Source organism: Cervus elaphus, chromosome 21 (assembly GCF_910594005.1).
Source record: "Cervus elaphus chromosome 21, mCerEla1.1, whole genome shotgun sequence".
NCBI classification, from domain to species: Eukaryota; Metazoa; Chordata; class Mammalia; order Artiodactyla; family Cervidae; genus Cervus; species Cervus elaphus.
The window spans coordinates 33855723-34882567 of NC_057835.1; the positions used below are offsets into that span (position 1 = coordinate 33855723).

General features: G+C 39.8%; 18 protein-coding genes, 1 long non-coding RNA gene, 7 other non-coding genes and 1 pseudogene across 51 annotated transcripts; 14 read left to right on the forward strand and 13 right to left on the reverse strand.

The window, feature by feature from the left end:
* Nucleotides 1-5617: 5617 nt before the first annotated feature.
* On the forward strand, nucleotides 5618-64804 carry TRIM55 (tripartite motif containing 55). Of its 6 annotated transcripts, XM_043880125.1 has the most exons (12): nucleotides 5618-5803; nucleotides 16607-16839; nucleotides 17362-17534; nucleotides 26166-26331; nucleotides 28551-28646; nucleotides 41858-42091; nucleotides 42436-42458; nucleotides 42562-42686; nucleotides 44215-44447; nucleotides 45783-46070; nucleotides 47413-47500; nucleotides 49488-51885. In XM_043880125.1, the coding sequence occupies exons 2-12, from the start codon at nucleotides 16672-16674 to the stop codon at nucleotides 49628-49630; spliced, it is 1737 nt and encodes a 578-aa protein (XP_043736060.1). In that variant the 5' UTR covers nucleotides 5618-5803; nucleotides 16607-16671; the 3' UTR covers nucleotides 49631-51885. The 6 variants fall into 6 exon arrangements, with proteins under 6 accessions (XP_043736060.1, XP_043736059.1, XP_043736062.1 ...); XM_043880124.1 differs by lacking the exon at nucleotides 5618-5803 and having other exon boundaries at nucleotides 16446-16839; XM_043880127.1 differs by lacking the exons at nucleotides 5618-5803; nucleotides 49488-51885 and adding an exon at nucleotides 63762-64804 and having other exon boundaries at nucleotides 16519-16839.
* Nucleotides 5620-5714, forward strand: TRNAY-GUA. Its single transcript has 2 exons — nucleotides 5620-5657; nucleotides 5679-5714. It is a non-coding gene; the product is annotated as a tRNA-Tyr (tRNA).
* Nucleotides 6205-6293, forward strand: TRNAY-GUA. Its single transcript is given in 2 exon segments — nucleotides 6205-6241; nucleotides 6258-6293. It is a non-coding gene; the product is annotated as a tRNA-Tyr (tRNA).
* Nucleotides 6427-6499, forward strand: TRNAA-AGC. The gene has a single exon. It is a non-coding gene; the product is annotated as a tRNA-Ala (tRNA).
* A 1567-nt stretch (nucleotides 64805-66371) lies between the features above and the next one.
* On the reverse strand, nucleotides 66372-144100 carry CRH (corticotropin releasing hormone). 3 transcript variants are annotated; one of them, XM_043879967.1, is made up of 4 exons: nucleotides 144011-144082; nucleotides 143140-143245; nucleotides 67830-68008; nucleotides 66372-67048 (listed from the first exon to the last, which is right to left on the reverse strand). In XM_043879967.1, the coding sequence occupies exon 4, from the start codon at nucleotides 67035-67037 to the stop codon at nucleotides 66465-66467; it is 573 nt and encodes a 190-aa protein (XP_043735902.1). In that variant the 5' UTR covers nucleotides 67038-67048; nucleotides 67830-68008; nucleotides 143140-143245; nucleotides 144011-144082; the 3' UTR covers nucleotides 66372-66464. The 3 variants fall into 3 exon arrangements, with proteins under 3 accessions (XP_043735902.1, XP_043735904.1, XP_043735903.1); XM_043879969.1 differs by lacking the exon at nucleotides 143140-143245 and having other exon boundaries at nucleotides 144011-144100; XM_043879968.1 differs by lacking the exons at nucleotides 143140-143245; nucleotides 144011-144082 and having other exon boundaries at nucleotides 67830-68508.
* Nucleotides 144101-219037: 74937 nt separating this feature from the next.
* On the forward strand, nucleotides 219038-219144 carry LOC122679751. Its single transcript, XR_006336536.1, has one exon. It is a non-coding gene; the product is annotated as a U6 spliceosomal RNA (small nuclear RNA).
* Nucleotides 219145-228565: 9421 nt separating this feature from the next.
* RRS1 (ribosome biogenesis regulator 1 homolog) lies at nucleotides 228566-230275 on the forward strand. Its single transcript, XM_043880328.1, has one exon. The coding sequence runs from the start codon at nucleotides 228668-228670 to the stop codon at nucleotides 229763-229765; it is 1098 nt and encodes a 365-aa protein (XP_043736263.1). The 5' UTR covers nucleotides 228566-228667; the 3' UTR covers nucleotides 229766-230275.
* Nucleotides 230276-231848: 1573 nt separating this feature from the next.
* ADHFE1 (alcohol dehydrogenase iron containing 1) lies at nucleotides 231849-264343 on the forward strand. Its single transcript, XM_043880289.1, has 14 exons — nucleotides 231849-231949; nucleotides 234751-234788; nucleotides 236758-236804; nucleotides 238556-238609; nucleotides 238862-239016; nucleotides 239329-239525; nucleotides 241576-241653; nucleotides 242921-243026; nucleotides 246890-247042; nucleotides 249182-249280; nucleotides 252282-252360; nucleotides 252533-252629; nucleotides 255059-255216; nucleotides 263810-264343. Exons 1-14 carry the CDS (start codon nucleotides 231894-231896, stop codon nucleotides 263891-263893), a joined length of 1401 nt encoding a protein of 466 aa, XP_043736224.1. The 5' UTR covers nucleotides 231849-231893; the 3' UTR covers nucleotides 263894-264343.
* On the reverse strand, nucleotides 261716-271139 carry LOC122679516. Its single transcript, XR_006336424.1, has 3 exons — nucleotides 270968-271139; nucleotides 269177-269181; nucleotides 261716-261726 (listed from the first exon to the last, which is right to left on the reverse strand). It is a non-coding gene; the product is annotated as an uncharacterized LOC122679516 (long non-coding RNA).
* Nucleotides 271140-285804: 14665 nt separating this feature from the next.
* Nucleotides 285805-311831, forward strand: VXN (vexin). The gene is made up of 6 exons (XM_043880347.1): nucleotides 285805-286273; nucleotides 291054-291109; nucleotides 299793-299943; nucleotides 304063-304124; nucleotides 306996-307087; nucleotides 309383-311831. The coding sequence occupies exons 1-6, from the start codon at nucleotides 286207-286209 to the stop codon at nucleotides 309564-309566; spliced, it is 612 nt and encodes a 203-aa protein (XP_043736282.1). The 5' UTR covers nucleotides 285805-286206; the 3' UTR covers nucleotides 309567-311831.
* A 26064-nt stretch (nucleotides 311832-337895) lies between these two features.
* On the forward strand, nucleotides 337896-340475 carry LOC122679549. Of its 2 annotated transcripts, XM_043880346.1 has the most exons (3): nucleotides 337896-338627; nucleotides 338925-339218; nucleotides 339797-340475. In XM_043880346.1, exons 2-3 carry the CDS (start codon nucleotides 339065-339067, stop codon nucleotides 340264-340266), a joined length of 624 nt encoding a protein of 207 aa, XP_043736281.1. In that variant the 5' UTR covers nucleotides 337896-338627; nucleotides 338925-339064; the 3' UTR covers nucleotides 340267-340475. The 2 variants fall into 2 exon arrangements, with proteins under 2 accessions (XP_043736281.1, XP_043736280.1); XM_043880345.1 differs by having other exon boundaries at nucleotides 337896-339218.
* Nucleotides 340476-351984: 11509 nt separating this feature from the next.
* MYBL1 (MYB proto-oncogene like 1) lies at nucleotides 351985-388625 on the reverse strand. Of its 5 annotated transcripts, none has more exons than XM_043880268.1 (17): nucleotides 388033-388625; nucleotides 378865-378970; nucleotides 378467-378538; nucleotides 376918-377010; nucleotides 373715-373935; nucleotides 371599-371773; nucleotides 370419-370469; nucleotides 369215-369289; nucleotides 368506-368610; nucleotides 365039-365272; nucleotides 363442-363810; nucleotides 360912-361054; nucleotides 360386-360500; nucleotides 356717-356833; nucleotides 356523-356627; nucleotides 355899-356078; nucleotides 351985-354623 (listed from the first exon to the last, which is right to left on the reverse strand). In XM_043880268.1, the coding sequence occupies exons 1-17, from the start codon at nucleotides 388050-388052 to the stop codon at nucleotides 354495-354497; spliced, it is 2310 nt and encodes a 769-aa protein (XP_043736203.1). In that variant the 5' UTR covers nucleotides 388053-388625; the 3' UTR covers nucleotides 351985-354494. The 5 variants fall into 5 exon arrangements, 4 of the variants coding, with proteins under 4 accessions (XP_043736203.1, XP_043736205.1, XP_043736204.1 ...); XR_006336421.1 differs by having other exon boundaries at nucleotides 354496-354623; nucleotides 355899-356016; nucleotides 388033-388624; XM_043880270.1 differs by lacking the exon at nucleotides 355899-356078 and having other exon boundaries at nucleotides 388033-388624.
* TRNAC-GCA lies at nucleotides 366228-366299 on the forward strand. The gene has a single exon. It is a non-coding gene; the product is annotated as a tRNA-Cys (tRNA).
* A 7901-nt stretch (nucleotides 388626-396526) lies between the features above and the next one.
* VCPIP1 (valosin containing protein interacting protein 1) lies at nucleotides 396527-423921 on the reverse strand. The gene is made up of 3 exons (XM_043879824.1): nucleotides 420930-423921; nucleotides 411447-411533; nucleotides 396527-401738 (listed from the first exon to the last, which is right to left on the reverse strand). Exons 1-3 carry the CDS (start codon nucleotides 423640-423642, stop codon nucleotides 400867-400869), a joined length of 3672 nt encoding a protein of 1223 aa, XP_043735759.1. The 5' UTR covers nucleotides 423643-423921; the 3' UTR covers nucleotides 396527-400866.
* On the reverse strand, nucleotides 406181-406287 carry LOC122679727. Its single transcript, XR_006336513.1, has one exon. It is a non-coding gene; the product is annotated as a U6 spliceosomal RNA (small nuclear RNA).
* A 42465-nt stretch (nucleotides 423922-466386) lies between the features above and the next one.
* LOC122679150 (serine/threonine-protein kinase Sgk3) lies at nucleotides 466387-577610 on the forward strand. Of its 3 annotated transcripts, none has more exons than XM_043879419.1 (17): nucleotides 466387-466518; nucleotides 532448-532664; nucleotides 538652-538735; nucleotides 540819-540891; nucleotides 547459-547534; nucleotides 551959-552046; nucleotides 555350-555399; nucleotides 557887-557944; nucleotides 563294-563377; nucleotides 563493-563624; nucleotides 565604-565716; nucleotides 565811-565847; nucleotides 566702-566788; nucleotides 568529-568624; nucleotides 570765-570920; nucleotides 572914-573003; nucleotides 575789-577610. In XM_043879419.1, exons 2-17 carry the CDS (start codon nucleotides 532587-532589, stop codon nucleotides 575957-575959), a joined length of 1473 nt encoding a protein of 490 aa, XP_043735354.1. In that variant the 5' UTR covers nucleotides 466387-466518; nucleotides 532448-532586; the 3' UTR covers nucleotides 575960-577610. The 3 variants fall into 3 exon arrangements, with proteins under 3 accessions (XP_043735354.1, XP_043735355.1, XP_043735353.1); XM_043879418.1 differs by lacking the exon at nucleotides 466387-466518 and adding an exon at nucleotides 515777-515884; XM_043879420.1 differs by lacking the exon at nucleotides 532448-532664 and having other exon boundaries at nucleotides 466469-466518.
* Nucleotides 482012-482364, reverse strand: LOC122679151 (annotated as a pseudogene).
* Nucleotides 577611-579771: 2161 nt separating the features above from the next.
* Nucleotides 579772-629206, forward strand: MCMDC2 (minichromosome maintenance domain containing 2). Its single transcript, XM_043880013.1, has 17 exons — nucleotides 579772-579939; nucleotides 583818-583971; nucleotides 586683-586875; nucleotides 586968-587098; nucleotides 587177-587236; nucleotides 589302-589497; nucleotides 590527-590649; nucleotides 590768-590872; nucleotides 593223-593348; nucleotides 595889-596126; nucleotides 604971-605176; nucleotides 607980-608146; nucleotides 608657-608836; nucleotides 614042-614184; nucleotides 621329-621438; nucleotides 627175-627674; nucleotides 629089-629206. Exons 3-16 carry the CDS (start codon nucleotides 586782-586784, stop codon nucleotides 627339-627341), a joined length of 2046 nt encoding a protein of 681 aa, XP_043735948.1. The 5' UTR covers nucleotides 579772-579939; nucleotides 583818-583971; nucleotides 586683-586781; the 3' UTR covers nucleotides 627342-627674; nucleotides 629089-629206.
* On the reverse strand, nucleotides 618289-621287 carry LOC122679373 (nuclear autoantigenic sperm protein-like). The gene is made up of 2 exons (XM_043880012.1): nucleotides 618935-621287; nucleotides 618289-618474 (listed from the first exon to the last, which is right to left on the reverse strand). Exons 1-2 carry the CDS (start codon nucleotides 621179-621181, stop codon nucleotides 618394-618396), a joined length of 2328 nt encoding a protein of 775 aa, XP_043735947.1. The 5' UTR covers nucleotides 621182-621287; the 3' UTR covers nucleotides 618289-618393.
* Nucleotides 629207-629599: 393 nt separating the features above from the next.
* Nucleotides 629600-633137, reverse strand: LOC122679091. The gene is made up of 5 exons (XM_043879344.1): nucleotides 633074-633137; nucleotides 632596-633025; nucleotides 630271-630384; nucleotides 629958-630023; nucleotides 629600-629779 (listed from the first exon to the last, which is right to left on the reverse strand). Exons 1-4 carry the CDS (start codon nucleotides 633135-633137, stop codon nucleotides 630020-630022), a joined length of 612 nt encoding a protein of 203 aa, XP_043735279.1. The 3' UTR covers nucleotides 629600-629779; nucleotides 629958-630019.
* On the reverse strand, nucleotides 630097-630184 carry LOC122679710. Its single transcript, XR_006336500.1, has one exon. It is a non-coding gene; the product is annotated as a small nucleolar RNA SNORD87 (small nucleolar RNA).
* Nucleotides 633138-645450: 12313 nt separating the features above from the next.
* Nucleotides 645451-657051, reverse strand: TCF24 (transcription factor 24). The gene is made up of 3 exons (XM_043880085.1): nucleotides 656810-657051; nucleotides 655611-656010; nucleotides 645451-647834 (listed from the first exon to the last, which is right to left on the reverse strand). Exons 2-3 carry the CDS (start codon nucleotides 655998-656000, stop codon nucleotides 647721-647723), a joined length of 504 nt encoding a protein of 167 aa, XP_043736020.1. The 5' UTR covers nucleotides 656001-656010; nucleotides 656810-657051; the 3' UTR covers nucleotides 645451-647720.
* A 1373-nt stretch (nucleotides 657052-658424) lies between these two features.
* On the reverse strand, nucleotides 658425-699261 carry PPP1R42 (protein phosphatase 1 regulatory subunit 42). 2 transcript variants are annotated; one of them, XM_043879882.1, is made up of 9 exons: nucleotides 699133-699261; nucleotides 687969-688189; nucleotides 686682-686848; nucleotides 685279-685417; nucleotides 683656-683772; nucleotides 675243-675360; nucleotides 672754-672885; nucleotides 665594-665753; nucleotides 658425-658781 (listed from the first exon to the last, which is right to left on the reverse strand). In XM_043879882.1, exons 2-9 carry the CDS (start codon nucleotides 688095-688097, stop codon nucleotides 658670-658672), a joined length of 1074 nt encoding a protein of 357 aa, XP_043735817.1. In that variant the 5' UTR covers nucleotides 688098-688189; nucleotides 699133-699261; the 3' UTR covers nucleotides 658425-658669. The 2 variants fall into 2 exon arrangements, with proteins under 2 accessions (XP_043735817.1, XP_043735818.1); XM_043879883.1 differs by lacking the exon at nucleotides 665594-665753.
* Nucleotides 699262-711462: 12201 nt separating this feature from the next.
* Nucleotides 711463-726413, reverse strand: COPS5 (COP9 signalosome subunit 5). 3 transcript variants are annotated; one of them, XM_043879455.1, is made up of 8 exons: nucleotides 726287-726413; nucleotides 723366-723600; nucleotides 722416-722544; nucleotides 721686-721751; nucleotides 721090-721175; nucleotides 716664-716775; nucleotides 713346-713494; nucleotides 711463-711704 (listed from the first exon to the last, which is right to left on the reverse strand). In XM_043879455.1, the coding sequence occupies exons 1-8, from the start codon at nucleotides 726391-726393 to the stop codon at nucleotides 711620-711622; spliced, it is 969 nt and encodes a 322-aa protein (XP_043735390.1). In that variant the 5' UTR covers nucleotides 726394-726413; the 3' UTR covers nucleotides 711463-711619. The 3 variants fall into 3 exon arrangements, with proteins under 3 accessions (XP_043735390.1, XP_043735389.1, XP_043735391.1); XM_043879454.1 differs by having other exon boundaries at nucleotides 725827-726304; XM_043879456.1 differs by lacking the exon at nucleotides 726287-726413 and adding an exon at nucleotides 725819-725956.
* A 1605-nt stretch (nucleotides 726414-728018) lies between these two features.
* On the forward strand, nucleotides 728019-836844 carry CSPP1 (centrosome and spindle pole associated protein 1). Of its 9 annotated transcripts, XM_043879464.1 has the most exons (32): nucleotides 728019-728163; nucleotides 741347-741455; nucleotides 743388-743487; nucleotides 752409-752512; nucleotides 753227-753250; nucleotides 756436-756516; nucleotides 757740-757838; nucleotides 758555-758997; nucleotides 759541-759597; nucleotides 767294-767392; nucleotides 768526-768596; nucleotides 773912-774005; nucleotides 775042-775099; nucleotides 776996-777204; nucleotides 779559-779680; nucleotides 780038-780149; nucleotides 792886-793015; nucleotides 794831-794978; nucleotides 798729-798881; nucleotides 802173-802285; nucleotides 809321-809470; nucleotides 810059-810205; nucleotides 813536-813640; nucleotides 815319-815385; nucleotides 815961-816078; nucleotides 820077-820213; nucleotides 824240-824380; nucleotides 826215-826261; nucleotides 828885-828948; nucleotides 831014-831123; nucleotides 832546-832684; nucleotides 835984-836844. In XM_043879464.1, exons 2-32 carry the CDS (start codon nucleotides 741357-741359, stop codon nucleotides 836193-836195), a joined length of 3753 nt encoding a protein of 1250 aa, XP_043735399.1. In that variant the 5' UTR covers nucleotides 728019-728163; nucleotides 741347-741356; the 3' UTR covers nucleotides 836196-836844. The 9 variants fall into 9 exon arrangements, with proteins under 9 accessions (XP_043735399.1, XP_043735402.1, XP_043735394.1 ...); XM_043879459.1 differs by lacking the exon at nucleotides 759541-759597 and having other exon boundaries at nucleotides 728031-728163; XM_043879460.1 differs by lacking the exon at nucleotides 759541-759597 and having other exon boundaries at nucleotides 728031-728163; nucleotides 824240-824371.
* Nucleotides 836845-837871: 1027 nt separating this feature from the next.
* Nucleotides 837872-965688, reverse strand: ARFGEF1 (ADP ribosylation factor guanine nucleotide exchange factor 1). The gene is made up of 39 exons (XM_043879457.1): nucleotides 965058-965688; nucleotides 918589-918619; nucleotides 917926-918082; nucleotides 916621-916767; nucleotides 915013-915192; nucleotides 912057-912333; nucleotides 908864-908974; nucleotides 896683-896858; nucleotides 895648-895781; nucleotides 892225-892459; nucleotides 884303-884402; nucleotides 884058-884197; nucleotides 883840-883948; nucleotides 882974-883175; nucleotides 880422-880533; nucleotides 879875-880080; nucleotides 879523-879607; nucleotides 875662-875833; nucleotides 873529-873680; nucleotides 870079-870207; nucleotides 869008-869166; nucleotides 868612-868762; nucleotides 863040-863130; nucleotides 858046-858086; nucleotides 857784-857953; nucleotides 857280-857431; nucleotides 856967-857139; nucleotides 855813-855973; nucleotides 854876-855006; nucleotides 851966-852095; nucleotides 849547-849682; nucleotides 849329-849467; nucleotides 848692-848764; nucleotides 846726-846858; nucleotides 843435-843574; nucleotides 842543-842711; nucleotides 841503-841641; nucleotides 840583-840700; nucleotides 837872-839340 (listed from the first exon to the last, which is right to left on the reverse strand). The coding sequence occupies exons 1-39, from the start codon at nucleotides 965179-965181 to the stop codon at nucleotides 839176-839178; spliced, it is 5550 nt and encodes a 1849-aa protein (XP_043735392.1). The 5' UTR covers nucleotides 965182-965688; the 3' UTR covers nucleotides 837872-839175.
* LOC122679172 (GTP-binding nuclear protein Ran-like) lies at nucleotides 889150-890134 on the forward strand. Its single transcript, XM_043879468.1, has one exon. The coding sequence runs from the start codon at nucleotides 889213-889215 to the stop codon at nucleotides 889861-889863; it is 651 nt and encodes a 216-aa protein (XP_043735403.1). The 5' UTR covers nucleotides 889150-889212; the 3' UTR covers nucleotides 889864-890134.
* Nucleotides 965689-1026845: the final 61157 nt, after the last annotated feature.

Below are 1026845 nucleotides of genomic sequence, written 5' to 3' on the forward strand. Positions count from 1 at the left end.
ATAATAACCAGCAGTCATGGTGCTCCTTGGTGGCTCAGTGGTAAAGAACCTCCCTGCTGATGCAGGAGACGTGGCTTCAATCCCTGGGTCGGGAAGATCCTGTAGAGAAGAAAACGGCAACTCACTTCAGTGTTCTTACCTGGGAAATCCCATGGGCAGAGGAAGCTCAGGGGCTACAGTTCATGGAGTCTCAAGAGGCAGACACGACTCAGCAACTGAGCCTCAACAACAACATTGTGCTCAGTACCTGACACTGGCCTATGTTAGCTTTATATATTTTATATTTATATAGTAGCTTAATGCTCTCAACAACCTATGGGACAAGTACTATCAGCATTATTAGTCCCCATTTTTCAGACTAAGAAACTAAAACAGGTTAAGTAACTTGGCCAAGATCACCCAGTTAGTGAGGGGTAGAGCAGGCTGGTCGTGGAGTCCATGATCTTAATGCCACACTATATATTATTTACAACTACATTTGTCCTTCAAAACAAACCCTCTATACCTCCCTATCTACCTCCTTCCCAGAGTCCTTTTATTCAAAAGAAAACTCATTCCTGTCACTTTTTTCATCATCTACCTTTCTCTTCAACTGCCCTTTGTTGTTCAAGAAGATTCCTCTAGAACAGGGGTCCCCAACCTCTGGGATCTAATGCCTGATGATCTGAGGTAAAGCTGATGCAACAATAATAGAAATAATGTACACAATAAATGAAATGCACTTGAATCATCCTGAAATACCCACCTCCCGCCCCAGACCATAGAAAAATCCTCTTCCATGAAACCAATCCCTGGTGCTAAAAAGGGTGGGGATCACTGGACTACTGAATAGCCCTTACTGAAATTCCAGTGACTTCCTCAAGTAAATCCTCAAGGACTCAAAATCCTCAAATTCCTAAGAATTAGCAATCCTTTATTATTTCTTCATAGTACAAAGGAAATACAACTTAGCAAAATAACTTTTTCTAAGGGAGCTTTATCTGCAACCATTTAAAATTAATATGTGTGTCTCTTGTGTGACTATGTATATATTCTGTAATAATTTGTTTTACTTTTTGCCCTATGTCAATTTTCCATTTTATGCTCCACACACTGGATCAACCTTTTTTCCCTCTGGTACTCACAACTGCTGAACCTACTTTACATGTTATTTATAATCAATATACTGTCTGTCTGCCCTTCAGAACGTGCGCTCCATCAGAGCAGGGATTTGTGCCTGTTTTGTTTACTGCTGCATTTCCAGCACTAGAGCAATACAATACCTAACACATAGCAGAGACTAAATAAATGTTTGTTAAAGGAATATAAATCTCTGAATGAAGTCTCCCTGCAACACCCTCCCAGACTCCCACTGTTCAAATCATGCCTTTGGGAAAGACACTGTGTGAACAAGATGAGAGCCCTCCTCTCCCTGAGCGCGAAGGACTAAACGAGTTTGCAGAGGCTTGTGGAGCCCCGGGATGTGGCTGGTTGGTCTTGCCATCTCCCTGTAGTACAAGTGGCTCCTGTTAACCTCCTCAATGGAGGTGGGGAGCTGGGGGCTAGTCTCATTAAGATCTTCAGATGTAGTGATTTGGCATATAATTCGGGGTTTAGTGTGGCTTAATAATACAGTCAATTCTCATTATCACAGATTCCAGGTTTGCGAATTGGCCTACTTGTTATTATTCAGTTCAGTTGCTCAGTCATGTCCGACTCTTTGCAACCGCATGGACTGCAGCACACCAAGCCTCCCTGTCCATCTCCAACTCCTGGGGTTTACTCAAATTCATGTCCATTGAGTTGATGATGCCATCCAACCATCTCATCCTCTGTTGTCCCCTTCTCCTCCTGCCTTCAATGTTTCCCAGCATCAGGGTCTTTTCAAATGAGTCAGTTCTTTGCATCAGGTGGCCAAAGTATTGGAGTTTTAGCTTCAGCATCAGTCCTTCCAATGAATATTCAGGACTGATTTCCTTTAGGATGGACTGGTTGGATCTCCATGCAGTCCAAGGGACTCTCAAGAGTCTTCTCCAACACAACAGTTCAAAAGCATCAATTCTTTGGCACTCAGCTTTCTTTATAGTCCAACTCTCATATCCATACATGACTACTGGAAAAACCATAGCTTTGACTAGATGGACCTTTGTTGGCAAAGTAATGTCTCTGCTTTTTAATATGCTGTCTAGGTTGGTCATAGATTTTCTTCCAGGGAGCAAGTGTCTTTTAATTTCATGGCTGCAGTCACCATCTGCAGTGATTTTGGAGCCCAAGAAAATAAAGTCTCTCATTGTTTCCACTGTTTTCCTCCTCTATTTGCCATGAAGTGATGGGATGATCTTAGTTTTCTGAATCTTGAGTTTTAAGCCAACTTTTTCACTCTGCTCTTTCACTTTCATCAAGAGGCTCTTTAGTAGTTCTTCGCTTTCTGCCATGAGGGTGGTGTCATCTGCATATCTGAGGTTATTGATATTTCTCCCCGCAATCTTGATTCCAGCTTGTGCTTCATCCAGCCCAGTGTTTTTCATGGTGTACTCTGCATATAAGTTAAATAGGCAGGGTGACAATATACAGCCTTGATGTACTCCTTTCCCTATTATTCATTTATAACCCCAAAATCGGTACTCACAGTGCTTTTGTTGTCACTTGCAGAGACACACAGAACAGCAAAAAATCCCAGCTGCCCAGGGTACACGTTCCCAGCAGAGAATGACAAGATAACATTCTTATTGTTTCAGCCCTCTTACTGTAAACAAGTATCACTGTTTTTGGTGTGTGCTTTCTGTTTGTAATCTCATTGTTTAAAATTCTTAAAAGCACAGAGCTGTCTACTGTTTCTAAGTGCCAGAGGTTATAGTGTGCCTTATAGGGAAAATATGTGTGTTAGATAAGCTTCTTCCAGGTATGAGTAATAGTGCTATTGGGCATGAGTTCAACGTTACTGCATCAAAAATATGCAGGTGTCTTAACAGAAGCATAAATAAAACAAGGTTGTGTATTGATCACTTAATGATGAAAATGTTGTGAGCAGAGGCTCACAGGAACTTAGCCCTGTATTTCCCCAGGAGCAATGGTTCAGTATTCACTAAATCAGTGTTTGTGGTGACTTCACAGACCCTAACTACCATGTATAACAAGAATCAACTGTAGCTCCCCTGCAGTTATCCAGAACAGTTCCCTTTCTGACCTTGGAAATAGCACCTCTGTGGTTTCACACAAACAACCTTCTTGGAGACAGTAAATATTTACAGGAAGCCATGGATGAGGACTCAGTAAACCCGAATTCAACTCCACTCCCCCAGTCTGGAGGGTCATCCTGAGGAAATTATTTAACCTTTCTTTGTAGGGTCTTGTGATCTGTAGAACGGTCTCCTTAATTAAGAAAGGAAGAATGTGAAAGTACTTTCAAGCGGACACGTGTAAGGTATTTTTCCAATCTGAACAAGAGCTTTTCAGATCTCAGGATATCTTGGCATGATTTTCATGGAGCACCACTGTTAACAAATTTTAGAAACTTGATCATTGTGATTGAGAGATAAGAAGAGAGTTCCTTTTAATAAATGGAACACTTTGTTACTCCCAGAACATCCCGGTTATCATTTGTTCTCGCCTGAGGTCAGAAACTGCCTTTCAACCTCTTTCCTCCCAGGAGCAATCCAGCATCCAGTCACTCTAACTCAAGTGTCCAACTGGTAACAAGTAGTGCCAAGGAAGGAGTCCTGGATGGTGACTCAGGAAAGCTGAGATCTCATCTGCCATTGTTCAACTTTGTTACTGAAGGTAAGTTATTTCACAGCTTTGGGCACCAGTTCCTTCATTTAAAAGCAACTTTCATTAAATGCTGTCCTAGATGACCACTATGGGAAGGGGCTGATAGAAGATGAGATGGTTGAATGGCATCACCGACTCAATGCACATGAGTTTGAGCAAACTCTGAGAGATGGTGAAGGACAGGGAAGCCTGGGGTGCTGCAGTCCCTGGGGAACACAGAGTTAGACATGACTTAGCCACTGAACTGAGCTCATGGGACTGGCTGCCATACACGTATTTGGATGTGATCAAACAAAACAATACCAAATGGTATAGGAAAGAAAGCATGTTTCTCTTTTCTCACTATATCTCTATTGGTTTGCTGGGGCTACCAAAACAAAATATCACAGGCTGGCTGGCTTAAACAACAGTTTATTTTCTCAGAGTTGCAGCGGCTAGAAGATCAAGATCAAGAAGTCAGCAGGTTTGATTTCTTCAGAGGCCTCTCTCCTGGGCTTGCAGATGCATGCTTTTGTCATGTGTTCACATGGTTGACTGTGTGTCTGGTGTTTCTCTCTCTTCCTAAATCCTTATCTTATAAGGATATTAGTCATATTTGATGAGGGCCCACCCTAACACCACCATTTTAATTCTCTCTTTAAAGGCCCTATCTTCAAATAAAGCCACATTCTGAAAGCCAGAGGTTCAATATGAAAAGGGGAGACACAAGTTAGCCCACAATACAGGTCATCCGTTTCTCAAAATCATGCCAGATTTCAGTTTCCCTTATATTTAGACCGGGAGTTCTTTATAAAGCTCTATGTACTTGCTTTGTTTTTTAGAAATTCCTAATTAGTTTTGGTTTGCTTTTTGAGAAAAGTGACATGGCTTTATCTTATCTCCAAGTTCTTACTGTGAAATAATCCATTTCTTTCATCAAAGATCATCTTCCTAGAATCCCCTGACCTCTTTTGTTTTTCCTAATTTGCCTGATTGCTTTATTGACTTGCTGCATCACCGTCAACCTGGGATGTGTGGGCCTCTGATCTTTGAGCAGCTGCCTCTGTGCCTGAAACCTCTTGGGGAGACCTGTGGGGAGAATGGTTCTGTCTCTGCAACCTTCTAGATTGTGTATATTCTGAGCTGTGATTTTTCTCCATCTTGGGACGTGCATCCATTCAGACTCATTTGCTTTCCACAATCCCAGAAATTATTGAAAACCTGAGGTTTGCTCAAAACCTGCTTTGTTTTCCATGTGTGACTTTTTCTTCTTGCATATCTTTATTATCTTTTACTGGGACCCTACGAAGGAGGGACGTAATCATATGTATCCAACCTTTCTCATTGTATCCTCACACGACTGGAAGAGAGGTATGTCTCTGCGGCCTCTTTTATAAGGACACTGATTCCATTCATAAGGGCTCAGTCCTCACGACTTAATCACCTCCCATAGGCTCCATCTCCTAATACCATCAACTGGGCATTAATTAGGTTTTCAACACAGGAATCTGGGGCCACCCTGCACCACTGCCCCTCACACGGGTAGGGGCTCTGGGGACATGAACGTTACATGATAGTAAAGCCACACCCGACAGTAACTCCCTAAGAAAAGGGAGTAAAGAAAAAGGGCAGGGGTGAAGAGGAAGGGGGGGGGGGGGGGCTCAGTTTTAACACATGAGTTGGGAGTTTTTCCCCAAGTTGGGAGTCAGACGGCGTCCAGCGAGCCATAGCCGGGCGGTCTTTGTGCGCACGCGTAAAACAAAGCGCCGCCAACGACAGCCTTCACGTCCCGCTCCCTCCATTGCGCATGCTCACTGTGATCTCTTAGTCTAACGCGCCCTGTTTCTTCTGTATTGAGTCTCAGCGGGCGGGGCCCACAGCTCGGCTGTCCCTTCGGATAGCTCAGTTGGTAGAGCGGAGGACTGTAGTTGACACTCTAACTGAGAGGTATCCTTAGGTCGCTGGTTCGACTCCGGCTCGAAGGAGACATATGCACTTTTGTCGAGCCTCCTATGATTTATCATCCTTTCCATGCAAGGATTTCTCTGATAATCCATTACGTTCCAGAAAACAGGTGAGAGCTCTTTCGCGGCAGCTTTGGTCTATGGCAGCTTCCTGGGTGTGGAATCTTTTGCGAATCCCGGAATCGGGAACATGAAGTCCAAGTTCCGAGAGGGGCAGAGTCAACTCTTCGCGGGGCGGCTGCCGGGTCAAGGCTTTCTGCTCGTTTCTAAAGCGTCTGTGGCGTTTCCGAACCCCTGAGTCACAAAACAGCCACGCCGCGTCCCCGGGGCCAGGCCCCCAACCTTGTCTTCAGAGCACAGGCGAGGTCGGCGAGGCGAGGGCTCGTGGCGGCCGCCGTGAGGATGTGGGGGGTCCGCAAGGGGGATCCTGTACCCCCGAAACGAAAGCACACGAAGCCTGGAAACCCGAGTCAAAGTTACCAGGATAAGTTGAGAGCGCGTTCTTCCGCTCCCTTCGATAGCTCAGCTGGTAGAGCGGAGGACTGTAGACGAATGTCCGCGGCCATCCTTAGGTCGCTGGTTCGATTCCGGCTCGAAGGAGAGGGTCTTAATTTTGTTACTTTGGCCTTAAACTATGAAGTAAGGTCAAGAATGTGGTCAAGAATATTTATCTTCTCTTGTAAAAGCTCTGATCTCTCTCTAGAGGAAGAGATAACCAGCCGTGGCCAGCGGTGGGGGATTAGCTCAAATGGTAGAGCGCTCGCTTAGCATGCGAGAGGTAGCGGGATCGATGCCCGCATCCTCCAGTTTTGCTCTTGGTCTCCGGGTGGTAGTTTTTCTTTCGATTCTCTTTCGAGTCTAAATAGCTGAAAGTTAGCCGTAGGGCAAGTGAGAAGTTAGGCGAGCTTTTGAAGTTACCGCTACTAAAACTTCCCAGACAAGGGCTAACGGGTGCTTGCAGGGGTAAATTTAAAATTAAAAAACAATTTTAGACCCATTTACTTTGCGTAGTTCACGAAATTGTTTCTTTTTCTTTCCAAAAATGGCGACAGATTGCAGTCACGTTTGCCAGCACTCAGAGTCTTTTGTGATTGATGGCTGCACTTAAAGGGACCCATATGAGCCTAAACTGCCCATCGTTAGAAGGAACCGACAGAGAAACAAACAAACAAATAAAAAACCCCAGAACTTGGAAAAGGACGCTCGCTGGCTACTTTAAACTTATGTTGAGCCCGGGAGGCGAGGACTGTTCTTGTTCATCTCAACTGCTAATGGTGGGATGCCTGGCTCTTGGCATATCCAAGACGGATACGATAAAGCAAGGGGTACCTGAGGACAGATAAGGAAGTGGGAAAGCCCCTGGACCCAGATGCTTCTTGTTTGAGGATTCTAACGTCATTTCCCACCTGGGAAGTAACTTTGGAGAATTAACTAGAGACCACCACCAGGCAGGACTCAATTGGGCTGCCCTAGGGTGTAGCCTGTTTGGTTAAACAAAGATGTGACAAAAACAAACACAGATACACACAGTCACTGAAAGATTCAGAAATTTAGCAGAACACACACAAAGCCTTTCCTGGTAATAAAGTCATTTCATCCTAATTTCCTATACGATAGCCATGAAAAAGCTGCGCAAACCATACTGCCAGTTCTCAACACAAAATATAAACCTTCTAGACAAAGGCAGAAATAATACCTTTTGTGAGGATTAACAATTAAATGAAAATACTTTTGTTTATGTCCATTTTAGGATTCTAGACAACCTGTATATTTTTGTTACCAGTGGGTACAACCTGCTATTTTTTATTGGCATATCTTTCATTTTCTAGGGCAGCTTCCATTTTTAATTGTTTTCAGTGAAGTCTCTTAGTTGGATGTATAATGATTTACTTAAACTCTATCATTATTTTTGTGGAAACAAATTTACAAAATAGGAAAAAGAATCCTTTTATCAGATGATATGTCCCAATTTCTGGTTGGGATGATAGGGGTTCTAGCTGGCTGGCTAGAGGAGCTGGAAGTGAAACTATTAATAACTATAAGAGCAAGAAATGGGTAATAAGTAAAGGAATAGGAAGGAATGCACCCCAAAGCCAAGTGGAGAACACACATTTGGGGCAAGTGAGCTGGGTGAGAACTCAAAGTCTTAGGATCAGCAAATCAGGTGTAGGATGGAATTCATATAAAAAGTCTGAAAGTATAAGCTCAGAGGAGGCACTACTGCTGAGTGGTTAATCACATGGGCTGTGAAACCTGACAGACTTTCTTGTCTTTGTCAATCCCTAGCTGGGTGACCTTGGGCAAGTTGCTTGACATCCTGGTGCTTTAGTTTCCTCATTGCTAAAACAGGGATAATAATGGAATCTACTCTTAATTAAGATATAACATATAAAGCCCTTACTGCAGTGCCTGGCACATAGTAATCACACAATGAACATGAACTGTTATCAGTGTATGTTATCTGCACACCATAGAGGGAAGGACTGGAGGGGATATTCTGAAGGTTTCTATGTGTGTTTATATAAATATATATGGAAGTGAAGGAAAGAAATGCTTGGATCTCTGGTGCAGGAAAAGTAAAACAATTCTAAAACTATAAAATTATGGTTAAATAAGTTATGATATGACCATGTAATAGTGTAGCCTTTGAAATTATATTTATTAAGAACGTCTGTTGACTTTCAGTTCAGTTGCTCAGTCATGTCCTACTCTTTGCAACCCCATGGACTGCAGCACGCCAGGTTTCCCTGTCCATCACCAACTCCCGGAGCTTACTCAAACTCATGTCCATTGAGTCGGCGATGCCATCCAACCATCTCATCCTTTGTCGTCCCCTTCTCCTCCTGCCTTCGATCTTTCCTAGCATCAGGATCTTTTCCAGTGAGTCAGTTCTTCACATCAGGTGGCCAAAGTATTGGAGCTTCAGCTCCAGCAGAATATTCAGGACTGATTTCCCTTAGGACCAATGGCTTGATCTCCTTATAGTCCAAGGGACTCTCAAGAGTCTTCTCCAACACCACAGTTCAAAAACATCAATTCTTTGGCACTCAGCTTTCTTTATGGTCCAACTCTCACATCCATACATGACTACTGGAAAAACCATAGCTTTGACTAGACGGACCTTTGTTGGCAAAGTAATGTCTCTGCTTTTTAATATGCTGTCTAGGTTTGTCATAGCTTTTCTTCCAAGGAGTAAGCGTTTTTTAATTTTATGGCTTAGGAATTGACTTAGGAAATGTTAGTAATTGAATGTTAAGTGAATAAAGTATGTACAGAGCAATATAAACAAGCATAAATTATCTGCAGGAAGCAATGAAGAATGCACTAAAATGTTAATACTAGTGATCTTTGAGTAGTAGGATTACTATTACTTTTTCTTCCTTAAAATTTAAAAATATTTTCTAAGTTCTATACTAAACATTATTTTAATTCAAAGTATGATGAATTAAAAAAAATAACAGCTAGCATTTATTGAACACCTCCTACAAGCCAAGCACAGTTCTAATTACTTCACATGTGTTAACTCATTTACTTCTCTCATAAAGAAAACACCAGGCCCAGATGCCTTCGGCAGTGATTCTACCAAACATTTAAGGAAGAAATACTAATTATACACAGACATCCAGAAAACTGAAGAGCGAGTGTTTGTCTAACTTATTCCATGAAGCCAGCATTATCTATCCCAAAACCAGGCAAAAATGTTACAAGAAAACCACAGACCAATATCCTACATGAATACAGATGCAAAATTTTTCAACATTTTAGCCAATTAAATCCAACAATATATAAAAGGGAAAATACATCATAACCAAGTGGGTTTTTTCCAAGAATACAAGACTAGTTCAACATTCAAAATTAAATGTAATTCATCATAATACTAAAGAAGAAAAACTACACGGTCATTTCAGTAGATGTAGAAAAAGCATTTGACAAAATTCAACATCCAGTCCTGATTTTTCAAACTGTCAGCAAACTTGGAAGGGAGGGAGAAGGGAACTTCTCCAACCTGGTAAAGGGCATCAGTGAAAAACACATTTAAAATAACACAGTAATATGAATGCTTTCCTCTTAAGATCAGGAAAAAAGCAAGGAAGTCTATTCTGAGGTCTCTAGCCAGTGCAATATAGCAAGAAAAATGAAATAAAAACCTCCAGATTGGAAGGGAAGAAGTAAAACTATCTCTATTCACAGATAATTAATTATTTAAAATACTGATTATAAGTAGAAATGATAATAGTTTATATGGTTTGGGGTTAAATAAAATATATTAATAAAATTAATTTCATTGGTTTGTGTTTTTTAATGTGGCTACTAAAATTTTAAATCATACAATTGGTTCATATTTATCACTCAAATCTTTCTTTTTTTCTTTTTTGGCCACACGACATGTGGGGTCTTAGTTTCCCAATCAGGGATTGAACCTACACCCACTGTGAAAGTCTTGGAGTCTTAACCACTGGACCATCAATGAAGTCCCACTTAAATCTTATTTCTACTGGACAGTTAGGTCAGAGATGTAGGTAGGAGCCAAATCATACCAGGCCTTAGTGATCACAGTGAGGATTAATGTCTTTATCCTAGAGGTAATATGACCATTAATGGGATTTAAATAGAGAGTGACACATGAGAAACAAACTGCAGAAGGCAAGAGTGAGTTCAGAGAAATCAACTGGCAATCTAGGGTACGGGGAGGTGAGACTAGACTGTGTACACTGGGAGTGGCGCCAACTGTCCTTGGTCTTGGGGCCAAGGTAAGGTTTTCAGACATGGCCACTGGGAAGGCCTTAGGCTAAAGTATTTGTTACTTGTTGGGACTGTCACTGTTTATTTCTGGGAGGTGAAGTATGCCAAGAAATGTTCAGAGGAGAGTACAATATGTTAGTTTTCTAACATCTCCTCAGAGATATTTATGATGAAGTAAAATTCATAAACAACAGATTTGGAAAAGGAGTAATTATCAAGAAGGAAAAAAAGCTTTCAGCCAAAAGTTTGCAAACTGTCAGTGAAAGAAATGCCATAGTGTTAACTTCTGTTAAGTACTTTTCAAGTGAGTTAATCTTTTTTAATTTTAGATTGTATACAATATTTCTTTTCATTAAAAAATTTAAAATGACATATCCAAGCTGCCTATTACCAGAAGAACAACTGAATTGAAAAGGTTGATGATATAGACAGAAGAAAAATGTTAAGTATTTTTTAGATGTCATGAGTTGAGTCCTTGGTGTAAGAAGAGAGAGGGAGGGAGGGATGGATGGATAGATAGATGGATGAATGGATAGATCAATACTGCAGGGAAGAATTAACAATCTTAGTTTTTTTGTTTGCAAAATATTAAGCATTGGGCTTTGTCCTGGCATGGGATTAAAGTGATTTTCAGGAGACTTAACTGGTGCTGTACTTGGACCTGAAAGTCTCAGTCCGCTCATGACCTAGTGTTCCAATCTAATGAAACTTTTCTTCAGCAATCCCCTACTCTATGCCTCCATATCTAACCTGTCTGGTGTTTCTCTCCCCATTTTAATGATTTAGTCAGCCACCAACTTTCTCATTTCCAGTGGGTAAAAAAAGGAAAAATTCTTCTTCCTTTATCTTAGAGGAGGAGCTGGAAGCAAGATCAGCCTTCTAGTTGCTCTTGTTTTCTTTTCCACCAGGGCTGCACCCCACCTCACTGCTTTGCTTCAAACTGCATCTGTTTTTACTTCCCTGTAGCTCCACCTTCCGTCTGTTTTGTTTGATGAATGACTAGTTCCTTGAGCTAAGCCTAGGTCATTTTCAAGTACCTGAACTTGCAATCATCTATGTTAAAGAGACAGAAAGAACACATGAAATGAACTGAATTCATTTCATGAATGAATGAAATGAAAGAACAAATGAAAGGGTAAATAAAATGCTGAAGGCGTTCTGGAATCCTCGGGAAGGATAGCATTCCTGATATGAATCTCTGGTAAGTAATACCTCCTATTCCCAGAGTGCTCTGTCTTATTTTGCAAGTTGGAATCAAGAGTTGATGTTACAAAGAACAGTGGGGTACCTGTGTCTTTTTGCACTATGATTTCCTCAGGGTATATGCCCAGTAGTGGGATTGCTGGGTCATATAGTAGTTCCATTTTTAGTTTTTTAAGGAACCTCCATACTGCTTTTCATAGAGGCTGTATCAACTAACATTCCCACCAAGGACATGTGGACACTGATGCAGAAGGGGAGGGTGGGACAAATTGGGAGATTAAGATTGACATATATACACTACCATGTGTAAAACAGCTAGCTAGAGAGAACCTGTTATATAGCACAGGGAGCTTAGCTCAGTGCTCTGTGATGACCTACAGAGGTAGACAGTGGGAAGGAGTCCCAAGAGGGAGAGGATATATGTATACACAGAGCTGACTCACTTCGTTGTATAGCAGAAACTAATACAACATTGTAAAGCTATTATATCCCAATTAAAAATGCAAAAACAAAAGGGTGATGTTGTTTTTCTAACTATTCTTGAGTTAGAGGAATTTCATATCACCCTAACCAGAAAGTAACAAAATCCACCAAAAAAGGGAGACTCAGTTCCTGCCAAAGGAGTCTTCATATATGTTTCAATTTTCCCCAGAGATTTAAGTATTGCATGTTCTAGGGCTGGTGTCCAATATGACAACCTCCAGCCCCATATGGTTATTTGAACATAAGTTTAAACTAAATAAGATTCAGGATGGTGGCCCAGTGGTCAAGAACCTGCCTTACAATGCAGGGGACATGGGTTTGATCCCTGGGTTGGGAACTAAGATCCCACATGCCCTGGAGCCACTAAGCCCATGAGCCACAACTACTGAAAGCCATGCCTTAGAGCCCATGCTCTTCAACAAGAGAAGCCCATGCACTACAACTAGAGAGTAGCCTCTGCAACTAGAGAAAGCCCACATGCAGCAATGAAGAGCCTGTGTGCCACAAAGACCCACTGCAGTCAAAAATACATAAATTAAAAAAAAAAGATTAAAAATTCTCTGCGACCCCACGGACTGCGGCATGCCAGGCTTCCCTGTCCTTCACCATCTCCCAGAGTTTGCTTAAACTCATGTCCATTGAGTCAGTGATGCCATCCAACCATCTCATCCTCTGTCATCCCCTTTTCCTCCTGCCCTCAGTCTTTCCCAGCATCGGAGTCTTTTCCAATGAGTCAGCTCTTTGCATCAGGTGACCAAAGTTTGGGAGCAATTGGTATCCTGCAAATACTTTATTTGTTGGGGTGGTGTAGCACTAAGAGATTTTCGAACCTTATTTTCTCCCTAAGATGAACACACTGAGATCTGCATTTGATGGATTCTGAAGTCTGAGCTCATCTGGCCTGGTAGCTACCAGTCAAGAGTCTTCCCTTTCAGTCATCACCCCTCAGTGCCAAGTCCACTGCTGGGTGTACACTCAGGTTTTTAGGGACTCATCTTGCTTCCTCTGAATTTGGGGGATTTGGGAAACTTCTGGAGGAGCTGAGAGCCCACGGTGGTTCTGCTTCAGCTTCTCAATGTTTCTAACCCTTGCCGCAGTGTGGCAGGACTCAAGAATTGGGGGACACTGGTGCTTCAAACTATGGCAACTTCCTGTGTCATTACCCCTGACTGGTTTGAACCCCCTATGCTAGGGTGTGTGTGTTGGGGGGGTGGAATGGGGTAGGGGTAGGAGAGGGGAGGAAGCCATGCACCACCTCTCTACAGCCAAGGATACCATCAGGAGACTAAGTTGGTTCTTACCTCTCTGTGGAGGCCCAGGCCCACCCTAAATCCCAGAGTCCTGAAGCTGACTTCAATTCTGATTCAGTCCCAGAATTTTACCCCATCTCTCAGACTCTGAATGATATGGGAGGACACTGAAACCTTCTGGTTCCTCCCTGGAGCAGAGTGTCCCACTCGCTCCTTACATTCCCACAGCATGCATGGCTGGTCTCTGAGTGGGGAGGAGCCAGGCATGGAGAAAAGACGATGAGGAGGGGAAGGCAGTTCTTATCCATCAACTTAGCTCTTCTTCCTGCAGGCCTCTTGCTAGCTTTCCTCTGTAGCTTCCAGGGGCCATTCTAAGACGAAAGGCAGAGAGCAAGAAGGTGGAGAGTGAAAGCAGAGAGTGGAGCTCAACTCTCCATCAGAGAATGCAACTGGGGATTCTCAAAGGCCGTGCAGTTTCAGAGTGTTTTTTCCTACACACGGTGCTAAGTTAAAGTTAGGTTATGAAAAAGATTTAGAGAACTGAAATCCAGCCAGAGTGAGATCACTTTCCCAGGATCACCAGGCCAGGTGGACGTGGGCGCTGGCCCTCCTGACTCACTGTGCAGCCTCTTTCCAAATCCTCAGGGTGGCTCTGGCTCTGGCATCTGAGTCACCCCCGTGGATTCTACTCTTGCAGCCACCAGAGTCCATTTCCTCTTCCTTCCCCACTGCAGTCCATCGCCCGGTGCTGGTGTCGTGACCTCTCACCTGGGCTACTGGCAACAATGTTCTGTCTGGTCTTTAGCAGGGTCACCTTCATGCTGACCCGGCTGCGTGAGATACCCCAGCTGCTGCTATGAGATGAACCTAACCGAGGCATAGCTCTCTTGGGGAACCGTCCCTGTGAGACACTCTCAACGACTTCCTGGGGTCTAATTTATTACGTGTTAAAAACTGCAGCTCAGTATTCACGGGCTGCCAGTGTGCCGGCAGCATGTGTGTGCTCCAGCCCAAAGCATCACAGGCTCTGAACAGTCCTGGCTCCCCTGGCCGTGCCTTTGCTTGGAAATCCCACCTATGCCCTATAGAGTGACACTCCCACTGGTGTCCAGGTGCCTCAGTGGACCCACTCCACCCATGAAACCCTCCTGATTCCCCTGAAATTCTGTACTGCGGTTCTGTGTATATTCATCTTATCTCTACTAATTGTTAAACTGAGCACCTTGAAGACAATGACTGGTATCTTGTTTGTCTTTCAAGACACATGATAAACACTCAACGAATATTTTTCGAAAGAATGAATTCCTCTTAAAGGGACAGGCTTGCCTAGAGTGTATATTGTTAAAGTGCTTTTCCTAGAGTTGTAAGGACTTTTACAGTATAAACTTCATCTTTCTTAGAAAACAGTTCTTATATTATGCTCAGACCACTACAGCCCATGTAATAATAAACACAGTTAACTGCCTAGCCTAGGTGAACTGAATTAGCTCAGTAAAAAAACATCACCAACTTCCTTCTTCACTACAGTTGCTAAATAGATATTGAAAGGAGTAACAAAATTCTTCAAAGATCCCTGAAGCGTTTATGAATCCATATAACTTATTACTAGCTAACAGAGCTTATTAGATTCTCAATAAGCTTTTGGTGCACACAGCACTAAATGCACACATAACCAGTCACAAGAACCTGCTCCTTACTGGTAGTTAAGTGCACACTGGGGCTGTGTTAACAAATGTATTCATTGTATGTGATTTTTAAAATCAAGGAAAAATAAAGCAGCAAATTCATTACATAAAAAAAATAGACATGTATTTCTTATTTCATTTTTGATCTGATTTTAAATGTTTGAATAAAACATAAAGGAGAAACTGTTGTTTAACAAAATCCTGGCAAATATCAGAACTGATACTGATGAGTTAAGAGCAAACCAAAAATGATCAGAAATGACCAGGCAAACTATCATTTTAAAAAATCAACTTGGTAAATAAGACCAGGTATTTCTGGTCTGGTGTATTTCAGACCAGACAAAACCCAGGTATGGAAGCAGGACTCTATCTTCACTTCCATTGAAAATGGTGCTGGTATCTGTCCCCCATTATATGGAAAATAAAATAATGGGTCTGCTACCTCATGTGCCACTTACTACCTCGTTACTGATTCTGGGAGCAAATTAAATTTACATTTTTAAAGATTGTCAAAGTTTCTTTGTGTTTTGGGGCATGTGTATGGGTGATGAGGTATGGGATTAAAGAAGAATAGGAAAAGGGGAGAGAAAGGGGCATACTAGATGTTTTTGTTTTTTGGGTTTCTCTAAAGATTTTTTTGGGGGGGGGGATAGGGACCATTTTTAAAGTCTTTATTGAATTTTTTACTATACTGCTTCTGTTTTATGGTTTGGTTTGCTGGCTGTGAGGCATGTAGGATCTTAGCTCCCTGACTAGGGATTGAACCCATACTCCCTGCAATGGAAGTTGAAGTCTTAACCACTAGCTGCCAGGGAAATCCCTAGAGTGTTATTATACAACTTAAAAAAAAAAATTGAATCATCAACTGGTGTTTTTAGATCTTTTAGGATTTTGTGAATAGTTATATGGTGAAAAGATTTGAAATCAGTTTTTAAGTTGGAACTTTTCCCATTTCACAACCCTCCCAAAAATGAAATATTTACCACCAAGCAAGTCTTTTTTAGTTGCTTACCCTTGTGAAGCCAGGATAATGATATTCAAGACCTGTTCTGTTTGTTTTCACCAAAGACAGTGTGATCATGCCACTTTTGGTGACCTGCTTCCTAAATTCTCAAGGCAGACATGGCACTGGTTTCACAGTGAGACTCCTGAAGAGCATTCTCCCGGTCCTGGAAGCCATCACCAAGTCCTTACTGAGCGCTCGCAGAGGGCACAGCTCGGCGACTCGGCACCAACATTTGCATTTGTTGTTGACAACTGTCGGCTTCACCTCTTCTCCTTATAACCCCGTCTAAATGGGGTTTGTAATCCTCCCTCCCACCCACTCCCTTCACTCCCTGGGGAGGGAATGCTGGCCCCTGTTCTCTGTCACCTGTCAGAATCCATCCTCCTGTCACTGGCTTATATGGACAAGTCAGTCTGATACCACGTGACCCTCAGCTGCTAAAAACAGCTCGAGCGCCACTGTGAACCTGGGTCTGAAACAATGTCCTCCGCCGAAAGAAACGTAAAGGACACTTGATCACCCAATCCTTGGAATTATTTCCAGGTATCACTTGCAGAAGCTGTTCGGAGCAGCCTTTCCCTGGCAGAGCACACAGGGACGGCCAGGAGATGAGCGCATCTTTGAATTACAAGTCTTTTTCCAAAGAGCAGCAGACCATGGATAACTTGGAGAAGCAGCTCATTTGTCCCATTTGCTTAGAGATGTTCACCAAGCCTGTGGTCATCCTCCCCTGCCAGCACAACCTGTGTAGGAAATGTGCCAGTGACATTTTCCAGGTAGGTTTGTTGGGAATGCAGAGGGTGGAAAAGGTTTCCCTCGTCTCCAAACCCAGTGCTTCACTTTGAGGTGAATTTCTTTAGAAAGCTTTAGAAGGTTGCATTTGTTAAAAAAAGAAAAAGAAAAAGTTTTTTTAAAGTGATTTGCTTTGTGCTTTGCTGTCAGCCTTCTGCTCTCAAATCTAATTTTATTTCAATACTAAGAATCATATTTGTTTAAAAAAATGGAATCTGTTTCAAAATCTTGGGCAGTAAATGAATTACTGCCCAAGACATTAATGCTGGAGTTTCTAGCTGGAACTTCTGGTTATGAAAAAGCAGCTTGTGCTGAAAACAGCCCATCGCACTGGACCGTGTTGGCCCACGTTTTCAGACCACTTGCTCATAAGGCCCTGCGGGGTGATCTGGGGCAAGCTGAAGACAGGAGTTGATATTGTTTGTAGTGACAGAGGGGGAGAGAAAACCTGAGGAGAGCTACCAATGGCGCTACTCAATCCCTCTTTTCTTGCTTGGCAAGAACAGGCCTCTAACCCGTACCTGCCCACAAGAGGAGGCACCACCGTGGCCTCCGGGGGCCGGTTCCGCTGCCCATCCTGTAGACACGAAGTGGTTTTGGACAGACACGGGATCTATGGGCTTCAGAGGAACCTGCTGGTGGAAAACATCATTGACATCTACAAGCAGGAGTCCACCAGGTATGGTTCGTCTGTGTATCAGACATGCTCGACGCTTGTTTTTATTGTTTGTTTTAGTGGGTCACTCTACTGAATGCTTATTCGCCAATCATGAGCTAATTGTTTTATGGGGAAATGTTTTTCCGAGTCAGTCTTTCCCAGTGGGAGTGAGAGTTCCTCTTGGGAGGAGAGGAGGAAACTGATGCCGGTGCCTTTGTATCGATATAAGAATGAAATAACTCATTAACACTAATCTAGTTCAGATGGTGTTATTGAAAGAGGCAGAATACTGCCCCCACCCCCAGCCTTGTGCTGTGTGTCAGTCACTCAGTTGTGTCTGAGTCTTTGTGACGGCATGGACTGGGGCCCACCAGGCTCCTCTGTCCATGGCATTCTCCAGGCAAGAATACTGGAGTGGGTTGCCATTCCCTTCTCCAGGGGATCTTCCTGACCCAGGGATCGAACCCAGGTCTCCTGCATTTGTAGGTAGATTCTTCACCATCTGAACCACCAGGGAAGCACACCTTGTACCACCATCCCTTGTAGATGTTTCTGCATGTCACAGGTCCTTCACAGCTCCGGAGTCTACACAGCCAAAAAACTAGAGCACAGAACTCTACAGAAAATGAAACAGAAGTGGCATCTTCCAAGATCAGCCCATTTATTAGTTCAGACAGTCTCACTTTAAAATTACCTAGAGGATAATAATAAAAACAAAACCCTCTAACAGAGTTAGTCATGGTATTGACTCTGGAAAGTAGCAAAGCAAGGCAGACTTCCGGGCTTTAGCAACTTAAGAGTTTGGAGACATGGGAGGAAAAAAAATATGGAGCTCAGGTTATGTTTCCCTATTCTCTAGGTTGTTCTTACTGTATACTCTTGGCATATACCTGCTTATTGACACGCAGCATCTACATCAGTCATTTTTTATTTTTTTGAAAAGGGCATTTTTATTCACCGAATCACACTAGCTATAGAATTCCTTTCCTAGAGACAGCACTGCAGGAGTCCATTCCTAGAAGGCCTGGTGTGAAGGGCCCTTTTTCAACTGTACACAAGTTAGTCTGGTCCACAACGCTTGATAGTGATACTGGGACCATCTAGAAATGACCTCACTGTGCTTCCTCGTAGGAGACACAGATTCATGGAACATCTGCCAGGCTCGAAGAGCCTGGGGCTCTTAGAAGGAAAGCTGTTCCATAAATAGAACATATAATTATTATAATCGCTATGGCTATTCATTTCTGCTTAAGATTCAAAACTAAATTAGATAGTGCCACAATATAGATGGCACTGGAAGAATTGCTGATGATAGACTGAGTCAGCAATTTCCCTGGCTTCCAAAATCTCTTGAGACGGAAAGCACCACTGTTATAATTAAGATCTGATCTCCTTTTATTTCATTACTTTAAGATACATACATCTATCTACTTTAAGATAGGTACACTGTCTCTTAAAAAGTTAGTCGACCAATTAATAACCCACTGATTCTTATGGCTGTTTATATAACATCTGATTCAGTGTCTGAGACAGTGCCTTACACAGAATAGTTGCTCCCTAAGTGCCTGCCAGATGAGCAAGCGACACCATAAATTTTCCTACACATTCTACTTACTGCAATAGTTTTCTGTTTTGCTCTCTGCCACAGTGAGAGTTTGAATGATGTGAAATAATAACTGTAACTGTTACGTAATCCAGAGAAGAGGAGATGTTAGCATTTGTAGCATGAGTAAAGCAAGACACAGGCTGGTTTTAATTTTAAAGTCAGTGAAGCACATCTGCCAAAAAATGATGTGCAGGTGGGCAAATTGTATAAAAACAATGAACCAAATTTCCAATATCGAAACTCAGAGCTGAGTAGACTATTGGTGCTTTTGTGATTCTCAGATTCTTCTTATGCTACTGCTTCTTACCTCAGACTTGCTTTGGGGGCATTTTTAATTGGTAGCAGAACCACCAATTGTGCACAGGGCTTGGGCACATGTTTGGACATAAACACAGTTCCTGAGGGCTGGCAGCTTTACCAGCCCAGAATCCTAAGCCTCAGGGTACAAGAGGAGACTCTGAAATCACTTGGATATACAGAGTGAGATAAACCCTGGCCCACATTGGAATGGAGGCAGAAAGGGCAGGTGCTGGTCAACTCTGGCCTCCCACAGAATGGCTAGAAATTGTAGATCTCGACAAAGCCTGGCCTTCTTTTTTGGGGATGGGAGGCCCTCCATGAAATGCAGCATGTGGGATCTTAGTTCCCTGACCAGGGATCGAACTAATGCCCCCTGCAGTGAAGCATGGAGTCTTCCATGCTGGACCATCAGGGAATGCCCAACCTGGCTTTCTTATCGAGCCTTCTACAGGGTGCTGAACTAGCCGCAGTTTGGGGGTAGAGGTGGGGTGATGAGAGAAGGAACTAATTTCACCAATATTAATAATGAACATGATGAAAGTGAAAGTGTTAGTCGCTCAGTCCTGTCTGGATTTTTGTGACCCCATGGACTGTAGCCTGCCAGGCTCCTTTGTCCATGGGATTTCCCAGGCAAGAATACTAGAGTGGGTTGCCATTCCCTTTTCTGGGGAATCTTCCCAACCCAGGGATCAAACCAGGTCTCCTGCATTGGAGGCAGATTCTTTATCATCTGAGCCACCAAGGAAGCCAATGAACATGATAATTAACTTTAAAATACAGTAAGCCAAACTAATTATGTGTTGAGTATGTATCAGCCACTGTTCAGGGTGCTATACATATGAATCATGTATAATTCTTTAATTTTTACAGTCTTATGAGATTGTGATTATTATTGTTGTTGTTCAGTGGCTCAGTCCTGTCCAACTCTTTGTGACCCCATGGACTGCTGCACACCAGGCTTCCCTGTCCTTCACCATTTCCCAGAGCTTGCTCAAACTCATGTCCAATAAGTCAGTGATGCCATCCAACTATCTCATTCTCTGTTGTCCTCTTCTCCTCCTGCTTTCCATCTTTCCCAGCATCAGGGTTCTTTTCTAATGAGTTGGCTCTTCGCATCAGGTGGCCAAAATATTGGAGCTTCAGCGGTAGCATCAGTCCTTCCCATGAATATTCAGGACTGATTTCCTTTAGGATTGACTGGTTGGATCTCCTTGCTATCCGAGAGACTCTCAAGAGTCTTCTCCAACACCACAGTTCAAAAGGATCCTTTCTTCAGCACTCAGCATTCTTTATGGTCCAACTCTCATATCCATACATGACTACTGCAAAAATCATAGCTTTGACTATATGGACCTTTGTTGGCAAAGTAATCTCTCTGCTTTTTAATATGCTGTCTAGGCTGATCATAGATTTTCTTCCAAGGAGCAAGCGTCTTTTAATTTCATGGCTGCAGTCACCATTTGCAGTGATTTTGGAGCCCAAGAAAATAAAGTCTCTCACTGTTTCCACTGTTTCCCCATCATTTGCCATGAAGTGATGGGACCAGATGCCATGATCTTAGTTTTCTGAATGTTGAGCTTTAAGCCAACTTTTCCACTCTGCTCTCTCACTTTCATCAAGAGGCTCTTTAGTTCCTCTTCACTTTCTGCCATAAGGGTGGTGTCCTCTACATATCTGAGGTTATTGTTATTTCTCCCAGCAATCTTAATTCCAGCTTGTGCTTCTTCCAGACCAGCATTTCTCATGATGTACTCTGAATATAAGTTAAATAACCAGGGTGACAATATATAGCCTTGACGTACTCCTGTCTCAATTTTGAACCAGTCCATTGTTCCATGTCTGGTTCTAATTGTTGCTTCTTGACCTGCATACAGGTTTCACAGGAGGCAGGTCAGGTGGTCTGGTATTTTCATCTCTTGAAGAATTTTCCACAGTTTGTTGTGATCCACATAGTCAAAGGCTTTAGCGCAGTCAATAAAGCAGAAGTAGATGTTTTTCTGGAATTCTCTTGCTTTTTTGATGATCCAACAGATGTTGGCAATTTGATCTATTGTTCCTGCCTTTTCTAAATCCAGCTTGAACATCTGAGAGTTCACGGTTCCTGTACTGTTGAAGCCTAGCTTGGAGAATTTTGAGCATTACTTTGCTAGTATGTGAAATGAGTGCAATTGTAGTAGTTTGAACATTTTTTGACATTGGGATGAAATTTTTTGGCACTGCCTTTCTTTAGGATTGGAATGAGAAGTGACCTTTTCCAGTCCTGAGGCCACTGCTGAGTTTTCTAAATTTGCTGGCACATTGAGTGTGGCACTTTAACAGCATCGTCTTTTAGGATGTGAAATAGCTCAGCTGGAATTCTATCATCTCCTGTAGCTTTGTTTGTAGTGATGCTTCCTAAGGTTGTAGTGATTATTATTATCACCTTATTAAAATTTTTAAATATTTCATCCTGGTGGCTGAGTGGTAAAGAATCTGCCTGCAATGCTAGAGATGCCTCCTGCACAGGAGACATAGGTTTGATCCCTGGGTCGGGAAGATCCCCTGGAGAAGGAAATGACAACCCACTCCAGTATTCTTGCCTGGAGAATCTAGTGGACAGAGAAGCCTGGCAGGCTACAGTCCATGAGATTACCAAAGAGTTGGACACGACTTAGCGACTAGACAACAGCAATGACAACTCAAAGCAATTTCTGTGCATATACATAATTTTAAGCATTCCAGTAGCACTGCAAGGCCTCTAAAGAGAGCAACATTCCTGGCCCTACCATCTCTCAGCCACTAAGCCTCACCTCCCAGAGTCAGCCATGTTTGTTTCTTTCCGTTTTTCTTCTGCCGTTTATCACCTAGAGCCCTGTGTCCACTACTAGTAGCTCCTCTCCCTGGATTTTTCAGTTTTAGACATTACTCACTGACTTCACTGAAGGCAATGAGGGCTAAACCCTTTCATGGTTAGGCTTCACTTTCTATGATACATTTACTTTCCCCTGGGATGAATCCCTTGTTTCCTAGATCCTTTGTCATCTCCTTTATTGGTTTACTCTATTGTTTTTGTGGAGCACATCCTTAAGTAATCCTCTAAAGTGTACAAAAAGTCCCCCTTTCAGCCCTCCCCACACTCTCACCTTCCAGGTGCCAGGGCTCTGCAATCCCAGGGCCTTTACAGGGAAACTTGTAAAACTGAGGCAGTTTGCTTCCTGCTTGCTTCTCTCAAGAAGGCTATCAGCAGAACCAAGATGCTGTTCAAACAGGTGACTTCTCTTCGTCAGATGTTCACAATTTCCAGCATTTGCCTGCCATCTCTTCTTTGCTGTCACCTTGCTCATTTTTTTGTCCTTACTGATTTCTACCTTTTTATTCCCTTACTCTCATTTTAGTGGGATTTCAGCAGGAAATGTAAATAAGCAAATGCCTATGTTATCCTGGCATATTTAATTAGAAGACCCCTAGTCCAATTTTCAGATATGAGGAAAGGCTGAGCCCGAAAGAGTTGAAGGAACTTGCCTAAGGCCCCGATGCCCACCACATGGTGAAACTGAACTGGGATTAATTAAGCTTTGAGATCAGTTTGACTCTAAAGGTGATGCCTGAAATGTCAGCACCAGATGCCCATCCTTCAGGAAACTCCAGGATGGTCCCAGAAGCCCCAGAGAGCAGAGGGAGCAGACTACAGACTCCCAGAGACCAGTCTGCATGGGACAGTAGGGAGGACACAGCTTACATTTGACTCTGAGTCCTAAACCATAGCTAAGAGCTCAGCCACACTCACCTCATGAAACTGCCTTTATATCTTTATTCTAGGCACCATGTCTGTCCCAAGTCTGTTACGTGTTGTGAGGTGTCTGAATGTTTTCCTTCCACACCCAGGTGTAAGTGTAGGATGCCCCTCAGGCTGTGCAGCCACACTGAACAAGAAAAGCCTAATAAGGAATATTTCAGGCAGTCCTTGGTCTATATTGCCAAAAGTCATCACAATCAACAACTACATGAAGAGCCTGTGGCTGTTTCCACATTTTCAGTATTGCACACACTGCAAATGTCTGAGCTCTACAACACTGTCTCTGGTCAGAGCTGCTGACTTCAGAACAGCACATGGGACAAAGGCCACCTTTGGGAAATATCTCGGCGGAAGGGCATCAGCAGTACCATCTCCCAGGAAATGTGCTCCAGACTCTCACTGACATTTATTCCAAGGTGGAGAGACACAGGAGGGAAGGTTTTAGAGGTGGTGAGGCCTTTGATGATGCAAAGACCAAATCACCACTCCTAGTCTCTAGCTAACCCCTGGAGGCCTTTGTCATCTATTCTTAAGATATTTATTTATTTGGCTGCACCAAGTGTGAGTTGTGGCACTCAGGATCTTTAGTTGCAGCATGAGGCTCTTAGTTGAGACATGTGGGATCTAGTTTCCTGACCAGGGATTGAACATGGGCTCCTTACATTGGGAGCACAGAGTCTTAGCCACTGAACCACCAGGGAAGTCCCACCTTTGTCATTTAGAAATGTAGTCTTCAAGATGTTGTCTGGTCTCTTCCTTGGTCACTAAGGGGAGTCAAGTGACCAAGCTCTCCCCATTGTTCACATGCCTTCTCTAGAGGAGCCGTGTTACTTTAGAGCATGGGGAATACTGGCAAATTCCCTTCCACCTCTCACTTAGACATCCAGCAAATATTTACTGAGTGCCCACTCTATGCAAGGCACTGTTTTTGGCACTGGGAACCCAGCAAAAGAAGACAACCCATGACCTCTGCCCTCTTGGAGCTCACGTCCCATTGGAGGAAACAGACAGACAATAATATATATAATGGGATAGCGCATATGTGCTCAGTCGCTTAAGTCATGTCTGACTCTTTTGTGACCCCATGGACTATAGCCTGCCAGACTCCTCTGTCCATGGGATTTCCCAGACAAGAATATTGGAATGGGTTGTCATTCCCTTCTCCAGGGGATCTTCCCAACCGAGGGATTAACCCACGTCTCCTGCATTGCAGGCAAACTCTTTACCACTGAGCCACCTGAGAAGCCCCATAATGGGACAGTACTCAGTCATTAAAAAGAATGAAACATTGCCATCTGCAGCAACATGGATGGACATAGAAAAATACTATACTTAGTGAAGTAAGTCAGATAGAGCAAGACATTTTATGTTATCACATATGTGGTATCAAAAAAAATAATATAAATGAATCTACATACAAACTATACCTTTACAAACCGGAAGGAGACTCACATCAGACATAGAAAACAAACTAATGGTAACCAGAGGGGAAAGGAAAGGGGGAAGACTAAATTAGGAGTATGAGATTAACAGATACAAACTGCTATACAAAAAATAGATAAGCAACAAGCATTTACTGAAAACCACAGGGAATATATTCAGTATCTTGTAATAACATTATCATGGAAAATAATCTGGAAAAAATACATATAAAACTGAATCACTCTGCTGTACATACCTGAAACTAACACAATACTGTAAATCAAGTATACTTCAATAAGATAAAAATTCAGTCCCAAATCTGAGATGCTTCTAAATAATGTGTTAGGGAAAATGAGGAAAACTTTTGAACTTGTATTTAAATTTTTCAAACACTTGTGAAATCTATTAACAGCCTCAGGCTTTGGATAGGTCATATCCAAATTCCAGATTTCGTATAAGTAGGCTCTACTTCCAGTAGGCTGGACCCCCCACCATGGTCTCCAGAGGGAGCCTAAAACACTAAAGATGACGCAATTTTGATCTTGATGTAACACCTAAGCCTCCCTGATGGTCAGGAGAGCATACGGCTGTGTGAACTGGGCTCCTCCAGGTGATTCTGCAGCCAACAGTTTATCCTTAAGTACCAATGACTTGTCACTGCCCTTCTCTGCCTCTTCATAGCTTGGTCATCGTCTCACTAGCACATACAAACCCAATGCCCATTATTACCTTGGCAGCTCTGAAAAGTTTTGGTTGGTGCTGACCTATTGGGAAAACTGAAACTTGGGAATTATCTGTGAAATTTGCACTTCCGGTTTACCACCACATCCCAGAACAGCATTTTGCATTTTCCTTTTTGCCTCAAGTATTCAGTATAATTGTTCACATCCACTGAGCACAGACTACCTACTCTTAACCACTGCTGAGTCCTCAGGAAGTTTAATTTTCTGGGCTACTGGTAGGAGGGGACCCAAACAAATTAACAGAGCACTCGCTGACCTTTCTTCTCTTACATACAACTACTTCCAACCAGCACAGAGGAGATGATCAGACATCTAGGCGTCCCCAGCCCAGACCTCTCATTCCTCCTGCGGGGGCCAGAGGCCACAAGGGTGGGGAGACGGGCCTCAGAGCTAGTGCACACTTAAGATTTCGTTTTCAGCTGCCTCCTCTTCTTTACCTGGATTTGTAAAATGTCTTTTGAGAGACTCGTGAATTTGGTGCTGAAGCGGCGCCTAAGAATCCAGTGTTCAACTTGCAGGAGTTGCATTAGCTGGTTTTTAAATCTTGAAATCAGCCATGGAGAAGCCCTCACACCACAGAAACTGGCAAAAACTACAAGTCAGAGTTTCTTAAGTTGGTTCATTTGTCAGGAACGCTGCTGCTAAACCTGTAGGGAATTTGGAGGGCTCTGAGCACGTGAAAGGGGCCCTGGTAGTCGCTGGTGCAGGGTTGCTGGGGGTACGTTGGGGGTGGGGAGGAAGGTTCAGCCAACCACGCTCAGCTATGCTGCAACCTGAGCTGATTCATCCACCTTACCTCCTCCCAGACCAGAAAAGAAGTCCGACCAGCCCATGTGTGAGGAGCATGAAGACGAGCGCATCAACATCTACTGTCTCAACTGCGAAGTGCCCACCTGCTCTCTGTGCAAGGTCTTCGGGGCGCACAAAGACTGCCAGGTGGCTCCCCTCACTCACGTGTTCCAGAGGCAGAAGGTAACACGCCCTCCTGCCCCTCCTCCAAAGCCCCTTCCAAGTGTGATTGAAGGAGAGAGGCCCACAGGCCGGACCAGAGGGCCCAGAGGCTGCGGGGGAGGGGAGAGCACTGGCAGAGCCGAAGGGACTACTGCATGCCCGGGAGGGCGGGGGGCAAGGTGGGGTGCAGAGGGTCATGAGGGGGTGTGGAGGGGAAAGGTCGCTATTTTTCCACCATTAGAGGTTGCTGAAGATGCATACTATTCTGGGGTCCAGTCCCAGCTCAAGCTGCTCAAACACTGAGGTTCAGCCCATAGGAAATAAAAGGATAACTTCTTACTCCAGTCTCAGAATATTTTTCTTTGTTCCTCAACCAAAGATTCCTTTGGCCCTCCTCAAGGCCTCTTCTCCCCCACTCCTATCTGGTGTAGTTACAATGACTGGCATTTTGTTAAATGTTTCCTTAGGCTAGTCCTCATGCCTGGGTTAAATTGACCCCCTAGGTCAGCCTGGAAGGCCCCCTTTGGGTCTGACACATGCCACCCTTGCACCCCCCACTCCAGGGCCTCAGCATCACCCCCTCATTAAGAGCAATTTTGGGGTGTCTCAGCTTATCGCTAACCTGCCAGCCTACGGCCCACAGGCAGGTAGGAACTTACCCATTTGATGCAAATGAACGAGGGGTTGTGGGCTCAGAGAGCTGTGACCGAGTCTTAGCATCTAGGATTTGAGCAGCTCCACATCTCGGCTTCTTCCTCTAAGAATCACAGATTCCACAGTAGTGTTTTACTGAGCAAATATAGAACTGGAATCAAATTTGGAAGTCAAACCTTTGGGCAACACCAGTTACAACCAGTGAGTACTAAACTGCTAAAGAAGCAGGATTGAGTAAAATAGCTGTACAGTTATTTATTGTCCCATCCACTTATGACTTACCCGCCTTTTCCTTTTACCTGCCCCTCCCCAAAGTCACAGCCTATTAGAACTGAATGGTACCTGGGTCACACCATTCCCCTCAGAGCCCTGAGACCATGAGGGATGGACAGAGGTAGGCTGACAGGACTTCTGTTCTGCTCCTGTTTGGCCAGAGCAGCATTATTTGATCCATTGGGATTATATATTAGCTCCCATGTGGAAAAAGGGTTCTGCAGCTTTAAAATGTTTTACAACCACTGTTCTGGTCCAGTCTTCTAACTTTATGTGTGAGACAAGTAGGGTCCAAACTGATTACATGGTTTGCCCAACACCATAGAGAAGCTAAAGGCCGAATTGGACCAAGCATGTAGGTTTCCTGAGTCCCATTCATTCCCTAAGTATGAACAGTGAAATCGTTTCAGGTCAAAAGAGTCTGAGGGGAATTTTAAGCTGAAAAAAATGTTTTCCCCTAGAAACAGTGGAATGTTAGTTTCAAATCTGTAATGACTGAGTCTAATATATGAGTATTTGTTTGCATCTAGCACAGAGAAGGGTGTATCACAGGTATTTGGTGAATAAATGAAATATTTCCCTAGTAAAACTAATCCTGAAGGCTTCCTGGTGGTCCAGTGGTTAAGAATCCACCTGCTTGTGCAGGGTACATGGGTTCAATTCCTGGTTGGGGAAGATCCCACATGCCGTGGAGCTACTAAGCCCATGTGCCACAACTACTTCTCACGCTCTGCAACAAGAGAAGCCACTGCAATGAGAAGCCTGTGCACCACAACAAAGAGTAGCCTGCACTCGTGGCAACTAGAGGAGGCCTGCATGGAGCAACAAAGACCCAGCATAGCCAAAAATAAATATGTAAATCTTAAAAAAAAACCAAAAAACTGATCCTGAGCTGCGCTATAATTCAAATAATTAAAGGTTCAAATAATTCATGTTGGACCCCTGATGTCACATACTGGTCTCCATTCAATTTATAAACAGTTCTTAGAATTATTTAGCTTGAATGTGCTATTCGCTGTCTATGGCCTATAATTCAGTGTTCTTAATGTTTTTGGCAGGGTCACAGTCTTCATTAAGAATTTGATGAAAACTGTGAAGCTTCTTCCCAGACAAATGCATTTATACACCCATCCTTCCAGGATTTTATTTATAAGATTAGGAGGTTCTCAGATCTCCCAGCATCACTGTTCCTCACTAGGGGGTTCCATGGACCCTATATTGAGAACTCATGAAAACAGTACTAAGATGAACCCATAATCAGTGGGGGACTAGAAAGCCCCTAAAATCTTGAATCCCTCTTTTCTCTCCATTAGTCCGAGCTCAGTGATGGCATTGCTGTCCTCGTGGGAAGCAACGATCGGGTCCAGGGGGTGATCAGCCAGCTGGAGAGCACCTGTAAGACGATTGAGGTGAGTCAAGTAGCTTCAAGGGAGGGTAAGCCACGCCTAAGCTCCTGGGGTTCTGTGGTTCCCTCGACACAACCGTAGAAATCCCTGCTCCAACATTTCAGTCTTTCCTTATGCAATGACCTCCCTTCTGCATGCGTGTGTGCTAAGTTGCTTCAGTCATGTTCAACTCTTTGCAACCCTATGACCATAGCCCACCAGGCTCCTTTGTCCATGGGATTCTCTAGGCAGTGGCTGCCTTGCTCTCTTCCATGGGATCTTCCTGATCCATGGATCGAACCCACGTCTCTTATGTCTCCTGTGTTGGCAGGTGGGTTCTTAACCACTAGCTCCACCTGGGCAGCCCCAACCTCCTTTCTGATGTGTCTCTAAAAAAAAGATTCACCTCCTGGCACAGGAAGAGAAAATACCCCGTCAGGCAACAAGGCAGATTTTACCACATTGATCAAGGTGGTGGTTACATGTGGTGCTGTTTCTTGGACAACCTCATTTTAAAGGGTTAGCTATAGGAAATAGCAATTTTGGGACTTCCCTGGTAGTTCCAGTGGTTAAGACTCTGAACTTCCAGTGTAGGGGCTTTGAGTTCAATCCCTGGTCCAAGAACTAAGATCTCACATGCCACATGGCATGGCCAAATTTAAAATAAAAAATCAATTTCCAAGTAATGACAATGAGTGTTGTTAGAGCAAAAGTTTTTTATGGGAATCCAAATGGTCTTAAGAAATGCTGTTTGGTACTTTAGAAAAGTCATGTGCAGATCTGAGCTGCATGGTGACGTTGTTTAGTCTCTAAGTCGTATCTGATGTTTGCAACCCCACTGACTGTGTAGCCTGCCGGGCTTCTCTGTCCATGGGATTTCCCAGGCAAGAATGCTGGAGTGGGTTACCGTTTCCTTCTCCAGGGAATCCTCCTGACCCAGGTACTGAACCTGCGTCTCCTGCATTGGCAGACAGATTCTTTACTGCTGAGCCAGCAGTGAAGCCCAGTGTTCCATTTACCTGTATTCTTACAAAATGTGTATTGCTATATGCATGTCTTTTAATTTTATAAATGGTATGGTGTCATACTTCTCATTCTGCTTAATATTTTTTTAATTAAGCATTATGCTTTAAGATCTATTCACATTTACATTCATTCCTTCAGTTTTCTCCTGGGAAAATAGAGCAAAGTATCCATTTTATAGAGTTTAACCATGAGCAGTCAAATAAGCATAAGCATAATGCTTAGCACAGTGCCTGGCATATGGAGAGTGCCTGATAAATACCCTAATCTGACCATTTTATTGCTTGAAAGGTGAATTCTATCAAAAGGTAAAGGCCTGTTCCTAGGTGACTTCAGGACATCATCTCATTTTAGATTTACATATCATTGAAGTCAGTATCCTCTCTTCTCCATATTCATATTCCTGAAAAGACTCATGATGGATTTGGAACTGGTTTTTAGAAGGAAAGTTTCCTCTTGGTGAAGAGCTCAAAGAGATTTTGAAATGGACAAACTTTTTTTTTTTTTTTCCTTTTCCCTTATTCACAGACAAGGCCAAATAAAATTTTGTCATTAGGCCATGAATCAGCACTTGGTGTGGTACCACCCTGAGTCTTGAGTGTATAAATAGGAGTGTGTTGCTTGTGGGCAGTGAGTTCATCTCTATACAGAGAGTTCATCTCTATATAGAGAAGGTCTCTACTCAGACCTTCATCAGAGACCTCCATCAGGGGAATGGGCTCTCTGTCTGGATGTTGAGGCTGGAAAACAAAAACAAGAAAAGCCCTGGGTGTCGCACTGCCGTTGAGAAAGTGCAAAGGTCTTAGCACCATTTAGACAGCATCAGAGGACACTGAGGACGAGAAGAGATGTGACAGCAGGTTTTCTTCCTGGAGGCTGGTTAGTGGCACAGAAGGAAGCAGCTGGTTTTTCTTTCATTGCGAACAAGATGAGAAGGAACAGGTTTGGAGCTCTGCCCACAGGAAGGAGTTAGTGTCAATATCAGGATGAACTTTCTGGCAGTGAAGGTCAGCATTATCACCCCTCTTATTCCTAACAAAAATATTGGGTGAATAGACACCCTTTTACAAGTATTTTCACAGTTCCCTGGAGGAACGTGTGTCATCGTCCCCCTCCAGGCTTCAAAATGAGTCTGCAAATTGGTATGTGTGTGTGTTAAGTCACTCAGTCATGTCCGACTCTTTGCACCCCCGTGGACTGTAGCCCGCCAGGCTCCTCTGTCCATGGAGTTCTCCAGGCAAGGGTACTGGAGGGGGTTGCTATTCCCTTCTCCAGGCGATCTCCCCAACCCAGGGATCGAACCCAGGTCTCCTGCATTGCAGGTGGATTCTGTACCTTCTGAACCACCAGGGAATTGGAGGTTTAAAAGTGTCCATCCCTTTTATTTGTTCAATTCACTTCTGGAATTTTAACTTAAGATGAAAAAGTGGTATATAAACAGGGCAGAATGTCTGTATTCATAAATAACTCCAGATACAATCAGAGGGGGGAAAATGCCAGAAACCTGAAGTCTAAGAGTAGTAAACAGTGGGACTACAAGTGATTTTCAAGTCCTCCCTTACATATTCCTGTACTTCTCATGTTTCTAAAATGAGCCTGAGATTTTTAAAATAACCAGTAGAGTAAGGGGAAAAAGAATACATGAATGAATATGGCTCAGATAAGCACACTTCTTTCAGATCAGTTTAAGTGGCTCACTTGGAAATGTAGGGGTTGGCTCAGAGCCCCAGGAGATCTTGGACTTTATGATTCCTACCTGGGCTCCAAAATCACTGCAGATGGTGTCTGCAGCCATGAAATTAAAAGACACTTGCTCCTTGGAAGAAAAGCTATGACCAACCTAGACAGCATATTAAAAAGCAGAGACATTACTTTGCCGACAAAGGTCCATCTAGTCAAAGCTATGGTTTTTCCAGTAGTCATGTATGGATGTGAGAGTTGGACCATAAAGAAAACTGAGTGCCAAAGAATTGATGTTTTTGAGCTGTGGTGTTAGAGAAGACTCTTGAGAGTCCCTTGGACAGCAAGGAGATCCAAGCAGTCCATTCTAAAGGAAATCAGTCCTGAATATGCATTGGAAGTACTGATGCTGAAGCACCAGTACTTTGGCCACCTGATGTGAAGAACTGACTCACTGGGAAAGATTCTGATGCTGGGAAAGATTGTAGGCAGGAGGAGAAGGGGACGACAGAGGATGAGATGGTTGGATGGCATCACTGACTTGATGGACATGAGTTTGAGTAAGGTCTGGGAGTTGGTGATGGATGGGGAAGCCTGGCATGCTGCAGTCCATGGGGTCACAAAGAGTTAGACATGACTGAACTGACTGAACTGATGCAAATATCCTGCATATGAAGAGGCCTTGAGTGCTGAGACAGTTACAGACGGCCCTACCATGTACCTGGAATCACTAAGGTGACAGTCTGCAGAGCCAGGACCACCTCCCAGGCCCACCAGCAGGGCAGCACATAGTGAAGCACATGAGGGTCTCCCCTGTCAAGCAGGTAAATTCTGTACCAGGGCCGGGGTCCCAGAGTGTCTCTTTCTCCTGTCCTTCCTGGTTTAGTTGTTTCTCTTTCTGGTTCCGTTCACCACCTGCCTGGAAACATCTTCTGAGAAGCCGTGCGTGGCTCCCAGCCAAAGGGTGAGGTGCTGTTGTTGAAGCATTCTCTTTTCTGATTGATGAAGAGCACACAGGGACGGAACTAGAGCAGCCCTAGGGGTGGGCACCATCCTTCCCTAATTACACACCCTCTCCCTGTGGGGCCCTGACACCTGCCCTTTGAGTGTAGCCCGTTCCTTGTGATGTCTAATTTATATGATTGTCCCTAATCATATAATGTCTTGCAGGGTTAGGCTGGGCAAGCACCCAGCCTAGGACCAGCCCCTGAGATGCTGAGCTTAGAGTCAGACCCACTCGGGATTCTTGTTAGGCTTTACAAATCATATGTGCCACTGATGTGAGCTTGAGTGGCGACGGGAGTGGCTTTGAGATGGACTGCGGTCGTGAAGGGCAGTCTGAACTGCGTCGTGGGGAGTGGCACTCCCTTTTTGCTGTGGGCTAAAGGTAGATGAAGGAACCGTGGTCTTCTTAGTCCTCCTGACTCTGAGACATTCTCAGAGCTTGCGATGGCAGGTTGTTGGAGGGCCTTCTGGGCTGTTCTAGATGAGCCCAGCATGATCTAAAGCTGCATTTACCTCTCTAGACCTGGAGCTCTTCTGGGACGGACTGGGACAGGGAGGGGGCTGCTGGTGGGGGTCAAGAATTGCACTGCCTCAGGAGCTCTCTGCTTCTAGAAACATGTGCTTGACTTTCATTCCTCATTCCTGGAAAATGTTCCTTCCCTCTTGTCTTTACAAAAGGCAACCCTCCTGTTGTTCTTTGGTGCTCAGTTTTGTCCCACTCTTTTTGACCCCATGGACTGCAACACACCAGGCTTCCTGTCCTTCACCATATCCCGGAGTTTGCTGAAACTCATGTCCACTGATTTGATGATGCCATCCAACCATCTTGTCCTCTGTTGTGCCTTTCTCCTCTTACCCTCAATCTTTCCCAGCATCAGGGTCTTTTTTAATAAGTCAGCTCTTCGCATCAGGTGGCCATAGTATTGGAGCTTCAGCAGCAGCATCAGTCCTTCCAATGGATATTCAGGGTTGATTTCATTTAGGATTGACTGGTTTGATCTCCTTGCTGTCCAAGGGACTCTCAACAGTCTTCTCCAGCACCACAATTTGAAAGCATCAATTCTTTGGCGCTTGGCCTTCTTTATGGTCCAACTGTCACATCCATACATGACTACTGAAAGGTCACCGGGAAACCAAGAGAGCAGGCTATTTGCACTAGCCTTCCCCAGGCAGCCAGGCTAGAAATAATCTTGTTCCGTGTGAATGCCCATCTAGGGGAAACAGCTAAAAATATTTGATCTTGAGCTTTTCCAGTATCTGAAAACCACCACCTTTAATAAAATCCCCCAATGATTTTGCAATGACAAGAAATCCGTTATATTTCCAAAACAGTGATTTTTTTTTCTCCTTTTTTTGGCCATAGCACACAAGCATGTAGGATCTTAGTTTCCTGACCAGGGACTGAACCCATGTCCACTTCATTGGCAGTACAGAGTCTTATCCACTGGACTGCCAGAGAAGTCCCTCCAAAACAGTAGTTTTACCTGAACAGCTTTGAGACATTGTCCATGCAGCTACAAATATGAAGTAATAAATATAATAACAATCATTTTAATAAGCAGGCCAGAATTTTTAAAGCAGCCTAACAGATGCTTAAAGAACATATTTCAGAGGTGTGAATTTTAGCTGTGCCACTTAATGATATAACCTTGGGCAAGTTACTTCTGCTTCCTGTCCCTCACCTGCTTCAGTGGTACAGGAGGGTCAATAAACTCCTTATAGTGTTGCTGTGATCACTAAGTGGGGTAAGAGGCACATGCTGGGGGCTCCCAAAGTGTTACCTTGTATTGTTCTCACACCCTGCATGGAAAGAGCACACTTCACCTAATGATGCTAATAATCATGTGAGCTACTGGAGCATCTTTTAAGTGGTGTTAGAGTAAGGCTTCAAGATCTTGACCAATTATGATGGCAGGGTGAAGCAACTCCCTGCAGTGGGAAAAACTGAAAATGAATGGAAGTAGGTATTAACTCTACACTTTGGGGCTTTCTGATAACTTGAAATACTGGTGACAGAGGGAGGCTGGGCCCCTTCCAGGAAAGGTGCCAACTCTTCACAGCAGACTGGAGTGAGTGAAACAGCTGCTTGGCTGGCCTTGAGCCGGTCTTGTGGTTTCAGTGACTCGAGGGGCTCAAGTCAGGGCTGGTACACCTGACCCTCAGCCACTGGAGGGTTTCTCAACGATCTTATAAATGATCTGGACTAGCCCAGAAAACCTCTAATGCCAGGAACCCCTTAAGTTATAGCATAATTATTCTTCCAACATGAAGTGGGTGGCAACATCATGTGGTGGGAAAGAGTCTATGTTTGGGAGTCCTGAGACCCCTGGCTATTGAACAGAGTTCTTTTGCTAATGCTGCACAGAGGTGCTGAGCTGGTGGGGGAGAGGCTAAACACCAGCCTATGTCCCTTGGGAGGTGGTGGTTTTCTAATTTGTCTGCCCCTTTTCTAGGGAAGCCTGTCAGAGACCAGGGTTATCATCCTATAGTTTGAATTCATGGGGCTTCTCTCATGTGTTCATGACTAGAATTGGGTTTTACCAATGAGGGGTTGGCCTTGAATTCTTCAGGAGAATCATCCTACTTTACTATAGTTTTTTTCTTGAGCATGATTAACCTACTGTCTGATTTGGGGCAGGTGTCGAGGGGAGAAAGAATGAAACCCTGTTTGGCTTAATGAAGGTAATTTGGAGGTACTGTATGTCAAATGAGGCTAGGTGGACCCCTCCAGACCCAGAGCCGCTGTTTTGAGCAAAGGTGTCTGGAAAGTTGAGGAATGTGGTGGAGATATGAATGGGCTGGGTCGAGTCACAGTTGCTCAGCGACAAGTGGTGGGCTCAGAGCTTATCTTCAGCTCTATTTTGGTCACAGAGTCATGCGCCTTACACGGCAAGAGCAGTAGACACAATTGTCTTAGGCTTTCCTGTCATGGCCATGGCACAGTCCCAAGCTGGGACTGACATCACTGGGCTAGAATGTATAATTCACATTTCAGTGCTGTTGATGATCATTCTGAAACGTGCCCCACGTAGAAAAAAGTGTTTTATGTATAAAGAGGCACTTCACAGTCTGAAGACTCCAAAGATCTCCACATTTACCTAAAGTTGTAGAGCCTTTGGAACTGCAGAGTCAGAAGGGACCTTAGCAATCATCTAAGCCTGTCTCTTACTGTACAGATAAAAAAAAAAAAAAAAAAAACCTGTCGTGAGTTAAATGTTGTCCCCGAAATTGCCTAGCTATTTTTTTTCCTAGCTATTTTTTGCTGTTTTCTTTTGAGTGTTGAATGAAGAAGAGGTTTTGAGCATCCACTTAAATACATGCCTTTGGAAGAGAACACAGTATTGATAGAAACTTGTGAGTGAGGGCTGAGGATTCCTAAATACAAGTCATATTTCATTCATCTAGTTGTTCAGACTGTGTTCCTCACATGTACATTATATACCATATTCTGACACATAATGCTTTGAAATAGTGATGAGATAAACAGAAAAAAATGTTCCTGCTCTCAAGAAGAGTTTATTCCAGAGGAGGAGTTTAGACAGTAAGACAAATAAGATTGTTTTCAGAGAGGAATAAGTGCCAGGGGAAAGGGTGAGCCAATGAAAAGTTTTTAAGGCCCCCTCAGACAACCATTTTGCCTTTTTGCATTTCCTGTTCTTGGGGATGGTCTTGATCCCTATCTCCTGTACAGTGTCACAAACTCCATCCATAGTTCTTTAGGCACTCTGTCTATCAGATCTAATCCCTTGACTCTATTTCTCACTTCCACTGTATAATTGCAAGGGATTTGATTTAGGTCATACTTGAATGGTCTAGTGGCTTTCCCTACTTTCTTCAATTTCAGTCTGAATTTGGCAATAAGGAGTTCATGATCTCAGCCACAATCAGCTCCTGGTCTTGTTTTTGCTGACTGTATAGAGCTTCTCCATCTTTGGCTACAAAGACTGATTTTGGTATTGACCATCTGGTGATGTCCATGTGTAGAGTCTTCTCTTGTTGTTGTTGGAAGAGGGTGTCTGCTATGACCAGTGCATTCTCATGGCAAAACTCTATTAGCCTTTGCCCTGCTTCATTCTGTACTCCAAGAGCAAATTTGCCTCTTACTCCAGGTATTTCTGACTTCCTACTTTTGCACTCCAGTCCCCTATGATGAAAAGGACATCTTTTTTGGGTGTTAGTTCTAGAAGGTATTGTAGGTCTTCATAGAACTGTTCAACTTCAGCTTCTTCAGTATTACTGGTTGGGGCATAGACTTGGATTACTGTGATATTGAATGGTTTGCCTTGGAAACAAACAGAGATCATTCTGTCATTTTTGAGTGCATCAGGTACTGCATTTCGGACTCTCTTGTTGACTATGATGGCTACTCCAATTCTTCTAAGGGATTCTTGCCCACAGCAGTAGATATAATGGTCATCTGGGTTAAATTCACCCATTCCAGTCCATTTTAGTTCTCTGAGTCCCAAAATGTCAGTGTTCACTCTTGCCATCTCCTGTTTGACCACTTCCAATTTGCCTTGATTCATGGACCTAACATTCCAGGTTCCTATGCAACATTGCTCTTTACAGCATCAGAGTTTACTTCCATCACCAGTCATATCCACAACTGGGTGTTGTTTTTGCCTTGGCTCCGTCTCTTCATTCTTTCTGGAGTTATTTCTCCACTGATCTCCGGTAGCATCTTGGGCACCTACCAGCCTGGGGTCATCTTTCAGTGTCCTAACTTTTTGCCTTTTCATACTTTTCACGGGACTCTCAAGGTAAGAATAATGAAGTTGTTTGCCATTCCCTTCTCCAGTGGACCACGTTTTGTCAGAACTCTCCACCATGACCCGTTTGTCTTGGATGGCCCTACACGGCATGGCTCATAGTTTCATTGAGTTAGATAAGGCTGTGGTCCATGTGATCAGATTGGTTAGTTTTCTGTGATTGTGGTTTTCAGTCTGTCTGCCCTCTGATGAATAAGGATAAGAGACTATGGAAGCTTCCTGATGGGGAGAGACTGAATAAGGGGAAACTGGGTCTTGTTCTGATGGGCAGGGCTGGGCTCAGTAAATCTTCAGTAAATTTTCCAGTAGTCATGTATGGATGTGAAAGTTGGACTATAAAGAAAGCTGAATGCTGAAGAATTGATGCTTTTGAACTGTAGTGTTGTAGAAGACTCTTGAGAGTCCCTTGGACTGCAAGTCCATCCTAAAGGTAATCAGTCCTAAATATTCATTGGAAGGACTGATGCTAAAGCTGAAACTCCAATACTTTGGCCAGCTGATGCAAAGAACTGATTCACTGGAAAAGACCCTGATGCTGGGAAAGATTGAAGATGGGAGGAGAAGGGGACGACAGAGGATGAGACGGTTAGATGGCATCACTGACTCAATGGACATCAGTTTGAGTAAACTCCGGGAGTTGGTGATGGACAGGGAGGCCTGGCATGCTGCAGTCCATGAGGTCGCAAAGAATCAGATACAACTGAGCAGCTGAACTGAACTGACTGAGTGAATGAAAAGTTAATGATAAAACCTAATAGTGCTGCTTTGATTGGCAGGCTATCTACCTACTCTTTAGTATATGATCATCTATTGTTGATTTTTTTCCCATGAAAAAGCACCCCTTTGCAGTCACACATCTTATTTTTTCTTATTTCCACTAAAATATAAGAATGGCTAAAAATTAGAGCCTGTCAATTTTAACATTTCTATAAAGGCAACATCTAAACAATGTTTTTAAGATAAATATTGTAGGTTACCTACTCGCTTCTAAAGAAGCAACCAAATGACTACTTAATTTTTTTTTCTTTTCATCTAGATGTTATGGCATTGGTTAGAAACAGTCTACCTATCATTTTACCATTTCCATGTGAGCAAAACAGTCTTCCCTTTATATCCTCACCCCTTTTTGGTATATTTTACCCATACTGACTTCTCTCTAGAGACGGGATGGATTTTTGTGTGTGTGTGTGGCTGCCCCACGTTGCATGTGAGATCTTAGTTCCCAGACCAGGGATCAAACCTGTGCCCAAAGCAGTGGAAGCACAGAGTCTTAACCACTGGACCACCAAGGAAGTCCTGGGATGAATTTTTACTTTCATTAAGGTATTACAGACATCTTTAATTTGTTCTTCTATATAAAGAAATATAAATGTTACTGTCTCTGGCAGAGCCAAGAGGAAGGTCAAGTTGCAGTCAGAGGCTTTGCATCAGAATATGCTTGGAGGCCAACACCTAGTGTATTTATAATGGAAGTTACTTCAATTGTTAAACAGACTCATGCAGAAACACGTGTGTGGGCGTACATGCGCACACACACACACACACACACACCATACCACACTACACTATACTCATAAGAACCACAGCCATCATATTCGAAAAAGTGAAAGTGTTAGTTGCCCAGTTGTGTCAGACTTTATGTGACCCCATGGACTCCTCCACCAGGCTCCTCTGTCCATAGAATTCTTCAGGCAAGAATATTGGAGTGTGTAGCCATCCCTTTCTCCAGGGCATCTTCCTGACCCAGGGATCGAACCTGGGTCTCTCACATTGCAGGCAGATTCTTTACCATCTGAGCCACCAGGAAAGTCCAGAATATTTGAAAAAGTAAACGTGAAAGTTCAGAAAGTATATGTCTTGATTCAGTTAGTGCACAGAAAAGTAGGGGAGGTACCCAGCCTGGAACTGGGCTTAAAGATACATGTCTTTTTCCTCAAATAAACAAAAAGCTATGACAAAAACAAGGAGAAATGTTTGAGATGGGGACTTTTTTTGTGTGTGTGAAGGAGAGATAAACATGGTTGCTATCAAGCTTTTGCAGGTAACAGCTGTCCTTTAAAGTGTACTGTCTGCCAACATTTTGATAATGCAGAGGTTCACATGTTTTCCATTCCATTTTTAGGTTGCTAGAAAGACTCTGTTGAAAGCATTCCAGGTCCACTTTTACAAAGGCACAGTGGATATGACATCAGAGTAATGACTATCAGTAGCAAGGTGGCCTCTGAGAGTGGTTTTTTGTTGTTGTTGTTTCCATAGCATATATACCTGTTCCCTAATTGCCTCAGGGGGCAAGTTGATAAACTGAAGTGTTTGGTGTTCACTGACTTTCACAGCACTTTGAAAGTCTCATAGCCCAGAAAGATGGAGGGTTGACCATGCTAATATCTCATGTGTTGCTTCTACCTCAGAATATATGTAAAAAATAGAATTTCAACTTCATAGAGTATTTCTATTTCTCATTTGAATATGACATTAGGTTAACCTGAACATCTTAAGTGGATTTCTAAAATTTTGTAAGTATCAATTTCATAATTCCAAAAAATAAGCATGTGTTTTTCCCATTTCAGAAACAAAGTTGTCTAACTCTTACATATTTTACATAGAACTATATAAAGGCACATTCATCAAGAGGAAAAGAAAAAAAAAAACAGAAGTGAGGTTTCCCTCTTAGAAAGTAGAAAATACAATAATTTTCCTCCCACCCACCTGAACACTGGGAAAGTATGACAAGTTTTTTGATCTTACAATGCCTGATACCTAGTAAGCACTTAGGGAATCTTGTTAAAAGAATTATAATGAATATGCTTCTGAAACAATTTGAGTTTTTTGCCTGTAAAAGCCTACTTTCAGCTTTCAGCGTGGTAGCTTTGTGAAGAGGCATATATTTAGTTCATAAGTGGTTCACATACATTTTTTTCAAATTAAAGCAAATCACAGCTATTTGGTTGGGGTAGCAAGGACCCAAGAGTTCAGAAACCTTGGCTACATGTGAGGCACCAATGCTAAATGGCAAATGACTTGAGAAAGTGACTCAACTCTGCTAGGTCTCAGTTTCCCCATGAGTGAAATGATTGGTTTGGAGCAGGTTACTTCTGAGAGTCTGGGCTTCCCAGGGGGTGCTAGTGGGAAAGAACCCACCTGCCAATGCAGGTAGACATGAGGTGTGGGTTTGATCCCTGGGTCAGGAAGATTCCCCTGGAGGAGGGCATGGTGACTCACTCCAGTATCCTTGCCTGGAGAACCCCATGGACAGAGGAGCCTGGCAGCCTGCAGGCCATAGGGTTACACAGAGTTGGATACAACTGAAGCGACTTAGCACACATGTACTCACTTCTGATAGTCCACATAGCTTCAAAATTCTACAACTGAACGACTCAAATTAAGGAAAATGGAATCTAAATTTCACAAACACTGACATCATGCCTACTGTATGCTAGGCAATATTATGAGTGTTTTACACCATATATGGTCATATAATAATAATAAAGTATACACTGTGCATGGGGTAGCATTTTGGATACTGTAAAGTATAAGCAAATGATAGTTGCTGTTAAAATGACAGTAATTTTATTAAAGGTCAATATACCACAAATCATTTTTAAAAAGCAGACTAAAGGGCTTCCCCAGTGTCTCAGTGGTAAAGAATCCACTTGTCAATGCAGGAGACACGGGTCTATCCCTGGTCCAGGAAGATTCCACATGCTGTGGAGCGACTAAGTCCATGAGCCACAGCTACTGAGCCCGTGCACCTAGAGCCCGGGAGCCAGGACTAGAGAACCCACCATGATGAGAAACCCATGCACCGCAACTAGAGTGGCCCCTGCCTGCCACAGAAAACTACAGAAAAGGCTGCACAGCAACAAAGACCCAGCACAGACAAAAATAAATAAATAAAATTATTTAAATTTTTTATAATAGCAGGATATTAACAGAAATAATATAATATAGAAATAAAGTAGTTGTTCCATTTAAACCACTCAATGTTAGATGGCAGACATAAGCTATCTAATTTTTATCTGACTAAGAGAATACTTAGTCAGTTATTTGACTAAGAGAATCCCACCTGACTGGGATTCTCAGGTGGCTTAGTGGTAAAGAATCTGCCTATAATACAGGAGACACGGGTTTGATCTCTGGGTCGGGAAGATCCCCTAGAGAAGAGCATGGCCACCCACTCCAATATTCTTACCTGGAGAATCCAGGAGCCTGGTGGACTACAGTCCATGGGGTCACAAAGAGTTGGACACAACTGAGCAACCAAACCACCACCACTACCATACTTAAACTCATTCCAAAGCAAGATACAAAGCTATTATATAAACCACTACCACTACAACACTTAAACTCAGTCCTGTCCACATTTAAAACCATGTCTATGAAATTCTCCACTTATAAAACACAGGATTGAAAAACAATCCAGGGGATTTCCTGGCAGTCTAGTGGTTAGGATTCAGCATTTTCACTGCCCTGCCCTGGGTTCAGTCCCTAGTCATGCAAGCTGCATGACTCATCAAAAAGGAAACAAAATCATCCATCCACTTAGCCAGTTTGATTGATTTGGGATAGTCTTAAGCAGCAAGTATGATAAAAATGGGATTTTCAACACATGAACACAGTAGATATGTATACTGAAAGGATAGCCTAAGGGGAAAGAAAAAAAAATTATCCTACATAAGTAAAGTTTCTTTTCTCCTGAAATGTCCACGTAATTTCTCCACTCTTTGAACACTTCCTAACATTAGCTAACCCAACTAACAGGAATGCTGCAGAAAACAGAAACAGGAACTCTGTGAGAAGTTTGATTACCTGTATGGCATCTTGGAGGAGAGGAAGAATGAAATGACCCAAGTCATCACCCGAACCCAAGAGGAGAAGCTGGAACACGTCCGTGCTCTCATCAAAAAGTATTCTGACCATTTGGAGAACGTGTCAAAGTTGGTTGAATCAGGGATACAGTTCATGGATGAGCCTGAAATGGCAGTGTTTTTGCAGGTAAGTATCCCTCTAGCCCCAGAGGAAACAAACCAAGATGGTGGGTGCTAAAGAAGGACTGTCATTGAATTTTCAATATTTTCTGTACATCTTAGATTTATCTTCTCAACTAAAATATATGTGCTTATATCTCCATCTGTTTAAACTATTTCACAAGCATATATTTAAGGGACCATGGCATTGCTTAAATATAAGAGGGATCTGGTAGAGAAAACAGTAGTTATTTACAGCATTTAAAAACTAAGCTATGAGATGTTCAAGAGCCAGCAAAGGAGAGAATTCAATCTCAACATGTCTTTGATGAAAACAATTTAAGTAGACTTGTCTTTTGTTTGCTTCCACAGAATGCCAAAACCCTGCTACAAAAGTAAGTAATTTTCATTTTGTGAAAAAAAGTGTATTTTTTCATTTTTACCCAAGGCTGTCAAACTTTACACAGTGACAGAAAGTGGGAACTTGTCTTTTCGCAGAATTTCTGAAGCATCGAAGGCATTTCAGATGGAGAAAATAGAACACGATTATGAGAACATGAACCACTTCACAGTCAACCTCAATAGAGAAGAAAAAATAATACGTGAAATTGATTTTTACAGAGGTTTGTTATTCTTGTGACCATTTGCCCAAAACTGCAGGTGTGTGAAAGTGGCAGAAGGTTTTGGTGGGAGGAAAGGGGGATTCAGGATCATCTCCAGAATGGATGTCGACAACTTCACAAGGATCATAATCCAACATGAAGCTCTATTTCTTGACAGAATCAAACAGTTTGGATGGTGTTTATTTAGCTTTGCCTATCACAGTGCTTGTTATCATTCTGTTATAGGGCATTAACTCTGGGTCATCAAATATTTAATAATCGGTGGTGATGACAATATCTCAACTTCAACCGTACACAACATGTTAGCCATTATGATAATGATGTAAAGTGTCATCAGCTGTAAGGTTAAGGATGAGATAAAAATAAAACATGGAAGACACTTGGATTTAGATACTGGACCATTAGCACTTTCACTTAAATACTAGAGGACGAGAAAAGTGAGTGAGTCATAGAGTAAGTCACACCTGGAAATAAAACTGAGTCTATGTGATCAGATGTACTCAATGAGTTATAAACACATCCCTCTCATCTGGCCCAGAAATCCCACTCTTGGAATTTGATCCTGATGAGATCATTGAAAAGAGAAGCTCAGTTAGATGATAAGGCTCCTTGGCTAGACCACTGTAAAGACATGGATTTATATCAGTGTCCACAGATATAGCTTTAGAAGTAAATCTTCAGGATGGATCTTCTTTAAAAATTACTTAATATTGTCTATCATTAATATTGCCTGAGGAAATATTAAAATCAGTGGGTTAGAGTGGGATGAATTGGGAGAATTCGGGTTGATATACATACTCTACTGATACTATGTATAAGACAGGTTAGCTGAGAACCTACGGTATAGCAGGGAACTCAACTCAGCACTCTGTGGTGACCTAAATGGGAAGGAAATCCAAACAAGCGGGGACAGACATATACTTATGGCTGATTCACTTTGCGGTACAGCAGAAACTAATACAACATTATAAAGCAGCTATACTCCAAAAAAATTCATTTTAAAATAAACTGCATTGAAGACAGGCAAAAAAAAAAAAAAAACCAGTGGGTTACAAAGAGTCACAGTGTTATCTGTGGCAAAAATCATCCTTCACTGAACAAAGGAGGTGAGAAATTAAATAGGACCAGGGTTTTGTGTGTCTTCTGACATAAGGTAGAGATGTGCTTTTCCATTTAATTTGACAGAAAAAAGTAAGTGACAGTCCCAGCCCTCCAGGAACTGGCAGATGTGACAAAGCATGAGAGATATGGGAACAGGCTCTGGGGGTCAGGCGGATAGTGCACGGTGGTCGCGAGGACCACACTTTGAACTGGGGAGGGGAGCAGGCAGGATGGCGATGACTGAGACCACTTGCACAGCATCATGTCCACATTTAAGTGCAAGTGCAAGCGCCCTGCTGCTGTCGAGTGTCTGATGGAGAGGATTTCCATAGCCCTGACCTTAATCTGAGCTACAAATATTGGCCAGTCATGTTTCTCATGGCCGCAGTGGTAATTATAACAGTATGAAACCGCATTACCTTATCAGAGGATGAAGACGAAGAAGAAGAGGGAGAAGGAGAAGGTGAAGAAGAGGGAGTAGATGTGGAAGAGGTGGAAGACCTCCGGACTGAGTCGTCAGGGGGAGATGAGAGTCCAGAGAAAGGCATGGAGCCCTCTCCACCGACCTCGGAGCTCCAGGCTGCCCCTGAGGCACCCCCAGTTTCCTCTCCGGACCCCCCTCCAGCGCTGCTACCTGCTGTGGAAGCCCCGGTGACACAGGTAACTCAGTTCTGAGTTCCCTCTTGCAGGACATGCAGGTGTGCCTCCTTGCTGAGCAGCTCAAACAATTTATTCTACCTCAAGGAAAGGAAACACTATGCCAGGCGTTTGTGTATGGAGGACACAAGATTTTAGGGCCGTCACAGTGTCAGGGAGAAAGTCTTCTAGGGCATTCAGCAGGGTCATTGTGGTTATAACCAGTTGACAAGACTCAGTTTCACATAATTTTCCCACCCTCAAGTCTGAGGCAATCTATGGCAATTGTGTATGTGTGTCTTAACATGTGAATTCAGAGAGATGAGAGCATGGCATTGACTCTTAGTATAGATACAGGGTATAGGTTGAGTGATTAAAATGGTTCTATTTTCAGAACTTTGAATTTTCTGTAGGTAGTAAAGAAACTAAATAGAGAAACCATGCTAGTTTCTGTCCCTGTTGCTTACCCTGAAACAGAACTATAGCTTTTGGTCAATGGGCAAATAAAGGAAGCTGAGGTTTCCTATTTCTCTGGCATTTGATGAAATGATGTGTTGACAGAATTGTTTTTAAAAATTTCTTAGGAAATTAGCTCATCCCAGACACTGTCTGTGGCTGTCCTGTGACTGACTTTATGTTTTCTAAGATGTCACTATTTGGTTCTCAAGCCTCTGTACTGACTTCACAACACCTTTGACAGGTCCCAAACTGTTGAGTTTGTGGGCAATGAAGACTTATATATATATATAAAAAAAAAAGTCTGGGTTTCAAAGTGGATTGGAATTATCTATAGAAACAAAACTGCAAAGAGGGAACTCAGAGACGGAATTATATCTTATGCTCTGTCTCCATAGGAAACTAAGCTAAAAGACTATTTATAATTCCCAGAATCTTGAAATTCTGGGTGTACCAATTGCACTGAAATCGAACGGGATATGATAATTAAATGACAGCTGGGTTTGATCAACTAGATTTCAATTTGGGGTTTGAGAAAAGAGGTTTTGGGGGACCCATGTATAATACAAAAAATTAATTCTGGTCAATAGTTTGCCATTCTGGTCAATAGTTCTTCCATTATCTGCTATTTTATAAGCAAACTTTGTTCTAGGCCTCTGCTCTCTACCTGACCAAGGCCACAGTCTAGTGAGACAAGCCCAGGAAAGAAGAGCGGGCACAAATAGATGCCGAGACAAGAATGCTGGCTGCATTCCTTGCCCTGAGCCCTTGGAGGGTGGGCTGAGCTGAAACACGCAAAAGTTCGGGCCCACACACAGAGAGCTATCCCTTTGCAAGCCTGAAGGGAACTAAAATCCACTGCTTTTCTCTTTTTTTGCTTTTGAATTTACCCATCCTGTGAAGGGGGAGGTGGTGCCCACTGGCTCCCAGCAGACCAGAGAGTCTGAAACTCCAGTCCCAGCAGCAACGGACACTGCGGATCCCTTGCTTTACCCTAGTTGGTATAAAGGCCAGACCCGGAAATCCACCGCCAACCCACCTTCCGCCCCAGGGAGCGGAAGTCTCGGGCGCGTAGGGCCTTCAGCTTCCGAGGATGCGCGTGCGCGGAAGGCTGAAGGGGCGGAAGCCGCAGCCAGGGAGAGGGCAGCAGTGAGTGGTAAGGATGCTAGCTCACCTGCAGCTACTTCTCAGGTTAGTGTCAATGAATGCTCTGGGGTCTGAATGCTCCCTGCGCCGCCTGGTCCCGCTGGGATGACAGCGAAGAGGAAGGGCTTCTGAAGGGGCGGACAGAACCTGGGGCCTGGGGGATAAGGGGAACAACTCATCTACCCCAAGTTGGCTTGTTTTTCTAAGCCTGACATGAAGTGAAAGAGACACCAATTTGACTTCATTTTGCCCGTGCGTGGCGACTCCACACCTGGTTGCCCAGGGGCGGGAGTGCAAGCGGGCCTGGCCCCTTGGCATGCAGGTGAAAGCTGCTTGTCTGCAGTGACTGGCTGGCGTCCCTGGTCCTCCTCTGCACTGGCCACTGGCCCTTGTTGGGCCTTTTATGCGTCCTCTTTTAGCTTCCAAAGACTAATCACTTGCTTCTGTGTCGTTCCCAACACCCAGCAGGCACGTTTGAGTCAAGTTCTGTGTCGGCTCTGGAAAATAACCTCTGATTCTTGGGTTTTGGTTTTGGGAGTGTGCTGGTGAAGGCTGGACAAAGATAGTTTTGGCTTAATTAAACTGGTGCTTCCTACGCATGTGCTGCTGGAAGCAGAAAAGCACATCGACTTCCCTCCTTTGGAATTTTTTAAGGGCCATTTAATGCCTCTTTTTTTTTTTTTCTTATCAAAATGCAAGTTTGAAGTTCTTTTTTCTAACATTGGGATAGATGTTTGCATGGCTCAAAGATTCCACAGAAGAAATCTTCTACAATTTCTTCACAAGGAAGAATGTTCATGGTTACTCCATACCCATGAGTATTCTTTTTTTTTTTTTTTTTTACCCATGAGTATTCTTAAATGACGTGTGGGTGTTGCCCAGACAGGGGCTAACGGAAAAAATATGCTCGAGTTCCGTGCTCCTGGGTCATCAGGTGATTTCAACAACAAATAGCATTTTTTCAAAAATCATAAAATTCTTACTATCTTAACTATCTGCTCAAGTGAACCTCGATTTCCATGAGGTAATAAATGGAAATGATTTTTGGAAAATTCAAAGATGGACATGCTTTCGTGCCATGTATTTATTTTCACGAATGAAAAATGACAAAAAAGATATGTTTGGTGTGAGGAAACCTTTGAAGGTTGTTTTAGGTTGTAAAAAAAGTGGAGTAGAAAGTTTTCTAAAAGATGGATGGGAAGTTTATTTCTGGAAAGTTTATGGGATTCCTTACATACTTAGTGGACATTGAGTCAAGCAGAAAAACAGTAATACAGTAACCCAAGATAGGAGCACAATTGAAATGAAAATGAAAAATCCATCTGAATGAGGATGAAAATATTATTTGTGATAATATCAGTGAAGCTTTCTTCTTGTTTTCTCACAGGAGTTAGGAATCTGCCTAGCACTTGTGGCTTTTCTTATACTTCACTACATCTGGCGTCAGATTCAATGCTTGATTTTTACTTTAATGGGTAGGAATCTTTTCTTTTCCCTTGACTAACATCTCATGTAGCTCTTCCATAATGTTTCTCTTCTGTAGGCCCAGAGATGACTTTCTCCCCCAATTCTGAGGCTCTGCCAATCTAAAAAGAACCAAGTTCCCAAGCACTACTCGTGGCCTCACGGCCCCTTCCTGAAGAGAATCACTCCGTCATCTAATCCTACGTGGAAGGGGATCCTGACTCAGAACAAGACTCATTGGGCAATTATTCAGTAATCCAGTGGGAGTGGACCCTCCATAATAGCCATAGAAAGTGTTAGTCACTCAGTCCTGTCCGACTCTTTGCGACCCCATGGACTGTAGCCCACCAGGCTCCTCTGTCCATGGGATTCTCCAGGCAGAACAGCCATTAGAGGAGGCCATTTTTCAAAGGTGTCCAGAATGCTGTGAGTAGTCTGTGCTCTTAGATGGATGACCAGCAAAGGCCTCATACAGGACTATGCAGGTTTCCATCAGTTCAGTAGCAGCATGTTATCTGCCTCACCAGAGAGGTACCCAGGTGGGCAGGTAACTGCTTTGGTGGGCAGGTGGACCAGGGGACTTCTGGTTCTCTCTGCACCCTCAGAGTCCACAGTGTCTCTCCTGAGAGAGGGGAGCCTGGGTGCAGTCACATAGGGGGCATTTCAGCCAAGTGAGATCTGAACGAATAAGGAGCCAGAGGGCCAATGTTCATTTACTGGCTGTAACAAATTAGAACCAAAGAGAAGTCATAAAGCCAACAGAGAGTATACTATTTTTGGTATGTTGTCTCATAGTCAAGCCTTTTCTTGATGACTGTTAGGAGGTTTAGGGACTAACCATCTTACTCCTTTCGTAACCTTTTGAATGTTATCAGCTTCATGAATCATATTTAAAGATTTAAACCCCACGTACTTTTGAGTAAATGACCCTGCTGGACCTGAGACCCAGTTCCCTGTGCCCGTAGCTCAGAAGTGATCCAGGGTGACTGGAGCTGAAAGGGCTCAGCTATTTCTGGCTCGCTGACTTTTCCCGGGTTGACACTGACTCTTCTGGAAGCTCCCCTCATAGCTCCTTTCTGCCTCATTAGCTGTCTACTCAGCGATGGCAGTAGGCTCCCCATAGGTCCCTGTCATGCCTATAACTGTGTGTGAATGGCACCTACCCCAGTGTCTAATAGCCATAACCTGTGTATTATAGAATGTTCTGAGTGTCTTTGTCAGCTCAAGGGCATAACTCCTCCTCCTGTCATTTGTGATGAACAGCAGTGGGAGGAAGTTATTGGCCATGGGCTCAGTGGGGCAAATGGGGAGGGAGAGAAAAGTCCGTGCATAACTGGAATATCCTGAATAACTGTGGATCTGAATAATTGTCTGAAGAGTTCAGTTTATATTCTGAGAGTTCAGGTTTGGGACTTTGTTGCCATATGTCCTTGTAATGCTTCTCTGAGGCTGCGGGGGGAAAGTCATGCTTCTTGTCTGCTGTCCATTGGAGCCCATGTCATGGATGCTGTCATTCACATGCCTGTTGTGAGGGTGAGGCAGGGGGGTGGGGTTATAGGTAGAGGGTATGATGAATTGACTTTCACTACTGCCAAGAACCTTGGGTAGTATTTGGTGTTTGAGAAAGAGCCTTTCACCCAGAGAAGGGCACCTGTTTATGATGGAGGACCACTCTTTGATCCCTGCCTGAAAGGGGGTATGGACAGATTAATAGAGACCTCAACACAGCATCCGATTCCCCATCCCTGTGAAGGTTTTGCAGGCCTGATTCACCTTCAGTGCCTCAGAACTCAACTCACTAGATGTTTGTCCAATGCAAGGTCTTATGAAAACTAAAGTTAAAGATATAGAAGTTGGCGGAATTTAGATAAAGGTATATAAATTGGTATATTTAAATGGGCTCTATATAAGGTGGTTACAGCTCTTATTTAATTATATTGTGGGATAAACAAGGCTTCCTTGGTGGCTCAGAGGGTAAAGAATCTGCTTGCAATGCAGGCGACCCAGGTTCAATCCCTGGATCGGAAAGTTCCCGTGGAGTAGGAAATGGCGACGTGCTCCAGTATTCTTGCCTGGAAAATTGCTTGGACAGAGGAGCCTGGCTGGCTACAGTCCATGGGGTCACAAAGAGTCAGATATGACTGAGCGACCAGGCATGCAATGCAAGGTTAGCTTGTTACAATTTCACACTTTGTTAGTCTTTCCGTGAACATCTCCTTGATTCACTGGTGGTCTTATCTCTCTTAACCCATCCTGGGAAATAAGGTGGCCTTAGAATGATAGAAGCATCTCAGGCTCACTTGCTAATCTGTAAACTCACTTGAGCCCCATCAGAAGAACCACAATCCATTTAAGAAGGAAGATGTTTCCTGGTGCTTGCCTCAGGGACATTCACACAGTGAAAACTACCCTGTTCTTGCTGTCTGTGATTTCTGATGCCATAGCATGTACATTCTCTCTTCACCAAAGACATAGTCAGATTATGTGTTAGAAACTGGTGATGGCAAAAACCGGACGCCAGCTCTCTGCATGGGTGGTGACCCGGGATTCTGCTCTTTGTTAGATCAGAGGCACACTGTTGCCTTCCCCACCTTGGTTCTCCAAGAAAACTAACTGCTCAGCAAGGTTTGAATTCAGGCCTGTGTCACACTGTGCAAAGGTCCTATACATTAGCTGATCTTTAGCTGCAAAATCACCCTCAAAGTTCGCACCCTTCTAGACCCTGCCTGTTGTACACTCAGACAACACAAAGAGTTTGGTGGCAATTATATCTGATCTACTTCCTGTGTTAATTTTTAAATATTTTTTTAAGAAACTGCACCATGCCCCAGTCAACCTCAGAAGACAGAGCAATGATAAGTGGGGAGGGCACTGTGATCAGGTTGGCTGCGCTTGAAAAGCAGCCTCTATGAGCCTCATCTACACTGCTTACATGCTAATTACACCTGAGTGTTAGCACAGGTTCCACCCCCATGCCCACCAGGACAACTGGAATTTTTATTGGGAATATGTGTGGCAATTAGATTTTCCCAGAAGCAGGAGCAGCAACAATGAAAGCCCCTCCACATTCCCCTTCGCCCTTCCCAGTGAGGTTTAGTGACTGTGGTTGGAGAAATTTGTCCAAACCACTTGATGGGAACAGGGATATCCAGAGAAATGTCTCCCTGCTTGGTAGATTAACTTGGCAGCTGCTCTGGCTGACACTCGAGCTGGACCCTGGCAGCTGCCTCAGGGTCAGAGGACCCCAGCCCCACACACATAGACACACACACGCACACAGAGAGCCATTTGCTGTGAAGATGGGGTTTTTGACATTAAAAATCTCTGCCATTTCTGCCTCGTAAAGAACCACAGCTCACATATTTCACCAGAGCACGAAGCTGTAGTTGTCAGGGACCCTGAAAGCTTTTACCATATCATAGCTATTCGTAGTTGCAAGATTAGAATATCCACTTTCCACCGCACATTCCTCAAGCCTGAAAATAGACGAGCAAGTTGGTTAGAAATTGTGCTAAGGCCTGGGGCTCAGGAAAGATCTATGAAATCAAAAGGAAGCACTTCAGTTCAGTCCCAACTCTGGGCACTTAATTTCTTTGAGCCTCAGTTTTCTCATGAAGAAAATGAAACAACTGCTTGATGAAAGGATTCATCTATTTGCACAACATCAGAGAGTGAAAAATCTGGTACTAAAAATCTTATAAATTGTTTCAGGATGTTTTCATTGGGAGGGTTATGAACTTAGACCTGACAGATCATTCTGGCAAATGTAATAATAATAGATTTAGATAGCCTACTACATTTCCCCAAATGTATTTCTTGCCTTGAAGCTATTACACAAATCCCTAATTCCCAGACTATCTCCACATCTCCTGGACACCAATTTAGCTGAATGTTTACACAGCTGTGATTACCCTTTCAGATTCCATAAACCCCATAAAATCCAGGTCTGAAGTCTACCTACTGGTGCTTAGACCTCATGGCCCAGTAGAACAAAGGACTTAGAATGTACACAGTAAATGTAGTCACAGAAGATTAGATGAATGAAGGGATGAAAAATAGTGTGATTTTTAAAAATTTACCTTTTTTAATTGTAAGGTGCAGTAGGTTTTGACAGGTATGTAGCATTGTGTGGCTACAGGCCACAGTAAAGCTATAAAGTATTTCTATCCTCATGTGCCATTGCAGGTAATCTCCTTCTGGCATCCCAGCTGCTATTTTGCTGGTCATTATAGTTTCACCAGTTCTAGAAGATCATATAGGTGAAAACATCCAATATACAGGCTGTTGTGACTGGTTTTTTCACTTGGCATATCATTCTTTTTTTTTTTAATTTATTTTTTTATTAGTTGGAGGCTAATTACTTCACAACATTTCAGTGGGTTTTGTCATACATTGATATGAATCAGCCATAGATTTACACGTATTCCCCATCCCGATCCCCCCTCCCACCTCCCTCTCCACCCGATTCCTCTGGGTCTTCCCAGTGCACCAGGCCCGAGCACTTGTCTCATGCATCCCACCTGGGCTGGTGATCTGTTTCACCATAGATAGTATACATGCTGTTCTTTTGAAATATCCCACCCTCACATTCTCCCACAGAGTTCAAAAGTCTGTTCTGTATTTCTGTGTCTCTTTTTCTGTTTTGCATATAGGGTTATCGTTACCATCTTTCTAAATTCCATATATATGTGTTAGTATGCTGTAATGTTCTTTATCTTTCTGGCTTACTTCACTCTGTATAAGGGGCTCCAGTTTCATCCATCTCATTAGGACTGGTTCAAATGAATTCTTTTTAACAGCTGAGTAATATTCCATGGTGTATATGTACCACGGCATATCATTCTTGAGTCATCCATTTGGTTGCATGTATCAGTAGCTCATTTCTTTATATTCCTGATTAGTATTCCATTGTATGGAGGTTTTCCAGATTTCTTTTTTAATTGGAGGATAATTGCTTTACAATGTTGCCTTGGTTTCTGCCATAAGACATGAATCAGCCATAATTACGATTTTCCAGATTTCTTTCTGTTTGATTTTTGGTTTGATTTCATTGTGGAGAGAGAATATTGTCTATATGGTTCCAGTTTTTTTAAAATGTACTAAGCTAACTTGGTGAATGTTCCATGTGCTGTTGAAAACCTTGTATTTTCTGTTGTTGCTGGGTGGAATGTTCTATGAATGTCCATCAGGTCAGTGAGTGTTGTTCAGGTTCATTATATCCTCACTGATTTCCTATGTACTTGTTTTATCAATTACTAAGAGAGGAATTTTGAGATCTCTGACTGTAATTGTGGATTTGTCTATTTATCCTTGCAGTTCTATCAGTTTTGTCTTATGTGTTTTGAAACTCTGTTTAGGTACCTATATTAGCATTGTTATATTTTCTCAAAGAGTTTATCCCTAGGAAAGTGTTAAAAAAAATAATAACTGTTTGTGTCTGCCTGCTTGAATGGGTTCACATACACTATTCTTTAAGGTACGGTAGAAAAGTTAGAGGACAGATGGGGGTCGCCTGTAGGAGGAAGGTACTGACAAAGCTTAACCTGTTCTAAACAGCTGGCCACAAGAAGACTCACAGCCTAAATCCAGCACGCCTGTCTCCCCTTCCTCCCACAGCCAGCAACAAGGCCTAGCAGAGCAAGGTCTTGACAGCCGAGGTGCCTGATGCTTTTAAGTGACTGGGCTCAACTTTACAATCTGATGATTAAGGTCTTTGGGGCCCTATTTTTAGTGCAGATGTAAATTGCTTTATGAGCTAAGATGTCTGTACATTTTAATGACATGCTTCTGTCCCAGTTCACTCCTTGTGCTGTCTACACCAGTTTCCACAGGACTGCAGAGCCCCCCCACTCCCCCCACAGCATGGGCCAGGGCCTTCCAACCCTGGGCTTGTCCTCTTGGCTGACAAGTTTCCCCACCCAAGGATTGACAAGAAGGTGCAGGTGGTCCTTCCTCCTGTCCTGAGGTTTGCCAGATGCTTCCTTTAGCATATATCATGATTTCAGAGACAGAGCATCGGGGACAATGTGGGTGACCCACACCTTTGGATTCTCTACCCTAAAACAACAAAAGCAGTGTGTGGAGGGCAAGTCCAGAGCAGGAAGTGTCTCCAAGGAAAACCAGCCCGTGGCCATCTTAGTTCCCAGCCCCCGTTCCATAAATGTTGTCCTTTGAGGTTATAAAGGTGCTCCTTCAGGGAAAAATAAAAAAACATTTCTTGAAGAGGGAAGAAAAGAAGAAAGAAAGAAAGGAAGAGGGAAAGAAAGAAACATGGTACTAGCCAAGATTCTCTTCTCTTCTTGAAGCCCAGGGTTTATTTCCTAGACTCTCAGAAACCAATACATGTGTCCCCAGACCTGAGATCTTATCAAATTTCCCTACCTAAGATTTAGTCTCCTTGAAAATATCCATATTTTCTTAAACTGGGATGAACAGTAGCCAGTGTTCCAAGGAAAAGCAGGTATGTGGAGCTGTGGGTCCCCACAAGATATCACATGCAAAAAGATAAAGTAATTTTCATGCAAATAACCTTTGAGACCAAATCATTCAGTCCGATTTGGGTAAATATCAAGTCCACCTGCCACTAGGGACTCAGTGGTGAGCGATGCCTGAGGCAAAAGCTTCTTTCCTGCATGAGATTAATTTCACAAGGTACCAGAGAATGTTTTAAAATATCAGTAGACCAAGAATATGATTTCCCATGAGTGTGACTACAGGTCCTATGTTCTTTGAAATGATCTATTTAATTTTCCAAAACAAACTGAAATGAATGAAAATTTAACTATGTTCTCTAAATTTAATTGAGGGATTCAGGGTGTCAAATTATTTTCAAACAGAAATCTCTACTGAGAGCAACTGCTTGTGTTATACAAATTAGGAGATTCAAGCTTATGAATCAAATCACTGATAAGCCAGGCACCCTGACTATGCTGGAATTTCACTTGGTAAAAACAGAGAAAAAATGATCAGCACTCAGGCCTACATTTACTGCATAATATTATCCAGGACTTGATATTCCTGGAAGTTATAAGAAGTTCTGATAATGAAATGCAAGCATTTTTACATAGAAAAAATTTTGGAGAGAGGAAGGATTTTATTTAAAGAAGTAAGTTTTAATGAGACTATTACATTAATATTATTATTGCTTTTTCATTTGTATCCTGCAACTGCACTTTTCTCTTTTTTTTCCCCCTACTGGGAAAGTGATATCCTAGCAAGTGTCAATTTGGGGGCTTTTCTAGAAGGGACTTCCCTGGTGACTCAGACAGTAAAGAATCTGCCTACAATGTGGGAGATCTGGGATCAGTCCCTGGGTTGGGAAGATCTCCTGGAGAAGGGAATGGCTCCCGACTCCAGTATTCTTGCTTGGAGGATCTCATGCACACAGTAGTCTGGTGGGCTACAGCCCATGGGGTCACAAAGAGTCAGACATGACTGAGCCACTAACACTAGAAGAGAAAAAACAAAATCTGTACTAAAACTGTACGCTATATTTCTCAAGATCAAATAGCTTCCTTAGTAATAGTCACTTGAATAGGAAGCTGAAATGGATGTATCTGTTTTAAAGAGGGAAATGTAATGTAAATTACATGTGAGCAGTGTAATGAATAGAGAAGGCAATGGCACCCCTCTCCAGTACCCTTGCCTGGAAAATCCCATGGACGGAGAAGCCTGGTAGGCTGCAGTCCATGGGGTCGCTAAGGTTCAGACACGACTAAGCGACTTCACTTTCACTTTTCACTTTCATGCATTGGAGAAGGAAATGGCAACCCACTCCAGTGTTCTTGCCTGGAGAATCCCAGGGATGGGGGAGCCTGGTGGGCTGCTGTCTATGGGGTCGCATAGAGTCGGACACGACTGAAGCGACTTAGCAACAGCAGCCGTGTAATGAATTCATTTCCCCTGGCAACATGTGCCTGCAGTCCCACAATTCCATGAAAACAGTAACATAGGCACCTGGGAGAGCTTTCTGGGGGAGTTGTCATGACAAAGCTACTTGAGTTTTACTTCTGTAGTTTTTTTAGTATTTGTTATTCTGATTTAACCTAAGGCCCTTATTAGTGCTGTGCACCCTGTGGATTTTTCTCCCTTTATTTATGTATCTCAGTGATTTCCATGAAATGCCTTTTCCCCACTAGAACCCACAGGGAAAGAACAAATCCACCACTGTTCAAAGCATCTGAAAAACCAGTGCCGTGTGGCAAAGGCTATAACTAACGTGCACATTGCTTTATCCTGTGCAAGGTCTTTCACAGAGATTCTCTCATTTAAACTTCACAACAACCCTGCACAGTAGGAATTTTTTAACTTCCTCACTTTTAAAATTTGACATTGTTACTGTTATTTTTTCATAAAATTAGTTTTGTTGAAGTATAATTGATTTACAGTGGTGTTAACGTCTGCAGTACAGCAAAGTGATTCAGTTATTATAAAACTTCCTCATTTCTAAGTAGAGGATCACAGAGGGTGAGTGACTTGCTCCAAATTATGGAGCAGCTGGGAGCCTGGTGCTCAGTGACCCCTTGTCCACCACCACGGAGTACGTGCCTGCAGTAGAATGGAGGTCACACCCACATCTAGGGCAAGTGGGTGAATCCCCACTTTATCAGGGTTGATGTGATTGAAGCAAAAACAGTGTGACCAAGGGTTCTCTGCATTGACTCACCCCTCGCAACACGCTGGCACAGACAGGTCAGTTCTAGGCTCCCACCCCCTGCACCCGTCCTTCAGTTGCTGAGCCCCCTCCGCCCCATCTCTGACTTGTGGGGGTGCAGTCAGCCTATCTCTCATGCTCAGCAGCTCTGGCTGCCTCTTTTCCCTTTGGGGTTCTGATCTCAGCACTTTATCTTTAGAGTTACTCTGAGCCAGTTCCTCAACCATCCTGTGTTTTCTCGTCCATGAACTGGGCATAACAATACCATTGACCTCCCATGGCTCTTGAGGAAAACCTATTGTTTCCTTCACACAAGGCAAAGAAGTCCTATCTGTGAGGAGTTGATAATCTAATTAGCATCCTTTGTAATAAAGTTCTCCTTTCAGAAAGGCTGAGCACACACACTCTGCTGGACACATAATGGCGGGTCCATACCTGAGAAGAAGGCTGACTGTAAATGTCTGCAAAACTGTGACATTGACATTTTCACTTCTCCTTCCTGCCCCCCACCCCAACTCCCTCTATTCCTAGAGGCCGTGTTTGAAACAGCCCAAAGTCAAAGTCCACCAGTCAAAGTACACCAGACATCTTCCTCCAGGTTAAGAAAAAGGAGTGAATTTAATTTCTTCTTGTTTCATAGGCCTGGTTTCTGATCTTCCCTAACTGAGCAAGACAGAGGCAGCTAAAGGCAGTGAAGCCCCCAGATCCGCTCCATCCATCCCTTCCATCCCTCAGTGCTCACAGCTGTGAATTACTCCTAAGGGGAAAAATGCCCTTTAGTGAATGTTTTCCTCCCAGGGCTCCTGGTGTTGGGGGAGGGGAGGGTGTGTCTTCTTTATCCTTTCCTCCAGCATCCATGGAGAGGGTGCTGTATATTCACAGCTCTGTGCTGCGGTCCTGACATACCTCAGTGCTCTGCCACTGAGCTGTAAAGACTGTATCCCTGTGACAGAAATGCCCAGGATAGACCTGCCCAACCGAGTTTCCGGGGCTCAGGCTCTTGGCTGTGAGTCACAGACCAGGCCCCAGGCACTTCCCAGCCCTTGATGACTGGCCCAGGCTCTTGGCTGTCCTCTCTTTTCCAGCCTGGAATCCATGATGCTTAAGCTATCCAAGGCCCGAGGTTCAGGAATGCTGAGTAGGGAGCAGCCAGTGCTTGGGTTTAGTCCCTCTGAATAAATACTCTAACCCTGCCCTCAGCATTCCCCCTAACACCTGTTTGCAGCATCTGGCTCTGACTCTCTGACTCAGCCCAGCAGGTGCAGGACAGACCCTGGTGGTCACCCACCCAGCGGCCTCCAGTCTAGCCTTACCCTTCCCACTGTCATTCTTTTAAGGCAGATGGCTTTCATTGTAGAAGGCCAGAGCTTCCTCTGGATTGGCCCAGAAAGACTGGCTTTTAACATGCAGTGGTAACCAGATCCTTCCGTCAGGTAGAATTTGTGATTGCCATTCGAAGCGGCAGAGTGGAGGGGGCCATCCAAGGGTGGGGTCTGGACACAGTGTCCTCGATGCCCGCCCCCCTCCTCTTCCCGGCCGGGCATGTGACTGACATACAGCAGCCAGCCCGCAGGGTCAGGCAGGACAATTTCTAGGTAAAGTGGTATCTGGCAGGAGTGGACCTGAAGCTGTCAGCATCCATCAGTCTCTTGGTTGCAATTCAATGTATCTGATCAGTTAGTATCGCTTGGATACGCCTGAGGGAATGGAACATGGGACAGGTACAAAGTAACGGATCAGAATCGTGGGTGCTACAGGAGATGGTCATTTGGAGAAGGGCTGAGGCTGGCACCTACGGAGGCCCTGGGAAGCTGAGAGGCAGCCTGAGGGCACTGGTCACTCATTACAACGACCTGGTGCAGCTCACTCTTTTACTTTAGGCCAGCAAAAAGTAATTTCTCTTATAAACATGGCTACCCTGACTTATGCCTGCATAAACATTAGGAAAGCATCTGTTTCGTTTTGTTCAATCAAGTGGACCAAGGCCTGTAGGTAAAGGCACTCATGCTCAGTCACTAAGCCATGTCTGTCTCTGCTGTGACCCCATGGACTGCAGCCCACCAGGCTCCTCTGTCCATGGGATTTCTCAGGCAAGGATACTGGCGTGGATTGCCATTGCCTTCTCCAGGGGATCTTCCTAACCCAGGCATCAAATCTGCATCTCCTGCATTGGCAGACAGATTCTTTACCACTCAACCACCTGGGAAGCCCAGTATCACTAAGTAAATTTCCACTATTATGCAACCAATCTCCGGAACTTTTTCATTTGCAAAACTGAAACTCTACACTCATTAAACAACATCTTTCCATTGTCTCCTTCCCCAGCCATTGGCAAGCAGCATTCTACTTTCTGTTTGGATGAATTTGACAACTCTAGATAGTGGGGTGGTACTGTAGCTTTTAGTGACTTGCTTATTTCACTCAGCATAACATCCTCAAGGTTCGCCCATGCTGCAGCAGGTGTCAGAATTTCCTTTCTGTTTAAGATTGAGTGGTGCTGGAGAAGACTCCTGAGAGTCCTTTGGACAGCAAGGAGATCAAAACAGTCAACCCTAAAGGAAGTCAGCCCTGAATATTCATTGGAAGGCCTGATGCTGAAGCGCCAATACTTTGGTCACCTGATGCAAAAAACCAACTCATTGGAAAAGACCCTGATGCTGGGGAAGACTGAGGGCAGGAGGAGAAGGAGGCGACAGAGGATGAGATGGTTGGACGGCGTCACCGACTCCTTGGACATGAGTTTAAGCAAGCTCTGGAAGATGATGAAGGACAGGGAAGCCTGGCATAGTGCAGTCCGTGGGGTTGCAAAGAGTCAGACATGACTGAACAACAACACTATCCCATTGTATGTATATGCCACATTTTGTTTATTTACCCATTGATGGACACTCAAGTTGCTTCCTCTTAGCTGTTGTGATAGTGCCACTGTAAGCATGAGGGTACAAATATGTGTGAGTTCCTGCCTTCAGATCTTTGGGGTATATACCAAAACATGGAATTGCTGGATTGTATGGTAATCCCATGTTTAAATTTTGAGGAACTGCGATGCTCTGTTACACCATTTTACATTCCCACCAAGTGACAAGAGTTTCTTTTTCTCCATGTTCTTGCACCTGATTCTTGATGTCTGCAACTAATTAAAGTCTTTTTCAAAGTACCATGCAGAGTTCAGGCCAAGCCAACACTGGCCATAGCCTGAAACTGTCCTGTACTCAGGGACAGATTGCCCACAAGCCTCTGGCAGAATGCATGCTCCTCAATCTCCATCAGCAAGAAATGGCGCTAGATGATAACATGAGAAGGATGCTGCCCACACATCACTCAGCCCTGAGTAAAAGCGCCTCTCATGACCCTCCCCTTCTATGCAGGGAAAAGATACTCTAGTACCATAATCTGACACTGCATTAATTCCCTTTCAAAGGACATTTGATAGCAGCATCAAATAAATCAAAGGAAAATAAAAGGTTTTATGTTTCTGACTGAGTCTGGTTCATGAATACCCAGAATTTCTGGTTAAGTTCATCTGAGAAAAATAGTCTTTCCTTTGAGCAAAGGTGTATCACCCCCTTCTGCTGGTCTTCTGTGGATCTTGACTGAACTGGGTCTCACAGTTGAGATGGAAAACTCTGCCTCCCTATTCTATCTCCTGGTTTTATTTTATTACTAAAACTCATACTTCTTATCTGAAGCCCTGTGCTGACAGAGCAGTGTTAAATGATGGTTGTAGGTTTGTTCATTTGTTACCTGAGGAAAATGTGTGAAATTTAGAAATAATATGGGACTAACAATCCTTTCTTCCCTTTGTCATGCACCTTGGACCAAACTCCAACTCAGGACAAACTCAAAAGCAGGTAGAGAAGATCAGTGCTTATCATTTTCTGTCCTTTGTTCAGATTCATGGGACATCAGTATTCCTAAGAAACAGCACTTCCTGTGATGAAGGATAGCCAGCATTTGGAAAACTATTTAAAGGAATGCATATATAAAATTCTCTTGAGGAAGGCTGTAGGGAAAATGTCTGCTTATGATTGAAAGCGTGCATGCATGCTCAGTCATGTCCAACTCTCTGTGACTCCATGGACTGTAGCCTGCCAGGCCCTCTGTCCACGGGATTTTTCCAGGCAAGAATATTGGAGTGGGTTGCGATGCCCTCCTCCAGGAGATCTTCCTAACACAGGCATCGAACCTGTGTCTCTTCCATCTCCTGCATTGGCAGACAGGTTCTTTTACCACTGGCGTCACCCGGGAAGAACCTATGATTGAATAGACTGTGCGTATAGAAAGATTTCTAAAATTTTAACTCATTCTTCCTTTATGAGAGAGCCATATATAAAGTCAGGCCACATGGAGATACACTGGACTGGGTGATGGATAGTCATGATTACAACATGCCAAAAGAACTGAAACATACATGATGTCCAGTTCTGAAAAGATGAACATCCCCAATACAACTGTCTTTCTTTACTGAGGGTCCTGGCTGTTGTGTATCATTCCTCACAAATAGTCCCCAGGTGATTCTGCCTGGAAGAGGAGCCTCTTCGCTAATATGAGAAAGAAGAAAGGAAGGAAGGAAATGACATTTATGAAGCATTTAATATAAGTAAGTCACGTGCAAAGTGCTTTAGGTACATTATTTATTCAGTCCTTACGACAGCCTTGTGGGATAGGGTACATGCGTGCTAAGTCACTTCAGTTGTGTCCGACTCTTTGTGATGTATGGACAGTGGCCTGCCAGGCTCCTCTGTCCATGGGGATTCTCCAGGCAAGAATCCTGGAGTGGGTTGCCATGCCCTCCTCTAGGGGATTTCCTGACCCAGGGATTGAACCCATGTCTCTTATGTCCCCTGCATTTGCAGGCAGGTTATAGGGTGTCATCTCTGTTTTACAGAAGAGAAAACAAAAGGCTCAGAGAGGTTAAGTGTCTTGCCCGAGTCATATTGCTAATGAATTGTTATTCTGGGATTCGAAACCAGGCTCAGCCTCTTTGCATAAAACTTCCTTGCTGAGATGGTTGGGGACCCTCAAGTTCACATAAACAAGACCAAGGAGACAGTGTGATCACCTACAGATACTCAGAATAATCTCTGCTCTTGGCCCCCACTCTGGCACCAGCCTTTCTTCCCTGAAAGATAGCATTTGTCCATATTGTTAGAAGGAAAAATCTAATAACTGACTGAAATGTGAGGGTGTTAAAACAGCGAACCCAAACTATTTGATACCAAGTTTTGAAGGTTGTAGGGTATTAACTGCTAAAACATTTTAAATGGAAGATAGATTTTCCATTGGTCTTCCCGGGTAGCACCAATGGTAAAGAATCTGCCTGCAATGTAGGAGACCTGGGTTCAGATCAGGTGTGAACCTGCCTGGTTCAATCCATGGGTCAGGAAGATCCCCTGGAGAAGGACATGGCAACCCACTCCAGTATCCTTGCCTGGGAAATTCCATGGACAGAGGAGCCTGGTGGACTAAAATCCATGGGATCGCAGAGTTGGACACGACTAACACACAGATTCTAATCTTGAATATAAAAAAGCACAGAAATACAAATTCCAAAAGCCATCTCAAATAGCTTGCACACCCCCAGCAGTGTCACAAAGATTCTGTCCCACACAGACTATACCTTACACAGCTAGTTTCACCCTTTAGATATTTCAGGACAACTGTCACAGAAGTTTCCTCTAGATTAGAAGTTGCCTTCAAGAAAAAGAGGCTACACAGTGAAGCCTGATGGTCCGTTCATCTATGCAAAATTCACTGTTCGTTCATACAGAATGGCTAGAAAAAAAGTGCTTTACATATCAATGATGTGCCCAGATCACTTGGGTTTTTTGTTAGGATTCATGAGAGTAAGGGTGACTCATGGGGACGAGAAGAGTTTGGTATGCATAAACAGGTTCTGTCAGTTCAGTTGCTGAGCTGTGTCCAACTGTTTGCAACCCCATGGACTGCAGCACACCAGACCTCCCTGTCCATCACCAACTCCTGGAGTTTACTCAAGCTCATGTCCATCGCGTCAGTGATGCCATCCAACCATCTCATCCTCTGTCGTCCCCTCCTCCTCCTGCCCTCGATCTTTCCCAGCATCTGGGTCTTTTCCAATGAGTCGGTTCTTTGCATCAGGTGGCCAAAGTATTGGAGTTTCAGCTTCAGTATCAGTCCTTCCAATGAATATTCAGGACTGATTTCCTTTAGGATTGACTGGTTGGATCTCCTTGCAGTCCACAGTTCAAAAGCAGCAATTCTTCGGTGCTCAGCGTTCTTTATAGTCCAACTCTCACATCCATATATGACTACTGGAAAAACCATAGCTTTGACTAGATGGACCTCTGTCAAGATGATGTTTATTCCACCTTAACTTCAAGGACATCCAGGTAGCTAACCCGTTACCAACAGAATCTAATAACAGCCTTTTTAAAAAAGAAGCCAAATCACACTTGATGTCTCAGCTATTCCTTTATAGAAAACTACCTGCTTCAGTTTTATTCTAATAAAAATAATATGATTCCATGGCTAATATGATTTTATGGCCCCCCTTAACTTTTTATCAGGGAGCAACATCACAGGGGGAAGGGTAATCCTAAAGCCTTAAGGACTTGGGATAATTTTACTGAACTTGAAAGATTACCCCCCAATATATCTTTAGGGCAAAATCAGGTAAAGTGTAGGACAAGCGCTCATTTTTCACTTGAAACTGTTTTGAGTGGCAACAAAACAACACACTCACTGAAGTCGTGCTTTGCCTGTGCCGGATGTTGTCCAATCATATAGCAGCTTCAAAAAATCACCCTGGGTGTCTGGGTTGAATGCATGTGCCCACCTCATTGCTTTGGTATCAGCAGCATTCTAATCTCACAGGGTAACTTTACCAGTGAAGTCATCAGAATATGTTAGTCTATGTTAGACGTTTCTCCTAGGAAGAACTGTGTTTGTCATACTTTCCACGTAAGGAGTTTGTGTTTTTACAACACATTGCATTTCAGCAAGACTTCTTTATGAGTATCCCTGATTCTACTAAACTGTTATTTTTTAAACTCAAAGCATACATTTCACTTTCGAGATTAGATTCAAAATCATAACTTATGATTTGTCTGGTATCTATAAAAGATACCTCATTAGAAATGTTTATGTTAGTAGATTTTATTGCCTAGAGAAAGGAGTCCTTTCTCAAAACCTGCAGTTTTGCAAAATTTACTTATATATTTTTCACATGTTTTTAGAAATTCTTAATTTAGCAGTGGAGAGATTTATGTCATGTGATGTAGCAAAGTCATTTAATTTAGGATTTTATCTTAGCCTTTTCTAAATCCAAACTCCTGTTAGTTTTAATATGATTTTCATCTCAGTAAATCCTATACAGGTCGATTTAAAAAAGAGTAGAATAGCCTATACTCTTTCCCTAGAACTTTCCTCCACTGCATGCATTACTGTTACCCCTGCGTGTGAAATCCTTTCATGGCTCTTGGCCACAGCCAAGATAACCTGAGCTTGCTCTCCATTCCTAATAATAATTATGTCCTATATAATTATTATTATCCTTTCTCCTCGGTAGAAGAGTGACTGGACCAGCTTGCAAAGGACTGGCCTCTTTTCCCTCTGATGCAGGTTTTCTTCTGTTGCAGACTGGATTTGAGAACTCTCCCCTCCAGAGACAGGCTGCCACTTCAGGGAGCGGGAACGGAGCTGATTCTGAGCCAGCTCGCCACGTCTTCTCCTTTTCCTGGTTGAACTCCCTCAATGAATGATATTCATTCCAACTGCTGCACCTCTGTCTGCCTGGCTGAGATGCTCAAAGGCAGCAGGGACCCAGATGAAACTAGGATCATGTAGATGATGAAAGGGACCTCTGAATGGCATTTCTACCAAAAATACCCTTTAATTCCAGATGACTTAGCTAACACATTGAGGGAGAACAATGCTCTGAGAAGAAAGTTGCAGAAAAGCATTGGGGAAAAAAGGAACTTGATCTTATGCAAATTTTTTATTGTGTGGGAAACGTTATGAAGGGTATGTAGGTGTGGTATGTGTGTGTGTGCATCAGTAACAAGTGGCAAGCGTTGAAAGAAGTGGGCACTACACTCGTCTCTAATAGGTACTGGCTTTTGTTCTGATATCATAGTAGCTGTTATTCTCTTTCCTCTTTAACAGTGCAGGTGGTCAGTGAAATTCAGTGTTAATTCAGAAGTGACCGATTTATCAATATATGGACAAAAGGTAAATCATTGACCAAAGATATGAGATGCTTCACAAAGCTTTTCTCTTTTCCACAACAGATGTCGCTGGATGGACATCCAGAAATGTTCTTTGTCTCTGGTGACACTTTCCTAGTCCAGAAGGCAAAGGCCAATGACATTTCTTGTGACATTTTTCTAATCTTAGTTTCAAATATGCAGATATCACGTACTTTACCTGAAAAAGACTTTTCAACAGGAACCGTCTACTGTCTCATGTATCCACTGAGGCACCAATCTGAACTATAGAGCAACTGCATGTATTTAAATATATATATACACACACACACGCAATACATATTATACATGTACATATATATGTATTTAAATCATGTGTTGTCCCCCCATAACACCTCATTCAAAACATAAGTTTTGTAAAGTTAAGTTTTAACTTCACTCTGTATGAACTCTTAAATAAATGCTGTTTTTAACAACTTAGTCTTACAGTGATTTATTGTGTTCATATCATTGTATTAATACATTAGTCAAGTGAATTTAAAGGGTCTCAAGGGAATAGGCATCTTCGTACATCCAAATTGATTTTGAAATATTAAACACTCGATTGAATTTTTAAAGTTATAACTAAACTACCAAAGGCAAGTGCATTGTAAACTGTATTAGGGGTACTGTTTGATTTTAGAAGTGCATAGAGATAGTTTATATTCCTAAGAATTAAAGAGATTAGTGTTGGCATAGGCATAAATGAGGTGTTTGTAAAGTTATTAAAGTCGAACTGTGCTTTATAAGAAAAATGTTCCCGAGGGGCACTTTATAGCAACTACATTTAGTTGTTCTAAGTGGAAAGGTTATTGTTTCTCCTATTAGAAGACAGCAATGGAAAATAGCTTAGAAAAAAAAAATACTTAATGGTACCAAAGTAATAGTTCGGTAAAGTGAACCTTTCTCATAGAAAAAAAACAACGCAGCATTTTGGCCCTCTAACTGGAGGGAAGCCTTGCCACAGCCATTAACCTCTTTTTCCTTTCTTCCTTTCCTGTCCTCCCCAATTATGTCACATCTTCTGACAAATCAGGGGGTTTCCCTGGTGGCTCAGGTGGTAAAGAATCTGCCTGCAATGCAGGAGACCCGAGTTTGATCCCTGGGTTGGGAAGAACCGCTGGAGAAGGGACTGGCAACCCACTCCAGTATTCTTGCCTGGAGAAGTCCGTGGACAGAAGAGCCTAGCAGGCTACCATCCATAGGATTGCAAAGAGTCAGACACAACTGAACGACTAAGACTTTCATGAGTGACTAATACTTTCTATAGTTAATCAGGGTTGAATGTTATTTCTGTTATGAATCAATATTTCATTTATAGAATTACCAAGCCTCAGAACTGCAACAACTTTCTAAATTATTGAACTCAACCTCAGAGGGGTAATCTGAGGTGCAGAGATGAGTCCAAGGTAGTTGCAGGATTTGTGTGAGCCACTGACATATGTTTATGGTTTTAACAGAAAATAAAAATGCCAGGAGTTTTGTTTATTCTTGTGTTGATGTCAATTTGGAGGAAGTAAGGAGCTCAGTTTTCCCCTGTGAGCATTGGAGAGGAAAAATAAAGTCATGATTACCTTTGCAGCTTTTATTAGAAATATAAATATTCAGCATTCTCTTACAGAGCCAAATTGATCAAGGATTGGAAAGATGTTTTATTACTGAAACGTTTACAAGGAAAAGTTGGTTCAAAGAGCTTACGTATTTTTGTCTCACCCACCCTAGAGAATGATATTCTTTTTGGCTCAAAACACAATAAAATCAGTATGGTGACTTAGGTCTACTTCTTCAAAACATTTTCCCCTGGGTCTATACTCTCTATAAAACACTATTAAAGACACCTGGAAGTAGAAACTAGAAGTACAGGACACAAATTACATATTGTCGTTGTTACTGCATATGAATACACTGTGTGCATGCTAATTAAGGAGTCTGGGCGCTCTTGCTGTACATCCTCTACATCTCAATCTATATAAAAATAAACAGATGGTATCAGAGCAATGCTATGGTATAGAATACTGTATTTTTATTTTTTAATTTTTAGATTTTTAAATTCACTTTTGTGCTAAATACAGAATCTTTTTAGCCAAACGCACCGTTTCATTTCCCAGCAATGTCCAACAGTTTCCTGTTGCTATGAGCTTGCTGCGCTAACTGATCAGCCTTGGTCATTTCCAAGACTTCTCGGAGGAGGTGGAAGGTGAGATCCAGGGAGATGGGAGGTTCCTGGGATCGCCTCTTCCTGGCAGCCGGCGCCTCCTGGCGGCTGCCGAGGGCGTTCTCCGTGCCGCGTTCGGCGGGACCCGCCGGGCTGTCGAGCGGGCGCCGGGGCTGCAGCAGCGCTCTGAAAAAGTTGGCGGCCACCTTGTCCGGAGAAAGGCGACTGTTGCTTCTGCTGGCGAGAGGAGAGGCGGCAGGAGAGAGCGGAGCAGCCCGGGTCTCATCGAGGTTACCCAGGCGGAGGAAGTATTCCTCCCCAACGCGCAGTAGGGTGGGCAGAGCCTGGGGTTCCTGGGGCTGCGGCGGCGGCTGGAAGAAACTCAGGGGCTGGGGGTGCTGCGATGCCTGCCGGGCACCCGGGATGGGCCCCCGGCTGAGGAGGGCCCTGCATGGCGGGGAGGGCAGCAGAGCCACCAGCAGGACACCCACGGACACGAGCAGCGGCAGTCGCATGTTAGGGGGCGCTAATTGCGGTACAGAGGTGGGCAGAGGGCGGAATGAGAGAGAAAAAAAGAGAGAGTTGATCAGAGTTGAGCTCCACTGGGAGTCTTCCCGCAGGACGACACCCACAGACTCAGCTCCGGGCGCGGCTGGGGCGCTGTCCGTGGTGCTGAAGCACCCGAATTAGGACTTCCAGAGCTAGAGTGAGACCGAGAAGGGGAGCAGCTTGGAAGGGCAGGGTGCGGCACCAAGGCTCAGTCCCGCGCCAGGCTGTAGCGACTCTCCTTACGAGACTCACTTAGGGAGGGTCCCCGAGTCTCCTGTCTAACGATTCCCCCAGACCAATTTCCCGGGATCTAAAGAAGACCTGCAAATTCGTGGTCTCAAGGACTCTAAACATTCTCTCCTCCCCGCGACCCCACCACCACCCTTTCCGGATGTTTCAGCATTTTTCTCCAAACTGAGAACTGCCGCCTTTCCCTCTCTTCCCATCCCTGCCTTCGGTCTCTCGGTGGTCGGGATGGATGGGGGCTCGTTTACACAGACGGCGAGGAATAACTGCCAGTTCAGGTAACGCTGAGCAGCCGTCTAAGTTTGCTTTTAGCAGCATCTCAGCTACTACCTATGGGAAACTTGTGGCACGGGCGCGCAAAAAGGCACACACACACACACGCAAAAAGGCAGGCACACACACACACACACACACACACACACACGCCTTGGAACCGCCGGCAGCGAGGCGCACAACCTGGCAGCTCAGGCAGTGCAAAGTTAGAGGCGCAGTTCCGTCTAGGCGCTCCCTACCTTCCGAGGTGCTTCTGCAGGTGAGCGGGGTGCAGCGCTTCTTTGCAGAGAAAGTCTCTGGGGCTTTTTTTCAGGGGTTCTCTTCCCTTCTCCTTTCTCTTCCCACTCTGTTCTTTTCCTCTTCTCTTTCTCTTCTGTCTCTCCACAGACGTGGGCTCTGAGTTTCTCCACACCAGAGCCTGGAAGGGGATTTTATAGTGTCGACCCTCTTCAGAAACCACGCAGCATTTGCCTAATAAGCTGACGCTCTCTTGACAGCTGGATTGCGCGCTGCCTCTGCTCCTGCATAAATCATAGGGCCCTGCCCGGGAAATAGGGGCAGAATTTTTGCTATCTCAACACTGAATCTCACATCCAATTATATCAACAGATATTTATCGCCTCCTTGATGACGTCAACGAGCCCTAAAATGGAAGGGCTTCTTATGACTTGTCCATTGACAAAAATTCTTGAATGAGATTTCCCAAGTGTGAAAACATACTGGCCTCTTCTTACTAGGAAAGGCCAAATGGAAGGTCAGAAAAGAGAGTGAATGGGAGGGGAGAGGAGGGGAAGAGAAGTCTATCAACACACAGTCCTGTGATAGGGGGTAACTCTGGACATTCCCCTCCTTTCTCCCACCTAACTCCTCTGACCTGCTGTGTCAGGCAATACCTCAGCATCTGAAAATATCCCTCTGCTAGAGACAAAATGTCCCATTACTTTTCTGCCTGAAAAAAATGAAGAACAAGGAGATGGGATTGCAGGGCCATCCAGCTTTTAAAGCTCTAGATGCTTTATCCTCCCAAGAACAGATAAAGAAATTATGAGTCTGCAGAGGTAAGACCAAGAAATCTCTTGAAACACTGCTCAAGTTTTTTAAATGATGCAAGAGCTACTCCCACGATGAAGAGGCACAAAGCAGAATCAGCGAGGAGTGCAGCAAAGATTTTAAGGTTTCCCAGAATCTCACTGTTCCTCCTTGGTTTCTTCTCTCAGAATCTGAAATTAACTGTGGACTTTTCTGTCCCTAAATTAGAGAAAGGGCCAGTAAGAGGTAACTGAGTTAAACAATATTTATCTAGTCTCCTTAATGCAAGACCAATGACAGAAGCATCCATTCTAACTTGCCATTTATATTGGGAAAGACTTAAACTGCTTGATTATAGGGCTGAATTGATCAGTTACATGTTTTCACTGATGAATGCTGAGACTGTAAAAATGATAACCTCATTCATTTTACTTCCAAATACTGTTAACATCCATGACAGTGCTCATACTGTACCCAGGTTGTTGTTGTTTTAATTCTTTTCTTTTTCTAAATTCAAATGTGCTGCATGGGAACTTGATAAATACATAAATGTTCTCTGGCACTACCACAGAATTGAATGCCTATAAAACCACACTAATATTTCAAAATAAACTGATATCATATAGGTGGGAGGTCGTTAACCTCTAATTCTGCAATTTTTTGTTTGTTGTTTAGTTGCTAAGTTGTGTCCGACTCTTTGGTAACCTTGTAGACTGTAGCCTGCCAGGCTCCTCTGTCCATGTGATTTTCCAGGTAAGAATACTGGAGGGGGTTGCCATTTCCTTCTCCAGGCGATCGTCCCAACCCAGGGATTGAACCTGCATCCCTTATGTCTCTTGCATTGGCAGGCAGGTTCTTTACCACTGAACCACCTGGGAAGCCCAATATATTCTGCAATTCAAAATGCAATTCCAAACTCTAGTGTCTATGATTCAGTTCAGCTTCTAGATAACCATCAAAGTTGCTTATCAGAAATTTCCTGTTCCTCATTTCTGGTTCCCTCTGCTTATTCCTTTGTAGCTAACCTGACAAATGATACAATGCATATTTCAACTCCCATTTTTGAGTCTATACTAATTCACAATTGCTCCAAGAAACAAAAGGAAGGTAAAAGGACAAATTCTGGCTGTTTCCAGAGAAGTCAGTGCATAGTTGGATCACTGCACTATGCAATGCACTTTTGACATAAGAGAACAGAGAAAGAAATATGTCTTCTGGGGAAGATGTGAGTTGTTACAAAAGATCATAATTATAAAAACTAGTTGAGCTCTTAGAAGAAACCTGTGTTTTACGTTGGTAAGAAAATAATCTTTCTCTGTCCCCACTGACATATATCAGCTTGGGTATCAATCTGGAGGTGAAAATATGTTTGGAAGGGGAAGTTGAGGTAAACGAATACAGAAGTAGAACTAGGAAAGGGAAAGGCCACAGGTTTAGTTGGGAAGACCTGGGAGGTTCCTCCAGAGAGAGTGAAAGTGTTGGCTGCTCAGTCATGTTTGATTCTTTGTGGCTCCATGGACTGAAGCCCGCCAGGGGATTTCCCAGGTAAGAATACTGGAGTAGATTACTATTTCCTTCTCCAGGGGATCTTTCCATGCCATTTCCTTCTCCAGGGGATCTTCCCAACCCAGGGATTGAACCCATGTCTCCTGCATTGCAGATGGATTCTTACCATCGGAGGCACCAGGGAAGCCCCATAGAAGACTCAGCTTATTCCAGGCTTTGACTGGCACCAAACATTTTGAGATCTCTCTCCTCTTTGGCCATATGGAGGATGCTGTTTTAGTATAGCTCCCTCAAAACTGTTGAATCCTTGCTGTGAGATTTTCCCTGAGCAGATAGTTGGTTGGGAACAGTGGCTTTCACTAGGGGTGAGGAATAAAAGGCCTAGATCTCAGTGCAGGAGTTGTGCAGAGTAATCCCTACTCACCACAATTTAACCAAAAGTTAGATCTCACCAAATCACTGAGCATTCACATCAGAAATGACTGGAAGAAAGCATTTGGTTTTAATGAGAGCCAGAAAGGTTAAGTGACTTATGTGAAGTCACTCAGCTTGTGATAAAAGTCAGAATTAGAACCCCGTTCCCTTGACTCCCTGCCTGTATTATCTCCATAATATCACAATACATTTTGAACTTCCTTTTCCAGTAGAGACACAAGAATAAATTAAGAAGAGAAGATGAATCTAAGTGAAGCAACTTGTTCACACACTAATCCTGAGTTACCTTTTCTCAGACTTTCCATATATTAATAAATCACCTAAGGCAAGAGAGCACAAAGATGCCCTGAGCGTGTTGAGGCCCAGGCCCCAACCTCTGTGCACGCACTGCAGTGTACCGTTCAGCTGAATCTCATCACTGTAACATGAGGTCTTCAAATGCACTGCCAACTTAAGATGCATTAATTTGATTTTTCCACCTTAGTTTACCTTGGGAAAAAGAGGTCTTTTGATAAAGTATAGAGCTTACGTGGTTCTCAAAATAATGACACAAATGTGTGGTTGCAGAAATAACATACTGCAAGAGGCCTTACATATACAGAAAACTAAATAGCCAAGTCTGTAAAAATTACCACTGACAGATTCAATGTTACATGTAGGAATAAATTCTTCAAAGGAGTCACTGGAGAACCAATTTAAATGCTTTCAGAGCCTAAAAACAAGCCAAGAAACATGGGCACAAAATAGGGATTACTTCATGCTTCCAACCATATTTTTCAATAAGAACATATTATATAGGGTATAGTTAAATTTTAAAAGGCATGGCACACAGTTCAATGCGTAATGAAATATTAGGAATAATGGATACCTGCTGAGCATACTTCTGCCATCTGCATCTCCCTGACATTGAGGAGATCCCAACACATGCTTCTGTTAGCAAAGTTCATAGCAAATGAAGACAATCTCCAGATTTGTTAACTGAAACATTTGCTGGAATGAATCTACCATCTCCAATGACAGCCTTTAAAAATGCCAAGGGTGGATACGTAGTTTGGTAAATTGTAACTTCCATAGGTAGCACTAGGGAAAGGACCTCAAACAGCACAAGTATCTAAATGCTTCACCAGTAACTGTAACTTTTATTAATCTCTTCTGATTATCAAAGCCATTCATCCTCCTTACAGAAGACTTAGAAAAATTGGAAAAGTATAACGTAGAATACAAATCCCTCACATTCCAGAATATATAGTCTCCATTTACATTTTGTTGTTTCCTTTGAGACTTTTCTCTGAGCGCATACATTTTATGTAATTGGGTTAAAACTGTGTTCCTAATTGTAAATTTCTGCCTAACAACAACAACAATTCCTCCTCCTCCTCTTAGAAACTTAAAAGTTAACTGGCCAGTTTCCTCAGTAACCACTCCCTGTCCTCGGCTCCCCTTCCTCAGCCCACCTTTTGCAAACCCTTTACAGCCACTTCCTCTCCCATGCTTCTTCAGACACCACTTCATCTTTCCTGCTCTCCTCATTTCAGAGGATTATTAATCCCTCCCACCTGCTTACGGTCTTTACCCTGTTCTCTTCATTTGGGGTTTATGCTACCATCTAAATGAAGTCTCAGGGTGGTGTCTGGGGGTGTGTGTTGGTAAATATGAATGCATTTGGGAAGACCTCTCGAAATGCAGTGTGGAGAGTATATTGGAGGGGCAAGGAAGTGGGCAAATGAGTTGTGGTCTTTGGGTCATTACTGCTGGGCCCCTACAGAATGAGCATCACACGCCAGTGTGGCGGGAGCTGTACGAGACACTGGCAGGGCCTCCTATGGGTCCTTCCAGGAGCCCAGGGCACTAACTGTGGGCAACCACGCTCCTGTCCCAAGGCTGGTGAAGCTAAGGCTGCCTTTCATTTCCCCAGCAGTCAACAGATCTCTAAGCAGCCAGAAACCGTCACTGGGTGCCTTACCTCCTTCCCTCAGAAAATGGAATGTTACCATTCCCAATGTTTGTTACCTGACCCTTTATTTTTCCAGAAGTTGGGTAGATGACTCAGAGCACTGGAAAGGGGACAGGTTTCTGCTTCTCTAACAAGCCCTTGTCTTGATAGACATGACTGACCTTTCTATTTACATCGTAATACATCAGATTCTCTGTTTTAGGCTCCAGATAATGGATGGAGGGCAGTGAGAGGATGTGTGTGAACTTTCTGTCATGAAGGGCAATTTGCAGGAACTAATCATCTTACAATAGTTGGTCATAAGAAAGAAATCCATCAACTCAGCATCCTAATTAGGTATTTATATTCATGAACATTTCTTGACTCTAAGGAAATTTTTGCCAAAGATCCCTCCTAGGAATGTTAACAGTGTTACAATGGGAGAAAAATGAGGGGATGTTTAAAGTTTTGTTTGTTTGTTTTTTAACAGTTGTTTTCATTTATTTGGCTGTGCCCAGTCTTAGTTGTTTGACCTGGGATTTTTAGCTGTGGCATGTGAAATCTTAGTTCTGTCATGTGGGAACTGACCAGGGATGGAGCCCGGGCCCCCTGCATTGGGAGCTTGGAGTCTTTAGCCATTGGACCACCAGGAAGTCCCGATTTACAGGCAAGTTAAACACATTTTTTACTGCAAAATTTTCTACTGTTTAAAAAATTTTATTCTGAAGTGTAAATCCCCAAGTCTTCAGCCTCTGCCAGGTGTATTTGACCACAGAGCATGTTCATTCATTGTGAGACAAGTTGGGAGATGCAATAAATGAAGACATTTTATGAGTTCAGCTACACTTTCTTTCTTTACCATCCATATTTAAGTCCATGATTAAAGCTGCTAATATTGTACTTCTAGGGGAATAATTTCAAATGACACATTTCACCCTTGAAGAGAGCATTTCAGGGTATGGACACAAGTCTATTTCCAGTATTTCTAAGGATCACCTGCCAGAGGAGGGGTCACTTTACAGAAAGGAGTTGCTGAGCCCTCCCTTGCTACTCATGCAACAAACTGTTGCACACTTGCTGGTCAGGGGAAGGAGTTGGTCTCTGCAGTAATTTATCCCAGGGAAATCTGTGAGCCCACCTTGCAAAGGAGGACCTTTTTCGGGTGTGAAAAGACAGAAGTTTCCTAGACAAATTGCAGTTGGTGATTTCAAGTTTTTTCCAAAAGGAAATCTGATTACTCAAGAGGCAGTAGGCAACAAGAGCTGCAGGGGTAGACAGAGACAGGCAGCTAGTATTCAGGAGCTGTGGATATCAAAGATGTTACTGGCTCTGGTTTCAGACCTTTTGTGAACCTTGCTACAGGCTCTATTCATCTCCCAAGGCTTCTGTCAACCATCTGTGGAAAACGTGATGTTAGCTTCCAATATGAAATCTACAGTTAATTTTTCATGTGTGTGCTTGTTAATCTGTCTTGCAGTTTGTTGTGAGCTCACTTTCCACTTCTTTGTAACTTCTAGTACACTGCTTACACAGGGTGTGTGTTGGTTCTCAGAGACTGACTATGTATATCCCACCTAAGAGAAAGGCTGAGACTTTCCTGGTGGTCCAGTGGCTAAGACTCCACGATCCCAATGCAGGGGGCCTGGGTTCAAACCCTGATCAGGGAACTAGATCCCAAACACTGCAACTTAAGACCCCAAATGCTGCAATGAAAATCCCACGTGCTACAACTGAGACCCATCACAGACCTGTCACAATGTTTAAAATAAACATTTTAAAAAAGAGAGAAAGGCTACCTCAGTTCAAGGTGGTCTCATAACTCTAAGTCAACAAGCCCTTGAAAGGAGGGTTGTATGAAACCTATGTGTGGGAAAGAAAGGATCTGTCTGATTTGCTATGCTCACTGTTCTCTTTTGCATAAAATGTGGAAATGATCTGAACAACAGCATTCTCAGGATAATGGAAAAGAGTTAACAGCCTCAAGCTGCAGTGAAGTTTAATGTTCCTATTCATATAAAGTTAAATATAGATACATATTTGAGCTCCATTTCATTTTCCAACTTGTTTTCTTTGTACTTTAATTCTTAATAGCTGTGAAGTTCTGCCTTGTGCTAATGTACTTTTATCTTCCCTGCAACAACAATAATTGCAACGAAGGAATTTTTTTTTTTTAATTTTCAAAGAGAAGTAAAATTATATAATCTGATAGATTTCTTTTATAAAAAGAGTTATGCAGACTTTTGAGGCATAATACCATATCTGATTCCTTTTTATAAAGTTATTCATTTAAGTATCTTTATATGAAGATTTCACTAAGAAATAAGCCTTGCAAAAAGAATAAAGCATTTACCTGACTCTCCCTTCCTAAGGAAATACACTAGATTTCTGAGCATGGTAGCTGTCACATTACCTCAATACAGTTTTTACTCTATTACTTCTAAGCTGGGTGATCTTGGACCTTTATTTAAAACTTCCAAACTTATTTGTCAAATCATTCTAAAATGCCAGTTTCTCTATTTTCTCCTTTTAGGGTTGTGGAGTGAACTGAGACAGAATATAAGAAGCATTCAATGAACACTGCGCGTTTGTTGCTAGCCTAATGACCTGGCTGCTATTTCAGTTGAAGACAGTGTTTCCATCCAGTCTCAGCTCCTCAGAGCCTAGAACTATGTCCAATATTTATTAGGTTTGATACAGGTCTATTAACAAAATAAGTATAATCACTAATTTCTTCTTCTAATACTGGAGATTTTTTGATATCCAGGTGATCTAAAAAAATTTTTTTTAATTAATAGACAATACTGGAGGATTTTTGCTATTCAGCTGATATAAAAAATTTTTTTTTAATTAATAGACTTCATCTCCTAAGAGCAGTTTCAGGTTTATAGAAAAAATTGAGCAGAACATACAAGGAATTCCCATACACTCCCCTCAACCCTCCTCCTGTTCAGTTCAGTTGCTCAGTCATGTACAACTCTTTGTGACCCCATGGACTGCAGCACACCAGGCCTCCCTGTCCATCACCAACTCCTGGAGTTTACCCAAACACATGTCTATTGAGTCAGTGATGCCATCCAACCATTTCATCCCCTGTCGTCCCCTTCTCCTCCTGCCTTCAATCTTTCCCAGCATCAGGGTCTTTTCAAATGAGTCAGTTCTTTGCATCAGGTGGCCAGAGGGGTGGCTGGCCTGAAGCTGAAGCTTCAGCATCAGTTCTTCCAATGAACACTCAGGATTGATCTCCTTTAGGATGGACTGGTTGGATCTCCTTGCAGTCTGAGGGACTCTCAAGAGTCTTCTCCAACACCACAGTTCAAAAGCATCAACTCTTCAGTGCTCAGCTTTCTTCATAGTCCAACTCTCACATCCATACACGACTACTGGAAAAACCATAGCTTTGACTAGACGGACCTTTGTTGGCAAAGTAATGTCTCTGCTTTTTAATATGCTGTCTGGATTGGTCATAACTTTTCTTCCAAGGAGTAAGCATCTTTTAATTTCATGGCTGCAATCACCATCTGCAGTGATTTTGGAGCCCAAAAAAATAAAGTCTGACACTGTTTCCACTATTCCCCCATCTATTTGCCATGAAGTGATGGGACCAGATGCCATGATCTTAGTTTTATGAATGTTGAGTTTTAACCCAAGTTTTTCACTCTCCTCTTTCACTTTCATCAAGAGGCTCTTTAGTTCTTCTTCGCTTTCTGCCGTAAGGGTGGTGTCATCTGCATATCTGAGGTTATTAATATTTCTCCTGGCAATCTTGATTCCAGCTTGTGCTTCATCCAGCCCAGTGTTTCTCATGATGTACTCTGCACATAAGTTAAGTAAGCAGAGTGACAACATAGAGCCTTGACGTACTCCTTTCCCTATGTGGAAACAGTCTGTTGTTTCATGTCCAGTTCTAACTATTGCTTCCTGACCTGCATACAGATTTCTCAAGAGGCAGGTCAGGTGGTCTGGTATTCCCATCTCTTTCAGAATTTTCCACAGTTTATTCTGGAAAATTAATCTCCTCCTGTTAGATTCTATTATTTAATATATATTTTTATTTTTAATTGTAGTTTAATTGCTTTACAATGTTTTGTTAGTTTCTGCTGTACAACAACATGACTCAGCTCTAAGTATACATATATTCCCTCCCTCTTGAGTCTCCACTCACCCATCCCACCCCTCTAGGTCATCCAGAGCACTGAGTTGAGCCCCCTATGCTATGCAGGGGTTCCCCACCAGCTATTTTACATGCAGTAGTCTATACATGTCAATGCTACTTTCTCAATTCTCCCACCCTCTCCTCCTCCTCTGTGTCCACAAGTCCTATTATTAACATCTTGTACTGATGTGGAACATTTGTTACAACTGATGAACCAATACTGATACACTATTTTTAACTGAAGTCTACAGTCTAATTTGGGTTCACTTTGTATTGTACATTCTGTGAGTTTTGACCAATGCACAATGGCACATATCCATGGTGACTACATCACACAGAATCATTTCACTGTCCTAAAAATTCCCTGTGCCTATAGTTTTGCCTATTCCAGAATGACATAAGGCTGGAATCATACAACATGTACCCTTTTCAAACTGGCTTCTTTCACTTTGCAATATGCATTTCAGGTTCCTCTCAGACTTTCAAACAAAGGTACATTTTTTATTTAGGAATAGCAATATTCCTTGGCTGAGGACTCTCTACTTAATAAATAAATGTCTGCTGGCTTAAGGATTATTTCCGTGTTGAAACTACTATTCTTAACCTAATCATTTACTGATTTAACTGAAAGTAGGTGCACTCACAGGGGGACTCTGCATCTTAAAGAGGGGTTAAAAACAACCATTAACATTGATAATTAATATAAAAATACAAGGGTATATACTTCTCTTTTCCATTCCAAGATCAGTAAGTCCCTCTCTTCCTGGTGGGAGTCTCCATTAGCCCCACAAGTGGCTATGGACCTGTCAGGATCTCCAGATGAGACCTGGATAACAAGGCAAAATGATGGAGGATTCATTTTTTTTTCTCTTTACACCCTAATTGCTTCTGGGGAACCTTACTATCATTTCATTTGTAGTCTCTGCTCTAAGATCAGGCAATAGCAAATAATCACTCATAATACATTTAAAAATCTCTTTTATTCATCTTACCTCCCTCCCTGATCAAGCCCTGGAGGATTCCCCCTTTTCCCAGACGGGAGAGAGGGTGGGTGGGGGTAGCACCAGCACAGGCATGGCCAGCTTCAGACCAGCCTGTTCCACCAGATACTCGAGAAGCCTTTCAATTTCCTTTTACCTTTTCTTAATGTTTACACCTTTCAAGCACAAACAGTATGTCTCTCCACTGGTCTAAATTTAGAAAATGCACAAATCTATTTGGATCTTTCAGTGCTTTCTTAAAAGCCATCTCCCTGGGCACTTGAACTTCTCATAGGGCTTTTTCTGCGGAGACAAGGAATGAGGAGGCTCTTCAGCAAACCCCTGAAGCTGGGTCGTCTGGGTTTCTCTCTAGGGTTGCTGTTTCCCTTCTGTCCCACTTCCCTGTCTAATCCCAGGGGGTGACTCCTGACCAGACAGCACAGTGCCACAGGGACCTCCATCTCTAATCATGGTTTCTCTTGTTTACACTTCTAGAAGCATTGCCCTCTTCATCTCTAATCCTCACTGGAACCCTACAGGGAAGCAGATGTTATTACCACATTCCATAGATGCAGAAGTGGAAGCTCAGAACGGGCAGGTAACTTGGCTGATGTCCTCCAGCTGGTACGTGGAGGGATCCTGGGATCCCCAAGAGCTCCTCCTCTCTACCCCATTCCTCTTGCTCAGGACACCCAGGAGCTCTGGGAAGGGGTGGGGTGTCGACACATGCTTCTGAAGGTACCAGCACCACATTTATGCCCTGTTCCTTAGCTGTCTCCTTCCTCCGCACTAGGTGCCAGGTGTGACTGAGGAATATCACACTGTTAAGGCACACATCACACAAACAAGAACACGACCCAAAATGCCTAAGCTCAGCGCGAACAGTCTTAGAAACTTACCCAGGCATTACACACAGGCATTCTGCTGTTTGCTTTTGGTTTTTCCTCCTTAATTTTAATCCTCACACCTCTTCTTTATAAACTATGCCAAATATTCCATTCTGTCCATCCTTTGCTGTCATCCCCAGAGCAATTCAGACAATCTACTACTAAATGGCAACCCACTCCGGTATTCTCGCCTGGGAAATACCAGGGATACAGAAGCCTGGAAGGCTACAGTCCATGGGGTTAAAAAGAGTCGGATATGACTGAGCACCCATGCACACACTAAAAAATGTGCTTACCCGGGTCCTCAAGATAGGTCCCAACCTCTCCATATCTCTGGGCCTTGAAAACGTTTGTGTAGTTTCTCATTCTATAGTGGAAGTTAGAGGTTGATGTTTATGCTTCACATCAATTTCTAAATTAATATTTGCTATATCATCCTGCTAATTGATATGTACCTTTACTGAAATTTCAAATCAGTGTTTTGAAGTGGGAGGAAGGCAGAAAGCAACTTGCAAATTCTGTGCATAATGAAGTAAGGAACAAGCTCCCATAATGAAGACAAACAATTATACAACATTTGCATGATTCTTTTTTCTCACAACATGAGACAAGACACGGTAGCTGATTAGCACGCTGCCTTTGCTGCAAGTCTTGCTTCTTCTTTCCCCACCATTTGGTAGGATTCTCAGAGCCAAGAGCAGGTCACACTGCTTGGTCAGAGTTTTCTGATATTATCCTGGGGCCTGCTGGGCAGTCAAGACCACCCTGCCAACTTCAGCCTAACGCAGACTTCTTACTCTGTGACTACCCTGGGTTGTGTCCTGCAGCTGATACACATGTGCTCCAAGTGAGGCCCCCATTCAGGTTTCTAACCACTGAACTCAACTGGCCAGAGAGGACTGAGAACAGTTCTCACTAGTCCTGAGAGTATCTCCTGAGCATCTACTATGTCCCACCCCTGCGGTTGGTGCCAGAGATAAAAATGAACAACGAAAACCCCTGCTGCCCTTGACATATTCACTGCCCACCAAGGAAGACATGTTAGCAACAATGACATGAACGGTGAGTGCAGAGAGGAAAGAGTCCCAAGGCACCGTGAGAGAGGTCAGTCGATAAGGGTGAGCTCCAAAAGACTCTGAACCGGACATGTGATCCTGGGCTAATGGAGAGTCAGTGAGACTTTAACAGGCAGATGACAAGGAAAGATGTGTACTTCAGAGAATATACTCAGGCTACCTGGACCTGATGGATATCATGTAAAATGATTATGATAGTGAATGCTTAGGGTGCCTGCTGTGTGCTGGGCCCAGCACTGGAGAAGACACCAGTGAGAAACCCTACCATCAATGCAGGCAAGCTTGGATCTGTCCACAGTGCCTCAGAAGCTGTCAGACAGCCTGTCAGAGAGTCTTCTCCAATGCAAATCCCAGCCCTATAACTTCCTAGTTGTGTCACTGGGTAGGTCATGTAACCTTTCATGCCTCAGTTTCTTCATCTGTGAAATGGGGCTACTAGTAGAACTCACCTCACAGAGTTATACTGTGAGGATTATTTGAGTTGTATGCAAAGTCCTCAGCATGGCTCTGAAACAGGAAGTGCATAGGATTTGTTCTCACTGTCTCAACTACGACCGGGGCTCGAGGTGGAAGCCATGGCCTGGAGAGACATTAAATGTGAGAAAAGGCGGGGTGTGGGACAGAGGGGGAAGTCCAAATGAATCTCATCATTTTGTCCTGGGCGATGAGGCAGATGGTAAACACAGCAGGATAGTCTGGGATGAGAGGATGGCAAGATTAACTTGGGAAATATTGATACTGAAGAGCCAGGGGATGTTCAGGTAGGAATATGCACGTGGGATATGAGCCTGCAGGGGAGAATGGGCAAGGCTGGAGAGCTGGAATCCTCAGTAAGATGTAGAAACTGTGGCTTGGAATGGCCCAGGGGGAGTAGGACGAGACAAGGAACCCGAGAAGACCAGGATAAGGGGCAGCTGGAGATCATGGGGGAGACTGACAAGGGCTAGTTCAAGAGCAAGAAGGAGCATCCAGCAAAAAATGGTACCGTGAGGCCAGGCAAGGGGTGGAACTGAACTCTTGAACAGAGGAAGCTAGAAAAGCAAAATGCTGCACAGAAGTGCCACAATGTAAGGACTGAGAGAAATCCAATCAGTTTGACAGCCTTTTGGTGGCTGTATCAGTCAGGGTTTAGTTAGCAGAAGAGAAACCACACTAGTTATTTCAACAGAGAAAATTTAATATAATGAATTGGGTTAACAGGAGTTAGAGAGAGCTAAAAAGGCGAAAGGGAACATGGAGAAAACACAGAGACTTTTAACTACAGAAGCAATGACCTCCCTGAGCACTAGGGAACCAAGGGCAGAGATGGGAGTCACTGGGATCCAGAGCCTTGGAGAAGAGGCCCCTCCAGAGCTGGGTGCTGCCCCCTCTGCAGCTCAGAGGGATCTCAGGGAGCTGGACTCAGGGAAGGGTCCCACTTGGCTGATGCCTTAGAACCTGGAGGGTGGACCCAGAAGGGCAGGAGCTGGGACCTCTGAGGACGAAGTCAAGACGGGGCTCTGGGGTGCTGGTAGAAGCAGGACCCTGGACCCCACTGCCGCATCTGGCATGTAGGGCTGCTGCTGTGGAGGTGCTAACCCAAACAGCAAGCAAACAGGAAAGAGCACACCCTTCCTGTGACCCTATCTGCTGGTCTCCCTCTAGTACTCCCCCTCACCAGGACCCAGAATACAGAGAAGAAAGAATTGGCCGACTCCTGGCCCCAGGTTCCCAAAGCAGCATCTACAAAGGTGGTTTGAGGCAAAGCAACCAGAGTTATTATTTGCACAGAAATCCTCCCAAGGGTAAGCTAGTGTTTACAGGAAAGCCATCTAGCAATGAGTTGAGAAGCAGAAATCAAGACAGTAAATCAGGACCATTTTTCCAAAACATTTTGCGGTAAAAGGGAAAAGAGAATAAAGTGGTAGGGAGAAGTAGATGCAATGTTCAGGATGGCTGTTTAACTATTTGTTAAGAAGGACTTGAACCCTAGAGCAGGCTTGCAGAAAGGTGAGAGCCCATGCTGGTGACTCAAAGCATCTGAGGAGACAAGAGGTGGATCTCGGCATAGAACTGGAGTGGGATGGAAAGGGGGAGTGAGGGGACTGGCCGAGAGAGAAGCCAAAGAACATGAACTTCTCTGAGAGGTGAAGAAAGATACTGTGCCAAAACCAGACAAACCAAAACACCCCCTTTGTAAGTGATGTGCTGGGTCTACTACTAAGTGATCCCAACAGAAGGTGCCCTCATCTCCTGGTGCACAGAATCTTTCTGGTCTCTGCATGGATCCTCACGCAGGCCTTCTCTAACCACCCTATCTGTCTAAACTCTTCACCTGCTCTCCTCACACACTTGAAATCCCCTTTCTGCCTGTCCTCCTGAGCACTCATATTCCATCTACCTTAATTATTGGGTTTATTGTTGTCTCTTCACAAGAGACACTGTGGCAAACACAGTTTTGTTCACTGTCATAATAACCTAAAGCGAAAACAACGCTTGACACAAAATAGCCACTTGATAAATATGTGTTGAATACATGAATGGATGAAATCCCCATGCAAGCACTACTGAAACAAAATAGATTGCTCCAATCAATCAACCAGGGTTCAGCCACTATCTGTTGGGCCCTAGTGGGGATACTGAGAAAGGATATGGAGGAGTCCCTTCTATCACAGAAGTTATAATGTTTGAAAAAATGAAGCAACTTAGCCCACATGGTGACAGAAGAATGACTGAACTCTGGCCGCCATCCTCCCAGGCTGCACTCTCCCCTGCAGGCTAGTCTCCAGTCATCTGTCTCTTTCTTGGACCCCTGGAGACTCACAGTCCTCAGCAGTCTTTCTGCTCCGCAGTCCAGGGTTCACTGCCTTTAGCTGATCAAGGTCATGGTTCCACAGGGCTGAGTTCTCAGCCCCTCCTGGGAGCAGGATTAGAGGGTCTGGGCCCAGCCATGCAGCTCTCACACACCTGATGCCCGTGCGTGTTTTGAAAGCCTCATCAGAGCTGACTTTGATGGGCAGCAGAAGCCCTGCAGGCAGCAGGCTGCCAGGACTGTCAGCCCCACTGGGGTGATGGGGGACGGGGGTCAAATCACCACCTGTCAAGGTGTTAGAAGAGACCTCAGACAGTTTTATGGATGCAGGGGATGAAAACCCACATCACTGAATGAGCGTGTGCTCTCCCTAGACTAGTCCCATACAATTCTGCTGCTTCCTTTATGAACAAACCCAAATTTAGTGTGCCCAATGCAAATACATACATACATGCACCACACAGAAATGCATAGACATCACACACCCTCACAACCCACAGACACAAGCAAGGCACTTGAATCACACACACACAATTGCAAGGCTTATTCTCAGCCAGAGAGTTTTGGGAAATAATTAACAGGATGAATGAATGAATGAATGACACTAATGTTTTATCTGTAATCATTTAACAGGATGGAGCACAGTAGCCACCTACTATCAACCCTTCCAGTTTTAAACACTTATTTACTGATACTGGAGTTTAATTTCTTTTAAGAGAAATTCAAAAGTCTGGAGAGTAAAGGGTTCCTCCCAAACACTTTTGCTGTTACTACCATTTATTATTTCTTTTAAAAATCCAACAATTTGTTGAGGACTTACTAGAGCTCTCTGAGAAGAATGGTAGTGTGTTTACTAATAAAGTATGCTGAAACAACAGAGTTGAGTTAATGGAAATTACACTGGACTGGGAGTGAACAGGATTCCAATCCTGTCTTTTTACTATTATTAGATGCAGCTGTCGGCAAACTACCTCTTCCCTCAGAGTCTTGATTTTCTCATTTATAATCCGGGAGGTGTGGTGGAGTCTTTACTTAAATATAATACACTGACCCTCCATGTACATCTACATTCTGTCCTAACACTTCCTAAAATATTAAAGAAGGAAAAAGGCTAGACACTTTAAGCATAAAAACCCATTGTGGAGACAGGACATCAACAAACTTCCAGGAGACGGAGAAAAGAGGTTGGAGTGGTGACTAATCAAACAAGTAGAGGAAGCCACAGACAAGAGCAAAGAAAGAAAAGCATACAGTCATCTGTCTGTTAAACCTGGGATTCTGGAACATCAGTTGTTAATAAAGGGTTGGAGAAATCCACAGACTGATTCTCAGCTATGGGGGGACTCTTGCTTTACACTCAGGGGACATTTGTCAATGTTAAAGACATTTTTGATTGTCATGACTGGCATCTAGTGGGTAGATGATGATGAACACCCTTTGATGTCCAGTACAGGTATCACACAAAAAATGGTGAAGCCCCAGTGTCAAAACTGCCAAAGTTAAGAGACTCCACTCTAGACTCAAGAGTTAACGTCACACTTCCAAATGCCCTCCTTACTGGCAGACTGCACTGTGTCCTCCGGAAGTTCATGTGCTGAAGTCCTAATCCCCAGTACCTTAGCATGTGACTGTATTTGGAGATAGGACCCTAAAAGAGGCAATTAACTTAAGGTGAGACTATTAGGGTGGGCCCTAATCCAATAGGACTGTTGCCCTTTTAAGAAGAACAAGGAACACCAGGGATACACACGCATAGAGGAAAAACCATGAGAGGATACTGGGAGAAGATGGTCATGTGCTAGCCAAGGAGAGAGAACTGGGAGAAACCAAACCTGCCCACACTTTGATCTGGGATTTCCAGCCTCCTAAACTGTAAGAAAATAGATTTCTGTTGTTTAAACCTCACGGTTTGTGGTATTTTGTTATGGCAGCCCTAATAAACTAATATACCCAATATACAATAATGAGAAGATTCTTTTCCAAAGAAATGGAATGCCCATAGGGAACAGACCTTCACTCTGCCAACTCTGGGTCCCTAGGATTACTGCCTACTTCCTCAGATGACATGAAAAGGAACTGCCAGCCTGCAAGCACTGCCTCCTTCCCGTTCACCTGCTCCTCCCTGCCCCATACACAGCTCAGGATCAGCTTATCGATGGTTCTTATACATGACAGAGCCGCCAAAGAGCGCTGAGCTTTTGAGGAAACTCTACAACATGAGAGAGAGACCAAGATAAACAAGCAGAACACATAACTCTGAAAGGAACAGGGTTTGGAAACACAATTTAACTTCTAAAAATTCTCTTAATTAATATTACTAGAAAGAGTAAAAATGTCATTGTGTCAACAAAATACAAATAGCTATCAAAGATGAACTATTATAAAAATAAAAATATGACTCTGAAATTCAAATAGATTATGAAGTCTAATAAATGGCCAGATAGCAGAACAAAGAGATGTAAAAAAAAAAAAAAATGAGAAAAGGAAAGATATATAGAGGATGAATCCAAGAGGCCTCACATCTAATCTATAGACTGACACAAAGAGAAAATCAAGAGGAAGAAATAAAAGAAATATCAAACAGGATTTTCCAAGAGTCAAAGGACATCAGTATACAAATTAAGATGCCAATCAAGAACCCGAGGCAAGGAGGTACCTAAGTCATGTACATGCACACACATATGCCTCTAGACTCAGTGTTACAAAAGCCTGGGACATCAGTAATAAAGAGAAGATAATAATATGATTCAGAAGGAAAGAGAAATTTTAAAGAAATTTTAAGAGAAATTTTAAAGGTACCTCTAAAAGACAAGAGGTCTGACCAGCAGGAGACCTCTCATTGTTGGCTACAATGGATCTTAAGACAGTAGAGCAAAGGCCTTCAGATTTCTGTGTGGAAATGGATGTCAACCTTGAATGTCATAGTCAATCCAACAAATAAGGATGAGGGAGCAAAAAGCCATTTCTAGAAATGCATACACTGAAAACACTACATTTCACAGCTGTAAGCAGTACTGCCTGGAGAGCCCTGGTCCTTCAGAGTGCCCTCTGTGAAGCTCTAAGTCCCCTCCAGGGTCTGGGATGTAACAGTGCTGGACAGGACAAACCAAGTTCAGACCTGGTTCTGCATGGGTTCTGGCCTCCAGGGTATCTTCTCTGAAATTTCCTATGGCCTCCTCTAGAGCCTGGGGTCACCAAGAGCCAGCAGAACCCCTTGCTGGGGCATCCTAGCTTAGACCAGGGTCCACGTGGGCCCCAGTTCCTTTTGATCCCCATCCTCTGTGCTCTCCGACCATCTACCCTGCACATAAGTTCACCAGGATGCCCTTACGACTCATGCCGTGGGGTTTCTTGAGGCTCTGGGCGGACCTTGGTTCCAGGCGGGCATCCTGGCAAGTGGATTGAGCCTGCTACCCAATGTTCTGTTTCTTTCACAGAACCATATGAGATTGGGCCATGTGGCAATGGCACTGACGATGGTTTTAAGTGACTCTCCAACATAAAACACGGGACAAGCTAGAGGGTCAGTACCAAGGACCTTCGGCCTGAGCTGCATGGGGGTCCCATGTCTCCATGCTTGCCTGGCTTTGTTTTGTGGTTCTGCCTCTGAATTTAGCACCCAAAGGCAACCAAGGGTGACAACAGGCATTCTTTATTCTGTGTGACCCCAATGATGTTCTCTCCTGCCTCTACTGATGTGAGGACGTCATGTTTTTCCAGTCAGCTGAAGCCTTCCTGATGAGGGACAAACATTCCTGCACCCAGTGAGGCCACTCTTCTCATTTCTCCTACAGTCCTGTCCTTTGATGGCAGAGAATAGAAGGCAGGGTGCAGTTAACATTAAAATAATCACTTTCTAGGAATGCAGTGATTATTGCAGAAGGAATTCAAGAGAAGAGTTGGAAGACATATTATTCTATATTTATGTTATAAAATTCCAAGTGGTAAATTCAGCATAACCAGGAAACAAATTATTATTCACATTTTCCTGCATACTCTGGATAAGACTTGAAACTTGTGGTCATCAATAAAATACAGCAATATTCATGAGTGGCATGATGGATGCCACTCACAAGTAATGATTACAGCATTATAAGTAATGATATAACCAGCATTCAACAAATGGTGTTACATTAATGCACAAATACAGATCTATATTGTTTCAATGCAAACAGGTTCTCAAGAGCTTGGCACTGTGAATAAAAAGTCTTGCTAGTTTTTTCTTAAAGTGGAAGATAGCTAGGAATAGTGCATTTGGCAATAAAGAATACAGAGACAAAGAAGAACCTTAGCATACACTGACTGAACATTAAATATGTAAATATCTCACCTCTATCTAACATTCTAAATTACATCCAACAAAACACTGTACTCCACATGGTCTTTGTAATGCTTTAAAAATCTGATTATTTATGTAGAAAGAGGTCCCACCAAAATGATTTGTCTGAGACCTCCCATATCTAGGAGCAGTTTTGAGGAAATTATTTGAGGGTTGATTTTAGCCTATTAAGTAAATTAAAACAAACAAAAACAGAAGTCCTGGGATCCAGGAAACAGGAGATTTAATCCAGAAAAGCAAACACAAGTCTCAGAATAACAAACGTGAGCACAAATCTAGAAATCAACCAGTGTAGCTCAGGAGAGAATAGAGGGTTCCTGGGGAAAAGGGAGAAACTCCTGGAAAAACAAAATGCCATATAAGAGAGGTGACATGATCACAGTTTTCCTCCTGGCTCTATAGTCAATCACTGTTACTTAACCACACTTACGTGAAGGGTTGATTGATTTTAAGCTTTTATAAACAACCTATAAGTAAGGCATGAGACAATTATGATCATAAAACAGAATGGAAATGTCATCGACTTTAGTAACACAAACATAAAAATTCAAATGATAGAAACTGGGAAGCTCAAAGCAGTGAAGGGGGAGGGGCGGGTGCCAGTGGCCTCATCTTTCCAAGTGTGACGTCAAGGATTATGGCCTTATGGTAAATTTGGAAATAAAGGAGTATATTTTTGAAGCTACAAAGTTATCTCATGAAGAAACTAAAACAAAGAAGTAATAAGACTATACTGGGAGGATGGAGAAGGACAAGGTAGGTGTAATGAACTAAATACTCATGTATCAGAGCAGCGGATGCAAGATAATGTCTAGAATTGAATTCATCAAGATAATACTTTTTAGAGAATGGATCAGAGGTGCTGTAGGAATAGGAAATTTGTTTTTCATTATAAATATTTTATTTTAAAACTACAGGCAGGCATTTCATTGATAAAAAGTAAATTTTAAATGTTTTGATGACTGAACAAGATGATTTCTAACGTTCTTTTCATATCTAAAATTCAAGGGAACAAGCTCTCAAATCTTAGTCCACTCAGGAAGAACCCTGGGATTTTTCCCTTCAGAAAGGCTGACTATCTGATCAGGAGCCAGTCCACGCCACTGGGAATCTCATAAATGCTGTTTTGATAAAGGTCAAATTTTCTACTCCTGACTTTATCTTCTCAACAGCTCTAGAAAGCAATTATTAAAACCATCTGCATTTTAGAAATGAGATGCAATGAGACAAAATTAATTGTCCTGAATGACATGAGCTTTAAATTGGTAGACTGCTACTGAATGCATGGCCTCGTTACTCCAAATTCTTGTCTTTCCCACTGTATTAAACTTCTTGTGCAGAAAGAGAAGACTAAGAAAAATTCTCTGTCCAAGAGTCAATCCCCCAGTGAGATGTTTATATAAATGCACTGCCCTGTGAATATAGGTTATGTCCTTCGGGAATCTGATGGAGGAAGCTCCTTCTCTATTTGGGCTCATGAACATAGGAGATCCATGAGCACACTTCACTAAGGTTTCAAGGGCTCATTAAAGGACCTGGAAACATCCATCCTAAGTGACTGGCTCAGAGAGTAAAGAATCTTACCGCAATGCAGGAGACGTGGGTTCAATCCCTGGGTCGAGAACATCCCCTGGAGAAGGGAATGGCAATCCACACCAGTATTCTTGCCTGGAGAATTCCCCAGACAGAGGAGCCTAAAGGCCTACAGTCTATGGGGTCACAAACAGTTGGACAACTGAGCGACTAACACTTTCTTGAGTGACTGGCACCAACATAGTGTACTGCATTCACAGGGCACAGGCTATGATCCTTTGGACCCCCAACTGCAGCATTTTCCCTGCTCTTTGGACCAAGCTCTTTCCTGACATCTTTTGCAAGTCCCAGTCATGGTGAGGTACTCCTGCACTTCCTTCTGATGTTGCAGTGAGGAGACTACTTCCAGGACAAGTGGCTGTCGGGAGGGGAGGACTCCAGGAAGATGCTGCCTGGGATGCTTCTCATGCTTGCCAGAGAGAACTTCCCAGTAGCTGTCTTCCCAGGGAGTGCTGGGCCACTCACGTTACCTGCCTCTGACTCCTGCTCAGTGCCACAAGGCGGCTGAACTTCTAAAGAGGGTACATTTCATGTTAATATAGCGACAGAGTCCTTGACCTACAGAAACACCACGGGAAACTGGAGAGAGCTGGTGTAAATTTCCACTGAGAATTTGACAATCTAAGTGGCTCTGCCAAATTGAAAACTGCAACCTCACAGCAACTTTGTAAACTCATTATGATCCCTCTGACCCCTCCTCTTCCCTTTGCTCCTTTCTCCTCTCCCAATCCTGGCTTCCCAGAGATGGGCTTCACAGGGTCCACCCCTTGGGCCAAAACACGTTGCCCCTTCCCTTCCCCTTTGTCTCTGAGCTTCACTTAGGAGATGGGCCAGTGACCTATATAATACCAGATGCTATGTATTCCTGTACTTTGCCTCCCAATAGCATGTCTGCATTCTCCAGGAGGCCATCAGTGCCTGTCTAAGTGCTTGACAGATGGAGAACATGTGGGCTCCATGGCAGGTATACTGATGTCACTTTGAAGCAAGTAACTCAGAACTCCTCAAATCCCCCCAAAGCAGCAACACCTGATGGCTGTCCTCGCACGGTGCCAGAGCTGTCCTGGGGCTCACTAGGAAAGACATCAGCCCCTTAAAAGTCCAACTGTCAACTGTGCTTACTGCAGTAATATTAGAGTATTTTTCTTTTGGCCTCTACATATTTCTTAATACTGTATTTTAATATTATTTCAGTTTTGTACTCAGGTTTTCTTGGGCCATAGTGAGACCTGATTTACCAAAAATTTACCAAAATTACATTATTTAGCAAAACAAACTTAGTGTTGATAGTGATCACCTCTTCAGTCCAAAGAAACAAGTGTACAAAGTTACTTTGACATGTGGACTTACATTTTTAATTTTTAGAAACATTTAAAAAATTCATAAAGGGAATACATTCAAAGGCTCAAATTAAAGATTTAAAACAAGAAACAAGGAGGCAGGGAGATAAGTTTGAGGAAAAGAACCACTTACATTATAAGTCTTAAAGAATGGTCACATTAGACTCATATACTCCAAATGATAACAACACGTTTTAAATAAACACATAGGCTCTGTCTTTCAGTGGCTGGGATATGTAAACTTAGCCTAAATTTCTTGAATGGATATGCAATAAATCTATTTATAACATTTTCTCTGTCCTACTTAAGTTATGACTAATCCTAAATAATTAGAGAGTCAGATGGCAGAGTATTTAAAGCAGCAAACATTCCAAACAAACAAAGGGTCATTTCTACTGAAAGCTGGAGACCTGAGCCCCTGTAGGTATATGGATATGGGACAACTCAGGAAGAGCTGCAAATGGAAACTGCAAAAGGAATCTCCAGAATGCTGCAGTCTCAATGTAAGGGGAAAAGGAGGTGCCTTAAAATGTGGGTTGTATGGTCATCTTGGGGCAGGGGCCAGGAGGACTCTCCACTTAATAACTTCAAAAGCAACTTTCACAGTTTTATGTGTATCTCATGAAATTCTACCATGTGAACCTTTCTCTTTAAAATTTTGAAAATAAAAACCTTTATCCAATTGTCTTTTTAATTATGCCAACATCACATCATTAAAATCTCTCAACCTCCCCCTCCAAGATAAATCTTTTATAAAGAACCCTAAGACTATCATTTCACTAACATTTGAAAATATTTTCTCAGCATTGTCCAACAGTGTTCAAAAACCAGCCTGATATATATAGAGCCTCCTTTGTGGAATAACAAGATTATTTTTACCATTTTCTGAATCTCACAAATCTGACCTGTCACCAGAGAACTTCTAAAAATATCAGGATGATAATGATATCCTTCGTCAGTTCCATCCTAGCTTGTGCCTTCATTACTAGCATTGGGTTTTTATGTATTTTCTGAGAGCCCTCTCTGATCACAGCACTCGTCATTTCACTGCTTCAAGATGTGGGACAGAATAGCTATCTTGGGAAGGTGGCTGATTTCCGCCCCCTGCCCCCCACCATTAAAGACAAGGTGTTTCTGCAAAACAGTCAGTTCAGTTTGCTTTCTGCCTATCTCTTAAATCACGTGTTTGAGTTGGAAGTGTATTGCAAAGGATCCTGGAAAACAAATGCTGACTGAGGAGGAAGGAACTTGTTTTTTCACTGCAGCCAATTCAATTCAGCAGCAGCATTTATCAAGCGCCTACTATGCACCAGGAATGTAAAGATGAATAAAATACTCTTTGCCCTCAAGTAGCTCACAGCTTACCAGGATAGACAATCCCAGTAACAAGTAACAACAAGCTGTGACAGGGCAATAAATCACACTGCTGTCTGTATGAACATATGAGAACACCTGTAAGGGAGCAGCAAATAGTACTGAGGGAAATCAGAAAGGAAATGTAATGCAAAACCAAAGGATATTTCACAGAGAGATCCCAGCAGTCTCTTGGTGCTTGGAAATGTGTCTCAATCTTGATATATCTGGAGCTGGAAAAACATCGTCTCTTAAGAGTTATTAGCCCCACCTGCTTTTGGGGTAGAATTTAGAATATATTCTTGGAGGTAGATCCTCTTCCATTTGTTCTTGGTTCATTTTTGGTGAGTCTTTAGTCATGCTTAGAGAGAAGCATCTACTCATTGGTCTTGCAGAAGCCCTGAACAGCAGGAGCATTTCAATAGCAGATACTTCATGTGGAGGATGTTTATTATTCTAAAAATGACAAAAGCTATCTTCAGATTAGGCAGGGATGTATCAATGATGTTGTTGACTATGACAGCATCTATTCCGTTGTCAACAGGTCTTCCCTTACTTTGACTACAGGAAGACAAGATATAAAGGAGATCCAAGCATGGGGAAGAACAGGTCTTGTCCCATTGGCAGGAGGCTAGGGCCAGAGGAGCTGGAGAAACAGCAGGGACTGTCTTCCGTGTTCACAGGGACATGACAATGGAATCTAGTAAGACTGATACTATCTTGTTTTAGATTTTTCTTTCTCTGTAGGAACATTTGTTGAACACCATTACCTCGTTTTGTGTTAATAAGCACTGGAGAATGAAGAGAAGGTTCTATATCCATTCTCTGGGGTAAAGTGAACTTAAGGCTGTAGCAAGATCAAAAAAATTTTTAGCAGATGGCCAGATGTGATCATGGAGAAGCTGGGAGAGAGGTGGAACTCTGGCAGCTGCCTGGTCAAGTGGCAAGGGGGAGACCTGAGGTCCCAGTTTTCCTTTTGAAAAATCTCAAGCAAGCCTGCTGCTTTCAGCCCTGTTCAATGTCCCTGCTTTCAGTGGTTCCAGGAGTTTCCTGTTCTAAGCCTTCCCAAAGTTCCATTTCAGAATTGGCTTCTTTTTCTCTTCCTTCTTGTTGGCTTCTCCCCTCCGTAGACATGAGGTTTTCAACTGTCCCTAATCCACTAAGCATGTTACTGCCCTTCTATTTGCTTTTTAATTGCCTTTTTTTCTCCCTCTTTCATCACCTTTCCCTTTCTCTTGTTCTTATATATAGGTTCACGCATTTTAAAGGCTTTGCTATGAGGATTTGCACAGGAGCGAAGATGAGTGCAAGTGTTCAACCTATGGGTTTCTTTCTCGGTTATACTTTATTTATCTATTCATTAATATTCCACCTAATTGAAAATAATATGATCTTGCATCTTGCTTAGAATTAGTACTCCACTCAACTCCCCAAAAAGGACTTATAAAATCGAGACCCTCAGGCATGGAATGAACTATTATAAAGGTCAACCTATCTAAGCTCTTGTCAGATATTTAATCCACGGAAGTCCTTCACTGCCCGATAAAAGTTTAATTTACTGAGTGAAACAGCATAAAGCTAAGTTATTTGCTTATCATCATGCATCATATTTAGTAACAATAGCTGGCACTCACGGTACACTTTCCACATGCCCCACTTTGTGCATTTATGCCTCCCAATGATCCTATGAGGGAGGTATTACACTCCACTGTATCCCCCCACCACCACACACACACCACTTTTCAGAGAAGGAAACTGAGATGTAGCTCAGGTTCCACTCATTTTCCAAGAGCTTGTAGCTTGCACATGACAGGCAGAGCCTAGTTTTGAAGCAGCTTTCTCAGATTCCAAAGCTTACCCTCTCAGCTGTGACGGTTCCCAGACTTAGGACTGTATAACCCTTAAGGAACTTAACTGTTTCTGCAGGGTGACTGGTGTGTGCTTTCTACCTTTTTCCACTGGCAGTTTCTGTCACTGATGTCATTGTCCTTGCTTACTGTTGCCTGCATTTGGGTCCTTAGGGTTATGGGTCCTTAACCATAGGTTATGACCTTCACTGGTCCCAGGCTGACTCTGATCTATATAGATGACTTCCTTTAAATTGAAATGAGCCCAGGAAACAAAAAGATAATTTCAAAGTCAATTTGGACCAAACAATGAACGTAAATCTGTTATTAAAAAGAAGTGTGATAGATACACTTCTAGGTAAACTATCCATGGCACTAATCACCCATTATATCAAGTCACTATCATTTATATGCTCAGTACGGTTAAATTAGAATACTGACTGAACCAAAGATTTTGACTTGGATGAGTTCTTTTGGGGGAAATAACCACACATTTTTCCTGTCAATAATTTCAGTGGCTGAGGGCACATTACTGAAATGGGTAGATATAGTAGAAACTACCCAGAACCCAAATCAGAAGCAAACCCAAATCAGAAGCCCAAGAGCTGAAATGCAGCTCTGTGTCTATTATTATTAACTATATTAAGCACTTTATATAAATACCAATTTTGTTTTTGTAGAAAGCTTTAGATGAGTCTTATAATTACCACTATTCTGATGAGAAAAGTGAAGCCCTGGAATGTTAATAATCTTGGTGAATCAGGCAGGTATTGAACAGGAGAGTTAGGAATTGAGCTCTATCATTCCAACTCCAGAGTATGTATCTCTATTTCACCTAAGTTCTCTGGACTACAATTTCAGGATCTATAAGAGAACCTAACACAAAACAGTATTTTGAGTGCAGCTGAGACTATACGCACAAGTGCTTGACACAGAGGCGGGGTTTCAGTTCAGTTCAGTTGCTCAGTCATGTCTGACTCTTTACGATCCCATGGACTACAGCAAGCCAGGTTTCCCTGTCCATCACCAACTCTCGGAACTCATTCAAACTCATGTACATTGAGTTGGTGATGCCATCCAACCATCTCATCCTTTGTCATCCCCTTTTCCTCCTGCCTTCAATCCTTCCCAGCATCCGGGTCTTTTCCAAGGAGTCAGTTCTTCGCGTCAGGTGGCCACAAGTACTGGAGCTTCAGCTTCAGCATCAGTCCTTCCAAAGAATATTCAGCACTGATTTCCTTTAGGATGGACCGGCTGAATCTTCTTGCAGTCCAACGGACTCTCAAGAGTTTTCTACAGCACCACAGTTTAAATGCATCAATTCTTCGGCACTCAGCTTTCTTTATGGTCCAACTCTCACATCCATACATGAATACTGGAAAAACCATAGCTTTGACTGGACGGACCTTTGTTGGCAAAGTAATGTCTCTGCTTTTAATATGCTGTCTAGGTTGGTCATAACTTTTCTTCCAAGGAGCAAGTGTCTTTTAATTTCATGGCTGCAATCACCATCTGCAGTGATTTTTGGAGCCCAAGAAAATAAAGTCTCTCACTGTTTCTATTTTAATAAACGCTTACTCATCAGACTGTTTGAAGAGTTTCCAACAAGTCTGTAAGAAATACTTGTTGAATATCAACAGGAGGCAGACAATGGGAATATGTCTAAGCGAAGGGAAGAGCCCAATGTCTGAAAACTCACATCTTTCTAAAGCATCTCTAGGATGCCTGGGGATGGCCCCACTAGTTCTGACAGTTGCACTAGTCAAGGAGACAGGCTCAGAAACTCGGAACTGTCAGTTCATTTAATTGTGCTGTGATCTGCAATGTTGAGTGTGGCACAGTGTTGCCCGTGACTTCCTTCATCTCCACCACTATTGCTGCAAACCTTGCCTGACAAGAATATAAGATAGCAGAATTTTCTCTGGGACTTACTATGAATGTGTTCTGAGAATAAATCCTGCCATGGGGAAGGCAATGTATCTACGTGAACACTACAGTCTCCTGACACCCAAAGTGTGCTAGACATTTAAACCCTAGGAGAAAGCCTCGGGAAGCTCTGCCCCTATACAAGGTCTTCCAACATCAGAAGGACTTAAGGGAGACATTTTTACTTGTCTGGGTATTTGGGAACCATGATCCAGATTTGGGATGGCATTGGGAGTCCCACAAGAAACTGAATGCCTGGGTTCAAATCACAACAGCTCCCACTAATACCCCACTGAAGTGAAGTCGCTCAGTCGCGACCCCATGGACTGTAACCTACCAGGCTCCTCAGTCCATGGGATTTTCCAGGCAAAGATACTGTAGTGGGTTGCCATTTCCTTCTCCAGGGGATCTTCCTGACCCAGGGATCGAACCCAGGTCTCCTGCATTGTAGGCAGATGCTTTACCGTCTGAGCTACCAGGGAAGCCCTAATACTAGGGGCCCTTAAACCAGGAAAGGCTCAGCGCACCACACGAGTCTCAGAGACTGGAGCAGACTCCTTAGAGGTCCTTGGTATTTGATCTCAGTCCCACAGTGGAGGCTGAAAATAACTTCACAGTCACACGTTTGTGAAGAAAGGAAGGCCTGGGGCAAAAGGGATTTGATTCATTGCTTTCCTGATTGTTTCCCAGATGGAGCTTATCCTAGAGATACCTCTCTGGCAAGAAGCCATTCAGACTTTGAAAGGTTTCTATAGCAAGTGGGGCTGCAGAATGGTTCAGTGAACAGGGTCCTTGTAAGCTGAGGGCTGAAGGACTGAACTGCAGTCTCAGCTCTGTCACTGATGGAATGCTTCAGACAAGCTGCTTAATTTCTTTGGGCCTATGTTGGCTTGTTTTTAATTAAAAATTTTTTGTTTTAATTTTTTTTTTAAATGAGAACATAGGCCTGGGTTTTCTCTCTGGATCCTTCTAATTCTAAATGTATCTGATATTATCTATTATCCTGACAGGAATAAGCTGAGCTAACAGAATCATATGACTTGTAGGGAACAGTCCATGCTAATATTACAGTCAAATACTTCTTGTTTCTCTGCTGAGTGTTTGATGGAACTATGAGTTATAGGCTGGGGTTTCTGAATTCTATCTCGGCTTCCCATGAAAAAAAAGAATGATGAGAGCTGTGGCCTTTAAGCTGTTGAAAAGACCTATTTCTCATCCTCTAAGTAACTCTGACACTATGTACCGCAGCCTGACAATTAAATTTCTCTCTTTCTCTTTAAATTTCAACCAATGGATATGCTACACTGAGAGTTAAACTGTTGTGATGTGAAGACATCTCTTTTCTCTCATCAGAGACTAAAAAGCTGTCAGTGCCAGTTTCCTTATTAGTAACCACTATGTCTGCTCAGACCGTGCCTCACAGTTTATACCAAGTGAAAACGCTCTCTCTGAGAGCAGAGGAGCAAACACAGCTGAGGAATGGAGTAGAGCAGAGGCCCCAGCAGCTGAGATCAAAAGTGCTGCTCACCTCACCAAGACAGGGGAAGAGGAAGCTTTCCTGACTGGTGATGTACACACGGTGCCTTTGGGGGACATTTTCTAAGGCTGCGTCTTGGAACTGCCCAGCTCAAACCTTGGTCCATAACTGTTTTCCCCCTTCGTTAGGCAACTCTGTTTTTGAATCAGTGCAAGTGACAGAATCTTCTCTAAGGGCGCTGCCTCTAGTTTCACAACATAACCAAAGAACCCTGTTCTTCCCTGCCACTACATGGGAAACACACCAGGTACCAAGAGCATTCCAGTGTATCAATACGACTGGTGTGTTGCAGAGCAAGAGAGTCTGGTCTGCATCCCCCAAAGACTCAGAAGCCTGTAAGTAAACAGGCCTCAGAGAAACCTGCTGAGGGTCATTTGTCATGAGAAGACCAAGAACCCTGGACAGGTGGCCGTCAGTCCTGTAGAGGATGAAAAGTAAGAAGGACACCCAAAAGAGAGTCGTCACAGAATTCCATGTGAACGTCCTGGAGACACAGGACGTGGTAACGGAAGTGAAGTAAAGAAGGGGGAATGAAACCTGGGATCATGGTCAGAGAGCGCCTGGATCTGAAGGGCAGGGAAGGGATGGGGCCTCCAGCAAAGCCTGTATTTCATCTGGGCGTTTTTGTCATCCCCCTTAACTCCCTCTCCTCCCCAGCAATGGGCCCCTTGTTCTGCAGGCTTGGGTCTCTTCAAAGGGCCAAGTAAGTGATTTTCTGCCTCCAAAGGACCCTATATTCCTTGACTGTCCCTTTACATGAGAACCATAGTCAAACAACATTTTTGGATATTTAAGTGACAATACCTGTTTTACTGTTAATAAAAATATACTGATGAGTTAAAATATGTCACCAGACTTATGTACCCCAATATTCACTGCAGTGCTATTTACAATAGCCAGGACACAGAAGCAACCTAGATGTCCATCAACAAACAAATGGATAAGGAAGTTGTGGTACATATATACAATGAAATACTAGTCAGCCATAAAAAGGAATGCATTTGAGTCAGTTGAACTGAGGTAGATGAACCTAGAGCCTGTTTTACAGACTGAAGTAAGTCAGAAAGAGCAAAACAAGTGTCATATATTATCGCATATATATGGAATCTAGAAAAATGAACCTATTTGCAGGGCAGGAATAGAGGCACAGACGTATGGACAGCAGGAGAAGACAGAGGGTAGAAAAAGGAAACCATATCAAAAATGAAAAGGCAACCTATGGAATGGGAGAAAATGTCTGAAAATGATGCAACTAATGAGGGCTTAATATCTAAAATACTTAAACAGCTCATACAATTCAAAATCAAAAAAACAATCTTATCAAAAAATGGGCAGAAGACCTGAACAGACATTTTCTCAAAGAAGACATATATACAGCTAACTGGCACATGAAAAGATGCTCAACATCACTAATTATTAGAAAAATGTAAAACAAAACAGTGAGGTATTACCTTACACCTGTCAGAAGAGCCATCATCAAAAAAAAAATCTACAAATAACAAATATTCATGGGGATGTGGAGAAAAGGGAATACTTGTACACTATTGATGGGAATGTAAATTGGTGCTCCCACTACGGAAAACAGTAGGAGAGGAGCCTTAAAAAACTAGTACTATTACTACCATATGATCTAGCAATTCCCCTCCTCGGTATATACCCAGAAAAAACAAAAAGACTAATTTTAAAAGATACATCCAATCCCAATGCTCATAGCAGCAGTATTTACCATAGCCAAGGTATGGAAGCAATCCAAGTGTCCATCAACAGACAAATAGATAAAGAAGATGTGGTATATATACAAATACACACACACAAATGGAATATTACTCAGCCATAAAAAGAATAAAATATTGCCATTTGCAGCAATGTGGGTGGGCCTACAAAACACTATGCTGAGTGAAGTCAGTCAGACACAGAAAGACAAACACTATATGACATCACTTACATGCAGATCTAAAAAACAAAACAAATGAATGCATATAGCAAAAAAAGAGAAACAGACTGATGGATACAGAAAACAAACTAGTGGTTACCAGTGGGGAGGCACAAGACAGAGCTATGGGACTGGGAGATACAAACTACTATGCATAAAATAGATAAGTAGTAAGATATATTATACAGCACAGGGAAATACAGCCATTATCTTGTAATAACTTTTAATGGAATATAATCTGAAAAATTATATTGCTGAATTACATTCAGTAAAAATACTGAACCACACGATGTACTCCTGAAACTAAAATACTGTAATCAACTATACCTCAATGAAAAATACTGTATTGTATACTTAAAATTTTATCAAGGGTAGATCTTATATGTCTTCTCACAATAAAATATAAATTTTAAATTAAAAAAATAATATTCTTCTGTCATAGCCTGGTAATTATTTGTGTTAAGTACTTCATTTTTTTTTTACTTCAGGAAAAAATACATCCAGAAAAGTGCACATAAGAGAAGCACAGAACCTCATAACTGAACCACCATGCAACCAGCCCCCAGATCAAGAAATAAAAATCATCACCAGAAGCTCTCCCCCTCATCCTTCCTTTAAATTCCTGGCATAGGTTAGTTTTGCTGGGTGTGTACTTTATACAACTGAAATCACACCGTATGTTCTTTTTTTATATCTGTGTCAGTTCCCTCACCTCTGTTTGGGAGCTGCATCTACACTGCTGGGCCGAGCAGCAGCTATTCTCATCACTGTACCATAGAGCACCCACTGTGAAAATACCACCCTGGATCCATTCTGCTGCTGCTGGGCGTTTTGGTGGTTTTCAGTTGGAGGAGAAGGGGGTGACAGAGGAAATGATGTTTGGATAGCATCACTGACTCAATGCACATGAGTTTGAACCAACTCCGGAAGATGGTGAAGGACAGGAAAGGTTAGTATGTTGCAGTCCATGGGGTCCCAAAGAGTTGGACATGACTGAGTAACTCAACAGTGAACAACAAGTTGGAGGCTATTTCAAATAGTACTTCTCTAAACATCTTGTTCCTTTTTTATGATACATAGCAAGTCATATTTTTTAGTAATGCCTGGCAGCACAGTAGGTGGTCATGTATTTATACATTTTTCCAGGTTCCATTCTAGAAATCTCAGTAAGAAAGTATTTGCTGTGTGTATTTAGGAATCCATTAGGGGAAAAAATAGGATGGTTTGACATTCACATCATCTCTCCATAATATTTTGGCAGTTTGTTCTCAAAAATCAAGCAGCAACAACTCAACTTACGCCACGGTCTTGCTTTCTGTGGGATCCTGGCATTCTCCCCTGACAGCCTCTTCCTCCTCCTGACAACAGCTTGTAATCACCTCAGTCATGTCATCTATTTTCAGCTCATATAAAAAAATTTCTTTCAAAGATCCTTTTTCCCAGTCTGGTTTTTTTCTTCTTTAAAATTCTTCGGTGATTTTTAAATTAATACATATATAGATCCACTAGTTCAGCCTAAGGGCCAATCTTCAAAACAACAGTGACAATGTTTTATGCGGATGTACGGGAGAATAGTGTTTCTTTCTCCTCAAAGGAGACCCTGCGCTCTGTATTTTAAAATGGAAATCAAAATAAGCAAATTCAGAAAAACTACTCCCAGGCTACGTGAGTGGTGGAGGGGGTGGGGCAAAACACCCCCCCCACCCCCCGCCCCCAAATTCTTTGGAGAAGGAAATGGCAACCCACTCCAGTATCCTTGCCTCGAAAATCTCATGGACACAGGAGCTTAGTGAGCTGCAGTTCATGGGGTCACAAAGAGTCAGGCACGACTGAGCGACTAACACTTAACATCAAGAGGTAGAATTTGGGTGGATTGTGACTGGTTTGACAATTGAGCACAACAGAAGTGATGCTATGTGACCTCAGGGCTGGGTCATAAGTGGCCATGTGGTCCCCACCTGGTTCTCTTGGAATGTCCACTTTCAGAATCCAGCCACCATGCCATGAGATGCCTGAGCCAAGTGGAGAGGCCACGTAGTAGGTGCTTTAGTCAACAATGCCAGTGAGCCCAGGCTTTGAGTCATCCCAGTTGCTCTGGGGTTCAATTACATCTCCCCAAAAGATATGTTGAAATCTAACCTCAAATACACCTCAGAATGTGACCTTATTTAGAAAAAAAAAAAAAAAAGTCATTGCAGATGTAATGAGTTAGGATGAGGTCATATTAGAGTGGTTCAGACAGTAAAGAATCTGCCTGTGATGCAGGAGACCCAGGTTTAATCCCTGGGTCAGGAAGATCCCCTGGAGAAGAGAATGGCAACCCACTGCAGTATTCTTGCCTGAGAAATCCCATGGACAGAGGAGCCTGGTGGGCTACAGGGGTTGCAAAGAGTTGGACATGACTGAGTGACTCACTTTCGTATCAGAGTAGGAGAGCCCTTAGCATGTCCTCATCAGAGATGAGAACACCACAGAGATGAGAACACCATGCGAAGACAAACACACAAGGAAGATGGTCATATGAGGACAGAGGCTGAGACTGATATTATGCTGCCACAGGCCAGCGAACGCCTAGCAGCTTCCGGAGGCTGGAAAACACAAAGAAGGCTCCACCCCTGGAGGCTTTGGAGGGAACATGGCCCTGTCAACACCTTGACTTCAGATTTCTAGACTCCAGAGCTGCGAGAGATTACATTTCTGTTGTTTTGAGCCATCCCATTTGTAGTACCTTGTTATAGCAGCCCTCAGAAACAAACACACACAGCTTGGGTACCAAACATGTGAGTGACAAAGCCTTTGGTGATGCCGTCCACCAGCCGATCAAGTCTTCGGCTGGGGCCCCAGGCTTGTAGAACAGACAAGCCATCCCACTGCGCTCTGAATTCCTACCCCATAGAAAATGCAGCCATAATTAAGTGGTTGTTATTTTATGCTTTGAAGTTTGGAGTATTTTGTCACATGCTAATAGTCAGTGGAGCAGGGGCCATTAGGGTTTCAGAGATGGCAGCCCAAGGCCTCAGCATACTCTGCACAAAGGACAGACCAATCATTTCTGCTCTGCAAGTGTGCTGAGCATCAGAGTGCCCGTCCCTTTCTTCCCCTGTCAGAAACAACAGGTACTGTGAGCTGGGCAATGCTGTAAAATTCCACAGATTATCTCATTTAATCCTCCAACAGTCCAGCGAAGTAGTCCTGTCATTAGAGCCATTTTAACAACTGAGGGCACCGGCAACCTGCCCTAAGTCCATACTGTAGATAGTATGGACACTTAGGGAGATAGCACCTAGAATCCAGGTTACTACAGTCATTGGAGAAATGGGCGTGACCTAGCTGGCTTCCAGGGCACAGTGACATCAATGTTTATTTGCTTACTTAATGGATATTTCTTGGGTTCTGCAATGTGTCGCTATGTTAGTTAGGGAAAGCTCAGTCTAATGGAAGATACAGACATGCAAATAGATTTTTTTTTTTTTTTAGATCAGCCCAAAGTTGAATTACTTCAAAAGAAATTGTTGTAATTAGGAAAATAAGAGAAAAGAAAGCAAATAAGAAAAGGGAAACTGGATTTTCCTGGCTGATAGAAAGAACCCTGAGGTCAAAGGAAGTTAAAGTTCTTCACTAGAAGACAGAAGTCTGGGGGAGAGCAAGCTTGGGAATGTGAGATTCAGCTGTGACCTGGTTCTACAGATCTGAGCTGTGCATCATATACTCTCAGTGGCCCAGGGCATGTGATTAGATCAGACCCAGTGCAGCTGGAACAGAAACGCTTGCAAGCCCATCCAAATGAGTCTCCTTTGGGACTGCATTCCCTCCTAACTCCCACAAACAAATGAGCCCTTTGAGGTTCCAGAGGAAAGGGGAAAGGAGGGATAGACAGAAATAATACATTCAGAGGGGAATGTACTCTCCCAATGCTCAGGGCAGTCTGGCCCCCACACTCCCTCACAGTGGTCACCTGGGTAGATGGGCAGATAGACAATGTCCAGACCCAGGAGGATGCCTGTCATGGGTGGTCCTGACTGTCATCCAGCCACTCGAAGAGTGAGGATGCTGCCCTGGTTCAGGAACCTGGCAGAAATAAGTACAACGAAGCCCCTGGAACCTGAGCTCAATTCACTGGATTTTGTCCCCTCAGTCCAGTCACGACTGTTTTAATCTTTCCGTCGAGTGGAATGTTCCTTCAGCAACTTAAAATAGTTTTAAAAAATGTTTCACAGAGGAAAGAAAAGGCCAAGGTTACACAGTGTTGGCTCAACCATTTTGTGAACTAAGATGAGAACTTTGATTTTTATTTCTGATATATTTTATTACTGTTTTAAAGGGACAGAGTGAAAGGCATTTGGGGACATTTGGTCAGGGGAGAAGGGGCCTGGCACCAGTCCAGGATTTCCACAGACCCTCCATCACATCCTCCCACTAGCTATCTGTGAGGAATGGGGAGACTGGAGCCCCTAAAAGTCAAAGCATTCTTTGCTTCTGCTCACGAGATGCAGTTCAACTCATTCCCTACAGGCTGCAGAGTGATGGAGTCATATTTCTGGAAGAACACTTAGTGTCTGCTTTTGAGGACCTTTTATTACCTCAATTACTTTTATTGTGACCAACCAACATAAATCCAGTACCACAACTGGATCACACTTGGAAATGGCTTTAGAATTTTCCCAGTTCCCACTAGATGTTCTCTAAAGTGCTTACTGATTTTTGCCTTTTCTGTGTATGAGTTAATTGAACGAAATGGAGAAGGACAGTCAATAGAAGTCCACTAGGAGGAAGACCTGAGTCTCCTATCACAGACAACAGCAAGCAAGAATATGACAGATGAGGGATATGGTGTCAGAGGTAGGGTGGTCAGTGACTTCAGAGTCAGACCTTGTGGGTTTGAATCTGCGATCCAGGCAATTTAGAACAATTACTCAATCTCCCTGGACGCATTTTCCTCATTTGTAAAATGGAGATAATAATAGCATCTTCCTCCTAGGGGAGTTGTTACCAAAAAATGGGTTAATACAGGAAAGGCCCTTTAATAACGAAGCCATAATGGGTTTGCTATTATTGTGTTCCTGCAGAAAAGGAAACAGAAGAGCAGGATAATGTAAAACCACTGAAACCCTGAACGACAGAAAGCCAGAGCCAGCTCCTGGGTCCTCCTCCAGAAATCACCTTGGCCATCAGCACCTGGGGTGGTTCTCTCCAGGTGGAAGCACACTCAGCAACAAGGAAGTGCTCTTAATACTTGTTCTCAAGTCACCATAAACCATGGGAAGCCATAGAAAACCAAGGGGAGAACTGCTTTCATTCCTGCATAGGTATTGTATATTGTGTTGGCAAGACTCTCTATGAGGTATACTTTGTAGGGCCAATTAATCAAGGATTATTTCAAAACCACTTGGGAATAAAAAAAAAGTCAAGGGACTGGCTAAGATTGAATGGATTTGCCCCCCTGTCAAACTGCTTGATGTAGAAAAGTAGGGTGAGTGTAAAATGAGTAAGAAGAGGTGAACCATAAGGGTTGTGGCTCTCTAATCCTGTAGCAGATGGGTCCTTAATCAACAGTAAGTGTTCTTCCATGGTGATGTCTTAGACCTCTGCCTTTAGGATTATGCATCCCTTAAAATCTATAACCCTCCTCCTAGCACAATGCCTGACACACAGCACTTTTTTTTTTCCTTAGAAAAGAATGACTGGATGGATACATGCATGATATACTAGATAGACAGAAGGATGTCAAATTTCTTCAGATACCTAATCCATTTGAAAAATAACTATTTAGTTTTTCTCAAGTCCCCAAGATCTTAATTATGGAAACTTCTAGATTTCACCCAAATCACTTTTCTCTACAGACATAGACTTCTTGTGCATATCATTATACCACAAATTGTCTTTTCAATTTCCACTAAAATTTTATCTCTCACTTGATGAGCAATTTTTGTACTAGCTGAGACACCAGCTGAAACTGTTTCACAAAGTACTTTTTTCTTCTTTTTGTGGAAAATATATGGTGAATTGCTTATATTCATAGAACCGGGTCACTGCTGAATTTCACATTTCACTGCTTGATTTACCCCAAACTTCTGTTTTCTAGTTAAGAACTAGAACTGTCTTCAACCTCAACTTTCTCTTTCCTTCTATCAGCAACACTAGGTTACTCTTATTTTAAAATCTTTAAAAAAAAAAACACACACAGAAAAATCTAATTATTTTATATCATGAACACACCATGATATATGGCAGCCTGGGTAGGTGGTTAGGTGATCTCAGCACCTGAGGGTCTTAACCACACATACCACTCTGGAAATGTGACACATCATAGAACTTGCTCCCAACTTCAGGCTCCATGATGTAATAGCTCAACTTGCAGACCACCTCCACTCACACTTCTGTGATTTTTCTCACCATAAACAAGACACCACATTAATAACAAATCTCACACGTTCAAGCATCTGAAGAGTGCGACATCAATATCATCAATATTTCAAAGCACTTCCTATAAAGTAAGACAGTAAGCAGTTCAGGGGTTTTTGTACTCCAACATTTATTCAGTGGTTGTGAGAGACCCTATGTTTCTTCAGGTAGTATAATATAATATCGATTGGAGACAATATCACTTACTTTAAGACTGTGAAATGAAGGCAGATTTTTGGTAAAGAGTGATGTCAAATAGTGTCTGCTATGACGTAGTGTGTGCAGCTCACACATGTACATCCCTGTTCTGTGGGCTTATCTTTCAGCTCCTATTCCAAGAAGGTTCAAAAACCAATCTCTTGGATTTCTGGACTTGATTTTGAGATGTGAGCAGATAGAGCACTACTTACTTTTCTGGACTTCCTTTGCTTGGGTTACACCCTGGGAAATATTCTAGGTGTTACCATCAAGTAGTTTTGAATCTATCCAAATACCGTTTACAATAGCTAGAACATGGAAGCAACCTAGATGTCTATCGGCAGAAGAATGGATAAGAAAGCTGTGGTACATATACACAACGGAGTATTATTCAGCTATTAAAAAGAATGCATTTGAATCAGTTCTAATGGGGTGGATGAAACTGGAGCCTGTTATACAGAGTGAAGTCAGAAAGAAAAACACCGATACAGTATATTAACGCATATATATGGAATTTAGAAACATGGTAATGATGACCCTATATGCGAGACAGCAAAAGAGACACAGATGTAAAGAAGAGACTTCTGGACTCTGTGGGAGAAGGTGGGGGGGGATGATTTGGGAGAATAGCATTGAAACATGTATATTACCACATGTGAAATAGATCATCAGTCCAGGTTCGATCCATGAGACTAGGTGCTCAGGGCCAGTGCACTTGGATGACCCTGAGGTGGGAGGGGGGTTCAGGATGGGGAGCACATGTACACCCATGGCTGATTCATGTCAATGTGTGGCCAAAACCACTACAATATTGTAAAGTAATTAGCCTTCAATTAAAATAAATAAATTAATTTTTTAAAAAAGATATAGTGATTATCTCTAAAGATACTTCTTTGCTGCCTGGAAATAGATTGAGTTTAAATTTCAAGTGTGCTATTAAAACTACAAATCCTCCCATTAGGAAATCTCCTTCAAGACTCTCCTTCCACAATGAAGGAATGTTCTTTTCTCTTCCCCGTTGGCCTTTGCTCTATTTTCATCTGTCTCAGCCCAGTCCATGCCTCATTAAAACCATTTCATTGTGGACTGATGAATGAAACAAATGACATGTGAAAGAACCTCTTTTCTGACAATTTCAGCTTCATAAAAGGCAAAACTCTCTTTATTGATAACAATGCCTGAGTTGGAGCAGGGCTCTAGCTTTTCGAAGCCCTAGGTTTCACGGGCATTCTCTCAGTGGAGCTCTCGGGTTCGCAATTATCACCATGAAGTGCTTATAATTATCTGCTCAGGCCCCAGGACTTCTGAGACAATCCTGAGTCTCTCTTCAGGGCATTGGAAGTAACGAGGCTTCTAATTACCACATTATGCATCTTTGAAATGAACTGAAATCTTGGATTTCATTCAATTAAGAAAATATGTCTGGAGCCCACTTGGAAACCAAGCACCCACTCACGCAGCTAATGGCTCTGACCCAATGGTAGCTAAATGGCAGTGTTACTTCTCCACATATACCCGTTAATGCTGGTACTTGGCCCAAATCAGTTGAGCAGCAATATGAATCAATTATTAAGAGGAGAGTGTAATAAGTCCTTTCTTTTTATGAAACAGATACCCTGACATAATAGTTGAGGGTTTAAGCATCCTCTGAGATTACAGCAATTTTCCCAAGTGGTGTGAATATCAGTATGCCCTGAGGACATGTTAAAATTTGCTCTTTAGATCCATCAAATCAGATTTTCCAAGGGATGCGCATACCCAGGAAAGTACAAGAAGCACCAGTTTCACCACAGTCTTTATCCTAAAAGATGATCACAAAAACATAGTTCAATTTTATGTCAAATATTTATGAAGAAAATATTGTGTCCTTCCTGCTAGATTCTCTGACAGACACAAAGAGAAAAAAAGATAATACATGACAAAATATTTTTTCCTATGTATCAGGTGCTTTTCATATTCACCTCTAAATATTCATAATATATGAGGTAAACTGTAGATTTCCATTTTACAGATAAGGGAAACAGGGCTTAGAATAACGAAGTCATTTGCTCACATAGCTAGTGAATAATGGACCCCAGTCATCCTGGTCCATCTCATGCTCTATCCACCACCTCCGCTGCCTCACATTTCTCATCGTGAGGTAAGTTATGCGCCCAGAGCAGAACACAAGGCAAAATGTCAGAGCCCAGGGAGAGTAGACATGCAAGTTCTAACGGCATTGAAGCAAAAGACCATGTTAGTGTGACCCGGACCAAGTCAGGAAGACTTCAAGCAAGAAGCGAGGTGGGGAGAAGAAGACAGCACGTTACACCTGGCAGCAACTGGGGGTTAGAGGGACAGCTTCTGTTTTTTGTAGAAATGAGACCCACGGCATCTCCCATCACTGGGCAAGTGCTGGCTTGTACTAGGGAGACTTGGTGGATTCAGGGAACTCTTCAGAGACAGCCACCCAGACATCTTCCTGCCATGTTTCTGGGTCCAGGTTTTCTCAACCACGGCCCTGACCTTGGTCTAACAGACCTGGCTCAGCAGAGCATTCGAAATCTCTGAACTCTGCAATTCTCTCTAAAGATGCTGCTCAGCCAGGTCTCTTTGTAAGCTTTCAAAGACAGCCTCTGGCTCTCAGGTTAGCCTTTAACTGCTTGTCAAAGGCCCTGGTTTCTCACAGAAGGATTCCCACTGCCTTCTCAGCAGGGCACTGGAACAACTAAATAGTAGCCAGTTGACTCCACTGCCTCTACAGACAACTCCATTTCATCCCCTAATTTTCAAATGCTGAATAATTGCTCCCACAAGGGGGTCTCCCTCACTGGGGGTTTTCCCAAGTCACCTAAACTGCTGAAGGCTAGCACTTGGGGCCCACCCTGTGCCAAGGATCACCCATGCCCTAAACATCACTCAGAATGTTTGTGAGTTTCAGGATGTTTCTCAGACCTCTGACTTCCAGGCTGTGAATAAGCCTATTTCACAACCGCATCTGACACCCCATTTTCTCAGACTGCTCTGGTTTATCACCTGCGCTAGTTTGGGTCCTCTAAGGATGGATATGCAGGAGATCTGTAGAGGGAAAGGCCTGTGAAGGTAAAGGGGAGAAGCAGAAGGCAGGAAGGGCCTTAGACCACAGAGCAGGTCTGTACTTGAGAACGAGAGGGGAAGGGACGGGACTGGGCAGGTAAAACCTGGGACTGGGTACGGTCAGCTGGGCTGACTGGGGACTCCTGGTTGGAGAGGACCTGCCATCTCTCAACGACAGACCTGCATCACTACCCTCACTGTTTTCGGCCAGCGGCTGGGAGTGGCCCACGCTTCTTGGCCTGGTGCGAACATGGTGGGGGTTCGAGCGAGCAAGCAGCTTGGGCTGCCAGGCGACACGGCTCCCTCCAGCTCGACTGAACAGAGCACTTTCACACGTGCACTGTAACACACTACGGAACAAACTGTGTCTGACCAAGGTGTTAATGACTGATAATGGCTTAAGGCATCAGTCACCCTTAAATAACATTCACCTTTTGATAGCCCTGCACAAAGGAATGACAATAACAGAGTAATTTTAAGATACTCAGCAGGACCAACATGGGCTTCCCTGGTGGCTCAGTGGTAAAGAATCCACTTGCAATGCAGGATTGATCCCTCAGTGGGGAAGATTCCCTGGAGAAGGAAATGGCAACCCATTCCAGTATTCTTGCCTGGGAAATCCCTTGGACAGAGGATACTGCTGGGCTATAGTCTATGGGGCTGCAGAGAGTCAGACACAACTTAGCTACTATATACAACACACAGCATAATAGCAGGACCAATGGAAAAATAATTTGATGTAATTGAATCTCCTTTTGCTCTCCTCAAATCATACTACATAGGAAGCTCTTCTGTATGGTATGTATGCCCTTGATAGCCTCATAAAATGAAATATACCATTTTAGAACTCAAAAGAAAATGATTCAGTTTGGGAGTAGGAAATGAAATGCTCAAAATAAAGTCCATTTCTGCCTCCCTATCTTGGGATGAGAGGTGAATAGTATTTAATATCAATATTACAACTGAATAAAGCAATTTTTCCACCTGCATTTTTAATAACCAGGAAAAGAGTAGTGATGCCAACCTGCATGGACTTTTAAAATTGGAAGGGTCCTATAAATCATGTTCATTGTACATCAGTCTCCTGTCTGCAGCAAACCTCTGTGCAATGTTCTCATCCCAAATTCCCAAGAGGCTCATTGCCCTTGGTTTGCATACCTCCAGCAACAGAGAACTCACTACTTCCTGAGGTAGTTCATTTTTAAAAAGTGACTGAGTCAGCACTTTTTGCCATACGTGGCCATGGTTTTTCACATATTATCTCATTATGTCATTATCTTACAATGAGTCATTATCACTGATTGATTGTGATCAGGGAGGAAGTTTTTGTTTCCATATTTCTAGGGAGCCTGAGACAGAGTGGTAAGTGATTTACTTGGAATTCAACTTCAAGCCAGATTCCCTTACTCAGCCACAGGTGCCTTAGAATATGAAGACTCTGTCTCTAGTTTCAACTTTTACTGATTGTGGTTCACACAGAACAAGCCAGATATTATCACACACATGATGCCCACTGAAATATTACTTGAGTCAGGCCTTACATTATTTTAATATCCAGGTTACAAACCCTGATTCTTCAATTATTCCTCAACTGCATCGTCCACAGATGCTTCACCAGACATGCTCACTCAGATGCACTCAGGATTCTCATACCCCTCTCGATGTGATGTCCACTAAACTGAGCAATCCTCTAGACATGTTACCATGTGTGCAATGTGGCAGGAACCATCACCTCCCTTTCTCAACAGACTATACTTCTGTTTATGGAAGCACATACCACATTATTGAGTCAACAGACTTATAAGCAACTAAAGCCTCTAGGTTTTTTCCACACAGGCAGCTATTAAATTGTATCTCTCCCATCCTGTATTGGCATGTGTTTTTTGGATTGTATTTATTCTCCTTAACTTTAAGCATATTAAGAACTAGTCCACTGTTCTAGCCTGTTAAAATTCTTAACCCCTATGGTACCATGTGAAATCATGTCGTCTACAAAGCAGTGGCTGTGAAAGAGCATCTGAGTAATAATGAACTCTGTAGAGACCAGCCTGTCTCACCACCATCTATTTATGGGACCTGGTAAGACCCTGTTCCCTCCTTCCACTTCTCCTCTTTGTCATAATGCTTCCCTCTCCTTTCTGACTCATGGCACAGTCCCTGGATCAGAAGCATCAGATCCATCCCAGTCTAACAGAATCAGAACCTACACTTTAACAAGATTCCAAGTGATTTTGCGTGCACGTCAAATTGTAGCTGCTCACTTGCACCCTGAGCAAGTGACTTCACTCAGCTTCCTCATCTATCAAAAGAGGGAGAAGGGTAAGAAGTGAAGCACCCCAATAGCACCTAAGTCCTGTAATCCTCTGCTTCCTCTTACTTCCTAAGGTGCCATGAATTTGTTCCCAGAATCATCCTGACGTTGCACCATTAAGACAAGGGAAAATTGATGACTGATATAAAGATATGTCTCATCCCTTTCAATATTAATAGCTGTAAATGAGAATCTTTAGCTCTAGAGAAGCAAGGGGCTGGTTCCGCTGCCTTGAGTCATTTGATCTCTGTCCTAATTGAATACCAGACTTAACTAAGTTCCAGAAATATGGCAGTAGCACAGAGACCTATGCCACAAAAGGGCTCTGAGGGTGTCTTATCTGTCTGGGGATAAGGAATGCTCTCATCTTTCCATGGAGTAAAAAGGCTCCTTCTGAATCAGTTGATGAGAGTTCAAGTTCTAGCCAGGGTACTCATCTGTAAATTAGGGGTAGTTTTTTCTTGCTGTGAGGTGTACATGAGATTATTTCTGTGACATGCTTAGCCCAGAAGAACTTGATAAACACTCACTATTAACTGTTATTCTTTTATCTCTAAGACAGGGATGCTTTTAATTATTCCATGGGGTTGGTGTATGTACTAAATGATGTGTACAAACATACACTGTAAATGGTTATAAATTACCCAACACTTGTTATTTGCTGACTTTTTTGATCATCTATAACATAGATGAACAATTACTGAGAACAATTACTGAGCAAAGCTGTATAGGTATCTATCACCTGAAAATCAAAAGGAAGCTAAAAGGAGAAGAGAAATAAGTCAGAGAGAGGCAGGGCTCCAAGTGAACTTGTCACCCATAACGTTACTACACATCAAATCAATATTTCATCTGAGCAGATTAGTTAGGATTCTAGAGACAAACAGAACCAATAAAAGATAAAGAGAGACAGACCAGGGGTAGGGGTGGAGACAATAAATGAAAAAGAATGAGAGAAATAAAGATTTATTTTAAGGAATTGCTTAATGCAATTTTGGAAGCCAGTTAAGTCCCAAATCTACAGTGGAGGTTGGTGGACTGTAGACCCAGGGAAGAGCTGACATTGCAGCTTGATCCAGTCTCACTCTGAACACAGAATTTCTGTATCCTCTGGGGACCTCAGTCCTTTTCTCTGAAGGCTTTCAACTGAGTTGATGAGGCTCACCCACATTATAGGGTAATCTGCTTTACTCAAAGTCTACCAATCCAAATGAAAGTCAGTCAGTTCAGCTGCTCAGTTGTGTCTGACTCTTTGAGACCCCATGGTCTGCAGCATGCCTGGTTTCCCTGTCCATCAGCAACTCAGGTAACTTGCTCAAACTCATGTCCATCGAGTCGGTGATGCCATCCAACCATCTCATCCTCTGCCGTCCCCTTCTCCTCCTGCCCTCAATCTTTCCCAGCATCAGGGTCTTTTCCAATGAGTCAGTTCTTCTCATCAAGTACTAGACACAAGTACAGGAGCTTCAGCGTCAGTCCTTCCAATGAACACCCAGGACTGATCTCCTTTAGGATGGACTGGTTGGGTCTCCTTGCAGTCCAAGGGACTCTCAAGAGTCTTCTCCAATACCACAGTTCAAAAGCATCAATTCTTCAGCACTCACCTTTGTTTATAGTCCAACTCTCAAATCATACATGACCACTGGAAAAACCATAGCCTTGACTCGATGTTACCTTTGTTGGCAAAGTAATGTCTCTGATTTTTAATATGCTGTCTAGGTAGGTCATAGATTTTCTCCAAGGAGCAGGCGTCTTTTAATTTCATGGCTGCAGTCACCATCTGCAGTGATTTTGGAGCCCAAAAAAATAAAGTCTCTCATTGTTTCCATTGTTTCCCCATCTATTTGCCATGAAGTGGTAGGACCAGATGCCATGATCTGAGTTTTCTGAATGTTGAGTTTTAAGTCAACTTTTTCACTCTCCTCTTTCACTTTCATCAGGAGGCTCTATAGTTCTTTGCTTTCTGCCATAAGGGTGGTATCATCTGCATATCTGAGGTTATTGATATTATTCCTGGCAATCTTGATTCCAGCTTGTGTTCATCTAGCCTGGCATTTCACATGATGTACTCTGCATATAAGTAAATAAGCAGGGTGACAATATACAGCCTTGACATACTCCTTTCCTGATTTGGAACCAGTCTGTTGTTTCATTTACAGTTCTAACTGTTGCTTCTATACCTGCATACAAGTTTTGTTTTTTTTTTTTTTTTATTTTTTTATTAGTTGGAGGCTAATTACTTCACAACATTTCAGTGGGTTTTGTCATACATTGATATGAATCAGCCATAGATTTACACTTATTCCCCATCCCGATCCCCCCTCCCACCTCCCTCTTCACCCGACTCCTCTGGGTCTTCCCAGTGCACCAGGCCGGAGCACTTGTCTCATGCATCCCACCTGGGCTGGTGATCTGTTTCACCATAGATAGTATACATGCTGTTCTTTTGAAACATCCCACCCTCACATTCTCCCACAGAGTTCAAAAGTCTGTTCTGTATTTCTGTGTCTCTTTTTCTGTTTTGCATATAGGGTTATCATTACCATCTTTCTAAATTCCATATATATGTGTTAGTATGCTGTAATGTTCTTTATCTTTCTGGCTTACTTCACTCTGTATAATGGGCTCCAGTTTCATCCATCTCATTAGGACTGATTAAAATGAATTCTTTGAGGCAGATCAGGTGGTCGGTATTCCCATCTCCTTGAAGACTTTTCCACAGTTTGTTGTGATCCATATAGTCAAAGGTTTTGGCATAGTCAAAAAAACAGAAGTAGATGTTTTTCTGGAACTCTCTTGCTTTTTCGGATCCAACAGATGTTGGCAATTTGATCTCTGGTTCCTCTGCCTTTTCTAAAATCAGCTTGAACATATGAAGTTCACGGTTCATGTACTGTTGAAGCCTGACTTGGAGAATTTTGAGCATTACTTTGCTAGTGTGTGAGATGAGTGCAATTGTATGGTAGTTTGAGCATTCTTTGGCATTGTCTTTCTTTGGGATTGGAATGAAAACTGACCTTTTCCAGTCCTGTGGCCACTGTTGAGTTTTCCAAATTTGCTGGCATATTGAGTGCCCCACTTTAACAGCATCATCTTTTAGGATTTGAAATAGCTCAACTGGAATTCCATCACCTCCACTAGCTTTGTTCGTAGTGATGCTTTCTAAGGCCCACTTGACTTCACATTCCAGGATGTCTGGCTCTAGGTGAGTGATCACATCATCATGATTATCTGGGTCATGATGACCTTTTTTGTATAGTCCTTCTGTGTATTCTTGCCACCTCTTCTTAATATCTTCTGCTTCTGTTAGGTCTATACCATTTCTGTCCTTTATTGTGCCTATCTTTGCATGAAATGTTCCCTTGGTAACTCTAATTTTCTTGAAGAGATCTCTAGTCTTTCCCATCCTATTGTTTTCCTCTATTTCTTTGCATTGATCACTGAGGAAGGCTTTCTATCTCTTCTAGCTATTCTTTGGAACTCTGCATTCAAATAAGTAGATCTTTCCTTTCCTCCTTTGCCATTTGCTTCTCCTCTTTTCTTAGGTATTTGTAAGGCCTCCTCAGACAACCATTTTGCCTTTTCGCATTTTTTTTTCTTGGGGATGGTCTTGATTACTGCCTCCTGTACAATGTCACAAACCTCTGTCCATAGTTCTTCAGGCACTCTATCAGATCTAATCCCTTGAATCTATTTGTCACTCCTACTCTATAATCGCAAGGGATTTGACTTAGGTCATACCTGAATGATCTAGTGGTTCTCCCTACTTTCTTCAATTTAAGTCTGAATTTGGCAATAAGAGTTCATGATCTGAGCCACAGTCAGCTCCCAGTCTTGTTTTTGCTGTTGTATAGAGCTTCTCCATCTTTGGCTACAAAGAATGTAATTAATCTGATTTTGGTATTGACCATCTGGTTATGTCCATGTGTAGAGTCTTCTCTTATGTTGCTGAAAGAGGGTATTTGCTATGACCAGAGTGTTCTCTTGACAAAGCTCTGTCAGCCTTTGCCCTGCTTCATTCCGTGCTCCAAGGCCAGATTTGCCTGTTACTCGTTATCTCTTGACTTCCTACTTTTGCACTCCAGTCCCCTATGATGAGAAGGGCATCTTTTCTGGGTGTTAGTTCTAGAAGGTCTTGTAGGTCTTCATAGAACCATTCAACTTTAGCTTCTTCAGCATTACTGGTCGGGGCATAGACTTGGATTACTGTGATATTGAATGGTTTGCCTTGGAAATGAACAGAGATCATCCTGTGGTTTTTGAGACTGCATCCAAGTACGGAATCTTGGACTGTTTTGCTGACTATGAGGGCTACTTCATTTCTTCTAAGTGATTCTTGCCCATAGTACTGGATATAATGGTCATCTGAGTTAAATTCACCCATTCCAGTCCATTTTAGTTCATTGATTCCTAAAACATCAATGTTCAATCTTGCCATCTCCTATTTGACCACTTTCAATTTGCCTTGATTCTTGGACCTAACATTCCAGGTCTATGCAACATTGTTCTTTGCAGCATCGGAATTTACTTCAATCACCAATCACATCCACAACTGGGTGTTGTTTTTGCTTTGGTTCTATCTCTTCATTCTTTCTGGAGTTATTTCGCCACTGTTCTCCAGTAGCATATTGGACACCTACCGACCTGGGGAGTTCTTTCAGTGTCCTATCTTTTTGCCTTTTTTACACTGTTCATGGGATTCTCAAGGCAAGAATATGGAAGTGGTTTGCCATTCTCTTCTCCAGTGTACCACATTTTGTCAGAACTCTCCACCATGACCCGTCCATCCTGAGTGGCCCTACATGGCGTGGCTCATAGTTTCATTGAGTTAGACAAGGATGTGGTCCATGTGATCTGAATGAAAAGCTCATCTAAAACAAATACTGTCAAAGCAACAGCCTGACTGGTATTTGACAAAGTATCCAGGTACTGTGGTCTAGCCAAGTTGATACATGAAATTAACCATCACACTATGTTTTAGGCAAACACCTGCTCAACACAGCTTTTATTATATCCTTGCCTTCTTGCTCAATAGACCTCTTATTTTATCAGAAAAAGCAACAGATTGCTTTATTCTGCCTGTCAACTGAAACTACATCGAGGCACTGATAGGTTCTTTTTATTTATTTTCTACAAGAAAGAAGACTTCCAACTTTATGTGAATTACAACAGCAAATTCTGTCACATGAATGTGATGTACCAGGCAATTTGCACACATTCTCCACAATAACAACCCACAATTCTGAACATTTGCAACTATTGGCTACTTCACTGATGAGACACAAAGGTTTCTAACAGCTGTAATACTTCACCCAATATCATAAGTGAGCTGCAATCAGGTCAGTTCAGTTGCTCAGTCGTGTCCAACTCTTTGTGACCCCACGGACGCACGCCATGCTTCCCTGTCCATCACCAACTCCCAGAACTTGCTCAAACTCATGTCCATTGAGTCAGTGATGTCATCCAGCCATCTCATCCTCTGTCATTCCCTTCTGCTCCTGCCTTCAATCTTTCCCAGCATCTGGGTTTTTTCCAGTGAGTCAGTTCTTCACATCAGGTGGCCACAACTATTGGGGCTTCAGCGTCAGTCCTTCCAATGAATATTCAGGACTGATTTCCTTTAGGATGGACTGGCTGAATCTCCCTGCAGTCCAAGGGACTCTCAAGAGTCTTCTCCAACACCACAGTTCAAAAGCATCAATTCTTTGGTGCTCAGCTTTCTTTATGGTCCAACTCTCACATCCATACATGACTACTGGAAAAACCATAGCTATGACTAGACAAACCTTTGTCAGCAAAGTAATGTCTCTGCTTTTTAATCTGTCTAGGTTGGTCATAGCTTTTCTTCCAAGGAACAAGGATCTTTTAATTTCATGGCTTCAGTCACCATCTGCAGTGATTTTGGAGCCCAAGAAAATAAAATCTGTCACTCCTGCATTGTTGCAATGACTGCACTGAGTTGCAATGGTGAGCTGCAATAAGTGAGCATCTGAATCAAGTTCTGTGTTAATCCAAAGCCTTTGCTCATTCCAATATGTTGTATTGCTGATGGCAAAGATATCTTAATACAGTGATTTTTTTTATGACTTTTTTTTAAGCTGGAACAAATAGTTCTGCTAACTTTTCTTCACTTTCACTGTTTATTACATCAGCATTTAACATCAGTTTAGGTAACAGAACAGACATTTGCCATTCTCTATATGTGATGATTCACTCTAATAATCTAGTTCCCTCTTTTTGAACTGATTTGCCTTCACCAACTAGTTATGATAGATCTATCAAGAGAAAGTTATAGATGATCGAATTTACGATCAGTTGCAAAGGTACCTTCTTATCCTTAGAGGTCACTTACTGGAACCAGCCTTCAAGAGGTCAACATAGCCCCTCAGTGCCATGCTGTGTCCAAAGACAGTCTTTCTAGGAAAACTGGGGTTAATTGTCCTGCGATGACTTTAGTAAATATTTTAAAGTCCTGATAGAGAAATGAATCACCAAGAAAACTCGCTCAACTCATAAAGAGAATTTGACCCAAATATAACGGACTGATAAAAAGAAAAGGGATTTTAAGGTAATTATATAATGATTTTCACCAGCCCAGGTGGGATGCATGAGACAAGTGCTCGGGCCTGGTGCACTGGGAAGACCCAGAGGAATCGGGTGGAGAGGGAGGTGGGAGGGGGGATCAGGATGGGGAATACGTGTAACTCTATGGCTGATTCATATCAATGTATGACAAAACCCACTGCAATGTTGTGAAGTAATTAGCCTGCAACTAATAAAAAAAAGAAAAAAAATTTAAAAAAAAAGATAATTATATAATGATCTTATAACTATTGCTACTGCCCCCTAGTAATGTAAAAAAGCTGTCTGCACAGATGTGGAGCCCATAACAGTCGTGTTCTGTCACTTTAGGTAAGATCCTCATATCCCTTTAAATCTCAAAATGCCCATCCCACAAAATTAAGAGAACTAAATGAGATAACACAAGTGGAAAGGGGCTTGAAACTCTAAATAAAGCTAGTCTAAGATTAAATTTTTATTTAAAATTTTAAAACCTGACTTGGGAGCACTTGAGTAACCTGAACAGTTTAATGACCAAAAGTTGAGAATACCCAGTAAATGGTAGTGCTATATTCACAATCATCAATACCACGTCCATGGTCTAAATAGTTCCCCTATCTCACTCATGTCCAGCTTCCTTAAAACAGGATGTGAAACCCCTACATTTATGGTGCAGAGCAGAAAGATGTACTACAAAGAGCAAGCACATCTGACAGCTCACAGAAAGAAAATTGATAAAGGCTCCCCATGTTTGTCAACAGTTCTTAAAATCTACATGATATGACACTCAACTGTGAAGCTTAAAAAACTTTTCTAAATTATCAGTAATAATGACATGTTATAACCAACCACTATAAAGAGAAGAGTTAATTGTCTTTCAATTCTCCCTATAGAAGATACTGCAAAACTGTAATCATAGAAGAGATGGTGAAGAATTTACAGCCAAGAATGAAGGGGGAAATTTCTATATCAATGTGTCAGGCACTTGATTTTGTGGTATTTGTTCTCAACAGCTCTTATAAAATCTGTACTTTGCTGTGATCTCTTGGTATAACTAATTCTGTACCTAATTTTGTGTTTTTTAATTTTGTATTCTTTTCCTTAATGAGAAATATCAAAATTATGTAACTTTACACCCTTCAAAACTGAGTTTTACCCTGACTGTAAATTCTCAAGTCAGAAAGAATGTGATGAAAGTAGTGATTTATGAGGGCAAACAAGGAATTAATGTTTAAATCCTATCCAAGTTTTGATTTCACAGTAATTACTTTTATATTAATTACCTTAATTTGAGACATACAAAGTAATCTTTATACAAGAACTGTCTTAAAAGGGTATTTGTGTCACACAATATGGAGGTTCATAACATTGTATGGAGGCAGTGACCAAAACCATACACTGGAGGCAATAACCAAAAAAAAGAAATGCAAGAAGGCAAAAGGTTTGTCTGAGGAGGCTTTACAAATAGCTGAGAAAAAGAGAGAAGTGAAAGGCAAGGGAGAAAGGAAAAGATATTCCCAACTGAATTCAGAGTTCCAGAGACTAGCAAGGAGAGATAAGAAGGCCTTCTTAAGACATACAGATGGCTAACAAACACATGAAAAGATGCTCAACATCACTCATTATTAGAGAAATGCAAATCAAAACCACAATGAGGTACCATTACACGCCAGTCAGGATGGCTGCTATCCAAAAGTCTACAAGCAATAAATGCTGGAGAGGGTGTGGAGAAAAGGGAACCCTCTTACACTGTTGGTGGGAATGCAAACTAGTACAGCCGCTATGGAAAACAGTGTGGAGATTTCTTAAAAAACTGGAAATAGAACTGCCATATGACCCAGCAATCCCACTTCTTGGCATACACACTGAGGAAACCAGATCTGAAAGAGACACGTGCACCCCAATGTTCATAGCAGCACTGTTTATAATAGCCAGGACATGGAAGCAACCTAGATGCCCATCAGCAGACGAATGGATAAGGAAGCTGTGGTACATATACACCATGGAATATTACTCAGCCATTAAAAAGAATCCATTTGAATCAGTTCTAATGAGATGGATGAAACTGGAGCCCATTATACAGAGTGAAGTAAGCCAGAAAGATAAAGATCATTACAGCATACTAACACATATATATGGAATATAGAAAGATGGTAACGATAACCCTATAGGCAAGACAGAAAAAGAGACACAGATGTACAGAACAGACTTTTGGACTCTGTGGGAGAAGGTGAGGGTGGGATGTTTCAAAAGAACAGCATGTATATTATCTATAGTGAAACAGATCACCAGCCCAGGTGGGATGCATGAGACAAGTGCTCGGGCCTGGTGCACTGGGAAGTCCCAGAGGAATCGGGTGGAGAGGGAGGTGGGAGGGGGAATCGGGATGGGGAATACATGTAACTCCATGGCTGATTCATGTCAATGTATGACAAAACCCACTGCAATGTTGTGAAGTAATTAGCCTCCAACTAATAAAAATAAATGAAAAAAAAAAAGAAGGCCTTCTTAAATGAACAATGCAAAGAAACAGAGGAGAACAATAGAATTAGACCAGACATCCCTTCAAGAAAAGTGGAGATATCAAGGTAATATTTTATGCAAGGATGGGAACAATAAAGGACAGAAACAGTAAGGACCTAATAGAAGTGAAGAGATTAAGAAGAGGTGGCAAGAATACACAGTAGAACTATACAAGAAAGGTCTTAATGACCCAGATAACCACGATGGTGTGGTCACCCATCTAGAGCCAGACATCCTTGAGTGTGAAGTCAGGTGGGCCTTAGGAATCCGCATCACTACAAACAAAACTAGTGGAGGTGATGGAATTCCAGTTGAGCTATTTCAAACCCTAAAAGATGATGCTGTGAAAGTGCTGCACTCAATATGCCAGCAAATTGGAAAACTCAGCAGTGGCCACAGGACTGGAAAAGGTCAGTTTTCATTTCAATCCCAAAGAAGGGCAATACCAAAGAATGTTCAAACTACCACACGACTGCACTCATTTCACATGCTAGGAAGGTAATGCTCAAAATCCTTCAAGATAAGCTTCAACGGTACATGAACTGAGAACTTCCAGATGTTCTAGCTAGACTTAGAAGAGGCAGAGGAAACAGAGATCAAACTGCCGACATTCGCTGGATCATAGAAAAAACAAGGGAACTCCAGAAAAATATCTACTTCTGCTTCATTGACTATGCTAAAGCCTTTGACTGCGAGGATTACAACAAACTGTGCAGAATTCTTAAAAAGATGGGAATACCAGACCACCTTACCTATCTCCTAAGAAACCTGTATGCAGGGCAGGAAGCAAGAGTTAGAACCAGACATGGAACAACAACTGGTTCCAAATTGGGAAAGGAGTATGTAAAGGCTGTATACTGTCATCCTACTTATTTAACTTATATGCAGAGTATATCACGTGAAATGCCAGGCTGGATGAATCTCAAGCTGGAATTAAAATTGCTGGGAGAAATATCAACAACCTCAGAAATGCAGATGATACCACTCTAATGGCAGAAAGTGAAGAGGAACTAGAGTCTCTTGATGAAGGTGAAAGAAGAGGAGAGTGAAAAAGTTGGCTTGAAATTCAACATTCGAAAACTAAGATCATGGCATCTGGTCCCATCACTTCAAGGCAAATAGAAGAGGAAAAAGAAGCAGTGACAGATTTTAGTTTCGTTAGGTCCAAAATCACTATAGACAGTGACTGCAGTCATGGAATTAAAAGATGCTTGCTCCTTGGAAGGAGAGCTATGACAAATCTATACGGCATATTAAAAAGCAGGGATATCACTTTGCCAACAAACGTCCGTGTAATCAAAGCTATTGTTTTTCCAGTAGCCGTGTACAGATGTTAAAGTTGGACTATAAAGAAGCCTGAGTGCTGAAGAACTGATGCTTTCGAATTGTGGTGCTGGAGAAGACTCTCAAGGGTCCTGTGGACTGCAAGGAGATCAACCCTAAAGGAAATCAACCCTGAATATTCATTGGCAGGACTGCTGCTGAAGCCACCTGGCCACCTGATATGAAGAGCCAACTCACTGGAAAAGACCCTGATGCTGAGAAAAATTAAAAGCAAGAGGAGAAAGGGGCTGCAGAGGATGAGATGGTTAGATAGCATCACTGACTCAATAGATATAAATTTGAACAAACTCCGGGAGATAGCAGAGGACAGAGGAGCCTGTTGTGCTACGCTCCATGGGGCTTCAGAGTTGGACATGACAGTCACTGAACAACAAGTTCAATAAAAGTCACTAAATATTAATTGGAGAAAAGCTTATAGTAAAAAAAAAAAAAGCAACCCCTGGTGGTTCAGATGGTAAAGAATCTGTCTGCAATGCAGGAGACCCAGGTTTGATCCCCGAGTCACGAAGATTCCCTGGAGAAGGAAACTGCAACCCACTCCAGTATTCTTGCCTGGACAATGCCATGGACAGGGGAGCCTGTTGGGCTACAGTTCAAGGGGTCGCATAAAATCTGACACCACTGAGCAACAAACACTTTCACTTTATAATAAATGCTATGCCACATTCTAGCTTCTCATTTTTAATAAATAATAAAGAACATATATTTATTTGAGCTAATATGATTGCATTATGAATTAAGAGAAAGACAAAATACAAAAATTAGCAAAATGAAAACTACCTAAGGAGACAAAAGACCTGTATACAGAAAACTATAAGACACTGATGAAAGAAAACAAAGATGAGATAAACAGATGGTTCTTGGGTTGGAAATACTATGTTCTTGGATTGGAAGAATCAATATTATGAAAATGACTATACTATCCAAAGCAATATTCAATGCAATCACTATTAAGTTACCAATGACATTTTTCACAGAACTAGAAAAAAAATTTCATAATTTGTATGGAAACACACAAAAACCCAAATAGCAAAAGCAATCTTGAGGAAGAAAAATGGACCTGGAGGAATCAACCTTCCTGACTTCAGACACCAAGGCTGTATGTTACAAAGACAGAAATATAGACCAGTGGCACAAGACAGAAGGACCAGAGATAAATTCACACAACTATGGACTCCTTATCTTTGACAAAGGAGGCAAGAATATACAATGGAGAAAAGAGAGTCTCTTCAATAAGTGGTACTGGGAAAACTAGACAGCTACATGTAAAAGAATGAAATTAGAACACTTCCTAACACCATACATGAAAATAAACTCAAAATGAGTCAAAGACCTAAATGTAAGACCAGAAACTATAAAACTCTTAGAGGAAAACATGGGCAGAACACTTTGACATACATCACAGCAAGATCCCCTATGACCTGCCTCCTAGAGTGATGGATAAAAACAAAAGTAAACAAATGGAACCTAGTTAAACTTATAAGGTTTTGCAGAGCAAAAGAAACCATAAACAAGATGAAAAGACAATCCTCAGAATGGGAGAAGATATTTGCAAATGAAGCAATTGACTAAGGATTAATCTCCAAGTATACAAGCAGATCATGCAGCTCAATGTAAGAAAAACAACTCAATTAAAAAAATGGGCAAAAGACCTAAACAGACATTTCTCCAAAGACGACATACAGATGGCTAATAAACACATGAAAAAATGCTCAACATCACTTATTATTAGAGATATGCAAATCAAACCTACAATGAGGTGTCACATCACACTGGTCAGAATGGTCATCATCAATAAATACACAAATAATAAATGCTGGAGAGGATGTGGAGAAAGGGAACCATGTTGCACTGTTGGTGGGAATGCAGATTGACACAGCCACTGCAGAGAACAGTATGGAGATTTCTTTAAAGAGGAAAAAAAAAGATAAAACTACCATATGACCCAGCAATCTTACTACTGGGCATACACCCTGAGAAAACCACAATTCTAAAAGACACAGGTACCCCAATGTTCATTGCAGCACTATTTACAACAGCTAGGACATGGAAGCAACCTAGATATCCATCAACAGATGAACAGATAAAGAAGTTATGGTACATATGTACAATGAAATATCACTCAACCATCAAAAGGAATAAACCTGAGTCAATTCTAGTGAGGTGGATGAACCTAGAGCCTGTTATACACAGTGAAGTCAAAAATAAAAAAATATCATCTATTAATGCATTTATAGAAACTAGAAAAATAGTACTAATGATCCTACTTGCAGGGCAGCAATAGAGACGCAGACACAGAGAAAAGACTTGCGGACACAACAGGGGAAGGATAGGGTGGCATGAGTGGAGAGAACAGCGTTGAAACACATACATTACCACATGGAAAGTAAACAGCCAGTGGGAATTTTCTGTATGACACAGGGAGCTCAACCTGGTACTCTGTCACAATCTACAAGGGTGGGATGGTATAGGGGATGGGAGGGAGGTTCAAGAGAGGGGACATACGTATACCTATGGCTGATTCATGTTGAGGTATGGCAGAAATCAAGATAACACTGTAAAGCAATTATCCTCCAATTAGAAAAGTAAGTTGCTCTCTCAAAGAATATGCCATCTAGGTAGAGGTGAAAAGACAAAAATCACAAATTATAATGAGAAGGTGGAATGGCAAGATACAGGGTTATTAAACAATATGACACTATTGTGATCTATTTATATCTGTTTTATTTTTGTGTTTTATTTTTAATGTGCATTTAACAATCTTACAGGCATGCTACCAATGTAATAAATAATTACAGTTTGCATAAGTAACTAAATCTGTCTGCCATGAGTGTGGTTACTTCCTTTGATATTTCAAATAATGTAGAGTTTAGTTCTTTATCTTACCAGTACTGCTACATAGTCAATGAATGCTATAAGGAAACACAGGATGCAAATTACACAATTGTTCTAGCTGGGAAAAAATATGGCTAATTTGACTTTCCTAAGCTCTTTCTCTCATCTGTTCTTTAAATCTGCAAAAAGAAACGACTTAATATAAAATTTCCATAAGGAAAGACCAAGCTCTCCTTCAGAGGAAGTAGAGAGAGTTTAAGCTAGAAATCAAAGTCTTTGCATCTGAAATCTTTAAGAAAATAACATTCTCAATTCTTCAAGGTATAGAGATGAAAGTAAAAAGGCACCATTTGAGCAGGAAAAGTATTCTCATGTGAAACTGCCTGAATAATTCACCCAGCACCTTCCTCAGATCATTACTATCTTGGAGGTGAACACAAGTAAAAAAGAAGACATAGGTTCATCAGGGAAGAGAGTTCTACCTTTATAAGCTATGTGGTCACTTGGACTCCAAATGCAATGTGTGTCCTAACTCTAGAGGATATTCTTCAGTGCAGTTCATTTTAAAGTAAACATAAATATCACATGACACTCCATAACAATGAAAAAAGAAGCAAACTAAATTTTGAATAAATATCTCTTCTTCTATTTCAGTGAGATAGCAAATTTGGGCCTATTTCCTTGTCCCCAGTCTTTTCTACAGAGATCCCTTTCTTCCAAGAAATTCAGGAAATAACTCCAAGGGTAGAGGTGGGCATGCACACACTCACACAGGAATCATCAGAAAGCGAAGGAACATACTTAACAACACAAATGGAAAGGTGGAAATATTTTTGCCTGTTAAACTTTGACTTTCATTTCTTCATATATTCATCAAAGGGCATATGGGGATACTAAGTACAGTTCTGGGAATGCAAAAATGAGGAAGGCACAGTCCCTCAAGAACGCAGGCTAATGAGAGAGACAGATAAATAATTACAAGGCAACACAATTACTGGTGTATATCAGGGATATGTGAAGAACTATGAGGGGACTTAGAGAAAGGGAGACTCTACGTGCATGTGTTATGTTGCGTGCATGTGTGTGTGTGTGTTTATGTGTGACTCTTTGCAAACCCATGGATTGTAGACCACCAGGCTCCTCTGTCCATGGGATTCTCCAGGCAAGCATACTGGAGTGGTTAGCCTCTCCCTTCTCCAGAGGATCTTCCTGACCTAGGGATTGAACCCAGGTCTCTTGCATTGCAGGCAGATTCTTTACCATCTTAGCCACCAGGGAAGCCCAGGGAAATCATGGAGGGCAACATAAACATGTGAGTTCAGTTTTATAGTGTTAGTAGAAATTCTAAAATTATGAAGTAGAATTCCTATTGTAGGAATGCTAGTCCAGTCTCCATAAAGACACCCAAACTTTAGTTGGAAAGAATGGAATCAACACTAAATCACTCCATGGATGCCTAAACAGTTAGATATAAATGCCCAATACAAAAGAAGGCACAAGTATTAGACACCACGTCCTCCTCTCAGAGAGACACAACTAAAAGTCCCAATAGTCATGCAGTGTTCATAGAGACAGGAAGCAAGGAAGAAGAAATTCAGCTACCATATACTAGTTCATCCCTGCTATTAAAAAAACCATTGAGTCTGTGCTGTGCTGAGCTACTCAGTCATGTCCAACTCTTTGTGACTCCATGGACTATAGCCTGCCAGGCTCCTCTGTCCATGGAATTCTCCAGGCAAGAATACTGGAGTGGGTAGCCTGTCCCTTCTCCAGGGGATCTTTCTGACCCAGGAATAGTACCAGGGTCTCCTGCATTGCAGGCAGATTCTTTACCAGCTGAGCGACCAGGGAAGTCCATCACCGAGTCTAGTTTTAGCCAAATCCCTGTCTCGCTGGCCTGGTCTATCATGTGGACTCAGTATCAAGCCACTGATTGAGGTTAATGATTCCGTATGAAATAGGAATTCATCTATTTCAGTGCAGTTCACATCCAGTTGTATTGCTTTAAGGAAACATCTGGTATTGACTTAACATGATGCCTGTTAAATCAAAATCGATATAAATTAATTAACTTGAGAGTGTTGTCTAATTTCCTCATTGGTATTAATGCTGGTTTTCCAGTAGCAAATGCTTTGGAGTGAAAAACACTCATCTATGCATTTTCCTAAGTTTCCCCCACTGTATTCAGTTTTAATTTGTGTGACGAGTTTCACCTCACAAAGTGCTTCCCTCCTATTTGCTTCTTTCCAAACGCACATTGAGGTCTGTTTATATATTAATTTCTACTAGAATCACAGACGTCTCCTCCATCAACTCTTCTCCCCAAAGGACTAAAACGGCCTCTTGAGTGGCTATAAATGTCTCATTAAAAACACTTCATTAAAAACTGTGTCTCAGTTAGAGTCAATCTGGTCGGCACTCTTCATGCCAAAAAGCCAAGTCTTTCAAGCTGTGCATTTTTACTCTTAACCTTCCAGGGTAGCTTTAGAATCTCAATCAATTCTTTAAAAAATGCAAATGTCCTTTTCCCTTTGGCTTAGCAGTAGCCATTGGGAAATACGCATGTATAATTCCTTCCTGGCTACACATGAACTGTCACAATTATCGAAGAAGATACTCCAGGGCACATCAGCTTCCTCCAACCTGCCATTGCTGGCCCTTGAGCTTTCAGCCTCCCCTTGGCCCAGTCAGGTGGATAGTGACAGTGCCTCTGAGGTACGCCTGTTCACAGGATTCACCTTAATCTGTTCTCCTGACTCTAATTCCACTTCTGCTGCTGGGCTCCCTGTCCACAGTACCCCTGCCTCCCACCTACTCTCCACTGTCTCATTAGGTGCTCCGGGGCCCTTCCTAGCCTGCCCTAGACAGCCTTCCAGGTTCATCATCTGCATTCCCCTTAACATCCCACCCCGGTACCCAGTCTATGCTCCAATCATGGCATCACCAACAATCCCAAACACACCACGGGGCTGTGTGCCCCCTATGCCAGTGAACACATTCCCTCTGCCTGCAGTATCCCTGGAGCTCTGGGGATTGCCCTCCCAGCCTTCCAAACTCTGTTGAGAAGCTATCTCCCCTGTGAAGCCACCTCTTACTGGGCTGGGCTGAGACTTCCCTCCCTTACTCCTAAAAGCATCGCGGGTCCTTCTTTATCCTAGTATTTATCCACAGTATTTAATTATGAGCTTCATAACTATCTCCCCAGTAGGCTATGAGCTCCTTAAGAGTGAAGATTTTTTTTCATCCTTATATTCCCAGCTGCTAGAACCTGACATCTGGCAAGTAATGAAAAAGTCTTCATGGGATGAACAGAAGGTGATACACACAAATGTGAGAAGTGTGGACTTTCCAGCTCTCCCAGCCCCCTGGAAGCCCGTGAATCCCACACTGCAGAAATGGATGACCACTGCTCAGAGGGGGCCTAAATCCCCAGCCAAGAAAAGAAACCTAGAAATGACACCGTTGTTCGCAGCTGCCCTCTCCTCAGTCATCTCTACGCCTAACAGCACATAAGCATGAAGCATGGGGGCAAACAGTCCACAAAAGGGCCCAGAACAGGCCACTGTGGCGTAAAAATCACTTTTATCTGAAGGCACTTGAATTCCTGAACCCCTTTAATCTGCCTAAAAGCAGAGCTTCCTGAAAGAACGCAAAAGAATGTATAAATACTCTCTCCAGAGGTAACCAAGGAAGACTGACTCTTACCACCACAACCAAATACATTCATCATCAAAAACAGAACATGAATGAAAATGAAAACACAACAACCCAAAACCTATGGGACACTGTAAAAGCAGTGCTAAGGGGAAGGTTCATAGCATTACAGGCTTACATCAAGAAACAAGAAAAAAACCAAATAAATAACCTAACTCTACACCTAAAGCAATTAGAGAAGGAAGAAATGAAGAACCCCAGAGTTAGCAGAAGGAAAGAAATCTTAAAAATCAGGGCAGAAATAAATGCAAAAGAAACTAAAGAGACCATAGCAAAAATCAACAAAGCTAAAAGCTGGTTTTTTGAAAAAATAAACAAAATTGACAAACCATTAGCAAGACTCATTAAGAAACAAAGAGAGAAAAACCAAATTAACAAAATTAGAAATGAAAATGGAGAGATCACAACAGACAACACTGAAATACAAAGGATCATAAGAGACTACTACCAGCAGCTCTATGCCAATAAAATGGACAACTTGGATGAAATGGACAAATTCTTAGAAAAGTATAACTTTCCAAAACTGAACCAGGAAGAAATAGAAGATCTTAACAGACCCATCACAAGCAAGGAAATCGAAACTGTCATCAAAAATCTTCCAGCAAACAAAAGCCCAGGATCAGATGGCTTCACAGCTGAATTCTACCAAAAATTTAGAGAGGAGCTAACACCTATCTTACTCAAACTCTTCCAGAAAATTGCAGATGAAGGTAAGCTTCCAAACTCATTCTATGAGGCCACCATCACCCTAATTCCAAAACCAGACAAAGATGCCACAAAAAAAGAAAACTACAGGCCAATATCACTGATGAACATAGATGCAAAAATCCTTAACAAAATTCTAGCAAACAGAATCCAACAACATATTAAAAAAATCATACACCATGACCAAGTGGGCTTTATCCCAGGAATGCAAGGATTCTTTAATATCCGCAAATCAATGTAATACACCACATTAACAAATTGAAAGATAAAAACCATATGATTATCTCAATAGATGCAGAGAAAGCCTTTGACAAAATTCAACACTCATTTATGATTAAAACTCTCCAAAAAGCAGGAATAGAAGGAACATACCTCAACATAATAAAAGCTATATATGACAAACCCACAGCAAGCATCACCCTCAATGGTGAAAAATTGAAGGCATTTCCCCTGAAATCAGGAACAAGACAAGGGTGCCCACTCTCACCACTACTATTCAACATAGTGTTGGAAGTTCTGGCCACAGCAATCAGAGCAGAAAAAGAAGTAAAAGGAATCCAGATAGGAAAAGAAGAAGTAAAACTCTCACTGTTTGCAGATGACATGATCCTCTATATAGAAAACCCTAAAGACTCTACCAGAAAATTACTAGAACTAATCAATGAATATAGTAAAGTTGCAGGATATAAAATTAACACACAGAAATCCCTTGCATTCCTATATACTAACAATGAAAAAACAGAAAGAGAAATTAAGGAAACAATACCATTCACCACTGCAACAAAAAGAATAAAATACTTAGGAGTATATCTACCTAAAGAAACAAAGGACCTATACATAGAAAACTATAAAACACTGATGAAAGAAATCAAAGAGGACACAAACAGATGGAGAAACATACCGTGTTCATGGATTGGAAGAATCAATATTGTCAAAATGGCTATTCTACCCAAAGCAGTCTATAGATTCAATGCAATCCCTATCAAGCTACCAACGGTATTTTTCACAGAACTAGACCAAAGAATTTCACAATTTGTATGGAAATACAAAAAACCTCAAATAGCCAAAATAATCTTGAGAAAGAAGAATGGAACTGGAGGAATCAACCTGCCTGACTTCAGACTCTACTACAAAGCCACAGTCATCAAGACAGTATGGTACTGGCACAAAGACAGAAATATAGATCAATGGAACAGAATAGAAAGCCCAGAGATAAATCCACGAACCTATGGACACCTTATCTTTGACAAAGGAGGCAAGGATATACAATGGAAAAAAGACAACCTCTTTAACAAGTGGTGCTGGGAAAACTGGTCAACCACTTGTAAAAGAATGAAACTAGAACACTTTCTAATGCCATACACAAAAATAAACTCAAAATGGATTAAAGATCTAAATGTAAGACCAGAAACTATAAAACTCCTAGAGGAGAACATAGGCAAAACACTCTCCGACATAAATCATAGCAAGATCCTCTATGACCCACCTCCCAGAATATTGGAAATAAAAGCAAAAATAAACAAATGGGACCTAATGAAACTTAAAAGCTTTTGCACTACAAAGGAAACTATAAGCAAGGTGAAAAGACAGCCCTCAGATTGGGAGAAAATAATAGCAAATGAAGAAACGGACGAAGGATTAATCTCAAAAATATACAAGCAACTCCTGCAGCTCAATTCCAGAAAAATAAATGACCCAATCAAAAAATGGGCCAAAGAACTAAACAGACATTTCTCCAAAGAAGACATACAGATGGCTAACAAACACATGAAAAGATGCTCAACATCACTCATTATTAGAGAAATGCAAATCAAAACCACAATGAGGTACCATTACACGCCAGTCAGGATGGCTGCTATCCAAAAGTCTACAAGCAATAAATGCTGGAGAGGGTGTGGAGAAAAGGGAACCCTCTTACACTGTTGGTGGGAATGCAAACTAGTACAGCCGCTATGGAAAACAGTGTGGAGATTTCTTAAAAAACTGGAAATAGAACTGCCATATGACCCAGCAATCCCACTTCTGGGCATACACACTGAGGAAACCAGATCTGAAAGAGACACGTGCACCCCAATGTTCATAGCAGCACTGTTTATAATAGCCAGGACATGGAAGCAACCTAGATGCCCATCAGCAGACGAATGGATAAGGAAGCTGTGGTACATATACACCATGGAATATTACTCAGCCATTAAAAAGAATTCATTTGAACCAGTCCTAATGAGATGGATGAAGCTGGAGCCCATTATACAGAGTGAAGTAAGCCAGAAAGATAAAGAACATTACAGCATACTAACACATATATATGGAATTTAGAAAGGTGATAATGATAACCCTATATGCAAAACAGAAAAAGAGACACAGAAATACAGAACAGACTTTTGAACTTTGTGGGAGAATGTGAGGGTGGGATATTTCAAAAGAACAGCATGTATACTATCTATGGTGAAACAGATCACCAGCCCAGGTGGGATGCATGAGACAAGTGCTCGGGCCTGGTGCACTGGGAAGACCCAGAGGAATCGGGTGGAGAGGGAGGTGGGAGGGGGGATCAGGATTGGGAATACATGTAAATCCATGGCTGATTCATATCAATGTATGACAAAACCCACTGGAAAAAAAAAAATTTTTAAAAATAAAAAAAATAAAAAACCAGAACAACCCTCTCATATCTCCTATCCTCCTAAGGGTCCATTTATCTTTCCTAAAACATTTTTTTTTAAATGCCCTCTGCTCCCTGCCCTTCCCTATTAAGAAGTCATTTATGTTTCTGTAAGTGCCCTTCTCCCTCTTACCTTACTTAATTAAGATGATAAATAAAGCCCCAAATTCTAACTAGCCCCTTGAGTCAAAATTTTCTGTGTACTCCTACCTATATACTCACATGAATAAAAAGCTGTCTTTTCTCTTGCTAATTCATCTTTTGTCAGTTTAATTCACAGGCCTCCAAACACTGAACCTAAGAGCATAGAGGGAAAAGTATTTTATCTCCTATGCATGCACATACACAGGCCTGTATTTGTGTGTATCTATACTTATGTGCCTATATACACATAACCACATGGACAACTGCTCATGTCTACAGAGCAAGGGAAAGAATAGATTCTTTCTCCCACGACCTTTGTGATTTTCAGGTGGCGGCACCTCAGGGTGTTGTTGTTTAGTCACTAAGTCGTGTCCGACTCTTTGCGACTCAGTGGGCTACAGCTTGCCAGCTCCTGTGTCCAAGGGATTTCCCAGGCAAGAATATTGGAGTGGGCTGCCATTTCCTTCTCCAGGGGATCTTCTCGACCCAGGGATCAAACCCACATCTCCTGCATTGGCAGGTGGATTCTTCACTGCTGAGCCACCTGGGAAGCCCCACATCTTAGGGTGAGGGGATTTTAAACTAAAAACACAGGGAAAAACAAAACAACAACAGCAAATGACTGAATGGGGAAAAAATGCCCTCAACTCTGCAACAGTCCCAGGTTCTCTGTGGTCAATGCATTGGTAGAGTTCAGATAAACCCAGTCAGTGGAAAATCCCTATGTCTTATTCCTATTTCCAGCCTCCTCCCAAATAAGCCCTTTTTTCAGCTGTTAACTAACAACATTGACCTTCCCTGTCAACCTTCATGTAAAGATGCTAGTAAGCAATAATTGTAACGTATAGTTCGGCCGAGGCAGAAAAGGAGAGACGACCTCAAGGGAAGTAGGTTACCTTTATTCAGGCAAGGAGGGGCAACAGTCGACCTAACAACCAGGCTGAGAGGGATCAGGGAGGCTCCATATTTATAGGGAGGTTTGTGGAAGCGATAAGAGAAACATTAATCAGGCGGGATGTTTTGGGAATTCTCTGGTTGTGACGGCATTTGTAGTTGGGCAGGGGGTGATAAGTCTTCTGGGCAGCCGGTGGTTAAGTCCCAGATAGTTACAACTGGCCTGGAGCATCAGGGCGGGACCTAAAGTTCTGTTCTGTTTTCTCCGAAGTTAGGTGATTCAGCAAGGGCCTTTGAGACTGTTGTTTTCTTTTTCTAGGCCCAAAGACTCCCTCATTAATAATGTAAAAGATGGTGAAACCCAGGGGAGAGAGAGAATCAATCAAAAGAACAAAATTTTCCCCAAATTGAATCACTTCCTTGAATGAAAATGCCTGAATGCCTGTTCTCCACTCCTAAGCCTCAGGTATGACCTTCAGTAGCACCTTCAAAGCAGGCTCCCCTCAGTCTGGACAGGTGCCCCCCAGCAGCATCAGAGATGAGAGGGAATACCCACCCCCCACCTTCAACCAGAAAGTGCCAGCTTTGCTCTGTTTCAAAGTTGGGCTCCTACGGAAGATTCTGTTTCAAGACAGAGTTCTGTAGCTAAAACAAAAATAAACAACTCCAGTCCAGAAAACGAGGCCATTGCTCTGATGAAGTTCCATCTGGCTTTTACAAAAATAAGAACGGCCTAAGACTGGCCTAGCAGGATGGGAGGTAACCTGTAGCTCCCCCTCAGTCTCATGTAGGAGAAAGAATCCAAGTTAGAGACAAGAAACCAAGATCCAAGTCGTGTCCTGCCATGTGTGACTGCCTCTCCTGCAAGATTCCTGGGCTCAGGAGGGCAGCGACCCTGTCTGTACATCATGGAATTCTCGGGGCCTCACACGGCGCTAGGAGATGGCAGCCATTCGATGCCCACTTGTACATCAAACAACTGAACAGTTTCCTGTCCTTGTCTGGGGAATTCTGGATTCTCACCTTGCTAAAGGAACTCTCTAAGCTTTAGCATTCTCACTGACAGAATAAACATAATTAGAATACCTCTCCTGTTGACTGTTTTAAAGAATGTCAGATCATTCACATAAAATGCTCAGTCATGTCCAGCTCTTTGCAACTCCATGGACTGCAGCCCACTAGGCTCATCTGTCTATGGAATTTTCCAGGCAGGAATACTAGATTGGGCCAATGCATAACACAAAAAGCTGTCCAGTACACGGTATCTATTACTTTTACAATTACTATTACTATACTATTACTATTATTCTCCTTAAAACACTTTAAAAATAAATAAATAAATAACTCTTAAAGGCAACTAGATGGGGGCTGGGTATCCTAGGCAAATTCCTTAAATTCTCTAAGTCTATAGTTCCTTACCTTAAAACAAGAGTAATAATGCTTTCCTTCCAGGGCTGTGGTAGGGATAAGTAAGGCAGCATAGATATTCACATAGGGTACTTTCCGTAAACATTTGCCTACTGTCAATCAACATGTTCAACTTGGCAGTGGTAATGTTAACAGCTTTACTCATGGAGTATATTCTATGAGTTTCCATAGATCGTTCAGTCCTCATAAGGAAAGTATTATTAGCCCCATTTTATGATGCAGAAACTGAGGATCAGAAAGGAGGCTCAGAAAGGTGAAGAGACTTCCTTGACATCACACAGCATTAGCCAGCAGAACAGTGGGACTGAAACTGAGATACATCTTGGTCAGGGCGGTCCTGCCCCCACAGCCCCACCCTGCCTGTTCTTGTGCGCCTCCTACTGTAGCAACAAACATCGCCCCATGTCCCTACCTCCTCTCCTGGGCTGGGGGCTCCCTTCCCTTCTTCTCCGCCTGTATAACCCCTCAGTCCTTGTATTAGTTTCCTAGTTCCTGCCCCAACAACATGCTACAAGCTGATTGGCTGAGAATGGGAATTTACTGTCTCACATCGTGGAGGCTGGAAGTCTGAAGTAAGGGGTCTGCAGGGCCATGTCCCCTCTGGAGGTGAGACAGGAAGACCCCTTCCAGGACTCTTTCCAGGTTTATGTAGCTCATGGCAGTGCAATTCCAGTCTTCTCATGGTGTTATCCTTGTATGGGTGTGTGCCTTTGTGTCTAAATCTTCCCCTTTTAATAAGGACACATATTGGGTTAGGGCCCACCTCACCCTAATGACCTCATTTTAACCTGATTATCTCCTTAAAGACTCTAGTCCAAATAAGACCACATTCTGAGGTTAGGACTCCAGTGTATCCTTTGGGTCAAATTTATTGCCACCTCCTGGTTCAGCTGGGCTGGGTGCCCTTTCCTCTCTGTTTCTCTGGTGTACTGTCGAGTCCTCGTCACACTGTATCATCAAGTCCACTTGTCCATGTGGATCAGGGAATCAGTACTTTCATCTCCAGAGCTCCAGATCCTACTCAGCCCAGTGCTGGGCACATCGTAGGCATCAGACGTTTGTTGATGAATGAAGGCAGATGGTGATGGATTCTGCCAGCTGTGCCGCTGGCCCCATTGCCTGCCTTCGCCACAGGATTACAAGGGAACACACGGTCAGCAGGCTTGAGTGACCTCTGTCCAGACTCTAGCCTCAAGGACAACTAAGTGAGCTGGCAGACTTAGTCCATTTGTCTCTCGTACCAGCCTGATCCCGACAGCTGGAAACTTCAGCAAAGACAGAGACCCACAGGGTGAAACTTCAGGGCTCCAAACCTTTGCTAAGTGCACGAACTTAGTTGCCAAAATGAAGGAAGATTTTTTTCTGGTTGTTTTCCTCACTGACCTTCCTCTGAGCCCTGTAAACCTCTTCTTGTAGACAAAGATCCCTGAGGTGGAGAGCAGCCTCACTTCTCCAGTCGCAAGGGAAGTCGCAAGGCTGTCGCTGTCACTGCTTCTCCACGTCCACACTTCCTGCATGTCAAAGGCCACTTGGAGCTGCCACCCAACGCTCCTGTCATGGCTGGAGCAGTCAGGAGCATTGCTTGGTGGCAGGCCCTTTGCTTCTGTCTGTAGCAACTAGCCTTCTCAAAGCAAGTTTTAAAAGAAGACCACTAACTAATCTGCCTGCAATGCAGGAGACCGGGGGTTGATCTCTGGGTCAGGAAGATCCCCTGGAGAAGGGAACGGTAACCCATTCTAGTATTCTTGCCTGAAGAATTCCATGGATAGAGGAACCTGGTGGGCTTCAGAGTTGCAAAGAGTCGGACATGACTGAGTGACTCACAGTTCACTTCAACCTTCCACCTGAGCTATGATAATAATGCTGTAGGTTCCATTGGAAGTAAGCCGCAACCGTCCTTCAGTAGCTGGCACTCCTGTATTGACCTTTTATCCCCAACTGAAAGAACTGTGAAACAGGACTGTCGTCTCCATGGGGCTGCTCACCCAAGGGAGCCCAGTCAGTGAATGCTGTGGTGGATTCACTCTTTTGTTCCTGAAGTGCTCTGGTGGGCTCGGGCAGCATTATGCCAATTTGTTTCATACACTTCCTTCTGATGTGCTCAGATCCTTCATGGTGAAAGCAAAGTGCACAGTCAGGTTGAGAGGAACAATGCAGCACAGGTGAAAAGGTGCCCATTGAGGAAGAATCTCCCCTTCTCCCATTCTGCAGAGATTCTTTAATGTTCATGAGGGCATAACTTCTCCATCCTTATGGACTTTGCTTTCTTCCACTGGTCATTTTGGTAATAAAGGCCAGCTTTTCATTATGTATCATTTTATTAATAATAATTGTGGTCATTTATTGAGCACCTGCTAAGTACCATGAAGCCTTCAGAGTAGTCTTAGCTGGAGCACTTAGGCAAGAAAAAGAAAAGGCATGCACATGGGAAAAGAACTAAAATTATCTCTTCAGATGACATAATTGTATATATAGAAAACCCAAAGACTCTACAAAAAAACTGTTAAAACTAATAAACAAATTCAGTAACACTCCAGGATACAAAATTAACACATGAAAATTAGTTGCATTTCTATATATTAACACTAAATACCTGAATAAGAAACAAACAATTCCATTTACAATAGCATCAAAAACAATAAAATGCTTGGGAATAAATGTAACCTGGAAAATTAAATATGTATGCACTGAAGACTATGAGATTGATGAAAGAAACTGAAGACACAACAAACAGAAAAATATCCCATGTTGGTGGATTGCAAGAATACTGTTAAAATGTCCATACTACCCGAAGTCATCTAGAGATACAATGCAATCCCTATGAAAATTCCAATGGCATTATTTACAGGAATAGAAAAAATAACCCTAAAATTCATATGGAAACACAAAACACCCAGAATAGCCAAAGCAATCTTGAGAAAGACTAACAAAGCTGAGGCATTTCACTTCCTGATTTCAAACTATATTACAAAGCTACGATATCAAAATAGCATATTACTGTCATAAAAGCAGATATATAGACCAATGGAACAGAATTAAGAGCCCAGAAATAAGCCCACACATATACTATCAACTAATGTTTGACAAGGGAACCAACAACACTCAATAGGGAAAGGACAGTCTTTTCAATAAATGGTGTTGTGAAAATTGTACAGTCACATGTAAAAGAATGAAACTAGACCCCTATTTTACACCACTCTCAAAAATTCACTTGAAATGAATTAAAGACTTAAATGTCTGAAATTATAAAACTCCTAGAAGAAAATATATGGGAAAAGTTCCTTGACATCTGTTGTGGCCAACAATTTTGTGGATGTGATACCAAAAACATAAGCAACAAACACAAAAATAAACAAATGAGACTAGATAAAACTAAAATGCTTCTGCACAGTAAAAGAAATAATTGACAGAATGAAGACACAACATACAAAATGGGAGAAAATCATATATCACATAGGAGTCAATATTCAAAATATATAAGGAACTAATACAACCCAATAGCAAAAAAAAAAAAAAAATTAAGAAACAACCAATGGACTTGAATAGCCATTTTTCCAAAAGATGACATACAAATGGCTAACAAGTACATGAAAAGATGTTTAACATCATGAATCATCAGGGAAATACAAGTCAAAATCACAGTGAGATACCAACTCACATGTATTAAAATGGCTATTATCAAAATGACAAGAGATAACAAGTGTGAAAAGGATATGGAAGAAAGGAAACCCTTGTGCACTGTCAGTGGGAACATAAATTGGTGCAGCCGCTTTGGAAAGCAGTATGGAGTTTCCTCAAAAAATTAAAAATAGACCTATCATGTTATCTAGCAATCCTATTTCTGGGTGTAGACCATAAGGAAATAAAATCACAAACTTGAAGGGATATTTGCTCCCTCACCATATTCATTGCAGCATTATTCAAAATGGTAAGATACGGAAATAACCTAGGTGTCCATCAACAGATGAATGGATAAAGATACACCCACACATACACACATCTCTGCACACACACAAGTATACAATGGAATATTACTCAGCCATAAAAAGAAGGAAATCCTGCCATTTGTAACAACATGAATGGACTTTGAGGGCATTATGTTAAGTGAAATGAGTCAAACAGAGAAAGATAAATACCAAACAGTATCACTAATATGTGGGATCTTTTTTAAAAAGAAAAGCCAAACTCACAGAAACAGAGATTAGAATGGTCATTGCCAGGTGCTGGTGGTTGGGGGAATTGAGGATATGGTAGTCCAAGGATATAAACTTCCTGTTATAAGATGAATAAGCTCTATGGTGACTATAGTTAATAATACTGTATTATCTACTTGAAAGCTGCTAAGAGAAAATCTTAAGTGTTCTCACCTCACACAAATATACTGTAACTATGTGAGGTGATGGATATGTTAATCAGTCTCATTGTGGTAATCATTTTACAGTATATAACTGTATAAATCATCACATTGTACATCTTAAACTTACACAGTGTGATATGTCAATTACACCTCAATAAAGCTGGAAAAGCAAAGCTTTCACAGCAATCTTCTGAATAGGCACCTTGTTCACATTATTGGAGAAGAAACTGAGGCTTTATCTGCCAAATGCTCGAATGATGGCAGATCCAGCATTCCAGCCCAGGTTGGCTCATCTCACTTCCGGCATCCATATTCTTGACTCAATCACCTTCAATATCCTCCAGTCTTCAGATAATCAAAGTTAGAAATAAAACTTTGAACTGAACGAACCTTAACTTTGTACTCTTTCACTTCTAGCATACAGCACATACACTTATCTTCCTGACATAACTGGAATCTTCCTCAATCATTCCCCCCACCCCCTGCTGCCTCCCTGCTGATGCAAACAGTGGGATGAGGCAAGGAGGCCACCTGACTGGAAGCACAGAATGAAGCACCTCCAGAGAGATGAAAATAACCTCTCTGTACCCCAGTAAACCTCCAGCAGATTGGGCCCCGTGGGGCTCTGCGTACAGCCTCACCGTGACAGATGTGCCTTGGGTTCCCGTCCCCACACTTTCTACAGACTGTGCAGGAATGACACAGGTTCCTGCATGCCTCCCAGGCAAGGAACCCAGCTTCCACCAGCTGAGCAGAGACTTCTTTCGGAAGTCATTCCCTGTGCCAAGGCCAGAGGCCCTGCTAGACTGGAGTCCAGGGCTTGAGTCCCAGGGGTTGGCAGGAACTGAGTAAATAAAGAGAGGAAGCTAAGAAAGAACCTTGGCTGTGCCTGGAGACAAGACCAAACACGTGTATTTTCTTCATTTTAATTCACTTCTAAATCCTTCACATGGATAAAATGAGACTGTTCTGGGAACATTTACAAAGGTGGACTTGTGCTATTTTTTTTTTTTTTTGACTTGTGCTATTTAATGTTGACCCTGCAGGAGGAACTGGAAGTACTCAGTGGGGAGGAGAAGAGCCTTCAGCCCTCTCCACTGTTTAGAGTGTTCCCTCGGCTCCCATTCCCCTTGGGAGGAAGTCTGGGCATCGTGCTTGGTACAGCATGGATCCTGTTCCAGTCCCAGGCCACCCTCACTCCTGTGCTTCCAGCGAGCCTCTCAGACACCTTGCTCTCCTGTCTCCTGATCATCTTTGCATTTCTGCTTACTCACCACCCCTTCCGGGAGATATCTCATCTCCTCAGAGGTGCAAGTCAGTACATTTGCTAAGTTCTTTCTTAATGCCTCTACTCCCCACTGAAGCACTCGTGCCAATGAAAATGGCTCACTAGTAGATGGAAAGCTCCCTGAGGGTGGGGTTCGATGGATGACTACTTTGCATTAAGTCGATGGTATCATGTTGAAAACCTGAACTTACAAATGAATGGAGTAAATGACTACAAGGTATTAAGCTTGATTTATTTCCTCTTCCATCTTCTCTAAAAATAGATTCCTCTTCTCTTGTTGACAAGGTCTGTCCAAGCAGGATGTGTCAAGCCAAGGACCCAAGGGTTCTTTGAGTTTTGACTGTACCCCATTAACAATATAATCCATAAACCTGGGCCCAAGCTCCATTCATCAGACATCAAAGGCCACAGCTGCCATCATCAGTAACAGGGCTGGTCTTGCTGTCAACACCAGGGAATGAGGAGAGTGATGCAGGCCTAGCAATACAGGGGCACCAGCAGCTGCACCAGCTCTGACGGATTGCCTCTGGAGGACCAAAGAGCATGTCTAAAAACAAAGGGGACTCCTATGTTGCAAGAAGAGAACTCTGCAGCTATAAGGCTTAGCTGCTGTGGGGGGCGGTGAAGGGGGGAGATCAGATCAGTAGTGTTACTTTATCATTTCAGATATAAATTTGTCATCTGGATCAAAGATGTACTCCATATTCTTAATGCATAAAAACATGTTGCCAATTAATGCTGAGCTGCTCAGGGAAGTAAAATCAACAGACTCCTTTCAGTACTAGAGCAGGGGTGTAAACCTGTCTCTTTACTGTTAAGGTTAATCTGATCAGGCTGAGGATATTTTGGCGCTTTTCTGCCTCTAGAGTCACCTGAAGGAGGCTTCAGGCAGTAGCAGTGATGTGCCAGGGAGCCTAACGGCAGCTTTTGCTCCCACACAAACACCAGACAGGAAGACTCACACCCAACATCCTCCCCAACCCTTAGGCCCCTGGGAAGTGGCCTGGGGAAGACATCTGGCAGGCTGTTTACCTAATTCTCAGCAGGTCCCCTTGCCAGACTAGGCATACCAGGCATACTTGTAATCTGTGGCCCATCCTCCTGTCTATGGTGGCCTAGTCTGGGCCAGAGCTGGAAATTTGGAGTCAGGGCTAAGTGTGTCCAGTTTCAGTCTGGGCTGTCCCCTGGAACAGAGGAGATACAAAGACCCAAGGGCTGTGAATACAGTCATTTTCCGCTAAATGGCCTGAGAAGTACAGAAAGCCAGTGCAGAGAAAGGGAGCAGGAAGTGTCTGTAGACAAGAGAAAATAGAGACAAGAGAGGGGCTTCCTGGGTCCCCTCACCTGACCCTCTCTGCTCCCTCTCTCCAATGCTCTCCCCTCCGGCCCTGGACCCCTGTCCACTGGAAATGGATGACTGGACACTCTCAGACCGCACGGAGCTCTCCTCCACCTGACCGGCCCTCCTGGACTTGGCTGAATGCTGGCTGGGACGGCGCTGATCTCAGCGGCGCTGATCTCAGCACAGCTTCACTCTTCTCGCCCTTGGTCATGAGGCACGTTCTACCTTGTGTTCCCAGCAACTAGACATAAGCAACACATATGCACTGAGTGAACAGATGTCACCTTCTCTGAAGGCATCTCAGGGAGACTGTTCATTCACTGGCTTCCCACACACCATGGGCATTCTTCATGAGTATTCCCTACTGCTGCTTCTTGGACACCACTCCTCCTCCCTTGTAAACCCAAAAAGCACAAACAAAAAACCAACAACTCCTCTTTGACATCACAGTCATCCACCCATCTCAATCTCTTTCTTCAAATCAATTTTTCCCCCTCCTAACATGGGCCCTCTTCAGCCCATGGTCTGATTCCATCCAGCAATAATTTCAGGGTTTCATGGAAGCATTTCAGGGTAAATTCAGGCATGGCCTGGTGAAAACTAAACTGTCAAGTTGAGGGTAACTGTATGATTGAGACTAGACGTGCTAAACAAAGAGGGGACTTGAGTCAACCCTGCTGAGTTTGACTCATGTAAGCAGCTAAAATAGAAGAGTCAGCTTTGAGAGGAGGAGTGCCTCAGTTCCCCACTAAAATTGAATTGAGTGGACATTATAGCTTTTGGTACCTAAACAAGAACTTACTTTGCACTGTGAATAACACCCCGAGTACTTTCTATTCGATCAGCGGTAAGACAGAACAAGATCATCCATCTATCCCATGCTACAGAGCCAGGATAAGAAGATGCCTCAGGAATGATGACAGGGGTGCTGGTGGGAGTGATCTAGTCTCCTCCTGTAAGGCTCTCATGACCTCTGTGTAGTTTAAACAAGTAAACCCTTCTGGGGAGATGTACTGCAAAGAAAGTTGCAATTATACACACATGTAGCTGCCTGCACCTCTCTTCAAAGCCCTTTTATTTCTTGATCCCTATGTAACATGACAGTTGTGCATGCGGAAAATGATTTGGAAAGGAAGAGCTTCTTCCTCCAGAACCAGAAAGCAGGTCAGCAGGGAATGGATCCCCTGCCTACAGCAGAGGTTCAGGCAGGGGTGGAGGGAGGGAGGTTGGGGCGGGGAGTCAGCGGAGGTGGGCGGGGCACCCACCCATCTTAGCAGGCAGGGTGTAATTGCACGTGCTTTCCCAGGGCCTTAGCACCATTCCTGAAAAAGTGGTGTGTTGGAATGGGTTGGCATTTGAGAATCAGCCACTCTGGTCCCCAGTTGCTGCCCACTGCTTCTTGGGTGAGAGGAATCACGCAGGTGGTTCAGAGAAGACATTTCTCCCAGGTGGCCCTGACTGATAATATTACAGTTTACACAGGGCCAAGCAATATGCCCTCACCCTTGACCAAATTCGGGTACCTCCAGGGCAGCTCCAGTGACAGGTGAACACAGGTCTGCAGAGTCACACCCACATACACACACGCACACACTGTTCTTGCCCCGCCCTCCCCACCTGGAGCAGCTCCAGCCTGTGGTACAAAGAAGCCTTGGATGCTCACAGGAGGATGGAATGGCAGTGATGTTTCCTCTTGCTCATTGGTCTTGGTAGTTGCTAAACTCTCCAGCTCAAAACTTACATATCAAAATCAAATGGCAAAATTCTCTAAATCGTGTACATCTTACTTTCCATGTCATTATATCATATGAATTATGTGCCGCTGTATAGCTCAAAAGCAGGTAACTGACCCATAAAATCATTTATGTTCCAGCTGTCCATCTTAGGAAATACCAACCAAAGTAGAAACAATACTCTGCATGAACTTCCCTTTTCAATTTGCATCCTCACCCAGACATCTGACCAAGCACATGAGTGTGTCTAAACCTATGCTGGTGGCCACATTGCAAGCTGACTTCAGATGAGCCATTACTAGGCCTGCCCTCACTGATCTTCTCCCAGACTCTGTGCCCTCACTTCCAAGCCACATCTCTTGGAAATTCCACGCCCACTCTCCCACTCCACTCCTCAACATGTCTGCTAAGGAGAGGGCCTGGTCCCTTTTCCCGAAAAACATACAAACTTGTCAGCAAATATAACATGTCTGACTCCAACCAAATGACATCTTTCTGGCCTAAACTGTTTCTAGAAAGCTCGAGGCAGATTTATCAGACGGTTGCCAAAGTCTGTGCTTTGCTCAGAAGCAGCAACACGTGGCCTGACTGAACCATTTCCAGCAAGACGCTCTAGTTATTCATAAACCTGACAGATGAGGGGCCATTCAGGCGAGGCTGGATAGGGAAAATGCCACTGTTGATGGGAGAAAGGGGAAACCAACAGGAGCAGCAAGACTCCCCTCCTCAAACAGGAGAGGGGGGGGACTAGACAGGGCCTCACAGTGGGTGCTTGGAAAGCTCGGTTTTATGTCCTATTCAAGAGATTTTGACGAGTTAATTTTGATTTAAACTAATATCCTCCCAGTTTTAGATTAAAATAATCTACATAGTAATATTCATTTTATTAGTAGCATTGTTTATAAACATGAAAAGCTAGAAGTCTATGCAGGAGACAACATAGCAAATAAAACAACTCCACTCAATGGACTATTAGGACATAATTAAACAAGGATTCTGAAGGAATCCTTGAAGGAATGTTATATTAAGGAAAATGCTTAGAATACAATGCTAAATCAAAAGGCAAAGGGAATAAAGGTGTGCATAATATATGTCATGATTTCACATTTTAAAATAACTCTTAATGCAAAGAAAAATAGAGGCTGGGAGATCATCAAAATGTAAACGGTGGATACATTTAGGTGATCGGATTACAGTTTCTTTTTCTTTCTACATACCTCTGTTTTCCAAATTTAATGAACATTACAACTTTTAATGACCTTATTTTGTTATAAATATGTATTTGAAGATATAAGTAAACCATCTCAAACGCCACACTATAAAGATCCCAGGGAATCAAAAGACGCATTTAAGAGAATTACTATATGAAACCAACCTGTGCATCTAAGGGACGGTGAGGGAAGGCTGAAGTGAGTTGGAAGCTGTTCATCTGATGGAAGATGAAGAAAACCTGCAGTGACTTATACGTTCCTGGAAGCCCTCTGGGGGAAAAAAAAAACAAAAAACACCACCATGGGAATTAGGCTGCCTTTCTCCTTTCTCCCTTCTGCTTTACCACAGGGAAACAAAGGGTCAAATAGCACTTGTCTACTGAGAACTAGAAGCTGTACACTGAAAGGCTGCCTTCGCTCGGTGCATTTTTTACTTTGATATTTCCAGATTTGAAACTCTCAGGAACTTAAGAGTCAGACCTTGGGAACCTTTAATATCCTAAAAGAACTACAATTCCAGGAGAGGTGTTTAATCCATTAGAAGACTGCATTCCTGCACACTACCACCTCTGTGGCAAGGAAGCAACTTAATTTTATTTATTATTGCAAATTCAATGCCTAGCACAGGACTTCCTACCAAAGGGTAGGAAACATATTTGTTCAAAGAATGCTTTTAAAATACTATCTTTTCTTAGAAACGGGGTTAGCCTAGGCAGAAATTGAAGTCAGTTCAAGGTTACCAAAAATTAATTATATTGTGGTATTTGGTTTTTAACTTTCTATGACTATAAGTTATTTAGACAAAACAATTCACTATTTGAATTATTTAAGAATTGGTCAAATTAACGTGTTCTGTCATCTTTAACACAATGGTTTGCACACAAAAGAGAATGAAGCTGACACCACCATCCAACTAGGGCAACTTCCGTGGACGACAGACAGACTGCAAAGGAAGCAACAACCTGTGGAACACCACCCCTGTAAACCCAAAATGGAATGATGACAACAGACCCTAACCACTCCCAAGAAGCCTACCTGTGGGCCAGACATCTGGTTCCGGGACTGGAAGGAAAACAGCGGCAGCCGCTTTGCAACCTCCCAGCCGACAGCGAGACCATCATGGCGCCCAGTCTCCCATGATGCCTTGCTCTTAGGCCCTTCTAACAGGTGCCACCTGGAAGCCCAATTCAAAGTTGGTTTACAACATCATTGGTTTCTAGCAATAGTTTGCGGGCTACACAGCTCAAAGATTTAAGTGACCGTTTTCTATGCTGTCAGCTCTTCAGCTTTCTGCCATCTCCTCAAAGAAGGGCTCTGTTGATTCTGCAGAATGAATATGAAATAAAGATACTACAAATGCTTTAAATAGGTGAAGTTCTGGCAGGTTTCGCATGCTCTCTCATTTAGTATCAGACCCTCTAACTGTCAGAGAATCAGAATTGGGGGGTGGGGGTGGGGGAGACAGAAAAAAACCTTTACGGAAATAGGATTCTTGAGTTTAGCCATACAGTAGGGTAGCTTCTCCTCTTTCTTTCTTTCTTTCTTTTTCTTTCTCCTCTTTCTTTCTTTCTCTTTTTAAGATGCTTTAAAACAATTCAACCTGAATGCAGAAGACAGAGTGGATAGTCTTTTAAGCATTCTCCATCTTCAAGAGGTTGGCCACTCATGAAACTCATGAGTTTCAGGAGGAAATTGTACCTTATCATTTGATGGCCAATTCAATTCTAACAAACATTTCTAAAACATCAGACACATATTTTCATACAGATGATGACCTGATAGCTTTCTCATCCATGTAAACATACTGGTTGATTTTTATCTTCTAGTTATTAAGTACCTTCCACCCTTCCTCCAACTGTTTTGTTTCCTTGAATCCTTTCATTCAATCCAAGTCCCTGTGAACGCACACTGTGTCTTCTGCAATGAAGAGGGTTCTCTTCCCCTTAGATCATATAGTCCTTTAAAAAAGGAGGATTATTAACCACTATATCTTGGTCAAATTCAACATGAGGACTTCCTTGGTGGTCCACTGCTTAAGAATTCTGCCAATGCAGGGGACACAGGTTTGATCCCTGGTCAGGGAAGATCCCACATGCTACAGGGTAACTAAGCCCATGCACCACAACTACTGAGCCGGTGCTTCTAGAGCCAGTGCTCTACAACAAGGGACGCCACCACAATGAGAAGCCTGCATGCTGCAACAAAGAATAGCCCCTGCTTGTACAACTAGAGAAAGCCTTTGAGCAGCAACGAAGACCCAGTGCAGCCAAAAATAAATAAAAAATTTTTAAATTCCAATGTGGGAAATTACATTTTCCCTCTCCCCAATTTTCCCTGTCATTTTAATTAGAAGCACTATGTAATATCCCAATCAAAATAAAACGTGTTATAGAGAGGGCTGCCTCTAAGGGGCCTGCCTTTTCTAGTACAGAGGAGACGATGTTTCAGAGACGTGTGACTAATACTCCAGGGGCAGGAGCTGAGAACATTGGGATCCTTTGGGAGTAGAGGTAGCTCCAAAGGATCAAATTGATTTTTATTTTATGCCTGCGGTAGACAATAAGACAGATTTTTCCCTCCAGCGTTTTGCAGCATCTTCTGAAATTCAGAATCAAGGCAAGAGCTTCCTGGTGATACTGTGTGGATGACGCATTCCATGGAGCTGACTCTATGACACCATGTCATCCTGTTCTCAGTTAGAGCAGGCTGATGTGCCTGCCCCGCACACCCCAGCTCTGTGAGTCACTGTGTGATAGATGGTCCAGGAAATGCAAAACGATGCTCTTCTGAAAACTTACGATTGAAAAATTGAGGCTTCCGGCCAGGGAATGTAGAGAGAAAAAAGTAAATTCTCAGGAGGGGCAGGTTCTCATTTCTGTTTTTCTTTTCACTGTTGTTTAAGTATGAAATCCTACAAGGGACTGTAGTTTATAAATAATTGTTGCTAGTGGTTTTTCTCATTGATGTTTTATTGCCTCAAAAATGAAGTTTAATTTTCCACTAACTAGAACTTTTTGTTCTGAACAGCTATGCCACCCCATATCCTAAGGAGTTTAATCATCAAAAATGACAGACTATCTATGTGTACATTGTGAACACTGAATACAATTGGCTGTATAAGCTCCACTTGTGCCTGAAGAATCCTGTAATACAAAACAATCTGATACATACAAACTTACAGTGGATTTGAATAATGATAAAACAAAATATCAAGGATCATCTACAAATAAAAAGTTAAAATTTAGTCTTATCCAAATAGTTCCAACCCAAGGAGGGGGGAAATCATGTGATGGACCTCAAAACAGTGGGAATTCAAAGTTTAAAATCTTTTCCTCTTTTGTCTCTACCTCCCAAATGCCAGTAAATAAAAGAATTACTAAACCAAAGACCCAGTGAACAAAAACTGCAGAAAAAAAAAAGAAACAGCAGAGATTAATGAAACCAAGATGTTAACAAGGATAGAATCTCTTTCTGGCAAGGCTGACCTTTCCAGCCCAGCACATAGTACTTCTTACTCCTGTAGCTTAAGATGCGAGGACATTCAGACAAATTAGCAAGAGCCCAAACCCCCAGGGTTGGAAAGCAATCACGTGGAAAGCACACACTAAATACTTTCCCTTGCCTCAAAGTCACTACCCTACTCCTGCTAGAAATGTACCGTTAGTGGGCAGGACAGTGTCATGTCGAACTTTGGATGCTATGGGCTTGGTTTGGACCAACATCTGGTTAAATCCCAAGGACATTTGCCCCATGAAGGTGACACTGTGGGTTCCATGAAGGAGAAATCACTCCGTAGTCACTACAATAGACAAAGAAAGCCCTGGAATCACTGTTGGATTTGAAGGTCAGGCAACCAGGCAGAACCTAACAGACCTTCTGGTCCCAAACTCTCTAACACACCCCAAAGGAACAGTAGTTCTCTTTGGACCACACTCCACTTGTCTAAATCACATGGAGCAATGAGGTTCACTCCAGTTCTCTTCACTGGATCTGGGGCTGAGAACTCAATGGAGTTTCCAGAAATACTTCACATTACAGGTGCTTTCGTGTTCGACAGTTCACTCCCTTTGGTTTCGTAGCCAGAGCACAGGATGCCCAGATGGGAAAGTAAGAATCAACTTTGCCTTTTTCCCACATTACTCAGGGAAAGCCATGGGAAACTTCAGTAGGGGTCCCAAATGGGTTCAGAATCAATGTCCTGGAAAAAAAAAATAGTAACAATTGATGCTAGGAAAGATTGAAGGCAGGAGAAGGGGATGACAGAGGATGAGATGGTTGGATGGCATCATCAACTCAATGGACATGCGCTTGAGCAAGCTCCAGGAGTTGGTGATGGACAGGGAAGCCTGGTGTGCTCCAGTCCGTGGGGTTGCAAAAAGTCGGACACAACTGAGCGACTGAACTGAACAGCAATTTTTTAAATTGTCAAAATTTCAAAATTATAATGATGTTCATCTTGCTTTTCCTTACAAATTTTAGGGTAATCTTTGTTATCCATAAAATTTTTGCTAGTATTTTAATAAGAATGGCATTAAACATTTCATTCAGAGAGAACTGACATCTTCACTATGCTCAGTCTTCCAAACCATGAACATGATTTTTGTTGTTGTTGTTTAGTCACTAATCATGTCGACTCTTTGCAACCCCATGGACTGTAGTCTGCCAGGTTCCTCTGTCCATGGGATTTCCCAGGCAAGAATACAGGAGTGGGTTGCCATTTCCTTCTCCAAGGGATCTTACTGACCTAGGAATTGAACCCATCTCTCCTTCATTGACAGACAGATTCTTTACCACTGAGAACGTCAAATTCTATTTGCCAATATTTTGCAAAAACTTTTGTGTCTCTATTTTTGTGGATATTGGTCTACAACTTTCTTTTTCTTTTTTGTACTGTCTTTATCTGGTTTTTAGAATTGAGATAATATTGGCTTCATAAAATGGACTGGAAATGCTTCCTTTTTTCTGTTTTGAAGAGATTGTATAGGATTGGTGTTAGTTCTTCTTTAAACATTTTTTAGTATTCTCCAGTGAAAACTTCTGGGCTTGGAGATTAATTTTGGGAGGGTTTGAATTACGAATTTAAATTCCTTAATAGTTATAAGAACATTCAAGTTGTCTATTTCATATTGGGCAAGTTGTGGTAGCTTGTGTTTTTCAAGGAATTGGTCCATTTCATTTAAATTGTCATATCTATGTCATGATGTTCCCTTATTGATAGCCACAAGGTGCTTAGTGATATTCCCCGTTTCATTCCTGCTATTTTGCATCTTCTCTGTTTCTTTTTTTTCTTGTTTATCTTGCTGGATATTTGTCAATTTTATTGGTCTTTTGAAAGAACTGATATTCTGTAATAACCTAAACGGGAATATTTAGGTTGTGGGAATTTGAAAAAGAATAGATACTTGTATATGTGTAACTGAATCACTCTGCTATAACCTGAAACTAACAGAATATTATTAATCAATGATAATCCAATATAAAATAAATTATTTTTAATTTAAAAAAAGAACCAATTTTTGTTCCACTGATTTTCTCTACTTTTTTTTTAATTTCATTGATATCTGGTCTTTATTTCCTCCCTTATGCTTGTTTCCCACTTATTTTGTTCTTTTTCTAGGTTCTTAAAGTAAGAACTTAGATTATTGATTTGAGACTTTTCCTCTTTTCTAATGAAAGCATTTTAATGCTATAAATTTTTTCAGTAGTGCTTTAGCTGAGTCCCACAAATTTTGATATAGTGAACATTCATTTTCATTCAGTTCAGTTTCTTTTTACTTCCATACAATCAATACCCATGGATTACCTAGAAATGTATTGTCTAGTTTCCAGGTACATGGAGATTTTGCTGTGATCCTCTGTTAGTGATTTCTAGATTAATTCCACTGTGTCCAGAAAGTACATACTATATGACATCTATTCTCTTAAAGTTTTATGGCCTAAGATGTGTTTTATTTTGGTATAGGTTCCATGAACACTTGAAAAGACTATATACACTGATGTGGTTGGGTGAAGCTTTCTATAAATGTCAATTAAATTTTGTTGGCTGATAGTGTTGTTGAGTTCTTCCATATCCTTGTTAATTTTCTGTTTAGTTGTTCTATCAGTGTTAATAGAGGAATATTGAAGCTTTCCAACCATCATGGTGGACTTGTCCATTTCTCCTTTTAGTTCTATCAGTTTTTGCTTCATATATTTTGCAGCTCTATCGTTTGATGCATGCATCTTTAGGATTACTATCTCTTCTTGGTGTACTGACCTCTCATCATTATATAATATCCTTTTATGACATTTTATTTGCTCTAAAGCCTACTTTATATGATATTAATATAGCCACTCCTAACTTATTTTGAGTAATGTTTACATAATATATCTTTTTACTTTCAACCTTTCTGTAGTGTTATATTTGAAGTGAGTTTCTTATAGATAGCATATGGTTGAGTCATGTTTTTTCTAAATGAACTCTGCCAATGTCAATCTGATAACTGATATTTTTAAACCCTTTACATTTAATATAATTATTAATGTTATGACTTAAGCCTGCCATTTTATATTTTGTTTTCTGATTGTTCTCTCAGTTTTTCATTTCTGTTTTCTTTTCCCTATCTTCCTATGGGTTATAATAAATCTATGTTATTTTTGAATGTAGCTCTATGTACAGCTTTTTTGGTGACGTCTCTGGGTATCGTATTATATATAGAAAACCTGTATTTCTACTGACACTATGGAGGGGCAGGGAGGTGGTCTCATAACCACTGGGCAGTGACTGAAGTCCTAACTCTCCACTCTGTTGCCTCCGACCCACTCCGGTCAAGGGACTTCCTTGTTGTAGTGAGGAGCGGGTAGGAATTTTTTCTAGGGTAGGTGAAGGTGACTCGTGGGTTTTCTGCAGTGTTTAGCTGGGGTGAAGCGGTTATTGTCTACATGTTTTCTGTCTTCCTAAATTTCTCCTTTCCTGATCATTTGGCTAGAGAGAGCAGACTTATCCTGTGGCTTTTTTTTTGTCTGAACTTGGTGGTGGTTCTGGGTTACCAGTTCATTAAGCTCCAAGTCTGGGATTTATGAGACAAAAAGAAAACCCAGAAAATGGACCATTATGTTGCTCACTGGGCTCTGAGGTTCCTAGCTGGTCTGCCTTCTTTTTTTCATCTTTCAAAACCTTGTGTTTGCTTTATATATGTTGTCCAGGATGTGGGATTGTACTAAGCAGATGAAATGGGGAAAGTATGTTTACTCTTTCTTCTCAGAAGTGAAAGTGTTTTTTCCTTAGCTATTTAGTGAAGAATTTAAAATAATAGGAGAACTATCAGCACAAGCATTTTGAGAAGACAAAGCATCAGCTAGCCATTATATTCTCAGATGAATATATTTATTATCAGATAAATATATAATCAGTCATTTCAGTTCAGTTGCTCAGTTGTGTCCGACTCTTTGTGACCCCATGGACCCCATGGACCCCATGACCCTAGGCTTCTTTGTCCATACCAACTCCCGGAGCTTGCTCAAACTCATATCCATTGAGTCAGTGATGCTATCCAACCATCTCATCCTCTGTCGTTCCCTTCTCCTTCTGCCTTCAATCTTTCCCAGCATCAGGGTCTGTTCTAATGAGTCAGTTCTTCACATCAGGTAGCCAAAGTATTGGAGTTTCAGCTTCACCATCGGTCCTTCCAATGAATATTCAGGACTGACTTCCTTTAGGATGGACTGGTTGGCTCTCCTTGCAGTCCAAACAACTCTCAAGAGTCTTCTCCAACACCACAGTTCACAAGCATCAATTCTTTGGTGCTCAGCTGTCCTTATGGTCCAACTCTCACATCCATACATGACTACTAGAAAAACCAGAGCTTTGACTAGATTGACCTTTGTTGGCAAAGTAATGTCTCTGCTTTTCAATATGCTGTACAGGTTGGTCATAGCTTTTCTTCCAAGGAACAAATATCTTTTAATTTCATGTCTGCAGTCACCATCTGCAGTGATTTTGGAGCCCAAGAAAATAAAATCTGTCACTGTTTCCATTGGTTCCCCATCTATTTGCCGTGAAATGAAGGGACCAGATGCCATGATCTTAGCTTTTTGAATGTTGAGTTTTAAGCCAGCTTCTTCACTCTCCTCTTTCACTTTCATCAAGAGGCTTTTTAGTTCCTCTTCACTTTCTGCCATAAGGGTGGTGTCATCTGCATATCTGAGGTTATTGATATTTCTCCCTGCAATCTTAATTTCAGCTTGTGCTTCATCCAGCCCAGCATTTCACATGATGTACTCTGCATACAAGTTAATAAGCAGGGTGACAGTACTCCTTTCCCAATTTAGATCTACTCCGTTGTTCCATATCCGGTTCTAACTGTTGCTTCTTGACCTGCATACAGATTTTTCAGGAGGCAGGTAAGGTGGTCTGGTATTCCCATCACTTGAAGAATTTTCCAGTTTGTTTTGATCCACACAGTCAAAGGCTTTAGCATAGTCAATGAAGCAGAAGTAGACATCTTTTTGGAATTCTCTTAATATATAATAGCTATCATAAAATTTAAGTTGAACATGTATTTATTCTAAGTCCTCTCATCAGAAAATTGAGCTTCAATTTAAGGCAAAGAAAAAAAATTTTTTGTAATGTGAAATGGTTCTTTTAACAATTCAAAAGATTTTCCATTGCAATCTTGATATTATAAGTGTTATGTGAAAGTATATTTGTATCAGATTAGTAATAAATTTCTATTTCTGCTTTATTGACTATGCCAAAGCCTTCAACTGTGTGGATCACAATAAACTGTGGAAAATTCTGAAAGAGATGGGAATACCAGACCACCTGACCTGCCTCTTGAGAAACCTATATGCAGGTCACGAAGCAACAGTTAGAACTGGGCATGGAACAACAGACTGGTTCCAAATAGGAAAAGGAGTACGTCAAGGCTGTATATTGTCACCCTGCTTGTTTAACTTACATGCAGAGTATATCATGAGAAACACTGGGCTGGATGAAGCACAAGCTGGAATCAAGATTGCTGGGAGAAATATCAATAACCTCAGATATGCAGATGACACCACCCTTATGGCAGAGAGTGAAGAGGAACTAAAAAGCCTCTTGATGAAAGTGAAAGAGGAGAGTGGAAAAGTTGGCTTAAAGCTCAACATTCAGAAAACTAAGATCATGGCATCTGGTCCCATCACTTCATGGCAAATAGATGGGGAGACAGTGGAAACAGTGTCAGACTTTATTTCTGGGGGCTCCAAAATCACTGCAGATGGTGATTGCAGCCATGAAATTAGAAGACGCTTACTCCCTGGAAGGAAAGTTATGACCAACCTAGATAGCATATTAAAAAGTAGAGACATTACTTTGCCAACAAAGGTCCGTCTAGTCAAGGCTATGGTTTTTCCAGTGGTCACGTATGGATGTGAGAGTTGGACTGTGAGGAAAGCTGAGGACCGATAAATTGATGCTTTTGAACTATGGTGTTGGAGAAGACTCTTGAGAGTCACTTGGATTGCAAGGAGATCCAACCAGTTCATCCTAAAGGAGATCAGTCCCGGGTCTGGGTGTTCATTGGAAGGACTGATGCTGAAGCTGAAACTCCAATACTTTTGCCACCTCATGCGAAGAGTTGACTCATTGGAAAAGATCTGATGCTGGGAGGGATTGGGGGCAGGAGGAGAAGGGGACGACAGAGGATGAGATGGCTGGATGTCATCACCGACTCAATGGGCATAAGTTTGAGTAAACTCCAGGAGTTGGTGATAGACAGGGAGGCCTGGCGTGCTGTGATTCATGGGGTCACAAAGAGTCGGACACGACTGAGCTACGGAACTGAACTGAACTGAGTAATAAATGCTTGAATTTTGTGTCAGCTTATAGATAAAGCAGTTCCCAGATTGAATTTTACAAGTAATACAGGCATTTATTGGCAGTTGGCACAAAAGCAATCTGTTGTCTTAGCTAGATGAAGTCCAGACTCTGTCTTAAATGCTCTGACCACACCTTGCATTAAAAAAAATTTCAAAAAAAACATAAATCTGTCTGCAGTGGGGGAGACCCAGGTTTGATCCCTGTGTTGGGAAGATACCCTGGAGAAGGCAATGGCAACCCAGTCTGGTATTATTGCCTAGAGAATTCCATTGGCAGAGGAGCCTGGTCAGCTACAGTCCCTGGGGTCGCAAAGGTTTAGACATGACTGAGCAACTAACACTAAACCAAACCAAAAAAAAAAAAAACTAGAGGCAAAATTCAGTTAACCTCTCTCATTCAACCTCAAATGACCAGAATTTTCTAAACTGTGGGAACACAAGAACATATTGTATTCAAGTCTCAGGCACCAACTCCACATGTGAGGAAGGTAGGCTTTCTAGTTTCTTGTACCCTTTCATGCAGAATTGGAGAGTTTCTCTAAAATATTTTGATCAATCCATGTATCTTAAAGACCAGAAATTTTTGCAAAAAAATTCTAAAACCATTGTACAAAATAGCAAACTGTTAATTTCACCAAGGAGAACTCATTTGTAACATTAACAAAATGTCTAGTCCCATTTTGATCCAAGACGGCTGGAAGGGTTGAGGGGCTGTTTGTAAAATGTGTTGTTTCATTAAATATCAACAAACCATTCTAGAAACAAGCATGCAGCCTAGGTTAACTGCCCAAATTGGAATGAATTCCAAACAACTCATACACATACACTTATATGTCTAGACTGAATTATCTGAAACATAAAAACATAATGCACACATTGTTTTAAATAACTTACCCTCCTCATTCCTAACAACCCACTTAGAAGGAATAGCATATTTATATGTCAGTGTAGGATGATCTCTCCACACCAAAAATTGTGAAGCACATTACTATTTTTATGCTCTTGTAAAAACTAAGTAAGTATTTATGCCCCCTTTCTCATTTTTCATGAAAACATCCACTGGCATCACCCAGCCCATCATAAGAGAATGCTGATTCAATTGCTGAAACATTGCAGACAAAGTAAGGACAGAAGGAAGGGAGAAATAGTGGACAATACATCTCACAGTTTTTCCAGAAGTGAAGCAGCTGTTAACTACCCGGGTGTTACACAGTCACCTCTTGTAAGCTTCTGAAAGTCATTGCTTTTCTGGAGCTTATATTAGCATGGAATAAGCACAGCATTTTTTTTGAAAAGCTGTTTTCAGACTCTTGTTGTTTTAACTTCTATTCTAGTAGAATAGAGGGAAGAGTTGATAAATCTCCCCAGCCCACTCCCAGGAGGGTGGTTCTCCAGTTGTGGACCCCATCCCAGACTTGCTGAGTCAGAATCTCCAGAATTAAGGCCCATAACCAGCATTTGTAACAACCTCCCAGGTAACTTGGGAGATATCTGCTTTTGTGCCTTGTGGAAAATCACTTTAACAATTAGTTTAGTAGCAACATAACACAGAGAGGAAATTAGAGCTCTCTGGGGAATATTGAGTATAAACAGAATGATCAAAAAAGCTCCAGTCATGGTGAACAATTAAAGGGCAGCCACCACAGGCAGTCCTAGAGTTCAGACCAGGTGTATCACTGCCCACCCAACACCAAACTCAGGCCAACTTCTGGTCACGTTTGCTTTGTTGAGCCATAAGGCGAATGGCCATATAGGAAAAAACTTGGGGCTTTTTCCTTTCAAATTCCTTTCTTTTTGAAATAAACTTTTTTTTTTTCAATTGTAACTTACCGAAACACTTTAGGTCTTAATGAAATGTCTTAACATGGAAACATGACATTTAAAGAAAAATCTATTAGTCAAAGAATGTCATTAATAAAAGGCGTTCTTTCTGAAGTTGACACTAGTTATTTAATTGATCAGCACCAAAAGCTAACATCAATCATCAAAGGGACATGGGTAGCACTGCAATCAGGGACAGAAAGGAGCAGTTTGGAAGAAACGTGTGGTATAAAGCCAAATATATGCAGAATAAACAAATACCTGTGCTCTCAAGAAACAAAAAAAAAAAAAAAAATGAGCCTTCATAAGCAAATGATTGCAAGCAGGCAATGGTAATGTTAACACTGTTTTTATAAGAACTGTTTATATTCTCAATGTTTTCCAACTTCTTGCACTGCTTTTCCTATATGTAGAAATTTCACAATTTTGCAGGTAAAAACAAAGCAATATTTGACTATATAGTTTTAATATCCTAAAAAACCCCAGAATGTCCAAGAAAGGACATAGATTTTAAAATATATATTTCCAGAGAATATATCGCAGCACTGGGGAAAGTTCTTCATTAATATACTTTTTTTTAAAGAAAAGCAGAGATATGGAACTATATTTCAGTATGATGAACTTGATCCTAATTGTATAAGCATATGAACCCCTGTGTTTATTTGAGAGGTATTAAAAAGACTAAAATGAAATATATCTAAAATTTTAACAGTTAACTCTGGGTATTAAAAAATGAGCCTTCATAAGCAAAATGATTGCAAGCTGCCATTATCCATTCACATTCTGTTGTACTAAGTTTAGGCTTTATAGAGGATATTTCAAATACTAACAACTGAGACTTCACCTGTTGGAGAGGCATAGCTTGCAGATACAAATCATGCATATATCCTGTTCCTAATTAAGAAGGAAGACTGTCATGTGTCATTGGAGACAACATAACAGACAACTGCTTCTGCCATGTCAGCTCTTGCATCCATCAAAATGTTACTGAGAAATACTCATGAGGATAGGACAAGGTTATATATACTCATGAGGCTAAGGATGATTGCCAAACACACACACAGAGGACATTGTTTGCTACATAAAATCTTTACTTTCAAGTTATTCCAGTGATATATATATATAGCAAAGAGAGGGTTTGGGATTCAGGAGGGAAAATGCAAAAGGTATTCGAGCTCCAGAGTTGCTATATAGGAGAGCCTTGGGGATAGGAATCTGATTGATACAGAAGAAAGGTACTTGGTCTTGAGGCTGCAAACAGTCTCAGGTTCAAGTGCCAGTTTTCCCAGTTATTACCTTCGTGACCACTGATGAATCACTCAATTTATTTAATTCATCTGTGAAAGGAGAATTCAGATATCAAATGGATAGGATGAGAATTACATGAAGAAATGCATGCAAGTTATTTATGTCATAAGTCTCTGGATTCCCCAGTAAATGCCAGTTCATTTCTGGTCCATCTGTGAGGAGGAAATTAAAGCATTCAGTTGTTGTCAGGAAATGGGTTTCATCGGCTCAGGTAGGGCAGGTTTGCTCCCAAGGTGGCACAAGGCCCTGACAGCAAAAGAACAAAACTCTAGCCTGAATCCTTCAAGACTGCTTTTTCCTACTATGGGTCAAGGACCCATTAACGGGATATACAACAGTTTACTGTGTTGTGATTAACATATTTTAAGTGGAATGGAATGGACCACACTAGAGCTCATCAAATGTGGTAAGGGTAAATTTCATGGAAACCTATCTCAGTTCCATATATGTGTGCATATTAACACATATATACTGCATTTTAATGTGAAATGTATTTCTTACTGTGGATCAAGGCCAAATTTTTTTGAAAACTACTTCTTTAAAGAAAACGAGATTTCAAAGTCCCCACCCAAAGGCTCATGTCACAGTGATTCTGAGTTTGAAAGAAGCAAGACAGGGACTGATTAGGAACAGTACCCTGTTCCCCACAGGACAGTGGTAAACATAGGCTGTTGAGACCTCAGCCAGATCCCTGACAGTGGTACATGAGATCCTCGTGGGCAGATGCAAGCTGGGAGGAACCGTGGATACCAGGGAGACTTGGCTCCTGGGATGCTGGGGGTTATTAGCAGCTCCCTTCACATTCCCCAGGGAAACCAGTGGCCCACTCTGGGACATCTGGGTTTTGTTCACCTCCTGCTCTGTGGTACTCATCACCCAGGACCAGTTTTCTCACCTCCCTCCTGGCACACACAACTCCTGTGGCTGCGCTCTAGTTCTCATTCTTCCCCACCCTGCCTCACAGAGTTCTGCAGAGAGAGGACAAAGCAATACACGATAGATCAGAAAGATGCCGTCTCCTTACATGCCCAGAAAGTGAACAGTCTTGCAATGATGAACCCAAACCAGGTGGAATGTGTCAGATTATCTAAAGAAAGACTGTGTCACAAAAAAAAAACACTTGTGGAAAAAGAACTCAGTGACTCGTTGGTGGATCTAAGAACCATTCTCACTCCTACTCCCTTTTCACTTCCCAGTACACAGGATGGAAAAGCCAGAAGCTGCTTTGCAGCTGGAGGGGTGGGTGGCAGGCCCGTACAGGGGCCGTGCAGTGGATCATGAAACACAGTTCTGGCCGGTGAGAGACAAGCAGAAGTCTGCTGGGGGTGACAGAGTAGGTTTTGCTTTCATCATAAAAGAGATAGGTAAGGATGATGCCACCCCTGCCTTCACCTCCTCCAGCCTTGAATGAGAGAGATAATGGTTGTAAGGACATGACATTTAGATTCAGACAGATCTGCATTCAAGTCTGTCTCCCCACTTACTGGAGGTGTGGTATGGGTAACGGCCTTAACATGACTCATCTGTAAAATGGGTTTAATAATTCCTGTAGATGTTCCAGTGAGAAGAGACAGATGTACCACGGTGGTCGGATGTTCAGTCTTCAGCTGGTACATTGTCCTCAAGTGGCAGCTCTGTGCGATTGCCAATTTTCATCAGAAGGCACTCTCCACAGTTGCTGTTCTCTGGTGCTTCATCCTTCCCTGATTTCCTTGGGCCTGTGCATGTCTCTGGAAAAAATCCGCTCATTAAACTCTCTCCAACTGACCATTTCACCTATTTCCTACTACAATCCCAACTGATGCAATCACTGATCAAGTATGCTTGTCTTGGGTGGGACTTCACTCCAGCAAAGAGTAACCAGCTCAACCAGGCCCCAGAGGCCCTCTTGATCTAAAGGCCCCCCGAGCCAAGCCTTCTGTCCCTTCATGTCAATTACCCAGAAAGGACGCTGACCTTCCTAGTGGAACATCATTCACCTGCCTCAGGGACACACACACACATCCCATCCCAACCAAAGGAAAGGAAATGGCATCCAGGCAGGGTCACTTTTGTTGTTCAGTCTCTCAGTCATGAACAACTCTCTGCAACACCATGCACTGCAGCATGCCAGGCTTCCCTATCCTTTGCTATCTCCCAGAGTTTGCTCAAACTAGGCAGGATCACTAGCTAGATTAAATTTTCAGAGGAATAAAGAAAAAGCAGGAAGGACTAAAGGTTAGGATTTAAAGTTTAAAATACTTTAAACTCCATCTAGTTTCATGTCATGTCCCTAAAGCCTCCTACAACGCATTTGGTGAGCTCCAGAAATGAATGTGCCTCTCTCCCCATCCCCACCCCAGCCCTGGAGGAGAAGGGAAAGTGAGTGACCAGGAAAAGCCCCCTCATAACTGTGCTGGAGAGAGGGGAGAGGGCCATCAGTGATTAGACCATCTCAATAGTCTGGACTACCTTTCTGTTCCATGTCATGGGCACACTCTCCATTAATCTTGATTATGTTATCAAAATCTTAAATTTCCATGTTTCCTTTTGGCATTACTTCTCTTATTTTATCCTGGACTCCTTTGAGAATCCTGACATGCTGAGGTATTGAGAAGCAAGTTTCCTCAAGCTTAGTGACCAACTTCCACTCATCATTTAATGTAAAATTTAACACAGCAGAGTTCCAATTCCTGCTGGAATCATGCCCCCTGTTCCCACATTTTTGTGGCCTTGGGCTCCCAAAGAGCTTTTCCCTCTGGCTCCCCTTTGCTCAGTGGATTGTTGGGCTGCCTGGGCGTCCTGGGCTCCTGGGTGCAGGCACCCCAGCGCCGCCTACACCATTCTATCCCCACACCAGCTATCTTGGGATAGGCCTTGGCTGCTGCCAGGACAGTCATTTGCTATTGCCAGCAGTTTCCCAGCAATCAGCAGCAATTAGCAACAGCCTGCGTTCACACACATTAGAAACCACTCAGCAAACTCAGAAAGAAAAACTTCTGAGAATTTCAAAGAATGGCTGACCTCTTTCCATCCTCCAGCTGCAGCGAGAAGCCTCACACCCATCTCCCCAGAACTCTAAAGAGGCTGCCAGTGTACACTAGACCTTGTAAACCCGGGAGAAGCTATGCTTTCCACGGGATCTGCAACGTATCTTTCTGGAGCGCCCTCCTTGAAACACGGTTTGGCCAGATGCTAAGTGACTAAGCTCCATACTGTCCTGTGATGAAGGCTCAGAAGTCATTCGCCTTGAGCTCCTTCCATCAGCAAAGTGGCACCAAGGGATGAATCTTAACACCCTCATCATTCCACCCAAGCCACCAATTGGCTACCCCCACCAGCCAATGCCCAGAAGTCAAAGTCTTCAAAGACAAGGCGTGGACATAAGTGTGGAACTGTTGTTATTTTAGAGAAAGCCCATCAGCAATCTATCGATACATATTATTAAACAAACAGTTACTGAGCCTCTCCTACATTTCCAGACACAGTGCAGGTACTGGTATTGAGAGCTGAGGAGTTCACAGTGTATAAAGAGAGAGAAATCTAAGTAGACCGTTTCCATACAGTGTTGTGATAAGCACTGTGACAGCAAGAGGCACTGGGTGCTGGGGAAGCCTAGAAGAGGACATCAGGAAAGCCTTCCTGGGGCTTCCCGGGGGCTCAGGGGTAAAGAATCCACCTGCCAGTGCAGGAGACAAGGGTTTGGTCCCACATGGCACAGAGCAACTAAGCCTGTGTACCACAACTACTGAGCTCAGGCTCCAGAAGTCAGGAACCACAACTACTGAGTCCTTGCACCACAACTACTGAAGCCAGCTTGCCCTAGAGCGCTCAGCAACAGAAGAGGCCACCTCAAAGAGAAGCCTGGCACCACAAGTAGAAAGCAGGCCCCACTCACCACAACTGGAGAAAAGCCCACACAGCAATAAATGACCAGTACAGCCAATAAACAAATAAATAAAATTATTGGGGAAAAAAAAAGAAGAAGAAAGTCTTCCTGAGAAGGTAATGCTCAAACAGAGCCTTAAAGAAGTAGGATCTAACAGCGCAAGGATAGCCAAGGGCATATCGCACAGATGCTCTGAGAGGTGGGATGCTGGGCACTTGGGGAGCTGCACTGGGAGGTCAGGGAATGGGATGGGCACAAGGTGGTGAGAGATGAGGCTGAAGGAGGAGTCAGTGGAGGCAAAACTTAAGAGGTTCTTGATGAATTGCAAGGTACTTTCAACCTCTATCTCTCCCTGGGTTGGGACAATCCCCTGGAGGAGGGAATGGCTACCCATTCCAGTATTCTTGCCTGGAGAATGCCATGGACAGAGGAATCTGATGGGCTACAGTCCATGGGGTCGCAGAGTCAGACCCGACTGAGTGATTAGCACAGCACAGAGCCATGAGGAATGAAATTTTAGAAACAGAAGAGAACCTGGACATCAACTAATGCCACTGATTAAGCTAAGGCCTAGGGAGGTCAAGTTAAGATTAGAGACAGCATGTGGAGGTGATAGGGAGCCAGTAGTTCACATAAGACTTGACAGTCCACCAAGCTCTTTGTCATCACATCTCCATAACAGAGGAAAATGAGAACAAGTCAAAAGACCTAATCCATAAGCATTAACCACGGCCTGGCCAAGGGATCTTCAGTAAGTCCTTTTATGGCTCTGATCTCACTTTCACATCTACAAGAGGAAGAGACTGGATCACTGGTGCTCTTTCCAGTTCTGACACCACGTTTCTAGAATCCGTTACCACAAAGCCTGTACTGACAAGCTGAAAAAAGCTAACTTCGCCTACGAAGATGGAGAGTCACAATTTTCTGAAGGTCTTCAGTCAGTTCAGTTCAGTTCAGTTCGCTCAGTCATATCCGACTCTTTGAGACCCCATTGACTGCAGCACACCAGGCTTCCCTGTCCATCACCAACTCCCAGAGTTTACTCAAACTCATGTCCATTGAGTCGGTGATGCCATCCAACCATCTCATCCTCTGTCATCTCCTTTTCCTCCTTCTTTCAATCTTTTCCAGCATCAGGGTCTGTTCTAATGAGTCAGTTCTTCACACCAGGTGGCCAAAGTATTGGAGTTTCAGCTTCAGCATCAGCCCTTCCAATGAATATTCAGGACTGATTTCCTTTAGGATGGACTGGTTGGATCGCCTTGCAGTCCAAGGGACTCTCAAGAGTCTTCTCCAACACCACAGTTCAAAAGCATCAATTCTTCCAGTGCTCAGCTTTCTTTATAGTCCAACTCTCCATCCATACATGACTACTGGAAAAACCATAGCTTTGACTAGTCAGACCTTTGTTGGCAAAGTAATGCCTCTGCTTTTTAATATGCTGTCTAGGTTGGTTATAACTTTTCTTCGAAGGAGCAAGCGTCTTTTAATTTCATGGCTGCAATCACCATCTGCAGTGATTTTGGAGCCCAAAAAGATAAAGTCTGTCACTGTTTCCACTGTTTCCCCATCTATTTGCCATGAAGTGATGGTACCAGATGCCATGATCTTAGTTTTCTGAATGTTGAGTTTTAAGCCAAAGGTCTTCAGGGGGGTTATAACTCATATTTCTCATCATAATCCATTCCCATTTAAATCAACTGTTCATGAATAATCTAACATCACCCTTATTGAAAGTCTGCAATTAAACCCCCAAATGAGGTGCCTCCATAATCTCTAGAAAAACTTCTGACCCCCAAAAGTCATTTTCTCCCTCCAAGTGGAAACTGTTTCATGATATGCAACCAGAGGCCCCAAAGCTTAACTTGCTTTCTTTTTCACTTTAAATGTGGGCACTGAAAATTTACAGGGAAATTTCATAATAAAGAAATGAATATGTCACACCCTCTGCCTTCTTTGTCATGTATTATTAAAGACATCTGTGGGACAGCAGGCTCACATTACTTCGGATCCATCCAGGCCTGCTGGGAATCCTCATTATGAGCTAAGGAGCCCAACCAGAGAGGCCCTTCATTTATCGCGAGCCGGACAACGTGGCTGTTACCGCAAGGATGGAAGGCGCACGCGGGACGACTCAGCAGGAGCGAAAGTATTCTTCAGGAGTGGTGACCATGTATCATGCAAACAACCTAAGAAACAAGAGAAAAAGAAAAAAACAGAAAATGTAAACTTGCTAAGTTTTTCAACAATGGAGATTTTGGGTTTTTGTTTTTTAAATCAGGTTTCTGTGCTTTAAGGCACTGGGCTCTAGTATAGGATCCAAACATGTAAAAAAAAAAAACAAAAAAACAAAAAAAAAACTCAGCACTGCCCTCAAGGAGCTTACAGTCAAAGAGGGGAGATGGGAAATGAAAACAAGAAGCACAAGAAATAGATGCCATGAAATCAGAAGTCAAGTTCAGAGAGAGGAGGGAAATCCCAGTGCCCTGGGTGAGCAGTGACATCTGCGACAGACAGGGTGGGGATGGGACTTGGACAGGAAGTGAGTGAGCAGCATCCACCTTCCAGGTCGTCATGGCCACCTCTTTGTCACCCCACACTATCCTTCTCTTCATGATTTCCCTCACAGCACTCATGCCTCCCAGATTCCTTTCCTTCCTTCCTCCCTCCCTTCCTTCCTCCCTCCCTTCCTCTCCTCCTTCCTCCCTCCCTTCCTTCCTCCCTCCCTTCCTTCCTCCCTCCCTTCCTTCCTCCCTCCCTTCCTTCCTTCCTCCCTCCCTTCCTCCCTCCCTTCCTTCCTCCCTCCCTCCCTTTCTTCCTCCCTTCCTTCCTCCCTCCCTTCCTTCCTCTCCTCCTCCCTCCCTCCCTTCCTTCCTTCATTCTCTTGTTGATTGTATGTCTCCCCCACTAGAAGGCAGGTACCATGAGAGCAGGACTGTGTCTTGTTCTCTTCAGTGCCTGGAGCAGTGCCTGGCATGCAACTGGTGTTCAATAAATGTGTGAAGGCAAGAGGGCAAGGCAGGCACTCGGGGGAACCAAGAAAGCAGGGAGGCAGAGAGGGAGGCAGGAGGCAAGATACCATCCACAGAAACAGATTCATGCCCCTACTCATCTTTGCCTTCTATCCTATTACTTCTGAGCGATTTGTCCTATTTTATCCTATTACTTCTCTCAGATTACTTCTGAGAGATTTACCCTGATGCCTCAGCTCACCCAGTTCTTAACCTGGCCTTAAATTACTTTACAGTCTGCCCACTCCCTACCACATACCCCACCCAACTGCATGATCACTTGCACATGCTGTATCTTTGTTCCCGCTGCTCCCTGTGCCGGGAATATCACCCCTTTGTTACACCTTTATATGCCAGATAAACTCCTGCTCACTCATCAAAACTAAAGGTGGCAATTTAGCTATATCTAACAAAATGCTAAATATGCACTCCTTTTGACGCATCAACCCGCTTTTGCAAGTGCACTCTTGGGAATTCTCACACAGGGTGAATGTCACCTCTTCTGGGAAGATCCCTCTGACTCCAGTAACACAGAGAACATCCCTTTTATAAATCATGCATCCCATAATTTGTAACTATCATTTACAAGCTTTTCTCCTGATATTGAACCTGAGCTCCTCATGAAACTTACATGAGAGTAGACAGACAAAAATGTAAGTAAGAGAACAAATAAATATATAAACACATACTTTCAGATAAGAGCTGAAAATAAAATGGCTAATGCAATCTCCAAAGAAAGAGTGAGAGACTCCCTTTTCTAGTGTATTGTGCTCTTAGTGGGAATGTATTGAGATTGTCATGCTTTAAAATGCAAATTCTCCCCTAAGGGTCTGTAATACATATGCACTGTGATACTCCATGGAATGTTATGGGCATCTGGGTTCTGTCTGCCCAAGTATGCTGTAGGATTATAACAGCAGAAACCATATCCTGTACATCCTTTTCCTGCCCCATGTCACCTGGCATAGCAGAATTTCATTACTCCCTGGTTAATTAGTTATAAAAACAACTTAAAGCACAAGTGTCACTAATGAGTCCAAAGCATCATCTCTTTATAAAATGTTCAAACACATGGAGAGAGATGAACCTCAAAATGGAAGATGCTCATTAGCAACTTAACAGAGATCTGTGACTGGCTCCTAGCCAGTTCAGATTTAAAACAAAACAAAGCAAAAAACTTCTAAGACCATAGATCAGCATAATTCTAACAGCTAATCTGAACTACTATCTTTATTTTTATTTTCGAACTTACTATCTTTAAAATGAACTTGTGACTTATAAGCATCTTTATTTTGAAGTATAGAAACCTATGGAAAGTGATTCATGCATAGCCTCTAACTGTTATACCCTCCATATTCTGTTTTACAGCAGCCCCATAAGAGAAGACATTTGTTTATGAAAGAGAATAATGTTTATTTTAAAATTCCTTCAGAATGTCAGGGAATATTACAGGAAATTGATATTACTAAATGAGTAAGACAAATCTAAAATACCTATATATGAGAAAAATTACTTTCTCAATCTTAACCCATAATATTCATACTAAAACATGCAGTAATTGTTCTTTTAATTATTTTCCTGTTTGTCTTTTCTCTTTTGTTTTTCTGATTGGGTAAACAATGTACTCAGTGAAGAAAAAGGAAGTTCTTTTCTGAACAAATAGGAGGGTAAAGAGAGGCTCTATATTGTTTGGACATTTACCATGGGAACATTTCCTACCTGAGGAAGAGAATAGATGTGAGTTAGTTTTCAGTGGAAAAACATCACGGTGACTGAAATGTTTATTTTTTATTGTTGTCACTCACACCAAACTCCACAGGGTTCTTTTGTTGTTTAAAAATGAGGTATCAAAATTGTTAAGATGACAATTTTCTCCAAATTGAACTATAGATTCAACACAATGGCAATTATGATTCCATAAGAATTTTTAGTGGAAATTGACAAATGTGTTCTAAAACATATATGAAAACGCAAAGGATGTAGGAGAACCAAGACCTTCTTGAAAAAGAAGAAGGAGGGGGAGGGGAGGAGGAGAAAGAAAACCACATGCGTAGGTGATAAAAATGAACAGGTATTGGGAATTGAGGATTAATGTATCCACTACTGCATAGCACAGGAAACTATATTCAATATTTTGTAATAGCTTATGAGGGAAAAGAATCCAAAAAAGAATATATATATATATATATAAAACTGAATAAAACTAAGTAAAATTGAGTCATTTTGCCATACACCTAAAACTAACACAATATTGTATATCAACTATACTTTAATTTTTTTTTTAAATGAAGAGGCAAATCATGGACTGGAAAATATTATCACCAAATATATATTACTACACACGACCAGATGGGCAAAATTTTTTCATCTGTTTAAAAAATATTTAAAATTTAATAAATATTTTCAAGAATGTGGCTCATTGGAAACTCTTACACATTGCTGGTAGAAATATACATTTCCAACTACAGTTGACTCTCATTTATTGCAGTAGTTATATTCTATACACTTGCCACAAACATTGAGTTAGCAAATATTGAACCATTGTTCCTAGAGGACATAACTGTTCCCTGCTAGTCTCTAGTCACAGCGTTTTTGTCAATCAGTCAGTGCATAACCTCATTTTATGTGTATTTCTGTTCAAAGACACCTTATTTAATATAGACTTTGACTCATTGATATTGAACTCATAGCCAACAGTACTATAACTCAAGCCTAAAGGACACATCCAACATAAATCTCTGTAAGGCACACCCTGAAGACAGTTCCCATATGTAACTCTGCCCTTTTGGTCATAGCTGATTGGGTCATTGATGGACACCTGACCCAAACTGGGCTAATCAGAATCTATCCCTCAAGAATTTAAACTGAGACCCATACTGCAGAAGCATTAGCAGCTGTAATATTAATAGCCAGTTCTCAAGTGAAGGATGAGCTGACCCCAGAACTGCCCTGGATAGCCCCTTCCTGAACACTAGTTATTCAGGGTTTCCTACAATTTCCGTGAGGTTTCTTCTCACGAATCTACATTCATTCCACAAGTTGTAACTAAGACACAGTCATGTGTTCATTCAACAAACTTTTCAAGCATCTACTACCTGCCAGGCACATGGTTGGAAACTTAGAGAGTGGATTCAAATGTCAAAACAACTAACTATTGCAGGCAGATTCTTTATTGTCTGAGCTGCCACAGAACCCCAACTATATAGTTACTGGCTGTGAAAAGTGCCACAGCAGAAAAGCATGGGTGCTCTTCGGGAATTACTTTTGTCACAAATGAGATAACATATGTAAAGCACTTAGCACAAGGCTTGGCTCCTAAAAGGCTCTCGGTGTACTATATTCTTTGGCCAAATTCTCTCTAAATAATAGTTCTGGCACAATGTCTTCCTGGGTGTGGCCCATATCCTGCCAAACTGTTCTAATTGGCAACTAATTTACTCCTTGCCTTTACTTTCTGCTGCCAAATTATTAGTCCCAAAATATCACTCTGATTATACTGCCTAGATGTATCCCATGCCAAAGAGTTTGGACTCTTTCCTGTAAGCCAGCTGTGAGGTTTCAGATGGGAGAGGTGTAGATAAGCAGGTTCTTGTTGCCGGTACCCCTTACTCCAAAGGAAATAAAGATGCTGCTACTACAGAAGAGAGAAGGGAAAGGCTGGGTGTCAGGAAGGCCACCGCAGCGCTCATTATTTCTACCATGTGCTTAGTTGCTCAGTTGTGTCCAACTCTTTGCAACCCCATGGACAGTAGCCTGCCAGGCTTCTCTGTCCTTGGGGATAGCCATGCCCTCCTCCAGGGGATTTTCCCAACCCAGGGATCGAACCCAGGTCTCCCGCATTATAGGCAGATTCTTTACCATCTGAACCATCAGGGAAGCATTATTTCTAGTGAGTTAATTAAGTTGTCCAGTTATCCAAATAAATTACAACTGATGAGGGAGGTGGGTGGGGGACAAAAGAGTTGCTCTGAGGTAGGCCCTTCATCCTTCAGTGCTGAGAAGAAGGATTTGATCACTCAGAGCAAACTGCTATAGGGATGAATAATCCAATAAAACATTTGGCTAGCAGTTCTGTCTGCCTCCCCAGAGCCCTAGTGGATATCTGGGTGCTGGAGACATTCTCTTTGGAAAACCCCAACAGGCGCTACCCTGCCATCTCTGCTCTCCTTCTCCTTCTTTTCTTTATTCTCCCATTCTAAAGCATTCTGTGGCACGTAATGTGGCTACACAAGATCACAACCAATTGTAGGAGGACCAGCTTGTTTCTGGTAGGACTCATAGTTGCAGGAAATAGGGTTTATTCCTGGAAAGAATTAAGGCATAAGCACTTTATTTTATGAATCATACCATCCTGTGTGGAAGCAAAGTGCACCTTATGAAAAAATCATTACTGTTCACAAAACCAAACCCAGGTATGGCCCTAAAGGAGGCGTGAGCCTGATGGAATGCTTCCTGTCTCTGGGGAGTCACTGTAAGACCCATTAAATAGCAACTCTGAAGTGACCTAAGACTCAGGGAAACTGCTTATAAACTAGCACTTAAATGTAAACTTACTTGACTGTCAGCTCTTTTTCTCCCTTCAATTTTTAAATATAAGATAAAAGAGATCCTGAGAGAAAGTTCAGCAGATAGGTCAGAAGTAAAGCAGCAGTTTCTATCTGCATGGGAGTCTGTCAACCCAATCAATTCAAATGAGAGTTGGGCTCCTCTCACCTGAGGTCTGGGAGTTTCTACTTTCCTTCTTGTTACCCATCTGCATTCTGGCAGGGATAGAGGGCACCCATCCATTGGGGCTGGTGGGTTTGGATCCCAGCCACATGGCTTGTCTCCCTCCCTCATTGACCCTTACATTCCAGCATCCCTTTCTCAGGAGGCCAAATGGAAAGCAGCTAATTCAGAGATTCTCAAAGATATTTTCTGGAGGATGATAGCTTGGAAAGCCACTGTGCAAAAGCTTGGGGGGGGAGGGGCTGAGAAAATAAAGTAAAGGCACTTTAGAAAGGCCGAATGCAATAGTAGATGTACACCCTTCAGTGTAATAAATGTTCTCTGATTGTTTCCCCTCCCCCCCAAAAAGGAAAGGACAAATGCATTCAGAACAGACTTTAGAATAAGTCCATATCTGTAAAACTGAGGAACCATTCTCTTAAACACTGAGACAGGAATTTAACTTGGAGCTAAGTATTAAAAGATTAATATCAGGTAGTATTTGCTCTTAAGGAACTCAGGTATAATAGAAAGACAGCCACTTTAAACGCTTTCAGGAACAATAACATTTGTACGATACTGACAAGAATATTTGCTGTTTTGAAGCTCAGTGTCCCGTCCCCCTCCGATATCAGCACCCAATTTCTCCTCCCTCATCGGATTCAGTCTGGGTGGAATAGCTCAGTCTTGGTATTCTTCCCAAGACCCAAACTAAGTCAGCTGGACACTAATTACTGAGAATTATAAAAGGTGCTATGGAAATACAGGGAAGGATTCACAATTCTGCCAGGAAAGAACACGGAAAACTTCTTGAAGAAAATGATGGTAGCTTTGAGTCATGATAGCCGATTAAAAGTTAGAGAAACAGGGTAAAAAATAAAGATGCTCTCAGAGCATTAATTTGCAAAAAAAAAAAAGACATAGCAAATAAACAAAAACACAACAACAGAAAAATGACAGGAACCAAATATGACCAAAATAGAGGTTGAACATGCAGGTAAATGTTAATTCCAGTAAAAAGTTTGAAAACAATATTGGTGTTCAGCCCTCTTCCCACCCATACAGAATCAGAATATTTGGGACTGAGACCAGGCATTGGCCTTATATAAAAGTTGCCCCAGGTGATTTTAATTGTAACTAGAAAATCAGCACTCTATGTCATAGCAGGCAAACACCTTGCCTACACAGCAGACCCAACATAGGATTACTTTCCCCCAGGCTGGACATCTGAAAAAGTGTCATTCTTTATCTATTTTATATCTATTTTCATATCTCCTTCCACACTATACTCTGAGCAAGGACCTTGTCTTGTCTTATTTTTCATATCTCAGCCTAGGACACATGATTGCTGCTGCTGCTGCTAAGTCACTTCAGTCGTGTCTGACTCTGTGCGACCCCATAGACGGCAGCCCACCAGGCTCCCCCATCCCTGAGATTCTCCAGGCAAGAACACTGGAGTGGGTTGCCATTTCGTTCTCCAATACATAAAAGTGAAAAGTGAAAGTGAAGTTGCTCAGTCGTGTCCGACTCTTCATGATCCCATGGACTGCAGCCTACCAGGCTCCTCCGTCCATGGGATTTTCCAGGCAAGAGTACTGGAGTGGGGTGCCATTGCCTTCTCCACATGATTGCTACTCAAAAGTATCTGTGAAAATACCACAGGGAGGAAGAAATTTACCCACCTTCTTCTGATGAACACTGGATGTACTGGTCATCATTTCTTTCACTCAAGAGCCTTAAGGTCTTTAGAACCCCTTTTCAGAGTAGTCATATAAGAGGAATCCTTGTTTAAATTTGGAAAGAACTAGAAACTCCTATTTGATAACCCAACACCTTATTTCCTTCATAGCACTTGTTGTCTGGAATTATATTTACTTATCGTGCTCTTTCATTACCTCTCACACTAGAATATAACTGTGAAGGCAGAGAATGTTGGGGGCTTTGTTTACATTTTAAAATTTACTACTGTATTTACTATGGGACATAGGCAAAGTAGGTTCTTAATAAATATTTGTTGAAGGAAAGAAGAAATCCCAAGGGATAGAAAAGATGGGGACAGCTACCAGGAAGAGATGAAAGCAGACTGAATTCTTAAAATATATTGTCTATTTAGGCAGTAGGGCTAAGATTTATTTAACTATTTTATTTCCTATGTCTTTATTGCATCTCCTGAGCCAGACACTCTTATGGTCTGTGAATTCGAAGTGAGTAAAATACAGCTTTTGTCCCTGAGGGGTGTGGTCTAGTTGAGGAGACAGAACTGTCGATTTGTGTGCATGTGTGTGTGCTAAGTTGCTTCAGTCATGTCTGACTCTTTGCGACCCTATTGACTGTAGCCCTCCAGGCTCCTCTGTCCATGGGATTCTCCAGGTAAGAACACTGGAGTGGGTAGCCATACTCTCCTCCAGGGCATCTTCCTGACCAGGGATGGAACCTTCATCTCTTGCACTGTCTCCTGCATGGCAGGCAAATTCTTTACTGCTGAGCCACCAGGGAAGCCCGTCAATCTGTGTATCCTTGTATATTATCCAACACTGGCAAAGGCCAAAGGGTTGCTATACGAGACACTGAAAAGATTACCTGACCCAGGGCAGTCTGTTCCATTTCCTCAGATTTGGATTCATCTAAATAGATCAATATGAAATAAGAGTTTCTGGTTGTTCAGTTGCTAAGTCATGTCTGAATCTTTTGTGACCCCATGAACTGTAGCCCCCCAGATCCCTTGTCCATGGGATTTTCTAGGCAAGAATACCAGAGTGGGTTGCCATTTCCTTCTGCAAGGGATCTTCCCGACCCAGAGGTTGAACCTGCATCTCCTGCATTGGCAGATGGATTCTTTACCGCTAAGCCAACACGTAAGCCTTATTAGTTTCCTAGGGCAGTCATAATAAAGTACCACAAACCAAGTAACTGGCACAACAGAAATGCATTGTCTAAGTTCTGGAAGCTAAAGGTTCAAAATCAAGGCTTTGGCAGGCTTGGTTCCTTTTGAGGACTCTGAGGAAGGAACTGTTCCAGGCCTTTCTACCTGACTTATATATGGTATCCTTGCACGGTATTCCCTCTATGTATGTCTATTTCTGTGCCCTTTTTTAAAGGACCAAGTCATATTGAATAATAGCCCACACTAATAACCTCAATGTAATTTGATTACCTCTATAAAGATCCTATTTCCACATAGGATCACATTCTGAAGTGCTGAGGGTTAGGACTCCAAAATGTCTTTTGGAGTCCAATAGCACAAGGCTAGTCCAATCCCTTTGTTCAGGCCAATGGTTGTAGTTCTCTGGCCTACAAACCTTTCTCCAGGGCTATTAGTGAGTAGTAAGATGGAAATAGGGTTGCACAGAGTTGGATACAACTGAAACAATTTAGCATACACACCCACACACACAAGATGGATATAGTTCACACTTTATACAGGAACTACTTGATACAGAAGCTGTCAAAAGTCACAGCAGGAAGGAGGACAGAAGAGAAGCCACATGTTGAGTAATTAGAGCTAATTATGGACATTTGTGTTTTCCAAGGTAAATGAACTGAGCTATCACAAATGTGTCACCATTTGCTTTCAGACTTAGCATGACATGAGTTTAGGCAAAGGGCAGTTTTTCCTCTCACTGTCAGAAGCAATCCCAAAGTCTGTCAGACACAAAGCTCGCATCTGCAGAGGGCCGCCCCATGGCAGCCCCTTCAAACCTATCCTGTTCTCTGCATCTGCTGCCACCTATTCACGTCAAATGGCATTGCAAATCGCAGCAATGCAGCTTTTTGGACCCTGAGTCATCAGTGCTCATGCACCTCTTCCCAGACATCGTCCTCCCTTAGAACACAAGCTGCTTTCCACTAGGAAGTCTGGGTCCCTTGGAAACTAGGCAGTGGCTAGTGCGGATTGCCAATCAGTGAATGAACTGCTGGAGTTGGTTTGCTTTGGAGTATGATTGCAAGTCATAATTGGGGGAGATGTCATTCCATATCAACTGTCACTGATGATCACATGGCTTTGGATGTCTTCATGCTTTCACTCCTCTCCATATTTTTTATTTTATTTGAAAATATTTATAATGTCTTTACTCCTTTAGGGGTTACTATAGGATTCAGGTGGGAAAACTGCATATGACTCCATACTATATTAAGAGGTATCAACTACAAATTGGCACTCGTCATGGGCACTTGCCATCTATCTCTAAGAGGATCAGAGTGTGCGCTGCTGTAGCTGCTGACTTTCAACAACCTCTGAAGGGAGTTCAAGGTGGGGAGCAGAAAACAGGCACTCTGTGCTCAGGGAAAAACTGGCAGGACAAGTCTTCAGATAGTTAGATACTTTCGGGAGCCAATTTTATGAGCCCAACTCCTTTATCTCCTCAAATCTAGAGAAGCATTAAAATCCTTCATGGTGACAACTGTTTTTTGTGACCAGCAGAAAGCTTCAAGAGACCAGCAGAAACCTTCTGAAAAAATATATGCTTGATTACATGTACTCTCTCCTCACCAAAATCACATATATAATGTCCTTCTCCCCTACCTCTTTGGAGCAGTTCCTCAGAGCTTTCTGAGGTGCTGTCTCCTGGGCTGTAGTCCTCATTTTGACCCAAATAAAACTTAACTGGAAACTCTCACATTATGCATTTTTTTTAAGCAGACAGAGGGAAGTAGGAAAGACATGTCCACTCCCAAATCAGACACACCTTTCCTACTTCCCTCTTCTTTAGAGCCCCATGGGCATGAGATAAACCATCCAGAAACACTGTAATGTAAGGAAAAAACCTACTGAATTTAGAATCAGAAAACCTGGTCTAGATTACCAGTCTTGTCAGAACTGTGTGATATTTGGCAAGCAACTTTTTTCATTCATCTTTGCTGAGCCTCAGAATTCCTAAAAAGCACACAGATTAAATTTAAATAAATGTAGGTTAAAACTTTTTAAATGTAGTATAGAGTCATATGCGAACTTCCTTGGTGGCTCAGATGGTAAAGAACCTGCTTGCAGTGTAGGAGACCCAGGTTTGATCCCTGGGTCGGGAAGATTCCCTGGAGAAGGAAATCGAAACCCAGTCCTGTATTCTTGCCTGGAGAATCCCATGGACAGAGGAGCTGGGCAGGCTACAGTCCATGGGGTCACAAAGAGTAGGACACAACTGAGTGACTAAGCGTGACAGAGTCATATGCAGTTTTCAAAACTGTATCTTACAGAAATCTCAAAACCATAGCTTGGCTTGCATAGAGTGAGATTTCTTTGGTATGTGGTAAAAAATGAACCGTTTCATGTAAGTTTCTGTGAGAATGCTCTCTCTGAAACTCTGTAACAAAGTACCTCATTTCTGGGCAGGCTGAGCTCTGGGATGTTTAAGTCAAAGAGGTGTGATGAGCCTCAAAGGAGGAATTTCCTGTTACTTCCTGTTTTAGCATTTCTGTATAGACAGGGAGAGCAAACACCTAGCATTTTTATGGTGCTTTACCATTTCTAAACCATTTTTGCATACATGATTTGAAATTACCCCAGGGCAGCCATTCCAAAGTGTGATATTACAACAGATTGAAGGCAGAAGCAGATATGAAAAATTCAGCTGTCTTCTATTAAGCCAAACATAAAAGCAATCAGCAAAAGTGTAAAACAAGACAACCTTCTCACAAATAATTTTTGACTTGTAAACTATAGTTGATTTGTAAACTATAGTCATTAAAAAATTGCTAATTATATTAAAATGTAACAGTTTTTTTTTTCAATGAATTAATGTATAATTGAGAGTCCCTTGGACTGCAAGGAGATCAAACTAGTCAATCCTAAAGGAAATCAACTTTGAATATTCACTGGCAGGACTGATGCTGAAGCTGATGCTCCAGTATTTTGGCAACCTGACGCAAAGAGCAGACTCACTGGAAAAGTCCCTGATGCTAGGAGACAGTGAAGGCAAAAGGAGAAGTAGACGGCAGAGGATGAGATGGTTAGATAGTATCACTGACTCAAAGGACACGAATTTGAATTTGGGCAAACTCTGGGAGATTGCGGAGGACAGAGGAGCCTGGCATGCTGCAGTCTATGGGGTCGCAAAGAGTCAGACGAAACTTAGTGACTGAACAACACAACAGTGTATAATTATTTTAACTTCTAATATGGAAAATAGATACAACCCATGTCAACCAAGCTGGGAGACAACAATTTTTAATAATCCAAGTTCAGCCAAATTCAAGTTGGATCATGTCTGTTCCCAAGAGCAGTAAAATTATTCTAAACAACTCAAGTAATAGTATTTAACCCTTACTAGGGACTAGCCATGTGCTGGGTACTGTCGTAATCCCCACCTAATCTTTGTTTGATCTCTTGTACCACAGTACTATAACTACCTCCATCTTACAGATGAGTAAAGCAAGGAACAGAGAGGTTAACTAATTTTCCCAGGATCACACAGCTGGGAAATAGTGGAGCCAGAATTTACATCCAGTCTTCTCTGAGGTCCATGCTCTTCATCACTAAAACATACTGTCTTTAAATTAAGCCACTATATGAAACAGAAGCCATAATAAATCCCACATGTTAAGTACTGGTTTCCTTGCCAAAAAAAAAGGCAAGTATTGACTGGCTGTTAATGATTTAAAGGAGCCAATCTTCTTAAAGGGTCAAAGGTTTCTTGGTAAATTTTTCATAGCACAATATGGAACAGGCTTAACTGATCTTACTTAAACACTTCAGTTGGGTGTTGTGAGGTGTTTTTGAAATTTTTCAAAACACCTTTTTGGAAACTGGTTGGATGACATGAGTTTAAGTAGGCTCTGGGAGTTGGTGATAGACAGGGAAGCCTGGTGTGCTGCAGTCCACAGGGTCGCAAAGAGTCGGACACGACTTGAGCGACTGAACTAAACTGAATATAGCTTTTAATACTATTTTAGGAGGAACATGAGAAGTACTTTTCAGAATAGTTATTCTGCCTGGCCCTATACAATCAGGGCATTGTGCGAAGAAGGAAGTAGTCTGGTACACCATGAAAAGATGTTAATCCAGGCATAGACCTAAGACTGATAACATCCATATATCCTTCTGCCCCTCAAGTTTTCTCTAGCACTTCTCCTTGCTGGGTTATTCTTCTTTTCAATGGCTGCCCAGTGACCCCAGTTAAGTTGCTGACTGACCTCACCTCTGAGGGGCTGCGCAGGTGGTGCAGTGGTAAAGAATTCACCTGCAGTGCAGGAGACTTGCAGGAGATATGGGTTCGATTCCTGGGTCAGGAAGATCCCCTAGAGGAGTGCGTGGCAACCCACTCCAGTATTCTTGCCTGGAGAATCCCATGGACGGAGGAGCCTGGAGGACTACAGTCCATGCAGTCCCAAAGAGTCAGATGAGCACACACACACTCACCTCTGAACCGTTACATTCTACTTGTGCACTTTCACTAGGTACCTCTCAGGAGGCTATTTAAACACTAATTTCTTCTCCTCTGAAGAAGGCCCCCTCTGAGACCAGAGAAGAGTCATTTTGGGTATAAATGAAAGAAATTATCAAGGGAATGTGGAAACCTGAGCCTTCTCTTCCCTGCCTGAAGCTGTCCTTGCTGCTCCAGTGAATGTTTTGTTTGGTCCTGCTTAGGTTTCCCTTCTTGTCCTGGTATTTCCTCCTGCTCATCTGCTTTTAGGGTGTTTAGGTTGAGGCTATAAAATTAAGTTCTTCATGCCAAGTTGTCTCCCTTCTTCTCCACTCCCCATTCCACCATCCCAGCCAAAGCAATTCCCCTACACAAACTAAAAAGACCTTAATTTAAAATGTCACATGGCGAAACTTGCTGCTAAAGCTTCTACCCAGATGAGGAAGACTATGGGTCCCTTTGGAAAGTTACTGAATTATCTCAAATGATATACAAATCAGTTTGTAAATCAGAGTCACACCCACCACCTATTATCACCTCTCCCTCCTGGGACTTCCTCATTTGATTAGATTCATCACGGGATGAGTCAGGACACCATCGTTACCATCTAGCTCCCATTGAACACTTGCCAATGATTCACTGCTCAAGAAAAGCCATGGTTCTCTGTGATTTAAAGGAGGCATTTTGAGTCCCTGAGCTTTTGCATCAACTAATTAGCAGCAAAGAATATGAGGAAGGAAACCCTGTTCCTTGGCTCATTAATTTGATACCCTAGACCCTTGTGGGGTCCCAAAGAGTCAGACACAACTGAGCAACTGAGCACACCCACAGACCCATGTGGTGGAGTGAGACCAAAGCCTGGAGCCCTAGGAAGCTTCCCTGTCCTTCTTGAGCTAGAACAGCAATCACAGAGTTACCGGAAATGGCTCAGTGCGCCTGGGCATAGTCGCTGTCCTTAACAAGGTGGAGGCTCCCAGACCTCCCAGGGTGCAGGAAGGAAGCATAGCCCCAAAATATTATATCCCCCGCTTCCTTTCTGTTCTTAAACTGGGTTCACCGTTTCTTTGTGATATCCATCACTTCTCCTACCAGCTGTGAGGTCAGGAGGAAAAGCAATTAAGGGTATTATTAATCACCAAGTTCCCACTGAGAAGGGTCAAATTGCAGCAGGGCTTGACAAAAGCAGCAACAATTTTATAACCAGTGGAGTTATAAAAGCAGAAAGCTCAACATCTTAGAGCTATATTTGGGCTGCTTCTTTCTTAGCCTTGAAAATCTTTATTGAAGGTGAACATCCCAGAGGTGATTAAAAACTTGCCTTTCTTTGAATTTTGGAATTGTCTGAGCTCTAACAATATTTGAGTTTGGCAAGCCTGGAGTCTCTTTCAGAAAGCTGCAGCAAAAATGAATTGGAAAATGTATCTGCACTTCTAATGAAGAAGAAGAGAAAAGATCTAATCACCTTTTGTTAAAACATCTATACTAGAACTTCTTTACTGAAATCCATAGAAAATCAGGAATATGTTTTACAGAATTAGTTTTGTACATGCATTAAAATATCTATTGAAATTCTAAGCATTCCATGGGATTCGTTCTATTCAAAAGTTCTGAAATGGGCAGGGTTTGTTTCAGCATCTACAACCCTTTACCCCCACCAGCACTCATGTAGGGGACTGCTGGTTATTGTCCCTGAATGATTTGACTGCTCTTCTAGCTGCTCTTTTCTCTGTGTGATTCCTACATATTCATTTACTCACTCAATCAGTCAAAAAATATTTACTGAGCATCTATTATGGGTCAGGGATACAGTAGAAAATAAAACAGACATTCTCCTCCTTTGTGAAGCTTATAATCTAGCAGGGATGACAATTACTAATTAACCAGAATTATTAAACATAAATTATAGGTATCACTATTGGAGAAGGAAATGGTAACCCATTTCAGTATTCTTGCCTGAAAAATCCCATGGACATAGGAGTTTGCATACTACAGTCCACTGGGTCTCAGGAGTCGGACATGACTTAGCAACTAAACCACCGTAAATATCATACTGAATTTCCAAACTAAAATGAAGTCACTTATGCCAGGAGCAAAATGGAGATGATCAATGCAGAAAACTTAATCTTACAGGAACTTACAACTCTTTTCAGAAAACTTACAGGAATTTACATCTCTTCTCAGAAAACAGCAGAGAACGTCAGCCAGTCCCCAAATGCCAATTCTGTTCATGCTGTCTCTGGACTTCCTTGTCCCCTGACTCACCTACCCTGAGCAAATCAGAAAAAAAAGACCACTAGGCAACCAATCAGTGGAAAGGGTCCACCAACTTTCATATTTATTCACACAAAAACCCCTCAGCCTATGAGCAGCCAAGACCTCATTGCTCTCACAGCCTTTAGTTGCCTGGCTTTCAGGTCAAAAATCTTGCAATAAACTCATCCTTCTGTTTATTTCATTCCGTGTACAGAGTTTCATTTTACACAAGATCATCTTACCAGTAAAGCTATGCATGCATAAAGTTAAGCAACTAAAGTTGCTTAGTCATGTCCAACTCTTTGTAATGCCATGGTCTGTAGCCCGCCAGGCTCCTCTGTCCATGGGATTCTCCAGGCAAGAATACTTGAGTAGGTTGCCATGCCCTCCTCCAGGGGATCTTCCTGACCCAGGGATTGAACTGGAGTCTCTTTTTTTTTTTTTTTTTTAATTTATTTATTTTTTCAGTGGGTTTTGTCATACATTGATATGAATCAGCCATAGATTTACACGTATTCCCCATCCCGATCCCCCCTCGCACCTCCCTCTCCACCCGATTCCTCTGGGTCTTCCCAGTGCACCAGGCTCGAGCACTTGTCTCATGCATCCCACCTGGGCTGGTGACCTGTTTCACCATAGATAATATACATGCTGTTCTTTCACAACATCCCACCCTCACCTTCTCCCACAGAGTCCAAAAGTCTGTTCTGTACTTCTGTGTCTCTTTTTCTGTTTTGCATATAGGGTTGTCGTTACCATCTTTCTAAGTTCCATATATATGTGTTAGTATGCTGTAATGTTCTTTATCTTTCTGGCTTACTTCACTCTGTATAATGGGCTCCAGTTTCATCCATCTCATTAGAACTGGTTCAAATGAATTCTTTTTAACGGCTGAGTAATATTCCATGGTGTATATGTACCACAGCTTCCTTATCCATTCATCTGCTGATGGGCATCTAGGTTGCTTCTATGTCCTGGCTATTATAAACAGTGCTGCGATGAACATTGGGGTGCACGTGTCTCTTTCAGATCTGGTTTCCTCAGTGTGTATGCCCAGAAGTGGGATTGCTGGGTCATATGGCAGTTCTATTTTGAACTGGAGTCTCTTATGTCTCCTGCATTGGCAGGCAGGTTCTTTACCACTAGTGCCACCTGCTGCTGCTGCTGCTGCTAAGTCGCTTCAGTCGTGTCTGACTCTGTGCGACCCCACAGACGTCAGCCCACCAGGCTCCCCCGTCCCTGGGATTCTCCAGGCAAGAACACTGGAGTGGGTTGCCATTTCCCTCTCCAGTGCATGAAAGTGAAAAGTGAAAGTGAAGTTGCTCAGTCGTGTCCGACTCTTCACGACCTCATGGACTGCAGCCTACCAGGCTCCTCTGTCCATGGGATTTTCCAAGCAAGAGTACTGGAGTGGGGTGCCATTGCCCTCTCCTAGGAAGCCCCAAATCCATGGGTATCTACCTCTAAAAGATAATTTCACATTTTCTTACTCTGTGCTAATTATATTAAAGGAGTAATTTTTCTCAAGCCCTCAGGATCTCCATTGCCTTTAGTTCAAAATAATCCATATGCCAAAGTGACACATCTTTGGGAGGCCAGTTCTGTTGGGAGGGTCAAAATTTTACATTATGTGTATTTTATCACAATTTTTTTAAAAGCTAAGATGAAAAAGTTTATCACTTTTGATTATTTTAAATTCTTAGTAACACTAAGAAATCAAATAGAGTTTTCTTAACTTGGTAGAGGTTATACCAAAACTCTAGGGCAAGTATATACTTAATGAGACAAAAGTACGCATATTCCTCTTTAGGTAAGGAATAAAAGCAGAGTTCCAATATGGTTTAGCATAGTTTTAGAGGTTATAGTTAACTCTAAAACTAAAGAAAAAGAAATAGCAGGTGTAAGGATAGGCTGAGAAGAAATAAAAGTATTATTTACAGATGATATGATCATCAAACTAGAAAATACAAGTATTTTAAAAACAGAGAGTGGGTATTTGAGAACTGGAGAATAGAGCAAAGTTAACAAATACAAACTTATCAATAAAAATTAGCAGTATTTCTCACACCAGCAATTGTTAAGTAGAAAATGTAATTAAAAAAATAAGCAGAGCAACAAAATTATAAAATATCTGGCATTTCATTTAATAGGGATATTAAAAAACACTGTGGAGAATACCTTAAAACTCCAATAAAGAAAATAGAAGATTCACCACATAAATGGAAAGTCACTTCACTACACTTGAAAATGACAACTTAATATTATAAAGATATCATTAATAGCAAAGTGAATATACAAACAGGACTGATACTGATGCTGAAGCTCCAATACTTTGGCCACCTGATGTGAAGAGCCAACTCATTGGAAAAGACCCTAATGCTAGGAAAGACTGAAGGCAGGAGGAGAAGGGGGCAACAGAGGACGAGATGGCTGGATGGCATCACTGACTCAATGGATTTGAGTCTGAGCAATCTCTGAGAGATAGTGTAGGACAAGGAAGCCTGGTGTGCTGTAGTCCATGGGGTCGCAGAGAGCTGGACGTGACTTAGTGACTGAGCAGCAGCAGCAACAATGAAATCTCAATGGAAATTCCAGTTGGAATTTTTTTTAAGAACTTAAACTTATTCCAAGTTTATATGTATATTCAAAAGTCCAAAATTGCTAAGTCAGCCTAAAATCAGAGGGATACATAGGGGAGGTTACCAAACAGAAAGACATACTACGAAGCGACAGTAATGAATATGTGCTAGTTCTGGTACAAGAAAAACATATAAAATCAATGGAATGGAATAGGAAACTCAGAGTCAGGAATCTGACATACAATAAAAATAGTATCACAAATCATTGAGAAAGGACATATTACTTAGTTCCTCATTTAAGAAAATAGCTGATTATGTGGAGAAATTAGGAGATTTTCTACCTAGTGCCCTAATTCAAAGATAGACTCCAGATGGATTACAGACCTAAATATGAAGGATAAAATATAAAGTTAATAGAAGAAAATATCTTTCTGATCTAGCAAAATAAATGATATATTTTATTACCTCAAAATTAATTATTATTTTTCAACAGAGGACAACATGGATAAAGTTGATAAATTAAAAATAAGACATTTTCAGTTTCTTAAGCTGACAAGGGTTTAATATTCAGAATATATAATAACTCCTGCAAATCAATAAGATAAAGGAAATCAGCTCAATAGGCCAAATGGCCAGAAATATGAAAAAGCAGTTTATAAAAGAAAAAAACTGAAAAGGCTAACATGCATGGAAGAGATTTCCAATTCACTGAAAATAAGAGAAATGAACAATACAACAATGGATTCTTACCCTTGTAGATTAACAAGGGTAACAAGTCGAAAACTGAATAATGCAAATTGTTTGTAGGAATACGCACTTCTAATAGGAGTGCAGACTATTGCTATTCTAGAGAGCAATCTGGAATCACTTAGCCAAATAAAATAAACACATACCTAGAATCCAGAAATTCTCAGAGAATAATAAAAATACTGGGAGAAATAGTTAACTATATATATAAAATATAGGGCTTCCCTGGTGACTCAGTGGTAAAGAATCCACCTGCCATGCAGGAGACGCGGATTCAATCCCTGGATCAGGACTATCCCATGGAGAAGGAAATGGCAACCCACTCCAGTATTCTTGCCTGGGAAATGCCATGGACAGAGGAGTCTGGTGGCTTACAGTCCATGGGGTCGCCAAAGAGTCAGACATGACTAAGCAACTCGCTCAGTCATGTCCGACTCTTTGGCGACCCCATGGACTGCAGCACACCAGGCTTCCCCGTCCTTCACTGTCTCCTGGAGTTTGTGCAAACTCATGTCCGTTGAATCGGTGATGTCATCCAACCACCTCATCCTCTGCTGTCCCCTTCTCCTCATACAAAATACATAAACATATTTACATTAATAAATATTAATATCAATATTGATTAATATTAGTATTATATAAATATATTTATCCAACAAAGAACTAATATATAAATATATTAAAAATCTTTTAATGGCAAAACAGTTACAAAAAAGAAAGGACTTAAATGAACATTTCACAAAGAAATATATACAAATGGCCAATAAGCAATGAAAATATTCTCAACCTCTTTAGTTATTAGGGAAATACAAATTAAAACAAAATAGGTTACCATTTCATATCCACTAGAATGGCTAAAATTTCAATGACAATGGAAAATATTAACAAGAACGTGAACATTGGAAAAGCATATATTTCTTGTACAATTGTAAAATGATACAAACATTTTAGAAAATTGTCAGCTTCTTATAGAGTTAAACATACACCTGTTGTAAACTTAGTAATTTCACTCCTAGGTATTCATGCAAAAAATCTACAAAAAAGACTAGTACAAGAATGTTTACAGCAATGTTATTCATAACAGGTAATACACTGAAAACAATACAAATGCCCATCAACAGAAAAGTAGACACTTGTGCCTCCTCTATTTCCCTAAGGATTGAGAAGTATCAGAGAAAAGAGGGGATTGAAACTAAGGGACACTGTAGGGACCTCCTGGGTACAAAAGCCCCTCTGTGTCCCCTGTTTCTTGTTTGTAGAAAAAGGCTTTGGTCTCCCAGGCCTTCCCTGAGTTCCAAAGAACAGACTCAAGCAGTTACTAATTAGGGAAGTGAGGAAGTGCAGAAGCAAAGGAAAACCAGTCAAGAAACAATAGTTCAGCCGTAAGAGAGAATCCTAGTTCCTCCTTAAGGAATATACATGACATTCTGATGCACATTTTTGAGTCTTATGCAGAAACTAAGACCCCTGCCCAGGTAGAGGATGGTGATCACATGCTGACCACAAGCACACAGACCCCAGACTGGCTGGAACCAGAAGGTTGACGATTAAGATTCCCAAACATCACCCTGTTACCTCTCCACCAACCAATCAGAAGAAAATCATACCTCTTGCAGCCCTCCCCCTTAAATGTTGCCTTTAAAACCCCTTCCCTGAAAGCCATCACTGCAACCTGGTGTCAGCAGATTGGCTTTGCTGCAAGGCGGGGAACAGACTCTAGTTTAGTTGCATAACACAACTGATACACACAGCAACTGAATGAGTCCCAAAAACATGTTGAACAAAAGAAGCCGGATACAGTGAACTAAGTACTGCATGATTCCATGTGTATGATGTTCAAACACAGGCAAAGCAATCAATGGTGATGGAAAACACAACACTGTACATGTAAAACTGTACCCTGTACTGTACAAGGTCCATAAGGTAGAAAGAAAAGGGTACACCAAGAATACCAGGCCTGTTTTGCAGAACACCAGGGAAACCCACAGCTGTAGAAGCAACTTGCTAACAGCACCCTGACTAAGCATAACACAAATGAGACTAGGATGTCTGCTAGTGAACTTGAGACTTCATAAACTGAAAACCCACCATGTGTTACAGAAGGAATCCCTTCCCCCAACCCCAAATTTGCACATGTGACCTATGAAGAGGCATGAAGAGCAGTCATGTCTGCCTATGCAGAGCACTTTTCAAACTTACATGGAAATTCACGCTTACTTTCCACCAATCGTTCTCAAATCCCCCTCCCCACCTTGCTCCCTCTTCCAAGATTAATACCCTGCTTGGTAGCCAATCAATGAGGGAGACAGATCTGAGCATTGCCTCCTGTCTCTTTGCTTGGCCACCCAGAAATAAAGTCTTTTCTTCCTGCAGAAGGCTATTGCCTCAGTATTTGATCTTTCCACTGTGAGGGAAGCAACCAGACCCCTTAGTTGGTTGAGAGCTGATGTGCTGGGAGCATGAAGGAACTTTCTGGGGTGACAGAAATATTTTTTATTCTGATTGAGATGACAATTATACAGTATAAGTATTTGTCAAAACAATGAATTATGTACTTAAGATCTGTACATTTCACTTTCTGTAAAAAAAAAAAAAAACAGAAATCATCTCCATAAAAAACATTGGAATGATATTACCAAGAGAAGGAAGAAGAGACATGAACAAGTAAAAGGTGTAAACATTCACCTTGCGGGGGGGGGGGTGGGCTGCAGGGGGAGGGGGGTGCCGGGAGTGCAATGATGAGAAGAATCAAAGTAGACACAAAAAAATCACAGATCTCACTGATGAGAGCAATGTTCCTTAGGAGATTAATAGAAATTAAACTCTCCTATTTCATTTGGCTTCATAAAACATTTTCTGAAGCCTATAAGATGAATCTTGACCACAATTAACTTTTTTTGGAAACAAACAAGTCTTCAGTGATTTTTCTCTTTTGTGCATGTAACTCAAATTTTTCTTAAATATCCAGAACCAGAAATGAAACCTGAAAATTGCTTTATGTTATTCTGGTTGTTGTTTATGAAGAATTAACATAATACTTTAAAATAAATTTTGAATTAAAATTCATCAGGCAGCCTTGTTAAAACCTCCTACAAGTATCCTGATATAACTGCAACATTGCCTTGAGAAAGCTACAATGCCCTCTATGTTTTATCTTAAGATCATCCTTTATTCAGGTAATTGCAAGAAAAATTCAGCAAGCATTAGGCAAAGTACTATAGTAAGGCTTTGAATTCCACAGTTCCTTTTAAATTGGCCTGTTTTGTAATTATTTTTGCATTCTGATATTTTGTCTTTTTCTATTCCCTCTTTATTAAATCCTGCATTCACCTTTCAAGAACTCATCTCACATATGTTACATTCAGATTTGCCAATGCACTAAGACAAACAATATAAGGCTTTTCATCAAAATCTCTCCCAATCCTGTGTTCAGTCACTGGTAAATCTAACAAATATTTTAGCTGAAATGATTCATGTTTAGTCTTGGACAAAGGAGTAAAACATTATTTTCCAGCATGCAAAAAACTCCTATCCCATATCTCCTTTTAAAAAATGGTCTTCTTTTACTTACTAGTATTAAAAAATGAGTAACATAAGGCTTCCTGGTGACTCAGCGGTAAAGAATCCACCTGCCAATGCAGGAGACACAGGTTCGATCCCTGATCCAGGAAGATCCCACATGTTGCAGAGCTACTAAACCTGTGCGCCACAACTGCTGAGCATGTGCTCTAGAGCCAGGAGCTGCAGCTACTGAGCCCGCAAGCCACAAGAGAAGCCGCCACAAGAAGCTCCTGCGCCGTAACCAGGGAGCAGCCCCTCCTCTCCGCGACTAGAGAAAAGCCTGCACAGCAAGGCAGACCCAGCACAGCCAAAACTAATTTTAAAAAATGAATAACATACATTTCCCACATTTCATAAAACTAGTGGCAAGTTTTTAACAGAAAAAGTTTGCATAAAGAATATGACTTATTAAAAATTCTCAAAGTTAAAGATTCTCTGAATATAACAAAACAGAAAAAAAACAGATATAAAAAACAAACTATCGGTTACTGGTCGGGGGAGGGACAAAATTGGGCTGGGGATTAAGAAATACAAACTATTGTGTATAAAATAAATGAGCTACAAGGATATATTGTACAGCACAGGGAATATAGCCAATATTTTATAACAACTTTAAACGGAGTATAATCTATAAAAATCTTGAATCACTATGTTGGACACTTCAAACTAATATAATATTGTAAATCAACTATACTTCAAAAAAAACTCTTTCTAAAAGTTGGAGATTTTCTGCAAATCTCTATTTTGCTGGAGAGGAAATTTAAAAAAACAAAACAAAAAACATTGCTTTCCAGTTTGGGTCAAAGGCATATGAACTGTAGGAGGACAGGGCAGTATCTTTTCAGTTCAGCATTGGTACTCCTGTTTGGCATCATGCCTAGCACATAGTAGGTGCCTATTAATATATGTGTTGAATGAATGAAAGGAACAGCTGCTCTTAACCAAATGAAGTATCATGAAATGTTGGGGCGCCATCATTTATTACAAGATATGTCCAAAGCAATTAGTCCTGATAATAAAGAAATCTTTCTTCTGATAGCAGCTTCCCTGATAGCTCAGCTGGTAAAGAATCCACCTGCAATGCAGGAGACCCCGGTTTGATTCCTGGGTTGGGAAGATCTGCTGGAAAAGGGATAGGCTACCCACTCCAGTATTCTTGGACTTCCCTTGTGGCTTAGCTGGTAAAGAATCTGCCTGCAATGCAGGAGACCTAGCTTTGATCCTTGGGTTAGGAAGATCCCCTGGAGAAGGGAAAGACTACCCACTCCAGTATTCTGGCCCGGAGACTGTATTAGTCCATGGGATCTCAGAGAGTCAGACACGACTGAGTGACTCACTTCTTCTAAAAACCAAATTGTTTTAATACTTTTTATCTTGACATACTTTTAGATTTATAGAAAAGTTACAAAGATAGTACATAGAGTTCCTGCATACCCTCACTCACTCAGTTTCCCCTAATATTAATATCCTGCATAATCAAGTTATATTTACAAAATGAAGAAATTAACATTGGTACGATTCTATTAACTAAACTATAGACTGTATTTGGTTTCATGGATTTTTCCACTAATGTTCTCTGTTTTTTTTCCTCCAAGATCCAGTCCAAGATTCCATCTTGCCTAAGCCTGACTATTTGGGAAAGGTAGTATATGTCAGGTTTCTTCACTGTAACATCACTGCTTTTCCTTTCTATACCCTGTTTCTTAAAAGCAAGGTGCTAAATCAAACTCACAATCAGAAGGAGAAGAATTAAGCTCCACCTCCTGGCAGAATTTGTGAATATATGTCAAAAACATTAATGCAATTAATACATGCAATTAAATATCTTTGGGAAAATACTTGCAAGCTATGCAAATACCCTGTTTTTCCTTAAAGTTTCACCCACTAATTTCAGCATTCATCAGTGGATCTTGCCTGTAACAACTACTATTGTGGTGCAAAGAACACTTTTCTCAAGTGTTTATATAAATGTTATAGCAAAAAAAAAAAAAAGTTATAGCTAATTGAAAATTACTCCTATAATGTCACTTTTACTCTAATAGACATTGTTGGTTGCCTGTCCCTTCCTGCCTGCTAACAGGACTCTAGCTTCAGAGCCTCTCTGTCATTTCCCTTGCAACAAACATTTTGTTTAGAAATTGACCCATGACAGAATTTAGGACAAGGAGACATAAGAATAAGTCTTGTCAGGAAGTTTCCAGCAGATTCTCCTTCACTCTCAAAAAGAGACACAAGAAAGGGATGCCCTGTCTTTTCTTATGCTGTAGGCATAGCTATGTGGAAATATAGAGCTTGGAGCTGCTACAGTCATCTTGTGGCCATGAGGAGATAAACCTGAAAATGAAAGTAAACACACTGAAGATGGTGAAGTGGAAAGATGGGAAGCCTGGTCTTGATGTTTTTGACTTGTTGAACTAATCAATTCTGGATCCACTCTAACTCTGGATTTAGTTTTGTGAAAGAATAAATCCCCCTATTATGCAAGCAATGTTGAGTGTTACTTGCAGCTGAAAGCACCCTGATGCACTTCTTTTCAAGAGGCCTTTTGAGAAGTGGAGAAAGAGTTACAACTCTAGATTTATAGCTCCCAGCTAGAAATTGTACATAACCTTGGACAACATGCACATGGGTGTGTGCCCTGCATGTAAACCTCATTGGGGCATGTGTCACAACAGGGGGGAAAAAGGGATTGAGAAAAGTAGCTGTGTGAAAACATACCTGGTCACAGTGATAACTTCTAAGAATCAGCCTCAACCCTAAAGATAAGTTCAAAATCATTCTAGGAAATTTGGCCAAGTAGAAACTTTTATTACCCTCTGTTTCTCATTCTTTTGGCTCTCAGTATTTTTTCTTTCAAACTATTCAAAATTTAAAAAACTAGTTCAGTTCAGTCACTCAGTCGTGTCCGACTCTTTGTGACCCCATGAATCACAGCACGCCAGGCCTCCCTGTCCATCACCAACTCCCGGAGTTTACTCAAACTCATGTCCATTGAGTTGGTGATGCCATCCAACCATCTCATCCTCTGTCGTCCCCTTCTCCTCCTGCCCCCAATCCCTCCCAGCATCAGGGTCTTTTCCAATGAGTCAACTCTTCGCATGAGGTGGCCGAAGTATTGGAGTTTCAGCTTCAGCATCAGTCCTTCCAATGAACACCCAGGACTGATCTCCCCTAGGATGGACTGGTTGGAGCTCCTCGCAGTCTAGTACAAAAAGTTAAAATAGAACTAGGATTATTTTAACAGGAAGTCAGTAATTGAAACAACAAGATGCAATATGTGACCATCCTTTTCTTACTTATCCATGTATTTAACAACTGCTATGAATCTGTTATCATACAGGTACACTGAGTCCCTCAGGCTGTCTTAATTCACTAAGTGATTGATCTTATCTATGCCTTGATTAAATAGTTATAAGCACTACCTAATTCCCTTCTGAAAGTCAAATTACAATTACTACTTTCATTTCACTTCAAAAGGACTATTTTTTAAAGCCTTAGTAGGTTATTTAAATACATTAAATGCTCACCACTAGTCAATACATATCATGGCTTTCCTGTTCCTAATTCTTTATAACTGTGATGTTTCATTCAGTTGTCCATATTTCATCATCAAATTTTTTTTTCCAAGAAGAGCTCATTAATACCCTGAGACTGTGCATAATGGAAAAATCTTTCTGTTATTCTTATTTGGGAAAATAATTTGGCTGGGTATAAAATTCTTAACTTGGAACTCTTTGTAGAAACCTCTGTACTTTTCCTCTGGCATTTAATATTGCTGTGAACAAGTCTGAGGTCAGTCTGATATTTTCTCCCTGTAGATGTTTTTCTTTGCTTGGTTCGCAAACCAAAACAGTGTCAAAGCACTTTCATCTGAATTTCCTGATTTCTACTTTTTGCTTTCATTGAAAGAAGGAAACTAGCCAGCTCTTCAGGAAATTATTAGTTGTTTAGGAAACTGTCAGTGAAAGAGAATGCCAGAATAAGTATTGCTCAACATACATATGGATTCTTTAAAGCATGGTCACCACAATTCTCATCCTTTAAACTAGTTGAATAGTCTTTTATTCCTCTTTGAGGCAGTCAAGGAAGAGATTAAGGTGGAGTTGCTTTCCTGGTCTCCTCCCTCTGAGAGAGTAATTAGTACCTCTTTGGCACAGGGATGATTTCATCCAGGGATATGACAACAGTTCCACTTGCTTCCTCATCCTAATCTCCAGTTCTTGCTTACAGCTATGCCAAACTTTTTCAATGTAGTTTTTGAGAAGTGAGTCATGGAGCCACTGAATTAACTGGTGTTGTTCCAAGCCCACTGTGAAGTCTAGCAGTGGACAGAATCATATGACTCCAAAATAGATAATTCAGACATTAGGCCATTGTGGTGTCTGTCCAAAGTGAAAATGTCTAAGAAAGTCCACAATCTCAGTTTATTCTTGGTCTTTCTTGAACTCCCTGTAACACACTTGACAATATATTCTTGTTCTCTTTGTGCCAAATAACATAAATACATAGAGTACTAATTACTTCCATTCACATGAGCTAAGCAATTGGAAGTTTTTTCCTAAGAACTTCAGACAATCATACAGATTGCATTTCAGTTCTAAGCCTATCCATTCACTACTTCTACATCTTCCTATCATTTATCTGCAAAAAGTAAAGCAAACTTTGTCTTCTTTTTTTGTATCTGGTTATCCCCCTCCACAACACTCAGGTGCCTTCAGTCCTGCCCTGAATTGAAGAAGCAAGGGGGTTATCTAACTGGTAGGGATCAGGGGACCTGAAGACTCACTAAATCACTCACTCACTCATGAAGTATATATTTATTAAATGCCTACAAAGCATTGTGCTAAGTATTGTAAGAAAATAAAAATGGTTCAGATCCAGGGCTTATCCTGAAGGAGTTTACTGTCTACCAGTAGAGATAAAACATTCACGTAAATAAATATTATAATGCCAGGAGACAGTATGATGCAATCCTCAGAGAAAGAGAGCCATCATAAGAAAGGTAAAGGAAAAGCTATTGAATACTAACTGTGAGGATCTGAGAAAGTTTCATAAAGAAGGTAGCATGTGAAAATAAGTAGGGTTTAAACCTTGGAAAGAGAAGGAAGGGCATTTAAGCTCAGCTGCAAGCCTGAGCAAAGGCATAGTGGTAGGACAGAGCATCAGAGCATACAGCATCTCCGGACAGTTCAGTACAGTGCAAAGACTCCTAGACAAAACCATGGGGAATGCCCCAGTTTTTCTAGCTTTTAGTTCTGTTACTTACATCATTTAACTTTTCTGAGTTTTTTTTTTCCCTTCTCTAAAGTGGGAAAGACAACTATCATTCAAACTTGCATGATATTGTGCAAAATAAAGAGGATAATGAAGAAATGAAAGTTCAGGATTTCAGATAAACTCATGTCCCCTCTTCTCAAGACTCTTCTCCCCATTTGCCCTGAATTTCTACCTCATGAGTTCTCTTCACATTTTTCCTCACCTTGCCTTCATAACCCCATCCTCTCCCATCAGAAAAAATAATACAAGTCTGATAAAATAGTCATCCCTGCTTCTTCCAGGCCTAAGTGTAGGTGGAATTGTTTCCCTTCTGAAGATGGCTCCAGACTGAAACCCTTATTAAGACTCTCCACAGAATTTACACCCTTTGATGAGTCCCACTGAGAAATAGAAGCCTTCCAAATTCCAGGACATTGGAGTTGGTATTTTTGGCTCCTCTTTCAGTGCCATTTCACTGCATTAGATATGTAGATGAAATGAGCTAATCAAGGGTGAAAGTCAAACATACATACAGATCCTCAAATTGTTTCTTCTGATAATCACGGCAGATTTCCTTGAACCTTGGGTTATAAATTATAAGCAGTTATGTTTGTGTAATGAAACTCCTTCTAATACAAGCCTATAATCATAGCAGAGCTAAAAATATATAAACATTCATGCACATTATAACAGTTACATTGTTGATCCTGATCATTTAAAATTATGCATCAAGAGAGGAATGTCTTCCTATTGTTACTGGGTCCAAAATCTGGGTACAGCTAAAGGACCCTCACAGGAACGGGGCTTATACTTTTCATCTTTGTATTCCCAGTGACTGATGCAGCACCCAGCACATACTAGATGCTCAATAAATATTCCTGGGGCAAATTAATGAATGAATGAAAACTACATCTCAAATCCTGACTCCAGGCCCAAATTCCAACACAAAGCATATTAGATTGGTACCTTAAACTCAACAGTTTACAAACCAAATTCATCATCTTCTTCCTCAAAAAACATCTCCTTTTCATGATTTTCTATTTCTATTAATGGTACCACCATTCTCTGAGTCATATAAGCTCAAATCTGCATTGTTTCCTCTTATACTCAGCTCCTTCCTGACAGTTAGCAATTCCTATTGATGAGTTTTTTAGGATAGTTCTGACATCTATTTCTACTTTAAAAAGAAAAGTCTTTATTGATTTTGTTATTGCTTCTGTTTTATGTTTTGGTCCTTTGGCCACAAGCCATGTGGCATCCTAGCTCCCCAACCAGAAATTGAACCTGCACCCTCTGTATTGGAAGGAAAAGTCTTAACCACTGGACTGCCAGGGAAGTCTCTGTTCTTTCTTTTTTCGTTTATCTCCCTGTGGACCACCTAAGACCATGGAACAGTTTATCTTCCTGTGGCTAGGATCATTTTGCTCCCTAGAGGGTAAGAGGACATTTTCTTAGTCAGATGAACTCTCTAAACACTTTAACCTGGCACTATGGATCCCCCATGATCACAACCAGAATTACCTTTCCAGCCCTACCTTGTACAAGTCCATTACATACACCTTATGTCCCGATTCAACAGGGTTACTACTTCTCAACTTCTTCAGACCCTACACCTTTTCCCTATCCCAAAGAGTCTATGTATCCTTGATGTCCAGCTCAAATATTTCTTCATCCATAAGTCCTCATTTGCCTCCATCAGAATAAGTAACCCCTGTACAACCTTCCAGACCACTTAATTCAAGTCTCTTTTATGAAACCTTTACCACATTTGACTTTACCTTTTTAGAAGTTGCTGCTCTTGCTTTCATCATCCTCACTAGTTTGTAAATTCATCTACTTGTTCAAAAATACGTATGGAGTTCCTGCTGTGCTCATGGGGGTGGAATGGACACTTAGGAGTTAATATAACGAAGATAGTCATAGTCGCTGCCCTGGTGAAGCTTCCTTTGCAGCAAAAGAAATACAAGTGTTCAGGGAGCAGGAAAGAGCCAGAGTGGCTAACGAGGGAACATAGATGGGGCAAGGTCAGGGATGTGGACAGGGTTAGCCTATAAGAGGTCTTTTGGGTCACGATAAGGAATGGAGTAATCTAAACGTGAAGAAGACACTGGGCTTTATGCAAAGGAAAGAGATGCTGGATTTGGATTTGGCAGAGGTCTCACTGCCTGCTGTGTGGAGAATAGATTGTAGGAAGACCAATTTCAGAAGCTATTCCCATACCTAGGGCAAATAATGATAGTGTTTTGTTACGAGGGCTAAGTTTTGGAGATAAAGTCCATGGGACTTGTTGCTGTATTGAATGTAGAAGGAGACAGAAAGAGGAAGTAAGAGTGACTTCTAGCTCTCTGACATGAGCAACTACATTTCCATTTAGTTGGAAGTGAAAAATGTTGGGACAGCAGGTTTAGAAGGGTGATGAGTAGATAAGAGAGGCTTGAACATGTTTGAATGCTGATGGAAATAATCCAGTGGAGAGAAAATGATTGAAGATACAGGACAAAGAAGAAATCAATCTGAATGGGCCTCAGGATCACAAAGTCTGGTGACAATATAGGTGTTGGGGGTGGGGGGTGGGGCTCAATGGCCCTAAGTAAATAAGACCTCCAACAATGGACCCCAACTAGTTAGGATGGAGGAACACTAGATTACACCTGCGTGAATGAATGGATGAACAAATGAATGAATGAGTCTGTTCAATGACCACAATTCTTTACCCTAATCTTCATATCTTTCAGCAGCAACATTAAAAAAAAAAAAAAATAGAACATTTTTCTAACTTGATTACAAATACTTTTTTCATTTCTGCATTTTATAAATTTTTTACAGTGAACTTATGCTATCTTTGTATTTAAAAAGAAAATGAATAAATGAATAAACTTTTTAGATAAATATCTTGGGCTCACAAACATATCCAAGTTCTGGGCAATTTTTCAGGGGGAAGGAGGAGACTAGCACAGTCAACATCATAGTGTTACTCAAGGCATTTGCTCCGTCTATTCACCTGGTCTCATGTCCTTGTCTACTCAGAGCATATACATCCCCCCAAGTCAGCTGCTCAGGTCCCAGCCACCATCTCCCACCTGCAGAAGCCACCATTCCTCTGAGAAAGCTCCTCTACACACACTGAGAGTCTAGTCAAAGCGCCCACCACCATTTCTCAAGTCACTATACATAGTTTTTAAATTTTTATTGTGTGTGTGTGTGTGTGTGTGTATGTCCTGTCATTCAATCATGTCCAACTCTCTGTGACCCCGTGGACTGTAGCCCACCAGGCTCCTCTATCCATGGGATTTCCCAGGCAAGAATATTAGAGTGGGTTGCCATTTCCTTCTCCAGGGGATCTTCCTGACCCAGGGATTGAACCCGTGTCTCCTGTGTCTCCTGCATTGGCAGGCGGATTCTTTACCATTGAACCACTATTATTGTTTAAAATAGGTATTATATTAATACATTTTAAAATTCAAAAGTCCAGACAGTATATAGTGAAAGCTTATACCCCTGTTCCCCAGATACCCAGCTCCCCTCCCTAGAGGAAACAAATGTTAGCCATTTCTTATCTAGCCTCCTAGAGATAAATTATGAAACAATACTTTTTTACAAAGTGATAAACTCAGAGTTGGAGTGAACATAACTATTATAAGTGCTCTTTTCACAAAATACTTTCGCTACAATGACTGACAGTCACTCATGCATAATCCAGTCATCATTTATCGAGGGCCTACCGTGTCCTATGCCAGGCACACCCTTCACATGGTCTTTTATCCTATTGTATGAGGTAGATGTTTTATTTTCCTCAATTCACAGGGAGTAGCTAATAATTTGTCAGTGCCTCATGCTTATGGGGCACTTTCTATATTGTGGGCACTGTTCTACGCATTCCATTTTCACTCACTCAACAAAATACATACTTCACATCTGCTATGTGCTAAGCAACAGAGCAGCGACAAAACAGACAAAATCTCTGGCTTTCTGGAGCTTAGACTGGAGAAGGCGAACACTTGAGAACACTTATGACCAAACAAGGAAGCTAAAGTCAGTGAGATTGTGAAAGATACCTAAATGGAAAAATGGTGATATGAAGTTCTCAATCATCCTTGCAGCAAATATATGCAGGAGAGGCTGTTATTACCTTCTATTTACAAGTAAAATAATTTGAGAGAGAGGTTAAGTATCTTGCCCAAGTTTTACGGAGCTTAAGTAGATGAACAATGGATGCACCAAGGCAGGCTGCGAAGAGGATAGAGAACCCACCCATTTAATCTCTATCAGCACCCCACCCCCAGCTTTGGAATGAGTAACTTATATTTTCTCTGTCTCCTGTATACAGCCCTGGAAAGCAGCCTCAGAGCCCCAGCTCCTACCAAGTCTATACAACACAGCCATATGATCACCCCAGTCACTGCTCTGTGAAATTCCACAGCCACCGCAGTAGAGGAAGGACAGAGTTGCTGAGTGATTGGCCAATGACAAACAGAGAGAACTATCACTTATCCTGAAGACAGTCCTGGGAAACAGGCATTATTATCCCAGCAGGGACACCGAAGCTTTACAGATGAGCAACATCATACAGGTAACAAAAGCTGAGGCGGGATTCCAACCCACATCACCCCAGTTCCTAAAGCTAAGGGAGATGATGACCCCAATGTGGACCATGGCTCCAGACTTCAAGATGCCTTTTCAGAGTCACATCTTCTGAGGGCAGGCATATCAGATGGCCCAGGGTCCAGGTGCCTGACCAGCAAGGTCTTGGAGAGAAAGCAATAGGTGTGTGTTGAAAAAAAGTACTTATGAAATCACTTCTGAAGAAAGAAACAAAAAGACTCTTCATAAGAAACCAGCCTCAAAAGAAGCAGTGTGAAGAGGTTGTCTGAAAGGAGAGATGGACTTGAGTCTTAAGTATTTTTCCACTCCCTGAACAATTTATTGGGCTCCCCTCCCCACCCCACCCTCCCCTTATGATTAATAGAACTTCAAGAGCTGTTCAGTCTCTAGGCCATTTTGCTTTAGGAAGCTTTGATTTGAAAAATGAGACAAGTACTTTCAGAGCTGTCATCAATAGGAAATTAGGAGATAAAAAGAAATCTATTGAAATGGCTTTTAAATATGTACAAGGAGAGCCACAGGGTCTCAGCCACGTTTCTCTCCTCTGTCCCTCTTGCCCAGACCTGTCACATCAGAATAATGAGCCCAAACTGTGCCACCATCAGCAGATGCAGAAGACAACTGCTGAAGGCACTGTGGCCAATGTAGTCTGAGCAGCTGCCTCTCAAGAGCTTAGGTTTTTAGGGATGTGCTTCCATAAAGTGGTTTTGGCATGGTTCCTCTGAGGCAGGATGTGAGACAAGATGACTGGAGAGCTACAGGCACAGGGAGATGGCAGTCTGACTCAACAGCAGCCTTTAAGTGTAGTTCTATGTGGCTATTTCTCTTGCTTTCAAGCATCCAAGTTCAGAACCAAATCTGAGGATCAAGCACAACACTCAAGGCCCCTGCAGTCCACAACTGTGTGGTCTTTTGTGGACAGAACTTAAGGGTATGAGTTCCAATATCAAACTGGTTTCAAATACTGGCTCTATAGCTTACTACCTATGTGACTTTGAGTATTGTATTTAATCTCTCTGAGTCTCAGTTCCCTATCCCTCAAAATGAAGATCAGAATAGCACCTGCCTTGAAGGACTTTTTTAAAGATTAAAGTAAATAATGTACACAAATTTCTTTGCACACAGGAAGAACTCTATAAGACAGCTGTAGTTATTGGGGGGAAAGTCTTTAAGGGAGTATGAATTGGTACAGCCTCTTTGGATACAATTTGTCAAATGTTTAAAAATTTCAAATGCAGGCTCCCTGTGACCTAGTGATTCCAATTCTAGGACACTTATTAGAACAAGTGTATAAATATAGGAGGTGCTCCTCAGGTGGCACTAGTGGTGAAGAATCTGCCTGCCGGTGCAGAAGACACAAGAGACGCGGGCTCAATCACTAGGTCAGGAAGATGCCCTGAAGGAGGGCATGGCAACCCACTCAAGTATTCTTGCCTGGAGAATCCCATGGACAAAGGAGCCTGGCAGGCTACAGTCCATAGCGTCTCAAAGAGTTGGACATGACTGAAGTGACTTAGCACTCATGCACACATAGATATACTGAAGGATATTTGCAGGCAAACTTAGTAATTTGAACAATGTTCCGTAAGTGTGCATCCATAGAGGAATGGTTAAGTGAATTATAATTCACCTATGCAAAGGTATGTATCATTCAGTGAGTAACAAGGATAAAGTGTTTCAACAAAGTTAAAGGTCCACAGAATATTATTCTCTGCACAGAAGTAGGATGCAAGGCAGTATATTTGATATGAATTCATTTATATGAAATATGCAGATACATATTTATATTTGCATTTAAAAGATCGGAACAATCTACGTTAAACACTAGCTGTCATCTGCTCTAGGAAATTGGACAGGCTGGGGCTTGGTGGGAGCAGTCATTCACTCTTTACTGTATGTGCTTCTCTATTAGTTGACTGTTGACAAGCAAGAGATATTTTATCATTTTTAAAAGAGCTCATACTTTTGAGCTTAGACACTCATAGAGAGAAATTAAGCAAATCAGTTACAGACGCACTGGCAACTGAAACTTCAAGCATGTAATTATGTGGCTGACTTTAGCCATCCCAACTGAACAAAATTCAAAGTAAAAAATGATACAGTTATGAAAATTTTACTTGGGGATACACAGTGCACATTTGATCTCAAACTGTTTGAATGAATATACACTTTGTTTTTGTCTTTACCAATGCAACCACATAGCCCTATTTTCTTTTCTAACTGATGAATTCCCTTACAAGCCTGCATAACGGCCTGAGAGGTGCTTCCACATGGGTGTTTCAGTGTACTTAAAACAAACATCTGAAAATAAATGTATCATCTTCCCCAAAATATCTTATTTTTCGTAAGGAGAGTCCCATTCTCCCCCACTGCCCAGGCTTGAAACCCTAACTTTAGTTGGTGTGCCCTCTGTCTTACTCCCTCAGCAGGCTGATGGGCAAGTACTTCATGGTTCTTCATCTGTGGTCTCTCTGACATTGCCTCCTTCTTTTCCATTCCCAAGGCCAGTCCCTAAATGCAGGCTCCACCTCAGTGTCACCTTGTATCTTCAGGACAGCAGCTATAATGTTGTGTATATTGCCCCAACACACTCCCCACTGCAAACACAACCCCTGATAGTCCATAAACTCCTCAAAAGAAGGATTCATGTTTTATTCATCCTAGTATGGAGTGTCCTGCCTAGGGACCAGTGGGTGCTACATTAATATTTTTTCAGTGAACAAATAGATGGAAAGAAGTAACTGATTTAGTAAGTAATTTCTAGCAGAGTCTCCTTTCCCCAGCTCCTCATCCCCCAGCCATTTTCTTCAATAGTTCTCCTTAGCTGATGATTCAATAACATCATCATCATTGGTAATTTGCCTCTTCTCAGATGAGAGCACAACCCTTTCAAATCCAGTCATGAATGTGATTTAAAGGGCTTTATTTGATATATTCAATGGTTTTCAAAGAAAACTTTAAAAATTCAAAGCTATAGAAACCGAAAAACTCCAACTGGGCTTAAACTTCCATTGAAACTCTTACAAAACAGTAGAGATGAGCATTTATGAATCATTAGAGGGTTAAAGACCTAGTTCCTTAATTATCGATCCTTAAAATATTATTTTATGATGGGAATGCACACGCATTAAGAACAGACTGTAACTTATAAATCACTTCTAAATAGCTCTATGCCTATGATGTTCAGCTTATTAGGAGTTGTTAATATTCCATTACTCAGAGATCATTAGCACACTCTGCTAGCAGTATAGATCACATAGTAGCAAGTGACAAGGGGAGAACACGAAGTACCCTAATTATGATTTCCTTTAAAAAAAGGGGGGGGGTCTGTCATGACCTCCCCAGAGTGTGAACTCTACCTGGCAAAGTCTGAGAATGCTAAACTTTCCTCCATGAAGTGGGCTACTATGGGGGGAGGGGAAGATAGATTACCTAAAGAGAAAACTAGTTGACATTTCTTACTGCTTTCTACATGCCAGGCACAGTTGTAAATCTCACATACACACACACACATACACACACACAAAAAAAACGTTATGAGGTAGGTACTGTTATCCCTGTTTACGAATAAGGGGGGCTTCCTCAGCGGCTCAGTGGTAAAGAATCCTCCTGCCACTGCAGGAGACACAGGAGTTGTGGGTTCAATCCCTGGGTCGGGAAGATTCCCTGGAGGAGGGAATGGCAAAGCAGTCTAGTTTTCTTGCCTGGAGAATCCCATGGACAGAGAAGCCTGGTAGGCTAGAGTACTTGGGGTCCCAAAGAGTTGGACACGACTGGAGCAGCTGAGCATGCATGCACAATGTACCAATAAGGACACCGAGTCCCCACTTGAGGCTAAGTAACATGTCCAAGGGTGTGCCTGAGTGTGTGTGCCAAGTTGCTTCAGTCATGTCCAATTCTTTGCAACCCTATGGACTGTAACACGCCAGGCTCCTCTGTCCATGGGATTTTCCAGGCGAGAATACTGGAGTGGGTTGCCATTTCTTCCTCCGGGGATCTTTCGGACCCAGGGATCTAATCAGCATCTCCTGTGTCTCCTTCATTGGCAGGTGGATTCTTTCACCACTAGCGCCACCTGGGAAGCCCATCCAAGGTTACAGAGCTTCTCAAGGGGAGCCCGGTGGGGTAGACAGAGCTGCGCCACCCGGGTCCACCTTCAAGGAAGGACTTGTCTCACCTTGTGGGAGCGCTGTCCAGCCTCCAGCCTGTGACAGCCTCCAGCTGTTAGCTCCTTCAGAGACCCCTCAGCTGGACAGAGGACCTTGCCAAGAGCGCACACTCCCCGGGGCAGCCCAAACCCAGTGGCTGGTCACTGCCGAGGTAGAAAGGTCTGACCTTTGGGGCTCTCTGAGGGGCAGCTGAGGCAGGTCGTATGAGTGGAGGGTAGTTGGACCCAGCTCACCCCATGGGGTGGGACAGGGCCTTGCTGGACCTGCAGTGAGTTCTCCTACTCCTTCCACCCCTGCCTTCCTCCCTCTCCTGCCCACAGGGTCCATCTCTCTAACTACCCTGGCACACCCTCCAAAGATTCTAGCTCACTTGTGCCAAATAATCTGACTCCACAGCCCTTACTCTTAACGCTTTACTGTTTTCCCAGGTAGAATGACAGAAGGAAACCTGCAAGTCATTCTGTAGCCTCATCTTAGTGGTTGCCTCTGCCCTGCTTATATCGAACATGTGTTAGAACTGCTCAGCATAAACAATACCATACCAGGTGCTGCGCTGTGCTGAGTCACTTAGTCGTGTCTGACTCTCTGCAACCCCATGGACTGTAGCCCACCAGGCTCCTCTGCCCATGAATTCTCCAGGCAAGAACACTGGAGTGGGTTGCCATGACATGCTTTGGCCCAAATTCTGGGAGGAGAAAAAACTGAGGTCGTGACTAATATCTACATCAGTATCAGGCCCTGGAATACAGTTTTTTCTACTTTGATTATATCTATGTCTTATGTTTAATTCTGCAATCAATTCACCAACCCATAGGCTTCTCTCCTTCCGTTCATCTTACACCACTCCCTGCTTAAAGTGTGAACTACATGTAGGCACACTGATCAATTTTAAGGTTTCTATCAACTCTAAGTGGTTGGTTGCACACTCAGTGTCCAGACTTTAGTAACTTTTAACTTTTCTATGGGGGAAATGCTAGCCCACAAAGGAAAGAACAGTGAATCTCTCTCTCTCTTGCTCCCTGTCTCTTCTTTCTTGCAAAATGTCAATGGGACAATTTAGAAACAAAACCTAAAAGGACAGTAGAACCAGAGGTTCCCAGAAACTTTTCCTAGTATCACAACCTCCTAGGTGGAACACCAACAAGGCCTCCCAAATGCTATAATGGAATTGTCCACTGGGCCCTGATTCATGTTTGGTTGTGTGTGTGTGTGCACGCGCGAGCACGCTGTCGCTCAGTCGTGCCCAACTCTTTGGGACCCCATGGACTGTATAGCCCGCCAGGCTCCTCTGTCCATGAGATTTCCCAGGCAAGAATACTGGAGTAGATTGTCATGTCCTCCTAAGGGGATCTTCCCAATCCAGAGATCGAACCCACGTCTCCTGTATCTCCTGCACTGCAGGCAGATTCTTCACCACTGAGCCACCAGCGAAGCCCCGAGTCATGTTTAAGGTGCAGTAAATTAATAAGAGAGTCTCAAAAACATTTCAGTTCAGTTCAGTTCAGTCGCTCAGTCGTGTCCGACTTTTTGCGACCCCATGATCTGCAGCACGCCAGGCCTCCCTGTCCATCACCAGCTCCCAGAGTCCACCCAAACCCATGTCCATTGAGCCGGTGATGCCATCCAATCATCTCATCCTCTGTAGTCCCCTTCTCCTCCTGCCCTCAATCTTTCCCAGCATCAGGGTCTTTTCAAATGAATCAGCTCTTCTCATCAGGTTGCCAAAGTATTGGAGTTTCAGCTTCAACATCAGTCCTTCCAATGAACACCCAGGACTGATCACCTTTAGAATGGACTGGTTGGATCTCCTTACAGTCCAAGGGACTCTCAAGAGCCTTTTCCAACACCACAGTTCAAAAGCATCAATTCTTCATCACTCAGCTTTCTTTAAAGTCCAACTCTCAAATCCATACATGACCACTGGAAAAACCATAGCCTTGACTAGACGGACCTTTGTTGGCAAAGTAATGTCTCTGCTTTTTAATATGCTGTCTAGGTTGGTCATAACTTTCCTTCCAAGGAGTAAGCGTCTTTTAATTTCATGGCTGCAATCACCAACTGCAGTGATTTTAGAGCCCAGAAAAATAAAGTCAGCCACTGTTTCCACATTTATCCTTTACTATTAGATTACTTTTAAAGTACCTTCAAACCAGAAGAATCTATACTTCCAAGCACTAAACAATGTGGTAATTTCAAACCCAGAAACAAGAAAGAAAAATCAACTGGATATATAAATAAATGAATCCAGGTTGAAATAATACACAACTGTACTTGCAATAAACACAACTTTAATAATAAAACAAAAACTTCCATTTCAAAAAGTTTTGTTGCTATTTTCTTCACCAGAGGTTAGTGTGTTTTAGTGATAAGTGCTTGTAGTGCATTACAAAGAAACAAGGAGTTTTCTAAGAAGACACTCATAAATGATAAAAAAAAAAACTTAGTCTATAAAACTTGAAGTGAAATCCTAGAATGGCAATTGCATAGCATCCTCTGAAAATGTGTAATAAGGCTTGACCTTGGTTCCTGCTTGTACTTCCAGATCATGGGGAAAAAAAAAATATCACTCAGGAGCGTATGAAATTCAGTGGATAGAACATAGGTGAACACAAAAATGCAGGCAGAAAAGAGGCTACCACCAGATCATCCCAAAGTCATTCCTATAGTTAAAACTCTGCCTTTCTGACTCTCCTGCAAGGAGCAATGGTGTCCCATTGTACAATTTCATCCTTTAAAAGTCATCAGGCATTTATGTGAAGACGAATGTGCAGGCTTTTGACACACTCCCTTCATATCACTAAGAGCACACACCTCCTCCTCCAAATGTTCATTCTCTTCCTTAACAAAGACCATGATCATCTCAACCCCTGGCATTTCCTCTTTAGTAAACAGAGAACTCATACATAGGCTGAAAAACGTCACTAGACACACTTCCTTTAGTCATGCAGTAATTCAGTTGCCATGGTAATCTTTGGTAAACCTGAAAAGTACTTTGGTGGGGTCATTTCTAATGCTTGTTTTTAAAATTCTAGAACTTTCAAAAGTCTTTGGGGATAAAGGGGCTGAAAATGCTTTTCTCTTCAATGCCTCGCCATGGATTCACCGAACGGAGCACAGCTATTGACACTATGACATCCATTACATCTCTGACAATGATTACTCCATCACTGCCCACCTCAAGATCATTGTTATAGACTGCCCATATCTCCCCAACTCAGTGAAAGCATTAACTCAGGTCTCTGTGGCAGTGAAGGGAATTAATCCATGAAATAAGCACTCTCCCTAATAGTCCCCAAAGCTCACAATTGAGCACTGTCACTTTGGCCTTCCATCAATAATAGGGTGACAAAGTACACTCGGAAGCAGTTTAACAAAGGAACATCAGATAACTCGGGACTTGAACATATCCAAGCTGCTACGCAAGGAAATACTGTCACACAGGAGGCTCTGATGATTCACGGCTCTCACCCACTTTGTTCATCAACCGTGTAGAGGCTCAAAAGGTTTCAGGAAACAGTATCTGAAAGATTTTTTGGCTAATAGACACATTTGACAAGTGATCTCTCATCTTTATTCCAAATTATCTTCCTATCATTAGCCAAGGATAATACACGAGCATTTTTCAAATGCAGTTTCATGGACTGAAGATATTCTAAAGACTTTTTAACCAGAGAAAAACACTATTATTGGCTTTACCAGACTCTGGATTTTTTGAAAGAACTTAATTAAGTAAAATTAATGGTTTCACTTGAGTTGAATAAGCAGTCACATACTGTTTCCTTCTCTGCTGGCCTCTCTTGGTCACATTACAATAGGATGACATTCATGAATTAAAGCAGGGCGGGCTGCATGGTGGAAGGAGCACTGACCTAGAAGACAAGAGTCTGCTTTGACCTCAAGCAAACCATTTAATATCCCTTAGTCTGTTGCGTCATCTGTATGTATGAGGATTGAACTACATAGGAGAGCATGTGGCTTCAGTCGGTGTAGCTGAAACACAGAAGGAGAAGTAACATATAAAGCAGGCTGAGGTTTGGTCAGGTAGGCAATGGCCAGGTCATGCCTTGTAGGTCTCCTCAAAGATTTTGATATTTACTTTAAGAGCAGTAGAGGATATAATTCATTAAAATATTTAAGCAAGGGGGTAATGTGATCTGACACATATTTCAGAAAGAGTGCTACGGAATTTAGGTTGGAGATAAGAGCAGAGGCATGGAAACCAGGCATTAAACAGCTCTAGTAGCCTAGGTGATAGATAAGTGTTCAGACTAGAGTGAGGTTCAGACTAGAGTGATGGCAATAAAGATGGAAGTAAGGAGGTGGATTTGAGAGCTACTCAGGAGGCAAAATTAACAGGATTTTGTGATAGAGAGTAGAGAGAAGCACTTGTAAAGAGTGATTCTTTAGAAATTGATACTGTAGAATCAACAAAATCAACATGCAGCCAACTGGTTGTGTGGTTGGTGATGCCATGGGCTGGAATAGAAAACACTGGAAGAGCCCCAGTCTAAGAGAAACTGTTCAATGTTTATGAGTTCAGTTTGGATGAATCGAATTAGAGGTGTTTTAAAATATCCAAATGGGGATGTCAAGACAGTAGCGAGGTCTGGAGGTTAGAGAAAGGATCTGAGCTGGAGATATAAATTTGAAAGTCACTGGTATATAGAAAGCAATTGAAGCCATGGTACAGAGCAAGGACAGTTAGGAAAGAAGAAGGCCTAGCCAAGATCTCAGAAAACCCAATAATTTAACCTCAGAGTGCAGAAGCAGGAGCTGTGAAAGAGACTGGAAAGGAGAAACATATTTGAGGAGAAGCCAGAGTGTAGTGATAGAGGAGCCAAGAGGGGAAGTATTTGCTTGGAGGGAGGGCTCAACATGGACCTTAGTAACTGGAGGTCACTTAGTAACTGGAGTTTCACCTTGTGAAACTGTGTAAACTCAGATCAAAGGAGATCACCTAGCATCAGTCACATTGCAGGCCCTGGACCTTCAAGCCTAGTCCACTGTGGATGGTCCCCTTCCTCAAAGACATGAAACCATCATGTCATCATATCAGGGGGTGACCCTGCCCAAAGGTCCTCCTTTGTCCTCAATAATATAACACCCTCCTCTGAAATACTCCTTTTTCCCCATAATGTTACTTTCTCCCACTGTCATCTTCAGTTTTCATCAGATTGCACCCTCTATCCTTCTCTATAATTTTCAGTTAATGTTGCTAGTCTAGTCTCTTTGAAAAGAAGTGAGGGTAGGAAGGCAAGAGAGTAGGAAGGCAAGAGGAGGCTGGGGAGTCCCGGGGAAGTTCCTGGACCATATGTGCATGAGGAGCGTGGCTGCTGCCTGAACAAACCTCATTAGTTTTCCACCTGGTTCCATGTGTGTATCTGTCTATCGACAGTGATTATGCAAATGTGGTATTTGTTTTAATGAAAATGTCACGTGTGTTTTGCTGTAACATTGTATATGAGTGACTGTGGTATTAAAGTAACAACTTGATAACAACTGCATAAGACTATGTGGAGCCCAGAAAATAGAAGTTTGACACACTTCTCTCTTCTAACAGTGGCATGATTTTTGTGGGACAGTGGGAGCCGAAATATTCTCTAGAGCAATTTCTGTGATGTGAAGGAAATTCAGATAATGAGGATCCATATCTAGTCATTATTTCTGCCCAACTTCTTTGAAGGCACAGGAGTGGCTTGGGCTCCAGCTGGCCTGTTAATTGATCCTAGAGATCTGGTCTTCAGACCACATGTGGACTTTCACAGAGCTGTCCAGGCTTGGGGAAAGGGTATACCTCATTTTGGAGATGCAGAATGCCAGAGTGGTTTTAAAGTCAGACCACACCTCAGTTTGAATTCTGGTTTCTGCCCTTTCTTGCTGCATAATCTTAGAAAAGTTACTTTCTCTGGGGGATCTCGGTTTTCTTATCTGTAAAGATAAAGGAAAATGCCTACTTCATAGGGGGTTGTATACACATCCTTTTTTTAAGATTCTTTTTCCTATGGACCATTTTTAAAGGCTTTATTGAATTTGTTACAATATTGCTTCTGTTTTATGTTTTAGTTTTTTTGGCCCTGAAGCATGTGGGATTCTCAGCTCCCTGCATGCTTGTGTGCATGTGTGTGCTCAGTCATGTCTGACTCTCTGCAACCCCACAGACTGTAACCTGCCAGGCTCCTCTGTCCATGGGATTCTCCAGGCAAGTATACTGGAGTGGGTTGCCATTACCTGCGCTGGCCAGGGATCAAACCCACACCCCCTGCATTGAAAGGTAAAGTATTAACCACTGGACTGTCAGGAAAGTCCCTCATATCCTTAACTTGGGGCCAGCAATGTAGCTTCTGTTCTCTTCAAGCTGTTCAATTCACTCTTCTTAAAATGTCAAACCCTCTATACATTTACACACACAATAGTTGGTCTTGTGGTTTAAGGCCATCTACTTACTTCCTGTGCCATCAGTGGGCCAGTGATAGTTTCAGGGTGTGATCAGCAGAAGCTGGAGGTGAATATCATCTATGCTCTCCTTGGGTTTCCAATCTATGTTCTTCTTAGGTTTTAAAATGAATTTACACATTTAAATATTAGAGACCTTTTTGAAACAGAAATATATAACATTTTTAGAATAGCTTGGCTTTAAGATCCACAAATAATCCAAAAGATTTTTAATAATTAAAGGCTTCAACCTTCCCCTTCATGAAAAATTTAGCCAGAATTCCTAATGAAAAAAGTGATTTGAAATTTAACTCATATAACATAGGATTAAATGTTTTCAAACCAGGTTGCTCAAAAAGATCCCAAAGGCCTAAATAATTCATTGGCAGCCAAGAATTGGACATCATTTCTAAACCCCAAGTGGGGTTGAGCTGAATGAGTGGAGAAATAATACAAAGTTAGACACAGCTTGGTGAGGCCTTCCCAAGCAGGCAGCCCGGTAACACCTCACCCCACACAGCAGAAACAGCAATTCATCATCTTATGGTACTATCTTTTCTATTTAAGAATAGCATTTAAGAAGCTTATTTTAGAATCTGATTCATTATCATTTTTAGGAAATTTAAAGGCCTTAAAACTTCTCCATATTGTGTGTGATTACACTTAATTAAAGTTCACATCTTTCGCAGAAAGGTGGGACATTGGTTCTAATTTTAAAAACTAGTGTGATTGAGAGCATAATGCATGAGACCCAGGTTCTATTTCTGACTTGGTCATTACTTTTCTGGCTTTTCTGAAATGTCTCTGTTTTTCCATGCCCCCTAGTTGGGCAGAGTTCATTAGAAATTGGCAGAGTTCATGACAACAAATTATGTCATCAGCATTCATGAAACTATCAAGTTCATACTGCGTACCATTTGCTAAAAATATAATAGTGAACAAGAAAGGCTTGTTCCTAATCTCACAGAGCTTACATTTGCTCCAAATATGTTTACTGTCATCCAATCACCTACAGGACACTTTCAGGAACCACTAAAGACACACAGAGTCACTAAGTCAACCAAGTCAACAAATATTTGCTGAACACTGACAACACTCAAGGCATTGTTCCAGATGCAATGAGAGAAAAAAATGTCTCTCACTAGACCTATGCTGCCAGAGGATAGAGCTCATGCCATTGTGCTCTGCGTCCTCAAAGTCTAGCAGAGTGCCCAGTACTCAGCAGATGTCCAATATGTAATTGTTGAATGACAAAGAGAGGAAGTTTGTGAGGGGAAAAAAAAAAAATCATAAGTCCATCTCTCAAGGGATTAGAATCTAATGTAGACTTTCATGCATCTTTGCATCTATGCATCAACTACAATAAATCACAGAATGTTATATGAAAAAAAAACAAACATGAAAGACACAAAAGAAGTAAGAGCATGAACTCAAACAGACAGTTGTAAACCAAGGTTCACAGCAACATCATTCACAATGGTGAAAGGCAGAAACAACCCAAATGTTCATCAACAGATGAATGGGATAAATAAAATGTGGTATATTCATACAGTGGAATATTATTCAGCCTTAATAAGGAAGTTAATTCTGATACATGATGCAGTATGGATGAACCTTGAAGACATTACAGTGAAGTTATTACAGTGAAGATACAAAAGGACATATATTGTATGATTCCACTGACATGAGGCACCTAGAATAGGCAAATTCATAGAGGCAGAAAGTAGAGTGATAGCTACCAGGGACTGGAGAGAGGAGGAATGGAGGTACAGAGTTTCTGTTGGGGATGAAGAGAAAGTTCTGGAAGTGGGCAATAGTGATGGTAATTATACAACGTGAATGTACTTAATGCCACTGAGCTATACACTTGAAACTATTTAAAATGGCAAATACTACATTTCACCACAATAAAAAAATAGTGATAGTTATAAAAAGACATAAAGGAGTTTGGAAGGCAGTGACAGCATCTGCCTGGCTTAATTAAGAAGAGGGTTCCTAGAAGGAGCATCATGTGAACTCACTCTTCCTTTTAATGCCTACAAATCAAAGTTTTCACTGATAACAGTAAGAAGCATTTGTTTTCATATGGTTCACCACTTTCCTGTGACTCCTTCTTATATAAAAAAAACTGGTGAGAGCAGCTGTTCCCGGGGAGATGAGTTGGAAGTCCAAAGGATTAGGGACCTAATGGCCTGGGGTAGGAAATGACTTACTTTTCACTACACATTTATTCCCTTTTTTATCATGTACATTTATTCCTTTTAAAAAAAATAGCTAATATCAAAACAAATTTCAGAACAAATGACTTCTGATCATCTTTACAAAGATTCCCTAAATGTGGTCTGAAAAAGACACCCATTTCTTATCCTCCTTTTATTCAAAGTAAAAGTGAAAGTTGCTCAGTCATCTCTGACTGTTTGTGACCCCAGTTCATGGAATTCTCTAGGCCAGAATACTGGAGTGGGTATCCTTTCCCTTCTCCAGGGGGTCTTCCCAACCCAGGGATCAAACCCAGTTCTTAGCATTGCGGGTGGATTCTTTACCAGCTGAGCCATAAGGGAAGCCCAAGAATTCTGGAGTAGGTGGCCTATCCCTTCTCCAGCCAATCTTCCCAATCCAGAAATCGAACTGGTGTCTCCTGCATTGCAGGCGGATTCTTTACCAACTGACTTTAAAATAGCCAATGTTCCAAGTCAAAAGCATTCAATAGCTACCAAAGCACCTTCCCAATATGAAACTCTAACTCTCTCTTATAAGAACATAATATTTCTAATATGGAACCTCCCTCCCTGCTAATCACCCTTCAACATACAAATATAAATAACTAATAACATCAAACTATGCAGATAGTATAACTTTAACTACCACTTTAACTTCCAGACACAATTAAGTCAAGGTCTTGGTCCGGCTCTTTTATGTTCTAATTTTGGATCCCTTTCTAATAAATTGTACTTTATCGATGCATTCCTATGGCATACCTGTTTGTGATGGTGATGCCCCAAGTTCAAGTATCAGTTTCTTTAGACTCCTTTATAGCCAGCTAGATATGGCCAGGTAACTAAATTCTAGCCCGTGAGAAGTACTATGTTATTCTCTAGAAGATTCCTCAGGCAGAAGACACACACTTTTGCCCTTCCCTTTGCCTCCTTCCTGGAAGTGACTTTGAGGATAGAAGGCATGTGCTGAGGATGGAGACAGGATGTGGGGTCATTGACAGGATCCTGAAGCTCCCATACAATCTGGCTCCCTCCTACTCTTTTATGTGGTGGAAGAAACCACTGTGTGGTCAGCCATGGTTATCCGGAGACTCTGTTACATGCTGTTAAAACAAGCATTTTCTGTCTATTCCTCTCCGCATCCCCTACATATTCGTTCTTCATGCTGTTTTCTGGAAGCTTTAGCTGGCCTGCACACTACACCTTTCAGATCCCTTCAGTCTGTTGCTCAGAGTCACTACTAAGTGTTCTCCTCTGCCTCTGACTGCTGTAGCTGTTTTATCAGCCCCTTCCTGCTGTCCTCCACACAAAATGTTCTGCTATCTTACAGCTGGTTTCCTCTGAGAATGTCAGCTCCAAGAGGTCAGAGCTGTCCTATCGATTCACATCTATGTTCCTAGAACTTAGAACAGTGCTTGACTTTTAGTAACTACTCCATAACTATTCCACTGAGTTCACTCAGCAAATATTGAGCACCTCGTATGTGCCAAGCACCTTTCTAAGCACCCAGGACATCTCAGTAAATAAAACGGATAAAAATCACTTCCCTGGGGGAAAAAAAAAAAAAATCACTTCCCTAGGGCATTTACATTCTAGTGTGGGAGGAAAAAAAAAGTGAACAACTAACATTAGGTCACTCAAACAGCCAACATTAAAAAAAGAAAAGAAAAGAAAATTAATCCAGTATGTTATTAGGGAAGAGGTGCTGTGGGAAACCAGAGCAAAGTAAAGGAGGTTGGGGTCCCATGGTGACAAGATTGGCTGTAGGGAAATGGGGCAAAAGTTTTATATAAAGAAAGGGTAAGAGTTGGCCCTTTGAGAAGGTACCATTTGAGCAAAGACTTAAAGGTGGTGAGGAAGAAAGCCATTCAGATATACCAGGGAAGAGCAGTTCAGGCAACTAGTACAATAAGGGAACAACTAGTGTGAAGGTCAAGTGGCTTCAAAAAACAGCATGAGTGTGGCGAATGAGCCCAGAAGAGTGTGAGCAGGTAGGAGAGGGGAGTGAGAAGAAGTCAGAGCGTTCTCGAATCCTGCAGGTCAATCTCAGTCTTCTGGCTGCTATTTTGAGTGACATGGGGCAGGACAGGAAAAGGACAAGATATGGTTTTTATTTCAGGAGAACACTCTGACTGCTGAGAACAGATTATAGGGGACCAAGAATGAAAACACGGAGACCAGAAAGGAGAACTGCGGTAATTAGGGAGAAATAGTTAAAACCATGGACCAGGATATAGTAAGGGATGGGGAAAATGACTGGATTCTATATACATTTGGTGGGGGGTAGGGGTGAGCCAATTGGATATGGGATATGGAAAACAGAAAATGACTTCTGGGATGACTCCAAGTTTTTAGTCTGGGTGGCTGGAAGAATGGTGTTGCCATTAACTGAAATATGGAAAGGGGTGTGTGGACCAGGCTGGGAAGGAAGATTTTAGGGGCTATATGAGATGAGCACTAGACATTCAAGTGGAGGTGTCCGCCAGACAGCTGTGTGTATACATCTGAAGTTTGAAAAAGTTCTGGGTTGGGAGTATAAGCTGCGGAGTCATCATGAATATACGAAAAAAGAGCTCTGGACAATGATGAAACATGTTTTTCTTTCTTTAAGGAATTCTTACATTTTGTAACTGCAGAAATGGCTTCCAAAGAGTGTGAACAAGACTACTTATCAAGAAAACAAGTCAAAACCTCTGTAATTCTTTCCATTCCTTCATTTTAAAGCATTGTATCTCAAAATGTGGTCTGCAGACAGTAAAGGACAGGGAAGCCTGGCGTGCTGCAGTTCATTGGGTCCCAAAGAGTTGGACATGACTTAGCTACTGAACAACAACAATATCCCCTGAATCAAAATAAAACTGACTTTTGTAATCAGCACACTTAATGATTCACATGCATACTCAAATCTGAAAACCACCCACTCTGTGTGTGCAACTCTGTGGCATGGAGTGTCATTTGGAAATTTCCACTTTCATAAGTGGGTTGCACATGATGGGCACAGCCTAGCGAGAGTCACTAGGAACCCCTGATATACAATGCATGGTATGATAGGCTAACACATGTTGCATGGGATTTATCAATCCTCAAACAAATAAATGTCTGGGCAATATTCTGAATCATTTTCTGCATCATCTCCATAGCAACCTTCAGCCTAGGCCTTTGTGATGGGTCTCTCTTGCTACCAGTTATAACAACTTTGGTTCCAATAAGCATGAGGCTTCATGACAGAAGCCTTCATGACAGACGCTGCTGTTTCTCAGCCATATCTGATTCTCTGGTGTCAACATTTAGAACCCTGTATTCCTATGATAGTTTTTAAGTTCTTTGTAATCTCAATTTTTTCCTTTATTATTTTTCACTTGCTGATGAAGTTTAAGAACATTACATGACTATATACTATAGTCTAATATAGACTATACAGTACAGTCTAATATAGGCTATATACTATAATCCCGAAAAGTCCTTACGAAGTAATTGGTTACTCACAGAAACAAACATAGCAGATACTTGAAAGGATTAGCCAGGTACCTTTTGAGGAAATGCAAGTTCCTGGAGATTGTGCAAACCAATTCAACAGGTTTCTTGGTTAATTGCTTTTAGGCCTGGATTAACCTGTGGTAACTAAGGAATATATCTGAAATGTCTGGACCAGGGATGCCAGAAACCCAAAGATCTCTTCAAGCAGTTTGTCACAATGTCTGGCAGCTGTGGGCTTCGCTCATGCATATTTTCTGCCTGACTGTTTTGGAGACTGAAGTTACCATTCCTACCCTAGATCAATTGTTCTCATAGGTTCAAGATCCTGGAGCTACTCTTTCAATCTCCGATGTCAAAAAGAAAAAGAAAAAAGCCGCCTGACTCATGCTATGGAGAACCTGGTATTAGAGAATCTTTAGAAAGTACTTTGTGTGTGTGTATGTGCTAAGTGACTTCAGGCGTGTCCGACCCTTTGTGACACTATGGACAGTAGTCTACCAGGCACCTCTGTCCATGAGATTTCCCAGGCAAGAATACTGGAGTGGGTTGCCATGCCCTCCTCCAGGGGATCTTCCTGACCCAGGGATCAAACCTGCATCTCTTATGTTTCCTGCGTTGGCAGGCAGGTTCTTAATCCGCTAGCGCCACCTGGGAAGCCCAGAAAGTACTTAGACCACTTTTTAAATGATAAAACCCAAATGCGTGGTGTCTGAATGGGCTTCCCTGGTGGCTCAGATGGTAAAGAATCTGCCTACAATGCAGAAGACCAGGGATCAATCCCTGGGTTGGGAGTCCCCTGGAGAAGGAAATGGCAACCCACTTCAGTATTCTTGCCTGGAGAATCCCAAGGACAGAGGAGCCTGGTGGGCTACTCCATAGGGTTGCAAAGAGCCAGATACCTCCAGTAGTATCTGGAGGGCTTAGTTTATAAAACCCTATGTATTTCTGACTTCAGTTCTATTTGACAAAATGTTTGTGTTTTAAATTATAGTTGTCACTTTCATTTGTCTTGATTCTAAACTAATATCATACTATGTTTTTATGATTTTTTTTTTACAAAACACTATTAAGTTTGATTGATAGGTACACTTAAATTCAGCACTTAAATCTAGTGTAGAGAGACTGAAAATCCAGAACTGAAATTGGAAACCATAAGGAACCACAATTATGTGCTTATGGGAGAGCCCAAGGCTAAGGTCACTGGCCTGTAACATCTCCCAAATGGGCTCAGACCAGACATTTGTCACCCAAAGAGGACAGGACCCAGGAGGTACAGAGTCAGAAAATGCCGACTCTGATGACCCACTGGCACCATCCACTGTCCTAAGTACCTAGACCCTGGTCCTGGTGGAGGAAAGCACATGGAGGCCCCAGTCAGACTTTAGTTGGAGGATGGGTTTCTTGGGGAAGTCACTCCTCTTCTCCGAATGTAAACCAGAAGGAGCCGCAGCATCAAATAAGGAAACATTCACTTTTCCTAATTAAACTCATGAGCTTACGACTCTTGACAGGCAGCAAGTTTGTAAGTTATGTCATTTTAAAAAAATTTTCCAATGCTTACTATTAAACAGGTCAACAAGGACTGCATACATATTAGGTTACCCCTTAAGCTTTTATCCTCCACTATATTTAAATGGGGGCTTCCCTGGTTGTTCAGTGGGTAAAAGAATCTGCCTGCAATGTTGGAGACTTGGGTTCGATCCCTGGGTTGGGAAGATCCCCTGGAGAAGGAAATGGCAACCCACTCCAGTGTTCTTGCCTGGAGAATCCCTTAGGCAGAGATGCCTGGTGGGCGGCAATTCATGGGGTCACACAGAGTCGGACATGACTGTCCGACTAACACTTTTTAATTTAGATGGTACTGCATTCAGATCTTATTTCCTCCTGGGAGGTGTTGGATCTTATTTCCAAAATTGTGAGGTAGAGTGTTTCCATTCTTTTTCTACACAAAATAAGAAGGAAGCACGTGGTCATGAAAAATACTGGGACCAGTATGGAGCATGTTGGGAGCAAATACATGTGCCAGGGTACATCACAGTTTCTGGGAAACCCTTTTTATACCCCTTGGCAGGGTGGCATTTTGTCTTTTCAGTTAGAGTGAAAGTTCCTATGGGGCCTTCCCAACAGCTCAGTGGTAATGAATCTGCCTGCCAATGCAGGAGACAAAGGAGATGCAGATTCAATCCCTGGATGGGGAAGATCCTCTGGAGTAGGAAATAGCAACCTGCTCCAGTATTCTTGCCTGGGAGTATCCCATGGACAGAGGAGTCTGGAGGGCTACTGTCCAAAGAGTCACAAAGAGTCAGACACAACTGAGCATGCACACAACGCCAGTGCCTACAGTCCTTACACTGCAGGCAACCTGTTGTCTTTTTGTTCTGTTGCACTAGGCAGTCACTAAGTATCTGTTGATCATAGTCGATGCAAACCAGAAAAGAAAAATAAAGCTATCCTATCATGTGTCTATTTTCAAGCCTGCAAACAGCAGGAGATGCTGTCCTGGAGGTTTGGTAGAAGAGCTGCAGTGTGTGGTTTACCTACACGGCTAACCTGGGAGCTGTAAACAGGGAGAAAAATATAATGCAACAAAATGTTCTCAACACTTATTTACTTGGAAGAAATTGCGACGTACAAGTTATCCATAGTGCCTGCTAAATTGTCTGTTATTAAATATGTTGCCAAGGAAATAAATCCTTTTGTTGCATATTCTGAGAAAACAACTTTAAACAAGATGCCAAGAGTAAGGAAAGAAAAGGGAAAGGATATCTGGCAAAACATCCTTGTTAAAATGGCAACTGCCATGTCCCCTTTACTTTAGGGCTGTTTAAAGATGATGGAGACAACAAAAACTAATAGTCCATAAATATTTCAAACTATATATTTATATATAGAATTATACAACATTGCCTTATTCAGCAATTCTCTTTACAACAGCTATATAAGGCAATTCACAGAAATGCCTCAGAGGGATTTCTAACTGCTCTAGCAAAAACTAAGAAAATAACTGACTTTCTCCATAGGAATATTTTTCATAAATCAATTATGATGAAATAGTTGACTATGAACCTGGCTAACAATATTCTCTGCTTACTGGAAATACAGATACAATGCTTCAAGTCATGGGGAGAAAAATGGGCAGTTAGACTCTCTCTCTGAGAATCCATAAGAAGCAAAAATAAAAGCTAATATGCAGCAACATCATTACCATCTTCAGGCCAGACAAGGATGGATGCAGTCAGAGGCTGGTGGCAGGCTTCCCTCTCTGGGTCTTGCCTCCTTGACCTTCTCCCTGGCCCATGCTGCCCTTCCATTACCATCTACCATCACTCTCCAAAGTCCAGGCTTGCATCATTTCTCGCCTGAACTCAGGCAGCTATTTCCTACCTGTCTGGACTCCCTGCCTCCAGTCCCCTTCCGCTTGGCTGCCATGAGACTGAACTTTCCATCTGTCTGCAGCCTTCACTCACTTCATTCCTCCATGCCTGTAGCTCCTGGAGAGCAGGGACACTGTCTTTCTCACTCTTCTGTCTCTAGGGCTGGCATAGCTCCTGGCAAACAGTATGTCTTCAGTAATAGTTGGTCAAATAGAGAACAAAGTGTGATAAGCAAACCCCTCCACAAGCTGGCCCCCCTGATCATCACAGTCTCATCTCCCACTAGCCCTGCAAACGCCTCAGCCATTCTGAACTGTTCTGTCTTCCCAAACACATCGTTATGTTCCCACATTTCACATCTTCGATGAAGCTGCTCTTTAATATTCCTCACCCATTTCTGTTCTGTCACTGCCTAACTCACCTGGTGACGTTCAGACTGATACACACTAAATGAAGGAATGAACTCACGACTCTCAGAAGCACCTGGCCTCTCCTCCTGCATCTCACTGGCAGGGCTTTTCTGTCAACACTGTTCTCCCCATCTCACTCTTTCCTGTCAAAAGTCATATCCCACCACATCCTCACATTAACTAAAACAAGCTCTGTGACCCTGAACCAGACTCAGTTTTCTTATTCATTTAAAAATGTGGTCGGGAGACAGACTCTAGAGAGATGTCAGCTTGGGTCTAATGTTTCTAATACTTTCATTCTTATTTCTCCCACTTTATGATGGAAGATCTGGAAATGAGAAAGTATATCATATGTTCAGGAAACAGAAGAATAATTCAACACTTAAGAAACATTGTGTGTATGGAGCAGCAGCAGGAAAGGCAACCATAAAAGGGACGTTTGGGCTGGATTATGAATATGTCCATTAGTCATATTTCATTCCATATCATTTAACAAGAAAAAAAAGCTAATGGGGAAAGAGGGGTGTGTGTGTGTGTGTGCACGCACACGTGCATGCGTGTGCAAAAAACAGAGACAATCTCATCTGAGACATTTAGCTTCCAAGGAAACTGAGCTGAGCAGCCAGGGGAGGGTGCATACCTCTGGAATCTTGTTTACAACTCCAGCAGGACTCAGTCACTGCAGAGAAAATGGGCTTCTTCAGGCAAGCCTGGTACAATACAGAGATTGCCTGAAGAAACAGAGCTAGAGACCTAAACCTCCCAAGAACGGAGAATCACGCTGCTCAAAGAGCCCCCAAATCCTGCTTCATCTTGGATCCAATCCCAGCAGCTGACACGAGCAAGCAAAGATCATATCTAAATAGGTGGCTCCTACTATGGCAGATTTAATAGGGGAGAAATGACAATGCTTGGGTAGATCCACTTAAAGGGAAGAGATATGCTTCAGCATCAGTTACTATTTAGTGACTATTGAAGGGAAAGAACTATGCTCCAAGAACTCTATGCCCAGCCAAAATATCACTTAATGGAAGCTGGTGAGTCCTCTCATTGGTGAGTCCCCTCCCCCAAGACTCTCCTCACTTTGCCTGCGCCTGAGTTGAGTAATAAACCTGTAAATTACCTGCTATCGTGGCTCTGGCATGAATATCTTTAAAGGAGGAAAGAGCAAGCCCAGCAGTGAGAAGTGTCAAACCACAAAGCAGGTCAAAGAAGAGCATTTCCAACCATAAAAGGATTCAGAATTTATACCACCTATACACATTTTCTGAGGAAATCGTGCTAAAGCATAAGAAACAATGGTGATCCATGAATCTAGTAAAATACACAGTTATATCAAAATAAATGGTGGTATTATGTTTACATAATAAGAGACAGCCCACTTCTCAAGAGGCAGAATGGAAACCTTTAAAAGGGTGAATAATATCTTCAAAGTCCCGAGAGAAGGTAACTACTGATTTATACCTGCATATCCAACTAAACTGTTTTTCATTAACTAAGACATTTCCAGATAAACAAAAACTGCAGGAGTTTGCCATCAGGAAAACTTAATGAAGGAATCTTATAAGAATATACTTCAGGAAGAGAGAAAATGACCCTAGAAGAATTTTAAGAGACAAGAAGGAAAAATGAGCAAAGATATTTGTAAAACCTAAACAAATTGTTAAATCTAGACATATTATCTGTAACTATAATAATATTTAATTTAAGAGTTAAAAAAAAAGATACAACTAAAATACTAACCAAGAAGAGTAAATAATTTGATGGGAGATGATCAAAGTTCACAACTTTCTATTATTCAGCACAGTGTTAAGATACTGATTAACCTTAGACTTCTTGAAGTTAAATATAAATGGGAAAAATCCAGATGCAACCTTGAAATAAAAAACATGTCTAACTTCTAAACAATTAGAAAAAAGGAATGAAAATAAAATAAAATAAAATAAAAATAATTATTCAAAATGAGAAAGAGAAAATGACAAATAAAAAGCATTAGAACAAATCCAAATATACTCTAAATTCCATTGAATGTTTTTTAATATTTATTTGACTGCTCCAAGTCTTAGTTGTGGCATGTGGGATCTTCAGATGCAGTGTGCAAACTCCTAGTTGTGGTATGTGGGATTTACTAATTCTCCTGATCAGTGATCAAACACGGGCCCCTTGCATATGGAGTGGGGATCTTAGCCACTGGATCACCAAGGAAATCTCCCACTGAACGTTAATGAATAAAGCTTCCCAGTTAAAAGAGATTGTCAGGTGGATTTTTTCCAGCCATCTACTATTCACAAGAAGCATACCTAAACAATGAAGACACAGGAAATTTAAATTTAAAAGGAAAAAATATATATTTATTTCAGGAAAATACAGAGAACTGAATGAAAATCAAGGCTCCATAAATTTTGTGAGACATGATAAAAGTATTACTTGAAGGGAAAGGTACAGCTTTAAATATTTACCTATTTAAAAAAAAATCTGAAAATTAGAAACTTAAGTTGAACTAGGGGCATCCCTTGTGGCTCAGCTGGTACAGAATCTGCCTGCAATGAGGGAAACCTGGGTTCAATCCCTGGGTTGGGAAGATCCCTTGGAGAAGGGAAAGGCTACCCACTCCAGTATTCTCTACACATGGACATCACCAGATGGTCAATACTGAAATCAGATTGATTATATTCTTTGCAGCCAAAGATGGAGAAGTTCTATACAGCCAGCAAAAACAAGACTGGGAGCTGACTGTGGCTCAGATCATGAACTCCTTGTTGCCAAATTCAGACTTAAACTGAAGAAAGTAGGGAAAACCACTAGACCCTTCAGATATGACCTAAATCAAATCCCTTACAACTATACACTGGAAGTGACAAATAGATTCAAGGGATTAGATCTGATAGACAGAGTGCCTGAAGAACTATGCATGGAGGTTCATGACATTGCACAGGAGGCAGTGATCAAGACCATCCCCAAAAAAGAGAAATGCAAAAAGGCAAAACGGTTGTCTGAGGAGGACTTAACAAACAGCTATGAAAAGAAGAGAAGCAAAAGGCAAAGGAGAAAAGGAAAGATATACCCATTTGAATGCAGAGTTCCAAAGAATAGCAAAGAAAGATAAGAAAGCTTTCCTCAGTGATCGATGCAAAGAAATAGAGGAAAACAATAGAATGGGAAAGACTAGAAAACTCTTCAAGATAATTAGAGATACCAAGGGAACATTTCATGCAAAGATGGGCATAATAAAGGACAGAAATGGTATAGACCTAATAGAAGCAGAAGATATTAAGAAGAGGTGGCAAGAATACACAGAAGAACTATACAAAAAAGATCTTCATGACCCAGATAATCATGATGGTGTGATCACTCACCTAGAGCCAGACATCCTGGAATGCAAAGTCAAGTGGGTCTTAGGAAGCATCATTACAAACAAAGCTAGTGGAGGTGATGGAATTCCAGTTGAGCTATTTCAAATCCTAAAAGATGATGCTGTTAAAGTGGGGCACTCAATATGCCAGCAAATTTGGAAAACTCAGCGGTGGCCACAGGACTGGAAAAGGTCAGTTTTCATTCCAATCCCAAAGAAAGGCAATGCCAAAGAATGCTCAAACTACCATACAATTGCACTCATCTCACACACTAGCAAAGTAATGTTCAAAATTCTCCAAGCCAGGCTTCAACAGTACATGAACTGTAAACTTCCAAATATTCAAGCTGGATTTAGAAAAGGCAGAGGAACCAGAGATCAAATTGCCAACATCCACTGGATCACTGAAACAACAAGAGAGTTCCAAAAAAAATCTACTTCTGCTTTACTGATTATGCCAAAGCTTTTGAATGTGTGGATCACAACAAACTGTGGAAAATTCTTAAAGAGAGGGGAATACCAGACCACCTGACCTGCCTCTTGAGAAATCTGTATGCAGGTCAAGAAGCAACAGTTAGAACTGGATATGGAACAACAGACTGGTTCCAAATCAGGAAAGGAGTATGTCAAGGCTGTATATTGTTGCCCTGATTATTTAACTTATGTGCAGAGCACATCATGAGAAATGCTGGGCTGGATGAAGCACAAGCTAGAATCAAGACTGCTGGGAAAAATATCAATAACCTCAGATATGCAGATGATATCACTCTTATGGCAGAAAGCAAAGAAGCCTCTTGATGAAACTGAAAGAGGAGAGAGAAAAAGTTGACTTAAAACTCAACACCCAGAAAACTAAGATCATGGCATCTGGTGCCATCACTTCACTTCATGGCAAATTGATGGGGAAACAGTGGAAAGAGTGACAGACTTTATTTTTGGGGGCTCCAAAATCACTGCAGATGGTGACTGCAGACATGAAATTAAAAGACACTTGCTCCTTGGAAGAAAAGCTATGACCAACCTAGACAGCTTATTAAAAAGCAGAGACATTACTTTGCCAACAAAGGTCCATCTAGTCAAAGCTATAGTTTTTCCAGCAGTCATACATGGATGTGAGAGTTGGACTATATAGAAAGCAGAGTGCTGAAAAATTGATGCTTTTGAACTGTGGTGTTGGAGAAGACTCTTGAGAGTCCCTTGGACAGCAAGGAGATTCAACCAGTCCATCCTAAAGGAAATCAGTCCTGAATATTCATTGGAAGGGCTGATGCTGAAGCTGAAACTCCAATACTTTGGTGATCTGATGGGAAGAACTGACTCATCAGAAAAGATCCTGATGCTGGGAAAGATTGCAGGCGGGAAAGAAGGGGATGACAGAGAATGAGATGGTTGGATAGCATCACTGACTCAGTGGACATGAGCTTGAGTAGGCTCCAGGAGTTGGTGATGGACAGGGAGGCCTGGTGTGCTACAGTCCATGGGGTCACAAAGAGTCAGACATGACTGAGCAACTGAACTGAACCGAACTGAAGTTGAACTAAAGACATTTTCTTAAAAAAAGAATAGCACTATCTAAGTTGAAGAAAGATGAATAAAAGAGCAAAAATTAATAGGATGAAAGATAAAGATACACTGGAGAGTATCAATCAAGTCAAAAACTAGATGTGTGCAAAAACTAAATAGAAAATCCTTTGGTAAGACTGATTAAGAACAAAGAGAGAGTGCTCGCTTCGGCAGCACATATACTGAGGTTGGAGCGATGCAGAGAAGATTAGCATGGCCCCTGCGCAAGGATGACACGCAGATTCGTGAAGCGTTCCATATTTTTGGAACGTGCTGGACATACATAATCGAGATGCAATAAATGCCTACAGGAAAAAAAAAAAAGAATAAAGAGATAATATGACAAAAAATATTAGGAGTGAGGCAACAGACATAACTTTAGATAAAGAGGAGAATATTTGAGAGGATCTTATGAAAATTTTATGCCAATAGATAGGAAAAACTAAAAGAAATAGACAAATTCCAGAAATATGTATCTTACCAAAAATGTTTTGAGAAGAAAAATGACTCCACTCATAGAAAAGAATCAGAACTTTAAAATCTCCTCACCGAGAAAACACCAAGCCTACATAATTTTATATGTGAATCCTACCAAGCTTTCAAGTAGGCAGATGTACCAGTCTTATACAAACTCTACTGGAGATGAGAAAAACAGCAATGCTCCCCAGTGTAGCCAATAATACCAATGAAACTAAAAATAGAAGTACCATATGACCCAGCCATTCCACTTCTGAATATCCAAAGGAAACAAAACCCTGACTTAGAAAGATTCTCTGTACCCCCATGTTCACTGCATCATTATTTACATTAAGCCATAATAAGGAAACAATCTAAGTGTCCATCAATGGATCAATGGATTTTTTAAATGTGCTATATATAGATACAATGGAATATTATTCAGCAAAAAAAAAAAAAGAATGAAATTTCACCATTTGCAACTACACAGATGGAGCTTTAAGGCATCATGCTAAGTAAAATAAGTCAGACATAGGAAGACAAATACCATATGACCCACATATTTTAAATCTAAAAAAAAATAAAATTAACAAAAAATCCAAAACTCATAGACACAGAGAACAAACTAGTAGTGAAGTGGTGAGGCAGGGGGCAGCATAAAATGAGTATACTAGTAATATCTACCTCCTAGGCCCACTGTGAAGACTTATAATCATTGCTTGAAACATTGTACTTGCTCTGTAAAATATTGGCTATGTGTCTTTACTCACATCACTACCATCTACTGGATGGTACTATCTTTCTCCTCCCATTTACTTAAGCTCTACCCTGGCTCAAAGGCCAACTCAAGTTATTCTTACATAAAAATTTTCACCAATTACTCCCTTCATTATCTCCCTCTTCTACAGTACATAGTTCTCAACCATGCAGGTGAGAGGTAGAGAGTCACAGAGGTTTTAGAGAATCTGATGGGGATAAAAAAAGTTTCTATTCATTGAGGTGCAGATACATACACACACGTGTTTGCACAAAACACCAAGGGATTCATGTCCCCCTGAAGTTCATTCAATTAAGAATCTCTGTCTTCAACTCTATGTTTCCCAGTCACCCACACTTCTCTCTTGAGGCCGTATTAACAAAAGCACAATGCTACACGAAGCTAGAATGGGCATGGAGAGAAGCTAGCGAAGCTCGAGTCATAGATAGAGAAACTGACAAAGAGAGGTGAAGTGACTTACCAAGCCACCCACAACTAAGAAGTAGGGAAATGGGGTCAGAACCTGTCTCCTGACACCTCACAAGGGTTCTTTGCAAAAGTGTGTTTGAATAACTTATCTCCCACTCACAGAACTCTAAAACCAAGAAATAATGTTAGCTCATTTTTCAGAAGGGATGATGAACCCTTGGGGAATTTGTCCCCAGGTAATCAGACCAGGAATCACCAAGACACATTCTTCGAATAATTACTAAACATACCAGAAATATTATTATATTTTATTCTACAGGGATACTTTATTTTATTGTGTTTTGCAGATAACACTGTTTGTTTGTTTTTTACCACTTGAAAGGTTTGTGGCAACGCTGAATTACCAGATGATGGTTAGCATTTTTTAGCAATAAATTATATTTAATTTAGGTATGCACATTTTTTTTTTTTTTTTTTTGGCTCAGTGGTGAAGAATCTGCCTGCCAGTGCAAGAGATGCAGGAGACATGGGTTCTATCCCAGGTTCTAGAAGATCCCCTGGAGGAGGAAATGGCAACCCACTCCAGTATCTTGCCTGGAAAATCCCACAGATAAAGGAGCCTGGCGGGCTACAGTTCATGAGGTTGCAAAGAGTTGGACAAAACTTTGAGACTGAACACACACACACACTGTTTTTTTTAAACATAATGCTACTGCACGCTTAACACTAAAGAATTATGTAAACATATTTTATATGCACTGGGAAACATAAAAAAATCAGATGATTTGCTTTATTGCAATATTCACTTTCTTTGCAGTGGGTTAGAAGGAAAACTACAGTCTCTCCGCATGGGGTATGCCTCTGCTTTCCCTTCCTTGTGTTGAAATTCTCTGACTAGCTTTCTCTGCAGCAACACAAAACACAAAACTGCCCCGACTTTATTATTTGAGGGAGTTAACTTTGAAGCTTTCTCTAAAACTTTTCTATAATTGTAATAATCAAAGAATAGCATCACTTCTAGATCTTGGGCCAGAAAAGATACAAATAAAGCCAATCTACCATAATCTTTCATTCCCAGACCTGATCTCAATATATAAATATCTTTAAAATATTTTAAAATATATCTTTTATCTTCTTCCCTATAAGACATTTTTCCAGAACAGAGAACAAATAGTAAAACAGTGTATACTCTGCTCATTCTCTACCCTGCCTTAGAGTTCTTAGAGAAGTTTAATGGTAAGCGAAAGGAAAAAAAAAAAAAGGCAAAGCATCATGAAAAACCTACAAAACACAATAACCAACCTCCACATTATTAAAAACTGATTAGCACTTGTATAGTCACAGTCTCCTTGTGCGCACAGGAAGCTATTTCACTATGTGGAGTCATACAACCAGCCTAGGAAATGAAATAAATGACTCAGGAAGAGGGGGAGGTTGGTAAACGGATATCTCTGTCAAAAAATTCAATCAATAACCAGAAGAGAAAGTGCTTTATAAGAGAGTAATACTGGAGCATCGGAAGAGTATAGCTTTTCTTTTATAGTTGTTTTTTTTTTTTTAACTTCTTCTCACTTTAATTTTTTTTAAGAATGGCTTTCTTTTGTTCTTATTATTTTTTTTTTTTTTTTTTTTGGCCTAGCTACATAGTATCTTAGTTTCCTGAGCAGGGATTGAATTCAGGCTCCTTGCATTGACAGCGTGAAGTTTTAACCCCTGGACCACCAAGGAGGTCCCCCCAAACATAGCTTTTTAACAAAAGAAAAGGCTCATAGAGATGAATCGTAAAGGCCACCTGGTCAAAACCCTTCATTTTCCAGATGAATAAACTGAAGTCTGAGACTTAAAGCCTAATCCACAGGCTTTCTAGAGAACAAAACCCAGGACCCACCATAGGAAGGCGATTCCACAGCTGAAATCCACACTGTCTTGGATAATAAGGCAGTTGAAATGCCTGGAAAATGTCAGGAACATTATCTATACATTCTCAATAATGACTCCTAATTGGGCCTTTGGAAAAGTACACACAGCATAAGCAACTGGATCTTCTGTGTCACCAGGCACCCCGGGAGCTGACTGAGACTGCCATGCACTCTTGGGATGCTGACAAGGACACAATCATACACCTATTTGCCACTAAGAGATCCTTTGCTTTGCTGTCTTCCTCTGGGAAGTAAAAACACTTAGAGAAAGAAAAGTGCGGGCTATAGAACTTACCATATGTAGGGTCATAGTTTTAGTTTTCTTTTTGTTGTTTTCATTTTTCACAGACATGTTGTACAAATAATGTTTAGAAACAGTTTTTGGCTAAGAGGGCCAAGAATTAATGTTTGTTTGGTATAGGACTAACTTTCCTGTGCATTCTTGATATTGCTCATGTGGGAAATTTAGAAGAAAATTTTGATGGGCAGATCAATATATGTTCACACATGGTCTATGACTGCAAAGACAAGTTGAAGACTGGGTGGCAATGCAGTTGCTTTTATTAGGGGGAAGGAATTCAGGACTTAGTTACCTGATGTGGAGTAAATCCACTCTCAAGTTATTTACAAAAATTATTCAGATTTCATTGAAAAAAAACAAAAAGATTTCTCACTCATTGCAATTTTACTTTTGTAAGTTAAAGTATAACAGAGAATGATAGTTTAATAAATGGATCTAAATTTTCCATTACTGAATTCTTAAAGTGCATATATCCGTAAAATTCTGGAACTTCAGTTTTCCTTTTTATCTCACTCTTTCATTCTATATTGAACTCTATATCTCAAACCAATTTTATTCCCTTGGGATTTAATGATGCAGTCGTGAATGAAAACTATCGGCCAGAGGTGCTTTCTTATCTTACAGGTCATAATAAGATTTTGGCAAATGCAGTTTTATGAAATGGAACCTTTGTGTATTTTACAGAGAACAAAACAACTTAAGTCAGTTCTAAAACACTACCATCATTTTTTACTATCCTGAAATCCACAGTTCCTTCTAGGCAATAGCGTAATGTTCAGTCTGCTTCACACTAACCACACAAAATCTTAATTATATATCTTCTTCCCTTTTAAACAAGATGATAGATTTTTTTTGTGTCAGTTTCTGATTAAACCAAACTACATGAATACACAGATTTTTATGTATGATTAAGAAAATTTCAAAATTAAATTTTCCCTTCAAGTACTTCCAAATTAAATTATAAATCCGTTAAAAAAGAAAGAAAGAAAGAAAATGAACCTTGTGGAAATAATGTAAGTGTTTCAAGAGTCTTTTCCTGCTATTGTATCTAATTACTGGAACATTGAATTTCCTTGACAAAAGTACTCAAAATAACTGTGCTCACAGCAGGACTAGAGAATGGTTGGATCATTCCCCATGATTTCTGCTACCAAAAGGGGCAACTGAGAAATGTTTAGAAAGGAAATCTGAGTTAATCAAAAGAATTAAGAAATAGCTTACAAAAATGTTTTAATGACCATCTAGTTATGTTTTGAGTGAACAAGAAAGGTACTACTTTCCCATCTTTAATCCTCCTGTCCATGGCTGGGGGGAGGGGGATCTCCCTAATAGGTTCACTTTTGTTATTGTTTCTCAACATTGCTACAAAAATAAAATCACTGTTTTTTCTGTCCTGTCCCTCATCTTTGCCTTTCTTGAGAGAAGTAAGTAAGGCTCTAAAAAATAGCTAAGATGGAAACTAGGATGGGGAAGAAGTATCTGGAAAGCAAGTAAAAGGAGCAGTATCAGGCCATGTAAGTAAAAGGAGTAGTTTGGGGTCAGATCATTGACATCCAAGACCAAGAACAAGATAGAGGAGTTTTTAAGGAGAAGAGTGATTTGGCTAAATCTGTGAAAGATAAGTCCTCCAGATGAGCTCTAAGAGAGCACAGAGGCAGGAAACTGCTAGGATGCTCCGGGATGGGTCTCTGGGTACCAGTCAAGGTCCTGGTAGGAAACAGGTAGCAGTTGGGCCAGGAAATTTCAGATTAACAAAGGGAATATTACAACAATGTGGACATGGCTTAAGGAAATTCACAAAGAATAGGACCACAATGGTAAAAGCCTTAACCACTCCTAGCCCTGCAAAGCAACTAAAGGAGCTGGGAGAGGTGGCTACATGTGGAGCGATGCCTGATTGGAGCTATGGCCTTTTAGTTAGTGATCAGCCGACCCACACCAGTCTGCAGAGGGCTAGAGACAAGCAGTGTAGCGTGGTTGACCGGCCTAAGGTACTGGGTTAAGGCTCCAGTATCTTTGGGGGCGTGGGTTCAAATCCCATTGCTGCCAGCTTGCCTGGGAAATTCCATGGACAGAGGAGCCTGGCGGGCTATATAGCCCATGGGGTCTCAAAGATTCGGACAAGACTGAACATGCAAGGGACAAACACACCTTCATCCTTCTATCTTCACTTTTGATCTGTCACTGCCTCCTGCTGGTTATGTTCGAAAGCCAGTGCAGAGAGCAAAGAGGAGAAAGTATCTGGAGAAACAGAATTCCAGTCTAGGGTAAGGTCATGGTCGTGAGGATGAGAAAGGAATAATACAGAGACAAATTTTAATAGACTGACTGGATTTATTTATTTATTTATTTTTATTTTTTGGCTGTGGTGGGTCTTCATTCCTGTGCTTGGGCTTCTCCCACTGCAGAGTGAGGGCTGCTTTTCTTTGTGGTCCTCGAGTTTCTCATTAGAGTGGTTTCTCTTGTTGCAGAGATGGAAAGGTAGGTGGATGGATGATGGAAGCAAATTTTCAGGAAGATGCTGGGTTATGTAGTCTTAGACATACTGAATTTAGAGTATGGTGGAAGAGCCCAGCCGTGATCAGAGATTAGAGTCTAGAGCTCTGAGAAGGAAAGGGGAAAAGATGTGCCTCTAAGAATCATCTGCACAGCAGTAGCGGCTGAGACAATGAGTGGATGGAATGTCATTGAGGGTGGGTATATAGAGAAAAGAAGAGGGGTCTGATGACCAAACTTGGGATCTAGCTGCATTATGGGAGAAAGGAGCAAGGACAAAGGGGAAAACCAGTAAGAGGAAAAGACAGTATGTACAACCCTTTGCCATACTATTATAGCATATTCACATATATCTGCACACCCCTGGTAGGCTCTCTCTTTCTTAACACTGCACAGTCTTGCCCAACATAAACATGATCCAAATGCAAGCTGCCTCAATAAGATTAATATTTCTTAAAGCTCCAAATCCTGGTCTTACTATTATTGCTTACCTTGACTAGAACAGCCAACATTAATCCCTTTTTAATTTAGAAATTAGGCTTATTCTTTCAAACAAGTGTGCACTGAACACCTGTTATGTATCCAGTGCTAGGCTCAGCAAAGTGAAAGTAAAAATCAGTTTCCTGTCATCAAGGAAATTAAAATTGACTTGGATTATAAAGAAACATAAAACAATTCAAGTTCAATGAAGAGTTGACCTATCTGATTCAAACCAAATAGCATTTCTCCAGTGAGAATTCATACCATTCAATGTCTACACCTGCTCTTTTTTCCCCTAACTCAGAAGACTGACAAAAGAGCTCAATTCTACATAGCTGTACTTCCTATTAAAGGCTTAATCATGCCATATTGTAAATTTCTCTTAACCTTTCTTTCTTCTCCACTGTTCCATAAGGTCTCAGTAATCTTTGCATCTAGTGTCTCAAACATGGTAGTCATTCAAATGTTTGTTAAATGAATAAATGAATCTAAGCCAAGCCCAGAATAGTTATTTCAGTGTCCTCAACACTCTCCTATGGCAAACCCCAAGAGCTTTAGGGTCCAAGGAGGTTACCTAATACGACCTATGACCTGGCCTCAGCCCCATGGGATGATTGGTATTAAGGACTTGGTGTTGAATGATAAGGCAAACACTCAGAAAATCCCCAGCAAATCCTAAAATGCTTTTAGAAAAGAGGAAGAAACAATATTAAAGGCAAATTCCTGAGGCATAAATTGCAGTCACAAAATGTTTGCTGAGTGAATGAAGAGAGCAGAGCTGAGAAAAGTCAATTAGCTCACAAAGAGCCCAAACTTAGGGAGCAAGTGTGACAGGTGTGTGTCTAAAGCCCTCTTTAGCAGACACTCGAGTCTATTTCCTAATGGCTATAATGTCCATTTCTTCAGCTAACCCCTTCTTCACTACTCTCAGTGAAGTGAAAGTCACTCAGTCCTGTCCAACTCTTTGCAACCCCATGGACTATACAGTCCATGGAATTTTTTAAGCCAGAATACTGGAGTGGGTAGCCTTTCCCTTCTCCAGGGGATCTGCCCAACCTAACCTACTCCCAACTTCCCATTAAAGGAAAACAAAGCCTGTCAACCACACAGTCAGCAGTGCCTCCCACAGCTGACTACACCTACGGCTTCCCTGGTGGCTCAGATGGTAAAGAAGGTGCCTGTAATACAGGGCACCTGGGTTCAATCCCTAGGTCGAGAAGTTCCCCTGGAGAAGGAAATGGCGACCCACTCCAGTATTCTTCCCTGGAGAATTCTATGAACAGAGAAGCCTGGCGGGCTACAGTCCATGGGGTCTCAAAGAACTGGTTTCAACTGAGTGACTAACACTTTCACTTTCATGGCTTCCTCGGAGGCTCAGATGGTAAAGAAGCTGCCTGCTGTGCGAACCCAGACCCTGGTTCGATCCCCGGGTTGGGAAGATCACCTGGAGAAGGGCATGGCAACCCACTCCAGTATTCTGGCCTGGAGAATCCCATGGACAGAGGTCCATGGAGTAGCAAAGAGGTGGAGACCACTGAGTAACTAACTCTTTTCATTTCCATTCATCACTAAGATATTTTGTTAAAATGAAGGTTCTGAGTCACAACATCTGGGCTAAAGCCAGAGATTCTGCATTTCTAACAAGCTCCCAGATGATGCTGTACTGCTGGTCAAGAGAACACACTTTTCGAGTATCAAGAGAGTCTGGAAGACATTGCAGAGAATATGTATGCAGTCTTAGAGCCAGAGTTTAGATCCCTCCTGCTCCCACACTTCCTGGCTGTATAACCTTAGACAAGTCATTTTACTTCTCTGGGCCTGCTTCGGTCATCAGTGGAATATAGTGAATAACAATAGCCAACACTTATTGAATGTTTACACTGTACCAGGAACTAATGCTTCATATTCATCAGCTTATGAACAGGACTTAAGTTAAACAACCTGACCAATGTGGGTACAAGAAACCCAGATCTTATTTTAGGTAGCTTGATTCAAGAACCTAGTGTTTAATCACTGTATAAGACTGCCTTTTCAGCAGAGTTCCCAGAGCCATGATGAGGATTAAATAATAATTGGTCTTTAGCTCACATTTATTGAGCACTCATATGCTCAAAACCCCAGTGTAAGCTCCCTTGGGAGCATATTAACTCATTTATCTTCACAGCAGACCTGGGAGGTAATATTTGCAATCCCATCTTACAGGTTTAAAAACAGGCGCAAACAAGTTACACAGCCGAAGGTCAAACACAGAGCGGTCAAGGTCGGAACCCAGGCGGTCTCACAGCAGAGCCCCGCGCTCTTCTGCCATCAGCCAGGAGAGGAGGTGGCCCCTGGCTCCGGGGACCAGACTTGAGGTCGGCGGGATGGGGGCACAGCCACGCCACCTTCAGGGCAGTCTAACCGCCAGGCCCGCTCGCTCCCAAAATAAACCCAAGTCTCCGTTTCCACTTAGCTTTCTGTACATCCCCGGGTGAAGTGCCCACACCCGGGGGCACACCATGAACAGGTGTCAGGGCTCTGGTGAGAATGACTGGCTAAACATCTTGAGAACTGACTTTCTACACGCACTAAAACTAACACCGTCGCTCCGGGGCCCCCTTAGTCCGCGGCCCCCAAACTTGCCCCACTCGAACAGGACCACTCCCTCCGGCAGCTTCATCCTAGCCAAGGTCCCAATCAGGCCTCGGAATTCGCAGACTCGGCTCCGCCTACCTCCGGCTCCACCCCAAGGGCCGCCTCTAATCTCATCTGTTCTCCAACACTGCCCTCTGCCGGCCATTCCTCGGGTAGCCCACTCCATGAGCCCCTTCCGGGTGCCCCGGAAACGGAACTTTCTCTTCCGGGTCGAGCGTCCGGGAGGCCGCACGTGTCTGTGGTGCCGCGGTTTTAACTCCTGTGGAGTAGAAGTGACTGGAACCGTCTCCCAGAGGCAGCGAGCGGATTCGGAGCCATGGAGGGCCAGAGCGTGGAGGAGCTGCTGGCAAAGGCGGAGCGGGACGAGGCAGAGAAGCTGCAGCGCATCACGGTGCACAAGGAATTGGAGCTGGAGTTCGACCTGGGTAATTTGCTGGCCTCTGACCGGAACCCCCCGACCGGGCTGCGGCACGCGGGACCCACACGGGAGGCCGAGCTGAAGGCCCTGGCGCGGGACAACACGCAGCTGCTCATCAACCAGCTGTGGCAGCTGCCTACCGAGCGCGTGGAGGAGGCGCTGGTGGCACGGCTGCCGGAACCCAGCACTCGTCTGCCGCGCGAGAAGCCGGTGCCCCGGCCGCGGCCGCTTACTCGCTGGCAGCAGTTTGCGCGCCTCAAGGGTATCCGTCCCAAGAAGAAGACCAATTTGGCGTGGGACGAGGTGAGCGGCCAGTGGCGCCGCCGCTGGGGCTACCAGCGCGCCCGCGACGACACCAAGGAGTGGCTGATCGAGGTGCCGGGCAATGCCGACCCCATGGAGGACCAGTTCGCCAAGCGGATTCAGGCTAAGAAGGAACGGGTGGCCAAGAACGAGCTGAACCGGCTGCGTAACCTGGCCCGCGCGCACAAAATGCAGCTGCCCAGCGCGGCCGGCATGCACCCTACCGGACACCAGAGTAAGGAGGAGCTGGGCCGCGCCATGCAGGTGGCCAAGGTCTCCACTGCCTCTGTGGGGCGCTTCCAGGAGCGCCTGCCCAAGGAGAAGGCGCCCAGGGGCTCCGGCAAGAAGAGGAAGTTTCAGCCTCTTTTCGGGGACTTTGCGGCCGAGAGAAAGAGCCAGTTGGAGATGCTGCGAGTGATGAACAGCAAAAAGCCTCAGTTGGACATTACGAGGGCCACCAATAAGCAGATGAGAGAGGAGGACCAGGAGGAGGCGGCTAAGCGGAGGAAAATGAGTCAGAAGGGCAAGAGAAAGGGGGGCCGACAGGGTCCTGGGGGTAAGGGGAAAGGGGGCACGCCCAGCCACGGAGGGAAGAGGAGAGGGGGTGTGGGAGGCAAGATGAATTCCGGGCCTCCCGGCCTGAGTGGCAAGAGAAAAGGGGGGCAACACCAAGGAGGAAAGAGGAGGAAGTAAATTTCATCCTTGGACCTTCTCCTAAACCAAGAACTGTACTTAATGCTAAGCTCTAGATACAGTACCCAGATGCACAAGATTTGGCCACTGCCTTCATTGAGCTTGAAGTTAAAGGGCCAGGTCTGCCCTCCTCTGAAGATGATATGTAAATGTTGGACTGGACAAATTAATGTATTTCCCACAACCAAAACTCTGGCTGGAGATTAAAGGTTGTATTTAAGGATATCTGATTTAGGGAAAGAATCTGTGAAAACTAGGAATGAGTTTTACTTTTAAACAGACTTTTTTTTTCTTTCTAAACCTTGGATGGGGTTTAAGGGAGAGACTTAATAGCTGGTTTCTGCATTATTTTGATGACAAGTTTGTGTATTTATCAAAGCAGGTGGGAACAAAAAGGTTATATTTTCAAGACTGTTGTAAAGGTTTTATATTAAAAATGTGTCTGTGTCTAATGTTGCTTCTAACTTTTTGGCTATTGGTACAAATCTTAAGTAAAGCCAATAACCTGGATACCTGGTACAGATTATTTTCATTTACTTTCTAGAAAACGTAGCAGCTAAATTATGATTTCAGCAAGGCCACTTTATTAGAAAAACTCATCCTGCTTTTGGTGTCAGATATAATACTGAAAGTATGTCTCTTTCACGAACAAAATTTGATGCTTTTCAACACTGAAAACATTAATTTGCTGTAAATGATAAATTTGGGCTTCACTAAATAATGGTAATAATCCTCAATTAATGTTTATTTATTTGGCTGTGCTGTGTCTTAGTTGCAGGATGTGGGATCTAGTTCCCAGACTAGGGATCGAACCCAGGCCCCCTGTATTGGGAGTGTGGAATCCTGATCACTGGACCACCAGGGAAGTCCTAATCCTAATTTTATACTTAAATCTTTATCAGTATTTATATCGCAGATTTTTTTTTAAAGCTTCAGGTGGGATCTGTTTGGGGAAAAGAGAAAGAAACCTACAAAATCCTTACTTGCAATATTACTACTATCTTTTGACTGATTTGTCAAATTGACCTGAGCTGATCTAATTAGGAGGTGAAACATTTACAGTTATCCTGGGTGTCCTTCCCTAACAGATTTGAGTAACTCATCTTTGTAAAACTAAATACCTCCTGAAAAGGATTTACAGTATACAGATCTAGAATGGGGGGCTTTTCTGCTATTATAGCTCTGGTGAGCCACCCTACTCTTGCTTTTTGGTCTGACACCTGATAGGATAATTGAGAGTTTGTCTCATCTTTCCATTGTTGTCCACTTTTTATAAGTTACTTCTAGAAATTGCTATGAAGACGAGATTAATTCCGATTTCATAATAGGTTACTAAAAACACAGATTTTCAACTTACTGTCTCATACCTTCTGACAAAGTTGAACTGTGCCATCATTGATCATCGTTTCCACTGGGGCCTGGAGGACTTGGTGCTTATAAGCTCTCCCTTCTCATGTAACCATGGCAAGTTTTAACCATTGATTACAAAAAGAAAACATAATGGTATCCTGAACAGCTTCTTCCAAAGCCAAACCGTTAATAGAGCATTTAACACCTTTTAAATTCTTCTCAACTGTCTGGGATTTTTTTGTTCTTTGTTTTGTTTGGGAATTTTTCTGGCTTTTGTTTTGTGACTTGATCTAGCAGTTGCACACAAAACTAGTCTTGTTCAAAAAAAAAAAAACGGATTTTTTGCAAGGTTCTTATTTACCGTTAAATTTAAATGCAGTTGTGTTAGTTTATTCTGAAAATACACTTAAGAAGGCAAAATAGCAATTTAAAGGATTTGGGGCTTGGGAGGAGGGGGGGTGGTTGTCCTTGTTTCTCCGTCCCCCATGTCCTTGCCTTGTGAAATAGAGCGTTTTATCTAGAGACAGGAGAGCAGGCCAAAACCCTCCGGAGCAGTTACCTGTATGGCAGTTTCAAAGGTGGACGATGAGACTTTGCAGCTGGAGCAACCGCCGTAGCTTCAACTAGTGGGAAAATGTTCCGCCGCCAAGCGCTGTGGCTGGGGCGGGGGACCGCGCGGAGCCGGTGAGCTGCGCGGCGGGGTGGGCGGAGGAGAAGCGGAGGCCGGGATTGGCCGGCGGCGGAGGGGGCGTCGCCGGGAGGAAGACTCGGCTCAGCCATGGCCGCCGCTCGTGCCCGGGTAGTGCACTTGCTGAGGCTTCTGCAACGCGCAGCGTGAGTGCGGGCCGGCCGGACGGGCGGGCAGGCAGGGGACCCGAGGGTGCGGCCGAGCCCACGCAGCCCCTGGGGAGCGACCCACCCGGGCCCGCGTGTTTTTCCTCCGATCACTTTCCGGGACGCGGTACCGCAGAGCACGGCGGCCTGGACTCCGCTGCCAGTGTGCTAAGTAGCCAAGCAGCCAAACGCAGCCGCTTGTACTTCGCCTGATCTACCGTTAAGGGAACTAAGGTCGAGAGAGGAGAGCTCCAGGTCGCAGTCGAGGCAGACAGCGGACAGCTTGGCACAGTGACCAAGACAAATGCCTGTATCCAATCAGCACATGTATACTGGGTGTATGGTAATGCACCAGAAACTATTCTAGATGCTGGGGATACAAGGACGAAAGGCTTTGGATCAGTTTAAAGTTAGCAGAGAATTGCATGAGGGGATAGCAGTGAAGTTAGGCGTTGGTTCAGTGGTAGCATTCTTGCCTGCCACGTGGGAGGTCTGGGTTCTGATTCCTGGCCAATGCAATGTCCTTATTTTGGGGCTTCCCAGGTGGCACAGTGGTAAAGAAACCTCTGCCAATGCTGACACAAGAGAGGCGGGTTTGATCCCTGGGTGGGGAAGATCCCCTGGAGAAGGAAATGGCAACCTGCTTCAGTGTTTTGGCTTGGAAAATCCCAGGGACCAGTCCATGGAGTCACGGTGACATGACTTAGCCACTGAGCACGTGCACAGGAGTGAAACGGGCCTGTGCAGGACGCAGAGGACAGAGGGTGCAGGAGAGAGGGAGGGATGTGAAGACCGAGGTGAACCGCAAAGGGACTCAGCCACACATATACACATTTACATTCTCCCCGAAGCTCCCCTTCCGTCCAGGTTGCCACATAGCATTGAGCAGAGTTCTGTGTACTTGCTATACATTAGGTCCTTGTTGGTTATCCTTTTTAAATACAGCAGCGTGTACATGTCAATCCCAAACTGGGTTGCGGTGGGGGGAGGGGGAGGGGTGGCTGGGGATGAGGGGGTTGATGATGCAGGAGAGCAAAGGAAGAACTGTTGGTAGGGATGTTTTGAGAAGCTGAGCAGAGCTGAGATTTAGTGTGCAGGGGAGAGGTTGGCCTTTGCTAAGATGTGGCCAGTTTATCAGTGATACCAGGAAGGAAATCAGGATAATTGTGCCAATCCCAGAAGGTGTGTAGGTGAGAGCCTGGCTGTAACTTTGCAGAGTTTAGGAGGCCAAGGAAATGGAGTCAGTAGCATGTGGGTGAGTAAGAGAGAAACCAGAGGATGAGCAAGCCAGAGGGGAGAGGAGGGTGAGAGTTTTAAGCATGAAACCCTTAACTATGATGACAAGGATCAAATAAGGGGAAGGCTGGGACATAGGGGACAGGTGGAGGTCGAAAGAAGGCAAGAGGTGGTGGGATTCAGACCACAACTGAGGAGTAGAAATGATGAACTGAGGTAGCCTGAGAGCTTGGACGCAGAGAGTCGGACACGACGGAGCGACTGAACTGACTGACTGACTTACTGAGAGCTTGGAAGTTATATAACAAAAAGAGAAGCGGAGTGTCCTCCCACAGTGTCGAGCTTTCCTTGCCTTTGAGTCCCTTTTCTTGTCCTGGAGGGGCATAAAGCAGAGAAGGACCTAGAAGGTAATGCCAAGTGAAGGACAACGCTGGGACCGTGCATTATTCGGTTTTCCCCGCGGGAGCCTGCAGATGGCTCAGGCCCTCTGGGATGCTCCAGGAGAAACCCTTACACGTGGAGCTTTCCACCGCGCCCACCAGATGGCAACCTCGACTCACGCTGGCGACTCACACCCGCCCACGCCCGAGTTCATTTAATTCAGTTTTTGAGATCTTGACCATCATTGAGTTTCACGCTTTTCCTTCCTTCCCCTTTCCCTTCTCCCCTTTCCCTTCTCCCCTCTCCCCTCTCAGGTGTTTTCAGTCCAAGTTTGCAGGCGGGGGTCGGGGGTGGGGCTGGGGGCTGGGGGGTCTGCAGCGCGCTTACCTGCGGGACCCACCAGGACAGGGTCCCCTGGGCAATAGAAACACAAACCCTTTTGCGAGGCTCAATTGGATGGCGGTCAACAGAACAGGAAGCCAGAGAAGGGACTGACCAAGGACTAGGAGGCGACCAGGACGTGGAAGCTAAGGGAGGGAAGCTCTAGAAAGAGGAGGACGTGGGATATCTGTGGAGGAGCAGAATGAGGTGAAGGATTGGGGAGAAGAAGGTGACAGGTGTGATCTCAGTTTAGGGGGACACGGAGGGCGGGGCTGGGGAGGCAACTTGAAATCCCTGAGCCAGAAGGGCTGGAGGCCCCACGTGGAGACCAGAGGGGGCCTGCAGGCCACAAAGGGCTGCCAGAGGAAGCAGCCCAGAGCCTGTTTGAAGACGAACCAAACACCCTGAAGATAATAGGAATATACAAGGAAAGTTCTGGAGGAGAGAGTTGGGGTCTGAGGTGCGAGTAGTTAACACTGGGTCAATTTGGCCAAAGCTCCTAACCTAGTAAGAGGTGAGACCTCATCTTAAACTTTATTGTAGCCCAGGAGCACTCATCTCAGTTCCCCATGGGCATTAACTGCTGCTTGAATAATTCGTGGAAGAATGATCCTACAACGCTGGAAAGACTCCAAGTTGGCTTTATATCAATGGTGATTTCTGGCTTTCTATTGTGTAGTGTTTGTCAATAGCCGCTACTTTGAGAGCATCTTAAAACTAGAATGCAATGTGTGTTACTTTAAAACTTCCTAGGTTCAGATTTTCTGGTTTCACTTTATTTTTTTCTTTTTCTGATTCCCTAGATGCCAGTGCCCAAGTCATTCTCATACTTATTCCCAAGGTAATAACACATTTTGCGTTTAGCCACAATTTCAGTTTCCACATTTGGCAATGCATTTGGACAAAGTCAAAGCGTGTGAGAGGAAGATTGATGGAGATGCTTTGCACTTGAAACTGGTAACATGTAGTTCTAATTATCTGGAGAAGGATCGGCAACCCACTCCAGTATTCTTGCCTGAAGAATCCCACAGACAGAGGAGCCTGGTGGGCAACAGTCCATGGGGTCACAAAAGAGCTGGACATGATTGAGCAACTAAACAACAACAGTTCTAACTATGTCAGCTGAATGTATGCTACTCATTATGTGTTTGGCTCAAATATACATTTAATGCTATTTATAGTGCCTTTCTTTTTGAAATAGAATTATTTGCCAAAGCTAAAAATGGTAACGCAAATAGGATTTTAGGATGGTCTGAATTCATCAAACAGAATTAATCAAGATGAAATCTTTGAAAGGTTCTCATACATTCCAAAAAAGAGTCTCAAGAACAGTATGGTTCCCAGAAGGAAAAAAGTTTGTATTGATGTTTAAAATAACACTCTATTTCTTAATAATTAAAAATGACAAAAGTTTTCTGTTCCTACAGACATCTTAATCCTTACCAAATCCGTTGTCCACAGTGAGCAGCAGGAGCTCACTGTAAGTTCAGCAGGTCCCGAGAATGTCACATCTGATCATCTAAATCATCTAAAACTGATTTCACCTCTTAGGAGAAAATATCACATCCTAACAGTGGTAAGGGATGAAAAGGAGGGGTCTGCACATACAGGAGCCTACGCAGAAACTCACCAAGAAGCTGGTTGGAAGTAGAACAGATAGAGTAACTAACCAAGGCCTATTTCTTGCCATGAGAGTGACTCATTCTTTAGGACCAGCCAAAGGACCACCCCAGTCTTTAACAGCCATCCACCACGCAGAAGCATGCCATGCCTTTTCAGTCCTCATGGACACATACAGGATTTTGTCTTCAGCTGCTTTTCTGCAATTGTTAACTTAGTTTCAACAACAAATCACTAATGTTTTCTATTTGGGGGCAATAAAATTAGTAATTTAGAGAAAGATAATCTCAGTGTTTTCTAAGATCCAATTTATGTCTTTTCCTAAATTTTAGTTACTGGAGTAATAGACAATTTCTTTAAAGCCTGTCAGTATCAAAAGAAATTTGAAATATGATTAAGGATACCCTTGCCCTCTACCAAAGGTAGATTGTTATCCAGTTGTGGTCTCTTTTCTTTGTCTTGTAAAAAAAAATGGTAGTGAAAATTGTTATGTAGACTTTTTTTCAATCTTATGACTGGTCAAGACTGATAACAACAAGTAGATGAAAACAAAGATGAAATCCACTAAGTAGAGACTTCTTGTTGTCCCAATAAGACAAAAAAAAAATTTTTTTCACCACAACTAAACCTGGCACCTTGCAAAGAAATATCCATTTATAAAAATTTTTATTAAATTTCCCAGAGAAAACTCAATAGTTCATAGGCATAAGCTTGAAAAATATCTTAGTGTGATAAGTACCCTGCATAGAGAGAAGTTTTATTTAAATAGTCGCAGTTATTAAAGAAGTGTAAGCAGGACTCTAATGAATGAATTTACTAATAGTTGTTCTCTAATAATAATCAAACTCCATTGAGTCCAGAGGATTTTTTCTAGCAGATTTTTACTCATTATGTTTTCAAAAGTATATTTTAATTTCAATGGAGAAATGATTTTAAATAACTTTATTTTCACAGTCTGCATCAAGTTAGCATTACATTCTCTTAAAATGCAGAGTTTAATTTGAATTGAATAGGCAACAATGAAACTGAGAAATGTATTTTAAGTAAGGCTTCAAAGGAAATATTTATATTCACTGCTGAAATCCCAACTTACTATCAAATAACAATAACTTACTATCCCAACTTACTATCAAATAACATCTTTGCTCTGTTTCTGAGGCCTACTCTGATGCTAACTTTTCTACTTCTAGCTCCTGGACTTTCACCTTCTGGGAAAACAACAGATTATGCCTTCGAGGTAGATTTAATTATTCATTCTTTTTTTTTAATATTTATTTCTGTATGTATAATATTTGGCTGCCAGATCTTCATTGCACGTGCAGGATCTTTATTGCAGCAAGTGGGATCTATTTTTTAGTTGTAGCATGCAAACTCTTAGTTTTGACATATGGGATCTAGTTTCCTGACCAGGGATTGAACCCCGGCCCACTGCATTGGGAGAGCAGAGTCTTAGACACTGGACCACCAGGGAAGTCCCCATTCATTCATTCTTTTATGAATGACCTGAAAATGTACAACCAGAGTATCTCCCTAATGCATTACTACCTCATTTGAAGTCTGTTATTAATTGATGTTCCCTAACCTTACTGTTTGATCAGCACCTATTTAGGAAAGTTATTTTGTCAGGATAATGGAATATAAATCTTCTGGTAACATGACTAATGTGTAGAATGCTGTCTTCCATACAGCCATTAAAACAGGACAGATTCCCAGTTCTACAAACTCCATCTTATATGTTGTATGATAAATCTTCTTTAGTTTTATAATTATAACAACCCCAAAAGAGGTTCAAGTAATCTTTGAAGCAGGAATAAAGGAACAATTAATTGTGATGAATTTTTTATCACACTGATTACATAATTATATGTTAAATCTCTGTCTCCTTCTAGTTCAGGGATCATAAATTAAAATGTGACCAGAGGCCTGACAGTTAATCATTCCAGGCACAGACTGGGAGGATGGGGCTGAGTTGGCTGAGAGCACTGGCCCGTCTAAAGGGTCCAGTCTGCCCTTAGCCCCGCTGGAATGCAGCCGGTACTGCCTGATTGAGGTCTTCCCAGGTGGTGCTAGTGGTAAAGAACCCACTTGACGGTGCAGGCGACATAAAAGACGTAGGTTTGATCCCTGAGTTGGGAAGATCCTCTGGAGGCAGGCATGTCAACCCACTCCAGTATTCTCGCCTAGAGAATCCCATGGTCAGAGGAGCCTGGTGCAGTACGGTCTATGGGGTTGCAAAGAGTCGAACATGACTGAAGCGCCTTAGCGTGCATACACGCTGCCTGATTATTCAAGAGAGATAGGAATCCAGATGGTCACATTGTTTTGTTTTGGTTTTTTCCTTTAATTGGATAATAAGAGTTACTATCCAAACCAAAAAGAAATAAAAGAAATCTAAACATAACATGGATCAAACAAAACATGACTTCACGCCAAAAGTAACCCATCCTCCATCAGTATAAAAGCTCTTCTCTCGGCTGTAAACTATGAAGCCATGTTTGTCTTCACGGTTGTACTACCAGAGCCTAGCACATGCCTGGAACATAGCAGACACTCAGCAGTGTTGGTTGGATGAAAGGATGGATGGATGGAGGGATGGATACATGCATGCAATGGGGGTTGGATAGATGAATGGTTGGATGAGTGAACGAAGGCATGAAAACTACACAAAGACAACAACATTAACACTGGAAACTAAAATACTGAAGAACTCATTTAGGTGTGGAGGCAAGAAGAGGCAGGCATGTCAAGCTGAGGAAACAAATGAGGATTATGAAGTGTTTGGGAAAATATACATAATTCTAGTGTGACTGGAAGGAATGTTTGCTTAAAGAAGTGTGATGTGTGTAAGGCCAGTTGGGGTGACTTAGAAGGCCATGCTGGGGCGTATATACTTTATTATCTAGACAATGAAGAACGGCTTCAGGGTTTTAGAAGTGAAATAACCAACTCTCCAAACACCTGTCACCTAAATCTTTTATTTTTCCTCAGATGGCTGTTTCAACTATTAGATACGGAGCAGGAGTTACAAAGGAAGTGGGCATGGCAAGTATTTAAGATTTCTACAGTCTTCTACTATAAATGTTATATATATATATATATTATAGCAAGCACATATTAACAACTGTTGATACTTTGTTTTAATCTCATCTGATCTCAGAAGCTAAGCAGGGTCAGGCCTGGTTAGTCCTTGGATGGGAGTCCTTTATTTTGGACTCAATGTTAATTTTGTCAGAAGTGTCTATTACATTTTTTGTGCAATCAAACTTAACTTATAAGTTATTTTTGTTATTGTAGGACCTACAAAACATGGGTGCTAAAAATGTTTGTTTGATGACAGACAAGAACCTCTCCCAACTCCCTCCTGTACAGACAGCGATGGATTCCCTTGTGAAGAATGGCATAAACTTTAAGGTTTATGATCATGTGAGAGTGGAACCAACTGATACAAGGTATTCTTTTATTGTTGTTAAATTTACTTTAAGCAGAAGCCAATACACATCAGTGCTGATTGAAACTTGCCCCAGACCTGACTGTATAGCCCTGCAGGCTCCTCTGTCCATGGAATTCTCCAGGCAAGAATACTGGAGTGGTTTGCTATTTCCTTCCCCAGGGGATCTTCCCGACCCAGGGATCGAATCCGTGTCTCCTGCATTGCAGGTGCATTCTCTACTGTCTGAGCCATCAGAGAAGCCCTATTTAATGGCATGGCAATTTATTTCTGGAAGTCCTGACATAATGGCATTCATTTTCCCTTCTCCAAGCTTCATGGAAGCCATTGAATTTGCCAAAAAGGGAGCTTTCGATGCCTTCCTGGCCGTGGGTGGCGGTTCCACCATAGACACCTGTAAAGCCGCTAATCTGTATTCGTCCAGCCCTGACTCTGACTTCCTAGACTACGTCAATGCCCCCATTGGGAAGGGAAAGCCTGTGACTGTGCCGCTGAAACCTCTGATCGCAGGTAAACACTGTCTGTTTTATTTTGCAATTGACAAAAGGCCTTAGGAAAGACGTTGGTCATGGTGTTTAGTTGCTAAATTGTGTCCGACTCTTTTGCGACCCCATGTACCATACTCTGCCAGACACCTCTGTCCATGGGATTCTCCCAGGCAAGAATACTGGAGTGGGTTGTCATTTCCTTCTCCAGGGGATCTTCCCAATCCAGGGATCGAACTCACGTCTCGTGCATTGGCAGGCAGATTTCTTTACCATTGAGCCACCTGGGAAGCCCTGTTAGGAAAGATACAAGTCAGTGATTTGGGGGTGTATGTTTCCAAAGTTTTCTGATTTCTTCATTTTAATACAATACCTTGTTTGGAGATCAAAATAGATTCAAAATTCATTCATGTTTAAAATTCTGGTCTTCGTTACCGCACAGACAGAGGCAGTTGGGTCAGTGGTAGGGGTCTGCAGGGCTCAGTTATGAAGTCACTATGTGGAGGAGAAGGAAGGTCAGTGTTTGTAGATGCTCAGACCCTTCTCTGGGCAGGTCTGTCTTCTGAGCCCTTCTGTTTTGTCCTGCTTTGGCAGCCACTGGGGAGTTGAAGGGGAATGTTTGCTGTCATTCTTCTGGTGTTGACTCAACCCTTTCTTCCACATGATGGCTCCTCAGCTGACCTGGGGCTTTGTTTCCGCCCCAGGACATGTGGCCAGCATAGCATTGTCATGCTGGCCGACATCTGCTCGGTGGCTACACAGGACACAGACATGCAAACCCAAATCAGGCTCGCTCGTCTGGTCCATGCAGACCTGGGTATCTTTTGGTCTTTTCTTTCCTCCATTTTATGGCTGTCGGCACATCACTGTTTAAAGCCTTACAGCTCAAATGCCCTAGCTGGAAAATATCAGCTTAATGTCTTGTCCTCTATCTTCCCCACTCCTCCCCCACCCCCACTGTGACCGAGCCTTGTGTTGGGACAGGAGTGGGTTGACGGCAGATGAACGGCTTTGACGTGAATGAGGGATCAGTGGGGCGCAGCATAATTGATGTCTGGAGATTGGAACCCTGTGGTGAAACTGTGTCAGCATCACACAGAGGGGTGATTAGTAAAGTTTAGAAACTTGACTGAACTACAAAACCACGGAGCCCACCAAAGGCAGGGTGTCACTGTGCTTGCTGCCAAGGGGGAATAAAGATGTCTTTTAGAGATGGCAAATATGAGCTTTCTTCCCAGAGATGGCAAGAGGCCTGCTTTTGAATTCCAAGCTGCAGCTGCTTAAACTCTGGCCCTGGGGGAGCCCGGGACTCCCAGAGTGCTTCCCTGTTAATACACAAACAGATATCACATAACACGTTAAACAAACATGTGCGTAATACAAATGTGGATGTGGTACATACATGCTGGGCATACATACATGTTAGCACCATACGGACATCAGACATGCATGCTGACACAGATACAAGCATCATGCATACATATCAAGTACACATGCATTAGGTTTACATGCATGTTAATGTAGGTGTGTACCTCATATATACTGAGTATTAATGCATGAGTAATTAATGCCAGCACACACACACGTTAAACACAGATGCCAGAAAGTTAATGCCAGCACAGGGATCAGACCTGTTCCTCACATGTTATTGCAGACACAGTCATACACATCAAGCATGTGTGTGCTAAGTTGCTTCAGTGGTGTCTGACTCTGTGACCCTACGGACCATAGCCCACTAGGCTCCTCTGTCCCTGGGAATCTCCAGGCAAGAATACTTGGGTTGCCATGGGTTGGGAATGGGTTGCCGTGTCTTCCTCCAGGGGATCTTCCCAACCCAGGGATCAAACCCAGGTCTCCTGCATTGGCAGGTGGATTCTTTACCACTAGCGCCACCTGGGAAGCCATCCACATTAAGCATGCATACATGTTAACACAGATACACACATCGAGCGAATAAACAAGAGCAACAAAGCTTTCCTCTCTAACTTTGCTCCTTATCTCCTGAGGCTGAGTTAAGTATCGCCACTGACCTTTATTTAGGTGCTCTATTAAAATTAACTTTTTTGTTGTTCAAGTTCCAACTACCTCAGGCACTGGGAGCGAAACTACCGGAGTTGCCATTTTTGACTACGAACACTTGAAAGTAAAAACTGGTAAGAACATCCTCTATAAATGTTTTTTAGTTCTCTTAGCTTTCAACTCCACTCCCTTTTCTTTAATCCTAATATTTAAAAGTCAAAGAGTTACAGAATTAAGGAAAGAGTACGCACATAGACACATGTTCTTTCTTTTCCCAGATACATATAAGAGTAGAAGTAGTCTAATAATCTCGTTTTTGAGAATTACCAACAAAAGCAGATTGAAATGCCATGAACCAGGGCCATTTTTCTGCCCAATTTTGTGACTGTATATCAATGACAAATGGTTATTCCCTTCCCTAGCTTTTTTACATTCTAACTCATTTTCTTTGAGATGTGATTTTTTAATAATAAAATGTATAATTTTAAGAATCTGGTTTGATGAGTTTTGACAAATATATACACATATGTACCCCCCACCCTAATAAAAATATAGATATTCCCACTGCTCCAGGAAGTTCCCTCATGCTTCTTCCCAGTTAATGTCTCCAGCCCCATTCCCAAGTACCGACTCTTCTGCCTTCTACCTTCTTTGTCATCTGTATCCTATCATCTTTTCCAACTCTCAGCTAATCTGGGAGCAATGTCCCTCTCCTTGAGATGGCTCAGCATCCTTCTTCCAGGGCTTTGTAGCAGAACACATTGGCAATGAACTGCACATTTATGGTAACTTCTCTTTTTAAATTAAATTATATTATCCTGTGACATTGTTAAAGACACTAATAATAGTAAGCAACACTTATATTCTCCCTTACATTTTTTTAAAAGACTTCCCTATTATGTTATCTAATGTGGTCCTTACGACATCTCTGGGAGGGATGGAGGCCCTGTGTCACCAGAGTCTGATCTTACAGAGAACTCAGAGAGCTCTCAGAGAGAGAACTCAGAGAGGCACAGACATGTACCAGTGTCACACAGTAAGTCACAGAGCCAGGACCCAAACCAGCAGTGTGCTGGTAAACCAGTTCTCTGGAGTTTTACGAATACATAAGCCCTGAGTTGTAGTGTTTGCATGATGTAAATACTCCACTATAGTTACAGCCTGGAACTGGGACCAGATGGGATAGTGGCTTTTGTAAACTGCAGGGAGCTTCAGCTGCCCTGAAATTCCCAGGTTTCGGACTCCAGATCTCTTTCTGCTGCTCCTTGCTGCCTCCCTAAATGAGAATGAATCTTATCTCATATTTTGATTTTTTTAGGATAATTTGTTACCCTAAAGTTATTTGATTTTTAAAAAAATTGTGTCCATACCTATGGCCTGTGTTGCAAATCCCTGTCTTAGGCATTGCTTCGCGAGCCATCAAACCCACACTGGGCCTGATTGATCCTCTGCACACCCTGCACATGCCTGGGCGGGTGGTCGCCAACAGTGGCTTCGATGTGCTCTGGTAGGTACCCAGGCCCCCTGCAGGGACTTTTGGGGACTCGGGTCAATGCACAGCACTTGACTGCTGAAAGCACTTGCTAAGCTCTCACTGATCGTGCTCCACAACCACAGCTTTGGCTGTCGTTATCCTCTTGCCTGGATGACAAAGCTGAAGCTGTAAAAAGGAGGCGAGGTCCTGGGTGAGTCACAAAGCCGCTGCACCAGCCCAGCCACAGCTGCAGCCACAGGATCAGAGAGACGGGTATGCAGCACCTCAGGCCCACAGCACTGCCTCTGCTGTACCAGCTCAGGGACCCCGGGCTGCCGCCAGAGGAAGAGAGCAGGGACAGGAGTGTCCACTTCCTGAGCTGGACAGGCTCACTGTCGGCACTTACACCTCACCACTTCCCCACAGCTCTGTGCCAGGCGGAAAAGAAAACTGGACTGGAGACGTTTAGCAACTCGCCCAGAGCCACAGCCCGTATTCTCCTGGCTTTAGCTGCCATGTGCTGGTGGCTCCCACATCCATGTTTCTGCTCAAGTTCTGGGCACTTTGTTCCAGTGGCATCACAGGCACCCATGGGCACTTCACTTTCAGCTGGCCCCAGCTGTACCATCCATTTGCGCATGTACATTTTTTCTCCATTTTAACATCTCTGAAATCAGGGCATATCTGTATATCTGTGGCATGCTGTATGGTTTTCTTCCTCAGTGGTACTTTTTTAAAATGGTGCATCTTATAATGGATGGCATCTTCGAGTTGATGAAATCTGACCATTCTCTCACCACCACCCCCTCACCCCTCACAGCTCCTCCTCCTGGGTTCCTTACCCTAGTGAGCAGCAGGACATAGTATGAGTTTATCCCTTGTCTTGTGCCTACACCTAGCCACAGAGCTCACTCTCATCTGCTTGAATCTCTCCCATCTGCTTGCTGCTCTCAAGCCTCATGGTCCCACCTCAGCTCAAGCCTGGATCGAGTGCAGCAGCCTCCTCATCAGTTTTCCTGCTCACATCCCATATTCCTTCCATCTGGCCTCAAGAAGCTTCCTGAATGCAATATGACCACTGTGCACATACACACACATGCCCCTCCACCTTATCAGTCTCATTGCATTTCCACACCTCCTGTCTAAAGGCCAAGTTTCTTTGGCCCTGGACTGTCCCAGTGCTCAGCTCTTTATCTGCTTGGGGAAGTCATCCTTCGTTTCCACTGGGGCATCCTGCCCTTGATGGAGCCTTTGCGGACTGCTCCCCGCCTCCTCAAGAATTCCGTGCTTTGCTTCTCCCCACTGGGGGGCTGTGCCTTGCTTTGGAGATGCCCTTCTCTGCATGATGTCTCTCTTACTGCACTGTGAGCTTGGCGAGGACAGGACCATCTTACGGACTTCTGCATCCCTCTCCCTTAGCAAAGGGGCTGTCACATCATAGGTACTCAGTTAATACCTGCTGAGTGAAGTTCACACGAGCAGGCAGCAGCAAAGTTAGGGTTCATGTCCAGGTCTATCCCAGTCCATGGTCTGCTTTTCTCACTGCATTACGCTGCCTGCCAAGAAACGGGAGAAAACTGTGTCCAACTTCATCCTGGTTGATGTTGTCAGTACTTTGGAGAGTTGTCCTCTAATAACTTGGAAATAAGGGAAATGAGATTACCCTCCCTAGCTGGGAACTGCATAATAAATATATTAATATAACAGACCAAAGCAGTCACATGTAAATGAATGACCCACAGACCCAAAGACTTTGCTGTCAATCAGAGGGGAGGGGAGTGAGCTCAGAACAAAAGTCAGTGATGGCAGCGGCCCTTGCAAGGACTGACCACCGGAGAGCACACGTGGTCCAAGGAGAAGTCTGCCCCCGAGGCCCAGTGGCCTGTACTGAAGATGGATACACCCATATATTCAACCTTAGGAGCAGTGACCCTGGTTAGGGCTCCATGGGCCTTGTGATCATAAATTAGCATCCACAGCTTTGACAACAGGGAGAATAGATGCCATCTAGAAGATTCAGATGTCTGCCCCCCTCAGAGGTTCTATTTTCTTTTTTTTTCTTTCAAAATACATTTTATTAGTGGCATATGGAATTTAAAGTGAAGCAATTTCTTTCCAGAGAGAAAGTAAGCCCTGACAGGTTATTAAAAACTGAGCAGATATGTCATAGCAAAAATACTGTCTCCAGTGTAAAGAGGCTAATAGGAATACTCTCCACCAAGGAAATGACTTTCTTTACCATGCTGACCACAGTGGACACCCAGTTTAGCTGGGGGAACCTAAAGGACTGGACAGTCATGGAGAGAGGTTCTATTTCTTGTTGGAAATCAGTAATCAGACTTCCAAGTTTTACACACAGTTTCCCTGGTAGCTCAGGTGGTCAAGAGTCTGCCTGCAATGTGGGAGACCTGGGTTCGATCCCTGGGTGGGGAAGATCCCCTGGAGAAGGGAGTGGCAAACCACTCTAGTATTCATGTCTGGAAAATCCCATGGACAGAGAAGCCTAGCAGGCTACAGTCCATGGGGTCACAAAGAGTTGGATACAACTGAGCGACTAACACTTCTGTGAGCTCAGTTCAGTGAATCTACCCCTGAAAGACAGATCCAGTCTTGGGCCAGAATCCAGATACTCAATTCAACTCTGCACCTTGGCAGGCTTGTTACCACCCCTCCGCCCCACATGGACACCTCCTTATTGCTTTGTCCACATTTCCTATTTAGAACCACAAACCCATAGCTTTTGTCTACCAACTAATGCTTTTTGAAGTTCTAATACTTTGTTTCAAAAGATGTTATCTGCCTCTCACATGTAGATGAGAGTAAATTCTCCAGTCTAAGACTGAGAGGTGTAACTCACACACATAGCAGTTCACGTTATACTGTGCTCCCAATGAGTTACTGATCGGCATGATTATGTTTATTCCCATCTTCTGCACCTGATTAGTTAGAATTCACAGCAGGCCAGTAGGTGAAGGAAACTCTGATACTTTGTTTTTAAAATAGCCAACCCTGAATTTAGGGCCTATAGGAAAAAGAAGTAGATGTTTTTTCAGGCCAAGCATTAATAATGGTGAATGATAAATTTTACAAAGTGCTGGTACAATATGCTAAGTAATTTTTTACCTGTGTCAATTTTCACATCAGCACCGTGAAGAAAGACATACTATGAGCTCTCCTCATCCTTAGAATCACAAGTAGGATGGTGACTCTCCCGGTCCCAGGGCCTCCCAGTTCCAGGCCCACAGTGGGAAAGCCTGGTGCCAGAATTCACACCTGGGAGCTGACCCACTGCACTGCACTCTTATAGGAGGCTAGTGTAACTATTATGACCCTCCTTGGGTGAGTAATATGGTATCTGATCAAGGCAGGGTATAAAATGGTAAATATACTTTAGAAGAAAGTCATTTTTCAGGTTAGTGCTTTTTTTAACACAACTTAAATGTTTAAAAATTCAACATTATAAAGATGTATTGGTACTAGAAAGGAACCATATGTAATCTTAACACATACTGGTCAAAAACACAGTAGTGCTGTTAATGCCAACTTCACTGCGTTGTTGTTCAGTCACTCAGTTGTGTCTGACTCTTTGTTACCCCATGGACTGCAGCATGCCAGACTTCCTGTCTTTCACCATCTCCTAGAGTTTGCTCAGACCCGTGTGCATTGAGCTGAGGATGCCATCCAACCATCTCCTCTGTCACTGTGTTAATTTCTATAATAAGTGATGACTGTCATGGACAAGAGACAGATTAGTGAGAGGCCTTGTGATTATCAGCCCTACAAAGCATGTCCACGGGGGAGTGAGAACCAAGCATTCTGAGGCAGTTTGTGATCTGAATGGAGGGAAGGAAAAAGAGGATGCTTTCAACTGGGTATTTTTGACTATTCCTTGCTAGCCACGCCCTGGAGTCCTACACTGCCCTCCCGTATCACATGCGGAGCCCCTGCCCTTCAAGCCCCATCACTCGGCCAGCCTACCAAGGCAGCAACCCCATCAGCGACATCTGGGCAGTCCACGCACTGCGGATCGTTGCCAAGTATCTGAAGAGGTACGTGGCCCAGAGGCGGCAGAAGCAGGGCAGAGAAACCAGTTTCCACCTTCATGAAATGTGGCTCACCAGATCCTGAAATGTCCTGAGCAAGCCTGTTCACCCAAAAAAGCAGTCACTGTGCATACAGAAGCACCAGAGACCAGCAACCTCTGGAGGGAGCCCCAAGGGGACAGATGACAATCAGATCCCTCGATCTAGAAAGGCAAAGCCCAGGATGGGGACAACAGGGGAGCCTGATTTATAAAGGATGCAGCTAGAAGGTTTTTTAGGAGGCTTCCCAGGTGGCGCTAGTGGTAAAGAACTTGCCTGCCAATGCAGGAGACAAGCGACACAGGTTTGATTCCTGGGTTGGGAAGGTCCCCTGGAGGAGGGCATGGCTCCCCACTCCAGTATTCTTGCCTAGAGAATCCCATGGACAGAGAAGCCTGGTGGGCTACAGTCCATGGTGTCACAGAGTTGGACACAACTAAAGGATCTTAGCACGCGCACACGCAGAAGGTTTGTTCATCAAAACCTCAAAACCAAAGCTGGGGGATGTCCTTTGAGATTTGCTCACCAAGGGCAGAAATGAGAACCATGAGATAGATGTTGGTCCTGCCCCGCCAGGCCTCGTCCAGAGGCACACAAGGTCAACCCATAAGCAAAGGCACATGAACCTCAATTTAAGAAATAAATGTCGGGACTTCCCTGGTGGTCCAGTGGTTAAAACTCTGCCCTTTCTCTGCAGGGGGTGCAGGTTTGATCCCTGGTCAGGGGACTAAGATTCCACATGTTGTGTGGCACACCAAAAAGAAATGTGTACCGTTGTCTGTCCTGGGAGACAGAAAAGTCTGCCTGAAAAGATTCCCACAAGATTTTGAAAGATTTATGCATGAAACAGGCTCATGAGAGAGCAAAGATACACTAGGAGATGAAAAGTGATCCCTAAGATATTGAGACTTATGCAAAGTCAAACTCATCTTTGTATGTATACACTATGGAGGGAAAGAATAGGGCAGGTTTGGTCTAGATGTGACTACAGGGCCTCCTCTGGCTGGAGGGGTGGGGTCTAGGACCACATTTTGCAACAGAGCTGGGGGAGGATCACGAACTATCTTGTACTCGCAGGGGCATCAGGGAGCATCTGTCTGCGTAGAAGCGGATACAGATTATGGCCGGCCAGCGTGTGTGGCAGGGACACAGGCTCGGCAGAGCAGCCGTGGGAGGTGAAGGGGCAAAATGGACAGAGGAGAGGCCACAACTCCACCATCCACTACTTCATCTTGCTATTCGGGAATAAGGAACTGACCCTGGGTTTTGGAAAGAGATAGTTGCCTGACTATTCCAGATAAAAGAAGGGAAAAGGCTGTGGCATTTTTATTTTAGAGCAGGAACCCTTATTCCAGGCAGAATCACAGAAAAGCAAGTGGGAAGTGGTTCCTTTGGCTGTCCCAGGCATTCCCTCCTGGGGCAGGGCTTCCAAGTCCTGGAGCAGGAAGGCTCAACTATATCTGAAAGCGGCCTTTGAGAATTGGCCTTTCCTGTATGGCACTGGGGAGGGATGGAGTGAGCGAAGGCTCGTCCTACAATAACATGCCACTTCCACAATAAAAAGTATAAAAATAACATGCAGTTTGCAGATACCAAAAGAGGTCTCCAGTGCGTCCAATTTGGGCGGTGCCACAGAAAGCATGATGTCTGGGCAGCTTGTCTGGCCTGTAGGTACCCCCAGGCGACAGGGACTCACTTCATCTCACCAGCCTGGACCCATGCATCCTGAGCATGTGTTTAGGTCCACTTGCAACCACAGTCAAGGTCATTGACAAGTGAAGAAGAAGAATGAGTCTCCAGGCACTTTTCTAGAGCAGCGTTTGCAGTTTAAGGGTCAGTGCTTTCTTCCCCTGGTAATTTTATCACATGAGCAGCCTGACGGCATAATATATGCCTTTGCTGCAACCACTGACAAGAAAATACATTTCCCTTCAGTTTTCATCTAGAAGACAAGGTGTCATTTGAATAACTTGCCTAATTTTTCTTCCTATTGAGTAGTGTTTCTTTTTTTTTTTCTCCTCCAGATCTTTCCCTAAGGCAGCTCTTTATTTCAATAGGAAATGCCAATGTTGATATATTATTGTTATGTGTTTATATCATCCACAGGGCTGTCAGAAATCCTGATGATCTTGAAGCAAGGTCTAATATGCACTTAGCAAGTGCTTTTGCTGGCATTGGCTTTGGAAATGCTGGTGTTCATCTATGGTGAGCAAATCTGAGATTTTATTTCTTCACCTAAGCTATTGCCCTTAAATTTTATTTTAGTGTCTATCATTTAGGATGTGTTGTAAGATTTTAAACGTGCTACAGAAAAAAGAAATTTAACTTAGGGTCCCATAATATTTTCTTAGTTCAAATGCAGTTTATTGGGTCATAGATTTTTTTTTCTTTGTGGTAACAGACTTATTGACATATTATTCATACCCTATAAAATCTGCCCATTAAAAATTTATAATTCAGCGGGTTTTAGTATATTCACAAGTTGTGCTACCATTACAATAATCAATTTAGAACATTTTATCACCTTTGAAAGAAATCCCATATATCTTAACTGTCACCCACCAATCCTCCTATACCCCCAGTCTTAAACAACTACTAATCTACTTTGTCTCTATAGATTTGCCTTTTCCAGACATTTCATAGAATGGAAACAAATGATATGTGGTCTTTTGTGTCTGGCTTCTTAAATTTAGCATCATGTTTCCATGGTTCATTCCATACACGTTATTAGTACTTCTTTCCTTTTTCTTGCCAAGTAATGTTCCATTGCATGGATATACCTAACATTTTATTTACTCATCAGATGATGGACATTTGTGTTGTTTCCACTTTTTTGGCTATTATGAATAGTGCTGTTATGAATAATCATGTATAAGTTTTCCTGTGGACCAATGTTTTCACATCTATGGAGTATATACCTAGGAGTGAAATTGCTTGGTCACATGGTAACTCTGTGTTTAAATTCTGAGGTACTGCCAGGCTGTTTTCCAAAGAGGCTGTACTTTTTGCATTCCCATCAACAGTGGATGGGGATTCTGATTTCTCCACATCCTTGGCACCTGTCATGGATTTTTCAAACACCAAACACAGGATTTTCTTCTCCTGATCTCTCTCAAAAAGGAAGGGATTAGAATATTTGTTGATAGCCCAGAATTAATCTGTTTGATCAGAAATTTATTGGTATGTTGCCTTAAAATAAAAAACCAGTGAACATGGAAAATTAAGAATTGGCCCTTGTTCTGTATGGGAGGGGAGTTTGGAAGAGAATGGATACATGTATATATATTGCTGCATCCCTTCCATGTTCACATGAAACTATCACAACATTGTTCATTGGCAATATCCCAATACAAAATAAAAAGTTTTTTTAAAAGAATTGGCCTTTGCTAGTGGAAGTGCAATGAAATGGTCACCCTCAAACTCTGCTGTGAGGAGCACAGATAGGCACCAACTTTCTAAGAAGCAAATGAATAAAATCTACTCAGAGCTTGGAAAATGCCTCTACCCTTTGCCCCATGAATTCTACTTTTAGGAATGTAGCTGAAAGAAATACTCATGATATGATCAAAGACTTTCCTTATGAGGATATTCATCTAAAAAGTTATTTTTAATTGAAAATTTTAAGAATAACCTAAATTCCCAACAGTTTGGGAATGGTTACTAAATTTAAGTATTCAAAGAATAAACCATCAAAAATAATGTTTTAAAAGAGTAAAAATTATATGGGAAAGTATTTTTCAAGAATATTAGTAACCATGTGCATGCATGCTAAGTTGCTTCAGTCATGTTCGACTCTTTGTGACCCCATGGACTGTAGCCCGCCAGGCTCCTCTGTCCATGGGGATTCTCCAGGCAAGAATACTGGAGTGGATTGCCATGCCCTCCTCCAGGGGATCTTCTCAACCCAGAGATCGAACCTGTGTCTCTTATATCTCCTACATTGGCAGGCAGGTTCTTTACCTCCAGCACCACCTGGGAAGCCCTAAGTCAACAGCAGTGTTTAAAATTGAATACACAATACAATCATAAATTAAAGATATGTGTAAGAAGACTAGAAGGGAATATTCTATAATGGTTATCTTGAAGAAATAGGATTATGGATCATTTTTATTTTTTACAACAAATATATATAATGGTTAAAAGAAATCAAATATTGGATACTGTTAGAAAGGTACTTTGAAAGCTACACGAATCCTTTCATATAGTGGAAGAACACCAAGCTATAATTTTCTGAATACTATGGAGCCTGAAAACAGTTAAGCACGTTCCTATCCAACAACTCAGAGAGCTTATACCTTCTGATCTGCTTTATGAGTGATGACAGGCATGGGGCACCTTTTTTTTTGGATAACCACACAATTCACCAAAACACTTCATCTTTCTATGAAATATAAATTTTTTACTGACTAATAACAAAGTCATCCAATAAAACCCACATTAACAGATGCTTTTACTATTGTAAAGCATTTCATTTTCAAAATATTAATTGTAAATATATTAACTTCTCACAGTGTGTATCTTCTGAGTCATCTTATAAACTATTATATTGACCTATTTGTTCACTAAGAATTTGAGAGAGTATAGAGTTTTCCCATTAAAACTAACAGAAAAAATCCCCACAAATGAAAACCATGGTACCTTTTCTTGATAGCCTTTCAGACTGAAATAATTATGTATGACTCAGTTCCCATTAGTACGTAGCTTTTAAAAGAACGTATTAATCACTGGCAAGACGGATCACTGGTGGAACAAGTTTGCACGTCTAGCACAGTACATCTTGGTTCATAAAACTCCCACCAACATCTTCAGTTTGTGAAGGAGCACGTTGCCAAGGCTGTGCCGAGCAAGATAGAAAATGCATACCCTGAAGATTGTTTAAAAAACTTCAAAGTGAATTCTTGATTTCTTCAAGATCATAAGGTTAACTAATGTGCTCGAGGAGCAACTTCTGCGTCAATACTTTTTAATGGCATGTAGTTTTATCAGCATTTGATTTTGAACATTTCAGTAGTTTTGTCAATGAATATACCAAATATCAATTGCATAATAATATATCCTCATAGGAATCAAAGTAAACAAAATGTCTAACCTTGTGGGTTAATAATACTGTCAAGAGACTGTGAGGGGCTCTCCTATAAGAGTATCTTTGTATTGTTAACTTGAATTTTTGTTAGATGTCAATATAAGGACTTTATTTTTTTTCTAGCCATGGAATGTCTTACCCAATTTCGGGCTTAGTGAAGACGTATAAAGCAAAGGATTACAATGTGGATCATCCCTTGGTGGTAAAATCATAATAAATGCCTTAATTTAATCTTAGATTCCTGTCAATTGCCATCAGTGTTTTCTGTCAATTCTTGATTGTTTGGAATACAGGATAAAGCACTTTAATATCTAGAGTATTCAGGTTGAAGACCAGCCTTGCCCCAGCAGTCACCATATCTCCTTTCTCCCCAGCCTCATGGCCTTTCTGTGGTGCTCACCTCCCCCGCAGTGTTCACGTTTACATCACAGATGTTTCCTGAGCGGCACTTGGAAGTGGCAGAGATATTGGGTATGAACCATTCGTCATAACTCTGTGACCCACATCTGTGGAGCATTTCCTAAGATTGCTTCTGAAGATAAGCCATAAAGACTAATACCAAAAATACTGCTTTGAGATAATCTAATAATACAATGTCAGTGACCTTCCCAGATTCCTGTCTAGCACTAAAATCCTGTAATTTTGTGTTTCTAAGAATCTATTAGCAATGAAATGGAACCAGGTATTGCTTAGTCTAAGTTTATAGTAATAATATTTCCCCTGTTTTCATCTCCAAGGGAAGTTAAATTCTGTATACTATTCATGTTACTAATGATTCTTGTTTTAATAGGAAATAAAGTGAGTCTAAATCAGGAAGTAACAGTAAATTCCCAATTATAGAGAACCTAAACAACTAGAAACTTTATAGAAAGTTCCCCAAAGAAGAATCTGTTTGCTGTTCTGTTGATAAATCATGTCTATGATAAGATACCCACAGTACCTTTCGAATCTTACAAGAAATATGTTTATGGTCACTTTGTGTGCTGTGCTTAGTCGCTTAGTCATGTCTGACTCTTTGTGACCCCCTGGACTGTAGCCCACCAGGTTCCTCTGTCCATGGGATTTCCCAGGTAAGAATACTGGAGTGGGTTGCCATTTCCTCCTCTGGGGGATCTTCCCGACCCAGAGATCAAACCATCTTCTCTTGTATTGGCAGGCGGATTCTTTACCCTGAGCCACCTGGGAAATTAGCCATTATATATTTTGATTCCCTGTAATCAAAATCAATAATGTATCTTAGATCATTTTAACTTTATACCCGTCTGTTCTCTCTCCTACCTTCTCTTTTTTTCTAAAACACTTCTTAGGAAAACCTGGAGGTTTGGATGATGTGTTTTATGGCAGCAATCTTGAGGACATAAAAACCTCATAAACCCCGTATCGTGTGTCACCCTCTACTTCATCCACATCTGAGCTACCGCTATGTAATACAGACTGGTCTTGTCAGGCAAGCTTTACTTTCTGTCCAGCTGCTCTCCCAACTAGCTCTGTATCTCGTTCTATTTATACCTTTTCCTGGATTTCTTAAACAGTTCTCTCTGTCAGAGAACAGAGAGGCTAAACCTAATTTAATAATATACTTCTATATGGAGGCAAACCATACATACTAGTCTCTTTTTGACCAATACAGAGAAAGTGGACTTGGACTATAGCATGGGGCATTCTGGATAATAAATAATGCTGCAATCTGTTCACAGATTGCTTCACTACCTGGCAGTGAATGTGTCTAGCTAGAATAGATGGGGGACAAGGGTGCTAAGGGTTTGGGATTGGTTCTCTTCATCTGAGAACTGTCACTGCCACCCTGCCTGAGGGCAGAACCCCCTGGCCCTTCCAGACTAAAATCTCTGTGATTTTGTGCATTAATTAGTAATCATGTCCAAATTGTTGTTCAGTCACTCAGTCGTGTCCAACTCTTTGCGACCCCATGAACTGCAGCACGCCAGGTTTTCCTGTCCTTCACCGTCTCCCAGATTTTGCTCAGACTCATGACCATTGAGTCAATGATACCATCCAACCATCTTCTGCCCTTGCAAATCTCCAACCCTTGGCAGCCTTCTTCTTTATTCAGTGATATGATCGAAGTTCACTGCTCAGTCATGCCTGACCCTTGGCGACCCCATGGACTGTTGCCCACCTGCCTCCGCTGTCCATGGGATTTCCCAGGCAAGAACACTGGAGTGGGTTGCCATTTCCTACATAATAAATACTGCTTTCTAAAAGACTCCTTGTTCTTAAATTTGCCCGAAAGGTTCTGTAAAGGATATTTAAAGGAACCTGCCCTTTGGCAACAGAGCCCCCCAAAATTCTCTAGCTATAGACAGGAGATATATTCCTTCTCTGGCCATACTGAATCCATTTGTCATCTCATTTTCCTCCTTTTTGGCAGAGTTTTCTGAACTTCTGTCTTGTCTCACAAGACCCAGGGCTTGTCTTCTTTTCTTCAACTGTGACTGTGAGAAGGGACAGTGAAAGCATGGACCTCTAGATGTCAGCAGATTCCAAGCCCTGAAAGTTACATAAACTGTTTTCTCCCACAGACAGATTTTCTCAATCCTCCTCAGCCAAACGCCAGCCTTCTTTCTTGGTCTCCTTCCTGTGCCTCTTTTCTTGGCTCTGCTCCTCTTCTTCCCACCACACGGCGGGCCAGCTGCCCGTTGGAAATGTGAGAGCCAAGTGAGCCCCCACCCCGCACCCCGGCTCCTCTCTGGAGGGGCTCCCAGGCTGGCCCACCTTTGGCGGGGCTGAGCGCTGGGCCGGCCTCCGCTGGGAGGCACAGCGCGCCCTTGTCCTGGGGTGAGGGAGCCGGCCGCAGGTCGTGTATTCAGCTAGCCTGTGCCTGACTCACACCCAGGGCCGGCTTCCGCCTCCCGCTACAGTCAGTGCTCTGTGTCTTCCAGGCGCTGACACCCGCACTGCCAGGAGGCCAGATGCTGGGCCTGTCTTGGCAGACACGCTGCGGAAATTCTTATTCGATCTGGATGTGGATGACGGCCTGGCTGCCATTGGCTACTCCAAGGCCGACATCCCCGCGCTGGTGAAAGGAACGCTGCCCCAGGTAAGAGACGCAGCCATCCTCACTCCAGTCTGAGAAGCATCAGGCTCCAGGAGAGACGGGGTCCACCTGGGGCATCTTAGAGGGGGAGATGGAAACCCAGGTCTACCCACACCAGGCAACAGCTCTCCGTTTCCCCATTGAAAGGGGTCAAAGCTCCCTCACCCTTGTCTTCTTCCATTAAACTGTGGCTTGTGTGAAGCTTTGATGATGTAACGAAGGGATCCTTTATAAAAATTTAAGACAAAAAAAACCAAGCTTATTTTGAGTATAGCAGAATTTTCCTTTTCTCCATTTCTGCTCTTTCAATAGTCCCCTATGAAACTATGTGAAGTTAAAAGGACCACTTTGCCAGTATAAAGAGTTACAAATTCTACTACCTTGTGAAGAACAGACATGGCCTTTAAATGAAGATGATTATGAAATCACTTTTTAACTTATTTTAGATCTTGTAGATGCTATACATATACATATGTATACATATCTGTGTCACTTTGGGTCTTATTTTTATGTTCCTGAAGAATTTAAACCAAGCAGCTGTCCTTTATGTGGTAGAACCATAACAGATGTAAAGTTTCCCCTCTCAAGGCTCTTATGAAGAGAGTTTATCCCCCTTTGGATGTTTCCATTTAAGATCAGATACCCAGGTGTTATAGCACCAGAACCTAATAGCCCAAGACCCTATTTGTTGTAATGCACCATAAAATGGAGAGCTCAGAGCCATGAGATGCCACCATGCTTACCAGGTCCAGAGCACTAAGTCCTCCTATCCAAGATGGGGAAGGCAAGCATCACTTAAACACTGTTAGGATACACAGAAAAGATAAAAACTCTAATTCAAAAAGATAAATGCACCCCAATGTTCATAGCAGCACTATTCACAATAGCAAGACACGGAAAAAACCCAAGTGCCCATCAACAGATGTATTGGTTTAAGAAGATGTGGTACATATATACAATGGAATATTACTCAGTTGTAAAAGAATGAAATATTGTCATTTGCAGCAACATGGATGGACCTAGAGAATATCATACTAAGTGAAGTAAGTCAGACAGAGAAAGACAAATATATGATATCATTTATATATGGAATCTAAAAAAAAAATACAAATGAATCTAAATACAAAACAGAAATAGACTCACAGACATAGAAAACAAAGTTATCGTTACCGAAGGGGAAAGGGAAAGAGAGAGGGATAAATTAGACGTATGGGGTTAACAGATACAAACTACTATATATAAAATAGATAAGCAATAAGGATTTATTGTATAGAATGGGAAATTATATTCATTATCTTATAATAATCTACAATGGAAAATTATCTGTGTGTATATATGTGCATGCGTGCTAAGTTGCTTCAGTCATGTCTGACTCTCGGTGACCCCATGGACTGTAGCCCACCAGGCTCCTCTGTCCATGGAATTCTCCAGGCAAGACTACTGGAGTGGGTTGCCATGATCTCTTCCAGCGGATCTTTCCAACCCAGGGATTAAATCCATGTCTCCTGCATTGGCAGGCAGATTCTTTACCTCTGAGCCACCTGGGAAGCCCCATATGTGTACATATATATATTCAGTTATATATATATTCAGTTATATATATATGGGTGTGTGTGCGCATACATACTTTGCTATACACCTGAGACTAACACAGTATTATAAATCAAATATACTCCTATTTAAAAAAACACTGTGAGGATAAGGCAGTTCTCCCCAAAGTCATGACATTCGTGTATCTATCCCTGACATTGTTGTTTAGTCACTAAGTCATGTCCGACTCCTGCGACCCCAGGGACTGTATAGCCTTCCAGGCTCCTCTGTCCATAGGATCTGTCCAGGCAAGAATACTGGATCGGGTTGCCGTTTCCTTCTCCGTCCCTGACATTGGAACAGAGTGGACAGCTAGACTCTCCACTCACACAGCACCCTGCTGACCGCAGTGCCGGTGCTTTTCCCTCAGCCCATTTCAGTTAAGCAAAGGCCTCAGACTGGCTTCTTCTCCACTTAGCAAGTACTGGGAATGTCGAAGACCTCCCGTAATATCATAATATCATATTTGTATGGATTGGTTTCACAGACTTACCTGTCCATAGGAGCCAGGTAAATAATAGCAATGAACAAAGTAATTTTTGCTCACTAGGGAATGGTGGGGACTGTGGTGAACTGGAAAGCACACAGTCCATCTCACTGGGTGAGCAGCTTTTCAGCTACAATTTATTACCCCCAAACATAAATGCAGGTCCCAGTGATGGTAGAAATTGCAAAGCAGTTGGGATGTTTGTGTTGAATTCCCTGATTTCCCAACATACAAACAAAACATGGCCCATGGGCACCAGTTTTCCTGATTTAGGGTCAGGCTCAGAGTAGGGTCAGTTGCATCCAAAAATGTAAATGAATGAGAAAAAGAGGAATCTCTAAGAGACCCTAGTTCTAACCCATTGTCCTAACCTCTAAGTCCAAGGAACTAAATTAAAAAAAAAAAATCACAATTATTTTGTCCAAACCTACTAAAGTTCCATGAAGTTAGGACCCTGTTTTGTTCATTCATCTTCTACAGCACCTGACATGAGCTCATAAACATCTTAAAGGGGCAGCCCTCTCCTCCTAAACCTTTTGTCCATATGAGCTTAATGACTGAATGGTGGACACTTTTTGAGCAATGTCCTTAGACTTAATAGGACTCAGCCAATGACAAAGATCCATGAAAGCCCATTCAGTGACATCAGAGATCAAGTGGTCACTATGATTTTGATGACTGGCTCTTATAGTTCTTATAGCATGGTCACAACAACAGTATCCACTCTTCAGGGGGTCCTCTGAAAAGCTGTGTTTATTTATCCCAGGAAAGTGTTCAGGAATATGTGTTGTTCATTAGCCTCCAAGAATAGTATCCGTTGTTTTCAGATGAAACTGGATGATGTGCTATGCTGTGCTTAGTCACTCAGTCATGTCCGACTCTTTAACCCCATGGACTGTATCCTGCCAGGCTCCTCTGTCCATGGGGATTCTCCAGGCAAGAATACTGAAGTGGGTAGCCCATCCCTTCTCCAGGGGATCTCCCCTACCCAGGAATAGAACCAGGATCTCCTACATTGCAGGCGGATTCTTTACCAGCTGAGCTACCAGGGAAGCCTGAAACTGGGTGATAGTCTCAGCCATTTAATTGCTAATGACAGTACATCTTCTAGCCATCAGCACACACCAGCAGGTGTGGACAGTTTTAATTCTACTCTATCCAGGCTTCTCTTTGCAAAAGCTGTTCCAAATGGCAACAGGTCCAGACTAACACTCAAGACCATCCACTAAAATAGCAAGTTAATTCGGTATCATTCTGAATGCCTCAGTGCACATGCCATACCGGGAAATGACAGATAGCAGACTAATTTCTTAGTTTCACAAAGGATGCGAGATAAATTGAATCTGTGGAATACAAGTCATGTCTGTAAAGTAGGAAGCCAGGATTTCCTTCAGCTGTGTTCATAAAGCAGCCCCCCAGCCGGATGCTGCCTTTTTTCCCTTTGATCATGTTTTCACAATTAGGAGAAACAGTTCATTTGAATTCACTGGCACTAGTTCAATTTTGAAGTCAACATGAGAGATTTATATGTGTATGTAAGGGGAAGGGGGAATAGTCATAGGACTTTAAAAGGAATCTTAGGAATAAGCTTGTCTATTTTGCAGTTGAATTACTATTGGATTTTTGTTTAGTTTTTGGATTTTGCAGGGGAGGTTTGCAGTGAACATTTTGCAGGAATGCTATGGCAGTTTCAGAATGGTACACAGGCAACAGACTCATCTTCACTTGTTAGTATTTACAGGACTTAAGGTGGTGAGAGGGATACACTGCTTGCTGCAGAGAACATCACCAGAAAGGATGTTTGTGTAGTCGACATTTGATAAAGCTTCTTTTATGTTCAGCAAAGGGGGATCGGTTTTCACTGGAAGCAACAACCAGGCCAGTCATTCCTGACCAATACCATAGCCCCTACTGGTGGCAGCACACAGGAGCCCGCAGGACAGAGGTGTCCAATCGCCATAGCCTGGCTGCTCGGGGGCAGGCAAGAATACATGAATCTTCTGGGCTGGATTTCTGAAACCTCTGGAAAGAAACATTTACATCTCAAATCAAAACATCTCATTACTGAGAAGAGCTGTGGACCAAAGTGAGCACTTCCCCTCCCTGGCAGACAGGCTCGTTGAAATGTTGCTTTATGAATGAGCTAAAAGTGGTAGTCTGAATTTATTTCAGTGTCTGCATTCCTCAGTTGTCCTTCGGTCTGGTGTGTCTATAAATAATAGCATGATGCGGAGCACATCTGATTCCTCAGATATTAGCTTTTACAGGGCACGGGTGATCTGTGCAAGGAAATATCACAGACTTTAAGGAAATATCACAGACCTTACCCCCGTGGAACCAGTTGTTTGTTGTTGTTGTTTAGCAGTGAAGTCATATCTGTTTTGTGACCCCTTGGACCATAGCCTGCCAGGCTTCTCTGTCCATGGGATTTCTCAGGTAAGAACAGTGGAGTGGGCTGCCATTTCCTTCTCCAGAGGTTCTTCCCAACCCAGGGATCGAACCTGTGTCTCTTATGTCTCCTGCATTGGCAGGCAGGCTCTTTACCACTGAGCCACCAAGGAAGCCTGGAACCAATTGTTGGGAGTCAGAAATGTGAAAAAGAAGCTGAGCTCAGCTTGGCCTGAGCCGAGAGTCCTGAACTACGTCACCCAAGATGAACAGGTTGTTTTAAGGGCCCTTGAAGCTTCCCCTGTGGCGCAGCCTGCAATGCAGGAGATTCGGGTTTGTCCCTGGGTCAAGAAGATTCCCTGGAGCAGGACATAGCAACCCACTCCAGTATTCTTGCCTGGAGAATTCCATGGATGGAGGAGCCTGGCAGGCTACAGTTCTTACGGTTGCAAAGAGTTGGACACAACTGAAGCGACTGAGCCCTCACGCACAAGGGCCCTTGAGCTCATCAGATAAGACTCTCTGCTGTTATGAACAGAATGTGGCCATCTTCAGCCACAGCAAATACCCAACTTCAGTCCCAGACCCGCCACAAACAAGCATGGACATAAGTCACTGTGAACAAGTCTCTGCCTTGCTGTGCATTTTCAAAATTCTTTAGCATCTGTACAACATGTGTTGGGATAAGAGCTTTACCTTGGCTTCACCCATGCTCTTCAGCAATGTCCCTCAGCCTTCTTCTATCTGTCCATCCATTCCTTTTTTTCAATTGTGGTAAAACATACCTGACATAAAATTTACTATTTTAATCATTTTTAAGTGTACAACTCAATGCCATTACTTAATACCACGTAAGTGGTATGCAATCATGAGCACTATCCATTTCCAGAGCTTTTATTTTATTTTTTCATTTTCAGAACATTTTTTTTGGCTGCATTGGACTGTCCTTGCTGCATGCAGGTTTTCTCTAGTTTCAGCAAGCAGGGCTTACTCTCTAACTGCAGTGCGCGGGTGTCTCATTGTAGTGGCTTCCCTTGTCGTGGGGCACCAGCTCTAGGGTGCACTGGCTTCAGCAGTTGTAGCACATGGACTCAGTCATTGCATGCTCGTGGGCATGCCCCAGGGCATGTGGGATCTTCCCAGATCAGGGATCAAATTGGTGTCTGCTGAACTGCAAGGCAGATTCTTAACCACTGGACCAACAGGGAAGCCCCCAGAATTTTTAAATCAACCCAGATAGCAGCTCTTCTCTATCGCTGAATGGTAAACAGGAACCCCCCACACTCAGAGGAAGAGTCCCAGCCTGGGGCAGCCTCTATTCTTTCTGTCACTCTGAATTTGCCTATTCTAGGTACTTCATGTAAGTGGAATCATACAATATTTGTCCTCTTGTGTCTGCATAATGTCTTCACTTAGCATAATGCCTTCAATGTGTCAGAATGCCATTCCTTCTTATGGCTGAGTAACATTTCGTCATGTGGACAGGCCACATTTTGTTTATCTGTTCTACTGCAGTTGGGCACTTGGGCTGTTTTCACTGCTTGGCTACCGTGAATAGTGCAGCTATGAACATCAGTGTACAAGTATCTGTTTCAGACCTGGCTTTCAGTTCACTGGAGTGTATATCCAAGGAATAGACTTGTTGGATCACAGGGTAAAACTGTGTTTAACTTTTTGACAAGCTGCCATAGTGGCTGCACCATTTACATTCTGCACAAGGGTTCCAGTTTCTCTGCAGCTTCACCATTATTTTCCATTTTTTGGATAGCCATCCCAATAGGTACAAATGGTAACTCACGGTTTTCACTTGTATTTTCCTAATGGCATTGAGCATCATTTCATGTGCTTGTTAGCTATATATCTTCTTTGAAGAAACATCTATTCAAGTCCTTTGTCTATTTTTGAGTTGAGTTGTTTGGAGTTTTTAGCTATTTAGTTGTAGCAATTATGTATATGTTTTGGATACTAACCCCTTACCAGATAGATACGATTTGAAAATATTTTCTCCCATTCTGTAAAGTTGTCTTTTCACTCTTGATATAGTGTCCCTTGAGGCATAAAAGTTTTAAATTTTGATGTAATCCAGTTTATCTCTTTTTTCTTTTGTTGCCTGTTTGCTGATGTCATGTCCAAGAAATCACTGCCAAACCCAAAGTCATTAACATTTTCCCATTTTCTTCGAAGAGTTTTAAGGTTTTAGCTCTTACATTTAGGTCTTTACATTTAGATGCATTTAAAGTTAATTTTTTTTTAATGAGTCCTTCCTTCTTTTCATTCTTACTTTTACCTGACAAATACTTATTGGCATCTTAATATATATCATGAATTGTATGGGATACAGCTAAGAAAATAAAGTCCCTTTCATCCCTCATAGATCTTACATTCTAGTGAGGAAGACAGACAACGGACATCTGATCAAATCTATAAATAAGATACGAATGAAATCACTTCACATAATGATAAGCGGTCAAGGAATCCTGGGTGATGAGATAATGATTTCACATGAGACAGTGTGGCGGGAACTCCAGCGGAAGTGATCAGAGAAGGCCTCTGTAGGCGGAGGCAGCCAGGTGAAGAGTTGAGAGAAGCATTTCAGGCAGAGGGGAAAGACCCTGAGATAGGGTGAAGATAGCATTTTCATGGGACTGAAAAGGGATGGTGGATCCACGTGACTTGAGTGAGTGTGAGAAGAATTAGAGCTGGGGTGAGAAGCAGGGCCAGGTCTGGCTGGGGTTAGGGGATATGGTTTTATTCTTCTAATTGCATTGGAGGGCATTAAGCAAGGAAATAGTGTGATCAAACTTGCAATGCGGGACCATCACTCTGGCTGCCATGGGGGAGAATGACCTGAAGAGGATGAAAGTGGAGCAAAAGTGGAAGCAGCTCTTAGAGGACTTTCAAGTAAGACAGGAGCATGCAGTGAGGAAGACAGGCTGTGATGGATGGAGAGGTGAGAAGTGGTCTGATTGGGGATTTATTTGGCAGGTAGATCTGACAGACATGCTGATGGACTGAACTTGCAGAGAACAGAAAGAGCAATCAAAGATGACTCCTAGGGACTTTGCTGGTGGCCCAGTGGCTAAGACTTCATGTTCCCAGTGCAGGGGATCTGGGTTTGATCCCTGGTCAGCGAACTAGATCCCACATGTTGCAACTAAATATCCTTCATGCTGGAGCAGCCAAATAATTTTTTTTTTTTAAAGGGATGACTCCTAGGTTTTTGCCTAAGGAAAAGTGGAAGGTGGAGTCAGGTCCTGTCTTGTACATGTGAACCTTGAGATGCCAGTGTCCCCTCCCACCATCTTTATTCATCCAGTAACTGTTGAGTACCTGTTTGCTGTGTGGGGTGCTGGCCGCAGCCCTGCCCCATGGACCTTCCCCCTTCTACCAGATGTGCCCCCACACCAGTGCTCATCACGGAAAACAGACCCAGAGACCCACAGAAACCCAACCAAACACTGGCATGTTTCTTAATTTCATTTAGGCCTGGAAATCTGGGGGCTAAGGAGCCACTGATGGGAGTGACCATAGCAGTAGGAGGTGCTGGTGTCTTTGCTGACTCGACTCAATGATCACTGAGGAATTAAGGGAATCATGGAATTTGTTTGGGGAGTTAGAGATAAAAATCTTAGTTAATATTTTTCTTTTTAAGTCACTTGTTGCCCACAGCCTGAAAGTTAATGTCCTGGTGAAAGTCCTTCCTAATATACCTTAAGTCCAAGTTGCAAAGTCTTTGAAGTCAAGGATGACCCTGTTCTATTTTCCTTGGCAGCACATGCAGGGCTTGGGGCCATGCCCTCCACACAGGGAGAGCCTGGCAGGGGTGCCTGATCCACATAGCTTGGTCACTGTAGGTGGTGTTTTTCCCCAAGCTGGTGAGCTTCTGTACATTTGGGTAGAAAGCCCTCAGGCAACAGTAATGACTTTTGAAAGCTTTGTGGGAAAGAGGTATCACTTGATAAATTCTGAGTTGGGAATCAGCGAGTACGAAGCCAACAAGAAATATGACTTTTAAAACTATGACTACTATCAAGTCACTGTTTCTCATGACTGAGTTAATTTACATACTGAGTAGCTTTTACAAACTGTCTTTGCAAAGCCCTGGGTAACTATTTTTGCTTACTGTTTCAGGAAAGAGTCACCAAGCTTGCACCACGCCCTCAGTCAGAAGAGGATCTATCTGCTCTGTTTGAAGCATCAATGAAACTGTATTAGTTTTCATTTTCACTGAAAGAACTACCCTTGGCCATCATAGTTCTGATAACAGAAGTTGACCTAGCAAGAATTTTGTCTTTTCACCTCCACATATAACTCCCTCGTTACCAGCTTGAATGTGATATAAATGTATCCTGTAGAAGATTCCCTGATGCTCCAAGTCCAGCTACTTCCATAGGACAGGCTGGACAAATGCCCACCATGCTGGACCCTCAGACAGACTTCAGGGATCCATGTTCCTACCACAAACCCTGCAGACTGCCCCTGCTCCATGGATCAAAAGGGCAAACACTCAGTATCTACCAGAAATGTTAATGCATGTACTCTTTGCCCAGTAATCAACCCCACATCTAGAAATTTATTCTATAAAATTCTAGCACAAGTGTGTAAAGAAATATGGCAAAAGTGCTTCTGGCAGCACATTTTCTAATAATAAAAAATTTGACAGAACTTAAGCATTCATTAATGGTATATAGATAAATAAGTCACGTGTGCTCAGTTGTTCCGTCGTGTCCAACTCTTTGCGACCCCATAGACTGTAGCCCACCCCTCTGTCCATGGGGTTTCCTGGGCAAGAATACTGGAGCTGGTTGCCATTTCCTCCTCCAGGAAGTCTTACCAACCCCAGGGACCAAAGCTGAATCTCTTTGCATCTCCTGCATTGGCAGGCAGGTTCTTTGCCACTAGCGCCACCTGGGAAGCTCTAGGTTTGAGTGTACTTGCAGATTTATCTGTATTTTAAATTGGATTAAAGTTTTAATAAAGTAAAGTACATAATTACATCTGATTTAAAAAAAAAAACAGATGAGAAGGGCATTACTGTGCCATTCAACCTGCCTGGGGCAGGTTTATCTCTTTAAACATCTTTGTTTACTTGGGATTTTAAAAATAACATTTAAATATTGTTTATTGGGCAGGCAGTCTTCTCTAATTGCACACTAAAACATGTTCAGTACCAAAACCTGGTAATACAAAGAAACACAGAAGAAAATATTTGTTCACAATGCGCCATCCAGAAGATAATCACCACTAAAAAATAACAAAATTTTAAAATATATGTTCTCCCCATAATTTTGTGCACATATATAGTTATAGATAATTATATGTATACATTTTTTTTTAACTTAGAATCACTGAGGTGTAGTTTTAGTTCCTATAGAATGAGCGTTCAAATTCTTTACGCCAAGTGCCCCAAAGGCAAGCACAAGACAGTTCCAATAGAATTTCAGCTCTACCTTGCAGACTATATCTAGCTAAAATTCCTTCCAGCCTTTTAGGGGAATCGTGGATTCTGAGAGCAGAAGTTTTGTGAATAAGGTAGAGAACAGTGAAACTCTCTGTCAATCTGAGATCTTTTGCTGCTGCTGCTGCTGCTGCTAAGTCACTTCAGTCGTGTCTGACTCTGTGCGACCCCCACCAGGCTCCCCCGTCCCTGGGATTCTCCAGGCAAGAATACTGGAGTGGGTTGCCATTTCCTTCTCCAATGCATGAAAGTGAAAGTGAAGTCGCTCAGTCTTGTCTGACTCTTCGCCACCCCATGGACTGCAACCTACCAGGCTCTTCTGTCCAAGGGATCCAGGCAAGAGTACTGGAGTGAGATCCTTTAGGAAACTTTAATAAACAAATAAATGTTTAATAAATATTTCAAAATACATTTGTCAGGGAGGAAGGTGGGAGGGTGGTTCAAAAGGGAGGGGACAAAGATGGGCTGATTCATGTTGATATTTGGCAGAAACCAACACAATTCTGTAAAGCAATTATCCTTCAATTTAAAAAATAAATTTAAAATTAAAAAAAGAAAACAAACTACATTTGGCATAGCAAAAATATATATGGCCCCCACCAAGAAAGTCCAGGTAAATTTGGTACCTCTTGTAATGTATTTTGTAAGATGATTTGGTGTCATTAGAACCCGCATAAGACCAGGACTCCGGTGCCCTGGATTCCATTTCCAGCCCCTTGCTCTGTCTGAGTCTTCAACCAAGTCCTCTGCAAGCTTGAAAATACCCTCACTGGATTTCAGGTACTACCCTGTCCTTAACGTGAGATTTTGAGTTTGGGAACTTTAAAATCATTTGAGATATGAAAATGCATTCGTTATCTCTCTGAAATGTTCCATGCCATTTCCACCAGTAAACAGATGTCTCACTGTGACTCACCAGGAGGGGTGCTTGGTATTCATGCTGAGATGACTCTTAGAGGAAGGATTTAAAGGTCAAGTATGAAGAAACAGATTTAGGAAGCCTCGTGTTTTTAATCCTAATACCCATCATTTCAGTCCTCACAATTTGAGAATACAGAAGAGATGCATTTCTTTTTTTTTTTTTTTTTAATTTAATTTAGCATTTCTTGACTTAAGAGTATGAGGCAAGAGATCATGTCAATTTCTGTAAACCAAACATTTTTGTGTATCTGAAACAATTATATAAATTTTTTCAAGTTGAATCCTACTTATCTATTGATTTCCTTAAATGATCAAACTGTTCTTGGGGGTCACGGCTCCATTTACATGGATTAATCTAGTTGTTAAGGAAAGGAAAATTAAAGGAATCGTATTCAAGAGTTTATATAATATTACTTTCATAAAATTATCACATATGGTGGCATTTTCACTTAAACTACATCATCCCTAATTTATTTCTTGATATAAAATCACCAATTTGTTTCAAGCAGTTCCTGTTTCTTTGATTTTTGCCACAAGCCACAATAAATAGCTGGTGTGTTGCATTTCTGTCCCTTTCCCATGCGCAGAGGAGAGCTGTGCTGGGATTGTCCTTGTGCGTGTGTCTGTGGACACAGCTGGGGGGTGTTTTCCAGTGGTCAATGAGGTAAGTCTGCTCTTGTAAAACAGAGACAAGTACAGTATCAAAATAGAGAGCAAAAACTGCTTTTCTGGCCTTTTAACCCTGAGAAAGATTAATGGTTGTTTAGATTAGAAACTGTACTCTGATGAGGGACTGTGGCCTCTGGGGAGTGGGTATGAGAAAGGGGGTTGTTCACCTCCAGGTCAGCATTGCACAGCCTGCAGGGTCTCTGCTGACCAGCAACCCCTCGCGGAGACAGCTGCCCAGGCTCCCCCATTGAACGCTGGGCCCTCTGGGAGTTGGTGAGGCGGCCAGGCCACAGCCTGCTCCATCACCATCACAATGGCCTACGGGAGGTGGTCTCCAGGGACAAACCACACTTTGAATGGGCAGAAATTGGTTCTTAAAGCCCTAGGTTGAATTACCGGCAGCTGGGGGTGGGAGGGTCTAGTTTCTCATGCTATTATTCTTTCCAGCCACCCCAACAACTCTCAGAATCAATGCATAGCCCCCCCCCACCACAAATTGCTCTAACTGTAATTTTGTCCCATGTGAAATCCCTCATGAAACTACGTGAGTGACAGCCAACTTTAAAGTAACTCCATCTCATTCTTTCTGGCTTTAAAATTGACTTTTTTCTTTGAGTGCTTTTAATTGGTTTACTAACTTATAAAATTGGAAACTGATTAAAATAATCATGAGAGGAAAGACAAAAAAAAAACTACCATCATATCATTACCCAAACACAGTTGTGATCATTGGCTATATTTTCTTTCCATCTTTTTAATTTGATGGTATCGTTTCTAGCTCTTTTCCCTTAAGCCATGACATTTTAAGTATTTTCTGTGTTGCCATATAATCTTCAGGATCATTATTTTAGAAGGTATGTTAACAGTTTATTGAATAGGAATTTAATCATTTATTCATATTACAGGGCACCAAAAGTGCTTCCAAATTTTTACTCTTACCACTACTATCACAACGAATAAATGAGAAGGTACATGTGGCTTGTCTTATATTCCAAACGAACTTCTTAGATTAATGAATCCTCAAGTGGAATTTTTACATTAAGTATGGCCATTTTGAACTTCCCTGGTGGCTCAGTGGTAAAGAACCTGCCTGCCAATGCAGGACATGCAGGAGATGCAGGTTCCATCCCTGGGTCAGGAAGATCCCCTGGAGGAGGAAGTGTCAACCCACTCCAGTATTCTTGCGTGGGAAACCCATGGACAGAGGAGCCTGGCAGGTTACAGTCCATGAGATAGAAAAGAGTTGGACATGACTGAGCAACTAAAGAAACTTCACTTTACAGGGTTGTTACAAACGTCTGCAGGAAGTGCCTGACCTACAGTCTATACTCAGCACTTTGTGAGTTCTCTTCCCTTCCCGAACACCCCTACATGATGTCAGCTGAGTACCAAGGGCCTCTAAGCTTCCCCCAGGACAAGAATGACCTGAGGCGCTAATTTAGAAAGATAGAGATCACCAGGCCTTTCCTCCATCCCCCAGAAATTCAGATCTTGTCAGCCTGGGTTCAAACTCAGGGATCTGTTGTTGGGTAAGTTTCGTTTAGGAAAATAAGGCTGCTCCTGGACCTGTTTGGCAGCTTCTCTGCATAGGTGGTGAGAAAAACAAAGCAGCGGTCTCAACCTTCAGCGTGCACAGAAACTTCTGGAGAGTTTGGAAAAATATGGGTTTCTGGGTCCCGGCCCCAGGGTTTCTAATTCAATAGGTGCATTTTGAACTAATTCCCAGGTGATGCTGCTAGTCTGAGACCACATGTTAAGAACCACTGAACCCATGGATTGCAATTTTCTCATATTTCAAATTCAGGAGATTCCAGCTGGAATTAGTCCTACCCAGCACAGAGCAGGACCATGAGTCCATGATGAGGGTCAGGACAGGAGCAGGACACTGACCACAGGACATCCTCTCCCACAGAGTGGGAGACCCCAGCCCCAGGCACCATCCTGCCTCTGCCCCACTGTGCCGGCCTCACCATGAAGCCCCTGCCTCCCTCGTTTCCACCTGCTTTTCAGGCTGAAGCCTTTTCAGGGTGTGGAGAGGTTCTTCCATCAAGGCCCAGACAGAAAGGAGACACTCACTAGTGACTGCAGCATTGAGGAAGACCACGGTATTGGCTACAATCAGGATGTGACTATTAAAAACTGCAGTAAGTACCAGGGCAATGAGTTTCATTTCGGTAAAATCGGTATAAAGAATAAAAGATCTCCCAGCTATGGGGTTAACAGACTACTAAGATCACTCTGTCTTACCTCTGTTTATAAAAAAGAAAAATTCTCCTCTTTACGTGTATGCTAAGTCACTTCAGTTGTGTCCGACTCTTTGCTACCTCATAGACTATAGCCCACCAGGCTCCTGTGTCCATGGGATTCTCCAGGCAAGAATACTGGAGTGGGTTGCCATGCCCTCCTCCAGGGGATCTTCCTGACCCAGGGATTGAACCTGCATCTCTTACATCTCCTCCTGTACTGGCAAGCAAGTTCTTTACCACTAGAGACACCTGGGAAGCCCTCTCCTCCTTACATTCCTGTTTAAAAAGTTACATTGGGAGAAGTTTCCATTTTAACTAGAAAGTGCATACAGAAAGAGTAAAGACATACAGAGTTGTAATTATTGGTAAAAAAATATCAATGGATAAGAATTAGATTAAAATGAACTGTGCCTCAAGGGACAAAGAGAAGGACAGTCACTCACGTCCAGTTAGAAAAAGACGCCCAGGCGTGCTGTGCTCACCCCAAGTCACCACAGACTGCTCCGCTCTGGCTCGTCCTCCTGACCTGGAGCTTGAACCACCTCACACCCAAGAGCAAGGGTTTCTGATGCTTTCCTCGGAAATGAGCAGACATTGGAAGGGCTAGTCCTCTGTCATGCTACTGAACCACCGAAGTCTACAGATTTAAGAATTTTGACTTAAAAATTAAAACCAAGTAGAAAGAAAATTATATTCCCTAAGTTTGTATGGGAGGGGGTCACAGAGGAAGCAGTCCTCAAATTTTCCCTGAATGCCCGCTAAGCGCCCCCCACCAGTCCCCACAATGTGATGAGAGCTGCTACATAAGATACCCCGCGCCCCCCCCTCAAGGGGCCAGAAAATCACCTGAGAGCAGAAACATCGTGAGTGGGTGAGCACTCTTAGCCTCTCCCCATCCTGGCCCCTGCAAGAAATGTTGGCTTTGCTGGCTTGGCCTCCAGCCTTCTTAGGGGGGAAATGGGATACCCAGTGTGATGGGCAGAACCGTGTTTCCCCAAACTCAAGCGCTGAAGCCCCACCTTCAGTACCTCACGTGTGACTGCATTTGGAGACAGGGCATGTAAAGAGGTATGAGGTTAACCAAATAGGTGGGCCCTAATCTAATCTGCCTGGTGTCCTTAGAAGAAGAGGAAATTTGGACACGAAAGAAACACCAGAGATGCACACACAGGAAGGGCCATGAAAGGATGTAATAAGGCCATGCAAGAAGGCGCCACCTGCAGGCCAAGGAGAGACATGTCAGGACAAATCAAACCTGTCAATGACTTGATCTTCGACTTCCAGCCTCCAGAGCTCTAAAAAAATAAATTCCTGTTGTTTAAGTTCCCCCCCACCCCCAGTCTGTGGTGTTTTCATTATGGTAACCAACAATAAAGGTTTGCTGGCCAACCCAAATGTCCATCGACAGAGGAATGGATAAAGAAGATGTGGTACTTACATATAATAGAATATTAGGAGTTTCCCTAGTGGTTCAGACAGTAAAGAATCTGCCAGCAATGTAGGAGACCCAAGCTCGGTCCCTGGGTCAGGAAGGTCCCCTGGAGAAGGAAATGGCAACCCACTCCAGTATTCTTACCTGGAGAATTCCATGGACAGGGGAATCTGGCAGGCTACAGTCCATGATGTCGCAAAGAGTCAGGCATGACTGATGAACACTTTCACTTTCTTTCCCTAAATGTCCATAGACAGAGGAATGGATAAAGAAGATGTGGTACATCTATACAATGGAAAATCACTCAGCCATTAAAAAGAACGAAATAATGCCATTTGCAGCAACATGGAGGGACCTAGAGATTGTCATCCTGAGTGAAATAAGTCATATAGAGAAGAAGAAATATCACATGCCATCCCTTTTATGCAGAATCCAAAAAGAAATGATACAAATGAGCTTATTTACAAAACAGAAATAGACTCACAGACTGAGAGAATAAGCTTGCAGTTGGGGAAAGACTGGGGTAAACAGATAGTTAGCGAGTTTGGGACTGACACGTACACACTGCTATATTTAAAATGGATAACCAACCAGGACCCACTGTTTAGCACACAGAACTCTGCCCAACATTATGTGGGAGCCTGGATGGGAGGGCGGGCTGGGGGAGAATGGATACATGTATATGTATGGCTGAGTCCCTTTGTTGTCCACCTGAAACTATCACAACATTGTTAGTTGGCTACACTCCGATATAAAATAAAAAATTTAAAAACAAAAAAAAAAAACGCAAAGGGTTTGCTAGCAAATGAGGGGTAGACTTGAAGGATTTACATCAGAAAGGGCTAAAAGCCACTGGTAGGGAATTGCACCATTTTACATTCCCATTAGAAATGTGTGAGTTTCTCTGCATCCTCATCAACGCTTGGTGTTACTTTTTTTTTTTTTTTAATTTTAGCCATTTTGGTAGGTTTGTAGTGAGGTCTCATTGTGATTTTAATTTGCATTTTTCTAATGGCTAATGATGTTGAACATGTTTTCATGCACTGATTTGCCATCTGTGCAAGAGGATTTGATATCCTCTTTAGTGAAATGTCTGGTCATGTCTTTTGCCTGTTTTCAAATTGGATTACTTTTTTTACTGTTGAGTTTTGAAAAAATATTCATATAGTCTAGATATAAGTCCTTTGTCCGTTATGTGGTTGGCAAATATATTTCTCCCAGTCGATTGCTTGCCTTTTCATCTTCTTACAGGGTCTTTCACAGAGCAAAAGTTTTTCATATTTTTTAAATTGAAGTATAGGTGATATACAATATTATATATGCTATAGGTATATAATATAGTGAGTCACAATTTTTAGGTTATATTCTGTAGTTTTTATAAGATATTGCAGAAGTTTTTAATTTAGTGAGATTCAATTTATCACATTTTCCTTTTATGCATCATGCTTTTTGTGTGAAGTCTAAGAACTCTGACTAGCCCGAGATCGGTAAGATTTTATCCTAAACCTAACCCTGCAAACTTGCTGAATTCACTTATTAATTCTGTAAGATTTTCTGTGGATTACTTGAGATTTTCTATGTTGACAATTATGTCATCTGCAAACAGGGACAATTTTATTTCTTCATTTCCAATATGTGTGCCTTTTATCTCCTTGCCTGATTGCATTGCTAGAACTTCCAGTGCTATGTTAAATAAGAAAAGAGAGAACAGACATCCTTGTCTTGATCCTGATCCTATGGAGAGAGCATTCACTCTTCCATATTAACTGTGATGTTAGCTGTAGAGCTTTTGTAGATGCCTTTTATCAAGTTAAAGAATCTGTCATGTTTTTTTAAAACATTATAATAACATAGTAGCTTTTCTTACCTCCTGACGTTTATGCTCAGATAATCTATTGGAGATGGGTTATTTTTGTAATCAAAGAACAAAGCAATCTTCTCCATTTCCATTATGATCCTATTAAGGTATTATAATTTTATTATAATTACCCATGCAGATATTATAATTTTCATTTATCAAATAAATGTTTATATTATTTTTTTATTTATTTGTTTATTTTTGGTTGTACTGATCTTCACGCCTGCAAGCAGTCTTTCTCTGGTTGCAGGAAGAGGGGCTGCCCTCTAGCTGAGGTGCACTTGAGGTGCCTGGGCTTTTCATTACAATGGCTTCTCTTGTTGCAGAGCCCAGGCTCTAGGTGCACAGCTTCAGTAGTTGTGGCACATGGGCTTAGTTGCCCCGAGGCATGTGGAAGCTTCCTGGACCAGGGATCGACCCCGTGTTCCCTACATTACTAGGCGAATTCCCATCCACTGCGCCACCAGGGAAGTGAAAGTGAACGTTAGTCCTCAGTTGTGTCTCAGTCCTCTTTGCAAACTATATGGACTGCAGCCCTCCAGGCTCCTCTGTCTGTGGAATTCTCCAGGCAACAATACTTGAGTGGGTTGCCATTCCCTTCTCCAGGGGATCTTCCCAACCCAGGGATCGAACCTGGGTCTCCTGCACTGCAGGCAGATTCTTTACTGCCTGAGTCACCAGGGAAGTCCCACATAAGCTTTTTAAAAACAGACACTCCAAGAGGTAAATTGACTTGCCCAATTTACATGCAAATTAGTAGGGTCTGACTAGGTCCTAATAGCATTAGCTCAATAACATTTACTGTAAACCTAATATTGATAATACAGTTGAACCTTTATATGCCAGGCACTATGAGTGCTTTACATGCATTATGCCATTTAATGCTCAAAACAACGTGACAAGGGTTATTACTATCATTCCTGTTTTACAGATGATGACACCAAGCCTTGGAGAGGTTGGATAAGTGAACGAGTTCACACCACCCGCAAGTAGCAGCAAGTGATTTGGACACAGACACAGATCTTGCTCTTGAAAACCACCCACCGCCAACTCCTGTGCCAAGTTTTGGGGATATAAAGCTGGATGAGACTGTCCCTTCCCTTAAGGTGCTCTCAGTTGAGCAGGAGAAACAGATCAGCTTTGCAACTTGGATCCTAAAGAAGCCATGGCCCCAGTTAGTGAGATATCTCACCAGTGTTAGAGGAGTTCAATAACATTTGTTGATTGAGTGGTCAGAAAGGAGGGGAGGAAGGGAAGGAAGGAAGGAAAGAAGGAAGGAAGGCATTAATCTGTTTTTGGGGGGTCGATCTAGTGTGAATCGTATTTTATGTAGAAGGTAACTTGGTGGCACAGTGATAAAGAATTTGCCTGCCAATACAGGAGACACAAGAGATGCTAGTTTGATCCCTGGGTTAGGAAGATCCCCTGGAGTAGGAAAGGGCAACCCGCTCCCATATTCTTGCCTGGGAAATCCCATGGAGACAGGAGCCTGGAGGGCTCCGTCCAAAAGAGATGGATGCGACTGAGCACAACTCTTTCTAGTAGAAAATACTTTCTACTTTTTAGAAGTAGAAGGAATTCCTTAAACCAAAAAACTATCTGCCTCTACTCATCCTGGTCAGTTTGCATAATTGTACTGGGCAACACAATTTTGAAAACTATCAAATATAAAGAAAGGGACTGAAACATCATGGAAATAACAGAACCAAAAAGTAGTAGGAGCTGGTCATCTGGAAACAAAAGCAAATCCTTCCCACCCAGCTCTATGGAATAGCCAGGCTCAGCCACAACTGCAGCCCAGGGAAGGCATTGCTTTCCAAGTAACTTTGACCTGACTGTTCCAAAACTCCCGCCATCTCACAAGACCTCCAACACCAAGCCCACCTCTCCTTGTGCGCAGAGTCTCACCTACAGGTAAGGTTTCCTGCAGGGCAGAGACTCCAAGAGACATTGTGGGGGACGCTCTCCTCTCTGTACATTATCCTCTCTCCTCTCCCATCCCCTATCTATCCCCTCTTTTACATACTCCTCTTCCTGTTTTCCCTCTGCGCTATTCTATGACCACTGGGAATCATTCATTCCCAAAGAGGAGAAACGGAAATCCAAGTTAACACTGGTTGAGCGTGGACCGGGCAACAACTTCTGTTCTAAGCGTTTTATTTTATAATGTTTACATTTCAACAACCTTATAAGTTGTTATTACATATTCCTCTTCACCCCAAACACACACACACACACACACACACACACACACACACCTTGGTTCAAGCCACCATCTTTCACCTGGTTCTCTCTAGTCACCTTCTTCAATGGTTGCCCAGGCTCCAGTTCTTAACCACTTGAAATCCATTCTTCATCCTGCCCTCAGGATGGTTTTGATAAAACACGAATTGTCTGACCATGGCTTTCCCTTAATTAAAGTCTGTCGGTGGCATTCCCTGGCCTTTAAGGGGAGGCACACACCCCATGGCAGACACTGGGACTGTCATGATCTTGCCGCTGTCTCCCGACCCATGCCCCTGTCTCCCCACGAACTCTCCCTGCAATCACACCCTCTCCCTGGGGAGTCAAAGAGCCCTCATCCGCGGTCTCTGAACTCCCTAACGTCCTCTGTGTGCCCTGGCGGTAGTGGTGGTTTAGTCGATAAGTCATGTCTGACTCTTGTGACCCCATGGACTGCGGTCCACCAGGCTCCCCTGTCCACGGGATTTCCCAGGCAAGAATACTGGAGTGGGTTGCCACTTCCTTCCCTAGGAGATCTTCCCCAACCCAGGGATCGAACCCTGGTCTCCTGCATTGCAGGCAGATTCTTTACCGACTGAGCCACTAGGGAAGCTCTGTGTGCCTCTACTGTGTTGCAGAAACATTGTATTCAGTGCTCACTTATTTCCTAGTCCATCTCCCCCTCTAATTTGGTAACAGAGGGTAAAATCACGTCTTCATCATCTCTAGATCCTTATCACCTGGCAAAATAGTGTTCCTGTGTAGCAGTATGTTTCCAGTAAGTATTTGCACAATAGAATGGAAAGAAGAGAATGAAATAGTCATTGGCCAAATTCTCTAACTTTTCAAGTGAATTCATGCAAAGCCCATGAGCCCCAGATCCTTAGCTATAATCAATGAGTGTTGGAACCAACATCTTCTGTCCAATACATCCTGATAAAAACAACCTGGCAAAAAGTGTTCTAGGACCCACTTTTCAAAGTACTGGCCTTCTGGGAATGTTGGGAGAGCAACTTGGGGGGTCCACAGAACTTAGGAGCCTCCTCTTACAGATCAAAACACAGAGAAACCCCCAGCTGAGCCGATGAGGAACAACTTCATCAAGAACAGACAAGGATTTAGCCCCACAAAAGAAAATCTTCCTACGGGTAGTAAAGCCATTAACATGTCAGCAGCTTTTCCATTATGAATCTGACATTTCTTTCTTCTTCAAAGCTCCATTTGAGTGCTTTTTTAAATGAAATAATAAAGCCATCAACACACAATAAAAGCTCTACAGTATTTATAATCAGGTGTCTCTAGAGTATCCTATATGTTGAAGAAAAGATTGAGTTACTAGGCCTTCCCTTTCAAATCCCTTAAAACCTCAGCTTTAGAATGAGTGACTCAAACTCTTCTCTAGGGTCTTAATTTTTATGTGGCTTCTTATTACTTTTTTTATCCCCTCTAAAACTCTTAAATCTCCTCAACACAGCTTTGGCTCCTTCCACGGCTGAACTGGCAGCCGGCTGATCTTTTTATTGGTGGGTAATGGATTTAGTTTGATTGCTGACACGGGAACAATGAGGGGATAAACAATTCCATTTGTGGCCATGAAACTCCCCATCTGTTGAGTGTGTTTAGGCCTGGAGAGTGGTGGGCAGAGACAGAGCCATGCCTGATGTTAATAACCTCTGTCACACAGGCCGAACATGTGGCTTCATAAATCAAGAGCTAACAGCAACTCTAGCTGCCCTTGTCATTAACTCTCTGGCCATTTAAATACCCAAGAATTTACCATCAGGTTGAGCCTAAAGACCTGATTCGCAATTCTGATCTCATCAAGAGACTGAAGGTAGCAAAGGAAGCCAGAAATCATTTTCTTAAGTTTAAAAAAAAAGTTTCAGATGCACATTCAAATATTTACTTATGAAATAGATGATACTGGAATGGGTTTCAAAATAAGATGGGTTAGGGGAGTGGGGCAAGGTATAAGTGAAAAAAGACTGGCCATGAGCTGATCATTGGTAAAGTTGAGTGATGGGAACCTGAGGGTTTGTTATACTATATTCCTCACTTTTATATTTGTTTAAGATTATTCATAATTTAAACTATTCAAAAGTTAAGGTTAGAAAAACACTTGAAGATAACAGAAATATGGAAGTTTTCATTGTTTAGCATAAGCATTTTGGCCTAATTCTATCTTTTCATAAAGAAAAAGGAAAAAAAACATGCTCACACAATGGTTTGAGCATCTAACAAGGCAAACCAGCCATGACCACCAAACAGGAAGGGAACACATCCCAGAGGGAGACACCACCTCTGGGTTGTCAGGCCACACCTACTGTGGCTTCTCAGGAAACACCACCTCCTACAGCCCAAGCACTAAGGCCTCCACTGGGGAGGACCTCCTGGCCCAAGATCGCACCCCTTCCCCAGGCAGCCTCCATCCAGTGCTAGTCGAGTAGGAGGCCTGACCGAGCACCCTGCTCCAGTCTGGATAACTCTGGAGGACCCTTCATGGGCTGGCTGAGTTCCTTGTCAGGACTACCTGGGAGATCAGCACTCCCCCTGCCCTGTCTCACCTCCTCCACTCCTGCCCAAGGGGCTGATTCTGGGAGCACCGAAGGCAACTTGTTGTTGTTTAGTCTGACTCTTTGCAATCCCATGGAATGCACCATGCCAGGCCTCCTGCATGCAAACTTCAGCTAAGCCAGCTTCCTGGAAACTTGACCTGCCACAGGGCCCCCTCTCCCTCACAAATATCTTCCTCTTTCACTCTTCCCCAGTGCCATCCTTAACTCCTCTCTTTCTCTCACACCCACAGCCTATTGGTCAGAAATCCTATTAGAAAGTGAAAGTGAAAGTCACTCAATCATGTCCGACTCTTTGAGACCCCATGGACTGTATAGCCCATGGAATTCTCCAGGCCAGAACACTGGAGTGGGTAGCCTTTCCCTTCTCCAGGGGATCTTCCCAATACAGGGATCAAACCCAGGTCTCCCACATTGCAGGTAGATTCTTTATCAGCTGAGCCACAAGAAATCCTTTGGTTTTACCTTAAATTACACCCAGAATTTGACCAGTTCTCACTGCCCCTTCTACCGCTGCCCTCATCCAAGCCCCTGTTATCTCTCACCTGTGGCCCTTCAGTGCCCTCCTGCCTCCATTCCTGCTCCTGCCCTGGCCACCCTTCAGTGCCTCTCAACAGAATGAAGCTCTCAAGTCAGGCCATGGGGCAGCTCTGCTCCAAACCCACTGGTGACTTCCCATCCCACTCAGGGTAAAAGCTAAATCCGTGCTGTGACTCAGCGTGCCTACGACAATTCTAGTTTATACCTAGTGTCCCAGCTTTTCACTTTCAAAAGTAGCCTAGTCTGGATCATCAGTTACATGGAACCCTCCATGAAGGAGCTTCCTGCTACCTCTGGGACCTTATCTCCTACTACCCACCCCTTGTTTACTCTGTTCTGGGACTCTATAATATTCTGCAAACAAGCAGACAAACTCCTACTGCAGAGTATTTCCACTTGCTGTTCCCTTGCCTGCAATTTTTTTTTTTTTTTTTACTTTATTTATTTGCCTGCACTGGGTCTTAGTTGCAGCATTTGGGATCTAGTTCCCTGAACAGGGATTGAACCCCAGGCCCACTGGATTGGGAGCATGGGTCTTGGCCATTGGACTACCAGGGAAGTCCCTGGCCACCCCATTTAAAATTTCAAATCTCTAACCCAACCCTTCCTATCATTCTTCCTTATTACATTTTTTTCTCCTTTTTAATCTTATCACTATCTAATAGGTTATGTATTTTACTTATGCTGGTATCTTAATCCATTCAGCCTGCTACATACCACACACTGGGCAGTTTGTAAACAATAGAATTTTACTTCTCTCAGTTCTGGAGATGGGAAAGGCTGAGATCAAGGCACCAGCATGGTCATGTTCTGGAGAAAGCCCCCTTCCTGCTGTGTAGCTGGGGCTTTCCTTCTGTGTCCTCCCTTGGTGGAATGGGCTAAGAGCTCTGTGGGGGTCTCTTTTACAAGGGTAGTAATTCAAATAATTTTTTAAATATTTATTTGGCTGTGCCAGGTCTCAGTCGCAGCACAAGGGATCTTTGATCTTCCCTGCAACATGTGGGATTTTTAGTCATGGCACTTGGGCTCTCGTTCCCTGACCAGGGATTGAACCCAGGCCCCTGCACTGGGAGCATGGAGTCTTAGTCACTGGATCAACAGGGAAGTTCCTCAAGTAATTTTTAATTTCAGTAAAAACAAAGAATTTTTAGTATAAGTATGCCCCATACAATATTTGGGACATACTTATGCTAGAAAAACTATTTCTTATTTCTCTTCAATTAAAACAACAAGGTAACCTGTATTTTCTCTGACTACCTACCCCCCCAAGCACGTGCCCTCTGATAAGGAGAGTTTTCATGCATGAAGGGCATCACTTTGCATACGTTAGAGATTGAAACCACCTCTGTCTCTCTGAGGAACCGAAAAGAGAATTGCTACACCTGCTAAAATTACAAATATATCCCCAATTTCACAAAACAAGCCACTGAAGATGAAACAGAGGTTTCTCAGAGGCCCCATAGCCTGGCATACCCCCCCCACACTCAAGTCTGCAAAGATTGACCTGGGCATGGTAGTGGGGAGCCCAGGTTTTGGAGTCCTGACTGACCCCCCAGTTAGAGACTCTCTTGTATAAAACAGCAAGAGGTCCACCTTGCCAGGCTGTGGGAAGACTGATGTATAAAATGCCTGCTACACAACAGGTGATCAACAGTGATGTCATTTGCATGGTGTCTGGCTCAAGCTGGGATTTGGTAAATGTGAATGAATCACCTCTGTATGGAGTGAGCCAGGAGGCCACAGGCCACCATTCATATTGAAGGGTTGCCCCTGCCCTGTTCAGCCACTAGATCTGCAAGCCACAGGTGTTCTTAAAGCCACATACTCGCGGGCAACTCTCCAGACCTTTGGAAGCAGAAAGAATGGATGTGTAGCTTGGGCATGCAGGTGTTTATCAAGCTGCTTAGGCAAGTCTGGGTTATGAACAGCCAGGATTAAAAACCATGGATCCAAGTCTCGGAGGAGTGCTCAGTCGAGAACCCTCTTGTTTTTTCCCTTCATCAGAGGTGCTCAGACTTTATCGCAACCAGAAGCCCTGGAAGAGCTTGTACAACACAGATTGCTGGGCTGCAGCCCAGAGTTTCTGACTTAGCAGGCAGGATGGACATGAGAATTTGCATGTCTAACAAGGGTGATGCCGATGCTGCAGTCTGGAGACAACTTGAGAACCACCTCGCTCCATCCAAACCCCAGCTGCATAGCATCATCAACAGAGGGGTGTTTATTGTACCTATGTCTGGGCCCTAGAGGATCGTGTTTAAACAGTCTGTGGGTTGAGGGGGGGTAGGAGGGAGAAACCTGAGCTCCTCTTATTTCTAATGCCTCCTGGTCAGAAACATCCACTCTCCTTGAGCGAACTCTCTGCTCAAATCCCAAAGTGTGTCCTAAAACCAGCGAGGAGGGCCTCTCAGGAGCATCTCAGAAAGCCTGTCACTCGGGCCCCATCCCCAATACATTGGAATCAGAATCTGCATTTTAACAAGAATCCCTGGGAAACCCATCACAGTCAAGTCTGAGAAGCAATGCTTAGGCTCCAGCCTAAATGGCACATCTCAGAGAGGGCCTCTTCTAGCACCTCTGCCAGGGCAGATCTCCAGAACCCTCATGATGGAGAGAGAAATACAGAGGTAACACCACTCAGCCCCTTCCATTAGCCAGTCAAGAGGGTAGCCAAGTAAGAAAGTCTTTCACTCACATTGACTGATTGCCAGCTGAGTCAGTGCAGAAGCAACATTTGAAAACAGGTGTGAGCATCTACGTCTGTGTGTCTATTTATGCTTTGCAAATGGGTTCATCTGTACCGTTTTTCTAGATTCTACATATATGTGTTGATACATTTGTTTTTCTCTTTCTGACTTAACTTCACTCTGTATGACAGACTCTAGGGCCATCCACATCTCAGCAAGTGGCACAATTTTATTCCTTGTTACGGCTGAGTAATAGTTCATTGTATATATGTGCCACATCTTCTTTATCCACTCCTCTGCTGACAGACATTTAGGCTGCTTCCGTGTCCTGGCTATTGTAAACAGTGCTGCTGTGAACACTGGGGTGCATGTATCTTTTGGCAGAAATAGAGGCACAGATCACAAACTTACGGATACCAAGGTGGGGAAAGGGGGTGTGGGATGAACTGGGAGATTGGGATTGAAATATATACACTATTGATATTAGGTATAAAATAGATAACTAATGAGAACCTACTATATAGCACAAGGAACTCTACTTGCTCTGTGATGACCTAATTGGGAAGGAAATCCAAAAAGGATGGGATATATATACATAGGACTGATCCACTTTGCGGTATAGCAGGAAATAATATAACACTGTAGAGCAACTATATTCCAATGAAAATTTAAAAAGAAAAAACAAAGAAGGAAGTGAGCATCCCATGCCAACAGTGTATAACTCTCCGCAGTGACTTCCCTCCACCTGGGAGAAGAGAAGCCCTAGGGCAGGACAGACTCTGCCTAACCTAGAGTTAGCATGGTCCTGGATGGGTGGCGACCAGTACTCAGAGGTGTGGGTTATACTTATTATCATGCACAGGTTACAGACTTTGTATTTCAACACGAGGACTCAGCCATCCACCCCTCCACCTAAGCTAAAAGAACTCTATTAATTACAATCAATATTCTGGACTCAGAGCACAAAAGCCAAACAGGATCATTTTGGGAAAAAAATTAATAATATCAAGTTTCGCCAAGGGTGTAGCAAATAAGCCCCTCATAGCCTATTAGTGAAAGTGTCAATGGATGCAGAATTTTTGGAAGGCAAAAATCCCTCAAAATTTTAAATATGCATATTCTATGACCTGCACTCCCCAAACTAGAATTATAGCCTGCAAAAATATTAGAAGACATACGTAAAAACACAAATATGGGGATGCCCTCTGCAGTGTTGCTTCTAATTTTAAAAAAATGGAAAGAAGCTATGGGTCTATCAAGAAAGAAGTGGATAAATTCTTACAGTGCAGTAGTCTCCTGCAAATTTAATGAAGGGGAACTATATATGTCCCCACATGAATGAGTCTGTGCACACATGCATGTGTCGTATAGTTCTATTTATAGTTTTTTAAAATTATATATATGTATATACAGACATGATAAAAATATGCAAATACACCCACCAATCTGTAAACAATGATTGCTTTCAGGAAGTGAGACTTAAATGGAGGAAGTGGATTTCACTTCTTCTGCATACCTATTTACAATTTTAAATTTGTTACAGTAAGCACGTATTATTATATAAAATACATTTCAAACAAGTAAAAATGATTTCTTAGGAACTGTTTTTTCCTGGATGTGTTTCCTAAGCTCATTTAGTTACACTGCTGCTGCTGCTGCTAAGTCGCTTCAGTCGTGTCCGACTCTGTGTGACCCCATAGACAGCAGCCCACCAGGCTCCTATGTCCCTGGGATTCTCCAGGCAAGAGTACTGGAGTGGGTTGCCATTTCCTTACACATCTCAGTCTTAGTCATTAGACACAGTACAATATACTTGAGTTAAATTTGGGCTTTCTTAGATAATAGTGAGAGCTGGACAATAAAAAAGGCTGAGCACCAAAGAATTGATGCCAAAAAAAAAAAAAGAATTGATGCCTTTGAACTGTGCTGGAGAAGACTCCTGAGAGTCCCTTGGACAGCAAGGAGATCAAACCAGTCAATCCTAAAGGAAATCAACCCAGAATATTCACTGGAAGGACTGATGATGAAGCTGAAGCTCCGATACTTTGGCCACCTGATGCAAAGAGCCGACTCACTAGAAAAGACCTAATGCTGGGAAAGATTGAAGGCAGGAGAAGGGGACAACAGAGGATGAGATGGTTGGATGGCATCACTGACTCAATGGACATGAGTTTGAGCAAACTCTGGGAGACAGTGAATGACAGGGAAGCCTGGTGTGCTGCAGTCCATGGGGTCTCAAAGAGTCAGATACGAATGAGCAACTGAACAACAACAAAGTGGAACCCCTTAAGATTAAATCCAGGTAATCTTGATTGGCTTCTTGATGTCCAGAGGGCTTTGGTTTTTTTTCAATTTAGTATCTGGTGCTTGAAACTACATTCAAAATCTTTTAGACCCCAGCCTTCAATATTACCTCTAATTAAGAATGTGTTCAAAAAAATCTAGGATATCTTTTTCATAAATTGCTGCTAAATAAGTCACCCCAATTCTGTATTTAATTTTTTTTAATGTAAAGGCAGATGTTTTCATTTAGTTTTGTTAAGTTTCACCTTGTAATTTTTATTACCTAGTAAGAGTCTGTTACATAATTTCTGTCTTCAACGTAATTTGGGATCTTGCTTTTTTTTTTTGGGGGGGGGGGATCTTGCTTTTTATTGTACTAGATACTCCTCTAAATATTATATGATCTAAAAGTTTAATCACTATGGAGGTTACAAAATTTATAGACATGTCTTTTAGAGACTACTCTTTTTAGCTGAGAATGACCAAAACCTATGTGAACTCAAGCACAAAGGAATCTATCAAACGGAGATGGAGGTGTCTTATTGACCATGAGACAGGAAGAGACACAAGGCAGAAGATGAGAAACTGTCAAGCCAAAGCAACACTCCCTCCCTCCCCTCTGTCTTTTTCAATCTCTCCACACCCTCCCCTCACTCTCCCCACACTCCCTCACCCCCTACCCTCATCCTTCCCACTGGCCCTTACTGAGTGCAAACAGAACCGGAACAGAACCACAGACCCACAGAGAGTAGGCCAGGGTGAAAGGACCTGCTACCCTCTGCCAGTTAAAGTCCTTTAAATTTTTTAAAAAATTAATTTATTTTATTTGGCTGTGCCAGGTCTTAGTTGCAGCACTCAGGATCTTCAGTCTTCACTGCAGCATGTGGAGTCTTTAATTGTGGCATGCAAACTCTTAGTTGTGGCATGTGGAATCTAGTTCCTCTACCAAAGATCAAACCCAGGTCCCCTGCATTGGGAGTGTGGCATCTTAGCCACTGGACCACCAGAGAAGTCCCTGCAACTCTTTACCTGGGCTTTGCATCCAGGCCTCAGGCCCCTTCTAGAGTAACAGTTCCATTTATGTCCTCTGGCTTCCCCTTAAGTCCACCCCCACTGACCCTGAAAGACACTGCAGATATTCAAAGTCAGCACCTTCCCTCTGGCCACAGACTAAGGCTCAACTTCTGTTTCCAGGAGGCAGCAGTTTGGGTTATAAGTTCATCCTGTTTCAATCAAAGGGAACAGATTCAGATAGAACAAACATGGCTTCCTAGAGCCATCCTCTGTGGCCAGGTGCAGTTCTCAGAGACAGAGGTGTAATGTTGACAAGCACCTGATGAGTAAGCACTCCAGCTTTGTTTAACAGAAATATCAGTGGTCACCAAATCCAAGCCTAAAAGACCATGGCTCAGGTCCCCCCAGGTTCAAAGTAGGGGCATGAATTTGAAGGTGAAGAATGGACTACAATTTTAGTGGTTTGGTACACTGGCTTTGGAATCAAGTTGTGGCTCGGATGGTAAAGAATCCGCCTACAACGCGGGAGACCTCGGTTGGGAAGATCCTCTTGAGAAAGGAAAGGCTAGCCACTCCAGTATTCTGGCCTGGAGAATTCCATGGACTATAGTCCATGGGGTCACAAAGAGTTGGACACGACTGAGTGACTTTCACTTCCACTAGGTATTAATATATATTCCGACTCTGCCATGAACTAGGTATTTTAATCTTGGGCAAACTACTCAATCTCTTTTGGCCTCAGTTTCCTCACCTACAAAATGGCAAAAATAACAGCTAGTCTCATTGACTAGTTGTAGACACTAAATGAGATTATATAGCAGTCTTCCTAGCTCTTAGCAAGCATCTAACAAATGCCAACTATCATTGTTAATATTACATCATCATCTGGCCAATGGGCACACAGGAAGATGCTCAACATCGCTAATTATTAGAGAAACACTAAGCAAAATAACAGTGAGATATCACCTCACACTGGTTATAATAGCCACCACTAAAAATTCTACAAATAACAAATGCTGGAGAGGATGTAGAGAAAAGAGAACCCTCCGACAATGCTGGTGGGAATATAAATTGGTATAGCCACTATGGAAAACAATATGGAAGTTCCTCAAAAAACTAAAATTAAAGTTGCCATATGATCCAGCAATCCCACTCCTGGGCTCATATCTGGAGAAAACTGTAATTCGGAAAGATATATGCACCCTTCTGTTCATAGCAGCACTATTCACAATAACCAAGAAGCAGAAACAACCTAAACGTCCATCAACAGATGGATGGACAAAGATGTGGTATGCACACAGAGGAACACTACTCAGCCATAGAAAAGCCTGAAATAGTGCCATTTGCAGCAACACAGGTAGACTTGGAGATAACCATGTGAAGTGAAGTAAATCAGAAAGAGAAAGACAAATACCATATGATATCAATCATATGTGTAATCTAAAATATGACACAAGTGAATTTATCTATAAAACAGACTCATAGACATGGAGAACAAACTTGCAGTTGCCAATGGAAAGGGGAGATGGGGGAGGAATGGGTTAGGAGTTTGGGATTAGCAGATGCAAACTATTCTATATAGAACAGATAAATAACAAGGTCCTACTGCATAGCACAGGGGACTATATTCAATATCCTGTGATAAGCCATAGGGAAAAGAATACGAAGCAGAATATATGTATAACTGAATCACTTTGTTGTGCAGCAGAAATCAACTATACTTCAATAAAATAAATTTTAAAAATATTACATCACCATCATTATTAGTATGAAGAAATAAATCTGTAACAGTGCAGTGAAAGCCAATGGGTTTGACATAATACACCTATTTCTGTGTGTGTGTATATATATATATATATAGGATAAAATACAAGATATGCAGGATATATAGAGAACAATAGGATATTTAGGATAATGAAAATATAACCCCCCTGTAGTCAGGTATCTCTAGTGTCAGATGCTGCTTGTTACCACATCCTTGCAAGCACTTGCAGGTTTCTACAAGGAGATGCAAAAAACACACAGCTCTCTAGAAATGTCAGCCTTGTCATGTACTGGCATGAGGCAAGAACGCTCTGGAAGAACAGTCCTTTTGTTTAAAATAGAAACTTTGAAGGAAGCCAAATTAACACATGACAAATTACTGAATAGCCAGTTCTTCTGGAGTGGGGAGGGGAAAAAAAGCCTCTTCATTTCTGAAATGAAAAGAGGAACTGCTGGTACCAAAAATCACGTTTCCTTTTCAGTATCATCCTCCAGCCACGCTTGGCGCTAACCGAGTAGGCGATTTCACTTCATCACCACTTCACAAAAGACTTCCAAATCCACTGCAGCAGGCACGGCAAAATAAAGATGTTAAATACATCCTGGCTGGGAGGGGACTGAAGCGGGCTCCATCAAAGGTTTGCAATAATAGGATTCATAAAAAAAAAAAAAAAAGACAGATGGGATTAGAAAATGTTGCAGTGAAGACTCTGGAATGAAATGAGATCACAGCACCAGCCTGTCTTTTGTGAACCGGCACAATGATTCCCCGAGCCAGATCGGATTAGGAGACCTCGCGAGTAGGGGTTCCGAGAGAGGCCTCCCATCCCCGGCACTTTTGGGGAGAGAAGGCTGAAACGATGCATCAGATTTACAGCTGCAGTGATGAAAATATAGAAGTTTTCACCACCGTGATTCCTTCCAAGGGTGAGTAAAATTGCCCTTGACTGTTTCCTTAATGTGGCAGTTTCGGTCAGAGGGTAAAAGACAGTCACGTGTTGTGTTACTACGTTTACCCTCAGGTCTCTGAGGTCGGATGGCCTCTGTTGTGATGGTGTTTGTGGTTGTTTCTGAAAAGGGGAGGGGGCACGGATGAACATCAGTCATTGAGAAACAATCCATCAAGGGGGAAAGGAGGGCAGTTAAACACTGAATTCGATACTGGCAAAACCCAATACGCTGAGTAAAACTGACAACAAGCCATTGTGTCAGGAAACAGGGATGAAAACAAAATTCCCAGGGCAGCTGGAGAGAGACTCTTCTCCAGGGAACAAGAGGGTTCCGAAACGAGAAACAGCTGGCTCTAAAGTGTGATTTCTCACTATGCCGTGAAACAGGAGGAGGGAGCCTGCTGGCAGTGGTCCGATGAAGTGGTCCAAGAATGCCCTGACCCAGGCTGGCCTCCGCACAGACCCCAGGGCCACGTTCCCAAACTTAACATGGAACTGGCACTGCCAGAGGGTGTGACTTTGTAAAAGCCCTGCTGCTCCGAGGGGAATGGTGTCCAGTCCCAGGCAGGATTCTGTGGCCCTGGATGCTTCCCTTGCCCCACCTGCAGGACTTGGCTCTCTGTCCTGACGCCCTGAGCTCTCCCTGCAGCCTCTGTCTTGCTAGGAGAACCCAGGACCCCCAGCTTAGCCCCGGTCTCGCTGTCAGACTGAATGAAAAGGGCAAAATGTCTGCTGGTGCAGTGACCCCTCTGTTTAAACAACTCCGTTTTTCTTCCCGTGTCAGCCATCAACAGGGTCATTGCTGGGGGGCAGGGAGGGACCCAGCCTGGCCACAGAGAGACAGCCATCAAAATATAAATTCAGCTTTAGACATCTATTGCCAGTTAGAGGGGGAGAAAAAAAGAACTGGGAGTCTGCCCACGTGCTGAAGTTGGGACTCTGGAGATTTTGGAAGGTACCTGAAAAGTCAAAAGCGACCCTCTGACCCAGCAGTTACAGTCCTGTAAATACATGTGGATGCTCACAGGGCAAAACTGAAAACAGCCTACATGTTCTTAAAGAGGGGAAGGGGTTAAAGGTGGTGTCACCAGACTCTGGAAGACCCCACAGCAGTCAACAGGGATGAACTGGGTCTATGTGTATGGACACAGGTCCACACTTAACCTCTCTGGGCCTGAGTTTCCAATCTCATACAAAAGGAAGAACTAGAACTCATCTTCCAAGGTTATTATGGGGGGAAATTGAGATATAGACAAAACGTATAAAGCATCTAGAACAGTACCTGGCAGGTAGGAAGCACCATTAAATACATCACTTACAGAGTGATTTCTATTTTTATTCTATATTTACAGCAATGAATAACTTGAAAGCATAACATTGAGAGGGAACAAAGCAGGCCAAAGATTGTTAAATTTGGAAATATAAAACAGTACTATATATTGTTTATAGACACATATCTAGAGAAAAGCATTTAAAAAAAAAAAAACCAGGCCAGAAAGACACCAAGTTAGTGAGATTAGTAGCTCTGGAGAGGGAGTAAAGTAGAATTAGAGGTGGGTAAGAAGGGGACCAAACCTGCCCTCTCGTTTGCTATTTCTTTTGCATGAGAAGAAAACAAATTGAAAGCAAATATGAAAATGCGAAAATGTCTATTTTCTAAAATGTTTTCCATTTAAAAAAAATTTTAAGGGAGAAAATCCTCAAAGCTGAATGGCCCTTTTAAATCAAAAACTTATACAATTCAGGAGGAAAGTCATACTTCACCTGAAGAGAATCATTCAAAACAGGGCCTTTGAATCCATTTGCTTAGCAGACTCACTAAGAGACCAGCACCACTTGTGTGCTGCGTGACCTTGGACAGGCACTCAACCTCTCTGGGCCTGAGTTTCCAATCTTATAAAAAAGGAAGAACTAGAACTTATCTCCTGAGGTTATTATGGTGGGGGGTGTGTGGGGGGAGGGCTATAGAATCGAGATATAGAAGACATGCAAAGCATCTAGAACAGTACCTGGCAGGTAGTAAGCACCATTAAATATTGGGTTGGCCAGAAAGTTCATTCAGGGTTTTCCATACGATGCTATGGAAAAACCCAAACAAACTTTTTGGCCAACCCAATGCATCACGTACAATGTAGTTTCTCTCTTTACTCCAGATTTACAGCAACGAATATGCTTAGTCAAAGATAAATACTCAACCCTGAATTTCTTTCTTGCCATTTTTATTCATGGCCACCTCCAGATATTAAACCAGTCATCAGTATTCATGGTCATGTCACTGCTCAGGAAGCTGTTCTCTGGGAAAGGGATATTTACAGTTTTATGTTAGACTGTCAGTGGAAGAAGCCTGCCTCTTCCTACACCTTGCTTTGCCTCATCTCACCTTCTCCAGAGCTTCAGGCTCTCAGTGGGAGAAGACGGTGCCTGCCAGGTCTTCCTAAGTCACTGCTTATCAGATAGATCCGTAACTCTTCATCCCATTCCCACCTTCCCTGCCTGCAGAAATACAAGTTGGTTTGATTTTCTCTAACAAGGGTTATAGTTCTTCCTGGTGTGTCCTTCCCCAAATGCTCCTGTTTACTGTATTCAATGTGCAATGAACAAAACATTTATGGAGTAAAAGTTCAGAGGCAGAGGCTGTGTTCCATCACCCCAACTGTGTAACCCTAACCCTCAGTATCTACCTATGAAATAGAGTTAATAAAGTGACCCAACCCCACAGAGTTGCTATGAGAAGTGAATAAGAGAAGAAGCCGTCCATCACCTACTAAAGGCCAATGTGAACCATTATCACACCTATGATTGTATTATATCCCTCTTTCCAACACACACACACACACACACCACACTGGGTTCAACCTAAATCTATGCATTTTTTTAGCTGAGCCGTCTTAATTTCTCACAAAAATATGGCAACAGCAAGTGTTACGGTGTTTAAGTAGTTAAAAGGCACAATACAGAGACCAAGCCTGTAACTGAGGACAAGTGTGTATTTTCACTTCCCAGAGAGAAGGGGAGCCCTTTAAGGGAAAGATTTCACAGGCACAATTCACAGTAAACACAAAAGATAAAAATCTGTGGTTTTACCAAGAAGTTATACCAGAACTTATTTCCTGAAGCTCACCAGTGGGTTTAATTCTAGGGTGAACAGCCTTTATAATAATTCTCTTGGGAATAAACAACAGGGCAGCGGGTTGGCAAGGGGGACTGGGGAACTGCAGGAGGAAATGGAGAAAACTCCAGAAAGAGAACTCCTGATGGATGCTACAGTCTCTAGACGTGATCACCTATTCCTTCCACCTGCCCTTACCTTGCAGAGAAAGAGGAGAATCTTAATAACCACCGCTAAAGCCAGGGAACTCACTTTTTGTCAGGCACCAGGCTAAGGGCTTGATAAAGTTAGTCCATTTAATCCTCACTGCAGCCCTTGGAGGCGCTTCCCAGGTGGCTTGGGGATAAGAATTCCCCTGCCAATGCAGGAGGTTCAGTCCCTGGGATGGGAAGATCCCCTGGAGGAGGAAATGGCAACCCGCTCCAGTATTCTTGCCTGGAGAATTCCATGGACAGAGGAGCCTGGAGGACTACAGTCCATGGGGTCTCAAAGAGTTAGACATGACTGAGCATGCACGCACACAGCCCTCAGAGATGGTTGCGAGTCCCATGCCCATCTTCCAGATGAGGACAGGGAGTGAGGATGAGTCACTGACCCCTGGTCACAGAACTGGCAAGTGGTCAAGTTGGGATTCACACTGAAGTGGAAAGAGTGGAGACCACTGGCTCAACCAGTGCCTTGCTCTCCTGGCTTCAGGGCTGCCCTCACTCTGCAGAAAACACCAACAGAGCTCTCACCTGAGCTCTTACCTGACCTCTGACAAGAAGTCATTTCCATTCCAGGCAGGGTAGTGACATGGCAGGATTTCACTTCTAAGTCACTCAACATCAACGTGCAAAAGAGATGCCCGGTTGTCTCCACTTTCAACCAAATACATACCTTTTCCCAATCAAGTAACTTTTTATGGCTAATTGACTCTTTGAGATTTTTCACTGTGGTAAAATGTACACAATAAAAACTTTATCATTTAACCATTTTTAAGTGTTCAGTTCTGTGGCATTAAGTCTGTTCACATTGTTGTCCAAACATCACCACTGTCTGTTTCCTGAATTTTTTTCATCTTCTCAAACTGATGCTCTGTAGTCATGAAATAATAACCCGCCATTCCTTCCTTCCTCCAGCCCAAGGTTCATCCATGTTAGAGCAAGTTTCAGAATTTCATTCTTTTTTTTTTTTAAGGCTTAATGATAGTTCATTGTATGTCTATGCCACATTGAGTTTATCCATTCATTTGTTAATGACTCACCTTTGGGTTGTCATGACTAGTACTGCTCTGAACTTTGGTGCATTTGATCAAGTAACATCTAAAATTGCAGCTGCACCCTTCTCTTCTTCCCATCCCCGCTCCCCGTGCCCTGTCCCACTGCAGGTACAAACCCTCTCCGTATTGCTACTGTAGCTGCATCAGCCTCATGAAATGAAAGTCGCTCAGCTGTGTCCGACTCTTTGCGACCCCAAGGACTATACAGTCCAGGGAATTCTCCAGGCCAGAATACTGGAATGGGTTGCCATTCCCTTCTCCCTTCCCAACCCCAGGGATCAAACCCAGGTCTCCCTCATTGCAGGTGGCTTCTTTACCAGCTGAGCCACCGAGGAAGCTCGCAGCCTCACAGGCGTTCTCTAAAACAATTCCTTTCTCTCTTTGCAGTGACAAGTCCAGCCAGAAGAAGAGTCAAAAGCTCTCAACACCTCTTAACCAAGAATGTAAGAAAACTTCCGTTTTGATCCTTTTTGTTGACTTTCATTTAAAAAGCAATGTCTAGCTTCTTCACTCCCCCACTCCATCCACACTCTTAACAACCAGAAAGGTTTTCTGTAGCCCAGGTTGCTGCTGCATTGTCCATTGTCCACTTAAGCAAAACAACTGACAAATAAATGTCAACTGGACAACAAAAAGCTCTGAGCCGGACCCACTTTTGCATCAGATAGTTTTTGTTTTATATATACATTTTCTTTTCTTAAACAGAATCCATGATTTGGGTACAGCATCCCTGATCTAGGTGTTCCCCTATTGTTGGCATTTGTAATATTCCATTTTTTCACTATTATAAATAGCAGTGCAATAAATTTATTTGTACAAAATACTATTGGGGATTAATTCTGTGGTGCATAGGCCTCAAAGTAAAATTAACAGGTAAAAAAAGAGTTTCACCCATCCATCATTGGTATTCCTACTACTGTGCTAAAGTGGACAATATAACAGTGATTTTTAAAAGATGCTTTCTGCTTACAGTTTTGTCCCATATTACCAGGAATTCTGAACAATTGCCAGGCTTCCAACAATGCTTTTCCATTTACCTCCAACCTCACCAATATTTGGCTTTCATGTTTTTATATTATTTTTTGCTACTTTAATAAGTACATGCATTACCTTAAAATTAGTTAACATGTCTTTAAAGCCTGTGAATTTCTCATTTTACTTACAGATTTCTTTACACAAAAGCTTTCAATACATCTTTGTACTTTAAAAGTTTTATTTTCAGGGCTAATTGTTCCCTCTTGGTTATACTGGAGTTTCTATTTCTATCACAATTTTTTTGTAGAACACCATTTTGATTTTCTAAGGATCTCAATTTTTAAAATCCTATTCTCCATTTAAAAAAAAACAAAAACAAAACTTTCTAAGTGTCCTGGAAATGAGATAAGGTTTCAGTCATTGTTTTATACACATTTGTTACTTTTTAAATTTCTAAAGCAGTATGTTCCCATTACAATATTTCAAACACTAAAAAGATGTAAAATATAGTATCAGAAAAATCCTGAGAAGCTGAAGAACTTAGTGGTTAGGTATGTAGACTGGAGTCAAACTACCTGGTTCTTATCCATTTCCTAGTTTTACATCTCAGTTCTATCCATTTCTAGCTTTGTGACCTTGGGCAAACAGCCCCACCATTCTGGGACTTGACTTTGTTAATGTTAAAATGGGGATAATGGGAGAATATGTCCCAAGAATCATTGGAAGGAACAAATGATTTAATACACATGAAGTCCTCAGGCTTTCCTGGTGACTCAAGACAGTAAAGAATCTGCCTGCAATACAGGAGACTGGGGTTCAATCCCTGGGTTGGGGAGATACCCTGGAGAAGAGAATGGCAACCCTCTCCAGTATTCTTGCTTGGAGAATCCCATGGACAGAGTTACAGTTCAGAGGGTCACAAAGAGTTGGACACGACTGAGTGACTAACACTTTCACTTTCTTTCTTTCAAGTTCTTAGTCCAAAGCCTGACACATACTGAGCATTCAATAAACACTAGTACTTTTAAGTGAAAATTTCTCATATAACAATACATAGTTATCATGCTTTATTGCTCAGTAATGTTGTTTTGCAATTTACTTTTTTCACTAAATAAATTTTAAAATCTTTACATGCCAATTAATACATACAGACCTTCCCCATTCTTTTTAGAGGCTGCATGACATTGTATGAATGTACTATAATTTTTCACTCAATCCAGATCTGAAGTTTTCTAGATTATTTAACCAAATCATCAATAAATGGGGTTTCCCCATTTTTCCACTAAAATAGTGCCACAAGAAATATTCTTGAATGTATTTTTATGTTCTTATGCAAATGTTTTTGAGGGTAAATTCATAGATATGAAAATGCTGGGTCATCAAACCAACACCTTATACTTAAATTTACACAATGCTGTATGTCAATTTTAAAAAAGAAAGAAAAAAGCTCAAAGGATATAAACACTGAAAAAATTTTATAGCCATTGCCAAATTCTTAGCAACTGTTCTAAAGTACCTTTACCAGAACAGTTAAACCAATACTATAAGGCATCAATGTTGTTATTGACAATCTGATAGGTGAAACTATTTTAATTTGCATTTCTTTAATTATTAATATCATTCTTCATTTTTCATACATTTTTCTATTTTTCCCTATGAGTTAAAAGACATGTCTTTTGTCACTTGTATGTCCCTTTTTCAAATGACCTTTGAGAATATTTTATATATTAAGAAAGAAAGGGCTTTTAATGGGTTTTTCGTTGTAAAGCAAGAATTCTTATTTCTCATGATCCCTAAAAACTTAAGCCTACAATCTAGAAAGGAAAGTGTTCTTTTTTTAAAAAAATTTTATTTATTTATGCATTTTTGGTTACTCTGGGTCTTCACTGCTGCACATGGGCTTTCTCTACTTGCAGCGAGCGGAGGCTACTCTCTAGTTGAGGTGCATGGGCTTATTGCAGTGGCTTCTCTTCTTGCAGAGCATGGGCTCTAGGCCCTCAGGCCTCAGTAGTTGTGGTACACAGGCTTAGTTGCCTCATGGCATGTGGAATCTTCCTGGACCAGGGATCAAACCCATGTCCCCTTCATTGGCAGGTAGATTCTTAACCCCTGGACTACCAGGGAAGTCCAGAGCTCCTGAGTTTCAAGAAGCAGCAAGTGTCCCCAAAAATGGAAAAGAGAGGGGTTGTCTGTAGGTAATTTCAACTTTGAGAACAGAATCAAGTTTGGCATTAAGGATGGTCCCCAACGTATGATGTCTTCACTTTCATGACTGTTGTCTTTGCTATGGTGCCAAAATGAAATGCATTCAGAAACCATACTTGAAATTTTGAATTTTGATTGTTTCCTAGGCTAGTGATACATGGTACAAAATACTTTCTTGTGACGCTGGGCAGTGTAGCAAGCCACAGCCTTCCACCAGCCACACAATCACAAGGATAAACAGGATATACTTACAGCCATTCTGCACCCAGACAACCATTCTGCTTCTCACTTCCAGCACAGTATTCAACCAATAACATGAGACATTCAATACTTAATTATGAAATAGACTGTGCGAGATGATTTTGTGGAAGTTAATGTAAGTATTCTGAGCACATTTAAGGCAGGCTCAGCTGTGATGTTTGGCAGATTAGTTGTATAAAATGCATTTTCAACTTAACGATATTTTGAGGGTTTTTATCAGGACGTAACTCCATTGTAAATTAAGAAATATCTGGACTCTGGATTTGAAGGACCACAAATCATTCATGACTCAAGGAAGGTCTTTTGGGAATTAGGAATGTTGGTTCTCAACCAAGTTCTTGCCTTGAATTCCTAACCGTAAACAATGTTTGTGTCTGAATCACCACTTACACCAATGTCTACTAGCTTTATAAGGACAGAACTGTGATGATAAAGTGGAAACTAAATCATACTTTCTAGGAGGTAAATAGGGTCCCAGGGAAGAAATTTCTCAAGGGATTCAGAACCTAAACAAAGGAGACAACTCTCCACGGTAGAGGTGAAGCCACACGGGCATGAGGTACAGGAAGCCCCCAAAACATGGAGCACTGCCTCCTGGAACATCCAGTTGACTTCAGCCAGGCTCTATAGACAATGGACATGAATCTGAGCAAACTCCAGGTGACCATGCAGGACAGGGGAGCCTGGTGTGCTGCAGTCCATGGGGTCACAAAGAGTTGGACACGACTGAGCGACTGAACAACAACAAAACTCTATAGAACCAAGCTCTCAGCTTTCCTGGGAATGGAGATTTCTGAGAAAGACTGCTATGTTTATAGTTTATGACTCTCCCTCTCTAAAATATTTTTACTTTGAGAAAAAAATGACTCAAGTAGATGAATACATATTAAAAATTGCTTTTGATTAAAAAAAACAAAACAAAACAGAAGTTAGGATCTTGTCTTCAAATATGCAATCTTCCTACAGGTAACACTCTCTGGCCTTTGAGCTCTCCTCTGAATTTCTGATTTCCCCTAACTGCCTGACTCATCCTCTGCTCATAAAACTCACACTCAGCCATACATTCAAATTAGAAAAGACAGGAAAGGTCTTTTGCAACTGCTCTTACATACCAGTATTTATGACTTTTCCCTGAAATTCTTATTTGCATCTAGTCTCAACCCTTGGGCTATACCATACCATGTCAGTTTTCTTCTTTTACAAATAATCTCTTTCCTCTCTGACTCATTCTTAGTGACACAGTTTCTCCCTCTATGGACCCCTCGTAATTTACTTCTTCTTCCACAGTCACACACTGTCTCTTCTCTAGACAGTTTTACTAGTTTTTCCCCGCACCCCCTCTGATTCTTAGGCAAAGTTATTGACCCTGATGCTGGGAAAGATTGACAGCAAAAGGAGAAGGGAGCAGCAGAGGATGAGATGGTTGGATAGCATCACCAACTCAATGGACATGAGTTTCAGCAAACTCTGGGAGATGATGAAGGACAGGGAAGCCTGGCGAGCTACAGTCCATGGGGTCACAAAAAGTTGGACATGACTTAGCAAATGAACAACAACGATTGACATTCTGATCATCCTGATGCTACAGACAACGTAAGAGTAGCTCAAAGGAATAGATTTACACTAAAGCATGGGTCAGTCAGACCTCTCAGTTCAAGGGGGTCACTGGCACCAAGATTCACAGCCTCCTCATAATAAGCAATGGCAACACCACAGGAAAGACGGAAGAATAAGACTGCAAATGTCACTTTCGCCCCAGATTTCAATCTTGTGAAGAAGGGCTGATCTGATTTTTCTTTCTGGTGCTCTGACTTTTTCAAAATGCACCATGCAAACAATTTGCACTTGAAAATTCTGGATTTCAGCACTCCCTTAGGACTCATGAAACCATGGTCTGGATCTTGAAGACACAGGGCTCCCCTTGGCCTCAGTCTCCCTGTGTATAAAATTAGAAAGTTGAGCTAGAACTTTGCTATGGATCCTATCAGCCCCTAATGATGATGATCCTCCATCATCTAGGTCCCACTTGTCTTTCTGACTCCCTACCTGCCCTCAAGGTCTCTGACATGAGCCCATCCAGGGAGCATCAACTTCTCAGAATATAGCTGTTTCACGAGTTCACTGTCTACTTTCAGCAGGCGATTCGCTAACCTCAGAAAGGAAAAACCCAACATTAAACACTGGTCTCCCCTTCGCCCCTTCCCCAGTCTCACCCCTGTGCTCAGGGAGCTAAAAAGCCTGCTCTCAGATCGGTTTGTTCTACAACTAGCGGCAGTAGGGAACTTAGATTGGGTCCTTTAGACCAGAGAATAAACCAGGCTGTTGGGAGCCTTCAGAACCAGCTGTCCATGTCCTGCGCTCCCCGACTGTGTCAGGAGACACAAGCACAAGGCCAGCTGAGAAGGAAATCTCCCGAGGTGAGGCCTCTCCTCTTCCCTTTGCTGCGTTGGCATACTTCAGGGCCAAGAAGATAACCTGTTGAGGGCCAGGGCCCTAGGTCATGACCTGGGAAGAACCCAGCCTCATCCCCACCCCAGGAAACTTGCATCCAGTGGGGCTCCCTCCCCAGTAGCTGAAGCCTCGGCACTCTCTCCTTTCCCCTCCCATCTCCCCTCCACCCCACTACCGTGCAGAGAAGGGACTGCAAAGGGGACCTTTCTTGTTCTTCAAAGGGAACTTTTTAAAAAATTAATTCATTTATTTTGGGCTTCCCTGGTAACTCAGCTGGTGAAAAATCCACCTACAATGCAGAAGACCCTGGTTCAATTCCTGGGTTGGGAAGATCCCCTGGAGAAGGGATAGGCTAGCCACTTCAGTACTCTTGGGCTTCCCTTGTGGCTCAGATGGTAAAGAATCCAGTTAGATCATTTTAATTGGAGGATAATTATTCTATAATATTGTGATGGTTTTTGCCATACATCAACATGAATCAGCCACGGGGATGCTTTTCTGAGGAGGAAATGCTAGGCTGCCCCTCTGGACTTCATAGGCTTTCACGTCCCTACTTCCTCCATCTACAAAATGGGTTGGAAAACATACCAGTTCTCACTCCTCATCAGAGGAATCCTGAGAGAAGGAAAATAAAATCTAAAATACCTGTGACGAGAGGCTGACAGTCAAAGGCCTTAATGCCAGTAACGGGGCTCACATCTCTCCCGTTTGACCTGGAAGTCCACATTCGGGGGGGACCCATTGCTGCTGTAGGGTCCATGAGTGCTGCCCCAGGCTTGCTGGAAATCCACCTTGTTGGAAAAGGCTTGCTAGAAAGCCAGCAGAAACACCTCCCTTCTAATCATTTAGCAGTTTATAAATATGTCAACTCAACATACTATACCCCTCAAACGTATACAATTATATGTGTCAATTATGCCTCAATAAAACCAAGGCGGAAAAGAATATTTTAAATTATTAGGGAAAAACCCCACCTCCAGCAGTGCCTAGAGAAGAAAGGGACCTGATTTTAAATGGTCCTGAATTATCATCAGCTTTCTCCAAAGGCAAAAAATAAATGAGTCTAGTTCCCAAAATGGACCTGAGAAGATTTAATTTCCTAAGTCAGATATGACTAAATTGGGGATAAATTAATTTTCTAAGCAAAGGACTATTTGTGATAAACTGAAGCAAAGAGTGATAGCTCCCCTTCCTCTGTTGGGGACATGACCACTGGTAGTAGTCACTGGTAGGGAAACGGATGACATGAGGGAAGAGCCTGCTGTGCTCCTGAAATTTCTGTGAATGACCAGCAGTGACTGTGCCCCAACCAGCAAGGATGGTCAAGAGAAGGACACCATTCCACACAGTCTCAAAGTACCAGACTCGGGGTCTGAACTCCTGTTTCTCTCCCCAAATAGAGATTCATCTTCTTCATCATTAACAATCTGATAGGAGAAAAGACAACTTTGTTTTAATTTACATTTAATTACTGTTGTCCAGAACCTCTCATATTTACTGGCCACTGGTATGTCTATTGTCAGTTGCCAGCTGGTTTCTGGCCCCATTTTCCTATTGTTTTTTTCTTCTTTATTGATTGGCAAGAGTTTTATGTACACAGGGATAATTCCCTATTATCTGTAACAAATGCTATACTGGGCCATACTCTTGTGTTAGTTTTTTGTTTTTTTAACATTCACCTTTGACCTGTCTGATGCTCATTTTGGTATGAGAAGTGTGGTCATGAATCCACTTCCCCTAGTGGCCTGATATTTATTAAAGGTTCAATTTTCCTCCACTAAGATAAAATATCACCTTATTGTAATATTTAAAATTCAGTCTTATTTGCTTCAGCTTCAACCGCAATCATTATTTGCAGACAACAGAGGGGAATTCATCAAAGCCTGGACTGTAAGGGCTGAGATAGGTCCACCTCACTCAGATACACCCAGTGCCAGGATCTAACACAAACGTGCCCTTGCAGTGTGTCTGTGCAAGGAAGGAGCAAGTGAACAACAGAATAAGTGAATCCAAACCTCAGAGAGGTTGCTGTGTAATGCTTGAGGTTCTAACCTGCTTCACAGGACTGAACACATTCAGAATGAATGACCCCACTGTCGTTTGCAGCTATGTATAAAAATAGGCAGGATAAGACCCAAAAGCTGTTGAGATTCCCTTTGTCACCTCACTCCCAAATTAAGATAAAATAAAGCACTATTTGTCTCAAAGTTTTACATTTAAATCATTTCAATAATTTAAATTTTTTAAATAATTTTAAAGGCCCATTTTGGTGGATCCTGAAAAAAGTGATATTCTTCTTAATGTACTTTCCCCCAAACAACTATTCAGCAGGTGACCATTGGTGAAAACACTTTAGCAAGTAGCACTCTATTCTAGCTTGCCAGAATTTCCACTTACCAGCCACAAGTCACGGAAATTCATGTCACAGCTCCACCTGACACAGGCATTCTGCAAAGCGGAGGAAGTGTGAGTATCCAGGAGTCACGCCTGCTCCTCTTGCCAACAGCTTCTTTCTTTTTACAACCTGAGTGTCAGGTGGGGCCCAAGTCCTCTCCCTAGGTCTCTCTGATGGAGCATCCAAAAAGCCGTGGTCTACATAAACAAGGGCTCCCACTGAGCTGCAAAGGCTGCAAGACCCCAATTTCCAGAGCCATCCCCATTTCAAATTGTTGTTGTTCAGTTGCTCAGTTGCTTTCAACTCTTTGCAACCCTGTAGACTGCAGCACCAGGCTTCCCTGTCTCCTGGAATTTGCTCAGCCTCATGTCCACTGAGTTGGTGATGCCATCCAACCATCTCATCCTCTGCCGTCCCCTTCTCGTCCTGCCCTCAATCTTTCCCACAGGGTCTTTTCCAATGAGTCAGCTCTTTCCATTAGGTGGCCAGAATATTCCTGTCCTGTTGTCAAACCATATTCGGCTCTGAGGCAGGGAGCCGGCCTCCACTGGGGGCCTGATAGCCCAGGCTGCTGGCTCTTTGAAGGGACAGCTGGTGGGGAAGCTTCAGAAACCTCATCTTCCTGCACCGTGGTACCCCTGGACTTGCTGGAGTACAATACAACGGTTCACTGTCTCGGGCCAGTCTCCCCCAGGTTTTCTCACGCTCCCCTCAACAGCGCCAGCAGTTCCATGTTGGCACAAGGTCCCCCTGCAAAGCTGCAGGGCTGGGCCTCTGCTGTGGGTTCTGAGACTCCAGGAGAGGAACAAGGTGACTCAGGTCCTTCCTCCTCCCCGCAGGTGGTGGTCGAGTCAGACCTCTACGCGCCGCGGCCCCTGGAGCTGCTGCCGCACCGCACCGACCGCCGCGACGGTGACGGCCGCAGGTCGGGCCGCTTCCAGAACCCACGGCTGCAGGGTCCCCATCCGGCCAAGACTCCCGCCAGGCCTGGTAGGTGCATCCCGGCCCTGCGGTCCCTGGGACCTCCCTGAGGGGCAGTGACCCACTTAGAGCGGCTGCCACAGTGCCTGCGTCCTGGCTTGGCTTTGCTGCCACCACGCCGCGGTCCTCCCTGGGGTCCTCCATCCGGCCAGGTGAGCGGTGCCTGTGGCTGGAGTGGGGCCGCCGCCTTCCGCAGTGCATGCTGGTCCCGCTCTGAATGCACCTGCTCTCGGCCCCACCCACCGCCGCACCACAAAACACCTTCTGCCTTAAACCACCGGCTTCGGGGTCTGCCTGATGAGCAAAGATGCCCTCATCCACCACCTAGCTCCAGAGGCAGTCCTGCGGGATTCAGGAGGAGATAAAAATCACTCTATTCTGGAGGAGAGGAAACCGGTGTAGACACGACTCATGAAGTAAAAGAAGCTTACATTAAGCTGTATGTGTGTGTGTGAAATTATACAGACTCATCAGCTGCCATCTTAAAATCCCACTATTTTAAATTTAAATGGCTTTAACTATTTCAACAATTTATAAAAAGAATTTAGAGACAAATTAGTTTTGAAAGTTGGAAACAGAGTCTTACCTTCCGCACTATTTTAAAAAAATGGCTCCCACCCCAGCAGTTAAATAGGAATCTGTGTCTAGCTTACTGAAGTCTTGATGGTGTCTTGCCTTTAATTCCTGGTTTAGTTGATTTCTGTTATGCCCACAGCCTATAGTTATTCATATTTTTAACTCCAGAAATACACAAAAAGTCTTGGGCATCCTTTTCAAAGCTTTGGAGTGTCAGCTATTTTGTATTTTACAAGAATGGAAATTAGACCCCACTGAGTATGGCTCTTCATCCAACCATCTTCCATCTTTCCTCCTTCATAGATCTTAGACTAGATTTCTAAAGTTTCTTTGGTCACAAACACACTGATCCTGTTTTTATAAGCCTAAGTATGAGAACCCATAAATCAAGCTATATTCTCTAGTTAAGTGATTACATATATATATCTTTTTTACAGAAAATGAAAGCATGAGGGAAACTACAATCTGCCTTGCAAATTAAGAGGAGATAATTTTTTTCCTCTGCCTATATATAGGTGGGTGGGTGGATGGGTGCCTGTGTGTAGAAAAGAAGGATACCTTCCCCATAAAATCATAAAATGAATTTAGAACCATGTTGTTCAAACTTTAATGTACCAGAGAATCACCTGGGAATCTTGTTTTTATGCAGAGTCTAATTCAGGACTGAGTAGGGCCCCAGATTTTGTTTCTAATAAGCTTCCAGATGATTCTGACAATGCTGATCCAAGGACAACATATTGATGACCAAGGATTTAGAGACAATCTGATGGGTGGTTCTCAAAGGGGTGTCCCAGGAAGAACAGCAGAATCACCTGGGAACCTGCTTGAAATGCAAACTTTGGGTCCCACCCAAGACATGTTTAGTCAAATTCTGGGGTAGGTTCAGCCATCTGTCTTAACATGCCTGCTCCCCAATGATTCTATTGACCCCGAAGGTGGAGGCCCACAGATTTCCTGCAAGCACCCCCTGTGGATCTACAGGAGAGATAACGGAAACCATGGAAACTAGCTGACCTACGTAGGTCACACTGCTCATTAGCAACAGAACTGAGATTAAATCTCAGGTCTCCTGGTTTCCCAGCTAGTTGCCTCTTCCCCTCCAGAAAATAATGTCTTCCAACTGTCTAGTTTCAGGCAGGCTTTTCAGGCTTTTCTCCCTAAGCAGCCTGTGGAAGCCTGGATTGGAGGAGAGAACACTCAGTTATGAAATGAGGAGACTCTGCCCGACATGTGACAGTCAGCTCATGCAGGGAATGTGCGAGTCAGGTTAAAAAAAAAGATTGAGCTGGGCATGGATTCAACTCCCTCAGCTCCCACAATCTGACAGATTCCAGGGGAGGGTGAGAGGGAGGGAGGGTGTCTGAGTCAAAGCCAGGCCCCGGTGCTCTCCCCCAGAAAGGCTGGGCACAAGCCTCGGACACAAGTCTGCCATCCTCCTGTGAGAAGGACATGTGTCTCGGGGATCTGACATCGGGAGACCAAGTTCTCTCCTGAGCTACAGGAAAAGACTCCTGGGTTTGCAGACTTCTCCTGTGGCAGAAATATGCCCTGAGGAAGCTTAGACATAGCAGGACTCTGAAGGCAGAGGCCCAGCTGAGAAACCCTCTCAGCCTACAGCCTTGAGCAGGTGAACCTTAGGTGCCCAGGAAAGAGGACACCCCATCTCCTGGGTTGGTGGAACCTCCAGATGTCTCAGAATCAACTTGTTCAAACATGATTGTCTTCCACCTTTAAACCTCTCTTCCTTTCTCAGCTGATATCGCTATCCATCTTTCCAGCAAATTGCTGGGGTATTGACCCAAACCTCCCACCATGTCCTCCCCCACCCCTACTCCACACACCAATCACTGACAACGTCAGCTCCTACATAGGTCTCGTCTCTTCTTGGTACCAACCTCAGGCTACCTGGTGAGACTTCCTTCATCCCTGGTGTGTAGCAGCCAACTTTGGTCCTCAGCTGCCAGGCCCTCTCCCTCCACAAGGCTGCTGGAGGGTCCTTCTACAGCAGAATCTGTTATCCCTCTGCATTAAACACTGTGTCCTCCCACCCCCAGTCGCCCTCCAGACCACACCCAAGGCCCTGTAGGACCCAGTCCTCTGCTCCCTCTCCAGGGCCACCTCCTGTGACACTCCTGTCCCTACCAATCCATACACAGAACAGTCCTGAGCTGTGACCACTCATTATATTCCTTTATATCCTGGACCTTCCCTGACACTATTCGCTCTGTGGGTTGCCCTCCCTGGGTCTCTCTGCCTAACAAACTCCTCCCAGAATGGGTTAGGGGTTCCCTCAGTCAAGTTTCCCTAGCCCTGCAAGACAACCAAAGAGGTCAGCTTGCCATTCCCTAAGTCATCCTCACCCAGCTTCATCATAATTGCTGTGCATCTTTAAAGACTGCATTTCCTCACCTATTATTATGTCTACCTGTAAGGACTTCCCCAACAGCTTAGAGGTAAAGAATCCACCTGCAATGCAGGAGAGGCAGGAGATGAGGGTTCGATCCCTGGATCGGGAAGATTCCCCTGGAGGAGGAATAGCAACCCACTCCAATATTCTTGCCTGGAGAATCTCATGGACAAGGGAGCCTGGCGAACTACAGTCTAACAGTCCATGGAGTCACGAAGAGTCGGACATGACTGAGCACAGCACATTGGAGGAGGAGTGAGGATTATAGTGAGGATTAAATGAGATGATGTTTATGTGTCTTACCCTCAGTACAGCACCTGAAACATACAAGCTACTGTCATCACTTATGGCAGAGCATGATACATCAATGGTCTGATCTTCATAGCCTGTGACTTCGTTTTATTGGCATTGAGATATTTTCCTTGGGGTGATGGGCGTGTTCTCTATGCTATAGTCTGATAGGATGGGGCTCTGCCAGGAACATCTGTCCCAAGAGGGACTCCATCAAAGGCCAGCTTCCCCCTGCCCATCACTAGCTACTCAGCTCAACACCTGGATTCCCAGAAGTGCGGGCTTCAGAAATAAAGGCACAGAAAGAAGGCTCTCACTTATGTCTCAGGCCAGTGTCTGAGGACACGGATAACCTCCGATCCTGCCAAGTTATGAGACAGGCTCGTTTTTGCAGAGGTGTGTCCAGGAGCTCAGGGTAAATGATTGATCCCCGCTGTAAAGACTTAACTCCTGATAATGTCATGTGATGTGACTCCTTAGGAAGGAAGGAGGAGCTAAGGGCACATCCTCTGGGCACCTACTGCAGGCAAACCCCGTACTGAACACCTTGACATATGTGATCTTATTAGACCTTAGTTCTAGCCCCCTGAAGAGTGCGAGTAAATACTTTTGAATATTTACTGTGTCAGGCGATGTGCTGAGTGTAAAACACATAAATATTGTCTCATTTAATGCAGGTGACCCACTCGACAGCCCCATTGCTGACCCTAGTTCGTGATTTTGCTGCTCGGTAAAAAGGCCCTTAGAAATTCCTGCATTTGTGATTTGATTAACTAACAAGATAATTGATGCAGAACCAGGGGAGGTAGAACACAGAGTACCACTGAGTAACGTCCCCTCCGTTCAACTTTCAGTGGGGACATCGGAACCCAAATCAGCAAATCTGTGTGGGAATCGAACATATGGCAAAGCTTTGGTAAGTAATCTAGCCTGGTTAACTGTATCTTCCAGGCTTTAAACGTCTCGCCCTATCTGTGCCATGAAGGTAGAATAAGCGTCCTTTGTCCCAGGCCTGGGGATTATTAGAAAAGCGCAGCTGAGGGTTCTTTGCTCCTAAAGCCCCTCAGCTAGCGGTACACCACTGGCTGCTGATCTCTTTCTTGCCAGATATTCAGCTCTTAGGCAAATAGAAGGTATTACCTAGCAGACATCTCACACAGGGGGAGGGAGGCAGTTTCTGTGGTACGTCCCTGCTGGGTGGAGGTGCCTGTCCAATTCCCAGAAGCAGCTATAGGGGTAAAGAGATGCAAGGGTCTCAAGCTCTGTGAAAGCACAAAACACCATCATCTCAGAGGAAACCACTGAACCGCCTCCCCCGGGAGCACTGAGGCAAGTGTCGTCCACTGGGGTTGCCCGAGATGGATCCAATTGACCAAGGTTTTATATTTTCCCCCGGCTCTGTCATGGTATGCGGGCTTCCCAGGAGGGGGTGACCTTGGGCGAGGTGGCCCTAGGCGGCCAAGGACACCTGAAGGAGCCAAAAGCCACCTGCGGCCCACCCACCCCTAGTTGGGTGGCTTGTCCTTCCCTGAAGGGGGATCACAGTGCGTGTCTGGGTCTAGCTCAGCATCACCCTGTGAAAACACATCTCCCTTGTCATCTTCCGGGCAGGAACATGGGTACTCTCTGGGTCAGCAGAGAAGGGGTTGAGTGGTGGCTGAAGGAGAGGTCAGCTTGGGCGTCCTGGACTCTGTGAGCATCAGATCTCGAGATTCATGGATCATGAAAACTAGTACAGACTGGAGAGAATGTCTGAGCCATCTGCTCATCTTTATGAAACAAACTGGGCAGAGATGTGAGTGCTTCGCTCCTGGTCTGGGCAGGAAATCTAATTCAATTATTTCATTTAGGTCATCCCTGTATTAGAAAAATTGCCCAAAGGGCAGTGATGGGACAATCAGGAGCTCCCTGCCTCAAACTGGTACCCAGGAGCAACCCAGGGTGGTTTGGCTGTTGCCACAGAGTGGAGGTTGTCAGGCTTGACAGCTTGAACCGCTGCCCTCAGCAAGCCCTGACTAAGGGGAAGAGGGCAGTCCATCACCTTGGATGAACGTGCCCTCACCCCTGGAGAGGTAGCTGCAGCCGGGAAGTCAGAGAGAGAGGGGACTGGACAGGGTGGTGATGGAGATGTAACCACAATGGAGGGGCAGCAAGAGGGCAGAGCAGCAGCCTGATTGACCCTTTCCTCTGGGCCCGAGACCATGGGGCTGGGGTCCTGCAGCTCTTTGGAGGCCCACTATCCCAGGGTGGGGAGAGCAATTCAGAGCTCACACAGTCAAATCTGACTGGACATTAATATGCGCTGGAGGAAACAGGATGGAGGACAGTGGGGGAAGAAACAATTTTCTGGCCACTGGCACGACCGGAGGGACAGCTCCCGGGAGACCACAAGGTGGCACAGTGGCTCTGCCCACAGCCCTGGGCCAGCGCGGGAGAGCAGGGGAAGGATCCCGGTGCCCTTGACCTGGAATTTTCCAGCAATTCCAGGAATGTGGTGACCTTAAGACTTCCCTGGGGCTTGGGGTGGAGGAGCAAAGGGGAGATCCACTGACTGAACAAACTCTGGACCTGGCCCTGCTCAGGCCACCAGTTCCTTCTCAACTCAGTACATGTTTCTTGAGCACTCACCACCTCCTTTAAGAGGAGAGCCAGCAAAGGGTTAAGTCCCAGACCCTGATCCAGGCCAAGCCTTTCCTGGGGAAACTGCACAAGCAGAGGAAACAGAGAGGCGTAAAGACACGGAATTGGTGGGTTGCAAAACATGACACACAGGGACTCAGTGCCGTGAGGACAAGAGACGGAGATAAATCAACGTGGGCACCAGCCTAAGGGAAGGCTTCCTGGAGGAAGTGGCCTTGAAGGGCAGGCAGAGATGTGGCTTAATCCAGAGAGTGAAGGAATGGTTGGGTGAGGATGCAGAGTTGTGGGTGAGCATCAGAAAAGGCAGGATCAGGCCCGCTGGGTCATGTGGGGGAAACAGAGGCAGATAAGGGGGAGTCCTGTTTTGAGGACCCTTAAAGAGCAGCAGGTAAAAAGTCTGCCTGCAATGCAGGGGACTTGCTCGGGTTCTATCCCTCAGTCAGGAAGATACCCTGCAGAAGGAAATGGCAACCCACTCCAGTATTTTTGCTTGAAAAATCCCATGTACAGAGGAGCCTGGCGGGTTGCCATCCAGGGGATGACAAGAGAGTCAGACATGAATGAGCTACTGAGCACACACGCACACAGCAGGGGACAGAGCTGACCTGGGTCCGTCCTCAGTGGGGTGACCCTGTGATTCTAGGAGGGGCCTGGGGTGTGGGGCAGGTCTGGTGGGAAACAAGGAGATCCTGTCCTGGGTGACTGGCCCTGAGGCTCAGTGGAGGAGAATGTCACTGCACTTGGTCACATTTCCAAGCGAGAACCTGCAGGATTTGACAACAAAGTGGACACAGATCGTGGGGGTACTAGGGGGAGAGAGGCCTCGGGCTAGAATAAGTTGCTCACTTTCAAGTTTCTCTAGGTGAGTGGTTCCCAAAGTGGGGTCTGGGAACCAGCAACAGTTGAGAACTTGTTAGAAAGGCGGCTTCTCAGGCCAACATCCGACCTACTGAGTCAGAAGTGAGGGTGGGCCCAGCGCTGCATTGACATGCCCCCCTAGGGGAGCCTAGGGCCCAAGGCGGAGTGAGGTCCATTGCCCTAGGTTGATGTCGGTTCAGCAGCTTAGCCAATGCCCTTTCCAATGGCTCCAGCCAGTGCGGGAGCTGGGGACAGGGCAACAACCTCACTCTCCCTTCTCACAACCCAGATGCCTCCGGTGGCCCGGATCTCCGTGAAAGCCCCCACGGTCCTGGAGGCGGCAGCCCCAGGCTCGGAGAATGTAGCTGTGCTGACTAGAGGGTAAGTGCTGTGCCTCCAGCCAGCTCCCAGGGGCTCCCCACCTGCTCCCATCCTCCACCTGCACAGAAGAGTAACAGGTGGCCTGGCTGAAAGATCCCGGAGAGATGCTAAAACCAAATCCCTGCCCGCCATAAACGACCTTCTAATGAGGGCTATAATCCCGGGCCTCTGTAGCACCTCGTTGACTGTTTCACTAGGATTAAGCTCAAGTGTTTTTTGATGGTTTCTACTTCATTACCGCCACTCTTTAGACCTGGAGAAGTGTCATTTGGGAGGAATTTTGGTTAATTAGATAAATTAATCACAGGGCATGGAGAAGGAACTGGCAACCTGGAGGATCCCATGGACAGAAGAGCCTGGTGGGCCACAGTCCAGGGGGTCTCCAAGAGTCCACCACAACTGAATGACTAACACACACACACACAATCACAGGCCATACGCAGAGCCTCCTGAAATGCCTCACACGTTAGGTTCAGGGCCCCTGCCCAGGTAATAAGTACATAAGATACAAAGGTTTCAAACCAAATTTATGACCTGCATGTCACTATTAAGGCTTCCCTGGTGACTGAGGGGTAAAGAATCTGCCGGCCAATGCAGGAGACAAGGGTTTGATATCTGAATTAGAAAGATCCCCTGGAGAAGGAAGTGGCAACCTACTCCAGTATTTTTGCCTGGGCAGGCCCATGGACAACGGAGCCTGGCGGGCTGTAGTCCATGGGGTCGCAAGAGTGGACAAGACTCAGTGACAAAACTACAACAACCACATTACTATCAACTCTGCTCTAGAACCAGCAGCTAGAATAGCCGGAGCAATATGCACACCCCCAAGGACCACCCCACTGACCTCAAAGGAACTCTAAGAAGATGGCCACACCCCCACCACAATCCTCCAGACTTGGAGGGAGCAGGAAAGTGGCGTCAGGGATGACGAAGAGTGTGGGCTCTTGACTCAGTTCTGCCTGTGTGGCTGGCACTGTGCCGCTGACTTGCTGTAACTTCAGAGAAGTTATTCAGACCTCTGTGTCCTCATTTCTTTAAAAACAAAACAGAAAATCGGGATGATTATAACCTCTTGAGGGGTTATTGTGAGAACTGGATGAGATAATGTGTGGAGACCTTGCACCAATGACTGCATCATGTTTCAAGAAGCTTTACAATATGTGAATGGGAAGGACACGTGCCTGGGGACATGTGCCATGCTCACAGATGAGGGACCATGGGCTATCATATCAGCCCTTAAAAGCTGAGGGAGTTAAAGGAGGACCAAACCAGTGTGAAGCTCTTTTAGGTGAAAGAATGCAGTCTAGAACAAACAATAAAAACCAAGCCATCGACATATCGGGATGTGATGAGAGATAAGTATGATTTCTTTCTCTTTTTTTGCCACACCTTGAGGCATATGGGAGTTCAGTTCCCCAACCAGATATAGAACCCACAGCCCCTGCATTGGAAGCACAGGATCTTAGCCACTGGACCACCAGAGAAGTCCCAAAAGTATCATTTCAATTGCATTAAGTTCTGGTAGCAAGTTGTTCTGAACAGGTAAGGCTGCTGCTGACAGCTGCAGTAACCAGCAGACATGAGCCCCCTCAAGAAATGAGTCGTTTGCATCTGCTGCAAAGGGTTCTTCTAAGTGGCCCCTTTGTCCCTAAGTGTAGATATTCTCATGTCATTTTTTTCCTGGACACTGGCTATAGAAAAGAAAACAAAGCCTGCTTCTTTCACTAAAGGAGAGCAAGTGAAACAAAGTGAAATAAAGGAAAACAAACCTTTATTGAGGTCAACAACGTGCCGGATGCTTTATATAGTCTTATTTCCCTCCTCACAAAACCCCCAAGAGTTAGATGAAATTATCTCCATTCTACACATGAGGAAACTGAGGCTGGCCAAGGTCGAGTCACTGAGGTCATAGAGTAAGTGGGAGCCAGATTCAGCCCCAGGGCCGATTCACTTTCAAGAGGTGACGCTTGGTGACATCTGACCTTTCCAGCAAAATCGTTCAGGTTGAGGGGCAGGGCAGGGGTGGGACAGTAGAGTTTGGAACAAGAACTGAACTTGAGATCCGTGTGCTAGTGGACTCAGGTCCACCTCCTTCCCTTCCGCATGCAAGGACCCCCCTGGGGCGGGGGGAGGGGTGTCATTCCTGCATGATGCCCAACAGTGACCCTCCACATGGTCACAGGTTATAAGGGCCCAGGGGGAGCAGGGGCTCCAGCTATACTTGTTGAGGGCAACAGTTAACAGTCAGGCTCAGCAGAGTGACCGCCCTCCCCACCCACCTCGGCTTTTCTGTAGATCCAGACACCTCAAGAAGATGACTGAAGAATTTCCAACCCTCCCTCAGGGAGCAGAAGCCTCCCTCCCGCTAACAGGAAGTGCTCCCTGCGGCATGCCAAGCATCCTCCGGAAAATGTGGACCAGGCACAAGAAGAAGTCTGAGTACGTGGGAGCTACCAACAGTGCCTTCGAGGCTGACTAAAGATGACCCCCCGGGTCGGGTGCCCTGCACCGGCCCCAGTTCACTGCACAAAGGGAGGAAACTTCTGGATCGGAACTGAGCCACATATTCACCCTTGCTAGTAGCTGGGCCATGTGTCATCACCCTCCAACACTAACTAATCACCCTGGATGAGGACATGGGACAGGAACCTCCCTCGAAGGCAAGCAAAAGGAAACTGTTCCCTTCTTCAAATCAATAAAGCTGTTGGTCTCAAAGTGACTTTGGGAGGTCATCAAGTTTACATCCCTATGTTTAAGCAAAATGGCACCAAAATCAAACCCACTTTCCCAACCCATTTTAAAGACCTCCAAGGAATCAAGCAGACAATTCCTCAGTCTTCCTTGGGAGTTGTTCTAATTCCTGGTATAAATGTAAAAGTTTGATGTTTGAGGCACTTGTGAACACACTGGTTCTCGCTGTTCCCGTTACTGTATTTATTTCATCTTGATGAGGTATGATTTTTAGTGACCAGGAGCTTTACAAATTTACTTAGTAGTTCTCATATCCACTTGAGGGTATCGTCAAGATCAGTTTTGATGATCATTTGGCATGATTGCATGAATTCTCTATTCTTTTACATGTGATTTTTTTACAGAAAAACATGACTTAAAATTTTGAATGCTAATCTCTTCTGAAGTGGCACAGTCTAGTGGAATTAATAATACCTTGCTTGGGTATGATTATTTTAGCTTTTAAAAGTGTTCTCCCATCCATCACCTCTTACATTCACAACATTCCTGTTAAAGAAAGCACAAGTATTCCCAGTCTATGATGGGAAAGCTGAGGCCTTAAGAGGTTATGGAACTAGATACCAGATACTAAATACAGGTCCTCACCCTCTGTACTGGACTGCTTGCTTTGCTTATTCTAGCAGCTGATTTAAGAATATGTCTCTGGGGGCAGTCTTTGAAGGAAGCAAGTTGACAAAGTTAGAACAAGTACATGATATAAATGAAATGCATCATTATGTGTAACACTCAACAAGAAGAAATTCTTGTTTTTGTAGGTTGAAAATAATTATCAATTTCATATGGTTCAACCTAATATATAATATTATGCTATCCTTCTTTTAATGGAAATGTCATCATCAATTCTATCATCAATGTCAATAGCCTTAAAATAATAACATGATTATGACAGCTACCATTTATTATATGCCTACTGTGTGCCAGGTGTGATTCTGAGCACTTCGCATACATTATCCCAATCTTCCTATCAACTCTGAGTAGGTGGCCTTCTCCATTTAGTAGATACAGCTTTAACGCAGTTAAATGATAGTCTGAAGGCACCCAACCCATAGCTGGCATCATGGGTTCAATGCCTATGTGGTATCTACTTCTTTCTATAGAATTTTCAGAACATAGAGAAGATCCAAGGCTAGTAAATAAACTTCATCTCAAATGCTCAATAAACATAAATGATTGGCACAGGCTGCGTGGAATGCTGTGTGGGGCTGGAATCTGAGAGAAAGGAATGCAGTGATCAATTGGTAATGTCTGCCTGTGGAGCTGATTAATGGGATGTGCCTTGGATATTTGTCATCTGTGGCCTCAAGTCTGCTTCCAGAAGGTTTGGTTTCTAATTCAGAAGCTTAAATTAACCCAACTCATTTAACAAAACCAGCGACTCCATGGTGAAATTTAGCCTGAAACCAGGTTGGAAATTGCCATTTTTTAGTACAAAGGAAACTTTTGCCAACATCACTGGTCTCAGACTCAACAGTTATTCACATGCTGCTGCTTCATGGGCACGTGTTGCTTTTTGCTCTGGGAACTACCTGCTTCCATATCTCCAGGTGAAATGTAAGACGGCATCAGGAGCCTGGGCTTTCACCTTGCTGACCTCTGCTCTTCAACTGTTGTATTAGACTGAACACCCAGTCCTGCCAACAGAACATAACTTGGAGATGTGGACATCAAGGGCCCTTTCAATAAGGGCCACAGTGGACTGTGTAATATTCTTACAGTGAACAGACGAAGGGGCCCGGAACAAAGTTAGGGAGGGAACAGGTGATTTACACTGGACCTGTCAGACTATCCTACAACTATTTATTTTAACTTATTTACTTTACAACTGATATCCTCTATTTGTATGTGGCAGCTGGAGATGTATGTAAGATGGAGCTTATTTATTTTTCATTTAAAAATTTCATGATGAAGTATTTGCCTCGTGTAGAACATTTTCATTGGCCAATTCAAATAAAGTATGCTTTGTTTGTGACATTAATAAATGCCCACAAGAGTTTGCCTGGGGCTTCTTCACTGAATGGGTGCAGGCTTTCCCAAAAGGAAAGAATTATGTATCTGGACCTCATTGCTCCTTTACCTAAATGAAAAGGATTGCAAGAAGGAACCCAGCATGCTCTTTCCATCCAGAGACAATGTCTGGTTTTGATATTACAGCCCTGCCCAGCAGCCAGCACCAGGCTCGTTTCTGCCCAGCCCTGGCCTGGCCGGACCTGGGCTCTCAGGGTTCACTCGCCCCACTGAAATTCTGGCCCCCAGCCCCCACCACAAACCCCAGGGGGGCCCAGTGGCCATCGCTCTGTGCCCACCTCCTGGGCAGCCTTCCTGGCGACCGCCCCCGTGACTCACGTCACCGCCACTTGCCGGAGAACACCCAGCCTGGCTGCAGATGGCTGTCCAGGAATGCTGGAGCCTGGAGACCTCTGGAGCCAGAGGCAACAGGGATTCCAAGACATTTAGGGTAATAAAATCGCCTGTGTTAGGACCAAGTCCAGTCACATACTTCAGTTCTTTCTTGCATGCTCTCTGTGGCAGCCCCTCCCCCACCCAGCCCCTGGAGCAGGCAGATGGGCAGTGGGTAGGAAACGCAGCCACAGCCAGAGTCTGGTTGGAAAAGGAATCATGAGACATGCTGTCTCTAAGTTGGCAGAGACCTTGGACACGCAAGGAAAAGCACAGAAGAAAAGATGACTCTCCTAGGGATTAGGATCGCATTTTAGTTTTCTCTTTAAAAACGTCAGCCTCTTAAAAGAGAGGTTTGTGGCAAAAGCATGGCCACAGTGCAGGCAGAGAGAGTTCATAGTGCAGACCAGGCCACATGCCTGGAAAAATACAGTGGAGGGGGAGGTCACTTTGGATGTGGAACAAGACTCACATCTACATGTGGAGCCCTCGGCCAAGATCACAGGTGTACAGCCTAGTACCAAGGCCACAGATGCAGGGCCCCGCACCACAGTCATCTCTAGAACTGACTAAGCCCCACAGCAACCGTTTCCATGATCCCCCCTGACCTAAACTGGCCAGCTCCCTGACCCTATATTACGTAAAAATACTCATCACCTAATGCCACCCTTCCAGCAGGAATTTTCTTTGTCTTGAGGCTATAAAAACTGGCTACTAGCCCTTGCTTCCCAGGTGGCACTAGTGGTAAAGAACCTGCCTGCCAATGCAGGAGACATAAGAGACTTGGGTTCGATCCCTAGGTTAGGAAGATCCCCTGGACGACAGCATGGCAACCCACTCCAGTATTCTTGCCTGGAGAATCCTGTGGACAGAGGAGCCTGGTGGACTACAGTCCATGGGGTCACAAAGAGTCAGACACAACTGAAGTGACTTAGCAGCAGCAGCAGCCCTTGAAATGCGTGGACTCTTCTTGAGCAGGCTCGCTGTTCTACTAGCATCTCCCCGCTCTAGCAAAACTGTTCTCCTCTCATTCTGCCCTCATGTCTGGAAATTCTTTTCCAACCCACACGACACTAGGAATGTCCTTTGTTGGGAGGGAGCATGTAGGTTGGGAGGGGCATGTGCTGCCGAGGGAGGGGAACTGACTTGAAGAAGGACTGACGTGGGACTCCATCACTCCTATGCCCACCTGGTCCAGCCCCTTGTTGGGTCTGCAGGGAGACAAGTACAGAGGCTCAGACCACCTCACCCCAGGCCCTCCCTCCATTCTCCGGGAAACCTCATAAGTCCCGAGCCCTGGGCCAGCCTCTGGAGGCAAACAGCCAGGGTTTTGTCTGCTGGCGTAAGTGGCAATCCAGCCCTCAGGAGGGAAAGCTACCTGGAATCCTGGACAAGTGCTGATCCACGTTTCAGACTCCAGCTGCATAAGAGCAGGTTGAATTTCCTACTCTCTGACCATCCGAGCCCCAGAGTTCTTGAGGGAGAGCCCCCACTCAACACCAGCTGGCTTTGGCTCACAGACACCACGGAGCTCGGGATGAATCGGCAGCCCCTGATGAACAAGACATAGCTATTTCAGAAATCAAGGGCCACAGCCAGCGCTTAAAGGGATCGCACTCTCTGGTGACCACGTTCAGATAGAGGGCAAGAGGCAAAGCAAGCGATGGGAACGGTTGGTGTGTTTCCATCAGGACTAGTTCTGGCCACAATAAAACTGTGGTGACAGAAGCTTGTTCTCGGTTCCTCAGTGTCCGCCCACCCCACCCCAGCCATCTTCCCAGCCTGCATAAATGCACACCCCCCCACTTTGTCTTTCTTTCCCCCATTTCCCTCCCCCTGCTCCTTGACCTCTAGTGAAGCCTGAGCCCTCCCAGTGTCCTCTGTCCACCCAGGGCTCCAAGCTCCTTTATCCCAGGAAAGGCCTCCCATCTCAGGTACTCCAATGCCCGGGATATCTCCAACTGCCAGAAACGCTCGCTGGCTGTGAAAGCTTGAGAAGCTGTTGAACCTCAGGGAGATTCAGTTTCCACAGGAGTTAAGGAGAAAACGTGATATCTTCCTCCAAATGTCCTGGAAAAGATGCAACGAAATGTGGGCGTGAATATGCAGCCAATATGCAGCAGTATGGCGGTACGCGTGGGAAAGCGTGGCAGTGCCCCCACACATGGTAAAGATCAAAGCCCAGAGCTCCCTGAGGCACCCACCCACCCAGACCTGGTTACTCAGCCCCTCCCTGGGCCCCCGGCAGACCACCCTCTGGACCAGCTGCTGGAGGCAACGCCCAGCAGCAGGGTGCATGGGCTCCAGGGCCAACTCAGTGCCAGGGCCGGCGTTGATTCTCTCATGGGTCCTTCGCCCAGGCAATGCCAGGTGTTAAAAATGTGTGTTTGTGTCTTCCTCCTAAAAATGATCTTTGGATGTGCCTGTCTTATAAGCTGAGGCATAGACCAGATAATCATCAGGTGGGCTAAGGTCTGGAGGAAGAACCCTTTAAACTGTATCAGCCATTTACACCTAGAGTATGTGAATGAAGAAACACAAAAGAGGGTTTCTTGGGGGTCAGGAGGTAAGGAGAAGGTGAGATACTGAGGAAAGAAGGGAAGAAAGGGGCCTAGAAAGAGGAAGCAAATTCAGGCTACTTTCTCCACTTTATCTAGAGTTCTGCTTATCACCACCAGCATTTTAAATCCCTAGGATTCAAAGTGCAATATGCCAGAAAAGCAAACGTCCTCCATGAAGAGGAAAGGAAGCAGCCACCACAGGTGGTCCCGCAGGGCCGCACGTGCCCATGTCTGGTACGCCACGGTCACCCGGGAGTGGGGATGAGTGCCAAGCTCCCGGCAGGAAGTCTGATTCTAGACCCAGCCCCGTGCTGATTTGCAGTGTCTGCGTGTGTGTGTGTGTGTTGTGTGTTGTATGTGTTACGTGTGTCCAGTTGGTCAACTACTTATGTTTCTCTGAGCCTCCATTACCCCCCGTCTGGGACACGTGGATTCAATCACCTGCCCAGTGGCCCTCACAGACCGCTGAAAGTTCAGAAGAAAGCGGGTGCATAAAAGGACTTTATGAACTGGGAACTGCTTTCCTACCATATGGTATGGTGATAATCCACTCCACTGAGAAAGCAGCAGAGCTGGGAGTGGGAAGAAGTGACTTGGGAAGCTCAGGACAGGAGGGAGGCTGAGGAGCTTGTCAGAGGCCCAGAATAGAAGCGTTTCCAGAGCCTGGAGCCAGACTTCAGGGCCAGGCCCGGCAGAAGCAGCTGGCAGGCTCCAGGCTGGCGGGGGCCCCAGGCTACCTGCTCCCTCCCCTCCACCCCGACCCCCACCCTGCCTCGGGTGGGGCGGGTGTCTACAGCCCGAGGTGGCCACTTGTCTGGCCAGGCTAGTGCCGGCCAACGGCCGTGGCTCCCAGGCAGGAAGTGGAGGCGCTGACCACTCCTTTGACTTCACTGAGAATTCAAACGTCTCTTCCCGCTCACTGCCAAATGCTGCCCTGGCCTCCTGCCAACATTCCCTACCAGCAAAATGACCCCTCAGATGGAACCTACAAAGCATATAGGCCCAGGAGCCCACAGGCCCCGAGGAAGCATGCTGACCCTTGCCCCACCTGACTCCACTGGGCTCCAGCCCTTTTGCTCCAAGGCAGAAAACAGACACAGGTCCCTAGAACTCAAGACTGAAGAGATATGAAGGATCCGGGTCCAGAGGCAAGCTGGCCTCTGGCCGGCTCGGGCGTAACTAGGCAGGGATTCGATGTTTCACAAACAAACACAGCTCCAAGGCATTCCTGCCGCTCACTCAGGCCAAGTTCAGCAAGGTAATAACTCAAGGAACAGTGACCTCATCAGACAAGCAGGCTCTCCAGCCTCTCACACAAATCCCACATCCCCAAAAGACCCAGGGACTCGACTTGTCATGAAAAAGCCCACAGAGACACTGTTGTGTAGACCGAGCAGGTGGCCAGTTTAGAAGCTGGCTGGAAAGCAGGATGGAGTTTTCCCCTGGCGTCTGGAGAACCCACCCTTCCAGGGGACGGGTCTGCTTCAGGGTCTTGCCCCCATTGTCACACATAAAGAAACCAAGACAAAGCCAAAGTTTGTGTCATCTCGGCTCCCCGGGGACCTCGGCAGCCGTTGGGAGCTGGGTGCTGCTGTGAAGGTGCTCAGCCTAGTCCTGTTTCATTTCCCCCATCTGCTGCTTTCTCCCTCCTCAGGATGTGGGGAGAGGGGGAGATGGAGGAGGAAGCAGGAGGAGAAGGGATGCCCAGCTGCTATGACTGCTTATTCCCGGTTCCTTCAGCCAGAAGAGGGGAGGGGTAGAAGGCCATGCCTGGACTTTGAAAAGGGATAAACACACCCCCAGGTGCCTAGGACTGTGTGCAAGGGGCTGCCCGAAGCCACGGGCTAAACCCACGCATCTTCCTGGGCCCTCCAGCTGGGGTGTGGTGGACTTCTTTACATTAAGATAAAAGCTGTATTAACCAGAGCAAACCTTAGACGGTGTTTGCCATGTGCCAAGTACTGTGCTAAGTGATTAAGATGCCTTGGCTCTTCCACTACTCCAAACAATGCTATGAGTAGCTCTTTCTGTTGTTGTTTTTTGATCGTTTATCCTGACTCTTTGCGATCAAATATTTCAGTTAAATCCTGAAGCTCTCCTTGGAGGTGGTGTACAAAAACAGCAATAAATTGTACAGATAGATAGATTTTAAATATATATATATGTATATATATATATAGTTGTTGTTCAGTCAGTAGGCTGTGTCTGACTCTTTGAGACCTCATAGACAGCAGCACACCAGACTTCCCTGTCCTTCACCATCTCTCGGCGTTTGCTCAGACTCACGTCCACTGAGCTGGTAATGCCATCCAACCATCTCATCCTCTGCCGTCCCCTTCTCCTCCTGCTTTCACTCTTTCCCAGCATCAGGGTCTTTTCCAATGAGTTGGCCCTTCACGTCAGGTGGCCGAAGTATTGGAGCTTCAGCTTCAGCATCAGTCCTTACAATAGAATTGAACAGTTTGCTCTCCTTGCTGCCCTAGGAGATATAGAAACATAATATATACACACACATATATTCCTTCTTTCCTTCCCTTCCTTTTCCTTCTTAACCAACTTAGTCTCAAAGTAGTCTGAGCTGGCAAAGCAACACAGGCATCCATGCGGGGTAAGAGGGCAGACACAGTGACCCAGGGGGAGGAGGGCTAGATCCCTTGAGATAAAGATACTCCTGGGAAAACTGGAGAGACTTGAGTGGAATGAACAGATAGATGGCAGTCATGTGTCCATGTTAGTTTCCTGATCAGATGATTCTGTTGAGGGGGTTATAGGGGAACTCTTTATGTGGAGGGCATCATGCCAGCAACTTACTCTTTAAATTTTTATTATTATTATTGCCTTTCCATTTACTTTGAAAATAAATCAGCAATGCATGCATTTATTCTCATGGTAAAAAGAATCAAACAATATAGAAATTGTAATAGGGAAGAACCTTCGGAGTCTATTACAAGTTAATCACTAAATGGATGTTGCCTATAAGCTTAAATTACACTTAAGTTACATAATAGCGCATCTCTGGGAACCCTGCCTCCTAGGCAAAGAATGTTAAGCTAAAATACCTTTGTTTAGCACACAGGAAACATCCTGATCAGGCCCACCTGTGAAGGACTGCAGGAAGGAAGAAATTAAAGAAATTAACACATTCTCTCTGGATTCTGACCAGAACCAGGAAATATTTGACTTTACTCCCTCCCCTTTTAGTATAAAAGAAGCCTGAATTCTGACTTAGGCAAGACGCTCTTTGGTACACAAGCTCACCTTCTTCTTGGTCTGCTGGCATTCTGTATAAACTCACTAGCTATTCCTTGCCCCAACAACTCACTTTTCAGTTTATTGACCTGTCTTGTGGTGAACCATATAAGCTCGGACTCAGTAGTAAATCTATTCCTTTAAAAATATAATTGTCCCCCCACTTCCCTTCAATCTCAGTCCCTTTTTCAGAAGTCAACACTATTATTGAGGTGGTATTTTCATAGAATAAAGTATGTAGATAACAGAACAGATCTGCAAAGCTCTCGTCACAGGAAAAAAAAATTGTAACCAGGTGAGATGATAGAGGTTAAACTTTGATCATTTCATAACGTGTTGTACAACTTAAATAATACAATGTTCTATGTCCATTATATCTCAATAAAATTGAAAAAATGAAATTAAAATTTCCAAGAAAAAATAATATAAAAAATTTCTTTCAGTACTCACCATCAAAAACAGAAATACTGTTGCTAAATGTTCATTACATTGGTTGTCAAGGTCAAAAAAGATTAGTCAGATATAGGTTACTTTGGGGAAAAAATACATAAGCAACTGACTTTTAAATAATTCAGGAGGAAAAAAAAATGTTCTTTGCACTGTGTTTTTTAAATTCTGAATTTGAGATTGCTAAAAATAAATTTTAATGAAATAGAAAACAGACACACACAAAACAGGAACCTTGACAGAACATTGGTTCTTTGGTTGGAGACTCCCATGGCACATCTTCATGGGTCTTCTGCTAATAGAGGCACTGAAGTGAAAATGTCTGGGGAGTCTGACCCCACCCAACATGAGCCTTTTAGAAATTCCATGTGCTCTGAGCACTCTGGTATTCTTGCCTGGAGAATCCCATGGACAGAGGAACCTGGTGGCCTCCAGTCCATGGGGTGGCAAAGAGTCAGATATGACTGAAGCAGCTTAGCACGTTGTGTTGGTTTCTGCCATACATCAACATGAATCAGCCCTAGGCATACACGTATTCCCTCTCTCTTGAACCTCCCTCCCAGCCCACCCCCATCCCTCTCCTCTAGGCCGTCACGGAGCACCAGGCTGAGCTCCCTGTGTTACCCGGCAACTTCCCATGAGCTACCTACACTGTGACGCATGTATTTCAAGGCTACTCTCCCAATCTCTCCTGCCCGCTCCTTCCCCTGCTATGTCCACAAATCTGCCCTCTACGTTCCTTCAGTGATCCTGACCAGCACCACGGCTGACTGGCAGAGGGAAGAAACGCTGCCTGGGGCTCCCAGAACAAGGAGGAGCAGGTCAGGCCCTCAGCCAGCCCACTGCTCAGCAGGTGAGTTGGTTGTGAAAGAAGTGGTTGTTTCCCAGTGTCCAGGGTCACGGCACAAACAGTGTGGATGCATGTGGGTCAGTGTGCCGAGCTCCCTCACATAAAACCCCTACACCATACAGAAAAAGAAAAATAAACAACCGGATTAGCTTCTTGATGTGAGAATATTTTCTCCAGCCTCAGGACATTTCTAGGCTCCTTGCATGCGAGCCTGCTCAGTCGCTTCAGTTGTGTTTCTTTGAGACCCCATGGACTGTAGCCCGCCAGGCTCCTCTATCCATGGGATTCTCCAGGCAAGAATACTGGAGTGGGTTACCATTTCCTTCCAGGGGCTCTTTCTGACCCAGGGATCGAACCTGCGTCTCTTATGTCTCCTGCATTGGTAAAGGGGTTCTTTACCACTGAGCTACCTGGGAAGCCCAAGAACAATGGGCCTAACTCCTAAGTAATTCATGCAGTGCTGGGGGAATGGAAGTGCTCCAGAATGGAAGTCCCTCCCCTCCCCATGAAACCTGGATTCGTGGCAGAGACTTCAGAAGCACACCCTCCTCTGCAAAAATGAATACTGCGTCTTGAATTATAACTCCTGCCTTCCCTGTAAAACAACAGGAAGCAAAAATTAGCCTAAGGAAACATCTAATTTAACAGTGCCAAAGTTGGGATTATGGGGCAAGCAAGAGGGAAAAAGGTCTTCCTAGGTGGCTCAGCGATGAAGAATCCACCTGCCAATTCAGGAGCCACAGGAGATAGGGGTTCAGTCCCTGGGTCAGGAAGATCCCCTGGAGAAGGAAATGGGAGCCCACTCCAGCATTTTTGCCTGGAATCCTATGGACACAGGAGCCTAGTGGGCTACAGTCCACAGGGTTGCAGAAGAGTCACACACAACTTAGTGACTAAACACCACCACCAACAGGTAGAAGAGGTTAAGAAATGCAAGCCAGCAGAGATAAGCTGAGAATTAGATGTGAGAGTTTGCAACGGGAGTCAGAAAGAAAAGGAGAAAAGAGAGGGAGCCTAAAGAAGCTTAGCATCAGAAAGTAGGATGATTTCAGACAGGATAAACGAATCATTCAGCAAACTGTGCCAGACACTGAGAATGAGTAGTATTAGCTAGTTGGAGGAAGTTAAACCCCAAGTGCAATCACGAAGCTGGAAGGTCATCAATGATTCTCAAATAAATCAACAGAGATAAAAATCCATGTGACTAAAAAAGAGGTCAACAGCAGCCAATGCCCCAGGACTTACAGAAAATTAGAAACACTGTAACCAAACTACTAACCATTTATCTCCCAAATCTACACACTTTTGAAAGTGAAAACAGACACAAAAATAAATTTAAATTATATAAACTTTCCAATATGTATTTTTAGTGGACAAATTGAATTTATTGTATTGGTAAACTTATAAAATAGTTCTATTCCAAAGATATCTTCAAAAGCAAAATTCTTTAAAAGTAGCCAGTATGCATGTATATGAAAGCAAAAGAGGGAAAAAAATGTATTCACACGGATTATCCAAAGAGTAAAAATAAAAACATTCTTGGTACATGTTTCATGTTTATGTACATTAACTTGTTACTTGTCATATTTTTCTTACTGAAATATGTTGAAGAATGTATTTTTATTATACTCTTAAAGGTTTTAATTATTTCATGAAGTTGCCTGCAATTTTCTGCAAAGTTGTATATATGATTAATAAATTTTAAATTGTTTACATCTTAAAATGATTTCTGTATAGACCACATTATTTTTAGTTGGGAAAATGCTCTTTCGACAGATGTTAAAATAGTTGGTAAACTGAGAACAAATTCTGCTAAATAGAAGGCATTCACGATTCTAATTTTTTTACTACATTGAAATGTGTCAGTAATTCAGATCAGGTATATTTATAGGTGCTATCTCTTTTCTTAGGTCAAAGTACATTTCTTTTTTTCTTTTTTTAAATTGAGATAAAACTGACATATAACATTATGTTAGTTTCAAGTGTACAACATAATGATTCAACATTTGTATATATTGTGGAAAGATCACAATAAATCTCAACAGTCATCAACACAGTTACACACTTTTTTTGTGATGATCTACGCTCAGCAACTTTTAAATATACAATTCATCATTACTAACTAAAGTCACCATGCTATATATTATATCCCCATGACTTATTTTATAATCAGAAATTTGTAACTTTTGACCCATTTTGCCCACCTCTGACCCCAAAGTACATTTCTTTAACAAATGTTGATATAAAATAAATCTGATCAAATTAAGTTGTATCTATTTATGATTCTTTTTAATATTTTGCCAAATCTAGATGCTGTGGATTGTAAGCCTTCTAGATACCATTCCACTCCACTTCAGAAGCTAAATTTATACAATTAAAAGTTGGAATTTTGTCAACAGAACCCCACAAATCAAGATTCTGCAAAGCACAAGCATGAGTATAGATTTTTTTTAAATTAAATCTTGTACAACATTGGAGCCCTTGAGTTTTAACGTTCAATTTTTCCTTTCCCTTTTTAGGGATAAATTTCTCTGTCTTCCTATTTATAATTTGGTTTTGAAGGCTATGGTTTGTTAAAAGCTTCCAACACTAAAGTTTTTGGCCCTTCCTTTATTGACTACATCAATTAAACATTTAAAATTGATTTTAATCTAAAAGCAACCAGAGGACTTATTTACGGGGAAAAAAAAAAAGTTTCTTCTGCTACCAGTGAAGCCACCACATTAGTATCAATTGCTTCTCTAGTTGTATATATACAAGAAAAGTTGGAATTGAAAATGAGTGAAATTAATCTAGAAGAAAAGGTATTTGGCCTAAACAAAAAATCACGCTTCACTGAATAATATGTAGATGTATCTTCTGCAGCTGAGTAAAACTTTTAAGTAGCTGCTGATGCATCCTCAGCAGATGTGTGTCTTCTGCTTTTTCTGTGGTCAGTGATATCACCGTAGTTCTCCCCACTGTGGACAATAAATGTTGACAAATGCTTAGCTCATGTTGTTGCTGTTCAGTTGCTAAGTCATGTCCGACTCTTTGCCAACCCAGCACGCCAGGCTTCCCTATCCTTCACTGTTTCCCAGAGTTTCCATCCAGTTGGTGATGCCATCCAACCATATCATCCTCTGTCGCCCCCTTCTCCTCCCGCCCTCAATCTTTCCCAGCATCAGGGTCATGTTACAGGTTCATTATTGACTACTACTGTGAGACACAGAAATCTGAGTATCTAATTTTTCATTAAATAAGAACTTTTCACTTTTTTAGCTGAAAAACTTTTTTTGTTTTAATTATATATTAACTTTTTTTTTAAGCTGTTGGTAGAAACAGCTTGGTAGAAAGATTTATTGCAAAATAAAAAGGAATTCTACATGGGCTAGTTTCCCATTGCTGCTATAAACAAATCACCACAAACTTGGAGACTATAAACTATATGAATGTGTTGTCTGTCTTACAGTTCTGGAGGGCTGAAGCCCAAAATCAGTCTCACCCACTTAAAGCCAAAATGTTGGTTAAGCTGGTTTCTGCCTGAGGCTCAGAGAGGAGAATCCATTTCCTTGCCTTTTTCAATTTCTTTTGTCCTCTTCTATTCTTTCGCTCATGACCCCTTCCTCATCACTCCAAATTCTTGGTTTGGTGGTAACATCTACTACTGACTCAGCCCCTGCATCCCCCATATAAGGACCCCTGAGTATATCAGGCTCATTTCAAAATCCATATTGACTCACATCTGCAAAATACCTTTTTACATTTGAGATGTGATAAATTCACAGGCTCCAGGGTTGGGTCACGAACATCTTCAAGAGGAGAGGGGCCTTATTCAGCCTACCACACTAAGCAATATATACACTAGATGAGGACTTCCTTGGTGGTCCAGTGGTTAAGAATTTGCCTGCCAATGCAGGGGACACAGGTTGGATCCCTGGTCTGGGAAGATTCCACAAGCGTGGGGCAACTAAGCCCATGTGCCACAACCATTAAGTTCAAGCTCTAGAAACCACGAGTCGCAATTATTGAAACCCATACACCTAGAGCCTGTGCTCTGCCACAAGAGAAGCCACAGCAATGCAAAGCCTGTGCACCGCAACTAGAAAATAACCCCCTCTCACCGCAACTAGAGAAGAACCTGTGCAGCAACCAAGACCCAGCACAGCCTAAAATAAAAAAATAAACAAATATATAATTTTTAAAAAAACTAGATGATATTTACACAATACAATAAATGACACAAACAACGTAGCAGCAACTTTCAGATACTCCCTATAAACCCAGGGGCATAACTGCTTAGCCTCTATATCCTGAATACATCTCAAGTATGCTTATATTGGGCTTCCCAGGTGGCTCAGTGGGTAAAGAACCCACCTGCCAATGCAGGAGACCTAAGAGATGCAGGTTCAATCCCTGGGTCAGAAAGATCCCTTGGAGAAGGGCATGGCAACCCACTCCAGTATTCTTGCCTGGGGAATCCCATGGACAGAGAAGCCTGGCAGGCTACAGTCCACGGGATCACAAAGACTGAAGAGATTTAGCTCATCCACACACATATGACTATATTAACCTGTAATCTCTCATATTTCACGTTGGCCTCATTGACTGCAGACTAACACCTTGAGGACACAGCATCACACAGACCAAAGTGTGGGTCACAGCACAACTGGCTGGTACACCAAGTCGGCAACAGCGATCAGCACCGGATCCAGCATCGTCAACCCCCAGCGCCTGGGATGAGAGGGCGTGTGTTAACCCTGGCTGTCCCTGTCCAGAGCACTTCATTTCATCCGCAAACACTCTGCATGCTGTCTTTGAAAAGGAGTGTGGCTGCATCTAGAAAGCTACAAGAAAAGAGACAGGATGCTTAGCTGTGCTTCAGACTTAACCACATGTTGAAGGGAGAACTCTGGCTGCCCTCCTGCATTTCACATACTACTTGCCAAGAAGTAAAAGCTAGCAAACCCACCACAGCTTATCTCTGTACTAGTAGAAACAATGTGCTGTGTGCTAAGTTGCTTTAGTTGTGTCTGACTCTTTGTAACACCGTGGACTGTAGCCTGCCAGGCTCCTCTGTCCGTGGGATTCTCCAGGCAAGAATACTGGAGTGGGTTGCCATTTCCTCCTCCAAGGGATCTTCCCGACCCAGGGATCGAACCCTAGTCTTTTGCATCTCCTGCACTGGCAGGTGGGTTCTTTACCACCAGCACCACCTAGGAAGTCCAGTGGAAACAATACCTCCTTTAGAAAGGAACATCTAGGACAAATGCTAAGTCAGACAGGATGCCAGAATGAGAGGCATAATCAGGAACTGTCTCAAGCAAACTTAAACCTGTGGTTTAAGTGTGATATCATTAAATTAGAAAAATTCTTTTAAATCGGGGGTGGAGGGGAGTCAAGATTTAGCTAAGGAACGATTAATCAAAATAATTGAGCTTCAAAAAAAAATAATTGAGCTTCATGTCAATGAAATTTAACCTATATTGAGTTATTCTAAATTATGTAGCACATTTTTTATAAGCATAAATTGATGATAATTTATTTTACAAAGGAGATATCTGTTTTAGAGGACGTTTCTGTTGTAGAGGAAAATGTTGAGACTGGTCTCTCAGTTAGTTTAACCAATCAAATGCCTGCCAGTGCAGGAGATGTAATCACGGGTTCAATCCCTGAGTTAGGAAGATACCCTGGAGGAGGGCATGGCAACCTACTCCAGTATCCTTCCCTGGAAAATCCCATGGACAGAGGAGCTTGGCAGGCTATGGTCCATGGGGTTGCAGAATTGGACACAACTGGAGCAATTTAACACACACACACAATCAGACCTAAGCAGGGCAGCTTGTATTGGCAACTGCGTAAACTGCATACCTACACCTGTCAACTCAGAATCTACCAAGTGATGACAAATAGTAACTCTGCTCAGGTCAAAACTAACCCTCACTCTCTGTTGAGATTCCACACTGGCTTCTGCATGGAACCCTCAGGATCACATTCCCTTTCTTCAAATTCTGCTTCCTAGGCTTCTGACCACGGAGAAGGCAATGGCACCCCACTCCAGTACTCTTGCCTGGAAAATCCCATGGATGAAAGAACCTAGTGGGCTGCAGTCCGTGGGGTCACTAAGAGTTGGACACAACTGAGCGACTTCCCTTTCACTTTTCACTTTCATGCACTGGAGAAGGAAATGGCAACCCACTCCACTGTTCTTGCCTGGAGAATCCCAGGGACGGGGGAGCCTGGTGGGCTTCCGTCTATGGGGTCGCACAGAGTCGGACACGACTGAAGTGACTTAGCAGCAGCAGCAGCAGGCTTCTTTTTTTTTTTTTTTTTTCATTTATTTTTATTAGTTGGAGGCTAATTACAATATCGTAGTGGTTTTTGCCATACATTGACATGAATCAGCCATTGATTTACATTGTGTTCCCCATCCTGATCCCCCCTCCCCATCCCATCCCTCTGGGTCTTCCCAGTGCACCAGGCCTGAGCACTTGTTTCATGCATCCAACCTGGGCTGGCGATCTGTTTCACCCTTGATAATATACATGTTTCAGAGCTATTCTCTCAGATCATCCCACCCTCATCTTCTCCCACAGAGTCCAAAAATCTGTTCTATACATCTGTGTCTCTTTCTGTCCTGCATATAGAGTTATCGTTACCATCTTTTTAAATTCCACATATATGCGTTAGTATACTGTATTGGTGTTTATCTTTCTGGCTTACTTCACTCTGTTTAATGGGCTCCAGTTTCATCCATCTCATTAGAACTGATTCAAATGTATTCTTTTTAATGGCTGAGTAATATTCCATTGTGTATATGTACCATAGCTTTCTTATCCATTTGTCTGCTGATGGACATCTAGGTTGCTTCCATGTCCTGGCTATTATAAACAGTAGCAACAGGCTTCTGACCACAGAGCACTCCAGGGTTCCCTATCTCCTTGACTTTCTCTCTCCTCACCCCTTGGCTGGTTTCTCTTCCTGCTCCCACACCGCAGCTGTAGGTGTCCCCCGTAAACTGAGGTCTCAGTCCTTTGCTCCCCCTGCTTCACAAGCATCATCTTGGAGCACTAGCTTCCAACCATCTCATGAGTAACATCTCCTTTCTTGATTCCCACCGGATGCCAGGATCAGTGCTTATGCTTAAAGTTTCAGCTGAAGTCTGTCTCACTAACTCCTATCTGTGGATAGCAAATGCTATTTTCAATACATAAGTGGATAAATCAAATATCCTTGACTTAATGGAGGTTATATTTTAGTAGAGTGAGGTAGGGAGATGGCAGGGGGTGGGGGTGGAACCAAGGAGAGACAGTAAACAATAAACTAATAAAGTAAATTGTATATAGTACATTAGTGAGTTGTAAGGACTCAACTCAAGACTTGTAGCTATCGTATTGGACAGCGTAGCGCTAATGTCTTCATTCCCTGGGTTTCATTTCATTTAATCTGGAAAAATGTCAGAAACAAATCAAGCTGCCATATTGGCATTCATTTTCTCAGATGGGAAGTAGCCCTCTGCATCTAGGTCTTCCCCACCACAATGCAGGTGGGGTCAGGTTGGGGGGAGGGACGTTGATGTGTTTGCTTTTCTGTTACACAAAAAGCAAACAAAAACACAAGCACACTGGTAAATTCAGGTGCAGAGGCAGCTCCGCTATTTGCCCCCAGGCTCACGCCCTCCAGGGCTCAGGGTCACTCAGATGATTCCCTTTCTTGATACAAAAAATGCAGCAAAACAAACTGTCCTGCAGACTCTGAAGGGCAATTACAAAGGAGAGGTTCCAAAAACATTCAGAGATGATGTCACCGGAATGAATGGACTGCTTGCCAAGGTCTTCAAGAGAACAAGCCTTATTAGATTATACAGCCTTCACATTACTGTCTAATCAGAGACAGAGCAGACTGTTTTGATACAGTTTTAGCGGGGGCAGCTATTTTGGCAGAGCTGTCCCAGGACCACCTCATCAAACATCCCCTCCACTCCGGTATCCCCAAACCCACTGTGCACCCATGACCTTGTGCCAACCCCACCACAACCATTTATGGGGTTTTTTGCCAATTCCATTGTTTTCAGTTCTGTATTAGTCTTATATTTTATTTCTTTTTAATGAAAATTATATATAATATGCAATATTTGTATTAAAAAGATGGGAGATCATAAATACATGTGCTTGTGCTTGGAAAGAATGGACTTCCCTGGTGGCTTGGACAGTAAAGAATCTGCCTGCAATGCGGGAGATCTGGGTTCAATCCCTGGGTCAAGAAGATCCCCTAGAGAAGGAAATGGCAATCCACTCCAGTATTCTTGCCTGAAGAATCCGATGGACAGAGGAGCCTGACAGGCTACAATCCACGGGGCTGAAAAGAGTCAGACATGACTAAGCGAATAACACTTGAAGAGAATATATCTGAAGGTTTTTTATTTTTATTTATTTGAAAAAATATATTTATTTATTTGGCTGTGCCGGGTTTTAGTTGTGGGATGCAGGATCTTTTGTTGTGGCATGTGCGATCCAGTTCCCTGACCAGGGATCGCATCCAAGCCTCTTGCATTGAGAGTGCAGAGTCTTAGCCACTGGACCACCCCGGAAGTCCCTGGAAGGATATTTTTTAAACTGACAAACATCACTGTCTCCAGGGTGAAGAGTAGAGGACTAGGGATCAGGAATGGGGAGAACTCCCTCCCCATAAGATACATTTTCAATGCTGTATATATATGTTTTTATCATATGCATCTTTTATTTTCTAAAACATTTTTTAAATTTAATTTTATGTACTTATTTGGCTGAGCCAGGTCTTTGCTGTAGCATGCATGACCTTTTGTTGTGACATAAAGGATATTTTTTTAATTATTAATAGTTGCAGCATATGGGATCTAGTTCTACAGTGAGTGAAAGTCGCTTAGTCACGTCCAGGTCTTTTCAACCCCATGGACTGTAGCCCACCAGGCTCCAGATCAAACCCAGGCCGCCTGTATTGGTAGCGTGGAGTCTTAGCCACTGGACCACCAGGGAAGTCCCTCTGGAACATTTTTTAAAATTTATCTTTTAACAGTTTCAGGTTTACAGAAAAAAATGGGCAGAAAGTACAGAATTCCCATAAATTCCCTCAGCTCCCACACCCCCTCACTAATGTCATGCACTTGTGTGGTGCACCCTTCTTAAAATTGATGAGCCAATATTGATACGTGGTGATGAAAGTTCACAGTTCACATTAGTGTTCACTTGATGTTGACAATTCTGTGGGTTTTGACAAGTATAATAATGTGTATTTGCCCTTATCATATCACACAGAACAATCTCACTGCCTTCCACGCCCCCTCTCCTGAGTCCTTCGATCCCTTCTTCCCTCTAGGCTGGAGCAACCACTGATCATTCTACCATTTTCATAGTTTTGCCTTTGATTTTTTTTTTTTTTTTTGGCCATGTGTATCTTTGGGGGAGGGGGGGGCGTGTGTCACACAGCGTAAGAGATCTTGGTTCCCTAGTTCAGCTCAGCCCCTCAGTCACATCTGTCTCTTTGCAACCCCATGGACTGCAGCATGCCAAACTTCCCTGTCCATCACCAACTCCCGGAGCCTACTCAAACTCATGTCCATTGAGTCAGTGATGCCATCCAACCATCTAATCCTCTGTCACCCTCTTCTTCTCCTGCCTTCAATTTTTCCCAGCATCAGAGTCTTTTCCAAAGAGTCAGTTATTTGCATCAAGTGGCCAAAGTATTAGAGTTTCAGCTTCAACATCAGTCCTTCCAATGAATATTCAGGACTGATTTCCTTTAGGATGGACTGGTTGGATCTCCTTGCAGTCCGAGGGACTCTCAAGAGTCTTCTCCAACACCACAGTTCAAAAGCATCAATTCTTCGGTGCTCAGCTTTCCTTATGGTCCAACTCTCACATCCATATGTGACTAATGGAGAAACCATAGCTTTGACTAGCTGACCTTTGTTGGTAAAGTAATGTCTTTGCTTTTTAATATGCTGTCTAGGTTGGTCATAGTTTTTCTTCCAAGGAGCAAGCATCTTTTAATTTTATGGCTGCAGTCACCATCTGCAGTGATTTTGGAGCCCAAGAAAATAAAATCTGTCACTGTTTCCATTATTTCCCCATCTATTTGCCATGGAGTGATGGGACCAGATGCCATGATCTTAGTTTTCTGAATGTTGAGTTTTAAGCCAGATTCTTCACTCTCCTCTTTCACTTCCATCAAGAGGCTCTTTATTTCTTCTTCACTTTCTGCCATAAGGGTGGGGTCATCTGAGTATCTGAGGTTATTGATATTTCTCCCAGCAATATTGATTCCAGCTTGTGCTTCATCCAGCCCAGCATTTCTCATGATGTGCTCTGCATATAAGTTAAATAAGCAGGGTGACAATATACAGCCTTGACATACTCCTTTCCTGATTTGGAACCAGTCTGTTGTTCTATGTCTGGTTCTAATTGTTGCTTCTTGACCTGCATACAGATTTCTCAGGAGGCAGGTCAGGTGGTCTGGTATTCTGGTATATCTCTTGAAGAATTTTCCACAGTTTGTTGTGATCCACACAGTCAAAGTCTGTGTTCCCTAAACAGGGATCAAACCCATGCCCCCTGCTTTAGAAGCTCACAGTCTTAACAACTCAACTACCAGGGAAGTCCCACCATGTGTATCTTTAATCATTTTTCAAAAACCACTTTTAAGACAGTAAAAATATTTTTTAAAAGTCTATTCAAACTGAGTCTCACAGGAGGGCCCCCTCCAAACTGTCATCATAAGGAAATTTAACAATATTGAACAAATCTATATAAATGTGTGTTGAGAAAGTTATTAAAAATATAAATGAACATTTTCTGGAGAGCCTGTTCCTAAGGGGAAAGGGCTATATTGTGTCCCCAAAATCTTCCTTTCCCTCCTCCACCTCTAATGTTTAAAGAATAATTAAGTTGACATAATCAAGACACTTCACAAAGCAGAGGTATTTGCCAATATATTATCAATTGAAAGTCATAAATATGGGTGTTGCACCTCAAAGAGCCAGTTAGAGGCCTGGAGACAAAGAACTCCTAGATTCTCAGAATAGAGACAACACTCTGGATGACAATACCCTTCCTGAGGGCACATAACCACTGTGTCATCACTATTGACTTTCTGTCACCTACTGCCTGCTCTGATAACCTGATACACCCGTGGTCCCCAGCTTAACCCCAACCCCTATGTCAGAGAAATTCTGAAGATTAGCATGGAGATGAGGTTCTGGGACTGAATAGACTGGCGAGGATGAAGCTCTTGGTCTTTATTTATTCCTTATTATTGTTTAAAAAATGTATTTATTTGGCTGCACTGAGTCTCACCTGTGGCACGCTGGATCTTTTGTTGCTGCATGTGGGAATCTAGTTCCCCGACTAGGAATCGAACCCAGGGTCTCCCTATTGAGAGCAAGGAAATCCACTGGACCACCAGGGAAGTCCCTCTTTCTCTTGCTTTATTTGGTAATAAAACAACTAAAAAATAAGAGATTTTTAAGGTGTTTTCTAGGCTTCATTTTAAAGCCTGTATCAAATATACTTGTATCAAAACAACAGTATCAAAATGCCATGTGCCCTTCCCTACTTAATGGGATCCCGGTACACCTGTGGCTCCAAGGGGAGGAAATGGAAGTAGACACAAGTAGGCATCAGTGCCACCTGTCTACCGCGGCTCCCACAGTGCGTGTCCTATCCTATACAAACCGATCTCCTTGGATTAAATATATTCCGCCCAAACACAGCCAATTCATTCATTTTGTATTCCCTGTAGAGACTATCAGAATATCTGGATTTTCTAAATCAATGCCAGATCGCAATATCAGAATTATCAGAATGAATCTTCTTGCTTGCTTCTAGTCATAGCCTGTGATTTAAAACTGTGGTGCTGTAATTCTACCATCTCCATTGTCTTCCTTCCAAAACACATGTCAGTTCACCACCTTCAGGCTTAAAAGGTTTGTGTGTAGGGACTTGCCTGGTGGCCCAGTGGTTAAGACTCTGGGCTTCCAATGCAGGGCGCGCGGGATCAAAGCAGGGAGACTGCTTCTCCATAGCACCTTCGTTAGTAAGTTTTCTGAATTAAGAAAAGCAGCTGAGTCACCCTGAAGTCAATGCTTGTAAGAATCACCTGATGAGTTTGTCCCTCTCAAAAGTTACATCTCCTTTCTTGATATTCACCCAAAATTTCATGCCCCTCAGCCAGAGATTATCCTAGGTTAGAAAGGGGCGTTAAAACAAAAACAAACAGGGGACTCTGATGAGAATGGTCTAAAAAGCCTCACTGAGTGAGTTTCAGTCACTTTTATTTTTACCTTTATTTCTCTGTGGTCCACATTTTTTTTTGGAGAAGAAACAGAATTCCAAAGGGCAATCTTATTTAAATATTCAGATGTATCATTGACCGCTTGTAATGTATACATAACCTGTTTCTAGAACTTCTGAAGCACTTCAGTACCTGAGCAGATTTCAATGAGAAAGAAGTGTTGGGGAAAACTAAGTGACCTGAGACCCTAGGTCCAGCAAACATTTGTGAGCGGCTACTATAGACTAAGCAACTAAACACGCCCTATAGGCTCGGGGCTTCCCAGGTAGCTCAGTGGTAAAGAGTATGCCTACCAACCCAGGAAACTCAAGTTCAAGGAGGGCATGGTAACCCACTCCAGTTTTCTTGCCTGGAGAATCCCAAAGACAGAGGAGCCTGTCCAGCTACAGCCCATGGGGTCACAAAGAGTCAGACCTGACTGAACAACAATTTTAGGCTCAGCACCTGTTTTCACAAATGCATGCTCTCAGCTATCCCCCCAGGAACCTCATTTTCTAAATGAGGAAGTGGCAGCTCAGAGAGCTTGTCCAAGGTCACATAGATATTAAGTTTGTGTTGCATCAATCCTAGATTGATCAATTACCCACAGATGCAATAGGTTTAAAGAGTGAAACAAGCAAGCATGAAATCACCTGTCTTTACATTCAATGGCAAAAAAAAGTCTCGAAAATGTTTTGAAATGGTGGCTCTGTGATCATGACCCACAATAACCTCTCCTGAGAGGGGAAATAACTTGGCTACATGTGGTTAGAAAATGCTGCCCCACCCTCAAATTCATACCTACCAAGTCAATGAGCTCCCTGCTTACCGTGCCCACCTCCTGAGTCATATTAATGTACCAGGGGCAGGAAGGAGGGGGAATTCCTTTCCACACTGAAGTCTTATTTCAGGAATGAGTGACTCAGATGCCATTGACAGACTTCCTACCCAACAAACAGCCTTATTAAGGAGCCATAGTCTTTCAGCACACACTTATGGGACTTGGGCTTCCAGAACCCTAATTTTTAGCATATGGCTAAATTCTGGGTCCCAAGTCTGCAAACAAAATCACCAGAAAGCTCTGGGGCCAGAGATTTAGCTTCCCTGATCCTAGGCATTTCTGTGAATAAAATAAGGATATTAACACCTACCATGTAGAGAAGTTGTGAAGAGGAAATCAGACAGGAGGTCATGAAGTTGACATCAGTAGTTCCAGGACTGATGGGAATTCCTGCTGGATGGCCAGGAGAAAGGAAAGGGGATTATCATGAACTGTTATTGTCTGGTCATGTTTGGCTCTTTTGCGACCCCATGGACTGTAACCTGCCAGGCTCCTCTGTCCTTGAGATTTTTCAGCAAGAACACTGGAGTGCATAGCCATTTCCTCCTACAGGGGATCTTTCTGACCCAGGGATCAAACCCGAGTCTTCTGCATTGGTAGGCAGATTCTTTACCGCTGAGCCACCTTGGAAGTACTTCATCATCAATAGCAACAGCTAAAGTGCTGTCCCGGTGACTGCATTTCTTCAAGGAGCTTGAACTCAGGACCCACAGGGGGCTGGAGATGCCAAGGAGAAGGCAGGTGGCCAGAGCAGGGCTCCAAGGACAACGCAATGGGATAAACGAAGAAACGGAGGAGCAGCAAAGAGGCTGGGCCCCCGGAAGACTGACTCGCTCTTTCCGGAGTTTGAGGAGGACCCCAGGGGAAGGTGGGATTGGGCGATTGGATAGGAACGAGGAGAGGGAGAGGTTGCCAGGTGGAAAGATGGCATTTTAGGCAAAATGAACAGCACAAGCAAACACACGGAGCCTAAGAATGTGCTTGGGGATTGGAAAAGAGTCCAACTGGAGGGAGTGGAGAGTATGGTGGGAAAGGAGCAAAGATAAAGCTGGAGAAAGGGCACAGGGTGGGCAGATAAGGGCTCAGCAGGTATCTTGATTCTGGTTGGCAGTGGGGAAGCAAGAGATGAGGAAGGTGAGGGCTCTGGAGAGATCTCTGTTACAGAACGCTCTCACTAACGGCTCTGCATATGACATGATGAATAGTGCCGAGATGTTGAAAAAGGACCGAAAAGAAACAAGGAGGGAGGACTTCCCTGGCAGCTCAGTGGTAGAGAATCTGCCTGTCAGTGCAGGAGACACAAGTTCGATCCTGGATCCAGGAAGATCCCACATGCCAAGGACCACCTAAACCCCTGTCCCATGACTACTGAAGCCCCTGCCCCAGAGCCTGTGCTCTGCAACGAGAGAAAGCCACCACAGTGAGAAGCCCATGCACCACTAGAGAAAATACCCATGCAGCAAGGAAGACCCCGCACAGCCAAAAATAAAATATATTTTTTTTAAAAAGGAGGAAAAAATAAGCAAAAAAGGCTATGAGCCTGGATACTATAATCAGCATTTGAGTAACGACACAGATTATAGTGAGAAGTTCCCAGAGGTTCTTAGTACTAAAACCCAGTGTATGGTGACTGCCATGTGCTAGATGGTGTCTCCTTCCTAGCAGCACATTCCAAAGTGTGACTGGGAGCCTATGGCATCCGAAAGTGCATCTAGTTCAGTCCGTTCACAAAGGTCCCTCTCCCTAAGCAATGCGGTCAGCTCCTGAGAGACATCAGTTTCCATAGAATACCTTGATTTCTTTTCTTGGACTCAGTTTCTCTGAAGGGCACAACTGTGGACTTACTATGTGCTGCTAGCAGTAGTGGGAGTTTAGTCGCTAAGTTGTGTCCAGCCCTTGTGCCCTCATAGACTGAAGCCTGCCAGACTCCTCTGTTCATGGGACTCACCAGGCAAGAACACTGGAGTGGGTTTCCATTTCCTTTAGGAAAGTTATAAAATATGGAGATAACAGGAAGAGATGGCTTCTACCTTCATGGCGATGGCTCCTAATGTATACATAGCTATTATAAAATGATATCTGCTAAATGGGCTTTAAGAACGGCAACAAAAAATTTACAATAGCCAATACATAGAAGCAACTTAGATGTCCATCATGAGATGAATGGATGTCCAACTTAGATGTCCATTGACAGATGAATGGATGAAGATACACACATACCTATATATATATATATATATATATTCCACTATATATTTATATAATGGAGTATTAGTTAGCCATGAAAAAGAATTAGGACTTCCCTGGTGGCCCAATGGTTAAGACTTCACACTTCCAACACACAGAGTGTGGGTTTGATCCCTGGTCGGGGAGCCAAGATCCCACATGCCACGTGGCATGGTCAAAAAATAAAAATAAATAAAATAACAATAATAAAATCATTTTTAAAAAGAAATCATTTAAAAAAGAATGAAATAATGCCATTTGCAGCAACATGGATGGACCTAGAGATTATCTTACTAAGTGAAGAAAGTCAGATACAGAAAGACAAATATATGATGTCATTTATATGTGGAATCTTTTAAAAAATGATACAAATGAACTTATTTACAAAACAGAAACAGACTCACAGGCTTCAAAAACAAATTTGTGGTTACCAAAGGGGAAATGTGGGTTCAGTTCAGTTCAGTCACTCAGTCGTGTCTGACTCTTTGCGACCCCATGAAACACAGCACGCCAGACCTCCCTGTCCATCACCAACTCCCGGAGTCTACCCAAACCCATGTCCATCGGGTCGGTAATGCCATCCAGCCATCTCATCCTCTGTCATCCCCTTCTCCTCCTGCCTACCTGAAACGTGGGTAGGGAGGGATAAATTAGGAGTTTGGGATTAACAAATATATATTCCTATATATAAAATAGATAATCAGCAAGGACCTACTATATAGCACAGGGAACTCTACTCAATATTCTGTAACAACATATCTGGGAAAAGAATCTGAAAAAGAATGGAGACATATATATATACACACACACACATAAATATATATAAATCACTTTGTTGTACACCTGAAAATAACAACTATACTGCAATACAAAATATAATTTTTTTTAAAAGAACAGCATCAAGAAGATATTATAAGGGCTCAAAGTGGAAAAGGTGATTTGAAAAACTTAGTTACTGCATATAATTTGAAAATCATGTATAAATCCTTGCTTCTCAAGGTGTAGTCCACAGAACCAGAGCACAGGCGTCACCCGGGAGCTTGTTAGAATTGTAAAGATGATAAACTCTGCCCAGACCTTCTGCAACTTTCTTTTTCGACCCTGCCACATGATTGCGGGATCTAAGTCCCTGACCGGGGTTAGAACCCATGCCCGGTGAAATGGCAGCAGGAAGCTCTAACCACTGGAGCCAGGCAATTTCAGGTTCTGCGTTTTAGTGAATCCTCTGAGGGGGTGTTTGCTCGTCTAAGTGTAGAAGGCAATGGCTTAGTGCCCACAAGGTCCTAAAGCTTGTTTTCAATATGATGGTTGTCTTTTTTTTTTTAAGCAAATGATAGCAGAAAGTCATCAAAACTAAACTCCTGGGATTGTAAGATTAACCTAACCACAACATAATCTTTCAAAATTAGTACTTCTTTTCTTTAAGCGTGTCTTTTATTTCCAATTCTTCCTTTATTCTATATGAGACGGATGCAGGTGCCTGGGACTCAAAGAAGAAAGGAAAAGGTTTGGGGGGAAGGGGCCGGAAATCAGTCCCCTCTGGAAGGCAGACAGGGCTGGCAAGCTGCCAGCAGATTCTGTTCTGGAAAATAGAGCCTGTGTGCTTTGAGGTGGTCTGAGGCCATTTGCTCTTAGATCTTTGCCTCACCTGGCCTGGCAGCTGCCCTGCTGCACTGCTACATCCACACCAATACATGGACTTTCTTTTGCCACTTTCATCTTATATGTGGTCCAAGAAACATCTTTTCAGCACCTAGTAAGGGCATAGCATGAGCTAAATAGCAAGAGCTAAGGTCTACCCCGGTGTGCTCAAAGATGTAGAAATAATTAGAAGAATAGATAGAAAACAAGTTGTACCAAAAGAGAGACACAAACTGAAGATATGTTTGTATGACTGCTCAGATAAATACGAGTGGTGGGGGGCGGGGTGGAGAATGTCTGGCTTAGGAAACCCGGGAAGGCTTCAAGAAGGAGGAAGCCAAACCAGTTGGGCCTTGAATGATGATAATTTCAAGAGGCAGATCTGGGGTTAGAGCTTTTTTTTTCTTTTTTTTTTTTTAAGATTCTGATGATTTTTTTTATGTGGACAAATTCATTTTTTAATGAATTCATTTTTAATGAATTGTTACAATATTGCTTTTACTTTTATGTTTAGAGGTGAGGCATATGGGGTCCTAGCTCCCTGACCAGGACTCTAATCTGCACCCCCTGCATTGGAAGGTGAAGGCTTCACCACTGGACCACCAGGGAAACCCCTGGGATTGGAGCTTTTGAGAAAGAGTATCTAGTCCCGAAAAAGTAAGGCAGTGGGAAGATAGAGAGTCTCTGAGGATGAGTGTCAGAGAGAACGCTGGGAAGAAGGCTTGGAGTTAGTCGTGCTGCTTGCTAAGCAGTGCTCACTGTTTTGTCCCACTCTTTGCAACCCTATAGACCGCACCCTGCCAGGCTCCACTGTCCATGGAATTTTCCAGGCAAGAATACTGGAGTGGGTTGCCATTTCCTGCTCCAGGACATCTTCTCAACCCAGGGACTGAACACATGTCTCCTATGTCTCCTGCACTGAAGGGTGGATTCTTTACCACTGAGCCACCTGGGAAGCCCCTGGAGTTAGTCATAAATAGCCCCAAATGCCCAAATGTGGGCAGTAAGGAGCCAAACAAGAATTTTTGAGAAGAGCAATGACATGACCCTAACTGTGCTTTGGATGTTTTATATACTAGGGATTCTTTTCTGGGGAGGGAGGGAGGAAGAATTTATGAGACACTCCTATTGCTTCCCAAATTCCCAGCTGAAGACAGAGTTATCATCCTCTTCTTTTCTGTCTTTCCATCTCCCCACAGCAGAACCACCCTCACCTTCCTGCCAACCACACAGTTAACAGATGCTCAGCATCTCAAAGTTACCTGGGGCTGGATGAGACTCCAGCCCCCAGGAGGCCCTATCTGTGGCTTGGAAAGTGGCACCAGCCCCAGTGCCCAGGAAGACCGGCATGGAGCATGGGTGTGCTCTGATGACAAGTGTTAAAACCACCTATTTATCAAAGTCTGAGGTTAGGATGATTATCATTGGACATGTTTACCATCAGAAAGGAGAAGCTGATCAGATAAGAAGCCCCATTTGACAGCAATCTGCTTTCACCTGTACTTGTTTCTGGGTACTTGTTGTTCTAAGAAGAAATGCTCAGGTTTTTTTTTTTCTTCTGTAAACCTGGTTCCTCTAAGCCAGCTGTTTCTTCTTTCTCCTAACAGCATCACAAAACTTGGGGACTGGATGGAACTGGAGACTCCATCTTGCCAATCCCCTTACTTAGTGGGAAGGCTGAATGACTTGTCCTACTGCTCTTGGCCAAGCCAGAGGAGAGACTTTTAAAATATATATCAAGTGTAAGAGCTAGAGCGCTTAGTCACTCAGTCGTGTCAGACTCTCTGCGACTCCACGGACTGCAGCATGCCAGGCTCCTCTGTCCATGGGATTTTCCAGGCAAGAATACGGCAGTGGGTTGTCACTTCCTACTCCAGGGATCCCTCACATCCTTGTTGGAAGCAAGGGCTTGTCTGTGAACCATGTCCACAAGGCTGTTTTGTGTGCAGGAACGGCCAGCCCCAGCCTCGTTCTGGACCACAGGAGGGGCCTCCCACGAGGCGCAGGGGTGGCGGCGCCTCTGACGGCAGAAGCAGGAGGCCCCCCCAGGGCACCCGGCTTGGACATCTCGACCCCGCAGCCGAACCCCCAGTCCAGGGAGTGTTCTGAGAGCCTGTTTTCACTCAGAAAAACAGAAATGTAATGGAATTTTTAAACTGTCTAGAAGACAATTTTAAACTAAGAAAACGGAACTGACTCTGCTTGGCCGAGGCCAAAGTACACAGAAGTTGGTGTGAAGTCACTTCCACGGTGGGAACTCAGTGAGACACGCTTGGTGGCTTCCCGGAGGAGGTGAGGAGGGATTCTCCATCATCTGCGTCCTTGTGGAGAATCACTGTATGTGGGGGCGGGGTGCAGTCCCTCGCCATGAAGTGCTCAGAGTGGATAAGGATTATTTCTGAGAAATGCAGGGTTAGGTGGGAAGGTGGGCTCGCCCTGGGCAAAGCGTGGGAAGGGGTTCTGGGAGCCCCCATGCTCCTCCTCTCTTGGCCCCCTCCTCCTGCCCCGCCGCCCCCCACCCCATCCCCTCCCCAGTAGGGACCTGTCCGGCCCGGACCTGGTCTGCCTGTCCTCTCATCCTCCCCCCAGGCCTTTCCCAGCACTTCTGGACTGCTGACACAGCTCTCTGCTTAAGTGGTAGGTGTGTGGGAGTGCTGGACACCACTGCGGGCATAACAGGGGCCTCTGCAGGGACACTTAGACCTGAAGAGGGTGAGGCCGTGGAGCAGATGTTCAGAAGACAGAGAGGGGTCTTCAGCAGCGTCCCTCCCCACTTGCCTACTGACTCAGAAGAGTGGTGTGCTAGATCTCAGTGCTCGGTTCAGACCCAAACAACGGGACCTTTGCCACTTCACCTAAGCAGTACTCAAGACTCAGGCCTGAGTAAGTCACATTTATTCTAGTTAGAAAGGGGCACCCAGGCGGTGGAGGCCCTGGGGCTGTGGCTATAGATGGAGGAAGATGGCTCCATTCCATCTCCCACCACCCGCCGGTCTCATACACACACACACCCTGCCCCATCTTCTCATGAACACTGGGCTAAGATGTAAATCGGGGGATCCGCCTTGGGGGTCCCGTGTCCCTCCCTCACCACCATCATTTTTCTCCGCCGATGCACACCCCTTGGATCCCGCACAAACTCACCCCTTGTTTGACATCCTGTGCATTGAGTCCTGCTAACAACGGCCAGCCGTGCTCACCCAAGTGCAAACATCGCTCCGCTCCCTGAAAGGCCAGATGGAAACTCCCCACCCCCCACCCCAATTTGTGGGTCCACATCTGACAGCGCACAAGGCTTTTATCTCAGAAGCAAAGAGCCGGGTTCTGAGCGGCAACCCCGCCCCCCAAGCAGACACGGAGTCAAAAAGACATTTGTCCATAGGGCTCATCACAGGGAAAACTTTTGTTCTTTTTTTTAAAAGAATTTTCTCTTCCCGCCAAAATGTCTGTCCCCGATGCAGAAGCAGCAGCGGCGGCAGCAGGTCTGTGGAAAGCCTGCCATCTGACCTGCTCGCACGTCCCTCCTCGCGTCCCATCTGGTGTCTGGTGCGCACAAAGGCCCCCGGCCGCCCCGCCCAGGCCTTTCTGCAGCCGCCACCGGCCGTCCGGTCCCCTGGGCCCGCCCCGCGCGAGGGTCTGGTCCCCGGCCCCGCGGCCCGCAGTCCAGCAGGTGATGTCAGCGGGTGTCCGAACTCTGGGACCCACCAGGCGCCGGCACTCAGGATTCGCACGTGCGCGCGCCCCTGACTCAGCAGTTTCCAGCGGCCTGGACTGCAATTCACAAGGAAGGACCCGGGCCCGGCTGCTAAGGAGCCGCAGCACCACCTTTCTGCACAACAGCAGAGAACTGAAAACTACTCCAGATTACCTCGATCATGGAAATAGCCACACTATTAAAAAAAAAAACAACACACAACTGTGTAGCTACTGAAGACAATGCTGGAGACCTGTGTCTTTTGGCATCAAAGGCTATCCACAAAAACATTCTTAAATATAAATAGCAGGTTTCCAAGTAATATATAATGTGATTCTACTTTGCTATATAAAATATTTATACATACATTTATATACATGTACATAGAAAAAGTGTGTATACCAAGATGTTAACTCATTATCTCTGGATACTGAGTTTATGGCTGATTTTATCTTCCTATTTTTTATCATATTTTCTGATTTTCACACATTTTCTATAATTGTATAGTAAAAAAAAATTTTTTAATGAATGCTGGAGACAACTTTCTCATTTACTTATAATATTATTTAAAGCCATGAACTAGATGAGGGGAAATATACAGAAGAGAAGGGGGTCCCAGGCTGAGGCCTGGGAACTCCAGTATTTAGAAATTGGACAAAGGAGGAGACAGGAAAGGAATCTGAGAAGGAGCAGCCAGTAAGAAGGGAGAAAAACCAGAAGGATCCCAGAGGCCAAGAAAAAGAACTGGTTCAGGCTCTGTCACGTGTCCCTAAGAGGTCAGGAGAGTAAGATTAGGACAGCATATGGGGCAAGGTGAAAATTTGTCAGATAAGAGGGAGAGCGAGGGATTGGAGTTCTGCAAAGAAATGGGAGATGTGGAGGGCCGTGTTTTCTCAGACATGGAAATATTTCAACATTGTTGTAGGATGATGAGAACAATCAGGTTAACAAGGGAGTCAGTGATCCAGCAGCCAGAGATGATGGGCAGAGAAGGGGGATCTGCAAGCACAGACAACTAGTGTGGCTATTCAGCTCCTAGGACAGCCCGCCCCCCACATGGAGAAAGAAAGCCAAGCTTAGGTGAGCACCAATGCAGGCAGCATGGTAGGTGTGGCAAGGGGAGATGAGTTATTTCTAGGATGTATAGCAGCTGCTTGAGGTGTGTGACATCGATGGACATTTTACAGAAGATCAGTTGTACCATTGTGTGTTTGCCTGTACGTCCCCATCTCCTTCATTTGTATGATGGCCTAGGGAAATAATTCCCTTTGCCACTCTTTCTCCATCAGCAAACCTTTATCACTACATCGTGAAGAGTTACAGCAAAAGAAACTGATTAGCAGACTCAAAACCACACAAATAAGTTCCCACGAGATCTACAGGACTCAGCCACTGCAGGAAGTATAGATGTTATCATTCATTTATGTGTGTCTCCCTGGTGACATCATTCACTTTCTCCTTTAGAAAGTGAACAGTAAACCAATATGAAAGTATAAATTACTACTTTACACGAGCTAAGTGACGTTTATCAACCACCTGCTGGCGTGTTGCCTTTCCTGGGTCCTGGGAGGGAGCTGACACCAATGTGATGTGGAGGAAGATGAGCTGTGATCCCAGAGCACAGGCTTTCCAAGCCCAAAGATGGGGGCTTGGATAAGAGCAAAAGCTTTACATTATTACAATTACAGTTCTCATGTCCAGCTTTTTTTTTTTTTTTTTAACTTGATGTTCTGTTTATACTTTTCTGTTTCTACATGCTCTGAAAATAGAACAGGCTTTGGAATCAGCAGTTCAAAACATAGTTCTACCTCTCATTGCCTATCTTCAAAGGCAGATGTAGGTCTTAGGGGGCCCAAAGCTTGGGGGCTTCTCTTAAGAACACAAAACTGAGAGCAGAATTGAATATTTCTTTAGAGTGAAGAAGGAAATCACAACACATTTCCGGAGATTTCAGTCTTGCCTTCTGAGATCTCTTTAGACAATTTAGCAGAAACATTTATGCAGAGATGCTCTCTGATTACAATGTTTCCACCCCACCCCACTGGGGTCCTGACCCCCCAACAATGTGACTACCACCCTCCCAGGGCCCTTGCAAGTGGGGGCCCTGAAGTTCAAGCTTCATTTACTTTATAGTAAGTCTGCCTCTGTCTGTGTGATCTGGGGCAGATCAGACTTCTCTGATCCTGTTTGCTCATCTGCAAAATGGAATCAGAATAGCTACCCATGAAGGTTGCTGTGAGGACCAAATGAAATAGTTCAGAAATCAGGGCTGGAACCTGTGGGGATTGCACACCCTGATTCTTATTCCTCTAATGCCAGTGATTGGGAGATGGAGGCGAGGTATGCAACACCATGCACTGTGCCGGCTCCTCAGAGAGACCAGTTTTCTTCCAGTTAGATTACTGTCATTTTTAAACAATCACTGCCTGCCTTTCTCATGCCACTTGTAATGGATTTTCAGACTAATAGATTTTGTGAGCTTTTATATAAAAACTCCTCCAGCAATTTAGAGTTAAAGGAGGAACTAGGTAAAGCCACCATTTATCTGGCTCATCCTCCTTAATTATTTCTTCTAAAATCAGTGGCCAAATAAAAAAATCTTTTTTTTTTTTTTTTGATGCATTGATGCAATTAGAAAAATGTTAAAGGACTCAAGAGATTCAACGGCTCTGGCCTGTGAGCAGACGGACCATTCATAAGTTTGTAGTTTCTAATTCAGAGCAGTCTCAGATGAATTTCCTGCCCAAGCTGGTCTGCTTAGGGAACAAAAGCCTGGAGATGTGTCTGCTTCACGCCCCATTGGCAGTGCACATTGCCAAGGCTGGCCTCTCTGGTGGCCGGTACTCATCAGAGGAACCCGCCACCCTTAGCGATTCAGCTTTTATAAATCACTTCAGGGAAATACAGTTTGGACAACACAGAAGTGCTTTCCTTCATACCACTGGGACTTCGCCACAGTCCTTTATATCTTGTAATTAAGCCACAAAGGTTTCAGTGAACTATTTCCAATTCCTGTAGCCTCATCAAGAAAAGTAACCCCTTCTGGGGCCAACTCTTGCAAGATGCTAAAGTCTGAAGGTGACCACAAAAGTAGTCCCTTAGCGACTAATTCCACACTTTACAACATAGATCCCTCCAAGGATCGGTTTCATGCGGCTGCATTTTACCTGATATCCTCTGGCTTTGATAAACGGGTTAATTAGGCATCTGTGAAATAAAGCACAACCTGGGCACCCCACCAGGCAAGAGATGCTAAGTGTCTCATTTTGAAAGACTCACCTCGGTTTTAGTTCTGCCTTTAGTGAAAGAAAAAAAAAAAAGCTTCTGCAGTTACAGCTTCTCCAGCCTGAAGAACTTCTCCAGTTACCCTGCCTTATATAACAAAGGAAGAAAGAATGGAGCCAGAGGACCACACGCTGGGCTGGAAAGATGAACAGATGATCTTAACTAGGAGGCTTAGCCCCATCTTCAAAGCAGATCAGGCTAATGGGGAGGGAGGATGGGAGAGATACCACCTCAGTGCTGGAGAGAGGAGACAAGAAACCAATTCACTGATTTTAAAGAGTGGGTGGTGAGGCATAACTATCACTTCCCAGGATTTTTCTAAGACTACAGTTTTCTCTTTCATAATGAAAAAAAAGAGTATATTTTAAAAATATTTGGAGATAATTGAATACTTATAAGCAAATGTCCTTAAATACAGAAAGAAAATGTCTGTTAACGGCGCCTTCTGTTAGAGAGAAAATTGACCTCAGATTTTAAATTAAATTTTCCAAAAGCTTCAACCCAGGTTTCTTCCCCACATCTTGAATTTTGGCTTTCATATTCTTCAAACGTTAGGCTGACCTGATTTTTCTTTCCGGTTACATCAGTGTAACTTGATGAATAGTGATTCCTAATAAGGAGAGTATGCCCAACCTTGTAAAAAAAAAAAAGTTAAGAAAAAAACTAAAATATCATAATAGAAAAAAGAGCATTTAAGATAAAGTCCAAACAAAAATTTTAAAGATAAAATTCATCTTATAAGGGACTATCTGAATAGCTTCTTTTCATTGACTATAATTCTGAGCATTGTGTGATTTATATATATTTACTCCATTATTAAAAAATTGTCCATGGCTATATATTTGCTACAAATGCAACAGTTCACACTGTTTTAGCAGCCTAATATGAGAGGCTGAATAATGACCGCCCCCCCCAATACATTGATGTGCAAATCCCCAGAACCTATAAATATGTTACCTTACATGGTGAAACAGACTTGGCAAATGTCATCAAATGAAGGGTCTTGACTTGGGGAGATCAACCTGGATTATCCAGATGGACCCAATGTAATCACAAAGGAGACAGAGGGAGATCTTGTCCAGATAGAGGAATGTCTGAGGGATGTAGCAAGAGGACGATTCTACCAATCAGTGCTGGTTTTGAAGATGGAAGAAGGGGCTGTGCAACAAGGAATGCAGGCAGCCTCTTGGAGCTAGAAAATGCAAGGGACTAGATTTCCTCCTAGAGCCTCCAGAAGCAATGTAGGCTTTCTGGCACCTTGACTTTAGCCCATTGACACTGACTTCAAATTTCTGACTTCAAGACTGTAAGATAATAAATCTGCATTGTTTTAAGTGACTAAATGTGTGGTATTTGTTACAGCAGCAATAAGAAATTAATATGCAGAGTATAGTGTATTAATTCCCATTTTACAGAGAGAGATCTAAGATCTTTCAAACTTCTATGATCCAAAATAGTTAGCACAGTGACTTGAATGAGCTGATGTTGTTACCAAAGTAGGTCCATTGGCCAATGCACAGCAAACCAAAGACTGAGATGCCAAGTTTCCCTGTCAAGAAAGAATTGATTACAAAGCAGCTAAATGAAGAGCTGGGAGAACAAGTCTCAGCCTCACCTCTCTGAAGTCAGGGAGCTGGGATATTTATGAGATAAGCAGGGAGGTCTCAGGTGTGGGGAGAAGTGATTGGAGGCAGGGAAAAGGCACAGGTATATTTGGGTTACATACTTCTTCACATCCAAAAATGAAGGCAGGATCTTAGGATGGAGTTTCCCAATGCTTTGATGTCAAAAGGCCATTCATCAGGTACCTACACAGGCCCAGTTTTAGGGTCAGTGGTCCCAACCAGCCTTAGCCAGTTGGCACTGTACAAGAGCTAACTCCATATGCCTGTAAAACAACTGGGCTGTGTGAAGCTAGGAAGGCATAAAATTAAAGAGAGGAAAAAAAGAAAGAAAACAGAACGAAAATGAGATTATGCAGGGAAGGCAGTTTACAAGCAGAGGAGTTTTAATAAGCCATTTTCCTATCTGTAGTTCTGCAGGACATAAGAAATCCTGGTAGCCACCAGCTTCCATTCACTCTCTGGGGTGTGGTTTCAATATTCCTTGAGCAGGAATGACAAGATTATGGGCAAGAGCCAGGTGGGTGATAAAAACCAACCAACCTAGAAGTTAAAATTGTCTAAAAAAAAAAAATCCATAAACATAATCCAATGAGACCCTTCACTTATTATTACATTGGGTATTTGTTGTTGTTGTTGTTAATTTTTTACATTGTTTTTAACAAAAGAATTTACCCAGTAACTTTTTTGGTCTTTCATTTGAAAAAAAAAAAAAAAAACACTATTTCAATAAACTCTAGAGTTCTATGAGACTTGATGATAATAGTAAACACAGTATGTTGACAATTAAAATAACTGATAAGGCCCTTATAGTATATGTTGGGCTTGATTTTTCTAGATTCAATATATAGTGACCAACTGTACTTGTTGGGAAGGAAAGTTCTGCCAGAAGCAGCTAGAGTTGATAACTGAGAACGAGGAAAGTCAAAGGGCTTTCCTGGGAGGTGGCATTCCTTCTTCCAACACTCCCCAACCAGCTGCCCTCCTGAAATCTTGAAAGATGCCGAGGTCAGGTTCAGGCTTGCACCCTAAACATCCTGTAGTTGTGGACTCTGATCTTAGAATGCAGTGTTTCAGTGGATGTAATAGAAGCTGCCAGAGCCTGCCTGCTGAGGGGGAGTGCAGACTGGAGGTGTGTTCAACATAGAGCCTGGATAGCAAATGCCAGCCAATAAATAATTTGAGCCTCATTCTGTTCATATTCTTATATTTTATCTCCCTATTTCTCTCAGGAGAGATTCTGCTCAAACCTCATTTCCCTGGGGAAATCTTCTCTGCCTGACCACCCATCTAGTCAGATCCCTTCATTAGAGACATTCATAAAACACTGCATTCCTTTCCCTCAGAATGTTCATCATAGTTTGTGGTCATATACTCTTTAGGTGGTTATTTGCTTAGTATGTCTCTCTCCCCACTAAACATTAAATCCCGAAAGATTGGAACCAGGTCCAACCCGTCCCTACTAGTTCATGGTTATGGTTTAGCATCTGTCGAGTGAATGAATGAATGAGGAACCTGCTGTGTGGATCCAGGCTCCCCACCTCACCCCCTAACAAACACTTGGCTAACCTATAATGAAGTCAGCATAGGTAAAGCAAAATAAAACCAGAAGACAACACTAGAGCAGGGAGTCCCCAACCTCGGGGATCCAATGCCTGATGATCAGAGGTGGAGCTGATGTAATAATAATAGAAATAAAGTGCACCAGAAATGTAATGCACTTGAATCATCCCGAAACCATCCTCCCCCTCCCCAGTCTGTGGAAAAATTGTCTTCCATGAAACCGGTCCCCAAAAGGTTGGGGACCGCTGCTCTAGAACACTTAGAAGATATTTGCTGAGGGCTGGGTGGGAGCTGGAACTCTTCAGAGAGCTGCAAATATAGGACAGGAATTAAAGCGTACATAAAAAGCTACGACAAAAAACAGAAATAATGACAACCGCCAGGGAGGGGCAGTGGGGACTCAGAAGAGGCAAAGTGACTTCCAGCGGATGTCGTCCTACCGAGTCCATGAGCCACCTTTCTTGATAGCATTCCACATTCCCTTGCCCCTCGGTCCTTCCGCCGCACCCATTTGTCAGATGGACCTGCTGTGGTCTTCCTCTGCTGCTGCACCCGCTCACCCTGCCCCCGTGCTGGGCAGGGCAGACTCACATGTCTTGGTGCAGAGCCCTGCCTGTGGCCCTGCACCCAGCCCAGGGGGTGGGCGGGGCTGGGTGAACACAAAAGATCATGACCCACCTAGCCCAAGGGCCTGAACTCACACCTGCCAACCTAAAACAAGTCCTCGAAGCTGCCCGGCAGTTCGGCTGGGTGCCCCTGATCAAATCTCTTCCCCAGTCTTCTCAAGGATCGTTTCAGAAATCCTTTATTCTCCTAAGATATCTCATGGTACCTCCCACTCCAACCATTCCTCCTTTTCTCTTTCAGCAGAAGACCTCGACTCTTGTTCTGTAAAGAAACTGAAGTCAAAGAATGTCCTCTGCTGAGGTGAATGCTGGCCCAAGGCAGGCCCCCTTCCTGGGGAGCCCATTTCTGGTGACAGGCCCGAGAAGACCTGGGTTTCTCTCCAGAGGGGCCTCAGAGGTCCCCATGGAGATGGCAAGGCCTGCATCTCCCTCTGCCCAACCCTGCCTTCTTCCCCGCCTCCTTCAGGCATTGGGGACAAGACCGCCCCTTAGTTCATGGCCTGTCTGCCAACCTCCACCATGGTCCGCTTCCCAGGGAATTCTTGTTCTCCCTGCTCTTCCCTCTTTCTCAGGAGCCTTCTCTGCACAGTCCTTTTCCTCCCCCCATCTCACCTTCAGCCCCTCTGGCCTTGGAGTCTGCATGTGGACACTAGCTCCCTTGGTGGGTCTTTAACCCGTAGGTCCTCGCTCTTCTTTACCTGCCTCATGCCTATCCATATGCCAAGCTTCCCAGGTGGCGCTAGTGGTAAAGAACCCACCTGCCAATGCAGGAGACATAAGAGACGCGGGTTCAATCCCTGGGTCCGGAAGATTCCCTGGAGGCAGGCATGGCAGCTCACTCCAGCCAAGAGTTGGACACGGCTGAAGTGACATAGCACGCACGCACACACACTTTCCATCTGTCAGGTCTCACTTCAAACATAACTTTCTCCTGAGGAAAACAGATCAGTTTCCTTTGTCACAGCCTCCCATGGAAGGTGTTTCTCTCCTTCTGAAGTTGTCCTGCTGTGGCCTAATATAGGTAGTGTTTCTTCTGAATTACAAAACATTTTTTTCTGTAAATTCCTAGTGATTGAGAACTGCACTGCTCAGTGTGGTAGCCACTGACCACATATGACTACTGAGCCCTTGAAGCGTGGCTGGGGCTTAGTTGTGTGTAAAATGCACATTGGATTTCAGAGACTTAGAATTGGAAAAAAATGCAAAATACCTCACAAATAATGTATATTAATCATGTGTTAAAGTGATAATATTTTGGACATATTGGGTTAGATAAAATATCTTCTTGAACTTTTTAACACGTAGTGGAAGCCCTCTTAGCTGACATCATTTGCACGCATTGTTAATCAAGTAAAAGTGTTAAATAACCTGGAGAAGGCCTGTGTGGGGAATTTGGAAGGAAGGATGTGGGTCAATTAGATGGGTGAATTAAGTGAATGCTTGCTTATAGAACATCAGTGCTAAATAAACAAGGTAACAACACATTCTGCTATCAAGAGATGCAATTGACAGAGTTAACTAGTGGACCACATTAGAGCTGTAATTCGGTGAATATGGAAATTTCAGTGGGGTGGGAGTAAAAGCTTGAACTTTAAGGTGGAGGCTAGGTTCAACTGTGGACTTTTATGGGGGATTATAACAAGAGTATTCATTCAGGGGAGTAGAGAAAGCTCTTACATGTAAACTTTTGGTATATTTGGTATATACAGACCAAAGAAGTAGTCCATACAGTTCACTTATTCCACGCAGAAATTTAACAAAAATTTACCAGAAGAAATGGGCCCAACATACGCTGGAGAATAACAGTGAGACACCCATAACATGACTAGCGTTGTAGATGCTTACAAGTAATCATAGGAACAGGCAAGGAGTAATTCATTACATTTGTATTTTCCTCCACTATCCAAACTAGGTTTAGGTTTTTTTTAATGTGTTATTGAAGTACAATGTATATAAACACAGAAAAGTGCACATATAATAGTAGAGCTTGAATCCATCCATCAAATCAGCACCCAGAGAATTCCCTGGCGGTCCAGTGGTTAGGACTCCACACTTTCCATGCCAAGACCTAGGTTCAATCCCTGGTTGGGGAACTAAGAGTCTACAAGCCATGAGGTGTGGTCCTTCCTCTTCCTCCCCACACCCCCAATCCCCCGCCACACACAAAAAACCCCCAGCACCCAGAGCAAGAAATGGAGCATTGCAGTACTCCAGGTGCTCCCCTCCCAGGCTCCCTTCAACAACCTCCTAATCCTACTATACACTAGTTTTGTCTAGACATAGAAATACATATATATGTATTTTGTACCCTGTGCTTAATTTTAAAGAATCAACCCAAATCTCAGATGTCTGAATGAATCTCAGCTTAGCGTTGTACTGAGTTTGGTACAAACTTAATCTTAATCCAAGCCTGCTTCCAAATTCACAGAAGTGGATGATAAAATGTTTACCTAATAGTTGTTGGTAGGATTAAATGAGGTCATGTATGTTACTGGCACATGGTTGCAACTGTTATTTGTACTCAAACTTTTAGCCTGTGAACTTCCTGAGGTGGAAGGCACCTGGGCACAATTCTCCACAGTTTAAAGGGGAAATCCACACTATCTGGGCAATGACCCACCATTCCCTTATTCTCAAACAAAACTTGGCTACTTGATTTATCTCTTTTGGCCAAAGGGAGTAGAGATGCCATTTCTGTTACATACTTACTCATCTCCCCTTCTAAAACATCAGCTTCCTCAAGGGAAGGGTCATGTCCTATTTACCATAGTTCACCTAGTGCCAGGTACTGTAAGAAAGCAGGTAAGTACTGGTTGCCAGTTGAACAAATAAGTGCTAACTGTATTGAGTCCTGGGAAATTATGTCAGAATGTTATCCAAACTTTTGAGCTATGGTTGGCAAAATTACAGTAGTAAAACCAGAGTAGTCGATCTCCCTCCTTCCTTCCCTGTGCTGGCCAGAAAAATCTACTCAAAGTTAGCACATTCTGTACTTGGAACTTGAATAACCACACCAGATCTGAGGCCTTCAAAACTAAGGACAGGAGAGTACACTGCTTTTAACATGGAGCTTGCTCAAACTCAATGTACTGATGCCAAGATATTAAAGGTTTCAAAAACACTCTCTTCCCAACATGTCAGCCATGAATAATTTTTTTTTCCTGCTATACTTTATCTTGGTTTTCTACCAATATTTTTAACATCTTCTTGACCTTGTTTAAAATAAAAAACAGCCAGGGAAGGGGAAGTAATGCTCCCCTTCCATGCTCTTATGGAACTGCACTTGGTCTGTTTTATCCTCCACTACTTAATTAAAAATAACTTTTCACTTCTCACAGAGTCACAGAGTGGGAAGTACCTCTTCAAAACCTTCCATCTGTTTCATATTACAATTATAAGTCTGATTGGCTGGCAAGCCTACTGCTCTATAACTAGATAACTCAGGCAGGAAATCACATGGAGCTCAAAAGATTTTTAAGAAAATAATAGCTGACTATAAAGCAAAACTAAGAAACCCAAGCTATTCACAACCCATTGTGTAAAACAAATGCAGTTAATATTTCCTAAGAGTCATGACTATTTTTTAACATCCTTTCAATTTAACACTTCCTGAGACTTTCTAAGCACCACACTAAATGCAGGAGTTATAAAGAGCAATTCCTACTTTTCAAAATATAAAGTCTAGTGGGAAAGTTTTATGGAGGCACCAGCATAATCAGGAAATGACACATACCTGTGCCCTGAAGGCTGCATAGGATTCTAACAGGTAGGGAGACAAAGAGAAGCAGCAATGAGGGGAGGCACGAAGGCAGAAGCATGCATTCATTGTTCCTGAAAGATCCAGGTCGCCAGGTCCAGATTAGGAAGTGAATTCTTGTTAACAGACAACTGTGGAAGGTCTGTGAACAGGAGAGGTGATCAAATCTCCGTGTGTTTTCATGTTTCTTTACCCTCACCGGAGAAGGAAATGGCAACCCACTCCAGTATTCTCGCCTAGAGAATCCCGTGGACAGAGGAGCCTGGTGGGCTGCTGTCCATAGGGTGGCACAGAGTTGGACATGACTGAAGCAACTTAGCAGTAGCAGCAGCTTTACACTCACATGTAAGCAGTTGTCTTTCCTCTTAGGACTTACATTTCACACTGTAAATTAAGTGTTCTGAGTTCATGTGACAGTCTCACTCACTTGATACATTCTAGGAGGGGTAAACTCATTTTAGTCTCTTAACCTGATGGGTTAATCCATCAGATTTCTAAGTCTAGAAGGCTAACGGTAATATCTGGATGGTGACATTGACCAAGGCGATATAATACTGCACAAACCTGTTTGGGTGACCGGTTGGCCATGCCTAGGTGACACCCTGATGTCACAGAACAATTTCTTGATACTTCTGGAGAATGGAGAGCAGAGTGATAAGTGCAATAATCTAAGTCAGAGATGAAGGAATGGAATTAGAGCTGAGCCTTTCGGTGGGCTAAGATTTTAAAACAGATTTCAACGTGGAAGGTTAGGGAGAGGCACGAGGTTTCTCAGTGAGTGATCAAAAGGAAAGTAACACCACTAAGAGAACAAAGGAGGGGCAGGTTCAAGCTGAAGAAAAAGAGAACATCCTACATTTAAGGTGTTGACAGAAGAGTCATATGGAAATCTCTAAAGGCAGTTGAAAATATGGCTCTAAATGAGGCTCAAGAAATGGAAATGTATTTTCATTTCTTGAATAAAGAGGTCAAGTTGTGTTAAAGGATGAAATCACCTGGAAGGAGAGTTCCAAAGGAGAAAAATGGTCTAGGAACTGAATACTGGGTTAAGTCCTTCAAGGGTCAGTCAACACAAAATACAAAACCTGAGTCAAACAAGCAATGCCATGTCAGCTTGTACACAGATGCTTTATTTTGGATGTTAACAGTCAACATTGTATGCAAGATTCTCTTACAGTGGAAAGTTTTTTCCCATACATCAAAAAACTCAATTTAGTCAGGGTAATGGCTGTATTAATGTGAAAATCTTACAACAAAATGCAGTATTATATGTGTAGTCAGTTTCCATGCAAGTATGGCTGCTACATGTTATGTCTGGCATTTTTAACATACTGAAAGAAATTCAAATTGAACACAACAGTATAAAAGGTGATTTAAGATGCCTGACATGTTTAAGATTAAAAAATCTTCTTGCAAAAAGCAACAAAGCAGTTAACTGGAGGATTCAACCAATACCAACTGAAATATGTACTATGTCCAAAATCCCAAGCTTATCTGCAATATATTACTTGTGGGATAATTTAATGCTGAAGAAAACTATGCTTTAAAAAAATATAGCTCTTCCAAGATATTATACTTTGGTAATTGGAGACTATGTACATCCAAACCAGCCAAGGGCTACATTAAAAAAAAGAAAAGATAAAAGGGAACCATTATGTGCTATTAGTTCAAGGTAACTGAAATTGAAATGATCCAGTATGATTTTGCTACAATCATTGGTTTTACAAAGTGAAATTTCTGTGAGAAGTTCACTAATTAGGAAGCAATCAACATACTTAACAAACATGCTAGGAAGATTCAAATTGGTTCATCTATTTGTTATCAACAAGGCATAATCTTAGTACCACACATTTCCTTCACTTCTCACTACATATAATATGCAAAAATGAGCAAGTAGAGTTAAATAGCTTAAAATCCTTTTAGGTCTACTGTTCAAAAGCTAGGCATTAAAATACTTCGTATTTCCATCAACAGAGAATCTTAAGCTGTTTTTGTTTAAAGGCAGAGCATTTTGGTATTTGCAAGAATTTGCCTGGTAATGGTTGATTCCATTAAGTTAACTTGAGAACTTGCCATCATCATACTTTTTATGTTTTCACACAGTGCAAGTGGTGGTCGCTCTTTCCTTCTCTCATAGCAGCAAGCCGATTCTGCTATTTTCTATAGCAGCATACTTCAGGAGTGGAGAGGGAGAGAGTGTGTCAATTACAAATAATTAGAACTACAGTGTACAATTCTATTTACCTGTCAGTGTTTAAGTTGACAGCATACCATTATATGTTTCAAAAAATTACATACAATCTCTACACAAAAGCAAATAAAGACATTCTTTCAAGAAGAAATAAAATAAGTGCAAACACCTAAAACAGGCAACTGAAGCAACTGTTGTAACCTGTAGAGAAACACAAAACATTTATAAAAGGACAAATATTTTTATAAATAAAAGATAATGTTCTCTACTTCTTAAACATTGAGTAAATATAATAAACTTCTAAGTGCAGACTGTTTTTAGGGACCAAAGTACCATATTATTTTTTAAAACAAAATGCAAAAATTTCAAACAAATATACAAATCACCAGATTAATTTATATGACCCCCCATATAATTTAAAAAGAAAATATTAAATTATTATTTAGTACATTTTTAGAACTACTTTATAACCAACATGATTTAAAGGACATAGTGCAATATTTAGGTAGATGTGACATACAGTATATATACTGAATTCTTTGCAGCTATAACTTACTACTGTTTCATACTTAAAAGTCAAAATTGTTCTTTACTATGTTATCTGTAATGACAGGAAACAACATTGGCTTCTAGACACCCTGTATAGGTATAAATATCTACATTTAAGCTTTAAAAATGAAAATAAATTATAAAAACAGACTTCTTTCCAATTTACAAAGTTTTCCTGCTCCTACATACTGTACAATACATTCAACAAAACTCTCAGCTCTTCTGAGATTTATGGAGAAAATACTGACTCTTTACCAATAAGGAAAAAACATTTTTGCAATGCCTTTTGTTTTGAGGACTATGCTCAAATAAATACGTTTAACACTGTAGTTAATTTTACTATTTTTTGAAAAATACCAAAAATTAGTAGTGCAACTTTCATTCTTTTAAATGCCTTCCCATTGTGTTTCTCTGTAAATGGTAGCCTAAGTAAATCAGCAGATAGGCAAAAGTACTTCATAAGGCCATGTGTGCTTTCTGTATAGAGACTAATTTCAGAAATCACACATACTCATAAGACCTATCTATAACAAAACTCCAGCATCAGGAGAGTAGCAACATATATCTTCTGAAGAAAAGATGTGAGAATTTACTTTCAGAATATCCTTGAACATTCTAATATGATTTCCCCATCTTGTTCTTTAAAAACAATTTTTAAAAATCTCATGTCTTAAAAAAATAAACTATGAAATTGCCTACCCCTTACGTAAGTGCCTAGCTTTCTGCTTGCCCAATATGAAAAAGGATGCAAACCGTTTTAGGGCTGTTTTAAAACTTTAAAAACAATCAACAAAAAAATGTATTTCATTGCAGCCTAACTTAGTATAGAATCCAGTAAGGGAGTGGGGGCATTCCATCAGTCTTAGTAACAATCACAGTATGAGAGCTCTTGAAGTGCTGCCTGTAGTCGTGTAAGTACTCAAATATCTTCTTGCTTGTTCAGTCATGATAAGTTGGTCTTCGGTCTTCCCATAAACCACTGTTTCCCATTCACAAGTTGACTAGGAAGGAAATATTAATAGTGATGTGAAAGCTTCTAAGAAAACTATCCATTCTACTTCACAAAATTAAGACTTTAAAAAAATCAATTAATTGCTTGGATATTTGATAAGTAATTACTATAAAATGTTTTTGGCAATGGCATTGTGATTCTTTTTAAATAACGATGTTTCAAAATCATATACTAAAATGTTTATGATCAATTGTTAAGTCAATGTTTTAGCCATATGTAGGCCTGTGAAGGCAGTTTAAAAGTTCTATTTCCACAACTGCCCCTCAAATCAACTCTGGTTTATTTTTAAATTAGAGTATATAGTTGCTTTACAAAATCAGTCTGAGCACAGAAATATCAGTCTTTACTGCTTCAAAGTTTTGCAAAAGATTTAAAGAGGATACAATGTCAAAAAATGAACCTAGAATGCTTTATGTATTGCAAATTAGGAAAAATAACACAAAGTCAAGTTTACATATGTTTCATTTGTTTTTCTCTATTATCAAGGTTACTACTCTATAGGTATGACCTCCTATGTAATAAATTTTCCTGAAAAGTTCTGTGTTAAACACTGGTAAATCACATTACTTTAAATGGATTCAGAGAATGTGCTATACGGCTCTGTGAAGAGCAGCAGCTCAATAAAGACAGGAGATCCCACACATCTGACTGCCACAGATGTTTTCAAGGAATGCTTGAATGTCAGGAATGCTAGTTCTGCAGTCATTGAGGCGTAAAGAAGAGAACTTTTTCCTCAGTGACCTCTCAAATTCTCTAGGTTGAATTCTTAAGATATAGTAAAAAATTTTCCAGCTTTCATTTGCAGCGACATAATGGCTGCACAGTATCTGAAAAAAACCGTTTTGTTTTACAACTATGAGCCAGAAAGTTCACTGGAAACCATTATACCAACAAAATCAAGTTGAAACTGCTTCCAACCACTTACCCTTTAAAAGCTGCAATTCAGGCTACAATTATTTATTATAGAAGAGGTGCCAGAAGTAGATTTAGGTATTTTTAGTTTAAGAATGAAATCATGCTTAAGAAATCACCAGGGGAGTCCCCAGCTATAATTCCAGGTGTTTACTTTATATGTGCCCTGATGAGTGAGTCTCTCAGAAACCCAAATCTAGTTTGAGTGACAAAACAATGGTCAATGTCTAGTTACTGTTATAGTCAATTTTGAATTTAAAAGAAAAAGTATATGATTTGTGATCAGTAGGTCCAAAGTGATAACTGAATACACAACAACAAAAGTCACTGAAAGAAATTTATAAATTCATACCTGAAGATTCTTTTCCAATGTGACAACTTTGGAAGTGTTAGGGTTTGGTTTCTTTTTATTAAGTGTATATGTTTTGTTGGTTGAATTTATATCTTGTTTTTCAGGAGTCAAGTTGCACCTATTGTCATGTATTTCCAATAATGGTATCATTAATAAAGATGTTGTAAATATATTTTCTGACTAAGAGAAAAAAGAAAGAGGAAAAGAAAATAACTAATTCAAAAATGGAGACAAACAGAAGGACTATGGAGGAAGTGGTAGTGGAAGTCCTGTGCATGTCCCTCCAAGAAAGCTTTCGCTCCGAAGAAATTTCTAGCAATGTAGCGAAATTAAATATTTAAGAGGTGAACCAAAGATAAATACTGAAATTTCAAGCTTTGAGGACTACTGCTCTTTTGACATCGTACGTAAGAGAGCTAACTTCTCTCAAAACAAAACAAATATAAAAAGCAAGGATGTGAATGAAATATTCTCTACAGTTAACTGTTTCTCTCTGAATTAGGCTGAACACCACCAATGGAAACCCTCTATGATCTCTAATGAATTAACCACACAATGAGTAAAACACAAGAACCACTAGAGCTTAAAGCAACCATCTTAATATAAAGAAAATCCTTTACAAACCTGCAAGTCTGAAAGGTCTTCATTTAACAGTTGAGTACCTGGTTCTTCTTTTTCCCAATTATCTAAGATTAGTGATTTTCTGACCTTCTTGACAGAAGCAGTATGCTAGAATGAATAATTTACAATAGGGACATTATGGCCAAGTCACTGGAACATGATAAAGACTTTTATCAACAATAATACTAAAAGATCACCTCTTGCTTGCAGCTTTTGTAAGCAGGTTCATCTTCCTCTTTGAGGAATATGTCTGTTCCAGTTTCTTCTTTTAAAACTTCCCGAATATCTTCTTCCAAGAAGGCAAGTGGCTGTGACTAAATTATTTTTAAAAGGGGTTTTAAAAAGCCTTTTATAGCACTTCCTTTTTTCTCCCCCTTATATAGAAACCCAACTTTTATGCATTTTCATTATTGGCATAATTTTCTTCCAACCCCTATAGATATATAAGTTGAATAAATTAACTAATCCATTGAATGGCAAAAATAATATTGCACTTTGCAAGCACTGAATGAAGTGTGCCACTTCCTTCATGGCAAGGCACTAAATAAGTCTTTCTTTGGGGGAACCCATTATAGCTTCTGCTTCAATCAGGAGCTTCAGAATTAAAAAGAAAAGAGATTACTTTCCTATTTTTACATAAAAATAGGAAACACATAATAAATTTGGACAACAGTAGCTCTCCTTATCCTATTTTTATTGTAGTTATTATACAGTGTATAATTACTAGTTTGCATGTTTGTCTTACCACTACATGTGTGAGCTGTTCCCTTAAGCTTAGAGCTGAGTCAGTGTTCAGGAAGCGTGTGTGTGTGCATGTGTGTCTGTGACTGTCTATACGTGTACTGGAGTGTGGGAAGGGAGAATACAAAAAAAAAAAATTGAATGTGGGCTGAATGATGAAATAATCTCAAAATATTATTCATTTATCTTTCTATCAAAAAACTACAGAAAGTCACTCAGTCGTGTCCAACTCTCTGAGACCCCATGGCCTCAGACTATACAGTCCATAGAATTCTCCAGGCAAGAATACTGGAGTGGGGAGCTGTTCCCTTCTCCAGGGGATGTTCCAAACCCAGGGATCAAACCCAGGTCTCTGGCATTGCAGGAAGATTCTTTACCATCTGAGCCACCAGGGAAGCCCTCGAATAACTAAGCACACTATATAACTCAGAAAAAAAATGTAAATTATATTAAGACCTACCATAGGTCTTAAGATCTACCATAACCAAGACCTGTTTTAAAAAAAAAAGTAATCAAAGCTCCACTAAATCAAAGAACAAACTGGCAGCATGTAATGACCAGCAGCTTATGTTCCCAGTCAACAAAGTTAGGGAGAATAGCATCCATACATAAATGAGATTTCACAGTACTTACAAAAAGTTTAAAATGGAAACAGAATGTTTAAAGTGTTCTCATCTATAGCCTGAGACATGCAGGAATTATGTGAATATTTCTGTGTGTTACTCTAAGAGCTCTTGTTTTAAGGATTATGTTTCACAAAGAACACAGGCTATGTGTTCTTAAAAAGGAATCTGGAATTTGTTCTTTCACCTATAAGAATGCAAGTGCCCTAAGATGTGGTGTGTATATATTATAATGGAATACTACTCAGCCATTAAAAAAGAAAGAAAACAACATTGTATACAGGAACACTGATGGACTTAAGAGATTACTAAGTCAAGTCAGACAGAGAAAGGAAAATACCATATGATATCACTTACATATGGAATCTAAAATATGACACAAATGAACTTATGTATGAATCAGAAACAGACTCACAGACAAAGATAAGACTTGTGGTTGCCATGGAGGAAGAGGGGTTGGAGATGGAAAGACTGGGAATCTGGGGTTAGCAGATGCAAACTATTATATATAGAAAGAATAAAAAACAAGGTATAGCATATGGAACTATAATATTATTCAATATCCTGTAATAAACCACAATGGAAAAGAATATGAAAAAGAATGTATATATATGTAACTAAATCACTTTGCTGTACATCAGAAACTAACTTGACATTGTAAATCGACTACACTTCAGTTAAAGAGAAAAAAGTATACAACTGTCCTAGAAAGCCAAAGTCTAAGAAATACATCTGATCCACAGGAAGATACATAAGAAAGCTGAGTGGGTAGCACACAGTAGTGCTCAGTAAACAACTGGAGGAATGAAAAGTCAGCTTGCTGCAAATAAGCCTGCAGATATTTTAGAAATTTTACTTACAAAATCCATACTTTCCTTTTATCTTAAATTTTTGATGAAAATGACCTATTTTGGCAATGGATAAATTCTTCCCAAACATGAACAAACTGATAAGGACTTTAGATACCTGAAACCTAATTTCTTGTGCACTATTATTAAAATAACAATTTTTATTCAAAATATATGTTGGCGAAATGACCCTGAGGAACTGTTAGAATTTTTCAAATGTTTTCAAATTATTGCTTATTTTTAGAATTCTCAATTAGGCCACACACCCTTATAAAGGCAGGAACCACACCTGACATGTTCAATGTTACATCCCCAAAAGACTAGCCCAGCACGTGGACCCATGAGGCACTCAGTATTTGTCGAATTAATCATTTTTTTAAAAAAATGAGTAACAAAATGCTGAAACAAACTAGTTAAATCAACTAGGTGAGTCCATACAATGGAACAGTACAAAAACATTAAAAGTTATGAGATAAATGCAAGGTAATTTCTTTAAATGATGCAATTTATTAAATTTAAAAAGGTTACCAGAAAGTACATAATGTGATCCCATTATTAGTATGTATATGCATAAAAACTAAGAAGTTTAAAGAACGCTAAAGTTTTTTTTTCTTATAGCAGTATGTGGAGCTAAGTGGCAAAAAGACTTGATCAATCCTACTATGTACCCTCTAAAACAGTATTCAAAATAAGGAAAAGACTAGAACATTTGAATATGATACATGCTTTTTCGTAGAAAACTGATTAGATCAAGTAAACCAGAATTTATTAACTGATTTACGTAACTAAAGTACCCTAGAAATAACCACTTTAAAAATCATATTTTATTTCTAATGTGCCTAATTTGTCAGAAATCTATATCTGCCTAGAATCAGAATGCTCATGGCTCACCTAAGATACTACAACATTGACAATACATATATATGAAAGCACAGATAACACTTCCCACCTCCATTCACGTACTACTACTGTTACCCATCATTATTAAAATAATAATAATAGCAACAACTAAGCACATACTACTTGAATCTTAGTAGCAGCCCCTTTATTTCTATTATCTACCTTCATAAATAACCTGCTGGGGTGATATTTGTAATATCTACTGAATAGAAGAGGAAACTGAGCCTTAAAGAGGTGTCGTGATCAGTTTCATAAATATTACTAGGAATGTGCTTATGTAATTTTGTTGTTGTTTACATCGTTAAGTTGTGTCTGACCCCTGGCGACCCCGTGGACTGTAGCCCACCAGGCTCCTCTGTCCATGGGATTTCCCAAGCAAGAATACTGGTGTAGGTTGCCATTTCCTTTTCCAGTGCTTATGTATATCAAAATATTAAAATTATTTTATTATACTGTAGGTAACTGCTACTGAAACTACTAAAAGGTAGGTTTTAGTATTAAGAAATGAGTTCTACTGACACTTGATTTGCTTTCTCTGGATGACATAAAGAAAGTGTGAATTCAAAACAAGCCAAGCAAGGGTTTATTTACAAGGAAAAAGATTAACACAAATTCAAATTTATAGGAGGTTAAGTCTTTTTAATCCAGTTCATTGAACATCTTTTTTAAATGTTAAAAATCAAGGATAAAAAAATCAAAATTTGTGTCTTATTAAAATTAGGAACATTTTTAAAAATAAAAGGAGTATACATACCACAATTTTAAGAGGTCCATATTTTTTCTCCTGAGCAGCAAGCGCATTCTTAAAAGGAGTAGGAGTCCTTGGTGTGGTACCCAATATAGATCTTCTAATAGTAGGTGTTCTAAACCTGTCCAATCATTCAGATATTTGTATTATAGTCAAAATTTGATTTCACGTAAGTTAAGGAAGACAAAACCATCATAAAAGCACACAGTGAATTTTTCTTGTATATATACATGCTTTAAACATTCCAAGACTTTTAAAATATGCCTGCCTATTCTTACTCCAATCATCTTAAAACAGAAAAGACATTAATGTAGAAATAAGTACTAAAAATGCTATTTGCTTAAGATCAAACTTCTATACTACCTTTAGCTGATTTCTAGTCTCCTAGGGATAAAATTCAAGGTTATGATTTTTTTTAATTCTAAATCTCATATGAACAGGATTATGATATACATATAAATGGACAAAAAGTTAATCTACTTTTGAAACTGCTTCTCATTTTCTTTAACACAATTATTTAGTATCTACTTACCCTACATTTTCCTTTTGATCTTTGGGGGTTGTTTCCTTATGAAGAGGAGTTGTAATGAGAACCTTCTGCCCACAAATAGGGGTTGATGTGAATGAAGGATTTTCTATATTAATTTGTTCATTTCCAGGACATGTGTTGAAAAACTAAAAAAGAGAGTGTAGAGATAATTTCTAAAATGTCAAAATCCTATACAAATATCAAACTGATTAAGTTTTCAAGTTATTTCTCCATTCCTTTTAGGAGAAGATACCAATAATAATACATTTACATTCCACTCTATAAAAATAAAGCTCCACGAGGGCAGGAAATTTTGTTTTGTTCATTGCTGCCTCCCCAGCTCTTAGAACAGTGCTTAACACCTAACAGGTATTCCAAAAATAGCCATTTAACAAAAATCCAAAAGTAACAAAACGCAATAAAAAATTTTCAAACAGTATATCTTATCAAATGAGAATCTATAGAAGCCAAAAATAGCTGCTTTGCTAAAGGTAAGCTTTGTACAATGGTATAACTGAAAAAAGTTTTATGATTTTATTAGTAAATGATCTTAAATGCTCCTTTCTATAAGAACACACAGAATTCAGAGTAAGTTTGTGCTGTGCTGTGCTTAGTCGCTCAGTTGTGTCCGACTCTTTGCGACGCCATGGAATGTAGCCTGCCAGGCTCCTCTGTCCATGGGGATTCTCCAGGTAAGAATACTGGGGTGGGTTGCCATGCCCTCCTCCAGGGGATCTTCCCAACTCAGGGATCAAACCCAGGTCTCCCCGGGCAGATGAGCAAGCAGATGCTTTACTGTCTGAGCCACCAGGAAAGCCCAAGAATACTGGAGTGGGTAGCTTATCCCTTCTCCAGAGGATCTTCCCGACCCAGGAATTGGACTCCTGATCTCCTGCACTGCAGGAAGACTCTTTACCAGCTGAGCTACCAGGGAAGCCCCAGAATAAGTTTAACTAATAAGAAATACAGCTGTCTGGCAAATGTGCCTATTTAGAACACAAGTTCAGAACCTTTGAGCAGCCAAAACTGGTATCGTAGAGTCCATTTTCCAAATGACACAATTTACACACTGGATTTTAACTTACATACAGTTGTGAAATACTAATTTATTTTTGTAGCCAACAGATTAGAAGCAATGATAAGAAAAGTATAAACTGCTTTAAGGCTACTTATAACTGGAATGAGTTCTATCTCTATCATTTCTGGTGCCTGCAAGTCACAGGATAAAATCCAAGCTCTTTGCTACGGAATATACGTTCTTTATGGGCTTCCCAGGTGACTCTAGTCGTAAAGAACCCGCCTGCCAATGCAGGGCATGCAGAAGATGCAGGTTCAATCCCTGAGTCAGGAAGATCCCCTGGAGGAGGAAATGGCAACCCACTCCAGTATTCTTGCCTGGAGAATCCTGTGGACAGAGGAGCCTGGCGTACTACAGTCCACGGGGCACAGAGTCAGACACAACTGAAACGACTTAGCACACCAGAGCACAGCATACGGTCTTTATAATCATGCCTGAGCTTCTCAGCCATTTTCCTTCTTAGAATTTACTCAACAAAAATTGCAGGTATGCAAAACTCCAAAAACAGAAAACTGCTAGTGTGCTCAACCCAGGGTCACTTTCCTCAGGACACTCTGTAACTCCTGAGGGTGTACTGGGTGGGGGTAGGGGGGGTGGGGGGGTAAATTTTCAGAGAAAACAGTGGCTGTGTAGTTACTGCCAGATATTCATCTTCCCAGCATCAAAATATACCTCCAATAATAATATCCCAACAGCCTCCAAGTTTACTTGGCCATTAAACTTCCTTCTTTTTCCATAAAACTTTCTCACCTCTGTCAATACACTTAAAGCAAATACCAGCTTCATCTCTTTCTTACTGATCTTGGACAAATTGCTTAACTTCTGAATTTCATTCTAACTGCCTCCAGAGGTTTTTTGCAAGAGCATTAACTAAGATACTATAAAAAAAAAAGCATTTAACACACAGCCTGGAATATGGTGTTCATTAAGATAGACAGTATCATAAAATCAAAGAAAACAGTTTGCCCCGATATAAGTATCTGCTGCCCAAAGATATAAATAACTACAGGAGAAAGCAGGTAATTCCTGACATCCCTAGATGACCTTCTGACACATAAAATTCTTGTAAGAAGCAGTTGTCTAGGAATATATACCTGGTACCTCTTGAATAGTCAGTCAGGAAACTGGCTCTCTGTCTCAGTTCTGCCATTACATAACTGTGGGCAAGACATTTTCCCTTTCTGGGCCTATTTCCTGATGAGTTCTACAAACATGTGGAACTACATATCTAAGACATCCCTTTCAGCTCTAAACACTGTAAGATAAAATGCAACTATTTCACTTCCCGGGATACTTTTCTGATTTATCCCAGCTCAGCACTCTCCTATACACATCTGACTACAGTGTACACTTTTACGTGTTACTAAAGCAATGAACTGCTAGTATGGATATCCAAGATCTAATTCAATCGAGCTAATCAACAGTTGGAAACATGAACAAAAACAACACGACTACCTGTGAAGGAGAGAATGGTAGTGTTTTCACCGGTGTGTGTTTTAGTGCTGTGTTACCACCATCGTTGAATGAGCCGTCGCCAAGCTCGCTGCCTGGGGACTGGCCCACTCGCATTCTTCTCTTCTTTCTGAGGATGGTTGGTGGAGTGCTAAACTTAGCCACACTTGGGGAGGTTAAAGGAACAGCCTCACCGTCTGCCCCGTTACAACCGTTTTTTTTCCCTTCGAGTACAAGGCTGACGTTAAACTGACATTCCATGGCTCCTTCGTTGTGCTGAATTCGCATTAGTTTAACTGGGGTGGACTTGACAGGTGAAGCAGCGGCATCAGAAAGATCGAAGCTAGTAACATCACTCCATGCTACAGGATCCTGCAACAGATTAAATTCTTAACTAAAGTTATTAATATTATAACCTGGTTACATCTAGTCTTGAACATAGGATGACGATTTCCAGAGTTAATTAACTACCCATTTTTATCCATAGAAATAGGCTTTCCTTGGTTCCTCTTTTTTTTTAAGCAAGACCATCTGAGAGGAACAGATTATGGTTTTACTACAACTCCAATTTGAAACATTTCAAAATAACACTTCATCTAATTCAGTAGCTGAAGCTTATTACCAAAGTACTTCAAATGAAAGGAACAAATCACATCATTTTCATAAAACAGTACAGTTTGTCATAAAATTTCACATTCTATTCTATCAGAAAACTTTATTCTACATCTACATAATCATTTGGTAACATGTACGGCGTCCCCAGCGGCTCAGATGGTAAAGAATTTGCCTGAAATGCAAGAGACCTGGGTTAGATCCCTGGGTCGCGAAGATATCCTGGAGAAGGAAATGGTAAGCCACTCCAGTCTTCTTGCCTGGAGAATCCCATGGACAGAGGAGCCTGGCGGGCTACAGTCCACGGGGTCGCACAGAGTCAGACACGACTGAGCAACTGACACACACACACACACACACACACACACACACACACGAAGTATCTTCAAAGTGGTCACACATTGTGATTCAAAAATTCAATTTAACCTGAGGACATAATCATGATTTTGCACAAAGCTTTACACATATTCTTTAAGTTGTAATACTGAAAAAACAATACCAGATAAATGTCCAATAATAACAGTACGTTGGGTAAATAAAATTTGCTACATTCATATGATAGAATACCATCAAACCATTTATATTCAAGTTTAAAAACAAGAAAACAGGGACATGATCATGGTATAATGTGGGGAAAAAAATTCACAAGCATTAGTGTACATTTGAGTTTAAAAATATATGCATATGTTTTATATGTATAGAACAGAGCCTGAAAGGAAATATCTCAAATTATTAACTCTAGATTTATGGAGGATTTTCATTTTCTTCTTTAATTTTCTCTACTTTCCAACTATTTCTAATATACAACTTGTATAATAAATACATATATTTTTTGCCAAAAACCACTGCAAAATATCAGAACAAAATTAACCATGATGTACAAGGTAATGTGCAACATAAAACTGGTGAGTGTCCATTAAACTGTTTCTGAATATGAAACCACATACTAAAATTGAGCTTTTTGATAATTTCACAATTTCAAACTTACAGATTCAATAAGTTCGAGAGTTTCTGCAAATTCTGGGATTGTCTGTAGAGAGGACAGCACAGCGTTTGCCTCCACGGCCAGGAACTTTGTAGGTGAGTTCTGCTGAGCAGACACAGTCTGATTTTCATCCACACTGTAAAACTCACTAGCGTGCTCCTCAAGGCTATTTAGAGTATTAGACATGCTGTCATCCATGAGGAAACTACCAGGCCAGGTAGAAAAGCTTCCAGGTTGCTAAAAGTACAGAAGAAATTTGAACATTACTTGTCATTCCCAACCTAAGCAAAAATGTGGATTTTAAGTATGAGTTTTTCTAGGACAACATACTTTGCAACATTTCAGCTAAAAATATAGTAGCAAATATACCATTTTTCCTTAAAATTGACGCAAAATTTTTTTTCATTAAACCTCATGTTGACTATATTTCTTTTGTCTAACTCACATTTTTTTTTAAACCTATAAAGTCATGGTGAGATAAAACTAGTATGTACATACTACAAAATAAGGTCCAAACTCCTAGAATCTGACTTTTCTCTACCTTTCAAACTTCATCTCCCAACACAAGCCCTCTTCCCAGGGAATACTGAATACCCAACTGTAGTACCTGCAATTCCCAGTGAGTTTTGGTCTTTTACCCTAGAAAAAGGGAGCAATCTCTTTATCTAGAAGGCTCAACCTACTGACCAGGAAAAATTCCTATTCCTCATTCAACATACAGTTCAAATATTGGGAAGTACTCCATCCTATTATACACTATTAACTGTTCTTTTTATAATAATGTCCAGGTTCATCTCTTTTGCTCATATATACTCACCACCTGTCTTTCAAGACTAAGCTCAAATAGGAATTCTTCCAGAGAACCCTTCTGACTACCAAAATCTCAATCTTCTATGAACTCCCATAAAAAACTCTGTGACATTTTATCACACTGTTTCCCCACTAGTTTTCTAGTGTCTCATAACGAAAAACAAGAAGCGAGACTTGAAGACTCATGGTTAAGAAAAATACAGCATCTGAGAACTGTTAAGAATGGCAGATTCTAAGAGCTTCCATCATTAGGAAAAAAAAGGGTTTTTTCCTTTGTCTTTTTCTTTTCTTTTGGTATCTATATTAGACAATGGATGTTCACTAAACTTAACAATATGTAAGTAAAATCATGATGCTGTATACATTAAACTTATACAGGGCTTCCCTAGTGGCTGAGATGGTAAAGCGTCTGTCTGCAATGCAGGAGACCCAGGTTCAATCCCTGGGTTGGGAAGAACCCCTGGAGGAGGAAATGGCAGCCCACTCCAGTATTCTTGCCTGGAAAATCCCATGGATCCGGAGCCTGGTAGGCTACCATCCATGGGGTCGCAAAGAGTCGGACATAACTGAATGACTTCACTTTGTACTTTGTACATACATTAATTATATCTCAAAAAAAAAAAAAAATAGGGAAAAAACAAGAAGCAACAGGGTGTAAAGTATACAGCATGGTCCAAAGAACCCTCTGAGGTGATGAAAATGTTCTGTACCAGAGGCTGCTCAACATGGGCGCCACCAGCCACAAGAGCAACAACAATGTGGCTAGTGCAACTGAGGAGCTGAATTTTTAAATTCTGAATTAAATGTGGCTGATAGCTGCCACAGTTTACACAACGTTTTGCTCAGCCCATTGGAAGCACTCAATAAACAGTACCTATTACTATTAAAATTAAAAATCACCAGAATGTAGTAGATATTTACAATAGCAAAATGCTAAGTCTCCAGTTAAGGTGAAAAAATAACTTTCCAACACTGTTTCAAAACAAGTTCCATCTATTTTAAAGATTCCTATAAATAAAAGAAATTAAAGCAATCTTACTTCACTAGCATAGACACCTTCTGAGTTTACAATCACTTTTTGGAGATAACTTTCAAACCATATTCATTTCAAGTTAGTTTTCAGGCAGGAAAAAGATTCAAAGAGGGAGCTTACTAGGCCCACTGGCAAAACCATAGATTTTTTGTAATCGCATACATCTGATTTTGAATGCCTAGCAATTAATTTGCAGAGTTAATACAAGGATTACCAGAAATACATCTAGCACATCTACAAGAGTGGAACAAAATGAATACTCGGAAAAATGGCAATCATTATTACCACATAATTGTCTAGAATAAATAACTCTATATGAGTATAGAATCTGTTATCCTGGGTGCAGCAATTTCCCTCTAAAATCGCCAATCTCCTTATTCAACCAGATCTTTATGACAGTGGATTTTAGATAGCAAGTTTGAAAAAAAATAATTAGTAACTTTCTCCCTTTTTAATGCAAAATAACAATTCTTTTAATTATATTTTCCTATTAAATTACAAAATTACACTATTATCAAAAATTTTAAATGTGCTTAAACCTAAATATATTATCTATAAATGTGAACTCTCTAATCATGGTTATTTATTTGCAGTTTTTTAATAAAACTGAAATTAACTTTAAGTATACTTCAGGTATCCCTATTTGCCCATGGTATTTGTAGTTTCGAAACAAAAATTACTTTTCCCATGGTATTTATCTCATCCACTACAATTAACAAATGTCATTTTTACTAATACTCTCTGAAATGATTTAAAGATATTACCAGTTGCCTCATAATACAATTTCAAGCCCTGAGTCTATTTAGTAATTCTGTATTAGTTCCCAGTCACTCTAAATATATTGTCCCCTGACTCAGCCCCAGATCAAGAAAAACACTTTCCTAAATGTAAAAAATCCCAGGGTATTAAACTTTCAAAATTGTCATTTAAATACAATTTTTTTTCTTCCTAGCACAGCCTGTTTAATTTAGCTAGAATCATTATCATTTATCCTGATTTAATACTCATAGTTGTTCTCACCAACCAAATCTCAGACGATACTTTTCATACCTGATAACCAAAACCCACTTCCATTGAAAGATTTCTTTAGACAGCACAAAACTTAAATGTTCCCTTTTCCTATGTTTAAAACATTATTACTTTTCCCAATTTACTGAATTTGTGTTCTAATACAGTAAACAAGAAAACATTTTCAAAGGGAGAATAAAAATAATTTTGAAGCACAGAAATCTCTCCACATATCTAATTAAATTCCTTAAGTTTTTTTTTCTATTAAGGCCATCATCACATGGAATGTCTAATAGAAAACAAAGCCTAATCTAATCCACACGTTTTCACAAATATACATATAGAAGATTAAACCTTAAGTTTGTTTGATATTATTCAAGAAGCATCTTAATACAAAACACTGTAAAGTATGTTCCAAGAGATGCATATCAAAAACAGGCAACTTCAAAGTTGCAAATTAGAAAAACTATTTTCAGTCCATATTAAAATCTGAAATCACAATGAATATGCTTTCCACTTGCTGGCATACAAAAGTCAGTGCTGATTAAAACTATAAAAGCATATAAAGCACATAAAAGACTCTAACAATAAAATCTAAACACGTTAGATTGTTTCTTACTGATGGAACTCGTTTTCTTCTAACTTCATTCTCAGCTGACATAAGAAGCAACTCAAGTTCCTTTATTTTTTTTTCCTTATCAGGATCTTCATCTACAAAGGGTTGCTAAAATAAGTTAAACAAAAGAGAAAAAACAGGTTATTTACAAAATTGCTTTTTTATTATTATTAATGTTCTAAGTTTTATTTTCTTCTATGCAACATAAAGTCTATTCTCTCTAATAAAGCTTAATACTACAAAATCCCAAATACTCAGTATCACAATTCTTCTGGGGCCTAAAGAGGTGCTGGTAAATACTTTCAATTTAACAGAAAAGACTTGGAAAATTTAAATGCATGAAAAAACTTATACTGTATCATCTAATCAATTTAAACACTTATGTGTGGAGTTTGTTTTAAATTATTGAATCTGAATACATACATTCTATCCAGTTTAGCAAAAATATGTTCATTCATAACTTGAATCTTCTAAGTTAGAAGAATGAAAGAACCACCTCACTGGTGTTGTGAACTACTTTACATTGGTACAGTTTATATTTCTCAAACACACTTACAAACTTTCTCCTTTAATGTTATAATACTCAAAATAAGTAGATCAGATAGTATTGCTTTTGCCGAAATTTTATAGATAAGCAAACAGGCACTATTAGAATTTGAAAATGTTTGAGTGTTTCCTTTGGGGTTTTGCTTTTTAATAAATAAAAAGTTACCTGAATAAAGGCAGAAGAAGCCTGAACATGTTCTACACAATTGCCTTCAGGTGATACATACTGATAGCCTGGGATCTAAAAAAGTAATTTAAAATTAATATCATTAATATCATACATATAACACTATAAATTTTTAAAAATCTGAGGCAAAGCACAAAAACTGAATAAAATATCAACATGGAAAAGTCAGTATCTGTTAACTTTGGGTATTTTACACATATAATAATTTCTTAATAGCTACATCTTATTCTTAAAATCTATTGACTATAAGGCACAACTCTTAGCAAAGACCTATTTTCCCCTAAATGAAATATGAGAATTACTTGGGCTAGATTCACCCAATCAGTCTACTTATTATCTACAATATCTACCAAGTGTTTTTTAAAATCTGCTATTAAAAGATTGCTCTATCTCCTGGAGAAGACAAACTAATTGTGTTTCTATCGTTCAAAGGAATGGACTGATTGGTCCATATGAAGCACTTACGCAGCTGGAGACTAAAGCAAGTCTTCAATATTCACATCTCCTACTCCTACCATCACCCCCCACCCCATGCCAATCTCTGTATAGACAGATATGAAAACAGAGGCTGCTTCTATTATTTGTCTCAGAAAAACAATCAGAATCATTCATGTATTTTTAATACTTTGACAATAGACAAAGAATTATTCTCTTTTCTAAAGAATCTGTAATAAAATTTTTGAAGTTGCATGCAAATTTAGCGTGCAGTGGTAGGGATAAATTTGAGAAGAACCTCATTAAGATTTTTTAAAACCTTAAAATCTAGTAAATATAAATAGGAAATTGTCTATCTTCCATAATGGCCTATGTAAATCACTAATGCAGAAGCATTATGTATAACTTCTAACATAGAACTTAATTTTTACATTTGATTAATATCAGTTATTGCTCAATTTCCAATGAATTACAAACATTTTTCTCAAACTTTTCATTTCAACCTGTGACAGTACTTCATACCAATCCATTTTTTTCTTTCAAGTCAAAATTAGAATTAGCTTTTCAAATGACTTGAACTATGAATACACAAATCTTTCAAGAATCATTAAAAGGTAAATAATTCTTAAAGTATAAGAAATACTCTCACTTTCCAACATATTCTGATTGAGAGTATTAAACACTCAATTGGCCCCAAATAATTTAAGAAATTATCCTATGAGTTAAAAGAAATAAATTTAAAGATAACCTTTAAGGCAGAAGCAGAATGTTTCAGTTTATGCTGCTGAAATCTAGGACTCTAAAGAAAAATGTAAAGAAACAGACAACAGAAATCTTAAGGTACTAAGTATCAGCAGATAACTGTACTGTCTTTGCAAGTTTTCTTATTTGTAAATTAAGATGTCACAACCTTTTTAAAGAGGTTCTTTGGAAATTATGTCTAAAAAAAATAATGTCCATTTAGTGGTATAAAATTAAATCTGAGGTATACTAAGCACAGATTGTTAATCACAAGCCAAACTTTATCTTGCAGTAGATACTTTTAAGCCCTGACTTAATCTTTACATTCTATGTGACAAAAATTAAGAACTGCTCAACATGAAAAATGGCACAACAGACAAGTTGACAGGGAAAAGGTAAAACAAAACTCATGAAAACGCCTAATTTCTTGCAGGTAGGAAAATGCTTTGAAAGGAAAACGGAGCCTGCCCTATGATGAATGTGGGTAATCTGCAATGAACCTGTCTCAACAAAGGCTGAATTCACTCACTCAGCTAAGTGATAAGGGAACAGCAAAGCTGAATGCCAAAGAACCAGTTATTTACCACACACCCCTAAATGATGGCTTGAAATATTTTTGACTGTTTTCTCCTTCAAACCATTATTTATATACACTCACTTCTTAGAGGCAAGCTATACTACAATAACGCAAAAAAAATTTTTTAAAGAAAACTATAATCGATATTAAAGCACAACTGATCATTAGCTTTGAATCATGAAGATTCAGAGAATGACAGTTAGGAAATGTACATACTAAGTTTTGTAACTGGATACTGTAAAAATAATATATAAAAGGAAATATTTTAATGAATTTGTTCCCAAAATATTTATCAATCAAAACAAGCAGAGATAAACTTCCACTAATGGAGAAGGAAATGGCAACCCACTCCAGTATTCCTGTCTGGAGAATCCCATGGACAGAGGAGTCTGGCGGGCTACAGTCCATGGGGTTTCAAAGAGTCAGACATAACAGCGACTAAACAACAACAACGGTTAGACAGCTAGTAATGGCATTTTTTTTCATTTTGGAAATTTAAATGTCTATTTCTCTTAATATATCTTGTTTTTATTCTACTAAGAAACTAAACACCTCCCCATACAGCAACTAAAGAAGATTTTTAAACAAAAAAAGAATTAAAAATATGTGCCTGAACAGGTATGTAAAACTGATTCTGGGTTTGCAAATGGTCCATAGTTGCACAAGGTTTGTGTTGAAGTTTAGATGAAGATCGTTCTGATTTTATTCCATCTTGTAAGTAGCCTTCCTGCTCCACTTTTCTTCGCATAGTAGAATTCCAATGATTTTTGATAGAATTATCAGTCCTAAGAAATTAAAGTGTATATTTAAAAAAGAAAAAGAGGACTCCATAAATTTGTAACACCATATAAAGTATACAAAGTACTTAAATTTTTACAACTGGTAAAATTAGATACTTTTTTTTAATTAAAAAAATATACTGTATGTCTGTATGTCAAATATACTTCTAAACACTGGAGATAAGGCAATAAGATAAAGTCCCAGTTCTCGTGGCGCTTACATCTTCGGAGGAAGCATGGCAGCAGGGAAGGAGGGAAGAAGAGAAAAACAAAAAAATAAATAAGAAAAACAGTGCAATGTAGATCATTTAAACTAATAAGAGAAAGTGAATAACTACAGTAATTTTGATTTTGAGCAATTTTGAGGGGACAGTGAAGCTAAAATCTGAAGGACAAGAATGAACTAGTAATACAAGAACAGAAAAAAAAAAAAAGAACATTCCAGATAAAGAGCATAACAAGGGCAAAAGCCTTGAAGCCAAAATCAAATATGGTCATAAAAAGCACAGAATCCCAGTATTCATCTTCACTTCTTATCACCAAAACACCTATGGAAGAAAAAGTTCATTGGCTCCCCTTTTACCTAAGTCCCCCTTGTAAAAATGGAAGACTTCAACCTACAGCTACTTATAGTATACATTTTTAAAAATACACATTTACTGAGAACCTACTTTATGCTAAGCACTAAGCTACATTCTATGGACAGTAAAAAGATGTATCAAAGACTGAATACATCAGAAGTTCCTAAACCAGGTTCAATAACTTGGATAAAATAACTTAACACTAAGCTTTAATTTCTCTATAAGACAAATACAGCAATGTTGCTCTGCATCATTTCACAAGTATATGAAGATTACTTAAGAATATATAGAATATAGTGCTCTATCTCCAAGTTTCATCAGGAAAAGAGCTCAACTTTAGCTGACCTGGTTCCAAGTTGTAAAACTACCTTCTAACAAAAAGATATGAGAAGTTTGTTTTTCCTTTACATAAAGTCAATAACTGACAACAGATGGGCACTCCAATTGCTAGGTAAATATAGGATGAACTACATGAAATAAAATGGTGCTGTCAAGTTTTCTGACTTAGGACTAAATATTATCTTGAGAACCTACATGTAATGGATCATATCTGCTTGGTCATGTGGGTGAAAGGTGAGATTTCTTTTTTTTTTTTTTTTTCCAGTCTCTTATCAGATTGCCTATGATGGGCATCACATTCTGAGTTAAAGTTTATTCAACAATAAAAGTGTTTTATTTCTCTAAAAAAAAAGGATGCATGTAAATGCATTTAATTAACTACTATGTACTATACAGAGACTACAACAATAAAAAAACAAGTGCACACCTTCTGAGTGAGGAATAGATTTTCCCAAATTTGCTGGTCTACTGTACTACCAATGGCTAGGAAACATCTGAACCAATGTAATGTATAGTGTATATGTAGCCCATCACTGCTCCTGATGGAAACTCCATATTTTAGCCACATGGATATATATATATACTACTCAGGATCTAAAGCATTAATTAAGAACTAAATTTTCTCTAATATACTTTCAGAGCAATTTATTTCAGCCAGTGTATTTGTTATTCTCTGGTCTTATGCAAAGAATCCAATATGAAAGAAATCTCTTCAACTTAGATTCCATTACAGCTTAGTCTGTACCAAGACTGCTTGACTGGCACTGATATGTAACCATAATTTGGGGGCGTGCATTAAATGTTTACATAATCTAAAGGTCTATCATTTTGTTGCACAAATTACCGCTATAAAATATTTTGTTTCCACAAAATGTATTACAAATATTGCAAAGGGCTGCTTGTACTCTGCAGTCTAAATTTTAATTATAAATAAAAGTCATGGGGTACCTATAAATATATTTAATAGTAACCATAATAAAGATCAAGTTTAAAGTACAGGAAAATATATATTCATTAGTATAAGTACCTTCCAGGAAGTAGTTTGGCAATTTCTGCCCAACGATTTCCCAACCGCTTATGTGCTTCATAGATAATCCTGTCCTCCTCTTCTGTCCAGGACGACTTCTTTACCTCAGGATTCAGATGATTATGCCATCTTTCTCTACACTGTTTGCCTATTCTTCCTTTTAAATGTTTTGCAATTAAAGACCATCTTTTTGGCCCATATTTCTGAACTAATTCAATAACCTAAGAAATAGAAAAATAAAGTTTAAAAAGTATGATTTTTTAAAAAATAAATAAATCATGTGGATATACTGTATAGTACAGTGTCTATAGTTAGTAATACTGTATTGCATATTTGAAAGCTGCTAAGAGAGTAGATCTGAAAAGTTCTCACCACAAGAAAAAATATGAGTAACTATGTACGGGGATAGATATTTACGAGATTTGCAGTGGTCTAGAAAACTCAGCAGTGGCCATAGGACTGGAAAAGGTCAGTTAACATTCAATCCCAAAGAAAGAAAATACCAAAGAATGTTCAATTCTACCGCACAATTGCACTCATCTCACAACGCTAACAAAGTAATGCTCAAAATTCTCCAAGCCAGGCTTCAACAGTAGGTGAACCATGAACGTCCAGATGTTCAAGCTGGATTTAGAAAAGGCAGAGGAACTAGAGATCAAACTGCCAATATTGTTGGATCATTGAAAAAGCAAGAGAGTTTCAGAAGAACATCTACTTTTGCTTTATTGACTACACCAAAGCCTTTGACTGTGTGGATCACAACAAACTGTGGGAAATTCTTAAAGAGGTGGGAATACCAGACCACCTGACCTGCCTCCTGAGAAATCTGCATGCAGGTCAAGAAGCAACAGTTAGAACTGGACATGGAACAACAGACTGGTTCCAAATGGGGAAAGGAGTATGTCAAGGCTGTATACTGTCACCCTGCTTATTTAACTTATATGCAGATTACATCATGAGAAATGCTGGGCTGGTTGAAGCACAAGATGGAATCAAGATTGCTGGGAGAAACATCAACCTCAGACAAGCAGATGACACCACCCTTATGGCAGAAAGTGAAGAGGAACTAAAGAGCCTCTTGATGAAAGTGAAAGAGGAGAGCAAAGAATCTGGCTTAAAACTCAACATTCAGAAAACTAAGATCATAGTATCTAGCCCCATCACTTTATGGCAAATAGATGGGGAAACAATGGAAGCAGTGACAGACTTTATCTTTGGGGCTCCAAAATCACTGCAGACTGTGACTGCAGCCATGAAATTAAAAGACGCTTGCTCCTTGGAAGAAAAGCTATGACCAACCTAGACAGCATATTAAAAAGCAAAGACATTACTTTACCAAAAAAGGTCTGTCTAATCAAAGCTATGGTTTTTCCAGTAGTCATGTATGGATGTGAGAGTTGGACCACAAAGCTGAGCACCAAAGAATTGATGCTTTGAACTGTGTGGTGTTGGAGAAAACTCTTGAGAGTCCCTTGGACTGTAAGGAGATCCAACCAGTCCATCCTAAAGGAGATCAACCCTGAATATTCATTAGAAGGACTGATGCTGAAGCTGAAACTCCAATACTTTGGCCACCTGTTGCAAAGAACCAACTCACTGGAAAAGACCTTGATGCTGGGAAAGACTGAAGGCGGGAAGAGAATGGAATGAAAGAGGATGAGATGGTTGGATGGCATCATCGAGGCGATGGACATGAGTTTGAGTATGCTCCGGGAGTTGGTGATGGACAGGGAAGCCTGGTGTGCTGCAGTCCATGGGGTCTCACAAAGTCGGACACAACTGAGGAACTGAACTAACTGTCATAATATATATATATTACGTTGCACATCTGAAACTAATATATAAGTGAAAGTGAAGTCACTCAGTCATGTCCCACTTTTTGCGACCCCATGGACTGTAGCCTGCCAGGCTCCTCCATCTGTGGGATTTTCCAGGCAAGAATACTGGAGTGGGTTGCCATTTCCTTCTCCAGAAACTAATACAAAATTATATCCCAATTTTTATTTATCTATTTTTTTAGGCCACCACCTATGGCATGTAGGATCTTAGCTACCCAACCAGGGATCAAACCAGTGCCCTGCACATTGGGAGTGTGGAGTCTCAACCACTGGATCACCAGGGAAGTCCCACATATCTCAATTTTTAAAAAGCACTTCCTTGATAGAATCTTAAAACATAATTCAAGAATGCTATTTTTAATGCATTAAATCCAAACCACAAGTATAATTTAAAAAAACAATTTTACTAAAAATATTCCTTCAGCATTTGCCAAGTTCAAAAATTGATCCCAAACTTATCTAAATATAAGATATCAAAGTGACCCATAAGTTAAATTGTTTCATACAAAATTAATGTGAAATAACAGTAAAATGTTGAGACTTAAAGATTTTCTACTCTTACATTTTTTTTAATGCTTTAGCTGAAAGCCAAATAAATCATTTTGGAAACAGGAAGGATTTATAGTTACTGTCTATTCATTACTTTCTTTCTCAAACTGAAAGGATACAAATCACACATTTTAAAACTTACCATTGGCCACCAAGTAAATCCTATCAGTTCTGAGCCTAGTGAATTTTTTTTTTTTTGAGTGGCAGTAAAAATGCTCTAATTTCCCAACTACATTAATAACATGATGCCATAAAGAGCACGAACTAAAGGGTAATTCTCAGAAGAGGACAGTAACTCTCCCATTCTTCTCACACTTTCATAACACAAATAATTACCTTGGTTTTGAGTCCTCCAGCTCTCTGGGAAAACTATGATAAGATATCTGTCTTACATGGGAGCCCATTTTAGGTTAAGAGGGAAAGTTAAAGAATAACTTCCTTATACCTCAAGTTTTCATATAAAATAAGAATAAAATTAAATTCTGTTTTTAAAATGCTAACCGAATTTTCAGTAAGAAACTATGCCCTAAATGTCACTAACCTAAGTTCTAAAAAGGTGACTAAGCTGACAATATTTTTTATTCTACAAACCAAACTTTCAGACAGCAAAAGCTGTATTATATTACACTTGGTTTGACTCAATTATGAAAAAACTACATCTCAAAATACTCAATTTTCAATTCTAGTGCAAGCAGTACTCAGAGAACAAATCCAGGTGATTTAAACATATATTTATGTGACAAAAAAAACAATGTATTAGTAAGAAAAAAAGCAAGTCCACCTACACAGTGAAAATAAAGAATATGAACATGTTACCCTCTGATCTTCTTCTTTAGTCCAGGGACCCTTTATCAATTCTGGATTTAAAACTTTCTGCCACCGATGCTGGCATTGAAAATCAGAACGATTCTGAAAGAATTTAGATGATTTTGTTAATGAACAATTGTCTTCCAAACTTTCACAACCTTAAGAAGAACGTTTCCAGTAATAATACATTCAATAGCATTCTCTAAAAATGCAGTATTTATTTTATATGTCTGTATCCCAATTCATTTTTAATTAAGGCTATCAGCACTGCTTAGCGTATAAATAAAAATTATATATTTGAAATTAAAATTTTTTATCTCTATACCCTGCCTGATAACACAGCAAAAAAAGCAAAACACACAGATACTAACATAAAGAAATGTACTGATGAATAAAAGGGAGTAAACAGACAATTAAACAATGCAGACGTACAAACGCAAACAGCATAGCAGCCTGGATTCATAGAGTATAGCAGTACCTAACTCTACACAATTAAAAAAAAACCCAAAAGGCATTACTAGACTACTGCATGGTATTTAAAGGATGTTTATAAATGATAACTCCAAGTTATCAAGAAAAAACTAAATATATCCAGATTGATATACATTATATATCAGTTAAATATTTAAGCAATGAAGTTCAAAAGGAAAATGAAATTTACCAGGGTAAAGCCTTATGTAGAAGCATGTCAAACTCGAAAAATGATTAATAAGTATAGACTTACTTTTAGTCAATTCATGACCTAGTAAGTCCTGTGTATTACAAGGATAATACTAACAACACAACTTTTCCTTTAGTGATTTGGTTTCTAAAGATATTAGTTCATATACAGGATTACAGATAATTTAGAAGGACACAAATACAAATACTGCATTTAACCACAGCTCTCTCCTGGTGCCTAGTAGACCTGTTTTTATTCATACTGAGCGTCTTCATGTATAGCTTCGGTACATCAATGCTGATCCACTTTAAGGTTATCATTTTCTCAAAATAATCAGGTTGTTCTTGGATGTCCTTGTAGCACTTCTCTGTTGACTACATTTGCTGTTATACCACTGAAGTTAAACTGATAAAGCTAATGTAAGCAGCTTTTCTAATTTAGATTCTATTTATTGAACATGTGCTAAATATAAGGCACTGTGCCAAACATCCTCTACGTTACTTCTAATGCTCACAGCAACATAGCTTCTTCTGGTTTTATTAGTTATCAAACTATTTCAATAGATTTAACTTCTCTCAAAATGTTTTAACATTGATTAGCAAATATTTATAAAGCCCTATCCAAACTTGGTATTGTTTTTGCTTTAGGTCAGTCATCTTTTTAGGTCTGTCCTCTCTTTACGTCAGTCATCTTTTTAGATCCCCGAATAAACTAATTACTAAAAAAAAAAACAGACTTTTTCTAAGTTTCCAACTGTAGGAAGAGCGGAACAAAACAGTTGTTTTTAGGACGGGAACCTAAATCTAAAATAACGTATACACGCTTCTGAAAAACAGCAAATGTAACCCCACGGCCTAAATCATTTGTGTTGGCAGTATAAGATAGTGTTTCACTTACTTGAAGATGACTAGCAATTAGAGTCCAATCATCAGTTCCATGTTGTTCAACCAACTTCTTTAACTTGTCATCCTATTAAAACAGGTTTATGAAAATGAAAAAGCTTTCCCTCACCCTATTCCCCTATTTCTGAATATACTGTCCAATTCTTTCATGTCATATCTGGTGGCCATTTTTAGAAGCACTGAAGCCATTATCACACATGTTCTCCCATTTACTGAACTGATTCTGTCAGTCTCAACATCAACCCTCTCTTCATGTATGGTTGAAAAAGAAAAATGTGCATGTTAGTTGAAGGATAACTTTTCTCATGTTGTGTTTTTAAGTATCTTTAATGAATATCTTATTACTCAACAAATACAAGTATGGAATTAGTACACCTTATTACACATAATCACCTCGTCTCTTGTCCATTTTACTCTGTTCCAGAGTTTCTTCAACCCTTTTTGTTGTGGTACTTCATAATCATGATCAGCATACTGAAGGTCATCATCCTCATCCTCACTGAAAACAACACAATTTGAAATCAAGAATTTTATTTAAATATGTGAATTCAATCACCCGATCTGAACACATAGTTACAACTAAATAAGTCACTCAGACTAGCAGACATATGTCCAATGAGATTATTCAAAGTATAAAAATATTAACAGCCACATAATGGACAGGAGCTATAGTGCTTACTGATACTACAGGAATGAAGCTAGATATGTCAGCAAGGGCCAAGTGATAACCTTTACGTCATGCTAAGGAGTTTGGCCTTTATTCTTAATCTGATCTTTACCCTACAGAGTTAAAGGAATTTAAGTAAAGGAGTAAAAGGCAAATATCTTGTGTTTCAGAAAAAAAACACTGGCAGGAATGTGGAGAGATGGAGGAAGATCTTTCACAAGATGGAAGTAATCTTTCACAAGAATCCAAGTAAGAAATTATTAGGACCTGGCAATGATAATGGTAAAATACAATACACAGTCAGTTAAAAGACATAATGTAAGAAATGAGCCATTTACAACACCAACAACAAAAAAGTTAAAATATGTAGAAATAATTTGAATATACAAGATCAAAATATAGTAAACTACAAAACACTATCAGGAGACACAGAAGAACAAATGAAAAAACAATCAGACCACATTCTTGGGCATGAAAACAATATTACAGATGTCCATTCTCTGTAAATTAATTCATAAATTTAAATTAAACGAATAAAAATACCAATAGATTTTCAGAGGAACTTAGACAAGCTGATTCTATAGTTCATATAGAAAAACAAATAAGCAGTAATACCCAGAAAAACTCTAAAAAGAGAGAGAGAGAGAATTAGCACTACCAAATACCAGAAAATACTGCAGAGAAACAATAATACTCAAATCAATGGAACAGAATAGAATATTCAGAAAAAAAACTCACATGGGAATTTCATCAATTATAATATCAATCAGTGTGGTAAAGATGGGACTTTTCAACAAACGGTAAGACAGTGGGTAGTTATTTTAAAAAATAAAGCTAAAGTCCTACTTTAAAATAAAAGAATTCAAAAAAAAAAGAAATAAAAAGATTCAGATGAAGCAAATATTCTACACTTTTAAAAATGAAAGCATAACAGTACCTATTACGGTGAAAGTGAAAGTGTTAACTGCTCAGTCCTGTCCAACTCTTTGCAACCCAATGGATTGTAGCCTGGCAGGCCCCTTTGTCCATGAATTCTCCAGGCAAGAATACTGGAGTGGGTTGCCATTTCCTTCCCCAGGGGATCTTTCTGATCCAGGGATCAAACCCGGGTCTCCTGCATTGCAGGCAGAATCTTTACCGTTGGAACTACCAGGGAAGCCCTATTAATATCCTTGAGTAGAAGAGATCTAAATGGACAAAAATTGAGAAACCATAAAAGAATAAATCAACTAAAGTCATGACAGTAGCAACAGAAAGACACACACAAAACTGAAAAAAAAGTAGAAACAAAAGGATTTTGTTCAACTCATGAATGAGAGACATGGAAAGAAGATTCAAGGACAACTCCAAAATTTCTGGCTTTGGAAACAGAGCTATCCGCTGAGATAAGGAATAGAAGGAGAGAAAGAACTTTGGGAATGAGGATAGTAAGTAGCCTGGACTGATTTCAAGGTACCTGAGAAATACACAGGTGGATACTAGATATAACTACAAAGCATTGTCCAGTAGAAACATAATGCAAGCCACCTAAGTAATTTATTAGCAACCACAGTTTAAAAAACAGGTGAAATTAATTTTAATAATAAATAATATTTAACCAAATCTATTTTTAAGTGATCGATTCAACATGTAATCAACATAATCACAAATGTTTTACATTCTTTTCTTCTTACTTAAGTCTTTGAAATCTGGCATGGCATCGTCCAGGAGAAAAGAGAGCCAAAGGCAAAAGAGAAAAATAACAAGAAGATGACGCTGATAGAAACAGCCCGGGAGCAACAAAGTAAATTCCTAGCTGCAGACACAGCTAACCAGAAAAATAAAAATAAAATTTTTTAGAGGTAATAAAATAAAAAGTACACAGCAATTCAGACTAGTCATACATGAAGAGCTCAACAGCCACATGTGACCAGTGGCTCTCCTATTGGGCAGAGCAGATCTTGAAGACAACTGGGCATGTGGATCTTCTGCTCATCTCTAGGTCTAGGGGAGACTTAGTTTTGGCAATCACTAGCACACAGACAAAAGTTAAAGCCACGAGAGCACAAAACCCTAGAAAAGAGAGCAGGTCTTAACGATAAACTGAATTAGAGAATTCTGAGTAGTCAGTGGACTGAATCAAGATATGAACATCTGAAAATAACGAGCTAATATTTATTTAACCTTTCTGAGTAACAGACATTGTGGAAAATGAAGGCCTAGATTTAATATATATTATTTACAGAGCCTTTGCAGGAACTTCTAATTTCCTTGATTTGTCAATTCCATCTGACCAAAAATTATTATCTGACGACACCAAAATCCCCCACCCAACTATCTATGACACCTAACTGCTTCTCTAGCTCAATGCACTTCAGTATTCCACCGCTTTCTCCCCTAAAGCCAATGTCTATTTAATCATCTGCCAGTCCTTCATTTCCAATATATGATTGTTTTGATAAACTATGCTGAAAATAAAAGCACAGGTTTAATTAAAGAAATACCTGTTATTTGCAGCCATCTTCAGCTATCAGAAATATCACCTGATTAACTATGATTAAATTGCTAAGTTGGAGACGGTTCAAGATGCAATGACATCAAAATTTCTAAGGCAGCTATTAAACCTGATAAAACGCCACACCAAAGCTTACTGTCCACTACATGCACTCATGGCATCTATGCTTCCCAACCAAACAACTCAGGAGTGCAAAGACCATGTCTAATACGTTCACCTCTCTGCACCAAGCCCAGGACTTGACCATTCAAATGTGTGTATAATTACTGAACGATCTTACTTACTCTTTCACCTCCTCCAATTATTCTGTATTCCAAAATTACCTCACTCTTTCCCAACCTAATCAAAACTTCCACCTCCCTCAATATAGATGATCTCAAATTGATATGAGAAAAAAAACAACTTTTTTGTTAAACAAATTAAAATACCTCCAAGAGGAGGTGAAAAATACTCCCATAAAAAGAACTTTCAAAATCCAAATGCACCGCCAAGTGGTAGAATTTTAAGCATAAACCTGCTGAAACAAATGTAAAGAAAATATTCAGTACAGAAGGTGTTCTTTGAGGTATCTACCAATACAGCCTAACCTTTCCTACAACTGTTCCCCGCAACATTAACACTTCCAGCCTTCTCAAACAGCCGTCAGTTATGGTTTTTACAGGTTACCTCTTTTATTCCCTTTTCTCACACCCCAACAGCTTCCCCAACAGCATATTTTAAAATTATGCTTTAAAAATTAGGTTATTTGAAAATAACTTTAAATTTGGGGACTCGTTCATATAAACTTTGATTATTCACAGAAATACCTACATTAATCTGTACAAAATTCACCATAAGTTTCTTATCAAAACATTTTAAAGATAATGTGTCCAGAAATGTTGTTTTGGTCAAAAGACTAGTTTCCAAGGAATGATCTTCCTGAAAACGTGTTCATTTTAACTTTAAAAATCTGCCTTATTTTTTAACCACATACTTGATTTGTGAGAAATTTCTATTTCTACAAGAGGTTTCATTATCTGTTTTGCAAGAGCATGGCCATCATGTTCAGGAAGCTGGGTTTTTTGAGTGGTTGAGTGTGAGGGAGGATTAAAGCAGAATTCTTAGAATCCATCTCTCTACCACTGGGACTTTCCTAGAATCTATCTACCTAACTACTTCTTGGTGCGAGCATTAAGTTATTTCTGTATTATTTATGTAATTGTTAAAAGGATGATAAAACTTTCAAGTAAGCGTGACAGAAAAGATCCTAGAAAATTATCACTAGCTACTCCTTGGAAGGAAAGTTATAGCTAACCTAGACAGCATATTAAAAAGCAGAGACATCACTGTGTCAACAAAGGTTAGTCTAGTCAAGGCTATGGTTTTTCCAGTGGTCACATATGGATGTGAGAGTTGGACTATAAAGAAAGCTGAGCGCCAAAGAATTGATGCTTTTCAACTGTGGTGCTGGAGAAGACTCTTGAGAGTCCCTAGGACTGCAAGGAGATCCAACCAGTCCATCCTAAAGGAGATCAGTCCTGGGTGTTCATTGGAAGGACTGATGTTGAAGCTGAAACTCCAATACTTTGGCCACCTAATGCAAAGAGCTGACTCATCTGAAAAGACCCTGATGCTGGGAAAGATTGAGGGCAGGAGGAGAAGGGGATGACAGAGGGTGAGATGGTTGGATGGCATCACCAACACAATGGACATGGGTTTTGGTGGACTCTGGGAGTTGGTGATGGACACGGAGGCCTGGCATGCTGCGGTTCATGGGGTCACAAAGAGCCAGCCACAACTGAGCGACTGAACTGAACTGAACAACATAAAGATGCCTAAGGATGCCTATGCTTTGCAAAGAAAAATGGGAAGGGATAAAACCAACGAATAACCTCACCAATGTTCTACTTTTACCACTTAACAGTGAAAAAGTTTCATTGCTTAATAATTGTTGAAGTGAAGTGAAGTCAAAGTCACTCAGTTGTGTCCGACTCTTTGCAACACCATGGACTATACAGTCCCTGGAATTCTCCAGGCCAGAATACTGGAGTGGGTAGCCCTTACCTTCTCCAGGGGATCTTCCCAACCCAGGTTCCTTGCTGGTGGACTCTTTACTAACTGAGCCTATCAGGGAAGCCTTAATAATGGTTAGACACCATCAAAACATTAGACACCACCAAAACAAATCATATTTCATTTGCTTTATTTGCCTTATTTTTCTGCTTTTTATTTCATTTTTTAGTATTTCTGTATTGTAGCAATCAATGCTGGCAATATCTAATAGCTAAATAAAGTCAACTTTCTACTATCTATCTATAAATAGATAAACCATTTCTAGCCTAGAGTGACTAATCTAGAAGACAGTAAAAATAGGTGAAATTATTTCTCCAGTCACAAGGCAAAAATAGAAGAGGAATTTGGTCTCTGAATCTCTCTCCAAGAATTGGTTTCCAGAATCATTCTGTCAGTTTTATTTTTTAAGTCAAAGAAAATATTTATTCTGTAACTGTCTAATATATAACCTAAGTATTATGTTCAAAAACTTTTGTAGATTATGAACAAAGCAATTAGGGTAACTAAGAAACAACAAAAGGAAGCACACGCACACACACACACACACACACACACACACACACAAATATTATGACTCAATAGACCAGGAAAATTGTTTAAAAGTAATTCTACACTGGGGTTAAGCTAATAGGATGTGATACTCAGAACTTTCCCTGTGAAATAATACAAAAACTATTCACACTTGGCAATATCAAGATAAAACATTCAAGAGAAGTTCAATTTTAAAGGACATCAATAATTCCACCTGAAAAGATTAAAATGAGGTGTGCCAAAGAATTTGAAATTGTTTAAAATTTATTTTATTTGAATAGAAACTACAGATTTGAAATTAGAGAATTATCAGTAGTTCTATAAAATTTGTTCTAGCAAAACCACTTCAACTTGACACTATTTTAAATTAAACTGCATCAAGCCTAAATATTTTTATTATAATCAAAAAATACATCTTTATTATACTGTCTTGACAGAATAACTGTGCATTTGCATTTTTTTAAGTTCAATCAAATTCAAGGCATGAAAATTTACCAGCTTGATTTAATAAAGTGAAATCAGGCCACCCAGTGGTTAACATGATGTACTGCATACATGAATATCTTACTTTCAAATCTGGACTGCAACCTCGTAAGACAAATTGGACTTCATCTGACCTGAATAGCAATAATGAAATACATACTGAAGAGAGATCTACCTAGAGATCCGTAAACAAAAACAATGTGAGAACATTTCTATTTTATTCCATTAGTATGTGTATATTTTTAAATGAGGAAAGGTGATTACAAAGAGTTCAAAATAGGAAATATATTAAAAGACTTATAGACCACAAAATCCAAACTTTTTATATTAAGAGACAAAAAACTGGGATATAGAGTTTACTTGCTTTCTCCAAATAATACTGCTAATTACAAAGTTGATTAAACATATCAGTTCTCATATTCCAGTATTCTTTCACCCACGACACCCATCTCACTAGAAGCAACACAGTAAAATTGCTTCCTATGCACACACATACTCCATGGAAAAACATATTCTAATTCAAGAGTTGGCTTTTGTCTTTCCAGTTTAATGTAGTTGCCAGTCATCTCAAGGGTAAATACCTGAATCTGTTACTACATAAATACATCTTCTAGCTTCTAAATGACATTTTTTAAAGCTAATTTTTAAGAGTGGAACTGGCTTTTAAAATCTAAAATTACTTACGTAATACATAAGTATGGTTAAATATCAAGTACACATTAATAACATATATACCAATTTTAGTACTGCCTGTAAATTATGTCATTAAAATGGGACATAAATTAGGTCCCCCAATGGGACCTAAAACTATTTAAAGTCACAACACTAAATAAACTTTTTCCTCTATGTAAATCCAGGTCAGAGATACTACAGCTATCTTAAACAATGATCAAAAGAGCTAATATCCTCAGCTGTTTCTCCCTGAGGTAACAGTTTTTTTACTTTTTTTTTTTTCAGATCATACAGGAAGGGTTATTACAGGATTTATGCCTGTAGTCTTATGCAAAACTTTTATACAGCAAAGTATAGAGTTTTCAGTCAAACAGTTCAATGGTTGTATAGTGGAGACTTCAAAGTGACTGACTCATGTCCTTTCTCATTCAACTATAAATTAGATTCATATTTATTAGTAAGATGCTTAGTTAAAGGCATGAGACTAGGCTTTGCTGAATAAAGATTATTTATCCTTCAAAACATTTCATATTCTATTATTTTCTAGGGCAAATAAGTCATATTTACATATACAAGAAATAGAATTTATAGAACAAAACACATTCAAGGATGAAGACCCTAAGAAATACACCATTCAGAGATGACAGTTTCTCACATCTACCCATATATTCACATAGGGAGTATAGTTTCACTACATTTAATTACTCCAGACTTATGACTCTTTCAATCATTCTATAATAATTTCAATTAATTTATACAGCTGACAGGAATAAAAGTCAATAGTACCATTAATATTTAGATCTCAAAGCTCACAATATTGTCAATAAAAATAACTTACATTAGCAAATTAATCATGAAATCACTTTCTTCTTAGCCTATTATTATGAAGCATACACAAATTATGGACGAAAAACTAACTGAAGAAGGCAGGTTTCTGACATTCAAGCATCCATGTCTAACCATAACTAACTGTTGATGACAGCATTAGCCAAGAAACTGTTTCAAATAAGATTAACATCAATACGGACAAGTAGATAATGCCGCACACTGAATACAAACTCCTGTTACCGAGTTGACAATATTCATCTGTCATCTTGCTTAAAGAAGGATGTTTAAAAATTCAAAAGAAAAGGCCTAAATCAATACCTCAGTAATTATAGTTACAGGAGCTTTTAATATCTATCTTTTCTGAAGACGGACAAGTCAGGTCCTTGATGTTCTAGAGCAGTAATTCTCACCTGGGTGATTTTGCCCCCCAACAGACATTTGGTGGTAATGTCTGAAGACATGTTTTTGATTGTCACACCTGGGGAAGTGAGGTGTTACTGGCATCCATGGGACAGAGGCCAGGGATGCTGCGATACATTCTACAACGCACAGGACAGCACTCCCCACTGACCCCACCACTGCCTTCCCAATACAAAGAATTAACTGATCCCAAATATTAACAGTGCCTAGGTTGAAAATCCTCTTCAAGTGTGTGTGTGTATTTGTTCCACTTCAAAAGTTTGATCTATCCTGTAGTTGGTACAAAATAATAATCTAACAGGGACTTAATTACATTCCATGCTGATTTCTGCAAAAATACCTTACATATAGCAGATGCTTAATAAATGAATAGCGCAACAAATACTATGGTGTGACTGATTGTTGACAATTTTTAACAGACATCTGCAATGAATGAAGTTACTACTAAATTTCAACTTGGGAAATACACCTCTAATTGAGACTTTGAAGTTGTGGATCCAGATAAATAAAACCATTTGGAAACTCTGTCAAACAACTTTTCATATTTATTGAATAATACTGACAACTAAAAGACACTCTAGTGTTTTTTGTCATATGAGTGATTCCTACACACTCAGTTTAGGAGTAGCTACTAGAGTGACCTTTAAATAAACCGAAATGCATAAATTCACCCTAGCAAGTTTTCCAAAAACCACCACCACCAAAGAAATGCCCTACCTCTATGCAACCCTCAGGTACAGTCAGAGTCCAACGGACACACAAAATATTAAGCGAATCAAACACATTGTTTTATTTTAAGATCAAGCTACTGGTGTTAACAGTGTGACATCTTCCCAGTAGAAGGAAACTGAGACCATGGGTATGGTAATCACAGTAAACATCAAAAAAAGTACTCTCTCCTCAGCTATTCCTCAGAGGACTTCCACATCTTTCAGGGTAGCAGAGGGGTCCCCAACCCACGTGTATCACAGAGCCCCTTGTTTGTAACTGGCTCAGGAATTCAGAGAGAGAGGTCCTAAGAACAGCATTTTCAGGCCCGGGCAGGACACCACCACCTTCCGGTGCGGAGCGTATTCCCTGAAAGCGCACCGACTTACCTGCCAACAAATCCCAAGAAGTGGCTGTGGGACAGTGGGAGGCTGGACGTGCGCTGTGGGGAGAATCGACTCCAAGGAGTCGCCAGGGCATCTGTTACTCACTTTCTGAGTCCGAAATGCCCTGGTCCCCAACTCTCCACACGTCACGGCTGCGCTCTGGCCAGTGGGCCGAGGCGGCTGTAGGGCAGCGGGAAGGAAAACTTCTGCCCCGGCCTTGGAGGGCCCGGGTAGGCGCGGGGGGAAAACTCAGCGGGAATGGAAAGGGAATCTGGGCCGAGGCTGTGCCCAAAGGCCTGGGCGAAAGGGATGTCACCCACCTGCGCGACCTCTTCGCCATCCTTCAAGTACCGCATAGGCGCGGGCTGGGCGGGGACGCGGGTCAGCCTCCTCCAGCCTCGGGCGAATGCTCCTTCTCCCCGACCCTCCCCCGCCGCTTCCCTCGCTCCCGCTCCGAGGCCGACCGAGTGCGGAACGCAGGTCCCCGGCAGGGCAGGACGGAGGGAGGCAGGGGCGGACCGCGACCCGCCCCCGGCCCGCGGCACCGCTCCTTAGCCCCGGCCCGGCCCGGTCAGGGGTGCCCCCAACATGTCAGCAGGCGCGCTCCCTCTCTCTCCTGGCCCTTCCGCCGCCTCTTAGCCTCCTCGCCTCGGTCCCTGCGCGGCTCTGCCGCGGGCGCCGACCCCCGCCCTCTCCCCGCAGCGGGCAGCTCTGCAGGGCTCGTAGCCTCCTGCAGGGTTTTGTCCGCACCGCCGAATCTCGCGCCCAGCCTCCCTCAAGAGCCGCCGTTTGAATCTGCGCACGCGGCCCCAAACCTCATTGGCTGTGGCGGCCGCACGCGGGGGTACGAGGGCGGGGTGGGGAGAGCGCGCGCGACTGAGGGCGGGGCTGGGGAGCTGGAAGCCGGGACTGGAACTCGCGGGAGTCCGGGAAGGAGCTGGGAGCCAGGGGGTGTGGCCACAGGCCCGGCTCACAGGTCTTGCTGTGACAGGACCCGGAGCGCCCCGAGCGCCACACCCGAGGGGGCGGGGCGCCAAGGGCCGCGCGGGGCCTGCTGGGAAAGTGAGTTCCAGACTCTCCGAGGGGCGTGTCCGGAAGCGGCGGCTAGAGTCCAAGCTTCTCCCGGAGCGCGGAGGGTGTCTCTGGGGGTTGAGCTGTCCCGTCCACCGCAGCCTTCTCTCGGCCACAGCGCCTCAGTTCTCGGGGGCATCCCTCCTCACTAGTTGGGAGGCTCAGTCTTTGGATTTGAGGCAAACCTAACCATAAAATTTGCGTGGCCGTTATTGTTTAAGCAAAAATGCGAGTGTTTTTTCTCTTTTTTCCAGACATCATAACTACTGATCTAGCGACGACTCTGTAGCGGGAAGGAGCAGGAGTGTGACAGATGAAAAAGTTTTTAGTTGGACACATGGAACGGGAAAGGGAAATAATCCGGGTCTACAGCTGGCCTTCAAAGTGTTTAATCTCCTATCCGACTCTTCGGGAAATAACTGCTGCGCTCGGTGAAGGAGCCCTGGTCCAGAAGGAGAATGCAGAAAGACAGGAGCGGACTGGGAATTTCGCCCAGATAAATGAGTAGTCAACGGTAGAAGGTGACCTTTTCTCGCAAGAGAGACGGGAGGAAGGGGGGAACCGCACTCCAGGACCTTCTAGCAGTTACAACTACTCTAGAGGTTTCAAGTCTAATACCTACGAAATGCTCAGTTCAAGCAGCATGAAAGTAGATTAACTACAGTAACGATTAGAAATGGTAAAGGATGCAAATTTGCAAGGTAACATGCTCTACTGCATAGAGCACGAAACCACGTTAATATTGTAACAGACTTATATTTTGCTATTTTGAAATTTTACGCATCAGTTTTTGCAAATCAGAGATGCAGGTGCAAATGTGTACTAAGAAGAGCTTGCATGCACTACTTTCAAAACTTAAAACACCTGCCTTTTTATAGTTCCTTTTTCTCAAGGTATGGATTCTGCTAAGGTTAAACAGCCTTTCTTTCAAATCATTCCTTACTATGTCGCTAGTTCACTTAAAAAAGAAAACCTAATTTAGAAAGTAATGTCTTTTGAAAACAATGTTTTCTTTACTCTTGGGCCATGCATTACTCCGCTTATTTACATCCTAACAAGAAGCAAAGTTTCTGCTATATTTTAGGCTGTAGTCGGTTTTATACAGAATACTATTTTAGAGCTTGAAGAGAGTGATTTTAGATTTTGACAGCAAAGCAAATTCTTTTCATTTTAGAGATAGAGAAAAATATAATTCCTCAGAAAGATAACATTGCAGATTCATTTAAATTACTTACAAAAAACCAAAATGTGGGCAAGTGGTTCATTGTTATTTGAGTACACATACTCAAAGATACCATAACCTGTGACTTGGTGTTTTTTTTTTTTAAATCAAAACATATCTTTAATAAATAAATTTTATTTCTCAAAACTAAATAATGAGAAAAGCAATAAAAAATGGGCAAAAGATTAGGGCAGACACTTCACCAAAAAAGATATACAAATGACAAATAAGTAGCATGTAGGTGCTCCACATCATTAATCATTAGACAAATGCAAAGTAAAAGCTCTGGAGGTACCACTGAATAGCTTTTAGAATGGGAGGGGGAATACTGTACTAGTGTTGGTGGAAATGAAGAGGCCAAGCAAATATAACTTTCATACATTGCTGATAGGCAGGCAAATGAAACAGCCACTTTGGAAAACAGATGTTTACAGTGGCTTTATTTGTAATCACCAAAAGCTGAAAACACAAGGAACATTGTCATACATGTACTCCTCAGCACCCCAGGGGTTCATTTTGAATAGTCTGTAAATGCTTCCCAAGTCTTTCCACAGAAATATAGGGGAAAATACCAAACAGGGGCAAAGGCTGGGGACGAGTGCTGGAAATTTCCTTGAAAACTGTCTTAGTTTTAAAAACTCATTTGTAACTATAAAAATGAGTTTTAATTATGTACTGATTTACTTTCTCACTCCAAATCTTTAAATAAATCACCTCATTATTACTAATAGTAAATAAATGAGCAGAAGGTACACCATGCTTATCTTTCAGATGACTGTACCAGCTTCTTATCCTAGAAAGGCCAAGTACTCCAAAGATTTGCCAGTGTTAGTGTGAAAAGCTTACGCTGGTTTAATATAGTACCTAATACACTGTAGTTTCAGTAGAGCTGTATAAACCATTTCCATGATTAGATTTTTGTCTATCTATTGTTAGATTGTCCAGCCCCTAGAATAGTGATGCACTCAGATGCACAATATAACTGCAAAATGAATGGAAAAAAAAAAGTAAGTACATAAGTAAATATGCTTAGTTCAGTTCAGTCGCTCAGTCGTGTCCGACTCTCTGCGACCCCATGAACCGCAGCATGCCAGGCCTCCCTGTCCATCACCAACTCCCAGAGTCCACCAAAACCCATATCCATCGAGTCGGTGATGTCATCCAACCATCTCATCCTCTGTTGTCCCCTTCTCCTCCTGCCCTCAATCTTTCCCAGCACCAGGGTCTTTTCATATGAGTCAGCTCTTCACATCAGGTGGCCAAAGTATTGGAGTTTCAGCTTCAACAACAGTCCTTCCAGTGAACACCCAGGACTGATCTCCTTTAGGATGGACTGGTTGGATCTGCTTACAGGGATGCAAAAAGTACAAATTAAACCAGATTTGAAATACCATTTTATGACTACTAAGGTAGCAAAATTTTTCTAAATCCTGCCAACAAAGTCTGAATAAATCTTTGATGTTAGTATTGAAACTGGTGTAATCCTTTTGGAAAGCAATACAGAGCAAAAGCCATAAAAGTGTGCACAGCCTGTGACAAAAATTTAGCTTTAGAAATACAATTCAATACAAGCAAAAAAGATGAGCTTCAATGCTAATAGTAGTATATTCCATTAGAACCCCAGTTTGGAAGCATTCACATTTTTAGACTAGTTTAAATGGTTCATCAGCAGGGAAAAAAAAAATTGTATAGCCAGTAAAAAATAGTATAATATTAAGGCAATGCCATTAAACGGCTCTTACACTACTAGGCCCTCCTTGGTGCTTCACATGCCTTAGTCTTAGGTCACATCCACAATTGCTATAATCGTAACAACCCTATGAGATAGTTACTGTTATTTTCATCCACTTTATAAATGAGGAAAATCAGGTACCAAAAGGTTAATTTGTCAGGGACATACCTTGACAGAACCAAGATTTAAATTAGAACCCAAACTCTAAATCACTCTACTACCTTAATATCTATGGGCATTCAACTATAAGTATAGAGTAGGTGTAGAGACAGTGTGATATAGTGCAAAGAAATAGCAGAACTGTATAATTTGTGTGATGTCATTTACGTAACAAAAACTCAGGGGAGTGTATATGTGAAGATGTGCTAATAGTCTAGAAGGCAATCTCTGGAGCTCTATGGAAATCACTCCAAACTGTTGAACAGTGTTTTATTTTGCAGAGAGGAATGAGGCGGGAACAGAACAGGCTTTAACTTTTTACCACATATACTCTTGTATGATTTGACTTTGCTTTTAATCATAAATTCCATGTTTCTTTTTTAATTAAAAAATTACTTTATGATAAACTCTAAAAATTGCTGAAAATCCTAGAAAGAAATAAAACATATATGGAATATAAAACTTGTTCCAGTATTGATAATGCCAAATAAGCAAGCTTTGGCAGAATAATGAAACCATATATTATGTATTCAATATGAAAACCAAATCAGGTTTAGAATTCTATTTTGAGGGACTTCCCTGGTGGTCCAGTGGCTAATACTATGTATTCCTAATGCAGGGGCCTAGGTTTGATCCCTGCTCAGGAAACTAGATCCCACATGCCACAACTAAGAATCCATTTACAGCAACTTAAGACCTGGTACAACCAAATATTTTTAAAAATAAATTTGTTTTTAATATGTAAATATATTCTGTACAATGTCTATCTCCCCACTTTACATTTACATAACAAATCTCTACTGTACATTTAGGGTGCTATTTTAAATTTAATGGAAGTTATAAATAGAAACCATCCAAACATAAGCAGCTAGAGAATTCTTAGTTTGGCTTTTAAAGGCAAAAAATAAGGGTGGTTGAACTGCAAGAAAGAAATACTATAAGAAAAAAAATATTTTAAAGTATCCCAGCTTCAACTCCATATTCATTGCTTCTATCCTTTTCTGGTAGATAGAATAATGCCCCCCCCCACCCCCCGAAGAATTGATGCTTTTGAACTGTTGTGTTGGAGAAGACTCTTGAGAGTCCCTTGAACTGCAAGGAGATCCAACCAGTCCATCCTAAAGGAGATCAGTCCTGGGTGTTCATTGGAAGGACTGATGTTGAAGCTGAAACTCCAATACTTTGGCCACCTGATGCGAAGAGCTGACTCATTTGAAAAGATCCTGATGCTGGGAAAGATTGAGGGCGGAAGGAGAAGGGGACGACAGAGGATGAGATGGTTGGAAGGCATCACCAACTCAATGGACATGGGTTTGGGTGGACTCTGGGAGTTGGTGGTGGATAGGGAGGCCTGGCATGCTGCGGTTCATGGGGTCGCAGAGAGTCGGACATGACTGAGCGACTGAACTGAACTGCACCCCCCAAATATGTCCACTTCCTAACTCCCAGAACCTGTGATCATATTACCTTAATGGCAAAAGAGACTTTGCAGATGTAATTAAAGATCTTGACAGAGTTTGGAATATCTACATGGACCCAGTGTAATCACAAATGTCCTTTAAGAGTGGAGGAGGTAAGCAGAAGAGTCTGAGAAATTGAAGATGTTATGCTGTTAGCTTTAAAAATGAAGAAAAGGGTCATGAGCCCAGGAATGCAGACAGCTTCTAGGAACTAGAAAGTCAGGGAAACAGATTCTCCTCAAATCTCCAGAAAGGAACACAGCCCGCTGACACCTTGATCTTAGTCCAGGGACATGCTGTCTGTACCTCTGATCTCCAGAACCTTAGAATAATAAATTTGTATTGTTTTAAGCCACTAAATTTGTGGTGATGTGTTACAGCAGCAGTAATACAATAAGAGAAATAGGAAACTACCTGCTCTGAAATTGTCAACATTTTTGACCCAGTATAATAAAAATAGTGCTTTCTCTTCAAAAAGTAATCTTTCACAGTGTGTAAATTTTAGCCCTTACTTACAGCAAATGAGCCTACTAGCTGAGGTTTTTAAATAAAAGTTAGGAATCCAAGATAAGGGAGCGGGTACTTCTCAAAAGGAAGTGAATTTAGAAAATTTTGGAAATTTGTGGTGATTGAAGGTCATTACTGCCATTCAGACTGCCAGGCCTAGAAACAGAAAAATGAGACAGTGCACAAGGAAAAATTATGTTGAGTTCCAGTCAAAGTTCAAACAGGCAGTTAAGTGAAAAACCTGATAATTATTTAAGCCTGGAACCAACTCCTTTTTACTTATAAACACAAGTATTCAAAGTATCAGGGGATTTTGCACTCTTTAAAAATATACCGACTATATCCAGAAGCACAACTACTATGTAAACCAGGGCAAGACTGTATTTTACTTTATTCAGACTTAAGAGTTGTTGGCCTATTTTAGAAAATCACACCAATGAAGGTATTAAGACACTCAAGATTTTAAGACACTAATACAGCCCACCGATATCTATTTGCAGCTATTGTCTACATATATATCAGTTGGGTTAGTTGTGCTTCAGAGAGATTTTATTATAAATCTCTTCTGTTTCTCATATTATAGGTAGAGCATTCAATTGGCTTTTTAAATTATCTGAATTTCAATAGGATATAAGGACTAGAATATATTATTATAAAAAGGGGGTACTGGCTCCAGGAGGGCTGAAAATATTGATCTAAATATTATCTGAAATCCATTCATATTCCTCTCTGTATCTGCAGTATTTTGTTCTTTCAGTCAAACATTTTGTGGTGGGATGGGAAGCTCATATTTCTTAAAAGGTGTTTTGACTTCACTACCCAATTAAGTCTTAAGTCTTTTCACAATCTAACCTTTACCACCATCACACCATTGAAATTGTGGCTGTAAAAGTCACCAACCCCTATTAGAACCAATGGACACTTGAAGGAAGAAATCGGTTTTGCCTGCACTTTCTATAGGATTTGACATCATTACTCCCTTTTGCTTGAAACTTTGGAAGGGATGGGCTCACACCCAAGTCATTTGTGTCATCAGCACACGCTGTCAGCGAGTGAGACGATGACCCAGTCACCAGAACAAGACAGTAACAACTGTTAACAGCTTGTAGTAGAAATGGAGGTCTTCAGAGGCTCCATGACTCGCCTTAGGTCAGAATGTGTTAGTCACAGAGCACAGACTGTCAGTTCAGATTTCCAATGTTGGTGTGGTCATAAAGCTCTTGCCTAAAAACTGGAACACACAACCATTCAGTTTTTAGCTCATTAATTATATACCACAAATAAAGGAAGGTTTAACATAATGTTATGCTCTGAAAGTGAAAGTGAATTCACTGTCTTGTCCGCCTCTTTTGTGACCCCATCGACTGTAGCCTACCAGGCTCTGCTGTCCATGGCATTTTCCAGGCAAGAGTACTGGAGTGGGTTGCTATTTCCTTCTCCAGGAGATCTTCCCAACCCAGGGATCAAACTCGGGTCTTCCGAATTGCAGGCAGACTCTTTACTATCTGAGCCACCAGGGAAGCCCTAGGTATGATTTACCCCATTTAAATGGCAACTGAGTTCTTGAGTTACATTGATGAATAAATAACAGTAATAGCAAACATTTTACAGTTTACTATATGTCTGTGAGTCACTCAGTCGTGCCCCTCTTCAACCGCATGGACTATACAGCCCTTGGAATTCTCCAGGCCAGAATACTGGAGTGGGTAGCCGTTTCCTTCTCCAGGGGATCTTCCCAACCCAGGGATCAAACCCAGGTCTCCCACATTGCAGGCAGATTCTTTACCAGCTGAGCCACCAGGGAAGCCCTTACTATAAGTCAAGCACTGTTCTAATCATCTGATATGTGTCCACCGGTTTTATCCTCACAAAAACGCCAGGAGCAGATGTTGTTATCCTCCTCCCAGAGATGAAACTGAAGCACAAGGGTCACAGAGTAGAGCTGCCAGGGCTCAAACCCATAAGGCTATTCACTGACTACTGAACAGTCTAGCAGAATGCGCGCTAAGCATACACCTTAAAATTTAAAGTATCAGCTGTGTTGGTTGGTAAGCTATACAAGTGTTATTTAATACTACTTTCCATATTTTCCTTCATTATCTCTAGCATTAAAAAACACAAAAACAAGTTCTCTCTTTATTAGAACATCTTTAACAAATGTGATTTGTTAAATCATGTGATTTATTAATCATGTAAGGAATTAATCAGTAAGCATCACATGACCCAATTATGTATATGTCTAAGGAAACTTTGCTTGCTCTTTTCTAGTTGGATCCATTTCATTTGCACTGAAATCTGCATTAAGGGGAGAAATCACTGTCCCTATATGATATTCCACTGAAAGAACTTTTAAAAAAAACAAAACTTTTTTACACTGAGAATTCCTTTATAAAACTGAACTATATTTTCATGCATTTTAATAATTAGATATGATTCCAGGAAACTAAAGAATAAAAAATTAGTTTAAAAAGTTAATATGGAGAAGTTGAGGGGGAAATCAGTATGTATTATAGTTTTATTACTGATATAAAACTTTCAAATACTGTACAGTGAGGTGTGTTGTAGAACTCTATATAGATATGATACACTATTACCAATTATTACTCAAGTGTAATATATACAGCAATCACAAAATCAGAAAATAATGGATAACAGCCAGTGCCTTAGGGATGGTAGAACATCTATACTATTTTATTCAGCAGTTAAAGCACTTGCTACTTAATTTTTTCTAAATATTTACACTATTACACTTATTTTTACATATTCTAAATAACATTTCCCTCCGAAAAGCAGATCCTCCAGCTCTTGGCACTAATTCTCAAAGTCAAATGAACCTAAAAATACTGACAACCTTTTCAGGCTTTTATTGCTCTACCACAGGCATAAAAGCTCAGGAAGGGACTTGTGCATTCTAAAGGAAAGTATGCAATACCTTAAAATTTCAAATACTAAGTAATTGATACTCACAAGCACATAACATCAACTAAAACTTTTTACTAGTTTTCCTTTTCTTTTACAAGAGAATAATCATATTAATATTATACTACAAAAGCATGTAGATTCCATAATTTAAAAAAATTAAATGTCAGATATACAAGTAATGGCATTTTCTCCAATAATTCACAATTTTTACAATTTCTGCTATTTTGGAACAAACGTTAAAATTCCCACGATTTAAGTATCATTAGATATGAATTTAAACACTTAGCATCCCAAAGAATTATTAAGAATGGCAGAACTTACAATTAACTATAAATCTTACATTGGTAATATAGCTCCCCTTTTGTTAAGTAAACATTCTACTGTGGTGTTTTCAAGTGAATACGTCTGGTTTGAAAAATTATATTGTGAAGAGCCTGAGGTTATGCAATTTTGTTAAATTACATGATAACCTTGAAATGTAGGGTGTAGCCATATCCTAGCTTACTTTAGAGTATGTATCTCACTATTACTCTTATAAAAGGTGATTTTAAAGTCATATTAAGATGAGTGGAGTTTAATTCAGTTCTGCAAAAGCTTTTATGAGAATCTTAATATGGAAACTTTGTTCTGAGAACCACGAATCTTAAAATTCTGCTGTGCGGTATTTTATGTATGGGCCAATTAAAATTCTTGTTGAAAAATAAAAACAAAATGGTACTGATATTCTGAAATAAATGTTTTATATTGTCACTGTATTGACCAAAGTTTAATTAAAGACAGAAATTACAAGTTTATTTCATACCTAAAGGTTAGTTATTAGTGAGGTCTAAATTTTTTAAAGAAATGTTCACTAGCAGCCAGTTAGTAACTACATAAAATAATACTGTTATAAATTCTGCATTTAGTAGCTAACATGTGATGTCAGTACAGTTCTCAAAAACCTGTCATTAGTAGTGAGTTGCTAGCAAGTGATCTTCCCTGAGGTAAGAGATCATATGCAAAAGTCTGCTAATTTCCAATAAAGTTAGATTCTTAAAAATAATGGCAATAAGGACCTGTGTGGCTGGGAACCATAGATGCATTTCAGACTGATATCTTAATTGCAAGCAGTAGACTCTTGATTGCAAAAAACCAAACTAAAACTCATTAGATTTAAAGCAAATTTCACAGTCAACAGCACTTGTTAAACGTCTCAGGTCTTTAGCTTAACTTTTCCAATAAAATACCTGAAATACAGTGAAAGGAGGGGAAATGGGCCTTAGACTTGCTCTTTAGTTCCTGAGTAACCCTTCCCTGGGTGTTCATCATATTCTAGCTCATAATATTTGACAGTGTCTTGTTTTCTTCAATTTCAACCAGTTTCTCACATCAGTATTCTAGAGACACATCATCTTCAACTCTACCTGGGATGTGGGTCATCAATTCAATCTTCGTATGACTAACTATAAAATGGATTACTGAAGAACAAACTTTACAGTTACACTTCAACTTTCAGTTAAACACTGCAAATATAATTTAACTATAGGACTGAATTAGAGTTATTATGTTACATGGAGAGCTAAGAAAATATTTTAACTAATTTATGATCCCCAGTTTAGACTCAAAATTGTGGCAATCACAAATGGTAGTTCTAAAAATCATTCCTGTAATTTATGTATTTGATGATGGTAACCATATGGAAGGACAAATAATGATAGTCTAGAACTTAAAGAAATTCTAAGACTTTTTTGTGAAGATGATTCCTGGCCCACTTCTCAAATCCATTAATTCCTGCAACCATATCTTGGTTGATTTAAAATAATGTCAAGAAACCTGACCATTCTCAGCATCAAGCCTTTTATTCTTTATCAAGGGAGAACCCAAACTATTATTAAAATATTCACACCTAAACCAGCTTCTAAACAGCACCGTCGTAGCAAGAGAAATTAATACTGTTGTCAGAGATTGAGCCTGCCTTCTACTGTCCACAAGTGCACTCTAACTTGACTAAAGGGAGATTTAATAGGGAGATAAAATGTGTAGCTGATGTTTTTACTTTATGCTACAAAATGTATTTGTCAGCTATCAAACATACTGAGCCACAGGTGAAGAAAATATTTGTTAAAGAAAAGGTGATTATGTCGTTTACCTGGAAGCAATGCATTGTTTGTGAAACAGTTTTCCTGTATTTAAACTAAAAAAAAATGGAGGCGGGGTGTTCAGTGGCTGAAAAAGCCAAAAATAATTATAGTGGTTAGTGATATCTGTAATTTTTAAATTTAATACAGAGAAGTCACCTGCATTAACTAAACGGGAAATACTATTTGGCAGCCACAGTTCTTTACGTAAAACTAATACACAATATAAAAGTTCTAAAAGTTCCTTCTATTTATAGACATAGAGAAAGGTATTTGAAAGTAAATTTAGAATGGAGTAAAATGTGATTTTAAACAGGTGATAATGTGATAAAACTAACCCAAATGTTTATCTTGCTCAGATTATCACCTGCAAAATGTCTACAGAGTTTCCATTCTTTCCCTATTCAAAATGGAGTAGTTCCTTTAATAAGTGGATTCAGGCAGAGATACTTTCATAGAAAGAAACCAAAACCTCCCTTATTTGGAAACACAAGTACTGTCTATACTCCTTATGAGTCAATAGGCTGAGATTTTTAAACACCCAATAATTTACTTTCTGATGTACATTTTCTTAAAATGCAAACGGTCCTGCATCTATCACACGAGCAAACAGAGACAGCCAGGCTTTGAATGCTCTAGATAAGAGATTGTATTAACATACATTTTGTCTTTCATCCATTCAAATTCAACTTAATTTCAGTGAACAGAGGAAAAAGATGGATTAACGTGTACATTTCAGAATACAGATTTGCAGAATAGGATAAAATAGTGCAATGCCAATCTCAGGATAAACATTCTTTAAGGAGTAAACATGAAAGCTGCTTCTTGAGGAAACAGGCACTAAAGGTTTGATGAATACACTATTTAAGCAAATGCCCAGTTGATCAGGGTATGATGCAGTCAAATTTGCATCCAAATCTAAGTGAAGCTAACAAATGAAGAAAATCTAATGGATTCTAAGAAAAAAAAAGGAAACATTTTTGGTTCAGAGGGGCTCAAAGACATTTAGCATATACAAGCTTAAATACCATTGATCAAAATTGTAGAACAATGTAACCCATTCATAAAGATAAATTCTTATTTATAAATTCTCTGTGAATCTGACAAACTCTGAAAATTAGAGATTAACTACTGCTACCATTATTTTTTTAATTATTTTTCTACCACACTTTGCAATCAACTTTTCTGCAAGATTAAAGAACAAAAATTTGGTGGTACTTGACCAGGCCAGGATTCAAAATAATGGTAACATATTATCAACACCAGAGCACACAATTGGCTGTGTTGGCTCAGACAGCAACATTACTGAATCACATTGACTTTATCATTCTAGAATAGATACTTTCCCCCAAGCTTGCTCAAATCAGCAAAATGTTATATATCATTACACTACATTTTCAAGATATTTTCACCAAGAATGCATATCTCTATGAATGTGTTTACGTTCACAGAAATGTCAGGATCCCAGTGTCTAACATATCCTTTATGAATTTCAAGATACAATTTAGTTCAGATAACCTTCAAATTTACATAAATCCTTTGACACACTAATAAGTATGTGGAATGGTTATCCTGATGACATCAACATTAGCAAAATCTTATTTTCCCCCAGTTCTAGCCTTTTCAGAAATCAAACAGATATAGCAAGAGAATCTTCATGTTTGCAACATTAAGACTTTCATGGAATTAAAATTACAAACAACTTCCAATGAACCACATATATGGAAGTAACTCATATAAGCAGATCTAGTAACTATTTTACAGGAATTCAGAGCCAGCCTGGGCAGCAGTATATTAAAAGCTATTGCCAATCACACACTTGCTATCATGCACTGAATAACAAGATATAATCTTTGAATTATATACGTACAAGATTTTTTAATGACTAATCAAGTTATGTGGCCCAGCCAACAAATATTACATATTCACAATAAACATTCTGCCTTTATTAGCCTCTAATTAAATCAAGAGTGATCCATTGGCTCAGTTGTGTTTGTCATCTCAGCATCTTGACTATCCATCTCTTCGGGCTCCTCCACGGAACTTCCCTTTTGTGCTTCTGACCTTGCAGCGAATGCTGCTTCCAGTGCCTCTGCCACACAGCCATCGGCTGTTTCTATATTCAAATTTTCAGTGTCACCAGTTAGAGGAAAAGATTCAGGTAAGCCAGTCTGAAGACTCCCAGACTTCACAGAAGAACTCACAGCTTCCCCTTTCCTTTGAGGAGGATCAGATGGTGACTGCTCTGTACTTTGATCCCGCAAGTGCTTGTCCATCGACGCTTGAATAGAAGACACCATTTCCTGCAATTTTTTCCGCTGGGCCTCAACCATATCAGGATCAAGCTGCCTGCTGTCTCTCATTGTAACTACTCCAGGAGCTATTCGAATAAGCTCACTGTTACTAGGAGCAGCTGTGAATACAGAAGGCTCTGTTTTAATGGAACTACTACTAAAGTCTGTCCCTGTCGTATGCTTCCTTACAACTGGAGTCTCCCTGGCTCTTGGGTCAAGGTGTAGGGTACTGGATGCAGTTCCTAGAGAATGCCCTTTCCCCTGAAAGGCCGTTACATTGTGAAGTTGCTCGGATTTCTTTTTCACTACTCCACCACTACCTAGTTTTAATAACCCATGTGAGGGGCTTGATTCCCTACTTCTTGTAGTAGCCTCTGCTCGAACCTGACTTACAGCCTCTTTAACTAAATCTTCAACATCAGGACCGATGGGAAAATGTCCTGCAGCATCCACACACAACTCCAGTCTATCTTCAGAAGCATTATAGACAAAGGTTTTGCCAGGCAGATGTGGGAAAGTACAATGCTTGCCATCAGCCATACCTTAAGAAAGGAAAAAGAATTTAACACATTAAAATCTTACTTTAAAGGTGGAGTAAAGACAATTAAAATTGAAAGAGTAAACCTCCAATAATAATTTACAGGTAACAGCTTTCAAAACAAAATTAATTAGCAAATAATTTATTATACTTATTAACAGAATTTAACACATTACAAAAAAAAAAAAAGAAATACCACCATAAACCTTAAAGTAGTTTCCCAGCGGGTTTGAAAAATATGTATCATTAACCTATTACAAAGTTAGGAAAGTTAGTCTTGAAACAAACAGCTGAGTTTAATAAAAAAAAACACTAGCAATAATGTTAGTAAGGCATTTGTTTATAGTAAAGCAATAAGAAAATGGACTTTCATTTAATAAAATTCAAATTATAAACTTTAAAAATTCCTATAAGGGCAAAGTGTTATATACACATGTTGCATAATACTGAATTAAAAATCATAGTAATTCTATTAAATTACAGAATACCAGAATAAAAAGTTTCCTCTGTGTGTATATATGTATTTTTCACAAATATAAAAAGTATGAACTTTCAAAATAAAATATTCCATTATTAAAGTAGTCGATGTGGGGGCACATTTAGGAAAGTTAACATTAAGGCTTAAGTATAATTGCAAAGACTTAAGTATAACTGCAAGAATTGACATGTGGTCACAATAAATTAATAATATCTTCTTCAACTCCTTTGAAATAGCTGTATTCCATGTTACAACTCTTATTCTTTTCTGGCAGATGAGAACCACCAAAATAAGAGTGAGTTGTTGATGCACCTCAAATGGCCCAGTGTGATATCCTTTCTCACAGTCAACTGATGCAGCAGTAGAGGGTAAGAACTTTAAAGCAGGCTTCCCTTCATTTTCCAGCTGAAGAGTTTGGTCTCACTACGTGGTATTTCAAATGTTTACACTTTATCCAGCCTGGGCATAAAAAAACTGCATGTGTGTTTTAAGCTATCCAATATCTTTTTACATGTTAAGTTTGTACACTGTAAGTATACTCCAAATATGCAAAAATCAGGGTTTTCAAATTTTATGAAACCATAGATTTTTCTATGTTTAAAAAAATGAAATAGAGAATTTATAATAATAAATGGGTATGTTTATAGCAAAATATAAAGCCAAAAGCAAACTAGTTTAAAATGAAGGAGACTGTTAGCAAGTACTATGGAAATTCAGAGAGGGGAAGGATGAGTGATATCTGGAATGCTTTGTGGGTATTAGGTGGTCTTAGAAGTATTAAGAATAGTTTCTTCCTTTCTGAAAAAAGCTACAGAATGAGAGTAAGTTCAAATAAACATTCATTTTGGCGGTAAGTTAAAGATCCAACGAGAATTTCCTCTTAGCAGAACATTTTTGGCAGAGAGAACTGACAAAAATAGATGGACAAACTTTAAAATCAGAGATGTCTAAAGCATACCTTTCATTATAAAACCCTGAAATCAGTTTTACCTTCTACCAATCCCCTACCTCAGAGATCTGTAAACCATGGCCCAGGAAACAAAGTTAGCAAAGAAGAAAGACTTTTGAATGGTAAGGCCAGGGATTCCCCAAGGCAAAGGTTTTACACAATTATTTCAACCGATAACAGCTACTGAGTCTCACTATGTGCCAGGAACTAAAGTAGACCCTGAAGATTAAAAAATAAGATAATTCTTACGAGATGGATATAAATAGATAATTATAACACAATCAGGTAAGTATAACAATGACAGTACTTAATTCACTAATTACTTGAGGATTATATAACTCATGCAAAGCACATACCACAGTGCCTAATATACATCAGGCAGTCAATAGTTTTAAGTTCTCTTAGATCAAAAGGTTTTGTAATTGCTTCCAGGTTTCTACTGTGAAGCTTTCCCTTGGCTATTCCTGGAGAGAATCATAGCCTCAACACATTTATCACAGTATTACTCAACAATGAAACAACGGAAACAATCTAAGCTTTCAACAAGAAGAGAGGGGTTAAGAGAACTGCGATCTATCTACCTAACAAAAGTAATATGCAGCTACTAATACTGATATAAATAAGTAACCTATGATGCCTCAGATGGACAGTAAAATATGCATGATGGTAAAATAGCAGGAAAGTACTGTAATTATAATCATGCCAAAAAATGTATGTATAAGAGGAATATTTAGCAATTTTAGGTCATGTTCCCCATTTCTATACTTTCTAGACCTCTTACACTGTTAAAAAACTTTAAAATACATAAAAAAATCAATGCAAATACTGTGTTGTGATTAAACATAATCATTTAAGCTTTACATAACTTACACAGTCCTCCGAATTTTAAGAATCAAGGTACATTAAAATTTCTATATCTTATATCAACAATTCCATTGGACATATATACCAACAGACATGCATAATAATATTTATAGCTACATTCTTTCTTGCATCAAAAAACTGGAGACTACCTAAAGTGAATCAGAACAATGGATGAATTATATTAAAATGATAATAGAATACTGTGCAGCAGTGAAAATGAACAAACTAGTTGAGCCCATGAATTTGAATGAATCTGAAAAAAAGAGCTGCATCAGAGAAAGTCACAGAGAATGTACACAGCATAACTCCATGTTTATAAAGTCCAAACAAAACACTAAATACTGCAAGGTTAGATATCTATAAAAGTATTAAAACTAAATTTGCCATTCATCTCTGCATTTATCTCTGTATAAACATCTGCAAGGAAACTTACTACAGTTTAAGCAAATCAATTTAAAAACACCTTTCCAAACATAAAGACTAGGACTATTAAAAGCTGATTTGTTATATTAGGCAATATGTCTGTTCAAACATAGATACAACCATCTATCTGTTAAGAGTGGATTTGAAAGTAAGAGAATTATGTTCTTTTCCAGTTTTTGGAGGGTATGGGTGTATGTTTCGGGGGTGAGGAGGGCATGTTACATTTTGAATCTTTGCTCACGGGATGAGGATAATGATCTGCCAAATGAATCTGCCCTAAAAATACAGATAACATTTTACCACAAATATCAGATGAAATTATATTTGAAAGGTAAAATAATTTTCTGATGGTGGCCCATTTCAAATGGCTACGTGATGGTCAAAAAATTTTTAAATAATTCTGCAAATTACAGCTGGGATTAGCTAAGTAATTATTAGGTACCAGGTCGTTGGCTAACTGCTTTATGTGCACAACCTCATTTCATCCTAGTAACAATCCCAAGATTATGACACCCACTGTGCAAACAAAGATACTGAGGCTTAGAAATCACACTGGACTAAGCAGTAGAGCCAAAATTTGACATTAGATGTTCTTACTCCAGAGCTCTAAACTATCTCCTAATAAAAATAAACACCACAGGTAACATTTGAAAAACATAATGACTCTACTGACATCTAACCCACACACAATTCACCCATTTTTAAGTGTACAGTTGAATGTTTTTTAGTATATTCAGAGTCGTGTAACCATCACCACAATCACTTTTAGAATATTTTCATCACCCCAGAAAGAAACCCTGAACACATTAGCAGTCCCTCCCATTTCCTTCCCCCATCCCATTCCTGGCTCCAGGCAACCACTGATATGTTGTCTAGGTGGGCCTATTCTGTCATTTATATGACTTTTTGTGTACGTGAAATAATACAGTATACGGCCTTTTGTTTCTGGCTTGTTTCATGTAGCATATTTTTAAGGTTCATCCGTGTAGACTGTACCAATACTTCATTCTTTCTATTGCCAAGTAATATTTCACTGTATGTATATGCCACATTTTACTCATCTCGTCATCAGCTGATAGACATCTGCATGCTTTCCACTTCTAACTATCGTGAATAATGCTATCACAAACATCTGTGTACCAGTTTTGTGTGGACAGTGTTCATTTCTCTTGGGTACACAGGTCAAAGTGAACTGCTGGGTTGTACAGTAACTCCATCTTAAATCTTTTGAAGAAACTGCCAGACTTTTTCCCCAAGCGACTATACCATTTTACATTTCCACCACAATCTCCTTGCCAATAGTTCTTATTATCTGTCTTTTTGACCACAGCCTTTCTAGTGAGTGTAAAGTACTAGCTCCTTGTGGCTGTGATTTGCAATTCCCTGTGGTTAATGATGTTGAGCATGAGTTCATGTGCTTATTGGCCATTTATATATTTTCTCTGAATAATGTCTATTCAGAGTCTTTGCCCATTTTTAATCAGGTTGTGTGTCTTTTTACTGCTCCGTTCTTTATATTTTGGATACAAATCTATTACCCGATAGACAATATTCAAAATCTTCTCTTACTCTGGATTATTTCACTTTCCTGTTCGTGTTCTTTGCAGCACAAAACTTTGCTTTTTATTTATGTACTTTTTTCTTTTGTTGCTTGTACTTTTGGTGTCATATCTAAGATTTTGCCTAATCCAAAAGCAAGATGTTTTTTTTTTTTTTTTTTTTTTATCTTTTTAAAAATATGGAACGCTTCACGAATTTGCGTGTCATCCTTGCGCAGGGGCCATGCTAATCTTCTCTGTATCGTTCCAATTTTAGTATATGTGCTGCCGAAGCGAGCACCAAAAGCAAGATGTTTTATGCCTCTGTCTTCTTCTAAGAGCTTTCTAGTTTTAGCACTTATACTCAAGTTTTTTATACATTTTGAGTTAATTTTGTATTTGGTGTGAGGCAGAGGTCAAACTTCATTCCTTTACATGTGGATAGTCAGCTGTCTCAGCACCATTTATTGATAAAACTATTCTTTCCCCCATTAAATTGTCTTAGCATCACAGCTAACATTTTTAAAATAATTTCAAACTGAAAACAGAAAACTATTTAGAAAACAATCAAGAGAATCATCCTCATACCACCCACCACAACCCTCCTACACACAAAAAACAACTGAGGGAAGTTATTTTCAGTTCTGTGAAAGACACTGCATACAGACACCAATTACTGGGAGCCTTATGATGAATTACAATTAAATAATAACTTTAAAAAAACATGAACTGGTATCAATATATTTCAAAAGGTAGAAAGAAGAAAAAGGTAGAAAAGAAGAAAAAAAAAGAAAAAGAAAAAAAAGGTAGAAAGGTGGTGCATATATACAGTATGGAATATTACTCAGCCATTAAAAAGAATTCATTTGAATCAGTTCTAATGAGATGGATGAAACTGGAGCCCATTATACAGAGTGAAGTAAGCCAGAAAGATAAAGACCAATACAACACATATATATGGAATTTAAAATGATGGTAACGATAACCCTATATGCAAAACAAAAAAAGAGAAACAGATGTACAGAACAGACTTTTAGACTCTGTGGGAGAAGGCGAGGGTGGGATGTTCTGAGAGAACAGCATTGAAACAAGTATACTATCAAGGGTGAAACAGATCACCAGCCCAGGTTGGATGCATGAGACAAGTACTCAGGGCTGGTGCACTGGGAAGACCCAGAGGGATGGGGTGGAGAGGGAGGAGGGAGGGGGGATCGGGATGGGGAACACATGTAAATCTATGGCTGATTCATGTCAATGTATGGCAAAAACCACTACAATATTGTAAAGTAATTAGCCTCCAACTAATAAATATAAATGGAAAAAAAAAGAGAAAGAAGTGACAGATGAAAAGTTAAAAAGAAAAGGATGCCAGAAAAAAGGGAGGAAGCAGTGGGATGCTCAGAGAGAAATCTATAGCTTTAAATACTTATAGTAGAAAAAAAAATTTATAATCAATAATCTAAGCTTCTACCTAAATAAGCTTGGAAGTACAAATTAAATCCAAAGCAAGCATAAGGAAGGAAAAGGTATATATAACAGCAGAAATCAATGAAAATGAAATCAGGAAAATACAGAGAAAACCTATGAAACCAAAGCTGTTTCTTTGAAAAGATCAATAAACTGATAAATCATTAGCTGGACTGGTCAGCAAAACAGGAAAGGCAGAAACTGCCAGTATCAGAAATGACAGAGCTATAGGCCTTACGGACATTAAAGAGACAGGGAGTATTGTAAACAACTTCATGCCAATAAGACTGCTAATTTAGATGAAATGGACAGATTTCTTAAAGGCAAAACCAACAAAGCTTACTCAAGAAAGGGACTGACCTTAAGAGCACTTTATTAAAGAAATTAAATTCACAGTTAAAAACTATCCTATAAAGAAAACTCCAAGAACAGATGGCTTCACTGGTGAATTCTACCATTTAAGAAAAAAAATAATATCAAAGCTATAACACTTTCCAACTCTATTTTCTGTAGCTAACATTACCCTGATTAAACGGTCATTACAAGAAAACAAGAAAACGAGATGGTTAGATGGCATCACTGACTCAATGGACATGAGTTTGAGCAAGCTCCAGGAGTTGGTGATGGACAGGGAAGCCTGGCGTGCTGCAGTCCATGGGGCTGCAAAGAGCTGGACAGGACTGAGCACCTGAACTGACAAGAAAACCACATACCAGTATGCCTCATGAATATGCTCACAAAAACACTCAATAAAATACCAGCAGTTGGAATCCAGAATGTGATGGTTCAACATTCAAAAATAAATCAATGTAATTCACACTATCACCAAACTAAAGAGAAAAGCCTTAAAATATTATTTCAATAGATGCAGGGAAAGAGCATCTGATAATATTCAACATCCATTCACAATACTAAGAAATCATCAATAAACTGATAAAGGGCATTTCTGAAAAACCTACAGGTTTGAATGCTTTCCCCATTAGACCAGGAACAAGGCAAGAAATATCCACTCTCAACTCAAAATACAGTAATCAAGACTGTGGTATTGGTGGAAGGAGAGACAGACAGATCAACAAAATAGAAAAGAGATCCTAGAAATGGACTCACATGAATAAGGTCAACTGATGGCTTTAAAGGTAACTTTACTGATTTTATGCTGTATATAATTCACCTTTTTCAAAAGTGTCTAATTCATGGTCAATTGATTTTTCAAGTGTCTAATTCATGGTCGATTGATTTTTGATACAAGTATCCAATAATTCAATGTATAAAGCATACCTTTTCCAACAAATGGTGCTGGAACAACTACTGGATATGTACACACACACACACAAAGTGAACCTTACCTCATACCTTACAACATATTAAAAAAATCAATTCAAAATGGATCATATACCTACATATAAAATTAAAACTATAAAACTCCTATAAGAAAATACAGAAGAAAATTTCTGTGACTTTGGGTTAGGCAAAGATTCTTGGATAGGACACAAAAAGTATGAATCACAAAAGACTGTTAAATCGGTTATCAAAGTTATAAACCTTTGATACTTAAAAGATAATGTTGAGAGAATGAAAAGACAGGTTATGAACTGGGAGAAAACAGACCCAAAATACTTATCTGATAAATGATGTGTACCCAGAATATCTAAAGAACTCTCAAAACTCAATTAAAAAAAAATTCAAACCAATTTTAAAATGGGCCAAAAAATAACAACAAGATACACATAAGCACAGGCTTCCCTGGTAGCTCAGACGGTAAAGAATCCACCTGCAATGTGGAAGACCTGGGTTCAGAAGATTCCCTGAAAGACGGCATGGCAACCTACTCCAGTATTCTTGCCTGGAGAATAATCCCCATGGGGCTGCAGAGTCGGACATGACGGAGGACTAAGCACAGCACTGTACAAGCAAGTACACAGAAAGATGCTCCGTATCATCACTTATTAGAGAAATGCGAATTAAAACCATTATGAGAGAATAATATAAATCTATTAGAACAGTTTTAAATATAAACACCAATACTACCAAGTGCTGAAGGAATACAAAATGATCCAGTCACTTTGGAAAATGATCTGGAAGTTTCTTATAAAGATGAGCATATACTTACCACATGACTCAGCAATCCCACTCCTAGGTATTCAGTATTTACCAAAGAAAACTGAAAACATCTGTTCACACAAAGACCTGTACACAAATGTTTTCAGTGGATTTCTTCCTAGAAGCCCAAAACTAAAAACAAACTAAATGTCCTTCAACTGGTCATAGGATTTTTAAAATGTGATATATATACACACAATGGAATACTACTCAGCAATAAAAAAATAAACAAAAATGAATAACCTATTAATACATGCAACCAGACAGATGTATCTCAAGCATTACATTAAAAACTAAAATTGACAAACATTTTTTGTAAAGAGGCAAGATGATAAATATTTTAGGTTTTGTAGACCATATAGTCTTTGTCATAACTATTCAACTCTGCCAATGCACTGTGAAAGCAGTCCTATGTAAGCATAAGGGTGTCTGTGTTTTGATAAAACTTTATATACAACAGGCAGTGAGCCTGAAATAGCCCACAGGCAGTAGTCTGCCAACCCCCATGTTCAATCAAAAAGCCAGACACAAAAGATTAAACTATATGACCCTATTTATATGGTGATATGAAAAAGGAAAACATACAGGGTCAGAAATCAAATTGGTGGCTGTCAGGGCCAAGGGATAGAGGTAAGGGATTAATTAGAAGGGCATAAGGCAAAAAAAAAAAAAAAGAAGGGCATACGGCAACTTTTTGGAATGGTGGAAATACTCTATATCTTGAGTGCAGTAGTGGTTACATGACTATATGTGTTTGTCAAAATTCACATGCCCGTATACCTAAAAAGGATGAATTCTATTATATGCAAATTATGTTTCAATTATCTTGTCAAAGAAAGGAAGGGAGGGAGGGAAGAAAGAAGCAAGCCAACTGGCCATTTTCTGGTCCCTAATTCAATAAATCAAAAGAAAAAACACATTTTTTTGAAATAATCAAAGATCAAGGAAACCTAAATACTGCCTGGTGATATTTTTAAAAATTATTGTTCATATCTTTTAGATGTGATAATTGTATTAGGGTTAAAAAAAACAGTTCTTACTTTTAGAAATACATACTGAAGTCTTACAGATGAAATTATGTCTGAGATTTATTCTAAAACAGTACACTTGAAAGGGGATGGATAAAAATGTACTGATAATTACTGAACCTGGGTGGTAGGTAAGTAGTGGTTCATTACATTATTCTTGCTACTTTTATTATGTGTGAACATTTCTACAACAGCCAAATTGCGTTTTGTTTAACAAGGAAAAAAAAGTACACAAGAAAGAAAAAACATAAAATAGAGATTATGCACTTGGTCTAAAGAGGTCAGGTAGGTAAAAAAGTGAGAAAGCCAGACTGATAAAAGTCAGAAGCCAAAAGCATTTACATTAAATCTTTGAAAAAACATATGGTGTCTAAACATACATACTAGCAATCTCTCTCTTAACACCTTAAAACTCTTAAGATAACAGTTACACATTTGCACATATCTTTATAAACAATACATACACAATGTGAAAAGAAGTTAAATGTAAAGTGAATTATTTCCTAGACTCCAGAAAATACTGAGTTATACAGGAATCACAGTTGAACACAACAACAATAAAACGCTGCATGATCTGATTCTGGGATGGACACTAGCACTATAAACAAACTGGCCTCTAATTCCACAATGTAAATGAGAAAATATGAAAAAGAAAGTGATAGATTTTTAGTAATATTATAGCAGAAAACATACTTGACCATATCAGGGCAATAATCCATTCTAACTAGGCAGACTGATGATGAAGAATATATACCCTAACATTGGAAATCGTTTTAGAAGAATATGATCTGAACTTTCTTAAAACCTTATAATAGCTTGAGTGGAGATATTATTATCCAAGAATAAAGTCATAAAGCAACTATACCCATGGTTTTCTTCATAATATTGTAGAATACGCCACCCTGCTGGAACATGTGAGGAAGACCTTTTGCATAAGACCATACATCTTCTCCTGTAAAATAAAAAGATACAGTTATTAGCAGAAAACCAGAGAGTTAACCCAGGCTTGCTTTAATATGGATGAACCTCAAACAGAGACTGTAAGATAGATATTCTAAATGAGCAATGCAGTCTAGTGTAATATACCATCTAGGGAGCAATGTGGAATGAGGGACTATGGCCCCTCTAAATGCAACAGCCATTGCCAAGTGCTGTCACAGAAGAATATAGGTCCAATGGTTCAAGAACAAATGGCATTTTAAGAGAAGCCAGAAATTCAAATTTGTAATGTCAATTCTCCCAGTTTTTAAACACAGGAACTAATTCAAAAATGTCTTTAAAACTGCATGAGTCAATACTGGGCATATTAAACAAAATATACATGAAGACTCAATCCAGTTCAAAGTAAACTAGTGCACAACTATGGACTAGAACAACAGAAAAGGTTATAGAAAGATATTTGTGTTTTCAAAGTAGAATATAAAAAATATATTCTATATTTATGTTAAAACTAATAAAAACAGATGGAAAGGGCTAGGGAGTAAAGTAAATAGGTAGACTAAAAATAAGTAATTAATGTATTTTGTTGTTCCAAAGTTGACTTTTTAAAATAGAAATTTGGGGGGGGGGGGAATGATGAGATTTGGAATAAATATCAGAAGCCCACAAAATAGCCACAAGCAAACCACCATTTCACAGAAACATATTCTTTAGGAACACCCTTTGAAGCACCTATTATCATAACAAATTTCAAATAAAAAGTTAAGAATGATAACCACTATCCAGGAAGTTAACAAAGAATGGAAGGAACATAAAAGTTATTTTGGTTTGTGGAATACGGGCTTTTTGTGTATGTGTGTGGTTTCATTATTTTCTAATCTGATAAAGTATATGTACTGCTTTTATACTCAAGACTTTTAAAAGTTGATTTCTACTAGAAGACGATACTATTGGTTCTGAGCTTTGAATGGAGGTTGTGATGATGTGAGTTAAGTATTATATACCTACAATTTCTCAGAGCTCTAACCCCTTCCCACATTCATAAACAGGAATATGAATCTGCATGGCAGTTGGTGAAAAGTATAAAGTGTACAACAAAGCCTAAAGTATATAAGAAGCCTCAGCACTTAGCATTTCAGTTAATTAGAACATTTACTTACACATAAACACTTCATTCACTAATGATACAGTGCAACCGGAGTATGGCAATATTTAAGGGTGAACACAGAATTTTAATTTAAAATTTTGAATATTAATAAGAACCCCTAAATATAGAACGTTAACAACTCTGGCAGAAGTTCTGACTGCTGGATTTTTCATTGAACTTTACTTGGATTATTTCTCTGGTGGTAACCTTTCATTTAGTTATTATCAATGTTATCTTAAATGTACTTAGTATACTAAGTAGGATATCAATTGTCAAATATTCTAAAATATCAAAGCATATCAAAAAACTATATGATAGCACTTAATTATTTGGTCAGAATCTAAACAGGTGCCAAAACAATAAACTGCTCAGGACTGACCACCCAAATAGTGGTAAGAAAAATGATGTTTCTTAGTACTACTTTATAAACCCGATGATTCCTTACTTAAGCAGGCAGAACTCTAAAAAGAAAGAATTCTTCTGAAGTGCTTATCAACCCTGTGTTTTCGTCATCTCCCTAAGGATTCTTTTTAGACATTATTTTCCTAATCTGCCTTCCTAATGACATTTGAATACTACAGACACACTGTTTATCTGGTTATGTATTATGTGTATATCTTACAATTGTTTCATTAAATAGAGTAAGATTTACTTTACCCTCCCCCAAGAACCAAGTTTCACCCCCTTCAGACTATATGGCCCAGTAAGTATGCATACTCTATTGCTTTAAGGAAAGGATAGATACCATCTAAATTCCTCCCAGATGGCTCAAGTGGTAAAGAATCTCCCTGAAATGCAGGAGCCTCAGGAGCTGCTGGTTCAATCCCTGCGTCAGGAAGATGCCCTGGAGGAGGAAATGGCAACCTGCTCCAGTATTCTTGCCTGGAAAATTCCACTGACAGAGAAGCCTGGTGGGCTATAGTCCATGGGGGCACAAGAGTTGGACACAACTTAGCAACTAAACAACAACAACCACTCAGCTCTGAGCAGGCACCTCACATGGCTTCGTTTTCTCCTCACAACTGAGCCCTATTTCACAGAAGAGACAAGCTCAGAGAGTGTAAATCATTCTCCCAAGATCAAATAGCCATTAAGTGGCAAAGCCTGCATTTGAATCCTGGGTACATTCTACAGCTTAAACCCCTTCCACGGTTACTAAATCTCTACTAAAGGTCAAATCATGTTAGAACAAATTTGGCATAACCATCAACACACTCTCTTCTTACAGAAACCCACGGCATCAATGACTGATTGGAACAAAAAAGAAAGGCAAATTATTTCCTTTGGTGTTTATATATACTTCCACTGAAGGCATGTTTGTTGTAAAAGAATCAAGGAAAGGGATTAGACATCAGAAAGCAGGAACTGTGACACAGCGTAAGTCTCCCATCAGTCACAGACAGTTCCCCATCCCTTCTAGAACTGCCCTTGTTTAGGCCTGTCTCCTGCCTGAAGGGCTGCCACTGCCTCATCCTTGGTTTTCACTCTAATCTTCTCCCCAAGTCCCTCCTCCACACAGCCTTCAGAGTTAAACCTTTAATGGTTCCCCCATACGATAAGGCAAAAGGTCTAGTCCCTTTTCATGGCATATAAGTCAGCCTAAGATTCCTTGTCCTCGCTCTCACCTCACATCTCTCATTAAATCTTGATTTCTACAAAGCAAACCACCAAACTGCTCCATTTCCCCAAAGGCCAATAATAGCTATGCATTCTTTAAAACTCAACTTAGGTGTCACTTCCTCTAGGATTCTTCAGAGGTGGGTAGGGAAGTTCCTTCCTTGCTGCTCCTGTGTTATGAACACCACAGCCCTGATCACAAGGCAGGTTGACTCAGTAACTTTTCTGTTTCCCTTTCTATACCAGAAGCTTTGCAGAGTCAGGAAAAGGTCAGTGGCCCATTTGACTTTCTACTTCCAGGGCCTGGCACAATGCTGCAGAGACAGGAGCACTTAGAATTCATGTAATGAATAAATAGTACAAATGAGGCTTTTTCTTTTAATAATGCCTGAGAGGAGTCCATGAAAAAACTTAGCTGAAGCACTATAATGACAACTGTTCTATAATGCTATATGGATAAAATGTTAACTAATGGTACTATCTGTATACCTCTTCATGAATTTAATAAAATCATAGCAAAAACAAAGGTAAAGACTTTTAGGTACAAACTTGGGAGTTAAAAAATAAACAAATCACAGTAATATAACGTATATCATGGTGACCATAGTTAATAATATTTGAAAACTGCTAAAAGAGTACTCTTTAAAAAAAAAAGGAGAGGGGGTAGAATTACTTTCTACCATTTCACTGGAAAGCAAATTCTTAGAGAAGAGGACTAGTCTGGTAAAGTGAAGTGAAGTCACTCAGTCGTGTCCAACTCTTTGTGACCATGGACTGTAGCCCACCAGGCTTCTCCATCCATGGAATTTTCTAGGCAAGAGTACTGGAGTGGGTTGCCATTTCCTTCTCCAGGGGATCTTCCCGACCCAGGGATCAGACCCAGGGATCAGACCCGGGTCTCCCGCATTGCGGGCATACACTTTACCTTGTGAGCCACCAGGGAATCCCTAGTCTGGTAAAGCATCTACCAGCTGTTAATTCACATTCTTCTGATAGCCCCCACTTAATTTTATTTTAATTCAACTGCTTCTTCATATTACAACAGTAAAATACTTACATTGAACTTACTGTGCACAACTGTACAAAAAAGTCTATAATACAACCATAGAAAACCTCTGTTCATACCCTGTCTTCCTCGAATCCTTCTTAATAGTCTTTAATTCTCCTACCCGACAGTAGTTATTACTATACGGCAGTGATAGTATGGATGATTTTCCCTTTTGTTCTCTAATTTTCTTCCTCTTTAAAAAGAAATGAAATTTTAAAAGTATGTTAAAATAAATTATTTTTTAAATATGATTTTTTCCTAAAATCTAGAAAAAAAATCAGTTAATCACTAATAAAATAATGAGACTAAAAGTGAGTTTAAAAGGTCATCATTCCAATTTTCTAACTTTAGATATTTATTTATTTATTTATTTTTTAACTTTAGATATTTAAAAAGGCAATCTGAAGTTTCTACTTGGCAATTTATAAAGCAAGTAAGATTTTAAAATCTAACATATATGTGAAATATAGTTATTAAAAAAAAGAAAAACAAAATTAATTTTGAAATATTATTTAGAGTTCCCCCCCCAAATATCTAAGTTAATTCTGAACTCAAGTACCTATCACCATAAAATAAACTGACCAAAATGTACATTTAAACTAGGAACATGGGGCTGTTTCTACTAGAAAAAACTCTAAAGGTGTTCATTAGCTGAAAAAATTGTTGCCATCTCTCTACCCTTCCTGCAGATTCTGCCATCTAAAATTGTATCTACCTTGAAAGAAAAGTGAAAGTGAAGTCGCTCAGTCCTGTCCGACTCTTTGCAACCCCAAGGACTATAGCCCACCAGGCTCCTCTGTCCATGGGATTGTCCAGGCAAGAATACTGGAGGGGGTTACCATTTCCTTCTCCAGGGGATATTCTCGACCCAGGGATTGAACCTGAGTCTCTCGAATTGAAAGCAGACACTTTACCACCTGAGCCACCATCCACCTTACTAACTGTCAAAACCATTTCTAAGAAAGGTATGCTTGTTACTCTCCTTGTGCTCAGTCCCTTATGCGTCTCTCAGAGTAATCATTAGCAATAAAAGATATACTTATCATACACATACATGCACACAAACCTAACTGTGTGGAAATGTGTACACAAACATACAGAGTCTGATTCTCTCTGGGGAGGACAAGTGTTTAAGAGAACTATTGTATTCTACTCCCTATATACTTGAGTTCTTTGAATTTTTAAAAGTAATATTATAATTGAAAAAATATGAAGAAAAAAAGAAATAGAATCATGCTTAACTTAATCTTCAAAGTATATTATAAAATCACCATTTATATTATACATATTTACCTTAAAATACATCTATATGCATTCCTTTTATTCAATTTTGTAACTGTTCCCCCATGAAATATGCTGTTTATAAATCAATTAGAAAAGTTATGATAGTATGTTAAGAATAATAGATGCATTAAGCACTATCTAGATTTGAAAGTCTCCTTCACCCAATATTTGAAGAAAAAAATTCAAGAAGCAATAATGATATTCTGACTCCAAGTCATCTTAAAAGTAAGTGTCTGAATACCATGTGTGATTCTGAAAATACCCAAGGCAGCTACAACATCAAAAAGTACTATGAAATTATGAAAAACTGTGTAAAAAAAAAAACCTGTGTAATTTAAACTTGTATATTAAAAACTCATGCCATTCTTTCAGGAAGATAGAAAGTAAAGTTTCTCAACTCCTGAAAGGATGCTAACCTTTGCAGTAAAGTGGAGTCAATATCACAAGTAGCTTGATTCCATCAAAGCAACTCTGATAACATATGTATAAAACTCTCATAAAACTGACCAACTGTTTTTCACAAATCTGTCTTTATCTCTTGAAAAAAGAAAATTAATGAAAGTTTCGTGGAATATAATACTAAGAAAAAAGAAATTAGCCTAGTATTTACAGTGGATGATATACTATCTATCATATCTACCACAGAAAGCTGGCCTATAAGAAAATTTAATTACATATTTTGCAAAGCCAGAGTTAGAGTCACTCACATATTGTATAAATAATGAAGAGAACAGTGTAAAAATTGTTTAATAACGTCCAAGTGGTCTGGATAAAGCAGATTAAAATCTGTGAAATATTACAGGTAAGAACACTGTTATTTCATTTTTAACTAACATCATTAGATTCAAAGTGACATGTTCCATGAACTGAGCAAAAGATTAAATGCACTCACTGTCTTGATACAAATAATAGATATAAATTCTATTTAATAAATATCCTACTTAAAAAAACAATAGAAAGAGAAACCACATGTTTCTGGCTATCAAGAAGTCAGCCTATTTAATGAGAATACACAATTATTATGCATACACGCATATATATATATATATATCTTTATAGCTTTCATCAACAGGTCTCCAGCTTCCTTTTTCTCTATACATAAAAATTATAAATAAAAGCAATAAAAGTATGGGACGTCCTCAGTTGAGACCCAGCAAGTAAATTTTTTTTGTTGTTTTTTTTTCCGGCAAGTAAATTTACGGAAGGCAAGGATCATGCGTGATTTATCTTTGTATCTACAGCACAGTCTTTAGCTCATAGCAGACGTTTTACTGAAAGAATCTGCATTCATTCATTCAACAAGCATGTACTTAACACCTAGTAAGTGCCAGGGCCAGTACTAGGTGATAGGGTAGTAAGTAAACCAACATATAAAATCAGGAAAATTTGTAACAGGTGCTATGAGGGAAATGAACAGGGTGCCATAACAGGAAACATACTTGGAGTAGTTTAGCAAAGGTCTCTGAAACCCTTACCCCTGGGTAAGGTGGTCAGGAGAAAATCTCAAGAAAGTGGTATCAAAACCTTAACCTAAATGAGAAGGAGCCAGCTATTCAAACAGCAGAAATCTTGATGAGCTATTTGCTAAACTAACACACCAGCAGCTCAGCTCACGTTTGGTAATTCAAAATTTCTGCACTTTGAAATTTACAATTTTCTTAGTAAACCCTGTCATTTCCCATTTTCCAGCCCTCTCCAATCTAAACATCAAGAGTTCCCAGTACTCATTCACATAAAGTTGTGTGTACTTACTTAGCTATCCTCATATTGAGATTTTTTACAAACATAACACTTTTAAGAAAATCTTCCCAGGAATTCTCAAGCAGTAATGTGGTTAGGACTCCGTGCTTCCACTGCCAAGGGCGTAAGTTCATTCCCTGGTTGGGGAACTAAGATTCCACAAGCCCCACAGCATGGCCCCAAAAAAGAGAGTATCTTCTACATAATTCAAATACAGTTATGAGAGAATTAGAGGTAGAAAACTAATGCTTACAAAGGGACTAATATACGGGTCAGGCACTGTCTTTGTACTTTAAAGCAGAAAGTCAAGTAACAGCACCATAAAATTAGCAAAGCACTCTGCTTAAATTCTGTGTCAGGAGTAGAAGTAGGAGATTTAAAGAAATGTGTGGGTTTTTAAGGGCAGCAACATAAATGCCAGAGGTGGAAAGAGAAGAGATCATTAACAAGAAGACATCATCTTAGTCAATTCCTTACAGTCCACAGTCCAGTACTCAGACATTAAGGTCCAGAAACCTCAATTCAAACTCAAAAAGCGACTAATGGTAAACAAGAATTATATTTTACTAATTTTCATTATGAAATAGTAATATATTATTATGCTGGCCAGAATTTTAGACTACTGATCATAATCTCACCGGTGCCACTGCATTTTTAATCTCCATGGAGAACACAACCTCCAAATGAATATAATCCTCACCTCATTGTCACCTCTACATCAATACTTACATCAGGAAGCTAAATGAGTGATTAGACTAGAAGCTTGATGACTATGGAGTCAGGAAAGGGATACAGATTTTTCAGCCAGGCCATGGTGAGGATTGATCAAATAGTCCTGCCCCTCAACAGAGATTACCTTTCAGTTACCAGAATTTTCATGAGCCCCAGTTGACACATCTTTCTCCTTTGTACAGCACTGTATAAACAGTGCCAAATTCTGCTTTTCAACTGTTTTTCAATGTTCAATGCTGACCATCCATTCCATTTCTGCTGACACAGCCTTTCTTTAGCTATGTTAATGTCATCTATTTAATTCAATCAAAAAACCTTCCAAAGTGCCTACTACCTGCCGGGCACTATACAAGGTGCTGAGCATCCAAGGCCACATCCTCTTCTATTGAGAAAGACTGCTTTTCCTGACCAATCTCTGACCTGGAGATTACCGGTTTTTAAAATGTGCCTTCAGCATACACCTAAGTTTACCCAATCTGTGCTGGTATTATTTCATTTACAGAGTTCTGGGAGTACATTACTGTTACCTAAGTATCAACTACAAGGGGTAATCCTGTGGATAGGAGGCAACTGAAGACCTGAGCAGTTAAGCAGCTTGCCTAAAACCACTGAGTTAACAAGTACTGAAGCCAGAATTCAAATTGTAGGATTTTCTGACTTCAGAAATCACAATCTTTTCCTTTACTGCACACAGTCTCCAAGAAACTAAAAACTCTTAAAAGACAGAAAAATGTAAAAGTAAGTACATTTCTTGACATATCCTCCAATAATTATGTCTGACAAAATAAAGTCAGCAATATTAAGTTGTAAATTTGCATAGATAGATCCCCTATTAATAGATCCCCTATTAAACTAGGCCCCCAAATTTAAGCCAGAAATAAATTATCTTCATTTTGGAAGGTCAAGGCCCAATTCACTGATATTTAGTACTCAGAAAACACAATAAAAACCCAGATCACTTTACTTGAAAGATCTCATCTCAGCAAAAATAAGGCCCCTCTAATATGTAATATATTTCAGTTTTACTTCTATTTTAAGCCTCAATAAAGCATACTAACAGTAATTTAAAAACAAAGATTAGCCAATAAAAATACTATAAAAAGCATACCATTGGATCATTTCCCAAATCATTTAAAGCTTTAAATCACCTATTTGGTTGACAATATATTTTCCTTTGTGTTGAATTATTAAAATGAAATGCTTCTTAAGCAATCCCATTAACATCTACCTCTGTTTATTATATTTTTCATGAGTTATAATAGTTCATTATAACTGATGGCAAAGAGTCACCAAGCAAATTACTTAAAACACAAATCCCGATTTACAAATAAGAAAAAGTTGATGAACTGGGAAAGGGAGAACAGGAAATGGTTGAGAGATTATTAGGTGGGAGTGCAGTGAGCATGTAACCCAGAAACTGCAATTCATCAAACAGGAAGTCCTGAAATCACATGACACGCAGGAAAATGAAATTTAAAAATAAATGACAAGGGACAAGGTGTGCACGCTCAGTAGAGCCAAAGGGGTAAAAAATGAAAAAGGTTGTAAATGGATCCATTACAATATGATTTTTAAAAAATGACAAGCAATACATTATACTTAAATAATCTGGTGACAGTAAGGGACTACTTTCACTTTCTTAGTTATGTTTTCCCAGTATTTACGCAATCATCACACTAACGTCTATCCACTAACTGTCAAAAAGCGAAAGAAAAGAATTTTCTTTTAAAATATATAATCAGTTTTTACATTGACCAGATTTTTTCCCACAAAGACATGAGAAAAACTCAGTATATTACACTCACAGTTATAAAACACCATCTGAGTTAAGCTGATCTTACCCATTAACGTTGCTAAAAGACACAGGGAGTACATTTCTTTGTCAGCTTGCTCCTGAAGCTCCTTAGATGACAGTCTGCCGGTGACAGCACTGTCTTCTGGTTTCACAGTGTGGGCCGAGTGGGCAGCGGCAGACTGACCCCCTTCGGCTTTACTTTTCAGAATCTCGATTGTGATTCTGTCACCATGCTGTAAAGGAACTGGCTCCTTTTCCATTCCTGCCTGGGGTGGCATTAACTCTTTAGGAGGAAAGCCGTATCGAATACACTGTAAATATGGCGGAATGTTGAATTCTCTGGCTATGCTTTCTTGAAGTTCAAAAAAGGTTGTTGAAGACTTAAGTGTAACCATGGACTGCCGTCCGTCATTAGTTGTGATTCGGATCTTTTTCTCCTTAGAAGTGGTTGGCGAATAGGGAGCCTTGGTAGGGGTGGCAGGTGCAGAGGATGGGCCTTCACGAACAGTACCAGGAGAAACAGTCCTGGGCTGCCCCTTCTGTTCTTGTTTTAACTTCTCTGTTTTCCGTTTCTGCATTACAGAAGCCTGTTCCGTAATATTCTGTTGAATAGTTCTTTCAGTTTTACTCATGTTTAACTCCTCCTTGTGCAAAGTTTTCGCTTTCTGTCCAGTAAGAATAATTTTAGTTGGGAGCGGGGACTCCGACTCTTGTCCTTGTACATCTCCAAATCTTTGGGCATGAGCACCATCTATATTTACAGGAGTATAATCATCAGGATTCTTTTTGGCAGTCTGATGTAATATAGTGTGGACAACTTTCTGAACTAAGATTTCACTCCCAAATTCACCTGGAAAGTGCTTGGTAACAAGTTTCATCGCAACATCATACACATTGCTATTCAAAGATGCATCGCTTTCATACTGGAACCAATACACTGTTTCTCTGACCACTCTTCCACCCCATTCCAAAGTAATAGGAAAAGCTTCTGGTAGATTGTCATACTCTTTCCCATCCCAAAAATGTTTGAAGCCACAACCACATTTGCCACCAGTGGACCTGGAATTAGTTCTGTCCCCATCCAAATACACAATAGAGCCATCTCCTCTGACTCTTCGCACAGATGTGCCATGGCACCAATTACAAGCTGTCAGGTTACTCAAGCCATAGTCTGGTATCAGGACATCTTTCACTGAATCATATGAGCAAACCAAATTGTTCAAGGGAAAGCTATAATTTTTGTCAGGCCTCAGCTGTCCATGAGTACTTTTTGCCAAGTTATACAGTTTCCCTCCTGGAGCCAACCACTCTGGAGGAACATGAAGTTCAGAAAGGGCACCACAGAGCAAACATTTGTGAAGGCGATTATCCATTACTGCTTTTTTAGCAGCTGCTGTGACTTCTTCAGGCTGAACTCCTATCACACCGGTCCTCCTGTAGAAATACTGATGGACATCAGCCACCAAACTAGGATGGATACCGTGCTTGTCCATAAAGACTTCTTCCATAGCAGCAACAAGCCGAAGTAAGTATTTATCCTGCAAACTTCTGTCTCCTCCAATAACACAACCACCATCCTCCTCAAGTTTGATGTACTTCTTAATGAGGTCCTGAGGCACACCCCATGCTTTAGGAAGCAAATTCATAGGCAGCTTGGGCAAGGCAGCCCCTTTTATGCCTACCAAGGGGATATAATGGTTTCTACCAGAGCTACTCCAAGCGATACAGATTGGTTTGTTCAAATGACCATCTCTGCCGGTGCACTTCTCTGCAGGGATGAGCCCTGGCAGAAAGGTGGCTGAATAATCACCAGAGCTTCTCATGCCACTGAGCGAATCTAACAAAATAATAGGGCGATGAAGCACATTGGCGAGGCCAAATATGTGGATGTTCCGCAGGCCCAAGGGAACCCCCTCAGGCGGTACAAACAGAGGGTCACACTCGTTGATAATGTCCTCCCACTCAGCGGCATCAATGAAGTCATGGAACAGCGCTTGATACCGGGCCAGGTGCTGCTGGAAGTGCTGTTTAAGATTCTCTCTCAAGGCATGCCAGAAGAGCTCCCGGCCCACTAGGGCCCGGGACACAGCATGCACCAGGCAGTGCCCGTCCCCGTCCACATGCACGGGAATGAGGCATTCCTGACTTTTATTGGCCCGCTTTATGTCCTCGAGGGTGTCATGCAAATACAGGAGGCTTCCGGAGCGGTCCTTGCCGTAGCCCACCGTGTTGACATGCTCCGGTTCGATGAGGAAGGCGCGGTCACCCAGCAAAGCGCAATCGAACAGCTCGCCCTGGTTCATGTCCCGGAGCAGCTTAGCCCGGCCAGTCTGTTTGTCCATTCCGTAGCGCGCTAATATGGGCGACAGTAGTTTGCAGTGGTAGTTTGAAAGGCCCATCACCTTTACCAGTTCCGTGTTCTTCTTGGGTGCCCCTGTCACCCCGAGCAGCGCGTTCCGCAGCAGGTTGTGAAGCACTACGTCCGGGTCGGTCACCTCCTCCACCCCCAGCAGCTGTTGCTGCTCGTGCCGCTGTCCGCACTCGGTACACTCGATGCTGACGGAACCGGAGGCCGGGAAGAACAGACGCGCCTGGCACTTCGGATCCGGGCAGCTCCCGGAGAGGATTCTCCGGTCTCTCCGCTTCGAGAGCCCCCCCGGAGTCGCCGCCGCCGCCGCCGCCAGGGACGGCGGAGTCTGCGGAGCCTCTGGGGGAGGCGGCGGCGGCGGCAGCGGAGGCGGCGGCGGCGGCTGAGACATAGCTCTCGGCTCTCGAGTCTCGCTCCGCGTCCCAAGCGACCCTCAAAGGCTCATAGCCCAGACCCCCGCCGGCCCGACTCGGTCTCGTCCAGGCCCAGGGCGAATCCCTTTCCTTTCCCTACCAGCTCCTCCTCCTCCTAAGCGAAGGCGGAAGCGCCGGACGTTGTTTCTCTTCTTACTTCTCCACTGCCGTAGCCGTTGCCCCGAACGTAACGGCCACCACCCTACCCCGCACTCACACTCACTCACTCTCGCTCTCTCTCCCTCAGACACACAGACATACACGCCCTCCCTGAGACTGCGCAGGCGCAGCTTTCGCTCTGCCCTCTGGGAATTAGAGTCTTTCAGCCTCTCTCCTCGCCATCAAATACTAGGAGCTTGGGTCTACAAAGAACTACAAGTACCGTGAGGCAAAGCGGTTCGGTGCCCTCAGAGAGGAGGAAGAGGAAAGCGATAGGCATGGGGGCAGACAGGAAGAGACTCACTCACGTTGCCTTCCGGGAGTTGTAGTTCTAGCTCAATCTCTTTTGTCGTCGTCCCCATCCTAAGGCTCAAGCAAAATGAGTATGAGAGACCACATTTCCTAGGATGCCCTGCGGTGCGACCAAGCTCACTTCCCCCTTAGGCGGAGGGAAGGATGCAGGGAAGCTTGGTTAAAAACAGAGTTAAAGGGAATGGGTGTCGGAAGCAGAGGGTCTGAAGTTCACGACTCCTAGAAGGGGAGGGGAATGAAAGGCTCTCAGTGAAGAAGGTACAGTAAATAAATGTCCAGCGACATGGCGGGCTGGGAAGTTGAGTGAAATGGTCTAAAGAAGGCTGGAGGCCATAAGAGAAAGGGGGGAGAATAGTGAATTGATTCTCGGAGTGTTAATTTTTTTTCTGTCACACTCCTTTCTTCTCATTCCCGCTTCTATTACAAGCCGCTGAGGCTCTTGAGTCCCCCTTTCTGCCTTCCCTCCCCCCCATTGGGAATCACAGGCGCCATTTGTTTCCTCGTTCCATGTACGTCTTTGCAGTTTACAGTGCAAATAAAAATACCTTTGATGTGTACAGAATTTAAGTACATATCCAAAGTCTTTTAAGTAGTTTTGTTTGCTGCTTACCCTCAGAGAGTAATAACAGCTATCATTTAACGTTCTTGGTATATGTTTGTCGTAGCATTTACATACACGATAACATTTGATTTTCATAATGTTATAATAACCTTGCTAGGAAACACTTCCGGAAGGGAAATGACTTGCTCAAGTTCAGGAGCTCTCAGACCTTGGTCTGTACCCATTTTACAGACAAGGGACATAGGCAGGAAAGGTTAGACTAGTCTTGTACAAAACAGTAACTAACTTTTAGTCACTATGGCTTTATGGTTTACATAACATGATCACACAGATCATCCCACCCACACTCCTGTAACACCTCTACCAGGTATTGTTGACTCCATTTACAGATACAGACTAGAAGGAATTAAGTTACTTGTCCAAAGTCCATTCACCAGGATCTCTTAGACCCAGAGAGTGCTTTTTATACCACTTCTTATAAGAGAAAAAAGAAAGTTTTAAGCCCAGACCTTTTGTTAGGCCTCAGGATCTCCTCTTAGTGACTCAAGGGGCTGTAAGGATGTTTACTGTGTGCTAGGAAACTGTCTCCGCATGCAAAACACTTTCATATATTAATTGAAAGCTAGTATTTTTTTGAATACTGTACAGTCAGCCCCTTTCCCTTATCATTCTGGAAACTCTTGCTTTCTGAAACCTTAGATAAGTGCACCACCTCAAAACTTCTGAAACATTTGGCACAAAATAGATACATCAGTATAGTCCATGACCCCATTGGAGTTTGCATAGCTGCCAAGGCTATTTTTACCTCATTAGGTTTTTCTGAATAAATAAAAGTTGATGCTTTGAAATGAATTGTCTATAAACTAGACATTCCTAAAAAGTATTAGTACTGACTTTCCCTAATTATTATCTACAATTTTCTTCTAAAGAAATGCGTTTTAGAAATCCTTTAAATGTTAATTATTTTCTTGCTCAATTCTACCTGGCCTGTGCAAAAATAATGGTATCTTTGTATAAGAGAGAGAGTTACTTAACTTGAAGGGAATAATCTTCAATAAAGTTTTTCTTAAAGAATTGATTCGTGCAGGAAACTGTGTTTGTTTCTATTTTAACAGTTTGGTGGTACACTACACAAAAGGTCTTGGAACTGATTTTTAGTTCTAAGTTGAGAAATTAGATATGCCTTTTAAATGGAAATTATTTTCTACCACGACAGAGAAGTTATACCTGTGGTGAAATTATATTTTTCTTATGACTAATGCTGAAGCTGCAATACTTTGGCCACCTAATGCAAAGAGCCAGCTCATTAGAAAAGACCCAGATGCCGCGAAGGATTGAGGGCAAGAGGAAAAGGGGACAACAGAGGATGAGATGGTTGGATATCATCACTGACTCAATGGACGTAAGTTTGAGCAAACTTCAGGAGATGGTGGAGGACAGGGAAGCCTGGCCTGCTGCAGTTCATGGGGTCACAAGGAGTCAGACATGGTTTAGCAACTAAAGAGCAACAACGTGATGAAGGCCTAGGTGAACAAGAAAGATAATGCCAGTGTGCAGTTCTAACATTGTCATGTACTTTCATGTTAGCATCACCAAGTCACGTTTTCCTTGTTGATGATAGATATGAACAGTGAAATGAAATTTTTAAAAATTGCATCTGAATATTTCATTCTAAATTGTACCTTCACAAAATAACTACTTCTTCCTTACTGAAGACTGTCTTGTCAATCATAATCCATTTGACTGGTCCAGTGTTTCTTTATCCATATGGAACCTAGATTAGTTAGAAACAAACTTCCAAAGCTAAATTTTATATCTAAACCCACTTGTTACCATAGTTGTCCTACTTTTAAGGGTTATAATTTTGAAAGAAAAAAATAGAAATACCCTGGATTTAAAAAAAAAAAAAAAAGAAATACCCTGGATTAAAGCATAGTTAATGGGAGGGAAAGGAGGTAAATTTTCAAGCAATTCTAAAATGAGATCTTTTAACCGATCTCTTAACCTGAAAGTCATTTATTTAATGAATCTATAGATGCAAAGTTCAGAAGGTAAGAAAACTAACATAAATAATATATTAAAATTATTATATGTTGTGTATTAAATGATATTAACCAGGCCAAATCCAATATGTGAATTCTTTACAGGCACTTAGGCATGGATACCTATAAAGTAAGAAGAAGATTTTTAGGACAAAACATAAAATCATAGGAGTGCAGAAAGCCCCTAACCTTCTTATAGGCAGGCAATACACGTGTGTCCTCCCATTTCCCCTAATGCCATGATAGTTGTGTAATAACCTGCTTTGTGGGATGCATAATAGTTCTTATTCTTGCCTCAGTATTCCAGATGGGGAAAATGAACTGGGCGCCTAATGTTAGCTGTTCTAATACCCACCTCTTCTACCAGCATCATCCCAGCATCACTTATATCTGAATTGTCAAAATTAAAACTGAAACCCTCTTCTTTTTTTCTTTTCATAATTTCTAATATGGCACTTCTAAACTTCCTTTATTACTTTCAACAAACCTGGTAAATGTAAGGAGCAAGAGGCCTCCACTTGACAACGGAACAATCATCATTGTTCTTTTTTATGTGGAAAAAAGAAGGGAAGCATAACTTTGGGGATTATTAGAAGTGGGCCTCATGTTTTTGCCTCTGAAAGGTACATCTCTACTGAAAATTGACTAAGTCACTTCAGATACCTACTCTGGACATTCACAAGCTTTCACTGAAGTTTGGGGTGGATGTGAGAGGGACTTAATTACTGAAGTAGGTATTATAGGAACTTAAAAGGAGAAGATTGCAGAAGTTAATCCCTGTCCCAAAGAAACATCCCAAAGGAACTCAAAGTCTAATAGAACGAATGTTATTGTTTAATTGCTAAGTCATGTCTAACTCTGTTACCCCATGGACTGTAGCCCACCAGGCTCCTCGGTCCATGGGACCTCCCAGGCAAGAATATTGGAGTGGGTTGCCATTTCCTTCTGCAGAGGATCTTCCAGGTGCCAGGATCAAACCATCTCCTGCACTGGCAGGTGAAATCTTTACTGCTGAGCCATGGGCTTCCCCAATAGAATGAATTGTTCAGCCACTAAATCATGTCCGACTCTTTGTGACCGCTTGAACTGTAATATGCCAGGCTTCCCTGCCCTTCACCATCTACCAGAGTTTGCTCACACTCGTCCATTGAGAATAAGCAGGCTAAACTAAGTTGTTCACAAATACAAGCAGAATAAAGAATATAATCAAAACTAATAGGATAACTGATTTACTTTGCTGTACAGCAAATTGGCACAATATTGCAAATCAATTATATTTCAAAAAATAAAAAAATCACAAGTGCAATGAAAAATTTACTGAGGACTTATTATAGGGCAGGTGTTTTAAGTATATTATCTTAATCTTTAAAACAGTCCTGTGAAGTAAGTAGGGTTGTCCTTATTATACAGATGAGAAGATTTAAAGCTGAAAAGTTACCATTATTTTCGTTATTACCACCCGGCTAGCAAGTAGCAGAGCTGGGCTTCAAATCAAGGTTTTCTTCCTTGTTCAGCACTCAGTCTTTCCACTGCATCATAGCTGCTTAGTGATTTGAGAGAGAATTCGCCAAGACGTGAGAGTGCAGATGGTGGCCAGGAGCCAAACTTGGCTTAAATGTGTTTTTGTTCGGCCAGAGGCAGTTTAACTTTGCAAAAAATGTGGACATGTTTGGGCAGTGGCCAGCAATTCACTCTTTAAGGTCATGCACCAGGCCCTCTTGAGACAAATTACCTGCCTGGCTCCAGGAAGTATTTGCATTTTCTATTACTGGGCAGTCACTGAGGATCCAGAGAAGCAGTAGCTCTCAAGAGGCTCACAAAGAAGATATGTCCAAGGGTATACATTGTACACAAGAGCTGCAGAGTATTTGAGGAAGAGTGATTGGCAGTACTTATCACTGTGTGAACATGAGAGGTCAAGTATAGGGCCACACGTTATGCCTTAGCACAGTCATTCTCAAACTTTTAGCGAGCTTCAGAATTGAATATAAAGCTAACATATGAATTGCTGGGCTCTACTCCAGAATGAATACATCTGGGCTGGAGCTTGAGAATTTACATTTCTAGCAAGTTCTCTGGTACAGCTGATGCTACTCATCCAAAGATCACACTGGGAAAATCACTGCTTACCTGACTGCAGGGCACTTTGAGGGAAGGTTTCAAAGCCAAGATTTTATGTCTTGGTTTCTATTGTTTTAAGTCCAAAAAGAATCACTTGACATATAATGTCTAGAAAAATAAGTAAAAGAAGAAAATTACAGGGAACTCTATGTAATGCACTGTGGGGGACCTGAATGGGAAGGAAGTCCAAAAGGGAGAGGATGAGTATGTATATCTGATTCATTTCGCTGTACGGTAGAAACTAACAACATTTAAAGCAATTCTACTCCAATAAAAATTAATGTTTAAAGGAGGAAAATTAAGTCTGTTATCAATTAGATTTTTCAGTTGTTAACATTTTTGATGGACTATTAAAGTCCTTTATTTCTTAAAAAAAATAGGGAGGGAGGATATCCTTTTTTAATTAATCAAAATTTATCATTCTCAGCCTTATCATAATAGCTATTAACACTGAGCATCTACTGTGCACCAGACTCTTTACATTTATTTAGTTAATCCTTACAACATCCTTATGAGCCAGGTACTATTATCTTTTTCATATTACAGATGAAGAAACTGAGGCACAGAGAAGTTAAGTAACTTGCTTAATGTCCCATTGCTAATGAGTGCCATGAAAGTGAAAGTGTTAGTCTGTCAGTCACGTCCGACTGTTTGTCACCCCGTAGACTAGCCCACCAGGCTCCTCTGTCTATGGGATTATCCAGGCAAGAATCCTGGAGTGGATAGCCATTCACTTTCAGTAGATTTTCACATTTCACATTCAGTAGATCTTCCCAAACCCGGGATCGAACCCGGGTCTCCTGCATTGGCAGGCGGATTCTTTACTGTCTGAGCCACCAGGGAAGCCCAGTAAGTGGCATAATTAAGATTAAAACCCAAGTAGTCTGGCTCCAGCGGAGAAGGCAATGGCAACCCGCTCCAGTACTCTCGCCTGGAGAATCCCATGGACGGAGAATCCCATGGACGGAGAATCCCATGGGGTCGCTGAGAGTCGGACACGACTGAGCGACTTCACTTTCACTTTTCACTTTCATGCATTGGAGAAGGAAATGGCAACCCACTCCAGTGTTCTTGCCTGGAGAATCCCAGGGACGGGGGAGCCTGGTGGGCTGCCGTCTGTGGGGTCGCACAGGGTCAGGCACGACTGAAGCGACTCAGCAGCAGCAGCAGCAGTCTAGCTCTGGAGTACACCCAGCTGTTGTGCTGTACTGACCCTTAGGCTGTTCTGACCATTGTGCTATACTACCCCTGCACACAGTTCTTAACCTGTATGCATTTATGTCATGAACAATCTAGATAACATTAAATATTCTTGTCCAACATTTAAAATGAACACCTCCTTTTAAAAAAATATTTCAAGCTTTCAAAGATGTACAGAAAAATAATATAAAAACCACTACTAGGTTTAACAAATGTTTCTATTGCAGCATATTTGCATCAGAATACTCCCTTCCAAAACACACACACATAGACTTAGTAAGACTATGATTTTGAGGTTTGATTTTACTTAAGATTGTGCCTTAGGAGTTATAAGGGAAATCATTTCCCTTAATAAAAATAGGACATCCCTTAAACTTAGTAATGGAGGAAGAATTTCTTTGTAGTGAGCAACTCCATTGTTACGGTTACCATTATCATACCACAACCATACCATTACTCTTAAACACCCTAGCCCAAGCATGGCTTTATTGACTACTTATAATAAAGGTAATAAACACAGTAACATCAGCTGAGTGATATGAAATGTACAGCTTACTCAGCTTACAGGCTGCCTGGCCTACCTCTATGTGGTGAAGGTCACATTCCACCAGGGTGACATCTCAGTATTGCCCAATGTAACTGTCTGCAGTGATGGAAAAGTCCCTACCCGTCCTGTCCAATATGGCAGCCACTAGCCACACGTGGCTATTAGGTACTTGAAACACAGCTAGTGCAACTGAGGTGCTGAATTTTTCATTTAATTCGATTTACATTAAAGTTGCCACATTCGGCTAGTGGCTACCAAACTGGGCAGCCCAGATCTAGGTCCTTAAAGCCCACACTAAAAATGAGTCCCCCAAGGCCAGTGAGTTCCTGTTTCTGGTGGGGGTCAGGGGATGAACCCTGACTGCAAAAGAGAACAAGGGAACTTTGGGGGATACTGTAAATAGTCTTCATCTTAATTATGGTAACAGTGGCATGGATATATACATTTGCCAAAACTCATCTGATTGTACTCTTAACATGGGGACATATTTTTGCATGTAAAGGAGTTCTACCTCTTGTCTATTTCAAGCATGCCTTCTGCAATCCCAGTTTTTTCCCCAACAGCCCCCAAAGTCATTACTGCGACATATTAAGACCTTGTGTGATCTGACCCCTGGCTACTTCTCTGACATTATTTCCCTGGCTTGTGCTTCAGCCACACCGGCCATTTTTGTTGTTGTTTAGTCACTAAGTTGTGTCTGACTCATTTGTGACCTCATGGACTGTAACCCGCCAGGCTCCTCTGTCCATGGGATTTCCCAGGCAAAAATACCTGAGTGGATTGCCATTTCCTTCCCCAGGGGATCTTCCCAACCCAGGAATCAAACCTGAGTCTCCTGCGTTGGCCAGCAGATTCTTTACCACTGAGCCACCCAGGAAGCCCAACTGGCCATCTTATTGGTCCTCAAACAAACACTCCAAGTGCATTCCTGTCTCAAGGCTTTTGCATTTGCTCTTCTTCTAAACCTTTCCAGACAGTATCCACTTAGGTGTCTGCTCAAATGTCAGCTCCAAAAAGATGCCGTTCGTGCCAACCTCTCTTCAACAGCACTTCTGTCCTTGTCACTGTCCATTCCATTATCCCTTGCACTTTCTTTACAGCACGAATCACTATCTGAAATTATATAATTACTTGTCTATTGTCCTCCTTCCCCATCAGACTGTAAGGCTGTTCATAAAGGCCGGCAGTTTGTTGATTGTTGGATTCCCAGTACCAGGCACACAGTAGCCTCAATAAATACTGTTGAATGAATGAATGGTTATCATCCATGGCACTTTCTCAGCCTGAGATACAAGTATATGTTCATAGAAAACCCACAAATTCTCTACAAAATTAAAAAAAAATTGTGTTATTTCGATACTAGTCTAAGTAATATTATTATGATTTTTCTAGATGAGCACCTTTGAACATGAAATTTCGAGTGCTGAGTTCACACTGAGTTAGGGTTTTGTTTGGATCTGATGAACACCAAAGGACATCCTGACAAAATGTGTGAATATAGATTTCATATAATTTTGAGAGTTGAGTCATCACTTGTCACAGAGAAACCTCAACAATGGGACCAGCACGTTAACTGCCAGTGCCACATTCCAGTTAGAAGCAGAAATTGCACAAAACACACAGACGTGCTTATATTCACAACAACTTTAGCTGTGAGTGAACTAGTTAAACACACAAAGAGAAATTGCTCTTTGATTCCCAGCAGTAATTAAATTGTGTTGTGTAGTCTCTAAATTGTGTCCAACTCTGTGTGATCCCATGGACTGTAGCCCTCCAGGCTCCTCTATCCATGGGATTTCCCAGGCAAGAATATTGGAGTGGGTTGCCATTTCCTTTTCCAGGGGCTCTTCCCAACCCAGGGATCTAACCTTTGTGGTCCTACATTGACAGACAGATTCTTTACCAACTGGGAAACTCTAATAATTCGATTAAATACCATTTAATCCAGATTACAAACACTCAAAAATACTAACCCTGTCTTGTAGTGAATAAGACTGCTTTACAGAGTTATTAAGTGATACTCGTCAAAATTGACATTTCAGGATTTTGTAGCATCAGAATTCTTATGAAAATGTGAGATCTGATTATCTTACACTAGTAGCAAAAATCTTGGAAGTTATTAATATTTTGTGCAAACAGGTATCATTTGCACTGCCATTATTAAACATGCAGAGACACATATAATGTGGATCATAAATTGAGTCTTATACTCACAAAACTAACATTTTACAATTTACATTGACATTAATTTTAAATGGATGGACCAAGTAACCATTGTCCTTGGGGCCGGAGAATGTTCATCACTGTGGTTATATTACTGTTTCCTCTTCTTTCTTTTTCTTCTCCCTCAATTTAGAACTTGAAGGGTAAAAGAAAGTTCAAGACTTTACTAAAAGAAATACTTGTATCTTCATTCCAGGAACAATTTTGAGTTTTTGTAGAATGGTCAGACCTCTCTCTGAGTCTTCTAGCTCCATGCCTTAAACACAGTCGTGCCATTCATGAACAAAAAGTTAGAGCAAGAAGTACTTGACACAGTTTTTGTATGTATAGTTTCATAAGACATATTTTAAAAGGCAAGGGAAGAGTCAAAATATAAGCCAATACACATTTTTTAGCCCTGTGAATCATGTATGTAAATTCATAATATTCCAAGATATAAATGCATCATAATGGTGATGGGCAAGAAGTTAAATCCAAGGCAGTCTGCAGGAGGGGGCTTTTATGCCAGTGAGCAGCCGTATATTGCAGAAATTATGCCCATGTCCTAAATTAAAGCATCGGCTCTAGATGTCAGCAAATCTCAACATGGAGAGCGTGATTAAGTGGATAGCATATCCTTGACAAGGACACCTCAGCCAGCATTTTCCCATTTGAATATTTATTTTCAAATAGCCTGGCATTTGCTAAGGTGTGCTCCCCAAATTCTATGGCTATTAATAGGTATTATCCAGGGAGGAGTTCTACAGTCAGATACATTGAGGAAAGGTCGAGCAAACTGTCTTCTTTTTTCTGCCGAAGAACCTCTCAGAGCCTTTCTAAGCCGATGAGAGCATTCCTCTTTCCAGAGAGCAGTGGTGACAGCTCTGAAGGTCTAGGGAGAGGAAGGACTTAGTGACCAGAGTCTGCTGGCAGCACAAGATCCTGAGTTACACTTACTTTCTTTGCACAGTTTTATTTATTTACTTTTTTTGGTTTGTTTTCTTTAGAGTGTATATTTCAAGGGTGATTTGGGGATGGTGAAAGAAGTAATGGCCTAAGCCACCCAGACCCTGTTATTGACATGGAGTGTTTCCACACTACTTTGGCTGTAAAACATTTTGAATCTGTGTCAGAAGCACACTCTTTAGGAAAAACCAACACAGACAAAGTTTGCCTCTCATTATAGTCTACCTTTATCTGGGTGCTTGAAAAAGAGTTAACTGCTTGCCCATATTTTCTTCTAGCATATGGAGGCTTTTTCCATTTAACTATACTCTAGTTAATACGTGGTTTTGTATAAGATGTGGGCAAAAGATTCACCTTATTTTACTTATCTCTTTATTTTATATTGCAGAATACCAGTTGTCCCCAAACCTTGCATTAAGTGTGTTTTTGGTTTTGTTTTCAGGTCCAGAATCCTTCAGATCAACTTACCAATAAGTTCAATATGTAAAATAGTTAAATGTGGATGAAATGAGGAAGGATGAGAGTTATTCCAACCTAGCAACACTCCCTACACCTGTTCCCACCCTCCTTATATGGGAGGCTCCAAGGAGTATTTTGAACATCATTGGAGTAATTCATCCCTTCATAAATGACTTTAAAACACCATGTCTGTAATATGCTACATTAAAATTTCTCCCCATTCCATTATTTTTCTATTTTACTGCCAATTTCATATTTTAATTAATTTAGAACCTAAGAGCTTTATAGTATAACAAAGGAAGCGATCAAAACATCTAATAGATGAGTAAAATAACAGTATGACTTGGGGAGGCTACAATATTAGCATATTTCTTTTTAAAATAATGTTTGCTATTGGCAAGAGTTGACTAGATACCTTCAACATAGAGAAAACTAACTTGGTAAAACTATATATTGATCAATAATGTGATAATGTGTGTCACAAGCTTACAGGGTTGACATTCTTTGCTTTACCACATCACTTACAGGATTTAATCCTAAAGAAATTACCATAATGTATAGGAAATTTTTGCTGTTGTTTACATTATGTATAATATTGAAAATGGTCCAAATGTTTAACAACATGGGACTGGTTGAATGAATCCTGGCACAGCCATGAGACAGGATACTCTTCAGCCATTACAGTGATGTTGTAAAAATAAAAGTATTTTATTGCTTACTGGTGATACATATGGTGCTGTATAAAGCACCTTAATCATACTGTCTCACTTAAGCCTAACAATATCCCTAGATGTTAGGTATTATCATTCCCGTTTACAGATGAGAAAACACAGAAGTTCGAACAGCTAGTAAAGTAGTCTTGCTGGAATTCAGTCCCTGTCTGCTGTTAACTCTCATTCTTAATCAGTGTCCTAATGATGGGGGAAAATACTCACTTTTTACTTATAAGTTACTGTTTCAATGCAGTATAACTGACCTTAAACAACAAACAAACAAAAAAACCACACCCTCCTATATGCAACTCCTTCTTCCTAACTTTGGAAGTTACTTATCCTTAGTATTCTCCCCCTCATCCCACCCCCATCCCCCTTCCCCTAGTGAATCTACCTTTGTAGATGCGTGCTAAGTCACTTCAGTCAGCTCCGACTCTTTGTGACCCCATGGACTGTAGCCCACCAGGTTCCTCTGTCCATGGGATTCTCCAGGCAAGAATACTGGAGTGAGTTGCCGTTTCCTCCTCCAGGGGGATCTTCCCCACCCAGGGATCTAACCCCAGCCTCCTGCCTCTCCTGCATTGCAGGCAGACTCTTTACTGCTAAGCTACCATGTGTTAGGGGGCTTCCCGGTGGCACTGGTAGTAAAGAAACCGCCTGCAAATGCAGGAGATGTAGAGACTCATGTTCCATCCCTGGGTCAGGAAGATCCCCTGGAGACGGGAATGGCAACCCACTCCAGTATTCTTGCCTGGAGAATCCCATGGAGAGAGGAGCCTGGTGGGCTACAGTCCATGGGGTCACAAAGAGTCGGACATGACTGAAGCGACTTAGCATGCATGCACACACCATGCGCTGGGCTTCAAAGGCCCACCGAGGTCCAAGAAGACAAAGAGGACAGGGAGAAAAAGCCTCTTCCCCAGAGACTCCTGGAGCATTCTCTGCTCTAACCAGGAAGGTCTGGAGCAATGCCCTTTGTCCTAGAGGACGTACTTTCACTTACTCATCTGTCCAGTATGACTCATGCCCAAGAGTGTGGAGTAAATGAAATTTTACAGTATTTATGTTTTTGTGACTTCCATAAACACGGCAGTGTGGAAAGTCAGACATGCATGGACTTTGGAGTCAGACAGACCTGAGGGGAACTCCTGGCTTTGACACTTAGTAGTTGTGCAACTTGGGGCTAGTTAATAACTCCTCTGGGCAACCTCATCTGTAAAACAGGAATAATGAAGTCTGCTTCACAGAATTGGGTATGAACATGCAATGAGCCAGCAAAAATGAAAGTGGACCCTGTAGCCCCTGGCACACATAGACACTCAGACCTTTCCTTCCGCTCTCAGATTGTGGTTTTAGGGGTGAGCATCTGCCAAGTCTTGTGTTTATTTTTACACTTTTTTACTATATAAAGTACAGTGCTTTGTTTATAGCAGCGTCCTATAAATACCAGCTGAACAATGTTGGCATACATGAGCAGAAACTAAATCATGGGTAGATAGATTTTAGGTGTGGTTTTTTTTTAAATACTTATTTATTAATATTTATTTGGCTGCATGGCAACTTAGTTGGGGCATGCAGGATCTTAGTGGTGGCCCATGGGCTTGGTGGCCCTGCAGCATGTAGGATCTTACTCCTCCAGGGATCAAACCCGCATCCCCTGCAATGGGGCTTCCCTGGTGGCTCAGATGGTAAAGAATCTGCCTGTAGTATGGGAGACCCGGGTTCAATCCCTTGGTCAGGAAGATCCCCTGGAGACGGGAATGGCAACCCACTCCAGTATTCTTGCCTGGAGAATCCCATGGATGGAGGAGTCTGGTGTGCCATGGCTTTTACAGTCCATGGGGTGGCAAAGAGTCAGACACAACTGAGTGACTGAAACTTGCACTTTCTTAACCACTGGACCACCAGAGGACTCCCCCAGGTGTGTTTAAATGTTTATTGAGTGTTTATCCTATCATAGAGAAAATCTGCCAACTGCAGATAAATGGCATGTGGAGTCAGGGCCTAAGCGCCAGCTAGATGGTTTCCTGCATGGAGCCACAAACTCCAAAGGAGAATGGGAACCAGGCTCTGGGCTCTAGACTCACAGAGCCCCCGAGAGCACCATGTTTCATTGGCTCAAAGGCAGCCTTCTGTGGGTAGATGACAGCCTGCCCTGGCCTGTCAGTGTCTCCTTTGACATGAGGGGTTCCTCTTATAAACAATTCACTATGCCCAGTTTAAATGTTTTCTTTTTATCTTTTAATTATAAACTCATGTAAGAAAGATATCATGTGAAACTCCTTTACCCATAAACTGACATTGCCATACTTGCTATAACTTTAAAAAAAATTTTAACTTAATTTCAGACTTTTAGAAAAGCCAGAAGAATATTACAAAGAATTCGAATGCACCCTTCAACAGTTTCCCAAGTGTTAATGTCTACCACATTTGCTTATCCTTGTTTTTCTGTTAGGTAGGCAGTTTTTATTTTTTTTCCTGAGCCATTTAAGATAAATTTCCCTCCCTCCCTCCTTTTCCTTCCTTGTGTGTGTGTTAGTCGCTCAGTGACATCCAACTCTTGGCAACCCCATCAACTGGGGCCCTCCAGGCTTCTCTGCCCATGGAATTCTCCAGGCAAGAATACTGGAGTGGGTTGCCATTTTCTTCTCCAGGGGATCTTCCCAATTCAAGGATTGAACTTGGGTCTCCTGCACTACAAGCAGATTCTTTAACATCCAAGCCACCACAAAAGCTCTCCTTCCTTCCTTGCTTTCTCTCAAATAAAACATTTAGGTAGAGCTGAGCTCCCCATTCCTCACCCATCCCCTTTCCTCCCTCCTTGCCTTCCCTCACCTTTGTCAGGGAACCTGCTGGCTTGCGTGTTTCTGTCCTTTTACTATGTATGATTAGAACTAGAGATGAATTTTTGTTATTTTGAGACTTGTTTTATAATCCAGAACTTGATCACTTTTATGAATGTTCTATATAACCCAAGAAAGAATGTGTATCCTCTAATTCTTCAAATGATTCAATAGCTGTAAACCCCTTACAACAGTGTCTAGCACAGCATAAGCACCATAAAGTGTTAAATTTTTAATAAGTAGCCATTTGGTTGTACAGTTATAAATAAAACCCACTAGCTCACATTTTTATTATTGAAGTATAATTGATTTATAATATTATATTAGTTTCAGGTGTATAACATAGTGATTCAATATTTGTATGGATTATACTCCATTTAAAGTTATTACAAAATATTGGCTATATTCCCTGTGGTGTACACTATTTCCTTGGAGCTGATGTATTTTATACTTAATAGCTAGTACCTCTTAATCCTACTCTTATCTTGCCCCTCTGGCTCATAGTTTTTAACTGTCTTGTTCAAATTGTATGTGTACAAGCTGTCAATTTTTAGAGAAGTGGGTTGAAATCTCCTTGTGATTTTAGAGCTGTGTATCTTTGCCTGTATTCTGCCGACTCTTGCTCCTTGGCACAGAAGTGAGAGATTCTAGTCATTGCCCGAATCCCAGCCTCTGATCCCTCCCGTTAGTGAGGGCTGTGCTTCAGTGCACAGCAGAGACCTAGGATGGAAGTTAGGACACTGGCTGAACGGCAGAGATATCCCAGGGAAATTTAAGTTCATGAAATCAAACACCCCAGGAGCCACAGTGGCATCATCTCCCCCGCGCAAGGCTTACTCTGCAACCTACTCATCACTTGCTCTACTCTGATATTTTTCCTCCCAAATCCCCCCTGCTCCCTCAACCCTAATTCCTCTGAAGCTTCAGTTAACTCTTCAGGTGATACTCACCATACTCCCTTTTTCCAAAATTCCAACTCTAAATTTCAAGTTTCATATGATACTTAGAGGACTAGAAGCTTAGTAAAAATTATTCTTAGCTAATTCAACAAAAATGGAATGTCATTGGCTATACAGTGGTAAACAAAATACACATGGAGAAGAGTAGGGTAAAGAGACATAAAACTATAAACCCTGAGCAATTGTGAAAATTAATAAAAGAGGAAAGAACTGTTTCCATAAAGGAGAAAACAATGGGTTGGGGATGTTCCAAGACAAACGACAAGCTCAGGGAAGGTCATGGGCCAGGACTGACCTTGGCCTTTGGAGGGCTGATGGAAGCCAATGGGGCGGAAATATAGTGAGTGCAGGTAAGCGGCCCAGAGGAGGCAGGAGAGACACACAGGGACTAGCTCACATGGGCTTAGTGAGCCATGAGACAGCACTTGATTTCACTCCAGGAACTGGAATCCACTGAAGGCTTTCAGCAGAGAGTGAGATGCCTTAAATATAACCAGCTAGTAGGTGGGAAGTGAGTAGAGAAAGTCAGACATGGAAGCAGGGGTATCATTCAGGGCATCTCTGACAAAGGAAAGTTCTTGTGACCTCGGATTGTTTTTCCCTCTTGTCAGAGAGTTTAAAAACCACAATGGCAAATAAAACAGACTTATAGTAACTCCGTCTATAAAGAACTGTTTATGAAGTTTGCAAATAACTATCATAGACTCTTCACAGATCTGGAAGGTCGAGATTGATAACCAAAACTCCCTTTCCCACTTTAAAGTTTAGAGGTATTTTTTAAAACATTTTATTTTGAAAAATTTAAACTTCATAAAAAGGAAGAGTATAATAAATTCCCATTACCTTGGGAATTACTCAGTGAATATTAAGTTTGCTGACATTTACTTCATCTATTACTTTTTTCATCCTTTTTTTTTCTCCTTGGTTGAAGTAATTAAAAGCAAATCCCAAATACGTAATTTTATCCCTTCACATATTTTCTCTAGGTCTAAAATATAAACATTTCCTACATACCACAAAGTATAAAATATAAACATAAAAATTTACTGCTAACATCTAGTATCAGCTCTATTAATATAACCAAATTTCTCTGATGTCTCAAAAATGTCTTTTCATAGTTGGTCCACACCGTGTATTTGGATCTCAGATCTTTTAAGTCTCTTTTAATCCAGGGCATTGCTTTTTTCCTCCCTCATTTTTTCTTTTCTCCTTTTTAAAAATTTATGTCATTGACTTGTAGAAACTGGATTAGTTGTCCTATAAAATGTCTAAATATTTCATAATAAAAACTTTAAAGTTAAAAGGAAAAATAAGAACAAACTGTGGAGTGTGAGCCTTTCAACTTCCAATAAGTTAGCCCATCTCTCTGGAACGTTCTTTGAAGTGTCTGGCATACAGTGCAGTCCAGTGAACCATAAACACTCACCACGCTTGGCAGGCATACACAGGCTGTTAAACAAGAGAGCTTGTGCTGAATGTTTTAATTTTATCATTCAGCCTTCTCAGGTTCTTGACCTGTTTACTCACTGTGATTTGTCTACTGTTACTAAATTAACAGCATCTGAAACATAGCACCATTTCTGAAGCACTTAAAAAGAAAAACAATTAAGATAACGCTTGTTTACTAACTTCAGTCTTCTCTACTTCAGACATTAGAAAATTAAAAATAGTTGAACTGAAGGTAGCATCCTGCCAGCATGCTAAATCGCTTCAGCCGTGTCCAAGTCTTTGCGGCCCCATGGACTGGAGCCCACCAGGCACCTCTGTCCATGGGATTCTTCAGGCAAGAATACTGGAGTGGAATGCCGTGCCCTCCTCCAGGGGATTTTCCCAACCCAGGGATTGAACCCTCAGCTCGTCTGTCTCCTGCAACGGCAGGTGGGTTCTTTACCACTAGCGCCACCTACGGGGGAGGTAGCCTCACTGAAAACCACATTCGGTTTAAAAGATGCACAGAAAAAGAGCGACAAAACAATGCATGTTTTCTTCACCTCAGTGTCAGCTTCACCTTTGATTTCTTTGCTATAATTAGCTTCTGTTGCCAGTGATGCCAAGAACTTACATGCAGTAACTAGAATTAGATCACTGGTTCTTTTGGCTTTGTTGTTTCAACAGGTACATGAATGTTGTAAGTTTTAAAGGGTTTTTTACAAAAATATCCATCTTATGCTAATCATTTTGAGTCACTTAGTAGTTTGAAATTCAAAGAAAAGCTACAATTCCAAACTGAGCATAAATCTTGTATTTTAGAAAACTATTTGATATCATTTCACTTCTGTAAAACAAAGGTAATCTCTTCATTGAACCTGTCTCACACATTCTGGACTTAATCCTGGCCCTACCACAGTACATGCTAGAGAAAACTTGTAACATAGTTTTCTCATATAAAAGGAACATACCCTACTTAATTTATAGGGACTTAGAGATAATAAGTGAAACAGAGTTTAAAGTGTAACTTGGGCAATTCTGGGTGTGTCTTTTAGATCTTAAAAGATTGGGCCTTAAATCAGAAGCCATTTGACAGGGGTACATATTAGTTTTTTGGAAGGGGCACTTTTTTTGCATAGGGCATGAGGATCCTAGTTCCCACACCAGGGGTTGAACCCACAACCTCCTGTGGTGGAGGTATGGAATTTTAACCCCTGGACCACCAAGAAACTCCCTATATTAGTTATTTTAACATGAAAGAGAGTTGGAAATCAGGATCGTTGAAGCCTCAACCAGACAGCTACTGTGGCTTCTGCTGCTCTCTCTTAATCCATATACGAGATACGTGTGCAGAGAACCAGGCTGGAGCCTTGACATACACTCTGGGATGAATTGGGTGGGCAGTGGATGGTCTTTCCCACAGTCCACTGATAATTAGTCCCTCTTTTCTTTGTGCTCCTATAGCTCTTTGGATTGATCATACCCTACCTTGTATTATACTTACTGTGTACAAATATATACCCTCCACCGAAATATAAGTATCTTAAAGCAGGGATCATAGCTGTCTTTCTAGTAAGACCTCAGTAAATGTTTATTTAATTGAATTGGCCTTCTAATGGTAGAAAATGTTGATGCTTCCTCATCCTGCAGTTCAACTAGTTGTAAAGTAGCAAAAGCAACTTAAACCAAACCCAGCTACACTAACAATGAGATTAACATTGACAGATAATATTCTAGGAGTTATTATAGACCAATTGTTGCACCAGTTGTTGGTTCAACATGATATTGGTTCAACATCATCCATTTATTTAGCAAATGTATATTGAGACCTTGATGTATACATCAAGTATCTGGGAATGATTTTTTATAATAATAAAAGAGCAATAGGAGTTATAAGTCACAAGAGTCCTAAAGGGAAGTAGTTTACAGTGCTACCTGTAATTACAGTAATTTATTGAATAGCAACTATATGCCAGGAGCTATAATAATTGTTTTTCTTACTGTAGATAATTGAATCTTCACAAGAGTCCACTTTACAGATGAGGAAACAAACTTGAAGACATTATGCAATTTGCCTAAAGTCATAATAGCTAAAATGTAGATTTAGAATTTAATTCTTGCCTTTGTTAATCACTACTGAATACTGGATCACCAGTGAGGCTTGCTAGCACATATGAGAAAACCAGTCTGAAAGACTGTAAGAATCACAGTGACTTCTAAGTATATAAAAGTTTTAAAATCTTTCCAATGAAGAGGGTCAGATTTCCCTACCCTAACAAGCCAGAGCGTCCACTCACTCCAGAATAACATGAGTTGACCTGTCTATGTATACAGGTTCTCAAATCATTCCATCCCATGCTGGTACTTGTCTTTATTGCCATGATCAAATGCATTATACAACTCTAATTAGGCATCTCTAACGTTTTATCCAAAGTGAGACTTATTTGAAGTGTTTTAATCCACTGCCATCCTTGTTCTTTTTAAAAAATTGTGAAAGAATCCACACAACAGAATTTATCATGTTAACCTTTTTAAAGCATCCAGTTCGTTAGTGTTAAGCATGTTCACATCGCTGTGCAACCATCAACACCATCCATCTCCAGAGTTCTTTTAATCTTGCAAAACCGAAATTCTGTACCCATTAAGCAGCAAGTCCTATTCTCCTTTTCCACCCCAGCCCTTGCCAACCACTGTTCTACTTCCTGCCTCTGTGAAAGCGACTTCTCTAGGTACCTCACATAAGTGGAATCATACAGTGTGACTGTCCCCTTGTGACCGGCCTGTTTTACTTAGCGTAGCATCCTCAAGCGTATTTCCCCAGTGGCTCGGTGGTAAAGAGTATGCCTGCAATGCTGGAGACATGGGATTGATCCCTGGGTCGGGAAGATCCTGTGGAAAAGGAAATGGCAACCCACACCGTATCTCTTGCCTGGGAAATCCCATGGACAGAGGAGCCTGGCGGGGTACAGTCCATGGGGTCACAAACAGTTGGACACAACAGAGTGACTAAACTACCACCACCAACATCCTCAAGCTTCATCCATATTGTATTCTGTCACATCCATATGTGACAGAAGGGGACATTCTTATAGTCTAATCATGAGAACACATCACACAAACCCAAATGGAAGAACATTTCACAAAATATTAATACCTGATGAGTACTCTTCAAAAGTATCAATGTTCTGAGAAACAAGGCGAGGCGGAGACTCTGGCCGTGTATTAGAAGATGCTAAGGAAACATGGCAACTCAACGTGGTGTGGTATCTGAAATTGGAGCCTAGAACAGGAAAAGGACACTTACCAGTGACATATTTTAGAATTGCTGGAGCATAAGATGAGAAGAGCCAACTCATTAGAAAAGACCCTGAAGCCGGGAAAGGTTGAAGGCAGGAGGAGAAGGGGACGACAGAGGATGAGATGATTGGATGGCATCACCGACTCAATGGACATGAGTCTGAGCAAGCTCCAGAGGGAGAAGGACAGGGAAGCCTGGCGTGCTGCAGTCCTTGGTGTCACAAAGAGTCAGACTCCCCCTGCACTGGAAGTGCAGAATCTTAGCCACCAGGCAAGTCCTTATTTTTTTTTTTAACAGTTTTATTGTTTCATTTTTTCCATTTAGATCTTTAAATCTCTGGTAAATTATGGGTAGGCAGTTATCCTTGTGCTGTTTGTATTGAATAATCCAGTTTTCCCTCATTGACTTGAAATACAGCCTTGAGCATATGTGAAACCTCTACACAGAAACCCTCATTATTTCCTGGACTCTGTTCCACTTCAATGATCTACTTATGTTTTCTTGATCAGTACTACACTATCCTATTTACCATGTTTCATAGTTCTTTTCAGTGTCTCCTGAGCCAGGTCCTGTTTTGCTACGGTTTTCAAAATTTTCTTTGCTATTTTCAAGCATTTACTCTTTTAGATAAGCTAGAGAATCAACTTTTAAATTTAAAAATTCCATTGGGAATTTGATAAAAATTGCATTTAATTTACAGATCAGCATGGGAAGAATGGGCTTTTAAAAAGTATATATTGAGGTTTCTTGTCCAGATATATCTTTAAATTCTTCTTATCTGAAAATTCTATTACCAGCATGTAGAATACTATATTAAGTTGTGGTTACGTAGAGCACATCATCTCATTAATGTAGCAATAGTAGTGCTAGTACCACCAGTAGCAGTGTTAGTGGATAATAATAGCAGCTTTTAAATACTGAGTGTTTACTAAGTGCTAAGGACAGTATATATATAATCTCATTTAATCCTCACTATCATCCAATAAGATATTATCCATGTTTTACAGATGAAGAAATAGGCTCAGATTTGTCAACTTGCCAAAGTTAACAAAAGGAAGCCTTGTCATATTTCAAAACCATGTTTTTAGTAACTACTATCTGGCCCTTCATTATATATAAAGTTGACACTCTCTTTGGGAAAAAAAAGAAAAAAGAGGAAACCAAAAGGCTCTTTATGGTATTAAAGATAAACATACCAATCTCTTTCTTTTAAAAAAAAGTTCTTTTAATTATTTAGAATGAATTTTTAATTGAGATTTAATTGACATATAGCAGTATTTTCAGATATATAAAATAATTCTATATTCATATATATTATGAAATGATCACTACAGTGTCTGGTTAACATCCATCACCACACATAATTACAAAACTCTCATGCCAATTTCCTAAAGGCTTTTAAATCAGAGGGATTTTAAATTGTATCACATATTTTCCTAGCATTTCTTGAGAACCTTGCCATCTCCCTTGCCTGTCCTAGTTTCTCTGTTGGGTTCTCTGAGCATTGCCACTCTGGCCTCCAGGGGGCGCCATTCCCCCTTTAATATTGCGGCTCAAGCATTAGACACTCAGAAATTCCCTGGCATACAGATTAAGACCAGGAAAAATATTTAAACAGAAGTTTACAAAGGGCTCTGAAAGAAAAAAAGACAAATGAGTACAGGGAGTAATAGGCAACTAGATCATTTGTTCATTGAATGAAGTGCAGGCATTTCCATATTAGACACCATGAAAGGATTCCTCCCTACCTGGCTTCCCACTACCTGCACAAAGCAGAAGCCACTTTTTTCTACCCTGTTTTATGTCCTCAAGGGCTTCCCAGGTGGCTCAGTGGTAAAGAATTCACCTGCCAATGCAGAAGATCCCCTGGAGAAGGAAATGGCAATTCATTCCAGTATTCTTTCTTGCCTGAAAAAACCCCTCAGACAGAAAAGTCTATGTGCTACATACAGTCCATGGGGTGGCAGAGTCAGACATGACTTATCAACTAACCAACAACAACAACAACAAATTATGTCCTCCAGCAAGTAAAAAATTTCAAAAACAGCTCTAAGATTAGGAAAATGAGTTTCAGCTCTGGGCTTCCTTCCAAACTCTAGTTTCCAGTTTCAATATCTGCTTCTTTGCTACATGCTGGACACTAAACTTGCCAGCCTTATTATTATTATTTGGCTGTGCTGGGTCTTAGTTGTGGCATGCAGGGTCTTCAGTTTTGGAATGTGGGATCTGTCTCCCTAACCAGGGATAGAACCCGGGCCCTTTGCATTGGGAGCACAGAGTCCCTGCCACTGCACCACCAGAGAAGTCCTGCAAGCCCTCTTCTGGGAAGATGGCATTGCTGACCCCTGAGTTGTCCATTTACCCTGTTGTTGGGAGATGGTTATCTGTGAGTCTCTCATGACCCTGTGTGTCTTGCTCAGTATGCCCAGAATGCAAGACCCTGACTGTGTTACTTATCTAGTACTACACTAGAGATTACTCTAAATCATAGAGGCTTAAAACAACAATCGCTTACTTTCTGACAATATCTGTATATTTGGAATCTGGGAACAGCTTGGGTGAGTGTCCCTGGTGCAGAGTCTCTGACAAGGCTATAGTCAGGGTGCTGGCCAAGGCTGCAGTCATGTCCTCACTTGAATGGGAGAAATTCTGCTTCCACGCTCACTTACCTGGCTGTTGGCCGAAGGCATCCTTTCCTGACCATCCAGGTCTCTCTATAAGGCAGCCCACAACATGACAGCAATCTTTCTTAGAGTGAGTAAGTAAGAAAACAAAAGATGGTGCCCAAGACTGAAGCCACAGTCCTTTTAAAACTTCCTCTCAAAGGCAACATCCTGTCACTTCCGCTATATTCAGTTAGTTAGAAGTGAGTCAGTAAGTCCAGTCCATAGTCAACTGTAGGGGGTCACACAAAAGAGTGAATACTGGGAGGCAAGAACCACTGTGGGCTGTCTGGGAGGTGCTCTGGGGTTTCCTGGAGACTCAGTGGTAAAGAACCCACCTGCCAATGCAGGAGGTGCAGGTTCAATCCCTGGGTCTGGAGGAGCCCATGGAGAAGGAAATAGCAACCCACTCCAGTATTCTTGCCTGCAAAATCCCGCAGACGAGGAGCCTAGCAGGCACAGAAGAGTCGGACAGGACTTAACAACTAAATAGCAACAAACAACAACGGAGGCATTCTGCCACTCACTCTACCCACAACATTTCCCATGATTGAGTTTGCAGTGGGCAGTCTGGAGAGATGAAGTTCTTATCTCCCCCTGGGACAAAGAACAGACTTAGCTTAGCGCTTGCTGGAAAAGCCGTGGGTTCCTCAGGCTTACTGTTCTCCAGCTGCAACACCGACCCGCTGCATGTATGGCCTCTCTCTGGGGCCCCCATGTCACCTGTGTGTAACTTGCAGAGAAGAGGAATTAATACATACATTCTGATGCTTATGCTTTTTTTGCTGTAGTTCTTTTTCTCTCACTCAGGGGTCTTGTGTCTTCTTCCAGCATCTGTGAGACATCAGTTAGCTAACTTGTTGCCTTGTAAGTAGGATAAAATCAAATCACGGACCTGACAGTCCGACGGAACAGGACAACCTCATCAGAATTGTGTACAGGCTTGTGAGACTGGCATTCACAGAAGAAATCCACGTACATACCCTTCGTTTTAATTGACAAGTACTTATGTACCAGGCAGGCATCATTCTAACAGTGTATGAACATAGACTTGTTTAAGCTACGAGGTAGCCACTATTAAAAATCCCTGCTTTACAGGTGAGGAAGAAGAGGCACAAAGATGTTAAGTAACTTGCTTCAATTCCTGTGGCCTGGAAGTGTCAGAGCCCCGTTATACAAATGAATACAAAAACAACACGGCTACAGCATCCACTGATCCGCTGTATCACGCTAGCTGTGCTTGGTGTTAAGAAGGTACAGAGCAGAGAGATGAGGGAAATGATCAAATTAAAGACTTCTTCAAAGCATTTATTGACATCATTGGTACAGAGTTCTTCATTGCTAATGTAAATGTTACAGTTTTTGTGATTTCTTTGTGTACTTGGAGGGTAATCCCTACCAGTTGTATTGGTCAATGATGTGATTTGATGTGCTGTATTTGGCTCATTAGAATTTGACTTAGAAAAGGTGCTCTATATTCTGACTATGAATGTAAAAATGCATTGTCCACACAAAAATCTGCACATGAAGTTCTTAACAGCTTTATTCACAGTCACCAAAACTTGGAAGTAACCAAGATATCCTTCAGTAACTGAATGGATAAACTTGTATATTCAGGCAATGGAAGATTATTCAGGGCTGAAAAGAAATGACTTATTAAGCCAGGGGAAGATGAGGGGTGGGTGAATGCATATTATTAAGAAACAGAAGCCAGTCTAGAAGGGTTATATACCGTATGATTCCTCCCGTGTGACCATCTGGAAAAGGCAAAACTATTGAGACAGTGAAAAGATGAGTGGTGGGGGTGGGAGGAAGGAAGAGATGAACAGGCAGCGCACAGAGGGTTTTCAGGGCAGTGAATCTATTCTCTTTGATACTATAACGTTGGACACACATCATCATGGGTTCCCCTGGTGGCTCAGACAGTAAAGAATCTACCTGCAATGCAGGAGACCTGGGTTTTATCCCCGGGTTGGGAAGATTCCCTTCAGAAGGGAATGGCAACTGCCTCCAGTACTTTTGCTTGGAGAATTCCATGGACAGAGAAGCCAGGCAGGCTACAGTCCATGGGATCACAAAGAGTCGGACACGACTGAGGGATTCACACACACACACACACACACACACACACACATACACAACACGTCATTATGCATTTGTCCAAACCCACAGAATGTACACCACCAAGAGTGAACCTTAGTGTAAACTATAGACTTTGTTTAGTAACGATGCATCAGTGTAAGTTCATTGATTTTTTTTTTAAGTTCATTGATTTTTTAATGAATGTACTGCTCTGGTGGGAGATGTCAACAGTGGGAAACGCTGTGCATACATGGGGTCAGCAGGTCTATGGGAGCTCTCTATTTCTTCCTGCTCAGGTTTGTTGGGAACCTAAAACTGTTCTGAAAAATACAGTTTATCTTTTAAAATGCTTTGAAACTTACAGGGTGCTTTTAAAATGGAAAATACTGTTAATAGTGTCAGTGTGTATAGCAATTTTTTTTTTAACCTTACTCTGTACCTGTTCAAGTTTCCCACATCCTTGGCCGCATCTTTTTGCTTGCAACCTTCTCCTTTCCTTAGCAAGTATAAAAGGCCTGACTCCCCATATGGGCTCTCTTCCTCTGCCCTGTCGACCCTCTTTTGAACCTTTCCAACCCAGGTTCAATCCAGGTGTCTACATTCTCATGGCTACATTGGAACTGTACAGCTCTGCTGGAGAAAAATCACAACAATGTTTTCTTTTTGATTTTTTTTTCCACACTGAATGGCATGTGGGATCTTAGTTCCCCAAGCAAGGATTGAACCCACACCCCCTGCATTGGAAGTTCAGAGTTTTAATCACTGGATCACCAAGGAAGTCCCCCCAGATCATAATGGTGAACATGCTGTCTGCAGTGCAACTTACAGTCTCTTCTATCAACTTATCCCTCAGTGTTTTCTGCAACTGTGTTTCTCAAATCAGAGCTTTCTAGTTCAAAAGGCATATCAAGTTTTAACTGTAGTTTTCTTTTTTGCTATTGTTCTATTTTGATTAAATATTTTCAAAGCCTTATGCCATTTATTCCTGTGCTATAGATATATGTCATCTTTTTGCACATGTATAAAATAAGTTCACCTCATTAATTAAGCCATTTTCTATTAAAATAATTGATCGAATCTGGCTACTAATTATCACATGCAGTAATAGGGCAGATAAACATATCTATTGATGAAGACTCACCCAAAAGTGCTTCTACATTAGCAAAGAGGAGAGGGGAAAATAAGAGGTAGGTTAATATGTTTAGAGTTGTTTTGATTCATGGTTAGACAGGTCTCTTTAAGAAGGTTCTGTGGAGAAGTTTAGTCATACTCCCTCATCCAATGTGCCTCAATGCCCTAGAATACACCTCCCTTGTTCTTAGATTAGGGCACCTTCCTTTCTCAAGTTACTCAGTCAAAATCTGGTTCAGTCCTTTCCACATCTCTCTTGTAACTTGATCATAGACCACTCTTGGGGGAGTACTGACCCCTAGGGTCTAGGCAGTGGTCTCAAACTGACAGTCCCTAAGGCAGATTTGCTAGATAGATATGGCTTACTGGCTTGCACAGTGTTTTAAGAAAACCTGAATTCGTTCTTCTTCTTGTTATTATTACTGGCCATGATGCCTGGCTTGTAGGACCCTAGTTCCCTGACGAGGGGTGGAACCCCTGTCCTCTGCGATAGAAGCACGGAGCCCTAACTGCAGGCCCACCAAGGGAATTTGCTTCTCCTAGCATTTTGAAGTCATGCCATTTCACATGAAAATGTATATTGCTAGTTTTTATTGACAAATGAACTGACCTGGCAACACTGGGCCTGGCAACACTGGGTTCTCTTATATAAAGCAGCTGTCAGGCGCCCCCTGAAGAGAGGGCGCCCCCATCTGCCACTCATCAAGACTGAGTGTCAGTTGCCCTTCGCATCACTTTCACCAGCTCCAGGTGCTTCAGGTGTTTGTAAACTCTCCTACACCTGGTCCTTGATGCCTTTCACCCAGCACTACTTGTTGACACTGGAGGCTCTGTGATGCTCTACAAAGATCATGGGCTTGGAATCAGATGGATTTAGCTCTGCTACTTGCCTACTGGGTGACCTCTGAGAACTTCCAGTTCTTTATCTGTCAAAGGGTGTGATTGGCATGGTTATGAGGATTAAAGGCGATATGTGGATAATGTGCTTCTGACAGAAGTAGGAAGCAGGCAGTGAGTGTGGCCTGCCTCCATTGACAACCTCTGTCCTCACCTCTCTGGAAGATGACAGGGCCACTCCTGTAGTCATCAACTTGTAACTGATTTGTACAATACTCTAGGTGTATAGTCACAAGTGAGAAAATCACAGGAAACGAGGGCGTTCTTAAGTAAAATTTATTTCCTATAATCGCCAGCTGTCATCATCAAGGACAATTACAGGAAATAAATTTTAACTAAGCACTCCCTAGTTTCTAGCTGCTGTCATCAAGAAGGGCTTCCCAGGTAGCACAGTGGGAAAGAATCCACCTGCCAATGAAGGAGACGTGGGTTCGATTCCTGGGTTGGGAAGATCCCTGGAGGAGGAAATGGCAACCCACTCCAATATCCTTGCCTGGAAAATCCCATGGACAGAGGAGCCTAGCGGGCTATGGTTCATGGGGTCACAAAGAGTCAGATGCAACTGAGCACATGTCACAAGGAGTTAAGCAGTTAGCCAACAGCACTTCCATTACTCGCAGGATAATCTTACAGTATGCTAAATCAGACTCGTGCAATTAGTTCTATAAAGAAAACAAAAATGAAAATGTTTTTGAATTAGCATGGTTTCCAAAACTGGGGAAAACAAAGATAATTCTTCATATCCCAAGCTTAGCTGCATCTTTGCAGAGCTGCTTATAAATCTAACATTCCAGTTTGTTTTCCTTCTGCTGCTGTAACAAATTACCACAAACTTAGAAACTTAAAACAATAGAAATTCATTATCTTACAGTTCCACAGGTTAGAGATCTGACATTGGTGTTACTGGGCTAAAATCAATGTGTCAGCGGACTGCATTCTTTTACGGAGGCTCTAGGAGTGGATCCATTTCCTTTGCTTTTCCAGCTTCTTCTAGAGGCCACCCACATTCTCTGACTCTTGGCTCATTTCTCCACCTTAAAAATATATATATATTCATTTGACTGTGCCAGGTCTTAGCCGTGGCATGCAAGATCTAGTTGCCTAACCAGAAATGGAACCCAGGCCCCCTGCTTTGGGAGCACAGTCTCAGCCACTAGACCCCTGGCGGAGTCACCTTCCTTTCTCCACCTTTAAAGTGAGCAGTGTTGCATGTCTCTGAACATTCTCCCAGAGTCACATCTCTTTCTCTGACTCTTTTCTGTTGCTTCCCTCTTCCACTTCTAAGGACCCTTTGATTCCATTGGACCTACCCAGAAAATCCAGGACGTTCTTCGTATCTGAACATTGTTGTTGTTCAGCTGCTTGGTTGGGTCCGACTCTTTGCAACCCCATGGACTGCACCACACCAGGCTTCTGTGTCCTTCACCATCTCCCAGAGTTTGCTCAAATTCATGTCCATTGAGTCAGTGATGCCATCCAGCCATCTCATCCTTTGTCGTCCCCTTCTCCTACCCTCAAGCTTTCTCAGCATCAGGGTCTTTACCAGTGAGTTGGCTATTCACATCAGGTGGCCAAAGTACTGGAGGTTCAGCTTCTGCATCAGTCCTTCCAGTGAATATTCAGGACTGATTTCCTTTAGGATGGACTGGTTTGATCTCCTTGCTATCCAAGGGACTCTCAAGACTGTTAAGATTAGTAATGTTAATTCCACCTGCAACCTTAATTCTTTGCCAGGTAATGTAGCATATTCACAGATTCTGGGTACTATGACATGGACATCTTTGGGGAAACCACCATCCTGCCTATCTAAACGGATATTTTATATAAGTAATATATATGTAATTTATATATATAAACAGTTTACCCTTGAACAATCCAGGTTTAAACTGTGTGTATCCACTCATATGCAGATTTTTCTCAATAAACACATACTACAGTAACACACGATCTGCGATTGGTTGAATCCATGGATGTGGAACTGTGGATATGAAGAGATGCCAAACAGTTAGTCAGATTTTCAGCTGGGGTTGGGACAGGGATCAGCACCCCTAACCCCTATGTTTTTCAAGGGTCAACTATTCATACATATATGTGCATACATGCTCAGATCTATCCGACTCTGTGATCCCCTGGACTGCGACCTGCCAGGCTCCTCTGTCCATGGGATTTCCCAGGCAAGAATACTAGAGTGGGTTGCCATTCCCCTCCAGGGAATTTTCCTGACCTAGGGATCAAACCTGCATCTCCTGCATTCGCAGGTGGATTCTTTAGCATTGTGTCACCGGGGAAGCCCCTATGTGCTGCTAACAGGTTTCTAAATGGAATTTTATATTATCACAGACTTTTGTAAGAAATTTGGCTATTCATACCAGGCCCAAAGTTTCTGAACTGTTAATAGGGCTTCCTTTTTAAAAAGACAAATGGGTACAAATTCCTCCAAAGGTTGTGAGCTTTAGGGTTTTGCTTATTTGCAGAGTTTAAAAGTAAACAAGACCTCAGGAAATCACGTAATCCAGTTTCTTGCCCTGAATACCTCAAATCACCACATTTTCTTGCTATGTAGGGCAATGGTACAAGATACCATTTTAAGTAGATAGGATCATTCTATGATCTCAGTTTCCAGAAGTATTTTCCTCTACTTGTTTTTCATGACTGTTCTCTAATGAAGATAAATAGCAATTAAAAATAATTTACCCCAATCATGGGTTAAAATTACAAGTAACAAGACGAAATTTGAAAGACGGGGTTGAAGCCAAACAATATGCCTGTAAAATTTCCAAACACATGGTACTAGGCTTGAAGAAACAACACAAGACAAAGGTGGTAAAATAATTTAAAATGCAATATACTGAGGAACATGTTCAATAGTGCAGGCAATCTACATTGCATAAGAAAAAATTAAGGTATTTTTCTCATTTTTTCTTTTGTTTTATCAAGGATATAAAATCCTCCCTGCAAGTATATCTTTGTCTTTGTACCTCAAAATTTCCCCCTATCTTAGCACAGTGCTTTGCAGAGGAAGTGTTTGTTGAATTAGTAATGTTTATATTTATATAAGATTGCATTAAAAGCACCTTGCAGATATTTAGAAGAGAAAATGAGTCATAAATGGTTTGTTTAAACCACATAAAAACTAAGTAGGTGTTCAAATGGCCAGTTTCAAATTCAAACCTCAACCCATGGGGAATTATTCCCTAGGTAAAAGGCCAGATTTGCAGATCAGGGAAGGAATTGAGAAGCAGGTGATAGTTTGGAGTTTAGTCATGGGAACAGTTCTTTTACATTTTTATATATTTCATAAAGGATTTAAACTACTGATGTGGGTGAGGATTACATTTTTAATTTCTACCTTCTGTTTCTAGCACAACACCTGGCATACACTAGGCACTCAACAAATAGTTTTGTTGTTTTTTTTTAAATATTTATTTCCTTGGCAACCCCAGGGTTATAGTTGCAGCACGAGGGATCCTCAGTCTTCTGAATCTTTAGTTGTGGCATGCAAACTCTTGGTTGTGGGATCTAGTTCCCTGACCAGGCATCAAACCTGGGCCCCTTGCATTAGGAGTGCGGAATCTTAGCCACTAGACCACCAGGGAAGTCCCAACAAATAGTTATTGAGTGAAGAAAGAAGAGAACAAAAGTCATTAAATTCTTAGATGACACCAAACCAAGGAACAGGGATGGTGAAAGGTAACTAATATCTTGCTTTTTGAATTATGCACCCATCCTTAAGAATGTTTTTGCATGCAAATGAATTATGTATTTGTGACCCATGGTAACAGATTGTACACAACATAAACCCAAAATTTAAAAATATAAAATAATCAATATATCTAAAATAATTTAACGGTATGTTATTCCTAGTATAAGAGCCTTTTGCTTTCACTTGATGCTTTGTTATCAGTACATTATTACTCTTTTAAAATCTTGACTTAATATTTTATGATATAGTGATTTACAGATGTGGTGTTAAGGTTAGATTATTCTAATACTACATTTGAATAGCCTTCCCAGCTGGAAAAGATATTTCAAGAGGGTATTTGGATTTAAATGGAAGAAACGTTTTATTGTTGCCTCTTTCTATTAAAATACTCATTTTCTTTTTTAATCTCAACAACCAGTTCTGCAAAGGTTTATGCTGAAGCTTCACAAGGAAATTTCCATCTTCCCTGCTATCAGTTAGCAATTCTGGCAAACTGCAGGCATACCTCATTTTATTATGCTTTACAGTCTCATGCTTTGAAGTTACTGCAATTTTTACAGCTTGAAGGTTTGTGGCAACCCTGTGTCAAGCAAGTCTCTGGCCACCATTTTTCCAACAGCATTTGCTCACTTCACATCTTGGCAATTCTCGAGATGTTCCAAACTTTTTCTTGTTATGGTGATTTGTGATCAGTGATCGTTGATGTTCCTATTGCAAAAAGACTGTTGAAAGTTCAGATGATGATTACCATTTTTTAGCAACAAAGTATTTTTAAGTTAAAATATGTACATTTTGGGCTTCCCTGTTAACTCAGCTGGTAAAGAATCCACCTGCAATGCAGGAGACCCCAGTTTGATTCCTGGGGGAATGATCCCCTGGAGAAGTGATAGGCTACCCACTACAGTATTCTTGGGTTTCCCTGGTGACTCAGATGGTAAAAGGAATCCGCCTGCAATGCGGGAGTCCTGGGTTCAGTCCCTGGGTTGGGTAGATCCCCTGGGAAAGTAAATGCAACCCACTCCAGTATTCTTGCCTGGAGAATCCCCATGGACAGAGGAACCTGGTGGGCTACAGTCCATGCGGTTGCAAAGAGTCAGGCATGACTGAGTGAGTAGGCATAGCATATGTATATTTTTTAAAGCTATAATGCTATTACACACTTAATATAATGACAGTAGAGTGTAAATATAACTAATATATGCACTGGGAAACCAAAAGTTTTGTGACTCAGCTGAGATACCCATTTTATTGCAGTGGTCTGGAACTGAACCTGCAGTATCCCTGAGGTCTGCCTGCAGTTTAAAAGCATTGCATTAATCCCATGGACGGAGGAGCCTGGTGGGCTACAGTCCACGGGGTCTCAAAGACTCGGATATGACTGAGCGACTTCACTTTCACTTTCACTTTCACCCCTCAGCTGAGACTTTCAGCTCTTGTGATTGCTATTGATTGTTTTCTTGAGTTCTCAAAGACCTGTGACCATATATTTTTTTAAGTTGCCTGTTTTCTAATTGCATCACTTTACACACTGTTGTCTAATAATATGTGGTATTTAGAATGCCTTCTTAATTATTTTGAGCAGCCATTGCCTGTATTTTCTTAGCACCTCCTTGGTTTTCTTACGTGAACTCATCTGACAGGGAAGTGCAGCTTTTTTGTTTGCCCTCTCTGCATCCTGGACCGTCTGAGTCAGTGTTCTAACTGATCCCCAATGGTCTCTGAGCTACTGTTCTACAGACTCAATAGTTACGTGCTTCAGGAATTTTTCGGTAGAATTGGTCCTATTAGGACACTCTTGGTGTCACCTTTGTTATCTTAAAAGCTGGTCCCTTCGCTGAGGCTCTTAATTTTTTGAAAACTTGATTCTATTTCAGCTGAAAATTGGCAAGGCTATTTAAAAAATTGAGGGAAGCCATTTAAGAAATTGAAAAGTAATCGCAAACAACTTTGGGTAGTTGTGACTTTCAGTTCTGTATCAGTTGAATCTTTGTGCTCTTTTCCCTGTGTACATGGTGGTTCTATTTTTCTCCAATAGAACTCTTTATTAAAAAAATAAATAAATAATAAAATAAAATAAAATAAAAGCATTGCATTTTATCTTTTCAAGAGATGAGTTTAAGACCCAGTGAAATCCATTATTTGGAAAATACTTAAACACATTACAAATTGTTTCCAAAAATTTTAAGTGTACATGTATTAGAGTTTTAATATAACACACATACAGGTTTTTTATTTTTTTTATTGTGGTAAAAGTCACATAATACAAAACATACTATTTTAGCTGTATTTAACAGTATATTTCAGTGTCTTTAAGTACATTCACCTTGTTGTGCGACTCTCATCATCACCCATCTCCCGAATTTATTACCTTCCTAAACTGAAACTCTGTCTACATTAAACTCAAAATCTCTATTCCTCCTCCAAACCTCCCCCCACCCATCCTCTGGCCTCTGGCATCTATGAGTGTGCTTTCTGATCCTATGAATTCAACTATTCTGGGTATCTTGTATAAGTGGAACCAAACAGTATTTGTCTGCACCTAATATATATTGGTAGAGAAGGAAACGGCAACTCACTCCAGTAATCTTGCCTGGGAAATTTCATGGACAGAGGAGCCTGGTGGGCACAAAAGAGTTGGACACGACTTAGTGACTAAATAACAACAACAACAACAATGTATACTGGAATGCATTTTAAAGGTTAACTTAATATATATCCAACAAACAGATCGTACCTTCTTTTTCTCACCTCCCATGCTATACAGTAGGTTCTCATTAGTTATTATTTTACACATAATAGTGTATATGTGTCAATCCCAGGGCTTCCCAGGTGGCACAAGTGGTAAAGAACCTACCTGCCAATGCAAGAGACTTGAGAGATGCAGGTTCAATCCCTGGGTCAGGAAGATTCCCTGGAGGAGGGCATGGCAACCCTCTCCAGTATTCTTGCCTGGAAAATCCCATGGACAGAGGAGCCTGGCGAGCTACAGTCCATAGGATCACAAAGAGTTAGACATGATTGAAGCAACTTAGCATTCAGGCACACACGCACGTCAATCCTAATCTCTTAGTTTATCCCACCCACCTCTTCCCTTTTGGTGTCCATATGTTTCTTCTCAATGATACAGTTGTGTTTTTTTTTTTGGCAATAGAATTACCTATTTCCAAACATCATTTTCAAAACCTTCTCTCTGAAGTATTTCTTTCAAAACATGTACTCTTAAAAAGGAGGGTGGAATATATATGGAATTTAGAAAGATGGTAACGATAACCCTATATGCAAAACAGAAAAAGAGACACAGAAATACAGAACAGACTTTTGAACTCTGTGGGAGAATGTGAGGGTGGGATATTTCAAAAGAACAGCATGTATACTATCTATGGTGAAACAGATCACCAGCCCAGGTGGGATGCATGAGACAAGTGCTCGGGCCTGCTGCACTGGGAAGACCCAGAGGAATCGGGTGGAGAGGGAGGTGGGAGCGGGGATCGGGATGGGGAATACGTGTAAATCCATGGCTGATTCATATCAATGTATGACAAAACCCACAAAAAAAAAAAAAAAAAGAGTATTGAAAGGCTACAGAGGAATATATCTTCTTGGTTGTGGTGTTTTGGAAGGCAATATGGGCAGAGGAAACATTCTGTGATTTTATTTGTCTATATACTGTTAGTAATAATTAGAGGCTAAGGCTTTCCAATTTTATGACATTCCAAATAAACTCTTTTAATGTCAAATAGCAAAAAAAAAAAAAAAAGAAAAACAGTATCTATTTCTCAGTTATCTAGCTTTGACTTCTTACATAGACCTTTCTCTGTATTGGCCAAGGAATAAAAAGATCAAAGTACTATCAAAAAAAAAAAAAAGGAGGGTGGATAAATTTACTTTCTCACTCATTGCTTCAACTTTACCTTGAAAAGAAAGTACTAATCCCAGAAAAGACAGGGAAATTTGGATTCCTTGTATTTTCATCAGAGGAAAATGCATCATTCATCTTGATATTTAACTACTCCATGGTGGCTCAGACGGTGCCTGCAGTGCAGGAGACCTGGGTTCTGTCACTGGGTTGGGAAGATCCCTGAGAGGAAGGAGACCATGGCAACCCACTCCAGTATTCTTGCCTGGAGAATCCCCATGGACAGAGGAGCCCCGAGGGCTACAGTCCACGGGGTCACAAAGAATTGGACACGACTGAGTGACTAAGCATAGCACAGTAAGTAATAACAACTAGAGCTTATGAAAAGCTTATTTTGGTGGCAGATTTATATATTCTCTGTTCTGTTCAGTTGCTCAGTCATGTCCAACTCTTTGTGATCCCATGGACTGCAGCATGCCTGGCATCCCTGTCCTTCACCATCTCCTGGAGTTTGCTCAAACTCATGTCCATTGAGTCGGTGATGCCATCCAACCATCTGGTCGTCTGTCATCTCCTTCTCTTCCTGCCTTCAATCTTTACCAGCATCAGGGTCTTTACTGATGAGTTGCTCTTCACATCAGGCGGCCAAAGTATTGGAGCTTCAGCTTCAGCATCAGTCCTTCCAATGAATATTGAGGGTTGATTTCCTTTAGGACTGACTGGTTTGATTCTCCCTGTAGCCCAAGGGACCCTCAAGAGTCTTCTCCAGTACCACAGTTCGAAGGCATCAATTCTTCAGTGTTCAGCCTTTTTTTATTGTCCAGCTCTCACATCTCTACATGACTACAGGAAAAACCATAGCTTTGTCTCTATGGACCTTTGTTGGCAAAGTGATGTCTCTGCTTTTTAATATGCTGTCTAGGTTTGTCATTGCTTTTCTTCCAAGGGGCAAGTGTCTTAAATTCTGCAGTGTCTTAATGGCTGCAGTCACCATTCACAGTGATTTGGAGTTCAAGAAAATAAAGTCTGTCACTGTTTCCATTTCCCCATCTATTTGCCATAAAGTGATGGGACCAGACACCAGGATCTTAGTTTTTTGAATGTTGAGTTTTAAGCCAGCTTTTTCACTCTCCTCTTTCACCTTCATCAAGAGGCTCTTAAATTCCTCTTCACTTTCTGCCATGAGGGTGGTGTCATCTGCATATCACAGGTTATTGATATTTCTCCTGGCAATCTTGATTTCAGCTTGTGCTTCACCCAGCCTGGCATTTCACATCATGTACACTGCATATAAGTTAAACAAACAGGGTGACAGTATACAGCCTTGACATACTCCTTTCCCAATTTTGAACCAGTCTGTTGCTCTGTTGAACTCCATTGGGTTCAAATTGTTTCTTCTTGACTTGCATACAGGTTTTGCATGTACATAAACTTATTCCACCCTCAGTACAACCCAGTGCAGTAGATATTATGATGATCACCATTTTACAGATGAAGAAACTGAACCCAGAGATGTGAAGTAACTTGCTCAGGGCTACGTGGCTGGTGATGGCAGAACTACAGTCGGAACTAGGCTGTGTGGATCCAGGAGCTGTTCTTTTAATCCCAAGCATCCTGAAAACGTTGATGGAAGATAAAGAGTTTTCCATGATTACTCCCCATCTCAGTACCAAGTACTGTAGAGAGTCTATTGAGAGGATCTGTTTTTACAAAATGAGTCATATCAGTGACTTCTGATAGTGCACAAAACTGCAACACACTGATGGTGGATGAATGAGAGTTTCCATTCAAGTGGAAGCCCACCTTTCTCAGGATACCCTGGAGAACAGACAAATGACTAAGGAGTGTATCAGCATACTAGTGGTAGTGTGTATGTTAAATAAATGTAAGCATATAAGTGTTAATCGCCCTGTTGTGTTCAACAGTTTGTGACCCCTGGACTGTAGCCAGGTAGGGTCCTCTCCCCAGGCAAGAATACTGAAGTGGGTGGACCTTCCCACCCAAAGGGGATCTTCCCTGGCCCGAGGATGGAAACCAGGTCTCCTGCATTGTAGGCAGATTCTTTACCATCTGAGCCACCAGGGAAGCTGGTGTGTTAAATAATAAAGCCTAATTTCTTCCTTTTTAGGTAAAACAAATATAGATGGTCCCTGACTCACAATGGTTCACCTTAAGATTTTTCAACTTTGAGATGGAGTGAAAGCAATACGAGCTCAGTAGAAACCAAACTCTGACTTGTGAATTTTCATCTTTTCCTAGGGGAGGGATATGCTGTATGATCCTCTTGGTGATGGTGTACAGCAGCAGCTAGTGACATCTCCTGAAAAGCCAATCATGCAGTCAGAAGGGTAAATAATCCATACCAATCTGGACCCAGATAAGTGTTTGCTTTTCACTTTCAGTACAGTGTTCAATGAATTACATGAGATATCCATGTGGCTTTGTGTTGGAGAATTTTACCCAACTGTAACCTAATGTAAATATTCTGAGCAGGTTTAAGTTAGTCTTGGCTATGATGTCTAATAGGTAGGGTGTACTAAATGTCTTTTCAGTTTACCAGAGGTTTACTGGGGATGTAATCCCATCATAAGTTGAGGAAGATATGTTAGACACTGGGATATTTTCTTTCTCAACTGTGGTAGGTTGTCTTGAGTACTCCTATGCTGTGTACCCTCCACTTTGGATGTCTTTGGTCTTAACGAATTTGATGAAATTAAAAAAAAAAAAAACATTGAGCCAATGACTTCCCCTGTAGTCTAGTGGTTAAGACTCTGCATGTACTTTCCCAATGTAGGGGGCCTGGTTAGATCCCTGACCAGGGAACTAGATCCCGCATGCCACAACTAAGACCCAGAGCAGCCAAATAAATAAATATTTTTAAATCATCCAGGAAAAATACAGGTCTGGTAAAACAGGTGCAGAGAAGTGCAATAGGATAATCAAAATAACCCCTTAAATATAATTTGAGAAGTATAAGTAGGCTAAACAAACATTTAGAGTTCTGATTTTAGTCTACATAGTATTAAATGTGGTGCCTCAGACGAAAAAGAATCTACCCACAATGCAGGGAGACCCAGGTTCAATCCCTGGGTCGGGAAGATCCCCTGGAGAAGGGAATGGCAACCCACTCCAGTATTCTTGCCTGGACAAGAGGAGCCTGGTGGCCACAATCCACAAGGTCACACATGTGACCACATGGACATGACTAAGTGACTAACACTTCACTTCAATTTTAAATATAAGAATAATTCCGAATTGCGTTATAGGAGTGTGAATTGAAAAGCTGAGAGAAAGCTCTCATATATTACGGGCTTGCCCAATCACTTCCAGGAAGATTCCATAACTCATAATGGCATCTCATCTAAAATAGAATGTGGAGAATTTGGAAAGAAGTTGTATGAGAGTTGTAAAACATCAGAAAGAGAATGAGTAGAAAAAGTTAAAATGCTGTTTATTCTACAAAACCTAGGGAATTTAAGGGTCTTTTGGTATCTGAAGAGTTATAGTCCCTTAAGTTTTATTAAGCCTTTGACACAGATTCCTTGGGGAACTAGGTGAGGAAATGACAGCAATGCTCCTCCTTAAGCCAAAGGCTATTAAGCCTTTGCCATCTGAAATGGGTTCAATCATTAATCGCACATAATTGACAGTAAGTAACTGAGTCACCAAATGAATGGTGTGTAAGAAAAGCTATTATTCCATACTGATAAGTAACTAAAACAATTATTATCTTCAAAGTTCACCTAGTAGGTTGGAGCTCAAAGGCCTAATACGATTCTCTGAGGAACATGGGAACTGCTGACTGACAACATAAATAAGTTATGGTCAACTATTAACAGACATGGTTTATTGTATATAACAGACTATCCAAACCAGAGACATAAAAAAACCAAGAGAAAAAACAAGAAAGAAAAAGGAAGCAATTTACATTTTGTTCTTGATACTCACAACTAGATTGGAAGGCAATGAGACTTCCTTAATAGGGGAAGATAATAGTCTTACTTCAGATAATGAATGGTCTTAGTAGGATTTAAAGCAATTTCTAGCAACTTTTTAATCAAAAAGCTGATGCTAGCAGTTTAGGGAGTTTGATCTGATACTTCCCTTTAGTTTTTCTCTTGAGTCTAATATACAAAGTAAGAAAGTTCTATGATCTAGAAGCTTTATATTTATCCCGCATATAGTCTCTTAAAATAGAGTTTTCTCTTTATTACCAATACAAAACATGCCTGAACATCAGGTATTTCAGTTTTGAGTTTGAACATGGCTAATCTGGCCCAAGAAAGACTTTGAGCTTTGAGCCACTCCCACCTGCAACATACAAAATGAGCACGCTCTGAACCATTTTCCAGATCAAAAGTGTCCAACTCTTTGCCACCCCATGGACTGAATTCTCCAGACCAGAATACTGGAGTGGATAACCTTTCCCTTCTCCAGGGGATCTTCCCAACCCAGGGATTGAACCCAGGTCTCCCACATTTACCAGCTGAGCCACAAGGTCTCAAGGAAACAGGGTAATTCTGCTTTGTGCTAAGGCAGGATAAACCAGTCAGTTTCAGTTCCAGTGAGTATGGGAGTTTTTCTAATTATGCTTGCATTGCTTTGTGTTTTATTAAATTACTTTACTCAGAAAATTCAGTAAGTTGGTCACTTTAATTTTCATATCCTTACTTATTTTTACAGCAGGCTTTTCTGAACCAATTAGTTAGTTATTTTCTGAACCAATTAGTTAGTTATTTTCTGAACCAATTCATGGCTAGGACTATGCCTTAAATTACTTTCTCAAAAAAATGGTTTTTCTCTTTACTGAAGTTGTGGGAGACTGTGATTGGCTTGGGGCTTCCCAGATGACTCTAGTGGCAAAGAACCCGCCTGCCAATATAGGAGACAAAAGAAATGCAAGTTTGATCCCTGAGTTGGGAAGATCGCCTGGAGAAGGGCATGGCAACCCACTCCAGTATTCTTGCCTGGAGAATTCTATGGACAGAGTAGCGAGCAAGCTACGGTCCATGGGGTCACACAGGGTCAAACACAACAGAAGGGACTTAGAACGCCAAGCACAGAGATGGTTGGTATATCAACGGATAAACATAGCTGGAAACTATAGCAACAACTCACAATGTCTGACCCACTTAAGTAGATGAGTATGTAGTAGAAGGAAGGAAAAAGTATAAAAAATGTATATAAAAACTATACAAATAACATGCATCTAGAACATCTTTCCTTTTCTAATCATGTAGTTGGTAGTATTATTTTTACATCTCTAGTTTTGATGAGTTTCCTGCCATAAAACAAATATTCTAATGAATACTGGCCCTCACTTCCATTTCCAGCTGACTTATGAATAGAGTCATTCAAGTCCTGTGACTGCCTATTTTATCAAATTTTTTTTTCCCTAAGGGAAGTGATAATCTTGTATTATTATGCTCCTCAACTTTTCCATGGTTACAATAAAAGAATTATAAATAACATAGGACTTTATTATGATATAAAAGGTCATGAAGGTTCCATATCAGATACCATATTAGAGAAAAGGCTTTCCATTTTGAAAAGAGGATGAAAGCCAGACACTCATCTTATCAGAATATATTATTTAAAAAGAAATACTGTATTCTCTGGTTGGGCTTCCCTGATAGCTCAGTTGGTAAAGAATCCTCCTGCAATGCAGGAGACCCCGGTTCGATTCCTGGATCAGGAAGATCCACTGGAGAAGGGATAGGCTACCTGCTCCAGTATTCTTGGGCCTTCCTTGTGGCTCAGCTGATAAAGAATCCTCCTGCAATGTGGGAGACCTGGGTTTGATGGAATAGGCTACCCACTCCAGTATTCTTGGGCCTTCCTTGTGTCTCAGCTGGTAAAGAATCCTCCTGCAATGTGGGAGACCTGGATTTGATCCCTGGGTTGGAAAGATCCCCTGGGGAAGGGAAAGGCTACCCACTCAAGTATTCTGGCCTGGAAAAGTCAAAAAGAGTCAGACACAACTGAGTGACAAAGCCTATCCTTCCTATTCCTAACCTTCCTGGTTAGGTAGGTTTTTTTTTATTTTTATTTTTTTAATGTTTGGGTCAGTAGTTTACAGTATTGCCAGTCCAATTTTCTAAAATTCTGAACATAGCTATGTCTCAATATTTTTCTTTTTCTTTAACGTGAGACCCTTAATTTATTTTTATTTATTTATTGGAGTATAATTGTTTTACAATGTTGTTAGTTTCTGCTATACAGGAAGTGAATTAGCTATATGTATACATATATCCCCTTCCTCTTGTGATTTTTTTTTTCCTGTTACTTTTCAGACTTCTACAAAAATCTCAAAGCTCTAAAAATTGACCATTCTTTATAGAGGTGGTGGTTTAGTCGCTAAGACGTGTCCAACTCTTGAAACCCCATGGACTGTAGCCTGCCAGGCTCCTCTGTCCATAGGATTCTCCAGACAAAAATACTGGAGTGGTTGCCATTTGCTTTTCCAGGTGATCTTCCTGACCCAGGAATCGAACCCAGGTCTCCTGCATTGCAGGCAGATTCTTTACCAACTGAGCTACCTGGGAAGCTCCATTCTTTATAGTAGTGCAAATGAAATATGAAAATTGGCATTTTTATATGTGTTAAAGCTATAATAATGTGAAGACAATCATCAGTCAGTTGATAATACGTTCCAGCCATTCTACTAGGTTCATTTGATCCTGATAGCAATTTCATGAGATAAGCACTATTACTATGTGTTTTGGACGTCCCAGGTGACTTAATGATAAAGAATCCGCCCACCAATGCAGGAGTCAAAGTTCTGTCCCCGGGTTGGGAGGAGCCCCTGGACAAGGAAATGGCAATCCACTGCAGCATTCTTGCCTGGAGAATCCCATGGACAGAGAAGCCTGCTAGGCTACAGTCCATGGGAGTTGCAGAGTTGGACATGATTAAGCATACACACATGTTCTATGTGTTTTACTGAGGAGAAAAAAGTACCATTATCATCGTTAAGTTTTTGATGAAACCATTGTTCAGAGAGGTGAATTTGAAGTAGAGAGTGGCAGAGCCACAGCTTAAATCTGAGTCTGATTCCAAAGCTTGTGCTCATAATTTCTACATTGTAAATATAACAGATGACAAAATATTTGCCCTATCTCATGAAATGAATCATATTAGCAAACAAAATATTGGAACCCAGAGTCTAACAAAAAAACTCTGTTTTAAAAAAGTCCTTACGTGAATGTACATGAAACCTTTTATAAAGGCATAAACATCAGCTAGATATTGCTGAAAATTCGATAGCTTTTACAGTGAAAACTTGGAAATTGGAAACCTAAAGGAAAACGGAGATATAATCTATATCTATAGGTGAATATGATTAATCAAAGCGATCAGCCTTAAAGTGTGTCCTTTTAATTAAGTGAAAAAGTCCTTTAATAGGTCTTGAATATATTTATGACCTCTAGTGTTCTGAGAAATCAAGCTATTAAATTGTAGCTCTCAGACTGTAAATGCAAAATATCCAAAGTCTTATTAGCTTATCAGTTGAACATTGCCCACCAACCTTCCTGTCTTGAAATGTTTGTGGAAGATGGGGGTGTGTGTGTGTGTGTGTGTGTGTGTGTGTGTGTGTGAGTGTTGTGTTCTTCACAGTAGGAGGACAAATTTCTCTTGAAAAGGTAATGGTTACCAGATGTTTGTTTTTCAAACAAAAGAAAAAAAAGTTGAAAAATAGTAATAGCCAGGTATTTGTCTATCATCTCACTTGGAGTTCATTGTCACAAAACTTCGTCTTGTCTGAGAAATTTTTCAGTCCAGTGAACATGGCTTTCACTAAGAGATCACACTGATCACTTGTTGATTTTGTTACCAGAGGAATTTCTTTAGCTTCTCTGAGCTTTATAGTGTGGATGGCTTTGTGTGGACCTCAGAAAAAATATACAAAGGACCACTGGCGATATGTTGATTTGTATCTATTGGATTTTCATATGTACTGTACTTTATGCCTATTTTCCCAATATATACATATATATTGAGAGAGAGGGATCCAGAAATAACTGTGGAAAGGAAATTTCTCTGTATACAGGATCTGCCACTTTGTGAAAGCGCTCTCCCATCTTACAAAGGCCAAAACTCTGCTGATGAAAAAGTAGAAAATTGTGCAAATAATGCTAAATGAAGCACAGCTGTTCCCCTAAAATTATCTGGATACTTTGCATTACACCACTACACATGCCCACCAGGCCATTCCCGGGTGGCTCTGGGGGAGCCTCCGGGGGTCGGGCGGTCCTGCCCCCCCGCGCGCACCAGGCTCAGGATCCCCGGCCGGGCCCGGGCACGATGGCCCACAGCGCTTCTGGGCCCCAGGGCAGCGGTCACTACACGCGGAGCAGCGGAAAACCCCGGGGAGTCTAGGCGGGTTACCGCGGGGTCCCCCGAACTTGGCGCCCCGGGCGAGGCTGGGGGCTCTCGCGAGGGTCCTCGGGGAAGCGGGCGGAGCGCGGGTCTCCGCGGCTGGGGCTATCGCCCAGCCCGCGGCTCCGGCCCGGGGCGGGCCGCCCCTCTGCCCGGAGCGGGCGCCTTCCCCGCGCGCTGCCGGTCGCCCGGCTTCGCCCTGCGGGAGGAGCCGGCCGCCGTGACGCGTCTGGGAGGAAACGCCAGCGCCCGGCGGCCCTGCCGGGAAGGAAGAAGCACGAGAGCGCTCGGCTTCGCGACCGCCGCGCGGGGAGGCAGCATCGCGGAGCCGGGTAGGTGCGGGGCGGCGGGGGCCCGGGGCCGCGGGGTGGGCGAGCGGCCGGGCCGCAGTCGGGCCCTCGGGCGGGTGGGACCGGGCGGGGCGAGGGGACCCGGGCCTCCTCGGCTGCCTCTTTCTGGAGCAAATGTGACTTTCCCGGGTCCCGTGGCGGCGCCCCCGTCCTTCAGCCCGGAAACCTCCGCGTTGGTCCGGTGGGAAAAGCCGTTCCCTCACCCAGCCCTCGAGTCTGAGAGTTTGTGTTCTTTGTTTCCTCGAGGTGAATTCGGTTTCTGCTTTCCGATTTCTAAACGCCCGAGGGGTGTCCCCGGGGACGGATGTTGTTAATCCGAGTGCAGCTTCGGAACCGGGAACCGGGAGGGTGGGAGACCCCCCACCTGAGGTCGAAAGTGGGTGCAGGTTACCCGTGAGGATCTGCGAGGGCATGGAAATCCTTAACCTGTTGTCAGCGAACCTGCCGTCTGAGACCTTAATGCGTGGCTCTCCTTTAAGCTCTCTGTGATTTGAACCCTTTTCTGTCCCTTTTAAGGTGCATTTGGCTCTGTTGATTCCCAGTTGAGCACTGGTATGTGCCATCTAGAAATGCTTTGGATTTTTAGATTTTGTCATTTTTGGTGGTGGTTACCGGGAATGACAGAAAAGAGAAAGAATCCATCTGTTGAAACTTAAACTCTTAGGTTATTTAATTTAGTAGTGATTTCTGAACCACGACTAGAGTTTCAGTTCTGCACAAGGCTGTACAGATACACTTGAGATGCAGAGCACGACGGTTTCTAAATCTTTATCAGGGTTAAAAAAAAAAAAAATAGTAGACCGTTGTGTATTTTGATTCTCTACTTTGTCAGTAGGTTGATCATTGACCCAGCCAATCTGGGAAGTGCTTTTTTATTTATCAAACACTTAGGTAGCTCTGTGTTACGTAGACATGTGTTTGGCTCTTTCTAAGTGTTTCTAAGTGTTTTATAAATATTAACTCAAATTATTAACTTAAAATGTTAAATTATAGCAGTTCTAGCAGTGTCCAGGCTGTGCATACTTCAGTTCCCTGAATGTCATTGCAAGAGCTTTTAGAAACAGAGGAAGTTTCAGGCATATTTTAGGACTGGGTGTGCCTTCTAGCCGGCTTGGCTTCCAGTCCAGTAAAGCAAGCCATCACCCATCTACTCCCCTGGGGGAAGGGAGTCTGGAGCGAAGGGAGTGAGAACTCTTCTTACAGATTTCTGGCCAGATCGCTAGCATCTTCCATATCATGGTCCTTCTCAACTGGACAGAGTGCCCATCCTTAACTAACTTTGAGGAGACCAGAACTTCCCCTTTCTTCAGCTGCCACTGCACTGAACTTAATTCTGTTTCCTTCCTAACATATTTGACAATTGGTAAGACTGTAGCTTGGGTTTCCCTCGTGGCTCACGTGGCAAAGAACCCACGTGCAATGCAGGAGACCCAGGTTTGATTCCTGGGTCAGGAGGATTCCCCTGGAGAAGGGAATGGAAACCCACTGCAGCATTATTGTCTGGAGGATTCCATGGACAGAGGAGCCTGGCAGGCTATAGTCCATGGAGTCACAAAGAATCAGACACGATTGAGTGACTAACATATACACACAGACGTGACTGTAGCTTAGATTTGAGGGTCAGACTGAACTTGAAATATACTATAAAATAGAACATTTTTGTTTGAACACATCCACATAACAAACAACACTTTGTAATTTTATTACCATTTGCTGTAAACTGTAAAACTCAGGTAACACTGAGTTGATGGGTCAACCTTCTAGGTAACCATTTTGTGATTTGCAGATATATTGAGAGAATATTTTCCAGAGTTAAGCACCCTCTTCAAATGGATGCCTTAGCCTGATGGCCAGATGGAGACCCAAAACAGTGACTGAAATAAGTATGGTTCTTGTCATTATGGTGATTATGAATCTAATGTCAAAATCCGCACGTCATACTAGCTTTCTCTGTTTCATATATTTAAATTTCCAGGGAGATGATGAAATGACACTCTGAGCCTTATTTAATAAGATTGTGAAGTGTCTCCTGGAAGCAAGAAGGCTCACTTTCTTCTGATTTAATTTTATGGCACATAGACATTCAGGAGTTCAGTTCAGCCAAATGACAACCAACACTTCCATGGGTTACAGAGTGCTCCTGCATATGCTTATTTGCTCTTCAGAGAGACCTCATGAGCTGGATAGCCAGTTTTCATTCCTGCTTTACAGATGAGGAAACTGAGGCATAGAAATATGAAAGTGCTTTAGCCTGGATAGCGCAGCTGGTAAGAGGCAGAGCTTGAATGGAGAGCAGGTGTGTGGACAGTGCCTGGCACGTGCCAGCCTGTAATAAACATTTGTGGAATGAATGACTCCCAATGACTTCAGACTTCTTGCTGTATTTCAAAACATTATGTGTTGAGTTGTCACACCATAGTTGAGTTGTGACTAAGGGATTGCCAGGCCTAATCTAACACCTCTCTTTTTCAAACAGTATCTGCTACAACATAATTTCTACAAAAGGGATGAGCTGGAAAGCCCTTTGAACTCATTTCTTGGAACTGATCATCTCTGATGTTTGAAAAAGCAAATAAGTTGGTTATTTTTTCCCCTTTTTTCAAGCATCCTATTTTTCCCCCCTCTGATTTGGAGTTGCCATTGGACACATGGTTCTCGTGGTTGTGTTGACAACTTTCTTGTCTCTTCCTGATCATTCGAGATCATTTTTAAGGACTGCCAATCACTGTAGGTTTTCATTGTAAATGAACTCAGTTAAGCCACCTGGGTTTATGAGCAAGTTCAAACACAGAGATCATAGGTATTATAATTTTTTTGAAGTGTTTGACATCACTGCTGTGTTTTTTGAAGTGTTACAATTACTGTAGTATTTCAAAAAACAAACAAAAATCCTCAACTTTTCTCCTTCAAGTGTAACTCTGTGTATCCTAAAGTATGTTTCCGCCACATGGATAACCTTTAATGAGAGAGGAAAATATGGCCATTACCTGGTGGGAGGAATTGGGAAGGGCTATGGAGGAAAATGAGAGATGGGGTGGGCTTTCCCATGAGGAATTTTAGGTGTTGAAACCCTTAATGAAGCCAGACTGAGTCATCTGCCTGTCAACGTTCTTTTGTATGGGGGTGGAATAAAATACTTTTGAAACCTGCCTCGTTTCAAAACCTACTTTACCTTTTCCAATCCTCAGGGATTTTTTTTTCCTTCCCTTTTTGAAAAATTCCTGTAATTACAGGCTAAAACTGCTGATTCATGAAACTCAAATTATGTAACATGTTATTCCTGACAGAAGCAGCCCCCACATTATGTTAAGGGACTCTGTTTTCCTTTACCTATTGCATTCTTTATGGTGGAGTCTTTGTTCTCATTTCACTTTTTAAAAAATTTAATGGAGGAGAAGGAAATGGCAACCCACTCCAGTATTCTTGCCTGGAAAAGTCCATGGACAGAGAAGCCTGGCGGGCTGCAGTCCATGGGGTTACATGACTGAGCATGTGTGCATGAGGATGGAGGGAGATGGGTTGGTAGCAATAAGCTGGTAGAACTTTAAAAAAAAATTAATGGAGAAAGATAGTACTGATTCCATATCTGGTAGTTCATGTCAAAGAAATTTTAACTCCATACTAACTCTGAGTTGTCATTGCTGAAGAAGACAACATGGAAATCTGATGTTGGAGGCTGTTTCAGAGCCTCAAGAAGTAAAATGTTATTGCCTGTCTGAAGCTGAGCTAGAGTTTTCAAGGAGAACTAGGAAGGGTAAAATCTTCTTGCCCTTGACCAATTTCTCAGGGCCTTTCCTGTGTCTGACAGGTCCCGAAAACCTGCTTTTGGGACATCTCCTTGTAGCCACAGTTTCTTCCATTATTCAACACTGAAATCTGTTTTCCTGCAATGAGGGTGAGTGAAAGAAGGGTGATTATGTATGGCAAATTGTGCAGGCTTCCCTGATAGCTCAGTTGGTAAAGAATCCACCTGCAATGCAGGAGACCCTGGTTGGATTCCTGGGTCCGGAACATCCACTGGAGAAGGGATAGTATTCTTGGGCTTCAAGTCCAAGCTGAAGCCCGCTCCAGTATTCTTGGGCTTCCCTTGTGGCTTAGCTGGTAAAGAATCCACCTGCAATGGGGGAGACCTGGGTTCAATCCCTGGTTGGTAAGATCCCCTGGAGAAGGGAGAGGCTACCCACTCCAGTATTCTGGCCTAGAGAATTCCATGAACTGTATAATCCATGGGGTTGCAAAGAGTCAGACAAGACTGAGTGACTTTAAAAAGCAAAAAAGAGAGGGATAATATGTAAGATGGAAAGTGGGCTTCCGTGGTGGCTCAGATAGTAAAGAATCTGCCTGCAATTCGGGAGACCTGGGTCTCATCCCTGGGTCCCATCCCTGGGTCAGGAAGATCCTCTGGAGGAAATGACAACCTACTCCAGTGTTCTTGCCTGGGAAATCCCATGGACAGAGGAGCCTGGTGGGCTACAGTCCATGGGGTTGATACAACAGAGCGACTAACACATCTAATATATTCAGATGCACAATCGAACTCACTGGCGGACTAGCCAATCTACTGGCTGCTGGATGGAAAGTCCTCAGTCCACTGGGGCTTCACTAAGGACTTGACTGACTGCTTCCTTGAGTTGAAAAATGAGAAGGAACTTTATTATTCTAGTTATTTACCTCCTTGTTTTTTAAAATAAAAATAGGTCGAAGTTAAAATAATCTGATTTCCAACTCAGCATCCACACATGCAGACAAATATGTATAAGGACGAGTATATAGGCTATATAATCTAATGCACATATATATTACACATGTGTGTGTCGCTCAGTTGTATGTGGTCAGCTAAAATGGAATATAGAAATCATCTCCTTAATTTCTTAGTTTCCCAAGAAAACACTGTATGTCATCTTTTTTCTCATTTTTATTTTAGTTTGTCTCTTATATTTTCTAAATATTCTTTTTAATTAAAAATATATGCCCTTAAATTTAAGCAATTGAGAAGTGTGTAAAGGAAAAAAAATAAGTCCTCTTCACTCTAATCTTACTGACGAAGGTAACCACTGCTGGATTTTTATTTTCTTCTAGTCTTGACCCCGTGCTTATATAAGTATGTATATCTGTAAATATACACAAAGTTTTTTAAAAATGGGACTCATCTATACAGTTTGTCCTTTTATCTCTTATTTAACACCTTATCATGAACATCTATAGGTCCGCATCATTGGTTTTGACAGCTGCATAATATTCCACTTTGTAATTAATTTATCCATTTTCTATTTCTCTTATCTATATGTTCACTATTTTGTATCTTTTAAAAAAATATTAAATCACCAAAGTAATACATTTTTAAGAATTTTTAAGAAAAATTAAAAGAAGAAAAAGAGGAAATAAGAATCATCAGTAAACCTACCACTCAATCACTGTTAGTATTTTAGAGTATATTTTGTAAGCTTTCATATGTATGTGTATATCCATATTTCCAATGCCATTAAAAATTTCCCTTATACAGGGTTGTTTTGTTGCTTAGAGAATCATGTTTGTTTAGTCAGCCAACGTCAGAGATTCCAGGCACTTTGGAGCCAGTTCTTTTACTGTATTTCCTGGCCACCTGCCATTCCCCAAACCTGAATAACACTACTGGAAATTTATACTAGTGCTCATAAAGGGGATGAGGTGAGGGTGTGGGATGGACCAAAATAACCATCCAAATCAGCATAAAGCATGTATCCTGTTGATGGAAGTGAGTCAACATTTGTGTTCTGTGCACATCTAAAATACAAGATATTTAAGAAGAGCAATGATAGAATATTCATATATCATCAATTATGGTCATAAAAGGAAAAGCAGAAATAATGGACCTGAACCAAGGGGAAAGAGTTGAATTCAGTTGAAGATTAGAACTGTTGAACTTTAGATGTTTTGAAATAGTCTCCTAATGATAAGTACATTGTGTGGAGTAATTGGCTTAACAGAGCTCCCTCCAATGGTAGGAATAGGTGACCTCGAAGTTTCTTGTAATCCTCATCTTATAAGCTGTCTCAGAGTTAGTAACAGTTGATTTAGAATAATTTCATGCATACAACTGTCTAGTTACTAACCCCACCAGCTTTTCCAGACAGTGTCTGTCTGGGCTAATCTCTCCACCCTCTTTTTCTCCTACACAAGCTGTGACCCACACTTTCCTCCTGTATCCTTCTGTGGCTTCCCCCCACTTTCTGAGAGTTTAGTCTGTCTTTTAACCTTGTTCTCTTTATTCTCTTCTTCCTGCTTTTGCTTTAAGAATATTTCTCTCTGTCCTTTCTCCATTCCACCCTCTTTATTTTGGTCTTGAGCAAAAAAGATACTAATCATGGCGATGCTGTTAAGAACAAGCCTTTAATAAGGAAAAGGAAAGCTTTTAGTTTGGGAGGAAAGGTAGACATTATAAAGAACTGGTGTTTGAGAATACCCAGTAATTCCTTCCAAAATTTCCACAGAAGTCTCCACCCACCTCTTCGTCTCTAAATAAGCTGTTTTTTTCCTTAAGCATTGGCATGTATGATAAAATTTAAAACTATTTATAATTTTTTTTATTCATGTCATGGCAGTAGCATTATTTTGTGCTTTTTTTTTTTCTCATTGAAGATGTTAACCATGTTATAGATTGAGTAGTGTTTTGGTCTTAAAAGCTCACTTCTAGATAAGATCACTGTTCCCTTTAGAAAATATTGGGTAGGCAAAAAAGTTCGTTTGTGTTAAGTTTAGACATCTGGTTTAAAAGCAACCTCTTTGTCTTTAAGTAGAAGACTAAGAAGGTTCAGTTCAGTTCAGTTCAGTCGTATCCAATTCTTTGCAACCCCATGGACTGCAGCACGCCAGGCTTCTCTGTCCATCACCAACTGTTAGACCGAAGGTTAGCAGTCTTTGAGAAGTGCTGTGTCAGAGTTCCAAACCCTCTTCTTCCAGCCTTTCATCAGCAGAGAAATGCATTGTTGAGAAGCACATGTAGATCAGCCTTCCATTCTTGGGAGTTAGAGAAGTGGTGCTGGATGCAGGAATATCCCTGGAAGCTCTCTCAAGAGATACATGTGGGTGATTGAGCCCAGGTAGCTGACTTTACAGCAGCTCCAGCTCACCTATAACAAGGCCTGAGCCAAATATTATAAGGAGCTCAGGACCAAGGCAATAGCTATTTAGGCTGCACTGAGAATTAAGGCCTGTTTTTTCATAAGCAGGAATGAAAAAGGTTTTAAAAAGATATTTTTACCCAGCTTCCAGACAGCCTGGTGGTAAAATTGATGATGGCTTAAACATGAAAGCACTGTTTTATTTGCTTATTTGAACCTGGACCACTGTTAATAAACAGTCAGAAGTTAAGACTTTACTGTAATTTAAAAAAATTGGTTCTTAGTTTTATATTTCTAAGTGTACATATTTGTTCATAGTTTACATTTTAGTCCATTTCAACATCAATACTTTTCTTTTTCTTTCTAATTCATCTGCTTTTACCCCCTACTCTCTCTTCTCATGAATTTTTGGTTTAATTTATTTTTTGTTTGTTGGGAAATTATCTTTTTTTTTTTTTTTTTTTTTCAGAACTGTAACCAACGAAACATTTTAATAATGTCCAGAGACCCAGGAGACAAGGCACTATGATTCTGTAGATATATGTACAATGAATGCTGTAGTAATAAAAAGAAGTCTGCGTATAGTACAGAGTTGTGTTTATAAGAGGAGCTTTCTCTTTTTGCTTCCCAGAGGATTCAACAGAAAATTTTATTTAAAGGACATTTCTTCATATATTCAAGCGTTTATACTATAGACACTCAATAGTGGAGTCGCTCAGTCGTGTCCGACTCTTTGTGACCCCATGGACTATAGCCTACCAGGCTCCTCTGTCCATGGGATTTTCCAGGCAATAGTACTGGAGTGGGCTGCCATTTCCTTCTCCAGGAAATTATCTTTTTAATTAATGAAAGATACGATGCTTCAGTGTTTGGCTGCAAAGGATTTTTCAGAGATTTATGAAACTATGCCTCCTTCCTTGATTTTTGTGTCTGCCATATGCTGTGCTGTGCCGTGCTTAGTCGCTCAGTTGTGTCCGACTCTTTGCAACCCCATGGACTGTAGCCCGCCAGACTCCTCCATCCATGGGAATTCTCCAAGAAAGAAAGTATTCAGTATCCAGTAGTATCCAGTAGAGTGGGTTACCATGCCTTCCTCCAGGGGATCTTCCCAACCCAGGGATTGAACCCAGGTCTCCCACACTGCAGGCAGATTCTTACCATCTGAGCCACCAGGGAACCCCCGTGTCTGACATAGATTTCCTTTATTTCTAATTCCTACTAACATTAACATCATTTATTTCTGTTCCTGCCTTTAAAAGCCCACTCAAGTGTGAACAGAAGCCCCTGTCCCATTGAATTTATTTGTTGCTTTAATCAGTGTTTAAAACAAAGAGGTAGGTGACTTAGCCAGCAAAATCAAATTCACTCAGGCATAGCAGAGGAATTATAGTTCAGGAGACCTGGGTTTGATCCCTGGGTTGGGAAGATCCCCTGGAAAAAAGAATGGCTACCTACTCCAGTGTTCTTACCTGGGAAATCTCATGGACAGAGGAGCCTGGCGGGCTACAGTCCATGGGGTCGCAAATAGTCAGACAAGACTGAACGACTAACACACTTTATAGTTTAGGACGTGCAAACTATAGTGAACTGTAGGTGAGTCCAAAGAACAAAGGAAAGGAGAGGTCTTTTCAAGAGAAAAGGAAGAGAAGTTGGGAGGGACTGTTTTTGAACAGAAGTCCTTTGGAGGAGAGAGAAATCAGGGTTATGGCAGCCCCTTATTGGCTTAGTTGTTGAACTTCTCATTGGCTGGGCTGATGCTGAGCGAGGAGAAAACTTCCTTCCTCCTGCAGGGGTGTATGAAGTAAGCATCCTGTTGAGGTCTGCAAGCAGCCACCACCAGGGTAATGTGTGAAAGCACTCCCTTCAGGGCTTTCTGACTGTAGTTTATCTTATTTTTAAATTTAATTATTTTTTAAAACAATTTTGTCCCTATTAAAAATTTTTAATTGAAATACAATTGACTTACAATTTTATATTAGGTTCAGGTATATGACCTAGTGATTCTATATTTTTATACAATATAAAATGGTCACCACGGTAAGTCTAGTTACCATCTGTCACCATACAAATTATAGTATTATTGGCTGTTTCCCCTATTCTGTACATTACATTCTCGTGACTTATTTTATAGCTGGAAGTTTGTCCCTTTTACTGTTCCTCACCTATGTCACTCATCCCCTACCCCTCCTCCCTATTGCCAACCACCAGTTTGTTCTCTGTATTTATGAGTCTGTTTTTGTTTTGTTATGTTTGTTCATTTGTTTTGTCTTTTAGATTCTACTTACAAAAGTGAAATCATATGGTATTATCTTTCTGTCTGACTTATTTCACTTAAGCCTAATACCCTCTGGGGCCATCCATGTTGTTGCAAATGGCAGTGTTTCATTTTCTGTGACTGAGTAATATTCCATTGGGGGTCTCAAAGAGTCAGACACAACTGAGTGACTGAACTGAACTGAATATTCCATTATGTATTGCCACATCTTCTTTATCCATTTATTTGTCAGTGGAGCCTTAGATTGCTTTCATATCTTGGTTATTGTAAATAATGCTGTGATGAACACGGGACTGTTTCTGTTTTCTTTAGGAAAATACACAGGAGTAGAATCGTTGGATTGTATGGTAATTTTAAATTTTTAAATTTTTGAGGAACCTCCCTACTGTTCTCCATGATGGCTATACCAATTTATATTCCTACCAACAGTGCATGAGGGTTCATTTTTCTTTACAGTCTTAACTAACATTTGTTATTTGTTGTCTTTTTGATGATAGCCATTCTAATAGGTGTGAGTGATATGTCATTGCAGTTTTGATTTGTGTTTCCCTCATGATTAGTGAAGTTGAATATCTTTCATGTGTCTATTGGCCATCTCTATATTGTCTTTAGGGAAGTGTCTGTTTAGGTCCTCTGCCTATTGTAAAATTGGGTTATATGTTTTGTTTTGCTTTTTTCTGAAGTTGAGTTGTATGAGTTCTTTGTGTATTTTGGATATTAACCCCTTATCAGAGATATCATTTGTAAATATTTCCTCCTATTCAGGAGGCAGGCTTTTCATTTTGTTGATAATTTCCTGCCTTGTGCAAAAACTCTTTAGTTTGATGTTTACTTTTGCTTCTGACCATTTTAAATGAGGTTTCCGTTTTTCATTTTCACACTCTCATTGGAACATTTTAGGAGTTAAAAATTTGCCTTTGAGATGCAGAATGATATATATAAATTGCTTTGTCTTTCTGTGTAGAAAAATAATGTATTTTTGCTTCATCTAAGCGTAAAGAATGATGCATAAGAAATTAACAGTGTTTATCTATTTTGGAGGTTGGGTGATGAGAACTAGGTGGGTAGGGAAAGGGGAGGGAAGCAAACTTTTCACTGAGTTTCTTTTATATTTTCTTGGGGTGTTTTAACCAGGTGAATATATAACCCCCTATAAAAAATAATTTAAAAAATTATGACTGTGAGTTCCCTGACTTCAAATATATATGTATATTTCTGTTGTCCCTTTTCCATATGTCTTTAGTAAAAAATTTTTAAGAATGCACATATAGATGAGTCTCAAAGGATTGGTAGTATTTTGTAGGCATCTGGCCCTGGCTTTGTTCCCTTTCAGGAGCACTCTCAAGTCCTGTGACTAAATTCATTATGAAGCCTTCCTATAGGAAATTCTAATATTGCAAATATGGCCAAACCTTGAGTTATTGTTGGCTTCTTTGAAGAACAATTTCAGTTAAATTGTCTGCAGCATCCTACAAACTGGATATTCAGTTTTTCCTAATAAAACTGTTATATAATAGCAATATAATCAGTACACAGTTAGGTGATTCCCAACCACCCCCCCACTTTGATATCTTGTATCCTATCATCATGGTTATATTTCCCCTACTTAAAATAATATTGAATTTGGTCTTTTAGAAAATAAAGATTTGTTTATTTTTAGTATTCAGATAACTCTGCTCTTTTCAGTGTATGCTAAACCCACGAGTTTCATTCATCATGATTTTTGTAGTTTTTGTCATTTGTCATATGTATTTTACCCTTTGGAGAACAAAGAGAAACTAGTATTTATTTTGTTCCTACCATGTGCTTGGTGCTTTAGAGATATTATTGCATTAAATACTCATAGTAACTGTGGGGTAGGTGGAGGTTTCATTTTACAGATGAACAAGTAGGATCTGGGCTTCCCTGGTGGCTCAGCAGTAAAGAATTTGCCTGCCAATGCAGGAGACCTGGGTTATTCCTGGGTCAGGAAGATCTGCTGGAGAAGGCAATGGCAACCCACTCCAGTATTCTGGCCTGGGAAATCCCTTGGACAGAGGAGCCTGGTGGGCTACACTCCATGGGATCACAGAGAGTCAGACACGACTACAACTTAGCAACTAAACAACAATGGCAAATTAGGGTTTAGTGAGGCCTTGAAGGTGGCCTCGTGTGGCCATCACGGGGCAGCGCTGATCTGAAGCTGGTCTGGTCTACTTAGCTTTACCAGGGGGTCCCCTCTGCCTTTGAGAAGGGGGTAAAGTCTGAATCCTTTCAAAGACCCTCATCAGAGAGAACAGGCAAAATTGATTTATAGGTAACTCTGATTACCATCTACTGATGAGGCTGTGGTTAAATGAGTTTTGAAAACTGGCCTTTCATTTTTACTGTATGGTTCTGAGATGGTATTCATTTTTCATCTAGAAACTGCTGCCAGACCTCAGGAAAGAAGCTGACTGAAAATGTTTTAAATATATTACTTCCCTAATAGAAAGGAGCTTAAAATCCTAAATTTAATTCCTGAATATGTTAAATTCTGAACCTACAGAATTTGAATGTCTTATTTGTTATCTGTAGAGCTGTCAAGTTCATACTATTAGCAGCCAATATCCAATGAACTTTACCAACTCTAACAAATGCTGTTGCCATATTCTAAAATCCTGTATTGGTGATAGCTGGCCTCATTTATATTAATCCTTGGAAAGAGAGCCATCCGCAGATATCATCTACCATTTTGCTGATTCTTGTTGGATATTAGCTAATGCAAGAATATTGTGTCTTGGCAGAAAGTATTCTCTTTTTTTTTTCTTTTTTTTTTTTTTTTTTTCCGCCCCGCTCCCCGCCTCCCCAGAAAGTATTCTTTAAAGGATGAGCTCCTGTTAAACAAGTAGGGATGAAAGAGCATTTATGATTCTGTTATCTAATAAAATATACTTATGTTTTGAACAAATGGTGAGAAAGACACTGAGGAAATTCACATGACTCGAAAAGTTTAAAATGTCACAGAGGTGAATGGAGAAGACAGAATAAATCCATAGCATATTCTCTTACATTTAATATTTTAAAGAGAAAAGCAGCTTTATTGAGACTTAATTGATATGCCATCAAATTAATCACTTTAAAGTGTACAATTCGGTGCTTTAGTCACAGAGCTGTGCAGGCACCGTCACTATCTAATTCTGGAACGTTTTCATCATCCCCGCCAAAACCCTGGACTCATTAGCAGTCTCTCACCCTCATTCCCTGCCAAAGTCCCCCCACTCCCCTCCGGCCGCCGCTGCGCCCTCCGCGCTCTGCCTCTCGCAGGGATCGATTTATTTTCCGTAGCTATGTGCTCAGTGGCTAAGTCCTGTACGTTCTGCGATCCCATGGACTGTAGGCCTCCAAGCTCCTCTGTCCCTGGGGATTCTCCAGGCAAGAATATTGGAGTGGGTTGCCTTGCCCTCCTCCAGGGGATCTTCCCGACCCAGGGATCGAACCCAGGTCTCCCTCATTGCAGGCGGATTCTTTACCGTCTGAGCCACCAGAGAAGCCCCTTCCGAAGCCCCTTCCGTAGGTGTTTGCCTATCCTGGATATTTCATAAAAAGTGAAATCTTACAGGAATTTGCTGGCGGTCCAGTGGTTAAGACTTGGTGCTTTCACTGACATGGCTACGGTTCAGTCCCTGGTGTAGGGAACTAGGAAGTGCTTGGAAAGCTGCTTGGAGTGGCCAGAAAAAAAGTGGAATCTTACAATGTGTGGTCTCTTGTGACTGGTTTGTTTTACTTAGCATAATGTTTTTGAGGTCCGTCCACATTGTAGCATATAGTACTTCATTTATTTTTATTGCTGAAAAATATTCCCGTTTTTCAGTATATCATATTTTGCTTATTCATTTATATATTAGTGGATAGTTGGATTGTTTCCACTTTTTGACGATTATTAATAAGGCCGCTGTGCATATTCATGTGCAGGCTTTTGTATGAACATGTATTTTCGTTTTTGGGTGTATACCTTGCGGCGGAATTGCTCGATCATGTGTAACTCAGTTTAACTTTTTGAGGAATTGCCAAACTGTTTTCCAGTGTCTGCACTGTTTTTCAGTCCCACCAGCAAGGTTTGAGGGTTCAAATTTCTCCACATCCTCACCAACATTAATTATCTGTCCTTTTTGGACTTTCGTCATTTTAGTGGGTTTGAAGTGGTATGTCACTGAGGTTTTGGTTTTCATTTTCTTAATGGCTAATGATATTGAGCATCATTTATGTGCTTGTTGACCATTTGTAACCTTCAGAGAAATGTCTATTCCGTTCCTTTGTCCATTTTTTAATAGGGTTATTTGTCTTTTTTGCTGAATTGTAAGAGTTCTCTATATATTTTGGATGCGCAGATTATATGATTTACAAACATTTCTCCTATTTTGTGGATTTTCTCTTTTACTTTCCTGATGGTTTTCTCTTGAAGCACTGAAGTTTTTCACTTTGATGAAGTTCAGTTAATTTTCTCTTCTGTCACTTGTGCTTTTGATGTCATGTTATTCACCTAAGAAATTATTGCCTAGCCCAAGGTCACAGAGATTTACTACTGTGTGTTCTTTTAAGAACTGTCTTAGTTCTTACTTTTAGGTTTTGGTCTGTTTCAAGTTACCTTTTGGTTATGGTGTGAGGTAGGGGTTCAGCTCTATTCATTTGCATGTGGATATTCAGTTGTCCTATGTTGGCATTCATGTTGAAAATCAAATGACCATAATTATAAAGATTTATTTCTGTACTTTCAATTTTATTCTACCTTAAGTTTTTATTTTTTGAGGTATAGTTGATTTACAATGTTATGTTAGTTTCAGGTGTACAACATAGTAATTCAATACTTTTATAGATTATACTCCATTTAAAGTTATTATAAAATATTAGTTATGTTACCTGGGCTGTACATGACATCCTGTATCTTATTTACTTTATACCTAGTAGTTTGTGCCTCTTAATTCCTTTACCCTATCTTTCCTCTTCTTCCACTCTTCTCTCACTGGTAACGGGTCATTTGTTCTCTGGGTCTATGAGACTTTCTTTTTTAATAGTACCTATTAGTTTTACTTTTTTTTTTTTTTTTTTTTTTTTAGTTTTACTTTTTATTTTATTTTTTTGAGGGAGAATACTTACAAGTATTTTATTTGAATAAAACCATTATAATGGTCATTAAAATGATGGGAAATATGGTGCTTATTCTGAAAGGAGGTTATAGCATCACTGTATTTACAGAAGAGGAGGCAGCAAAGGTGTACATCTGGAGGTGAAATAAGACTGTAAACTCAACTCACATTAAATACCATAAAAGTAAATAGAGTCAAAATACACCATTATTTACATGTGACTGAGAAGGAAGGGAACATTACCGACTTAAACTTTTGCGTAACGTGTAATGTTTATGTTAGCAAAAGCCTTCGAGTTTGTGTAAAATGTGTGCCTTAATCTCACCCACCGCTAGGTTAAGACACTGAAGCTGAGACTGATTCCTTCCTGATTTTACAGCTTTATTCTTGATATCCCTCTAAAAAGACACCAATATGATTGTGAAGATGACTCATACCTATAATTACAAAGTACCACATTCACATAACAACAAAATCCAAACGAAGTATACTACGATTGTTTTACCTCTCAATTACTACTGTGTACAGTACATCATAAGTAGGCATAGTGGTGCATTTAGGAGCTGATTGTACTCTCTGTGTAAAATTTTAGGAATGAGCACATCCAAGTGTAGGGATACTTCCTTATCTTACAAATTAAAAGCAAGCATTTTCTATGTAAAGTTTTTATTCCTGTGTAAAACAAAGACAACTCCTGAGGGTCTAACAAGGAAAAAAATATACAACATTCAAAGCACTATTAAGTCATGAAACAAAGACAAATCTGAGGTAGAAGTCAAGCAATATAACCCACAGCCTTTTTAGGGGAGTGATTATTTCCAGCAACCATCATGTCTCTCCAGTAAGATCTAATTTTTAAAAAGTCCCAAGTTCCAAAAAATTAATAATTCATTTTCTACAATCAGATGTAAAACTACGACCAACAGAAAATACAACGTAAACTTTTGTCATGTTAGCAGAGTAACTAATTTTACTAAAAGTTGCTGACACTTCTATCAGTAGTAGCCACAGGGAGGCCTTTGGTTGTAACCATAGTGTCCATATTGATGGGGGTAGTAAGGTTCTTGTCTGTGCTATGGGTAATTGTCACCCCAGGACCGTCCATGCCATTGATTGGATCAGTTGTCACTTGGCCACCCCCGTTTGCTATCCCTACCTCTAAGCTGTCTGTTATCTTACAACCGATTGCCTCTGTTTCTCAGGTTGCCACCAGCTCTGCTATTCCATTCCTCAACAATCAGAGGAGACTCAGGAGGGTGTTTCAGGTATTCTTGGTATTCTTTGTCATCTTCTGTGAATCTGCAAACATCTCTTCAAAATTTGGAACAGCTTCAGAAGTGTCAGTCATTCTGAAATTCCCAGGGACTTGAGGCAGCTGTTGTGTTTAATGTTTAGATTGTGTAGATCTCCGGTCCAGGGTGCTGGCACAGGACCTCTGTGTACACTCCCTCAGCTCTCCCAGGTAGCAGTGAGTTTTACTTTTTAGCTGCCACATATAAGTGGAAAGCTCTATCTGTCTTAATGCCAGTGCCACACTGCGTTAACTAGCCTAGTGTGGCTTTGTAGTAAGTTTTACAAACGGCAAGTATGAGTCCTCCAACTTTGTTCTTCCTTTTCAAGATCACTGTCTTATTTTGGGTCAGTTGCATTTCTATATGAATTTTAGGATCTGCTTGTCAGTTTATGAAAAAAATGGCAAGGAATTTTGATAGGGATTGGATTCACTCTGTAGATCAATTTGGAGAGTATTGCCACCTTAACAGTATTTAGTCTTCAGATCCATGAAACTGGGTTGTTTTTCCATATCTTAAAGTCTTCTGTAATTTTTTTAAAAATTTATTTTTATTTTTGGCTGCGCTGGGTCTTTGCTCGGTTTGGGCTTTCTCTAGTTGGTGAATGGGGGCTGCTCATTGTTGCGGTGTGTGGGCTTCTCATTGTGGTGGCTTCTCTTGTCGTGGAGCGCAGGCTCTAGGGCGCACGGGCTTTAGTAACGGCAGCACACGGGCTCTGTGGGTGCGGCTCGTGGGCTCCGGAGCACAGGCTCAGTAGTTGTGGCGCATTAACTTAGTTGCTCCATGGCATGTGGAATCTTCCTGGACCAGGGGTGGAACCTGTGTCCCCTGCATTGACAGTTGGACGCTTATTCACCAGGGAAGTCCTATAATTTCTTTTAACCATTTTCTGTAGTTTTCAGTGTACAAATCTTGGATTTCATTAAAATTTATTCCTAAGTATTTTATTCTTTTTGATGCTGTTGTGAATGGAATTATTTTTTTCATTCATTTAATATTTACTCATGCTACTGTACTTGATTTTTTGAGTATAATTTATATAACAATGTATTAGTACAATGATTTTTGAATCTTGAACTTGTATTCTTCATTCTTTAAAAAAAATTTTTATCTTTAAAAGCTCTTAATTGGAGGATAATTGCTTTACACTGTTGTGTTAATTTCTGCTGTAAAACAGTGTGCTTCAGCCGTATGTATACATATATCCCCTCCATCCTGAGCCTCCCTCTCACTCTTCCATCTCACCTCTCTAGGTCATCACAGAGCACTGAGCGAAGCTCCTTGTGTTATAAGCAGCTTCCCACTAGCTATCTATTTTACACATACTAGTGTATGTGTAAATAAGTTCTTGCTGAACTTATTTATTAGTTTGAATACTTTTTTTTGGAGAACTGATTAGGATTTTTTATACAGGCAGTCCTCAATATCTGGGAGTTTTGCATCCCCAGATACAGAGGGTGGACTGTATTCATGTATTGTTTTATATAAGGGCTTCTGGGTCCAGTGTGGTATCTGCAGGGCCTCCTGGAACCAATCCCCTGTGGGTACTAAGAGACAACTGTATATAAGATCTTATCATCTGCTCATGGAGATAGTTTTTCTTCTTCCTTATCAATCTTTTAATCAAAATTTTATAATTTTTTTCCTTGCTTGGTTGCCCTGGCTAGAACCTTCAGTGTTAAGGAGAAGCCTTTTCTCATTCCTAGTCTCAGGGGAAGAGCATTCAGTCTTTCACCATTACATGTAATGTTAGCTGTGGTTATTTGTAGACGCCTCTTATTAGCTTGAGGAAATTCTATTCTATTCGAAGTTTATCATGTTTTTATAATTAAAGAGTGTTAAATTTTGTAAAATGCCTTTTCTGCATCCATTGAGATGATTGGGTGGTTTTTGTCCTTTATTCTGTTAATACAGTATATTACATTGATTGGTTTTCAGATGATAAACAAACTTTGAATTCTTGGGATAAATCATATTTGGTCATGCTATATAATCCTTTTCATATGTTCCTGGATTTGGTTTGCTGGTATTTTGTTGAGGATTTTTGCCCCGTATTGATCTATAACTTTCTTTTTTTGTGTGATATCTTCATTTGGGTTTGGTATCAAGATAATACTGGCCTTGTTGATGAGTTCCCTTCTTTTCTTTTCTATGGGTGGTGGGAGATTTTGTGAAGTATTGGTATTAATTCTTCTTCAAATATTTGGTAGAAGTCACCAGTGAAGCCATCTGGACTTGGGCTTTTCTTTGTGGCACTTTTTCTTTTTTTTTTAATTACTAGTTCAGTTTCTTTTTTTGTTATGTATAATTCAGATAAGTACTACTTCTTCTTGACTTAGCTTCATAGCTTTTTTCTTCCAATGAATATGTTCATCTGATTATCTACCAGATAATTTGTTGTATATAGTTGTTAATAATATTCTTTTAAAATTCTTCTTATTTCTGTGAAATTGTTAGTGATGTTCCATATTTCATTCCTTAGTTCAGTTCAGGTGCTCAGTCATGTCCGATTCTTTGCGACCCCATGAATTGCAGCACGCCAGGCCTCGCTGTCCATCGCCAACTCCTGGAGTTTACTCAAACTCATGTCCATTGAGTCAGTGATGCCACCCAGCCATCTCATCCTCTGTCATCCCCTTCTCCTCCTGCCTTCAGTCTTTCCCAGTATCAGGGTCTTTTCAAATGAGTTAATTCTTCATATCAGGTGGCCAAAATATTGGAGTAGTCTTCTTTCTTTTATTCTTGATCAGTCTAGGTAAAGTTTTTCCAATTTTGTTAAAATTATTTTGAAGAACTAACTTTTCGTTCCATTGATTTTCTCTGTTGTTTTTCTATTCTGTGTTTCATTGATTTCTGCTTTAGTCATTATTACTTTCTTCCTTCTGGGTTGGTGGGGAACAGCAGTTCAGGAGAGAGCATAGAACAACAATTACAGAAGAATCAAAAAGAATGTGATAGTGGAAAACATATAAAAGTAGAAGAAGGAAGAGGAAGAAGTAGTACTGAGGTCTTTATCCATCCTTGGCAGAGAGGCCAGTACCCAGAAATGCACTCCTAGGCTTTCTAAATCTATATATGGCTCTGGGACGGAAATTCCTGAGAGTAAAGTGTATTGTTGGAACACAGCCTCTCCTATAGTGTAGTTATTGCAGTAATTGAATTACCTCTTTCCGTTTAGTTCCTGTAGCATGCTCTGTTTTGGCAACACTGAATGTCCAAACGAGTAGATGTGATTCTTTTATTAAAATCTTTTTAGCTGACTTAGGGAATAGATAATAGATATGAAAATGCTTGCCATAGTTAAGGGCACAAAATAGGCACTTGATAAATGTTGGCTGGTATTAACTTGTCCATAACATTCTATAGTATTTAATAGCCTACAGTAGGGAATTTGCAGTGCCTAGGTTATAGTGTTTGATCTGCCAGTAATTTATTAAATGATCCTTAGCGAATGACTTTATTTTCCTTGACTTTAAATTACTCAAAGTTCTATCTTCCTCTAAAATTTTACAGTTCTATTCATGTAGAGAAAAAGCTTGTGTAACTATAGCTTCTTCTTTTAATAGAGGTGGAAGTTGTTATTTTTGTTCTCAACTTTTACAATTTTGACTAGGGTACACTGCGTGAATGAGATTCTTTATAGCATTATCTAAAGCCAACCACTGATTTGTTTGAAAACAAAGGGTTTCTTTGCAGTGTCATTTAGCCTGGCCTTGCCATGAATCCAAGAATTATTCTACGCTAATCAGAGAACAGTAATGCAGTTGTATTTAAATTTAGAGTTCCACCGTCATTCACAGAGATGAATCGAGGTGAACAAGTACTTCTAACTTAATTTGCAAAAGTTCTAAATGTATTGGTGGAATTCTCTGCAGGAATCATAGTGAAAAGCAGGTTGGAAACTTGGCTGAGATCCTAAGAGACTGTTGGAGAAACTGTCATTGCCTTTTGTTATATTTGTTTTCTGAATCTGTGTGATTTTTAATAAAAAAAAAATTCATGGTCATGTAGATTTTAGAAGCAGTGTTACACCCCATTTTGAAATGTTGATATATGGTGTGACAGAGAATGAGACTGTGTGGTTAGTTACCTTAACTTTTAAAGGAAGACAATGCCTAACTTTCAAATGCTGTGCAAAATCAAAATCAAATCAAAACTCCCTTGTTTTCCTTTACAGTCACTGCATGTGATACTGACACCTGTGTATTCTGGTTCCCACGTGGGTGCTAGTTTTTCCCACACCAGCCAAGTCTGAGACGCGAGCTGGACGTCCTGCAGGTTAACTCAGTGTTGACACTGTCTTCGTGGCGCTCCCACAGGTGAAGGGTTTAGTTCTAGATACCTGCACTGTCACCCTTCAGCCGCCAGTTGCAAATCCAGGTTGTTACCTGGGCTTCTGACCAGAGGCTATAAATCATCTTTCCACCACTCCTTTGGATTCAATTAATTTGCTAAGTTGCTCTCAGTACACAGGAAAACAGGTTACTTACTAGATTACCTCCAGTGCACCAACTTGGAAGCTCTCCGAACCTCTCCTAGGATTTTTTTGGAGGCTTCATTGCATAGGCATGGTTGATTAAATCATTGACCATTGGTGATCAACTCAACCAACAGCCCCGAACTCAACCAACAGCCCCGTTCCCCTCCCGGGAGGTAAGGGAAACTAAAATCTCCAAGTTTCTAATTAATCAGATTGATTGTCCTGGCAACCACTTCCCAGCCTTAAATTACCTAGGGGCTTGCTAAGAGTCACTGCATTGATATAAAGTCAGGTGTGACTGAAAGAGACTTATTATGTGAATAACAAAAGATACCTATTTCACCTTTATCTCTCTTATCACTTAGGAAATTTCAAGGGTTTTAGGAGCTCTGTACCAGAAACAGATGGATCGAATGTGCGTGTGTGCGTGTGTGTGTGTGTGTGTGTGTGTGTGTATACATGAAAGTGAAAGTTAAACACTACATTTAAAATTGAAGTGACGTAAAAAAAATTGAAGTGACGTAAAAAAAAATTGAAGTGACGTGTTCATCACTCAGTCATACCCAACTCTTTGTGACCCCATGGACTGTAGCCTGTCAGGCTCCTCTGTCCATGGAATTTTCCAGGCAAGAATACTGGAGTGGGTTGCCATTTCCTTCTCCAGGGGATCTTCCCAACCCAGGATTTAATGTGGGTCTCCCTCATTACAGGCAGATTCTTTACCATCTGAGCCACCAGGGAAGCCCTGTTTATCCAGCAGTATAATTGAGTAAGAGCTGTAACCACCTTATGTGAAGCCCATTTAAATATATCAATTTTATATTTATTTACATGTATTTGCATATCTTATAAATATGTAAATGTATGTTTATATATCTTAATAGAAATCACAATCTCATAGTACTGTACCTTGCTTCAAAATTATTAAAGTTATGAGAACTAAAACAGTTTTTTTTTCTACCTCTATTAAAAAAATACACTTCAAATATCCATTTGAGCTTTCATGGGAAAACCAGGAGGCAATCATCCAAGTGTAACTGTGGGTTTTTCTTTTTTTAAATTCTTGCCATTAAAGTTCATTAACCATAATTCTGTGTAGAAAGAATTATGTTCAAACTTAAGTTCAGTTTTAAAAGGAGGGAAAAGTGGAAAACAAGTTGCGAAACAGTAACTTAGGTAATGGATGTTGGTAATGAGTCATTACGGTTTGTTGTGTAAGTATGTACAGAAATGGGAGGCTCTATCAGGCATTCGTTATGCATGCTAAGTCGCTTCAGTTGTGTCCAACTCTTTGTGATCCTGTAGACTATAGCTTGCCAGGCTTCTCTGTCATGGAATTTTCCAGGCAAGAATGCTGGAGTGGGTTGCCATGCCCTCTTCCAGGGGATCTTCCTGATGCAGGGATCGAACCCATGTCTCTTTAGTCTCCTGCATTGGCAGGCAGGTTCTTTGCTAAGAGCTCCATCTGGGAAGCCCCTATCTGGCATTCAGCTCTCCTAAAATAACAGATTCCCCAAATCCTTAATGAAAAGTACAGTGTACATGTTCCATGGAAGTCACTTCTCATGCACTTTCTAATCATTAAAACATAAAGCCTGGGTCACTTGGAAAACGTTTTGGGTGAGTGGTTGTGTTGAAAACTAGGTATTTGTAGGGCAATTCTACTCTGCTCTACTCTGGTCACCATTTGCCCTTAAAACTTTCTGGGACCCACCTGATCTAGCCCTGTCTTCGTGGGCAGGATTGACTTTCTGACTTACTTTTCTTGGTTAAAAAAAAGATGCAGGAATAATAAGCAAGGAGCACTTTCTCATTTCCTCTGAGGTAGTTAGCTACAGACTTAACATTTTCAACTTAGAAAGCAGTTTTATTTTATTGTCTGTCATTAAAGTTTACCACTCGGGTTTCAATTTTTATGTTTCTCTTATAATTAAAACAGAATGAGTCTGTGGACTGTGGTATTTAATAGAACCTTTAATTGAATCTTTAAACTTTAGTGTAATTATATGTAAAAATAGGATGTTTATTTAAAATGGGTATGTTATAAAATGGAATAAGTGTCATTGACAGGCATTGTTGTATACAGAAGTAGCAGATTGCCTCATCTATTTTCAACTCCTGTGACAGATTATATTAACAGTGGCTAAGAATGGGGGTCTGGATGACTCCAGACCATAGTTCAAATGGTGGTTCATCAGTCACTTAGTGTAGAAACTAACTGAGCCTTTGTAGTTGACTGGTCACCTCACATCTTTAAAAACAGGCTAAAAAATGGAGGAAAAAATTTGCCCTCATTCTATCCTGCATACCAGGAGAGGCTAATCTTCTCAAAGCTCTTTTTAAAAATTGCATGCTACATTTCTTAACCTACAATAGCTCTTTATGAGTTCAAGTCCAAACTCCTCACCCCGTCCTACCTATCTAGACTGATTTTGGGCAACGCTTCTACAGAATCAGTCTGTGCAGTTAGATCAGTTTACTTTGCAGAGGAGGCAGGAAATCTGGATTAGTTGTTCTCCTTTGGAGTAGATTTTGACTTTTCAAATCTAGCTTTTAGCTTCAGTGTATAGACTTTAAAGGTGTGTGTTGGTAAACTAAACAAAATCATTGTATTCACTAAATGTTTATTGAATCCTGGACTGTGAAGTCAAGTGGGCCTTAGGAAGCATTACTACAAACAAAGCTAGTAGAGGTGATGGAATTCCAGCTGAGCTATTTCAAATCCTAAAAGATGATGCTATTAAAGTGCTGCACTCAATATGCCAGCTAATTTGGAAAATTTAGAAATGGATACAGGACTGGAAAACGTCACTTTTCATTCCAATCACAAAGAAAGGCAATGCCAAAGAATGTTCAAACTACCATACAGTTGTACTCATTTCACATGCTAGTAAGGTAATGCTCAAAATTTTTCAAGCTAGGCTTCAACAGTAGTGAACCAAGAACTTCTAGATGTACAAAATGGATTTAGAAAAGGCAGAGGAACCAGGGATCAAATTGCAGACATCTGCTGGCTCATAGAAAAAGCAAGAGAAACATCTACTTCTGTTTCATTGACTATGCTAAAGCCTTTGTGGATCCCAACAAACTGTGGAAAATTCTTAGAGATGGGACTACCAGACCACCTTACCTGCCTCCTGTGGAACCTGTATGGAGGTCAAGAAGCAACAGTTAGAACCAGACATGGAACAACAGACTGGATCAAAATTGGGAAAGGAGTATGTCAAGGCTGTATATTGTCACCCTGCTTATTTAACTTATATGCAAGTACATCATGTGAAATGCTGGGCTGGATGAATCCCAAGGTGGAATCAAGATTGCAGGAAGAAATATCAGTGACCTTAGATAGGCAGATGATACCACTCTATACCCTCAAGATGGCAGAGCGGAAGGACATGTGCTCATCTTCTCCCGCAAGAACTCCGAAATCACAACTAGCTGCTGAACAATCATTGGCTGGAGATTGTTGGATCCCACCAAAAAAGATACCCCATGTCCAAGAGCAAAGGAGAAGCCCCAACAAGCTGGTTCAGTTCAGTCACTCAGTCTCATCCGACTGTTTGCTACCTCATGGACTGCAGCATGCCAGACTTCCCTGTCCATCACCAACTCCTGGAGTTTGCTCAAGCTCATGTCCATTGAGTTGGTGATGCCATCCAACCGTCTCATCCTCTGTCATCCTCTTCTCCTGCCTTCAATCTTTCCCAGCATTAGGGTCTTTTCTAATGAGTCCGTTTTTCGAATCAGGTGGCCAAAGTATTGGAGTTTCAGCTTCAGCATCAGTCCTTCCAATGAATATTCAGGACTAATTTCCTTTAGAATTGACTGGTTGGATCTCCTTGCTGTCCAAGGGACTCTCAAGAGTCTTCTCCAACACCACAATTCAAAAGCATCAATTTATGCTGTATCTTAGTTCCCTGACCAGGGATCAAGCCTTTGGCCTTTATAGTGGCAGCTTGGAGCCTCAACCATTGGACTACCAGGGAAGGTCCCTCATTATTTTCTTTAAAAAAAAAAAAATCTTATTTTTTTTCATGCATATAATATTTTCTGTCTCTGTGAAGTTTTTTTTTTTTTGTAAATAAAACCTTTGTCTATTCCTAGTATTCTATTTCCTATTTTTAATGTATTCTAGTTTTTTTTTTTTTTTTAATTTTGTTCCTTTATGTTAGAGGTTTCCTTTAAGTGTTTGATAATTATTTAAGAGTAAGACATTACTTTGTCAACAGAGGTCCGTCTAGTCAGGGCTATGGTTTTTACAGTAGTCATGTATGGATGTGAGAGTTGGACTGTAAAGAAAGCTGAGTGCCAGAGAATTGATGCTTTTGAACTGTGGTGTTGGAGAAGACTCTTGAGAGTCCCTTGGACTGCAAGGAGATCCAACCAGTCCATCCTAAAGGAGATCAGTCCTGGGTGTTCATGGGAAGGCCTGATGTTGAAGCTGAAACTCCAATACTTTGGCCACCTGTTGCAAACAGCTGATTCATTTGAAAAGAGCTGATACTGGAAAAGATTGAGGGCAGGAAGAGAAGGGGATGACACAGGATGAGATGGTTGGATGGCATCACCGACTCAATGGACATGAGCTTGAGCAAGCTCTGGGAGTTAGTGATGGACAGGGAAGTCTGGTGTGCTGCGGTTCATGGGGTCGCAAAGAGTTGGACACGACTGAGTGACTGAACTGAACCGAAGACACTAAAATAGGGGCTTCCATAGTGGCTCAGATGGTAAAGAATCTGCCTGTCCATTCAGGAGACCTGGGTTTGATCCCTGGGTCAGGAAGACATCCTGGAGAAGGAAATACCAACCCACTCCAGTATTCTTGCCTGCAGAATCCCATGGATAGAGAAGCCTGGCAGGCTACAGTTCATGGGGTCACAAAGAGTCAGACATGACTGAGCAACTAACACTTTCTAGACACTAATAGCATTTATTAAAAATGGAATAAAAGTTCTGTGATCTGGATGGAACTTGTTAAAAATGGAGACCATCACAGATTTCATCGGCAGCCTCTCTTTTCTCAGGACCATACAGTTTTCCCAGGTAAGAAGCCTCTCATCTCCTGCCTGTTGATGCCCTAAAGCCTGAGCCTCTTCTCAGGTCCTGCAGACTAGGTCCGTGGGCTCCTGCCTGGCACCCCTCTCAGGCCCTCAGGTTTTCCCTTCTGCAACTTTACCTGCTTCCTACTCCTCCACAGGCTTTCTGTCTTCAAGTAGGATGAAGTTTGTGTTGTATCTTCCCTATTTTGAAGTGATTTCTGAGAAGACAAGGTGAAACATCTTTACGCCAACATTTTAAAACCAGAAATTCCTTCTTGAACTTTTCAATTCACAAGTTTCTCCATATACATCATTTAAAAAATGGAGGGAATATGCTATTGTTTCTCCCATGGGGATGTTGAGATCTAAGCATATGCTATGTTTCTCCCAACATGGGGATGTTGAGACCTAATCAATGTTAATACTTTTATGAAGATGAAATCTTCGAGAAAGTATTAACTGGCATGCTGTTTCCAGAGAGCATAGAAGGAATGGTATATATATTTTTAGATTACCTTATGTGGTTGACTATTTAAAAAAAAAATAAGAAAATTTAAATTTTGGTAGGCCAGCCTTTGTTGGTCTCTCATGGTCAATTCAGATATCCAGTGTATGACATCAGGAGATGATTCGTAATACGAAGCATGCTGAATCTTTGTGAAAGTTGTTAGTTCTCATGATATTAAAGTGTGAAGTTTACTTTTAAAATAGACTGTTTTATTCCCTAACCTCATTTTAATGTTCTTATTCTTTTTGAGCATATGACCATGGTTTTTCCTCTCAATAAGTTCAGTAAGATTTCTTTTTTTTTTTTCAGTAAGATTTCTTACAGAGTAATGCTTACAAATAAAAGACTGTTTTTAAGTAATTTAAACAGCCATACAGTTTTTTAATTAAAGGGCACAGAATGCCTGGTTTTGAAAGTCCAGGTCTCAACTAGTAAGAGAACGGGGGTGGCGGTGGGGGAGACTGAGATCCAGTATGGTGTCATGTTATGGAATAATGGTCTTAAGTTCTTTGACATGTGTACTCTTTTAGGATAAAGCTAAAAAGCCTCTTGTCTTTCAAACTTTTAGCCACTTAGCAGTTCAGTTTTTTAAAAAGCTGTTATCGAAAATTAATGCGGTGTGTTTTACAGCGTAACATAGACAGAGGAGCCAGGTGGGCTACAGTCCATGGGGTTGCAAAAGAGTCAGACATGACTTAGCAACCAAACAACAACAAAAAATGGCAGATAGAACACAAGCATAAGTGTTGGACTTGAGCCCCAGCACTGCCAATTGCTATGTGAATCTGAACAAGTCAGTATTTCATTTCCTGGATCTGTAACATGGAGTTCATAAGATTTCCTCGTAGGGATTCCATGAGAGAATGCATGTGAAGTCCTTAGTACAATGGTAGCTCGTTCTGTTGAGGTATGTGAAGAATCTGGCAAGCACCCTTTCCTCCTACTGTCCTCCTACTTACTCAGGATGTTCTGCAGAGTCAAAACTACCAGTAGGAAGTTATATAATATAGATCCTTTCTTCTACTAATTCATAGAAGATTTAATTTGGAGATAGTTTTGGTAAATTAAAAAAACCACTGCTGCTAAAGTAATATTTATGCACAGAGCTTTCTAAAGAGTCAATCCTGTCTATGCTGAATTAGCAACCTACAAAAACAATAGTGAGTTGCTGGAGGAACTACAAATTTTTGGAATAATTTATTTCCGAGGCTACTCAGGATTTTGGGGATTACCAAGGAGAATTTATCAATGTCAAGCCTTGATAGATTCTTCCTTTTTATGTTAATGTACTGTAAGTATGCTGGGCTCATCCTGCATGTGGGGCATGCTTTGTTCAGACTGTTGTTGGTATCACCAGCCTCGCTAGTCCCCTGGGCCTGACATAATGCCTACTCACACTTGCGACCCATAGGACCAGTCCAGCCCTGCCCTGACTTGCATTTTCCTGTAACACCACTGATTTTAAGATCAATAAACTCTCTACTCTGACAAGTAAAAGGAGCACACTCATCAATTTTAATTGTGAAAACTGCCTACATACTATGGTCATTAATTTGTCTGGGTTAATTTTACAGAGATGATAGACTCATCAGTTTGAAACCTGTCATGTCAGAGTTGGCCATTAGGGATTTCTGACTTTGCTATTAATTATTTCCAGTGAAACTCTCAATAGATATCCCTGTTGTATGAATGCTTATATGAGAGAATGGTGAAGAAAATATGAAGTAAGGGATGGATCTATTTTGTATTGTTCAGAAAGTTATTCTGAATAATATACTTTCTGAAATTAGTTACCTTTGTCACCATATAACTGAATGGGCAAAATTTTATTTGTTTCATCTGATAGAAAAGTTACTATTTCGGTTGTCTCTTTTATTTGGAAGACTTATTTTAAATTTTGAAGGAAGATAATACACAACACTATAGATCCATTTCTTATTATACTATCAGTCTCCTTATATGCTTTTTTATTTAAAAAATAAAAGATTTAATATTCCAGGGATATAGTGGACTTAGATTTGAATTATTTAAAATATTTTTGTAAACTGTTCATTCCTTTAACATACTTTTAAACATATTAAGGAGCAATTTGTAGCATGTAGACATAGTATAGAGAATAACAACAAAACAAATATTCATGTATCTATCACCCAGTTCAAGAAACAGAATATTAGCAATCCATTAGTTTCCCCATTGCCCTTCCCCAATTCAATTTACCTCCCTCTGTCCCTTAAGTAACCATGACAAAACTTTGTATTTGTATTGTCCCTTGACTTTTTGTAAAACTAATTCTTGTAAAACTAATTTTGTAAAACTAATCCCTAAACAATAAATTGTTGAACTTTTTCATTTTTGAAACTTTAACAAATGGAATAATTTCTCCGGATACTTACTTTTAATATAATCAAAGTAACACTGGTGATGTTCATCCATGTTGATATATACAGATATTCATTAATTTTCAATTCCGTATAATATTGCACAATTCAGTTATCTGTTCTTCCCTTGATGGACTTTTGAGCCATGGCTAGATTTTGGCTAGTACAAACATTAACTTTTTAAAGAAATTTGTTTGATATGGATTGTTTTTTTAAAAAGACTTTATTGAATTTGTTACAATATTGCTTCTGGTTTATGTTTTGGTTTTATTTATTTTTTTGGCTGTGGGATCTTAGCTCCCCGAGCAGGGATCAAATCTGCACTCCCTGCATTGGAAGGCAAAGTCTTACTGGACCACCAGGGAAGTCCCAAACATTGACTTCTTATACGTGTCCCATGAGTCAAAGTGGAATTGCTAGGCAAATTGCTTAATCTTTGAATTTCATGAAAAATGCATTTGCTTTTCTTCGAATTTGAGGCTTTGAGATTGAGATAATTTATTTCAAGTCAAATAAATTTGTATAGTTTATTTCAAAATTATACAAATTGATAATTTTATATCAATTTTAGCAGTTTTTCTAGGAAAATTGTTTGCTTTTTAAATAAGAGATAATTGATTTATTCAAAAAGGTCAGGAAGTGAGAAATTCCTGACTATTTAGATGTGTTTATATTATAGATGTGAGGACTTCCATCCAACATGGCACTAGTGGTAAAGAACTGCCTGCCAATGCAGGAGATGTAAGAGACATGGGTTCAATCCCTGAGTTGGGAAGATCCCCTTGAAGGAGGGTATGGCAACCCACTCCAGTGTTCTGGCCTGGAGAATTCTATGAACAGAGGAGCCTGAAGCGACTTAGCACATATATAGTTGTGGAGATATAGATATATAAGTAAAACAAGATAGAATCAATTTCAGAAATCAGAATGTAATATTAATAATAATGGCTAACTTGAATATATACAAAACAGAATGACTGTCCTGGTGTGTGCCACATGAATAACTGAATATCATCCACTGCCTGGAAATAGTTTTTTGTGTGTGTGCATAAATGTCTGAGTATGAAAAGTGAAAAAATTGCCTTCAGACTTCTTGATTTGGGGATAAAAGACAAATTTTCTGTTTATTCAGCCTGTTTTGATTCCCAGTGCATCTTCTACTGTCTGGAAGTAAGATGGGCTATAAGAGGCTGAATTAATTTTTCACTGTGATGCTGAAAATGATACAAATTCAGGAAAAGATGAGTCAATAATAGCTATCATAATTGTCAACTTCACCATTAGTGTTTATCACCAGTGCTTTCCTCTGTATATATTTGAGAATGTTTTATAAGTGAAATTTTGTGCATTTCTGATATAATGCCCTCTCTTCTGAAAAGTCCTTGTTTTACAACAGTGTAAAATTCACTTTCTTTCTAGATTTCTTTCCTTCCTCCCTGCCTCCTTACTTAAGACATTATGTTTGCCCTTGCCTGGGCCAGCCACCTGTTTATGTAAGTAGCAGAGATGCAGTAAGAAACAAGATCCAATCCTAACAAGATCCAATCCTGCCGGCACAGAAGTAGGTAGAGCTCATTGGAAAAGAAGAATAGCAGGTAGTTCACAAGCATCTTTTTTTTTTTTTTTTTGATAAGAGTTGGTTCATATTTAGTCTTAAGAAGGGATGAGGAAAAAACTCCACTATTAAGATATTTTAAAAAACTTGTTCTTTAATTAAAAATAAATACTCAATAAATTTAAGTACTTGTTTACTTACTTTTTTTTTTTTAGGTCATTTTTATCCATATATTTTCAGAGCTTGAAAGAAAAAGAAAAATCATTATGAGTTTCCTAAAATACCATCCTGTATTCTTTTTTTTTTTTTTTTCCATCCTGTATTCTTGTTTGGATTGCACGGAAAAGGAGAACTGCTTTTCTTATTACTTCAATAATTCAATTTTTTTTTTTTAATTCCATGAGTCATGACTTCTGGAAACTTCTTATTTAGGAGACATTTAGTGGTCATTGATCATATTTTTATGAAATCATAAGTGTGACATGCCATGTGGAACTATGTAAAAAACACATAGGACGGTTTCTTAAATCCATGTTGTACTCAAACACTTAATAACACAAAAACGGGCTGTGGTTGGGGAGGAGAGGGCAGAACAATTCAGGCAGAGAAAGCGTGCAGCATGCAGTTTATAGAAAAACACAACTAGCTTCTTCCAGAAAGAGAAGAGGATGTCACTGGAGGGCTGGGGGAAGAAAGCCCAGGTGCTCCCACCACGGGGATGCTGAGGGAGATAAAGCCTGGTGGCCACTCTGTTTTAGGTAAGACTGGGGGCAGTGCTGAGGGAGACAGAGAAGAAAGAGGGATGAGGGGTTGAGGTGAGTGGGAATCACAGGTTTCTGAGATGGTCCAGCATGAAAAAGCTCTGAGAATTACACAGCATTAGAAGAGATAGCCGGGCTAAGACCTGGGTTGGGAAGATCCCCTGGAGAAGGGGATGGCTACTCACTCCAGTATTCTGGCCTAGAGAATTCCATGGACAGAGGATATTGGTGGGCTACAGTCCATGAGGTCGCAAAGAGTCAGACATGACTGAGCATACACACATGATCCAGTTATTCATAGTCTCTGTGGTTTTCTTGAGACTTTGGAAGCTCCTACACATCCTAGCGTGGGCACGTCGGGCCCCAAGGACAGCTGGATGTGGTGCTGATGTGGGGAGAGCTCTCGTTCCTTTTCTGTGACTTAACTTGCACAGGGATCCACGTGCCTGAAGCATGCATCTGTGCCTGAACCTTTGATTCCTTTCTTCCACGTTGCCCACTCACATTCACTTGGTTTCATTACGGGTTCCAAGTCTTAGCCCACCAGGCTCCTCTGTCCATAAGATTATCCCCTCAAGAATACTGGAATGGGTTGCCATTTCCTTCTCCAGGAATAACTTCATTAATGTATCCATACTGAACGAACATACTGACTCTGAGATTATTACTAAAAGGTCACATTGTTTACTATATTTTAGGGTAAATTTAGGCTAAATACTCAATATACGTTATCTTATTTAATTCTTACAACATTCTTATAAAGGAAACATGAAAATTGCTCAGTCATGTCTGACTCTTTGCGACCTCATGGACTGTAGCCCACCAATCTCCTCTGTCCATGGAATTCTCTAGGCCAGAATACTGCAGTGAGTAGCCATTCCCTTCTCCAGGGTGGCTCAAATGGCAAAGAATCCACCTGCAATGCGGGAGACCTGGGTTCGATCCCTGGGTTGGGAAGATCCCCTGGAGGAGGGCATAGCAACCCACTCCAGTATTCTTGCCGAGAGAATCCCCATGGAGAGAGGGAAGCCTGGCAGGCTATAGTTCATGGGATCGCAAAGAGCTGGACATGACCGAGCAACTAAGCATGCACAGAAAAGAAATAGCTAATGCTTACTCAGGGCTTCCTTTGTTTCAGGTACTAAATATCTTACAGATGTTATCACATTTATTATCAAGGCAACCACAAGAGATAGATACCATTATTTTCTCCATTTTACAGATGAGGAAACAAAGAAAATAATACTTGGAACATCCTTGCAAGTCTAATGGTTAAGACTTTGCCTTCCAGTGCTATCCCTGGTTGGGGAGCTAAGATCCTACATGCCTCGTGGCCAAAAGTCCAAAACATAAAACAGAAGCAGTATTGTAACAGATTCATTAAAGACTTTGAAAAAGGGTCCACATTAAAAAAGTTTAAAAAAAACAGAAAAAAGAAATTAATACTTACCCAAAGTTACACAGTTCCTAAGAGGCAGAAGCCAAAACCCTGTAGGTTCTATGGAACCCTTCACTCTTTACCTCTGCAATGAATACATTTCTGCCTGTGACTTCACGTGACACTCACAACCACCTCTCTGGCATTATTATCCCCAGGTGAGTCATCTGGGTGGTCAAGATACATGATTAGACAATGTGTAGGAGAGGGCAACTAAAGATTTAAAGATTATAAATGGCTGAGTCTTTTCTTTTCCCCCGCGTTACATACTTTTCTGACTTCAAAATAAAATAAAAGGAAAGGTTGTGATCCCACCCCTTCTCCATATCCCAGAAATATTCTAGCCATTCATTTGTATCTTCTTTTTTTTTTTTTTTTTTTAAATTCAAATGCACTTCCCCTAGAAGTGGGTTGCCATTTCAGAAGTCATGGATATCACTTCTTAATTCCTAACCACATTGAAAGGCAGTTATTAATAGTGGTCCTAACCCGTTGAACTCCAGTTGCCCTCGGGGCCCCTGAGGCTTTGGAAAGTGGGAGTGACTCTTTAGGGCTTTCCTGGTGGCTCAGACAGTAAAGAACCACCTGCAATACAGGAGACCCAGATTTGATCCCTGGGTCGGGAAGATTCCCTGGAGAAGAGAATGGCTACCCACTCCAGTATTCTTGCCTGGAGAATCCCATGGACAGAGAAGCCTGGTGGACTATAGTCCATGGTGTTGCAAAGAGTCAGGTACGACTAAGCAGCTAAGCACACAGTGACTCTTTAAAGCTTTGGTTAGTGTGAGAAAAAACTATGGAAGCCTGGCTCTCCCAGAGGTTTAGTAGAATTGGCTGTTAAAGGTGGCATTGACCTTCCCATCAAAAGCAGACAAGGCCCCCAGTAGCATGGGGCAGAGTTGGTTTGTATCTTTGGGACATTCAAAGATCAGGGTTTTTCCGTGTAAATTGTAACAAGTTTTGACTTTCAGATAATTTCTGCATTTACAGATGAAGAATGCGAGATTAAGCGAAAGAAGGAATATTGCCTCATTTTTATATTGCTAGTTAATGACTAGACCTGGGCTAGAGTTAAGTCTCTGCCCTCTTATCCTAGTGCTCCAGTGGGATTAAAGCCAGTGAGACTTTACTGCCTTTTTCTGGTGCATCATGAACGGCAGCCACCTCAGTACTCAGAATGCTTCCCAGGCAGCCTTGTAGACCTGCAGCCTTCATTGGTGATACTCTGTATGCTTGATGCCAACAGTGTTCCCTGACTCACTCTTTGAGGGACCCTAGGATATCAAGCATGCACAGTTCCTGCCCCGAAATGCTTAGAGTTTGGTGGGAGAGACAGTCCTAAAACAATTAATACTGTGTGTTTAATTATATTTGTGTGATAAACAACACATAGGATAAGTTGCTCAGTCGCTAAGTCATGTCCAACTCTTTGTGACCCCATGGACTGCAGCATACCAGGCTTCCTGTCCTTTACTATCTCTCGGAGTTTGCTCAAACTCATGTCCATTGAGTCGATGATGCCATCCAACCATCTCATCCCCTCTCTCCCACTTCTCCCGCCCTCAATCTCACAGCATGAGTCTTTTCCAATGAGTCAGCTGTTTTTGTCAGGCGGTCATAGTAGAGGAGCTTCGGTTTCAGCATCAGTCCTTCCAGTGAATGTTCAGGGTTGATTTCCTCTAGGATTGACTGGTCTGATACGTAGTGCATGCTGGTTAAGTCTAACAGCATCCACTTAGGTTAGGGCCCTAAGTCCTAACCTAAGTCCAGGTTCAAGGGCAGCTTCTCTAAGGAAGTCTGATTCAGATTCCTAAACGGTTAATGGGAGGAATTAGCCAAGTTTTGTGCACTGAATTGTGCCCTCCTCTTCGCAATTCGTATTCTGAAGACCTAACTCCCAGTACCTCATAATATGACTTTATTTGAAGAGAGGCTATTTAAAGACGTAATTAAGGCTACATGAGACCATTAGGGTGGGCCCTAAGCCAGTATGGCTGGTGTCTCTAAAAGAAGAAATTAGGACACAGACACACAGAAGGAGGACCACGTGGAGACACAGGGAGAAGACATCTGTCTACAAGCCAAGGAGAGTGGCCTCAGAAGCCACTAACCCTGCAGACACCTTGATCTTGCACGTTGAGCCTCCAGAATTGTGAGAAAATAAATTCCTGTTGTTTAAGCCACCCAATCTGTGGTATTTTGTTATTGCGGCCCTAGTTGACTAATAGGCAAAAAGCAGGTTTGCGAGGCTTCAGATGGAGTGGATGTAGGGCAACCTGGGGAGGACTGCGGTTGGCCATTTCAGTATTTAACAGGACTCACTCCATCTGCTTCTCTGATGGCTCAGGTAGTAAAGCATCTGCCTGCAATGTGGGAGACCCGGTTCGATCCCTGGATCAGGAAGATCCCCTGGAGAAGGCAATGGCAACCCACTCCAGTACTCTTGCCTGGAAAATCCCACAGACAGAGGAGCCTGGTAGGTTACAGTCCATGGGATCGCAAAGAGTCAGACATGACTGAGCGACTTCACATCATCATGGTCACTCCATCTGTTTGGAGCCCAAGAAACAGGAGAAGAATAGCAGGTCACCCACATTGACAAAACCAAACAGCTTTTCAAGTTACACAAAGATAAATGAAGAGTTCTGAAATCAAGTCATACATTTACTGTTTTAAAAAAATAATACGATGGGACACACTGAGAGAGTAGCACTGACATATATACACTACCATTTTTAAAGTGGACAGCTAGGAGGAAGCCTCTGCCTCTCACAGGGAGCTCAGGTCCGTGCTCTGTGATGACCTGGAGGGGTGGCGGGGAGGGAGGTCCCAGGGGGAGGGAATACATGTATACTTCCGCTTGTTCGTGTTGTTGCACAGCAGAAACCAACCCAGCATTGTAAAGCAGTTATCGTCCAGTTTAAAAAAAAGAGATAATACTAATTTTGATACGTAAAATTCCATGTTTATTGATGTCCCCCTATCCCCTAACCTTACCGTGTGTAGACCTGCTTCTTGGTATGTTACATGCTCACAGGGTTCTTTTGCCAAAAGCATCTTTCTCAGCCTTTTCCTGCCCCTGAGAATCCAATATATAGTTCAAAATAGCCAAAACCTTACATACATGATACCTCTGACTATTCAGGTCCCTAGTTTGTCCTCTTTTACTGATTATGTAAACCAATAGTGTTTCACAGGAAAGTCTTAGAAGCACTTACACTCTTAAAAATTATTGAGGATCCCAAGGAGTATTTATGTATTATGTTATATACATATATAACATATATGTATTATGTTAGTATTTATGTATGATATATATCTATTATATATATCTACTATATAAGTTAAAACTGAGGAATAAAAATACTTTAAAAAGATACTCCCATTACATATTAAATGCAACATTTTTAATGAAAAATAAATTCCGCCCCCCACCTAAAAAATTAGATTGGCATAATTTTACATATTTCAGATCTTTTTAGTGTCTGACTTGATAGGAGACAGCTGGATACTTATACCTGCTTCCTCATTCAAACCATTACAGTATGTTGTTTTGATTGAAGTATGTGTAAAAATCAGGCCTCACAAAGTTGTATAGTGAGAAAAGGCCGGGATATTTTAGCAGCCTTTTCTGAAAAATATGGAGATTCTTCTTTGATGCTATACCAAGACTTGACAAGTGGTAGTTTCTTAAAGATTAGATGTAGTGTGCGTACTGAATCCATATCAATAAACCTTTGTACTCAGTTATATTAAAGTCCAATGGTCAAAAAAAAAGGGGGGGATGGCGAGTTCCCTGTTGGTCCAGTGGTTAAGACTTCATCTTCCAGTGCAGGGGGTGCCAGTTTGATCCCTGGTTGGGGAGCTAAGATCCCACATGCCTCAGGGCCAAAAACCGAAAACACAAGACCAGAAGCAATATTGTAATGAATTCAACAAAAACTTTAAAATACTAAAACCACCTTTAAAAAGTCCAGTGGTCATTGTATTATTTTCCTACAGCTGCTATAACAAATTAATACAAACTAGGTGTCTTAAAATAACAGAAATTCACTCTCTCACAGTTTTCAGGCTAGAAGTCTGAAATCAAGGTATGAGCAGGGCTACACTCCCTCCAAGGGCTTGAGTGGTTCCTTACCTCCAGTGGCTGTCCACCTCTGTCTTCACATGGCCTTCTGCCCCATATGTCTCAGTGTCATCTCTTCCATCTCTTTAAAGGACACGTGTCCTTGGATTCAGGGCCCATGTGGATGGTCGAGATGATGTATCTCATGATCCTTTTGGGGGCCACCATTCCACCCATGGCAGTCCTCTTTCATTTTGAATAGATCCTTGATGCTTGCCTGGTTTTGTAACTTCACGCGTTAGTCATTTGGAAAAATACTGGCTCACTGATCTCTGCAGATCTTCCAAATGTTGACACATTTTGTTTTAACAACATGTTAAAAAAATCATATTTGAAAAAAAAAATCATATTTGTTAATATCACCAACCAAATGAATCAGAAAACTCTTTCAGAGGAGAAAAGCAGTCAGGCTCATGGTGGCAGAAACAAATTTTCCAAAACTCTTAAGTTTGACTTGAGGGCTTGAACTTTATCATTGCCAACAAATACATTGAGTTGTTTTCCTTGATGTGACAGGCTTACTTTGTTCATTTCCAAGAAAATGTCTGCCAAGTACCCAAGTTTGGCAAATATTGTCGTTTGTCAGTTGTCCTTTTGAGTAAATATGGTGTTTGATGTAAAAGCAGCTATTTCAGCTTTTTGAACTCTCAACAATCACTCAGGGATCGGTTTTCCCTCCAGACCATCTTTATTGTACTGCATATTGCCTTATGCATACTTCCTGTTTTGTCACAGAGAAAGGTACTCAAAAGTTGAGATTCAATAAAATTAATAATTTTTACTGCTCTTTCAGGGACATCCTTAAATAAACTTGGCTTTTTTCTGTTTTTAAACTGCAAGTGAGTGACAGTAGAGAATACAATGGACACTAGTACAGCAGTGTGACTGCCTTAATTCAGGCCAGGGCACCAACCATTCTAGCCATTATATTACTTTTACACCATCAGTGCAAATGGCAACACAATGAAAAAGCCAAATAACACCTTAGTGTTAGTATGAAAATAGTTTGAGCTCACAGACCCCCTGAAAGAGTCTTAGCACTTTCCAGGGGTCCACAGACTATACTTGGAAAACTAGTGTATACCATTCAGTTACAACTAAATCATCATGGACTGGTTAAAATTTTAATGTATGGGTATTTCTTACATCATTAATAGGACTGGTTCCTTAGAAATGAAATATATGCATGTACCTAAAAATAGAAAAAAATTGTACAAGAAGCTTATAATGAAAAGGTCTCTCACCTCAGCATTCCTCTGAAGCAAATACTGTTTTAGGGAAAACAACCTTTTTATTATTAGAAGATTTCAAACATATACAAAACTAGTCTGAGTTGTGTAGTTAGCTTCCATAAACATGTTGCCCAGTCACAACCATTGTCTACTTATGACTAAATCTTATTTTGGCTAATCACTATCCCATCCCCCCATATACGTAATTTTGAAGCAAATCTGAGACATCAGGTCATTTCACCATAAATATTTCAGTGTTATCTCTAAAATATACACTCTTTTAAAAAACATAACACAGTAACATCATCATACATAAAAGGAAAAACACAGTGAATTCTTAATCAGATGTTTGAATTTCCCCAGTTGCCTCATAATTTTTTCAGTTTGTTTAGTCCAATCCAGATAGGTATACATTAGAATAATATGCATTCATTAGAATTGGAAGTTGATGTATCTTTTTGTCTTTTAATATTTGTTTTTTGCCTTTCTTTTTTCTTTCACAAGTGGTATAATGAAGAAACAAGATCCTTTGTCCTGTAGAATTTCCCACTAAATTTTATTAATTGCATTCCTGAAATATCATTCACCTCTGATCCCTTTGTTGCCTATAAATTGGAAGTTAGAGCTAATAATTTGTGAGATTTGGGTTCAGGGTTTTTGGCAAGAACCCTTCATAAGTGCTGGTCTGTTTTTCCATCAGAAAGCTTGAAAGGTCTGGCTGGTTTTCCTTTTATGAGGTGAGTAGCTAGCTGTCAGTGCCCATTGCCTTGATGCATTAACTCGTTGCTGTGGTTGTAGCCTCCAAGTCATGTCTGACTCTTTTGAGACCTCATGGACTGTAGCCTGCCAGGTTCCTCTGTCCATGGGATTTTCTAGGCAAGAATGCTTTAGTGGGTTCCATTTCCTTCTCCAGGGAATCTTCCCCACCCAGGAATCAAACCTGCATCTTTCTTCTGCATTGGCAGGTGGATCTTTATCACTGAGCCACCTGGGAAGTCCTGCGTTAACTCATTCGGGGTTGCAAAATGGTATTTTAATTCTGTTCTTCATTCATTAGCTGGAATTCTATAAAGAGAAACATCCCCTCAGCAGCTCTTTGGTTAACTTAGGGTATAGTTTGTATTGGAAAGGCATGACAAAGGCTTGATTTTTATTTATTTATTTGCCAGTTGTTGTTTTTTAATGATTTAGTTCCTTAGCATAATTCAAAAGTAATCCTTAAGGTTTGTCTTGTATTTTTTAGAATCTTTGTAAACTCCCATACTTAACATTCAGCATGTTTCAGTTCATCATTGTCATTATTATTGCTTAGGCTCTATTTCCCATCTTTGGTTAATTCTTTCAGTGACCTCTTGGGGCTTTGATGTAACTCTAGTAATCACTGACATCATACCAGGGAATAAGGAAGACCAGGCTCGTCTGTACATAGACTATAGCCCACCAGGCTCCTCTGTCCTTGGAATTCTCACCTGTACACTTCCTGGTCAGCCAGTTCTACAACGAGCCTTAACTCATCTTATGTGTGTATGTGTTAGTTGCTCAGTAGTGTCTGACTCCTTATGATCCCATAGAATGTAGAATTCTCCAGGCAAGAATACTGGAGTGGGTAGCCATTCCCTTCTCCAGGGAATCTTCCCTACCCAGGAATTGAACCCAGGTCTCCTGAATTGCAGGTAGATTTCTTTACCATCTGAACCACCAGGGAAGCCCTAACTCATTTTAATGGTAAATATTTAGAGATCACTATCCAGATGCAGGTGGTGCTCATTTCACTGGAATGGTCATTGATTTTAAATCTTTTCTGCCAGAGCTGAGTAATACATATATACGTGTATTTTACAGATGAAATACAAAACAGACTGTTACTTCCAACTGAAATTCAGTACTTTAGATTTGTTTTTTATTTTAAATCACCTAGACCTCTTTTCTCCCACATCAAAATTCTTGATTCTTAAAGACACAAAAGTAGTTACTTATTTTATTTACCCCACCAACAATATGATTGCTTGAATTTAAGATTTTAAGGTTTTTTTTTCTTCAGTTCCTTTTGTCCTTAGGGTTTACCCTCCTAGAAATATACTTTGTTTTGAAATCACTTAAAATAATTCCTCTAATCAGCTTAACTAGGTCTCTTGAGAAGGAACCATATTTAATATTCTCTGCTTTTAGTTGCTGTTTTATTTCCCTGCATATCTATATAATGAATGTATATCTTTCTTGATTTTTGTCAACTTTGAACATACAGTTACATATGATAAATAAAACTTGAACTCCTCCCCTCATTTTAAAATATTCCATTTATCACTCTATAACTTTTTAAAAACATTTGTTTCTTTTTCTATCAACAATAGATGGTGGGATTGAAAGTTTTTGAAATTTTATATATTTAATATACTATACATAGGGCCCAGTGGAGAGCAGTGTGTGTATTAGGTAATCAATACTTACTAAATTGAGTATTTATTATACTCTTTGCCAAATAAAATGTTAGTCTTCAATTAATGCAGATATTAGCTAAATTAATAATTAGTTTTATAACTCATGATGTCAGATTAAAGAATTAGAATCAGGAATAATCATCTTTGTCTCCTTTCCTTTTTCCCTCATTCTCTGTAAATGACTTGGATGTAGCATCACTTTTTAATGTTTGTGTTATTCTGTTTTTAAAGATATGTTATTGTTATGCAAATTTGATATGACTAGAGAAAAATTACAAAGGAAGAGAACTTGAAAATGTTTTAATTAGGTAAAAGGTTAATCTACAGTAAAATCTTAGAAAGTAAATTCATATGAATGAAGTTGTTAATGTTGAACTCTGGGACCCAAACTGGAAAAAAGCAAAAAACTTTTCCTTATTTATAACATAATATATTGAATCATGAAAATAAGGTAGAAAATGATTCCCCCCCCTTAGCATACAAAAGAATGCATAAAAATGACCTTGTGATCTCTGTGTCCATTAATGGAATCTGAATTAGGCAGCATTTTAAGGGAAACATGGGTAATTAATCATGGATTAAAACTTACTGACCATATCATATAAATCATTTTAGACAAATTTAAACCCAAAGGCCTACTCCAAATTCCAGTGTCAAATAAAATTATAGAGTACATTATTAATAAGATGACTTTCTGCATGCAAGATTAATGGAAAAGACTTTTGAGAGTTGAGAAAATGATTTAATTGGATGTCGAATTGAAAGATTTCATTTCCTAAGATGAACAACCTCTAATTGTTATTTTGGTCCACTGCTATATGAGATGAATGTAATTATATCATAGGTTACTAATTCTCTTTTATAGAGTTAGATTCCTTCACTATAACATTAATGTTTATGTAAACCAACATGCATTTAAGCAAAAAGATACATAAGCACTGTTTTACACAAGAATTATATTGGAATTTGAGATACAGAAAAATCCCACTTTAAAATTATATTGTCAGAAGTCTTTATCAAATTATCAGGCTCCTTTATATTTCAGTGTCTACAGTCCTATTGTGTACTTATACTTTTATTGTGTCCCATTGTTATGTACAGTTCATCCAGTTACATCTTTAATCGTGTTATATTGTGTTCCTGCTTCAAATTTGTTTCTCAGTCAAAATGCTTTCAGTCTTCCCTGATTGCTCAGATGGTAAAGAATCCACCCACAGTGCAGGAGACCCAGGTTCGATCCCTGGGTTGGGAAGATTCCCTGGAGAACAGTATGGCTACCTGCTGCACTCCAGTACTCTTGCCTGGAGAATTCAATGGATAGAGGAGCCTGGCAGGCTACAGTCCATGGAGTCACAAAGAGTTGGACACAAATGAGCAACTAACACTTTCATTTTGAAGAGACTTTCAGTACAGTGAAATCAAGTGTAGTTCTGAAAGTTATCAACCATCTCAAAATTTCAAACACAAAGTCTGAAAAAAAAAATGAAAGTTTCATATTAACCTGCTCTGAAATATTAGGAAATGTTTTATTGGACACTCATTGACCTTTCCAAGCCATTTTATTATGCACAGTAAAACTCCTATTGTAGAGAAGTGACAGGGCATAGTAGTTAAGTGTATGGACTCTGGGGGAGTCCAGTGGTTAAGACTCCATGCTCCCAATACAAGGGACACGGGTTGGATCTGTTAGAGAACTAAGATCCCACATGCAGTGTGGTGTGATCCAATAAATAAATAAATAAATAAATAAATAAATAAAAGCATGGACTCTGGAACCAAAGTACCTGGGCTCTGGGACTTCCCTGGTGGTCCAGAGGTTAAGACTGCACTCCCAATGCAGAGGGTGTGGGTTCGATCCCTGGTCAGAAAACTAGATCCCACATGCCACATTTAAGAGATCATATGCCACAACTAAAGATCTCATGTGCTGCAAGTAAAAAAAGAAAAAAGATCCTGCATTCCACAACTAAGATCCAGTATAGTTAAATAAATAAACATTTCTAAAAAACAAAGTACCTGGGTTCTAATCCCAAGCATATAGTTGTGACATTTGGCCATGTTACTTGACTTTGTGTTTTTTCACCTGTAAAATGGGGTGATAATTTTATATAGCTGCTCAATATATATAAAGTGCTTGGAGAGTACAGCACATATATGCTATAGAACTGTTATTAATGGAAATTGTTATTATGACTTGTACTGTTAGTGTTAGAAATTATTAAGGATACAAATAATTCTAGTTATTTTACATTAGTGTTCAGAAATATTTTTATAACCATTTCATCAGGAAATTGTAATATTACCCCGTGTAATTTTCAAAGTGTTTTAGACATTCTGGAGCCAAATATATTGCCAGGAAAACACATCTCTAGTCTTGTAATGAAAGCCGAGAGGATTCATATGTAGAAATTCATTTCCTATTCATCTTTTTCCTTTAATAACTATTTAGGTGTCTTTTCTGTGTAAGAGTGTCCTAAGGATCCTGGAAATAACAGGGTGAATCACTTATGGATCTGTTGACAATTCCTGGATAACAGAGGATATATAGATATAAAGAAATACTCTGAGGTAGAAAACAAGAGGTGCAGATAAAATGCTCATAGGAGCTTACAGAAAAGAGAGCATCCCTACTAAAAGATTTTTTTTAAAAATTCTTAAAGAAGCTTGTATTTGAATAATGCCTTGAAAAATCAGTTGGACTTATATATAGAGAGAAATGAAGTCTGTGTTGCATATAAAGGAAAGGGCTTGTTTTGCTTAGAGCACGGAGTGCATGAAGGGGAAGTGAAGGTCATGTGATAGTCAAAATATAGAGGATCTAAGAGGCTAAGCTGATAAGATCTCATTCAGTAATCATTAAGGTTTTTTTTTTAATTAAAGTGAAATCCATATAACATAAAGTTAACCATTTTAAATACAATTCAGAGATATTTTAATTGTTTACAATGTTTTGCAACCACTACTTCTGTCTAGTTGCAAACATCATCATCACCCTGGAATTAAACCCCATATGCATTAATGAGTTATTGACCAGTCCCTCAGCCCCTAGCAACTACCAGCCTGCTCTCTTTTCCTTTGGACCTATCTATTCTGAATATTGTATGTAAGTGGATTCATTCAGGCTGTAAATTCTTGTGTCTAACTTCTTTCCCTTAGCATGATGTTTTTGCATTCACCCACCTTGTAGCATGCATCAGTGCTTCATTCCTTTTTATGACTAAGTATTCCATTGAGTACACGTACCACAGTTTGTCTATGTGGATGGACATTTGGTTGTTTCCATCTTTTGGTTGTTGTGAATAATGCTATTAACATACATGTATAAATATTTGGGTAACTGTTTTCAGTTCTTTGGGATATATATCTAGGTGTGAAACTGATGGGTCACATGGTAATTCTATATCTAACTTTTTGAAGAACTGCCGAATTGTTTTCCCCAGCAGCTGCACCATTTTACTTTCCTACCAACAATGTACGAGGGCTCCAGTTTATCCACATCCTCACTAACAGTTTCTACTAAGTTGATTATTGATTATTGTTTATTATTTTTACCCTAGTGCATGTGAAGTGGTATCTCTTTGTAGTTCTGATTTGCATTTTTCTAATGACTAGTGATGTTGAACATCTTATGTCCTTGTTGGTCATTTCTATATCTTCTTAGGAGAAATGTCTGTTCAGGTCCTTTGCTGACTTTTTAATTGTGTTATTTATCTTTTTGTTGAGCTGTACAACTTCTTTATCCTGGATACTAGACTCTTATCAAATATATGATTTGCAGTTAGTTGTATTTTCTCACTCTATAGATTGTCATTTTAATTTCCTGATAATCACCTTTGATTCACAAAAAGTTTTAACTCTTTTTGGCATCATATCTAAGAACTGAAGTCTATTTTACCTATTTTTTCTTTTATTGGTCATCTTTTTGGTTCCATATCTAAGAATCCATTGTCAAATCCAGTGTTGTGAAAATTCACCCCTGTGTTTCCATCTAAGAGTTTTAATAGTTTTTAGTCTTTTAAATCATTGATCCATCTTCAGTTAATTTTTGCATGTGGTGTGAGGAAGGAGTCCAGTTTGATTCTTTTACATGTGAATAGCCAGTTGGCCAAGCACCGTATGAAGAGACTATCCTTTTCCCTTTGAATCATCTTGGCACTCTTGATGAAAATTAGTGGGCCATGGATGTACAGCTTTATTTATTAACTCCATTCTATTCCAGTGGTCTATAGAGCTGTCTTTATGCTGAGACCATGCTGTTTTGATCATTATAGATTTGTGACAAAATTTGAAATCAGTAAGTGTGAGACCTTGTTCAGCATTGTTTTGGCTATATGGCCCCCCTACAATTCTACGTGAATTTGAGGATCAGTTTTTTCTTTTCTGCAAAACAACAGAATTATCAAAGACTCCGAGAACCTAAATGGGAAAGGGAGGGAAGATTTAGGGAGAAGTCCAAGAAGAATCCAAGGTTTTGAACTAGTGTGACTGGGTATGAGGAGGTACTATGAATAAAAGATGATTGAAGGGAAAACTATTAATTTATTCATTTATGAAGGGGGATATTTGGCAGGTAGTTAGAAATTTGGAACTACAGTTGAGAAAGAGATAATGATTCAGATAGACTTCCCAGGTGGCACAGTGGTAAAGAACCCACCTGCCGGAACTTCCCTGGTGGCACAGTGGATAAGAATCTGCCTGCCAGTGCAAGGGACACAGGTTTGATTCCTGGTCCGGGAAGTTTCCACATGCTGTGGATCTAAGCCTACGAGCCACAACTGCTGAGCCCATGTGTTGCAGCTACTGAAGCACACGCACCTAGAGCCTGTGCTCCACAACGAGAAGCTACCACAATGAGAAGGCCACTCCCTACAATAAAGAGTAACCCCTGATCTCCACAACTAAAAAAAAAAAAAAAAAAAGAACCCACCTGCCAATGCAAGAGATGGGGGTTCAATCCCTGGACTGGGAAGATCCCCAAGAAGAGGAAATGGCAACCCATACCACTATTCTCGCCTGGAGGATTCCATGGACAGAGGAGCCAGGCGGGCTACAATCCATGGGTCTCAAAGAGCTGGACGTGACCGAGTGGGTGCGTGTGTGCATGTGTGTGCGCGTGCACACACACACACACACAGTCACTCTCCAGTACCAAAGCAAGACCTTTCTGAATACTCTCCTGATTGAATTGAATTGGGAGGTTTTCTAGTTGGCCTAGTGTGAGCAGCCACTATTCCTGGCCCTCTGTGAGTGCTCAGTATTGTTCCTTCTGATGCTTCAGTGGCTTGTTCTTTCCTCAACCCTGAGTAGTTTCCTTCCACGCATGCACTGACCAGCTCTGCTGAATTCTCGAGGAGGATGCTTTGCAGATCTCTGGGATTCTCTGTTGTTTGTCCATCTCCCTGACTTTGTCCTGTGAATTCCAACCATCTTGTTCTCCCTGAACTCACAGCTCCATTTCCTCAGCTCAGGGAATCTGCTGAACTCACCTGTGATTCCCCTTTCCTTTCCATCGCCTGTAATTTCTCTGAAGGTTATAAACTGAGATAAACTTTTGTTCACTTCCCATCCCTGAGGGATCACTCTCCTTCACTGCCTAACATGCAATATCTTAAGAACTGCTATTTTATATATGTTGGCTGTTTCCTTGTTGTTGGTTTACATGGGAGGGCAAATATGGCCCTTGTTACTCCATCTTATTCTTCTGGATTCAGCGGTTTCCCCAAGGCTCTGCTTTTTTTCTTTTTTTTGGCTGCACGGGGTCTTTGTTGCTTTGCACAGGCTTTCTCTAGTTGCAGTTAGCGGGGGGCTACACCATTGTGTTGTGCGGGCTTCTCATTGCTGTGGCTTCCCTTGTTGTGGAGCACAGGCTCTAGATGCGCGGGCTCAGTGGTTGCAGTTCCCTGGGCTCTAGAGCACGGGCTCAGTAGTTGTGGCGCATGGGCTTTGCTGCTCCGCAGCAAGTGGGATCTTCCTGGATCAGGGATCGAACCGTGTGCCCTGCATTGGCAGGCGGGGTCACGAGGTAAGTCCCAAGGCTCTGCTCTTAATAGTCACCTCACACTCTGAGGAGAGGAAAAATTCCAAGAGTCTATAATAAATAGCCTCTGGTACAACCACTCTGTAAAATGAAGTGTGACTGTTGTTTAGTCTGCCTGTTTAATACTTCTTAAATCTCTAGAATATTAGAAAGGTTTGCTGTGACTGGTGATTTATAGATTGTTTAGCCCAGACTTCAGAGCTCTGCGGCCTCCCTTAAACATGCAGTGACATTTTCAAAACACAAGGAGCCATTGATAGATTGCAAATCAGGTTTCACTCTTTTACTTGGTAGTGGTTCTGCAAACTTGGTTCTGCTTCTGCTTGTTTCGTTTGGGTAAGGTTGCAGTGAAGGAAATTTTAATTTCTAAAGATCTTAATAGTACCTAGGGCTCCCTAACAGAGGCAGTTTAATGTGAATCTAGGGTTTATTTCTGGAATACTAAAACCTTTTCTAGTCCAACACCAAGAGGTACTGTGCGATTCTTGTTTATCTTATTCTTGAAAGTTTATTTGAAGTTAGAAAGGGAAACTCCTACAGCTTTATTTGCATGAAAAAGAAAAGGCCAGTATTTTAATTATAGCAAGGGAGAGAGAGAACTTAAGAAAAACTGAAAATAATCATAATCTGATGAATATATTTTTAAGTACTCACTATAGGAGCTTCCCTGGTAGCTCAGATGGTAAAGCGTCTGCCTACAATGCGGGAGACCTGGGTTCGATTCCTGGGTTGGGAAGATCCCCTGGAGAAGGAAATGGCAGCCCACTCCACTATTTTTGCCTGGAAAATCCCATGGACTGAGGAGCCTGGTAGGCTACAGTCCATGGGGTCACAAAGAGTCAGACACGACTGAGTGATTTCACTCACTCACTATAGATACATTGGGCTTACCAGTTGGCACTAGCAGTAAAGAATCTGCCTGCCAGTGCAGGAAACATAAAAGGCATGGGTTTGATCCCTGGGTCAGGAAGATCCCCTGTGGTGGGCATGGCAACCCACTCCAGCATTCTTGCCTGGAGAATCCCATGGACTGGCAGGAAACATAAAAGGCATGGGTTTGATCCCTGGGTCAGAAAGATCCCCTGTGGTGGGCACGGCAACCCACTCCAGGATTCTTGCCTGGAGAATCCCATGGACAGAGGAGCCTGGTGGGCTACAGTCCGTGGGGGTCATAAAGAGTCAGACACAACTGAAGTGACTTATCACACACACATAGGTACATCACTTGTTTGGCCATGGGGTGTCAAAGAATGGGTAGGCTACTTTTTATTTGTATGTAGCTCCATGAATCTCAAAGATTTGGTCTTCAAAGCAAACAAGTCTTATTTAATAATAATTTATTTTCCTGTTTTTGATCAGTCACATGTAACTGCCCATCAAAGCTTTGGTTGTTGTTTAGTTGCTAAGTTGTGTTCAGTTCTTAGACTCTGTGGACTGTAGGCCACTAGGCTCCTCTGTCCATGGGTTAATTTGAAGTAATTGTGTAACTTCAGCATTGTATAATTTCAGACAAATCAGATAATCTTTCTGTGAGAGGAAACCTGAATAGCCTAATTGTAAATGAATATATAGTTTCTTTTAGGCTTTTTGAGATAGTGAAAATAGCGTTTTCTTCCTGAATTGGCTGGAGCTTGGGGACATTCAGTGAATAGCTTATGGTTTAGTTTTGAAGATAAATATGATAAATAACAGAGAAAACAAAACAAGCAGTTGTTGCTGAGTGCCAAGTGGAGTAGTGCAGATTCTAAGCATGGCAGCCATTTTATTACATGGAGAAGTTCCTGAGCTGAGCTCTTGTGGTCCTGACAGGTAACTGGGACTGAGGAGAGGTATTCTGAGCTATAGTGGCTCTAATGTGCCATGGCAGAAGCGTTGGCTGTTTATTGTGGGTACCATACAGTGAGAAGACAGTCTGTCAGACAAATGTATACATACGGACAGCAGTTGGAGATTGTAGGTGGAAAAAGTAAGTGAGGGTCAGATACAAGATTCTGAGTTCTTTGCATTTGTACTCTGTACAGAGATGACAGTGAAAATGAGAGGGGTCATTGAAGAGACCTTGAAATGAAGAAAATCAAGGACCTAGTGACTAGTTGTGAGGATTGAGAAGGAAGAAGCATCTAAACGTTTGAGCTAGGACCAGAGTGTTATTATTATAACAAATAGAAAAGTCAGAGAGAAGCGCTTCAGTGAAATGATGCCAGAGATGTCTGAGGCTTTTTCTAAAAATTCCCAATTTCTCTGTGTGTCTCCTAACTGTACAGCACCTTTCCCATGGCCCTTCTCCCTTAATCACTGAACCTGGCAGGATAATGTGGAGTGAGGAAGGGTATTTAAGAGATCATGAGGTCTCCAGGCCTAATCACTTCACTTTACAGATAAGGAAATTGAGGACTTCAGATATTGTGACTTCCCTTCAGGCCACACAGCTAGGCTGGCCTCTTGGCACTGTTTTCAGAAAATCTTCTAGCAAAGGTTTCTGTATATCATTCCTGTTTGTGGCAAAGTGAGTTGTGTGTTTCCCCACCATAATTCAATTAGTCATTGACTTGATTCCTTAAATCGTTTTTTCACCTTCCCAAATCAATTAATAATTAAAATAATTCCTTTCCAGAGATCTGATTTTTTTTTCTCTTTATCCATACACACCATGGCAAACTTCGTAGTGGTACACAATGGGCATTAATGTCAAACTCGGGTCTGCTCTGTTTAAAAGTTGTTTGAGGGGAGCTGTTTGAAGGGAAAGGGAATGATTAACATTAATTTAAATCTGGAATGATGGTTGGATGGCATCCCCGACTCAATAGACGTGAGTTTGAGCAAACTCAGGGAGATGATGAAGGACAGGGAAGCCTGGCCTGCTGCAGTCCATTGGGTCACAAAGAGTTGGAAACGACAGAGTGACTGAACAACAAATCTGGAGTGAGGATTCTTTCTGGGAGTCCTTTCCACAATTTTTAAAACAAGGAGGCTGTGTGATGAAGACCAGTAAAGGAATTGCTTCCTTTTTTTGCCCCTCGAAACCGTTCCCTATGACTTCTCACGCTTGGAACCCAGAATTCGTGTGGCTGTCGGAAGAGAATGAAATTACCCAATGCCCTGAATAGGCGAACTCTTGTTACGTTACGTTGTCTCACCCAGTCCAACACCTTAGCTGGAACCTGGGCAGAGTGCCCTCCCTTCTCTTTCCCAAGCCTCTTTCCCCATCCTACCCCCCAAGGCTGTCTCTCTCCTTTCACCCTTTCCCTCTGCTAGCGTCCCGCCCTTCCTCCCTCGGGGTTGGACAACCCCAGGCCCTCCTGGGCTGCTACCCGCCTACAGCTCCTCTCGGAAGCTCCGCCCCCGGGCGCTGAGAGGGTGGAGCTGAATGAGCAAAAGCTCTCCCCTCCCCCCGACCCCGCGGCTTGGGCGGGGCTAGCGGCCGAGACGGCGCCGTTGATAGGTGGGGGCGTGGCTTGCCGCGAGGGGGCGGGGAACGCGGCGGGGCTGCTGGGGGCGGGAGGCGCGGCGTGGAAGCCTGTGGAGTGTGGCGCAGCTGTGGCCGCGCTTCCCGCTCGCCACGCGCTGGGCGTCTGTCCCCGAAGGTAAGCGTGGGCAGGCGGCCCGGCGCCGCGCCGACCCGGTGGAGGCACCCTAGGGGGGCGCGCCAGAAGCAGGTGTGGTTTGGCCGGACGGGTCCCGGTACCATTTCCGCGAGGAGCAGGAGCTCAGGGCGCGGGCGGGCAGCCCCGTGGCGTGAGCCCCGGGAGGGAGGAAGGGAGGGAGACAGGGTCGGGCTCTAGCTTCGGAGCGCGTGTTAATCGCACTAGCTCCCGGCCACGAAACTCTCCCCTCCACCCACCACACACAAATCTCGAGAGACCTCAGGTACTGCAGAGACTTTATACTTTGTAACGTACATGTCTAGTTCGTGGTTCAGGAACTGTAGGAGAAACTCGGCAGTGAGCTTACCGGGAGCCTTTATTTTGACTTCGTGTTACAAAGTTTGCAAGAAGAGTGTGGCTGGTAATAGGACTGTTATTTCAGCAAGGACACGGAGGTTTGCACAGGCAGTGGATTGTAGAGATTAAGCGGGCAGGCTTTGAAGCTGTTTGGAATGTTGGGGTTTGAATCTACTTATTAATTATGAAAACTCCGGCAGTTTGCTTAACTTTTCTATGACTTTGTTTTTGCATGCGTATAGTGAAAATAATAATAGATCCAGCATTATAGGATTTTTTTCCTCAGGATTAAATGAGTTACTACTTAGTAGTGTCTGGCTCATGTTAGTCGCTCAGTCGTGTCCGACTCTTTTGAGGCCCCATGGTCTGTCCATGGGATTCTCCAGGCAAGAATTCTGGAGTGGGTTGCCATTCTCCTCCAGGGGATCTTCCCGACCTAGGGATCAAACCTGGGTCTCCTGCATTGCAGGCATAGTCCATAGTAACATGGGCTGTTTTGTTTATTATGCAGTCAGATGGGCTTTCATTTTCAAAACAGTAGAAAGAAAAACCTTCCTGCAGAACCATTGCTTGGAGGTTGCTTTGGAACAGTTTTCAAAGACTGAATCCCACTGAAAAAGGTCTCATTACTATGCTGTCCTGCTAGAGATGTGATCATCTACTTTCTTCCAAATCAAAACCATTCTCAAATGATACGGAAACCTGAGCAGCTTGAGGGTTGTTCTCAAAGAGGCATGAAGAAAGGCAGCACTTTTTCAGTGAGTGTTGCCTCATTTCAAGCACTAAACTCTGGTGCTCAAAAGAAGTTCATCTCGCTTTATACAGAACTTATAAGTTGTACTCTTTTGTATGGGTACTTATTTGTAATATTATTGCAAAATGAGGTGAACCAGAGTACATTAACTAACCTTCTAAGAATCCTAACTTGCCAGCTTGAAACTCAGTATTGAAAGGAATCTGAAAAACCAGATGGGCTGCCCTTCATAGATGAGGATCAGACCCAAGATCCAAAACCAGTAAGTGACAGGGCTTAGACTATAATTCAGCTCTGCTGAGAAGCAGATTATAAAATCAAAGGATGGTATCACTTCTGGTGTTGATGATAGTACTATTTTTATTTTTGACAGTTTTATGGTGCTGTGAATGATTTTTCCCTCAGCATCATCCTGCTTCATAGCTTAATTGCATGATTCATAATCATTCTTTAGCACCTTTGATTTAAATCACAAGTCTCAGAGTTGCCACATCAATGATTGCTTTGAGAACAAGATGATTGTCTTCAGCTTTGTACAAACATGTTCTAACAGCGCTTTGGTTTTGTTATTCTATACAGCCCTTTTCTCTCATGTAAGGAATGTAAACAGCCAGTGTAAACACATTGACCTTCTAGGCAATTTATTATCGTGTTATTGATGAAGTTTCTTTGGTTGGGTAAGATAGTTACCAAATGCTAACCCAAGGAAATTAGACTTGAGTCCCAGTCATGAAACAGATAAGTTGCAATTGCCACTAACTTCAAAAACATCTTGAAGTGAAATTATTTGGAGATACTGGTCTGTTACTTGCTGATTCTTCCCTGGCTCCTTGTCGAGTCCACTCCCTCACCTGTAGGTATTTGTTCAGATGTTGCTGTATCAGTCAGACCCTCCTGTTTAAAATCCCATTCAGCCCTACTCTTCCTGTAGTATACATTTGCCTGTCTGTTTACTTGTCTCTTATCTGTTGTCTGTCAGGAGGTGGTAAGTTCCATGAGGGCAGGGGTACTTGCCAACTGTGTCCACTGATATTCCCGAAGTGCCTGGAAACAGTGCCTGGCACCAGGGAAGGTCACATGCAGACATTTCCAGCAAGGACTGGTAATTAGTTAAGCCAGTTCACCGTTCATTTTGCCATGTTCCCCTCCCCCCATTTCTAGTTATTTGTCCTGTTGTGTTAGTAGCTCAGTCGTGTCTAGCTCTTTGCGACCCCTTGGACTGTAGTCCATCAGGCTCCTCTGTCCATGGAATTCTCCAGGCAAGAATACTGGAGTGGGTTACCATTTCCTTCTTCAGGGGATCTTCCTGACCCAGGGGTCAAACCCGGGTCTCCTGCGTTGCAGGCAGATTCTGAGCTACCAGGGAAGCAAAACCTGGAGGCAGTGTTGATTCCTCCTTCTCCCTGGCACTCCATGTGCAGGTAGTAGCTACTGACTTAGTTCTCTTGTCAGTTTCTCGCAATCCTGCCTTTCCTACTGCTGCCACGTTCCAGTGTCTTCAAGCCCTCCTGCATTCCACTTCATCCTCTACACCTGCGGCTCTGCTGGCTCCCTTCTCCTTGGCCTTCGCATCCTCACCTGCAGGATGAAATCCAGAGCGAGAACGCTGGCGCTGAGTTCTCTGTGACACGATCTCAAATCCACTTTTCTAGCCTGTGTCTCCCACATAGAAGAAAGGTGATTTCCAGCCTGTACTTGTAAATGTGAAAGTAAAATAAGGTTTCGATGGTGATTCCCTGTAGAATTCCAGGGTTGCCTCACAACAGTTTCTCTTTCTTTTTTTTATTAATAAGTACGTCTTTTCCTCCAAGTGGGCAGGAATTCTGACAGATGGGAATATATGACTGTTACCTGTTTGTCCCGAGGACTTTTGCTGCTGTTTCTAAGTGCCCAGCCTTCAAAACCTCTCACATGTTAGCGCTACTGCAGATACCTGTATAAGTTTAGTTGGAAATGGTATTTCCTGCCTCTGAAGTCTAGTGACTTTTCGTGACTTTTAAAGAACTTACCACACTCTGATTGTAGTTCTCTGGACATTTGTCTTTTCTTTCTTGGTACGTACAAGCTCCTGGAGGACGGGAAGCATGCACACACGAATTCCAGTTACTTTTTTGAGGAAAACAAGCTACGCACCCACTTAGCTGTTTTTTAAATAAAATAAAGTTCACCTTAATAGGTCTTTAAATCATGAAATATTGAGCCTCAGTCATCATTTCTACAAGGTGGACACTCTAGGAAGAAGGCAAGGGAAGCTCAGTTCTAGAAAGATTCTTTTTTTTTTTTTTAGAAAGATTCTTAATGAAGTTACTGAGGTCTGGGTTTTTGGAAGAGAGAGCAATAGACCCAACACCCATGTAGGCAGCCAGGCCCAAGTTTAAAAAAAAAAAATACACAGACTCACTCAGAAAAGCATTAGAACAAGATAGATTTCGTGGAGCCATCTGGAGCTTTGGATGTTCTTGTGAGGAATTATTCCTAAGCTGTATTTTGTATTTGCATCTCTTGACATGAATAATACTTTCTTCCTTTGTTTTCTGAGCTGGAATGCTGAACATTCTCTTCTTACCTGCTGAGAGCAGTTTACCTTCTTTTCCTTCATTGTTTCATGAAATGTTTGTGCTTCTTTTGTTGCTTATTTTCTGGATATATAGAGAGGATATATGCCAGAAGCTTTTAAATTCCTCAGAGAAAGGTGATAGATATAAGGTACTTGAATTTGTCTGTTGTTGAAGCTTCTGGTTTTATTAAATCTTCTCTCAGCATTTGGTCTCATACATTTTGCTTCATTTCATTATAAACATGCCCTTGCACATATTCTAGCTGTGTGAGTGCTTTTATTTTACTTGTGATTTTTTTTTTTCCCTAATAGGTTAAAACTTGTTTACGGAACTTGTGTAGACATTTCTGCAGTTTAATTTTCTTACCTTCTCTCTTGCCTCCCAAACCTCAACTGGAGTTTTTCCATTCTAGGGTACTTATTAGCCTAATTTATTTTCTTACAAGTATCTTCTAAATTTATTTTACCATTGCTGGGATGAATCTAGTTTCTATTGACAGGAAAGAATTGGTAGGGAAAAAAATACACATATGTTAAGTCCTAATTTTTGTGGATCTTTAAAACAATTATTCTTGGAGTATAGTTGATTTGCACTGTTTTGTTAGTTTCAGGTGTGAGTCAGTTTTACATATACATATATCCACTTTTTTTAGCTTCTTTTCTCATACAGGTCCTTACAGAATGAGTTTCCTGTGTGATACAGTAGGTCATTATTAGTTATCCATTTTATATATAGTAGCGTGTATATGTCATTCCCAATCTCCCAGTTTATCCCCCTTCCCTTCCATAGGTTTGTTTTCTACAATCATAGGTTTGTAAGTTTCTTTTCTACATCTGTGACTCTTTCTGTTTTGTAAAGAAATTCATTTCTACCATTCTTATAGATTCTACATACAAGTGATATCATACAATATTTGTCTTTCTGTGTCTCTCTACTCTCAGCATGACAATCTCTAGGTCTGTCCATATTGCTGCAAATGGCATTATTTCATTCTTCCTTATGGCTGCGTAATACTCCATTGTATATTTGCACTACATCTTTATTCACTCCTTTCTTGGAATTTAGGTTTCTTTCTTGTCTTAGCTATTGTAAATAGTGTTGCAGTGAACATTGGAGTGCATTTATCTTTTTTGAATTATGGTTTTCTCCGGATATATGCCCAGGAGTGGGATTGTTGATCATATGATAGTTCTATATTTAGTTTTTTAAGAAACATCCATACTGTTCTCCATAAGGTACCAATTTACATCTCCACTAACAGTGTAGGAGGGTTCCCTTTTCTCCACACCTTCTCCAGCATTTATTTTTTGTCGATTTTTTGATGATGGCCATTCTGACCAGTGTGAGGTGATACCTAACTGTAGCTTTGATTTGCATTTCTCTAATAATTAGTGATATTGAGGATCTTTTCATGTGTTTATTAGCCATCTGTGTGTCTTCTTTGGAGAGATGTCTGTTTAGATCTTCCGCCCATTTTTTTATTAGGTTAAGACCTAATTTTTGAAATGTTAAAACTTTAAGGTAAAAATCTGCATCTTTACTAGCAACAGCTAATGTCAGATCAGGATTTAAAGCAAACATACTACAATTTAAATTGAAAGTGTACTATAATTTAAATTTGTAATTGATTGTAAATTTTGTCTTTGGGAAATTTCTTCTAATGTGCTAACCAGTGAAGTTTTACTGTCAGAAAAAGAACCTTGAAAGCAAATATTTGCTTTGGAGTAAAGTATCCTTTATCACACTGTATAATCATCTGTGTTTACCCTGAGTTTTCTTTGTTTATAAAACACCTTAGTTAAGGGTGTTATCAGATAGAATCATTCATGCAAATATTGAAAGTTGTAGCATAGACTAATTATATATCTGTGGCACTTGGTAAGCACTGTGTAACTCTCTATTAAATTAAGTAAATCTATATATTTAAGGAAAATTTTATTAAGATACTGTAGTAGATTAGTATGTATGGTAATAGAATTGATCTAGTGAAAGAGAAATGGGTGATTCTGGAGACTGATGAAGGGATAATGAGGCAGTGGCTGCTTTGAAGATCTTACTTACATTCTTTGGCAAATTGAAATTCCTAAGTGTTTCTTTCCACCCGTTTGTTGAAAGAATAAACAAGCTAATGCATATTGGGGCTTACTGAGTGTATGGTGGTAAAGAAGTCACAATTTTTGTGCTATAGTCGGGGCTTCTCAATAAACAAGTCACATGCTATCTTAGATGTAAATGCTAAAATGGAAAGCCCAGGATGATGACAGAAGATTGATTTGGGGAAGGAGCACTTTAGTTAGGGTGATCGTGAAGGCTTGTAGGAGAAAGTGACCTTTGAACAAAGGCCTCAATGTGAGGGGCTGAAGAGAAAGCCTTCCATCCAGGCAGAGGGGACCCAGGGACCAGAGACCGGGGTTAGGAACATGCTCAGTGAGTGTGACCCTGGGGAGAAGTTGTCCTGATTGGAGTCTAGTGATTGCAGGGGTAAGGGCCCTGGTGCAAGGCAGCTGGAGAGGTGGGAAGTGGTTAGGTCACATGGGTGCTTGTAGGCTGTTGACAGTAATTCAGAGTTTGGATTTTATTCTAAGGGCAGGTGGAAGCAATGGAAAGAGTTTAAGCAAAGGAGTGGAATTATCAGGTTTACAATGATTTAAAAAATTGCTCTGGCTACTGTCAGAAGAAGGGATTGAAATGAGTTTAGAAAAGAACAGATACAAAGCTGGAGGTGCTCCCAGGACACTCTGAGATGTGATGGTTACTGTTGTCTTTGTGGGGGTTTTTTTGGTTGGTTTTTGTTTTCCTGTGTGGTGGTTTTTTGTTTTTTTTTTTTTTTGTAGTTTCGGTGCTTCCTCAATCTGAATTCTCCCAACCTTCCCAGTCAGAAGCAGCTTTATCCTAGGCTTCCTAGGGCCTGCGGTGTTTTATTACCACTGCTGGTTTTGTGTCAGTTGCCCCTGCACTTTTCTCTTGCCTCATGTAGGCACCCATCTACCTATTTCCCTGCCAGTGATCACAGTCCCCCAGAGAATCATCTCTGGAAGTGTTCTGGATGGGAATGTGCTCCCTCTCCCCTCCCCCCGATAGTGGAAAAGCGTGGGAAGCTGAGAATAGGGCAGGTTCTCGTTGATGGGGACCCCAAGATAGTGGCTTGGGGAGGCTGATGAGGGTAGAGCAGAGCATTGCTGCTGCAGTTCACATCCCTGCACTGTCAGTTCTGGAACCAGTGAAGGGACATGTTAGTTGGCATGAGTTTAAGGCCTTCCTCTTTCTCCTAGCAGTTTTGATTTTAATATTGGAGAACAACGGACTGTCAGCAGTCACTTCTGCCTACTCACTCAGTCCCTTCCTTAAGTGTCTTTAATAAAATGCAGCCAGTTTCAGAAAACCAACAAATTCATGTAACTTTTGTCCAGATTCTGGAACACTCCTATCAAATTGCTGGGTGCAGACTATTCTGTATTGTGTCCCCACATTGGATACTGTGCACAAACTTTATTTCTGATTTTTGTATCACTGTTCTTTATCCAGAATCCCGGATAAAAGGTGTCTCAAATAAGAGTTGGAGTAAACCTAGGGAAAACTAGGACTGTTTTGTAATTACAGAATGAGAGTGAAATCAAAGAGGAGGGTGGGGTGGGAATTAGAGTAAAGCAGGAAAACAGGAAAAGTTGTAACTGATTCATCCTGTGTGAGGCTGGGGAGGTTACTATGTATCTTTCATTGGCAGATCCTGTTAGATTTTTCAGTTCTTCTGCAATGAACTTAATTTATAGACTTGACAAAGAGGTGCTTTGTTTCTGTTGAAACATTTCCAGTGTATTTGGAGCTGGTAGCTGTGAGGGGGAAGTAAACAGATTTAGATTATATACTGTTAGGTAAACTTTCAATGAAGTAACCACTTGGCTTGGAGTAAGAATGTCCTAGGAAGGTGCTTTTAATATAGTTTAAAAGCACATCTATCCACTTGACCTATAGCCTTCTCGGGAGTAATTCGTGCCTTCATCCCCCAATTATTTTTCTTGAATTCTCTAGGTAAATCTCCCTTCCCCAGAGCAATTTTCATACCAGTCCCCAAGCCATGCCGGGGGTCTGCATGAATTTTCTCTTTTCTCTTCCTCCACTGTCACTGTCAGTTCCCTCCTTTGGATCCTTGTTTCCAAACACACAGTGTCCAGTCGTGTCCCTGCAGATGAAGGAAACCTGTAGGTCCTCCAGGCCTGCTCCTCCTGCTTGGAACAGGATCATTATTAAGTTCGCTTTGTGCTTTGGTATGAGTCACTGACCCTTCTCTGCCGTGTTGAATTGAGTGGATGCTGATAGTTATGAAGGCACCTACCTTGTAATTTTGGGTAGCGCCCACTAGTCAGTACCAAACAGTCTCTGTGATTGTGGAAGAAATGAGTTAAGAAGGTCTCTGCTTTTATTGTAGAGGGAAAAGCGGAAGAATCTTTTGACTTTCTTATGAGCTGATTTTTTTGGTGGGTTTTTTTTTTTGTTTTTTTTTTTGCTGTCTGAAACAAAGATGGACACCATCCAGGCCAATAATTGCATACAGTGGACAAAAAGGTGAACATGGTAATGAAGGGGGAAAATAAGTCTTAATTAGTATCTGTCTATTTTAATCAATATTTATCTAACATTTTTAATATAACCTGAATTTGGAGTTTTCTATCATGAAATTTTATCTCTTTTCATATTTCTGCTTTTCATAGGCCCCAATTTTTTTTTAATTTTTATTTATTTTTCTAACACCAAAAACATTTTGTATTGGGGATTTAGCCGATTAACAATGTTGTGATAGTTGCACGTGGACAGGGAAGGGACTAAGTCATACATATACAGGTATCCATTCTCCCCCAAATCCCCCTCCCATCCAGGCTGTCACATAACATTGAGCAGAGTTCCATGTGCTATACGGTGGGTCTTTGTTGATTATGCATTTTAATTATAGCAGTGTGTATAGGACCATCCCAGACTCCCTACCTATCCCTTCCCCCTTCAACCATAAGTTCAAGTCTCACAGGGTCATTATTTTAAAAAATTGAATTTATTAATGCTCAAAAAAATCCTGTGATAAGATCTATTTTGGTATTTTCTTTATTTCACAATTTAGCCCTTGATTGTCCTAGTGATGGGACCACCCCCACTCACAACCCAGTCTGTACCAGGTTTTTGATTCGATGTTGAGGGTGATGGTCTCCGCAGCACTCCGTGTTGCCTTCTGGTGACAGAGTTGAAAGCTGCTTTTCCTGTGTGCGGCTCTCTTTCTGTAACCCCGTGGCTAATGGGCACTTGGTGCTCCATTCCTTTGGCTCCAAAGGTGATTTAGAAGGGATGTGTGCAGCAGAACTGTAGGAAATTGAGAGGCAGCGTGTGCACACTGGGCTCTTGGTCAGAGCTGTGTTCACATCACAGTGCTGCCACCCAGAGCTCTGTGAGGATGTAGACCTGGTAGCCTCAGTTTCTTCATCTGTAAAACAGGAATAATGACCCTTGACTTTTTGGGTTGCTGTGAGAAGTAAGTTATGGGTTGGATGTGAACACTTGAAATAGTGTCTGGTGTTAGCACTCAATAAACGTTATTTTCTCAACCTTAACAGTATTGACATTGTGGGCCAGGTAATTTTTTTTTCCTGGTCATGCTGCCCAGCATGTGAGATCTTAGTTCCCTGACCAGGGATCGAACCTGCATCCCCTGCTTTGGAAGTGCAGAGTCTTAACCACTGGATCGCCAGGGACATCCCCTTTATTTATTATTGTTAGTTATTTGTTAATTTTGTTGGGGAGGGGTACCAGGTAACTTTCTGTTGTAGGGGCATTGCAGGATGCATGGCATCATCCTTGGCCTGTAGCCAGTAGCAGCCCCCCAAACTATGACAACCAAACATGTCTCCATTCGTTGTCAGGTGTCCCCTGTTGAGAACCACCGTACATAGAATATTTACTAGCTGTGACATTATCTTGGCAAAGCATTCTCACTCCTAAGATCCTCTGAAAGTTTTGTTCTCATCTGACCCACTTCGTTTTGTTATGTGGAATGTGTCTGAGTTCATTCATGCTATCAGGGCTTCCCAGATGGCTCCATGGCACAAGAATCCGCCTGCCAATGCAGGAGACACAGGAGACACGCGTTTGATCCCTGGGTCAGGAAGTTCCCCTGGAGAAGGGAATGGCTACCCACTCCAGTATTCTTGCCTGGAAAATCCCATGGACAGAGGAGCCTAACAGACTGCAGTCTGTAGGATCCCAGAGTGGAAATTGACTGAGCAACTTCACACACGTATCTGAACTAAGTCTCCTTAGAACCATGTGACCTCCCTTAGGCAAGCCAGCTGCCCCTGGGAACCAGTCTGTAGGATGGTCTTGTGACTCTCCAGCAGAACGAAGGCAGACTCTTTTCCTGTTCCTCTTTGAGAGGCCCTCCATACCTCTGAACCTGCTCTAAAGTTCCAACTTTGATTCTCATGTGAACACATAGCTCTTCATTCTTTTCTTTCTTATTGTGGGATTCCTTTTTTTAATTAAACTTTTAATTTTAGAATAGTTGGTTTTTAACTTACAGAATTGTAACAAAGATAGTAGTACAGAAGTTCCCATGTACCCAACATCCAGTTTTCCCTATTAATATTATTATTACTTGGCTGCACCACGCAGCAGGATCTTAGCTCCCAGATCAGGGATCAAACCCATGCCTCTGGCAGTGGAAGCACAGAGTTTTAACCACTGGACTTCCAGGAACATGCCCAGAGTGAGATTCTTATATCAGTCCTCTTCTCACTCCGTTTTATTGAGCTGCCTGGCCATTAGATTTTTAATTGCTTCAGAATTTTAATTGCTTCAGTTTTACCGAATAAATACACCTTAAGTATACAGTCATAGCAAGATTGCTTTTTCAGAATTTTACTTCTGACCATTTAAAAACACATCCATGAACCTTCTTCACTGCTTCCCGGAGGGCTGTTTAGAGCATACATGTCTTGTCGAGGTAGTGTGATCTAAAGATTAATGGTCCTAAAGTCAGACCACAGCTGGCTGTAATCCTGACTCCACCACCTTAGGAGGTTACTTCATCTTTTTATGCTTCGGTTTCTCTGAGGTTTCCTCTCAGTGGAGCTGTTGTGAGGAGCAATCAGATTAACACATGTAAAGCACAGTCTGGGTTATAATCTTGCTTAGACACTAAATATTAAATATTGTTAGGTTTCAGGTTTGACTCAGCTTAAGGAGAGCCAGTGTGGTATAGCAAATGAATACATACAGATTTGGGGAGTCACAGATTTGAGTTGGAATCCTAGCTCTGTCACCTGTTTGCTGGATACTAGCGTGGACTTAGCAGCAGCAGCAGCAGCGTGGACAGATGATTTGATCTTTGTACGATTTCTTCACAGCAGTAATTCCATGATTCTAACTCCCTTTTCCAGAGAAAATTGAGGCATACAAGTGCAATGTCTTTCAAACATCTGTTCCCATACCTGCCTGGCTTTATAATTTGAAAAATAAATTTATTTATTTGGCTGCACAGGGATCTTTAGTTGCAGCATGGGAACTCTTGGTTGTGACACATGGGACCTGGTTCCCTTACCAGGGATCAAACCTGGGCCCCCTCCATTGGGAGCTCAGAGTCTTAGCCACTGGACCACCGGGGAAATCCCTGCCTGGCTTTATCTTTAAGAAGACTGAGGATCCATGACCATCTGCGTGCATGTCCCGTTTGTGTGTTCTCAGAGTGTACTATGCATACATCTAAAATCATACTTAACCAACTATCATAAATTCTGTGTTGCTTATCATTCTATCCCATCAGTCAAGTTCCTTGCAGGTAGAGTTTTCTCTTTGTGTTGCTTACTGCACAATGAAAGCTTAATGAGTATTTGTTGAATGAGGAAATAAAAACTCATTTGAAGCAAATTGTAATGCATTTGATCCAGTTTACCGACTGTCTGACTGAACAGTGCTAGGTTTTTGACACTCATCGCAAATCCTTAAAACAACCTTGTGAAGTAGGCATTGCTAGCTTCATCTACTAGATTAGGAAATTGGAACTCCGATCATTTAAACTTGTGTAAGGACTCAAGGTAGAAAATTGTGCATTTGATCCCCACAAGATCTGTGGTCATAGAAGAAAGGATCTCTCGACAGGAGCTTCGGCCTTAAGAGAGAGAGGAACATGGCAGCTGCCGTGCCACAGCCTGCCCAGGAGGGAGCAGGGCGAGGAGATGCGTGTCCTGATCCCCTTCTTTCCACCCCATGTCCCGCCAGTGCCTCTCTGGATTAAATCAGCCGGCAGCCAGAGGCCCGGGGAATCTGTGCGGTGCGGGCTGTGGCCATCACTGTCCTGGGTTATGGAGTGTGGTGTGATCAGGGTGGAGTCTGAAAAGAAAAACAGAGAACGTCAGTGCAGTCTTCCTCTTTCTGTCCCTTGGCATTCGCTCACACTTGCTGCATAAAGCTTCTGTTCCTAACTCAGGAAACTCAGGGTCCTGTAGTCACTTCAGCCAGTTCATTCATGCTCCCACGTGGAGTCACTGCTAGTGTTCTTCATGTAAGGTGATAGAAAAAAACGAAAATAAAATGTAGCCGCTGTAGTCTCTGCATCAGTAGCTAGTCCTCTGGCTCAAATTGCTCATCATTCCTTTTTTTCTTGTGGTACTTACTTTCTGTTCCCCTTACCCTCTGCCTGGTCAGTTGTTGTTTACTGGATGTCAAGGGTTGTGCTCGTTTTCTCCAGCAAAAATCCCATTGGTATCACCGTTTGGTTAAATTTAGAGTCAACCACAGTCATGCCCTAAGATCTTTGGTCCAGGTAAACAGACCCGTAAATGTGAATGTAGTAGGAATCAACACCCCTGTATCTCTCAGGTTTTTGACAGTGGCACTGGTTTCTGAGCTTCTCTAGGGATGTGGTGTAGTGTTCGATTTGCTTTCTTAATGGGGAGATGGGGGAGAGGTCCAAGGATTCCTTCACCTTTTTTTCCGTAATGGATTTTATGACACACAACAGGGAGCCAGTGTGGGGATCTGGCCAGTGACTAAGAGTGTCTATTTCCACTAAAATTCTAGGACTAGGAAAATAACCACAGGACAGGCCAGTGCTCCCATTGGACCCACCATGCAATAGATACCAGGGTTGACTTTATCTCTCACCTGCTTTCTGGAGTGAGATGGGTGCTGTAATTGGTGGGCCATGTTTTAGGTCTCCTGGGACTAGAGTCACTTCAGAGCTCGTGTCTGGTAACCTTTGGAAATACCTCGCTCTTCTCTTTCCCAGTGACCAGTCACCCTTGCGAATGGCTGCAGGCACTTCTTAGGTGAGGTCTGGGGAAAGTGTGACGGGTGCGCGTGTGGGTGTGTCTAGGGCCACAGTCGTCTTACGTTTAGTTACTGTGAATGTACTCCCATGTGCTCCTCAGACTCCTGGTAAAGTTGTTGAGATTCTGTACATTTTTTGGTGTAAAGTTAATCTCCTCTCAGGGTAGGCTTTGAACTTCTTTCTGGGCTCTTTTGGCATCTAATTCCCATTAGGAGGCAGTGAGGGAAGGTGGGGTAAAGAGAAATTGTGAAACAATTTGAAAGGGCTTATGGGAGGGGAGTGAGGAGGCCACGTCTCCTCAGAGGGCAAGTCGCTACTTTCAGCTGAGGTGTTTGGCTAAGTGTGGAGTTAAACACCCTTGTTGTTGTTCAGTTGCTCAGTCGTGTCTGACTCTTTGCGACCCCACGGACTGCAGCACGCCAGATTTCCCTGTCCTTTACCATCTCCCGGAGCTTGCTCAAGCTCATGTCCATCGAGTTGGTGATGCCATCCAACCGTCTTGTCCTCTGTTGCCCCCTTCACCTCCTGCCTTCAGTCTTTCCCAGCATCAGGGTCTTTTCCAATGAATCGGCTCTTTGCATCAGGTGGCCAAAGTATTGGAGTTTCAGCATCAGTCCTTCCAATGAATATTCAGGGTTGATTTCCTTTAGGATTGACTTGTTTGATCTCCTTGCTGTCCAAGGGGCTCTCAGCAGACTTCTCCAACACCACTATTCAAAAGCATCAATTCTCTGGCACTCAGCTTTCTTTATGGTCCAACTCTCACATCCATACATGACTACTGGAAAAACCGTAGCTTTGACTATACGGACCTTTGTTGGCAAAGTAATGTCTCTGCTTTTTAATATGCTGTCTAGGTTTGTCATTGCTTTTCTTCCAAGGAGCAGGCCTCATCTTTATCTGCCCAAGTGCCTGCATCTGTGATTTAGGGACATTCACCTTTCCAGCTCTTGCCCTCATGTTAGTGTAAGAGATTTTATAGCATTGAATGTTTAATTGGTTCTGCAACCCTTGTCATCAAACCATGCCTCGATTTTTAGTTGTATCAGATTAGCAGCTGTTAGGGGAAAAGGACTCATTTAAAACAGCCGTAGATTTTCCACTCATCTATTTGGGAATTCACAGCTTTCAATTGGTCATTTGTTTTGTGCATATTCTCAGGGACAGTCAGAAGCAGCTGCAATCCAGGTCACTATCTTTGAAATCAACATTTTCATCATATACTTGATGTTATGGCACCTTGCTCACCACCTGTACTTCATCCTGAGACAGGAAGTTTGAATGGTCTTGGTATCACTATGTGCCAGATTGTCAGTTTCCCCTCCCCTCCCTCCAAAGTAAGGTTATCAGGATATTGATCAAACATGCCTTTCATTTTTGAGGGTTAGTTTTCTGGGGTCATTCTTGGTGCAGTTATTGGAGTAGATGGGACTCGAACAAAGAGACTGTTGACTAAGCTGGTGGGGGCAGAGGTGAGAGAAGCAACAGGACATGGGGAAGCACCCCTTCTCACAGTGTTTGGAAGCCGTTGCTGCTCCCAGGCCTTCAGCTGTAGCTTGGGAGAGGGGTCACCTGGTGGGAGCCAGACAACCTTGTTTTAAGTCACTTACCCTCTCTGTGTCTCAGTTGCCTCATTTGTAAAATGGGAGTAAATAATTGGTAACTAGACAGGTTCCCAGTCGGAAGCAAACTTCACCAGTTCCTCTTGATGCTAGGAACTTAAAAACCACCCTTTGAAAACCCTGCAGTATGGTACTGGCACAAAGACAGAAATATAGATCAATGGAACAGAATAGAAAGCCCAGAGATAAATCCACGAACCTATGGACACCTTATCTTTGACAAAGGAGGCAAGGATATACAATGGAAAAAAGACAACCTCTTTAACAAGTGGTGCTGGGAAAACTGGTCAACCACTTGTAAAAGAATGAAACTAGAACACTTTCTAACACCATACACAAAAATAAACTCAAAATGGATTAAAGATCTAAATGTAAGACCAGAAACTATAAAACTCCTAGAGGAGAACATAGGCAAAACACTCTCCGACATAAATCACAGCAAGATCCTCTATGACCCACCTCCCAGAATATTGGAAATAAAAGCAAAACTAAACAAATGGGACCTAATGAAACTTAAAAGCTTTTGCACTACAAAGAAAACTATCAGTAAGGTGAAAAGACAGCCCTCAGATTGGGAGAAAATAATAGCAAATGAAGCAACAGACAAAGGATTAATCTCAAAAATATACAAGCAACTCCTGCAGCTCAACTCCAGAAAAATAAATGACCCAATCAAAAAATGGGCCAAAGAACTAAACAGACATTTCTCCAAAGAAGACATACAGATGGCTAACAAACACATGAAAAGATGCTCAACATCACTCATTATCAGAGAAATGCAAATCAAAACCACAATGAGGTACCATTACACGCCAGTCAGGATGGCTGCTATCCAAAAGTCTACAAGCAATAAATGCTGGAGAGGGTGTGGAGAAAAGGGAACCCTCTTACACTGTTGGCGGGAATGCAAACTAGTACAGCCACTATGGAAAACAGTGTGGAGATTTCTTAAAAAACTGGAAATAGAACTGCCATATGACCCAGCAATCCCACTTCTGGGCATACACACTGAGGAAACCAGATCTGAAAGAGACACGTGCACCCCAATGTTCATCGCAGCACTGTTTATAATAGCCAGGACATGGAAGCAACCTAGATGCCCATCAGCAGATGAATGGATAAAGAAGCTGTGGTACATATACACCATGGAATATTACTCAGCCGTTAAAAAGAATTCATTTGAATCAGTCCTAATGAGATGGATGAAACTGGAGCCCCTTATACAGAGTGAAGTAAGCCAGAAAGATAAAGAACATTACAGTATACTAACACATATATATGGAATTTAGAAAGATGGTAATGATAACCCTATATGCAAAACAGAAAAAGAGACACAGAAATACAGAACAGACTTTTGAACTCTGTGGGAGAATGTGAGGGTGGGATATTTCAAAAGAACAGCATGTATACTATCTATGGTGAAACAGATCACCAGCCCAGGTGGGATGCATGAGACAAGTGCTCCGTGGGCCTGGTGCACTGGGAAGACCCAGAGGAATCGGGTGGAGAGGGAGGTGGGAGGGGGGATCGGGATGGGGAATACGTGTAAATCTATGGCTGATTCATATCAATGTATGACAAAACCCACTGAAATGTTGTGAAGTAATTAGCCTCCAACTAATTAAAAAATAAATAAGTAAATAAAAAAGAAAACCCTGCTCTCAGTCCATCACAATAGAGTCTTTCAGATGAGAGTTTACCCTTGGTCCATAGGAAACGTGGTGTAAATGCTCCCGGAAATTCTTAGTAGAAAAGAAGGTAGACTGGACTCAAATGCTTGATTGTGATTTAGCTATTGAAAGGGACATAACAGAAACTATGTCTTTAACCTGAGCTGAGACTTAGGATCAAAAGTTAAATTCCTGCCAGAAGGATAAAATGGGTTCTGTGAACCAGGAATGACAAATCAAGGTATTTTAAAATCATTTTGCTAATCAGTTTTTTTTTTTTTTTCTGTTGGTTAAGGTTGCATGATGGAGTTTGACCATTACCTCAAGAGGTTTTATGTTTTGGATTAGCTAATTGTGTTTGTCCTCTGCTGACTGTTTCTTTGGACTCACTTCTTCGTGTCCTTCTGAGGCAATAAACTCAAAGGGATTATACCATGGACTACAAGGAGAGCTGTCCAAGTGTAAGCATCCCCAGCTCTGATGAACACAGAGAGAAAAAGAAGAGGTTTACTGTAAGTATGTAATGTGAAGTTCATGGGACAAAATTGAATGTAGAGAATATTTCCATTTTTGCTTTTCTTCCTGAACCTAGAATGGCTTCCCCTAGACTTGGCCGCTTATCTTTCCAATGATGTGTCCTCCACAGTCTTCTCTGTGTACCGTGATGGAATACAATTTCCTTTTCAGTGTAGATTTTTGTCTGTTTCCCTATCCCTTCAGAGACGCTTGTGAACGATCCCGTAGACCCTCTCAGTTGAAAATGTGTGTATGCGTGGTTCTGTGACACATAACACTTCTCAGGATCTGTGGACTCCGAAAGTCATTGATTCCATGTGAAGAACCACTGTCTTAAAATCCACATATCTTAAAAAAAAAAAAAAAAAATCCACATATCTTTCTTAAGACATTTATCATTTTAAGATTTTTTTGATGTGGATCATTTTAAAAATATTTATTGAATTTGTTACAATTTTGTTTCTATTTTATGGGGGTTTTTTTTTTGGCCCCAAGGCATGTCAGATCTTAGCTCCCTGGCCAGGAATCAAACCCGGATTTCCTGCATTAGAAGGTGAAGTCCTAATCACTGGACTGCCAGGGAGGTCCTGACATTTGTCATTTTCTACCTCCATTGAAAAAATATTTAATCTAGTATTTATCTCTTTTTTCACCATAAAGGCAAAGTCCATTTCTAATCTTACTTTTTATCATCATGGTGGTGACTCAGTGGTAAAGAATCTGCCTGCTAATGCAGGAGATGCAGGAGATGTGGGTTCAATCCCTGGGTTGGGAAGATCCCCTGGAGGAGGAAATGACAACCCACTCTAGTATTCTTGCCTGGAGAATCCCATGGACAGAGGAGTCCGGTGGGCTACAGTCCAGGGGGTCACAAAGAGTCAGAAACAACTGCGCAATGTATCACCTTCTTATCATCTACTATAGGACTTTATAAAGAGCAAGCCGTGGGTATTTGGCTGAGTCAGTGTATCAGTGACTACTGTTGGGAAACAGTCACTTTCCTATTTAGTGTAATGCCACACTATTAGTATTTAGTCTAGCAGTCTTGTTAGTATGTAGAGAGATCTGTTTTTTCCTCAAAAACTGTCATTTATCTTGTCTGTAACAGATCTGTTCTTCCTTGTAAGGCCCCACCCACTGAGCACTATGAAGAAACTTGTTTAACCCAATCCTATTTAACAGTTTGACTGAAAATGTTAAGCCGTTCTTTTAAGTAAAAATGCCTAGGCTGTCTTCTTCATTGTGGTCTCATTCTCTTACGTGAACACATGCTCCTTCTCCAGCTTGGCATCGTGGTTTGTGGCAGGAGAGGTGTCCCCTTTCACAGTGTTTGTTCAGTGGATGACCGACCTCATGGTAGCCTGGCAAAGGCCAGGCATTCTTGTCATTCTCTAGATCTTTGCCATTCCAGGTGGAGAGTGACGGGTCTGGTGAATCTCTGGCTGTGGTTGACCTGATCCAGCCCTGGGCCTCATGCCTGCATCCGCCGTTGACGGACTGATCTGTAATCTCTTCTTTATTGGCTTGGCGAGTGGGGGTGACTGACTGCTGACTCAGCTTCCCCTTGGCCCTGTGATGGCTGTGGAGCCCGCTGAGGCTCTGCCTGCCCTCCACTGCTCCTCACTCAAGTGGTCTGCCCCGGGCTCTGACCACTCGGTCACCTGGCCCCTGCCAGAGTCCACGTCACAGGAGGGGTTGAGGAGCTAAACTAAACCCTCTGGCCACTCCAGTCTGCTTTCTTAACTAGGTAGGGGCCCCCCTAATGGTGATTTTCTCCCAGAGTCTCAGACAGGGAACTGGAAACAGCCCTTCCATCGTCTGTTCTCCCTTCCTTAATGAACATACTTCCACAGCCTGCATGGAAGCCCAGAGCAGAGAGATTGCAGCATGGGTCTGGCCCTTTGCCTCGCCTCAGATGTTGTAGCATTATCGTCAGCATTTATTCCACATTCATATAAGCCAGTTCATGGGAAATAGATGGGGAGACAGTGGAAACAGTGTCAGACTTTATTTTTTTGGGCTCCAAAATCACTGCAGATGGTGACTGCAGCCATGAAATTAAAAGACGCTTACTCCTTGGAAGGAAAGTTATGACCAACCTAGATAGCATATTAAAAAGCAGAGACGTTGCTTTGCCAACAAAGGTTCGTCTGGTCAAGGCTTTGGTTTTTCCAGTGGTCACGTATGGATGTGAGAGTTGGACTGTGAAGAAAGCTGAGTGCCAAAAAATTGATGCTTTTGAACTGTGGTGTTGGAGAAGACTCTTGAGAGTCCCTTGGACTGCAGGGAGATCCAACCAGTCCATCCTAAAGGAGATCAGTCCTGGGTGATCATTGGAAGGACTGATGCTGAAGCTGAAACTCTAATACTTTGGCCACCTCATGTGAAGAGTTGACTCATTGGAAAAGACCCTGATGCTGGGAGGGATTGGGGGCAGGAGGAGAAGGGGACGACAGAGGATGAGATGGCTGGATGGCATCACTGACTGGGTGGGCATGAGTTTGAATAAACTCCGGGAGTTGGTGATGGACAGGGAGGCCTGGCGTGCTGCGATTCATGGGGTCGCAAAGAGTCGGACACGACTGAGCGACTGAACTGAACTGAGCTGAGCTGAGGACATCATACCGGATTTCTGTGGTGGTCCAGTGGGTAAGAATCCGCTTGCTCCCACTGAAAAAATAAATAAATTAATAAAAAAAAAAAAAAAAGAATCCGCTTGCTATGCAGGGGACAAGATTTTGATGCCTGGTCTGGGAAGATCCCACATGCCTCAACAACTCCGCCCTCTCTCTGGAGCCCACATGCCACAGCTACTGGAGCCCGTGTGCGCTGGAGCCTCTGCTCTGCACCAAGAGTAGGCACTGCAGCGAGAACCCCACGCACCACAGCTAGAGAGGAGCCCCCACTCGCCGTAACTGGAGAGAGCCCGCGCACAGCAGTGAAGACCCAGCATAGCCAAAACTAAATAAATATTAGAGAAAAAACGTCATATGGATGTTAAACCAGAGATCAGTATACTTTGGATAGCAGAGTGGAATGTGCAGGGTTTTCATTCCTTCCATCTCTTTATTTTTAACCTCTGGGAAGTTCTCTCCTTCAAGGACAGAACCTCCTGCCGAGTTTGATGGAAGCTCATCCATAGCAGATACCCACGGTGGGTTATCTCAAGGGTCCTGTTTTTCGTGGTAGGAGTATTTCCTTGTCTTCTGTGAAAGGGTGAGGGAGGCCTGCAGCATCACTCTTACCAGCTATTCCCAGAGCTGTCCCTGGAGTTCTCCGAGGCTCCCTCTAGATCACCTTGTTCACCTCCCTCTATCGGATGCTCAGATGGTGCCTTGTCAGAGAGGACTTGACTGACTCCCTGCTATACAACAGCACCTTCACGCCTCACCCCGCGCCTTTCACAGTCTGTCCCACTTACCCTGTTTAGCTTTTTAATAGCAATTATCACCACCTGACATACCTTTAGGTTTATTTATGTGCACTTCTCCTGAACTTGTTCTTTGAAGCAAGAACTTTCCTCACTATCATCTCACCAGTGTCTAGATCAGACGTGGACATTTAGTAAGTGCTTGTGGCATTGAAGTGGAATGAGGAGGGTTAAGTTCACGTGTTTCTTGCTGACCACTGTAGTACAGTCCTCAGTCCTCGACAAGCTTGGTTCTAATCAGCGCAGATAGACCCCACCCAACCCAGCACAGGCTCTGTCCAGCTTCAGCACATCAAAATAGGCACTGCATTAACTCTTCAGTAATATTTTTATGAATAGTTCTCATGTGCCTTTTAAATGACTTTATTCAGTTCAGCTTCTCCCAGAGAAATGCACTGCGTTCTAGAATGTCTTGACTTAAACCAAGTCTAAATTATACTTTAATTTATCCACTCAGAGAACTGTCCTTGAGCTTTTCTCTTATGCTAGCTGCTGTTCTAGGTATTGGAGATAAGTGGGTAGCAAGCATGATGGCAGTCCTTGCTTTCAAGGAACTTACATTCTGGTGCAAGACAGGCAACAAGAAAATCTTTTTTGAAAAAAAAAAACCCTTCATAAGATTTATTGCACTTGTTTTTGTTAAATTCTGTGTATTTTTGCAAATGAGAGTGTCTTTTCAAATTTGAAAAGTTTTTTTTTTTCACTTACTGGTATTTTATTAGAATGAACTTAGTAAGCTCTTGTTCGTAAATCATCCTGCTAATGAGTAACCTCACAGGGCTTTATCTCAGCTCCTATAAATAGGGTTACAGCAGAGCTGCCTCAGCCTGGAACCTAGGTTTGATTCCAGTCTTGGCTGTACTCGAGTATCCATGGGAAGCCACCTTATCCCATCAGGAAGTCAGCACAGACAGTGTTGTTTGTTCAAGAAGCTCATAATCATGTTAAGCTAAGTCTCTGATCCTTTGGTTGGAGTCCTGCTTCCAGGCCCATCTGATGCTGACTGCCGTGGGAGATAAAATCTGTAGTCTGCTTTTAGAAACATGGCTCTGTTTTGCTGGCACTCTGATTAGGTTCTTCTTCCTCTACTTCTGCACTCTCTCCAAAGGGAGCCATGTCATCTTAAAAACAATTCTGACATCTTACACCCAACAGCTTCTTGTAAGACAACTTAATGTCCTCTTGGTTAACACCAGAGGTAACACCAAAAAGCTCTCTTACCCCAGGAGCTCATGTAAGGTGCCTGGATGGTCTTGTTCCCTCTGCCTCAGTGATTCATCACTTATCCAGGTAACTAATGCAGTGGATTGTCTTCACCTTCCAGGTGAGACTTTGTCCCCTTTCTCATGGTAGGGAGGGTATGGCTTTACATTGTGGGGCCCTTCTTACTGTGGGTTTGTTAATGTGACCTTATCTTTAACAGTACTGCAGAGTTCATGTTTCATAAACACACACAGTGTCAGACCTTTGCTCACAGGATTATCTAACTATGAAGTGGTGACTGGCGCTTTCCAGTCTCTCATGGCAGAGGATCGTTTGTGTAAATGTTTGTCTGGCCATCTTCTAAAATAAATTTACTGTGTTATCTACAGACCATGGACAATTATATTATAAACATCTCTTTCCCCTAATCTTCACTGTAAAATAGTGAGGTTGATAACCCAAGACATACATCAGTGAGTTTTTCTTCATATACCTAGATACTTGTTATTTTTAGAAATGATAAAAAGATCTTTGGGGTCCAAATTGTTTTCTCTGTGTTATGTTGAATTATGTTGTGAGCCCCTCTGTGGGATGGATTATGAAAGATAATTCTGTGTTATAACTGTTGATTTGATTCTTGTTCTAATGCATAGAAGGTTAGAATATTTAGATTTTAGTCTCACAAGTCTGTGAACTTGGGCAAGTCTTTTAACTTTGTGGGGCCATCATTTCCTCCTGTCTGCAGTAGGGGTTGTAATATCTTTTCTGTTTACTTCATAGGGTTGTTGACTATGGTTATATGAAATTATGTGTGTATGAAAATATTAAACACAGGCAAGAAAGTAGTAGGAAATATGAGAATAAAGTCTTAGTTTGAAAAATACTGTGTAAAAGATGCCCTGAAAGGAGGAGAACTAATAACTGAGTATTTACTATGTGCCAGGCATCACCTTTGAAAATACTTTATCATTTCAGAGTAGTGGTTACCTTTGGGAAAGAAGAGAGCAGTATCATCCATTGAAACTGTGTTTTATTCTTGGGGCAGGAAATCTGAAACAAGAATTGCAAAATGCCAGAATTCAGAAGATCTAAATAATGAGTACAGGGGTGTTCATTATGTTACTCTCTGAAAACTACAGAAAATTTTTCCTACCATTTTAAAAATAAAACACCTTTCAACAAGATAAAAGAAGTGTTTGAGTTGGTATACTTATGTATCTTGGAAGATCATATATAAATATTAATGTCTAATTATCAATTTGATAGGTATGAAAACATTTTATTTGCATATGTAAATAGCTAATGGGGGGTTTCCCTCAAATTTTATTTTGTTATTTTTAATTTCCACAGGTTTATAAAGTTATGGTCTCAGTGGGCAGGAGTGAGTGGTTTGTCTTCAGGAGATATGCAGAGTTTGATAAACTTTACAATACTGTAAGTAACAGTCTACAAGATTTTTACTTAAAACATCTGAGAAAACTGGAAGCTGAGAGAATTATTTGATAATTAAACAATACTTATGTATATATCAGACAAGCGGAAAAGAGATTCTTCAAAATCATCCTAATTTTAGAATGCTTACTAAAAAGGGTGAGAGAGGACTTCAGATAAACTACTGAAGATATGGATGTATAGTCTAAAATACATTTCACTGTTATAGAATATTAGCAATAAGTCCTTTCTGTCTGCTTTTCTAATAATTGTTAATCATCATGCTATTTCTAGTTAAATTGCCCAACTATTAGCTTTAAGTGTTAGAGCAGGGAGATCGCAATGTGGGTCTGGCCATTTTTGCAGCAGTGTCTTCAGCATTTATTCCACATTCATATAAGCCAGTTTTAGAAACATCGTGTGTGCGTGCTAAGTTGCATCAGTCATGTCCAACTCCTTGCGACCCCATGGACTGTAGCCCACCAGTCTCCTCTGTTTATGCAATTCTCCAGGCAAGAATACTGGAGTGGGGAGCCAGTTCCTTCGCCAGGGCATCTTCCCAGCCCAGGGATTGAACCCATGTCTCCTCCACTGCAGGCAGGTTATTGTCTGATCCACCAGGAAAACCCATTTAGAAAAAAAGGGAAGAGAAAAAGTAACATTTTCAATCTGTAAACATGTGTTTTTTATGACTATAGTTTGCATTTGGAAGCTTTTTATTATAGAACTTGTTGAACACGTATGGAACTAGACTAGTGTAAATAGAGAACATCATATAATGTACCATCCATCTTCAAGAATTATTGTACACGGTCATTCTTGTTTCATCATAGTCTATCCCTAGCCAGCCCACTGTAATTATGAAGCAGATCTCAGACATCATATCTTTCTGTTTGTAAATATTTCTGTGTATATCTCGAAAAAGATAGATTCTTTAAAAATATACAATGTCATTATCACAATAGTTAAAGATAATGCTTTAATGTCAAATACTCAGTGTTCTTATGACTGGTTGATAATCCTGTGAAGTGTCTTTTTTGTTTTTTTTAACAAATCGTTATAAGTTTTATTTTTTTGTTTTAACTTTTTCAAAAATTTTTATTGAAATATAGTTGATTTTATGAGTTGTCTTTTAATCACTAAGTTTCCCCCTCCACCTCTCTTTTATGTACAGTTTTTTTGTTGGAAAAAACAGGGTTGTTTGTCTAGATTTTTTTATCTGAATTTTGCTGACAGCCTGCCCATGGTTTAGACTGATTAATTCACTCTCCTATTCTTTGTATTTCCTGTCAGTGGAGGTATATTTTTATACTCTCACACAAACACACACTATGTGTGTGCATGCGTGTGTGTGTGTGTGTATACATAGTATGTTTGGGTTTTTCTGTTTGTTTCTAAAACATTTAAAGTTACTAGAGGAATGCAAGGATTGGTAAGACTGTGTAAAGATAGTGTATGTGTGATCCTTTGATGTCAAGTGATGTCAGGCTTATAGTAAAAATAAGCATTTACCCATTTTTATGGCTTTACTGCCCTAAATTGAATTTCTTCAGGACCAAGTTGTTTTTCTCTGGGGATAGGCAAATCTGAGAGACAAATGTGTTAGAATATTAACAGGAGGAAGGATTGAGCAGAGGAAATTGAAAATTCATCAGCTTTCTCAGAAAACAGTTGCCAGTCTGTTAGAACACAAGTCATATCTCCTGAGGTCATAAACAGGGAGTGACGGTATTCAAAACCTGTACTCCCAAGTACTTAACTTAAACGATTTTAAGCCTCACAGCAAATCTATAAGTGCTAAGATTATCCCTATTTTCTGCAAGAAAACTGAAGCACAGAGTTGTTAAGTAGCTTATCCAAGATTACAAAGATACTAATTGTTTTACTGGGACAAAAGAGGATTAGCCGAATTAATGGTATTTTATTGGCATAATTTAATATTGTACTCTTAATCATGATATACTTAAAACTATGATGGATTTTTATGATGGATGTTTTTAAAATTAGATTGTATTTTATTTTGGCATGCGTATAACTAGATGACCTATGCAATAAGTTTATGTAATATTATTTTTTTCAATTCTAGTTAAGGAAACAATTTCCTGCTATGGCTCTGAAGATTCCTGCCAAGAGAATATTTGGTGATAATTTTGATCCAGGTAAGCAGTAAATTCTTAGACCAGCCACGAGTAATGTTAAAGTTTGAAGAAGCAGTTAACATATTCATTGCCCTGGATAGTAGTGTGACTCTGCAAAGCTGATGGTTCTCAGGCTGTATGCCTGAGTACCAGGCATTGTTTTAAACACTTTATATGTTTTAATTCATTCACTCCTCACAGCAGCCCTTGGAGGTTGGTATTACCATCATCGCTATTTTATAGATGAGGAAACTGAGTCACACATTAGATAATTTGCCCAGGCTCACATCCATGAGGGGCATTCCTTGTTATATCCAGAAACATTTACTAAATGTATGCTCTGTACATGGCACCTTTCAGGCCTTTGAATGGGATACCAAGTATCCTATTGTTCACCTTTGGGAAGCCTAATGTCACATAGGATCTCAGAAATCTGGAGGCTTCAAATTTATCAACTCCAAAAAAAATTTTTTTACTAGAGTCTAAGAAATCAACCTAGTACACAAATGTCTATTTATTAGACAGAAGTTGCTATCCACTAGAAATTCCATACGTAAAGTCATCTGTCTATGCCACAGGTGGATCCTGACAAGCTGTCGAGTTTCCTCCCTCCCCACCATCTTGCCTCTGAAGCTAATTTGCTTCTAACCATCAGACCTATGATTCCTGAGTGTTTGCTTTCTTGGTTGTTACTCAGGATATGAGCTCTCAAACCACTTGTCTTGCTTCCTCTCTACGCCTGACCTTACACTGTTCCTTTGTCTCCCAGACCATTTCACCATACCCAGTGCAGTTCTGCCCACGATGATCAAACTCCTTTACCCTCCATCTTTTTCATATTTCTTTCACATTCTTGCTTTAATTAAAACTGACTTCCCCCCCCCACCCCGCCCCAGGCTGCTGGAATCCCCTGTAATCCTCTCAACTGAAGATGCTTTATTCTTTTATACTTTCTGAACCTTTGGATTGGAAAGGATTCTCATTTCCCCAATTTTCTTTTTCACTTCTCCTATTTTATGTAGATTGTTTTCCTCTTGGGAGAACTTAGCACACTTTATTGTCCTACCAGTCTGTTTTATCTGGATGTAGATTTTACGAACGTGGATACTTTATCTTTATTATTTATGGTGCCTAGTAAATATTTGGTTCTCAATAAATATTACATGAATTCATTAATAGAAGATTGAGTTGGCACAACACTGTCAGATTACGCATTCCATGGTTTGACTCTGTAGACCAGTGATTTTTGAACTCTTGTTATCTTGTATTCAGCTGCGGAATAGTGAAACCTCATGCAGAAAATGTCATGTGTAGAACAAATAAAAATGGAGCTGCATTGCTGGTGCAGCAGTGAAGTATGTCTGGGGAGCATGGGTTGAAAAACATTGTGGAGGGCAGCATGGAGTCCTTAGAGTTACATGAGCAAAATGGCAATATAATGTGAAACCCCCAGTGTGTATTTAAGTATGCTCAGCAGAGGGAAGACAAGATAGAGACTGGGAGGCTGGTGAAGGGAATATTCCAGGAGTCCTCCAATTAGATAATGAGAGCTGTTAGTAGGGTAGAAATGGGGCTAAAAATTGAGTCATATATAAGAACTCTTTTAATGAAAAACCTGTAAGAAATCTTGGTGATTCCTTGGGTAAAGAAGACAGAGAGAGAGTAGAATCAGAGACACCTGAGGTGTTCCGACCTGGGGGAGTGAGAGAATTAATTAATTTGAAGTGGCAGAAAGACATTTAAGGTGACTCAAACCACATATTAGTGATTAATATGAGACCGGAAATAGGTTTATTTAGAGTTTTGTGGAGCCCTCAATTAAACCTAAAGTCAGAATCATTTTATCCAGGGAAGAAGGCAAAGGGATAAAGACTTGCAACATTGCTATTTCATTGTTAAAGGCAAAATACCAGACAAGTGCCTGAGGTATTGATGTTTTTGTGGATTAATTATTTGACACTAAAAATTGATTTTTCTTGAAGAACATTTGGAAATCAGTCATGAGCGTATTTTATATGACTTGGCAACAGTTAAATAGACTACATGCCATAGATTTTTGGAAAACGCAAGTTATACTCAACAAAGCAAAGATTTATAGAATGCTCATTTAATTAGGCTTTAAGGAAACAGATATTCTCATGTTTTGCTGGTGGGAATACAAAGTGCTACAAACCATATGAAATTTGGTAATAGTTAGCAAAACTATCATGTATTTCACTTTGACCAAGAAATCACATTTCTAGGGATCTGTTCTAAAGATAAACTGCATAAGAAATGATGTATGTGTAAGACTCTTGATAGTGGCACTGTTTTTAATAGTAAAAACTGGTAACAATTGAAATAGCCTTCTGATATTGGAATATGATGAAGCTGGGAAAAGGAACAAAAAATCTCTTTGTACATTACTGTGAAGTGATCTCCAGAATACCTGGTTAAGTGGAAAAAACAAGGTGCAGATGTGGACACTGTATGTTTTTTGTGTAGGAAAGGATGTGAATATTCAAAAGGAAATAATGGAAGAATAAATCAAGAACTGAAAACTGATGACTTCAAGGAGAGGTCAACTGAAGACAACAGAGGTGGACATTAGACACCTCTGGATTAATCTTGTTCATAGCTTTGCATATTTTAAGCAATTTAAAAGCAAAACTAAATGCAATAATATGGCAGTCTCTAACAGTTGAAAATAAACAAGGAAAACAATCTATATCCTAATTGGCGGTGAAACACATGGAGAATAATTATTTTCAATGACTTTAAAACATGGACATTAACCTGTATATTCCTCATGGGACATATGGTAAGGGCAAAGAATAGCACGCAAAGCAATTTTACTCTGCATTCAGTGATCTTATTGTTAATTTATGTAGTGTTGTTCTTTTGTGATTATGTTAGTGTTATGAGAACCAAAATTTTAAGCAGAAGATGAAAGAGAAACAAATATAAAACAGGAGATTTTTTTTTTTATGAATCTTGCATTTATTTAGACACAATATTTAAAGTGAAAAATTCAAAATACTCCTGGGAAAAAATTAAAAATCATAGTAAAATATCTAATTATGAAATAAACCTTTTTTTTTTTTCATTTATTTTTATTAGTTGGAGGCTAATTACTTTGCAATATTGTAGTGGTTTTTGCCATACATTGACATGAATCAGCCATGGATTTACATGCATTCCCCATCCTGATCCCCACTCCCACCTCCCTCTCTGCCCGATCCCTCTGGGTCTTCCCAGTGCACCAGGCCCGAGCACTTGTCTCATGCATCCAACCTGGGCTGGTGATCTGTTTCACCCTTGATAATATACATGTTTCAATGCTGTTCTCTCGAAACATCCCACCCTCGCCTTCTCCCACAGAGTCCAAAAGTCTGTTCTGTACATCTGTGTCTATTTTTCTGTTTTGCATATAGGGTTATCATTACCATCTTTCTAAATTCCATATATATGTGTTAGTATGCTGTAATGTTCTTTATCTTTCTGGCTTACTTCACTCTGTATACATTATATATATGTATATGTATATATATGTATGTGTGTATATATATATATATATACATACATACAGGCCCCAGTTTCATCCATCTCATTAGGACTGATTCAAATGAATTCTTTTTAATGGCTGAGTAATATTCCATGGTGTATATGTACCACAGCTTCCTTATCCATTCGTCTGCTGATGGGCATCTAGGTTGCTTCCATGTCCTGGCTGTTAAAAACAGTGCTGCGATGAACATTGGGGTGCACGTGTCTCTTTCAGATCTGGTTTCCTCAGTGTGTATGCCCAGAAGTGGGATTGCTGGGTCATATGGCAGATCTATTTCCAGTTTTTTAAGGAATCTCCACACTGTTCTCCATAGTGGCTGTACTAGTTTGCATTCCCACCAACAGTGTAAGAGGGTTCCCTTTTCTCCACACCCTCTCCAGCATTTATTGCTTGTAGACTTTTGGATAGCAGCCATCCTGACTGGTGTGTAATGGTACCTCATTGTGGTTTTGATTTGCATTTCTCTGATAATGAGTGATGTTGAGCATCTTTTCATGTGTTTGTTAGCCATCTGTATGTCTTCTTTGGAGAAATGTCTCTCCAACATAAATCACAGCAGGATCCTCTATGACCCACCTCCCAGAATATTGGAAGTAAAAGCAAAAATAAACAAATGGGACCTAATGAAACTTAAAACCTTTTGCACAACAAAGGAAACTATAAGCAAGGTGAAAAGACAGACTTCAGAATGGGAGAAAATAATAGCAAATGAAGAAACGGACGAAAAAAAAAAATAAAAAAAAAAAAAAGAAACGGACGAAGGATTAATCTCAAAAATATACAAGCAACTCCTGCAGCTCAATTCCAGAAAAATAAATGACCCAATCAAAAAATGGGCCAAAGAACTAAACAGACATTTCTCCAAAGAAGACATACAGATGGCTAACTGGAGATTTTAAGTTTAAAAATTCTGTGATTTTAAACTTCATTCGGGAATATAGTATGAAGTCACAATTTATTTTTTCCTTTCTAAAACAGTACATATTTCCTAGCTCTCTCCCCGGAAATGCCTGAAAGCAATAACAAATAAGGAGCAGCGAACACCCTTAGCATCCATCTAAATACCATTTTCCCCTTTAAAGGAACCAGAATTCCATGGAAAAGTGCCACTTCCAGGTGCTGGGCAGGAAATGTGCAGATGTCCTAGGACAGCTTGCCTGAAAGCAAAGAAGCTATATAAGAATACTGTCTGAGGTTTTATCAAAAGGACACAGGAGCGCAGTTGATGGGGGCTTTTACCAGCCAAAAATGGGACAATAAGAACATGAAAAAAGAAGTTGCTCTTTTAACCTTGTGTTTGACAGCTACCATGTAGAGTTTTCCCACACATCTTTCTGAATTCTTACATTGCAACTTTTAAGTCCATATGTGTCATTTCCTGTTTCTTTTCACTTTATTTTGGTGGTTACCAACCTCTGTAAGATAAGTTTTACTTATCTGAGGCAGAATTTAGGGTAGTTTCTGCCAATACTTCATGGCAAATAGTTGGGGAAACAATGGAAACAGTGAGAGACTTTAATTTTGGGGGCTCCAAAATCACTGCAGATGGTGACTGCAGCCATGAAATTAAAAGATGCTTGCTCCTTGGAAGAAAGGCTATGACCAATCTAGACAGCATATTAAAAAGCCAAGACATTACTTTGCCAACATAGTCAAAGCTATGGTTTTTCCAGTAGTTACGTGTGGATGTGAGAGTTGGACTGTAAAGAAAGCTAAGCGCCGAAGAATTGATGCTTTTGAACTGTGATGTTGGAGAAGACTCTTGAGAATACCTTGGACTGCAAGGAGATCCATCCAGTCCATCCTAAAGGAGATCAGTCCTGAGTGTTCATTGGAAGGACTGATGCTGAAGCTGAAACTCCAGTACTCTGGCCACCTGATGCAAAGAGCTGACTCATTTGAAAAGACCCTGATGCTGGGAAAGATTAAGGCAGGAGGAGAAGGGTGGCTGGCATCACTGACTCGATGGACATGAGTTTGAGCAAACTCCAGGAGTTGGTGCTGGACAGGGAAGCCTGGCGTGCTGCAGTCCATGGGGTTGCAAAGAGTCAAACATGACTGAGTGAACTGAACTGCCTATACTTTTCAGAGTTAAAATTTCACTTTGAACTTAAGGATCTTTCTGTAGAGTGTACACAGAGTTAGATATAATTTTTTATATTCCGAATAGTTTAATATCAAACCTTTTGCTGATTGGATCTTGGAGTCAATATATAAATTACTTTTGGGGGTACTTTTATAAAAAAAAGGATATCTTTACTACTGAAAAATAAAATTACAAAGGAACAAAAACAATGTAAGTTAGATAAGGATTGGCATATGAAATTTAGAGATGACAAATGCTAGAATGTGTAATCATTTGCTTGGTATTTTATTTATTCATTTGCAAACATTAGTTAAGTATGTTCCAAGACACTGTGTTAAGGGTTAAAGTTAAAAATAAATTTAAAGACATGACCCTTGTCTCCAGTGACTTACATAGAAAACACTTTTATTTCTCAAGTTTTAACCTCTGAAGTGAAATAGGTTTATATAAGATAAAAACCTATTTTTAGCAGCAGAATTTTCATAATAGTCAGTTAACCAATTAATCATCATTCCCACTTGCAAGGATTTCAGTATTTCTTGATTTCATTTGTTTTTGTTTTTTGTTTGTGTGTATTTAAGTTAGTATGACTTTTCAGTGTCATAGTGTTAATTCTTATTCATTACCTGAAAGTATACAAAGAGTTGGACAAAGCAAAGTGGTGACTCCAGGTTTTGTAGTGAGTCTGTTTAGAACCTAAAATAGGCATTTTTGTGGGGGAGAATTTTCTTCAGCGAAATATGTTACCTGCTTTATTTTAATGTTATAATCATATTTATAGATTAAAATATATTTGTTAAATATTTGTTCCTTACTTTATATCAAGAAGTATGAATTAAGAAATAACTTCTTAATCAAAATTCACTGTCCTATGTTGGTCTGTTCTTGTATAACTGTATTGATGGTAATTACAATCTGATGTAAATAATCCTAATAGTATTGTCTCTCTTAACAGATTTTATTAAACAGAGAAGAGCAGGACTGAATGAGTTCATTCAGAACTTAGTTAGGCATCCAGAGCTTTACAACCAGTAAGTAATTTTCGTTGTGTTCTGAGGACACCCTGAAACCCAGCCTCAGATCTGTGGAATGTTATTTTGTGCTGTATATTTTTGTGGAATCTTCCTCAAGCATTTTTCCCCTGGTGTTTTTAATCCTCTTAAGAATTTTCCACCTGTTCTTACTTTTCTTTTCCCTCCATCAACTCAAGGTCCTAGTTACTTTCTTTCTTCCTACTATACTTGTATTTGTTTTATAGATTTACCTTGAAAAGACTTTGCACAGTTAAAACATTTTGCTGATTATTTGATGCTATATTTATTCATGCACTGAGAAAGCATTTCCTCATGTACCTCTGTGTGGGAATAAAAGAAGAAATGGGAATAAAAGGAGAAACGAGTGTTAACCTTACCTTCCAGAGGCATCAGCTCCCATGCTTTTAACAGACTTCTCAGAGTCACAACATGGGAGGACTGTATTTTTAACTGTTATCCTCCTAACGGTGATTACTATTTTATAGTTCTTTACAGTTGATAGAGGATTTCTATCTTCTGAGCAGGTGCTCTGACCTCCTTTTTAACTTAATTTACTAAATTAGTAGAATACTGGAGCTGGACCTCCTCTGACCAAGCTCTTCAGCCCGGTGGTCTGGGTTTCCCTTCCCGTGATGCTCGCAGATGAGATGAGGGTCCGGGCAGGTCAGCCCCTGCTGTAGCTCTGGGGTTGGCCTCTGCAGGGAGGAGCAGGTGCTGGAGGGGCACACAGCTGGGTAGGACCCTTGAATTCAGGGTTCCTGTGTGTCTTGTGTGTTCCTCAGCAAAGAACCTTTTATCACTTGGCTCTTTGTATAATTATTTTTTAAACATTATGCCTTCTCCCTCAGACAAATTCTATGTTATCTTCCGCTTAGATCATTTACCCTTCTAAATAAAAACAAAATAAAAGTTAGTTTTTATTTTTTAACTTGTATTTATTTATTTATGGCTCTGCTGGGTCTTCGTTGCTGCAGGGGCTTTTCTCTAGTTGTGGAGAGTGGGCTCTAGTTGTGATGTGCAGACTCCTCGTGGCGGTGGCTTCTCTTGTTGCGGATCACCGGCTCGAGGGCACACGGGCTTCGGTAGCTAGGCTCCCGGGGTCTAGGAGCACCGGCTCAGTAGTGGGGCGAGTGGGCTCAGTTGCTCTGCATTATTGTGGGATGTTCCCGAACCCGTGTCTCCTGCATTGGCAGGCAGATTCTTCACCACTGAACCACCAGGGAAGCCCTACCTTTCTAATGTTTAATTATTATTATATGCACTTGAGATTACTTCGAATTGATGTATTTCTGACTTGTTTGAAATTCATACACTAAGAGCTCGAATTTGTCTCCTTTGACAGAACTTCACATGGAGTAAGTATAGAATAGATGGTGGTGATGTTTATTATTTCTGCTGGTATTTTGAACGCTGTTACTCAGAACTTCTGACAGTGGTTGTTAAATTTTAAGCATTCATTTTGTATCTCGAAGTGTGGTATTATAAAGATGTTACATTTGGTATTGAAATTTAACTAAAACCAATTTGCTTGTTTCACTTTAACATTATACTATAAAATATGCAATTCTTAATTATACAGCCCAATAGATTTTTACATATATATGCACCTCTTCTATTTAAAGTAGAGGACTTTTCCAGCACCCCCAGATTAAATAGCCAAGAGGTTTTTTTTTAAATTTTCAATTTAATGTTTAACTGATGTTTTCTATTTAATAAAAAGTGACATTTCACGTTTTCTGGATCTCCTCTGTTAATGGAACTTTGTTAGTTTCACGCTCTCCATTTGAACATCAAACTGTTTATAAAAATAGTACAGGTTTAAGAAAACAGAAAGAGAAGCCAATCAGCAAATGTATCTTGAACACCTACTATATGCCTATTCTTATTATGTGTGGAAAAAGCACTTCAAAAGTAGCTTTCTGTTAGTAGAGAAAAGGTTATTTTTAAGATAACATCTACTAAAATGGAATTTTAAAACTCAAATAAAATATTATTATTTCTCTGACCTGTGGATAGGAAAGGGTTTTCTGCGCATATTGGCAGTGAGTGATATGTTACAAAGTAAAACATTGATAAATCTGGTTAATAAAACCTTTTGACCTCCAAAAATTACACGTGAAATTTAAAACCAAAAATATAAAGTTTCTCATGAATAAAGGACAATAGATAAATATACTTACTGAAAGAGCTCATGCAGGTAATACACACTTAAGACCCCCCCCCCCAAATAGAGCACATTAACAGATGCAAATGACTGATTAATTACTAGAGAAACTGAATGTTTCCTTATCTGTTTAAAAAATGCAAATGAACAAAAATATTTTAGCTTTATTGCAGCATAACACAAATAGAAAAGAGCACAAGTCATGAGTGTACAGCTTAATGAATTATGAGAAAGTGAATATATCTGAGTATCACCCCCTCCAGGCCAAGGAATAGAACATTGTTAGCACCCCAATATTGAATATGATTCCTTGTACTATGCAGTAGGTTCTTGTTGTTTATCTTTTTTTATATATTGTAGTGTGTATATTGGAGAAGGAAATGGCAACACACTCCGGTGTTCTTGCCTGGAGAATCCCAGGGACGGGGGAGCCTGGTGGGCTGCCATCTATGGGGTCGCACAGAGTCAGACACGACTGAAGCGACTTAGCAGCAGCAGCAGCAGCAGTGTGTATATTAATCCCAAACAGTATGGAGGTTTCCTTAACAAACTAAAAGAAGTTACTTCACGATCTGCAGCCCCACTCCTGGGCATATATCTGGAGACTCCTCTTAATTCAAAAAGATACGTGCACCCCAGTGTTCATAGCAGCACTATATACAATAGTCAAGACATGGAAGCAACAACCTAAATGTCTGTGAACAGACAAATGGATAAAGAAGATGTGATGTGTGTGTGTGTGTGTATGTGTGTATGTGTATGTATACACGTAATAGACTATTTATCCATAAAAAATGAAATAATGCTACATGGATAGACCTAGAGATTATCATATTAAGTGAAGAAAGTCAGACAAAGAAAGACAAATACAATATGGTAGAATTTATATGTGAAATCTAAAATAATGATACAAATGAAATGATGGCAAAACAGAAACAGACAAAACAAACTGATGGTTACCAGAGAGGATAGCAACAGGGTGGGGAGTAGGGGGAAGATAAATTAGCATTTGGGGATTAATATATCTCAACTTTTTAAAAGAGAAAAAAGAACAATTTAGGAGGAGGTACCCAGATCTAGAGATTTAACCATTCCTCAGGATCGTCATTAATCTGTGCAGTCTTATTTCCTCTTTATGGGCTTCCCTGGTAGCTCAGTTGGAAAAGAATCTGCCTACAATGCAGCAGACCCCAGTTCTGTTCCTGGGTCAGGGAGATCCACTGGAGAAGGGATAGGCTACCCACTCCAGTATTCTTGGATTTCCCTGGTGGCTCAGCTGGTAAAGAATCCACCTGCAGTGTGGGAGACCTGGGTTCGATCACTGGGTTGGGAAGATCCCCTGGAGAAGGAAAAGGCTACCCACTGCAGTATTCTGGCCTGGAGAATTCCAGGGACTTTATAGTCCATGGGGTTGCAAAGAGTCGGACACAACTTGGTGACTTTAGCTTTCTTTCCTCTTTATATCCATTTGTTCATACCCACTGTTAATGCCCACTTCAGCAGGTTTGTTGTATGTCTTTGGGTATATATTGAGTGACTGTTGCTTTGTGTCTGAGTGTTTAATGTGTCCACATAATGGTGCTTTGCTGTGGTTCCTTGTTTCTGACTGCTGTCTGGCTGGTTGGTCTCCTTTGCAGCCAGTGACCGTAGCTTGCTTACTCATTTCCCTAGTGGTGGATGGCTGTTCTTCTGATTCACAGCTGTAGAGAGTATAACAATGAGTCTCCTAGTTACATGTCTTTCACTGAACTTGTACATAATTTTTTTCTGTAGTTTATTCTTAAAACTGAAATTTCTGACCCCAGGGAAAATGTATACTCAGTTTAACCAAATATTGCCAAAATGCTTTTCAGAAAAGTTGCCTCATTTTATATTCTCTTGAGCAGTACATGAAGGTGTTCCTTTCCCTTCATCCCTGCCAACTTGGGGTTTTATGTATCTTTCTAGATTTTTATGATTAGTGGACGTAAAATGACTTCTCATTGTTGTTTTGTTTTTTCCTAATAATTAGTGAAGTTAGCCATCTTCCTAAATTTCATTACCGTTTGCATTTTTCTCTTCTGTGAACCTTTGCCCATTTGTTTATTGGACTCCCTGTTTTTAAAAATTAATTTGCTTATTATAATACAATAGTGATTATTATTGGATTTTGTTTGCCTTTCTTACTATAAATGCTACAATGCTTACTTTTATTCTCATGTTAAAGAGAGAAAAGGTGTAGAAATGCAGTCATAATAAAGTTAATTTTTGTTTTTAGTCCAGATGTCAGAGCATTCCTTCAAATGGACAGTCCAAAACATCAGTCAGATCCATCTGAGGATGAGGATGAAAGAAGTACTCAGAAGGTAGTAAGAGGAATTGTATTTTTTAACAGAAAAAAAAATACCATTCCCCAAAGATGAAATTATTGGCAACTTTAGGAACCACATATACTTAAACTAATTGCTTCCATTATAGATTTTCTACTGTGTAGAAAACATAAAAACAAATGTGTATACTTCCAACTGATCACTATTTCTTTTAAAATTGATTAAATGAGTACTTTTTATAATAAAAAGCAATGTAAATTAAAGATTTGAAAATAGTAAGTCAGAAATATCCATATTATCAACAACCAGACCTATTTTTTAATATTTCAGTGATTTTCTTTCTAATATATGAAAGATTTCTTAATATATGAATTTTTTAATTACTTGATTTTAATTATACAGCATATAAAGTTTTGTGTTCTGCTCTCTTAACTTTACATCATACTTTTTGATCATGATGTATCTTCGTCAAGATCACTGTAACTTGAAATGGTGAATTTTGGCCAGCAGAAGAGGGATTTTCAACCAGAGCACTTCATACCTCTTCCTCTGCCTTGTCAGGTTTTGATATGTAGAGCAGTCAATATACATGTGCTGGTTGGCGTTGACTGAGTTTTATTGCTGTAGTTATATGCACATAATTAATATGTATTCTGAGTAAAGAATAGGTATTCTTATTTTTTTTTAATGAATTGTGATATAGTAAGTTTGTGCTTTCTTATGAAGACATTTTCCACATATACTTTAAAAGGTTATATTAGAAAGGTAGATTACCATAATTTAACTTAGGATTATTATGTAGCAGTTAAAAGTATATTATAAAACATAATTGCAAGTGTTTATAAATACCTTTATAATTCAGAATTTATTCATACAATTGGTGAATACATAAATGAAAATGAGAGATGTATAGTTTTGTCTTTATGATGTTTTAATTTTGTCATGGTGCTGTTTTTCTGATTTAAAAGGTAATGTCATTACCCACAGCTAAAATCTTCATTTGAAAAATAGACATGACTACTAGAAAGTAGTTCTTATTCTTTAAGAGGGCCCTCAGTTAAGAGAATAGGTTTAACTCTTTACATTTGTGACAGGGTTGCTACTAGGACAATGTAAAAGGATATTTTAATTTTGTATATGTGCAGTTGGTCAAAGGAGAAATAACCAGCTGGGAAAACATAGTAAATAAAGCATAAGAAGGAAAAATATCTGTGTAAAAAAAAAAAAAAAGCTCATACAAATGGATTTTCAAAAAGAATGATATTTAAGACTATAGTAGATGAAAAGAACAGGACCATGAAGAAATACTCTTGGAAATATATGGGAAAATATTCAGCCTTGATGCCAGTAGCAAATAAAAATTTTAAATGACAGGTTTTTTCCTCTACCAAATTAACAAAAATGTCAAGAAACTGAAAATACACCAGGACTAATAAGGGTAAGGTAAGTTGGGCATCCTTGGGCCTTACTGGTGTTATCATTTTATGCAGCTCTTGGAAAGCAATTTGGCAAAGTGTATCAAACATGAAAATAATTCATGTCACTTAGGAGTTGATGTAAATGAAACAACCCTTCTCACAGAAAAAAGCAAAGATGTTCACTTTAGTATGATTTATAATGAAAAGTTAGAATCAGTTTGAACATTCATCAAATAGTGATTGTCCCTATATATTGTACATTTAAAAAACATTTCTAAGGATGATATTATTTTAAGTTTTGACATACCATTAAATGAAATCAGGGTATAAAACTTTTTATGCAAATTTACACAGTGTGAGCATGGTCAGTTTTTAGAAGTTAATGCAAAGACTCTATGGAGGTGCTAGAAGTATTTGTAATCAAATTACTTCTTAGTATGGATTTTTAAAGACAGCTTACTACTATTCAAAAAATATTTTAAGGCGTGAAATGTATGTAACCATGATTTTCTTTGTTAATCATGTTGAGCGTGTGTAGGTATAGGTCATGTGAAGAATATCTTGCCCTGCTTTTTGAGGAAAGAACCAGACTAAGAGAAATTGCTGGGTTCTGGCTCCTGTTCTGTCTTTGTTGCTTTAGATCCAGATTTTGTTTCTTGTTTCATCCATAAAATCTGGAACTTGGACTAGGATCTTTTGCTGTTTTAAAATACCAATAAAAAGAACCTCTCCAAAAAAAAAATCCTTGCTTCATCTTATACTTGTAAATATTTTTTTTTAATTTTTCAATTAAAATTTATAGGAAATGTATCAGTTTGGTGCCAACATTGTTACTTTATAAAAAATGTATACTTTAGACCATTTGCCCTTAATTTAAAAAAATAACTTGTTTTCTAGAGATTGTAAGTTGCAAATGAATTTAAGTGGGAGTATATATGACATGTCTCTAATAAGAATTTGCTTAGATAAAATTGTTGATTCTGATTAAAGAGAATGTTTTTTAAAACTTATTTTTTATATATATCTTGTATGATGTATAATTGTATAGGGCTCTGGTAAATGTGCATATTTGAGACATCTCTGATTTAATTCTTTGAATGTATTAAGAATTTCATAGTGAATTTTTTGAAGCAGAATTCACTTCCATTTGGCTTTTGTGAAAAGTGCTCACTGTAAAAAGATCACTAGTTTAATCTTTTGGGATTTTGAGTAAATTTCTAGCTAATTATTAGTGAGCTAGAATTTTATTAGTGAAATTGCTTTATGGTATACTGTATTAATAGGTGAGTAAAGATTTGCTTCTAAGTTAATAGAGATTAAATGTACTGTGCTAACTGTTACAATAAGAGAAGCCTATCTAAAAATTAGATACTATCACAATTGTGGAATTAGGGAGAAAAGCACTCTTGGTTTTATGTGCTTGCTGTAGAAGTAAAATTACCTCCTCCCAAATTAAAACTTTAATCCAGCATTTGCAGTTATAATCATCATCACATGATCATTTCTTATCTTTAATAATAGCTTCTTAAAATATTTGAAAATTTAAAAACAAAAGCTATTTTAACTAATTTTTCAATGTAAAAAAAAAAATGATTCCTCTTAAATTGTTATTTCAGTGCCCACCTCTTCTAAGGAGTTTTCTGCAGTTTACTTCATTCATTTGCCATCTTTGAGCTTGATTTCTGCCTTACCTTTTTCCTTAGAACTTCTCTTGAAATTTATGATTAAAATGATTGTTTATATTGATTGTGTATCTTTCCAAGACTCTACACATTTATTGAAAATTAAAGCTTTAGGTTTAACATGGCAAATATCTGTGATACAGTTTTATGTATTTTACTTCAGAAATATCCATTGACTGATAACCTTTGAAACTCTAGTAAGAATGTTAAATTCTTTTCTTTTTTTTCCATCCCAACAGCTACTCTCTACCTCACAGAACATCAACCTGGGACCATCTGGAAATCCTCAGTAGGTTTAATTTGTTTCAACAGTCTAAATGGATTTGAGGAAGATCTTTTTTTGTAAATGTGCAGATGTACATAATTACACCAATTTAACTGGAAGCCTGTGAAATAGAACTGTGGTTACAGTGACTGCGGTACTGTCATACGCTTTTCTGACTCACTGCTGTAGCTTCTCTTCGTTATAGTAGAGCTCTGAGGGGTTTTTAATCCACAGATTGTTGGTTGGGTTCTGCTGTTCTGCCATTGTCACTTTCCTGGTGTGTGTGCGTGTGTGTGTGTGTGTGTTTGTGTTTGTAAGATGAGTAGACCATATTTCCCAGAGGAGCAGAAGTCCTGGGAGGCACTTGGGAAGTACTCTGGCAAAAACATCTGTCCAGGCCTAATTGATATTCTCCTGGTGCCCAATGTCATCGGTACAGCCCCGGTTGTTAGCTAGCTTGGTCCAGAGAAGACTTGATGGAAATCAGCATATGAAAAGCTATTAAACTTTTTTTTTTTTTTCAGTTTCTCCCATAGTCCCATATTTATTTGAACCCAGGGGAAACATTTTGCAGAACACCAGGAGTGGCAAATGGAGGCTTCACTTGAAGGTTCAACTCCAGCAGTTCATTGGGATGCAGAGGAGTCCAAGGCCACTTCCTGGCTCAGTTTGAGGAGGGCCCTGACAGATGAGTGATGACTGCTGTGGGTTAAGAGGAGTGTAGTGTGGCCATCCTCATAATTATCCTTCCAGGCTTACCAGGTTAATTCTAACAAATTCTCTCTTAGCCCAGCACACTGTGCTGCTTCTCTCACCCTTTTGGTCCACTTAGAGAATGAGTATGAAGTGAAGTGAAAGTTGCTCAGTTGTGTCCGACTCTTTGCAACCCCACGGACTGTATAGTGCATGGAATTCTTCAGGCCAAAATACTGGAGTAGCCATTCCCTTCTCCAAGGGATCTTCCCAACCCAGGGATCAACCCAGGTCTCCCGCACTGTAGGCGGATTCTTTACCAGCTGAGCTGCCACGGAAGCCCAATGGGTATAGACAGGAGAAATGATAAAAGGAGACTAAAGAAAGAAGAATCAGTAAGGTAGGAAATCAGCAATGTGGTGTCACAAAAGCAGTTGAAGACAGGGAATACATAACTGTTGACATTGCTGATAAGGTGGGTTAGATGAAGATTGAGAATGGACCGCTAAATTTAATGTCACGGGTGACTTCTATGAGCAGTTTCAGTCATATGGTGGATACAAGAGAGTTTGTCAGGCAGCACAAAATGGAAATATGCTTCCAGTTAGGGTTTATCACCAACAATTAACAGTAGGACTTTGGCTGTGGCCTCGGTGTGTTTACTGTGTTTGAAGTTTTTGCATGTTTTTTCACTATTAGATTTGTTCAAAACATTATTTCAGTATTTCAGCATATCATTAGAGAACAAAATAGTTCAAAGAGCAAGTTCTAGAAGAAGAAAAACACCTAAGCTTAGTTAAGTATTTATCTCCCTAATCCTGACCTGTTATTATTTAACCCAGACCTGGTATTACTCTCATGTTTGTATTGACTTTATTTTGGTAATTAATTGAAGGACATTTAAAATGTGAATGGAGTCATTTCACTCTCCCTAGTCCAATTTAGGAATTCATCCTCTGTTAAAAAAAACAGCTCTTCTGGCTACTTAAGTTCAACTTTGTACAGCCGTCTGTTTTTGCCTACATACAGCCAATGCTGCTTTTAACCTGAGGTTAAGATAAATAAAAAGACAATCATAGTATTCTTTCTGCCTTCTCGGCTCCTGGTTTTTCTACATTACCATCTATGAGAATCAGTACAGAGTTCTTTTATTTTTAACATGCAAGTAATGTGTATGCAGAACACTGTGGTGACTTTTTCTCTATCAGAAAATTTTCTTAGTGACTTCACCAGGTATTCCTGCTAGTAACTTTGTTTTCATAATAATTTCCAGACTACTTAGTCCTTGAAATATATCCCTAATTTATCTAGTCATTCAGTTTCCTCATTAACAATATTGTGAGGTTTATGGTTAATAAAAGTGATTTGCTACATTGAGTTCAAAATGATAGATCATAGAGAGATAGACAGACCTTGTTCTCCCAAAAAGAGTATTACTGAAGCCCTTCTTAAGCCAAACTTAACAAGGCTTAAATAAAATGAAAAAATCTCTTATCTAACCAGAAAGTAGATATTATTACTATTCATTATTACCCACTGCAGTATTCTTGCCTGGAGAATTCCATGGACAGAGGAGCCTGGAAAGCTACAGTCCATGGGGTCACAAAGAAATGGACACGACTGAGTGACTATCACTCATTCACTCATTACCTTTTTTATGCTAAAGATGAGATCCTACCACTGTAAAGGCTGGAGTTCTCACGCTGAAGTGTACCCAAGATTTGCTTATTAAGGAGTGAAGTATTAAAAACTGTTGAAAAGTTAACATCTTATCAGTTTTCTTGGAGGCTAATTCTTTTCATTTTTCATTTATTTCAGTGCTAAACCAACAGACTTTGATTTCTTAAAAGTTATTGGAAAAGGCAGCTTTGGCAAGGTAAGAGTATTTTTATTTTTTCTTCAGTAAATTAGTACTTAAAAAATGGATGCTTTTCTAAAATTAATTGTAAAGAGTCTGCCTGCCAATGCAGGAGACACAGGTTCAATCTATGGGTCAGGAAGATCCTCTGGAGTAGGAAACGACAACCCACAACCCACTCCGGTACCCTTGCCTGGAAACTTCCATGGACAGAGTAGCCTGGTGGGCTGTAGTCCATGGAATTGCAAAGAGTCAGATGTGACTAAGCACACACACACATAGCTGATTTATAATGTTGTATTAGTTTCTGCCGTACGGCAAAGTGAATCAGTCAGATAGATAGATGGAGATTCTGTGTCCATATAGGTCATTACAGAATGTGGAACAGAGTTCCCTGTGCTATACCATAGGTTCTTACTGTCTATTTTTTATATATTTTTTATATAGTAGTGTATATCGATCACAATCTCCCAATTTATCTTCCCCCACCCTTTCCCCACTGATAACCATAAATTTGTTTTCTACATCTGTGACTCTTTCTGTTTTGTAGATAGGTTCATTTGTACCAGTTTTTTAGATTCCACCTAAAAGTGATACCATACAATATTTGTTTTTCTCTGTTTGACTTCCTCCACTCAGTATAACAATCTCTAGTTCTCTCCATGTTGCTGCAAATGGGATTATTCCATTCTTTTTTATGGCTAAGTATTATTCCATTGTGTATTTGTACCACATCTTTATTCATTCCTCCATCAATGGGATGGACATTTAATTTGTTCCCGTGTCTTGGCTATTGCAAATAGGGCTGTAATGAACATTAGGTGCATTCATCCTCTTGAATTCTAGTTTTCTCTGGGATATATGCTCAGGAATGGGATTGCTGGGTTATATGGTAGCTCTATTTTTAGTTTGTAAGAAATTTCCGTACTGATTTCCATGGTGGCTGTACTGGTTTATAGGGGAATGCATGCTTTATATATGGGATACCATGGGGCATGTTGGTATGCAGGATATAGAATTAAGATGCTTTCTCTCCCTTCAAAGAACTGACTATAGAATAATTCGAGATACAAGGCATCTACTCAGATTCTAACCTAAAATTTATTTGTTCAACGAGTATTTTGTTGAGCACCTATGTGTTAAGCACTGTTCTGGTCCCTGTTAGATGGTGTTGAACAAAAATGACATGCTTTGTACCTTTGTGATGCTTACATCCTATTGAGGGAAATAGTCAATTAAAAATATGCAGTCAAGTAAATAACGTGTAGTAATGGAGCTGTGAAGGAGATGAAGACTAGAGTCAAGAGACAGGAAAGTAGGCAGTCGGGGGGAAGCCACCACTTAGGTGAGTTAGTCAAGGATAGCTTTATACATATACACACACGCACATGCATATTTTGGCTACACTGATGCATGGGGGCTTCTTTAGTTGCAGGCATGGGCTTAGTTGCTCCACGGCATGTGACATCTTAGTTCCCCAAACTGGGAATTGAACCCGCATCCTCTGTGTTGGAAGGTGGATTCTTAACCACTGGGCCACCAGGGAAGTCCCTAAGGATGACGTCTTTGAAGAGGTATTATTTAAGTTGAGGCCATAAAGACATCCATGAGCAGCTGTATAAACAGCAGTTGAGGAAGGAAAGGGAAGTTTGAGCCCCCTGTCCCTCTTGATGCAGTGAATATTGAGTGAATCACGAAACTTGACAGAGTGCCACAGCAAGCAAGAAGAATCCCTAAAGCCAGAAGCATCATAGATGGGAGTTGTCAGAATCATCAAATGTATTTAAGTTCCTTTTTTGCATTATACTTCAATCTGTAGTAAAAATAAATATGTATGTGTTTAATTATAGTGTGCTATATTCATAGCTTCAAGTATCTAGATCTGGTTTGTTTTCTGAGTTCCCTAGAGACCAGAAACTGTAGCCATAAAATTAAACCCATGTGTGTTCATTAATTCAGCAAATATATGTTTGCCACCTGCTACATTCTGGGCATTGTGCTAATATAAGCCATAGAAAAGTAGAAGTGCATCTTGCTGTCAAAATGCTCACAGTCTGTTGGAATGTTAGAGATAGTCTGTTGTTAAAGACAGAGAGCATTATCTTTTGGAAAGCTCACGTTTGGACCCAAAGTCAAATAGATCTATCTAATGTATATATTGTGAGGCTTAGGGTCACACTTCACTTTTTTCCTCATGAATGTCAACTGATCCTACACAGTTCATTGAAAAGATGTTTCTTTCCCTTCTACTCTGCAGGGTAACCTCCATCACATATCCAGTGTCCATATATGTGTTGGATCTGTTTCTGGATTTTGTTTTATACTTGTTTCTAGATTTCGTATTTTGTTTCATTAACTGATATGTCTATCCTTGCACCAGTTCCACATTGTCTTGAAAATGAAGGTTGATATTCAACAGAACATCTTCTCTCCTTGCTCCTCTTCAAGAGACTCTTCTTAGCCCTTTGTGTAGCAAGTCTTAAGTTTTAGAATTAGCATGTCAAGTTCAACAAGATTCTTTTGGATTTTGATCAATTGCTTTGAATCTGTAGATCAATGTGGAAAGAATTGTCACCTTAACCAGTATTGAGTCTTCCAATCCATGACCATGGCATATCCCTTTGTTAATTTAATTCATCTTAAGCTTTTGTTGGTAGTGTTTTGTGGCATTCTGTATTTAATTTTTCCATATCTTTAATTGAGTGTATTCCTTTGTGTTTCATCTTTTATGCGGTGAGAACTGGTATTAAACCTGGAGGCTGAATATATGCCTTACCTGTGACACATTGGTTCTCCTCCAAGCTGTGTAGCCACCAGTAATGCTTGCACATACCCACTAGGAAAGGCGTGTGCCAGAATATTCATAAGCTCCATTGTTCATCATCTAAATGTCACTGAAAGAGTGGATAAATTGTGGTATGTCTATGGAATGCAATACTCAGCACTGTCCGGGTTGGCCAAAAAGTTCATTTGGGTTTCCTATAGTATTATGTGGAAAAACCCAAACGCACTGCTTGGCCAATCTAATACATGTCACAATGTGAACATATTATATAGAGTGAAAGAAGTCAGGCAGGCACAACATTATCTGTGTGATTCCAATTATATAAAATTCATAGACAGAACTCACCTGTTTTACTGCAAGTGAAAATAGTGGTCATCTTTGAGGAAGAAAGGGGATGAATCATTTCTGGAATAGGGCAAATGGGAGACCTCAGGCTACTGACAGTGTTTGGGTTTTTTGACCTGAAAGTGATTACATAGTGTGTCCGTTTTGTAATAATTTATTGAGCTGTGATGTTTGTGAGTTTTTCTACATGTATATTATGTTTAGTAAAAGCTTTAAATCTAGTGAAATGCTTAGACACCAGCAAAGTACAATGAAACAAAAGCAGAGTACACAAAAGAAAAAAAGCAAGCAGAAATGCAGATTCACAGTGAATGTGAAAAATAGAAAAATATGTGTGACAGACTAAAATAAATAATGTGAATCTCACATTCTAAGCTTTTCTGCAAATGGTGGTCTTGGTTCCACTTTTCCTTTGCCCATCTGTTTCTTAACTGTCTGTCTGTTCTCCACATCTACTAATCGGCTGAAAAAATACCTACCATCAGGGCACTTCCTAGTTGCCACATCTTTTGAATTACTTTCTTAGAACATACTTGAAGATGAACCAATCATAGTAGAGAAGGGAAGGTCAGGTGGGTGGGAGTTGTCAAGGAAAGAAAAAAAAAATGTAAGAAAGAAGAAACATTCAATGGAGTTAAGTATTGTAGAGAACAAAAGCCTGAGAAAAGAGAGTTGCCCACAGTTGAACTGAGGAAATGTACCTGAAGGTATTTTTGACTTTGTTTTTTTTTTTTTTAATTTTTTTTTTATTTTTAATTCTTTATTGCATGCATGCATGCTCAGTTGTGTCCGATTCTTTGCAACCCCCTGGACTGTAGTCTTCCAGGGTCCTCTGTCCATGGGATTTCCCAGGCAAGAATACTGGAATGGGTTGCCATTTCCTCTTCCATTGACTTTGTTTTTATGAGTAACAAACATTTTAATCAATAGACTTTATTTTTTAGAACCATTTTAGATTTACCAAAAAAAAATAACTGAGTAGAGAGAAGATTCAGGGGGACTTCTCTGATGGTCGAGTACCTGAGACTCCAAGCTCCTAATGCACGGGGCCTGGGTTTGATCCCTGATCAGGAAACGAGATCCCACATGCCGGAACTGAAAATCCTACATGTCATAAGAAAGACCCAGCACAGTCAAATAAAATTAATATTTAAAAAAATTTTTAAAAATGAAAGTTCAGAGAATTTCCAAACCACAAGTTTGCTCTATTTAGTAACATTTTACATCAGTATGGTACATTTGTTCCAAGCAATGGGCCAATATTGATCCATAATTATGGACTTAAGCCCATCATTTATTCAGATTTCCTTAGTTTTTACCCAGTGTCCCATTTTTTTGTCCCATCCAGGACATTTAGTTGTCATGTCTCCTTAGGACTTTTCTTGTGTTTGAGGGCCTTGATGGTTTTGAGAAGCACTGGTTAGGTATATTGTAAGACGTCTGTCTGTTGTTGGAGTCTGGTGTTTTTCTCAAGACCAGACTGTGATTACAGATAGAAGCGAGGAAGACCACAGATGTACTGAAAAGTAAGGCCCAGCATTGTCACCAGTGGCAGATCATCTCAAGACGTTTTGAAATGTATCAGCTGATAGTTACACAACTTGTAGGGTGTCTTGAATCCTTTCCTTAAAATTTATTTCTAAAACTTTGGAGTATGTCTGCCTTTTTTCTGGGGCAAGATCTTCTAAGTTTCTTCACATCCATGAAGTGTCTGTGTATCGCAGCCCATTATAGAATCTCAGCTGCATACGGTGCTTGTTTCTCTGAATGCTTCTAAATTTGAAACCTATAAGAGAAACCCAAATGTTAAAATGAAAATGCATTTTGATCACTGAGAAACCATTTTCTTCTCTCTCTTGTTTTTAATGTGGCCATGAAATTTATAGCCTCAGTACTCAGGGCTAGCACGCACGCGCGCACACACACACACACACACACCTCAAGCCTTATAGATTTTAATACTAAGTAAAAACCTTAAGCATTAGCATGTTAAGTGACAAACGATGCCTGGCTCTTTAAATCATCAACATCTCTTTGGTTTTAGTAAAATAATCTAAGGAAAAATGGAGTTGTAGAAACAAATTAGGAATTTTCAACTTTCAAAATAAAAACATTACATTATCTAGGTTTGTTGTGGACTTTATTTTTATAAAAATTTAAGTATTGACTTAGTGATAAGTGAATTGTCTCTGTCAAAACATTGATATTTCTAACAGCACAATCTTTAAATATAACAGGTTCTTCTTGCAAAACGGAAACTGGATGGAAAATTTTATGCTGTCAAAGTGTTACAGAAAAAGATAGTTCTCAATAGAAAAGAGGTAAAATAAAATAGCTTTGTTTCTCCTATATCCATCTTCTCAGTTAACAGAATTGTTTTCTGGTGTATAATGCAAGTTGATTTTTTTTACCTTTTCTTCTTATTTTTTTAAACAGCAAAAACACATTATGGCTGAACGAAATGTGCTCTTGAAAAATGTGAAACATCCGTTTTTGGTTGGATTACATTATTCTTTCCAAACAACTGAAAAGCTTTATTTTGTTCTGGATTTTGTTAATGGAGGGGAGGTGAGTTTTATAATTAGTGTTTCAGTATTGATGATGTTTAGAGAAAAAAAATAGAATTGAGTTAAGAGTTTTTCTTATCAGTTTTGGAAGCAAAGCCCAGCACAGACAGCTATTTGTTGAGTAGCAATAGTATTTAAGATGCTGGCTAATCAGCACAGTGCAGGATGTGGAGAAGTGAAACATAAAGTTCTTTTCCTAAGCAGCTTATGGTGTAGGTGGAAAGCTCATAAAAGAACCTTGTTATGAAGCTACAGACTTCTCTGACAGTTTAGTCACTGAGCTATGTAGCAAGAACATATATTGAAACATTGGAATGAAACTTGATTTGTAATTTTTTGATAATTAACGTTTCAGCAGTTGCATATAAACATTAATCTGTCATTTTCCAAAATGTGCAACTATTAATCAGATGAGATGATCCTGTAATAAAGGGTTCTATGATGAAGGTAGTTTGGAAAATGTTTCATGTTATAACCCCTTGGTGGTTTACAATACATTTCAGCATATTTGAGACTTTGAGAAATTAATGCCTTAAAGACAGCCAGGATTTATTTTTTAAAAACTTTTTAAAACCACACAGTCACCTTTTGTTTGTTTGAACCAAATCTAATAAAAATATTCCCCAAAACTCTGAATCAGAGGTATATTGAAATACATTTTTGAGAAATGTTGCTGATAAGATAGTAATTCCAGTAATAGCTAACTTGTATTGAGCATTCTTATGACTCTTTATACATACTATTTTATCCTCACAACAGTTGTGTTGTTTAAGACAAAGAAACTTAGTGAGGTACGGAGAAGCTAATAATTTGATTCAGTCACATGGGTTAGTCCATGTGAAAGACATCCACACAGAGGTGGTGGTTAAAGTCATTGGATTGAGTTGGCTGGGAAGGTATCCAGAGAAAGAATAATAGTAGGGAAACCAAGGACAGACACCTTATCAATCCTTGAAGCACTGGGGCTAGTAAGGAGCAGAGGTGGAACTCTCCAAGATTGAAGAAAGCCCAGTGAGAGAGATCATTGTTTTAGAACCTAAAGATTTAGAGTAAGAACCTAGGGCAAATTTTGCCTAGGCAGGTAACCTGATGAAAAAATACATGAAGAATTAGGAAGTCTAAGAAGTGAACTGAAGGGACATCCCTGGTGATCCAGTGGTTAAGAGTCTGCCTTCCAATGCAGGGGACACGGGTTCAATCCCTGGTCAGGGAACTAAGATCCCACATGCTGTGGGGCAACTAAGCCTATGTGCCACAACAAGAGAAGCCTGTGTGTAACACAGGGAAGACCCAGCACAGATGAAAAGTAAAATTAAAATAAAAAAAAGAAAATGAACTGGAGAATCCAGCTGCCACTGAGCTTCAGCCAGTTGCTACCATGCTGAATTTAGTCTTAATGGTTCAGCGACCTGCCCCCCCCCCCCATTTCCCCTTGCCCCCTGCCTGAACTAAAACTAAGAATTTTTACCCAAAAAAAATTTCCCAGTTTTTAAATGTTACCAGTTATTTTAGATTTTTCTGAAAACAGTATTTGGTTCAAACACATTACATCTGTGGGTTCTGTTTGGTCTGCCAGCCACTAGTTACCAATTTCTGAATAGTGTTTGGTTTAATTCAAATACTGGTCCAAAAAGATCAAGTAAGATAATTAACATGGCAAAATCAAGATTATTGGTCTTCATTAATAATATTTTCTAGGGGGGTTGCCTGGTATGGTGAGGATACTGCCACACTTGAGGATTGAAGGGTAAATAGGAGATGAGTAAGTTAGCAAGAGCAGGGAGAATTATGGTCGAAGAGAGAATAATTGCGGGGCAGATGGGGACACAGGCAAGGGAGTGTCAAAATTCTGTACTTTGGTGCTTTTTTATCTCATGTTCAAAGAAACGAAAATAAATCCTGTTTTTATATTTATGGAGTATATTTGTTTCACTTATGTGTGAATGATCTTAGTATTCGTTTTCTACTTCAATTTTATAGCTGTTTTTTCACTTACAAAGAGAGCGGTCCTTTCCTGAACACAGAGCTCGGTTTTATGCTGCTGAGATTGCTAGTGCATTGGGTTACTTGCACTCCATCAAAATAGTGTACAGGTAAATTTTTAAAATTGCACTTCTGAAAATGTCTTTTTATTATTTTGTTTCAGTTCAAATTGAGTTTTGCTTTTCTTTCCTTTTAATTTGATAGAGACTTGAAACCAGAAAATATTCTCTTGGATTCAGTAGTAAGTACTGGCTTTTAAAAGTCTGCTGGTTCATGATTCTTATTGATGTTATGCTTAGTGAAAAAGAGTCAGCCTCAAAGGTTCCACACTGTGTGATTCCATATAACAGAACACATGTTCCATTCATACATGAGTGTTTTATATAACATTCTCGAGAAGTCCAAACCAGAGAGATGGAGAACAGATTAGTAGTTGTAAGGGGACCAGGGACTAAGGGATAGGAGAGTTCAAAAATAAAGTGGTAACACAAGAGAGTTCTTTTGTTCCTTTGGGTTGATGAAAGTTTTCTGATTGTAGAGGTGGTTACACAGATCTATATATCTCTATTGCATAGAGCTACACACAGGGCCTCCCTGGTGGCTCAGTGGTAAAGAATCCACCTGCAATGCAAGAGACATGAGTTCAATTATTGGGTCAGGAAGATCCCCTGGAGAAGAAAATGGCAACCCACTCCAGTATTCTTGCCTGGGAGATCCCATGGACTGAGGAGCCTGGCAGGCTATTTTCCATGGGATCACAAAAGAGTCGGACACGACTTAGCAACTAAAACAACAACACATACATACACACAAATGCATGCATGTAAAAGAGTGAAAACTGAATAAGGGTGACAGTCTAACTAACAGTATTATACCAGTATCAATTTCCTGATTCTGACACTGTACTACACTATATAGGATGTCAGCACGGGGTGGGTGGGAGGAGGGAGAAGTTGGGGGAAGGGGACATGGAGCTTTGTGTACTATTTTTTGCAGTTTCCTTTTGGTCTATGATTATTTCAAAATCAAATGGTCTTTAAAAGTGTCAATTTATATCCATGCATTATTTTATTTTACTGCCCCTGTATCTGTCAGGGACATGTCGTCTTAACAGATTTTGGGCTTTGTAAAGAAGGAATTGCTATTTCTGACACCACAACAACATTTTGTGGGACACCAGAGGTAAGAAATTTATCTCATTTGTCATTCATGGAATCATACGTGAAATGCAAAACTGAATCACAAATTGTATATATAAAATTTGAAATCAGAAAAATAGAGTAAAGAGACTTCTCTGGTGGTCCAGTGGTTAGGACTGTGTGCTTCCACTGCAGGGGTCGTGGGTTCGATCCCTGCTTGGGGAGCTAAGATCCTGCATGCCTCATGATGTGGCCACAAAAAAAAAAACAGGAAAGAAAAGTAGAATAAAATGTTTTCAGCTTCCCACCAGCTGGGAATATCTGATAATCATCTCTTCTTTTAATAAATATTTAAATAATAAATAAACATTTAAAAGATTATTGGTAGTTTTTTTTAAACTCTGATTCTGTGATACCACCAGTAACCAACAAAGATAAATTATACTTATTTGTGCTTATTTGTTTTTAATGTTAAAAGCTTATCTTTGATTTCTTCAAGCATTTGACTACATTTTAAATCCTTAAGAAAAAAATCATGAATCAGTGATGAAAATGTTCAAAAATTAATTGTGGTAATGTTGGAACAACTCTGTAAATATATTAACAGCCATTGAATTGTACTGTTTAAATGAGTGAATTGCTTGGTATTTGAATATCTTAATAAAGCTGCTTTTTTAAAGGAAATAAGCTAAAGCAAATATGGCAAAATGTTATCATTGCTTATGTTTGGATGGCAGCTCTGTTGGTTTCTGTTACATATTTATAGTTTTTATATGGTTAAAATATTTCATAACGAAGCTGTTTAATGGAAGAAAATAAAGCAATATGTTGGGGGCGAGGATTACAAATCAGAGTTTATCAACCAGAACATCCTATTCTCTAATCATGTTAACTAGCAGAAAATGTATCTTTTCATTTGAGACAGTAATAATAATCCTTAAGATATATGTTAAAGCCTTGTTATTCTAACTTCACACATACACACATTTAAAATGTCCTATTTATTGCGATCTTAAGTGCCAGGTAGTTTTTTTTGTCATCTAAATTTTAATGTGATCAGAAACTATTAAACCCTTTTTATTTATTTTCCCATTTATTTGTATCACATAAAAAAGCTGAAGAATGTATTTCCTTACATATATTTCATGTGGGAAGAGGAAATAAATACTTTGGAATCTAAAATTCAAATTCACTGTTTCATATGTGCAAAATCATTATGCTTAAATGTTTTACAAGTTGAAGTGTAAATAGCCATCTAATAACTTACACAACTTTTAAAAATAATATGTTAAAGACTTGCTGTCATAATTCTTAAATAAGAATACAGTTTATTATTTTTTCTTTCACTGAAAAGAAAAAAATGAACTATAACTGTCATATTAAGAATTCTTCTTCAGTAATGACTTGTTCTTCAAGAGAAGCAAGAATAAAGAGAAACAAGATTTAATTAATTAATCTAAAATTAATTTTGTGAAAGACAACCCCTTGCAAAATACCTGCTTTATTATGGTTTCTATATTTGTCCTTCTCTGTCTGAACTGCATCATCATTTTTGGGGAAAATACTTGAATATGTGGTTTTTGAAAATTATCCCAGCGGACTCTCAAGTACCGCTGCCCAAGAGCCACTGATCCACAGTGAGAATAAGGAACCAACTGAAAATCTAAATAACATGTTTCATTCAGTGTGAGGTGATACCTAGGATTTGTTAAATTGCTCGGTGATCGCTAGGTTTTGTCTTGATTTGTCTCTGAGCCGTTCTCATCGTTCACCTTTTCTGCAGTACCTAGCCCCTGAGGTGATCAGGAAGCAGCCCTACGACAACACTGTGGACTGGTGGTGCCTGGGCGCTGTGCTGTATGAGATGCTCTATGGACTGGTACGTGTCTGCCCTGTCGTCACGCTTCCAGCACGCGGTAGTGGGTTTGACTTTCCCTTTTGCCTTTCAGTAATCTTGTGGACGCTTGATAGCTAGATGACACTCACAGAACAGTAGGAACCTGGTTAAATGAATCCAGAACCACATTAGGAGTATGCACAAAAAAAACCTGTCATTTTGTTACTGATTTTTTAGAATTATTTCTCTGCCACCCTAATCACTACTTCAAATATTCTCATCCCACTAGCATTTCTTCGAAATAGATACCTAGTTATAACATTAAAATTACCCACTTAACATTTGGTTTACCCTGGACATTCTGCCTAATTTCAAATTTTCGTAATTTCAAAAAGATGGAAAGAAAGATTTTATTTATCAGAAGATAATACCTTTTGGGTTTTGCCTTGTATTTTGTTTTCATAGGATTTAATTAGGATACTGATTCTCTGCTTTTTTTTTTTTTTAATCACTGGGAGTCCTTTATTCCCTTTACCATAAACACCATGTCTTGGAAGATTTCATTGGGAAAAAAGTGATGTTTACTATGTAATCAGTTTCCCCAGTTTTTATTAATTAAAGACATTATCAGCCAAAGCTTCTGATTAATAAGTCAAGTTGTTTTACTACATTGAGTTAATATCATTTCAACCAGAACAAACAACTTAGGCATTTTAGTTAGTTTACATATCCTTGTAGAAATAATGTATGTTTTTCTTTAGACTTTTTAAAACAGTCAGAAGTTTTTAGTTTCTCTTTGTGGTCCTGTGAGTGGCCAGCAGCCTCATGCTGGGAACCATGCATGCGATGCTGCATGGTTGCATCATGGCCCTGGATGTGGCCCTCACGAAGCCAAGCCTACCATCACTGAGACCTGAGCTGGACGTGGTTTTTCTCTTTGCTGTGTGTGAGTGTGTGTGTCCCCCGAAAACAGGGGTGATGAAATTCAATCCCTGAGGTATGTTTTAGGGAATTTGTCTCATGTTTTTAACTTTGAATGACAGATGCCTATGACAGTCAACACTCTTTTCTTTGCCCTTGACCACAATCCGCTTGTTAAAAAGACCCAGTTTTGCTGTGTTAACACAGGGAGCTCACCTTGGTGCTCTGTGACAGCCTAGAGGGGTGGGATGGGGGGATGCTTAAGAGGAACGGGATATATGTATACTTATAGCCTATTCACATTGTTACTAATACAACATTATACAGCAATTATACTCCAGTTGAAAAAAAGAAAAAAAGACCTAGTTTTCTGATTATGCTGGTAACTTAGAAGACCTGCTAACCACGTTACATCTTACATTCTTTAAGTGTTTCTCATCCTGATATTTTCATATCCTTTTAATTTCTGTAGAAGTCTTTGAGAGTATAAAATATCATTGCATGTAAAATGCAGCTTACTCTATTGAGTAATATTTGAATATTTGAATCACATACTTCATTAGTCAGACTTATATTAATGATTCAGAAATAAAGTTAGATTTTAAAAACTGAAAAAGGAAGTTTTTCTTTCCTGTACAAAAGGGCAAAAGAATGACAAGCCTATAACTTCTTTAACTTTAAAAATTATTTTTCCTTTAAAACTTTTAACTCAGTAATGAACTGGCCTATCCTCACGTTGAGGCTGTACTCGGGTCTTCAAACTGTCATAGCAGCAGGCCACTGCCAACGCCACAAGTTCTTAGGAAGAACACTTTCTAGAAATCCAATTTAATTAGTATATTACTGTGTCTCAAGAAATCATTTAATGTTTGCCCTGTGTCAAATCTCTGTTTCCAATAATTCTATTATTATGTCTTATGGTGAAGTTGGAGGCTGTTTTCTTTAAAACAATTATTATTACAACTTTTATGCAATTCACACCTGTCTGCCCAGTGTTATTGAATAAACCGGCCCTTATTCATTCGGTGACCATGTGTTAAGCTCCACAGTGTGCTGACTTTTAAAATCTCTTCCCGTGGTGGGGCTTACTGCAAGGGTACACAGGCCCAGAGATGCCAGTGCTTTTCTGCAGCTGCTGGATGCAGACTCTCTCTTTAGGTCAGGGCCAGATCTAACAGTTTTAACCCCACTTGTGCATAGTTCAGTTAATACTAACTTTTCTTTCTCTATCTTGTTTTTTTTTATTTGTTTGTTTTTAAAGCCTCCTTTTTATTGCCGAGACGTGGCTGAAATGTATGACAATATTCTTCACAAGCCTCTAAATTTGAGGCCAGGAGTGAGCCTCACTGCCTGGTCCATTCTGGAAGAACTCCTAGAGAAAGACAGGCAAAATCGACTTGGTGCCAAAGAAGACTTTGTATGTACATCTTTCTCAGTACCCTCTTTATTTATTTATCATTTGAAGAAAAATTCTTATTTTATGTAGTATTTAATGGGATGAATACAGCTCCTAAAGAATAGTACCATGAAAAAGAAGCATGCTTGTCCCAAAAATTTTCACCAGGGTTTATATAAAACTATACAGTGTATGAAACTCCTGCACATGCATTTTTTTCATTTGACGTTCAGAATAATTTGATCCTGTCTTTTTCATCCTCCATATCCAGCTTTCATATCCTGTTATTTATTTGATTTCATTTATTAGCATTTTTTGCTCCTCCCTTCTTCCTAAAAGAATGTGTGGCTTGCATTTTTTGATTGCCTAAACTTTTAGCTCATTTTGTTTAGGAAGAATTTAAATGCCTCTTGACTGCATGAGGTAGTACCTTTTGCTTGAAAAAAGTTCAGTGACTTTTTTTCCCCCTGAGAATGTAAATGTGACACCTCCTTGAAAAAATTATGGGATCTGCAGGGGTTTTTTTCTTTTTTGTTTTTCACTTCAAATCAGGATAATTTAATTGCTAGCAAAGTTACTGGTGTTATGTTACTGAATTCATGAATTACTGAGGAACATGAATTTTAAATTCATTAAAAGTTCTCAGGAATTCTTGAGGGCTGTTTGTCAGTCTTGAACTTGAGCTGTGAATAGTGAACTCCCTGGTGGAATGCAGGACTTGGGCTCCAGAGTCCACTGTTTCAGGGAGCCTCGCTAATGCTCCCTCCCTCCTGTACCTCAGTCCTTTTGTTGAATTCACTGGCAGAAATTGGAACCTTGGATGAATCAATCCATCTGCCATCCCTTGGCTGCTGGACAGTGCTGACGGAAGTTACACAACTGAGAATATTGGAAGCACTGTGAAGTCTAGTCATTAGTCTCTTGGATACTTCTCCAGCTAATGTTCCTGCTCTCTGTAGTGACTGTTTTAGACCTTCTCTCCAAGTTTCTGGGCTTCACTGGTAGCTCAGACAGTAAAGAATCTGCTTGCAATGCAGGAGACCCAGGTTTGATCCCTTGAGCCAGGGAGATCCCCTGGAGAAGGGAATGGCTACCCACTCCAGCATTCTTACCAAGTTTTTATGTTCCTTTCCTTCTTCACTTTTGGCAGATGCTGTTGCCTTCTGTTTATAGTGAAAATAGAATCAGCAGAGATGACTCCTCACATAGACCCAGTGTTGTTCATCCCATTCACCTCTTGAGCTCCTCAGTGTGACAGTCCCCATCTTTTCCTATACTGCAGCCATACTGGGCTCTTGTTTTCTTGACAAAACTAATCTCTCTGTCACCTCAGACCCTTTGTATGCCACCTGAAATATTCTCCCCTCATTCTATTTTGTTTGGCTCCTTCTTACTGATCTTTCAGAACTCTGGTCAGATATCACTTCCCCTGAGAAGCAGGATAGGAATCCTACTTTTTATACACTTTGTGGCTTCTTGTGGGAGAAAAAGTGGAATGGGTATGAGTACTTTGTCAGCTTTCAACAGTAGTAACCTGGAGTGGAATTGTTTTTGATAGTAGAGCTTGTCACCTGAATTTTACCTCAGCCTCACCATGTAAAAGTCTCATTCGATGTCTTTATCTCCACATTCAATGGTAATAATAATTCTTTGTATCTAGGTAGTACTTTATTCCTTTCATACCACTTTTATTTCCATTTTTTCCAGTGATTCTTACAACAACTTGTGAAATATATAGGGCAGAAATGTTAACCTCACTTTACCTGTGAGGAAACAGTGACTTGAAGAGGACATAACTTAAGTTGGTCATTCTGAGTTAACTTCCTGTGCCTGCTCTGGGTGTCTGTCCACTACACTGTTTTGCCACATTGAATGACATGAACATGTGCCTAGAAAGAACTTTGGAAGGAGTGGGACCAAGTGGGAATGGTTTGGCTTCCTAAAATTCTTCAGTGAGTATTCAGTATATTTTTTAGCATTAGTAAATAATAAATCTGTTTCTTTACTATTCTAGCTTGAAATTCAGAATCATCCCTTTTTTGAGTCACTCAGCTGGACTGATCTTGTGCAGAAGAAGATTCCACCACCATTTAATCCTAACGTGGTAAGGTTACATCCAAGTCTTTCTAAATAGTGAAGTGTGGGACTAGAGCTCCTCATAATTTTAGGACTAGATCTCAAAATCTAACCTGAATAAAACTGAATCCGTGCCAAAATATTTATGAAACAGGTCAGGTACAACTGGTCACTTCAAGATGATTCATAAGATTTTAGTTACATTCAGTTCAGTTCAGTTGCTCAGTCGCGTCCAACTCTGCGACCCCATGAATCGCAGCACGCCAGGCCTCCCTGTCCATCACCAACTCCTGGAGTTGAGGAGTTGACTCAAACTCATGCCCATCGAGTCGGTGATGCCATCCAGCCATCTCATCCTCTGTCGTCCCCTTCTCCTGCCCCCAATCCCTCCCAGCATCAGGGTCTTTTCCAATGAGTCAACTCTTCGCATGAGGTGGCCAAAGTACTGGAGTTTCAGCTTCATCATCAGTCCTTCCAGTGAACACCCAGGATTGATCTCCTTTAGGACATTAGATTGATACAAATATCTTCCAGCCCAGTATCTGTGAAGTGTTTTCTTTAGAGCATTTGTGAAATAGGAATGAGCACAGTAGGTTAAAAAAATGCAAATTAAAGTGACCATGAGGTATCAAATTCATATCTATCAAAAAAAAAAAACATTTTAAGTAACACTAATGCACTTTTTCCTAGATTGATGTAAAACCAGCTACAGTCAAACATTATTAATGATAATGTAAATTGTTACATCCTATTTGGAAAACAGTAAGACAGTATTATAAAAATGCTTATGTTAGCTTGACTTGTTAAATCTACTGATGGAAACATTTTACTTAAAGGATTAACAGTGTTGAAATGTTTGGAAGTAAATATATAATGATAGGGAATTATTAATGAATCATGAGAAGGCCAATAGTGATGTTACTGATGATAGCTTCCTATGTATAGGCATATTATACTACTTATGCATTACAGCATGTAATTTATGTGTCAAATAAGCTGCCAAGTTACTGCTATTACTGTTCTTACTATACATGTTTGATAAATGAAGAAATGGAAACTCAGAGATGTCACGTAGCTGGTTAAAAGAAGTAGAGCCTAGGATTCAAAGCTGTGCCTAATTCAAGGTCTTTATTCCTTCTATTCTTTCGTACATGGACAAAAGACACAAAATAAGCAATTACAGAAAACTAAATACAGATGGTTTTTAAATGTATGAGAAGATGTTCAAACTCACTGACATTTAAGGAAAGCAAAATAAAGCCCTAACATGTTACTGTTTTTCACCTAAGAGATAAGCAAAGATTAGAAAATTAGCTCCTATACCGTCCTCAATGCTAGTGTCTTTTACTCAAGCCTGACAATAATCCTGTGAAATAGTATTGTTCTTTTCCACATAATACAGACGAAGTAACTTAGGCTCAAAAAGGTTAAATCACTTGCCGAAAGTTTAAAATTAAAATTGTAGAAGTAGAACTTGAGTTTGGTTGCTTTGAAAAGAGTCCTTTCTCACTCTTAACATGAGCCATGCAGTATTATCCCTCTCAGTAGTAGCCATGAACCATCAGGATACTCATAAAATATTTATAAAGTCAAGTGAAGGAACATTTGTCATTTATTGAGCACCTTCTATGTGTCAGATTTGGGGAATTTTACGTATTAACGCATCTAGTCCTCACAATAACCTTAACAGGTTTTTGGTAGTATTTTTATTTTATAGAGAAAGAAGAAACAAGCTCATATAGTTTATATAGTTTATATAAGGTATTATAGTTAGCAGCCTTCATAACCAGTATTCAAACCTTAGTCTTGTTCCAGGGTCTATGCTTCTAGGGTTATAAATGAGAATTTGATGGCTTTTATATACATACATGAATATAAATTTTCAGCATTCTTTCTCCTTTGTTGGAGAATCTCACATGTGGAAGGATCTAGCCTCCTGGATTTCCCTGGTCTCTGCTCTGTTTGTTTGTAGACCTGCTGCGCTACCTCTATCCTTGACTTCCACATCTGCTCTGAATTAATTTACCTTGGTTAGAGTTGGTGACTTGGACATTTTAAGGATTCCCTTCCCCTGAGTAGAACATAATCCAGTAGAAGATAACCCAGAGTTTCAGGGATGGGCTTGAAGAGTGAACCACCAGAGTTTGTATCCCAGTTTTGATCTGTAAATATGTTGGAAGGGAAGAGTCCATTAGCTTGTATCAATTTCCTGAAGGAAGGTTAACCACTGCCTTTGAGCCTAAGTAGCTATGATACTTCACTTCCCAGGTTCCAGTTTCCTTAGGTCTCCAGAGCTAAGGGTGTCACAGCCAGATGTTGAATGAATAACCTCTGTAGAATCACCTTTCACAATTTTACTTAATATTCATTTCTTCATCAAAAGGCATCAGCCTCCCCAGAATTGAGAAACTGGATAGGCAGGCATTTTATGGAAGAGCAGATGCAAAATGCTGTCTTGAAAACCTCCCTGAGCCCCTTTTCTAAACTTAAGAGGTGATGATGGGTAGAGAGTAAGCAGGTCAGTTACAGGGCCTGAGAGTCACGTTAACAGAGGCAAGGACTCTGTCATACTGGCCTTCCTCACCCTTTCTCTCTCCTCCCTTCACCCAACAAGAACCTTAACTGTGAGAAGGGCATGAATCATGAAAGTCTAAAAGGAAAAAGCAGGAAATGTTTCAAAGACGTGATGGAGTAGGAAGACATTTAAACTTTGCAGGAATAAATGAACAGATTCCAAAGGGGGCTTTAATGGGTGACTACATCAACGGAAAAAAAAGATACGGTGGATAATGGTATGTTTTTTGATGTTTTAGGTGGGACCGGATGATATCAGGAACTTTGATGCAGTGTTTACAGAAGAAACGGTTCCGTATTCTGTCTGTGTGTCGTCTGACTATTCCATAGTGAACGCCAGCGTACTGGAGGCAGATGATGCCTTTGTTGGTTTCTCTTATGCGCCTCCTTCAGAAGATTTATTTTTGTGAACAGCCTGCCCTCCAGAAACCGTTAAGCAAATATAAGCCTACAGATGAGACGGAAACTCCTGTTTGTGTGAATATATTCAAATATGTTTAACTAGTGCCTCATTTTTACATGTAATGTTTAAAACTATGAAAAATGTATTTTCTGCTGTATGCAAGAAAATAGGGCATTTCAAAGAGCTAAGTTTTGGATTAAAATTTGTATTCTTGTTTATTAAGCTTATTTTTAAACAAATTTTAAAAGCTGTTGTTCTTAGCACTAACCTATTTTTAAAAAAAAAAACCTTTTGCTAATGACTGTTTTTTTCCCCTCTAGGTTTACACTAACATCTACCCAAGATCTGCTGTTTTTCAGCAGTCTGTTTCAGTTCAGTTAATGTATATTAATGCCTTTGTAGCTCTCTACTTTGACCTTTGTTCTCTGATCACAACTATGCAATTGGTACATGGTTGTTTAAGAAAAAAACGTATCTTCCCATAATGAATCACTGTTTGACATAATCATTCCTTGGTAGGATTAAAATATAAAAGCATAGTTAATTCATTGGCTGCTAGCTGAGGCTTTGGATAACTGTTCATCCTACAGATCAAAATAAGAAGTAACAAGAGAAATTTCTATGTTTCTGAAATACCAGTTCAAATTTGTGAATTATTTTTCCTCTGGAGGAAAAGTGAAAGTTTAATAGTTAGAAAATTTAAGTATTCCCAAAGATCTGAAGGGAAATAAAGTAACTGCTGGATTTTTTTTTAGGTGGTGCCAAAAATGAATGTCTCTGTTTCATGTATTTATATTACCAATACATTCTATTTATGTTCTTTTTGGTCTTTTGAATATTTAATATATTGTTAAGTAGGTCTAAATCTTGGTATTTGCTTTTGCAAATAGTTGTTCTTCCTAATTGGTTGATAAGTAACAAGAATATTGCACTGTCTGTTTACCTAATTGGGAATCAAAAGAATAGCAAATTATGGGTCAGCATAAATCTATACAATTTTACTACAGTGTAACAAAAGTTAGAAATAATTTAGGCAGATACATAGTATCTTATTTATCTTAGAAAAATTGACCTTTAAAATCATACTTAAAACCAACTTGTGTACTTGTAAAAAAGGAGTATCTACAGAAAACTAAAAATTATGCTTACCTTGGGGTTCTGATTCTTAGTTTAGAGATTTTTCAAGTCCTGTAGGAAACTGTGAAAGAGTTCAGTGACACAGTGTTGATGCCTCAAGAACAAGCATTCTTTCATGTAATTTTCTCTGGAGAAAGAAATGATAGAATTCCCTTTAGCTTAAAATTGTTCCACAGAAGTGGGGACGGGAGAGTGTACTTTTGTTAGACTAGTAATATTTGCATCCAATACACTGAATCTTCCTTTAGAGGTAAGACTTTAATAGCAACACTGTAAATATTTGGTTTATTTGGCACTACTGTAAGTTCTGCTTTTATACAAAGCTCTTTGCTTATTGTAAAGCAAAATAAAAACTGTAGTTTCTTGTATAATTTTTTTACTCAGCCATTCCTTAAACTGCCAGAAATTAAAGTGCAATATTGTATGTTTTTAACAACAGATTTTAAATAGAATATTGATGTTTCTTGGGTCACAAGAAATTCAGATCTTATAAGTATAATAAAAACTAGCAAAAAGATTAATGATCATCTAATGCCTGCCATTATTTTAAAATTGATGATGGTTACAATAGTCATTGCAAACAGTAAATATTCATATATGTAAGGGAGAGAAGTATAACATTTTAAATATTTGGGCCTACACAGAAATTACTAGATTATCATAGGCTGACATGTTTAATATTCAGCAAAATCTCTTCCAAGTTTCAATATTACCTTTTTTCTCAAAGGATGCCAAGTCTTTTAGAAAATGTATGCCATTTGAATAGTTGAACTATTTCATGGTTATTGCCAAAATAAACTCAAAGGTTGAAATGAAGAATCCCCAACATTCTTCATGTCATACATCTCTCTTATTTTATTGCATATGGTAGAATGTAGAGTTTCTGAACCTTTTGTCATGTTACAGCACAGACTGAAAATTACAGAATTTGGCACACCCACAGGGAGGTGTTAACTGACATAGATACTGGCAACAAGTACTCTGCTCAAAAGTTTTCTATGCCAAAATAATTTTTGAACTTAGGAGCCAGCAAACACTGTCGGGATATAATTTCAGTGATGATAAACATTTGAAAAGTGATTTAAATATTTGTGATATTTATTACTATAAAATTTTATCACTATAAAAATTTACCATTACCAGTCTCTTTTAGCATATGTGTAACTTTTGTTGTGATTTACCCATAGATGTACAGACCTTTACACAGATATTTTATGACTCATTCTTTTGTATATCACATTCAGTATGAAAAGTGGGAGTAGGTATATAGGAACATTTTTGGTAGTCCCGGAATGATTTTTAATAAAGTGTGTTAAAATTAATAACTTATTTCCTCATGTATGTAGTTTGGAAGTTAGCTGTTTTTTGAAGTGGTATTTTCTGCCACTTACCTGTAATAGCAGTTTTTAACTTTTACTTAGAGAAATAAAAGTTAAGTCTTATTCTACCATCTTTAGTATTTCAGCCATTGTACCACATTACTAATAAGTGAATCAGGAATTTGGACCAAAGGGAAAGTGGAGAAGAGATAGAAACAACATCACCTAAGCAATGCAAATGCACAGGAACGTGTGGTAGTGACTTCCGTTTTCCCAGTTCCACATGTAAGGAGCTTAGAAGGTGCCTAATGAAAAGCTGAGCAGACTGAAACATCAACAGCTTTTGTTGGTTACACATGACAGTGGAGGACACAGGGCAAACTGCTGCCCCTAAGACTGGAGAGACAGATGGCCGGTTATCAAGAGCTGTGGTTTACTGGAGCAGACAACCCCTGCAGGAGGCGCTGCTCTTTGAGAGTTCAAAAGTCCAGGGGAACCTGGTCACAGGGGTCCCCACAATTTTGTGAGATTTACCTCACAGGGCTCAACCAACTTCTCACAAATACTAAGAAAAACATTTCCTTGTACTTCCAGTATGAGGAGTGAAAATGAACCATTTTCAAGTATGCCAGAGCACTGTGTTCTTAACAAAGCTTGCTCCCAGAAGAAACTAGTTAATCTGAACCTGACCCACAGCAGTTTTATCAGAGCCTAACTGACAGAAGGGAAGGGAGGTACCCAAGTCCAGTCCGTTCTAGTAATCCTGTCGCACCAAAGGGGTGAAGGTGGGAGGAGAGGAAACAGAAACACACTCAGTCTGTCGGACAACTACGAAAGATGCGACTTAACATTTAATGAGAACACCAGAAGGAGAGAAAAAGGAATAGAAGGAATATTTGAAATAATAATGACAGAATTTCTCCAAATTAATGTCAGACACCAAATCACAGATCCAGGAAGCTCAGAGAACACCAGAATAAATGCAAAAACCACAAAACAAAACTATACCTAGGGATAAATTAGGGACGAAAAATCCTAAAAGAAGCCAGGGGAAACAAAGATATGATTTACATATGACTTCTCAGGAACCATAATAGCAAGAAGAGAGTGAAGAGAAGAGAAGAAAGAAAAAGCCCATCAGCTTGGTAAAGGAGAAATACTTTCTCAGACAAACAAAAACTGAGGTAATTTGTTGCCAGTAGACTTGCCTTCCAAGAAAAGTTAAAAGAAGTTCTTTAAAGAGAAGGGCTTCCCTGGTGGCTAAGATGGTTAAATAATCTGCCTGCATTGCAGGAGACCCAGGTTTCATCCCTGGGTCAGGAAGATCCCCTGGAGAAGGAAATGGCAACCCACTCCAGTTTTCTTGCCTGGAGAATTCCAAGGTCAAAGGAGCCTGATGGATTACAGTTCATGGGGTTGCAAAGAGCTGGACACAATTGAGTGACTAACATTTTCAGAGAGAAGGAAAATTACATAATTCAGAAACTCAGATCTACGTAAAAGAAGAACATCCAAGAAGGAATAAGTGAAGGTAAAATAAAAACTTATTTTTCTTCTTAATTGATCTAAGAGATAATTGTTTGTTTGAAATAATAATGTATTTGAGTATGTATATAGTGTATACATGTGCTTACTCATACTTTTACATAAGTAAAAACAAATGACATCATCATACAAGGGATGAGAGGGAGAGAGTAAGATTAGTTTGTTATAACATATTTGCACTAAGGTACTTCAGTATACTGCAAAGTCGTTAATGTTCTTTGAAAGTGGGCTTTGATTCATCGTAGATATATATTGCAAATTCTAGGACAATCAACTTAAAAAAGGAAAAAGTATAACATGCTAGGAAAAGAGAAAGTAGAATGAGTTAAAACCATGAAAGGCAAAAAAAGAGTAGAAGACAAAAGCAGGAACTAGGAAATGGAAAACAGTGACGAATGTGATATTAATTCAACTATAGCAGTAATCACTTTGAATATAAATGGTCTTAAGTGCACCAATTAAAAGATTTTTTTCAGAGTGGATCAAAAATCAAGACCCAACTATATGTTGTTTGTAAGAAATCCACTTTAAATATAAAGACATACAGATTAAAAGTAAATGGAGACTAATACTAATGAGAGGAAAGGATGAGCAGCTATATTAATTTCAGACAGAGGAGACTTCAGAGAAAGGCAAGTTATCAGGAATAAAGAAGGACATTACATAATGAGTGATAAAGGAGTCAATTCTTCAAGACAAGGCAATCCTTAATATGTATGCACCTAACAGAGTATAAAACTACATTAGACAAAAATTGATAAAACTAAGGAGAGATAAATGAAGTCACTGTCATAGCTGGAGACTTCAACAGTCCTCTCTCAGAAATGGACAGGTCCAGCAGACAGAAGTCTGTGAGGACTTAGTTGAACTCAACACCATCCATCAACTGGATATAATTGACATCTATAGACTGCTTCATCCAAAAATAGCAGATATACTTTCTTCCTCAAGTTCACTTGGAACATTCACCAAGATAAGTCAAATCATGGACCATAAAAAACAGTTAACCAAATTGAAAATATAGAAATTATATCATGTCTGCTCTAAAACCATAACAGAACAAAGCTAGAAATCAATAACAGAAATACAACTGAGAAGTCCCAAAATACATGAAGATTAAATAACATATAAATAACACATAGATCAAAGAAGAAATATCGAGAGAAATTTTAAAATACTTTAACTAAATGAAAATGAAAACAATTATCAAAATTTGTAGATAAGAGAAAACAGTGCTTGGAGGTAATTGCTTGAATTGATATAATTCAACGTATTATTGAATGCATATATTAGGAAGAAAGATCTAAAAATAAGTTTCTACCTAAAACTTGTTAACTTTTGCTCCATCTTGCTGTGAAAAAAACTGCTCTAAAATTTTTAAATCTTAAAAAGGCATGACAAAAGGTCCTGTATAGTTAGTTGCTGAAAGAGGAGAAAATGGAAGAGGGGATGAGAATGGAAAGGACTTTGATTTGCATAAAACAGTCCTCTTTCATGCCACCACTTCTGAGTTAAAAAATTAAAACAAACTGATCACTTACAAAGTATTTATGTTTATAAATCTTCCCAACAGATGCCCTATATGAGTGTACCTAAAAATAAATGTTGCTTCTTGCAAACCATACTAGTTTTACACACTGGATATCTGCTTTAAATTTTCAAGCCTCCTATTGGGAGGCTTCTATTTTTTAACCTGCCGCTGAAATTTTGTGATATTCCGTGATCTAAAATAATAAAATGCTGTATTTACAACAATGTAGCAATCAGAAGCAATGAAATTTTGACTCTAGATAATCATTTTCATTTTCAGAGAATTTGCAACAGGCAGTAATGCACTGAATACTTAAAATTTTAAGTGCTTTTTTTTTTCTATGTCTAACATACTTTAAAGGATGTACTGGATACATAAAAAACTATTGGAAGATTTCATTGGACTTGGTTAATTTAAAAGTCCATTATTAAAAAAAATAAAATAAAAGTCCATTATTACTTTGCAGGGAAATGAATCATTACAGTTAAATGATTAACCAAAACTTTTATATATATATGTTAATAAATACCTTTCAGAAGAATCGATTCTACCTTAAAACAAGATCCATCAGCAGCCAATAGTCTAGTTCTTCTCATATAAAATAGTATTCATAACCACAGGATTTTAGTACAAGACAGTTTTAACAGAACTTTGCTGTTGCAGATTGATTTTTAGTTCACAAAACATTTTCTTCACCTCATTGCTCACATAGGTAATATTCCCCCATAGGAACAAACTCTGGTGTTTTGTCAACCCTATTAAATATTGAAAGGAGTGGCTTCTATTACTTTTCCATGGAAAATGGTCCAACTTTCCAACTCCTGGATCCCCCCAACCCAATGTAATACAGCACGATTGATGACTGTTCAAAGTAATACTAACAGGAAAGGACTCAGCACAAGCTTTGGATTTTTGGTAACAGCTTTATTGAGATTTAATTCACATACCATAGAATTCGCCCATTTAAAGTGTAAAATTCACTAGCTCTTAATTTATTCAGAGATGTGCAACTATCACCACAATCAATTTTAGAACATTTTCAACCCTATATGGGTCAGTTCAGGTCACTCAGTCATGTCCGCCTCTGCAACCCCATGGACTGCGGCACGCCAGGCTTCCCTGTCCATTGCCAACTCCTGGAGCTTGCTCAAACTCATGTCCATCGAGTTGGTGATGCCACATTCAATCATCTCATCCTCTGTCGTCCCCTTCTCCCTCTCCACCTATAGGGGTGGATAAACAAAATGTGGTATATACATACAATAGAATATTATTCAGCCTTTAAAAGGAAGTTCTGATATACTATGATGTAAATGAACCTTGAATACATTTTGTTAAGTGAAATAAGCCAGTCACAAAGGACGAACACTGTATGATTCCACTTATATGAGGTACCCAGAGTAGTCAAATTCATGGAGACAGAACCCAGCTTGCTCTCAGGGGCAGATGGCAAAGTAGAGAGCCAGGGAAATGGGGAGCTACTGTTTAAGGGGGTCAGGGTTTCAATTTGGGAAGGTGAAAAAGTTCTGGCGGTGGATGATGGTAAGGTTTCACAATGTGAATGTACTTAACACCAGTGAACTATACACTTAAAATGGTAAGTTTTATGTACATTACCACAGTTTTAAAAAATAGTTATACCCATTAGCAGTCATTCTCCATTATCCCTTAAAGCCCCAGAAAACCACTCATCTATTGACTCACTCTCAGATTTGTCATTTCTGAACATCTCACATAAATGGAATCAACAATATTTGGCCTTTCCTATGCAGCTTCTTTTGCTTTGCGTAGTGTTTCCAAGGTTTATCAGTGTTGTAGCACATTTTATTTTGTTTTCCATTTATTTTTATTAGTTGGAGGCTAATTACTTTACAATATTGTAGTGGTTTTTGCCATACATTGACACACATTTTAATACTCATTTTGTGTATTAAAAAATCAGTTCAGTTGAACTGACATTCTTTTGAATTGACAAATAACATCATGTTATATGGATACACCACATCTTATTCACCCATTTATCAGTTTCCACTTTTTGGCTATTGTAATACTACAAACATTCACATATAAGTTCTTGTGTGAACATATATTTTACATTCTTTCTCATACTATCTATATATAATATGTATAATATGTAATATGTGGCACGAAATTATTGGATCATATAGTAACTCTATGGTCCTTTATCAGGGAATGTTTTCCAAATTGTCTACACCATTTTGCATTCCCACCAGGAGATTTTTATGTAAGCTTTTTAACAAACATGAACATCCTTGGCTGGTGAAAACCAACGGTTTTTTATCTATCTTTCTCTCTGTTCTTTGCCTCATAAGGAGAGAGCAAGAGCCGTTATATTGAAGAGGATGGACTGCAGGTCAGATCAGTTGCCCTGGTGGCTGGAAGGGACAACCCCAGCAGGCTCTGCGCGACCAACGGCCCAGAGGTGCGCGCATGCGCACGAGGACATCGCTGGCTCCCGGGCTCCAGGTGGCGCGCGACAGGAGAGGTTCGGTGGGTGGAAGGGTGTCACACCCTGCTGAGCTGGGGTCCACAGGCACAGTCCACAGTGCCTCTGTGGGTGGAAGAGGTCCTGGAGCTCAGGGTGTGAGACCAGACTTGCTTCCATCCACTTTGATTGTGAGGTGTTTTGGTGCTGACTCGGTCGGCAGAGGAGACCCGACCTGCGCTTGTTTCTAGTGAACCAACACTTGGGTTCTTTAGGCTGTGGGGGGACCTGTCAAATTTTATCCCGGTTGGCTTATTTAATGCTTTCCCAAAGGGGTTCTATGTCTTTTCCTCCACTGTCCGCTTCCTTGATAATGCCAGTACTCCAGGACCTCCGCTTTACACCGGTGATACCCAGAGCGTTATCTCTGGTCTTTTTAAAATTACTGAAGGCCAAGCCCTGGTTTACGTCGCCCTAATTTTTCTGTCTGTCTGGACGTCCTCAGAACCGGTCAAAGTCAGCATATCTGAAATGAATTTCACCTTGTCATTTCCCTACCCTTCTCCCGACTTCCGTATTCTATTAGAGCAGCAGCTTCCACCCACACCGATAGACCGGCGTGATATTTTTAAAAGTCTAGAATCCATCCCCTCCATTCTCTTTCATTCCTGATGCCCTAGGTTGGGCTACATATCTCCAAAGACTAGAAACTGATCATAGATAATTCCTCTATTCCAACCCCTCTTTCCACTCTGGCAGCAGGCACTGACGTCCAAAATAAAAATCTGACCATATTACTCCCCTGTTAAAAACTTTGATGATTTCCCTTTGTCTGTATTTTCAATCCTGCTGAACCTCACCCAGACATTTCATTATTAGCAGTCTCCCATCATTCCACCTCCGAAGTATGGTCTGATGAAACACACATGGAACGTTCTGAACACGACACACGCTTTGAGATCGTTTTGTTTAGGTTAGGGGCACTGAGAAATAAACTCTGAATTTCCCCGCCTCCCTGCCGGCGCCTCCCCACCACCCCCACCGCCCCACCATGTAATAGCCAAAAGACAGTCTCACTTTGGAAAATGAGCTGAACTCCAAGTAGCAGGGGTGTGGATTCAATAGTGTAGGTGTGAAAATTGGGAGAAGGGAGATTACCTCTATCCTTGAAAAACTTTCTCTTCTCTTCAGTTCAGTTCAGTCGCTCAGTTGTGTCAGATTCTTTGTGACCCCATGAACCGCAGCAAGCCACACCTCCCTGTCCATCACCAACTCCTGGAGTCCACCCAAACCCATGTCCATTGAGTTGGTAATGCCATCCAACCAGCTCATCCTCTGTTGTCCCCTTCTCCTCCTGCCTTCAATCTTTCCCAACATCAGGGTCTTTTCAAATGAGTCAGCTCTTTGCATCAGGTAGCCAAAGTATTGGAGTTTCAGCTTCAACATCAGTCCTACCAATGAACACCCAGGACTGATCTCCTTTAGGATGGACTGGTTGGATCTCCTTGCAGTCCAAGGGACTCTCAAGAGTCTTCTCCAACACCACATCAATTCTTTGGTGCTCAGCTTTCTTTATAGCCCAACTCTCACATCCATACCTCTCCTCCAGTTACTGAAATCTCACTTAACTCTCGTTACTGAAATGTCACCTTTAAATGTCTGTGACTCAACTATATTAAATCAAAATGTCCTAAAACAATAGAAAATATTATCACCCCTACATGAGGAAGACCCCAAATTTAGTGAACTCTTTCATATACAGTTCCTTCTGTGCTCTCTAGTATGTTAATATTTCTCTTATAGCACATAAATTGTATAGAAATTTAACTTTTTTACACGTCTGCTTTCCCTCACTGTACTCTTGGAACAATAGGGAACTTATTTTACTGATCTTTGTATCCCCAGTGCCTAGGACAGGATGATATCCATTAAATAGTAAATGCCCAATAAATATTTGATAATGAGTAAATGTGATAGTCATTATTTTTTACTTCTCTAAATTGGCACCTCATTGAAAGCAGAATTCAATCTTAATCATCTTATCCCTAGCACCTAATACAATTTTTGGCATATATTGTTTCCAATTTTTGTTTGCTATCTTTAAATTAATTTTATGTATTCCACTCTCATTGCTATGGTTTAATGTTTTATGTTGGTCACTGATACAAAATGTAAAGCCAGAAGAGGCCTTATCATCTAATACAACAGGTGAAGATACTTAGCCAAGATACTTAGTAGGAAGATACACCTTCCTACAGGTGAAGATACTTAGCCAAGAGAGGTCGAGTGATTTCCCCACAGCAACTAGAAAACGCTAGATTTAGAACCAGGTTTTCAGATCCCTTAGGCTAGGATCTCATTATCTAATATTTTTTTCAACAACTGTATTTTGGTATACCTACTCTGTAAAGAGACATTTGAGGATCCTGTTCTTAAATTTGCAATCTTGTGAAGAATTTCATAACCTAGTCTTGAATAAAATATTTGGCAAAAGAAGCTGAAGTGTGGCTTCCCTTTGGGTAGGATTTTTCTGCACTGCTCGGCTTGTGGGATCTCAGTTCCCTGACCAGGGATTAAACCTGGATCAAGGCAGTGAAAGCTCAGAATCCTAACCACGAGGCTGCTAGGGAACTCCTAGGAATTTTTTTAAGTTGGAAATTTTACCTCATTTTATTTAACTCTCAGTTTTACCTTTAATAGTATAAACAGTTTTATTTTATATCCTTAAATGTAAATTTTATTTTATTTCTAGGTATTCTCATATTTTCTATGAGTATCAGTCTCTGTAGTCTTCACCAGCAATTGTGATTTAAGCAGTTAGTAAAAGAGAAGAATCATTAGCTAGAAGAAAATGTCAAATCTAAAAATGAAAGAGGCAGCCCTTATCTATCTTGACAGAAGTGGAGGCCTCCAGAAGTTCATAGATGATTGCAAATACTACAATGGTATGTTCAGCAAAGGTGACTTTATTTTAGAAACTTTAAAATAAAGTCCTACATATAACTAACTTCACTTTTAAATTTGTGTATTTTTACAGATTCAAAACAAAGTTATGCTGTCTATCGATTCAATGTTTTAATAAATCCCTCTGATATTGTTGAATTGGATGCTGAACTTGGAAATCACATTTTACACCAGCCTTTAAAAGCTGCTCAAGTTTTTCAATCAGTAAGTTAAAGAAAGAAATAATTTTATGCCACATGGAATCTTCCATAACTTCTTTGGTTTTCTTGTTTCAAATCACAGGTCTGTTATATTGCTGTTAAGACTCTCTCACTAATTGGACAGTTGCAGACTGAAACTCAAGTAAGTTTTAGTTAAATTTAACAAAGAAAACTAAGGTACAGTACTTTCAGGATAACTTGTAAATAAATTTTTTATATTAAAATATATTTTTTATTAAAACATTTTTTCAAAGTTTGGTGGACTACATACAAATCTTTACTTCCTGCATTATGACATAATATTAAACATTTTAATAATAAAACATTTCAAACATACCCTAAAATAAACAGAATAATACAATGAACCTCCATATTTCTATTGCTCAGATTGAATAGTTTGCAATATTTTGCTATACCTGCATAATCAGTCTTTTTCTGAAATATTTTAAGGCAAATCTTTAAAATACATTTGATATTTCACCCCTACATACTTCAGTATGTATCAACCTCTAAAAATCGTGGACATTTTTCTTTTATAACCACAATGACACTATTACCCCTTACAAAAAAAACAGTAATTTCTTAGTATCATCTAATATCCTGTCCAGCCCAGATTTAAATTTGCCCAACTGGGATTCTCAAGAATCTCTCACAGCTGATTTGTTCAAGTCAAGATCAAAGCAAGATGTACACATTATAACTGGTTCTTATATCTCACTATGTCTTTTTTGATCTAGAGGCATTTCCTCCCCCTCCCTTTTTATGCCACTGAATTTTTAGAGAAGCTAGTTAGTTGTCCTGTAAAATGTCTCATAATCTGGGCTTGTATGATTATGTTCATGTGGTATTTAACTTATTCCCTAGACCCCATATTTCTGAAAATAGCAGTTGCTTCTAAATATTATACTTGCTTAGATTCAAATTCAACTCATTTTGATAGGAATAAATTACAGTGTCACATGTTTCATACTGCCCTACATTAGAAGTGCCCTCTCTGTTGTCCCACTTTTAGCAATGCCACAGTTGATCGGTAGGTGCAGATGATGTCAGTCTAACCCCTCCAAATCACAGTCTACCATCAGCTTTCACCTCAGTTTTTGCAGTCATTGATAATCGTTGCCTGTATGTGTGTTAGTCACTTAGTCGTGTCTGACTCTTTGCAACCCCATGGACTGTAGCCTGTCAGGCTCCTCTGTCCATGGGATTCTCCAGGCAAGAAGACTGGAGCCAGTTGCCATTTCCTTCTCCAGGGGATCTTTCTGACCCAGGGATCGAACCCAGATCTCCTGAATCATTGCCTAGATTCTGTTATTTCATTAGGAGTTGCAAAATTGTGATTTTCCAGATTTTAGAAAACTTTCAATGTTTATTAGCTAAAATTATCCTACAAGAGAAGTTTTTCTCTCATCAACTGTTTAATTACCTTGCAATACAATTTGTACAGGAAAAGCAGAAGAAATGTTTGATTCTTTCCATTTATAAATTTTTGGAGTGATGAGTTGAAATATAGCAGCCTCCAATGATGACCAATATTTTTTGTTTGTTTTTCCATTTTTAAATTATGAGGAGCTATTAATACATGAATTTTTAAATATATCTGATATGTTTCAGTGAATCTTTGTCATTTTTTTGATGTTTATGTTCTCTAACTTTGGTCACTGGGAGCTTCTTAAAGTTTGTTCTTATTTCCTTTTGATGCATTTCATTAGTGTATTTTCTGCCCCAGACCTGAAACTAGCCATTTTTCCTAAGGAGCTCTGGTTTCTTTCAGTGAGAAATTATATTTAGAGATCTGGGCATTAGAAGTATTTATTGCTATTAGGTTGTCATTATTTTATAAATAAGTCTTTCAGGGAATGGTGAGGAAATGTGTATATATATATATATATTTTTTTTAACTTTTCCCTGGTTTTATTTTTTTAATTTTAATTGAAAGATAATTTCTTTACAGAATTTTGTTATTTTCTACAGAAATGTATATTTTTAAAGAAAGATAATAGTTCATAATACTTTTAATTAAAATATCAGATTATAAGGATTTTGCATTTTAATTTTACATTTAAATATCTTTTAATGCTCAAAAGATTGGTTCCTAATACTAACAAATCATTTATTTGACTTACTCTACAAATATATTTGCTGTATTGTAATGCAAGTCCAGTTGGATCTGCATGTTTTATTAATACTATTTTTTGTGTTCTTATCAGATTAATATAGTGCTGAAGTTAACACATTTACCTCCTCTGCCAAGTTATTGTCTTGATCTTTGTGAGTTTCCACGTGATTATACATCTCAAAGATTTTATACAATGCAAGGAATTGTGATTGCAATGACAACTGTAACCAAGTATACACAAGGTGCAAGATTTCTTTGTTCAGATGAAGCATGCCCTCTTTCAAAAGGTAAATATTAAAATGTAAAATTAAAATAATTTATTTTTTAATCTTAAATCATGTTTATAATTAGTTATGAAACATTCATAGCATAAAAAGAATGGGATAAAATTCAGTGTCTCCTAGGCTTCCGTGGTGACTCAGATGGTTAAGAGTCTGCCTGCAGTGTGGGAGACCCGGGTTCAATCCCTGGGTCGGGAAGTTCCCCTGGAGAAGGAAATGGCAACCCACTCCACTTCCAGTCCTTGCTTGGAAAATCCCATGGACGGAGGAGCTTGGCAGGCTACAGTCCATGGGGTAGCAAAGAGTCAGACAGGACTGAGCAACTTCACTTTCACTTTCAATGTTTACCAGGGCTTCCCTCATAGCTCAGCTGGTAAAGAATCTGCCCACAATGTGGGAGATCTGGGTTCGATCCCTGGGTTGGGAAGATCCCCTGGAGAAGGGAAAGGCTACCCACTCCAGTATTCGGGCCTGGAGAATTCCATGGACTATACAGTCCATGGGGTCGCAAAGAGTCAGACCCGACTGAGTGATTTTCACAAGTCTACTTTGTGTAACCTTGAAATTCATTCTTTCTTCCCTATCTCTCCCCTATAATTTAATAGGTGTACTTGTGTTGCTGAAGTACTTGTTCTCACACAATTTCATGACTGTCCATGGTGTTCCCTCTCCACATAATGTCCTCGCTCAACCCTTTGGCTTAACTCCATTCAGTCTTTCTCCAGGACAACTTTTCCATTTGTCCCCACCTCTCGTTGGGTTGATTGCCCCTCCTGTCTTCTCTCCGAACACCTTGTAGATGAATACTGCTTATTGAAATTGTCTGTTTTTGGTCACCACCTATTGAAATTGTGTGTTTAAATATCCATAAAACCAGTGCCTTAGCACAGTGCCTGGCAAAAAATAGCCATTGAACTGCTGTGAACTCACATCCAAACCCAATTTAATTATATGTTGAATTAGGTTCATTTTAAAGGATTGAAAATAGAAAGCTAAATCTGAAGGCAAATTTAGCTTAACTCTGTTTTCTTTCAGGATTTCAGTATATAAGAGTGCATGTACCTGGTGCTACAGAATCTGCAACAGTAAGAAATGACTTTTTGTGTAATCTATGTTCATCTTCACTTCAAGAAGACAGAAAATTTAGAGTACTTGGTGGTAAAATGCATTTGTGTTTTATAATTATAATTTTTAAAATAATGTCTGATGTTTTAATGTAGAAATTAAATTGAATATATATCCTAATAACTAATTCTTTTTTGCTCTTTGAGTTCAGATAAACAGATAGTTGAAATAATTACTGCAAAATCACTTCATGCTTTTCAAGGATGTTGTAACAACCAGCCATTTAGGTTTCAATCTCTTACAGTCTTCCTCAGAGGTAAGATCTGTTTGCACTAAAATGTACTTAAATTTATGCTTGATTATTATACATGGTACTTGTATAGCCTGATAATCATAGGTCTTCTCTTTCTTGAGTATTTTAAAGAGTCATATACAGCTAATGTACCAATTATTTATTCAGTCATACAACATTCACTTAAAAGGATATTAGCACATGCTATGAAGCATTATGTTAAACCTCAGGGTGACAGTTATTTACAGTAATAATCTCCCATTATTGTGTGTGTATGTCTTATGTAAGTATTGGAGTTAATGTTTTAAAATATAATGTTCATGAGGGTAGGACGTGAATTTTTACTGCACATAGTAAAAATTTAGTAAGTTCATTCACTAAATGAATGAACTCCACGGGTTAAGACCTGTGAATAGAACAGATGCTGCAATAAAGGAGGAAATCATTATCAGTATCAGCCACCCAGGGAAGAGTGAGTTTTAATTAAAAAGCCAGAATTGTGAAAATGAGGATGGATTCAGCCTCTTTTCTTGGGCTAAAATTGGAAGAATTAAACTGTTTTTAAAGAGAGATTTTTGGATGCAACCATGTGTATGAAACTTGAGTTTGGAAAGTAGAGACTCAAACAAGAATTCTTTTCACCATGGCTTGACAAGGACAAGGCAGGTGTGTAAGCCTAGATGACTATAATTTTTAATACCAAATACTGTGTGCCAGACACTTTTACATATATTAACTCATTTAATCAGAGCAACTCTCAACTCTTTCAATTGTTATTTCCATTTACAGTGTAGAAATGGATGCAGAGAGAAGTTAAATAACTTTTCCAAGGTTACACAGCTAGCATATGACATAGCCATGATTCAAACTCAGGCATTCTAGCTTCAAAGTCTATTATTTTAACTACTTAATTCTACAAAATACAAACCATACATTACAATATAGAAATATAAGTGACTATCCAACATATACTTTAGTAGAAAACCCTTTCTTCAAATAAACTTTTAATAGAACCCAAATGAATTTTTAATAATTAAATTAATAAAAGGAGGCCTTTTGGGATTATCAGAAGAGATACCCAGACTTCCCAGTCTCCTAGCCTTCCTTTTGATCCTTTCTTGACCTCAGGATACATTCACCAAACTCTTAAGAGTCCAGGGAACAGCTGAAAAATGATTTGTTTCATTTTCCCCTTGTAATTCATACTGTATCCTTCAGGGTTTGGGGGGGTGGGGGAAGAGGGAGTGTTGGTTTGTTTATTTAGTTTGGGATTTTTATTTTCTTAAGTCTTGGGCCTGATTCTTCCCATCTAGGTCTACAGGGTTTACCGATATACTCTCTGGAGCTAGAGAGAGAGAGAGAAAGAACAGAGAGGGAGAAACAGAGATCACTGTTTACTCACAGAGGGAGGTTAATCCTTGCTTCTGCTTGTAAGCCTTTCTTTCACAGCTTTACAACCATCCAAATTCTGTGTAATGGAGGATCAAGATTTTTTAGCTTTTCAGAATAAATTTTGAACTTGTGCAAAGGCTTTGCTCAATCCATAAAGGTGAGAGGAACCTAGTAGTGTCTTGTGGGTAGACTTTAGACAGGAGCAGACCCAGATGGGAACTTCAATTCAGCTACTTAACTACTTGGGCTTCCCTGGTATCTCAAACGGTAAGAATCCACTTGCAATGTGGGAGACCTGGGTTCGATCCCTGGGTTGGAAAGATCCCCTGGAGGAGGGCATGGCAACCCACTCCAGTATTCTTGCCTGGAGAATCCCCATGGACAAAGGAATCTGGCAGGCTACGGTCCATGGGGTCACAAAGAGTGAATTCACATGACTGAATGACTAAGCACCTAACTACTTTAGCCTTGTATAAATCACTTAACCTCTTGGTTTCTTCATATATAAAATGGGGATAACAATATTTGTCTTAAAGTTTATAATTACGTAGTGCGTGTAAAAGTACCTTGCCTATATTCTAGACAGGACATAATACTTTTAAAAATAATTTTCTTCCCAAATAAAGTTATTACTTATAAAGTCTTTTATTAGCATTTTGTCATTTAATGAAAACATGTTTCATTTAAACAGAGTTGTCCTGTTTTGCCTTTTGACTATATTATAGGAGACTGTTTAGTTGCTATGCCACATATTTCTTAAAGTTAATTCATCACTGGCTCAAAATGATGTATCAAAATTTATCAGCAGTAAAATTACCTCAATTTACATTATTTATGTCACTCAGTATGCACGTTATACTAAACAAAAGTAAATATTTAGCAGCTAACTAAACTATTGTTACTGGTTTTAGATCTTTGAACCATATCATCAGTAAAAGTTTCATTCAGTAAACATATTTTCTTTTGTCTTTAATAATTTTAGATGAATCAGTGAATAAAATGAATATAGGAAATGAGTATAAGGTTATTGGAATTCCAGCCTGTGTAAAAACATCACAAACTGCTATTTGTATAGAAGCAAATAGTATCACTTTTTGCATTCCAAAAGGTAAGGAAAATGTTAATATCATTTTTAACAATACTTGCAAGTTTAAATCCATTTGTTCAGGAAATAAGTATTGGCTGCCTGTGTGCTGGACACTCTTCAAAACACTAGGGATAGAGTTGTGATCAGGACAGTCAAGGTTCCTACCCTTAAATCATATGGTAGATGGTGAATAAATCTAAACTAACTAATAAGACAATTTCAGATAATAAATGCTATGAAGGAAATAAAGCAGGATAATGTAGAAACTTGCCCCTAGGAATGATTCTTTTCTTTTGGCTAAACTCTATTTAGATTTTTAAAAAAATAATTACCAATGAGAAGAACGTTTTAAGATGCCAGGAGTTAGAGATTAGTCTAAAAGTTTTTCTTACCTTTGTTTTCTAGCTAAGGCATGCTAAGTAACTTGTCATGGTCTGAGAAAAAGAGCTGGATAAAATGGCATCCTCTTCCTCATCTGAGTTTTGAGCCAATCAAGAAATAAGACTAGAGGCAAAGGCAGTTGGGGCCAAAATATCTGCTTTATTACTGATAATTTTCTTCCAACTTAATTAAGCACTAAGTAAACAGAAGTGAAGAGCAGATCTACTCTTTTAATTTGGCAAACAAATATCTGAATGTAAGACAGGCTAGTTAAATCTCGAATAATAGATTTTTTTTTTTTTTTTTGATCACTAGATAGCTTTTGGACTGTGGTATTGGAGAAGACTGTTGAGAGTCCCTTGGACTGCATGGAGATCCAACCAGTCTATACCAAAGGAAATCATTCCTGAGTATTCATTGGAAGGACTGATGGTAACTGAAACCCCAATACTTTGGCCACCTGATGTGAAGAGCTGACTCATTTGAAAAGACCCTGAAGCTGGAAAAGATTGAAGGCAGGAGCAGAAGGGGATATCAGAGGATGAGATGGCTGGATGGCATCACCAACTCAATGGACATGAGTTTGAGTAAACTCCGGGAGTTGGTGATAGACAGAGAGGCCTGGCATGCTGCAGTCCATGAGGTTGCAAAGAGTCAGACATGACTAAGTGACTGAACTAAACTGAACTGAGATAGCTATCTAGAATAACAGAAGCCCATGTTGAATGTAGGGCTTCCGTGGTGGCTTAGATAGTAAAGAATCTGCCTGCAATGCAGGAGACGTGGGTTCGATCCCTAGGTGAGGAAGATCCCCTGGAAAAGGGAATGGCTACTTACTCCAGTATCCTTGCCTGGAGAATTCCATGGACAGACGAGCCTGGTGGACTACAGTCTATGGGGTCACAAAGAGTTGCACACTACTGAGCGAGTAGCACTTTCACTTTCTTTCAAGTTGAATTTAAATACAGTGGATTCTAGACACCTCTGCTTATTTTGAAGAAAAAAACTTATTAAAAGAATAAAAATATTGAAGAAAGAAAGCATTAATGAACAATAGACATTTTAAAGATCCTTTCAGTATTTTCTGCTGTGAAATGTTTTATAATTTACTGATTTGGTAGCAGAACATGGCTTCTGTGTAGGTTAAGTGTGCTTTCTCCTGCTAAACTCTAGAATTGGGCAGATTTAACCACCTAAATGTGGCAAGACCTACTCTAGGTAGGCCTCCCTTGGTCCGTGGACATGCCTGAATAGAAGAAATCATTGCTTCATGATGACAGCCCCAGAGGAAAGAGAAAGGGAGTGAGTTATATATGCACAGTTCTTCCTCCCAAACTGACCCATTGGATTAAATTGCTCATCCCTTTCAGGAGTTGGACAGAAAAAGGGAGTGGAGAAGGTCTAGAATGTTACAGTCTGTGTTAAAGTAGGAGGGTATAAATCTTCCCATTTAACAGGAGCTTTAAAATATTCCCCATTTTGTTTTTTCAGTTCAGTTCAGTTCAGTCACTCAGTCGTGTCCGGCTCTTTGCGACCCCATGAACTGCAGCACACCAGGCTTCCCTGTCCATCACCAACTCCCAGAGCTTACTCAGACTCATGTCCATCGAGTTGGTGATGCCATCCAACCATCTCATCCTGTGTTGTCCCTTTCTTCTCCTGCCTTCAATCTTTTCTAGCATCAGGGTCTTTTCAAATAAGTCAGCTCTTCACATCAGGTGGCCAAAGTGTTGGAGTTTCAGCTTCAGCATCAGTCCTTCCAATGAATATTCAGGACTGATTTTAGCCCTCGCTAAAGAATATTCTGTTCTGCTTTTTAGCCCTCGGTAAATGTGATACTGTTTCAAACACAGAAATATAAAGGAAACACTGAAATACAGGAGCCTTATGATCTGACTTTGCTCACATAGGTCTTAAAAGGAAAAAAATGAGGAATTTACTTGCAACCCACAGGCAATCTATGTGGTACACAGGGTGTGCATCCTTTTATTATGTTTCTTGGGTAGAAATGATAGACCAGAGTGACCTCCAATCATAATTTATTATCATTGTAATAATTTGAATGTGACATCATTAAAAGAACTGCAATTTGATATTTTAGATTAATGGAATTAGATGTCTGTATACCGTTTGCTTGTTTTAAAGCCCTTTTTAATATGTGTATTAATATTTACTTTCAGTTCCTTCAGGAGTTAGTGACAATTTCAGGTGTCTCCTCTCTCTGACTTCCAGCTCATGCTGGAAGTTTACAGCAATACTTGCCAACATCTTTGCATCACAGATTGTTCCTCCTGGGACTTACAATTTGCTCAAGCTATGTTTGCTGATGAGTCTAGTACAGACAAGTGACCGTAACAAGGAACTGGAAAATTGCTTGGATATTTTAATTGTAACAAGTGATACTATACTCATAGACAGGTAAAATATATGCCATTACAAATTGATCACAGATTTGCATAAATCTTTTCCATAAAGATTATTATAAGGCAGATGTTTAGAATTTATCTGATATAAATTGCTCCCCACTAGCAAGTACTCTTTTTAAAAGGTTTACTTAAATGTTCAAAAAGTTAGGAATGAACTTCATATATTAATATAGTATGTGCAATTATAAGGCAAAAACAAATTTATATAATGAAATTTAAATTAAAAAATAAAAGTCCAATTAGCTAACTTAATTGGACAGGTGATGTTTTGCTAAAATTAAGATTAAATCATAATGTAACTATAGTGCTAACTGCCACATATTGCACCAATTTAATCTTCCACTAATAAGCATGAGAATATTTGTTTAACAGTCTCAACCAATACTGGGTATTATTAGACTTTTAAATTTGGCCCTCTGAAGGGTGAAAACTGGTATTTTATTTTAATTTTCATCTCTTTAACTAGAAGTAAGCTTTAGCATCATTTAGAATTTATTAAACACTTTTTATTATTTTTCTATGAACACTGTGACCATTTTCCATTTTTAAATTAATCTGCTTATTTCTTGTTGATTTGTAATATCTCTGTAAATTAGAGCCCTTGTCTCTCTTTATGTTTGTCATTAATCTTTTCCTATAGTATTTGGGGCTGTATGAGAGATTTGGTGTTTTGTTTTTTAGTTAAGATTTGCATAAATAAAGTGAAGCAATAAGATCTTAAGTATGCAATTTGATGAATCTTGACAGATACATGTGTTCCTATAGCCATCACCTCAGTAAGATATGAAACATTTCCATTGTCCATCACTTTGGAAAGTTCCTTTATTCTCTCAGTTAATTCCTATTTCCACAGCTGATTTCTGTCACCATAGGTTAATTTTCCTGTTCTTGAATTTTGTATAAATAGAATCACACAGTGCATCCTCTTTAGGATCTAATCTCTTTTGCTTAGCATGTTTTTGAGATTGGCCCTGTTGTGTGTGTGTCAGAAGTTCACTTGTTTTTATTGATGAGTCGTGTTCCATTATATAAATGTACCAGAATTTGTTTCTCCATTTCTCTAGTGATGGACATTTGGGTTTTGCATGTTTTGACTATATAAATAAAGCTGCAATAAACATCTCTTGTACAAGTCTTTTTGTAGACTTGTGTTTTCATTATCTTGAATAAATATATACGAGTGGAATTGCTGTGTCATAAGGTACGTGTATGTAACTTTATAAGAAACTGCCAAACAGTTTTTCAAAGTGGTTGTGCAATTTTACATTCTAGCCAACGAGGTAAGGTTCCAGATGTTTCTCTCCTCACCAAAATCCAGTTGTCAGTCTTTCTCAATTTAGCCATGCTAGTGTGTATGAAATGGTATCTCATTACATTTCTAAGTTGCATTTCCCTGATGACTACTGATTTGAACTCTTCTTCATGTGCTTACTCATCTTATTTTATGAAGTGTCAAGTTGTTTGCTCACTTTTAAATGGAGTTCTGAATGCACATCCATTGTCACATATGTATCACGAAACTTTTCTCCCAGGTACAAAAATAGTTTGTATTTTTTTCTTAAAGATATATTTGATGAGCAGACCTTTTAGTTTTGATTGTTATTTTCTTTTATGTTTAGTGTTTTCTGGTTTTTGTTTAATAAGTCTCTGCCTATCTTAAGGTCATAAAGATATTATTCTATGTCTTCTTCTAGGAGCATATAGCTTTAACTTTTAAAATAGGTCTGTTATCTATTCCAAGTCAGTTTCTGTATATACCTTGTATATATGCAAGGTAGGAGTCAAGATTAATGTTTTTCCTATGCATTTATCAAACTTTTCCATACTATTTGTTGAAAAAAATTTTCCTTTCCCCATTGAATTGCTGTGGTACCAGTACTAAAAATCTGTTAAACTGGTTATATGGTTATAAATTTAGGTATACAGTTTAACTGGGCATACATCTATTCGAACTTTCTTTTGTGCTGTTTTGACTTATTTGTCTATGATTTTGCCTCACATTCTTGATTGTTGTACCTCTATATTAAGTTTTGAATCAGGTAGTGCAACTTTATTCTTCATTTTTAATATTTGTTTTTATTATTTTAGGTGCTTTGCATTTTCTTAAAAAGTTTAGAATCCATATGTTACTACCAACCTCCATCACACCAAAAAAGCCTTTAAGGATTTTGATTGGAACTGCTTTTAACTTATAAATCAGTTTTGGGGAGAATTTACATCTTAACAATGTTCAGTCTTCCAATCCATGAATATGGTATATGTCTCCATTTATTTAAATCTTAATTTCTTTAAGCAAATTGCAAAGGTCACACACATAATTTGTTGATTCCTAAGTGGTATTTTTGATGCTGTTAAACTGGAGACCCAGTTTCCCCCTCAGTCAGTCTGTCCCATCAGAATGCTTCCATAAGTCCCTTATCCTTCTCCATCAGAGGGCAGACAGACTGAAAACCACAATCACAGAAAACTAACCAATCTAATCACATGGACCACAGCCTTGTCTCACTCAATGAAACTATGAGCCATGCCTTGTAGGGCCACCCAAGATAGACAGGTCATGGTGGAGAGTTCTGACAAAATGTGGTCCACTGGAGAAGGGAATGGCAAACCACTTCAGTATTCTTGCCTTGAGAACCCCATGAATAGTACAAAAAGGCAAAAAGATAGGAAACTGAAAGATCAACTCCCCAGGTTGGTAGGTGCCCAGTATGCCACTGGAGATCAGTGGATAAATAACTCCAAAAAGAATGAAGAGACAGAGAAAGTAAAAACAACACCCAGTGGATGTGACTGGATGGAACGTCTGTTGCTATAAAGAACAATACTGCATAGGAACCTGGAATGTTAGGTCCACGAATCATGGAAGATTGGAAGTGGTCAAAGAGGAGATGGCAAGAGTGAACATCGACATTTTAGGAATCAGCAAACTAAAATGGACTGGAATGGGTGAATTTAACTCAGATAACTATTGTGCTCAAAAATCCCTTAGAAGAAATGGAGTAGCCATCATAGTCAACAAAAAAGTCCAAAATGCAGTACTTGGATGCAATCTCAAAAATGACAGAATCATCTCTGTTCGTTTCCAAGGCAAACCATTCAATATCACAGTAATCCAAGTCTATGCCCCAACCAGTAATGCTGAAGTAGTTGAATGGTTCTATGAAGACCTACAAGACCTTTTAGAACTAACAGCCAAAAAAGATATCCTTTTCAATATAGTGGACTGGAATGCAAACGTAGAAAGTCAAGAAACACCTGGAATAACAGGCAAATTTGACCTTGGAGTACAGAACAAAGCAGGGCAAAGGCTATTAGAGTTTTGCCAAGAGAACGCACTGGTCACAGCAAACACCCTCTCCCAACAACACAAGAGAAGACTCTACACATGGACATCACCAGATGGTCAACACCGAAATCAGATTGATTATATTCTTTGCAGCCAAAGATGGAGAAGCTCTATACAGTCAGCAAAAACAAGACCGGGAGCTGACTGTGGCTCAGATCATGAACTCCTTATTGCCAAATTCAGACTTAAATTGAAGAAAGTAGGGAAAACCATTAGACCATTCAGGTATGACCTAAATCAAATCCCTTATGATTGTACAGTGGAAGTGAGAAATAGATTTAAGGGACTAGATCTAATAGAGTGCCTGATGAACTATTGACAGAGGTTCATGACATTGTACAGGAGACAGGGAGCAAGACCAACCCCAAGAAAAAGAACTGCAAAAAAGCAAAATGACTGTCTGAGGAGGCCTTAAAATAGCTGTGGAAAGAAGAGATGTGAAAAGCAAAGGAGAAAAGGAAAAATATTCATTCCCATCTGAATGCAGAGTTCCAAAGAATAGCAAGGAGAGATAAGAAAGCCTTCCTCAAATCAACCTGCCTGACTTCAGGCTCTACTACAAAGCCACAGTCATCAAGACAGTGTGGTACTGGCACAAAGACAGAAATATAGATCAATGGAACAAAATAGAAATCCCAGAGATAAATCCGTGTACCTACGGACACCTTATCTTCGACAAAGGAGGCAAGAATATACAATGGAAAAAAGACAACCTCTTTAACAAGTAGTGCTGGGAAAACTGGTCAACCACTTGTAAAAGAATGAAACTAGAACACTTTCTAACACCATACACAAAAATAAACTCAAAATGGACTAAAGATCTAAATGTAAGACCAGAAACTATAAAACTCCTAGAGGAGAACGTAGGCAAAACACTCTCTGACATAAATCACAGCAAGATCCTCTATGACCCACCTCCCAGAATATTAGAAATAAAAGCAAAAATAAACAAATGGGACCTAATGAAACTTAAAACCTTTTGCACAACAAAGGAAACTATAAGCAAGGTGAAAAGACAGACTTCAGAATGGGAGAAAATAATAGCAAATGAAGCAACAGACAAAGGATTAATCTCAAAAATATACAAGCAACTCCTGAAGCTCAATTCCAGAAAAATAAATGACCCAATCAAAAAATGGGCCAAAGAACTAAACAGACATTTCTCCAAAGAAGACATACAGATGGCTAACAAACACATGAAAAGATGCTCAACATCACTCATTATCAGAGAAATGCAAATCAAAACCACAATGAGGTACCATTACACGCCAGTCAGAATGGCTGCTATCCAAAAGTCTACAAGCAATTAATGCTGGAGAGGGTGTGGAGAAAAGGGAACCCTCTTACACTGTTGGTGGGAATGCAAACTAGTACAGCCACTATGCAGAACAGTGTGGAGATTCCTTAAAAAACTGGAAATAGAACTGCCATATGACCCAGCAATCTCAGTCCTGGGCATACACACCGAGGAAACCAGCTCTGAAAGAGACATGTGTACTCCAGTGTTCATCGCAGCACTGTTTATAATAGCCAGGACATGGAAGCAACCTAGATGCCAATCAGCAGACGAATGGATAAAGAGGCTGTGGTACATATACAATATGGAATATTACTCAGCCATTAAAAAGAATTCACTTGAATCAGTTCTAATGAGATGGATGAAACTGGAGCCCATTATACAGAGTGAAGTAAGCCAGAAAGATAACTAACACATATATATGGAATTTTAAAAGATGGTAATGATAACCCTATATGCAAGACAGAAAAAGAGACACAGATGTATAGAACAGACTTTTGGACTCTGTGGGAGAAGGTAAGGGTGGGATGTTCTGAGAGAATAGCATTGAAACAAGTATACTATCAAGGGTGAAACAGATCACCAGCCCAGGTTGGATGCATGAGACAAGTGCTCAGGGCTGGTGCACTGGGAAGACCCAGAGGGATGGGATCGAGAGGGAGGAGGGAGGGGGGATCAGGATGGGGAATACATGTGAATCCATGGCTGATTCAAGTCAATGTATGGCAAAAACCTCTACAATATTGTAAAGTAATTAGCCTCCAACTAATAAAAATAAATGGAAAAAAAAAGAAAGCCTTCCTCAGTGATCAGTGCAAAGAAATAGAGGAAAACAATAGAATGGGAAAGACTAGAGATCTCTTCAAGAAAATTAAGATACCAAGGGAATATTTCATGCAAAGATGGGCTCAATAAAGGACAGAAATGGTATGGACCAAACAGAAGCAGAAGATATTAAGAAGAGGTGGCAAGAATACACTGAAGAACTGTACAAAAAAGATCTTCACAACCCAGATAATCACAATGGTGTGATCACTCACCTAGAGCCAGACATCCTGGAATGTGAAGTCAAGTGGGCCTTAGGAAGCATCACTGTGAAAAAAGCTAGTGGAGGTGATGAATTCCAGTTAAGCTATTTCAAATCCTATAAGATGATGCAGTGAAAGTGCTGCACTCCATATACCAGCAAAATTTGGAAAACTCAGCAGTGGCCACAGGACTGAAAAAGGTCAGTTTTCATTCCAGTTCCAAAGAAAGGCAATGCCAAAGAATGCTCAAACTACCACACAATTGTACTCATCTCACATACTGGTAAAGTAATGCTCAAAATTCTCCAAGCCAGGCTTCAGCAATACGTGAACTTGAAAAACTTCCTGATGTTCTAATTAGAAAAGGTGGAGGAACCAGAGATCAAATTACCAACATCTGCTGGATCATAGAAAAAGCAAGAGAGTTCCAGAAAAACGTCTATTTCTGCTTTTTTGACTATGCTAAAGCCTTGGAGTGTGTGGATCACAATAAGCTATGGAAAATTCTGAAAGAGATAGGAGTACTAGACCATCTGACCTGTTTCTTGAGAAACCTGTATGCAGGTCAGGAAGCAACAGTTAGAACTGGACATGGAACAACAGACTGGTTCCAATTAGGAAAAGGAGTACGTCAAGGCTGTATATTGTCACCCTGCTTATTTAACTTATATGCAGAGTACATCATGAGAAATGCTGGGCTGGAAGAAGCACAAGTTGCAATCATGATTGCTAGGAGAAATATCAATAACCTCAGATATGCAGACGACACCACTCTTATGGCAGAGAGTGAAGAAGAACTAAAGAGCCTCTTGATGAAAGTGAGAGACGAGAGTGAAAAAGTTGGCTTAAAGCTCAACATGCAGAAAAATAAGATCATGGCATCCGGTACCATCACTTCATGGCAAATAGATGGGGAAACAGTGAAAACAGTGTCAGACTTTATTTTTTGGGGCTCCAAAATCACTGTAGATGGTGACGGCCGGCATGAAATTAAAAGATGCTTACTCCTTGGAAGAAAAGTTATGACCAACCTAGACAGCATATTAAAAAGCAGAGACATTACTTTGTCAACAAAGGTCCATCTTGTCAAGGCTATGGTTTTTCCAGTAGTCATGTATGGATGTGAGAGTTGGACTGTAAAGAAAGCTGAGCACCGAATTGATGCTTTTGAACTGTAGTGTTGGAGAAGACTCTTGAGAATCCCTTGGATTGCAAGGAGATCAAACCAGTCCATCCAAAAGAAAATCAGTTCTGAATATTCACTGGAGGGACTGATGTTGAAGCTGAAACTCCAATACTTTGGCCACCTGATGGGAAGAACTAACTGACTTATTGGAAAAGACCCTGATGCTGGGAAGGATTGAAGGCGGGAGGAAAAGGGGATGACAAAGGATGAGATAGTTGGATGGCATCACTGACTCAATGGGCATGGTTTTGAGTAAACTCTGGGAGTTGGTAATAGACAGGGAGGCCTGGTGTGCTGCAGTCCATGGGGTCACAAAGAGTCGGGCACGACTGAGCGACTGAACTGAACTGATGCTGTTAAAGTAGTAGTGCTTTGTTAATTTTATTTTTCAAGTATTTGCTTTGAATATGTAGAGTTAGTGTTGATTTTTGTATTCGTGTCTTATACTCTGTGACGTTATACCAGTAGTTCAAAAACTTCCTCAGTTAATTCCAATGATTAGCCAGTTTGAGGCCCATTGTTCTATATAATTAGCTTCTCAGCCTGGCTACCTATTAGAATCATCTGTGAAAATATTTTTTAAAATATTTATGCCTGTGGCTCATGCCCAAAGATTATAATTTATATTTTATGGAGGGCTTAGCATTGGAATTTTTTAAAGACCCCAAGCAATTTTTTTGTTAAAGTATCTTAGCATAATAACTTTTAGGCCCATCTGTGTTTTCACAAATGTCAAGATTTCATTGTTTTTATGGCTGAGTAATATTCCATTACATATATATATATATACATACCACATCTTCTTTATCCATTCATCTATTGATGGACACTTAGATTGTTTCTATATCTTGGCTATTATAAATAATGCTGCAGTGAACATGGAGGTGCATATATCTTTTCCAATTAATGTTTTTGTTTTCTTTGGATTAACGCCCAGAAGTGGAATTGCTGGACCATATGATAACTCTGTTGAGGAATTTCCACACTCTTCTCCATAAAAAGCTATATCAATATATATTGCTACCAACAGTGCATAAGGGGTCCCTTTATTCACATTCTTGCCAACAATTGGTTTTTGGGTTTGTGTATGCTTGATAACTGTCATTCTGATAGGTATGTTGTGATATCTCATTGTGTTTTTGATTTGCATTCCCCTGACGATTTTTGATGTTGACCATCTTTTCACATGACTGTTGGCTCCCCAGGTGATTTTAAAGTGAGCTAGGGTTGAGAACCACTGCCTTATAGACTTGCAAATTTTCCTTCTACATCTTACCCATTTTACATATCTTCAAATTAACACCCAAATTCCTTGGAATGACACATATTCTAGACATTTTATAGCATCTGCCTGCCCATTCTTAAGAGATACTGCTTCACCCTCATTTGCACTGTATGTGTGTGTCTGGTCATCATAGTAGATCGCACCAGCAAGCTATGATTTCTGCAGCAAGGATTTAAAAGCTAAGCTCAGCTAATCATATTCTTTTCTTATAATTTAAATTTGAGAAACGAAGAGGCTTGAGGCAATTGGCAAAGAGATTAGAAAACAAAAGGATGTATCACGAGTTATGTTGATACATAGGTAGCAGGGGTAGTCATGATGGACTTTTTGCAAAACCTAAATGCAGAAGTTTTGAATAAATGAAAGCAGTTCATCAAAAGAGAAAGTCTTGGTTCAAATGTCATCTCTCTATAGATTTTTCTGATTTTTTTTCCAGGAAGAAATATTTCTTTTATGGATGTCCTCACAGCATTTTTTAGTACTCATCATATCGTGTCTTAGTTTCTTGTTTTCATCTCTCTAGGGTGTGAGCTTTCCAAGTTAAGGACCAAATCTCATATGTGTTTTTATGCCTAGCACTAGTGCTCAATAAACATTAAATCAAATTAAATCTAATTGTATAGCTATTATACATTATGACTTCTGAAAATCAAATATTAAATAATAGTAATTAATGATTTATTTTTTCCCTTAGGCTTTTGAATTTTAGTATAAACCTTGTGCCCCGTGGTATACGTCATTCAGTCTCTACTGAAATTTTCCCTACTCTATCCAGGAATAAGTATGGAACTGGAGCAGTTAGCATTCAAGCTGGCAGTGCTTTGCTAGCTAAAGGTGGTATCTGCTTTATAGGAGACTTGGCTTCACACAAAAAAGATAAACTTGAACAGCTCCAGTCAGGTAAGCAATATTTTTTCAAATTAATTTTTACCTCTTTAACTTTTCCATCAGTGTCATGGAGTTGGGTGTGATAAATCACTTCAGTCATGTCTGACTCTACGCAACCCAGTGGACTGTAGCCCTCCAGGCTTCTCTGTCCACGGGATTCTCCAGGCAAGAATACTGGAGTGGATTACCATGCCCTCCTTCAGGGGATCTTCCTGACCCAGTGATCGAACCCAGGCTTCCTGCATTGCAGGCCAATTCATTACTATCTGAACCACCAGGGAAGCGTAGGACTTACCTAACAATAGGGATTATATTGTACACATTTTAGAAATAGAGAAATTATATTAAATGACATTTATCATTTTACCTTGATAAATAAAAACAGGAATTTAATGTGTAAATGCACTATTTAAGCCTTTGCTCTCAGTTGTAACACATCAATTTGTATTAGTTAGAGTTAGTCGCTCAGTCGTATCCAACTCTTTGTGACCCCATGGACTGTATGTAGCTCACCAGGCTTTGTTCATGAAATTCACCAGGCAAGAATACTGGAGTGGGTTGCCTTCCCTTCAGATTTATTTCCTCTTCTTGTCTTATTACACTAGTTAGGACATTCAAGATGATGTTGAAAAATAGTGGTGAAAAGGAACATCATGATCTTGTCTTGTTCCTGACCTTAATAGGAAAGTTTCAAGTTTCTCACCATTATGTATGATGTTAGCTCTAGGTTTTTTGATGAAGTTCTTTTTCAAGTTGAAGGAGTTCCTTTCTATTCCTAATCTAGTAAGAGTTTTTAAATAAAGGGTGTTGAATTTTACCAAATGCTTTTTCTGCATCTATTGACATGGTAATGTGATTTTTCTTCTGTAGCCTGTTGATATTATGGATTACATTAATTGACTTTCAAATGTTGAACTAGCTTTGCATACCTAACATAAATTCTACTTGGATGTGTTGTATATTTATTTTTATACATCATTGGAATTAATTTGCTAATATATTGTTGAGAATTTTTGCCTATAAGAGATATTGGTCTGTAGTTTTCTTGTTATATCTTTTGTCTGATTTTGGTATTAGGATAATGCTGCTTGAGCCAGATTTATAACTAACAAGGATATGGAGAGATAAATACTGGGCAAAGAAAAGTTAGGACCTTGCGTTCTTGGCATACCAGCAAGCATGTGCAGCAATACACAGGAGACATAGCATATTGCCTCTGCCTGCAAAAATAGACTCATTCTCATATGTTCAACTGATTTTTGATCACAACATCAAAGCAAGAAAATGGGGAAAGTTTTTTCAACAAATGATGGTGGAACATCTGGAAAAGAATTAGTATTTGCTCATACCTCACAACTATACACAATAATTAATTAAAGATGAATCATAAACCTATATATAAAAACTTAAATTATAAGGCTACTAGAAGAAAACATGAGAAATCTTTATGACTTAAGGGTGTGTTGTGTGCATGTTCAGTCATATCTGACTCTGTGACCCCATGGACTGTAGCCCGCCAAGCTCCTCTGTCCATGGGATTTTGCAGGCAAGAACACTGGCTGCTGCTACTGCTAAGTCGCTTCAGTCGTGTCCCAACTCTGTGCAACCCCACAGACGGCAGCCCACCAGGCTCCTCTACCCCTGGGATTCTCCAGGCAAAAATACTGGAGTGGGTTGCCATTTCCTTCTCCAACGCATGCATGCATGCTAAGTCGCTTCAGTCGTGTCCGACTCTGTGTGACCCCATGGACAGCAGCCCACCAGGCTCCTCTATCCACGGATTCTCTAGGCAAGAACACTGGAATGGATTGCCATTTCCTTCTCCAGAGGATCTTCCCTACCCAGGGAGTGAACCCTGATCTCCTGCATTGCAGGCAGATTCTTTACCATTTGTGCCACCAGGGTAGGCAAAGATTTTTTAGATGAAACCCAGAAAGCAATTAACAGAAAATAATTGATGAATTGGATTTCATCAAAACTAAAAAGTTATACACATCAAAAGGCCATTTAAAAAGTGAGTAGGCAAACAAAGGAAAAGAAAATAATTGCAATACACATATTTGACATAGGACATATACCTAGAGCACAGAAACAATTCCTACAAGTCAGTAATAAAACAAAATATATATGTGTTAGTCACTCAGTCATGTCCAACTCTTTGTGACCACGTGGACTATAGCCCACTAGGTTCCTCTGTCCATGGAATTCTCCAGGCAAGAATACTGGAGGGGGTTGCCATTCCCTTCTCCAGGGGACCTTAACAACCCAGGGATAGAACCTGAGTCTTCCACACTGCAGGCAGATTTTTTTACCCACTGAGCCACCAGGAACCTCCCACCCTCCACCCCCACAAAAGAAGCCCCAAAGAACCAGACGCAAAAGACCAGATTGTGTGTATTGTCTCACAATCTTTTCCTCTTTCATTCTTAACTTAGATGATCTGCTTTCTTTTTTTTTTTTTCCACACAAAAGAACATTGCTTAATTTCAGCTTCCTTTGTAACCTGCATGATACGACCAGTCTCCTTACCCCCTGCCCATTCATCCCGGTCCACAATTCCAGCTTCATGCTTTGGATTAATGGTTCTTATTGTCAGGGGATACAGAAACATTCAAATATTTTTCTTGCCTTGCTTTTTTTATGGCAAATCCTCTAATTTAGCCATATCCTGCAAAACCATCAAATTTTCCTGTATCTTTGCTATCCAAAATTTAGTTTGTAAAATTCACATTTTTTTTATTAATTTATAATTAATCTATAGCTATATTGACCAAAGTGAACTTAAGTAACAAATGGATAATGTCTCTTGACTTAGCTGTGGAAAGTAGAAGCATCACAGTCTACATCTCAGGAAAAAAGTTTGGGGATGATGTGGATCAACAAATGACTTTTCCAGTTCAGTGCAGTTTTTGGTCTTTTCTTGATATGGATTCACCTTCAAGGAGAAATATACAGAAAACCAATATGCTAATTGGTCAGATGGTAAAGTATATGTGTATTTTATTGTTAGAATGTTCTTCAAGGATTTAGTCATGGATTTTAGTCTCAATTTTTAATAACAATTTTATGTTTTATTTTTATTTCTGTGCTTACTTTCTATACTTACTCAGATCCTGGAACTAAATAATGACACAGTTGTTTGCAATTTTTTTGTTTTTTAGTCATACAAAGCAGGTATCTGCTCACTAAAAATTATTATTTGAGTAGGTAGTGGGGGAGGTTTTTATGAATAATGTGTAAGAAAATACTCAATAAAGAGTATTTTAAAAAATTGGTTACCACAAAGATCCGATGCTATTTGGGAATCACTTTAAATGAAGTATTATTTATAATTATTATTTAAATTATTAATAGAATTATATTATAGTGTTAATGACATTAAATTATGAAATTTATTATAATTGTAATAATTATTTTATTTTGTTATTATTTAAAGTGTTTGTGAAAATGCCAGTGTTTAATATTTGCCTTCTATATTTTTGTTTGAGGTAGGATTGCAGTTTAATTCCAGCTAATCTTGTAGAGGCATTTGCATTATTGATTAACTGCAATGAATCATCTCCTTGCCACCCACTTCTTCCAACTGTGCAACATACTTTAAAGAAAGCCATTGATCCTGAAGGGCTGCTTTATTTAGCTTCTAAACAGTTCACAACTGAAGATTTTGAAAAGGTAAAGGTAGAAAAAATGAGTGACATGAATACTTGTGCTAATGTTTCTCAATTTAAATAAAACTCCCTTGAACATTCAATTTTCCTTATTTAGAATTTTCTTTTATTTCAATTTGCTTTCAGCTTTTAAGCATTTTAAGAACATTGTATAGAAAATATTTTAGATTAGACTTAAATTAAAAACTATAAGGACATAGATATTAAAATGTTGAGTTTATTCTTTGAATCACTAATCAGATCACCATGGTTTATCTTTCCATTAAAACATTCAAAATAGAATATTTTTATAAAACATTATGATGAGAGGCTTTCTAGATACACAGTTGTTTACATTTTATAGACTATTCAAAGGGAATAGTTCTAACTGTAGGGAGTATCTATCATGACTCACAAACCCATTTATTTTAATGTCTTGACCTGAAAACATGTGTGGCATGTTCAGAGTTCCTGAGAGTTGGATGATGCAAATTTAGTAATGACTCTCATAGCTATTAAAGGTACTCAAGTATTTACAAGTGAAGCCCTTTTAATATTAACTGTTGAGAAATCTGTCCACAATAGAGTTAAAGTATCTGTGTAGGATAGCTAAATGGCCTGTAACATTGGGAAGGGTGAATCCACAGGTCAGTAAATATTTTGTTCATACCTGCCTTTTTTTGTAGCCCAAATTGCATGATAAAAGATTGAAAGGTGGAATTTATTCACATAGATTAAAACAGAAAAAGAACAATATTTATGATAAAATAAGGTCTTTTCGTTTGTTTTAGTGTGTATAAAAAAAGGCAATTAGTCTTTAGGAATTGGGGTACTAAATGATATAGACATGCGAATAACCTGGAAGACTTTTTGCCCAGTTTTTCCCTGAAAAACAACAAAAAAAGAGTCTATGGATTTATTAATTAGTCAGGCATTTACTGAGTACTTAATATAGATGAGCCTCTTTCAGTTCTTTTATATTCTCCTAGAAATGTACATTTTTCTTCCTTAAATAGTTTATCATTTAATTGAGATATATGAAACAAGGGACAATTTAAAGCTATGCTGGGTGGTGCTGACTATAAATATTGCTTGAATTCAGAAAGGAAGGTATCAAGTAGAAGGTAAGAGTTAGGAATAACTCAAAAGGCGGTGAGACTTTAGTTGGGCCTTAAGAAAAGGTAAGATTTAAATTATCCTCCAATTAAAACTAAATTTTACAAAAAGGAAAAAAGAAAACAAAAGGTTAGATTTAAATGACAAGAAGGATGGACATTCAAAAAAAAGCTAAAAATAAGAGCAAAGATATAAAAGTAGAAAAGAGTATACATGGAAAACTATAAGAAGACCTGTCGACTAGAGCAAAAATTATATTATGTAGTCATCAAGATTTGGAGAAGGCAATGGCAACCCACTCCAGTACTCTTGCCTGGAAAATCCCATGGACAGAGGAGCCTGGCAGGCTATAGTCCATGGGGGTGGCAAAAAGTCAGACATGACTGAAGTGACTTAGCAGCAGCAACAGTCATCAAGATCAGGCAGTTGTTGAAGAAGTTGACAGCTTTCTTGGAGGCCAGTGCTGGCTCCCAGTGCTACATTCCCAATAGCAGAGACAACAGGTCCTTTATGAAGAGGGATGTGAGTGTCTTTGCCTTGATTCATGGACCTAACACTCCAGGTTCCTTGGCTTTGGAGTACAGAATGAAGCAGGGCAAAGGCTAATAGAGTTTTGCCAAGAGAACGCACTGGTCACAGCAAACACCCTCTCCCAACAACACAAGAGAAGACTCTACACATGGACATCACCAGATGGTCAACACTGAAATCAGATTGATTATATTCTTTGCAGCCAAAGATGGAGAAGCTCTATACAGTCAGCAAAAACAAGACCGGGAGCTGACTGTGGCTCAAATCATGAACTCCTTATTGCCAAATTCAGACTTAAATTGAAGAAAGTAGGGAAAACCATTAGACCATTCAGGTATGACCTAAATCAAATCCTTTATGATTATACAGTGGAAGTGAGAAATAGATTTAAGGGACTAGATCTGATAGAGAGCCTGATGAACTATTGACAGAGGTTCGTGACATTGTACAGGAGGCAGGGATTAAGACCATCCCCATGGAAGAGAAATGCAAAAAAGCAAAATGGCTGTCTGAGGAGGCCTTAAAATAGCTGTGGAAAGAAGAGATGTGAAAAGCAAAGGAGAAAAGGAAAGATGTTCCCATCTGAATGCAGAGTTCCAAAGAACAGCAAGGAGAGATAAAAAAGCCTTCCTCAGTGGTCAATGCAAAGAAATAGAGGAAAACAACAGAATGGGAAAGACTAGAGATCTCTTCAAGAAAATTAGAGATACTAAGGGAAAGTTTCATGCAAAGGTGGGCTAGATAAAGGACAGAAATGTTATGGACCAAACAGAAGCAGAAGATATTAAGAAGAGGTGGCAAGAATACACAGAAGAACTGTACAAAAAAGATCTTCACGACCCAGATAATCACAATGGTGTGATCACTCACCTAGAGCCAGACATCCTAGAATGTGAAGTCAAGTGGGCCTTAGAAAGCATCACTATGAACAAAGCTAGTGGATGTGATGAATTCCAGTTGAGCTATTTCAAATCCTGAAAGATGATGCTGTGAAAGTGCTGCACTCCATATGCCAGCAAAATTTAGAAAACTCAGCAGTGGCCACAGGACTGGAAAAGGTCAGTTTTCATTCCAATCCCAAAGAAAGGCAATGCCAAAGAATGCCCAAAGTACTGCACAATTGCACTCATCTCACACACTAGTCAGAGAAGGTAATGGCACCCCACTCCAGTACTCTTGCCTGGAAAATCCCATGGATGGAGGAGCCTGGTAGGCTGCAGTCCATGGGGTCGCTAAGAGTTGGGCACTACTGAGCGACTTCACTTTCACTTTTCACTTTCATGCATTGGAGAAGGAAATGGCAACCCACTCCAGTATTCTTGCCTGGAAAATCCCAGGGACAGAGGAGCCTAGTGGGCTGCTGTCTATGGGGTCGCACAGAGTCGCACACGCCTGAAGCAACTTAGCAGCAGCAGCAGCAGCACACACTAGTAAAGTAATGCTCAAAATTCTCCAAGCCAGGCTTCAGCAATACGTGAACCGTGAACTTCCAGATGTTCAAGCTAGTTTTAGTAAAGGCAGAGGAACAGAGATCAAATTGCCAACATCTGCTGGATCATAGAAAAAGCCAGAGAGTGCCAGAAAAACATCTATTTCTGCTTTATTGACTATGCCAAAGCCTTGGACTGTGTGGATCACAATAAACTGTGGAAAATTCTGAAAGAGATAGGAGTACCAGACCACCTGACCTGCCTCTTGAGAAACCTGTATGCAGGTCAGGAAGCAACAGTTAGAACTGGACATGGAACAACAGACTGGTACCAAATAGGAAAAGGAGTGCATCAAGGCTGTATATTGTCACCCTGCTTATTTAACTTATATTCAGAGTACATCATGAGAAATGCTGGGATGGATAAAGCACAAGCTGAAATCAAGATTGCCGGGAGAAATATCAATAACCTCAGATATGCAGATGACACCACCCTTATGGCAGAAAGTGAAGAGGAACTAAAAAGCCTCTTGATGAAAGTGAAGGAGGAGAGTGAAAAAGTTGGCTTAAAGCTCAAGATTCAGAAAACTAAGATAGTGGCATCTGGTCCCATCACTTCATGGGAAATAGATGGGGAAACAGTGGAAAAAGTGGCTGACTTTATTTTTGGGACTCCAAAATCACTGCAGATGGTGATTGCAGCCATGAAATTAAAAGATGCTTACTCCTTGGAAGAAAAGTTATGATCAACCTAGATAGCATATTAAAAAGCAGAGACGTTACTTTGCCAACAAAGGCCCGTCTAGTCAAGGCTATGGTTTTTCCAGTAGTCATGTATGGATGTGAGAATTGGACTATAAAGAAAGCTGAGCACCGAAAAATTGATGCTTTTGAACTGTGGTGTTGGAGAAGACTCTTGAGAGTCCCTTGGACTGCAAAAAGATCCAACCAATCTATCCTAAAGGAGATCAGTCCTGGGTGTTCATTGCAAGGACTGATGTTGAAGCTGAAACTCCAATACTTTGGCCACCTCATGTGAAGTGTTGACTCATTGGAAAAGAGCCTAATACTGGGAAGGATTGGGGGCAGGAGGAGAAGGGGACGACAGAGGATGAGATGACTGGATAGCATCAGCAACTCGATGGACATGGGTTTGGGTAGACTCCGGGAGTTGTTGATGGACAGGGAGGCCTGGCATGCTGCGATTCATTGGGTCGCAAAGAGTCGAACACGACTGAGTGACTGAACTGAACTGTGGGTGTCTTATCACTGTGACCCCATAGCATAAAACCTAGAGAGAGCTATCAGTGTTATTGATGGTATTGTTATTCTGTTCTGAAGGCCTGAAGGGAATTGTGGAATGTAAGAAAAATCAAGACAGGACATATCCAACCCAGGACATATCCAGATCTTTTAAAAAAAGTTACATTTAAAATACAGATATAATAGTTAATAGCAACTTTATTATGGGTGGTTTTTCTCTTTTTGTTTCCTCCTGTTGTTTTTCTGGTTTTACAACTCACAGAAACAAAAGAGATGGTGAAAAGTCTGGAAATGGTGTCATAGAGTAACAACATAGAATAACGAGGAACTGGGAATCACTCAGGGAAAAAGCGGAAAACTCAGAGAAAGTTGAAGGCTTATTTTCTACCCAAAATCTTTCCGAATCTCCAAAGCCCATCTTCATAGTAGTTAACACAGTACTTCCCACATCACAAGTCTTTAGATGTGTTTTTTAAAAGGAAGGAAGGGAAGGAAGGAGGCCAATGAGAGTAAGTTTTCTGGAAATAAACTGTCAGAGAATTAAGACTATTCAAAGGGAAATGAGATTCTGAGGGAAGCTGTCTCCCACTAGAAGGCTCTGAGTAAGCCTTTATTCCGCTGGAAGCAAAGACTTGATAGTCATTCAAATACAGAACATTTCTGTACTAAGAGGGGAGAAGAGGTTATTCTGGGTAGACTGTAATATTCTTTGTAAGTATAATATGACTTAAAGTGCTCAATGGCTTTGGATGGCTCAGGTATTTAATCAGTTTTGATGTAAATAAAGTATGCAAACTTTAAAAAATAAAATAACCATATACTTTGGATTTTTGTAATATAGGTTCTCTTAATAAAGTTTGAATCTCTTGAATTTTCACACTTTCAATTTAGCTGCTTGCTTTTGCAAAGAATTTGAATGTGGAATTCAGCTTGGAGGCAGAAAGAATGATTCATGGATATTACCTAGCAAGTCGCAGAATCAGAACAGATTCTATATGTGGATCAAAACTGCCAGCATCTGCATTAAAATATTTGTAGGTATTCAATTTTAAAATCATTACTTTAAAAAATCTGTATTTACTTTTTTTTTTTGGCTGTGCTGGGTTGTTGTTGTGTGGGGTTTTCTCTAGTTGCAGAGAGTGGGGGCTACTCTTTAGTTGAGGTACCCAAGCTTCTTATTGCAGTGCCTTCTCTTCTTGTGGGGCATGCACTCTAGAGCTCATGGGCTTCAATAGTTGCGGCCTGAGGGCTCAGTAGTTGTGGCTCCCCGGCTCTAGAGCACAGGCTCAGTAGTTGTGATCCAGAGGCTTACTTGCTCTGCCGCACGTGGGATTGTCCCAGACCAGGGATCGAACCTTTATCTTCTGCATTGGCAGGCAGATTCTTTACCACTGAGCCACCAGGGAAGCCCCCATTATTTACTTTTAAATGATGTGTTTAATTAACTGTCTCACTTGTTTTTTGATTGCTGGGTGGTTGATTTACAATATACTTTGTTCCAAAAGAATTTAAGGTAACTTAATTATTTCTTCTGCTATAGCCTTACATCATTTGAACCTCTAACAGTTTGTTTTCACTAAATTAATTTTTATTGGATACCTGGTATCAGGTGCATCTGAAAAAAATGCACTAAATTTTTTAATACAAATGATTAGTTTTTTTTTAATGTGGTTGCTTCAGTTCAGTTCAGTCACTCAGTCGTGTCCAACTCTTTGATACCCCATGGACTGCAGTATGCCAGGCCTCCCTGGCCATCACCAACTCCCAGAGCTTACTCAAACTCATGTCCATTAAGTCAGTTGATTTTCTAGATATTTTATAGTTGAGCTTAGAAAAAAATTTATGTTATTCTTTGTACTTTTAAACACTTTAGTACACTCACGTACTATGTTCCTTGAGAAGTTTTTTAAAACTAATTTTTATTATAAAATTAAAGTATGGACATAGTGAAAGAAAAGTCTAAAACAATGAGTTAAGTCCCTTGCTAACCCTACCTGTGATTATCTCATTCCCTGGAAATGATCCCTGCTAACATGTTTTGTGTGTCTATGATACTAGCATATACAAATATATAGTTTAAATATGTGATGTATATTAAGTACATATTTTATTTGAATATGTTATATATCTTAGATTAATGTTATTAATATATTACATAAAAACATTTTTATAATATATAAATACATATGTAGCCATATTGATATTCTTTTTGCCCAAATGGAATCATGCAAAGATATCATGATATCTTACTATCAACACATAAAGAATTACCTCACTCTGTTTTAATAGCTCCCTTACAGTTTTACTGTGTTATGATGTGGCTATTCCATAATTTACACAGTCCTTTGTTGATAGACCATTACTTCATTTAATATAGATTAATATGTAATCTCAACCCAAATTATGAAGTAAGACCAGGGGTAAAAATAATCTATTAAATAAATAAATATCTTGTTATGACTGCAGTATAAAATAAGACAAGTGGAGGACTGATAGGAAGTGTCAAGTGTAGGACTAAAAGAGATATATATGTTTAGTTAACTTCTCCAAATCTATCTTCATAGAACTAAAAAATTGCGACAGAAAGGGAAGGTAGAAATTAACTGTGATGTTTTAAAATGGCAAACAATTATATAATGCTGTTTTCTGAAGTAATATTTCAAATACTCAATACTCAGAGCTTAAAAGGTTTGAAAGCCCTATTATCTCATATGCTTTTTCTCTGTCTTAAAAAGATATTTTTAATTTAAACTCACATAGCCTCAGTTTACGTTTGACTCTACTAATCAAAGAATAAGACAGAATTAAGTTTAATATGAGAACTCTACTTTTTCCTCTTGTAGAAATAAATACTAGAGATGGAACTGGGTCTTATGAAATAGTCAAGTAAATGAAGCACTTCTCAGAACAGTCATAAACCTTGACTTTTTCTCCTGCTTCTATACACAGGTGCCTATTAACACCCTCCATGCTTAATCTGCCTGCAATGCAGGAGACCCCGGTTTGATTCCTGGATCGGGAAGACCCCCTGGAGAAGGGATAGGCTACCCACTCCAGTATTCTTGGGCTTCCCTTGCGGCTCAGCTGGTAAAGAATCCACCTGCGATGCAGGAGATCCCGGTTTGAGCCCTGGGTTGGGAAGATCCCCTGGAGAAGGGAAAATCTAGTCACTCCAGTATTCTTGGGCTTCCCTTGTGGCTCAGCTGGTAAAGAATCCACCTGCGATGCAGGAGATCCCGGTTTGAACCCTGGGTTAGGAAGATCCCCTGGAGAAGGGAAAATCTAGTCACTCCAGTATTCTTGGGCTTCCCTTGTGGCTCAGCTGGTAAAAAATCCGCCTGCAATGCGGGAGACCTGGGTTTGATCCCTGGGTTGGGAAGATCCCCTGGAGAAGGGGAAAAACTACCCTCTCCATTATTCTGGCCTAGAGAATTCCATGGACTGTATAGTCCATGGGTTTGCAAAGAGTTGGACATGACTGAGCGACTTTTACTTTCATGCTTTTCTAGAGAAGGGGAGCTGAACAGGGCTCTTTGCTTTCCCTGAAAAACTGTATATATATTCTGTCCCAGTCAAAATCTTTAGAAGAAGCTTGGGTGAGGACATCAGGAACATGATAATCAAATTTGTAAATAAGCAACTCTGGAGAGATCTTCACAAACTCAAATTATTATTTTAGTCTAGCAACAAGAAAATTAATAGGGCAAATATAATGTCTTTAATTAGGTCCCAAACTCCTTGGTACATGTGTGAATGCATGGGAAAGGGGTGATCTGCCTTAATATGAAAAAGATTTGAGATTTCATATTTTTATGTTTAATATGAGTAAGTAATGTAATAGGGCTGTAAATAATACTGTGATTTGGGGTTGTCTTAACAGAACATAGTATCAAGAGTGAGAAAATGCTAATTCTGCCCCAAGTCTACTCTACTGATCAAATCATACCTTAGTACTGTACTGAAAAGGAATATTAACCAAATCTGGTCACAAGGAGAACAGCCAGGATGATAAGGGGCATGAAAATCATGTTACATGACATATTAAAAGAACTAGGAGGGACTTCCCTGGTGGTCCAGTGGTTAAAACCTTACACTTCCCAAGCAAGGGGTGCAGGTTTCTTGGTCAGGGAACTAAGATCCTGTATGCTGTGGAATGTGGCCAAAAGAAAAATAGAACTAGGAATATTTATCTTGGAGAAAATAGACTATGGAGCAACTAGAAAATTTGTCTTTGAATATCTGAAGAGCTGTCTCATTTAAGAAGTATTAGATTTGTTTTGTAATCCCAGAGGACAAAACAGGGACCAGTGGGTATAAATTGCAGTGAAACCAATTTCAGTTTACATTTATATAATCTTTGTGGGTGAGTCCCCAAATTTTCAAATGCCTTATTTGAAATCACAATTCCCTATTAATTCTTATTATCCCCATTTTATAGCAGAGCTTCAAAAAAGTCTCAGAAATTAAATGATTCATACTAACTCACACAGCTAGTAAATTTCTAGAGACATAGTTCAGATTTTCTGATTTCCACATCCAACACTCATTCAAGTGCTTTAAAGTTAGCTTAAAAATAATAAAGAAAAAAAAATAAAAAAAAAAATAAAGAAATAGATTGCTTCCCGATTCTCAGTGAATCCTAGGGTAAGTTCAAAAGAGACCAAATAATGAGTATTGTGGGATGCTGTATAGAAAATTCAGTTATCTGATGGGATGTTGAAATTTGCTCTCTAAAATCTCTTCCATCACTGAAATTTCAAGATTCTGTGAGGACTTCCAGTGGGTTAAGAACTGGAAGAAAAGACCAAGGATGTGTCTATAAGAGATATTTAGAAAAAAAAAAAAGAGATATTTAGTTAATTTTCCAGCTATGTATTTAACTGAACAGAACTTGGGGCGGGTAATGTGTAGAATAATAAAGAAAAAACAGGATAAAAGCCAATTCTTTGATAACAAATCAGGAGACTTCCTCGTTTTCAAACAGTCTATTCAACTTGGTAGGAAGAAAATGCTTTGTAAAGAAACTAAAATTGTTTTAAGAATATGCTGATCTTTAAGCTGTGGCTTATGTTCACACATATCTTGGTTTTTTCCTGCCAAAATATGTATTGTCTTTATAATATCAGCATTTTGTTTTTGCTTACAATCTTTATTGAAGTTATACAAAAAGAATCCCTGAAAAGTGAAAAAATACATTATATACAAAAACACTTTCCATTGGGAGGAAGGCTCTGCTCCCTCTCTTAACTTGCAGTGCTTTCAACTGTAGCTCCGGCCTCCACTGTCCCCTCCACTGCTGCCCGGCTTTCAGCTTTATTCTCAGCCTGGAAGATAAACAAGGAACCTGGGCATAAGTGACCCTACTTTAAGCCGTTCTTTCTTACACAACTGAGTTGGCCTCAGTCAGAGGAACAACACAGGTCCCTTAAATTCTGCTTTGCTCTCTACACTAAAAGGGATCACAAGTATACAGCCATTTCCTAACCTCTCTAATAGGGCTGATAGAGCCAGTGTTCATATATTTGAAAGAGGAGCAAGCAAAAGTGACCGAATGGTCTTGGCAATCAAGTGTCTTCTCACACATTCATGAGAGGGGGACCTGTGCTATGTATTTGACAATGAGACATCTTACATTTCATAACCAAACTGTTTCCTGTACAATCCTTGTTTTTATGAAAGTAACCAAATAATCCAAAGATCAAGTTGGGGAACATGCATTGGTTTCCCCAGGCCCTGAGAACAAGGGAAATGAGGCAAGAGTCCAAACCCTGCTTAACTGCCCACCTCCTCCTCCATGTTTTCGGAAACTTCGGTTGCACTGGAAATAGTGTCCCCACTGCCTCCATTCACCTCCGGCTCTTGTTTGGCTTTCTTTGCGTCATCTTTCCGGGGGCTCTCTTCCTCTGGCTTCCTCCTCTTTCTGACAAGGTGGGAAATATCAGTAACACAATTTGATGAGGAAGCACCATCTGTTGGCTTTCTACTGGCAATCATGGAAACCGAAGAGCTTCCTCCACTAGGGGTGAAACCTGAAGTAGAGCTCTCCACCAGAGTTGCTTTCAGAGCCAGTTCAGCTACATTCCCACTACGCTGGGACTCCTTTGCATCTTCTATCTTCTCTCTAATTTCAGGGAGCAGCTCCTTCAGCTCCTCAATTTCTTGCTCATATTCAGTAGGTGATCCTTCAGCCTCCTTCATCTGCTCATTTAGTACAGCCATTCTCTTCTCAATGACCTCAATAGATTTGCTGAACTGTGCTATTGCTTCATCATACTGAGAGTTGTACCCATAGGCCAAGCTCAGCTGGTAGTGAGTCTCTGCAAGGAGTCGATCATGGGCTTCCAGATACTGTTCCTGGAGGTTTAGGCAAGCCTGGAACTCCTCCACAGCTTGGAGGTAATTCTCAGATTCAACACTAAATTCTCCAAGTTTAAGATGTGCCTGTGCAGCATAAAGCTGAGCCTCCTTCGTGTCTTGCCTTTTAAAAATGATCTTTGCTAAATCCAGCATATCCCAGGCAAGCTCTAGGTTCCCAATCTCCTCCTCTTCATTTTCTTGAAGGGACTTGTTTTCAAGAGCTGAATCATTTAGTGTTTCTTCAGCCTTGTCATTTTCTTTATCCTCCTCTTCTGAGCCCTCGGTTTCTTCACCCTCTTTCATCTGTTCTTCTTTGTCTTGTGCTTCTTCATTAGCAGCTATCTTAACTTTGTCTTCAGGGAATTTCTCAGTAGCCCCCTGGGCCACCTCAGTCTCCACCCCATCTCCAGCTGCCTCAGACTCTTCTACAGACAGCTTAGTCTCCTGGCTAGGAACCAACTCTTCCCTGACCTTCTCTAGTCCTGAGCCATCTTTTGTTCCTATCAGTCCTTCTGCCTTAGTTTGTGGTTGAGTGGAGGCATGATCCCCTGCAGCTGACAGTCCATTGACTGCGCCATCCTGAGGGAGAACTGGGTACTGCCCTCCAGGCTTCTCAGAGACTTCTGATCCGGCTTCTGCAGCTGAAGCATCTGCAGCCTGTGTTGTCACCTCTGGTGACTCTTCGGCAGAAGGTAATTCTTGCCCTACCAACTGCTCAAGAATAGCCTTTCCTGGCTCACTTTCAGAGGTAGCTACCTGCTCCTTTGGCTCATCCCCACCCATATCCACTGGCTTGACTACTTCTATCTCCACTGGAGTGCCCTGCTTTTCTAGAGTCACAACAGGTTGTTCTTTTGAAGCTTCTTTTGGTTTCTCCTCTGTGCTCACAATTACTTCTCCCTGACCCCCTTTTTCTCTGCACTCTTCTTGGACATCAGTTCCATAAACTGATTTTCCTTCCTCAGCACCCGGTATTTCCTGATCTGGCTTCTTAGAAGTGACTTCAGCTTCACTCAGTCCTTCTGGTGCTGCTGCTCCCTTTCCCTCTTCAGTGGTTTCAGTTAACTGATCTGGAGTTGATTTAACTTTTTCCTGTAGTTCCTCTGCAGGCTCACCGATATCCATATCTTCTCTTCCACCCTTCTCCATTTCAGTTTCCTGTTCTTTATCCATTTCAGGCTTTACCAGAGACTTGTCTTCTGTTTTTTGGGCTTCTTTTTCTCCCATGGCGTCATAAACCTGTTCTCTCAACTCTTCCCTTGCTTCCTCATCTATGTTATCATTATTTTCTACCAGAGATTCTTCTTCTGTTTTTTCTCCTTCCTCCTCTTCCACATGCACACCTTCCAGGGCATTTCCCAACACACCATTCTCCATTCTTGCCAACTCCAAAAGCGATTTCCCATTAAAAAAGGCTTCTCCACATTCATTAGCTGTCTCTCCATACTTCTTACCTAAAAGACTAGCTGCTTCCTGGAAGGCATTGACAGCTGCGGGAATATCACCCATTACCAGATGTTTCTGTCCTAATCCCAATAGTTTCTTAGCTTCACTATCCACATCCAGACTCTCCACTTTATCTGCAGAAGTAGAAGGAGCAGGGGCATCTTCAATTTTGTCGGCGGAAACCAGCTCTGCGGTGATGGCAGCAGTAGCTGTGGACTCTGCGGCCATCGTTCCCCTGAGGTGGTGGGCCAACGGACGGGACACAGCCTGTGAGAAAAACAGACGGAATTCAGGACACCAGAGACTTATTCAGGGACAGAAAATGGCAGATTGCAGTATCAGCATATTTTGATGGGCCTCCATTTTCTCTTTTAGAGTTTCCCTATCTGAAGCCCATGCTCGACTGAACTTAAGGAATAAAGTGCTTAAAGAAGATGTACTAATTGCAGCCTTATTATTTGAAACATCTCTAACACTGAAATATGGTAATTTATTAAGTTATTAATGATCACTACAAATAATTATATTTAAACTTTAAGAGTCTTAATCTGTTAAGATGTTACATATATATTAAATATTATTTTAAAGAATAATACATTTCTACAAGATAAGTCCAATTTGAATTTAAACATTTAATTATTGTTTACAGGTCGTATCATTATCTGATATTAAGTTCCTAATTGTGCATGGTTATTCCTATACTTTAACCTTTGCATTGCTTAGAAAATTCTGAAAAAAAGAAAGTACTTAATATGATGCATGAAATGATTTTAAATTTATCATCCTTTTAAATTAGCATGCAACATATAATTGTCAAGCAAATCCCCCACAGTGGAATTAGACACTAAGCCAAAGAAAATATGATCAACTTGTACCACCACCTTTTCTGAATTACTAGTTATAATACTGTGACTATAGCATTTAATTATCTGAAATCAAAGGAGCTTATTATAGTTTTGCTAATAAAAACATAAAAAGAGCTGTTAAAGGTGAGAGTAAAGAGAATTATCCTTACAAAGTTCTTTTTGAATTATTCAGTTCAGTTCAGTCACTCAGTCGTGTCCGACTCTTTGCAACCCCATGAACTGAAGCACGCCAGGCTTCCCTGTCCCTCACCAATTCCCAGAGTTTACCCAAACTTATGTCCATTGAGTCAGTGATGCCATCCAACCATCTCATCCTCTGTCGTCCCCTTCTCATCCTGCCCTCAATCTTTCCCAGCATTAGGGTCTTTTCAAATGAGTCAGCTCTTCACATCAGGTGGCCAAAGTATTGGAGTTTCAGCTTCAACATCAGTCCTTCCAAGGAACACCCAGGACTAATCTCCTTTAGGATGGACTGGTAGGATCTCCTTGCAGTCCAAGGGACTCTCAAGAGTCTTCTCCAACACCACAGTTCAAAAGCATCAATTCTTCTGTGCCCAGCTTTCTTTATAGTCCCACTCTCACATCCATACATGACCACTAGAAAAACCATAGCCTTGACTAGACAGACCTTTGTTGACAAAGTAATGTCTCTGCTTTTTAATATGCTGTCTGGGTTGGGCATCACTTTCCTTCCAAGGAGTAAGCGTCTTTTAATTTCATGGCTGCAGTCACCATCTGCAATGATTTTGGAGCCCCCCAAAAAGAAGTCAGCCACTGTTTCCCCATCTATTTGCCATGAAGTGATGGGACCGGATGCCATGATCTTAGTTTTCTGAATCTTGAGCTTTAAGCCAAGTTTTTCACTCTCTCTTTCACTTTCATCAAGAGGCTCTTTAGTTCTTCTTCACTTTCTGCCATAAGGGTGGTGTCGTCTGCATATCTGTTATTGATATTTCCCCCTGCAATCTTGATTCCAGCTTGTGCTTCATCCAGCCCAGCATTTCTCATGGTGTACTCTGCATATAAATTAAATAAGCAGGGTGACAACATACAGCCTTGACGCACTCCTTTTCCTATTTGGAACCAGTCTGTTGTTCCATGTCCAGTTCTAACTGTTGCTTTCTGACCTGCATACAGGTTTCTCAAGAGCCAGGTCAGGTAGTCCAGTATTCCCATCTCTTTCAGAATTTTCCACAGTTTATTGTGATCCACACAGTCCAAGGCTTTGGCATAGTCAATATAGCAGAAATAGGTGTTTTTCTGGAATTCTCTTGCCTTTTCAATGATCCAGCGGATGTTGGCAATTTGATTTATTACGAGGCATTAATTTTGATGAGATATACCATCCTTCAAACATTGGTTCTGCTAACATAACAAAATCAGCCAGTTATTTTACCAGGAAAATGGTTTTTACTCAGGAGCAGGAAAGAACTGCAATTTAGGACATGGCAAATCTGGTAAATCACATGTAAGTCTGGTAAAGCAAAGAAAAAGAAACTCTTCTATGGAGGAGAACAGTTTGGAGGGTTTTAACAGAAAGCCCATTGGAGAAAACTGGGAGTTCCAAGTTTAGTGTCTTTTCGTTGGCTACATTGTGACAGTCTCTCTTTGGCAGAGCTGTTGCGAGGCAAGGAGAAAAATCTTTCAAATCTTCCTTCCTCCTGCTGGTGGTACTAGAGTAGTGTCGCTTCTTGGTGGAGATGCAAGATATGTTTCTTCCTGTTGGGATCCATATTGATATTGAGAGGTACCTGTATGAGAGCTCCCCCTTCTGGTCTCCCGACTCCATTTTAGTGAGATTTTTACTCTATTTTCAGTTCCAGCCCTGGGCAATAAAGTATTAATACGGACTTTTCTGTGTGTATTTACTTAGTGTTTTAACTTGCTTCAGATTCAATTTATAATATTTTTTCACAGACATCCGTTAGAACATTAGAACTTTGTTCTTATCTAAATCAAGAATTCTTAACCTAGCATCCATGGATACTGAGTCCTAGGGACTTGTGAATCCCTAAGTTACATGTGAACTTGTATATGTATTTGCTTTCTACCTTCTTGCTTAGGAAGTGGAATCATTAAGTTTTATGGAGTATGTCTTAGACTTTCATGACCCTCAGAAAATGTTAATTATCATTCTGAATTAAGAACTTCCCTTGTCAATGTATGACAAAAACCACTACAATATTGTAAAGTAATTAGCCTCCAACTAATAAAAATAAATGGAAAAAAAAAAAAAAAAAAGAACTTCCCTTGTGGCGCAGACAGTTAAGAGCCTGCCTGCAATGCAGGAGACCTGGGTTCAATTCTTGGGTCAGGAATATTCCTTGGAGAAAGAAATGGCAACCCACTCCAGTATTCTTACCTGGGAAATCCCATGGACAAAGGAGCCTGGCGGGGTACAGTCTATGAGGTTGCAAAGAGTCCGACATGATTGAGCAACTAACACATTCACTCACCAAAAAAGAAAACCACTTGTTCCCAACCAGCAATAAATAAGGATATGTATTTTTGTTTGTAATTTGCTTTATCTTTACATTCTTATTCTATATTTTAAAATATACTTGATAAAATCTAAGACATTACTTTATGTACTATGAAGAAAAAATGCTGCTAATTTTACTATGACAAACTATCACCATCAAAATTAAGACAAAACTAGATTTCAGTAAGAAGATAAAAATGTATGTTTTTGAATTTAGGAACTATGGTACTATAATGTTCAGGACTCCTGTGACTGAATATGGCTATTTTCACTTGATAACTATTTGTCAAGACTTTCTTGAAGCATTTAAGAAAGCTTTTGTTGAGGGAAATAAAGCTATGTGAAGTTTTTCCTTTAGTTACTTTTTGTTTCCATAATGAGTGTCAGTTAGGTATATTCTTTTTTAAGTCTTAAGCAAAATGATGTTAAAACTCCATAAGTGTTACTTTAAAGATAGGAAAATAATCCCTACTCAGGGATGTTTTTCTTGGAGGCAAAAACCAATACCTGTGCCTGAACTGGATTTAGGAGTTGGGGCAATGGGGAGAAGGAAGAATTAAAGAAAACTCTCAGGTTTCTGCCTTGAGCAACTGAGTGGATCATGTTGCCATTTACCAAGACTAGAAAGAAAGAGAAAAAGGGTTGGGTCCAGTTGTTGTTGTCACTGTTCCATCCCTAAATCAAGTCTGACTCTTTGCAACCCCATGGACTGTAGGATGCCAGGCTCCTCTGTCCTCCATTCTCTCTTGAAGTTTGCTCAGATTTATGTTTATTGAGTTGGTGATGCTATCTAACCATCTCATCCTCTGCTACCTCCTTCTCCTTTTGCCTTCAGTCTTTCCCAGCATCAGGGTCTTTTCCAATGAGTTGGCTCCTCATCAGGTGGCCAAAGTATTAGAGCTTCAGCAACAGTAAATAAATATTCAGGGTTGATTTCCTCTAGGACTGACTGGTTTGATTTCCTTGCAGTCCAAGGGACCCTCAAGAGTCTTCTCCAACACCACAATTTGAAAGCACCAATTCTTTGGCACTCAGTCTTCTTTATGATCCAGCTCTCACATCTGTACCTGACTATTGGAAAAACCATAGCTTCGACTACATGGACTTTTGTTGGCAAAGTAGTGTCTCTGTTTTTAATACGATGTCTAGATTTGTCATAACTCTTTTTTCCAAAGAGCAATCGTCTTTTAACTTCATGGCTGCAGTTACCATCTGCAGTGATTTTGGAACACGAGAAAATAAAATCAGTCACTGCTTCCACTTTTCCCCCTTCTATTTGTCAGGAAGTAATGGGACCGGATGCCATGTACTTAGTTTTTTGAATGTTGACTCTCAAGCCAGTTTTTTCATTCTCCTCCTCAAGAGGCTTTTTTAGTTCCTCTTTGCTTTCTGCCATTAATGGTATCATCTGCATATCTGAGGTTGTTGATATTTATCCCAGAAATTTCAATTCCAGCTTGTGAGTCTTCCAGCCCAGTATTTCGCATAATGTACTCTGCATAGAAGTTAAATAAGTAGGATGACAGTATACAGCCTTGTTGTACTCCTTTCCTAATTTTGCACCAGTCTGTTGTTCCATGTCCAGTTCTAACTGTTGCTTCTCAACCTGAATACAGGTTTCTCAGGGGGCAGGTAAAGTGGTCTGGTATTCCCATCTCTTTAAGAATTTTTCAGTTTTTGTGATCCACACAGTGAAAGGCTTTAACATAGTCAGTGAAGCAGAAATAGATGTTTTCCTGGAACTCTCTTGCTTTTTCGATGATCCAGCAGATGTTGGCAATTTGATCTCTGGTTCCTCCGCCTCTTCAAAACCCAGTTTGTTGGGTCAGGGGTGGAGAATCAAATTATAGGTATAAGTTTAAGACATCCTACAGAGCTATCAATAGACAAGATACAATAATCTGGGGTTTGAAAGAGAGTTTTAAACTAGAAATACAATTTAGGTATCATCAGTACAGAGACGGTACTCAAAGCCATGGAGTGGATGAAATCACTGAGAGACTATACAGAGAACCACAGGGACTGCCTTTGAAGAATTTCGGTATTTAGAAAGAATTGAGGGGGAGGAGCTAACTAGCTAATGAGACTGAGAAGCAGTTGTATTAGAGAAGTCAAGAAAAAAGAGTGTTTCAATAAAGGAGTGGAGTGGTCAACTATAGCATGTGTTGAGAATTTGAATAAGATCAGATTTGGCATCTAGAGGTTGTGGATGGTCATGATTCGACCTATTTCAATGGAGTTGGGATGTGGGTGGGGTAGGAAGTGAGGCTATGGAGATAGCACACACAAACTTTGAAATGTTTGACTATGAAGATGAGAGAGAATTAGCTAGAGAAGGATGTGTGGTCCAGGAAGGGATTTTTTTTTTTTTTAAGATGGAAGATAATAGTTCATATGATGTGCAGTACAAAGTAAACTAATGACACTGCAGAAAGCAGCATGAAGTCTTTAAAAAGGTGAGAGGATGGGATCTAGAGCATGTGTGAAGGGAAAGGCCTCTGATAGAAAAATTACTTCACTTTATAGGAAGGAAAACGATGGATACAAAATCAGGTAGGTTTGGTCTTTTACTCTACACAGGTCATCAGCTAAAAATAAAAGGTTTGAGGGGAACAGAATGGAACATAATAGTTATTGTGGCCGGGGTGGGGGGGGGCCAGTGGGGAGATGAAGTGTGCTAGAAGAGAAACTTAGGTTTTTTAGGCAGTGCAACTGCCCATTTGAAGCTTCTTTATTTAAAGTGAAATCAATACCAATTATTGTTTTTCTACCTAGCAACCTGAATGCAGGCATAAGCTTTTTTGTTGAAAGTTATGCCTTCACATTTAGTATTTGAAGTATTTCTCATTTTTACTTTTCCCTTCTACACTTAGGGGCCGCTGTATTTTGTGTTGCTCCAAATGCAGTGTTTCCATTTGAACAGTATGATGAAGAATATTTAGAGCAAAGGGATGTCTATCTGACTGAGTGCCAACAACAGCTCCAACAGTTTATTGCCACATATGGACCTGGGACAGCTATTTTTGCTAGTGATGAATAGGCAGTCTGAGGAAATGTTTTTCTTCATTCCTTTTTAAGCAATGGAAAAAAGTGTGAATGATTTTGAAGTAATGCTTCAGGCAATCTTGTGTGTAGGTACAATAGAATGTACCTACATTGTGTAGGATATATTAGAATGTCATCTTAAAAAATATAAAATATGATTTCTTCAAATTGTTAATGGAATAAACACTAATCCAAATCTCAAAGCCAGCAGCAGAAATTTATATTAGAATTTTATTGAAAAAAAAACAAACTTCTGGTTAACCTAGTATACCAGTGGCCCACAGATTAAAATATAAATAATGTTACAAACTAAGAAATGAAAAAAAAGGTAAGTTTTGTGCTTTTGTGTAGTTCCTTCTATTTGTCTCAAGATGGCAGTAATACTTTAAATATTTACTTACAAAGTTAAAATCATTTTTTTTTTAATTTGTGAACTTGACAAATTGATGGGTAAACAACAGCATTTATATAACCAAAAGCCTTCAATTTAAGGACTTTTCATGCTTTACTAGATATTGTCATGTCTATTACATTGTTTTAGAAACTCTAATTATAGGATAAGAAAAAGCTTTGGAAATTTTCCATTTTTAAACCAGGTTAAATGAAAAAAAAAAGTAAGTTACACTGAATTGAGGATCAGTAATTGGCTCCTTAAAGCGAGTTGCAAGATACCAAAATGCAAACAAACCAATTTTCAAATCCTGTCTTCATTTTTAGAGGGACAATATCTACTCTGAAAAGGTAGGGACACCATGAGAAAATATAAAATCCCCAAAACCTTTTCATTTTCCAAAGTTTTAGTAAAAGACTACTCACTAAAAGGAAAATGTCATCACAAAATTGCCACTTTATTAACCAAGACACTATCACACATCAATTCTGTAGAAATGGGTACTTCATGGAGTTTAACCATGAAGGTAGACAGCTTTCACACTCTCTAGAGGACTTTGACCCATCATTTATTATTTTACTTCCTAGCCGTTCATTCAACAGTATTGATTGAATATCCAGTAGTGGCAAAGACTATACAGTGTTTTCAGAAGGCAAACCTGGTCTTTTAAAAAAAATGTATATGTCACAAATTAAAGACTTCCTTTGTGGTTTATGTATTTATGTTTTTTGTTCTCTATGAGATGAAGGCAAAACACATTTCTTAATAAAACTAGGATCTATAAAATGGCCTCCTCTTTACAATTGTGAAGTGTTCAGATTCTGTTGATGAAAAGGACTAGTATCAAATACAGGTGAAAATGGTTTTCAAATGTCACCCCTGATGGGAAGGCTGTAAGATATTGCTGTACACTTTATACTGATTTACCAAACTCAAATTATAACCCTGATAAAAACAAGGATTTTATGTACTGTAGGACACAACAGGGGAAAAGCAAGATTCAGCTAAATTTAAATCATCTTGGTAGGATTTCAGTTATTTTCAAATTCGCATGCCCTGGACAGACTGGACCGTCACTACTTACTTAAATTGAGCATATTATTACGTATACTAGAATTAGGAAAAATTGTCATTTTCCCTAGATTAACTCCCAAATCCCTTTTTTATTCATAAATGTAAAAGCAAACCAAGAATAAAATTAAAATTTAAAAATCTGTAGGTCACAGGTGAAACCTTTACTTGTAAGGGGTCATTTAAGGAGTTGAGAAAATTTCAACTAATATACCCTTGAACACAGGTTTGAACTACATGAGTCCACATATAGGGTGTTTCTTCTTTTTTTTTCTTTCAGTAAATACATACTACGCTATACAATCTACAGCTTATTGAACCAGAGGATGTGGAACCTTGGATACAAAGGGTGGACTATAAAGCTATACTTGGATGTCTGATGCTGAGACGGGTTGGTGCCCCTAAACCCCTTTGTTTTTCAAGGGTCAACTGTGCTGTTTTTCAGATACACAGAGGTTCTGAAGGGGGAGGCCCTCATAGGTATCTAGTACACAGTGATTAACCTCTGCAGAAACCCCCTAAGGCAAAAAAGGGGGCTGAGAACTGGATATACTAAAAATGTCTCCCCAGCTGCCAGCCACCTGCAACTTCAGAAAGAATCACTATCCAGAGGAGCTGGTTATTGACAAGAATACACTATCCCTAAAGAAACTTTAAAAACAAGTCTGACCAGTAACTATGAAAATGAAGTTATTTAAAGACCTGATTTATTTCTGCATTAAACACGTATCACGTTGCTAAAAAAAAAAAAAAAAAGACGTGATTTATTTTATTTTAATAAAGACCTGATATATTTTAAAGAGAACAGACTTTATTGTCCAGCAATTAAAATAATTTGAAGATGTATTTTTCTCCATAATTTACTGTGAGATGAACATTAAAATACAATTTTAATTTTTATCACTTGCTTTAATGCACGTCTTCTTGAACAACTCTTCATTTTTCCTTCGAAAACGTTGTGTGCCACACCTCTGGGGAAAAATCAGAAACCAACAGTGAAAATAATTCCATACTCAAAACTTGAAAGTCATATACCTGACACACAAAGGCACCTTTAACAGGAAAGGAAATGGCCTCAGCTTTTGGAGTTTATCAGATACTTTCAAATTGTCAATAGATGTGGCTGCATGACAAATCGTAATCACTTACTTGAGGTAATGAAGAGTTTTTAAGCACCACTGCTAAGCACTTGAACATTCATCTGCACGTACTCATCTGCTGAAAAGAACAGTTCACCAATTTTAATAAAAAACTGTATTAGATTTGAGTACTTCACATAATATATGTTACTGGCATCTCAGTCTTAAAAGTCATTTCTTCAAAGATACCCTCAGCTGGGTAAACGGCAAAAAGTAATTTGTCATCACTGTGCCAGTTATTAAACATTTTGGTATTGTGCTTCAGGAACAATATCACAAACACCTAAAAAAAGCACACAACTTAACATTATAACTTCTGGTACCTTGTTACATGCACAGCGGTCCTCCTAGTGTTTTCACAGCCATCCTCTTTGACAGGTTTTTGGAAAACATTTATCACAATGATCTTCATCTTCAACTCATAGGCTCTGCTGCACCTAGAAATTAAATGTATTTCATTGTGAATTCTCATTTGCACTTGTATCTGTTTGGCATCTTATATCTAGTATGATCCAGTTGGCTCTTTTCCCCATACTCATTCAAGAACCATTTAAAAAAAAAAGAAAAACTTATAATCTTTCTGACTCCCAATCAACTTTTAAGAAAAACCATTAACAAGTGGAGTCATTTTCTGCTGTTTAACACATCTCTAAAAGAACAAAAGAATGTGCTTGCTGCTTGATTATACTTTTTTTGGTAATCAAAACTGATAAGGCTCCCAGTTTAATACCTATAATGACTTGGGTATGTCTTGATCCTTTTGATTGGTTAGGCCCTAATAATTCCATAAATGATTTTTCCAAGCTGGAAATGGATTCATTAGCATAGGTAAAAACGATGGATGCATTTACGATATTATTTTACTGTGGCAGCACAGATTTTAAGACATGATGGTCCTAATGAGTACCTAACCATTGCTTTTCTGTCTCAGAGCTTGACATGGATGAGGTGAGTCAGGTTAAAGGTTAGATATATAAAAACATGTGTGCAGACTTCTAACTAAAAACATTATCATGGCAGCTCTAATATAGTTTCAGAGCAGACATACATGATGTTGACATCATTACTGGACACAGTCCGGTAGAATTAAGTCCCAAGTTGCCTGAAAGCATATTTATGTACTGCAAAGGGCATGGTCAGGGCCACAGATCATGTCCCCTAGAACCCCAAGAGAATAAATCATTGAACCATCAGCTACTGGAAATGATTTATGAGCACATAACAAATGCTGGGCCTTGCAAAACAATTTATCACTTTCAAGTCTTGAAATACTGAGATATTTCACATAATATTAAGAATACAAACTACTGGATATGAATATTTTCAATTTGGAAAACTTTAATATATGATTCATAACACTTCTAACAACTACATGCAAGTTCTATTTAAGGCCTAAAACAACCAACAATTAGGGATATGTATGTATAAAACTGCTATCCACTCTAATCCCCTCAAAAAAACCCGAGTTTGGAAACAAAATCCCAGATGATGGGCACCTCAGGAGAGAAGCATGGGATAGAAAGAAAGGAATGGGATAGGGAAGCAAATGGATGTTATGGTATTAATAATACTCACTGGGCTTTTGTGTATTTATTATGCTTGTGTGTGTTAGTTGCTCGGTCATATTCAACTGTTTACGACCCCACGTACTGTAAGCCGCCTGGCTCCTCGGTCCATAGAATTTTCCAGGGAAGAATACTGCAGTGGGTTGCCATATTTTACTCCAGGGGATCTTCCCAACCCAGGGATTCTTTACCATTGCGCCACCTGGGAAGGCTTTATTATCCTTAAGGACTTACATAAATTGTCAAAATTTTAATCAATCGTTTATTTTGTAAAGTTTTTAAAAATTCCAACACTTAGCAATGAAAATAGGGTTCCAGTCACTATGCCTCAAAAAGAAGGGCTGAAATACCAAATATAAGCTACTTTAAGCCACTGGTGAAAGTTAACTGTTTTGATTGTTTGAGATGAAAAAACGGGTATTTCAAATCGGGGGGAGGGAAAAAAACCAAACACCTGACTATAGCAAGTCTCATGGACGAGCACTAATAACTTCGCTTTTAAACAGACAAAAGGTCTTCCAGCTCTAGACCAGTTTCTTCTGTATCAAGTTCAGAATACACATCTCTATGTAAATCCAAGTATCTAAGGCTACAGCCGGCATTTACAGCCTAAGGGTCTTCTAACCCCTAAGGATTGTTCTCCAACTTCAGTGCCAAGTCTCTAGAGCCTATTTACAAAGGAAGATCCGGGAACAAATGCCTACAGTGCGCCACTGCGCAGAGCCCAGAACTCAATGTTAGCAGGTTAACCGTGCTGCGTTAAAGTTTAAAAACCAACCAAAAAGTCCAGCCAAGTCAAGGGTGCCTTAAGATTTAACAGGTAATCCCTTCCCCCTTTACAGAACATTTCCTTAGAAAGGATAAACAATTGTACATTTAAGGGGCCCAGAAGCCGAAAGGCCACACACAAACCTTTCCTTGGGATACAAAAGGGCTCCGGTCGAGGCCTGGGCTGGGCGTGAGGCCACCCGCCTCAGAACCCAGAGAATGGCAAAAGGCCCTTCGTTAGTCTGAGCTGAGAACAGTCGAAACCGGCTTTTACTAACAAGGGTCGGCTAAAACTCACAGGTAACGGTTACTCACAAAATGCGATTGAGCAGAAGGCACGGAGGAGAGCTCGAGGCGGCGTCAACCGGGTTGGGGAGGGGAAGGTGGCCTCCTGGGATGACTCGGAGGCCGCGGCCGCGCCGACCGCTGGACTGTGCCCGGCAAGGGACCGAAGCCACCGGGATGGGGATCCCGGGGGCGGGACGCACAAGCCGGAGGGGCCTGAGGCCGACCTGTAGACCCGGGCACGGAGTCGGGTTCCTGGGAGAAATAAGAAAATGACCTAACTCCGCGGGGCCTTCTCCCCTCGAAGAGCTGGGCGACGTGCCCGCGGGCGTTGCCGCCACGCCCGTACGGCCAACAGACCCTGAAAGCTCTTCCTCCGCCCGCGGCCAAGCGGAAAAGAAGGCGCTACTGCCCGGGTTGGCGCTCCGACACTCCAGGCCTGGCCCCGCCCCTTCCGGCCCTGGCCCCGCCCCTCAGCCGGCGCGTGTTTGCGGTGCGGCGGGTTTACTCTGACAGCTGAGGGGTGCTTTTGGAATTTCCGCATTGGCCTTTGGGGCAGCTGAGGACCTCATTGTGAACTAGTCTGTAGACCATGTAACTGATTAGTCTACCAGTTTGTAATGGATCCAAGCAACCAGAAAATGCTGGAAAAAAGAAAGTTCCTCCCATTCCTGGTTTCATTTGCTTGGTCTTTTACTTCCTCAGGTAGTTCAGTACTTTAAAAAGTGGTATTGGAAACCCCGATATAGAGTAAGAGTACCCAGAATCGACCCGTTAAAACTCACAGAAGGACTAGTTACCAGAAAAAAAAGAAGCTGTATAGTCCTTTATATTATGACAATAGTTATTGTTGCTAATTTTGTTGATAATAGTAGAGGGTGAAGAAAAAGCATTCATAAAGCACTTGCCTTGTTTATAAACTTACCATTCGTTAGTTTTCGTGCTTTGCGTTTTATTACGCTTGTTTTTCTCAGCCTATTATATCTTGAATCTTGACTGCATAGCACTAGGCTTAGTGGTAGAGACAGGCTGATGATCTTGTCAGAAAGAATACACATGAAAGCATATCATTAAACAATAATCTGTAAAAGACACATCGTCTCTCCTTTAAAAACTGGAAGTTGATGACATATTTACATCGTTTAAGAAATCAAGATGGACTAACTATGGTGTCAGGCATTCAGAATTGAGCCGGGTGGACATAGTTGGGTGTGGTTTCAGACATGTTTCTGCATCAGAGAGAACCTGAATTTTCTGAACTGTGTCAAACTCAGGACACCACCAGCCGGTTTCAAAACAATAATGTATTAGCAGCTGCTAGCTACAACTTTGGAGAAGGCAATGGCAACCCACTCCGGTACTCTAGCCTGGAAAATCCAATGGACAGAGGAGCCTGTTGGGCTGCAGTCCATGATGTCCCTAAGAGTCTGACACGACTGAGCGACTTCACTTTCACTTTTCACTTTCATGCATTGGAGAAGGAAATGGCAACCCATTCCAGTGTTTTTGCCTGGAGAATCCCAGGGACTGGGGAGCCTGGTGGGCTGCCATCTGTGGGGTCGCACAGAGTCAGACACGACTGAAGTGACTTAACAGCAGCAGTTACAACTTTGTAGTTTCAAAGGTTACCCCCTATCTTTCTCAGCTATGTATCATTTCAGTCCCAAAGCAATCCTTGTTTATCAAGCACCCTTACTTCTTGCCAACTCCAATCCTAATTATTGACAAACAATGTATGTAATCTTGTGGTTTTCTGCCTTTATGAGCTTCCCCCACGTTGTAGTGTGGCGGAACATAATTCAAGTGCTTCCTGGAGTTCTATCTCCTGGGCTGCAGTCCCAACACACCCCAAATGAACACCTCTTTATTGCTGCCAGGTCTCTGTTATTGGAATTCTTGGGTAACAAATCCTAAGAAATTGATACAAAATCCAGGGCAGGATATGTTTGCCTCAAAAAAACACAGTGTGAAAATCTAAACCTAGCAAAACAAATTGTGATTGTGTGAAATCGCTTCAGTCATGTCCAACTCTTTGCGACCCTATGTACAGTAGCCCGTCAGACTCCTCTGTTCATGGGATTCTCGAGGCAAGAATACTGGGGTGGGTTGCCATGCCCTCTTCCAGGGGATCTTCCTCTCCCAGGGATCAAACCCATGTCTCCTAAGTCTCCAGCATTGGCAGGCAGTTTCTTTAGTGCTACTTGGGAAGCCCTGTGAATATTCTTAGTCTCATTGAATTATACACTTAAAAATTGTTAAAATGGTAAGCTTATGTATATTTTATAACAATACAAGTAAAATTTAAAAAATATTTTAGAGGAAAAAATATCTGCACTTTCACACGACTTACCTCACCTTTTGTTTCCCCTCTCTTGCTGCACACCAGTCACCCTGCCCGACTCTTTAGTTTTTAGAACATGGCAAACAATTTTCACATCTCAAGGCGTTTGCTCTTGCCTGGATTCTCCTATCCCAGTTTTTTGAGTGACTAACTACTTTCTTTCATCTTAGCTTCTAGGTCGATTTTTCAGTGAGGCCATACTTGCCCTTCCTATCTAAAGTGTGGTGGTGGTGGTTTAGTCACTAAGTTGTGTCTAACTCTGGCAACCCCATGGACTGCAGCCTGCCATGCTATGCCCATGGGATTTCCCAGGCAAGAATACTGGAGTGAGTTGCCATTTCCTTCTTCAGGGATCTTCCCAACCCAGGGATTGAACCCAGGTCTCCTGCAGTGCTGGTAGAGAATCCACATGCAATGCAGAAGACCCCGTTTTGACTCCTCGGTTGGGAAGATGCACTGGAGAAGGGATAGACTACCCACTCCAGTATTCTTGGGCTTCCCTGGTGGCTCAGCTGGTAAAGAATCCACCTGCAATGCGAGAGACCTGGGTTCAATCCCCGGGTTGGGAAGATCCCCTGCCCTGGAGAAGGGAATGGCTATCCACTCCAGTATTCTGGCCTGGAGAATTTCATGGACTATACAGTCCATGGGGTCGAAAAGAGTCAGAGGCACCTGAGTTGCTTTCACTCACTCACTCCTACAGTGCAAGAGATGTCCTTCACTGCAAGTGGATTCTTTACTGACTGAGCCATTTATTTAAAGTGGGTCCACTGTAAAACATCCCTTTTTGTTTCCTTCATAATCTGTAGTTATATTAAAAAAAAAAAAAAGAAATCTATACTTTTGCTGCCCTCACTGGAATATACATTCTGTGAGAGGAAACATCTAGTCTGTTTTGCTGACCATTTTATTCCTAGTACCTAATATAGTCTCTAGCATGTAATAAATAGCTATTGATTGAATAAATAAATGGATCTATATTTGCTGATTTGGAAATTATTTCAAGATATGTTAAATTTTAAAAGCTAGATGCAGAAGCTGTTTAGTAAAATCCTATTTTTTTCCTAAATAAAAAGAACATGGATTTATTCAGCTATATATATTTTTTGAGAGGTTCAGAAGGAATGTTGGCAATGTATATCTCTAGTTGGTTTTGGAGGGAAAGTGATATTTTAATTTTTTTTTGTATACCGTTCACTACTGTTTGGATATTTATTGTGTGTATGCAATTTTATAATTAAAGTAAGTTGAAAAATTATTAAAATAGTACATTTTCTCTCCTGACTGCAAAAATATACCATTTCTATTTGCCCCCTTTCTGTTTGAAGATTTGCCCCCTTCAGCCATCATCCCTTATTAACATCATGATAAGTGTTCAGTGTTCTCCAGCAAGGAGCACCATCTTAGGGGTTGCCAGTCTCTAGGTTACTGAAGTTAGTTAATGCTGCCAGTTGCAAATACAACTAAAACCACTTCAAAGGGAAAGTTTCATGGTTTAAATGATATGTGTGTGCGTGTGTGTTCAGTTGTGTCCGAATCTTTGCAAACCCATGGACTGTAGCCCTCCAAACTCCTCTGTCCATGGAATTTTCCAGGCAAGAATACTGGAGTGAGTTGCCATTTCCTCCTCCAGGGGATCTTCCCGATCTAGGAATTGAATCCTTATCTCTTGCATCTCCTTCATTGGCAGGTGGATTCTTTACCACTGTGCCACCTGGGAAGCCCTAAATATAATGGTTTATCCAAATGTAACTTTAAAAAAATAGCTATTTTTTGACAATATAACTTGGATTATCTTATAAAGTTTACATTCGATAGACATATATGTGGATTCAGGGCATACAGGGTATTATTTCCTTAGAAGCTGTCAGAATCTATCATCTGCACTTCCACATGTAAATCTCATTAGTAAATTAATACATTTGGCCTTCAGTCCTTTTTCATATTAGTGAATGACTCGGAGAACCTGGTTCCCCTCGATGTTTGCAGCAGAAAATGAGGTTGGAACTGGAAGGAAGTGGCTATAATAACCATATGCTTGTGCTTTCCCTGGCATGTCAAAATAGAGTTAAGCAAGAGAAATGTAAATGACCCTAGTCATAACTGCATGACTTTCATATATATGATCCTTTTACCTCCGGCAAGATTATTTTTAAACATAATATTGACATTAAGATAATCATAGCATTTATACCTCTCGTCAAGGTTAAAGTTCTAAATCTGTGAAAAATACATTAAATTGTCAGAAAATAGGGCACTGATCTGAATGAAAGTTGATTCTTAAACACTTGAAGTACATGAACTTTACTGAGATAATTTCAGTGAAAATTACCTAAATTACTTACGATTTTTGCCCGGATCTAAAATAATGAGTGGCTTTAATTGTCAGTGTGAGACTCTAGGGTTTTCCTTTTCTGTTTAAAAATTTAACTTTTATGCGAAGAGTAAGGCTTGCAAACAACTACTTCAATCCTATGACAAATTCTGAATGTAGTGGAATTAAAATTTAAATTATTCAAGCTGACCAATGGGACCTGAGGGGAAGTCTGCTAGGGGAATTCAGGGAAAGTTTTGTTCTTTGATGAAAAGGCACATGTGGGAAGAAGCAGCTTTTCATCCCCTACATATGATCACCATCGATCGTCAGTGAAAGAATTCCTGGCATCGTCGCAGCCCTCTTGTTAAATGAGGGGAGCTTCCGTTGATGGCAAAATGGGAAGGGAAAGAACCAAGCAACTTAAAAATAGTCAGCAAGTTAAGCAGCCAGGGAGCCTCTCCAGCTTCTTCTTATGTTAAATAATATACTTTCCTTACTGTTTAAAAAAAATTGTTTAAGAATGACTACATAGAGAGTAGAGAATGTGGAAGTAATTGAAAAATTCAAGCTAAGGTTAAAGTATGATGTTATTGTACCTCTGTGATGATCTAATACAAATTATGTCCTGAAATTAACACCCCATTAAATGTAAATACAGTGGAGATTCTGAATGTTTTTTCCTATGATGTCTCTTTGTACTTAGGCATGAGTTTCTCTATGTCTGCTGGTGTTTTGGTAAATAAGAGCTCAAACAACAACAACATCAACAAAAGAGCAAAACCCACTTCCCCCCAAAAAACCCCTTATTTGTAGCATTTGCAGATATCCATGCTGTTAATTGGGCCTCCCTGGTGCCTCAGCAGTAAAGAATCCACCTGTAACGCAGAAGACATGAGATCGATCCCTGGGTGGGAAAGATTCCCTGGAGAAGGAAGTGACAACCCACTCCAATATTCTTGCCTGAAAAATCCCATGGACAGAGGAGCCTGGCGGGCTATAGTCCATGGGGTCACGAAGGAGTCAGACACGACTTAGCAACTAAACGACGAAAACAACAACACTGTTAATGTATCATGGTGATTTCAAGCTACTAACAACTGGCTCTCAAGATACCTGAATGCTTGAATAATTAACAATTAGCTTTCCTAACACACCATTGTCCCTAGAGGCTGAACTGCTGGGTTTAAGGATCCAAGGATAAATTCATCTTCATACTTAAAAGTCAGTTGCTTTCCTAATAGTTGCTCTATACCCTTATGAAAACTTGCTCTTTTCAGAATTTAAACAATTTTGTCAATGTGATAAATATGAAATGGTGTTAACTGTTATTTTAATTTGCACTTGCTATGAGGTTGAAAAGATAATTTTATAAATGTTTTGCTTTTCCCTTAATTTTTTTTCACATTTTTAATCATTTGGGTTTTCTCTTCTGTAACATAGCCTTCAGAGCTTTGCCCAGTTTTTTATTGAAATATCTGTAATTTAAAAAATTTGATTTATGGGATTTATTTCTATATACTGGATACTAATCTTTTGTCAGTTAATAGTCACATGCATTGCCAATAACTTTTCTCAGTCTGTTTTATTTTTTAGTTATGGTTATGGGGTTTTATGTTGTTTGGAAATCTGTACTTTTCTCTCTGCTTATGAGTAGCTCCTTGATACCCAATACCTCTGCATTTCTATGCAAGATTTCTGGTTACCCTTAAATCCAAATCCTTTAATGTACATTTCAGTCTCCCTTCATTTGAAAATTGGGAATAATATAACTTATTCCTAAGATTTTTGTGAGGACTAAATGTGATAATATATGTGAAATACCCATCCTTCTTCCCCAGGCACTTTCTTTCAAAGCTGCACATTCTTCTCACTTGGTTTTTCCTATAACTAGAATGTTCTTCTTGTCCCTCTTTGCCTTCTCAGGAAGGCTTCCTTGATTTCTTAAGACTGGGTCAGGTTCTTTGTTACCATCCTGTATCCATCCCCAGCTTTCTTCCCTGATAATGAAACTCTGATTTTGTTTGTGTTATGTGCCTAGTCCTAGGGCTAAGCCTCCTGTTTCAATCTGTTTGCCTGCTTCCCCAGCCTCCTTTTATCTGTTTCTATACGTCAGAGGATGAAAAGCTAAGTATTACACAGCATTCCAAAACTCTTTAGCAGCTTAGATTCTGGATGTGAATTAGATCCTGCCAATGAAACACATTTGTGTAAAACCCAGATTCTAAATTGAGCTACAAGAGGAGAAAAGCAAGCTGCGAGGCATCCATTGTGCCTGCCTTTACACAGCAAAGGCTGCATGCTTCTAGTCAGTCAGCTTCCACTGGGCAGGCAGAGTCCAGGTCATGGCAGAAGGTTCAGCTGCTTTGGCAGCCCAGTTCCATGGAATGACTTAGGAAATTGTTCCTAGAAATCCAGCTCAAGTTGGTTTCATCCCAGTGATGAAAGTCACTAATTACTTGTAAGAAGCCTGACTGTTTTTAACTGAGCAAGAGCAGATACTATCCCAAACCCAGACTGATAGATACACCTTCCTTACACATACAGGCGACCCTGTAACCCACTTCTGGCAAAGGAGAGATATGTAGAAGCTTTGGCCTTTGATAAATTTACAAAGCCATCTTACCATCCCTGGACCTCCTACTTGTAGATTTCTTTTACAGGAGAGAATAAAGCCCTAATTTATTTAAGCCAGTATGGTTCAGACTTTCTAATTAGCAGCTGAATGCAATTCCTAACTGATATGACAAGCAGTGAACAATGCATGCCATAGTATTAAGAAAATATTTGTGGACCAACTGATGATTGATGAACAAAAGCACTGAAGCATGAAACAGCTGTGTGTGTGTGTGTATGTGTGTGTGTGTTTACTATAACCTGAAGTATAAAATGGGTGGGCTTCCCAGCTGGCACAGTGGTAAAGGACCCTCCTGCCAATGCAGGAGATACAGAGATGACGATTGATCCTTGAGTCGGGAAGATCACCTGGAGTAGGAAATGGCAACTCACTCCAATATTCTTGCCTGGAGAATCTTGCCTGGACAGAGGGGAGCCTAGCAGGCTACAGTCCATGGGGTCACAAAGAGTTGGACATGACTGAGCACACAGTCATACACACACCCACAAAGTGTAAAATAGGCAGTGGTAGAGGACTGTGGGCAGTGATACAGACAGAGGTTTCATAAGCCAGGTTAAGGGGTTAGACCTGCTCTTACACAATGAGGAACCATTGAATGGATTTGATCAAGTACATTACATCCTCAGGTTTGCACTTTTGGTAGGTTACTTGGGGGCAGCCAGTACAGAAGGCAGGGGAAAGTTTTAAGTATACAAATGATGAGACAAAAGATGATGAATACCTGCAATAATTATTGTTATATATTTTTGTGACTGTGTATCATTAGGCAAATTCTTTAATGTAGAATTGCTAAGTCAGGGTGTATACACTTACCATATTGAGAGAGATGGTGAAAGTGTATTTTAAAAGCTTGTATACTCCAACAGTGCTACAACCATCATTTCCCCACCCTCACTAAAAATGGGTATTTTATATTTGTGTCATTCTTTTTTGGTCACATTCTTCCATTTAACCTGGGAGAGAAAAAGCAGGAGGATAAAAATGACAAATATTAATTTTCATCAAAAACATAAATACTCAAGCATTATGGTTAAAACAAGTTAACTCTAGTATACCAGAAAAATTAGTCATCATCACTTACACATTCTCCCTCCCAGTTTTATTGAGATATAATTGACATATAACACTGTATAAGTTTAAGAGGTATTACATAATGATATATATCAAGATGATTCCCTCAAGTTTAGTTAACATCTATCACCTCACATAATTATAATTTTTTTTCTCGTGTTAAGAATTTTTAAGATCTACTCTCTTAGCAACTTTCAAATATACAATACAGATATTACTATATTTACCATACTGTATATTACATCCCCAGGACTTATTTATATTGTAACTGGATAGTTTATAGCATTCAGATAGGTGAAATATTTTATTTCATTGCTTTTTAAATTTACATTTCTTATCTTAGGTGAATTTGTGTGTCTTTTCATAAAGATACTGAGTGTTTGGTTTCTTTTTATGAACTTCTTACTCGTGTCATTTGTGGCATTTTTCTGAGTAGCTGGTCTTTTTAAATTCTGAGAGCTGCAGTATATAAAGGAAATTACCACCGTGGCTATCATCTGTTGTGGCCTTTTTCCCAAGGTTTTTTTTTTTGGGGGGGGGGGGCGCTTTTTACCTTATGTTTTTTCTTTTGTTTTACTAATTTTACATAGTCAAAATTACCCAGCTTTTCTTTTGTGGCTTCTTGGTTTTTATTTATTCATTTATTTAAAATATTTATTTATTTATTTTTGGTTGTGCTGAGTCTTTGTTGCTGCACCTTGGCTTTCTCTAGTTGCAGAAAGTGGGAGTTGCTCTCTAGTTGTGGTCCGCGGGCTTCTCATTGCAGTGACTTCTCTTGTGGCTCACAGGCTCTAGAGCACTTGGGCTTCGGTAGTTATGGCACATGGGCTTAGTCGCTCCACAGGATGTAGGATCTTCCCAGATCAGGGATCGAACCCATGTCTCCTGCACTGGCAGGTGCATTCTTTGCCACTGGACCACTAGGGAAGTCCAGCTTCTTGGGTTTTTGTGTCACGCTTCACCTTATCATCTTATCCCTTTTTCTAACATCTAACCAGGCAGAAAAGACAAACCTGACTTGCTTTGAGCTGCCTACGTGTACCTTCTTAGCTATTGCTGTGCTGTGATTAGTCACTCAGTCATGTCCGACTGTTTGTGATCCCATGGACGGCAGCCTGCCAGCACCTCTGTCCTTGGGATTCCCCAGGCAAGAATACTGGAATGGATTGCCATGCCCTCCTCCAGGGGATCTTCCCAACCCAGGGATTGAATCCAGGTCTCCCGAATTTCAGGTGGATTCTTTACCGTCCGAGCCACCAGGGAAGCCCAAGAATACTGGAGTGGGTAGCCTATCCCTTCTCCAGGGGATTTTCCCAACCCAGGAATCAAACCAGGGTCTCCTGCATTGCAGGCAGATTCTTTACCAGCTGAGCTACCAGGGAAGCCCTTCTTAGCTATCATTTCACATCAACTGTGAGCTGAGGGGAAGAGGAGAAAAGGCAAGGGGCAGTTTGTTGAGGGCTAACACTAAGCCTGGTGCTTACTGCAGTGATGAATTGGTCTTAGCTGGAAGTCAGGCTTCTTTCAAGGCAGTCTCTCGTGTATGTCCCAGAACATCACGCCTGTAGCCTGACTGAACATGGGTGGAACGGGCCTCCTCCTTCTGAGAGGAGGATCTGGGAATAGCTTCCTGCTTCTCACCTCTCCCCTCTCTTGACTCTCCTGTCTCTGCCGTTGTCGTTGTTATTCAGTTGCAAAATTGTGTCTGACTCTTCGTGACTTCATGGACTGTAGCCCATCTCTGCTGTTGAACCCTACTCTTTTCACTTGCTGTTATTGCCCAGTGTCACGAGGGCTCTGGTCTAGGGGCTTGCCGTCAGCAAGAGGCGCAGATGTGCTTCACCACAGTAAGGACAGTCTTGCATGGGCCTTTAAAAAAGATAATTTAAAAATTTTGACATGCATGGCATACTTACACAGATAAGTATGTAAAGCATGGAGGTGCCTTATAATAGCACACATTTAAAGGTTGTAAATTAAGTGACTTCAGAACTTATTTGAAAATAAGAACGTTTAAAATCAGTTCTTATTTAGACCTCACATTGTTTTAAAAGGCCCCCGGTTTTGAATGGCCATAAAAACAGAGACAAGTGATTTAAGTTCATCCCCAGACCTCCCCATGGACATACTTCTTGGTCCTGAGAGGGCAGGAATACATGCATTTCTTCAGTAACGTTCCTGTGTACAGGAAATGACTATTGACATAATCTTTAAGCCTAATAGTTAAGATTATTCTTCAGTTTATAACTTAAAAGCTTCTGACAGCTATGTGCTGTGGTATAATTTATAATGAAAGTCCGAGTGATTGAGGTATATTTCACTGAACTGGCTTCTCTTATGAGTTGAAACTGAGGCTTGTGTAAACATAGGAAGGGAAGCCTTTCCCGGGCTTATGTAGTTGGGTAAGAATATTTAATGTCCCTCATTCCCAACTGTGCTGCAGTACCATCTGTGCTGTACTCAAAGTTTATAGAAAGCAAATCTACAGGATTTAAGGGGCATTTATTTTTTTCAATAAAATAGCCACATGTAAGACTGCCAGCTACCAGTGTGCAGCAAAATAAAAGCACAGTTTTTTGAGATAAACAATTTTGTAGTACTCCCTTAGTGCTTCCTTAGGAGTCAGATTTTGTACATTTTCCATTTATTTGGCTTTACTCTTTTGTACTGATTTAAGGTTGGAAATCTTTGTAATATTGTTCTATATTTTTAATGACACACACACCATTATTTTAAAATTTTATTTTGCCATTTCATTCTCCAGAGGATCTTCTCGACCCAGGGATCGAACCTGAGCCTCCTGCATTGGCAGGCGAATTCTTTACTGCTGAGCTATTAGGGAAGTTCTAGCTTTTGTATATTTTTGGTTATAAGAAAAACAAAACTAGAAAATCAAAAGTGTGTACCATGGAGAAAGACAGCCAATAGTGTACTACTAGTTGTAAGTTATCTGGGAAACTAGGTACCATATTATCCAGCAATGATTAAGAAAAAAAGAAAGAATTTGTCATCAGATTAAGACAATCTGCAGTGCTAGAAGAGTCGAAGTTTATAACTTTTCAAATAAAATACATGATTGATATTATTTGTAATACCCTATACAGAGCTAGGAAAGAGCATTTAGGTTAAACTGCCCTCTCAAGGTATCTAATATATGAATTTGGATCATAAGCAATCTGTTTGACTTATCATTTCTTCTCCCTGCCAGCTAAGAATATAGTTTTATATACAGCCAGCATGCAAAGTGTCTTAAAAGATGCCAAATACAATTCATGTGTTGATTTCTAATGGAATTATGTTGGCCATGGTGGAGATGTTTGGTCTAGATTGGATTATTTCCTCAGAATGGTACTATTGATACATTGAAGACTAAAGAAAAAGATTAAATACTGCTGGAAAATATATATAGAATTACCCCTATAACCCACCCCACTTTGCTCCCAAACGAACACAAAAAACTAAACCAAAAAAACAGATCTTACTAGAGCTTGAAAGCTTTCTTTTTGATAATAAGTGGCTAGCTGCCTTCATGAATATAAAAGGAGACCCTTTGGAAAAAGGAAAAATTATTGAATAATTTAACCTAAAAAGCAATTTCAACTAAAATACTGTGCATTTCAGTGAGGACAACTAGCATTTATTTTCTTTTCTTACAGCTTTTTCTTACTTTAAATAAATTCGCCATAAGTAGATAAGAAAATTACTGTTTAGGATATCAATAACACTGCAGATTGAAGTAGTTGGATCAAAAAAGTCTTATCAAAATGTAAAAACAGTTTTAAAAAAATATTTATTTTTATTTACTTGACTGCGCTGTATCTTAGTTGTGGCATATGGGATCGAGTTCCCCCAACCAGGGGTCAAACCCAGGTCCTCTGCTTTGGGAGTATGGAGTCCTGGCCACTGGACCACCAGGGAAGTCCCTAAAACCAGTATTTTCTATCACCAAATAATGTGTGAAACAGATAGTTTCATCTTCACTCTATTCTAAACAACCACCTCCACTGTGAGACTTTTACTTTTCCACTTCATTCCTTTTCGCTATTAAGTTTATTTTTTAAAACAGGTATGTAAAAAAAAACAAAAAAAAACCAGGTATGTGTTATACTTTTTAATGTAGCTTTCCTGATGTATAATTGACATACAAGCTGCACTGTAAGCATTTTTATAATCAGAAAAAGAAGCAATAAACATTTTAAAGGTCTATTAGAACTGGCTATGCTTCTAAAAAGGTATTTCCTTATCCACCCAAATTATCACTACAGAGGAATCATAAATATATGACTATTACTGAGAGAGGTGAGTGATTGAAGACACTGAAGGGAGGATTTCCCTTGCAGATTACGGGATAATATGGTGATCCTGTATACCCTCTTCCCTCCATATTACATACTCCACTAAAGACAGCATGGTGAAGAAGCTAATACCAAGTAGGTATCTATCTTCTAGAAAGATTTTCAAGTATTGCCATAGGTATCTGTTAAATAACTGCAGAGATAGATATAACAGACTAAATTACTTTTCAAATTGGTGCTTTATTTTATTTTAGTAATATCTTTTATCTTGACCAGGTACAATTAATTAAACAGCATGCTTCTTTTAAACTTTGGGTGAAAATATTCAATTTCACCTCAAGTTTTCCAACCTACCAAAAGCTGTTACCCTATTTAGCAATTTAATAAAATGTTATAAAGCTCATGACAGAACTATAGTTCTTTGGAATTAAGACATTTATAACTGGACAAGAAGAAATAAAAAGTAATACTGTTAAAAAAAAAGTAATACTGTTAAGACAGTGACTAACAATTTAGAAGGAGGATTTAGAAAAGTCTGATAATTCAACACAAATCATAATTATTCCCCAACTAAATGCTTTAAATATGGGATTTTTTCCCCTGAAATTCTTACTCTCACATTTAGTGTTTTCAGTTCAGTTCCAGGTAACTTTAAAGAAGTTCTGATTTCATTCCTTAAGAGAAAAGATTATTTTTAGCACTTTTTTATTCTAATAATTTACAATAATGAATGGCTGTATCCATCTCATTTTATTTTGTATTCCTTTCAATGGCATATGAGTGGGTAAGTATACTCACAAATATTTAAATATACAAACATTTTTGCTACATGTTAATATGTAGACATTTTTTATTATATGTCTTTTCTTTTTAAAGACATGCTTTGGTCACATTACAATGAGTATATTCACATTAAAATAAAAGTTACAAACTATCAGACATGAGCTAAGACATGATCATCCTCAAATCAACTTTGCCTTCAAATAGTCTTTTATTTCATTTCACTGCCAAAAGCTGGAGTTAAATGGAGGAGGAAATGAAATGGTGGTTCAGTTGCTATATTAATTCAACCAAGGCCATTCATACACATTTCTATTTAATAATCTTGGACCAAACCCAGCAACTTTAAAACTGTGGATTATCAAGAAATGAATGACCTTTACACACCTGGACAGTGAAGAGTGAGGAGAAAAATAAAAAAAGGATAAAAGGGAATCTAAATCAGCAGAGATGACAAAAGAGACTGATAATTTTTTTTTTTTACAAGTGTCTCTACTACACTCTGTTGTTCTGAGATTCGATGTGTTCCCTGGTAAATATCTCCACTTCTCAGCTAGGATCACCAAGCTCTTGCCAGAACTGAAACTACTGGTTCAGTCAGGCAAAAGAGCTGTTCCCTGGGTACTTCGTGTGCGGGGCAGTGGGAGAGACCCAGAGCAGAGGGCTTTTCCTGCTTGTGGGTCCAAATCGGAGCATCCTGTATCTCAGGATGGTTACTCTGTGTCCTTAGACCTCTTCAAGGTACAGATCAGCCCCAGAAGTCCCAAGTCAGAAAGGACTTCTATTTCATAAGGGTCAAGTAGGTTCACTGTGAACAGTAGCTGACAAGGGGAGAAAGAACCTGGCTAAGGTTGCGACTGTGAAGGTCAAGGAGGTGTGGAGGCCCCCAACAGGCCTGAACATGCCACTCTCTCTAGGGGCTACAGCTAAACCTGTTTATCTAGTCCAGGACCTGAGAGTGGGGTGGATGTGGAGTGACTGGGGTGCAGGGAGGGTGGCAAACCCTGCTACCCAGTGACAACCATCTGCTGTTCACACAGGGTTGCAGGGAGGCTCAGTGCCTTCCATAATTTGGAAACATAGTAAGATATTTAATTATCCTCTAAGAAGGTGGCCAAGACTTGTCCTAGGAAGCAAACCATTTCTATTATTCCAAACAATTTTTCTAAGAGGGAAAAAGTTATAGAAGTTACTGCATCACCATATAGCTCAATAGTCTCCACATGTATTCAGCTAAAACTGAGTAAATGATCTAGCACCTTCCAGCTGGAATGGCTTCTTAGACCAATTTTAAGCACAGATTGGTTTTCACAAAAATGAAATACTGGTGTTTTACAAACCGAGTTTTTATTTTTTTAAACCAGGAAGATTGTATAAATGAGTTTGTGATAGATACACTACAGAAAACACAAGTATTCTTTGGCTATATACACAATTCTTTGCTGTCCTATGGGTTTCTTTTTTTCCCCATTAGTTTCTCCTGCAATTTATAGTAGTGACTCTGTCACACTGAATAGACAAGCTGTGTATTTTTACATTTGACTGAAGATTTCATTCCACATTTACTTAGATTAGATAAATCAGAATATCCAACTATGGATTCACATGAAAACTTTCAGAAATAATGCTTGTTATACCTGATGTAATAAATATAGTTATTTCATATCATTTAAAAACAACAACATCACTTTCTACTAGCCCCCATCAGGGGAGAGCCTAAGGCTGAGAGTCTTTTGGAATATTGTCATGATTTGTTTTTTCTCCGGAGACAGGATGCTTCAGAAACTGACCAGTAGCACCAATGTACAATCTTGATCGCATGGGCCATTTCTGAAAAAGAATATTTAAACAATAATCCAAAAGTTAGTATCTATGACAGATAGTGTGCAATAATAATATTAAAAATCCCTAATGCTTCAATGCAAATGCAATACTATGTAGCTAGTAACAACTGTGATTACAAAGTCTAAGTGATGACAAAAAAAATGTTTATTAATGCTAACAGCAAAATTAAAAATATACCCAGACTCTGATTATAACTGTATGAAATAATATGCATGCATGTGGACCAGAACTGCAAAAAATTATGAAGAATAAATATATTTAGATGTAGGGAAATTTATCTATCTACAATGTTTTAACTTTAAACTCAACCTAAAACAAAATCCCTGGCTTTAAAAAATGTTTAAAAAAGTTATATGTGGTATTATGCATCTACATTTGTCAAAGGATTACAATGAAAAGTGACTAATTCAACTAACTAAACATTTTATCCTGCTAAAATCAATATCTGAAAGTTGCAAATATTAGAATGTTTGGGGTTACACAGCTAGAACATCTAGATTAAATGTTTGCTTGTACTGGCATCACAGGCTTTAACCTTCAGTCATCATCACACTTCTATTCTGATTGTGACTTTTCTAAATTCACCTTTAAAATGGGCAGCCTTTCAAATAATATAATTAATTTCCAAACAGGATGATGATGAAAAAATATACTACACAGGTAATACTTTCAGGATGGACTTTTTTTTTTCTTAGAGGGGAGGGTCATATAATTTTGGTTTAAGGTCCTTGGAATACTAATCAGAGAAACACTGCTTTTTTTTTTTTTTAATACAAAGGTAAGTCTTTAGACTAAAGTGCAATTCTTTGAGGTCAGCAGTGGGGTCCCACACTCTCCAGAGAGTAAACATTGCTGTGAGCAGCAGGCTACTTTCACCAGTGAATGTTCATGGGCAGACTGCTGGTTACATAACACCATGAAATATTCTTTTTTTAAAAAACTTAAAATTAATATATTTATTTGGCTCTGCCAGGCTTCAGTTGTGGCACACAGGATCTTCAATTTTTGTTGCAGCATACAAGAGTTGCGGCATGCAGAATTTAGTTCCCTGACCAAGGGTCAAACCTGGGCTTCCTGCATTGGGAGCACAGCGTCTCAGCCACTGGACTACCAGTGGAAAGGGTGGTCCTTGAAATGTTCTTAAATGCCTGGCAGATAATCCATGGTGCTCAAACAGAGGTACAGTTATTAACAATCCAAAGTCCATAAGAGGACTTCCCTGGTGGTAGAGTGGTTAAGAATCTGCCTGAGAATACAGGGAACATAGGTTCCCTGATCCAGGAAGATTCAACACGCTGTGGGGCAACTGAGCCCATGCTTTAGAGCCCGTGCTCCACAAGAGGAACCACCACAACGAGAAGCCCGACCAGAGAGTAGTCCCCATTCGCCACAACCAGAGAAAGCCTGTGCACAGCAATGAAGACCCAATACAGCAAGTAAATAAATGAATAAATAAATAATTTTTCAAAAAGTTCATAAGAGCTCTGGCTTTTCAACACAAGTTGCACATTAGGATCACATGGGAGCTTTATACAGAGTGAAGTAAGCCAGAAAGATAAAGAACATTACAGCATACTAACACATATATATGGAATTTAGAAAGATGGTAATGATAACCCTATATGCAAAACAGAAAAAGAGACACAGAAATACAGAACAGACTTTTGAACTCTGTGGGAGAAGGTGAGGGTGGGATGTTTCAAAAGGACAGCATGTATACTATCTATGGTGAAACAGATCACCAGCCCAGGTGGGATGCATGAGACAAGTGCTCCGTGGGCCTGGTGCACTGGGAAGACCCAGAGGAATCGGGTGGAGAGGGAGGTGGGAGGGGGGATCGGGATGGGGAATACGTGTAAATCTATGGCTGATTCATATCAATGTATGACAAAACCCACTGAAATGTTGTGAAGTAATTAGCCTCCAACTAATAAAAAAATTAAAAAAAAAAAAAAAGAACTAATGGCCAAATCACACTCCAGACCAATTAAATCAGACTGGACCTCTTCAGAAAAGTATAAGGTAGAGCCAATTCTTATCTGGAATAATATAAGCCTGCCTTATAAGCCTTCCAAATACAGGGACTGTCACCTCAACTGGGATTCCAGATGTGAAATGTAGCATAAGGAATAATACGTAAGCATGTGAGTTTTATGCCTCCAGATGTGATAACTGAACTTGCTCCAATGTGGTTTAGGTCATTTCAGAGTCCTAAATTCAGATTATTCTGCTCAGAATCTAGCAGAACTTCAACACAGATTAAATACAACATCTGTGTTACTTGGAATTTAAAATGTTCCATTCCTATATAATCTTCCTATAAACAAACTTGTATTTTATATTCAATACAGTAATAAGACTGACTGTGTTATTTATTTTTGCAAATCCATTTCAGGTTTTGTTTTAAATCATAGAAGTGCATTCGTGTATGCTCTGGATGTATCATATTGGTCCTATTCCTGGGATCCCCTTGACCAATTGGGAACATGAAGCATTTTAGAAATTTGCCTGGGATTTTTTTGATATGTCTGAATTTGACATTGTTAGACCAGAGTTAAGGCCTGCATTATACTGAAGAATCCAGTGTCATGGTATTATGGAGTGAATGTTTCTGTTCCCCCAAAACTTACTTGTTGATGCTCTAACCCCCAGTGCGATGATAATTTGGAGAGGTAATTATGGTTAGATGAGGTCGTGAGGGTGGGTCCCTCATGATAGGATTAGTGGCCTTTTAAGAAGAGGTAGAGCTCCCTTTCTTTGAGAAAGAGTGAAGTTGGCCAAATGCAAGGCAGGAAGAGAGCTCTCGCCAGGAAGTGAGTTGGCCAATACCATAATCTTGAATTTTCCAGCCTCCTGAACTGTGAGAAAATAAATTTCTGTTGTTTCATCTACCTAGTCTATGATATTTTGTTGTCACAGTCTGAGCTGACTACCACATACAGCAAATAGTATAGGGCATAGATCATCAATTTGAAGTGCAGATTTTCAGGCATATCATAAACAAGTGTTTTTCTTTATTTTTAAAAAACTTAATTAATTAATTTGGATGTGCCAGATCTTAGTTGCAGCACGTGGGATCTTTGAACTTTGTTGAGGCATGCTAGATCTTTAATTGCAGGGCCTTTTAGTTGTGGAAGGTGAACTCTCAGTTGCAGTAAAGTGGGGATCTGGTTCCTTGACCAGGGATCAATCCCTGGCCCCTTGCACTGGGAGCATGGAGTCTTGGCCACTGGACCACCAAGGAAGTCCCTAAATCTGTGCTTTTCATTCTTTTACACTACTGCCACATTTTCATGAGTATAAACATCTCAAAAAAAAAAAAAAAAATCTCATGCTCAAACCTCAAATGTAATGTAATTTGAGAATTCTACACTTGAGAATGTAGATAATAATAATTTGAGAATTATTATACATCAAAAATAAATAAAATAAAAATATTACCAAATGCTCCCTGTTAGTTCTATGTGTTACCTGGGTTTCACTGTATTGAGAATCACTCTAAAGCATGCAACCAAGAGTGGAGACCAATGAAGGTATCTGCTCTTTACAGCCTTGCTAGTAGGTAAGTGGCCTTCCTAGGTGGCCCAGAGGTAAAGAATCTGCCTGCCAATGAAAGACAGGAGGGTTTGATCCCTGGGTAGGGAAGATCTCCTAGAGTAGGAAATGGCACCCCACTCCAGTATTCTTGCCTGGAAAATTCCATGCACAGAGGAGCCTGGCGAGCTACAGTCAGTGGGGCTCCCAAGAGTCAGATACCACTGAGTGACTAAGTGCACACACTACATAAGTAATTTATATGTAATTTATGAAACAAACCTAAAAATGTTTATGTGGATTTTTGCCTGATATTTCAGGGACTTAGTAAAGTTCCCTTTTAAATAACTTTGTGTCCCTGGATTTTCAGAAAGGCTACTAATAATTTTTTTCAAATGAATTTAATGTAGACACACAAATAGTTTTAGGAGTCAGAAATAAACATATAAATAAAATAATGGTTAGGTTGCATGGCAGCATCACGCCAAAAAAACCAGGTGACTGATCTACATTTCACTTCTCAATGGTCTGTTTTAGCATTGTGTAGATTAATACAATCCTGGCTTTCTACTCTACCTAAGAAGGCATATTTAAAATTATGTAGTTTCATTAGCTTAGAACAATCTAATGCACTCATACAATTAACCAGAACTAAACCTGAAACAGAAGACTTTAAAAATATATATTCTTGATTTTTGGAGTTAAAAGATTCCCAAATAACAAAACAAAGTAACAAAATTTATTTTTTAAAATCACTGTTTATCTGTGTTATCAACAATGATTCTCCAGGGGTAATGCAATTAATGACAACTGTGCTTTTCTTACAATGTAAGTATCTGATATACAGCCCTGTTCTCTTGGAGTTCTGCTCCTTCGGATGCTGGCACTGATCAGAACTGTTCACATCCCAAAGGTATATACAGTGTTGTTTTAGGCTATCCTCTGGGACCCCAGTCTCTTAAACCTTCCAGTTTCATTTGAGGTATTCTTTTTTTTTTTTTTTTTTTTAAGATTCTCAGGAGAGCTTCTTTTTTAAAAATTTATTTGGCTGCGCTGGGTCTTAGTTTCAGTTCTTATGGTATTCAGGATCTGGTTCCCTGACCAGGGATGGAACCCCGGCCCCCTGCATTGGAAGGCACAGAATCCTAACCACTGGACCAATGGGCAAGTCCCTTGAGGTACTCTTACTGTAAATTCCCAACAATGCTAACAATGCCAAATCTCCAATACTGATAATAAGATGATTATTTTGATGATTCAAAATTATGGCATTGAAATATCTGTTAATGGATCTTTGATCATCAAAGCAAGGCCCAGTAATACTATGTGGTAAGACAGAAAAATAGTCATTTTGGAACACTCTTTAACTAAAGGTTACGGTACCTTTTGTAGATTAAAAGGTACAAATAATCAGAATATTTCTTTGGCATTAGATTAATCAACAACAGACTTAATATTTAAGCATTTTGGTTGTATCTGTAAAATAGTGTTACAAACAGGTTCAGTTATGTACACAGAATCTCTTTCCTCTGCATCGCCACAGCACAGGGTTATAGTCTCTTATGGCATGGACAGCATTCTCTCTTAAAATCGTTGTTGTTCAGTTGCTAAGTCCAGTCTGACTCTTCTGCGACTCCATGGACTATAGCCCGCCAGCCTTCGCTGTCCATGGGATTCTCCAGGCAAGAATACTGGAGTGGGTTGCCATTTCCTCCGCAAGGGGATCTTCCCAACGCGGGGAATGAACCTGCATCGGCAGGCAGATTCTTTACCGCTTAGCCACTGGGGAAGCGGAGAAAGCAATGGCAACCCACTCCAGTACTCTTGCCTGGAAAATCCCATGGACAGAGGAGCCGTCTATGGGGTTGTGTCCGACTCTTAGCGACCCCATGGACTGCAGCCTACCAGGCTCCTCTGTCCATGGGATTCGCTAAGTTGCTTCAGTCGTGTCTGACTCTGTGGGACCCCACAGACGGCAGCCCAACAGGCTCCCCCATCCCTGGGATTCTCCAGGCAAGAACACTGGAGTGGGTTGCCATTTCCTTCTCCAACGCATGAAAGTGAAAAGTGAAAGTGAAGTTACTCAGTCGTGTCTGACTCTTAGCAGCAGCAGCAGCACTGGGGAAGCCTGTGTCTTACAATACTGTTACTGCATTTCTGTCTTTTTCTCCATTATATGTTCATTTAGGGCAAGGATTGAGTCTTATCCTTAATTGTATTCACTCTCTTAACAGTGCTTTGCACATAGCAGGCACTCAGTAAATAATTTTAAAATAGACTAGTCTTGTTCAACCACCAATTTCATTTTTTAGTATTTATTTATATATATATGCCCAGGTTTCAATTGTGGCACCCGGGATCTCTGATCTTCCTTGCCAGCATGCAGGATCTTTAGCTATGGCATGTGGGTCTAGTTCCCTGACCAGGAATAGAATCCTGGCGTCCATGCATTGAGAGCACAAAGGCTTAGCCACTGGACTACCAGGGAAGTCCCTCAATTTCATTTTAAGAGGTAATCTTTGACCATCTTTCATTATCCCTATAATTGTCTTTTAAAATAAAAATAATTGATTCAGAGGACAAATGAGATTTAATTTTTCTTTAAAGAGTTATAAGACTACAAAAACATTTGGTATGGGAATTAGGGCAAAAAACTCTTGCTAAGCTTATTGTTACATGAAAATTACGGTTTTAGCATTCATGAAAATTATGGTTTTAATGTTACTCATTCAAAAAAGCACTGCAAGAAACAAAAGTGAAAAACAACTGGATTTCTCATATGATTTCTCTCTCCCACAAAGAGGCATTTAACAGATGCCTTTTGTATTAAGCCTACTTAATGTTGAAATAAACTTTCTTAGAGTATAATATCAAGTCAAAAGAAATTTAATATAAATGATACATTTGAATAGCAATCTAAGGTACCTAATATTAATCTAATATTAAGATTAATAACATCTAATGGTTATACAAAATCCCTTAATTAGTAATGAATAAGTTTCTAGCTGAGGTTATATAACACATGAATGGAATGCAATAGGCTATCATAATTATGAATAAATGATACTTCAAATTTTTACACTTAATATTTAAACTAGTTTGAGTATCATCATGTTGATTACATTTGCAAAGTAAATTTTGTTAAAGCTTACCACAGAATTTTAAGTTCAGTTAATATTAGAGGATGTATTTTACCTTCATTTCAATAATGATTATTTAATAATTTACTGAACATTGATACACTTAAGGGAAAGTCTTAATTTTATATTTGTGTGTGTGAAAATGTTTCAGAATAGTAGAATAAATATTTTGAATATTTAATTTTAGAAGATATAGGGAAGGTGATTCATTTTGAACAGAAAGCCTGATCGATGTAATATTTAAAAACAATTAGATCTAGGAGAAAAGGATGATGAGAATCTAAATATTGCAATATAGGTAATAAATCATAATCATATAAACCGTATTAAACAAAACCCCGACCAATTTTGTACACTACTACCTACATGTAAAAAATATTATACAAGAGGAACTCTCTCAGCTAATTTTGTACATTAAAGAATTTGAATATAGTATTTAATCCGAACACAATATACATGCCAATTTATTATGAAAATTACATAAACTCATTGTAGTTTTGCTAACATTCTTGGTAGTTGCCTAGTCTATGATAGATAACATTAAGATGGACTTAAAATTTATCATATGGGGATGCAGAACGGTCTCATTTTACAAAAAAATTTCAACATTGGTTTTCTAGGGTGAGTTAGCAACAGATAATTCCATCACCGTATTTAATTCGTGAAACTTTAAAAAAAAATTGACAGAAATCACAGGGGAAACATAATTATGTAAATTTAAAACCCTCAAAGGCTCTGATAACTAAAAATTATCAGGATGTGCAACCAAGCACCCCACCAGGCACCCCAGAAAAACTCATCTAGGAAAGGTATCCTGTAGTTTCCATCATCCTTTAAGGGACATGAGACTCCCCCTATCCAAGCCACCCCAGGCTTAAGTCACTACCTGCAAACCGTTAAGGAGTAACCTAGTGCAGTGGGGACCTCCCTGCCGGTGACTTGGGCGAAGATCGCTCCCCGGGTCTGTTCCCTGCCTCACCCGAAAGGTGCGGTGAGAGCTCGCTGGTATCTGCACAAGCAGTGGCAGACTCGGCAGGGCAAGGTGCCTTGCTCCAGGGCCCGGCTCCTCAGTGCCCTGCCCGCCTACCTTGACCGGGTGTAGGTAACCATCTCCGCGAAGGGCGCCCAGTCCTGGGTCCGCCGGCGCCTCGGCGTCGTCCTGCAGGCTGCGGGTGAGGTGCGCAATGTAGGTGGTAGCCAGCAGCAGCACGTCCAGCTTGGACAGCTTTGTGTCCGGCGGCACCGACGGCAGCGTGCGCTGCAGCTCCAGGAAGGCGTGCCGCAGAGTCTGCACGCGGCTGCGCTCCCGCGCCGCGTTCGCTGCCGCCGGCCGCCCGCCTCCTGAGCGCGCGCCGCCGCCTGGGCCCGAGGGTCCCGGCGCGGTCCGTCCCGGGCTCAAGTCTCGGGCGGTGGCTACCAGGGGCGCGGGCTCGCTGCTGGCGATCAGGGGGCTGCCTGCGGGGCCGCCGCGGTCCATAGCGGCTTCCCTGCAAAGGACGGAAGGCGCGGTGAGGCCGGGGAGTCGGTCAAGCTTAGCCCGGGTGGGAGCGCAGCCCTCTCGCTCCCCCTGTGCGCCCGGCCCGACCATCCGATGTGGTTCGGGGCGATCTCAGAGTTGAGCACCTTTTGATTGGGGCACTTTTGCCTCCCCACGTCTGGGGAGAGGGGTGGTGCCGGAGGATTCCTAGACTGGTTAGAAGGCTCAGGAGGGCCCCGATACCAACCAGCCTTATGGGCTGGGCTTAGTCGCACAGTCTTGTCCGATTCTTTGCGACCCCATGGACTGTAGACAGCCAGGCTCCTCTGTCCATGGGATTCTCCAGGCAAGAATACTGGAGTGGGTTGCCATTTCCTTCTCCAGGGAAATCTTCTTGACCCAGGAATCGAACCCAAGTCTCCGCATTGCAGGCGTATTCTTTACCGTCTGAGCCACCAGGGAAGCCCAACCAGCCTTACTTTCCACCACCAATTTAGTCAAGAGGGCTACGATACTGGGGGAAGGAAGATTTCAGGTTCAGAACTTACTCGCGCGTCTGAATTATTTACCTGCCCATCCCGCGGGAAAGATGGAGCGGGTCAACTCGTAGAACACGCCGTGGCCCGCGGTGCCCGCACCGGCCGCCCTCGCATTATGCGTTCCGGAGGCTCGGGGTCCCCAGGGGCGACGGCAGGAGCCCGGGGCGGTTTCTGCCAGAGCGAGGGACCTGTGGCCTCACCTCAGACTAAGGCACCCGCCACCCGTCCAAGTCCGGAACTGCGCGGCAGGGGTCGGACCCCGGTCCTCACCTTTCCTGGAGGGGCTGTGCGGGGTTCGGCTCCGCTGCGCGGGAAGAGGAGCGTCGAGCCGGGTCTGCGTGGCCTGGACTGCGCCGGTCACTCCATCTTCGTCCAGCGGATCGGGTGCGCCTTTTATGCGGGCTCGTGCGAGGCGAGGACTGCTTGTGGGCCAAGCTAGGCGCCGGGATCACCACGGCAGGACCCGCCGACGTCCTCCGGCACCTGTGGTGCAGTGCTGTGCGGCTGCGAGCTCTGGGAGCCTCTCTGCTTCAGGAGACTCATTAATCAAACCGTCCGGCGGGGCGGGGCCAGAGGGGGCGGGGCGTCTTGCTGGCCACGCCCTCCAGCGTTCGGGCTCTCCCCCAGGTCAGGCCCCGAGCACGGTACGTCAAGCGCCCGCTGGGTTGGCGGCTGGCGGGCCGGAGTCGCGGCCTGGGCTCTAAGGACCCCAGCGCGGCCTCGCGAGTTACCTCGTCTCACCGTGGGCCTTCCGCCTCGGGCCCAGGCTGAGCCCCGGGCGCCTTCCTGACCGGCGCCGGGCCGAGGCGGGAAGGCGGCCGTTCTGTGGAACGCGCCTTAACTTTCGGTGAGGGAGTGTGGCGTGTGCCGCCTCGACGCGCTCACCGTTTGCTCCACCACAAGGTTAACGTCTCCTGCCGTCGTGACCGCTTGAAGCGTAGTCCCGCCGCCTCGGGACTCCGCGACCAGTGTATTGAGCAGCCCGGAGGTAAACTGCACTGAGTTCGAGCGTGCCCACGGTCTGTGGTACTTTTAATTCCCCCAGTGGCAATCGCTTCTTCCCGAGGCTGGCACCTCCATCGTCCCATCCCCCCCGGGGCCCCGCTTTGTTTCGCTAGTAGGAACGGATTTGGGAGTTTCCCTTCGGGGAGCTCGCCCGAGGTGTACCCTCGTGGCCTCCGGGGAGCGGAGATGGCAGACGTGTGGGGAGGGGCTCCGTCCAGGCTCCCTGAGAAAAGGGGACGCTGCCCGGGGAAGCCCGGGCCCTGGACGCCCCCGACCTGGTGTGGCTTCCGCTTGTTTGGAACCATCGCCTTTACAGGTGAAGTTTGAGCAGACGCCCAATATTTCCCAGCAATGTGATTAATGCATCCTTGAAAACAGTGCTTGCGTCAGTCTTCTTTGGGGATCGCGGCAGACTATCGAATTTAAAATATCTTTAATGAAACCGTTCTTGTACATGTGACATAATTTCATCCTTTACCATATATTTAAAAATTGGAGCTACCAACAAGTACAGGGCTTTCCTGGTGGCTCAGTGGTAAAGAATCCACCTGTCAATGCAGTTTGATCCCTGGGTCAGGAAGATACCCTAGAGGAGGAAATGGCAACCCACTCTAGTATCTGCCTGGAGAATCCCCATGGCCAGAAGAGCCTGGCGGGCTACAGTCCTTGGGGTCGCAAAAGAGTCAGACACGACTTAGCGACTAAATAACAAACCTAGTACATAGTAACGGTGGCACTTACTTTATTTGAGTATAAAGTTCCACACACTTTAAGTTTATTAGTAACTCAGAGTAATCTCAGGTTTTCATCTCAATTCCCATTCGATAAATATAGTCAGATTTACACTTTAAGATAAAGAAGCACATCAAAATACTGTGAGTTCAAAAAACGATTACTTTTGATGAATGAGAAAGCACATCTTTATTTCCCCAGAAAATTGTATGTAATAAGGAATAAAGCAATTGTAAAGGACTGTTTCAGATTCTATAAAGAAGCAGATCAAACAGGAATTGCAAAGGTTTTTCTTATATAATGAGACTGTAAAGCTACAAACCACAAAAAGATGATGTTGCCTAGTACTATAAAGGTAAAGAATGAAACGTTTCAGATCAGTGAAGGTTGAGTTTACTGGTTTTTTACAAACAAATTTTCTTTTACTTTCAAATTATGAAGAAGGTGAGGTTCACGTACATCATTTTTTGTCAGCAAGCTTTCAGATGCCTTCAAAGAGAGATTTCTGTATTGACAGAGAGAAAAAAGACAGCATTTAAATTATTTCAAAACTGAAAGTTATCCAAAACAGGTAGGAAACGTATATAATCCAGGACACATTAACAACAGTGAAGGCTAATGATTAGTTACTAAACTGAATCTTCTCAGGCTTTAAAGAAAGCAGAAACAAAGATTGTGCCCCTGAGGTAGGGAAGAATGAAGAAAATCTGTGAGTTGGGAGAGGTGTAGAAATAACAATATTGGAGGGAAAGTAGGGGCCAGGACTAGGGTAGGCAACTTAGGTGCTCAGGGCTCCTTATATTTTGCACCCTGGCATCTCACAAGCCTCCCCCTAGCCTAGACTGCTAGCGTCTTCTGCTGCTCTAGGAGTTGGGGTGAACGTGCAGGCACTTCACTGCTAATAATGACTGGCCAGTTGCCTGCTGAGTTGCCCAACAGGTTCGAAAGGACTGATGTAACAAGACCCGCCACCTCAGGCCACCCCCTTGTCTTGTCTGCCGCTCTAAGCAGCCTCTGAATCCTCTGATGACTCTAGTCGTAATTCCTGCAAGACTCCAGTATTTGCAATTAAAGTTGAAATGGAGAATAAACATCTTCAAATTTTCAACATTACATAAATTAGTAACAGGTATCTTTTTAAGTGCTAAGTGTATTACAGAAAGCACTTTTCTCATTTAGTCTTTACAAAAACCCTTTGAGGACCTTATAGTTGAGAAAATAAAGCTAAGAGAGTTGAAGTAAGTTGTCCAAGGTCACACAGCTGGTAAGTGGCAGAGACAGGATTCAAGCCAGGTAGATTGACCTTAACACTTGTGCTTTTTACCATACTATTTTATTTACTATTTGTAGGGATCTTCATTATTTGCAAAATATTTTTTTTTGTATCTTATCTCAGTAAAGAGCATTAACTTGAATCCCTATTAACAATCCAAATACTATTTTCATAGTACATCTTTCTTTGAAATTCTTGCCTAATCTGGTTTTAAAGTGCTATAGATTTTATTTCACTGAGTGTGATTAGGCCTTTTAAAAAGATATTTATTTGGCTGCATCAGGTCTTAGATGTGGCATGCAGAATCCTTATTTGCAGCATGTGTACTCTGTAAGTTGCAGCGTGTGAGATCTAGTTCCTTGCCAGGGATTCAAAGACTGCATTGGGAGTTTGGAGTCTTAGCCACTGGACCATCAGGGAAGTCCCAGTGTGATGTACGTGTCAAAATCATGCTTATCTTTTTTTTAATATGTGTCAAATAGTTTGTTATCTTTATAATGTAAAATGATCACATATACCAGTGAAGAAAATATATTGTTTTGTTATCTATCTGCATCAGTGGGCTTTATACAGTTGGTGCTTTTTTCACCTTTCAACTATTTCCTTCATTGTTTAATTAAGGTATAATTTACAGACTTAAACTCAGTCCTTTGAGTATATAGTTCAGCAGTTTTGATAAAACATTTATAGTCATATAACTACTACCACAATAAAGATATGCAACATTTCATCACCCCCCTCAAAACTCCCTTGTGTTGACCCTTCATAGTCAACCCCAGGTCCTCAGCAACTGTCTCTGCAGTTTTGCCTTTGCCAGTAGGTCATGGAATCATACACGTGTAGCCTTTTAAGTCTGGTGTCTTTCATTCAGCATATTGCTTCTGAGGTCTGTGTCATTTCATATATTGCTAGTTCATTCCTTTTTAATGCTGAGCAGTATTCCATTGTATGGATGTACCACAGTTTGTTTATCCATTCCCTGCTGAGGGACTTTTGGGTTGTTCCCAATTTTTGGTGATTCTTAGTAAGCCACTAAAAACATTAGGGTTCAGATTTTTGTGTGAGTATATGTTTTCATTTCACCTGGGGAAATACTTAGGAGTGGGACTGCTGAGTGTGTTGAGTGTGTGTTTAACTTTGTAAGAATATGTCAAACTATTTTCCAGATTGGCTGAACTATTCTTTTTGCATCCCCACCAGTAGTGCATGACAGTTCTGGTGGCTCCATATCCTCGTTAGCATTCATTACTTGATTTTTTTTTTCTTTTTACCCACTGTAATGGACATTTTAAAAAAAAATATTGATCCAATATTTACAACATTTTAAAAATCAGATGATTCCACAATCTAGATATCTTGCTTGCCAGATAATCTGATTTCCCAAGTTCAATTTGCCTGCCTGGCTGTAGTGTTTTGGAGCCGAGTAGCTACAGTTGCCTTTAGTTGGACAGCATGCTCTCCAGTTTACCTCAGTCACATTCTCACCTGCTTCCTTTACTTATTTTATCTGCTTTTACTTTAGGGTGTTTTTGAGACCCCCTGGCAATGTAATGTTTTTGAGACCCCCTGGCAGTGTAATTAAGAACTTGACTTTTGGAGTCAATGACCTGGATTCGTGTCCCAGCTCTGCCTCCTGGCAATCCTGTGACATTGGGCTCCTCTGACTGTGTTTCTCCAACACTCATTTTCCCTATGTACAAGTTGGGGCTGATAGTACTCTTATCTCAAAAGGTCCTACTGTGTTTTATAATTTGTTTGGGTAATGAAGACTAAGCTTTCAGAATAGACATTTTAAAATGAAAAATAATTAGTACAGTTCTTATAATTTACATAATTCTTGTTCATAGAGTAAGCCATTGACAGAGTTGAGACTAGACGTCACAAAAGCTAGCTTAGACTGTTCTAAAAAAAGTTTTGTTGCTGACTACTATTACTTTCTTTTTTCTTTTTTTTTTTTAGGGAGGTGGGTGTTTTCCTAATTTCAAAAGGGTTCTTTGAGAACTGCAAACCAAAATCTTAGCATTATATTACTGATGCATAGTTATTTTGCATATAAAAGTTAGTTAGGCCGAGGCTGGACTTGAGATGGCAAAATTAAAAGTAGTTAGAGCTTTACAAATGAGTTTATATAAGATCATCCCAGAGTTTCATGACTAAAAGTATTATCTAAGTTTTAAAAAATTCTTCTTGAAGCACATAGGAGATCTGTTATTACAACTGTTCAAACATAGCATAGCCTTAACAGCAAATTATTTTTTATTGTTTTTAAAGGTCACTTTTTAACTCAAAGAAACCCAATGCTTTCATTTCTAACTAAAGTTAGTAGGTATTTTATAAATAGTTAAATAACATACAGTGAACATTTCCTATGAATTATAGGTCCCAGGGATTCACATTCCTTAAAGGTATCTGAACCTAAAGGCATTCTAACCCAGCTAGGAAGTTATTATTTTTACATTAACAGAAGGGATGGACTGACTCTATTGACATTACTTGGGCTTGAAAGATAGTTAATCAAGTAACAGTTTGCTCTTTTCATTGTACCATGCTGTGGGTACTGTATTCTCAGTGGATCTTATTTACAATGTATAAATGTGTTTAATGCCTATTTTTAAATTACTAAGGCTCAAATACCTCCTAGCCAGCTTGAAAAGAGAGGAAACATCTGTCAGAAGTATTTACTGTGACAAACAGAGAAAGAGGCAATAATTTGCACATTTTTTGTTCCATACCACATACTATTTTTAATTGAACAGTGAAGGCATTTGTTCAGAATCAGCCTTTAAATAAAAAAATAGTGTTGAACTAATCTTTAATTAAAGTGTACATTGATAGTATCAAGTTCAGTTTGGGGGTCAACAGCAACGTCAATGAGTCTGACTTTTTCCTCCCTGTAGGGAAGGCAGGCTTGTGTAAATATACATGAGCACAGACGGCATGCATTTATAAAGGAGGTGGAAAACATTCCCCTGTCATTGGACAGATGTTGCTTCACTGTGTTCTACATAGGACACAGGCACAGCTCTCAGTGTGTAAACCTTAAAGGAGTGTGTAAACCCTTAAAGGGGCTTATACTTCGAGAGTTTTGGAAGAAGCCTCTAAGGCTCCTTTCCACCTCTGATCAGGCTCCCCACCTTGAATCTTAAATGTAGACTGTAGGGGACTCTCCTGCTGATACCAGCTCATTAACCCTCTTTCAAGTAATTAAGGGAGGGAGTTGATTTAATCAACTTTTTAGAAACTAAAAATCTGTTCTTAAGAGCTGTGTATTTTAATGCTTTACTAACCTTCTAACTTTATTCTCATTGTCTCCTGGTGGTGGTGGTGGTGTAATTGCTAAGTTGTATCCTACTCTTGGGACTCCATGGGCTGTCTTGTAGCCTTACACTAAATTAGTAAAATGTTAGCAAGAGGCACACCCAAATAGTCTATTATCAAGAGCTTAATGCAATTCCATAGTAGGTTTGGTCACCTTTGATTGAAGGTATTAACTGGTGATATTTCCGTTTAATAAGACTTAAATCATTTGTGATAACCAGATCAATGTTTTGGCGTGCCCTCAGTGAAAATGTGCCCTGAGAAGATAAAAAATATTTAAAAGAAAATGTTGGGGCTTCCCTGGTGACTCAGGGGTAAAGAACCCACCTGCCAATGCAGGAGACATGGCTTTGATCCTGATCCTGGAGGATCCCACCTGCCGTGGAACAGCTAAGCCTGTGTGCCACAACTATTGAGCCTGTGCTGGAGAGCCTGGGAGCCCCGCCTACGGAAGCCTGTGCCCCTAGAGCCTGCGCTCCTCAAGGGAAGCCACCACAGTGAGGAGCCTGCTCGCTGCGGCTAGAGAGTAGCCCCCGCTCTCCGCAGCTAGTGGAAAGTTCACGCAGTGATGAAGACCCAGCATAGCCAAATATAAATAAATGAAAATACAAAATAAAACTTAAGAATCAGGATTGAACATAATCAGCTTCACTGACAGTGGCAAAAGCAGGACAATATATTCTCACAGGAACCCCTCTATGCTGGTGGTTTCTTTAGGGTAGCCTATCTCAACAGTACTTAGTATTGGTAGTTGAAAATGCATTTAGCTTGTGTTTAGCATTCCTAGTTAGGAACTAGGGTTTGTCAGTGCAGTCCTAGTGACTAGAGCTTTGTTTGGGGCTGCAGAATATATGGTACGTGCCACAGCTCACGTACTAACTAACTAACTGATCTAACGGTATGTGTGATAATGTACAGATATACCAATATTCTTTTCTGAGGCTGTGTCCATTTTTATTGTTTCCTCTTTCACCTTGATGATACACTAGCAAGACCTTTCAAAATGCTTGGCAAAGAAGCAAAACGCAAGAACACTGCTGTGGAATTGATGTTGAGTTATGTAAATCTTTAAGAAACTTGTGGGGTGCTATGAACAAACTTGCTATGGTTTGATGGCCATGATAGTGGACATAATCAGCTATGGCAAATTGACACACAGCTGTTGTGTGTGTGTGTGATTGGAGAGGAAGCAAGATCCAAACTAGGACTCCTTACTTATCCTATCGCCTCTCCCCAGATGAAGCATTTTCCAGACTTATAGGACTCTCTCCCCCTTAGGCCTCTCTTGACAAGCCTAAGCCACTCTTCAGGGAATGGGGGTAGCAGCACTGTTGTTCATGGGTCTTCTTCAGGTGGGCCCCATTAAGAAATGCTGAGTCACCATCCCTTGATTGGACCCTGCAGAGAGGGTCGCATGACAAACCCATGTGACCCTCATCAAGCAGTTCTGGAAAAAGGAAATCTATTCCAAAGCACATCTACTGGCTCTGATTACTCTCTTAATGAAATTTGCTATTGCCCTCTATTATAACATAGTGACTACTATGATATGACTGGGAAGATCAATAGAGCAATCACTGTATTGATTTTAAATGAAAAAAGTTGAATGAATAACTTATAGGATGTATGGGGATCTGGTGTATAAAGCCCATAGCATTTATCACAATATATATTAGTGGTATCACATTTGACTCTCACATTAGCTTGTTGCAAAATCTTTGCGGTCAGGAATATCTCATTTGAGTTTTTATTATACTGAGTACTGTCTGGTATATAGGAAGTGCCTGTTAGTTTTATGAATAAAGGAAGTTATTTTCTGGTATGATTTATCTTTACATTAAAGCAATAACATCGTTCATAAAACTGAAAAAAAACAAAAAACAATTTTCTTCTCATCAGGAGACTTAGAGCTGATTCATAATGAGCTAAATTACATATATGCCACCTGGGAAACCCATGTGTATATTCAAAGTTTAGAATTAGTGGTAAAGAACCCGCCTGCCAATGCAGGAGACCTAAGAATTGTGGATTTGATCCCTGGGTTGGGAAGATCCCCTGGAGGGCATGGCAGTCCACTCCAGTATTCTTGCCTGGAAAATCTCATGGACAGAGGAGCCTGGAGGGCTGAAGTCTATGTTGTCGAAAAGTGTCGGACATGACTGAAGGGCCTTAGCACACATGCGAGGTTAGAATAGTGATTCTTAAACTATTTTTTAGATCATATATCTCTTTGAGAATCTAATGAAACTTTTAATGAATCCTTCAGGGACCCCAAATTAAGAACGTTTGGGTTGGAGAAGTGGTGAAACTAGCCTGTCCCTGTCCTGCTGTGGCTTTTTCCTGCTTTCCACCACCAGATGCCCTCTACTCGCCAACGGGCCATCCATTACCGTCTCGGCCTCGGGCTCCTTTGCTGTTATCCCTGCTCATTCAGACATCTTTACCTGCTGCTTTTGGGAGTTGCCTGAGTCACCTGCCTTATTCCAGTTGACGTAGCTAGTCTGTGACTCCCAGCTCTTCCTGAACTACTGCAACTTAATGACTGTTTTGGCAGGTGAACAGTGAATTTTTTTTTTTTTTTTTTTTGGTGCTTGGTCAAGAAGAATTGAGAACAGAGAACTAGAAGATGGATGGAGGACCTTTCTTCCTTTGTGTTGTTGACAGTGAAGGTGTCCCATCCTTCCCGCCAAAAGATAAATCACACAGAAGTATTTGAAAGAACCTACCCTGTGTCTTCAATAATTTTAGGGTTATCTTCTTGGGAGCTTTCTGGAGATGCATTTCCATTTGGAAGAAATCTCTGTATATCAGAGAAAAAAACTAATTTTGGCTTACCCACCCGTGGGTAATAAACGGGAACTATGTGATGCACTGTTTCAAAGTTACCTGTAGCGTACAAAGAATTAAAAGCATTCTGCTTTGAAATTAATAACTAAATTGTAAACATGACATAGAACAGCATTAGACTATCTAAAATTATATTTTGAGAAATGGAATTAAATATGATTAAATAGTTTCATAGCAAAACCAATAAAAAGTTAATGTCCAAGATAAAAATATGACAGATTTTCATACATGAGAACCCACACAGGAAAATTCATGGTCAACTCTCATAGACAAAATGGGTATACCTAAATTAATTAATATTAACTACCCTTGCATTTTGCTGTTATGTGTTTATTTTTTCAGTGTGTTTAACCTTGAGGGAGTAGATTAGTCAATTACAGTTTTTGTAATCTGTTCATACCTTATTTCCACACTTAACATTATTTCCCTGTTTATAGATCCTCATCCCTTTCTAGCAATGATTTTTCTTTTAAGTGGAAACTGCCTTATTCACCTCTAATTCTCAGAGCTTAGCATAGTCTTGGGCATATCCATGGTGCTCAACAAGTATCTATTAAATGAATAAATGAATATTTTCATCAAAATGCTACAAAAGTAAATGCTGAAAGTTATTAAGATATTTTGAACTTTGTTAAAGTGTTTGACTACTTCCAATTTTGAGACTGTATTTAGGACAAGATTTTTTATTGTAAGATCCTTGACGTTTAAAGACATAATCCCTATAATTTTATTATTATAGAGCTCCAAATTTACAGGGCTACCAAAAATATGTAAAAGTTCAGGAAATTAAAAAAATGACCATCTTCCTAAGAATTCCTCTTCATTTACAATGTATTTGGTTGTGCAGAGGTATCTTTAAATGGTTCAGATTAGCTCTTCTAAAATCCTGAAGGTATACTGTAGATTTAAAAAAGCACAATATATCTTCTAGACTTTAATTCATGCTTTCCATTTCTCCTGAGCAGCAATAACAGAGACTTTACATAAAGACCATTGTGCAAGCTATTGGCCAGGTGAATAGTTATTGTGTGTTACATGCATGTGTCCAGGGATGTCACCAGTTGTAAGCCTGGGAGGCTCAGGAACTGTGACATTTGTTTGCAAAGGGTTGACAGAAGCATGTAGGTGACAAGAAAGAATGATATCTACAAATGGCCAAGAGAAAATAACTAAGTACTCCGGAGGAAAGGGCTTCTCTGGTGGCTCAGCTGGAAAGAATTCGCCTGCAGTGCAGGAGCCACAGGATGTTCACTGTATAATCTCTGGGTCAGGGAGATCCCCTGGAGGAGGGCGTGGCAACCCACTCCAGTATTCTTGCCTGGAAAACCCTATGGACTGAGGAAGCTGGCAGGCTACAGTCCACGTAGTCACAAAGAGTCGGACTTAGCACACGCCTGAGGCAAACTCAGATAATTTCTATTGGCAGGTAGTCAGCTTTCAATTTAAATTTGATTTAATTGACCTTAGAGTCTATTTTTCAATAGAGTAAATAAAATAATCTATTTGAATACTTATAAAATTTCAAAGTCCTTTCATAATATAGTCTCATTTTTCTCCCTAGTTTCTTTGTATTTGCAAAAATTATATGTTTACATATCATATATTTATACATTTGGAGATTTTTCTAAATTCCTGCCAAACCAGAGTGAATTTCTAAGTAGGGCAGACATTATTGTCATGCCCAAGCATGAGTCGTCCACCAGTCATCAATAGAGTACTCACTAGAAACCATAGCTCTTTGATAAAGTCAGATAACTTTGATTAATTACTGGGCTTCCCTGGTGTTTCAGATGGTAAAGAATCTGCCTGCAATGGGGGAGACCCAGGTTCAGTCCCTGGGTTGGGAAGAGATTCCCCTGGAGAAGGGCATGGCAACCCACTCCAGTATTCTTGCCTGGAGAGGAGCCTGGCAGGCTACAGTCCATGGGATTGCAAAGAGTTGGACATGACTGACCAACTAACATTTTTACTTTCACTTCTGCTATCTTTGTGACCTGAGACAAGTTATCTCATCTTTCTAAAACTCAGCTTTCTCAGCTGTAAAATGGATATAATTTTTCCCACAAGGTAAAATGATTAAAGCAGTAATGCAAATAAATATCTGAAATGATTGGCACAATAGATATTAGTTCTATTTTCTTCCCTTGCCCCTCTTTTTGACTTCCTAGACTGGAGTGCTTTCCATTTTAAATTATTAATGGTTATCATGATAGCAACTACAATAAGGTATGAAATGACGCTTCTGTACTATGTAGCATTCCATATGGCTTTTCAAAAAAAAATTGTGGTAAGAACACAACATGGAATCTACCCTGTTACTGTTTTAAGTGTACAGTAAATGTATTATTGTTGACTCTAGGTACAACTTTGTGGGCTTCCCAGGTGGTGCTAGTGGTAAAGAACTGCTTGTCAGTGCAGGATACGTAAGAGACATGGGTTTAATCTTTGGGTTGGGAAGATCCTCTGGAGAAGGGCATGGCAACCCACTCTACTATTTCTGCCTGGAGAATCCCTTGGACAGAGGAGCCTGGTGGGCTATGGTCCATAGGGTTGCAAAGAGTTGGACACGACTGAAGCGACTTAGCACGCATGCACAACTTTGTAAAGCATATCTCTAGAGCTTATTCATTTTGCTTGACTGAAACTTTATATCTATTGATTAGTAACTCCCCATTACCCTCCCACCCACAGCCCTGGGCAGCCACCATTCTACTCTTTGATTTTATGAAATAGATTATTTTAGATACCTCATATATGTGGAATTATGCACTATTTGTCTTTCTGGAACTGGCTTATTTTATTTAGCATAATATCCTCAAGGTTCATCCACATTGTTTCATATTACAGAATTTCCCTTTTTTTTAAAGGCTGAAATAGCATTCAGTTGCTTGTATATACCTTATTTTCTTTATCCATTCATTTGTCAGTGGACATTTAGGTCTCTACATCTTGGCTATTATGAATAGTACTGCAATGAACATAGGAGTGTTAACATCTCTTCAAGATCCTCATTTCAGTTCTTTTAGATAAATACTTAGAAGTGGGATTGCTGGATCATATGGTTGTTCTATTTCTAAATCTTGAGGCACTGCCATACTTTTTTTCATGTTGGTTGCACCATTTTGCATTCCCACTGACAGTATGCAAGGGTTCCACTTTTATCCACATCCTCACCTACATTTGTTGTTGTTTTGTCATATGATAATAGTTTTTCTGACAGGTATGAGGAAATACCTCATTGTCGTTTTGATTTGCCTTTCCCGGTTAATTAGTGACATTGAACATTTAAAAAATATACCCATTGGCCATTTGTAGTTTTTCTTTGGAAATATGTCTGTTGGAAATGCTGTTGGGAAAATGGCATCAATTAACTTGCTCAACAAAGAGTTGCCACAAATCTTCTATTTGTATAAAACGTAGTATCAGGGAAGTGCTATAAAGTGCAATCAAAAAATGTGTGCCTGAAATTATTTATTTATTTATTGAAATGTAGTTGATGCATAATATCTTGTTAGCTTCAGGAGTATTACATAGTGATTTGACATTTATATCATTGTAAAATGATGACCACCATATGCCTAGTAGCTCCAATACTTTGGCTGCCTGATGGGAAGAGCCGACTCATTGGAAAAGACACTGTTGCTGAGAAATAGAGGGCAGGAGGAGCAGGGGGCAACAGAGGATGAGATGGTTGGATGGCATCACCGACTCAGTGGATATGAGTTTGAGCAAACTCTGAGAGATAGTAAAGGGCAGGGAAGCCTGGTGTGCTGCAGTCCATGGGGTCACAAAGAGTTGGATACAACTTAGTTGACTGAACAACAACAACAAATAAGCCTAGTAACCATATGTCCTCATCCAAAGTTATTGTAATATTGTTGAGCATATTCTTTGTGCTCTATGTTCTGTCCCTGTGGCTTATTTATTTTATAACTGGAAGTTTACCTTTTAATCCCCTCACCTATTTCATCCTATTCCTCCTGGCAACCACTCTTCTGTATGAGTCTGTTTTCATTGCCTTGTTTTTTAGATTCCACATATGAGATCAGTGTTGGCCTTTCTCTTTTTGACTTATTTTACTTGGCATAATACCTTCTATATCCACCCATGTTGTCACAAGTGGTAAGATACTATAATGGCTGAGTAATATTCCATTGTATATATCACATCTTCTTCATCCATTCCTCCATACCCAGAAGTGAAATTACTGGATCACATGATCACATGATCTGTTCTATTTTTAATTTTTTGAGGCACCTCCATACTGTTTACCTTGGTGGTTGCACCAATTTACAGTCCTACCAACCGTGCACCAGGGTTCCCTTTTCTCCACATCCTTGTCAACACTTGTAATTTGCCTTTTTGATAATTGCCATTCTGACAGGTGTAAGGTGATATCTCATTGTGGTTTTGATTTGCATTTCTCTGATGATTAGTGATGCTGAGCATCTTTTTATTTGTCTGTTGACTGTCTGTATGTCTTCTTTGGGGAAAATGTCTATTCAGGTCCTCTGCTCATTGTTTCATTGGGTTACTTGTTTTTCTGATACTAAGTTGCGTGAGTTCTTTATGTATTTTGGATATTAACCCCTTATACATCCTGTTGTTTGTAGATTTCTTCTCTCATTCACTAGGCTGTCTTTTCACCAGGTTGGTAAGTCTCCTTCACTTTGTAAAATCATTAGGTTGTCTTCTCACCAGGTTGGTAAGTCTCCTTCACTTTGTAAAAGCTTTTGAGTTTGGTGTAATCCCATTTGTTTTCGTTTCCCTTGCCTGAGGAGACAGATTCAAAAAAATATTCATTGCCTATATTTTCTTCTAGGAGTTTTGTGGTTTCAGCTTTTACATGGAGTAAACCTTTAATCCATTTTGAGAGTGTTTTTGTGCATGGTGTGAGAAACCGGTCCAGTTTGATTCTTTCACAGGTAGCTGTCTAGAGTTCCTCACACCATTTAATGAAGAGGCTGTCTTTTCTCCATTGCATATTCTTGCCTTCTTTGTTGTAAATTAATTGGCTGTATAGTCATGAGTTTATTTCTGGTCTCTCTATTCTGTTCCGTTGATCTATGTGTCTTATTTTTGTGCCAGTACAACACTGTCCTGATTACTGTTGGTGTTTAGTCACCAAGTCATGTTCAACTCTTTGTGACTCCATGGACTGCAGCATACCAGGCTTCCCTGTCCTTCACAATCTCCCAGAGTTTGCTCAAACTCATGTCCTCTGAGTCAGTGATGCCATCCAACCATCTTATCCTCTGCTGTCCTCTTCTCCTCTTGCCTTCAGTCTTTCCCAACATCAGGGTCTTTCCCAATGAGTCAGTTCTTCGGATGAGGCAGCCAAAGTATTGGAGCTTTAGCTTCAGTATCAGTCCTTCCAATGAATATTCAGGACTGATTTCCTTTAGGATTGACGGGTTTGACCTTGATTACTGTAGCTTTGTAGTATATAGCTGACCCTTGAATGACAAGTGTGAACTCCTCAGGTCCACTTTTATGTGGATTTTTTTCTATAGTATATACTACAGTATTACATGATCTGAGGTTGGATGAATCCTCAGATGTGGAACCAAAGATAGGGAGGGCTAACTGTAAAATTACATGCAGATTTTTGAGATTGGGGAGGGTTGGTGCCCCTAACCTCCTCATTGCTCAGGGTTCAATTGTAACTTGAAAACGGAGCATGATCCCTCCAGTTTTATTGATCTTCCTCAACGTTGCTTTGGTTGTACTTTGGCATCTTTACTGAAAACAGGTAAATCCTTACCCTGAATCTAGTTTTGCCCTTCATAGCCAACCACGTATAAGCAGAGAGGGGGAAGTGCCTCTTGTCCAGTTTATAGGTTTCAAATCTTGAGAAATTCATATTGCCAATACAGTATCATCACTCATGTGAGATAAAAGTAACAGTTCATATTCAGTGGATACAATATGGCAAAATCATCAGAGCTTTCCATCGCCTTCTCTTCACCGCAGCCTCCTTGTCCTAGAGTGATGGAGCTCCTAGGATATGCTGTCTATGCATAAAGCCACCCTACACTGTTTTAGTTCCTCTTTCCCTGTTCGCCTGGTCTCACTTCTTCCTATGTCTCCATCCCCTGTTAGTTGTGGACTAGAAAACGAACATGGAACAGAGGAAGTGGCTCATTCCAATGTTGTTGACTACAGAATTGGTGAAGAGTGAATTCTAGGATACTCCCCAATATGATAAAGATGATTATTACACATTACACTTAGCTGCAGTTAGTTTCATTAGTTAAGCTATACTTGGGAGGTTGCCATATCCTTGTAACGCTACCTTAGGTATATTATAATCAAAATATTCAAATGATAGGGTACGTACTTAAGAACGGGGACAGGCCACCGAGTATAGGCCACATATATGATTGTGATACATCTTTATTTTTTATCCTGATGAAAAACATGATTTTTGTGCTGTTACTAAATGAATATACTTGTAACTTCAGTTTCACAAGTTATACAGCTGATTGTTGTTTCACTATTTAGATAGCTAGTATCATGCACTTTAAAAAAAATTATGACTGCACTGGGTCTTCATTGCACCAACCACATGGACTGTTCCTTGTGGCATGGGCTCAGTAGTTGTGGCACGCAGGCTTCTCTAGTTGCCATGCGTGGGCTTAGTTGCAGTACATGAGATCTTAGTTCCCTGACCAGGGATGGAATCCGGGCCCCCTGCATTGGGAGCGTGGAATCTTATCCACTGGACCACCAGGGAAGTCCCCATGCACTTTTGCAAGATATAAAATCATACATTTTCCCCACCCTCATGGCTCTCTGTTTATATAGCCAACATAATTATAACTCAGTATGAACTAAACATAGCTTTTTTTTTATAGTAGCTACCACTTTCATATATAAACATTGTAGGAAAATTTTTCTAGAAATTGTAATCAAGTTGAAAAAAGCCCATAAAAAAATGAAACAAACTCTCCTAATTTTTGGCATTTTTTTTTGTTGTTGAGTATAATATTCCTTTTGCTGGTAGGAATGATCAACTAATGAATGACAGCCTACTTACTGTTGCATGAGTTACGTGTATCCTCGTTCTTACTGTTCTTTTTCTTGCTGGTTTTCTTGGCATCTTTGGATGCTTTCCAATTCATTAGGAATTGTCTTTCCATGTTTTTAATTTCTTTCCCATCAAGGAATTCTAGAGAAAAACAATATATATGTTTAAAATGTAATATATACATGTTATAAATGTTATATATCAGTACAACATAAATATTACTATATAATACATAAATGTTATAATACATATACAATATATATACCACTGGTTTAGGGCATATGAACTAAAGTTACACTCTAGACTGAAATAAATTTATTTTTAAAATACCTTATTCATATAACCTCTTATATTTGTATAACTTCTTTTTTTTTTTTTTTTTTTTTTTTTTTTTTTTATTTGTATAACTTCTGTTGAGCTTTTTTTTAAATTATTTTTTCTGATTTCAAAAAGAATATGTGCTTTTTATAAACAACTGAAATGTGATGGCAGAAACATAATATGACTCCATAATTACTATCCATATCTCTCCTTTCCATGACTAACAAAGATAATCACTATAAACAATTAGATGTCTGGTTGCCCTTCTTGAAGCATAAGTTACATTGTTATTTTACAAAACAAAAATGTCATGCTTAACAAAAGTTAAATATTTAATAATTTTATGGTTATTCATAGAAAAAGAAAAGTATATTTTATGTTAATGTCAATAAGAAGTTTTATATATGTAATGTATTTTAAAAGTACGTACATTAAGATATAGGAAATAATACGAATAATTCACATAGCTGGCTTCTTTAGTCTACAAATTGAAATTTCAGCTATTTTAACATTTATTCCTTTTAAAAAGTTTTGAAAATTGAGCATATTCAGTTACACAAATAATTTTTGTATGTTGTGTGTATGATATTTGGAAAATTCAAAGAAATGGAAAAAAAAAAACATTACCTGTATTTCACAACCAGAAATAATCACTGAAAACCACTGATAATACTTTAGTATATTTCTTAGCATTGTTTTGTTTTCCAGGTATGTACCATGTATATATTGTGTATTATATAGAAATGGAACTCTCTATACAGTATTACATCCTACTTTTTAATATTATATTGTGAACATTTTATCATGTCTTTCTTTAAAGACAATTTTTAATGAATGATAGTATTCTAGATATAAATATACAAGTAATTTACTTTAAAAATATAACTAATATACATGATCGTTCTTCCTGTGTGTTCTCTGTTTCCTACTCTTGGCTGATGGGGTAAAGGATAGGCAGGGTGTGATCCTCCCCTATGTGTTTTGAAAAATCATCTTGGATGTTTTTGATACACCTCCTGTCAACCCCTCCTTCCCTCAAGAGAAGCACTGTACTAGCGTTGTGATTAACCAAGGGTTACTACAGCCATGAACTTTGAAGTGGTTTTGCTATGTTAGTTTTTATACTCAAGTACAGCATGTCAGGTGGTGCTAGTGGTAAAGAAAGTGAAAGTGAAAGTCGCTCAGTTGAGTCCGACTCTTTGCGACCCCATGGACTGTATAGTCCCTGGAATTCTCCAGGCCAGAATATTGGTGTGGGTAGCCTTTCCTTTCTCCAGGGGATCTTCCCAACCCAGGGTTTGAACCCAGGTCTCCCACATTGCAGGTGGATTCTTTACTAGCTGAGCCACAAGAGAAGCCTGAGAATACTGTAAAGAATCCGCCTGCAGATACAGGAGATGTAAGAGACATTGGTTTGATCCCTGGGTCAGGAAGATAGTCTGGAGGAAGGCATGGAAACCCACTCCAATATTCTTGCCTGGAGAATCCTATGGACAGAGGAGCCTGGTGGGCTACATTTCATGGGGTTGCAAAAAGTCGGACATGACTGAAGTGACTTTGCATGCATGCATGCACGCACAGCATGTCATAGAAACTCTCCCACAGTCTCCTCTGTGAGAGGGCAGTGCTTATCCTTCTGATACTGTGTAAGCTGGTCCTTATTGAAGAGCACCGGTCCATTTCCCCTTATATAGTGCATATTCAGGAGTGTTATTATTTGTACTCCCTACTTTGCTCCCATTTCAAATGAAAGGAACTCCTGTATGTTCTTAAGGTGCCATTTGGCAAATGTCAAGCAATGAAAACTTTGATCAGTTTTACCTACAGAACCAAGAGTCTCGAGGGATCTTCGGAGGATTTGTGCCAATGAAAACTTGGCAAAAGGTCAGCAAGTTGTACACATTTATGACTAAATACTTTTTGTTGGTAACAGCCACATTTTCTTTTTTAAAGAAAGTGTTTGATATCTTCATTATTTCTGAACAGAAGATATTTTTTCATGTTTTATTTCTCAATTTTAACTTTTGTTCTTATTAAAATATCAAATTTAAAGTTGACCATTTTTGTAGGTCCAGATGTTATATTCAAATTTCTGAAGGTTTGCTGATACATTAACTAAAGAGTTAAACAGGTCTCTTTCTCTAGGAAAATTATATTAATATAATAGAAACATGTACCCAGTGATTTGGACACCAATATCAGTCTGTCTCTGTATTTTGGTTTGAGACAAACAGGATTTCTATTTAGATCCATTTTCCACAGCTTCATCAACTTGTTCAGTAAAAACTCCAAATCCTATAATTAGAGGAGAAAAAAGTAAGACACAGGTATTTCATACTTATCAATATTTTTTTCATGTCAGTAACTGTTTTTAAAGGTACTTACTGTTTTCCATGGAGTTCTAGCTCAGTGCCAGGTACTTAGATGATGTACAATAAATCTTTTTTTGATGAAATAGTCTGTAGTAATAATAGAAAGGGCTAAAGATGAGGCAAAAAATAAGGTCCTGAGTTGGGGACCACAGAATTGTACTCTGTCACACTAGTTTAAATGGACCCAACTTGTATCTCAGGAAACACTTTGCCTTTCTGGCTATCCATGCTATAGAAGATGCCCTGTTCTTAGCAGAGTTTATGGAAATTTACAGATTAAGGCCATTATGGAGTAGTAAGTAAGCATCCATTGACATTGCAAGCAATGTAGTTGCTTTTCCTTTTTTAAAACCTAAAAAAAATGTATCAAAGGGAGAAAATGGAGAAAAAAAATCCCATGTGTGTTTATTACCCAAAGATCACTTTAAAAATATTTATTTTTGGCTATTCTGGGTCTTTGTTGCTGAGTATAGGCTTTCGCTAGTTGCTGTGAGCAGAGGCTACTCTAGTTGCGGTTGGCAGGTTTCTCATTGTGGTGGCGTCTCTTGTGGAGCACAGGCTCTAGGGCACACAGGCTTCAGTAGTTGCAGCATACGGGCTCAGTAGTTTCGACTCACCAGCTCTAGAGCATAGTTTCAGTAGTTGTGGTACACGGGCTTAGCTGCCCTGTGGCATGTGGAATCTTCCAAGACCAGGGATCAAACTGGTGTGCCCTGCACTGGCAGGCAGATTCCCAACCGCTGAACCACCAGGGAAGTCCCAAAGATCACTTTTAATGTGTTATGTATCCTTCTAGTCTTCTATTTTGAGCATAGGGATTTCTTTTTTAATTGTCAGTCATACTGTGTGTACAGTTTTGTTTTATGTGCATCATAAACATTTTCATGTTTTAATAGCTTATAAGAACATCAGCTTATTGATATTTAAAGGGATAATTAAGTTGTTCTATGGTTGAAAATCCAAATAAATGTGAGAAAAACAGATTAGTCACCCGTTTACCCTCCTCACCTCCTCTCCCTGTTTTTTTTCAGTCCAGTGTTACTGTCTTTCTCCAATGTCTTGTCTTTCTGTCATTCCTTTTCTTGCTTTCTCCCCTCTTTCTACTCTATAGCCCATGATTGATTTTTAGTAATTCAGTGGCCATAGGCAAAAAAAGGGAAAACTACCTTCAGTAGGGCAAAACCATTATTTTAAAGCAAATGTTTTGCTGACAATAATAATAAATACTGATAATAACTAATTCTGTGGAGAGCTTTTGGTTTTCTGAGCACTGTTGTATATATATGATATTGTACATATCCAAGAGGACTGCTTTTCTTTAAAATATGAGTATGAGAATTACAAAGTTAATAAAAGTTCCAGAGGATATCAACAGGCAAACACCTGTGATTCTTTTGTTTTCTTCAGGCCAAGACCAAACTTATCATAGGTTATAAGGGAAAAATTAGAAAATACAAATTATATATACATATTCTTAATTTCTAAGCTGAAAGTAATTGTTAATGCATTGGCTGGTATTTTTATTCCCCATAGCATTTCTTCACCTTCAAAGCATGATACTATTTAGCATTGTATATCTATTTAACTATTTGTATCTTCCACCTTATTCTTTGCTTGATCCATGTTGCTTAGATATTTCATTTTTCCATTTTTGGAAAAAATCTCATATAATAAGACTACATTTATTCTTCAGACTTTAGAATATATATATATGTATGTGTATATATATATATATATATATATATATATATATATATATATATATATATATTTACCATGAAGCTTTGGTAGCAGGTCCCTTCTACATATTAAATATCCTCCCAAAACTGTAAAAGGAGGTAACAGAAATGGAACATCCAGATAGGTGCCTGTGTCTACATGAAGAAATGCTGTCTTTTGGGGAATATAGAAGCACAGCTGGGTTTTCAGAGCTCACTGCAGAGCACTTTAATCTTTCAGAGACCGATGTCTTCCCATATAAAGTAGTATTTCTAGTTCTGCTTACTTCATTATTCATCAGGTATGTATTGAGTTACGGGTTAATTTCTGTGCTAGACTCCGATGGATTCAAATAAATAAGTTATGTGAAAAATACAAGGAATTGTATAAGCAACTGTACAAGCAATCCTAAACTTTCGGACATTGCTTCTTACTATTTGACCTTAGGCAAGTCTGTGACCTCATTTATAAAGTGAGGGTAATTAGAGGATTAGTTGCTGTGGCATGTAAAGTGCGTGAGGCAGAGCAGATAGGGAATACATGTGTTAGTTCTCTGCCTCTTTGTCTGCTCTGCCACCCCTGAGCTAATTCTCTAATTTTGGTCAACACAGAGAAAAAGTGACATTAAGAGAGAGTCAGGTTCTGATCCACTGACAAGTAACTGATGCCTTAAAATAAAGTTCTCTTCAAAAGTTCGAACTTCATCCTTTAGTCCTGGGTCATGGGTTATGCCCTCTTCCCAGAATTTGTTCCACACCTTTTGATACAGCCATAATTATTTTCTGTGAGAATTTCACTATATTTCTCTTAGTTTAAAAACCTCTGGAAGGATGGAACTATGCATTGCATCTTTGTACGCTGTTGAATATGATGCCCATTATAGTAACAATAAGAAAACTTTAAAATTTATATGGCTAAAGAGTCCTGTAGGTTTTTATTAATTGTTCGTCACTTGATAAATGACCCTCAGCAAACTCCTTCTCCCAGTGTATGTTTATTTAAGACTAAACTAATCCTGTGTTGAAATATGATTACTCTTTGGATATGCTCTGATTATGCATTGCCTTCCTGTCTTTCATAAAATGCTTTCACTTTTGTGCCCTTCAGTAAGTTGCTAAAGGGAGCAGACACCTCTGGACAGCCTCGGTATGATAAATGATCATGTCATGCTATCACTTAGAAAAGTGCTGCAAAATACTGAGGAGCTGGCTTTGTTTCCCGTGCAGGGTTGGTGTCTAAGCTCTAGGGCGGGGGCCTGTTGCACTGGCAGTGCTCCTGCTGCAATTAATGATGGCCACTGATGAACCTGTATGTGACCAGCATGCGCCAATCTTTATTGGAAACGTCTAGCCCAACTGTCCTGACTACATCTAAAGACAGCCATTTGTCATCCCCGTGACTGCCTGTCATCATCTGCCTGGGAAAATCTATAATTTTGGGCTTGTTCCTGACTAAACTGTGGAGTGAATAAATTTATCTTTTGAGTTACTTTGTCAGGATCAATATTGAGCAGAGGTTGAATAAATTAGAAACTGGAAATACATGACAGGCCATAGTGGTTTATTTGTTTGTATCTTATAAGTCAAGTATTTAGTTTTTATAAAAGGCAAGCACGTCAGATTTTTGATTTCCACTGTTCATTCTAAGATGCTTTACCTCATGATAAATGGGCATCAGAAAACCAATGAAGTAAATCACTGACTGATGTATCTGACTGTGAGATGAACTTTTAAGATCATTTTATTGATTTAGCAAACTTTGCAGACATAAAAACTGAAGGTAAAGATTAAACTTTTTTTCAAGTTGTTATACATTTTTGCAGCCATGATATTTATTTGATTTAATAATATCAGCAGTATATATAATGTTGGCCTATTACTAGTTCATGGCTCTTCAAGTTACTTGCAGAAATCCAGGTTTTATTATAAATGGTTATTCAGTAATTTAATATTTTTAATACATTGTTGCATTCTTTTTAAAATATTTATTTAGTTGGGTGTGCCAGGTCTTAGTTGAGTCATGAGGAATTTTTAGTTGTGGCATGCAGACTCTTAGTTGTACTATATGTGGCATCTATTTCCCTGATCAGGTATTGAACCCAGACCCCCTGCATCTGGAGCATGGAGTCCTAGCCACTGGACTGCCAGGAAGTCTCCATTGCCGCATTCTTATTTAAAGGAGTTACAGGGAAAAAAAATGCAAATAAATATTAGTCAAAAGTAAATATTTAAACTAGAGCCCTATGAGTTAAAGAAGGGAGTTTCTAAAGTATGGAGTATTATTTGGCTTAAAATGTCCCTTTCTCCTCCTCAGTGATTGATTCTGCCACCATTTTTATTAGAGAGAACTGGGTCACCTAGCATCAAGTTTTCTCAGTTGTCTGCCTTTGGTCTCACACTTCCTCTTCCATTCCTTTTTCCAATTTTTATCAGCAAAGGAAAAGTCCCACCTCTTTTCCCAAATGAATCAGTTCTCTCATCCCTTCCTCTCTCCACAGGCCTCCTACTCTTGGAATCATCTTTCTCTTTGATTTCTAGTCTCTCCACCTCCTCTGGGCTTTATCCTATCTCTTACACACCATCACTACACTTCCTTAAAGAGTAGTCCAGACCAGTTCTTTTCAAACTTTCATGTCCTTATGAGTCATGTAGGGATCTTGTTTAAATTGCAGGTCCTGGTTTAATAGTGTCTGGGAGCAGAAGTTGAGATTCTGCCTTTCTGATGCTGCTGGTTCTAGGACCACACTGGGAGTTATAAGGGTCTTGGTCACTGCTTTTGCTTCCTCAATCACTGGGCACTCTTGCAACCTGGTGCATTTGATCAGGCACCACTAACATTACCACTGAGCCATACATTGACAATTTTGTACTTTCTTTGTCTCAGTTCTTGGGAGCAACTTACCCTACTTGACCACATCCTTTATGGCTTTTCTTGCAGGCTCCCTGGGTCCTACTCTTACCTGCCCCAGGGCCTTTGCACATGTTATTCTCTTTACTTGGTAAGCCATTCTGTTGTTTCAGAGTTCAGCTCAGCACTGCCTTCCTAAGGGAAGCCTTCACTCAGCTCCCTAAGGTAGTTCCCCTAGTTATAGGCTTTCAGAGTGACATACTGCTCCTTTATAGCACTTGCCTGGGGTGCAATTTTACTTATGTTTTTGGATAATTATGTGCTTAATGTTCCTCTTCCTCTCAATGCTGAGAGCTCTTTGAGTTCAGGGACTGGATCTGTTTTTTTTTTTTTAATCACTATTGTCTTCCCCTTTGTCTAGCAAGTGCTGTCACATGGTAGGTGTTCTGAATGAATGAAAAAGAAGAAATAGTGAATGACTGCATGAAATGAATGGATCTCAGGTTAGAAGCAGAACAAGAGTTTTAAGCAAGAGATTATATGGAACTGTTTTGAAAATTCTGCTGATTAGAAGTGCTGCAGTCAGAGAGAGAATGGAAAGACAGGATTTATCTTCTATTTTGTTTTTTCCTCTACTCCTCTTCCACCCTTACCTCTTCTCCCTCACCCTGAGTCTCTGCCATGGACTTTGGACTAGGGAATAGGAGAGATGATGGCAGGGCTAGAAGATCTTGGGGGAAGGAGTCCGTGGCAGCTGTGGGTGAGAGGGAAGGAAATGAAATCCCAAACAGCAGGGAGGACAGAAGCCATTTGCCTAGCTTCCTCCAGGTCCTTATGCAACCATCCTAAGGGACCATTATTTTTTTCACTTTTTAATTTCATGTATTTTCTGTAGATGCATTTGAGGAACCTACAGTGTCCAAATAAAGGCAGCTGGTTTGAGTGCTAAAAGCCATAGGTAATTATAGTGGTTCGGTTAGAATTCTCTAATGATGTACACTTCTTTTTCCCCATGGCACAAAGCTGTCTGTTGTTGAAGACTCTTAGGATGGATGTCAGTGACTTTATGTATGGCACATTGAGCTTTCTCTCCCATGGCACAGGGCTTGATGTCAGCAGCTTTGGGGCAACTTCGATCAATGAGTATAAAGAATGGAAAAATTAAAGCCAAAAAATGGAGACGCTGATCCCAGGAATATATAAAGAGAACTAAGTTAATATTCTGATGCTACCCTTCCTGCCCTTTGACTAAGCCTTCAGAGGATGATTTAAAATGACCATAAAAGCGCATTTCAAATGACTCCTGGGCAAGTCTGTATTCAGACATCCAAGAAGCTGTGTCTAAGTGTTTTTAATTATGTGTATCTTCTTGCTAAGTCACTTCAGTCATGTCTAACTCTGTGGGACCCCAAAGAACTTGATATTTCATCCTCACACTGTGGATATCTTTTCTCTATGGGAAGGAAAAGCAACTTTTGGTGTATCTCAGCCTCTGGAACTTACTAAATGATTTGCATTCCTTCCTCAGATGGTTGAATATTTTAAATTGTTCTTGTATTCATTCATTTTATAAACACGTAGTAGGTGTCTACTATGTGCCAGGCACTGGCCTGAGCTCTCGGGCATCCTGAAATCGACAAAAAGTCCTTGCTCTTAAAGGCATTTCGATATTTGGGGGAATTCATTTGTAGTAGAATAATATTTATTTTAGTAATTATCTACTGCTGACAGTAGTTATGACAAACCTAGACAGCATATTAAAAAGCAGAGACATCACTTTACCAACAAAGGTCCATATAGTCAAAGCTGTGGTTTTTTCAGTAGTCATGTACGGATGTGAGAGTTGGACTATAAAGAAGCCTAAGCACTGAAGAACTGATGCTTTCGAATTGTGGTGCCAGAGAAGACTCTTGAGAGTCCCTTTGACAGCAAAGCGATCAAACCAGTCAATCTTAAAGGAAATCAACCCTGAATATTCATTGGAAGGACTGATGCTGAAGATGAAGCTCCAACACTTTGGCCACCTGATGTGAAGAGCTGACTCGTTAGAAAAGACCTTAATGCTGGGAAAAATTGAGGGCAGGAGGAGAAAGGGGTAACAGAGGATGAGATGGTTGGATGGCATCACTAATGCAATGGACATGAGTCTGAGCAGACTCTGGGAGATAGTGAAGGACAGGGAATCCTCGTGTGCTGCAGTACATGGGGTTGCAAAGAGTTGGACACAACATAGCGAGTAAACAACAACTGCAATGGCTATGAGATGAGCAAGGTAATAGTACTAAATTTGGAAACAAGACCAGGAGTAACTGTTTTAGAGTCAGCGGATAGCTGTCTGAAAGGGCTTTTTTTTTTTTTTTTTTTTGTAAGTGCTTTTGAAACAAGAGTTCTATTTATGGGGGAAAGAAGCCTATTCTTCCTCCTATGGTCTTATGTAAAGAAATTATATCACAGCTACCTCATTGCCAAACCAGAAACTATGAGGTCTTGGCAGTGGTTCAGCTCACAAGTGACTGGTTCCAGGAAGTCTTCCCTAGCCCTAGGCTAAGTTAGTGATACCATAATACTTATGAAAACAGAACCACATTGTAGTCTGATCACTTGTTGACTTTTTTTAATTCCCTGGGACTGTACTCTTTCTTCTTCTGATCTACATGGAGTAGTATAATGCCTGGCAAACATGTAGATGCCCAATACATGTTTGAATGAATGAGTAATTGAATGAATGTGATATGATATGGCATAATATGACCAGAATATAGCTAGTGCAAATTAGAATAAATTAAAAGATACAGGTGTGTCCCTTGGAGGAGCAGCAAGGAGAGAGTTCAGGTCTAGTTACAGTTACTAGAAACTCGTTCAATGGGAGATCAGAGTTAAGAGGCAAGAAATCTAGTGTCTTGTTCAGTCACTCAGTTGTGTCCGCTCCTTGCTACCCCATGGACTGCAGCACTCTAGGGTTCCCTATCCTTCACCATTTCCCAGAGTTTGCTCAAACTCATGTCCATTGAATTGATCATGCCATCCAACCATCTCATCCTCAGTCATCGGTTTTTCCTCCTGCCTTCAGTCTTTCCTAGCATCAGGGTCTTATCTAATGAATCAGCTCTTCACATTAGGTGGCCAAAGTGTTGGAACTTCTGCTTCAGCATTAGTCCTTCTAATGAATATTCAGGGTTGATTTCCTTTAGGATTGATTGGTTTGATCTCCTTGTAGCCCAAGGGGCTCTCAAGAGTCTTCTCCAACAGTTTGAAAAGCAGCATTTCTTTGGCACTCAGCCTTCTTTATGGTCCAACTTTCACATCTGTACATGACTACTGGGAATACCATAGCTTTGACTATACGGACCTTTGACAGCAAAGTATCTAGAGGGAAACATTTGATAGAAAAATAACATAGAGTGGAAAAAGCATATACTTCCTTCTCAGAGAAACATCTGTCTGTTGGTGAGGGATGGAGATCTTGGGGTATGGAAGAGAAAATCAGGTAAGAGCAGAATTATGCAAATAAATACATTACAAAGTAAAGCTTCATAAACTAGTTTTAGAACAAACTTAGAATAGTTTTAAAAGTAAGTTTATAGCTATAGTAAAGTAAGTATTTTCAATCACAATGTCATGTAAATATTGAAAACTTTTTTCTTTACCTTACCTTCACGTGCAGAAGTTGATTGTCAGCTGCTATGAGCTGATTAAGATTCTCCAGTATTTCTAAGTCTCTTATGTCATCAATATTATTATTGCTGATATTCAATATAGAGAGGGATTTCTGTAAGAAAAGGAACTAATTTAGGATTAATAAATAATCTACTTAAATGCTATACATAGAAACCAGAAATCGTAATGTGTGAAAAATTTTAAGTTGATCAATTCAGGCTATTTTCCTCTTTAGACAAGAAAATAAAAATCATTGGAAGTTTTGTTTTTATGCCATATTTTTTTCTGGTGAAACTTTTAGGACTATAGTAATTGTAATGTAACTTACTATTTTTGTCTAAAGTTCCTTCGTAAGTCCAATTTTTCTCTTCCAAGATATGAGAGAAATTTATAGATAGAAGCCAACAAGGAAGGAAAGAGAGAAAAAAGATGTCCCAATAAGCAAATAACACATTGTAGAAAAAAATGCTTATTTTAGTTTAAGCAAATTACCCTTTTGTGTTAAATATCACTAATATTAGGGAGAAATAGTTTTCATCTTTGTTTTTCTAAATAGGAAACATGATCAAGAATTGAAAGAATATCTTGTTTGTATTTTTATCTGTATCTCTCCATATAGTTTTCTCTCGGTAATTTGTATGTTCAGGAGCCAGGTAAAATAATAATTATCTAATTAAAAAGAACTTCAAAATCAGCTGTTAATGAGGACATGAGTATATAATAGAGCAACACTAAGTCAGAGGCATCTAAATTCTATGGCCCAGGATTCTCTACCAAGATGGAGACAACTCACTCAGGTATCCCACCTTTAGAGAAGATACTTCCTGATACTTTTCAGCACTTGAAGTATAGCTTTAAAAGTATGCCTTACATATAGGATTTCAGAATCTGCCTGAATCTATGACAAAATGAGGAAGCAAAAATGTTTTCGGTGGCGATTTGTAATAGAACTAGCCATCCCCACAGTGGCGTGAGTCTACTTGGTTCAGCTGAGGTTGAGCTGAAACATAGTTGTTTCAATAGGAGAGTAGGGAGGATAGGATAGAAATCAGGTCACTCCTTTCTTTTCCAATTTAAAGCACTACCCAGGACTTCCCTGGTGGTCCAGTGGTTAAGACTCCATGCTCCCATTGTAGGGGAAAGTGAAAGGGTTAGTCGTTCAGTTGTATCCAACTCTTTGCGACCCCATGGACTGTAGCCCGGCAGGCTCCTCCTTCCATGGAATTTTCCAGGCAAGAGTACTGGAGTTGGTAGCCATTCCCTTCTCCAGGGGATCTTCACCACCCAGGGATTGAACCCGGGTCTCCTGCATTGCAGGCAGATTCTTCACTGTCTGAGTCACCAAGGAAGCCCCAACGTAGGGGCCCTGGGGTTCAATCCCTGGACAGGGAATTAGATTTCCCTCGCCGTAACTAAGATCCCACGTGCTGCAACTAAGACTCAGTGCAGCCAAATAAATTATGTAGGAAAAATTAGTTTTAGCCCTCAAATTCTCAACTGACCATATAAACATGCACAGTATGTACAACGTCCAGATAAACCTTCACCACCTTCCTTTTTTTTCATTATAATCATTGATCACTGTAGTCTTTGTCAGAATACTCAAATGCAGCCTTACTGCCAGAGAATGAAGGGTTCTTGGATCAAACACAAGCTTTTCTCCAAGGGGAAGCCTCTGACTCTCAACATGAAGCTCTCTTAGTCCTTCTAGTCCTTCTAAGCCTTCTATGACAGCAATGTAATTGCCTCCCAGATATCTGCAAAATATAAAACAAAATTTTAAGTAGGCATTCTGAGACATCACAGTCTATATGTATGATGAAAACATAACAAAGTCACTGAACTATTTGAAAATTACACAGCTGACCAATGAATATTGGGTGTGTGTATGGGGTCTGGTTAGGGACGCTGACCTTCATGCAGTGAAATTTGCATATCACTTAGAGTGGGCACTCTTTATCCCTGATTACTTCATATTACTTCATAGTAATATTTCATATTACTTAATAGTTGCATGGACCATGCAACTGGACCATGGACCATGCAGCTCTATAGTGTTTTCTACTGAAAAACCTCAGTAGTCAAAGGTCATCTGTACATGCAGAATGTTCTGTTTGTATTGAATCAGTGAAAGGTTTGTTTATTTGATTCTTACAATTAATTAATTCTAAGAAATGTTCATTTTAAAAATGAGAGAACTGGAATAGTCCTCTCTATCAGTGCTCCTCTTGTGTTAGAGTGCATAAGAATCATCTGGGTTATAGGTTTAAAAATGAAGATTTCTGAGCCTAACTGCCAGAGATTCTGATTTGGTTACCTAGGTTGGAACCCAGCAATCTGCATTTTTTAAGTTGATATATAGTTGATTTACAGGATTGTGTTAGTTTGAGGTGTACAGCAAAGTGATCCAATTATATATATATATATATTTTTCAGATTGTTTTTCCATTATGGGTTATTACAAGATATTGAATATAGTTCCCTGTGTTATATAGTAAATCCTTTTTGCATATCTATTTTATACAGCAATATGAAGTTTTAATAAGCATCTCCCACCTCACTTTTTCCCCCCATTCTGAGACCTTGGCCTGCTTTTTGGAAAGCAGTGATAGTTCTTCAAATCTGGGGAAACTGGATCCACTGGGCCCCATTGTTTAATTAAAATCATAGGCAGTAATGCCTCTTGCAGTCAAATCTACATCAACATTATCAGTTCTATGACCTTGCCCTTTTGAGATGTGTGATTCTGAAAGGCACAGAACTCATTTGGGTTCCATGGACACTGTTTTCACCATTTGAGCCTAAATAAGCGTGTTTTAGATATCCCTATAAGCCCTTGAGACAACTCACCCACCTGCAAAAGAAGCATACCAGGGCTTACAGAACACAAGTTATCAAGTATTACATATATAATAGTAATAATGCAGAGAAATAAAAATGAGGCAGATAAAGGATGTGCTTGCATGCAAAGATATTACTGCAATGATGACAATTGCATTACTGAGAAATAAAAGCACTTACAGTTTTTCCAGTTTCTTTAATGACCTGAGGTTCTCTATACATGAAATACAATTGTTTTGTAGGTATAAGTGGGTCAGATTTGTGGCATAATTCAGGTTAGTGATTTGACTAATGCGGTTATCATACAAATATAAAACACTAAGATTTTTACAAAGAGAGAGGTCTTCCTGAAAGGAGAACAAAAACAGATCATACTTAATTTCTTCTGAAAACTTAGAGGGTCATTTTCAAGAAAGCTTTTCACTCAATCATTCTACACATTTCATTAAGGTTAATATAAAAGAACAGAATTCCCCCATTCTTAGCACAGTCAAAATAAGACCGGAATGATTACAATATTAGTTCTAGGCTTTAGTATTCTGTAACCTTATCAATAAAATTGTGTTTGCTAAGAAAGGTTTTCCCAGTGCAAGCAGTTTTTCTTGGAAACAGTTAGACTCCTCTGAAGCATCTAAACTTGCTTCAACATTATGAATCAGGGCTTAATCTTTCTGTAGGACTGGAAATAAACTGTGTGGTTTGTGATACTGAAAAACCACTGGAACTCATCTAGATATTCAAGAACAATGGATTAATAAGCTATAATAATGCTATTGAAGGGAATACCATTAAATATCCTTTATTTTCTTTAGTAATATCTTGTAGATCTCATTAAAAAATGAAAACAGTACATTCAATATGATGCATTATTGTAAAACTATATGTCTAGTATGTATAGTATGTATAGGGGGCTTCCCTGGTGGCTCAGGTGGTAGAGAATTTGCTGGGGTAACGCGACAGACCTGGGTTCAATCCCTGGGTCAGGAAAAATCCCCTGAAGAAGGGAATGGCTGCCCACACCAGTATTCTTGTCTGGAGAATCCCATGGACAGAGGAGCCTGGTGGACTACAGTCCATGGGGTCACAAAGAGTTGGACATGACTGAGTGACTAACACTTATGTCTAGAAAAAAAGGGAGAAAGGACATCACCCTTGGTTTTCTCTATGTGAAAGAATGACAAGTCAATTTCTTTCTTTTTATATGTCTTTATATAAATGAACACTACTTACTTTTGAAGGTGAGAAAATAATTAAAGATATTTTAAAGAGTATCTATCATTTTTTGTGTTGTGGTAGAGTTAGAGTAAGTAGGCAAGATGTAGGAGTGAAATTCTGCTCAAAAATATCCCAGCTTTCATTAAGATCTTTTAAAATACAGCCACATCTTGGGAACTAGTTGGATATACCAATTTCTAAACTTTACATTGCTAATTGTATAAAAATAGGAAATAATTTCAGAGTTCTTACAATTGCATCTATATTTTTATCTGAAAAATTTATATGAGTTATTTTCTTCAGGTATTGTAGAGTGTTTTCTTCTTTTCGGGGTTTAAGATTGCTGTTCTTGGCGATGAGATCCAAAGTCAGTCGAACCATGACTTCTCTATAAATCAAACAAACTCTTGGCAATAGCTCTCTTCTGATACCATGTTAAGAAGTGGTTTAAGTATTGTTTTATGCCCAACTTTCTAAAAAGCAAAGAAAAAAAGGAGTATTATGTACACAGCAATTTAGGCAAATTACCTTGACTTTTTAATATATAAAACTATTGATAAAGTAGTTCACAAACGGTTTTAGGGTTATGTTTTTTCTAAGTTTATAGTTTTAATTCTTTTCATAAAAAGATATAAAACACCAAAATTAAATTAAATTACAGTGCACATTCAGTTTTACTTTTAAATCTTTTATTCTCCCTAGTTTTGACTTGTTATTGTGGGTGGATCATTTTTCTCTCTTTGAGTTGAAAAAGACCTCAGTATCATTTAGTGTTCTCCCATGAAGAAATTAAGGGCCAGAGATTTGTCTCAAACCAATCAAGTTAGTGACAGTTGAAAATGAGACCAGGCCTCCTGGCTCTTTTTTTCATAGTACCTTAGTGATCATATTTATTTGTCTCCAAAATCAGAACACATGGTGTGAAAACCTTGAGTATATTCATAGGACAGTGGTAAAAATACTTCTAGATAAGACCAAAATATGCAAAGCAAAACTTTAATATATTTAGAAGAAAATATAGGTCTTTCTCTTAAAATTAGGATATGGAAGGAGTTAACTTATATGCTACAAGTTTTAAGTTATATGCTTAAAACTTAAGCATATATGTAGTTATATGCTACAAGTTAACTTATATGCTACATGTTTTAAGCCTAAAACACGAACAAAAAATTGCTTGATACATTTTACTACATTAAAAAAATATAGCTTCTGCTTAATAATATCTCTCCACCTTGATTAGTCTTGGTTCCTAACACTTTTTTTCTTTTATTTTCCAGTTTTTTTATTGTGGTAAAATACAGTTTATCATCTTTACCATTTTATAAGTGTACAGTTCAGTTTTACTAAATATATTTATAATGTACAGCCATTGCCATAGTCTATCTCTAGTATTCTTTTCAGTTTGTAAAACTGAAGTTCTATTCCTGTTAAACGATAACTCCCTATACTCTCCTGTCTTCCATGGCCCAGGCAACCACTGTTCTACTGTGTCTCTATGATTTTGATAATTTTCTAAGAACCTCATATAAGTGGAATAATATTTTATTTTTGTGACTGACATTTTCACTTAGCATAATGTCCTCAACATCACTGACTTAATGGACATGAGTTTGGGTAAACTCCGGGAGTTGGTGATGGACAGGGAGGCCTGGCGTGCTGCAGTTCATGGGGTCTCAAAGAGACGCGACTGAACTGAACTGAACTGAACTGAATGTCCTCACGGTTCATCCTTGTTGTAACGTAAGTCAGAACTTCCTTCTTTTTTACTATTGAATAATATTCCATTGTATGTGTATACTAGATCTTGCTTACCATTCACCCATCTATAGACATTTGAGTTGATTCTGTGTTTTAACTATTGTGAATAATGCTGCTGTGAACATGGGTGTACAAAAATCTCTTTGAGATTCTGTTTTTAATTCTTTTTGGTATATGTATGTAAGCAGAATTGCTGGATCATATGGTAATTCTACTTTTGATTTTTTGAGTAACTGCTATTGTTTTCCACAGTAGTTTTACCATTTTACATTACAACCAACTGCACAAGAGTTCCAGTAACTCACATTCTTGCTAACACTTGCTATTATCTGTATTTTTTATAGTATCCATCCTAATGGGCGTGAGGTAGTATCTCATTGTAGTTTCAATACTCATTTCCTTAATTAGTGATGTTGAGCTTCTTTTTATGTGCTTATTGGCCATTCGCCTATCTTCTTGGAGAAATGTATTCAAGTCCTTTGCCCATTTTTAATCAGGTTGTTTTCTTATTGAGTTGTAGAACCCTATCAGATGTATGATTTACAAACAGTTTCATGTTCTTTGCCCATTTGAGATTTAAGAGTTCTCTACATATTCTGGATATCAATTCCTTATCAGATATATCACTTGTAAGTATTTTCTCCCATTCTCTGTATTGTCTTTTTACTCTGTTGATAGCACAAATTTTAAATATTTTCATGAAATATAATTTGCCTACTTTTTATCCTGTTGCCTGTTTTGTTGATGTCATTTCTAAGAAATCATTGACAAATGCAATATTGTGGAGCTTTTGCTCTTTGTTTTCTTCTAAGAGTTTTATAGTTTCAGGTCTTACATTAAGGTCTTTGATCTGTTTTGAGTTAATCTTTGATTTGATGTTAAATAAGGGTCTAACATCATTCTTTGCATGTGGATATACAACTTTCCCAGCTTCATTTGTTGAAAAGACTGTCCTTTCCCCATTGAATGATCTTGACACCCTTGTAAAAAATCATTTGACTGTATATGTGAGGATTTAATTCTATCTTTCTGTTTTATTCCATTGATTTATGTCTGTCTTTATTCCAGTACCATGCTGTTTTGATTGCTATAACTTTGCAGTAATCAGGAAGTGCAAGTCCTCTAGCTTTGTTCTTCTTCAGAATTGTTTTGGATATATGGACCTCTTGAGTTTCTTATGAATTTTAGGATGCATTTTTCTATTTATTTAAAAAAAAAAAACCAACCCATCATTGGGATTTAGATAAGGCTTGCAGTGAGTCTGTAGATTGCTTTGGGTATTTTTGACATCTTAACAATGTTAAGTCTTCCAGGCCATGAAGAAGGGATATGTTTTCATTTATTTCTGTCTCTTATTTTCCAGCAGTGTTGTATAGTTTTCAGTGTATAAATCTTTCACCTTTTTGGTTAATTCCTAAATGTTTTATTCTTTTTGATGCTTCTGTAAATGGATTTTTAAAAAAAATTTCCTTTTCAGGTTGTTCATTGTTTGTGTATAGACATGCAACTGATATTTGTTGACTTTTTATCCTGCTACTTTGCTGAATTCATTTGTTAGTTCTAACATTTGTGTGTGCATATATATAATCGTTAGCATTTCTATGGTTTAGATCCTATTACCTGCAAACAGAGATAATTTTTACTTCATCTTTTCCATTTTGGATGCCTTTTCTTTCTTTTTCCTGCCAAATGTTTCTGTTCACTTTGGGTTTCTCATATGTGGCTTTTATTATGTCTAGGTAGTTTCCTTCTATTACTAGTTAGTTGAGTATTTTTATTGTGAAAATTTAGGTTGTTGAATTTTGTCAAATGTTTTTTCTGCATTATCCGTTTTTTCTTTCATTCTGTTAATATAAAATATTATGTAAATCAGTTTTTATATGTTGACCATCCTTGTATTCTAGGGATATATCCCACTTATTCATGGTGTATAATCTTTTTAATATGCTGCTGAATTTGGTTTGGTAGTGTTTTGTTGAGCGTTTTAGCATGAGTGCGTGTAAGGGATTTTGGTCTGTAATTTTCTTTTTTTTTAATTTCAGGCTTTTGCATATTCTTAATTTTTTCTTTAACTTTTTATTTGGTTTGGGGTATAGTTGATTTAACTAACAATGTTGTGATAGTTCCAGGTGAATAGCAAAGGGATTCAGTCATACATATACATGTGTAATTTTCTTTTGTTGCAGTGTCTTTGACTTTGGTATCACAGTAATGCTGGCCTCACAGAATGAGTAAGAATGTGTTCCCTTCTCCTCAAAGTTTTGGAAAACTTGAAGAAGGTTTGGTGTTTTTCTTAAAATGGTTGGTTGAGTCCACCAGTGGAGCCATTAGGGTCAGGGCTTTTCTTTGTTGGGAGATTTTTGATTACTGATTCAATTTCCTCCCTAGTTACATGTCTATTCAGATTTTCTATTTCTTTATGATTTAGTGTTGGTAGGTTTTATGTTTCTAGGATTTTTTTCTATTTAGGTTATCCAGTTTTTGACATACAGTTGTTTATAGTATTCTCACAATACTTTTCATTTCTGTAGATTGATAGTAATGTCCCCACTTTCATTTCTCATTTTAGTTCTTTGTGTCTTTTTTTTTTTTTCTTAGTCCATCTAGCTAAAAGTTTGTCAATTTTGTTGATCTTTTCAAAGACCTAGCTTTTGGTTTCATTGGTTTTCTCTATATTATATTATCTATTTCATTTGTCTGTGCTCTAATCTTCATCATTTTCTTCTTTCTACTAGCCTTTTCAGTTTTTTAGTTCAGTTGCTCAGTTGTGTCCAACTCTTTGCGACCCCATGAACCGCAGCACGGCAGGCCTCCCTGTCCCTCACCAACTCCCGGAGTCCATCCAAACCCATGTCCATTGAATCGGTGATGCCATCCAACCATCTCATCCTCTGTCGTCCCCTTCTCCTCCTGCCCTCAATCTTTCCCAGTATCAGGGTCTTTTCAAATGAATCAGCTCTTCACATCAGGTGGCCAAAGTATTGGAGTTTCAGCTTCAACATCAGTCCTTCCAGTGAACGCCCAGGACTGATCTGCTTTAGGATGGACTGGTTGGATCTCCTTGCAGTCCAAGGGACTCTCAAGAGTCTTCTCCAACACCACAGTTCAAAAGCATCAATTCTTCAGCACTCAGCTTTCTTTATAGTCCCACTCTCACATCCATACATGACTACTGGAAAAACCATAGCCTTGACTAGACGGACCTTTGTTGACAAAGTAATGTCTCTGCTTTTTAATATGCTGTCTAGGTTGGTCATAACTTTCCTTCCAAGGAGCAAGCGTCTTTTAATTTCATGGCTGCAATCACCATCTGCAGTGATTTTGGAGCCCCAAAAAATAAAGTCAGCCACTGTTTCCACTGTTTCCCCATCTATTTGCCATGAAGTGATGGGACCGGATGCCATGATCTTAGTTTTCTGAATGTTGAGCTTTAAGCCAACTTTTTCACTCTCCTCTTTCACTTTCATCAAGAGGCTCTTTAGTTCTTCTTCACTTTCTGCCATAAGGATGGTGTCATCGGTATATCTAAGGTTATTGATATTTCTCCCTGCAATTTTGATCCCAGCTTGTGCTTCATCCAGCCCAGCATTTCTCATGATGTACTCTGCATATAAGTTAAATAAGCAGGGTGACAATATACAGCCTTGACGTACTCCATTTCCTATTTGGAAGCAGTCTGTTGTTCCATGTCCAGCTCTAACTATTGCTTCCTGACCTGCATATAGGTTTCTTAAGAGGCAGGTGGGGTGGTCTGGTATTCCCATCTCTTTCAGAATTTTCCACAGTTTATTGTGATCCACACAGTCCAAGGCTTTGGCATAGTCAATAAAGCAGAAAGAGATGATTTTCTGGAACTCTCTTGCTTTTTCGATGAGCCAGCGGATATTGGCAATTTGATCTCTGGTTCCTCTGCCTTTTCTAAAACCAGCTTGAACATCTGGAAGTTCACGGTTCATAGAATATTGAAGTCTACAATTAGTACTGTAGGATTATTTATCTCTTTAGTTGTCAGTTTTTACTTCATATATTTTGATGGCTTCTCATTAGGTGCATAAATGTTTGTCTCTGTCATCTTGTTAGCCTTAGTTATTTTTCTAGTTCCTTTAGTTGTAAAGTTAGCCTGTTGATTTGAGATCTTTCTTTTTTTTCTCCTGTCAGCATTTATAGCTATAAATTTCCCTCTTAGTATGAATTTTACTTTGTCCCATGAGTTTTGGTATGTTGTGTTTTTCATTTTCACTCATCTCTAAGTATTTTCTAATTTCTCTTGTGATTTCCTTTTTGATTCATAATGTGTGTTGCTTGTTAATTTTCCAATTTTCTTTTTGTTACTGATTTTTAACTTCATACTATTATGGTTAGAGAATATACTTTGTTTGACATCTATCTTTTAGAATCTATCAGAATTTAATTTGTGGACTAACATATGGTTTATCCTGTAAAATGTCCCATGTGCATTTCAGAAAAATGTGTGTGCTGTTGTTGGGTGGAACATTCTGTATATGTCTGTTAGACCCAGATCTTTTATGATGTTAAAACCTCTATTTCCTTACTTCTGTCTGGTTGTTTTATCTATTACTGAAAGCAGAATATTGAAGTCTACAATTAGTACTGTGGGATTATCTGTTTATCTCTTCAGTTGTCAGTTTTTACTTCATATATTTTGATGGCTTCTCATTAGGTGCATAAATGTTTGTCTCTGTCATCTTGTTATTTATTTGCCTTATGCTATGCTTTATATGCCTTATGCTTTATATGCCTATTTGCTATATGCCTTATAGCTTTTTGCCCCTTGTTTTCTGCTTTCCTGTCTTATTTTTTTTGTTGAGTTGATTTTTTTGTAATAAAACTAAATTCCTTTTTCATTTTCTTTTGTGTTTATTCCAGAGCTGTTTTCTTTATGATTACCATGGGGATCACATTTACCATCCTAAAGTTATATCACTCTAATTTGAATATGTGCCAGCTTAACTTTAATAAAGGGGCTCCCCCAGTGGCTCAGAGGTAAAGAGTCTGCCTGCAATGCAGGAGACACTGGAGACATGGGCTCAATCCCTAGGCCGGGGAGATCCCCTGGAGGAGGAAGTGGCAACCCATCCCAGTTTTCTTGCCTGAAAGATCTCATGAACAGAGGAGCCTGGTGGGCTACTGTCCATGGAGTCACAAAGAGTGGGACACAACTGAGCAGCTAAGTACAACTTAAATCGTGTGTAAAACTGTTCCTTTTCTCTTCCTACCTCTTTTGGTTGTTGATATCACAAAATTACCTCTTTATACACTGTGTACCTAAAAACATAAACCAACAATTCTTTTAAATACATTAGTCACTTAAATTATATAATAAAATATGGAGTTGAAAACTAAAGTTACAATAATACTAGATTTTAGACTCATGTTTTAAAATACATTAGTCTCTTAAGTCACATGGAACAATTACTAACCACGGTTACAAAAATTCCACCTTTTATAATTGTCCATGTATTTACCTTTATTGAGATCTTTGTTTCTTCATATGGCTTCAAATTACTATCTTCAAATTACTAACTAATGTTCTTTCACTTTACCTTGCTGGACTCCCTTGAGCATTATTGCAGGGCAGGTCTAGTGCAGCTGAGCTCCCTCAGCTTTCGTTTACCTGGAAACGTATTTTTGCCTGATTTTTGTAATACAGTTTTGTCAATACTGGATTCTTTGTTGGCAGGTTTTTTTTGTTTTTTTTGTTTTTTTTTAGCACTTTGAATATATCCCGCCACTGTTTTCTAACCTGAACATTTCTGATGAATAATGTGTGGATAATCTTATTGGGGGTTCCTTGTATGTAATGAGTTATTTCTTGCTGCATTTAAGCTTTAAGATTTGTCTTTTGAAAGTTTGATTATAATGTGTCTCAGTGTGGGTCTCTTGAGTATATCTTACTTGGAGTTCAGTGAGCTTTCATGTTTCAATTCATGTTTTTCATCAAGTTAGGAAAGGTTTCAGCCATTATTTCTTCAAACATTCTCTCTGTTTAATCCTCCTTCTCTCCCCTTCCATCTTTCTTTCTTCCCACTCTCCTTTCTGGGACTCCCACAAAGCATATATTGGTCTGTGTGATGCTGTCTCACAAGTCCCTTAGACTCTGTTCACTTTTCTCAATATTTTTCTTTTTCTATTCCTAGACTTGATAATTTTCATGGTCCTCTTTTCAAGTTCATTGGCTGATTCTTCTGCCTGTTAAAATCAGCCTTTGAAACCCACAAGTGAATTTTTTATTTCAGTTATTGTACTTTTAAGCTCCAGGATTCCTTTATAGGCTTTCTACCTTTCATTGATATCTCCATTTTGTTCATGTATCATTTTCTTGACTGTCTCTACCTCTTTAGTTTTTTGAGCATCTTTAAGACAGTTGTTTCAAAGTCTTTGTCTAGTATATCTGCCATCAGGTCTCTTTCAGGGACAATTTCTGATTATTTCTGAATAGACCATACTTTCCTGTTTCTTGTATGCCTTTGTTTGTTGTTGAAAACTGGACATTTTAATCTAATAATATTGTAGCTCTGAAAATCAGATTCTCCTCCTTCTCTAGAATTTACTGTTGTTATTGTTTTGGTTATTGTTTCTGGCTTTTTGATTGTTACAGACTATTTCTGTGCTGGGGATTGGCCTGAGGTGTAAACTTAGGTCTTCTCAGGTGTTTCCTGAGTTTGAAACCTTTCTCTTGGCATTTACAGGTAAGTTTCTAGTTTTCCCTTTATGTGCAGCTGCTTTTGAATGCCCTAGTGTTTTAGTGTCTTGTTCCCAAAAAGGAAAAAAGAGAAAAATAAAGGAAAGTTAGTGGAAAGGGAGGCAGTAGCCTTTTAAATCCCCCTGAAAGTCATTTCAGCCAGAGGGAGTGGGGTTTGCAAGAGTGGGGAGAGGCGCCACCTCTTTGTCTGCATCTCTGTAACCAGAAGCAGCAGTCAGTGATAAGAGGGCAGATCCTCAGTATTTGGTGGATAGTGTGCTTTCTGCCCACGTGGTGCCTGTAAGCTGTGTGCAAGATGCTACAGAAACCCCTGCCCAGCTTCCTGCACAGGGTTGGGTGTGGGGGATGGGTAACTATTGTAGAGGTAAGATCTGAAATTGACTGAAATGAACCACATTTTATGCAGTTCATCATCTAATTCTTCCTTGGAAGTTGTTAAGTCTACAGCAGACTCCAGCATTCTAAAATAGTTACACTGGACATGTTCTACCCAGGTAGCTGCTGTTTAGGCTCCCTATTCTGCTGCAGTTCCAGAATCCTTGCCTCCTTAACTCTTTCACATACATGTAAAAAAAAAAATCAACTTACCATGTTGCGTAAAAAATCTTCTCAGAATTTTATTAGGAATTGCATTGAATTTAGAAATAATTAGTGAAGCACTAACACCTGGGCTTCTTAGGTGGCTCAGTGGTAAAGAATTTACTTGCCAATGTAAGGACACACAGGAGATGCAGGTTTGATTCCTGGATCAGGAAGATCCCCTGGAGGAGGAAATGGCAAGCCTCTCCAGTGTTCTTGCCTGGAGAATCCCATGGACAGAGGAGCCTGGTGGGCTACAGTCCACAGGGTCTCAAAGAGTCAGACACAACTGAGCAGGCACACATGCACACATCTCTCTGAGTTATCTTTTCCATTACTATGGTATATGTCTCCATTTTAGAAGTGTTTCTTTAAATGACTTTCAATAGTTTTATAATTTTCTTCTAATTTAGGCCATGCATAAGGTTTTTTATTTGAATCATTTTTAGGAATCAAATATTTTTGTTTATATTACAAATGTCATTCTTTTAGGAATTATGTTCTCTGTACCTAATGTGTTGAAATGCACTGTTTTAAAAATATTTAAAGTATTTTTAAAATATGATTTCTTCGGCCCATATCTTAAAATTTTAGAAACGTTTCTAGAAACTTCAAATATATTTTTTACACTGAAAACTATGGTAAAAATGCATATCGTAAAGAGGTTATATAACCCAAGGTTTTTCCCTTACAGCTGAGGCAGGAGACTGCTATACAGGCGACCATGCAGGAGCAGCCCTATACTGTGAAGGAAGTGATGTCCTTTGAGAGTGACTGACTAATGGGAGACAGGAGCCATGAATGACTTCTCCCTTCCTCCCCCCATGGACTTTTAGGAGACATATCGGTTTCAAAAGGTCCCTTTGAAAACATGTGGTGTTCTTCTGGGTTACACACACTCTTAATTTGCTCTCCTTCCATCTCTTAGTCCTTTCCTGCCTCTCTCCTGCTTCCCTGAGATTACAACTCCTGCAAAAGGGTTATCACATGAGTTTTTCCTTCAGGTTCTGTTTTCTAACCTGGGCTAAAACATAAAGTTTGGATCATCTGAATCTTCATGAATGACCATGCTATAAATGGACTTTGTATCTACATTCCAGTGCGCAAGTTGGTGTTTGTATAGAAATTAATTTCCTCAGAGAACTAGAAAAGGAAAGAGGCTAACGTCATATATAAGTGAAGTTCGTAGTAAACCAGAGGAAGGCCAATGGACCTCATCAATAAGCCATAGGTAAGCTTCCTAAGGGTTTGAATACGGAAAGGGAGAGAATTGAATCAACCAGTAACACAATAATAGAGACTGTTGACTCTAAAAAATGTGCATTGTAGTGATCAGATCTGCAAGAGAGGATTTGGTTTCATCAAAATACCACCATTGATCTCCTGAATAGAATATCCACCTTTATTGGTTCTACAGTTTGTTTTAGAGAAATTATAAGCTTCAGGAGTTTAAACTGAACCTGGTTTGGATTTGAATACACTTTAGAACAATATAATAAAAATAGTTATGTCAACATTTGTGAGATGTCCCTGATTTTCTTTCAAAAGAGTTTCATTATTTTCTAAAATATGGAAACTGCTTTTTCATAATTTATCCCTGCTATATATCTCTGTTATCTCAGGCATCCACTTGCTAGGATGTCTCTATCTCTCCAGCTTACTAGTGGGGATAGCTTAAAGTGAAAGTGAAGTTGCTCAGTTGTGTCCTACTCTTTGTGACCACATGGACTGTATGTAGCCTACCAGGCTCCTCCGTCCATGGGATTTTCCAGGCAAGAGTACTGGAGTGGGTTGCCATTTTCTTCTCCAGGGGATCTTCCTGACCCAGGGATCGAACCCTGGTCTCCTGCATTGTAGGTAAATGCTTTTGCCATCTGAGCCACCAGGGAAGTTAGCTTAGACCTGCTCATTTATAAGTATTTGGGGAATCCACTTTAGTAGCCCCCTTGACTTTTATCGTTTCGGGCTCCAGCAGGCTAGGCCAGTTGCAGGGGATCTTTCTGAATTCGATTTGTATATTTCCCTTAGGTAGCTCCAAACTCAGAAGCTGTAGACTGCCAGCTATGAGGCTTTCCCTTTTTCAAATCCACTGATCCTGCTCCCTCAGCTTCGCGGCTACCCCTCCACCCGTGTCTCCCTGTCCTAGAGCTGTTTCCCAACCTTGCCTGATTCTAGCCCTCCGTTTAGAATGCAGACTTTCAGACTTTTTTCTGGAAATTCTAGATATCTGGAGAAAAGGCTTAGGAACCCGCATTTTAGCAAATGCTCCAGGAAAGTCTCACAGGCAGGCAAGTTTGAGAAACATGGCTCTAGGGCCTCCTCGGTTCCCACACTTCGCCCGAGAAGGCATCTCACCGTTCGTGGGACGCGCCAGGTCGGTAACTCAGGTTTGGTAAATATCGCGGGTACCAGCCTCCTCGGCAGCCCTGGTGCAGTTGCTGAGCAACCAGACAGACGCTCCTGGTCGGCGCTGCTCACGGGAAATGTCGCGCGGTCTCCGGAAGCGCGCTCCTCTGTGGCCTTGCGCCGACCTCCCTCCTCTGTGACATAGCAGCCGGGGGTTGATGGGTATCCACGAGGCAGAGTCCGAGTAGATGTCGGTTAGCCGGTTAGCGGGATGAGGCCGTAAAGCATCGGTCACATTACTGTTTTCGTGGGCCAGAACAGTTTTTGGCAGGTCACCATTTCCCCCTACTGGATTCTCCTTGCCATCAGCTTTGAACGTTTCAGTGCTGTTACCACGTTTCCCCAATAATAGGGCAGGAAAAGAATTGTCTGAAAGTGTAGCCCATACTTCACCTTCCCTCTGATAAAATCCAAACTCTTCAGGTTGACTGTCCAGTCCGTTTATAATGACCAGTTTCACTGCTTGCCTCTTGCCCTCTCAAGTATTTACAGTTTGGCATTTGGCCCTGTATGCCCTGTTCTAAAAAAAAGGTTTATCCCTTCCTCCTTAATTCTTATTTTGCCTTTTGAGATTCAAGGAATCAGCTTGGAATTAGGGATGTGGTAACTTCTTTAATATAGCCACAAACACACTACAATATGTTTGTTACCCATATCTCCAGTAAGATAGTAAATTCTTTGGGGGTAAAGATTATGTCTTTTACCTTGCTATTCCCAGGACCTGGCAAAATGCCTTGTACCTTAGCAATCACCCCCAAGTATTTAGAAAATACATAATATACAAATGAAGGAGAAGAACAATAGAACAAGAAACTGACATTGACAGTGGAAAGACTGGGGCTCATTCAGTCGCTCAGTAGTTCAGTCGCTCAGTAGTGTCCGACTCTTTGCAACCCCACGGACTGCAGCAAGCCCGGTTTTCCTGTCCATCACCAACTCCTGGAGCTTGCTCAAACTCATGTCCATCAGGTCGGTGATGCCATCCAACCATCTCACCCTCTGTCGTTCCCTCCTCCTCCTGCCTTCAATCTTTCCCAGCATCAGGGTCTTTTCCAGTGAATCAGTTCTCATCAGGTGGCCAAAGCATTGGAGTTTCGGCTTCTGCATCAGTCCTTCCAATGAATATTCAGAACTGATTTCCTTGAGGACTAACTGGTTTGATCTTGCAGTCATGGGACTCTCAAGAGTCTTCAACACCACAGTTCAAAAGCATTAATTCTTTGGCGCTCAGCTTTCTTTATAGTCCAACTCTCACATCCATACATGACTACTGGAAAAACTATAGCTTTGACTAGACGGACGTTTGTTGGCAAAGTAATGTCTCTGCTTTGCTCACGCGACTCCGCATCGCGGGCAGTTTCCTGGAAAGGGAGCTCATTAGGGATTTGATAAAGTGAGCAATTTGCATTAAGGGACTCTAAGAGCTGGAAAACTGTAATAGCTCTGATCTCTAGGGTCGGGGTACAGTGGAAAAGTCATTGCTGTTCCTTGAACAAAGAATTGTCAGAGTAGAAGATTGTTAGAATTACCAGGTGGCTTGGAGCCCATGTGGACAGTCCAACTTACCATTTTGCAGATAAGGAAATTCTCAGACCTAGAGAGAGGAAAGAAATATGCTAAAGGTGTTATCTGAGGTGGCAGAGAGAGAATTTAGCCTTGAGCTCCTAATTTCAAGCAAAGGTTTCCCCTCATGTTTCACTGACTGTCTCAGTAAGAGTAGCCTAGAAAGAAGGACAGGGGGATAGGGACAGATGTACTAACCCCATTCAGGACATTGTTGATATTGTCCAGTTGTGAAGTAGTGTTGGCCTGGATTAGGGTTAAGGCAAAGAAAGTGACATGGAACGAACAAATTTAGGAGGCATCTTGAAGCGTGATTTAATAAAGAGACATTGGATGGGATAAGGGGAGGGAGAAGTTGAAGAAAATTCCTAGATGTTAGTTAGGATAAAGGAACAATACTGGAGAGACAAGTAATTTGGGTGGAAGTGGATGAATTTCGTTTACACATGTTAAATGTGAGGGGAGAGGTTCAATAGTTTCCAGAATAGAGCTAATCACTGAAACCATGGAGTCATAAATGGTGGTGAGGAAAGTGGGGACAAACAAGTTAATAATTAAGCCAACTAGTTTGAATGGAAAAGGGAAGCAAAACTAGTTATCAGAGAAAGATTTGTCAGAGCTAAGATCTGTTCTGAGAAGAACAAATAATTAGCGATTCAAAAACCAGTAAATTGGATTCAGATACTAGGGAAAGAATTGTAGAAGGAGGGTATCTAACTGAATGAACAGCTACAGAAGGATATGATGAAGTAAAAGAATGATCAAAACAATATGGCTAAAACACTACAGCACAAACCGAGGTTGTTATCTATTTTAAAGGTCATTTGGGAACAATAGATCCGGCAGTATATGGAGGGCCATCCTCTTGCTCTGTGTAGCCCTCATTGAATTTGCTAACATTATTTTATGAGAAACATGTTTAGCAATGCCTCATTGAAAACCAGTTGCTCTGTTAATTTTTGTGTTATAGCAGTTTCGTATGTCATTGTAAAAGGAGTATGAACTCAACTGTGGAAAAATTATATATATATTTAAATGTCTGAAAAGAAATATATCTGTGTCTGTGTCTATACTGTTCTTTAGTTGCTAAGTTGTATTTGACTCTTTTCAACCCTATGGACTGTAGCCCACCAGGCTCCTCTGTCCATGGGACTCTCCAGGCAAGAACACTGGAGTGGGTTGCCATTTCCTGCTCCAGGGGATCTTCCCGACCCAGGAATCAAACTCGTGTCTCCTGCATTGGCAAGCGGATTCTTTACCAGTGAGCCACCAGGGAAGCCCATCTGTGTCTATACATGTATAGAATTAGATGTAGATATATTCTTATATCTATATCCCAAAATATTTAATTGTGGTTATTTTTTGGTGGTGGGATTATGACTGTTTAATTTTTCCTCTTTTTTTTTAGTAATCAAGGTTTTTAAAAATGATAACATTATATTCTGAATGTTCATATTGGATCTGCTCTTTGTAGAATAGAAAATCTCTTTGAGACAGCTAATATTAAAATAGTTTAAAATGGTTGAATCACTAATTTTTTAATCCAATAAGTTCCCAGGTGGCTGGTTAATGATTAATATAAGTTCTAAATAAAACAAACCAAGGTATTTCTCTTGAGTTCCAGACCTAGGCATCCAACCAGGTGCCTAACACTCATTCCACATGAATATGAACATCCTAGAGGCCAAAAAAAAAACCCTGAACCGGTCAAGAATTGAACTCATTTGTATCCTGCACACATCTGCTCTGCCTCCTCTAGTTTCTGCCTTGCCCACAGTCCACCCTGCTACCCAAAGAGGAGCCTGACAGCCATCTCCAGGACTCTAATATATTAGTACCACCATGTAGAGTCAGTACATCAAGTCCACTTAACCTCAGAAATGACTTTAAATCCAGCAGTCTAACCACGCTTCCATCAGTACCTAAGAGTGGACTGCAAAGGACTTTGACAAGTTCTATTAATTTTTTAAAAGTTCTTTTAATGTTAGTACACTAAAGTTTCTCAAGTTTTATTTTTAAAGATATTAGATGTGACTGTAAATTAAGCGATCTAAGCTGCAAATCAGTTTCATTATCTTAAAGTCACATTTATATCTAAATATATTTTAATGTATTTTAGAGTAAAAATGTTTTCTGGAAATATTTTTCTTGATGTTGCCACAGATGTTCTAATTGAAGCAATGTTTTATTATGTTTTAATCAGGAATGAAGATTCCTGAAACATCTAATGTCAGTGGAGTCTAACACTTTAGTTTGAGTCTTTCAGGAAGCATTTGTAAGAAAAGGACTTATAATTTTGGAAAAAGTTTAGGTTTCAGGAACAGTTCATTGCTTATGTTTTAGAAATTAAAAAAAAAAATTGTCTCTCGAACCACGGGTGGGGAACCTCTGTCTTCTAATAGAGATCCAAGACTGCTTAAGTTTATCAGGCCAATAATAAGTTCAGCAAAAGTTTAATTAGTTGATGATGGATTGAGGCTAAGAGCAAAACTAAGCAATGTAATATACACTGTAGTCTTGTGTCTTTCAAAACAATTCGTGAAAATCATTGAAAATGTCTTGTATATTTGTATTTAATTGTTTTTTTTTTTTGGCTCCTGTCTGCTTTTTTGGTTATTTGTGTGTGTGTGTGTCTGTGTGTGTGCTCAGTCGTGTTTGACTCTTTGCGGCCCCATGGACTATAGCTCACAAGGCTCCTCTGTCTATGAAATTTTCCAGGCAAGAATACTGGAATGTGTAGCCATTCCCTTCTCCAGGGGCTGGTCCTGACCCAGGGATCAAACACGCATCTCTTGTGTCTCCTGCTTTGGCAGGCAGATTCTTTATGTGTTTGAAAAGGATTTCATCCTTCTTGTTTGTTTTGAAAATGACTGGTGCTTTTTTTGTTGTCATTTTTTTGTTTTTGTTTTTTACTAGTGTGCATTTCCACTAGCATATTTCTCCAGTAAATGATCCTTTATTGTGATCCTTTATTGAAAAATTTTAAAAAACTCTTTTTCACTCTTGTTTTAAATCTGCTAAGAAGTTTGGGAAAGGATTTTCATTTGTCATAATCTTACAGTGAAACAAGTCAGCTTCCCATAAAAAGGCATACATATTTGTCATCCTAAAAACATACATTGTTAATGTTTCTTAAAAGTAAACTGAAATGTCCATTGTATTTATTTCTTCATTGAACAGATACTTACCAACTACATGTAATGTTCTTATAGTGTGATATTAGTGTAATGAATATAGTATTATCAAAGATGCTTTTAGCAGGAGCCTGAGAATTAGAAAGTGTAATTTCAACTTGTGCTCCCAAATCCCAAATTTAGTAGAGCTTTTGTTTCAGTTTGTTCTTTACTGAAATAGATAAAGCATTTTTAAAACTGAGTTATAGTTGCTGTATAGTATTTTTATTTATTTGGCTTGTGTGGGTCTTAGTTGCTGCATGTGGGATCTTCTGTCTTCATTGTGGCAGGTGGAATCTTTAATTGCAGCATGTGGGATCTGGTTCCTCCACCAGGGGTAAACACGGGCCTCCTGCATTTGGTGTGTGGAGTCTTAGCCACTGGACCACTCTGGAAGTCCCAATATACAATATTATAATAGGTATAGGTATGTAATATCACAATTTTTAATGGTTATACTCCATTTATAGTTATCAAAATATTGGCTATATTCCTTGTGTTGTACAATATATCCTGTAGCTTATTTTATACATAGTAGTCCTACCCCTTTCCACTTTCCACTGCTTTTCTATATCTGTGAGTCTGCTTTTTGTTTTAGTAACTAGTTTGCTATATTTTTTAGATTTCACATACAAGTGATACCATATAGTATCATCCTGGTATCATACAGTATTTGTCTTTCTCTGACATTTCATTTAGCCTAATACCCTTCAAGTCCATTCATGTTGTTGCAAATATATGTGTATATATATATATATAATATATATATATATACACACACCATATACACGACTTCTTTATCCATTCATCTATTGATGGACACATAGGTTGCTTCTATATCTAGAAAATGTAAATAATACTATGATAAACATTGGGGTGCAATTAGTGTTTTTGTTTTTTTCAGATACATACCCAGGAGGGGATTGCTGGGTCATATGGTAGTTCTATTTTTAGGTTTTTTGAGAAATCTCCATACTATTTCCCATAATAGCTTAAAGCACTTGTTAATGAACTATTTTTAGATCTTGAGATAACTAGAAATCCATAGTGTTGATGTCTGTCTAACTGAATTATTATTTCAACAGTCCATAGTTCCTCAGTTTTAGGTAATGTGTTGTTTTACCTTGAATATTAAGACTAGTTAGAAACTTAAAAAATAATCTCCCTTGGAAAGTGATGTTTGTGTATAGCTCTTACATTGGTGGTATATCAAGTTAACTTCTCTGAAGGTATAGAACTTTTCAGATGATTGTAATTATTCAACGTGGTATGCCCTCTCATATAAGATTATAAATTAATCGTTTATTTAGTCTAATTTGTGTTATTTTATTTAAGCCCAGAATCTTAATATCCTCAAGTATACTAGAAACACATGCAATGATAGGATTACATAGGAGTTGAAGTAGAAGATTTAAAGCTAAACACATACATGTTTTAAAGGACTTACTAGTATCATCAATAATATAAATAATAAATTGAAGTTTATTTAAATAATACATTGAGCATGGAGTATAAAGTGAAAATTCTAGGAACAAAAATGAATAATTTAAATAAAACATTTATTTAGAGATATACAAACTTAAATTTTCAGGAAGGAAAGTAGTTTAAAGTTATGTTTTGTAATGGTAAACATATTCATAGTTATGTAATAGATATTTATAACCCCCTTATAATCTAACATAAAGGTCACAAAGCTCTATTCTTAAAAATATATTGCTTTATGCATATTCCTCTTAGGTTATGAAAAGTACAACTGCAGTTCATCAAAATGTGCCCCAAGGCACAATACCATTTTACTCAGTCATTAGAAAGTTTAGCATAATTGCTTAGTATAATCCAAAGAAAATATGAGCACTGACATCAGGGACTCTCCAATTTGTTAGGCAATTGTTCCATAATTTTTGGCACCAAGATAATCCACATGTTGAAAAAGCAATTAATCATTGGTGTTAGTTATCAAGCTATGATTTTAGCTGTTTCCTCCCAAATTTGACCTGAAATGACAGAGTTCTTTATTTTTGTAATATTCTGATTTCTGAGATCAAAAGTTTAAATACACCAGTCTGGTTACAGTTGACCTGATTTTTGTGTTACTAGTTTTCTAAAATAAGTAGATCATAACTTTATAAAGATAAATGGCATTTCTTCCAGTAATATTTGGATAGAAGGGTTAGAAATTTTTAGAAACTTACAAACTGATTACTTCAGAACAGACTGATTACTTGAAGTCCTTAAACTAGCATTTGACTCTAAGGAGGTAAATTTATCTGCTGCTAAAACTTGTATTGAAGATAGACTAGAATGAGAGAACATACAACTCGATATTTAATTTTCAAATGCAGTAACATAGACACATCAATTATTAAAAGAGTGAAATAATTACCCTATCATAATATAATCAACCTTTATATCAAACAGATGAGCAAAACCAAGAGCCATCATTCCATGTATTTTTATATCTTCAAAAAACAAAAAACCACATTGCTCACCCATGTGTGTCTCTTTGGCATTTATAGTTAAAACAATCCAGAAATTTAGAAAGAAACTTTGGAAACTCAACACTCTGTGTTCCGTTCATTTTAGTCAGCTGCATGTGGATACAGTGCAGACTTAGCAATATAAATGAACTCTTCTCTGCATGCATGACTTATGCATCTGTACCTCATCACTCACAGAACGGTTTTTGGAAACTCTGAACCTCTGCAGTATGCAGCTCTCCAACACCCAAACAGTCCCTCTGACTCACTGTAAAGTTACTTACGTTCCTGCTCTTCAGTGTTTATTTTCAAGTGGCTGCACTATAGGGCAGTTTATTTATTCTATTGTGTGATGCAGTGATTTTTCAAAATCCTGAATACCAGGTAGTCATACTAATTTGTAACAACAGTCTTCAGACTTGATCTCTCAGATGGAGCACATGATGTTTAGTTTCAGAGCTGATTTTCCAAATTCAGAAACAGCGGAGCGCAAATGGTTTCTCTGCCCCTGTTGGCTGTTTGTTCTTGGCAGTACAGTTGATTTCAGAATAACTTGTGTGGTGTCTTATTGTTAATTGGTAAATAAAATGTGTAGATTGAAGTCCTTCTATAACTGGACAGTGTAACCTAAAATGATACTAAATGCATAAAATCTCAACAATATATATAGAAGTTTAATGTTGTCAAACTGTTTGGAGCTGGGACCTTGAGATGAATTGTTTGGAACTGGGACCTTGAGATATTAAAACAATCTGGAAAATTTGGAGCAGCCTTAGTTCTGGGATCTTGCTGTCCCTTGATGGGTCCCAGTCCCCAGTGCATATCCATTGACTTCTCTCTCCATCTCTGCTCCAGCCTGTGCTTCTCACTTTGGCTTTATTACTTGGATGTTGGGATTAAATTTTTGATGATGATTGACATTCCCTGTATGTTATCACCAAAGAGCTTGAGAAATTATCTCTGAAAAAACTTGAAGCTGAATAAAAACCAGACTTAGAAAATGGCCTTTTTAATTCCTAAATAGCTCAAGGCTATAAGATAATACTCTGCCGGAAAAGGCAACGCCAATTCATGACTTAGTTTCTGAATAATGATGGCTGCAAATTGAGCCTTGATTTCCTAAAATCTCAGTATTATGAATTGGATCACTTATACAAAAAATGTTCATGACAATACATTAAAATTTAAAAAATTACTTCAGAAATATTTATAAAGGTTCTTACTTTTTAATTTACAATAAAATGCAAATACTCTTTTCTGGGGCTATTTTCTCGTGGACTGGACTATAAAGCAGAGGGGACATCGTTGGTTGTCTCTTTGGTATCCATTTAGCCTCACTGTGTAGTAGTCATGAATTTGGTGTATTACTGACCCCACTCCCAGCTGCAGGGGTTGCCCTTAATTAGTCTAAACCAGTCACTATAAATAATCTTATATAAATTATATTTATGTATATAAATAATCTTATATATAAATAAACTTAATTAGTCTAAACTAGTCACTATATATAATCCCAGGGGTAGCTCTTCATGACCCTAGTTAGCCAGTCAGAGTGAAGACAGAACCGTATTGTGACAGCCATGAGCAGCTCTTTCCAGTGACTAAATGGTGTGGTGTGTAGCCATTTGGGAGGTATCCAGCTTGAGACTTAGGTCAGCATCTGGAGGGCAGAGCTTGGGAACCATTACCAGAAGACTAATCCAACTATGCCTAAGCCAGGTATGATTTTGGACTCTGAAGTTAGGTGAACCAATGAACTCTCCGTTCAAGCAACTGTTTTTGTTTGCTTTTGTTGCTACTTGCAACCAAGGCATCATAGCTGAAATACTGAATCCAGTGAAGTTAGGACTGACAAGTTTTCTTTTTCTGGCAGTTCTCTTTGTTGTTAGCTAGGCATTTCCCATCGAACCAAGATGACTCAGTTGATTAGATCACCAAATGTCAAATTAAATATGGATAATAGTATTCACATCTTAGAATGAAAACTGTCAGTTTGTTTTCATGGTGACTTCATTGACTCCTTACTCTTTCATGTCAAAACTTGTCAAGCCTTCAATCTTGTCTGTCAGAGAAACCTCAAAGACTTTGTTATTGTTTCTAATTGAATGGCTCAGTATGAGTTAGTATCACTGAAGGCTGTGGCAGTAAACAGATTTTAGCTGCTTATTGGGGGCGTACACGCGTGTTTGGTTGCTTCAGTTGTGTCTGACTCTTGCGACCCCATGGACTGTAGTCCACCAGGCTCCACTGTCCATGGGATTCTCCAGGCAAGAACACTGGAGTGGCCTCCTCCAAGGGATCTTCCTGAGACCCAGGGACTGAATCCGCATCTCCTATGTCTCTTGCACTGGCAGTCAGGTTCTTTACCATCAGCGCCACCTGGGAAACCCCACTCATTGGGGGCAGTCATTCTTTATTTTAAAAGGGCCTAAAAATGAAGGTCAGGTTGAGCCATCTGAAACTGGGATGCCTGCTTTTATTTAAAGGAGTATAAAAACGAGACCAAAAATGCTACTATATTATCAACTGTCTGAGAAAGTATTTGGATACTAATGTTAATTGGCTTCCTCATTTTACCAAAGACCACTTCATTGGTAAATTTAATGAAAAACTTTAAGACTTTGTTTTCCTTGACCTCTAGGCCACATGTGAAGTCACTCATAAATTACTTCTTAAAGATTTCTTACTTCTCTGCTCTTCCACTTCCGCTAACCATTTTACATTTTACATTTCCTCTTCCGCTAACCATTTTACGTCTGATGTTTGCCATGTCTTGGGCCCTCTTCTCATTTTTTATTTCCACAAATCATCTCATCTGATCTCATCTAGCGCTCGTCAAAACTTAACCTAGTGCTCTTAGAAACATCAGTGTAATACATTTCTGTTGCTTAAAACTCTCATAACTCCCTATTGCTATTAGGATAAAGTCCAAAAGGCCCCCGCAGGATCTATACTTACCTTACTGACTAAAGTTATCGCTTGTCACTCCCCATGTACTACTCTACTTTCAGGTCTAACTGAATCTCAGTTCTTAATGGTTCTAGATTCTTGCTCTCTGCCTCAGGCCTTCCACATATCGTTATACTCTTTGCTTAGAAAAGTAATCGCCTCCCTGGGGTAGCTCCTCTTTGGGGGAGTATTCCTCCTGAGAGTTCCTCAGTTCAGTTCAGTCACTTAGTCGTGTCTGACTCTTTGCGACCCCATGGATTGCAGCACGCCAGGCTTCCCTGTCTATCAATAACTCCCGGAGCTTGCTCAAACTCATGTCCATTGAGTTGGTGATGCCATCCAACCATCTCATCCTCTGTCATCCACTTCTCCTCCCACCTTCAATCTTTCCCAGCATCATGGTCTCTTTCAGTGAGTCAGCTCTTCACATTAGGTGGCCAAAGTATTGGAATTTCAGCTTCAACAGCAGTCCTTCCAATGAACACCCAGGACTGGTCTCTTTTAGGATGGACTGGTTGGATCTCCTTGCAGTCCAAGGGATTCTCAAGAGTCTTCTCCAACACAACAGTTCAAAAGCATTAATTCTTTGGTGCTCAGCTTTGTAGTCCAACTCTCACATCCATACGTGACCACTGGAAAAACCATAGCCTTGACTAGATGAACCTTTGTTGACAAAGTAATGTCTCTGCTTTTTAATATGCTGTCTAGGTTGGTCATCACTTTCCTTCCAAGGAGTAAGCGTCTTTTAATTTCATGGCTGCAGTCACCATCTGTAGTGATTTTGGAGCCCAGAAAAATAAAGTCAGCCACTGTTTCCCCATCTATTTGCCATGAAGTGATGGGACTGGATGTCATGATCTTAGTTTTCTGAATGTTGAGCTTTAAACCAACTTTTTCACTTTCCTCTTTCACTTTGATCAAGAGGCTCTTTAGTTCTTCTTCACTTTCTGCCATAAGGGTGGTGTCATCTGCATATCTGAGATTATTGATACTTCTCCCGGCAATCTTGATTCCAGCTTGTGCTTCATCCAGCCCAGTGTTTCTCATGATTTACTCTGTGTATAAGTTAAATAAGCAGGGTGACAATATACAGCCTTGACATACTCCTTTTCCTATTTGGAACCAGTCTGTTGTTCCATGTCCATTTCTGACTGTTGCTTCTTGACCTGCATACAGATTTCTCAGGAGGCAGGTAGGGTGGTCTGGTATTCCCATCTCTTTTAAGAATTTTCCAGTTTGTTGTGATCCACACAGTCAAAGGCTTTGGCGTAGTTTCCAGCACACTTGAATTCTCCCTTCACAGCAGTATACTTAGGTTCTTGTTAACTTAGCTTTAGACTCCATTGTTCAGAGAATTTACAAGGTCTACCTTGTTCAGAGTATCTCCAGAGAGTAAAACTGGGCCTCATTCAGTAAAGGCACTTGGTGGATGTTTTAATGACTTAGATACCTGTGCTAGAATCTGTCTCAAATAACTTATTTGACTTTGCAGAAAATAATTTATGGTGTGACTTGGTTAATGTTTTATAGGAACATAAAAATGTTACATTAAATTGTCCTTTTACTAACAGATCAAAAGAAAGTTTGCATGCATGCATGCTAAGTCACTTCAGTCGGGTCTGATTCATTGTGACCCCATGAAGCGTAGCCCATCAGGCTCCTCAGTCCATAGGATTCTCTAGCAAGAATACTGGAGTGGGTTGCCATGCTCTCCTACAGGGGACCTTCCTGACCCGGGAACTGAACCTGTGTCACTTACATCTCCTGCATTGGGAGGCTGGTTCTTTACTACTAGCACCACCTGGGAAGCCCCCAAAATAGCCTACAGCACACTGTATTCCCAGACAGACTCCCATCCATGTACTAACCAGGCCCAACCCTGCTCAGCTTCTGAGATCAGGTACGTTCTGGGTGGTATGGCCGTAGACAAAGAAGAAGGCTTAGGCAAACTGAAACTGGCTCTGATAGTACAGCAAGTGAAATGCTGAAATCCTTTGACTAAACAGGCAAGACTCTTAAAACAGGAAAGTTCTAATATTTCTTTCTCTCATATTTTAGAACATTAAAGGATACTAGAAAAATAATGTAAACCCTCCCACAAAACAACAAAAGAACAATTTCATTTTAAAGAATTTTATTATAGGATGTTAATATTCAGGACACCTTCAGAGCACCTTATTCTTCTAATCAGATTTTTGGTAACTGGTTTTAAAGTGTTACTTGAGTATTTTTCCTCATACTGGCTTTCAGGCAAAAGTACTACTTGGTGCTTGTTTAAGAGATGTTAATTTGATTAAACAGTTTATCCTTGATAACCTGAGACATCAATCCATGGATAGCTTCTATGGTAGTTTTACAGCTAGAAAGAAAAAACATATCACATGATGTCACAAGAACTGAGAACTGTTTCAAACATGCAACTTCCCTACCCCCCCCCCCCCCAATTACATCCTTGCACCCCTAATAATGATTCTGGTCCTATTTATACTCTGCAAAACATACTGTATACCGTACCAATCTACAGTTTACTCTCTATAGTATACCATAGTGATTTTTAGCCTTCTGCATGTATTTTGATTATTTCCTAACTTATTAAATTTTTCCAAAAAAATGACAATGTAAATAGCTGATAAAATTCAAGTTATTTTATTATTTGGGGAAAGTTCTATTTTAGAAGGTTACTGAAGTTATTTATAAATCAGAAATATAGATTGATTCCAATATTACACTAAAATCTGCTTTCTCTTGTTGTTCATTAGTTGGAATTGTTTTTAAAAATTATTTTAATGAACCTTATGCTTTTTCTCCTGAAATAATCATAGACATCCTTCAAACAACTCAAAGGTAAAGTTAGGTTAGTGGATGAAGGACTTAGATTTTAGAACTGATTAAAAAAAAAAAAAAACAAACCACCAAAATTCAGAAAAGATGCAATTCTTATAAAATTACTCCCCAAAGGAAAATTCTCTACTATTGTACTACTACACTTCTCCTTCCTACTTTTCCTCCTATACAATTACATTCCCACAGTGACATTTTTGCTTCATAAGAAACTGAGATGTAAATGCAGATAAAACTATAAATCAGACACATATAAAGATAGATGAGCAAAATGACATATTCAGAGCAAGTATCAAAAGTAAGCCCTAACGTCAAAGAAAAATGTAATTTTTATCCAGGCTGCTTCCTTTATACCTTTTATTACTCACAGAGAATAAATAAATGAGGTCATTCTAACCCAAGATAGCTTCTATTCCAACACATTTCAGCCTTCCGTCTCTCTTTTCTTTCCTATCAACTAGTTCAGTTCTTCTCAAAATGGATACCAAGATATTGATTTATATAGATGTCAACATAATCTTCCTTTCCTCTCTACCCCTGTCATATTAAAATTCAAATTTTTGTGAAAGTGAATATTAGTCTTCCCAATTCTGTATGCATCTGAAGGATCATGTAATTATTTCACATGTTAGCTCAAGTTTGTTCTTAATAAATTCTTTACTGAGATTTGAGATACGAAATTACTGTATAAAGGATTATTTCAGAAAAATAATTTGAGAGATAACAATCATTTCTCTGATATTTAGGGCTTAAAACTGTAACAATTTGAAATTTGATAAACTTAAGAAATCCTAATTTAATCCTTCACAAAAGGATTAGAATAGATTAGGATATATCTTTTTGCAAAGTTTTGCTTTGGTTTTTGTTTGAAGACCCAGCAATGGACTGGTCTTCTTTCTTATACTTTATGGCTGAAGCTGGAAAAGGTGAAAGGGAGTTTTTCACAACATCACCCAGACCCATAAGCCTTTAATATTCTTACTTACTGTCTCCTAAATTTTCAAAGTTAAAACCTGCATCTGACAACCTTAAAGGTTCAAGTAAGTTAACATTTAGGTACCACTGTAAGTTATAGGTTGAACTGTAAGGAATTTGAATCCTGTTATTTACAAATCTTGAGAAAAAAAAAAGTTAGGGGTAGGAATAGATTTGTTCTCACCTGTCTCGCGTAGCTTTGGCAAGTTTGTCTTCTGACTTTCGGTCATGTGTTTCTAAACCCAACATGAAACTTCCTCGTCCCAGCTGGGCTTCTGACTGTTCTAGTTTTTCAGACAAATCAAAGACCTGACCGGTGGTATAGTCTGCATTCTATGGGGAAAATGATATTTTATCAATATACAATACTAGTCTATCACGTAAAGAAATATACATATGTAAATTTCCTTCCATATAGAATATTTCACTTACAAATAATTCTACTATGAAATCCAAGTGGATAGTCAGTGAAGTAAGAAGTCAAATTATACTTGCAAAAACTGATTCCAAAGCTCAAGCAGTTGAAGTGTAGAAATTTTCCCCTTTTATAGTTTAAAGATTAAATTTGGAATTGTCTTTTTCGACTGCTTAAATCTAATAATTTGTTATTATAAGAGGCTTTGAAGTACAGAGATTTGAGTCTAGGTTGTGGTCCTCCTGCAGATTAGCTAGGAGGCCTTGGGAGAGGTCCTTTACTTTTCTATGCCTTCCAGTCTTCTGTGAAAATGGGGGAGGATGGTGATAATTTCTACCTTAAAGCTATTGTGAGTGATGTATACAAAGCTTGTAGGACTGTTGATGACACCTAGCAAAAACTTAACAATTGTTAACTAATTTTGTTAGTTTTTCATGTTGAGCTTCCAGAATTAGTACTTATGACAACATTTAAAAAATTACATTTGTTTTAGCTTTTCTAATTACAAAATTAATCGTTATACAGAAAATGTAGAGCAGTATATATATATATATACACACATATATATATATGTATGTATGTATGTAAAAGAAAATACCTACCATCCCCTCCACCTAGCTATAACCACAATTTTTTTTTAGAGTATTGCTATATACTCACATGAGCTTCCCAGGAGGTGCTACTGGTAAAGAACCCGCCTGCCAATATAGGAGACATAAGAAACGTGGGTTTGATCCCTAGATTGGGAAGATCCCCTGGAGGAGGGCATGGCAACTCACTCCAGTATTCTTGCCTGCAGAATCCCATGGACAGAGGAGCCTGGTGGGCTATGTATAGTCCAGGGTCACGAAGAGTTGGCACATGCACACCCACATTTGGTAAACTGAAATATTCTATATACTGCTGATATTTCATAATTTTAAAAACCAAAAGTTTAATAATTACATATGTACACTTAAGTGTACTTAAGTGTACTATTTTTTGAAAGTTTCTACTGGAATGTCTTTATGTTATTCTATTTGCTCAGTCTGTAAGATACTGTAAAGGCAGTATAGTTCAGTCACAAGACATTTTAAAAACATTTGCTGTCATCATAGTTACTACAAAGAGCCCTTTAAAATGCTACCAGCTTTCCAGTGATTTTACAAACTTATGATAATTTTTTAAACAAGCAATTATATTCACTTTGTCTGGATCTAAATGGTTTAGGTCACCAATACATCCTTCCCCAGCAGATTTGGGAAAAAACCCTAATGTTTGTAGATCACTTCACATCTAGAAGATTTAACTGCAGATTTAAAAATGTGGGATGGCAGAAACAGTTATACTATTAAAATGAAAAAAGAAACCAATTACATTTCAAACAGAAAAAACTAATATAAATCAAAAGTAACTTTTTTCTGGTAGCTTTTAGATTACATGCTTTAGCTGTAAAGGGAAAGAGATGACATACATTTATTTACATATTTTTTTCTTAGAATGCTGTAATGTACTAGGTATTAAACTACACCAAAAAAGGAGGAAATATAATTTAACCTTTTCTGGATTATTAATGTCCTCAGTGTATGCAGTGCTAGAATACAGGGGCAGCCACAGGCTGAGTAAGTAGAGCTGGCTGCTTTTGTACAAAGGTTCAGACAGCTCCAGTCTTACTGCTTCCTGCCCATGCCATCATGTGTCACTTCTGGCTGCTATCAGCATACTTGCCTCTAAGGAAACATGACACATGAGGCATTTAGCAGTGCTAGGTACATAGAAAACATTTAATAAATGTTTGCTATTATGATCACTCTCCTTCTTTCTAATTTACTATTTTTGACTGTTGAGGATAAGAAATAAGAAAAAAAATATAGTAAATTCATAGTAAATGTGTTCAAGTGAGGTTTTTACCCATGAGTACAATGAATCAAATGAGCAAAAAATAATTTATTGAGGCTTTATTATATGCCTAGTACTTTGCTAATTACTATATATATATTTCATATAATTCTCAGTGTACTTAACAATGTAGGTATTATTATCATTGGGCCCAAGAAAGGCTCAGACACATTAAATAATGCTGTGAAGGTCACACACAGCTAGTAAAATGGCAGACTTGTTTCTGAACTGAGTTTATCTTATTCCAAATTTTGTGGTTCTAACCACTATACTATACTGTACTATATGAAGTGGCTTACTTTAAAAAAAGAAAAAAAAGATAAAACTGTTCCTTAACTAAGATCTAGGTAGAAGTTTCTATCCTCTTCTAGGTATTAGATTTTAATGATATATTGGAAAATATTGACTTTTTCTTTTTTGGTGATAGCAGCAATCTACTTGCTATAAGGTAGTGATATTCTGATTTCTTTTGGGGACATTCTTAGTTCAAGTGCTCCAGAGAGTTTCTTCTACTCCAGCCCAGCAGTAAAGCACTTGCCTTGGCCCAACCACTCATGGTGTTCATTCCCTTGGCCCAGAGCAGGTTTAAGGATAGGCATGTGACCTACAAAACTCAGACACACAGTGAGGCTTTGCCTGGGAATATGTTGAGTGGTGTGTGTGTGTGTGTGTGTATCTTGATCTTTTCTTTTGAATGTGGAATTGGGAGGTCTAAGCTAATACTGCCATCTTGATTTCACATGAAGTCTGAAACTGAAACCAATTGACCTGAAATCAAAGCTGAGAAAGGAAGACCAAGACCTCATAATACTGTCTGAATGCAAACTCAGGCTGTGCCTGAAGTCAGCCCTACTCCTGGTACTCCTGGACTTTGCAGCTTACATGATTCTCTTTATTGTTTTAGCCAGGTTGGTTGGGTCTCCTGTCTCTTGTAACTAGAGTCCTACCTGAAGACACACAACAAAGAACACTATTGGCATTTTTCTCTAACTAAGTCAGAGGTAGTCTCACCCTCATCTCGTCTCAATAGTACACAGTACAGATCCTGGCTTGGCCTGATATTCCAATCCACCTCTGGTCATGCAGAATCTGCCCCCAAGCCTACCATCTTGGCAAAGTCAGTCTTTCCATGAAAAAGAGTTTCAGATATGAAACAAATTATGTTGATTGATAAAATTCAGACACATTCTTTGCAAGCATAGTACTTACTGTAAGCAAGCTAGAGGAACTCAGCGTATTCACCCAGTATTTATTCCACAAAAGTTCAAGCAATTTCCGATCCAAAGAGGATTTGAAATATGAGACTTCTAAGGCATAGTATCTACGAAACAAAACCACAAATCTAGTAAGTAAAAAACATTCAACCACATCACATAAAGGTTATGGCCAGATTTAAGTTAATTACATTTTATATCCAAATAGTCATGCTTTAATTTTTAGTCCAACAGAATAACGGGTAAACCTGGTTTCCTTACTCTTCAGGGGGGTGGTTTCAATTCAGTTAAGCAAATATTCTCGTGTAATATTTCTCCCCTCTGTAAAGCCCAGAAATTCTCAAAAAATTATTAGTAACTAATCAAAATTTCTGAATGACATGTATTTACCCATGTCACTGACTTCATAAATTTCAGCCAACAGTAATGAACTGCCTCTCTCCAAAGTTAGCTATAACTTTTGTTAGGCTTTTAAAAATACCAAAAATGACATGTAGATTCTTGATTCCTCCCTTTCTAATCCCCTAATCAGGACCAACTGTTTTTTGGAAAAGCAAAACTTAAAGGTTGGTCATTAAAGCTTATAAAAGAATTGCTGCTGCTTCTAAAGGTGCCTAATTTATAATCAGGGATAGCAAGGGAAATTTGGTTAAATGTCTGAAAAACTTATTTTTTTTTTAAGTAATAAATACTTAAATATGTCACTATGTTATAAAGAAATACAAGGGACTTCTCCACCTTAAGGAGCTTACCATTTTCATGGGACATGTGGGATGAATCCATGAGAAGTATAAATATAATGATATATGTTGAGTAACAGTAAGTGATGTTATAGTGCATATTTAAAATTAATCATCAGCCAATTAAATGTTGGTGATAGTGAGTACTCTCAGTATAGACAGAACAGCCTGAGAAGCCCCAGGGAAAAGGCAGGATTTCAAGTAACCCTGACATGAGTCTATAGTGTGGCTATGTTAAAAGCAAGGAGGAAGCCTAAGGCCTGCCCTGACTCACAAAAAGGAAAGTCATGAAAGGAACAATAAGTTAATCAGCCTGCCTGGACAGTTTAGTGGGAGCAGGATTTTGTGAGGGAAACCTAGAAAGCTATGTTGGGGTCTGGCTGGCAGAGGACATTACATAAAAGGCTAAGAAATTATCTTCTAGGTACGTGGGACTCATGGAAGGTGTCTGAGCAGATCAATGATATAGCCGTTTATATCAGTGTTTGAGAAAGCTGGCTGTGGTAAGATGTGTCAGAGGAGAAACGGGAGGCGGGGAGACCACAAAGGATGCCACTGCAGTGGGGCAGATGTCAGGAGAAAAAGGCCTCCCTCTCAGGTTAGTGGTGTCAAAGATAAAGGCACAGGGACACAACAGAAATGTGTGTTCTTTCAATTCAGGAGTGAAGAAATTTAAAGAGTAAGAATTTAAAGACAATTCTAAGTAAGGGCTTTATAAAGATTAAGATACCCCTGCATATGTGTAGATGAAAAGGACACAGCTATAGTGAAATGTGGAAGTGGGATATGGAAACAGTGTATTTCTTGAGCACTTATGTCCTGGCGCTTTATATATATTCTCATTTAATCTTTCCTACAACCACCACAGGAAAGATTTATTATTCCCATTCTAGGCCGAAGAAACAACTCTAGAATAAAGACTGGTTCAACACCACAGAAAGTGGCAGCAAAAGGATATGATATTATGTCTGTTATCAAAACCTCATGGTCTAACTTATTGTTATATCCAGAGTGTAGACATTTAAGACATTGTTTAAGAAGTGAGGCCCTGGGAGTTGAGACAGTTAGGTATGGGGAGAGGAGGCAAGGGCTCAGGTGGAAAGGTCAGATTTAGAAACGACAGGTTGTACCTCTGATACTTTAGGGGAAAAAGAGGATGAGTAGAGCAAAAGATGTAGATTATAAAGGATGGAAAAAAAGGGAGCTCAAACTGGAGGGTCTAGAATAGACTTTTATGTTTTAAAATTTATGGATCACCTTAATGTTATTACTGTCTTAATTCCGTAGGCTGATGCAATGAAATTTTTTGGTCTAATATTAGCTGCAAATCTCAGTAGCAGAGTTGAAAGCAAGAAGAATATTCAAAATTACTCGTGGAGCTAAATCCTCATCTTCTGTACAGGAAGTCAATAATAGATACTGCCTAGAACTGAAAATCAAGAAGTAGCACTATCAGCATGCTGTTTGATGTTAATGGGGTAAATACTTAAACGAAGTATAACTATAATAGTTTAAGTGATTCCTCTGGGGGTGGGGGAAAGGGAATGGTACTTTCATAGAACCAGTTGATCCTTTAAACTATGTGCTTGTATAACATTGATAACATACAAGCTAATTTAAAAAACCCGTTGTGTCCTATTTTTACTAAGGCTCTTCAAAGTTAAATATATTTAATATCTGTATTAGATTCTATGTTGAAAATGAACTTTGGATTATTATCTAGAATTTAAAGTAGGAAAGAAAAAAGATCAGTGTAAACTACAAATTATAGCTCATTGTCAAATGATTTAGGAAATGATCTATAATGAGTCTGCTCTTAAGTTGGCACTATGTTTCATTGAAGATTTGAAATAAAAATAAGCAACTTATCTGCCCTATTAAAAAAGTTTACTCTTTATTTAGGAACTGGTCCTAAGTAAGAGAGTATCTTTGAACATCCTGCTTATTCCAGGTTCAAAATTCTAGGCTCTAGCAATGCAGGTAGTTAGAAAGCAGCAACTCTTCTTAGACAGGCTCATTTCTCAGAAGAAACAGGAAATGCAGGTTTGTTTGGGTACAGAAAGCACAGTATGCCTCACAGTCTTTTTTGTTTCAAAAGCTGCTGCTCGTGATGAGAGAAGTAGAATAGGTATTAAAGGTATAAATTTTTGAAATTGCAACTCAATATAAATGAAAAAAATTCACTGTTAACTCTGAAAGTGAAAGTATTACAGCAAAGATGTCCTCATGCTTAGGAGCAATTCTCTCAAACAGGAATGGCTTAAATTCTTTTCAATAGAGCAAATTAAGTGATTTAATTACAAACCTCTCATTGAAAAATAAAAATCTTTTTTTTCCAGAAGTATGCCAAGGATGACTGAAATCAGACATATTTAAAAATTAAATTCTAGAAATTCGGGTATTTTCTAGGAATTCTGAACAGAAAAATAAGAGCAGTGGTAGCACACAAGTAGTAAAGTATTCCCGGAAGTTAGGGTAGGAGGTGTAGAGAAGGGACAGCAGTAATCAGTTAGGAAAAACTTTTTTTTTATTTTTAGGGGGATGCCCACACTTCTATGTACCATAACCTATTTTAATTGTTAGGATATAGCATGAAGTTCACATTCTAATGAGGTCAATAAGAAGGAAGCAAAAACATATCAGAGAGTCACAAGTGCTAAGAAGAAGAATGAAGCCGGGAAAGGTAAGAGTGACTAGAAAGTGCTAACTGAAATAGGGTGACCCTTAAATAGACACTCGCGACTGAAATAGTGAGTCACATGGAAATAAGGAAGAATGTTCCAGGCAGGGGATTAGCAAGTGCAAAGGCCCCAAGGCAGGAACCAGCCTAGTACATCTGATAAACCATGATGAGGCCACTATGGCTAGAATAGACACAGCAAAGGCTTAGGGACAAGAAGTAGAGTCACTGAGATGAGCTCAGAATGATTGCAGGGGCCAGTCTACATAGGGTTGTGTGGTCCATGGTAAGCACTATAGATCTTATTCTTAATGAGACAGGAAATTACTCTGAGAAGGAAGAACATGATCAGACTTACATTTTAACAGAACCTGTTTGGCTGACAAAAGACCTTTAAGGGGTGGGGTGAAGTGCAAAACCAAGAAGACTAGCTAGAAGGCTAGTGCTCTGATTTAAGCGCCAGATGGCTGTGGCCTGGGTCAAGGTGATAGTAAGAGAGGTGATATATTTAGAAGGTGGAGAAAATTGTCTTCACTGGTTTACCAATTTAAAAAATTGAGATGTAATTCACTGTTTTAAAGGAGTATACAATTAAGTAGTTTTTGTATGACTTCTTTAACTCTTGGAGTAAAAATGTGTAGGGAGAAATTTTGCTATGTGAAAACTGGGTACATTGAGGGCTGTAGAAATTGCTAGTGTCAGGCTGGCCCTGCATACAGCTTCCTTCAACTTTTACTTTCATTAACAGGTCAAGTATCTTATACATTGATAAAACGTATATAGATGAGAGAAAGGCAAATAACATGTTAGATTAAAACAATTGTTAATAAAGATTCAAATATTATCCTAAATTTATATATTCTTACTATTATTTTAAAAGGTATTATGAAATCATTTCATCTGAATTTTTTTCTCATCTATAAAATTAGGGGCTTGGTCTGGATGATCTCTGAGGTTTCTTATGATGATTCTAGCGTCAGATACATTTTTAAATGACTTACTGCTTGCAGTGAACACCAAAGTCTTCTATTTTATTAAGTGGGATGGTCTGGTACTCAGAAGGTCCTTCATCCGGAGGCTTGTAGCCCTGAACAGAAATGAAGAAAATAGAAGACTTAAACACAACAGAGGAAAAACATATGTTTTTTATGTGACTTTCTGTTTATAGAAACATTCACTTGGGGGAGCCAATTACTGAACATAGATGCCTAATAAAAGAAAAGTATATTGTTTATACTCTTCCTCAACCCTATTTGGTGGCTGAAGGCTAGATTTGGCTTATAGATTAATTTTTCTTGTCCTTAGGTGATACTCACTTGTGCTCATATCTATTTCAGATTGCAGTAGATAGTAGATGGCCGTGATACACAAATCCTTATTAACAAAAGAACACTGCTTTTCTAGTAGAATTAACAACATGCAGCACAAATGTATTACCTTTTTGCTAAAGACAATTTGTGGTAGTTGGGCTTCTATTTTGTAAATACTGTTAAATTGTTTTAGGACAAAATGAGATACTAACTATAACACATCTTTAAAAATAAACCAAATATTTAAAAATCGAAAAACTATAAGAACTTGGAATTTTTCAAATTACCTTTGGGTATGTCCTGAAGGCTCCAAGATTCACTTTCCCTGCAGATATTGTTCTTGTTGGGTCAATCTACAAGAAAGATATATTTAATATCTGCTGACTTATTTGTTTAAACATTAAAAGCCTTGAAATACATATGTACATATAACATTATAGGCACACACACATAATTAAAAATAACCAATAGGGAAAAAAATAACCAAATTGGAAAATCATAGAAGTTCAACAGAATATAGAAATCTCATCATTAATTTAGAGATTAGATCTAGTTACTATACTATTTAAGAGTATTAATTAAAGATTTGCTCATCTCTTTTTCAGAAGTCTTTTTTTTTTTTAACAGATGAACAATTTCTACCTTCCTTAGAGTAACCTGAATTACATCTAAAATACTTTAAGCATAGCAAGAGCTGTTCTAGCAATTCCTGATTTAATCAATTCACTCAACATCCACCAAATGCCCACTGTGTGGAGGGAACTGAGACACAGGTGCTGTGTACATTCTCATCTAACAGAGGGCGGGAAAAGATGCAGGGAAGCTACATAACTTGTTCAGAGTCCCAGCTACAAAGAAGTGGAATTTAGATTCAAACCTAGGCTGGCACCAGAGCCTTGCTCTTTACCATACTGTTTTTATTTCCCTGTATACTGTATATACTGTTTTTATTTCCCTGTATACTGCTTTAGTAAATCTTCATGAAAATTAATTACAACTGGTTGTAAAAATACTTACTACCACTGCTACAAATGGTTCCTGGAACTGCTGATTGAGCATCTGAGTACTAACATCAATTCCAGAAAGCCAGCAGCCATAGCCAGGGTGGCTATGATACCAGCCAATTGCATTTTCAAGGCGGCCAACCTAACAAATGAAGAGAGCAAAGGAGCTTGAGGTTCCTGTTTAATCTTAGAGATTTTGTCTATTTATACAGCCCTACAGTTAAATAACAGTATGCAGAATAGTTATAGCATATGCTGCTTAAAAAAAAAAAATTTTTAGATAATACACGGTCAAGGCACAAAATTACCAAGATACATGTACAATAAGGTCATTCAGTCTCCTTCCCACCTCTTTCCCCTCAACTAGTTTCTCAGCCCAGATGTTACTGTCATAGGCTTACACACCTGTCTTCCAGTTATTCTTTGCATATAGAATATATTCTTTGCATATATGTAGATTAATAAAAACACACAATGGATAGAATACCAACAGTATTCTACACTTTGCTTTTTCACTCAACAAAATATTCTGCGATTTGTTTCATATAAATATATAGATAGCTACCTTTTAATTTGTTTTAAAGGCTGGCTGGCAGTTCATTGTGTGGGATATAATTTATTTAATCAGCTTGATATTCAGTTACATTTAGGTTATTTTCAATTTTTTGGTTTTAAACACACATAATGATTCAATATATGTATATACTGTGAAATGATCACAGTAAGTACAGTTAACATCCGATACCACATGCAGTTACAAATTTTTCTTTTCTTGTGATGAGACCTTTTAAGATCTACTCTCTCGAGAATTTTAAAAAATCCATGCTAATCTGTTACATATAGTTGAGAATAACTTAAAATATAAACTCTAATGTTGGAGGATAGTTTTAGGTTTAGAATCTCAAAAATAACTATGAGACTCTTAACTTGCAGTCACCAAACGTCAGGGCATAGCATCTTTACCTGTTTAGCGTTTTCTATGTATGCAGCCATGTACTCATACGCAGCGGCCTGAGCGTTTACTCGGGTCTCAGTGCCCTCGACAGGCAAAGCAAAGCTGTCCATGATGATCATGGTCTCACCGTCCACCTTTCCCAGCATCAAGCCCATCACTTCCAGGTTGCCTCCTGATCTGGCATGCATCACCATTTTCAGTAGAGCCAATGCTGAGATTTTGCAGTACTTAAAGTAATGGTGACTACAAAAGAAAGGCACGGTGTAATTAACTTTCCTAAGTACAGCTGTAAGACAGTTTTTGTAGAGATTAACAAGTATTGAGGCAATTTACACTGATGGAATGGGGAGAAAGCGTATATATAGAATGAGGGAAAGAAAAACAAAGTATAAAAGGACAGAGTTCCTGAAGGGGGATGGAAATGATAAACATAATCCTGCAAATTACTTCCCATTGGGGGAAGGGAAAAGTATGAAATAATTTTAAAATATGCTAGTCGAGTAGACAGAAGGGAATTACACGACCATTTCAATAGCCTTTTTCTTCATTAATTTTGGAATCACCAAATCTAGGTTTCTGACCCTGGTTGGTCAGTTTTGCCTCATTATTCTCCGACTTAACCTTCGAGGCCTACCAGTTAAGAATGTGGGCTCTGACATCCATCTACCTAGGTTTGAACCCTTTTACTGCCATATCCTGGCTGTAACCTTGAGATAGCCACTTAATGTCTGTGCCTGTTTTCATAGAGCTGTTGTTTGGAGGAAATGAATAAAATAATATACATAAAGTGCTTGGCTTAGTGCCTGACACATACAAAACTTTTTAAGTGCCAGCTGCATTATTAACCTTTTATAGTACTCCGAGAGAACAATGTGTTGAGGGTTGTAGCTTCTCTCGAGGTATCAGTCTAAAAGTGGAAAATGTAGGCTTAAACTCTTTAGTCTTTCCGTGATCAGTATTTCAGTCTGTCATCTGTGTATGTGACTAGACTACTGTTGAATAAAATTACACCTCAGTCTCATTGATGTAGTGGAAGACATCGAGGATGACTGTAACTGGAGATACAGTCACACAGTGAGGCTGATCATTTAAAATATTCAATAGGCTATATCAATCTAAGTATGCAGCCTGCTATAGAAATAGCAGACAACCAGGCAAAATAACCAGTCTGTAAAGAGTGTCAGTGTCTTTGAGAAGTCTTTTGAAAATGTCTGCCCACAGATTTCAATCACAGCTGAAAAATATAGAGACCTGTCCTTGGGAGTAAAGACATGAATTAAAATCTTCACTCCTCTATCTACTGGGAAAAAAAGACAGTCCATTATTGTGCTTCTATTACATACATTCTAGACCCTTTTTTATACATGACCTCATCTAATCTTTCTAACATCACCAACAGATAGGTCTTTTTTCTCTTTTAGAGATTAAAAAAAAGATAAGTAAATTTCAACTAATTAGTTAAGAGTTGTGAGATTTGATTTTAGGTCTTAACTATTGTTCACTTAAGAATTCATTGCCTCCGTGTAATTATGAAGTAAGTTATTTACTGTATTTGCTTGTTTTTATATATGCAGAAAAGGAATAAAAATACAGTACTGTGTTGTCATAAAGATTTAATGACATATGGAAATTCCTAGCTCAAAACTCAGCCTGTAGTAAGTACTCAGTAAACACTGCTGAATCTGAATACCCACAGTTAAAGCTTGCCTTGTAAAAAACTGTGAGACAGATGAAATATGGTTTTTGTTGTTGACCACCACTTTCCTGTCTATCCGTTAGAGAGACTGTGTGATCTTTTTACTCTTTCCATACAATATCTGCTGTCAGGAAAGGATAAATACCGCGGTAAGGAAACCTTGGCCTGTCATCACTCCCAGGACACACGAGTTTTGCTAAGGGGCAACAACCCTTAAGTTCTATTGATATAATTTACAGCTTCTGGTAAAAAAATGGTGGAGTAAACATTGTGGGAGACTGAGTAGAGCCTCTTTGTTGTTTCTGAAATAATTACCAGCAATCAAAAAGCAATTAAGATCTAAAAGATTATAGACTAAAAAGCTGGCTCATAATTATTTTAGAGACCCTTGGATTGACTCAATATCTGAAAATAGCTGTAGTCCCAGTCTGAAATCAGCTGAAGATCCCAACAAAGTGTACAAGGCAGAGTGTGGAGTGTCTGTAACAATACGGGGGCTGAGAAGTGAAAGCCCCAAACTACCGCTTGTCGTTTTCCTCTTCCATTCTCCCAAGGCAAACGAGACAGAAAGGGGGAATCAAGCAAGCCCCAGTGGAGGGTCTTACGCTTTATTTGCGGGGATAAAAAGGTAAAACAAAATTTCTTAGACGATCCCTCTTTCTCCTTGCTGCAGAGGGAAAGACAAGCTCTCTGACTCCAACTCCCACTGCCCCTGGGTCTCTTAAAATCCCGCCACCCCTCCCTCCCCTGCGTTTCGCCAGGGACCTCCTCACTCCTTAGTCCAGGGCTTCGCCGCCAGGATTTCTTGCTGCTGTTTCTTGTCGTATTTGTAGATTTCATCAATACTCTGGGCTTCCTGCATGTTGTTGGCTAGCTCCCACGTTTTCTGGGCCATGCCACTCCCGGAAGCCGCCATCGCCGAGGAATCGGATAAGCTGTCGCCTCCGCAATCGAGACGCAACTTTACCTAGCTAGGTTTTCGGGCGTGGGCTCCGGACCCACCCCACCACAGGTGCAAACTCACACTAGGCTCTCGGGGCAGCCATGACACCCAGCACCGGAGGTGAAGTTGGTACGGACCATCCGCGGGATGGCGGGGGTCCTTGGGGGACGCGGCTATATACACAGCAGTTACACAATAGTTAAGAGGCAGAGGAGTCGTCTCATTACTGGAAAGAGAACTTATTATCTTGGAAAATTATATGTGTGAAATAAGACGAAAACAGTAATTACCTAGGGAATGGTATAGTCTTCTGCACCGGAAGAAGGGCATGTAACGTTATGCCAGAAACAGGAATTGACCTTCCTTGTTCGTCCTGCGCAGGCTCGGCCTCCGCCATGTTAAAAATGGGTAGATACTTAAAGCTGCAGTGGGGCAGAGAACTGTTTTTACGTGGGTGTAGGTACTTTTAAGATTGTTGAAAGCCAAAAAAAAAAAAAAAAAAAAGATGTTTATGGAAAAGTTGACATAGAAGTAGTTCTGAATGCCGCTTTTGAGAGAATGGTAAATGGCCTCCTAGTTTACTTCCCGGTGAATCATTGCACATGCGTAAAGCCCTTTGACTTGTAGTGGTTTGGCGCTAAACTTTCCTAGAGGGGCGTTCTCTAGCGTCCCAAGGTGGCCATGGAAACTCGTGAATGGCTATGATCGTGCCTTTTGGCGCGTTTGTAAAAATTAACATCTATACGAGCTATTAGTGTTTTGCAAGTGTCCAGTACCCACTTCTTGAAACAGTTTACAGTTTAATCTACATTCCACTGTGGAACCAGTTCTGTCCCCTAAGCCGAATTAATTTAGGGGGAATATGTTGTCACCTAAGAGTTAATACAGTGTTTAATTATTTCAGTTATTTCCTTGTTTTAGGTATTCTTCTTTCTTCTCCTATCCCCCATTCCACACTAGATTCTAAGTTCCAAAACACAGGGACCGGTGTCTCTATTCCTTGTTTTATCCCCAATACCTACCATAGATGCTCAGTGTTTATATTACTGGGAAAAATAAAGGGGTGGAGGGGGGTGGAGTTTCACCTCTGCAACTTCAACTTTTAGTTACCTTGAAACTTTGCATAAGGGGTCAGCGTTGCCTGGAGTGCTTTCCCCTTACTTTTCTAACTGGGAGCTCATATTAATATTTAAAAACAGAGCTCAAAGATCTCTACCATGCAATCATTCTCAACTTCTTTCTCTCTCCAGTCATCTTCCTTCCACGACGTCTCTAAATGTCTGTAGGTGCTTCTGTAACTGTTACACATTGAAATAATGTATTTGTTTACTTGGAAGTTTTTCTTTTCACTGTAAGCGGGTGCACTCTGCTCTGAGTTGTATCCTCCATTCCTAGAAAAGTGTGTGACATTTAGTTAAGACAAATATATAGGAATTAGGGAATCCACAGCCCCGCCTGCGATTTTGACATAATCTTTTTTTTTTTTGACATTATTTTTCAAACCCTCATACAAGGTGACTTCAGGTAAAGGACCCTTATCCCCACTGGCCGGGGAAGCTAGAGATCTCTTTTCTAGTGGTGATATATGGCCACTAAGTATTCGGGTGAACTGAGTATTTTGAAATTAGTAATAAAGCCTATGTTGTAGTAATAAAGACAAAATGTTGACCAGACTCCTGAGGGAGCAGTAGTGCCCGGAGAGGTGTGCCAACAGTTTTTCTCTACCACCCCTGACTTGTCCCCCATCTGCCCCCTCCAGGCTCCCCCCAACCACCGCCCCCAGGCTCTGAACAGAGGCCAGCTGGGGCTTGGAAGGTTTGAAGTGGGCAGAATCAGTTTAGCCTGGGAAAGTGGCTCCCGCAGTTGAACAGTCTCAGGCGGAGTCCCAGTCCCAGATACGGGTGAGCCCTGCAGACTGCCGGGCGTCCATGCGGCCTCCGGGGCGGCAGGGGGCGCCCCGGGCCGCGAGCCTCTGCCCCGCGGCCGTAGTTGGGAGGGGCCACGCCCGGCCGTTGGCGAAGGGCGGGCGGAGGGCTCGGCCCGAGAGGCGGAGCCCGGGCGGCTTGTCACACCGTTCCCGCGCTGGGCGACCGCCGTCACTTCGGACTGCGGCGAAGAGCCGCGCTAGAACGCTGTGCTGTTCCCCGACGCCAGCCCGCTTGCCTGAGTAAGCGTCCGTCGGCCGCTGTGGGGAGCGGGCCTGTCGGGGTGTGGCCGGGCTTGGAGGGCGTCCCGGGGCTGGGTTCGCGGCTGAGGGCCTCGCTGGGGGCGGAGGTCTGGCAGCGGCCAGGCTGGCCAAGGTCCTGGGGTTACCTGGGTTGGGGTGGGGTTCCCTGCGTACTGGGGTCTCGTGGCCGCCGGCCTGGGGTTGGAGTCTAGCAGCTGCGGGCCCGGGGATCCCGGACCACTCTGGGGTCTCGCTGCAGTGTGGCTGGGGGCGGTGCTCTGTTCCCGGGTTGCCCTGTGAGTGAGGGTCTCGCCGTCGCCAGACGTGCCCAGGGCGGTGCCTTGGTTACGCGGTCTGGACTCCGGGCCGCAGCTACCACCGCCGCCGCCCCGGGTGCTGTTGAGATCCGGTTGCCTGACAACGCGTTGACGCTTCCCGAGGAGACTGCCACCCACGGCGCCGGCACCCGGAGACCAGCTGCGCCTCGGTTCTCGTGCCTGTCCTCCCCATCAGCCGCTCTCCGCTGCTTGCCTGTGCCTGCCGAAGCACCTTTCCTTTAATTGGGGTTAATGGTTAACGTTTATTGAGTGTTGTGTCCCAGCGCTGTTTCTCAGTGCTTTGCTTTGCAAGTAAAATTGGTTTCCCACAGCCCTGTGAGGTCGGCGCTATTATTATCCAGTTTTCCTTGAGCTTGAACCAGTTGTTTCTAATTGCCTTGATTCCTGCGATTGGAATCACGTTTGCAATAACTTAGCACTGGGATTCATTCTTTGAGAGAGGCTGGGTTTCAAGATTATAGGATGAAGTTTAGCTTGAGTTTCTGGGAAGACTAATTTCTATAGTAAGCCACTACCTCGATTCCAAACACCTCTGGAAATGAAGGAGTCTAATAGTAACCTATGGTTTTTCCAGTGGTCATGTATGGATGTGAGAGTTGGACTATAAAGAAAGCTGAGCGCCGAAAAATTGATGCTTTTGAACTATGGTGTTGGAGAAGACTCTTGAGAGTCCCTTGGACTGCAAGGAGATCAGTCCTGGGTGTTCACTGGAAGGACTGATGCTGAAGCTGAAACTCGAGTACTTTGGCCACCTCACGCGAAAAGTTGACTCATTGGAAAAAGCCCTGATGCTGGGAGGGATTGAGGGCAGGAGGAGAAGGGGACGACAGAGGATGAGATGGTTGGATGGCATCACCGACTCGATGGACATGGATTTGAGTAAACTCCGGGAGTTGGTGATAGACAGGGAGGCCTGGCGTGCTGCGATTCATGGGGTCGCGAAGAGTCGGACACGATTGAGCGACTGAACTGAACTGAATAGTAACCAATATGAGTTTGTAAAAAGCCACTTATCCTCAGACAGGGTTCAACTTTATATGAATGAATGGCTTTTCATGTTCATAAGCAAAAAGGAATCCTATGGTAACCCGTAAAATATTGCTTTCTTTTCTGCATATTTCTTCTTGCTAGGAGTGCACTGACTTTCTGATGGTTAAGTGTATGCTGAAGTGCTCCCCAGGGAGGAAATTTTGAGTCTCCTTCACACGTGGCGCTAGTGGTAAAGAACACCTCCTGCCAGTGCAGGAGACCTAAGAGAGAGGGTTTGATCCCTGTGTTGGGAAGATCCCCTGGAGGAGGGCTTGGCAACCCACTCCAGTATTCTTGCCTGGAGAGCCCCATGGACAGAGGATCCTGGAGGTCTACAGTCCATGGGGTTGCACAGAGTCGGACATGGCTGAAGTGACTTAGCACCCAGGCACGCAGTACAGATAACCCAGTGGAAGGGAGCAGGTGGTTTTAGAAAGGATAAATTGAAAAAAGGTGCTTTCACTGAATGGATCTGGTTGTGCCTTCCACACACACAGACACACACACAGGCATAATGATGGATTGCTTAGAATGAGTTCTCTGGGATTGCTTTTTCCCTCTAGGTTTTTCTTTAAATTAAAACTTCAGTTTTGAGTCACTTAGTTGGCTGTTGCATCAAATGATTGGTTTTACAGGTTGTCTTCTAGTGATGGCAGATGGGATCAGCATAGCCACAGGTGCTCCGTTGCTAATACCTATCCTATGAAATAACATCTCCCCCCACCCCCCACTGGAGAATCATTTAAGAGTTCTTTGGACTTCATCTTCAAAAGTAGCCAGAAAATTCAAGTGACAGGTTAACCCAGAAAATCTTTTGCAGTTAGTGAAATAACTAAAAACATCCAGAATACCACACACACAGTTCAGGTGATGCTGGTATAGTGATGGGACAGCGGTGATTGTAGAATGAAAGTAGTTAGCATGCATATTCTCTGTTGGGGAAGACTAAGGGGAAGCAGGGGGTCAGCCTAGACGAGAAATAAGTGTCTTGGGTTTAACTTTGAAATAAATTTAAAAATTGGGGGGGGGGAGGTGCTTTGAGTACAGCATTTCTCAAATGAAGTTTTTAGACTTAACCTGATTAACTATTACAGACTTTGAGTGGATTGCAGATTATCCTTTAACGTCTTTCTGACTTAAGTTCTGATTGCTTTCCTGAGTGGGAGACAAAAGTGTTTGAATAAATGTTTTGGCAATTTTGCATAACCAAAAGTTTATCTAATTTATGCTACTGTTCTTAGCACTAATGATGTATTATTAACAGTTACTAACAGACTTAGTCATGCCTTTATAAATTTATGTGCTCCCTCTGTCCTAACCCTGTTGCCTTTCTCCTCCCAGTAACGTGGTATTTACTTCTTAGCAATATTTAGAGAGATTTGTCAAAGTTTAGATACAGCCTTGGAAGTTATTCATGTGGATGTCATCTGCCAGGAGAAAAAGATTTAGCACCTTTCATTAGGTGGAAAGATCTTCACGTGGATGGGAAATGAAAAACGTTGTCTTGGTTCAGCTCAGAACTCCCTTTTATCTTCTAAGGCTTTTTCACAGGTTCCCCCCTGCATATATAATCACTCCCTGCTATTCTGTTCTCTTGCACTAGGGTCTCTTTTTCCTGACAACCTCTTTTTTTTTTTTATAGCTTTAAAAAGCATTTTAAAAACTACTAACCCTTTTTTACCAACATGGACTCTACTCTGAATTCCAGATGTATTCAGATTGTTTTCTTGATACCACTATTGGATCCTTTATGGGTGGGTACCTCACATCAACCCCAGTCTGGCTAGACTGTGAGCCAGTGTGGCAGGGGACATAATGTCCCCAAATTTGAGGGCAAGGATCATATATCACACTTTTCATTCCCCTAGCATCTAGAACAATGTCCTTCTTTGGGATGGGAGTTACTTTCCCTTCCTAATACTTCCATAAAGTGAAAAAGTGAAAGTGAAGTCGCTCAGTCGTGTCCGACTCTTTGCGACCCCATGGACTATAGCCCACCAGGCTCTACGGTCCATGGGATTCTCCAGGCAAGAATACTGGAGTGGGTTGCCATTTCCTTCTCCAGGGGATCTTCCCGACCCAGGGATCAAACTCAGGTCTCCCGCATTGCAAGCAGACCCTTTAACCTCTGAGCCACCAGGGAAGCCCTAGGGTGGAAATTTGCGCTTCACCAGAGAGAGAAAGAATGGGAACAATATTTTCCCTTCCCTTTGTGGTTATGAGATTGGGAGAAGGCAGCAGGCATACTCAGTTCTTTCTGGTTTCTCTGTTTTTTGGATTGACTCAGGTTTTTCAGAATGAATATGTTTCTGGTCAGCTTATATTACTATCTATATAATAAGCATGAAGGGCGTATGTTTAAAATTTAAAGATATTGATTTGGATTATGATAAATAAGTATTATTTGTTGGTGACATGAATCCCAGTATACTTTGGATGATACATGTATACAAAGACTATGAAGATATAATGAGAATTAATATTAGTAAAACAGTTGTGATTTATTGATTTATTTTAATTAATTAGGCTTTGTCGGGTCTTGATTGTGGCATGCAGAATCTTTTTAGAGTCATGTGAAATCTCTTCTTGGGGTGCCGGGACACTGTCTAGTTGTGGCATGCAGGCTCTGGAGCACATGGTTTTGGTAGTTGCAGTACGCAGACTTAGTTGCTTCACAGCCTGTAGGATCTTAGTTTCCCAACCAGGGGTGAAACCCACGTCCCCCTGCATTTCAGGGCAGATTCTCAGTCACTGGACCACCAGGAAAGTCCCTGGCTATTGATTTCTGTGTGTCAAAGGTACCGTACACTTTGTATGTACTGAATCATTTCATTTTTTCTTCATAGCAACCCTGGACTAGATAGTTCTACTTTACAGGTGAGGAAGCAGAGGGACAGAGAAGTTAAGGAACACACTGAGGTCAATCACATAGAGTCAATCAGTGATAGAATTGGTTTCAAATCCATGTCTTTCACTTAAACTGATTTTCTGAAAACTGTTTATCATCTACATACTACATTTACAGCTACTGGGGAGAAAAACTGGTAATATCTTGGGAAAAATGTGAGTGGTGTTATATTGTAGAGTGAAGGAAGAATGAAGAATCCCATTTAGATTTCTCAGGTTGATCTTCCTTGTAACTTAATCTCAAAATTGTAAACCTTTTTTACTCTATTTTGTACTTAGACTGTATCCATTAATTCAGTCTCTATGATTCATTAATTCTTGAATAAATTTTTAATTGAAATATGTTTTATGTAACTTGTCACATGATTTTAGGAGTGAGAAGCAGAAAAATGGCCATGACAGCTAGAGGCCAGCATGTAACCAAGGGCTTGGTGTTGCTAGAAATTGGCCTGACAATACTGCTTAGACTTGGTGTTCTTCTGTTGAAGACACGCAGTTGCACAGAACATCAATATTAGACAGAGCTGCTCTGTGTCTATGGGAGAGCAAGTGAAAAACAGTGCTACTCCACAGTCATGTCCAAACACAGGTGAAACAAGAGTGTTGTCCCAGCCACAAAGTAACTAACTCCCAGTTGGTTATGATTGCTGCTGCTCTACTAGTTACATCTTTAGCCTCCCTGTGGTTAGATTTACTAAGATGTCCAATCATAGAATTATACTTACTTCCTGACAGCATGACGGAGGAGCCTGGTAGGCTGCAGTCCATGGGGTTGCTAGGAGTCGGACTAGACTGAGCGACTTCACTTTCACTTTTCACTTTCATGCATTGGAGAAGGAAATGGCAACCCACTCCAGTGTTCTTGCCTGGAGAATCCCAGGGGCAGTGGAGCCTGGTGGGCTGCCGTCTATGCGGTCGCTCAGAGTTGGACACGACTGAAGCAACTTAGCAGCAGCGGCAGCCTGACAGCATTTAGTCCTGAGCAAACATCTGCTTCCTTAAGCTAGCTAGCTAGTGTGTGCTCAGTCATGTCTGACTCTCTGCGACTCCATGGACTGTAACCTGCCAGGCTCTTCTGCCCATGGGATTTCCCAGGCAAGAGTACTGGAGTGGGTTGCCATTTCCTCCTCCAGGGGATCTTCCCGACTCAGGGATCGAACCTGTATCTCTTGCGTCACCTACAAGAAAGAGGTGGGTGGATTCTTTACCACTAGCACCTTCCTTAAGCCCTCCCCCAAATCACCTAATACAAGCCCAACCTGTGAGTCTTTCTTCAGTTCAGGTCAGTCGCTCAGTCGTGTCTGACTCTCTGTGACTCCGTGGACTGCAGCACGCCAGGCTTCCCTGTCCATCACCAACTTCTGGAGTTTACTCGAACTCATGTCTGTTAAGTCAATGATACCATCCAACCATTTTATCCTCTGTCATCCCCTTCACCTTCTGCCTTCAATCTTTCCCAGCATCAGGGTCTTTTCAGATGTGTCAGTTCTTCATGTCAGGTGGCCAAAGTATTGGAATTTCAGCTTCAGCATCAGTCTTTCCAATGAATATTCAGGACTGATCTCCTTTAGGATGGACTGGTTGGATCTCCTTGCAGTCCAAGGGACTCTCAAGAGTCTTCTCCAACACCACAGTTCAAAAGCATCAATTCTTCAGCTCTCAGCTTTCTTTATAGTCCAACTCTCACATCCATACATGACTACTGGAAAAACCATAGCTTTGACTAGACCGACCTTTCTTGGCAAAGTAATGTCTCTGCTTTTTAATATGCTGTCTAGGTTGGTCATAACTTTTCTTCCAAGGAGTAAATGTCTTTTAATTTCAGGGCTGCAGTCACCATCTGCAGGGATTTTGGAGCCCAAAAAGATAAGTCTGGCACTGTTTCCCCATCTATTTGCCTTGAAGTGATGGGATCAGATGCCATGATCTTCGTTTTCTGAATGTTGAGCTTTTAGCCAACTTTGTCACTCTCTTTCAGTTTCATCAAGAGCCTCTTTAGTTCTTCTTCGCTTTCTGCCATAAGGGTGGTGTCATCTGCATATCTGAGGTTATTGATATTTCTCCCAGCAATCCTGATTCCAGCTTGTGCTTCATCCAGCCCCGCGTTTCTCATGATGTACTCTGTATATAAGTTTAATAAGCAGGGTGACAATATACAGTCTTGACGTACTCCTTTTCCTATTTGGAACCAGTCTGTTGTTCCATGTCCAGTTCTAACTGTTGCTTCCTGACCTGCATACACATTTCTCAAGAGACAGGTCAGGTGGTCTGGTATTCCCATCTCTTTCAGAATTTTCCACAATTTGTGGTGATCCACATAGTCCAAGGCTTTGGCTTAGTCAATAAAGCAGAAATAGATGTTTTTCTGGAACTCTCTTGCTTTTTTAGTGATCCAGCGGATGTTGGCAATTTAATCTCTGGTTCCTCTGCCTTTCCTAAATCCAGCTTGAACATCTGGAAGTTCACGGTTCATGTACTGTTGAACCCTGGCTTGGAGAATTTTGAGCATTACTTTACTAGCGTGTGAGATGAGTGCAATTGTGCGGTAGTTTGAGCATTCTTTGGCATTGCCTTTCTTTCGAATTGGAATGAAAACTGACCTTTTCCAGTCCTGTGGCCACTGCTGAGTTTTCCAAACTTGCTGGCATATTGAGTGTAGCACTTTCACGTCATCATCTTTTAGGATTTGAAATAGCTCAACTGGAATTCCATCACCTCCACTAGCTTTGTTTGTAGTGATACTTCCTAAGGCCCACTTGACTTCACATTCCAGGATGTCTGGCTCTAGGTTGGTGATCACACCATCGTGATTACCTGGGTCATGAAGATCTTTGTTGTATAGTTCTCCTGTGTATTCTTGCCACCTCTCCTTAATATCTTCTGCTTCTGTTAGGTCCATACCATTTCTGTCCTTTATTGAGCCCATCTTTGCATGAAATGGTATCTCTAATTTTCTTGAAGAGATCTCTAGTCTTTCCCATTCTATTGTTTTCCTCTATTTCTTTGCATTGATTGCTGAGGAAGGCTTTCTTACCTCTCCTTGCTATTCTTTGGAACTCTGCATTCAAATGGGTATATCTTTCCTTTTCTCCTTTGCTTTTTGCTTCTCTTCTTTTTTTTTTTTGCTTCTCTTCTTTTCATAGCTATTTGTAAGGCCTCCGCTGACAGCCATTTTGCTGTTTTGCATTTCTTTTTCTTGGGGATGGTCTTGCTCCCTGTCTCCTATACAATGTCTATAGTTCATCAGGCACTCTGTCTATCAGATCTAGTCCCTTAAATCTATTTCTCACTTCCACTGTATAATTGTTAACACCTTCTTAATAAGATACTCCAGAGTTCCCCATGGTGGCATTGACATCCCTCAATTTGATGAGTAATAATCCAGCTAGTTTAACTATAGTAATGTTCCTGGTGTTCTCTGGAGGGTATTACCAGAAGGTGGCTTATTAGTATTTTTGACTCTTCAATCTTGAGATATTATACTCTGATCAGGTTAGACAGCAGGGCAAAATTAGAGATAATTAAACGTACTTATATGTACTAAATTTTATATTTTAACTATGGCATCTTGTAAAAATATTTACTTATTTATTTATTTTGGGTGTGCCTTGTCTTAGTTGGGGCCTGTGAACTTAGTTGCACCATGTGGGATCTAATTTCCTGACAAGAGACTGAACCTGAGCCTCCTGAATTGGGAGGGCTGAGTCTTAGCCACTGGACCACCATAAAGTCCCAGCTAAGGTATTGATGTATTTTATGCTCACTACCACTGCTTAAAAATGTTTTATTGCTATGATAACTGTTCAGTGAAATCAGTTCTAGAATTTATAATTGATGTTAAGTTATTGTAATAAAGAGAAATCCACTTATTTATAAATTCAAAGTCTGGTTAGAATTAAGAAATGAACATGTTAAACTGATAATTATTAACAGACCTTAATTAACTGATTAACAGAGTGAAAGAGGCCTGTTAAACAGTTTTTCTTTTTAGATTTAAAGACATTTCTGCTTAAATTCTTTATAAAATTGTATAGCAAATTATATTATTATATATGTATCATCCCATCATTATCTTTTATTTTTTTCAGACATAAAATACTTAGGAAATTAGGTTTTAAAACATGACTTTCACTTGAAACTACTGTTTGCTGTTGAACTGTTTTGAATTTTTATTAGGAAAAGCTCTTTTGTGAAAAACTGCACTTAACTATTCTTGGTTTGCAATATATTTTGCTAAGGCCACATTTTCAAATCAGTGTTATTTTTGGAAGTAAATAATAAAATGAAGTTCACATTATGTACTACTTAGCTATAATAATATAAGTTTCAACATACTTCTTTTAGGTAAAACTTGCTTTTCTACATTTCTCCAAATTATTATTGTCCTCCTCCAGACATTAAGGGCTTCCCTGGTGGCTCAGCTGGTAAAGAATCCACCTGCAATGTGGGAGACCTGGGTTCAATCCTTGGGTTGGGAAGATCCCCTGGAGAAGGGAAAAGCTACCCACTCAGAATTCCATGGACTGGAGAATTCCATGGACTGTACAGTGCATGGGGTTGCAAAGAGTTGGACATGATTGAGTGACTTTCACTTTCCAAATATTAAATTTTGTGCATGCCTTTTTGTTTAGCTCTGTTGCATTTAATATTGTTTACTACTTTTTTTCTCATTTTTTTTTTTCCTTCTGTAAGTTACATTGACTGGGTTTTGCTTTGTATCCTCTTCTAATTATTCCTTCTTTGTACTTCCCCCCCACCCCCACACCCCAGCTTCAATTCTTCTGTTACCACCTCAAATGAACATTGCTATCATTTAGTTCTGGATCATCTTTTTTCCCTGTCTGCCTTAATTTTCCAGATCTTCAGCTATTATCTTTAAAATTATTAACTTTTAAACAAAGATTTCTAATATGGTCCTCTTGAATCTGTTGGAAATTTCCATCAGTTAGTTGGTCATCATCGGTGACTAACTGTAACTTAACACAGAGAAACCAAACCTTGCCAAACTACCCAGCTTCTTCTGACTTATTTCTGTCCAGGAGTCTATTAATGTTTAGTTTCCAGGACTTAAAACTTCAGTTATCACTGGCTCCTTTCTTGCCACACATTGAATTAGTCATTAATTTTTGTGGATTTTTCAAGGATTTATTTAAAAATAAATTAGTTTCAGTGAGAAAAAGATAGTTTTTTCAAAAACTGGTGCTGGAGTTTATATTCAGATGCATATAATTGAACATTGATGACTCTTAACCTTAAACATTTGAAATGGATTGCGGTATAAGATATAAGAAATAATACACGTAAGAGAGGTGGTTATAAAACTTCTAAAAGAAAACATCGTTGTTCAGTCGCTAAGTCGTGTCCGACTCTTTGTAACCCCATGAACTGCCGCATGCCAGGCTTCGCTGTTGCTTCTTGACCTGCATGCAGATTTCTCAGGTGGCAGGTAAGGTGGTCTGGTATTCCTATCTGTTTAAGAATATTCCATACTTTGTTGTGATCCACACAGTCAAAGGCTTTAGTATAGTCAATGAAGCAGAGTAGATGTTTTTTGGAATTCCTTTGGTTTTTCTATGATTCAGCCTATATTGACAATTTGGTTTCTCGTTTCTCTGCCTTTCCTAAATCCGGCTTGTATATCTGTAAGTTCTCTATTCACGTACTGTTGAAACCTAGCTTGAAGGATTTTGAACATAGTCTTTCTAACATGAAATGAGTGCAGTTGTAAAGTAATTTGAACATTCTTTGGTGTTGCCTTTCTTTGGGGTTGGAGTGAAGACTCACCTTTCCAGTCCTGTGGCCATTCTGATTTTTCCAAATTTGCTGGCATTATGAGTGCTGGCATCCTGACTGCAGCACTTTAGCAGCATCATCTTTTAGGATTTGGAAACATAGAAGAAAATATTTGTGAACTCAGGTTAGGCAAAAGTTTCTTACATATGATTCAAAAGACACAAAAAGTTGATTAAAAATTGATGATAAATAGATAAATTAGACTTCATAAAATTTAAAAACGTTTGCTGGTTGGAAGACATCACTGCATGTGTTGATAGCTGCTTTATTTATAATTGTCAAAATCTGAAAGCAGCCATGCTAGCCTTGAGTGTGGGGTGAAGGAATGGATAAGCTGTGGTATATCCAGACACTGTAATACTTTTCAGTGCTATAAAGAAATGAGCTGAAAAGCCATGAAAAGACAATGAGAAACCTTAGTAGTATGTAATAGTAAGTGAAGGAAGCCAGTCTGAATAGGCTACATACTGTGTGTTTACAACCATATGACATTCTGGAAAAGGCAGAACTATGGAGACAGTAAAAATATCAGCAGTTGACAGTGGCTGGAGGGGAGGGAGAAATGAAAAGGTGGAATACAGACTACTTTTAGGGCAGTGAAACTACTCTATATGATCCAGTAAAGGTAGATCCATGTCATTATACATATGTCCAGACCCATAGAAAGCACAGCACCAAGAATGAACCCTGATGTAAACTATGGACTGAAGGTGGTAAGATGTGTCAGTATAGATTCATCAGTTGTAACATGTGCCATTCTGGTAGAAGATATTGATAGTGGATGAGAGATTACATGAGTCAGGGCAGAGGATATAAGGGAAACCTGTACCTTATGCTCCATTTTGCTGTGAACCTAAAACTGCTGTAAAAGATAAAGTATTAAGAAAAGAAGACATTAAAAAATTTGAAAACAGACTGCGGACTGGGAAAATATTTACAAAACGTGTTTGATGAAGGACTTGTATCTAGCTTATATAAAAGTTTTTTTTGTTTGTTTCTTGCATTTCAATAAGAAAACAATTTCATTTTAAAAATGGGCCTGAAGATTTGAAGGCTTTGGGCCAATGATTATATATATGGATATACGAATAAGGACGTGAAAAGATGTTCAACATCATAGTCATTAGAGAAATGCAAATTAAAGCCACAGTGAGAAACTTTAACATACCCACTAGTGAAGTGAAAGTTGCTCAGTCGTGTGCGACTCCTTGTGATCCCATGGACTATATAGCCCATGGAATTATCCAGGCCAGAATACTGGAATGGGTAGCTGTTCTGTTCTCTAGGGGATCTTCCCAACCCAGGGATTGAACCTGGGTCTCCTGCATTTCAGGTGGATTCTTTACCTGCTGAGCCACCAGGGAAGCCCAACATACCCACTAGAACGACTGTCGAAAAGACTGAACGTACCAAGCGTTAGCGAGGATATATAGCAACTGCACCTCTCATACACTGCTGGTTGGAATGAGTAAGTTGTGTGGCATGTAAATTATTCCTCAAGAAAACCAACAGCTTTGGATTTTAAAAATCCAGGACTTACAGAAAAAAAACCTTTTATGAAGTCTTACAATAAACTGAAAAATAAATCAGTGGCAACTGATAAATATATATGCAGGGAGTGAAGAAATTGGAAAATTAGCATTTTTCAGGCATCAGGAATCAAAGATTAAATCAATTAAGAATCACCAGTCGATGCTAAATCTTGGAAATTTTGTTCAGGAGCAGAATATTTGCATGGTGTAAAAGTACCATTTTATAGACTGCTTATTACTTACAAGGAAACAGTAGTGCAGAGATCAGTCTTGACCACCATGTGATAAAAAGTAACATCACTAGTAAAGAGCAGGTGAATGTGTGTCTGTCATTGTTGACACCTTTAGGACACATCACCTACGTAATATTCTTTCTGATGATGTATAACCTGAATTTAGTCATGAAGAAACATGAGGCAAACTCCAAATAAGGACTGTTCTGTTAAAAGAGTAGGTGGTGGGTGAGCTGCATTACAAAATATTAGTGTCATAAACGACAGTAAGGTTGTAGAAATGTTGCAAAGTGGAGACATAACAGTGAAATGCTAGACCTAACCTAGACTGGATCCTAATGGAAGAGAGAGAAAAATATGGTGTACAGGATAGTATTAGGTCAGGTGTCAATGTTGGAACATGGACAGTAGATAAAAAAGATGTTGCTGAAGTTGACAAGTATGGTGAGGTTATGTAAGAAAATAATTCTTAATACACAATGAAACATTTAGGGGTAAAGAGCGCTGATATGTGTAATTCATGCTGTGAATAACTTTAGAAAAATTGTGTAAAAAGGACAAACTTGTGTGCACAAAGGTAAAGCAAGTGGTGCAAAATCTTAAGCAACAGAGAATGGATAAATGATATACAGGTGTTCTCTGTACAATTCCTACTGTAACTTTTTTGTAAGTTCAGAATTATCTCCAGATGGTTAAAATAAATTTTAATAAAAGTCTTTTGTTTGTAGGTTCAAAAGTTTTTTCTTTTTTTTTCTGATGTGGTGGTGGTGGTTGTTCATTTTCCTTTTTATTTCTTTTCTGATATTTTAAAGTATGTTGGCGGTTTTGGGGGGAGTTGAGATTGAAAGCTGGTAGGCAAATTTCATTCAAGCTTGTTTGATGTCCTCAATTTGATAACTGACACTGAGTACTAAATGTAGACTAAACCTGCGTGTTAATAATTAGCCTAAAGATATTCTGATACAGCTATGCTCACTGAAGGGTTTTTAAATATTTAGACTGTGATCTTTTTTAAAAGACAGTTTTGTTTATTTTTGGCTGTGCTGGGTCTTCATTGCTGTGCAGGCTTTCCTCTAGTTGCAGAGAGCGGGGCTGCGCTTGGGTTTCTCGTTGTGGCGGCTTCTCTGGTGGTGGAGCGTGGGCTCGAGGGTGCGCGGCCTTGTGAGCTGTGGCTCCCAGGCTCCAGAGCACAGGCTCAGGAGTTGTACACGGGCTTAGCTACGCCAGGGCATGTGAGATCTTCCCAGATCAGGGATCGAACCTGTGGCTCCTACATTTTCAGTCGGATTCTTCACAACTAGGCCACCAGGGAAGCCCTAAAAACTTATTTAAAAATTTTTTTAATTTTTAGTATCTTCAAAATGGCTGATAATTTGGATGAATTTATTGAAGAGCGAAAAGCCAAATTGGCCAGAGACAAAGCAGAATTGGAAAGTGATCCACCATACATGGAAATGAAGGTAAAGTTAATCATTTTCTTCTAACGTGTTTCATTAAATTGTCTCTGAAGATTACCCTCTTTAAATGAAAAACATCTTCTGGGAGTGAGAAGCTTCTGTTTCATATTTTAGTTTAACTGTGCTATTGTTCTAAGTCTGAGACCCTGAACCTGGGTAAGATTTCAGTAATTTTGAATGCAGTTTTTCTTCTGTAGTGTTTTGAACCTCACAGTTTCTCTTCTCTCTTATTAGAGTTTTAATTAATAATTTGTGTGCTTCCTAACATGATTAGGAGACTAGTTCTACTGCAGGGAACTTTCAGAATTTAAACAGAATAGATGTAAGAGCAATTTCTTATATTCTTTGTGAAAAGGTTCATTTTTTTTTAATGAATCAGTATCTTAAACATTTTTGAAATCTACAAAAATGAATTTATCAGGACAGTTTCTTTTGTATTTAATTTTCAGAATATAAATCTGTTAAAATGTTTCTGAAAGCAGTGCCTGAAAAGGCTTTCTTAAAACTTTTCTAGCTTTGGTATTTATTGAGACTGCTGGGTACTGTGCTGGGCTCAGAGAATACAGCCGTGGTGTAGACAGATGTGGTGCTTTCTCCCATGGGCTCAGTGTGTGTAATAAGAAACAGGATGTACGTTAATCTGTGCCACATGGGTCATCCTAATTAGAGGAATCGGATATGATGACTTGCCCAAGACAGTCTTGGTTTTCTTGTTGTCCCAGTGTCTCGTCTGGTTTAGCCCTGGACAAAGGTATCCTGGTGGAAATGATAAATAATATGGACACCATAATTATAAAATAATTTTATTCATATAGCAAACATTTATTGTGTGCTAACTATGGATGAGGCATAAAGTCTTTAGTGGTTACACTGATACTTCGCATCATGAATCTATGAGATAAATACTGTTGTCATTTTCCAAATGAGTAAACTGGGACATAAGTGTCGTTAAGTATGAGACTTAGGTGATAGAATAGTAGAACTAGGCTTTGACCCCTGGCAACCTGAATCCAGTGTTTATCCTTTTTTTTTTTTCTGAATCCAGTGTTTATTCTCTTAACTATCTTTCCTTCCATAGTACCTGCTGTGTACAAGGAGCTGTGCCAAGGACTTTACATGTATGATAGCATTTAATCATAAAATCCCAGTGAAGTAGGCAGAATTTTTGTTTGTTTTATAGATTACAAAAATGAGGCTTAAGGGGTTAAATAAATCATCCAGGCACATACAGGATTGTATTTATGTGTCCACATTTTATGCCCTTAACCATTCTCCAGTACTCAGGACTGACAGGTTTAGGAGAGAGTTATTAGATAGCTTTAAATATAGGTTTATTATGATTTCTTCCCACTCCAGTGTTCTTGCCTGGAGAATCTCAGGGACAGCAGAGCCCGGTGGCCTGCTGTCTATGGGGTTGCACAGAGTCGGACACGACTGAAGCGACTTAGCAGCAGCATTATGATTTCTAATACTATAACAGATAGATAATAATCTTCAAGTCTTAGGTCAAGTGTCACCTACTCAATCAGGCCTTGCAGTTCCTCCATTATCATTTCTGGGCCTCCTTACAACTTGTTCTTTTTTTTTTTTTTCTGTTTTTCCTCTGTATCACTCACTACATATAATCTAATTGTGTGTTGTGTTTATTGTTTGTTATCACAGTAGTTTATAAGCTCTGTGATGGCAGAGATCCTTTAGTATTTTCTTCACTTACCTGTTTTTGATGCCTAGGACAATATCTGGTGGGAACTCAGTGAATGTTTGTTGATAAGTCAGTGAGCTAAATAATAGAACATTGCAGCACTAATAAATACCTTTGAGTAATTCCTTAAACCTTACACTTAAATTTCGTTTTACTAAAAATACTGAAATTAATTGTACATTTTTGGAATTTTTTTCCCCCCACTGCTTTTGTAAATATTATGTCTCTTTCAGGGAAAAGCATCAGAGAAGCTTTCTGAAAACAGCAAAATATTAATCTCCATGGCTAAGGAAAACATACCACCAAACAGTCAACAGACAAGGGGTTCTTTAGGTATGTCTTTAGGTGTGCTAAACTGAATTTAAGATATTCTTAGCAGGCTGTCGTGAAGGAGCTTTGTCTTGTCAGAAAAAAGACAATTTTTGAATCCTAGTAACTCCTTCCTTTCTGGAATCTTGTATGTGACAGTGTGGTCTACATGTGAAATATAATATATTCCGAGAAACTTGTTCTCATTTTAACTGTTACTGTCTTGGTTATGATATATGGAAATCGTAGCAATAAGTATGTATCGAAAGTAAAAATTTTGAATCAAATTTGTGTGAGAAAGTGTAATTGTTGAATAATAATGGTGGACTTGCTTTTATTTAAAAATCAAAGAACTGTGCTTAAAAGATAGAAAATACTACTGATGACTACTTTGAAATTGTAAATAAGTTAATATTTGGCTATATTGAGTCTTTGATTATGGTTTGGTGTGAAAATATTTGGGATACTACCTCATTTTAGCTTTTTGGTAGGTGTATTTGTTTTTTTTAAAGAAAATATATGAATATTTTAAAATTACCTTGTGAATTACTGATGATAATTGAACCTTTTTCACATTAAAGAAGTCAAATATGGGTTATCTATTTGGTTAAAGCATTATTCTCATGTGGATGACTTTTCATGGCCATGAGTATACTCCTAAGTTGTTAGTTGCTTTGCATTTGTATTCTGCTAGGAGTACATGGGGATGTTGGCCGAAGACTGCTGAATAGTTTAGTGGGCTCTCTATCTCTACTAGAAAAACAGCTCAAAGTGAATGCCATACTTTTAGTATCATATATACAGAAAACCTTTTCCATTCTGAGTCTCTTACAAATTATTGGCTAATATACAGCTTTTGGAGGAGGAAATAGCAGCCCACTCCAGTATTCTTGCCTGGAAAAATCCCAAGGACAGAGGAGCCTGGCTAGCTCAAGGGGTTGCAGAGAGTCGGACACAAGTGAGCACGCATGCATGCCTGCAGCTTTAGTGAACTAAGTATTATATTTTGGTTAAGTGCCTTAATCTCTAAGGCATTCAGTTTCTTTATAATATAAAGAGGTTAGATTATCTTCTAGCCCTAAATTTTTATGAATTGAAAATTTAATTCTTCTGAGAGAGAGTTTTTTGAAAGTTTGATAGTAGGTTCTCTCAAGCACTAGGTGAATCACTGACTTTCTGGACTTATGAGTTGCTTTGGAATGTGGCTGTCATGCCTTTGCAACCTGGCATAAATTATTTAAGCTCTTTGTTTCCTCATCTTAAGAATTATGTCTATCTTAAAAGGTTATTGTGGCAATAGTTGAATACATATGAAAAGATGATTGGTGCATTATTGATAGACAATAAATATTAATTTCCATGACTTTTTACATTTTTAAACTAGGTTTTTATTTTTAAGAACTGTATTAAAACTTATTATTACATTCACAAATCATGTAGAGTTTAAAATCCAACTTAACAGATAATGACTTCTCCTTCTTCCTTAACTGGTATCCCTTATTCATTCACAGGGCTTTATTTATCATTAGTGTGCTCATTACTCCTTAATCTCTATCCTAATTCCAGTTTCTTTGATGAACTCCAGACCCATATGTCTAATGTTTTAATGACATGTGTACTTGGATGTCTTGGACTCAGAATCAACATGTGCAAAATTAACTTGACTCCTCTCAAACTTTAGTGAGCTGGTTTTGTGGTCATCTTTGACACCTTTTTTTCCTTTTGGTATCCCACAGCGAATAATTACACAGTTCAGAGATTCTAACATCTAAACCTCAAATAAGTTGACTTTTCGCTAATTCCACAGAGACCATTTTATGTAGGCGTCCATTGGCTTTCACCTAGATTTTTTTTTTCTAGTGTTCTTTTTGTTGTACAATCTAGCCTTCTCTGTTAAGTCTCTGCACTGCCAGTTGATGTCCTCCCCCAAACCGAATCTGATCATGTTAGTCTCTATTTCAGACCCTTCAATGGCTTCTTGTTTCCATTATGGTGATTTTCCTCTTTTGTCACCTTTACCAGATTGTGTTGGACATTCCTACCTTATGCTCCTGTGACATTGGCTCTCCCCTTGAAGAACAGTTTTGAACTTGTTCAGCTCTCTGTTTTATCCCAGTGGCATCCCAGCTTTTCTGCCCTTGTACGTTCATTGCCTAACACAGTGTCTGGCACTTTGGTGTTTAGAGAAGATATTTTGAATGAATGAAGGTCCCATGGCAAAAATAAGCAATTTTGTTAGGTGTGTAGAATTTAATTTTCATGCATTATTTTTTTAATTGCCAACTGAAGTATAATTATTTTTGATGCACATTGAATCTTTCTAAAGAATAATAATTTGATTTTGTACCTCTGAGCATTCAGTTACTTATTTCTTGCCTGAATAATTGTGGTCTTAAGATTAGGCCAAATACTTAATTTTTGATGTTAGGAAAAATGTAAAGTAACTTGGCAACAGTTTTCCACAGTGATCTCATTGAGGAATTAGAAAACAAACTGGTCTAAAATTTATACATTGAATTAAGCTCAGTGACACTATACTCTGAATGAGTAATTAAGCATAGTAGCTATCAATGACATATAAACTGGCAATATTTGTTTTAGCCAACGAAGACAGCCTATTAATAGCTCATTGTACAGCTGTCATGGACCACTACATTTTTATGATTATGTAAATTCATTTCTGTTAGACAGTGATATTCATGGATAATGCTTACCCATGTGGCTCCTTCTTCCACCATTTATACCTCTGACCAACGGATTTGAGGAGTGTTAAGACTTCTGCAAGTCTTAACGTACAAGACTTCTCTTACTTCAAATACCAGGTGCAAGTGTGGACTTCATGGGCCATTCTTCCTTCTGACGAACTGTTTCTACCACCTCCTCAAGTTTGATAACTCACTAGATGACTCCCAGAGCTCAGGAAAGTGCTGTACTTATCATTACAGGTTTATTATAGCAAAAGGATACAGATCAGCCAGCCAAAGGAAGAGACACACAGGGCCTGGTCTGGGAGGGTTCAAATATGAAGCTTCCATCAACCTCGGCGATGTGTGTTACCCTCCTGGCACATCAATAGGTGACAGTATAGAGTAGTGCCACCTAGGGTGCTCACCTGAGCTTTGGTGTCTAGAATTTTTACAGGAGTTTCATTGTATAAGCATGAATGATTTTGTCACTGTCCATGTGGCTCATTCTCTCCAGACCTACTTTCCTGAGGTCAGGCTGATGTCACATGGGTCAAAGGTCCAACCCTCCAATTACATGTTTGATCTTTTTGGTGTGAACAGTCCCCATCTGTATTATTTCTTTAGCTTAAACCATCTAGGGACTCACTGTGAGTCACCTTATTAGTATCAACATAGAGGTTTGTTCTGGGGACCTGTCATGAGTAACATAAGATCTCATGACTCAGAAGATTCCAAGAATTTAGAAGTTACCTCCCAGAGACAGAGGCTAGCTAGATTCTTTATTATACACAGCATGTGCATGGCTTAGTTGATATATGCTGATGAAATGGTGTCATTGATAAGGAGTTTGTTAGAATTACTTAGATTTAACGAAATTATGAGAAAATCTGAAAACAATCTGTAAAAGCAAATGCTGTTTTCCATCTCCCTAAACCATTTCTAGGCATAATGCTTGTTACTATTTTATTTAAAAATCCTTTAGCCTTTCTGACTAGCTCATTTTCATGTTTCATAAGCATTGTTGATGAGAAATGCTTCCTTTCATCTTTTAAATTTAGTTCTGTCATACCTCAGTCAAAGATCATCCCCTCATCCTTTCTCTTCTTTAGAGAAGTTGAACACTTCCCCTTAGACTGGTTGAGGATTATTCCTTTCATTTTGATGTTTTATATCCTGGAAGACATTTTTAATAAATGAAATAATACAGTAAATACTTCCAACATTTTTTTCATATGTAAGTGTATTTTGGCTCTACATCCATAGATTTTGTACTGCTTTTAAAGTAGTTCCTGGCTCAGTGATAAGGATGAGAGCATTACTGTATTTAAGGTTTTTACCCCTCTGTATTTTTCATTAAAGAAATAAAGGAAAACGTGCACATGGTAAAAAAAAAAAAGACACAGAAGTATATAGCCTGAGAACTGATGATCCTCCTAACATTGTCCTCTAGTTATTTAGCAGTTTCTTGTATGTAGTTTCATGACTAGACTGCACACATGTGTATAACCCTCTTTTCTTTTTCTGTATATGGTAGCATAAATCCTGTTGTGCAGTTGAAGATACCACCATTTACAGTATAGGGACATGACCATGACCTCTTGAGATTAAAAAGAACCTTACTGTCTGTTGACAGACCTGGACCAGTTACTGTCTGCTGCTAGGGTTTCCACTGCAGACTGGCTTTTGGCTGCTGTCTGGAATTTAGCTTGTAAATAGTTTCTTACACTGATAAAAAGAATGGCTCATTGTGCCTAAACTTTATATAAACCATAGGGTTTATGTAGAGTACCTGCTTTCTGTCTGTAGAGTCTGGAATTTTGGTACGTACTAGCAGAGGGTACCTAGGTGACCAGCTCCTGTTAGAAACCCTGGGCACTGAGTAGGGAGCTTCCTTGGGAGACGACCCTTCACGTGTGCCATCACAGCTTGTTGTGCAGGAATTAGGCACGTCCTGTGTGATTCCACTGGGGAAAAACTCTTAAAGTTTGAACCTAGTTTACCCTGAACAGTGCCTCATTCCTTTGTTAATTTTGCTTTGTATCCTTTCAGGGTAATAAACCATAATTGTGAGTATAATGGCTTCTGCATTCTGTGAGTCCTGTCAAGTCACCAAACCTGGGGATGGCTTTGAAGACTCCCAACACAGTCCTTTTCGTCTTTATTTTTTCTGGTTCCTTTCTATCTCCCTTACCTCTAAACTTTGAATACTCCAGGATCCATCTTTAATGTTTGTAGGCCCTACGTATTTTTTTATCCATCTGCCATTTCTAGGCAATATCTCTCACTCATATCAAAGTGCCATTGATTTGGGCTCCAGAATGCCCAAAATTTATTTTAGTTTTCATTCTCAGAAGTCAAGTAAATCTGCAAGCAAAAAGTTTGCAGATTATTGAAGTAAGAAAAAATTTTATTCTTGTCACTAGAAATTATTTAGTATGATTTTTAAAAATTTTAAATACAGTTGTGCTTGTGGAAATTTGAAAAAGAATTATAAAGAAGGGAAGTTACATTGCTGCAATTTAAAAATATCAGAAAAGAAGCAACAGCAGAGTTTCATATTGCAGCGTCATTCTAGGGTATAAGCTAAAAAAGATTTTGGAAATTAGACAAAAGGAAAGTAAATTGATTTACTAATTTTTAGTAGTACTCTTAATTGTCACTCCTTGTAGCATACGTAGTCTTAGGTTTCTCTTATTCCAAGCTAAATCTCAGACATCCTACCTCTTTGGTGCAGTTTGTACAAGTCAAATGGGTCCTTTGTAATAATGTCTTTTCGCTGAAGTTCTTCTCAAAGTATTTCCATCTCTTGATAAGTAACTTGCTTATGGAAAGGCTTAGTATTATTTCCTATGATTTGTCCTTTGATTATTTTGACATAATACTTTTTGATGGTAATATAATAAAAAGAAGAAACTAAGTATTCCATGGTAATCTGTAAAGTATTTACTATGAGTGCTATTTAGAAAATGAAAACTAATTTTAAAAAGATTACACACTGTAGTTTTAAATATTTAACCCATACCTGCTATGGAAACCAGATACTTTGAATTGCTCTAGCTCTGAAGCATAATGTTAACTTAGAGTCACTGATGTTGTATTTGGTGAAGTGACATCACTTCAACTGACCCTACGGTGACACTGATGCTTTTACTTGCCCCTGGAACAATCAGAAGACAGCTGCCCTGAAAAAGTAAGTCTCACCATATTTCTCAGTTCATTAAGTCAGTTAGGATCCCGTTGTTAATACTTAAAGTGCACAGAATATTTTAATAGTTCTATACAGTTCTTAATTTTATGTCTATGACCTACCTCTAATATTGTAAAATATTGGTACCAGATAAAAATAATTAAAAAGTATTTTCTGTTGACTGAACATTTAGTTAATAAAATTTTAAATAATTCTGAAGGCATTATGTATACTCACTCATCTTTTAAGACAGTTAATACAAATACTATTTGAATCAATAGTAAAAAGCAGATACTCATGATAAACTTGATATGAATAGTAACTATAGATGAAAATGAACCATATTTTTCTTTATTTTCTTTCATATAAATCCACAAAGCAGAATTGAAAATCAGCAGTAAAAGCCACCTTAAATACATGACTTAAAAAGCTGTAAATTACTTGTTCTGCTGAGTAGGGAAGCTGAGCACATTGGAGGGCATCATCCTTGTAGCATTGTTTTCTTTTCCTCCTTGACACAATAGTGCATCCATTGTGACCTTGTGTAACTAGAGACAGGTAACTGGTTACTAGTCATTATGCTTACTCTTTCTATGCAATCATACTCCTAAAAGCAGAAATGAAATACTAAGAATAGTGTTTTTCTTCTTGATCTTTCTCTTACTCAGGCATTCATTCGTATATTCATTTACACATTTATTGTAAAGTTGAATAAAGCATGGACCGTGCGTTTATGGATTTTATAGTTCTAAGTTCATGTCTGAAATTCCTTTCTGAATGTGAAAAGCAAACCATTTTTCTCTTTAGGCTTTAATTCTGTCTCTTTGAGAATAGGTTTGTAAATTTTCTTTGTGAGGAAAGAATGTCTTTCTCAGATGAATTTATATGGAATGCTTTAGATTCTTTTGGAAGAGAATTGGGAGCATGAGTAAGCGGTGTCTTTAAGGAGTCCTCTGTTATACTCTCGTCATGAGGAGTTAAGTAGGCCAGGAGTGTTTATGAAGAGAATTCGGGTTTTTATGGTAGAAAGGGGAATTCAGTATTACATAAAAATCAATAGGCGTTCGTTTATATTTATACTACTTTGGTTTTATTTTTGATCCTGGAACATTTTAGTGATGTAACACAACAGTGATATGACACAGTCATGAAAAGTTTCCATCATTTAGATGCATTATGAGGAATAAGGCAGAAAAAATGGTAATATTCCTGTTGGTGTATTACCTACAGTCAGTTACTTCATCTGTATTTCTGGTAGCTGACTTTGAGGAAAAAATTTATTTTGTTCAGAAATAATATTTTATACTTTAGTATTGCCTAGTAGGACTAAAAGGGCTTCCCTGGTGGCTCAGAGGTTAAAGCGTCTGCCTGCAGTGCAGGAGACCAGGGTTCAATCCCTGAGTCGGGGAGATCCCCTGGAGAAGGAAATGGCAACCCACTCCAGTATTCTTGCCTGGAGAATCCCCATGGAGGGAGGAGCCTGGTAGGCTGCAGTCCATGGGATCGCAAAGAGTCGGACATGACTGAGCGACTTCACTCACTCACTCAGTAGGACTAAAAAAGTGAAAGAGGCTTCAGAAATTGAAACGCTTACGTGATATCGGTGCTTGACATAGTATTTTAGTATTAAAAATATATTTAAAGTATATAGTTTGATTTTAACTGTTTTATTAAGATATAATTTACATACCATAAAGTTTACCCATTTAAATTGTACAATTCAGTGGTCTTCAGTGTATTTACAAGTTGTGCAGCCATCGCTATGGTCATCACCCCAAAATGTAATTCGATTTTTGAACTCTTGCGTAAGGAAGCCCTACTCAAAATGGAGGTTTTTCTTAGAAAACTAAGATTCTTTTATAGAATTTCTATTTGGAATGACAAAACTCTGGAAATGGATAGTGGTAATGATTGTACAACATTTTGAACGTACTTAATACCAGTGAATTGTATGCTTGAAAATGGTTAAAATGTCTGTTTTACCACAATAAAAATTAATATCCATTTATATGAAATCAGAATTTGCAACTTTAAAATTTTTTGGAAATTTCAGCCTAAACCATGCATGGCCTAACAGTTTTTTCAAACATGTTATGTTCAATATCCTGTGATAAACCATAATGGAAAGGAATATGAAAAACTCCCTGGGTTGGGAAGATCCCTTGGAGAAGGGAAAGGCTACCCACTCCAGTATTCTGGCCTAGAGAATTCCATGGACTGTACAGTTCATGGGGTGGTAAAGACTTGGACGTGACTGAACGACTTCACTTTCACTTTCATGTGTAACTAAATCACCTTGCTGTACAGCAAAAATTAGCACATTTTAAATCAGCTATCCTTCAATTAAAAAACTGTTACGACACATATTCTTCTGTCAGAATATCACATGATTAATTTTCACAGACTAAAAGACACATATTAAAATTGCTGTAGGTATTTTAAAAGAATTTCAGCAGAATTAAATGAAGAAGTAAAGGTAATTGGCTTTTCTTTGCTTTAATTTTGCTGTCCTTCAACAAGCGAGATGGCAGGGACTTCCCTGGCAGTCCAGTGATTGAGACCTCACCTTCCAATCTAGGGGGTGTGGGAACAGATCCCTGTTTGGGGAGCTGGCATCCTGCAAGCCTTGCAGCCAAAAAACCAGAGATAGAGAAGAAACAGTGTTGTAACAAGTTCAATAAAGACTTTAAAAATGGTCCACATCAAAAAAAAAAAAAAAAGATGGAAAACATGCAGAGCCATCTATCAAAAGGGGGAAGAACTAAATATAACACCCACACATAGTACTCTGAAGATGCCTTTTATAGATGTATAAAAAACCTCCGGAAGAAGACACAGATATAGCAGTGTTGGTTGTTCTGGGCAGGAGAAGTGGGTGGGAGGGATATTTTCCATTGTTTGAATGTATTACCTATTGAAACATTTCAAATAAAAAATTTATTATCCTGATCCAAGTCTCAGAATCCACATGACTGTGTTCCTTCCTACTGTGCTTTGTTACAGGACATTGCATTGAAATTGAGATTGGGTTGCAATTAGCTACATTGCTTAAGAAGTTGTTTTCTTTCTAGGAATTGATTATGGATTAAGTTTACCACTTGGGGAAGACTATGAACAGAAGAAACATAAGCTGAAAGAAGAATTGCGACAAGATTACAGACGCTATCTTACTCAGGTAATGAGTTCTAGTAACTCGTTTGGTTTTGTGCTTTAGAATTTACCTCCTGAATTTATTTTCATAAGATTTTTTAGTCATGTACATTAATATTTACATTTTTAGGGGTATCTAGCAATGTCCTGTAGCGAAAGTTAAGTGATATATATGACATTGATAGAGAAAAAAATGATTCTGAGAATTGGTGCCATGAAATAACACAGACTCTTGACCTTTTAAGGAGGGCAGGGGTTCTAATTTTAAATGAGATGGTAAATTCTTGTTCATGTTTTTTGTAAAGTAGTCATGGTGTAAAATAGCACAGCTAGTACTCTCTTCCGCTCAACCATGTATTAAAATGACATGTGGAGTTCTAGTTTCTAATTATTTTCCTAAGAACTAAGCTTATAAAATGTCATTCAGCATATTTCCTTAACCATCAGGTTTTGCTTTATGGTTTAATCTATTTACTTACTGGAACTCTTGTTTTAAGTATTTTTTGTTAAATTATATGATAACTAAACTAATTATTATAGTTTTAAAATATAGTTTACTAGGTTATAAATGTATCTAAAACAGTCATGATGTTTCTAGTCATCCAAAGAGATTCTTTAGTTTCTTCCTACTTTGTAATGTTTATTCCACATGTGTGAATCGTCTCTTATTTATTCTGGTTTGACATAGAGAAAGGACTTTGAATACATTTTACCAATGGTTTGTTTCCCTTGACTTTAGGGTGTTACACAAGCAAAAAGAAAGGTAGGGTTGCCTGCAAAATGTTCTTCTTTACTGTTTTGTTTTAGATCTAGTAGCTTGTGATTATTTGCATATATGATATTGTTGTTCGAAAACTAATAAAAATAACTTCATTTGTGATTCAGAGACTTTTTAATGGCACCATTTTGGATCCTTGCTTTTAGCAAAATGACAGTCTATACATCTTACGTTTCCATTAGTACAATCAAGCATTGTTTTTGATTCCTGCTTTGCATTTGTTTTTGTTGCTTTCTTATGCATCTTTTAGAAATATTCTATAGCTATTGTAAATTCATTTGTTCTCAGCATGCACGTTTTTGTTCTTCAAAATAATTATAATTGTACTAGTCGCATTAAGATTAACTAAACAACAGAATATTTAAGATATTCTAAGATATTTTTGAACTGTTTGTTGTCAGTCTGGATTACTCAATATTTTGGTTCTCAAACCTGTGGATTACATTTGCAAACTTATATTGGAAAATGAAGAAAACATTTTGTAAAACTGTTTTTAAGATGAATCTCACACATCCATTTATCTTTCAGCCAACACTTTTTAAACACTTGTCATGGAGATGAATCTGGTATGAATTTTGTCTTCAAGGAGCTTAGAATCTAGTTGTAGAGATAACATTTATACAATTCAGACAGTGATAACTCTTTTAACAAGGCAGGTACTGTAATGATCAGGAAAGGCCTCCAGATTTTTGACTGATCTCCTTGCTCTGATTCTCCGTCCATTCTCCATGCTACTTTCCAGATGATCCTGTCCCTTACCAGTTGAAATCCTTCTGTGTGTGTCTCCTCTCTGCCTTCAGGATAAAAATTCAAGTTCCTTAGCATGACATGAGTAGTCTCATCACGATCTCGCCTGCCTCCCTGGCCTTGGGCCTCATTGTCCTCTTGCCTTCCTTACCGCTCGTTGGGTGAGGTTTTCCTTTAGTATCTGCTACAGTCCGTGGGGCCGCAAGAGTTGGACAAAACTTGTGACTAAACCACCACCACTTTCACTTGTGGCTTTTGCAGTATTTTATAGACACAACGTTTTTAAAAAAGAGTGGCAATGGAAGGTATAACAAGAAATTGCCTTTATGAAAGAGAAGAATCGAGGAGCACAAATCTTTAAATGTAAAGGGCTGTGAAGGAAGTTTTGGTCTTAGATTATTAAGAATATAGTTGTGGTAGAGGAACAGTAGTTCCTTAATATGACAAAGACAATTTTTGGTTGACATCTGAGAAGGCGGGAGTGGAGAGGAAAGCAAGGGAAAGAGAAAATTATGTAGGATATGGGGAGGCGGCTGCCATGGCTTCCTTGACCCCTGGAATATGTACAGTTTCCAAGTCCCATTCTCTCTGGATTTCTTGTGGCTTCCAGACTTTGGCAAGAGTATTAACTTAAAAAAAATGATCAAATCTTAAAGTTCTGCCAAGAAGAGACACTTAAACAGTTAACTACCATCTTCTTTCTAGTCTTTAGAATAAAAAACACTTGGCCATCTAAACACAAAAAGAACATATTTTCAGAAGAAGTTTTTAAACTGAGTCAGTAAATTATTTTCAGCCTAGACCTCTCTCCTGAACCTTAAACTCTTTGACGTTTTCACTTAGAAATCTAGTGGGTATCTTGTGTTGAGCACGTCTAAAAAAGGAACTCCAGATTTCCAATCTTTTGACTCCCATCCCCTAGAAGCCTGTAGGCTACCTGACAACTGTTCTTTTCATTTTATTTATTTATTTTTTGGCCATAGCACTTACCACCTTCTAACGTACTGTAGAATTACTCTTCGTTGTGTTTATTATTTCTTGTCAGTTCTCCCTGCTGGAATGTGAGCTTTGGGAAGGCAAATATCTTTGTTTTCTTCACTGATAAGTCCCAGATGTATCAAACAGTGTAGATATATTGGCCCTCAATATTTACTAAATGAATGAGTGAATGATTAAAGTTCACTGTGTCAGCCTTATTATTAATTTTTTTCATTTTATTGAAAAGTACAAACATCATCCTGGGCCCATGTTTGGAGTGGGGCATGGCTTAATGAAGGAATAAGGATGCAGTATCTGTCTATGCTCAAAATTGGAACTCTTTTTTTTTTTTTTGATACATGTATAACTACAAAATGACTAGGTTTACATTGTACTTTGGTATATAGGGATCAAACTGACTCAGGTATCTAGTCATGTGTCAAATAACCAATAAGCTTAGAATTTATATAACCACCTTTCAAATTAGCTTTTGTAGCACAGCTTATTTCTAAATTCAGATTAGTCTGTTTTATCAATTATTTTGTTCCCATGATGTTTTGAGTGTAACTCTGTTGTGGTACATTATATTATAGTTATTTGTTTCCATGTTTGTTTCTTCATTTGAATTATAAATCTCTTAAATAGAGGGAACATATGCTTATCTTTTTCTCCCTACCACCTGTAAAAGTAACAGAAAAGTATTAGATTGTTTGTTTTATGAATACAGAAAAGTCATAGAATTAGGTTAATAAGTATTGATTGATTTAATCCTCATTACCTAATAATATAGATGCTATTATTATTGTTTTACAAAGAAACAGAAGCAGATAAATTAAGTAACTTCTCCAGATTATATGACTACTCAGCACCAGTACCAGAAAGTTGGGGATTGTATTTATTTTTTATAAATCCCTTGTGTTTGTTTTATGGTGTTCAAAGAGATTTTACATTTTTTAAATCCTTCTTGATCTTGTAGCAGCTTTGCTAAGGCAGAACAGATTCCAGTTTCGTTTTACAGGAGGAAGTCTGGATGAGAGAGCTTAGGCGACTTGCTCAGTGTAGCTCAGCTGGGAATTGCTGTAGCTGGTCCAAGAGCCCAGGCCTCTGGAGTCCTAGTCTGATGCGCTGTCTGTCACACTGCATTACATAAATGCTTAATGGACAGGGATGGAGAGGCTCAGAAAGAAACAACGTTCCTAGTTTATGTCTTCTGGCATTTAAATAGATGTCCATTAATTGCAGAGAAATTAGAAAATTCTCTTTTTTTCTAATTTTGGTATAGTCTTCACACATTTGTAGTTTCTGCCTTCATCTCCATTTCATTCTGTTGCTCTGTATAATGTAATAATTTAGACTATATTAATAGAATGTAAAGCACATTTATGAAACATTTTATAAAGGCAATTAGGTAATGTATTTTTTTTAATGTGTGTGTCTGTATACAGAAAAATTTTCTATCCACGAGTGAAACAGATCCATCTACTCTGGGAGTTTCTCTTCCTATTGGTGAGAGGTTATCTGCTAAGGTAGGTGGATAGGAATAGTTGTTACGGATAGCAGTTTCTTGAGGCATCAAAATCATGAAAGAGCATACTCTTGATTTAAATGCAAACAAGTTTACGTCATTTTCCATACTTGATTTTTTTCAAAATCTGTTGAGTCTCTAGTGCTGTTCAAAAAATGTTTTGGAATGTCACATTTGTAACCATGTAATATGCTATATTCCTTTAATACATTGATTAATTGAATATTCAGAATTCATTTTTTAAAGCATTGGTTTCTAAGCTATAAAGTTCATGGTATATGAAAAAAATTATCAGTGAGATGAGTGGATGAGAGCTTTTATATAGGTGACTTTTGGGCTATTTGAATATGTGTTCCTATCACAAATAAATGTATATTATCTTAACAGGGGGTAGTGATTAAGCACTGTATTCCTCTTGTAGATATTCAAATTCCCAAGCTAGATCAGAATTATGATATAGTATATGAGGCAAAAGGACAGTAAGTTTCAAAAGACAGCCTCACTTCTTGCAAAACTTTTTTAGATTGTGCTGTTTCAATGATGCTAAAGGTATTGGGTCTTAAGAACATTTCCTAATACAACATATTTATGTTTCAATAGAACATTGATGTTATAACATTTTATTACTATGATAATTTTACGTTTGTATGTTTTAAGTAGAACAAAGATCTTTCCTTAAACTTGGGAAGGAAATTGATAGAAGCAGGTCTTTCAAGGGTGGGGTGTGAGAAATTGGAGGCAAGAGATATCCTTGAGAAGAAAAGTAGGAAGGTAGCCCGGTCAAGTCTTGGAAACATGCTAATGACAGACCTACTGGCAAACACATTCGTGTACTTCCTGGTGGAAGAGATTTATTTATCAATAGGAAGGTATCATCTAAGTCAAGTAACTATTGGAGTATAAAATGCAGGTGTTTCAAAATCAAAGCCTTGCCCTCATGTTAGATATCTTGTGTGTTAATTGAAACTTAAGCATGTAGTAAACCTTATTTTAATGTGGGTCCAGAATGGACAAGGGGAACAGCCCTGGTGGTCTCTGATCTCTTCCTTCATCTCCTGTGCCTTATAACTATTCCTGCCTTTGACATTACTAGTAAAATTTGATGCTGAGTAGGACCTCTGAATTGTATGAGTCTGATTTGACTGTTAGGTACTTTTTCCTAATGTTGAAATTAACATTGCCTTTTTTTTTTTTAAACATTACCTTTTGGCTTTCTATTTTAAGGAAAGGTTGAAACTTGAACGTAACAAAGAATACAATCAATTTCTCAGGGATAAGGAAGAATCCACTGAAAAGTTCAGACAGGTAGAAAAGAGTACTGAGGTAGGTTTTGCTTCTAAATAAATCTTTACCACCACATGCTGAATGTTTGTATTCACTTGAAAATATTTTTATATTATTAAACATTTCACTTAGTTTTTATATAAATATTTAAAAAGTTAAGCCAAACTGAACCAAACACAGGAGAGAGATTTAATTTTGTAAATGGTTTTATCTCATACTGAAGAACTTACTCTGGTTTTTAACTTTAACTTCACGGAAGAGATTTAATTTTAGAGATTGGTTTTAAGTAATGTTTGTTTATATTTTATTTTTAAGTGATTTTTTGTACTGACAAATTTCTAGCTATATGTATATATATATACATATATATGTAAAGAAATATAACCAAATTTAAGAGTGGTTGAAAAATTTACTGTATCCTATATTCTCTGTGTTGAGAAGGCATTTAATTTGAAATATTCTGAACCAATATTTAACTGCCAAAATATGTGTAAAATCTCCTTGGGATAGTTTATCTTCTCTTTTTGTAACCATCTATCCATATTATTGTTGCCTATTTATTTTGTATTTATTAAGTTTTATTAAAGGATAACACTTCCTTGAAGGTTATTTCCTAAAGAAAAGATATTTCTTATGGGTGATTAAGTCTTTGAGTTGAGATGGTAAATAGATTAAGCATCATTTGAGAATTTAATTACCTTTTAGGAAATAGCATCTCATTAAGATCTTTTTCTTCTTTTTTTTTTATTAACCAGCAGAAGAATCAAAGAAGTAAAAAACCTATCAGTCAGGTTAAACCTGATTTACCTTCACAAATACAGTCATCTTGCGAAAATTCAGAGGGTCCTAGAAAAGATGTCTTAACTCCTTCAGAGGCATATGAAGAACTTCTAAACCAAAGACGACTAGAAGAGGACAGGTACCGAAAATTAGATGATGAAATTGAATTAAGGAACAGTAGAAGAGTCAGTAAAAAAACTGATGAAGAAGTGGGCGTTTCCAATAAAAAACATCAAAGGTTTGACAGCAAGACTGACATTCCAGATAGAAGATTTCACAGGTTTAATGAGGATCGTGCTTTTGATAAACAGTATTACAGACCAGGCTATGATCCAGAAGTAAGTGAAGACATGGATGAGAGGTTTAGATATGAAAGTGATTTTGATAGAAGACTTTTGAGAGTTTATACAAAAGACAGGTATTTACAACTTCATTTTTATTTTCTTTATTTGCTTAATATTGCTCTTGTTACTTTTTATCATTGTTAGAGAGATGCTATTTCATTTGATGTACATATTTGATTAATTTTAGGATGCTATCAGTTTTATACCATAATTTATGTGTCACTGAAAAACAAAGAAAAAACCCATGATAAGGAAAAAGGGACCCAATTAAAAAGCTAGGACACTGAAAGGCTACAACTTAGGTAAATATAAAATTAAAAGGGAAATAAACTTTCCCACAGGAAAGGACAGAAAAGAAACTTCCACTTCTCAACCTTGGCACTGAGTGGAGGGAATTAAAAAGAACTTCCCTGAGAATTTGAACTGTAAGCCAGTACTGATTCAGGTTTTCAGTCTGAATTCATGCTGCAGTATTGTCCAAAACCGGAGAAGGCAATGGCAACCCACTCCAGGACTCTTGCCTGGAAAAGCCCATGGACGGAGGAGCCTGGTAGGTTGCTAAGAGTTGGGCACGACTGAATGACTTCACTTTTACTTTTCACTTTCATGCATTGGAGAATCAAATGGCAACCCACATCAGTATCCTTGCCTGGAGAATCCCAGGGACAGAGGAGGTGAGTGGGCTGCATGGGGTTGCATAGAGTCAGACATGACTGAAGTGAGTTAGCAGCATTGTCTGAAACAACCCTGAGGCGAGAATTCAGTTATCTTGTTCCCATAGGGCGCCATGGTGACTGGCATGAGAAAAATAGCTTCTCCTTGCAATAATTGACTTACAGCCAGATTCAAGGCTGTTTGAGTTTCAGATGTAAAAATGTGGGGGGAAAACACTTTAAAATAGATGAGATACAGTTCATTCCTTTAATGTTTCTATGCTCTAAGTACTTTCATCAACATTTTTGCTTTTAAGTTACTTATTGAACATTTATTTAAGTGAAATGGCACTTATTATTTTTGATCAGATTTTTAGGTGCTTTTCAGTTCCTTTGGATGTTGTTTCTGTGACACTATTTGTAATTTATTAATTGCTACGATGGGGTCTTATTAAGTCATTTGTCTTAATACTCAAAGCTTGCTTTAATCTAACTTTTGATTTGGAGATAGAAATATGATAGGATCTGATATTTTCATTGACTAGATAACCTGTAGGGATTAAATGTAAGTATTGAACAGTTTATGGGACTTGTTTCATTCATTCATCCAAATAGATTATTTTTTAAAAATATTTTAGAGAATTTTCTGAGACATGCTACATGATTATTGTTCTAATTATTAATAATCATACAAAGCCTTTGCAGTGCTTTCTCATCTGCTCTTTATTCTGTAGTTATTACATTCTGCTCATATCCAGTCTTTTTTTTTTTAATTTTTAGTTTTTTAATTGGAGGATAATTGCTTTACTAGATTGTGTTGGTTTCTGCTGTACAACATATTCACTCTGATTCAGGTAATCTGATTGAAGGATTAGAATTTTGTAATGTCAATTATAGTTTATCTCTTGTTTGGATCTAATTGTACTTCAGAAAATGCTCCAAATTCTGTGACATTTTATATTTGAAAATATTTATATCTGGAGGTCGTCAAAGGCTGCCTGAACTACAGGAAGTCTCAGTTGGGAAAATACAGATATTTTTGGACTCTTGGTATTGCCTTAACTTGTACATGAGAACTTTTTTTCCTTATGGTGTCAGTTTATGTTTAGAGTATAATGTATACCTTTTAAGATTGGAATTTCAAAAAACTTATTGTGATGGTTGTTTTGTTTTTAACATTTTAGTCTATTATTTTTGTAATTATACCTTATGATAATTTCTACATGAACTAACAAATCAATTTCAGCCCCATTATTTGAGAACAATCTTTTTTCTTATGTATCCCACGAATGAAATGAAATTTCTACATAAAATCTTCCCCAAGCAGTAGTTTAGATTAAATATATAGGTCAATGTGACTAATTCCTGTTATATATATTAATGTTTTTAACAGTATTTCTTAAAAATGTGAATCATTATTATACATTTTGTTATTGTGTAAGCTTTTACGTCTCTAAATGTAAGGTTTTTCACATATGTCTCAATGGCAGTTGAGGTTAAAATTGGATTTCTGTATTTCAGATTTGTAGATTTCTTTCCAGCAAAAAAGAAAAGATTTCACATTGATCACTAGATTTATTTAGCAGGCAGAATGGTTGCTAGGAAAAATGACTCTGCTTGTTAGTGAAATTTTTGAGACTAAAGAAATGTGTACCACTATTTGGTCTCTTGCTTTAACTATTCTTAAAACTGTTGTTCCTTGGTATTCAAGGGGGATCCATTTCAGGACACCTCAGGGATATCAAAATCTTTGGATGCTCAAGTCCCTTTGGTAAAGTGGTGTAGTGTTTCCTTATAATCTATGCACATCTTCCCTTATGCTTTAAATCATCTCTAGTTTACTTATAATATCTAATACAATGTAAATGTTATGTAAATAGTTGTAAGTGCTATGGAAGTAGTTACCTGTTTGCAAGAAATTCAAGTTTTGCCTTTTGAAACTTTCTGGAATTTTTTTTTTCCCTCAAATACTTTCTATCTGAGATTGGTTGCAGGACCCACAGATACAGAGAGTGAAACTGTTAGTTACTCAGTTGTGTCTGACTCTCTGCGACCCCAGGGACTGGAGCCCGCCAGGCTCCTCTGTCCATGGAGTTCTCTAGACAAGAATACTTGAGTAGTAGCCATTCCCTTTTCCAGGGGATCTTCCCGACCCAGAGATTGAACCTGGGTCTCCTGCACTGCAGGCAGATTCTTCATCAACGTTTGAGCCAACAGGGAAACCCCCACAGATACAGAGGGCTGACTATATACTGTAATCATTTTTTGGCTCTGCAGGTCATTTTCTTTTCTTTTTTAATTAATTTTATTGGAGTACATAGTTGGTTTACTGTCTACTTAACCAGAAGTTCTTGAAAACAAATAATCACTGCTGATTGTGAGAAGTACAAAGTTCTTCTTCATATTTCTAAATTTCCCATGTTCTTTTTTTTCCCTTTGAATAGTCAACATGCAATGAATTCTAGTTTTGATTTTTATTTTTAGGTTTTTAATCTTAGTTCTTTCCTAATTACCCTATTAACTTTTCCATATACCATTATGTATTTATTAATGAAATATTTCCCTCACTTTAAATATGAGAAGATAAAGCCCAGGAATGATTTTACTTTCTTAAATTAATCAATCACTGACAGTGTTTTAAAATAGGTAACAGATGGTTAGCATTAGCTTGACAGTTGCACTGTGTGTGTATGTGTGTGTCATTTGATACATATTTACCAATTTAAGTAAATTAATAATGTTTTAGGAGCTTTCTGAAGTTGAATATAATACTGTTTTATAATACTTTGAAACTTTTACATGCTTTTAAAAGAGATAGTCATCCTAGTCTTTATTATTTATTAACTTGAGCTGTAGAAGTTAATATACTACCTTATTATGTTTTACTTTACAACCAATGTTAATGTAATGGGTAAAGGAAATTTTTAGCCTTAAAAATGTTTCTTTTTTAAAGTTTTTATGTCACTAAGGCAGTTAGCACTTCCAGTTTAACTCTTGAATTTGTTAGTTTGTAATTGTGATTTTCATTTAAGAAAATTCTGAAATTATGCTTCATGTGAAATTAGAATCTGAGCTAGAATCTGACTCAATAGCCTAAGTGCTTGCTTAGTGTAGGACACTCTTAAATGTGCATGCTTAATATGTAAGATATAAATGAGGAGAAATGGCTTATTAGAACATGAGTTTATTAAACTTGGTATTACTTTTTTTCCTTAGTTACTTTTTATTTGGAAGGACCATTTTTATGTTGTTTTCACCACTTTAAAGATGGGATCAATATTAGAGAAACCCATTATTGAATTAAAGTGAATATGAAAATTGGAAGAACAGAAAACAAGGAGAAAAATAGTGACCAACATTTAACAGCTCAGTAGTTTTCTTATAATTTCTATAGTTGAGAGTCCCCCTAGCAGAATTCATTCACATTAGAGAAATTTTTGATATGAAAACAAATAGGTGGTGTAACCATTGTGAATTTTATGATTTAAGTAAGGAGGAACTTGATTCTTTCTCCCTGTAAGCTGTGTCAGGACCAACAGGTGGTAAATATTTTATTTTTATGTCATTCTTGATGGCATAAACATTGTAAATTTATTCCTGAAGGAGTTTTTTGATTCTGTGGTTTATTAATGAAAAATGTTTTTTATTATCAGTTAGAAGTTGTTCATTCACATTTAACTTAGCTGAAAATACTTGTGGTTTTAAACAACTTGCTTTTTCTTCTGTAAGAGAGTAATTATTTTTTAAAAGATAAACATGCTAATTTTTAGAGTAAATTTGGCCTCTAGCCCATACCTGTTTTCTTTGGGCCTTGAAATTTGAACCTAATTACCTAGAATTACTGACCCATGTCTTCAAGGAAATAGAAAAAGCTTTTTCCATTTAGCATAGGTTTAACTTTTTTTGATAGTAAGATGGTGAAATATTTTGTAATTATTTTATTCCCTCAATCAAATCTGATTTGATATGTCAAAGGAAGTAAAGTTCTCCTTTTATGAGATCTGTCCCTTTCTGAAAAAACCTCAGTGGCTTGAGGTGTGGTAAGTGAACCTGTGGATCAAAGGTGGTAGAATATTTAAATAAATTAGTTCTGGGTCACAGGGATAGTTTTAATGTGGAACTGGCTCCCAAGTTATAACTAAACAGAAGGAACTTACTGGCCCTAACTGGAATCCCTGGATCTGAATAAAATTAGGCTGTTCTTAGATGATTGATGAGTTCATTACTTGTGGATTTTATCATCTGTCAGTCTCCCCTTAATGTGAAGAGGGCTGAAGAGATAAGATACGAATGGTGAAAGGGTTGCTGGCTCTCACCAGTTCCCCTGTCTTGGGACTTCATTTGCTTCAATAAAATAAAAGTAAATTGTGAGAGCCTCATAAAAGCAGTTAAAGCCAACTCATTGGGATAGTTAAGAGTGATTAAATGCTAAATTTATTGTAAATAGGAAGGAGAGTTCAATAAATGGAGGATATTCCATTATAATTATAGGGACATTTTAGTAATAAGTAAGGTGGTTAACTTTCCAAACTATAATTTGACTTCACAGCTTGTTAAGTTGCTTTCTAGGTTTTTTGTTTGCTTCTTTGATTTTTTTTAAACGTCTTGTATTAGTAATTTAAGAAATATTTATGAATCTCTATTTGTAAGTAGTAATTTTTCCTTGATTTAACAAAGTAAGCACAATCATGTCGTCAGTCATTTCATAAAATTGAGTAGGATGTCTTAAATATTTCTCTAGTCTTGAATTTATTATGAGTAAGTGACAGAAGGGGACTTTTATGATTTAATTAATTTTTTTTCTTTAGTGAAAGGGTGTACTTTGAAGTATCTTTCATATAGTCTTTTTGTTAGGAAATCTGTGTGGTTTTACTGTAGAATTTAGCAGAGACCTTGACCTTATGCATGCATAAAATCATTTCTTAAATTTCTTTAATTTAGAATGATCTTTGAAATTTCTTTTGCGTTTTTGGTGCTTGCTTTATTAAGATATATTTCTATATACTGAAGAGCTGATAAAACATTGTAGATGTGCTAAATATAGCATACTTGGGGGTGTGCTTAATGGCTCAGTCATGTCTCTTTGCAACCCTCTGGACTGTAGTCAGGCTCCTCTGTCCACGGGATTCTTCAGGCAAGAATACTGAAGTGGGTGGCCATTTCCTCCTCCAGGGGATCTTCCTGACTCAAGGATCAAATTCACATCTCCTGTGTCTCCTGCATTGCAGGCAGATTCTTTACCCACTGAGCCATCAGGGAAACCTGTACTTTGGGGACAGCTGTATAAAGATAAGCCACAATTACAAGTCCAAATGTTGTTTTTAGACAACTGAAAATACAGGAAGCCAGAAACTTTTCGATAGATTTTATAGAGAATTTTTGTATGTCTTAGTCTTTAATTCTGGTTAATTCTGATTTAATCTCAAGTTATGTCTTTTAAAATGTGTAACTTTCTGGACTGAACTTCACTGACAGGAATGGAGGTTCCCCCAGCACACCCACCCTGCACTGGGCTGGGAGCTCGGCAGGGCTGGCGTATTTGGGGTGGGGAGGCAGGGGCTGGACCCCCCAGGAACGTTACAACACAGGCTCCGTGAGGGGCCGGTGCTGAGCAATAAAGCACAGATGACTTTTGAAAAAAAAATAAATAAATAAAATGTGTAACTTTAAATGTCTCTGTATTTGAACTTTCACAGGTTTATGCTCTGCTTTGTCACGTTAACTAATTCACTTCTGTCTGTTGTGTTGTGGATTTGTAAGACCACCCCCAGGTTTGGCAATTCGCTAGGACTCACAGCACTTTGTGTATGTAGTTATGTTCATGGCTGTGGTTTATTAACAGTGGAAGAATACACAGTAAAATCAGCTAATGAAAAAATTGCATGGGACAAAGTCTGAAGGAAACCAGGAGCAGGCTTCCAAGAGCCCCCTGCCAAGGACATCCTTAATTCCTGCAGTATCAAAGTGTGAAAACAGGAGTGAAGTGTTGTCTACCAGGAAAGTGCATTAGAAACTCTTTGCCCAATGTTGTTATTGGGGGCTGGTCATGTAGGCACCCTTTTCCTAGCATGTGCCCAAATTCTACACTTGCTGAAAGAAAGCAGGAGTTCAGCATAAACTCTATTGCTTGTACAAACAGTTGAGGCACAGTGGGTCACACTTGCCAGTTCTGAGAATGGTGGACTCCTCCCAGTCTGTGTTCCCAGGTGCCACCTAAGGGCCATTCTTGCAAACAGTCCTTTGTTAAGGGTGGTGGTCTCAGGCCTGCTGTTTACGCTTTTCTTCACATGTGTGTTTGTATAGATGCAGTATAACTAAATCTGGTTGCCTGGCACTATTAACTACAAAAGTGACTTAAAGTTTATATATCCCTGTTCTTTAAGTGGTAGAAGTAAGGAATAACAGTAAACTGATGTGTCAGTTTAAAAGAGAGATTTGAGTCCTTTGGCTTTAGATATAAAATCAGCTGTGTTTTGATAAATTGAAATAATTTGAAATTGTGTTTTGAAAGGGATTGGGGAGGATTCTGTTTTAGATGTGGATAAAAAATGGAAACCATGTATCTGTTCTGCCACAGTGCATATAGCAGTCAGGTTACAGTTCTGGGTAGTCTTTCCTCCACAGGGGATGTTGAAAAGTGTGATGGAAACAAAGAGAAGATTTTACATGCTGGCTCTGTGGAGAGTGATAAGTTCCTTTTCTTCTGAAAATTGCTTTTTCTTAATATGATAAATTCACCTAAATTATTGAATAATACTTTAATAATCATACTTCTTACCAGTTGACCTCATGAGAGAGATTATAGTTTGTTAACAGCCATGCAAAGAAATATGACTTATGAAATGCTGATTTTCATGGGTGCTGATAAAGGTTGGTGTGAAAAGTCATGTTGGTTTCTTGATGTGAGAAATTAAGCTCAAGGAATCCTTGTTTGCCAAGTGGAAATAAAAAATTAATTAAAAAACACTTAAAAGTTATTTTCTGGAAATAATTCTTAAGAAGAAAATAAATTAAAAAATTCTAATCTTCCTTTTTCTTATTCATGAAATTGTGAGTAAGATGAACTAATCATTTTCTACTCATGTATCAGCCTATTTGCTTATAATGTTCTCTATTCATCTATGGGTATTATTTAGTATTTCATGTGATTTATGTGTTAGCAAATGTTGTGGCTTGCTACATTTGGTTTAATTTCATAGTAAGACTGCGGCTGTATTTGTAAGTTAAAAGGTTTGTATATGCAGTGAAATAATTCTCAGAATCTGTGAATTCTGATGTAAAAGAAAGATCTCATTTTGAAATTTGACTTATCTTCATGAGAGCAAGGACCGTGTGTGCATACTCAGTGCCTGGAATAGTACTTGGCATGTAGTAGGTGCTCAATAAATATTCTTTGACTAACTGAATAATGAAAAAGTCTTATTAGTATTTTCATATTTTTAATATTAAGATTTTCTAGAAGTTATATTGAAATAATTTATAATTGATCTCCCTTTGTTTTAAAGACTATTGAATCTAAACTCTTAGTGTCTCATTAGCCAGCAGATCATATTGTCAGATGTCATTTGAGTTAATTTTCAAATGTATTTACGGTAAAACTTGGTTATAACGCTTTGTTCCCTTTAATATTTCCAACATCAAATGTAAAATCACCAAAGAAAGATAAGAGAAGTCCACTGTATGTGGAACAAGCTCTATAAGCTAATATGTTTTTAAGGATGTACGGGAACAGACGAGGCAATGAGCCTCCTATGGAGTATGATGGTGATGTCACAGAACAGTCAAACATACGAATTTCATCTGCTGGAAATCAAAGGTATAGTATGTAGTATAAATTCTGCCCTTCAGCCATTGCACTGTAAAACAGCAACTGCTAAGACTGGTTTGCTGGAAAACTGGAAAGGTATAGTGTGTTAACAGTCTTGCTTATTAGTGAGAGAGGATTTAGGGGAAAGGAGGGGAGGGAAGAATTGTGTTATATGAAACTTTGTGGTACTTTACAGCATTCTCTTGAAGGGCAAGTTTTGATTATAAAGTGTGCCAAGGTGTTCTGAGTCCTATCATTATAAAATCTATAAATCTGAACTAATGAAAGGAGAAATAAGCATATAATTTAATGGACCAAAGATCAATTTATAATATCTTGGAGTTATGGAGGGGACATAACTTGAAATAAATTGAAAACGTTCTTGTAATATGAGTTTCCTTTTCAAAACTATCATTTTCAACAATGAGTAGATAACATTTTTGCTTACTTTGTAAAATTAGTGCTCATACATAATTGTGTTATATTGGGGTAAAAAAGGGAATTATATGCATTTTATATTCATGTTCTTTTTCTATAGTTTTTTATCTTTTGGTGGCTTTCTTGTGTTGTACATAAGTGGTTCTGAATTTATAGTGCATAATGAAGATAATGTGTGTCAGGAAAGTTGTCTATTTTGAGTCTATCTGTATTTGGATTTTCTATTTGAATCAAATTAAATTTACTTTGAAAGAGTTGTCTTTATTTTTTTCCCCCTTGATTCTGTCTTTCAAGGAAGGAGTTTCTTTTAAAGATGATCTTCTTTTCAGAGTGTGGGTGGTATAGATACCATCCTCTTTTTTTTAGGATTTATTTATGTGTACTTATGTTCATTTTCCTTACTGGGTTAACTGTTCTTAGGAAAAAGGGTTTTATTGGGAATCTGGAGTCAGTGAAGCTGGCTGAAGAAAAAGGTTCACATATTTATGTGAATGCCTTGGGGTCCCCTGAATGCCTTGGGGTCTCACTGTATAAAGAGATAAAGTGCCATGATTTTACCTTTATTTTAAGAACACGTGAAAACTGTTATGTTAGTAATATCCATAGTATGTTGAAAGGCCAATAACTCACACCTACATTTCACTTTAACTTTTTTTTCCTGAAAATTGTTTGAGTCTTGATTCTTTTTGTTTTTTTGTTTTTAGTGCTCGAGACAATGAACCATCCAAACCTACTAATCGAGAGACATGCAGTCCTTTTGCGGGAATGCTCTTTGGTGTGTACATGCCCTCCAGTTAATTAGATTTTTGTGGAGTGTTTTATAAAAGGTCTTTAGTGAGAACTCAGCGTTGCAATTAGTACCACTCTTACTAATAGAAAAATTTCTTTAGTGCTTACTCTGGGGTAGGCACTATTCTAAACATTTAGCATGTATTATATAGCTCTGTCTATAATTTTATTTTTTTTATTTTTTTGTCTATAATTTTAAAGCTAAATTGCTTTTATTTAGTGATGAACTTTCTGTAGATGATAAATGAAGTATTATGTTCAGTAAAATCTTTAAAATTCATATTTCACTTTAGTGTTACTGTTATATTCTTTTTTATATGTAATAGTTTTTTTCTTGATTCTTTTTGTTTAGCTAGCATAAAAGTGCCGTACGTTTTAGTTTAGTTCCCCTGAATGAAACCTTTTTATCTTGATCCTTTTATCCTTTTATCCTTTCCCATGTTCTTTCCATTTAGTTTCTGAGAATGTGTTTTGGTCAAATAATGATTATAATCCAGATATTCTGTTTATTTTGTCAGAAATGAAGGTCATTGTTTAAGCATGTTGATTTGTTGTATTAACTTGTTACATTTAATTTCAGAAATGATGTGAAGAGAGAATATTTCCTGTGTGTAACTTTTAAGTAGAAAAGTGGTCTGTTCTTTGTGTAAATCTGTTAGAAAAATTGCCTGAGATTCTGTTTCAGCGAAGTATATGAAGAAATTGTAGTATAAGAATGCAGTTTATATTCATTCAACCTAAAATCAATCACTAATTTAAATTTTGGCTTCAGTTCAGTTCAGTCGCTCAGTCGTGTCTGACTCTGCGACCCCATGGACTGCAGCACGCCAGGCATCCCTGTCCATTACCAATCCCTGGAGCCTGCTCATACTCATGTTCATCAAGTTGGTGATGCCATCCAACCATCTCATCCTCTGTCGTCCCCTTCTCCTCCTGCCTTCAATTTTTCCCAGCAATCCTGCCTTCAAAAATTCCCAGCAAATTTTGGCTTAGAGATAGATATTTTTGTGATATTCTCACTTTTGTTTCCTTGAAATGGCTATTATGAGAAAAATGGCATAATACCCAGAGTTTTATTCTAATGTCTTTAAATGAGAATTGACCAATTTAACCTATCAATAAGAGTAATGGCTTCCTTCTTAGGATTCTTTTTTTGTTAAACATGGTAAAAATTGGAGAAATGCTTTTCCGTGTTGGAAACCCACTGACAATTTTATCAGTAAATGGATTACTCTACCCTAAAATTTTAAAGATAAATGGAATGAATTTATTATTAATTCAATCCAGGAATTATAGATTGACATTTGATAATAGACTCTATTGCTTGGAATAGACTATTAAGCTCATTTAATTCAGTGATTTACCGCATGGTTGGATCTTTCTTCCCCAGCTATATTTGTGGACCCAGAGTTCTTAGGGAACTAACTCTCCCCAGAGGCAAGACATTCCAACTTGAGGTGACTCTGATAGTTGCAGTATTCTCATTTCTCTTGAGCTGGAATTTGTCTTCCTTTAATTTTTCCCCAAGGATCTTGTTTGGAGCCTTTTGCTTTCTTTAAAGAATTAGGACAGTTGACTCCTGAGAGCAAAAATAATATATTATGGGGTTTATAATGAAATCATGGATCATTCAGAAGTATGTTTTTAAATTTTCATTATTTGGGGATTTTCCTGCTGTCTTTTTGTCATTGACTGCTTGTTTAATTCCCTTGTGGGAAAAATAATTTTTAAATTTCAGTTATTTCAAAATTGAATTTTTTAAGTAAAATTTTAAACAGTGGCTCAGAATTTTGTGTCTCTTGGTGAATGTTTAATGTGTACTTGAAAGAATGTGCATTGTGTGATTGTGGAGTGTAATAGTTTATAAATGTCAAGCCATTTGGTTGATAGTGATGTTCATGTCTTTTGCATCTTTAATGACTTGTTTAGAGAGAAGTGTTAACTTCCTGACTACCTTGTTCTTAGTGTAGGGCCTGGAGGGGTTTTCTCAGCGTTCCTGTACCGTCCGCAGTTTTACTGCATGCCCCCGACAGACAGGATCTCTCTCGCCAGTTTTCCTTGCTCAGCAGTGGTTTGCTGTAGCTTGTTCCTCGATGCAAGGCTGGCTCTGTGCATTTGGTTCTCAGCAATGAGTCTTTCTTAGTGCTCTGCTTCTCCCCAGAGTGGTAGCCAAACTCTCCTTTGTGTTTGTGGAGGGTCTTCTATGTAAGAATTTCCTGCTCCTCCCCTAGCAGTAGCAGACCTTTGCTTTGTATGAGGGCAGAACTCTGGGTCCAAGGTTTTCTGTCCTTCAACCAATAGATTTCTGTACATGAAAGAAGAGTCTGGAATGTGGGCAGTGGGCAATGGTTGGTTGGTTGGTTGGTTTTGCCTCGGAATGCTGTCTTCCAGGTGTCTTGTGTTGCCCCATCTCCAGCCTCTCATGAGCGTCAGGTGAAGGCAGCAAGTGAGTGCAGATTCCCCTTGTGTCTGGGGCTTTCAGAGAAGCCTGCTACTCCAACCCCACACAAGCCTTTAAGAATTCATTACCATTTCAGTTATTTTCTTTTTACCTACTTTAAAGTGAAAGTATTAGTCACTCTGTCATTTCTGACTCTGCTACCCTGTGGACTGTAGCCTGCCAGGCTTCTCTGTCCATGGAATTCTCCAGGCAGGAATACTGGTGTGAGTTGCCATTCCCTTCTCCAGGGGAGTTTCCTGACCCAGGGACCACACCCAGGTGTCCTGCATTGTAGGCAGATTCCTTACTGTTAGGCCGCTGCCCTTTTCTCCATACTCTGGTAAAGGTAAAACACTTGTATTGTCCCATCTTTCTATGAATTGGTTTTTATACCCTTTGAAATTCAGTTTACCTGGTTGCTTATAATATCAGCTCTCTGATGGACTTTTTAAAAGTTACGATTTTGTAGACGAGCTTTTTCCTATCCTAGGGTATGAACAGTGTTCTCTTGTGGCTTTCTACTTTCTAAGCAGAAGTAGGACTCCCTATTTGGTTCTTTATAATAGTTTCATTTTATCCTTATTTATATTACTATTTTCACTTAAATATTTGGGCATAGTTTTGGTAGCTATCTTAACATCTTTGTTCATTGTTCCATCATCTCTGTTTCTGTGATTTTTTTTTTTTCAATTAACTTTTCTAATGATTATGGGTCACTGTTTTGCTTTTCTATTGTTGCATTACAGATTAGCAAGATTTAGTGGGTCAAAATGTCACACATCTGAGTTTCTGTGCGACATGAATTTTGTTGGGTCCTCTGCTCAGGATCTCATAAGGTGTTAGCCAGGTTGTTTTTCATCTGGGGCCTTACAGGGAAAGAAGCGCATTCAGATTTTTGGCTCAATTCATTTTCTTGTGGCTGCATTACTAAGGTCCCTGGCTTCTTACTGTGTATCTGCTAGACACTGTCCTCAGTTCCTGGAGGCCGTCTGCTATTTCTTGCCACGTGGACTTTTCCACCAAGATTGCTCATTTTATCATGCCACCAAGGAGAATCTCTGAACTCAGTGAGAACGTTTATCTGCTTATTTCAGACCCACCCAAGATCATCTCCCTTTTAATTAGTTCAGAATTGGTTTGGTGCCTTAATTAAATACATCTGCAGATTCCTTTCACCTTTGCCACATTCATTGGCTGGAAGCAAGTCATTGGTCCTGCCACACTCAGGGGAAGGTTTATGCAGGAAGTTCGCGCCAGAAGGCAGAGAAAGAATGTAGATATGTCTGAGAACTTTGTCTGCCACATTCATGTTTTTCTGTTGCCTAGGGACCAGTCTCTCTGAGGCCTTATTTTAAACTCAGCTGGAACATCTAGAGCAGCCTTCCTGCTTGCTCCTCTTCCCTGAGTACTCTTAAAGGATCACCCAGAACTCCAGTCTAGGTGGCTGGAGCTTAAATTTCTCCCTACTTCATTGGAGGAGGTCTGTGAATTCAGTTTATGGGTTCTCTGTATTTTTTTTTTTACCCAGCCTAATGGAATTTCACTCTGCATACACTGACTAGTTCACAGTAAAGTTCAGAGGAACCCCTTTACAGATTTCCAAAGCCCTTTTACGCTTCTTTTTGAGTCTTTGGCCCAAACTTTTAGCCACTTTAGCTTTCCTAAATTTTGGCTTTGATCTGCTCAATTTAACCGTTTCCCATGTTAAATTTTTTCCCTCCCTATACCCGTGAAGATTGCGTGCAGGCAGAAACGGAGGGTGCTTGAAAGGTGCTCACATTTATTTACCTTCTCTCAGGTATTACGTGTGCTACCTGTCGTCCAGTGTCTGAAAAACAGTTATTTCATATCTTTTGCCTAGTTTTATTATTTTTTTTTTAATGGAAGGAGGCTGAGTTTTGTGCTTGTTAATTCCATCATGATCAGAAGCAGAATGGACATATCTACTTTGATTGTAAACCATTATTATTAACCTTAACATAATTTATATTACCTTATGGGAACTTCAGTGTTGCTGACATCTGTGCTTAATGGACAAAAGGAAACTAATAATTAAGGTAGTAGAGAAGTTTCTGGTTCAGTTGCATTTTTGATATCCTGTGATTTGTGTAGTTTTCCAGATTTTGCATGACTGATTTTCATGTAAGTGATACCAGAGTAAAAGGTTTGCATATTTTTTTTCTGTAGAATTGAAATAACCACTGAAATTTTTTGAGCAGGGTGTCATCATCATTATTGTTGTATTTTAGGACAGTTAATCATATGTAAGTGTGCTGGATGTATTAGAATAGGGAGGGAAGAAGTTCTGGAGACAAGTTAAAAGGTTATGGCTGCAATTCAGGTAAAATGTAGAGTTCCTATCCAAGGTTGATGGCCATTACAGTAGAGAAGAGGGGCCTCACATGAAATAAATAAGAAAGGATGAGATAGCAAAGTTATAGTGAGATTTTGAGGCTCGATTATTAGGCTGCTAACAGAAAACAAAGGGGCAGTTGCTTTTGTGATGTCCATTTTGAACACACTTGTTAAATTTAAGGGGCTTGTGGGAAATATTACTGGAGATAGTATCCTGATTTATGGAAAGTGGCAATAGAAATTGCTCTCTTATTTAAGAAGGTTTTTGACTAATGTAGAATTTTGGGAAGGATTAATGTGCCTTGTGTTTGACACATAGTAGTTATTAATAAATTATAAAACTAAAATTGAATATGTAATGATTTTACCTTCTATATTTGCTGCATATGTAATAATTATACTCTGATATAATTACAGTGAAATTAAAAAATTGACTTTGCAGTTATATGTGTTACTTCAGAGTTAAGACTGCATTTTTTTTTTTTTTTTTTTTTACCACTTTCTAGGGGGTGAAGATCGAGAACTTATTCAGAGAAGGAAAGAGAAATATAGACAAGAGCTATTGGAACAAATGGCTGAACAACAGAGGAACAAGAGACGGTAATGAAAGGTTTGCATTTAATAAAGATGTTTTGAATTTAAATACGTTTGTTTAAAATGACATGGTAGTAACTGTTACATGGTAAAGTAAGGGAATATTTTTCCTAATACAATTCTGTGTTTGTAAATCATTCTGTTCTAGTCTCCATATTGTAAATCAGCCAGGGTAATAAAACAGATACTTTGAGGGTGATCGTTTTCTTCATCACAGGTAACAAAAGAGACTGTGTGTTCATTCTGTAATAGGCCTTGTACATACGCTCATTAATTCTTCAATTTTAGGGAAGCATTTAATGTTATCTACATGCCCACTGTGTTATCCCATATATAGTAGTAAGTATAAAAGTGTTTTGTCTTTTAACAGTGAAATGGTAAGCACATGTGTATGTACATGCCATATAAAAATAATCATGAGAGATCCACAGATATGTATATTGTATACAACTCTCAGAGTTTGTAATCATTCATGTAGAAAGACCTCTGAAATAATAATTTCAGTTTAAAATTAGGGATAGATGTTTTGGATGTAGAGAATTTGAGACCTGTCACCTTTTAGTTTTGCCTTTTTCTTAGAGGAAGCCAGTATCTGTTGTCTGGTATTAGCCATATTTAAGATCATTTTCTTTAACACTCTTACTGGAGAGTATCATGTTAATTTTTAATTTTTTTATCCTCCCTTTTGTGAACTGAAGATATACATGTACCCTAAAAGAAGTTTTTATTTGTTTTATTAAGTAAAGACTTTGTTTTACTTCTTTATTCTGTGTAAATTGCTTAGACTTTGAAGTATCCCAGGCACTGGTTTAGAGATATTTATTCCAACTCAGTTTGCATGTAAATGCTTGTTTACTTGCACCGAATCAGAAAATTTAGTTTTCAGAATTATTTAAGGTTTTATTGTTAATTAAAGAAATTATTTACTATTTATTTCTGGAGATGCCATTGCATGGACTTCATAAGTTTGTTTCAATAATGATTATGATTTTGACACTGTTTATTATAACCTTGTAATATATAAAACTTTAATTTTGTTTAGAGAAAAAGATTTGGATCTCAGGGTTGCAGCTTCTGGAGCACAAGACCCTGAGAAATCGGTAAGAGTTCTTGCCATCTTTTAATGTTTAATCTTTCATTCAAATAAGGCTCAGATGTAGTGGCAGGTAGAGACAGAGCATGTTGGGGAAAATGTAAGAGTAGACAAGTCTGAACAGTAATGAACTAAATTGAGTAGTCCTAACTCTTGTTTACTTCTCTAAGATAATTTTTCCATTTTCATATATGTATTTTTAAAGTTTCTTATAAATTAGTCCTTTCACTTTATTTTCGTGCACTATTTTAGTTTAATATAAAATGAATGTTAATCTTCATTGTATTTCGATAATGTTTCTTGTATTAGAGGGGTTTCCAGAGAAACTGAATTCTTAAACTCTAGTCTTTAAGCATTTTAGTAATTTTTACTTAATGTAAATCTACAGGTAATAACCTTATATTACTTTAATTTTTTAATTTTCGTAATTGGAATGAATTATACATATCATTGCAGTTCAGTAAGGAGAAGGTAATAATTTATTACTCTTCTCAAAAGCTGCTTTTTTTTTTTTTAGTTAGATGTGTAGAATTTATTTGCTAGGGCAAGTTTTTGTTTCATCTCTAAGAAACTTTAATTTCTTTAAAAATTACATTAAAAAGTTTGTTCTTAAAAAGAATACAGCAACTGAAAATAACTCTGTTGTAGGCAACTTTTGTCTTACTTTTTCTTATGCTAAATATAACCTGTGGATTCTTCCTTTTAAAAAGTTTGATGCTGTACCAGTATCACTCCTAGTGTGCTTCTTGACTTCTCATAGAGTAAAACTTTTAAGATTAATCTGAGAAATCATTCTTGAGAAATCAAAAATGCTAGGAAAAAAGAATAAATTCCAAAACTGAATATATTTTCCTCTGTCAGTAAATACCTTCCAAATAGTTTTGACAGTCAAGAATTTCCTTTTAGAATCTTGAACTTTTTAATGTAATGTGGTGGCATGTTAAACCTCGCATTTATAGTTACCTTTGTGTTTGATGGATCTTCCTATTTATATTTAAACAACTTTTAGAGTGTCAAGTTGCTTTTTATGAGAATAAATAAAAATGTTACATGTAATAGTTATTTAGACCATCACTTTTGGATTTATTTTTGATGTGCAGATCTTAGAAAAGGGCACTTAAACGATTTTCCGGAGTAGAGGTTAGCAAACTATATAACCTGTGGCCAAATCCATTTACTGCCTGTTTTTGTAAAGTTTTATTGCATCACACCCTCCTCGCTAATTTGCTTATATACTGTTTTGGTCTACTTTAGAAGTTAAGAAGAGATCACGTGGCTTGCAAAGTCTGATATGTTTACTAACTGGCTCTTCACAGAAAACGTTTGCTCACTCTGCTCTAGAGAAACTTTAATGTTAGAATACTTTGAAGACAATTGAGAGTAGTGAAGCAGCATAGTGTTGTAGTATAATAGAGTTTTATATTTAGAATTAATATCTGGCTCTAGTCTTTGCTTATTTTTTAATGGTGAAACCTTAGGTGATATATGTACTTTCATGGAGACTCGGTTACTCATTTTATAAAATAAGAATTGGATCTTCAAAATCTCTTACAGCTGTAAAATTCTGTTGTGTGTGCTCAGTCGTGTCTTATTCTTTGTGACCCTATGGACTGTAGCCCTCCAGGCCCCTCTGTCCATGGGATTCTCCAGACAAGAATACTGGAGTGGGTTGCCATTTCCTCCAGGGGATCTTCCAAACCCTAGGATCAAACCCAGGTCTCCTGCATTGGCAGGCAGATTCTTTACCACTGAGCCACCTGGGAAATCCCAAACTTTTCTGTCTCTGCTCTGTGTCTAACTTAAGTACCTGCTGGTAGTCTGGGATAGAGGGTCTTTTGAGATCTCTTCCACCTTTAAATTTATGATTACATGTGACACACAGATTTTTTTCTCTTTATTTTAGCCTGATAGACTAAAGCAGTTTAGTGTGGCACCAAGACACTTTGAAGAGACGATACCACCTGAGAGACCCAGAGTAGCTTTCCAGACACCTCTCCCTCCTCTGTCCGCCCCATCTGTCCCACCCATCCCATCAATTTCCTCCATCCCATCTCAGAACGAAGATGTGCACAGTGGACTCAGCAGCACTCTTGGTGACATGGTGCCTCCCAGGTGCTTGTTTAAAATGTTTTGTGTTTGGGAATTAGGTAAGGTATCATTATTTTTTATATTTAGAAGTAGTTGCTGAAGCAGATGATGGTATCCTTCAGAGATTTTCATACAGTTAATGGATTTTGTCAAATAATTTCTGTTGAAATTTGTTTTCATTGTTGATCTTTTCTCTGTTAAAAAAACAAGGGAAATTCTTATAACATTCTTTTATTGTTTAAAGATGCTTCAGTATTTTTAAAATTGTAACTAAATACATTTAGTATTTAGTTTTAGGTCATATTTTGGAATGTCTGTTTTTAATAGCTTTTAACATATAAAACCTGGACATTTTCAATTTTGTGATTTCCACTTGGCAAACATTGAATACTTCCTTCAGTTAATGCAGAAAAAGTTATTAATGTGACTGTTTTATATATATTACTTTAGTTTGTTTTCTTCAACTCTTTCTCTGTGATTACTTACAGGCTATGCAACTCAAGTATCTGAAATAAAGTGTTGAGATTATAAAACCTGTAATTTAGGTATTAGGGTAAAAATTTGATGTCATAGGTAAAAGGCATCATGCTATATTGGACTAAACATAAAGAAAATCTTGTTAATATTGGTATTTTCTGGTCTATATTTTCTTCTCTCAGTAGGATTTTTGCTTATTTTTTGTTCACTACTAATGTATTAATTGACAGATTGCATTTAATCAGGTGTTTTTCCTTTTTAACATTGATATTTTCTGGCCTATACATTCCTTCAGTATGACTTGGTATCATCTTTTATTTACTGCTAACAAATTGTCTGACCATGTTTACTGTATTTATCAGATGTTTGGTTCGTTTCATCTGATGGCTTCCCGACTCAAAAGGCTAGGTGGGATTGAAATTACAGAGCATGGTATGATGATATCAGCGTTGACTTAGGGATTAATATGGCTGCTTCACTGCCTGGAGTTTGGGCAAACCATACTTTTATTGAACTTCAGTTTTCTCACTTGTTGAAGTAGAATAGTAACATACATATGTGTGTGTGAGTGTGTGTATGTTTTTTAATCTACAGTTAGAGGATTGTGATGAGGATTAAATCTTCCATAAATCTCTAAACCTTTGAACTTTAATGATACTGAAAGTTTCCTTTTATAGTAATTTTTCAGCTGTTTTGTTGATGTATCTACAGAGTGAGGACAGTAAGATTAAACACATAAATGCTTAGTAAATGTGAAGAGTATTCATGACTGAAGAGAACTTTAATGCCTTCTTAGCTCTTCAGAATTATTTTGAAGTATACAAAGGAGAAGCTAAGATACACACTCAAATGTGAAGACATTCTAGGATGCCTCCTTTCTCTTTCTGTTCATCTAAAGGAGTCTGCTTTTTACCTTTTACCAAATGGAAAATACTGCCTTGGTGGATATACAGAGATACTTGTTAATCATTAATGAAGTGCTGATATAGACATTTTCAGAAGTTATAACTTTATGAAGTGCTGAAAATTAAGTCAAAAATTTACTGTTGATATTTAAGTAGTTTCTTTTTCACATTATTGTTTAATTCCTTTGAAAGAACAATACATTTTTAGAGTTAAAAAAAATACGCCTTTCTCTCAGTCACGTGGAGCCACTTGTAATCCCATTCTGTACCTCTGCCTTCTCTTCTTGTTGTATCCTCCTTGTCTGTGATGCACTCTGGCAGCGTGGCTGAAGCGTTGCCTTTCCTGGAGAGCCTTCCTTGTCCGGCCTCCTCTTCTCCGTGTGCTCTGAGTGTCCCGCCCTCTCACACCCGTGTCTCCTGGCCGTGCTTCGTCTGCTCTGTGCCGTGTGCTGTGCTCAGTGGCTTCAGTCGTGTCCGCATCCTCGCAGCCCCGTGGCCTGTAGCCCAGCAGACTTCTCTGTCCACGAGATTCCCAGGCAGGAGTACTGGAGTCGGTTGCCAGGCCCTCCTCCAGGGCACCTTCCCAACCCAGGGATTGGACTTGTGTATCATTATGTCTCCTGCATTAGCAGGCGGGTTTTTTTTGTTTTTTACCATTAGTGCCACCTGGGAAACCCCTTCATTTGCTGTACTCTGCTATAATGGCTGTTTTATTTCTGTATTATTTCTGAAGGACAGAGACCATATTTGTTCAATACTGGCAGATGGTGACAAATTAGATACTCATTGAGTAACTGTGGTACCTTAAATTCTGAAATTTTATATTTTTTGCTTTTTGAATTATAATTTTTGATGAGATTGGAGTAAGATGGTGACTTTTCCTAAAGTAGCAATTAGATTTTCAGTAAGATTTTTGTGAAAGAATAATAATATCTTGATTTTTTTTTAAGTTGCAATGAAATATGAGAAGAATTTCCCAATTTTCTATTGGTACAGAGTTGCACCTCTGCCTCCACCTCCCATGCTGCCCCCTTTGGCTACGAACTACCGAACTCCTTACGATGACGTGTACTATTTCTATGGGGCCAGGAATACTTTGGATCCTGGTCTTGCTTATTGTAAGTTATCTGTGGGATAAACATTATTGTCCAGCAGTTCAGTCAGGAAAATTGGTTTCTGTGCAAGAAAAATATATCAATGAGAAAAAGCACAGCTTTACTTAATTCCAATATTATATATTTATTGATTTAGTAAATGCTCTACTTTAAAACTCAGTTATAATTCGTAGTTATTTCCTGTTTATCTAGATTTGAGAAATAACTATTTCATGTTTTCTTGCATTATTCTTTGCTAACCCTTAACTCAGAAGGAAATGTGGGTTTTTTCCCTTAGGTAGCATTTTCAGTATGTGACTTTTCCTTTAGGATAAAGTGTTATTAAGTGAGTACTCTGACACAAATGTGTTTTCTTTTTAGATGGTTCAGGGATGATGGGAGTACAGCCTGCTCCTGCTGCTTATGTTACAGCTCCTGTTACCCACCAACCAGCACAGCCTATCATCACCCACCAGCCAGTACAGCCTATCCTGTAAGTAGTTAAAAATAATACTTTGTTTCAAGATTAATTTGTCTTCCACTGAACCTGTATTATTCAGTGCACTCTTTTTTCTTCAGAACAGATATAACTTATTTTAATTTCCAGTTATTACATAACTAGTGCACAATGTTGGAAAAGATTGAGGGCAGGGGGCCATGCAGGATGAAATGTTGGATGGCATCACCCACTCAGTGGACATGAATTTGAAGAAACTGCGAGAGGTAGTGAAGGACAGGGAAGCCTGGCATGCTGTAGTTCATGAGGTTGTAAAGAGTCGGACGCAACTTAGTGATTGAATAACAACAACAATGTTATATGTAGTGCTTCTAAGTCAGTGTTTCGTATTTCATAGAAAGCACATTTAAAAAATTAAGAATAATCTCTCTTTCTTTTATTAGGAAAGTCATTTGTGTGTCTTATTGATAAATAAGAGTACAAACAAATGTGTAAAAAATTGAAATCACCTAAAATCTCATTCATCCACAGATATATATATCTAAATATGTATTTAGGAACCTGTTTTATGTACAAATACAACCAAAAAAGTATATACAGAACACACTATAGCATCATTTTTAAAAAATGACCTTTTTATTTAGAGATAAGCATAGATTCCTATGGTGAAATTATAAGAAGCAATATAAAGACATCTTGTGTACCCTTTAGTTTCAGCATTTTCAATATTCAGTTGCTAATATTTTGCAAAACTCTGTTCAGTGTCACTCAGATATATAACACTGGATACAGTCAAGATACACTCCCATCATTGCAGGGATTCCTGAAGATGCCCTCTTATAGCCAGACATAGTTCTGTCCTACCCCTGTTCTCTCCTTAGCCACTGGCAATAACTGATCCAGTTTCTATTTCTGTAATACTTCAAGCACGTTTTATAAGTGGATTTATATAATATGTAACCTTTGGAGGTTGACTTTAGAGTTAGCATAACTGTCTGGAGATTCATCCAGGTTTTTGCATGTGTAAATAGTTCATTTGTTTTGTTAGTAGCCTTCAACGGTGGGGATGTACTGCAGTTTAACCATTCACTTATTAAAGATCATCTAAGTTATTATGAATAGAGCTGCTGTAGACATTCTTGTACAGGTTTTTTTTTTTGTAAACACAGTCTTTATTTCTTTAGGATATTGCCTAGGAGTGTTTGTTATTGTTGGGTTGTATGGTAGTTACAAGCCTACTTTTGTAAGAAACTGCCAGACAGTTTTCAGAGAGACTGTACTATTTTCCTTTTGTATCAGCAATGTATTAAAAACCTGGTTTTTTAAAAACAAATGAACAAACACCTGGTTTCTTCATATCTTCCCCAATATTTGGCATGTGACTTGTGTTTAGGCCATTCTGATAGGTGTATAGTGATTGGGTTTTTAATGTAGTTTCCTAATAATGATAATGTTGAACGTCTTTTCATGTGTTTATTTACCATCTGTAAATCTTTGGTGAAACATCTGTTGATGTGGCTCAGATGGTAAAGAATCTGCCTGCAGTGTAGGAGACCCAGGTTCAATCCCTGGGTCGGGAAGATTCCCTGGAGAAGGGAATGACAACGCACTCCAGTATTCTTTCCTGGAGAATCCTATGGACAGAGGAGCCTGGTGGGCTACAGTCCATGGGGTTGCAAAGAGTTCGACATGACTGAGCGACTCAGACTTTCACTTTTCACTTTTTTACTTTCTGTTGATGTCTTTTTCCACATTTTCCAATTGGAGTGTTTTTTTTTTTTTTTTTTAACTACTGAGTTTTTAAGAGTTCTTCATATATCCTAAATATTAGTTCTTTGTCAGATATGCAGTTTGCAAATATTTTCTCTCAGTCTAAAGTTTGTCTTTTCATCCTTTTGGTAGGGTACTTATAAATTTTAAATAAGTCCAATCTATCAGCTTTTTTTCTGTGGATCATGCTTTTAGTATCAGGTCTCTAGGTACTTGTTTCCTAGGCCTGGATCCAAAAGATTTTCTACTGTTTTGTTTTCCCTGAAAGTTTTTATAGTTTTTACATTTAGCTTCATAATCCATTTTGAGTTATTTTTTGGGTAAGGTGTTAGATTTAGGTCAGAGTACCCATTCCCTGCCATGTGAGTGTGCAGTAGCTCCCAGAACCATTGGCTGACAAGATCATTTTTCCTGGGAATTGGTTTTACACCTTTGTCAAAAACAGTTGGGCATGTTTGTGTGAGTCTCTTCCTGGGATTATTCTTTTCCTTTGTTCTGTGTGTCTGTCCTTGTGTTGGTAAAACTTGATAATTGTAGCTCTGTAGAAGTTAGGAAATTTGAGAAGTATGACTTCTTCAAATTTGTATTTCTTTTCCAAGATTCTTTTTTGACCATTCTAGATCCTTTGTATTTCCATGTGAATCTTACTTGGGATGAGCTGCTCAGTTTGAGATTTTGATGGAGAGTATATAAAATCTGTAAATCTGTGTAGTGTTCAGTTCAGTCACTCAGTTGTGTATGACTCTTTGTGACCCCACTGACTGCAGCACTCCAGGCCTCCCTGTCCATCACCGACTCCCGGAGTTTACTCAAACTCATGTCCATTGAGTCGGTGATGCCATCCAGCCGTCTCATCCTCTGTTGTCCCCTTCTCCTTCCACCTTCAATCTTTCCCAGCATCAGGGTCTTTTCAAATGCATCAGTTCTTTGCATCAGTGGCCAAAGTATTGGAGTTTCAGCTTCAGCATCAGTCCTTCCAATGAATATTCAGGACTGATCTCCTTTAGGATGGACTGGTTGGATCTCCTTGCTGTCCAAGGGACTCTCAAGAGTCTTCTCCACCACCGCAGTTCAAAAGCATCAATTTTTCTGCGCTCAGCTTTCTCTATAATCCAACTCTCGTATCCATACAGGACTACTGGAAAAACCACAGCTTTGACTAGACAGACCTTTGTTGGCAAGGTAATGTCTCTGCTTTTTAATATGCTGTCTAGGTTGGTCATAACTTTCCTTCCAAGGGGCAAGCGTCTTTTTTAATTTCATGGCTGCAGTCATCATCTGCAGTGATATTGGAGCCCCCCAAAATAAAGTCTCTCACTGTTTCCATTATTTCCCCATCTATTTGCCATGAAGTGATGGGACCAGATGCCATGATCTTTGTTTTCTGAATGTTGAGCTTTAGGCCTACTTTTTCATTCTCGTTTTTCACTTTCATCAAGAGGCTCTTTAGTTCTTCTTAGCTTTCTGCCATAAGGATGATGTCATCTGCATATCTGAGGTTATTGATGTTTTTCCTGGCATCTTGATTTGGCTTGTGCTTCATCCAGCCCGCGTTTTTCATGATGTACTCTGCATATAAGTTAAATAAGCAGGGTGACAATATACAGCCTTGATGTACTCCTTTCCCTATTTGGAACCAGTCTGTTGTTCCATGTCCAGTTCTAACTGTTGCTTGCTGACCTGCATATAGATTTCTCAACAGGCAGGTCAGGTGGTCTGGTATTCCCATCTCTTTCAGAATTTTCTACAGTTTGTGATCCGCACAGTCAAAGGCTTTGACATAGTCAGTAAAGCAGAAATAGATGTTTTTCTGGAACTCTCTTGCTTTTTTGATGATCCAGCAGATGTTGGCAATTTGATCTCTGGCTCCTCTGCCTTTGCTAAATCCAGCTTGAACATCTGGAAGTTCACGGTTCACGTACTGTTGAAGTCTGGCTTGGAGAATTTTGAGCATTACTTTGCTAGCTTGTGAAATGAATGCAATTGTGCGGTAGTTTGAGCATTCTTTGGCATTGCCTTTCTTTCAAATTGGAATGAAAACTGACCTTTTCCAGTCCTGTGGCCACTGCTGAGTTTTCCAAACTTGCTGGCATACTGAGTGCAGCATTTTCACAGCATCATCTTTTAGGATTTGAAGTAGCTCAACTGGAATTCCATCACCTCCACTAGCTTTGTTCATAGTGATGCTTCCCAAGGCCCACTTGACTTCACATTCCAGGATGTCTGGCTCTAGGTTGGTGATCACACCATCGTGATTATCTGGGTCGTGAAGATCTTTTTTGTACAGTTCTGTGTATTCTTGCCACCTCTCCTTAATATCTTCTGCTTCTGTTCGGTCCATACCTTTTCTGACCTTTGTTGAGCCCATCTTTGCATGAAATGTTCCCTTGGTATCTCTAATTTTCTTGAAGAGATCTCTAGTCTTTCCCATTCTGTTGTTTTCCTCTATTTCTTTGCACTGATTACTGAGGAAGGCTTTCTTATTTCTCCTTGCTATTCTTTGGAACTCTGCATTCAAATGGGAATATCTTTCCTTTTCTCCTTTGCTTTTCACTTCCCTTCTTTTCACAGCTATTTGTAAGATGACCTCTGACAGCCATTTTGGTGTTTTGCTTTTCTTTTTCTTGGGGATGGTCTTGCTCCCTGTCTCCTGTACAGTGTCACGAACCTCCGTCCATAGTTATCAGGCACTCCCTCCATCAGATCTAATCTCTTGAATGTATTTCTCACTTCCACTGTTTATTTGTAAGGGATTTGATTTAGGTCATACCTGAATGGTCTAGTGGTTTTCTCCACTTTCTTCAATTTGAGTCTGAATTTGGCGATAAGGAGTTCATGATCTGAGCCACAGTCAGCTCCCGGTCTTGTTTTTGCTGACTGTGTAGAGCTTCTCCATCTTTGGCTGCAAAGAATATAATCGATCTGATTTCGGTGTTGACCATCTGGTGATGTCCATGTGTAGAGTCTTCTCTTGTGTTGTTGGAGAGGGTGTTTGCTATGACCAGAGCATTCTCTTGGCAAAATTCTATTAGCCTTTGCCCAGCTTCATTCTGTACTCTAAGGCCAAATTTGCCTGTCACTCCAGGTGTTTCTTGACTTCCTACTTTTGCTTTCCAGTCCCCTGTAATGAAAAGGATATCTTTTTTGGGTGTTAGTTCTAGAAGGTTTTGTATGTCTTCATAGAAGTGTTCAACTTCAGCTTCTTCAGCATTACTGGTCGGGGCATAAACTTGGATTACTGTGGTATTGAATGGCTTGCCTTGGAAACAAACAGAGATCATTCTGTCGTTTTTGAGATTGCATCCAAGTACTGCATTTAGTACTGTGTAGTATTACCATCTTAAGATTTTTTCATTTTTTTTATTATGGTAACATACACATAACATTTATTTTATCATTTGTAAACATTTGTAGTATATAGTTCAGTTATGTTAAGTACATTCATACTGTTGAGTATCCATCACCATCATCTGTTTCCAGAATTTTTCATCTTGCAAAACTGAAACTCTAACCTATTAAATGATATCTCCCTTTTCCCTCTCCCCTATGTTCCTGGCAACCATATTCTACTTTTCCTATGATTTTGGCTAGTTTAGGTACCTCATAAAAATGAAACCATACAGGATTTGTGTGTGTGACTTTTATTACTTAACCATAATATTCTAAAAGTTTATCCATATTGTGACGTAAGTCAAAATTTCCTTACTTTTTTGCCATGTTACATGGCTTATGGGATGTTGGTTCCCAGAAAATTTCCTTCCTTTATAAAACTGAATAATATTTTGTTTTTTATGTATTTACCGTATTTTGCTTATCTACTCATCCAGTGATGAGTACTTGGTTGCTTCTACAGTTTAAGTGTTGTGAACTGGCTGCCGTGACTATGGGTGTACAGCTGTCTGTTTGAGACTCCGCTCTCAGTTCTTAGTTGTATACTCAGAAGTGGAGTGCTGGATCATATGGTCATTCTATTTTTAATATTTTGAAAAACCCCTGTACTGTTTTCTACAGAAGCCACCCTATTGTATATCCCCCCCAGCTGTGCACAAGGTTCTGACCTTGACACATCCTCACCGACAGTTACTGGTTTTTTCGTTAGTCGCCATCTTAATGGGGGTGATATGGATCTCATTGTGTCTTTGATTTTCATTTCTCTGTGATTATCGATGTTGAACATCTTTCCATCCGCTTTTTGGCCATTTGTCTGTCTTTGGAGAATGTCTTTTCAAGTTATTTGCTCATTTTTGAATCAGATACTTTATTTTTTTGGTGTTATGTTTTTAAGAGTCTTTATATACTCTGGATATGAATCCCTTATCAGATATATAATTTGCAAATGTTTTCTCTCATTCTGGGTATTATCTTTTTACTCTGTTGATATGTAGCAATGCTATAGATTCATACACAGTTTTAATTTTTGTGAAGTCCAGTTTGTCTGTTTTTTCATTTCTTGCCTGTGTTTGGTATCATATCTAAAAAATCCAAATCCTGCCAAATCCAGGGTTGTGAACCTTTTGCCCTGCATTTTCTTCTCAGCATTGCAGTTCTGGGTTTTACGTTGAGGATTGTGATTTTGAGTTACCTTTTGTATACAGTGTTAAGTAATGGTCCAGTTTCATTCTTTGCATGTGGGTATCATTTTTACAGCACCACTTATTGAAACGACTGTCCATCCCACATTGTATGATCTTGGTACCCTTGTCAAGAATCATTTGACTTTATATGTGAATTTATTTCTCAATTTTCTATTCTGTTCAATTGTTGTATCTGTCTATATGCCAGTCCTGTGCTATTTTGACTACTGCAGCTTTGTACTGTGTTTTGAAATCAAGAAATGGGAATCCTCTAGCTTGTTTTGTTTCAAAATTTATTTAGCTATTTGGAGTCCCTTGAGATACCATATAAATTTGGGGAAGAGTTTTTCTAATTCGGCAAAAAAGGTCTTTGGATTTTGATAGGGCTTATGTTGAATCTATAGATCATTTTGGGTAGTTTTGACATCTTAACAATAGTAAGTTTCCCAATCCATGAACAAAGGATGTGTTTCTATTTATTTATGTCCTCTTTAATTTCTTACAGCAGTGTTTTGTAATTTTCACTGTACAAGTCTTTTACTGCTTTGGTCAAGTTAAATCCTAAGTTGTATTTTTTTGATGCTATTATAAATAGAATTGTTATTGTAATTTCTTTTTCAGATTGCTTATTGTTTGTATGTAGACATGCAACTGATTTTTTGTGTTGACTTTGTATTCTGCTACTGTGCTGAATTCATTTTACTAACAGTGTGGACCACAACAAACTGTGGAAAATTCTGAAAGAGATGGGAATACCAGACCACCTGACCTGCCTGTTGAGAAACCTGTATGCAGGTCAGGAAGAAACAGTTAGAACTGGACATGGAACAACAGACTGGTTCCAAATAGGGAAAGGAGTACATCAAGGCTGTATATTGTCACCCTGCTTATTTAACTTATATGCAGAGTACATCATGAAAAACGCGGGCTGGATGAAGCACAAGCCAAATCAAGATGCCAGGAAAAACATCAATAACCTCAGATATGCAGATGACATCATCCTTATGGCAGAAAGCTAAGAAGAACTAAAGAGCCTCTTGATGAAAGTGAAAAACGAGAATGAAAAAGTAGGCCTAAAGCTCAACATTCAGAAAACAAAGATCATGGCATCTGGTCCCATCACTTCATGGCAAATAGATGGGGAAATAATGGAAACAGTGAGAGACTTTATTTTGGGGGGCTCCAATATCACTGCAGATGATGACTGCAGCCATGAAATTAAAAAAGACGCTTGCCCCTTGGAAGGAAAGTTATGACCAACCTAGACAGCATATTAAAAAGCAGAGACATTACCTTGCCAACAAAGGTCTGTCTAGTCAAAGCTGTGGTTTTTCCAGTAGTCCTGTATGGATACGAGAGTTGGATTATAGAGAAAGCTGAGCGCAGAAAAATTGATGCTTTTGAACTGCGGTGGTGGAGAAGACTCTTGAGAGTCCCTTGGACAGCAAGGAGATCCAACCAGTCCATCCTAAAGGAGATCAGTCCTGAGTATACATTGGAAGGACTGATGCTGAAGCTGAAACTCCAATACTTTGGCCACCTGATGCAAAGAACTGATGCATTTGAAAAGACCCCGATGCTGGGAAAGATTGAAGGTGGGAGAAGAAGGGGAAGACAGAGGATGAGATGGTTGGATGGCATCACCGACTCAATGGACATGAGTTTGAGTAAACTCCGGGAGTCGGTGATGGACATGGAGGCCTGGTGTGCTGCAGTCTATGGGGTCGCAAAGAATTGGACATGGTTCAATGACTGAACTGAACTGTGTGTGTATGTAATCATTAGGCTTTTCTGAATATAATATCATGTCTGCAAACATAATTTTACCTTTCTTTCTTTCCAGTTTGGCTGCTTTAAAAATTCTTTTTCTTGCCTAATTGTTCCAGTACTGTATTTTGTAGAAATTGTGAAAGCAGGCACCTTTGCCTTATTCCTGATCTTGGAGGAAGAGCTTTTGGTCTTTCATTGACTCTTAGCTTCACTTTGGGTTTTACATATGTGACACTTATTGTATTAAGATGATTTCCTTCTACTTCTAGTTTGTTGTGTGTTTTTATCATGAAAGTTTGTTGAATTTTGTTAAATTCTTTTTCCTTATCAATTGAGATGGTTGTGTTTTTTTCCCCTGTCATTCTGTTAATATTATCTACTAATTATTGATAGATTTTTATATGGAGAACCATCCTTATATCCCAGGAGTAAATCCCATTTGGCCATGGTATTTAATCCTTTTAATATTCTGCTCAGTTTGGCTTGCTGATATTTTATTGAGGATTTTTGCATCTGTGGTCATAAGGGATATTGGTCTGTAGTTTTCTTTTTGTGTAATGTTTTTGTCTTGCTTTGATATCAGGGTAATGCTGGCCTCCTAGAATGAATCAGGATGTGTTTCCTCCTCTTTCAAGTTTTTGGCAAAATTGAAGAAGGACTGGTGCTCTTTAAGTGTTTGGTAGAAATCACTGTCAGAGCTGTCAGATCCTGGGCTTTATACTCTCTTAGGAGATTTTAGATTAGGGAGTCAATCTCCTTATTAGTTATAGGTTTATTCAGATTTTCTATGTCTTTGTAATTTAGTTATACATTTTAACTACATTAAGTCTCCAGTCTGTGAGCGTGGATGTCTTTTAATTTATTTGAGATTTTAAAATTTCTTTCAACAGTGTTTTGTGGTTTTTAGACTAGCTCTTGTTTAATATATTCTAAAATATTTAATACTTTTCGATGGTGTTGTGAATATTCTCTTAATTTCATTTTCATGTTATTTGTTACTGGTTTATAGAAATACAGTTTAAATTTGTATATTAATTCTTTTATCCTGCAATTTTGCTGAACTCTTTTTGTCATTACTAACAGTTTTTGGTGGGTTTTGTAGCATTTTTCTGTATATATAGTTATGTCATCAGTTAGTAGAGGTTACTTCCTTTCCATCTAATGCTTTTTCTTTTTCTTGTTAAATTGCCCAGACTAGAGCATCCAGTGCAGTGTTGAATAAATATTATGAGAGTGGGCCTTTTCATTTTATTCTGCTATTAGGTGGAAGGCATTCAGTCTTTAACCATTAAGTATGATGTTTGTTGCAGATTTTTCACATCGCTTTTATTAGCTTGAGGAAGTCCCCTTGTATTCCTTGTTGATTATTTTTATCAGGAAGGGGTATTTGGCATGTTCTTTCAACATATTACTGAGTTGGAAATTGAATTTTGTGAAATGCTTTTTCTGCGTTTATTGAGATATCCTGTGGTTTTTGTTCTTCATTCTGTTAGTATGGTGGGGATATAGTTATTGGATTCAAATATATTAAATCAACTTGCATTCCTATGGTAAATCTCACATGGTCAGGGAGTACAGTCCTTTTCATATCTTGCTGGATTTTGCAGTTTATTAGTTTTTTGTTGAGGACTTTTGTCTCTGTATTCATGAGTGATACTGGTCTTTGGTTTTTGTTTTCTTTTAAAGTCTGATTTTGGTATCAGGATGATACTGGCCTAATAGTTGGATGTGCTCTTCCATTTTTTATTACTTTGAAGAGTGTGTTGTGCGAAGCATTGTTAATTTTTTCAGTGAGTAGAATTCACCAGGAATCCAGTTTACCCTCATCTTTTCTTTATGGATAATTTCCTGATTACTAATTTAATTTCTTCCCTTGTCATTGGTTAATTCATATTTAAAATTTTTTTCTTGCACCAGTTTTGATAGTTTGTGTCTTTCTAGAAATTTGTCCACTTCGTCAAGATAATCTAATGTATTGGCATATAGTTGTTCTTAGTATTCCCTTACAATCGGTTTTATTTTTATAAGGTCAGTAGTAATGTTTCTTATTTTTTTATTTCAATAATTTTAGTCTTGTTATTGTAAATTTTGACTAAACATTTGTCAGTCTTGTTGATCTTGTTAATGAATCAGCTCTTGGTCTAGTTGATTTTCTCTGTTGTGCTTTTAGTCTCCATTTCATATTATTTCTTCTTTTTTCTTTTTATTTTCTTCTTTCTGTTTCCTTTGGGTTCAGTTTGTTCGTATATTTTCTAGTTTTTGAAGATGGAAGCTTAGGTTATTGATATAGTGTCTTCTTTTTTAATATGTATATATTACAACTGTAAATTTTCCTCTTATTGTTTTAGCTTCTTCCTTAAATTTTATACATTATCTTTTTGTTTTCACTCATTTCATTATTTTTCAGTTTTTCATTTGATTTGTTCATTGATCCATTTGTTAGTTTGGAGTGTGTTGTTTAATTTCCATATGATTGTGGAAATTTTTAATAGAGGTTTAATATAATTCCATTGCAGTTAGTGGAGAAGGAAATGGCAACCTACTCCAATATTCTTGCCTAGAGAATCTCAGGGACAAAGGAGCCTGGTGGGCTACCATTTATGGGGTCGCACAGAGTCGGACACAACTGAAGTGACATCGCAGAAGCATTGCAGTTAGAGAATATATTTTATTTTTTTTTAAATTTATTAAGGTTTATTTTATAATTGAGGCTTATAACATGTGATCTGTGCTGTAGAATGTTTCATATGCACTTGAGAAAAATTAGCATTTTCCTGTTGTTGGGTGGATAGTTCTATCAATATGACTTAGATATAGTTGGTTTATAGTGTTTTTCTCTATTTCCTTATTGAGCTCCTGGGCAGTTGTTTATTATTAGAAGTAGTGTATTGAAGTCTCCAGTTATTATTTTTGATTTATTTGTATCTTTGGTTTTGTCAGTTTTTGTTTCCTGTGTTTTGAATCTCTGTAGCTATGTGTACATATGCTCACAATCATTATATCTTACTGATAAGTTGACCCTTATCAATATAAAAGATTCCTTTTTTGGTTCCAGTAATGCTTTTCTTAGTGTTAAATATAGCATTCCATTTTAATTCTCTTGCTTCTTTTAGTATAATTTGTATTTCATTTTCTTTGTGGTTTCCTTGCAGACTGAAATTTATGTTTTTAATTTAAAAGAACTGAGTTCATATTAACACCAGTTTAATTTCCATAATATGTAAAACGTTTCTCCAGTATAATGCCATTCCTTCCCTTCTTGATGTCACTGTTGCATACAAAGTGCATACAAAGTTATATATTTAAGCTCATCAATAGTTTTTAACTGTTCCTTCTTTCCTTTATGTAGTTGTCCTTTAAATCAGAGACTATAGCTGCAAATAAAAGCATATTTGTAATATCTTAAACCTTTACCTGTGTAGTTACTGTTAACTGGTGTTCTTTATTTCTTTGTGTTTACTCCGGTTACTGTCAAGTGCTTTTTATTTCAACCGGAAGTGCATCATTTGCTATTTCTTATAGGTCAGTTAGTGATGTCTGCTCTGAGTTTTATTTAATAATGTTCTAATTTCACTTTTACTTTTGAAGCATAGTTTCCCTGGATATAGAATTCTTGGTTGACTTTTTTTTTCCCCCCATAATCTCTCTGAATATGTCATTTCCTTGCCTACTGGCCTTCATAGGATTTCTGATGAGCTGTTAATCTTACTGAAGATCCCTTGTATATGATTTTTGTTTTCTTGCTGCTTTTGCGGTTCTTCTCTTTTTCTTTGGGCACATTGACTATGATGTGTATAGATATGGATCTCTGAGCCTTTTTACTTTGAGTTTGGTGAGTTCTGTATGCGTAATTTCTAAGTACAAGCCCTGGATTACCAGGGGAAAAGAAAAATAAAAAAAGGAAGGGTAGAAGGGGCCTTCAATTACTACGGAATCATTGCTGTAACTTTACCCAGCAGTTGGAACCTCTCATCTTTGACACAATTCCCATCCCAGGCCTCCATAAACAGGGCAAGGTTTTAGGGATTTTATTAGTCTTATACCATCAATGCCATTAATAAAATCTATGACTCAGTGAAATAAATTTTATTTGGGATAGTCGGACTTTTTACTATAATTTTTTGTTTTATTCTTAAAATGACTAGGAAGTTATTACTTTATTTTGGAGTAAATTTTTTAAGTGAATCATTAGTTATGATATTACTTGAGGGACTTCCACTGCATTCAGAGAAGTGCATAAGTCATGTGTATATTGCTTGATGAATTATCACAAGTGTTTTTATTTGTATGTGAAAGTTTTACTTGCATATAACTGCCACCTAGATTAGGAAGTAGATTCAGTAAATTTGAAAGTTCCATTAATTTTGAAAGCAGAGATAGGGGTCATTTACTGACAAATTTCTCTTTGAACTATAAAGAAAGAATTTCTCTATTTTGTGTGTGTGTTAGTCGCTTTATCATGTCTGACTCTGTGGCCCCATGGACTGTAGCCCACCAGGCTCCTCTGTCATGGGATTGCCCAAGCAAGAATACTGAAGTAGGTTGCCATTTCTCTATTTTAAATGTGCTTATATGCCATGCTATTTCAAAGAAGTGTTGCATCTTCTCCTTGTTTTGTCACAAATTGATTTAGATTATTAATTGTATATTTGATGTAGGAGTACAGTTGGACAGAATGAGCTCAAAATTACAAGTAATCGAGCAATAAATTCAGGATTATTTTTTGAAGATAAACCAAAGCCTTCAAAACAATCACTTCAGTCTTACCAGGAAGCTTTGCAGCAGCAGGTATCCATTCATTTTTTTCATTTGTTCATTCATGTAATGTTAAACATCTTATGTGTTAGTACAGTGGCCCTTTAAAACTCAGAGTGTGGCTGAGGAGAAAGAATTCCATTTATTTATCATTAATTGTGATAAAGTTTGATATAGACAGGCTGGAATGCATTGGATAGGGAGAGTAATTGCCTCGGCTTTTAGGATGGCTTCGCATGGTTGATGACTTTTGAGTTGCATGTTATACAGTGAATAAATATGAAATTCCTGGTGTATTCAGGAAATGGAATTGGGGCTGGAGAAGGGGCTGGAGTGTTAGATTATACTGGACTGTGGAAGATAGCAAGTAAGGGGTTTTCAATTTCATCTTGTTATCTATCGACAGCCAAAGGGAGGAAATCTTAAGCCAAAGAGTGAAAGAAATATTATAATTGATGTGAGCAGATGTGGCTTTTAGGAAGATATCTGGTTGTGATGTGGACAGTTGGGAAGGAGATGTGCTGGAGAAACTGTTAGGTAGTCTAGCCAGGAAGTGACAAGGTCCTGCACCAGGTGGGGAAGATGGACAGGACGTCGGAAGAGACAGTTCTGGGGTTTCATTAATAGGACCTAAATATAGGGACTGAGGAAAGAACAGGGCTGTAAGATGATTCTGAGTGTTGTAATCTAAGAGGAGGATGAAGCTATGAACTCTTAAGGATAGGGAAAACAGAGGTAGAACACTTAGGGAAGAGGATGACATTCTGTTGTGGTTTGTAATATTTGGAGAGAGTTTGCTTAGGCATAACTGTATCAAATATGTGGATTTTGGGGGGAATAGTTATATCTTCTCCAGAGAGGTCCCTGGAACTCTAGGTATATATATTCACCTGAGGTACCCTTCTACAAAATTCCACTGGATTTCTTCTAAAGCTCAGATTTTTGTTCTGTTTTCTACATTGGGCAACCTCCTTGAAAAGTGGGCTTTTTAAAAATTACAGAATTACCAACATATTTTTTTGTGTTAGGAATCTACAAACAAGAGACTGTATTGATCTGTTTTCAAATGAGCATATTAAAAACACCACTGACAGAACCAGATTTCCTAAACCTAAACAGTTTATATGTGATGACTTCCTTGACCTTCCTGGAGTAGTTACTTAAATTTGCCTTGCATATGGTAATGATTTTGAAAGTAACTTTCCAAAATGTAGATCTTTATTCATTGCCTATTTATATATCTTTAAAGACCAACCCTATTGCTTACACTTGGTGATGATAAGACTGTTTTATGTGCTTTCATAAAGTGTACTTAAATAGCTTGGCATTCTCTAGAGAGCTTTGAACCTTCAGTATCTTTGAACTTTGGGAATGGAGTTTGCCCAAGGTAGAGTAGGTCTGGTGATGGGTAGGGAGTAGTTGGCCAAGGTCTCAGAGATGTGGTGAGTAGTTTATGGCTGGCCAGGTACCATGAAAGGGTAGATGAAGAAAATAAAGGTAGGGAGAGTCTGTTGGACCCCATGAAAATGGTGAGGTTAGGGAGAGAATAGCTCAGGTAGAAGCTGGGGGGTTGGGAAGATGAAGTTGCTTTAGTCCAAGTGGCACCAGTGGCTGGAAAGGGCTCAAGTGACAGGATGTGAGGGAGTAGCAGCTATGTATTCCAGCTACCAAAGTGTTTTTTAATTGCTTTTACATATATTTGTGATATTAAATTTATAATAAAGTATACTGGGAAAAAGTCTAGTTTTCTAATAAGAAAAATAAACTCTGATCTTAAAACTAATTTTTTGTATCAGAGTACTTGTTAGCAGTTATCAGTTATTATAAATGTTTCTTAATGTTGTTAAGATTCAAGAAAGACAAGAAAGAAGAAAGAAAGAACGTGAAGAAAAAGAAGTATATGAAGCCAAATTAGAAGCTGAAATGAGAAGTTATAACCCCTGGGGGAAAGGTGGAGGTGGTGCTCCTCTGAGAGATGACAAAGGAAATCTGATAAGTATGTTATTTCTATTGATTTTTTAAGAATATTTTATTTATTTGGCTGCATCAGGTCTTAGTTGCAGCATGTGGGATCCAGTACCCTGATCAGGGGTTGAACCTGGCCCCCTGCAGTGGGAGCACAGAGTCCTAGCCACTGAACAACCAGGGAAGTCCCTGATTTGTTGTTTTTAAAAGAAACTAAATTTAACTTTTTAAGAATGGGGAGTAGAAAGAAGTGGGAATCATAGTCTGTAAGGAAAGGTCTCTTTTTATACAGCTTGATGCAGAGGAAGTATTTTGATAGTAAACATGATAGCATGTTAAAAAGCCTGTCTTCATTTATTATTATTACAAATTTTTCACCCTCTAATGATAATAACTCAATTGCAGAGAAAAGTTTGTTAGTTAGCAAGTTTTTACCCAAACTAGTAGTTCGAATTTTTTAAAGTTTTCTAGTAAAAATAATAAAATCCTTACTGCACTATTTTTAAACTAATAAAGGTGTCTTAAGTGATCTGATGTAGTTGTGGAATGTTATGTTTAATTCATGTATGCCATATGCTCACACAATGCAGGAACTCCTGACAAAAACCTGGCCTCAGAAATGTTTGGCAGATTGCAGAATTATATTGATTTATCTTTTAATTATGTATTCTTAAAAATGTTTCATCTAGAAATCACACAATGGGCACTTTGAAAAGAGACTTTTTGCAACTTGTTATATATGTTGGGATGGTCTTCAATTAGCTTAGAATAAAAGCAGAGAAAGATAACATGTTTTTAAAAATCATTTAATTAGAAATGGGAAATGAATAATTAGAAAACCCATTAGAGTGATACAAAGTAAATTTGATGTTCTTCAGGTTTATGCTTTGTTGTAGGGATAACTGAGTGACGCAGTCAGAGATATTGGGGGTTATTGAGTTACTAGAGTTCTTAATGGCTATGCCTTTGGTTCACTGTTAAGATGGCTTTTTAAAAAAGATGTATTTGAGGCCCACTTAGATTAATGAGGTAACTCTTTTCTTCTCCGATGGATTTATTCCTTTCCTATATTCACCTCATACTTTCTTCACAATTTTGAAGGTTAGAAGAACTCTTATTCTGTTTATAAATAAGATGATATTAGGTGATCCATTGTTAACATTTCTAATGTTTGAAGTTAAATGTTTATTTGAATATATATTAAAAATATATATATATTACTAGAAAAAAATATATTACTGGTTTTCCATTTATGGATGGTACTGTAACATTTCCTTTGAAAGTAAAGGCATTTAAACGAAAAGTGGTCTAACAAAGAACTCCCATTTCTCACAGGCTTAAGGCAGTGTAAGTTATTCTCACTTAAACTGCATTCCGATGCTGTTTGAGTGATTCTCCTCCAAGAGGTGACTTGGGAATCTGCCTCTTCCAGTGTCACTCTTACCATTTTGGAGTCTTTCATTTCTAGCTGCACAGACGTGATCCAGAGGATGGGAGAACAAGTTGAGAATTTTGATGGTGCCTGACCTAAAGGTGGAGAAATATCACTTTTGTCTTTGTTCAGTTGTTCAAACCTAGTTATAAGGTTCTAAAGTAACTTCTTGGGAGGCCGGAAGGGTTTCTTTATACCCAGGCAGAGGACATAAAATTGATAACCATCTACCCAGTCTTTGCTGTAATAAATTTAAATTATGAATCGATAGAAGCATAATAGTTACCATGAAGGAAGTGCTTATGTAACAGAAACTTTGGGAAACACTGGAATAATTTCCTAGAAGTTTCCAGCTTGCCTCAAAGATTATTTCCAGTTCAGACAATATAATTATAGTGTCCTATATGTGTTTAATTGGTGGAAGTGAGTAGGATAAGTGTTTGTTATTGAATTATAGTATATTGTTTTAGAACTGCTTGACCTAACAGGGATGGAGCAAACCTTTCTGAAGTTTTTATTTTTAATGGTAATGTTTAGTTTGCTTATTTAATGCTTCAGTTATGCCATGAAATAAAAAAGGTGTGCTATTTTATCAAATGCAGTGGAACTCTTTTTTAATGGTATTTTCAAAGCAAGTAAACTTGAAGAGTGTTTTGTATTTAGCTGTTACATTTGAGAGAAAGAGAGGGAACCTCATTTTCCTATTATATTCCCAATATGTAGTAAAAATCAGTGTTTTCCTTTACTTCATGAGATGGCCAAGACCGTATAACAGGGATTATGTTGGATGACTCTAATTCAGCTGCTGGCTTTTCTAATTACTCCTGTTTCATCTTTCATCTTTTATTACAAAGAAATTAAAGAAATGAATGTTCACCGTATTCTTAGCTCTCAGAAAGAGCTCTTTGTAAGGTAGTTATTAATAAAATATCAAAATCTGTTACGCATACAATTTTAACATAGTGTCAACCCTTTAAGAGTAAGTACCTCTCATTTTGATTATTTGTAATACATTTAACAGCTGTTTCCATTCTCAGTTCTTTTTTAAAGTTCCCATAAAGAAAAAACCGAGTATATTCTACGGTGAGTGAATGGATAACTGTGGTACATTCATATGATGGGATGCTACTTAGCAGTTAAAGAATGAACTGTTGATTCACAGAACAATTTGGGAGACTCCAAAGAGAAGACCTAAGGGAAAGAAGCCCTTTTACATACATATATATTCTCAAAATAACAGAACTATAGAAATGGAAAACGAATCACTGGTACCAAGATTATGGCTGAGGACAGGGAGTAACTATGGAATTTTTGGGGGGTGATGGGACTGTCCCAGTTCCTGATTATGGTGATGTTACTTGACTCTGTATTAAAATTTTCCAAGAGAAAAAGTAAAAAAAAAAAATTAAAAATACTTAACCAGTTTGAAAGATAGTAAAAATATCTCATAGTTCTAATTGATTAATAGCAAGATTGCTTCATGTATATTTGATTAGGTATTTAAATTTTTTAATGTATTATATATGCCCCAGTTAGATTTATGTTTGGTTTTATGTGATTTATTGAGAGACAATTTGCATACGATAGAATTCACCCTTTTAATATGTCAGTCAGGGCTATAAGTCGTTCAAAGGCTTGATTGGGACTGGAGAGTCTGTTTTCTCTGTGGCTCCCTCACATGACTCAGGAGGCCTCAGTTCCTTGCCATGTGGACTTCCCCGTAGAGCTCCTTTGAGTGTTCCTTATGGAATGGTAGCTGGTTTTCTTCGAAGTGAGTGAACCGATAGATCTAGCAAGATGGAAACATAATGTCTTTTATGAAGTAGCCTCAAAAGTTTTATACTGTCATTGTGCAGAATCCTTTTCATAAGAAGTAATCCACACTCCAGAGGAGGGGAATAGAGCTCCATCTTTTAAGGAATGTTTATATTATAAAAAACTTAAGAATATGTTTAAAAACTCCACTCCACATGATATTTTTTCATTAGGAATACTAATGATGTTGGGTAGATTTCACTGTGACTAGTTTTGAATTGCTACTATTTGTTCTATATTTAGATAGTCAAAGTTCTAAGGAAACTACATATAAATATGGTTTTTATGGGTTGTCAAAAAATATACACTCTAAGTTCTCTACTAATTTTGAATTTATCTTGTAACATTTTTGAAAAAATTTCTTACAAGTTTTGATAATCTTGTTTCTGTTTTCAGGGTACCAAGATACTGTTTAATTATTCCAGTTCTGGTCCTGTTGGTTCTCTTCATTTCTTTACTTTAAGAAAATGTATTAAGCATATTAATTATAGAAATATGTTTATTGAAATAAATGGCTTATTTTTTCCCTCTCAGCTGATTTGAATAGGATGCACAGACAAAATATAGATGCCTACCATAACCCAGATGCAAGAACATATGAAGATAAAAGGGCTGTTGTATCTCTAGACCAAAATTTAGCCACTTCAAATGCTGAGAACCAAGAAGATGCTGCAAATAAAAACTCAGGTTTTTAATCATATATATATATATATATTTTTTTACATTTCTAAAATTGTTTAGTAGCATTTCTCTTCTGTTCTCCAACAAAGTTCTTATTAAGATTTTGAGACGTTGGTTATTCTGAGTCAGAAAGCATAACACATTATTTATGCTATTTACAATAACTTTTCTATGTACGTATTTTGAAAAAATGAATAAACTATATTTTGCTCCTTAATATTATACTGTGTATTTCTTCTCAGCTTTATTAGTTCTTATATATACTTTAGCTGCTGCTAACAGCTTCATTTTGCTAGTGGGAAGGACATTTCTTAAAATAAAATAGTTTTCTTTTTTTTTTTAAAACCCATACAGAATTTGGTTCTTACACCCATAAGAATTAGTTTAAATTAGTGAGAACATACCAGATGTTGTATGATAAATTATACAGTGAAATTCATTTTTTGTTTGTTTTATAAACATCTGCCCTCCCTTATAAGCCACAGTGTACAAAGAAGTAAATAATTTACTTTGACTTCTGGTCACATCTCCCTTTCATAAGCATATACCTTTGGTTTGGTATTAAACAGGGTCCTTTAATTAAAGATTCTGTAAATTGAAGATTATTCAGTATCTTATGACTTGCCAGGAAAATTTGTAATCATCTTTCTTTATCAAGTATATGTGAAAATATGTTACATATTTAGAATTCAAGTGAAGTTTAAAGAATATATCACCTTATACTGTATTTTGATGCCTATAAAGATAACCATTTATTTACAGCAAATTGAATTATTAAGGACTCAGAATGAGAGCCAAATTAATAATTTCATCAAAAATTCTACTTTTAGTAGTCCAAAAATCAAAACTAGATTCACTGTGTAAAAATCTACTGTGGATCAAAGTAGGAAAGTATTTTCTTGTAATTAGAGATTAAACAGTAATAAAGGCTGTTTACGGAAACAACCTACAGTACATCTCTTGAAGTGTTCCAAAAGGCTGCAGAAATTAGTGCTACCATCAAAGGCTTGAAAGATGCAAGGCTAGTAATTCAAATCAGAGCTCACCATTTAGTCTACCTGTTTGGCCAATAAGTCATATGTATTAAACATTAAAAAATTTTTTTAAAAGACAGTATGATCAGTCAGGGATATTTTGAAAGGACTTTTTAATGCAGTGTTCTTGTCTAAAATTAAAATTTTTGAGAAAGCACAGAGCGTTTACTGTAAATAAATGGGTAATGTGACCAGAAGTCAAAGTAAACTTATTTTGTTTATTTCTTTGTACATCATAACACCTTTTCATTTTATTTTAGAGAATTTTTGCTTCTTTCTGATTGCCATTATTTTTCTCTTCATTGGCTGCTGCTTCTGGAGTAGTCTGTATTGAGATCAGTGGTACAGACCCCTTCTCTACTCTTCTCTTCCACCTCCTGTATTGTTTGTACATAGTTCCCTCTTAGCTTAGAACTTTTGTCTTTCATAGTAATAACACGTCAGGCATCTAGCTTTGCTTACCAAGCAAAAACACAGGAAAAATAGAAAGTTTCCATGACTCTTTCCCCCAAAAGAGCACAACCTTGATGATTGAATATGCACAGCAGAATTTGTCATCTATTTTTATTGTATCTAACACAAGGGTTTTGCTGCTAATGTTGTGGCCAGGATGTGGTCAGGATGCTCTAGTTTAAGAAATCATAAAATGTTTAAATTCCCCATTTTTGTGCATTGAAATTCCCTCAATTAACTTTCATTTCCTAAGAATTAATCTAAAATACTTTCTGAATGCAAAAAAACTATTGAGAATCACCTAATTTGTTGCTGTGCCATCATATATGTGTAGGAGTGTATGTATATGTGTGTATACATGTGTGCACACATACAACATACATATGTGACATGTAGTATTTTAAAGGCCTTAAGGGAGCTCAAATATGCCTGGAAGTTGAATATCTTAATATATACTTGAGATTCACTATCCTCTAATATTTTGCCTTCATTAGGCCTGTTTTAAAAGCTCTTCTTAATGTTTGTTGTTTTTCTTTTACTTCATGGTTTTTGGATGAAAAATCATGTTTATAAAGTTCATACTACTTTGGATTAAATTTATTTTTTTGCTTATTATGATGCCTGAATGCATTTTCATTTCCTTTGTTTAGAGCATGTCTTTCCCTTTGGGTTTGTTTTTATAATGTTTTTATGTTTAAAAGAACTTATCTTGCCTGTCTCTAATAGTAATTCTTCTCTAATTGCCTCAAAGGTTTAGAATTTGACAGATCTCAATGTGAAACAAACGACTCAGTTTTGTTTTCCTGATCAGTTTTTCCACCATAACCTAAGATTTTAATGTTTAGGTATTGATTTGCCTTTCTGCTGATCTATTCAAGGATTAGTAAATTTAAATGAAAAGAAAAAGAGATCTAAATGACAGCTCAACTGCAAAGCAGTTGGCTTACAACCACTATATGAGTGAGAGAAATAAATGCTTTAGATTGATGGTATAAGGAAACTAAAAAATGGTATATTTTTATATAAATATAAAATGATATAAAAAAGTTATGTGAGCCTTAAATTTGCATACAGTTTTTTTCTGCATTCAAAAGACTGCTGGGGTATAATTATTTTCCAGGCTGCTTTTATAAAATAATATTTTTCCTTTCCCAGAATGTTTAGTACTATTTATAGATAACATATATATAGCATATTTTTAATCTTCAAACTTATATCTCATTAATCTGATATAATTTTTAAGTAAAAAGTATTGCAGTGATTAAAAGTCATTTTAATTTTGTAAAAATTAAAAATGTTTTTAGAGCTTATTTTCTAATCTGTGTTTTAAACCATGGATAGGAATCCACTGATTTTTTAAAAAGCAATTTTAGAAATATTTTTTATGTGTATACATAATACATTTTAATGTGTAATTAAGCAGTGTTCTTAAGAAAAGGATATTTACATCATACATAAGAACTTAAATGTGTGCTTTTTTTCCTTTGTATAAATTTTATTTTAAAGCCTTTGCTGCAGTGAGAGTTGCTTAGGTTACTAACTTTTATGTTTCCTTGATGACTTTCAGATATAGCTATATTATGATTTTTCAACTGTGTATTAATTTTATTTTAGTTTCACCATTTTTCCCCTCTCTTTTCATCTGGTCTTAAGATTCTAATCTTAGTCGTCTTCCAAGTTTAGCCTCTGGGCTTCCATATTTAGTGCATTTTTTCAAAATTTGAATTTATTTAGCAAAGTCTTTATTCTTTAACCTTTATGTTTTTAAGCACTGGCTAATGGTATGTTTTTGAAAAATTTCCCTTTCAAGGTCATATGCAAACACAGAGCTCTCCTTTTGCTCGGGGAAATATTTTTAGTGAGCCTCCAACTGAACTTCAGATTAAGCAGCAGGAATTATACAAGAACTTTCTTCGTTTTCAGGTGAAATGCTTATTTGATCATTATTTCAAGGTTTCATAAAAGTTTTAATAAATTTGCAAAGATTTTATCCACAATATAAAGAATAAATTCTAAAATGTCATGCAGTTATCTAAAATATCTAATTCATATCAGAAAGAAATTATATTATTTAATTTATATTATTATACTGTTTTATGTATATATGAAAAAGGAATAAGGAGACATGTTAGGTATACCAGTTGACGTAATCTTTTTTAAATTTTGTTAAATCATTAAGTGTTAGTGCTGGAATTTCTAAAACTGAAACTCTTAAAATGTTCACATATTAGGCATAAAATGAATCTTTCTAGATGTTTATGTGTTAATAGAAATAGTATTTTTCTAAATGATTTTATATTCTTGACTCAGTTGTTTAGTTTGTAGGTAAATATTAAAAATACTCTCACATTTTGTATTTATTTGCTTCATTTATATGTGTAAGCAAATTGCATTTAAAACACTAGAAGTGCCCAGAGGAAGACACTTGAGCATCAGGTGTTTATTAAGCAAATGGATTATTTGAACTCTCATACTGTGTCCACCCTTAGAATGGAGCCTGAGGTGAATGAGACAGCTGCCCATAGTGGGCTCACAATATTTTCTCTTCTTATCATCCCCCCTTCCATACCCACTTACAACCCAGTGTCAGATTAATCCTTTGGCCAGGTTAATCTTCCTTTGATATAATTTCTCATGCTTTTTTTCTTTATTTAAAATCTGTCAGTAGTTTTTCTAAATAAAATGTCCATATTCCTTACTCTCACACTTAAGGCTATCCAGTCTGATCCCAGCCTCTTAAATTCTTCTTAAAGAGAGGCTACTCAAATATGCCATCTTTCTGATCCTAATTATTATGGACTCATAAATAAGGCAGTGACATAATGGATATGATCTTAAGGATAATTGATCTGGCAATACTGTTGACGTATTTTGGGTGGATTTAAAGGACTTGAAGCATGGGTCACAGACAACTAGCCAATCTGATCACATGGACCACAGTCTTGTCTAACTCAATGAAACTAAGCCATGCCATGTGGGGCCACCCAAGAGGGATGGGTCATGGTGGAGAGGTCTGACAGAATGTGGTCCACTGGAGAAGGGAATGACAGACCACTTCAGTATTCTTACCTTGAGAACCCCATGAACAGTATGAAAAGGCAAAAAGATAGGACACTGAAAGATGAACTCCCCAGGTCAGTAGCTGCCCAATATGCTACTGAAGATCAGTGGAGAAATAACTCCAAAAAGAATGAAGGGATGGAGCCAAAGCAAAAGCAACACCCAGTTGTGGATGGGACTGGTGATAGAAGCAAGGTTCGATGCTGTAAAGAGCAATATTGCATAGGAACTTGGAATGTTAGGTCCATGAATCAAGGCAAATTGGAAGTGGTCAAACAGGAGACGGCAAGAGTGAACATCGACATTCTAGGAATCAGCGAACTAAGATGGACTGGAATGGGTGAATTTAACTCAGATGACAATTATATCTATTACTGTGGGCAAGAAACCCTTAGAAGAAATGGAGTAGCCATCATAGTCAACAAAAGAGTCCGAGATGCAGTACTTGGATGCAATCTCAAAAATGACAGAATGATCTCTGTTTGTTTCCAAGGCAAACCATTCAATATCATGGTAATCCAAGTCTATGCCCTGACCAATAATGCTGAAGAAGCTGAAGTTGAACAGTTCTGTGAAGACATACAAGACCTTCTAGAACTAACACCCAAAAAAGATGTTCTTTTAATTATAGGGGATTGGAATGCAAAAGTAGGAAGTCAAGAAACACCTGGAGTAACAAGCAGATTTGGCCTTGGAGTACAAAATGAAGCAGGGCAAAGGCTAATGGAGTTTTGCCAAGAGAACACACTAGTCATAGCAAACACCCTCTTCCAACAACACAAGAGAAGACTCTACACATGGACATCACCAGATGGTCAACACCAAAATCAGATTGATTATATTCTTTGCAGCCAAAGATGGAGAAGCTCTATACAGTCAGCAAAAACAAGACCGGGAGCTGACTATGGCTCAGATCATGAACTCCTTATTGCCAAATTCAGACTGAAATTGAAGAAAGTGCAGAAAACCACTAGACCATTCAGGTATGACCTAAATCAAATCCCTTACAAATAAACAGTGGAAGTGAGAAATAGATTTAAGGGACTATATCTAATAGACTGCCTGATGAACTATGGACGGAGGTTCATGACATTGTACAAGAGACAGGGATCAAGACCATCCCCAAGAAAAAGAAATGCAAAAAAGCAAAATAACTGTCTGAGGAGGCATTACAAGTAGCTGTGAAAAGCAAAGGAGAAAAGGAAAGATATCCCATCTGAATGCAGAGTTCCAAAGAATAGCAAGGAGAAATAAGAAAGCCTTCCTCAGCAATCAATGCAAAGAAATAGAGGAAAACAATAGAATGGGAAAGACTAGAGATCTCTTCAAGAAAATTAGAGATACCAAGGGAACATTTCATGCAAAGATGGGTTCAATAAAGGACAGAAATGGTAGGGACCTAACAGAAACAGAAGATATTAAGAAGAGGTGGCAAGAAGACACAGAACTGTACAAAAAAGATCTTCACGACCCAGATAATCACGATGGTGTGATCACCAACCTAGAGCCAGACATCCTGGAATGTGAAGTCAAGTGGGCCTTAGGAAGCATCACTATGAACAAGGCTAGTGGAGGTGATGGAATGCCAGGTGAGCTATTTCAAATCCTGAAAGATGATGCTGTGAAAATGCTGCACTCAGTATGCCAGCAAGTTTGGAAAACTCAGCAGTGGCCACAGGACTGGAAAAGGTCAGTTTTCATTCCAATCCCAAAGAAAGGCAATGCCAAAGAATGTTCAAACTACTGCACAATTGCACTCATCTCACACGCTGGTAAAGTAGTACTTAAAATTCTCCAAGCCAGGCTTCAGCAATACGTGAACCGTGAACTTCCAGATGTTCAAGCTGGTTTTAGAAAAGGCAAAGGAACCAGAGATCAAATTGCCAACATGCACTGGATCATCAAAAAAGCAAGAGAGTTCCAGAAAAACATCTATTTCTGCTTTATTGACTATGCCAAAGCCTTTGACTGTGTGGATCACAGTAATCTGTGGGAAACTGATTAGAGATGGGAAGGGATACCAGACCACCTGACCTGTCCCTTGAGAAATCTGTATGCAGGTCAGGAAGCAACAGTTAGAACTGGTTCCAACAGTTATACTGGTTCCAAGTAGGAAAAGGAGTATGTCAAGACTATATTGTCACTCTGCTTATTTAACTTCTATGCACAGTACATCATGAGAAATGCTGGGCTGGAAGAAGCACAAGTTGGAATCAAGATTGCTGGGAGAAATATCAATAACCTCAGATATGCAGATGACACCACCACCTTTATGGCAGAAAGTGAAGAAGAACTAAAGAGCCTCTTGAGGAAAGTGAAAGAGGAGAGTGAAAAAATTGGCTTAAAGCTCAACATTCAGAAAACTAAGATCTTGGCATCCGGCCCCATCACTTCATGGCAAATAGATAGGGAAACAGTGGAAACAGTGGCTGACTTTATTTTTCTGGGCTCCAAAATCACTGCAGATGGTGACTGCAGCCATGAAATTAAAAGACGCTTACTCCTTGGAAGGAAAGTTATGACCAATCTAGACAGCATATTAAAAAGCAGAGAAATTACTTTGCCTACAAAGGTCCATCTAGTCAAGGCTATGGTTTTTCCAGTGGTCATGTATGGATGTGAGAGTAGGATATAAAGAAAGCTAAGTGCAAAAGAATTGATGCTTTTGAACTGTGGTGTTGGAGAAGACTCTTGAGAGCCCTTTGGACTGCAAGGAGATCCATCTAGTCCATCCTAGGGGAGATCAGTCCTGGGTGTTCATTGGAAGGACTGATGTTGAAGCTGCACCTCCAATAGTTTGACCACCTGATGCGAAGCGCTGACTCATTTGAAAAGACCCTGATGCTGGGAAAAATTGAGGGCAGGAGAAGGGGACGACAGAGGATGAGATGGTTGGATGGCATCACCGACTCAGTGGATGTGGGTTTGGGTGGACTCTGGGAGTGGTGATGGACAGTGAGGCCTGCCGTGCTGTGGTTCATGGGGTCGCAAAGAGTCGGACACGACTGAGTGACTAAACTGAACTGAAGCGTGGTTATTTCACTAGAGTTGTGACTGTGGAAATGGATGAAAAGACATTTCAGAGGTTTGGCAGAATGAATAGAGAATGAATTAATAGAGATTGGCAGAATGATACTGCACTCAGAGATCCTGAGGATACTGGCCATTTGAGTTAGGTACAGCAGATTGAGGGTCCATAGTCACTTTTTGAACTTGTAGGACCCTCTGGTATATTGCCCATAATGATAGCAAGTCAAAATTATATATCAATAGTTCCTGTTATACTTAGCAAGTATTAACATGGTCTAAAGTAGAGAGACTTTTTTTGGGCTCCAAAATCACTGCAGATGGGACTGCAGCCATGAAATTAATAGACACTTGTTCCTTGGAAGAAAAGCTGTGACCCACCTAGATAGCATATTAAAAATCAGAGACATTACTTTGCGAACAAAAATCCATCTAGTCAAAGCTATAATTTTTCCAGTAATTATGTATAGATGTGAGAGTTGGACCATAAAGAAAGCTGAGCACTGAGAAATTGATGCTTTTGAGCTGTGGTGTTGGTAAGACTCTTGAGAGAGTCCCTTGGACTGCAAGGACATCCAACCAATCCATCCTAAAGGAAATCAGTCCTGTATATTCATTGAAAGGACTGATGCTGAAACTGTAGCTCCAATACTTTGGCCACCTGATGGGAAAAACTGACTCATTCAAAAAGACCCTGATGCTGGGAAAGATTGAAGGCGGGAGAAGAAGGGGATGACAGAGGATGAGATAGTTGGATGGCATCACTAACTCGATGGACATGAATTTAAGTAAGCTCCTTAAATGTGATGGACAGGGAAGCCTGGCATGCTGCAGTCCTTGGGGTCACAAAGGGTTGGGCATGACTGACTGACTGAACTGAACTGAGGGTAGAATTTAGGGAAAAATAAATAAATCTTGCCATTTTGTAGTCTTTTATTGTTTGTAAGATAGTTCTATATATAGTCTCTTATTAAACCTCACAACTCTCTGAGGAAGGTATTACTGTTTTTGTTTTAAGACCAAAAAAAGGCTGAGGCTCACCTGTGGTGGCAGAGCTAGCACGTTGACCCCAAGTCTCTGGACTTCATCATACCTAGAGATTCCACACTCTGCAGTGTCTTTCTTCTGGGAAAGACTACTAGTAGTTTGGGAAACTTTGACTTACTAGTTTCAGAATAAGTTCAACCTTCAGTTCTCCCACCCTATAAAATGGTGGTTTATGTATTTTTCTTTTAGCAGTCTGTTAAAAACTCCTGCTTTTCCCCCCAAAAAAATTATTCCAGAGCTCCAAGAAAATGTAAAATAGTTAAATGGTATTTATTAATATCAACAATATAATGTCAGACAAAAAGAATCTCCAAATTTAAGTGTTAAAAGAAATGTTATAAAATGTTCAGATCTGTGCACAAAGATGCAAAGGAAGCCTTAGCTCCTTATCTGCATAAATAAGTTTTAACACTAAAAAAGTTATACCATTAGTTATTAGTACAGCAAAAGTCTTCATGTGCTTCAGATTTGGTGAATAATACATGCGAGTGTTTAGATGTCATTGTAAACTGTAGCTTTAAAAATAATTAACAAGTTTAATAACATATTTGCAGGACCACTGAACTACTTTTGTATTATATGGTTTGAAAACCATTGACCTGAGCAATAACTTTTCTGTTTCTGTTGAACAGCTGTGTGGCATTTTTGTTGGAATGATATTTCTGTGGATTCATTAGGTGTGAGATCCATTTATGATTGTGACCCATTAATGGTGAAGTGACCTGCTGATTGTGATTATTTTTTTCATGGAGGAGAAAAAGGGAACTGAGTGTTAAATGTGTGGTTTTATTGTATGGTTCATGAATGATGCTTTCTTTAGGGCTGTTGTAATTGAGGAGGTGATTACATACACACCACTTAGTCCTAAATATTAGGACTGTACATATCTAAAAGGGTTGTGATAAATGTTGGAAAAAGCCCTAGCATGTAAAGTTGTGGCATATGTAAGAAGACTGTGTTCTTATAGCTCAAAAGTTTGACAGCAGTAAATACGGCAACCTTGAGACTAGAGGAAATGCAGACAAGAACTCTTAAAATATTGTGAATAGTCGTGATCAGTCCATACTTAAGAGGGATAAAAATTTATTGATATCCTTAAACCAGCATCATGAATCCTCAGGTACCATGCTGTCATTTTTCTCTGTCTCATTCATGGAGGATGTAGACTATCTCTTAAGAGTCTTCTTCCTGTCACATCTTAGATTTTGCCTTACAATATTTGCCGAGAATACTCAGCACTGCAGGTTTCAGGTGGCATTCAAACAAAACTTAATTATGAATCCTTGAAGCTGACATCTTCATATACCTTACATCTTGTCATTAGAAAGGAAATAAGAAAGGCTATTCTAGGGAAGAGATTTCTACTTAAAGAATGGTTGCTAAAACATTTCACTGCTGTTTCAGGATACTAATCACAAGGAACATTGAGACATAGTAGTAGTAGTCATTATAGAATAATATAATCATGAATTATTAAGTATTGGACCTTCTACTTAGGAACTTTTATGTTTTTTACATACATAGTTTCATTTCAATCTTTGAGCACTACTTTGAGATATAGATGTTAGTAACTCTTTTTACCAGATGACAGAACTGAACCAGAAAGTTTCATAAGGTCTGTGGTAGCTGGAATTTTACTTAGAGCTCTTATCATTATGTCATGTGGCCCCTCTAATACAATACAGGAAACTGAAAAATTTAGGAACTTACTTTTACTTACAAAAGCAGGATATAAAGGCTGAATTCATAGGATAACAGGGTAAATTAAGTGGTGTTCTAACTTTTCAGTAGTTTCAAAAGTAATAACTAGGTTTTATTATTTAGATTGAAGAAAAGAAGCAAAGAGAAGAAGCAGAGCGCGAGAGATTAAGAATTGCTGAAGAAAAAGAAGAAAAACGGCTTGCAGAACAGAGAGCTCGAATCCAGCAAGAGTATGAAGAGGAGCAGGAAAAGAAAAGGGAGAAAGAGGAGGAGGTGGATTTTTTCCCTACTCTCTTTTTCTGCTTAGTCTGAGAGTGAACTCCTTACTTTGACTTGAAAAGATACTTATTACTCACAAAGGAGAACAGTCTTGAAGTACATTTAGAAAATATCAGATCAATATGCATTTGTTAGATGTTACTTTATAAAAATGAAATACTAAATTAATAAAAGAGATAAATGATGACTTTTTTTAAAGCCAAAAAACAGTTTAAACTGACTAGCATGTTGTAATATTTTAGATGCCTAATATTTTATTGTAAGCAGACCAGTATGTCATCTGTGGGCTTCCTTGATAACTCAGCAGTAAAGAATCTGCCTGCAGTGCAGGAGACAGGTTTGATCCCTGGGTCGAGAAGATCCCCTGGAGGAGGAAATGGCAACCCACTCCAGCATTCTTGCCTGGAAAATCCCATGGCCAGAGGAGCCTGGTGGGCTATAGTCCAAAGGGTTGCAAAGAATTGGACACAACTGAGCGACTTGAGCATGTCATCTATACCCTCCGTTTTATCTCTTTATTTCACACAAATATGAATGGACTGAATGTGTGTATGGAGTGTGTATTTTTTCTTTATTTTAAAGCAAAGACTGAAAAATGAAGAGCTTATTCGGTTAGCTGAAGAAAGACGAAAAGAAGCAGAAAGAAAGAAGAAAGAAGAAGAAGAAAAACGTAACTTACAACTTCAGCACTACTATGAAAGAGAAAATATGGTTGGGGAAGATATAAAGGTAAGTTTCAGACAAAAATGTCTGTGGAACCCATTGTTTAACCCATTTTCCCTGTAAAAGTAGAGTGGTCAGCAAAAAGGAGAGAGCAGAGGCGGTGCTTTTGTCTCCACTTTCGTCCTGGTGCTTTTCTGGGTGCAGTGCACCGAACCTCCTGTCCTAGATGATGTCACTGTGCTTTGCTGTGTCTTCCCTGCTGGGAACAGAGTAGTCTTGTTCCCATGGTCTGTAGACCAGCACCCTACAAACTGTTCCTGATAAGACTGAAAGTGTTTGGAAACTGTTGTAGCAATTTGTCATTATAGTTTTATATCTGTTGAATCTGTTAAAAAAAAAAAAAGTTGGGTTTGGATTTTGTAATATCTGTTAACAGTTTTTATTTAGCTAGTACAGTTGACCCTCGAACCAGGGTTAAGCCGAGGGGTTAATCCATAATGTGTAATTGATAACTAGCCCTCCATACTTGCAGTTCCTACACGTCTGTGCAATCAGCCCACCACTGCCTGTAGTACTGCAGCATTTGATACAGAAAAATATCTCTGAAAGTGGACCTGTGTGGTTCAAACGTGCATTGTTCAAGGATCAACTATAATTCATTCTTACTCTCTTATGCATCTGTCCCAGTGGATTGGAAATTAAAAAAGAAACTTGTGGCTCACTGCAGATTGATTTGAAGTCCATGTTTCTGAGATGGAGGTTGATTCACCCTTAGGTGCGTGAATCAGTTATTAGACAGGTGTTTTCTCTCTAGAAAATCAGTTAGCCCTTATGAAAATTCAGTTCATATATTTGCTTATATTTCAAACTATATTTAAGATTTACTATGTACAGTATCACTTGTTTAGTCACTGTCATGTCCATCTGTTTTGCAACCGCATGGACTGTAGCCCACAGACTCCTCTGTCCATGGGATTTCCCAAGCAAGAATACTGGAGTTGGTTTCCATTTGCTTCTCCAGGGGATCTTCCTGACCCACGAATTGAACCCGCATCTCCTGGGTTGGCAGGCGGATTCTTAGCTCTCAGCCCATAGTATCACTAGGGACTTAATAAAAATGCATCTTCCTGGTCTCGTCTACAGTGTAGCTGATTTGTTGTTGTTCAGTCACTAAGTCATGTCCAACTCTTCGACCCCGTGGACTGTAGCATGCCAGGCTTCTTTCTCCTTCACTGTCTCCTGAAGTTTGTTCCAACTCATGTCCATTGAGTTGGTGATGCCGTCCAAGTATCTCATCCTCTGTCTGCCCCTTCTCCTCCTGCCCTCAGTCTTTTTCAGCAGTATCTGATTTACTAAGTGTAATTTAGTAACCCATAGGGGTTTGGATGCAGTTGGCTTGTGAACCATACCTTGGAAAACCCCGTATCTTGTAGGTTTAGCCCAATTTAATTTTTAAAATATTGTTTTCAGAAATTTAGATTTATGCAGACATTATTTCTTCTAAGTAGAGTTGACAAAAAGATTACTTTCAACCAGTGTGCTGCTCTGGTATATTTATGGTGTGTTTTGATACATTGTTCAATATGTAATCTTCTGCAGATCATGTGAGCCATTTCTGACTGGTACAAATATACTCTTTGAATTTCTTACCCCCAGGTTTTATGGTGATAGAAATAAGTATTCACAATTTGAATTTGCTGAAACGTTGTTTGAAGGGGAATCTATGAGTCAGATCTATATTTTTGTTTTATTTTCAGTGTTCCAGGAATATAAGGCTAATATCCTTCATTCTTAGGATATGTAATTGGATATATATTTTCTCAGCTTTTTAAAATATATCAGTCAAGTGTCATATCATTCACATTTTTAATTGATAATGTTTGTTTTTTAGAGCAGTGTTTGGTTTATAGCAGAATTGAATGGAAAGAGAATATTTTATTGTAAAACTGATTGTTTGAAAAGGAAAGTTGTTTCTCACAGTTCTCCTTCTGCCATTTATTGCACCTAAAAAAATGCTTAGGGATATGTAATTTTATGACTGTTTTACAGTTTAATTGTGATGTATCAGAAAGTTTTAGAGCAGCTTTGTTCCTTTTAACACAGTTTACCTTCAATTTTGAAATTATCATTGCTAGCTGTTATTTTTTAATTTATGTAGGCTTAAAATATATTTGTCTACTCTTTTAGTTTTTACTTTTGTGTCTGCATTTTTAATTTTTAGTCTGTATATTTTAGTTTGTTGAAATTTGCTTTTTATCCTAATCTGAGTTATAATCTTAATGAGGTATTGAATCCATTTATGTTTATCATGGCCAATGTGTTTGATCATATTAATTGAATTTCTGACTTTCTTGTTTGTTTTTGCTCCCTTGACAGTTAATCATTTGTTATGTGGACTATACTTTCTTTGCTTCATTCTTTGTAGTCCTTTAGAAGGTTTAATTTGTTGCTATACTTCTGCTTGTGGTCACTTAGAGTTTCTTTTTAAATTTTGTCTCTCATATATTTCTAATTGTATTAGTCACTAGTGAAAGTAATATTTGATTTTGTACCATGCAGAATGAACAATTAACATCCACCTTTTTACATACACATTTATATTTTTACCCAGACAATCATTATTGAATTTTGTTGAGAGTATTTGTGTTTCCAGCATTTTGATTTTAATATGAAGTTGGGAGCTATTAGCTTTATTACACCATGATCTGAAACCCTATTTTCTTCTCTCATGGAGATGCAGAGCTCTGCTCTGACCCGTGATGTTCCTGGTGACAAGGGAATCTAGATTTTAGAGACTGGTTTATATCATTTTCCCAGAAAGGGTTTTTGTTTCTTTTTTGTTTTATCCTATTTCTTTTTATTATTAAGACAGTTTTTTACTTTGGCTATATTTTTTTATTTTTGCTGCTTTCCCAATATCTGGCATGCGATTGCCTTACTTCAGTTTGTTGAATTTTTTAATCCTAGTCTGATAGTCATATTCTTGAATAAGGATATGTAAATCCATTTGTTTATCCTAACTAATGTATTTGATCTTACATAACTGAATTTCTGACTTCTTGGGTAGATATGTTTTTTAATGGAAGGTAGTTGATTTATAATATCAAAATATTGGTTTTGAGTGCACAACATAGTGATCTAATATTTTTTATAGATTTTTTGGTAAATATTTTATTAAAATAAAGCAATAGTAGTCTGAACCTCTTTGGTGGTCTTATTAACTATTAGGGGTGTGTGTGTTTGCATATGTATATGTATACATACGTGTGTGTGTGCATGCACACATACATGTTGGGGTATGTGTATACACACATAGACATTTGTTGGGGAGTATGTGTGTATATACATATATATATATACACACACATACATTTCCCACCCCTCCCCCCACATCAGCACTTGAGACAGCCTTCTCCTGTAGTTCCTGCTCTTCAGAATAAGATTGCAAGCAGACTCCAAAGACCTCCTTCAGTTGACAGCATTGTAACTTCCTTTACTCAGGTATATGCTTTTTCTTTTGATTTGTTCATCTAAGATTAAGGGGATTGATTGAGATTTTCTTATTCATCTTAATTAGCTAGATTACATTTTTCAGATCTGAAACATAGGTAATGTTTACATTAATTTGTCTGTTTCTTCAGTTCTAAATGATAATACTTATAAATGATAAAACTTTGGTGCCCCAAAGTTTAAATTCTTTTGACAGCTCATAATATAGCATGTGGCTCTTGTCCAGGTCCCTCAGGAAGGCTTTTTCTTTGATAATATATTTACTAGCTAGTTGTAGTTATGCTAATAAAGTCCCTTGTACTTTAGACTGAATTACAATTAAAAGACAGCCAGGAAAATGTTCCAGAAAGGGTTGATCCTTGAGTTGACTCTTGAAGAGTGAGTAGGAATTTGCCAAAAAGAGGATGAGGAAGAGCAACTTCCAGCACATGCAGAATCTTGGAGGGAACTGTAAGCCACTTGGTAGCATAGAGAATACATGGTTTGGTCTGATCTGATAATGCCTGACCATGAAGTAGGGGAGGTGAAGGTTAGAACATATGCAGGGTGTTGTATGGAGTGCTAGAGGGCTTGATTCATTCTATAGGATACCAATTACTACAGGCCAATTACTAGAATAGACAGAGAAATGTATTAGAATGTCTTCCTAACCCCACCCTCTGTGGTTCTGGTTTAGTAGGTCTGTGGTCATGTATGGTGTTCATGTAATGTTTTAAGTAGGAAAATGACATGGTCGTGTTTGTTTTGCATAATATTCTCTCAGGCAGTGGTATGGAGATGCATCATGGAGGTGGAGCAGAACTGTAAAGTTAAGATGCTTTTGCAAAAGTCCAGATGTGATTTTGAGGACCTATGGCAGTGACATTAAGAACTGAAAAAGGGTGACAACTTCAAGATATGTTTATGAAACACAGATGGTGGCATACTGACTGTGTGTGGTGGGTTGGAGTCAGTGACAACTTTTATATAGAGTAGGCGGTTGAAAATACATGTCGTGGCCAAGGAAGGAGCTCTGCACCGGATTTGTGGTTTGGAACTACTACCATTACTGCCTAAGTAGTACGGTTGTCTCGTGTGTGTTCAGGGGAAGTAAAGGGCTGAGGATCTAACAGTAGAGAATTATCACCACTTAGAGCAAGGAAATAAAGTGTCAGTGATAGTAGTTGCTACTGGCCAAGTAAAATAAGGGCTTAAAATGCCCATAGACTGCATCGCTGAGGGATCACTTGGTAGGAGATGCAAAGGCAGTGGCCGCAAGGTGAGGAGTGAATGGGAATAAGGAAGCAGGCGCCATACTACTGCACATACTTTTTTTTTTTTTTGAAGAATGACTGTGAAGGAAGGAGAGAATGGATGCTAGATAGTGAGTGATGAAGGGTGAGGTTAGTTTTTTAAGCACAGATGGATAGAAAGGTGGTAGAGAAAGAAGAGTAAGGGATGGAGGATGTGGGGGTCACCTGTCAGATGCAGAGCACAGGTGAAAGTGCTGTCTGGCTGGGGAAGGCCTCTCCCATGGTAGTGGGAAGAAAAAATAGATGTAGGTAAGTTTATAGATAGATTGGTTGGGAATCTGGATTCTCTTATGGTTTTTTTTTTTTAATTCCTCTTTTAAAACTTCTGAGTAGGGAAGACATATACTGAATTTATCTTTGTTGTGATTGTTAAACAGGACAGTTCTGTGTCCATGGCACAGTCTCCTCCGGTACCTGCCAGGAAAAACCAGCTTCGTGCAGAAGGTAGAGCTGACTATTAAACCTGTAATCTAGACTGTTTCTTTTTTCCTAACTTTCTTGTTCTGAAAAATAAGAATCACAGAATATTGCAAAATGGTATAGAGAGTTGCTGTGTAACCTCCCTGTAGCTTCCCTCAGTGGTGCAATATCACAACCAGGAAATTGGCATTGGCATGCTCTATGGACCTGCGTCTGGTTTCACTTACACTAGTTTATGTGTTTGTGTGTGTAGTTCTGTGAATTTTTATCATGTGTAAATTATGTAACTACCACACAATCAAGGTTACAGAACTGTCCATCATCACAAAGGAACTCCATTGTGCTGCCCCTTAATAGTGGAAGGCACTCTCTCCCTCCCCTCAGGAATGTTTCTAAATGTTTGAAATTCTTGTATTATCAGAAGTGTGTTTGTGGGTCTTAATAATGTTCATATAATGCATCTATATATAAAGCCTTAAAAATAACTTTCCATAAAAATATAACTGAGCATTTTAGCTTTATAAGTCAGGTTATGTTTAGTGTTTAACCTTTTATTCATGTATCTCTCTTATTTTTCACTTACTGATGGGAATTTTCAGAGGAGAAAAAAAATGTAATTATGGAATTATCAGAAATGAGAAAACAGCTTCGTAGTGAAGAGCGACGTCTGCAGGGGCGGTTACTACACATTGACAGTGATGATGACGTTCATATAAGGCAAGTGCTGAATTCCATATTTTTGTCTGTTCTTGTATTCTTTTCTGTCAGAATCAGGAATCAGAATTTGTCCAGTAATTCTATAGTTTTGGAACAGGATTAATTATCATAAACCCACATCTATTAGAATTTTGCAAGCTTGAAAAACGTTTTTAATGGATTATTGGTGAAATTGTAATGATTCAAAATAGCTTTCCCCGCTGCCCAGAAGAAGCAAGCTAAATAGTCATAGTCTAGTGGAGGGACTCCCTAGGTGGCGCAGTGGTAAAGAATCTGCCTGCCAGTGCAGGAGACACGGGTTCCCTCCCTGGGTCAGGAAGATCCCCTGGAGGAGGAAACGGCGACCCACTCCAGTATTCTTGCCTGGGAAACCCATGCACAGAGGAGCCTGGCAGGCTGTGGTCCGTGGGGTCACAGTCAGACATGACTGAGCACATTTCACAAGCAACAAGCAAGGGAGGGGACTCAGGACAACTAATACAAAATAATGTGTGATTTCTTTAGTCTATTTGTGTTTGTAGTGTATGGTATATTTTCTTTCTTTTCTTTTTTTGGCACAAGAGCTTTTTCTTTAATTAGCTAATATGCTATTTAATTCACATTCTTGAATTTTATGTAGATAAAGTTACCTTCATAAAATGTTTCATTACAGTTGTGAAATCTATTCACTGTGAAAATATGGGATGTTTAATGAATATTGATTTAACCAAATACAAAATATTTTAAGTTGAGCATTTTAATTGTCCCTCTGTACTGCCAGTAATGTATTTATGGCAGTGGTGATGACAGTGGTAGTATTGATAGGAGGAGGAAAGAAAAAAAGAAAGAAGTATGACTTTCTTAAGGCAAACCAAGAGTCTTATCCCTTTTAATAGGATTGACAGTGACAAATCAGCAGTGGGAACAGACCATTCTTCAAGCTCTGTCCTTGGGATAGATTGCCTCACTACAGAGAAATCACTGCATGAAAAATAATTGACTAATTTAGGACTCAGATGGATTCAGAAGTTGCTTCGTAAGCTAGGTGATAAGGAATTTCAAGATAGGAAAGTTATAGCTGAAGAAGACATAGACTCAGTTCAGTCGCTCAGTCGTGTCCGACTCTTTGCGACCCCATGAACTGCAGCACACCAGGCCTCCCTGTCCATCACCAACCCCCGGAGTTTACCCAAACTCATGTCCATTGAGTCGGTGATGCCATCCAGCCGTCTCATCCTCTGTCGTACCCTTCTCCTCCCACCTTCAATCTTTCCCAGCATCAGGGTCTTCAAATGAGTCAGCTCTTCCATCAGGTGGTCAAAGTATTGGAGTTTCAGCTTCAACATTAGTCCTTCCAATGAACTCCCAGGACTGATCTCTTTTAGGATGGACTGGTTGGATCTCATTGCAGTCCAAGGGACTCTCAAGAGTCTTCTCCAACCACAGTTCAAAAGCATCAATTCTTTGGCGCTCAGCTTTCTTTATAGTCCAACTCTCACATCCATACATAGATATAGACTAGACAATTATAAAACAATCTCCTTACCTGCCCTTTTTGGTCTTCTAAAACATCAGGCATAAAAACTTGGTCCTTGAGGGGAAAATAATAATAGCAGAAAACTTCAGAGATGGAATAACCAAAGACAGTTACTTTTTAAAACTATTTTTAAAAATATTTTCCTTCAGCAGTGTATTGTTTCCTGAAATACTTATGTTCCAGCAAAATAGCTTACAGACTACCAAACACTTCTGATCATTTTTGCCAAAAGGCCTCATAAGTTTTCTAAAGCAGTATTCTTCAAACTGTAAGTTGCAGTCTTATAGTAGCTTGTAAAATCAATGCAAGTGGGTAACTACCACATTTTCTTTGAAGAGTATTTATCTAAAAAAAAAGTTTATTTTGGCATAATTTTAGACCATAGGAAAGTTGCAAACAGTTTCTATAGACCCCTCACCTCACCTATTGTTAACAATACATTCACAGGATGTTTGTCACAACTAAGAAGCTGACATTGGAATATTAATCACAATCTAAATTCCAGACTTTATGGATTTTTCCAGTTCTTCTATCAGTATCTTCTTTCTGTTCCAGGATTTAGTCAGTACAGGGCACTACACTGCATTTAGTTGTCATGTCTCCTAGTATCCTCTGATCCAGGACAGTTTTTTACTCTTTCCTTGTATTTTTATGACTGTGACAGCTTAGGGGGATATTGGCTGGCTGTCCTATAGAATGTCCTCCAGTCTACATTTGTCTGATGTTTTCTCATGATTAGGCCAGGGTTAAGGGGTTTTGGAAAGAATAACACAGGGTAGCCTTCTCATCACATTGTATCAGGGGGTACAAGATGTGCATGTGATGGAACCACTAAGTTTAGCACACTCTGGAACCACCACTAAGTTTAGCACACTCAAAAGAACTGAGAGGTGGTGGGAATAAGCTTCATCTCCTGGAGAGGGTGTTATCTACGTATATTTAGAATTCTTCTGTTAGAATTCTTCTATAAGAAAGATTGTCCCTTCTCCTCCCTTTGTTTAGTTATCCAACCATTTACTTATATCACTGTTGTTACATGTATATTTATTTTGTACTTTTTGTTATCATCCAGTGTTATTTGTGGTGTTGCTTAAGTTGTTGCAGCTTTGGCTACTGAGACGTCTTTCCTGTTGGCTCCTGTGTCTCTTTGACATGTCCCATCCTTTTGTTTTTTGAGCACTTTTTTACTCTGTTGCTGCAGAAGGCTCCAGGATCCTCTTGTGTATTCCTTGCCCCTGCCCTGGAATCAGCCATTTCTCTAAGGAGTCCTGGTTCCTCTTGGAGAGCTGTGTCTATAAACCAGGCTCTTGGTGGACATAGCTAGATAATATGTACATATACTAAGTCATAAACATCTGTTATTGTTACTGTGTCTATCAATTTGTATATGCATTCAGTTATACTGATATTTATGACTGTAGTCCAGGATATGGTAGGATTTTAATGTAGCATGTTAACCTGCGTAATTATGCTTCACTTAGATTTTTGTCAGCATTCTCTAGGCGTGTTCTGGCCTAAGTAAACAAGGTGAGGGAATGTCAAGACATAGACTGGCTAGGTAGTGGAATGTTAACCCAAGGTGGTAATTTTCAACAAAGAATTCTTCTGTAGTAGGTCAACTACTACAAAGTAATAGGTCAGTATTGGTTTTCTATGGTTACTTTCAAGATTTTATGAATGCCTTAACTGTTGCAACTTTCCATATTCCAGACATGCATATTCAATTAAATGTAATGGGTTATTGACATTTTATTTCTTTTCATTCATAAACTGAAGACTATATGTGCTCTTTTTTTTTGCAAATCAGTATAAAAAAGAGAAACCAGGCAGCTTTTCAGTTTTCTCACTTGCAAATCTTGCATAATAATTTCTACCCCATGAGAGTCTAGTGAAAAATAAATAAATGTATGTATTGGAAAGTGCCTTGTAAATTATGTGTGCTAACTTAAGTTAGATAATATATGTTAGAATTGCCATCATTTAGCAAGAATTAGTTAAATATATTTTACTTCAGTGTAGTTTTCACTGTGTATTGTGATCAGAGACATCTTAGTGTTGGTTTTTTATTCCAGTTTTATAAATAGTTTCACAAAAAGAATCTCTTATTTGTTAGTTAATTCACCATATTATTGAGTTCCTCATGTATGTTAGGCACAGATGATGCAGTCAAACATATAGTAAGCTGGTCTTTGAATCTTGATTTCTTTGACCAAAGACTACTGTTTCTACTATGTGAACATTTTAAGGTAAAGCTCACGCATTGTATTCTTCCAATAAGATACTTTGCTTCCGAGCATTTTGAAAGATTATAGTGACCTTATAAATAACCTATTTTAATACAGGGAATTGAAATAACAGCTACTAGAATAAATTTTTATAATATACTGTAGTGAAAGATGCCAAATTTCTTGTATAGGGAGTTAAATGTCAACTCAGATTTTCTTCCCGTAAAAACACCTTTATCATAATTTATTATCTATAGGAAAAGAGAAAGTTCCATGGATGTATTTGATATGGCCAGACATCGGTTACAAGCTCCTGTCAGAAGACCGTCACCTAAGAGCTTAGACTCTGCTTCTTCTCAGAATATTCATGACTTTAAGGAACTGAAAGACAGAGGTAAGAATGCTGCTATTTTAAAGGTAGAGCCATGTGAAACAAATTGCCAGTCCAGGTTTGATGCATGAGACAAGTGCTCAGGGCTGGTACACTAAGATGACCCAGAGGGATGGGATGGGGAGGGAGGTGGAAGGGGGGTTCAGGATGGGGAACACATGTAAATCCCTGGCTGATTCATATCAATGTATGGCAAAAACCACTACAATATTGTAAAGTAATTAGCCTCCAACTAATATAAATAAATGAAAAAAAAAATAAAGGTAGAGCTTGAGTGTTCTACCCATATTCAAGGGTCTTTAAAGACATTTGTATCCTTTTTCTTAAGTAAAGTTTCATTTGTGGTATCTATTTTAAGTGATAATGAATAAAACTCTTCTGTATTACTCTAGTTCTTTAGTTTACCAGTCTAGTGGATAGAGCTTTGGTGTGGCTATTTTGCAGGGCGTACAGCTCTTAAAGCCACAGGAGTGGATTAGATCAGTGACATAGTGTGAAGAGTGGCACCTGGCATTTAGTGGAGGATGGACAGCAAGATGAGCTTAGGAAAGAGATGAAGAAAAAGTCAGTGATTGGAGGAAAAGCAGGAGAATGTCAATCCTGAAACTGAGGGAACAGAGTCTGCCAGGGAGGAGGGTTGTGTAAAGTGAATATTGGAAGGTGTCAATCACATCAGAGGTCACTGGTAACCTCAAATAGATCTTTTTGGCAGAATTATTGGATCAGAAGCCAATTACGTTTGGAATGAGGATTGAATAATTAGTAGGCATGGCGTTGGAGGCAATAAGCATAAGAACCCTTGGAAGAAGCATGGCTGGGAAGGGGGGATCACAGGGTCCTGGAGGAACTTGTTAGGATGCCGATGTGAAAGGTGTTGGAGAAGTAAGAGGCTTGTAGTGTAGGGGAGGGAGGGAACGGCCGCTGAAGAGGGCAGAGTCCCTGAGCAGCGGAGGAAAGGAAGGGTTGTTGAAGGAAGGGAGTAAAAAGTGTGATGCAGCCACTTAGAAGGAGGAGAGAAAGCTCATTAGGGAAGTTGGCTTGCCAGGGTAACAAAGGCCTGGGAGACTGAAAATGTGTAGGGGAACCAGAATGTGTTATATGTGATTTTTACTCAGGAGCACTCTCAGAGCAGCCTTTGGAGCAGAGGAGGCAGGCTGTTGGATGATGGTCACATAACCTGTACCAGATGAGTTTACTTCTGTTTCTCATTTTAAAAGTAGTACCTATTTTAGAAGTTTTGAAAATCTACAAAGAGAGGGAAACATCTCTTTACTCAAATCACCTAAATATAAAAACAGTTGATATTTGGTGTATTTACTAGTCTTTCTGAGCTTAATTAAAATGAGAAAGATAAAAGCTAGATGTAATTATGTTACTCAATTTTATTTTCCACTTAGATATACATGTCATCAATTACATATACCATAGTTATGTTTTTATGCTATCATTTATTGATTGCTTATTATATGCCAGGTGTTATATTAATCCAGTAGGTCTTAGAATTTGGTCAGGGGACTTTTTGAAGTCAAAACTATGTTTATTATAAACTAAGTCATTATTTGTCCTTCAAGTTTTATTTTTTCCTGTGTGTACAGGTTTTTGAGAAGTTTTATGGCATGTGATAACTTCATTGCTCTGAAGCTAATAGAATGTGTTTTTGTATTTTCATGTTTTAAAAGTTTCTTAGTTTTAATTTCTAATGTGATGTGTGGGACAGTGGTGAATAAAAGCTCTTTGGGGGTTCTTAGCTTTTTAAGAAGGTAAGGAGATCTTGAAAACAAAAAGGCTTAAACCATAAAATTGAGGCATTCATTTCCCTGTTACCACAACTAGTTCTCATTCATCATATGACTTGTTGTTAATGTCTCTTGTTTTTACGGAGGAAACAGTCTGGAAGTGGGCAAGTCGGGTGAAGCCACGTCCATGTGTCCAGAGCCTCTTCTGTTAACTTTGCTCTTAATCATTTTCTAACTCTAAGATATTCAGCATGTTCCCATTTTCCACTGTTGTTATGGAATAAGCTCTGGCTGGCTGCTTGTTGCTTTAAAAAGTCAATACTTGTAAAAGTTGGTAGGAAGGAAAGTTGTTGTCAGTCAGAATGCTGACAGTCTAGGGAGATGGTAGACTCAGTGTCCCCCTCAAAACCATCTCCAAAGATTCTGCTGGACCATGAAACTTCTTAAATGGAAGAAGGGAAGTAATCTCAGTTAGTCAATGAGATGGGGGTCAGAGTGAAGGGAAGTAATCTCAGTTAGTCAGTGAGATGGGGGTCAGAGTGAAGGGAAGTAATCTCAGTTAGTCAGTGAGATGGGGGTCAGAGTGAAGGGAAGTAATCTCAGTTAGTCAGTGAGATGGGGGTCAGAGTGAAGGGAAGTAATCTCAGTTAATCAGTGAGATGGGAGTCAGAGTGAAGGGAAGTAATCTCAGTTAATCAGTGAGATGGGGGTCAGAGTGAAGGGAAGTAATCTCAGTTAATCAGTGAGATGGGGGTCAGAGTGAAGGGAAGTAATCTCAGTTAGTCAGTGAGATGGGGGTCATAGTCTTCGCCCCCCCATTGCGTGCAGGCTTGTGGACTCCTCCTGACCTTTCTTTAGATGCTATCTGATTCACATGGTTTGTTTACAAGATTACTGAAGGGGAAGCTAGGAAAGAGATATGGTCATCTGTTAATCACCTGTTCTTCATTTCTACTTGATATATGGAAAGAGTCAACAAATTAGGCAAGGTATTGCGTGATCAAAAGATTTGAAAGGTGTGCTAGGGCTTGAGGTAAGTAGAGCTTGGGGTGCCCGGTTTAAGGTTAGTGACAAGACAAAGGGACTGCCTGCAGAGAATTCTTTCCTGCCAAAAGCTGCTCACAAACCCCCACTTGTCAGAACGTCTTTCCATTTCTGTGGAATCATGTGTGAAGGTCCCTTTTCTGTAACTTCATGCTGACACAAGATGCTGTATTAGAGATGTTGACATGCTCTTTGGCATCTCTCTGCTGGCAGTCATACTTGCCCGTTTACATATATGGGCAGAACAAGCTACAACTATTTTGATGCCCACAAAGATATCAGTTAGTATGAGCAAAAGTGTTAATCCCATTCTCTTGAGGCCAGTTCTTGGAACTGTCCTAGCCATAAATTCAGTACTGCTCAAGATGGAGCAGTTTATGTTGTGACTGCAGTCTGGTCATCATGCACTTTCCCTCTGGTGAGAGTTCAGAGTATCTGTAGAACAAGTCAGGAATTGTAGCAGACACAAATCTGGAACTCTGTTGTCCTAATCATTAGCTGCTTGAGCCTGCTTTTTGGTAACTCATGGAGGCCTGGGAGATTTCAGCCTTTCTATAAACAAGGGGATAGAGGGTGGGGCACAGGATTTTGCTTGATTCTACTATGGGTCAAAAGATTTTTAAACGTGTGAACTATATCTTTATTCTCAAGATTTAGAAATTAAGGTTTAACATTTTCATTCTGATCAGTTGATATTCTTGAACTTGTGCCATAGGTGAATTCTTAGTCTGTCATTTCCTCCAGATATGATGTCCCTCTTAATGCTCCAGCTGGCCTGTATTTTTACCTTGTTTTTGTTTTTTGGCATGATATTTACAAATATTAATTGGCCAATAACATTATGTTTCCGTTTTTCCAGTATATTTGAGGGCTCAACTCTGATTCAGTGTCTGGTGGCTGCCAGAGTCACAGCCATCTGACTGCCGGCCTAGATGCTCCACGTGGGTGCAGGCTCTGGGGAGCTTCTTGGGGAAGTGGGGGTTGGGATGGAGTATGTGGCAGTAAGGCGCTGCTTGTTCTGGGGCTCCCTAATAATGTTGAGTTTGTGAAAATGTATTTATTTAAAGAATATTAATTTCATGTTCATTAGTTGTATGATGATGTGCTTTGACTTTGCTGATGTCTCATTATTTATATTGTTCCTTGATTTTGAATTTAGGTTATTTCATATGTTATCTATAGTGAAGTTTTATAAAATCTCATTTGGAAACAAGATTTAACTTGGTTACATAACTTATTTTTGTACCAGATTCAGAAACACGAGCTGATCTGAAATCTATGTACCCGGATGATCCAAGAGATAATGACACCTTGGAGATAGAACAGCAAGCCTTGCTAAGAGAGCAGCAGAAGAAACTGAATAAACTAAAAATGCAGGAAGGTGCTAAAGGCAAAAAATAATCATTGCTATTTCAGATCGTTTCAGTGGGTTGTTTTTCTGTCGGCTTTCTTTCTCCATCTCTAATATTTCTGCCATCTCCAAGGCAGGCAGCCTCCAATGGCAGCCCCACACTCACATGCCCCTTTGGTCTGTAGTCCCAGAAAAGAGTAAGTCCCAGAGAGGGCCGTGATTGGCTGTCCATGCATGAGCGGAGTCCATCCATTCACTGTAGCCAGAAGGGTTGAGTACCTTGACGAGGCCAGGAGACATCTGCACCAGGGGAAAGAATGCCTGGCATACACACCAGTGTCCTGGGGGACATTTCTACCATGTGTGTCTGTGGGTTTTGATAGAGCATAAAATCTTTATAAGTAAGCCTCATACTGGGCTATAAGTATATCTCTGTGTAATTAGCTAATCAGCAGATAACTTACTGAGTGCCTGCTATGAGCGTGGGTACTGCCCCATATCCAGGGAGTATGGGGATGAATGAAATATGCTGCTGCTCTCAAGGAATTTATATTCTACTGGAGAAGTTAGATGCTAAGTAAGTGTGATGAATGTTGCAAAGGAGAAATCTAGGGTCCCTTGGGAGTGTGTAACTGGAGGTGGGGTGGGCACCCAGGGGTGGAGTGGTGCTAGTGGCCTCAGAGAACATGGATGGGTCCTGCATGACCCTCGCAATATCTCACCAGCTTTGCCGGCCTTCAGGCCATTGAGTGCAGCCATGGAAAATGAGTCATAAAAATACAGCAATTAAGTAACAAGAATAGAAGGAGACGGTCCTACCAGTTATTTTTAGGAAAATTCAAAACCCTACTTAGCAGGCTTGTCTGACCAGCAGAATCTGAGGAGCCTGTTTTGATCACATGAGAGGATCACAGGAGTAAGTTGTGTACCACGTCAGGCCCAGACACAGGGCAAGACTTTAGTGAAGGGGATAGGGGACGTCCTCCCTCCGTCTTTACAGAACTTTTAACAGTGGTCTTATTGATCACCCTCTGACAGCAGAGTAACCCAGAGTCCATGATAAATAGTAGGCATATTATTAGGAGAGAGGAGAGAAGCAAGTACAGTCTTCAATCGTTACACCCACTTTGGTGGAACTTTCCTATAGGTGACCTAGCTGATGATCTGATCTGGTGTGATCTTGGCAACTTGGGGACTACTTATGGGCTAATTTCAGCCTATGTGGATACAGGTCCATTTTGGCACTGAGGGTGTACACCCACTATGGCAACCACCCCAGTTTCTACCAAATACTGTGATGACTTAATTCATAAGAATATGATGTAACTCACAACAATCAAAAACATGGCTATAAAATATTTTAAGAAGGAATACAGGCTACCATCAGTAGTCTATTTATTCCCAAAGGCAGTAGCTAAAAGGATAAAATATGCTATTCAGAGGAACACATCAAACCCTGGTCAAATCAGAGAGGCCTTTGGGATAGCTGATCCAAAAATCTTCACCCCTGAAACCAGGCGCTTGGAGTTGAATTAATTTCCTTCAATGCCACATAAGGGAGTTGTTTAGCTCTTCTCAACAATTTTCTACACAGATTGCAGAAATAGGAGATGGTTCTGTTTCTATAGGCGTCAGTTTTAAATTCACAGTGATTTTTATTTATTAAATGTGAATGGAAGAATTTTATGCACCTGGAATGAATTGGGTGCTGGGTTATATTTATTGATAAACAAGAAGTATCTTTAAAATATTCTGAAGTATGATCATTGAAAAGTAATTTCCAGTAAGGGATTAACTACAAAAGATGCTCTAAAATTTATTTGTAAAGTATTTTCTAACCTTTTATCTCGTTTTTACCCCTCATTGACTACAGTTGACTTGGATGCTGTCCCAAGCACTAAAGTACGAGACCACAGAATGGTAAGAAAAGTTATAATTTTTCAAGCTAGTTTTTGAGTGGTAGAAGATTTTAGGAACATGATAAGGGAGTATTCCAATTTTGAATTCTTTAGAAATACTGAGTTAAGAAAGAATTTAAATCTTGTCCCATCAGTGTTATAGGTAGGTAAAGTCTAATAACCTAGAGAAAGCTTACTGTAATGACCAAGAATAGGACTCTAGAGCTAGGCTATTCAAGTTAGTATGTTTTTAGCTGTGTGACTTTAGGCAAGGTACTTAATCTTTTATTTAATCTTTCTTTGCCTCAGTTTCCTAGTCTGTAAAATGGGATGATAGTACTTATCTCTGAGGGTGACTATAAGATTAAAATCAATTAATATCTGCAAACACATAAGAATAGGCCTAGCATGTAGTGATTTCTCCATAGATGTTTATTATTAACTGGATTAAAAAAATGACTCAAAGGCTATTGTGAGGATTAAATGAGATAAAACATTAAAAACCCTTGTGCGGCCTGTTCCATAATGAATGTGATCAGTTTTAGTGCAGGCAGTAGTGGTGGGAGTAAGAGTCTGTAATACATGCAGTGGTGAGACCTGTAAAGGGCATAACTTATCCTGAGAAAGAGACATCTGTGCGAATACTGAGCCATTGCGGGGCGGGGCGAGCCATTTTTGTTCAGCAGATATTTGTGGAACACTTACTATGGACCAGATAATACTGTACGTGCCTGGGGGCACAGGAGTGAACAAAACTCTTTGCCCTCCGGAGGGATTACTTTCACTCAATTGTGTCCGACTCTTTGTGACCCCGTGGACTGTACAGTCCATGGAATTCTCCAGGTCAGAATACTGGAGTGAGTAGCTTTTTCTTTCTCCAGGGGATATTCCCAAGCCAGGGATTGAACCCAGTTCTCCTGCACTGCAGGCAGATTCTTTACCAGCTGAGCCATAAGGGAAGCCAAGAAACAAGGAGAAATTATAAAATATTTAGTTGGTAGGTCTAAGATGCCCACTAGACAGACAGTTGGGAGGTGGTGAATAGATGGCTAAGAGGAAAAGTTTGGGGAAAGATTGAGGTTGGAAATAAATTTAATCTTCCCCACACTAATAGTACAGGTAATATTATCTCCATTTTCAGATTGTAAAAATAAGGCTCAGCTAGGCTGCTACTTGCTCAGTGTTACCAGTTGGTGCTGGTTTTGAACTGATAGTGGTAGTAACAGTCTCACAGCAGCAAGTCCATACCCATACTGCATGCGAGGTACTTGGTGTGTATTTGCTCTGAAGTTGACAAGAAGGTCTGCCTACCCCCATTTTACTTAAGAGGAGACTCAGGCCACAATCACACAGCCAGTGAGCAGTAAAGTCCATGTCTGGACGCAGGCTGAACCCAGAGCCCTTCCCTGTCCCACATTACCGGAGATGCATGGACATCTTTTCTGAACACACTGTAGGTTCCTCTGTATATGGCAGCACATTTCTCAGTGAAAAGGCACTGGAATTTAACCACTGGGGTTTTAGTTAAATGCTGACCAGTAACCCCACGTTTTGCTGCGTAGAAACTGAGCATGAACCGACAGCTCAACAAGGCCGTCACAAAAGAAAAGCCAATAGACTTGGGGCTCACCTTCCTAGAGACTGGACTCTATGGAGACTCAAGATTGTCGTGGAGAAGATTGGGCTGAGGTGGTCACTCTTTCCAGTGTGGCAAGGACAGTGAGACAGAAGAGAGGCTGGACAGTGTATGCACAGTGTTAAGGATAGCTGCTGGTTCAGACCAGTTGGTAATTTGAGAAGCTCTTATCACCATTACTGTCTTCTTGAAGGCAGAAGTAGAGTCCTTGGGTGTTAAAGGTGAAAGAATTCAGTTCATATACTGAAAGAATTCAGTATATGGAAGACCTCCGTGAAAGATAAGAACTTTCTGGTAACCAGTACTATGCCTCAGTGCGTGCACTTCCTTAGAGGTTAGTGGACAGCTCTTCACTGGAGTGTTCTAGCACATCCTAGAAATCTGGTAGGGACGTGCAGGGAGGGGTGTGGGGTGAGTTTAGATTTCTTCCAGTGTGTAAGATGACATTCTCTGTTGTAAACCCTAGATGTAAATTTCGTGCCTCTAATTTGAGAGCTCATTACAAGCCCGACCCTAGCATTACTTGCCCGACTCTTACATCCCCGTCTATCATGCTGTGTCTTTGGAACACATGCCGTCCCACGGGGCTGTCGTTACCGAGGGCACGCCTCTCCCCTCGGGAGCGTGACCCACTCCATAGCAGAAACTCCTACTCCTCTATCTCCAGTATCTCACATGCAGGAAATACTAAGTGCACTCAACAGATTTATTGAGAGAATAAATAAATCTTGACAATGATGTAAAGACTTTAAATGTTTAATTTGGTTCATTGCTTCACACTCTATTATATTTCTATCAGTGGTAATGTAACTCTTAATAATAAAAGGTCTTTTCCTGTGGTTTCTAGGCATTGGAATGTGGTGGAAGAGGGAACCAGCCAGTCCTACTTCTCCCCATGCACTTTTGCTAGTTTTGGGGAGTGTGGAGACTTGTGCCTCTTTGTACAGATTTGTTGTTTTTCTACACAGGACTAATAAAAATAGTCATTAATATATGATGTTCTTTTTAGCCCAGAGATGACACTGATGATTTCTTGACAAACTCATTATTAGAATCTGATAGTGCTTTTATTGGTGAGTATGTTTATTTTAGCAATCTATTTGTTTAAATATTTAGCATTATTTATATTCAGGTGTTTTTCTCCATACCTAAAAAATCATTACTTTACTCTTTGTGCTGTGCTTAATTGCTCAATCATGTCTGACTCTTGGGACCCCATGAACTGTAGTCCACCAGGCTCCTCTGTCCATGGGATTCTCCAGGCAAGAATACTGGAGGGATGTTCCTGACCCAGGAATCGAACCTAGGTCTCCTGCACTGCAGGCAGACTCTTTACGACTGAGCTATGAGGGAAGCCCACTCTTTGTTTGGACCTCGTTAAAATTAAACTTCGGTGACCTGCAAATGGCAAGAAAATAAGACAAGCCCAGAGACAGGGAGAAAATATTTGTACAAAGCATGTCTAATAAAGGACTCCTATCCCAAGTACACCAGGAACTCTTAAAACAGTTAAGAGAACAGCCCTGTTAAAAGATGGGCAAAAGATCCAGACACTTCACCACAGACAGAGGATGGCAAGTAAGCATATGAAAAGGTGCCCCATGTACATCATTATCATTAGGGAAACACAGGTCACGTGTCATCAGGGAAACTCAGATCAACACGAGACACCACCACATACCAATGGAATGACCCAGATTTGGAACACGGACACATATTCTGCCAAGCGCTGGCAGAATATGGAGCCAGAGGTACGCTAACTCATTGCTGGTGGGAATGGAAATCAGTACCATCACTTTGGAAGATGGTTTGGTGGTTTCTTACAAAAGTAAACATACCCTTACCATATGATCCAGCATTCACATTTACCCAAAGGAGTTGAGACTTATGTTCACACAGAAACCTGCACACAGATGTTTTTAGCAGTTTTATCCATAATTGCTAAGATCTGGAAGCAACCAAGTTGTCTCTAAGTAGATGAATGGATATACAGTGATAGAGCTGGACAATGCAGTATTATTCGGTGCTAAAAAGCATTGCGCTACAATGCTTTTTTTCGAAATGGAGGAACCTTGAATGTTTGTAAGGGAAAGGAGTCAATCTGAATAATCTACATATTGTATGGTTTTAACTATGACTTTCTGGAAAAGGTAAAACTATGGAGGCAGTTAATCAGTGCTTGCCACAAGGTTACAGCAGGGGGAGGAATGAATAGGTGAGACATAGAGGATTTTAGGGCGGTGGACCTATCCTGTATGATACTGGAATGGTGGATATGTTAAAAGCCATAGGGTATACAACCCCAGGAATGAACCCTAATTATGGACTTTCAGCGAAAATGATGTGTCATTGTAGGTTCATTGGTTTTAACAAATGTACCATTTTGTGGGGGCTGTTGATAGATGGGTAAGCTTTGAATACGTTGGTGGCAGGGGGTTTAATAGGAATTCTCTGTGCCTTCCACTCAGTTTTACTGACCTTAAAAACTTGTAAACCGTTTAAAAAAAAGAGCAAGTGAGTTACTGGTGGGGTATAATAAAGAAGTCAGAAAACTTCATTTTTGGAGTTTTAGAAAAGCCCATTTCTCATTCAATAGAATATAGTTATTGCTGCTTTAAAAAAAACTATAATTTCAGAAATTTGAGTATCAATTATATATTAAATGATAGTATTGTATCAATGTTACATTTCCTGAATGTGGTACTGAGATTGTAGCTGTACAATCTGTGGCCCTTGTTCTTAGATGGCGTCTGCTAAAGCATTTAGGGACGAAATATCATGTCTTTAGCTTACTATTTTTTGTTCTGCAAAAAATAAACAAGCCCCACAAAATATTACATTGTAGAATTCCATATGGAATCTTAGGAACAGTACACATCTGGAGACTGAAGGCAGATCAGTGTTCACATGCTTGGCAGGTGGAAGTGGTGGAGTGATTTTGTCAGCACAAGTGAGCTTTTTTGAGGTGATCAAAATTTCTAAAACTAGAGCATAGTGATCGTGCAGTTCTTTAAAAATCACTGTTTATTGTGGGCAGATTTTATCACATGTAAATAATATCTTAATAAACAGCCTTGGATTAGCTCTAAATGGATACGTTAAAGGTGGATGTTCACAGCTTCCCCCCATGTCCTCTAGGTGCGCATGGCGAGACGTACCCTGCCATTGAGGATGGGGGCTTCCTGCTGCTGTCTCCGCTGCCCTCTGCCAGAGAGCGCAGGAGGAACAAACTGAAAGGATTGGACTTCGTATGTATGAAATGTCCTCTTGTTTTTTCAAGTGTAGGAAGGAGAGGTCTGGGCCGACTCATGGCTAAACTGGTGTGGTCCAGTAAAGAAAGAGAACATGCTCTTGATTAAGCTGGACATGGGTCGGAACTGAGGCTCTGCCACCAAATGCTGGATGACCATGGGCAGGTTACTGGGACACAAAGGTCCTCTGAGTCATAACATGTAATTGATTCCTTTTTATTGCCAACTAATATTTCATCATAAGGATATTCCACATTTTTTTTCAATTGTTTATTCAACAATGGATAGACATTTGGGTTGTTCCCACTTTTTCTCTGTTATCAATATAGCAGCTTTTAAAGTTAGCATACAGATGTTTTCTGATGCTATAACATCTTGAGGAACTACCAGACTGTTTTCCAAAGTGGCTGCTCCATTTTACATTCCCACCCTGTGAACAGTCTGTGAAGGTTCCAGTTTCTCTACACCCTGGCCAACATTTGTTAGCGAGTGTAAAGTATTATTTCATTGTGGATTTGATTTTGTATTTTTCTGACAAAATGATACTGAGCATCCTTTCTTGTGCTTCTTGGCTGTTTGGAGATCTTCTCTAGAGATAGGTCTATTCAAATCCTTTGCCCATTTTCTAATCGGGTCATCTTTTCATTGTTGAGTTCTAAGCTCTTTATAGATACTGGATACAAGTCCTATATTAGACTTAACATATTTTCTTGATGGTGTCCACTGAAGTACAGAAGCTTTTGATCTTGACAGAGGTATAGCTTATCAATCCTGTTTTTGCTTGTGCTTTTGCTGTCGTATCTAAGAAACCATTGCCTAACCCATGATCGTGAAAGTTATTTCTGTGTTTTCTTCTAAGAGTTTTAGCTCTTAAATTTAGGTCAGTGAAAAAAAAAAAAATTTAGGTCAGTGAATGCACTTTGAGCTAATTTTTGCAAGTGGTATGAGGCATAAGGGTTCAAATTCGTTATTTACATGTAGATATTGTTATTCTGGTACCATTTGTTGAGAAAAATCCTAGTGAATTTTATTGGTTTTTCTACCCCTAAGTATAAGGGCTTATTTCTGGACTCTTTATTTCTATTCCACTCATCCATGTCTACCCTTAGGCCAGGACCAGGCTGTCTTGGTTAGCATAGCTGGACTGATTCTTAGCCCTCGATGTTTCAGTTTTTCCTTTTGTGTTTTGTAATTCCCCACCTTTATCCACTCTGATAGCATTTATATGTTATCACTAAATGCTTTACCTTCATCTGAGCCTGCAAGGATAAACACAAGTTAGAATTTAAATGCTACAGATTTAATTTTGTTCACCACTATACATTTATCAAGGTTAAGAACATGTTTTGATTCACTGGTTTATTGTGAACATATTTTATGTTAATGATCATTTCTGAAGTTCTGTTTTCTTAATTACAGGATAACAGTCACCCTGATGTGCCACCAGATGGTGTCTCTTTAAAATCTGTATCCAGTATAAATATTGATCAACTTAGAATGAGAAATGAAGAACGAATGAGAAGACTGAATGAACTTCAGAATAAACCTATTACTGCAGGTAAAAGGCCAAGTGTAATAGCCAACAGCAGATTCGGTGAAAACTCAAACCTGCTTCATGGAGGTTTTCACTGATGGCTGAGAGAGGAAGTGAGTTCTAAATCCTTTGAGTTGCACAGCCTAAGGATTAACTTTGCAGCAGATTCTTCCTACCAGAGAGAGTACCCCTTTTCAAGTGGATTCTAAATAGATAAGGTTTTTTTGTGTTAAACATATCCAGACTTTGCTTTCAGCAGGGAAAATGTTGATTTGTACTGGTGTCTTGCTTCCCTACTGAAGAAGAAGTTGTTCACTTGCTCAGTCATGTCCGACTCTGCGACCCCATGGACTGCAGCGCGCAAGGCTTCCCTGTCTGTCACCAACTCCTGGAGCTTGCTCAGAATCATGTCCATCGAGTCAGTGATGCCATCCAACCATCTCATCCTCTCGTCCCCTTCTCCTCCTGCCCTCAATCTTTCCCAGCATCAGGGTCTTTTCCAAGGAGTCGGTTCTTCGCATCAGGTGGCCAAAGTACAGGAGCTTCAGTTTCAGCATCAGTCCTTCCAATGAATATTCAGGACTGATTTCCTTTAGGATGGACTGGTTGGATCTCCTTGCAGTCCAAGGGACTCTCGAGTCTTTTCCAACACCACAATTCAAAAGCATCAATTCTTCGGCACTCAGCTTTCTTTTAGAGTCCAACTCTCACATCCATACATGACTACTGGGAAAACCTTAGCTCTGATTAGACGGACCTTTGTTGGCAAAGTAATGTCTCTGCTTTTTAATATGCTGTCTCTGTTGGTCATAGCTTTTCTTCCAAGGAGCAAGCATCTTTAAATTTCATGGCTGCAGTTACCATCTGCAGTGATTTTGGAGCCCAAGAAAATAAAGTCTGTCACTGTTTTTCATTGTTTCTCCATCTATTTGCCATGAAATGATGGTACTGGATGCCATCATCTTTGTTTTTTCAATGTTGTGTTTTAAGCCAGCTTTTTCACTCTCCATTACTTTCATCAAGTGGCTCTTGAGTTCCCCTTTGCTTTCTGCCATGAGGGTGGTGTCATCTGTATATCTGAAGTTATTGACATTTCTTCAGGCAGTCTTGATTCCAGCTTGTGCTTCATCTAGCCTAACATTTCACATGATGTACTCTGAATAAGCAGTGTGACAATACACAGCCTTGATGTACTCCTTTCCCAATTTGGAACTGGTCTGTTGTTCCATATCCAGTTCTAACTGTTGCTTCTTGACCTGCATACACATTTCTCAGGAGGCAGGACAGGTGGTCTGGTATTCCCATCTCTCCAAGAATTTTCCATGGTTTGTTGTGATCTACACAGTCAAAGGCTTTGGCACAGTCAATAAAGCAGAAGTAAATGTTTTTCTGGAATTGTCTTGCTTTTTCTGTGATCCAGGTGTTGGCAATTTGATCTCTGGTTCCTCTGCCTTTTCTAAATCCAGCTTGAACATCTGGAAGTTCACGGTTCAAGTACTGCTGAAGCCTGGCTTGGAGAATTTTGAGCATTACTTAACTAGCATGTGAGATGAGTGCAGTTGTGCAGTAGTTTGAGCATTCTTTGGCATTGACCTTCTTTGGGTTGGAATGAACACTGACCTTTTCCAGTCCTGTGGCCACTGCTGAGTTTTCCAAATTTGCTGGCATACTGAGTGCAGCACTTTCACAGCATCATCTTTTAGGATCTGAAATAGCTCAACTGGAATTCCATCACCTCCACTAGCTTTGTTCGTAGTGATGCTTCCTAAGGCCCACTTGACTTTGCATTCCAGGATGTCTGGACTGAAGTGACAGATTATCAGAAGTCAACTTTAAAACCTTGTTCTTTATATAACACATCTTTTATAAATTTGTAGTAGTACAAAGAAAATTTTTTTAACCTTTTTACTTGGCTTTCTATATGTGGATAAAGCAAAAAAGCTTCAGGATAGTATTTTCTTTTTAAATGTCAAAATATAGTTTTGTTTTTTTTTTTTATCATGCAAGGCATTGCTGTATCTCACATCTTTGGTGAACACCGGGTTAAAAGCTTAATCACTGAGCACAGGCAGGCAGGACACTTCTAAGGCAACTCCCGAGCTCCTCTGCCAGCTTGTGGCCACCTTCTTTATGGCACTGCTATGACATGAGGATAATAGGATGATAATATAGTAATAAGCCCTGTTATTAGCTGTAGCAAATAGCAGAGTGGTCTATTTGAACAATTCACCTTATTCTGTTAGACTACATTACAATAATTTTCTAATAGCCATTTTTTAAAGATTTTTGAAAGATATATTTTAGATACAACCTTTAATGTTGTATTAATTTAAAACTGTACTTATACCATCTCTATCAAGATATCATGTGTGCTGACTGTAGGAATTTCTTACCAAATACCAGACAACATGGTAGACTGATAAGTACTTTTCATACCATACCTAGAAAAATGTGGACAGTGGGAAAGAATGCTTGCTTTCTGACTAAAAGACATTTTAATCTGTACTGAGAATTACCTATTCATCAATTTCTTTTAGAACCAGTAAGTTGAATTAATAGTGAACAAGGATATACTTAAATTGAGAGAAAATAAACCATTTGAAGTATCTTTTTCAGAAGAGTTTCAACTTCTGAACTTTTTTTAAAACATTGTCCTTTCAAACAGCTTTTTAGTATGTTGTAGACTGATTGCTCATTGCATTGATTGCACATGTCCCTTTGCTGAACTAATGCTTCACAGACCAGCAGATGTAATTAAAAAAAAAAAAGAAATTGACATCACAGGGTAGGGAAGACAGATTTTCCTATTATTATATCTAATGAGAAGTTAAATAGAGAAGCTCTGTGTGTAACTAATTAAAAGAATGAAAAATGAGAGCTACGTCTTAATGGAATAAATAAAACCTCTTAGATTAGGTATAAGAATGGAAGTAATTTCATCCCTGTCTAATGTTTTCCTACAATTACCTTATTTCCTTAAAGCAGTGTTAGGAGTATTTCCAAAACATCTCTAAAAACAGAAAAAAAGTTTTACTTGGGACACAAAGTAAGACTGTGGACACTTTTCTAGTCATCTGGTGTCATCTGCTGCCCTTGAATCCGTGTGGGTGCTGGGACCATAGAGTCACCTTGCTTAGCTGATCCTGGCTTGTTCCTGGGTTTGCTTTCCTATCTCTATAAGGAGGGGTGTGGACAAAACAGGACAGTTTAGAACACAATGCTGTGGAGAAATGCAGAGCTTAATGGGTTAGAATACAGGAGGTCTGCTCCCATCATCTACCTGCCGCTCCTGTTACCTGAGTCGTCTCTCTTGCCTCCTTTAGATGATGAGAGTTCACTGGTTGACCCTGATGACATCATGAGGCACCGGGGTGACGACGGATCAAACTCTGTAGCCACTGAGCCCTGGCTCCGCCCAGGCACCTCAGAAACACTGAAGCGATTCATGGCGGAGCAGCTGAGGCAGGAGCAGCAGCAGGGTCCTGGCAGACCAGGCGCTTTCACCTGGCAGGGCCTGTCTACTGCACACGGTTAAAATCGGTCTGTACTGGACCCAGTAGTGCCTTTGAAGGTGGAAGGAATGTGAAACCTGAACCTGAATAATGTGTGCTACTTTTGGCCTGTACATGGCAGTTACTCATATTCCATCTGTATATAAGGTATATTTTTTTCCATGATGATGTATATGATGTATTTATATTATGTACATAAATAAAAAGCCATGGCTATTAATTTATATAATGTAGAATTGTACAGAATTATTTTTGCACAACTTTGCCATAAAGTGGGGTGGTAATGAACTCTTGGAATCAACTACCATATGTGCATTATTTTAAATTCTGCTTGTAAGATAAGGTGAATAAAACAAGTATCTTAACAGTACTGTAAGAATATTCTTTGCTATATGTACATCTGCTATTATTATCACTATTCAAAATCATTTCTTCACTTAGTAAATATACTGGTTATAGCTGTTGCTCTGTAATCAGAATCAGATGTGCTATTTCTCATTGATAACTACTGACTCAGTATAAATGATAGAGTTGTTAGTGATTATATTCCTGTGAGCCATGCACTTACATGTCCCATCTTTCTGCCTCTATTTTTGTGCCAACGAAGGCAGTAAGTTTGCTCTTTATATGATGTAACTACTTCTTGATAAAAATAAATTATTTTTATTACCAGTGTCAGTTTCTTCCTTTAACTGGAATTGAGGTTTCTACATAGATGTCGAGGAGAGGCAGGAGGACCCGGGGTCGAGGATGGGGACCTTGCCGCGTGGCTGAGGACCCTGTGGTGAGGGGTCAGCCCTCCTAATGCTCCCTAAGAGATGCCTTTAAAAAAGGGAAGACTAATTCAAATCCTTGGAAATATTTCTTGTTTAGATTCTAGTAATGAGAGCCGAGAACACACCTAGGCACTGATGGTATGCTTCTAAGATCAGGTAAGCACACCCTTAAGTGGGAAACTTCCCAGATATTTGAAATTTTAGTTGCATGTAAATGCCATGCTAATTTTTGTAATCAAATCATTTATGAGAGAGTTTTCTTCTTATGTCTTCACCTGAAAGTAAGATGAAAGCCTCTGCTGGAGAAAAGTCCTGATTTTATACCATAAATATTAATAACACACAGCCAGGTCCTCTAACATACCCTGAGACAGGCCTAGAGATGGTCACGGGGGGTCCTGGCTCTTGCCGCATCCAGCTGCGCTTGCACAGGGCCAGGTCCTGGGGGTAACAAATGTAGTGCACTTAACAGATGCTCTGTTCAGTGACTGCTGGTGACCTGAGAGATGCGAGGGCTAAGGCTGAATGCTCTCCTGTTTTTTGAACACAACCATCAAAATAAATAGTCTTGACATGTTCTTTTTCCTTTTCAGGTCGTTGTAGCACTCAACTGCACTCTGAGGACACACGCCACCACCCTGCAAGCTGCCCCAAAGGTTAACTTTCTTTCTCTTTCTCAGCGTTCATTCACATAGTACTGCCCGATTCCGGGTTCATATATGCACAAAATATTAAACTATGAATAGCCTATAGTTGAGAAAGCAGGATATGGGGGAGGATCAAATGCCAGGAACTGGAGAGAAAATATCACAACTGAAGGACATTGAATTCACATGGAGCTGTGAATGAGAATATCCTTTCCCTAGTTAGGCTTTTAAGAAAAAAAAAAAGTCAATGAAACATGGGGCTGTGGATGACATAGCTTTTGATTGCACTGATGAAATAATCCAAAAACTTTATTGACCTATAACCTGATTAGAATATGCCAGATGAGAATCAATATTGTACAGAAAGTTGTACAGAATTTTTTACATAGAAAACTTTACATCTGTACCATATACATTTTATCCATCTGAAAAAATTTTCTACATCCACTGTTAATACGGAATGCTTGACAATCTTGTTTTTTTAACCATCAGAGCACAATTCACAGTATGAATACGTTTCCAGTAAATCTAACCTCCCCAAACCATGCCAGATTTGTTATTTTAATATATTCAACATTAAATTCTGTACACAGAGTAAAATCTACATCAAGCCCCGCCACCCAAAAGAAAAGAAAAGGAAGTGACAGCAACCGAGATTCATTCTGCAGTGATTCAAGTTTCGGTCCATGAAGGATCATTCTATTTTAATGGCTCATCTTTCAAAGCCCTAAGAGAAGTGTGTTACAGGTAGTTACGTCAGCAGGGGTATGTTCCACCTTTGTTGGTGTTGATTATGACAAGTGTCAGCCACAACAGCTTCTGTGCATGTTAAACCCTTAAAATAACCACTCTGTAAAAAGGGCAAAACCAAATCCCCACAAAATAAAAAGGACAAGAAGTTCAACCCAAATGTTTAGTGCATTTGACAAAATATTATAGGTATTTAGCAAATGAATAAGAAAATAAAGAAATAAAACAGTGCAGGAAGAACTCTATAATGTCTTAAGATTTTTATATTACAGACCTGCATCTCTGTACATTTTTCACAGAAGGATCATTACCAGTATCTCAGATAGCCTGAGTGTGCAAAAATCTTCAGAATAAGAATACCATAGTTGCTAAATAACTTTTACCATGAACAATAATTTCTTCTTCTCCCCCCAACCCCCAATTATAAACATTTTATCCTTCAAAATACAGCTCTCCTGAGTTGTACTTCTTGCAGAAGTTCAAATCTTTACATCTAGAGTTCTTTGGGTAAGTTTCACTTCCATACCTGCCAGAAATATGTAGGGCTCTCCCTGCCACCGAGGACAGGGAAGGGCTTGTGAGCATACAAGCTGACGCTGTGGGAAGAGCTTTTTTGCTTGTGAGCCCAACACGACAAACAGAATCCACCAGGTTACCAAAGGGACGGACGGGAGCACTGCAGGTTCGAACTGAAATTCTAAGCTTCTTAGAAGTAACCCTTAGACACAGCAATCCAGAGAAACCATTTTTTCAGGTAGGAAACCTCAGCTCCGGGGTCCTTTTAAAGAACGGAGGGATGTAAACGCCAACAGAAAAATATGAAGTTCCCATCATTGCTTGTTTATTCCAAGTTCCTGTTCAGGTGGTTGTGATATCTGAAAAACTACTCCAATTCTCAGAAAAAATCTTCTAAGAACAGCACGAAGTTCAGGAATCAAGTCAAATTGCATAATTTCACATAAGAGAGGGTAGTAGAATGATGCATGAGCTTTAAACTGGGGGGAAATGAATTCTCTGTTAGTAATGCTCTCATTGCAAACCACAGAGCCTCAAAGTGCCTTTAGAAGGAACCCACTCGGAGACAGTGCCCTGACAGTAAAGACAGGAGACGCGTCTGCATAAAGCAGTGATTACTGATCATGCAACTGAAAGACTGAGATGTATTCAGAACTTAGTATGTACATGATTCACTTAGTTATCCATCCTTATTTTGGAAAACATTTTTCATTACATTTCTTTGAAAAACTTATGACAGACAGTTATTATTTATCATTGTTTTGCCTTGGGTAATAAGCAAAAGTAAGAAGCCAAGCAAGAATCACAGTTTTTATAAGCTATGGGTTACTGAAACTATTCTGTCTGGTAAATAGACTTGTCTCTAAAACTTCAAATTCTAATATTGCAATATAAAATATGAGGGCTCCATGCATTCTATTACTTATAGTTCCACTGATACACTTTGTATTTTTGTTGTAGTTCAATCTCTGAATATCAGCTGTCTGCCTGTTTTCTCTCCTTGTCTGTTCCCCCACCTCCCAAGGTGTGAGGAGCGGTATGACACTGGTAAGAAGGCAGCCTGTGGGACAAGGCGGATGGCCTGGAAGTCCTCCTCATCCACTTGGCTGCTGGTTGCCGGAAGGTACTTCTCTGGGCTCTACCTGGCCCAGGTCAGAGGGGCACACACATGGGCACAGAGCGGCATTACATGGCATCTGTGGGGCCCAAAGTGTCAGCCACCAGACTAGGCATTTTTAAACCTATTTAGGGATCACAGGAACCCCTGTTTCCGTTTATGTGGGCTGTACATTGCTATATTTTTTAACAAGTAAAATGTGTATTTCTGAAAAGTCTAAATGGTGTATATATATAGCTATACATTATACATTTGATCTTTGTTTTCTACTGGTTAAAACTCTCAAATGAGTTTACGGCCCCCTCCCACAGAATCAGTCCCTCTCCCAGAGGAACAACGGGAGCCTGCTGCCCAGATGCAGCCATGGTCGGGGCCACGCCTGGCAGCTGTCTTGGATGTGACAGGAGAGACTCCGGGGGGCTGGTGGGGGAACCTGGGCAGCTTGTCAGTGTCCTAACGGATTCTGATTCCTCCCCTAGTGCAGCCCTACAGGATCACACACTGGAGAACAGAGTGGGGCGGGGAGGCCCTGCACCCTTGCCTCCCACTCGGGCATGTGCCCCTCAGGCTGGGGATGCTGGTAGACAAGGTGCCTGGTACTCACCCTATTATCGCTGATCTTTAGGACTTTAGTCAGAAATAAGAGCAGTAAGTTAGTCCAGGCTTCCCGATGACTTTCTGACGTCAGAGTAAGAAAGTAACTGAGTGCTTCGCTGCAGACACTGAAACGGAAAAGGTTCCCATCACGCTTGCTGCTGGTGCACCTGCTGGCCTGACAGTCACCGAGCAGGAACAACTGGGACCAGGAGGAACGGTAACTAAAGTCAACTACAGCCTGTCAGGAAACCCCCATTTTCTTCATTTTGAAAGTTTTCTTATATGCTAAACCGCTGTGGAGGAGCACAAGCACAGGATTGGTGTCAAGACTGCGGCTGACCCCCGGGGTTGCACTTCCCCTCCCGCAGCGGGACCTCGATGCTTTGGGGCCCTAACAGTCTCATCAAGAACTGGGGAAACGGCCCAGGTGACTGCCAGAAGTTCTGAAATGAAATTAGTTGGCTTCTGAGAACATCTATTCCCTTAAGTAGACAAAAAAATACAAAGTAAAAGACTGTATTCTTTCTGAAAGGACAAAATCTTAAGTTGTCATGGAGTAAAAATGGAATGCAAACAAAACTAAAACACCAACAGAAACTCCACATACTTTTTCAAACTAAATGTTAGCAGGGATTTTTTCACTTTCAGATTTGTTTTTAGAAACTGATCCATTTCTATCTATGACATGAAAAAAAGCCTAAAAATTAAGACCTAGAACTTCCTCCTTTGTCCTATAACAGCAAAAATAGACAATTTGCTTACATCTCAACAATTCTGTGGAAGCACATTTGTCTATAAGACTGTGTTAGCTTTTACAGTCTCTTCCGCAGGCCCCAAGTCATCTGCCCCGCTGCGGAGTCCCCGGGCGGGGCACGGCCCTCCGCCCTCTGTACTGAGCAGCGCATGGGCCGAAGCCCCGAGTCTTACTTTAGGAGCCTCTGCTGGACCTCCTCCCAGGCGCTGGCCCGGCTCTCGTCCGTGTACATCCGGAAGAGGATGCGCAGCCCGCAGGCCAGGCTGCTGGTCTCCTGCTTCAGAAGGTTGGGCTTGGACTTGCCCTTGAAGCCTGCAGAGAGGAAGTCGGAGTTAACAGGAGGGGGGGCAGCTGGTGAGGGTGCACAGCCTGTGTGGAACCAGAATGGTCAAAGGTCAGCAGCCTACAGGGCCCAGGAAGTGAGGAGCCCAGTGCCCTGGGCAGGAACCGTCTCACCTGAACAGTGGCCACAACTTGGGTTGAATAAATGGGAAAAATTTAAGTACCATCTATTTATAGAAGTGAGGCTGTACAAGAAGGGAGAGAATGAACAGAGCCTGGGTGGGTTTAATGAGGTGGTAAAGAGACCATGGATGAAATGAAATTCCTAAGTGTACAGCACCCAGCACTCTGTCAGAGGGCTTTGCTGTTCAAGGAACAGCAGCTTCCTTCTTTTTTCTGCATATTCTTCAGTCTCTCACTCTCAGCACTGTTCTGCACCTAATAGGCCCCAAGTAACTATTTATTTAAAAAATATCACTGTCAAAAAAAAAAAAAAAAATATCACTGTCAGTAAAATTGTTAAAAAGCTTATTTAAATTTTCCAACTTGTTCAAAAAAATTTCCCTCCCACTTCAAAACCCTGACTTATGTTCTGGCCACACCCTGGGGAGCAGGCACTCAATACAGATGCCTTCATGCCTGGGACCCTCCCACTTTTTCTCAGCTCTAGTAAGCAGACAGTATTGATAGCAAGGCCCAGGTTGAGCACAGAAGGTGAAAAACAATGCGAAAACCAGTCAATTAACAGTGTGATTAAACACGGGGAGACTCATCCACCCAGGCGGTTATTCGGCATTTTCTAAACTAGAGAAAGACCTGTTGGTGGAGTGTTCGCCGACGGCTGGTGAGGACTCAACATTCACGCTGTGAGTCCCCTTGTGTGACCCCGCTACACGCCCGCTGAGGGTGCAGCCCGCACAGCACGGCTTACCCGCCTTCCACAGAGCCGTCCTCTGTTCGTTGTTGGAGTTGAAAGCTTTTGCGAATCTGTGCGATTCTAACAAGCAGTCCAGTAACTTGAAGAGTTGTTGTGATGTTAAAAAGCGATACATTCCTTGGTCTTGAGTGTCCACTCGAACATCAAAGTCCACAGCGTCTCTCTTTGGAAAACAAACCACCACAGCACAGGTACCCACAGTCAAGTTAGAACCAAAGACCACTTCTATGAGCAAGCCATAGAATTTAATCTGTCTCAACAGGAAAAGACCACCTTCTCTTATGAAATCTCCAGAATCTTCATTCCTTGCACCCTTCTCACTGAGCAGCACTCCCAAAGTCTATGGCTCCCTGCCACAGACAACTCTCAACCCCGGAGCTCTGCCCCAGGAGACCCTCAGCCTCCGCCCCCTTCATGGTCCCTGCCCTACTGAGGTCCTCACTTCTGTTAACCAGTTGGAGGCTGTGGACTGTAATCATAAATATGCTTGTGCATAACCCCCTCCTCACCCCTTTAGTAACTGGCTGGCAAACCCCCTACTCCGCAGTGGACGAAGGATACTTGCCCTAGCATAGGTGACCGCAGCCTTCTCAGCACAGCTCCCTCACGGGGCTGCGAGGCAGCACTGGCTCGTGGACCCTCCTGCCTCCCTGGTTCTCGCCCCCAAGCTCTTCACCCACTGCTTCATCATGAGCTCTCAACCACAAGGCCCCAGGCTCGCTCCCTGACCCCCTTCCCCGCTGTGTCCACACTCACAACCTTGGCCATGTCCTCAGTCCCATGGTTTGGACTGACATTCATGGGGCGATGGTCCCCCAAACGGCCCCTCTAGCTTGGCCTCTGCTCTGAAGCCCAGATGGCAGAGCTGACCCCCACACCCACTCACCTGCGCCGCGGCTAAGTTTTCTGCGTCCTCCTTCCTACTTGTGGCGGGGAAGAACACGATGTTGTCGATAGTCTGGATGAGTTCCAGCTGCACAACACATTTAATCAACAGGGCAGCAAACAATTTTTGTTCTGGAAATTCTGTGAGGAAACCCACCCCAATGCACATGCAAACAAAAATTATTTTGAATTCTTTATAATTTCTGTGACATTACAATGCTAAGGAAACATTAACATGTATGAAGGTAACTTGCACACATCACATTGAAGGACAGCCTGCTTCTGCACATGAGCACTCAGTAAAAGCTGCATTTAATCAGTATTTAGAAAACCTTAGAAAATTCACTTCTTCAGTAAACAAAAATATTCAAAATAACTTTGAATACATTCAAGAAGGTGCCAGGACAAATTTTAAAGTAATATTTAGGTTATTTCTTAATAAAATGTATCAAATGGATTAAAAGCTACAGTTTCAATAGTATTTGCTACAAACTCAAGTTTGATCTTTGACACAGGTAATATAAAAAAGCCAGAAGAAAACAACAGGAGCTAGATCTGTGAGGCAGGCAGTGAGGGGGTCACCAGAGTACATGCTTTATCTGGATCCAGGTTGGTGGTGCGTCTAAAACGGCCTGTTTCTAAAGCATAATAAGCCCAGAAGTCCACGCAGCGTCATGCCTAGTGCCGGACTGTAAGAGCAACCACCCTGGAGGAGCCTGGTGCTCAGACGCGGCCTGGGGCGGAACACGGCTGCCTTCCTCTGGCCTGAACCGCTGTGCTCGGAAGGGCTGTTTCTATAAGGACACGCAGACTCATGGAAGGAAGGACTTTCTACCTCCATGGTGTCCGGTGAGCAGATGTAGAAACACAAGGTTAGGAAAGACAACTCAACTACTGAGGTGCTCAAGGCCAGCAGCACTGGCTCAGCCAAGCTCAAGCCAAGCTCCAGGAAGCTTTCCAGGAGTCGGATGATCGTCCCGGTGGGGTGGGGCTGTACAGTGGCCTCAGGGCATCAGCTCCAGCACTGGACGCCTTGACAACCCTTCAGGTTTTTTCTACTTTGCTTTTATCACAAACTCCCTTTTCTGGCACCAATTTCTAGCATTTAGTTTTTTTGTTTTTGGCCACACCTTGCAGCTTGCAGGGTCTTAGTTCCCTGAACGTGGGCCACGGCAGTGAGAGCTCTAAGTCCTCACCACTTGGACCCGCCAGGGAATCCCCCCATTTCCAGAAGTTAAATTCAGGTTTTAGGAATTTGGGGAAGACAGCCAAACAACTTGCTTAAATTTATTCTCTTATTAGGTCATGATGGCTCCTTTCCAGATAGTTTTCAGAAATGTTGCTGTACTGAACATTCAGTTCTTAGTATTAGGTCTCAAGTCAAAAAATGTAAAAAACCAAAGACACCCCCAAGTCCAAGTTGTCCCTTCCTAGCCCTCCCTCATCCAAGTCATAACTACACTCTCAGGTTTCTGGGGCAGGACACGCTTGCCACACTCCAGACTCAGGGCGACTGAGGCTGGGGAGACATGTTCTCACCAGCCACCATGTCTGCATGGGCATTCAGAGCTGTCGCGGGTGAGGCGCTGGACTCGGCCTCACCGGCAGGGACAGCAGTGTGTCTGGGGGACAATGTCTGTCTCACTAAGTCTGCTTCGCAAGGCTACAGGGTCATGTTAGGGACCATTTCACTGGGCAGCACCAGCTTCTGAGTGTGAAGGAGCGGAGCAGCCGTAATCTGTGCTGCTCTGAGCCACCTCCTCGGGCAGCACTGCTGCCCCGTCCCCTGCACGGAGGGCTCTGGGGGACACGGGAGCTCTCCTAAAGGACTGCGAGGGGGTGGCGGGAGGAAGGAAACGTGAGCCCTCGATCAGAGGGGCAGGGGGCAGCACTCTCCACTCCACTCCAGGCATGTGCCCAGATCAGCTCAGTGAAAACTTGGAACTACGTCCTTCCCTTCCAAGGTCCAGTCCTGGGGCTCAAAGAGCAAAGCCATGTACTGTGGCATTTTCCAGGGTAGACCGAAGCTGGTATGGATTCTAACAGCTGTGCTCCAGAAAACAGGAGTGAAAAACGAAAATGGACAACTCATCGCCACCAATCTCCCTTCTAAGTGGCGAGACATAGTAACTGAAGCTAGAGGCTCCTTTCCAGGAGGTACAAAATCTGTCTTCCCTCAACAAGTATAAACACCAAGGGTTAATAAAAATACCCTGAAAACAATAAACTGAAAATGGATCAACTCCCTAAATGTAAGAGCTGTAAGTATAAAATTCTTGGAAAGCAACACTAGGGAAAATCTCCCTGACCTTAGTTTGGGCTGTGGTTGGTTCCTAACCATGACACCAGAAGCGTGAGCAACAACAGCAAGACAAACTGAACTTCAGCAAAATAAGAACTTTCGCACCATTGGAGCATTTATCATCAGAAGTGAAAAGATGACCTATAGAATGGGAGAAAATAAACCCTTGCAAATCGTGTATGTCATATGGGGATTGTATCCAGAGTATGTAAGAAACTCCTACAACTCAACAACAAATAACCCAATTAAAAATTAGCAAAGGACACGAATAAATATTTCTCAAAAAATGATTACAAATGGCCAAAAGGCACATGAAAAAATACTCAATATCATTAATCAATAGGGAAATGCAGAGTAAAACAACAATGAGACAACATTTTATACCCACTAGGATGGTTATTATTAAGGAGAGAAAAAGAAGACTGAAATGTTTGTGAGGAGGTGGAAAAAATGGAATTGCTGGTGGGATATAAAACTGTGCAGCCACTGTGGAACACATTTCCCGTGTTCCTCCAGGAAGGAGGCTGTCTTTCCTCAGTGCTGTTAACTTTTGTTCAGTAAATGAAATTAAACCCATTTAGTGAAAAACAAGGGAGTCCCCCTTTGTGAAAAGAACTGAAGGTGAGGGGAGGTGCAGAGGAGCATTGGGGTCGGTGGGGGAGCAGAGTGCTCCTCAGACGCCCTGGCCGATACCCCGCCTCTTGCTGAGGACAGACCTGTTAGGCCCCTCTTCTGCAGGAAGAACACCCATGTGCTTGTAACAAACATCAGCTGAGAGCGCTGTAGGAAAAATAATGAGCCTGGCAGGTGTCAGCAGAGTCCCAATCACCTGCGAGACAGCCTCTATCAGGGATGTCCGAGCTGTGGCAAACTGAGGAATAAAGTGACTACAATAACCAACTACAGAATGTGTGTGTGAGTACAAGCAAAACTTTCTTATCTTGCATACACAAAAACAAAATACACAATTGATTAAGAGAAATAACTCACTTGCTGTGGGTTTAATTTTGCTGATTTCTTCATTCACAGTAGAGACAGAAGCCAACGGAGCTTGCTGTCTATTATCTGCAGATCTTGGCTGAATAGAATCATGAATATCTACAGATTTCTGTGATATTGTATCCTAATAAAAAAGATTCACTTTAAGTACAACAAATAAAGCTTAATGATGAAAACAGTTTCTATTACATTGTCTTTAAAAAAGTAATTTACACTGTGTCCCTATGAAAATGACACTGCACACACTGCAATAATGGACATAATGGGAAAATTATTTAATATCACTACACACAGGTAGGGAGCTGGTAATCTTTTAAAGAAAAGCTTACTTTCTGACCCTCACTGAGATCAGGCCTGACACCACCCAAGGATAACAGATAAAAACACTAAGTGTCACTGTGTGGCAAAACTTGTCAGCAATATCCATGAACTGTTGTGAAATCCAAACAGAATGTATGTAGTGGGTGTAGTGTGCGCACACCTAGTGCAGGCTGAGCCCAGGAAAGCTCTGCAGAGGAAGGATGCTGTCATCCCAGACCAGCATCCAGAAAGGTCAGTGAGAAGGTGGCCGACAAGGAGACTGGCCCTGCAGAGAAGCTGACAGGTCCACAGAACCACACCAGAGTCCAGTTACGTGTAACCTTGGGAGAGCCAGGAATCTCGTTCCTAAGCTGAGGTTTTCTGGTCTGAAAATGAAGACGACACTTTCTTTGCAGGTTGTGGAGGATTTGGTAGTAAATGCAAGGCACTTGCAGTGTCAGACAGTATGTGGTGGCCGACATGACTACTCTGCCAGCTCCACCTGGTTCCAGCATGAGGTCAGAAGCAGAGCCAGGGCAGCTGCAGGTCTCAGACAGAGCCAAGGAAGAGACTGAAGATCACTGCCGGACTCCACAAGTGACCCTTTTCTTTCTTTCAGTTTTCGCTTTTGGCATGAGAATCTTTACTTATGCTGGCCCACCACTGTATTTTGCAAGGGGGTCATTTATTTTACAGGTTCATGGGTCCAGAGAGAGAAATTTTGCTCCAGCACAGACCATGCACCTGATCTAGATGACTTAGAGGACAAGATCTGGAACTTCTGATATGATATTTACATGAGATTCTGGACTTAGTGGTGATGCTACGATAAATTGAGACTTTGGGGATGTTGGGACGGGATAAATGTCTTAGCCCAGAAGACAGACATGAATTTTGGGGCACCAGGGGGTAGACTGCAGTGGGCTAAATAGTGGCCCCAAAAAGCTAAGTCCAAGTCCTAACCTTTGGTACTTACAAAGGCTACATGGAAATAGGGTCTGCAGAGTTAAGGAACTTTTGAGAAGAGGTCATTCTGAATTTAGGGTGGACCCTAAATCTAATGACTAGTGTCCTTAAAAGAGAAGGAGAGATCTGATACACAGATCTGACTTTACACAGCCACGTAAAGATGGAGGCAGCGAACAGAGTGATGTGTGTGCAAGCCAATGAACGGCAGGGGTTGTCAGCAGCCAGTAGAAGCTAGCGGCAGCAAACCCGGGGAAGGAGCGTGGCCCTGCGAAGCCTTCAGTTTGGACCTCTGGCCCCACCCGTGAGAGAATACACTGCTGCTGCTTTAAGCTGCGAAGTTTATTAGTAATTTGTGACAACACACCCAGGAAATAAATGTGCAGGGGGAGGGTCTGCTGGAATTCTTTATCCTGCTTTTCTAACTTTTCTCTGAGGTAAAATTTTTATCAAAATTGGATGTTTAAACAATATCCAAAAACATCTTCAGCTTGACACGTACGCCCTTCTGTAAACTGGTATTTGCCTATTGCACTCGAGAAATCATTTGAATCTTCGTCTCAGAACCATCTATATTTTACACCATCTTTCTGAAGAAGCTGGGCGCATGTTAAAGGAACTGCCCCATGGTAAAATTTCTTATCACGAATAGTTCAATGATTTAAAATAGGCTTGATTTATTTAAACTTACCAACTGGTTTTCACTCACAGGAGATGGGGTTGAGGGAGCAGTTTCTCCAGAAATGGGACGCCAGGTCAAGAGCCTTTGAAATACCAAAACCATACCAATCACTGAGAGCGTGAGACATGCCACAGCTAACACACTTTGAAATAAAAGAAGCTGGGGAAGTTCAAGTTGTCCTACAAACGACTGGGTGCCATCAACTGTCAAGTGGCAGGACTATGTCTTAGTTTCCCCACTAGTAAAAACTCACCTACAATTCAATTCCAAACTTATCCCTCAGAAAAGGATGACAAATAACTATGAAATACAGTATTTACAAATGAAGTTTCCTTAGACTAGTCACAGTAACTAAAATAAATGCTGAGATTTTTAAAAAATTCAACACCACTGCTTGGTTTAATCTGCATGAATAAAAGCTCATAAAAGCACTTCATTTTGACCCAAATTTAGATGATAAGACTAAAGGTTCTGGTTTACAAAACAATTCATGTATTTGTTATGGTTTATAGGAGTTTGGTCTGTAATAAATACAAATTCACAGAACACTGAGATATCTGATAAAGCATTTGTTATGAGAAATCACTAGTTACTATCAAATCTTTTATGTCCATCATTCAATACACAAAGTGGTATAAAATCTTACGCATGTGGGATTGTGGTTTTGAAGATGTCCAGTGTGCAGTTGCAGGTTTTATCCCAGATTTCTAGTGTAAATTTTTCACCATTCAGAATAACAACATTCTCTAAGCAGTTTGTACCAGATCGTGCCAACTGCTCATTGTCTGGAAAAGAAAAGAGCAATTCATTTGTGTATCACCAGGGTCACATTTAACACTGTGTCATTTATCAGGAGAGACCTACCTTGCTGCACACACCAGTAGAGCTGGGCAAAAATGTCATCCAAAAGGACATCACTGAGTACTTCTAAATACTGGGTGAACACGTCACAGATCGCATAGAGTGCATGATTACATGTTGTTGTCATCCATTCAGCTTTCTACAAAGGAGACAGTCATCACATGAAGGTCAGACCACTCATTAGTTACTAGAAGTTACAAAGAAAACATCTGCACATTTAAGATAAGACTGTCCACGTTCCTTTCAGAGTGCTCGGCTCCCTCTAGAACATACTCACCTCAACTTCGTATCTGATACCTATTTCTCATTATCTCATAAATCTATGCATAGAATAACTATTTTCGCACTGTTTTGATTATAAAAAACCATCACTGCATTGTCCTATTATTAGTGTCTGCTACTGAAAAGTCATAGCATTAATTGCAACAGTTGGTCTTGCTCTAGAATATGACAGAACATGGAAAAAAAAATTAGAGGAAGGAAATGATAAGAATTTTCCAAGTGGGGTTAGCATAGGTTTAAAATAAAACTGGTGTAAGTCATTTATTTTTCTCAAATGGACTAATCTGATTCATTTTTATACATGGTTTTATGCCCCTGCATAAACATATGTCTACTTAATAACATGTTTTAAGTAAGAGCCTACCTGCAGATCTAAAGTAAAATCTTCTGCAGGTCAGAGAGGCCCCCAAATTTGCATTTAACACACTATATGGAACAAAACACAAAGACCTGATGTTCTCTCCTCACAAACACTGAAACACATTCTGTAACTGGTTTGTAGTAAAAGACCTAATTAAACTTAAAAGCTTTTGCAGAGCAAAGGAAACAAACAAACAAAACACCCTCAGAATGGGAGAAAATATGTGCAAAGGAAGCAACTGACAAGGGATTAATCTCCAAAATATACAAACAGCTCATGCGGCTCAATATCAAAAAACAAATTAAAAAATGGACAGAAGATCTAAAGAGACATTTCTCCAAAGAAGACATACAGATGGCCAAAAAGCACATGAAAAGATTCTCAACATCATTAGTTATCAGAGAAATGCAAATCAAAACTACCATGAAGTATCACTTCAGACCAGTTAGAATGGCCATCATGAAAAAAAATCTACAGATTATAAATGCAGAGAAGGCATGGAGAAAAGGAGACTCTCCTACACAGTTGGTGGGAATGTAAATTGGTGCAGCCACTGTGGAGAAGAGTATGGAGGTTCCTTAAAAACTAAAAATAGAGCTACGGCTACCATGAATTGAAGTTGTTCAGTTGTGTCTGACTCTTTGTAACCCCATGAACTGTAGCCCACCAGGCTCCTCCGTCCATGGGATTCTCCAGGCAAGAACACTGGAGTGGGTTGCTATTTCCTTCTCCAGGGGATCGAACCCAGGTCTCCCGCATTGCAGACAGACGCTTTAACCTCTGACCCACCAGGGAAGCCCAAGGACCCAGCAATCCCATTCCTGGGCACATATCTGGGAAAAAACATGATCCAAAAGGGTACATGTACCCTGATGTTTACTGCAGCACTGTTTACAATAGCCGGAACATGGAAGCAGCCTAGATGTCCATCACCAGGGGAGTGGATACAGACAATGTGGTACATATGTATACCAGTCATAGAAAGGAATGAGATAATGTCATTTGCGGTAACACGGAAGGACCTGGAGACTGTTGTACTGAGAGAAGTCAGAGAAAGACAAACATCATATGGTATCACTTACATGTGGAATCTAAAAAAAGAGTGGGTACAAGTGAACTTACCTACAAAAACAAATACAGAGGTACAGATGCAGAAAATAAACTTATGGTTACCAGTGGGTTGGGAGGAGGAGGTGGGGAGAGGGATAAATTGGGAGATTGGGACCGACATATATATACTACTATGTATGAGGTAGATAAATCAGAATCTACTGAACATTACAGGAACTCTACTTAATACTCTGTAATGGTCTAAATGGGAAAAGAATCACAATGCGTGGATGGAGGTATACGTATAACTGAATGAATCACTTCTGTAAAGCAGAAACTAATACAATACTGTAAATCAACCATACTCTAAAAATTAAAAGAAACTGAAAGAAATAAATAAAACTTACCATGTATTCTTTATTCAATTTAGAATAAGTCACTATGAATACTAAGTAGAACTACTGATGTTTTAGCTGTGACAGTATTAAAATGAGGAAAAGATACTGAAAGCTCAACAAAAATACTGAAAACCTTAGCTCACTTCTATTGTCAAAACTGCATTGTTTTGATGACAGAAAACATACTACAAAGATATACTACTATATCAGAATGCCTTAAAAAAGATATCACTAGGATTTTTTTTCTTTTCACTGTCCTTAATTTGAAATACTAAAATGTATTAGGAAAAAAGAACCTTTGACTTGACTATATTAAATGAAAATCTCTTACCTCTGTCTGCTGTTCTGGCAATTTCATGTTATCAAAGATTCTGAAAACAATTCTAAATAAATCCTGCCACCAGTGTTTTTCATAAGTGTGGCCATAAGTTTTCATTATTTCAAACATTACTGTTAAACCCCTAAAATGAAAAAATATAATTAGAAAAGCTAGCATACGACATCAGTATCTCCCTCCTAAAATAGATTTTTATAAGTTAGTTCATGAAGTTACTGAAAGCTAAGTTTAAAACACTTGATACTAAAGTTTAAGAAATTTAGGTTGTAAAACAGGTTTTCTTAGGAAGAATTGTTTAGGGAAAAACTCCAAAGACCCTGGCCTTTAGTTTTTTATTTTTCTTCTACTCCCACTCCATCACTGCAGCACTTAAAAAATGTATATGGGAACTACAGAGTGAGAAAAATTATAATTTGGGTGAATACTAATTCTGTGGCTCTATGACCATGGAAGAAAGTATACTGGTATGTCTAAGAACAAATAAAATTAGATTCTGGAAAATCTTTTTCAAAGAACTATAGGAATTTTTAGCTAATGCCTTACTTGTTCATATAATATCCTCAAACTAAAGGACTTCTCAAAATAATTCTCTAGACCCCCACTCATGTGGGCAGGGCATCTACTCCCCACGGCGTGCCAGGCCAGGGCAGCATGTGTCACACACGGTGCACAGTGAAGTGTTCCTTGAGAGTAAGCTGCTTTAGTATTCCATTCATTCTCTTCTGAATAAGTGTTAAAACTGAAACTCAAAATTGCCTTCTGATTCCTCATCATCCTTCTTGAAATAATGCTTTCATGTAACCATTAAAAAGCTTGATCTTTTCTCTCTTGTTAAATTTCTTCTAAGAAAACATAGGTACCCTTCCCCTTAGAAAAGGATTGTATTTCCCTAAGTCTGGTCGTAAGTCAGAACAATATTTCCTGTGAAACACTCCTTGAAGACTTGCGGACTCCCTGAGATGGTCCAGCTCATTTGCTACAATGCTACCCCTGGGCCTGGTACCAATTCATGCGTGGTACACAGTTAACACAAGGTTGTTCAATGGATGTAAAATAACATTACAGTAGTTTGGTCCTGAGGCAAGTTAAGTTTGTTTGCTCTGTAAGATACCTAATGTGTAAAACTACAGTAAAGGAATTTCTGTGGAAGAAACACACTGTATGTTTCCCAGAAATCTGTGTCAGAGTTCCATGCCCGCCCCGCACCCCTACCCTGCCACACACACACAATGGGACAGGGCTGGTTCGTCCTCCCACTCCAAGTAATTGGATGCTGAATAACCCCCATGGCTGGGCTGAGCAGACGTGAACATCCTGCTTCTTGCAGGCCCCCAAAGCAAACAGAGATCCACAGAGGTTCCCACGGCTTTTTACCTATTGAAGGAGTTCTGCTGAATATTTAAGTTCCTGGTATATGGAAAAGAATATGGAGGGCTCTGGGTTAATTATTTAACCCTAAATCTACAGAATTTTGAGGGACTCAAATGAGAATGCATGTGAAAGTACTCTATAACTAGTGGGTTATACAAATCACAGTGCTGCATTTTTAGATGTAATTGAAATAACTGCCTTTACAAATCATGGAGTGAGCTAAGAAAATCAAAGCCACCCCTGGACAAAGCTTACTCACATCTCTTTACCACCTAGAACACTTATTTTCTCTTCTTAAGAACTAAACCCATCCATAATCTGAACACAGGATACAGTGAAAAGCAAGGTAGCATGGTCCCGGATGAGGACAGCTAACAGACTAGGAAAACAGGTACGTCCGTCCCCCACCAAATAGATTTCTACAAATAAACTCGGGCAGGGAGGGAGTGCTGAGCTGCTGTGACTTTCAGTTACCACATCTTACTGCTCTACTGAAGTGGTGGACATCTGAGAGTGGTATATATAATTCAGAGTTACATCAATTAGGGGGCTAGCTTGAATTTTATCAAATTTCCTAACAGGTCCACTGACAGAAACTCTTCAGGGCCTAAATGTGAAATTAATGTCAAATGTGCTTGTGATAACTAAATTCTGTGACAAGTTTCCAAGGTTTGAGTATATTTTGGATTATTTTAAATTTCATAAGAATCTGTTGTAACAAGTAACACTATAAAAATAGAAAACTTCTTAGGCTATAAAACAAATTTTACCTGGGCTAGGGATGGGTGTGGTTCTGGCATAAGAGGAGTGAGGAAGGAGAGATTCATTCTTTTATTACATTCTATCACTGATTTGTTACAAGTCTGTACTACCTTTCTGATGTCCTGCTGACAGATATTAGGATACTCAAGTTGGTTATTTCAATTCGGCAGTCAAAAATACAGAGTGAGAAAAACTACATTATGGGATTGATAAGAATGCTAACAAATTCATAACAAGTTCTTTTAAGTATAAAATGTGTGCACTGAGCACTTGTCTGGTTACATCACACCCATAGTAGTTTCTTTACAAATGGACTGGACAGTCATACAGAGCTTTTATTAAGAATATACTTTTGAAAGAGTGCTTTTTCAACAGGCCTATGTTACTCAAAACTAGGTTACTGGCCAGTCTTCAAAGAGAAATGATTCTTTACCTAAAAGCCACCAGGGACATGCATTTGGAAATTCTTTTCTCATTCAACAGAAAATAAAGTTTGGGACTAACTTTAATTTCTGATTGGAAACAAAAGTATGAAAAGACAGAATGTGTAAATTAACATGGAATCTAAAATTCAAACTTGGAAATAATCAAAATTTAAGGAAAAGTAACCTATTTCCATTTTTTGTTGCTCTATTTAACGTATTTTAAAATTTGCCAAAGTAATAATTACTATATTTGATCAAGTTAAACTTATGTTCACATAAGAAAGGTTAATTTGATTAAAGTCAAAATAACCCTTGCAAAATTTTAATTACAAATACTGATTGTTACCTGGTTCTTACATCTAATTTGCATCTATTGATGATACATGATAACTCGAAGAGAATTGGGAACCAGCCTCTCACCCACACTCTGTCTTCAGGTGCCACATTCATGTCATCACTTGTGTACTCCTTGAAAGCCTTTAAAACGAAAGGTAGGTTTATTAAAGACAAGGTGTTAATACCTATACACATTTCTCCAAAGCAGTTTTTAAACACTTTGCAAATCAAAAATGAGCAATTTGATTAGAAAAACTTATAAAAAGATGGAGATTACAACTGCCTACAGGGCATGGAATAGAGTCCAAAAGCTGCTTTCAGCTCCAACTCCATCATCAGCTTTCCATTTTAGGCATTTAAGTGGTTTTAACATCACATAGCCACACCACCACACTAGGGAGGTGTGCAGATCGAATGCATGTAAGACGTACTGAACACACCACAGGTCCATGTCAGCATGTGACAGAAAGTCTATGAGGCCCTCTTTTCTCCTAATGACAGTTACAAAGATATGCAAGTCAAACCCGGCTGCCAGTTCAAGCTTTCACTCCAGTGCTTACAACCACACTCACCCAGTTAGCTTCAGTCCTGCAGAGCTTGACACACAAGAAACAGCGTATCAAGGTAATGGCTGAACACACAGGCCTGGGCTCACATCCTGTCTCCTTCACTATCCCTATCATCAGGGGCACATTTTGAGATTCTCTGTGCCTCAGATTCCTTATTTAATGGGGCTATAACACAATCTATCCCATAAAGCTGTTATTGAAAATTAAACAAGTTTATACATGTGAAACACTCAAAAAAATACCCGAGGTCTTCAATAAATGTGACAACTCAAGATAATTTTGAAAAATGCTTCATATCCCCTAGATTCCCAAATAAACTTAGATCTCAGACTAGAAATAAATGCTAAGTCACATTTTGTTTACTAAACGATGCTATACCTGAGGTCTATCAGACACGTATTTTGCACAATGGCGAATAAGTCGAATTGCTTCCATACTTGTATCTGGGAAAGCTGCATTGCAAGCAAATTCAGACAAACATTTCACTGCATCCTGGAAAGAATCAATGGTCGCTGGAAAGTGTTTTTCAAACACAAGGGCTATAAGGGAGAAAAACATATCCAAATAATTAAAGATTTTCAATTATTCCTAATTATACCCAAATACACCGAGCTCTCGATGTAATGGATACTTCTTGAAGGTTAAGGGTTTTGATTCCAAAAGACATGGGTTCCAAAGTCTGTCTTGACCTGACTGCTGTGGGTAATGGGAACAGGGAGATAGATAGGCCTGTGTTTTGTTTACACTATAAACCCAGCACCTAACAGACTGGTACACTCAGATGGTAAAGAATCCACCTGCAACGCAGGAGACCTGAGTTCAATACCTGGGTGAGGAAGATTGCCTGGAGAAGGGAATGGCAACCCACTCCAGTATTCTTGCCTGGGAAATCCCATGGACAGAGGAGCCTGGTGGGCAAGTCTATGGGGTTGCAAAGAGTCAGACATGACATAACGACTCAACAACAACAAAGTGCTTATTATTAGCACAATACTTAGTTTACTGAATTTAGGCAAACATTAAATGATAGCTATGGTGATGTCATCATTCTTGATGTTGATGACAACGATGGTCATTATTATCTTTTAAGAGAGGCTAAATTGACATCTTAGGTGTTTCAAAGTCAAAGGAGGTTGTATAGTACAGTGGTCAGAAACAAAGGCTATGTCTTAAGCCTCTGGTTTTGTGCCTCAATCCATCACTCACTAGTTTTGTGCCTTTAGACAAATTACATAACCTCACTGGATCTGTGTTTCCTTATCTAATTAAAAAAAAGATAATAAAGATATTTTTCTCACACAGTTATTGTGAAAATTGAAGAAAATACATGCAAAGTGCTTACAGTGCTTACCATGCAGTAAACATTATTATCAATAATAATGATAATACTATCACTTTTTACTCTGCTTCTATAGGCAAAACTTGGTAAAGCCCAGGACATGCCAGTAACCTTACACGTGAGCTATCCTCTGAACACACTGAAGTTGTGCTGTGCTGCGTTCTAGCTTGAATAGTGCTTAGGGGACACTCACTGACAATATGTCCCGTTGTCTGGAATGCAAGCTCAACTATGCTTTCATCTTGATCCGATGCAGCAAGATGAAATACAGAGAAGATGTTCTTCCATCCAGACCGAATGTTAGCAGCTTGAGAGTTAACCATCTGTGCTATACACCGTACAACCATATCGCGAATTGTTGGAGACCTAAAATAGTAATATAATTGCTTGGATAAATCTCATCAGGTTTTTTTTCCCCCTCTCTTCTGTTCCGCCCCACTCCCCCACCCACTACTGTGGAAAATACACTATTTTCCTGATGTTAAGCAGTTCAACAAACATAATACCTGTTCCGTTTCATTATATGTTCAAAAGGTCTTAAGAAATCCTTCTGGAATCTGAAATTAGCAAGCTCCCCTTTCTCTAAGAACTTCATTGACAGCTGCCTCAGGGAGTCTACTGCAAAAATAGCTACATCTTCATTAGGATTACAGCCAACCTGTAATAGCAACAGAAATAGAGGATGCTAATATCAGCAGAAAAATCGGTAATTTTCTAGAAAAATATATCATTAATAGCAAAGACAGGTAAATTCAAAGATTCTCCATAGAGGCACTAAGTATGCTAACAATATTTCTCAACAAGAAGAACACATTTGAACTAAATTCTTAAAACCTAGAACAATTATTTCTAGAAGAAAAAACGAGACAAAGTGTTTTCTAATCTAATTACAAAAAAAATGTAATAAAAAACTGCTTAGAAAGGAAAAAGGTCTCAATTAGATTATGGTAAGGGAATTTTAAACAACAAAAAAATTACAAATTAAGCAAATTATATAATTACTCAAATACCTTATTAAAATGATCTCCAATAACTTCCCAAATTCGAGACCACTGCAATCTTATTCTTCCCATGTTGTAATATGATATTTCTACTATTTTTTGCAGACTAAACATTCTTGGATGCGTAGTGGAAAGTAATTCATCCATAGATACAGCACAGAGCCAACGGACAAAATCCACTATAATAGAAATAGATTAACATTTATTTAAAGCTCAAATTTAAAGTCTTTTAGCCCAAAAGTCAGTTTTTTAACTGAATGTACATACTTACCAATGGCATTTCCATCTAGCCTTGTGGACCCTGTGAATATTCTAAAGAAAAAAACAAAAATCATAATGCAAAAATTTATAAAGTCTCACTTCTGATATATTAATTCAAAAACAAGAGGCCTAGTTTGCTAACTACTTTTATCTGTTTTAAGGGAACAGAAGATCAGGTAACTGAACATGTACTTTTTACCAGGTAGTTTAGTAACAAGTGTAGTTGGAAGGTACCCTGCCCTTGCACTGAATGGTATTAGAGAATGAACACACTGCTGCAATTTTACCAGTAAATTCATCAGCACTAGGGTGGGTATTTCATAAGCCTCAAAATAAGAGACTATTAGTTTGTAAAACTAATAATTGGCATACACAAAACAGACGTCTCAATTTTCCTATTTACTAGTTTAAACATGTTCTTAAAATGAAAACTTCTACTTTATTTTTATAAATAACGTACATCTGATTAAAAAAAACTCATGTTGAATTACAAGTGATTAATAAAACCTTACAAATAGTTTCCAACAGTTTAACTAACAAGTAACCAACCCACTTTTCTTAGAACATTCAAACATTCAGAGTTAAGCTATGCTATCCAGCTTTGCCCTGCCATCTTCACTGAGCTCCTTTTCTGTATTTCGAAGTTTCATAAAAGTTTTCAGCATAAACACATTAGTCCTCTTACTTTAAAGTCTGCATTTTTACCCGTGTTCCAAGTTTGTAACGAAGGGTTTGATGTGGTGACTTCAAGGATAAATTGATATTGCTCAATGTAAACTGTACATGAAAGGATTTGAACGATAAAAACGAAACCTCAAAAGCAGGAGCAGGTCAAATATTAAACTTAGAAACAAAGGTAATCATAGTAACAGTATATCTACCAGCAATAACAAGGTGGGTACTACCCGAAGTGCTTTGTATCTATACCTACCTATCTATTTACCATATATCCACTCACAACAATCATAGGTACCATGAAGTACGTTAGACTCCCCACTTTATCAACACAAAAACTGAGGCACAAAGACGTATAATAACTTTCTAAAATCACAAGGCTAGTACGTACTAGAGCCAGTCAAACAAGGACAGGCCGACCCCAGAGTCCACCCTCTCAACTGCCCCACACTTATCTGAGCAAAACAGACTTTAAACATTTAAAATACATTCTAGTTTTTTCCTACCACCACAGTCAAAATGTTCTGAGTATATCATGATTTTTCAACCTCTATGCCCCTGAAGGTCTATGCGTCCTGGCAACAGTAAATAATGAAAACAAGAAGGAAAAGCAGCTTAAAAACTGACAAGGTGGAGAAGGAAATGGCAACCCACTCCAGTATTCTTGCCTGGAAAAGTCCATGGACAGAGGAGTCTGGCGGGCTGAAGTCCATGGGATTACATGACTGAGCATGTGTGCACAAGGGTGGAGGGAAATGGGTTGGTAGCAATAAAGTGGTAGAACTAAAAAAAAAACAAACAAACAAACAAACAAAAAAAAAACTGACAAGGTAATAACTCAGAATCTGATCTCCTGCTAAAGGGATATCTTCACATTTCCTCTATTACTCTTGTGAGTAGAACAAAACAAAAGTTCAAAAATCTGACTGAAAACACTATGGGGGCGGCGGGGGGAGTAAGAGTAATAGGGCCTCAGTGAACCTAGTGGTTAGACTGGATCCAGAAATTTAAAATAAAGGCTACCACCCTCTCACATGAACAAAAATGAGAAGTGCTAGACTCTGCATTATGAATGTCATTAGCTGTTTCTCAAACTAGAGGCGTGTACCTGGAAGGGAGTGGCTATAAAAACCACACCACAAACAAAAGTCCAACCCAAACAGTACAAGGGAAACAATAGGAAAAACAACAAAGGAAACAGAGAATCCCTTTTAAGCAAGGAGGAAGCAAGTGACAAAGAGCCGGGGAGGAAAGAACAGCAGCAGAGAACTCCAGGGGAAGCTGCAAGGACCCCTGTGAAGATGGCCAGAGAGAACCGCAAGCAAACAGCCAGGCCCTGCAGACTCAGGTGAGTGTCAGCAGGGGAGCATCCGTCCCGGGAAAGAGCATTTTGATTCCCACTCACTCTGGTAGCCTCTGAAGGGTCACTATATTTCTAGAAATGCTCCATTAAAGATAAGTCATATGGGAGAGCAGAGTGGTCTGGGGAGGCATTCATAGTAGAGCCTTAATATACTAAGGCAGAAAAGAGCTATGCTTCACATCAACTATAAAATGGATTCTACACGCCTATGTGAAAAGCAGAGAACAGAAGCATGAGAATCTTGTGTGCTAATATTAAAAGACATGCCCCTGAAAAGTAGGAAAAAAAAGATTGACAGATTTACTGAATTCTTACACATTATGATAGTGGTGAAACAACGCAAAAAAAAAAAAAAAAAGATGAAACTTGCAGATTCTAGATCAAATCAACTTTAAGCTGCATGCAACATACAGGCAGATGAAATGACTGCGTATCTAAAGTTTTTATAGTGAAAATATCAGAGATAACATCTACGGCTTAGACTCAATTGAAAGACGTTTATGAGAAAACAGGGAGGAGTAGTCCGTACTTTCTGACAGGTGACAGAATATTCCAAAGTGTGGGACAGATCCGGTGTGCTTAAAAAACAACAATTAAATAAAAAACTATGGTGCTACATAACTTTTGACTTTCAGGGGTAAATCGTTCCTGGACAAAATCCACCCCCACGAAGTTGAATAACATTTAAGAAATAGCTGGTTTAACAACGCCTAGAAAATGTTTCCCTGGCAAATCCAGGAGGATCAAGGACTCCAGGTTAAAGTGCCCTCACACTCTTAAGTTCTAATAATACAGGATTCCAAACACAAAAATGAAGATAATCAGGAAATTTTACCATTTTAAAGCTTTTGATGAAACCAAAATTTTTTCCATTAAAAAACAGAACCTATATATAATTAAGCAAAGAATTATTATTTCCATTTTGCATGTTTAGTTCTTATACTTATCACAACACATTATTCAGAACAATAGGCCTAAGGTCAGAAAAACAACGTTTTTGCTGAATAAATACACGACTTTCAAGGATGACGCCTGACAATATTCTCAACCACCGTCTTGACTACCAGGGCTGTCTCACCGAGTCAGCCTATGGAAGCAGAATATCATAAATAAAAATAAACTCAGATACTCAGAAATTCAGAAGTGACTTAATGAGAAATTGTGATACATACCACATAAGAATAATATAAATCTTGTAACAAATCAAAGATGTAACTTTTGATGCTTTCACAATAAGGTAAAATGTAAATATTGAGGTTGTGCATAAAACTGTGGACCGTTATAGAAGTATCTGGTGATGAGGAGTTTGAGACAGTGCCTTACTAATAGAATCTGTACTAAGACTTTTCTGAAATTGCACAAACTCCTTAAAGTGGAGAGGCAGATCACCTGTTCAAATGAGTTACATGTTTCTCTGCAGCAAACTGGCCAGCTGGATAAATCAGAACTGGCTTTGGTCACATGAAGTATGTTATGGCAACAAGACCAGTAAGTACAGTTTGACTCTTGTCTGGGTCGATTCTCCTAACAGTGATGATGTGTTTTTCAGATCTGGAGGAGGTCTACCCTGGCAGCAGCAGGACAGACACTACAGTGCTCTGGAGCTGCACACACGGGCAGACAGGCCGAGAGGCTGAGGGCACCCCTGGCGCTATTCCTCAGATTCTCTGCTAATCAAAGTGTCACTGTAATCATCACGACCAGACTGGCCTGGCTGCAGGAAGGAGCAAGTAATCTAACCCCCCTTGTCTCAGTTTCCTCATCTGTAAATTGAGGACAGTAATAATATGTATCTTATATGCTACTGAGAGGATTAAATGAAGTAACACACGGAAAGCACTTTTTCTGTTTGTTTAATATAATCAGTTATACATACATCCACTCTTATTAAAAATTTCCTTCCCAGAGAGCACTCTGAAAAGCACATGTTAAGCCTCAGAGTTATATAGTAGGTATAAAATGATATATAATCTTTTTTCAACCGTCCCAAGAAAAAGGCAAATTAAGCCCCTCCCTCCACCCCCAAAAAAGCAAGTGGACACATGGACACTAAGAATTCTTTCCAAGTAAGACGTTCCAGGGAGTACTGCCAGGGTCAGTAACAGCTAAACACTCTATTTCCATCTAAGAGCAAAAAGTTTTCATCTACAGCAAAGTAAAGTAACAGATCAGCGGGAGTCTTTAAGCATCAAGGAAAGATTATAAAACACACTGTATTTTTGACAGTTCCCATCAGAAGTGCTAAAATGTAAACACCAGTGTTACAAAATGTTAGGTTTCAATTATTTGGGCATCCATATGGAAAACGTTCATCTTCTTAAAAAAAAAAAAATACTAGACATTATTTTGAATACTGGGGATTTTTTAAATCTAGAATATTCTATGTAAATATTCTAGAATACACTAAATATTCTAGAATATTCATAGTAAAACAAACCATAATATATTCTTTTAGAAATATTTAGAAATATTCTTTTAGAAAACCAGACTAAAGATGAGGAATATGTCTCAATGTATATACTATAAAATATAATTCTCCCCAGTGAGAACTGCCAACAAACCCCTTCATTTTCCCCATAATGCAATCCCATATCATACACTCAGGAAGATAAATTATACTCTATTTTCAAATAGGAATAATAAGGGAAGTATATTTTTTATAAAGGACGTTTTTAAAAAATAGAGGAAAAGAAAAACTGTGTTATTTCTCATCAAGGTTAACATTTCCCTAATGCCCACTAATGTCTACGGTCACTTAAATTTTCATACTGTTTATCTCCTTCCTATATTCTGTGACTTAAAAGCAAAATTGTAGGTACTTCATCATTTAAATCATAGCATATCACAATATAGGAAAGATATTTGGCAATCATTTTTTTTTCTTTTTACTAATGAGCAACACACATCTAAATGCTACAGAATTAAAACAGTATTCATCTGAAAGGGGAATAAAACAGATACCTTACCTATCTACAGCAACGACAACACTTTGAGAACTGGTTTCTCCAATGGATTCCTGAATACTTGCTATCTGCTTCCAGTCCACATTTCCTCCAACTACCACACATAAAAGAGTCATTTCAGTGTGAAAATAATTCAGTGAAAGAATATACTTACAGTTCTAAAACACATTTCTAAAAAAATCAGTCATTTTCCTAATGAAAGAAAGCTTTGGGTGAACAATTCTTTTAGGCATCAGTGACTTACTGAGTTATACTTAGTGGTATACAGACATGGGTAAAGACACAAACTTGTTTGCAAAGATCACACAAATTAGGGACACTGAAATTTTTAATCACTCAATGACATTAGGCAGAATTTCTCTCAATGCTTAAGAGAAACCCCCTCCCCTGAGAAAACCCCTGCAACGCATAGCATACAGAACTTCCCCAACCAGGGACAGAATCTGTGCCCCCAGCAGTGGAAGCGCAGAGTCTTAATCACTAGGCCACCAGGGAAACCCCTCCCTCAGCATGTAAGAAACAGAACCAACCCCAGTTCCAAATGTATCTACTTAGGAGGATTCCCAATTCCATACAATTAGATCTCTCCTGTAATGTAATCTTCAGTCCCTTGTTTACAAATGTTCACTGAAAATTTAACCGGTATGCTATAATATCCTCTTATTCAAGAAAATCACTTGGTTTTCCCCCCAACATTGGTTCCATGTGTTTGCAGACAGCAAAACAACGCCCCCACTTCTCAAGCTCTTAATATCTTTCCCTTCTTCCATTATCACTAAATCTTCTGGCCTGTTTTTCATTTGATTAATTCATTTTCATTCCTACTTAGTTTAGACCATTATCACTTCAGGACTGAATCACTGTAACAGTTTACTGCCTTCCTTTTTGCTGATTTCCCCCCCTCTTTAATCTCCTTTCTTCTCCTGGAGATTTTCCTAAATCACCACCTTTATTTTGCTTACTATTAGTTTCAGATAAAGTATAAGCTTTTCAGCCTAGGACTTAAGGCAGCTCCCTCCAACATATGTCTCTATTCAGGCCATCATCTAAAGTTTATCTACTGAGACCCAACCTGAGTTCTCAATGAAGGATTCCCCTCCACTGCTTCACCTTCCTCTGAATGAAGTATTTACTTAAATAAGTACTGCTCAACTCAGAATTTCTTCCATTTAGTTTCTTACTATAAATTACTTCAGGTGTGTCACTGTTGCCTTCTCAGCCGGATAAAAAGTTCCCATGTTAGGAAGCAAATCATACACTTTTTTTTGTGTCTTCCTCTACCTTACTCAAAGCAGATGCTCAATAGGTACTTGTGACTAACTAGACATGCAAATGGCTTTTTGAATGCAGATGTAATAGATGGTGTTATTTAAACCAGCTGAACTAAAAATCTACTCCAGGAACTGAACAAACAGAAAAGAATGTGATCCTTGTCCTCATGCAGTTAATGATTTACCAGGAGAGACAGACTTATTACCTACTTTAGTACAATCTGATGATTACTTCATGGCTGAACTCAACTAATTATATATATGTAACACAAGCATGGCTAAACAGAACTAATTTTTATAGGGGAAGGGGAGAATGCGGGTTTTCACGTATTATGAAATGGCAAGTTTTCACGTATTATGAAATATTAATTCAAGTTAGATCTGAAAGGATTATCATGTGGGAAAGAAAGAAGAAAAAGCAATTCAGGAAGACGGAGCAGCATATATGAAGTAATGGAAGCAGGCATGTGAAGTTCATGTTCCAACACACTCAGATATAACCATAAAGGAGGATGATCTGGCAGGGGACAAGGAAGGAGAGAGAGCAACAAGCAGTAAAAGACGAAGCTGGACAGACAGACCAGAAACAGAATGTGAAGAACCTTGACCATCATGTTTAATGTTCTACTTTTGAAAACAGGGAACCATTAGGTCTTTTAAAAGACCGACATGATCTGATCTATTTTCTGAAAAATAATTCTGGTAATATCTGTAGAACACAGTGAAACATGAAGAGCCACTGAAGCCATGCAGACAAATTAAGGGTCTATTTCTGTAATACAAGTGAACAAGGATGAAAGCCTGAAATACGTGACTGAGAAATGGGGTGGTAGGAGGATAGTGTCAGGCAGTATGAGGTATGTAGCATGTTACAGGAATTTAATGAAGAAAAATCTGTGAGAAAAGAATGCCAGTCACTACGTAACTTCGTCTGTGTATCAACTGAATGTCCTTCCCACAGAGATTTCTGTACCTTCTATACTTAGATAAAATAATTTGTAATCATTAGACCTATTTAAAGAATATTTAAAATGCCTAACAATCCAAGAACCAATTTCATAAATATATGACATCTATCAAACATTTGTATGACAGTACAAGTAGTAAGCCAATAGTTTTGGTTTTACCAAAGAAATAACTCAAAGAACAAACATCTAGATTAACTAAGAACAAAGATGTAAGATGTCATTAAATTCACTCAATATTTATATGACCAAGCAACTGAATTTTAAAATTTAATACGTAATACATATAATAGTATGCATATAATTCAAATCTAATAATTCATATGCTATTTATTCTTAATAACAAAAGTTTCCTGTTTCCAAATATTAAAAGTATAGTCTTGTATCTCATCTGTAAGGAAGTGAGATAAATATACACTCAGCCCTATTAACTTGGTTACATCAATATTTGGGGTATAGATTCTGTTAACAAAGGAGGCTAATAGTTTATTTTTAAAAAACAAATTATATACAGATGAAGCCAGCTCAACTGTGTGCACCACAACCTCCTCTAGCTTCAGTGTGGACTAAAGCTTCCTGAGCAGATGCCAGGACACCGCTGCACAGGGTGGACACTGGCCATGCTGGGAGAGCCAGGAACCAACTACCGAGACAAGCTCAACTCGGGGGGAGCTCTGCCCAAGAAGGGCTGAGTCAGCATAGGGGCTCCTCTAGGACGCAGACTAGAGCCTGAGACCTGATCCCTCAGCAATGAGAGCAGAAGGGAGCAGGCCGTGGAGCAGAGAGAAGTGGATGACACAGAGGTGAATGGCGTGGTCAGTCGCTCATGTGGCTTGGGGGCCTGGAATTTTTATCTCAATCTCAGTTCCAGATTCCAAATGTGATTATTTTAATATAAATTCCCTTTTCCTGAAGGGAGAAGGCAGGTCAGGTCACCTCTTTGCAACCTACGCAGCAGAGCAGCACAATGATCCAATTAATTTTAACTCATTTTCAAGTATTCCAATAAACATGATCTGCAAGTATGATTTCTCTTGTTTTACTAACACTAATAGAAAATAAAATATTCCACTGGTATTTTATTTTTAGTGTAACCTACTTCTGTTACTTGCCAAAACTGAGCCCTGGCGATCTCACCCCTCTTTATCTGGGCTCTCCTCCACTCCTGAGGCCTTAGAAAGACTGTTCAAAAGCAGCTGAATCAACCAATGCACATTCACTTCACTTACCTGTAAATATTTTTCATCTGCATCTCATGCTACTTTCTGGAACAATTAGAGTTCTAATGTCTGAGTCAGACTTCTAGGTTATATAAGTCACTAACCATGCGGGTGCTCAAGCAGTTCTAAATCCTGCAGCTGTCTATAACTGCACCTCCCAGAACCACAGAACACCACTGGTATTTTACAAATGAGGTGCTGACTGCACTGCTGAATTACCACTGCAAACTCACTCAACATGAGTCCACATGTTGCCACAACATGGTCCTCATTTTTACTCCCCTCCCTGTGGATTGCTTTTCAAGTCTCAAATTCTTCTGTAAGACTTTTTACTGCTGGCAATAACAGAGAAACCACTAAATGATAAAAAGAGAATGTCCAGAAGTACAATGTTATATATAGCACAAAGCCTTAAAAGGTAAATGTAAGTATTCTTAGACCTCAGGTGTATTCATGTTTTTTTTTTTTTTTTTTTAGGTTGTATTTCTAGATTTCTCTGTCAGAAGTGAGGTAGGGAGGCCAGATAAAGAATAATCCAGAAACATGCAAGAGCTGGATCATAAAGAAGGCTGAGAACTGAAGAACTGATGATTTCGAACTGTGGTGTTGGAGAAGACTCTTGAGAGTCCCTTGGACAACAAGGTGATCAAACCAGTCAATCCTAAAGGAAATCAACCCTGAATATTCAATAGAAGGACTGATGCTGAAGCTGAAGCTCCAATACTTTGGCTACCTGATGTGAAGAGCTGACTCACTGGAAAAGACGCTGATGCTGGGAAAATTGAGAGCAGGAGGGGAAGGGGCCAACAGAGGATGAAATGGTTGAATGGCATCACGGACTCAATGGACATGAGTTTCAGCAAACTCCAGGAGATAGTGGAGGACAGGGAAGCCTGGTGTGCTGCGGTCCATGGGGTCCCCAAGAGTGAGACATGACTCAGTGACTGAACAAAAACAACAATGCAGAAACAGTATAGCAGCACTAAGTCCACTTACGCGTTAACATATTGTAATCCCGACAACTCCATAAGTAGATACTACGATTAGTTTGGAAAAGAGGAACCTGAAGCTCAGAGAATTAAAGTAACTTGCACACACATCTTGCACAAGTGAAGAAGCAGCACAAGTGAAGAAGAAACATGGAAGAATTCAAACCCAGAAGTACACATTCAAAGTCAAAGACCGTCTAACCTTTGTTTCTTCCCTGGAAGAATGTTTTCCACTTATGACTAGAAATGTATGGTTTTGGTTCTTCTTTATCTGCTTTTGATGGTACCTTCCTTTTTTCCTGCTGGGTTAAACCTGGATGCGCCTGGCTGCACTGAACTCAAGGGGCGCCATGGGACAGTTTCCACACTGGCCTAAGACTTGGGTTATGTCTGCATGGTGCCGTTTAAAAAAATCTGCATGTGAATGCTTTCTCCAGGTGCCCCCAACTATTTATCATCTTAAACAAGCCTTCACTCATTAACTTATCTGCTTAGTCTTAAAAGCAGGTAATTTTTTAAAATATTTTTTCAGATTATTTTCCACTATAGATTATTGTAAATATTGGATATAGTTCCCTGTGTTATATAGTAAACCCTTGTCACTTATCTATTTTCTATATAGTAGTTTGTATCTGTTAACTGCATACTCCTAATTTATCCCTTCCTCTCTCCCTATTCCTTTCGGTGACCATAAATTTGCTTTCTATGCTTGTGAGTCTGTTTCTGTTTTGTATACAGTCACTTGTATTATTTTTTAGATTCCACATGTAAGTGATATCACATCATATAATATTTGTCTTTCTCTGTCTGATTTAGTTCACGAAGTATCAGTCCATTCAGGTCGCTGTAATGGCAGCATTTCTTTTTTTTAATGTAAAAGGAGGTAATTTTAAACTGCACATTTCTCCCACCCTCAACTATGTGGTTAAGACTAAGGGTCATTTAATATTGCAAACTGGACCATGCAAAAAAGACTTACAATGTTATCTTGCTTAACCCTTATAAAGTTAGCCAAAGGGCATTTTATCCTAGCCCTCTAATCATATTTCTCTCATACAATAAAGTTACTTATATTGAGCAAGTTAGAAACAACTGTGATACTTCACAAAAGTAATTCAAAAAATTCTCACCTAGCCCTAGCCCCACAAATTCATCAGGAGCTTGATCTTTCGCTCCAGTAAGTGATCCTTCTCTGCCTCGCACTGTTCCAGAAATGTACCGAGGCTTCACTCCAGTTCCTATAAGTTGAGCAAGCTCCAGCTGACTGATGCACTTCAGAATCTTAATTACAAAAAGGAAAACAAATTTAAATTGTGTTAAAAATCTTCATAAAAATATTTAAATGTACAAAGTCACAATTTAAAACAGGCTACATTATAAATCAGCATAAAAAAGTTAAATGTACTTAATCCTGAATGTACAAGATTAATTTTCTCCCCAAACACTTAAGCATGTCAGTGATATAATATTTAGCGTTAGCTCATTTTATAAATCAAATTGCAAAAGAAAAAAGAAAGTGCTTATACCTCATGCCATGAATTTCCTAAGTAATTTCCATCTGTATGAGCCACTGTGATAAGCGTTTTGATTGTGTCAATGTTCTTCTGCTTCATTTCAGTAATCCCAGAACTCACTGTGAGTAAGGTAAATCTTGCCAGGGCCTGGACGTATGCATCTCTTTCCAGCTGTTGAAAGAGACAGAGAAAGAGAACTCACGGGGCTGTAAGCACAACAGAGTAGGCTCTGGTTCCCTACTGATGAAATGTTTACTTAATTTAGTAAGTTTTCAACTATGTCATGAATTACATATAACACCTCAAAACTATAGTTCTTTAAATTTTAATATGAAGCCAAAAAGGATGAATTTTTAAAACTGAAAGGGAATGGTGGTGTCAAGTGAAGATGAAATTTCAGCAACAATAATTCATATAGTAAGAAAGCATTCACTGAACACATACGTCAAGTGACTTGTGTGAAGTAGCAGAAACTCGATTTCCAAATTTGCTCATGTTCCCCCTACAGTTAAGACTATGCTTTTTATGCTGTAACATTCATAATTAAATGTGAAATGGGTTTTCAAAAAGAAAGTAGGCAAGCACTGGATAAAATTTATTATCAGACAAAGCATATAATTTATTAGAAAGGACTATCTTCATAAGAATTATGTCCTTGATACTTGAGTCTCTTAAAGATAACCTGTTCTTAGACTTAAATAAAGTTATAAAATAATATCTATAAATATAAAATATGAAAAAAGTATTATATGCTTCAATAAGTAAGAACATGCAATATAAATAAGATATTCAAATTACAATACAGGAATTCAAACTCTTAGAAATTTTCCACACAGCTAATATTCTATACAGAAAAAACCTGCAACACGAAGTTATTATGATGAATGGCAGACACATCAACAGAGAACTACCCTGTTTTGTCACAGCTTCTTGGAAACTTAAAACATTAAGATTCATTTAAATTCCACTATAAACTTGAAATTAGTTTTTTAACACTGTCAACACAAGAAATAATTTAAACTATAGTAATGACATAAATAATTGATGTTTTCCAGACTGGCTACAAACGCAAAATTCTGTTACCTGAATGCTGAAAATGCATGCAATTCTGATTGCACATCTTATACCTTCCAGGCAAAGAGAGGCTACTTCAGTGTCGTCACAGTCTTGTAGACCCACACTGAATGCAGCCAGAAAAGGGGTCCAAGCCAACTAGAAAAGGTAAAAATTTAAAATGTATCATGAATATCAAATGATAACTAAACTTTAAGATAAGACCACATTAACATTTCTCAAAGCTTTCAGACAATAAATGATTTGTGGAAGTTCTGAAAAAGAGCAATGAGTTTCTAGGCATAGTTATTTGGAGAGCTTTCTTAGAAAAAAAAGAGAAACTATATAATGCTGCCTGGGCTTAAGTAAGTGGAAGAGCAAAATTGTAAATTCAAGAGACGATGGTAGATACATTTTAAGCACAGCACCTATGAGTTATTCACATTAATAAAAAATGGGGATAGTCTATATTCATAAATTATATTAATTTTACCCCTGACTTCAGAATTCATCTCTCTCTGCAAGCTGTGTCTCTTGCAATATTTCATGGACTAATTTTATTTCCAAAAAAATCCTTTTAACTGTTTTCTACTTGTAAGACTTACATTACTCTCTTTTCTTTAAGCCTGTTCTGTGGGTGTCATTTAGCCTTATATTTTTTCTAGTAAAATATTACTATTTTACATTGAGACAGCAATGATATCTCTGGCTCCTAGTTGAACAATATTTTAAAATATAGTTCAATAAAATACATTTTCTTTACAGACTATGAAACCAACAAACACTAAATTTTATCAAAATTAAATACCTTCTGAAACTGTAATATAAAATTTTAAAAAAGAGAGGTACCCTTGACTACTGAAAGTCTTCATATCAAAACATATACGTATATACTGGTGTGTATATACTGGTATATATATGTGTGTGTGTGTGTGTATAACTTTGAAATGTCTGATAAGAGTATTTGCTGCTTTTAATAAGTCAAAACGAAGCAGAACTATGTACAGATGAAGAGTATTTATGACAACATGGCACAGAAACAATAACTGGAATTTTTAAAAGATCTAAAAAAAAATTTCTGCATTATTAAGACAGAATTACCCACAGCTTTGTAACCTCAGGAAGTGCAGAAGTGTAATTCCTAAACAAAGGAACATAAGTCACAGTACCTAACTTTCAGTCTTAGCCTTGTCACTTATTTCTCCTCTTTCTTTCTGAACCTCATTTCTTCCTCTTTAGTACCTGGACTGCCACTACAAAGAGATGTTATGGGAAGCATATGACTGGCAGGACTTTAAAATACAAAGCAGCACAGGAAAGTAATGCATTATGCATCCTATGCTAAGTGAAGAAACAACACATCTCTATTTAGAGACCTATTTAATATATACAAGAAGTATAAGCTTCTTAAGCCTGTGACAACCCCATTGCAAATTAAAGAATGATCAAATTATACCTAAATAACATCCAGGGGACAGTGAAATTGTCTGCTCAACTGTATAAGCCTCTGTAGAACATGATTTGGCCATACATAAAAAGCTTCTTAACTACATCCCTTAATATTACATCACTTCTAGGAATCTTTCATTTATTCCTTGACTCAACCAATGCTTCCTTACTGAGCACTAATTCCAAGCCATTGTGTCAGACTTTGAGAAAAGTCACCGGAACAGATGTACTCCCTTGCCTCCCAGAGTTTAAAGTCTAGCACAGACATTAAGGTTTAAAATAAATAAATGTATAAATACAGTGAAGGAAGAACATAGCACGTATGAAAGGAGACCTGATTTAGAGAGGCCAGGGCAGAACTCACTAAGAAAGTAACAATGAAAATAGAAACTACTTGGGCAAAGAAGGAGAAAGCATTCTAGACGGAGGACACAGCTTGTGTGAATGCTCTGAAGAAAAAATAATTTAGGGCACTCTAGAAATAGAAAGAATGCCAGTGTGACTGCAGCACAGTAAGAGGAAATCTAGTGATAAGGCTGGAGGCAGGTGGAGCCAGGCCACACATGGTATTCAGACCCCCAGAATTATGTTTCACCACAGTTGCAAAATCAGTGAATGGCTTTAAGGAAGAAGGTGACAGTTCATTTGTATTTTAAACATTCTGTGCTCCGTAAATGGGTAAGAGAAGCACAAAAGTAGACCCAGACACCAGGCAAGAGAACACTCCAGCATTAAGAGTGAGAAATGAAGGACACTGTCTGAAAAGGTAATGACAGTAGAAATGGCGTGAGAGAAAAGGTTCTCAATTCCAGCTCAGAGGATTAAACAAATGATACCTAACCCAGAGAAGAGATCATAAAAGCTATTTATGAAGAATTCCCAATGACATGGGAAAACACTTACGTGAGAAACAGCAAGTTACAAAATTCTATACACAGTAGGATCACAACTCTTTAACAAGATAAAAAGTAGTATGTAAATATAGTAAGAGAAATGTTCTGAGTGGCAGAATTATGACTGGTTCCTTTTCTTTTTGTTTTTTCATCCTCCACCTCCTCTCTACCAAAAACATTTGCAAACAAAACAAAGGGATAAGATTATTCAAAAAAGAACAAAAACTTGCTTTGTAACTTATTTCATAATAAGTGCTCTTAATTTCAATCTCATTTCCTATATTACGGTAAAAGAGAGGCTGGCGATACTCCACTATTTCTTCTAACATTCTCTCCCCGAATTCCCACTCTGAGCCTGTAACTCTCCATCAACTTTTAGAAATATCATGATCACACAGACCTTAAAGCAAGGGTAGAACTATAACATATTAGAGCTGAAATATCATCATCTTTTACTACCCACACAAATGCAGTTAATGTCTGAAGAATTCAAGTGATAACCTTCACCCTCCACAGACCCTCTAACTGCACTGTCTCACAAACGGACATGTACTTGACCCATTTTTTCCTTCTCTAGGAAAAATTCCCATTTTCCTTGACCAGACTCCCCTCCACTTCCCTATAACCCTCATGATGCACTGCTTACTCATTCTGGAATTTGAAGAAAGGATAGAAAAAAAGTATAGGAAAATGAAGAAGAAATGGAAAATCAAATTATAAAGAAGCAATAAGTACCATCCTAACTAGATCTATAAACATAGAAGAAAGTTCCCTTTTGTTCCCAATGCTACTTTCTGGGCCCGAGGAGCACTCAGAACCCTCAGATTAGCCCCTCGGCCATAGGCACTGGAAGATAGCAAGAGGCTCAAGGTCACTTTGAGATGTCAGGGAACCCCCGAGATCTAAAGAGAACTCAGGGGAAACCAGGCCAGAGATGAATTCTCCCCAAACCTTTCTATTCCTAAGGTCACACACCTACCTATCAATTACTAATCATGCATACCTAAATAATAATGGCTTTCACTTCTGGGTCTATACTAATGCGTTGTATCACCGTACTGCCTTAACTTAAAAATATGCTGAACAGCAGTATATATAAATGTATATACTATAACCAAAAGTCGTTAATAACTCTTACCTTAAACATGGGTCTCACATGCTCCAAATGTGTGGCACTAGTGAAAGGTGCCTGAACGTGGCTCACAGCCTCCATGAGCGCTTTAGCGGTCTTGGCCATCTGTTCCATCTCTAAGTTATACAAGAGTCTTCTTTGTTTTTCACTGGCTACGTCTGAAACAGCAAACACCATTAAGCATTTAATATATAAAGCCTTTAAGAATGATATTTTGATGTTTCAGCATAAAATAATCAACACAATCAATGAATACTAATTCAAAATGGTCCTAAGAAGCCAGATGCAAAGGACACATAACATATGATTCCATTTAGATGAAATATCCAGAGTAGTAAATCCATAAAAAAGAAAGCAGACTGGTGCCAGCCAGAGGCTGAGGAAAGGCAGGGAATGTGGAAGAACTGCTTAATGGATACAGGACTTTATTGGGGGTGATGAAATATTTGGGAACTATATTAAGGTGGTGGTTGCACAACACTTTGAAGGTACTAAACACCAGTAACTGTTCACTTCAAAACAGTTTATTTTGTGTTATAAGAATTTCACCTCAAAAATGGGGGGGGGGGAAAAAAATCCTCAACTAGGCTTCAGGGATATGCAGAAAATCTACGAAAAGGGACAAGAGTAGGCACAAATCTGTCACACTGAAAGCGCCAGGGAAACAACCCAAACAAGGGCTAGAACAGACGAGAGGCCACGGTACACCTGTACGACCTGAGGGATCTCATGAGTTAAGAAGAAAACAGAGGCCTCACATTCAGGATGACTGCAGAATTTCAGCACACTGCCACCCCCTTCCTACACCCAGAGTTCCCAGTGACTTCCTAGCACTGTACACAGAACAGACCAGAGAAAGAGGGATAGGAAGACGTCATTATGTGGGTATGAAAAAGAAAATGAAATCAGCTAATTGGCATCTACTCAGGTGTAAAAATGAAATCCTGATTAATACACTTAACGATTTTTTAAGTATTAGAGAATGACGCTACCATGTGAATGCTGACTGGTGTCGGACTGCAGTTAAGAGCCAAGGATGCTGACTCCTGGGTCAGCCTTTGCCACTCGTCAGGTTTTAGGCACAGAGATTTAACAAAAGCTTCCACACTGCACTCAGCTCACAGATCCTTTAAGGGTCCTAGGTCTCTGCACTTCTGCTTCCTTGTCTATAAAATGAGGGAGAACTTACTAAAATTCCTCAGAATCACTCCTATACTCCCCAAAAAGAAGGCCATTTATACTCCCCTATTCCTTCTAACATTATCTCCGGAGTCTCTGACTCCCACCCTGTAATTCTTCATCAACTTCTAGAAACACACATATCACACAGGCCTTCTGGACCCTCTCTCCTGTCAACGGTCACAGTCTATTGGGTCGTAAAGAGTCGGATACGACTTAGCAACTGAACACCAATAACATGTCAACAAAATTTTGCTGCTGCAATCTGTTTTTTTTGATGAAGCTTGAGATTTCATTTCCAAGTGGAAGCTGCTCAGAAAGGCAGGCGCTCTCCTTCTGTATTACTGAGCCACTACCCTAACCTCATGCCTGCAGTCTGGTTTTAGCTCTACTTTAATCACCACTGTCTATACAGACAGAATGTTGAGAATGGAGCCAGGCACAGGGAGCTCATGACGCCGGTCAGATCTAGGAACGCCAGAGTGACATAATTTGTGGTGTACGTCAAGTAGTGATTTCCAACCCCCCGACCCCCATGATCCTAACCTTCCCCATCTTCTTCAATCACCCCTACTTCTAGCTTCTGTTAACGTGTAATGACAGGTGAACCAATGAAAATAAGACAACAAAGAGGCAGAAGAAAGAAGAGTTGAAGTCTGACTACTGGGGCTGCCTAAGCAATCTCTCTGCTCTCCAAGTCCGTGCTGAGATTAACTGCCTGGTGGACAAGTGTATACTCAATGCATGCTAATTCATGCATAGTATGTAGCATTTTCCATTTATCATTGATCAGTGCTATCTTTCTTCAGGATATGGAGAAAGACATAATCAGATCATCAAACAATGTATTATAATACTTTTCATTAGAATAAGTGATACTTGGTCTACTCTAACTTAACTTTTTAAGAACCATATTTTTTCCTCCTAAACAACCAGGATTCAGTTGATCTGGACACTTACTCTGTTTACTTGACTTTGCAGGGATTGTCAACTCCTTCGTTTCTTTCATCGATATCTTTTTTCCAGCTATTTCATTATAGATGGCTGACAGATACTCTTCAGGGAGATCTTTACTGTCATTGATGCCTCTATTCATCTTAATGTACTGTTCCTTGGTCATTTTATTTTTAACCTAGAAATGAACAACTGTTATAATTCTTAAAAATGAACAGAAAAATACTCATATAAGAGAATTTATAAATACCATGAGACAGAAAGTGGAAAATACAAAACAAGGCAGACATTAAAGTAAAAAAAGGAAGTCACAGAAAATGAGGACAATGTAGCAAAGACCTAGGTTGGCAGTATGCTAATTCACCTTGCTGTGATGCCCCCCTGAGTGATCTGTGATAAGAAAACAGGCAGATGGAATAATGAAACTGTTTTTGCCCAAGGTTTAAGAGCTCTAGCCAGAGTCTTTAAAAAAGGATCATAACAATCATTAGAAACTTATGCTACCAAAAAGATTCAGATCTGCATTCAAAAAACATAAGTGTGTTTGCTAATGATTTGAGAACTGATTTTATGTAACAATGGATATGAGAGTAATAAGAGCTGAAATTTATTTAAAATCAGATAACAGCCTTGCTGACTGACTCAGCAGTTAACTGAATGCTAGGTGATGTGGACCAAGTATTCTTTGAACTTTTCGTTTTGTTTAAGGATACGCACAACAGGAACATCATGCTGCATACCAATGGTAAGACTGTGAAGTATAAATCTGTAGTATGTATGATGGTGGCCCTGCCACTGAACTTGGTAACTAATGCAACCAAAACTTCTCTGCTTTACATCCCCAAACCCTGTGGATAAAACCCAGAAGTCATGACATCTCTGAAGATACATTTACTTATTAGTTAAATATATTCCTACCACTTTCCACAAAGAATTTAAGGCACCTCTAAAGATAAAGCTCTTGTAAATTTTTAAGAAGGTATATGAAATAACAGTCAACATCAGGAGTAAATGATCAGAAGTTTGCAAAAATAACTATAGAGAAACCAAAAGGTCCAGAAGACATACTAACTGGGATACAAACATTTAACTAGTTTTGTGTTTGTGCGTGCTCAGTCGTGTACGGCTCTTTGCGACCCCATGGATTGTAGCCCACTAGGTTCCTCTGTCCATGGAATTCTCCAGGCAGGAATACTGGAGTGGGTTGCCGTGCCCTCCTCCAGGGGATCTTCCTGACCCAGGGATCAAACCCACGTCTCTTACGACTCCCGCATTGGCAGACGGGTTCTTTACCACTGCACCACCTGTTCTGACTACTCTGCAAACAGATCTTTCTAGAATGTCAGAAAAGATGAGAGAACCAACCAGTTTTCCTACAAAAAAGTAAAAATGTTACCATAAAAGTTTTCAAATGTAATCATTATTACTCAAGGGAAAAACACTCTAATATACTAAAACTTCAAAAACTTGAGTTAAGGCACTTAAAAAACATTAAAATAAAGCCATTTCACCTCAATTTCTAATGAGTACTAAAAAGGCAATGACCCAGGGACATCAAAATAAATGACCACACAAATGCTTCCAGTAACAGGCTACAAGATTAACATCACTGGAAATTCTGAACATGGTACAATATTTTAACATCATACCAATGAGAGACAGAGACGGACACAAAACAAATCTTGGCAGAAAATCTGAAGTAGCAATAAAGTATATTTGTGGATCTAGGTTGGGAGGGAGAGCAAGGAGCTCCCAGAACATTAGAGAAGAGAATACATTAGTTTCAGGTACAGAAAATAAAAACACACTGCTCAAACGGAATACTTCTGCCACAGCAGGGTTCTGGGAGTAGTGTAAAACATAATGCTACTTTTTCTTCTCTGGCTCATCTTTTATGGAACACTTTACTCTTGACATTTATTCTTATATGTTTAAATTAAGCTGTGCCTAATTAAGTATTAATGCTTAAATCTCTTCAAGCCAATTGTTACCACTGATGAAGATGAATAAACAAAAAAATTTAACATGTTCTAAATATATCTCAAACTTTAAAAACTGATTCACACTATATATAAAAGGTAGTCTAACTATAAATGTTCTAGTTAGTAAAGGAACATAAATGACTTGTGGAATTCACTTATATTTTAGCTCTGAAAACAAGAATGCAGAGAATTAGTCTTAAGAAAATTCTTTAAAGTTACTTGTGTTCTTTAAAAAAAAAAAAAGCTACCATTTGTTACAGTTCATCTGGTCCTGCATCATAAATCACATAGGGTCCTGATTATGGGGTTCAATTTTCTAACAGGCCACCTATCCTCACAGGGACTCCCAAGCTGTTTGAGAGCTGGCAGGCTGAATGGGAGCAAGGACACCAGCCTGACAGGGAGCAGCATCTCAGAGGCAGTGTGCACTGCTGGAGTGTGGGACTTCACGCACGTGGTCAGTGACAGCGACAGGGCCACAAGGACACGGCACTGATTTTGAGAGAATGCTCCCTAACTGGTATGTGTCCAGAAAATTTTAACAATCTGGAAACTGTGAAACAACATTCAAGGAAGTTTTAGAAGAAAATAACCTACATGAGAATGTACATATATAAGAATGTATGAGGAATCTAAAATATGGCACAAATGAACTTATCTACAAAACAGAAAGACTCAACAGACATAGAGAAGAGACTTGTGGTTGCCAAGGAGAAGGGAGGAGGGGAAGGAAGAACTGGGAGTATGCGATTAGCAGATGTCAACTATTATATATAGGATGGATAAACAACAACGTTGTACTATACAGAACAGGGGATTATATTCAATATCCTATGATAAACTGTAATCGATAAGAATATTAAAAAAAGAATGTCTATGTGTATAACTGGGGCTTCCCTGGTGGCTCAGATAGTAAAGAATCTGCCTGCAACGTGGGGGACGTGGGTTCTATCCCCGAGTCAGGAAGATCCCTTGGAGGAGGGAATGGCAACCCACACCAGTATTCTTGCCCGGAGAATCCCATGGACAGAGAAGCCTGGAGGGCTACAGTCCACTGGCTTGCAAAGAGTCAGACACGACCAAGCGACTATCACTCTCACATGTGTATAACAGTCACTTTGCTGTAGAGCAGAGGTTGGCACAACACTGTAAATCAACCACAATAAAGAAGATTAAGAAGATATGACACAGATGCATTTAATGTTATAATTCATTAACACAACAAAATTTGTTAAAAGTATGACCTTCTGAAAACAAAGGGAGGCAGTGTAAAATGTAAAGTCACTTTTGGTTTAGACTGAAAAACCTGACAGAAAACTCTTGATATGAAAATATTCAAATAAGTTTTTATCTGTAGACTGCTTCATAAAACCATGGAAAAAGTGTCATGCTAGATAATGAAAAGCCCTGGAAGTGAGTTGCTTCTATAATACTGCCAGTAGTAAGCCAAAGACAAATTTTAAATGATTAAAATCTTACATGTGGTCAACACTTTCTGTATCAATCCTGCCTTAAACACCTCAAAATATATATCCAAAAAATTCCTATAAAGTTTAATCTTAAACTTTACAATTTGTCCAGTTCATCTCTGCTTAATAATAAGTATATAGTTTATTTCTTCTCTCAAGAGCAACAAGTATCATTAAGAGCTTATCCCTAAGAAGCATTAAGAAATTCTTGCAAATAGGTTTATTTATAAAGATAACTTCCCCCAAGTTTTTGGAAACTAAACCTAAAACCTTAAAAATAATGTTTTTATTAGTGGCTATCAGAAATCAAGTGACAGTTCCTTAATATTTAAGAAGGAATTACAATTTTATGAGGCAAATGAAATTTAAACACTTCTTGGATGTTTGATATTTTAAAATTATGATTAATACCATACCTGTGGACTGTGGAGATCTGTGGTCAGCATGATAATTGAATAAGCCAAAACATAAGCAGTATCCGCACTAGCAAAAAGGGTTTGTCTGGAAAAATAAATGTGTCATGTTATAAACTTATACAGTTTACATGTATCATTTAAATAACTTACCTCTAACCCCGCATCACTTTTCATTTTCTCTCTCAAGATTTATGTTCTATCTCATAATATTTTATGGAACTGTCTCATCACTTTCAGATTACAGACAATCTAAGTTCCCTGGGGCAGGGGGTTATGGATCACCCGAGACTCCCAGAAGAGGGTCTGGATACAGCCAGCAATCAATAAACATTTGAATCTGAATCCTGCTTACCCTTGGTTGCATTCTAGATATCTTGCAGCAAATTTTTCCATCAATCGATCAATTTTCTGAGCTTCCCCTGGAAGACGGAATCCTTCCAGAAACATACGAAGGGCTGAAACAAAATCTTTTCCTGAGAAGTCATGTTGGTCCACATAAGCATACATGACTTCTTTGTTAAATTTATCATTATCTCCCAGGAATTCACCCACTTGAGTCTGAAGAATAAAAGACAGAAATTGATATCCTAGTGGAACATTACATTTCCCACAAACCCAATTTTTGAAAAAGCAGAGAAGTCCATAAGATCCACAGTTAACTAGTCCATTAGCCACAGGGTTAATTAACTATTTTGAACAAGAAGTTAAACGTACCAAATGCATTAAACAAAAATCAAGATTTTTTTTGAGTATAGACAATTAAAAAGCAAAAGTAAGAACAGCTAGCTTATTTTAACATACTTAGGAGGGCATTTGAAAGGGGCAGCAACACACATTATTATTAACTTAAAAAGAAATCCTACAGAAAAGGCTAGGATGAAGTAACATGGTGCTCTTACTGAGTCTAATCTTTCCTCTTGGTGTAAGAACTGGGCAATGTCTTCAGGGGTGGTGCCAAGCATCCCTTGTTCTTGGAGGTACTGGATTCCTCTCTTTGGTTTCTTAGTAAATCTGGATGACGTTAAAGTTAAAAGGAACATTAGAAACAGGAAATCATTCATAGTCCCTGAAAAGATCTAAAACTACAGTAAATTACAGTGCTTTCCAGCACTCAGAAAAACAGTTTACTTAAAATAATCAATGAACAAGTGCACAAAAAATAATACATTATGCAAAGTTTTCTTTATTTTTTCTTCTTAGACAAGAATCTCAAATGGAGGGCAATCTTTATCATTGATACAGATCATTTCACATGTTATGTGAGATAGGGCCCTTCATTAGATGAACTCTGAGTAAGGATATGAATACTAAATATCTCATGCTTTTAATATATAGTCTCCCTAAGTGCTCATGGAGAAGGCAATAGCAACCCACTCCAGTACTCGTGTCTGGAAAATCCCATGGGCGGAGGAGCCTGGTAGGCTGCAGTCCATGGGGTCGCGAAGAGTCAGACACGACTGAGCGACTTTACGTTTACTTTTCACTTTCATGCACTGGAGAAGGAAATGGCAGCCCACTCCAGTGTTCTTGCCTGGAGAATCCCAGGGATGGCGGAGCCTGGTGGGCTGCTGTCTATGGGGTCGCACAGAGTCGGACATGACTGAAGCGACTTAGCAGCAGCAAGTGCTCAAGCAATCTTGGCTCATTCTCCTTTTATCCAATGATTAATTCTAAGTTTCCTGCTTTTGAAACACATAACTGGAATTTTGGTGACTGTTTTAACTATAACCTGATGGTGTTATTTCCTTCATAAAAAAAATTTATACACCCAGTGTTTTCAAAATAAAGCTCACACTGATTAGACAGACATACAAAACCTTCCTCCATACAGCTCGTTCCTCTCTCATCCACCTCCATGCACCCCCTTCTTATTCCCTAAACAAAAAGCATTTGCAGCATCTTATTTCCTCCACATGCCCTTGTGCTCCATTCAGTGGAGAATTCTCCTTCATGGCTTAATATCTAAGTTAAGTGTCACCTCTCTGTTTCTAAATCATTTCCTTTCTCCTTTCATTGGTCCAATAATTAGTTTGGGGCCCCATCACCTGGGTACTGCAAGAGCTCCTAACTGGTCTCCCTATCTCTTGTTTTGCTCACATTCTAATAATTTCTTCAGGCTGCTGGCAAAGTCATGTGTTGAAAACAGAAATCTATCATTGCTGGTCCTCTGGCTTAAAATCCTTCAATAGCACACCAACGCCGAGAACAAGACAGAACTTCCTTTACACGGAGAAAAGAGGCCCCTGTAATCTGGATCCAACTCAATGCCCTCATGTCACCTCCTGCCACTACCCGCCCACCTCCACCCCTGCCGCACTTAACCATGGTCCTCAAACGTCCTCCCGTCCCTCTGGCAGGGCCGTTCTGTCTGAAACGTCCTTCCCTGATCTGTTCTCCCAACACGCCCCTATCAACTCCTAATTAAACTGCTGCCACATACATAAATCAAAACCAAGCATTCTCCCCAAAGATAAACACAACCTCTGCTCTTCAGAGGCTCTCACTCTAACTGAGGAAAAATCATCCCAGACAGAGAGGAAGTATTGATGGCTGTTTCTGAGGCTACTTTTGAGATTTTATATTTTTATGACAATGAATATGTATACATTTCATCAACTTTTTTCTTTTACATTAACAGCAAAAAGGGACCCCTGAATATTTAGCAAAAGCTGCTGCTTAAGATTCAGGAAGAAATGCTTTACAGTCGAGGTAGCAAGCCAAGTAAACATATAAGGGTATTTTTTTAAACAGTTTAGATTCATGGATTGAGATTCATAGAGAAAGGCCAGCAAGTTCAGTTTTCCTTAGAGAATCTCTCTGAAAGAAGAGATGGGCGATAAGAGGAAAGAAAGCAGTATGGGCCTATTTAGACCCAAAACAGCCCAGGAGCTGATAGCACACAGCTTAGCAGGAAAACTGACTTCACAAGAGCAGGGTCTGGTATAGTATCCAAGTCTGAAAAGGAGGTGATCACCTTATCAACATATAAAAATGCAAGCAGTAACAATAAATCACTAATAAAAGTAGCACATCTGTAACTGAAGTGAGGAAAATATAAAGCCTATAAAGGAGCAACACTAGCAGGAGACGTTCTATAGTTGAAATTTTTTGGGTTCTTACCTGCTTAGGAAATACAATGGGGGATTCTGCACCTGAGCTGAATGAACAAAGCAAAACTGCCTGGATAATGTTCAACAGCATGTAAAACACGGTACAAAATTAACACACATCACAAGGGTCTGTCTGGGCTGGACTCCAATGAACAAGGGGCACGGACTAAGGAGTCACTGGAAGTCTTGGGTCTGGGAAACTCTGCCCCATTTTATTCACTGAAGGGTGGGAATAAGAAGGGACTAAATATAACCCAAAGATGTAAAGAAACCCAGGACAAGGCGGCACAGAAGTGGCAGAGGAATATTCAGTGACATTCTCCTTAAAATGGTGCACTCACAAGTCTATCCCTTGCTCTATTATTTCTTTTTGTTGCTTGAGGACTTCGAACTGCTCCGGATTATCAGTGCCAGACATCTGTGTGCTGTAGCTGCCTATTCCTGATGACGACGTTGACTCCAGGGAATTTAAACTTCCATATCTGTTTATTGTCTCTGGGTGTTTTATTTCACTCGTCTCTTGCTCTGAGGGTTTTTCCTGACCTGTAAGTAGAAAAACTGTCTTAATAAATTATTCTGTCAATGGAAAAAGATTTCTCAAATAAGGCAAGATACTTTCATGTTGCTTACATATCTATTATTTAATACAAATAACGTATTAAGTGCCGTAACAGATCATACACACTGATACTAAAACACACTGCAATTAGTACGTGTACAATTTGCACCATCAGTTCTTTTCACAACTACAGTGCTGAGTATTCACTGGGTTTCTGCTCTTAGCTCAAGAAACAGTTTTGGAATAGTTTTCCCTCAAAGCACTCTTGACTAAGATAACACCAAGATGACCCTGCAGCTATGAATTTTTCTCTGAGTAAGGGTAAATGTCAAACATAAATGAACAAGTCAATCTTCTTAAAATATTTCTGGTGTTTATATGTTTCTTCTATAATTATCCTCTAACAAAGCTGCATAAACATGATTCACTTTAATATGATATTCAAAATACTTCTGGAAGATTTAGAAAGAAAAAAGTTTGGATAACTAAGTTGGGAAATTCATAATTTTGTTATTTAACTCACAGAGAACTCTGCTTCATCAGCTAAATGGGAAAGATGTCATGAAACTGGTTCAGTGGCATCTGCAACCATCCTCCACAGTATCACTTACTTAAATGACAAAAAATTAGGTTCAAACATCAGCTTACCAAGAGTTGTCTGTGAGTTGGGATTCACATACTGATCCTTGCTCCATTCAACCATGCACTTCAAAATTGACACTAAGCATTCTAAACCTTTTTTCCTTAGGCTCAGTTCCTACAAAAGAATTCATAAAAGCAATTAAAACAACAACAAATCTCTTAAGGAAAACAAACAGCTCTTCCTTGGCAAAGTTCCAATTTGAACATGGTTTTCAAGTTCTTACCTGAACATTACTCATACCAAGTTCTTGACTGCCTCGTCCTTGGGCAATTTTTGACAGATCATTTACTAGCCGTTCAAATATGTTTGCTGCATTTAAGTCACAATCATAGTTTACATATATATCCACTACGCTCTGAGCATCTGTAACAGTGCAATATGTTGATTTTAACAAAAGGCATCTAGAATATGGCCTTTTAAATATCTCACAGTAAGAAAGAGATGATAAAGAAGGATAATTTCAAATACCTGCACAAATCCTTGTTAATGTCTGAATAACCATCCATTTGTGGTCAAATGAGCTGGTAGAGGTCTCCAAAATATATAGGAAAATTTCTTTAAAGAACACCTGTGATTAGGGAAAAACCTCTACTTAAAATACTGTTTATAACTCATATATGTGATTGCTTTGTAAATGTCCCTAAGTTGTAAAGCAAAGATAAGGACCCAGGGTCCTGGGATTCAACTCCTTTAGAGTTCTGTTTCTGAAAAGTCAGGACTTCAATAACATGACTTGGTCACTTCCACTGGCCTTTGCAATAAAAGAACTGTACTTCACATCACTGTATTTTGTTATCACACAGTCACTACAAAGAAATCTGCAAAAATCTGGAGTTCTAGGAGATTATTTCTTAAATATATTTACAAAACTAATAAAACTCCTATTTCATTTTTTAATCTCCTATAGACCATAAACTATATTCTATTCATCAGTTACATTTTTTCAGACATTATAGTACTGGGAAGGCCTGAGGGTTCCTAGATTTTAAAGTAGATAATGTTATAATCTACACAATAAAAAGGATCTAATTCTCATATACTGTTACATTTTTATAATTATTCACACAAGTGGAAATCTCTGTCTGAAAACTATAAAACTATTTCTAACTATTCTTTACATCAAATAATGTCAAGCACAAAGGGTTTAGTTAACCTAATTAATTTCAATTTAAGAGCTAAGAATTTTCAGACATATTTATTTTGGAAAAGTAACTGTAACTTAAGAGGGGATGAGTGATAAAGAAAACCCAGAACAACATAATAACTTTTATGGCACATGCTATTATGAATCCAAAAATTCATATTTATAATTTAGGACTACTAACATCTTCTCCTCCCAAAATGGGTCATGTACCCTTGTAATCAGCTTTTCTTTCACAAAATTTAACATATTTCTATGACTTGCCCAATGTCAGTATATGCTGTAAGACTGTAAGCTCTAAGAGGGTAGATACAAGGTCACTGTTGCTAAGCATTGTGTCGACACTGCATGGCAAATACAGTAGGCATTCAATGCATATTTACACTCACAGTTCCCAAATACTGCACCAAGGCACCCCAGAATGCTGCAGCAAACTCAAGAGGGATGTCACGAGAATTTCTGAGGGAAAATTCAGAGGGAAATACAACAGTCCCTCTGAGTATCTGTGGATACGTCAAAAGACTGTTCACAGATTCATCATCAATTAGATCACAGTACATTCCTTTCAATGACATCATCATTTTCGCAAACCTGAGGTTTAGTGGTTGCTATGGAAGCAGGTAGTGCATGAAAATCAAAGTAAGAAATGAGGGTGGCAGTGTCCAGTTTGATTTCAAGGTCTGAGAAGTTGTGCAGTGTCCTATAGGCTCATGCATTCCAGTAGTCAGTAACTGCTAACTATTTAACAATGACATAAAACATTTTTTCTTTCAATTTATGTGTGCTTCCAACCACGCCCCCAAATGCAGACTTCAATTCATTTCAGTTCAATACCTCAGTTGTATCCGACTCTTTGTGAACCCATGGACTGCAGCACGCCAGGCCTCCCTGTCCCTCACCAACTCCCAGAGTTTACTCAAACTCATATCCATTGAGTCGGTGATGCCACCCAACCATCTCATCCTCTGTCGTCCCCTTCTCCTCCTGCCCTCAATCTTTCCCAGCATCAGGGTCTTTTCAAATGAGTCAGCTCTTCGCATCAGGTGGCCAAAGTATTGGAGTTTCAGCTTCAATGTCAGTCCTTCCAATGAACACCCAGGACTGATCTCCTTTAGGATGGACTGGATGGATCTCCTTGCAGTCCAAGGGACTCTCAAGAGTCTTCTCCAATACGACAGTTCAAAAGTATCAATTCTTCTGTGCTCAGCTTTCTTCACCGTCCAACTCTCACATCCATACATGACTACTGGAAAAACCATAGCTTTGACTAGACCAACATTTGTTGGCAAAGTAATGTCTCTGCTTTTTAATATGTTGTCTAGGTTGGTCACAGGATTTCTTCCAAGGAGTAAGTGTCTTTTAATTTCATGGCTGTAGTCATCACCTGCAGTGATTCTGGAGCCCCCCCACCCCCCAAATAAAGTCTGTCCCTGTTTCCACTGTTTCCCCATCTATTTTTCATGAAGTGGTGGGACCAGATGTCATGATCTTAGTTTTCTAAATGCTGAGTTTTAAGCCAACTTTTTCACTCTCCTCTTTCAAATGGAAGTATCTCCCTTTCATCAAGAGGTTCTTTAGTTCTTCTCTGCTTTCTGTCATAAGGATGGTGTCATCTGCATATCTGAGGTTGTTGATATTTCCCCCGGAAATCTTGATTCCAGCTTGTGCTTCATCCAGCCCAGCGTTTCTCATGATGTACTCTGCATATAAGTTAAATAAGCAGGGTGACAATATACAGCCTTAACATACTCCTTTCCATATCTGGAACCAGTCTGTTGTTCCACTGCAGTTCTAACTGTTGCTTCCTGACCTGCATACAGATTTCTCAGGAGGCAGGTCAGATGGTGTGGTATTCCCATCTCTTTCAGAATTTTCCACAGTTTACTGTGATCCACACAGTCAAAGGCTTTGGCATAGTCAATAAAGCAGATGTTTTTCTTGAACTCTATTGCTTTTTCGATGATCCAATGGATGCTGGCAATTTGGTCTCTGGTTCCTCTGCCTTTTCTAAATGCAGCTTGAACATCTGGAAGTTCACGGTTCATGTACTGTTGAAGCCTGGCTTGGAGAATTTTGAGCATTACTTTACTAGCGTGTGAGATGAGTGCAACTGTGCGGTAGTCTAAGCATTCTTTGGCATTGCCTTTCTTTGGGATTGGAATGAAAGCTGACCTTTGCCAGTCCTGTGACCACTGCTGAGTTTTCCAAATTTGCTGGCATATTGAGTGCAGCACTTTCCCAGCATCATCTTTCAGGATTTGAAATAGCTCAACTAGAATTCTATCACATGCACTAGCTTTGTTTGTAGTGATGCTTCCTAAGGCCCACTTGACTTCACATTCCAGGATGTCTGGCTCTAGGCTGGTGATCACACCATCGTGATTATCTGGGTCATAAAGATCTTTTTTGTATAGTTCTCCTGTGTATTCTTGCCAGCTCTTCTTAATATCTTCTGCTTCTATTAGGTACATACCATTTTTGCCCTTTATTGTGCCCATCTGTGCATGAAATGTTCTCTTGCTCTAATTTTCTTGAAGCGACCTCTAGTCTTTCCCATTCTGTTGTTTTCCTCTATTTCTTTACACTGATCGGTGAGGAAGGCTTTCTTATCTCTCTTTGTTATTCTTTGGAACTCTGCATTCAAATGTGTGTTTCTTTCGTTTTCTATTTTGCCTTTCACGTCTCTTCTTTTCACAGCTATTTGTAAGGCCTCCTCAGACAACCATTTTGCCTTTTTGCATTTCGTTTTCTTGGGGATGGTTTTGATCACAGCCTCTTGTACAATGTCACAAACCTGAGTCCATAGTTCTTCAGGCACTTTATCAGATCTAATCACTTGAATCTATTTGTCACTTCTACTGTATAATTGTGAGGGATTTGATTTAGGTCATACCTCAATGGGCTAGTGGTTTTCCCTACTTTCTTCAATTTAATGCAGACTTCATTGTTCAGAAAAATAATTGTTCAGTTGTTTGGACCTAATTGTTTAATAAATGGAATTGTTGGATATTTCATCTGGACTAAGTACACCATGGAAAGATGAGAAGCTCTAATGGTGCTGTGAATCAGTGTGAATCTCTCTCATTTATGGGATAAATAAAAAACACAAATTTGGAGAAACAGGGGGGAAAAGTCTTTAGCTACTATGTATGGGTTATTGAATTGCACTAATAAGCAAAAGACTATCAGAGTAATTTAAGACACCATGCCGATTAACAGGGGCTCTAAAAAAAATTCTATACTTACAGAGCAACTATCATGAAATACATGTAAAATAACAGAAGTACTTTGTCTTCACATAATAGATATTGTCTTTAAAAAGTGTGTATAAACTGTATTTTCTGAAATAGATATGTAAGTTACTACCCAAGGGAAAATCACATTATAAAAACTCGGTAGTGAATATTCTCATAAAATAAATCTTCATGCAACAACCATCTCAATTTTGTTTTGCAAATTTAGGTTGTCTTATGTTGGCTTTTCTCCAATTGGAACACAGTTCATCCTGTGTTTGAATATGTTCAGTACTCTCAAAAGCATATCTATACTTATCTTGTTTTATTTTCATATTCTCCCCACAGGGGACAATCGAGAGTGAAATAAACCTGATCACTTAAAAAAAAACAAAACAGACTATTACTACAATAGTTTTAATGAGAATCTTCCATCTATGAACAGACAGGAAATTTCTGTAAGTATTTCCCTTTAAATTCATGCCTACACAAATTTTTTTATATCAAATTTACTTTATAGAAACTAATCACAACTTAAATGGGCTTTATGGTATCTGGTTCTATAAGAATTTACACTTCACACAGTCATCTAAATAGTACTTAAAGTAGTCATCTCCGAGTGGTAGTAACTGAATGCACAAAAGTCTTCCAAAATTCTCTAATGTCAATTTAAATGCCTCATCATCAAATGAAATACTTTTCGCTTGTTACAGAAGCAAAAGTTTCATAAGTTTTAATTTTAAAGTCTCTTATTTGTAGTTCCTGAAGATAATGAGAGAAAACTATCTAAAAATAGTAACTTTCTAGTTTTGCCTTATATTATTTTAACATATGGCAAACTTCAAAAACCTTACAACAAAAATGCACCAGAAACTGCTTCCTGTCCAAAAAATAGGATCCAAATTAAAAAGTTTTTACTTTAAATACCAAAGTCTTGGCGCTTCCGCCATCTTTCCAGCCCTCAGTCAGACGGGCGCGGAGATGCTTCTGGAAGTAACATCGCGATGGCTGCCCAAGGAGAACCCCAAGTTCAGTTCAAACTTGTTTTGGTTGGTGATGGTGGTACTGGAAAAACTACATTCGTAAAGCGTCATCTGACTGGTGAATTTGAGAAGAAGTATGTAGCTACCTTGGGTGTTGAGGTCCATCCTCTTGTGTTCCATACCAACAGAGGACCTATTAAGTTCAATGTATGGGATACAGCTGGTCAGGAGAAATTTGGTGGACTGAGAGATGGCTATTATATACAAGCTCAGTGTGCCATTATAATGTTTGACGTAACATCAAGAGTTACTTACAAGAATGTGCCTAACTGGCATAGAGATCTGGTACGTGTGTGTGAGAACATCCCAATTGTGTTGTGTGGCAACAAAGTGGATATTAAGGACAGAAAGGTTAAGGCAAAGTCAATTGTCTTCCACCGAAAGAAGAATCTTCAGTACTATGACATTTCTGCCAAAAGTAACTACAACTTTGAAAAGCCCTTCCTCTGGCTTGCTAGAAAATTGATTGGAGACCCTAACTTGGAGTTTGTCGCCATGCCTGCTCTTGCCCCGCCAGAGGTGGTCATGGACCCAGCCTCGGCAGCACAGTGCGAGCACGAGTTAGAGGTTGCTCAGACAGCTGCCCTCCCGGATGAAGATGATGACCTGTGAGAAAGTGAAGCTGGGGCCCAGCGTCAGAAGTCTAGTTTTATAGGCAACTGTCCTGTGATGTCAGTGGTGCAGCGTGTTTGCCACTTTATTATATAGCTAAGCAGAACATGTGCTTAATCTTTGGATGCTGAAGGAGATGGATGGGCTTTGGAGGGAATGTGGCAGTTTAAAAAAAAAAAAAAACGTTCATTTTTTGGACCTGCATATTTAGGTGTTTTGGAACACAGTTGTTTCCTCCTTGAGTTTCAAATATAAGACTGCTATAGTCACATGACAATATTGAGACGTGGAATCTTGTTTGTTACTGTCATTCCCATTCCTTTTCGTTTAGAATCAGAATAAAGTTGTATTTCAAATATCTAAGCAAGTGAACTCATCCCTTGTTTAAATGAGCATTTTAAAACCGCTAACAGGGAAAGTTGTGCCATGTTACTATTTGAATTGCCTTTGCTATTACCACTTAACTTGATGTCATTGGGTTAAATGCTCCTAATTTTTTGTATACTTGAATCATTTCACATAAACGTAATGACAAGTCAACAGTATTGTATTTGATAAGAGGTGTAAGTACTATCAATAGTTAGGCTAAAATAACACCAACCCCACCTGCCTTTGGGCTTAGGTAGTGTCACCTAGGGATGAGATTTATGTGACCTGTCAAAGGTGGTACCTGTTTCAGATGTTTCAAACAGATATCTTAATTATATTTGCATCTTATGGTAGAAGTAACCATTTTCTAATGTAGAGCTTGTCAAAGTCCAATGAAATCATACAAATGGTTGCAGGAACTTGAGGGACATCTCGTCTGTTAAATATGAATATAATTGTGCATTTACTTTTGTTTTTTGATGTTACATGTTTAATGTAAAGTTGGCATTCTAGGAAGATGTTCCATGTTTACCTGCTGTTAAGTACTCCCCAGCTTTAAAGGTTATCAAAGATTAAGGATTTCAATGGATATATCACAGCTTTGGTGATTTTTCTCTCCCCAAAGAATTTTTCTGGGTGGTGCAAGAACACCACAGGATGCTGCAGCATAAAAGTAGGTCTTAGGTAAGCCTCTCAGTGATGTGAACAGACTGCCAAACTTTCAGTAGATTAACCACTTAACGTATGGTTTCCACATGTAAACATGAATTGGGTCTGTCTTGCCTGAGTTTGATCTCACTGACACCATACTGTAGCAATTAGAAATCAAGACGAGCTATTTTCCTCTTGTAAGTACTACTGTACTATAGTTCAGTTTACCAAAGTTCTTTAGATGTCCAATTATCCTTAAATGATTACTTTCCTACCTAGAAGTAGGGAAGGATCCCTTTTAAGTATATGGAAAAATCGACTGTAAAGGGTAAAATTGGATACATTTTAATTTGTTAAAATATTGAATAAATATTAATAGATTCACTTAAAAAAAAAAAATACCAAAGTCTTATTCTGTCTCATTCCCATAATAATGTGCTACATGAATTTTGATACTACAGAACATTTATAATAAAGGAGATATCAAAACTCTAGGAAAATAATAATGTATCCTTCCTGTGTGCTAATGAATTATTAGTTTTGAGCCAGGATTAAAAATTAAAATGTAACCTGTAAACCATATCAAACAAAACATGAAGGCAAAAGTTGACTAGCAGAAAGGTGTTTCTAAAATATATCATGCCCCAACCAAAACAGTATTTCCACAAAGGACAAATTGTAAAAAGAAACCCAGTAAATAGGTAAAACATAAAGTACTGTTTTTATATACTGAATTATTTGAAGGTGTGGAAAAAAGATCATGAATTGGTACACTTGCATAATACATGCCATGGTTGGAAACATCCCCTAGTTCCATTTTGCTAAGTCTCTGGAAATATTTTAGAATGATATAACTGTTATTCTAGTTCCAAAGATGTTGGGAGAAAACTTGAGGAATATAATACATACACTGGGGAAAAAACACAAAAGTTAAAATTTCAAATATAACCCCTAAAATATAATTCTTCTTGATCACCTCCTTAAAGTACTAAAAACTTAAAATAGCTTAAAACCATGTAGACAAAGTATTTATTTAGAGCCTCCTTTCAAGATAACCAAATTCACTATTATATACAATAGGAAAGTTACTGTGAGGACCAAATTAATTCAAGACAATTAAAATCATTCGTGGAACAACTATAAATTCCGTGAAGGCAGGAGCTATGTCTTAATTTGATTTGGCATTCTTAGTGCTTACTGAGTGCTTAGCACTTTGTAGGCAAATGTTATACAACAACACACAAATATTATTTCATGTTCTAAATAACTTTCCAGTGTGTTAAAATATGATTTAACATGAAACAAATGAAATATCCAACAATGCCTAAATGCAGAACATACCTCAATCTGCATCTTCAGATGTGTCTTGAAGTTTGACAACAAAGTAAGAAATATGGAAAGAGAAAGCTCAAAAACCTCTGGGACAGATGAAACTCCATTTTTTGAGAGTGCAACACACAGATACTGCTTTATAGCATTAATAAACATCTCATTTGTCCTGAAAATAGGTCCTGCATTCTGCAGAATGGATAGAAGTAACTGCAGTGAAAGAATCTTGGATCGTAATTCATGAGACCTAAAAGACAAAAAAGAAGACAGTGGACAAGTTTAGCATCATGGTGACAACGGGTTGTTCTGAAGATATTTCCTATACCACATAATTTCATAAACCTTTACATGGAAAGAAAAATTCTACAGCATTAATAAAAGAAAAGTACACAAATAAGCTTAGCCACGAGTAATAGGTAGTTTCACTGGTGTTCTCTTCTACCACATAACTTCAAGAACTTTTTAAATGGGAAAACAATCATTCACACATATCTAACATCAGCTTACTGTTCCTTTGAACAAGAAAAGATTTACACCTTGTTCCCTTCTTTCACAAATATATTTCACCGTTTAGAAATCATTGTGAACTTCTCAGATGAAGGGCCAAATTTAGCATAAATAGATTCCAAAGTACTTTTTTCCAAGTTATGCTACTCAAAAATCCTGAACAGTAATAAAAAGCACTATTAGGGCATTAACGAAGCATTATTTAAAGCTTACTTTTTCAGTAACCACTTAAAAAAAAAAAAAAATAGAGGCTTTTAGAATACTTGTACCTCTTAGTAGCTTACCCATTCACTCTATTAATAAATTATTTTTATAATGAAAAGCTGAAAAATACATTTAAGCTTAAGTTTAAAATTTTATTTTTCTGATCAGTATCTAGAATTTTAATTATCAGGATTTCACAAATACAATTTTTCTCCCATTGAAACAGGTTTTTTAAGTCCAACAGACCAAGGAGATTGAGTGATTTATCCTCGGTAACTTTACAAATACAGGACACATTTAAATGCTTAGCAGATGGTTCTTATGTTTATTTATTCCAAATTGTACTCAGTCTCATTTCCACCATATAGTAAACTTAATTGCTCTTGATTTCTTCTACCTTAAAAATGTTATGGTTAAAGTGTCAAGTGACTCAAGGACCTAAAACTAACAGGGAATATTTAATTTTATGCAAATAGGAATAAAAAAAATACTGCCATCTTTGAAATAAAACTGGAACCAATAATATCACAGCTCATTAATATGTAGTCATGTTTCCAAGATAGCCTATGCCTCTGAATCTAAGAATCTGTATGTACAGCAAATACAGCATTACCAAAACCAAAACCAACCACCCTGCCAAAAAGCAGATAAATCAAGTTAGAAACAGTGAGAGCTAAGACTGAATAGCTACAGGAAAGTACAGAGTGGGCCAGGTATTCCCCTTTGATGCCGAGGCTTTCCCAGGCTTATCCACTACTGCTACTTCCTAGTCTAGCTCACATTTATCACCCTTTTTGCTCAATTCCAACAGTAACTAAATCCTGTAGCTTATCATTCTCTAACACAGGAGTTTTAATGTTTTACCATTTGTATTCCCAGCATCTAACAGAATGCCCTGTTAGCATGGATCAAAATAATCAATGGATTTATTCATGTACTTATCTAAACATTAAGTATCTACTAAGTATAAGATATCTGTCAATGAAGAAATGAGCAAATCACTGTCTTATAACACAAGTATACTTTTGACAGGCAAAAGAAGCTGGAAATTACAGGTTTGCAATTTTTCATGGGGTAGTTTCAAATTATTAATATGATTCCAGCTTAAAGAACAATTCCTGGATCATCATCTTAGAAAGGCCACAAAACATAAAGAGAAGACAAAAAAGAAAATTATGTAACTATATTCAAGAGATCATTAATTTTGGAAAAATACCATTCAAGATAGAAAATCATATATTCTGGAAAAAGAACAGTTTTAGGGGTGGAAAATCTGATCTCTTTCAAAATTCAGTTCCAGTATTTAATGATTCTGGTTGTCAAGAAGGTTTTTTATTATGGTCCAACAAAAATTTCCTAGTATTTGATTTAAGCCCACCATGTAGGAGGATAATTTACATTAATCCTCATAATTATCTTTTGTAACATTAAAGATTTTATTTAGGAAAACCAAACATGTAAGGCTTTTAAGGTCAATAATATTTTTAAATCATGGAAAAAATGGCCTTCAACACTAAGACCAAATCCTTATCTCCTCCTTAAAGAAGGTTTCATCAATCCAGAATGAGATGTCAAAACTGTCAGTTTCTGCCTCCCCTCATACTAAAAATTTTAAATATATAGTTATAATCAACTTTTATATTGTAATCTGAACAACCTTAATCTGTAGCATCTGTATTTTAGAAATATGTTAACAATCAATAAACTGTACTTCTGCCTCTCAGGATTTGGGCCTAAAAAGATTTGAGAGTTCCAGGTTTCTAGGCCTAAAAGATGTTTCTCACTGAATCCATAATCTGTGACAAAAGAAAACAAAACTGTAGAAAGTGTAACAAATGTGGTTTCCCAAAACTTATAAAGTTTTTATTATAACTGTCTCCAGTCTTCTTCCCAGTTGACATCTAGAAACTGAAATAGAGTTTTTAAAATGAATTTTAAAATGAATTTCCCCCTATTTCAATATTCCTTTCTAAAAATCACTCAGGCCTTCTCCAAGCTGTCTTATTCCAGAAAGTTCTCCTAAAACTGACGTTCTATATAACACATCATGTTGCAACATCAGAGGAGCAGAGCTCTCTAGTAACTCCCAAACTCAAATCTTCAGCAGGAATCAGTTGCACTGGAATCATCTAAATGGAAAGACATTTGACAATTTATGACTTAGAAAAATGGCACTTCCCTGCTGTTTAAACTAATATATATGATGGGAATCAGACAAGTGACGCCTATCTTAAAGTATTTCCTGCTCCCCACAGGAGGAAGTTATCTTATGGCATTTTTTCAAACCTTAATGAGTATGTTATTATCTTACATTCTGACTTTTAAGATTTCTTTCTCTTAGGTTTTATTACTTTTCAACTGGTAGCTTTCAGATGCCTAGCATAAGGATACATGTAAAGGGCTACATTACTTCCAGTGTTACTTACTATACTGAAAAAATAATTCACTCAGTCATTCAGTCCCTGCTGAGCCCCTACAATGATCCAGACACAATTCTATAATGCTGTGCTGTTCATGTGCTTTCAGAAATAGTGCAAGGCATCTACTCTAGCTGAATTTTGACACTCACTGTTTTTTAATTCCTTTTTTTTTTTTTAAGTAAAATAATCCTAAAAAATAATTTTGAAGGTCCTAAAAGACAAAAGGAAAAAAGAAACCCCAAAGACACAAGAAGGTTCAAGCTTCAAAACCTGCATTAGTCAGGCAGAGCAGCTGAAGACTTACTTTGGATCTGGTGGTCCATCCGATAGTGGTTTCATTGACAGTTTACACAATGACCTGAATACTAGAAAGGCATCCTTTTGTAAAATGTGGGAAAACTTAGCACCAGGTGAAGGTCCTGAAGAATTTCCAGATTCCTAAACGAGTGAACACACCGTGTAAATGAAGGCATTTACCAGTATAAAATCATATCGGTCTTCGATATACTTTACTCAATCAGTAGGGTGTGGGGTTCTACTGGAAGGAAAATCAGATGAGGAATGGGCCACATGGCTTTTCTTTACAGTGACATGCCACTCCTATCCCCAACAATAAATATCTCTTTTAAAATATTCCCCCAGCTACCAAACTCTTAAAGTTTACTTGGTATATACTATTACTAACAGAAACTATTAATAGCACATCACGCCTTGATAAGATACCTCATCCATGGCCTAAGCTACGCTTTCTACTACCTGTCTTTGGGTATTTTATGTTTTTGTCCTATTTTATATTTTGTCTACTCTGTGCAGATAAGACATAAGACAGTTGAGACTATCCAGGCAATGTTTAAAAGTTGTTAACTGATGAAGGCCAGCAAGGCCAAGAAGACTCACCCCTATGTACTGGGCAATGATTCAGGGTAGGACTCCCTTAACTAAAAAGATAAGGAAAAAATATACCAAATATAGGGGAGGAAGGATGAGGAGGACCTATCACTACTTCAGTATGGATTTCACTGTAGTCCTAAACAAAGACAATGTTCTCTAGCTAAAAGTTCTTTCTTCTCCTAGTATACTAGAATTATCCTATGAATATGTGATAAGAATTTTTTTTTAATGTAATTTCAATGGGAGGGGGATGTGAACACCTACAAGACTTACTTCCAAGTTGGAAATTTAGCTATCAATATTTTAAATGAATAAACTGCTCAATTAGAAAAAGTTTTTACTTCGTCAAACTGAAATCAGCCAGCACTATCAACTGGATATATTCACCACAAGGTGTTGGTAGCCTATCAATGTTTAAGATGAAGAGGACTTTTTCCTTTATTTCTACCTGAGTATCATTGGAAGAAACAGACAATCTGTCATCAGGTAAGGACGGTGTATAAGCAACAGAAATTGGTGTTCCTGGAATTCCGTTTGCTTGAATATTTTCACTGTCGCTACCATCCTCTATGGTTCCATTGTTGCCATCTGCACTTACATTTATGGTAGTCCTTTCTCCCATATCTGAAATGGCAAGGATAAAAAACATGCAAACATTTCTAATTGAAGTGTGCTGAAAAAGCATAGACTATTTAAAATGAAACAGTAGCAGAAAAGCAGTGTGAAGCAAGATGTATTGGCATCTGGAAAGGTTAGCATAAACGAGTAAGTATTCATTTGGAATACCTCCAAACATGATCTGTAAGTAGCTCTAGCAATGAAACACACTCAGCTGATGAAAGGCTAACCAGAATGTGCCAAAACAGAGGCTTACTTGTAGTCTACTGATATATTAGCATTTACTAAACTGAGTTCTAACGAATGCTAATGCCTTAAGATAATGAAAACAAAAATCTTTCAAACAAAATTCCATTTTCAAGTAAATTAATGAAATGATGGAAAACATGTATCTTTATTTTAGATTTTAATTCTCTAATACACATTGAGTTCTCTAATACACATTGAGTTCTCCAAAGGGATATACAATATGCAGTGTTTCCAAAATCCATTTTATTACGAGACTCCCCTTTTTTAGAACACCTATTAATACCTCTAATAACATACATTCTTTGAAACAATTATGAAAAAATGGCCCTGAATATACTGCAGTATGTCATTCTGAGTAATCATACTTGTAAGATAAACAGAAATAAATGACTTCCAGTAGAACAAACATAGACAATGAAATAATACCAAGTTTTAGAACTAATCTAGGTGTAATGTATGTTACCTTAAAAAAGGAACACGTCACAGCAGCATTATTTACATTAGCCAAGGCATGGAAACAATGTAAGCAATTCCCTGGGCCCAGTGGTTAGAACTTGACACTTTTACTGCCAAGGACCTGGGTTCAATGTCTGGTCAGGGAACTAAGATTCCACAAGCCCTGCAGTGCTGGCCAAGAAAAGGAACACACACACACACACACACACACTCTGCAATAATACTCAGCTTAAAAAAAAGAATGAAATAATGCCCTTTGATGCAACATAGGACCTAGAGATTATCATACTTAAATGAAGTCTTTAGAAAGAGAAAGAAAAATACCACATGACATCACTTATATGTGGGACCTAAAATACAACACAAATTAACTTATCTACAAAACAGAAAAGACCCACAGACATAGAGAACAGATTTATGGTTACAGGAGCAGGGGATATGGGGGAGGGATGTACTAGGAGTTGGGTTTAGAGGATGTAAACTATTAATGTTATATCAATATATAGAATGAATAAATAATAAGGTCCTACTGTATAGCCCAGCAACTATATTCAATATCTTGTAATAAATCATAATGGAAAAGAATATGAATAAAAAAAGGAACACACACATGTCTGTGGTCATAACTCAGTAGCTGTCTGGCAAAGAACCACTCCTTTCATGCTACCACGTAAAAGAAGTTACAGGCTAGTATAAGGGAAATACAATGACTAGAAGGAGCCCTTGTTTCACCCATGTCTTTACCATTTAACTGGATAAGTTACTTGTCATTTCATCTTCTTTTGCCTCAGTTTTTTAAGTAACAAAGATAACAATGTCTATAACATTGTCTGTCAGGAATCACCAACAAACACGCACAATACAAAAAGAACACAATTGGTTCTGAATTAGTGGTAGCTATTATTAATTTTGCTGATAATTGATAACATGTGTCGATTTTTTTTTTAACTGATTTGGGAAATGAAAGGAGTGTACTTGGTAATACGCTAATGTCTGCCACACTAAATACTATTATGGCTTTCTATATATATGTAGAGAATTATACATATATGTATATATATATAAGGAAAACCAGATGAGGAATTTATAAAGAACTCCCTGGAAGAAGGCACAAAAAATTTAATAATGATTATCAGAAACTGGTAATTGTTCCCCAAAGCACTTACTCCAAACCTTTTTTTCTGTTCCCAATTACAGCTCTTTACACTGCCCTTCCCTTAATAAACAGCTTCGACTTTCTACCTAGCCAAGCAGATAATTTAACACAGGCATCCTTACTCTTCCTCGCCCCACCTGAAAGTTCCTTAACATCAACAATCACCTTTTTCTTCCCTCTCATTTCAGGGGAAAAAACATTCCTTCACATTTGTAAGGTACACCATTCATTCAGCCTCAAAAACTCATCTCTTCTTGCCTAATTTAGTAGTATGTTTCTCCCCTGAATGTTTATTGTAATATTACATTTTCAGTTTGTGCACATAACTGGTTCTTCCCCAATACTCAACCAACACACTCAAGTCTTTACACTGTAAAAACATAATCTTCTTTCAACTCTTGCCACATACAAGCTACTGTTTTTCTTTTTTAATCAAATTTCTAAAGGAATTAATAATCACTGATAATACCTTCCTTCTTAGGAAATTTCTCGAAAGAACTGAAAACATTCTTTAATTGTCAGGCTTTGAAGCCAGACATCCTTGGATTGGAGTCTTCCCTTTACCACTTCTTACAGGTTACCAATCTCTCAGTGCTTCAATTTTCTCATGAGTTAAAAAGGGAATCATAATAGTACCTAAACATCTCCAAGTCTGGGGAGGATTAAATGAATAAACACAAGTAAAACACACAAAATCATTAACGATACAAGGAAAGCACTTAACAGTTAGATATTATTATTCTCTATGTTTTTCCTCTAATTCTCCCTCTAATTGTTCCCTAAACGTAAGTGCAGACTTCTGTTTACAGGGTGATGAGCTGAGCCCACTAATTTATCTTCTCCTTTCATAAATCTCACTGAAATTCCTAAGAAAAAATATAAATAGGAAAAATTGTCTTTAGTAGCACTGGAAAACTAAGGAAGATATAATCAGAGATCAAAATATTGAAAGAATTCCTAAAGGTTAAGAAGAGTTTCTGGGAATTCCTTGGTGGTCCAGTGGTTAGGACTCAGTGTTTTCACTGCTGGAGGCCTGGATTCAATCCCTGGTCAGGGAATTAAGATCCCACAAGCAGCATAACATGACCCCCTCCAAAAAAGAGATAGGTTCAGACAAACGGAAAAGCCAACGTCAAAAGCCTGCGACTGAACATGTACAAAGGACAGAGCTACCTGAGAGGTTGCTGAATTGCACCATATGGGTTCCAATAAACTCCGAAGCCTAGACAGAAAGGCCAAGGGCTATGGGGTAGGAGGGGAATGCCTGGGGAACCATGCCAGTGTCTACCAGAAGCTGTCCGCAGACGTTATCATGGAGAATGTATTAGAAGCCAGCCTGATAACTGAAGCGCAGATTTGCGTGGTAGGTCTCATAACCTAAGAAGGAGGTGCCAGGGGAGAGAGCAGTATCCCAGCTCACTCAGAGCGCTGCAATAAACAGGAAAACCAACCTGGTACAGCGGTGAGATCTCCTACAAGTTCTGGGTTTCCACTCCAACTATCTGTTTCTGCTTAACTAACACTAAATAAAGCCCTAACTGAAAGAAGGCAGCCTAAGATTTGCTGGCAAAGGATGGGAGAATGGGAACAAACCAACAAGTTGGAAGAACACCCCCCACTCCAAGTCTACAATTTATGCAATGTTCAAAGAGCATTTATCCTAAGCTTCACTTGGCTTCAGTTTGTGCTTATAGCACAGCCCAAAGACCACTACACCACACTCTGCTTAAGGGAGGCCTGTGCTGCTTATGGCTAGTTCTCAGCTGGGAAACAAGGTCTGCCTTTGGATCACAGTCAGCTCGCAAATTCTGGAGAGGAAAGCCTCGTGAGAACTGGAAACAGAGCACGCAAAATGACTGAGAAGGCTCTTTAAATACTGATCAAATCTACCCTTGCTAGTCTTTTTTTTTTTTTTTTTTTAGTGTTTTCAGGAACCTCCATACTGTTCTACATAGTGGCTTTTAAAAATTAACATTCCCACCAACAGTGTAGGAGGGTTCCTGGTCTTTCTAGTCTCCAGACAGACAGAAATGCAAAGTCTGTAGCTCAAAAGTAAGGACAAAGGTCAGCACTCTGAGCAAATGGTTTCCCGGTGAAACAGATTTTATAGCTGGAACAATTTTAATTAGTACTCCCAGATATATGTAAAAGAAGACTGTATCAAACAGGAACAAAGTGCTATGAGAAAAGAAGCTCAAGAAAAACAGGATTCTTTGAGACAAAAACAAAATTACTGAAATAAAAAAATATGAAAAGCAGCAGAATGGACGTTAATGAGTAAGTATCGGAAAGCCCCTTGTAACATTCTCTCTGAATACAGAATTGTAAGACAAAATGATGGAAATTAGAAAAGATTGTCAGAGCAATTCAACACTGGATAAGAATAAATAGGTCAATGTAACTATAGAAAACACCAATAGATACACTTAGGATAAATCTGGGATTTCAGATTAAGTAATCTGCTCAGAGAGTAACGCAATCACATCAAAAGGACATGAGAATTAGCCTGAAGGGATTCCTGATGGTAAAGAATTATAACACACTGAACAATAAAAGAATTTATGAGCTCATGGTATTTTTTTTAAAGGGAGATGCCCTTCTCCACAGAAAAATGTTAATTTACTAGAATTATGAAATCACTATACTGATTTTAAAGCCACTAAGTGAATGGATCTTCATATGATCTCAAAGTATCACTCTCAGATTACTTATTAATGATAAAGGGAAAAACGTTCACTTACAGTGAAGAGAGCTGGTGGTCACTATCTTTACCAAGTGATCAAACATACCAACAGGTGCTAACTTCATTATGTACCAATTTATATTATGTAATATACCAGTATTACCGATGTAGTATTTTGCCAAATATATTTACTCTAAATCAAAATAAGGAAACTATCAGATCAATTCAAAATGTGGAATAATCTACAAGACAAAATTATACTCTTAAAAATAAATGTTATGAAAGATGGGAACAAAGCCAAGAGGACTTGTTCTAAACTAACAAGACTGAAGAGAAAATCAAATGCAGCAAGTGTCCCTAGAATGTGTCCTGGACTAGGGAAAAAAAGGACAGAAGAAACACATTTGGGGACAAATGGGAACATTTTTAAATTTTATATTAGATATTCTTAAAAGAGTGTTATTTTTGCTAGGTGTGAAAATGGAACTGTGGTCATGTATGAGAATGCCCCTATTCTTAGAAGATATATGCTGAGTTATTTAGGGTGAAAGTGTCATGCTATATACAGGCAATTTTCAAATGGTTCAGCAAAGACACACATACACAGAGGTAAAACTGTAACAATATTATTAATTAGTGCCCTAGAAAAGCACATACAGCTTTCACTGTTCTTTGAACTATTCTCTAAGTTTGAAAGCTTTCTAAATAAAAAAAGCAAAACAATGGAAAAAATTTTCACTTCACAGTCTATACTCACATGTATTAGAAACTGGCAAGTTTTTTTGGTAAACAGCCAGAAAATAAACATTTAGGCTTTGCGGGCCATGTGATCTTTGTTGCCACTACTCAAATTTACTTTTGTAGTGCAAAGGCAGCCACTATAGGCAATATATAAACGAGCATGACTGTATTCCAATGCCACTTTATTTACAAAAATAGGTGATGGGTCAAATTTGGTTCTCACATCAGTCTTCCAACTCCTAATATACATGATGAGATTTTAAAATAATGCATGGGTACCTAATGCTCTTTCTTTCATCTTTAATAAGTTCACAGTTTTTTGGGGAAAAATTCATACTCCTTAAGATCATGCTGTCTTCTTTAGCCTCTACACCTTTCTGTTTGGTAATCTACTTCAAGTACTAATTTTCACAGAATGACTCCCACCTATGACACCCGCTTGATATCTCTTAGGCCAGAGTTCTAAGAGATATCAATGCAGGTGTTATATTTCCATTATATATTTCATGAACATTTTCACATGAATGGCATGCCTGAAGGTCAAGTTCAGTGTCAAAATAAAAATTAGTCCCTTTTTTCCCATGCCAACCTCTACTTCAACAATTCTATCAATAATTCTACCACCTATTTAACCATTTAGGCTCAAAACTCGGTGACTGCCCAGGCAGGAAGAGCTAATATAGCAGGCCTGAGTGAGACTGCCTATACTCAGAAAGCCCTGCTTGTAAGGTTGACCCATGGCTAGAACCTCAGTACTTGTACTTCAGAAGGGTTTCTACCATCCCCAGAACTACTGAAGTGGCTCACTGTGCCCCAAATGTTTGTGCAAATAATGTGGTTTATGTTGCAACACCAGTGTTCTCTCTGGGAATCTGGAATCTAGGAATATGCAGCTCGAGGGTGCTGACAGGACCAGGCCCCAGTAAAAACTCTGGGCACTCAAGTCTCTAAGGACCTACCCTGATAGACAACACTTCTCAGTTCGGTGTCGGAGGAATTAAGTTTCTCAGGCAGCTTCACTGGGAGAGGACTCCTGGAAACGGGCACCCGACTTCCTCAGACTTTGCTCTGCACACCTTATCCCTTTGATGATTTTGCCTTGTACCTTAATATGTAATAAATCATAGTGCTGAACATAACTGTATGATGAGCGTCATGTGTCCTGCTGGTGAATCACCATATCCTCAGGTAATCCTGGGAACTCCTGACACCTAACTTTCTCTTTCACCTAGATGTCAATCATCTGCAAGCTCTTCTTGATTCAACATCTATTATCTCACTTCTCATTCAGTTTTTCCTCTCCATTTCCATTGTTACTGTCCTATTTAATTTTAGATTACTACACAGATCTTTTATAACTTTCTATTTCTCCACTTAGCTTCTTAGAATGTTATTCTGATAAGTTCATTTCTTAGTTCTAAAATCTTCAGCGGTAATTTATTTTGCCCTAGGACAAAGTCCATAATCCTAAGCCTGGAGTGTATAACCAACCATTGGTTGGCTCCTAACTATTTCAAACTTATTTTCTACCACATGACACAACATCCTCTCCACTTTACCCAAACCAGTGCCTGCTGATTCCCAAGTCATTCTCTCCAGACTTTAGCCAACAGTGAACAACTGTCACCACGACTCCCCACACCAGCATGAACACTGTCCAACCATCAAACACCACTCCCTACACCTGCATGAATCCAGAGAGTCTAAGTTCCAGTGTCACCTCCTATATGAAGCCTTCCTGCATAATTTTACCTAAATATGACCATTCCTTTTTTCTGAATTTTAATAGAATTTTAGCTGTTTCTTTCTAATGGCACTTATCTTACATTCCTACACTCGAGAACCCCTTTCCTCTAGAGCATGGTCTATTTCAGATAAACTTTTCCATCTCCCTACAGAGCCATGCCACCACCAACGCACGCTTCCACCAGAGAACTCCTGGACACTCATGGGCAAGTCTGAGTCAGTCTCTTGTGGGGTCACTGCTCCTTTCTCCTGGGTCCTGGTGTGCACAAGGTTCTGTGTGTGCCCTCCCAGAGTCTGTTTCCCCAGTCCTGTCTCAGTTCTGGTGGCTCTATGGTGGGGTAATGACGACCTCCTCCAAGAGGGCTTATGAATGGACTAGAATGCAAAAGTAGGCAGTCAAGAAATATCTGGAGTAACAGGCAAAATTTGGCCTTGAAATACAGAATGAAGCAGAGCAAAGGCTTAACAGAGTTTTGCCAAGAGAACACACTGGTCATAGCAAACAACCTCTTCCAAAAACACAGAAGACTCTACACATGGACATCACCAGATGGTCAATATCGAGTCAGATTGATTATATTCTTTGCAGCCAAAGATGGGGAACCTCTATACAGCCAGCAAAAACATGACCAGGAGCTGACTGTGGCTCAGACCATGAACTCCTTATTGCCAAATTCAGACTGAAATTGAAGAAATTAGGGAAAAACCACCAGACCATTCAGGTATGACCTAAATCAAATCCCTTACGACTATACAGTGGAAGTGACAAATAGATTCAAGGGATGAGATCTGATGGACAGAGTGCCTGAGAACTATGGACGGAGGTTCATGACATTGTACAGGAGGCAGTGATCAAGACCACCCCCAAGCAAAAGAAAGTCAAAATGGTTGTCTGAGGAGGCCTTACAGAGAGCTATGAAGAGAAAAGAAAGGCAAAGGAGAAAAGGAAAGATATACCGATTTGAATGCAGAGTTCCAAAGAACAGCAAGAAGAGATGAGAAAGCCTTCCTCAATGATCAATGCAAGGAAATAGAGGAAAACAATAGAATGGGAAAGACTAGAGGTCTCTTCAAAAAATTAGAGATACCAAGGGAACTTTTCAGGCAAAGAAGGGGACAATAAAGGACAAAATGGTACGGACTTAACAGAAGCAGAAGATGTTAAGAAGAGGTGGCAAGAATACACAGATGAACTGTACAAAAAAGATCTTCATGTCTTACATTTAGATCTTTAATCCATTTTGAGTTTATTTTTGTGTATGGTGTTAAAAAGTGTTCTAGTTTCATTCTTTTACAAGTGGTTGACCAGTCTTCCCAGCACCACTTGTTAAAGAGGTTGTCTTTTTTCCATTGTATATCCTTGCCTCCTTTGATAGAGGAGAACATAGGCAAAACACTCTCCGACATGAATCACAGCAAGATCCTCTATGACCCACCTCCCAGAATATTGGAAATGAAAGCAAAAATAAACAAATGGGACCTAATGAAACTTAAAAGCTTTTGCACTACAAAGGAAACTATAAGCAAGGTGAAAAGACAGCCCTCAGATTGGGAGAAAATAATAGCAAATGAAGCAACAGACAAAGGATTAATCTCAAAATATACAAGCAACTCCTGCAGCTCAATTCCAGAAAAATAAATGACCCAATCAAAAAATGGGCCAAAGAACTAAACAGACATTTCTCCAAAGAAGACATACAGATGGCTAACAAACACATGAAAAGATGCTCAACATCACTCATTATTAGAGAAATGCAAATCAAAACCACAATGAGGTACCATTACACGCCAGTCAGGATGGCTGCTATCCAAAAGTCTACAAGCAATAAATGCTGGAGAGGGTGTGGAGAAAAGGGAACCCTCTTACACTGTTGGTGGGAATGCAAGCTAGTACAGCCACTATGGAGAACAGTGTGGAGATTTCTTAAAAACTGGAAATAGAACTGCCATATGACCCAGCAATCCCACTTCTGGGCATACACACCAAGGAAACCAGAATTGAAAGAGACACATGCACCCCAATGTTCATCGCAGCACTGTTTATAATAGCCAGGACATGGAAGCAACCTAGATGCCCATCAGCAGATGAATGGATAAGGAAGCTGTGGTACATATACACCATGGAATATTACTCAGCCATTAAAAAGAATTCATTTGAACCAGTCCTAATGAGATGGATGAAACTGGAGCCCATTATACAGAGTGAAGTAAGCCAGAAAGATAAAGACCATTACAGTATACTAACACATATATATGGAATTTAGAAAGATGGTAATGATAACCCTATATGCAAAACAGAAAAAGAGACAGAGATGTACAGAACAGACTTTTGGACTCTGTGGGAGAAGGCGAGGGTGGGATGTTTCGAGAGAACAGCATTGAAACATGTATATTATCTAGGGTGAAACAGATCACCAGCCCAGGTTGGATGCATGAGACAAGTGCTCGGGCCTGGTGCACTGGGAAGATCCAGAGGGATCGGGTAGAGAGGGAGGTGGGAGGGGGGATCAGGATGGGGAATACGTGTAAATCCATGGCTAATTCATGTCAATGTATGACAAAAACCACTACGATATTGTAAAGTAATTAGCCTCCAACTAATTAAAAAAAAAAAAAAAAGATCTTCATGACCCAGATAATCACAATGGTATAATCACTCACCTAGAGCTAGACATCCTGGAATGTGAAGTCAAATGGGCCTGAGGAAGCATTACTACGAACAAAGCTAGTGGAGGAGATGGAATTCCAGTTAAGCTATTTCAAATCCTGAAAGATGCTGCTGTGAAAATGCTGCACTAAATATGCCAGCAAATTTGGAAAACTCAGCAGTGGCCACAGGACTGGAAAAGGTCAGTTTTCATTCCAATCCTAAAGAAAGGCAATGCCAAAGACTGCCCAAACTACTGCACAGTTGCACTCATCTCACACACTAGTAAAGTAATGCTCAAAATTCTCCAAGCCAGGCTTCAACAGTACATGAACCGTGAACTTCCAGATGTTCAAGCTGAATTTAGAAAAAGCAGAGGAACCAGAGATCAAATTGCCAGCCTCTGTTGGATCATTGAAAAAGCAATAGAGTTCAAGAAAAACATCTGCTTTATTGACTGTGCCAAAGCCTTTGACTGTGTGGATCACAGTAAACTGTGGAAAATTCTGAAAGAGATGGGAATACCACACCATCTGACCTGCCTCCTGAGAAATCTGTATGCAGGTCAGGAAGCAACAGTTAGAACTGCAGTGGAACAACAGACTGGTTCCAAATATGGAAAGGAGTATGTTAAGGCTGTATATTGTCACCCTGCTTATTTAACTTATATGCAGAGTACATCATGAGAAACGCTGGGCTGGATGAAGCACAAGCTGGAATCAAGATTTCCGGGGGAAATATCAACAACCTCAGATATGCAGATGACACCACCCTTACAGTAGAAAGCGAAGAGGAACTAAAGAGCCTCTTGATGAAAGGGAAAGAGGAGAGTGAAAAAGTTGGCTTAAAATTCAACATTCAGAAAACTAAGATCATGACATCTGGTCCCATCACTTCATGGCAAATAGATGGGGAAACAACGGAAACAGGGATAGACTTTATTTTTCGGGGCTCCAAAATCACTGCAGATGATGACTGCAGCCATGAAATTAAAAGACACTTGCTCCTTGGGAAAAAAGTTATGACCAACATAGACAGCATGTGAAAAAGCAGAGACATTACTTTGCCAACAAAGGTTTTGTCTAGTCAAGGCTATGGTTTTTCCAGTAGTCATGTATGGATGTGCAAGTTGGACTGTAAAGCAAGCGGAGTGCCAAAGAATTGATACTTTTGAACTGTGGTGTTGGAGAAGACTCTTGAGATTCCCATGGACTGCGCAACCAGTCCATCCTAAATAATCGGTCCTGAATATTCATTGGAAGGACTGATGCTGAAGCTGAAACTCCAACACTTTGTCCACCTGATGCGAAGAACTGACTCATTTGAAAAGACCCTGATGTTGGGGAAGACTGAAGGTAGGAAAAGTGGACGAAAGAGGATGAGATGGTTGGATGGCATCACCGACTCAATGGACGTGAGTTTGGGTAAGCTCTGGGAGTGGGTGATGGACAGGGAGGCCTGGCGTGCTGCAGTCCATGGGGTCGCAAAGAGTCAGACTCAACTGAATGACTGAACTGAACAGAACCATGAAATTGTATGTGCTGCTTAAGTATTTGTTGAATGAAAAGATGTATGAAAAATTAAGATGCAATCAGATGAATACATGCTTCAAGTGTTCAAACTAAAGAAGGAAATATATTCTTAGAAATGATGTTATAAATTGAAATCAGGTATGGTTGAAATAGTACTACTACTGTCATTCAAGAGCCATACTGTACATTTAATTGTATTTCTAGAGCGTTTGTAGCAAGGTACTATACTTAGTCCTATGCAAGATACAAGAATTAAATAAGCTTCAATGGATTGGTCTTGAATCTAATGCTATCTATAAATCTACAATATTGTTTACCAAAAAAGTGAGTGAAATTACTAACTTTAAAAATTTTTATAATACAATCCACATGGTAGGACGTGACCCTCTACCCTATATTATGACTTAGTCATAATAATAAAGATACAAGAAATCACAATTTTTTCAAAGATATAAAATACTAAAAACCAAATAAATTTTAACATTTTCTAATTTGTAAAGCTTAGCATATTTAGGAGGATGAAGAATATACCCTGCCTGTATCCCACTAAACAAACAAAAATAATAATAATAAAATGGTATCAACTTTTTTAATGCAGTGGAAATAGTGGATTTTTACTTTTTAAAAAAGTATCACTGAAACTGGAGAAAAAGGAACTACTCCTTTATAAGCAAAGATATTTAAAATTTTTTTCTACATAAAATTTTAGCCTTTTTTGTTCCACACATTATAAAAACTGTCTCCACTGTTAGATAAAATAACATAAGACAGACTAAATTAATTTCAAGTCAGATACACTACCTCCAACAACGATGTTCACCATTTCTTCTACAATGCTCTGTACAATGTCTTGTGGCTTTTCCTCACAGTCATGGTTTTCTCCATCATATAATATATCATTTTTAGACAATGCTTTAAAGGAGAAAAAATTTAAGAAAATATTATTTTAGCTTTTTGGAAATTTTTACTAAACATTTATAATGAAAAGAAACCTAAGAAATTAAGAATAAAAGAAAAAAAATCAAATAGATATACGAAACTAGATGCAATTATTCTTTAAATCTTCAAAATTTTTAACCAAACCGTATTTTTAAATGTTTTATAATTTCAAGTCAACTTCAAAAATGATTCATTTGACAAGCTATTAATATTAAATAATTATTCAACTTCAAGTTTTCTAGAAGATTAATCCTTCAGATTAATCCTTTAAATTACATTAATCCTTTAAGAATCAAAAAATTTTAAAGTATTCTGAAGGAAACATTTCTAACATGTCCCACACGCTAATCAAAATATATTAAATGTAATTAAACCTTGTTTTGATTAATGACACCCACCAATAACAACCAGCTCACTACTGTGCTCTAATGTAATGAGGTCACTGAAGAACCAGAGACAGGGGTATCTGGGCCCTTCCTTACTACTTCTTCCCCAGCAGACTCCACATATCCAATGTATTAATAAAACTAAATTTAATAAGTAAAAAAGAATTCATCCCTCAATTTAACACTAATTGAAAACAGATATAACTGCCAATCAGGAATTCTGAACACATAAGAGACTAATAAAACTTGATATAGCTGGTGAGCCTGTACAGACTATTGCAGATAAAAATAGGATTTCCACTGAGTTTTCTGAAATGCTGAAAGTATCTCCAGAAGGCTCAAGCAGCACTTTATGGTGCTTTGGGAACTGGGACCCTGTTCTGGGAGCCACTGCCCTACACCAAATGGCCTCAGACCGCATGTGAGCCGACAGTGCTATAGTCTACACACCCCGATCTCCACTCACCCTACGGAAAAGAACCACTATTATAACTCTGGCTTCCAGAAGTCCATTCTTCCTACTGTTCACTGCTCCTAATCTACTGTTTGCTGCATTCTGCAAAATGCTGAATGTCACAGAAAAAATCTGATAAATAAGCATGTCAAGGCAGTAACTTTACAAAAAATTCAATACAATAGCATTCAGATTCTTCTGTGGAGTAAAAACATAAATGTCTTGAGAGATAATCTTTCCATCACTCTTAAGGTGTGTGTTTCTGCACTCTACTTGGCTAAAATTACCAAGAATCTAAAAAGTAATAGCTTCAATGTAACTAAATATGGTCACTAAATTTTGCACAAAATGATTAGTGAATCAAAAGTCAATTTTCTTTTAAGTCATTTGACAGAAATAGATTAAAGTAACAGTGAAAAATACTTATTACACATGGAAAACCATTACAGAAGCTAACTGTTATGGCTGAAGTCACATAGCCAGGAAGTGTCAGAGATGTGATTCAAAGCAGATGACCCCACTCCAGAGCATGTACTCTGAACCAATGGCTCACAGGCAAAATTTTCATTTATACAGCTATTGGGAGAAAAACACCTTTAAAGCCAAAGTAATCACAATATGATGCAGGAATTATGTTGTATTTGTAGCTTTGTATCCTGAAATCACCTACTGTGGTGTCTACTACACAGCAGGTGTTTCTATTCCTTGGGTCTCAGCCTATGCTGTTTTTTCTGTTAGAAAACTTCCTAAATTTTCTAGCCAGTCAACTCCTACCTTTACCCGAATAAGGTCCAGCTAAAACATCACTTTTTCTACAAAAGCACCTCCTAACTTTCCTCAACAGAATTATCTCATGCATGCCACTTGCAGGGTATTTATCACATTATAATTCATTAATACATGCCTGACCTTCCAGGCAGATGATGGACACCCTAAGAGCAATGGCTACACCTTTATCAGCTTTTTAACCCCCAATTCCTAGCACAGTGCCTGGGACATAGTATTTGAAATCAATGTTTGCTAAATGCATGGATGAAGAAATGGAGGAATAAATAAAGTTGCAGCTTTCTTATGGATTAGCTCTTTGAATCAGTCCCTGTATAAGCTTACAGTGAAAGAAAGGGAACCTTTATTAAGGGCAGACTAGAAAAACGTAAATCATATTATAAGTAGTGTGGATTCACTATTAGTATGAGTACTGAGAATGCTTGGTTTATCAAAAGTGTCCCTTCTAAAATAAACACTGAGTAAAGCACTATATAACAGAGTAAAAAGCCACCTATTCATGCCACTGCCAATGTTCATGCCACTGTTACAGAAAAGATGTGGTTTAAAAAAGTCAAGAGCTGAAAATATACTATAGAAGATTTTCCTCAAAGGAAAATGAAAACAGAATTCAGATGAACTGTAACTAAACCCTAACCATCCTAACTCTATTGGGAAGGTAACAGAATTTTCATCATTTTTTGACACCAAGCTGAGGAGGGATGAAGGGAAGAAACTCACTGCCTGGCAATTTTATAAAACAGCTAAAGCTGAGAACAATGCTTGTGGGGAAAAATGATTGCATGTGATTATTTTTAGAGAAACAAATTTGTAATATAAATAAATATAGTTTAATTTTTGTAGTCTTGTAACTTTTCTTATAAATAAGTATACTCAGAAAAAACAGTGCCAGAGAATATCTAAATATCATTGACTATTACATGTCAGGATTTAAAAATAAGTATTTTTATATGTCAGGTGGTTACTCAAAAGATTTCTTTTCATATTTAATTTCAGTACTCTTTTGACAATAGTATTTTGTGAATTTAAAATGATGTCCTAAAATTTTCAGTCACATTCCAGAAAACCTTACAAATAAATAGGTCTCCTGTTTGCTATAAACTGATTTTAAGAAACCTAAAGCTCCTACATAACATGCTCACAGACATTTATGACCCTCTTTAGTAACATATCTCCTCCAAAGCCCATCTGTAAATCATCCTGCTTGTGAGATACTAATGAATGCATAATATCGCTAATAGATGTCTTGTGAGCTTAAGTGAAATTAACTTTACCGACTAGGCTGGAAAAAGTCCACAATTACCACAATGTGTCCGATATCCATTAGGTCATATTACTCTTTTCACACTTCTTTACCAGAATTGCCTTCCTACATTCTTCCTTTAATACATACCCTCCCACCCCGCAAACCCTTTCTCAAAAAGATTACTTTCAGCTGCAGTTGCCTGATCAGCTTCAGTCTGCTCATTTTCTGCACTGGAAATATCAGATCCATTTTCGGGCTCTGTATCATCCTGAAGGCTTTTATCCACATCATTTGTCTGGGGATCAAGGTCCCCTTCATGTTCTTGGGATATGTGATCAACAGTTTGAGGTGGCAAGTATCTGAGTTGAGGTGATTCAGGCTCATGATGGCTTACTGGAGACTGCAACAGATGGTGGTGCTGTCGATGCCTTTCTTTTTCCATTTGTTTGGCTTCCTGCAACTGCAAAAAAAGAAAATAATTTCCTGTATTTGGCAATAAGAACAGAGATGAATGTCTTTCACTATATCCTCTTGTCAATATTTTTGGTGTTTAAATGATGTTAATGTATTACTTAAAAGAAAAAACATTTTTTTTTAATAACCTTAGGATAATAACTAGATTGCTGCCAACAGAAAAGCAGACTTACCTAAAATCAAATAAAAGTTTCACCAAGGAAGGGAAATAGTAGATGGGGAAATAAAATACACACATATTCATTTTTACTTATATATACAAAAACAAAGTCTAGACATATATATAAGAAGCTAGAAATAATGGTTACCTATAGGGGACAGAAGTTAGGAAGAGTGGAGGGAACTTTTCAGTGAAAACCTTTCTGTAGTATGTTCTTCTGTCAACTTGTCAAATGTATTAAAAATAATAAAATTACAATGAATAAATAAAATGGTAGTAAATACTTAAATGCCTCTGCCTAATCAGTCATTTAAAGAATGAAAAATACTATCTATAAATGTTTCAGTTTTATTTTAGGAGACCTGTCATTATTATGTATATAATACCACGTGTAAAACTGGCTCACTTACAGGATGCTAAAAACAGTAATAATCAAGATCACAGCGTTTCATTTTTTAGCACTTTATTGCTTTTAAACACATCTCTTTTGGTCTTCATGACCTAATAAGAAACATTCTCACAAAATTAATTTCCACAAAGATAAATACTTTACAGTGTCATATATGAACATTTCATACTCCTAGTAACATTCCAGGTTATGTGTACCATAAAACTAAAAAAGGGGGTATATATGTGTGTATATATATATTTTTTTCTTTTTAATTCACTTTGTTGAACAGCAGAAATTAACACATGTGAAGCAACTATATTCCAATAAAAATTAATTTTGAAAAATTAAAAATTCAAGGTTATGTGGAAATATCAGAATTAGCTATATGAATTTATAAATTAAAGTTGAATTAAAACATTTTAATCCTCAAAAGGTAGGAAGAGACTTATAATCTACACCATCTAACGCCCGTGTTTTACAGATAAGGAAACTGATGGGCATGACAAGTTGCACACAGAATCAGAAGAGACTTCTCAAACCAAAGCTTCAGCCCATTTATGAGAAAGTCAACTTCCAAATGAACAACGAGGAACCCATGACCCGCAGTCTCGCCCTCAGCCTAACCTCAGCTAATCTACCATGGTTTAGTAGGGCACGCACACGCTTTGGAACTACAGACAAGCACAGTGTTGAATTCTAGCTTTTTTCTACTTATCCCAGACTTGTATAAATTCTAGAAAGGCTCCTGAAAATAACCTTTAAACATTTTCTATATACTCTCACACTTTCTAGAGCAGGATTTCTCACCATCAGTACTACTGACATTTGGATCAGATAATCCTTTGTTATATGTGAGTGGGGTTGGGATGGGGTGGACGCTGGCTGGTATACTGAACAGGGTTTAGCAACATCACAGTCCATGACAGGTCATGACTCACCCCAGTAAGTGTCTCAAAAGTGGCTTTGGGTACCTCCAATTGAAGACGACCACTCTAGAGAAAGAAACTAGCATTTTCTCCTTTAAAATAACTTTAGAACTGAACACTTTATAGTGATTTTATTTGGAAAGGCAAGGACAAGTTATCAGTAGTATATATAAATGAATTACACTTCCAGCTTAGAATATTTTAGCATACGTGGAAAATCACTCTGTCCCCCTTTTATTTTTCACTCTCTTCCCTTTCCTACTTTTCTCTAATTATCCATAGCACAGGAGTAAATATGCTTCATAACTTGACACATGTTCATAGTCTTTATCATAATTCAGTTATATATTTATTTGTGTGATTATTTAACACTCACTTTCCCCTCTATGCTCCACGGACTTTAAGCTCTTTGAGAGTAATGGTCATTTAGCGCTGGTTATGTTCAGCACTGTATAACTGAGAACAAGAACAGTGCCAAGAACATAAAGAAAACATAGCATGATTTGTTGAACAAGTCAAACCAATAAAATTTGTATTTCTTATATTTCTGTTATTAAAAAGTGATAGTCTCATTCACTTCTTCAAAAAGCAGCAAAACCATTTTTTGTGGTTGTAAAATATGAGCAATAATCCAATGCTAATAATCTAAAACACAGGAGAGTGACTGAATAGACTATGGTACATCCTTGAGTACTACACCATCTGTCAAAAAGAATGAGGAAGTTTTCTAAGGGTAGACATGGAATGCTTTCCAGGAAATAATGCTGACTGCAAAAAGTAAAGTATGAAAGAGTATCCAGAGCAGTGTGAAAGCCAGTCTTCCTAGGACGGCCACCAACAGTCTCCACTTCTGACCCTCACCTCCCAGTAGAGTCCCCTCCCACACCGTGCCAGGGTGGTCTGGGTGATACTTCAGATCATGAGACAGACAATGTGTAATGGCTTCTGCCAATCAAGATGTATCTTTCAAATTCTATTTGTGATGAAAAAAAAAATTTTAATCCGAAACTAAACAAGTCAGTAAGCCAGTCAAAACAAAACAATACCACACATCTCCAGTACATGAAACTATAAATGAAGATATTTTCTGCACAGTCACAAAAGATTTTATTATAATTTTTGCAAAATCTTTTCTATAGTTGATGCCTGTGGTGTTCTATACCATCTCTCTCATTTTTTAATACTTACTGCTTGGTTTTCCATGCGTGCAAAGATAACATTTAACATCTGAGTAAGAGTAGCTTTGGCTGTTGTCTGATTGATGAGATTTTTGCTTGCTAGATATATGTTGTAACATGTTCTCACAGCTTGCAGTACAGTTCCTTCATGAATTTCTATGTGTTGAGATGTTACTGCAGTTAGTAAAGCCTTTAAAAAAAAAAAAAAGAAAACTAAGATAAAGCAATTTTTCACATCCAGATTTTCAACACAAAAATACATGGCTGTGAAGTAATTAGCCTCCAACTAATAAAAAATTAAAAAAAAAAAAATACATGGCTATTTTTTGTATCAGAATTAAAACTTTCAGACACCATTACCACTTTAAGGTAAAGTATACAAGAGTTTCTACCTACCTTAAATAGATCATCAGCTGTGTCATTTTAACAGAAATATTATTTTAGTCTACTAAAATGCACAGCATTAATACTGTCATAGTATAGCACAGATATATGCTTCATATGATGTATCTGTTGAACTAAATGTCAACTTTACAGAATACATATTGTGTCCTATTCACTTCCAAATTTTTCTGAGATCTAACTTATAGACTGAACTCAGTGTGTTACTGTTATTGTTGAAGATACTTACAAATGTTTTAAAATAAAACATTTAAAATAATCCTAAGGTGAATTCTCCAATATAATGAACAGCTTTAACTTATGTGAACTGTCACATGTTACTCAATTTCTCAAAAGCAAGGACTGGTATCTTTTGTCCTTCCATTAATATGCTGTTCAGCGCTATGCAGGTCAACATCGAGCACACAGTAAACAAACCACAACTGACATGAAACTGCAAATGAGAGGCCAAACTGGATCGCTTTTTTAGAATCAAGATATTTTATGACTTATGAAGAGAATGCTGCTATGAGACTGAAAAGCTCAGAGGGGACACATTATACATGTAAACTATAGAGGAACACATTATACATGTAAACTATGGAGGAATACATTATACATGTAAACTAAAGTACTAATAGTACAAGAAAATTTTGCTGACAAATCAACATAGCACCACCATTATTAGCAGTAACATTAAAAATTGAGTATTTACACAGCAGACTGAAAACACAAATGAGTGATTTTTCTTTAAAGGAGTTTAATGATCCAGGTGTATCAGAGCACAAACCTAGGCCAGGATTACCTGAGCAGGTTCAGCAGACTGACAGGTGCAAGGGAAGCAGGGAAACTGGTGCACAAGTGTTTCACATGGTGAAGCCTGGGACTAGAAGGCAGACTACAAGGGGTATGACAGGAGAAGAAGAAACTAGAAGGGTCACAGGACCTTCACACAGGACCCTAAAGCTCAAACGATAAAATCATGCCAGAAACTGAAAAGCTCTGGAAGATTCTGGGGGCCTAAACTGGGACCTTCAAAATAACAATCTTCCCCTAGTGAACTCTCAGCATTTAACAATGTAATCCCCTGAAATAGAATCTAAAAAGCCCCCAAATGAACTTTATCTTATCTGGAAAGCACATAAAATGACTTTTCCCAATGCTCTCAAGGTAAAAGGCATTTGATTTTAAAAAGTACAGATAATGAATAACAAATTCAGTTCTTATAATTAATTACCTTTATTATTTGTAACTGAACTCCTTCATCTGTTTGAGGACCTTGGAAACAGCCACAAATTGTTTCAATAATTCTATCAATTAATTTTTTGCCTGGTGTTGTACTATCTGGAGCATTGCCAGTCAAGTGCCCATAAGCAATAAGTTTCTGAAACCAAGAAAGAAGATAAAGATCCTAATTAAGCTAACAAATATATATATACACACACTAATGAAATACACATTAAAATTATAATATACAAATTGATTATATGTTAAAGTTTTTACACAAAAACATTAAGATATAGTAAAAGTCAAGGCTATACCAACTTTTCCTGAAGAAAGCTTTATTAGCTATAAGCATGTGAAATCATTTACACTTGTAATAATCACAAAAACAGGAAAATAATGATAACAAAACCATCAGGCAATACTTTGACAAAGGCAGGCCTTAGAACTTGTCTCTGATGAGTTGTAACAACTCACTGCTTTCTATCCAAACATTACTGATACTGCTTTTGTGAAAGCTATCTTAACACACTCAAACGACCCAAATCTTTTTTCAAATTAGATCTGTGAATATGCTGAAAACCCAATTTCCACACACTCGCCATAATGTATCACAGATCTGTTCATGTATCATTACCATTACAACCCTGGAAGGAAGGCCTTAGATATTATAATTTTAATTTGTCAGAGAAAACAAGGTGACAAATCAAATGAACTTATCCTTAACCTATCTTAACAACAAATCATATGATCTTTTCCACTCAACTGTCAGTTTAAAAGATATAATCCCCAAACAGTGAAAATACCCGAAAAGAGAAGGACTCTTTCTCTGGAGGTTTGTCTCACAAATATCTAAGAGAATGTGTATACACACATGCACGCATGTTTGTCTGTGTAAGTAAAATAGAAGACAGAAAAGAATTTTCTGACATAAATAAAGGTCAGTGCTAAAGTTTTGTAGTAAGTATAAATATTGAACTGTTAATATTAACCTACTGCTTTACATAAAACAGCAAGCATCTAGTAAAATCACTGCAAATAATGAGATATATAAAATCACCAGCAGGTTAACTTTCATTATTAATAACCTTAGAAGAGACTGCCTCTCACTAAGCTAACTAATGATTTGTATTACCCTTAAACTAGAAACATCTTTTTGCAACTACTGTTTCTCTTGAGTGTAAGAATCCATTTAGTTTCTTACCATAAAAAGAATAATCAAGGCTTTCACAGAAAATGCCTGAGCTATTCATCAACTGTAATATATAGGAATACATACAAATAAGAGGGTTTTTAGATAGTGCCATTTTATACATACCTGTAAACAATCTAGAGATGTACTGACTATGCGGGGACATTTGGACTGGCATGCCAATTCAAAGGGGAGGAAGTACTTGTCTGCTTCGATAAAATTTGTCTTTGATTTCACTGGTGGAAGGGTGCTTGATCCAGCTTTTGCTTCTCCATGAGGAGGACTAAAGGAAAAACGAAGAGTTTGATTAGAATATCATATTCATCATCTTGATGATATTCTCAAATTCCAGTTCTAAAAGGCACTGTGCTAAACCAATCTTCATTTTCTTGTATTTCATGAGGAAATCAAAGCCCAGAGAAGTTAAGTGATTTGCTATAGGTCATAAGCTAGTCATCAAAGCTATAACTAAATGCAAGGAAATTATTTAAACAATTAATTTTTAAATTATATAGGTTACTAAATATTTAGTAATCTTTCTAAAAATGAATCAGTCTTTAAGCAAAGACAAAGCATATCTTACAGTATTTCAGAAATACCCTTATTTATAAAATCTTTTTGTATTTATGTTTATAATATTTCTCAAAATCATTTTTTAAAAATTGATTTTATTATAAAGACCACATACAGAAAATCTGCCACATCCAACAGAGATGATTACATTATTATTTTGCCAAGACTATTAAGTTTGCAAATTATTTTTACTGAAGGAAAAAAAACCCCACAAACCTCTGCTTTTCAGTTTCCGCTTTTATTTCCTCTGGTTGGGGGCGGGGGGAGAAAAGAAGCATACATTAGAAAACTTGACAAGAGAAAGATCATAAAACTAATTTGATTACAGGCTTTAATTTATAACTTCTATAAGATGTTGGGAAGAATACAATTTCAAAAATTATCAGGTACTAAAACTCTGTTGCTGCCAAATATATTAATTTACACAAATAATATAATTCTGTAAGACTTATGAGGAACATACATTAACAACCACAAGAATAGGTACAAATTACAGATAACTAATTTTCAAAGCATTTCCTTTTCTCAAAGTAGTTTTTTCTTGGGGGAGGAGGGTCAAGTTAGTATTTGCATTAACCAGAGGCATTAGTATTAAGAACAGAATATGTATACTGTATTCAAATGACAAAATATAAGGCACATGTGGGTAAGGAAAATAACTCAAGATACCCCCTTGGGATTATCTCAAGGAGATTATCAGGCCAGGACTATAACTTCTTGATATAACTTGATATATAACTTCATGTTACAGATGTGTTGATATTTAACCAATTTTTCTACTTATGACTATACAAGGCACTATAACATAACATGCCCAATTTAATGGGAAAATTTCCCTTTTGCTGTTTATATCCATAAGAGATGAGGTAAATTTGAGGAATTGTACCTGGGTCACAGAATAACCTTAAATTTAATAATAAATTGAGGAATCTGGTTAATTGAGTAAACCTATAGGAAATCTGTAAGAAAAGCATTCAAATATAACATTAATAATAACCATAATTATTGAGTATTTACTATAGGATAAGCACTATTACGTTTTACACGGACTAACTTATTTCTTAACTTGTAATAAGTGCCCAGTAACACCTCATTCAAGGAAACTGCCTCTCTGATGAATCAGGGCTTGAAAAGAGTTTGCTTCAGGTTGGCCTTCAACAGTAGAATCAAGTATAGTTGACCTTTGAACAAGGTGAGGGCTAAATTATAGTCAGCCCTCCACTTCTGCTGTATCCATGATTCAATCTACAAAGGACTGTGTGCTACTGTAGTATTTACTACTGAAAAATATCCATGTACATGTGCACTCATGCAGTTCAAATCTGCACTGTTCAAGGCTCAACTGTAAGCTAATTAATTCTCAATTATTAAAGGAAAAAAAACCCAGAAGAAACAAAATACTAAAGTATCAAATTAAGAAATAGTATACTCAAATTCAAAACCTCTGGGTGCTTAACTGTGAAATATTTTCCCATTAAAGTCAGAATCATTACAAGGATGACCACAAACAGCAAAATAGTTCTGACATTGCTCTGGAAACACTAGACGACGCAAACAGACAATACCAGATGTGATAATAAAAGTCCTTACTCTTGAGCTGAAGTAAGACAAAAACCAGACACTGGATTTGTTTGTTTAGTGATATTTAGTTATTTTTAAATATGTAGTCATAACACTTTAATACTGAAATTCTTTCAGGAATCATTGTCTCTCTAGCCATTAACTCGCCCTATCCCTTCACAATCATTTTTATATAATGTTTTTAAAACCTTAAAAACAACCACTGTATTATACATAGAAGGAAAAGGTTAAAAATTGGAGGAAATAGATCAGTGTAAATTAGCATAAAAAGTATAGATTTTAAAGTATTTTAAAAGAAATACAAGTTTTATTCCTTTCAGGTACATTAAGTTACTGAAACAAAGTATATTAAATTACCAGAACAGTTAATAAGGCACAGGACTTGTTTAATGAGCAGGAAAGAATGATTTATTAAAAAAAAAACACCAATTGATCACAAGCAAGTTATGTACTTGGTTCCCCAAGTATATTCAATATTCTCTCTCATGAGTTCCATCAACTTGCTGAGCAGTTTTCTTTTCCCCCACTGACAGTACAATATAAACTTCAAAATGACATTTATACAGATTTCAAGAAATTCTATTAAAATGCATATACATGATACATGTGATTTATATCTACCTCTCATGGTATCACTTCACTTCTCATGACATCACTGTCTTACAGCTTACAGAGCAACAGCACTTACTCACTCAATGCAAACTGATAATTTAAGAAAGTGAAGTGAAAGTTGCTCAGCTGTGTTTGACTCTTTGTGATCCCATGGACTATACAGTCCATGAAATTCTCTAGGCCAGAACACTGGAGTGCGTAGCCTTTCCCTTCTCCAGGTGTTATTCCCAAACTAGGGACTGAACCCGGGTCTCCCGCATTACAGGCGGATTCTTTACCAGCTGAACCACAAGGGAAGCTGAATCTAAGGAAAAGTGAAGATGAAGTTGTTCAATCTTGTCCGACTCTTTGCAACCTCATGGACTGTAGCCTACAAGGCTCCTCCATCCATGGAATTTTCCAGGCAAGAGTACTGGAGTGGGTTGCCATTTCCTCCCCCAGGGGATCTTCCCAACCCAGGGATGGAACCCAGATCTCCCGCATTGCAGGCGGACGCTTTTACCATCTGAGCCACCAGGGAAGCTCCCAATCTCAGGAAAGACAAAGCCAAATGAAGAGTCTGTAATAAACATATTAGAACTTACATGGCCAATGTACTGTCTCTTTCAAAGCAGTAACTGTGGGAGGTTATGCTTCGATTATCATAATACTGCCAGTATTCAAAAATATTTGTGGAATTCACTGTTTGCAGTTCTTTCCTGCCTGCTTCCTTCTTTTAAATGAATAATCTCATAGAAGGAAAAAATCTCTAGAAAAGGAATCAAATTCTAACCACCAATTAACCACAAGTGGTTTGGAGCCAAGCATGAAGAATGGTATGTGACCTCAAAACAAAAGTTCTTAAATTCAGGGCTTCTGCAAATCATGGCAAATTGTGAGTGTGCAAGCAGTGTTTTAGAAAAAGTATGTAACTCTCATTAGAATCTGAAAGAAGTCTGTAACCCAAACTATAAAAATGACATAGGATTAATTAAAAGCAGTAATTTGGATCAACGATGACTAACGATGACTATACATTTAAGCAATTTTAAACAAAACATTTCTAAAATACTACATAAATTTAAGGGATCACTTTGAAAAATAACATGCCTTTGGATGTATATATATTCTGTTAGGTTTACTTTTTCAAAGCCAATTCTATGACTTTAGCATCACATTTCATACAGTTAAGGATTAAACAAAAATACAGGCATTAAATAGAATGTTAACAGTATTTACAAAAGAGATAATGGCTTGAACAAAAGCTGTGACACCAGGGATGAGTAAATGTCATTCCATGGACATCGTGGGAGGAAAAAGAATGAAGCAATCTCATTTATCTAGGAGGAGGAAAAGGAGCAAGAAGAGAAGATGGGGCTTGCCTAACTGGATAATAAAGGTACCACTAATCACAGTTTTCTCCCTGTGAACAAGTTGGGGTGAAGGTGCAGGGGTGAAGATGAGGAAAATTTTGGTCATGTTTTGTTTTAAGCAATGGGGATGTTCAAGTGGCATCATTCAGCAGGCACTCAGGTATATGAATTTGAAGATCAAGAGATAATGTGACAGACTGTGTTTTCAAAAATGGTCACTATTTTCCACCCCCACATGCCCTTCTGCAAAGTGACCTTGCACACCCCACCAAGAGAGACAGTCTAATTTCATCCCCCTTACGTATGGCTGGCCTCGGAAATTCATTCATAACCAACAGCATACAATGGAAGTGACAGGGAACACCACAAAGATTCAGGTCAGAAAAGGCCAAGCATCTCCTGACCAATTCTCCTGGATTGCTGGGTCTCCAGACACCCACTCATGGAACATAAAGGCCCTGATGTGGGAAGTCCAAGCCATGGGAAAGCTGTATGTAAATTGTTCAGTCAACACCACCAGCTGAGCCCAGCTTTCAAGTCATTACAGCCCAGGCACCAGACACGTTGAGTGAAGAAGCCTCCCGAGGATTCCAGTTCTCTGCCATTCATGTCTCCCCCAGCATTTGTGTCTTCTCAGCTGAGACTCCCGACACTGGAGCAGCAACGTGGCTCACCCGAATTCCTGACACACAGAAGCTCTGAGCGTAATAAAAAGGTCATTGATTCACACCACTAAGTCTTGGACTGGTTTATCACACAGCAATAGGTAACTGGGCCTCCTCAGAAAGGACTAAGGAGGCGGAGGAGACTGGGGTTTGAAATAACTCTGGCAAATGGGGGAGAGAGCTAACTGAGGAGTACATATACAAAAAAAGAAAACCTGCCAGGAATGTGGAAAGTTCCAGTGGATTCTGAGCAATTGGAATCCAGCTGGTTAACAGGTATAGAAATGCAGCCTGGACTTCTACCCTTGTAATGTATTTATCAGCCTTCTCAGGACCTTTGTAATGTATTTATCAGCCTCCTCAGGACCTAGAGGTCCTCTGCAAAATTCATTTACAAAATTATGACTAAATCATATATAAATAGTTGATAGCTATGAAGTACAAAGTAATTTAAAACAAAAGACCAGCTGAAGTTTCTTTTTAGCACCCAGAAAACAGAAAGATAACTTCTTCTTACACTACCACTCTCACTACCATCTTCCTTCCAATCTAAAAGAAGCAAAAAGATCTTATACTGTAAGATTTTATTGATCGCCATGGCTTACAATAACAACTGTCACAGCTACCAATGCAATCTAAGTACTCTTACACAGCTTAGAAAGTTTACTGATCATGTATTTGTAATCATTTTGCCCTGAGCTAAGCTAAAATTTACCTTGCAGTATTCTATAAAAGGAAAGAAGCACCATAAACCAAACTGAGCAGTCCTTTATATTACCAAATTTCCTGCTGAATTCCAAATAAATGTTTTTGTATCCCAGTCAGGACTAGATAGGCGTGGCTCTTTTCTGAAATATGAAAGGGAGAAGAATAGATTTTCATCCAAAAGCCAATATTCCTGCCCTCCCCACGGGAAGCCAGCAGAGCCCCATTGATTCTCTGGCTCCAGTGTGCTTGTGTGCTTAGTCGCGAAGTTGAGCCCAGCTCTTCTGTGACCCCAGTGACCACAGCCAGCCAGGCTCCCTTGTCCATGGAATTCTTCGGGCAAGAATACTGGAGTGGGTTGTCATTTCCTTTTCCAGGGGCTCTTCCTGACCCAGGGATCAAACACTTGTCTCCTGCACTGACAGGAGGATTCTTTACCAACTGAGCTATCTGGGAAGCCCAATATGGTTCTGGAAGATGTGTCAAAAAGAAGGGCAAAATTCTGACTGCAAACATTCTAACTGTCCTCAATGGGTTGAATATTGGTGGAATTTTCAGAATAAAGGTTTAAAGTGAAATTACCACCATAAAACAGGAGCAGCCATCTAAGGGGGTGAGATGGGATGCTCCCACTTAAATAAAAACTGGATACAAGAGCCACAATCAGCTTACAATCACTCAAACTTACAATTCCCTAAGTTAACATTTGAAAAGATCATTCATTACTTGTAATAGAAAGGCACTGTACAACTTTTAAATTTAGACCCTGATTTCTAGCCAAAGATTACATGTACAGTAGATCCCCTTTCATGGTTCCCTTTCTGAAATTTCAATTACCCACAGTAAACTGCAGTTTGAAAATATTAAATGGAAAATTCCAGAAATAAACAGAAGTTTTAAACTGCATGACATGTTGAGCAGTGTGATGAAATCCTGTGCTGACCCACACCATCCTACTTGGTCCCATCAAGGGCATGAACCATCCATCTCTTCAGAGTTCCCTGCTCTGACTTATTATCTCTCTTGGTTATCAGGATGAATATTCAGAGATGGTATCACAGTGCTGTGTTCAAGTTAACCCATATGTGACTGAAAAATGGCCTCATGGTGCAAGAGCAGTGATGCTGGCAAAGAGAAGTTTTAGCTTCACTTAAAGTGCTTTCTTTTGGGCTTCCCAGGTGGTGCGGTAATAAAGAATCCACCTGCCAATGCAGGAAATGTAAGGGACACAGGTTTGATCCCTAGAAGCAAGAGTTGTGGGTTCAGTTCCTGGGTTGGGAAGATCCCCTGGAGGAGGAAATGGCAACCCACTCCAGTAATCTCTCCTGAGAAATCCCATGGACAGAAGAACAGGGTGGGCTATAGTCCATTGGGTCACAAAGAGTAGGACACAACTGTGCACGCGTGTACTTAACTAAATATGCTTTCTTTAAGTGACAAGGAGTAAGTTCTTGACTTAATAAGGAAAGAAAAAAAAAACTGAAGGCTGAGATTGCTAAGATCTTTGGTAAAAACGAACCTTCGACACACAAAATTGGGAAGAAAGAGAAAGAAGTTTGTGTTAATTTTGCTGTCACACCTCAAACTGCAAAAGTTACAGCCAGTGTGTTGAGTGCTAAGTTAAGATGGAAAAGGCATTAAATTTTTACAATAAGATATATTTAGAGAAAGAGACCATACTTACATAATCTTATTACCTTATATTGCTTTAATTATTCTATGTTAATTGTTCATAATTTACTGTACTTAAACTGTATCATAGGTATGTACGTTTAGGTAAAAACACAGTATACAGATGGTTCAATAGGTACCCACTGGTCCAAGCATTCACTGGGGATTTTGGAACATTCCCTGCAGACATGGCATACTACTGAAATTTAAGTTCTCTAATGTACTTAAGTAAGTTTCCCATGGTAAATAACTTAAAACTAGGAATGAAAAATTCTAATAGAGTGAAACTGTTTCTTCAATGTGTGGTACATCAATAATACCGAGATCGGTGAGAAATGTCTTCTAAGATAATGAAAACTGTTGATTAGTTCACCAAAATCACACAAATACAAACAAGTCTAATAAACAACAAAAATATCCTGTATTTGTGTAGCATGTTACAATTTACCAAGAAGTTCTACATATGTATTAATTCTTAGAACAGCAGACAGTACTGTCAACATGTCTATTTTACAGATTAAATAACCTGAATAAAAAACCTGAAGTGACTTACCCAAGATAACAAGAAGGATTTAGAATGGTTTAAGTGTGGCTTTGCTATGGAATAAGCCTAAATCAAATGACTAAATTTCAATGACATATTAATTTAAAAAGAATATTAATTTTAGAACAACGCTGTTTTAGTAGTTTTCCAATGTGCCATACAAGTTCTAACAAAACAAAAAACCACTGTGCTGCCTGTTAATTCATAAATAGAAAAAAAATCCTATTTTGGAAAATCAAAATTAGAAACGTAATTTGAATAGTAAACATTTCAACTCAATAATTCTTCCCATTTCCTGACTTCATGTATAAAATACAAAATAAAAAATCTCAATAGAATTCAGATCAAGTGACTATCTAATGATACTAAAGGAATAAATATAGGTAAGCCAAATTTAAAGAAAACTAAGTGAAAATAAACACTTAGTGAAATTACGAATTATGAACATGGTTCTTTAACAGAACTAAATATTTGGACAGAAAGGAACACAGAGGCTGTCTTCGATCAACAACTTGCAATGGCTACAGTGAAAATCAACAAGAACAGTTATTGTTCTCAGTGTTAACATCCCTACTGGTAAATAAACAATCGACATTTCATAGATTCTGCTCAAAGGAAGATATGCAGAATCCACAGTTATGGGATCATGGAAAGAATACTACACTTGTGTAAGTCAGGGCCTTGAGTTCTATTTCAACTTGAGTGCATAAGCAAAATACAGTAGCAAGAAATGGGTTAGAAGCCCCAAAAGACAGAGTCAAACCCCAGGTCTGCCGCTGTATGACCTTTCTAAACTTCAGTTTATAGACTTTTCAAATAGGCATACTAATATTTAGATTTCTGTCTTGTAAGAATGGGGCTTCCCCAGTGGCTCAGCAGTAAAGAATCTGCCTGCCAATGAAGGAGACAGGGGTTTGATCCCTGGTTTGGGAAGATGCTCTGGAGAAGGAAATGGAAACGCACTCTAGTATTCTTGCATTGGAAATCCCATGGACAGAGCAGCCTGACAGGCTACGGTCCATGGGGTCGCAAAAGTGTTGGACACGACTTAGCAACTAAACAACTACTCATAAGAATATTAGGAGCATCCAGGAAGTGTGAAAGTACTTTGTTTGGGGCTGGGTTTAGTCTTTTTTGGGGATAAGTTTTAAACATGAAAAAGTACAAACAACAATAAATACCCAGTAGGCAACCACCCAAGCTTGACTTTATGAAAGCACTTCATAAATGTATGCAAGCATACAGGAGATCCTGGAGGGTTCAGTCCCAGACCACTGCAATACAGCAAGTATCACAATAAAGGCACACAAATGCCTGGTTTCCAGGGTCTACAAAAGTTATGTTTATACTATACTGTAATCTATTAAGTGGTCATAATAGCGTTATTATGTACATTACTCTAAATTGAATGTACATACTCTAATTGAAACAATGTACATACTCTAATTGAAAAATACTTGTAGGAATCCCCTGGTGATCCAGTGGTTATAGTTTTGCACTTAATGCACAGGCACAGGTTCCATCCCTGGTCTGGGAACTAAGATCCTGAAAGCCAGGCAGTGTGGTGCTGCCCCTCCCAAAACAAAACAAAAAATATTTTATTGCTAAAAAATACTATCAATCATCCAAACCTTCACCTTGTGGAGGGTCTTGCCTTGGTGTTGATGGCTGCTGACTGATCAGGGTGGTGGTTGCTCAGTGGGGTGGCTATGGCAATTTCTTAAAATAAGACATCAATGAAGTCTGCCACATCAATTGCCTATTCCTTTCAGGAACAATTTCTCTGTAGCATGCAATGCTATTTTACAATGTTTTACCCACAGTAGAATTTTCAAAATTGGAGTCAATCCTCTCAAAATCTGCTGCTGTATCAATAAAATTTATGTTATATTCTAAATCCTTTGTTGTCATTCCAATAATCTTCACAGCATCTTCATCAGGAATAGATTACACCTCAAGAAACCACTTTCTTTTGCTTATTCATAAAAAGCAGCTCCTCATCTGTTAAAGCTTTATCATGAGACTGCAGCAATTCAGTCACATCTTCAGGTTCCAATTTTAATTCTACTTCTCTTGCTGTTGCCACCACATCTGCAGTTATTTCCTCCACTGAACCCTGAAACTCCTTAAAGTCACCCATGAGGGTTGAAATCAACTTCTTCCAATCTCCTGTTAATGTTGGTATTTGATCTGCTCCCATGAATCAAATGTTAATTGCATTTAGAATGGTGAATCCTTTCCAGAGGTTTTCATTTACTCTGCCCAGAAACATCAAAGGAATCACTACTATGGCAGGTTTAGCTTTACAAAACATATTTTTTCACTAATAAGACTTGAAAGTGGAAATTACTTCTTGATCTGTGGGCTGCAGAATGGATAATGTGTTATTAACAGGCATGAAAACAACATGAATCTCACTATACATCTCCAACAGAGCTCTTCGGTGATCAGGAATACTGTCAGTGAGTAGTAATTCTTTGAAAGGAATCTTTTGTCTAACCAGTAGGTCTCAACAGTGGGCTTAAAATATTCAGTAACCCTGCTGTAAACAGATATGCTATCACTCAGGCTTTGTTGCTACACTGACCGAGCACAAGCAGAGGAGTCTTAGTGTGCTTCTTAAGGGCGCTGAGGACTTTCATAATGGCAAATAAACACTGGATTCCACTTAAAGTCACCAGCTGCATTAATTAGCCCCTAACTAGGGAGTCAGCCTGCCCTTCAAAGCCTTGAAGCTAGGCACTGACTTCTCCTCTCTAGCTATGAAAGTCCTAGATGGCATCTTCTTCAATACAAGGCTGTTTCATCGATACTGAAAAGCTGCTTTTTAGTGCAGCCACCCTCATTAGTGATCTTAGCTAGATCTTCTGGAAACTTCTGCAGCTTCTACAGCAGTGCTTCCTGCTTCTCCCTGCCCTTTCATGTTCTAGAGACAGCTTTTCTTAACCCTCATGAACCAATCTTTGCCAGCTTCAACCTTTTCTTCTGCAGTTTCCTCACCTTTCTTAGGCTTTAGAGAATTGAAGAAAGTTATGGTTCCTTACTACATATAAAATAGCTAGTCAGGACCTAGCACAGGTAACCTGTAACTCAATCCTCTGCAATGACCTACATGGGAAAACAATCTAAAAAAGAGTGGATCAGAGCTTCCCCGGTGACTCAGCAGTAACAAATCCACATGCCAGTGTAGGAGACATGGGTTTGATCCCTGATCAGGGAAGATCCCACATGTCACAGAGCAACTTTGAGATAAAAAAACTGCTCCTCTTAGAAAAAAGAAAATCATCTTATTCTTGAGTCCTTTTTAAGTCTCCCATTTCACAGTGTACAGGTTTTTAAATTTTTTTATTACTGAAAATTCCAAACACATTTGACAGTAGAGAATAATATACCGAATCCCCGTGTCCCGTTATCCACCTTCATCAATGATCATACTCCACTTATACCCTCCACCCACTTCACGCTCTCCTCCTCAATGAGTTCAGTTCAATGACACACCAATTCCAGGCATACCATTTAATCTATAAACACTTCAGTATGAAGTTACCTTTAAAATGTCTTTTAAAACATAATTTAAAAAGTAACCATGATCAGTTCAGAAAATCTGGTAAATACAAGAAAGTATAAAGGAGAAAAAAAACGCTAACCATGATCCCACAATGTAGATATAAATCTAGTTAACACTATACTGTACATTATTTTTAGAGTAATCTTTTTATTAAAGTATAATATATATGGTGGAAGGTGTACGAGTTATAAGTGTTCAGAGTTATAAGCTCAATAGACCCTCCTTCACAAATAGTAAAGGGTAACTGTCACTTTACTTTGAAAACTCAATGACTTAAACTCAAATGACTTAAACAACTATTTTAATATTATGCAGATACTTAGTTTTGTAAATAAATTGTACATACATTCTTCGAAAATCACAATGTAGGGAGAGAAATGCACATTTATTGACTATATACACTATCTTATTTAACTCTATAATAACTATGAAGGAGGCACTACAGATGAAAAGAGATCCAAAGAAACTTGACAACTTGGTCTCAGAGCTAATAAATAACAAAATCCAGATTAAAAATTGCCTATCTGGGTTTTTTTCCACCATACCACGAAATCTAGCTGAACACTATAAAGAAAACAAAAACAGAATGCTGGTGCTTCTCTCTTATTCTATTACTTGTTTTTCTGTGTTCTTATACAACACTCAAGGCTACCATAGGCAATTTAAACAGTAATGTTATTTTTATAAACAAGTAACTTATGTAAAAGAACTACATTTGTGTGCATTACTGCAGAAAGCCTTAGGAGGTCACCAAAGTTAACAAGAGAGATGTCTAATAACCAAGCAACTCAAATTTGTTTAGAATTTTGTGCTTATTAACAACTTCTACTATTAAAGGCTTTTGTTATCTAAAACTAAGACTGAGGTTAAAAGAGACAAATATATGAACTCTTACCTTACACCATATACAGAAATTAACTCAAAATGGATCAAATATCTAAATGTAAAAGTTAAAACTCATATAAAGGAAAATATAAAGGAAAAGCTTCATGACACTGGATTTGGCAATGATTTGTTGGATATGACACCAAAAGCACAGGAAACAAAAGTAAAAATTAATTAGACTACATAAAAACTAAAAACTGTGCATCAAATAATATAATCAAGAGAGTGAAGAAGCAGTTTAAGGAATGGGAGAGAATATTTGCAAATCAATTACTTAAGAGTTAATACCCAGAATATACAAGGAACTTCAACAACCAAAACTCTGACTTAAAAGTGGGCAAAGGACTTGAACAGACATTTCTCCAAAGATGACAAATGGCCAACCAGAACACGAAAAGATGCTCAACATTACTAGTCATCAGGGAAATGCAAACAGAAACCACAGTGAGATACCACTTCACAGCCATCAGAATGGCTATTGTCAAAAAAAAAAAAAAAGGTGGCAAGAGGTGAGGAGGTAGAGAAATTGAACTCCTTGTGCACTGTTTGGGGGAATATAAACTGGTGTAGCTGCTTACTGAAAACAGTATGACAACCCCTCAGAACACTTAAAGTACAGTATGAGCTAGTAACTTCACTGCTGAGTATACACCCCAAAGAATTAAAAGCGGGTCTCAAATATTTGTACACCCAGGTTTACAGGAGCATTATTCACAATGACCAAAATGTGGAAGCCACCCAAGTTTCATCAACAGATGAAGGGATAAGCAGAATGCGGTCTATACAGTTGACTCATGAGCAATTCAGGGGTTAGGGGCACCAACTTTCCACTCAGTGGAAAATTCACAAGCAACTTAAGAGTCAGCTAAATTGACTGACGTAGCTATAATTCCTCCAGACCTGCGATTCCTCCCTATCCGTGGTTCCAAATCTGTAGGTTCAACCAACTGTGGCTCATGTAGGTCTGTAGTATTTACCAATGGAAAAAAACCACATATATGTGGATTCTGGTAGTTTAAACCTATGTTATTTTAAGGGTCAACTGCACATACAGTGGACTATTATTCCACCTGATAAAGGAAGGAAATTCTGACACGTGCTACAACATGGATTAACCTTGAAGACGTTACGCTTTGTGAAATAAACCAGTCATAAAAAGACAAATACTGTATGAGTTCATTTATAAGAAGAACCTAGAGTAATCAAATTCATAAAGACAGAAAGCAGAAGAAACAATAGCTGCCAGGGACTGGGGGAAAGGAGGGAGAGTGGAAAATCTGTTCAACAGTAATAAGTATTAGCTTTGCAAGATGAAGAAAATTCTGGAGATCAGTTACACAACAATGCAAATGTACTTAAGATTATTAAACTGTACCACACTTAAAAATGGCTAAGATGGAGAGTTCCCTGGTGGTCTAGTGGTTAGGACTTGGTGCTTTCACTGCTGTTGCCCAGGGGTCAATCCCAGGTCAGGGAATTTAAGGTCCTGCAAGCTGTGTAGTGAAACCAAAAAAAAAAAAAAAAAGGCTAAGATGGTAAATTTTATGATATGTCTATTTTTTCACAATTATAAAGAAACAAAGACTCATAGATAATTTGTTTTGGCCAAGATGGAGTAAGCCCTATTCCTTGCCAGTCCTCCCACTTACAACTAAAAAATCCTAGGGCATGTAATACAACACACAAAGAAAGACTGAATGGTAGAAAGAAGGCAAAATGCTTCAGGGACCCTGGGACTTCGGAGCAGCACACTGAACTCCCTGGGTTTGAGTCTCCCATACATCCTGAATGGCATGCTGAAGAAGCATCCAACCTGTAACTGCCAACAAGCACACATCAAAAACAAATGAAAAACACCCTCAGGAAAAGCCCCGTCTCTCTAGCCAAAGGTCAGGGAAAAGCAGCCAAAAGAACAGAAAACTTTTTTGTTAGTATGTGCCCAATTTTAACCAAACACTAAAGAAAAAAACTACACGTGCAGTGCCAGTGAGGCAAGTTGGACTTATGGTCCCACCTCCTATCAGTGAGGCAGGACAAGTGACCATGAGCTTTCCCCACTAAGGTGATATCAATGGAGCAGTTAAACTTCCAATCCCACAAGACAGCAAAAAGGCAGGATGAAGCGATGCACAGTGATGCTAGCTTGGCAGTCCTCTTTCCCGACAGGGACAGTGTCAGAAGGGTCCAGCAAGGGAGAACTGAATTTCAACTCCCAGCCTAGCAGCAACTAGACAGTTTAAGTAGGTCCTTTGTTTTCATCTACTCTGGTGCTGCTTGGACCTGTGTACACTACACCTAAACTGGGGGACTGCAAAGCGAGCATCAGATAGGATCCAGAATCTCACAACATAACGTAGAAAAAAAACCCAGAATACAACTGAAAAGCATTCATCATGCCAAGTACCAGGAAAATCTTAAATTAACTTCAATGAACAAACAGAATTGACAGGTGCCAATCCCAAGTGACACAGATATTCAACTTATCTAACCAGAATTTTAGGGCTTCCCTGGTCGCTCAAAGAGAATCTGCCTGCAATACAGGAGACTAGGGTTCGATCTCTGGGTCAGGAAGCTCCCCTGAAGAAAGGACTGGCTACCCACTTCGGTATTCTTGCCTGGAGAATTCCAAGGACAGACGAGGCCAGAGGGCTACAATCCATGGGGTTGCAAAGGAGTGGGACACAACTTGAGTGACACACACACACACACAACCAGGATTCTAAAGTGGCCGTCATTTAAAACAGAAACAGAGGAGAGGGCTGAAAGAGTACAGATAACCACAGAACAACATGGGCTTGAACTGCACAGGTTCACTTATATGCATTTTTTTTTTTTTTTTTTACCAATAAATGCTACAGTACTACACTATCCATGGTTTGTTAAATCCATGAACAGGGAACTGTGGATACAGAGGGCTGACTACAAAGCCACACATAAAGGTGACTGCACACAGCAGTGAAGAGACTGGTGCCCAACCCCCACGATGTTCAAGGCTCAGGTGTATATGAAGAAGTCAAGGATGAAATCTTCCAAATGTGACAAAATACACAAACCATAGATTCAGGAAGCTGAGCAAATCCAAACAGGATAGGGATTAAAAGGAACTCATGCCAAAACATATCATAATCAAACTTTACAAAATTAAATACAAAGAAGAAATCTTGAAAGCAGGTTTAAAAAAAAAGACATTATTTGTAGACGAGCATGATTCAAATGACAGTGGATTTCTCATCAGAAACTAGGGAGGCCAGTATTTGGAGGCAGTGTCATTTTCGAGAGCTGAAAGAAAAGAATTGTCACCCAGGGTTCCATATTCAGTGAAACTATGAATGAAGGTAAAATCAAAATCTTCTCAGAAAAAAGAAAGTTGTCACCACTAGATCTACCCTAAAAGTTCAACTGAAAGAAAAACTGAAATGGAATTCTAAAAATCTGTTCAAGCAACCCACATGAAGGCAGGAAAAGTGACACACAGGGAAAAAAAAAAGGAATAACAAAAAGCAAAAATAAAAGGCAGAATTAAGCTCTAACATAACAGTATTACATTAAATGTAAAAGGTCTAAACATAACAATTAAAGACAGTTTGGCAGACTAGATTCAAAAAGTATGAACTAACTATAGGCTATCTACATCAAACTACTTCAAATATGATGATACAAGTAGGTTAAAAGTAAATGAATAGAAAAGATATACCATATTAACACTAATCAAAAGACAGCAGGAATGATCATACCAATACCAGACAAAGTACTGATAGAACAAAAAAGAAAATGACCAGGAACAAAGGACATACATTACATAATGATAAGAGAGTCCAACACAAGAACACATAGCAATCCTACATGCGCATGCAACAACAAAATCTACAATTATCAATTGAAGACTTCAACACCCCACTCACAACACAACTACTAGACAAAAACTTCAAAGACACAGAACTAAACAGTACCATTAATCAACAGGATCTGAACTTACAGAACACTCTCCTCAACAACAAAAGAATACATTCTTTTCAAATGCCCATAAATATTCACCAAGACACTCCATATTCTAGGTCATAAAATAAACTGACAAATTTAGAACAGAAATTATACAGAATATATTCTCTGGCCACAATGGAATAAAACTAGAAATCAACAGGGATAACAGTATATTTTCCAAACACCTGGAAATTAAGTAATACACTTCTAAACAGTCTAAGGTTCAAGAAGTCCAGAGTGTAATTTTAAAAATACAGAAACTAAATAAAAGCAAAATTACAACAAATACATTTGTGGGACACAGCTAAAATGTACTGAGGGAGATTTACAGTTGTGAATGTTTACATTAGAAAAGAATATCAAGTGGGAGTTATTCCTGGGATGCAAGGATAGTTCAACATACGAAAATCTGTAAGATACAGCACATTAACAAAAGGAAAGATAAAAGCCATATCATTTCAATACATGCATGAAAAAATGGAAAAATTTAACATTCTTTCATGGTAAAAACTCAAGAAATTGGATACAGAAGGTGTACTCAAGATAATAAAGAGACCATATATTATAACCCCCCCAACTAACATCATATTCAATGGTGAAAAGCTTTTCCTCTAAGCTCAAAAACAAGATAAGGACACCCCTTCCTGCCAACTCCATTCAAAATAGTACTGGAAACCCTGTTTCCTAAGTTACCTCCAGTAGAGGTAACAAGCAAGAAAAAGACATAAATAAAGGGCATCCAAAATGGAAAGGACGAAGTAAAATTGTTCATTTCCAGATGACACACTCTTATATATAGATAATCCCAAAGATTCCACCCAAGAACTGCCAGAACTAATAGAAGAAATCAGTAGTTGCAGGATACAAAATTAAAATATACAGAAGTTAGCTGCATTTCTATACACCAACAATGAACTATCTGAAAGAGAATTTTCTAAGAAATCAACCCCATTTAGAATGACCTCAAAAAATACAATATTCAGAAATAAACTTAACCAAGGAGGTTAAAGATCCGTACACTGAAAACTGTAAGACACTGATAAAAGACTCTGAACACAAACCAACAAAAAGAAACTCCACATTTGTGGACAGAAACTGACACAAACCAACAAAAAGACACTCCACATTCATGGACAGAAAAAATTAAATATCATTAAAATGTCCACACTACCCAAAGCAATCCACAGAGTCAATGCAACGTCTATCAAAATTCTAATGGCATTTTTCACAGAAAAAGAAGACAATCCTGAAATATGTATGGACTCACAAAAGACCCTGACTAGCCAAAGTGATCTTGAGAATGAAGAACAAAGCTGGAATCATCATATTTCCTGATCTCAAAATATTATAAAACCATAGTAATCCAAAGAAGTATGGCATTGGCATAAAAATAGACACACAGATCAAAGACACAGAATTCAGACTCCAGAAATAAACCCATTCATAAACCATGGTTAATGAATCTTCTACAAAGGATCCAAGAATATACAGTGGGGAAAGGAATAGTCTCTTCAAGTAACTAGTGTTGGGAAAAACTAGAGAACAATATTCAAGAAGAATGAAGCTGGACCCTCAACACCATACACAAAAATCAACTCAAAATGGATTAAAGACAAATGGAAGACATGAAACTATCAAATTCCTAGAAGAAAATAAAGAGTAAGCTTCTTGACATTGGCCTCATCAATGATTTTTTGACTCTGACATCAAAAGCAAAGTCAACAAAAGCAAGATAAAAAAGTGAGACCATATCAAACTGAGAAGCTTCTGCAGAGCAAAGGAAACCATCAATAAAATGAAAGCAACCTACGGAATGGGATAAAATATTCACAAATCACTTACCTGATAAGGGTTTAATATTCAAAACAGACAAGGAACTCATACAATTCAACAATAAAAAATTAGACAATCCAATTAAAATGGGCACAAGACCTGAATTGAAATTTTTCCAAAGAAGATATACAAATGGCCTACAAGTAAGAGAAAAGGCGCTCAATATCACTGGTCAATCAAATGTGCTCATCATCAAAATCACAATGAGATATTACTTCATATCTGTTATGGTGTCCATTATCAAAACTACAACTGATAACAAATGCTGGCAAGGAAGCAGAGGAAAGGAAACTCTGGTATACTGTAGGTGGGAATGCAAACTGGTACAGTCACTATGGGAAATAGTATGAAGGTTCCTCAAGAAATTAAAAGTAGAATTATCATATGATCCAGCAATTCTACTTCTGGGTATATATCCAAAGGACACAAAATCATTATCTCAAAGAGGTATCTGTACTACAAGTTCATTTTACTTGTAATAGCTAAGATATACAAACAACCCAAGTGTCTCTCCATCAACAGATAAATACAATAAAGTATCATTCAGCTTTGCAACAACATGAATAAAGCTGGAGGGCACATGCTAAGTGAAATAAGCCAGACAGAGAAAGACCAATATTGCACAGTAATATTTACATGTGGAAAAAATACTGAACTCACAATTACAGAGAGGAGACACAATTACAGGTGGCTGCCAAGGGCTGAGTGAGGCTGAGGAAAAGAGGGGGAGCTTGGTAAAAGGGTACAAACTTGCAGCTATAAGATGAATAAAGTATGAAGACCTAATATATAATGAAGTAAATATAGCTAATAACACTGTATAGTATAAATTCGCTAAGAGTAGAACTTAAATATTCTTGCCAATCAACTTCAGCGTTTTTTTAATAGAGAAAAGTTCTCAAATCTCATCTCTCACCTTAAGGAGGAGAAGCAGAATAAACCTAAACCCAACTGTCACTGCACTTTCACAGCTGAAAGAAATGAAGATATGAGAAGAAATCAATGAAATTGAAAACAGAAAAACAATAGAAAAAAATAAATGAAAAAGCTGGTTCTCTGAAAAAATTTAATTAACAAATCTCCAGCAAGACTGATAAACAAAAAAGGACAAATCACCACCAGTATCCAAAATAAGAGTATCACTACAAACACCAGACATTAAAGGGCTTATCACAAACAACTCTATACGCGTAAATTCAACAACTGAGATGAAACATACCAATTTCTCAAAAAGGTACAAACTACCACAACTCACCCAATATGAAATAATTTGAATAGCTCTCCAACTATTAAAGATATTGAATTTCTAGTTTAAAAACTACCACAAATGAAATCTCCAGGACCAGATGTTTTCACTGGAGAATTCTACCAAATACAGAAAAGTTGACACCAATTCCATACAATCTCCTTCAGAAAACGAACAGGAGAGAACACTTTTCAATTCATTTTATGAAGTCAGTATTATCCTGATGATAAAACCAGACTGCTGTATAATTAAGAATTTGGCTAGGTTTTGTCCCTAGTGCTGGAAAGAAGAAAGTCTCTAAAGCCTTGGAATTTCCCAGTTAAAGGAGTATCTTTTTTTTGGCCTGCACTGTGCCACATGCAGGATCTTAGTTCCCAACCAGAGATTGAACCCACGCCCCCTGCAGTGGAAGTCCCAAAGGAGTATCCATTTTATTCATGATTGGCCTGAGGGCAGTTTCAGCATTAGCAGCTAGTCACACTGGAAAGATCAACTAAGATCAGTCATGTGATCTCAGCCTGACCTCCAGAGAGGGGAAGATGGGGACTGTAGACTGGGTTCAATCATGTGGTTACACAATCAATCATACCCATGAAATGAAGCCCCAACAAAACCCCTGGACACCCGAAACTGGGGCTGAGTTTCCCTGGTTGGTGAAACACACTCACATGGCAGAGGGTGGTGCATCCAGAAGCCGCGAAAGCTTTGCAGTTGGGGCTCTGCCAGAGCTCACCCCAAGGGACTCTGAGACTATCCTGATTTGCATCCTTTCTAATAAAACTAAGTGCACTTTTACAGCCCTAAGTAAAGCACTTTTCTGAATTCTGTGAGGTGTTCTGGCAAATCTGAGGGGATAGTGGGAACCCCCAATTTGTAGCCAACTGGTTAGAAGCACAAATGGCCTGGACACTGTGGACCTTGCGGCTGGGGTCTTAAATGAGGCGTTTTGGGGAGGACTGTGCCCCTAACCTATTAAATCTGACCTGATCCCAGGTAGGTAGTATAAAAATTACACTGCAAGGACAGTACAGAAAAAGAAAATATAGACCAGTATCACTCATGAGTAAAAATATCAAAATCCTCAACAAAATATTAGCAAATAAAACAACCTATTCTAGCAACCTATATTTGCTAAGTCGTTTCAGTTGTCTCTGAGTCTTTGCGACCCCATGGACCATATAGCCTGCCCTGCTTCTCTGTCCACGGGATTCTCCAGGCAAGAATATGGAGTGCGTTGCCATGCCCTCCTCCAGGGGATCTTCCCGACCCAGGAATCAAACCCACGTCTCTTATGTCTCCTGTACTGGCAGGCATGTTCTTTGCCACTAAGCACCACCTGGGAAGCCTCAGCAACCTACAGAAACCTATAGAAAGAGTTATACATCATGATTGACCAATGACAAAGTCAACCAATGTAATCTATCATATAAACAGGCAAAAGAAGAAAAATCACATGATCAAACCAATTGTTGCAAAAAAAGCATATGACAAAATTCAATATCCATTCATGATATAAAAAAAAACAAAAAACCTCTTAGCAACCTAGCAATAAAGAAACTTCAAGAAGTAACTATAAAAAACTTACAGCTAACACCAAGTTTAATGGTGAAAAACTGCATGCTTTCCCCCAAGATCTGGAACAAGGCAAGAATGGCTACTGTCACCATTTCTATTCAACTTTGTACTCAACATCCCAGTCAAGTCAATAGGACAAGAAAAACAAAGAAAAGTCACACAAATTGTAAAGAAAGAGATAAAAATGTTCTTATTCACAAATGACATAATTACCGGAAAAAAAAAACAAAACAAAACCAAGAAGTATGGAAGAAAAACACTTAGAACTTATAAATGTATTTATTGTGCAAGGTTTTAACACACAAAAATAAATCATGTTTCTATATACCAATGACTGGAAACCAAAACTAAAGAAACTATACCATTTATAACAGCTCTCCCCAAAATAAAATTCTCAAGTATAAACCTAACAAAACAAGTACAGGATGTATACTGAAAGAAATCAAAGAAAAACTAAATAGGAGAGATGCATCATCGTCATGGATGAGAGAACTCAAAACAGTAAAGGCTGTCAATTCTCTCCAAATTGGTCCACAGATTTAACCCACTGACAATAACAGTCCAGCAGAATTTCCCATACATAGGTAAGGGAATGATCTATGTAACTACCTATGAAATAAGCAAAAGCAATGTAACATTGATAGAATAGATAAAATAATTCTCATAAAGAATAAAGTAGGAGGAAACAGATTTCACTGTAGGACTTTAAAGTCACAATTAAACAATGTGGTACTGAAGAACAGATAGACACAGAGTCCAAAAAAGCAGAACAGAGTTCAAATAAAGATACACTGAAACATAATGAATTGTTTTTTAACAAAAGTGCAAAGGTAATTCAATGGAAAAAGGACTATCTTTCTGACAAATGGTGTTGGACCAATAAGACAGAAGAAACGTTAAACTGGACTTTACAAAGATTAAAATCTTTTGTTCTGTGAAAAGCAATGTTAAGAAAATGAAAAGGTAGCTACAGAAGACATTTGCAAGTCACATATCTGACAAAGGATTTGTGTTTGTATATACATATTTAGATATATAGAATATATATATGTGTGTGTGTGTGTGTGTACATATATATATTTACTTTAAAACTTAAATCTCAATAGTAAGAAAATAACCAAATTAAAAAAGAACTAAGCAAGACTTAAGACACTTCAAAGGGATATATGCATGCCAAATAAAAACACAAAAAGATGTTCAACATCATTAGCCATTTAAGAAACGCAAATGAAAACCACAATGATACTGCTACACCCCTATTAAAATAGTTTATAGGGACATTGGCAAGAGTTGTTGAGACTGAAACAACTGAACTCTCAGACACTGAAGGTGGGAATGTAAAATGGTATGGCCACTTTGGAAAACACATTAAAAGTTTCTTGTAAAGTTGAACACATACTTACCATGTGACCCAGCAATCCCACTCCTGGGTATCTAATCTAAAGAAATGAAAACTTATGTTCAAATAAAAATCTACACACAAATGTTTACAGCAGCTCTAGTCATACTGCCAAAAACTGTGAACAACTAAGATGTTCTTCAGTGGATGATGGATAAACAAACTGTAGTACACCCATACAGTTGAATATTATTGAGCAATAAAAAGGAACTACTAGCAATAAAAAAGACTATTACTACATCCAACAATCTAGATGAATCTCAAAGACATGCTAAGTGAAAGAAGTAAGTTTCAAAAGCTTGCCTTCACTGTACACAACAGTCTCAAAAAGACAAAACTATAATGATATAGAACTTTCCAGGGATCAGAGATGGTGAGAAAGGTATTATTATAAAGAGATATCAATACAGAAATTTTGGGGGTACTGGAACTGTTCTGTATCTCAGTTTTGACAGAGATTACACAAATCTTTACATGGATTAAAATTCATGGAACTGTACAGTAAAAAAAAAAAAGTCAATTTTACTCTATGTTAATGAAAAATATAAAATTTAAAAAGTTAAATAGGATGTTCAGGCTCATGTTTAAACTTAGTGAATAAGGACGTCCAGTACTGTGATGCAGATGGTTGCATTTTAAGATGCTCCACAGATGATCTTGGTGTATACCCAAGGATGAGAATTATTATATAACTTCTTATATCTGATTTCTCCATTTTTCTACTTCTTTAGGTTGGCCTTCATGTCTCATCAGGCCTACTGATTCCTCATCTCCATTCCTGAGCCTTATTAGTGCCAGAGTGACCTTTACCAGGATAAAGTTCAAGCTCTTCAGCATGGCACACAAGTCTGTCACCCTCGTCTCTCTGCCTGCCCTCCCTTGAGTTCCACACTTCAACAATAAAATACTCCAAATCCCCTGAAGTGACCTGCTATTTCACACCTCTAGGCTTTTGCTCAAACTATATCCTCTATCTGGAATTCTGACCCACCAAGAATTTGTCTGGCAGACAATTTTCAGAGCAGCTTCCACGACGTGTTCTGTGTCACTCCCAACTGAAAACCTTCAGTGGTTCTTTGCCCATGCTCACTTACAGTGTCCATGAGCCTCTCTCCTCCATTCCCACCTCATGTTTAAGATCCTTGAAATGCCAGTCTTCTGGGTAACTGTCTCCCACACTTCATGTTTTTTTGTTGATCAAACCTTTAGCTAATGATGCTCCTCCCCCCCCCCAGATTTCTTTTCCCACCCATTGTTTCCTGGCACATACCCATTCATTTTAGAAAAAAACAGCTGTCAAGTTCAAAAAACTCTTTTGATGCACTTCCAAGCTAAAGTAATCACACTTCTCTATTCCATACCTCCCTCTGGTTATCACTATCACCAACACTTACCTTATTACACTGAAATTATGTTGTGTGTCCATTCCCCTCAACCAGCTCCTTAACAGCAAAGGTCATCCTCTTTAAATTTCTATTTCTCAAGCTTAGCATCAACTCTGGAACAAATAGGTACTTAACAAACAAATGTTTCTTGAAGAAAGAGTAAATGAGAGTAAATTTGCTGGGCAAATTAATATACATCTCTTTTTCTCCAAAAGGACCTAGGTAGTTCACTACCTACTGGTAATAGCTAAACCTCTCTTTACAGCTCAGATCTCTCTCTCTCTCAAGCTTCTGTCATAAACAAATAAAAAACAAAAACAAAAGTTACTAACAACTGTCAACAAAAACGAAACATTTTAACCTAGATGCTCCATATGCACCTCAAAATCATTTTAACTGCAACTGAATCCATTTTCTTCCTCAATTCCTGCTCTCAAATGTGCTTTATTCCTATACTGCCATTTTTGGTGAATGAAATCAAACAGACTGAAATCCCCCATTAGAAACCTCAGAATCATCCTAAAAGCCTTCATTTCCTTCACTTTTTATACCCAAACAGTTAGGAAGTCCTGTTGGTTTACTGAGATCTAAGCTCTCAATACAAGGCCTTAAGTTCAAGCCACTGCCTCTTCAAATCTGGGCTATGGCAAATGTTTATTAATACAATGAGGAGGTTGGGGAGGCCAGAAGGCCACAACTATAAACAAAAAAAATCACAACTGGCAAAGTGAACTGGTAAAGGCACACTTACAGCAGAAGTAGGAAATCATCCACACAAATGTGGCATAGAAAAGAAAAAATATGGCATCAAAACCAGCAACTGTGAGAAGAGAGCACAAATGTAGGAAATGGGAAATATATTTGAAATTAAGAGATTTCATTGAAATTAAGAGATTTCATGAAACAACCTTGTGTATATACAGACTGCTATATCAGAACCTCATGGGAAATGCAAACCAGAAAACTACAAAAGATACATGCATAAAAGAGAAAAAACATCCCAAACAACAAAGATGGTCATCAAACCACAAGAAAAGAGCAATCAGAGAAGAAAAAGCAATAAAAGGAATCGACTGGAAAAGAAGAAGTAAAACTCTCACTGTTTGCAGATGACATGATCCTCTACACAGAAAACCCTAATGACTCCACCAGAAAATTACTAGAGCTAATCATGAATATACTAAAGTTGCAGGATATAAAATTAACACACAGAAATCTTGCATTCCTATACACTAACAATGAGAAAACAGAGAGAAAACAAGGAAACAATTCCATTCACCATTGCAATGAAAAGAATAAAATACTTAGGAATAAATCTATCTAAAGAAACAAAAGACCTATATATAGAAAACTATAAAACACTGATGAAAGAAATCAAAGATGACACAAAAAGTTAGAGAAATATACCATGTTCATGGATTGGAAGAATCAATATAGTGAAAATGAGTATACTATTCAAAGCAATCTATAGATTAAATGCAATCCCTATCAAGCTACCAACAGTATTTTTCACAGACTAGAACAAATAATTTCACAATTTGCATGGAAATACAAAAAAACCTTGAATAGCCAAAGCAATCTTAAGAAAGAAGAATGGAACTGGAGGAATCAACCTGCCTGACTTCAGGCTATACTACAAAGCTACAGTCATCAAGACAGTATGGTACTGGCACAAAGACAGAAACATAGATCAATGGAACAAAATAGAAAGCCTAGAGATAAATCCATGAACCTATGGACACCTTATCTTTGACAAAGGAGGCAAGAATATACAATGGAAAAAAGACAATCTCTTTAACAAGTGGTGCTGGGAAAACTGGTCAACCACTTGTTAAAGAATGAAACTAGAATACTTTCTAACACCACACTCAAAAATAAACTCAAAATGGATTAAAGATCTAAATGTAAGACCAGAAACTATAAAACTCCTAGAGGAAAAACATAGGCAAAACACTCTCAGACATAAATCACAGCAGGATCCTCTATGACCCACCCTCGAGAGTAAACGAAATAAAAGCAAAAATAAACAAATGGGACCTAATTAAACTTAAAGGCTTTTGCACAATGAAGGGAACTATAAGCAAGGTGAAAAGACAGCCTTCAGAATGGAAGAAAATAACAGCAAACAAAGCAACTCACAAAGAATTAAACTCAAAAAAACACAAGCAGCTCATGCAGCTCAATATCAAAAAAATAAACAACCCAATAAAAAAATGGGCCAAAGAACTAAACAGACATTTCTCCAAAGAAGACATACAGATGGCTAACAAACACATGAAAAGATGCTCAACGTCATTCATTATCAGAGAAATGCAAATCAAAACCACAATGTGGTACCATCTCACACCAGTCAGAATGGCTTCTATCACAAAGTCTACAAACAATAAATGCTGGAGAGGGTGTGGAGAAAAGGGAACCCTCCTACACTGTTGGTGGGAATGCAAACTAGTACAGCCACTATGGAGAACAGTGTGGAGATTCCTTAAAAAAAACTAGAAATAGAACTACCATATGACCCAGCAATCCCACTGCTGGGCATACACACTGAGGAAACCAGAAGTGAAAAGAGACACGTGTACCCCAATGTTCACTGCAGCACTGTTTATAATAGCCAGGACGTGGAAGCAACCTAGATGTCCATTGGAAGATGAATGGATAAGAAAGCTGTGGTACATATACACAATGGAATATTACTCAGCCATTAAAAAGAATTCATTTGAATCAGTTCTAATGAGATGGATGAAACTGGAGCCTATTATACAGAGTGAAGTAAGTCAGAAAGAAAAACACCAATACAGTATACTAACGCATAAATATGAAATTTAGAAAGATGGTAATGATGACCCTATATGCGAGACAGCAAAAGAAACACAGATGTATAGAACAGTCTTTTGGATTCTGTGGGAGAAGGCAAGGGTGGGATGATTCGAAAGAATAGCATTGAAACATGTATATTACCATATGTGAAACAGATCACCAGTCCAAGTTCGATACACAAGACAGGGTGCTCAGGGCTGGTGCACTGGGATGACCCTGAGGGATGGGATGGGAAGGGAGGGGGGAGGGGGTTCAGGATGGGGAACACATGTACACCCATGGCTTATTCACGTCAATGTATGGCAAAAACCACCACAATACTGTAATTAGCCTCCAACTAAAACAAATTAAAGAAAAAAGAGTAATGGGGGGAAAAAAGACCTACAAAAACAAACTCAAAACAATTAAGAAAATGACAAAAGGAACATACAGATCAATAACTACCTTAATTGAAAATAGATTAAACGCGCCAACCAAAAGATACAGACTGGATGAATGGATACAAAAACAATACCCATATATATGCTGTCTACAAGAGACCCACCCCAGACCTAGAGGCACATGTAGATTGAAAGTGGGGAGATGGAAAAAGATATTCCATGCAAAGAAGAAATTAAAAAAAAAAAAGAAATAGAAATATTTACTGAATATTTCTATTCAAGTAGAAATGCTTATATCAGACAAAACAGACTTTAAAATGAAGACTGTTACAGGAGACAAGGACACCACCCAATGATCAAGGGATCAATCCAAGAAGCCAAAACTAACTATATATGTATCCAGTATAGGAGTCCCTCTATATAGAGAGCAAAGGTTAATAACCATAAATGGGGAAATTTACAATAACACAATTAACAGTCGGGGATTTAACATCCCACTTACACCAACAGACAGATCATCCAGACAGAAAATCAATAAGGAAACACAAGCCTTAAAGGACAGATTATGCCAAATAGACTTAATAGATATTTATAGGACATTCCATCCAAAAGCAGCAGAATAGTTTCTTCTCAATTACACATGGAACATTCTCCAGGACAAATCACATCTTGGGATACAAATCAAACCTCAGTAAATTTAAGAAAAATGAAACCATATCAGGCACCTTTTCCAACCACAACACTATATATTAGAAATCAGTTCTAGGAAAAAACTTGTAAAAAACACAAACACATGGAGGTTAAACAATGTTACTTAATAACCAATGGATCACTGAAGAAATCAAAGAGGAAATTAAAAAAATACCCACAGACAAATGACAATGAAAACACAACAATCCAAAGCCTATGGTACACAGCAAAAGCAGTTCTAAGAGTGAAGTTTATAGGAATACAATTCTACCTCGAGAAATGAGAAAAATCTCAAACAAACAACCTATCCCTACACCTAAAGCAACGAGAGAAAGAAGACAGACAAAACCCAAAGTTAGCAAAAGGAAAGAAACCATAAAGAGCAGAAATAAATGAAACAGAAACAAAGAACACACTAGCAAAAATCAATGAAACTAAAAGTTGATTCTTTGAGAAGATAAAACTGATAAGACTTTTAGCCAGACTCATCAAGAAAAAAGGGAGAGAATTCAAATCAATAAAATTAGAATGAAAAAAGTTATAATGGACACCACAGAAATACAAAGAATCATAAAAGATTACAAGTAATAATATGCCAATAAAATGGCATAGAAGAAACAGATTAATTCTTAAAAAGACACAACATTTACCAAGAGTGAACCAGGAAGTAACAGAAAACATGAACAGACTAATCACAAGTATACTGAAATTGAAACAGATTAAACATCTTTCAACAAACAAAAGTCCAGGACCACACAGATGACTTTACAAGTGAATTCTATCAAACATTTACAAAAGAGTTAACAACTAGCCTTTTGAACTCTCTGAAAAAATAGCAGAGGAAGGAACATTCCCAGGCTCATTCTACAATACCACCCTGATACCAAATCCAGACAAAGATATCACAAAAAAAGAAAATTACAAGCCAGTATTACTGATGAATGTATACTCAAAAACTTTCAACAAAACTCTAGCAAACACAAATTCACAACACATTTAAAGGACTGTACAGGACTTTCTTGATGGTCCAGTGATTAAACTCCACTCTTACAACGTAGGGGGCACTGTAATAATCCCCAGTTGGAGAAGTCTGATCCCCAGTTGGGGAAGTTTCACATGTCACATCACACAGCCAAAGAAAAGAGATCATACACTCCGATCAAATGGGATCTGTCCCAGGGACGCAAGGATTCTTCAATATAGGCAAAATCAAAGTGATATACCACATTAACAAATTTTAGAATAAAAATCACATGATCATCTCAATAGACACAGAAAAGGCTTCTGACATCCATTTATGATAAAAAAAAATAATAATAAACTAAAAACTCTCCTGAAAGTGGGCATACGGGCGTCCCTGGTTATTCAGTTGGTAAAGAATCTACTTGCAATGCAGGAGACCCAGGTTCAGTCCCTGGGTTGGGAAGATCCCCTGAAGAAAGAACTGGCAACCCATCCCAATATTCTTGCCTGGAGAATTCCACGGACAGAGGAGCCTAGCAGGCACAGTCCATGGGATCACAAGAATCGGACACGACTTAGCGACTAAAACACAAAAACACACACAAGGACCAAGACAGGGATGTCCACCCTCACCACTTTCATTCAACACAGCTTTGGAGGTCCTAATCATGACTATTAGAAAAGAAACAGAAGTAAAAGGAATCCAAACTGGAAAAAAAAAGAAGTAAAACCATCACTGTTTGCAGATAACATGATACTATACATTGAAAATCCTAAAGATGCTACCAAAAAACTACTAGAGCTCCTCAATGAATCTGGTAGAGTTGCAGGATACAAAATTAATACACAGAAATCTATGTGTTCCTATACACTAACAATGAAAGATGAGAGAGAGATTAAGGAAACAATTCCATTTACCATCACATCATATGGAATAAAATAGCTGGAAATAAACCTACCTAAGGAGGCAAAAGACCTGTACTCGAAAAACTGTAAGACACTGATGAAAGAAATCAAAGATGACACACACAGATGGAGAGGGAGACCACGTTCTTGAATTGGAGGAATCAATATTGTGAAAATGATTATACAACCCAAAGCTAACTATAGATTCAATGCAATTTGTATCAAATGTACCAACAGCATTTTTCACAGAATTAGAACAAAAAATTTTACATTTTGCATGGAAACAAAAAAGACTCTCAAAAGTGAAAGCAATCTTGAAAACGAAGTACAGGGCCAGAAGAATCAGGCCCTGTCTTCACACTATACTACTAAAGTAACCAAAACAGTATGATACTGGCATGAAAACAGAAATAGAGATCAATAGAACAAAACTGAAACCTCCAGAGATAACCCATGCACCTGTGGCCACCTAATCAGTGACAAAGTAGGCAAGAATATACAATGGAGAAAAGACAGTCTCTTCAGTAAGTGGTGCTGGGAAAACTGGACAGGTACATGTAAAAGAACGAAATTAGAATACGTCCTAACACCATATAAAAAAATAAACTCAAAATGTATTAAAGACCTATCTGTAAAGCTGGATACTATACAATTCTTAGAGGAAAACAGGCAGAACACTCTTTGACATGAATGGCAGTAAGATCTTTTCTCCACCTCCTAGAATAATGTTTAAATAAAAACAAATAGGTCCTAATTAAATTTAAAAGCTTTTGCATAGCAAAGGAAACCATAAACAAAAAGACAACCAACATTGCAAATGAAGGGATGGACAAAGATTTGATCTCCAAAATATATAAACAGCTCATACAGCTCAATATTAAAAACAAGAAAAAACCAACACAATCAAAACATGGGTGTAAGATCTAAATAGACATTTCTCCAAAAACAACATACAGATGGCCAAAAGGCACATTAAAAGATGCTCAACATCACTAATTATCAGAGAAATGCAAAAAAAAACTAGAACAAGGTATCACTTCATATCAGTCAGAATCAGTTCAGTTCAGTCGCTCAGTCGTGTCCGACTCTTTGCAATCCCATGAATCGCAGCACGCCAGGCCTCCCTGTCCATCACCAACTCCCAGAGTTTACTCAAACTCATGTCCATCGAGTTGCTGATGCCATCCAGCCATCTCATCCTCTGTCATCCCCTTCTCCTCCTGACCCCAATCCCTCCCAGCATCAGGGTCTTTTCCAGTGAGTCAACTCTTTGCATGAGGTGGCCAAAGTATTGGAGTTTCAGCTTCAGCATCAGTCCTTCCAATGAACACCCAGGACTGATCTCCTTTAGGATGACTGCTTGGATCTCCTTGCAGTCCAAGGGACTCTCAAGAGTCTTCTCCAACACCACAGTTCAAAAGCATCAATTTTTCGGTGCTCAGCTTTCTTTATAGTCCAACTCTCACACCCATACATGACCACTGGAAAAACCATAGCCTTAACCAGATGGACCTTTGTTGGCAAAGTAATAATGGTCATCATCAAAAAAGGGAACCCTCCTACATTGGTGGGAATGTAAATTTGTACAGCCACTCAGTCGCTCAGTTGTGTCCGACTCTTTGCGACCCCATGAATCGCAGCATGACAGGCCTCCCTGTCCATCATCAACGCCTAGAGTTTACTCAAACTCATGTCCATCGAGTAGGTGATGCCATCTAGCCATCTCATCCTCTGTCATCCCCTTCTCCTCCTGCCCCCAATCCCTCCCAGCATCAGGGTCTTTTCCAGTTAGTCAACTCTTCTCATGAGGTGGCCAAAGTATTGGAGTTTCAGCTTTAGCATCAGTCCTTCCAAAGAACACCCAGGACTGATCTCCTTTAGGATGGACCAGTTGGATCTCCTTGCTGTCCAAGGGACTCTCAAGAGTCTTCTCCAACACCACAGTTCAAAAGCATCAATTTTTCGGCTCAGCTTTATTCACAGTCCAACTATGGAAAAACCATAGCCTTGGCTAGATGGACCTTTGTTGGCAAAGTAATGCCTCTGCTTTTTAATATGCAATCTAGGTTGGTCATAACTTTCCTTCCAAGGAGTAAGCATCGTTTAATTTCATGGCTGCAATCACCATCTGCAGTGATTTTGGAGCCCCCCAAAATAAAGTCTGACACTGTTTCCACTGTTTCCCCATCTATTTCCCATGAGGTGATGGGACCAGATGCCATGATCTTAGTTTTCTGAACGTTGAGCTTTAAGCCAACTTTTTCACTCTCTTCTTTCACTTTCATCAAGAGGCTTTTTAGTTCCTTTTCACTTTCTGCCATATGGCAACCCACTCCAGTATTCTTGCCTGGAGAATCCCATGGACGGAGGAGCCTGGAGGGCTACATTCCACGGGGTCGCAAAGAGTCGGACACGACTGAGTGACTTCACTTTCACTTTTTCACTTTCTGCCATAAGGGTGGTGTCATCTGCATATCTGAGGTTATTGATATTTCTCCCAGCAATCTTGATTCCAGCTTGTGCTTCTTCCAGCCCAGCATTTCTCATGATGTACTCTGCATATAAGTTAAATAAGCACGGTGACAATGTACAGCCTTGACGTACTCCTTTTCCTATTTGGAAGCAGTCTATTGTTCCATGTCCAGTTCTAACTGCTGCTTCCTGACCTACATATGTTTCTCAAGAGGCAGATCAGGTGGTCTGGTATGCCCACCTCTTTCAGAATTTTCCACAGTTTACTGCAACTTAAATGTCCATCAACTAAACAAATGGGACCTAATGAAACTTAAAAGCTTTTGCACTACAAAGGAAACTATAAGTAAGGTGAAAAGACAGCCCTCAGATTGGGAGAAAATAATAGCAAATGAAGAAACAGACAAAGGATTAATCTCAAAAATATACAAGCAACTTCTGCAGCTCAATTCCAGAAAAATAAATGACCCAATCAAAAAATGGGCCAGAGAACTAAACAGACATTTCTCCAAAGAAGACATACAGATGGCTAACAAACACATGAAAAGGTGCTCAACATCACTCATTATTAGAGAAATGCAAATCAAAACCACAATGAGGTACCATTACACGCCAGTCAGGATGGCTGCTATCCAAAAGTCTACAAGCAATAAATGCTGGAGAGGGTGTGGAGAAAAGGGAACCCTCTTACACTGTTGGTGGGAATGCAAACTAGTACAGCCACTATGGAAAACAGTGTGGAGATTCCTTAAAAAACTGGAAATAGAACTGCCATATGACCCAGCAATCCCACTTCTGGGCATACACACTGAGGAAACCAGATCTGAAAGAGACACGTGCACCCCAATGTTCATCGCAGCACTGTTTATAATAGCCAGGACATGGAAGCAACCTAGATGCCCATCAGCAGACGAATGGATAAGGAAGCTGTGGTACATATACACCATGGAATATTACTCAGCCGTTAAAAAGAATTCATTTGTATCAGTCCTAATGAGATGGATGAAAGTGGAGCCCATTATACAGAGTGAAGTAAGCCAGAAAGATAAAGAACATTACAGCATACTAACACATATATATGGAATTTAGAAAGATGGTAACGATAACCCTATATGCAAAACAGAAAAAGAGACACAGAAATACAGAACAGACTTTTGAACTCTGTGGGAGAAGGTGAGGGTGGGATGTTTCAAAAGAACAGCATGTATACTATCTATGGTGAAACAGATCACCAGCCCAGGTGGGATGCATGAGACAAGTGCTCAGGCCTGGTGCACTGGGAAGACCCAGAGGAATCGGGTTGAGAGGGAGGTGGGAGGGGGGATCGGGATGGGGAATACGTGTAAATCTATGGCTGATTCATATCAATGTATGACAAAACCCACTGAAATGTTGTGAAGTAATTAGCCTCCAACTAATAAAAAAAAAAAAAAAATTAAAAAAAAAATGTCCATCGAGAGAGGAACAGATAAAAAGATGTGGTACATATACACAGTGGAATATTACTTAGCCATTAAATAGAATGAAATAATGCCATTTTCAGCAACATTGATGGACCTAGACATTGTCATACTGAGTGAAGTCAGTCAGAGAAAAATAAATATCATATGATATCACTTTTACATGTGGAATCTAAAAAATGGTACAAATCAACCTATTTACAAAACAGAAATAGAGTCATAGATATAGAAAACAAATCTATGATTACAGTGCAGGAAGGAGGAAAGGAGAGGGATAAATTGGGATTGACATATACACACTATTATATAAGACAGATAAGGATCTACTATAGAGCATAGAGAACTCTACTCAATATTCTATAATGACCTACACAGGAAAAGAATCTTAAAAAGTGGATACATGTATAACTGATTCACTTTGCTCTACAGAAATCAACACAAGATTGCAAATAAAAGATGGTTCAAGAAAAAAATGTTAAATCACAAAGATGAATAAATTTCTACATCTATCTTCACAACATGCATCATTATTTTCTAACAATTTTTTAGAAGTAGAATTTAAGATAAAAGGAATGAGAGGAGTGGAGATGAAGGAGATAGGAGGAGATGAAAAAAGAAATGGAAAATAAAGAGGTGGAGTAAGACTGATTTAAAAAAAAAAAGTAAAACAATATATCTGAATTTATTAGCAGAGCTGCTATTCTATAATTTTCAGCACATTTCTATTATTTAGGTTTACCTAGGGTGAAACTTTGGAGACAGCAATGGCAACCCACTCCAGTACTCTTGCCTGGAAAAATCCCATGGGCGGAGGAGCCTGGTAGGCTGCAGTCCATGGGGTCCCTAAGAGTTGGACACGACTGAGCAACGTCACTTTCAATTTTCACTTTCATGCACTGGAGAAGGAAATGGCAACCCACTCCAGTGTTCTTGCCTGGAGAATCCCAGGGATGGAGGAGCCTAGTGGGCTGCCCTCTATGGAGTTGCACAGAGTCGGACACGACTGAAGCAACTTAGCAGCAGGGTGAAACTTGGAATTTTAACTAAACATTTACAATTGCTTCTTTGAAAGCTTATTATCTCTGCCTAGAAATTCATAGGATTTTTTTTTTTTTTGTCTCTTTAATTTTAAATAATACTGCTAGACTGAAACTTACAACAGTCTCTTTACATTGAGTTTTCTTCTTCCTGGGATACAGCAGTTTTCATACATACGTGTTTCTTGGTGAAGAAGTTTTTTTTTTTATCATATCTTTGACTATTCTGTTTGTAATTTCCAATTTTTAATTTTCTTGTTTTGTGTTCAGGAAACTATTCATGTGCAATAGTTCTGGTTTTTGTCCTCCATACCTGTGCTCTTTCCTCTCCTTCTTTCAGTTTCACTCATTCTTCCTGGGTCTAGTAAGACTATTATTAATATGGTTTTCCACAACATAGTAAATTTTCCTCCATTTCTACAAGTTAGTGGTCATTTGGAAGGTCACATCAAAGGTTGCTAACCAGATGTCAGATTACCAACTGATTCTCTTTATATTGTTTCAACTGCTTTAAAATATGTCTTTATGAATTAAGAATGTTTTCATACATCAATGCTGATAAAAGAGACTCTGAAGGTTTGAGAAGGAGAAAAGAAAAGAGAATCAGGTAGGAAATGAACATAAAAGGAATGGTTCCCAAAAAAGAACTGAAATACTGTGATTTTTTTTTTAATGAAAAGTTTAGGATAAAAACTAATTTTTTTTTAAAAAAAATGGGAAAACTGAGGAAAAGCAAACATTCTTGACAATTTCCAAACTCAAAGATTTTTGTGTTTTTAATCCATCTTCTGAAAAGCCAAATTATTAACAGTGACTATCCTAAACAAAATATTTGGGGACATTAACTTACTGAATCAACAAAATATACATTAAGAAGCTTTGGTCAAGCAAACTAGTGAGAGATAATTTTATGACACAGAACAGCAGAAGGCATACATAAATGGCAAAAATCAAAGCTCCTTATTTGTTATAAATGAACAATTATACAACCTTAAGAAATGTTAAAAAATAAAAAACTTCAATAAAACCAAATTAATAAAAACCAAGTGTAGAAGCATTAAAAAAAGATATTCAATTTGACATAAAATCCTAAACTGTTCAGGAAATATTCATGAATATAATTTTAACTTAGTAATAAAACAGAAAAAGACTAATCTTTCCTAAAGACATTTTTCATTCAAAACAAGAAAAAATAAACAAAAAGAATTATAAGGGTTATGATTTGAATGCCCAACTTTATTATAAGGAACCAGACTGCAGCATATTGATCACCTAATCAAGTGTGCTTTTTTGAAATGTACAAGAAAGTTTAAAAAACTGAAAAAAAAAAATCTTTGCTTTGACTATTTCAAAAGGAAAACAACTCAATGAAGATAGGACCACATAAAAAAGCTTTGGCTCTGGCATGTTCATTGACTTTGTAAGGAAGCATATACTGCACACTGGGGCTTCCCAGGCGGCAGGTAAAGTGGTAAAGATCTGCCTGCCAATGCAGGGGATGCAAGAGACACAGATCTGATTCCGGAGGTGGGAAGATCCCCTTGAGTAGGAAATGGCAACCCACTCCAGTATTCCTGCCAAGCAAGCACGTGTGTGTGTGTGTGTGTTGCTACACATTACTAATAAAAGTACCTTTCTTTCTAATTTGCCATTCAAGACTTCCCCAACAGCCATAAAAATGAGAGTTGAGATGGGAACAGAGAATAAAATACTTTTTCACTTAATATATCCGAACACCCAGATTCATCACTGCATTTAAGAAAAAAGTACATTCTGATAATGTAAGTTTACCTTCTGTACATGTCTCTTCTGGCAAAATAACCTGCAGACACAGTATTTACTATAAAACTTCTGTTCTCTAACCGTTATAAAATACCCACTGTGGGAAAAGAAAATTTAAAAAATACCCATTTTGGAACTGGTATATGTTTTAAAAGCTTAATTATTAACAAGTGCTAACTTAATTATTAACTGGTATTGAACATATTATATCTTATTTCTGTTCTATTATTAGGTTGGTGCAAAAGTAATTGTGGTTTCGGACCATGAATTTTAAATCATTATAACTCATTACAACTAGGCTCAAACAGATCTTTATCAATCAAAACAGGAACAATTACAATCAACACATTTTTGCCAATGAGAAATAAGTTTATTTCTGTAGCGTGAAAATCTGTGCTTTAGGATTTGATGAACTCTTGGAAAGCCTTTCCTGCATCTTGCTGGTTGTGGAAGCATTTTTTCTGCAAAAAGTTGTTGAGATACTTGAAGAAGTGGTAGTCATTTGGTAAGAGGTCAGGTGAATATGGCAGATGAGGCAAAACTTCACAGTCCAATTCATTCAACTTCTGAAGCACTGGTTGTGCAACGTGCAGTAGGGCATTGTCATGGAGAAGAATTGGGCCCATTCTGCTGACCAACGCCCGCTGCTAAATCATTGCAGTTTTTGGTGAAGCTCATTGATTTGCTGAGCATGCTTCTCAGATGTAAAGTTTCACCGGGATTCAGAAAGTTGTAGTGGATTAGATGAGCAGCAGACCACCAAACAGTGACCGTGACTTTTTTTTTTTGGTGCAAGTTTGGCTTTGGCAAGTGCTTTGGAGTGTCTCCTCAGACCAAACGGTTGTCGCCGGTTGTCATATAAAATCCAGTTTTCAGGGAACATCACAATCGGATTGAGAAATGGTTCATTGTACTTGTGTAGGATAAGAGAAGACAACACTTCAAAGTGACGATTTTTTTAATTTGCAGTCAGCTAATGAGGTACCCACTCATCGAGCTTTTTCACCTTTTCAGTTTTCTTCGAATGCCAAACAACTGTAGAATGGACAACATTGAGTTCTTTGGCAATTTCTCACAGTCGTAAGAGGATCAGCTTTGATGATGACTCTCAATTGGTTGTTGTCAACTTCTGATGGCCAGGCATTGTGCTCCTCATCTTCAAGTCTCTCATCTCCTTTGCAAACATCTTGAACCACCACTGCACTGTATGTTTGTTAGCAGTTACTGGGCCAATGCACTGTTGATGTTTTGAGTTGTCTCCACTGCTTTACTACTCATTTTGAACTCAAGTAAGAAAATCACTTGAATTTGATTTTTGTCTAGCATCATTTCCATAATTTAAAATAAACACAGGATAAACATCAAGTAATAAATCATTAGCAAAAAAACATAAAGCGAGAAATGCACATTAAAATGATGTATAACATAACCACATTTACTTAAGAATGCATTCCAATATCAAATGGCAAATTTCAACAATGCAAAAATATAATAACGTTTGCACCAACCTAATACTAGACAATGCATGTGTTCCATCTCCATTTCTAAAGATACGAACAAGCACATTAGAAATCACAGTTAAGCTTTTGCTTACCACTGCATTAAATACATTCTCAATTATGTAAGAATTAACACTTAGAGACTAGAAGCATGAGGACAGGACCCAATAAAATAGATGAAACAAAATAACCAACTTATTCCCAAGTGTAATAACTTTTTATCTGATACACAAGAATAAGGTAAGAAATACTGATTAAGTATTATGTTAAAAAGTCACTAAGAGAATATAAAGAAAACATTAAAGAATAAAGAAAATCCTAAAATTATTTGGGAAAGAAAATCAAATGTTATAAAAAAGTTAAGGGGCAATGAGGACTAGTCAATGATATTTGACACAATTTAAGCACTAAACAGAAATACTGGAATAAGATGTGATAAAATGTTTTTCTAACTTAGTAATTGCTTTTCAATACCTGATTATCAATTCTGAGACAAGATGAACTTATTAAATATATAACTCATTATACCCTAATAAATATCAAGGAAAAAAGCATGAAAAAAATTAATAAAATTTCTAGAAAACAAAATTATACTTAACTATAAAAAGGTAGTTTTATGTCTTTAATTCCTACTTTTAGAACAAAAATAAGTGCAAAGACAATGAAAAAGAATGTTTACAGTAAAAATGGATCAAAACCAATAATCTAAAGAGGATGAATACCTGGACTTATTTTCCTCATACTGTGCTGTATGTACAGTTATACCCAGCACAACTATATTAATGATAACTTTGCCTAAAGAACAAGAACCATAAGTGACCACACTCTAATAACCCAGTGAGCTCCATCTTAATGTTTAGATAATTCTGCATACATAACAAAATGCTCTAAGAATTTTGCAGGGATTAATAAAAGAAAAATCTGTGAAGCAAATTTTATATGTAAATACTCCCAAAGTAAAAAAACATTTAAATAAACGACACCTTATTAAAATGCTAGGTAGGGAGACACATAGATACAGTATATGAAATAATGAGACTATACAACCAAAAATTATGACAATTACACAATAATTACATTTGTATACTTATAAAAGAAGCCACTGAGATATACAACCAGTTATTTTTAGGTTAAGTCTTATTTGTAATTTCCCATAAGATGACATTTTAATAAGATCTTGTTTTCATTTAAATTCTTAAAATGATCTGAAATTCTATAAACACTAAGAAAGAAAGCACATGAGAGTAGTGTATTTTCACAGGGTTAGGACTACAGATACAATGAAAGCTAGCCTGGCCAGAGTCCTTCGGAGTCAGAGCACAGCTGAATTTTTCAAAGAGCTCAAATAAAAATCTTACTTTAAAATTTGGGTAAAAATCTTCAAAAGACACAGAAAAATGCACAAGAATCTGCCTGACTTTCTAGGTAGAACATAGACTAAAATGATTTTTTGCATGATGTACTCAGGGACACCATTATGAGCACACAGTACATAAACACCCTCAAGACTCACGGAAATGTACAGAGCAATATTTTCTTCTGTTGCTGTTGGCTGACTGTTTCTCTGTCTTTTATGTATTTTGTTCTTTATCTTTTCTTAGCATGTCTTTACTTCTGTGATTGTTCTCTTATCTCATCTTGTAATTTGTTACTTGTAAACAGTTCTGTGACTTAGGGTGTAGCTCAGGACAGCCACGTTAAGCCAAAAGGCACACACATTCCAACTGTACTAAACACAGCTCTAAACCTCAGTTTCTTCCTTTGCACAACGCAGAGAATAATAGCACCAGAGCACATAGGATTGTTCTGACAACTAACTTGAGATATAGCTAATGAAGTACTTAATTGGCAAAGAACTTGGAATACAGTAAACATGCAATAAATGTTAGCTACTTCTTTTCCTCCTATTATTGCCTCAAATTACATAGCTCAACTTTAGGAAGAATTTATCTGCTCATGTGTATGTGTACAAAGTCTGGGGAAAAAATGCCTCAAAAAGCTAACACTGTTTCAATGAAATAACTTCATATTAACTAGGATGGCTAAAATCGAAAACATTGAAAATAAAAAATATTGACTGGCAAGGTTGTATGAGAAACCCAAATGATGCAGTCACTTTGGAAAACAACCTAGTTTCTTTAAAAGTTAAACAAAGTTATCATACAACCCAGCAATTCCACTTCTAGGTATTTATCAGAAATAAAATATTAGACCTGCATAAAGATTTACACTTGAATATTCATAGCAGCACTGTATGTCCAATCAAAATGTTTATCAACTGTGCAAAGACAAGCAAAAAAATAAGGCACATCCACATCATGGAATACTATTCAGCAATAAAAAAAATACTGATACATGCTACAACAAGAATGAACCTCAAAAACATTATGATGAGTGAAGTCAGGCATGAAAGACCACGTATGTATGACACACAAATTTATGAAATGTCCAGAAAAGGCAAAGACATGGATTAGTGGGTGTCTGCAAACCGGGGTTAACTGTGAATGGGTGCGAGGGCCCTTACTGGGTGATGGAAATGTTCTACAACTGGTTCATGGTGATGGGTGCACACCTCAGTAGAATTTAGTAAAAAATATATTTTAAATGGGCATATTTTACAGACTGTAAATTGTGACTTCAATGAAACTTTTTATAAAGGTAATAACAGCTACCTCCATTGTGATGGGTCATTTTTTTTCCCCCTAGTTCTACTTTTGAAAATGGTTTGAAGAAAAGGATTTATTTTTTAAAAAAAGTAAACTGTCAAATTTATTGGACTTACATGTAATTAAAAGTAAACTGAGTAAAGGCACAAGGACTCTCCTATGAAAACAGTCCTCAGTTTTCATGATACTACTTTGCTTGCTTGCATTTTTACTGATTAATTTCTTAGCAAGGTGTGGACAGATGAGTGTTATTAAACAGCTGATTAGTGAATTCTTATCAAAAGTAGAACATAAAACTTTTAATTAAACACTTGGGCCCAGGATTCTTTTTTATTAAAAGAGGTTTCCTAAGACTCATGAACATTAAAGCCTGAGAATAATTCCTTTCTAAATTTATGAAAGAGACCAAAGACAGTATTTGATTATTTAAACATGTTTGATCTTCTGAACTTATATGCAGATTTTCTTTAATAAACACTACATGATCCAAGGCTGGCTGAATCCAAGGATGCAGAGTCATGGATAGGGAGGGCCGACGGTAAAGTTATACCTGGATTTTCAACTGCTTGGAGGGTGGGTGCCCTAACCCCCATGTTGTCCAAGTACATCCTGCACTCTAAAAAGAGAAGTTCAAATAAACGAAGTGGGTCTGAAGCTAGGATAAAAACAACTGTTATTAGTTTCCTAGGGCTGACTCAACAAACTACCAAAAACTTGACTTAAAACATTAGAAATTCATTTTCTCTCAGTTCTAGAGGCCAGAAATCCGAACTAAAGGTGTTAACAGAGCCATTCCACCACTGAAGGCTCCGGGAAGAATCCTTCCTTGCCCCGTCTCAACCTAGTGACACCTGCCATCTCTTGGCTTCCAGCAACATAACCTCGATCTCTGCCTGCCTCCATTTCCACATGCCTCTCTTCCTCTGTGTGTCTCTGTTTCTCCCTCTACATAGGACACCAGTCAAGGGATTTAGGACCTTCCCTTAAATCCAAAATGATTTCATCTCAAGATCCTTAACTGATTACATCTGCCAAGTTCCTATCCCTGAAAAGGGCCCAGATCAATTGTTTACTGTAACTGAAACAATGTGAAAGGCGCACTCTCTTAGGAAAAAACCTCAGAGAAAAAACTGACAACTCAAATCTGAAATTGTTTTGTGCCTTCTCACTAGACTATGTTCTGTCATTTTAAGTGTGCCCTTTTCTCAGTAGAAAATATCCTATTACATCAGCAGGAAATTCTATCATTAAAAAATTCTAAAATACACATAAAGAGTTGAATAAAATGTTTTACTAATATGTTTTCGCCCCTGGTGTTCCCCATCACAGTGAACGCCTTCTCCAACAGCCTGGAAGCTCTGGCTCTGTTTGCTGTCATGCAACCAACCCATCAGCAAATCCTGTCAACTCTAAAGTATATTCCAGGACTTCCCTGGTGACAGTGGATAAGAATCCGCCTACCAACGCAGACAGGTTTGATCTCTGGTCCAGGAAGATCCCATGTGCTGCAACTAAAACCCGAACCAGTCAAATCAGTAAATATCAAAACAACAACAGAAGAACTGAGGCTCTGAACATGGCACCCTGTACCCTACGGGGTGGGGGGTGGGGGCGGAGAATTTAAAATACAACCAATTCTCATTCCTTCCACCACCTTCAGCCTAAATCACTATCACCTCTGGCCAAAGTGAGCCTTTTAACGTGTAAACCTGCTTTGTCATCCCCTGTAAAACTCTCCAGGGACTTAGAGCACAGATGTAACAAAATCCAAAGTTGTTCTCTCTTCCTCCTCCCTCCTCACTTTCTAGCCACACAAGCTCCCTTTCATCCTGGAAGGTACCAAGTACCACACCCGCGCTGCTGCTCCCTCAGCCTGTGTCACCCAGGTATTTGCAAAACTGGATCTCTGTCCCTTCTCTGCTGAAATGTCACCTCCTGAAAATGCCTTTCCTGACAGCCCCGCCTATACTTGCCCTCCTGGTCACTCTCCCTTTAACTTTCTGAACTATTTCCTCAGATAGTAACAATTAGCAATTTGACAATACAAAACATTAGTTTTTTACTCTCAGCCTCAACTAGAAAATACGTTCCATGAAAGCATATTTGGCTCACTGCTCTATGCCCGGCGCTGAAACACTACCTGGCCCATACTAGTTCAACCAAGTTATCTGCATGAAAAATATACTTAACTTGGAATGGCAACAATAATTTTTTCACGCATTTTCCCTTTTCAGATATTCCCTCATCCAATTTGTGATATTATGACAACTATTCCCCCAAATTATTTCCCATTCACAATACATTTTTATTCTGGTTTGAAAAAATAATTACCGACAGAAGTTTCTCTACGAGTTAAACACTAACACCGGAGATGAGCAGTTGCTTGCCATTAGACAGGATATGAAAGAAAGAGCTAGAAAGCAAACGGCCCTCTGATCCTGATACCACTCTGTCCAACTACACCTCATTTCTGACCTTCTTCACATACTATCAACAAAACTCCTGCTTTCCAAAAACACAAGAAAGGTTCCCTCAGTAGTTAGGGCCATTGTATCTGCATTTGTCTGTTTTTCCCTTAAACAGGGTCCCAAAGTAAATTTCAAGAAACAATATTTCCAAGGGGTGTTAACAGATACTGAAAAGGGTCAAATTTAGGGAAAACTTCATTAAGCAAAACTGAGCAGGTTTTTTTTCATAGAGGACTCTTCAGAATCTTAACTATGTTAATGTGCAGTATAAATTTCCACAATGGCAAGAGTATATACACTGTAACCCAAACTTATTTTTTTCCACTCAAACCTAATATGCTCTTTCAGTCACTTCATTCATCACGCCCTTCTTTCCTAGCTACCTCAAAAATTCTGGCAGCCTGACTTACTGAAAACATCTTTTATTTTAGATATCAAGGAAGGTTTAAAAAGAGACTTGCTAATGGATTTAAATTATAATTAAGATAACTCACTGTCTGCAGGGTATTATTTGAGACAAAGTCATTTTCTGATAAATAGTCAAGAGTGACAAAAATTAATAAAATTACCAGAAGTAGCATAAAACTGAGGTCAAATGCACTCAAATAATCCCACCCCCGCCGACTCATACTTCTTTTTTAGAACACCACTAACCAAAACAAGGGCGAGACCGGAGGTGCAGAATGAAGCAAGTTTTGTAAGTTTCTAGCCTAAATATGATATTGATATCTACATTTCTGGCAAAGACTATAAGCTTAGATAACAAACTCATTAAAAAAAAAAATAGTAGATCACTTTAGAACATGATGAACACAAATTCACACCCTGTATAATGCAAAAAGTACTTTCCGAGCAATCCCTCTTTTTCTCCATCACTCCCCGGTATCTCTGCAAGGAACCCAACCTTACTGCCGCCTCTGCAGGCCTCCCTCGCCTCTAAAACCTTCTTTTGGTCAGCTCTTTCACGTCTATTCTCTTATCAGTGCCAGCTTCCAACCTTGAACTCACTCATCCTAACATGTGCAGGATATCTTCACAGATATTCGATGTCAGAGGCAAAAGCTGAACTAGTCATAGCCCTAACATCAAAGAAACTCTTGAAACTTGGAGGCCTGGCTGGAATAGGGCCCAACTGCACCCTCCCCTCCCTATAAGACAAACAATGCTACCTTCAAGCCCAATCCCTCAACAATCCTAAATTCTTTAAAACTAAAAATAGTTCGGCTGTTGTCTCATCTGCCAGCAGATGGCCAGACTATTTTTAATTCAGGATTCTAGAGAGCAGGAATGGATCAAGCTAAGCTAGGGCAGCCTGGAGGCCCTGACTCTGCAGAGTTCGGTGGCTGCTGCAGGAAGCCGGTGTGGGGCAGGTACCAAGAGAGGGCAACCTGGAGCTGTTCGTGGGCCTGCGGGCTTCACACTGATGGTGACAACGTCGGGGGGGGGGGGGGGGACGGGGACGCGCGTAGTTCTTTTTCTTTTTTTAACCACTTTACTTCAAAATAAAGTCTGAAATGTAAGACAGTTTTACAAAAGTTTCCAATAATCTGCTTTAAAGGTTTCATTATCTTTCTTTACATGAAAATAAAAGCTCCTTTATGTGGTGTTTTTGAGATTGGGTTTTGTTTTAATAAAGTAAAATCTCCCCTTATCTAGGTAAGGTTTCCAAAAAGCTATATTGTGACCAAAGGAAAAAGAAAAAAATACAGTATTCTTAAGAACATGAGATGAACTGCAATTTCATGATTATAATTTACAGAAAATCAATTTATTATAGGTCATCTTGTTAAAAGGTAACTGAATTTTGAATACCAGTGCTCTGAAATCTACTCACACACTACTAACATAATTTTAAAACACAAAAGGATTAGATGTATTTTCTTGTTCCCTTCAGCTATATGGTAGGTGCTCAGTAAAAATGGCGGGGCGGGGGGGGGGGGGGGGGCGGTGGACCACAGAATAAATGTAGGCAGGTGTATTGAGGTGGGTTATATACGAAGTCTATTTAGAAGAGTTAGAGCAACACCCACCTCTCTACCACTACCAGCCAACTCCTACCCACTCACAACCTAGAGATAAGAAATGACCAAACCAGGCCACTCCAGTTTACTTTCCCATCCAGCTTGCTAGCCATACAGATTATCAAGAAACCAAAGGGAGCCTGACCCAGGTCACAACAGTGAAGTGGAAGAGGGAGGTCTATGACAGTTTCCAGGGATATATTTGGGGATACTATCTACTACAGGACATTATACTTTCTGTGAAGATAAAAAGTATCATCCCTATTAAATTATGTTTGGGCGGTAATGTACATGGATGACTAAAAGGGAAGAAACAAAGGTCATCAGAGATTAATTACCATGAGATTGCTCAATGAGATTTTGTAGGAGACTAAATGTAATTATGAAATAAAAGGAAAAAGCCCTATATGTCTCAAGTAAACAAAGTACTCTGGGACATTCCTCATAAGCTTCTGTTAACTATGTGGAAGGGACAAACTAAAAACTGGTAAAATCTGAAATAATCTTTGTAGAGCCGAGGCAGACACAAGCAAGTGGTCCCTCCCTCTCCAAACAGCAAGGACCAAGCCATTACAGCCTCTAAAGATGACAATCAAGAGCAGCGACAGGAATACTCTCAATGTACAAGTTAACAAAACAGTTGTGGTCACATTTGTGGCACATTAGAGGGGACCTAACCTTACAACCATTATGCTCAATATCCTAACTGTACAGACAAGGAAACTGAGGCCCTGAGACCTGACTATGCTGCAATGTAACAGAACTGCAATTCAAAGCCAGGATCTGATTCTCCTTCCAGGAAGCATTCCGTTTAGAACAGATACTTATATTAGCATTTTTTGCGGGGGGGGGGGGGGGTGGAATATATATATATATATACATACACACACATATATATGTATACACACACATAACACTCCATTTCCTTAGTCTAATACTCTAATAATTTAGTATATGAAAGGTATATTTTAACACAGAAAATCAGACCTCAAAAACTAAAACTTTAGTTTGAACTCTTAACTTCTTTAACCTAGAAGTTATTCAAAAACCTACACATAACAATTTTTTTAAAAAATTCCCCAAATCACTCCTTCCCTCATCCTGCCTCAAGTTAATTATTTCTTTCAAGACCCAGCTACAAATTCAATTTTTACCACTGTACAACATCCTCTCATAAACCTGGAATAGTCTTTTGCTAGCTACAAGAGTAACAAAAGGTGAACTTCTGATCCATGAAGAGTTAAAAATTTTAATTCATTATACATAAAATTCAAAAAAATTTTAATGAAAATTTCTTCAATAATATTTCTCACATCACTTTAAAGGATTCAAAAAGAAGATAAAAAACCGCTTATTACAGTAAGTTAAAAAGTCTTTTTATTTTAATAATTAAAAGGCAAAGTTGCTTTTGAGCTATCTTGACCCTTTAGCATACACCCAAGTTATTCTGGATTTTTGCCCCTTTTAAGAATGCTTTTTTCCAAGCCCACTTAACACGCTTCCTTTTCTCGTCAACTTCATCTAGTCTGTTTCCAGCGCTATAAACTAAAGCCAAGCATTACGAATTCATCTTTGCGTTTAATGTCCTGGTCCTTCCTTAAAGGATTTCATTCCTGATGAATGCAAAAGATCCATCAGTGGTCCCCCTTAACAATTCCTCATCTGCCAGTCCTCGCTTGTAGGTATTGTTTGCATTTACCCTGCTATGGGCTTCAGACACTGGATCTCTTTCGTCTGAACTGTAAATCACAATTCAAGCTTGCGAGCAGCTGTCACGGTCCAGACATGTGGCTGGTGGGTGTCATAGTCTTGTTCATGTCCCCCGTTTCAAAGCCTCCCTTCCTTGTCACTAAAGCCAGCTTATCCAAAGGTCCTTTCCTTCCCCGCTTTTATCTCGCCACCCCCACCCCTTAACCTCAGGTCTTGTTCTTCCAGGTCAGCCCAGTCGGATACAACATTACTCTCTGTTTTTCCCGTGGCGGAGGCGGAGAGATGTCAGCACAGGCTGCACCTCTGCAAACCCTTTCTCGACACTGTCAACAAGGGAACAACTTCAGCCTCTCTTCCCAAAGTACCACGCCAAACGAAAAGTTATTTGAAATTACGAGACGGAACCCTTCCCACGCCCCATCTTGACAAGTCAGCTCCACCTCAATTTTCCCAGCGAATAAACAGCAGCTCCTCTCCTGCCTCTTCACAAAAGGTGATGCCCCGGCCGCACCACACGGGCCACCAACCAAACCTTCGCAGATTCCCCAAGCGACACCCCCGCCACTCCCCAGGCCGGCCGCGTTCCCCGGGCCCGGCTCTCTGCCATTCCACCCTGCCCCTGCCCCGCATCGAGCCGAGTTACTGTCAACTCCTGCCACGCAGCCCCAGAGATTCGCCCGGCCTCCCGGAGGTCAGTGGCGCCGGCCCAGGGGCGAGCCCCTCGCCCCCGGCGACCCCACCTCCCGCGCCGGCCTCCCTCCCCCGCCCCGCACCCTCCCCACCCCCATCCCTCGGGCCTCCTCCCCGCTCACCTAACGCCACCTCGCACGCTTTGCGCAGCTGGGAGTGATGCGCCTTCTTCACTTCCTTGTCGGCCAAAATCTTCTCCAGGGCCCGGGTCAGGAACATGTTCTTCGTCTTCTTCCCCTCATACATGGACGCAGAGAAGGAGGCGGCGGCTCGTCCGACCCGCGGATCCCAGCGGCTGGAGGGGAGGACGACGACGACGACGAGGGAGAGGAAGAGCCGAGAGAAAGGAGAGGGGGTGGCGGTGGGGGAGAGGAGGAGGCGTGGAGGGCAGCGGCGGGATCAGGAAGGGGCGGGAGAGCTGGGCCGGCTGCGGGGCGGGCGAGGGGTGCGCAGGTCGTAGCCGTCCCCCCAAAGGGCCGCGCCCGTGGGACCTCCGCTTCTCCCGGCCCGGGGGTCGCTTCCCGGCCACCACCACCACCACCACCTTCCCCCTCACTCGCCCCTCCGCCCGGGAGACGGCGAGGGAGCCCAGCCCGGCGGCCGTCAGGCGGGGGGACCGAGGAACGAGGCGGCGGATCAGAGGCCCGGCGAGAGCAGGGCTGCCCTGGCTCCTGTGGGGACGAGCACCCGCCGCGGCCGCAGACTGGCCTCCATCACCGCCGACCTGCCCCGGCCGCCATGTTGGGAGGAAACGACGCGTCACGCAGCGGCCGAACGGCTGCAGAGGAGGAAGCGGCGGCGGCGGCGTTGGCTGCCCAGAGCTGCCGCGGCGCCGGGAGGCAGGGGGCGGAGGGCGGCGCGGGAGGAGCGGCTCGAGCCGCAGCGCTACGGCGGCCTGGCGGGGCCTCGCCGCCTCCCGCGTTCGCCTGCAGGGCGGCGCGGGGCGTGGCGGGCGTCCTGCGGGGCGTCCGTCGAAGCCGCCGAGCGGACGCGGCTCCCGGCTCCGCTGCGGGCGCTTCGCCGACTTTCCAGAGACCCCCGTGGGTGGGCGCGCGCGCACGCGCCGGCACCCCCTTCCGCCCCGGGACTCACGGAAACACCCTCAGGGCTCAAGCTCTACCGCACTCGTTCCACCTGCCGCGTGGCCGGTGCTCGGCGGCACTGTTTCCACCTGCCGCGCTCGACTCTTAAATTTAATTGCCAGCTGCATGAAACTGCTAGATCCAAGACCGTGTCCCCCGACTACCTCAGGATTCTCTCTTGGGAAGAGTACAACCGATCTGACGAAGATGCACGAATGTTTCACTTTTCCATCTCTGTAGGGTAAATCGGGAAACTCTAGGTTTGAGATTTCTCCTGAATTGAGACTAAAGTTAAGGAACAGATGAATGCTTCTGATTGATGAGGTCCTTTAGAGCTTTGTGTTTCCTGTACCTTTAATACTAAGGTTCGGTCGAGGACATGAAAACCAGTTTCAGAATGGAAAAGCTTTAAGTACAAACATTATCGCAGACACACAGGTGACCGTGTGCCTACTTTGACACCAAAGAGTTATTCAGATTTCCACAGTGTTTTCATTCAGAGCAGAAGATAACAAGGAAAACCATTAAATGGGAAGAATTCGTTTACATGGTGATCCAGGTGCACATCTTTCCAAGTTCAAAGCTACTGTGTGGCTCTATCAATACTAGATCCCTAGTTATTAGAGTATGTCTCTCACTGTTCTCATCCGTTCGATTCCCTTGACTGTGCCGCTGCTGCCTAGTCGCTTCAGTCTTGTCCGACTCTGTGGGACCCTGTGAACTGTACACAGCCCGCCAGGCTCCTCTGTCCTTGGGATTCTCCAGGCAAGAATACTGGAGTGGGTTGCCATGCCCTCCTCCAGGGGCCTTGAGTATGGACTTGTCCTAATGCAGCCCACTAAACTCAAAAGGAGAGGCTGTAATTTGGGACAGGCTAAAAACCATGGGAAGTAAAAATGGAAACCTTGAGGGTGATCCAGAATTAAAGTGGACTAGTATTAATAGATTAGTTTTTTTAAACTTTCTTATCCTAAGAGACATCCATAAATCGATTAATTTCACTCCAATAGCTGTTTCTATATAGATTCCTAGAAGTTAGAGATTTGGTATACTAGATCAGACATAGTATCGATTTCCGTCTTCAGTCTCGTAGGTAATAAGATTTGACAACAAGCTCCATTTCTAATTTTTGTTTCTTTGTCATGCCAGTGTTGTACCAGGTATTGTTGAAGGTGCTACCTGATCACTGAATCTTTACAGAGATAGAATGTGTTTTCTTGCCTCCCTTGCAGTTAAGTGTAGCCATCCAGATTTAGGTTTCCCAGGTGGCACTAGTGGTACAGAACCTGCCTGACAATTCAGGAGACGATAAGAGATATGGGTTTGATCCCTGGGTCTGGAAGATCCCCTGGAGGAGGAAATGGTAACCCACTCCAGTATTCTTCCCTGGAGAATCCCATGGACAGGAGCCTGACCAGCTGTGGTCCCTAGGGTTGCAAAGAGTCAGACAGGACTGAAGTGACTTAGCATCCAGATTTAGCTCATTTAAAAAAAATCTTCCACAGGCAGTCTTCCATGCTGTTTCCCCTCAGTGGCCACATGCTGAAGACAGCAGAGCCATAAGTTACAAGGAGCCAAGGTCCCTGGAATTACCACTTGATGGAAAGTCATCCAATATTTGTTTTGGACTTTACATGGGTAAAATAAAAGGGTATATTTAGCAGCTAGCCTTATCCTAATCAATGCACTTGACACTCATTAATGAATAATGCAGAGCAAAAACGTCATCTATCCATTTCTATAAGCCTAGCATCTAGTGTAGTCACTGACACAGAAAATGCATTTGGTAGAAACTTGAAACAATGAATGAAAGACACTAGGTTAAGTCAAGATCACATGTGACTTAGGAGCTTGCAGTATATAGTAGGGGAAAAGATACTAAACAAGTAAATGACTAGTGAATATATAATTACAAATGTATGATTCAGGTGCTGTGAGGAGATCTACTTTAGATTTGGGGTTCAGAGATGATTCCCTGAAGAAGTAGCATTTAACTGAGGCCCAAAGGAAGAGGAGAAATTAGTCAAACTAAGTCGGGAATCCCGGCAGTCTCTTGGGGTAGGGGAGAAGCTTGCAAGATTCAGGAACCAAAATAAGGCAGCAGGGCTGAAAGTTATCAAGGAGAAATGCTGCTAGTAAAGATAAAGAGAGAACTAGGTCATACAGGCATGTTAAGGGTTATGGACTTCATGTTAAGGGTTTAGGATTTCATCCCACTAGCAATGGAAATCTATTGAGTTAAGTTATCAAACTGGCAATATAAAAGTAGTACCTCTATCTGTAGAATGAATTGGAAGGGAATGAGATTGTATGTGGACAGAACAGTGAGATGATTACAACAGTGCCATATGGTTTAGGCTGGGGTCCTGGACTATCATGCAAAGCTTGGGAGACCACGCCCTGCACAGAGCAAAATGGGGCTGGACTTGAGTCCCAGCATCTGCCCAGAGGAAAGGGCTCCTTTTACTAACTTGGGTAAATGTTAGCTTGACCAGTGCTGTGTAGTGGTGTTGGTGGTGGTGCAGAGTGGACAGATTTGAGATGTACTTTGGTAGCAGAATGGACGGGATCTAGTAATGAATCGGAGTGAAAATAAGAGAAAGGAAGAGATCACGATGAATGCCATGTTTCTGACCGGAGTCCACGGATGAGTAGAAATGCTGTTTATAGAGATGGCCTAGACTGGGATAAGAGCATGTCTGAGGGTGAGGATACAATTTTTAGAAGAATCTACGCCTCTGAAACATGACCTGACCATCAGAAGGAATGGCCTCCTCCCTCCTTTCTCCCAGAGGACAGTCCATCTTCACCTTTGCTGAGTCTAGGATGTCATCCAAAACATGGTGGAGATAGGGGTGGGATGGGGTGGGTTATAGGGACTTGGTGCACAACCTTGGAAGTTGGATACCTGTTACTCAACTTGAAACTCAAGATATTAACTCTTAACCTGTCTGGAGCAAAAAGTAAGTATGACTCTAAAGCAGATACCTTTTAAAGATAGGGGAAAGATAATATTTTTACTCTTTTATTCTCAATTATAGTGGAAGGGATGTCAGGCTCAGGCAATTTTTACACTAAATTTGAGTATATTTCCCTGTATGTATGTTTCCTTTTATTTTTTTATTAATGTCGCTGCTTGGAGCTTATCCAATCTATTTAAATAAGTTTGATTTCAGTATTTACTTTCATTTGACTCGTTTTCTTTTTTTTTTTCCATTTATTTTTATTAGTTGAAAGCTAATTACTTTACAATATTGTAGTGGTTTTTGCCATACATTGACATGAATCAGCCATGGATCCACATGTGTTCCCCATCCTGATCCACCCTCCTGTCTCCCTCCCCATCCCATCCCCCCGGGTCTTCCCAGTGCATCAGCCCTGAGCACTTGTCTCATGCATCCAACCTGGGCTGGTGACTCATTGTTTTCCTCACTTAAATTCTACCAATTTCTATCCTTGAAATGTTAAAATATATTTTTCTTATACATGATTGCTTTTGCCTGTGTCTGTAACCTCACCTTCCTATCATTAATTACCACTCATCATTTTCTCTTTCATCTATAACTTTGTTGTACATTAGTTGCCTCAACTTTTTGGGTATTAGTCCCATCTTGTTTCCAGATCATTAAATAATATCAAACAATGAAAGACTTTGACCCAGATCTTAGAGTCTTCGTTGGTGTGCTTTATCATCCTTTAAAATATAGATGTAGCATGAAAATTAAATAAAATGTGAATAAAATTTTAATTAATGCTGAGTATATCTGATGTTAAAAGCCAAGATTGGTTAACATCCAAAAATAGCATCATATTCACTTAACTAAAAAGAAGCTATGATGCCTCCAGTAGCCTTTGACATGATCTCAAAACATTCTGACCCTTCTCTGACTTTCCAACTACTGTCTCAATGGCAATGGCAATAATTATTAACATTTATATAGAGCTTATATATATTATAGGCTTCCCTCATAGCTCAGTCAGTAAATCATCTGCCTGCAATGTAGAAGACCTGGGTTCAATTCCTGGGTCAGGAAGATCCCCTCGAGAAGGAAATGGCCACCCACTCCAGTATTCTTGCCTAAAGAATCCCATGGACAGAGGAGCCTGGTGGGCTACAGTCCATGGGGTCGCAAGAGTTGGACACAATTTAGCGACTAAACCACCACCAGATTATAAGCCAAGCACAATAACTCAAACGAAGTTTCCATTACTATTTCTGATTTATAGATGAAGAAACTGAGACATAGAGAATTTAGATGACTTGTCCACATCATGCAAATTATATGTGGTAGAGCCAGATTCCAATTTGGAAAGTCTGGCTCCAGAGCCCATACTCTAAACAACTAAGCTATACTGCCTCTGAACAGTCTTGTAACCTCCTTCCTTGTCCACTCCCTCCTCCACTGAAATACAGATGTAGGTTCTCAAGTTCCAACCCATTCCTCCTCCACGCCTACCTCCTTCCTTCCTCTCATCCCTACACCACATGTCCATACAAACACAAAGCTTTCCTGCCCCGAATATCTTTGTTCATCATTCAGCAATCCGGACCACCCACCACCACCTCTCTTTTTTTGCTCTCCCCAAAGTCTTCCCAACCTTTCAAACCTCAGTGAAATCCATCTGCTTCTAAGTTTTCTCCTTTTACCTCCAACAGCACAAACCCCTCCCTTTTCTAGCCTTGTATAACTTTGTCTGGGCTTCCCAGGTGGCTCAGTGGTAAAGAATCCACCTGCCAACGCAAGGAGACGTGGGTTTAATCCCTGTGTCAGGAAGATCCCCTGGAGGATGAAATGGCAACCCACTCCAGAATTTTTGCCTGGGAAATCCCATGGACTACAAAGAATTGGACACGACTGAGCAACTGAGCACGCACGCATAGCTTTATCTATCTCATACTTTATACCTAAGTATGTATCCATGGTGGTGCTTAATTGGACTGCAAATTTTTGAGACCAGAGATTTAAGAAAAGATAAAGAAGGCAACGGAGAAGGAAATGGCAACCCACTCCAGTATTCTTGCCTGGAGAATTCCATGGACAGAGGAGCCTGGCAGGCTCCAGTCCATGGAGTTGCAAAGAGTCAGACAGGACTGAGCAACTAACACACACAAAGAAGGCAACTTAATAACAGATGGGAAACATGGACTAAATCCAGAAACATATCGGTTTTGCTGAGACCACGATAATGACATGAATGATAGAGGCCATCTCCAAAGTCATTCAAGTCTGTTTTCTTGCTTTTCATTTAAAGAGTTTAGTCTGAAAACTTGATATTCCTTATTTATCAGTCTGCTTGTTTTCATCTTGTTTATTAAGGAAGTGAATAAAATGTGTCTTTAAACTCAGAGGTCCTGCTCACTGTTCTGCAGAAAAAGTGTCAAAACACACTGAACAGCACAGATAAAAGAAGAGCATGGTAGGCTGAAGAAATTCATCCAGAAAATATAAGAAGAGCAAACAAATTTGTAATTAAATTTGTATCTATATCAAATACCAAGAAGTGGTATTTGATAAAGTGAAGTTTCAAAAAAATTAAATGTTGTGGTAAAAAAAAATTACAAATCTAGAGCTAGAAGTTGGAAGTAATATAATTTTCCATAAATTTTAAATCATTCAGTGCTAAATATTTACAGAATAATAAAACTGAAAATATAAGCACTTAGATTTCATTAAAAATTTAAAGTTATAGAATTCTCTCTAGAGGGATGGAAAGCACTTACTTTCAATCCATGGTACTGTTCTTTTCTGTATACATTGTTATAATTTTTCCTGTAAAGTCACATTAATGTTAACTACTACTTATTAGGTGTTTACTTTGTATGAAGCCCTTGACAAGCATTAACTCATTTAATTCTTATAACTCAGCCTTGTACATGTTATTATTCTTCTTTTACAAATGAGGAAAAAATGATTAGAGAAGTTAATTGTACCAAATATAAACTTGTCCCTTGCCCAAGTTCATGCATGCTCTTATCCATTGTTCTATCCTGTCTTTCTTCTTAGTCACATATTTGAATAATCCATTTGAAAGTGCTTTTTGACCAATGCTGTGCCATAATTATATTAAGGTAGGCCCATATCTTCCTTTCCTTTGAAACTACTCTGAGTAACTAGTACACATTAATTACTCAGTTGCTTAGTCGTGTCTGATTCTTTGTGACCCCATGGACTGTAGCCCACCAGGCTCCTCTGTCCATGGGATTTTCCAGGCAAGAATACTGGAGTGGGTTGCCATTTCCTTCTCCAGGGGATCTTCCTGACCCAGGGATCGAACCCATGTCTCCTGCATTGGCAGGTGGATTCTTTACCATTGCACCACCTGGGAAGCAGACCCATATCTTTTATTTCCTTTGAAACAACTGCCAACAACAAGTACACATTAATTACTAAGTGAGAATTAATTTTCTGGAGGTCAGGTTTTTAAAGAAAATTTTTACATGGGGATTTTTATTTAAAGCCTGTCTTTTAAAGAAACTGTAATCTGAAGCCTTCTGAAAAAAGAAATTTCTAGGTCCAGATAGAATTTACTATAGAATTGATAGAAACGATCAAACATTTAAAGAAGAAATAACATCAAGTCTATCTCCTTCAAAATATAGAAGGGGGGAACACTTCTCAAATCTTAAGGCCAGCATGAGCCTGAAACCAAAGCTAGATAAAAATAATACAAAAAGGCAACTACAGACCATATCCCTTATGAATATTGATGTAAAAATCCTCAACAAAATATTAGCAAATCAGATTCAGCAGTATATGAAGTTCACCACAACCAATAGGAAGGGTTCATCTTGAGAATGCATATAGGTTCAATATTAGAAAACCAAGCAATGTAATTGACCACACTGACAGATGAAAAGATAAAAACTACATGATCTTATCAACTGGTCAGGGGAAAGCAAGTGGTAGCATTCAACAGTTATTCATGATAAAAAGTCTGAGCAGGCATCCTCAACTCGATTAAGGACACCTTTGAAAAAAGCCAACTATGACCCTCCAATTAAAAAAAAAATGGTCACTACTCAATAAATATTGAATAATGAGGGAAATTGAAAAAATATATATCCTTGAAAAAAAAATTTTAAAAAAGCTATAGTCAACATCATACTCAAATGTGAAAAAATTCAACAGTGAAAACCTGAATGCTAATATTGGAAACAAGGCAAGGGTATACATTCTCACTACTCCTATTTAATACCACACTGAAGGTCCTAGCCAGTACAATAAAATGAAAGAAACAGCACACAGAATGGAAGAAACAAGCTTTCCTCATTAACAGTCAGCATAATTGTCTATGCAGAAAATCCCAAGGAATCTACCAAAATATATCTAGAACTTATCACTGAGTTTAATGAGGTTGGGATATAAAATCAATGTATAAAAATCTATTTTATATTTACATATTATTCATATACACTGGAAACCAAAATTTTAAAAATACTGTTCAAGATAAAGGCAAAAATAAAATGTTTAATTATAAATCTAACAAAATATACAAGATCTTTTTTTTTTTTTTAATACAAGATCTTATGATGAAAATTCTGAAGTGCTCATGAAAGAGCTCAGAGAAGATCTAAATAAACGGGGAGACATCATATTCATGGATTGAAAGACATGGTAAAGATGTCGTCTATAGGTATAGTGTAATTCTAAATCTGTAGTTATAGAGAAGCTGGAATTCTAGGATTTATATGGGAAGGCAATGTAACTAGAAGAGTAATAAAAATTTTTTTAAAGAATAGAAATGGGTGAATCATAATACCCAATATTAAGTCTTAATATAAAGTTGTGATAATCAAGACATACAGCACTGGCTAGAAGATAGACATTCAGGTCACAGAACAGAATAGAAAGTCCAGATATAGACTCATAGAAATATAGCCAGTTGATTTTTGACTAAGGTTCAAAGACAATTCAGTGAAGAAAGGATAGTGTTTTCAATCAGTAGTGTTGAAAAAATTAAGACTTCCATATGTGGGAGAAATAAACAGCCTCAACCTAAAGGTCATACTTTGTACATAAATAAACTCAAAATAGGTCATAGGCCTAAATGTAAAATAATAAAGCTATTAAACTTTCAGAAGTAAACATAGGATAAAATCTTCATGAGCTAAGGTTAGGCGTGATCTATAAAAGAAAAAAATTAACAAATTGGACTTGACAAAGTTTAAAACATTTGCTCTGTGAAAGACACTGCTCAAAGACAAGTTACAAAATGGGAGGAAATGCTTGAAAAATCACGTATCTGACAAGTAACTTGTATTCAGAATATATATTTTTTTTCAGAATATATATTTTTAAAATTCCTGAAACTTACTAAAAAAACAACAACCCAATTTTCAAAAATGGGTAAAAAGCTTGGACGTTTCACTAAAGAGGATATACAATGGCAAATAAGCATTAAAAAGGCTTCCTTCCCTAAAATAAATAAATAAATAAATAATAAAAAGGCTTCCCTGATGGCTCAGCGGATAAAGAATATGACTCCAATGCAGGAGACAGAGAAAATTCAGGTTTAATCCCTGGGTCAGGAAGATCCCCTGGAGAAGGGAATGGCACCCACTCCAGTATTCTTGCCTTAAAAACCCGATTAACAGAGGAGCCTGGCAGGCTACAGTCCAAAGAGTCACAAATTAACCATTAATGCAAATTAAAACCACAATGAGATACTACTACACAGCTATTAAAATGACTAAAAAAACATTGACAATATCAGGTGCCAGAGAGCATACGGAAGAATTTGAACCCACATTGCTGTAAGAAATGCAAAATGTACACAGCAACTCTGGAGAAATAGTTTGGTAGTTTCTTATAAAGTTAAACACATACCCTGTGACCCAGCAATCCCTCTCTATTTATCCAAGGGAGATTAACAGTAATAGCCACAAAAAAAGCATGTACACATATGTTTTTGCTTCCCTGGTGGCTCAGATGGTAAAGAATCCGCCTGTAATGTGGGAGACCTGGGTTTGATCCCTAGGATGGGAAGATCCCCTAAGAGAATGGCTACCCACTCCAGTATTCTTGCCTGGAGAATTCCATGGACAGAGGAGCCTGGTGGGCTATAGTCCATGGGGTCGCAGAGTCAGACATGACTGAGTGACTTTCACTCATATATCTAACACACACGTTTATGGAAATTCTATTCATGCTCACTAAAAATTGGAAACAACTCATATCTCTTTCACTGAGTAAATGAATAAACAGTAGTACAAAACTACTGGAGTGAAAATATGTGTTTATGGACATATGGACAGCACAAAGGAGGTTTTTAATTTTATTTTGTTTCCTTTTGCAGGGGGAAGGAGGATGTCAGTGGTTAAAATGTTCTGTATTCTGATTATGATAGTGATTAGATGCATCTGTACATACATGTGTTCATATTTATAGAAATGCTCACTGGAAAAAGTCAGTTTTACCGTATGATGATTTAAGAAGCCCTCTTAGTCGCTCAGCTATGTCCAATTCTTTGCGACCTATTGGCCTATAGCCCGCCAGGCTCCTCTGTCCATGGGATTTCCCAGCAAGAATACTGGAGTAGGTTGCCATTTCCTTCTCCAGGGGATCTTCCTGACCCAGGGATTGAATCTGAGTCTGCTGTGTCTCCTGCATTGCAGGGGGATTCTTTACCTGCTGAGTCCTTGGGGAAGCCCTCTATTTTTAATACCAAATATCAATTTTACCTCAGTGAGACTACTAAATCAGGACCGACTGGAGAGAAGATAGAGGTAAATGACATTCTAAAGATATTTTAGGTAACTGAAAGAAACAGATTTGCTGTATCAAGCAGTAAAAAAAAAAAAAAATATGTAAGTAGGATTGGTGAGGGCAGGTGTCTGGTTAATAAAAGAGGCTCAATCATCCAGATAGGCCATGAATGGAATTTTTTGGATCATTACACAAGATCCCACTCACCTGTAAGTAAGAAAGACTCTTGGAGTGCATAAATAATTCCACTGCAATCAATTACATTTTTTGAAACACCAGGTGGCTCAGTGGTAAAAAATCTGCCTACCAAACAGGAAATGCCGGTTCGATACTTGGGTTGCGAAGATATCCTGGAGAAAGAAATGGCAACTGACTCCAGTGTTCTTAGAGAAGGAAATGGCAACCCACTCCAGTATTCTTGCCTGGAGAATTCCATGGACAGAGGAGCCTGGCAGGCTATGGTTCATGGGGTCGCAAAGAGTCAGACACGACTTAACAATTAAACAACAACAACAGGAACACTTACTTCCAAAGCTCATGTTGGTGATTTATGCTGTTTTCAAACCGAAAGAGTTTCTGCAATTTCCTAACACACTATTCATAATCCCAAAGGAATTCCTTACATACTAGAAGATGTCAAAATTGTTTTCTTTTCAAAATATCACTGCTGATGTGCAGCTAAGTAAAATCTCTTAAGTTTTTTAAATACTTAAGACAAATTTGTATTTATTATAGGAACAATTTAGTCTTTATCTTGTGTATAAATATGTTTCCTCTGTGGTTGGAAAACTGAATTATAATTGTTTTCATTTGCAGTTTTTAGAGTTGTCAGTTCCAATTATGTTAATTTAAAGCTACATTTTGAGACTAGTTAAATAAACTATGGCACATGCATCTAATGGCATATTCCAAAACCATAATAAGGAATGAGAATGCTTTTAATGTACTGATATGAAATTACACCTAATACATATTAGATGTAAAAAAAGCAAGCCAGAATAGTAGACTTAATACACTATGAATTGTGCAAAAATGGGGGAAAAGTTTGTACATATACATACACACATATGCATGTGTATTTACTTATAGTATTTGCTTAGACTGTTTCTGGAAGAATATAGAAGTGGAAAATTAAGTATTCAGGAGTGAGAGTTGGAATATACCACTGATGACCATTTTATGTATTTTATATTTTGAACCCTGTAAATACATTGCTTATTATAAAAATAAATGTTATTCCCTCTTCTTTGCAAAGAATACCTGTGTATTTTATAAAACCTGCCTAGAAAAAGAAGAAACAATAATTTGATTTCTTTATTGGGGCCAAAAATTCTCACTCAATAGAAATATACTGAAGAATAGATTTCTCATAGTGATTCCAGTACCGAAAAGCTGGAATAAGGACCTTGGTTCTTATCTTCTTGGAAGAAGGAATTCAGCAAAGAGACCAAGATTATGAAAACGATAAAATTTTTATCAGCAGCGAAGTATGTTTGGAAAAAGCAAAAGACATATGAAAGAACACATAGGTGAGCTCCGAGTGAGTTGCACCCAATGGGGTGGCTTAGATTGCTTACCTGGGGGTAGGTTTCTGGGTTGTCTCTGGCCAGTGTCTCCACATTTGATCCTGGTGTGAGCACACATCTCTCAGCTAGGATGGATTCCTGCTGGCCTGTCTCTCCTTTTGTCCCTCTTCTAGACTAAGGACCTTCTCTGTGCATGTGTTGGGTGGGGAAATTCACAAGAATGCACCCAAGTGGGGCCAATGCTGCTCCTGGTACCCCATCTTGAAGCATCGGCAGACCAGCTACAGCTGCTCAGCCTGGGGCCCATCTGTCTACTACCTCAAATGTATACATTGGTCTGATTTTTTTCCTTCACAAAAAGAATATCTAAAGTGTGTAAAATCCTTTGAATTGTGTTTTGCTCTTCAACATATTGTCTGAGGATAGGTAGCACTGGGAGCTGGCTAGAAATGCAGACTCCTTGTGACCTACCCCAGATCTATCAAATCAGAGCCAGCATTTTAATTAAAGACCCTCCTAGGGGATTTATGTGTACCTTCAAGCGTGAGAAAATACAGCCAAAGGAAAGCTGGAGCTGGAGGAAGATGGTGCCAACAGCCCTCCAATATTAGGCAAGTTGATAATACATCAGAATAGAGAAAGGTCAGTGAGCAGACTTTGTGAAGTCTACTGAAGAACCAAAAGGAATCCTAGAAAGATCCAGGACCAAAGGTCAAAAAAGAAAATCCAAGCTCCTGGGTGTAAGTGTATGTGTGTGTGTGTGCGCATGTGCGCTTGCTAGCATGCATGTGCTCGATCACTCAGTTGTGTCCGATTCTTTGAGGCCCCTGGACTGGAGCCCACCAGGCTCTTCTGCTCATGGAATTTTCCAGGCAAGAATACTGGAGTGGGTTGCCATTTCTTACTCCAGGGAATCTTCCTAACCCAGGGATTGAACCCATGTCTCCTACATTGTCAGGTGGATTCTTTACCACTAGCACCACCTGGGAAGTCCTGGGTGTAAATATATAGTCTCCTTCATTTGAATAACCCAAGATTCAAACAAAATCATCTTTGAAGACTCCTAAAGACATGCATCCATTAGCTGTTTCAAAAGTCAAACCAAAATAAGTAAAATCTCTTAGTTTAAGAGTAAGCCCATCTCCCCACCTTCCATCCAGTCTCCCTGCTTATGGCCTTTTCCCCATCCACCACCATTTCCCCAGCAGTAAGAATGATTCTCCTAAAATAGAAGTCAAATCTCATCACTCCTGCAGTCACAGCCTTCAGTGGGACCCTGTTTTACTCAGAGTAAGAGGCAGAGTCCTAAGGCAGACCTACTGGGCTCTGTGCATAACTCGCCTCCCCCCAACCACCACTCAACCGCTCTTCTTGGCTGGCTTGCTATTCCCTGAACTTGTCAGCTTCCAGATCTTTGCACTTGATCCTCTGCTTAGGATCCTCTTCCTTCAGAGAATCCAAGGCTCACTTCCGGTTCCGGTCTCTGTTTGAGCTTTATCTGACCACACTGCATGAAACAGCCACTTCCCACTCCTCTGTCCCTCTCACTCTTCCTTTATTTTCCCCATGGAAGTTACCATTTCTCACACTACGTATTGCTTCAATTTTTGTTGGTTTTTTTGCCCCCTTTTAGAACATAAGCTCCTCAAAGGCTGGGACTTTATTTCCACAGAGCCTAAAAGAGAGACAGTTGTTGAATAAATGAATGAACAAACAAATGATCCTGTCTTAGCTCAGGCTGCTGTAACAAAATACCATAGACTGTGTGGCTTAAACCATAGAAACCCATTCCTCACAGTTTTGGAAAATGGAAATCCAAGATTAAGGTGCTGGCTGATTTGGTTTCTGGTGACGACCCTCTTCCTGGCTCACAGGTGGCCACCTTTTTGCTGTGTCTTCTCTTCGCATAGCCTTTCCACAGTGTGTGAGCATGGAGACATCTTCCCCTCTCTCCTTTCTTTCTTCCTTTCTTTTTTTCTTTTCTCCCTCTTTCTCCCTCTCTCTCTTCTTATAAAACCATTAATCCTGTTTAATCCTGTTGGATTAGGATCCTACCCTAATGACCTCACTCACCCTTCAGTTCAGTCACTCAGTTGCATCTGACTCTTTGTGACCCCATGGACTGTAGCACGCCAGGCTTCCCTGTCCATCAGCAACTCCCAGAGCTTGCTCAAACTCATGTCCATCGAGTTGCTGATGCCATCCAACCATCTCATCCTCTATTGTCCCCTTCTCCTCCTGCCTTCAATCTTTCCCAGCATCAGGGTCTTTCCCAATGAATCAACTCTTTGCATTAGGTGACCAAAGTATTGGAGCTTCAATTTCAGCATCAGTCCTTCCAATTAATATTCAGGACTGATTTCCTTTAGGATTGACTGGTTTGATCTCCTTACAGTCCAAGGGACTCTCAACAGTCTTCTCCAACACCACAGTTCAAAAGCATCAGTTCTTTGGCACTCAGATTTCTTCATGGTCCAACTCTCATATCTATACACAACTACTGGAAAAACCACAGCTTTGACTATATGGACCTCTGTCAGCAAAGTAACGTCTCTGCTTTTAACCTTAACATTCAACCTTAATTACCACTTAAAGCTGTATCTCCATATAGTCACATTGGAGGTTAGAGTTTCAACACATGAATTTCAGGAGGACCCAATTCAGTCCTCAGCAGATCCCACAAAGAATTCCACTCCCACCATCATCAAAGAAATTGCCCTCTTAGCCTACATGTCCTTTGAAATTCTTATCCCAATCAAGACTGTGCTTGCTCTTTGCACGCGTGTGTGCTAAGTTGCTTCAGTCATGTCTGACTCTTTGTGACCCCACGCACTGTAGCTCGCCAGGCTCCTCTGTCCATGGGATTCTCCAGGCAAGAATATTGGAGTGTGTTGCAATTCTCTTCTCCAGGGGATCTTCTTGACCCAGGTATTGAACCTGCGTCTCTTAGGTCTCCTGCACTAGAAGGTGGGTCCTTTACCACTAGCACCAAACCTGCGAAGCCCCACACTTACTCTTTGTTTAAACATAATTTTCTCTGAACAAAAATGCTGCAGCCAGCAGGTGTCATTTGGTTTGATTTTCCCTGGGAATGTGTAGCAGTGGCTGTGGACTTGGAAGGCACAGGGGCTTGGCTTAGGTCTTCCACAGTTAGTTAGTTCACATGTCCTTAAGTACATATTTTTAAATATTGGGAAAAAGGTTCAGGGTGTTTTTGGCAGTTACTTCTCAGTCCCTTATCTTCCTTTACTTGGAACTTCTTGAAATGTTACTTTATAAAATATAAGGTGACTGCAGCTGCTCTGAAATGCTATGTGTCCACACCATAGAGAAGTGCAGAAATCTTTCCTGTTTGTCAATTACCCCTGAAGTTGTGTAAAGTATTAGGAACAACTTGTAAAAGAAATACATTTAAGCAAACCTTACCTCTAATCTAGAATTGTAAATCTCCTTACTGTACAAATTGCCTTTCAACCCTGGTCATTATATCATCTATGGGCAGTTTTCACAGTTTCAATGTACAGATGCCTACACTAACAAAGATTCTTTCCTTGACTAAAGTCCAGTCAGGCTCTTCTGATTCCTGTTATTAACCAGGCTCTCAGCATAAATGATTTGCCCTCTCCCACCCCATCAACCTCATATTCTAGAGAACTGAAGAAACACTACACTAGTTTCTAAAAACTCAAGGCTGTGTCCCCTTAAATTCCTTCCTGAGCAAGCTCAGGGCTGCCAGGACAATTTACTGTTTGTTCCAACTCAAACTGGTGATAGGCAGATAGATCCCCTAAACCCCTTCTTAGAGCAGTTACTTTAGGAAAAGTGTAGTTGTTCAATCATGTCCAACTGTTTGTGACCCCATGGACTGCTAGGCTCCTCTGTCCATGGAATTCTCCAGGCAAGAATATTGGAGTGGCTTGGTTGCCATCCTCTTCTCCATGAGATCTTCTTGACCCAAGAATTGAACCCAGGTCTCCTGAATTGCAGGCAGATTCTTTATAATCTGAATCACCAGGGAAGCCCTGCTTTAGGAAGCTTGCAATTATAAATCCTCTCACTGCCACTTTGAGCCATTAATCTCTACCGCCCAGAACTATTTTCTCAAGAATCTCAAGGGGAAAAAAAAAAAAAGTGTGGGTAGGGGGATGAGGAGGGGAAAAAAGAGAATCTCAAGAATCTTTCTTTGAAATGTAAACTTTTAAGGAGCTACCTCTCAATCTGGCTCCCAGTCCTTTAGGGAGAGTAAGGGCTGAACTTTAGTGGGTTCAGGGCATCAACTTGCACCACTGCCTCCTGTTTTTTTTTTTTAAGACCCCCCCGCTTTTTTTTTTTAATGTGGACCATTTTTCAAGTCTCTATTGAATGTGTTGGGCTTCCCTGGAGTTGCATTGGTAAAGAACCCGCCCGCCAATGCAAGAGACGCAGAAGACTTGGGTTCGATCTCTGGGTTGGGAAGATCCCCCGCAGCAGGAAATGGCAACCCGCTCCAGTATTCTTGCCTGGAAAATTCCATGGACAGAGAAGCCTGGTGGGCTACAGTCCATGGGGTCACACAGAGTCAGATTTGATTTAGTCACTAAACAACTACAATTGGATTTGTTACAATATTGCTGGTTTTTCACTATATATATATATATATATATATATATATATATATATATATATATATATATATATATATATATATAGTTTTTTTGGCCAGCAGGCATATGGGATCTGAGCTCCCTGACCAGGGATTGAACCAGCACCCCTGGCATTGGAAGGTGACGTCTTAACCACTAGGCCACCAGGGATGTCCCAACCTCCTGTTGTAAAGCTAGGAGAAGTTTGCTTCTCCCCTGGGTAAGCACCAATTAACAAACCCAAATGGCCTAGTCACGTGGACCCTTAATACCACTTGATTCCTTTCCCTATGATACCATGTCTTTAAGAAGTCTCTTAGGTTGTTTCCAGGTCTTGCCTATTGTAAACAGTGCTGCAATGAACACTGGGATAAAGAAGATGTGGTACATATAGGCAATGGAATATCACTCAGCCATTAAGAAGAATGAAAGAGTGTTACTGCCGTTTGCAGCGACATGGGCGGACCTAGAGAGTGTGATACCGAGTGAAGTCAGTCAGTCAGAGAAGGAGAAATTCCACAGGACACCCCTTATGTGTGAAATCTAAAGAGAAATGATACAAATGAACTTACAAAACAGAAAGAGATTCACAGACTTCGAAAATGAATTTATGGTTGCCAGGGGGAAGGGATAGCTGGGAAAGTCACCTATACACTGCTATATTTAAAATGGATAACCAACAAGTGTATAACACTTAAGTCTGCTCAGTCTGCTAGCCTGGATGGGACTTTGGGGGAGAATGAATACATGTATATGGGTGGCTGAGTTCCTTCACTGTTCACCTAAAGCGACCACAACATTGTTAATCGGCCACACCCCAGTACAAAATGTTTTGGTGTTAAATAAATATAAATGCATACCAAAAAAAAAAGTCTCTTGCCTTTAGTTTCAACAAAGTTGATTTCCATTCACGTGGGACCCTCTTCCCTGTTACAGTTGTTATTACTGAATAAACTCTTTATCCTTACTGCTTTAACTGGTATATAGACTTATTTATCTTTGACAAGAGTTACCCCTGATATTCTGTTTTTGTGGATCTAGGGTAGGGCCTATGAATCAGGATTTTATAAACCCTCTAAGAAGAATCTTCTGATGCAAGGCAGGATTGCAAATAGCTGCTGAGAAAGGACAGCGGCTCTCAAAGTGGGGCCCCTGGACCAACCACATCATCACCACCTGGGGACCTGTTAGAAAGGCAGGTGCTCGGCCCTGCTCCAAACCTGCTGAATCCAAGACTCCGAGGTTTGTCGTTGTTCTAGTCACTAAGTCGTGTCCGACTCTTTCATGACCGCATGGACTGTAGCCCACCAGGCTGCTCTGTCTATGGGATTTCCCAGGCAAGAATGCTGGAGTGGGTTGCCATTTCCATCTCCGGGGTTCTTTGCGGCCCAGGGATGGAACTTGTGTTTTCTTCATTGGCAGACAGGCTCTTCACCATTGAGCCAGGAAGGAAGTCTGATTCTGAGAGTAGGGCCCAGCTGTGTGTTAACAAGATCCTGTAGTGATTCTGATGGTTTGAGCACTACTGCTGTACGGGGTTAAATTTGCTCCACGAAATTATAATTAGGACTTGGCTAGTTAACCGTGACTTGGAATCTAGTTATGTTAATAAACATTAGCCTGAAGAATACGGCTGCAAACTTTCCTACTCCTGCTCTACTCCTTCCCCCTTCCTTTCCCCCATTTTTCTTTTTCCCTCTAAAATGAAAGCTAGAAGGATCCTGGTCTACCAACACTCTTGGAAACCATTTATTTTTGAAATTGTAACACAATTGCTAAATGACAAAATTGGCCATTGGCAAGGGTGAGAAGAATCTAGAGTTCATAAAATGGACTCTCATTTTCCTTTCCTTTAAAATTTCCTCCTTATTCTAAAATGTGCCCAGGGCTAACATGTGTATAACTGGTTATATATTTCAGAGAGAAAGACTGGGGAAGAAAGATGGTGGTATTCATATGTGATTGCCTTTCCTTTCTACTTTTATAGTTGAAGATTAAGTATGTGTTGTTCCAGAGAATTCAGCACCAGGTCTTTGTCAACCTCCTCCTTCTGACCACAGAGATCAAGGGACATGGATGCCAGGATAATCATGCCTTCCTGATGGAGAAGAGGAGGTCACTGAGAGAGTGTAGAGGAAAAAAAAAATGACTGTTTTTTCCTACTTTCTGCTCTAGCCAGCAACAGACAGTAATGGCTTTTTTAATTCATTCCTTCATCTTATTTGCAAGTGGAAAAACCGATTCCACAAAAAGAAGTCTCTGTTTCTGGAAACACTTGTTTTAGAAAAAAAAAAATCTGGTATGAGGAAGCTTTATTTTGGAGGAAATATATTCTCTTTTTTATTTCTAATTTAAATATTTATGTAGTTTTGTAAAATACATGATATGGCAAAATAAATGAAAAAATATTTACTTTTACACACATACACACAAAGAGAGAAAGAGGAAGAGAAATTTTTCAAAGCGTAGAATTTAACCCTGAACTTTGGAAACAAACATATCTTGACAAAAGGGCTATCTCTTTGTGTTGCTTATGTTAGAATTTTTATTTTGTAAACATATATTTGTTTCTAGAGTCTTGCCTCACTTAGTGGCAGATGAACAAAATAATTTGGGGAGATGCCATTCCTGAAAGGCACCTACAAATTATTTCCTGTAAGAATGATCAGACCCCCTTGCTCTTCAAATGACGGAAAATGTTTGTGTGAAATTGACATGTTAATAGTTTTCATTTATATCAGTGCTGTTTTTAATTGGCTTTGAATCTCTTTAATTTCCCAGGTGGCACAGTGGTAAAGAATCCGCCTGCCAATTCAGGAGACACAGGAGATGTGGGTTCAATCCCTGGGTCAGGGAGATCTACTGGGCAAGGAAATGACAACCCACTCTGATATTCTTGCCTGGAAAATCCCATGGACAGGGGAGCCTGGTGGGCTGTAGTCCATGGGGTCACAAAGCGAATCTCTTTAGTAACTGCATGCAGAGTCTCAAATCTGGTTTGTACTTCCATTGTTTTTATTTGTCTGAATATTAGAGCCAACAGGTTAAATCAGCCTCCCAGAATCTGTCATCCTCAATCCCCTCTTCCCCAACATGTTTTATAAGAGAAAAGTAAGTTCAGCTGGTAGGGGTGGGAGTGGTCTCTGCTTGGTCATTGAAGTTAATTAATTCCCTATACTTCCTCCAGTGATGTTATCTATGACTCTACCTTGAAATCCTAGAGTCATTTCTCCAAGGTTCATTTCTCCACTTCATTAAGCAACAGGTCTTGCTAGTTCAAGGCTTTACACAAAATAGTAGCAGCAAGAAATCATTTTAGTACCATTTCCTGACTCCAGTGTGTAACACATAAATGAACTTTCTACATTAATTGGTAGTGGTAGCACAGAGGGAAAATTCTAGCCTTTTTGAAACCTTGTGACTCTGTCAAAATTCATGATTAGGAGAAGAAACTTGAGAAGAAACCCCTAATCTGTAAATATATTTGTGTTTTCTTTGTACACACGTATCACCAGTGGGGTCCGAAGGGAGAATGCAGATATGTAAAATGGTAGCTAATTATGAAGCGGTGGAAAATCAATGATAATACTTAGGCCTTGAGCTATGGGAGCAAAGAGGTAAGAGACCCACTGAAGGGAGATTTTATACAGCCACAGGCTGACCAATCCCAGGTTCGAATAAACATACTGTCAGAGGAGAAAACAGTGCTCAAATCGAATGGATCTAATAATATACTGGATATCAAAGTTCTTGGCACATGGTTTAACTTACTGTCGCAAGAAGCCGTTGGCATTGGAGTTGAGCAGCTCTGAAGGATAAAATAACTTTTAAATAGGGAGAAGGATATTCCAAGCTGAAGGAATAGCCTGGAGACAGAGGACTGAACGTGTGGGGCTCAGGTGTGAGGGCCTGAGGGGTTGATGGTGTCCTTCCACCAAACGGTGCCTGGAGAGAGAAAACAGACACGGGGAGTTATATTAGACAAAGCTTTGTGTAACGTGCTGTGGTGCTGAGAGACAATGAAGAAAAAGGTAGTTACTTTACCTCTCCCTTCAGCCATCTCATTAGCTTCCCTTTGGTCCTCCTGACCTGGCCAGAAATTACCAAAGGAAAGGAAGGAAATCAACACGTTGCCACAAACAAGGATATCTTGGAGGTGCCTTTTCAGTGTCCTAATTAAGGAATTATGAAATAGTCCATCGTCTCTGCTATCCCCTCTCCTGCCAGTGCCATCACCTCCTCCTCTGTCCCAAGACCATCCACCCCTGGCCATGTCTGACAACCTCCTCCCCCAGCAGCTCTGGCTCCTGGAAGCACCACCCCAGCCACCAGGCCCAGAGCTCAGGCACCGGAAATACGTCAGTGCACTGGCCTGTGCAGAGAGAATGTTATATTCTGTGCTTTAAAGAAGTCTGTTAAAAAGATACACCTGATGGATCCAGATAGTGCCTGATACCCGACAGGTCCTCGATAAATGTCTAATAAATTGAGTTTTATTTGTTTATGAGCTCTTGATTAAAATAAACTCTGCCACTTTTCGTTTCATGAATCTTCATAAGTTGATTTTCTCAATAAATGACACTAGACTCTAAGGATCGGAGTGTTGTCAGTTTGAGCCTCAGTGCTTAAAACTTTCTACCACAGCTCTCATTACCATTTTAGTATTTTGGGAGAAAATAACAAACCCGATATTTTTCTGATTATGAAGGTAATGCATACATACACATTATACCTGTGGCTGATTCATGTTGATGTATGGCAGAATCCAACACAATATAGTAAGACAATATCCTCCAGTTAAAAAAGAAGGACCTCAGTGAAAAATAAATAAATAAAAGTAATGTATATACATCATGGGTATACCTTGGAGATGTTTCAGTTCTAGACCAGACAATAAAGCAAATATTGCAATAAAGTAAGTCACACATTTTTTTTTGGTTTCCCAGTGCATATAAAAGTTAAATTTACATTAGAATATGTAATTTAATACATAATGTAATAATTACATTATTCTAATGTAAATTAGAATTCCGTCTAAAAAACATAGTGGACATACTTTAATTTAAAAATACTTTCTTGCCAAAAATTGCAAACTATTGTTGGACAATGCAGGGTTACCACAAACCTTCAATATATAAAAAAATGCCATATCTGCAAAACATAATAAACTGAAGCACAATAAAATGAGGTGTCTGTATATAAAATTTGGGAAATATCAAACTCCCTTTCTTTCAAAATCCCCCAGGAAAGATAACCAGAATTACCCATTGCATTAGTTTTCTACTGCCATAGCATATTACCACAAATTTCCTGCCTTAAAACACCTTAGTTGGGACTTCCCTGGTGGTCCAGTGATAAAGACTTTGCCTTACAATGCAGGGGATGTGGGTTTGATCCCAGGTGAGGGAGCTAAGATACCACATGCCTCAGGATCAAAAAACCAAAACATTAAAAAAAAGAAGAAGAAGCAATATTGTAACAAATTCAATAAAGACTTTAAAATGGTCCACATCAAAAAAAAAAAAAAAAGAAAATCTTAAACAACAATACTTTAGTTATAATCAATAAAGCTACTCTGGATGTAAGTGGTCAGTCCAATTGGCCCTGCATGTTCTGAATTCCGAGGCCAGTGGAAATAGAGTGAATGTGTTAGTGTGTGTTGAGTTATGAGTTGACCGAATTTTGGCAAGAAAGTTTGCAAACTCTCTTTCTGGGAAGAATCAGGGTTGTTCCAATGAAAACAGGAGCCATTGGCAGCCGTGAAACGCTAATGTGTCCACACTTGTAACATAACCTTGTATAAAGCATGCTTCAGCCTATTGAGCTCTGTGAAAATGAAGAGACCTAGCTTATATATTTATTCTAACAATTTATGTCTGACTGGGCAACCGTTTCCTTCCTCCTGCAGTGTTCTAAGATTACACAAATGTACAGAATAGTACTCTTAATATCAGATATTTTTCTCGTGGCAGGTCACTCATGAGTCATCATCAAAGATTTTCATAGGACTGTCCTCCCTAGGTAGGGAGCTGAAAACAGTAATGCAATTCATACTCTGAAGAAATTTCCAAGTGGCAAAAATCTGTTTGAGTAATCAAATAAAATCAAGAAAACCATGTGGCATTTACTTTAACTAACAATTATAACTGCAAAGGATACGCTGCTTATTTATAGAGTACGTTTCCCCAAAAGACTTTTAATCACTAAATTGCTATGTTCTGTCTTCGAAGACGAGGAGGAAGGGACATTTTGGTGAGGTTGAGTTTATCTGATGATAAAAGAAAAGAGTCGCTCATTCCTTCTTTTCTTTCCCCATTTTCCTCAATCTTTCAGACCCCAAATTCCACATTGCTGAAAGGATGAGCTGCAACCTAAACCAGAACTGGGGTAACAAGTAAGAGGAGTCCCTGGTTGTTTTAATCCAGGGGTCTCCCTGTCCCTTGAGGTCTATGTGGAATGAAATAAGTTCTCCAATTCCAAGGCTTGTGGCTGGTTTCCTTAAATACCTAGGCAGTTAACTCTGGCTCCAAACTTTTATTTCCTCAGTTTATGGATGGTTCTGGTGTCTCATGTATTTGGTTCTGTTCAGCAATGCATTGACTCAGATGTCACATTCAGGCTCTTTCCCAGTTTTCTTACCCACACACAGCTCCCACAAGGTGATTTGCACAGTGTGTTCGTGTGTGCTCAGCCGTGTTTGATTCTTTGCAACCCCATGGACTGTAGCCCACGAGGCTCAGGCTCCTCTGTCTACAGGATTTCCCAGGCCAGAATACAGGAGTACGTTGCCATTTCCTCATCCAGAGGAACTTCCCAACCCAAGGATTGAAACTACGTCTCCTGAGTCTCCTGCATCAGGCAGGCAGTGTTCTAAGATTACACAAATGTACAGAATGGTACTTTACCCCTAGCACCACGTGGGAAGCCCCGATTTGCATAGCAAGTGGACCTTACCGAAGATCTAAGAGATGAAAGTAGGGAATTCCAAGGGAAGTTTTACTCTCTCTTACCCTCTCCATCTAACCTGGTGCCCTGGTTTCACATTCTCATCACCTGGGCTCCTCCTTCCACTCTGAAGCAAAACAAATTCCTCTTGCTGTGTCATTCAGATCCTGTAAGTCATTTCTGTTGCCTCGGCACCTTCCCACAGACCGCAGGTGTTCACCTCCTCCGCCTTACCAAGGTGTTTTCCTTCCTAAGAAGAGTTCTGGTGCGGCTGTTAAGAAAATAAAAATTTCAACGCTTTATAGCTTATTTTTAAACCCCAGTGTTTTCAGTCAAAAGGAGACTAATCTTTCTTTCATTCAACAAGTAAAAGAAATTTCTGTGTACTTATTTCATGCCAGGCATTATTCCCGGAGCTGGGAACTCAGCAGGGAATACGACATAGACTTATTACAGAGTTTTGGTCTCCTGGAGGAGAAATGTTTTAAACAAATAATGATGTGAATAATCTAGTAACCACCACAGTGGTTACCACAGAGGGAAATTTCTGAGTGTTATCTGGAAGGGTGTGGCAGTGGCAGAAAGGAGAGAGGGGTGAGGAGTGAGGCAAGGTTTTCCTGACACATTTAATCTGCCCAGGATTAGAAAAGGCTGCTTTAGTCCTAAACCAATGTGTTTTTCTCTGCAGTTGCTGCCTCTGAGGAGACAATTAAAATAAGAACGACAGTATTTGTTGAGTTTCTCTCCTGAATTAACTGATTAACTGAAACACTTGTTGAGGGGCGTGTGTGTGTGTGTGTGTGTGTGTGTGCACGCGCACTTAGTCATTCAGTTGTGTCTGACTGTTTGCAACCCTATGGACTGTAGCCCACCAGGATCAGGCGCCTCTGTTTATGGGACTTCCCAGGCAAAAATACTGGAGTAGGTTGCTATTTCTTTCTCCAGGGGATTTTCCCAACCTAGGGATTGAATCTGGGTCTCCTGCATTTCAGGTGGATTCTTTATCATCTGAGCCACCAGGGAAGTCTGCTATTCCACTAAGAGTACATATAGCATCTTATATGTAACCTAGGAGAGTGACAGAAAATATTCGGAAAAATAAACTAGAGGACTATGGTATTATCAGGCAGTATGAAGTGAAATAACTGAAAAGAGGTGGCTGGGTGGATAGTCAGGAAAGGCCCCACAGGGCACAGAGGCCTGGATGGTGAGGAGCTTGCTACAGAGTGTCTGGTTAAAAAGTGTGTTCAAAGGCCCTGATGCAGAAACCATACTGTGGACGTGTCTGACCACAGAGAAATGTGAAGCCAGAGTAAATAAGTGAGAGGAGGAAGGGGAAGAGGTTCTTGGCTAGGAGCCAGGGTCCTGTTTAGGTAGGGTTTTGTAGGCTGAGGGAGGAGTTAGCCTTTTTCCCAAGAGAAAAATGAAATGATCAGTAGGGTAATAACTTACCTAATTTATGTTTTAAAAATTCATTCTGGGTACAGGATAGAGGTTAGATTGCTTATCACAGTGTTTTATAATAAACAACCTAGACATCTACTGATGCAGAATTGGTTAAATAAAACAATGGTATGATGGTTTCTCAGAAAACTAAAAGTAGAAATATCATATGATCCAGCAATTCCACTCCTGGATATATTTCCAAAGAAAATGAAAGCACTAATCTGAAAAGATACATGGACTCCAATGTTCACAGCAGCATTATTTACAATAGGCAAGATATGGAAGCAATCTAAGTGTCCATCAATGGATAAATGGGTAAAGAAAATGCTACATATATATATGTATATATAAATACACACACATATGTACATACATACACACAATGGAATACTACTTAGCAGTAAAAAAAGAATGAGATTTTGCCATTTGCAACAACATGGACAGACCTAGAAGGTATTAATGCTTAGTGAAACACAAACACGTATATGTATAGAGAAAGACAAATGCTGTATGTTATCACTCATATGTGGAATCTAAAAAATAAAATAAATGAACAAATATAACAAAACAGAAACAGACCCACAGATAATAGAGGACAAACTAGTGGTTACCAGTGCTTAAGAGATACAAACTACCATGTACATAGTAATAATACATAGGCAACAATTATAATTATTAATACCATGTATTAGTAAAATAAATAAGCAACAAGGATATATCCATTATTTTATAATAAATTTAAATGAATTATAATCTATAAAAATGTTGAATTACTATGTTGTACACCTGAAACTAATAGTGTAAATCAACTATACTTCAATTTTAAAAAAAGGAAAAAAATGATGATATGTCCATTTGCTGATATGGAAAGATGTTCATATTGTAGTAATTGGGGAAAAATCAACTTACAATATTGAATGTATTGAGCTTTAGTTAGTCTGAAAGCACCTAAATAAAAGTGTTTATATTGCTTATCTCTGGATGGTAACAATATACACTTTTTTTCTTTTTTGCTTGTCTATATTTTCTAGTTTTTCCTTGTGAGTAATAAAAGATGTATATAAAAATAAGTTCATGAGACATAAGATTAGGAGGTGGCCTGACAGAGAAAACATTGAAATACAGTAATGTGGCATTTTCATTTACCAAGAATTTTATATTAACAGCTTATTTAATACCTTGAAAAACGTGAATACCTTGCAGCATATTTCTTTTTTGTTTGTTTTTTTTAAAGCCATAAATGCTTTCTTTATTTTAAAAAAGTAAAAGGAAGCTAGCATGCATCCTAAAAATTAAAGATATAACTTACTGAAAGAGAAAGCCAAGTTGGTTGAAAGAATAAATTCAAAAGCAGGACTCAAGGGGGGGGAAAAAGATACACTTTAAACAGAGAAAAACTCAAGAGTTTGATTGAGAAAAAAAGCAAGAGTAAGAGCAAATTAATCCAATGTTTAAACAAACTATTCCAGACCATAGGAAAAGTGGAATCTCCAATTCATATAAACTTTTTGTGGTTTCATTAATATTAAACCTTAATCAAGATACTAAAAAAATACATGCAAAGTAATTTATAGAAATGCAAAATCATTAAATAGTATCAAAAAATATATGTTGATGAATCAAAAGAATATTAACATAACCAAGTAGAGTTTATTCCAGGAGCATAAAATTGGTTTAATAGTCTGTCAACATAATTCATTATATTAATAAATTAAGGAATAAAAATATGATCATATCAACAGAGGCTGAAAGGAATTTGATCAAATTTCAGCAGCCATTCCCTTAAAAAAAAATTAAAATAGTAATGGAGGAACTTTCCTGGTGGTTAAGACTGTGCTTCCACTGCAGGGGCTTGGGTTTGATCCCTGGTCAGGCAACTAAGATCCCACATTCTACTTGGCCAAAAAAAAAAAAAAAATAGGAATGGAATACTGGTATTATCCTAATGGTTAAACCCTAAGGTCATTTCAATTTAAATTAGACCTATACAAGAGGACTTCCCTGGCAGTGTTAAGACTTGCTTTCACTGCAAGAATGCCCACTAACGTCTGTTTTAGAGCACTCAAGAGGATTTTTAGAAATGAAGAAAACAAAACATTTGTTAAAAAATAAATATTTTCTAACTAGACCAAAGAATTTCACAATTTGTATGGAAATACAAAAAACCTCGAATAGCCAAAGTAATCTTGAGAAAGAAGAATGGAACTGGAGGAATCAACCTGCCTGACTTCAGGCTCTACTACAAAGCCACAGTCATCAAGACAGTATGGTACTGGCACAAAGACAGAAATATAGATCAATGGAACAGAATAGAAAGCCCAGAGATAAATCCACGAACCTATGGACACCTTATCTTTGACAAAGGCGGCAAGGATATACAATGGAAAAAAGACAACCTCTTTAACAAGTGGTGCTGGGAAAACTGGTCAACCACTTGTAAAAGAATGAAACTAGAACACTTTCTAACACCATACACAAAAATAAACTCAAAATGGATCAAAGATCTAAATGTAAGACCAGAAACTATAAAACTCCTAGAGGAGAACATAGGCAAAACACTCTCCGACATAAATCACAGCAAGATCCTCTATGACCCACCTCCCAGAATATTGGAAATAAAAGCAAAACTAAACAAATGGGACCTAATGAAACTTAAAAGCTTTTGCACTACAAAGGAAACTATAAGTAAGGTGAAAAGACAGCCCTCAGATTGGGAGAAAATAATAGCAAATGAAGAAACAGACAAAGGATTAATCTCAAAAATATACAAGCAACTCCTGAAGCTCAACTCCAGAAAAATAAATGACCCAATCAAAAAATGGGCCAAAGAACTAAACAGACATTTCTCCAAAGAAGACATACAGATGGCTAACAAACACATGAAAAGATGCTCAACATCACTCATTATCAGAGAAATGCAAATCAAAACCACGATGAGGTACCATTACACGCCAGTCAGGATGGCTGCTATCCAAAAGTCTACAAGCAATAAATGCTGGAGAGGGTGTGGAGAAAAGGGAACCCTCTTACACTGTTGGTGGGAATGCAAGCTAGTACAGCCACTATGGAAAACAGTGTGGAGATTTCTTAAAAAACTGGAAATAGAACTGCCATATGACCCAGCAATCCCACTTCTGGGCATACACACTGAGGAAACCAGATCTGAAAGAGACACGTGCACCCCAATGTTCATCGCAGCACTGTTTATAATAGCCAGGACATGGAAGCAACCTAGATGCCCATCAGCAGATGAATGGATAAGGAAGCTGTGGTACATATACACCATGGAATATTACTCAGCCATTAAAAAGAATTCATTTGAACCAGTCCTAATGAGATGGATGAAGCTGGAGCCCATTATACAGAGTGAAGTAAGCCAGAAAGATAAAGAACATTACAGCATACTAACACATATATATGGAATTTAGAAAGGTGATAACGATAACCCTATATGCAAAACAGAAAAAGAGACACAGAAATACAGAACAGACTTTTGAACTCTGTGGGAGAAGGTGAGGGTGGGATATTTCAAAAGAACAGCATGTATACTATCTATGGTGAAACAGATCACCAGCCCAGGTGGGATGCATGAGACAAGTGCTCGGGCCTGGTGCACTGGGAAGACCCAGAGGAATTGGGTGGAGAGGGAGGTGGGAGGGGGGATCGGGATTGGGAATACATGTAAATCCATGGCTGATTCATATCAATGTATGACAAACCCACTGGAAAAAAAAATAATAATTAAAAAAAAATATTTTCCTTGCAGCATATTTCAAATATTATTTCATAAAAATTATTATGGAAATCTGAATAATGTGTGATCACATGAGATATTATTCCTTAAAATTAAAGTTCATAGAATTTTGTCTTTTCCTGGCAAGTATCATTGACTTTGGTTACACACTTCCTCAGATCCAATGTTAAATTCTTTCCCATTAGAGTGCTGACTTTAGGGAGTGCTTCTGAGTGGTTTGCCTTGCTTAATTTTTTTGAACTGGGATTAGAAAATATTTCTATTTTCCTCTTAAAAGTACCAAGAAAAATAATTTGAAGAAGGAAACCTGGACTCAATGGAATATATCTGAGTTGCTGAGACCTTTTATGAGTTGTACCCTGCTTTTCTGAAAGTGCTGCATAACTTTAGACTTCATTTTTTCTGTTCAAGGTGTTTACCATTGTTTACCATTGGGTGAAGTTTGAAGTCTCTCAAATATTAGCTGTTCAATAACAGTAGCACATCAGACTAAATGCCAATGGGTCAGAATTTATGATTTTCTTTTTTTTGTTGTTTTCCAGAATTTATGATTTTCTAATGGTAGCAGTGTGTTTAAATTCTCTACAATGTTGGTCTTTATGATCTTCCTTTGCTAATTGCAGAGGGATCCTCTGAATTTTAAGTTTCATGTCAAGCTTTACAATAGTACATTGCTGCAAATGTCATCAGGTTTTTGCCTTGTATGTGCGCAAAAATTGAAGGTTCCCTGCTCCCCCTAATTGTCCTTTACTATCTTTTTTAAATGATTTTCTGTAACTGTTGTATAAGATAACTTGGACTTCCTAGGTTCTCTGATGTGCCATGTCCATAACAATTTAAAATAAACCATGTAGAAGATATACAAACTATGCCAGTGTTAGTCACCTTACTAATTGTGCTAAAGGAAAAGTATGAATAAATGCTATTTTTTAAAGCTAAGCAGCTTTAATACTTTCAAATGCAGTAGCCATAGAGACACCCCTCCATTGGGCCAAGGTGTTGGCAAGTGGTCCTTGGTACTTCTCTCTGTGAAAAACAGTTGTTTACAACATGACTCTTGCTTTATTGTAATTTTTTTATGTGGGCTGTCAAGCTCTTTGAAAACAGCTTGCTTTCTTGTTCTTCTCTCTCTCTCTTTTTTTTTTTTTTTTTTTGCAAAACCATGTACTATCGATAGAGTAAAGGTACATTTCAGCTTGCATGATCCTAATGATGAATTCTGATTTCAGTGAAATGCAAATTAATCATAGCCATGATGTTTATTATACTACATTTTATTTTAAATAACCACATTTAACAAAATTGCCTCACTAGGCTACCTAGCTACAGAAACGCTATAGACTTTGTTCATCTCAGAACCTAATAGAAACCACTAGTATTTTTATAATGTTTTAAGGTTTCCAAAGTGCTTCACATACATCGTGGATAAAATGTTTCCAAAGATGTCCATGTCCATTATTGCGAAAGCCTGAACTTCTTAGCTGCCATGTAGTTTTTTTATTTTTTATTTTTGTCTGTGCTGGGTCTTTGTTGCTGCCAGGGCTTTCTCTAGTTGTAGCGAGCCGGGAGAAGGCAATGGCACCCCACTCTAGTACCCTTGCCTGGGAAATCCCATGGACAGAGGAGCCTGGTAGGCTGCAGTTCATGGGGTCGCGAAGAGTGGGACACGACTGAGCGACTTCACTTTCACTTTTCACTTTCATGCACTGGAGAAGGAAGTGGCAACCCACTCCAGTATTCTTGCTTGGAGAATCTCAGGGACGGGAGCCTGGTGGGCTCCCATCTATGGGGTCGCACAGAGTCGGACACGACTGACGTGACTTAGCAGCAGCAGCAGCAGCAGCAAGCAGGGGCTACTTCTTAGCTGTGGTGAACAGGCTTCTCATTGCTGTGGCTTCTCGTTGCAGAGCATGGGCTCTAGGGCGCTCCACCTTCAGTAGTTGTGGTGCGAGGGCTCAAAAGTTGTGGTTCCCGGATTCTAGGGCACAGGCTCAATAGTTATGATGCCGGGGCTTAGTTGCTCCAAGGCATGTGGGGTTTTCCCAGATCAGGGATCGAAACCATGTCTCCTGCGTTGGCTGGAGGATTCTTTACTGCTGAGCCACCAGGGAAACCCTGCCACATAGTTTTAAAGATCATGTGACACAAACTCACTATTCTTATAGTTATTATTAACCTAAATATCAACTTAGCAGGTTTTTACTCCAATCAACAAACATGCATTGAATACTTGCTATTTGTAAGCACCAGTACAGAACTTAAGGGGAACATATACGATTAAAATTAATGACTGCTCTCAAGAGACTGGCAATATGAAACATTTTAAATAACTAATCACAACATGAAATATAATGAAACATATTCAGTAGAGGTACATTTATGGATATAAAGTGGAGAGGACAATGAATTTTGACAAGAAAGATCAGAGAAAGCTTTATAGAGAGGTGGTCTTTGATCTAAGTCATATTAAAACAAAATAAAAACAATGACCAGAATGGTGCTTCAGAGATCTGCTTAGGAGACTAAATTTCCATTCCAGTGGCTGGGCTGGTGATCAAAATATTTTAGAGATTACCTCTAGAGCCTGTTTCTGAGTTACCAGATAACCAAGCCCATTTCACTATAGTCACACTCTAGTTTTTCAATATGCTGTCCTCCAGTCAGCTCCAGCAGGTAGGGTTTCTCCCTTCAGAGGAGTTGGGACTTGTCTGGAACCAGGGACTCCTGACCTCTATTCCTGTTTCTTTGTGGTTTGCCGACAGAAGGATAAAGAAGGGATGATTCTGAGAATTTGCAGATCATGAAGCTTTTTTTTTTTTTTTTCTGTCTATCATTGAACCTGAATGACCTGTAGAATTTCAGAGACAATTGTTGGTGTGAAGGAGGCCAGCCTGTCTGAAGTGGACCTATTTATTTTGTCCTGGATAAAATAAATTAGGGCTTCCCAGGTGGCTCAGTGGATAAAGAATCTGCCTGCAATGCAAGAGATGCAGGAATTGTGGGTTTGATCCCTGGATCGGGAAGATCCCCTGCAGGAGGGCATGGCAACCCACTCCAGTATTTTTGCCTGGAGAATTCCCTGGACAAAGGAGCCTGGTGGGTTACATTCCATGGAATTGCAAAGAGTCGGACTCTAATGAAGTGACTGAGCACGCAAAGTAAGTTAAGGATCAGGGAGGCTCCAGAGGGAAGTGATATACGTATGCTTCTCGCTGAGTCACATTGTCCCACAGCAGAAACTGATCTAACATTGTAAAGCGGTTATACTCCAACTGAAAAATGAATGAAAACAGATGGTGGAACTCACAAGAGATTTTCGAGGAAGGGGAAAACAGAAACTTGAACAGAGTTAAGAGATTTCGATAAGATGATAGATCTTATATATAATAGTGAAAACAAAATCACCAATGCAGTCTTTGATCCTGTATCACCTTTCTAAAAGTTACATTGTGTTTACTAATAAAATGTTCACCCTAAATAAAAAAAGGTTGAGGATTGTCAGCCATTTCTATTGAAGTTTGGCACATGTGAAGGACAGGAGAAAGAGGATCTGCTATTACTTTGTGTACAGTTAAAACAGGCTAGTCTTCTCTCAGAGAAGTACTTGTTGAAATCAGAAAAGTGTGGACAGAGCATAAGTTTCCCAACATTGTTAGAGCCTGCACTTCTCACCATGCTGCCACAAGGGATGAGGAAGCTGTTTTTTTTTTTCTTTTCTTTTCATTTTTTTTTCCTGTTTGTTACTTCTATTCCATACAAAATGAGTCAAAGGTAAAGGACAGGGCTTCCCTGGTGGCTCAGTGGTAAAGAATCCACCTGCCAATGCAGGTGACATGAGTTCGATCCCTGAACCAGGAAGATCCTACATGCCTTGGAGCAACAAAGCCAGTGTGCTACAACCAGGGAGCCTATGATCAAGAGTCCGGGAGCAGCAGCTACTGACGCCCACGTGCCCTAGAACCTGTGCTCTGCAACAAGAGAAGCCCCTGCAATAAGAAGCTCGTGCACTACAACTAGAGAATAGACCCCTCTTGCTGAAGCTACAGAAAAAGTCCACAAGCAATAAAGAGCCAGCACAGCCATAAGTAAACATTAGGAAAAAAATTAATGAAGGGCAATCTGAAATGATTTGGACATGTACTTTGAATTCATGTAATGTCTAGTTAAGACATCTGTTTCATTGACTACGCTAAAACCTTTGACTGTGTGGATCACAACAAACTGCGGAAAATTCTTAAAGGGATGGAAGTACCAGACCACTTGACCTGCCTCCTGAGAAATCTGTATGCAGGTCAAGAAGCAAGAGTTAGAACTGGACATGGAACAACGGACTGGTTCAAAATTGGAAATGGACTACGTCAAGGCTGTATATTTTCACCCTGCTTATTTAACTTAAACTCAGAGTACGTCATGCGAAATGCTGGGTTGAATGAAGCACAAGCTGGAATCAAGATTGCTGGGAGAAATATCAATAACCTCAGATATGCAGATGACACCAGTCTTATGGCAAAGTGAAGAGGAACTAAAGTGCTTCTTGATGAAGATGAAAGAGGAGAGTGAAAAAGCTGGCTTAAAACTCAACATTCAGAAAATGAATCACTTCATGCCAAATAGATGGGGAAACAATGGAAAGAGTGACAGACTTTATTTTCTTGGACTCCAAAATCACTGTAGATGGTGACTGCAGCCATAAAATTAAAAGATGCTTGCTCCTTGGAAGAAATGCTATGACAAACCTGGACGGTGTATTAAAAAGCAGAGACATTACTTTGCCAACACAGGTCCATATAATCAAAGCTATGGTTTTTCCAGTAGTCCTGTATGGATGTGAGAGTTGGACCATAAAGAAGGCTGAGCTCTGAAGAGTTGATGCTTTTGAACCGTGGTGTCGGAGGAGACTCTTGAGAGAGTCTCTTGGACTGCAAGGAGATCAAACCAGTCAATCCTAAAGGAAAACAATCCTGAATATTCATTGGAGGGACTGATCCTGAAGCTAACTCAAGTACTTTGGCCACCTTATGGGAAGAGCCGACTCACTGGAAAAGACCTTGATGGTGGGAAAGATTGAAGGCAGGAGGAGAAGGGGATGACAGAGGATGAGATGGTTGGCTGGCATCACTGACTCAATGAACATGAATTTGAGCAAGCTCCTGTAGATGGTGAAGGACAAAGAAACCTGGCTTGCTGCAGTCCATGGGGTCACAAAGAGTAAGACACGACCGAGTGATTGAACAGCAACAAGCACAAATTAGGGCAAGTGTATGAGTCTGGAGGATTCTGATATTTAAAAAGGGGTCTTTTCATTAACCAAGATTGGGAAACATTGCTGTAAACTGCAATGGAAGATTGTTGTTACCCCAGTGGCTAAATAATATCAAATTATGGACCAATACTATTAAATGAGAAAGTCCTGTCAAAATTGAATCATGATAAATAGCATGGAAACATATACACTACCACATGTAAAATAGATAGCCAATGGGAATTTTCTGTATGACTCAGGGAACTCATACTGAAGCTCTGTAATAACCAAGAGGGGTCGGAGAGGGTGGGAGGTTCAAGAGAGAGGGGACACGTATGTATACCTATGGCTGATTCATGTTGATGTATGGCAGAAACCAACACAATATTGTAAAGCAATTACCCTCCAATTAAAAATAAAGAAATTTAAAAAAATTGAATTATGATTGAGTTTTGGCTTTTTTTTTATTACTTCATAAGAGTTTCGTATTTATTTTCAATTACTATGTAGGGGCAATGGGTCTTAATAGCCTTGCTTTAATTTTTTTCTCCTTTCAGTAGCTCAGAAAACAAATTGCTAGTGATAAAAAGTACTGACTGTTTAAAATGTCCATTCATTATTTTAGTAATGTTGATATTTGTCAAATGGAAAGTATTGCCAGTCAAATTAGTTATGTAAATTTATATTTTTATAAATTTATGCATTTATATAAATATTAAGTATATAAATGTATATGTTTATACATAAGTATATAGAGTAAATAAAATATATACATATGTTTATATATGCAAATTGATTATTATAGATTGATCAATAGATCTAGATAAATAAAACATGATTCTTGGGCTTGAGAAGCTCAAAATTTAGCAGATGAGATAATGTAGAAACATATAATTACAAAACAATAGAAATTATTGCTATAATAAATATGTGAACTGAAGTAAAGAGAGAAATCAACTTTGCCTGCAGGTGGAAAAGAAGGGATTCACTTGTATTAGGACTTGTCATTCCTCTTACCTGTGTTATAAATTATGATTTTTCACATTCCAGAGTAAGAGGAGAACACCTGTGTAGGTTTTTTCAACTTTATTGAGGTACTATTGACATACAACTTGTAAGTTTAAGGTGTACAGCATGGTGAGTTGATGCACATACATATTGTGAAATTATTACCACGATAAGGTTTGTTAACATCTTCATCCTGTGTAAAGTTTAAAAATTTTATCTTATTAAGGAAACAGGCCTGCAATAGTGTTGAGAATATGATACAAGAATTTGCTTCCCATGATAACAGTTGCACAATATGCCCAGGAAATGTTGCAGTGGCTCCTATTACATAAACCACAGCTTAATTGTATGATGGCAGATGTAAATAGAATACAGTGGATCATATGAGGCACTGCACAAATGATCACTTCATTCATTCATGCATTTGAAAAATTACCTTCTGTTGGCAAAATGTTGCATGGTGCTAATGTGAAAACAAAATTTAAAATAATTTTATTTTATAAAATAAACAATGCAAAAACAATGCAAAAACAATGTTGCATTTATTTCAGTTGTACAGCAAAGTGACTCAGTCATATATATACATATGTGTATTCTTTTTCAAATTCTTTTCCCATTTAGGTTATTACAGAATATTGAGCAGACTTCCTTGTGCTATAGACTTCCAACAGACTTCCTTGTTGGCTATCTATATTAAGTATAGCAGTGTGTATCTGTCCATCCTAAACTTCCAGTCTATCATTTTCCCCCACACTTCCCCCCGGTAACTGTAAGTTTGTTCTGCAAATTTGTGAGTCTGTTTCAGTTATATAAGTAAGTTTATACATATCATTGAGAAAACAAAAACTAATAAGACATTTTTCCTACTTCAATGAAATTGTAACCTAGTAAGGAAGGTAAAAAGATATTCAAGTGACTATGATCCAGAGCAGGTTGTTTTTTAAGTGTTCTGAAAACCATGTAATCAAAATATGGAGAAGGCCAGAGAAAATGCTCAGTTTGGGCACGTGGGATGGCTTCTTGGGAGAAATTGGATTTGAGTTGTTAGGGATGGGTAGAATACTGTTGGAGGCTTTCAGGGAGAGAGGATGGGTGTCCCAAATGCATTTGTAGAGGTGGGAAAGGAGAAGTCATGTTTCAGGAACAGCAAGAGGTCTGACTGGGTTTAAGTATAAAGCACATGTAGCAGAGTGGTGGGAAATGATTTTCAAAAGATCAGTTAGCAACAGGTCATATATGGCCTATGAAATCTCAGGAAAAATGGTCCTACAAACATTTATTGAGGGCTTGTAATATCTCAAGAGTTGAGAGCTAAAAGATGAATGAAGCAAACCTCTCAGTATCTCAGACACACTACCTTTGATGCCTTGGAGATAGCAGAGTGCACTTATTACTTGTTGATGAAAGGAGCATGTCAAGGCTGTATACTGTCACCCTACTTATATAACTTATGCAGAGCACATCATGAGAAATGCCAACCTGGATGAAGCACAAGCTGGAATCAAGATTGCCGGGAGAGATATCAATAACCTCAGATATGCAGATGACACCAACCTTATGGCAGAAAGTGAAGAGGAACTAAAGAGCCTCTTGATGAAAATGAAAGAGGAGAGTGAAAAAGCTGGCTTAAAACTCAGCATTCAAAAATAAAGATCATGGTATCCGGTCCTATCACTTCGTGACAAATAGATGAGGAAACAACAGAAACAGTGACATACTTTATTTTCTTGGACTCCAAAATCACTGCAGATGGTGACTGTAGTCACAAAGTTAAAAGATGCTTGCTCCTTGGAAAAAAAGTTATGACCAAGCTAGATCGCCTTCAGTGTGTTTCCTCTCAAATGGTGCATCTTAAACACCTGGTGATGTCACAATTTCCAGTAAGCCCAAGATCATTCCCTTGGTATATTCTTGATGTTACTTCAAGCCTCTTTCCTCCCACTCAAGTGGTCCTCTAGGTAACACTGTCCCCAAGTTGCTCAGCATTCTGTTTGACAGAAACTGCTGTTAAAAGTTTGAATTCTGAGGAAACCAACATTTACCTATTGGTCAAAAAGTGGCAGGATGTTTGCAAAGCATGCAATGAACAGGGACAAAGTGCTGTGTGTTACCTTGCTGCAGAAAATAGAAAGTCCCGGGGCTTTCCTGGTGGTCCAGTGGTTAAGAATCTGCCTTGCAATATAAGAGACACTGGTTCAATCCCTGTTTGGGGGAGAACCCACATGCAGAGGAGCAACTAAGCCTGTGAGGCAACTACTGAGCCTGAGTGCCCTAGCACCTGTGCTCCAACAACAAGAGAAGCCAGCGCAATGAGAAGCCCTCCCACTGCAACTAGCCCCCTCTTGCTGCAACTAGAGAAAGCTTGCATGCATCAATGAAGACCCAGAGCAGCCAAAAATAAATAAGTAAATCTTAAAAAAAAAAAAAAAAGTCCCAAAGAGCTTTTAAACACATGGGTCCTAAAACCAAAATGATGAAATGGGAAGATTAATCAAACTGCCATTTGCCAAATGGAGGTAGAAAAGGCCTGGAGCTGGGAGACCATTTAAAGCCAGATAGGATCAGAACTAGGGTGTTAGTAGAAGGGAAGACTATTTTATTAAGGAATCGGGGGACTTGATGGGGCTTTGCTTGTGGGTCAGTGGTAGAGATTCTGCATGCAATGCAAGAGACATGGGTTTGAACCCTGGGTTGGGAAGATCCCCTGGAGGAGGAAATGGCAACCCACTCCAGTATTCTTGCCTGGGAAATTCCATGGACAGAGGAGCCTGGCTGGCTACAGGCCATAGGGTTGCAAAGAGATGGACACGACTGAGCACAGCACACACAAGTTAGCTAAGATTAGGAATTCTAGTAAGTCGATTTCTCCTGAGAAACACGTATGTAAGGCTGTTTCTGTGAGCCCTACCTTTCCACCCTGGGGCGGGGCATGTGACGATACAGCCATAGAGAACCTGGGAAAGTACCAGCCCTACTAGGCAAACTTTAAGCAGAGTGAAAACTAGGTGACCCTCATTTTTGAGTGCTGTTGTATTACTTTTCTTACTACAAATGAGGAAGTTAAAAACAGCTTTCCCTTGTTAGTTATTTCCCCAATTTGAAAGGATAGAAGCAAAACCCCCAGAAGGCTTTATCTGGGTTAGCCCAGAATAATCCAAACCCACGACTAGTGGATATAAGCACCACCATGAATGACTGGTGAGAGGGACTTTTCTTAGGATGCATAGACCAGAGTTGGTAGCTCGAGATTTCCTTGGGGTGCCTGTGATGCCTTTGTCAGTGGTCCTCATCTTATTACCCAAGCACTCAAGATGGTGCTGGGGATGATGTCATTGGTCTTCACACCACTAGATCAGATTGCAGGACAGAATATGTCAAAACATACATCCTTGACAGTCTGGGATAACAGCCATCTTCCTTGTTGGAGCTGTCAATGGGATTCCGCAAGGTGATAGGAATTTGGAGTGGAGGTAAAGGACCCTGCCTTGTAGAATAGTGGAGATGAATAGGGGAGGGAAGTGTTGAGACTGGCGAGTTTTCCTTTTTTTCCTGAACTGTTTTTGTTTTCAACAGCATTTCCCATTTCTCATCCACCACTGAATCTAGAGTTCTCTAAATGAACGATCTAATTATTCAAGGCTAATGGTTTAACACAATTTCATTTTTCCTGGCCCCTGAGCTATCATGAAGGTTATTGGTGGAGTGAGAGTTATAAATGGCACATGAAGCTTTGAAGGAGAAGGTACCTTGCTGTTCCCGCTTTGTGGTAAAAAGGGGAGGTGGGACTTCCCTGGTGGTGCAGTGGATAAGAATCTGCCTGCCAATGCAGGGAACATGGGTTCAATCCCTAATCCGGGAAGATTCCACACACCTCAGAGCAACTAAGCCCATGCACTACAACTCCTGGGCCTGTGCTCTAGAGCCCATAAACTGCAAGTACTGAAGCCCTTGAGCCTAGAGCCTGCACTTCACAACAAGAGAGGCCATTGCAATGAGAAGCCTACACACCACAAGGAAGAGAAGCCACTACTCACCACAACTAGAGAAAGCCTGAGAGCAGCAATGAAGACCCAGCATAGCCCAAAATAAATAAATACATAAACAAATTATTGGACAAAAAGGATAGGCGGGTGCCATTGACAATGGCCAAAAGAGAGAACACGCCTAGGTCATTTTGGCATTTCCCATTCCTCTGTGTCAGTAGTTCTGTGTGTTCTTGCCACCTTTTCTTAAATATCTTCTGCTTCTGTTAGGTCCATACTGCTTCTATCCTTTATTGTGCCCATCTTTGCATGAAATGTTCCCTTGGTATCTCTAATTTTCTTGTAGAGATCTCTAGTCTTTCCCATTCTACTGTTTTCCCTTTTTTTTTTGCATTGATCACTGAGGAAGGCTCTCATCTCTCCTTGCTATTCTTTGGGACTCTGAATTCAGATGGGTATATCTTTCCTTTTCACCTTTGCCTTTTCTTCTTTGCTTCTTTCTTCACTTGCTCCTTGGAAGAAAAGCTATGATAAACCCAGACAGCATATTAAAAAGCAGAGACATTACTTGGCCGACAAAGGTCTGTCTAGTCAAAGCTATGGTTTTTCCAGTAGTCATGTATGGATGTGAGAGCTGGATGATAAAGAAAGTTGAGCTCCGAAGAATTGATGCTTTTGAACTGTGGTGTTGGAGAAGACTCTTGAGAGTCCCTTGGACAGCAAGGAGATCCAGCTAGTCCATCCTAAAGGAAATCAGTTCTGAATATTCACTGGAAGGACTAATGCTGGAGCTGAAGTGCCAATACTTTGGCCACGTGATTCAAAGAACTGACTCATTGGAGAAGACCCTGATGCTGGGAAAAATTGAAGGCAGGAGAAGAAGGGGATGGCAGAGGATGAGATGGTTGGATGGCATCACCAACTTGATGGACATGAGTTTGAGCAAGTTCCGGGAGTTAGTGATGGTTAGGCTGCAATCCATGGCATGCTGCAATCCATGGGGTCTCTAAGAGTCAGACACGACTGAATGATTGAACTGAACTGAACTGTGTCAGTAGTGGAGGCAGCACTGAAATCCTGAACAAAGCTCATGGGAGTTATCTACCCCCCTCCCAGAGCCCCAAGATACAGATTCTGGCTTGAGCCTTAAGGGAGTACAGCATAGGTGCCAAAATTATGAAGATATCCTTTCCTCCACTTGTTAGAAGACTCATCTTCCCTCTCTTTTCATGTTGCTTTGATTAATGGTATTTTGATGGTTCCTGTTTCCTTCTTTCAAATGTTGGAAAAAATAAGGAAAGCAGATTAAGATTGAATAAAATGTGCAGTGTTCTCTCAAGCCATTCCAAATTTTGGAATGTTTTGGATAAACATCCTTTTCTTATTCAACTTTCCACCTAAATCAAGCTCTGGAGCCAGAGTGTGAGGTGTATGGTGCTGCTTGGAACACAGACATATAGTGCTATAACCTTGGGGTGACCTCATGGCTCACCATGCCATCAGGGGCTGAGGGATGGAATCTACCTCCTGCATTTAGCAAAAGGTTCATTTCTAGCAGGAACTCAACCTTGTACATGTGTGTGTTAGTCACTTAGTCATGTCCAACTCTTCATAACCCCATGGACTATAGCCCACCAGGCTCCTCTGTCCCTGGAATTCTCCAGGCAAGAATACTGGAGTGGTTGCCATTTCCTTCTCCAGGGGATCTTCCCAACCAAGGGATCAAACCCAAGTCTCCTGCACTGCAGGCAGATTCTTCACCATCTGAGCCACCAGGAAAGCCCCTAGCCTTGTGCATATGCTATCTCAAAAATCAGTTGCTAAACATGAGAGTCTTTGACTTCAGTTAATCTAAATATAAGTGTTCAACTAGTTTTGAGGTGAATAGAATACATTATTCCTTCTTTTCCTACCTCCTGGGCAGGAGGAAGTGTTTCTTGTACCATCCATTAGTGAGGTGACTCCGGCTTCCACCTGGCACACCAACTTGTTGCCTTTGGCCAGAGATGCTTATTATTTCATGATATCCCCACTACTGGGGCTTTCTAACAGCTGCTTTTGTTTGTTACTTCGCATTTTTTTCAGTTTCTCTTCATGATCTCATAACCAAGTAAGAGTCTATTAATGCATTTATTTTTTTCAGCTTATTAATATACTGCCATGCCTTCTGGCTGCAAAACCATGATAGAATCACTGGGAAAAAATTCAATAATTAATGAGAGTTTTTATTCCCCCCAGCTTACAACATCCAGAAAAAAAAAATTCAAAACGTTGAAATGTAGACTCAACTTTCAATTCTTAAGGACAGAAAACATATACTCTGGACTAGAAAAACTATGCTTTTAAATGATTTTTTTTTTTAAAGCCTTGGAATTGTTAACAGGATCATGCTGGCCAAATGTAATTGACATGAGCAAGATTGTATGTTTGTGTTGGTTACTTAGTCACGTCCCACTCTTTGCGACCCCATGGACCATTGCTGGCCAGCTCCTCTGTCCATGAGATTTCCCAGGCAAGAATACTGGAGTGGATTGCCATATCCTTCTCTAGGAGATCTTCCCGACACAGGGATAAAACCTGCATCTTCTGCATTGCAGGCAGTTTCTTTATCATCTGAGCCACCGGGGAGACCTGAAGCAAGATTGAAAGAGCCTAACACTTTCACTCTTTGATTCTCCAAGGTCTTCAGAGCACCAGTCATTTCAAGAACACTTGTCATGTGGCTCAGCTGGTAAAGAATCTGCCTGCAATGCGGGATACCTGGGTTTGATCCCTGAGTTGGGAAGAGTCCCTGGAGAAGCGAATGTCTACCCACTCCAGTATTCTGGCCTGGAGAATTCCATGGTCTGTACAGTCCATGGGGTCACAAGAGTCAGACATGACTGAGCAACTTTCACTTTCACCTTAGACAATGAAAGAACAGTCTCACTTTGTCTGTTCTATTTAAATAGGCCCAGTTTTAGGGGACAGTGAAGCAGTTCTCAGAGCACAGACCTTTACTGAACTGGAAATACTGTTATTTATTTGACACATTTTATTTTCACATCTCCCATGTGCCATAAACCATGACCTCCTGTAATAATATTTTATTTGTGCAAATATTGTGGGATCACAGATAGAAGAGGCCACAGACCTTGTCTGGAGAAAAGGGAAACAATCAAGGCCTGTGAAGAATATGGGATTTTGCCCTACTTGGAGGGGCTTCCCTGGTGGCTCAGTAGTAAATAATTTGCCTGTCAATGCAGGAGTTTTGGGTTTGATCCTTGGGTCTGGAAGATCCCCTGGAGAAGGAAACGGCAACCCACTCCAGTGTTCTTGCCTGGGAGTCTCATGGAGAGAGGAGCCTGGTGGGCTATAGTCCATGGGATTGCAAAAGAGCTGGACACGACTTAGAGACCAAACAATAACCCTACTTGGAAGTTAACAGGCTAGACTGGTAATGTTTCATAGACGATGGGAGAAGATATGAGATTTTAGGACAAAGACAAATGACTATTAATCACAGTACAGTGACCAGCACTAGCATGATATTGACATCAGGACCCCTTGCCCCCCAAATCCCATGGGGCATGCAGGTGGGGCTAGATGGATGCTTGCACATGCCAAGTGTTGTGTTATATGAGAGGAACCCTGAGCTTAAGGGATTTACCATTTTTACAGTGAGCAGCAAGCAAGATGCTTCATCAGCCCTCAAGACTGCTCTCGGTGAGCTCAAAGATGAGAGCTAAGCAGGGTAAAGAGCAGTCAGAGTTTTTGTGTTCTTGGCATCCCTGGCAAGAATGCACTGGATGGACGCTCGGCACCCAAGATGGATTAACTCTTCTGGTAGAAACTTCACTGAGATGGTATTTAGGATGGAATGAAACGATAATTGATGAGGACAAACAGGAAGAGGGAACAGTATTCACAAAGGCTCTGAGGCATGAAAGACAATGGGATGTCTTAGGAACAATGCAGTGTCTTGCCTGATTGGGATGCTGGTGATAAGGCTAAACAAACAGACTGGCTTTCAATCTTCCAGGGCTTTACAGGCCATTGAGATTATGAAGTGTGGCTCTTCTGTTTTATCTTAACCTAACACTTTTTAGAGCATTTTAAGCAGGGGAATGACAGGAGTGAACTTTACTACATGTTACCTGGTGACAAGGTGGGGAATAGACTGGAGTCAGAGATAAGTTACATGGGCCTTTTACCAGATGTCCCTGGAACATTTTATTTCTTTTATGTCTGTAAACTCCCTTCCTTTTTTTTTTCTTCTATTTTTCTAAGACCTTATGCCACCCTGTGTCCCGTTCTCATCTTTAGGAATCTCACACTCTTCCTGTTTATGCTTGGCAGCCCTGTTCCTTCAACTCACATTGAATTTGCTCAGATATTTGATGATATATAGTAGGAATATTTCTGTTCAATTTACTGAACTTTACACTATTTTTAGAGTTGAAAACATGTTATTTTCATGGAATTCATCCATTGCTTTTTCATATGTCAATATTATAGGAAGAATATTTACTTGGCATGACATGATTTGTAAATCCAAAGCCTAAAAGGTAAATTTCAACCTTCAATTTATAAATTTTTTTTTAAAACCACACACAAAAATACTTTCAAATCATATTTAATTATTTTAAAAAGGAATCATACAAAGAAAGTAGAAATATGGTATTTTAGGAGATTAAAAAATAGATTAAGTACACCCAGGTACAAAAGTCTTATTTTCTTTATAAGTAATTTTTAAGATCCTTTCAGCAGGGGGATTACCGGATCATATAGTAGTTCTATTTTTAGTTTTTAAAGGAACCTCAGTAGTTTTCCACAGTGGCTGTATCAATTTCCACTCCCACCAATAGTACATGATGTTGTTTGGTCATTGAATTGTGTCTGAATCTTTGTGACCCCATGTACTATAGTTCCCGCCCAGCTCCTCTGTCCGTGGGGTTTTGCAGGCAAGAATACTGGAGTGGGTTGCCATTTCCTTCTCCAGGTGACCTTCCCAACCCAAGGATCGAACCCTTGTCTCCAGCATCAGCAAGCAGATCCTTTACCACGAACCACCAGGGAAGCACATTAGGGGTCCCTTTTCTCCACACCCTGTCTAACATTTATTGTTTACAGATTTTTTGATGATGGCCATTCTGACTGGTGTGAGGTGATAACTCATTTTAGTTATCATTTGTATTTCTCTAATAGCTAGTGATATTGAGCATATACCCCAAGAAAACCATAATTCAAAAAGATACATGCAACCCAGTGTTCACAGCAGCACTATTTACAATAACCAGTACATGAAGCAACACACATGTCCATCAGCAGAGGAATGGATAAAGAAGATGTAGTATATGGTTGCATGGTATCACCGACTCGATGGATATGAGTTTGAGTAAGTTCCGAGAGTTGGTTATGGACAGGGAAACCTGGCTTGCTGCAGTCCATGGGGTTGCAAAGAGTCGGACACAAGTGAGTGACTGAACTGAATATTCCATTTACATGTATATATATAGTCAGTTCAGTATATATATACTCATCCTCTGTCGTCCCCTTCTCCTCCTGCCCTCAATCTTTCCCAGCATCAGGGTCTTTTCCAATGAGTTGGCTCCTTGCATTGGGTGACCAAAGTATTGGAGCTTCAACTTCAGCATCAGTCCTTCCAATGAATATTCAGGACTGATTTCCTTTAAGATGGACTGGTTTGATCTCCTTGCAGTCTGAGGGACTCTAAAGAGTCTTCTGTAACACCACAGTTCAAGAGCATCAGTTCTTTGGTGCTCAGCTTTCTTTATGGTCCAACTCTCACATCCATACATGACTACTGGAAAAACCATAGATTTGACCAGACAGAGCTTTGTGGGCAAAGTGATGTCTCTGCTTTTTATTATGCTGTCTAGGTTGGTCATAACTTTTCTTCAAAGGAGCAAGCATCTTTTAATTTCATGGCTGCAGTCACCATCTGCAGTGATTTTCGAGCACAAGAAAATAAAGTCTGCCACTGTTTTCATTGTTTCCCCATCTATTTGCCATGAAGTGATGGGACCGGATGCCATGATCTTTGTTTTTGAATGTTGAGTTTTAAGCCAGCTTTTTCACTCTTCTCTTTCACTGTCATCAAGAGGCTCTTTAGTTCTTCACTTTCTGTCATAAGGGTGAACTCCTCCATAAAAAGGAACAAAATTGGGTCATTTGTAGAGAAGTGGAGGGACCTAGAGTGTCATACAGAGTTAAATAAGTCAGAAAAAACAAATACCATATATTAAGTCATAAATGTGGAATCTAGAAAAATGGTATAGGTGATCCTATTTGCAAAGCAGAAATAGAGGCCCAGACTTAGAGAACAAATGTATGGATAACAGTGCAAAAGGGGTGGTTGGGATTAGGAGATTGGGATTGACATATATATGCTATTGATAGTTTGTATAAAATAGATAATAAAAACATACTGTACAGCACAGGGAACTCTACTTAGTGCAGTGTGGTGAGCTGAATGTGAAGGATGTCCAGAGGGAGCGGAAATGTGTATAAGTGTGGCTGATTCATTTTGTTCTACAGTAGAAACTGAGAAACTATGCAAAGAAACTTCAATAACAATTACTTTTAAAAAAAGACTCTTCCAAATATTGCAATGTTTTCTGGAAAAGAAAGGATGGCAGTTATTTTTCCAACCCATTCTGGGAAAGTGCTCTCCGGTAGTCCCTGCATTAGTTTCCTATTACCACCGCCTCAGGTGATGCCGTGGTCAAGAATCTGCCTGCCAGTGCAGGAGACGCCAGAGACTTGGGTTTGATCCCTGGGTTGGGAAGATTCCCTTTTCCAGGGAATGGCAACCCTCTCCAGTATTCTTGACTGGGAAATCCCATGGACAGAGGATCCTGGCAGGCTACTGTCCACGAGGTTGCCAAGAGTCAGACATGACTTGAGCACACGGCACCACTGCCATAACCTTCCACACATTTAGTGGCTTAAAACAAAATGCATTCACCCTCTTATAGCTGTGGAGGTCAGCAGTCTGCAGTCATTTTTGATAGACTAAAAAGTCAAGATATTGGCAGGATTGGTTCTTTCTGGAAGCTCTGGGGAAGGATTGTGTTGTTGCTTTTTTCTCCTTCTAGTGGCGTCCATACTCCTTGACTGGTGGCCCCTCGCTCCATCTTCAAAGTACATCATCCTGATCTCTGCTTCTGTGGTCACAATCTCCGTCTCTGGCTCTAATTTTCCTTTGTCCCTCTTATAAAAATTGTGAGATTGGGACTTCCTTTGTGGTCCAGTGGCTAAGACTCCATGTTCCCAATGCAGGGGCCCTGGGGTTAGATCCTTGGTTGGGGAATTAGATCCCACGCACTGCAACTAAGAGTCCACAGGCTACAACTAAAGATCTCGAATTCACAACTAAAGAACCTCATGTATGTGTGCTAAGTCACTCCAGTTGTGTCCAGCTCTTTAGGATGCCATGGCCTGTAGCCTACCAGGCTTCTCTGTCCAAGGGATTTCGCAGGCAAGAATATTGGAGTCAGTTGCCATTTTCTCCTTCAGGGGATCTTTGCAATGTAGGGATCAAATGTATGTCTCTTAATGTCTCCTTCATTGGCAGACAAGTTCTTTACCACTAGTGCCACCTGGAAAGCCCATTAAAGAACTCTCATGCCATACCTAAAGATTCTGTGTGCCACAACTAACATCTGATGCAGCCAAATAAAGAAATAAATATTAAAAAAAATAAAAAACTAACTCTAAAAACAAGTGTGACTCTATTGAGCCCACTTGGGTACTTCAGGATAATTTCCCCATTTCAAGATCCTTAAAGTAACCACACCTGTAAAGTCCCTTTTACCTTAAAATGGAACATTCGCAGATTCTGAGGATTAGGATGCAGACATAATTGGGGATGTTGGGGCCCTTATTCTACCTAAAATCCCACTTTGGCCTGAAAGCTTTGTGCGTGTCTCCTTCCTCAGCTTTTCTTGATTTGGGGTTACAACTGAGATAAAGGGGCTCCCCAAACATGTCATCCATGTACCGATCTGTTTCGGAATACATTTATAAAGAAAAGTTCTTAGATTTGGAAGCTTCTAAATGAACCCTCCTTCTTCACAGAATGGCTCATCTGTTTAAATGCCGGGCAGGTATGCGAGGTCCATCTCTCACATACCAAATGCAGCAGGTCCTATCTGTGCCTCACCTGCAACCCCTCATCCCTGCCATCTCAGTGCATCCTGCCTCCAGACTGCAAAGTGCTGGCTGGTACCTAGGTCTCTTTGCCAGAAGGCACCACTGGAGAAGGGAATGGTTATCCACTTCAGTATCCTTGCCTGGAGAATCTCAGAAAGAGGAGAAAGAGGAGCCTGGTGGGCTATAGTCCATAGGATTGTAAGAGTCAGACACGAATGAATGACTAACCACACACACACAGCCCTGATTTCAGGGCCTGTTCCACCTGAATTTGAATAAGCTGTGGAAATAAACATCCCATCCCCCAGTAGCCCTGATTACTGAATGGAGCTAATATATTAAAATAAAAATATCCCAGCTCCCTCATTTATTTATTGCAATTTGTTTTTATTGAGATATAACTAACAAAACATAAAGTTACCAAGCAACTTAACAAGCACAGAGGAAATGTTCAGTGTATATCTGATAAACGGATTACTTAACTGGATATACCTAGTGTTCAGTTTAGGTTCTCCCAGAAGCAGATCCTAAAGCAAGGATTTGAGCCAAGACCTTTCTTTGAGACATGATTCTAGGAAACACGGGGGCTGGGTGGGGGTGGGAAGTAGGAGAATGAGATCAGAAAGGAAAAGCAGCCATTTAACTACCTATCACCACCGTGGGTGGGACCTCCGTGGTGGCTCAGTGGTAAAGAATCCGCCTATAATGAGGGAGTCACAGGATCAGGTTCGATCCCTGTGGGAAGATTCCCACAAAGGAGGAAATGGCAATCCACTCCAGTATCCTTGCCTAGGAATCTAACGGACAGAGGAGTTTGGTGGGCTATGTGACTTAGCAAATAAAACACTATCACCATACCACTGTGGGCAGCAAGCTTCATCCTCCTGGGTAAATCTGAGAACCAGTACTGGATATGTGCCTTGAAATTACACACCCAGAAATGAGTGACCTGGAGAAGGAAATGGCAACCCACTCCAGCATTCTTGCCTGGAGAATCCCAGGGACAGAGGAGCCTGGTGGGCTGCCATCTGTGGGGTCGCACAGAGTCGGACATGACTGAAGCGCCTTAGCAGCAGCAGCAAATGACTGACCACTTACTATATGATTCCATCTATCTGAAATGTCCAAAATAGGCCAATTCATAGAGACAGAAAGTAGATGAGTGGTTGCCAGGGGAGCAGGGAGGGGAGGGTTGGGCATAATTGCTTACAGGTATGGAGGAGTTTCTATAGTCAGCTCCTCAGGTGTGCCTCATGTCCTGAGCTGATTGGCCTGAGATTCCACGGTTCCTGGAGCTGCCTGCATGGGGTGATGGGAGAGAGAGGGATCTAGAGACGGGGCAGGGGTCGGAGGCAGGAGGCAGGAGTCAAGGAGTTTTCAGCCACGTTTGTTGGGCTTGCCTGGCTGTTCTCCTACTTCGTCTAAGTTGGCTTGTGCCCCTTCCTTTCACAGTTGTTGATCCTTGACAAGCGTCTTGCTCCACAAACTCTGCCAAAACGCTCTCCAGGAGGACTCAGCCTCTGACAACAAAGAAATAGGAAGGCTTTTTGTCTTGTGTGATGGTCCTACAAGGCCTCTCCTTCGACTGGGGGAGGTGATGGTCTTGGGAACCTGAAAGAGATAGATTCTACCATCCAGTGAGCAAGAACAGCTTCGGAGCCTTCATGGAAGGAGCCACAGGTAAGTCTGCCTTTGGGAGATTCTGGAAGTATGAGAACAACTCGGGGTTGGGGGGCAGAAGGGTTGTTGATTATTTGTGATGAGCGTCAACATCTTGGGGGGGGTGTCTTTAAAATGCATTTTATTCTTTGTATTTTTCTAAATTTGTCTCATATATAACATTTGTATATACCAATTTAAATTAACCATTCCAGCAACGTGTCTGTATGGATTTATATATTTTTTCATCCCTGGTTTCCCCCTGGGAATGTGAGCAAAACTGAAATAGAGGATAACATTAGATTACATGCTGCTGGCATTTAAAATTTTATGTTCTGTCTGGGTAGTAGACTTTTAAAATAATAATTAGAGACTACTCCAGTGGGTACTTTGAAAAGCACTAAAATATTAAGTAACTCGTATGTTTAACTTATATTAGCTGGAGCAGGGGCAGCTACATTCCTCTGCTGTTGCTGTAGGGAGTCTGGTCTGGTCTGGTCTAGTCTGTCCCCAAAGTACAGACATAGGAGCTCTTTCCCATGCTGCAGGGTCTGGTTTTCATTACAGATACCGTGGAGTACACGGGCAACCGCTGTAGGCCTAGAAGCCTAGTGATGGGAGCTGACATAAAGGCAATTGGGCAGTACCTCCCGCAGTCTGCGGGGGTGCTGGAGGAGCGCGCCATCCAGGACAGCTCCTAGGCGTTCTCTTTGTTGTTTGGTCGCTCAGTCGTGTCAGACTCTTTTGTGACCCCCTGGACTGTAGCCCGCCAAGCTCCCCCGTCCATGGAATCTCCCAGGCAAGAACACTGGAGTGGGTTGCCATTTCCACTCCCGCCCCCATTCTGGGTTCCCTGACCCAAGTGCTTCTTGACTTGGGGACCTGTCTCTGGAGGCCATCAGGGAACCCTGGCCTATTTCTGTTCCTTTCAGACCAGAAAAATATCCAGCACCCATTCTACCTCTTGAGAGTGAGGCATGAGATCCTAACTTTAGATCTTTTCAGAGAATTTCAGAGGAGAGAAATAAAAATACATTAAAAGTCCCCTGCCACAGAGCCAAATGTTTTCAATATGTAAAAATGAAAACAGTTCTGTTTATATGAAGCTCTAGAACACACAAAACTAATGTAGGGTGATAAGAATCAGAGCAGTGGTTGCCTCTGGGGTGTGTGTGGTGGTTGCCTGGAAAGGGGCCTGAGGATCTTTTCTAGAGAGAAGAAAATAAAATGTTCTATATGTTAATGGGGTGAAGATGTGTGTTTGTCAAAACATATTGAACCATGTATTTAAAATCTATTTTATGTAAATTCAAAAAGGAAGCAGGGTGACAATTCAAAAATGGAAAATGACTATAAAACCAATTTGGGAAGGATTTATGTTTCACAGTTGCTGGGTTTTGGTTGTCTGACTTAAATAGAACAGTTGTAGGAAACGACCCACCATCAGCATACAGCTCTGCTAAGAGATACACAAACATTTTTCATCCACAGTAAATTATTCATTATTAGGAATCCAGAATCATGTGTGAAATGTAAAGCTCTTTAAACAGAAAAAACTTAGCTAGGTGAAATTCGGTGTATGTTTCTTTAGCTCTAGTCTTCAGCTGACACTCAATATTTCTACCTCCAGAGTGGCCACAAGTATAAATGTAGGTGACTGTTCGGTTTGACCATGTTCAACATGCACCAATTAGTGTGCATACTCTTCACAGGCGAGGGAAGGTCACTCTGAGAGCAACCACCACATGACCCCTGGGGTGGTGAGAAGCTGATAAGGTGATAAACTCTAAAACGGGATTGGATGATGTAACCCTGTGGAGAATGCAGAGGGTTGGCCAGATCAGAACATCCTTGGGTGTGGAGGCCAGAAAACCTCAGGACACAGGATGAAAAGTTCAAGTTGAATATCACATAAGCAACAAATAATATTTTAGTATAAGTATGCATGGAGATACCTATATATCCCCCTGCATAACTGGTGTGTGTGTATATATATATATATGTATACGGGACATAACTGTAAGAACATAATTATACTAAAATTTTATGTTTTTATCTGAAATGTAACTGGTGTCCTCATTTTTATTTGCTAAATCTGGCAACTATGATTGGGGTGTGCTGAAAGGGCAGGGTTTGGGGCTTTATTTTTTGTTCAGTGAAAATCAGGCACAAATAATGAGCCTGTGTTTATCAAACCACAGCTTGCATTAAAATCACCTGCAGACCTTGTTAAAACAATTGAGTCCAAGTTTCTGATTCAGTAGGTCTGGGGTGAAGTCCCCAAAATTTGCATTTTTAATGTTCCCAGGCGTTGCTGATTCTGTTGATTCCAGGTATTGTTTGAAAACTAATGATTGGTGGCAATGCATAACAGATGTATGTACAAGAATTGCTAGAAATGTGGCGTTAATGTATTCTAGTATCCTGCCCATTGCTATTCTGCCTAGCACACTAAACTACTATGTATCATTAATGAGGGACAACAGTCAAACATAATGCATTATCACATCATTTCAATAAACCACTTATATGTGGTTGCCTCCATTGCCAGGCTTTATGGCTACTCTGCAGGTCAGTTATTTGCCTCTGTAGTGAATGAATTTCCTTTTTAAAAATTATAACATTTATTTTTAGTTGAAGGATGATTGCTTTAGAATATTGGTTTGGTTTCTGCCATACATCAATATGAACTAGCCATAGGTATACATATTTCTCTTCCCTTTTGAAATTCCCTTCTACCCTGGATTGCCTTTTAATGAGTGTGAAATTAAAATTCCATGCTAAAATGAGAATAAATTGAAAATTTGATAAACTCATAAGACAGTAATATCAGAGAACCTTTGTTAAATTATATACCAAATGTTTAACAAGGTGACATACTCAGGAATTATTTACATTTTATTAAACACCTCCAGTTTCCATACCCAATTATAAATATATATATATATATATATATATATATATATATATATATATATATATAACTTTGATACAACCTTAGGAGTTTTGAAGTACCCAGATTGGCGTTTCCACACTATGACTTTTTCCAGGGACCTGATTTCTTGGAGGGAAATGGTGGGATTTGCTTGCACTTTTCATGGAAATGGAACATATTAAAATGTTTTAAAGTGATCTTAAAGCTGACACTTAAAATTTCTACCATCAAGATTATTGCATTTTATTTTTTACTCTTCTGTTTATTGACCCATTAAAATCGATTTGGACTCCCTGTTGTGAGGGAGCGAAGTACATAGAGAAAAAAAAAGTATACTAGTATATTTTGCTAGGTGTCCAAGTCATTTTGCAACGTTTTAAGAAATTGATCTACTACAAATACAGATAAAATATAAACATATAAATATTAAAATACATGTTAGAAATAGATACTGAAGTACATGTGGGTGAAATATATCTAGGATTTGCTTTAAAATGATACAACAAGAAAAAAGTCAGAGGAGGGAAGATGAAATGTTTGGCAAAATAAAGTGGTGATAGTTGTTGAAACTGAATGATAGGTTGAAGTTTATGATGTTATAGTACCTTTGTGGGTTTAGCAATTTCTATAAATTTAAAAAACCTGAGGACCTGGCTTATATTCTCTGCTTTGCCACTAATTGGACAAGACACCATACTCAAATCACTTAAATATTTTCTCACTTTTTTACAAATGATCATATTGCAATTAATCTGCGTGTAATTATTGAACTAGGCTTCTTGTGTAAGTAGCATTCTGATGTTACTATCTGAATTCCCAGGGATGTTGTCAGATTCCTAGAAAGTATAATGTGCTTTATAAAACTAAAACCAGTTTTCAAGTATTATCACAAAATTCATTGTTGAGATTCTTTGAGTGTAAATGCACAGATATTTAGTAAATGTTCTGGAGACTATTTTTTTCCATGTTTAAGAACAGTTGTTGACGTTAGATAGCTACTGATATACCACTTCCTCAGATTCCTACGTGAGAATAGGACGGGAAAAAAAGTAATGTTACATACACATCTTGGCTCTTTCTCTATTTCTGAGGTACAGGCAATGCAACCTTTAAGATCTGTAAACACCATCTGTATCTACTACAAGGTAATATAATTTAACTCCCCCAAAGGCAGGTAAAGGTAGAAGGAAAAGCTTACAAGGTAAGAATATGCAAGTTTGTTTGTCTGTTGCTGTATATGTACAAGCATAAATGATTTAGAAAATTTGGAATATGGGCCAGGTATGGCTGTATGGTGTACTGCCAGACTAGGGGACATGATGTACCCCTTATTATTTGTGGACTTTTGTAGCCTTGGCAAAGTTGAGGACCAGTGATGACCTGTGGCCTGAAGGTCTGGGGACGGAGTGTGTGACTGTGTGCCCGGCCATCAGTGGAGTGGTTTACTGCATATTCTTGACCCACACTGAAGAAGCAGGAACAGTGAGACAAAACTGCAAACCAGGATGAGAGTGAGCCTTGCACCCAGTGGAGTCAGGTGGACACAAGGGCCATGTGATAAATGAAGGCTGTACTCCCTCCTGTTTTGTTGTTCAGTCGCTAAGTCGTATCCAACTGTTTGTGACACCACGGACTGCTGCATGCTAGGCTTTCCTGTCCTTCACTGTCTTCTGGAGTTTGCTCAGACTCAGGTTCATTGACTCAGTGATGCTATCTAACTAGCCATCTCATCTATTCCACTCTCTTTTCCTCCTGCTCTCAAGCTTTCCCAGCATCAGGGTCTTTTCCAATGAGTTAGCTCTTCACATCAGGTGGCCAAAGTATAAGAGATTCAGCATCAGTCCTTCCAATGAATATTAAGGGTTGATTTCCTTTAAGATTGACTGGTTTCCTCTCCTTGCTGTCCAAGGAACTCTCAAGAGTCTTCTCCAATACCACAGATCAAAAGCATCAATTCTTCGGTGTTCAGCCTTCTTTATGGTCCAACTGTCACATCTGTACATGACTACTGGAAAAACCATAGCTTTAAACATAAGGACATTTGTTGGAAAGTGATGTCTCTGCTTTTTAATGTGCTGTCTAGGTTGGTCATAGCTGTTCTTCCAAGGAGCAAGCGTATTTTAATTTCATGGCTGCAGTTGTTGTCCTCAGTGATTTTGGAGCTCAAGTCAAGAAAATAAAATCTGTGACTGCTTCCACTTTTCCCCCTTCTTTTTGCCTTGAAGTGATGGGACCACTTGCCATTTTGAATGTTGAGTTTCAAGTCTTTTTCACTCTTTTCTTTGACCCTCATCAAAGTTACCCACTGAATCACTAGAAATTCTTTCCCATGGTAATTGAGTGATTATTCCCTGCCAGAAGGTGCGTTCTGTGCAAAGAGGGCTAAAATCCTTATCATGTGGTTTATTTGAGTTAACTGCATGTCCTCTGTCATGGACTGAATATGTGTGTTTCTACCCTCTACAGATTCATATGTTGAAGCCCTAACTCCCAGTGTGGATGTATTTGGTGATGGAGCCTCTGAGGAAGCAATTAAGGTTAAATGAGGTCACAGGGGTGTGGCCCTGATCCAATAGGATTTGTGTCCTTATGAAAAGAGATACCAGAGTGTTCACTCTCTCTCTTTCCCCCACCCCATGTGCGCTTGCATGTTCTGTTGCTTCAGGTTTGTCCAGCTTTTTATGACCCTATGGACTATAACCTGCCAAGCTACCATGCATCAAAGAAAGGCCAGGAACTGTGATCTTGGAGTCCAGGCTCCGGATCTGTGAAAAAAAAGGATGCTATTTGAGTCACCCAGTCTGCAGTATTTTGCTGTGGTTGCAACGGCTGATTAATAACCTTTCAAAAGACAGATAAGAGCACTTCCTTCCAGAGCACTTCCTTCAGGGACAGAAGAGTTGGTCTTTTCAGAAAGAGGAGTGGAGAGAGATCTAGAGGTAGAGACCTATCTGGAAAGGCAGGCCATGGGTGGGTGCTTCAGCTGGGGCTCATGATGGTGGTGGTGGGATTTCTTGAGCAGTGGGAGGCAGCAGAGGGAGCTGGATATCTAGAGGAGATAGAGGTTGCCAAGAGAGGAGGCACTGTTGATAACTTTATACCTTCTTCTTGATTTTGCTCATGAATCATTTGGGCAGGAGGCACAGAGTAGTTGCTCAATAAACCTTTAACTACACCAGTTCCTTTGAGGCATGGATTTGCTCTGGCATGATTGCTGATTTGTCACACATGCAGAATGTAAATGTATCCAGTAACTAGTTTAGTCTTATTAGTTTAGGTTTTTAAGAATAAAATCTTTATTATCCCCAGGAATACCAAACATGGAGATTTCTTCTCAGCAAAGCCTGTATTTAAATCATTTCCACCTTTTTTCAGATGAGATAGTTACTGAAATGTTTTTCTTCTAAGTTGACTTGCATTGTCAACAGTGTGCTATACACACAAAATTTTCCTTTGGCTAAACAAGGTGACCTGTAGCTTGACTATGATAAAAGTAATCAAGGTGAAATTCTAATGATCATTTACCCATAATCAATGAGGATCACTGCAAGCTTTGATTAGATTAATATCCTCTACCGTCACCATCCCCACCCCTTGGTCCAGTAAAATTTGCCTGCATCTCCTACCCTGTGTTTTTATATATTTGTAAAATTTAGAGAATGTTGCTTGATATGAATGATACGAAGCTCAGGTCCTTCGTAATATGTGCTTATTGCACAGAAAAATATTAAAGGAAGATTCCTCTGAAGTATGACTAAGAGACCCAGTCAGAATCTTCTCTCTTTCTAAATATAAAGCCAAACATACTTCTTGTCTCACTGCACCCTCTCTTTATGAGAGTAGTTACATTTGAAATTTTGAAGACACTTTATTCCAGGGTTTACTCATGCCATTTTCATTAACATTTTGGAAATACAATCTAACTTTGAACTAAAAGCCACTGATTAAAATCTCCAAGTAATATTATGCAGCAAATAATGCCTGGGTTAAATATAAAAGCAGAGTAACTATGGAAAACTGAACCATTCTTCTCATATGCAACCCCAAAAGAGTTAATAAAATGTTTTGTATGGCACCAGAAATTGGTGCTGGCTGATCAAACAGGAAAGGAGTTTATTGTATAAATATTTATGGGAGAACAGGCTCACAGCTAAGAATCTGGGGATGATGTCCAACTACAGGCTGCAGAACAGGCCTGCTGAGTTTAACCACAACCTTCACTGTAGCTGCCCCCACCCCACCACCACTGTTTCTGTAGCATGAGTTTGGCTACTATTTTTAAGAAAATTATTTTATTGAAGTATACCTGACTTACAATGTGTTTAATTTTGGCTGTACAGCAAAGTGACTTAGTTACACACATATAATTTTTCCATTATGGTTTATTATAGGATATTGAGTATAGTTCCCTGTGCTACACAGTAGGGCCTTGTTGTTTATCCATCCATATATAAAACTTATATCTGCTAACCTCAACCTCTCACTTAGTCTCTCCCTCAACCCCCTCCCCCTTAGAAACCACAATTCTGTTCTCTATGTCTGTGAGTCTGTTTCTGTTTTGTAGATAAGTTCATTTGTGTCATATTTTAAATTCCACATATAAGTGATGATATAAGGCATTTGTTTTTCTCTTTTTGACTTCACTTACTATGATAATCTCTAGGTCCATCCATGTTGCTATAGTTCAGTTCAGTTGCTCATTCATGTCTGACTCTTTGTGACCCCATGAACTGCAGCATGCCAGGCCACCATGTCCATCACCAATTCCAGGAGTTTACCCAAACTCATCTCCATTGAGTCTCTGATGCCATCCAACCATCTCATCCTCTGTTGTTCCCTTCTCATCCCACCTTCAATCTTTCCCAGCATCAGGGTCTTTTCCAATGAGTCAGCTCTTAGCATCAGGTGGCCAAAGTACTGGAGTTTCAGCTTCAGCATCAGTCCTTCCAATGAATGTTCAGGACTGATTTCCTTTAGGATGGACTGGTTGGATCTCCTTGCAGGCCAAGGGACTCTCAAGAGTCTTCTCCAACACCACAGTTCAAAAGCATCAGTTCTTCAACACTCAGCTTTCTTTATAGTCCAACTCTCACATCCATACATGACTACTGGAAAAACCATCACCTTGACTAGATGGACCTTTGTTTTCAAAGTAATGTCTCTGCTTTTTAATATGCTGTTTAGGTTGGTCATAGCTTTTCTTCCAAGGAGCAAGCATCTTTTAATTTCATGGCTGGAGTTACCAACTGTAGTGATTTTGGAGCCCCCAAAAATAAAGTCTGCCACTGTTTCCACTGTTTCCCCATCAATTTGCCATGAAGTGATGGGACCAGATGCCATGATCTTAGTTTTATGAATGTTGAGCTTTCAGCCAACTTTTTCACTCTCCTCTTTTCCTTTCATCAAGAGGCTCTTTAGTTCTTCTTCACTTTCTGCCATAACGGTGATGTTATCTGCATATCTGAGGTTATTGATATTTCTCCCAGCAATCTTGATTCCAGCTTGTGCTTCATCCAGCCCAGTGGTTCTCATGATGTACTCTGCATATAAGTTAAATAAGCAGGGTGACAATATACAGCTCTTTCCTATTTGATCCAGTTTGTTGTTCCATGTCCAGTTCTAACTGTTGCTTCCTGACCTGCATACAGATTCTCAGGAGGCAGGTCAGGTGGTCTGGTATTCCCATCTCTTTAAGAATTTTCCAGAGTCTGTGGTGGTCCACACAGTCAAAGGCTTTGGCATAGTCAATAAAGCAGATGCCTTTCTGGAACTCTCTTGCTTTTTCAATGATCCAGCAGATGTTGGCAATTTGATCTCTGGTTCCTCTACCTTTTCTAAAACCAGCTTGAACATCTGGAAGTTCACGGTTCACATATTGTTGAAGCCTGACTTGGAGAATTTTGAGCATTGCTTTACTAGCCTGTGAGATGAGTGCAGTCGTGCAGTAGTTTGAGCATTCTTTGGCACTGACCTTCTTTGGGATTGGAATGAACACTGATCTTTTCCAATCCTGTGGCCACTGCTGAGTTTTCCAAATTTTCTGGCATATTGAGTGCAGCACTTTCACAGAATCATCTTTTAGGATTTGAAATAGCTCAACTGGAATTCCATCATCTCCACTAGCCTTGTTCATAGTGATGCTTCCTAAGGCCCACTTGACTTCACATTCCAGAATGTCTGGTTCTAGATGAGTGATCACTTCATTGTGATTATATGGGTCATGAAGATCTTTTTTGTACAGTTCTTCTGTGTATTCTTGCCATCTCTTCTTAATATCTTCTGCTTTTCCATACCATTTCTGTCCTTTATTGAGCCCATCTTTGCATGAAATATTCCGTTGGTATCTCTAATTTTCATGAAGAGATCTCTAGTCTTTCCCATCTATTGCTTTCCTCTATTTCTTTGCACTGATCACTGAGGAAGGCTTTCTTATCTCTCCTTGCTATTTTTTGGAACTCTGCATTCAAATGAGTATATCTTTCCTTTTCTCCTTTGCTTTTCATGTCTCTTCTTTTCACAGCTATTTGTAAGGCCTCCTCAGGCAGCCATTTTGCTTTTTTGTATTTTTCCTGGGGATGGTCTTCATCCCTGTCTCCTGTACAATGTCACGGACCTCTGTCCATAGTTCATCAGGCACTCTGTCTATCAGATCTAGTCCCTTAAATCTCTTTCTCACTTCCACTGTATAATCACAAGGGATTTGATTTAGGTCATACCTGAATGGTCTAGTGGTTTTCCCTACTTTCTTCAATTTAAGTCTGAATTTGTCAATAAGGTGTTCATGATCTGAGCTGCAGTCAGCTGCCGGTCTTGTTTTTGCTGAGTGTATAGAGCTTCTCCATCTTTGGCTGCAAAGAATATAATCATTCTGATTTCGGAGTTGACCATCTGGAGATGTCCATGTGTAGAGTCTTCTCTTGTGTTCTTGGAAGAGGGTGTTTGCTGTGACCAGTGTGTTCTCTTGACAAAACTCTATTAGCCTTTGCCCTGCTTCATTCTGTACTCCAAGGCCAAATTTGCCTGTTACTCCATGTTGCTACAAAAGACTTTATTTCATTCTTTGTTATAGCTGAGTAACATTCCATTGTATGTATGTGTGTGTATACACACCACATCTTCTATATCCATTCATCTGTCAGTGGATATTTGGTTTGTTTCTATGTCTTGGCTTTTGTGAACAGTGCTCCTATGAACACTGGGGTGCATGTATCTTTTTCAAATTAGAGTTTTGTCTGGTTGGCTGCTATTTTTAGGACCTCATGGATGCTGAGTGGTGCTTTCCCTTCCGCAAGTTGCTCACTTTTTAAAAAAAAATTTCCTATATTAAAAAATTGCTACAAACATATGAGACTTACCCTCTTACTACATTTCTACGTGTATAATGCAGTATTGTTAACTATAGGCATGATGTTATAAACAGATCTCTAGAGCTTATCTTACATAACTGAAACTTTATGACTGTTGAATAGCAACTCTCACTTCTGCACCTATTATCAGGGGAGCCTGAGTCACATGCTTATATTCTATGTGTTGTGCAAATGATACTAAGCTTATTTCTGGGTTCCACCTTGGGAAGACAGGATTTTTACATCTTCATATGTCCCTAGACATGGGCAAGGGCATTCTAGGGTGCTAACCAAACAGAAATTATAATAAACATCCAGTATAGAGCTTAATGTTTTTAACTAGGATCCAAATGGTTCATTCTCAAATAATGTATATTCATATATTCAAATGAATATGGCCCAGTAATTTCAAAGTCCCTGTTGACTATGACAAAGCCACATATAGTCTTCAGCAATGATTCCTTTTTATAAATAAATATATTTAATTCTTTATTTTTGACAGCACTGGCTCTTTGCTGCTGTGCATGTGCATTCTCTAGTTGTGGTGGGTGGGGGCTACTTTCTAGTTGTGCACTAGCTTCTCAGTGTAGTGGCTTCTCTTGTTGCAGAGCATGGGCTCCAAGTGTGTGGGCTCAGTATGTGTGGCCCACAGGCTTAGCTGCTCCCGGCATGTGGGATCTTGCTGGGCCAGGGATCCAACTGGTGTCCCTTGCATTGTAAAGTGAACTCTTAGCCACTGAGCCACGAGGGAAGCCCCAGAAGTGATTCCTAAAATTCCTTCTTTACTTCCTATCCGTAATCTTATGAACTGCAGCTGCATGTGCCTCCTGCCCTCAAAGGCCCTGGGAAAGTTCCCATCTGTCAAAGGAGCCTCCCTCTCCTCTTCTGCTTTCTTCACCTCTTCTCCCAGTTCCCCATCGCAAAAACTTAAGAAGGGTCTACTAGGGAAGAATGCACCTTGGTGGGAGGCAGAGAAAAGAGACTAAGACACATGAAGCTTAGTCTTTAAAAGAAGGTGACTAGATGGGGAAAGACAGTGGTATGCTGAAAATTTGTATCCAGGTATAAGAGAAGCACTTACAGTAGTGATACTTAAATACTTGGAATGATTAATTGGCTAACAAAATATGTAGATTGTTATAAGATCTGTGGTTGAAGTGTTGTTTGTGACTCAAAGTCTTCTATATAAAAGCAGCTTAAAGATGATAAATAAAAAAGAACAGACTCTGAAGTTATTGTAAAGGAAACATAAAGGCTAGTGTTCATATTTGAAAGTCTCTCAGTTGTGTCCAACTCTTGGTGACCCCCTGGACTGTAGCTCACTAGGCTCCATGGAATTCTCCAGGCAAGAATACTGGAGTGAGTTGCCATTGCCTTCTCCAGGGAATCTTCCCAACCTGGGGTTTGAAACCTGGGTATCCTGCATGTCAGGCAGATTTTTTTTTTTTTAACTGTCTGAGCCACCAGGGAAGCCCAGTGTTCATATTTATGATAGTAAAAAAAATTGATTTCAAGTTCCCAGTATAGAATTCTTTAGTTAATAGTAATTCAGAGTTAGTATTACTGTTGTGAATGATTGATTGATTCTTGGACACTCCTGCTTAGCTCGGTTCTACCTCTTTCGGATCCTTCTGTGTATCTCCCCTGATAGTTGATGATAGGTACAGCAGTGGCACTTCAAATATTCATTCTTTTATGAAATTCCCTTGACACTGGCACAAAGCCATTAAAGTGTCTATTCATGTCTGCTGCTCTACCAAATGAAAACCTTACACGAGATTTCAGACCAATATTGCTTGAGATAGGACAGCTGGATCTGAAAACATCCAGCAACACAGTTTCTACTGAGCAGATGTCAGATAGCTTCCTTTAGAATAGTGGATACAGCATTACATTACTGAAGAATTCTACCTAGGGTAGCAGAGATCTGTGCTTCTGCCAGAAGTATAACTGCAGAAATAGAAATTCAATAACTGAAACTAACTGCAGTCCTTTGGTTGTTGCAAATGATTTCTTCCAGAGCATTTACCCTGAACTGTTAGCTCATTTTCTTGAGGTGGTGGGGCTGGGTGTCTCTGTTATCTTTTAGATCTTGCCAACTGAAGAAGCATTTACTTGTGAGTCAGTTTAAACCTTCAAACACACTGTTTCAGTGTTTTGTGGGAAGCTATCCTGTTAGTTGAACTCATAAATTATAAGGTGAATATTACTCCAGAGTCTATATGCCATAACACCTCCTGTTTGTGATATGGTTCTCTCCCCTTGCCTGGGCTGGTGGAATAAGCATGGATGCTCCATGGCAGAAACTCCCATAGGGTCTCTCCTGGGGAAAGAGGAAGTGGTCCTAAACGTGACCATTGTAGAAACATGGTGGGGGTGGCGGTTGGGATTGGTGGTATGTAGAAATGAAGAATGGAGCCTGCTTTAGAAGAACTTCAAGTCACCTTTAGGTTCATGTGCATTTGTTCAGATGTCTTTGCAGTTCTCAGTGCAATTTG

Excerpts from the sequence above, each read along its gene's own strand:
- TRIM55 (XM_043880125.1), top strand. The coding sequence starts at position 16,672 with ATGAGCGCATCTTTGAATTACAAGTCTTTTTCCAAAGAGCAGCAGACC. Across the intron at positions 28,647-41,857 it reads GCACCTGTAAGACGATTGAG|GAATGCTGCAGAAAACAGAA; the intron begins GTGAGTCAAGTA and ends CCCAACTAACAG. Across the intron at positions 42,459-42,561 it reads GCCAAAACCCTGCTACAAAA|AATTTCTGAAGCATCGAAGG; the intron begins GTAAGTAATTTT and ends GTCTTTTCGCAG.
- CRH (XM_043879969.1), bottom strand. The coding sequence starts at position 67,037 with ATGCGACTGCCGCTGCTCGTGTCCGTGGGTGTCCTGCTGGTGGCTCTG.
- RRS1 (XM_043880328.1), top strand. The coding sequence starts at position 228,668 with ATGGAGGGCCAGAGCGTGGAGGAGCTGCTGGCAAAGGCGGAGCGGGAC.
- ADHFE1 (XM_043880289.1), top strand. The coding sequence starts at position 231,894 with ATGGCCGCCGCTCGTGCCCGGGTAGTGCACTTGCTGAGGCTTCTGCAA. Across the intron at positions 234,789-236,757 it reads TTCTCATACTTATTCCCAAG|CTCCTGGACTTTCACCTTCT; the intron begins GTAATAACACAT and ends TTCTACTTCTAG. Across the intron at positions 241,654-242,920 it reads ACACTTGAAAGTAAAAACTG|GCATTGCTTCGCGAGCCATC; the intron begins GTAAGAACATCC and ends TCCCTGTCTTAG.
- VXN (XM_043880347.1), top strand. The coding sequence starts at position 286,207 with ATGCATCAGATTTACAGCTGCAGTGATGAAAATATAGAAGTTTTCACC. Across the intron at positions 299,944-304,062 it reads CAAGACTCCCGCCAGGCCTG|TGGGGACATCGGAACCCAAA; the intron begins GTAGGTGCATCC and ends TTCAACTTTCAG. Across the intron at positions 304,125-306,995 it reads GAACATATGGCAAAGCTTTG|ATGCCTCCGGTGGCCCGGAT; the intron begins GTAAGTAATCTA and ends CTCACAACCCAG.
- LOC122679549 (XM_043880345.1), top strand. The coding sequence starts at position 339,065 with ATGTTCAGAAGACAGAGAGGGGTCTTCAGCAGCGTCCCTCCCCACTTG. Across the intron at positions 339,219-339,796 it reads TACTCAAGACTCAGGCCTGA|AAGCAGCAGCGGCGGCAGCA; the intron begins GTAAGTCACATT and ends TCCCCGATGCAG.
- MYBL1 (XM_043880268.1), bottom strand. The coding sequence starts at position 388,052 with ATGGCGAAGAGGTCGCGCAG. Across the intron at positions 378,971-388,032 it reads ATGGCGAAGAGGTCGCGCAG|TGAGGATGAGGATGATGACC; the intron begins GTGGGTGACATC and ends TGTTGTTTTCAG. Across the intron at positions 360,501-360,911 it reads GATCAAAAGGAAAATGTAGG|GTTTAGAACACCTACTATTA; the intron begins GTAAGTAGATAC and ends ATGATTGGACAG.
- VCPIP1 (XM_043879824.1), bottom strand. The coding sequence starts at position 423,642 with ATGTCTCAGCCGCCGCCGCCGCCTCCGCTGCCGCCGCCGCCGCCTCCC. Across the intron at positions 411,534-420,929 it reads TCTTTTAGCAACGTTAATGG|GAGAAGATGTATGGTCTTAT; the intron begins GTAAGATCAGCT and ends TTTATTTTACAG. Across the intron at positions 401,739-411,446 it reads TATTATGAAGAAAACCATGG|GTATGGCTGATGGCAAGCAT; the intron begins GTATAGTTGCTT and ends TCCTTTCTTAAG.
- LOC122679150 (XM_043879419.1), top strand. The coding sequence starts at position 532,587 with ATGGACTACAAGGAGAGCTGTCCAAGTGTAAGCATCCCCAGCTCTGAT. Across the intron at positions 557,945-563,293 it reads GAAAAGGCAGCTTTGGCAAG|GTTCTTCTTGCAAAACGGAA; the intron begins GTAAGAGTATTT and ends TAAATATAACAG. Across the intron at positions 563,625-565,603 it reads ATTTTGTTAATGGAGGGGAG|CTGTTTTTTCACTTACAAAG; the intron begins GTGAGTTTTATA and ends TCAATTTTATAG.
- MCMDC2 (XM_043880013.1), top strand. The coding sequence starts at position 586,782 with ATGTCAAATCTAAAAATGAAAGAGGCAGCCCTTATCTATCTTGACAGA. Across the intron at positions 590,650-590,767 it reads AAAATTTAGAGTACTTGGTG|ATAAACAGATAGTTGAAATA; the intron begins GTAAAATGCATT and ends CTTTGAGTTCAG. Across the intron at positions 590,873-593,222 it reads TCTTACAGTCTTCCTCAGAG|ATGAATCAGTGAATAAAATG; the intron begins GTAAGATCTGTT and ends TAATAATTTTAG.
- LOC122679373 (XM_043880012.1), bottom strand. The coding sequence starts at position 621,181 with ATGGCCGCAGAGTCCACAGCTACTGCTGCCATCACCGCAGAGCTGGTT. Across the intron at positions 618,475-618,934 it reads CCGAAAACATGGAGGAGGAG|GCTGAGAATAAAGCTGAAAG; the intron begins GTGGGCAGTTAA and ends TTTATCTTCCAG.
- LOC122679091 (XM_043879344.1), bottom strand. The coding sequence starts at position 633,137 with ATGAGGTCCTCAGCTGCCCCAAAGGCCAATGCGGAAATTCCAAAAGCA. Across the intron at positions 633,026-633,073 it reads AGCACCCCTCAGCTGTCAGA|GGCCGGAAGGGGCGGGGCCA; the intron begins GTAAACCCGCCG and ends GGGCGGGGCCAG. Across the intron at positions 630,385-632,595 it reads CTTCTGCTCAATCGCATTTT|GTGCAGCAGAGCCTATGAGT; the intron begins GTGAGTAACCGT and ends TTTAATTTCTAG.
- TCF24 (XM_043880085.1), bottom strand. The coding sequence starts at position 656,000 with ATGGACCGCGGCGGCCCCGCAGGCAGCCCCCTGATCGCCAGCAGCGAG. Across the intron at positions 647,835-655,610 it reads GTTACCTACACCCGGTCAAG|AAATGGCCCATGCGATCAAG; the intron begins GTAGGCGGGCAG and ends ATTCTTTTTCAG.
- PPP1R42 (XM_043879882.1), bottom strand. The coding sequence starts at position 688,097 with ATGGTTCGACTGACTTTGGATCTCATCGCCAAGAACAGCAATCTTAAA. Across the intron at positions 675,361-683,655 it reads ATCAACTTCTGCACGTGAAG|GATTTGGAGTTTTTACTGAA; the intron begins GTAAGGTAAAGA and ends CTCTAATTATAG. Across the intron at positions 672,886-675,242 it reads ATTGGTGTCCAAATCACTGG|AATTCCTTGATGGGAAAGAA; the intron begins GTACATGTTTCT and ends GTTTTTCTCTAG.
- COPS5 (XM_043879454.1), bottom strand. The coding sequence starts at position 725,969 with ATGGCGGCTTCCGGGAGTGGCATGGCCCAGAAAACGTGGGAGCTAGCC. Across the intron at positions 721,176-721,685 it reads CCTTCAGGACATACCCAAAG|GGCTACAAGCCTCCGGATGA; the intron begins GTAATTTGAAAA and ends ATTTCTGTTCAG. Across the intron at positions 711,705-713,345 it reads GCCAAAGCTACGCGAGACAG|CTGTAAAACTACCATAGAAG; the intron begins GTGAGAACAAAT and ends TTTTCTTTCTAG.
- CSPP1 (XM_043879464.1), top strand. The coding sequence starts at position 741,357 with ATGGCTGATAATTTGGATGAATTTATTGAAGAGCGAAAAGCCAAATTG. Across the intron at positions 793,016-794,830 it reads AGGAAGCTTTGCAGCAGCAG|ATTCAAGAAAGACAAGAAAG; the intron begins GTATCCATTCAT and ends AATGTTGTTAAG. Across the intron at positions 809,471-810,058 it reads AAAGGGAGAAAGAGGAGGAG|CAAAGACTGAAAAATGAAGA; the intron begins GTGGATTTTTTC and ends TTTATTTTAAAG.
- LOC122679172 (XM_043879468.1), top strand. The coding sequence starts at position 889,213 with ATGGCTGCCCAAGGAGAACCCCAAGTTCAGTTCAAACTTGTTTTGGTT.
- ARFGEF1 (XM_043879457.1), bottom strand. The coding sequence starts at position 965,181 with ATGTATGAGGGGAAGAAGACGAAGAACATGTTCCTGACCCGGGCCCTG. Across the intron at positions 884,198-884,302 it reads ATTAACAAGGATTTGTGCAG|ATGCTCAGAGCGTAGTGGAT; the intron begins GTATTTGAAATT and ends GCACTGTTACAG. Across the intron at positions 868,763-869,007 it reads TAGGAAATTCATGGCATGAG|ATTCTGAAGTGCATCAGTCA; the intron begins GTATAAGCACTT and ends TTTGTAATTAAG.